General features: G+C 33.3%; 19 protein-coding genes, 1 long non-coding RNA gene and 1 other non-coding gene across 28 annotated transcripts; 11 read left to right on the forward strand and 10 right to left on the reverse strand.

Annotated features, from left to right (window-relative positions):
* Positions 1-854: 854 nt before the first annotated feature.
* Positions 855-63,045, forward strand: LOC147073310 (peripheral plasma membrane protein CASK-like). Its single transcript, XM_085945630.1, has 12 exons — positions 855-956; positions 7,651-7,872; positions 24,460-24,624; positions 26,110-26,178; positions 31,484-31,582; positions 32,819-32,957; positions 38,947-38,997; positions 47,622-47,741; positions 58,706-58,828; positions 59,763-59,870; positions 60,934-61,109; positions 61,413-63,045. The coding sequence occupies exons 1-12, from the start codon at positions 855-857 to the stop codon at positions 61,590-61,592; spliced, it is 1,554 nt and encodes a 517-aa protein (XP_085801756.1). The 3' UTR covers positions 61,593-63,045.
* A 13,514-nt stretch (positions 63,046-76,559) lies between these two features.
* Positions 76,560-89,923, forward strand: LOC147073311 (salivary peroxidase/catechol oxidase-like). The gene is made up of 11 exons (XM_085945631.1): positions 76,560-76,807; positions 79,104-79,309; positions 80,675-80,848; positions 82,686-82,879; positions 83,635-83,827; positions 84,251-84,448; positions 85,174-85,357; positions 86,167-86,394; positions 87,610-87,673; positions 88,524-88,722; positions 89,712-89,923. Exons 1-11 carry the CDS (start codon positions 76,560-76,562, stop codon positions 89,888-89,890), a joined length of 2,067 nt encoding a protein of 688 aa, XP_085801757.1. The 3' UTR covers positions 89,891-89,923.
* A 24-nt stretch (positions 89,924-89,947) lies between these two features.
* On the reverse strand, positions 89,948-111,103 carry LOC147073312 (leucine-rich melanocyte differentiation-associated protein-like). Of its 2 annotated transcripts, none has more exons than XM_085945071.1 (6): positions 110,844-111,103; positions 94,899-95,018; positions 93,199-93,354; positions 92,646-92,756; positions 92,258-92,407; positions 89,948-91,987 (listed from the first exon to the last, which is right to left on the reverse strand). In XM_085945071.1, exons 2-6 carry the CDS (start codon positions 94,940-94,942, stop codon positions 91,723-91,725), a joined length of 726 nt encoding a protein of 241 aa, XP_085801197.1. In that variant the 5' UTR covers positions 94,943-95,018; positions 110,844-111,103; the 3' UTR covers positions 89,948-91,722. The 2 variants fall into 2 exon arrangements, with proteins under 2 accessions (XP_085801197.1, XP_085801196.1); XM_085945070.1 differs by lacking the exon at positions 110,844-111,103 and adding an exon at positions 99,252-99,555.
* Positions 111,104-124,937: 13,834 nt separating this feature from the next.
* On the reverse strand, positions 124,938-129,572 carry LOC147073313 (uncharacterized). Its single transcript, XM_085945124.1, has 5 exons — positions 129,213-129,572; positions 128,829-129,001; positions 127,239-127,424; positions 126,134-126,377; positions 124,938-125,708 (listed from the first exon to the last, which is right to left on the reverse strand). The coding sequence occupies exons 2-5, from the start codon at positions 128,964-128,966 to the stop codon at positions 125,533-125,535; spliced, it is 744 nt and encodes a 247-aa protein (XP_085801250.1). The 5' UTR covers positions 128,967-129,001; positions 129,213-129,572; the 3' UTR covers positions 124,938-125,532.
* A 2,635-nt stretch (positions 129,573-132,207) lies between these two features.
* eIF2Balpha (eukaryotic translation initiation factor 2B subunit alpha) lies at positions 132,208-140,495 on the forward strand. Its single transcript, XM_085945102.1, has 7 exons — positions 132,208-132,350; positions 132,439-132,540; positions 135,140-135,279; positions 136,718-136,834; positions 137,147-137,259; positions 138,687-138,831; positions 140,175-140,495. The coding sequence occupies exons 1-7, from the start codon at positions 132,332-132,334 to the stop codon at positions 140,448-140,450; spliced, it is 912 nt and encodes a 303-aa protein (XP_085801228.1). The 5' UTR covers positions 132,208-132,331; the 3' UTR covers positions 140,451-140,495.
* Positions 140,496-150,838: 10,343 nt separating this feature from the next.
* Apc (APC-like) lies at positions 150,839-288,309 on the forward strand. 2 transcript variants are annotated; one of them, XM_085945096.1, is made up of 15 exons: positions 150,839-150,924; positions 180,849-180,967; positions 181,945-182,054; positions 265,287-266,804; positions 267,995-270,119; positions 270,842-270,998; positions 271,970-272,124; positions 274,324-274,445; positions 274,769-274,986; positions 275,733-275,851; positions 276,681-276,949; positions 277,628-277,699; positions 278,064-278,209; positions 280,540-280,685; positions 280,897-288,309. In XM_085945096.1, exons 2-15 carry the CDS (start codon positions 180,859-180,861, stop codon positions 285,513-285,515), a joined length of 9,885 nt encoding a protein of 3,294 aa, XP_085801222.1. In that variant the 5' UTR covers positions 150,839-150,924; positions 180,849-180,858; the 3' UTR covers positions 285,516-288,309. The 2 variants fall into 2 exon arrangements, with proteins under 2 accessions (XP_085801222.1, XP_085801223.1); XM_085945097.1 differs by lacking the exons at positions 150,839-150,924; positions 180,849-180,967; positions 181,945-182,054 and adding an exon at positions 256,708-256,999.
* On the reverse strand, positions 202,227-205,125 carry LOC147073316 (uncharacterized). The gene is made up of 2 exons (XR_015070435.1): positions 203,521-205,125; positions 202,227-203,207 (listed from the first exon to the last, which is right to left on the reverse strand). It is a non-coding gene; the product is annotated as an uncharacterized LOC147073316 (long non-coding RNA).
* Positions 234,384-240,015, reverse strand: LOC147073317 (uncharacterized). Its single transcript, XM_085945588.1, has 6 exons — positions 238,484-240,015; positions 237,559-238,278; positions 237,039-237,146; positions 236,632-236,949; positions 235,290-236,324; positions 234,384-234,571 (listed from the first exon to the last, which is right to left on the reverse strand). The coding sequence occupies exons 1-6, from the start codon at positions 239,043-239,045 to the stop codon at positions 234,384-234,386; spliced, it is 2,931 nt and encodes a 976-aa protein (XP_085801714.1). The 5' UTR covers positions 239,046-240,015.
* Positions 288,310-290,019: 1,710 nt separating the features above from the next.
* Positions 290,020-301,833, forward strand: LOC147073318 (uncharacterized). Its single transcript, XM_085945632.1, has 7 exons — positions 290,020-290,061; positions 291,028-291,064; positions 291,413-291,540; positions 294,127-294,259; positions 296,868-297,035; positions 299,297-299,461; positions 300,091-301,833. Exons 1-7 carry the CDS (start codon positions 290,020-290,022, stop codon positions 301,461-301,463), a joined length of 2,046 nt encoding a protein of 681 aa, XP_085801758.1. The 3' UTR covers positions 301,464-301,833.
* Positions 301,834-308,045: 6,212 nt separating this feature from the next.
* LOC147073319 (uncharacterized) lies at positions 308,046-311,393 on the forward strand. Its single transcript, XM_085945285.1, has 2 exons — positions 308,046-308,470; positions 310,962-311,393. Exons 1-2 carry the CDS (start codon positions 308,233-308,235, stop codon positions 311,324-311,326), a joined length of 603 nt encoding a protein of 200 aa, XP_085801411.1. The 5' UTR covers positions 308,046-308,232; the 3' UTR covers positions 311,327-311,393.
* A 1,280-nt stretch (positions 311,394-312,673) lies between these two features.
* Positions 312,674-322,723, reverse strand: LOC147073320 (uncharacterized). Of its 2 annotated transcripts, none has more exons than XM_085945269.1 (3): positions 322,674-322,723; positions 317,751-319,389; positions 312,674-314,942 (listed from the first exon to the last, which is right to left on the reverse strand). In XM_085945269.1, exons 2-3 carry the CDS (start codon positions 319,291-319,293, stop codon positions 312,790-312,792), a joined length of 3,696 nt encoding a protein of 1,231 aa, XP_085801395.1. In that variant the 5' UTR covers positions 319,294-319,389; positions 322,674-322,723; the 3' UTR covers positions 312,674-312,789. The 2 variants fall into 2 exon arrangements, with proteins under 2 accessions (XP_085801395.1, XP_085801396.1); XM_085945270.1 differs by having other exon boundaries at positions 322,639-322,723.
* A 536-nt stretch (positions 322,724-323,259) lies between these two features.
* LOC147073321 (oxidized purine nucleoside triphosphate hydrolase-like) lies at positions 323,260-328,075 on the forward strand. Of its 4 annotated transcripts, none has more exons than XM_085945132.1 (2): positions 323,260-323,374; positions 323,966-328,075. In XM_085945132.1, exons 1-2 carry the CDS (start codon positions 323,351-323,353, stop codon positions 324,461-324,463), a joined length of 522 nt encoding a protein of 173 aa, XP_085801258.1. In that variant the 5' UTR covers positions 323,260-323,350; the 3' UTR covers positions 324,464-328,075. The 4 variants fall into 4 exon arrangements, with proteins under 4 accessions (XP_085801258.1, XP_085801259.1, XP_085801261.1 ...); XM_085945133.1 differs by lacking the exon at positions 323,260-323,374 and adding an exon at positions 323,453-323,618; XM_085945135.1 differs by lacking the exon at positions 323,260-323,374 and adding an exon at positions 323,528-323,603.
* Positions 328,076-329,262: 1,187 nt separating this feature from the next.
* LOC147073322 (uncharacterized) lies at positions 329,263-345,979 on the reverse strand. Its single transcript, XM_085945091.1, has 2 exons — positions 345,624-345,979; positions 329,263-330,380 (listed from the first exon to the last, which is right to left on the reverse strand). Exons 1-2 carry the CDS (start codon positions 345,900-345,902, stop codon positions 330,066-330,068), a joined length of 594 nt encoding a protein of 197 aa, XP_085801217.1. The 5' UTR covers positions 345,903-345,979; the 3' UTR covers positions 329,263-330,065.
* LOC147073323 (uncharacterized) lies at positions 336,191-337,303 on the reverse strand. Its single transcript, XM_085945287.1, has one exon. The coding sequence runs from the start codon at positions 337,122-337,124 to the stop codon at positions 336,282-336,284; it is 843 nt and encodes a 280-aa protein (XP_085801413.1). The 5' UTR covers positions 337,125-337,303; the 3' UTR covers positions 336,191-336,281.
* A 274-nt stretch (positions 345,980-346,253) lies between the features above and the next one.
* Bet5 (blocked early in transport 5) lies at positions 346,254-349,151 on the forward strand. Its single transcript, XM_085945089.1, has 2 exons — positions 346,254-346,463; positions 347,127-349,151. Exons 1-2 carry the CDS (start codon positions 346,365-346,367, stop codon positions 347,463-347,465), a joined length of 438 nt encoding a protein of 145 aa, XP_085801215.1. The 5' UTR covers positions 346,254-346,364; the 3' UTR covers positions 347,466-349,151.
* A 7,415-nt stretch (positions 349,152-356,566) lies between these two features.
* On the forward strand, positions 356,567-927,636 carry LOC147073325 (uncharacterized). The gene is made up of 5 exons (XM_085945427.1): positions 356,567-356,666; positions 585,599-585,677; positions 909,836-910,189; positions 926,007-926,094; positions 927,337-927,636. The coding sequence occupies exons 2-5, from the start codon at positions 585,620-585,622 to the stop codon at positions 927,497-927,499; spliced, it is 663 nt and encodes a 220-aa protein (XP_085801553.1). The 5' UTR covers positions 356,567-356,666; positions 585,599-585,619; the 3' UTR covers positions 927,500-927,636.
* On the reverse strand, positions 504,358-504,945 carry LOC147073326 (uncharacterized). Its single transcript, XM_085945633.1, has one exon. It carries the CDS (start codon positions 504,943-504,945, stop codon positions 504,358-504,360), a length of 588 nt encoding a protein of 195 aa, XP_085801759.1.
* On the reverse strand, positions 691,925-691,996 carry TRNAP-UGG (transfer RNA proline (anticodon UGG)). Its single transcript has one exon. It is a non-coding gene; the product is annotated as a tRNA-Pro (tRNA).
* Positions 910,655-916,363, forward strand: LOC147073328 (uncharacterized). The gene is made up of 3 exons (XM_085945208.1): positions 910,655-910,932; positions 912,116-912,267; positions 913,093-916,363. The coding sequence occupies exons 1-3, from the start codon at positions 910,750-910,752 to the stop codon at positions 913,361-913,363; spliced, it is 606 nt and encodes a 201-aa protein (XP_085801334.1). The 5' UTR covers positions 910,655-910,749; the 3' UTR covers positions 913,364-916,363.
* Positions 927,637-943,986: 16,350 nt separating the features above from the next.
* Fmr1 (synaptic functional regulator FMR1) lies at positions 943,987-971,903 on the reverse strand. Of its 2 annotated transcripts, none has more exons than XM_085945424.1 (15): positions 971,608-971,903; positions 971,171-971,223; positions 970,932-971,082; positions 967,119-967,285; positions 966,379-966,528; positions 964,919-965,008; positions 960,469-960,616; positions 959,189-959,332; positions 958,285-958,422; positions 957,262-957,656; positions 956,062-956,182; positions 955,213-955,303; positions 953,390-953,539; positions 947,359-947,616; positions 943,987-945,854 (listed from the first exon to the last, which is right to left on the reverse strand). In XM_085945424.1, exons 1-15 carry the CDS (start codon positions 971,656-971,658, stop codon positions 945,775-945,777), a joined length of 2,187 nt encoding a protein of 728 aa, XP_085801550.1. In that variant the 5' UTR covers positions 971,659-971,903; the 3' UTR covers positions 943,987-945,774. The 2 variants fall into 2 exon arrangements, with proteins under 2 accessions (XP_085801550.1, XP_085801549.1); XM_085945423.1 differs by having other exon boundaries at positions 959,180-959,332.
* Positions 971,904-973,945: 2,042 nt separating this feature from the next.
* Cnb (centriole duplication and spindle assembly protein centrobin) lies at positions 973,946-993,769 on the forward strand. The gene is made up of 9 exons (XM_085945422.1): positions 973,946-975,666; positions 976,381-976,614; positions 980,706-980,960; positions 984,453-984,656; positions 985,539-985,765; positions 987,063-987,165; positions 988,833-988,977; positions 990,771-991,042; positions 992,505-993,769. Exons 1-9 carry the CDS (start codon positions 974,104-974,106, stop codon positions 992,706-992,708), a joined length of 3,207 nt encoding a protein of 1,068 aa, XP_085801548.1. The 5' UTR covers positions 973,946-974,103; the 3' UTR covers positions 992,709-993,769.
* The last annotated feature ends 12,119 nt before the right edge of the window (positions 993,770-1,005,888 follow it).

The raw sequence follows: 1,005,888 nt of genomic DNA on the forward strand, positions 1-1,005,888 counted from the left end.
TACTTATGGATGCGATAGCTCGCAATAACACATAAGTGAACACCCATAGCTACACCTATAAGTCAAGTGTTTATCGTCACTCAAAGTATGGAGTATCTGGGTATGAATAGTATACCAGGGGGGAAGTGTGATATTAAGCGGCTGAGAATATATTAGTAGTAGGCGGGGCAAATGTGGAAGCTAGTAGCATCTGCTAAATTTTATTAACATCGCCCCCTTTCGCCGCTTTAAAAGTCAATAAAAATATAATATGGATATTTTATTAAATGGACCTCCCCCCAAATCATTGTTTTTATGTGCGCTCCCGATCAACTTAGTTTCATCACCATGGTTTTAATATGGAACAAATATAATAATACAATTCATGTTTGCCTTGATTAATCTATTCGTCTGTCTGTAACGCACGAGAGAAAACATACATTAATGGGTGAGAGAAAGCGTGACAGGGAAAAGACGTTTTAAAAAGGATAAAATGAGAGAAAACATACGCGTAAACGCAACTTCTAAATTTGAAAAATAAACTAACACTCAAATAAAAGATTCAGTTATTTTAAACGACTCGTGAAAGAAAAAAATGGTAGGATACTCTCATAATAGTTAGTCTCATCATAGCTACCTCCAAGAATAATGACAGGTGGTTTTTTTTTCTTGTATTATTTTAACGTTGATGTCAATGGTCATAGTAAATGATATAGACTTGTATGTATTATTTATAACTAAATAGATCAATAGTGATTGCTGATTATTTAACTTATTATCAAGAATATTTTTTAATTATTCGATTAACCCAATATGACATTTTGCATAAAGTAATAAGGGGTCGTCGTGTGAGACAAGGGGATGCGCTATCCACTATGGTATTTAACCTTGTGGCGGAATCCATAACTCGCGAAACCAACATAAGAGGATGGGTAGATAACAGTACAACGCAGATGTGCGCTTATGTTGACGACATAGTAATTACAAGCAGATCCAAACAGAGGATGATCGACCATAGTGGCACTATGACAATAAAAGCAAAAAACGCTGGGCTGCAAATAAACCAGTCAAAAACAAGTATATGGTCAGCACACACGATCAGGTACCGCTGCAAAATATAGACATAGGACAGCATGCATACGAAGGGGTGGACAAGTTCACGTATCTCGGATCCAGCCTAAATACCCAAAATAAGACAGCAGAGGAGATAAAAATCCGCCTTATCTCCGGGAATAAATGCTGGCATGCCTGCAAGCGACTGGTGGGGTCGAAAATTCTAGGCCGAAAAAGTAAACTTCTAATTTATAAAACAATTATAAGGCCAGTGGTCACTTATGGCTGTGAGACTTGGTGCTTAACTCAAAACGAGGAAAACAAATTAGCTGTCTTCGAGCGCAAAATACTCCGCAAAATCTTTGGACCCACGTTGGAAAATGGGAACTACAGAATAAAAATGAACCACGAGTTGGAAGAGCTGATTAAACAGCAAACAATCATAAGATACTGAAAGTCCCAAAGACTACGATGAGCGGGACATATGGAGATAATGCCTGAAGTTAGAGCGCCAAGGATCATGACGAAGTGGCTACCCCAACGGAAGAGACCCAGAGGCCGTCCAAGAAGGAGATGGGCTGACGCCGTAGAAGTGGACTGGCTTCATATAGGAAGACCCGGTAACTAGAGAAGTGTGGCGAGAGACCGGAATGAGTGGAGAGTGGTTGTGGAGGAGGCCAAATCCCACCCTAGGATGTAGCGCCGTGGAAGAAGGAAGAAGAATAAGGGGTCGTCCATAAAGGATATGACATAATGTTCGGTTTTTACTCCTCCCCTTATCTTCATAAATTATCACATTATATCAGACTTCCACCACTCTTAAGTCGTGGCGTCATAATATGATATAGCATGACAGGATTAACAGCTAAGGATATTAAATAAACAATGAAAACAAGTTTTAAACTCTGCTAAGAACACGCAAACTCTATTAAGATAAAATGTAAAATTCTTCTCTTCGCCAAAGGCTGCAGATTTTTTTATTCCTTTATTATTTCTGGAATTAAACGATAAAAGCTATTGTAAGTTGAAAAATAACATCATTTATTATTACAGATAAAAAAGCTCGCGTTGAGCTTTCGCCTAATTAATGTCGTCAGTTAGTTTAGCTGAAAGGTAAAATGAGGACTTCTTTTAATTTAATTTACCATGAATAGAGCGTCTCATGAAACTGTCTTTTAAAAGTGACAACAATCGAACAGATTCTTGCAGTTGAGCTCTAATGAAACTAGTGAAATTATTATTTATTTTAATTAGTATTATCATCATCGGATTTTGGCAGCGTACAGAAAACATGTCTATTCGGATATCTCTTCCACAAATTCACATGTGAACGTTTCTCCATGTGTCAAAGTCTGTAACGTTCATCGTATGTAACCATAAATAAATAGTCTAGATAATTTATGAAAAATGATACATTTCTACCGATTTGTAAAGGGCATTTCAGTGCATATTTTACCCCTATTTCACCTTTATCAATTTATATGCGTATACGATATCGAATGTAATTAATATAAAGTTTGTTTCCTTTTCCTCGTCCGGAGCTCATGACTAAAGATCGTGACCAATGACTTTGCCATCTAAGAACGTTCTTCATGGCTTGGTTCCATCCCCCCCGTCATAATTTAGTGGCACACAGGTAGGGTCAGTTTCAATTAAAACCCGTTTTTTTCTTTATTTCGCTCACTAAAAACCCGCTTTAAAGATGAACTTACTCATTAAGTTCGGTGGATGTACGTGGCAGCAAATAATTGAGGACCGAGAATAATGAAGGGAGCTAGAGGCCTTTATGCAGCAGTGGATCGACCCTGGCTGATGATATATCTATATTTTATATTTAAATCGCTATGTATCGGTGAGCCAATGGCAAACATTTATTGTAAAAACAAAAGTCTCTTAATTCAACCTAGCCTCCAGGGCAATATTTATTTATTTAAAAAGGACACATTGAACACACAACACATTAGCAATTCAAAACGATCACAACATGACATTTTGAATAGTAGAAAAGTACAGGTAAATCAACTTGATAGATAAAAAAACAAAGCAAAATAAATAAAATAAAAAAACAGCAATAATTCAAAAAAAAAAAAACTTAAAAACAAAATACATAATGCATCGATAAAAATGTCTACATCTCTAGGAAGTGCATTGACCATCCGCACAGCGTTCGATATTGGTGCCTGGTGAGCCTGACACGAGGAAACAGCTTTCACCGAAAAAAGTTCATGGCTGCGACCACGTATGTAATTGAAGGGTGCAAAAAAATGAGAGAAGGGAAATAGCGACCTACGAGCTTCAAGAGAATATAATATGATCCTCTTGAGATCAAACATGGTGATGTAGTGCAATTAATATGACGTATCCAATCTGTACCAATTATATTCATTGAAACAGGCTCAGAAACACGCATATTTAAAATGTATATACCTACCTATTGTCTTTATTTTTATTTTATATCGAATAGGTATTCCATATTTAAAATTTGTCATTATGTTACGTTCCGATCAAATCGAATACCTCTTCGAGTATCATGCCACCCCAATATTTAATACCCCAATTATATTTCGTAACTAATTTTAGTCTCCCATTATTTTAACTTGTTTTACGCAACTGCGGCTAAAGAAGTTTTTATTCAACAATTTAATACTAAAATTCTTACAATGATTTTCAATAATTTATTCAGCATGATATGACAATCAAAATATTTACCTAAAAGAATCATTCTTCAAAATGTCAACCGTGAATAATAACTTCGCCTTTTCTGAAATCCTTTCTTATTCGTCAGAAGAAAAACAATCTCTTCTAACAGGGGTGCGCGGCGGATAAAATGGTCGCACCTGGCCTCCCCGCGCCACTAAAGTCGCCCGAAGAGAAGTCACGTTATAATATATTTTTTCCGCGCGCTACATTCGCGCCCGAATTAATCTTTACAAACGGCCATTTAAAATGACAACATGGCAGCGCTTCCGGCGCGGAAACGGAAACGTCACTCTGGCGGTGACAAAATGTAACTCGTAAATCAGATTGCGCGGGAAAACTCCGAGAATAAGAAACTGACTTGATTTAAACACGTTGTATACATACTAGAAATTATATTTACAATCGCAGTTTCGTAATCAAAATTACACAACTATGTATTTTTATTCTAAATACCATAAAAACTTTTTTTATATATTATTATTGTTACCAATTGGAGTCTTCGGTTTACCGCCACTGCGCATTTCCAGTGTTACCCAGTTTAAACAGTAATATCAATAAATTTAACATGTTTGTAAATAATGCCTTTTTGGAACTCGGAAACTCGGCAGCTTTCTTTTTTTACTATAATAATCCATTTTTATCTCTCCAGAGACGTGGCACTCTTTGGTTAACTTGCAGTTTTTTGTACTCGCTTCTTGAAAGTAAAGGCTTGTTAATACGGGCCTTGTGGTAATCATTAGTACTAAACAAGCTTTAAAATTGACTATTTTACTGCGATAGAAGTAGAACTACCTAGGTCGCAGTAATATTTTAAATAAGCATCTCTATATAAAATAATTCATATTGATAAATGCTGTTACTCATGTTATAACGTTTAATATGTGATAAATTTATTATATAATATATTTTTTATACTTAATTCTAATATAAATTGAGATGTGTATTTTCAAAGTGAACTTATTCCACTTCAACATTTTTTTGTGAAAACGCCAAAAAACTGTTTACGGTGTTAAATGTGGTTTTGGTATTGGAATAAGTTACTTTTGTAACTAACACCGATTTCGAAATTGATTTTCTACTGGATTGAATGCTATTAGGTTCTTATATACAAAAAAATACTTTTAAATAAATTGTATCCTTTAAATTCTGGTATTCATAACTCATTTTCGTAGTTTTTCTTAATTTTATAGGTTTCCAAAAACAAAAAGACTCCTTATTTTATATCAAAAAAATTATAATGTCATTGTGGAATTACAATAAACCCTTTTTTAAACTAAAAGTTTTAATTTATTATACGCGTTTATTTTGAATACGCAATACATAGAACTATTACAAACACCACAGCAAGTATTCTTTTATAATCCTATCAAACTATACTTTTTATCTGTCTTACTTATCAAAACAATGAGATACACTTTTAATACAATAATCCCACATTCGTTATTTCAGCGACGGAATAAACTGAGGAAAGCGTTTTATTAAATCCTCCGACAGGATTATTCTTTCGGGGAAGGCATTATTATTTATTCTCCTGTCTGGAATTAATTTCGTCTCGAGTGCGGCCCTGTCAACCAGCTGCCTACTTAATTAAAAGTTGCCATCTTTGACAGTGTTACGAGACTACAACAGTAGTTCTAGAGATAGTAGGTACATTGTCTCTCTGAAACTAAAATTAGTATAGAATTTACCTTAATTTGTAAATTTCCTAATTCCCAAAATGTAAACTTTACAAGACGGACAAAAAACTACATTAGTATACTAAATTCAGTTTTAATAATATTTATTTTATACTAACATAGCATTTTTAATATTATGTATTCGATAGTCTTACTGCCGTATTCATACACTTTTGAACCGCATTCAACGCAGTAAGCGGTTTATCGGCCAAATAAGAAAACTATAAAAAAAATGCATACGTCAAGAAGATGCGTACAGAAATGCGCACCAAACTTAAAATGGCGGCGATCTGCGCGAGCTGTCAGTGTCACTTTAATATACGTCTAAAATGAGTTCATCACAATAAACGTTTAGTAGGAGACTTGAAACGTGCCGTTGTGCTATAATCGGATTCATGATGATGCTAAATGTTGCAAAATGCTTGTAAAAATGTATACAGATCGTGGATCGACGGAGATGTATGTAATATTGTCAATAAGTCCGCGGAGCTGTATTGCCATATTATGGAAATATTTACTGGGTATAGTTTATCATTTTGTGCATTAAGAAGTATAAAATAAATATGATTTTATAACAAATAAATTATTTCAAGTTCATGATAATTATTCATTTATAATTATTAAATTTATATGGTACCGTTTGCACATTTTTACACCTATTTACAATTTCAAAATTTTAAATTAATTATCGGGAAATTTAAATTTAAAAGTTGGTAACATTAGCCACGGCATGACGCGTATTACGTCAGCGACGTGACGTCAATATTCGACAGATTCAAATTAGGTTTATGCATGCAAATTTGCAGTAAATAGCTTGAATGCAGTTTTCTGTTATATGCATACGCCAGTTATGACTTGTTAAATTTTAAAATCATGTGTATTTGGATGGCGAAAACAATATTCAATCAAATTTTTCGACAAAACTAGAGTTAAGCGTTAAATATTCTTGATATTTTCTTAAAAAACAAACAATTACAAATAAAGATTTGCCATGTGTTTAATATATTGTGTAATCTACAAAAAATCTATACCATCATGGCCACAAAAAGCGACAAGTGAAAGATATAGTGACTCTTCGATATTAAGGCTATACTTCAAGTTGAGGCATGGTCTAAAAAGATCGTGGATAGTCGATTCGCGGATTATGCAAATGACGCGTGCCGAACGAAATATAATTTGTCATAAAAATGAGACATGCATCGATTTAAAGTTACGTTTATTGTTATATTACTAATAATAATAGTATATTCATTGACATGTTTTCTTTTTCAAGTACATACGTAAAGTTTTTAGTCATGTTTACACGATTTAAGAATATATTCATCCGACGCCATGACAAAACAAATCGATGTGCGCACACCTCGACTATCGGTCTCCGATTGGAGTCGAATGCGAAATTTCGTCGTACCTACTGTTGAAAATTATTTGCCGTTTCACTGAAGTATGCTTTTAGGAAACTTTCAAACGACCTACAAGAAAATACTCATAACTTTATTATAGACAGCAACATTCTTACAAATTTAATTTTAAAACATTGGTTTAAAATTTATAAAAATATCAACACATTTACGTGTTATACTATTCCATTTGAATAATTTTTGCAACCCGGTTTTCGCCTATCGGAATCAAGTCCGTATATAACATCATAATCTAGGATTCTAAGAGATGGTATATTATATTCAAAAAATCTACCAGCCCCTTGCACATGGCAGTGGCATAGTGAGATTTAATTTGAATTGTATTTATTAATATTATTTACTATTAAGCATTTAAAAAAGAATGAATGGTACCTAATAGAGAGATAAAATTGGATATTGGACAGAGGCATATTTCTATATGGACTTAAAACAGCTGTGAATATTTTTTTTTCTTCGAGCATGTCCGATCTTAATAGAATCATATGGGCCTCCACAGAGTAGAGGTTTGTATTAACAGATTTTGTTTTTTTTTTTACGAGAAATGGATGTCAGCCACTTGCTCAACCTATTAGGTCCATACCCTGACTCACACACAAATTGAAAAACAATATGTATACTTGCCAGACCCAGGATTCGAATCTGAGACCCACGGCGTGATACTCCAACGCTTAAGCCGCGCGGCCACCGTTTATCAAGTTGTATCTCTGAGAAATTTTGTAATGCATGTATGTACCCTAAGTGATTTCATGGGGTGACCCTCGTTGCATAGCATTAATAAACGCTGTCATTGTTAGTCTGACAAACAATATTGATTTTTGTTTTAGGCGCTGCTGCAGGCCCACGACGTGGTGGCCCACGAGGTCTACGGCGAGGAGGCCCTCCGCGTGACGCCGCCCCCGGGCGCGCCCTCCTACCTGTCGGGTGGCGCCGCCAACGGGGACGACGTCGTCTCACTCGACGCGCTGGACGGTGGCGCGCCGCCAGACCTCGAGACCGTCACCAGGGTGCGGCTGGTGCAGTTCCAGAAAAACACCGACGAGCCCATGGTAAGTGGAGACTTCTTATTTAATCACACCAAAACTCAGTGACGAAGACACGGGCGTAATGTATTATTTACATGCATCATTACTAAGAATGTTGATCACTGTAATTACATTAATTTTCAACAATCTACTTCCATCTAAAGCAATCTGGTTACTTCAGTCACTATTAAATTAATCACCTCCTTGATGGTGTTGCTTTATTTGGAAGATGCGTACGCCATCGCGACTTGATTCCTTCAACGGCACCAGCGCATTTATTCTGTACGCAGGACTGCTATCGACCGCTATCGGCAGGTATTGAGGGTAGTTTTGTATCAAAGTATTAGCACTTAGTGTAACAATAAATTACTATATGTTAGTTGTAATTGTTATAATAAGTGCTATGTTTTAACAGTACCTCTCCTGGCTGTGCTAAATTTTAGAGCGAGATAGACAGTTTTGACTGTTTAGATGGATAACTTATTGTAACAATTATAATACTTCGATACAAACATATGACAAACTACCCTAGATAGCTGCCGATAGCAGTCGTGTGTTTATAATAGATGCGCAGGAGTCAACCTAATAATCTAGGCTACTCGGATCAATTCTAACGATGTGGCTGAAAAGTTTTGCATCTCTTGCGGGTAGATGAAAGCCATCTTTCGCGCCAAGCTTTTGCAATATATTTGATGATGAATCAAATACCTAAACATAAACTTTCGTGAAAAATTATTTATATTTTTTAAAACATAACAGACAGTATACAATTAATACAAGTTAGCAATCTTTGTTGCGTTAATCTTTCTCAGAATTTTGGATCAGCTAACATTCATGCGAGCAGGCAATGTATCTAATCCCCGAAACGGGTTAATTTAATTCAGTATACAGCCTTTGAGAAAATGAAATTAAGTATTGTGACCACACTAGCAATCGAACACCGAGTCCTCGAATGATTTAGTCAGTGCCTTACACATTGGCCGCAAAGTATCCTCCCAGTATCACAATATATCGAACGACGTACCTATCCATTCTCATGTCATTTTCATTACAAATAACCACAGATAAAACAGAAATCTGTTTTTTCTCGTTACTATCTATCGTTAATACGAGAGTAAGTCAGAAGCGGAGCATATTTATTATTATGGACGTCTAAATGGTGGAAATTTTGATTTTTACGAAAAATGGACTTAAGCCACTGGCTCAAGCTTTTAGTTTTATGCTCTGGATCCAAACATAGACTGAAAAACAAGATATAAATTTTGCCAGGCCCGTGATTCGAAACCGAGACTCTTGACTTCTCAAGCGGATACGTTACCACTTGGCCAGTTCGGGCGCGGACATGGTTGAGATTAGTTACATATTAAATTAACGTATAAAGCACATGTCGCCCTCACTGTTAACACAAGTCGTTTATCCATTGTTTCCCTTTTTATTTGACAATATGTTTACAGCATTCCGTGTATTAACAACGTCCTGTTTTAATCCAGGTAACACAGTAACAAACAATCCACCTACGTTTCGTTCACAAATCCATTTTGAATGACACAATGACGTGTGTAATAAAACAGAGTTTCCTCGAAGCGTTTTCCGCCGCGCCGTTTTACTGACACCTAATAAAGCGAGGAGGCTTTTGTTTTTCCTAATGCGGCTAAGCCTCTTTGAGCGAAGCCGGCCTGAAGGAAACTCAATTTAAAACGAGCCTTTTTTCTACATACAAAAAGAGTTGAGTAATTTAATTTACTGATACGAACAATAAAGATGGCGTTTGGGTTTCAACTTATCCCCAACTTAGATTAAATAATTCTCGCAGGATTCGGATATACGAATAATAGTTTCTTAGTTATTTAGTTTGTTGGAAGTTTTTGCGGGAATGTTTTGTAATAAATTAATTTTGTATTCTTAAGTTAAGTCCTTTTTGTTTTAATTAAAGAACAATTATACTAAAGTAACTCTAGTATGTACATACATTAATATATTATATTTCTTTTGTTCTTTTTGACAAGATGATAATATTATCTTCTTTTTAACAATACACCCAATTTAAATATACAATTGCCGTTTGATGATAGATCTAAAATTACCTTATTACATATGATGTAATAATAATCATATATTCCATAGTATTGAAGTTAATGACTCCTCCAAAACCATTTACCCCGTACTACACCCAATATTAATCGGACGTATAACAGGGCCCTATGTTTGGATATTAATCAATAGTATTTTTTAAAAATGTAAATGTCTCAGGAGCGGTCAAAGAAAACTGAGGTCACCATGCAATCGAGTGTTCTGATTTTGAGTTAAGAGTGTAATAATTTTTTTATTTTACCATGTCCGATCCTAATAGGATCATATGGGCCTCTCCAGAGTAGAGGTTTGTATTAACAGATTTTGTTTTTACGAGAAATGGATGTCAGCCACTTGCTCAACCTATTAGGTCCATACCCTGACTCACACACAAATTGAAAAACAATATGTGTACTTGCCAGACCCAGGATTCGAACCTGAGACCCACGGCGTGATAGTCCAACGCTTATGCCGCGCGGCCACCGTGGCGTAAAAAGAACTTTTTATATACAACGTTTTTATTCAAAAGTTTAAATAGTTAAATTTAAGTCAAATTTTCTGTTGAACCATATAAACTTGACTTGACTTGACTAGCTTAAACGATCAAAAAAATTTGTACTTGACATGTCATATTGATTTCCATAATAGTGCACGTATATATTAATGATTTAGTTGCTAGGACCCCAGACCCCTAACAACCAATAATGGTGTCGAAATAACTTTCCATACAAAACAGGATTAACTGAAAACGAATTCAATTTTTCTTAAAGATAGCTAAAAATATGTAAAAAAAATGCATTGGCATCGTGTTCTGATATATTCTAAAAGTTTCAAATGTCTAGCTAGTCGGGAAGTTAGTTAAAAATCGATTGCAAATTTTGTACCTGACAAAAAACCACCGGACAAATAAGAATACCAGCTAAGAAAACGTTGTAAAAATACTTATTTTTCACGTTAACGGCTTGTAAAAACCGCACTTAACTGTTCAGTGTCATTTGTGCGAGTTTTACTGGGTTTTGATATCCGGGAAGGTAAAAAAGGAAGTAGGACATAAGGATTCAGTGCAAACAGCATTTATTTATTTAAAAAAAAAAAAAATTGTATACATAATTCGAGACAGCATGACATTAGAATTTACATGATTCTAATTAAAAAATCTTAAATAAAAATACAAAGCAAGCATTACTCTCAGAAGAGAGAAGAAGAAAAATTAAATAAAAATGAAGTAACGTTAAACAATAAAATTAAATTTCAAAATCAAAATACACTGCACTTCACTGAAAATGTATTTGTCTCTGGGGAGTTCATTGATTAGTCTCGCACCCTTCGCTAATGGTGCCTGATAAGCCTGATATGAGGAAATGGTTCCGATCAAGAAGAGATCATTATTGCGACCACGTGAGTAATTGATGGACGCATGTAAATTAAAATTCTTCGTGGCGTCAGGATTAGAAACCATCTCTCGTGATCATTGGTATAAATTTATTAAGATCATAAGTGACGTACGAGGTTCAAGAATGTCAAAAGCGAGCATGCCTTGAAGGAAAGTAGTCTGAAAATATCTGTTTGAAGAATTATTGAAAGGAAAAATTTATGTTTTAGAACAAAGCCATCGAAGAAATTTATTCTGGGTGCACTATAATAAGCTTTATAAGGGCTCCAGATAATCAAATCTATGATACATAGAGTATACGTAAGACATGTGGATTCTGAAATAGTCTGACTTGTCGCATGATGAATCCAAGAAGTTTGCTTGCACGTAGAACTGTAGAGAATCAAAAATTATGCCAAGATTTTTTGCCTGTCGCTTGAATGCGCTGTTTAATTATATACTTATATTTAATCGGGGATATTTACTTAATACTGAAACATTTTCCAGTACTGAATTCAAGTATACATTTTGATTTTTTGGAATATGTGACAATCCAGCTCATTACAAATTGTCGTATAAAATTTTTAATCTTCCACAACAAGTCAAAACTGAATATAACCTCACTTTATCATAATTCGTATAATACAAGTAATGTATAGTTTTTTATCTCTGTAATACCGCTAAATATACTCGTATAGCCCGGCAGAAGTAATTCTCTAACCACTCGTGGAATATGCACTTCCTGGGTTAACTTCCGGTTCCGTTTTTCACTTTGCGGCCCTCATAGTAATATATCTCGTTGCACCAACTTTAAAACTGCAGACATTTTCAATCACTCATCTTATTTACTCAACTGCTATATCATAATATTAATTTGGATAGAAACTTTGAGAAAACGTGGATATTGTTCCCCTCATCGTATTTACTTTATCCATTATACATATTTTATTTCACTGTAAAATTACTTGATAAACAGTTATGGTATTTAAATGTCGAACACTCAATTATTTTAGGTTAATATCTATATTTTGTGCCTATTATCACAATGTTATTTACCACTAGACCAATTATTTTCATTAATATATCAATACCTATTTTACCACGTTTTTATTAGCTCATATTCTTGTTTGTCCGGTACAGATTTTTTCTTGTGCAGTACAAATTTTTTCTTGTTTGTCCAAGATTGTTAACTAACTTTCCGACTAGCTAGACATTTGAAACTCTTAGAATATATCAGAACACGACGACAATGCATTATTTTAATACGTTTGGCCATATTTAAGCAGAATTGAATTCATTTTCAGTTAATTCTGTTTTGTATGTTTCGGGAAAAATACGTTAAAGTAATATTTACTGCTTACTATTATTGGTTGCTAAGGTTCTAAAAACTAAATTATTAATATATACGTGCGTTACTATGGAAATCAATATGAAATGTCAAAATGACATATCTGTATTCTATAATATTTATTCAGTATTTCTATCAAGTACAAGAAAAAGTTTTTATCAATACATAGAATTGTCAAGTTAATATGATTCAACAGAAAATTTAAAAACGTGGTAAATAAAAAGTTCTTTTTATCTTGTAATTATTTATTTATAATTATTATTTATATACAGCCAGCGGTGCCCAACCCGTAGCTCGCGAGCAACGTGTTGCTCGGGTACCGTCTTAATGTGGCTCGCGACTCGCGTATCCAGAATTATGTATTAAGCGCCCAGTGTATGTCAAAAATCGGCAAAATTGCTACTCACTGTGGCAACACCTAGTCGGCAATCACCACTGGCAAAAAGGCGAGAGTAGGTAATATTATATTAGTCTATGGGCGAGACGGAGGTGTTCGGTGAGATGAAACATGTTCGGTGCCTTGGTTTGTTGTCTCATTTGAAGAGAAATGAGCTTAAGCTGATACTGAGGCTAAGAACAGGATACACAATGGGTAAAAGATTTGATGTTTTCATGGGGAGAAGCGATTCGCAGCTCTGCGATGAATGTGATGTCTTGGAGGACATTGTACATATAGTAGTACAATGCCCTAAATATAAACGACACAGAGTACAGCTGCGAATTGCGGATATCTTTGAGAATATCGACGACTTGAAATGTTCACTGGTGGTGTGTAGGATGGAAGAGCTTGGCAGAATTGTCAAGTTCTTTAACAGAATTGGGGTGAGGGCCTGATCGGCGGATCCTCTTTTAGATAATAAGAGGCGATATGATAGCGAGTCGCAGTCAAATCCTCGGTAAAATCATAAATGCCTAGCCACCTGGATTTTTTTCTAGTTTCTAATATAGTATCTATTCAAAGTAATTCAAGCAATTCAGCTGCTATTGTAATTTATTTATTATTAGTGAGTATTTGCTGCCACCAGGAAATGTCTCCCCAACCCCCTCCGTTTTATGACATTAAATTAAAAGGTCTAATATTCAAACAAATCCATATACCTATATATATATATATATATATTACCACTTTTTATTAGCTCGTATTCTTGTTTATCCGGTACAGAGTTTTTCTTGTGCGTCCAGTATAATTTTTTTCTTGTTTGTCCAAGATTTGTATTGGACGATTGAAGATTTATAACTAACTTCCCGACTAGCTAGATATTTGAAACTTTTAGAATATATCAGAACACGACGACAATGCATTCTTTTAATACTTTTTTTATTTTTAAGCAGAATTGAATTCATTTTCAGTTAATTCTGTTTTGTATGGAAAGTTATTATTGTTGGTTGCTGAGGGGGTTCTAGCAACTAAATTATTAATATATATGTGCGTTACTATGGAAATCAATATGAAATGTCAAAATGTCATTACAGTATTCTATATTTATTCAGTTTTTCTATCAAGTACAATAAAAAGTTTTTATTAATACATAGAATTGTCAAGTTTATATTATGATTCAACAGAAAATTTAAAAACGTGGTATATAAAAAGTTCTTTTTATCTTGTAATTATATATTACCTAATCTTGCTATATTTGGAACTAAAATATTGTTACCATCTATATAGGCATTGATACATATTAATGTTTTATTTCCAAAGTTATTTGGTTCCGTGAAAATCAATCCATATCTGCCTGAACTTGTGCAAAATTTCAATATGAATGAATAGGCAGATAGCTATTTCAAATATGTTTTTTTGTTTCATAACATTCCAAAACCTCTTCTATCCGTTGTACGTGTTGTGTTTAGAACGATATGAAGCGAAGCGGCGAAGGAAACCGACGAGCGACGCGTTGAGCGTTTGAAATGATATCTGTGCCATATTAAACCGTATGATTTTCATCAGTCAGACAAATATTTGAATCAAGGAATACAACATTAATGAGAACTAGAGATCTCGAGTGTGGAAAAATATGAGATAAACTTAAACTCGTCTTAAAGAATATGCATTATAGTTTGTCACGTTAATGTAACATGCTTTTAAATCTTTGGGAACAGTCGATGTGGTTTTTTTTACTTGGGTTTTATGGCGGTCAGGCCATAAACTACCCTGTTTCAGAACTTTGGTCCATGGCGATGGTTTTATATTTATATTTATTAATCTGTTCTGTGATGCTTTTTGATTTATCATAATCTAATTTTTACATTAACAGAAACAAAAAATATATATAATAATTAACCTGCTAACGAAATTGAACCTATTTTCCGTGTATCTGGAGACTTGAAAATGTCAGAAATAATTAAAAATTTTATTAAGTTTATAATGATTTAACAAAACAGTTAGCTTAGATGCTGACATATTTTTGATGAATCTTTTATTGATTCAATAAAAAAATATAAACCCTTTATTTTTATTTTTAATGCCAATATACCTATTAAGATGTGTTTTAGTATTATTTGACAGCATTATGTGTACAATATTATTTGCCTAAATATATTAATAAATATATATAATTTTTTCCTCATATAATGATAAATGAACTCAAACGAATCCGATCACAACCATCTCAACTGGCTTCTATCGGCTTCAAACCAGTTTATTTTCTTTAGATATCATTTTGTAAGTTTTAGTATTATTAAAAATATAATATATACTTGATTTATCTATCTATATTTATAGTGGAAAGAGCTAGACAGGGAGAATACAAAGAAAAAGACTAAGGTATGAGAAAACCTACCCATAAACACAAATTCTAAATTGGAAGAATAAATTGACACGCAAATAAAAGAATCTTAATTTTAATCAGGTCGTGAAATAAAACAAATGATAGGACACTCTCGTAATAGTTTAACACGTGCCTACAATGTAGTTCTAGCATGTAGAGCAGGGGGGGCAAACTGCGGCCCGCGGGCCGCATGTGGCCCGCCGTGTATTTTTTTGCGGCCCGCCATTATTAATTGTACTTCTGATTACGAATAACTTTTTTATAATTTTTAAAAAGATATTAACAATAGATTAAAATTTAAAGAATTTGTTGTTTCGTAAATCTATTATCTCAGTACGTCTTCCTTGCGTCTCGTCTCATACTATATAACCACTATTTTCTACGTTGAATTGGGAATGAATGGAAAGAAATTTCGGATTGTAATCTGGCTCTGGATGTATTGTATGTAGATCAATGGATATTGATAGTGTACCGACAGAGCTACAACTTGAGATTATTGATCTGCAGTGTGACACTGATTTAAGAGAATTGCATCGTCGTGAAGAAATCTCCAAATTTTACCATTCCCTTAATTCAGACAAATTCGACCAACTTAAAGATTATGCAAGAAAAATGTTCGTTATTTTTTGATCAACCTATACCTATATATGAACAAACATTTCCGATCATGAACCTCAATAAAAAATCTTTACGATCAAATATCTCCGATGCCCATTTAGAAGCAGTTTTGAGAATATCAACTACAAAATTAACACCTGAATTTAAAAAAAATGTTCAAAAATGTACAACAGTTTCATTATTCTCATTATTTTTTATGTAATGTTTATTTTTCGTGATAATAAAGAGTGTATATCTAAAAATGGTATTTTGCTTGCGGCCCGACGCTCATTTTGAATTCTTGAATATGGCCCTACATCCAAAAAGTTTGCCCCCCCCTGATGTAGAGTATATAAAAAATATGAAATGACATTACAATGTTGTTAAAAGATTTTCAAAATGGTGTAAAAAAAAAAAGTACCGCGTCGGATAGAAAACACGATTTTTAAAATGATGTATCTCTGAAAACGTCAATTTCTATAAGAATATTAAAGAGATTTCAGGAATAGATAAATCGTTTTTTGTTGTTGATTTAAAAAATCAAGAACAAAAATTTAGATAAGTGGCACTACCATATTATAATTTTTATGGTAGGTACCTTTGCACAATAGAGTTACAACTTACAACCCACTTCATTATTCATAAACTACTTCTTTGTTGTCATTTTTTTATAATGTCGCTTTTTGTTTTCGCTTCGCTATGCTGTGTACTTAAACTTACCCGTTTTGTATCTAGCACACATCGAACCCGGATTCCTATGTGCGGGAAAACAATTTTCAAGAAAATAAGCAAAACTTTTCCTGTCGAAGAAGGCACTGGCGCGATTTTCCGGGTCAACACTTTTGGCGGCTACCGCTTAACTTGAGAAAGCGAAGGAAACTTTAAAACCTATGTAGAAAATGAAAAAAATGTTCTTACATTGGATAATGCATTTCAATCTCTCAGAATGCTTTCTTCTTTAAGCACTGAAACCTTACCAAACTTGCATTATTACTTTTATAAAATTCTGATTATGAATAAATCTTCCTTACGTTTTTAACCTATGTCTTATTTTTCTTCTTCTTCTTCTTTTTCCTGTTGTACCCTGTTAGTCCCGTCTTATTAAAACTTTTGCAGTTTTAAAGCTGGATGTATTTTCATCAGTTTGAAGGTATATCAGGAGAATGATGGCCAGCGGGTCTTCCGTGTACCAATATGTGTGGTATTTTATTTCTTCTTTAGGCTACGGATATCTTAGTGATGATTTTCAGGTAAATATTTATGCCTCAACCCTCGCTTCCCACTATTCTACGTGCCATCATCATCATTATTTCGGATAATCATAATATTAAAACTAGTATATTTTTAAGGATAACGAAAGTCAACACTTCGGTTCGGCCACACTGTATCGTTTACATAACGTATCTTACCATACACCACTATGCTACGACTGCCATGCTTAATTGCGACACACTTTAACTTTTAGTCTTTTATTAATACCTGCTCATTAGTGCTCTCCAAATTGAGTTACGGTAGGCGATCGATTTTTGTATTCTAAATAGGCAGTCGTATCATAATACCCAATCGTGATACCTAAGAAACGCAGGTTCGACTCCTGCCGGGTGTCTTACTTTTTTCGAAAAAGATATTTTTTATATTGGCATTATTTTCTGATAAGTGTTTTAAAAATTACGTATTTTCAATAATTAGAATGTTACATTCTTGAATCTTATGAATTATTCATTGAATAAAAGAAATAGTTAATTAAAATGATAGTTCAGTTAATAATTATAAAACAATGACAGCAGGGTGTTGACAATATATTTCATATTCTAGAACGTTTGCTTCAATTTGTTATATATTGTCAACTAGGCGATTTGCCAACATTTCGTTTTATATTTGAGGGAGGGAAAAGATTAGTGAAGACTAGGGGCCTTATACATAGTCATACTTATGTAAATAAATGAGCTTATGCGTTATGCATTACTTGGAATGGGAACTCTTCTAAGTGACATTCCATAACGCATAAATTCACGTATTTACATCAGTATGACTATGCACAAGGCCCTACTATTTTAACAGTCAAGATTGGCAATCATTAAGTCAAATATAATTTATATTCATAGATCAACTTTATGAACGCGTCACTTAAAAGTGTTTATAATCGTAAATGAATCAAATCTTTTAAGACCGATTCCTTTGATGGATCTTTTTTGACTTAAAATCCTTTAGCGTTGAATCGAATTGGGTTTTTCGCGCATTGAATTGGATTTGTTACGAAAGTTTTCGAAATTAAATTTTTAATTCTATCATAGTTTCAAACGAAGGTGAAACTTAACAAAGAAAATAAATTTTCCGCCATATTATAACTTTAATTTCTAACTTTTATAGAAATAAAACCATTTAGAGTAATTCGGTCTTCATTTGAATTCAAGAAAATCCATTTGATTGCAAAGAAAAAGTTTCCACTCCCAACTTGGCAGGCGCAGCTTGCTTTAAACCATAGAGTGACCATAGATTGCTAAAATATGAAATTATAACACTAGTGCCTTGTTGGGACAATAGCCCCAAACTAGGGATACATGTGGCCATGTTCCTTTGATAAGATTTAAGTTTTTTTTTTTGTAATAAATATTATTTTTGCACCCATCTTTAGACCCTCATATAAAACATAGGTATATATGTGTGCTACCCATGCTCACGTATGGCTGCGAGACGTGGACCCTCAACACGAGAGATGTCCAAAGGTTAAGAGTCACACAGCGAGGCATGGAGAGTTGTATGTTGGGCATCACGCGAAAGGACTGTAAGAGAAACGAAGGGTTAGGAAGCAGAAAGGGGTTTGCGATGTAATAGACGTTGCCAAACAGCTGAAACGGAGATGGGCAAGGCACATTGCCAAAAGGACGGCCGCTGGACAAATGCCGTCATCCAGTGGTACCCAAGGGGCACAAAACGGCCACAGGGTCGCCCTAAAAGCCGCTAGATTGACGAACTGGTAAAGTTCGGCGGAAATACGTGGCAGCAAACGACACAGGATTGAGAGAGTGGGAAGAAGCTTGGGGAGGCCTTCATCCAGCAGTGGATGGACCCCGGCTGACGATGATGATGATATTATGTTTAGTGGTTTTCACATAATTTCATGAACGATATGACAAAACTATTTTTTTACTGTATGATTACTTTAAAATAGTTAATTAAATTATTAGCAAGTGCAGGTAGGTACGGTAGAATTAAAATTTGGAGAAATCTTGGAGTCGGTTATGAATCAAAGTAAGTAAGTCATTGTTTTCTTGATTCAAATCATAAAATACGATTGCCAATATCGACGCAATTTATAAACCATTTTAGATGTATTCCTATCTATTTTCATCGTAATCATATAGGACAGGGGTGGCAAACCTATGTCAAGCGAGATGATTTTGCATGGCATGCATTTGAAGAGAAAAAAATGCCTATAATAATAATAAATGACAAATCCCATTGTATAAAAAATAGCAGGCAAATACTCTTCAATAATAAGCATTACGCTTAATGTAAATAATATATAATTGCATAAGTCGGTCCTTAGGCTTTATGGGTCACATATAACATTATCACGCTAACTCATCAGGCGGCGGAGGATGCCGAGAAATCTCTTATTTTCATCGATTTACAATACTTGAGAGTTGAGACCACTGTAGCGAGAGAATGCTTCTTCTGATTGGAGCAATTTTGATGTTGATTTGTGGGTAAAGAACCAAATTATTAAATAATTAACAAACAATTTCATGTCTACCCACAAAAAATGGCTGCACCAAATAAGAAATGAAAACTTGGTGGATCTTCTTCTTGGTCGTGCACTCATGGCTGAGGATCGTGACCACATTTAAATTTCTGCATCCTTTGAGCGACCAAGACTTTCCATCCTTCTCGATCTTCCGCTTTTCTCAGGGCAGAATGGATGGTGCCCCCAGTCAGCTCTTTCACTTGCTCGCTCCATCGCGCAGACGCTCTTCCTCTGCTTCGCTTTCCCTGGAGGCTACCCAAGACTACCAGTCTCTCCAGGTTGTCCGGTCCGCGCCTGACAATATGTCTAAAAAACTGCAGAATTCTTCTCAGACATATCGTCGAGAGCCGTTCCTTTATCTTCAGTCCCTGGATGATTGACTGGTTCGTCCTGTGCTCCGTCCAAGAAATGCGAAGTATTTGGCGCCAACACCACATCTCAAAGGCATCAATTGCCTTCCGTTCTTTTGCCTTCAGGGTCCACGACTAAAGCTATAATATGTTTGATATGTTCTGTAAGTGGTATCTAGAACATCAACATTTAAAAACTATTTTTCCCCATGGAAAACCGCTCGACACGTCAGACAGTCGAAAAATAATATTTGTGAAATTTTGGCATGCGTACGTAAAAAGGTTTGCCAACCCTGTGATAGTAGGTACATTTTTAGTCAGTGATTAAACTGTTTCGGAGAGAGTGGAAAAATTAAAATATTGACGAAACTGATATCACTTAATCTAGTTAATTTAAATAATGTCACCCTTCGCAAACCTATCATAAATCCAGCTTTATCTCGGTCAAGTTTTGCTGATTGAGAACTCAAAATTATTTATATCTCGAAGAGATAGCTGTATTCGAAAAAACATTTCACTTTAAAATGTACATTAATTAATTTAAACTTTTAAAATTGATTGCCCTTCGTTTGGCGCGAAAGGATTAGTTTGGCGGGTTTATTTAAAATTCGATCCGATTAAAGTTTTCTCATTCGATTTCTGGTTTCGATAAACAAGACAAAAATAACGGTTGAGATACGTAGATTAACTTTTAAAATGTGAGTTATAAACAATTATAAAATGCGCTATAGATTAATTATTAATTGTATATTATGTCGTTGATATGATAATATAGCGATTAGATTGTAAAAGGAAAGAAAGACCTAATATTGATGTCTTTGATATTTCAAATGTTTATATTATGGACATGTGCTAAGGATTTTACTGACGGCATATACCTATGACGAATATCCCGTTTTCAAAAAAAGAATCTTTCTGTATCGGCTCTTTGAAATATGGCTTCAAAGAGTTCTACAGTTTTTGGCCTTATAGCCAGGTGTGTTAACAATAAATCGAAAAGCTCACCATCAGTGGATGAGAAAAGTCACTTACGTGCCGACATGGCTAAGTGAAGCCTCGGCTTTATGGTCAGCAGAATGCAGGGATCGCTAACACTTGGGCATTTAAAAATAGTTTCAATCGCCAACTGTGAACGATACGAAAATAAATGTTGATGTACATTTCACTGTCGGATTCAAGTACTTTCCCACGGTGCTTTAGTGCCGTTGAATTTATTTATTATAGCTCTTCTCGATACGTTGCTAGAAGTCACAGTCATAGGGGTTGGATAATCCACTGTCTCCTTCCTGCGTCATTCTGCTGCTTGCTGATATATACGTATGGTGCTTTCTTCTAATATACGACAGTGAGTGGCTTTGTTGTCGTAGAGTATTTATATTTAGCCGTTGTTGTGGTACTCACTGTGTTATTCTTCTACCAACCAAAGCAATTCTTCTTCCTCGTCAACAAACTGCAACTAACATTGCTTCTTCACTTGGATGTGAATCCATGCAAAAGAGTTATACTTAAGTTTCTTTTATAAAAATATTCGCTTCGCGCATGAAAAAATTAAATAAACTCACATTTTGGCGAAGCCTAGAAATTGAATAAAAATACCTTTTTATTTTTTTAGACGATGGACATAATAAACAGACTTTAATATTGAAATTAATTTATTTCAAAACAAAATTTAGCACGACATTTGTTTTTAAAGAAATTACCTGTTACGATTTATACCAGTAGCAAAGGGTGGAAGTAGGCTGTTAAGTTCCGCCATAAATAGTGCATATTAAACTTTGTTAGTCATACGTATTTGTTTTTATTGAACTAAGACTACAAGTGACAGATGGTATTGGTTTTTTTACAATTATTAATTAAACCCTGCCTAAACCAAACCATAATAGTTTTGGTATACCTACTTTTGGCGATACGATAAAATTGTGCACACTTTTTCATTCATACTTATTTTGTTATCGTTGGATTAAGAATACATATTACATATTTTTTTGGTTATTTTTTTTAATCCATTAGGTAAGCCCTGCCGAAACCAAACTATAATAGATACAAAATATTATTCTATCTATAAAATATCCAAAGTTATTTATGATTTAATTGCATAATTTTAGATATTTTATAGATATACGAGTATTTTTTGACTATTATTTATTATGGCTTGGTTTCACAGGGTTTAATTGAATTTCAAAAACTATCCAACACCGTCTGTAAATTTTAGTATTATTTCAATGAAAACAATTAATACGTATGACTGACAAAGTTTAGTGTACACTATTTATGGTTACCTCCACCCTTCGTCACTGCTTTATACATTTATTATAGTATTTATAAAGGCACGCCAATTGTGTTTTAAATAATTTCCAGAATACTACATCTACATCTTTTAAAAACCAAATGATGGCTTGTATAGAAAGTTATATCAATAGCCTTTTCATGAGGATTAGAGTGTCGCTGTGTCAAACATACTAAAAAACTAGACGCGTGAATCAAACGCGTAACCGCTGTCTTCAGAGATGACTTAATATACCGTGCAGTAGACTTGTAACTTTTTTAACTCACCTTACTAAAAAAAATACTGCATTTTTAAATAATATAATCACCGCTCAGTCTATGTCAGTTAGACTCTTCGTTGATTTCGACCCATCAATATTGGTACTTAATCGAAAACCGTATCTTTGATCTTCGAATTTCGAAACTGAAGAAGTTCAAGTTTGGTTTTTAAATCAGATCAGATTGTAAGTAAGTTATTCTTTATTTGAAAACTGATACTATGATAATTTAAATATGAAATCCCTCCACTAGATGTCATTTAACTTTATACATTATGATGGCAATAAAGATTAAAACTATTTAGACATTATTACTTTTTTAATGTTGGCCGGGAAAGTTTTCTAAATATAATTCTTTAATTAAATAATAATGTGGCAGCGTTATTATTTCTCACAGATCTCTTGGCGTGTATTAACCTCCTCTTAAAACTTTTTCAGTTGCTTTGGCCGCGCTTTCTTAAATCACACCTCAGTTTCGGCCACCCAGTTCTCCTCTTTCTTCCAGATCATGTACCTTACACATTATCTCTTTACCCCCTACCCATTACCTAAGTAACATAAGTACATAACCTACAGTTTCTCATTTTTTTTTTAAAGTAAAAAACCATATTGTTTAATATTAAGCTATGCTTAGATCTTCCACAGAGTGGGTAAATTTTTACGAGGACTAGTCGTTACCCATTTGTTCAACCCATAGTTCCAAGCACTAAATCAAAGCAATCTTGAAAAACAAGACATGACTTCGTATTTATATAAAAACGACGATATCGCTCTACGCTTTAGGCCAACGTGAATACAGCTGCTATTTATCACTCAACAATAATGTAACTCACTCAACTATAATAATGAATCGATAATATCTATAGTGTAAGGCCCGTTTCAGACGGGACACCGGTGTCGCGCTCGTATATAATAAGGAGGCCTTTGTATTCGAATAAAAGGGCCTTTGTATTATGTTTATGAACGCCCCGAGCTAATGAGTCAAAGCGTGTCCGATACACTTTTCCATCGGCCGCTACATTCTCAAGCCGCCGATACACATGTTTTTATGACCGCAGCCAGTTTTATGTTCTAATTTATATCGCGAAATTATGCGTTGACTCATTAGCTTGGGCGTTCATAAACATAATACAAAGGCATCCTTATTATATACGAGCGCGACACTAATGTCCCGTCTGAAGCGGGGGTAACAATACATTTTGACATACATAATTCTGAAAACAGTCATGACAAAATATAGCCAATAGAAAAAATATATTTCGAAAAAAGTAAGATCAGGGCGTATACCTAGGAGATACGGAGTTCGAATCCCCGTCGGGTTGGCTTACTTTTTTTCGAAAAAGATTTTTTCTATTAGTTATAATATATGCTCTCAGAAAGTGTTTTTCTAATTTATATATGTTGAATAATCAGAACGATACATTCTTAAATCTTGTGAATTATTCATTGAATAAAAGAAATAGTTAATCATAAATTGTTATTGTATTTGATATTATTTCTCTCGCTCGACGCCGCTCATACGATACCTTGTTTATTTTATCAAAACTATGGAATGTGGTATGTTTATAAGAGTCCTCACTGGGAGTAGGTATGCTACGAAAATTCTACGGGCACTGACGTATCGTGAAAGAAAGGTTATATTACACCTCTACCAGTTGACCAGAAAGACATGAGAATGTAAAAGTGGAATGAATCAGGCTATTTCATGGTGGTGCCATTAATGTTCCAGTAGATACTCTACTATCCTCGTGTCTCGCATACCTCAAATTTGTTGTTGTGGAAAAATGGATAAACAATAAAAATATCGTTCTATTGCAGGGCATCACGTTGAAGATGAACGAGGATGGGAAGTGCATCGTGGCCCGCATCATGCACGGCGGCATGATCCACAGGCAGGCCACTCTTCACGTCGGAGACGAGATCAGAGAGATCAATGGCATCGCCGTTGCCAACCACTCTGTAAACCAGCTGCAGAAAATTCTGGTCAGTACTATCAGCAAACGAGCTACATAAATAATTATAAATAATTGTGGTCATTGAAAACTTACGTTTGTATTAAAATCATATGAAACGATAATTTCTTCCTGTAAACACTATAAATTGAGAAAAATAAATGCAAAATTAAATTTTGATTCACCAAATTAAAGTGCTGATAAAACTATATAAAACTGTGTATCTATCTCTAAATTACCAACTTTGCACATATCATTAGTTGTCCACTATTAAGTCAGCAGATACATTATATTGTTTCCAGCAGTAATACCATAGATTTGAAACTTCTCTTGTATATTATATTAAAAGTAATATTTTATATAATGGACATTGACGCCTCACTACCCAATTTAATAATATATTATGTCAAAAAGATTTATTATACAATATATTATGTTTCCCGCTTGTTATCCTTTGAAAACGATATCAAAGCTGAAAGGGGATGAATTGTGAAAAATCTAATATGTTGTGTTTTATTATTATTGATGATGATAATATTAATTATTTAAATTATAATATAAATATAATACACAAAAAATATTAAATTACATAATTATTTCAAAATCCAAAATTATACCCTAAAATATTCGGGAATACTTCAACATTTAGGATATTTGATATTGTTATGTGCCCTTCAAATTCTGATAATATTATCTTGTTAGAGCAGATCCGCTCGGCGACTCCTAGGTTCGGAGCGTGCTCCGACACTTATTACTACATTAATTGTTTTAAACAATAATTTATGTTGAGTGACGTGAATATAAAAACAATATGTCATTGTTATTTTAATTTAAGAGAATTTAAGAGAATCAGTAGTCTGTGAGTCAAATACGAGAGAAGCGATTAATCAGTCCAATTCTGTATTAATTATATTATTTTTTTTAAATATCTCCTAACTTACTTAGCCTTGTTATTGATTTTCTGACCATATAATTTTGATTAGGATTTTTTTTAAATAGTACACCACTATTGTTGGTTCCGTTATTTTTTAATATAAATTATGTAGCAATCATACCACTTAGCATTATAGCAAGGGAGACACACTTCGATATTCATGATTTGTTTTAGAACAAAACCATGTGGCGGCAGCGATCATCAGAATTTCCTTAATCAAAACCTATATTTACAGTATCTATTGTGGTTTATTTAATTGCGATAATGACTATTGATTTCATTTGTATAAATAGAAAAGACGTTCCATAACTCGCCACCACTCATCTCAACTCCATCACTCGACACAATTACCTGATTAACATTAACATGTCGGTAGTCGTCGCCACCAGATCGCGGCTCGGTCTGAGCACAACCTCACCGCGATCACTCTACACCGTTTATCTTTACTCCGACCATTGCAACTCTCTGTCCTCTGCATCAAGACAAAACTTCTACAAACATCTCAATCAACACGTCACTTTCTTCCTCAGGATACCCAAAGTATGTCTTTATTAATATTTACAATGTATTTTATATTTCCAGAGAGAAGCCAGAGGTTCCGTGACATTTAAAATTGTCCCGTCGTACAGATCTGCCCCTCCACCTTGTGAAGTAAGTCTTTTGTAAAAATCACCAATATATCAAATCCTAATACAACATATTTTTATCCGAAGGCTAGTCTTGTTATGTATAGATTAAATCAACTCCTATCTAAAACAGTTTTAATCAACGTTTTGATTATGTTTGCATTGTTCCTTTGAATTATCATTAGCTGTAATTAGCAAATATAATTTTCCTTTTAATTTAGGTTGCTTTTCAATTTTCATAATTTTTAATTATCTTATGAATACAACTATCAACAAAGCTATGAACAAACTTATAGCAAGGTACTCCTTCGTGCGCTTATATTTATATTTGATGAACAAATCAAATGCCAAAATATAACTCAATTTTTACAATAGTAACTCATTTGCGTACTTATTCGTCTTGTTGGTTTCATATTTCATATTTTTGTCATAGTATATATATTACATTTTTTAAAAAAAAAGGTAATTTTAATACATTAACATTTTAGCGTACCCACTACTATAATATATTCAAATATTGTTTTAAATCATATAATATGTGCTTAAAATATGTCTTGTAATTATACATTATATTTAATTACATATTAATATTAATGATTTTGAAATAAACTATTTATTTTATCTACGATATTATATTATAACGAACGTCTTCCACGTAAAAGCGATTAAATAAATGCTCTAAAATACTGCTAAATCGCGTAAACACAATAGCGCATGTACACGTACATGGATTTACTGGCACAAATAGTGTGTAAATTCAACTATGGCGATAATAACTTACTGTTTACAGGTAAATTTGCCTACTGACTCACCAATCTCATTCGTCTAGTGCAAGCGAGACGTGTTGTGGTCATTGTATGGTGCTATTTGACAGGTTGTAAAAATTAGTAATCGTCAATAATGCTAAGCGCAGTGTAGTTCTTATTTTTTCCGGCAGGTTCGCCACTATCGTTCTACTGCGCAGGTGCAGATATCGCAAAAATTCCAACGGTCTTGTGAAAATTCATAAGCTTCTGAACTTGCAATCTTGCAACTTGAACGATAATATATATCAACAGTGCATTTTCTTCCTATTGCCAGGATAATACTGTCAGCAATACATCCATGCATGTGTAAATGGGGTATAATAATATTAAGGAAATAAAACAATTTAATTTAATTACCCAAAGAATTGGACATTATGAATTAATATGTAATATTTTCCAATATTTTTTTTTATCAGCGGTTAATCAGATGAATCCATTATTGACGCACTGCGGATATACAACAAGCAGTAAGACACCAAGTATACTGGATTCGTATATTTTTTATTGACATGGCAATAAAAATCGTATTTTATTAACATATTTAAAATATTATATGTATTTAATGCTGCTAGTCCATTGATACTCAAAATAGTTGTCTTTTGTTGGAAACAAGTAAATGGCATTCAAAACTATCTTTTAGTCCCTAGTCTCATTGAGCAGATTTTATACGAATGCGTACGTCTTAAGGCCCACCCACATTGAGATGCATGTCTCGGACTATCACGTGAACTCACGGCGATAAAAATGTCTATGGTTTCGTCATTTTGCAGAATATTTTGCACTTGCACCATCTCGTAAATTCACTGAATAATGACATTGATGAAGAGTGCATATTAGTAATTTGAGTTATTATTAATTATTCATGCTAATTTCAATTAATTTTAACAGTTTCTACGTGTGCGTACGTAAAATACATGCAGCATGACATTCATAGATAATAGAACACAGCCTGCAGACCGTAGATAATAGAAAACATTCTCATAGAAAATACATAGTGCCAACTGCTAAAAACAAAAAAAGAACGTCAGTTTGACAGTTTGACGTGACATTCCAAAAGTGCAGGCATGTGAAATATGATAAAAACGTTCAAAACGTTATGTAGGTGCAGGTGCAGTGAAGTTCAACGTGAAGTGCGCTCATTCTTGTTTTAATGATTACGGCAGAATTTTCCAACGGACAATGTTTGTTTAAAGGTTCAAAATGTGCTACGGGATAGGAGCATCAGTCTGATAAGATTTTAAACATCAGGAACAACGACATTACACACTTTTCCCCCGTAGCGGCAACCCGTGATAGCAGACGAAAAGCACCGTGACATGCACCTCAATGTGGGTGGGCCTTTAGGGTTAGCGTTAATCGGCAGATAAATGGCTAAAGAGCGTATAGCGATTCATGACATTTCCTGCACCTCAACCTAAAGGCAATATTTATATGGTAACAATTGAGTAACGCAGAATAAATGTGACAATACACAAGGCCATAAGAAGATAACTACATCTTAGTATAAAATTATGTTTTGATTTCTGGTTGTATTTTGGTATGATTTGTTTCATATGTTGTAAAAATAAGCACCGAAAGAAGACCATAGGTAAAACACATTGTTTCTTCGTATTGTTTGGAGCTTATCTGGAATAAAATATTATGTTTTTGTGAATAGCTATTCCGGATTAGACCTTCTCCCGTACTCGTAAGTACAATATATTAAAAAGAAACATCACATCGCACCGTCTTGTCTGCTTCAAAACTTCCCGTTGTGTACCCCTGCAAAATTTTCACCCCATACTGTTATTATCATTTAATGTTTATTTTTTTTACTTACTAACTAATAAAGAAGTCATCAGCGCAAATTATAATTTAACATTAAAAAAATGTCGATAGAACAACCGGCTAGTGCCTAAAAAACTGCTAGACTTTACAAAGAGTTTCCATGCCATTTTTGTGATTTAACCACGTTATCTCATGAAATGTTGTATCTTTAATCCAAGTAGATTCCTTAGCCATAATTGGCTTATTAAAAATATAATTACTTAACATTTTTTTATATATTTTTATATCCACGCATTTTTTTAAATGTGTTGACTATGGTCTACTATAAATAAATAATTATTTAGGGTGGCGCCATCAAAACATGATTTCATGTCAATTATATAATTATTTCAATATTATATAATATAATATATACTAAATTATTTTTTAATATGTAATAATTGTTAAAAACTTACACGGCACATTATTTATTAACAAAATATATTATTATAATGTGTGAAAGAAAAAAGTGTCAAAACTAAGATTATTATTTTTCATTCTTACATTCATACGCTTTTTAGCATGACATGCATTATTTGTGTATTATTTATGTACCCATTTAATTGTTATTTTGTTTTTATCAACAACTTTAATAATATATCCAAACACTAACACATTTGTACATTTAAATAGTTATATGTATGTGTGTCATATGAAAAAACATTATTTTTAATATATTTCTCTTCTAATTTGATTTGTATTACAATAAAAAAAAAGCACTGTTTTACGTGAATTAAAAATGTAAAAATATTATTATTCCCGAGTATAATTAGATTAAAACTAGTTACAATTATACTTAACTATTTCTTTTATTCAACGAATAATTCACAAGATTTAAGAATGTACCATTCTGATTATTAAACATACATAATTTTGAAAAACACTTTCAAAGAAATTATATTATAACCAATAGAAAAAATCTTTATGAAAAAATTAAGCCACCCCGGCAGGGAATCGAACCCTGCATCTCCTGGTTTTACGCTCCGTCCGTCGCATTTTGCTTGATTTAGAAGAACACTGATGAGTAGGTATTAATAAAAGGGCCAATAGTTAAAATGCGACGGACGGGGCGTAAACCCGGGAGAAGCAGGGTTCGATTCCCTGCCGGGGTGGCTTACTTTTTTCAAAAAGATTTTTTCTATTGGTTATAATATAATTTCTCAGAAAGTGTTTTTCAAAATTATGTTTGTTAGTTACAATTAAATTAACTATACAAAACAAGTAATTTGCAATACTGTTTGTCAATAGCATCGTATTTTTATATTGAATGATTGATTGTAAACAGAATTATCATTTTTAATAACATAAAATTTTCATCTCACATTTGGCCGACCAACGTTTTGACATAATTAAGCCTATATTCAAAATTTTAATTATTTTACCACAAAACTATTTTGTTTGTATGTTGATTATTTGAGGTTTGAATTTAATAACATTTGTCGCTGTTTATTGTGGAATTTAGTATGCAATATTACTTTTTATAATATGTGATAATATGGCGGAAAGAATCTGTAGTCTGCATAAATGTGTGTATTTTAATAATACATATTGTGCATTTTTCAATTTCACGTCGTGAAGAATAATATAATATTTTCTTTATTACAATCGCCAGATGCAGTGTGCACTCAAATTTCTTGAAAATTCCAATTATTCTCAGCTATTTGCATTTCTCTGAAACAAAATTTATCTGCTACGTGTCTCGTTCCAATTTTAAATTTCAATTTCAGATCGGAACCGAGGTAATTTATTATGTTGGCGGCCATTGCAGATAAATGACGCCATTTTGCTTTATGTTTGTGATGTTGTATATTGAATTATTAACATCTAAATTATGCATACCATATTTATTTGACTTTCTATAATCAATCAGAGTTATATAAATAGTAAATGATGTACCATATCGTCGATAAAATAAATTGTGGGATAATTACAGTAAATTATTGGCTACCAACAAATGAAATCTTTGTCTATATATGTATATTTAATTAAATTGGCAGAGCCAGCTGGCGATAGCCAACTGTCTCGCTAGGTCTTATATTTAATTAGATTACTTTTTAGCCACTCGACATAATATATCAAAATTTTATCTTGTGGCGTATAGATACAATATTATTTTTAAAATGTTACGATTTACGAGACGTACACGGCATTTTCTAATAATCAAATACAAATTATCTGTATTTTAAAGCCAGTCTGCCGCGTGTCTAATTTTGCAAAAAATTACTTAATTACAGATTTTGTACCTACATTATTATAATTATTATCTTTCAGGGTCAATTCACCTTTTGAGTCTATTCATAATACAATCCCGAAACGATTAAACCTTAAACCATAAAGCAGTAAGGCCTTTCATAAAGTTTACAAAATGACCCACTAGCTTGTTTGGGCAGATCATAATGATACGAGTAAGTCATGTCCATAAACAAAACAAACCGACGGCGCCAAGTAAAAACAGCATATATGCCAACAGGTTAAATGCTAAATATTCAGGAAATGCAAAAACACGATTGCCAAATCTATGTGACACACAATGACGCTTCTCATATTAAATTGAATTAATAGCCAATATAATATTATGAAATCATATACATATGGTTTATACAGTGTTTCTATTATAAAAACGTTTAAAAACCATTTTGTCATAATTAGTTTTTTTCGATGTCTTCTTCGCGACAATTTATATAGATTTTGAATGTGTCATCTTCTCTATTTTTTTAGATCTTCGTCCGCGCTCAATTCGACTATGATCCTCTGGATGACGAACTCATTCCATGCGCTCAGGCTGGCATCGCCTTCAAGACTGGAGACATCTTGCAGGTTAATAAAAATATGCATAAAGCATCATCGACACAATTATTATTGTTTATTTACAAACCATTTATATGCCACATGTATATAATATATGAAGACTTCATTAATACAAGATAATATTAAGATCTACAGCGGAGAGTTTTCAAACAACTTTTTTGGACTGATATTTCATTGGGCCATATAAATCTCCACAACTGAGATATATATTATTTAATAAAAATCACGTTATATAATTGAATAAGGTATCTTACTACGATGTATTGCCATAATATGTAGCTCGGTCCTCTTTTTATTGGTATGACGTGTTATTGAACTTGTTATCAGGCAATGCTAGCGACTATGAAGGTGTTGACTCAAAAAGTGCGTAAAATGTTTTGTCATTTTTTACCAAATCGTTAAAGAAAGCAACATTATTGTATTTTGACACGGAATTATAATGACGTGCAGGTCTTTCAAACTATGAATCTTGTTTTATGTTGTTGAATATAATAGTTAAATAATTATTAATCAATTATTTACAAAAAGTAGAATACATCAAAAGCTTTTTATATGAAAAATTAAATGCACTGACACAATACTTAATTTATTATCTGTCAAATAAATGAACTGTATTTTGGGATAAGAATACTTGTTCTATTTTTAAATAATTCCAATGAAACGCATCATTACACTTTTTTTCTATCAGAGCAAAATATATTAGACATATATATTTGAAAATAATAAATCGTAGTTTAAATAAATCTCTCTCGTGTCCGAATAGATAACTATTATTGTAGCATATTTTAATATACCTTCACACCTGTTATACGGCGTATACTGTGGCAACTAACGTTGGCTCCTTTACAATTGTTTGTTCTTAAAGTATCTATGGTGAAATCTAGCATGATCTTAACTCATTATGAGAGACCATGTTGTTTTCTGTATTTTTAGCTGATAAATAGAAACCAGATCGCAATTTTTGACCGATTCAAGTGACTTGACATTTTATTTTCTTTAAACCAACATTTGAGGACAATCCCAGTTGATATGACAAGGATTTTTCAATTCAAACACATTTATCGGTTTAATAGATTAGAGGCAAACGCAGTTGTGGCAATTGTTTTCTTACGTGGTTTGAAGTGAATTCATGATGTTTTTTAATCCCTCACATCACATAATATGACAAATATGTATAATCGGTAGCGATGACTTATTTATTGTGATGCTTCTTTTTAGAACCTAAAACATGTATTTCGTCAACAGATAATAAGCAAGGACGATCACCACTGGTGGCAAGCTCGCAAAGACAATGCTGCAGGATCTGCTGGTCTGATTCCATCACCGGAACTTCAGGAGTGGAGAGTGGCATGCTCAGCACTTGACAAGGGAAATAAAGAACAAGGTAAAGCTCGAGTTTTCTTGACCACTTTTATAGAACTTTATAAATGTTTTTTTTTTAAATATCCGGAATAATTATTCAATAATATTAATACGTCTTATATCTGAAATATCTTCAGTGTTTTTTTTTTGTTATTTGTTATTAGAACATTTATTAACTATAATTTTGAGACGTTGAAACTATTTTACATGACTTTAATGGTGTTGACTATCAATTCTTATTGAAAAAACAATATTATAATTAAAATAAAACGCAAAAATGAACATTTCTTCCGCATCATACCCGATTCTGTCTGTTTTAATAGGATACTCTCAACTTGTTATTAATAATATTGTATTAAAAATACAATATTACAGCTAATAACAATTTAATTATATTTATTTATTGACTAGAAAAATTACCAGGTGGCATTGCCACCCGTCAATATTCTTGTCGATGCGCTCAATAAACGCATACCATCATAGATTAGTATGTATCTATTTTGATAAAGCCTGTATATTTTACGCGAGTTTCTTGATGATTAAGCGATTACGTGCAGCGTGCATGAAGGGATGCAACATGTGTGTTCTATGTATGCAATCGCGCAACAAAGATGCAAACTCTTTCAAATTAAAATTTACGTGTATCAGGGAAAGAGACAGCTAATGCGTTACAGACAGACAGATAAATTAAGAGAAATATATATAACGTAATTACCTACTATATGAACCCTAATAATTAACTTATTCTAAGTCTTTCGTATTCTATATTAAAAAATAATTCAATGTTTAATATTTTTTGAACAAAGAACAATATGTAATTATAAATATTTGTTTATGTTTGAATATTGTTAGTATACATGTTATCTAACTGCAAGTATTTTTTTTTTGTATTAGTAGAGAATGTCGACCACCACTGAGCATTATTAAATTTTGTGGAATAAGTATTAATTAGTACACTATGTCTTTCTGCAATACTAATTAATACAATATGCATTGCAGATTGTTGATATTCTTAAGAATATTGTGAGACGTTTTCGAGCACGTGTTTTTTTTTATTTCACAAAAATGAATAATTATTCCGGATATTTGTTATATAATAATTATATTTAATGTGTGATATAATATTATGTAGTTAAGCTTTATCACCAAGAGTTCTGTACTGACATAAAATATCCTGGATGTTAACTTTATTAGACATCAATCAACTCTCATTACAAATGTGATTTGTCAAAAAAACTATTATCCTCATAATATAATGACACATTTTTGGACGAACAGAATCTTCAACGAAAAAATGGAACTGAATATTTAATAATATACGTTAGTTCTTATCATTTCCAAGCTTTTGATATATTTTTTTAAATAATAATAATAAAATTAAAATGATAGACAACTTAATAAATTTTTCTTTTATTTATTTATATATAAATAAGTATTCGATTTTTAAATTCGATTACGACAAACAATAAATATTATTATTACCTATCACGTATTTTATCCGTTTATAAATACTGAAGTTTAGGTATATCTAAAATTCTTTTCCAATATCTCTATTATTAAAATTTGCATGTTGATTTTCTGAAATTTTAAATTTTTTCTGGAACCCAAACTATTATTCTTCAAAAATTTCCTAGCAACTTCTTCAAAATTGAACCTTTTTTATGCACTTAATAATTGATAATATATTTATGTTCATGAAATTTTTTAAGGTTACCCCATTTATTTTGACAATTTTTTCTAATCTTTTGGTAGGTTTTGTGTCAGAAAACAATTTCTCATTTATCCATCTACATACTATGCCTGTGTGTATTTTATATACAAGAATTTGTTTCTAAAATCACAAAAACAACTAATTCATATAACACCGAAAAATATACATATTATTTTATTAAAAACAATCATAACGTTATTTTATTAAAACTCACCAACTAAAATTGGTAAAATTACCCAATATATTGTAATATTTTATAGAATGTTGATCTAACTACCTATATTTGTTATAATAACAATACAATTCAAGTATTTCAGTTCTATAAAAAAATGTATCTTGTAAATAAACTTAATAATATTTATTACTCAAAGAAAACATATTCTTTTAATTTTATTTACAACTGAATACTTTGAGTTTGTTTTGTTGGAGTAAATTATTCATTGGCTGTCGGTAATAAAACACACTGTTATACCTACAGAGAGTGTTATTTATTATTTGAATAAAGTTCGATTTTAAAATGGCTGCCTTTATTAATGGTGATAACATACAAAAACATAACCGTTAACCCTGTGTGTACTAGATGTTAACTGTATTTATTTGGAATGACAAAATGAACGATATCCTTAATGGTTTTCCAGTAGTTGTTCACCTTTCATTGTGATATCATCTGTTTTTTAATGCATATCTGTGTCTGTTTTCATTTTTTTTATCGTTTATCGTTCCCCTTACGAATCTCTTTCACACACTCTTCGATGTTTTCACTTCTTGCATTTCAAAAAACTATTTCTTTATATTGTGTCTCATTTTCTTTTTATTTATTTTTTATGTCGTTGTGGTTTTATATGTCAGTTGAAAGGCTAGTTTCAGTGATCAGGATTTTACCACTGTACATATTTCAAACCCTACCTATCATGTCCATTACAGATCTATCATTGAAATTTTACGTTGATTACATAGTTAATTAACTGGCGATTAATAATTGAGTCAAATTATTTCAAAAGATGTTAACTCACAATTTTATAGTTTCTATAAAAAGCGAGAAACGTGCGCTGACTACTATGTACTAAATAATTTAATATTGTAATCGAAAGGTAGATTATAAAAAACATTTTCAAATATGTGTCATCTTTTATAATTATTGAAAAACTTTCAAATTGTGTATTTTTAAGTATTCGAATTTGGAGTTAATAATGGAGGTAATATAATTTGCTTGAATCTCACACTTGAATGTACTAAAAGAAAACTTAGGTCACGTGGTAAAGAATATCATTTATTTTTATTGTAATTGGTTAAAATAGAGACGAGTTTAACAATGTTTGGTTTCCATTATTAGAAGATTTGTTTCAATTTAATTCAGATTTTAAAGCTGTACATACCTTTTGTAATTTAATTAGTGCCAAAAGTGGAGTTAACAACTTTTGAATTTATACGATTCAGTTGCACTTTGATCGCCGATTTCTTTAATAGATTCTCAATTATATTGTAATAGATACTATTCAACAATATATTTTGATACTAAAAGAAAAACATAATATATATCTCTGATACCTTCTTTTTTCTTAGGAAGAAGTATATTTTTCATTTAATTCTAGTGAACAATTAAATCATTCAGTTGTATAGTTAAATTTTCATTTATAACAGTACTAATAATAACAATGTAACACCATAATTAATTAAAGAAGGTTTATTAGTGTCAAGTCTAAAATTAATATTTATTTCATTCTTTTGTTAATAAAACAAGTATCAATTTTTTTTCTATTTATGTTTGAGTAATTGTAATTTTAATTTTGCTATCTTTCGAAACCCATTTTGTGTTTATTGAAAATAGTGTCGCCAACTATGATTCAGTGTTTGTATTTTAAAAAAAAATCATTAATCAAGTTACGCAAACGCTTCGAGTTCGAAGTATTTCTTAGTTGTATTAAAAGTGACACCTCATAAGTCTTCAGGATTTAATCAAAATTTCTCTTTTGTTCATTCGGCGATGATGTAAATTTGATCTCCAATGTCCTTGTATTTGGACGCGACATAATATCTTTGACGAACCTTTTCAATTACATTGTCTATTTGCTAATAAAATACTAAGACAAATGCTGTAATAATCATTACATTTTTCATCATTCTCGTTTAACAACAACATTATATTTCCAATTTTACTTTTTCAAGTTGTTTTTCCATTGAATCATAATAACAAAGACAGTATATTTTATAAAATTCAACCAATTGCATTGTTATATACATACCTATACTATATAGGGTGACTGGCACAATAAAAATAGTAGAAATCATTCACTACAAAACGGCAATACTATCAACAGGAGGACTTTTTTAATCATTTATAGCAGTGGTCGAAAAACTTTTCACAGATTGGAGCTGCTTTTTACAGAATCAAGTCTCACGATCGACTGCTTTTAATTTGAACATTGTATGATATTTTTCTTCGTATTTCACTGTTAAACAGAAAATTGAAATTCAGCGTTTATGAGTTGTTTAAACTTCCGATGTGACCATTTTTTCTGTCCGTGCACATAAATAAAACACGGAACGTTGTCGTCATGTCTTGATTTTCAAGATTCTACTAAAATTAAAATATATCTAATTTTCTGGAACCTAAATCCGCTTCTCCGTATTTAATTTCAGTGTGTGCTCGATATCGCGTGGCGTTTTATTAACATTAAAATGCCTATATCTTTACAAAAGCAAACAAAGAGCATTATTTTGAAAGTATTTCTAGGAAGAGAAACAGAGAAGAATACTTGTAATACATATCAACAGTCCCAGAGATAAAATATCTTATATGACAAGTAAACTTGTAAAGAGCACGTGAAGTAACAGTGTCAGCGGATGAAGTGCTGTGACGTATAACACTTGATATAAAAGTCTCACTGTAAAACATCTCATTTTAATAAGTCCATAATACCAAAAATGCGTAGTCACCATATCAGATCTATTACAAATATTAAACTTGGTAATGGCAAATCGCCCACTTATCCTAATTTATGTTATTTACGAATAGGTATCAGGTTATTAAGATACTTACAAAACATAAAAAGGCACATTCATTTCTGTGCGTATACAGCACTTTTTTCACGTGGAAAATTTCAATTTTGTCAAATCGGAGGTTTTAACAGCTCAATATAATATTCACGAATGGTATTAAAATGTCTTTCGATATTTCCTCATTTGCTTAACGCCATACTGGAATGGCAAATCATACGAAATCTACTTTACAATAACTGTTGGTAGCAAAAATGAGACACGATTCTTGAGATGGCTCTCCTTCTATCATTTTTTACAGGACTAGAATGCGTTTTGACAATTTTCAAAAAACGACCTAATAACAATACGATATTTTTTCCAACAAAAATTTTGAAACATTTTTTTTCTATATTTAATATTATTATCCTATATCGTACGCGTTCAAACAGTTTATCGACCACTACTTTACTGTTGTGTTCATTTTTGAATAATTTTCAAAAAAGTACACGTCATGTATTTTCACTTTCCTTCAAAATGTTATTAAAAAATATTACTTGTAATATAAAAACCATTAAAAAGTTTTTTGAATGTTTTTTTATATACAAAATACATATAAAAAGTGCCAGTCAACCGGTATAGATATTTATAACAATAGGTAGTTTGTTTTTTTTTTAAATAATCCAATTTATCAAATGACTTCATTATACTATTATATATTTGTATATTAACATTAAATTCATGAAATTGGCATAATACTACACACATATTTTATGATTTTCTTCAGTTCATTTCATTATATTAATTATTAGTCTTTCTATTTTAAAAACTCACTTGATTATATAATATACTTTCTCGTACGATATATTATTCACTATTATCAAAACAGTATCATTATAATAATACCCGCAAATTTAATTAAAATAATATTCTGCCACATGTAATAACAGAATAATAATATAACGTTACAATATTGTCTTGCGTAGGAAGAAAATTTTCATTATTGTTATTACAGTCAACTAATTTGGATTTTCCGTGAAATATTTACGTAATTAATAAGTGAACCTACTAATTATAACATCAATATAGTATTATACAAAATATACATCAGAGTAATTGTTGTTTTTCTGATGTTTTGATTCAATTAAATCAATTATGATAAGTTTTCACGCTATGTGGTTAAAAAACCGAATGAAAGCTGTCAGAATTAGTTGAGGTTTTCTACCGCCAGAGCGCGGCGGGAAACAATAGACATGGCGTCCCATTTCATCATTTTTCCATTCGTTGTGTTGAATGTTTGTTTGTTGGCGTTTTGCTCGCAAAGAGATGGAACCAGGATGCGCCTCGCACACAGACGGATGTGACAGCACCACAGGTACTATTGTCGTCTCACTCTTGCCTACTGTCTCTTGTTCATTGCACATTATTTTCCTAATGCACGTTTACAAACACACCTTCATCCTTTACTTTACACATATACATTTTGATAATAGAGATTCCCTCCAATTCTAGCCTTCCATTATATTTTTAAAAATAGAACTCCCTTTGCAAGTCGCATGAAGTTTTTTATTGTCGATTATTGAATTTAGAATATTTTTAACTTTTTTTCCACCGCAGTAGTTTTATGTAATTATTTTTATATATTCACCGTTCAATTTGTATTTCATATTAAAGTACTCTCTCAGTAATCCGCTACCCCAAAAACGAGACAAGTGTCCAATTAGTGAAAGCGGCGGATTATAGTGCATACATATAAAATATGGTAAAAATTAAAACAGGTAATTCGAAAAAATAGTTTTTTTGAGAAATTTGTACTAGCAAATTACGGTTTTATTTATAATCAAAATCAAATATGTACCTATTTACTAAATTATACATATTTATAAATTAAGTTTATTTACTAAATATTAAACAGTAAATCACTTGACACAAGTTGTTCAGTGAGGCAGATATTCTTGAATAGCTTAGGATTTCAGGCTTTCCTTATGACCAAAAGCTTCATTTTGTGTGTCCCGGTTGCATTGGAGCACGGCATATTTGTGATGCGGTCCTTGGGCACTTTCCTCTTTGGTACATTACTTTCTTAGCGATGAACGTATCTACGTACGAAGGAGAAGTTTCCAAAATAAACCCGTCTCATCTGCGTTGTATACTTGTACGCGGCGGACTACTGAATTTGACAATCGAATACCAGCGAATTATAGAGCTTAATTTTGTGCTTTCAACTATTAAAAATGGCGGCGGATTATAGTAGTAGTTGTCGGATAATCGAGCGGCGGATTACTGAGAGTGTACTGTATTGAAAAATTCACCTATCTCCTGAAATACATGCTAAAACACGACTATAAAATATAATATTATAATATTATTTAATCTAAAAATGAATATCTTAGCACCGAACTTAATGTATTAATAATATAAAATGACAAAACACTCAAATTTTTCTCGACGATATTTCTATTTATTTTTATGGCTTTCATAATATTATTTCTCCATTATAATATATTATTTTACCATTGTGTCATAATATTCGATCGTTTATGTGTATCTACACTGAAATATGAATAATTTACTAAACTATTGCTTTTATTCATAGAATAATTCACACGATTTGAGATTGTAACATTCTATATTATATTGAGCGAATCGTTTTTATATATTTAAAAAAAAATATAGTAGGGATATGCATGAACAATTTTCGTTTTGATTACATTTAAATATATATTTTAAGCCTTTAAAAAATGTTGTGTATTATGAATGTCAACCGAGTCGCATAAACAAAATTGCTGCAAAATAAAGTTGCGTTGAGTTGCAATGTGCGACTTACCTTACCATCGTTAAATGTTTACTCTTTGAATCATACTCTAAGCACTTACGTCTATTATACGGGAGATTTATTCTATGTGTGCGACGAAATTGTTTCAAATAATAGGCAAACAGATGAGAATCATTCCTGGAAATCCCAATTGAAGAATTGTGTTACCGAAAATTTTTAACTACATGGTTTGCTATCACAGATCGAAATCTATTCCCAGAATAAAACATTCTCTACGTCTCAGCAACTACATTGAATTAAAATAATAAATATAGAATAGTTAATCTTTAATTAAATAACCATCTAAACCGACTTCGTACATGAGCATCCTTGTTAATAAAAATATGTAACTATTAATAACTGTCACAATCCAATTGTACCTTATATTTTTAAGACAATACTTATTTAAACAAGTACTTACTTAATTATTTCAATTAGATAATTATTATTGTGTGAGCTGGTTCAATAATGATTTACATAACACCTTTTCTGCCCAGCTAAGTAAAAATACAGTGTTAAGTATATACGTGTATGTTTAGAGATTATGAGCATGATGCAGAACCATACTTAAGTCCTGAAGATACGCGCCTAACTTTAAATGACCGATTTCGACGACCTAAGTTCAGTGAGAAAAACATATATAATTCTTGTTAGACGCCTAAGTGAAAGAGAGACAGAACATGTAGGTAACGTGTTTTTCTTATTAAAATGGCTTCTTAGCGTCAATCGCGCTCTATGTAAAAAAAATCCAATAATTTTACATAATATAAGAGAGAATGTACTTTAAATCTTGTGTTCTCATTTCACTAAAATCAAAAACACTGTCTTTTTACTTAGCAGGCCAGTATTGAAGGTGGTCCATTGAGGAACAAGTCAGATGACTGAAGGCAGTAAATACTAATCTAAATAAAAAAGCCTTCACAGAAAAACTACATGGCAGCCATACTAGGCAAACATGCTAATATACTGTAGACCAGGGGTTGGCAACCTTTTCTGCGTGGAGGACGCAATGTAATATGGGTATAGGACGCTATTTAAAAAGTGTTCCGATCTCTGCATATTATTGAATTAAAACGATGATTGTTTACCAAAAATGCATGTTATCACGATGAAATAAAAATACAAATTTCTAGTCGGTCGCCCATATTGTTTTACTGTAAAGATTTTTTTATTTATATTAGTATTGCCCTACGTCGTCTGACTCACTCGTAAATGAATCACCCACATAATATTATAGAAGGTGGAAACACTAAAAATAATTTAATATTATTCGTTTTCAGTCATCCATGGTAGGTACATTACCGTTTGTTTTGTAGTGGAAAAAAATATTTTGATTTAATTTATTTAATAACGCACACGCCTCAAATTATATAATTTGTGTTAAAATTACTCGAAGCATTATTATTCAACAGCCAAAAAATCTATTTTAAAAAAATAGAACGTACACTGTTTACACTATATAAATATGTAACTCTTTTTGTTTCATCAGTATTTTACTGATTTTAATAAAAATATTTAATTTTAATAAATGTAATTAATATAATATGTACTTAATAAATATTTTTGGTAATGTAATTAAATAACTTATTTAATCATATATTATTGCACGATTATGTATTAATAATAGCATGTTGTCTAGCAAGTATTTTTTTTATATTTCTTAATACATATTATACTGGGATATATATTAATTAGTGATAGCAAAATCGTGTTTAGTTTTCGAAGTTATTGTTATTGAAATGTTAAATTATTTTGACATAAAAACAGACACTCTATCAATAATTATTTATTTATTCGTGTTTATGTTTAATATCTATCGTCTAAAAAATACTATAAAGTATTATTATAACATTAATTTTAAGTCGATACTATGTAGGCAATGTAATTTATTGCATTTATTTTTTTTGGACCAAGTGCTTCCCAAACTTTTGTATACGACGGTCCCAAAAATCTGAAAAATTGATCCCCTGCGCCGAAAAATAAATTATTTTAGTTAGCAAAATCTTTATTTGGCATCAATTATTTTCTATAAATGCATACATATAAATACATTTATATATACATATCAGTGGTGAAGGGTGGAGTTAGGCTGTGCACACTAAACTTTGTCAATCAAATGTATTTGTTTTCATAGTCATAAGACTACAGTATGTAGATAGTGTTTGGTTAGTTTTTTTAAATTCAATTAATCCATGTCTAATTTAAGCCATAGTGGATAATAGTCAAAAAAATATTCGTTTGTCTATAAAATATCTAAAACTATGCCATTAAACCATACATATTTTAGATATTTTATAGATAGAAGAATATTTTTTATTGATTATGGTTTGGTTTAGGGCTTAATGAAATTTAAAAACTAACCAATACAATTTGTAATATTTATATTCTTAATTCAACGTAAACAAATAAGTATGAATGAAAAAGTGTGCATTATTTTTGTCGGATCGCCCATAGCATACCTAAACTATTATGCTTTGACTGGGTTTAATTGAATTTTAAAAACTAACAAGCACCGTCTTCAAATTGTATTCTTAGTTAAATGAAAACAAATAAGTATTACTGACAAAGTTCAGTGTGCACATTTTATATCGAATCTTAACAGCCTACCTCCACCCCTCGCCACCGATACATGTATATCGTTAGCACAACTAAATAATTTAAAAAAAATACTACAAAAACAATTTATTAAGAGGTGTGGTTGCATGGTTTTATATAGGTAACAAATCAATTTTGGGTTCAATATTAAAAATGGTAATTTGAATCCAAAGTCCCCGTTGAAAGTAATGAGATTTATCTGACAAATTTAAATATGTAATTATAAAAAATATTCTTTAATAAATATTTGTAAGTTTTTCTGAAATATTTCGCGGCCCCCATTGAAGCCTTACGGCTCAATACCTATGAGTATGAAAGCACTGGTTTAAATAACCAAATCTTAAACTGTCCGACTGTATTTAAAGCATATCATGACTGTTCAATAGAAAGTCATAGGTACATTATGTCTTCTTCCACCCTGTCACGTGTCCTAACATTGGGGCATAGGGCAACCACAAGTTCGCGCCGCTTCTCTCGGTCCATCGCCAACTCTTGCGCCTCTCGCCATGTCAGACCTGCACCGCTGCAGGGTGAGGGAGGGTGGGCCACGGCGACGAAACCCTTGAGGCTGTGCCACAAGGGTACGAAGTGTCGCACTCTTTGGCGGCATCCGGAATAAAGCGTCTCTTCGTGATAACCTCAATCACCGAAGGCTGCTGTGTCTGCTCACGAACTCGGGTGTTTGTAACGCGGTCGTACCAATTTACCCCTAAGATTCGGAAGAGACATCGATTTTCAAAGCTCTCAAAAGCCGAGACTTTTGAAGGTACATTATGTATTACTATATTAATACTTTGGACGCTGAAGACGCACTTGGCGCGTAATGACCAGGCGGCCGATCGATGTAATTAATGTGCATTTTAAAGGTAGTAATTAAAAAAGTCTAAATATAATTGTCTCAATATTATGCAGTTTAATTTTTAACCGTGTATATGAGTGTAAGCAAAGGAAAAGAGTGATTTTTAGTGTACCTACTAAAAATGATTGTTTTACAATCAATATTGCGTCAAGATTGTTACTATAAATATTAACTATAAAATTAATAGGGCTTGGCAGAAGGCTTACCGGTGAGGTCACATTATAATATATTATATTTTACACCATTTTATCAAATTCTGGGTGTTTCTGCGATTATTCCATTGCTACTACTACGCTACTGTCATTGTACTTCGTGGTATATTACCACAGAACAGATAATAAATAGAATACCGATAGGCTATATTCAATACGCCGCATATTGATGCAGGGTTTTGAATGTGTGAGTGTCCTACGAAAATGAAGCACGCATTATGCACGTGCAATAGTGTGTGTAATACACCAACATTAAATGAGCGTAAATGCATAAACCGAGAATAATTTTCAGTATTCGAAGTAAAACGTATTCTCTGCACGTGTGTAAGTTTAATCCGGATTCTTCCTAACTCGAGTCGGTTACCTGCTATCGCCTTACCCGTTAAGTATTTCAGTTCCCTGTTCGTGGTATATTCAGTATAATCAGTGCTAAAATGAATACGAAAATGTTCCTCCTCAACATGACAGCAAAACACGTATTCACAAACAAAATGGTAGAGCCTTTATTGTCGACTTATATACTTCTAATATTATTTAGAATATTAAATTTCATTAATAATTAGTTATTCAGATATACCTTGTTTATTTAATAATCAATTATGGAAAACTTTACCGTTGTAAAATAAACAATACTGTTATTTCGTTTAAATTCATTTTGTTCACTATCCGAAAAGTAATTATCTATGACTTTATAATAACATCACTCACGCGCATTACTTATTTACGTTGAATTTAAAATGTATCCGCTAAATATAATATTATTATTAATTCCGAATTTTCAACGAAACAAACCCTTCAACTTTGTTGTGGTTTCATGAATATTAAGCATTACTATTTGCTTTGATATAATATCACTATTATTCTCATAGTGTTTACTTAATGAATAATTTAAAATCAGTTTACATACGATTAAGTTGTTTAAATTCGTGAATATAACAATTAAATGTGCTTAATATTCTTTGAGCTTTCTTCATATTCGTGCTTTTGTTGTATATGCTTTGAGATTCGGATCGTACATAATATGTACATGGCTGATATATTCAAAGTAATTAAAAATTTACAAAAGCGATACACAACTTTAAATATTTTTATTTTCTTCGTTATAAAATTACCATTATTTATCTCGTGTTTATAAATTCGTCCTAAATTCTTATTTTAAAAGCTTCTTTACAAAGTCATTCAAGAAATATCATATGATATTGTGAAATTTTTCTGCTGTGAATAATTCCTTATTGCGTATGTAAATCTACCAAAAAATATTATACTCACTTGTGGTTATTATATTAAAATAATTCTAAATTGACCGTTTCATTTCACCACAAGTAATATTTGATAATATTAATATAAATCTGAGTGGCTCATTAAAAAATGTATAATTACAGTTTATAGACAATAATATTAATTAATATTATTAGTTATAATAATATTAGTCAAACATGTGATTTTTTTTATTAGAATTATAACAAAAAACGGGTTGGAAATAAAATATACTTAACCTAGTTTTTCGATTGCGATTAATAATTTATTATTATTTGCTGGGGTAAATTTTTGGTGAACTGAAATAATGTAGGGTGTGTCAATTAGAACTGACAGTTTTTAATTTGCTACCATTTTGCAGTGTTATTACACTGTGTCATTTAAAATTTGACATACATAATCTAGAGTTATCTTAATATAGTCATGGAAAATTATACAGTATAGATACACAACAAATCATAAAAAAATATTATCAAAAAATAATGGTCCAACTACATTTTTATTGTGTAGCAAACATGACGTGATATTTTCGGTTGAAGTCAAATGCCATCGATCAAAATAATGGATTTGAAGATTTTAAAATCCTCAAGTGGTTGAAAATACACCATCTTAATATACCAATATCGCATAAATTTCGCTAAACTAATTTTATTAATCATTGAATGAACTAGTTTAATGTAAGCAAGGCAAGTGCGTTAGTTCACGATTAAAATTTTGAGAGATCCTGGTGTCGGTTTGGAATCAAGGTAATTAATTACCTATTGTTGGTACCTTGATACAAATCACAAAAGCCGAGTGCCAATATTAACGCAGTTTGCGAAGCGTATAGGTAGAACGCATGTGGCCCACCACCATCTTTGGAATAATAAAGCCTGAGCATAACTTTTTGCGCAAGCAACGAGTGGTCTACTTTTCAGCTGTCAAAATCAGATCCCAGATTGCTTGACATATTGATTCGCCCTTTCTCGTTTCAAATTGAATTATAAGAAATTCTCAAATCAAATATATTAACTATCAGTGTTATTTATAAATAATATAATTCCTGTTATTCATCAGCTGTCAAAGTCAGAAGGTGTGTTAATTGTAGTGTATTATTTATCATGTAACTCATCTATCCAAATCAAACCATTCCCTGTGTGAACACGACAGACGCGTCAGTATGAGCACTCTATAGAACAATGACAGGTCATCCGTAGACAACAACGGGAGGGGTGGAAAAAGTAGGACCAGTCGTTGTGAATGTATTGGCTTTCTACTTGAGTCGGCAATAATGTGGCTCAAGTAGTAAACCAGTTCAACGAAATTAATTTAATAAAAAATAGTTTATTAAATACTTAATACGTGCAAGTCTGTTAAAACTAAAATTTAGAGAGATTCTGAAGCACTTCAGATTTATGAATACCAGGTAATTTCGTCGTATTTAGCTAAGACGCAGGTGGCTCAATTGGTGACGAACATTTGTCAGAATCCAGCTGATTTTTTTTCTACTGGGTAATTGTGTTTAATGTATTTTCAAAATACGTACGTTCAAAACTAATAAATCGCACTGACTAAAAGTTGGCGCTGAATTGACTGGGTGTGTACCATCGTTCAACCAGATTCAAAAATAATAAAATTATTATTTTTCTTCATGACTGAGGATCGTAAAGTCAATAAAATAATACTTTAGAATAATTACATTATAACAATGTTGAAATAAGGTTGACGATATAAAATCACAAAAACTAAAGTGTACTTTGACATAGATCATTCTGAAGATAGTGTTAGGTACAGTCCGAAACTTCTATAAAAATCACCAAATAAACAATGTATAATAATTATTATAGAGAAAAAAAACTTAAGGTATTTTCGTACATCATTGCAAGTAGTGATGGGCTCGTTGTTTTTACTATAATAATTTAAGTATACTTACATAATTATATTATTAAATATTTGCAATAAAATTTAATTAATAGTAGTCCCTTTTTATAAAACTCCAACATTAATATATATTATAATATAACTATTATATACGTAGAGGAAATTAAATTATTTTGCATAAAAAATCGGACCTAATAATTATTGTAAATAAATTATTATTCATTGTAGGTAGTTTCAATTAATATTCTGTTACATTTATTACCTACCTAACTGTATTTTCTCTCTAGAGAGTTACCTATCTTAACTAGTGCTAACCTATATAATATTATAACTTGTATTCTACTGGCAACAGTGGCAACACTGAATACTGTTTTATAGTGGTTTGTATTGTTTTATTGCAGTTAACTGTTCCATCTTCGCGCGCAAGAAGAAAACTTACAAAGATAAATATCTGGCGAAACACAACGCAGTCTTCGATCAACTAGACCTAGTTACGTACGAGGAAGTCGTCAAACTACCACGTAAGTAACATTAAACTATATTTTATACAACGTTAGCTTGGGGAGGCCTTAATCCAGCAGTAAAGGTAAAAAACTGAAATCGAAAGTCCCAAGAAAATTGCTTATCGCAAATATCACGGTGTGATGGACTCGGTTACAGATTCGATCGAAAATCCAAGACGAACAGTCCACTGCTATATTAGGTGGAGCGACATCTGTCACAAATAAAAGGGGCCTTAATAAACGACCCTGTCCCATAAACTCCCCTCATTCATTTTTCGTCGGAAACATACCTACCGAAACAGCAATGATAATAATTAATATTATCTATATAGACAAAAATCGAATCAAGGGTATGCTTAAGATCTATACATTTTCTCATTGGAATCTCTCATGAATACTCAGGAATTAAACTGACTGATCGTTTTCCTTGCGATTTAAAGCCCAGCCCAGCAAAGGGGGGTCCGGGCTCAGGAAGGGCCCAGCGTGGCGATTCGACCAGATAAGTGATATTAACACATATAGTAACATATAGTAAAAAAAGACTTTTTTTCTTCGATAATGTTATTATTTAAAATTATGTGGTTGTACGATACAATTTTTAATTGTGTATCGATGCTCGACAACTCCAATTATTCAAATGGAATTATTAAACTATACAATAAAATATACACAAAATATACAAAAACTATACACATTAATTTTACCGCGTACACCATTTGGAAAACGCTACTGTAGAGCATCACACTGCCTTAATCTTTAGCGATAGATAGGGGGGCCCGCCAAAAATCCTAGCTTGGGGACCCACTTCAGGATGTGGGGGCCATGAAGCCCAGTATATAGATTCTTGATTTTTTTCTAAATTAAAAAATAACAACAACATAATTTTCTTTATTCACGTCAATCACAATTTATTGCTTGTAACATAATATTGAATCAAAGTGTCTGGAGAAACGCTTTACTACGCCACTGCTTATATTAGTAATATTCATAAATTTAACAATCACTCAGCCACAAAAAAAATCAAAGGATAAATTTGTCCGTCCATTTTTCAAAGTGTCTTTGACATTCCTACCAAAGGTATAAAAATATGACATAACATCCGACAGACGTATTATGTTTTGTCATCTTTTCACATTGAACGGTCAGTTTGCTCCCATTTTTATTACGACCGTAAAACTGGGTCTCGAGTTGCGAGAGTGGCGGTACCCACTCAGTCAGGTTTTTCATTTTTGTCCGGAAAAATTATGGTAGTCCATATTTTTCAAAAAACCGGTGATTCTGGAGCTCGTAAAAGAATTTATCTTCGCAAAGTTTCAATGTGCGGGCGCGATAAAAATGATAAAAGTCGCCATTTGCAAATCCAGACAAACTTCTTAAGTGTGCTCTCTCTTGTGGCGCTCGTGAACGCTTTCCGTCGCGCTCAGGACTTCCCGGCGAATAAAAATGCACAATGCAATCGCGCTTTGGGTTATAAAAGATTGTTTTTCAATTTTGTGAATGTCAATATTAAAAATTATATTTCCCAAAAGACATTTACGTATTCTTCAGAATTTAAAATTTAGAGCATTATCGACGTCAGATATATTTAAAATTGTTGTTTTTGGGGATCTTTTATATGTATATTCTTGTACAGCGATATTACCCTATCGAGAAAAGGGTAAATTTTTTTCCCTCTTAAATCCTCCATAATTAGGACAAAACAATGCGAATTTTAATTTGAAATGGTTTAATGGGTCCTTTTGTTTGGAAAATACAGTCATAAGTTTTATATTATACAAAAATGTTGAGCCTATGAAATTAAAGCAAAACTGGTCAACTGATTAAGTGACATGACTCATTGCAGGTTCATTTGAAGACAACTTCACACTTCTAGTATGACATTCTACTATAATTTCAAATTCACCCAATTAGTTAATTACATAGATGATTACATGTGCAGATATTGCAAAGAATCCTTAAATTTATAGGATTGGAGAGTGTAGATAATGCATCTCAAATACACTCCCTTATTAGTTTTATGAAGGCAGGCAAAATCATACAACACCGAGAAATTCATTCGTAGATTATGTAAATAGACTGTAAGCCAGAACGCGAGTCGTCATTTTGTTTTCCGGACTGCCAATAGAAGAATAAAATAATGAACATCTTACCAATACAATCACATGTATATAAATAACCATTTGATTCAAAAATCGAACTGCTTTCAAAATTCCAAATATGAAATGCATATGACTCATTCTATCTTTAGTCCAAATTCTTTGATTATGATAAATAAACTTTAAAATCAAAATAAATACAAAACAATAAATGAAAAATAAAATGCATGCACTGCACTGCAATAAACTGTACTTATATGTTTATTGAGCCTTCATTGACCCCAAGACTTTCATTTTTACCTCGATTCATCAATCCCTGTTTTAGGGTTAGGTTTTTTTTATATTCCGTAACCTAAATGAAGTATTCTACGCTGAATACAAACACGAACACTTACCGTAGCCACCAGCAGGAACCATACATTTTTCATACTGTTTATATGTAACGTCTGCGCACTGTTCGTAGCGTGCATCGACCGGATTCAACTCGCTACGAGCTTCAGAATGTTCACAGTAAGTCATTTTCATTAAGGAATGTGAGTAGGTACTTACCTTAACGCACCCTATAGGTTATATCTGGCATGCATTCCTAGCGAAAGTCTAGCGTCTATAATTAATCAAAGTTATTAAACAAGATTTAAAATTCTAATTATTCATTCTACAATCACATAAAATATATATGAAGTTATTAACAACTCACACAATGATAACCCACATTCTATATTATAAATAAAGTTACATATAAACTGTACGTAAAACATTTCACTGTGGCACAGTTTCTCAGATGACAATATACTATACGGTCTCCAATTTTATTAGATTCAATATAAACATTAATTCATTTTTCATAGCTGATTTTGGCAAAATTCATGAATTCAAGAATGAAAACCTAACTTAACCTAACAAATAATCTAGTATATCGGCTTTTTTCAAAATGTGTTTGCTGCTGGTTTCCTGTAAAGTGTAAACTTACAAGAACCGTGTTTTATTTAGACATGAATTTTATGTCAGTAATTTACGACCCAAAGAGGTTGGACGGTCTTTAATATACGGCCATATATTTCCAATACAACATTTCACGGTAAAGTGTAATATAGCGAACTGCATACGTACAAGTTTCCGGACACGTATAAATACATAATGGGTAAATATATTAATGAATTAAATCCTCGTGTTATTTTTTTTTAACTTACATGTGCATAATATTTGAATATAAGGCATAAAGCCCATTGACGCAGCGAGTGCGGCGCTCGCGCAAAATTTCTACAAGTGGCGCGTAAATCATCAAAAATACAACGTAATCAAATACGCCAGCGCACACTGGACTTGACGATGCCTTGCGCCCCGCCTGCCGCATGAGTCACCGTTTTTCGCTTCTCAGCGATACGATTTAATGAAAATACAAAGAAGTCCATTCATTGAACACGGCTACCAAAATCACGCTGCTCGAGGCGTCGTCGATCGACGGGCGAAAAGCAATTATTTAATAACAGGGAACTCTTTGTTCCGTGTCCTATATTTCGGTGGTTGAATAATGTCGTCGTAAATATTAATTACAAGCCCCGAAATAATATAATATTTTTATTGCTTTGTTATGAGAGACGCTGTAAAAATAATTATTTTGTGCTGCTTGGGCCGCTTATTACATAGGTGAAGGGTAATGAGCGGGAATATACGTGTGATTATGGTTATGAATAAACGCTTCATACGCCGACTTCGCCCGCTCGACGCGTTCTATGAGCACTATCGCTAAATATGCAATAATACAACAGTTTTTTTTTTAAATAATGCTTGAGTTATTGATCTCATACACAACTTATTGACTAAACAACTCAACCATAGTTTTCCGAGTGAGTCCCCGAGTCATTAGTCAAAACTACCCGTTTGCAGTCGATCTTGCGACGTCGTAAAAACTAACGAGCTCTTCCTACAAATCGCTTTTCTTGCATGCGTCGAGACGCCGTCAACAGAGACGTCGTCGTCGGGAAAACTGCATTTTCGAGCGAATTTTCCCATCGCGACGCCGTGATGTTCTTTTGCCATTTTGAAACATTTAAATTTGCTTCATTTTGTTGGATAAAATACATTTTCTTTGACGTCTGTTTTTCGCCGATTTAAAAGATCTCTTTTCTGTAGAAAATTTCAAGATTTTTTATCGTATTTGAGCAATCCGTCTAATATATATGTTTTATGTCGATTTATAATAATGTAACAAATATTATACCTCACTGAACATCACTTAATATACTTTTTGATCACTTTTACAAATGAAAATTTTACTTATTTAATTTCCATCTCATTTTCTTACTAAAATCAATAATACTTTTTGCTATGATAATGGTGAAAATATTTTATTATATTTTTTACAACGACACTAATAAAAAATTAAAGCGGCTGACTATGACTTCTAAATATTTGTTTTTTTGGTCAGTTTTTTTTTAACTATTTACATGATATAAAAAATATTGGAATAATATTGATGAATCTTTACACAAATTATAGACTATCTCATTTAGTGCTAACACCGTGACTGGCGCGTTTGGAGTACTCGGCAATTAGATATAATTAACGTGTTATTTAAATGTGGTAATCAAAAAGTAAGCAGTGATTGTGTTAATTGGTACCAAATACTTTTTTAATAGAGTTTTAACGCAATATATTCTGAACGTTCCAAAGTTAAGATAAAATGTCGTAAATAACGCACGTGCAACAATTATTCATCACGTGTAACTAAAGTAAGTAAGTAAGATAGCAAATGTGAAGTGGTGAGGTGAGGTGCTGGTATAAGGGTGCATATATTTAACCGCTTTCTATCTAATTGGTTTAAAAATAAACAAATCGGATCTGTCGATTTCTTCATTCAATATGAACGTCTATTTTTTATTACCGTATTTCTAGCTGTAAATAATAAAATTAATATTAAATACAATGATGTGAGTTACCCCTTCACCGCCATGTATATGCAGCCGTGATTTATGCACGGCTGCCTTCCATGCGCTATAAACGTGTCAGAATGAAAATATTGTAGTGCCACACTTCCTTGTCCCGAAACGAAGCTGCACGGGACTGATGTACGCACCTTGGTAATACTATTAAATACAGTAGACATTTTATATTTGGAACTTGAACATTCCTCTTTTTTTATACCGATCATGTATTCTATAAAAATCAGACTCAATTAAATCCAGCTTATTTAGTAAACGGCAGAAAACTCTCATGGTACCTACTACTATCTGATATGCTTAATAACCACAGTAAAGTATAACTTCCTCTTCTAAATATCACTTTTTTACTCACGAATTTGTCTTATTATGAAATATCTACTTAGGAAAATATCATTAATATAATAATAATTCACATTTTTTCTAGCGATGCGTATAACTTGTAGACTTTAAAACCTATACTCCGGAACTTTATGGCATTTTCAACAAAGCTGTATCTTTTAATTCTATTTTCATCTAGTTAAAATTATCGTTCCACAATTTTAATTATTCATAATAACTAGTGTTTTTAAAATATCCATCTAAAACAGCCGAAACCTACTTTCGACCATTTTTTTCTGGATTTGCATCTAGTGTCGTAGATTGTGCTTCAACAAGGGTCGGTCTTTTACGTAGATTTCCTCCAACGTTCCAGCTTAGAGTCAAACGAAGACTTCGTTGATCTTTTATATCCTGCATCGTTCACAAAGACTTATCTATAAATAACTACAAAAGAGTCTGTAAAAGAATTCTTGCATAAAAAATTATAAATTGACGATATCTAAACTCTCTAATTATTACTGTCAGCCATGATTGTAATTATTTAATCAATGTATACATTCACAGTATTAACTTACATATTGCTCCTTAATGTTCATGCAGCGTCCATTCCAAGTGACATTCCAACGGCTGCAATCCAGTTTGCTAAACTGTCATGTCGGAAACTGTGACATTTGTGTGCACATAATGGCGGAACAATCTAATATGGCTGCCAAATTTCCCGCCATTCCGGGAATCGTTTTACGGGGTTTCCCTGTGCAACGTATTATACTTCGTAGTATGCAGTGGCAACACCGTTATATATATTATTTTAAACAATTACAACCTTTACTACATAAGTATTACTCGTTGATATATTATGTAGTACTAATATGTTGCCATATTAATATCTAGTTTGAACATATTATATTAGCGGGCCATGCGATTCGAAATTAAATAGACGTTAGGTACTTATAGGTACTTTTAAAAAAAATACTTAATATTATTATTTATATTTAAATTATTATATTATTATGATTTAATAGTTGGTGAGAATTTAAATATGCACACGTAAATAATTATTTAATCGTGCATACGTTTAAGTTCCAACGAAAAAAGAGTTTTTTGTGATATATAAAGCCTTAGGTATGGTAATTCTCAATCCGTAATAAAAAAAACATTATGTTAAGAGTGAAATGAATTAAAACTACTAAGTAGTAGATAGAAACTGATTAAAATTCCTCGTCTACGTTCTGTATATGTGTCTACGACAGTGCGGCGTCCAATTGTCCTGGCGTTCAGTTGTTTCATTCCCATATTAGCGGGGTAAATGATACAACACAACAACTATCCCCTCAATACTTTTCAATATGTATTAATTGATAAATAGATGAATACAGAATACTATAATATAAAATTGGAATTTTGCAGTGACAGAATCCAAGAAGAAGTAATTTTCCATTAGGTAGTATGTCTACTAACTCTAATATTGTTAAAGCACATCTCTTCGCAGGAAATCGGCCACTATCAAAGTTGACTTTGGCTATTACCAATAAATGATAAATGTTCTGTGGCATTGGGTTACATGTAAGTTGTACGTATGCAGTTCATCGTGGGACACTTATTCGTGCGCCACAGTACGTGAAACATAAGTTCGTATAACATGTTATTAAATGACGAGTTATTCGTTGAACATTTCACCGTGGAATACATTTGTAAGTATCTTACAAAATGCGGCGATAGTTTTCAAATAGTACTGTTCCAATTAGATTAGCCCTAACCTAACCTAACGTAGTAAAGACATCTCATAAAATTTGCCACATGTTGTAGCATACGTACAAATATACTACACGCTGAAATGTTCAACGAAGAACTCGTCATTTGATTAAATGTTACACGAACTCATGTTTCACGTACTGCGGCGCACGAATAAGTGTCCTGCGGTGAACTGTTTAGGTACAAATTTCCGGATGCGGTGGCATTGATACTTAAGCGACTATTACATGTTTTTAAATCTTTTCTTTTATAGTTTTATAGTATAGGTTAGAAACTAGTGTTTGTATGTGTATACTACAATAATTTTATTGATTTGAGCCCGTGACTCGCAGCTCTGGAGGTACTAAATACTCAATACGATTTTAAGACTTTAAATTATGTGTAAAACGACACGAATAAAAAATACTCACACTTACCGTAAGATATTATCAATTAAAATAAAAAAAATTGAAGAGAAAACTTAAATATTCTTAGATTTTTTAATACTGCTTCTAGTAACACAATATCTGCTTCCGAAGTTCCAATGTGCAATGTGTACTATATGCTAGCCAAATTGCTCGGCAGTAAAATTCGCGCGCCAAATTGTAAACAGTCCAGAAACGGAAAATTATGCAGTAGATTTGGCGGGAAACCTGATTGAGACAGTTCGTTCTACGTGATAGAAATTTGACCCATTATTTGAAACTACTACCGTAGTTCGTAATGCATCTTATTTATTTTACATTGTCTATGGAAAGCTTTTTTTTATAAAGCGAATGTACGTTTGGATTTTTTGACGTGATGTCAAACGGTGATAAATCTCTCCTTCAATAATATTCGATTGTATAACATTAACGCGTACTGAACCACTTATGGGTTTGACATATCCACCAGTAGTTTTTACCGCTAAAATCATAGCGAAGAGTGTCTGGACGTGAGGTATGTACGCGTGTCCATTTCTTCTTTCTCTCATTTCAGCCATTAAATTTTCTCATCCACGTTTTACTGCCAAAGATAATTCTTCGAATCAACTGCTTTTACGGTGTCATCTCGGGGCTGTTACTCAGTCGGTGAATATAGTCAGGGAAGACATCCGACCTGGTCGCCACAAAGGCCAACTATAATGCTTTTTAAAAAATTGCAGCGAGACATAATTGGTTGCTAGGCGGTAATCAATATGAAATGACGGTACTGTTCGGTTATACGGAATACAGCGGAAAACGCATTTTGAAAATAGCCGATAAACTGGATTATTTGTTTGTTTGGGTTAGTTTAGGTTAAGTTGGGTTAGGTTAGGTTAGGTTAGGTTAGGTTAGGTTTGGTTAGGTTAACCTAACAAATAATCCAGTTTGTCGGCTATTTGAAAATGTGTTTTCCGCTGTATTCCGTATAACCGAACAGTACCGAAATGACATTTCTTTATTCAGTATTTCTATCAAGCACAAATTTTTTTGATCGTTTAAGCTAGTCAAGTCAAGTTTATAATTATGATTCAACAGAAAATTTAAAAACGTTGTATATAAAAAGTTCTTTTTATCTTGTAATTATTTCAATATTGAACAATCATATTTTCTACGAAGTTTTAGCAATAATTAGCACCACGATCGATATTCACAATGTCGTGCCGCGATATGAATATATCGGGTTTTGGATTCCAGTATACACGCCGTGAACGCTGATAGTCCTTACTTGTTGGTTGAAAATTTATTTTAGGCGTAACGCTTTAGATACAATGGAAGATCGAGCGCTCGTTCCTAGTTTGAGTTTCTAACGAAAATATATTCTTAGAAATTGCACTCACTTTTTTACCGTTAAAAATCGTATATCAGGGGTTGGCAACGCGGCGCCAACGCGACCGTGGGTAATATCTGTTCTGTTCTCACTGGACTATTGACACTTCATCCTCAAATTATTAAAATATATATTAAAAAATGGCTTGTTAATAATGATAAATGTGCCATTTTAAATATAAATTTTGTAATTCTGTGCTTTTCTCATTAGACTTTGCAGTTTTTGACCACACATCTCGCAGAGTGTATGACAATTATTTCTAAAAACTTGTGGTATTTGGCCCGTGTCCGGAAATTTGTATGTATGTAATTCGCCGTATCCACACTTCAGCGTGAAATTTTGTATCGGAAATATATGGTCGTATATTAAAAAACGTCCAACCTCTTTGGATCGTATAATACTGAGATAAAATTCATGTCTAAATAAAACACGGTTTTTATAGGTTTACAGGAAGCCAGTGGCAAACCAATTTGGAACATAGCCGATATACTGGATTATTTGTTAGGTTAGGTTTTCATTCTTGAATTTGCCAAAATCGGCTATGAAAATAGTGATGATCGTATAGTATATGGTCATCTCTTTCCGAGAAGAAAGCTCACGACGGACTGTGCTAGTGCTACGGTGAAATGTAATACGTACAATTTACATGTAACCGTTTTACATACACAGCTTAAAACAGTTCTTATTGTTTTATACATGAAAGCTCGATATCACAATACCCCCGGGAACTGGGTTAATTTCTGGATATAGCTATAATAAGGTACAATTCTTGAATGTATATAAATATGGATGAACTTTACTTAAACATGTATTAAATAATATTTTATTTTTAATAATTATGTCTGTATCGTAATACGCAGTAAAATGTGTCACTTAAATGTAACGCATATTCAATGTTGGTAATATTTAAGGAAATTTGGATTTTATGGCTTGACCATCATTAAGTCAAAAGTCAAAACTGGGTTTAAATCCTTCATGTAAAGCGACTGGCTTTAGTTTTTATATCTTATTAATCTATTCTGTGACAATACATATACAGTAATCGATTCAATATAAAATCTTACTCACACATCTCCATAATATATTACATACAACTGTGTGTTCAACCATTGCCCACGTATCTAGTGAAACATTAGGTCCTTAACGTAAGAGAATTTAAAAAAAATACTAATAGCACAACGCAGCAAGGAAATGTGCATGTTGGGCATAATGCAAAATGACCACAAAATAAACCAATTAATTAAGTAGCAGATATGAGTACGCAATTTGGTATAAGTCACCAAGATGATGAATTATAAATTAATAGGATAACAGCTAGACAAATACAGTCAGACCGTGGTTCCCTAGCTTTTAGGCCCGCTGAATATTCAGCGGTTGGACGTAGTAGCGAAGATCTAGGAACTGAGAAGAGTGGAATTAGCTAAGAAACGCCTTCATCTCGCAGTGGGTCAACCTTGACTGATGACTATAATGATAATAATATATAAAACTAATTTTCTATTCTATCGAGATTTTTAATCATTGACAACATTTAAATTAGACGCCTGCATTTTTTTATAAATTGCAAACGACTGTGTTTATGTTTGATAACCCTTATAAGTTGGAACATCCTTTCTTTTGGCAATTAACTGTTTACCGTCAAATGTTTGCCGCTTGCAAACAAATTATACAGAGAATTGTTTAGATTTTTACATCTCCCGTCGACCGTCAGTCAAGCAGTATTAAACCATCCATTCCAATAAGGTTGCCGATTTCTGCTTTACATTTTTCAAATAAATCTTCATATAACATTCTCAGACAGATTTAACAACGAGAAATGTGAAAGGCCACACGCACACGATGTGAAATTTGTTATTTGCGACAAGCAGGTTTTTTTTCTACCAAAAATGTCGCACCGACATTGAATTGCATTCGACAGATATTTCGACGTGTTGCAGTTTCAGAAGTGATCTGAAATCACTAACAAATGTACCGTTAATACTAAACTTTCGCATTACAGTAGAGCAACATCTTTGGCGCTGGCGCATTTTGGTCTCTTTTCAAAGATTTCTTTTAAGACGTTTTTATTCATTATTTTAATATACTCGTGTTTGTACCATTCCAGTGTCCGACCCCGCCTTCCAGCGAAAGACCTTGGTGCTCCTTGGCGCCCATGGCGTTGGCAGACGTCACATCAAGAACACCCTCATAGCGAAACACCCTGATCAATACGCCTATCCGATACCACGTAAGTAACTACCAAGTACATACATTAAGTATAATTCAATATAATTGAACCACGCTACGTAATTTTAACGTGACGATTTTGTCAATCTAAGATGCACCGTGTATCCACACCTTTTATGGCATATACAGTGACGGCACGATTGAGAGACGACTTTCAAAGTCGTGCTGGAAAACCCTGGTTGTAAAAACTGATTTTTTTAAGAATTGAAGTAAAATAAGTCACAAATTATTGTATATCAAGTGGTCTAACAAGTTCTGTACAATCTGACATTAGCGTAACATTTTAAACACAACCAAAAGATCCTGTCTTACATTTTCACAATTTCTAGTGATATGTAGCAGTCATACTATTCAGCATTAAATAAATGGCACACTTTAATATGTAGGTGTTGTTAATAAAACAAAACATTAGAATAATAATAATTGTCAGCGTTTTCACAATCACAACTATATCAGTAGTGTTTGTTTTTTGATTGGTAACTACGACAATATCTATTGTAATATCCATTGTACTGCATTAATATATATAAGAAGGACAATCTATGAATCCACACTCAACTCATCGAGACCGTCACGAGACATGATGCTATTGTCACGAGTTCTTCACTCGACATAGTACATCCGTTATTCCACTCGGATCAAGTCCCTCGGTGCATTCTTATAATAAAATTAATCTCTTAATCATATTGATCTCACCAGTACATCATTATTTGCGATTATAATCTCACGTCATAATCCTTACCATTGTAACTCTCTGTACTCTGCATCAAGACAATAAACATCCAACTCTACTATCGCTCCCTTCATCATAGGTACTCCCAAAGATATAAACGAAGATTGATAAAATCACTATCTTCTCCCATTTTAACAAACAAAAAAATGTCTTTGGTACAATTTAATCAATGTTTTAATGACACTGTTGTGTATCATTGCAGATACGACCAGGCTACCGAGAAACGACGAGGAACCTGGTAGAAATTATTACTTCGTGAGTCATGATGAAATGATGGCTGATATTGCTGCTAATGAATATCTGGAATACGGTAAGTTGTCATACACATCTAATTTATCGTTATCCATATCAATTCTCCTGTTTCCAGTGTTCCATGTTGACTGTAAACTATGGACTATATCTTTGAAAGAAAGATATTAAGAAGAGTCTTCGGAGCTGTGTGTGAGGAGGATGGCACGTGGCGAGGAAGGTACAACCAGGAACTATATGCATTGTATGAAGATCCCCCTGTAGTCTCACACGTGAAAGTGGGGCGACTTCGTTGGGCAGGCCATGTCTCAAGGATGGAAGACACCCAACCACCAAAGAGGCTTCTCTTCAACAGACCAGAAGGGAAAAAGAGGGTCGGGAGACCTAGACTGCGGTGGCTGGACTGTATAGAAAGAGACACAGCCTCCCTGAGACTAAGGCGTTGGAGGGAGCTTGCGGCAAACAGATGGAGTGGAGACGTTTTTTGGAGGCGGCCAAGACCCACATTAGGATGTAGTGCCGATGATGATGATGATGTAAAATATGGACTGTACAGTAACCATATGACTTTTAATGCTAACAGTTCAAATTCTGCAACTGAGGCAGACGACAGCGACAGGTGACGCCACTGCAGTTGAGATGTCATGTCGCGCTCTTACGGATGTGTCATACGACTCACGCAATACTACTACTCCGAAATCACTGGTGTCATCTGTCTCAGTGGGGGGCTGACAGAACTTTAGCTTAGGGCCCGGGCTCAGGGGGGGCCAGCGTGGCGGGTCGACCAGATAAATGAGATAAACACACATCTTAAATTAATAGTAAAAATGTCGCTGGAGTTATTACTGTTTTAAAAGAATGTTTGGCCAATATATGCAATGTTTGGTTGTTGTGTGTAATAATTAATATATCCTAACACGATGTGTTAAAAAAAAACCCTAAACTCCCTAAATTCGCCACTGAAGAATTTGTTTCAAATATCAACCTTATTAACGATTGACTCAATAGCTAATTTCTATTTTTATATTACTAAGACTTGGTAGAACTTCAAAGAGCTATCAACTGATCATAAATGACCGCATCATTTTTTCAATAGTAACATGTTTTTATGACTTTGATTTCAGGAACCCATGAAGACGCAATGTATGGGACGAAACTCGAAACGATCAGGCGCATCCACGGGGAGAGACGAATGGCGATTCTGGATGTGGAGCCACAGGCGCTGAAGATATTGAGGACTGCAGAGTTCGCGCCTTATGTCGTTTTCATCGCGGCACCAGCGCTGCAGAATATGAACGATGTAATTATCCATATTTCGTACTTTTGATCATTGTTATTGTTTTCTGATATGCATCTCAATTCTATTTGGCCATACTGCAGACGTACATTCTTTTAGGATACGATACGACTGATACACCCTGACAGTCAATGTGGTTAAAAAAACAACCAGAAGTATATTATATATTATGAATATACTTTTATATTGCGTCTTCACTTTGGATTAGCCTTCTTTTAAATGTATCCGAACGACATCATAACATAGTTGAATCTTTGACTGATGTGTAAGAATATTTTATTAAATTCTGTTCTCCTAAATTTCCAGTATGATGGCAGCTTGGAGCGGCTGGCGAAAGAGTCAGAGCAACTGCGGCAGATGTACGGCCACTACTTCGACTTGACGATCGTCAACAACGACATCGAGGAAACGATAGCCACCCTGGAGGCGGCCATCGAGAGGATCCACACCACACCCCAATGGATCCCCGTCAGCTGGGTCTACTGACCCCCGTGCGACAGCGCCGCAGCCGCGCTGATGCTGGGAGACTTCCACTACCTCTGAAGGAATGGCCCTCCACCGCCCCCGATCACGATTCTCCAACACCTATCTCTCCACAACAAGAACGATCTTGATCCAGTAGAAACATTCGATTTCTAAAAATAAATTATTGTAACTCACATCTTACATTAAGACTTATCTCTATAAATTTGGTCAGTATTTCGATAAAATGGTCAATATTGTTATATAAATTTGCAGTATTTTTACTAAGGTATCAGTTTTTGTAATGTGACATTTTTTGGCAGTATGATTGATTTCATATTATAATATTTATCTACTGTCGACATTTTCTATCAAAATTTGATTAATAATTATTGAGTTGAAATTCATTACAACATTATAACATGTGTATCTATATTTTGTGATATAGGTACCTACATACTTTAAATTATTATACTCTAGGCCTCCTGAATAGCAATCCGTTGCTTCTGAATCGAATATTCTGGTATGTATATATTTATTTGAATACTGACCATGAAATGAAAAAATACTGACCAAGTATATATAATACATTTCGAACTTCTATCACTTCAATTAAATTACAATTTAACTAAATGCGAAATAGCTGTGATTAAATAAATTGTGGTATATCTCAATATCGAAACCAATAGAATACTTACAGTTTATAACTTTACTTAAGTACACACGATTTTACGTTGGCTTTGAGAATCAATTACCTCTTTGTGTATATTTTAAAAGTGCATTTAAACAACTATTCCCGGTTCACGAATAGTCTTATATCGTATCACGATTATACCAATAAAAATTGCATACGTAGTTAATCTGATAATATATACATGCAATTCCTATAGTATGTTAAATATATAACTCCTAAAACCTTTATTATTATTACAAAAATAAATTCTAGTGCATGGTTATACAAAATTAAACAAATTTAAAATATTTATTTCATTTAACAAATAAAGTAAATCGGATTTGATCGTAGATAATAATACGTTATGACCTATCTCACATTGTTATCTTCGAGAAAATAGACAATTGATCTAAGTATTACAAATTAATTATTGTATCCACAATTTATTGATAGCTCTAATCACCTATTTCTCATACCCAACTAACACCTTGTCAAAGTAAGCAAACAACAGAACTTACTTTTCCATCACTAAAGTTTCTCCGGCAAAGCGCATTGCATGGATATATTAATTATATGGTAAAACAATTGTGTATAAATTAAAAACCATTACATAATAATATTATAACATAGTATCATTTTTTATTATGAATAATATAATATATACAATGGATTGTTTAATTTTTAGAAACCAACTTAAAATACACTCTGTATTACTTTGTAGAAAATATTCTTATATATTCCCGTATATATATATATATATTGGTGGCTATAAATCAAATTTAATAGAAGGAATTATTTGCAGAGTTTTTTTTTATACAGGTTAGGTAATTGAATATAGTCACGAATTATTTATTTGTTCACGGTAATTTAAAAAAAACTACTGTTTATAACATTTTTAAATCATTTATTCTCACTAGCATTCCATTTTTTATTATTGATTTATATAAATATTGAGACTTTTCTCCAAAGAAAATTTCAACACGACTATATTATGATATTTTCCTGATAAATTAAATTCTTTTTTTATTCAGTATTGGCTTTATCAGAATAGAATAGTCTTGATACACTATTTTCTTATTGCATACCACGGATATGGCAACCTGTGAGTAATGTTATACCCCGTGTACACGTGCATGTATTTACTACTGACAGTAAGTATTATCGCGGCTATAACAAGAAAATGTATGCGTAAACATGTATTATTATCCTGCAATTGCAAGATTGCATGCATCGATCAAAAAAGTTAGTTTCTGAATTGTCATGCGACAGTTGGGATTTTTTCGATCTACGCCTGCGTAGTAGAACGATAGTTGCAAATCTGCCGGCAAAATAACGAACTACACGTCGGAAAAACTCATTTTGAGGTTAACCGATTTTTACGACCTGTCGAATAGTACCATAAAATGATAACATCGCGTCTCGCTCACTCTTGAAGAATGAGATTGGAGAGACAGTCAGCACTTTTGGATGTAAACAGTTATTGTCGCGATAGTTAAAAAACACACTATTGCTACCAGTAAATCCAACCACGTGTACAGGTGATATTAAATAAATAAAAAAAAAATCGGATTTAAAATCTTGAAGCCATAAAATTAATTAACATCTAGTATGTAATAATACATTTGAAACATCTTTGGAGAAAGGTTTTAACTAATATTTTTTGAAAAAATCGTTTAAGTCATTTTGTGTTCAAAATATGTAAATATTTCTGATTGTAATATTAATATCGAAGAGTTTTGGTAACTAAAATAATGGTTTCAGCATTGAACATCAACGGACTCATAATAATGGTGCTTGAATCCTTTTTATCATTACAATTATTATCAAAACTTGCTTTATTTCCTACAACCTTATTACCTACATTTGCGAAAATAAAAATGATATTAATTTGTTTAAATATCAGTCTTCGGTTATAATTAATTAATTAACTAACTCAGTTTGTTTTAAATAAAATGTACTCATTCTTTTTTTTGAAACCCTTGATTCCCTATTAAAACGTAAAATGCACATTCCATCTACACGAAAAATGTTGTATATTTATTTTTATTTATTTTACCTCAAACTAATACGATAAAATAGTAGTATGAATATTCTAAAATTTACATATTATATTTTTAAAATATTACGTCACTTATATGAGAAAAAATAAACCTCGAAGCGAATATTCTGCACTATATTATATGTAGATTAAAAACACCAATAACAATTAGACAGTCCTATAAATTCCATTGTTATATTAGTTTTATTAAAAATAAATTATTTAATGCACATCCAATTTTTTTTAAACTTTCTTGATAGGTTCAATGAAATATATTTAATATTATATGACATATATATATTACGATATTACCTTAACACTCATAAATAGTTACCATAGATATTTATGTACTTACCATTTATGTGTATAAACTAATATTCTTTCCATAACATATTCTACCGTTAAAAAAAACTTTAAAAATAGCAAGATTATTAAAAAAATAATATTCTCTATTTAAACAAACATGCATGATGAATATACAAAAGTTCCAAAAACGAAACGATTATAAAAATATTAAAATAATAATTAAAAAAAATAATACGATCAAAATATAAATATACAAGAATTTAAATAATAAGTAGCGTTATATTGTGTTTATCTAGGTAATTTTATTTTAAATTAGAAATTCAAAATTTACATTCCAACAATATATACTAATAACATAATTTATCTAACGTCTAGTTGAAAAAAAAATGGAAAAAACACTTTCTGTATATTATTATTATACAATATTGATTATTTAAATTTTACCATGTTTAAATCTAAATGAAACTGCTACATTTTAATCTATTTCAATTATATTCGAATGAGGGTTTCATATAAAAATAAATAAATAATAACATCATAATACTTATTACATATTATTATATATTTATTAGCGTTAATTAATTATTATGTATTCATTGAACTGGTATTAAATTTACTTGTAGACTTTCCATTGAAATCGGGGAATTTAACTGATGTATTTCCCAATAATTATACAATTATTATATTATGCATACAACGCTGTTACTATGTATGTATTTAAAAAAAAAAGCCCGCGTGGTGTGTAAACATGCCATATATTTTGGGTTTGAGTTCAATTATTGATTTTCTTTCATATTTTATATTCAATTTTAAGATATCTATGAAAATGTTATTTTCACTTTGAGAAATGAAATGTATAGAAGATATAGGCAATAATGTTTGGTATACTAATTTACATAGATTTTATATGTTAACATTAGAAGTTGTACATTCTTTTTATAATAATTAATTTCCGTCTTCATTCCTCAATATTTTAAGAATTATTATTGTTTTTCATTTACATTCTACTAATTTAGTACCTAGAAAAGTATTTGTGTTAGTAATTTTAATTCAATGAATGTACTTATCTCTACATCAGGAATAAAAGGTCGGGAGTCCGTTTTTTTATTACAAAAATGAGCTATGAATTTGCAGTCATTCTTAACTTTTTTTGACCACATAATATGAGATTATAACAGATCGACCATTCAGTACATTCCAAAACAGTTGCAATATTTTTAAGTTTATCCTATCCTGAACCATGTCTAATATATTCTTATAACCGACTTTTTACATCTGTTGTACAGATTTATAAATATTCAAACGTCTAACGATTTGTCGTCCTGGTGGCTTTTACGCCATGGTCGTTTTGAGCTTCTTAGGCGCTGATAATAATTTATCCGAGCCTCCACTCCAGCTGGTATAATAAAATGTAACTACAATAATTGACGTTCCATTTAAAATAAATATCTGTGGTATTTTCTTAATTTCTGACATGTCCAACATTGGTAATTTCGTGATAGGTATACATACAGCTTATGACTTCTTTCTTTTTTTCAATATTGAAACAATTATACCATCTGATGGTTAGTTTAATTAAATTTACTTTTAAAGTCACTTCTATCGATTTACTACAGTGATAAATTAAAGGCTTAAATATTTTTTTCACCCGTCATAAATTAGTCAAAGACCACAGATATAATTTTTATAAAAATCATTTTATCTATTGGTACATATACAAAAATGATAACAACAAATTTATATAAATCATGGGTACTAAATTATATTACTAATTTATAATAAATCAATCTTTTACGAGAAGTTTTAAACTCTATTTTCTATTGTAATGTAGCTTCCTTATTTTTATTTTTTAATATTTTTCTTAATAATTATTTATGTGTCATTTTTTTAAAAATACCTTAATTTTCATTTATATTATAGTAATATTATTATTATAATATACTTACTATATATAATATATATATTATTAAACAAAGCACAACTCTTTCTTATGTCTTTATAATTTTCGTCTTGAAATAAATTAAACTCGTCACGAGAGAATGCTCAGTATGAATGGTGAAGTGTGCTCATAAAAAACAAATGTTTTGAGTGCATGTTAAAATTTAATTCCTAAATCTATAATCTAAATGAAAGAATTCACATGTATCTGATAAACTATGAAATACGTTTAAGAAGGAAATCTTACCTATTTAGAAAATAATAGGAATTTCACCACATAAACTAATTAATAAGTAAAAATACTTAGAATAAAGTAGATACTAGATTCATAAAAATGTTAATTTAGACATAAATTTTAACTTACATAGGAAATTAATACAAAGTGTGAAATATTATGTAATTTATTAAACGAATTATTAATTTTGTTAACATTTTGGTTTCGTGTTTTATAAGTGGACACATAATTTTAAGGCTTCATTAATTATGTTTTTTTGGTGCTTTATTTTTCATAATTATTTATAATAAATACTTATATTCAATCTATTTCGATTGTCTTGGCAATTTTTAAGATTTATTTCAACAATAACATTCCAAAATAAAAATATAATGTTCGAAACGTAATATTTATCAGATTAATTATTGATTTTAATCATTTTGTACAATATTATTAATCATATTTAACAAACCCCTTTACAAAATCTGATCAGATGAACTTTCTAACTGGAATAACAAAAATCTTACTCAATAAACAGCTAAGTAAGTTAGATTATTTCAAGTTTGAGTGACGTTCTTTAAAATCTTTTTAGAAAAGTTCAAACATTCAAAAATACTGTGACTTCGTTTTTTTATAATTTATAGTATTCACAAAGAAAGTGTTTACCTAATTCAATTGTAATAAAATGTCTGTATGATTAGAATTCAGTAAATAATATGACATGCTTATATGACCCTTATCAATCTCGATACAATACAACAAAAATAATACATAATGTCATACTAGTATGTGTAATTAATAAATTTTAATTCTATGTCACAATAATAATATACTTAAATATCATTTTTACGTGCGAAAAAATTAATCAATCTAAGTTATGTACTATTCCTTTTCAATCGTTACCTGTCGTAATACAACTCACATTTTAGTTAAAAGTTAAAGTTAAAAGTTATTATTTAAATTCAAATTTATCTTAAAATATTTCGCGACATCTTTAATTTTTATTTTTATCTCATCTATCAGATTTTGTAACAACATTTAATATATATATTGTAATATAAGTTGTAATTTATTTTTCTTTTGAGCTATATATATAATATATTATTATCACCTTGACAAGCAATATGAAATTGTATAAAACCGAGTGTTTTTGAAACTTCTCTCGTTTCATAAACAATTCAACCATTTGAAAAATAATACAGTGTCGTTTTATTACAGTTTTTTTTCATAAATTTATTGAAAATAGGACAGGGCTGACAGTCATATTAAATTTAATGCCTGATATGTGAATAATAAAAAAAATGTGTCAAGAGGCAATATGTATTACCCTTTTTGTCACGCAACCTTACTTCCTTGAATCAATGGTGCCATCTGCACCAAAAAAAAAATCTTTATTATTATTTGTTAAATCTGTTTCAATGATTATGTAAGTGAGTAGTTCATATTCCATTTCTATTTCGAGCATTTAATATCATCGATATTGGAAGAGCAGTGTGATACGTTGAACGTTTTTAACCCTTGAAGAAAACACCCAAAAACAAGTCGTTTGTTGTAACCGTACATTAAATAATTAGTATTGCCTAATATTATTAATATATATAAAAAGATGTTGAGAACCTGTGGGTTAATAAAATTACTAACAACAATCATTCATCCACATCGTGGTGGTAAAGAAATGTCACCAAATTTATGTTACTATTTTTTGCCTCTAATTTTATACAACTGAAAGGGTGTACATTTATAAATAAATCTAACAATAGAAAAGGTTTCTAATTTTCATTACTTTTATTTTTTTCACTACTGCAGAGTGAGAGTGAAAGTACCAAGTGATGCAAGAGATAGACGAATGGTTAACCACTATTCATAATTTAAAATCGTATGACAATATCCTTAATGTTCAGCAAAACTATTTCAATCTAAATTATCAATTTTACAAGATAATAATTATGTAACTTTTAAGTGTTCTTGTTTAGACTCAATTTTACATAAATAAAAATAAATTAAATAGATCTATATCTTCAACTTATTAGAGAGGGCAGTAAACTCCGCCAAAGAGCAAGAACGCATTGTTCCTGATACATATCGTATCTAGGGATTGATATACCGGTTTTCTAAAAATCAGTATACCGGTATTTTCGGTACTAATAAAGTAAATAAATTGAAAAAACCACGTCTCAATTGACTGAATCATCCGACAAGATAAAATAATAAGAACAAAAAAATCGATCACATATTTATTTTTTTACTTTGGTTTTTGACCTAATACATTTTTTTGATAAGAGCTTTAAAAACGCTCTAGATTTTGGTATTATGACGAAATTTGCTTACTTGGTTTTTCATCAGAATTCATAATTTTTACCGGTATTTAATATTAAATACTGAAATACTGGTATTGGTGTTTTGACTCAGAATTGCAATCCCCAATCGTATCGCTCTACCACAATAGAATTGGAATCCTATGTTTTAAGTTATTATACTGCAGAGTTTTATAATATAAATCCTAATATTTGACATGATTAAATTAAATAAAACATTAATTATATGATTATTTTAATGAAAAGATAGTTGAGATATTTCACACTGTTACTAGAAGATGGAATCTGTATTATTTTTCAGGGTTGTCAATAATTGTTTCAAGACCTATTCATAATGTCATTGATTCGAACTGTAATTCTAAACCTTTGAATTCTTTGTAATTCGAATTTCAAATTTAATTTGTTATTTATCAGTGGATAGGGTATTTAGGTAGGAACAATTTAATATTGAATCGTAAAAATATGTTAAATAAAAAATCGACATACCATTGATAACTAACTGTTCACAATGTAAACAAAGGAAATATTATTAAAGTAAATAAAGTGCTCATAATTTCAAAATATAAATCGATGTTTAATTATTTATTTTAACCCCATGACGATAATTATGAAATATTATTTTAATAATAATAATGGACATACTTTGCCGCTCCCACATTGTATAAATTTACGCGCTTTAATTAAAATAACATTCTTCCAGACCATTCGTCGATACTTACGATGAAATTGTTTTTAAAAACTCAAAAATAATATGGATACATTTGTTTGTAAATGCATTTAATATACGTCGCCGTCATTGTCGAAATCCCAACATAACATTGAAAAACATTGACATGTAGAAAAATAGTTTTTATACAATGTATGCATAGACTAGGGCTTCAGCATTCAAATTTCTTCATACAAACATGATGTACAAACATACATACAAACAAAACTATTACTTGTATCAAAAATAGCGACACCAGACACCAACACAAATTTTGTCATTAGCAGCGAACCAATCGAATGTGTGACCCATTATAAATATTTAGGTAAGCACACGGATCAATGAGAAATGGGACCAGTCTCAGGAAATAAAAACTAGAATTGAGATCGCAAGGAGCGCCTTTCTCAAAATGAGACGCCTCCTTAGCAATCGAGATCTTAACCTAGGTCTGAGACTGCGTATGGTACGTTGTGTTCTCTCAATTATTCTTTTCTATGGTATGGAAGTATGGACGCTAAACCAAGAGATGTCACGGAGACTTGAAGCTTTCGAGATGTGGCTGTATAGACGCATCCTCAAAATTCCTTGGACTGACCGGGTGACAAATGTTGAAGTTCTCAATCGAATGGGGAAGGACCGAGAAGTTCTACGTAGTATAAAAACCAGGAAACTATAGTACCTCGGCCACATTATGAGAGGACAAAAATACAGCATTCCCCAACTTGTCATTCAAGGAAAGATTAATGGGAAGTTTAGCAGAGGACGGCGCCGCATTTCGTGGCTTTTAATAACCTCCGTGATTGGTACAAGTGCAGCTCCACTGAACTGTTCCGGGTAGCAGACGATAAAGATAAGATCGCCTTGATGGTGGCCGATCTCCGCTAGGGGATGGCACAATAAGAAGAAGAAACATGACGTCGCAGCCAAAATATTGTATAGTTTTGTGCGTATGTCACTTACCAAGTCGACACCTCCTACGTATAAGGCCGGAACTGTAAAATGGTATTTTTCAGTAGTACGATTTTAATGAATTTTAATGACACCATAACGTTAGTTTTTAATGCTGAAATCGTAACTTTTTAGTTGATTGACAGACAATGACATTGTATTATTTTTATTTTTATCGCGGGGAATCATTAGTTATAATATATAGAAAACAACTACCCACCTAAACTTAGTAATGACGAAAATATCTTTCCATTAAAAAAATCAGTTCACTCAATGATTAATATGTCATTGAGCTCACTGGTCGGAACCAAAATTTATTAATTAATTAACATAAAAGGCTTAACAGGACTGTCATTTTTTGTCGGGTTCGCGATGTCTAGTTTACTTCCGTTGTCCTTGGACGTCACGTCCATAATGAGTAGCAATAACACGTGAAAATTTTCAAATTTTATTTGAATTATAGATAGGTACTTACATAGGTAATTTAAAATGTATCCAAATATTTTTGCACTATACCTATAACTCGCGAGTTTTGGAAGTTATCGGATGTATTTTAAATGTATCTGAAACAGTGGACTCGCAATATTGTCTATTGAAGCAGAGATGTCATTTAAATTAGATTTAGTGGTATATATTTTGTTTTCATACAACACATTTCTTAGATATTGGAGTCATGAAAGGATGATAAAAAAAAATGGGGCGGCATTTTGGCGCTGCCATGGGGCGGCAATTTGTCTAGGGACGTCACTGCCTCCGAGTTCCTAAACCCGCTACTGAGTAAACGACAAAAATAAATTACAAAGTAAAACTTAGTAAACATCTGAAAAGGGATGTTTTATCATTGATTGAGAAACCCGCCACGACAAAGTGGTAAAATATAAGTTCAAATCTGGCGTCTGACAAAAGGCACATGCCATTATTAAAAATGTGTGTTTGGACCAGAGCATGGATCAAACAGGTGAACTAATTTTTTAACAACCGTTTCTCGTAAAGAAAATAAATTAATTAAAAAAAAAACATCTTAGAGAGATGGCAACGTCCACGCTTGATTGTTAAGGGGGGACATGCTCAGCGTAGGTCAAAATGGAGCTTTTGTTATATTTTCAAAGCATGATCCTGCACATACCTTAAACACGCGCGTTAACATCATTTTACTCCTTACTTCAATAATTATAGTTTGTCAATTTCTGGCTACGGCCGTATGGTGTAGCTTAACCACTGGGGAATGCCAAAAGAAATGGCGTATTTCAAAAAAACACTACCTTATTCTTAGGTCAATAATTATTATAAAGCAATCATTATTCGTAGGATGTTTATCACACTTGAATGGTCAAAGACATAGCTTATAATTAGTATCTTTAGAATTATCTTCAAATGTGTTAATCTTGCCCATTTTTTGAATAATAAATTGCCTAATTCTTGTCAAATTTGGGATCACAGAGATTATCAATATATTTTTTTATCGTAAATATTTCACTATAATAATGTCGATATAAATTATACTGATGGTTTTATAAATGCGTTTAAAAATTAATATATGTCAAAAATCTTAACACCACTGCACATTTATGTACTAAAATATGACTATATTCTAAAACATTAGAGCGAGAGGTTTAAAAGAATACTATTTTATGTAATAAAAATACTTTATGCAGTCATCAAATGTTTAAAGTAAATATAAAGGATAATAAGGCTTCAAAATTATATAAATAGATTATCTACAACGTTTAAGGTATGTACAGGATCATGCTTTGAAAATAGAAAAAAAGCTCAATTTTGACCCACGCTGAGCACGTCCGCCCTTAAGCCAATTTAGTAAGGGAGATATAATATTATATTACATTTTTTATCTTTAGATAATTTAATTCGATATAAAATTTAGCAAATACATTTACAAAATTAATTTAGCACAATGTAAACGCTGCAAAAAGGTAACGTTCTAATAAATATAGACTACCAAAATTGCAAGATTGCAAAAATGTCATTATCAAGGTGTGATTTATATGCAGACATCACAATTATTCATTCTAATTTTCGTGTGGATTATGTCAAATCGCTATCAACAGAATGCTAAAAATTTTATATCAGGTATGTTAATAACGAATTTCTTTGAATTTTTATCATTTTTATTTATCTTAAAATCGCCCAAATATTTCAAACACAGATAATATTTTAATAGAGAAGCATTATAAATGTTATAAATACTACCCATTATACAATTCTCTTCACATTTTGAATTGGACAACCATAGTTTAACGATTGTTTTAATTTATGATTTTATGAATTCGGTATTATAATGTATATCGGAATATCAAATTTCTGTGGCATAATAGTGATAGTTTTTGTCGGTTTAGTAGTTGATAATGCTTGCTGTGCACACTGGGACGATCTTGTCGATGAATACTTCCCGACAACATTGCCGAGGCAGTCCAAGTATACCAGAAAGCGAATATTGGACAGCGGTAAGTTAACATTTTTTTTTATTTCATAATAATATTCCTCTTAGCCGGGTCACGCGGTTACAGTCCTACAAACTTATTTAAAGAACGGTCAAAAATGGAACCACGGACTATCATATGGACGCCATTTTGAAAATGTCATTCAAATGTCAGATTCTGTCCAGTTGCGAGTTTTGATTGGGTAGTTTTCGACTGTGCGAAAATTAGGGAATCCAATCCCGAGCCAAAATTCTGATCCCGGGATTTCGGGATTACAATTTGACAATCCCGGGATCCCGGGGCTGGTCCCGGGATTGGGATTTTTTTCCATTGTTAATATAAAATTTTTATATTTACAAATAACATTGATACAATCGGTCAAAAATAAATCTAGTATAATTTATACTATTTAAGACATTTATTGTTAATATTGTATACGTTAAATCTTGGAAATACACAAGTTTAATGGAGTAAATAATATTATAATATAAATAATAATGTGAATTTAATATGAGATTGCTATTTCTGATAGTAAAGACATAATGAATAGATCAGCGAGATTTAAAATAATAAGGCAAATAATCATGGCGTACTTATGGCCTTTCCGCTTCATAAATCTAATTAGTCAGCCAAATATGAAACTACCGTAAACCGTATGATATCATGGTGGAATTACTTTGTTAAAATTGCGAAGCATTGTTTTTTTACTAATCTTTCTCATTTTTAATAATCTATGTGAAAAAATAAAATGAATCGGCAACCTACACATCAAACTTCATTCAAACTCAGTTTATTTCTAATGTAGTTATTTTGTATTAAAAGTATTTTTTCTGTTATATTTTCCATAAAAATTGATAAAAAAATCAATCCCGGAATTATGTTTATCAATCCCGGGATTCATAGGTATCGAAAATAGCTCGGGATTCGGGATCCCGGGATTGGATTCCCTAGCGAAGATAAGTTTATAGGTCTGTACATGTAATTTGTTCCTACAACATTTCACCGTGGCACAGTTCGCCGTAAGCTTTCTTTTCAGAAAGAAATGACCGTATACTATACGGTCTCCAATTTTATTAGATTCAATATGAACATTAATTCATTTTTCATAGCTTATTTTGACAAAATTCATGAATTCAAGAATATAATAATAACCTAACCTAACCTAACAAATAATTCAATATATCGGCTATTTTCAAAATTTGTTTGCTGCTGACTTCCTGTAAAGTAAAGTTTAAGACAAGAACCGTGTTTTATTTAGACATGAATTTTATGTTAGTAATATACGACCTATAAAGGTTGAACGGTCTTTGATACAGGGCCATATATTTCCGATACATTTAACGGTGAAGTGTGATACGGTGAACTGCATACATACAAGTTTCCGGACACGGGGTCACACATCTAAACTCGTCCGACTGCAATGTGTCGAATATTTTCGATGTAATTTAATGTGACTACATCAAAATACAGCTCGAATGCCCTATTTTAGTTTGAAAAAAACTGATGTCGCAAGCAAATAAATTTCATCCTCTTGACTTTCTTCTTTCGACCATGTCCGATCCTAATAGGATCATATGGGCCTCCACAGACTAGAGGTTTGTATTAACAGATTTTGTTTTTTACGAGAAATGGATGTCAGCCACTTGCTCAACCTATTAGGTCCAAACCCTGACTCACACACAAATTGAAAAACAATATGTGTACTTGGCAGACCCAGGATTCAAACCTGAGACCCACGGCGTGATAGTCCAACGCTTAAGCCGCGCGGCCACCGTGGGCGTTTTGATTTTGGTTATTGCATATTTTATGTGCGACTGGGCTTATAGAGGATTAGACTAGTAGTCTCCAAACCTCACCTTTTTCACCTTTCTACAGTTGCACTTTGTATGAGTAGAGTTGGGAATTTCCCGAGAAAATCTCAATCTCGAGATTCGGGATTTCCCGAAATGATGAAATTTTGAATTCTCGAGATTCGGGATTTCCATAAAAAAATCTCGAGAAATCGGGAAATTTCGATCGAAAAATCGAAAAAAAATGTAAATATCCTAAAATCTGTGTAAAAACAGACAAATTCCAAAAAAATATGATTTTTTTATTTATGTAAGAAGACAAAAAAATAAAAGTAGGAAAACAAAAATAATTTAAAACATTACTTATTAAAATAGGATTTCAAAAAACACAGACTGTCAATCGCGTATGTTTTTGAGACACAAAATTCCATAATGTTACAAAAATTGTGCTCAGTTTGATTCGACGTTGGCTTAATTGTGTTAAATTCCCCGATCAGTCCTTGAATTTTCTGTTTTCTGTCCACTTTTTCCATATAGAAAATCTTTTTTCAATTAATATTTGATAATAAAGAAATCCCGAGAAAAGATTCTCGAGATCCGGGATTTCCCGAAATGTTAAAAATTTCCATTCTCGAGATTCAGGATGGAAAATCCCGAAAATTTCTCGAGAATTCCCGAAACCCAACTCTATATATGAACAACACGGTGGATTATGTGTTGTGCGGTGTACAGATTGGGCAGTTGCTACGATGTGTGGATTTCCATGACATGGATAAGCAGCATTAATTGAGGCCCTAAGAGAGAGCGAATTCCATTGTATAAGTAAATTATACTCAGGATGACAACTATGATCAGTGGCGCACCCAGGATTTAATATTGGGGGGGGCCCAAGGAGGATAATGTAAATTAGTCCCATAGGATCTTTTTCTTCTTCACACCCTAATTTCTCGTTTATCGCCCTTTTGTCTATTGCACTCGGTGTACCTATACCATGGTCCCCACATCCTGAAACGGGCCCTCAGGATAGGATATTTGGCGGGCCCCCTACCTACCGCGAACATTAAAGGCAGTGTGAAACACTACATTAACGTTTTTCAAATTGTGTTTTAGTTCAAATTAAGGGTACTCATACAGTGAAATATTGGCGATTTTTAATGCATTTACTTTAATAATGGAGCTATCGAGTATCGACACATAATAATCAAAAAATATATTGCACAATTACATAATTGAACATGTTCATGGTTATGAAGTATAATAGCGCCGCAGGCGACTTTTTTATTATTAAAGCTAATGCATGATGTGTGTTTATCTCACTTATCTGGTCAATCCGACACGCCGGGCCCCCCACAGCCCGGGCCCCCAGGCTAGAGCCCTGTCAGCCATTACCTACACCACTTCGGAATTCGGATGGACACCGAGAATTTTTTGACAGTTCCATTAGGGATTGGGTGTCTAAAATCATTCTGATAATTTTGGGGGGTGCCAGGGCCCCTTGCCCCCCCCCCCCCCCCTGGGTGCGCCACTGACTATGATAATGCCATTGAACTGAAATACCGAATCGAGAATGCCAGCCTAAACTAACCTAACCTTACGCTTCCCCAATGTTTAATTACCTTTTTGTAATGCTATCTAACATAGATGGAGCATCGATCACCCAATCAGACGTGAACCTCTGCATCCGGCAAGGTCATCGCCTAGCAAAGACTGTAACGAATCCTGACATCACTTTGAGACATACGGAAGAATTCCCTACCCTCGGCATGCATCATTTCTTCACTTCCAATGTGGATATTGAAGCTAAGTCTGCCGGCACGAGATCCAGGGCCATGCTGCTGGGAACAAAGATATTGCAAAACAAAATGACAGCTAGGTAAAATTATGATGTCCGTAGCTATTTTTTTGTAACTAACAAATTTGACTACTCCATATGTGTTTATATTTAAAATTAAGACCAATTTTGTTAATTCAAACATTTCAACTATATACTAACGACAAACAAAAATTGATAATATGGAGGAATGTTATGTTACTAAAGCCGTCTAGCGGCAGAATACAAAAGATACAATTTAATAAATTTTACCACATTTACCGATAACTTACTTTTTAATCGTAGTATAAAGAAAGAATAAAAATAATTAAATCGACTATAAAGTCAGGTCGGGGCACTGAATTTCAAGTTACGATGATAGTGCTAGTAATTTATTGATTATTTTCGGATGCAATACGGTAACCTGTTCGCAGTGCCTAAATGAAGACTGTCGATTGTGTGTTTCGTTCAATCAACGTATTTATTACCATTTATTTTAATATGATACAATCATCATTTTCTACTAACAATTTACCATATTGCACTTGAAGTATGTACAATAACCAGCACTACGATCGAAATTTAAAGTTTCGTTTCACGATCAGACTATAGTGAGCCTTAATTAAATCAAAGATAATCAAGGATTTCTGGTTATATAAATTTTTATGTTTTTAGATAGGTAAGTTCATTTTTTACCACGTTTTTATTAGCTCGTTTTCTTGTTTGTCCAGTACAAATCTTGCAATCGATTTTTCACTAACTTCCCGACTACATAGACATTTAAAACTTTTAGAATATACCAGAACACGATGACAATGCATTATTTTAATACTTTTAGCCGTCTTTAAGCAGAATTGAATTCATTTTCAGTTAATTCTGTTTTGTATGGAAAGTTAGTTCGGAAAAAATCCGCAAGGTGGCGCTTCGATCGAATTCAATGCTTGCACTTTTGCGTAACGGCTAACGAATTAACTCGCTTTCTTGTTTTTTGTTTGTTTGTTTTTCCTTCATATCAATTACAAGTTTTAAAAATCTCACTTATGTTATTCAATTAAATAATGTTTGAAAATTTCTTATAATTGCTATCTTTATTACGCATTTGATAATTTTCTATCAAATTGATAGGATAATTCATCAAAAAAAAATTTTAAGTATTTATTTATACATAAAATTGTCAAGTTTATATAATTCAACAGAATTTAAAAACGTGGTATATAAAAAGTTCTTTTTATCTTGTAATTTTTAATTAAATTTAAAATAACTACAATAATACTACGAACTATTCAAAAAATGGCTTTTGAGAGGTCTTATTAAACTACGTTTTAATGATAAAATATTCAATAAAACCCATGGCTCGAAATGGACCGGAACGCACCGAAGCGCCATTCCGGTTCATAAAATCTCCAAAATTATCGCTCCATCTCGTGGAAATATTAATTTGACCGCCTGAGCTAGATATGTCACATAATAAAAATCTAACAGACTTATTTTTATAAAATAAGTACATATTCAATTAGATAACAACGTTAATATTTTCATAAAATTATCGAGCGCTCCAGTTCGTAAAATTTTCCATTTCGAGCGCTGTAAAAACCAACGGTTTTTATAATTTGTGAGTTTCATCATTATATTTAAAAATATATTTATTTTTCGTTCTAATGTTTTTAGATATTCATTCTACGATACGTATCGATTAATTAAAACACTAACTTAAAATAATTACATAGCATATTATAAAGAATAAACTATGAACCTAGAGTCGCTTTAAATTAAATAATTGATGTATCTCTATATTATGCCAGCGCTCCATTGGCGAGCCAAAAGTCCGAGGACAATAAATCGTCCGATTTGTCTATGCTTTGCTACTGATCAACGAATGAATAAAAAAGTCGAGCTGTCAAAAGGGAAAAGTTACGATTCTCGTAATGTTTTCCGATAATCCTATAATTTTGTGCTATTTATATGTAGACTTGCATAAAATAATATACCTAGCAGTGAAAACAACACAAGTTTTACGATTTCTTTTATGAATTTCATAAATAAAAAATAATTGGTAAATCTCTCATTTTCTAATGTGTAAATTAACAAATTAATCAATGAAAATGTTTAAAACAATTACCTACAGATTTTTTTTCGGTCCGAATGATTGCGTATTAATGTAAAATCGAATTTACATAGTGATCGACTGACGAAGTATGGCAAAAATATCAAACATGTTTGAAATCCAACGAGCCTGGTCTGCGGATTAAAAAGTCCGCAGACCTGGAGTGCTCCACGCGAAAAAAAAGTCCGAAGACTGTAAATCGTCTGACTTGCGTGCCAATGGAGCGCCGGCTTTATATTATTATTTTCATTGCAGTGGCAGTATGACGCCAAACACATTCATGGCATACCTGAAAGCGCGCGGCTTCAAGACTCCTGGTTCAGCATACTTCACGATCGAATCGTGTCTGGGGTCATCGTCTGGACCACCCTTAGATGGATATTGCAACAATCAAGCGCACCCAAGCTGGGGAGCTGCCTTCACAACATTCACGAGGGTTGCACCTACGAATTACGCCGATGGTAAAATATCATAATATAATATAATTTTACATGACTATTGTATATTCTGCTCTAGACATTATTTTGAAGTTGATGAAAGATAAAACTAAACAAATGATAATAGCGGTTGCATTCGAAGTACTCACTGAAAAAATAGTTCGTAATTTGAGACGTATACACAGACATCTATTATATTCTATACACAAGGCTGCTATCGGCGGCTATCGAGGGCAGTTTACCAAATTTATGTATTGGGGTATTATAATTGTTACAATAAGTTAGCCGTCTAAGCTGTCAAAACTGTCTGTCTCGCTCTAAAAGTTAACACCAAGGTGCTGTTAAATGTTAAAGCACTTTTTAGTCCCGTGCAGCATCGCTTCGGGGCAAGAAAGTGTGGCACTAAAATCTTTTCATTCTGACACGTTTATAGCGTCATGGAAGGCGGCTGTGCACAAACCGCTACTGCATATATGTACATGGCGGGTGGAGATGAGGTAACTCAAATCAGTTCAGATGGTTAAGTTATTGTAACAACTAACCGCCTCAATACATAAATAATAAAACTACCCTCAATAGCCGATGATAGCAGCCTTGTATGCTTTTTCAAAGCATATAATATAATATGTGAGGTTTTTTTTATTACCAAGTCTCAGGTCAGGCTTATTTAGCTGTACATTTATATTTATATAATGTCACTTGCTTACTAACTTCAACCGGTCACGCTCTAGTATTGGGGAATAGTGCAAGCACAAGGTCACGCCACTTCCTTCTGTCCATCACCACGTCTCGCACCTCCCTCCATGTGAAACCTGCAGCGCGTAGATCGCTTTTGTAACAGGGTTAGGGAAGGTCGGCCACGATGTCGGACCCTTATTCCTAACTTCAGTCTTCAATCACTGAGGGCTGCCGTGATTGATAATTTTGAATTCGAAGGTTCTAATTGTTACAATAAGTGCTAATACTTCGATACAAACCTACCCTAGAAAGCTGCCGTAGCGGCCGAAAGCAGTCTTGTGTATATAATAGATACGCTGGTCGTCCGACATAATTCTAACAAACACACTTTAACAAGGAGTGGCAAAGAAATTTAATGATGTTGGAATTAGGTACCTACCAATTTATTTTCAATTCTTTAGGCATTTTTCTGTTGAGGCACGCATCTAAATAATAAAATGGCGGCATAAAAAGTTCCTAATATTTAACAATTATTTAGATTTCGTCAAAATATTTTTCCCCTGTTTATTCCTCTTTTGATGTCACCTTCGCATCCGCCATTATCTGTGACGCTGGACCATAAATAAACATATTCACTTGCCACATAATATACGTTATTATCACAATAAAAATAGTAAGTAATAATTTCAATGTTTATTTATTATTATTAAGGAATATACTCGATGCCAGTCTCGAAGAATGGAGATCCATTGCCATCTCCTCGACTCCTGTCAACCAAGCTGTTTCCGGATAGGCCCACCACAAGCTTTGTCCTCACCGCTATCGCCAGCAATTGGGGCCAGTTTGTCGCCCATGATTTGACTCTCAGGGTAATGGAGCAAGGTGGTAAGAAAACAATCATTTCATCAAATAATCAATTTGTATTACCAATAGTGTGGCCGTTTAAGCTGAAACTTGATAATTCTAACCAACGGGACAACCCTAAAGGCCTCTATGGGCACAACCCGAGTCAAAATTTTATACAAAATTAGAATTCTTTCGATTATTTAATATATTAAGATAGTAGTGGCGCTTTTCGCAAGTGGACTGTAATTTTAAGGATGATATGGATTCCGGATCGGTAAATGTGCCGCAGAGGTGGACATGAGATTTTACAACTTTCTTTTTAGACTAAACCAAACCTAACCTAATCTAACCTACCCCAACCTAATATTACCTCATATAATCTTAGTTTGTGATAATGGTGTATCGAAATGTATGCAAATTTCAAATTTTCAATTAACGATTATTGGATCGAAAAGCCGATGTGCCGACAGAAAAATGTATTTATTATAATTGTCTACATGGAATAAACTGTTTTCGTAAAAAAATATATATAAAAGCTCGTGTTCACCTCTGCGGCACAATAACCTCCGGATCTAGGGGTGGGGGCGATTTAACAGAATGCCAGGCACTGACATTTATGATGGCTCCGTGGTCTGGTTGCACTTTCACTCGCGCGGTATTGTTTGTTGGGCTACCCGGTGCGCGGCACTTGACGGTACACAATTTATGGATGATAATATAATATGGGGTTGATGAATGATTATGATAGGGTGTACGATTGATGGACGTGACGTTCACTCAAATCGTAACAGACTTAGTGCAACGAAGGTCAAACAGATACTTTTGACTCACTCGGTAGTTAACGACGGCCGCTATCAGGAGCCCGCAGCACGACCGCTTACTTGATTGTCATTCGAGCTAACTAACTGTTATTTGAATCACGGTCTCTCATGACCCGTAATTGCTAATTGTCTGGTCTTGTGACAATAATACTGGGATTTGAGGGAGGTGGAAAGTGAGGATTACAGCCACCGCAATTTGGCGCAACCAGATAGGTACCTACCGATTATATCTTTGTCATCTTTAGGATCCACTGCTATATACCTATTGACATAGAGAGAAATTTGAGACATTTTTTTCAGAATTTACATTTTAAAATGTTTTAAATAATAAATATCGACTGTGGAAAGGAAAAATGGCATAACCCACACGTCAAATCAAATTTTACAGGAGGCACATAAACGTTTTTGTTATGGTTTTCGGACAACATTAAAATACAAAATAAACATAACCTTGAAGTGTATGATAACTAATAATTTTGTTTTTATATCCTTAATCTGCTAATCATTATTGAGTTAATTTAAAAAAACCAACTGAAATGAGGGTTAAGTCGTTTTTCTCACTCACTTCCTTCTTTTTTTAAATTGTTAGCTAAATTTAGATAATAAATCAGTATTCACAGCTTACATCCTTTGGACAAGTGTATTTAGTCGTGTACAATGTTAAAACCTATTTTGAAAAAACTGAGGGTTACGCCCTTTTTCCTTTCTACAGTCGATATGTATCCAAAAACATTAAAAAGATAATATTAATAATAAATAATAATTTTAAAATAAACAAACGTTCACTATTATGTTCGTATATCATTTAATTAGAATACTTATGTACAGTAAAAACAAAACAATGAATCGGTTGGTCGATGGTGTGCGTGCGGATGGAAGCCGTACTAAACACCTGCCAGCCGATGAGCACGTACTCGTAGGCATTCGTACGTATTTGAAGGCATACAATCGTTGAACTGAATCATTGTTTTGTTTTTACTGTAAGTATTGTTATTTTATCTTATGGGAGTGGATTAAACCAAAAATAATTATTTTCGATTAAGATTGTTAGTCAGTTTCCAGCGGTATCCAATGTTGTTCCTCTGACGGGTCGAGAGAATTGCAAGGCACCGATCGCCATTGGGCCTGTGCCCCAATTGCTGTGAGTCACGATGACCCATTTTACTCCAAACACAACGTCCGCTGTCTCAACTATGTTCGGTCAATGACTGCGCCCAACCCTGAAGGCACGCTTGGTCCAGCAGAGCAGGTAGTTTTCAGTATATTATTATCTATATAGTTTTATTTTTACAATCTACACACAGAATAGGGCAAACAGAGTTGTTGACAAAATCATCTTGTATATTTTCCTTTTTGTATACAAATGAAAGTACCTGCAAAAAATATTAGTAAAACTAAGCCTAGTTGCACATACAAACTCGTCTCAACTGCAATACGTCGATGTGATTTTGTTTTCATTCAAAAAACACAAATTATCTAACTTAATATACTGTTGGTGCAATATTTTGGTTGAAAAAAAACATCTGCTGTCGCTTGCAACAAATTTCACTTGATACGGGACTCGTGTAGAATAGCAAAATGTTACAGTAGCGCTTGTGCAGATATTGCTCTTTGCAGTTAGCCATTCATGTCACGTCACTGTCCCGGCTGTGTGTGCGGAAGAGATTTACAACATTGCTGGCAGTTTTGATATATTGCCATGTTGCAGTCGAGACGATTTTGTATGTGAGACCGGGCTAATGATTGAAACATATTAAATAACCATGTTACAGGCACTATAAATGCTTTGCATATCCAGATATAATCAAAATATTCATCATTGTGTACGTACCTATATGAAAAATTACGTAACTAGCTAAATTCACAATTATTGAAATAAGCACGTCAACAACATGCTGACATTACTTTTCTATACTCACCAAATCAAACAAACTAGAAACAGTCTAAAATCGCTATGAAGTGTTGTTATATAAAAAACTGATTTAATTACATATTTAAATATAGCTCAATGCAGTATCAGGATTCCTTGATGCGTCATCGGTCTATGGAACCCGCTCTTCATTATCCAGCTGGCTACGAGCATATCGTGGTGGTCTCTTGCGGTTGACTGCAGACGGCTATCTTCCAACAGTTCAGAACTCGTCAGCCACCTGCGACTGTCCCAGGATATCAACCCACTGTCCATGCTATCAAACAGGTATGAAAAACCATGTTGATGGGTTAGTATGCAGATAGATGAAGTTTTTCTATACAGAAATATATATTGTATGTCCATAAAACGTATGTAAAAAAATTGTTCTTCCAAATAATGTACCTATTTGAGAACATAATGTAATATGTTATGTATGTACTCAAATATGAACATTATTTAGACGAACAATATTTTTCCATGCACTTTATGGACATACAATATTTACACCAAGTCCAGACTATAGTACAATAAAAACGCACCTGTTCATATCATACCATTGGTCCAATATTATTGTCACATTCAAATACATAATAACCATGTCACCTGTGTCAACCATGTAAACTCATTCATTTCGTGTGTATCCTTTTAATCCAAAGCCTCTCAATTAGTTATGTTTGATGTAATTTGGACTGTGTGAAATTTTTTAAGGTGATGCTCGCGTAAATCAATCTCCCATACTGGTATCACTGCAAACAATCCTGGCTCGAGAACATAATCGGTTAGCTGATCTCTTGATGAGCTACAATCCTCACTGGACTGATGAGAGACTCTTCACGGAAGCTCGTCGAATCCTGATTGCTCAGATACAACACATCACATACTACGAGTGGCTGCCATTGTTAATCGGTAAGAAATATATTTCATTGAAGTAGAGTAAAACGTTGAAATATAAATTTATCCATAGGGTTCAATAGTTTGTGCTGGTAACAAAAAAGGACGTGAACTACATTTGGAGTTAATAGGGACGGTCCCTACTTGATGATTTTTATGGAAAATAAACTAGAAAACATAATATGTGTCATATTTTAACAATTTCTAAAAATTCTGAGTTTTTTACTACATACCTATTTAGAAAATCTCTCCATTTAAAACTAACGAAATGGAGATATTTCAGGATAGGTGAGGGCATATCATTTTCTTTTATTGTTTTAGATTTTAGATTAGATTTATAATAGATTTAAAACTGCACCACAGGCGATGTTTTCGCTATCCTCCACTAACAAATTCATGGTAAAAAATCCCCCTGGAAATTGTATAGCTTTATGTCTCCGGCCAATTCCTCGCACCCTTTGAGTGTCATAATTATAAAGAATTACATTTCTGTAGAAATGTTTTATGCATATTATGACACTGACACCAACCTGAAAAACATAGAATGGGATGTTCCCTAGTAAATAAATATCTCCGTCTAAACAGCGACTCCATTACTTCTTTGGAATTATATGCTTGTTCGCTGCCTCGGGTACTAAAATGAGCAGCACCCACCTGTTTTATTGAACTTAATATTTTTTTTCCCAATTTTATCAAATCCCATTTCTATCCTTCATTCATATACTTGTAATAATTTCTAGGTAAAACCTATGTCCAACGCCACGCCATCTCTCCGTCCGGACTTTTTTCTTTTGACTACAATCCCGATCTGAATCCCGGAGTGATAAACTCATTTGCCACTGCAGCATTTAGATTCTTTCACACACTTGTACCAGGAGATTTCACCATGTGTTCCTCACACGGCCATGAGGAACGACGATTCAGGTGATAATATAAATCTTTCCAAATGATATAAACCTATTGAAGAACCATAGAGTAATTATCATTATAATGTTGTATTTTGAAATTAATATGCCCCACACAACAGTGGTGAAGGTTCCTTATAAAACAATTATTTACCGTTTACCTTCCAAAATATTTTTTAATTATAAGCAATTTAGTATAATACAATTCACAAATAAGATAGATTCATTCATTCATTCATTACCTTATCACTTATGTCTTATAGCAAGAGATATGTGTGTATTTTAAATCACCAGTGACAATATACTAAATAATCTTATAAATGAATAACTTACCTATATAGATTGTATTAAAATGTGTGTAATTGACTAATTGATTTTGGGTGAAAAAAGCTAATACCATCTAGCCGAAAATTATCAAAGCAAGATGTCATTGTACTACACCCAAGGTAAGCATCGATTCCACAGCATAAGGAAGACAGAATAATAATTATTTATAAAGGCCATCCATAGATTGAAACCGAATGTGGGTTTGAACCGTGTGCCATACTAAACTTATGATTTTTTCACAAAGTATATTATAAGCATCTGAGCGTTTCCATTTATGTTTATACCATACTCTTACACTTACAAACTTAGTAAAAATATATTTTCATGAAGAGAAATCATAAGTTTAGTATGGCACACGGTTTCAGCCTATGGATGGCGTCTTAATATAATTTAACACTACTTATGATGTCTCATATGGTCTATATTCAAATAATAACGTGACATATAAATATTGACCAACAGCACACTGGCAACATTTTGACAATAAAAATATTTTTGCAGGTTAAGCGATCACTACTTAAAACCGCACATCGTAGAGCAGTACCCAAATGCATTGGATCAATTAATTCAAGGTGCCATCTCTCAGCCAGCTATGGAAGCTGACGCAAGTTTTACTAGCGAGGTTACGAACCTTCTATTTAAATCTTCAAATGACTGGGGACTCGATTTGGCTGCGATAGATATACAAAGAGGAAGAGACCATGGTCTGGCATCTTATAATACTTTTCGGTGAGTATAAATTTGATAAAATAGAATTGTCATAATTTGAAAATATCGAAACAAACCTTTACAAGAAGTAGTCTAAATGTATGAATGTGAAGAAATACCTACTATCATCAAATGAAAACATCAAGGCGCCATCGACAAGTACAATAATTTAAGTTTTTCTCTCCTGATTAAAACTTAAATTATATCACTATATAATATAGTGAAATTTTGTAATATTGGTGGAATTACTGGAGTACCGTGCCTCCGGCATAGGTTTATATCTTGACACACCTTCTCTCTCCACCATATCGCTCCATCTTTACCTCTTTAGCAGGCCCACAGCATTCGTTTGTTCTGTGTTGAAAAGACCGAATTTCTTTATCAAAACAGTCAGAGAAATTTCGTACTGCGATTTGGTACGCAATACAAGAGAATATTCTGTCATAGACTGTAGAAACTGTAGAACATTAAATTTGTGATTTGCATTTGATATAATAGTTTCTGGATTTCCATGAAGGATTATTTGAATCCTTCATTACACAATCTTGCCTTTCAGCAACAAACTATATTCATTATATTTATTTGTGAGAATGAAATTTGATTTAAAAATCTACAGTTCCCTGAGTAGTGGTTAAAGTATGCTTATAAAATAGTTACTGTTTTTATTCACATGTGCCACTGTTAATTAAACATTAACGTTATAAACATTAAACGTTTATAAAACATTAAATTTGATCAAGCAAGAATAATAATCAATCAATTTTTTTAATCACACATAAAATTATATAAAAGATTAACGTACTTCATTGCAGAAATGAAACACCATGCATTTAAGGGTTAAGTGGCTATTTTTACTTTAGGCTAGCCGCGCACTAGGCACTAGGCACTAGTGCTGCAGCAGCCAACATGATTTCGTATTTGTATTAAAATGTATTCAAGCGAACGCACTAGGCAGCCAAATATCGTTTTCTTATTGTGGCTGCTGCAGCCAGGGTGAGAATTGCTAAGAATTTTCTAGGTGCAGGATTTGAATCTGCAACACAATGCTTATGATGCAGACAATCTATCACTACTAGGTACACCGCAGGTAGTTTCCATAAATAAGGAAAAATTATGCTGAGGTAGTCAAAGCCAGAAATAATGAGCAGATATATTGAATTTCAGTTAGGGTGTCCAATTATATTTAACTAAACTATTAATAAATTATTAAACTGTCATCAATATTTTATATTTTAGATCTGTATGTGGTTTGAAAAAGGCAAACTCCTTTCAAGATTTATCAGGTGAAATCTCCAATGAGGTAAGTGTGATTCTTAAACTTTTTCTTGTTAATACATTCACTGATTAGACTTTTCAAGAAAACTTCCAATGAGAGTGTCTCCATTTGTGTCAGTTGTAAAGAGAGAGCTACTCCAGTCTGCCGGAACTTCTATTAATAATGCCTGAATTACTAAGCATTTAGTATATTGTCATGGTAAGACAGAAGGCTTTTTCTCATGTTGGCTTGAATAACAGAAAATTGATTACAAAAAAAAATTGTTTATTCAATAAATAAGTCACAAGATCTAAGAACGTAGCATTTGATATTGAATATACATAATTTGGAACACCTCATAAACAAGCCTAGTAGAAACATATTGCTACAGAGAGGAACTCTAATCCACATCCATTGGATTCCTGCCAATATGCTTTACTAATTAAGCCACCCTTGCCATACCTAATCATGACGAAATTAACCAACAACTATGTATTATCCCATTATGTTAATACTGGCTTGAATCAAAGTATTAACAATAGGTGCTTACCTAGAAATTATTATTATTATGTTGTCATTTCATGTGATTAATAATTTTCTCGAATGTCACGATGAGTGTTTTTAATAGTTTTTTTGTATATGCTTGGGAATCAGCTGTTCGTGTAATTGTTCAGGGACGAGTGTGGATATGTGTGGGTAGGTGATGAAGGGAAATCATGTGTAACATCTTCCCAACTTATCCATTTGTGTTTATCAAAATTTGAAGACTTTAATCTATATTTGCATTCATATATAACTAGTCACTTCTTCTGGTGACACATTGTCCAAATTATAAATGCGAAATTTTGTTGAATCATTAATCAACGTATTTTAAATATTAATTTGTATTTTTTAGAGAATTGAAGCCCTACAGAAACTGTACAATTCTGTCGATGACATAGACCTATTTGTCGGCGGGATAATGGAGAATGATATCTACGGTTCACTCCTCGGTCCTACCTTCCAGTGCATCGTCGCTGAACAGTTTTACAGGACACGGATCGGCGATAGGCATTTTTATAACATCGGCGATATGTCTCATTCATTCACAGCAGGTATGGATTCTTTTCATATAGTTAAAGGCATTGTGAATTTAGTTTAGTTTTGCAAATGCTACCATAGCAATCATGGATTAAGTTTCAGACAATACTAATTAAATTTCACATTGCCAGCATTATCACCAATTGACCATGTTCCTGATTTGATAGATTAAAGTTTGACACACAATATGTATCAATACTATTTTTGCTCAGCACTATTCAGAACAGGTTAAAGCGTTAAACTTTTGGTCGGTGTATCAATTATTCGAATCTAGCTAGCTGGGTAAAATTCAGGTTATTTTTTTTCAATATTTATGCGATCTGGATCTACACCATAAACTCAACACAATGAGTACTTGACTAACCAGCAATCCTAGTAAAAAAAAAGAAACCATTTCTGTCCTAAATAGGATAATATAGGTATCGACAGTGTTAAGGCTGATAACAGAACAATCGGTGGTTCGAATCCAATGGAATGCGTTTTTTTCGTGTGAAAAAATAAATTATGTGTTACATGTCGCACGCGAAAAATACACTCTGATCTGATTTCCCAAACGCGCCAAAAGAAGTATAACTTCAAAAATCCTTCAAAAGATACCTTAACACTGTCGTTACCTATATTATCCTATTTAGGACAGAAATGGTAACTTTCAATTATTATAACATCTGTGTGCAAAAGGAAAAGGTAGGTAATATGTAATTACGTCTAAAATCAATACTTTTTTCAGGAGAGCAAAAATTAAATTAAATTCAGGACCAATTTTTTTGTGAATTTCTTATTTCTATAAATTGTATGTAAATATATTAATTCATCAGAGTTTATTCGACTCATCCCATTTCTTCTTTACCATTAAATTTGGTTGTTTGAATGAAACATCTCGAAATCGATACTATATCAGGCGACATCCATTTACCTAGATAAGGAAACCTAGTTCAATCAATGGCAGATATAATATACTATACTCACATTACATAATTAGATATACTTACGAATTTTTTTTCAGCCCAATTACGAGAGCTCAAAAAGTCATCCATTGCAAGACTGATTTGTGAAAACACCGATGATATCCAAGAAATTCAAAGCAAAGCTTTCGAAACAAAAAGTCAATACAATCCGCTGTGTAGCTGCAGTGACACAGAAAAAATTCCATCCATCGACTTGAAGCATTGGAAGGAATATTAAATAAAAACAATAATCTTTCGATATAAGGAATGTGAAAAATATTTATTAATTTATTTACCCTGTATACAATATTTATTTATTCAAATAATAATTTATTCTTAACAAAAATAAAATATATAGAAAATATATTATAAAATGTTGTTATTTATTATAAATAGGTAGGTATTTTTTGGAAGAGAGGTTTATTAAAAAACTAATGGCCATAGACAAAATCAGATTCAAATTTAGAATATACATTACAATCTCTCAAACTAACATATGAGCAGTCAAAAATGAAATTACAACACTACCTATATTTGAACATGTTATTCCGTTGTCAGTTTCTGTTCAATTGCGAGTTTAATTGGATAGTTTCCGACTGTGACTCCGCCATCAATTCTACAAATAAGTTTGTGGGCACTGTACCTATACATTAAGATATAAATCTAGCCAAATAATGTACCTACAAGAGATTATAAGAAAAATGTTAAATAAAAATCAGTCAGGACAAAGTAATTAATATGAAAACAAAAATGATTTGCACAAGATAAGGAATCATTATTTACAATGTAATGTTATGTACATTTTACATAAACAGTATGAGAATTAAATGTAATATTTTGAGATAATGAATACAATGTGGTAGTTTATTTTAAACTTGTGCTATAAATATTTACATTATTGTAAAATGAAAATCTGTATTGTTGCTATATTGATTGTGCAAATTATTTAAAGTGCTTTTGATACCTAAAATAAGTATAGGTACTCATATTATATAAATCAGTGAAAATACTTGTAAGAGGACTAAAACCAGGACAAAACATTTCCTAACTGCTTAAATATAAAACATCAAATATTGATTTGATTATTGTAGAAATATTGTAGGATATTAACAAGTCCAATAATCTATGGTAAATATACAGTAGGTAGTCCATATCGTCAATGAAATACTTATGGCACAATTTAAAAAATCAATTTAGATATCAAATTGAACAATATCTGAGATTATTGAAAAATAAACACATTCAAAACAGTCAATGACAGAACATGGACAGAACCAAATTGATCAGTGGCAGATTTAAGTCTTGCCAACAAAAAAAAACAATCTTCACTCAGTGTAATCAAGCATAAAATTCACTCAATCGTAGAAACATGAAAACCTAACCTAACAAACATTATTATCATTTCCAACCTTCGGACCAGCTTTACCAGATTTGTCGTTTTGTTAGATCAGTTAGGTACGATAACTTAGATTTCATAAATTTCTGTGTTAAATAGGTATAAGTATATTATAAAAAAAATATAGAATCCTATTTTACATGCACGCAATATCTATAATCAGGGAGTTTTTCCTTGCTTGGCTGAATAAAAATGGCACACATGATTTCTATTATCTTTTGCTGCAACATTTTCATTGTTTAATTTCAAAGCAAATTATAAATATTGATTATGTTGCATTATTTAACGTTGGATGATGTATGTTCAATTTTAATTTTAAACTAATAAGAAATAGTTTCAGGCCGTTTTTCATGTATTTTTTTGACAGTACAGAGTGCTATAATATATATTTACGCCAATTCATACGAGTCAAATAAATCATGTCTACCACTTCCTTATTGGTTAAACCATAAATAAACATTCGAAGATTAATAATTTATTTTCGTCTATTATTGCAACACTTGCATGGAAGATATATAAAATTTGAAAATAGGTATCTATCAAAATGATTCACTACAATTAATAGGCCTGTGCCATTTAGATCAAAAGCAATGATTCAAAAATAAAAAGATCTGAATTTAAAAGCATGCTCATTCATCAAAACCACAAATCACCAAATATTTAAAATTGTCAATTCAGACCATTAAATTTCTTCTGGTATTTGTTGTCAAGTTTGGATTATTATCGAAGAGTATAGACATTTTCTGGTGCAAAGATCTCCATTTAACCATTGCACTGTTTTGTATGCACAAGCCGGCTGGATTATCATTGGTGGTAAAGTTCATTAATCTCTCTAGCAGAGGTCGTTTGTAGAGTCGCTTTGCTTCAGTTTTTTGATCCTCTGTGACACTTCTGTCGTCCAAGTGAGTCAGATTCGGGAACAGAGATATGACAAATAATCTGCAACAAAAACAATAATGTTCAAAGTTGAAATTTTCTGTAAAATTTGAACGGATGAAAGATGCAGCCATTAACAAATTTACTCTGCCAATGATTTGCAGCTAATTTAATCATTATCGTTAGTGACCTGAATGCAGTTCACTTCCATATCTATTTATAAAGAATTTCGTAGTGATTCATCGGCTGTCTTGAGACGGAATGGTACAAATTTACTAGCACCATGAACTTAAATTAATATAAACAGTCAATAATGTTTTAAAACAGGCTTACCTATACTGAAGATATTCATAGAAAGTTCCTCCATTTAAATAACTAGGCGCCGCCTGGTTACCCATCAGGCAAATGTGTTTCAATCCTGGACATGACTGCTGCAGTTTTCGTATCCACGGGAAAAGGGATTCTATTTTGCAGTGGTTCAACCTAAAAATATTGGTGGAGAACCATGATAATTATACCTTTCATTGTATTATGCTGATTTTAGGACCTTTGTAAGATTTTTTTATAAGTTTTCCAGAAGGACCTGAATTCAAATCAATTATCATTAAAAAGACTGTATAAGATGTATTGTCACATTGTGGACTCCATATTATACACATTTTTATTTATGTGTTAAAAAAATTTAAATTAAATAAATAATGAATATGATAAATATATTTACCATAATAACTCCAGTTTTGGCATGGGAGGAAAAACCGTGGTTTCGTTTATTAAATTATTATCTGCGATAAGAGATGTCAGATTCTTGAAGTTTGACAGGAAATCCAAATTGCTAAAGGAACAAAAAAAAAGCTTAATCGAAAAGTTGGGAAATTGGGATTTTGAATATTTTGTGTCGGCAAAATACATTGTAAATAAAATGCAAATGGTAGTAGCTTGGTTTTAATTTACTTTGGGCTACAACATGTACCATGTGATTGATCATTAAAAAAATTATAGTCCTTGTATTTAAACCTTCATTTAGGTTTATAACACTAATACGAGGCATTTTTTTTAACAAAACTTTTTTTTTTCAATTTATTCTCAAGTTAAATTACTTTATCTTATATACGATTGTTTTTATTTTAATCCCTCGTTGATTGTGGAATTTCACTCATTGCGACTGTATCTCAAACGTATCCTCCCCGTTAATGGGGAATCTGTATTTCGGTATATTAAGCAAGCATCAAAGCAATTTTGAATTTCCGGATACAAAAAACAAATATAATACCTACATTATTTTATTATGGCTAATGTCCAATATCTGCAGTGTAGGTCCAAATCGATCTAGTAGTGTTTTTGGAATGGTGTGGAGACGCTCGTAAGCCAGGGTCAGTCTGAAATCATTATCATCCTCCTCGACAATACCTCCACTAGACGAGAGTGACATCCTATAAACAAAAACATGAAAGTCAATACAAGACAGAAAATAACATTAATTATTGTCAAGAGTTTAGGTTAGGGCAGGGTTTATTTGAATTTTCAAAAACTAAAAAGCACCATCTATACAATGTAATTTTAGTTCAATAAAAACAAATACGTTTTGATGACAGATCTTAACACCCTACCTCCACCCTTTGCTATTGATAATATAGATACCAAGCAGCACCTCCAACAATCACAGTTGCTCACCAGTTGTCTTATGCCTTCCCAAATCACTCCAGCATGCTGTAGCTACGCAATATGGCCAAGCTAGGGCCAACGTCATATCTCCACCTCAGATGTGATGAGACGCTACATGGTCAGCTATCTCACATAAATCAGTAGGTACCGTCAAAATACAAGCCTTGAACAAGTTACATTTGGTTCTGACAGTGTACAAAGTGAGTGAGACATTCCACATTGAATTGAATGTTGTTCCACCCATTGCCGTTTGGATAGCAAGCTTTTTTTGATGGTGCCATCTTCTGTGATATGCACCCCAGGTATCTGAACCATTATTTCTGGTTGACACTATTTTTAGGGATATTATAGATCCCAAAAAATAAGATAAGATCCTACGCAGAGCATATCACCCACCACAGGGTGGAATTTAAATGAAAAGATTTTTTTACATTGAATAGTTGTTATTAGAGGTGGGAAAACTGGTCAATTTTGAAGACTAAGTATACTTACTAGCAGTATAAAAAAATTCTTAGTATCAAAACTTGTTCCAAAATACTTACTAGTATTTGGAATACTATATAAAGCGTTTGGCGTGCGTATGCGACAAAGTCTCATACTAAACTGAAACTAAAACTTAACTCTATATTAGTATTTGAAATATCGGCTTCAATAGAATCGCTAAAAATACACTTAGCTGGGGTTTTCAAAATGTCCCATTTATTATAAAATTTTAAGCACATTTTAAATTCATGAGTTGTTTTTCTTCGGTTATAATATTCTTGTTAACATAATGAAGAACAGTAATTTTGTTTATTGTAAACTGCGTCACCTCGGTCACCTCACCACATTTCCGAGGGAATAATATGCTGCTACAGAAAATTTATGACCTATTCTCATACATAAGATGATGTCATTCGCATGCATAGACTAATAAATTAAAATATAAATGTATTCGAGTGCTATCTCACTCGTGCGCGTTTAATGTCAATAGTATTGAAAGTCTACCAACAAGTTTATTGGGCCACACGTACTGAGTATGGGTAGTTTCATCCGATACTTGAGTACACAAACTGGTGACAGTATTTCTAACTTACCTCTAGTTGTTATCCACTGACCTAACCCATTTCGTCATTCCACTGTATCCAACACACATTAAAAAAATAACATGCATTTTTTCCTCCACTGCGGGATTGCATACGCGACTAATGAGTTCATAAACAGTCACCCTACTAAGTCGGCTATTATGAGTGCAAAGGTACCAAATTTAGGCAGGACATGCATAAAAATACATACGGGTATTTTATAATTAATATAATCAATGGGTCAATACCTTCGTTCTCTGTCGGTGTAAACCAAAGAGGCCAAAGATGTCATGTCGATGATTGAAGTAAAAGGTCCGTTCTCGAGGTTCGCCGCTAAAGACTCAAAGATGGAATCCTCTCCATCCAATCTGGAAGCAGTACAAAAATATTTATTAAATAAAGCAAATGAAGAAGAATATAACACAGATAATAGACGTGTATAGTTATAACGATTATAATTGTGAAACTAAGCTATATCTTATAACAGTTGAACTCAGTTATAACGATCTCGGACATAGCGAGATCTCAGATGTAATGAGGAAACATTCGTTGACATTTTGGTTTATGATTTTCTCCATACATTTATTCACTGTTATAACGAGTAATTTATCAGATATACCGAGCTAAAATACTGTTAATGTGTCGATCGTTTAAAAACATTTCGCCCCTAAGCAATAAAATCCAATCGGACAGGATGCCGCAGGGGACGGTTACATTTATGACACTAGTTAAGTGTCTAAGTACCTACCTAATTGTTGTTTTCGCCGACAATAATGAAAAAGTATCCACGCATATGGTTGAAAAATTCAAGGTTTGTGAAATCCGTAAGTACCTACCAGCGCTCTTCTTTTATAGTTTATGAAGGCCATGCTTGTTTCGGGGATTTTTACAATGGTTTTCAGATTTTTTTTACTTTCTTTCGACTTTTTTTGTTATGTGACCGCTCATTTAAAAATACCTATTCTCTGATATAGCGAGTACTGCTTATAACGAGCAAATTCAGTCGGTCCCATCTTCCTCGTAATAACCAAGTTCGACTGTATATTCAGAGGAGTAACATATTATGGAGAGATGTATGTTGCGCATAAGGCACAGGAATCGAAAAATAAATGAAGGAAGAAAACAAACAAAAGTGGCGGACATAATAATGCATCACAATATCGAAGTGGAGGTGGGTAGGTGGAGTTAGGCCATATGACTTGAAAAACAAAAATCATCACTGGCCATGACGTCATGTTAAAAGGTCTATAACACGGAGAAGAGCGCACTGGATCGATGAAATAATCAAATTTAATGGAAGTATGTGGAAACAAAATACTAAGGACGGAGATGAGGGGACATAGGGATCGAAAGTAGATGAAATGATGATGATGAAATAAGTCAACAGTAGCGAAATTTCAAATACCGTAAAATAACTAAAGAAATAACAAAGTGGGAATTATATTAACTGGCGTTTACTTTGTATAACCATTACACTGATTTCGACATAAAGTTAAAGTTACAGCGTCGATGAAGGGAAGTGTGGAGGAAGGCTTTGGAGATCCGACGTAAATAGTACACACTAAACTTTGAAAGTTGTTCTTATGTATGATTTGATAGCATTATATAGAATAATAAATTAATTAAGGCTTTCCCAAACTTTTCTGTGATAGAACCCTTCACAAATCCTAAAATTTTAACGGAACACTTGTGTATTTTGTAGTATTGGTTAATAATATCTCTATATATATAAAAATCTCGTGTCACGATGTTTGTGGTCGAACTCCTCCGAAATGGCTCGACCGATTTTTATGAATTTTTTTATGTATATTTGTTAGGTATGAGAATAGGTCAACAAGTATATTTCATACCGCTAGATGATTAGGGTATCTCTATCCAGAAAAATTTTCTATTATTTTTTTGACAATTTTTTTTTTGTATTTTTTTTATTAATTGGCATAAAAAAATATCTATAACCCAAAATTTTCACCCTCCTACCCCCACCATCCCATTTTTTAATCGCGATTTTATTATTTTTGTATGAACAAATTTAACCGTCGTTCGTATTTCAAACAGAACGAAATTATTTATGTTGTTGAATGACAGATGGCGCTACGTCCGAGAAGAATTCAAGAGAAGCGTCGCGTCATTTTGACATTTCATTCGGCATATCACAACGCAGTGCGTGCAAAATTTTGTACGATTTATTTAAATTTATCTATTTTTATGTGGGTGTATTACAGTGCACAATGCCAGCAAGACGCAAGGGGGGCCATTTGGGCCATCAAACGAATAAAGCAACAAACATGTGAAATAGTAGAGCAGAAAGAACAGACGAACAAATCCAACAAGATAATAAAAACGTGCGTGTGAGCATGTCGCAATTGCGTGCATCTCAATCACAAGAGCACGAGCTGAACGAAATCAACAACGACAATTGGAATGGAGCCAAGCGCGCCGGTTCGTAGTTAACACACGCAGAGCAAATGACCGACAACGCCAACAAGTACATCGAACATTTACATCCGCTTCGTTCCTTCGTCTCGCATTCGAGTACGAGCCAGATATTGAATATTCCGCTCATCCGAAAGTGCTGATTGGTGCTATGGACAAAGAATGTCCCCATTGTCATGCGCTCAAATTCAAACATGAGTCAGCCGGGATGTGTTGCGCATCAGGAAAAGTGCAACTACCAGAAATTGAGATACCACCAGAACCATTGAACGGCTTGCTCATTGGCACGGTTCCAGATTCAAACCTGTTCCTGAAGTCCATTCGCACATTCAATTCATGCTTCCAAATGACTTCGTCCGGAGCAACAGAAATAGTTCACAATACTGCGGCAAATGGTCAACAATTCCATTCTACGTTCAAAATCAACGCGGCGGTGAGGACATCAATCATGTGGATGCACGTTGCGGCTACAATACCCTCAATTTGCCTAATGCCAGGCGCATCGTCGGCGAACTGGACGCCCTGTTGAATGAGCACAATGAATTATTGAAATTCTTCAAAGCACACATACACGAATTGCAAAGTGACAATCACGCTATTGTCATCAATCCTGATAAAACACCAGCTGGAGAGCACGTACGTCGATTCAATGCGACTGTTGTTGACGACATTGCTGGAATCATGGTTGGCGACCGCACATCGACGCGAGAAATCGTGATTCGAAGAAGAAACAATAATCTGGAGTTCATCGCTGACACACACCGTTCATACGACGCTCACCAATATCCGCAAATTTTCTGGAAGGGACAAGACGGATATTGCATAAACATTAAACAACGAGATCCTGTCACAGGTAATTCATTCATTATGAACATCATTACTCATTTTGAATTGAGAAAATGAATGGTTGATGTTTTTTGTTTTTATCGGCGGTCATCGTCTACAGCGCTCTATTCCTCTTTCTGTCATTGATCCCATCCCCACACACTTACGATAGATTCGTTATTTTTTATTTAACAACCAAAATATTCACTAGAAATAATTTATATGGCAGAACAACGTTTGCCGGGTCAGCTAGTATAATATATAATTAATGAATTTAAAAAAAATTATAGAAAACAATAACTATTTATTAATTATTTTGAAAAAATAACACATAAAAATCTACTCTTAAGACTTAAACTCAAACTTAATGACCTCGATGATTTTGGGTCCTTGAATTTAAAATCTTGATAGCACAATATTAGAACGTTGATTTTTTATATCTGGTTTGGCGCCGACCCTGTTCTTGGACTTTGACTTCATTGCAGCATAAGAAAATCCTGCTTCGCATTAAGGCCGAAGTAAACGGAAGTAAAACAATCATAGCCAACTTTGACACACTGGGGTATTTACTCTTCTGATAAATTCGCAGAACATAGTTTGGGAAACCCTGAATTATATCTATTATTATCTATTATTGTTCGCTATAGGAAGAGTTTACTTCAACTTATTCAATCTGCAATTTGTATTCTTAGTCCAATTAAAACAAATAAGTTTGACTGACAAAGTTTAGTTCGCTCTATTTATGTCGGATCTTCAGAGCCTACCTCCATCCTTCACCACTATAATGGACTTATAGGGCCGTGTAATGAAATAAATAATTAGTATAGACATTATGCGTATTCATGACCGTGACTGTAAAGCTTCTATCTTGTAAATACGCTAGTATTATCAAATGTCGTGGGTCCAGGTTTTAATCCTAGGTCTGGCAAATACGCATATCGTTTACAATCTGTGTTTTGAGTCAGAGTATGCACCAAGTGGTATCCATTTCTCGTAAAAACAAAAATCTGATAATACAAACCTATTATATGATCCTATTTGGAACGGACATGGTCAAAAGAAAGAACATTATCATATTATATCTATGTATGTGTAAGATTCTTTCACCCATACCACGTAGAATTATTTTTAAAATCTACAAAATCCTTATAATCGTGTCCATACAATAGAAAACAGATTTGTAAACCTTGTAAATAACAGTAATTTTTGTCATTTTCTATTAAAACAAAAAAGACAGTTTTTACAGTCTCCCAAAAAGTTGTTGTTTTAGATTTACATGGTTTTTAAAAAAAGTAAAAATTTATGACATATTTTAGTATTCTTAAATCAATTTGTAGACTTACTCTTCGGAAGACATTTCAAGCTTGTGTAAAACCATTTAGAATCAATAACCGACAACACTCAACAATCCACACACTACTTTGGTCAAACTGAACCACAAAAATTCACTACCAAAATACTACACACAACCGTTGCAAGAATAACATTAACTGCAATGAATTATAAATTGCGACTGTGCTATTTATTTACTATGTATTTATTGATTTGCCTAAAGGCCACACACTGATGTTATGAAAACCGATGTCGCGTCAATATACTATTCTATTAACTACTATTGACATATTGTGACAAAATTGACGAACCAAATCATTATCAAATACTGATAACAACCAAATAAAACGCTTCAACAACAAAAGGTGCCAAGTGACGTTCAAGAAATTGTATTATTTACTTATTGAATGAGTCAATATTTATTTAGTCTTTATTATAATAATAATTATAAATGCGTCAGTGCTCGAAATGGAGCAGAGCGGTCGATGAAATCCTCAAGAGTGGCGATCAATTTTGTCAAAAAATATTGATATAAAATTGCATCGGCTCTACGATCCTGTTTATTTTTGTTTTACGAGAAATGAATGTTAGCCTCTTGCTCAAGCTATTAGGTCCATGCTCTGGGTCCAAACACACATTGAAAAAACCACATGTGAATTTGACAGACCCAGGATTCGAACCCGAGACCCACAAAACTGATACATTTCCACTCGGCCATCAGAGGACGTGTCCGAAAAATTGTACATTTATATAGTCCGCCATATATATTATCACGGTGAGCTGTTCTACCGGAAAAATATGGCAGTATAGAATTGAGCTATGAGCTTGGTTATACAGAATGCAAATCATATCGTCTGGGAATGTCCTAAAATGTGTACGAAAGGGGAAGAATTGCTCAAATCGGTTCAACCAGCTGTTGGGCCCATCGGACCGTCTGACCTGGTCACCACAAAGTCCAATTTTGTTGCATTTAGAAAATTTTCAGTGTCGTAATGACACCTCTAAGTGAAGACCTCTTAACTTAGATTGTTACAGTTTTGTATTAGCTTTTGTTCCTAACTACAATTTTTAATTTTACTACTACATGCTCCCCTCTCCCATGGGTACTCTTTACTAATATTCATGTAAATTTAGTCAAAGCACATTTGAGTGCTCTGAGTACTTGGGTAACTGCTCCTGAGGCATAAATAATGCTTCACACCCAATCGTAAGGTCCCATGATACACCTGATTAAGACCGGGTGTAGTGCGGGGCGGATGTGGTTTGGTGGCGTCTCTAACTCCAAAGTATAGCATTGAGACCAAATGACGCGTTGATCGTGGAAAATTTAACCATAATATAGTCATTTTGTACACACATGCGTTTTTTAGATATAAAGTTTATTTTCTGGAAAGTGAGTGATGTTTGAATTAAATTGAAATTTATAATAATTACGGTAGATAATAACGTGTACCTACCTACTTTTAGATAATTCAGAAATCTTCCGGTACTTACATTTTCATTGTATTATAAATATATGATTTTAATATAGTATTCCTTGGGTACATACATACCTCATCACAATACTGATCATGCACTGCTTACGAGCAGCACACAAGACAAGCAAATAAATGGTGGAAAGATAATGCAACTTTTGAGAGAAGTTTTTGTGGACGGTTTTTGTTGCCAACAAAGTGCATACTCTAAACATTAGTAGATATGTGTCTCAGACGTTTAAAAAGCTCTTGCATCTTAGGTAATAAACCATGCACGCTTAAATATTTGATTGATACTGAAGAATGTAAATATTCTCAAATATATGCAAATTCTTTAGACAATAGATAAATGGCTTGGAATTCAATATTAATACAGATATAAATAGCCTATCTACTTCAAATAAGTGAGTAAGAATCTACACTTTATCTGAGGGAATTTCCTGGACTGGAAGTTATACAAATAAGAAAACAAAAATGTGGTTCATAGTTCAGTTTCAATAGTCAAATGGGAATAATGCTTCAAATACATTATCATCACGATATGTGCTGTCATACACCGTTACAGTAAGCTGCCGCTAGGGGAAAAAGATGTGTAGTTGTTTTTCTTGGTATTTAAAGTGCAGATCGATTCTACCATCCCGTAGCACATCTTGAACCTTTAAATGAACATTGTCAGTTAGCAAAATTTAGCGAATTTACCAGAACAACAATGAGGTCAACACTCGTTCCGCGCTACATCATGAAACGCACTAGTCAGTGAACATTTTCGAATTTCTACAGGCTTACACATTTTTAACTCATCAAAATCGCGTGTTCTTTATTTTTAGTGGTTTTATCTGTGAATTTTCAATTAAATTATTATGTATGTCTGCTGTTTACATCTATTATCTATGGTCTATTGCAGGGTTGGCGAACCTTTTTACATACCCGTGCCAAAATTTCCTAAAAAATATTGTTCGACTTTCTGACGTGCCAAACAGTTGGCTCGTTTTTGAAAAATTTCGCCGTGGGCCGCAGATTGCACAATTTTTCACTGTCGGGTCATTTTTTTGCCTGCTATTTTTTGTACAATGCGATCTGCGCGTCGATTGGTAAAAATAATAATAAAAACCGAAGGAAAAGCCCATGGCTATGTCGTCATTATTTTTTTATATATAGGTAAGTATAATATTTATTTGTAAAACTTTTTTGAAAATTTTAATTGATTTTCGTTCGCGTGCCGTGCAAATTCATCTCGTGTGCCATAGGTTCGTCACCCCTGGTCTACTCGTTGGGTTCCGTTGAAATTATTGTCTATGGATGCAATATCGCAAGTAATTTTAACGTACACACATGTAGAAACTGTTAAACTGAATTTAAATTAGCATGAATAATGAATAAGAATTTAAAGTTAGCACTCTCCATCATAGAATTTATAGAGATAGTGATCATTCAAAATATTCTGCAGTGACAAAACCATAGACTAAATTTGTTACCGTGCCAGCATGTGATGTAATAATGTAATCGCCGTTTAACTGATATCCTTAATTGACTCCAATTTTTCCGAACAAATGCTTGCGGCAGATACTCGGTGTGCCGTCAGAAATGAGAAAGTGACAGAACAGTCTGTGCAGCCTCTTGCTATATCCCAAAACGGAGATGCATCTTTACACCTGGCTCAACCTCGTGCTACAGATGCCTCAAGACAGAGTCGAAGGGTAGAGGTAGGCTGTGGAGATCTGACATAAATAATACTACAATACACTTTGTAGGTTTAGTCATCCTTACGTACGATTTAATAGCATTATATAGATTACATTTTATAGATGGAAGAATATTTTTTATCTTTTCTCTAATCTTTGACTATTGTTAAAACTATATTATTTAGTGAGATATACAATGATATTAGTTACTTGCAAGAACATAACATAATGAAGTATATACCAATATAGCGAAACTCTAACAAAGGGACCACGATTGACATTAGTAAAGACCTCGTTGGATGTGCAATATAAGATCGTTCAATTCGCAAATAGGTGATCGTAAAAATTATGTGATTTGGTTAGGGGTCATCCATATATGATTAGTGATGAGGCGGGGGGGATAGGTGGGGGTTGTAGAAAATTTGATATCACAAAACCAACATAATAACATAATAAAATCATCCTTGTTCAGAGAATAAAATATTCGATAATTGAAATCAATTATTTTCATTAAATTTATTTTTTAACGAATGGCGGGAGTTAAAAGATGTGACGTAATTTAAACAGGGGAGGTCATTTATGGATGACGCTTTAGATTAGTGACCCATTTAACACTACTTGAAGATATGGTCAGGTTTGGGGAATTTATGCAAGAGGACTTGTAGGGCCAGGGAGGAATGGCATAGGCGGCAAGAAGAGGAGTCGTGAATTAAAAATACAACAAAACCTTGATATAACAGACTTTGGATATAATGGACAAAATTTATCAATTCATTTACGTAATTTTTGTTATTTATTAAAAAAAAATTCAAAAGTTCAAACAGAACATGATAGCTTTTCAAACCAGGATTACCGAAAGCAAGCACCTATGTGTTTGTGCGTCGGTGTGTCTGAATAGATAATATCATCCAAAGACGAATAATAGGAAAACCTACTTGATTATATGACAGACTTTCAGTATTAACGGACACCCCGTTGTCCACATTAGTCCGCTATATCAAGGGCCTAGTGCAAGCAAGTATATGACGAATCTATAAGGTCAAGCACCAGACGTAAACGCTTTCAAATCAATTCATACTTCATCTGTAATAAAGTCCACGAATTCAAATAAAAAATATCACAAATAAATGATACATCTTTGATTGCGTTCACACAAATCGATGCATTACTGTTACGACCTTTTGAAACTGATCGATATGTACTGATAATCACCAGACATTGAAAAAACTGGAGGAACGACAGAGATAAGATTCACTGTTCACGTGTAGGTATCTGATGAGCAATGTTATTAATTTATCATTGATCACATGCTATGTAGATAAAAATAATAATATAAGTACATTATCCTACAAAGTATGGAATAAGAATTTTCATTGTTTAAACAAAGACCTGAATAATTTTTACTACCGCTATAGTCATCCCAGCATACTAACGAATAGATGAGACAGGTGCTTCAATGAATAAGTATTCAATGTTTTTGCAGAAGCCAAAGCACAAACTATGAGACAATGCACAATATTTGTCTAGGCAAAAAAAAAATGGTCTGGCTCAAAAATCTCAGATACTGATTCGAGCTCAGCATTCAATCCCTGTTTAGAGCAGTAATAGACAGGAAAAAGATAGCCAAAATCATAGCTGACATTCGATAACGGATATAACACAAAAAGAAGATAGACATTTAAAACTAAAAAATCGGTGTGTGTACTTATGTACGCGCGTTAGAAGTTATACTTCTTTGGCGTAACAAAACAAAAACAAAACTTGTGATAACCTAGATTCTTCGACTAGCTCTTAATTATCTTGTTAAATTACACACTCAAGAAAAAGGACCGCTTATTGGAACGCCGTTAGTTTATTTCTATACACTTTAACTTATATTACTAAATTATATACTTATTTATTGTTGTTTTTATTTTTAAAGTAACAACTGCCACCATTATGTTTAATAGATTGTTTACGTAAGGAATTGCAAATGGCCGACAATAATAAATTCGCCACCTAGGCAACGGAACAATTCTAAACTATAATATTATACTGTATAATCGTCACGATTGCATTATCATACTATGGCGTTAAAGTAGCGCGTTCGGCTGATAACCGAAAAATCGTGGTTCGAATCCAATCGTGTGCGATTTTTTTCATGTGAAAAAATAAATTATGTGTTACACGTCACACGCCAAAAATACACTCTGATCTGATTTTCCAAACGAAAAAACGAAAAAGAAGTATAACTTAAAAAATTACAATAATGAACTGAACAATATCAGATGATGTTCATTTTTACTGACAGTCGGTATATTTTAATAAACCAATTATTATTAAAAACGTCATTGCACGTAATTTAAGTGAACTAAATCAAACGCACAATATTAATTTTATCTCATATAGATAAATGTTATATAATATAATAATTTAATTTATTAATATGCTGATTGACAAAATAATTCTTGCCTTGGCACAATTAATTATGACCAATCTAAACCAGGTTACTTGAAATTATTGTTAAAGATAAATAAATATCGAGATGAGACACAAAAAACTTTAAGATTTCGAAACACTATTTTTCATAACAAACATCTTATGAATAAAACAAGATATAATTCTTTCGAAAGATACATAAATATTTCTGTTAATATAACATTTATCCTATATTCAGATATTATTTTATAACCCATCACAAACAAAATATCAAAAATTTGCATCGAGATATCGAAGAAATAAGAGCAAAAACTGTAACATTTTTCTACCTACTATATTGTAATATTTAACTATTGATATATATAGCTATGTTAGTTTTGGATTCACTTCGAAATCAGATCGATAATGGATTTATATTGCATATTGCAATATTCTGGGACTATTTGCTATTGGATAAAGAAATAGTATAGAATCACAAGCAGTGGCGGCCGGTGGTCTTCAGAATAGCATTTTCTGGTAGTGCGCAATGGTTTACCTTATATGAAGAGAAGATACGAGGGTGGGTCAATAATTCCTTAGAAAAAAGCATTAAAACAGTTTTGATTTTTGTATTTTTTTTTTATTTCTCAACATAATCTCCTTGGAGCTCAATACACTTGGTTAGACGTTTCTCAATTTTTTTTAAACCGTCAGAAAAATAAGTTTTCGGAAGGTCCTCAAAATAAGCATTTGTCCGATCGATGACTTCTTCATTTGAAAAAAAACGTTGTCCACTTAGCCATTTTTTTAAGTTTGGGAAAAGGAAAAAGTCACTGGGGGCTAAATCTGGCGAATACGGTGGGTGGTCGACCAATTCGAACTTTAATTCTTCAATTTTAGCCATTGATCCTAAACATGTGTGAACACGGGCATTGTCCTGATGAAAGAGGATTTTTTTCCTGTTTAAATGAGGCCGTTTTTCTTCAATTTTGTTTTTTAGCTGGTCCAATAAAGATGCATAATAATCCCCTGTTATTGTTTTTCCTTTTTCCAAATAGTCAACGAAAATAATTTCACGTGCATCCCAAAATACAGTAGCCATAACCTTACCAGCTGATTTTACGGTTTTCGCCTTCTTTGGACATGGTTTGCCTTCGCAATCCACTGCTTTGACTGTTCTTTCGTCTCGGGAGTATAGTGGTGTATCCATGTTTCATCTACAGTCACAAAGCGACGAAAAAATTTATCCGGATTGCGTTGCATGAGCGACAACAGGGCTTTAGAGGCCACCACCCTATTGCGTTTATTGTCGACTGTGAGCAAACGCGGCACCCATCTTGCAGAAATATTTTTCATGCCCAATTTGTCATGAAAAATAGAAATGACGCTACCTTTTGAGATCCCTGTAACCTCAATTATCTCACTCAACTTTAATCTTCGGTCACTTAACACCATATCGTGGATTTTATTGATCATTTCTGGTGTAGTCACCTCTACAGGACGTCCTGAGCGTGGTTCATCCTTTGTTGATGTACGACCACGTTTAAATTCATTTAACCAGTTATAAATTGTTGCAAGTGAAGGAGCAGATATGCCGTGAACTAAATCCAACTCATTTTTTATTTCCTTTGCTGTTAACCCTTTTATATTAAAATGTTTAATAACAGCTCTGAACTCAATTTTCTCCATTTTCCATTTTTCCATTTTCCACAAGCAAAATTTTTTTTTAAATGTACGAGAAACACACAACAACCTGACCAATCTGATTGAAACTTCGCAGCATACTGAATCGGTAGTGCCGCTGCATGAAAACAAACCGCTTACAGTACTAGTCGCGCCACCTGTCGGCTTTTCTAAGGACTTATTGACCCACCCTCGTAGCTTAGTGTAAAATGGCTGAAACGTCTAACTTTTTCAAAAGGTAAATTAAATATGTCTTGGTTTATTTATTTTATTTCTCAAAAAAGTTTCAGATGAGAAATAAAATGTTACCTGCATCATACATATTATGTGGATTTTTTTTAAATTCATGTTAAAATACTTACATTTTCATTTATAAAATTTCAAAGAATCAATATTGTTTTTAGTATTTACATATATTATATGAGATTGCTGTTTCTGATAGTAGAGGGTATAATGAACAAGGAGTGTTTAAAATAAATAAATCATGCTTAAGGGCCCACATGCCCCAAAAATGTTCCCCATTTCAAAAAAAAACTACCTTATTCTTAGGTCAATAATTGAGCCGTTGCCCGGAATAACGTTGTATCCAACAATATTCTTATTTTGAGAAAAATGGAAAAAAATAAACCAGTTATGTTGTGTTACATTTTATATTTTAAATACAATAAACATACAATTATTAAGAGTTTTAAATGTAAAATGGCGAAGAAAGGCAATTAAATTTGGATTTATTACAAAAAAATATAGTAAATTAGTGGAAAAATGTTGTATATGAAAATTTCACATACAACATTATTCCGCAAAATGTATTTTATTCATTCTGCTTCACTGAATAGTGCCTTAAAAAAGGCAGCATGCTCATCTAACATGAATTCACACATGTCATTGAGGTCTTTGAGCTTAGAATTATCTTCGTCTGCTTTCTGAACATAGCGTCCGACATTCGACCCTCAATACATGAGACGAGATGATGACTTTGTCCATTGTGATTCAGTAACCTGAATGCTAATTGAATATTTGTCTTCATATTAAAATCGAGAACACATCCCGGATAAAAAAAAATTTGGCACAAACGCGACCTTGCAAAATAGAACTAGGAACGATTAAAAAAAATTGAAACGGTATTAGATTAAGTTACCATATATAGAGCACTATAATGCCAGCATTATTATCAAACAACATTTCCAATAACAATATGGATAAATCAATCGAATACAATCGATTAACGTTCGACATATTAATAATATGTCGAACGTAATAATTTTTTACATGAGATCAACAGAACTGTCAAATGGTATACTTACAACATTATTCCACAAAACTGTTTCGACGGGTAAATTACAGGCTTAATAATATTTTTTCTGGATAAATACTCTTTTCCTACATCCTTCAGCTTCCTAGCTTTGATATTTGTCCAGTTTAAAACATGAGATGTCCGTTTTCTTCCTTTATTCAAGTGAATTATACCACGCTCCGTGATATTGACGGATGGCGACGCCATTTTGACAATAGCATATACAACGTTCTTCCACTAACCAATAACTTTAAAATGCTGCCACAAGCCTAAATATTTTTTCTTTGCTATGCTACCTACCTTAAACGATGCATAATAACATACCCAACATTATTCCATCAATAACTCAACATTGACAATTTTGTTGGATACAACATTATTCCGGGCAACGGCTCAATTATTATAAAACAATCATTATTCGTAGGACGTTTATCACATTTGAATGATCAAAGACAGCTTATAATCAGTATCTTTAGAATTATCTTCAAATGTGTTAATTGTGCCCATTTTTTGAATAATAAAATGCCTAATTCTTGTCAAATTTGGGATCACAGAGATTATAAAATATAATTTTTTATCGTATATATTTCACTATATAATGTTAACATTAATTTTACTAATTGTTTTATAAATGCATTTCAAAATTAATAAATCTAAAAAATCTTAACACCACTGCACATGGATGTACTGAAATATGACTACTCTCGATCTAAAACATTAAAGCGAGAGGTTTAAAAGAATACTATTTTATGTAATAACAATACTTTATGCAGTCATCAAACGTTTAAAATAAAGATAAAGGATAATAAGGCTTCAAAATTATATAAATAGATTATCTACAACGTTTAAGGATCTCCAGGATTATGCTCTGAAAATACCATAAAAACTCCATTTTGACCTACGGTGCGCACGTGGACCGTTAATGTGTTTCCACTTCATAAATGCAATTAGTCTGCCAAATATGGAACCATCGTAAAACGTATGAGGTCATAGTAAATCATTTTGTTAAAAGTGCAAAGCAGTACTTATTTTTTTTTTAATCTTTCTCATTTTTATTAATTTATGTGAAATTATAAAATGAACTAATGTCACATGATTGTCACGAGCTGTGAAATGGTACCATACAGCGACAACATCGCGTCTCGCTTGAAGAATCGTCTTGAAGAATGAGATTGGCGAGACAGTCAGCATGTTTACGTATAAACTGTTATTATGGCGATAGTTAATACACACTATAATAACGCCTGTACATGTGCATGGATATACTGGCAGCAATAGTGAGTGTTTTAAACTATTGTGACAATAACTGTTTACACATAAAAGTGCCGACTGTCTCTCCAATTCATTCTATAAGAGTGAGCGAGACGCGATGTTGTCATTTTATGGTACTATTTCGTACTATTTGACAGGTACTGAAAATAGGGTAACCTGAAAATTCGCTTGTAATTCGTTTTTTTGCCGACAGGTTCGCCACTATCGTTCTAATGCGCATATAAACAGGGTATCTATATATATAAAAATTAATGTTTATTTGTTTGTTTGTCCCACATGCGTTCCTATACCATTCATCTGATTGCGATGAAACTTTCATCAGTTGTTGTGCGCACACTCGCGAAGGTGTCTCAACTAGAAAAACCATCTTCTTCTTTTTCATTCTATCTTCTTTTATTCGTATGGTTCCTATACCATTCAACCGATTGCGACGAAACTTTCGTCAGTTGTTGTGCGCACACCCGCGAAGGTTTCTGAATTAGAAAAATCATCATCTTCTTCTCCTATACCAAATTTGGAAAATCCATGCTTCTCACATGGACAGCCTGCTGTATGTGGCCTACTCACGGGGGGTTGGAAAATCTTCTGATTTATTCGTGTACGCACCAGACGGAAACACAAAAAATATTGCGTATCCATAAGCACTTCAATAAACAGAATTAAAACACAAACACTTTCTTTCTTTGGGTGGCATTGCAACGCATGCCGGGTACTCGCTAGTATGTTTATAAAAATACATGCATTGTCATTCTGTATCACTTCTGTAGATACAATATCATCTTCTGTATATATACAATTTCGATGTACATTGCAGAATAAAAGCCATATATCTAGATACTAATTCTCTCGCATTATATGTTAGCTTACTTGTACTTATTCATAACAGTAATTAAAAAAACATTTCAAATACAATTATTATTGTTAAATCATCGAACAATGATTTCATACCCACTAAGAGCCGAACCACACCGGGCGACTCTGGTCTCGAGACCAGTCGCCGAGACCAGACCGATGCATGCAGTTATATGGACCATGCCACACCTGGTCGCCCACTAATCGCGCAAGCAATAAAGTCGCGCGATCAGTAAAATCTCGTTCGTGCGCTCGGTCTGGTCTCCCGGTCTCTCTGGTCGGGCGATCGGCAGCGATGTATGAAAACATATAGCTATGTATTGAGCGCTGCCACACTAGGCGACCAGTCGCCGGCAGCCACGCCGCATTTTTTGCATAATTGCGTGTACATTCATTATTATTATTATTATTGGCTGCCTCTCTGGTCGCCGGCAAGTCGCCCGAGTAAATCGCCTGAAGAGACCAGTCGCGCGACTGGTCTCGAGACCAGAGTCGCCCGGTGTGGCTCGACACTAAGACCAACTAAGACTAAAGCCGTGTTGACACGGTCCAAGTACGATCCAAGTACACTCGGACCGAGCGCCATCCAAGCGCACTCGTACGGGATGTCTTCATACAAATTACTCCTATCAGTCCTATCCAAGCTACTTGGACCGCGTCCTACTCATCCAAGCTAGCTTGGATATGAATAATTAGTATGAAGATGTCTCATACGAGTGCGCTCGGTCCAAGTCAACTTGGATCGTGTCAACGCGGCTTAAGGCATTTTGAATATAAAATGTCACTAACCGTGTGGTAATGTGAAGTTGTCGAATTTGCACCTAACTTTTATTTGTAGGTACAACTAATTTTTCAATGAAGCAAGTAAGCTTCTAATCTACAAGCAATAAGCATGACCATAGCCATACCACGTTATTTACAGAAACCAGAAATCAAAAATATGCATACATGAAAAAGTTGTGTCAATATTGCTTTCCAGTTTCCACTGGTGTTTCTGTAATCTCCAGTGGTTGTATTGATACAAAATTCGATATTCTGCCACGCCTCACATATTTTAATAATCTGCTTAGTTTACATATATAAATGTTATTATTATATTTTATGAAATCAATTCAACCAAAACTAAAGAAAAGTAAACATTCAACATTGTAGACTGTTTAGAAATAGAAACGTCACTTTGTGTTTTTTTCGTTACTTTTTTGAAAGGCTGTTGGAAATGCATTATTTTTACCTAGGTAGGTACTAACAACGATTTTGTGGAATACTTTAACATTGTAACGAAATTGATAATAATATTTTGAAAATAATATAGAAAAGTCCCCTGGAGATGTAGGTAGATTGTATTTAACGCCTTGTGTTTTTTTGTATTTTATTCCCTTGACTAAAAACTTTTATATTTACCAACCTCATCCTAGTATGATAATAAACAGTGCATTGTAAATTATTTGGGAGTTAGATTTTTTTATATCTTAAAAATTTAAATTAAAAGCTTTCCATAGTTTTGTCTTTATTAGATGCTAGTATTACTTATAAATAAAAAACCTACCTAACCAAATAGGTACATAATTAAATACTTAAAACAAAGTGGCTGAAAAGACGTCAATATGAGTGTTTTTTGTCTTCTGAACATGGTTAAGCATTTCGCAGTCGACTATTTATTTGGAAGGCGATGATGCTGGGAATTCCGGATATAGGGGAAGGGGGTGATGAACAAGAAGACGTGGCACTGACCTTTTGATGATATGAGGGCTGGCGCGCAATGGCACTGGTCTCAGGTCATACACACACGCACTTGTTGTTTTGGGTCACCCTGTTCACGCACTTGTTTCACAGATGGATGCTTATGATATTGATGAATGATAATGATTTGTATGTATGATTGAACGAATGTCTTTTTTATATGTTTTGAGTTACAACTGAGTTTTCAACAGGGCTCGAAATGGACCGGAGCGCCGTTCCTGTTCGTGAAATCGGTAAAATTATCGCTCCGCCTCGTGAAAAAAATAAATTGACCGTCTGAGCTAGATGGGCCATATAATAGAAAATCTAACATACTTATTTTTTATGAAATACACATAAAATTTGATAACTATGTCTTCTAACAATGATAACTATGTATTGTTCATCAGAAAACTGTCGAGTGCTCCGATTCGTAAACTTTTCCATTTCGAGCGCTGGTTTTCAATTAATTACTAGCCACGGTAAGCTGTCAGAAGCCTTTACAAGCTCTTTGCAATACGGTCTCTCATGACCCGCAATTGCTCGTCGATTCTCTGGTGACAATAACACTGGGGATTATGAGGTGGGTGGGGAAACAAGGAATGGAATGGGAATATAAATAGTCCAATCATAGTCTCCCCGGCATCGAAAATTAATTTTGATTCCCGAGTGAGAAACCGAAGTTAAAGACAACAAAAAATCACCGAATTGGTACTAGTTGAGTAAGTAATACCAAATGGAAAAGAGAAGAGAAATAAACAAACAAAAAAGGTAAAAGAAAAACTAACGTTAGAAATTACCGACTAAACATGGCACCGAACCCAAATCTCAAGGAAGTTACTGAGATGGCAGCGGGCGGAGTTCAACCACGGTTCGTTCGTCGACGACTCTGGTGGATCTTATGCCGGGTCCACACTGGCGACATGTCGCGCGACAACCTCGTTAAATTTTACGATAAGTATGATAGTTATCGCAAAATTTCTTAAGCAATTATGATAATTATCGTAAAATTTAACGAGGTTGTCGCGCGACACGTTGCCAGTGTGGACCGGGATTAAGAACACCGCTCGAATCATGGCACCCCTATCAGAAAATACCTTCAGTAAAAGACCTATTGGCCACTTAGGTGGTGGTAGGTATATTATCGTATTCGTGGATTAGCACCACCGTTCCTAGCTGGATTGATTTCATCGGTGTGTTCAATCTTTCTGGTTCTCTCTGAAAGATCGGTTGTTTCTGGCGATGGTCAGCGTCCCTGGATGCATTTGATGTTAACCTCTGGGTGCTAGTACCAGTTTGGTTGGATTATTATACTCCTTGCCTGCTCTGCGGCCTAGGAGTGGACAAGTGTACATCGGGTGTACTCATTCTGTCTCAAAGGGTAACCGGGTGCTTCGGGTGAGAAACAGCTTGTTGAGATGAGAAGCGATCCCGTTCACCTTGCTTTTTACGCTTCTTCCAAACCATCTCTGTGGCATGGTGATTTTCAAAAGTTCTAATACGTGTACGGCATTTGGATCGAAGTCGTTGATTTCTGTGTGTCACCGCAGCTTAGGTAGTTGAACTTTTGAATTTTTTTCTGACTTCGAAAAGGTGTATCGAGGGGTCCCTCTGAAATGAATAGGCCTTCTAGTAGCCTTTGTGGTTTGCGCAACAGCCGAACTGGTCGTCGTGGGGTTTTCATTGGCAGTAGGGCTCTCGGTTTGATGTACGATTTCTTCTTCGAAACTAGCTTTCATGAAGAATTGATGTTCTTGCGACGAAGAGCTGTCTTCGTCTTCAGGTTTTTTGGAATGGTATTAAACGACCAACGGTTGAGTTCTCCGTGGAGGTGGAACAGTCTCGGTAGATATTGTGGTTTGTTGCACAGATGCTAGCGCACCCTGCCTTGATGCGTTTTGTTGTTCTCCCAACGGAGGTGTTTGAGTACTTCGGTACTCTAGTTTTTGCTGAGGTTGCTGGGTGTAGGTATTTTCCCATGATGATTTTGTCACAGGACATCCTGACATGGGAGTGTTAGAAGCACCAACACTTTCGTTTCCACCTGACAATTGCTCCATGACTTCGGCACTGGTTGTTCCCGTAACCGGGCCCGGCGGATGAGATGATTTTTTCACTGGACATCGTGAGATGGGAATGTTGGGAGCACCAACACTTTCGTTTCCCCCTGACGAGTTTTCCATGACTTCGGCACCGGTTGTTCCCGTAACAGGACCCGGTATATGAAATGATTCGTTAGCGAACGAAAGATTTCCTTGATGAGTGAGAGCTTGGTCTCCGATGATTTGGATGTGATGAAGTTGGGGTGTGACCGGTTTCCCTTGATGATAAATTCGCACTCCGTGGTGGCGTAGCATTATTGGTGAATTGGAGAATTCTTGCATGATGAATTGCAACGATTATTCAAATCGCTTGCGTTAAAACGGGGGTTTGAATTGGACCGGTTTGCCCTTGGGGCGATGTTGATTTTGAAATCGTTAGATGTGTCGGCATCTTTTCTTGCAGGATGTCCAGGCACTTTCCTTTGCGGGGTTGCGCTTTGTCCTGGTACCTCATTACAGTATGGGTTGGAAGAGTGGGCGTGACCAGTCGAGGTAGTCAAAGTGGTATTGGCTCCGTTACAGTGGTCAGGGTTTTCGTTCTTTGCTCTCTTCCTTGCGAATTATAGGCAGGTTGTGTTTGACTGCTGGGCGTATTACTCTCCGATGCGAAGTTTATATTTAACGACCCAGTGCAGGGACTCGTACTGATGGAATTACGATCTGGAGGCGGAGCAGCACTCTGATAATTCGTGGCGTGATAACTGGAAATCCATTTTGTGAAGGGTTTTATGTTTGCCAGAGGCGTATCTGCTTTCTGATAATCCTGTTTATATTTTGTTCTACTTTCCAGTCACACCGTTTCTTTGCATCCGCGTTTCGCGTGATTTGCTTTAACTCTTCGTGAGCGCTGGTTTGTGATCAAGGATTTTGAGCAAGACGAGTCGACTTGGTTAGCCTCATACATCGCGCTTTCCATCTTGTAAGCTTTGATGAAGATGCAGTTGTGCTTTTGGTCATAGTTTCTTGAGAAGTTGGAATTCCATATGTAGTTGGGATTGGCCTGCTTTTTGAGAATATGCATCTCGTGGAGATCTTCTATAAATTCTTCTCTTTCTTCGTGTAAGTCCTGACATCTTGCCAAAAACGGATAATTGTAGGTGTGAAGATTTAAGGAGTTTGCCGTCACCAATAAGTCTGCGATTCTTGCCAAGTGGTCTTGTACTCTCAACTGAGAATTTCTTAGCAATTGTTCCGCTGTTTAAATCCATTTCTTTTTTGCTTTTCAAATCCTATGCTTTGTAGGGTAAGCCGCCCAGTGAATGAACGCCCCCCAGTGAATGAACAAAACTCGATTATTTTAAAATAATAAGAATTGGGTGATGTTTTTCTGAAGTAAGGATTTTTTATACGTTAGCAATTAATACTTATATCCATATGAAAACAACTTCAAAAACCCCCTCTTACCTCAGTTGCCAAGGAGGTGGGCTGACATTCGGTCGACTTTTTTGGTCATGAAGTTTTGTTCCTAGCTGTACTAAGTGTGCGTGGTCCGAAATTTTAATTCTGACTTTTTAACTTTTTTCCCTGCATATATTACCAAATTATTGATTTTGCTGAAGTAACTGAAGATTATAAAGGTAAGATATCCTTTTATTTGTATGTTTTCTGTGCCGTAACGTTAAATATGAGTGTTCATTAAGTGGTCTTTCTAATGGAGGTTAATCCAATTAATAAACGGTTTATAATATGGTTTTGATCATTAATCATTAATCATCACAAATCATTAACTAACATTTTTAATCTAATGAATGGACCAAAGAATGTATTAATGTAAGTATTATGGTTGAAAAGTAAACCTTAACTTTTTTATCTATGACTACTTCATAAAAATGAATATTTACAGTACAATAACAGTTTTTATGTCATATATTATGTTCATAAGATACTGTAAGTCCCAAATACTACGATGGGCGGGACATGTGGAGAGAATTCCTGAAGTTAGAGCGCCAAGGATCATGACGACGTGGCTACACAAACGGAAGAGACCCAGAAGCCGTCAAAGAAGGAGATGGGCTGACGCCGTAGATGTAGACTGGCTTCATATAGGAAGACCCGGTAACTAGAGAAGTGTGGCGAGAGACCGGAGTGAGTGGAGAGCGGTTGTGGAGGAGGCCAAATCCCACCCCAGGATGTAGCGCCGTGGAAGAAGAACAGTTTTTTATGATGTGGCGGCAGATAAATGAGCAACTTTAACAAAATTTTCTTATTTTTTAAGAAAAATCATTTTCAATGCCATAAAATTAGTAATAACAAAGCTATACACAATTTATTGTAATTATTTACATATTATTATAATAATTGTAAAATAATAAATGCTTCATATTTTTAATATGCTTAGTTCATTTACTGGTTTTTTTTCAGGTTCATTCTTTAGATGCTGTGTTCAATTACTGGGCTTTTCTGTGTTAATGTATATATTATTTTTTATTAAACGGAGATGTGTTACATTATATCTACTAAATTCGTTTAAATCTACACAAGTTATAGTGAGAACAATATTTTTTTAAAGAACCTATAAGAATACCTATGCTTTTTTAGATATTTTACAATTGTCCAAAGTCCTTAAGTGTCCATTCACTCGGCGGCTTACCCTATATTAGGTTGAGAGCCCCTGGATTTTTGCAAATAATATTTTTCAATAAATCATTATTATCATTGCAATAAAGATATTCCTTTATGCGATTTATTTCAATCTCAATACCTACAAACCCAATAACAAAATATTCTCATGTTAAGGACTTGATTTAACGAGGTTTTGTTAATTGGTTAACTCGACTCATCCGTAATAATTAATTTGTGTACGCGTTGCGTTGTATTTAATTTATTCATGATTTGTATGATCTTATAACAAACCTATTGCGATTCGCAATTTTCGATCTACCTAATTACCTCTGAATTTTTACATCTATTTTTCAATAAGTAATTTATTTCACGTTAAATGAATCCATGCAAATAAATAAAATATTTACACTTATTATTACTTACACAGCAAAGTACTTGATAAGGTGAGTCGGGGTAAGTGTGACATATAATTCAATGAGATGAATTTCAACCTGGTTCATGCTGAATATGTGTATTAACAGCTGAAAACTTTACCGTAGGATCTACAAAAGTATTACGATTAATATGTACAGAAGGAACCCACTGTATATCTTACAATAATACGACATTTTAAAGTTTTTTAATCACTAGTCAGTTTGTTACACTTACTCCAATATTGGGGTAAATGTAACTTAATTCATCCTTATTCCAAAAGTACTTCAAAACCATAACGTATTACATGCATAGAAAGGTAATATTTCATTTAATGGATATTGAGTCTTGACTTAAAACTACAGTATAGAATTTCAACAAAAATGAACTAAAACATTTTTTTTGGGGTAAGTGTGTCATACTAATGTATGAATCGCTAGTGATGTTCCAAAACAAAAACGACGTATTTTTTATTAATCAACGTAGGTAGTTGACGGAAATCCGATGACACTAAAGAGTTTACTTTTTGAAGGATCATGGGAAAAACTTGTTATGTCAAGTTGACAGTCAACATTATATTATATCCTTTGTGGACAATCTTTTAAATTCAGGTTGATGATTGTACTGATTACAAAGTATCGCAAACTTTTTTGCGAACATATTCTACGGTTTGCGGTTTTTAGCATGGAACATGCTTTAGTCTTGACCAGCCGGGCAGATTCGTTACGTAAACATCGCACAGACAGCGGTAATGAAAACAAAAAAATAAAGTCATGAAAGTAGAGCGGCGCGGGCCGGGGTGGCTTCAGTCAGCCGCGAACGGCGCTTCGGGAATGATGTGTGACCCGCGCCCCGCAATTTATTTTATTTTCCTTCGAATTTGGACAACCAACATACAGAGAATCAGTGGGCAAAGCTTGTTCCATGTTTAATAATTTTAGCCGTCAGGGTTTAAGTAACCATCATATTTAAATGATAACTTATTTCTTTTAATAAAACCTATTAACCAATTGTGTCCGGGTACTTCGTTTTTAAACGGTGTGTTAATATTATTTTCTTTAATATACTGTCCAATTAATTCGAGGACTACTTTTTTGTGAGACATGCTTTTCCAACGTATGCAAATTTTCTTCCAAAGATGTTTCAATCTCTTTGGGTAATATTGTACTTCTGCTAAAACTGTCTTCTCTTCTTTCGAAAACATGAGAAATAATAATTATTGTAGATCATGGATCCCGTATTTTCTCGCAGCTTCATATCCTGTCAATAGATTGTTTTTTTACACATTCAACTGTTTTTTGTAATTTTCCTTAGTCGTAAGCTCCTTTATCTGTCTTTCGTTTATATTTACATGTGGAAGAATGCACATTAATTATCATATTATGTTAGATAAGCACTTATTTTAAAAACGTATGTATTCAATTGAAACACATGCACTCTTACGAGTACCCAACTACCTACTTAGCTAACATAAAACTATAATAATAAAATTATAAACATTTTATTTCAATTACGATCATTTTTTCGATCGATATAAATAATGCATCGTGTCCCATCACTCGTTAAAATAATGACTATGCGAATTCATAGAAAATATATGGGGGAAGTGTGACACAAAACAAAGGTGCACTTACCCCACGCGTTTACTTTCGTGGGGAAAGTGTGCCTACTCGATTAAAGCTTTAAAATGCTTATCAATAAGTAAAACGATAACAACACGTGAAGGTATCAAAACACATATACTCACCAAATTTTACAACCATAATGTGCAGATTTCCGTGTTTTAAAAAATAGTTTAGTAACAGCTACCATCTCATTCGTCGACTTCAAAATGTCGTCTGGAGAATAATCCATGTAGTCACCTCAAAAAACATGGTATCTATACCATTTCTGATTATTTTTATAAATCAGTGACTTTGCTATCACCTTTCCATAGAAGGCATCATCCAATTTGTAGTAAATACTGAGATATCGTAGTAGCTACACTTCTCTCAAAGTTACATTTATCCCGATTCACATTAGTTTAATGCCGTAATTAAGAAATCCGTCGGGCGGACTTAATTACTTTAATAATTATGCTGACTTGGGTTTAGTGCAAACTTATTTTGATAACTTGAAAAAAATAACGGAATGCAGTTAATATTCTTTCAAAATTTTATTTATTTGTAATATACTTACTACAGGATACTAGAAATATTGACTAAGGTGAGTTAGGGTAAGTGCGGCATATAAATTGACTAGATGAACTTTAAGCTGATGTTGAACTTTAAACGATTGTAATATCTCTTCGAAATTTTTATTGACTGTTCACCAATAATCTCTTTTTCGACTACCATATTCATTAGATGTAGATGTTGCATGATTAATTATAATAAAAACGTTTTAAAGAAACAAGGCGAGTAGACGCTCTTACCCCCGCATTTGGGGTAAGAGCATCTATTAGTTAAATTATTTCTCATAATTCTCATAAAGTGGGCATATGTAGCACTAGTGATGTCACTGTGGTAAAATAAAATAGGTTACTCGTTATTTTTTTAAATATTTTATTTGCTGAATAATTTGAGATGTACAATGTAAAATTCAACATGTTCACAGTACATAATTTTCGTCCAATTTAATATTTTTTCCAATAAAATGTTTTTCACACTTTTTCGCAAGGCATTTCACAAGTACCCATTTCACCCAACTTCTTTTTGGTTTAAGTATATCATTTCTTTTAGTTGACTCACTGGTGGAATTTAATGGGATATCAGCATTCCACATTTCATTAGTAATTACAACCCCTTCCACAATTTGAAAATCGTCAAGCAAATTCTTCTAATAATCTTCTTCGACTATAAGACCTTTACCTATAAAAATCGTCAACATTTTCCTTTTCGGAAGAAGATTTCCATTCAGACTCACTCTCGTCTGATCCACTGGTTGTAACTGATTTTTTTTTTAATTTCTTGGTTTTTGTAAAAGATATATATTTTTTTTGTTTGAATTTTTGTCTATCTTCTTAAACTGTTTTGTTTTTGGTTAACGGATGTTTTCAGACGGTTCAAAACATCGTCATAGGTAAATATTACTTCTGCTGCTTGATTTTTTAAATTTTACAGGATCCTCCCTTTTTATCTGCAACAACAGTTTTCTTTATATCAGTAGTTCCTACTGGCGGTTTTATTATTTGACAATCCAAAATTTGTATTCGCTTAGTAGATTTCACTGGTGTCATTCATTCATTAGAAGTAGAAGGTGCTTGAATAAGTATGTTATTTTTCTCGCCAAGTATTGAAGAGTCTGTTGATTTTTGATGTGTTAATTTATCCGCAGATTGTGTCATAATCAATTAGAGTTTCCGTCAGCGCTCGAAATGGAAAAGTTTACGAACCGGAGCGCTCGAAAATTTTCTGAGGATATTAACATGGTTATCAAATTTTATGGGTATTTTATAAACATAAATGTGCTAGATTTTGTGTTATATGGCATATCTAGCTCAGACGGTCAAAATATTTTAACCACGAAACGGAGCGATAACTTTACAGATTCCACGAACCGGATCGGCGCTCTGGTGCGCTCCGGTCCATTTCGAGCGCTGGTTTCCGTGATATTTTTATTGTCAATCATAGGGTCAAACTTGTCTTAGCCAACATTTCGATTAAATCCTCCCTTTTTATCATCTGTTTTGATTATTTGGTTGTCATGTTATTTCTAGGTTTCTGCGATTATTCATGAAAATTCATTTTAGGACGTTATGAGCCTACGTGTAGTATTTGCCATTTCACCAACGATTTATCCCAAGCATCTTTCAGGGGGCAATTTTAAAATTGTGACATTATTTTTTCTTGCTTCTTCTATTAAGCTGACAGTCAAGTGTGACGTATGATCTCATAAATCAATAATACAGGCCGAGATGATCCTATTTCTGAAAGAAAAGAAAAGTTTTGTAGCTCTACTGAAAAGTTAACATTTTAGATTTGGTGTGTTATTCCATGAAGTAATCGGTCATGTCTATATGTAATTATACACTGCACGGTAGGTATTTAATCTGTGGCCTTATATTTTAAGTAATGTACTGTATGAATCTAGAGATTGTATTAAAAAATGTTTAGGTACCTACCACAAATTACAAATTCAATACATTTTTTATTTCTAGGCACATCACTAGCCAAAAACTTGTCCATACAAAAAAAATAGAGAATATGGGGTAAGAGCATCTGACGCTCTTACCCCATGATATATTTTTGGCAGGGTAAGTGCATCTAGTTCAATAAAAGATAATCATTTGCATTAATCATAAATCTTACAGTCCGAACACAAATCACAATTTAAAACAAAGGTACTCACCAAATATCACCTCCTTAGCACGAAAGATTGTTGAGATACGATCGATTGAAAAAAACATGTCCAACTTGATTTTTTACTTCAAACGAACGTCAAACTCTTAGTTGTCATAGTGGACACGTCATCAAACATTATTATGATGCCATCTTTGGGTGTTGGCATACATTTATATATTTGTAATAAATTCCTATCGATGGCAGTAATTACATTCATTGCAGTAAAAAGTTATTATTTAACCTAGATGCTCTTCCTCCATAGACGCACTTACCCTAACACACCTTACTTATTTGGATTTGAAATGAAATACAATTCTAGATTGGATTTTTAACATACCGACACGTTTGTATGACTTCGAATGTAGGTTCATAAGTAACTTAGGGATTTAACGATGTGTTGTGACCATTTTGTAAATGAAATTGAATGCTTGACGATTCACTTTCATATACTTACGGAGGGGGTGGGCCATTAAAAGGATTTTATTGCCCGCGGATACAGTGATCTTATAACCGTCTGCATGTGAATGAACTGGAATGAGCTGTCTAACAATCCTGTATTCAGCAGTGGATATACTCGACTCATTAAGGATGAACAACGTAAAGAAGATAGGTGCTAACATGACCTTTTAGATGAGCTGTCTAGAAAGTCTGTAATCAGCAGTGGATATACTCGACTCGTTAAAGATGAAGGGGTGGTCCTGTTGATCGGTTGTACGTAAAATTGAATGCTTGGTGATTAGCTTTCACATACCTACAGCAGCGCTCGAAATGGAAAAGTTTACGAACCGGAGCGCTCGACAAATTTTCTGAAGATATTTACATAGTCATCAAATCGTATGTGTATTTTATAAAAATAAGTGTGTCAGATTTTCTATTCTATGGCCTCTCTAGCTCAGATGGTCAACATATTTTTTCCACGAGACGGAGCAATAATTTTACAAATTTCACGAGCCGGAACGGCGCTCCGGTGCGTTCCGTTCCATTTCGAGCCCTGACCTACAGGGTTGGGCCATTAAATGGATTTTAATGCCCGCGGGTACAATGGTTTTCTGACCACCTGCACATGAACTGGGATGAGGTATCTAACAAGCCTGTATTCAGCAGTGGAGACACTCGACTTGTCAGAGATGAAGGGGTGGTCCTGTTGACCGGTTGTACGTGAAATTGAATGCCTGGTGATTCGCCTTCACATACCTTCAGAGTTGGGCCATTAAATCGATTTTAATGGCCGCGGGTACAATGGTTTTCTGACCATCTGCACTAACCGGGATGAGGTATCTAACTAGCCCGTATTCAGCAGTGGATATACTTACTCGACTTATCAGAGATGAAGGGGTGAGAGTGATATGATAATGGAGAATTTATCCATAGACTGCTGATTCAGATCTGGCTCGAAGGAGTTTTCAATTAATTACTAGCCACGGTAAGCTGTCAGAAGCCCGCTCACGTCGACTGGTTGGTCGTAACTCCCCGTCTCTTTGCAATACAGTCTATCATGACCCGCAATTGCTCGTCGATTCTCTGGTGACAATATCACTGGGGATTATGAAGTGGGTGGGGAAACAGGGAATGGAATGGAAATATAAATGGCCCAACCAGAATATTTTAACAAAACTGACATCCCTCTTTCTTTCCCTGTACCCTTCAAATAATGTAAGAACTAATAGTTAAAATCATTGTAATTAAGTAAGATGCCCATAGCTTAATTGTAAAAGCACACAGGCGTGAATCCACCGGTTACAGGTTCAAGTCCTGTTGGTGTCATATTTTTTCTAGTGGGTATAGTAGCATGTTTTCAAATTGAGTACCTATGTTCAATATAGTATAGAATGTTACATTCTCAAATCTTGTGAATTATTAGTTGAATAAAAGAAAAAGTTTGGTTTTTTAGGTTTAATCATGTGCTAAATAAATATTGTTACAAACAAAACGTCGGTGACAGAGGACAAGGAATCAGTAGAAAAAGAAATTTGCGAGTTAACATTGCATTTCAAATCGAAGGGCTAACCATAGCGAACCGTGCTGTAGAGAGAATTTACAAAAATACTTAAAATCTGTCCAAGAGATAAGTAAGCAATAAGCCATTATTAAATTTCAGTCACACTATAAATCCATTTGTGAGCAATTTTATTCTTCATATAGTTATAGTAAGTAGGCTTCGATGTACTATCTAATATCAAATCTGACAGTGATTTACCAGACTATCCAATTGTAATTCTTCTGCTTCGGTCCGCCGTACTCACTCTGTGATGGTATTTAGCAGTCTTTCAGGATGCCGGAATCCAGTTAGCTTGAAGAACTGGCATGCTAGGATGAAATTTTCTAAAGGCATCTGCAGTTTGTTACTCCTAAGGTTATACCCTCCACCATCGCCCCCACATCATGAAACGAGACCCAGGCCAGGATCTTTGGTCGGTCCCCCTATTTATCACTAAGGTTAAGGGCAGTGTTCCGCAACCTTTTCGGTATCGTGGACCCCTTACAACGTGTATCAAGTTTTACGGACACCCCCGTGATAAAAATGTGTTATTAAAACTACTATTTTCAAAATTTAATCGTTTTCCTCAAATTTTAATTTAAAAAATAAAGGGATGTAACCATATTACAAATAAAACATACTTCAAATTTATTAATATAATAAAGGAATGTAAATTATTCACACATGATTGTCAAAAAGCTCAGTGCACACATCCGCTATACAAGGCTTAATTAAAACTTCTGCAATAATTATTGTAAAAACATTCATAGTCTTCGCTAAATGCAAAAATGATGATTTCACAATTATTGAGGAATTAGATTCACGTGGAACTTGCAATACTTTTTTTTGTGTACGTTTAATTGTCTTTCAAAATAATCAATAGGTTTATTTTTAACGATTCGATGGTTTGATCCCAAATGACGAATTAATTTTGCAGGGTTTAATGAATCATTTGTCAAAAGTTCACCACAAATTATACATTCGGGCCTTTGAATATCATCCTTTGTAACACAAGAAAACCCGTATTGAATACAATTTGAATCATATTTTCGTACTTTTAGGCCTTGTCCAGATGGCGCGATGCGTCTCGCGTGTATTCTAGGTACATGTGACCTCATTGAGCCGTCCACATGCACTTGCGACGAGTCAGCTCTCCCGCATGGTAGGTACAAATGACTTAATTAAGCCGTCCACACGCACTCGCGCGAGACACGCGTCATCTGGACAAGCTCTTAAACGCATTTATAATTGTAGTCTTATTAGCAACTCTTTTTTGACATACTGCTTGATTCTTCAATTGTTTTATAATCTTCATTTGAGCTCTCTGTGGGTCTATTCTATGCTTATCGACCGCTAAAGTGATAAAGTGAAAAATATTATCAAACTTAGGGTAGGTTTGTATCAAAATATTAGCACTTATTGTAACAATTACACGAAGCCGGTTTTTATTGTTGCAATAAGTGCTATATTTTAACAGCACCTATCTTGCTGCTGTTAAAATATCGCACTTATTGCAACAATAAAAACCGGCTTCGTGTAATTGTTACAATAAGTGCTAATATTTTGATACAAACCTACCCTAAGTTTGATACTATTTATAAATTTAGTGTTCGATAAGTATAGAATAGACCCACTGGAGTAGAATTGGGATTCTAAGAAGTTGAAATGAAATCAAAAATGTTTTCTGTTTACTCATTGTTTTGTGGGCTGTGTAATTAATTAAATTGTGTAATTAATAAAATGAATTAAAAAATATTATTTTAAACATTTGAAATATATCATTTTTACATTTACACATATACATATTATACAATGAACAATTAAAAATGTTTTAATGAAAAAATTAAGGTAACAGAGCAACACGCTTTTTTTAAAACATTTTTTGTACTTCCCAGTCTCATCCGCAAAAAAAAATTAATTATTATTAAATTAAAGAAAAAAATATATTCATTGCAATTTGCATCCAATTGCTTTTATAAATTTATTATTAAGATTTAATATTTATTTTAACCATTTATTTCTACATTTTTGTATAATTTGGCTAGGCGACTCGTGGACCCCCTAGGTAAAACCACCGGTTGTGGAACACTGCTCTATACTGCAGTTTCCCAAATGGTATTCCGCGGAACCTCAAGGTTCCACAAGGTAAAATTGAGGATATTCCGTGTATTTTTAGCATTAACATTAGGCAATCGTCAATTGTCACCAATCAGTGTCTGTCGTTTGCAGTCATCGTGGTCTATTTTTCGCAAACCTCTTTCAAAATCTAAAATACTAAATGGGCTAAAACGTGAGGTATAAAGGTTATTAGACGTCCAAAGATGGATTAACATAAAAAATTAGTTTTAAGAAATGTGTCAATTACTCATTACACATCCCCTAAAACCCAGTTTCAACAATGACCTCAATGAAGAAATGTTAGTTTGGTAGTAAGTGCATGGTTTGTATGTGTGTGTATGTACATGATCTCTGATGTGTCCGATGAAAGCTTTGCACCATTCACAAAGTCTTCGCGGAATACTACTTCATCGTGGTACAGTCTGTCACCGGTCATCCCCAGATTCTTGGGCTAGAAGGTCCTCTTTCAGATCGATAACCTCATGCAGTAATTGACGGTTGTTTTCTTGAAGTTTAGCAATGATCTCTTTGTATTTTTTCTCTCTAATTCTGTAGTCTTCGACGTATGTGTTTTTGGCTTCATTTTTTGATGTGTACATTCCTGAAATAAAATAAGTCAGTTGATATAATACATTACTTTGCTACTTGGTAAATATTTTTATTCTAAAAAGAATGTTGGAAAACAGTACGTATTTTACACTGTTATCTGCATATTTACGTGATGTAGAAAATTATAATTAATAGTATAAACACATAATGAGAGCATGTATCAATGTTAGTGGTAAGACATGCTTCATTATTAACAGTATTAACAAAGTTCTCCATCAAGAAAATACTTGTAATTTATTTATTACTTGTTAATCAGTGTAGGTATAGTGTATTAGGTAATCAATATGGTTTTATTCTATTTACTATTTCTCATTCACAAAACATAATTCGGCTGTTACTTTTGATTCAATGCTCGTAAGTCGACTAGTTTAAATAAGTATTGCCTACGCATAGAGCCATCAGATTTAAATAGCTTACCGCACTGTCCTCTGAATTTGTCTTGCAGTTGAGCGTAGTCTCTTTCCATGCGCTTCTTTTGTGTCGAGGTCTGCGTGTCCTGAGCGGCGAGCTGCTTCTTACACCGTTTGAGTTCCTCTGTGACCTTGGCCACCTCCCGTTGTGAGTTCTCAGCTTTGAGAATCATCTGCCGCTTGACTTCCTCCACTTGCTTCAATTTTGAGTCGTTCATTACAAAATCCTCTTTCAGCTTGTCCACCATGTTCTGAAGAGTATATTCAAACAAATAATGTACACATCATTGTTGGTTCTCAACCCGAAGTGTGACATAACATTATATGGGATTCAACAAAGATGAAAAGTATGTACTTGATGCATAATAAAAATGTCGGATGATGAAGAACTGAAATGATTTGCAGACAAATCGAGCTATTGAAACCAAACCTCATCATTCCCATTCGCTTCACTTGTCAATCTCTTGAATCTACACAGGGAAACCAGCGTATCGCAATGATCAAGAAAGTTCCACGTTTTGAAAATTGAAAATTAAAATGAAAGGCACCAATAAAAAGATCGATGAATTTATGTTTGTAATAAAATTTGGATAGATTTTACCGCTTATATTTTTGATTTTTAGTTTACTTGGTATTTGAACAGATTTTAATTTGAAAGAATTGTATCGGAGATTTGGTAAGCAAATGTATGATCGGAAGCAAAATTAATGAAAATAAAAAAAAATTTTAATTTCAAAATTTTTACATTTCATATTTCGTAATTCGAATTTTGTTTCGATTTCCAGTCCCATTGAATTCATATTAACGAGGTTTTACTGTTTTAAGAATTAATTAAAAAATCATACGAATTGATTTGGAGCCTATTACGTCAATGTGTTCTTTCATCTTTTCGAGAATGTTCCCTTTATATTGATCTGACAATGTTTTTCTTTGCTTAGGAAATTTTAACAGGCAAAAAAAAACAACACAAAACAGCAAACTCGTTATGTAATGTTGTTCGCACGCATAGATCTGGAATTCCTTTCAATGATGTCACGTATTTAGCTTCGATTTACAGAAACATTTGTATTTGTTTTATTCATTAGGTGAATATAAGGTATTACTGTTCTTACATTGAGAAAAAAGTTATTTTGTTCTAGCGAGTAATTCCTCTCTTTGAGTCGTTCGCCGTTGACGGAGACATCTTTGTGGAGGAGAATCAGACTCCATGAAGCATTGACCAGCCGCACCAACGTCTCACCCTCTTCCTCTTCTGCATACGGATCAAACAGAAATTTTATGCCGACAATTGACAGCTCCTGAAAATTTCAATAAATTCGAAAACATGAAAATTGTTAATGTGGCCTCTCCAATAATACATTGAATCAGTCCATTGCTCAATGCTCAATACTGTCGCCATTTAAGGTGATACATCAGTGAAACGGAAAATAATTTTCAACTATAGGCACGACGAAATTTTGGACTCGCTGCCATTTGGAGAGAGAACGTCGAGCTGGAAACACGTCAATTTGTTTCGTGATGGCGACGGGCATATTAATTCTTAAATCGTGTAAAGATGACTAAAAACGTTACCCATTTACTTTAAAAAGAAAACATGTCAATGAATATATTATTATTGTTACTGATAGAACAATAAACAGAACATTAAACGGAGACATGTTGGATTTATATGACAAATTATATTTCGTTTGACATGCGTCATTTTCACCCGCGACCCACAATCCGCGCATCGCCTAGCCACGATCTTTTTAGACCGTGCCTCAACTGAGGTATACCCTTTAAGGCTGGAGATGGTTGACGATCTTGTTTATCTTAACTCTTGCATTACAAACATCGGAGTTTGCGACAAAGAGATTAATTGTAAAAAACATCGCAAATAGTACAATTACTCGCACAAGAGAAAAAGCTTGCACTTTTAGAAGAGAGCATCAAACTTAATGTTATGTAAGTAAGGTGTCGAATTACATGTATTTAGGGATGCTAAATTCCAGATTCCTCCTAATCAGTGACAGGCAAAACATCAGGTACTGTCTTGCGTTAGGACGTATGCTGATTCATTGTGTTTTGTCAGTATATTTCTATATGTACGTATAAATATGTAGCAATTATAAATTTATAGATATAAGTGAGAAACTGAGAAGTTGAACTAGTGATACTCACGGACAAAAACAATTTAAGGACTCATAAACTTCATACGATGTAGATAAAGATGGAAATAATAAAGCATTCTGAAAGCGGTGAATCTTTTGCTTCAAGTGAATTTATTTTGAATACGAAAAATTGCTAAAAAAACACAGAATACCCTCAATTTTACCTCGTGGAACCCTGAGACTCCGCGGAATACCATTTGAGAAACGCTGCTAGAGAGCATTACACTGCTTTTAACCTTAGCGATAAGTAGAGGGATGTGCCACAGACCCTGGCTTGGGCGCACACTTCGTGATGCGGGGGCCATGGCGGAGGGTATAACCTTAGGAGTAACAAGCTGCAGATGCATTAAGAAGATTTAAATCTAGCTAGCTCGTTCTTCAACCCAACTGGATTCCGGCATCCTGAAAGACTGCTAAATACCATCACAGAGTGTATATACGGTGGACTGGAGCAGAAGAATTACAATTGGATATAAAGAATAGAATTTCTCACAAATGTATGTACCTACAATTTGATTGAAATTTGATATTAATGTCTTCTTGATTACTTACCTCTTGGACGGATTTCAAGTATTTTTGTAAATTTTCTCTACAACACGGTTCCGCTATGGTTAGCCTCTTTGATTTGAAATGCAATATCAGCTCGCGAATTTCTTTTTCTACTGATTCCTTGTCTTCCATCACCGACATTTTGTTTGTAAAAAATTATTTGGCACTCGATTAAACTTAAAAAAAAAAAAATACAAAAATTTACAATCTTGAAAGTGAAGTTGTGTCATAGAAATGTAAAAGAACAGATCGATTCATTTGGTTTCACTATTGTTTATAGGGATAAACAAAAGATTCTGAAAAGTCATAAATAGAATACCTAAATAAATTTCGTTAAAAATTCCAGCATAGTTTGAAAATCCGATTGAAATCACTGATATAACTCACATGTTAAATGGCGAACAGTTGGTGGGTTCGTCAGGACGACGAGTCGCAATTACTTTAATTCAAATTAGAATAACAAGCGCACCCTAATCGAACGTAATGGACCGAGCTTGTTTAATTAAACGTGACGCCTGACGCATCAACTTTGGAGTAACATTGTTAAATTAATATTTCATGTCAGCCGACCTTTGAAATGAATTTCTATTTAGAAAGCAAACGTAGTTGATATTTCACTGGGAAAACAACAATTAATCAATTAACCATATGATTAATAAGAAACGAACTGGCGGGAGTTTGTGTTTATTTACTATTTCAAGAAGGTAGTTATTTTTATGTCGAATACGAATGGAATGTCAAGTCAGTGCTGCCATAAACAATATTATAGAATTTCCTTACATATTGCCTGAAATTTCTTATTTCAGACAATATTTAGGTAGTCCGTAAATAATTACAACAATTCTAACATATTATAATACAGTTTAAATTAACATTAAAGGATAATAGTAATAATCATTTTCGTCAATCCCAAAACACAAGATGATCCATTAGCGCCCTTTACACACACATTCTTTTCCGCATGCTCAGGAGCGTACGCGCCAGAAGCCGGTACCTATTGAGCGCGTAATATCACACGTGTCAGATGTCTGCTGCTATAATTTGCATGTCAACTATATCCTGCGAGATAGCACAAACTTTTTTGCGCATGTTTTGAGGAGCGCGCGCCGGGATTGAGCGTCTAGGGATATCGCGCTTTCATTACGGCGTGATCGTGGAAGTCGTTGGAGCGTACAAGAATTCAACGGTTTTAGTAGGTTTCATAAACACGAAAACAAAACAGTTTTGTAAGCAAACCATTCTTGAGATAAAACAATTCAATCAAATACTTCCGCACACAACATAAACAAAATATAACGCGTGAACAAGTTTAGCTTTATTTTTATTTACATTATAAATGGATATACAAAGAAGAAATATTATACTAACTGTAGCTTGTGCAAGCGCAAGTATAAATTTAAGTCAAAACAAAAAACGAAGTCTGCGTTAATGACTATAGACGGTTACCTACCCTTAATTATTCGTGAATTACGTCAAAAATATCCCGATTATTTAAAAAAATATTTACGAATTAACAGTTCATCATTTGATTTTTTACTAAATAAAGTGAAAATCAAAATTACAAAGCAAGATACTCTTATGAGAAAAAGCATCAGCGCGGAAGAGCGTCTTACAGCTACACTTATCTAGATTTTTGGCCACAGGACGATCATTTGAAGATTTAAAGTTCAGTACAGGAATATCGGCTCCATCTCTTAATACTGATACCAGAAACGTGCAAAGCCATCTGAAGTACTTAAAGCGGAATATAATAATATGAAGGAAAGGAATTTAAATGACACGTATTATGATGGGTCGGTAACCTTTATTTGTTACAAAATACAAAATTACAGCTAGGTATTTATAGTGAAAAAATTGGTAAATTTAAAAATAATGAAGACATAATATGATATACTTAGGTAGTTAATCAGATTAAATTAATTTAAAAATATACTAATAAATTCATATCTGCAGATTCATAATAAGTGCGTAGATCTCTATTGTCTTGCCCAAGATGCAAAAACAACGGTTCTTCGGTATTACATTCGCCGTTGTATATGTCAGTTTCTTCGTTCAGTTCTTGTAATAGACCCATTTTTAAAACTATATTTTATAAGTGCTTCCGCATAAATGGCTTGCACAGAATTCTTTTTTTGTAGTTTCTTAGCAACATATATTCCAGTAGCATCATATTCGCCGATTTCTTTGGCGTTTGCCTTTAATGTTGCCAAGCAAATATTTATAAACAATTCAGTCTGGGAATTAGTGGCATTCCTTTTTCAAGTTTGTGTGGTTGGCTTAGGAGTGGTCTCATTGTCTTCAACCTGGAATAAATATAATTAGGTATAACACGTTACAAAAATATTTTATTTTCAGTTTCTAAGTACAAAAGCAGAATGGACCAAGAAGGCGGACGAGTGTCAAACTAAGTGGCGATTTATTAACCGTGGAGGATAACTTTACATATTAATACTACTATAGTAAAACAATGACCTCACTTCATCACCTCACAATATACCTCACTTCTACTGTGTTTATTTCCTGGCTCACGGTCGGAAAATCCTGGATTACAGATTCATCCTCAATACCCTCCTCTCTCTCCTCACTCCCGTCAATATCAATTTCTATCACCGTATCCATATTTGACATGCTTGCCGTTGGAAGCTCTTGATCCTTCGTGAAAAGCAGCAAATTGTAATACCACAATGATGGCTCATATATTTCATCTCTTCCGCTACCACTACGTCGACGTTTTTTTAACTCTGCGAAAAGAACCCCTAAGGCTTAGATTTTTTTTTTTTTACTACATTAGCCTCGTGAAATCCTCTCTCCTTGCATTAATGAATTATTTTTGTATACGCCACATCGCGTAAATTTCTATTTTTGTATGCCTCAGATTTGATTTTTCACAAACATGGGAATTTTTTGTACATCTCCATAAAATCTGTAATAAATTGGCGAGAGAAATTGCGAACGTCCATGACGGATCGTGGTAAAACGTATTAAATCATAGACTAATATATTTTTATATTAAATTATCCTTATCCATGGTATGAAAAACGATTTGATGTACGGCACGCGTGAAAGATTGGACGCGACCAACCCCACTCTTTCCGCTGTTCGCTACGCGACTTTAGACACACGATCATTCCCGTGCGACATCGTACACACGAGGCTTTCACGCAGACAAGATTGTGTGTGTGCAGGCCGCTATTGTTACATTTTCTACTACCTATAATAATTTTAGTTGGCACTTTTTGTAAAATGTGCTGTAGGTTTTTAGGCGACAAATAAAACATGTAAATCAAAAAATATGTTCTCATTATTAAAAAGGAGGTAATATCCATAGATAATTACACCATTAGACCATAGACAATTCAGACTGATTAATGATTATAGTATTGGATTATAGCAACACTAACGTTCGCCGTAAAACGTCAAAAAACTTGTGTTTATAAGTTTAGAATTTTTCTTAATATAAATACGAATGTTTTTAACTATTTACGGTCATTTATGATTTTATAAAAATGACAATGGAAAGAGACGGTAATTACTTTAAAATCTATATCGTATATTTTTTGTAAACATATTTTTCAAATCGCACATAACCTCACTTATTATATATTTTGTTTAGATATTCTAGACATATTCCAGAAAATAGTGAAACAGGAGAAAGATGTCTCAGCCGGTGTGGCAGCCATTCGCACACTCTTAATAGTACTGGAGAAATATGAATGTAAGCATTGTTTTTCAACTGTCACAATGAAGCTTTACTGGGTCGGCTGATAATAGTATTATATACATATTATATTAAATATATTATATGATATCCATTTGATTACCGTGTCAATAACAGGGGATTATTTATGTTTGAACCATTTTGTATAGGATAGATCAGTGGTGGCGAACCTATGGCACGCGTGGCACCAGTGGCATGCTAGATGGTTTTGCTTGGCACGCGTTTGAAAAGAAAAAATACCTATAATAATAATAATAAATGAGAGATCGCATTGTATAAAAAATAGCAGGCAAATACTCTTCAAGAATAAGCATTACGCTTAATGTAAATATATAATTGCATTGGTCGGTCCTTAGGCTTTATGCGTCGCATATAATATTATCGCACTAACCTCATGAGGCGGCGAGGGATGCCGCACTGCGAACCTCTAATTTTGATTGATTTACAATGCTTGAGACTTCTGTAGCGAGAGAATGCCTCATCTGATAGAAGCAATTCCAGTGTCAATTTGTGTGTAAAAAAACCAAGCTGAGTTGGCAATACAAACAATTTCATTGCTACCCACAAAGATGGCTGTACCAAATAAGAAACAAAAAAATGGTAGAGCTAGTAGTAGTAATTAGACAATACTAAGACAGACAATAAAAATGAAAAACAGTTCAGTTATGGGGAATACATTATGAAGTAAGCGTTTTTAAAATGCTCCCACTTATAAATATTTAATGTATAAAAACTCAATTGTTATTTTTAAACTTTTTTAATATAATTCTTAAAAACCACTTTAATTTCTCAAAAAAACTGCTCGGCACGTCACAGTCGAAACATAATATTTGAAAAATTTTGGCACGCGTTCGTAAAAAGGTTCGCCAACCCTAGGATAGATAGTATTCTGTATAGACCAACTTCTATATCATTTTTTCTACTTCACAGCTCTGCATGCGTTGACGCTGTTTCGTCACGTAGTTTTTGCATGTTTACTTATAGCAGATAGATACTCTTTGGCACTATTGAGACTAATTAACAGTTTTCTTTTCTGTTTCTTCTCACAATACTTCTACATTTGAAATAATTCTCTTTGTCTGCTTCTGCAAAGGTTTATGCATTTTAATGTTAATAAAACTCGACGCGATATCGAACACACACTGAATTATAAGTGCGGGGGGCAAGTTTTAGTTGCAGAAACAACTGTGCTGATGTAGAAGTCACAGTGTAACTCCAATATGAGGACTGGTAACCCAATACCTTTAGGTATACAAAGCTATATACAACATTGTAAGCTTTACACCACAATAAAAATTGGTTTAGTTGATTAACGTAATTTTAGAATATATTTAAGATTACACAATGACTTTCACAGACTAATAATTGAGCATAGTTATACACAAAGCAGCCAAGCCACAATTTTGAAAAAAATGAGTTATTGTGATTTCCATAATCTCACACGTTTGTTCTACGTTCTGCACAAATCAGCCAAGCTGCTGTCATACAAAAATCTTGTATAAATGCGTTTTAAAGTTTTTACAAATTGCAGAATATGACTTTCTTGATCTGCATAAAGCATCCAAGCTGCTGTCATACAAAAATGTCATATAAATGCGTTTTAAAAATATGCCATTTTCGATCTGCATAAAGCAACCATATGATAATATTATGTACCTAATTATTAAAATGCTAACTGTGTAAGGTGGGTTTTTCTACACTCAATTAATAAACAATATTTTCTCAATTACACTATATGTTTTTCATTTTATTATATGTAAAATATAATTTAATATATAGATTTTTCATGTAAAAATTTATGCCAGGCAGCTAAATATTTATTTATAATTTACAAGTTTTTCGAAATATTTTCAGTACTTTGAAATTCCCATAATACTTAAGGTGACGCATCAGTGAAACGCCAAATAATTTCCAACTGTAGGCGCGACGAAATTTTGGACTCGCTGCCATTCACTGAGAGAATCTCGAGCCAGAAGCACGTCACTTTGCTGCGTGATGGCGACGGGTCAATTAATTCTAAAATCGTGTAAAGATGACTAAAAACGTTACCCATTTACTTTAAAAAGAAAACATGTCAATGAATATATTATTATTGTTACTAATAGAACAATAAACAGAACATAAAATGAACGTATGTTGGATTTATATGAAAAATAATATTTCGTTTGACAGGTGCCATTTGCACCCGCGACCCGCAGTCCGCGCATCGCCTAGCAACGATCTTTTTAGACCGTGCCTCAACTAATGCATGGCCTTAAGTAACTTAGAAGGTTTTTTTAAAGAAAATAGTTGCAAAAATAAAGATTTTTCTTACAAAAATAAGAGTTGGCTGCATTCCAGAATGAACATTCTAAAAAAACGGTTTTGCACAAAACACCCTGGACTGCTAAAACACCATAATTTCATAGATTTTATATTTTAAAAAGTTACACAAAATTATATAATTATAATATCTATCATTCAAAATGTATACACAGGCTTTGTGGATTTAAAGAAATACACTTTATATAAAAGTGCTTCTATCTCTGATTAAGGTTGGTGTGGAATGGCTGCTTTGCATATAACTAGCCTCAATTTACCATGTATTTTCCTCTAGTTACCACTGTCCAGGAATTAGACTCGAATTTGCGATTAGCAATAGATGTGATGAGAAACACGGATCAACCCATCACAGCAGTCTCTTCAGGATCTGAATTATTTTTGAGGTTTATTACCCTTGCAAAATTGGACACTAAGGTAGCAATCTTTTTATCATTATTTTGTCAACTATGTAAATACAGTATAATCATGATTAAAACAAATGTGCCCAACTATGTGCAACAACAAAATATGTCTAAAACGATCAGGAGTGATGTTAGAATTATTATTAGCAAACTTTTGGTTATTGTGAAGAGGAAAAAGAGTCGCATCTAAAAGGAGAGCCGATACATTATTTAAATACGCCTCTAGCATGCATTCCCGCCATGACAGGTACATTACTGAGATATCTTCTATATGCGACTACAGCGACTTCCTGTTATCGCCGATGTCTTGTTGTCGGACAGTATATGTGTAGTTTTTTATACATAAATCTTTATCTGGCTCATAGTACAATATTCGTGCATCGATAATCTACCATGAATAATGTAGAAAAAGTTCAGAAAACATCAGACAATGCTTTGTTTTCTTTTATTGTGTTAACTGTCAATTTATGGTGGAAATGCATTGTATTATTAATTTAAATAAAATGCAAATTGTATGCTACTGTTCAATTTTTATTAAATATAACTGGATCACGGACGAAACCGGTCTAATTATATTTAATAATGGTGGAATCAGTATAATAAAATTTGCATTTTATTTAAGTAAATTAATAATATAAATCTTTACAGTAAAAAAAAATAAATAGCACAAAACCAATGAATTGCAAGAACTATAAAAATTGCCTAATTACACATTAAAAACAATATGATTAGAAAATAATACATTTTTTTTATCAAAATATCATTTAAACCATTTGATTGATATTTACCTAGGTGGTCTCAATGTATTCTATGAGCACGGTATTTAGTATTTGAACATTTAATATCCCCACCATGGCCCCCACAAGAGGGGGGGCTGACAGGGCACTAGCCTGGGGGCCCGGGCTCAGGAGGGGCCCGGCGAGGCCAGTCGACCAGATAAGTGAGATAAACATGCAGCACAAATTTGTTTTATTAGTAAAAAAAAGCGCGGCGCTATTTTCCTTCGATAATATCATTAATTAAAATTATGTGGTTATATGATGAAATTTTTAATTGTGTATCGACACTCGACAATTCCTTAATTCAAATGAATGTATTAAAATATACGACAAAATACACATTATTTTACCGCGTACACCAATTGCAAAACGCTGCTGTAGAGCATCACACTGGCTTTATCCTTAAAGATGGTAGGGGGGCCGCCAAAGATCCTAGCATGGGGGCCCAGTTCAGGATGTGGGGGCCATGATCCTCACTGTTCATCGATTTCAAAAATTCTATATGATGCTCCTGTGGAAAATACTTTCTGAGTTTATATTTTAGATAATTTGATCAATCTAAGAAAGTCACTCACTTATAGTTTCATTATTTTGGTAATCGGAAAAAAAATTCTGTGCATGGGCATGATATTTTCTGCATGGTACATTAGTAGTTGTGATTTTTATTTTCAGTCTTTTGAAGAATGCAAAGCCATCATGCTGGACAGAGGAAAATTTTTCCTGGATAGACTACTGAAATCAAGAGGAAAGATAGCAAAACAAGCGGGGCAATTCATAGTCGATGGCTGTGTAAGTTCATTCATATATTAATGGAAACAAAACATGTTATATCCGTAACAATTTTGGCACGCGTACGTAAAAAGATTCGCCAACCCTGCTATAGACCCACTCTCAAGTTCGAACTAAAAATTATTAATTAATACCGTAACATCCAAAAAAAACTTGGGAAGTACACGAAGCCCAACATTTGTAGCCCTTTCCAAATGGTAACCATAATATGGCCATTGACTATCGGTTTACTTTCAAACTTAATGCCAAGATCTGTTACAGATGGTATTCGCGAGAGAATATATTATTATTGACATTATATTTTTGTTACAGAGAATACTCACACATTCTAAATCAAGAGTCGTCTTACAGACTATGCTTGAAGCAGCTAAAGCTAATAAAAGATTTGAAGTATTTGTTACGAAGTCTTCGCCTGACAATTCTGGGTAAATTACAATAACATTATAATTTATTTACGAACATGTAAACGGATGGCCGCACGGCTTATGCTTCGGCCTATAACGTTGTGTGTCACAGGTTCGAATCCTGGGTCTGGCAAGTACACATTTATTTTTCAATTTGTGTATGAGTCAGAGTATGGACCTAATAGGTTGAGCAAGTGGCTAACATACATTTCTCGTGAAAACAAAATCTATCAATACGAACCTGCACTCTGTGGACGCCCATATGATGCTATTAGGATCAGACAAGGTCAAAAAACCGTTTTAAACCATCCATGTACTTATATACATCGTCATATTATACACAATAACTTGTTCTGCATCGTAGGTGAGAAAAAAAATTGTCTTGTCTACAATCCGATGTAGATCTTGGTTTTCTCACAAAGAGGTTTCTTTGTATGACAAATATAATATTATCTATTAGAGTGGGTCCGACCACATGTTAAAAAATAATAGGTGAATTCGTCAGACCTTGCATTTGAACCCGAAACCTACAACATCATCGAGACTAGTTACCACTCCTCCATCGCGAGTGTTCATAGCTAGCATTGTGGATAATACAAACGATTATCAGCATGTTCGTGGCTCCTAATTAGGGATTGCAATACCGAATGAATAGATCAATACCGATATTTCTTATTGAATACCGGTATTCGTCAAAATATAGTATAGAAAAAAAGGAGTACCTATCAATGAATATAACTATTAAAATCTATTTGAAACACTATTTTATAGCAACCTACCTACATTTATTATGTTGACCATATAAATATGTATGGATCATAATATTTTAGAACTGCTAATTTTTACAAATACTATGAGTATACAGGAAAATGTCTCTCAAATTCAACGTTTGTTGGATGTACTATCAACGGTGGATCAATAGTTATAGAATAATAGGAAATATTTGCCACGAATGTTTAATATAAGTACAATATAGTAGTAAGTAATGAAAAAATATCATTAAATTAATTTTCATATAATACAATAATTAACATAAACGTGTATGTTTTCTTAATACTGAAAATACCGGTATATTGGATTTTCGAAACTGGTATGGCATGCAATCAGCAAGTGAATTTCACCAATAATTCAATTTTTTTATCAACATATCGAGCCTCTAACTATCTTCCTTTGTCCTTCCACTTCTCACGTCCGTGTATGGTAGAAAACATGCTGTTAAGGATACCACATTTATTATGGTGTCATTTGGTGGTATTTGAGAATATAAATATCCAGTAGTTTTTTCTTAACAGTTTCTTTTAAGTATGGACTATGGTTATAATTCCGCAGACTAATTATTAGAAATTGTTTCTCCTTTGAATTATGCAACTGCACATCCTGCGTTAGAGAGTGGACCTGTGCCGTTGTGATATTATGTAAGCTTATTGATTTGATATCTGTTTTTACAGTGAGGAAATGTGCCGATTGCTAGCTGATGGAGGTGTTGATTGCACTTTGGTTCTGGATTCTGCGATAGGCTATATACTGGAGCAGGTGGATATTGTAATGATTGGAGCAGAGGGCGTTATGGAAAGTGGTGGCATTGTTAATAAGGTTTGCCATTTTACTACAGATAATAAATTTAACGAGTTGTTACCTTTCGACTGTAAATTTTTGTCATTTGCGTACCAAGTCGATCTGTCAATCTTTGATGCATCAATAACTTAAAAATGTTTTTATACTTTTGTATTACAGAAAAGTTTCTCATTCTGTTTTATTGCTAATAATATAAATTTAATTCTTTCTTTTAGCCACCAAGACTCCTATTCTAAGAGTCATGTTAACTGTTAATGCGAATTTTAGCACTGCATATTCGTTGATGTCTCTTGTTTTTTACTATAACAATATTGTGCATGCGTAGCTGCCAAATTTTGTATTAACTGATAAACAAAGGTTACAGTTACAGTAATCACTGACTTAACTGTTTCTATGCCTTCAGCGAGTTATCTCGCTCTATGAGGCCGTGATCGACAGGCCGCACATACAAATTTCGCAAGTTATCTCACCCGACTTTAAACTCAAATTACTAGCCACTGTCTATTGATTTGCATAATCTAAAAATGAAACACACACTGACATCTGTTTGAATAATTATGAAATACTAAGCCACAAAATATCGGTATTACAGCAATTGTAGTAAGAACTTCGCTCTACATTCAACGTGTGTCGTTACAAATCTGCAGCCTGTCAGATACTGCGATAGTAATATCATGAGGCATAGAAAAGGTTAAAAGTGCTGCCATTAGTTGTATCAAAATACATATTATGCATTAAAGTTTGTCACATAAACGGAACGCACATTCAATATTATAATAAAATATTTGAGGACGCTCTGCTCTGTGTTCATTGCATTCTATAGCCTGTCATGGTTCATAATGGTTTAAACCCAAATTTTTTTCCATTTAATGTTTGAGTTTGTAGCAGTGGCGGAGAGTGAAAGTAGACTGTGGAGATCCGACGTAAATAGTGCACACTAAAGTTAGTCATACTTGTTTGTTTTTGTTGAACTATGAATACAAAATGCAAATTATGATCGTTAGTTTTTAAAATTCAATTAAACCCTGCCTAACCACACTATAATGGATAAAAAATATTCTTCCATCTAGTATAAAATATCTAAAATTATGTACGATTTAATGGCAATAATATTTTCTATCTCTTATCTATTATGGTTTGGTTAGGCAGAGTATAATTATTTTTAAAAACTGTCCAACACCATCTACAATTTGTATTCTTCATTCAATGAAAACAAATATGTATGTCTGACAAAGCTAAGTATCCAGTATTTATGTTGGATCTCTACAGCCTACCTCCACACTTTACCACTCGCATGTAGTCACTTCTTTTTGATCGGGGACTGGAAATGATTTAATGTTTTCTTTTTGTACTGATTTCAGATTGGCACCTACACAATGGCAATGTGCGCGAAAGAACTTAAGAAACCTGTCTATGTATTGACGGAGAGTTTTAAATTTGCAAGGCTGTACCCACTCAATCAAAAAGACTTGCCAAATGAATTCAAATACTTGTCTAGCACACTCAAGAAAGACCTTTCGAAGGAGCATCCATTGGTCGATTACACTCCGCCATCTTATATAACATTACTTTTCACGGACTTAGGAATCCTCACACCATCGGCCGTTAGTGATGAACTTATAAAACTGTATTTGTAAATCATGTATTCTTGAATATAATAAAATATTTTTATCTTATTTAAACATTGTGTTTCTTTTCTTATACTTAGTATAAACTGTTATAGTTTACAGTGAAACTCCGATTTTACATTTTTGAAGGCACTGACCCAAAAAAAAAACATTAATCGCGGGAAAATAGAAATATGGTATTAAGAAATTTAAATTAAAAATATTAAACAATTATTCAAAATTGGTTTGGTGCATGTTTCCCGCTAGTTTATTTATTATAAAGTTAAATAAAATAGGTTTATAGGCTCTCATAACATCTTCTTACACCAATCGCAGCCGGCTGAATGTGTTTGTTTCAATTATTCAACCTCTTTGGTTACATAATTGTTGTTGAATGAGCAAATGACAAAAAATACTGTTTGCCCACCATTATAGTAAAAGAGTAAAAATCAGCCACCAATTACGTTGTCCGTTGTATAAACCGGGCCTGGGACATGGTAGGCGTATTTATAAAAAGAAATGCTCATGCGCCTCCTTAAAATTTCAATGATTGCATTTTTATTTATGTACATACATACGTAATTGAATATGTTAGAATAAATTTAGTTTTAATTGAATTTTGAACAATGTATTACAAATAATATAAATAGTGGGAAATAATAACGTAAAACTGAGAATTAAATGTACTGATAATAATTATAAGATTAAAAGAACTTTTTATATACGTTTAAAATTTTCTGTTGAATCATATAAACTTGACTTGACTAGCTTGAACGATCAAAAAAAATTGTATTTGATAGAAATAATACTGAAATGATACTCATTGATTTCCATAGTAACTCACGTATATATTAATAATTTAATTGTTAGGACCCTAGCAACCAATAATAGTGGATTGGATTACGGATTTCTTCCGAAATAACTTTTCATACAAAACAGAATTAACTGAAAATGAATTTAATTCTACTTAAAAATGGCTACAAGTATTTAAAAAATGCATTCGCATCGTGTTCTGATATATTCTAAAAGTTTCTAATGTCTAACTTGTCGGGAAGTTAGTTAAAAATCGATTGCAAGATTTGTACCGGACAAATAAGAATACAACCTAATAAAAACGTAAAAAGAAATAGAAAACTATAATGCAAATTGTGTGAGAATCTAAAATCGAGGTTGTACTGTATTTGTATATGCAAATACCTATCTTTTATTTTGGATCGATACACAGTACACACTAAATGAAAAAAAAACAGTAATTTTTAACATATTGTGTGTTTAATGCATGTAACGGATTTCAAACCTTACGTCAGTTTTTGTTCAACCTTCGTACTAAGCGGCACATCAAACATCAATATTATAATAATAATTAGTCATGACAGCCTATATACATGAAGTGTGACCAGACCGGGATACAGCGCTGGAATCATAAATAAGATACTTGCTGGAATGAAGCAATCGCTAATGACGCTAAAGCCGCGTTGACACGGTCCAAGTACACTTGGACCGAGTGCCATCCAAGTGACAGCTTCATACTAATTATTCCTATCCAAGCTAACCTGGATGAGTAGGGCGCAGTCCAAGTAGCTTGGATAGGAATAATTAGTATGAAGCTGTCTCATACGAGTGAACTTGGATGGCACTCGGTCCAAGTGTACTTGGACCGTGTCAACGTGCTTTAATGCCCAAAACGTGAGAGCAGTCTGTTTGCTGATCGTACTGATCAATTGTACAAATTTAATATATAGGTAGACGTATAGATGAGCTGTTAAACAATAATTACAGACCTACAAACTTATCTGGAAAATGACCAAAAATGGAACTACGAACTAGCATAGGACGCCATATTGAAAAACGTCATTCGAATGTCAGATTTTGCTAGTTGCGAGTCATGATTGGGTAGTTTTCGACAGTGGCTCCCCCATACTGTTTCTTTGTTTTTAAATGTCATGTTGTGAACGTCTTAAATTTGTAATGTTCACGGTTTGAACCTCATTCTCCAGAGATAAGTTTGTAGGTCTGTACTTTATTTTAAAGCTCTAGTTGTGTATCAACCAATCATTTTCAGGTGTGTGTATTAGAATATTATTATAGGTAGGTAGGTACTCTCTTATTTTGGCCATGTCCGATCCTAAGGTATTAACAGATTTTTTGTTTTTACCAGAAATGATTCCAGACACACATTAAAAACAATATGTGTATTTGTCAGACCTAGGATTCGAACCTTTGACCCACCACATTAAAAGCTGACGCGTAAACTGCTATATAATTAGCATGGACCATAAATACAAAAGAGATAGAAAACCTAAGAGTAACCCAGGACGTCATGGGGAGATGGCAGGTTGGGCATAAGGCACAGGATTCGAAAATGAAAGAAAACATACAAAAGTGGCAGACATGATACAATGCATCAAAACGTTGAAGTAGAGGTGGGGTACAGGCCATATCGCTTGAAAAAAAATCATCACTGGACCAGTGCTCGAAATGAAAAAGTTTACGAACCGGAGCGCTCGACAAAATTTCTGAAGATATTTACATAGTCATCAAATCGTATGTGTATTTTATAAAAATAAGTGTGTCAGATTTTCTATTCTATGGCCTATCTATCTCAGACGGTCAACATATTTTTTCCGCTAGACGGAGCGATAATTTTACAAATTTCACGAGCCAGAACGGCGCTCCGGTGCGTTCCGTTCCATTTCAAGCCCTGCACTGGATAAAGACATTAATAGGTCTATAACACGACGAAGAGTGCACTGGATCCAGTGATGCCAACCGTACTATAATTATAGTACAATACTATAATTTTAATTCCGCAAAAAAATGTTAAATACTTACTATGATTTTACGCCAAATATACCAAAATACTATAATTTTAAAGGATTCAAGACGAAAAATGTTCCTGTACAATATATGTTTCAGAAATACTATAACTTTTACGCCTTTGTACTATTATAATGAGCATAGAAAAAGATGGCAACACTGACTGGATCAATGAAAATGACAGGCACAGATAAATTAAGAAATAACGTTATGTCATTCCCATTATCTCCTATATTTTATTATCCTAAGAGATTTTGGAAAATGCACCAACAGCTCATTTAAGCGACATTTTATTGTTATTTTTACATCTTCACTTCGAAATGTGAGCTACCGATTCATCTACCGATTGAATTGAACACATTTCAGAAATTTTCCATTATTTTACATGTACGTGACGTTTCTATCCGATATTTTCTTACACACCGTATACAATCGCCATATTTACTGTTTACGCCTCACAGAATGACGTCTTCGTCGCCTAAGACCTTCTAATCCTTTATTTGACAAACGAATTCGATTATTTTTATTCAAATATCGTAATGTAGGCATTGGCGCACTTTTTTCCGGTGAAAAAACCATAATCTTGGTACAATTCACTACGTATAATATCTTCTGACAGCGCCGTTCGCCACTGTCCGCCATTTCATAGATAACGTGATATTCCAAATTTGATTTTTTTAAATACTTCTTTGTGGCTGTTCACTCAATCTTTTTTTATTGAATAATTACCTACGCTACTAATTTCCATAGATCAGAATATAGTCATATTAAACTAACAAAGTTGCCATTGCAAACAATGAAAGAAATTAATACGAATTGTTATAGTCATCAAAATGTGTGATATTGTATAATATCTACCTATTTTTATCGTCCCTATCATCATCAATCTTCATCTATCTATTGCTGGTCTACTCTTTACTTACACATGAATTGTTATATTTATCGATATCAGTGATATTATATTATTATCTACCTATGTATATATAATGCCATTATTATCACGAGCCTCAATAAATCCACTGCTGGATGAAGGCCTCTCTACGTTGATTGTATTCTTGACAGTATTGAATTTCTATATTTATTAAAAATGCTAATATTATTTATCTACATATTCATATCGTCATCATCATCATCAATCCACTGCTGGATGAAGGGTTCCGCAACGTGATCCTACTACTATCGGTTGAACGAATTTGTGGTATTATACCTATTTATATCATCCTTATCATTATCGACCTGAACCAATCCGCTGCTGGACAAAGACCTCCCTAGCCTGATTCTATTCCTTTCTGCCATTTGAATTGCTGTATTCATCAAAATCTGTGATATTATATTTATCTACATATGTATATAGTCATCATCATCAACCAGGATCAATCCACTGCTGGATGAAGGGTTTCACAACCTAATTCTAACCTGATTTCTAAACAAATTTGTGATGTTATACCTATTTCTATTATCCTCATCATCATCGACCTGAACAATTCCACTGCTGGATAAAGGCCTCCCTAGATTGATTCTTTTCCTTTCTGTCATTTGATTTGCTGTATTTATCAAAATCTGTGATATTATATTTATTTACATATTCATATAGTCATCATCATCAACCAGGATCAATCTACTGCTGGATGAAGGGTTCCACAACCTGATTCTACTACTAGCGGTTAAACAAATTTGTGATATTATACCTACTTCTATCATCCTCATCATCGACCTGAACAATTCCACTGCTGGATAAAGGCCTCCCTAACTTGATTCTATTCCTTTCTGTCATTTGAATTGCTGTATTTATCAAAATCTGTGATATTATATTTATCTACATATTTATATAGTCATCATCATCAACCAGGATCAATCCACTGCTGGATGAAGGGTTTCACAACCTGATTCTACTACTAGCGGTTAAACAAATTTGTGATATTATACCTATTTCTATTATCCTCATCATCATCGACCTGAACAATTCCACTGCTGGATAAAGGCCTCTCTAGCTTGATTCTTTTCCTTTCTGTGATTTGATTTGCTGTATTTATCAAAATCTGTGATATTATATTTATTTACATATTCATATAGTCATCATCATCAACCAGGATCAATCTACTGCTGGATAAAGGGTTCCACAACCTGATTCTACTACTAGCGGTTAAACAAATTTGTGATATTATACCTACTTCTATCATCCTCATCATCGACCTGAACAATTCCACTGCTGGATAAAGGCCTCCCTAGCTTGATTCTATTCCTTTCTGTCATTTGAATTGCTGTATTTATCAAAATCTGTGATATTATATTTATCTACATATTTATATAGTCATCATCATCAACCAGGATCAATCTACTGCTGGATGAAGGGTTCCACAACCTGATTCTACTACTAGCGGTTAAACAAATTTGTGATATTATACCTACTTCTATCATCCTCATCATCGACCTGAACAATTCCACTGCTGGATAAAGGCCTCCCTAACTTGATTCTATTCCTTTCTGTCATTTGAATTGCTGTATTTATCAAAATCTGTGATATTATATTTATCTACATATTTATATAGTCATCATCATCAACCAGGATCAATCCACTGCTGGATGAAGGGTTTCACAACCTGATTCTACTACTAGCGGTTAAACAAATTTGTGATATTATACCTATTTCTATTATCCTCATCATCATCGACCTGAACAATTCCACTGCTGGATAAAGGCCTCTCTAGCTTGATTCTTTTCCTTTCTGTGATTTGATTTGCTGTATTTATCAAAATCTGTGATATTATATTTATTTACATATTCATATAGTCATCATCATCAACCAGGATCAATCTACTGCTGGATAAAGGGTTCCACAACCTGATTCTACTACTAGCGGTTAAACAAATTTGTGATATTATACCTACTTCTATCATCCTCATCATCGACCTGAACAATTCCACTGCTGGATAAAGGCCTCCCTAGCTTGATTCTATTCCTTTCTGTCATTTGAATTGCTGTATTTATCAAAATCTGTGATATTATATTTATCTACATATTTATATAGTCATCATCATCAACCAGGATCAATCTACTGCTGGATGAAGGGTTCCACAACCTGATTCTACTACTAGCGGTTAAATAAATTTGTGATATTATACCTACTTCTATCATCCTCATCATCGACCTGAACAATTCCACTGCTGGATAAAGGCCTCCCTAGCTTGATTCTATTCCTTTCTGTCATTTGAATTGCTGTATTTATCAAAATCTGTGATATTATATTTATCTACATATTTATATAGTCATCATCATCAACCAGGATCAATCCACTGCTGGATGAAGGTTTTCACAACCTGATTCTACTACTAGCGGTTAAACAAATTTGTGATATTATACCTATTTCTATTATCCTCATCATCATCGACCTGAACAATTCCACTGCTGGATAAAGGCCTCCCTAGCTTGATTATATTTCTTTCTGTCATTTGAATTGCTGTATTTATCAAAATCTGTGATATTATATTTATCTACATATTTATATAGTCATCATCATCAACCAGGATCAATCCACTGCTGGATGAAGAGTTCCACAACCTGATTCTACTACTAGCGGTTAAACAAATTTGTGATATTATACCTATTTCTATAATTCTCATCATCATCGACCTGAACCAATCCACTGCTGGATAAAGGCCTCCCATGCCTGATTCTACTCCTTTCTGTCATTTGAATTGCTGTATTTATCAAAATCGGTGATATTATATTTATCTACATATTCATATCGTCATCATCATCATCATCATCATCAACCAGGATCAATCCACTGCTGGATGAAGGGTTCCGCAATCTGATTCTTGACAGTATTGAATTTCTATATTTATTAAAAATGCTAATGTTATTTATCTACATATTCATATCGTCATCATAATCATCATCAACCAGGATCAATCCACTGCTGGATGAAGGTTATCCCAACCTAATTCTACTCTACTTGGTCATATAAATTGCTATATTTTTTTTATTTGTGATTTTATATACCTACCTATTTATAATACCCAAAATAAATTTTGTTTCGATATGAATGTCCCGCACCGGAAGAATATGTTGTTTAAGGTTAAATTTTAATTCAAAATTTGATTTTTTAAATATTATTCAACGGCTGCAAGCATTTATTATTTATATACTGCTAACCTTTTATTATCTAAATGGGTCCCGTGGCAGATTAATATTCATGTTATATTGGATCACCATTTATAATAATCACATACATTGTTTTATATTAGAATTTATGAGATGTATAATTATTTATCATTATTAAATGCACGTGTTTTAACGAAAAATTTATATAACTACACATATTTTATTCTATTAAAATGTCAGTGGTCGCAATCGGTGATTGCAAGCTGTTCTACTTGGCCTATCAGCCTGAGGTGGTGTCGGACGATATTGTGAAGGCCAGACTCCAGAATAGACTACGCATATGACCCCAAATCTATATTGATAGTGATGACTTGAAAATCGTAAAACTGACAAATCAGCACAATGTCAAACTGTCTTGAGGTGAATGAAAATCAATTCCGAAGGGAAAACTCTATGCATACTTCACAATTATATTAAAATCCAACACCGCCAAGCCGTCTGCAAGACCTAGCGAGACAGACTGGCGAGAGCCAGCTGGCTCAGCTAGTATTTATAAAAATACTGCAAAATGGGATGACATTGGGTCTTTGTCATTTTTGCAAAGATCCATTGGACGTATTTCTGCAAACAAGATCCAATCCTCACGTGTAACATGTTGAGAAAATTCAATATTTTAGTTAAGATTTATTTAAAATGATATGTGATTATTTGATTTTATTAAAGTATCCCATCGGATGTTTAAATTAAATAATCAAAAATCATATTTTTTAAATCAATCATCCCTCAAATATTGAATTTTCTCAACATGTTATACATGAGGTTTGGATCTTGTTTGCAGAAATACGTCCCATTATGCTGTAGAATCTGTCTCTTTGATGCCGTACAAAGAGGTTGGACGATGCTGTACTACTCCAATTTCTTTTATTTACCTAGTTTTTTTGATTAGGTATATAATAGTTATATGCTTGTGCACCAGAGAAATCAAAAATAATGGGAACTGAAATACCTAACGGGTAAGGAGAGGCAGGCAACCGATCTCGAGTAAGGAAGAATGCGGGATAAATTTTAATACGTGTCAAGAATACGTAATATGTCGAATACCGACAACTGCTCTCGGTTTATGCATTGACGTTCGTTTAATATTGGTGTAGTACACACACTATTGCACGTCTATAATGCATGGTTCATTTTCGTAGGACACTCACGCATTCAAAACCCTGGATCAAAATTTACTATATTGGTATAATATAGCCTATCGGAGTTCTATTAAATAGATAATAAATTTTATTATCTGTTCTGTGTTGTGCACATATTATTTTAATAATCTATTATATTATTCCATTTTAAAGATAGCTAGTACAGCACTTAATGTTGTATCACCCTACAGACATTTTTTTGTACAATATGTAAGTACCTACATACGCTACATTAAGATGTTACCTTGTTCATCGTTATTATAAATTCGTATACCTACCGTTGTTTGAGAATAGTCTAGCAAAAAAAATATCAATAAGCCCAAAACCGTCCGGGAATCGCATGAACAATATTGATATTGAATATTCATACTATCGACTGAGGGTACTTCATGAAATTTGAACTTAAATTCAAATGGAATAATACAAAACGGTCAAATTAATGGAATAGTTGGTACAAAACTTAAATTCAGTAGAATTGACATTGAGTAGGTATAATAAATCATTTCTTTTCACTAATGAAATAACATCGACAAAAAAAACTTTAATTTGATTAGATATCATTTCAGAGGTTTGTTATTTTCCGACCATATCCGATCCTAATAGGATCATAATATGGGCCTCCACAGAGTTTTGTATTAGATTTTTGTTTTTTTTTACGAGAAATGGACGTCCACTTGCTCAACGTATTAGGTACCTACCTAAGTTAAGTAATAATAATATTTTTTTTCTTTTCTAGTAATTTGGATGGAATATATTAATTACATATATATTATACGAGGGTGGGTCAATAAGTCCTTAGAAAAGCCGACAGGTGGCGCGACTAGTACTGTAAGCGGTTTGTTTTCATGCAGCGGCACTACCGATTCAGTATGCTGCGAAGTTTCAATCAGATTGGTCAGGTTGTTGTGTGTTTCTCGTACATTTTAAGAAAAAATTTGCTTGTGGAAAATGGAGAAAATTGAGTTTAGAGCTGTTATTAAACATTTTAATATAAAAGGGTTAACAGCAAAGGAAATAAAAAATGAGTTGGATTTAGTTCACGGCATATCTGCTCCTTCACTTGCAACTATTTATAACTGGTTAAATGAATTTAAACGTGGTCGTACATCAACAAAGGATGAACCACGCTCAGGACGTCCTGTAGAGGTGACTACACCAGAAATGATCAATAAAATCCACGATATGGTGTTAAGTGACCGAAGATTAAAGTTGAGTGAGATAATTGAGGTTACAGGGATCTCAAAAGGTAGCGTCATTTCTATTTTACATGACAAATTGGGCATGAAAAAAATTTCTGCAAGATGGGTGCCGCGTTTGCTCACAGTCGACAATAAACGCAATAGGGTGGTGGCCTCTAAAGCCCTGTTGTCGCTCATGCAACGCAATCCGGATGAATTTTTTCGTCGCTTTGTGACTGTAGATGAAACATGGATACACCACTATACTCCCGAGACGAAAGAACAGTCAAAGCAGTGGATTGCGAAAGGCGAACCATGTCCAAAGAATGCGAAAACCGTAAAATCAGCTGGTAAGGTTATGGCTACTGTATTTTGGGATGCACGTGGAATTATTTTCGTTGACTATTTGGAAAAAGGAAAAACAATAACAGGGGATTATTATGCATCTTTATTGGACCAGCTAAAAAACAAAATTGAAGAAAAACGGCCTCATTTAAACAGGAAAAAAATCCTCTTTCATCAGGACAATGCCCGTGTTCACACATGTTTATGATCAATGGCTAAAATTGAAGAATTGAAGTTCGAATTGGTCGACCACCCACCGTATTCGCCAGATTTAGCCCCCAGTGACTTTTTCCTTTTCCCAAACTTAAAAAAATGGCTAAGTGGACAACGTTTTTTTTCAAATGAAGAAGTCATCGATCGGACAAATGCTTATTTTGAGGACCTTCCGAAAACTTATTTTTCTGACGGTTTAAAAAAAATTGAGAAACGTCTAACCAAGTGTATTGAGCTCCAAGGAGATTATGTTGAGAAATAAAAAAAAAATACAAAAATAAAAACTGTTTTAATGCTTTTTTCTAAGTAATTATTGACCCACCCTCATATTTAAATATTTTAGCTGACATAACATTTTGTTTTATTTATTGATATTAATAGTTATTTTGGGTTACAAAATACATTCTCAGAATGTTCCAACTTATAAATATTATAAGTTAGGTAGATAATAATATTATTTACAAACAATCTCGTTTACTAACTGTTAGAGTATTCCAGATTATTAGTAAAAATAATATCATAACAGGTAACCTTTATTCGTTGGCAACATTCACTTCAGTTAGTAATTTTTCGGCCATGTTTCTTGAGTGTCTGTTTATTTTTCGTGTTTTTTTTATTCCTGCGATTGATTGTAATACTGGTAAAAAAATGGTGAGTACTGATAATTATTTTAACTAGTATTTTATATTTTTACTCGTTTAATGCAGACGTATAAATAAAAACACCGATTCCTTTCAAGATTATCGCTTGTAAGGTAAACATTCATATTTTTGCGATCCGCACCCCAATGTAATGAAATATGTACCCGATTATTTATATTAAAAATTATTTGCAATTCTTTATTGATATCATTATTCTTTTCTCTCCAATTAAACATATATTTTGCAGTTGATAAGATATACATTGCATTGACTTTACTTCCTAAGTGCGCTTTGACGCATGTTTACAAAAAAAATATCGATTATCTCCGCGATACAGAAATATTTTTATCACCAGTTTGCTGTTTCGATATTAATATTTTTATGTCATTATCAGCGTCTTGCATAAAACAATGAGTAATAGTGTTGTATTCGCGTATATGTAATTCAAATCAATCTGCATCAACCTTTCTACGTAAACATTTGTATGCGTCCGGCATTACAGCTTTGTGTTGGTATTTTGACATTTGAGTTTTTTGTCACTAACGGCTTGAATATTGGGACAGTATTATTTTTTACAAGATAATCGGTATGTTTTAATAACGACGTTGAGTTTTTGACGCGATAATGCATTTGATTTATTATGCTAGAGCAACAACTTAATTTATAATTAACTGGATTATGTACTAATTTGACATTCCTACATGTAGGTTTTTGGCTGAACAGCTGTTTATTTAGGAAATTCGCGAAGCTTTGCAAGTCATTGATTATTTTGTTTCTTGTGCTTAAATTAATATTTTTATTATAATATCACTTGTGACCGTGAATGTTCATTACTAAATATTTTAAAATAAATCTAAGAACATTTGATTTCAGTCAATTATCCCAACCAATATAATGTATGGATTTACCGCTGACCCTTTTCGGACCACCCTTAATTCCCGGACAAAACAGAACATGACAAAACAGAACAGCTAGGGGAAAAATGAAACTTTATTTTTTGCGGAATCTATTTAGGTTAGGTTAGGGTAGGTCATTATTTCGTTGTACCTAGTCACCCAATCATTTTTAACTTATTAGGTATATTGATTAAGATGAGATATCCTAAGCTTGCCGGCAACACCGAGTTACGTCCCGTTTATTTGAGGCTTTCTAGCGATTAGGAATGCAGAAATTAAGTATTTAATTTGATTTATTATGGCGTATTGAAAATCTGTGCTATTAAAAATCTATCAACATAATAGATATAGGACAATTTCAATATTAAATGTATATTTTTCCTGAAAGGTCATAGTTATATTTATCGTTGTTCTGTTTTGTCATGGAACTGTATTCTGGTATTATCTAGATCTAATAATTCCATTAAATGGTATAGGTAATAAAATCTTAACAAGGATGATATTATCTCGGAAATACTGCCATTGTCACATCGATTTTGATAGTTACTAAAAGGCGTACCTATGCAATAAAAAATTGCGTAGGTACTTAGGTACATACATGCCGATAATGACATCTTCACGAAATTATTTGTAATGGCAATACTTACTTGATTTATCTATGGTGTCAGAATTACTCACAATTTTTATATTTTACATCCTTCCTTTCCCAATTTTTTGTACCAAAGCACAGATGTTGAAAAAAACCTTCTATCATCTGTAGATACGAAGCGTAAATGTATGAAATTTAAGCCGAAAAAGGGACCACTTGTCCACTGATTAAATTAGCTAAAAATGATTTCGCATTGCAGGTTCATTTGCAGAGTACTGCTACATATGACATTTATTTGCCAATTTTCAGGGAGTGTAAAAAGACAATCCTTCGCGATTGGTAAATAAGCAGATAATAATGCCACACTTCGCCATTATTATTTGTTGAGAATTTGATTAAATCCGTTTATAACTATCAGTCGAGTAAGTAATCACAATGCACTTAAAATAGCAGCCATTGCATGTTTTATAAAGTCAAAATGCTAACTGAGCGTTGTTAAATAATTTCAAATGTCATGTAAAGGAAATAACTTAAATAAGGGTCCTTCTATTTTATAGTCCAAATTCACTGCACCTAGTAATAGGTAATAGATAATAGATTATTCTGGTAAAATCACGTAGAAAATTATTCTGTAGACCCGGGATTTCAGCATTTTAAACCTTGATTTCCGGATCAATAAATTGCGCGGAAATTCCGAAATTCCTAACTCTAATACCTACCACATGCACCCAAAACACTCCACACGACTGTCCTTCATTGTTGTAGTCATTGCCTCATTAACTAAATATTACATTTCAAATAAAATTACGCTTCCATTTTGGGTTGGCGGAAGGAAGTGTGTATAGGTTAAGTTCAAAATGGATGCCACCTTGACACGCCGTCATTTTAGTTTTTTAGGCGGGAAAAAATCATTCATTCCTTTTGCGGATTTGAAAAATAATTATGTTATCACGGCCTTTGTGTTTCAAATACAATGGCTAACTTTAGAATATTCGTGACTCTTATAATTTATAATACATACTTACCTATATAAGTAGATACAATATTATTTGATTACTTAGTTACGCCTGTCATGTATTAAATAGCCTGACCTTCCTAATTATTCACCAGTAAGATGGATTTTTTACTTGAAGATTTTGTTTATAAAAAAAGTATAATAATTGCTTTTCACCTAAGCATCCACATACCACTGTGGAGTGGAAGCAAGAATCTTCACTTCTTTTTAGATGGTCCGGACGTTCGAATTCTGCTGATGGGGTTTATTTACATGTTATTTATACATGGGAATGATCCAATGGGTTGAATAAAATATGGCTATCAATCAAACCATGTAAAAAATAATAGTAAAACAGTTCCACACTCACGATGTCCGTAATAACTATTACCGTTGGGTAGAGGCTAGCGCTCATCGTCTGTTCCATTGGTCAAACATTCGAACCCTGTGGAAAATAGTTTCGACTGGGAGGGATATTTTCATAAATCTAAACCGGGGGGAAATGTTGCAACTCTCTTCCGCGAGACCATGCCGGAACAATGACGTCACGCGGCTAGCCGAAACGAATGAAAAATAAGCTTCTTTCTACACATTCGCTGGTGCGACATTTTGCTATTCTACCTGCGCTCCATGTCAAGTGAAATTTGTTACACGCGACAAGCAGATGTCATGTTACAAGTTACATGAGTTTTGTGAAAGATAAAAAATCATATCGACAAAATCGACGTGTTGCAGTCTAGACCAGTTTCTATGTGCGGCGTGAGTTAAGGGCTTAGACCATAGATGTATTAAAAGTAGAGATAGGTAACGATTTTGCTTCCTCATAGAATTGAATGAAGCATGCAGACAACAGCCGATAACTCACGAGAAATGGCGACGTGATAAAAAAAATGCAGGGCATCACGGAGGATTTACTTTGGTCATTATAACGTATAATATAATGTTAACGTGGAAATTTTGCCGCAAATCGATTACCAACCTGTTTCACCATACTTTTTCGCCATACTTTCCGGCTTCACCATACTTTCATATACCATTCCGCGCCTAGGCTTAGACGCACCGCGTCGACCCAAGGTCTTACTTGATTCCAAATGCACCCGATTAGAATTTCCAGTTTCCACCCAGTATTGGCAGCAGGAAACGTATCCTGTTTCCACCATTTTCTCAGTATGTAGGATGCCGCGTCTCTTTCTACACACCAAATATCTCAGTTTAATAAATCGGCTGTCTTCTATTCTTGAAACATGGCCTCATTAGTGGCGTCGGTCCACTGTTGCACGTGATACGAATTGACTATAGAGATATCAATAAGACTTGTACCGTTCTCGTCATGCGCCATCTTTCAGAAATTTCCACGGCTGTCAGTTGTAACATTCGATTTTAAATGAAACGTCAACAAGGTAAAATTGTTGTTCTAGCTATGATTGGTTCCCGGACTCTTTCGCTCACTAGTATGTATTGCGAAAACGTATCTACCCATTCGACATTCTCACAATGTTATCTAATAATATTATGTCCAACACGTGCTTACATACATTCGAAGGCAATATTATATAAGCTGGTTGAGTAGTCGAAAAAGCCTTGACATAATAATTAATTAAGAACGTGGTTTTTCTTTTACCCCTGCAGGTTTCACCTACCTACCTACATAAAACACTTATATAAATATGTGATTTACTATTAGAGATTCGCATTATTGATTACGTACATTAGGATTTTTGATATTTACGCGTTTTCTTGTTATATAATATATAAAGGGACGATTCCGAGGGTTGGTAGGTATTTACTGATTTGAATTTAACCCTTAGAATGCTACTCAACGATATATCGTTGTTTTTGATAATGGCCAGAAATGCTAACAACGATCGTCGTTTTGCTTTTGATGCCTGAAATGTTAAGTTAATTTGGGAACATACTACTGCACCTGTGGTACGAAACATTGTTTATCTATTTAGTTTTATTGTTGTGTAATATAACCCGATTCATATATGTTTTGTGACTGGGTAGGTTTAGAACTTATAACTATTGTATTTTTTTTTCATGGCATCACCCTTTTTACAATAAAAACAATTACAAATACAAATTTCAGTTTACCATATAAAAATTTGTTTACAGTCAAATTCTTGGTGGAAAGACAATGTTTTATTTTATTTTATGTATTTGAAATAATGGGAAAGACTTTTCCTCAACTCAGTGTTTAAAGTAAAGTGGATTTGTGCTATATAAAAACAGTTACATTTATAAAAAAATAATGAAATAAAATCATTTGCAATACATATTTTAAATTTTCCAATAAACAAACACCATGAAGACCTTTTTCACAAATCACGCATATTGTACGCGATTTTTTAACGAGGCCACCATGCAAAAATTTTCTTTTCAGCCGGGTAGTTTCCTAATTCCACTACTTTGTATTATCCCTCGTGTGGCATAACCGATTGTTTCCAATAACTGATAAAAATCAAAACTCTGTGCGCGGATCGTGCATTTCGCTCGCTCTCGCGATCGCCCGTGCGAGAAAGTCGAGCGAGAAAGAGATATGTCAATTACTTGCCTCGTTAGCTATTCAAAACGATAAATTAATTACGAAACGTGTTTTCATAATATTCCGATTTCGCAGAATCAATTAGGTGGTAAGGTGTTTAAAAATAATACGATACTTTAATTTATCAACAATTATTGGTAGCATTCCTCGACCGGATTTTGCACAACATCGTAGCAGCCAAAGGGTTAAATTCTAATAGATTTAAATGTTGTACTATTCTATTTGAGTACAATGAAATAGTACAAACCTTATTATATTAATTAGAAGTTACCTATTTATAAATTCTTTCTTGGATAAAATGTATCTACTCTACATTATAATATTATATGGGCATTTTCGCCAAAGTTTGTACATGTTTGAAATTTGGGTAATATTATTTTTTCACTCAAATTAACCATTTTTATATAGCTAGCAGAAGATTCCTTGTTCTATTGCTGAATTGGTGATAGCAATTTTTCAGCAAAATATTGATTAATACAATATTTATATCATTTTTTTTATGACATTGGTCATAAGTTTCCGTTCCGGGACTACGAAACTAAGCTTATAAAACATGAATGAGACACTTTTTATCACTTAAAAGAGCTCTATTGGATTAAAAAAACCATACACTTAAAAATAAAAGTACAAATAGTCAAAAAATATTATTGAATTTTAATTCTTGGGCACATTTCGTTCCACTCCGTTACCCTATGTCTATAATGGCAGACCATTTTTCCTTTAGTATTTGAAAAAACCAATCAATGTTCGTTCTGCTATTTTTTTAAAGACAGTAATCACTTTTACTAAATTTTATTGGAAAAATATATATGTTTCGTTATTTAATAATCAAATGAAAAATAGATAACGTTCAACTTTTTTGGGGACATTTTCGGAATGGAACGAAATGGTAACGGAGTGTAATTTGTAAAGCTAAAGTTACATGTTACCATAAAAACAAATTTTTGTGTTATGAAATTTATTTGAATTTTTTGATAGTCAGATATATATTCAACGTGCGTCACAATAACAAAACAAATCAAACTTAATCACTAAAATAGACATATTTTATAATAAATTTCACAATACTTTTACGAAAATAATTACAGTCGAACTCGGTTATTACGATCTTGGACATAGCGAGATCTCAGATGTAATAAGGAAACATTTGTTGACATTTGGTTTATGATTTTCGCCATACATTTAATTTATTCACTGTTATAACGAGCAACTTATCGGATATACCGAACTACAATACTCTTAATGTGTCGATCGTTTTAAAACATTTCGACCCTAAGCAATAAAATCCGATTGGACAGGATGCCGCCGGGGTCGGATTACGTTTATGACACTAGTCAAGTGTCTAAGTACCTACCTTATTGGTGTTTCGCCGACAATAAAAAAGTATCCACGCATATGGTTGAAAAATCCAAGGTTTGTGAAGTTCTTAGGTACCTACCAGAGTTCATTACAATAAACAACTTCTTTTGTAGATTATAAATGCCATGCTCGTTTCGGGGATTTTTACGATGGTTTCCAAATTTTTTATTTTCGACTTTTTGTGTAATGTGACATGCTCATTTAAAAATACCTATTCTCTGATATAACGAGTAACGCTTATAACAAGCAAATTCAGTCGGTCACATCTTCCTCGTAATAACCAAGTTCGACTGTATGTTGTCTTGAAATTTACTATAGCTAATAATACTATAGATTACAATCAACCTGTAGCTATACAGGTTGATTGTAATCAAGACGTACTTTTCTGACATTTCGCGAATACCTACAGTTCCAGGTATTAAATCTAATAGGGTACACATTTCTGTTAAACGTGACAAAAAAATACTTTTTCTTACATTTTTATAAATTTCTATGCCTAAAATGTATGGAGAAGTTTTAAAATTTTGGTGGCGTATAACAGAAAGAGTATGATAGAGCCAGTGCTTGTCTCGCAATTATTTCAGTCTGGTGTTTTTTCTTTTCCTTCTGTTGTTTTTGTATCTCTCCATACTTTTATCTGTGCTAGTTTTGCGTATTCAGACATATCACATACTTTTTTAATCTTTATTATATAGTCAGGTTATTTTCTATATTTTTTAATGAAAATATTTTTGTTTTTCATACGAACAGACAAAATAAAACTTTTTATAATCTATGAAGAACTAAACACACAATGTAAACCCAACTTTATGCATTCCATTTCGTTACTTTTACATTCCACATATACGTTACCACCAATATAGTTTCGGAGCGGAAGTAACGGATTCTGTTTTAGAAGTGGTTGAAGCCAAAATTTAGCTTAGTTTTATTGTTAGACCTGCGATATGTTTTATTATATCTGTAGTATGAAAGATAAGCTCCATGTGTATAGTATGTGAAATAGAAATATGTGATTTCTTACCTTACAAATCGTGGTAACAGTAGTGGAACTTCTTAAATGACCAACCCAGAAAGCAACCTGTTCCGATAGCGATACCGACACACACCAACAATTTAAATTGTAAATGGCGATCAGTGTTATACAAAAGTGTTGCTACATTAAAAAAATACATATTTATAGTGGAAATTTTTCGCCTTCATGCTAAAATCATGGCAACGGAATGTGGAATTCCACTTTTTCAAATATCCTGGGACACACTTTAAACGTGATTTTTTTCAATATTGGTCAAAATTTACGGAAAAACTGTATATTTTCCAAAAATATATAATGTAAGCTGTTGAAGACACTACGAATTTAATTTTACACACTCAAAATTAATGACGAAATCAGACTTTGTTTATTTGAATTTAGGAGTGGGACATGGTAAAAACACACTACCTTTCGATCTAAATAATCAATTAAAAATATATACAGGTCAGACAGTTGTATTTAACTGATCGAATAAAGTAAATTAATAAATTTGCATGTTAAAAATACATAACTTTCCAATATTCTATAATATAATTACTATGAAGAAATCAATCAAAGTCATGGGACATGCCAAAAATGCAATGTACAAACTTTGGCGAAAATGCCCATATAATGATAAGATAAAATCTGAAACGTTTTTAGTGTTTATATTAAGTTTTTGGGGGTGACAGGTATTAAGATGAAAAGAGACTGGTTGGAGGTTGCTCGGATGAATCGTGGAGCGAGAAAGTTTCTTGCTTCGTAATCAGTATGTGTGGTACAAGAATAAATAACCCAGGACAGATGTTAGCGGTCCGAGGCTCGGTGGAAGTGATGCTTGAACAGTGAACTCAGAAATATTTTTTTCTGTGAGCTTGAACCTCAGGCACGGTGAGAGAATGCTTCCGGGCGAGGCGTTAAATTTTCGCTTATTTCCCATATAGGTACCCAGATATTTGAAATTCGGTGTACAAGTGCTAATGTCGTGACATTATATTCTATTAAAATTTGGGGGCGGTCCGGTACTCCAAACACGGGATTTTTATACAACGTTTTACGAAAATACTAACATTTTGTTACTAATTTTATCTATCTATGGAAACGTTCACTCAGGGAACACAAAACACTCGTTTACTAATAAATTCCTCATAAACGGTTTCCAGATAGAAACTTAAACAAATCGGTGTCGATTTATTTTTTGAGATGATGCAACTGAGTTATTGTGTCGTCGTTTTGCGTGTGTAGTGAAATGTGGAAATGTCTGGCGGAGTCCCACTAGTTTACTATACCTACAGTAAAACTGAATGAATACACTGGGAACAAAACGTTTTAAAAATATTATAATGCAATAACTTTCCCGAATATTATGTAGTTATGTTTACTTGTACGTTGGATTGTGATAATGTGATGTCTTATAAACCTCGTTAAAAGTAATTACAATAAAACTATAACTATACAGTATTTATATTCTCAATTGATTAAATTATGTGGAATACGTATTATAATATAATGTAATATGATTTTTTTTGCATTAATCCACCAAGAGTCGACAAGGTAAGATGATTCAAAATAATCTATAAAAATTATGTCCATGATAATAATAGTTAGTTACTTTTTAAGTTTCCAGAGTTGAAATGGTTTAGTTGGATTCTAAGAAATTTATTTAGTTTTTAAATAATATTTTAATCTGGCGAAAGTGCCAATCATCCAACGGTGACCGCTCTGTTTGTTTATTTATTAAAAACAGACAGAAACTAAAACAGCAAATTCGTGGGTACAACGAATTAGTGCTATTTGTCATAGAATTCCGTTACTTTGTTTTGGCCGGACTGAATCTTTTAACTGAGGCGAAACGTAATTATTAGTTTGTGTTAAATTGTATGCTCACAGGACATAGAAAACAAATAAGTATGACTTGACAAAGTTGAGTGTGCACTATTTATGTTGGATCTTAACAGTCTACCTCTCCACCCTTCGTCACTAAACTATAGGGTATAGATAATATTGTTATCATACATTGCTTGATAAGTCAGGACTATCCATACACAATCCAGACGTACCTACTAATAATAATATGTCAAGCATATGGAATATGGATCAATGTTTATTTTTTTCGTTTAGCTTCAGGGTTTATAGACAGATGGCATCCATATTTTTTTAAATATGCTGGATTCCGGTTCAATTGTCATGACTGGCATGTCAATGCATAGTTTGCGGTACATTTATTATAATGTATTGACATGTGGGTCTATTCTATACTTATCGAACACTAAATTGATAAATAGTATCAAACTTAGGGTAGGTTTGTATCAAAATATTAGCACTTATTGTAACAATTACACGAAGCCGGTTTTTATTGTTGCAATAAGTGCGATATTTTAACAGCAGCAAGATAGGTGCTGTTAAAATATAGCACTTATTGCAACAATAAAAACCGGCTTCGTGTAATTGTTACAATAAGTGCTAATATTTTGATACAAACCTACCCTAAGTGTGATAATATTTTTCACTTTATCACTTTAGCGGTCGATAAGCATAGAATAGACCCAATGGAATAATGTTCATTATTTTTATCTAACGCCAGCCAGTGTGGGTCAATGAATTCTCTCTTCTGTTGACGAGTGTTGTGGGTCACCGTACTTCGTATCTCCGCCAAGTTTAGTGTCCCGCATAACCTGGTATGCACTTCCGCACTGTCGATTGTCTGGCGCCGAATTCTTCGCATCTCAATAATTGACCTCTACCCTACTTATCTCGTTAGCAGAAGCCCTTTAACTTAACCGACTATACAGCACATGACCAATAAGAAATCATAAAACACTTTTTATATAAAAAGTTATCGCTTTAAGTTTTGTAAATTAGTTCGATTTTCCATGTCGCATGGGATCATAATGAATAGCATACAATATATATTGGGGATCATCATCATCAGCCTGAATCTATCCACTGTTCGATGAAGGCCTATCCAAGCTGACTTCACTACTCTCGGTTCTGTGCGTTGCGTTGCCACGTACTTCCGCAGAACTTAATCATTTAATCGATCCAGTAGCCTCTAGGTCTACCTTGCGGACGTTTTGTACCTCTCGGGTACCACTGGATGACTAGATATATCCAACGATTGTCCCTTCTTAGAGCTACGTGTCCAGCCCATGTCCATTTGAGGCTTTTAGCAAACTCTATTACATCGCAAACCTTTGTCTGTTTCCTTATCCACTCATTCCTCTTTTTGTCCTTTCGCGTTATGCTCAGCATGTACCTCTTCATTCCACGGTGTGCTACTCTAAGTTATACTTGGGGGTAACTTGCAGGAATGTCCAACGCGTCGATCGCATCATATGCCCATATGAATTGAGCCGTGATAGTGTAAAAAACCTGCATAATATGATTTCATTAAGATTTTGAAGGGAGGGCATTAATCATCCCTATTTTTATTTTCTTACCAGTTTACGTGCAAGTTTTTTTTAAAGTAACCACGACGAAGACTGCGTGGTCTCGTCGTATCACTTGATTCGTATTGCATTATTCACGGTCTGCCGCAGGAGTGAGATGAAGGTAAGACGTGAATCTCCGCGCTTTAAACTGAGGCGTGGTCCCCTTACCGTCACGCTTTAGTCTCTTTTACCACAGGAGTCGGTTTCAATCAGACCGTTGGTGTGCGGCAGACGGCAGATATCATTCAGGGACGTGTCCACCTTTATCACGTGGCGTCAACGGTTCCATACAGGGTACACACCTTGTAAAGGATTAACCCACTGGAGAAAGATTTAAAAGGAAATAAAAGGGTGTGCCAATAGTCAGATTAAACTTTGTAATAAATTTGACACGAAGTACTCGTAACTAAAACTTCTACAACTGTATGTAATATTATGGTTACATTCAATATTTTTTAAAAACTTTTGGAGATATTGAAACTAAATAAACATATACGTATTATTTTAGGGTTTGAAGAAACATCTAAAAAATAAATTTTACCAAGAACATGCGGCGTCGAATTGGCACCGAATGTTCTCAATGGGTTAAAAGCTTTTCACGATCACAAAAGTGACTAAGAGGCCATCCATGGACTGAAACCGTATGCGGTTTAGATCCGTGTGCCATACTAAACTTATGATTTTTGTTCATGAAAATATATTTTCACTAAATTTGTAAGTGTAAGTATGGTATAAATGGATACGATCAGATGCTTATAATATAGTTTGTGAAAATATATTTCCATGACTAGAAAAGAAAAGCTTAGTAAGGCACACGGTTCTAAACCGCATACGGTTTCAGTCCATAGATGGCCTATTAATCATTTTTTGGCGACACGTGATTTAGATTATTCAGAAGCAATCACTCAATTAAATTTGTTAGTGCAAAATTGAGAAAAGCTTTTTGTAAATAATATTTTGGAAGGGTGGAGGGGGGTGTCTCATAATACCGGTAGTCCTGGGCCTCGCAAGCTTACAGCTCCAAGATAATGACTGATGGGTATAAACAGTGGATAATCAATCTACACGGTATGTGTCTATGGTTTATTCTTCAGAGATATCTCTTAACAGAATATTAATCGCTGGAAAGTGGTTCATAACATAATAACATTAAAACGCTTCGCAAGGCAAGTAGGGCGTGCGTTTAAAAATTACAACTTCAATTAATTAATAATTTTGTAGATATAAAATAATATTGATATTATAAAATATAATAAAATTTAGCACCGCGAAAGTGACGGGTACCGTCATAATAGATTGTTAATCATTTCTGATTGGCTTTTAAATACTGGCAATAAAATTTTATAAGATGAATGATTTAATGTCTTGGGCTATTTTGTTTTATTGCGCTCGGTGTTGGCATTAAATGGAAAGTATTTTGGCGGAATCATAGAGCATAGCGATGTAAAAATTTTAAGCAAATTGTAATTAGGTATTATGTTTTGTATATTGTATGCGTGTAATTAATTTCATTATGATATTTTTTTTGTTTTATACCGATTTAAAAAAAAATAATAAGTATATTATAATACACCCACACATATCCGTTGGAGCCTGCGTGGGTACTTTTTCCAGAAAACGTTATACATATTTGACTAAAATTTGTAAGAATCGCCCTTTTTGAATTGTCGCAACAGCTGACTGGACTGACTTGGGAAATTCTACCCTTTCGGTACACATTTCACTTATATAAATCGTATGTTACATATGATTTATTGGTCAAATACTGTAATGTGCAAGATGATTGTTAATTTTAAAGGTAATTTCTGTAATATTCTAGCTTTTTATGATTTTTTAAAGCTGTTTGTGTTGTCGAAAGGCGCTAGACTTAACGCCATTCGCCAGTTGCGTATTTTGTAAATTGACTATTCTGGCAAGAAAACCGTTATGTACCTATGCAAAGGTGATCCTATACTTCTTCCGGCACATTGAAGTGTTAGTCGGGTAATAATTCCAAGCCCATAGAGCTTGCCATCGAAGTCACCATGGCCAGTCAAGAATTGACTGGTGTATAGTGGTCAGGAGTCAGTGAAAAGAAACAGATCCCGACTTAGTCCACCGTCCGACAAATCACAACATAAGTATATATTATTATTGTATTTTAGTACCGAAGTTCGAAACCTATCACAAACTATTAGCCAACTAAGCTTTATAAATGTAGGATAATATTAAATGTATTTCAAATTTACAACCATGTATTTTCATTCAAGTAAAAATATGTTGAAATCAACAATATTTTTTTCCCAGTTGCTATGCAACAAATAATCCGTATTATTTTGATATTTTAAATGTTTTATTAAAGGTAGTGACAGGCAGGGCCCACTCATATATATTTTAATAGGCAAAAATATCGCACTTTAAATAAGTACATTTAATTTTTCCATAATTTTGATTAAAAAAATTTGTTTGAAGCAACCGTGATGGGAAAGATATGAGATTCACATGTGTCGTTTTTTGCATATTTTTTTAATCTATTTAGACTCTATCTCTATATGAGAGGGTTTTCTTTGACATTTTTTGGTATTTTATAAAAAAACGAATGTGAAGAAAATGTTTCATATTTGAATGGTAGATTTTATGGTTATTAGATGGCGGATTTCCAAGTAAGTGCCTAATGAAGTTTTGCTTTACCTTTATCCATTTATTATGAATGATAAGTTTCTTGTAAAATGCATACTAACTTTATACCAGGTTACCTTCGTATTTTTTGTGAATGTCCACCGTGTGGTAGACGATCGCAGCACCATTGAGATAATCTGTATAATCTAGATTCCATTGCATTGCCAGTCACTTGGTGGCTCGTCGCAGCTAGACAGACAGACGTTGGTGCGAATCATTTCACCGGCAGTCTCGCGCGGCTTCTCGTTACGTTTGCAACAGCTGATTCAAAGTAAAGCGAATTGACTCACTAGGAAAAATCTCACTTGCATTGCGAGGATGCTCTGTGGTCAATATTTCATCAATTATTGTTATCACGTAAAATAAACAAATCATATATATATTTGATTAAAGACAGTCGCGAATAAATCTAAGAATTTTAAGTGAATGTGTGTTCGAAATAATGTATTATTCGTCTAATCACTGTGTTTATTTGAGTTCGATTCTATTGAACGCTTATGTAGTTTCAATTAAAACATAACTTGAATGGGCATTGTCAACTTCTTAACAATATTCCGTATATTATGTAAAACTATCCTAATAATAATTGTTAAATTGTGAGGATTAAATACTATATTATGTTTTGTTTTATTTTGTTTAATATATATTATATAGAAGATATTTGTTTTTAGAAAAAAAAACTCCCAGTTATAAATACCTATAGTGAAAGAAATATTTCAAACAGCCTTTCGAAGATGTCAGTATGGTCACCCATATGTACTGTATTCCTCAACTCGGATATACTTACTGGTGTTTTCTTCAGTTTGATGAGAGACAATTGATACAGTTTGTGATGGTGGACTTGTCGAAGTGCTGTGCTGCTAAAAACAATAATATATAACCCGTGTGCGTTTATAAACTTTTGTAGTAACTATATAACTGATATGGCTTCCACTTACAGAAGAAAGTAAGTAAGATATTTTTTTTATTTATTGATGTTAATGCCAGACCAAGATACACTTATTCATGAACAAATTATACAAATGTCTGTAAACATCCGTCCGAATACAGATGTTCCCATGCACAGAAATATGTTTGAAGTTAACACATGTCCACAGGCAAAAATGTCTAGGAAATTAAATGTAGTTTGAACAGTTTACATCGTACGAATTTGAGCGCTTTAATCAATACAACGTTCTGAGAGACCACGCTTCGATACTTCCTAAGAAACACAAATGGCCATGCTTGTTTGTTTGTCAGTATTTTTGAACATAATTTCCACAACATGTTTCATATTTGTAAGCAGTTTTTATGCAATATTCATTTGCTCGCAGTCATAATGTATCTTGGTCTGTACTAGGCTTTATATTTTCGTTGTTACCTACCTGGATTCACAAAGTGTGTTTCCCAAACTGTGGTACGTGTTTGAACATTTTTCTTTAAAATATAATGGACTATTCGTGATTCGCGTTATGTTAATCCAACCATATATCTACAAAGTATGACTACTATATTCGTCGTCAAACTGGGGTACGCTGGTAAAATCTACGTCTATAGAAGGGTAGGTATCGTACGTATGGGAAACACTGGGCTCTAGAGATAACAGTTAAAGGTCACTGCCTCAATTCCCTACTCGCCCAAATTTCATTACATGTAAGTTGTACGTATGCAGTTCATCGTGGGACACTTATTCGTGCGCCGCAGTACGCGAAACATGAGTTCATATAACATTTTATCAAATGACGAGTTCTTCGTTGAACATTTCACCGAGGAATACATTTGTACGTATCTTACAAAATGCGGTGATAGTTTGCAAATAGTACTGTAACCTAACCTAGTAAAGACATCTCATAAAATTCGTCACGTGTTGTAGCATACGTACAAATATACTCAACGGTGAAATGTTCAACGAAGAACTCGTCATTTGATTAAATGTTACACGAACTCATGTTTCATGTAGGTACTGCGGCGCACGAATAAGTTTCTTGTGGTCTTACTTCTTGAACTGTTTACGTACAAATTTCCGGATACGCCAAACTTTATTACATTCATTTATTTTAATTACTATTAACGCGGATTTTAAATCAACATCACTTTTGCGACTGTGGAGCAGTATGAAGTATGAACCACTAGGATGTCTTTAGGGAGTAAATAGATTGAAGTAGTGTGGATCGAGACTGTGTCATAATACCTATGTAGGTTTTGACAATCCGAAACATTTAAACATCATGGCACACTCGTAAAGAAGAAACTGTCTCTTCTTTTAAGTCGCACGAAGCCGCCATCACGGCAGACTGGCTTAATTTAATCCAACATTAAAATACTTGTTTAACAAATCATGAAAGTAATGCAAATGATATTATTTTTTTTAATATGAATTTATGCCATTTTCCTTCGTTTTTAATTTCTCAGCGGCAACTTTCCTTTTGACAGAGTGAATTGGCTGTCATTTCTGCGCACTCGGGTGTGCCCCGTTTTTATTACTATTCACCTGCAAAAATTCTCCAAATAATGCAATAAAAAATAACTTTACTGCTTGGAATGGCAGCAAAATTTTGTTTCACGACTGTTTCACCTCAAGGTTTTTATTTTATGGCGAGAAAAAATTTGTTTAGTTAATTCCGCTGTTTCAAGTTGAGGATGTTTACAGTTGTTTCGTTATATGAACACATCATTAGAACTGTCAACGCCACCCACCCCAAACTGTATGCTTTACAAAGACTATTAGTTCTTGTAAAAAAATAAGTAAATATAAATTCATACACAGTAAGTATAGTATTTAATTAATTCTGCATACCACATGGATTAGAGCGCTCAGCCGTATTTTTCGGCTAAGTTGCATTATTCGATGTTCCTTAATTAAATACATTATAGGATGGTTTTAAAAAATATATTTTGTTCTAATGGAGTTTTGTACTATTCCATTTGAGTCGTTTTTTGCGAACCATGTACACTCGCCAAAAGGCAAACATACACTGGCAACGAATACAATTAACTCTAACTTATATAACAAATCAATACAATAAAGTAGGTAAAAAGATAGATACCTATTAAGTCAAGGATCACAGTAAAAAAATATGTAACTAAACAAATTATGAATACCTAGTTGAAGTGTTTGTAAAAAACCCCCTATCTTATCCTCCCTACATAAATCCATTAGAATTTAAATTCCCTCAAGTACCTTCGATTGATAGTATTGATATTATATATTTTGTTGTTGATTCTATGTTATCGTTATCTATGTTCCAATATAAAAAATATGTTGCAAAAACATTACAGTAAAATTCTGCCACGTAAACACCAGTTCAAGTCATACATTATTACCGGGTACCTACTTGTATCTAGAGTTGGGTTTCGGGATTTTCCCGACGGGAATTCTCCAGAAATTTTCGAGATTTTCCATCCTGAATCTAGAGAATTGAAATTTTTAACATTTCGGGAAATCCCGGATCTCGACAATTTTTTCTCGGGATTCGGGATTTCTTTATTATCAAAAATAAATGAAAAAACGATCTTCTATATGAAAAAAGTGGACAGAAAACACAAAACTTTCAAGGACTGATAGGGACATTTAACACAATTAAGCCAACGTCGACTCGAAATGAGTGCAATTTTTGCAACATCAGGGAATTTTGTGTCTCAAAAGCGTACGAGATTGTCAGACGCAGCGATTGACAGTCTGTGTATTTTGAAATTCTATATTAATAAGTAATGTTTTGAATTATTTTTGTTTTCCTACTACTGTTTTGTTTGTCTTACAAAATAAAAAAAAATCATATTTTTTTTCAAAATTGTCTTTTTACATTGATTTTAGGATTTTTACAGGTTTTTTTAAATTTCCCGATTTCTCGGGACTTTTCGAGAATTCTTTTCCGGAAATCCCGAATCTCGAGATTAAGATTTTCTCGGGAAATACCCAACTCTACTTGTATATTGGGTGAAATGCCTCATAAATCGAATCGCGGCAGAACAGTGTACGGATTTAATTGTTACTTTAATTTAGGTCTAGTCGAAAGTCGGAAGTCTTCATCGGTAGATAATTGACTAACCGATGGATCATACCCATTATGGCATGATGTACTGCTAGGTTATGCTGCGAAGGGTGCATGGATTTTGTATATTATATATTGTTATGCTTGAAAAAGTAAGTTTTCTAAATAAAAAATATTGGCGATTGTTAAACCTGTTCAAAACAGTAAATTCAATAAGTAACACGTCAAGAATACTTCATACTAAGTTTGTCATTCGTTCTGACAACTGCTCTCGTCTTTATGCGCTGACGCTCATTCAATATTGGTGTATTTGAAAGTTGCAACACACTATTGCACGTCTATAATGTGTGGTTCATTTTCGTAGGACACTCACGTATTTAAAACCCCACGTCAAAATGTAGTGTAGCCTATCGGAAATCTATTTATTAATTTGTTCTGTGGTACATATTTTTTAATTTTGACTTCTTGAAGTGGGCACACAACATTGGACGTCTTATATCGAAAGTTGACAACCATACCGCATGCATTGCATCTCCCTATTCTGGGCCAGTCATATCAGATCACCAACGCCTACTAGGACTAGGATATTGAGATGGAATGTATTATGAAGTATTTCTACACAGTTTCTCCTGTAATATAAGATGGCTGGAAAAACGCACATTTAACATCGGATTATTATATAACATTGAAAGAAATAAGGCACTCAAAACTAAATGCGAGGGAAATCCACATTTCTCTCACCCATTAAGCAGTGAAAATGCAACGAAATATTTGTGATGCATCTGTCTCAGCGAAAGTGTACGTATTACTTACATAGTTAAGTTCAGCCAACACTGCGAATACCGGTTACTTTTACCTTTTACCACCTGGCTGGATTTTCAACGCTCCACTAGCCCAATGAAATTTAACTCCATAAATGTCGAATTTGACTAGGAAAGTTTTTACGACAGTTTTAGTTCTGTTTGCATGCCGATTTGGCTTACTGACTGCACAGCCCATAATATACACATAACTGAATGGGAGATACCGGTTTACGTTTTTGTTTTAAATTCAAATAAAATTGGGTTAATATTTTCGATAAAATGTTGTCTCTCTTTGGAGCATTATTTACACCGCTAATATTTTGTATTAGTAGGTACAGTTATTTATTAATCTACTAGTATGCCCACAAATCTGACACAAATAATCGATTTAAAAAACAGTTAATTATAAGGAAGTGTCGGAAAAAATCCTATCTAGAAATAGGTATATGAGCGATTTCTTAAAATTCTTCTTTAGCTAAATATGAACATTCATTTTTTTTAAAATCATGGTGTGTTTTTTTTATTTTCTGATGTAATAGTTAGTGAGTGCATTATCCTAACGGTAAATTTTATGTTTTATTGAAAAAATAGTTCCCTAAAAATGCAGAGCAATAATAAAACTGTTTTCTTAGGCCCACTACATTGCCCTGTTAGTGATTTTGGTTTTAGTGCAATTGTTGTAGGATAACCCAAGTTTTAAACTATCTTTTCTCTTATATCCTTTTTAATTAGCAGGACAGTATAGTCAGGACTAGGGAATCCAATCCCGAGCCAAAATTCTGATCCCGGGATTTCGGGATTACAATTTGACAATCCCGGGATTGGCATTTTTTTCCATTGTTAATATAAAAAAATTATATTTACAAATAACATTGATAAAATCGGTCAAAAATAAATCTAGTATAATTTATACTATTTAAGACATTTATTGTTACTATTGTATACGTTCGATCTTGGAAATACACAAGTTTAACGGAGTAAATAATATTGTAATATAAATAATAATGTGAATTTAATATGAGATTGCTGTTTCTGATAGTAAAGACATAATGAATGGATTAGCGAGATTTAAAATAGTAAAGCAAATAATCATGGCGTACATAATAAATGGCCTTTCCGCATCATAAATCTAATTAGTCAGCCAAATATGAAACTCCGTAAAACGTATGATATCATGGTAGAATTACTTTGTTAAAAGTGCGAAGCATTGTTTTTTTCCAAGCTTTCTCATTTTTAATAATTCACGTGAAAAATAAAATGAATCGGCAACCTACACATGGGTATAAATCAAACTTCATTCAAACTCAGTTTATTTCTAATGTAGTTATTTTTTATTAAAAGTATTTTTTCTGTTTTATTTTCGCTTTTATTTTATTTTCCATAAAAATTGATAAAAAAATCCATCCCGAAATCCCGGGATTATGTTTATCAATCCCGGGATTCATAGGTATCGAAAATAGCTCGGGATCCCGGGATTGGAATCCCTAGTCAGGACGACTTCTATGCAGTGCTAGTTATTACTCATACTTCGAATGCAATATGGTAAACTGTTTGTATAAAATGATGATTGTTTCAAATTAACATAAATGGTAATAATTTGAATGACATATGCAATCGAAAATAATCAATAACTAGCACTACCATCGTAACTGGCAAATCAGTGCCGCGGCCTGACGCGTTTGGCGCGGTCTTCTATTGTAGGTTGGTGCCTGATTTGTAGTACATCTCCTTATCCAGGGTCAGTCGTACAGATACCCAATGCCATCGACATTGGGCTACATACTGAAGTTGCGTAACCAAATGAATCTCATTCTACCCATTCTTCTACTACCCTCTAATTTTCCCTGTATTATGAATTGGAGTAAGTACCTAAATGTTCAAAATTGTACTTTTTTTTAAAATTTAACTACGAAGTCTTATTTAGCTGTACTTTTATACACGGTTATTATTGCATTTTCTCTAAAACGTTTGAATACACAAAAACGCTTTGATGTTTGGCTGAGATATAAACACTTCAAGATTAAAGTTGTAATTGATAAATCATACTTCTCCTTGCCTTAAGTATGGCTGAAGTATAAAGCTTTCCTTTGCTTGATAGTAACTATTAGTTCTCTTGTTTTATTGGCTCGTTATAAAACCTTCTCATTGGTAGGTAAATCTGATCAGTAATGAGTAAATGACAACAATATCAATTCCGTACGCATCATTACTCGGAAACAATAATCGGACAAACATATATCCAATCAACACATACTTTGGAATCGTGTAAGACAGTGGTTTCCTAACTTTATGTTACTACGCCTCAAATCTCAAAATTAATCTTAGCGCCTCCCCCTTTATTCCATTAAATAATACAGACACATTTATAAATAGCCAAAAATGTACTACTTAATACAACAAAGAAAAAAAAGTTCATTGAGTATAAAAATAAACAAGATTTTTAAAGTACTTTTATTATATTCATTTTTAAATTAATTTGTTTTTCATGCGATGGATGTGCTTGTTTCTACTACTACTAAACGGGGTCGATATTTGGATTTCATTGCAGCTAATGCAGAAAATCCCATTTCGCATAAAAATATGTTACGAATGGTATACCAGTACCTACTTAACTTAAGCTTTGATTTTCTTGACAAAGTATTATATTATTTCTTCACTTCGATTCAATCAAAATTGAACTAGGGTTTTTGTTTCAATGAATTATCGCATGATAATTCTATCAATTTTTTCCTTTTCAATAGTTGTCAATCCAAATTTATCATCGTTCATTGACAAATGGATCATTTGTCATTATCATTCAGGATGTGGGGCACATCCTGAAGCGAGCCCCCAGGCCAAAATCTTTGGCGGGCCCACATACCTATCGCTTAGGTTAAGGGCAGTGTGGTGCTATAAAGTAGTGTTTCCTAAATTATACACTGGAGTTATCATTTAAGTACCTATAGCAATCATCATACAGGTATATCATCACATTGCAATGCACAACTACATATTTAAAATATTTAATAGTCTTTAAACAAAGTAGCGCTGCAGGCGACTTTTTTAAAACTATTAGATGAAAATTTGTGATGTCCGTTATGCCCGGGCCCCAGGCTCTTTATAAACTATGCATTTGCAAACTGAAAACCTGTGGCTACATTTGTGTTAAACTTTTCGCGCCTCCCTTTGCAACACTCCGCGCCTCCTAGTTTGGAAATCGCTGGTGTAAGAGAACTAAAAGTAAATGCAAAGTAAATTCACTACTATGAAAATAATATTATTATGTAGTGCTGTAAATTAGGAAGTACATTGGGTAAATTAATACATAGACTCGTCTTCGAATCGTTAATTAGGAATTCTCTTTACCTTTCTAAGAACCACAGTAGGTAATTATAATGTATATTTTTTTATTATAAATCTGCTCATTGATATACAAATTCTCACGGCTGTCGTCTCATGGATAAGTCATATTAAATTGCACTAGGCTGACTTGTTCATAGAGAATTATTTGATTGATTTAAAATGAAACTCAACGCCGACCGCTTTTACATTTCTTGCAATATTTCTGAGTAGTATAATAATATAAAAGAAACATGGAGACAGAACCGACTCTGGGATCTTATGACATTCACAAATTGATACAGTAACCAAACACATCTATATTTGTAGTATGTATAAATGGATGATATTTTTTTCTGTCGTCTCATTTTCATCTTGTAAATTTTCCTTTAAAAAGGTCGAGTTTTTAGCCTTTCTTCCAATAACATATTTCTAAATACGATCGTATTTTCCGCCATATAAAAAAACGTCCAGAATTCAGCCATTTTTTCTCGGATTTGAAATAATATACAACGGTTATATTATTATCTACTATCAATGGCGTGCGGTAACTTTTTATTGTAGGATGTTGTACGTAAAATACATATCAATATATTATATACTATTTGTTAGGCACATAATATTATCTACTTAACGTTTGTAACTAATTGAATCATGGCGAGCAGGTGAAGTGGTCTGGTGGGTGTTTATAGCGGAGTGGTAGTTTTGTGATATTCCAAACTTTTGTACGTGTTATTCATAATATAGAATGTAAACAATAAAACCAGCTATGAAAGTCTCCATAAAATACATTATGTATCTGTATGTCTGTCACTGTCTGTAAGGCATACGCTGTCTCTCACTGGCGCACGTAAATTTTCATGCGAAATAGTTTGCGCCTTTGTTGCGCGATCGTATGTATAGACCACCAACATTGCATTCGTATATGCCATATGCATTTCGCACACACGCTTAACCCCCACCCACTTAAGAAATTTACGTAAAATACACCGGCTTTATCGAAGTAGATTCTTTACTACCAATCTATATTTGGTATTCGAATCGACGAATTCTTTATCTGTGAATATTGATACCCCATATTGCTTTGCTTATGATACGAAAATAGTATTATTGTTAACTAATAGTATTATTGATCGCATCGACAATAGTATTGTTACAATGAAAAGTCATTAGAAAAAGTATAGTCCAGCAAAATGTACATATAATAATTTAATGAATATTTCATGGACCGCACGCCACTGTATAATAATAGTGCAGTGAACTAACAAGACAGGCGACGAAGTGAGAGTCGAGCTGATAGCAGAAAAGCATATTCGGGAGTCTCATAGTAAATGAGTCGTTTATTAGGAAATTGTTTTCCAGTAATACTTATCATTGCGGAATCTTCAATTATTGTTCGTTGGTCACATCTTTCACGGTCAGACGATTATCTCCAATATTTAGAAAATAATTGTCTCGCACAGTTGAACCACGCGTTGTCACTGCAATTCATGGCCGATCTATCCCTGGTTCAATACCGGCAACAATTGATTTTTTTCATTTGGCAGTATACCACTGATCACCTGTCATGATGCCGATCCGTTAAAAACAATGTTTTCATTAAATTATTTTACATTAATTACTAATTTTAATTATTTTCATTAGATAAATTAGTATTATACTTAGAAGTTAATTCGAATGACTGTCACGTGATGTCTAAGATCTAGCTGGGACACAACCACTGGTAGTTGAGCGTACTCACCATCGGCAGTCACAGATCGCAACTGTAGCCTAGTAGAAGCGTAAATAGATAAGATAGACGTCTATCTTACGATGCTGAAATCGGCGACTTGTTGAGTGAAAAAAAATCTTATTAGAACGCGGTGGTGGAAGTGACTGAGCATTGGTTACTTACGAATAATCATTGATAACTATTATATTAATTCATCTCCTCATGCCTTATTCCAGATTTTCAGGTATGTGTGAGGGGGATTTCGCTTATTTTAAGCCTTGAGGTCCAATTACAGTATTGTAGTTATAACAGTGTAATAATCATAGATACACACAGGCGTTGAGAAAATCACTTGCATGTATGCAGGCCTCACTTGGGATTGATACCGGAGCCCTCGGATGAGATATCAGTGCGTTACGCATTAGATTACGAGGGATTGGTAAAGTACACCGCCCGGACTACGATGAATTTTGGTGTCCCGTTTATTACAATTCTAACGATATTTCTGAGGTTCCAAATATTGTATGTTCATTATAGAATGGGTTGGCAATTGTTACAGCGTGTATATTATTCATTTTTAATAAACAATGAAATTTGACTTAATAAATGAAGTACAATAATTACCCATGCAAAAATGTTTTTATTAATTTTCTTCAAAAATAATAATATAATACAGCCCTTGGTTCGATTATCATAATTTGTGTCAATTGATATGGAGGTGCTAATTTATCTGCAATGTATTTTCAACAACTACGTAGAGTATAATATGTTTCATAGGCGGCTCTCGTGGTGCAGTGCGTAAGGCGCCTGCCTTCCACCCGAGAGTTCTGGGTTCGATTCACGGTTAGGACACAATATTTATGTATTTTTCTCAAAGCCTGGGTGTTTGTGATTGTTCAAAGTTACTAACAACCACCTTGTACGAAAAAGCAAGGACATGGTTATTAATAATTCTAAAAAAAAAAATATGTTTCATACTTTTCACTCCGGCTCTAGGATGAAAATGATGTAATGTATTCTAAAAATATATTTTTTAGATCCTATTACCTATTTACTTAGTTCTTACTAGATATATTACATAATACAAATGAATATCATTTGATCTAATTATAATATGCGAGGTAATCAGGCAAAGAGGCGTATTTATAAGTGTATGTATCAGTGAAATAAAAAGTGCAAAGTTATAAAACGTATACCTACTCTACATAACATATTTTAAAATATATACATGGCTGTAGGTACAACCCGAACTCAAAAGTATTTTTAACTTTAATGATATCTTGTATTTTTAAAAGAGTTAATCAGTGGCTTTATGAAAATAATCTTGATTAATGCATACTTTCAAAATACATAAGCCTTGCGTTCATTAAAAATTACACCGTCTAATTTTAATTAGATAATAAAATAATTAATCTTAGGCACTTACTTGATGTCTTTCTATCTACAACTTTTATCATTTTTTTTGGCCATTAAGGTATTTGCATATTTATGAACTGATTTTCCACATGTTACCTATGTTTTCAGGTGAAATGATGTACCAAAAAATAAATACTATCCGATATATCTACGTTACTTACATGATATGGATGTCAAAGGCTTCTTTCTTGTCTTTTGTTTTTTGACAGATATTTCGATTATTTTTTATACAATACCGATTTTTTACGGTTTTTCATTTTGATACCTACCTACCGATACTTGCAAGTAGGCATCATTATTTTGGTATGAGATTTTTATCTCTACCGGTGGCGAGGGGTGGAGGTGGGCTGTTAAGATTCGACATACATATTGTACACTAAACTTTGTCAGTCATTCTTATTTGTTTTCATTGAACTAAGAATACAATTTTCAGATGGTGTTGGTTAGTTTAAAAAAAAATAATTAAACCCTGCCAGTTCAGGTATGCTATGAGCGTTCTGACAAAAATAGTGCACATTTTTTCAGTCATACTTATTTATTTTCGTTGAATTAAGAATATTACATTTTACAGATGGTGTTAGTTAGTTTTTTTTTTAATTAATCACTGCCTATACCAAATCATAATCGATAAAAATATTCTTCTATCTATAAAATATCAAAAATTATGTATGGTTTAATGGCATATTTTTGACTTTTGTGTACTATGGTTTGGATTAGGTAGGGCTTAAATTGAATTTTAAAAACTAACACTATCTACACGTTGTAGTCTTAGTTCAATGAAAACAAAATAAATACGTTTGATTGACAAAGTTTAATGCGCACTATTTATGTCGGACCTTAACAGCCAACCTCCACCCTTCGCCACTGATCTGTATCTTGCAAAAATATTATAAACTCTTAAAATGTGTTATTATTTTATGCGTTAAATAATATGTAACGATTTGAAATGTTTACCTACATTTTAAATGAAATTATTGACGTATTTTTAAATGTGTAAATTGTTTTACGTGCTATATAAAAAATATATTTATGATAAATTTCACCCACGGTGGCATAGTTGGTAGGGTGGGTCGCTGTACGATTTCAAAAGTGTTAACAATGAGTGTTGTTTTTTTTTTTAATATGTATTTAATTCAGTGTAATGACACAATGGATCGGGCAGATGGCTATCAACCAAACCTAGTAAAAAAATATGTGACTATAACCTCCACCGAGTGGAGGTTTATATAGATTATGGCTGAATATGTCATGGTAACTTACTATATAAACGAATAATTTAAAATGAGCTCTTTGGTGCAACAAACGCTCAAGCCAAAAACTGAAAACAGTTTACACATTTTATTATTATTTATTACATAGTAAAAATATTAAAGTGCAAATGCAAACACTTATGTGGTATATTTTATTTTAAAGTGACTGCAACAACGGCCAAACGCCAAATGGGCTTTGTTGCAATGAGACGAAAATTTAAAATGTAACTACTTACGAACTTTACTGCAAAATCGGTTTAAATACAAATAACGGGTTGGGCGTTTCTTGCTATTATAACGTTTATAGATTTTGTCGAGTTGAGACGTATGATGTACCTATATAATAAGTACTTAGCGAAGAATTAGGGACCTAGAAAAGTGGGAGGAGCTAGGGAAGGACTTCATCCAGCAGTGGCCCATCCCCGGCTGATGTATTATATATACTTTACTCAATTTTACAGTAAAATAGGGGTTAGGATAGGCTATTGTTCTATTAAACAATTAAACAGGTCAAATTGTATTTAGTACAAGTATTTAAAAATGGAACTTATAATTTAATTTTAATACCTACAGAGTGTAGCCATATAATAAAATTAATTACTAACACATTATTAAGAGAGCAAATTTGGCTCTTAAACCAGTTGAAGTGACCCAATTTCAAATGGGTGAAGTTTCACAAGTTTGAAGATGCCATTTTGCAAGCATTTATATTGTTGGAAGTTTTCGGGAGGTACGGGAATATAGCTTTATTATTCTCATTATAATGATGTTGTAACGGTCTTTCTTCTTTGTTGCGAAAGAGGGTGGTAGGCGGAGGGATTTTCAGCATATTGTTTTGGCAAATTTTTGACTTTTAATATACCTACTCGATTGTGTAGCAAATTTTAATCCAGGAATTGGAATTTTTGCTAATTATTTATTATTTTATAAATATATCTAAAATCGTGAAATAGTTGTTTATAAATGACGCTTGCTCATCAAACAGAAACTATAATATATGTGTCGCTAGTTTTCAAAATCAGCCAAGTCCATAATGGATAAATAGGAGAAAAACAGCTTTTTGTTTTCTCAAATACACAGTCACAAGGGTGAAAGTTTATATTATTTCGAGTATAGAATATTTAAAATCAATAAATTCCACATTTTGATAATGCAAAAATGTTAGAAAGCAGTAGTTCTTCAGCAATTCACAAAAAAAGTAAAAAATACCTAAAGGTGGACTTGGCTGATTTTGAAATGTAGCGACACATATGTAACATAAAACAAAGTAAAGTATGTACACATAACAATTCTACATAATTACGGTCAGGTGAAATATTAAAAAAATATATATCATTAGTTAGAACGTTAGAAGTTAGATTCAGCACAATGTTATCTAAAACTATGCGAGTCCCTGAACGGAGGTATTCAACATGTCAATAGAAGAACTATACTTTGACAGATAACGAATCCTTGGTGTTGAAGAATGAATATTGCAGTTGGCTTTAAAAGTCAACGCGAAAAAGGTTACAAATGTATGTCTGTCTAGTAGAGATACGAAAATGGATCATGCTCAAAAGTTCGAGGCGATCGAAAATAAAAATAGTCTTTATTAACAACAGCTTAATTTGTTATTACCGTTTCATTGATTCAATTGGTGAGTCGACCCGAGTTACCGTTATTATGGTGTTGGCAACTTGTGTGTGTACAATCTTTAAAGCGGTGTACACACAAAGAAAAAAATGATGACCTCATAGACTGTCATAGAGTATTATGATACCATAAACTTATTAAATTGTTGCGATAACAGCTTAATTTTTATCGATTCTAAATTTAATAGTCGACTCGAGTTTTTATGATGTTGTCAACTATAGTGTGCACGCCATTTTAGTAAATTTTTTGTAAATTTTTGGCAACACAGGATAAGTCCATATTTAGATATCTGTTCGTCTCTGGTATATGGTTACATTATATTGGAGCATTTTTTTCAACATTAGAGATTTTAAAGCAGTCACGATTTATGAATACTTTCTATTCTTCACAAATTGTTATGCAAACAATATTATAGGTTTTGTTTAGTTTTAATCCTCTCCTGAGAAGTTAGGGTTTTGTATATTTTTATACTCTCCGTCCATGAAGTAGAGAGTCCACCAAAACATTTTCCATTTGGTATAATATGTTGATTTCTGTATTCTATATGAGACTGAATCTGCCGAAAGATGATCCTGTTTCCTTCTTTATCCGTAGAGTGATCGTTTGGAAACAGTAACAAACTCGTATGCTCGAGTAAAAGCGTCTTTTCATGCTATCGTCTATTACTTTTTATTATAAAATTAGTAGGTACTACACAGTATGCAACTATTTTATTTATGTCGCTTGCGGCAGCATCGTTAATGCACATTTTTACATTAAAAAAGTACAATAATTGATGTCCAATAAAATATATTACAATTCGTCAATTTTTAATTTGAGTTTTTAAATTAATTGCTAGAATCTTATGTGCATTAGAAAGGACGGAACTAAGATTATTGCCATGTGAATCCATTAGTTATATTCACAATTGCATGATTCAACATTTTTTTACGTGAGCGCATTTTACATCGGTTCATCTTTTGTGCGATTTTTTTCACATTTATTATTATTGTTGTGTACTTTCGATTTTTGCATACGAAAGTATTAATTATTATTATGTTAAAACTGATTGTTTTCGGTTATTACACTGCATTCATTTTTTTTGTTCACATGCCCATTCGACTGAAAAAAGAGATTGTTTGTTGTTACATAGGTAATAAGTGCTGTTAAAAAAATATATATCACACATTATGTATGGATGTTGTGCAAACAACTATCAATCACAACAAAACATTAACTTTACTGTCTGTTGCTAGTTGCTATGTTCAATCATTGTTCTTTGGGCTAGCCCGCTAACCGAACGGCAAAAGCGACGAAAATCTACGTTCTGAAATAAATAAGCATGAAAGACCCGCTGTCTAAAATGGTGACCGGACAAAACAGAACATGACAAAACGGAACATGACAAAACAGAACATGACAAAACAGAACAGCCAGAAGAAAAATGAAACATTAATTTTTGTGGAATCTGTTTATTAATTAAATTTTAAACGAAATACATATACTTATATATAAATATTTAATATTTAAAAATAAATCAATTTATAAGTGAAATCATCAAGTTATAATATTATATACTTTCATTTTTTTACAATACCATTATTTTGAAAATAATGCATTTTTTTATATGTAGAGTATATAAAATTGTATAATGTAATCACTGCATGTTGGCCATTTGGCGTAAATACCTCAATTTATCTGTTTGATTTTGATAATCATGTACAACTATTGCCAATCGATTACTGTGTCTCATACTTTTTCTTTAAAACTTCAAGGCGACCCTGTATGGAGCACTAGCTAATAATAATCGGGTTGCCGGACGAAATCAAAAATCACGAAAAAAATGGTTTTTTGTCTCCTGCAAAAAATTGCACAATCGCAACACTTATTTTGGATTGCGCAAATTTTACAAGGGAAACAAAAAACATTTTTTTGCAGGAGACAAAAAAGCATTTTTTTATCTCTCTTAATCATTTTTCGGGATTTCGGCCTTCGGGATTCCGGCCAATCGGGATTTTAGCATTCGGGATTTCGGCCATTCGGGATTTCGACCCAAACCCATCCTAAGCTTGCCGGCAACGACGAGTTAAGTTTATTTGAGTCTTTCTAGCGATTAGTAATGCAGAAATTAGGTATATAATTTGATTTATTATGGCGTATTAAAAATCTGTCAACATAATAGAGATAGGACAATTTCAATTTCAATATTATATTTATATTTTTCCTGAAAGGTGATAGTTATATTTATCGTTGTTCTGTTTTGTCACTGTTCTGTTTTGCAATGTTCTGTTTTGTCGTGTTCTGTTTTGTCATGGAACCGTTATGTTCTTTTTATGTGTTCAATGAGGTCTCATAGTTATGGTTTTGTTTTAGCGGTCGTGCCATGTCTGCACTGCCGTTGGGGCGGTATAGGGAGCTGCTGGACCAGCTTCTGCAGCTGAATGAGCAGACGGCGGCCCTGCGACGGGAACTAGGTGCCTGGGTAGACACCGGTAAGAGCACTACTTAGAACATACGTAATTTGACAACACCTCTTGCATATACCCACTAGAAATAATTTATAGAAATTACCTATAACGCAATTTGATAAGCATTTCATGTAAGAACTACTAGTTAAAATCGTCTTAATTAAATGGGATGCCCGTAGCTTAATTGGAAAAGCACACTGGCGCGAATCCAGCGGTTACAGGTTTGTATACCGTCGGGTGTCGTATTTTTATTTAAAGATTTTTTCTAGTGGGTTTATTCATGAGATGCTTTCAAATTATGTATGTTCAATATATTATAGAATGTTACATTCTCAAATCTTGTAAATTATTCGTCGAATAAAAGAAATAGTTTTTTTTAACAATACTTAGCACTGTGCTATGGTCTTCCTGTTCCTGTCCTTTTCCGGAAGTCTTGATGAAATATAGGAGCCATGTCAGCATTGCCCGACAGCTTTAAGTATGTACAAGATCACGGAAAAAGCTAATAAAATTTTGGTGAGTTCTCTACTCTATTAAAGACTATTGAAAGGAGTACGACACGGATGCATTCTCTCTCCTGACATATTCATTTCAGGGAATGTGTAATGCGTATAGCAATGGAGTACCTACGTGAGCGGGTACGTCAGCACGCAGTTATTGACGTAGCCACAAAGAGGCACGCCACGTGTCTCGGACACGTGCTATGGATACCACCAGAGAGTGTGATACTCCGCACCCTTATTGTCAAAGTTTCCGTTGTTGTGGCTGGAACTACCTTAGCCAGCATCTATGCGCTGCAGGTGCACGTGACGCAATACGTGTCAGTGGATCGAGGGAATTGGCGCGACATCGTCAGCTTTTTTTCTTAATGCGTTCACGTCTGAAGTATTGCTGATATCTCTGAGCACAGTGATTGTCTGTTTTTTTTAATATTGCTTTCACGACGAAACCGTTTTTTTGTGATATCTTACCTTACTCTTATCTTCTTCTTTTGTCCATAGGTGTAATAGGGGACAATCAGGACCAGCAGAGAGCTGCCTCTGCGGCGTCAGATGGCAGCTCGACGACCAGGCCGCGGCCACCACCACCCACCAAACCTAGGCGAGCAAAAGTAAGCACATTGCGTTTGATTGTTATCTCCATATCAAAATAATATGTATGTCCTTATTTATTAAGTTAAACCAAAAGGAACCATCCTACATATTTTGATGGTTATCTACATATTCAATTATTTAGGTAGTCCTTATTTGGGTTTTGTATTTTACGGAATATACAAACAGATTGTACCAATTATCTATCCCACCGCGAAATTGTCAATTTGTTTACGAATAATACAATATATTATTATTTAGTATAATAATATTATTTCGCACAGCTGTCGAGACTCGAGATATTCGGATGAGATGGAATATTGAAACTCATTAGAATTTCATGCGTTTCGAACTTTGGGTTTGTAGATATTTATTTAGTTCTCTTTTTGACTTTTGTAGGTAAGTATTACAATATACAAACTTAATTGTTTAATTTTATCTTTTTCATTGTTATTGACTCTATTATCTGGTATGGATCTCGGCTGTATCTATGATATCTCTCCATTAGAGGTTCTTCTTGAGAAATCTCGAATTGGCTATTCTTGGCTCCGCAAACACGCGATAGAGCTCTGAATCCGTACATTTGTCGTCAGACACCATTTTATTGTAAGGCTTAAATAATCTACTCCGGATCTTCCTCTTCGACTCAAAACTGGGCCCGATTTTTTAGGCTCTTGTGGTTTCCATTGCAAGTTCACAATATACTCATTAATTACTGATCAATTATGAGTATTTATTAAAAAAAAAATACCCCATTTATTTACGCAAAATTTATAATTTGGAATAAAACGTGTGGAATTATATTTGCGTAAGATAGAATCATTTCTTTTCAGATCGTTAGCAATACGATGGCTCGTGATGTCGAGAGAACGAATGTACAAATATCCAGTAGGTGGTAGTGGGTAAATAAATATATATTTGAGAAATTTGTAGACGTGTAGAGACATCTATCGTTGTAACCGGTAATTATAATAATAATATTATAAATAAAGGAAGGAAAATTAATACGAATATTTTTCTCTGGCTTATGAAAGACATTGACTTTTAAATACCAGTTTATCATTCATTACTCTACACTGCGATCGTCAATCTTCCTATAATCAAATTTGACTGCATGGAAACGAAAATTATTATATAATGAGCACGCGACACGACGATTATGGCATGGCCGAAGTCATCCTATCCTGCCTTCGGCGCCGTCTCTCGTTGTCTCCCGCGAAGGTAATAAATTTTAATATCCTTCGCGGGTCACGCGCCGCAGGGGTCGCTGGACACGCATCCGCCCATTGTATTTAGCATTTTTTTTTGCCAATCGCAACGTTTAGGTGCATTCGCTTAGTACCTACCTATTTTATTGTTTTGGGGATTTCCGTGTCATTGCCTCTTTAACTGCTTTGTAAAATATAATTTATATTAATATCGACTTTTAATGAGTATAGATATATTAGAATTATTTAGTTTATAACATCGGAATCATCCTAATTTTTGATAGGGATGGCGAACATTTTTCCGTACGCGTGCCAAAATTTCCGAAAAAATATTTTTTGACTGACGTGCCGACCAGTTTTTCATTGGGAAAAAATGATAAAAGTGGTTTTTAAGAAATCTACAAAAAAAAAAATACAATTATTGAGTTTAGAGGTTCTATCTTTCATCGTGTTTTTAGCGGAAGGCATATCTTTTATTCTTTGAATATTTTTTTCCTTGTTTTCAAATTTTTCAAAGAGTTCGTGGTATGATTTTAATCGTGCTGCTTTCATAATAATATATTCTCCATCAGTGAACGGTTTTCCATTTTTAGCGATTATGTTTGAGACAAAATAACAAGTAGCTATTATATTTGCATGATTGCCGATAAATTTCGTTAGGTTAGGTTAGGTTGATTGAATATTTTTATATTTTAATCGTTCGATCAATAAATCCTTCAAGCGTAAGGACCGACCTTGCAATTATATCTTTACATTAAACGTAATGCTTATTTTTGAAGAGTATTCCTATTTTTTATGTAATACGATGTGTCATTTATGAATGCATTGCGTCATTCACGCATCGATTGGTAAATATTATGGAAAAAAATAATATTAAAAACCGAAGAAAATCCGCTTGGCCATAACGTCACTATTTAAAAAAAATATTATATTCTTAAGGGGGGACATGCTCGTCGAAGGTCAAAATTGAGTTTTTATTGTATTTTCAAACCATGATCCTGGACACTCCTTAAACGTTGTAGATAATCTATTTATATAATTTTGAAGCCTTATTATCCTTTATAGTTATTTTAAACATTTGATGACTGCATAAAGTATTTTTGTTACATAAAATAGTATTCTTTTAAACCTCTCGCTCTAATGTTTTAGAATATAGTCATATTTCGGTACAGAACTGTGCAGTGGTGTTAAGATTTTTTACATTTATTAATTTTTAAACGCATTTATAAAACCATTAGCATAATTTATTACGAGATAATTTTTGTAAAATATTCACGATAAAAAATTATATTGATAATCTCTGTGATCCCGAATTTGACAAGAATTAGGCATTTTATTATTCAAAAAATCGGCAAGATTAACACATTTCAAGATAATTCTAAAGATATTTATTATAAGCTATGTCTTTGACCATTCAAGTGTGATAAACATCTTATGAATAATGATTGCTTTATAATAATTATTGACCTAAGAATAAGGTAGTGTTTTTTTGAAATACGCCATTTCTTTTGTCATTCCCCAGTGGTTAAGCTACAACATACGGCCGTAGCCATAAATTGACAAACTATAATTGAAGTAGGGAGTAAAATGATATTGACGCGCGTGTTTGAACATGTACCGTTTAAAAAAAAAATAAAAAAAAATTCGGTTAGGTACATGTTCAAACACGCGCGTTAACATAATTTTACTCCCTACTTTATTTATAGTTTGTCATTTTATGGCTACGGCCGTATGTTGTAGCTTAACTACTAGGTAATGACAAAAGAAATGGCGTATTTCAAAAAAACACTACCTTATTCTTAGGTCAATAATTATTATAAAGCAATCATTATTCATAAGATTTTTATCACACTTGAATGGTCGAAGACATTGCTTATAATAAATATCTTTAGAATCATCTTCAAATGTGTTAATCTTGCCGATTTTTTGAATAATAAAATGCCTAATTCTTGTCAAATTTGGGATCACAGAGATTATCAAAATAATTTTTTATCGTGAATATTTTACAAAAATTATCTCGTAATAAATTATACTAATGGTTTTATAAATGCGTTTAAAAATTAATAAATGTAAAAAATCTTAACACCACTGCACAGTTCTGTACCGAAATATGACTATATTCTAAAACATTAGAGCGAGAGGTTTAAAAGAATACTATTTTATGTAACAAAAATACTTTATGCAGTCATCAAATGTTTAAAATGACTATAAAGGATAATAAGGCTTCAAAATTATATAAATAGATTATCTACAACGTTTAAGGAGTGTCCAGGATCATGGTTTGAAAATACAATAAAAACTCAATTTTGACCTTCGACGAGCATGTCCCCCCTTAAGTACCTACTTATACATTTATTTGTAAAACTTTTTTGTAATAAAATCCTTTTTAAAATTATTATAGGCAGTTTTTTTCTCTTTAAAATAAAACATTCGCGTGCCATGCAAAATCATCTCGCGTGTGCGTGTCATAGGTTCGCCATCCCTGCCTTAGGGGGTCTAGGGCTTCCTCAGAATTTCTTTTATTGTATGAACTGTCAATTCATGATGGAAATGGATTGTATTAAGTATTATTTTTTTAAATTTAATAAAACGGAAATTTTTATCGTACTTCTTCCACTTTTATTTAATATCTGGACCAGTTTCGTCCGTCTCAGAGGGACATTTTCAACTGTTCTTCAAAAACTTTTATCAATTGCATACCATCCACTGCCTCCGTGGCCACAATTCCTTTGGACGAGACTCCTTAAATCCTTTGAATCCTAATCAGTCCAAGGTTGTATTTAGGATTTTTCAGATAGATAATACGTTGATTAGCCTTGTAGGCAGTGGCGAAGGGTGGAGGTATACTGTTAATATCCGCCATAAATAGTGCACATTAAACATTGCCAGTCATACGTATTTGTTTTCATTGAAATAAGACTACAATATGTAGCGATGGTGTTGGTAAGTTTATAAAATTCAATCAAACCCTGCGCAAACCAAGACATAATAGGTAATAGTAAAAAAATACTCATATATTTATAAAATATCTAAAATTATGCAATTAAATTATACATAATTTTGGTTATTTTATAGATAGGATAATATTTTTTATCTATTATAGCTTGGTTAAGGCAGGGCTTAATGAATTTTGAAAAAAATAACCAACAATATGTGTACTATGTATTCTTAATCTAACGAAAACAAATAAGTATGAATGAAAAAGTGTGCACAATTTTGTCGTATCGCCTAAAGTATACCAAAACTATTATGGCTTGGCTCGGGCAGGATTTAATTGATTTTTAAAAACTAATCAACACCATCTGTAAATTGTATTCTTAGTCCAATAAAAACAAATACGTATGACTAACAAAGTTTAATTGTGCACTATTTATGGCGGATCTTACCAGCCTACCTCCACCATTCGTTACTGCTGGTGAGCAATTTCACCGGTGGCTATAGCTGCTGACTTGTGTGTTTATCCGCTAGATTCAATGCGCGGAGTGTCAGAGCACGGGGAAAGTGCGTGGTCGATGCGGGAAGCGACGAGGTGCGGTAACGTACACGCGGTGTTCAGTCGTTGTGCGCTTACCAACATCACACGCTACGCAGTGTGTGTAGATGTTTCGTATGCAACATGCATTCTGCAGCGGTGTCTGTGGTTAACGTAAATATTTGAAAACAAATCTAACGCATTAGGTTAGCTGGCCTCGCAGTCTAATGCGTAAGTCACCGGCTTTTCATCCGAGGGCTTCTCGGTGAAGTCACAAACATTTATGTGATTGTCTCGAAGCATTGTTCTACCGTTACTAATACACTACTGTCATTGGGCGTTATGGCATATTGTAGTGTTAAATTAGAAAAAAGAAAACAAAATAGAAAAGGGTTGTTGTTTATTTATCTCGTAAATGAAAATATTCTTATATAGTTATTTACAGTTGGTACGAATTGTTGCAAAATGGACTTAGAAACTTCGCAAATATAACTAACCATTGTTTCCATTGATCTCATCGGAATTTAATTTGACTTCCAGTGACAATTTCCGGTCGCCGATTGGGCAACCCTGGCTTGACGGAAGTTGAATTTACTTGTTGCGTGTTGAACCGCACGACACAATTTGCGGTTGACACCAATTTAATATTATTCTAAACTCTAAAGCAAGATTTTAATTACAATTTACGCAGTACATAGATCCTCCATTACAAGTAATATGCCACATCTATTGCAGCAGGCTTCATCTCCTGTGGCTGTGATAGAAGAGAATTCTAAGAGAAAATTGTTTTGTACATACCACTTATTTCGATATAGAACATACGTAGGATGTATGTACAGTAAAAACGAAACAATGATGCGGTTCGTCGATTGTATATTTACGTATACTTACGAATACGCGGTCATCGGCTGCCAGGCATTTATTACGGCTCCCCATATGCACGCACACTATCGACCGACCGTATTATTGTTTCGTTTTTACTGTACCTGCTAGGGTTTGCAATTTCGAGATCCCGCTGGTACCGTAATCATGAAATTGAAAAATGTTGAAATCTGTCAATATCGGGGTTTTCCATTGCCGACTCAAGTAGAAAGCCGATACATTCACAACGACTGGTCCTACTTTTTCCGCCCCTCCCATTGTTGTATATGTATGAACTGTCATTGTTCCATAGAGTCCTCATTCTGACGCGTCTGCCGTGTTCACACAGGGAATGGTTTAAATTGAAATAGCTAAGTAACATGATAAATCGAGTCTTAGTGTCAAACAACACTATCTACAAAAGTGCAACTTTACAGGAGAGCCAAAAATCGTTATTTTAGATTCTTGTAACTTAACAAGGGAAATGTTTATTTAAAACCTAATGTTAATATTTTATAATTTATTGTGTATTGTACATTTATCTTGGTTATGATGATGTTAAAATTTATAGGGATAGTTTAAAAAAAATATGGAAACAAGGGTTACTTATATAGTTAGCGTTAAACTTTACTGGCGATTCAATAAGAAATTTGAAAAGATTGACATAACGTTGTTTAACTATCATGTAGCCGTAAATGTAAAATAACGTTATCTCAACAAACAAAAAAAACACTTTTGTAGATAACGTTGTCTGACTTTAAGCACTCGAAATAATACACTAGCATTAACACACCTTCTACAAATGTAATGCATAGATCAATGCTTTGGAAATCGATATTAGGTACCACCGGTTTTTGTGTGAATGACTAGTCTGACTTTGACAGTGCTGATGAATAACAGGAATGTATATTATTTATTAATAACACCGATAGTTAATATAGGTATTTGATTTGAGAATTTTTTATAATTCAATTTGAAATGAGAAAGGGCGAATCAATATGTCAAGCAATCTGGGATCTGATTTTGACAGCTGAAAAGTGGACCACTCGTTGCTTGTGCAAAAAGTTAAGCTCAGGCTTTATTAATCTAAAGATGGCGGTGGGTTGCCTTTAAAGCCTGTTACAAATGTAATGTAACTGCGCTGAGCATGTATTTTGTACAAGTATACATTTATTTTGCATGACATTATTGCACAAGCGAAATTAAAGTTTTCGACTTCTATACAGTAGATACCTATTGAGTATACTTACGCATGCGTAATTGCGCAGCTATAAAAGAATGTACAATGCAGCAAAGACTCGCGATTTTACAAGGCCCACTAAGGTCCCGAAAAATCATATAAACTAAGCTAATAAATATTTCCGTCAAATGTTGGTTGGTACCACCTCACAAATAATTTTTGGTCAAAACTCGTTTTTGTCGAATGTCTGGATTGGAAGTAAGCAGGAGCGGCTCTACCTTTAAGTATGCTCGTCAGTCTCCGTTCAAGATTATGTTTGTACATAATACATTTAATGATAATATCAACAATAACGAGGAACAGATGACCGAAATGGGGATTAGCAGTTACATACACATAAATTCGCTTGAAACATTACTCATATTCTATAGTCAAACTTGAGATTGGACGAAATCTTAGAAAATAGAGACTAAATGCACTAAATAAATGATACTCAATCTCCGTTCAAGACGAAGTACATAGTAATACCATACCGATGAGAGAATACAGTTGTTAATATATGAGTACCTTGGTATCAAAGTGGGACATACGCCACCTCCCGCTAAATTCATGTTTTAATTGATTATGGTAGTGCAAGTGATGCACTTTTCAAAAAATCCACTAAAAGTATCAAAAACGGTAGTTTTCATAGAGATTTTTGAGTTTAAAGTTGGTATGTTATATGAAAAACGGTCACTTTTCACACATGTTTGTCAGTCTCCTGTAAAATTTTGTAAATGGCTTATGTCCCACTTTGATACCAAGGTACTCATATAGCAGTGGCGAAGGGTGGAGGTAGGCTGTTATGATCCGCCATAAATAGTGCACACTAAACTTTGTCAGTCATACGTATTTTGTTTTCATTGAACTAAGGCCACAATTGACAGACGGTGTTGGTTAGTTTTTAAAATTCAATTAAACCCTGCGAACACCAAGCCATAATAGATAATAGTCAAAAAATCCACGTCTATCTATAAAATATCTAAAATTATGCCATTAAATCATATATTATTTTGGATATTTTATAGATAGAATAATATTTTTTATCTATTATTGTTTGGTTTAGGCTGGGGTTAGTGAGTTCAGACAAATTAACCAACAACGTGTGTAATGTGTATTCCTAACTCAACCAAAACAATGAAAAAGTTTGTACAATTTTGTCGGATCGCCCAAAGTATACCAAAACTATTATGATTTGGTTTAGACAGGGTTTACTTGATTTTTAAAAACTAACCAGCACCATCAGTATATTGTAGTCTTAGTTTAATGACAAAGAAATACGTATGACTAACAAAGTTTAATTGTGCACTATTTATGGCGGATCTTAATAGCCTACCTCCACCCTTCGCCACTGATATAAATATGGGTACTTTAAACCTAATAAAGCTACTTTACCAAAAGTGGAAGTGGATGAGGTATTGAAAAGGCTCGGCATGCCTGTACCAGATTAAACGGATATGGGGTAAACCAAGGCAATCACTTAATGCCGAATATTAATCGAAGGGCAAAACAACCCTCGGACGCGATAAATCACTCGACAAAATGAATATTCACGTTTTGTAAATTAAGCATCGGACGATAGACGGACTGGGGTTGTCTGGGCTTGACGGGGAATTTGTTACATTTACATGAAGCCTTGTACGATTTATTTTTGAGGTCACTTTCTTTTTTTTGTGGCAAAAAACTATTGTTAGGCTTTTTGCGTCAATCATTTCAAATCCTACGGGAATATAGAACGTACGTTGTGAATCATTTCTCATCGTTGGGATAACGCTAGGCCATCTGCAATAATTAGGCAACTTAACAAAATTGCAAGATCCTTCGATGGTTTCACTAAATTGAAAGCTACATTAAGTATTAATACAGAACGCGATAAAATAATATGTATATTATTTACAATACAAATTGTTTAGAGTAGGTACTTGTCTATGTTGACTTCATTGCCGAGAAATTTGTTCGTGCCCTGGCCTGACTGATGATGATTGCTTGTGGGTCGTTTGGGAAATAATTGTAGTGCTGTGGACATGAAACGAGAGGTGAAAAACTATTACAAAGTCGTTCTTCTTATCTAGGTGAATTTAGGTGATAGGTCAATTATTTCAAATCCTATGTGAGTACTTATTGACATAATTTACACAGTCTGAGATCTTTAATCATTTGTATTTCTTGTGATACCGCGGGGCTCTACAATAAGGCCACCCCATAAAGTTATCCGATCGTATTCAATATTTGAAGACAGTCGGCACGTTATGTGTCCCATGGTTTTATGGTCTATACTCTAAATAGTCTAAATCTAAAGTAATAAAGCAAACCCTGCTTCAGAACACTTTCAACTGATAACTTCAATGTTTATCTAACTAAAAATACGGAATTCGTGCGAATAATACGAGAATTATATATATTTTTTTGTATTTATGCTTTTCTACTGTTTAATGACTTTTATATCATCATCATCATCAGCCGGGGTCAATCCACTGCTGGGTGAAGGCATCCCCAAGCATTTTCCAACTCTCTCCCTGTGTCGTTCGCTGCCACGTGTTTCCGCCGAACTTTATCAGTTCGTCAATCCACCGGCTTTTAGGGCGACCCTGTGGCCGTTTTGTGCCCCTTGGGTACCACTGGATGACGGCATTTGTCCAGCGGCCGTCCTTTCGGCGAGCAATATGCCCCGCTCATCTCCATTTCAGCTGTTTGGCAACGTCTATTACATCGCGTACTCCTGTCTGCTTCCTAACCCATTCGTTTCTCTTACGGTCCTTTCGCGTGATGCCCAACATACACCTCTCCATGCCTCACTGTGTGACTCTTAGCCTTTGGACATCTCTCGTGTTGAGGGTCCACGTCTCGCAGCCATACGTGAGCACGGGTAGCACACATCGGTTGAACACCCTACGCTTAAGACATAATGGTAGGTCACTCTTGAAGATACTATTCAGACGTCCGAAAGCACTCCATCCCAGCTTTGTTCTTCGAGCAATTTCATCGTGCATGCTTCCGTCTATGGGCACCTGCTGTCCGAGATAGACGTAGCTGCTGACTTGCTCGAGTTGGGTGCCATTAATACAGATAATCACAGTGTCCGAAAAACAGTTCCTTATCACTTTTGTCTTTGAGACGGTTATCATAATTTTTATATAGTACTGTTTAAATAATATTCCTTTGTTTCTAAATGTCATGTTGCGAACATCTTGAATTAATAATTTGTAATGTTCATTATATTATGTAAAAATAAATTTGAATTTGAAAAACCGATTTTATGGTTGAGTTGGGTTGCAGTGAACAAAAATTCCGAGTATCCGCCTGCACATTGAGGATAATCATGTAACGAAGGTGGAATATGTACAATACCCCACTTGCTGTCTACACGAAGACTACAGCTGGGATAATGAAATTAAAATGGCAAAAAGTACCTTTTTAAAAAAATAAGCATCTCTTCTGCAATCGATACAAAGTTCTTGGCTCTCAATAAAGAGCGATCAGGTGCTATATTATGATACCCGTAATAGTCTACGGACTCGAAACTGGACGTTAAAATAACGGACATTAGGAAGACGTGGAATGTGGTTGTATCGGCGTAGCATGAAACTAATATATCATGAGTTGATCACATTACCAGCGAATTTGTGGGTTTGAATTTCAAATTTAATGAATAGTTTAAATTCCTAGAAATAAATAAATACACGTATAAATAAATACATAAATAACGAGCCAATACGGCAAGACTTTTTATAGCTACTAAGTTAATAGCTCCGTCAGCCATATTTTCCGCAATGAGAAGTGTGTTTTACTGATTACTCAAAATAATGCTGGGGTAGTAGAGAGAGATGGTGTTGGTTATGCAACCTCTGTAAGTGACTCGTGTTCAAGGCGTTGGGAATCTAAAAGATTGACCCATGATACATGATAGGGAGGTGTAATGCAAGTTGTTCACTAATCGATATCAAAAAAACGGTGGCTAGCCCTTTGACCATTTCCCTATTAGTGCAACAGCACACGTGCGGATTACATTCACGTGATAACTTTCCAACGCGAACAGCTGATGTTCGTTTCCATCTCCTCACGTTTTATTACTCGTGTTATTGTAAAATAGCACACAACAACATCGCATTCGGTTACTAATCGCTGCATTGCTGGCCAAGAATGCGACTGCAAATACCTCAAATCGCGTGACTGCATACTGACATATCATAATGCGACACTGCCTTCACATCAGATTTACTATTGTCGTAATGTGGGACGATATAATTAATATTATGTGTTATACACAACTTTTAACTAATTCTATACACGCCCTCTCGATAATCTAAAAAGTAGCACAAGCACTTAACGAAATATTTATCTGGCGTTAAGTTAGTGGAACTCCATCATCGTGGTTAGAAACAGACCCAACGAATGTTGTTTCTCACCTTTGGTTTACGGAAGATTGGCTACATACAGCAGACAGTAATTTTATTATTTATTCTAACTAAGTTATTGTCTATCATTATTTACTTGTTCACTTTATGATAAATGGTTCCGTTGTTTATTAGTGGGCAAAAAGAAAAATCTAACGGTTTATAATATAAACAAAGACATTGGAAATTTGGCTATAAATGTGCTCGTGATGAAAATAAGGTTGGGAACCCCAAATTATAAAAGATACACTCCAATCCGTAGTATTAAACGATACCCTATCTGTTTTTCAAACACTGCGGTCAATCTACATTTTTTCTGTATCGACATGGTAATTAATTTTCTTCAATATTCTTTTGAATACATATTATGTATTAACAAACCGCCTTTTTTATGATATAATATTATAATAATAATATAATTATAAAAATGTTTTTAATAATCCCCGCCTCCCGGGTGTTTCGCACCCCAATACCCCGGCTTGACGTGTTCCTGCTTTCAATATTAGGTACCTACTTAATATGTTGTTTTTTCATTAACTATCATTTCTGTACTAAGATGGCAAAACGTGATGTTTTTTTTATGAAGGTATACATACTTAACTAAATTTTCAAAAAAAAAAAAACAGACTCGTCTCAGTGAGATCTACAAGATATCAAAATATGGTATGGCCAGGTCTTATAGGTCGGGAGATTTATCACCTTTGTCAATATTTGATACCTATGTCCATTGTTTGAATGTCTTTCGAAGTTTAAAATTGCTCTCCTGAACAATTTAGGAAAACGGACATATCGTGTTTTACCATCTTACACAGATTTTCAATGTACCTAATTGTTACGTAATATAATCATTTTGGTCTATTTATAATATTATCACGTTTCTTCACACGTCTCTCGTGCGGTGGCAATGTCTGATAAAGTAAACAATCGTGCAAAGCAAAAATAACCATTCGATACGTCATATTGATTGAATTCAACAATTATTTTATTCTCACGTCCAGCGCATTACGCAGATATATTATTAGACCGCGTGTCCCGTCTAGTAGAAGTGCATCGATAGTTATTTCGATACCTACTTATTAGCCATTGATACTTTTCTTCCGATGCGATATCGGTATCGACACTCTTTTGTGAGTATCGAATCATTAGTTACTTTCCCCCTGGTTAAAATATTGAACTGTGATTAATGATTACAATACATAATATGCATATTTGAAATATTTTAGCGATTATTTTCAGTCTAGTTTTTTTCCTATATTTTTGCTTCAGAGATATATATCACGTCATGTATGATGTACCTACTTAAAATATAAAATTGTAATCACTGAACAGATTAATATATACAATTCCGATAGGGTTTTATATGTGTGAGTGTCCTACGAAAATGAAACACATTATACACGTGCATTAGTGTGTGTTGAAACCTTCAAATACACCAATATTGAATGAGCGTCAGTGCATTAACTGATAGCAGTTGTCAGAACGAAGGACAAGCGTATTCTTGTATTCACACTCGAGATCGGTCGCCTACACCCGTTAGATATTTCAGTTCCCATTATTTCTGAGTTCCCTTGTAATACATATTTTCAAGTTGATAACTTGACAACATAAAACAGTTGTATCTTACAGAGTTGCCAGTTTTTAATGTATCACGAAATACAGTATAATATGTAGGCACCGATAAATGGGGTGAGATTAGACCAATGCTATTTTCATAACATTTTGTAACAAATTAATATTTTAAGCTTCAGATTTTGTTAAATAGTCATGGCTCATGACTACATACATTTGGTACCCATTACATCATGATTATTGTTTTTCAATTAAGTAAACACTGTATTTTTTGCAATATTAAAAAGAAATCAATATTCATTTGAAACGATACCGTGTACATAGTTGCTTATTCATTTTTAAGGGGTTATCGTCAGCCTATAATGTGGGTCCCAGCATCGAATCCTGGGTCTGGCAAATACACATCGTTTTTCAATTTGCGTTTGGAGTCAGCGTATGGACCTAATAGGTTGAGCAAGTGGCTTATATCCATTTCTCGTAAAAAACAAAAAATTGCAAATACAAACCTTCACTCTGTGGAGGCCCATTTGATCTTATTAGGATCGGACATGGTCAACAGAAGAAAGTTTGATATACAATTTTGATATGTGGATACATAATTGATTAATAGACAGAACTGTTTTGATGGTTGTTTTATTGTATGCACTTGTACATTGGTAATATTAATTTAGTTGTTTATGTGAATTTAGTATTTAATAGTTTTACGTCATTTCCGAACTGAGTATTCGTGACACGATTATGATTGAGAGATTAATAAATTGTGAACCACTCAGCGCTCGAAATGGACTGGAACGCACCGGAGCGCAGCTCCTGTTCGTGAAATCCCCGTCATTATCGTTCCGTCTCGTGGAAAAATTAAATATTGCATTCTGGTTCGTGAATTTTATCATTAAAACGTATTATTAAAATTAATTTACTTTACTTACATATATTTCTTAAAGTTGATACGAAATTTGTCGGAATAATAGTAAAAAAATATATTTATGACATGACGTAAACCTCCTGGCGCTGACAACATTATGCCTTTAGCTTGCATGTCACAAATTTAAAGACAGTTACTCCATCTGAGCTTGGCAGGTATATTTCCAATAATACATACAGCTGTTATCATTATCATAATATGAACAATTATCTAGCGCTCCGGTTCGTAAAATCTTCCATTTAGAGCACTGGAACCACTTGATTGAAAGGTTTGATATCGACTGAATATTATAATATTATGATGAGTTCGAGTGACGAGTACCTACTTAATTATCGCCTGAAGTCGTTAGTTGTAGTTTATGTTGATAGATGTTACTATAACCGATACCAAGTATCAATACATTTTCTTTCGATATGACAGCCCTATATGCACATACTCGTGTGCACAAACAAATACGGCTTCTGTTGACTGTTCGTTGGTGCATCATTAATCCTGCCTAATCCACATGCCACCGGTGCACGTGCGACATGGTTCTGGTATACATAGGTATCTAAGTATGTACATTATCCGAATCGTTTTCATCTCTCCTGTGTACCAGTGGGTGAGTGGGCAAATAGGTTCTGGTAAAGTAAAACAGCTACAATATATTATTGCATGGCAGCAGTGACGTCCCGTGGGGGTAGGCAGATTGAGCGTCGCTAGGGGGCGGCAGTTATTCGAAAGGCGGCAAATCGAGGAGAATCATTAGGTATACCTATGTAGAAATTGCTACCTAAGCTTAGTAATAACTATTAATTAATATAAAAGGTTTAACAGGACTGTAGTTTTTTTTGTCGGGTTTGCGATGTCTAGTGTACTTTCGTTGTCCTTGGACGTCGTGTCCTTGATGACCAGCAATGATATATGCAATGGTATCCAACAATATTTTTGCCAGTCACTCGCGAGTTTTGGAAGTTATCAGGTGTATTTTTAAATGCATCTATGCAAATTGTCTGCCGAAGCAAATATGCCATTTAAATAGAATTAGATTTCGTGGTAATTATATTTTGTTACTAGGTAATATATCCATACAACACATTTCTTAGATATTGGAGTCGTGAAAGGATAACATAAAATACGGTATAAGAAATGGGGCGGCATTTTAGCCCTGCCTAAGGGCGGCATTTTGTCTAGGGACGTCACTGCATGGCAGGCACATCTAACTTCACGTACCTAAACTGTGATCCATTATCAAGATTGGCAATGACCTGCCTTACTCTCTTTCATTGTTATTCTTCAACTTGAATAAACGTATTAAATTTGGGTGGGGGGATACTGATGTGTTACAAATGATTTTTTTTAGAATATTATACGTTTTGTTTTCTTTTGTGTACTCATTGCACTCATTGTCGATCAATTATCCTACTGTATAAAGAGGCTACTGCGCGACGGTGAGGAACGACAGTTTAGTTTAAAGCGGACGGATTCACATCTTATTCTCTTACTCCTGCGTTAAGCCGTGAGCGATGCAATGCGAATCAAGTGATATGACTAGGTCTCGCCGTCTTCCTCATAATTTCTTGTTTCGACCATATCCGATCCCAATAGGATCATATGGACCTCCACAGAGTAGTTTTAACTCTAACTAACTACTAACCTGCCATTGGTAATGCCAATTGGGAGGGCATTAACTCTGTTCAACCGAATCATTTCGGATATTTACATATTCCACATACGTGAGGTGGGTATTTTTATAAGTGGGCATTGTTTTATAAATTCAGGGTCTACTTAGCTCATTCGGTGTACTTCTTTGTATATAAATAATAATTTTGTATTTACACTTTCTACTGTTTAATAGGTAGCTTAATACGGATCTATCTCTTTTTTTATATACCTACCTATACAGTTTTAATAATTTTTCTTTATTCTTTATTTTTATGTCATGTTGTGAACGTCTTAAACTAATAATACCTATGTGCTGTTCATTATATATAAAATAAATACAATTTGATTTGATTAACAGATTTTTGGTTTTACGATAAATGGATGTTAGCCACTTGCTCAACCTATTAGATCCATACTCTGACTCCAACACAGATTGAAAAACAATGTGTATTTGCCAGACCCTCGGTTCGAACCTGGGACCCACGAGATCAATAACCGACGCGTAAACCGCTCGGCCATCGTAATAGAAATGGTTAAAGCTTTCCTTTGAAATCTCAATGAAAACATTATATTTCAACTGAATGTACTTACACTGTTTTTACATTTTCACTACTATATTATTATGTGCATATGGTATAATCGACGAGTTGGATAATGTTTGTTGTATGGCATTAGTTTTCTGTAGACAGCATCTTCAATCTTGATTAACTAACAATATTAATCCAACCATCAACTTTCTAAAAAGGCATGTCATATGGCGTTGTAGATAAAACTTCACACTATTGCCAAGATAAACACTTTTAGATAAGTTACGAAATGGCCATTTCGAATACGAAATATCTTTCACAGAATAGCATTCACACGTTGACACAAATTTAATATAGAAAAAAATAAAATGACTACAATATTTATGTAGCCTGTCAGAATCTTTCCATATTTTCCGGACAACGCGTCCAAAAAACTGCAGAATGCGTCTAATATTGTCGAGAGCCGTTCCTTTGTAATATAAAATGATTTGACAAATATTCATCCTGTGCTATCCAAGAAATACGAAGGATTCGACGCCAATACCGCGTTTCGAAATCATCAATTCCTTTCTGCTCCATTGCCCTCAGGATACATGACTGAACACCGTACAAAAATGCTAGAATTTTTAAAATAACAAAATCTAGAAACTAGCAATAGGAATTCACCGCACAAAAATATTGTACCTATGACTGTCTCTCTCTGCAAGTTTACAAATTTCCTGTAATTGGATCCAACTTTTTGTCTGTCATAAATGCCAATTAGTCTGACTTTACAACTGAAGTGAACTTCAGTACTATCGCACGGATACCCACTTCTATATTTAGCACCCTCTCCCCCAAGCTTAAATGCCAAGCTGGGGAGAAAGAACACGGACGATCGCTTGTTAAAGAGCTACCCTTTGGTATGCAAAGCTATGATAGCCTCGTTATGTTGTATCCGTATGACGTAGACGTATGTACCTACATATTTATTGAAATTGTAGTCCACTTTGTAAGTAATATTTTCCGATTACTTTGTGGTAAAACCATGAAATTTGGGTTAGTTATAATATTAATGTTCATTTTATCAAATAATTATTGTAGTGGTGAAGCTTATTAGGTGCGCTGTTCGTAGATCTATATTATCTATAGTAAAATATTACAAATAATTCAGGTAAAAAAATTGTCATCATTTTGAATGTCACATTCATGAGAGATAAGGTACAAAAGACCTGCATATTGATTTTATGCAAATCTGGTATTATGTTCAAGCGTTATTATGAGAAGTTTTAAACTGTTTGAGGTATCGAAAAACGCTATATTTAATGCCATTTGCCAGATGCAATATTTGTAAGCTAGATGCCTATTAAACATGCTAGATCTGACAAGAAAAACAAATTGGCAAGGCTGTCTATAATGGCTTCATATCTATAATGGGTTTTCACTATATTTGCCTGACGAATACCTAATGCCAAGGGTAGAGTCACAATTATAAAGTAGGTATTGCACTCTCAGTGATATTGAAGAGAATAAAGAAGAAGACTAACCATCATGATATTTATTGAAGAGAATAAAGAAAAAGACCAACCATCATGATATTACAAAACAACAATTTATTGTGTATTTTTAACCACATTCAAATTGATTTATATTACTTACGATGAACAATATAAATTACAAATTCAAAACGTTCACAACATGGTATAAAACAAAGAAAACATGTGTTACATAAGAAGTACACGTAATAGAAGCACAGTGAGTGAAGTTGTTCCTATTTTGAAAATTCATAAAACAAGGTCCACCTAATCGTCCCGAACTCGTAAGTGGAATAATTGTTTCATTACTATGTACACGATTTAATGTTTAATAATACAGATTTGAGTGTCTGTAATTTTGAATAATTTGCCAATTTGCTAAATGTTTTACACCAGTCAATTTTTCTCTTTTATACAATGGTCAATTTTCCAATCCCTGAAGTGTTGCGTACCCATTTTACAACGTTTTTCTTAGCTCGTATTTTTATTTGTCCGGTACAAATCTTGCAATCGATTTTTAACTAACTTCCCGACTAGCTAGACATTTGAAACTTTTAGAATATATCAGAACACGATGCCAATGCATTTTTTTAATACTTTTAGCCATCTTTAAGTAGAATTGAATTCATTTTCAGTTAATTCTGTTTTGTATGAAAAGTTATTTCGACACCATTATTGGTTGCTAGAGGTCTGGGGTCTTAGCACCTAAATTATTAATATATACGTGCGTTACTATGGAAATCAATATGACATTTCAGTATTATTTCTATCAAGTACAAATTTTTTTGATCGTTTAAGCTAGTCAAGTCAAGTTTATATGATTCAACAGAAAATTTAAAAACGTTGTGTTTTAAAAGTTCTTTTTATCTTGTAATTATTTACGTATTATTCCGTTAGTTTGCCGTTTTAATGAAATTATTCGAAAAAGTGCATCGTATTCATTTCGTTTTAGTACAGGAACTTTTACAGTTGGACCACGAAAATAATTTCACATTTATAATTAAATAATCATTGTCGTTTTTATTCTGACGCTTTTTCGCATCACGTCTGTGTCAGTATCACAAAGTAGGCGATTTGAATAATCGAAAACTAGCAAAGCTGATTACCGTAGAGAATAAACTCTTAATATACTATAGGTGTGCTATTATAGATTTTTGCCTGTTTAAGTTATGTAGGCGCGTGAATCATAACTTGACTTTTATTATCTTACTTCGGAATTTTGTTGTAATAAAAGATAAATCAGTAAATCCAGTTCCCAGTAACATGGGTCACTTATTGTAAATGATTATAGCTGCCTTATTGTTGGTGGCGATGCTTTTGGGTCATTTATTTATGTATGTATTCACAAACATAACTATCACAAGCGAGTTAATATCGCCGTATCAACCTCGCTAACAGATGCCATTTTGGTTTCCAAAAACCAAAACAATTCTATGTAAAAGTTTCTATAGTAACATATAGATCACGATGCTAGGTACCTAAAACAAAGTGATAGACATGTGGATATTTTTGAGAGGTCTTGAAAAGAATCTTTGTGGCTGTTCAAGAGGATGGCATTCAAAGTTCACGTGGCATATGAAAATGCAGCGACTGCGCTGGATCGGCCACGTGCATATTTACCGAAGGAGTTACCAGCAAGGCATCCCATGGAAGGAAGAACGGACATGGACGGCCGAAATTGATCAGCAAACAAAGTGATAGACATGTGGATATTTTTGAGAGGTCTTGAAATGAATCTTTGTGGCTGTTCAAGAGGATGGCATTTAAAGTTCACGTGGCATATGAAAATGCTGCGACTACGCTGGATCGGCCACGTGCATATTTACCGAAGAAGTTATCAGCAAGGCATCCCTTGGGGGGAAGAACGGACCTGGACGGCCGAAATTGAGATGGTTAAACTGCGCCACAGAACATTTACGAAAGGTCGGTCAAAACAACTGGAGAGTGTCGGCACTTGATCTTCTGTATTTTGAAGAAGTCCAAAAGCCATGTAAGAGTGCTGTAAATGATGACGTCTTATAAAAGAACTCACTATTAATCTAGTATAGCCGTTAATCAGAATTCACAAAGAAGAGACTAAGTGATTTAAAATCCTAAGTCTAAGTGATTGTAAACCAACGAAATAATTTTGCAGAGACTGCTCGATTTTGATTGAATAAATTGAGTGTAGAATCTTCCTTAGATAATATAATAGGTATAGCAGTTACGATTACTGTAAAAGATAAAGTAAGAACCCATATACTCGTACTTATCCCTAATAAGTGTTAATACAGAAATTGTATGAGAGTAATATTTGGGTCAAAGTATTTCGGACGACTTTTATCATAGAAGCAAAAATAGAAAACCCAATTCTTTCTTGAACATCGGCCTAGTTTTTTTTGTTGCTTATTGTCCACCCTGTTGCTTTCGATTCTGAAGAAATAACTCACTTTATAATATTATTATGAAGTTCTTTATGCCTTTATGCGTCAGAGTTTCTGAAACTTTCAAACTACCGTCCCCTTTTGAACCATTTTTTTGACCGTGTCCGATCCTAAGATCATATCCGCAGAGTGGAGATTTGTATTAACATATTTTTATTTTTACGAGAAATTGATGTAAACCACTTGCTCAACCTATTAGGTCCATAATCTGACTCCTAACGCACATTGAAAAATAATATTTGTATTTGCCAGACCCAAGATTCGAATCTGTGACTTACGACATTATAAGCCGACGCGTGAGGCGCTTCGCCACCGTGGACGTTTTCAACCATAGCATATTGATAATAGTGATAACAACAAACATTCCAAAATTTTAATATGAAATGCATATTATATCTTCATATAAACCTATCGACTTTTATAGACACATAACATGACAGATATTGAAGATAACCAGACAAATCCATGCGTGCGTATAGCCTAGAGATGTCACGAAATATGACAAAAATATGCACTTAAGATGAGAGGTATCAATTTGTAATGCATACTTCCCTCTTCTACCAGTCTTGCGCCCCCGCATCCCTGCTTGTCCACAAATGAAACCAGATAGGACTGATACTGACGACACTTACTTGATTATTTATTCGTAGCAAGGATCATCAATTTTATCAGAGCCGTTATTGCGTTAATATACTTTATAGTACGGGTGTATCTTTTTGTCGAACACACAATTGAACTTGTCGAATATATCCTAAACATAGGATTCTTGGTCTTCAGCAGTTATCTTAAAAATAGTTCGGTTTACAATAATGTTTATTGTGTTTTCTGTAGATATACGATTGTGTTTTGGTTAGGTACGTTATACGTTGATGATTTGTGTCATATAAGTACATTTGTTTTCTGAAAGTATATGTTGTTAGGGTGACATTTTTAACACCCTTTAATTCACGTCTGAATACATTACGATAGGCACCTAAAATGTCACGTCTTGTTCACCCTTACTTTGGGCGCATTGTATTTCCTATTGTTCCCTCGAATAATTAATATGACTGATAAAAGCTGCATGCAGTAGATTTTGTTAAGTTAATGGAAGCGATAAATTTAGTTCAAAGCTCCTGCCGCGCGAGGTAGCTCAAAAGCTTTCACCGTTGGACGAGTATTATGCAAATGACTTCAGTACCTAGGCCTTACGTTTTTGTGAAACTTTCATAAGTACCGAGTGCTTTTTTATACTCACCCCGTTATCATATTAAGCTCTTCCGACGTAAAGCGACCGGTGAATGTATCGCCGAGCTTTTTTACGATTCGCGGAAAATTTACCACAAGGACAATAATTGCCCGATTTTTATGGTCGCTGCATTATGCATAATGAAAAGTTTGGTATATAGTTAATATGCTTCTAAATCCTATTGAAAGAATTCTCGAAAAAAAATAACCTAATTGGAGCAATACGCTTTTGCAGATTAAGCTACCGCCCTTACAAATAGTTATACATAATATTTGAGAGGTTGTTGAAAATTTTGTGCTTATTATCAATCAAGAATTTCTGAAAACGCTCATCAGAAAATATAACCAATAGGTAAAATCTTTTTCGAAAAAAGTAAGACATCCGGCAGGATCGAACCTGCGTCTTTTGGGTTTAGCGCCCTGTGCATTACCACTATGCTACGATTGCCATGGTTAATTGCGATAAACTTTGCCTTTTTAATACCTGCTTATAAGCGGTGTCTTACTTTTTTCGAAAAAGATTTTTTCTATTGACTATATTTTTGTTTTCAGAATTATACATGTTTAATAATTAGAATGGTACATTCTTACATCTTGTATATTATTCGTTGAATAAAAGAAATAGTTAATTAAATCAAGAATGTTACATTCTTAAATTTTGTACATAATATGTATTATATTATGTTATTTCGTCTTGAATAAACAATGTAATTATGAAGGTAATTAAATTAAACTGGCTATATAAGTAGGTATCTCAATATCTCTAATAATTTAATATGTGGAGTAGGGATATATTTTATTAATTCTTGGTTGATATAGATGTTAATTATTTTAACGTACACGTCGTATAAACTACCGCATCAGTATAGAGATGCTCGATGAAAATTCCATTCCGCTTGAATACTATTCTGCCTTTTATTGCCCGGTGAATTTTCCTTCGTGCATATCATCGTGGTGAATTTATTGTGCAGTCAAATGCATACTTAGTGTGACGTTTTTATTATAACCACCCCCGACCCCACATCTGGGTCTTAACATCGTATTAAACCAAAACACAACACCCGTCCCGTGAAATTTCGATAGGAAGTATAAATATTGCATTACCGATGTCCCGCTCCCGGTTTCCGATTGGGCGGTCGGGGGCGGCTCCGGAGTCCCGCCGTATCGAGCGGCGCGTGCGCCCCTGCCGCGGCGCATCCGCCCTCCCCCTCGGCCCGCCGCTGGGTGCCCCGTCTGGAAGAGAACCCGAAACCTGGGGACCAGCGCACTCGACTGGCGGGATCGCGCGCCGCGGACGCTGTCACTCCTGCACTTCTCGTGAAGTGTTCCATTCGGCAATGGTGCTACCGACGCGTCATTAAATCGGGAATTATGCTATGGTCTATCATTGCCTGTTTGATTCTGTGCTACGGCCGACTCATCTTAATCATTGTGTTTTAGTAACTGCCCTATGACAGAATTCTACCATAACACGGTAAATTAACATAACATCATGTTTAAAAGGGATCATTGTGTATGTGCACCTATAATTAGTATTGTATTGTTTTAAAGACTATGAAGTGATTTTATATTGTTTTCTTACACCTGAAGAAGAAAATATATAATCTCACCTGTGTTAGGTGTTTCGTAATGTTACCATACTAAACCTGTCATTGTTATCTATTACGATTCGTCGTTTTTTTAATATTCATTGTGTTTCTCATAACAAGGCATAAATTTAATGTTGTATTGATTATCTGAATATTTGTATCCATTGTTTAAAAAAAAAAACAACAATATTTAGTGTTTCTCCTGTAACTAGTTTAAATATTATATTATTATCGACGTGAAATTATTTCAACTCTTTGACGGGAAAACTGTACCATGATACTAGCTGACCAAATCATTGAAATATTGATGAAAATACCATTTTATTATTTGAATTCAATGTGTACTTTAATATTATTATCTATTTTAATATTAACAATGACGTTTCCGCGATGGACTGGTGGTAAAGTGTCCGTTCATAAAGTTGTCGTTCACGGGTTTTCGGAAAAATTTACATTGTGGTAGGCACACACATTGAGTATGGACGCAATACGTCAAGGAAGTGGCTCACATCCATTTCTCGTAAAAAAATAAAGAAAAATATCTTTGGGTGGTGGGGTGGTTAAGACGGTACTTCAGTGAAACGGCAAATAATTTTCAACTATAGGTGCGACGAAATTTTGGACTCGCTGGAAATCGGAGAGCGAACGTAGAGCTGTGAACACATCAATTTGTTTCGTGATGGCGACGGGGGTATTAATTTTTAAATCGTGTAAAGATGACTAAAAAACGTTACTCATTTACTTGAAAAAGAAAACATGTCAATGAATATATTATTATTATTGTTACTAATAGAACAATAAACAGAACATTAAATTGACGCATGTTGGATTTATATAACTAATTATATTTCGTTCGGCACGCGTCATTTACAAAATCCGCGCATCGCCTAGCCATGACCTTTTTAGACCATGCCTCAACTGATGCCTATAAACTATAGCCTTAAGATTCACACATCGGATTGTACAGTCAATAAAAAAGAAAACATCAATTGGTTATGTATAGGTACATATTGCGAGTATGTACCTATATCTGTACGCAAAGTGGCCAATAAAATGTATTCCGTCTACTTCACGTGCACACAGAGACATGACATTTGTTAGAAACCTACCCATCAATGGCGAACGTTGATTTTCAGTTCTTCTAAGATCACAAGGGCCTATCAACAATTTTTGCTACTATGAAATTCATTAAATAAAAGCATACTTTACTCAACTGTAATATAGTTTATGTACGGCATATATTATATGTACGACATAGAGCTTTGTGTCGCCAATGAGTATAATTACGGCATTATCGAAACCGGGACTAACTCAAAACATGCATGTTTGTAGTTAGGCCCCTGTGATCCTAAATCACCGAGTTATAGGGATGCTTGGTGAGGATGATTAATTACTTAATTGGGTTAGCATTTACTTGGTAGAATTCCATTTTACAAGAAATGAAAAATTACATACTTTTGCTACATATTAATTATCTAGAGAGCGTTTTATAACAAATTTAATCTTGGCGATCAGCTGATGATAATAGTGGATACTTATGGTACTACCTATGTGGTAGTTTCGAAAAATATAGTAACTACCTATTTAATAATATTGATATACCTAGAACCTTTCGAAGATGTATATTAATGTAAATTTTGCCATTCAGTTACAGAATAAAAAAACATAATATTATAATATAGTAGTTTATTGTATTATTTTTGGGGATGCTTCACGTCTACAGCATCTATGGACCGCACACCACTGCTACCCACCCGTGTGATAACGTGGTGATAATACATTCGATGAACATAACATTCTAAAGTTCATACAAATTTATGATAAAATCCAATCGATCTCTGGTACTCATTTTCTACATGTAACTAAAATAAAACACGGGTCCCTTTAACTAATTTTACTGTTTGTATTTTCAGTCGATTTGAAACTATACACGTTCTTTGAAAATCGAAAATATATCTGTAATCGAGTTGCATTGCATCGTATTGCCAAAAAATAACATTTTCGGGAAAACTAAATTTAAGATTTTCTATGGACTTTTTAGTTTTACGAGTTTCATTTCGCTGTTATGAATATATTATGTAGTCCAAATGTGAATTGGCTCTGAATAACTATTTTTTTGTAAAATCATACATATACTCAAAATAAATTATAGCTTAAGTGTGTCTTGCAAACTCTATTTTATTTTTATTACTGTTGTATTATTTGCAATATCTAAAATACATAGGTATTATTATTAATTGATGTAGATAAGTCTTTACTTATAACAGCACTGTAAAATCGATCTAGTTTGTTACCTGTTTATAAAATACTTTATTGTGTAGGTATATAAATATAGATATATATTTTTAAAAATAAAATTCTTAATGTTAAATAATTCTGAAATTTCCGTACTCAAGCGTGAATTGTAATTTCTAGAGTTGTGATGGAAATTTCAATTAGATTAGCCGCACGGCCACGGTCGAGTTTTTCACCTCCCCCTCCTCAAGATCGCGTGCGAGATTTTTTCCGCGCGGAGGTAAATAAGGGCTGCATTTCTACACACGCCTGAATTTACGACCTGAGGGTGAAAATTCGTTAAGTAAGCATGGTTATATATTAATTATTATCGTATTAGAAAAAACAATGATGGATCACTATTACTTGAATGGTTCAAGTTATATCCATTTATAATAGATTATTTTAATTTAATCGAATATAAAAATTTGGCCATAAATATTTTGTGGAAATTGAATTTAAATTATAATTTACGAGAGTTTAGTATTATACTATTAACTGAACTCTGTTCTAACACACCACTTAATCCCAAAATCAATAAAAAGGTGATAAATATGATATGTCGTATTCAGGCAGTTAATTATCCCGAGAAGTTAACTGCTAGGCCTGATATTTTTATCGCGTCGTATTAGATTCTAATTGGATGAATTTGGAATCAAATAAGATGCAGTTCCGCTTAGATAACTGCCCTTTTTATGGAATTGCTTCGAGTGATATCCGTGTTATTTTAACGTTACTGTGTTAATTATTTAGAGTAGCGCCTTGCAGGAATTTTCGATAACTTCGTGTTCTATGTGTACCGTTATAGGTATATTTTTAACAGCTATACCATATCCTAAAAAAACTTAAAGACTCAATGCCTGTGAAAATAATACATAACTCTTATCAATTAGAAATTTTAATTAATTCATTTTTGGTAGCTAGGTATATATTTTAAACAATAGAATCTGCAACGACTTATAATGTGAGTTTTGGTATATCAGCATTCTATTACATTTCTTTTCAATGCATCAAAGATAGCTTAGTTGGCTGAGTGCCCATATCTGAGTCAGTTGGTGACTGGTTCGACCCTGCGGCTGGCAAAAATGTATTGCTTTTTCGATGTGTACTTTATCCAATGTAAAAACCCAATCGGATGGGAGAAAATCTTCGTAAAGCCTGCTTCTATAATCACCATTCCACAATGAGCCACAAATGCTCCGCAGAGGAGAGACACGAGAATTTACTTAACATTTTATTTTTAATAGTTGTATCATAGATAATCAGGTATACAATTATCTCGTATTTAAATCTATGTTTGACAATTAATTGGCGGCAATACCACTGTAAAAATAATGTAAATGTTTTTTATGTAAAGTGGTATTATTATTGACTTATTTATATTGTAAAATGATCTAAGTATTTGATTTCACAATTATTTTTGATAATTGAAGTTTTAATTCTGCTGATTTCATTATAGTACATACCGACATATATATTTTTCGTTTCCGGGCGTTTTCGCAACACATATTCGGATGTTGATTTCCCCGAGGCTTTCAATGAACACTGAATTGTGTCCAATGAAATTCGTATTGGCATGTATGGTCCCTTACCAATATTTTGTTTATTTACTATACTCATTTTCTACGTAGCTACATACAATGTAGGTATATCGTACATCAGTGGTTTCCAAACTTTATGTTACTACGCCTCCCTTTTAAAAAAATCTAATCTTGGCGCCTCCCCCCCCTTTATTTCATTAAATAATACGGACACCTTTTTAAATAGCCAAAAATGTACTACTTAATACAACAAAGAAAAAAAAATAATTAAGTAGAAACAAAAAAAAAGATTTTACTGAGTACTTTTATTATATTCATGTTTACATTAATTACATCCTGAAGCGGGCCCCCAGGCCAAAATATTTGGCGGGCCCACCTACCTATCGCTGAGATTAAGGGCAGTGTGGTGCTCTAAAGTAGTGTTTCCTAAATTATACACGGGAGTTATCATTTAGGTACCTATAGCAATCATCATACAGGTATCACATCAAATTGCAATGCACAACTACATATTTAAAATATTTAATAGTCTTTAAACAAAGTAGCGCTGCAGGCGACTTTTTTAAAACTATTAGATTAAATTTGTGATGTCTGTTATGCCCGGGCCCCAGGCTGTTTATAAACTATGCATTTGCAAACTGCAAACCTGTGGCTACATTTGTGTTAAACTTTTCGCGCCTCCCTTTGCAACACTCCGCGCCTCCCCGTTGTGAAATCGCTGTCGTACATGATGTAAGGTAAGGTAGATACAGTTCGGTTTTTGGTTAGTATCTGTTAAAATCTATTAGAAAATGAAATCGATCCTAGGTAAAGAATCAGTCGTCATCCATAATATGTATAATAGAGAGTTTAGAAAAAACTTTACGTATCATTTTATTATTATTCATCTTCTTTTCCGCCGTCTTTTGTCTTCAACGGTAATTGGCTTCCAGAAGTTATCAATGATGACATCATTTTCACTTGTTTCTTTTCATTTAACTAATAATACAGTTTGCAGTGGTGCTGGTTAGTTTTTAAAATTCAATTAAACCCTGCCGAGACCAAACCATAGTTTAGGTAACCTATGAACGATCCGACAAAAATCGTGCGCACTTTTCAGTCATACTTATTTGTTTTCATTGAATTAAGAATAAGTACATAATATTACAGATGATGTTGGTTACTTTTTTTTTTAAATGCTTTAAGCCCTGCATAATAAACAATAAAAAATATTCTTCTATCTATAAAATATCTAAAGTTATGTATGTTTTTAATGGCATATTTTATAGATACGCTAATATTTTTTGACTATTATCTACTATCTATTATATAAATCTCCTACTATGGCTTGGATTAGGCGAAGTTGAATTATTGAATTTTGAAAACTAACGTATGTACACTATCTACACATTGTAGTATATGTTCGATGAAAACAAATACGTTTGACTGACAAAGTTTACTGTGCAATATTTTATGTCAAATCTTCCAACAACCTTCCACTTCAACAACTTCCAAAAACAGCCTACCTCTACCCTTCGCCACTGAATTGTCACGTATGGGTAGAAAATAATGTGCAAAGCAAGACTAGTCCAGACGAAGTTTTTATGTCAACAACCACACCTGTCATCCCTTTACACGAAAACTTGTCCGTATGGGAAGCGGATTACGTCTAACAGGGTTTCGAATAATGGTTAAGGCCAGCAGAGCTTTTCCTCTCAGAGCCAGTCTCGAGTACATATTATGAATATTAATTACTTCGCTTTGTGATAAAATGTCACTTGAATTATGACGTCAGCCCGGTTTAACCTCGGGTTAATTTTAACGCAGTAAAGTGAAAAGGAATACAAGATATTATGTAAGTAATATAGGTATAATGTAGTTGTCAGTGGCGAAGGCTCCATAGTAGGCGATTATTTAAAGCCAACCTTCTAAGAGAAATAGATCTTTAAGTAAATGATTTCATTTAAAAAACAAATAAATAAGTACACTGAAAATTCCAAGATAATTGAGAGTCATCTATCTTCAGAATTTAGAAGTAGGTATATAGTTTTATTTTATGATTTAGTAAGGTTTATAACCATAACTAGCGCCATCTGGATTCAACTATATTATGAAATATTCGATGGGAATTTGAGATGTGGTTTGTATGCGTTTTAGTCACGTGACGACGCTGACGCCAGTCACTGTCTGGCTTTTTATTCCAAAACCATAGGTTGTTTAGTTAGCGCCTACGTCCGGAAGGGCACATTTATTCAAAATAATTATTAATAAGAAGATAATTTAATAAATAATTTCTATGGGATTCAATCACATATAAATATTGATTGTTGTTAAAAATATAAAATAATTTATCTCGCGATTTTTATGTATCAGTTATTTATACCTAAGTCTGTGTATAATATATTTTGAGCATATGTTATGTTTATAAATTTTTAGGAAAATACATAATTCAAACTAATTGCTTATTTATAAACTAATTAAGTATATCTAACTGATTGAGCTTTTGAAATTTCATCGATTTAGTGTACCTATTCATCAGTAGTAATATTGGATTATCTTCTTATTTCCCGTAAATATATCTGACAAGCGTGGCAGCCTACCTCTTTCCAAAAGTCATCCTTCGCCACTGGTAGTTTTAGATAGTTTGTTGTATTTTTTTTATTATTAAAATAGGTAAATCTACGGCATATTGTTATTACAATACTACGTCGGCTAAAACCTCTCGTTAGCCTCGTATTATCATTCTGAAAAATCGATTCAGTCCAATTTTGTACTCATGGAAATAATTGAAATAAAACTTCACAGTTGAGTGAGGATCGATCCACTTATCATATTTAATGCATTGCTATATTTAGGTGCAACTCATGCAATGTGGCTAGAATCGTTTACTTGTAATTTGTACGAAGAAAAATTGACAAATCACGGCAGAGAAGCATTAAAACCGAATGGATTTTTAATCGATCAAGAAAACTCATCGCTTAATTCAGATTTATTTTGACATAATTACGACATCTATTTAAAACTAGCAAATTACCTAGCTTAAGCCACGTTCTGCAAAATAAAATATTTAGATTTATTACCGGGAAACCTTTTTGAACACAACATTTCTCTTACCTTACTCCCTTAAATATTTATTCTCTCTGTTTCGTTCTCTCCTAAATATTTACATATGTTTTGTCTCTTTTAATACGTTTACGTTTCCTATTTGTGACCTTGTCATCTTGCCACTTTAATATATTTTTTCTTCATACCCTCTAATACGCTTTCTCCTTGCATTCCTCTCCCGTGCGTGTATGTTCCGTGTTCCCTAAAATATTTTTGCCCTCACACACATTTATTTAAGTAGGTGTTCTGTCGTCTTACCCCTTTTAATATTTATTCCCTCTCTCTCGTTCTCTGTCGCACAGTTTCGTATACGTATGTAATTTTTAAATCTCCCTCTGAGTTATAGACAGCAATATAGATAAATCAAGGCACATATAATATTATAATGTAATCGATTACATTCATTTAAACAAGTATTTACCAAAAGTGGACACACATGTACTTATTTTTCTTTTAACAGTTTTAGTCATTATTAATGCTTCCTGTACTAGGCACTAGGCGGTACTTGCATTTTAATATCAGAATTTAATATTAATACTATCTACCTTGATGGAAATTGATTTTAAATTCTAATGTATTTAAGTTTTGTACTATTCCATTTGAGTCGCATAGCAGTCGAGAATGTGTATTCACCATTAGTGAGTGCGCATAGTGCCTGAAGATGCCAAAAGGTGAAACCCGGGAAAAATATTCAAATGGAATAGTACAAAACTTAAATCAATTAGAAATTAGAATTAGAATTTAAATTCCATCAAGTAGGGGAAGCTGTTGTACCTTGGACCTATTTTCTGTTTTTGATTTTTCATAAATTACTGATTATAGGTCAAATTGCCAACTTTAGTTGGTTTGATTTTAGCATATGTTGACCATGCTTTGATATATGTTTCAAATTAAATATCTTGATATTTATGGTGATTTTAGGCCATATAAAAATGTGGATTTAGGTCCAAGGTACAACAGGGGTGTTGTACCTCGAACATATGAAGGTTGTACCTTGGACATACATTTAAAAATCGTAATAAGGGGACATTTAGGTACCTATGCTAAATAAAAAAACAGATTTATTAAATTCGCAGGTTTTGTATATTACGATAAAAGAAAAGAAGCTTTTTACAAATATTTTTTATGGAACAAAAGAACATTTTTTTCATAACAGTTATAGGTACTTAATCATAAACCATAATTATCTTAATTAGAATTAGGTAGATATTATAACACATAAAATGAATCGTTTTTAATAATAAAACCTCAATTATCTCTTCCTTATCGCCCTAATACTTGACTATTTCCTTAACTTGATAAATGTAGATTTAGAATTTAGTAAATTAAGTAAATTTAGATTGGCATTTTTCAGGTGGTAGAATTTTGTGGATTATGTCATCTCAAGGATAATTTATTGAGTCGATGTTCTCCGACCATTTCCAACCCTTTAGCTATTTTTGCATTGAGCTAATCTTGGCCCCATCCTTGCTTATTTCTAAGATCTTTCCTAGAAAATAATTATTCTCTTTCATAAAGAAAAATTACAAAATCCCCCACTTGATATTCTAAATTCAGTGTAGATTAAAATTCATCTGGAAATTCTTGAGGTCCTTCTGAATCGCTGGAGTCTTGCAGTGCAAAATTATCAGCCGATGACTGCTGATGAATATTCGAAACTAACTAACAGCTTTTCCTTAACAGCAGAAACTTTTTTAAGAACATAATTAGTTTTTTTCGCTGGAATAATATTTTAAGTCTTCGCCAACTTGGTTTTCTTCTTATCCTCGATTCTTAATTTCTCCGGTATATCAGTCAGACTACGAGATCGACCCTTTTCTCGCCCCTGGCGATTATTTTTCCGCGGGGCAGCTTTGGGGTGAGGTCTTATCATAGAAGGCATACTGCAAAGATGCAGCTTCTGTAATGTATTACAGCAACATATTATGTTCTTCTTCACTGAAAACATTCTTTGAAGCAAGATTTTCATAAAGGGTGCAGGCTTTTCAGTATTTTCAAAATGATGAATATACCTTCTTAATGTGCTTCTGGGTAACCCGCTTAGTTTCGGAGCTCTGTTCAGCGTATATTTTTGTTCTTTTATTAAACGGATCGCACTTTGTATTTTTTCGCTATCCGGGCGAACCCTCTTGATTCCTGTCTTGATACGTACGAGGCATATTAAATAAACATCTGGAACAAGTTTAAACAATAGGTGGGAATTAAATTGAATGCTTAAATGAATCAAAAATACTATTCATAGTCATACACAATATACGTGGCAAACGCGTTGTACCTTGGACATGTTCGAGGTACCTACAACGCATTTGTTATGTCCAAGGTACAACACCATGCCAAAATAACAAAAACAATTATTTTTTTTTTAGGTAAGGAATACAAAATCTATAATAACCCAATGTTATAGACATATGAAATTTAATACAATTACACAATTACTTCACACAAGAAACATAGTATGGCATATATTTACAAAAAAAAAAAAAATTAAAAAAACTTACTTTTACAAACGAAAATTTTCAAAATCACTTCACATAAACACGCGTGCCACTTGCCGTCTGAAACTAGCGTCAAGTATCCACCGAGAGGAAGGTGTTCAAACTACTATTGTAAATTTCAAGATAAAATGGCGCCAATATACAAAAACATGCATGTATTCGAGGTACAACCATGTCCAAGGTACAACAGTTTCCCCTACCTACCCTCGGTCGCTAGCATTATCTATTATATTAATACGATTTTCTTTAATATTCTAAAATAAAATAAAATTTCTATAAATTCAGCATATGTATCGTCAATGAAAATTCCATTCGATATTAATGCTTTTCTGCCTTTCGTGAATCGGATTGATTATTTCAACTAATTTTCCTTCGTACAAATCGCCCGTAACAGACTGTTGCGATAGTTTCCGGTTTCATTGATAAACTTAGCAAACTCTCACAGTGGTTCATTCATAATATTTCTCTTTTATTTAAAACTCCCATTGCTTTATCGGCCGTATTTCTTTCCGACAGGTTGCTAAGTTGTCGACAAAATAACAAACGGCCACCCGCTACAATCCCTCCTCTCCATTGGCAGTCAAAAACCACTCTTACAATCTTCGCACTTCGTTACTCGATCAAATTCAAAACACGTACGCGCCTTTTGGGGTGGGGTCTGTTTGTTTCGCAAATCGCTCGCCGCCACCGTGGATTAGTTAGGTCCGGAATGGATTTATGCCAGTTTAGAGTGTATATACCTATAATAGAGGAAATTTTACTTTAAACTTACGCCCTTGCTATCCACGTAATAAATCTTTTATAAATCGTATCAAGATTATTTCCAAGTGTGTTAACTTCTACACCTACATAATATTATGCATTGTTTGTTACCACATGTGAGAGATAGGTCGAAGATACACATTATTAGTGCTGTATCTTCCTTCGAACAAATGGTATGTCTGAACTAGGATAATGGTATGTCGTAACCCAGGATACGGGTTACGTTACGTCCTAGTGACTCCTAAAAAGTAAACACTACAAACAGCGATGCCAACTAGCCAGATCTAGCATTTTTGAATAGTTAGGCATCAAGCTTGAAAAATTCGAATCTGGCGTATGGCGTTAAATTTAGCATTTTTCGTCAACGCAGAATATTTTTTATCGATTATGGTTTTGTTCAGGCAGGGCTTAAGGAAATTAAAAAACACTAATCGATACCATGTATTATTAGGCGCGTACTCACTGAGCGAGCAGCCTCGGGCATTTGCTTCGCTTTCAGCTCGCGAGAAAATTAACGTCATGCGAGGCAGCCGCGCGCAGCACCTTTGAGCATCGATAAACCGACAACGATTGGATCGGTTGTGGCTATGCTCGGGCGAGGCGGCACTTGCCTTTGCCTCGGGCGAGTCGTGTACTGACTGACTTCGCTAGGCTTTTACGTATATTTTCTATGGCGAAGCTGCCTCGCGGCCACGCGAAGCTGCTCGCTCAGTCAGTACGCACCTATTAATTCAACGAAAACCAATATGTATGACTGAAAAACTGTGCACTATTTTTGTCGGATCGACCATAGTATACATTTGGCTTAGACAGGGTTTAATTGAATTGTAAAAACTAACCAGCATCATCTGCAAATTGTACCTATCTATTCTTCGTTCAATGAAAACAAATAAGTATAACTGATAAAGTTTAATGTGCACTATTTATGTCGAATCTTAACAGTCTACCTCCACCCCTCGCCAATGGTGTGTGCTTATATTATATTGGTAAATTGATATCGATTAATTATTTATCATAGTATACCTACCGAAATACCTAATACTAATGGACCCTTTCGAGGTGCGAGGATATAATGGAAATCACACATAATTTGATTTCACTTAACCCAAAAAGACTATATTGCAATACATTAATATCTATCACTTGGTATTCAACATGTAAACGATTCGCATCGATATACACTCGTATGTCAAAACTAAAGTCAAATCTTGAAGTCATTCAAAGGTTATTGCGACTTAAATAGTTGTGAAATACGAATTGTGAATAATTATTACACTGCATGTTTTTTAGTACGTACAATAATATGTATGTAATTGTGAGATAAACCCGGATATTTATTTGTCAACAGAAAACATGTATTAATGATATGTTTCTGTTCTGTAAGCGGTATGAGATTGGAAGTAGGTACCTACATACTATAATATTATTTTGTTCTACGCGACAAAAAGTTTAATCATGTTGGTTACTGATTTTGAACCAGGCTTCACTCGGGTTTCACAAAATCTGTTTCACGGTCGGTATCTCCTTAAGAGCATAATAAATAAGTGAAACGGCAAATAATTTTCAACAGTAGGTGGGACGAAATTTTTCACTCGTCGCCAATCGGAGATCGACACTCGAGGTGTAAGCACGTCAATTTGTTTTGTGATGGCGTGGGAGGAATATATTCTTAAAACGTGTAAAGATGACTAAAAACGTTACCCATTTACTTGAAAAAGAAAACATGTCAATGATTAATATACGTACTATTATTATTAGTAATAGTAATATAACAATAACATAACATTAAATGGACGCGTGTTGAATTTTTATGACAAATTATATTTCGTTCTGCTCGCGTCATTTGCACAATCCGCGCAACGCCTAGTCACGATCTTTTTAGACCATGCCTCAACCGAAGTATAGCCTTAAGTAGATTTGTACTTACTTATCTGTGATTTTAATTGTTTTTTTTTAATATTTCTAAAAAGGAATTCAGATTCAATATAAGACAGGTCACACCCAAATAGTCGGTTTGCGAGCTAGTGAGTGGTAGTGTTATCGAGCGAAATGCACCATGCCGTAATAATATGAATTGCAGGAAATAGCCTAGATTCCACAACCGACAATGCCTCAGGCATGCCCGAAAGGAAGCCTTAATCGTAATCTCGTTGCAGCGGATTACGTACGTATTGTAATTTCATTATTTGCCATGGGCTGCTGTCTGCATAATATATGATTTAATTGGCATTTTGGACTTACACCAACACCTTACCCATTTTCCCCCCGAAGGCTTTCGAAGTAGCCGTTCATATTAAAAACTTGACTGTGAAAACAATTAACTGGGAAGCTTTGCGTTCCGTGAGAAAGTTAGAATACGAGAGGTCTGAAAATATTACAATATTCACAGTGTAACCTTCGCTCCCTACACTATACCTATTGGCTATCACCAGACGATGATTTCAACTTGATGATTTGGTGTATTAATTGACAACATAAGTTCAACTTGGACGGTTTATTAAGTTCAAGAGCACATACATTTTTTAACAGTTAACTTGACCAAATACAGAGAGCACAATTAAAAGCTTATATGGAGTGGAATATGGCAATCAATCCCGCGCTCTCAGGAAAAAATGGTGTTGAATCTTCTCTGACGATATAGTCTATATGTCTTATTTATCGAGCTCGGTTAACCAGTCGATCACTCCTAGGGTTTGCGAGTATCACTGTAGGCTACCACGCCACCGATGCCGTAGTCTTCTCGTACCCTGATTCACTATACGTGAGGAGCTTTATCAGTACTTGATCATTCAAACGGTGAACTTATCTACATGTTGGAATTACACTTAACCTAACACGTTGTTGCAAGGCGGTCAGCGAAGCAACTTGCCCGGGCATAAATTGATCAGAGAAGAGTAATAAGTCGTTTTAGATTTCTCCTGGTGTTTACAGAGCTATCACCAATATAAACTCTAACTTCGGAGGTTGTATAAAAATTAGTGGTCCAGGTTTTTGAAAGGCTTCTTTGTTATATATTGTCATATTTGTAGACAGACCTAAGAAAATTTTGAATCCACCATTTTGTCCGGATAAATGCTGTTATAAATATTATAAATCATCAGCCGGGGTTGTTCCACTGTTGGGTGAAGGCCTCCCAAATGCCTTCCAATCTTCTCGTACCTTGTTATTTGCTACGTACATCCACCGAACTTTATGTGTTCGTCTATCATGCAGGATTTAGGGCGGTCTTGTGGGCGTTTGTAGTGTCCCTTGGTTGCCACTGTATTGCAGCATTTCTCCAGCGGTTGTCCACTCGTCAAGTGACATTCCAACCCATTGCCATCACATCTGCTTAGCGACCTCTATCACATCGCGTATGCTTGCCTGCCCGAGGTATTAAAAATACCTTACATATTTTCATACATCATTAATGTTCGTTAGCATTCTCGACTATTGCGGGATCTATATTGAGTCACGTTCACACTATCTAATCAAAGAGACGAAAGACATAAACAAAAAAGCAGCCTCCGGTCATCGTCGATAAATTCGGCCGGCCGTAAACAAAAATGTATAGTTCAAAGGCATTACGTTACGTCCACCGTTTTTATCCTATTTTTTTGTTACCCCGCCAGTCACATCGCGAGACGTCGGCACGGCTTGCTCCGGCGATTTGTGACTGTGACTCACTCGCGAATCCGCTGCATCTCAAAGACTCGTGCGCGTGCAGGTGCATCATTCTTTGTTAAGGCTATACCTCAGCTGAGGCATGGTGATGAAAAAGATCGTGACTAGTCGATGCGCGGATTGTGCAAATGACGCGAGCCGAACGAAATATAATTTGTAATAAAAATCCAACATGCGTCCATTTAATGTTATGTTTATTGTTATATTACTAATAATAATAGTATATTCATTGACATGTTTTCTTTTTCAAGTACCTACATGCGGAACGTTTTTAGTCAGCTTTACACGATTTAAGAATATATTCCTCCGACGCCATCACAAAACAAATTGACGTGCTCACAAGTCGACTATCGCTCTCTGAATGGCAACGCGTTCGAAATAATTACGTCCCACATAGTGTTGAAAATTATTATTCGTTTCACTTATGTACGCTTTTTCTGGGCGTCCATCGCAACCGTTGCGTTGCCATTAGTTGGCCATTAGATACCATTAGCATGTTAATTAAACAGGTCCGCAGTGAATGTCTTAAAATATTCGCAGACACGAATACTAACTACAATTACCGGTGGTAACCATACTGCGGACTGCATTTTACTTTCGATAATTTTATTCTTCAAATGATTATTTTCTGATTCCCTTTCGCCAAGGCATGCTCGCTTTTCACTCTTTTGTAGCTCGTAGGTAACTTCTGCCTGCTCTTAAGATATTTTTGATCGCTTTCACGAGGAGTGGTTTCCAATCCTGACGTCCTGAATAATGTGAATTTGTTAAGTTTAAAAACTTTCATACATTGAGTGCACGGACATTTATGTTGAGAATGTGCGATAGATGTTTACAAAATATTAGCGTAAAATGGTCACGCACAGGTGCATTTTGGTATAGGATGACAGATATAAGCGCCCTCATAATCGACCCTGGTCATGCACACCTGGCTTGGAACCATGCTCAGCGGAGCACATTAGCCTCCACATGAGGTTACGTTAATATTTTTTTTACCAATAAGTATAACGGTTATCTGGTTGGTTCCTTGTTATGGAAATAGAACACATTAAAAAAATATTGCTGCACTCTACTGCAAATACTGTCAATCACAAATTTAGATTCTGATGGCATATGGTATTGGTGATATTCTGGTGAATTCACTGCTCACATTCGTGTAATATTCTGTAATAAAAATGTTCAGAAGCGTAGAGTCTATTACTACGGCTTATTCATTCGTGAATTAAATTTTGCCTTCAGTTGCGTGAACGACGGGCGCGTGTCTGGTTGTTGCGAACATCTTTTGTCTTAGTCCGAAGAGAAAATTCCGCTTTTTACCCGGCGTAATTAATTACCGAATGTGCCTGATACTGAAGGAACTTTTTCAGTGAGACAATAGTAGTTTCACTAGCGTCATTGTTATTAGTTAACTTTAGTTACTTACTGGCGCAAGTGTCAAAACAGTACAGTGTGAATGTGGACCAATATTAATAATTATATTAAGTTTTTCTAATATAGTTATTATCAATCAAGATACTTACTGTTTCGTACATTATACGTGTTGTGGTTATTGAAAAGTGATATTTTTAATTATCTGTTGTGTTTTTTTTTTTGAGCAGCATCGTTGGAATTAGGTAAAATGTGTGATTTAATAAGACAGTTTTCACTCATCTTTTTAATTAACCTTTTTTTAAATGAAAAATAAATGCATATTCTGTATAAGACTAGGTTAGACTATTCTTACATAATTTTTCGTAACACATATTTAAAAAAAAAAAATAGTTATTTTTTCAAAAATATAATAGTCAAACGTATGTGTTTTTTTTTTTTTTTTTGGTTTCCGTGGCGTATTGGTTGGGTGGTACCTACACCGGTAGAAATCCCTGTAGGTCGAAGACTCCCAATGCAATGCATGCAGCGACGGCTTGTATATTATATTTAAAATATGATATTCACATAAATTTTAAATTATTGAATCAGATGAGATTTGTTTTTATTAATTTTTTATCCCACTCCGAGCCGTTTAATACTTATTAGATTATATGTTTTACTATTTTTTTCTTTTTGGTTTCAAGCCACCAGTCGCCGTTTCTTTGTTTATATGTATTATAATAAATATTATCTAAGATCTAAGTATTATATTAGTGAATCAATGCATCCATTGTTTGGTAATCTATTTAATGTACTTATTATATAATGAAATATGGATTTTTAAGATAAGATAGATCAAAAAAATGTATAGAAGCGTGCATATTGGACATAGCGTGGAAACGTCACAAAATCAAACAAGAATATCCAATGTCATAGATTGATATCGCATAACTTCTGAAGTGACAGTAGATTGGTATATCATTCGGCGAGTAGACAACCATTGGATAAATTATTGTGGTACTCAATGAGCCACAGGGCTTGATGATTGAATGCTATGGATCGAGAGGAGTGGTAGGAGCTAAGCGAAGGGTCCATTCAGCAGTGAATCGACCTTGTCTGATTACAAGGATAATTTATTAGCTGAACAATATTATTTTTAAATGTCGACTTAAGTTGTTATCTCAAATAAATGCATACATACAATTATGGATTGCAATACCGGTATTTCAAAACCGATATTCAATATTAATTATCGATACCGAAATACCGATTTCAAAAATCCAATATACCGGTATTTTCGGTATTAAGAAAAAAATACACGTTTATGTTTTTTGAAAATGAATTTAATGTACAAGTTTTATGCTGCCAAAACGCAAATATATTGATTGAAACTAACAAAAGTTAAATAATATTTAAACAAAAATCCCTTAAATATATAGAATTGACGAGATGAATTAACATATTTCAAAAAATAAAACATGCATGGCAAATATTTCCAATTATTATGTCTATTGATCCAACGTTGATAGTTGAACAAACGTTGAATTTGAGAGAAATTTTCCCACCCACGTACCTACTTATAGATTTGTAAAAATTAGCAGTTCTAAAATATTATGATCTATACATATTTATAATGGTCAACATAATACATGTAGGTAGGTTGTTATAAAATAGTGTTTTAAATAGATTTTAATAGTTTTTTACGTATTTATGGATAGGTACTTCTTTTTTTCTATAATAATATGTTTTGACGAATACCGGTATTCAATAAGACCGGTATTGATATATTCATTCGCTATTGCAATCCCTACATACAATCAAAAGCACTTGAGCCAACAGTCAGATATGTATCACGAAAGCAGAGATTTATTATAGATATGAATCGAACGGAGTATCAATAAGGTAGATATCAGGTTCAAAATATATGTTATTAAATGGCTATATTAATTAATGTATCTCTTTCGTACTGGAAATCAATAGATATTAATAATCTCCCCGATTGTGTACTGTAAACAAAGATAACACGTTGTTATTGCCTGGACTACGTAGATATTTATTATATTATGTTAACTAGTATTCTCTACACCTTTCGAAATTATATATATTTTAGTATAAGTAAGTAGATGTACCTACCTACGACCACAAAGAGAGAGAAGCAGAATGGAGTGAGTCGTCTTGTCAAAAGATTGATTTCTTTTATTTCTGTTGCTTCAATTCTGGCACCGGCTTATAAAACGTTTTAAAAATACCCAATGTGAATGTTCCAAATTAAATATCTTATCACTTATCATATTGCAAGATGATGAATCAAGATATTTTCCTCACTTTTTATGTAGGTAGGTACAGCAGTCTTTATAATTTATTTGCTAATAGTGCTCAGTATAATTTTGCAGAAGTATCTGTTTATTTTACTGGAAATATACTTACATAGAAGTTGTAATTGTATATTTATATATTTCCTGTATGTGTCCATGTATTTTTAGTCGTTTTTGTTGTTAATTAGCGTTAACCGCGATTCGTTGATGTTGATACGTAGTATATGAGAGTCATCACTCATCAGGGAATATATTTTAAAACAAGGAAAACCATAAACGCTATATTACTGCTCTGCTAAGTAAAAAGACAGTGTTTTTGGTTTTGGTGAAATGAGAACTACAATTTTACTACCCTTTCTCTTATACCATGTAAACTTATTAGATTGTTTTGACATAATCTCTAAATTGACACTCTGTATTGGGTTCTGTGTTCATCATCCCAACAGGAAATTTGATGTTTTATTGAAAAAATATACTTAAAAATGCAAAGCAATTAAAACTGTGTATTAAGGCCAACTATACTGCCATGCTAAGTAAAAATACAGTGTTTTTGGTAGGATAACCCAAGTTTTAAACTACCTTTTCTCTTATATTATGTAAATTTATTGGATTGTTTTGACGCCATAACCTCTAAATAGACACTGTATTGAGTTCTCATTTTACCGAAACCAAAAACACTGTCTTTTTACTTAGCAGGGCAGTATAAAACAGGCAGGTCCAACGAGTGGGTATATCGTGGGGTGGATATTAGTCGATTATAACAATTACACTTACCGTATTAACGCCAAGTTAATTTTGATAGAAAATATAAGAACATATTTGACATAATATTATTATATTGACTTCTGAAAATGCTTTGATCACATGAATGTATGAATCAGCAAATCTTCATTAATTATAAACTTAATTAGATTCAGCGCCATGTTTGTAGTACTCCGTCAATGTCTTTCTGAAATCTTTTCACCAGCCACATGTTGTCGCAAAAAACATACTTATGAATCTTTTACCAGTAGGTATTAATTATTTTTTTAACACGAAGTAATTTTCACGAGAAGTCACTTGAACGTCTTCCAATAAAATTATTATTACGAATTTCATAAAAAAAAACAAATTAAACTAACTAAATCCAAACGAGGAACATTAAGTGAGTTGTGAAGAAAGGTAATATCCCAATATTATGTAAATTATCGAAAACATTGTTATACACATGCAATATATTATATAATGTTTTATTTTACATCGTAACGTTGTTGTTTCTTGTGATTTTTATCTGATGATTAATGACATTCTATCGTGCTTTCAAATGTACGGACTAAATAACTTGATTTTGTCAACTACCTACCGAATTTATTAATCGGATTAATTACTCAAAAACACATTTGTTAGGTGGTATTTTGTCATTTTAATCACGGCGAAGACCTGCATGAATAAAAATATTGCATACTAGGTACATGGGCCGCTTCCAGCACAACTTTGAAGAGCGCTTCTGTTTAGTTACTACATGCCAATTATCCGAACCGTAAGGATGTGGTTACGTGATGGACGGTGAAGGAATGTTACGTGATTACAACTACTGAACTATCTACTAATCAACGATTATTTCTCTAAACTGAATCCATTCCTGTAATTCACGTACGTTGAATTGATACGTATTTCCATAGAACCCCGTTAACACACATCGTATCTTTTGAACGTGCTCCTCAACCTCTTGGGTACCACTGAATGACAAGATCCTAGACATAATCTTCAGTAGACAGTCAAAAACGTATACAAATCAATGATTTTACTTCAAAGAGTGCTATTGTCATAATGTCACAAGTGTATAAAACATCAATAGATTCACTGAAATTTCAGTAAACATGACAAGACTGTATCGTTGTTTGATAGATCATTTCAAAATGTTAGACAGGGAGAAATTAATCATCAAAATTATTGATTGTAAAATACGAAAAATATGTATAAGTACATAAAAATCGTACTAAACTATTTCTTTTATTCAATGAGTAATTCACATGATTTGAGATTTAAAAAAAAAGTTTTTCTTGTGGGTTTTTCTTATATTAAACATGAGATGTTTTAAAATTATGTATGTTCAATAATATATAGAATGTTACATTCTCGTGAATTATTCTTGAATAAAAGAAATAGTTATATAAATTATTAGCAAGTGCAAGCACGTTATAACTAAATATTTGGAGTGATCTGGACGTCTGTTAGTAATTAGGGGATTTAATTTATACATACATGGTACCTATCTTGATTTAATACACAAAAACCGATAGCCAGGATTATTAACGCAATTTCATAGCATTTCATGCAAGAACTACTAGTTGAATTCGTCGTAATTACATAATATGTCCGTATCTTAATCACATTATCGCGAATCTGGTGCGTATATACATTAGATGTTTTCAAATTATGTATATTCAATCAAATATCTAATTTAAAAATAGAAATACAAGTCTGAAAACATAATATAAACTTACAAGCCAACATGCATTCGTTGTCCATTTTTTAAACAAAAATATTTTACCTAAGTAAAACATTTTACGCATATATCGTGTTTTATAAAATAATGCTATTAAAAAAATCATAAAATATATCTTTGTCAATGCCTTTTAATAATCATACGACTCATATCGTTTTGTGGGTTGGCTTCTTTCCGCGTTTCTCGGGCCACTTTTGATTCGGTTCGCCAATTAACCACGACTAGAGATTCTAGCCGCTCCGGATAATGATCCTATCATTGCGAATGAAAAACCTTCCATTGGTCACGAAAAACAAGTGCAAAGAACGCTGCAAGATATCTCTTATTGTTGTCTGTCTGAACCGAAGACGTGAACGACGACGAAGAGAGGGAATGAATTAGCTTACATAGATGGTGAAGCGTAAAATTCCTACGAGCAATTTAACATCGGGGCGAGCTAATCTGCTTCTTTCTCCTACCGATGATTTGATTACACTTACTGCGAACAGAATGTTCAGGTTTCGCTAGATTAGACACTGATTCTAGGAAGCAGGTATCCACTTCGAAGAATTTGAATAATTATTGAAAAGGGGACTGGGGCATTTAGAATCTACCGGATAATAATTATTATAAAAGTCAATTCACGTGGGACTCGAACATCGTGTCCCTGAACCCGTTCGAATTCCATACCTGCCATAAGTTACGTGTTACTTTTTCAGCGTGTACTTAATCCGGAAAAAGTTAACATAATATTTGCTTACGCGTCGGCTTATAATGTCGTAGCTTCGAATCCCGGGTCTGGCAAATACGCATTTGTGTTTGGAGTCAGAGTATGGACCTAATAAGTTGAGCAAGTGGCCAATGTCAATTTCTCTTAAAAACAAAAATGTGTTCTTACAAACCTCCTGTGTTCTTACAAACACTGTGTTTTTTTATTATTATTTATTATTTTAAAACAATCATTTTTGTTTTATTCATAGAAGAGGCGTCTCGAAAACCTGTGATATTTTGCGTTGCAGTGCAGATTCCTCTTAATAAATTGCGTAGTATTATTTTCATTTTTGACTGCATCCATTAATATGATCGCAACGCATTGTCACTGCAGTTCAATTAGGTATTATTGCCATTCCGCTAATAAACTTCGCTGTTGTGTTATTCGTTCCTCTCGCCATTTACGCGACGATTGGCCACCGTGGCGAGAATTCTTTTAATCATACGGCTCGCTCCCAATTATGCGAAACAATTGTTATTAATTGGTAAAACGTATACTAATTTTAACCATTCATCCTAGCTGACACTCGAGATTAATACGGATTATGGTTAAATGTCTCAATGTCATTCTTAGTTTTATTATCTTTTTTGTTATCAATGATAACTTATCAATCTTATCATGCATACTTACTGGGAAATATTTATTCGGTGCGTATGATTTTCAAACTCATTCATAATCAAGTTACGATCGCAGCTGGTGGCCTTGGTTTATGTAGTAAAGTAAACTGTAGTACAAATTACATTCATACATGTAAATGATTTAATTCAGAGCTTGAAACTATAACAAAACAAACTCTTTTGTAACTTGGTATTCACAACGTTTAATATGAGGACAGTGGCCACTGAAATTACAGACGTTGGCAACAATTTCCTTCCATCTGCAGTGATTGCTAATCCAGTCGCTTTCTTGATTGTGTCGGTCTGACCAGTGTTGCCAACTTAGCGTTTTTCTTGCCAGATCTTTCATTTTTCGATAGGCATCTAGCTTATGGCGTTTTATTTAGCGTTTTTTGTGCCTTCAACAGCTTTAAATGTGATGAAAATAAGTTAGATATTTAGTTTATTTATTCAGATATTTAATGAAGGTAGGTCGGTACTTGAGAAATAAAACAGCACAATGAAACAATATGAGTATTCTTGGCGTTATAGTGATATAATGGTATCAGATACTATAATTTAATGTGTGCTTAGCCTTAGGCATGTAGCATCGGATTGACTATTATCGGGGATTCCACTCTCTGGTATCACCTAATTATTACTTGTCGTAGGTTGTTAGATTAATTAATTATTTTTTGTCAATTTTGAAATGAGTTTCTGGGAAAATGTCCTGTGATTTTCCGACACTTATACCTTATTTTACGGTTTCATATAAGTACCTAAATACTATAGATTTTCATCATAATCCATATCCCGGAAAACTGTCCTTTATTTAAACCACAACGTGTGTACATTATCCTTAAATTGGAGAGACCGAATGTGAGACAGTAAGTAACATACAATCGGTATAATAAGTAGCAGGTTGGTAATTCTGTTTCACATTTTTTCATGTGTTAATTATTGTAAAATTTCCATGTCTGACAAAACTCTATGACCTCTGTGCTAGCACTCGAAAAAGGACAGCATTCCAATGATTTTCTATCCCGCTACTAGAATAACGTCAAGAAACTGCGATTAGTTTGGATATATTACACTAAATTTAAAGTCAAATGAGACGTGCTTCATTTTTACATTCATGCTCGTACGTATTACGGTGGCTGTGTACATGTATCCTCAAAATACACTGGACAGACAAGGGTGACGAATGTTGAATGAATAAACGATTGGGGAGGGACAAGGGACTGATACGTACTGCGTAGCATCACACGTATAGACTTTAGTACCTCGGTCACATCACGAGAAGTATCTACTGTATTCCCTTGCGTATTGTCCAAGAATCGTCAACGGTATACGCGACAGAGGAAGATTTTGCGTTCCGTGGTGTAAAAACCCCAGTGATTCGCGTTGTGTCGAAATATTCCGGGTAGCGGACGATGATGTCAAGATCGTCCTGATGGTAACCGACCTCTGATAGGAGACGGCATAAGAAGAAGACGACGTATCTGTCGCCGGGTGATTACGGCTCATTTTCTGATTCGTGGAAAGCTTTAATGACTACTTAAGAACACCAAATTAATAATGGAACATCTGCCACGTGAAGAAGTATTATATTTATATAGTTTCTGGCCAGCCGTTTGTCCTATTCTCGTTATGACAACGGTCCAATTTGTTTCCGGGAAAATGTGATCATCGCCCGTGTTGTGCAACGGATTTGTGTTTGTGTGGATAGGATATATCGGTCAATCTCTGTCCGGGTGGTGTAAACGTGTCCGGTCCTACCGTTCCAGCAGCTGAAAAACATTTAGATGATCGCTTTTCCATAGTTATTTCTGTCCAGAATAGAGCACGGGCTCGATTTGATATTTACGATCATTGCCTGATGGCCGATGCTTTGACCAAACATTCCTAAAACTGTACGTGTAAATAAAATAAATTAATTTTGGTTGGCAAAAAGTCTGTCTACTAGTATGATGATTTTATATAAGCATGGACATGGGTGACTACAGTAATGAAAAGATAATGATGACATTTTTATACGTTCACTGTTATTGTAATTATGTACAAAGCAATTGGCAGCATTGAATACGTTCAGTCGGTCGCGAAGCCTACAACTTTGTGTTTTTTGTACAGGCAAATCAACATAGTAAAGAAAAAAACAAAGCAAAAAAAAATATAATAAAAAAAAACAATAATCCAAGAAAAATACAAATTAAACAATAAAAAGAATTTAAAAAGCAAAATAAATAATGCATCGCTAAAAATGTCTAGGGAGTAAATTGACCAGCCGCACAGATATCGCTATTGGTGCCTGTTGAGCCTGACTTGAGGAAACAGCCTTCACCTAAAATAGGTCAAGCCTGCGACCACGCATTTAATTGATGGGTGCATAAAAATTCAAATTTTCCAGAATATCGGGATTGGAAACTTTACCACGTGAGAACAGGGAAAAATGCTTTAAGAGCAATAGTGACCTACGAGCTTCAAGAGAATGAAAGGCGAGCATGCCTTGAAGAAAGTTAGTTGGAAATATATAGGTGTGTTGTGAAAATATATCTATATACTTACCTATTATTCTGGTATCGCGAATTTTTGTAAATATAATTTCAGTTATTGTCAAATAATTGAATCCTTTTCCGGAGTAAATTTATGCATTTTAACAAGTTTAATCGTTAATCACTAATTAGAAAAAAATGCAAATTAATAGCCCTTGCCCTTAAAATATCTGCCCCGACCTGCTTTATAACGTTGCATGTAAAGTTGTGATCAAATTGAGATGCATGTCACGTTACTGTCACGCTGTCACGGCGACAAATTTATTCTATGGTTTCGTCATTTTGCAGAATATTTTGAACGATCACCATCTCTCTAAATTCAATTATAGAGTACCAACTCTGATGTATTAGTATTTTGACTTATTATTAATTTTTCATGCTAATTAAAATTAATTTTAAGTGTTTCTACGTGTGCGTACCTACGTTAAAATTACTTTCGATATTATATCAATCGATTATATTTTGAACAGAATCCAACCTGCAGACCATAGATAATAGACAACATTCTTATATAAAATACATAGTGCCAACCACTAAAAACAAAAAACCTGATTTTGACATGAATCGAAAATGTGTAGGCTCTAGAAGATGATAAAAAACGTTCATTGCATCATGCAGGTGTCGATGCAGTGCATTTCAACGTGAGGTTACCTCGTTGTTATTCTGGTGATTTCGGCAGATTTTGCTAACTGACAATGTTCGTTTAAATGTTGAAAATTTGCTACGGGAAGGAGTATCAGTCTGATAACATTTTAAACACCAAGAAAAGCGACATTACACATTTTTTTCCCGTAGCGACAGCTCACTGTGACGTCACGTGATAGTAGGCGACATGTACCATAATATATATCGCGCTTTATGCGCACTTTTTGTATCTATACAAATAGTAGGAAATGACTAAGTAAATACAAAATTCTATGTGGCTGTACTTCTTGAGGCAAAATCATAGCCTTCGTCTTCATTATACATTGCAATGGGAATTGTTGCAGAATATTAATTAATTCACTGTTGTCTCTATTTCAACAGTGATATTTTCTATTATAATGTTGTTATCTTGTTACGATATCTAGCTTTTCTCCGCGCTCCGCTGATCGCTTCCGCAGTGTTTTTTTTTTTACACAACGGTGGTGTCTGAGTCATATTTAGTCTGTTTGTCAAAACTCTGAATTCGTAATCGTCTCGCGCCTTGTCTATTCTAATAGGCGTTGTATCACTTTGCAAGTGAGCAGCATACAAAATGTATCTTCCTCCATTGGATAACGACCGCGATGTATTGAAAGTGAGAATTGAAAGTACCGTAGGTAGCGCAATTATGCGATGGATTTACATAGTGTATTGGTTATTCAACGCCAAGTCGAAATTTAATCACCGTCTCAATATTGGCGCAAACTAATCTACTTGATGCTAATTAAAAAAAAGATGTGTCGACTGAGAAAAATGCACGTAAAATACAAATGATTTCGGCCTTTGGGATTTAGTCCCAAACTGAAATCTGATCTATTGACCGCTTTGAAAATCCTAGCATTTGAAAATAGCGTAAGGCGGTGGTGATTCTGATGTATAATTTGTCGTATTTATTGCTGTTTTACCCAAACTGTAAATAAATAAAATAGACAGGCGGAGAGAGTTGCTAACAAGCCAGGACATTGTACGTTAAACATTTCACCGTGGCACAATTCACCGTGAGCTTTCTTATCGGAAAGAGATGACCGTATACTACACCCACGGTGGCCGCGCGGCTTAAGCGTTGGGCTATCACGCCGTTGGTCCCAGGTTCGAATCCTGGGTCTGGCAAGTACACATATTGTTCTTCAATTTGTGTGTGAGTCAGGGTATGGACCTAATAGGTTGAGCAAGTGGCTGACATCCATTTCTCGTAAAAAAAAATCTGTTAATACAGACTTCTACTCTGTGGAGGAGGCCCATATGATCCTATTAGGATCGGACGTGGTCGGGAGAGTATACTATACGGTATACAATTTTATTAGAGTCAATATGAATATTAATTCAATTTTCATGGCTGATTTTGGCAAAATTCGTGAATTCAAGAATGAAAACCTAACCTAACAAATAATCCAGTATATCGGCTATTTACAAAATTTGTTTTCTGCTGGCTTCCTGTAAAGTGTAAACCGACAAGAATCGTGTTTTATTTAGACACGAATTTTATGTCAGTAGTATACGACCCAAAGAGGTTGGACTGTTTTTAATATACGGCCAAATATATCTGATACAACATTTCACGGTGAAGTGTGATACGGTAAACTGCATACGAACAAGTTTCCGGACACGAGTCAGGACAACTAATATTGATATGTCATATAAGCAGCAGCTTTCGAAAACCATTCATTCGACATCTCTGGCCCACCTAATTTGAAAAAGCTTTTATTGTGTAAGTGCGCTCAGCCGGCGCCAAGGCGGCTATTCTGTAATTGAATAGGAGTTACTTATCCATCCTGAGTAGGTACTGTCACCATCTCGCTGTAATGTAGAGATTTACAAAACAATAGGCAAGATTGTATACACAATTAACACGTATAATTAATTATACACGCAATTCATAGGTAGGTACTTTTTTCAAGCCGGTGAGTAAATCAGATCCCACCGTTTCTATAATTCGTGAGGTGATGACGTCACCTGTGTGTTACTTATTTATTATTCATATCGGATACTATATTATTTTAATTTTGTGTACAATCCCACTGCTAAGTAGTACCTAACGGTGCATGCCTGTTTACATATACATACAACATTGTATTGTTTTATTAATTCAGTAAATTCAAAGTTGTTAAATTACATCGTGTCTAAAGATAAGGCCCAGTGAGTAGTCAATCACAGAACCATACATGATTTGATAGAATCACATATCTGTACCGGGAATCTAACGAAACTAGAACCCGCTGTATTAGGAATTGGACTATGAGGACCGCCGTTTATAAACTCCAAATCATTTAAACTCAATTTTGGATTCACTCAATCACTCAATTTCATTAATTATTGAATGTACAGAATACATTGCCAAGATAAATCCTACGAAAGGAATACGCGTTCATATTTTACAACGTTTTTATTAGGTCGTATTCTTATTTGTCCTGTGGTTGTTTATGCAGTACAAATCTTGCAATCGATTTTTATCTAACTTCCCGACTAGCTAGACATTTGAAACTTTTAGAATACATCAGAACACGATGCCAATGCATTTTTTTTAATACGTTTAGCCATCTTTAAGTAGAATTGAATGCATTTTCAGTTAATTCTGTTTTGTATGAAAAGGTATTTCGGAAGAAATCCGTAATCCAATCCACTGTTATTGGTTGCTAGGGGTCTGGGGTCCTAGCAACTAAATTATTAATATATACGTGCGTTACTATGGAAATCAATATGACATGTCAAAATGACATTTCAGTATTATACAATTTTTTTTGATCGTTTAAGCTAGTCAAGTCAAGTTTATATGATACAACAGGAAATTTAAAAACGTTGTTATAATTTCTTTTTATCTTGTAATTATTTATTTTATACCTTCTGATATATCCTTTTGAATTCATCTATGAAACATTTTCGTTTTTTAATTCACTTTAATATTACAATACGATCGGACTATTTTTTCGTGATCTTGTAGCATTTTGTCATTCGTTTGGTCGTCAAAACATTACTAAAAACTGTAACTACTCGAAGACAAAATATTCCAATCAATATTTATCCCTGTACGAAAATAACAATCAGAATCTACGATCGGTTTTTCGATCTAGTACCTATAGCAAAAAATATTCTTTAACATGCTATGATATCGTATATTGTTTGGTTCGGCGGGGAATAACGAATTTTTTCACTAGTAGTGGAACAGAAACTTGCATCTTGCATACTCGGAGGTTATTGTAATAAGATTTATTTTACAACCATTGTGTTATCGATCTTAATAGCACCTGTAGTGTGTGCATTTTAAACTGTCGTGACAATAATTACTGTTTACACGTAAACGTGCTGACTGTCTCGCCAATCTCATTCTTCAAGAGTGAGCGAGACGCGATGTTGTCATTTTATGGTACTATTTGACAGGTCGTAAAAATCAGTTAACCTCAAAATGAGTCTTTCCGCGTTGTAGTTCAATTTTTGCCTGCATGTTTGCCACTATCGTTCTACTGCACAGGCGCAGATCGAAAAAATCCCAACTGTCGCATGAAAATTCAGAAGGTTCCGAACTTTTTTGATTCATGCATGCATCTTGCAACTGCAGGATAATACATGTTTACACGTAAGTACATTTTAATGTTATAGCCGCGATAATACGTACTGCCAGCAGTAAATCCATGCACGTGTAAACGGGGTATAACTCACTGTAACATACCTAATACATTATATGGATTTGATTATAGTATAGCTATAAACTAAACTAGAGTATGTAGGCATTTTGGTTTTATATAATGTAGTACCTATTTATTTTGTTTGTAATACTTTTGTTGGGTGTAATTTACGACAGTTCTTTTTTATTTGGCAACTGTGACATTCATCCGAAAAGATCCGGTATCTCCCGGGATTTTCTCTCACGGCGCCCGACGTCACGACCATAGATAATATACGTAAATAGATTCGAAAGAGGCTAACAAAAGTATTCCCACTAAAACAGCACCATCTATGGTAAAGGCTTTGAAATAAAATTAAAAAGCCCACCAAATTTGAATTTATTTTCATATTCAGGCATGGGAAACGAAATAAATAAAAGGCAATTATATAAATTACACACATTTATTTATAAAATTTAAAATCAATAAGTATAGTAACAGTTATCAAGTAAAATATTAACATTCATGAAATTAAATATTATAAACATTATTATTGAGTAAGTAGTTTGTTTAACTGATACGAGTATTAAAAAAATAAATGGAAACATTATTAAACTATGTTTCGCTCTCATGTAGGAAAGCCTACCCATCAGATTTCATAGACAACCACGGCATAATATAATAATCATTTACGATGAATAAAATTTAATCCTTCTTGGAACATCATTTAAATATTTATATTATATTTTGCCTTTGTAACTAAGGATCTATGCGGCACATTAATAAGGACATGATTTCACTATATATTATAACAACAACACGATAGATATTTTTCTGTAGTTGTCTATGAAATTTGACAGGTAGGCTTTCCTACATGAGAGCCGTTTGTTTTATATTATAATAAATTATAACTGATCACTGAAAACACTACAATTATTTTAATCACTATTGCTCGCCTGTCTTCTTGCATCTTCTAACGTCAAGTCCGCTGTCAGCCGAGCCATGTCTAGTTGGATGTGATGGGAGACTGCATCGATGGCTGTTCCATATTTACTATAAAAGTAAAAGTAAAAAACAAATAATAAATCACTCCGAAATAATATTAATTATCGTAATTATTGAAAGAAGTAAAATGAAGACACACGCAAAATGCACGTAAAAAAAAATTATCCATCAGTATTAGATTTTTAAAAAATGTACAAATGATACTAATTCTAAATAAACATGATATAGGCTTCTTCATTTACTTTTTTTTGGGCGTTCCGTAGCACTTGGCTGTGCGAGAGCCAATGTCGCTCCTGCGCCTCAGGTAGACGATGTAAAACCGGACTCGCTTGAGAATCCATTGATGCATATGTAGCACGCAGCCGAGCCATGTCCAGTTGGATGTGATGGGAGGCTGCAACGGCCACCGTTCCAACATGTTAACTATAAAAATAAATGAACAAATAATAACTCACTCCGTAATATGTCAATTATCGCAAATATTCAATGAAGAAAAAAGTGATAGATGCAAAATGCAACTACAAAACAACTGAGAACAAACATTATCCATCATTATTGATTTTAAAAAAATGTGCAAATGATACTAATTCTAAATAAACATTACGATATAGGCTTCTTCACTTATCTTTTTGTTTTGGGCGTTCCGTAGCATTTGGCTGAGCCAGGGCCAATGTCGCTCCTGCGCCTCGAGTGGACGATGTAAAACCGGACTCGCTTGAGAATCCATTGATGCATATGTAGCACGCAGCCGAGCCATGTCCAGTTGGATGTGATGGGAGGCTGCAACAGCCACCGTTCCAACATGTTAACTATAAAAATAAATGAACAAATAATAACTCACTCCGTAATATGTCAATTATCGCAAATATTCGATGAAGAAAAAAGTGATAGATGCAAAATGCAACTACAAAACAACTGAGAACAAACATTATCCATCATTATTGATTTAAAAAAAATGTACAAATGATACTAATTCTAAATAAACATTACGATATAGGCTTCTTCACTTATCTTTTTGTTTTAGTTGGGCCAATGTCGCTCCTCCGTCTCGGATCTGACGAATCATGGTCCGCTGCCATATCTCCTCATTACTCTCAAAAAATGTTTAAAAAAATGCAGCCTCAATGGTTTGACATTGACATCTCAATTTAAATAAATATATGATTTTATTTTATATAATGGTTGACAATAATAATTACATTTTAATTTTACCTTGTAAAAGAGATAGAATAACTGTCATGAGGTGTCAATGTCAGTGCACTGCGAATGTTGTTAAATCCCCCAAAATAAAGTGAATAACCAGAGCATAAAAATTAGAAAAACGCAATATGTAACTTAAATCACAACTGTAGTAAACAACTGGAGTAAAATTAGGAATTATTTACCAGTACATAGGTACTAGTGTAAAATCTGTACAAATAATTTTATTGTTAAACAAATATTATCGCACAGGCCTTCTTCGCCTACTATTATATTTTTGACCAGCTGCTAAATAAACTTTATTTCTCCCCGAATATTTTAATTTGCCATTTAGAATTTTATTTGCAGTATTACAGAAAGCATGTATTTGTAAAGAAAGCATACATTTTATGAATCTATCCTTAATCTCTTCTTTATGGAGAGGGCACGAAAAAACGGTGAAATCAATTTTCTGAAGAATTTTGGTTCTTAATTTTGCCTGAATATTATGCGTAGAAGCATTTTCTGATAAATAATTTCTAATTAATTTTCCAGTTGAATTGAAGCAGTCAAGCATATTGTCAGAGGCATATTTTAATTTTCTATCCTTTCCGAATTCTCGCATAGCTACGTTAGCGTGCTTGCTGGTAGGCTCGGTGTTCATGTCGCGTTTACAATGCGTACAAGAGTTTGAAATTTTACGAATAACATAACCAGCAGTGTACATTTTACCATTCGTAGACGTTAAATTATCTTCCAAATAATCCTCTGAAACTACGCCTGAAATGCTTTCATCAAGGTTTTGTGGGGTTTCATCGGTTTGTTTTAAAAATCCTAATAAATTCTCAAAAAGACCATCAGCATCGTCTTTCTCACAATTATTTCTGATGGAATATCTAGACATTAAATTGTTAATCAAAAGGCTTTTAAAGGATCCTGAAAATTGACATGGTGTGGGATTGACATTACGAAAATTGTGGCTTCTTATACTGCCAAAGAAATTTTCCAGCGAATCCTGGTTGAAATTACGAAAAGCTACATACTCAAATCCCACATCATGCAATATATCCAATATTTTAATGCAACCAGCCAAAGTTTTTTCCCAATTCAGAAGTGATGGCACCTTTGGTACTGGATTTTTATGTTGGTCTACAAATTGCATCTGTCTAATTTTTACTATACTATCAAACCAGAATTGTCGGTGGAATGACTCCTTTCGGTGTAATGACTCCTTTGAAGCGCAAACCCTTTTCGTTTTCCAATACGGATGTGGTTTCAGTGAGGTTCCATTCACAGAGTCAAAAACTTCATCCCAAAACAATAGCATTTTGCCGGTGTATTCAGCTTCCCTTGGGATGATTTGTCCGTTTGGCATCACTACCCCTGGAATCGAAATAAAAAGATATTCAGTATCTTCTGAAAATAGTATCTACTCGCCTAGCTAATTCGGTGTACTTCCATGTATACTTTATAATTTGGAAATTACTCTTATATGTAATTAAATAAATTTGAATGACTTTGCAGCAGGGTTAATTCAGGTGGAAATATTTAATTAATCCATGATGGCATAACTGATAACTTTAAAATTATAAATGCTTTTTTAATTTATTTTAATATACTGTTATAAAAATAATCAGATTTTGAGTTAAATGTTATTGAATTAGTTACATAATATATAAAACCAAGTTACCTTGTGTGGCACAGAACACCAGGTGACTGCCAAATTTCTGGCTTAGCACTTGGGCACAAGTCGACACCTTCATCTTATTCATTTTCGATGCAAAAATATGTGTCTCATTTATTTTGGGAATGAGCCTCAAATTGCCGACGTTCGCCTGATCTATCTTATACAGATCAATAATATGTTTCCACGATGCGTACCTAATTGTCTTGCCATCGAAATACATAAGGTCTTTTGTCATCAAGTTATTTCTCATCCCTTTCAATAAATGAGGCACATCAAGGAGGGCGACAATCTCTTGTCCTTTGATAATTTCTATTGTGATACCTGAGAATAAAACGAATAAGTGAAAAGCATATAATAATATGTAAAATATTAGAATTAATTTGACATATACACAGGTAATAAATACATACGTTCATATCCGGTATCGGCTCTTTGTCTCTCTGTATTGACACGTAGACTTTTCAAAGCAGCAATGTTCGTCGCGCTTTGATCGCATACTGTTGCGATTATCTTTATACCTGTAAAATATATAATACAGGTATAATACACATGTTCTAACTGAAAATACATATTCTACTTCAAAATAGAATTTTGTGCAAAAGCTCTTTCAAAATCCATAGAAATCATTTATTTTGGAATGCGTTTCTTTCAATTAGAATACGTGCAATAATAAAATATATAATATTTCTTCATATAATGCAGTGGCGAGGGGCGGAAGTAGACTGTTAACATCCAACATAAATAGTGCCAACTAAACTTGTTATTCATACTTATTTGATTTCATTGAATTAAGAATTAATTTGTTCAATAAAAATAAATACATATGATTAACAAAGTTTAGTGTGCTCTATTAATGTCGGATCTTAACAGCCTACCTCCACCCTTCGTCACTGATATTATTTCTATAATTATATTATGAACAATGCATACCTGTGGAGACTACTGCCTTATAAACCTCTTTAATGCAACGAACTAATTGAGCAGACTTAGTTGCAGATTCACAATAATAATACGCTATTGGCTGCTTTTTATTACCAGCCACACTTCGTATCATGAAGACAAGGACATGATCTGCAATTTTTTTAGAACGCAGATGCCCAAAATCTTCAAAACCTTCGATCAAGTCACTTTTTTTATTATAATCTAAGTGCGGTTGTAAACTCATTTCATCCCACATGAGTGTATAATATTTTTCATGGTCAGTAAAACCACTAACTATTGATTTTAATTGAGAAATAATGACACCAGAGATACCGGTGGAGATAGGAACAGATGATAATAATGTTTGCAAAGTTCGGATAGATGGTAATGTAAAAAGTTTTGACAGAAATTTATATCCTCTTCCACTTTGCTTAAGTAAAGTGAGGGCTAAGACTTTATCTCTTTCGGTAAAGCGTCGCCCTTTAGGTTTTAAATTACATGATTTTAATTGGAGTTTGAAAAAGTCTCGCTGTATTTTTGACAGGCCTTTGGTGGCTTGAACGAAGGTTAGTGAATCTGCAAATTTTTCTGCCCCCTTTATCCTATGCTTGAAGTTCGTCTTATTTCTTCGTCGGATGTATTTTTCCAAATGCAAACACTTGCGGCGATACATTCGAGCCTTGGGTGTCAAGGCCGTCAGATTCATAGGAAAATTTTCAGGTGTACGATCTGCAAGACACATTATACGGCATTTGAAATATTTTGACAATATGATTATAATTTAATGTATGGATATCCAAACGTGTTATTTAGGTACATGCACCCATTATGTTATAATATATAAGTAAATGTAAAATGCATAAGGTGGATTGGAGTTTCAAATAATATGAGATTAATCTAATTTTCAATAAAAATAGATGTTTAAATCACTCACCTTTGATAAAAGCAGGTATTGCTACTGGACTGCAAGGGCTCACAAGATCAATATTAGGCGATGATTCAGAGGGAATCGCAAGATCAATAATACGCGATGATCCAGAGGGAATCGCAAGATCAATATTAGACGATGATCCAGAGGGAATCGCAAGATCAATATTAGACGATGATCCAGAGGGAATCGCAAGATCAATAATAGGCGATTCAGAGGGAATCACACTACAATAATTATCAGAAATACCGCGTGCTTCAAAGTTTAATACTATTCTATGAGTGGAAGGATCATTTTCTTCCGTCAGATTTATGTTTGAATCACTATCTGATAATGGGGTTGTCAAGTTTTGAGATGGACACACACCCATTTTTAGCTTCTTTCCACAGTAGTCTGTCGGGAGAAAATGATTTCTGCACACTCCCACGTTGTCAGGTGATTTTAACAGTTTAATTCTACTATTGCCGATTAAATTGATCCATTGCCGTCGTTGGTAGTCTGCCTTTGGTAATGCGTGACAGATCACTCCCTTAATTTTGCAATCTGGTACCCAGCAATGACGAGGCATCTTGAAATTCTGGAATGATCTGCAATCAATCTGGAATATCACATAGGTAATAATTGTTTGGAAGTATCAATTTCATCGAATACTATTGTATGACATAGGTACCGAAAGATTAAAATGCTTAACTTGCATTGTCAAATTTTTGAAAATGTTCGGTTTAGTACGAAACGTTATAATATTCCATTGATTACGAAAACCCCTCAATTGCATCAAATAATATGCATTGTGTTACTGCTCGAGTACTTAATTCATATTGAAATAACTGGCATAGCACTATTTTTATCAGTATTCAAAGTAAGATCAAATTATGTTTCTCATGGGATGGTATATTATTTTACACTAATATATCAAACAGTTGTCTTGTACAACAAAATTAACAGAAGTAATAGACAATACATACCAATGTTATAATATTATTCTGGTAGACAAGTACAATAAAATATAATTAATAATAAAATGCGTAACGTTGTAATTTCAATTTTTCAAAGCAAAATAAATGGCAGTTGGCAATTGGAAATGTCAAACGTTACTGAATAATTTGAAATAATTTGCTAGTTCGGATAAACTTCACCCTGATCGATGATTGGCTAACCTTGGTTCAACACCATAGATAAGAATAAAATATCTTGTTTATTAACCAAAAATAATTATTATTCAGCCATCTGGCGAAAAGCCGACCAAACACAAAAAAAACACGTGACCGAAATTTGATTGTATGGAACTTTCATCCCCCTGGTCACGACGCCACGTTTTCATGGTGCACATGTCGTCGTACGTCGTTCTACTGCACATTTCATCTTTCATATCGTGTTATTTATACTCACTTTTACCCCTTTCACATGGTCCTCAAAATCTTCAAAGAAATACATGAAGGATTGCTTCGTTGATAAGAATATTTCGCCGGTTTTTATTTTATGTCGCATATGAAAAATCATTTGAAGGGTCCACTGCAAGACCGTTGGAATGTCACAACATATTTAAAAAAAAAAATATTTATGCCATTCGATAGCCTAGTTCAGGGTTAGCGAACCTTTTTACGTACGCGTGCCAAACTTTCCCAAATATTATTTTTCGACTGTCTGACGTGCCGAACAGTTTTTCATTGGGAAAAATTATATTAAAAAAATTAAAAATTACAACTGAGCTCTTGAGATTATATCTTTCATCGTGTTTCTAGCTGAAGGTATATCTTTTATTATTTGAATATTTTTTTTCTTGTTTTCAAAATTTTCAAAGAGATCTTGGGAGTATTTTAACCTTGCTTCTTTCATATATTCTCCATCACTGAACTGTTTTCCATTTTGAAGCAAAATATCAAGCTGTTATATTTGAATAACTGCCGATCAATAAATTATTTTTGTTCGTCCTTGATTTTCACAAGGAGTGATATATGTTTTGCCCCAGAATATAAAATACATCCCGCTTTATTGGCCTCCTCCACCAAACTTTTGTTTCTTATTTGGTACAGCCTTTAGTGGAAATGAAATGGTCTGTTACTGTATTACATACTTAGTATAATTGACACTAGAATTGCTCAGTGTTAGTAGTGGTTATCAAGCATTGTAAATCGATCAAAATCAGAGGTTCGCGATGCGGCATCCCTCGCCGCCCTGTTTGCATGTTTGATGCATAAAGCCTAAGGGCCGACCCATCAAATTATGTATTTACATTTAAAATAATGTTTATTCTTGAAGAGTATTTTCTTACCATTTTTTATACAATGCGATCTGTCATGTATGCATGAATTTCGTCGTTTCCGTTTGCGCATCGATTGGTAAATGATATTAGCAACAGCAAAGAATATATTATGCATGGCTATATCGTCATTATTTTTTAATATTATATATACTTATAAGTACATTTATTTGTAAAGCTTTTTGTAAAAATAATATCAAAATAAAACATTCGCGTGTCATGTGAAATCATCGCGCGTGAAACTAATGCCAATAATAAATTGTCAATGTATTTTGGGTGCCTACATAAAATTGACGCACCTACGCATCGGAAACCTGGACATTAACTCTGCGAAATGAACGAGCCCTGAACATCTTTGAAAGAAAAATTCTCCGCCGTATATATGGACCGATCAGGGATGGCACCAATTGGAGGAGAAGATATAATGCTGAGCTCTACGGACTGTACGAAGATTGCAGCGCAGTTCAATCAATTAAGATTGGGAGACTGCGATGGCTAGGTCATGTGCACCGTATGAATGACAATGAACCGGCAAAGAGAGTGATGTCCAGCAATCCAATAGGACGTAGAAGAAGAGGGAGGCCAAAGATTCGCTGGTTAGATGGAGCTGCCAGTGACTGCCGTATTCTGGTGGTACCAAATTGGAAAGCGACCACACTGGATAGGGACAGGTGGAGGGAGCTGTTGGAGGAGGCCAGGACCCACACCGGGTTGTCGCGCCCCTGATGATGATGATGACATAAAATTGACGAGGAAGTATCTTTCCACAGTTCAATTTTATATTCAAATATAATTATACTTTGATACGGCAATGTGTGAGATGTATGAAATGTCAAATTGAAGTCGATAAATTTAATTATACACTATCCAATAATATGAATATAAGTATTCGAAGCTAATTTCGGCAATGTCTGCACATTGCGTATAATTTACTGCATAATAGTGTGAAGTTCTCTTCATATGAAGTCACTTGTAGGTAACTTAATAAGTAGACCAGCGGGTCTACTCTATACACAAGCCTGCTTTCGGTCCGCTACGGCAGCTAAATAGGGTAGGATAGTATCGAATTATTAACACTTATTGTAACAATTACAAGAAGTTAGCCGTCTGAACTGTCAAAACTGTCTATCTCTGTCTAAAATTTATCACAGCCAAGAGAGGTGCTGTTAAAACATAGTACCTATTTATTTTAACAATTATAACTGAATTATTATACTTTCCTATCCTATTTAAGTGCCGTAGCGGACCGAAAGCAGCCTTGTGTATAGAATTAGAACCGCTGAAGTCCTTATTTTGCTTAAATTTCATACATTTTGACTCCATCTCTGTAGAGTAAAATAAGGTTTTTTCAACATCTTTGACTGTAAAATAGTAAATTACTGATAAAATGAATCGTCTGCAGTTCATTATTGGTTGTTGTAACATTACTTACTTTAATGTGTTACGCACCTCGCGTAAACATATCTCGTCTCTCTTCTAGTGAGTTAACGTAAACGAAAAAAACATCTTCGGAAACTCGTGTTTATTTTTACTCTGCCAGCTTTTTTGTAAAAGTGTATTTTTATTTACAAAATTCATGCGTGAGCTTTTGCTCCCGTGTTTGTTTTCATAATATATTAAGATAGTATGTAGGGATTGCAATCCCGGCCAGAATATTCAAACTCGGGATTCCGAGATTTGTATTCTTGAACTTGATCAAATTTAGAGACAGTTTTTGAATTATAGACCTTCTTTGACTACGGCAGTATGTTGTGAAACCAAATTCATCATGAAATGTCATAAATTATCAGGCCACCATAATGCGCGAGGAGGTGTTCGATTCTGACGTTAACGATTGTTAACGAATCTGAAAAAAAACAAGACAAATTTTGAATAATGCTTTATCCATAAAATTATTAATTTTATTAAAAACAAAATGAACCATTCATTTAATAATACGACGATAAATGTGATTATTATAGTTTAAAAGTTTTTTTAAATACAGATACGAAAAAATTATGCTAATTTTATTGTTAAAATTTGTGGGTGTGAGTGACAAATTCGATTTCCCTAATCTACTGGGACAAGTTTCGGATTTCTTGCACCTACGATCAAATTGCAATAGATACGTGACATTGATTGGTTTGCCAAAAATGTCAAAGATGTCGGCGTTATCTCTTTTTCGTGGACTGTATTAGACGGAACAATTCGGATGCTGGGGAGGTTATATCAAGGATGCTAGGCACTGACCTTTTATGATGATGAGGCTGGCTCCGCGGTCTGGTTTGGTCCCTCACTCGCACTACCACTCTTGCGCGCTACTGTTTATTGAGTCGCTCGTTGCGCGGCGTGCCAGTGCATGTGAATGACGTCTTAATGTTTTATAATATGGTACACTCGGTTGCAGAATGACCGCCTGTTAACAGTAGGTCTGGCAAGGATAATGATGTCGGGTGTATTAGGGCCGTCATAATTGGCATAACCACCCAGTATTAGGGATAATTATTGTAAACCTTTCTCAATCAAGAAATCGTGCGGGATTCCGATAGTACAAACCCTGGTAATGTCAGCGTGCCGTGGTTTTTTGTCTTTTATATTAGTTTTATCCTTTGTATTTCTATACCAGATAAGTAAGCAACTCTTCCTTGATTATGATGATGTAGCAAACAGTTGTGTGATGATGTGGACTATACTAGCAAAACCACAAGTTTTCCGTGATTAGATTTAACCAAATGTAATTTCGCCGATTAGGATATAGATATAATTTACTACAGCCACATAATAATTATCTTCACCGCGTTGGTGTGTTTACTACATGTATGTTTCAGCGTAGATGTTTGCGGTTAACATATCATATTATTATTAGAGACATTGTAGTGAATATATAAATTATTGTGTTGTGGACAGTATTTATTGCCATACGATATATTTATATTATTATTATTGTTACTGTGGGAAGTAAACTTATATTAACTCCACAGTGCTGGACATTATTTATGTTTGCAGCCTTTGCTGCACATAAACATAGTATAGTAGGTATGACACTATTATATTATTATCAATGGCGAATTCTGCCTATTGATGGAAAGTAGACTGTGGCAGGTAACTGGAAAAAATCATAGAACGGCCACAATACAATTTACTGGACATGAAATATTATAGTTTGGAAAACAACTTTAGAATGTTAGTAGAAGATTCGAAAGACTCGGATATAGTATATCTATGTAAATATAATAATTTAACCATGTTCTACACCGATATTTTTTTAAATGGCCGTTTCTATCGATGCTGTATCCTGAAAAATACACGCGGTCGTTTTTCTCTGATCGTCTTCTGTTTCCACCCGAGAAAATCGCTCCTATGACCCATTTGTAACAAGGTATTTTGTTGAGTGTAATTTATTCCAATTATTAGTAATCACCCGCCATTTTTTCATGGTCATGTAATTAATTCATTGACTTTTTGCTAAGCTTTTAGCAATTACGTTCTCTGTAGTTTGTAACTCTGTGGTAATGATAACTGTACAATATTGTAATATTATGTTGTCTAACAAAACTAAATAAACCGCCCAAGTGGATTTTTTGTTAATAATTATCAATACAAGAACCCTCATGTTGAAAACCTCACCCGTTTATAGCAAGTACTTAACTGCCTGGTATAAATTTATTTACGATAGGAAAAATAATATTCGTCCTTGGAAATGATTTATATTTAGACGTTATGTAAAGAAATGAGCATTTTCAACAATATTAAAGGCTCTATTGCGTTAATGCGTAAACTGTTAACGGCAAAGTTAAACGATTTTCTCGCGCGGAAAAGCTCGCCGACACGCGAAAGCTCGCGAAAGAAATGACTTAGTGTTTTTCCTCGGCCGCTTACACGCAAGCTTTAAACGCTTGTGGATTTAAGGAAACATATTACTTATCATAATATATTAATAAATCAAATTAAATGTATGCCGGTTATCGTAGGGGATAACTTCAAGGATTTCATACCTAATACAAAAGTAGGTACTTGGGGATACTATAGTGTTATTTTAATCTGACTTTGTATCATGTAAATTATTTAAATTAGCGATATAATTTCGGAAAAAGAAAACAAGTATTCTTAACTGCTTCTCAATTATATTTTGCCAATGACTAGCGAAGGGTGGAAGTAGGTTGTGGAGATTCTATATAAATAGAGCACACCACACTATGTCAGTCGAACTTATTTGTTGTCATTGAAAATACAAATTGCTGATAGAATTTTTTTAAATTAAATTAAACATTGTCTAGCCCTATTGTTTGATAGTGAAGTAGGCTAGCCTACAGTCGTATTTTATTTGCTGTTTTGGACAAGGGCTTAATTATCATTGGACTGGAAATCCCTAGTTTTTAAGATTATATTAAACAGCACCATTTTCGCCATATTATAGAAAACATCAGAAAGTTTTCCCGCATGGTGTTTCGGATTTAAATGTGCTGTAAAGATCGAACTTATTCGTTAACTGTTTTAGCTGTCATCTGTTTAATGCTTTTTATATAAAAACTATATACTTCACTAAATACAATTTTCCAAATTACGTACGTATATGACTGCGATCGACCTGTTGGCCCATACCTGTAAGTATTGTATAAAATCAATAAAATTTCTTACTCTTTTTTTTACATTACTTCAAGGCTTTTCGTTTGACAAGCTTTTAATCGTGAAAATTCGCAGTATAAATACATTATCGTAGCTGGCTTACACAATTTTTTTTTTAACTTGGCAAGCTTTCGTATTGAGATTTTTTTTTCGTAAAATTCCCCAAATTAATAACAGTGACAGTGTATCAATTTTAATCAACGCCTATTTATAAACTTCTAATATTATCCATATTGCGAATTCTAAAATCGCTGCCCAGATGGAAAAGATTATTGAATGTTAGGGTCTGTAATATTTCTACATTTATTTTCAGTCACCGCTATTATATAAATTATATTAATAGAGACAAAGAGCTATGTCGATAATTTGAGAAATGGACAGATGATTAAATGTACAAGCTTCAAATTAAAAATAGGGAGTGGGAATTTTTAATGTGAAAAATTAAATTCTTCCCCGTGAATGTTTATTAATTAACATATTGTAATATAGGTAGGTTTGCAATGTTTAGGATTACCGACGCGTGTCGGAAATAACTTGTTAGTCAAACTTAGCTGACTGTATGCAGGCCGTGGCACTGAACTGCGAATTACGTGGCAGTGCTAGTTATCGATTATCTTCGAAAACAATGCGGCAACCTGTATGCAATAAATGAGGATTATTGATTATTATTAGCATTTATTTCAATATGCAACAAACATTTTTTTACAGTTTACTATATTATTGGGTTCGAAGTGTGAGCAATAATAATTAGCACTACAATCTATACTTTACAGTTTCCTGTCACGGCCTGACTGTATGCCGTGGTAGAACCCTTAGGCAAACATTTTATTCAACCGTGTCCTACGAGGAATAAAACAATGAAGATCTTTTTTTTTATATTAAGCCCTTTTTTATGAAACCGCGTGCCACCGATTTAGTCATAAAATGTGTGTTTTATTATTTTCTGTTCACAGCTGTTTTGTAAGTTACTTGAGTAATCGTGTATTTTTGAATTTATCTCTTTTTACGCGCGCATGTGGTGGGCAACTACCGGAAATTAGGAAAAAATGTTTTCTAATTTTGAATATAATATTATTATTGCCAAAAAATAGACGCTATTTTATTTCGGTACAAGCATCATGTGCAACGTGGGTGAAGTTTTATTGGACGAATTACAAGATAAATCATCGACAATAAGAAGTCTGATCTGTTAATAATATTAATAAAAATAACACATTATTTGACAGTGTATTTAAACATATTGTTTATGAATCGTTTTTGGCCATTTATTCTCATTAATATTATATTATACGGCGTTGTATTACAAAATACTAAATATGTGCGCTCCATGACAGGTGTTTCGGCTTAGGAAACCATTGTCACATTCGTAGCGTTAACCTGCCTGCCTACTTGTTAATATTTGCTTAATTTCTATCTGTAAGGAATCTGTGGAATTTTAATGATACGTGATTTGATGTATCAATCGCCCAAAGACTAAAGCACCACAGATTATAGTCACGGTATTATCCGTATCACCGACTTTATTGGCGTCTTGTTGTTAAGAGCAACGTGTCTTTTCTCATCTAGACTAGACTGAAGAAGCTATTGGAGTAATCATTCAGGATTCCTTCACATTATATAGCAAGCGTTATTAAATATCCAAAGAATCCCTATATATGTTGCCTGTCTACTATATTTTACATACATAATTCGGAACACTGTCTTCAAACACGGTACTAATAATCCGCCATTGTGGCTCTGGACGAATACGGTGTGGAATGGCGGCGAGAAGGGGTGGAATCTTTTTAGTAAGAGTGTATGGTCGCCAGGATGAACACTGTTTTTGTGAACTAATTTATTGAGGCTCAATAGAAATTACAAAATAAGTATAATATTTTTGTTTACACAACGCGTATGCGAAGAGAAGTATTTAGTTAAGAACGAATTTTATTGCGTTGACTGGGAAGTCGAAACTGATTTTGTTTAAATATTTGTAAAATTTTGTAAAATACCTATGCTGTCTCGATCTGTCGTGAAATTCAAAAATTGGAATTGGCAATAAAAATTATTGAACAAACTTTGTATTTTTCATGTAGATGTTAATTGGAAAACTAAACCGATCGACTTGTATATAATATAGATTTTCCCGTTCACTTGTATACTTATAAAATATGGTGGATAAGGGACTAATCGTCAATCGAGTTAATAATGAACCGTGGCAAGTTTACCGCTTGCAAAATGAAGCCATTTTTTGTACGCAAACACCAACCACATTCATTTGCAAATGGCCCAACAGTAATAATGGTACATTGTAGGCACTTACTGACTAATTGCCTAATCGTTTTGTATACCTCGTTATTCATAATGACTCAAATGAGTAAACGTTTATTGCCAATTTATTTTTTCTAAATGTGTAGTTTGTTGATGCTTTTTTAATCAAATTCCACTTAGAATTAATCCGGATACATTTGTTGCCTGGATGTTATCTCTGAACTAAAAGTAAAATAATTTGTTCCCATTTTTTAGCAATGTTGTTTTGCCAAACTATCGCCCGACTCAATTACTCAACCACGACACTACTCATTAGATTATGTTTTGCAACCTTCCATTAAATTGATGCCACCAATCAGAGATAATACTTACGCCTCTAATGTCCAGTTACTTTAAATTGAAGGTCCTTAGTTTCTATTGAATACCGTAACAATTAATTTCCAAATAATATGGTATTTGGTAATGTGGCATGTGGGGGATAAATTAATCCTACGCTGGCATCCCGAAAATCACTAAGATATCAAACCATCACGAGTGCCATGCAACAACTGTAGGTACTCCTCTCTATTCCTTCTTTGCTCATATACCTACTTTGTAGTCCGCTTTGCTTTGCCTCCAATATTTGACATATATTTCCAGCATCCATGAGTTCATAATAGTTATTTAACAATCTATTTTTTTTTAAAATTATAAACGTGTCTCTTGATAATGCCAGGGTTTTAAAATTTGATAAACATTATATTGTCGTTTTATAATCAGTTACATTCATAATGAAGATGTTATTGAACCTAAATGTATGACAGTGAAACTGAAAAGGGTTACTAAGTCTGATGGTAAAATTAGTTGCAAGTCATTTCTAAATACATGTTCATTTATAGCACCTGCACTGATTTATTTGCCTTTGTCGCACTGGCATTAAAACGTCATGCATTAGTGGTACAGTCGTAAAATTAGTTTTTTTTACAAGTGAAATTGTGTAATATTGTAAATACGTACGTAATAATAACAGTTTTCTATTTTATTTACAAGCAATGTTGCTACCGCAGAGAATGTTATTTTTTATATAGTAAAACACCTACGATGGCTGCGTGGCTTAAGCGTCAGCCTATAAATCTGTGGGTACCAGGTTCAAATCCTGGGTCTGGCAAGTACACCTATTGTTTTTCAATTTGTGTATGAGTATGGACCTAATAGGTTGAGTAAGTGGCAGACAGCCATTTCTCGTAAAAACAAAATCTGTTAATACAAACCTTCACTCTGTGGAGGCCCATAAATTATCTTATTAGGATCGGACATGGTCGGAAAGTTACCACCATACTATAATCTTTATGGAAACTGTATCAAGCTATTAGTCGCAAAACTCTCAGGTTACATCGGGATTAATTCCAAGACGTATTTTATGAAAACACAGTGAACGTACATTACTTAGAAGTAAAATTTTATTTAACCTGCCATTGTCAGTGTTGACTTTTATACGTTTATATAAACGTAAATACAGTTATTTAGTTCGTAAACCCAGAGTAATAACGTACCATAAAATTTCGTTTAAAAGTTAGCAACTTTCAGATAATAACCAGGCGTATCTAATAATCGCTTCATTCCACCCAGTCCAAAATATTATTTTATGTTACCTGTAACATTAAATAATAATACGTAACGATTTAGGAAATTCGCAAACTGGAAGGTATCACGCAGCTACCTGTCTTTGGGCAGCCCTACCAACGATGTCATCGATCCAACAATGTTTTAAATAATAGACAACGTTATTATTTCGAATAACCTATATTTTAGTTGATAAAAAAAAAAACTACCGGTTTACTGTGGAATGCATTGTAAGTGTAGCTGTTTGAGAATGATGGCATACCTCTAAACCGGATTATTATGAATTGACAATAATGTTAATATAATTTGAATAATATAGTAATTTATTATAAGTTGTGTAGCAGGTGTTTCCAACCCGTCGTTCGTTCCATTAGTGTCATTTCTCTCTGTAGATTAAAAAAGTCGTGCTCACAGAACAGATAATAAATATAATACCGATAGGCAATATTCAATACGCCGCATGGTGAAGCAGACTTTTGAATGTGTGAGTGTCCTACGAAAATGAAGCACGTATTATGCACGTGCAATAGTGTGTGTAATACACCAACATTAAATGAGCGTAAATGCACAAACCGAGAGCAGTTTTTAGTATTCGACGTAAAACGTATTCTTAACACGTGTGAAAGTTTAACCCGGATTCTTCCTTACCCGAGTCGGTTACCTGCTATCGCCTTACCCGGTGTGTATTTCAGTTCCCATTATTTCTGAGTTCCCTGGTCATGCTTGATTTTCGACAACAGTAATAAATCGTAAATCGTAACAAATATATTATGTTACGGTTACATCTAAATTGTATGTATTACATTTCGTCGCAGCACAATCTACCGTGAGCTGTCTTACCGTAATGAGATGGCCGCATAGCATTGAAATAAAAAAAAAACAACGCGTTGTTTGTTGAGCATTGCAAACTGGATGTTTTTTATTAAGTCAATAGCTATTTCGGTTCTGACGCCATTTTATAATATCATTTTGTCTCAATCAGTGGTTAAGGGTGGAGGTAGGTTGTTATGATCCGACATGAATAGTGTATACTAATCTTTGTCAATCAAACGTAGGTATTTGTTCTCATTGAACTAATACTACAATATGTAGATAGTGTTGGTTAGTTTTTAAGATTCAATTAAACCCTGCGTAAACCAATCCATAATATGTAGATAATAGTCGAAAAATATTCCTCTATTTATAAAATATCTAAAATTATGCCATTAAATCACACATAATTTATAGATAGAAGAATATTTTTGTCTATTATGATTTGGTTTAGGCAGGGCTTAATGAATTTAAAAAGCTAACCAACACCAGCTGTAATATGTATTCCTAATTCAATGAAAACAAATATAAGTATGACTGTAAAAATGTTGTGTACACGTCGGATCTTAACAGCGTACCTCCACCCCTCGCCACTGGACTCAATTAACTAATTAGTAGACAGAGATGTCGATAGTATTAAAAATTTAAATTGAAAAGTAACCCCTAAGTCTGAAAATGTTGATCGCCCGTGCCGTGTTTATAGCATAGCACACTGACCTGTCTACTTCGAATAAAAAGTCGTCTTTGGGTCAAGTAATTTCGTTGCTGGAATGAAACTCATTGTGTATGGAGGTTTATTTTCTTCTTCGCTCCACTTCTCTGCGCACAAAGTGATGTTAAATGTATAATGTGCGAACATCATCAGAGAAGTGCACGCGATCGGTGTCGTTCGTTTTGTACGGCACGAATGTGCAATTTGTGGGATTTAATTGTTTTTTTAGAGGGGAACATTTCACAATATTATTTTTAACTTTCCGTCTGACATCGCTCGCGTTTGCATAATACTTATAGGTATTATGAAAAATCATTTGATTTTAACGCACACTGGGGGAAGGCAGTGGCGAAGGGTGGAGGTAGGCTGTTGAGATCCGACATAAATATATTATATTAATCTTTGACATTCAAACGTATTTGTTTTCATTGAACTACGGATTACAATGTGTAGATAGTGTTTGATAGTATTTAAAATTTAATTAAACCCTGCCTAATTCAAGCCATAGTGGATAAAATTAAAAGAGATTCGTTTATCTACAAAATATTTAAAATTATTCCATTAAATCATACATAATTTTAGATGTTTTCTAGATAGATGAATATTTTTGGCTAACAAACACCATCTATAAAATGTATTCTAAATTCAACGAAAACAAATAAGTATGACTGAAAAAGTGTGCAATATTTTTGCCGGGACAACTGGGCGCCTCGCAATCGAATGAAATTCTAAAATAAATAGACGTTCGTGAATTATTGGAGTGAGAATATAAATATACACACGTAAATAGTGTTTTAATAATTGTGCATATGTTTAAGTTCCAATGAGAAGAGATTTCTTTTATTTTTATATAAAGCCTCAGGCATGATAATTCTCAATCCGCAATAAAAAAAAAACATTGTGTTAAGAGCAAAATGAATTAAAACTACTTAATTCAATAGTAGATAACTGATTAAAATTCCTTATCTATTTTCTGTATAAAATCGTAATGAACGTCTATTTATTTCATTCGACAGTGCGGCACACAGTTGTCCCATTCCCCTATGTACCTACAATATCGTACTGAAATCTCATTCTCTGCTATTTTACCATTACCAAACGGGAAAAAAACAATGCAATTGTCTGTCTTCGTAGGATTGAAATATCTCGTCTGGGGATACCATCCATTTGTTACTTTTTGAAAATTGCCTACAATGTAACGATAAATTTCGAAGAGTAGGTGTAATAATGATATCAAACTCCTTAGATCTGACGTGATTTACCGGTATGAACCGCCCCTCCACCGCTACCAGCAAGCGAAAGTGTGAAGAGTAAAAACGATGTTGGCACGCTCCGGTATGATCTGATCTGATGCAGTTTCACGGGACGCCAAGATTAACGACCGGCGGTCACGCTGACGCAGAAAGAAAGTCTCGTTTCTTGGATATGGCCTCCGGCTTAGCGGTTACTGACTTACTGACCACTCGGTACTAGGTGATAGCGATCGTGAACTTTTGCGTTGTTGGAAAATTTGCCAATATAGCTGATTTTTTTCCACTACTTGAAATCTTTTGTAAATATTCGGTAATTTGTACGAAAGCGCATGTTCGTAGGTTAATTAGCTGAAACTATCAGGTCGATTTGCAAATAGTAAAAAAGCATTGAAGCCGAACGAAAATTCTTTAATGATGTTAACAGTCAGCTGTTGTTGCTGAAAATACATTGTATCAATCAAAATGAACTCACTTAATAATGTCCCATTGAAGTGAGCGAAACTATGTCAGTGTTTACTTATATTACAAAATACGGGAATCAGTTGAAGTTTCTGGGCAAGGGTGCACTGTTTTTGTAAAAACTTATTCTACCATAATATTTCAGATAAATTTGTATGACATCAACATGAATATCAAAGTAGTATAATTATTGTTTTAGTGCAATACTACACTTCATTACATAAATTGATTTAATTGAAATATGGCAGGGAATGGCGTCTCATTATAATTTTAGATAAAAGATTATATTTTTCGGATATTCATATAATAATAATATATAAATATTAATAATATAAAAATATCTAAATACTTTGCCATTTTCTCCCAACAAGTGCTCCCAACTCCCCAGGTAATGAATACATTTTAGTCATTCTGGGTGCTTCCAGTATATTATACATTTAAATATGTATCTATCTATATATTAAAAGTTCAGTAATTTTGATTAATTCACAATAGTTAAACGGTTTATGTACCGTAATTTGGTATCAAGCGATTTTTTTTCAAATAATTGTATCTCAAATTATCTTTTTTTTAATTCGTACATATTGCTTCGACAAATTTAATAACTTCTCTGTGAAAATTCAATTCGGCTTAAATACTTTTCTGGTATTTGCGAAACTGCCTGATGCTTTCGGTAAATTTCCCTTCGTACAAATACTATATACCTAACCGTCGTTTTAAAAGATTTTTTCATTCTAGTTTTCTATCTTTGGCCATGTGTGCGTTTGGCGCGCGAAGAATGGAAAACATTCACCTTATATCTAATAATAATCAGCTGATAAAGAAATCCAATCAAAAACACATGTCAGAGCGATTTATAAGGTAAATGTATATCAACCAGTTTATCTAGTATGGCAACAATCGACCGCCGATTGCGTTTATAATATGAGACTATGTGAATGAGTGATTGGAAGTGTGATAAGATAATAGTTAAAAATACTTATGAAAGTCTTTCCCTTGCTTCCATATACCTATAAGTAGATAGTAATACCACCTCGGCTATTGTTTCAAATCCACTACACTACTCTTGTGAGCAGTCTAGTTTGGCATAATAATAATGTATACGCAATGTACTGTAGTTACGAATTAACATACACGCAGGAATATATTATTATCTTTGATAACACTCAATTTTCCATGTATTACAGTGACTTTCTTGATATGGATGTGTATCAGGTTAGTTTAAAATTCGCGAACATGTGTAGCGGTCGACTTTTGTAAAATAAAATTATAAAGTAAATTGTTTTTTTAACAATCATTGCAATGCAGTTTTTGCCTCAGAGCCATGAAGCTCGACCTTTCAAGTCAAACTTTTTATACATGGCCCAATGTCTAACTTCACTTACAGATCGTCAGCACCGTAACTGCTGGACTTTTTGCCGATTTTTTAAAGTCTGACTTGCTATATAAAACGTTGTAGTACACGTATGTTCGAGCTAAAGCTAGTTTTTATGACACTCGGACTTCTATGTTTAGTTCCAATACAAAATCGGGCGCGATTTTGCAACTGTCGTCCGTTCGCATCAGCGAGGACATGCCGGGACAGTCACGTTGCGAAAGACGAAGTAGCTTCTGCACATGTGCCGATGCGACATTTTGGTATTATACTTCGCCCCAAGTCGAGTGAAATTTGTTGCTTGCGACACCAGCTATTTTTTTCAAACTAAAATGTCGCACTCGAGCTATGTGCGGAGATACATTCAGTTAAATGTATTTTGTGAATACCAACAACATCACTTCGACTTATTCGACGTGCTGCAGCCGAGACGAGTTTGGATGTGCGCCCCGGCTCATGTCGCACTCCCACGTGGCGATTTTTATCGTTGAGCTGTGACGGTTGAACATTGATGTAAGTTCGATAGTAGTAATCAAGGTGCCGTCAAATGAATTTGTTAATTCGTGCATCTCCGTAGTTTCTTTTATTTTAAGTGACGAACTAAAGAGAATATTGCATTGATGAAAAAGCATTAAATATGTCGTTTATAAACTAAAACATTGTCAAACAATGTGTGCAAATCGACGTACATACAGGTCTGACGTGGCGATGCGAGCTGTTATCGCCTTGGTTACTTCCCTTGGCAACAAGTTGACTTGAATGTTGACACTAAATTTAAAAAGGACCTCAACTTGTAAATGGCAGCTTATCAATAATCTAAGCACTATGTTACGAAGCTTCACAAATTTACTACCTACTGTCAAGGTATCAGTCCAGAATTTTCACTTTGTTAAGCTTGTTATCATGTATGTCCATAATCTTCGGTTCCATTTTTAGCGGCATTTATTTTTCACTGAATGATCAATCGAAACTATTACCGTATTTGGAACAATGCTCTTCCTAAGTTATATATTACGAACCATGCCGTAACGTTTGTCTCGGTGGCCAGTTGTTACATGATAATATATTATCATTGGAGCATGAAAGGTTAGGTAACGGAAGCGAATGGAAAACCTAATCATACTAATTTGGGGGTTGGGTAGATAGACCTTTCCACTAGCAGTAGTATAATATGCAAGTGAAAGCATTTCCCGCCTGCACAGTGACAGTTTAGTATTGTTTGTTGTTATTTCGCGTTTTAAGCGAAGTGCATCCAACCTATCGTATTGATTATGTCTCCAGCCAGTCAATCATTAACGACACAAGCGAATGATTACGTTTCCGAGCAGTGGCCCGTGATAATTTGCCGGCCATTGACTGAAGAAATGAAAACGAGCGGTAAACAGTAGATTGTTATTGTTATTACAATCGATTTTATTTCCACTGATTGATGAATGATGATGCTATATTTATTAACCACCCGGTTGTAAACCTCGCTACGTTGGGTAACGCTATTATAGTACATACATGTTATTATGTACATTTTAAAGTTAGATTATATAAATAGGCGATAATAATTAATACTATTAGTAAATATACTAATATGTACTTATCAAATTCTAATTGGTTAAGTTTTATACTATTCAATTTCGTCGCCGTAGATGTCAATGGAGTCGAGCCACAAATTTGGCGAAAATGAGTAGGTATGTACAGAAAAGCATTTTAAAACAATCAAAGATGCCGTGGTTTGAGCCACAATACTGTTTTGGACAACTGAGTGCCAGGACAACTGGGTGCTGCACTGTCGAATGAAATAAATAGACGTTCGTTACGATTTTATACAGAGAGTATACGAGGAATTTTAAACAGTTTTAAATTTTATTTTAATATATTAATTTAATATTTTAAACAATTTTAAACTTAGTGGCTTTGATTCATTTTCCTCTTTACATAATGTTTTTTTATTGCGCATTGAGAATTAATTATTATACCTGAGGCTTTATATAAAAATAATTACAAGAACTTTTTATATACAACGTTTTTAAACTCTGTTGAACCATATAAACTTGACTTGGCTAGCTTAAACGATTTAAAAAAATGTTGATTTCTATAGTAACGCCCGTATATAGTAATAATTTAGTTGCTAGGACCCCAGACCCCCTAACAACCAATAATAGTGTCGAAATAACTTTTCTTCATACATAACAGAATTAACTGAAAATGAATTCAATTCTACTTAAAGATGGCTAAAAGTATTAAAAAAATGCATTGGCATCGTGTTCTGATATATTCTAAAAGTTTCAAATGTCTAGCTAGTCGGGAAGTTAGTTAAAAATCAATTGCAAGATTTGTACCGGACAAAGAACCACCGGACAAATAGGAATACGAGCTAAGGAAAACGTTGTAATAAAAGAACTCTCTTCTCGTTGGAACGTAAATATATGCACAATTAAATCATTATTTACGTGTGCATATTGAAATTCTTACCAAGTAATAATAATTTAAATATAAATAATAATATTAAATATATATTTTGAAAGTACCTATACTTGACGAACGTCTATTTATTTTCGAATTTCATTCGATTGCGTGGCGCCTAGATGTCCCGGCGCCGAATCTTTTGACTACCACACAAGAATTTAAATTCAAATTTCTCGGTCGATAGTTTTTTTTTCCCTCATAAATATCAGTTTTAAGCCTACCGACCACACCCAACGGAAAAATACGAAGCTTACGATTTGAGACAATAAATATTTATTGTTAATTTACATTTTTAAGTGTTTTAAACAAGAAACAAAAGTATTTTGTGTCTCTTGTGTAACCATTATCCGAAATTAAATATATTTTTTAACTTAAATTTTATTAATTATTTCGGAGACTAATTACGTATTTATTCTCTCCTCTTATTGGACAGGTAATTCGAAATGTACAAGTGAAAATAAAGTGGATTTTTATAATTAAAAAGTGACGGACTTTAATCAATGTAGAAAGTGATCATGGGTTCCCAAGTGATGTGAAAAGGGTGGCGCTAGTGCTCTGACACGTGACGATGCTTCGCGGGGGTGGCGCGTATCCCGGCGACTGCTCCGAGACGAACGCCAACTGCTGGGACAGCGACTCGTTCGCCTCGGCCGACCACGACAGCCTGCTGTTCGTCTCCAACGATCCCGATGCCGCGGATCCCAATGGCAATACGGGAGACGATCCTCGGAGGATGGTGAGTTTTACTGTGCCGGTGAATGATACAAGCCGGTCAGAGAGAGATCTGTCTCGTTTGAATAGTAGTAAGTTTATGACATGGTTTTATTACTTGGTATTCACAAAATATCTCTTAAGCCTCAATTACATTGAGCTTCTTTACGAGCTGTTTGTTGGCGAATTTATAATCTGCCTGTAAAGTCGCCCAGTGTAATCATCGAACATGTTAGCTTGTTCGATGATTACACTGGGCGACTTTACAGGCAGATTATAAATTCGCCAACACACAGCTCGTAAAGAAGCTCAATGTAATTGAGGCTTTAGGTAATGTTATAATTATTGTTTTTGGGGGAGGGGGTAAAATGTGAGAAAGAGATAGTTGATAAAATTCCAAGTTATATAATAATTGAGTAGAGCGGATGTGAGTTGATATTGGGAAAATCGTGAGGAGTGGGGATAAATTATGGTTTAAAACTTTATTAATTAATGTTTTATCTATTTTCTTTTGGTGCCGTCTTAACAACTTGCAGTACACTTCCCTATTATTGGGCAATCGTATCAGATCCCAACTTCTTGGATATTGAACGACTAACAGAGGTTGCGTAGCCAAGAGAACCTATGCTATAATAACTAATAAAAACTATACTTTTTATCGTAGAAAATAGTTATGTGCTTGATGGTAGCTATATCTTTTCTTAAAGCCTCCTCATTGGTAATGCAATCAGCCCATGATATCATCAGGATATGTTGATACAGCCACATCTCGAAAGCCTCCAAGCTTCGACTCCGTTGACCAGTACACGGGTATGATAGTAGCGCCTGTTGTCACTCCATCGAGTGCCCAGAGCATATCATTATGTCTCGTTTACTGAAGAGAAGTTTAATTTTTTCAAAAGTGTTTCCTGCCATTTTGTTTTTGTGTAGGTATTCACACTAAGTTCATGTCTTACTTATGGTGTTTGCTTTAGTTAGTAAACATTGAAGGTCGTTGCCATTATCCGTAGTAGAATTGTGTCGTCGGCATATGAATTGGGGTCTTATACTATAGATACATCATTGAGGTAATAAATTCAATCATACTTCTCATCGCAGGAATAATGGCCGGCTTTATAATTAATTATATGTATTTATAGTAGCTATTAGTTCTCGCGTCGTTGTTATTTATTTTTAGGAATTAAACTATTAATTCAATTTGGTTTTTAAATCCACTACTTGCTAATGATTATTACGGTTTGAATACTACCGAAAACCGGCCCAATATATACTATCGATCGCCATAATTTTATGGACATCGCGATGCTTATCTTCGTTTCGGTGATCTAAAATGAATCATTCGCACCTTTTGCCTTCGTCCCACGTCGGGACCTTTGACTCTTCAATCCTCGCACAGGTGTGACAAATCATTTCGATTTCCATAATAAACACCGCCTCTCGATTATTTATGTTTCCTCGCATTTGGAGCGCAGTGCAGGGGCGTCATTTTTGCATTTTTAAAATAAATCTGGTGAGCCTTGGAAATAATTCACGCCAATAATATGCCCACTGTTCCGATAAATAGTACAAATTTACATAAATGCATCAAGACGTGAATGTATTTGGTGAATTTACACGAACAAGTGCAATGTTGGTGTGTTTAATTGACGTCATTATGCAATTTAGGATAGCCGGTTTAATCTAATCATTCGTTCAGTCACGTGTGTCAGTTTTCACACTGGGATTACAATACCAGACAAAATTCTATTTTATTCTATTGATAATTTTTCAATCCCGGAATTACATACAAATAAATAAAATAACTGGTACCAACGGGGACGGATTTAAATACTTTGGGGCCCTAATCCTAGCACCAATTAAGGTTCCTCATAGAATAAAATATACCTACCATGACTGAGCGGTAACGTGTCGGCTTATAATGTCGTGGGTCCTCTGGAGTCAGACTATGTATTTACATAATAGGTTTGAGTTTTCTCTTCTAAATCTGTTAAAACAACCTCCACTCTGTGGAGTCCCATATTGTTATGTTCTTCTTAGGATCGAACATAATAATATAACACAGTAAATCTAGGCGGCTCTCGTGGTGCAGTGCGTAAGGCGCCGGTCTTCCATCCAGGAGCTCTGGGTTCGATTCCGTTGAGGACACAATATATTTATGTGATTTTCTCAAAGCCTGGGTGTTTGTGATTGTTCAAAATTACTAACAAGCATCTTGTATGATAAATCAAGGACATGGTTATTAATAATTTAAAATAATTACAAGATAAAAAGAACTTTTTATATACAACGTTTTTAAATTTTCTGTTGAATCATATAAACTTGACTTGACTAGCTTAAACGATCAAAAAAAATAGTACTAAAAAAGAAATACTGAATAAATATATTGAAATGTCATTTTGACACTTCATAGTGATTTCCATAGTAACGCACGTATATATTAATAATTTAGATGCTAGGACCCACTTAGCAACCAATAATAGTTTTACTTTTTGCGGATTTCTTCCGAAATAACTTTTCATACAAAACAGAATTAACTGAAAATGAAATCAATTCTACTTAAAGATGGCTAAAAGTATTAAAAAAATGCATTGGCATCGTGTTCTGATATATTCTAAAAGTTTCAAATGTCTAGCTAGCCGGGAAGTTTGATGATTAATGATTTTGTAATATTTTGAAATACAATTCCATAAAAATTAGAGTGTCGTGAAAAAAATGGTGCTTGTACATTCGATTGACATTTTTGTATCCACCGAAAAATATATTTCGAATTTTCTGGGACGATTATCCTTGATTTGTCGAATATAAAAGCTTTTTTGGGGATTTATATTGATTTAAATAATTACCTATGTTCATTTTTTGTGGATTCATATCGATTTAAATAATTACCTATCTATATTAATGACCATTTTTACATAAATTATTAACCATATATGGATGTCTTGACTGCTGCGTGCACTCGGATACCGGTAAATTCGCACCTGTATACCGATATAAACCAAAAAACATATTTACATAATAATTAATATAACACAGTATCACTTCCGATCACGCAATTAAATGCAAAAAAAGGTGATCATCTATTTCTCAGAAAAAATCGAGCGGGATTTCTAACTGAAAATACCTAAGTAATTAACTTTGATCATTTTAATTTGAATGCGATATTATCATATAGGTCATGGGTGGCCAACCTTTTCAGCAGCCGGGCCAGATTCTAAAAATGAGACTTCCTACCGGGCCGGGCCGCACAACCATTTTTTTTATTATACAAAACAAAAAATAAATATTTATATAATATATCGTCACTGTTCTGGCAGAAGACACTAATTCGAAAAAATGACATATTGAGTTAATTATACCAAAATGTTCCTTATTTCAAACTTTACCGTCTGGAAACCTTCTTAATAAATAAACAGGCTTTATTTTAAAGTCACCCTTTTTACGATTACTTAATAAACTCACATGATAGATCATTTCAAACATTTTAACAACTTCAAAGTCAAATTACTCAAAACTAGTATTCTCCAGTTAGTGTGTTCTGCCTGAACACAGACGATATATTAATAAAATAAAACAAAAATGAGAATCCAACATATTTATTAGATTTGACTTTTTTTAAATAATAAAAAATTAACAAAATAATAAATTTTAGTGAGAAGTTTGATTTTGTGTGGCAGAACTAAGTGCATCGATATCGATATCGAGTGACGTTGTTCCTACGCGCAAACAGTTTTCCAAATGGGCATTTTCGCCAAAGTTTGTACATTGCGTTTTTGGCATGTCCCATGACTTTGATTGATTTTTTCATAGTTATTATATTATAAAATGTTGGAAAGTTATGTACTTTTAACATGCAAATTTATTAATTTACTCTATTCAATCAGTTAAATACAACTATCTGACCTGTATATATTTTTAATTGATTATTTAGATCGAAAGGTAGTGCGTTTTTACCATGTCCCACCCATAAATTCAAATAAACAAAGTCTAATTTCGTCATTAATTTTGAGTGTGTAAAATTAAATTCGTAGTGTTTTCAACAGCTTACATTATATATTTTTGGAAAATATATAGTTTTTTCGTAAATTTGTACCAATATTGAAAAAAAATCACGTTTAAAGTGTGTCCCAGGATATTTGAAAAAGTGGAACTCCACATTCCGTTACCACGATTTTAGCATGAAGGCGAAAAATTTTCACTATAAATATGTTTTTTTTTAATGTAGCAACATTTTTGTATAACACTGATCGCCATGTACACTTTAAATTGTTGGTGTGTGTCGGTATCGCTATCGGAACAGGTTGCTTTCTGGGTTGGTCATTTAAGAAGTTCCACTACTGTTACCACGATTTATAAGGTAAGAAAACACATATTTCTATTTCACATACTACACATATTGAGCTTATCTTTCATACTACAGATATAATAAAACATATCGCAGGTTTAACAATAAAACTAAGCTAAATTTTGGCTTCAAACACTTCTGAAACAGAATCCGTTACTTCCATTCCGAAACTATATTGGTGGTAACGTATATGTGGAATGTAAAAGTAACGAAATGGCATGCATAAAGTTGGGTTTACAGTGTGTGTTTAGTTCTTCATAGATTATAAAAATTTTATTTTGTCTGTTCGTATGAAAAACAAAAATATTTTCATTAAAAAATATAGAAAATAACCTGACTATAATATAATAATATAATAAAGATTAAAAAAGTATGTGATATATCTGAATACGCAAAAATAGCGCACATAAAAGTATGGAGATAAAAAAAAACAACAGAAGGAAAAGAAAAAACACCAGACTGAAATAATTGCGAGACAGGCACTGGCTCTGTCATACTCTTTCTGTTATACGCCACCAAAATTTTAAAACTTCTCCATACATTTTAGGCATAGAAATTTATAAAAATGTATGAAAAAGTATTTTTTTGTCACGTTTAACAGAAATGTGTACTCGATTAGATTTAATACCTAGAACTGTAGGTATTCACGAAATGCCAGAAAAGTACGTCTTGATTACAATCAACCTGTATAGCTACATTTTATGTTGATGAATACAATTAAATTTCAAGACAACATACAGTCGAACTTGGTTATTACGAGGAAGATGGGACCGACTGAATTTGCTTGTTATAAGCGTTACTCGTTATATCAGAGAATAGGTATTTTTAAATGAGCATGTCACATTACACAAAAAGTCGAAAATAAAAAATTTGGAAACCATCGTAAAAATCCCCGAAACGAGCATGGCATTCATAAACTACAAAAGAAGTTGTTTATTGTAATTAACGCTGGTAGGTACCTACGGACTTCACAAACCTTGGATTTTTCAACCATATGCGTGGATACTTTTTTATTATTGTCGGTGAAACACCAATAAGGTAGGTACTTAGACACTTTACTAGTGTCATAAACGTAATCCGACCCCGGCGGCATCCTGTCCAATCGGATTTTATTGCTTAGGGTCGAAATGTTTTAAAACGGTCGACACATTAACAGTATTTTAGCTCGGTATATCCGATAAGTTGCTCGTTATAACAGTGAAAAAATTAAATGTATGGCGAAAATCATAAACCAATTGTCAACAAATGTTTCGTTATTACATCCGAGATCTCGCTATGTCCGAGATCGTAATAACCGAGTTTGACTATAATTATTTTCGTAAAAGTTATATACTCCGTGCCGCGCTAGGAACTCGCGTCTGAATCCCTTGCTGATTTTTTTTTCATATATTGTTAATTTGCTTAAAAATATTTTTTATCTGAGTTACAAATAATATAAATGCCAAATAAAGTTATGGTAATGTATAGTGTGTCAAAATTATTACCTACCTTATTTTACAAGTATTGTGAAATTTATTATAAAATATATCTATTTTAGTGATTAAGTTTGATTTGTTTTGTTATTTTGACGCACGTTGAATATTTATCTGTCTATCAAAAAATTCAAATAAATTTCATAAAACAAAAATTTGTTTTTATGGTAACATGTAACTTAAGCTTTACAAATTACACTCCGTTACCATTTCGTTCCATTCCGAAAATGTCCCCAAAAAAGTTGAACGTTAACTATTTTTCATTTGATTATTAAATAACGAAACTTATTTATTTTTCCAATAAAATTTAGTAAAAGTGATTATTGTCTTTAAAAAAATAGCAGAACGAACATTGATTGGTTTTTTCAAATACTAAAGGAAAAATGCTCTGCCATTATAGACATAGGGTAACGGAGGGGAACGAAATGTGCCCAAGAATTAAAATTCAATAATATTTTTTGACTATTTGTAGTTTTATTTTGAAGTGTATGGTTTTTTTAATCTAATAGAGCTCTTTTAAGTGATAAAAAGTGTTTCATTCATGTTTTAAAAGCTAAGTTTCGTAGTCACGGAACGGAAACTTATTATGCCCAATTTCATAATAAAAATGATATAAATATTGTATTAATCAATATTTTGCTGAAAAATTGCTATCACCAATTCAGTAATAGAACAAGGAATCTGCTAGCTATATAAAAATGGTTAATTTGAGTGAAAAAATAATATTACCCAAATTTCAAACATGTACAAACTTTGGCGAAAATGCCCAAATGCACATCAGTGATTCGTGTTCTCACTCGGGATTCGATACGCTTCATCCGACTAAAAAGCTGTTCACACGTGTGTGTTTCCAAATAGCGAATCATCATTAGAGCATGTTTGTAAAATGAAGGATATTAATTCTCCTTAATCCGTAATTCTCCAAATATGTTTTGTAAAACTCTTCCAAACCAACCTGATGAAATTTCTCCTTCAACTGTTCATCGCAACATATTTCACAATGTTCCATTTGTAAATTTCCCGGTAATAAATTCACGTCTACGGAGAATGGCGTTGCAAATGCAGCAAAAAGCACACGGTGCTTTTTAAAATCTTGAGCCAATATCGAATCTCAATTTGCGAAATTAGTACATCTAGCGGGGCAGCATTTGATATTATTTTTATTTTCTCACTGCTCCACGGGCCACAAGTTGACACGCAGTGGGCCGCGGGTTGGCCACCCATGATATAGGTAATTGACTTGGTACTTTCGTTGGAATGACTGATTTGACACAATCTTGTTTTGTAAATATGTTGAGCTTTGTATTAGAATTATATAGTTAGTGGTGTTTAGATTTCGGACATATGGGATAATCGAATAATTACAATAATATTACGCCGGTGTCAATGTACTTTCCATATTTTTTTTTCCAGTCTATACAATATTATAATTTATTGACGGAAAAATAAGTGATTGAACTTTGGACTAGAATTACCACTTAACTATCCAAAAATGACGGAACTGTCAAACCTTTACGTGTTTGCTAAAAATTATGATTGATTATTAGTTTTGCCTAAAATACTGAACATTCTAAAAACAATAACGGATAATAAATATTATATTATCCGAAAAGTGATATTTCTCGCCGATACTTCAGTGCCATCGTCCGATTGCTAATCTGTGGACTCATTGTATGTACCTGACAGGTCTGGAGGTAAAACCGCCATTGTGTTTTATCTTGCCAGGATTTTTTCAACTTTGAATTTTTACATTCGGGTTGTGAAAAATATACATTGTTATAAGACCACTGTCGAACCACTGCTAAATGAAGACCTCTACTTGCTTCTTCACTCGTCTTCGTCCTGATTCTATCTTTAATTCCCGCGTAGTTAACTAAACTTGATTATCTCATTGATCCAACGGGGTATTTCCGCCCATAACGGTTTTTAATGTTTCTTGTATACCGGTGATGAGATTTGCTTGCGATGCTGTTCTTCTGGCGATGTGGTTTTCCCATATTCTCTTATTTTATTCTACGTATTTATGCTTTGTATTATATTACAGTCCCACGATGGCCGCGCGGCTTAAGCATCAGCCTATAAGGTCGTGGGTCCTAGGTTAGAATCCTGAGTCTGGCAAGTACACGTATTGTCTTTCAATTTGTGTATGAGTTAGATTATGGACCTAATAGGTTGAACAAATGGCTGACATTCATTTCTCGTAAAAACAAAATCTGTTAATACAAACCTCCACTCCGTGGAGGCCCATATGATCTTATTAGGATCGGACATAGTCGAAAAAAAAAATTGTATCAAACACTTCTGTTTAGCCCCATACACATTTATTAATTTTTCATTCCTGCGCGTTATGCCCAGCATCTTCGTCTCCATACGGCGTTGTTTTAATTAAAATAGTTTGGAAAATATCTTAGATAGGTACCTACTCATTTCCAATTCGCTTTTGCAATAAACAATTTTTGATGTGTTTTTAAATATTGTCTTTCTCTTTTTATTTTTAGTTGGACAATGAAGTAGCCCCGGACCCCTGGAGCAGCATGGAGTCGTCCAACTCTCCACTGACGGAATCGTCGGGGGGGCCCTCCGCCGGGAGCGAGCCAGACATCGCCCCCTCGGACCCATCACCCCAGCAGCCCATCGTCATCTCCCTCTCCAAGACTGACGCCCGCTGCTACGGCACCACGCGCGCAGTCATCGAGCCGGGGCCCTCACCCAAGAGGACTAGATCCATCCCCGCGCATATCCACGAACCGTCAGCGAGATCGGAACAAAACGGAACGGAAGCAAACTTCAGCTTAGATTTAGAACAGATAGAACTAATCGACGATGCTGAAGATAGTCCCGGACCTCTAGCTCGGAAACCCCACTTCTTAGATGACGATTATCACTTACAGAATATAAAAGATCCGTGTAGGATTCCGAAACCACACTTCTTAGACCATTCACCTTCACCTGACGATGAAAAACCAACTGATATTACAGATCCAAATTTTTTAGACGATATCCAAGAGGAGAGGAAACCCAGCACGTCAACGAGACGGAAGGAAAGTCTAAGGTCCTACAATACACCGTCATCGCATTTGAGAAATAGACATAAAGATAGTGGACATTATTCAGAGAGCTCAGATTCCTTGGACAGAAGACATAGAAGGAGTAGTTTACAGCAGAGACACTGTGAATTTTTACCCGGACAGACTTCAACATCGGGTGATAGAAATTCGATGCACGGTTATGACGGGGGCTGGCCCGGTGACAGAGAACTTTGGCAGAGTCAAGACTCGTGCAGTGTCAAAAGTTTCTCCAGTGCCGGTTCAGGAAACGCTCCTGCCGGTGCCTTACCGCACCAACCTCTAGGAACCAAAGTGGATTGTGTATATTCTTTACTGTCTCTGTTATCATTGTCTGCAGACAGTAATGCGGATATGAGTGAATATTTACTGGAAATGAGTCACACGGTTGAGAGCTGCATTGCAATGCGGCAATCTGGTTGCATTCCTCTTCTGGTGCAGTTGATACATTCAAAGTTATCACGAGCTTCCAGGAATAAAGCGGCGCGGGCACTGCACAATATGGTGCACGCGCAACCCGACGACAAAGCCGGGAGACGCGAAGCCAGGGTCTTGAGACTATTAGAACAAGTCCGAGAGTATTGTGACTTTTTAGAAGATGTAACATTCGCTTTGAGAGAGGAAGCGGAGCCTGTGGAAGACGATATGAGTAAACATCCTGCGCAAAGCGTCGCGGCGCTTATGAAGTTGTCTTTCGACGAAGAGCACCGGCACGTTATGTGTCAGTTGGGAGGTCTTCAGTCATTGGCCGCTTTGGTCAGTGTTGATCAGGCGGCTCACGGAAGCGCCATTGAAGAGGTGCAGTGCGTTACGATGAGGAAGTATTCCGGGATGGCACTGACTAATCTCACTTTCGGGGACGGCAACAATAAAGCGCTGCTTTGTTCGTTTAAGGACTTTATGATGGCACTCGTCGATCAGCTGCAATCACCCAATGATGACATGAGACAAGTAAGCATATTATCTTTTCTTTTTTGTTTATGGCTGTAGAGCAGTGTTGCCAACCGTACTATAATTATAGTATTTGTACTATAATTTTGGTCCGCGTACTATGTACGATATAAAACAGGTATAGTACGCCCAAAATACTATAATTTTGAATATCGGAAAAAAAATATGTAAAAAGTACTATAATTTCGCATTTGCCATGCCTGCGTCTTTGAAAATTTGGGAATCTGCGGCCCGCGGCGAAAATTTTTCTCCTAAAAAAACGAGCCGACCATGAAAAATAGGGAAACTGCGGCCCGCGGTGAAATATTTACACATTCTACTAAATTCTTCAGTGAGAAACAAAAAACCTATACATTTTCAATAGATGACAACGCGTACTATATTTTATCCCCAAATACTATAATTTTGGAGGCTCTGTACTATAATTCCACTTTCTAAATATGGCAACACTGCTGTAGAGTTGTATTTTTTTTTAAATTCAATGTTTAAATGCAATAAAGATAAGCAGACCACAGAGATAAGCAGCTTTTGTAAAACCGTGAGCAATACAATTAATACTAAATTGTATCCTGACAATCTTACTCATGAGACAAGCTTATTCAAAAAACTATTTACATATTCACTATGACATTTAAAAAATTAATAACTGGCATCAACAATAATTATTGTGTATTGACAATGTGTTCACCAGATATAATGTTTAATGACATAAATTTTCCGTGGAATGGTTGTTAGCCTTTCACACAACATGTTGAGTAGTCCTTGCACGGAATCCAAAACACATTGATAAACAGCATGCATTTTTGCCAGTCCCTGAATCGCACTAGCGACCCCCGGCTTCAGAGGCAGCCACTCTACTAACTAGTCTTCAGTAGGTGCACCTCTTGAAATATTTGATAGGTTATTCTAGTTTATAGCCAAGATAAGTTGCACCGGTGGATTTTATACATTCCTGAATGATTCATATAATAGTGAAATAACCCTGTAATTAAAATAGAGTGTCTACTGCCAATTGTCTGTTTGGTTAATTAGTTATTATTTTGATGACAATAATGACTATGGTCTTGAATCAAAAGAATAATCGTAATTATCTTTTTTTCACTATTATAATGACAACATCTATGAGTCAATGTTTTCTTTTATTGAATTATCTAAGCTTTAATATTTTATATTATACTCATTTCTGACAGGTCACAGCTGCTGTCCTCCGCAACTTATCATGGCGAGCCGACACAGCCAGCAAACAGATCCTCCGAGAAGTTGGTGCAGTGAAAGGCCTAACGATTGCTGCGATGACGGGCCACAAGGAAGCGACCCTCAAGTCTGTGCTGTCAGCTCTCTGGAACCTCACAGCGCACTGTTCTCTCAACAAAGTAGACATCTGTTCCGTGGATGGCGCCTTGGCATTCCTCGTTGATATGCTCAGCTTTAACGCTCCCAGCAAAAACCTTGCCATCATAGAAAATGCCGGAGGTATACTTAGAAACGTCTCCAGCCATATTGCCGTAAGAGAAGATTACCGACAAGTCTTACGGGAGCACAGTTGTCTGAAAGTTCTTCTACAGCAGTTGAAGTCTTTGAGTTTGACCATTGTCAGTAATTCATGTGGGACTTTGTGGAATTTATCAGCTAGATGTCACGAAGACCAGCAATATCTTTGGGATCATGGAGCCGTTCCCCTGTTGAGGAGTTTGATACATTCGAAGCACAAGATGATCGCAATGGGATCGAGCGCCGCTTTGAAAAATCTTTTGAACTCAAAGCCGGGTAAAAATCATATCACCGCTCTCGATTCGACGGCGAGAGATCTTAATCTTCCCGTTTTACCGACACTCGGTGCTCGAAAGCAGAAAGCCTTGGAACAAGAGATCGATCAGAATCTTTCGGAGACTTGCGAGAATATCGAGCCGACCACTTCACCGACAACTACCAACAGAGATGAGAAATTATTGTTTTCAGCGGCTGAAAGACATTTATCAATGAGTCTCGAGAAACGTAGAATGTCTTCGAGTTCTCCTCTTATGGGTCACTTAGCTTCGCAGATTTCGTTAAGTCATAGCTCTCATTTCGGCAGCTATTTAAGTTGCAGCAATACATTATTGCAGTCTGGTTTGCAGAAAGGACACATATCACGGACGATGTTGCACGGGAGATCTGATAATGTGAACAGATCTGAAAGTAGGGATTCAGTCACGAGCACTCATTCTGATTCAGTCTACGAACGAGTCGCTAGAAATAATAAACTTCCTAATCATTCTAATCTTGCAAGTCAAGATGTGTCAGAGAAAAATAGAGGGAGCTGTAATGCGGTCAATTCTCTCACGTCTAGAGAAGACAGAGAATTTATCAAGAGGTATTCTAAAGAAGGTGGATTGATGAAGTTTGATAGATTGGCCGCAACATCCGGAAGACGCACGGCTGATGTCTCACGGAGTAATTATTCTCAATTTGAATACGAGTCGGAAGGTGTAGATCAGCCAATCGATTACAGTATGAAATATTCGGAGAAACCCGCGAATAAAAGCGATGATGAACAGTGTCAGAATATCCAAGAAGAGATTAACAAAGCCGAGATGAATAATTGCGGATCGCCTGAGTCCGATTCGAAAAACGGGATCAGTAAAGAAAATTCTGCCGCCGATTACGGTGACTATCAAGAAACCGACTTGGATCAGCCTACCGATTATTCTTTGAGGTACGCTGAAGATCAATCAGACGCTGCTTCAGATCTTTCGGAAGCCAGAGCGCCTTCCGTGCATGAAGATACTATTAAATATTTCTGCACTGAAGGAACTCCTTATGAGACGCCTATCAATTTCTCAACGGCCACATCCATGTCAGATTTACGCGGCATCGGAACCAGTGGTAATAAACAGATCACGACCGCCATTAATAATACTGACAATGACAAAAATTCAAAGTTAGTCGTCAAACAAAGCCTCGAAGAGATGAGTCTATCGAACGAAAAAGAAATATGCTCAGTTGACGAGTCTCTTAAACATGATAACGACAGTGTTTTAGCTAATGAGCCGAGCACCAATAATCAATCGGTGTCGCAAACAACGCCTGCTCTTTCGTACGAGTCCAAGTTTAGTTCTGGCGTGATAAGTCCTGAGAAGCCGGTGAATTATTGCGAGGAAGGCACTCCGGGGTATTTCTCCAGAGTAAGTTCGCTGAGCAGCTTGGAGGAAGGAGGAAATGGAGCCGTTAAGGAGAACAACTGGAGTCCGGAGAGAGCGAGTAATTTAGAGACTGATGGGCATTATACTCCACCCATTGCTAGCGCCAGGGCTGATCATACCAAAGAGAAGGATAGTGAGTATAAAACTATATTCTGTATTTGAATTGTAGATTTTCTTGGGTTGATGAAACAGGTACTTACCTTCTTTAAGAGGATTAAATTATGACACATTAGCGGTTCTTATGTTATGCATAATGCTCTGTTTTCTCATCTGGGGGCTCCAGTTGGGCTATTCTAACATGCCACTTAACTCCAAAATCAATAAAAAAGTGATAAATATGATATTATGTCGTATTCAGGCAGTTAATTATCACAGAAAATTAATTGTCAGGTGTGATATTTTTTAACATGACTGCGTTGACCGCAAGCTGTCAAATGTTGTCATAACAATTCCAAATGCATCTCAGCTTTGCGATAGAATGCATTTGGAATCAAATAAGTCATGCTAACTATGCTAACATTCATTGTAAATAAAAGCCTTGTTTATGGAATTGGTCCGAGTGATATCCGTGTTATTTTGGAGCAAGTGTTACCGTGTTAACTATTTAGAATAGCCCTGCAGGTTCGATTCCCAGTGACATCATAATACATGTATGTGATTTTGTCAAAGCCTGGGTATTTCTGTGATTGTTTTACTGCTATGTACTACTGTTTCAGAACTAGTACACTAATATCACTGGGCATCATGCCGTGTTGTAATGTTTATTCTAGTGTAGAAAAATTAGTTATTACTAACGATTAATTTGTAAAATGTTTGTGAAATTTATTTTATTTATTATCAATTACATTGTTGCAGACACAAAAGTGGTGACATTTGGCAACAGTCCCGGCATGGTGAACTACGCGGAAGAGACTCCGCTGATGTTCTCTAGATGCTCTTCGCTTGGATCTCTCTCCGGTTGCAGTGTACCTGATCAGCCTGATGATGTTGGATCCATAGTGTCCGAATTCAGGTGAATTTAACGAATTGATAGCTATACAGTATGCATATGAAACATTTAATATCGGCATGGTGCAATTCTTGGAGAAACTGGGTAAGCATATCGATGACGCTAAGCCAAAAGGGAATAGGGATTTGGCAAATTTTACTTAGGTACTTACTTATTAATAATTGTTTAATACATAATATTATAAACATTCTAAAATGTTCCTTCAGTAGTTGAGCACTTCTCCTGAAAAAGAGCATTATTGTGATAATTGCTTGTTTTCGTTAAATCTGTTCAAAAGACGCGCCATACATTTGTCTTCTTTTCTTTTGACCATGTATGTCCGATCCTAATAGAATCATATGGGCCTCCACAGAGTGGAGGTTTGTATTAACAGATTTTATTTTTACGAGAAATGGATGTCAGCCACTTGCTCAACCTATTAGGACCATACTCTGACTCATGCACAAATTGAAAAACAATATGTGAACTTCCCAGACCCAGGATTCGAACCTGGGACCCTCGACACTATAGACCGGCGCTTAATCCACGCTGGTCGTTGTGGGTCATTTGTCTACATACCGGATAAAAATCATCATTATTTAATCTCGACAGCAGATGACACAAGAAGTCCTTGAGTGATAACTGTGCAGCACATATTACATGTTTTTCGCACTGGCGCGCTGCTGTGTTTAATTGTTATCTTAAAACAAAGATTACAGGATCGCACTACTTTTCCGCAGAGGAGCTCAATAAATTGTTGTTCTGTGGTGAAATAAAGTTAAACATTATCACTTACAACCTTTATACTTCATTGTGCAGTTTTAAATATTGGATTAACTGACAAATCAATATATCCAAGGAATTGATTTACCTGTGTGTACCCCATAAATCCACAGTCAATTATTGTTTCGCAATATTGCTTTTATTATTTAGTTTTATTGACTTACTTGTATACATGGTTCTCTTAATTAATTAATGGTTTGTCTTTTCCATAGCCGCATGACTTCAGGGTGTATCTCACCTTCGGAGTTGCCTGATTCCCCGACGCAGAGTCCTCTGCCACTACCGAGAGCGGATTGTTCCAACGTCGCCCCTCAAGTGTTGCCCAGGCACACCGTTAAACACAACAAGAGCCCACCGCAGCCCGCTAGTGAGTGCATACCTCACTCTTCTTGTTTATGGACATTCCATGAACGATTTTTTAAATTAGATTGCGTAATGAATCTGTGTGTCAGGTGATATTATCCAGACAAACGATTTGAGATTGACAACTGCTCTCAGAACCGTAAATTTAAATAATAAAACCTTACCTCAGAAAATCATATTATAAGCCTCTTACAGAGTGGAAGTTTTTCTTTTTACGAGAAATCAATATTATTTGCTCAACCTATTAGGTTTCATACTCTGGGTCCAAACATACATTTTAAAACAATATGTAGATTTACCAGACCTGGCATTCAAACCAGGGACTCAAGACATTACCGCTCTGCCATCGTGGGCATTTATCACCATAAAAATATTGATTCACTTTGGCTTTTCTTAAATATCACAAATTCCCCATTTTGCCAGATGCTACGTATTATTCCGAGCTGCCTATTAAATAAGAATTGGGTCGGTGGCCTTTTAGAATTTCTGGACATTTTCATTTTTTCGTTTCGGACATTTCGTGGTTCAATCGGAAACAGTATAAGGACTTGTTTTCTGGGACGATGTCACTTATATAAAATATAAAATTCTTTCGTGTGCCAGCAGAATTTCTGCATGTTCTACATGTTCAGCATCGCTGTCCTAAATGACGTCCCAATTGAAAAATACTGCCCATCGACTGAAATTCTGTAATTATTTTAACAAAAATGATACAGCCATTTTAGTAATTTCCCGTATCTGAACATTGCAGGAATAAACCTGTAATAGTCTGTATCTTGCCTCTAAGCGGCTCAGAAGGTCTAAAGTGTCAAGCGTGACGTGTGTTGAATTCAGCTTCAAAATGTCACTTTCGAATTATCCAAAAGTAATCACATAATTAATGAAAATTTGGTAATGCATTCGTCGCCACTATTAAATATAATTTAAACACGATTAATACAATTATACTAATAATATTTTAATTCATTAATAATGTCAATAAATAACCAAAGTACTCGAACACTGTAATTTTGATAAATTTTGATATCCATTAAAAAACCCACTTAGGGTTTTCAAAGTATTAATAATATTACACTTAATAATAAGTGTACAAATTCATAATATTTCTGGAACGAGTAAGAGAATGTATTCTGTCTCTATCTATACACATGTAGTATTTAAGCAAGGGCAAGCGGCCTATCTGAATAGTCTTGATGATCCGAAATAGCTATCGACAAACCTTTTTAAAAACCTGTAGAATTTAATATTAATTATATTTTCATTTCTTGTAAAATGGAATTCTACCAAGTAAATGCTAACTCAATTAGTAAAACAGTAAGTAATATAACAAATTTGGATGTTTATTAATATATCACATTTTATTGGATGTTTTCATTATATTAGGCGTTATGTGCTTTGCTTTACCACGTTTTACATTACGGGTTATTGGAATACTATATAGTTACAACATGTGTGTGCTATTAACAGTCAGATACGGGATATTAAATATTTAGTTTTTTTAGCTTCCTGCACAATTTGTAAAAAGTTACTTACGGGATATTAACATTAGGCCATCGAGATACGTATTTAATCAAACTTCATAATATGTCTCATTTTGATCAAAAATTAAGTTTTTATTGAATACGCTAGTATTGCCGAATATCTACCTCTGTTTAAGATTTTGCACCTATAGCAAGTTTAATCATCAAAAATATTAATCCACAAAATCTTGTAAATTTGATGCATAAAAAAAATTTGCAAACCTCTTAAATACAAGGAATCGTCGTTTTGTATAGTGTTTTTATTTTATCAATTAGATGGAACGAAAATGGTTAAATGGAAAATTTTAATGGCTTCTGAAAAACAAGTTGTTTTGGATTGACAGGGTTTATCTTAGAATGACAATATAATAATTAATATTATAGGTCCTTAATTCGAGTGTTCTGAGAAAATTTCAACTGTAGTGTTTCAATTAATTTTGGTATTAATCGAATTCGAAGAAAAGGTGTCTTGTCATGTTATTCTTGCTTCTCTTATGTATCACAATCTTAAAAAGGAAGTTGAGTTAACCCATTCATTAATCTTCGTAGGAGTTGTAGTAGCTTCCAAAGTGCATTAAACATTAATGCAGCCCACATACCCCGACAGTTTAATCGGCTTGTCAAGAAAAAGTGTCAGCATTAATTCTATGTTGTTTCATAAGAGTTTTTTTTTTTAATTGCAGATCGCCTTCGATCGGTCTTCGAAGACGAGGTGTCCACATTCAAATGCGAGCACACTCCGGTGGAATTCTCAACCGCCACCAGCCTCAGTTCACTCACCATCGATGATGAACCAACATCCAAGGTATTTTCTTTACATTGTCATATTGGTCCATAAGTCACTGCAATGTAATTATAATAATCTTGATAATATATAACTCAAGGAGCTTCCAGAATTAGTTGAAGGCCACATAGTTATACAATTATTAGTACTATTGAGTCAAAATGAAATAAATTATCTAGCAATACCTTGGGCTATAATTCCTTGAGCTCTATGGAAAATTCAGACTTGAGAACATTTGATAGGAATTGATAGGAATATCTATATGTGTAATTTGGAAAGATAATGTTGGATTGTTACGTGTCATTAAATTTTTCATGTTTTAAAATGGATTTGATGAAATCCAGGTTCCATTCGGCAAGCCATTTGACACGGAGAACAGGACTGAAGGCGTGGGCAGCAGCAATCCGGAGGTATCCATCCCTGAAGAAGCCACTCCCAGCTCTGTTAGCGAAGACAATTCCGTGAACGGAGCGATTAACCAAGATGACTCGGGGCTTCTGCACTGTGAGCCGGACAGCGAGGATCTGCTTGCAGCTTGCATCAATGCTGGGATGCAGTCCAGGTAATTACAGCAATCAATATTATTTAATTATCTGTTTTGACCATGTCCGATTCTAAGAAGATCATTTTATGTATGGAGTGGAGGTTTGTATTAAGGTGACGCATCAGTGAAACGCCAAATAATTTTCAACTGTAGGCGCGACGAAATTTTGGACTCGCTCGCATTCAGTGAGAGAATGTCGAGCCAGAAACACGTCACTTTGCTGCGTGATGGTGACGGGTCAATTAATTCTAAAATCGTGTAAAGATGACTAAAAACGTTACCCATTTACTTTAAAAAGAAAACATGTCAATGAATATATTATTATTGTTACTAATAGAACAATAAACAGAACATAAAATGGACGTATGTTGGATTTATATGACAAATAATATTTCGTTTGACAGGCGTCATTTGCACCCGCGACCCGCAATCCGCGCATCGCCTAGCAACGATCTTTTTAGACCGTGCCTCAACTAATGCATGGCCTTAACAGATTTTTTTTTTGTTTTTATGAGAAATCGATGTTAGTCACTTGTTCAACCCATTACGTCCAAACTTACATTGCAAAACAATATGTGTTTGCCAGACCCAGGATTCGAACCTGGGACCCACAACCTTATAAGCCGACGCATTTGCCATCGTGGGTGTAAATGACCTCTGCTAAACACGGAGGAGGTGTCTTTATTTGTAGGAAAAGTGGTTTGTTTAGACATAGGTGCGATCCGTCATTGTAATTATATATGTTTGCTTTCATTGATACCTAGGATTAAAACGAGGATGCCGATTCCTGAATCGATGCGGCCACGTCCTATCACAACCTCGTCACCGAATGCCACGCCCCGAGCGTCTTTGAACAATCCATCTGTCACTTCCAATGATGATGGTGAGTATGCGGTTCAATACAAAGTTAATGAAAATATGATAACCATTAGAGCAAAGAGGTAAAAGTTGTTGTCTAAAGTGAATATGAAACTGTTTAAAGCGAGTCATTACTTCTTATGCTAGAAAGACATTACCATTATGTCACAATTCATAAAAAAAAAACTGACTACATACAAAAACATTGTGTCAATCACCTGTTATTTGTATCTCCCTTCCAAACTACTAAATTTAAAAAATACAGGGTGACTAAAAAATGTGTAAACTTATAGAAAATAGAAAAACATTCTGTCATTTGTAGGAAAGATACTTCTGTCATTCTGCCCTCTTTTCTCATCATATATTTAAGTATATAATAAAATTAAACATAAAATAGTATGTATTATTTAAAACCTCTTTGTTATCATGGTTTCGGAATAATTTTTTTGTTAATTCTACGATATTCGAGCTATTTATATTCACAGCTGTTTCGGGCTATAAACCCATCTTCAGAATGATCATAAGTAACTCGTTTGTTCTATAAACTAGAATAGAGCCATATTTCATTACATAAGAAATCTGTAGTTATTGCAATTTTTAAATTTAGTCTGTTGTCCGCATATGAAGTATAAACCTGATAAATTTGCACTAAATATTTTTCTATAAAATGTATTTACTAAAACTTTTTAAAAAAAAATTGGCTATCATAATTTTTCAATATCCATCCACATTCAATAATGAATCGTATATGTATTAGTATCATCTGAAGATTTATTCTTTACTTTTCAAGAAATACTAAATTAATAGGAGTAAAGTCAATTTGAAATAACCCGTTATTGATTATCTCCGTACAGGTCATATATTGATGCCAGCCGACACATGCCAAATGTATTGTACGGAAGACACTCCAGCACCCTTATCCAAGGTGGGCAGCCATTCCGATCTGTCTGCTCTCTCTGTCACAGAAGATGACGATGACGAAAGAGGCGATTGTCGAGGAATCGACAATAAGCCATCCAAAGAGTTGTCCACCACTGGAAGGGATTACTCCGACGATAGCTCAAACCTCAGCGGAGAAAGTGACAATCTGTTGGCAGAGTGTATTCGATCTGGCATGCCTAAGGTAAATCTACAATTTCAAAAAGGATCCTGTTATTTTGATCTCTCACTAACGATCCTGTGATCAATTCTCAGTATTGTTAAAGATATATTCATTAGTATTATACATGAGTCCTATCCCTCTTTGAGTTTTCCTGTGATATCTCTAAAAACCTCTATAAAAAACGTCAGAAAAATCGCACAAACGATCCTTTTGTTTGATCTTGTGGTGTGTCAAATTAATGCATCAAAGAAATGTCTCCTTTTATGCACGCCGTCATAAACGATAGTAATTGTTCATAATATTCTGCGGAATGATGAAACCATAGACCAAATTTGTCGTCGTGACAGCATGACAGTACGCGACGTGCATCATAATGTATTTGAACCTTTAGTCGCCAATGACAACACGATAAATTGGACTCACTGTGAGTACCTACATGGAATAACGTTGCAGGGACGCCTTTCAAAATAATATAATTTATATTATGTTATTTATTGGTTTTATGGATATATTATGTGAATATCCTGGAATAGTTTAGGCATGTAACACAACCTCAGCATCTATGAACCACATGTCACTGATCCCTGTCATTGTTATGTTTCCACTACTTATTCTATTATGTAGATTTTTTACTCAAATTTTCAGTTTCTTTTCTAAACAGCAGTATTTGAGATTCATTAATGTGTTCTTTTGTTTTAGAAAATACATGGATACACTGAACATAGAAGCAATGCTAATTCCAACCCTGAAGCCTTTTTAAGAATCCCACAGGTAACATTGTCTTTTATAGTTCAATAATACTTAATTAAAACATCATTAAATTTTAATTTATTTCATCCAGTTATTTTAATAAGTAAATTAATACATACCAACTAGTGTTGGTCAATTTCACACAATAAATTGAAACAATCATTCGATTTGCTTGTTTGATACAAATATTTAATTTTTCAAATGAATCATTCATGTTCTAATGTCAGCCAACGATAAGGAAAGATAAGTACATTCATAATAGACAATTTAATGTTAATCCATGAATAATCTATGACAAACATATGCGCGCAATATCAATGATCTCATATTATGGTTCATTTAAACATTGATACAGAATAATCATAATTTGTGAATTTAATCGCAGGCTGGACTCCCTGCCTACCTGATATCCCAGGATGAGACAGAGAACTACGCCATGGAAGGCAGTCCACTGCAGCATTCCGTTTTCTCTAGCCTCTCCGACCTCACAATCGACAGCAATGCTAGCTCCAAGGCCAGGCTTATCAAACGGTATGTCATACAAATCATTTAACCAACTATTGTCGTATATTCTTAATCTTTTCAGTAGTATGACTAATTTATATTGGCTTCATTGTATTTTTATTTTATCATGATACATGAAAGCTCCAGCAGGTCTATTCCAAGATAGCACTTGACTCCTAAACCATGCAAAGTTGTGATAAAAGCAATATGATGTATTCTATGCTATTAGTATGAAATAAATAACACTTTTAACAGCAGTACTGACGGATGTGCTAATTAGATAACCGCTCGAGCTGTCATGTTATTGTTAAGCTTACGATAGCGTGACATCGCACTGTGTAAGCGCACGCATCGCACGAGACTACCAACTCTAACGATTCGCCATTTAGATAACCGCAGATAACCGTTTCGCATATAAAATACGTCCATAACATATCGCACCTTGAGTGTAAAACCAAGGCATCTGCAAATTTTTCAATTTCGAGATCAAATGCAAAACAACAAAAGTCGTGAACTTGATATGTAATGTAAAAGTGAAATAACTGAAAGAACACGCAATATAATGTAGATATAAACCAAATATTATGGTTTTTTTTTAGAAACTCTATTTCGCCTAACAAAACGAAGACTTCAAACCCTAATATATCCAAAATATGTCTTTTGCAGATGCCTTGGTTTTACACTTACGGTGCGATATTGTAGTTATCTCGGATCGTGGTAATGGTGTTACATACTTACAGCCGTATTCATACAGTTTTGAACCGTGCTCAACGCAGTTAGCCGTTTATCGGCCGAATAAGAAAACTATAAAAAATGAGATGCGTACAGGAATGCGCACTAAAATGAAACATGGCGGCCGTCCACCTCCTGTCACTCATTACTGTCACTCACTACTGTCACATGACAGGAGTATACATATACATACGTAAAGAGTCGGCAAAAATGAATTCATTACAAGTTTTTTAGTTGGTTAGAATTGTCATTATACTATAATATATGTAATACATATAATTATAATTGAGAACCCATCAATTTTGTAGATTCGGTAGAGCATTTGCGCACTTTAAACAGTAATTGTGCCGTTTAAAAAACACATCATGAATTTTAATCCATAGTCTAGATACAATGCTCCCGTGGTTCAATTACTCACTAATGACGTCATAAAAATTCAGTATTTCCCATAAAATAGGTACTACATAATAATATGAGCCTTCTAGTTACTACTTTATTTAAGATATTATATAATAATTATGCAATTGGAAGCAGTCTGCATTGTTTCAAAATATCACCTAACCTGTAACAAACAAGATTAAAATCTCAAACACACTGGTAAGACTGTCATAGGCTGATTAGTATAAATAAATGATAATAATTAGATCCCTTTTCATTTCCGTATGGTACATTAGGACGGAATTCTCGCAGTCAATTAACACGTCTCTCATAACATAAATCAAGTTAGCTGCGAGACAAAAGTGTGGCCACTCGATTCCTAAATAAATATTTATATTGTTAGAAGTATAAAATAAATATGATGTCATAACTAATAAATTATTTAAAGTACATGATAATTATTCATTTATAATTATTAAATTTATATGGTACCGTTTGCACATTTTTACACCAATTCACAATTTTAAATTAATTATCGGGGAATCAAAATTTAAAAATTGGTAACATTAGTCTCGGCATGACGCGTATTACGTCAGAGACATGACGCCACTATTCAACCCACTCTATTTAGGTTTATGCATGCAAATTTGCATTAAATAGCTTGAATGCAGTTAGCTGTTATATGCATACGCCAGTTAGTTAGAATAGACCTGTAGAGGTGATTATTTCTCAAATATAGTTTCAATATTATGTTCAATTTTTGGGTTGGGCTTTGTTCTATGCAACCATTCATAGAAGAATCACACTATTAATAGTGATAACAAGCTATATTTCAAAATGTTATGGCTTTATCTTTCAGCATTACTTTTTTGCTCTGAAAGAATTCACCGTCAGTTAACCCAACATCTTTCGACACACTTGAACGTAATAGTCGTATTCATACACCTGACCATATTATTATCTCTTGAGAGTGGCCTCTGCAACGAGTCTGGAATAATGGTGAAAGAAGAAGAAATATGGTGACAGCCCAATAATGAAATACAGTAACAAATAATTGTAGAAGTCTCAAGCAAAATGTAGTTTCGTTATTGTCGATCAATAAATTAGTTGTATATCTTTTGTATATATCCTATGTGGTGTATTGCACACTGAAATATTAAATGATTCAAATTGCATGGATAAATCAAATTGATTAACAACTATATCAAATGTTAATGGTTTTGCTTTTGAATTTTTTGTCTCTACAGGGTGGATGTAAGTGTGCCCAGCAGGCCGAATGTTGGCGATAGGAGCGCCTCTCCTACCGGTTCTCTTAGCTCTGTCTCCCTCGGTTCAGATGACGGAAGACTCCTGGACATGGCCATCAGAGCAGGAGTGCAACATTGTGGCGAAGGTCAGTACTCAACTTGTCATAAATCGTATTCATTTGAATCTCTTTATCATTGCATATTAATTAATGAGAATAGACTAGTATTTAATCTGTGGTTTGAGTTTTAGATTTCAGTGCAGTTCATCTAATACAGCAAATATATTTGATGTTGTTAAAATAATTCACTTGATGTTTACAATGTCTCCTCGACTAATGTTACATTATTTCATTTTAGATGGGGCATCCGCTGCTGTGAAGAAATCGCAAGAGTCACCAGTCCGCGGTGCAGACGACAAGTCAGAAGAGCACGTCACCGTACTTGGCCGACACGACTCCCTCAGTTCACTCAGCGCCGATTCACTGGCCTCTAATGAAGGTGAACAAGCTCTCTTCGAACAGTGCATCGAATCCGGAATGCCCAAGTCTCGATCGACCGCCAAGTGGGATGGCGTCCAATCTAAGACTCTTGATAGAAACTTCAAAGCTAGATCGGCCGACAGACATCGATCACAAGTTCCCGAGTATCAAAACAGAATACACAAGTCTCTCGAAAGAAACAAGGACGATCGTAAGGAACAAATGCTAGAGAGAGATCCTGAATTTGATAATCTAGTGGCCGCCGGGGCTTTCCCTAACTGTGCGAAGAAATTGACTAAAGCGGAAGAAGATAATCTGGATCGGGCTCTATTAGAAGAAGCTATCTATTGCGGAATGCCCAAGAGAAGAGACAAAATGGAACCATCGGACGTCACTGCAGCTTCGCCCAGATTGGATGGAAAGTCATCCGGCGCCCAACGTGGGACTACAAATTTGTCAGAGGGGGGAACGGCTGTCGCGTGTTCAAAAAACGTCCAAGGGACGTCTGCCGTCGCCGACTGCGGTCGGAGGGTTCCGAGCGCCCTCGCCGCCCGGCTGACGGCAGACGTAAAGACGGCGGTGGAAATGGAAATCGGAAACACCGCCACGGTCGACGCCCCCGGGGGACTGGATCCTCCGACGGGACTCGCCCGCCCGCCGATGACTCCCGCCTCGATGGTCGAAGAATCCCCAGAGACCGGTCGTCGGGACGGGACATTGCCGTCCGCTGGCGGCGCGTCCGAGGACTCCAGATACAGTACGATGACGAAAAGTGGGTCTGAAGTTATCCGGCATTCTGATCAGATCGACGGCATACGATTTGCGGAAACGTCTCCAGATTCTAATGCCATATTTGACTTTGATGTGTCAGTCCTCGACGAGTCTAATGAAAAACTTGCTTTGGATAGCGGCGCCCTTCTCAATCGATCTGTCATCTCAAATATCTACGAAGGAGATAGATCTAATGAATCTTTCGCCATGATGCACGATGAATCGTCAACGAGGAACCCTGCTGAGGTTTCATCTGGAAATATAGAAATGGGCATGTCAATGTCAAAAACCATGGTGCAGTCAATCGTTTCATGTTCTTCTTTGAAGTTTATCAATCAGCTAGAGTCCGAGTTGACGATGATGGACAGTATCACCGAACGGGAGACCGACAGCTCTTCTGGCAGACGAGGGAAGCCGGACACATGGAATGAGAACACTTGTCCCGATGACGTCTCCTTCCCCACAGTCAGCGGATCGGTACCCATGATCGGTTCGTTCAAAAGTGATCTGGGAGATGAAAACTCATGCGCCGGAGGTTTACCAGATTTGTTGGAGAAGAGTCTCGTTCTCTCTGACTCTTTCCAGCAACCGGACCTTACAAATCGATTGAGCGACAGCCTTACTAGAAATTGTATCGATGACACTCCTACGAATGAAAATCAAAAACCTTTCATGAGGGCAACGGAATGTAATGATTCACCCATTGCGGAAGTTTCTGAAGATAATCTAACAGACAGCAAAGGTCGTATTTCCGCTTTACCATCTGTCGACTCGATACACAACTCTCTCATCTCTGACGATTTCTCCAGATTTACTTCCATGACCAATTCCACCATGATTGAAAACGAAGCTACTCGACTGGCAAACGCCATGAGACAGAACAGCTATGATTTAACGGAGAGTTATCAATCATTGCATTCTCTTGATTTGGACAATGTGCGGCCGCCATCTCACATGGGCAGTATGGCGTCTCTCACGCAGAGTCTGTCGGGAAACTGGGACAACGAAAACCATTTAGAGAGAGACAAGTTGCATAGCAGTCTCACGAAAAAGGCCGGCCAGAGCAAGCAGCGGAAGAAGTCCCTGCCTGTCGGTATTATGGTGAGGAGAGCTCTCGGCAATTGTTATAGTAACCAAGGAAGCTCGGAAAACCTTGATTCGAACCCTGTCAGCAATCTGGATAATATAAAACCTCCGTCGGAAATGGATGATGTGTTCGATATGGAAAACAGCATGATATCTGTTGCCAGTATCGTGTCTGAAGTTGCAGACTTCCGTGGTGATTCTCCGGTTGTCTTTGATTTTAAGCAACCTATTAATGGAACGCGTTTGATGACTAATGCTTATAATTTAGACATCGATAATATAAATCCGCCATCTCTATTTGACGAGCTGACAGAGTCCACTTTGGAAATTGAGAATGATTCTGACGAAGACGAGTGCCTGACTCACACGTTGGCCCGTTGCCCGGAGATTAATTCAGGTTCCGAATCTGGCACACCCGTACCTTCAGATTTTGGTAACAGTAGTGCGGAATCAACACCAAAAAAGATGAAAACCGTCAATAGGAAATATCTGACTCCTAAACAGAAAAGACAACTGGCTAGAGATCGGTACAAAACATATACTATTGCCGCTGAGATGGCTATTAAAGAAGAGGACGGCAGGAAAAAAATTGCTGAGGGTAATCCTGATGCTAATTTTGTGGATGACGATGAAAATGTAAGTCCAGTTAGCTCGGTGACCCCGCCATCTGAAGGCAAAGAGAGAAAGTATCGATTGAATCCAAAACAGAGACGCCAAGAAGACAGGGCCAGATATCAAACGCAGACTGTTGATATATCTAATTTGAATTTGATAAACGGCTCTCCTGAAATTAACCCAGAAGGCAGTGATGGAAGTGTTGATATGGATGAATTGAAGACTAGATTAGCCGGTAAGAAAACAATGAAGCAGAAACGATTAGAAAATGTTGAAAGGTTTAGGACGCAGACGTTGGACACCCCCGTTGCGTCTCCACCTGAATCTGACAGGCTTAGGTCTTCCATTCCTAAACCTAGCTGCTCCTCTTTGCAATCTCCATTGAATATATCCGGTTATAATCATTTTCAACTTGCAGCAGACGCATCGAGGGCATTAGAGTATCTCCGACAGCAATCCATTGACGAATCCTTGACTGTGGATCTCGATTGTGAGACTATTAGTCTTGTTTCAAACGAGGACGATTCTGAACTCAATTCCGCAAGAATGAAAACCTTCACGAAGAGTTTTAGAAATTATTTACCCGTCATCGAAAGTCCTACGGCTGTCGATAGATGCATTGAGAAGAATCTTAAAAATATTAACCAAAGCGCAATTCAAATACTACAAACGTCTTTCGGTTGCACGATTAAAGCGATCGAAGAGCTGCAGATCGGAGAAAACGGCGATCTAACCAGTCTAGAATGCGATCAAAACTCCGGAACGGAAAGTGCCGACCAGAATATTTATTCCGATTCCGAAGTTGAAACTCCTCAGATCAAAGGGAAGCCGAAGATTACTAAACCAAGCGGCTACGTAAGAGACCACAGCCCAGATTCCAACGGCTCTGTTGAAGCGGAAGGAGGTATTCCTAAAACCATAAGAGGCAGAAGAAAAGCACTCTATGTATCGCCATATAAAAAAAATACTCCAGCTACCAGAAAAAGTCCCGCTAGAAATTCGATGATTAATAAGGCATCGAAGGTTAATTCTATTGTTAATAAAGCAACAAGTAGTATTTCGACACGGAATACTACAGCCACGAAAGGGCTAACGACTTTATCAAAGATATCTCGAACTGGTGTTAAAAGTCCGGCAAGTCCAATCACTAAAGCTGTTGGCAATATAAATATTCCGAAAAATCCTTCACCTAAAATTGGTTTGGTGAAAAATAGCATCGAGACGGAAACACCTCCAAAATCACCGCTGGTCCGACAGGGTACCTTTACAAAAGAAGATGTCCCGACTGTTTTGGCTGTTGCTGTCACCGCTGTCAAAAAACCCAGCCCCAATTCTAAGCTGGCCAAACCGGGCAGTATTGTGAAAGCAGTGGTTAATACCTCACCATCAAGGTTACCTCAGATGCCGACGAAGATTAATTCAACTAAACCTCCTCTCAAGAAAACTGTCAGCAACGATTCAGCTATTGTTCGAAACACGAGTGCCAGAAGTTCAAACAGTTCGATTACAAAACCATCTCAAAGCAGCATGAAGAGTTCCTCTTCCAATCAAAGTTTACAGAGCAACGACAGTGGTAAAACAATAATCATTTCACCTAAACCGAGTGCGACAGGAAAGTGCAGTAGTTCTTCCAGTATTAATTCGGGATCGTCGACATCTAAACCTCCGGCGAAAGACGTTACAAGTAAAATCGCAAATCTGTGGAAGAAGGTTGAGCAGAGTAAAAAACTAACAACGAAACCTGATATGAGAGTTTGGATCTCTAACAACCTGGAAGGCGGGCCTTCGCAAGATCAAAACGGAGATACTCCAGAAGTGGCAGCGCCAAGTAAACTGATCAGGAGTTCAACGTTTGAAGGGCCTTCTAAAACGGTATCATCTATCCCTCCTCCTAAGCAGAAGTCCAGCATCGCTATAAGGGTGTCACAGTCACCGAGCTCAAGATATACCTCAAAAGTGCCAGTCGTGAGAACCACTGCAGAAAAGAACATTAGTAATGGCTATTTGAAGCGCGGCAAGACGTGAAGCTCACAATTACTATCACTGTAATATTGTATTTGTGTGAGTTTCTTATTTGAAAATGACTGATCGGTATACAATTATTAGACTTGGCTATCTTTGAAATCTTAGTATAACTCTTAGGTAATTCTCAACAAGCTGTAGTTTAAATTTACAATTTTTATCAAGTAATGTAAGTCACAATAATATATAACTAATAAACAGATGCTTTCAGTGTTCAAATTAGTTGTTAGCGTTGTTTGCGATTCCATTAATATCGTAAGGAATTATAGTTTCGTTTGTACGGTCGGCTATGGATTGTGCAAAAAATCACGCAGACTCAATTCACGGTTACTTAAAATTGTCTCCTTTAGTTGTTAGATTAATTTTACGCAGTTTGATTCAAAACATTTACAATTAAAATATTTTTCTATGGAAACTAGTATGCCTAGTTGGCAAAAACTTTGAATTGTGATTGTAGTTCTGTATAATTAATATTATAAAAAATAGTCGATTACATTATTATAATATTTAACGTTTAAGGCATAGTCTTTTTCGCTTTCTAAAGTCAAGTTGCTAAAATTTATTTCAATGCAAATTGCTATTATTAATTCCAGTTATAAAAAAAAAATTTAGATGGCTCCCGAATTTTTCAGTATTGATATTATATTGTCTCAATACACAATGTTATTCTAACAAGGCTTGGCAGAGATCCTCAGTACATATTAACTTTTTAAATAGGCTATTAAATTTACACTTGTAAATAATAATAACAATTATATCACAGTTTTCCAACGGAACCCAGAAATTTTTGATCTCATTTTGGTTTTTTTTTTTATATTCCAAAATTTTCTAAGTGCTAAAAACTGAGCTGACCTAACCACTTTTTATTATTAAAATATTGTCTACAATATATTAATTTTTACAAATAATAATATGAACACTGTATAAACCACTTTTGACCAAATTACATTAATTGCATTTTTAGATAATATACAGTGCACTAAATTTGTATGGTCAGTGGCTTTAAAGCCAGTTTAGTATGTGCCAAAACACTGCATATCACAATAGATGAACATTAATTTAACAATTGCATTTCCAGAACATTTTAACAACAGAATATACTGTTTTTACATGGCTCTAAAACCGTTAATTTCTGGGTTCATTTCCTTTAGCAAACAAATTATTGTAATATAGTAATATTACAATTTCAGTAATTTTGTGTAGGTATCGTCGAAATTCTAAATGCATTTAAAAATATTACATACCTATAGTTTTTATTTACATTTTAAAACAGATAAATATTTACAATGTTTCTTGGTAAAGTATCCATATCGTGGATACATGATCGTGTAATAAAAACTTAGTTTACTCGCCACATTGATGCTGAATTACTTATAAATTGTGTAGTAATGTAACCTTCGTTACATTGTGCGTTTAGTGTACAATAATATTAAGTATTTTACTTGCTGATTTATTTGAAATATTACGTGTAAAGTTTTTCGGACATGTTTTTTTGACCATTTTTATGTATGTATGTCTTACGATTGTACGAGTGTTGTGTTTTGTCATCATCGAAACATTATTAATGGAATATCTACGATATTTTCTAGTCACGCCACGTAATGTCTTTGTATTATGTAAATCTTATTTGGTGTAATTAATTATTTAGGTAGCTAGCTATATATATATATATGTACAGTTTTTTTTTTATAATTTTCCAATGTATGTATATTGTTGATATTTTTCATACAGAAATAATAGCTTCACAAAATACCGATCCAATTATGACTAGATGTTATTAATTTTGTATCGATTTCATACAAATTAATACTTAAAAGAAGTTAACTAAAAATTGGCTAATTCTTTAGCCAAAAATACATTTATCTTTTCATTTATTTTCTTATATAATATATAATATAAATGCAAGATTATTTCAGTGCAAAACTGATTGTGATACATTTTTTTTTCATTTATTGCTGTAATCAGGTATAATGTAGTTATGCATTCTGATAACATTATTAATATAAAAAATGATACAAATACTTAATAAATAGATAAATTGTATTTTATTATCTAATTATAACATTAAAATACATATGACATTTTAATTAATAATCTATCATTGAATCTATACCTACACATCTTTCATTGTACTTACATGAAACATGCTAGACATCCTGAGAATTTAAGATTTTCATAGTACCTAGCTTAGCTTATGTCGCCGTTATATAAAATAAAAATATAAAATACCTAAATTCATATTCGATTTCGATAAAAAAAAAAATTAGCCAATGTCTTATAACGTTGCCTAAGACGTGGAGTTTGCGAATATTTTTTTTTTGTGTTGATGTTTAAAATAATGATGTTACGATGAATTCATATCCCTGTAGGTTTTGTAAAAAATATTTTTTATCTATACAAATAAATAATTCCTCCTACAGAATGAATAAAATTGTCAGATTCAACCCGATTTTATTTGCCAAAAAAAGAACCATTTAAAAAAAAAAAAACAATTATTTCACCACATACAAACAATACAGCATCTCTGTATTTAACTATTCATAGATAATAATTTTAATATTGTTATGAATGCAACCATTGAAGTTTTTCATTAGTTCAAATTACCATCACTAGCCAAGTATTATCATTTTGTTCCTCATTCATTGCTTAGAATGCAAAGCTATTGAAAGTAAATTTTTTTCTAATGAAACAGTAGTGTTTTATATGTAAAAGATCGGCGATTATAGAATTTTAAGATGAAATCCATTTATTCTTTGTATTGTATTTTTTGTCATCAAAAATATTTTAGAATAAATGTATCTTTAAAAAATAAACAAATTCTTTTTATTTCTATTTTTCGGTGCCGTTATTTCTGAATGTTTTCGAAATAAAAGTTTTTAGTTGTAAATGCAGCTGATGTGTAATGCAAAAACAACTCCCGAATATCGATGGAAAGTCCTGACAACTCCCGAATACTGTCAGAAATTCCTGTTAAAATATATTATGACATGCGCATACACCAGAAAACTTACGTTTCGCCATGCGAAATAATGTTTTATGTTGACTATTGAGTTTAACTGACTCAATTATGGCAAAATCTGCTGAACAATAATAAAATTGAAATATAATGTGAAAATGAACCTAAATAAAGTCATCATATTGATATAAAAAGTATTTATTCTTGTAAGTTGAGAGTATCGTCATATCACAAGAAAAGTATCAATACAGAAATATTAACACTTTAATCTTTTCTTCCATCTCCCATCCTAATAAGATTATATGGGCCTCCACGGGGTGGAGGTTTGTATTAACAGATTTTGTTTTTACGAGAAATGGATGTCAGCCACTTGCTCAACCTATTAGGTCCATACTCCGAGTCATACACAAACTGAAAAACTACTTGCCAGACCCAGGATTCGAACCTGGGACCCACGACGCTATATGCCAACGCTTAAGCCGCGCGGCCATCGTGGCCATCAACACTTTAATTAAGTACCTAAAACAAATGTATTTTTGTGAAAAACAATGATCATGATAATTTATAATACCTACTAAATTTATATAGCCATATGGGATGGGTATTCAACGAAATTTGAAGCTTGAAACATTAATTGGATACAAGGTTTAGAAAATAGCATTGGTCCAATCTCACCTCTCACCTAAGTACCTATTTATTTTGTTATACAATTAAAAAGTGAGAAGGTTTGTGACATCAACTCAAAACAACTGTCGAAGTTTTAAATTTACAAAATGTAAGTATATTGTATATTTATTTTGGCTTACAACAAAAGAATTCTAATAAGTGGTAAATCGTTAATAAGCATATTTTCAATCCCAATATTGACAAAAAGTATCTATACTGGTATGGAGGAAAAGTGTCGATACCTTTTCGACAGCACTACTCATAAGAATAAGGAAAACTCCATAAAATGGACAACAGCAGGTGTAAAATGGAGAGCCGAATAAAATGTTTCGCTTTTGTATCGTGTGGTTGTTATAGAAGGTTTTTTATTTATTAATATTGTTAAAAAAGCACAAACACTAATGATTATCAAGTACTGATAATCTATCTGAAGTATTGATAATGTAAAAGGATTATTTTTGGAGGTTTTTAATGCTTTATAAATATTGTTACCTATATACACAATGAGCAGTAATAGGGTTATTGGATCAATCTCTCAAATCTGAAAGTCATATTTTTCTACAAATTTCAATATGGAGTAAGTACCTACCTAGGTACTTCATGAAAGATTTTATAACAATTTAATAACCTAAGAAGAGCATATCCACAAAGTGGAGGTTTGTATTAAAAGATTTTTGTTTTTACGAGACATGGATGTTAGCTACTATTAGGTCCATACTCTGACTCCAAACACATATTGAAAAACAATATATTGTGTATTTGCTAGATCCAGGAATCGAAACTGTGACCCACAACATTATAAGCAGTTACGTTAGTCGCTCAGCCATCGTGGTCGATAAAATAATCATGTAAATTACTTAACATTCTTATTCAAAAGTAGAGCATATGGTCCTCCGCAGAGATCATATTAGGATCATACGAGGAATGGTATTTAGCCATTCTACCAATGGATCAGATACATTAAAAAATCTGCGCTTCAAAGACGGGCGTTCTAGCATCTACTGTACATAAATAAAATTATGGATGATTGAATAACTAAATTTGTTGTGTATTCAAACATAATAATATTATGTAGGTAGGTATAGTGAATTAATATTTTTTTCATATTTCCCAAAAATCCATGAAGGAAGGAATATTCTCATAGAACGGTAACATTAAAATGATTATTGCCAGAATATAAATTTTATAATTTACAAAAAGAAACTCTGTGTCACAAAATATAATTTAAAATTATTTTGAGATTTAATGTTTAAAATTTTCTGTAACATATTTTTCAATAATTTAAATTACATTGTTTTATTAAATGATTATTTCTGTTCAATGTATTCAATCTGTAGGGTGTAAAATATTATATCAGTTTGAATTAGGGAAACTCGATTGTAATTCTGGTAACAATTTTTGACATTTAAATGACATTTCTTTAACCTAAACCTATAGATCATAATATTGTTTTTAAATGTCTAATAACCAAATTTATTCAATATCGAGATAAAATTGAATTTAAAAAATGCTTCGATACGACGCCATGTTAATAAATAGTGTGCAAACTCCACGGGTGAATTCAAAACGTTCATCAAGCTTGTAGTGATATCATAATTCGAACACAATGGATTCGAAAACATGTCAACAATGCCACCAAGTGACCAATGTTACCTTTAATAGGATGGTTCGCGATAGCTGCGGACACGAAAAATGTAGAATGTGCCTTTTAAGAGACGATACAAAATGTCTGGCGTGTTTAGAAAATTTTGCCATTGATAATAGCACACAAAAAGAAATATTAAATGACAAACACAAGGTTAACAGTCAAAAAATTATAGCCATAAGCAATCAACTTCATTCAAATAAGCCTATTGATAAAGAACTGGAAATACGGCTTCAACCAAATGAAAGTATTGTGACATTGAACAAAGAAGTAAATACATTCTGTGTGAGTGAAAAATCTAAGCATAAACGAACTGTTATTACAAAAAGAAATATAGAATTTACAGATTCAGACAAACCCATTAAAGATGGTTTGGATATCATTCAAACACTTAATTCCATTGAAAATCCAATTAAAAGGTCACCGCGTAAATCAATTCCTAATCATATTATTGTTGAAAAATGTAAGTAAAAAAAAAATGTATAAATACTACCATATAATTAATAATAAGGGTCCCAGTATTTTCATAGCCAATTTTGACAAAATTCATGAATTCAAGAATGATAACCTAACCTAAAAAATAATCCAGTATATCAGGTGTTTCAAGAAATATATTTATTTTAATATTTTCAGGCACTTCATCAGATAAACAATATTACACGTGTACAGTGTGCAAAAGAAAGTTTCGATGTCGCAGCCAAATTAGTTTTCATGTACACTGTAATAGCACCAATCCGTTCACGTGCACAATTTGTCAGCAGGTAATTATTGATGAAACGCATTGTACCAACCAATATACAAAAATTTAAACAAAGTTAATTATAGGCAAATCATTCTACTGTGGCACCATGTGCGATGTGGTCTGAATGTCTGTTTTAATGCTAGAAATCATTATCACTACAACAGCTGCGAATCGCTTCTGCATCACCCGTGGTGGCATTGTAAAATGAATTACCTACACTATGTTCCGATGGCGAAGACTCTTTCACAGTTATTTAAGGGGGGACATGCTCGTCGAAGGTCAAAATTGAGTTTTTATTGTATTTTCAAACCATGATCCTGGACACTCCTTAAACGTTGTAGATAATCTATTTATATAATTTTGAAGCCTTATTATCCTTTATAGTTATTTTAAACATTTGATGACTGCATAAAGTATTTTTGTTACATAAAATAGTATTCATTTAAACCTCTCGCTCTAATGTTTTAGAATATAGTCATATTTCGGTACATAACTGTGCAGTGGTGTTAAGATTTTTTACGTTTATTAATTTTTATACGCATTTATGAAACCATTAGTATAATTTATTACGAGATAATTTTTGTAAAATATTCACGATAAAAAATTATATTGATAATCTCTGTGATCCCAAATTTGACAAGAATTAGGCATTTTATTATTCAAAAATCGGCAAGATTAACACATTTGAAGATGATTCTAAAGATACTTATTATAAGCTATGTCTTTGAGCATTCAAGTGTGATAAACATCTTATGAATAATGATTGCTTTATAATAATTATTGACCTAAGAATAAGGTAGTGTTTTTTTGAAATACGCCATTTCTTTTGTCATTCCCTAGTGGTTAAGCTACAACATACGGCCGTAGCCATAAAATGACAAACTATAATTAAAGTAGGGAGTAAAATTATGTTAACGCCCGTGTTTGAACATGTACCTAACCGAATTTTTTTTTATTTTTTTTTAAACGGTACATGTTCAAACACGCGCGTCAATATAATTTTACTCCCTACTTCAATTATAGTTTGTCAATTTATGGCTACGGCCGTATGTTGTAGCTTAACCACTGGGGAATGACAAAAGAAATGGCGTATTTCCAAAAAACACTACCTTATTCTTAGGCCAATAATTATTATAAAGCAATCATTATTCATAAGATGTTTATCACACTTGAATGCTCAAAGTCATAGCTTATAATAAGTATCTTTAGAATCATCTTCAAATGTGTTAATCTTGTCGATTTTTTGAATAATAAAATGCCTAATTCTTGTCAAATTTGGGATCACAGAGATTATCAATATATTTTTTTATCGTGAATATTTTACAAAAATTATCTCGTAATAAATTATACTAATGGTTTCATAAATGCGTTTAAAAATTAATAAATCTAAAAAATATTAATACCACTGCACAGTTATGTACCGAAATATGACTATATTCTAAAACATTAGAGCGAGAGGTTTAAAAGAATACTATTTTATGTAACAAAAATACTTTATGCAGTCATCAAATGTTTAAAATAACTATAAAGGATAATAAGGCTTCAAAATTATATAAATAGATTATCTACAACGTTTAAGGAGTGTCCAGGATCATGGTTTGAAAATACAATAAAAACTCAATTTTGACCTTCGACGAGCATGTCCCCCCTTAAGTCTTATCATCTTGAGAAAAATAAATTTAAATTACCTAAAGATATCAAAGGTAAAAAAATACTTACCACTGTCAGTGCAAGTGCGATACTGCGAATGCACCATTTATGAAAGTGTTCAGATGAGACAAAAACCTTATTATTACATGGATTTGTTGTCTTGTAATTTGTTTATGGTTTTTACGGTGTATATGGTTTTTTGCATGTGTTGCTGGTATTGATTTAAGCTAACAATTAGCAAACCATTGATTCATTCTGAAATCTTAACATACCGACCAACCCACAAGGAGGGGGCTGAAAGGGCACTAGCCTGGGGATCCCGGTGTGGTGAGTCGACCAACTAAGTGAGATAAACACAAATTTTCTGATAGGTAGTAAAAAAAACGTTTATTTATAAAAAGCGCTATTTTACTTCATTATGTAGTTGTGTGATACAATTTGATGTAACATAATGATTGATACATTTAAGTAATAATTGACGTGTAGAATTTTATTTTATAATTATTTGTAGTTACTCTAATAAAAATAGTTATTTATGTAATATGGCAAGGGGTCGCATGTTTCTTGGCTACCACTAGGAGGTCGCGATTCATATGATGCCAAGTGCCGACAACTCAATAATTTAAATGGATTTATTTAAAAATACAAAAGATCGCTAAAAATATACAGAATGCTCTCACTTTTACCTTGTGGAACTTCGCAAAATTCCATTTGGGAAACGCTGTTGTAGAGCATTGCACTACTCTTTACCTTAGCGATATGTAGGGGGGCCTGCTAAAGACGCTGGCCTGGGGCTCACTTCAGGATGTGTGGCCCATGGACTAATGTGCCTTTTCATGTTTAACATACTACGGCAAAAAAGACTTTAAAAAAATTTGTTTCTTCCATTAATTTTACTGCGCTTACACCAATGTTATCATTCTACAATGTGCTATGGTTTTTTCTCAATTTCCAGAAGTTCTCCAATTTTTCTCACTTCACCGTGCATATGAATATTCACTACGGGAATAAAATATTCGTTTGTGACACGTGCAGCGATTCATTTCACCAAAAGTCTAAGTTGATTCGACATCTATTTGTCCATAGTGGTGAGTTTTATATTATTATATAGATTATGTTTTCGATAATGAAATTTCCTTTAATGAAAACTCAGTACGTATTATAAAGAAATTTGAGTACAGTGAGTTTTCGCTTACAATGGGGTACGGTTCCGCCACCTAGGTCAGTGGTCGGCAAACGCATTAGTCAATAGAGCCAAATATCAACAGTACAACGATTGAGATTTCTTTTGAGAGCCAGATTTCTTAAACTTAAATTATATACGTAGGTAGTAAGTAGGTACACTGTTTATTTACTTAATAAACTTTAGTTAAAGTTTTAAGTCTTAATTAAATTATAGGTAGGTACACTGAATAAAACTGAATATCATACGTAATAATGATCTTATTTATTAATAAAAATTAAATTGTAAGTTAGGTATCCATAAAACTGAATCATAACAATGACTGACAAACACCCAATGTGAATAATGGCCTTCCATAGATAATATCTTGCATCTCCTTGTAAACTTTGGGTAAGTCAGGTTCGTATGTTGTTGATTTAATTTTAAGCACGATTCCAGGTTTTCATTAATAAATCGATTTCTCAATTTACTCTTGATTTCCTCTCTTGGATATCTTTTTACTAACCACAAAACTTGCAATATTAACATTGTTGAAAGATTTTATTCAGTACCTAATTAAATACAAAACTTGATTTTTCTTGACTCTTCTCCTCAACTGCTTTCTTCCTTGCATCATCGACAGAATATTTAGTGCGAAATGACGCGTTTTTAGTTGTAGTATCTCTCTAAATTTGAATGAGTCAATTTTTCCCGACACATAATACAGGTCGGTAAGCCATTTAAGTTTTGAATAAACGCGAAAGTCTCGGTCCTTTCAACTTTACATTTACGATTATCCTCTTCCATTTTCTTTGCTTCTTCTTTGTAGCCATGTCAAATATAGCAGAGAGCATCTGTGGTAGAGCCGCGGTTTGCCGACCACTGACCTAGGTCATAAGTCGAATTCCATTATAACAGGCAAGTGCTTGCTGAATGAGGCGGCGTAGTTTCGAAGATCTATCTGTGTTTGAATCCAAATTTTTAAATTGCAATTATTAGCGCAATTGATTGCTACATCTTACTTACATCAGCAGCAGGGTGACAAAAACTGATTTTTTTGTTTGTCGTAAGTGGCAGTAAGTCGAGAACTCACTGTACATAGAAGACTTAACATGCTCTGTGATAGCCGAGTATTAAAAATTTGGAGTATCCTCAAGAGCTTAGTCTGAACAATTCGTAGAATTTGTAGGAAAGATGTATCTGTTATTATTATGCCCTGACTTTTATCATCCTAAAAGCTAATATTTCATGGTCATATAAAATAATATATAAAAGGTTATTGAAATTGAGAATAAGGCCACATTTTGATAGAGGAAGGACAAATTCTTCTGGTATTGCGGCCACGACGAAATCATTTTGCAACATTGTTAGCATCATTTGAAAGTAACGATACCAATACTTAATTTAGTCACCTACACTGCCAGGAGAATCTGACACCATTCTACATCAGATGTCCGTGATTATAGCACCTTTATACATAATTTTTTTGTCAATATGACAACTTTCCATTGGTATTTCTAAAATCACAACCAAGTGCTGTAATACTAAAAGCTCATAAACGGCGTCTCTTGTTAAAGTACAAACTATTTGGTTTGTAATAATTTATCTTAAAAATAAAAAATAAAATTAAAAAAATTCTCGTGTGTACGCGCGTTAGAAGTTATACTTCTTTGGCGTAACAAAACAAAAACTCATCTTTGCCATACAGCGGTTATAATCGATTCAGAAGTGCCCATGATGAATTATTAATAAAAAATCAAATTTTATTGGCATGTTATTATGATTATATTCATTTCGGTCTCAAGGGTATTTTATCTATAGGTACTGTCAGCAATAATATTATGTAAGCAAATAAATAATATTTTTGCAGAATGTACCTACTTTGGAAGAAAAAAAATCATAAAACTTGTATTTGAAAAATTTAGCAAACCGCTATTTCGACCATCTTTGCTTAAACAGATGACTGTACATCTATTTTCGTTAACAATAATAATTTATTACAAATCAAAAGTAAAACATAGCCTATTTAATGGTTCAACTGAAACGTTATATTGGCTTTTGTGATGAACCATAATAATTATTATTGTCCTCAATTATTATAAACCACTAATAAATAAATTGACATGGGATATGCGACAAATATTATACTAACTGTGAAAATATGTATTTTTGTGTATGAAGTGTCTAAATATTGTAAATTTACAACATACCATTGTTTGAATTATTTACCAACTCAACATTCACAAAATTTATTTATTTATTGATATATAATTTTACTCATAAATAATACTTACATACATATAGCCTCAAATCGTAATGAATAATCATACTAAAAGTTGCAACATTATTTTAAACACCCGAACGTCGCCGCGCAAAATAAATTATTTTGCATTACCGGGCAAAACTTCCGCCCCACGCCAAATTAATGCGTTACATTTGCGCGTGTCACACGCCAAAAATACACTGATCTGTTTTCCCAAACGCGCCTAAAGAAGTATAACTTCAAAAATCACAATTATTTTCAACTGTTTCAGGATTACGGCCTTACAAATGCACCTTATGCGATGCCAAATTTTCAACTTCGGTTTCTCTGAAAAGACATGGTACAAAGCATTCATTAGAGAAGCCTCACGAGTGTAAAACTTGCGGGAAAAGATTCCGAGACATCTCAAATCTTAAACAGCACGAGTCGAAACATTCAGGTAATTAATGATACATTAAAATACTTATATACCAAAGGCTGATTGTGAATAACATACTATTTATTTTGTAGAGGTTTACCCAACTCTACAACCGACGTATTATTGTCTGGTCAATTGTATGGCACAGACAATAATACTAAAGCCGCGTTGACACGGTCCAAGTACGATCCAAGTCTACTTGGATAGGAATAATTAGTATGAAGATGTCTCATCCAAGTGACAGCTTCATACTATTTATTCCTATCCAAGTTAACTTGGATGGCACTCGATCCATGTACACTTGGGCTGAGTGCCATCCAAGTGCACTCGTATGTGACATCTTCATACTAATTATTCCTATCCAAGCTACTTGGACCGCGTCCTACTCATCCAAGTTAACTTGGATAGGAATAAATAGTATGGAGCTGTCACTTGGATAGGAATAAATAGTATGAAGCTGTCACTTGGATGAGACATCTTCATACTAATTATTCCTATCCAAGTAGACTTGGATCGTACTTGGACCGTGTCAACGCGGCGTAAGCGGAAATGAGAGCCAATAATCCAGTTGTATTTTCGGCCTTGGACAGTATAGTCAAATATTCACTCGCAACAAGTCATAATGTAAATCTTAGGCATAAAGCCCACTAAAGCGGGCGAGCGGGGTGCTCGCGCATATTCAATGTGTATCATCGAAAATACAACGTAATCAAATATGGCAGCGCACATTGGTTTTGAGGAGCATTGTGCCCGCTCGCCCCATGAGTCACCAGTTGTTTGTCTTCTCAGCGGGACGAATTAACGAAAACACAACGTAGCCCATTCATTGAACACGGCAAGCAAAAGGAGCGCGCTCTGTTTATTTTATCCGCTTCTGGACGCGTCGTCGATAGACGGGCGCCTCGGCATTAATTAATAACAGTGAACTCATTGTTTAGGTGCTGGGTGTCAGATATTTCGCTGGTCATATTACGTCATCGTGAATATAAATTACAAGCCGACGAGAAATTTAATAATATTTTTATTGCTTTGTTATGAGAGGCGCTGAAAATATTAATTATTTTGCGCTCCTCGTGCCCCTTATTACAATGGTGAAGGGTAATGCGCGGGTGGGAGGAGTTTCATTTCGGTTGTATTTACGCTTCACGGGCCTACTTCGCGGTGATCGCACCGATCCGACGCCGTTAGTGGGCTTTATGCCTTATGTAACATAACATCAATACCGATGTGTCATCATTCTTTAATGCCATGCATCAAACATCTATAATCTAAAATGTAGTGCTACAATATAAACCCAAGAAAATACATCACTGTGTCTTATTTCTATTGTGTCCGAACATATGATATCACACACACAACGCAACCTTCTGCATACAATTATTAGATGTTAGATCTACACACTGAACAACAAAATATCCTATATCTATAATTTCTTGATTAGGAATAGAGGTATCTCTTTTAATTTTCAACATTTTACACAAAATTTTAAAATGTAGCATTTTTTATTGAAGAGACAAAACTTCTAAAAATCTTCAAAAATATAGTTATTAGAAAAAATGACTTCTGAATAAATGAATGAATTCTGACCTTTCCTATGTAATATTTTGTCTTTTATTTAATATATCGTTGCTAACTGGTAATAAAGCTTTAAACTAAAATAAGGAATATTAATATAGAATTAAAATATGCAAAGATATTGATTAATGTCACTTTGGCTTCACTCTACCGGCGAAATTGCTGCTCCGCACATTAAAAGTTTCATTTAAAAACCTTTTTTTTAAAGATGACTCAGTGGGCCGTTAAAAAAGTATAGAATGAATTTCATCGTTAACAGATGTCAATGGTAGTTTAAAAATGTTCATTCGGGCAATGGAGATTTAAAAGATGCCTCTAAATTAGGACGACATATTGAAATTGCTAATTTAAATAGATTGTTGGCAAACAATTCAGGAATTGTCAAAAAAACTGACAGTAATTAATTGGTGCATGGTAATTCTTCATCTCACCCATGACAAATGTCGGACGTGTAACTGGGATGTTCTAACACAGTGGTCCCCAACCTTTTGGACCTTGCAGACCACTAAACTCAAAATCTACCTTGTATTTTTTCCACACTTGTTAATTTTTGTCATTAATGTCAATGTAATAATAAAAGAATTATAATAAATAAACTTATTAACAGTTCTGCTGTTCATAATAATATGTATGTTATTTATTTATTGGTGTTATATTCTACTTTTCTATAGTGTCAAAAGCTTATTTAATTCTGTAATTTTTATCAGGTATACGATACACATGTACGGAGTGTGGAAAACAGTTTACCGTGAAGAGCTCTTTGAGGATGCATATGAAGAGACACTCCAAGGACAGGCCCGAGACTTGCAGTCACTGCCCAAACACATTCTACTCCAAGAGAGACAAGATGAGACATGAGCTTACTCATTTAGGTAAGTACTTCTCTCTTTTCTTACTGCCACTTATAATGCTGTAATGGAGAAATGCCATTTATAGCAGGCATAACTTCGAAAAGTGACCCATAGATGGCGCTGCCCATTAACTAGACATCACAAGCACTATGTAGACGGATTAGAATTTAACTCTATGTTGACTCCAAAATTGATATCTCTCACAGCCAGTCAGCTTAGTCTGATTAGCTCTGACCTTTTTGATTATACATGTCCTCTATTTTGAGACTAAGCACCTTACACTATCGAGATTCGTTTCTAGTGATAAGTGTGGTATCTAGTTTTTAAATGTTATACCTACCTGAATTGAACTAATCCTTTAGCAAGTTCATCTGGTTATTTGGTCGAGCGAGTTATCTTATCTTGTTAATCTATTTTCGTGTACTGTTTTTGAAGTATTCTCTGTTATTGTTGATTAATCTTTGTAAATTCAGAATAAATACTAAAACCAGAAGTGTTTCTATATTATAACTAAAACATACTATAACTGGCAACCAACGTGTGCCCAAAGTATTTCTAAGTTATAAATAAATAAAAACCATCCTATATATTATATTTAATTGCATCAATGTTACATTCTTAATGTATTTATTTCTATTGTCTATTTTCAGAGGTGAAGCAGTTTCAATGTTTGCTGTGCGACATAAAGTGCAGACGAAAAGACAACTTGGTCCGCCATTTTAGAAACACGCATCCCGACATTGATCGGGATAATATTATCAACAATTCCATAGAAATGAAAACACCGGAAAAGAATATTATGACTATTAATGTAAAGCAGAAAAAACAGGGTAGAAAATTACAACCTGTCATCACAGACAAAGCTAAAATGGACGATACTGAAAAGGCTATTTGTGAAAATTCTGATGTGTCTGAAAACACTCCGGAGAAATCTGATAATAGAGAATGTATCGTTCAAGATACGGCTGTTAATGTTTGTACTGTGGAAACGATCACTTTGTCTCGTTCTGAAATATTAGAAGCTAATAATAAAAGACAATCAGTGATTTTTAATTCAAAAGTTCTTAAAATTAAATCAGATGATAAAAAATCTCTCCCAACCACTTTTGTTCAATGCGATAATAATGCAGTTGTAGATAATTCTACAAATGTTTCAACGTTGGATGAAAATAGTTCTCCTAGACCTTCATTGGAGATAGTTTCTAAACCAGTACAACCTGCGTTTACAATTGTTCCACCAAGTGCTTACTTAAACTCGACGAAATATAAAATCAACGATATAAGTAATATTCATCGTAGAAATGAGAATACGATTCAATACAGCGATGCGTATTTGACGCAGAAAAAGACTATAGATATTAATCAGGCATATAAACAGTTATTTAACAGAGTAAAACCCCATGAAACAAGTCAAATTAGTAATGTTTCTACGCGTAATTATGACGATGGAAAGAATGATTTGAAAGTTAATAACGTGTTTGATGATACGTCGCAAAATAACAGAAGGTACATGCAGAATAACATTACTGAAGATCAATACGATCACAAAAAGTATTCGTCGGAATATAAATATTATAGTTCTGGCAATATGTTGCATAACACAAGTAGTTTTTATAAAACTCAAATGAAATTCGCTTGTTCCACGAAAAGTTTTCTTCATGAAGATAACGAACAAGCTACAGATTTTTCGCCGGAGTCTATCGAGTTATACAAGAAAATTTTAATTCCAAGTTATAAAGGTTCAAATGAGACTAATATTACTGGAAGTAACCGTAAAGAAATATCGTCTAATTGTGACAATACTTCAAATGAATCAAATTTACTGCCCGCTTCTGTTATTAAAGAAGATGTTTCTTTACCTCCTTTGGTGCCGATTGATAAAGATAATTCGAAGACTTTTAACGAATCAAGACTGCTTAAATCGGATTCTCAGTCGAGAGATAATGCCGCCGGTAATTTGACGGCTATTAATGATGTTCATTGGAGGAGACGATTGGCGCTGAACTCAAGTCATGATGACTGATTTAGTATATTATAGAGATAGATCTCAAGAATTTAGTTATTAATAAATTAAACTGGCGTTTACGTGGTAGAATTCAATTACATATAATGGTTTCGAAATAAAGTTATTTTTGTTAATTCTTTTTTAATTGAGTCATTTCTGTTATAACGCGAAACAGCGGTCAACGTCATTTACTCAAAGTAAATTTATCAAAGAAAAATTATTTCATAATCAATTTAGTTAATGTTTGAGTATAATTTAAGAATAGTGTTTATATATCATAACAGTAACAAAGGGTTGAGGTAAGCTGATAAAATCCAACATAAATAGTGCACACTAATCTTAGTCAAACGTATTTATTTTCATTGAACTAAGACAACAATGTATAGATAGTGTTTGTTAGTTTTTAAAATTCAATTAAACCCTGCCCAATCTAAGCCATAGTAGATAATAAGATATCAGAATGTTTTTTTATTGGTTAAGGTTTGGTTAAATAGGGCTTAATGAATTTAAAAAAAAACTAACGAACACCACCTTTGTAAGGAAAAAGGGCATAATCCACACAAATCAAATTTTACAAGTGGTAGAAAAACGTTTTTGTTATGGTTTTCGATCAAAGTTAACCTAATCTGATATTAATTATAGAGTTCATTTTAAAAAAACCAACAAAACTGATGAACTGATTTAACTGCCGAAAGTGCGTTTATGCACTGTAATTACACCAATTCTTACGCTACTAATTGCGGCATAGAAAGGATTAAGTCATTTTTCCCACTCCACTTCCTTTTTTTTATTCGCTAGCTAAATTAGCTAAATTTAGATAATAAATCACCATTTTCAGCTTACATACTTTGGACACAACGTGTATTTAGTTGTGTACAACATTGTTGTGCAATAAACCCTATTTTGGAAAAACTAACAGTTATGCCCTTTTTCCTTTCTAGAGTCGATATGTAGTCTGAATTCAACACAAACTGATATGTATGACTGAAAAAGTGTGAACCATTTTTGCCAGATCACCCATATATATTATGGTTTGGTTTACGCAGGGTTTAATTGAATATTGAAAACTAACCAGTACCATCTGCAAATTGTATCATTAGTTCAATGAACACAAATACGTTTGATATGACAAATATTGGTGTGCACTATTTATGTCGAATCTTAACAGCCTACCTCCACCTCTCGAGACTGTATATTTTATTGTGTTATATCATTGTAATTCTTTGTAAAGATTCAGAATCTAAATTGTTATACATATTGGATTAATCTTGGATTATTTGTTAATCTTTGTTAGTTGTCATGGTAGCTAATGTTAATGTCGTCAAACGAATAAGAAAAAACTAAGAGGTTTATGTAGTACCTTGGCCCATATACGAGGACAAAGGTATATCATTTCCTTGCTTATTATCCATGGAAAGCTAAATGGTAGAATATAACAGAATAAGTAGCTCGTGGCGTGATTTGTAGGAGTGGAGCACCACAGAACTGTTTTGGGTAGTATAGTCAATAAAGTTAACACTGCTGTGATGGTGGCTGGCCTTCGATTGGGGAATGCGAAGAAGAACATGCTGCACTGGAATGCCATTATAAATATTGTGATTAGACTGGTTTCATTTACCGAATTATTGTAATAAAAATTTATAAATATATTGGTATTAAGTTTATATTATAAAACTAAATAAAAAAATTATGATTTACTTACTGTATTATTATAATCTTCATTATTTTTTGTTTATGTATTAATAATGCATACTTGTACATGGAAAGGTTCACAAAAAAAAATTGAATGGTTTGAAGACGTGTTTGATGATGATGGTTTGTGGAGGAGGAGATGAACTGAAGTATGAAGACTGGTAGCGGAGATGGCGAGTTTATCAGATCACAGATTGATAGGTACCGTTATACAATGGTACAGTATAACAGAGAAGTAGGTTTTATTTTCCGAGGCACTAAGTTCTCTAGCACTATCGAGTAAATGTTATATATGAGTGAGAGATTGTTTGATCGCTCTAGCTTTTTATTTAACCCAACAAGGTTAAAATAAATGCTTACACGAACAACCCAGGCTTTTGGTGAGAAAAACATTTTAATATAAATAAACATTAATGTTACTGAGGTGAAAAAAGTGCTTATTCGCAGGAAGTAATTTGACTGAATTTTATATGCAATAGACTATACGTAATGAACAACTTGTTTTCTACCTTTCTCACTGAGTACGCGTTATAGAAAACTGCTGACGGTCTGTGAATCATTAAATAAATAAATGATATTAATTTTAGAACTGGGTCACATGGATCTGATGTTGGCCAAAATGGTACTGGCTATGGGTTGTGTACATTGTTCGGTTAGGTTAGTTTTAGCCGCTAGATATATATACCATGATACAATGCTATCCAGGAAATATTAATACAGGACATAATATGAGGCGTTTATTTTCCACTGTCCTATGACTACTGACACTATTGTCCACTTTCTCAGCTCAATTCAAACGTTGGTCTCCTTCATTGCCTTTCTCCAGTTTTCATCATTGAGAACGGCTCTTGTGTCGCTTTTCACCCTCTTCTCCCAGTGCATCCATGATCTCGTGTGCCAACTATACTCATATCAATCAAGACCAACTTTGAGGTGTCAGTACACGGGTACAGATAGGACACTTACTGTCGCTAAAGATAAATGACAGCTGACTAAGTCGAGAATATTTTTTTCTCTAGCACCACAGTACATGGTTGTGACGTAAGTTCTGTGCGGCTTCGTCTCACGACAAGGAAGTGAGACACTAAAATCTTCATTCAAATATGTTAGAGTCATGGAAGACGAACGTATACAAATCCCATGACGGGTGGAGATGGCGTAACTCAAGGCTGATAACCGAACAATCGGTGGTTCGAATCCAATCAAGTGCGTTATTTTCGTGAAAAAATAAATAATGTGTTACATGTCACACGCCAAAAATACACTCTGATCTGATTTCCCAAACGCGCCATAAGAAGTATAACTTCAAAAATGAAATGAACGAAAACCTGTATGTCCAATTTTAATTTGATTATAACTATTGCAATTAAAGGTAAATATCTTGTGTTTTTTTTGTTGGCATAAATTTGTATAATGTCGTTAAAGTAAGTAAGTAAATTATTATAAGCGGAGCATATGAGCCTTTACAGCAGTGGCGAAGGGTGTAGGTAAGCTATTAAGATTCAACATAAATAGTTCACACTAAACTTTTTCATTTGTTTTCATTGAACTAAGACTGCAATGTGTAGGTTAGTTTTTAAAATTCAATTAAACCCTGCGTGAACCAAGCCATAATAGATAATAGTAAAAAAACTATGCATCTATCTATAAAATATGTAAAATCATGCCATTAAATTTTTATTTATTATGGTTAGGTATCCAGGGCTAAATGAATTTTAAAAAACTAACCAACACCATCTGTAATATGTATTCATAATTCAACGAAAACAAATAGATATGACTGAAAAAGTGTGCACTATTTTCGGCAAATTGCCAATAACGTACCAAAACTATTATGGTTTGGTTTAGGCAGGGTTTAATGGATTTTTAAAATCTAACCAACAGTGTCTGCATATAGTCTTAGTTCAATGAAAACAAATATGTATGACAGAAAGTTTAATGTGCACCATTTCTGCCGGATATTAACAGCCTACCTCCACCCTTTGCCACTGCTTCACAGGGTGGTTGTTGTATTAACAGATTTTTGTTTTTTCGAGAAATGGATGTTGGTCGCTTGCTCAACCTATCAGTCCAAACACAATGAATTTGCCAAACCCGAGACATGCAACTTTATAAGTCGACACATTGCCACTCGGCCATCGTAGACAATCCAGGCAATAAAAAAAGCATTTGGAAAGAACTTCACTTGTCTTTATCCAATCCTTGTTATTCTGAGATACAAAAATACTAATCCAGTAATCCTGGAATAGAAAATTCTGTTGAGGAATGCAGTTGATATTGGTTAAATTGGAGAAACAAGAATTCTAAATTAATACTGAAAGTTGTATTTCAAGCATTCAACTGTTGTAATAAAATATATAATATACAAAAAGCATGACGTGGGTAACGACCTTCTGGGAAAAAAACCTCATATTTTAAAATAAATGACATTTATGTGAATCCACTCAAAAAGTTTTCACAAGATTAATTGATTTAAATTTATTACAAAGGTGTAAAGGCGTGAAAAAAATTGGCATTAACTGCTTGAGGACGAGCCAAGTATTTGCGAATGACGTAGGTCTTTCAAGCAGGAAGAAATTGAGAAGCCAGAAGTTATAGATAAGGGAACCAATGACGAAGGTAAAAACATTTTTGGAATGATGCCAGAATATTAATTGAAAAAATAATACAGAGCTGAAATCAGTCAGTATGATTTAGATTAATTAAAATTCATTCTATATCAGGGAGAATGTTTGAATAAAGGCAATGCTTATTCTTCTTCTTTTTCAGCCTTATTTGCACCTTAGAATGTGTCCCTTGTCACTTATCAATATTTTTGTTTTTACCATCATAGGTTGTGTCTAAAGCTTCTCCATCTTGAAAGAAATATATTGTAATACACACTATTTAATTATATTAGTTACTTTACTACCTTCTTTTGTTCCTTTATATAATTCTGTGTTTTAAAGGAAAAGAGTAGTAAGTCTTAAATATTGAAAAATGAGTTGAATATCCCAATGCATATCGTCAGTATTTTGTAAAAAGGTCGAATTAACCAAATGCTATTTTACAGGAGGATTTTTAACTTTTGACATTTATTTAAGTTTATAATAATGCTTAGAAAGAATACTGTCTTTATAATAGGCTTTTAGTCCAGTCAATTAATATATTGTAGAGTGCATGGAATATGCGAGAATTTTTGACTTCAGGACTTTGTTAGGAGTAGTTAGTATTTAAACATACTAAAAGTCCCCGTCCCGAGGAGGTAAGCTAGAGGCGGGGAGAGGGGTCGAAAGGTCCCATTTTTTGGTTTTTCGGTTATATCTCAGAAACGGTGCATGTAGAAAAAAAATGTTTCAAATAAAAATGAAAGCTAATTAAATTTCCTATAAAATTGTTTATATACATATTTGTTGAATTCCCAACGGTTTCTGAGATATACGTTATATATTACATCTCATTTGCCATTTACACCATGTGAATAGTAACATCAGGTTAGTTTGAAGAAAAGGCAAGCCTAGTCGAGACTATGTAAGCATCCACCATTCATACTCAAGCCAATTCCAATGTCACATACTCATCATAGATGTGATGGGGCTGCATGATATTCTTGTTTCCGATGAAGACACACTGGGTATTTGCCGCAGGCACTTATTCTACGACTCAGCATACGGTTGTTCCTGATCCTTCGTAAGGTTCTGTGAATCGCTACTCATTCATATTTATATGGCCATAAAATCATTAGTCTCTTGACAATCTACAGATTATAGATAATTTGAAACTGGTTCTGAAACATACCACTAAAATATATTTGAAAAAATCTTGATACTATAAATAGAATTCCATGTTGATTCAAAATTATAAAAGATGGTTACCATTATTGACGAGATTTGAAAACACCTTGGATGCATAAGTATTTTAGTGGTAACTTAATGGTTGAAGCTCTCGCCCGGAATGCGAGAGTTGTGGGTACGACGTCCATTCGGTTGAAGACTTTTTGAAAAATTTCTCTATAACCACACCACAGTAGCGTTAAGTTCGATGGTGTCAAGATAAAATAAGACATAGTCAGAGCCGTGCCGAAGGAGAGGAAGCGATGTAATAGGTTTGATGTGTAAGTTCAGTCAACAATTATAGTAACTAAGAAATCGCATCTGCACATGTTCAACGATAAATTGTTCCACTATAATAAGTATGTATCTGAAACTGCTAAACTATGTATATTAAATAAAGAATGGTCAATTCTTATAACCACATTAAGTTAGCCTTAATGATCTAATAAGCATGATAATAATAAATATGTTTTTTTCACTTACACTAAGTTGTAGATCTTGGCAAAGCTCTAAATGACCTGGAGCACCGTTCTGGTTGATGAAAACCCCAAAACTATCAATCCGTCTCGTGAAAAACTATTTTGACCATCTCAGCTAGATAGGTCATAAAAGAATAAATCTAACACACTATATATTTATAAAATATATATAAGATTGATAACTACACTAAAATTTTCAGAAAATTAGTGAGCGCCGCTCTGGTTCGTAAAATTTTCCATTTCAAGCGCTGGATCTTGGTGGTGTTAGATCAAGTAATGTTTAAGGCCACTTAAATTTCTGACTATGCATATGCCCTTAAATTTTGTGTTGGCATTTCTGAATCCAGGACATGCTTATCAATGTTTAATTCTTAATTTTTAAATTAACAAATTAATGTTTCTTGTTAATCTATTTATAATACAATATTATAACGATAAATATAATTCTTATACATATAAAAATATAATCCTTTTACACAATGATATTAAATAGTAGGTATTCAAAATTAAATATTTTACCTAAAGTACCTCTCTGTTTATCAAATTTTATGATGTATTAGAATTACAGTATCCGTGTATTGAATATTAACTGTACTTACTATTCAGTAGAGGTCCAAAGCTACTGTGATTAACATCTTCAACAATATATGGTTGGAATGTCACAAGTACTAAGTTAATAATTAATAAATAGTTAATATTAAAATAATATTTTAATAATAATAGAATAATTTTTTTTAATATTTCTGTATCCGACGCATATTAAAGTCAGTGTTATATAAATTAATTTAATTACAATTATTCAAAATGATGCTGGAAGAAAATTTTGTCGATGGAATACTTACACTCCATAAAGAGAATAATTGGAGAGATATAATTAACAATTACCATGATTATATTAACTCTGGAAAACTTTTATGGGTGTTTCCCAGCGAGGAAAATCTGAAGTTTGTTCGTGACAATTTAAGAGAAAGAGAGATTGATTCGGTTATCAGTATTGGATGTGGAAGTGGATTGTTGGAATGGATAATGGCTGAATCCTTAGGTAAATATTAATATAAATGGTATTATTTAATTTCAGTGTTATTTTTCTGGTTTCGTGGACATTATGAGAGGCATGGGTGATATAATGAAGCTATGCCAAGAAAATATGTGTAATTGCATTCATAAGTAAAAAGTATAATTAATATATTCACTCGCAGACCATATGAGCCTCCATAGAGTATATATACCCTACATATACTGAAAAATAGCATGAATTTTTTGCCAGCTGATAAGTTTAATGTTTTCTGGATTTATTGTTCTTCATTTTATTTGACGCAATTTTTTAGTTAATGACTTTCATTATTAGTTACATTTGAAAATTATTTGCAAGTGATGTTGAAGAAAAACTTCTTTTATATTAACCCAATGCTGACGGGCCGCACAAAATTGTGTTTTTGCTAATTGCTTTTCAAATGCAAATTAACACGTTAATTAAAAAATTAATTAAAAGAGCCCGTAAACATTGGATTAAGCAATATCTATATTTAGAGCGTTAGATATCAATAAAATTTTGATGTTAAATTATTTATTCTTGTAAAATGGATATTAACGTGGGATGGGGTTACTGCCAAAAGTTGGTTAGTCTCGAAATCATGTGATGGAGTAATTGCAATTTGAAGTTTTACATGCACTCTGAAATCAGGCATATTGCTATTCTTTGTGCTTTATATGCATGCTCTATACATCGGATCGCCTTGAATTGTTTTTCTAGCATACATATTTACATATAGGCACATAATCCATTGTTAACTCTAAATACCTAAATTATAGACTTACCAACTTTTGGCAGCAACTCCACTCATTATATTCAGTGTCAGTAGTCAGTGGCAGTAACCCCACAATATATTATATCCATTTAACAAGAAAAAATAATTTAACATCAAAATTTTCCTGATATTCTAATGCTCTAAATATAGATATTGCATAATATAAAAGGAGGTTTTCTTCAACATCACTTGCAAATAGTTTTTAAATGTATCTAATAATTTATAATGTAGTTTTACCAGTGTGCCAAAAGTGCATCAGCAAGTGTTATTGCGTGACGAAATAATGACCAATTTTTGGTAATGTAAGGTTTGTAAAAAATATACCAATAATTGCTCTTAAAATATAAAGTTGCGAATTGTCACTAACGTTCTTTTGGGTTAGCAATGTTGATATGATCTTAATATGATTCAAAATAATATATTATCAAGTAAAACTACCCATGAGGATTAAAAATTGATACAATAATGTTAAAGAATGAGTTAGGGGTAATTGTCAAATCTACTTCTTCTTTTTTGTGACCATGTCTGATCCTAATATGGGACACCACGGAGTGGAGGTTTGTGTTAACAGATTTTTGTTTTTACAAGAAATGGATGTTAGCCACTTGCTACTAGGTTGCTACTAGGTCCATACTCTGACTCCAAACACAAATTGAAAAACAAGATGTGTATTTGCCAGACCCAGGATTCCACTCACGAAATTATAATCTTGGCAATCGTGGTCGTCCAGTTTTCACATCACCACATACTTATTTATGCGTGAAACAGAATTCAAATATATAATTGCTTTTGTATGAAAAGCATTTTATTCCTAACATTGGATTTTATCACATGGATATGGTGTATAAAATATTGTTATCTCTTTCATAGTTACGTATTTAATTTGATTGTTTCGGATTGAGTTATCCTCTTTCAAACACTAAAAACATAAAGAAACATCAATGTTTTATATTGAAATAATGAATTATTTGTGAACACATTGAAAACACATTGTACAATTATAAATCTACCATATAGGATAGGCCTAAAGCTAAATTCACATAGTTTTGATGCATAAACAATTTCTGACAGTTCATAAAGCATTAGGGGCCATTCATTGGTCAGCATATTAGTATTAGACTATATGCAGCCAAAGAGATATCGACTGATTAGTATGGAGTGGTTTTCAGCCAATGGGATTTTAATCATTATGATGCAGGTTTGCCCAAACCAGGCGTGCACACAACGGCAAATACAAATTATTAATTAGATGAATGGAATATTACTTCTTCTTTCTCTTCGTTAGGACCCCATTACCGATGATTTGACTGTTGGACAGCCTTCTCAACAGGTTGGCTCCACTCCTCTTGGCATTCTATGACACTAAAGGCCTGTGGCAACTGGAAAATCTTTGGCACTCATGAATAAAAATAAATGGTAAATGTAAAATATGGAAGTCAGTGGCGCCTGGTAGATTTTGTTAACTCCCTTCACCTGCCTTAAAAAACCAAACTAAATTATAGTGGGCAATGTACGATTTTCAGTTGTAAGAGAAAATGAGTGAAAAATATCTAATCTCATTGTGTACAATTAACAATCATGTAGCTCTATGATACTTATTTTTGAATTTAATTTAGTCAACTCGGTTACTTGTGCACTTGTATTCATTCAGCATTCAGTACCTCAACCATTTCTTTTCAAAAGTATTTTATATAATTTCTGACATTATTATTTAATTATTTCCAGGTGTAAAAGTAACCGGTATCGAAGTTGACGGAGCATGGTGGAAATGCAAATATGCACCACCGTCATTCATTCCTCAGCATATTGCGAGCATGAGCCTCGAAGACGACATTCCTACTCAAGCAATCCTCAATAATAACACAGCCAGTTTGTTATTTTGCTATTTCAACAATGGAACAGCGTTCGATGGATACATGAAGCATTTCACGGGAGACATGGTCATTATCATTGGACCGGGAGATGGGAGGCACAGGCATACCAACCCGATGCCGTTCCAAACAAATTTGGATGACAGCTGGGAGCTGTCAGCATCACAGGAAGTGAGGGAGACAAAAGATTTTATTGCAGTTTATACCAGGAGAAAATAATGAAGTTGAATCAAACTTATTTATCTGCACAGATATTGCAGTCACATTAAATGAAATATGACATCATCTCAGAATAAAATCTCACAAACAATCTCAAAAATTAAATTTTAGAAAGGCGATAAATTCTGTCAGCTGTCAAGTTTATTTTTGTACATTGCCGTTGAAAGCTTTTGACATTAGTACATATTGCAAAAAGCGATAAAATTGCTTTGAGTGACTAGCATTGGATATAACTAGGGTGACCATATCTTTTTAGATAAAAATCGTTAACAAATCCGAAATTATAGTAGATATGACGTATTGAATGCAGGTATATTGTTATATTTTATTTCTTCTAATGACAGACAATCATGTTTTATAATGTTCTGACCGGCCAATTGAAAATTTTCCCATCAACACCACACAATTATTAATGTCAAATGACCTTTTTTTCTTTTCAGCTTTTTCGAATTGACAATCAAACATTTTCTTTTTAGAATTAGATGCAAGCATTTTTTCTCATGTCAATCAGTATACAATACATATATATGTATATATTATATATTGCAGTGGCGAAGAGTGGAGGTAAGCTGTTAAGATCTGCCATAAATAGTGCAGACTAAATTTTGTCAGTCATATATATCTGTTTTTATCGAACTAGGACTACAATTTACAGATGGTGTTCGTAAATTTTTCAAAATTTAATTAAACCCTGCGAAACCAAGCCATAATAGATAATAGTTAAAATATACTCGTCTATCTATAAAATATCTAAAATTATGTCATTAAATCATACATAATTTTGGATATTTTATAGATAGAATAATATTTTTTATCTATTATTGTTTGATTTAATGAATTTAAAAAACAACAACATGAGTAATATGTATTTCTAATTCAACGAAAACAAATAAGTATGAATGAAAAAGTGTGTCTGCATTTTGTCGGATCGCCCAAAATATACCAAACACTATTATGGTTTGGTTTAGGCAGGGTTTAATTTATTTTTAAAAAATGACCAACACCATCTGTAAATTATAGTCAGTTCAATAAAAACAAATACGTATGACTAACAAAGTTTAATGTGGACTATTCATGTTGGATCTTAACAGCCTACTTCCAGCCTTCGCCACTGATATATTGATATTTACTTTGTTATAGTATTTTCAAGAAAAAAATATACAGTTTAAAAAAAAGACGCAAATAAAAGACATATGGTCACTATAGGTATAAATGCCAAATTGTGTAAATGTGTGTGCCATAAAGTTATTATGAAATTTAGTACTTAAGTGTTTCTGGGGCTGAAAGAATTGAATTAAATGAAAAATATGATTTGTGAGAACTCTCAATAATTAAAGAATTTTTTTTTATAAAGAACGTAATAGTTGTTTTATTGACATAAAATATTTTAATAACATTATTTTAAGAATATAATCACAGATTAGCAAGCAGTTTTAGCTTTTTAAAAAATACAATTAAAATGACTAATTATTGGGTTTATCATTTAGGTTATTGCTTGGCTTCATATTATTCCAGTCGATAGTTTTAATTTGCGGATATTCAACGTTATTTAAACTTAAATTCTTTACAGCGGCGACATTCATAATTTTTCTTCTATCACTTGTAATGTGAACTTCAGAAATAATCCTCGGTTTTTCCTTAACATGTCTTCTATCGGGGATGTCGATTCCTAATAACGGCGAAGACGTGTCATATTTTACGGCGTGCCTATTTATATTCACGTCAGCTCTCAATATCTGGTCGTGAACAAAACTAAATTTATTTTCAACACCATAAATCGGCAGCGATTTTACATCACAAGACGTATCGTCGATAATAATAATTTCCTGTCTGTCATAATTTTTTGCTGGCATTAATTCGTTCTTGGAATAAATCGTATCTTTGAAATTATTTAAAATATCGTTTTCGTTCGGATCGATTGGATTCTCGAATGAAGCCGGAAGCTCTTCGATTATAGATACGTTTTCCATTTCACTCAAAGCATTTGAGCCACTGAATAAACATTGTTGTCCCATAAACGGCTTTAATATATCTATTTTGTCTTCAAATTTAATTGGCACATGAGCCGGCAGCGTATTTTGAGTTACTTCGCTCGTCATCGAATCACTTGTTAAGAAAACATCATTTAAATTTACTTCAGATGAAGTAGGCATAAATAGTTTATTTTCTAGTTTAACATCAGATGGATTATTCTCTGATAAATTCTGACTGTTGTCAATTTCAATATTTGGTTTATTAACCATAAAATGCGATTGATTTTGCGCAACGTTTGTTACTAATTCATTAAAATGTATATTTTGAAACGAATAGTTACCAGTGGCTAAAAAGTTAGACGGTAAATTATTCGACACAAAGGATAATGATGTAGTTGAAACCAGCGTTTCCGGAGAGTTAGTTGTGGTGGCCGTTTCAATTTGTCTAATTTCAGTTTGGTTATCAATTTCAGTTGACAGGTCGACATAATTCGAATCTATTTCATTATGTAATATCGACTGCGACATTAACCTTTGCTGTTGGTAAAACATGTCAATATTATCAGGTCCTTTAAAGATTAGATTACTTTTGACAGATATTTTCGGCTTCTTTCTGGGCACACTGTCATTATTAATGACATTCTGATTCGGTAACGGCAGAGTCAACAATTTACCAAACGGATTCGTCGAAAACAACTTACATCTAATTTTTTCTGATTGATTTTCCGGTATTACAACACTGGCAGAAGGAAAACTTTTATCTTTATTAAGCAAAAGAAGAGGCAGTGTAGAAAATTTACCAAAGTTTTTAGTTTGAATAATAGGATTTGAACCGCTTTGAAATACTGGATCTTTCTGCGAAACGACTTTATCATCTGCATCACCAGCCAAATCCACAATATCTTTCACAAATACCTGATAATTGTTTTGTAAACTGGTTTCAATCGGAGTAACTGTTCTAGCGATGGTATCATTTGACATAATATTTTCGATGGTATCATTAGAACTTTCGACTGTTACACATTCATATTCGCTAATTGCAAACGTATTGTCTTCGTGATTATAATAAGATTCCGGCGCAATTTGAGCATCACTATTCAAATTTTCAATTAAGACATCGTTTTCTATTTCTGTACTCTTTCTTTCACTACAAATATAAATACCATTACTTAAATTCAACATAACGTCTTCAGACGGCGTATTTGGCGATGATATGTTACTCGGTTCGACAAGTATTTTAATCATCTCTTGTGAATTGCCATCATTTTGTATTTTAAAATTAAACCCACTATTACTTTGATTCTTAAAACTGTCAATAACCCGTTTATGCGCTGCTATACTCGAATTACTCTTCACATGTTTATTACTATCCATTTCATCGGTGTGTGAAGATAAATGTGAAATGTAGTTAGCCTCTTTAACTGATTTATATGAGCAGTACGGACAAGAGTGAAGTAAGTCCGTATCGACACCGGGATGCTTTGATTTAATATGCATCTTGATGGAGGAAGCTTGGATACAACTGTACGAGCAGTGTTTGCACTTGTACCGCTTTTGTTGAGAGTGCCGCATCATATGGCGGCTTAAGGAGCTTCGGTCTGATGTTTTGAAGCTGCATTGGCTACATTGAAATGGCTTCTCTCCTAGAAATATATAAAAATAATTGTAATATATTATTTATCATTTTAATGGTGTTAACTGTCAATTCTATGAGCAAAAACCACATATTTCCATTGTCAGTTCAATAAGGCAATAAAATTCTACACATTCGTGTATACTACGTAAGTTATCTACATTTGAAAAGAAGGATGAAAAACCACAAGTCAGACTTTTGTGATTTTTTTAAAAATATTCTTTGGAAAATAACAGTTACTGAATGACTTATATTATAAGTATAGGCAGGTCTCGACTTTCGAACGTTCTACTTTCGCACAATTCACTATTTCATACATTAAAATTTAGATTTTTGTTGATAATGCAAAAACTGTGCGCTTCCATGCAGTCGCTCCTCTCTCTTCCGCTCCCCGTCACCTTCTCAAATATGTAAAAAAGTGTTATTCAACTATCTCTTGACAAGTTTATAAAGAAAACACCTGATTGCTAATATGCCTCGTTAACTTTATTATACCCATTGATAAATAAATATTTTAAAGTACACTTTTTGATGTTTTTTTTACATCCCTCTACTTTTGAACACATTTTCAGGAACTAATTACATGCGAAAGTCGAGGGTCGCCTGTAATTGAATGGCAATAATTGATTTCATTGTGTTCTATCTGTGATGTTCTCCTGTTAACACTATTTTTACGGTGTTCACAAAAAGTACTCCTACTGAATAAAAATTATTTTTGACTTATCGTCGCTATAGGATTGGTTTGTTGAATATCTGTTTTTGTCGAAATCGACCTTTTAATGCAGAATGTTTTTTTGTATCTAAATGGACCAGAAACATCTTTTTGCTTTAAATTACTTTGTAATGGAAATGAATACATCATTCATATACTGTAAAAATAACAATTTAAATATAGGATTATGAAATTTGTTTTTCGTCTCCTGAACATTTGGTCTATTCGACAAACTAATCCTACAGCGTCGTTATGTGGTTTTACAGTCGACCATGGAATTTGTTCTTGGTGGAATTAAAAATAAAGCGCAATATACTATAATACAGTAAACTCCCTATTACCCATCTGCGGATTATCCGTGCATGAATTTAATTTAAACAAAAATCGTTTGCTTTCGTAAACATGAACCCTGCTTTGGAAAATTCGAACTGATAGAAAGATTCCTGCAAACAAACCAAAATCACAGATTTTCTTAATAAATAATGAGTATTAAACATGTTAAAGTAATTGTCTGCCTTAGAAATGTATAATAATGTACAGTACACTCTCATTAATCCGCCGCTCGATTATCCGACAACTACTATAATCGGCCGTTATTATTGCCGAAAGCACAAAATCAAGCTCTATAATTTGCCGGTATTTGATTGTCAAATTCAGTAGTCTACCGCATACAACGCAGATGAGATGGGTTTATTTTGGAAACTTCTCCTTCGTAAAACGTACGTTCATCACGAAGAAAGTAATGTACCAGGGAGGAAAGTGCCCAAGGACCACATCACAATTATGCCGTGCTCCAATGCAACTGGGACACACAAACTGAAGCTTTTGGTCATAGGGAAAGCCAGGAAGCCTAAGCCATTAAGAATATCTGCCTCATTGAACAACTGGTTGTGTCAACTGATTTACTGTTTAATATCTTAGTTAATTAACTTAGTTTATCCATATGTATAATTTAGTAAATACTTTATTTTGATTATAAATAAAACTAATTTGCTAGTACAAATTTCTCAAAAAAACAATTTTTACGAAATGTATTTATCATATTCTGTATGTATGCACTATAATCCGTCGCTTTCACTAATTGGACACTTGTCTAGTTTTTGGTGTAGCTGATTACTGAGAGAGTACTGTACTATTTTAAAAAGAAAAAAACAAAGTTCGGATTATACGTGTTTTTCGTTTATCCGTGCCGCCTCTCCCCACCATTAGTCCGGATAATCGGGAGTCTACTGTACGTGTTTTTTTGCATGTCTTTTCTTATTTTAGTGTATAATCGCTGTCAAACACCATATTTTATGGGACAATACAAAGATCAAGAAACGTGATTCAGAGAATCGGAAACAGAATCTGTAGAACTTTCATACTCTTATAGTGATAAATAATATAACTACTTTTTATTGTCATTGAATGACTTTTCAACTTTATAATAATTTTTATGATTTTATGACAGTTTATTTTAATTTTATTATTGGTATTTAAATTCAGAAGCTTCTGAATTTTCACATGAAAAAAACAAACTACACCGCGCAGAAACTCATTTTGAGGTTAACCGATTTTTATGACCTGTTAAATAGTACCATACAATGATAACATCATATTATCTCGCTTACTCTTGAAGAATGAGATTGGCGAGACAGTCAGCACTTTTATGTGCAAACACTTATTATCGCAATAGTTTAAAATACACACTATTGGTGCAGGCGATATTTCACTAAGAGTTTAAAGATGAAACATATTTTTTGAAGACAATCATAATAGTTTTTCCGATCATGTCCGATCCTGATAGGATCATATGGGCCTCCACAGAGTGGAGGATTGTATTGACAAATTTTGTTTTTTACGAGAAATGGATGTCAGCCACTTGCTCAACCAATTAGGTCCATACCCTGACACACACAAATTGAAAAACAATATGTGTACTTGCCAGACCCAGGATTCGAACCTGGGACCCACGGCTTTATAGTCCAACGCTTATGCCGCGCGGCCACCGTGGGCGTTAATAATAGTTTACATGGTATTTATATTGGTGTATTCTATGATGAATGAGGTAGATTCAATTAAATCGAATCGAAAGAGCTAAGGTTGAAAAAAGTTAAGGATTATTACCTGTGTGTAGTCTCATATGAAGAAGCAAGGAGTGCTTTTCAGCGGCAGAATAATCGCATTGTTCACACTGGAATGGTTTAATCTTCTGATGAACGGTATTCAAATGTTTCGATAACTGTCTCCGGCCGCTCAGTTCCCTGTTACAGATACTACACGTGTATTTCTTCACCTGATTAGTTTTCGCTTTGTGTACGACTTTATGATTGAGAAGTTGTTTAGAATTTTTGAAAGCTTTCGAGCACGTTTCACACGAGTATTTCTTTTCTTCCGAATGTATTTTTTTATGGATGTTATTCAGTCGGCTAAGACTGTATACTTTGTAAGGGCATTGATCACAGCTGTGTAGTTCTAAGTCTATTTGATGTGCCCTCCACAAATGAGTATGCAGCGTCTCTATACTCAAAAAGAAATGCTGACATTCCGGGCAGAATAATTCTTTTGTATTTTCCAAATGACAGGACTTGTGATATGCAATTTTTTCTGAAGAAAACAATCTAACACCGCAAACGTTACATCTGTGTCCAAATTCTTTCGTGAGACCCTCTTCATCTGTTCCGGTCTTTTTAAAATTCGTTATACCGAGAGATTTCGAGCCGGTAGGTCGACCTTTGCTTTTAGATTTCTTATTTACGTCTTTGTGTTTTCTACTTTTACTTTTGCTTGACAATTTAGATTTGACAAATGATACATCTTCTTGACCAGGATTTAATCCATTTTGTAATGGCATACCGTTTGATACAAAAATAGAAGACAAATCAACGATTTCTGCATATTCGGGTAATATTTCGATTTTGCTTTCTAAATTGTTTGAAATATTTTTATCATCACTGTTTTCTGTTATTTCGTTTTTATTCTGTTCATTTAGTATCTCTACTATAGGATTTACATTTATATAATACTGTCTTGGGGGCTGTTGAGAATCACTTGGATTATTCCCAACATTAGAATAATTCTCATTAAATGTGAGTGTGAAGTTAGTGTTATCTGTATTCTTATTTGGACTTTTTAATGTTGTTACTTGATCAGGTAATTGCGGAGGTTGTGATACTATCTCAATTAACGGAGGCATATTTTTGTTATCTAAAATATTTAAATTTTCACTTTCATGTCCTTCGATGACCACTTCTAGATTTTCTAAATAGTCATGATTTTTCTTCACCTCTCTTGTCAGACTACTCGTTAACTTTTGTATATCTTTTGAACCCATTTTGTGATGACTCCGAAGGTGCGTCTTCAGTGCAGCTTCTGAGTAAAATAAACCCAGACACCCTGGACATTTTAATGTAATAGTTTGAATGTTTTCTTTCTTTTTGTGAATCTCTGAAGTGGTGTGTACGCTCTGCCAATGGAATTCCATTTCCTTCATTGAAAGTGTCATGTAAGGACATTGCTGACATTTATAGAAATCTGTTTCTCCGACAGATTCTTTCAACATAAAAATTGGTTGAATACCGTTATTGTCAATCGCATTATTGCATTTGAGATCTTTCGAAGACGGTCGTCGTTTGTTGGTTGAACTTTTACGGCTTTTAATAGTATCCATGATTGTTTATGGACATAAAATATTATAAATTTTCCACTAGGTATTCCTTAATAATATATCTCAAATTATGTCCATTTTCCTATGACACAATTGCACCTAAGGAGAAAAAATCTCAATTAATCAGGATAAAACATTTTTCGGTAAGTAAGTAAGTACTGGTTATTTGAGTCTTCCTATGTGTTTAGTCCTAGTGTTTCCCAACCCTATTTCTGCCAAGCCCCACTTCAATGCTCCAAAAATCTCCGTGCCCCCCCCCCCCAAATCAAAAGTTTATGGTTATCTAATTCTGAAAAAAAAAGAATTGCTTCAAATACAAAATGCACATAGGCAATACCATTTTTAATTTAACTTTCATAAGTAAATATGTATATTACATTACATGTACAACTCGGAAAAAAATTAGTGCAATCCTTGTGCTATGCTTTGTCTTCAAATGATTTTCAAGGTGACCTTTTTGCCCCCCAAAACATTCAAATTTCCGCCTCGTGGAGCGTACGCACGACTTTGGGAATCACTGCTACACATTGGGTCCATATGCTGGATTCAAACCATTGATTTATAATATCGACGGTCCCAATGTCAATTTGGACGTCTACCAAAAAAGCATTAATATTTCCTTCCACATACTTCCTACTTGATATAAAATTAAAGGAAAAAAAAATCTAGTAGCGGCATGACTTCAAAAAGAGACCCACAGATGGCGCTGCCCATTGACTGAATGTCAAGGTTCTGCGAGCATTTCTTCATAAATTTAAATCGCAAATTATCAAATATAAATGAAATTAAGTAAGTAAATATAAATTTGTTTTAAAAATTTAAAAAAAAAAATTCATACGGCAAGAACTTAGCGATTTTTTAAAGCGAAGCCACGGCTATGGTACTTGTGTACTACGGTACTGGGGCATCTAGCAGTAGAATATGAAAGTAAATTTGTTTTTATTTTAAGTCATCCTTTTCTCGAGGTGAAACAAGTTATTTCCATTTCTACATTCTTCCAAAAAAATTTTGGGTTTTATGACATCTTTGAGGGCAGTTTTTTTACTTTAATTAAACCATAAAATGATATGCCCATATTGCCAATACACACAACTGAACAATTTGCCCAAATGGAGTTAGCCGGTTTGCAGAATAAGCAGTCGAAATGTGTTTACCAAAGACTTTTTTATTTAGTCAAATAATTACAAGATAAAAAGAACTTTTTATAGGTACGTTTTTAAATTTTCTGTTGAATCATATAAACTTGACAACTCTATGTATTCATAATTTAGGACAAATTAAGCAATTGTCAACAAATCATTTTTTTGCTATTGCAACAAACAAACAAATATAGAATACTGAAATTTCATTTTGATTTCCATAGTAACGCACGTATATATTAATAATTGCATCCCAGGATTAGGATCCCAGACCTAGCAACCAATAATATTGGATTGTATTACAGATTTCTTCCGAAATAACTTTTCATACAAAACAGAATTAACTGAAAATGAATTCAATTCTACTTAAAGATTACTAAAAGTATTAAAAGAATGCATTGGCATCGTGTTCTGATATATTCTAAAAGTTTCAAATGTCTAGCTTGTCGGGAAGTTAGTTAAAAATCGATTGCAAGATTTGTATTGGATAAACAACCACCGGACAAACAAGAATACGTGCTAAGAAAAACGTGGTAATAAAAATATATCAACTTGATAGGTACCTATTAAATTTTGTGTAACAATAATATTAGACATTGAATAGCCTATGTAAATAGTGAAAAGTTATTTATTTATTTATTCTGCATATACAAATGTGAAGGAAGAAAGAATATTTTTTTAATATTTCATATTATAAAAAGATTAGGTATGTATTTAGTTAATATTCGTAGCCTATTTACGAAAAAGCAATGCAAATAAGACTAAACATTTATACAAATAAAAAAATTGGAAATTATTGTTTTATTTAATTTTTATCGTGGGGGCCTCAACAGTGCGTCAGGCCTCCATCACTCGAAACGCGCCACTGCACGGAAATATGTCCTTCCTTTACCAGTGGCGTGCAGTGATTTTTGAAGTAAGACATATTGTCAGAGGGGTAACATAAATAGCACAATATTATTTAGTTTTTTAATAGGATTTGATATTTGTTTAAAAACTGTTGAGTTTTCCAAGTGATTTTTCAACAATGTATCTGATTTACTTACTCAGAATTCAGAATCTTTGAAGAGAACATTTTACTTTCTTTATTCACGTTAATTAGCTTCAAGATAAAAAATTTGTTTGCAGTAATTTCTTTATTATGCATTTCAATAGCCAATTTGGCTTAAGAGCCGTTTCAGATGGACACACGTGTGTCTCCGTCTGAACGCACCCATTCATTTATGTATAAATGCAGCGTCTCGTGTGAAACGTCTCCAAGTGGTGATTGCATGAACGAACACATTTCAAAAAAAATATTAAATGATATTTTATTGTTAAGAAAATCTAATAAAGATACTTAAGGCTAAAAAAAATATTGGGTCTTGTGACTAGTTCTCCGCCGTCGCGCGCTACCATCTGTCAGTGAACACAGTGTTGCCAACCGAACTATAGTTATAGTACATTTTGGTCCGCATACTATTAAAAAAGTATAGTAGGTACGTCAAAAATACCACAATTTTGAACAATGGAATAAATTGAATTCGCCGGTTAGCAAATTTTTACATTTTCTACACGGCCTACAATTTTTGTCGAAATACTATCATTTCTTGGACCGGGTACTATACATCGATGACAAAAAGATAGCAGAATTCAACAATGGTGACTGACAGCCAAAGACGGCGGACGACCAGTAACAAGCACCAAAATATTTTTCTTTTTAATGTTATTAGATGAAAATAGATTATTTTTTTCACTTTAAAATGTACATTATCAATAATAATTGTATTAAATCTGAAGCTTCGTATTCTACCGCTAGCTGCCTCTAGGACGGAGAGCATTCACCTTAATAATATAGGTAATGTGACAGACAATGAGAAAATGTGCAGATCTAAAAAATGAATACATTTGGATTTCTTATTCTGATGTTCTAATTTATCATTTAAGTTATAGGTAATTACTTTACATTAATATCAATTTTATATTACAAGTCCATACATAGGTACATACATAATAATTATAATATTATCATTATATTATGTACATATTTTGACATATTATTTTTTTTCAAAATTTTATTTGCTGTGACCCTGATTGATGACTAAATAGGTAGGTACCTAAATCAGTCATTTTCGTTCGCCAGTACCATTTATAAGTTAAATTATAGCAATTATTGGGAAGCGAATACGTGGAAAAAATAGAAGTGAATAAATAAACCGATTACACTTGCTTGATTGGGCCAATGAATAGTATTTTATAGATTACCGTGAAATCTGACATCGAGAACACCTTGTCGAAGACTACGATCGTGTGTTGCTACATGCAAAAATATGGTTCCTAATTTAATTGAGGAGAGTTTCAGAAAAAAATAAGAACATTTAGGTAGGTACATAAGTTTGTTCAAATTTCAAATTTTTATTATAATTTAGGTAGGTACTGATACTAGTCCATTCAATCTGTACTTTTTGGTTGCAAAAGGTGGGGTAGAAGATTTTTTTTTACTACTTATATATTATTATAATGATAATGAGTACGAAAAAAACGATTTTGCCAATTCGGATGACTTCGGCACAACTTTTGGCGGGCAAAAAACTGCAAAAGGTATATTGAAATAAAATATCAAAATTAATAGTAAAAAATGTGGAAAAATATTTTAACAATTAAATATTTTACATAGTGACTGTTTCAAAAAATGAAAAAGATAATTGGTTATTTACACTGTTATGGTGCAAAAATATAGGTATATAAAAATAACTTTATCAAGTATAAATAATTACATAAAACTCTGGAAATTATATTTTTTAAATTTTTTGGCGATGTTGTTATTATTATGACATTAATTCAAAGATGGCGATAATTCAAATTGGCGGGAATCTGAATATTGATGTCAAGTCAATGATTGACAAATGTATATTATCTTGCGGTAGATAAGATTTGATAAGATGGATAATTGCGAAAATGTTGAGGTAATCGTTAGTCATTAAATATGTGTTAATTCACGTAGTCACTCTCACTAATTTTATTCACGAAAAGTTCAGTTGAACGATTTAAATTATTTTGTTCTGGTTTCTTCTCGTATAGGTATTATAATGTGACTAAAAGCGTCTTGGCATTGAATCAATGTAATGATTGTAATGTACAGAGAAATGAGTGCATTGTGCACGTCTGACGTCAGCATTGCTGTCTAAAATACCTGTCTGTAACATTGAGGTATTATTACACTTGATTAGTGTCCGAAATGTTTATTCTTTCAATCTGTCAAATGGTTCAGTCAATTTTTATTAAATACCAGCTTTTAATCTGCATACACATTCTTATTGATTATTAAATGTACGTTGATTTACTTTAAAGTTTCATGGAATGGATTATTTATGAATGTATTTTTGGTTTTTACTAGTGGTAGTAAACAAGGTTTCTACCAATGGCAAAAACTTATTTTTTAATTGATTTGGTTTACATTAAGTTTGTGTTTAATATAGCCCAAATGCGGCCTCTTGTAATTTTCTACATTCGATTATTAAAGAAGTAACGTAAATCTAAATTCGTTTACTTTTCAGATGGCCCAAAGGAAGCTGTTCACATTGGTGTTTGCCAAAAAGGATGCTCAGGTGCTTCTAGGTTTTAAAAAGCGAGGCTTCGGTCAAGGTTTATGGAACGGCTTCGGCGGTAAGGTTGAAATCGGAGAAACTGTCATCCAAGCTGCCATAAGAGAAATGAAAGAAGAATCCGGAATCACCGTGAAACAAAAGAACCTCAAGCATATCGGACACCTCGAGTTTTATTTCCATGACAACCCCGTCGCTATGCACGTGAAGGTATTCAGTACTTTACAGTTTGAAGGACAGGCGACTGAAAGTGAGGAGATGAGACCTAAATGGTTTGACGTTAATGCTGTGCCGTTCTCCGACATGTGGCCTGATGACCAGTACTGGTTCAACCACATGCTCGATGATAAGTACTTCATTGGAAAATATTGGTATGAAGGATTAACAACGATAGTTCGTCATGATTTACGTGAAGTTAAAGTTCAAGAATTGGAATCTTTACTTACGTGACATGTTTTAATTGATTAAAATGTTTCTTAAGACTTATTAGTGTTAGTCACTGTCAGTGTCTCTCTACCACACTATTCTGTCCTCCGCTGCTATCTGATTGAGGGTGTCCTCTAATTATCAACATATAATCATCATACAAGTGACTCCCCAAAAATTACATTTCGCCGTATCATATAAGCATTTCATTGGTTCTCACCTCCCTTATCTTCATTTCAATAGTATTATTGTCAATTCATGATGTCGCACATCAGCTACAGCCCAAATGGAGCCACGGCCTCATCAATTCTTCTCAGTTTCCAGTGCTCTACAGTCAATTCTGCATATAAAGCAGCTCAAATACGTTCCCCATTACTTCATTGGTCCAGCGGAGCCGTGGTGTTCCTACCTGGGTGTTTGATGAGAATTATTTTCAGATATCTTGCCCTGCTGTCTGTCTGAGCAACAGCAGTTGAATATGTATGAAGAGCCAGGAGATTGTACATCTTCTACAACTCTTCATTGTGTCTTTTATATTTCAAGTTTCCCTTTCCGGCTTGGGTCCAAAAATCTTTCTCAAAACATTATAGCCATACAATACCGTATCCTTTGAATATGACTAACAACATCTCTTCTGTCTCGAATACTTTTTTTTTACTATTAGTATTATAATAAATTGAAACGTCTCTTTCCAAATATCGATATGTCCACAATACAATATCTATGATAAACGACATTTTTGTGTTTCAAGCATAAATGGTTGGTTTTTGACTTTTGTTTTTTTTTCATTGTATTTTCTAATTATAACAATATGCTTATTATTTTTATCCGATCAACCCTCGATTGTAATAAATATGTACAAAAAAAGGTTGACAGGCATTTGATTATTATTATCATATTTGAAATTTAACAGTGATTTTTTAGTACGCTTTTGACCTGTTTTGCATATTGTGTGATATTATATATCTATTATATTTACAATATCGTCGTTGAAACTAGTAAAATGTGTAACTCCGTTTTAATCGAAAATTGACTTTGAATGCCATCTAGTGGCCGTTGTTAATATCTATGTGGACTTAGCGGTTTTTGGAAATAGACAGATCAATTATACAGTAGGTTAATATTATGTAACATCTCTATTTTCCGAATAGCATATTTTGATATTATGCACCTAAGTATCATTAATTTGTGACGTGTTTGACCTCGGTTGAATTTTTTAATGTATTATTATATTTTGTAAAAATCATGAATGAAAAATTATGTATAAGTAATGCTCTAATTACTCTAGTAGACTCGTATCCACGACAACTTACGCCGATCGTCATGAGTATAAATAGTGTTGCTAATGGTAAAAATTATAGATAAACCAAAAAATATGCATTGACCAGCTTAGTGGTTATACTGAAGAGTCTTCACTCATATTATTTACTTAAAATATCACTTCAAGCTATTAGAGGTTGCAATTGGATAAGTAACGAGTAATTATATTAACCAGCATACATATTATTTTTGTTTCGTAGTATTACTATATTAAAATAACTTTCATTATGAATGTTAACTTCAAATTGTGCGCCAACATTTGGTTATACTTGAAAGCTCACGGCTTCAAGCCAACCTGTTACCCCTGTTGTCGTATTGTGTTAAAATAGAAATTGTTCTATTTTGCCCTAGACTCAACGAAAATACATAAAAATTTTAACGATTAAAATGACATTTCTCGGTCAGTGTGTAGTCGTCGAAACTGCTTATATAATTTGTGCTGATTTAATCTCGCTATGTTCCTACCATGACCATGTATAAAAATTATTAGCGATCCCAGTAAATGTTTAGAATTTTTCTCAGTAAATCTACATTGTTCTATGTAAAATAATTATTTAAATTAGGATGGCAAATGAACCACATACAAATGCATTCCATCTTATTCTTACACAAATATTCAGAATAGTTTTTCACTCGCACTTATGCTTAGATTTTGTAAATGCCTTAGTTTGAATAATCTTTTCAATGTGAATGCTTTCCAAATATAAGTTTTTGATAATCCTTTGTTAAAAATTAACATTTGAATGTACAAAATAACATTTTCAATGTTAAGTATTATTGTCATGTCTGGTAATTTGTACGACTACGTTATAACCGAAAAGATTTATATTTATCCATTGCAGATGTGCAAAATGCAGTAAAGTTGTGATTTTACTTATGCGACGGTTGCATGTAATCATCGCAACCGAATTGAATGTGTACATTCAAATGACAGTGATTATATATGTGTGATCATTGCACTACGCACCTTGAATAAATGCACCGGACTGCTATGCGATCATCGCATAAGTGAAATCATCACTTAAAACCGAAAGACACGCTCTTCGTCTAGCATTTTGCCGAATGGAAATTTGTACAATTTATTTGAGATACAATCCTCCAATTAAATTGAAATACAAAATATGACATTAATTCTTAAGAAATATTTGATAATAATTTTGGTACTTATATATCTGTGTGCGAAAGGCGTTAAGTCTTGAGTCGCTACTTTTCAGGACAGCCAAAAGAAGATTAATTTTTAGACCATTTTGTATGGGAATTCCAATGTTTCAGTATCGAATTTAGTAATTCAAAGGTGTTGATTTGACTTATCCTTTTTCTCATTTATGCATATTATGTGTATTATGGTTTTTTTGCCATCTTTCACTCATGTTCAGATTTTTAAGACTTATCACCCTCTTCTGTCCGTCGACCGATATATCCCTTTATTATATATTTTATAGAAAAGAATATGATGAATAATGGCAGTTGTTCCACTAGTTTAAGGAATAATCCTTAAAATATCCATTTTTGTATCAAGTATGGCATGCGTCTGCGATCCTACAGAGAATACAGCAATGTGTGTTTTACAAACATTCATTGGGAAGACTATATTGAAATTTAATTTCATAATAATGTATAGAATAGATGACACCGTCTTTAGATATTACTATAATCAATTGATGTAATTAGAATAAAGAATTTATGGGCAGGCGCACAGCAAAATGGTAAAAAATGCTGTAATAAATAATTAATTATTACTTTTTTAAGGAGTCGGGAGGGTAGGGTTTAACAAACTCTAGCAGGTGTCATTTATTTCCACATTTACCCTGCAGACCCGGGTACATACCCCATTCCCAGACACTCCACACTCCGAGTCTAATATCTGGCCTGCATATATAACTACAGGTGCTCGCCTACGAATTATTGCAACCTGTCGCGATTGATCTATTGATTATAATTATCGATACACGGGCCTTGCATGACATTGAATGCCGAGAGAACCGAGCCCAACCCTTTAAGAAGCCTGTTCGACTGCCAAATCATCCGGGCATGAGGTCCTGACGAAGAAGTATTATTTCATTCACCTAAATAATTTGGGGGGTCCGAATTCAAAAACCTCCCCCTTGTGTACGTTTTCTTGTACGTGGTCGCCTATTTATTGGTTATTTAGAGATTAGAATTTCAGATTTGTCTAAAAGATATTGAATGTATTTAGGTAATAGATAATCAAATTATTTTTGATGTTTTTTATCTATAAATTAATTTTAATTGTTTTTGTATCAGAAGCATATGTACAGGAAATGTTTTTAAGTATTGTAAAATTACAATTGTAAGATTTTTATACAATGTGTTTTATTCACTTGATATTGGAATCATGAAAGGATGTTAAAAAATACTGTGGTGGCATTTTAGCGCTGGACGCTTTAGGACGTCACTGAGTATTTTAAAATGTCTAGTTTTACGGGTTAAATTATAAATTGTTATGGAACATATTATTATACACAACAACGGATATTTTCAAAGACGATAGGTAATATATTTTGAGCGTATGTTATGTTTATAAATGTTAAGGAAAATACATACTTAATTCAAACTAATTGCTTATATCGAGGGTATACTGACAGAACGCATTATTTCAGTTTTTGCTGTTTTTCTGTTTTAAATGCCAAAATGTATGCAATTTTACGCTCTACATCCTGGTAAAACGTACAAAGGCATAGGATATAAAGGTGAGAAAATAGAGACTATTAAATCATAGTGTTATTTTTTTATTCTGATAGAAAGCATGATAATGACCTAATGCGTTCTCCGTATACAAAATACAGGACTTGTAACATGTCGTATATTGTGTTTGCCATAAAGGTTAGTCTTTATAATGTAGAAAAAATGTTTTTAAATCATAAAAAATCTACGTGGGAGAACGCTTTGAAAAAAAATTAAAGTCCTTTTTGCGATTATCTCAGAACTTGTTTTAATGAGTTAATGCTTTCTGTCAGTATACCCTCGATATATAAACTAATTATGTCAAACTAATTGAGCTTTTGAAATTTCATCGATTTAGTGTACCTATTCATCAGTAGTAATATTGGGTTATCTTCTTATGTCCCGTAAATATATCTGCAAGCGTGGTTACTCCACAGCCTACCTCTTTCCAAAAGCCACCCTTCGCAACCGATGGGCACTATAAAATCATAGGATCGACGTGATGAATATGTGTCAGTGAAAATGTTAGATATAAGAGGAGGGGGTGTTGAGGGAGGTGTTTATTTTAACAATGGATCAACCTCACCTCAGTCAAAGAAAGAGAGAATATGTTTTGAACAGATCTCATATCGTCGGTGTTTTGTAAAAAGGGCGAATCAACCATTTTGGCGAAATCGAGATTTTAATGAAAATACATTATGTACCCCACTAGATTTGTTGTGTAAAAACGGCGAATTTGTATCACCACAGGAAAGTACTTAAAAACGATTATCGACTAAAATTAAATTAATTAAAATTACAAAATAAAAAGCGAATGTGACATATTAGGCCTTTTAAAATATTATATAATAATACCTATTATAATGACAGTATTCTTTCTAAGCTTTATTATAAACTTGTTAGATATTTATAATCATCTACAGGTAAAAAACAAATAAATGTCAAAAGTTATAAATTCTCCTGTAAAATAGCATTTTGGTTAATTCGCCCTTTTTACAAAATACCGACGATATACAATGGGGGTTTTCCATGAAGCGGGAGATGAGGTTGCTTTGTCATATGATTTAAAAAAAATACGTATTTTACACAATCTTGATGTAAAAAAATAATCAAATAACAAAAAATAAAACTAAATACAATGTATTTAAAAAAAATTGGCAAGATTAATAATATCATATTTTTGACACCTATTATTAGTTTATCACACAGACAACATATTTTACGTAATGTGTTTCTGAACTTGACATTATCTCGCGCCACCAAATGTATAAAATTATATTATATTATGATTTAAAAAAAATACGTATTTTACACAATCTGAATGCAAAAATATAATCAAGTAAATACGAAGTATTTAAAAAAATTTGGCAAGATTAATATTATCATATTTTTGACACCTATTATCAGTTTATCACACAGACAACATATTTTACGTTATGGGTATCTGAACTTGACATTATCTCGCGCCCCCAAATGTATAAAATTATATTACTTTGTAATGTAAATTTAGGACTTCAAACTAATAGTCTCATATGTGGACCGTTTTTGGTATAAAAATAATATGTGAAATGAAAATTAAACAAATACTACATTATTCATCTACAACTGATTCTGCTCTTTATTATGATTCATAAGATGACATAGGGTACAAAGAAGTATCTTCTTTCACGGTTTCCGTATTATTAGAGATATAATGTTGTTGACTTTGCGCATCCATCACAGATTTAATTATTTGCGTTTTAGCCATGTATAAAATATGAGGATCTTTTATAAGGTGGAGTTCTGTTAAGATGAAATTTTCAAATGCATTGTCAGGACTCTCATCTGGGACTTGTTGAACGTCTCCATCGGAGTAATCGTCGGGGTAGTCGTCACCAGAGTCTCTTGCATTCCAAGAGTCTTCGGAATATGTTCTATTGGTTGTTCTCTCATTATTCTGTAAGTAAAAGAATGGAAATATGTATTAATACAAAATTAACAACCCTCATTATTTATGCTTTAACTTAATGCTAAACAGAACAGATTAATAAAAACATAACCAATGTTCCCTCTAATTTTTCTATTGTGTGTGTGGATCATCAATGCATCTGAGCAGAGGCGTAACTAGTGTTAGTGTCACCCGTCACTCGGTGCGGTAAATTTCCACAAACGCACACATACAATTTATAAATATTTTAAGTAAAAAACACAGCTTTTTGGCACAAACAATTTTACCGTTTAAAAATATTGTAAGAATTGTGATGTATTCACAAAAAGGACTACTATGAGACTGTACTGACAATGTTTCTTGCAAGTTGAAACATGTCAAAGACTAAGAAATGTAGAGGACCCGGCACATCGGTGGTCATTGATAAACACTAAAATATGTATCTTTTCATATACTTTGGCACGCGATAGAACGGGACGAATATAGTGATCCCGCTCGACGAAAAATTTCACTTGCCTACTCGTGTAAGTCGCACTTGACCTTTTCCTTCCGAGAAATGAGTCGAAGAATTGTGCATGTGATGGTTTCGTGCATTCGAGCAAAACTAAAATCTGACAAAGAAAACTTTCTTTTACAATATTTTTGTGTGAGGACCGTGTGGGGGATGAAAACATGTATGTGGACACATTTTGGTAGATGCAGGCTATAACCCAATATACTACATTTTGACGCGGGGTTTTAAATGTGTGAGTGTCCTACGAAAATGAACTAAACATTATAGACGTGTAATAGTGTGTTGCAACTTCAAATACACCAATATTGAATGAGCGAGCGTAAGTGCATAAAATGAGAGCAGTTGTCAGAACGTAATACAAGCGTATTCTTAACACATGTTTAAGTTTATACCACATTTTTTCACACTCGAGATCGGTTGGCTGTTTCTCCACACCCGTTAGGTATTTCAGTTCCCATTATTTCTCAGTTCCCTGATTAGTAATTACCACATTTAAATAGCATACTAATTATATCGAATGGCCACCTTAATTGTTACGCGCCGGGCGCGTCTTCAGCGTCCAATGTATTAATATCCCACCCAATCTCTCACAAAGACAGAGCGGAAGATATACCTACTTATCCCACAACCGAATACTCGGTAGAGAATACCATATGAGACAGCTACCTAGAACCATGAAAAAACAAACCGAGGAATTTGTCAAGAGAAAGCGATTACTGCATTTACCTAACAGTAAAAATTTCGTTCGGCGCCTCGAGAGAGGCAGTTGGTCTTCGCATTCTTTATGTGACAGAAGAAAGATAAAATACTTATAGTTTTACACTTCCATGCGACTCGTCGGAATTTTTCTAACATGCTAGTTTGACAAATATGTTTATTAACATTCATGTCGAAGTTTAAATATTATAAGCAACGTGCCTTGTGAAATAAATAATAAAACAACCACGGTTAAAGAAAAAGAAGACTTCAAATTCCCCCGATCAGGAAGCAATTTGCTTTGTGATTATTCAAGGTAAATGATATTACTATTTTAATCGTAGCTAAAAACCATGTATGTGTATAATTTGTATTGAATAAGAAAATACTGTAGAATAAAAAAAACATTAATAAAATTTGGCTTGCACTGGATGTCTTATGATTCAGTATTTCAATGTATAATACACATATTGACATCAAAACGGAGACGTGTCACATTTTTTGTCAACATCTAGTTTACAAAACAAATTATTTTTGGGGCGGTTGCAAGGTTTCAAAACCTTACTGACAGAATTAATGCATTTGCGTGCTCTGCCTCTAGACCAGTGTCCGCAACCGGTGTGCCGTGAGACGATGCTAGGTATGCCGCGGCGCTTTGTCCCCAAAAAAATTACAAATAATTTTGTATATTATACAATACCTACTTAATAGCCAAATTTTCGTACATGGCTGGTAATATATTTGAGCACCTGTATTAACTTAATAAAACAATGCAAGGTCAGAATGAAAATATATTGACATGCTCTGATAAAGTAAAAAGAGTCAAGACAAGGATCTCTACAAATGTACCAAAGGACATACCAGACCACCATTCAAAACAAACAATTAATTTTGGATCCGTTTCAAAAACATTTAACTTTGCTGCAAAATAAATTTCATCATTACTTTCATACAATCAATATGACTGGATTCGAAACCCTTTTGCAACCAATGCTGAAAATTCTATCGAAGCGCTTTCCCTATAAATTCGAGAGGAATTGGTTTGATTGAGAAACGACGGGATGCTAAAACTGACCTTCGCCGATGTTCCATTGCCTATTTTCTGGATTCCGATTAATAAAGAATATCCTCGGATTTCCGACAAGGCTATCGCAGTTCAGCTCCCATTTCCTACAACATATCTAGGTGACTCAGCTCAAGTTAAAATTAAAAATAATTAGCAGTCTTGCTTGAAGGGTCTTGACCGAGAACTTCGGGTTGCTCTTTCAAATATCAAGTCAAAATATAATAAAACTTTTAAGTTCATTGAAACAAGCTCAGTTATCACATTGATTAGTTATTACAGTATAACCTCGTTTTTACGTGCCCGGAATTCACGTTTTCCCGGCAATTGCGTGTATTTTTTTCAGTCCCGATGTATTTCAGTACATTTAATACCCGCGATTTACGTCGGAAATATTCAAAATATGCGAGTTACGCGCACTTGACAATGATTGGGTCGTGACATTCGAACGATTTTTCAATAAAAATTTTAATTGAATGTTGTTTTTTAATAAAACGTTATTTTTTTAGAAACATAAAATTTAAATGTTCTTTTTTTCAATACCCCCCTTTTACATTTTCCCTCCAATTAGGTTTTTTTTCTTCAGTCCCTTAAAAAACGTAAAATAGGGGTTATACTGTATATTGATAATACAAATACATGGAAATATGTACATTTTTAGTTCTTCATTGTTTGTATATTTAAATATTTATCAAATAAAAAAACATAAAATAATGTAATTTTTGTGCATGGCCCCCACCAGGGGGCGGCGTGGCAGGTCAACCAGATAAGTGAGATAAACACAAATTACAAATTTGCATTAATAGTAAAAAAATCACCTACGGCGCTATCTCACTGCGCTGGTATTAATATTTTAAAACATGCGATTGTAGGATATAATTTAATATTTTTATGTCAATACTCGACAAATCATAAAACTTAACTTGACAACACCATTTGATAAAAGCTATTTTAGAGTATCGCACTGTCGGCGCCCCCCATACCTATCGCTAAGGTTAAAGACAGTGTGATACTTTAAAATAGCGTTTTTCAAGTGGTGTTCGAGTTAAAATTAATTGTATTGATTTTATGTTTAGCGATTTTTTGTATTTATTAATACATCTACTTGAATTATGGTTAGTTGTGGGGTTAATAAAAATTATTTGTCGAGTATTGACACAATAATAATAAATTCTATCCCACAATCGTATTTTTCTATTAAAGCAAGTTTGTAATTTGTGTTTATCTCACTTATATGCTTAACCTGCCACGCCGCCCCCCCGAGCTTGGGCCCCCAGGCTGCCTTGTGAAGGACATACACCAAAATTACATTACATACTTATTTGATAAATAATTAAATACACATAACACACGACGAAGAACCAAATGTACATATTCCCATGTATTGTATTATCAATAATTAATATGATACCTGACTTCAATGAACGTAAAAATTTTTAGCCTTAGTTTGGTAGCCTTGTCAGAAATATGAGGATATTCTTTATTAACGGAAATTCAAAAAATAGCATAAACGCTTCTATAGAATTTTCGGCATTGGTTGCAAAAGGGTTTCGAATCCAGTCGTATTGATTGTATGAAAGTTATGATGAAATTTCTTTTGAAGCAAAGTTAAATGTTTTTAACGGACGGATCCAAAATTAATTGCTTGTGTTCATTTGTGGTATGGTAGGTCCTTTCGTACATTTGTAAAGATACTTGTTTTCTCCTTCTAATTTATCAGATCACGTCAATATATTTTCATTCTGACCCAGCATTATTTTAAACTCATGCAAGTGCTCAAATGTATTAACCAGCCATGTACGCAAATATGGCTATTAAGTAAGTATTGTATAAAGACAGTGTGATACTTTAAAATAGCGTTTTTCAAGTGGTGTTCGAGTTAAAATTAATTGTATTGATTTTATGTTTAGCGATTTTTTGTATTTATTAATACATCTACTTGAATTATGGTTAGTTGTGGGGTTAATAAAAATTATTTGTCGAGTATTGACACAATAATAATAAATTCTATCCCACAATCGTATTTTTCTATTAAAGCAAGTTTGTAATTTGTGTTTATCTCACTTATATGCTTAACCTGCCACGCCGCCCCCCCGAGCTTGGGCCCCCAGGCTGCCTTGTGAAGGACATACACCAAAATTACATTACATACTTATTTGATAAATAATTAAATACACATAACACACGACGAAGAACCAAATGTACATATTCCCATGTATTGTATTATCAATAATTAATATGATACCTGACTTCAATGAACGTAAAAATTTTTAGCCTTAGTTTGGTAGCCTTGTCAGAAATATGAGGATATTCTTTATTAACGGAAATTCAAAAAATAGCATAAACGCTTCTATAGAATTTTCGGCATTGGTTGCAAAAGGGTTTCGAATCCAGTCGTATTGATTGTATGAAAGTTATGATGAAATTTCTTTTGAAGCAAAGTTAAATGTTTTTAACGGACGGATCCAAAATTAATTGCTTGTGTTCATTTGTGGTATGGTAGGTCCTTTCGTACATTTGTAAAGATACTTGTTTTCTCCTTCTAATTTATCAGATCACGTCAATATATTTTCATTCTGACCCAGCATTATTTTAAACTCATGCAAGTGCTCAAATGTATTAACCAGCCATGTACGCAAATATGGCTATTAAGTAAGTATTGTATAATATACAAATTATTTGTGTTTTTTTAAACCAATGCTCCGCGGCACACCTAGCATTGTCTCGCGGCACACCGGTTGCGGAGCACTGCTCTAGACCACCGGTACAGTCGGGTACCGCGAAAAAAAATACTAATATTAGAGCAGACGCAAGACAAAATATTTGTAATAATAAAACTGTACACGTATTCTGGGCACGATTTTCATAAAAGTCCTATAAGTAAACCAGAATTTACTTTGTTCAAGAATACACTGCTCGTCAGCGGCGAAAGGCAGAGATAGACTTAAGATCCAACATAAATAATGCACATTAAATTTTGTCAGGAAAGCATACATTTGTTTTCACTGAACTAAGACTAGGTACAATGTGTAGATAGTGTTTGTTGGTTTTTAAGACTCAATTAAACCCTGCTTCATCCAAGCCATAGCAGATAGTAGTAAAAAAATATTATTCGTTTATCTATAAAATATCTAATATTATGCAATTAAATCATACATAATTTTGGATATTTTATAGATAGAAGAATATTTTTTAACGATTATGGTTTGGTTAGGCAGGGCTAAATGAAATAAAAAAACTAACTATCACTATCTGTAATATGCATTCTTAATTCAAAGAAAAAAAATTAGTATGACTGAAAAAGTGTGCACTATTATGTAGGATCGTCCATAGCATACCTAAACTATTATGGTTTGGTTTACGCAGGGTTTAATTGAACATTAAAAACTAACTGGCACCATCTGCAAATTGTACTCTTAGTTCAATGAAAACAAATAAGTATGAATGACAAAGTTTAGTGTGCACTTATTTATGATGAATCTTAACAGCCTACCTCCACCCCTCGCCACTGCTGCTTGTAACTATTCATGAATAAAAAGTCATACATTTTGACGGTAAAAATTTATTTCGTTACCTCTAAAATTTCTGTTACATGTAAAAATAAAAAAAATATACATAATATAATAATATTACAGACTCATTTCATCCAACTGTAAGAACCAGCGAACTCGAAGCCTATATTCATAAACAAGGATATCGAAGGAAAATTATCAGTAACAATGAACGTAAACGGGTCATCTCCATCCATAGCAATCTGTTTCGTCAATGCTTTGATAACGAGAGTTGCGTATCCTTTTCTTTTGTGCTCATCTTTCGTCTGAAGAACTCCGATATCACCAAACTCGTATTTAACAGCCCAAGAAAGAAGACTGTCATCGTTTTTGGAGAATACACCTCTACCATAATTCAATCGGATCGTGTCGTAGAGGTAATGGATAGAGCCATCGAAACGATGAGGCCATATTGAGTCAATCTCAGGTATATTTTCAGGTTTTAACGGCGCTACGTAGACACCTGGTGGACAGGTAACATCCAAAGCGAGGGCTTTTTCTTTGGGTATCATATAGTAATGCGTAGGTACATCTTCTTTCAGTGTGTGTCCCATAGTATGCATTATTTCACTGTACCAGTCGACGTGTTCCATCGGTATGCCAATTATAGGCGTATCTTTCCATTCAATGTACTTGCTATTTAATATACCATCTCTCAGTTTATCAAGATCATTGTTTTGAGTGTAGAGTGTCACGTGAGCTGCCGTTTTTCCAAGCTGTCCGAAGAATACGATACCATTGTTGATATCTCCGTCCGGAAAGAAAATTCTAGATATATTCGGCTTTAGATCCTTTGCAATCCATTCTAATCTGTCTTCAATCCATTTAGATATCAAAATACTTCTGGGCCAGTCTTTTTTAAAATACTCCAAGAGATTTGGCCATTCTTCAACGGGTATTTCTACTAAAGGATCATTGTCAAACACCATATCACTCGATTGAATTTAAAACTGGATATTCAACAATATATTTCAGTTGCAATAAAATATTTTATATACTGTAAATTTGAATGTATCGAATGTGTTGCAAGTTGATAACCCTAGGCACAAATTAAGATAATTATTCACCTAACAGTGATAACCGTCTTAATACTGTTACAGTCAACTGCTGAACTAGTTATGATATAAAAATCATGTTAATATGGGTAACATATGATAAACCACGTGGGTAGTTGTAAAAATACAGAAATCATTTAGTATTAAGTCCATCAGAGTTGAATTTACAGTGTGCGAGGCCCTACTTATTGTTAATAATTAAGAGTCAAATACATTATCATCACGTTATGCGCTGTCACAGTAAGCTGCCACTACGTGAAAAAAATGTTTAATGTTGTTTTTATTGGTAATTAAAATGTTATCAGACTGACACTCCCATCCCGTAGCACATTTTGAACCATTAAACGAACATTGTCAGTTAGTAAAAGCTGCTGACTGGCCAGAACATCAATGAGGTCACCTCACACGTATCGCGCTACATCATCAACAGCGTGACTCAATGAACCTTATTTATTATGATCTGCATGCCTACACATTTTCGTCAAAAACGTCACAACGTCACAACGCGTGCAAAACTTTGTTTTTGTTTTTTTTTCTCCATGGATTTTCTATTAAATTATTATCAATGTCTGCTGTTTATGCCTATTATATAATATGGTCTGCTGGTTGGGTTCTGTTCAAAATATTATCTATGGTTGTGATATCGCAAGTAATTTTAACATACGCACACGTAGAAACTGTTAAAATTAATTGAAATTACCATGAATAATGAATAATAATTTAAAATACTAATAAATTAGAGTTGGCACTTCCTATAATTGAATTTATAGAGATAGTCATCATTCAAAATATTCTGTGGAATCGCGAAACCATAGACTAACTTTGTCGCCGTGCCAGCATGTGAAGTGATCATAATATAATCACAGCATTATGTAAATTAAAAGTAACAAGACATAACGGTGTCTACTGTCTATTCGGAAAACAAAACTGTTTTTAGTACAGTTTTACATATATATATTTTGGTTTGTTTGTATAAAACTCCTTCAATATTATAAATTGATTTGAAGATTTCATCTTGTATGTCATTAATGCTAGTATGCTCAACAAACAACTTAACAAGCAAAACATAAAAATGACATAAACAATAAGAATGACACAATACCGTGTGACCACCCTGACCAAAATAAAAGATCACCTGCAAATAGTGGTGCGTAAATTTGGCCTTGGACCAAGGCCTGAACAAAAACGATGCATGAGTGCGAGTGAGAAAGTATTCAGCACCCTTATAATCTCTGCGACACGCGCTAGAGTAAGATAAAAGGTCTACATATTTTTGAGTTAGTTTCCAAAAGTATCGCTGGCAAATCGTGGTGAATCGCTTCACGTAGCATCGATAATCTGCGAGTTCGTGTTGCTAAATTTGCTATTTTTTGTGTTAAACATAAAGTCAGTGGTATATATTTTTAGTTAATTAAGTAGGAAAGGTGGTTCTGCGTGTTGTATTAAAATATGGTAGCCGTACTGATAAGCAAGAAGATGGTATTACGTTTCATAGGTAAGTTGATACATGTTCGTGACAATTTATTTGTATATTATTATTTATTTTAATATCAGTGACCTAGTGTTTCGTTAAAATAACTTAAATTATGGATATCTTTACCTAATTGGTTGCATTTTGACCGCTTAAAAATACTATATAACGTAAAAAAATAGAAAATTATATTTTAATTCTGAGCGTCTAGTGCGAGCACTTTGGGCGAGCACTTTGGGCGAGCACTAGCGAAATGGTCTATGGTCTCGAACATTTGTAGGCGAATGCGTTCGCTCGCCCACAAACCAAACGCACGGCACGTAGCTTCATTTAGCAATGCAACGGGTGGCGTCTAGATGTATCTATAGTCTATGCCTTGGACACTACAGACGTGTCTATAAAAAGAAATGAACATATGTGTCTGCACCATAATAATTTATGTAATTGAATGTGGTAAAATAAATTAAAATCTTAATTGAATTTGGAATATGATATCGGGAAATAAAAATGTAAAACCAGATATTAAATGAGACTAAAAACTACACGTAGAAAGTGGGAAAACGTGAGTTCCGAGCATGTAAAGGAAACCAAGATTGCCTTACGAACTTACTGAACTCCCTATGTAAAATTGGGATGACTCCGTTCGGAAGATCATGTCGCCAATAGAAGACATACCACCATACAAGAGGTTTCCCTACAATAAACTGTAGGGGTAAAGGAGTATCTGAAGACACTGAGGTGGTTGCATTAAGTAGAAAAACTCATAACTGTGGTTAAGGAAATGGTGAAAAATTATGACTGATGGGGCGGAGAGGAAGTCTCTCCTAGAGGCCGGTAAAGTTGTGATTATAATGAGATGCATGTCGCGTACTGTCACGGCGAAAAAAACAATCTATGGTTTCATCATTTTGCAGAATATTTGGAACGACCACAAATCGTAAATTCTATGATGGAGTGTGCCAACTCTAATATTGAAATATTATTCATTATTCATGCAAATTTCAATTAATTTTAACAGTTTCTACCTATGCATATTATGTTCAAATTACTTGTGATAATTACATCCATAGTTAATATATTGAACAGAACCCAACCCGCAGAGGATAGATAATAGACAACATTTTTATAGAAAATACACAGTAGCAACCGCTAAAAATAAAAAACACGCGATTTGAAAATGATAAAAAACATTCATTGAGTCATGCAATGCGGTACAACGTGAGGTGACGTCATTGTTGTTCTGGTGATTTCGGCACTTTTTGCTAACTGACAATGTTCGTTTAAAGGTTCAAAATGTGCTACAGGATGGGAGCAGTCTGATAAGACTTTGAACACCAAGAAAAATGACATTACACACTTTTTTCCTGTAGCCGCAGCTTACTGTGACATCACATGATAATACGCGACGTGCAGCATAATATAATCACAACTTAAAACTCATATTAAGTTGTAGTACTGATAATGATAATGAATTTATCATTAAATGCCCATATCTAAAGCCGGCTCTGAAATCAATTACTTGAAGGTCGTTCTCAAATTTTTATCAGTACAATAATTAACTTGACTAAAGTAGAAACATTTTTTCCATACGAAAGTTATCTGGGTTACGCATCAAAACTATATTCAACATGACATCTGCTCTTTAAAGTATAGTAGTGCCAGTCTAAGTTTAATACATTAGATGCTAAAGACGCGCCTAGCGCGTAACATATTAACGGCATTACGTGCCCATTCGATATAATTAGCATGTTATTTAAATGTGCTAATTAAAAAATTAAAAAGTAATTATCTAGTCAACAGTCAATGTATACATACTCATACAGTGCTGACGACACGGCTGCCATGTCAGCATTAGATGACCATTAGATATAATCAGCATGTTATTGAAATGTGGTAATTAAATATTAATTAACGGGTCCGCAGTGAATGAGTTAATAGATACCGTATCCAAACTTCAAAGCCATACAGAATTATTATTATTCCATCATTTGTGTTATAAAAATGGCTTATTTTTGACTAGAGTAAGATAGAAACAAAATCTAAGCACAGCAGTGGGAAAGGGTGGAGGTAGGCTGTTAAGATCCTACATAAATAGTGCACACTAAACTTGATCAGTCATACGTATTTGATTTCATTGAACTAAGACTACAATGTGACTGTGAAATGTTGTATCGGAAATATATGGTCATATATTAAAGACCGTCCAGCCTCGAGGTAAATTCATGTCTAAATAAAACACGGTTCTTGTCGTTTTACAGGAAGCCAGCGGTAAATTTTTTTTTGAAAATAGCCGATATACTGGATTATTTGTTAGGTTAGGTTATGTTATGTTAGGATAGGTTTTCATTCTTGAATTCATGAATTTTGCCAAAATCGGCCATGAAAATGCTCCACGAACAACACGTAATCTTTTCATATCTTTCCGATAAGAACGCTCACGGCAAACGTACAATTTACATTGTCAGTGTTTTGTAAAAAGGGCGAATTAACCAAAATGCTATTTTACAGGAGGAGGATTTTTAACTTTTGACATTTATTAGTTTTTTACCTGTAGATGATTATAAATATCTTACAAGTTTATAATAAAGCTTAGAAAGAATATTGTCATTATAATAGGTATTATTATATAATATTTTAAAAGGCCTATTATGTCAGATTCGCTTTTTATTTCGTAATTTTAATTAATTTAATTTTAATCGATTATCGTTTTTAAGTACTTTCCTGTGGGATACAAATTCGCGGTTCTTACACAACAAAGCTAGTGGGGTACATATTGTATTTTCATTAAAATCTCGATTTCGCCAAAATGGTTGATTCACCCTTTTTACAAAACACCGACGACATGTAACCCTCCGAAATGATGTACTTCAGCCGTTAGTTTTATTGTATTTTAATTGTCAGTTGCCATTAACTATTCTTTTTCTGAACTGCAGTTAGTAATAATATACCAACTTATTTCCACATATATTTGGTAATTAATTGGAAATGTAAAACTTTTCTAATCTTGGGAAGATCTCAATGCCACAAAATATTTACAATTTTTTGTTATCACACATCGACTATATTCAATACGCAGACAACATTCATCTACAGTAGGGCCATATGCCATTACTACGATGTCACAACAGTCATCTATCGAATGAAAAATCGCTCTTTTACGTCTATATCTATGGCACTGACCCCCGCATCCATCCTTACTACAGCGGTATGATTTCGAATATTTAATAAAATAGATATCGACGGCCTCCAGAAAAAGCGTTCAAAGTCTGAAAATAGCATTTGAAGTTTTATTAGCTTTTAATAATACAGTACACTACAGGACAACTTCTATAATTTATAACTAAGTTTATTAACTAAATATTAAACAGTAAATCACTTGACACAACCAGTTGTTCACCGAGGCAGATATTCTTGAATGGCTTAGGATTCTTGGCTTTCTCTATGACCAAAAGCTTCAGTTTGTGTATCCCGGTTGCATTGGAGTACGGCATAATAATTGTGATGCGGTCCTTGGGCGCTTTCCTCCCTGTTACATTACTTTTGTCGCGATGAACGTAAGTTTTATGAAGAAGTTTACAAAATAAACCCGTCTCATCTGCGTTGTACACTTGTATGCGGCCGACTACTGAATTTGACAATCGAATACCGGCGAATTATAGAGCATGATTTTGTGCTTTCAACTAGTAAAAATAACGGCGGATTATAGTAGTTGTCGGATAATCGAGCGGCAGATTATTGAGAGTGTACTGTATGTATAATTTAGTAAATGCTTAATTTTGATTATAAATAAAACCGTAATTTACTAGTACAAATTTCTCAAAAAAACTATTTTTACAAAAACTGTTTTTCTTTTTTTTTATTTTTACCATATTTTGTATGCATACACTATAATCCGCCGCTTTCACTAATTGGACATTTGTCTGTTTTTTGGGGTGGCGGATTACTGAGAGAGTACTGTATTGATTTTTTGTGCATAGCCTGTAAAAATTTCAGATCTCTAGCATAAAAATTTATGAAAAATAGCAATATCTATCATTTAAAGAAAATACAGTACAAGTCGGTTTGCAGGAAGCCAGGCGGGAACCGCGCTAATTTTCATAGTTGATTTTGGCAAAATTCATGAATTCCGGAATGAAAACCTAACCTAACCCAAGAAATAATCCAGTATATCAACTATTTTCAAAATTTGTTTGCCGCTGGCTTCCCTTAAACTGACAGAAACCGAAAATACTACTTGAATACGAATTATTTCATATTTTTCATCAGTTCATCGGTTTAGAAAAAAATACAGATTCGCACCAACCAAATAATTTTGATTATTTAAATTTGTAAACTAAATAATACAACATTGGTATATACTTATTATAATCTTTTAATTAATGTATTAATACAATCATAAGACCTCACATTAATTAACGTAACTGAGCTCATTTAAGAAGTGTACTGATGTTTCATGATTTATGTTGACAATCAATCTATATACTAATGTGAAATTGTATAATCTAATAAGTGTCCCAACTTGTTTAATTACAGCAATGTATTATAATATTAGATGCAAAAAATGGGATACTCCTTAAGAGAATAGAAGGTAGGTACAGACAAAGGAATTGCTTTTGTTTACATAACAATTAGCTGAAATGTTGATCAATATCATTTTAGATAGGTAATTACCTAATGGTGATTATCGAATCCGCTTGTAATACAAGCCTAGTATGTATATTGATTATAGATTTTATAGAAATTTAGTTATGTAATTATTATATCTATAGAGTTGGAACTGTTTTATTAGGATATTGGGTGTTCTACAACATGTATATGGTTATTTAAACTTCATATCAATACACGCGATCCATTTATAACAGTTCAAAGTTTTTGCTACTGAACAACAGACGAATTAATATATGAGTTTTTGACATTTCTGATTCCGTAAGATCTTGAAATATTGTATTGTGTAGTTCTTATCAGTTATAATAATCTATTGAAGGGTAAAGCTAGTCTCCTCATCGTTTACATTGACCATGCTACAGTTGTCATTGATTTGTGAAAACCATCCATTTCCAATATGATAACTTGTCAGGGCTTAGTGAAACCAGAGTTTTAAAAAAGTAACATGATTTTGTTACACACTATTTTCTGAAAGTTTGAATATTTTTTGTTATCATGAAATAATGCAAAGTGTAATAATTAATTCCCACCCTTTTATAAATGAAATAGAATTTGTAGGTGTCATGTAGATTTGAATCTCGGACATAATGGAAATGGGTCGATGACATTGAGCTACTTTACAAGCTGCTTGTTGGCGAATTTACAAAATGCTTGTAAACTCGCCCAGTGTCATCATCGAACAAGTTAACAAGGAGATTGTAAACAATCTACCGAGAAAAGTTGAAAGCCGGTCTGCTTTACATGCTACACGCTGGCATGTGGGACGATATGCGTCTGCGCAGTAGAGCGATGTCCCGGTAAAAAAACCAACTACGTCCTGTCAAAATAGTCGCTAGCTTGTGGCTTCTGAGCGGGTGGAAAGTTTTGTGTGTCATCATCACAATTGCACTAGCTGACTCGTCTGCTTTTAAATTCGCCAACAAGCAGCTTGTAAAATAGCTCAATGTCATCGAGGCTTTACCAGTTGTCGTACACTTCTAGTCCGCGATTGTAGACATCGTTAAGTATTAATTAGTATTATATTTTCAATAATAATTAATAAAATACTAAAATCTAATTAATTCCTTTTACACATTCTAGTAATAATTAGAATTATCGATATAATTTGTTGATATAAATAGACGGACACGAAAAAATATGGTAAGTACAAGTCTGTTTACTAGAAGCCAGGCGGGAACAGTGGCAATTTTCATAGCCGATTTCGGCAAAATTCATGAATTCATGAATTCAAGAATGATTACCTAACCTAAAATAATAATCCAGTATATCAGCTATTTCAAAAAATTGTTTGCCACTGGCTTCCACTCAATAGACAAGAACCAAAAATATGTAACAATCGATCAACGTAGTTACGCTAATACTATATTTTATTATTATTAAATTATCGATACATGTACCATTTTCTAATAAAATATTTGAATGTCATACTCATTGTCAAAATACCTAAATAAACAATAATAAACAGAAAAAGAAAACATTTTTGTCTAATTTTATTGTTAAAAACAAAAAGTGTATTCTACACGTGATGTTTAAAACTGTATAATTTTTATTCCAATTTTAAATATTTATTTACACTATTAAAAAGGAGATGAAAATGAATTCTGTGTTTATTGGTTTTTATGTTGGTATCTTGGAACACTAATATTGTTAATTTTACTATGGATATGTTTTGAGGCTAATTTGACAAAAAAAAGTATTCAAGTCTGCCTGACAAAATGATTTTGAATTACTTTTTAATAGGACTGGCTGTTAGGCATTAGCTCAATCCTTTGGCTCAACTGGCTCGACATCATGGATAGTTTGAATAAAAGAATATTTGAATGTTCCCCGGATGGCACGATTCAAAACAGTGACCCGACAACCAGAAGATCAATGCATCTCCCATTTATTCTTTGGTTAACCAGTTAACTTTTTTCGGTTGCTATATTTTGTAAAATCATTTCTAAAATCTTAGGGAAACCCTACTTAGATGACACTTATTAAAGTTTGTAAAATGGTTTCAAGTTGTGTTTATTTTGCAAATTCTCATAAAACATCCGGACACAGCTTGTAGAACCATGAATGGGAATCACTGCGATTAACTTATACTTGCTTTTCGTTAGCGTTAACCTGTACTCGATGAAAGATAGTAATAGAGTTATGAGGGATTAATGCATGAAACTAAAGGTTACTATCTAGCTGAAGTCCGGCTGAGTGAGACTCTTTTTATAAATTATTAATATTTTCTGCATACTTACATTACTAGACATTGGAGATATTTTGCACTCTCCGACTCGTTTACTATGATTGTTGATGGTTTTAGCGCTGATTTCACCCGTTGAATATAGATCGAGTTTTTTGATTTCTTCAATAATTCTAGGATGCTTCGACACCAAGTGTTTTCGTAGGTTAGATGTGGCACCTCCCTTTATTGAGATGTTCGCTTTGCAATAGTCGCAATTGGCTTTATTTTCATCCAAGGCGCTGTAGTGTAGCCACCAAGCGCTACGTTTCCTGGAATTTCCTACGGACTCCATAAGAATTGACGCAAAAGGCCCACAAATAAACCAATATATTATTTTGACAACACAGAACTGTCAAAAACGTAAGCAACGAGCATAACATGAGCATAACAATGTATTGGTATTGCGCATCAGTGCTGCCATTTTTGTAAACAAAACAAAACATCATTCGGTAAAAAAGTAAGAATAAATTAAAGCATTTTCTACAAAAAAATAAGTATGCGTTATTACAGAATATTTTATTTTATAGGACAAGGACTTTTTAATATTATAAAATATTTGTATACATAATTTACATCAGATTTTTGCAATTATATGCTAGTATTTTATATAGAGGTTTTGTATACAGTTAATTGTCTATTACATATTATTGCAAAGTGACGTTTTGACTGTCAATCGTCGATTTATAAACTGGTTTATTTAAATCTTTTAATACTTGTAGGTTTAATTTAAAGTTCTACTTTAATAAAAGTTCCAATGACTATTTACTACCTTTATATATTTGATAGATATGGGACGCTGTTGTATTATGCAGAGTGGAATCGGATAAAGCAATCGGGAATCACTAGAGAGGAGGTAACTATATTATTAAAAAGCATTGTAATACGATAATATATCATGCTGTTAATACTTGATGGAAACACACGGTATTACTCCTGGTCAGGGTTACATCTCACTATATAATGTATGTATGTAATAAAATAAGAATAATTTAAAAAAAATACTATAACCACGAATGTCAGATGTATTAAAGTATGGCTTTTTTTACCATAACCGATCCTAAGAAGATCATATGGACCTCCACAGAGTGGTGGTTTGTATAAGCAGATATTGTTATTTACGAGAAATGGTTGCTCCCCACTTCCTCGACCTATTAGGTCCATTCTCTGACTCCAAACACACATTGAAAAACAATATGTGTACCTATTTGCCAGACCTGGGACCCGCGACATTATAGGCCGTAATAAATAATACCCTTTTCTGGTATTAATAAATTTTATATCATAATGAAAAATATTGATTTCTGGTATGAAAAAGATGGAGCATACTGATTACATAATATACATCTTTTTTACAAAGTCGGAAAATTATTCAGACAGTTCTCGAAGATACCTCCAATTCTTAATTTGGCTACGTTTACATGGCACGGTCCACATGATGACGGTAGCACGGTTATATTTCCGTTTTGTTTTTTTTTTAATATCTAGTAAAAACATAATTTTTCCAATTTACTTTTAGGAAGCTAAACTGATGTACGGAATGCTGTTCTCAATAAAGTCCTTCGTCTCAAAAATATCTCCACTGGATCCCAAAGAAGGCTTCCTGAACTACAAAACCAACAAGTACACTCTCAATTACATGGAGACACCTTCAGGTCTGAAGTTTGTTCTGACCACTGATAACCAAGCGCAAGGAGTCCGGGAATTGCTGCAGAAGATCTACAACCAGGTCTACGTGGAGTACGTCGTGAAGAACCCGCTCTGTGTCATCACCGAGCCCATAAAAAGTGAAATATTCAAATCTAAATTAGATACATTTATAAGACAGACACCCATATTCGCCATAAGGGGTGCTTGATTATAATCAGGCTATTTTCAAACCGGTTAATTTATTTGCTTAATTTTATCGCCAGTGTAATTGCAATACCACGGATGAACATTGTCATCATCAGCTGAGGTCAATTCACTGCTAGGTAAAGGTTTCCTTCAGCCACTTCCATTCTTTTCGGTTACTAGTTCTTCACTGTCACGTACATCTACTGAACTTAATGAGTTCACCGATATATATTAGATATGTTATATATTATGTTCATATATTAAGTATACAAAAAAGCCTTGCTTCCGGAGTATATACAGTATTTTTGGTATTGATTTAACCGGTTCTATGCCTTCAGCAACATTTCTCGCTCTATGAGGCCGTGCCACACATACAAATTTCGTGAGTTATCTCATCCGACTTTAAACTCAAATTATTAGCCACTGTCGATTGATTTGCATAATCGAAAAAATTAAATACACAGTGACATTTGTGTACATTCGATGTGTATCGTTAAAAGTGTGCAGCTTGTCAAATACTGCCATAGTAATATCGTGAGGCATAGAAAAGGAAGCCGATAATCAGAAAACTATTGATTGATTCTGAAAATTTTGTACACCTACCGACGTGTCTTGTCATGCTTAACAAAATGTAGTCAAAATCTGGTTTTTCGACGGTATTGCACTTACACCGACGATATATCTTTAATTGATTTATTAATTAGGATAGCATTTACTTTGCTCAATTCTGTTTTACAATACTATAACATTAATTATATTTAATTCCACCGATTACCTCTTTAGTCGATGGGTATTATGGTTGTCGTATCATTAGTAAAAACTACCTATCTACTGATAATTACAAGTATTCAATATGCTATGATAACTGAAAAGCTGTCGCATTAAAGATTAATCTGTGAAATTAAATACAGGTAATTGACATTATACTGTTGGAATGTAGTTATGCAGAAAATAGCCAGTCCACAATCCAGGAAAAAATGAGTTATCTTCTTCAACATAGGTACCTACCTAATCTATGATGATTTTTCTATATTAACATATTATATTCTATATATCTCATAAAAATTATTCACACTCATTGATAATAAATGATTTTTTATTGACAATTATCTACTATGGCTTGGATTAGGCAGGGTTTAATTGAATTTTAAAAACTAACAAACACTATCTACACATTATAGTCTTAGTTCAATGAAAATAAATATGTTTGACTGACCAAAGTTTAGTATGCACCATATTTATGTTGGATCTTAACAGCCTAACTCCACCCTTCGCCACTGATAATAATAATTATTTACTATTAAAAAAGCTAATATTCACACCTAACACAAAGTGCCAATTTCTTTGTTTGTATTTTATGTGAACTGCCTACTTTCTGCAATTGGATTAGTGCATGATGTGGTATATGAGTATTTTAATTGCAGACTAAATTACGAAAAACAAAAATCTGTATACAGGTGTTTATTCTGTTAGGTCTCAAAATTTGTAGTTTTGGATTATAAATGTGTTACTTTGATGATTGAATATTGTTGGTATGTCTTCTAGAATCTAGATGAAAATTTTAAATCAATCCATATCTTAATATTATTTTTTATTTGTCTATGGAACTTTTAAACATATTTTTATTATAGCAATGTGTTTTGGTACTGATTAGCATTTAATTTTGTTATGATGTTAAAATATTATGAAATATATTAATACAATGGTCGTATTGGTTTTATTTTGATATTGATTCCATATCCTTCTAATAAAATCAAATGAAATGCACTATTATATGGAAACAAATAATCCAGTAAGAAATTGGTTTTTAGAAATGTTTTTCACACAATTCTTTATATCTCCACATATGAAATCTTTTTACTGTTATATTGTCCTATTATGAATTTGTTTAAATTTCTGAAACATGTACTGTTTTCTGAAACAAAGGTTCGAATATTTAAAAAAAATGAGGCGTAGAGTAACAAATCTGCCCTGGGCGATTTTTCAATAAAATAGTTTTGAATGTATTCAGAAGCTCTTTTGTAAGATCTATCTTCTGTTCTAGGCGAGAGTTTTAAATTCCTCTCATTTTCTTCAAAAAATCAAAATAGATATCGAGGTGACTGACTAAACCCACTCTGAAAGTAAATTTGTCCTGGTAAAACTCTCTCTGCGTAACCGGCCAATCAGACACTGCGATTTAAATAATGACTCTTCACGAATGCTTTAATCTCCGTACAAACCGTCAACACGATAAGTGAGGAAGGTCGTAATTTTGCTCCGACTATTTTACTATTTTTTATTTTTAATAATGAATGTTTCCATAGTTAGTGTGACGGAATCTCAACTAGGACAATCAAGGAAGTGTTTGAGAAATCCAGCTGCGTGGAAATATAACCTGTTATGCCAAGAAACGTATTTAAAAATTGACCATATTTTGTTGTATTGTTATGAACAATCCAGTGGTATCTCATATTATTTTGTTGTTTCACGTGTTTTTTTTGTTGTTGTCATTTATATTTAATATTCTGTGTGGTATAATAAACTATCATAAGAATCTCAAGTACACGCTTTTAACATTATTTGATTTGACGTCTCAAAAATATAATTAAAGGAAAACTATTTTCTGTCGGGGGGATGCTTTTTGTTTGATAATTTTTACTATACAAATGATAGATTTAGTAGGTAGGTTATGTTATGTTACGTTAGGTTATTTTTTTCATCTCCCCTGACAAAAAAAGATATTCTTTATCATTATCTACACAGGACAAGTTGTTTTCGTCATAAAATTGTATCATTCGTTAATGTTAATATGAATGATAATGAATTTTAATTCAATTACCTATGTTTATTAATATATCGTTCTTGTAGATTAGCTAACTTGTAATAACAATACATAGTTAACAATGCTGTGCTATCTTGTAGAAATGCCGTTGTTTTTATAATATGTTTTTGCAATAAATTTCAGAAATCCCACGTTTACTATTGCCTATTTGTATATAAAAAGTAGACTTTTATTTGTCGGATTTGATTTTCTGAATTTAATGCTATAAAATATCTAATATACCTAAGTAGATTATAAATAATATTGCTTAAAAATATTATCATTTTATTTTTACATTTAATAAATAGGTTGGTAGGTAATGGTGGGTTTCCCACATTCATGGAATTTGAGTCACAGGTAATTGGGTGATTAGTTAGTTAAAGGCTGGTACTTAATTCCGCTGTGTTTTTTCATTTATGCTATTGATATTATTAAATGTGTTATTGTTATTCTAAATAAATATTAATGCTTTGTACCAACAAAAAGCATTGTATTTTTAAGACAAATACCACTATTTTTAAAAAATATTACATATCAATATAACAGCTAAATATGTAGGTTCAAAATTATACAGCTGCCAGTAGGTAAGAATGGCTACAAAATATTTTCTAGACAAAGTAAATTCGAAAATATATTACATAATTAAAATAAATACGGTTCGCTACTGAACTATCATCTCCTGTCGACAATGTACCACTGTGCACCAAACACCGCTCTTTTTAAAAAATTCCGCGTCGAACGCCGCTCTGTCAGGTAGCGACTGACAAAGACCGCTCTTGGGATAATTAAAATGCATTTATTTGAATAAATACGGCTTATACATTGGATTTGACATTTTATTATACTTTTCCGTATGTAACGGGAGAAATATAACATCTAAAATTACACTTAAATCATCATAATATGCCCAAAACAGTTTTTCGTGATTTACTCAAAACTCAAAAAAGTCTCTAGAGCGGGTTTAGTAACTCTACGCCTCAAATATGTAATGTCAAAACTATTTTGTTATTTTATAGTTATTCAAACTTATAGGGAAGGATTATTATGATAATATACACTCAAGAAACTGAAATTCCATACACTATAGATAACTGATTGTTTTCGAAGAATCCTTGCCAGCCACTCACTCAACCTATTGGATCCTTGCTTTGAATACAAAAACACATTGAACAAAATAACATGTGAAATGAGCACCCGCAGTTGAGTAGTGGCTTAATAACACAAATATCTTCCAAATTATCTAGGTATATCATTCAATGGCGAAGAATGGAAAAATGGAAAATCGTGCTTGTCTAAAGCCTCAATTACATTGAGCTTCTTTACGAGCTGTTTATTGGCGAATTTAAAAGCGGGCGATTCAGCTACTGCAATTTTATGATTACACACAAAACTTTCCATTCGCTGAGAAGCCACAAGCCAGTGACTATTTTGACAGAACATAGTTCGTTTTGTTACCGGGAGGTTGGTACTGCTCTCTACTGCGCAGAAGCAGTAGGCCCACACACCGGCGTGTAGCGTGTAAAGTTGACCGGCTTTCAACTTTTCTCGGTAGAGTGTTTACAACCTGCTTATTAGCTTATTCGATGATTACACTGGGCGACTTTACAGGCAGATTGTAAATTCGCCAATAAACAGCTCCTAAAGAAGCTCAATGTAATTGAGGCTTAATTGGGAACAATTCAATAATGTTCAATTGTATAAAAAAATATTGTAGATACGATATATCGTTTTATTTATTTAATGCATTTATGGTTTTAAAGTTAAATAATATTTTCAAACACAAAATTAATACAGTTCCCATTAACTTCTGACTTACGTAGTTTTATCATTTTGTAGAAAAGGAAATGTAGAATCATATTCAATAGCTATCTCAAAAACAGTGAAAATCAAGTTATCTAGTGTCTGTCTTCTATAAACTGGCGTGCGGTTTCCCCTCCCTCCCGCTTCAGCATTCAGCACTGCATTCCCTCTTGTTCTCTCCCATTGAAAACTTGCGGCAGTCGAACGTGATGGCACAATGCTCTCTGTCCGCGAACGACGTTACGTGAACGCCAGCTTATAGAATACAGCCTCTAGTTGTAGTATTGAGGTGACAATAATATATATTTTTTAATATTTATAAATATCTTATTTTAGTTTAATTTAAGTAGTAATGATATTTTGTTTTAAAACGAGTAGGAAAATAAACAAATAAAATCTTATTTATACTCTCTTAATAATTTCAACAAGTACTTCATTTTACAGAATATAGTAATATCTTTATTCAATATTCTTTTTCTTCTTTCACCCTGTCATGCCCCAATATTGAGGCATAGGGCAAGCACAGGTGCGTGCCACTTCTCTCGGTCCATAGCTAACTCTTACGCCTCACGCCATGCCAGATCTGCAGCACTTAGATCACTTTTGTAGCACCGCTGCAGGGTGAGGGGGCCCAGCCACGGCGACAGAACCCTTGAGGCTGTGCCACAGGGGTATGAAGTTTCGTATTCTCTGTCGGCATCCGGAACACATGTCCCAGTTTGTAACACGGACGTACCAATGTACCCCTAAGATTTGGCGGAGAAATGTATTCCCGAAGCTCAAAAGCCGAGACCTTTGAAGCTTAGTAAGATGCCATGTCTCAGAGCCATACAGGAGCACAGGTAGTACGTTAGTAGTAAGTATTTAATATTCACCAAACACAATTTATCACTGTAACTTCATCAGCCATTGGTTAACTATGCGCAGCTCACTCCATTATGTAGGATGGAAAAGCTTTTCTCATGGTAGTTATTAAATTTATTCATTTAATTAAAATATAATATGTCAGTGGCGAAGACTCCAAACTAGGCGATAATTTAAAGCCTACATTCATAAGAAAAATAATTTTTTATTGGATATTGACGTATCTATATAATCACTTTATTCAATAAAAATAATTTTATTTGGCAACGACATCTGTCATATATGTAGGAAAGTAAGAATGTATTACAAATAAATACGGATTACAGGTTAAAAGTTTAAAAATATATACCACAGTGCGACATCTGTCATATACAAATTTGTCTAATTATTTGCCGGGAATAGTGATGTTTTTTCTGTATGGACATTATGTCACGTGACTTCAGGATGTCTGGAGCAGTGTATGCAAAATGATAGGCTCTAATGCGTAAGCCTAAATCTTCGCATATAATATATTTAAAAAAATAATTTCTATGGCATTCAATCACATAAATGAATATAGATTGTTTTTAAAAATAAGAAATAATTTTATCTAATGATTTTTGATGTGTATAAGTTTAGGAAAATAGATAATTTAACCACATCGCTCAATTTTATGTTGTCAATGAGTTATTGAAATTTCATCGAATCAGTGTGTCGTAATGAATTGGTAATATCGTGTCATCTTCCTGTAAGTGTGGTATTTTTCTCTGATCTCCACAGGCTACCTCGTTCCAAAAGTCACCCTTTGCCACTGCAATATGAAGTACTTATTCCACATAATTTAATAATAATCTGGACCAGTTTCATCTGCTTCAATGGGACATTTTAAACTGATAAAATATATACAATACAGTGGCGAAGGGTGAATGTAGGTTGTGAAGTTCCGACATAAATAGTGCAAAGTAAACATTGTCAGTTAAGCATATCTATTTTCATTGACAAAAAAAAATACAAATTGTAGATAGTATTGGTTAGTTTTTTTTTAAATTTAATTAAACTGCATACAGCAAACCATTATAGATGTTTAGATAATAAATATTCTTCTATCTACTAATATGGTTTGGTAAGCAGGGGTTAATCGAATTTTAAAAAGCATCTGCAATTTGTATTGTCAGTTCAATGAAAACTGTAAGTATGACTGATAAAGTGTGGATTATTTTTATTGTATCTCCGCAACTTACCTTTCCTATTTTGGTGTGGTCTAGGCCAGGGGTCGGCAAACTCTTGGACCAAAGGAGCCAAATATGAATGGCACAATGGTTAAAAAAACTTTCGAGAGCCATACGTATATTTTTATAAATATGGTTTAATTTAATGAATTAATTACATTTTATAATTGTTTATTTATTAAGCGAAGAAGATTTCCTGAATAAAACTAACGTTAATATATTTTTATTGTCGAAATTATAAATATAATTTTTACAGAATAACCACTTGTGTTGTGAAATTAAATTGCATTTTTCTCTCTCCAAATCCTTAATTTTGGTGGCAAGACCTACATATTTGGAGCTCCATAACACTTTGCTTGTTAAATCCACTAATAAAATTATATTTCAAAAGTGCTCGTGTCAATATCAAATAGAGAAAAATTTATTTTGTCGACTTTTGCAATGGGCGGATTTAAAACAACAACAATCATACCTTTTTGCATCAACCATTCTGGAGGAAAAATTAGGTTCGCGATAATATCATTATATAATATACGGTATAACCTCGTTTTTACGTGCCCGGAATTCACGTTTTCCTGGCAATTGCGTGTAATTTTTTCAGTCCTGATGTATTTCAGTACATTTAATACCCGCATTTACGTTTTTCTTTCCCGCGATTTACGTCGGAAATATTCAAAATATGCTAGTTACGCGCGCTTGACTATGATTGGGTCGTGACATTCGAACGGCGTAAGGTGAGAATTACATAACAAAATGTGATGAAACCTTAGACTATAGATACATCTAGACGCCACACGTTGCATTGCTAAATGAAGCCGCGTGCCTTGCGTTTGGTTTGTGGGCGAGCGAACACATTCGTCTACAAATGTTCGAGACCATAGACCATTTCGCTAGTGCTCGCCCAAAGTGCTCGCACTAGACGCTCAGAATTAAAATATATTTTTCTATTTTTTTACGTTATATAGTATTTTTAAGCGGTCAAAGTGCGACCATTAGGTAAATATATCCACAATTTAAATTATTTTAAAGAAACACTAGGTCACTGATATTAAAATATATAATAAAATACAAATAAATTATCACGAACATGTATCAACTTACTTATGAAACGTAATACCATCTTCTTGCTTATCAGTACGGCTACCACATTTTAAGACAACACACAGAACCATCTTTTCTACTTAATTAACTAAAAATTTTTACCATTGACTTTATGTTTAACACAAAAAATATCAATTTTAGCAACTCGAGCTTGCAAGTTATCGACGCTATGTGAAGCGTTTCGCCCCGATTTGATGGCGATACTATTGGAAACAAGCCGAAAGATATGTAGACCTTTTATCTTACTCTAGCGCGTGTTACAGAGATTGTAAGGGTGCCGAATACTTTCTCACTCGCACTCATGCATCGTTTTTGTTCAGGCCTTGGATGAAACAATACATGATTTTTTTAATAAAAAATAAAAATTTCAATAAAAATTTTAAAATTAAAAAACGTAAAATAGGGGTTATACTGTAATAAGTGTACAAATCAATGACAAAAAATGAAAATTGGGAATTGGGAATTTGGCAAAGAGCCACACGCCAATACCCAAAGAGCCGCATATGGCTCGCGAGCCGCGGTTTGCCGACCCCTGGTCTAGGCAATGTTTAAATGAATTTTAAAAACTAACCAATACCATTAGCAATTTGTATTCTTAGTTCAATGAAAACGAATAATTATGACTATAGTTTTATATTAGAATTATTATAGTTTAGTGTGCACTATTTATGTTGGATATCCACAGCCTACCTTCACCATTCACCACTGAGACAATATTACAGCTTTAATTATTCATTGCATATATGGACAATAATTAAATAAAATAAATCAATTAAATTTACCTAGTTTTTTCAAACATTACTATCTTTGGATTCCTCTGGTCGACATTTGTGCATATTTACTTGATAAAGTTGGTGCTACATACCATTCAGGTCCATGCCCGACTGCACAACCATCCTCTAGGTATCTCTATCCTGAGCTCTATCTCTCTCCAGTTGGTAACACTCCGTCCACCCGTTTTCCGCCCATTGCCCGGGGTTTCCTAAGGGTTCCTTCATATACTTTATGAAGAGCTCTAGATACATCGCATATACAAGACATTGCCTATATTGGGCCTAAAATTGTTTGCATAGTCTAACATTCGTATGGATGTGCCAACTTTGATTTTTTTTAACCGGTCTAAATATCCTTCGTAGAATTTACATAAGTACATTTATAAATACTAATATTATTATAAAAGTACCTCGTCAATGACGTACTTACACAATGAATATGCAATTAGAATGTATACTAAAATTCTCATACGAATTAAAAAAAAATATTGTTCCGAAAGAAATGCGCCGGCGCCTAATACAATTTTGCTAGGCAATTTACTTTACAGTACAGTTCTGACAGTTGTTTAGTTCGTTTGCAGGCGTAACGACGTCTCGTGGTTTTCGTATCATACGAAAAACGTGCGAATTCGAGTGAACTTTTCAAAACATTACCCATCCGTCTTTTCTGTGGGGTAAGTTTTTTCAAAGATTTATTTTGTTTTATACTTATGTAAATTGCAGGATATTTTGAATACTTGTATTATGTATATATTCAAATTACTTTCTAGTGTTTGTTTATATTAATAATTGAAGAAGAGTCTTGGGGAGTGGAAACCTAAACACGGTTTAAAGTTTATTTTGTTAAAAAATAATTATATTATGTAGATTGTAGGTAATATATTTGATTTTAATAGAATATATTTAAGAATGTGAAAGTTTCCGTTTCTTGATAGAATAAATTGTTTAGAATTACATTATTACCAAGGTAGGTACTTACATCGTGTAAAAAAACAATTAAAACTATGTAAGTAATATTTAATATTTTATAAAATTATTTACGATAACCTAAATTAATATAATAGACGCCCAATTTAATATAATTTTAAGAAAAGTGATGTACATAATAATGAATATACTAATGATTAAATTTTCCTTTTCTATTTGATTAAGTATATTACTTTCGATAATAATGGCTGTGCTGATAAACAAAATATAAAAATATGAGTCTTTTTCCGATTAAACTCTTATAAGTGGTAAGCCATGATTCAAGATTTTAATACCAGATAATTTAATTGTTTCATACAATAATTTTAATGTACTTTCGACAACTTTTTCAAATAATTGTATATGGTCTTTAATAAGAAGTAAAACATAATATATGTCCGTTTTTTGGCAAATTAAGTTGGTTACATGTAAATTGTACGTATTACATTTCACCGTAGCACAGTTCGCCGTGAGCTTTCTTATCGGAAAGAGATGACCGTATCTCTAATTTTGGCAAAATTCATGAATTCAAGAATAACATATTGCTAAGCAAAGCCTAACCTAACCTAACCTGACAATTAATCCAGTGTATTGGCTGTTTTCAAAATTGTTTGCCGCTGGCTTCCTGTAAACCGACAAGAACCGTGTTTTATTTAGACATGAATTTTATCTCAGTGCTATAATACGACCCAAAGAGTACAACTTTCCGGACACGAATTGAGTTATTTATACCTTCAGACTCGTCTCAGTGAGATCTACAAAATATCAAAATATTGTATGTCTAGGTTTTATAGTTTGGGAGAAATAAGCTGTGCCAATATGTGATTGTTTGAATATCTTTCAAAGTTTAAAATTGTTCTAAACGATTTAGAAAAACGTACATTATAGTGTTTTGCCATTTTACTACAGAATCATTTTGTTACCAATGGATCGGTTCCACCAGTTGTACGAGAGATACGACATTCGCAATTGTGACACACATGCATAAGCAATATTAGGAAAGCCGCTAAATTAAATTAATAATAGCTGTGAGTTTAGATATTTATTTGATTACAATTATTATTACATTATCATAACACACCAGTGTGCCGAGACACAGCGGTTGAGAATGGCTAGGTTAGACTATCACCATTCTTGAAAGAATTTAGAAAGAAAAGGAGAAAGAACAAAAGTAGAGGTAGAGTAAAAGTAATTTGCGTGTGATTCGTATAAACTAATCACACGCGAATCACTTGATTCTTGATCGTTAAAGCACATTTTTTTTTGGGAATGAAGAAACATTTTTATGTATTTTTTCCGATTAAATAAAAAAAATGTACATTGAACATTCACACGTTGTATACTGGCATCATTTTATAGTGGCCAGTGCCGTCCATATGTAGACTTTGAATGCCGTCCCCATTAATGTTAGTTTAAATTTAAGTAGGTATAAATTCGAATATTTATGTTCGACTATCTTAAACAGACAAATATACCAATCTTTCAATTGACAGACCATCTATCTACTTAATATTAATATAAATAACTATTAGTAAAATACTGTTTAAAACCTTCTATAGAGATGGAGACTAAATGTATGAAATTGATGCAAAGAATAAGCGATAAGAAAGAGCAATAAACGAATTTGTAGAAAACTTCACACTACTGCTGACATTAATTATTTGACAATTTTTATGGCGTATAAAAAGACAAACCGCCTTGATGAGCAGAATATAATCAGCCTGATTCGGCATTATTATTTAGTTGAAAAATCGTATAAAATGATATAAAACCGTGTATAACTGGACTCGAGTAAGTAATCATAATGGACATAAATAGCCGCCATATTGTGTGAATAATATTCATATTTGTGGAGTTTACCAACTCAACCATGCTTCAGTGCTTGCTAAATAATTTAAAATGTCATAACAGAAATAATATATAAGGCACTTTCTATTTATATTAGAAACTCTTTAGTTTTAACTAAGTTACCACACCAACAGTGATCTAAACCAGTGTTTCTTAACCGTTTTACACCTGCGGACGATTGAGAATAGGAGAAACTTTTGCGGACCACCAACGCAGAAGTAAAAATGTTATTTATATAGTAACGTATAATAACGTCTGGTCGCAATTGATTTCGTCACGTAAAATAATTAATCTATTTTAATAACAAAGTTAATGGGTTTTGAAGATTTTATTGGAATTATTATTACAAAAATTCGCGAACCACTGGTTGAGAAACACTGATCTAAACAACTACATAGAACAGTATTTAAAAAAAATGTCAAATGTTCTAATAAAATACTGACATAACTCAGAAATATTAAAATATCATGTTATTAGGTAATTATGTTTTAATGAAATATGAGAAATGTAGTTGAAAAGAGATGTAAATAAGTACTCACTAAGTTATACATCCAGACTTTTCCTGTATTTACAGAGAATATTTGAAATTTGAAATAAGTCTCCTACAAAATGGCATTTTCTGATAAACTAGATAAGTAAGTACATTTACGTATTAATTCTATTGCATAATTTTGTAATTATCAATTAAAGCTCCTTAGTGTTTTGTAAAATCATAGGATGACTTTATCGGTGGCATATTATTATATTATTTGACCAATATCAAAATACGCTTGAATTCCGTTATTTGCACTTTAATAATTATTATTGTTTTGTTTGCAATCCTTAGTTTGACAGTCGGGTAATTCTATGATTACCTCGGTAACAATATGAGTCGATGGAGAAATTTGACTTTCTAACTTAAAAGTCTGTAGTAAGATGGCAATACCCAATAGTATGTCAGTTTTTTTGGCAAATTGAGTTATGTATACCATCAGACTCGTCTAGGTGAAATCTACAAGCTGTCAAAATATGGTATGTCTAGGTCTTATATATTCGGAGAAATAAGCTGTATCAATATTTGGCAAAAAAGGCAATTTATGACATGTGTGACAATATATCATATTTGGTCACCATTTTTGTAATTCTCAATTTGGCAGAATACGATATGTATCTAAACCTGTACTCACTACCCTGTAAAGTTACCCACGACGGAAGAGGCTCCATCCGACCAATAAAGAAGATTTAGATCCAACCAGTGATGTTTAATGTAAAACAATTGTAAACTTTTTGTCTTTCGCGTTAGATGATGTGATTTTTTTATAACAATAAAATTATATTATTATGTTTGTCAGAACATGCAGTCTTCTTTCTTTTAAAATAACCTTAAAACTAACTTAAAAATACAATAAACAACTATGTAATTTTATCAATTGTCATGACATATCATGTTTTGCCACCTGGATTAGATGATAGAATATGATATGTATGAAATCACGGAGATATTTGGAAAATTTCAGCATTTTTCTATAGATACCTTAATTTAAAAAATATCCCTCTGTAAACAACTATTTTATACACATTTAACAATAAAGTAAGGCTTTCAAAATTAAAACTCTGATTTTTCCGAGCCCGTCAAAGCTTAAAATTGCTGACCTGAACAATTTAGAAAAAGGGACATATTGGGGATTGCCATCTTACTACAGAAGTGAAAAAATGTGCAATTATAACTAGATATTCGCGAGTAAGCATACATACACAGAAAGGATCATAATATTATCCTCCTTATAGGGGCTTCCACATGCCAAGTGAGGCAAAAAAGATTTCGCACAATTTATTTCTTGCACTGTAAGTATTTCAGAGGGATTTCTACGTTCCGCGATTTCAAATTTACCTACTTTGTAAGTCATTACGCTGCCTTACCGTAAGAATGAAAAATCCACCGAATTTTTACGACGTTTTTTATGTCTCTTCCACCGCCAGCGGAGGGCGTCTTTTTTCGTCTCCAAAGATTTGAATGTCCTTATTTTTTCCTTCCCCAACCACCCGTCTAACCGACGCGCCCAGACTGTTAAATTTGACGTCTAACTTGACGGAAGATTTAATTAAATCAAATTGGCCCCACCTTGACATGTTTACGTGGAAGTTTTAAATTTAATATCTACAGTTATAATAAATGTGTACTAGTAGCGAAGGGTGGATGTAGGCTGTCAAGATCCGCCATAAAAAGTGCATATTAAACTTTGTTAGTCATACGTATTTGTTTTATTGAACTAAGACTACAATTTACAGATGTTACTGGTTAATTTTTAAAAATCAATTAAACACTGACTAAACCAAACCATAATAGTGTTAGTATATTTTGGGCGATACGACAAAATTGTGCACACTTTTTCATTCATACTTATTTATTTTCGTTGTATTAAGAATACATTATTTGTATTATCTACACGTCATATTGTTGGTTCATTTTTTAAAATTCATTAAGCTCTGCCTAATCCAAACTATAATAGAAAAAATATATTATTCTATATATAAAATATTCAAAGTTATGTATGATTTAATTGCATAATTTTAGATATTTTATAGATAGACGAGGACTTTTTGACTATTATCTAATCTGTAAATTATTATTGTAACCTTATTTCAATGAAAACAAATACGTATGACTGATAAAGTTTAGTGTGGAGTATTTATGTCAGATCTTCGCAGCCTACCTCCACCTGTCGCCACTGAATTGTTTACACGTGGATGGATTTACTGCTGACAGTACCTACGTATTATCGCGGACATTACAAGAAAATGCACGCGTAAACACGTATTATCGAGTTGCAAGATTGCATACATAGATCACAAGAGTTCAGACAGTTGGAATTTGTTAGATATCTACGCCTGCGCAGTAGAACGATAATGCCGAACCTGTCGGAAAAAAACGAACTAAGTACACCGCGCAAAATATTTTTGACGTTTACCAATTTTCACAACCAGTCAAATAGCACTATAAAATGACAACAGCGCGTTTGCGCTTACGCTTGAGGAATGAGATTGGCGGGACAATGATTTGAGTTGCCCCATCTCCACCCGCCATGTATATATGCAACCGAGGTTTGTGTACGGCCGCCTCCCATGACGTTAGAAACGTGTCAGAATGAAAAGTTTTTAGTACCACACTTCCTTGTCCCGAAAGAGTTTTAGAAAATAAAAAAAAATGTCTGCCGTCATTTATCTTTTAGTCAGCGCTTTTATTTGTAGGCAAACAGTTATTATCGCGATCGTTTAAAATACATACAGTTTGTTGCAGTAAATCAATGCACGTGTACAGGCGCTATTATATTCCTAATTAATTTATAATTTGAAGTGGTTCCTTAAAATAATAGGGATCTGTTTTCAGATCATGAAAAAGACTTGTGGTAAAATTATTAAATTAAAATTTTGTGTTAATATATAAAAAGATATTTCCGCAACTTAGATAAAAATTGTATTAATTTGTGAAATATTGATATGTCTACATAGTATTATGCATGGGTAGAAATATAATGTCTAAAAATTACGCAACTAACAAGTTTGCTAGTGGAATGAGCAACCCAAATTTTATAAAAACCTATTTAAAAATTAGTTATTAATAGTGCTATATAATAATATATTTTTTTGTACTTAATATATTAAAATCAAAATAAAAAATTTCACTTCTGAAATAATAGCCGTCCCCATACCTCATTCACTCCTGTAGGGTTACATGTAAGTTGTACGTATGCAGTTCATCGTGGGACACTTATTCATGCGCCGCAGTACGTGAAACATGAGTTCGTATAACATTTTATCAAATGACGAGTTCTTCTTTGAACATTTTACCGTGGAATACATTTGTATGTATCGTACAAAATGCAGCAATAGTTTGCAAATAGTACTGTTCCAATTAGATTAACCTTAACCTAGCCTAACATACCCTAACATAACCTAACCTAACCTAGTAAATACATCTCATAAAATTCGCCACATGTTGTAGCATACGGTGAATGTTCAATTAAGAACTCGTCATTTGATTAAAATAATGTTACACGAACTCATGTTTCACGTACTTCGGCGCACGAATAAGTGCCCTGCGGTGAACTGTTTACGTACAAATTTCTGGATACGCTCCTATAGGGGGCAGTACCAGACAGCTAGTAGGAATTAGTTACATTATGGAAAATTGATCGCAATGAATACTTAATTATTGATTAATGACAGGAAACAAAGCAATAATTTGATTCCAGAATATCTTTCCAATTAATTCTCTGCCATTACTGAAAATAACATAAATAAAAACTAACATTTATTGTGAATGGTTAATGGTGGCCTCAATAACAGTGGTTGAAATTTTCTCTGTAAAAGTTCTGATCGCGATTGTACGTCGCAGATCAGAATAAAATATTCACTTAGACATAGTTTCGTTTTTCTTAAAAAGAGTCGAGATAAATAATAAAATGGAGATTCCTTTTTACGGACAATGTAGAGAAGAAAAGTCTAGATTATAATCTTCATTTTCAAATTGAATCTCTCGATTCTCTTTGTCGACCAGGTAGGGCACCGTTTCCCAAACGAGGTTCCGCGACGGTTATTGGCTTTTCTAAGATATGATTTTGACAAAGGGATTAATGATGGCTAGCCAAAATATTTCAATCACACTTAAAATTGTGTTAAAGGAAGTAAGTAGCTCAAATTGTTAATTTTATGTTGATCATTACAGTCACGATAAATAAAACTCACAAAAAAGACACAAAACCGTTCGACTTTTCGTTTCTGCTTTTCATCGTTAGAATACTTGAACTGCGGTAAGTACCCTTTATGTAAGAGCAAAATCTACGAGTAGCGCAACGTGGCATGGAAAAGTGCATGTTGGGCTCACTGTGTAAATATTGCTTGTCACTTAGTTAATGAAATGGCAATATTGATAAATTCTGCCATACAATATACAGGGGGCACGAAACGATCACAAGAATGTCCTAAAACCCCTGGATTAACGCACATGTTAAGTTCGCTGTATATACGTGGTAGTGAAGAATCACAGAACAGATAATAAATATAATACCGATAGGCTATATTCAATACGCCACATGTTGATGCAGGGTTTTTGAATGTGTGAGTGTCCTACGAAAATGAAGCACGCATTATGCACGTGCAATAGTGTGTGTATTCGACGTACAACGTATTCTTGACACGTGTGTAAGTTTAACCCGGATTCTTCCTTACTCGAGTCGGTTACCTGCTATCGCCTTATCCGTTAGGTATTTCAGTTCCCATTATTTCTGAGTTCCCTGTGAAGAACTAAAACCGAGTGTACGTAGTTCAGTTCAGTAGTGCAGTTCGCCATATCACAGTTTATCGTGAGCCGTTGTACCGAAAACAGATGGCATTGAGATACAAAAATGACGCGTTGTTAGTGAAGCATTTCATAAGCATCTACTTACTAACCTACTCTTCAATCCTATTCACCTGTTTTCTTCTTTTTTACCCTTGTGTTCCGGTGATTTTTATTACATATTTTTAGTGTTTTATTTAGACATGAATTTGATCTCAACGATATACCGACACCTGTTATTATTACGTACAATTTTATGGACACATGCCTTTATAGTGACGATGAAGAGTTCACAAAAAACACAAATAATAATATGAATGAGAGATATAAAATACTTGTACCATCACGTAAGTTGCAATTTTGGATTTAATACAGTAAATGAGTAAAACATGACTTACAGATTATGTTCAGAACCCAAACACGAAATTCGCAGCGAGAAAATGACCTTTTAAGGGGTTCCGCGTAACAAAGCGAATTGGGAAACGCTGAGGTAGAGCATTATTTTGAACTCCCCCGAGACAGCATTGCCTTATTAAAAGACACTGTTTTTATCACTGTTTTCTAACGGAGTTTTTTTAACTGTGAGTTTTCGGGAATACGATTTTTTCACATTTCAACACTGAGTGCGTAACAAAAGAGCTTTAAGAATATGATGAAAAAATAAGAGACACGCTTTTTATGGTAATCTGAAACGAAACAACTGGGTGAAAATAATAATAATACCCACGTAAATGCCTTTATGCATGTATTTTTCTATTCAATTTTATCGATATGGCAAAATATAAATAAGAAAGGCTTATTTTTGTTGCTTGAACTAGGTACCTAGTATAATCTTATCATATTATACTAATGACGCTTTTATAGAGTAGTGATTCTCAAAGTGGGCGCTCGAAAACTCGAGGGTGTGTTCGAAGACATGGGGGCGCTATGCTATTCCAAAGGAATAGAGAAAAATAAATCATTAGATTTGCAAGTAAACGAACAATCGTCACATTTAAAAAATTCAGTACATGTTGGTTTACAGAAAGCCAGGCGGGAACCGAGCTAATTTTCATAGGCGATTTTGAAAAAATTATGAATTCAAGAATGAAAACATAACCTTACCGACAAAAACCAAAGTTTATTTATGGAGTATATATGAGCCATGCTATGTGTTTTAAAAAGTCAAACATTCTTTTCGCTTTGGGCAGTTCTTTCGTCAGTTTCGAAAAATTGAAAAATGCTTTCCGTTGTTCCGTAAAATAATAAACTTTACATTTCCAGCCGTTTCATGGTCTGATGATGTATTTTATGTAATTAATAATTTAATTTATTATACTTATTAAAGTATAAATCAGTTATGTCTCATGGGGCTATTAAAACCATATACTACTTATAAGCCGCAGATAAAGGAAAATACAAAATAATACAAAATTTGACAGTTTCACAGAAATTATTTTTTTTTCGCCGGCGGTGCTTACAAACTTTGACTACCCAATATTCAATAGAAATTTAAGTGCCTACGTCAGAAGTTCAAAGAGTGTTGCTGAGTTTTTCCAACCAAAACAGTTACATAACAAATAAATGAACACATTACATTCACTTATTTATAGCGCTCATATGAACCAAATCAAAAAATATTGAATTCAAATAGTTTTTCACTACGCGTTATTTTATATTGTGGTTTCTAAATGATGGTATGATTAAAATTGTAAACCAATAAACTTATAAAAATGCATAGAATTCAGTATTACCAACTAACACGGCTGTTGTGTTCTTCTGAATTTTTTATTATATTAACCAATTCGGTAGGCGGGTACTTACATATTTTTTACAATTAAAGTTTATGCGACCTTTGTTTTGCTTTTGTAAGTAGGACTAGCCATATTGTACATTTGTTGAAAAATAGTATTATTTTAAATTTAATAATTTTATATGTATTGAACATAACATAGAAATATTAATTAAACAAAAGGCAGGTCGATAATAACAAAATAATGCTATATTCATTTATTGTATGTTTTTGAGTTCTATATTCAAAATGATGCTCGACTATTTTGACATGATGCCACATGCGTTTTTCAAGTCGTTTGTGTACATATGACATATTTTTTTATTTTAACCTTGATATATTTGCATCGAGTCGTATGTATAATTGATTATTCGCACCCACGGTGGCTGAGATTAGCGACCGAGTTCGAATCCATAGGTTGGTAGTTCAGTCTGCCAATGTGTTTTTGATCTGGCGTAAAACTAATATTTTTCTTCGTAAATAAATCGGTTCATATCAAAGATGTTTGAAAAAATCTTCTACTACCGTGGTGGAGCCTAAATGTCCGAAATTGAAACTGACAAAAGACGTTAGCTACAAGTGACTTCGCATTGCAGAGTTATTTGAAGAAAACTTCCCATCTCTATTATGACATTCCTTCATAATTTCAGCTTCACCCAATTGCACACATGATAATATTATGTGCACATACTACCAAAATAAGCCATTAATACTTAACACCGTATAGTTGAGTAGTGTATAATTAAAGTACACTAAAAATTGACATTTTATGTTTCTCATTTATATTGTCGTATCAAAGCCGACATTTGAATATAAAATTTACCTATATACCTACCCGTGGAAAAATATTTCCTCGTCAATTTTATGTAGGTAGCCAAAAACTATTAATAAGACAAACTATTATTAAGACTAAACTATTATTAAGACAAAAGACATTAACTATTATTTTTAAGATACATGATTACAAAACACTTATAATTAACAAAATTATAAGGCCAGTAGTCACTTATAGCTGTGAGATGCTTAACAAAAAACGAGGAAAATAAATTAGCTGTCTTCGATCGCAAAATACTCCGAAAAATCTTTGGACCCACGTTGGAAAATGGGAACTACAGAATAAAAATGAACCACGAGTTAGAAGAGCTGATTGAGCAACAAACAATCATAAGATACTGTATGTCCCAAAGACTACGATGGGTGGGACATGTGGAGAAAATGCCTGAAGTTAGAGCGCCAAGAATCATGACGAAGTGGCTACCCCAACGGAAGAGACCCAGAGGCCGACCAAGAAGGAGATGGACTGACGCCGTAGAAGAGGACTGGCTTCATATAGGAAGACCTGGTAACTGGAGACGTATGGCGATAGACCGGAGTGAGTGGAGAGCGATTGTGGAGAAGGCTAAATCCCACCCCGGGATGTAGCGCCGTGGAAGAAGAAGAAGAAGATTACAAAACACGGATAGTTACTTACGTAGGTAATGTTAATAAAGCAACATACAGTCCTACAAAATTATCTAAAGAATGGTCATAAAGGGAACTACGAACTACCATATGGACGCCATTTTGAAAACGTCGTTCGAATGTCAGATTCTTGATTGGGTAGTTATAGACTGTGGCTCTCCCATCCATTCTTAAGATAAGTTCGTAGGTCTGTACATCAAACTCGAGCTGCCATTTTGTTTTTGGGGCTGCCAATAGAAGAAGAAAATAATGAACGTAATGTTACCAATACAACCTTACATACAACATTTTGATTTGAAAATCGAACTGCTTTCAAAGTTCTTAATTCAAAGTCCAAATTAATTGGTTAATATAAAATATTACCTCCACTCTGCGGTGACCTTTAACCTTCGTTCATTATATGGTAAGAGAGGGTATTATTGTATATTTTTATGTATTTAGACGAAGATTTTGCAGAATATTGTATATATTTTTAGCAAGGATTTCATACGTGACGACACGTACATAATATCAAGATGTTAACTTTAATTTTAAAAAGTCGCTCCGAGTTAGCTTTATAATCATTCTCAAAAAATAGTAAGGCACTTTCTCTTGAAAATATAATATATTAAAGGTACATACACCTTCGTTTTAGCCTCGCGTAAGTTATCATTTATTCAAAGGTTCACATATCTAATGAATAAATAATTCCTTCAATGTCAATTTATGCAATAATAAAGGAAATGCTTAGTAAAAAATGCACGTTTACAGTTAGTATAGTATCACATATATAATTATGTAAAGCACAATTTCTGCTTCAAGACGTAGGGACTTCCATATTAATTGATAAACTCTTGAAAGGTTGATGTAAATGTTTACTTGCCACTAGTTAGGTACCAATTCAAAGGCAGTAAAATCATTCTAGAAATATTTTTGTCTTATATAATCAAAATGAATATCCCTTTCTATGTTTCTAATAATATTTCTTTTCCATGGACATCCTGGTCTTCAAAATTATATAAAAACATTTTGAACTTTAATTAGAAACATATTATATTACTATACTACGTTCGATCCTAAGATGATCACATGGGTCTTCAGAATTAATGTAGTATTAACAGATTTAGGAGAAATTGATGGTAGCCAACACACGCATTGAAAAACAACATATGAATTTGTCAGAACAGGGGTTCAAGCTCGGAACCCACAAAATAAAATTATAAGCCAATATAATACATTACCGCTCGATTAGCATGAGCTTTAATTATGGGCATTAAAAAGGTCGGTTTTTATTGAAAATGAACATGACGTGCGACTTGAAATCCTTCATATTTCCTTTAAAAGAATCGGTGCTTTTATAAAATGAAGTAAAATAATTACAAGATAAAAAGAACTTTTTATATACAAAGTTTTTTAATTTTCTGTTGAATTATTATGCTCAATATGCTCAAACTAGTACTTGATATGAAGTAAATAAAAAACAAACAAACAAATAAATATAGAATACTGAAATGTCATTTTGACATTTCATTTTGATTTCCATAGTAACGCACGTATGTATTAATAATTTAGTCACTAGGACCACTGCCTTAGCAACCAATAATAGTCTTTTACTTGTTACGGATTTTTCTGAAATAAATTTCCATACAAAACAGAATTAACTGAAAATGAATTCAATTCTACTTAAGGATGGTTAAAAGTATTAAAAGAATGCATTGGCATCGTGTTCTTATATATTCTAAAATTTCAAATGTCTAGCTAGTCGGGAAGTTAGTTAAAAATCGATTGCAAGATTTGTACTGGACAAACAACCACCAGACAAACAAGAATACGAGCTAATAAAAACGTTGTAAAATACACTAAAAACATGAATTATTGAAATATCAACGTCAATATTTTTAGAAAAGTAGTTAATATTCAAAATTTTAATTGTATCTTATATATTCTGTGGCTAGATATAGATGTAGAATAGCACATAATACTCACTCATAAAACATTTATTAGTCTTTTGGAGTAAGATAAAAATGGTAAGTTTCATAAGTATGAATGTTTTTCCAATATTTGGTGGCAACTATGCCTAGGGAATTTTCTTAGAAATAATCGACTTATCTTTCCCCCCACATTATTATATTATAACAATAATCCTCAGGACATTTCACCACTTCAAGATACTTAAGACGATGAATTAATACATGAATCGGCTGGCACGGGCTCTGTTATGTATTAATGGAAAAATTCCTTGGTTTTCCCGCGAATCTCATATTAAGGCCACCACAGACAGACGTGACACTAGATTCGAGACGATGTATTTATACATTGCCGACTCAAGTAGAAAGCCGATACATTCACAACGACTGGTCCTACATTTTCTGCCCCTTCAGTTGTTGTCTATGGATGACCTGTCATTGTTCTATAAAGTGCTCATACTGACGCGTCTGTCGTGTTCACACAGGGAATGGTTTGATTTGAATAGATAAGTTACATGACAAATAATACACTAGCATTAACACACCTTCAAATGTAATGCATAGATCAATGCTACATATTTTTTGGAAATCGATATTATCACCGGTTTTTGTGTGAAGGACTAGTTTGATTTTTACAGCTGATGGATAACAGGAATGTATATTATTTATAATTTATTAATATATTTGATTTGAGATTTTTTTATAATTCAATTTGAAACGAGAAAGGACGAATATTATGTCAAGCAATCTGGGATATAATTTTGACAGCTGAACAGTGGACCACTCGTTGCTTGTGCAAAAAGATATGCTCAGGTTTTAGTAATCTAAAAATGGCGCTGATTTATAACATTGCGGTAAATGGAAGCCCCCACAAAGTGGCGATATTATCGCAATCGGTACGACTAGAAGTTCTACTTTTGATAGTCGCTTTAATGAAGAAGGAGATGAATCTTAATAGGTAACTAAATTGTATAGTGTTTATTTGTGAACAGAATTTTGTGTAATTTAAATCTTAATAAACACTTTTTTATGAAATTATCATTGGTTAATTATTATTTTACTTTGGTTTTATTTAAGTACTATTTTTTAGAATAAAAAGAAGGATTTCATTTGGATACCTACATGAAATAAATGTTATTATCTAGACAGCGTAAAGAAAATTTTATACTACAGTATCTCCCAGTGGCGAATGGTGGAAGAAAGCTGTTAACATCAGATATAAATAGTGCACACTAAACTTTGTCAGTGATACGTATTTGTTTTCATTGAACTTATAGGTAAAACAATGTGCAGATAGTGTAACCCAGCCTAATCAAAGCCATAGTATATACTAGTAAAAAAAATATTCATTTGTCTATAAAATATATAATATAATATATAAAATATATATAATATATATTATACCATTAAAACATACATAATTTATAGATAAAATAATATTTTTATCGATTATGGTTTGGTATGCAGGGGTCGATGAATTAAAAAAAAACTAACCAACCCTATCTGTAATATGTATTCTTAATTCAACGAAAACAAATAAGTATGACTGAAAAACTGTGCATTATTTTTGACGGATCGCCCAAAGCATATCTAAACTGTTATGGTTTGGTTTAGACAGGGGTTAATTGAATTTTAAAAACTAACCAGCACCATCTGCAAATTGTATTCTTAGTTCAATGAAAACAAATAAGTATGACTGACAAAGTTTAGTATGTACTATTTATGCTGAATCTTAATAGCCTAACTCCACCTTCGCCATTGGTATCACCAACTCTTGAATAATGAAAAGCGATTTTATATTATATGTTTCATAATGAAATATTTTATGAAAAATAGAGCACATTATAGAATACTAATTGGCACAGGCAGATTCCTCCAGACTTTGTATAACAGAGCATTTTGTACTATGACTCACATCAAACTTCCTGGATGTGCAGAATAAATAGCGATACTGTATCACCTATACTGTCCCGAATCCAGTATCGCTTCTGTGTGAAGAGGGCTTTATATCGAATTCAGTCTATATCTAAGTATGTAGTGATACCAATATTTTTAATGCCCTCCGAAAATAATCCAGAATCGGCAAATAATCGGAATTATATGCACCACCTTTAATATTAAGTTTTAATTTTTGTATATTGTACAAATTCGCTTTAAGGATTGTTACAAACAATACCTGTCTATAGTGAATTCTGAGGATGCATGCTATATTATCCGCCATTGTCACTTAATCTCTTATAGTTAGGTTAGATAGAAGAAAGAAACATTCTTCTGACATTGCAGCCACGACGAAATCAGTTTGAAACGGTGTTAGTATCAATAGAAACTAACGATATCAACACCTAAATGAGTCGCCGCCTGCATTGCCACAAGAATCTGTCACCATTCTAGCTTTGCTAGGTCACTCGAAGTGATTTAATTTAAACTGTACACCGTAATCGTCTTTTATTCAATAAACAACATTCTATGCGACAACTTATTGATCATTGGAAAACTCTAGCACCCTAATTAAGGGACCCAATGTTTAAGGCCTTGTTCAAAATTTTATCAGTATGAGTCGGTGTTTACATTTTTTTGGTCTGTTAGTAATTAGAAACAGTTTATAAAATTTTGTAAATTTCACATGAATTTATAAAACGGTCGATTAATCTTTCTTCCTAGAGCAAGTTGATAATTACACACAGGTCACGACCTTTGAACAAAAGGGTACCCAGATAATCCGAAGCGTTTTGAGAGACGAAAACTTGTTTTGTTTTCTTTGGCTTTTGATCGAAAGTTTTGTCATATTTTCCTTTTTGTAAGTTGGGGTTTGCTACTAGTATCGCTGGAACACATCTAGCTTGATCTCAAAAAACACTCTCGCTCTGTGGCGGCTCTAGAGGGGGCACTGAAACATGTACGCTCTACATTGTAGTTGATGAAAAATACACAGCACTCATAAATTATTATTGGGTCACTTCTTATTATTTGGATGCCTAAGCCGGCCCTCATAATATCTAAACTCGCTTCATCTGCCACACAGCCATAGATCAAATCTTCTAGAAACATCGCTCCAGTGTTGCATACGAAGATCGCGCACATCTACTTCTCGAAACGTATATAAATTTGGATGCAGGATTGACCGACGAGCCGGTATAGCAATGACCAATTTGTAGGTGTATATGAGTTCTGGCGTCTTCGACTCGCAGTCCGAAATGCATACAATTTGTTGATAGTAGCACTTGATGTTTTTTTCAAACTAAAAAGTCGCATTCAACCAATCTGCGGAGCTACATTTGGCAACGTGTGTTTTGTGAATAACGATGACGTCACATTGACGTATTCGACGTGTTGACGGCGGACGAGTTTTGATGTGCGAGCCGGTTTAACTTGTCTCTCGTTGATAATCAATTCAAAAAGTTACCAAAATAACAAGAGGTCGCTTTGAAACAACTTTTTGGCACCTTGAATACTTATATAATCTTGAAAGTTTTTAGGTACCATTTTTTCCTATTTTTTCTATATGAGCTTGAGATACACAATTTAATGGTACTTACTATTGGTGAGAAATCCCTTCCACGTTTTCACCGTACAAACCTTTTTAATGTTTTCAATTGAATGTACAATGAAATTAAAAAGATCTAAAAATAAACGATGTTTTACTTGAAAATATATTATTTTAAATACATAACCTTAAATACCATATCATATTTTCCACTATGAGATGTATGATTTACTCCTTTGCAAAATATAGGGGAAAGTAGAGGACAGCAGAAGCGTACGTAGAAAGAGATTCTAAGTCAGATTGTAAATTGCTAAATTTAATGTCCAAGGCGTTGGCGATCTGATACGACTGGTCCAGGATAAGGACATGTACTGAAAATTGGTCGCCAAGCTGTGATAGAAGAGAGCACTAAAGATGAAGAAGAAGTCCGTGTAGAGAAATCATGGTAAAAAAATAAACTAGTGGGATTTGAACTGACACTAAATTCAACTGTCATTCTTGCGAGTGATTGCTAATAACCACAAACGGAATTTGAAACATTTCTGATAATATTAAATTAGCATGTTCACAACATCAATAAAAAAAATTAATTGTATACCTATTATCTATTGTGTAGGTACATACTATTTTTTCAAGACAGTAATGATCTCGACAATTCACAAGTATTTCTCTGCGGTCCCAACGTTTCTACTGTGTGCCTTCAATATATCGACACTACGTCATGGCGTTGATGCGATGACAGTCCTACAGAATTATCTGAAGAACGGTCAAAAATGGAACTACTATGAAACCTATCGATGCCATATTGAAAACATCATTCCAATGTCAGATTCTGTCTAGTTGCGAGTCTTGATTGGGTAGTTTTCGACTGTGGCTCCCTGATCAATTCTTCAGATAATTTTGTGGCACTGTACGTCATGCGCTTTTTGGATGCTGGCGGTATTGCAACGGTTTTAGTTCCAGAAACGACCGCGGTGACGTGTATATCTCGATATAGTAGCCGCAGCCTAAGCACTATCTAAAAAGGTTTAAATAAATTTAAGACTTCTAAGGTTACATACTTTGAAAATTCTTCAATTATGTGCATTCTGATACCCCCCGCGTTATTATTTTACAGACCCGCCTTCAGTTTTTACTCACCCCATCCCTAACGAACTCTACGCGAGATCACTGTTTTTCCGATATTTTCCATCGTGCCGTAACTATTTTATGATACTTGGATGTTTGCTACTGATGCTTGTATAGGATGAAAACGCAAACGGTGTCTTAAACTTTATGTATGTATCAATATAATCGCGGGGTACATAGATATTAAAGATTGTTGATACTGTAACAGACACGTCACATCTCTATTATTAAATTTGAAAATGGAATAATATTGTAACACGTATGCTTTAAAACAAGAACAACTTCGAGTATTCCAAATTCAAACTTACACTTACAATACTTATCCTGACATTTTAAAATAAATTATACTTAACTAGCTGAGCCAGCTGGCGGTCGCCAGTCTGTCTCGCTAGGTCTTACAGACGGCTTGGCGTTGTTGGATATTAATATAATTGTGTAGTATGCATAGACGGCGCCATAGTTTCCCCTTCGGGATGGATTTTCATTCACCTCAGACAGTTTGACATTTCGCCGATTTGTCAGTTTTACGATTTGCATGTCGCCACTGCCAATATAAATTTGGGGTCATATGAGTAGTCTATTCTGGAGTCTGGCCATCACAATACCGGCTGACACCACCTCAGGCTGATAGGCCTAGCAGAACAGTTGGCAATCGCCGATTGCTATCACTGACATTTTAATAGAATATAACATGTTAATATATTGTACTTTTTCATTCATACTTATTTGTTTTCGTTGAACTAAGAATACATATTACACATGTTGTTGGTTAGTTTTTTTTATAATTCATTAAACCCTGCCTAACCAAACAATAGTAGTTACAAATATTATTCTATCTATTAAATATCCAAAATGATGTATGATTTAATGGCATAATTTTAAATATTTTATAGACAGATGAGTATTATGACTTGGTTTTCCCTGGGTTTAATTGAATTTTGAAAACTTACTAACACCATCTGTAAATTGTAGTCTTAGAGCGGAATGCACAATCTAAGATTTCGTTCCTAAGGATAAGTCGCCGAAAAGCATGACTTAACTATAGACAATCCTGAGTATAGAGTTAAGGAATCCTTAACCATAGACTACTTTCGTTATGAACACGCCCCCTTCTGTATTACCATTTACCACTGACAGCTGCTGTCAAAATAAATTCGCATGTCTATAACACAGTCCATACACTCAAATTCATTTGACAATGTATCTCAATATGGATATTGATAGTGTTAATTCGTTTGGCATGTACTTGCAGAATATTATTTTATTTTTATACGCCAGCCCGCAGAAATACAAAATACCAGATGAAGAATGACACTTGATGCTAGTGTTACCATGTTGAAAAAAAATCTTGTGGTGCCTGTGGAATCACGTATAATGACTTATAACGGAAACATAAGAGTATTATAATTAAATATTAATATGTATTTATAGTTATTGCATTTATAAAATGCAGTTGTCATATTTTTGTCATCGTTTAACGATTATAAAATAATTTACCTAATTTACCTAACGAGAATTTTTTAATATGGTATTATTTTCAATAAAAATGATCTTAACTAAGGACAGTGTTTCTGCATAGTGTTTTCTGCTAAGGAAATTTTAGTTATGACAAATGTTTCTGCATTCCGCTCTTAGTTCAATGTACACAAATACGTAGAACTGACAAAGTTTAGTCTGTGGATCCACCCTACCTCCACCCATCGCCACTGCAGGATAGTCTAATTTTTCATACATTTAGATTATTGCGTTATAATATGTTTTATTTATTCAATGGGGGAAGATCCCATTAGATTGAAAAAATGTAAAAACTGTTTCTTATAATGTCTTTTAAGATACTCGGTAATTACCATCCAGAAGGGGTGCTGTGTCCATATGCTTTGCTTAGGCGCAAAAATAGTATTTTATTTTAAAATTCGTAAGTACATACTAATGAATAAATTCCAACATGCTAAATTTATTATTTAATAAATTATCTGAGTGGGGAAATAAAAAAACATATTATTCTCATCATGTAAAAAAATGGAAAAAGTAGCAGGTACTTACTTATTTTACTTAATTGTGTCGTAAAAAGGTCATAATTGACTATATTTCACTATAATTATATTATATTTCACTTAGAAGTGATCAAAGATAAAATTTATATGGATAACATATTGTCATTATAAAAAAAAAACATTATTGCAATTTAATTTTTGTTAAGTATTAATAGTAAAGTTACTAATGATATAAAAGAAGAAGAAGGGTTACTGTAATTTTATATAACATTATTATTATAAAATATATAAACATCATTATTTTTTAATTACTTGTATTAAACGTCACAATTTTATTTACCCGCCTAAATGTAAAAATAATACAATTATTACTGAATCAGGATAGTATGTGATACTTTCTATAATATTGAGAAGAACGTAATATGTATAATATAATGTAGTTTCTTATATTACTCTCAAGTCTGAAATTATTCAATTTATTGATAGCAGTATTAAAATTATCTTCATCTTACAATAAATGTCGGTTGAAATTGATTATTTAATATGCTAATAGAAATGTCACATTTTTTCGATTGTTTCTGCAAATTCTAAATTTGAATTCTGACTCGCCAAATGAACTTGTTATAAGCATTGATATACCACTAGATGAGCAGTTCCCATACAAGTGTCATTTTAAAAATGTACCACAAAAGATATAACGAATATCGTCTTATAATATTTCCTTATAGGTATAATGCGTTAAGACCGTTAACATGGATTCCCGAATTTTACCCGTATTGCCCTGGCTGTAAAACTAAATTTGCGTTCTTGGAATAGTGAACCTAAGGGTGCCTGCAACGCAAAACAGACAGAGCAAGTCGTCATGCGCTGACTATTAATTAGAGTAAGATGCAAGCTAGACCGGGCTTACTCAGTAAGTTTTAACAAAGGCCGAGTCGCTAAAAATCGGGCGTCATTTTAAGAAGCATATGATTCATCCAGTAGTATATCAATGGTTATAGGCGAAAACAATTGACAATCATTAGTCTATTAGTTTGACAGATAAAAGACAGTGAAGTGGTTTTAGATTATATTTTAGTAGTAATTAGTGAGGAAATATGCATTTAATTCTTGTTAAAAACCCATAGTACGCCAATGTGGCGATTTCAGATTTGAATAGTTTTGTGGAATATTAATTAAGATTTGTGAAATATCGATTATATAGAAAGTTTTAATACTTTGGACACGGAAGACGAACACGGCGCGTAATGACCAGGCGGCCGATCGATGTAATTAACGTGCATTTTAAAGGGGGCAATTGAAATCGCATTATCGCAGCGAAAGCGTTAAGCGACATTATAATTAATTTGCGGTAGATAGACAGTAAAGTAGCGAAAATGTATGGTGACGGATATAAAATGCTATTTAAAAACGATATTATCTGTGATTGTGTCGAGTTTTATCAGATTGTGCCGGATTCAAATGGAAGTAGATTCGGGACTCTAAAAATTGAAGTGAATTCCTTTAATAATCAACAAACCGGTATTTAAATAAAAAGGTTGGTGCGTTTTCCAAAATCTCTTAGGATAATAATATATAGGAGATTGTGTAGTAGTTCAATTGTTTTCATTTAATTTAAAACGTAATGAAACAAACGCGTCATGTTATCTCCCGTATAATTTAAAAATAGAATTCTAATATGTATTTTATTTAATTTTAAGACGAACTTTACAAGTTCCAAATTTAAATTTACTTTCTTTTCATTTTCAGAATAATGAATTATTTATTCTAAATTTAAAATTCTGTTTATATATTTTCCAGTAAGCTAAACACCTAGAATTAGCTATGTAATAAATTAAAAATGATTACTGATCTTTCTTATTTATAGGCATATTTCGTTTTGTTTTCTGCGATTGGTAGGTACACGATAAATTATTCAAAGAATGTGCCAGCATTGATGTTCATGGAAATTTTAATTAAAAAGTATTTAGATACACACTAGCACACAGGCGGTATGTATCGGTGAGTAAAAGTTGTATATACAATTTTACCTAAACCTACGGACAACCTAGCAACTGATATTAAAACACTACAATAATTAAAAATCGATTAGCGTTACCTATAGCTTGATTAAAAAATGGCTACCTAGTTAGTTATCTTTAAAACATAATTATTATCTCTACTTGCTAAATAAAGAGTAAATATTATATTCAATAACCGTCATACTTTTATTAATTTTCAAATTTATTATTTAAGTAGGTATATATTTAATCTTGATTTGAAGGTCAATTTTAATAGACGTTGATGAAAATTTGCTGCTAATAAGATGGTTCCTAAATATTGAGAAAAGGTTACTAAGAGTAATGTAAGTTATTTCTCATTTCGGATTCATTTGTAATTTAAACGACGTTGGATTTATTTGCCATGGCCATATTGAGAGATAAAAACATGCTGCATTCGTATTACAAGCTAGTATGTAAGTTTTGTATACAATTGACCATCATTATTTAGATAAGAAATCACTCACAATGGCAGATAATAGTGTGTAACAAGTAATAAAAGCATGACTTTAACAACGTGTGCCATACATAAAAAAGTTGCCAGTAGAGAGAATATTAATTTTGTATATTTACAATTTTTTATCGTAGGTGTAATTAACCCGTTTTAGAATAAATTATTGTAGTCAAATGTTTTCTTCAGTACGTCATTTTGTGTGTTTTTAAGCAGCCCCGTTTCTACTTGTATCGAAAAACAATGAATTGAAACGGTGTTTTTTAGTAAGTATATGTAATTTTTTGTGGTTAAAGGTGTTGATACCGTTTTGCTTTTATAAGTGCAAACATCGCAGTTTAAATAGTTTTTTTATGTTATTATTCTTAGTCTTCTTTTGATGCCGTCTTCTATCGAAGGTTTGCGACTGACTTGCAGTTAATCTCCATGTCCTGGACCAGTCGTATCAGATCCCCAACACCCAGGATATTGAGCCACTTATAGAAGGTGTGTAGCCAAGAGAATCTGATTCCCTCTACATTTTCCAGCATTATACGTTGGAGTAAATTATAATTATCATTGCAGAAAATATGACAGAATTATGCAGCTTTTCTGCGTTTCATAGAGATTTAAGTTATATGTCTTATTGACTCGTCTTAAAAACTTCTCATTGGAAGTGTATAATGATAGAATATCTGATTGATGATCTATATAATATATTATAATATAGAAGCATTGTAACTAAAAATATGTTTGTTTAATTTTCATTTCCTACTTGGCCGCAACTGACATCTACGTATAAAAATACAATATCATAGATTATATCTCATTAGTTTACTCCATTAATTCCCAATACGTTACCATTGTTCCCAGAATGGACGATTTTACACCTCTTGAGTGTAGTATTAATATGTTTATAATTATTAATAATTATCTATTAATAGGTTTTGACGATTTAGTATAGGTACGCTTATCGAGTGTATTATTGATTTTTTACAAACACTTCAAGTATTCATAATTTGTTTGTTATATTTTTTATTGTGATCCTTGAATTAATAGATAGGTGATAAAGTTTTTACCTACTTTATTGTATTTATTTGTGATATAAGTTAGAGTAAATAGTATTCGTTATCAGTGTGTATTTGCCTTTTGGTGAGTGTACACAGTGCCTGAAGATGCCGAAAGGCGAAACCTGGGTCGCAAAAAACGACTCAAATGGATGGTTCTAACGACTTAAATGCATTACAATTTTTACAAAGTTTTTTGCTCAAGTTACCTTCCCTGTTAATTCAAATTTTAAATTGTCATGACAGATAAAGTTTGCATACTTTGGATTAAATTTTAATTTCTTTCGTTTGACTTAGCTGTCAGAACATTGAACAATGTAATTATTATTGTTTTGTTCAGTAAAATAAATGTATGTCAATTAAGTAACCTCGTCCAAAGCCGGATACTTCAGCTTGAATTATTTATTGTAGTGTAAAAATGAACCGTATGACGAAAACAATTAGGTAAAAAAACTGTTTTTTCAACGATGTTGTTTAGTGACTAAACAATCGATATTCAATTATTGAAGCATTCCAACGTAGGTACCTGTCGAGTATAATGAAACGTAGATGTTTAGATTTGTTTTCCCAACAGATGTCAACATCGTCGCAGTTCAGACGAGGTGACATTTTCAATTAAGCAATCAAGCTTAATTTGTTTGGCCATCGCCGGGATTTCCGCACTAAACTTTTAATTACGCGAGCAGTAACTTTCGCCGGGTCCGTCTGCGAACTTTTAGAAGTCATGTCACATATATACGCGCGGGACGTGTTGACGCAGACCCCCCAAATTAAAAGTTACCTATCTAATCCCAATGATGTATATTGCATACGTACACGGGCATTGATTGTATACAGCAGCGACGTTGAACAAGTTGCTCGCGAATGCATGGCGTACGGCTCGCAACAGTGGCGAAGGGTGGAGGTATGCTGTTAAAATCCGCCATAAATAGTGCACAGTAAACTTTGTCAGTCATACGTAATTGTTTTCATTCTAATAAGACAACAATTTACAGATGGGTGTTGGTTAGTTTTTAAAGTTGAATTAAACCCAGCGAAACCATGCCGTAAGAGATAATAGTAAAAAAATACTCGTTTATTTATAAAATATTTAAAATTATGCAATTAAATCATGTATAACTTTGGATATTCTATGGATAGAATAATATTTTGTATCTATTATAGTAAGGTTTAGGCAGGGCTTAATGAATTTAAGAAAATAAACCGTCAGACGAAAACAAAAAAAGTGTGCACAATTTTGTTGTATCGCCCAAAGTATACCAAAACTATTATGGTTTGGTTAGGTAGGATTTAATGATTTTTAAAAAGCTAACTAACATCATCTGTAAATTATAACCTTATACCGTGTCCACATTGTCAACAAGTTGCTGGCAACTAACTGAGTTTAATATACAATATTTATGGCCAGTATAGGATAGTAACAGCCTACCTCCACCCTTCGCTTCTGGCATGACTAATAACCATAGTATCATACTCAGGGGCGCACCAAGCGGGGGTGTCGAGGGGTGCGAAATATACCGTCGGCAAAGTCCTAAGAAAGAGTCACCAGAAAATGAACTTAGTCATACATTTACAATATTTAAAAAAGAAAAATTGTCTCGTGGGCAGGTTTTATAGTAAAAAAAGTTACTTGCAATTTTTGCAATAATCACTGAAGATTATTTTATAAAATAATGCAGGCTTCCGTGCTTCATCAATACGTTGCTTTGAATTATAATTAAGAACGTTATATTATTTAATAGGTAAAATAATTTCACAAGGGTAGCAGACACCCTTAGCTACTGTTTATATTTTACGACTGCACATCTATTTTTGAACTGTAAACTAGTTTTAAATTTTAATTGATTGATATAATATCTTATGCTTTGTCAGGCTGGGTGACAATACTAAATTAACACAAATTTTTTATCAATTTAATTATTGGCGTTGGTTGATTATTATATAGTGATATAGGGATTGATGACTTTGTTATTTTGTATTTTATCTCACGAGACTCATCCCTACTCAGCTAGGCGTGATGCGCCTTTGTAGTAATTAATTACATTTAACTTCACTGGTCACCCAAAAAAGTATATAGGCTAGACTTCTAGAACAGTAAAGAAGCGTGTGAGTGAACACGAGAGAGCATACCGACTTAAACATTACCCGATGTCGACAATTGCCGAACACTCGATGGATACAGGACACAAATTTGACTTTGAAACCAAAATATTGGGTCGGAATAAAAGATATTTCGCACGATTGGTAAAGGAGGCCATTGAAATCCATAAAAACCCTGAAAATATTAATAGTCGGTATGCTCTCTCGTGTTCACTCACACGCTTCTTTACTGTTCTAGAAGTCTGGCCTATATACTTTTTTGGGCATCCACGACAGCTTAACTGGTATACACCTGCCGAGTCTAAAGGTTGTGAGTCCTTTACTGGTCTTAACATATTTCGGACCTTTGTCGATGTTGAGAATATTGTTTCGATTTGATGTTTCCGAAGTATCCTGGAAATAGTATCGGTGGTGTTTTTGCTATAAGGTAGATATGCGAGAGGAGAAAGCATACCGACTTAAACATTACACGATGTCGGCAATTGCCGAGCACTCGATGGATACAGGACACAAATTTGACTTTGAAATTTGATAGTAATGGACATTCGCTTAAACTACCAATGGGTGCTGACCTTCGAGTATCTGTGACCTGTCGCAACTTCTAGTACCATCAATGGTTGCAACTCCAAGTCAGATGTCTGCTCATAAAGAATGTATACGAAACGCCTTAGTTATAATAACATGATACAATTGGTTTATATACTTAGTTAAATCATTATGGCGATGGGGCTATGTTTTAGTATTTTTTTTAAATAAAAAAATATACATACACTAGACATTAATTATTATTAAAACACAGTTTAATTGTAATTAAAGATGTTTCTAGTATCCATTATATTCTCATTAAAAGTGTAGTATGTGTATTTTGTTTTACTGCTAATCTTTTTAAAATTAGAATATTGATTTTAATTCCTTTATTTGGTTACGTTGAATAAATATGTCAATTTCTTAGAATATTTTATGACGTTTAGTTAAATTCGCTCGGATATCTGAAAACGTTGGATAGCACTGCTAGCAAGGACTCGAATTGTAATGGAGGTAGATGCCGGAGCAGAAGAGATCTGATTTGTGAAGTCACGCATTCGACCGCTTCGTTTTGTGAAACGAATCTACAATCCTCTTCTGTCTTTTGCCTAAACCATTATTTGTAATTTGTTTTGGGATAACAAATCTAGGTTCTATATTACATTATTCTTTATTTAGTTAGGTACGTATTTTTTCCTACTTGTCCGTGGTATAAATGGTAACTCTATCATTTGTGTTGTTGTATGTTTCGAATACCTATTTTAGAAATTGGAAACACCTTTCATTAGCGCCTTGAATAATTCTCATACCGAAGGTGATGACGTTGTTGAATCAGTAGTTTTTAATGTGATTCTGTGATCCATCAGTGCTCCTTGTATGACTCAAAGAATTTTGACTATAAGCAAAATGAATCTTATACGTTATTTCTATTATGACATTTTAAATTATTTATCAAGCGCTGATGCAAGGTCATATTGGTAAACTCCAGAAATAACATCGCTCAGTTGTCATTCCGAATTTATTATACTGGACTATGAGAGGCATTTTTATGTTTGAAAATGAACATGCAATTTCAATACACTTGTAGCTAACGTAATCGGTGGACGAATGGTCCTTTTTTACTTCAATTTCATATTATTTAGGCTCCATCTATATAGAAGGTTTTCAATATCTTTGGTATGACTACATTTTTCCAACGATTATCCACTCGTCTAGTGACATGTCCGGATTATTGGCATTTCATCAGCTTGGCGACGTCTATTAGGCATGCCTCCAAATCCATTAGTCTATTGGTCTTCCCGTGTTATGTCCAAAATGCTTCTTTCTATGTTAACTGTATAATTTTTGATAAATTATGGTATTTATTTGCCAGTGGAAGTAAATGATTTTATTTTAGTTTACCTTGAACAAAACAAAAATATACTGAATATAATTATTGTCACAAAATGAGAAAAACGGTATCTATTATATTATTTAAATATTAACACACTATATTTTTATTCAAAGTAGCACAGCGTGGTATGGAGAGGTGCGTGCTGGGCATAACGCGAAAGGACAGAAAGCGGAATAATGGCATAAGAAAACAGACAAAGGTTTGCGATGTAATAGAGATCGCTAAAAACCTCAAATGGAAATGGGCTGGACACGTAGCCCGAAGAAGAGACAATCGCTGGACAAATCTAGTGATCCCATGGTACCCAAGAGGTACAAAACGTCCGCGAGGTAGATCTAGAGGCCGGTGGATCGATGAAATTGTTAAGTTCTGCAGAAGTACGTGGCAACGCATCACAGTGGACCGAGAGAAGTGGAATCGGCTTCTAGAGGTCTTCATCCGGCAGTGGATAGATTGAGGCTAATGATGATGATGATATTTTTATTGAATGCATATTCACAAGTTTTTAGAATGTAATATTCTTTATTGAACATTCATAACTCGGAAACACCTAAGAAACATATCCATTAGATAAAGTCTTGAAAAAGATATGGTGCCGGATGGGATTAGAAAGCGTCCTCCCATCAATTTTTGGCCAATGTGATTTACCAATTAAACCACCTGCACCCTACCTAATTATGACGAAAGTAATTAATAGTCAAGCGACGTTTTTTTTAAATTTTGTTTCGCTGTTTTTTAATTTTTTTTTATTATTTGTATCTATTAGTATTTGTATCACCGCAGATAGTCTCTGCTTATATTCTCTTTGGAAATATGATTTTTAATACGAATATTCTTATGGTACTTGCCTGTGTAGTTAGCGGTGAAATAATACAAATATTTTTTTTCCGTCACGTTGGTAATGATTATATGCGATGACGCGTATCCCCGGAAAAGTGTTTTCTTTTTATGCCATTTTCAATATAGCGGGAAGCCGAGTAAACTCAAAATTCACCTGTCATAAAAATGTGATCCCTTTATTTTCTAAGTAGGCGAGAATTTTTTTTATTGCCAGCCGTAAAAAGTGAACATGTATGGAATCGACGATTTTTAAACGCCGCTCGCTTTTCTCGTAGACGTCAAATTATTTCAACCGTATCCTTTATATAATAAAAAAAATAATAATATCCAAGCTACTTGCATACTGTATAGTGTATATAATATACAGTAAAGTTCATCATTAAATAGGGGAGTTTCATATCGTATAATTTTGAACGTTATATTATCAAAATTAAATACCGGCAACTTGGTACCTAATCATAAAACACACCGAAGAAAAGGTTCTTATATGGAGACACAGCCTAAATATAATATAAACATGATGCTGAAAAGGCTATTAAACAGTGGCGAAACGTGGAGGTAGGCTATATAGATCTGACATAAATAGTTCACACTAAACTTTGTCATTCATACTTATTTATTTTCATTGAACTAAGAATACAAATTGTAGATGGTGTTGGTTTTTTTGTTTTAGTAATTATTAATAACCACTTTGATTGCCTCTAACCTCTGTGATTGGTACGAGTGCAGCTCTACTGAACTCTTCCGGGTAGCAGACGACAAAGAGATTTCAGTGATGTTCTTTGCATTTTGTTTTTGAAACTTTATTTTTCTCTGTAAAATTGTATGTTTTTTGTTTTCAATATTTTATTTATTTTTCTGTATTAAATTGTACTTAAGTATGTTTTGATTTAATTTGTTTTTCTGTTATTATTATTATTATATTCTATATTATCTTCTTCTCTCTTGTGAGGGTAATATTTGTTATAATGTAAATCTCATGCTATGTACGTCTTGAATTTAGATTTGTTATGTCCACAATGTTTTGTATTCTTAAATAAATAAATAAGATCGTCTTGATGGTGGCCGACCTCCGCTAGGGGATGGCACAATAAGAAGAAGAATAACCATGTCCTTGCCTTTTCGTACAAGGTGGTTGTTAGTAATTTCGAACAATAACAAACACCCAGGCTTCAAGAAAATCACATAATTATATTGTGTCATCACCGGGTATCGAACCCAGAGCTCCCGGATGGGAAGGCCAGCGCCTTACGCACTGCACCACGAGAGTCGGTTAGTTTTTACCTAGGGGCGGCATGGTATATGAAAGTATGGTGAAGCCGGCAAGTATGGTGAAACAGGTTGGTAATCAATTTGCGGCAAAATTTCCACGTTAACATTATATTATATGGGTGCGTTATAATGACCAAAGTAAATCCTCCGTGATGCCCTGCATTTTTTTTTATCGCGTCGCCATTTCTCGTGAGTTATCAGCTGTTGTCGGCATGCTTCATTCAGTTGTATGAGGAAGCCAAATCGTTGCCTATCTTTACTTTTAATACATCTATGATTTTTACAATCGAATTAAACCTAACCTACAGCAATCTATAATAGATAAAAAAATTATTCATAATTAACTTTACATATTTCATAACTAGAAGAATATATTTTAGCTATTATGGTTTGGTTTAGGCAAGATTTTAGGCGAATTTTAAAAACCATCTTCAATTTTGTATTCTTAGTTCAATGAAAACAAATAAGTATCTTTAACAAAATTTTGTGTGCTCTATTTATGTCGAATCTCCTCAGTCTACCTCCACCCTTCACCACTTCTACTAACTCTAATGAATTATTCTACAACAAAATATTACCATGGTTGCAATTTCATAGCGCTGTATGTAGTGTAGTAAATGACGGATGCGTGTGTAGGGTGAATATAATATACCTACACGTACGTGAAAGGGCGAAAGGTTTTATAGTTCTGTAGATTACTGCGAAGACATCTGCAGCCATAATATAGTGGTAAAATTATAGTTATAAATCATCTTGCAGTTTAATTTGTAGAAAATATGAAACTGTTATGACGTGATAAATATTTTCCAGAACTGCACCGAGATAATAAAAACGACCAGCATTAATGTTAGAAGCGTAGACCAAGTTATGTTTATACAATATAGCCAGTATTATTATTTAGAATATTTAGATGAACAATCAAAAAATATTTTGTTTATTTCGTCACGTTTCAATGCTGTCATAAAAGACATAACATAAAGACACAAAATTTAGCGTTTTTTTTTTCATTTTTAACAATACAGCAGGCACTTAGCAGCCATCAAGACTCAATAAGAGTGGGTGAGAAGTCTTAAAACAGTGATACCAGTAAAACAATCACAGAAACATCCAGGGTTGAGAAAATAACAAAGATATTGTGACGTCACGGTATGAAAAGCCAGTACCTTACGATTTGAACTACGAGAGTTGCCATCAATCGTAGTAAAACAAATTATTCGTGTGGGCAATGATGTTTAAAGGCACTGACAGGTTATTTGTATAAATGTAATGGCTGAGTAGACAGGAGAGCTTAGATCGAACCGTTATCCACCCCATTGAAAATAATAATAGTTACATAAATCACACATGAGGGATTGCAATCCTGGATTCGAGGAGGATCACGTATGATAGACCAGACTGGAGAATATGATTAAAGGAGCCACCGATGATGATGGTGGGTTAATTACATTTATTGTGTATGTTTGTCAATTTTTCTTTCTGCATTTCACGCGAACGAAGTTACGGGTGATCGCTGGTTGTAAATATTATCTAAATAACAATCAAACAATGAAGCTTTGATTGAGTATCTTATTTATCATTATTATTTGCGATTTTACGCGATTGCAATAATTAATGATATCCGGACGAAAAACAACCCGTTATCTAAATTACGAATAGTCAGTCGGTCACGTATTTTGCATTTCTATAAATCCATTTTCGCAAGCATCACGTCGTGTGTTATAAATTAATAATACTATTATGTAGGTTTAGCGTTTACGTTCTTCATATTATATTATACCTACATATAATCGGACAGAGCTCTGGGAGGGGGCCAAAGGTGGATTTGAGCCCCCTTAGAAACTTGTGATTACGGGCCTGCTGCGTACAGGGATTACACACAAATATACTGCAAATACCTATAGAACCTAATACACATTAATATAGTACATCGTAGAATATAGCAAAGATTCTCAACTAACGTTGGCTCTAATTTTAAGTTGCAAGTATTCACAAAAAATCTGCATGTTCTTGTGCAGTAATTACAGATAGTATGAAGTTAGATTTTAGTCGAACTTCATTGTGCAGGCCTGGATTAATCATAATGTAATATGGGATAGAAATAGATTTACCAGGAGGCCGAAAAAATCAATTGACAATACTGTATTAACCGGGAAGAAGTAGGTCATGTAAAGGCAACGATTTTAAAAGTTAATATTTTTATTTAAATATGCAATAATCTGTTTTAATTATTGAAATAAATTGGATGGTATGGATATACCATCAAAAATCGTCAGGTGTTCGAATTTAGATCTAAGCTCATCACCATATAAAAAAGTATTGAATGGTATGTCAAATGTTTGCATGTGGCGCCATCAGCGGACAACTTATACTGGTGGATACCTATAGTATTATAAATCAGCTGAATGTTACCTATTTGTCTATATAAAGAAATAACTTATTTGATTTAGAAGGAATATGACTTAACGTAACGTCCACGATGGCCGAGCAGCTTATGCGTCGGCTTATAATATATTGAGTACCAGGTTCGAATTCTGGGTTTGGCAAGTACACATATTGTTTTTCAATTTGTGTTTGGAGTCAGAGTATGGACCTAATAGGTTAAGCAAGTGGCTAACTCGTAAAAAACCTCCACTCTGTGAAGGCCCATATGATCCTATTTGGATCGATCATGGTGAAAAGAAGAAGAATGACTTACCTAATCTAGAAACAAGAACTACTTCTTCCCAGTTGATACAATAGAAATGGTTTGTTATCGGATTGATATGGATTAAAAACACTAACATCAATGACAACGGTGAGCATGCTCCGTTAAGGAGATTGGATTGAAATGTTATTTGATTTAGGTTAAACGTATTTTTTCAACCAAAAACAAGAAAAAACGGTATTATTAAAAAAATATGTTTTTTGAACTTTCGCTGTGTATTATTCCAGGACCTGTTCGAGTGTTCATCTATCCACGTATGTGCGATAATAAATTTTCTCTCTTCAAAGACAGTGTGCGCAAGAGGGAGTAACGTTATCACATTTTAAAAATTAGTGTTATACATAGGGAATCCAATCCCGACCCAAAATTTGGATCCCGGGATTTTGGAATTTGACAATCCCGAGATCCCGGGACTTGTCCCGGGATTGGCATTTTTTTCATAGTTGATATAAAATTTTTATATATGCAAATAACATTGATAAAATCGGTCAAAAATAAATCTAGTTATATAAAATTTATACTATTTAAGACATTTATTGTTAATATTCGATCTTGGAAATACATAGGTTTAATGGAGAAAATAATATTGTACTTAATATAAACAATAATGTGAAAGTAAAAAAGTTTTATTTATTTATGAAAAGATAACAAATAAAACACAATTTCAAATAAAAAGAAGACAGCTTAGGTGTAAATGGGTGAAACGTCTAACTAAATGTTTCTTGATTTATTTATTCTATTTCTCAAATTCACTTTCCGGATGTTACCTGCATCGTACATATTATGTGGAATGTTTAATTTATGTTAAACTATTTTCATTTATAAAATTTCGTAAAATCAATATTGTGTTTAGTGTTTACATATATTATATGAGATTGCTGTTTCTGGTAGTAAAGACTTAATGAATGGGTTAGCGAGATTTAAAATAGTAAAGTAAATAATGGTGTATGGCCTTTCGGCATCATAAATCTAATTAGTCAGGCAAATATGAAATCGCCGTAAAACGTATGAGATCATGGTGGAATTACTTTGTTAAAAGTGCGACGCATTGTTTTTTTCCAATCTTTCTCATTTTTATTAGTTTATGTGAAAAAATAAAATGAATTGGCAACTTACACATGGGTAATAAATCAAATAATGTAGTTATTAATGTACATAATGTAATTATTTGTTATTGAAAGTATTTTTTCTGTTATATTTTCGTTTTTATTTTATTTTCCATGACAATTGATAAAAAAATCAATCCCGAAAGTTTCGGGATTATGTTTACCAATCCCGGGATTCATAGGTATCGAAAATAGTCCGGGATCCCGTGATTGGAATCCCTAGTCATATAGGTAATTCGTTATATCTCGATTGATTTTGAATAATATTTTGTTTCATCCTGTACTTATTTTGACATGTGCCACGTGCCAGATATTGTTATAATGAGTGGAGTTACGTACGGTCAGATTATTTAAAAGTTATCGTCATTTTTTACATAATAAGTGCAGCAGGCCGAGCGCGTAGTTATGATGATGATAAAATTAATGTTATTTTTTCAGTTTATTACAGTGTTAGGTATATTACATTTTCGTTATTTTATGTATGACATTTACTTTATTAATACTGACGTGTTTTCATATTTTAATCGGTTTGGTTTTTAAATTCCTCGCGATCAAACCGTAGTTGAATCATCCTATAAAATATGGAAAGCGACACACCCGTGAGAGAGTTTAAAAAGTTTAACTCAAAACACAATATCCCGAGGATCCTGACTACTTGACTTTCTTCAAAAATTTTGTTGACATGTCCCTATCCAAAGTGATTGCTGTCCAGATTGGTTTAGGGAAAATTGGCCGCTGCGAACAATACGCAGTAGACATTACACAAGCTACATATTATATTATGCAAAGCATAGCCTGCCTACCCCGACGAGACGATAGTATTTATATTATACCGTAGCGGTACACATCACATAAGGGCACAGCATACGCCAACTATAGCGTCGTGTGTCTGAACCTTGACTAAGGCCCATTTCAGACGGGACACTGGTGTCGCGCTCGATATAATATATGAGGCCTTTGTATTATGTTTATGAACGCCCCAGAGCTAATGAGACAACGCGTGTCCGGTACACTTTTCCGTCGGCCGCTACATTCTCAAGCCGCGGATACACTTGTTTTTATTACCGTAGCCAGTTTTATGTTCTAATTTATAACTCGAAATTATGCGTTGACTCATTATCTCTGGGGCGTTCATAAACATAATATAAGGTCCCCTTTATTCGAATACAAGGGCCTCCTTATTATATACGAGGGCGACACCGGTGTCCAGTCTGAAACGGGCCTAAGAACATCTCCCATTCAGAATTATTGACAGTACCGTTCTGGAATCTTCGTACAGAGCTTAGTACTTAGTGTTTTATATTATTTTCCTTCGATTATTGCCACACCTGATTGGCCATAGATACTGCGTAGGATTTTTCCTTCGACAATGCTACGTAAGTTTGCACGTACGTATATTGTAAAGTGACCATTTAGTTTTCCGAGAGAATAGGGGAAACTTAAAATTATTACTTAATCAAAGTAAGTGAACTGCCGAAAGAGAACTAGAAATTGGTACAATCTTTTTCTATTACAACACTTGATCTTCTTCTTAATCTTCTTTTTCTTCTTGAAATACTTAATAGCGATCTAAAATCGTTTTTAATAATATGATTGCTAAATAACAAAACAGAATATTCTCTACGTTGGGAGAATTTAACGCAGGAATAAAAAGAAAATGGCTAGATATCTGTTAATTTTATATCTAAACAATAATGGTTTTAGTTAAAACAGAAACGTGAACAATGGTTTATATTTTACAGATCAAGATTGACAGCTTACAATTTACAATAATAATTATTATATATATTAGAAACTTAAAATGGAGCGACCCCAAGGGGAGGAAAGCCCCCGACTAGCGTTACCTTCAATAATTCTCAGACAACTCAGGAAGTGACGGTAATATTTAACAGCGGTTCCCTACCAGTGCTAAGCGCCGATGCGTCATTCTTGGAATGGCTCACTGGCAGAGCATTCAGATGTAAGTATAATTATTACAATCTTACCTCTAGTTTTTTTTACATTTATAAAACTACTTAAATAAAAATATGAATATTTGTCCAAATCGCAACCAACTCCTTGTTATAAGACAGTCAGACGTGAGTTTTGGGCTAATCCCAAAAAGGGGGTATTTTGTATTCGGATAATTAAAAGCCATGTTAGAGAAAATTACGTTGTCACCTAATTTTGAGATACAGTCGCCTCTAAAATGGATATATCTAATGTTATGTTATTGAATGAATTGATTTGAAATATTGTGAATTCTTCTTCTGCTAATTATCTACTTTAATATTAAGATTTTGTATGTGAGGGAGTATCATATCAATGATCGCAATACATTGGTTGAGAATGTCTGTAATACAGTGTGTAACACAAATAGGAATTCCGATTTCTCATATTATATATCTGCTGTCAGTAACATGACACCTCATCAACTTTAAGGCGATTAATTCCAAATTTAGAACCATTCAGAACATCTACTCGTTTTTAGCTACCCAGTAGCGAATTGGCGGGAGATGGAGTGCAAGAAATAATGATATATATGTTACACCGAATGTGCGAAATTAACTATTACATGAAATGGGCAAAATTTTCACTAATTCATGTGATAGTCAAGCCTGTTGCCTTATTCATGAATTAGGTAAATTTTCTGCTGAGTACATGAATTCGCCAGGGTATGGAATTCTTGAACTGTCAACGTTGTAGATAATCTATTTATATTATTTTGAAGCCTTATTATCCTTTATATTTATTTTAAACATTTGATGACTGCGTAAAGTATTTTTGTTACATAAAATAGTATTCTTTTAAACCTCTCGCTCTAATGTTTTAGAATATAGTCATATTTCAGTACATAACTGTGCAGTGGTGTTAATATTTTTTACATTTATTAATTTTTAAACGCATTTATAAAACCATTAGTATAGTTTATGACGAGATAATTTTAGTAAAATATTTACGATAAAAATTTATATTGATAATCTCTGTGATCTTGATCCCAAATTTGACAAGAATTAGGCATTTTATTATTCAAAAAATGGGCAAGATTAACACATTTGAACATAATTCTAAAGATACTCATTATAAGCTATGTCTTTGACCATTCAAGTGTGATAAATATCTTACGAATAATGATTGCTTTATAATAATTATTGACCTAAGAATAAGGTAGTGTTTTTTTGAAATACGCCATTTATTTTGTCATCCCCCAGTGGTCAAGCTACAACATACGGCCGTAGCCATAAATTGACAAACTATAATTGAAGTAGGGAGTAAAATGATGTACCTAACTGAAAAAAAGAGAAGTCAAAGTAGACGGTGACCAAAGCCAAATTGTAAGTACCAAAACAACATTATCTTAAATTCATTTTGAATGAAAATACAACATTAAAATTACATATATTTTCCTCGTCCTTTTATTCGCAAATTCAAATATTATTTGTCAAAAACCTATTATTTTAAATACCTTAATCTCCATTACAAGTGAGCTTAATCCGCTTTGGTCAATGGAGTTGCGTAAGTAATTTTTAATTCGTGATAATGTAGAAAATTTTCAGTCTCCTTCGCAATTACCAGTTTGGTGGCCCTGGTGTATGACTGCTTTAACCCAATAGTAAATATAACCCTCACAGAAACAGCCCAAAAAACCAATAATTAAAAACATATTGTGCGAAAATATAGTATCCAGTATTCGAATATAATGATTTGCAATATGATCCAGACAGTTTAAAAAGATAATAATTACGCATTGTGACGTAAACCCTTCGTATGGGAGAGGTTATATATGTACACAATAATAATAAAGATACAGGTTTTATTATGTTGTGAAAAATGATTTTTCACGGTCGCGTTATTGAAAGTGCTTATTATAATGTTCGAGGTGATCCAGGTTTTATTGTGCGAGGCACGCAAACACATAATGGCGTTTTTTTTGTGATAATTTCTTTTCGTGCTATAAGTTGCCTTACGTAGCTATTTCATATTTTTATTATAGGAGAGAAAAAGGATAGGAGCGAGGTATTGCATAATAATGTATCTCCGATGTCGCTTTTAATTTCTATATAATGTGTAGGTAATACATACGATAATTATAATAAAAACCTCTTTACACAATTTTATTTGCGCCATGACCATAGATACCTATTCCAATTTCAAAAAAAATTTCAAAACGTTTCTTTATTAAGAATTAATCCATTCATAAATTGTACTTTGATTTCATCTGGTATCAATTATTATTCTATTAAATAAACTATTTTAATAAACCATTTCTTTTATTCAACGAATCACAAGATTTTGGGAATGTAAACTTCCATATTATATTGAACATACATCACTTGAAAACACCTCAGATATATACTCACTAGAAAAAATCATAATTGAAAAAATACGATGCTCGACGGGATTTAAACCTGTATAACCACCGGTATCGAGCCAACTGTGCATTAACCAATTATGCTACGTGCCTCTTATCTAAATGCGATTATTTAAACTGGTAGGTCATACATGAAATGCTTAACAAATTGCGTTATTATTGAGTGACTATTATAAACTATTTTAGTATCAATGTGGCGAATGCTAAGAGTATCATTGACGGCCAAACGGTAATCATCGGTTATAACATTTTTTTATCGATTTTTCTGTACAGCATTCTCCGGATCTGACACCACAAGAAATGACAGATTGAAAAAGCCAATAGTAACATAATATATACAAAAATATAAGTATACAATAGTCAAAGATATACCTGCTAGAAAAACGAATCAAAAATTAATGTAACCACAGAAATTTATACAATATAACCAAATTTAAATTATTTAAAATACTGAATATAACCCAACGGGTCAAAAACAGAACCCTAGCGGTTATCATTTATGATGTTTAATTTTGTTTATATTTTTAAAACTACTAGTTTTGAATCGTGTTAAAAATATTTTTGATATTACGGATAAGCAGTAAGTATAGGTAGGTAAGTAAGTATATTTACTCTAGTCTTAGTTTATGGTATTTAAGAGAAAGATATATTTTTTCAAATTATAATATGTAAAATGTAAAACATTATAATATATAGCTGATTGACTATGATATTTATGTTAAAAATATCATTTGCTTTGAATCAATTTGGCTTTTTCATGTTTATGCTGTTGGGTATGCCGCATGTAAAAATATCATTCGAGAGCAAAATGCCAAATTGTTATTTGCCAAAGAAAAGCAGACACGAGAAACATGCCGATATTATTTCAATGTTTGTGACACTGAGCATAAGTACCAACATACAAATACTAATAATACGTAACACTCCAAAACTCTCACATCGAGTTCTTTTGTTTTTCAGCGAAGTTTAGCATGGATTATCTACGTGGTGACATCTTTCCGTAACATAAAATACAAATCGCTTGACAAATAAAGACCTTAATGTCTGTAATAAGAAGCATTGAAATGTTACAGAGAATGTTTGCCAACCAAATGGATTCCAAACAAAAAAATTAATACCAATGCTGTATTTTAAAACAACTTACTTTCTCTTCCTTTCAACTGAAATGTTACTACATTAGTTATACGGACGTATATATATATATATTATACTGTATGTTGGGTGGCCTTTATAGATCTGGAAGTATTATAGTAGAAACCTTTGACTGCAATTCGCTGTCATAACGTCTCTTTTCCTTTGAGCGAAAGCCCGCTATTCCTGCAAAACATTCAATATGGTTAAAAAATATAACATATAAAATTTTCCGTCCTTTCCGATCCAAGACAAGGTCATCTAAAAGTTGCAGCCATATTATATTTCGTTCAAATTCAGAGCATTGTACCACTATGCATAAAATGAACATACGAATGCACTATGCAGGGCTATCCTAACGTATCACTTAACTCTAAAATCAATTAAAAAGTGAAAAAATGCTGTATTCGTATTCAGACGGTTAATTATCCCGGGATGTGAACTGACAGGCGTGATGTTATTGCTTAACACGATCGTAACCGTATTAACTTTTTTAGAGCTAGATAGAGTACAACAATTACATATTATGAATTGAAATGCAGCGATTTTCAAAATTTACCGTTGAGTTGTTGAGTAATACCGCAACATATTTTTATACTTTTATATACTTTATATACTTGATTCTAATCGGATGTATTTGGAATCAAGTAAGACACAGTACCATGTGTCTTATAGCCAGCTTATCGCTGTGTTATCAATTATGATATCTCCGAGTGATATCCGTGTTATTTTGAATCAAGAAAAATAAATTAATTATCGAGTTAACTAGTTAGAATAACCCAGCTGATTTGTTCTTTATCTATGTTACATGTATGTTCAGTATTCGGCCTCACCTATAAGTGTTATCCATTGGCTCGAGTCCCTTGACAATATTCTCCAGATTATAGGACTTTCCACTTTTGTGTACAGTCAATCCACCTCTTTTGTCGGCTTTCGATGAGGTGTGTCCAAGTCGGCATCATGATTTTGTCGTGATAGGTAACTTCTCAGTTTTCAATAATAAAATATCTCTCCTCACAAAGACTTGACCAAAACTGAATAGCCACGTCAAGTATGGTACTAGAGACTCTATATGTCACAAATGTGAACAATATGGGTAGACCATACTGTGAGAATATCAGACAGCAGGTTCCCATATGGTGGAAAATATATTATTATTACTAGTGTTCACTCAGTGTTTAGGGTCGTCGCACATTACAATGGCTAGACGAAACCATAAATGGTAGGAAGTAGTGGTCTAGATGTACATTTGAAGTGCGCTGTCTATGCGTGTGTTTACGTGGTTAGATAGGTAGGTGTCATACGCCCATCAATCTGCGTCGTTATTTTGATTGCGTCGTGGATTGATACATACCCCTGCATAATATCCTCATGTCCAAGGCATCCCTAAATGTACCCCTAGACTACGGCGTCTTGTGTTTTGTGGTTAAACATAGCCGTCGTAATGTACAGTGACGTCCCTAGATAAAATGTCGCCCCTAGGCAGTGTCAAAATGTCGCCACATTTTTTTATACAGTACTTTTTATCATCTTTTCGTCACTCTAATATCTAAGAAATGTGTTGTATGGATACATTACTGACAATATAATATACCACTAAATCTAATTTAAATGCCATCTCTGCTTCAATAGAGAATATTGCGAGTGTACGGTTTCAGATAGATACAGTTAAAAATACACCTGACAACCTCCAAAACTCGCGAGTGACCGGCAAAGATATTTAGATAAATTTTAAATTAGGTATGCACGTGTCATTGCTGTTCACCAAGAACGTGATGTCCAAGGACAACGGAAGAAAACTAGACATTGCGAACCCGACAAAAAATTCCCGTTAAAACTTTTATAGTTCCTAATAAATACATTTTGTTTCCAACCAGTGAGCTGAATTTTTTAATGGAAAGATATTTCCGTTATTATTAAGTTTAGTTAGCTATTTATATAATATATATAATGATTCTTCTTGATTTGCCGCCCTTTGGGTAACTGCCGCCCCCAAGCGACGCTCAATCTGCCTATACCCTCATGGGACGTCTCTGGTTATGTACAATGAACTTTACCTTCGTTGAATAAGCAATCTTTTATGTTAACTGACATAAATGGAGACAGTCGCGATTAACAATACAATATCTACTTAATCGACTGTAAAGATCGTTAGATTATATTATATAAAAATCCAATAAAGTTCTATTTGAAGTACTTCACCGTATTATACATACATAAGGCTAAAAGATAAAGCGCTTATTATGTAAATTGTGTTGGATGAAAATTGAACAATATATAGCACAGAATTTGATTCCACCTCATGTTCACAAATTTCAGCCCGCTACACATTGTGAAATGACACAAAATTTTGTCGATATTGCATACCCTGTTCGTAAAATATCTTATTTTCCTAATAAATATTTATTAAAGCAAAATTTTACAATGCTTTTATTAGCTCGTATTCTTGTTTGTCCGGTGATTGTTTGTCCAGTACAAATCTTGCAAACGATTTTTAACTAACTTCCCAACTAGCTAGACATTTGAAACTTTTAGAATATATCAGAACACAATGCCAATGTATTATTTTAATACTTTTAGCCATCTTTAAGCAGAATTAAATTCATTTTCAGTTAATTCTGTTTTGTATGGAAAGTTATTTCAGAAAAATCCGTAAAAAGTAAAAGACTATTATTGGTTGCTAAGGGGGGTGGTCTTAGCAACTAAATCATTAATATATACGTGCGTTACTATGGAAATCAAAATGACATTTCAGTATTCTATATTTGTTTGTTTGTTTGTTTTTTATTTACTTCATATCAAGTACAAGTTTGAGCATACTTAGCATAATAATTCAACAGAAAATTTATAAACGTTGTATATAAAAAGTTCTTTTGATCTTGTAATTATTTATATTAAGGGCACACATGCTTACCTAGAGTTTCTGTTTTTTCATTTAAAGTTGAACTATGACATTGAATACTAGGTATGATTTTTAAAGTGAAAGTGATATTATGTTACATCTCTTTTACGCATGCTAATATGATTAAAAAGTTATTCTTTCTCTTTCTGTCACATTCGAATTTGATTACCGAAGTTTAAACATTTACTATGCGTATTAGCTGACGTGCTTCGTCGTTTACAAATTATAACATAAATTTAAAAAATATATGTATTTATAATATTAAATATATATTATAATGTACACAGATTTTTTTAACAACTATATTATATATACTTTTATTTATTTGTCGCATATTTAAAATGTTCTTGCTATATTAAAATCTTTTTTTTAGCCGGCCAAATAAATCCGTATTTTTGGCCATAGACTAATATAAATGATGCCATCTGGCGTTGCACCGATAAAATCATACACATCATCGATAAACAATCCACATCTCTCAATCTTAATTCGTTCTTGTACACTAAGCTGTTGTAAAGCTATTGATTCATTTTCTTTACCATATTTTACCGCTTTCACGTTGGCTAATGATTGGCTATATAATAAACGTTTTACCAAAGGCCCAAATTTTGTATTTTCTCGCCGCTTACACACCTTTCCAAAAACAGAGGCAGTAAGAAGGTTTCGTCGCCTTTCTATCCATTCTGCACATTCAGATTGTAATACAGTGCGTCTTTCTATATCCCTCCTCTCATACTTTGTCAGTTTGAGTTTTTTCAAAAAAGTTTCTTTTAAAAATTGATATTGATTTTTGTCCATATCAGGTTTTTGGCAACTCTCTCCATAATCTGGATTAGATAAAGGAACAGAATGTATTGGTTTTCGCCAAGGTTTTCCTATTTTTTTTTTTTTTTTTTTCAACCTTCTTGATTCTAAGCGATTTATGAAGGCTTTTGGGCTATTTTTATAAACTTGTTTTTGAATTGTGCAATGTAACTTATTTGTATTAAATGCGATTACCGCCGCTGCACATCGTCCCATGTACGATTGTCTTTGAGAGTAGTTAATTCTCTTGCCGCCTACAAATTTTGCAATCATGTTATTAAAAGATTCTGAAATATTAGTAGAAAAATTATAAATTAAACTTTTTGAATTTAGCACCAAACGAGAATTATATATCATTAATTGAGAAAATAGACTGCATTCTTTTAATGCTGGTACATAATTTACATCAAGCATGTCCTCTGCATTTGGTTCATTTGTACAAAAATATGGTAGACAAGAAGTATGGTCTCCAAAAACATGGTGCGGTCCATTAATTAAATCATTTTTCAAAGCGATAACCTTTTCTTCGAAAGTACTATCTTGTAGTTTTCTATACTTGATTGCACCTATGACGGCTTTCCGCAGACGTCTTTTTCTTGACGCAATGATTTTTCTTACATTCAAGGGATATCTTGTGTCTTTGGTTAATGCCTCTATTTTGCCACAATAATTTCTAATTAAATGGTTTTTACATTCAACTTTCTCGACAGTTACATTCGGATAAGGGTGACAATCAAGAATTTTTTTGTATGTGCTGGAATCTCCATCAGCAATCAATTTTGAATAAATCAATCCATGTGTATTAATAGATTCTTTAAAGCCTTCTAATATTGCTGTAGATTCCATTCCAGCTGACGGACCGGTGTAATTTAAGAAGCATTTATGTTGTTGAGCAGGGATATTTTTATTTTTAGCTTTAGCGCACAAATCGCAATATTTATTTTTCACTGACATGTACAAAATCTTCCCGGTCCTTTGACCAATGATCGTGGCAGCACCAGATGCTGCGGAATAATTGCATCTGTATGAACGTTTTGACCAACAGTCGTCTGCAACAACTGATATCATGGGAATACCAGAAGAATCGACGTCACCATTTTCGATTGCAAGTTGTCGCTCTTCTTTCGCAGCGTTTTCCATACTCTTATTTTTGGTTTCTTCAAACCACTCGTACACCTTCTGTTGACTCTTTCTGTATGTTCTTGCTGTAATCGATGGTACATCAATTGCACAACACATTTCTTCCAGATTTGAAAATCCACTGCCGATACTGATTATACTGGATACAAATGCGTCACAGAGATTCATTTTGTTTTCGTTCATTTCAGTGGTATATAATTTTAATTTTTTACCACAAAGTTTACATTGGATAAAAAATGTACTACTAAAGTTTTCCCGATTTTCCCCAAAAATTTCTAAATGTGATAAATTACAATTAAATGGAGAATCATGGTGGCTAATTAATTGAAGTTGTTGGAAAAAATATGAAAAGTCTATAATTCTACGGCCTTCTACACGGAATTTAGGGCTTGAATCTTCAATTTTATTTTCTATAATAAATTCTTCGTGTTCGTGTTCAAATGTGGGATGAAATTCTGGTTCAGGTAGTATGCTTTGAGGATTTCCATGCTCAGGCATAGTCTTCGGCAATATATCAATACTATAATACATTCAAAAATATTAGTTTAGTAGATAGTTAGATAGTTAACAGAAAACAAAATGTATAGCTGGTATTAATTATTGTACCAGATTATAATTTTTGTCACAGACACACTAATGTCGAATAAGACATGGCACAAACATAATATAAAAAAAAATATAAGTACAAATGATCATTATACTTAATTGTGTGTATTAATAAGTAATACGCAAAACTTCCTTTTGCAAGATAAAAAAATATTGTGAACCAAAATTTTCTGTGAAATGTGGTTTTTTCAACTATGTATGATTATGTCAAATTATAAAATAATAATTTCAAACCTTTGTGTTTTTAATGTATTAGTATTTCCATCTTTTCTCCTACGTCTTTTTTTGGAACTTCCAGCCATCGGATAGTGAGTTCGTGGCATTTTTTGTAAGTACAATCGTTATAAATAATTGTGATAATATTGTTAGGTACCTATGTCAAAAACCGAGGATGAAAATTTTGCATTCCCACTGAAATAAATGACGTTCATAGTATTGCCAGGCTAAACTTTCGAAATTAAAGTTATTTTAAAAAAAAAAATTTACATTGGAAAATATTATGTAAGTACAGGCATCCATTATTATGTTATTTGATGAAAGTATTCTTTAAAATCATCTGTATTATTATAATCTCGCAAATTCATAATTTAATAAAAGTTAAATTTTCTGTAATATAAATATCAGTAGGTACCTAACCCAGGTTGATTCATAATTTTGGCTAAGTAAAAAATATAGATATTTTTACTTCGCGATGTGTTTGGGGTGTTCTAAATTATGTAAGTATGTTTAATAACAAATGTGAAATTCGTAAAACCTCATGTGTATTATTTATTAAATAAAAAATAGTAAAACTAATAGTACTGGTGAAAAACTTCATTCTCTTATTTACTAAAATATCAATCCAATAATATTTTAGTAGATATGGCAATACTGGACGATCCGCTATATTTCACTGAAATAAAATCTATCACATTTTAAAAAATACATACTACATCATAATAATTATTTTGAATATAGAGGGAGATAGTTATAGAAAGGGACAGAAAACTAATTGCTATGTTGCAATATTAGGCACAAATGATTGCAACAGTGTTAAAAATTACGATGTATGATTTAGTATGACATTACGTAGAATTTACGAAAGTACAAATTTCTTCAGATGTTTTTTTGTTTTGTCCTCAAATGTCAAAATATGTTTTCCTTTTGATTAATTTGTTCGAATTTATGTTTGTTTTACCTATTTTTGTGCTCAATTTGTAGCATTCACTTTTATAAACATATTTTTGTACAATACTCGTAGGTTGGCGTATTTTTTTGGTCATATAAACTGAAAATAATACCAGCTACAAATTCCATACATCTTTCGCCAAATTGCTGGCGGATCTAACATACCTTCAAGTTGGTCAAATATTTCGTGAAATGGTTGTTTTTAAAAGGTATTTATTTAGTATTATAAATTTATAATTTACAAGATATTTCATCATTTCTTCAATGATTAGTGATAACCCTTCTGATACGTAGCTTTAGATTATTTGGAATGTATATAATTATCGCATATTTTAATAACAAAATATCCAGTCGATTCCGTTAGATTTAGAGCCAACAGAAACTGCAAATATTATAATTATACTGAATATATTTTACTGCATTATGTTTGATAACATTAAAACTATCTATAATAAACAGTTTGACATAATATTTAGTGGAAAAAACGGTTATCAACACAGTCCATTAATGTCACAAAAATATGGCTTCGTTCTCCATTATTACATTTCAAGGTTCCAAAGAATATTATTTTACGTCATAAAAATACTTTATGCAGTTATCAAATGTTTGACATAAATATTTGCCGATAAATAAGCTTCATAATTATATAAATAGTTTTTCTATAAATCTTACGTAAGATTCAGGCTTAACCTCCGAAAATACCATAAAATAGCTGACATGGAACACCTTCCCCCGTTCAAATTTAGAACGTATAATATGTCCATGTATTTGTGAACAATATTTTATATCCAATTTCGTTTTGAGAAAATTAAATTTGAAAGATTCCCATCAACTGAAAATCGAAAGCGGAATGGACATAATTATTTATGTATTTGAATAAGGAAATATCTTGTCTAATGTGGGCAAACAGACATGTTATGTATAATAACTCAATTACAATAAAACTGGTCAAAACAACAAGAAAATACGAGGAAACTGATAAATACGCGAAATAAGTCACAGCAGACAAAAAAACCTTCAACCTACACACTTCCCCCTAAGTTACGTAAATAAAAACTAAACAAAAACACAATAGAGCTATGGATCAACATATACACCGTATCCGGAAATTTCTACGTAAACTGTTCACCGCAGAACACTTATTCGTGCGCCGCACGCAGTACGTGAAACATGAGTTCATGTAACATTTAATCAAATGACGAGTTCTTCGTTGAACATTTCACCGTGGAGTATATTTGTATGTATACTACATGTGGTAAATTTTATGAGATGTCTTTACTAGGTGAAGTTAGGGTTGATCTAATTGGAACAGTACTATTTACAAACTATCGCCGCATTTTGTAAGATACGTACAAATGTATTCCACGGTGAAATGTTCAACGAAGAACGAAGTAACCCATATACATAACATCCCTCACAGGATAAATTATGCGGAAAATTATGCCAAACATAATCTCTGCCATCACTCTTCTCACATAAAAACATCACACGAACTCACAGATACTAACAGACCACGCGGCACCGCGAGTCTATCTAAAAAGATTTAAACTGAAGGACGATGACTGTTGTCCATATAACCGCTATACATCTCAAACTGTGTGGCATGTCATCAACGACTGCCCGATTCCAGAAAAAGAGTGAAAGACTATCAGAGCTTTGTGTAAACAGCATAACTATGCAATTTACCTCCAAAACCTCACGAAATACTAAACAACAAAACAACACAAGAACACTACACAAAATATTTAATTCTGGCCATAAAGATAATTAAAGACATAAATGTAGGAACGTAATTAACTGCACATCAATGTATTTAATTAACAACGTTGTACGAAAAAGCAAGGGCATGATTATTTATTTGAACACTAGACCATCAATGTTTATGTAGGTACATGAAGTGAAAATTATATAAAGAGATTTTTTCTAGTAGGTATATATCTGAGATGTTTTAAAGTTATGTATGATCATTATATATATATATTATCATATTAACTAGGTATCTTTTCTTCATGCAATGTGTCCTAGATATTTTTTTTAAATGTAAAAATTGTTTAATAAGGTTGATTAAGTATACTGATCAGAAAATATACTCTGTGTTACGAATTTATAAAATAATGCTCATTTCAAGTTAAAATCAGTTTACACGAATAAAAAATATGAATATTTAAGGTTACCTACGTTGAGAGAGATGTTACATACCATATTTGTAGCTGATGGAAATTAAAAAAGGTAATTTTCCTTTGATATAATGTGGAATAATCTGTTTAATAAAACTAAACGTCACGGGAAACTCTATTTGTTTTCCAAATTCAAAATTAAAAAACAATATTATATTATTATTATGATCACACAGTTAACACCAAAGACGAGAGTAAACAAACGGTATACAATAATAATTTATTATTTATTTTGCTCTAGGCAACATTACTGATAAGGCAACCTGTTTTTAACCACCGTGTGATATGATTTTTTATTTCATAATATTCTTGGAAAAGCACAGACAGTGTTTTCCACAAAACAGTCACGCACGTATGTTTATAATTCAAGGTAAAATCGCCACAGTAGACCAGCGGCACTAAAACGTTTTTATATCCGTTTTAAGATTACGCAGTGGGTGTGCTACTTCGTTATTACGATACTTTACAGTATACTGCAAAACGTGATATGCCACCTTTGACGATTCTTTGAAATCTCGATTTTAATAAATAAACTTACTTCGGCACTTACTTAGGCTGGGACTACAGACCATTCAGGTCCATGACCGACTGCACTGCCATCCTACAGGAATCTCTATACGAGCTCTATCTCTCCAGTCAAATTCAATTAAAAAAACACTTACAGTGAACATTGCAAATTATTAATTCAAGACGTTCACAACATGACATTTAGAAACAAAGAAATATTATTTAAACAGTATTATATAAAAGTTATTAAACAGTAGAAAAGTGTAAATACAATATAATTTAGATATATGGAAGTATACCGAATGAGTTAAGCAGACCCTATTTTAAGAATTTATAAAACAATGTCCACCTATACTCATCCTCATGCAGGTGGAATATATCAATATCCGAAGTGATTTTGTTGAGCAGAGTTATTGCCCTCCCAATTGGCATTACCAATGGCAGGTTAGTTCTGCACCTTGGGAGAACAAACAACTGATGCTCCCGATTTCTAAGATAGTTATCAGAGACACACAGGTCAATACTATCAAGATTGGCAGAGTTCTCATTTTCACAGTCATTCACACTCAGCCTCTTGATATTATTCACCCATCTCTCCCGGGGGTGGCCCAGAGGCCGAGTGCCTACATAGGTTTCTTCATAAACATTATGGAGAGCTCTAGATCCATCGTATCTACTTGACTATATTGGGTTTAAAGTGTTTGCCACCTTTGTTTTTCCTTAACCGGTCCAAATTTTGTTTTCAAATACTTGGATAGCCTTCTCTTGTTTCTCCATAAGCCTCCAGGTTTCACAGCCATACAGAACGATAGGTTTCACAGTCACGTGAACAATAGCATGGATCTTTAGACTCTTCAGTGTAGAGAACGCTCCATTTCCACTATTCAGTCGGTAATGTCAATTTTCAGCAAACCAAAACAACACAATAATTACAAAATTGAACGAATAATAATCAAATTATTATCACGCTATTTGTGTTTTCCGAGTCTGCGTATTAGTGACGTTCCGTGTGGGTAGACAGGTCATGCGTAGCTTATGGGTAACATACTATACTGGGCGGCAAATGAAGGAACGAATAAAAAATATATTACAATTTTGGAGATCAGTGACGGTTTTCCATGAATGAGGCAATTCGATCTCTTTATTAAAAAGTGCCGACATCCTATTTAAAACAACAATAGAAGCATACAATATTCTGGTAACCTATTCATTGAATGTTTGTATTGTAAAATCCAATGGCGGTTAATTGCAGAGGCGAAATTGTCAGAAGAGAGCTTCAGATTTCAGACGGAAAATACTTTAATCCTTAATCCTTTTATCCACAACATTATAAGCCGATACGTAAAATGATAGATCTGCTAAGAAAAACGTTAAGTTGGCAGCATTGCTAGATGCACTTTATCTCAGTTTGGTTTTCCGAACAATTTAGTCAGAGATTTATACATCTACATTACTTTGACCGACCAATATACACATTTTCCGATTTGTTCAAAGTGAATTCCAGTTCCAAGGAATTCTTTCGAGTCTGCAAACAGTTTATCAGTATAAGAAGTAGTTTAACCGTTGGTTTATTGGTAACGTACATTTAAAATCCAAAAAGTAACACGTACTGGTATATTAAATCTTCTTCTTTTCATTCGTGCCAGTATGTTTTGTTACATAACGATTAATAGGAGGTCGTCATCCAGCCGTGGCTTTTCTTAATAGTTAACACCGTAACAAATTTACGTTTATTCTTATAGGTTAAAAATAACACGAATATCACTCGGAAAAATTCCATAAACATGGCGGTTATCTTTAATAATTAATTGTAAACACACTGCACTGCGTCTTACTTGATTAGAAAGACGTGTAAATGTGCTACTCAATGGCATTTAAAACTCGCGGTTGACGTAGTCATGGGTGACCGTGTTAAAAATATCACGCCTGATAGTTAACTTACCGGGATGATTAACTGCCTGAATACGACATAATATTAATATCATGTTTATCACTTTTTTTATTGATTTTGTTGTTAAATGTCATGTTAGAATAGCCCTGCAAATGATGATTAGGTACCACGATGATTTAATTACGATCAAACTTTTCTCATTACTAAATTTAAACTATATTAGATATTAAAACAAAAGTACTTATTTCATATGATTTAACAGCGATCACGACTCAGCGGACAAAACCGATAATAAATTATAGCTACTTAATTGTGTGTATTAAGTACAATGAAACTGTTTGGTTATTAAGATCGTTTTTTGACATGTGGAGTCTGAATTAATTAATGATGTAACTATTTTTAATGGATGTTTATTGATTAACTATTGAGATACGACTAAATTACAGTGTGATTAAAGTAAGTCTTTTCTGGGAGTGCAGCATTATCGACTACGAGCATTAGTTACAGTTATTGTCGATAGATGTAACTATAACAATATAAATTATTTTATTTAAATTGATTTAGTATCTTTACAATTTAATTTACAGTAAACACTAGATTATTAACGACACATACTATTTATTATAGTAATTAATAAGTAAATATTTGTATTTATATCCGTAAGCTTTCAGGTATAATAATATGTCAATTGATCTAATAATTATAATACCTACTATAAATAATACAAAATACTTTACACGGCATTACGTGTAAAAATTAGCTTGGTGTATATATTTTAATTGTCTATGAACGATGTGAATTTAACACTATTTCCACAATTATTATCGTTTTTAGCACGTTTGATAAATAGACTACAGCAAAAAATGCGAGTGGAGATTCTTTCTAATGAACAAATGAATACAAATACTCCGTGACCGAAATGGACGTCAAAGTTAAATATTATGCGATTTATTTATATATATATATCTATTTTCAACATTTTAACTATTATATATATTATAACTATATTCAACATTTTGTAAACGAGGTTTTATTCTCAAATTATAATAATATATTATATTATATTCATTTTATTTTACGTTTATTAATTTTTTTAGTGTTTGAATCTGTCGAAAACATTAAAATGAGATATGTAGAGTTGCTACTTCATAAATTTGCACTTCGGCTCTAGGATAAAAATGATGTAATATGCCTATTCTAAAAACATTTTTTTAACATATTATAAATTATCTATTTATTTTCTTATTCCTACGTAATATATTAAAACAAGTGAATCTAATTTCTAATGTTATGCGAGGTAATCAGCCGTAGAGGTGTATCAGTGTAGTAAAAAGTGCAAAAAAGTGCAAAGTTATAAAACGTATAAGTACTCTACGTTGCTATGAAATCATAACAACATTTTATACACAGGTTGATGGAGTCAGTGGCGGGTTTAGAGACTTGGAAGCCCGAAGCACTATCACCCCATATGATAAAATAAAAAAATATACTCAAACAAAATTCTTACTACCAACGTACCCTAAAAATAGTAATACACCTCTTCCTTAGTGATAGGGACAATATAATAATATTATTAGTGATTTAATTTTTAATTACGTATACAATTTTTTTTACATTAATTCCACTTATTTTTTTTTATGCTTTGAGTATTGTTTTATACGCAATTTATATAATGCATCTTTTCATGACTGTAGTATAATTGAATATTTTTATAACTGGTTTGAACAGTTTCGAGGCCCCCTTTTAAATCTTCTGACGAATTGATTGCATCATCTGCGTCAAAGAAACGCGCCGCTGGTTCGAGTGTAATTCAATATTGCGAATAAAATGGTTATAACGTTTCGCACGAAGCAGTTACATATTATTTGAATCATGTTTCATACATTAATTGGTAGGTAGCTGATTAAAATTAAATTAATATTGTTACTAACTATGTTTTTTTTTAAATTTATATGTCACTTTTACTCTATACCTACCTATTTTATCCTCTCAATTATGCAAATTGTCGTTGATGAAGGATTATTGGCAAAAGACAAAAATATAAAAGCAAACGATAATATTCCATATTCAAAACTTCATTGACATAAATTCTTCAGAAAGAATCTTCACCGAGTAAAAAAAAAATTTAAATTTCCCTTAAAATTGTCTTTGCTCACAAGCACCATAGCCAATCGTATTACGCAGTATCTACGTCACAAGAGGTTTTTCTTTTATTAAATAAAGAGGCATATTTTGCAGTGTCGCCCAGGGCACGAATCGAACCCTCTCCGTGTAATATTTCCCTATCGAGGGATTATAATATCCTTCACGCCGAGGGCGAACTGCCAACGTCGGCGTTCCACGTACGGGGATAACTGTATTACGCAAATCGTGGAGTGGCCGGCGTTTAAATTTCACGCGAAATTCAAAACAAGAAGCCATACGTGTCGAAATTTGAATGCGCGTCCCAGTTGACAGAACGGATCATAGATAATACATACGGTGTGGATTGCTGTGGGCTATAAGATGCTCTTGCGAATAGAATACCGATTCACTACTGAAGACATCAACTATATCAGTGGCGAAGACTACACTTATTGCTAAACAATTATTTAGAGTACAATAAAACAAAATTAGGCAATAGTGCCGCAGATGTTGTCATGAGCTTTTATATTTTTTTTTTACGAAAACAATTTATTCCATGTAGACAATTATAATAAATACCCTTTTCTGTCTGCGCATAGGCTTTTCGATCCAATAATTAATTTTTAATTGAAAATTTGAAATTTTCATACATTTTGATGCGTCATTATCACAAACTAAGATTATATTAGGTAATTAGGTTGGGGTAGGTTTGATTAGGTTAGGTTAGGTTAGGTTAGATTAGGTTAGGTTTGATTTGGTCTAAAAATAAAGTTATATAATCTCATGACATCGTCTGTGGCACATTTACCCAAAATCATAACCATAAGCATTACTTCTTCTTCTTCCACCTTGTCACGTCCCAACGTTGGGGCATAGGGCGAGCACAAATTGGCGCCACTTCCCTCGGTCCATCGCCAACTCTTGCGCCTCCCTCCATAATAATATTCTACATATTATAGTCATACGACTATTTACTAGACGGAACATTATGCATTTCAGTTTCCCATGCGAACAGTCACGTGGAGTGTTGATATTGTTCCTATAAAGCTTCCTCGATTAAGAAGAAGACGATTATGGAGTTATGAAATTTTAGTAAATATTACAGACGTACAAACTTATCTAAAGAGTGGCCAAAAATGGAACTACAAACTACCATAGGACGCCATTTTGGAAATGTCAAATTTTGTCCAGTTACGAGTCTTGATTGGGTAGTTTTCGACAGTGGCTCCCCCGTCCCATTCTTCAGATAAGTTTGTAGGTCTGTACAGCACTTTTCAAGCATTTCTGCATCGTGTGGTTGAACCGGTAGCCGCAAAAGATAATATTTTATAACTTGGCGTAGACATTAAAACATGTTTATTCGCTATTTTTAATTGGCGATATTTGTGATTGGTCATCTCAATATTCTAAATAATTAATTGTAGTTAGGTGTGTTTGGACCAGATGTTTTATACGGTGAATCATATGATGCCAATCATACCACTGTGAGTATCCTGTATGTCAGTTGGACAAAAAGAGCTATCCAAGTCTGTCCGACCATTAGTCAGGCCGATTGGCAACCTGGATTGAACGAGGGGTAATAAATTTTTGCCATTATTCAGTGAGAGAGACAATTTCATTTCATTTATGTAGACTTAACTGAAATAGTATTAGAAATATTCAAACCATATATTCTGCACACCATAGTGTACGTCATTCATAACGAAGGTTAGCATATGTACTTCCAGTGATATTCTTAGCACAACTTTGAACGGAAATTCTCATCCCTTACGCAGGAAATAATGTCTATGTATCTATGTTAAAAATTACAGCCACAACAAGCATTATATTTACTGATATTTGTGATTAATTGAATATTTTTTTCTTCTTAGATATATGCAGCTATCGAAGGATAATTGATAATACATTTTATATGGAAATCGATGATGCCATCTAGTGAATAGTTATCGAAGTAGTTTTGTATTCAATATTCCAATATTATATAATATATACATTTTCGATGGTTAACATTAAAATTACTTGGCACTGTCTAATGTAAATACATGATAGTAGGTATTATGTATACCTACTATAAATAAATTACCTTTATATGGTTAATATGGACTATTGCACCAACGGTGGCCGCGTGGCTTAAGCGTTGGGCTTTCACGCCGTGGGTCTCATGTTCGAAACCTGGGTCTGGCAAGTACACATATTGTTTTTCAATTTGTGTGTGAGTCAGGGTATGGACCGAATAGGTTGAGCAAGTGGCTGACATCCATTTCTCTTAAAAAACAAAATCTGTTAATACAAACCTCTACCCTGTGGAGGCCCATATGATCCTATTAGGATCGGACATGGTCGAAAAAAAAATTGCAGTTTGTCATACAGATAGAGATATGAATTAAAAAGAAGACCAGGAAAAGTATTCATATTTTGGCTGAAGAGTTTGTGTTAATTATTGAACCAAAACATAGTCTTTTTAGAGCAAGAATGCGTATGATGGAGATTAAAACAATGTTACTCCACATTTGTTTTGAAGACGGCGACATAAAGAAGAATAAGTTGAAACGAAGTAAAATGGTACCAAAAATAGTTATAGAAATCCATACCACTGAAATTATTTCAATGGACACTGTTAAATTCGTGAACAAGTTTTAAAGCGAACTAAACTTTGATATTCTCACAGCTTTTGTTCGTGCGATGTTGTCTGATTTTTCGGTAAGGTTATTATTTGTCCCACGGGCTTGGCATTTTATATATGTTCTTTTTTGTGTTTTTGAGATACCTTAGGCACATTCACCTGTGTCCTAAAAAACAAATTAGCAAACAAGAAAATCTGTTTGCCTTTTTGACAATACGACTTAATAATTTTGAGTAAAAAAGTAGTAGAATATGACTGTTTTGTAAATAGAAAAATACAAGTTATAAAACAAACCAGTATTCCAGATTAAACGTTTATTCCAGAGAGAAAAATATCATTCAAAATGTTTACCAATTTTTACATAAAATTCCTATTTATTTTACTTATTATTTAACCTTACACCATGCGAGTGAATTTCACCACTATAATTGCAATAAAAAAATACTTTTGCATAAAGGCATGGCCACAATACAAGGTTTTTCTAGACTTCGCATTGTTATAGAGCTTTGAGCCTATTTTTCTACTCTTATCAAATATTAATAATCGGCATAATGAATGTCTGATATGCATTTGATAAAGATTTTCTTTATCACACTACTAATATTATCAATTTAAACGTCTGGAATGTAATGTATCTTTATCGCTCATTGTGTCAAACCTTCTTTTTAATGGATATTGTTTTATATTCACTTTTTTTATCAAACTAAACCTCTGAGAATGCCATGCATAATAGTAATTATCATCATCAGGGGCGCGACAACCCGGTGTGGGTCTTGGCTTTCTCCAACAGCTCCCTCCAACAGCTCCCTCCACCTGTCCCTATACAGTGTGACCGCTTTCCAATTTGGTACCCCTAGAACACGGCAGTCATTGGCAGCTCCATCCAACCAGCATATCTTTTTCTGCCTCTTCTTCTACGCCCGATTGGATTGCCGGACATCACTCTCTTTGCCGGTTCATTGTCATTCATACGGTGCACATGACCTAGCCATCGTAGTCTCCTATTCTTAATTGATTAAACTGCGCTGCAATCTTCGTATAGCCCGTAGAGCTCAGCATTATATCTTCTCCTCCAATTGGTGCCGTCCCTGATCGGTCCATATATACGGCGGAGAATTTTTCTTTCAAAAATGTTCAGGGCTCGTTCATTTCGCAGAGTTAATGTCCAGGTGTCCGATGCGTAGGTGAGCACTGGTTTTACGAGTGTCTTGTAAAGAGTGCTTTTAGTTTGGCGAGATAGTATGCGGGACTTAAAATGTCTTAACAGGCCAAAGTAGCATTTATTCGCAGACATGATTCTCTTGTCGATTTCTTCTTTCATAATAATAATAAAGTGTGTTTTATATAGAATCAAAGTATGTACCTTTAAAAATTATTAGTATTGGACACTACGGGAAATGGATATTAAGGAATTTGTAATTGCAGTCAGTTACGTAATATCGCCGATCAATATGCTGACACAGATTGAGTTGTTTATCCCCATATTGGAAGAAGTGTGTAAGATGCACAGAAGTGGGTATATTATTATATCTGAAAATGCGTCTCATGATTTTAATATAATTAACATAATATTGCCTATTTGTTTGTATTATCAATTAAATTTTGAACACAGGTTACTTGTTTAATACCAACTGTAAGTCTTAAAGATGCATCGAATCTCGCGATGTAACAAAGTAGGGAATTTGAGTGGCAGTTTATCACAGAGGCCCAAGGGGCGTGCTTTAAAAAATATGACAGACGGGGGGCTCAAGAGTCCCTGAAAATCTCAAGAGACTGTATTTTTTATGATGAAGTACAATGTTTCGAATGACGTAGCAGAATATAAAAGCTTGCGTCGTCATAGCTTTATCATTATTATTGCAACCTGCCTGGAGCAATCCACTGCTGGATGTAAGCCTGTCCAAGCTGTTTCAATTCCACACATTCCACATTCTCTTCCTTGAGCTATATATTATTACATTCTACATTTTCATTAACAGTTTTTAGAAAATAACATTCTATGTTCCCTTAAGCGTCGGCTAGATGCTCATACTTTACCACAAGCTTACCTGCGCAAATCGGTTTGTCTCGGGAAGCCAGTGTGTATGGACGAGAAAAATGAGGCTCGCGTAACCCGAAAAGCGCTGTAAAAGTATACCGGACAGGCAAGTCGCTGCTGTCTATCCGGCGCATTTAGGTACAATCATTCCATTTTTACAACGTTTTTATTAACTCGTATTCTTGTTTGTCCGGTACAAATCTTGCAATCGATTTTTAACTAACTTCCCGACTAGCTAGACATTTGAAACTTTTAGAATATATCAGAACACGATGCCAATGCATGCTTTTAATACTTTTAGCCATCTTTAAGCATAATTAAATTCATTTTCAGTTAATTCTGTTTTGTATGGAAAGTTATTTCAAAAAATCCGTAAAAGTAAAAGATTATTATTGATTGCTAAGGGAGTGATCCTAGCAACTAAATTATTAATATAAACGTGCGTTACAATGGAAATCAAAATGAAATGTCAAAATGACATTTCAGTATTCTATATTTTGTTTGTTGGTTTGTTTTTTATTTACTTCATATCAAGTACAAGTTTGAGCATATTGAGCATAATAATTCAACAGAAAATTTAAAAACGTTGTATATAAAAAGTTATTTTTATCTTGTAATTGTTCATATCGTTAGCTTAAATTCACGATTGCTATATCTCAATTTTTTTGAAAAAACCAATTTTAAATGCCACATTGTTATTTTTAAATTTTTTTGTTTACTTATCCTTATTGTCAAAATAATAAAATGGATAAATTTTCCGATTAGTGCAATTTTTTTGTATTCTATTTTAATATTAAAATAGTATATTTTTAAAAAAATATTCATTCCATTTTGTTTCATTACAAGCATTTTTTTCCACGTAACTAATACATATAACGTGTATTGAAAAATTTAGTTGAGTTTTTTGAAAATAATATCATTATAAAGCACTTATTTAGTTTCTTAGGTAATTACTTTTTTCTATCAATAGCAAGCAGTAAGGAAATCATTTCCAAGTATTGAAATAATCCTGGAATAATTGGCATTCCCAGCACGGCTATTCTAACATAAATATGCTGTATCGTAATAAGACGGCTAATTATCCCGGGTTGTGAACTGTCAGGCGTGATATTTTTAACACGGCCGCTCACGACCGTGTTAACTGTGTTAGAGCGAGATAGAATACGACAGTTATTTTATATTGAGAATTGGGATGATGCGATTAGAATAATTAAGTAAGACGCAGTGCCGTGTGTTACCACATATAGTATATAACCGCCTCGTATACGGAATTTCCCCGAGTGATATTCGTGATATTTTGGATCAAGGAACATAAAGTAAACATTACACCGTATTAAGAAGTTAAAATAATCCTGATGTTAAGATACAAGAGGAGAATATAAAAAATATAGAAAAAACAACATTGTACCTTTTTTTTCACCTAATGTGGTTTTATTCATAACAAAGTGATTCTTTCAAATTGAATACACAGTTTTAAGTATTTGCAGCGCTTGAAATGGAAAATTTTACGAACCGGAGCGCTCGATGATTTTAAGAAAAAATTAACATAGTTATCTAAATTTATGAGTATTTTATAAAAATAAGTGTTAGGTTTTTTTGTTTTATGGCCGATCTAGCTCAGACAGTCAAATTATTTTCCTACGAGATTTTATTAATCGGAACGGCGCTCCGGTGTGTTTCGGTCCATTTCGAGCCCTGAGTATTTGTCATGTATTTAATTGAATGTAAACTTTCAAAGTGATTTTATGAATATTTCACTAGAGATAGAGCAAGCAGGAATTTAGCCAGTAGTATGCGTTGTGTCCAAAATCAACTTTTCCACATCTAACTATCTATACCTAGTCCTTTTAACTACTACTTCATTAAGCTTATATACTTCTCTATTATATCGGGTTCATATTTTGCTTGCATGGATGATTACAGGAAGCTTACAGGTACACTCGTAGATCCACATTGCATTTTAGACACAAAGGGAGGATATTATTTAAGTAGTCAAATTCCACATTGACAACAATAAACCCTCGTGTGTTAGCGTAGCGTATTCACAAGATTCACAGACTATTAAATTTAAACTCTGACAGTATTTTCATAATATCATGTTTTGATATCATATTTGAATCATATTATACACGCTTTGTTTATGATTTGCATGAAAAATATTTAGCAAACAAATTTGCATTTAGGACTCGTCGATCTACTGGGATTTCCGCCCGTGGGCATCAGTTTAATGTAAGCCAAATTGTAATTTTCCATTCTGAAATTCATGAATGTTTACGCACTTGTAATGTTGTTGTAAACAATTTCAACTGTAATCGTTTGGCGTAATCGTGATATTGTTTATCTTAAATTATAGAGCAGATGTTCCCAATCTGATGTGCCTGCACCCGCAGGAAATGCGACAAAGAGTGGAAGTATGTACTGAAATTATAAATCTCCTTCTGTGCGTGAAGAAACTGTGAATTGTTTGATAAATATATGGCTGCAGACATAAAGATTTCGAAAGAATACGTCATAAATCTAAACTCGTACATGTATAGGTTTCGTATAACTCTACAACTGTCATGTTGTTGTCTGTGGTCATTGATAGACCACATACAACAACGTAACGGAAATCAAACGGTTGTCTATCGGCCTTCTTAAAATGTAGTCGACACGCGCAACTATCCGCGTCTCTCACTTTATCAAATTCCAAACTAATGTAAACCTTTCAACTCAAACTAAAATTAATGTGACTGTGAATGTGAATTGTGGTGTGTTTATCCTAAATTTATTACTACAATGTAAAACCAAGAAAATACCGACTCTGTGTATTATTCATATCTACCCGAGCATAGCATGTTACTCACACATCAAGTAACCTTCGCTGATTAAACTTTAACATCGGGGGTAAGAGCAACACAACATTCATCCCTCCGATATACAATTTTCTGGAAACGGTAGATGATCGTAGAAAGATCCAATCGATCAGCGGACGACAAATCGAGCTCTTGTAATGAAATTTGATAGCGAGATATCAGACGCATTTTGGCATTCAGTGGGTCTATTCTATACACAAAGCGGCCATCGACGGTAATTCATCATATTTATGTATTGAGGAGGTTAATTGTTACAATAAGTTAACCGTCTAAACTGTCAAAAAGTGCTATGTTTTAACAGCCCCTCTTTTAGTTGTATTAACTTTTAGAGCGAGATAGACAGTCTTGACTATTAAGACGGCTAATTTATTGTAACAATTATAACACCTCAATACATAAATATGATAAACTACCGTCGATAGCCGCCTTGTGTATAGAATATACCGACTGTAGTGGATATGTTCTAAAGACTTGGCGGATAATAATTATTCCGTGTGTTTATTTCAATTTCAACGATACACTTCTGGATTCAGTGCTCTTTTGTCAATCAAGAAAACTATAATGAATTGTCTAAATCTGCAGACTGACCTGCATATCACAATCAGTATGTGAATTCCAAAATTTAACAAACTTATGAATGAAAAATGGAACCCAAGAAGTTATTGAATTCTATATTGACAATTAGGATTTATTTTAGTATTTTTGGATTGTACCTGTATTATTAATTGCTGAAATTATACGTTTAAGGAACTTTTGAAAAACTTTATTTTTAATTTAATTTATTCACTAGCAGTATCTGTATAAATATGGTTGAAAAAAAAATAATACTTATTGTTCTTCAAAATAATTGTCTAAACATTTCACAGAACTGTGTGGCATAGAAAATATTGGTAACCCCTGTTATAGAGACAGCGGCATACTTAATATTGTTCAACAAGAATAGGTAAAACTTAAAGCCTACGCGGACAGCCTGCAGGCAAATTATAATTAGTATGCCAGAACCTTATTAAAAATTATCAACATATGTTTGGTGGATAGGTACGTAGTAATTTTTTGAAAAAAAATTTAAATACTTAATTTAAAACAAAATAATTTTTGTTTTTTGTTTTTAAAGCACGAATCTTATAAAGAGACTAACACATAAGTGGGTCTATTCTATGCTTATCGACCGCTAAAGTGATAAAGTAAAGATATTATCAAACTTAGGGTAGGTTTGTATCAAAATATTAGCACTTATTGTAACAATTACACGAAGCCGGTTTTTATTGTTGCAATAAGTGCTATATTTTAACAGCACCTATCTTGCTGCTGTTAAAATATCGCACTTATTGCAACAATAAAAACCGGCTTCGTGTAATTGTTACAATAAGTGCTAATATTTTGATACAAACCTACCCTAAGTTTGATACTATTTATCAATTTAGTGTTCGATAAGTATAGAATAGACCCACTGATGAGAGTACCTACTCCTTACCTACTCATTGAATCAATACGTAAGATTATGATTAGAGAGGATTTTAAGTAGTAAGTCCATCGTAAATAATATGTCATCTTATTAGATGAGGGCTTTTTTTGTGTACCTATTGCATAATTATTAATTTATATCTAATTTAATATGAATATAATTTTTATTTTATTCATAATTTGTCAAAAATATCCGATGTAATATTATGTTAAGTTTCTGGTATACAGGAAATGTAATATAAAAAAAGACAGTTTAAAGGACACACGCATATTATACACTTATAGCGCTCGAGTTTATGTATTTGCTGAGTAGGTATATGATGATATGGTGTTGCTATTGGAGGTGAGGATAATTGGACGATAGCCGTCTTGGCGCCGCTAAAAATTAGTTCGTTACGATTTAAAACTCAGCAAGTCACCAAAATAAGTATAGTATAGTAGAGTAGTTACAATTACTACTAAGCAGTGCATATAAATAGGACAATAATAATAATAATGTAAAGTTTTATATGGCGTTGATTACTGAATATACAATTTACTCAAAATCGGGTTGAACAATTATAATGATGTTTTTAAAAACAGAGTTTTTTTGAATAATTATTCTACTATATTAATTGTGTTAATTATGATGCCAGCTGTTTCGGGATATAATTTGATTTTCACAATGAAGATGCTTAACTAATTTTCATAAACTAAAATAATTAAACTTTTTCAACTTTCAAGACATGACAGAGAGAGAGTGTGCATTGTGTTGAACTATATAATTTCTTTCACGCAAGGGTGGCGTTGTTTAGTTACTTATTTTATTTATCATTATGATTTATTTTACTACAAGGATTTACTTCTACGGACAAGAAATGCAGTTTTAGAATGCTTAGAATGTTTTAGAACAAAAACGACTCAAATGGAATAGTACAAAACTTAAATCCAATCGAATTTAAATTCAAATTCCATCAAGTACCTTCGGACGATAAGTATACATATCTGTATATAATATATCTAGTTTATTTTCATTTATCCTTTGAAACTTACACATATTATTTTTTTAAAAAATGCGTGATTTTAAGTTTTATTCGACTGATTATATACCTATAACAGGCGGCTCTCGTGGTGCAGTGCGTAAGGCGCTTGCCTTCCACCCGAGAGTTCCTGGGTTCGATCCCGATCAGGACACACAATATTTATGTGTTTTTCTCAAAGCCTGGCTGTTTGTGATTGTTCAAAATTACTAACAACCACCTTGTACGAAAAAGCAAGGACATGGTTATTAATAATAATTCTAAAAAAAATGATAATATTATAATCATTTAGTATTTGTTACAATTGAATAATGAAATTTGTAAAATATAAATTCAACGAAGCTAATATACGCTAGAGTAAGGTGTTGGGTCTGCCTGGAGAAATGGAATGTCCGTAGTGGTTTATGTGGTTCATTTAACGAATATGTTCCAAGTAGACATTATTAAGTTAGTTTAATATTATTGGGAAAATATTGAATTTTTCTTCTGAATTCACAAATGGCTATTCGTAAATATAATAAAAAAACATGTGTCAAGTATATTATTATTTAGTTTAATTTAGTTTTTTGACGTAGGTGTACAATGTTAACGTAGTTGGTAACATTTCTTTCAATGAAAGTTGGCCAAAAGTTTGCGAAAATCTTCGGGGATATTATTTGCCCAGCGGAATCTAAAATAAAATTCCCCGAAATGTCAATAACAAATCTGGGGAAAAAAATGATTTCTTTTCAACGGGTCCGTTCTACGATCACGAATAAAATTCGAAGGTCCTACTGATTTCCTTCTAACCATCTCTATTTGAAGATTTTCTCAAGTACATAACATGTGTTAAGAAATGACGTACATTTTTTAAAAACTAGGGTTGCCAAATTATTATTTAAAAAAATACTATATTTGTATAATTCGTGGAATTGCTGCTAAAAGTTAGTAAGACAGTAAATTAGGTATTTAACAACGGATCATATATCTATCATCATCATCATCATCATCACCCTGAATCTATCCACTGCTGGATGAAGGCCTCTTCAAGTTGCTTCCACTTCTCTCGATCCTGTGCATTGCGTTGCCACGTACTTCCGCAGAACTTTATCATTTCATCGATCCAGCGGCCTCTAGGTCTACCTTGTGGACGTTTTGTACTTCTTGGATACCACTGGATGACTAGATTTGTCCAACGATTGTCTCTTCTTCGAGCTATGTGTCCAGCCCATCTCCATTTAAGGCTTTTAATAAACTCTATTATTACATCGCAAACCCTTGTCTGCTTCCTTATCCACTCATTCCTCTTTTTGTCCTTTCGCGTTATGCCCAGCATGCACCTCTCCATACCACGTTGTGCTTATCTGAGTTTCTGGATCTCTCTTTTACTTAGGGTCCATGTTTCACACGCATATGTCATCACGGGAAGCACACACTGGTTGAACACTTTGCGCTTTAGGCACAGTGGAAGGTCACTTTTGAAGATATTATTCAGGCGGCCAAAAGCACTCCAGCCTAGCTTTACTCTGCGAACAATTTCATCAAATATACATCCATCTATAGACACAAAATCAAGGTTATCTGAGATATAGAACACAAAGAAATTATCATTATGACTTTAAATTGCAATTACTCCATAACGTGATTTCGAGACTTACCAACTTTTCGCAGTAACCTCACGATATATAAGCAGTATGCAACATCTAATAATCATTATCATCAACTGGGGTCGATACACTGCTAAATGAAGGCCACGCTGCAACGTAAATCCACCAAACTTGATTAGTTCACTAATTCAACAGGTTTAAGGGCGTCCATGCGGTCTTTTATTGAAACCTAAAAAAGTCGCCTATGGCGCAGTTAAGATAAAACTATTTTGGGTGAAAGCTGTTTCCTCATGTCAGCCTCACCAGGCACCAATAGCGAGGGCTGACATTTTTTTATGTATTTTGTTTTTAAAGTTCTATTTTATTGTTTAATTTGTATTTTTCTTGAAATATTGTTTTTTTATTTTATTTATCTAGCAATGAAATTATTTTTTGTTTTGTTATTTTCTCGACTAAGTTGATTCACCTTTACTTTTTGTTCAAAATGCCATGTTTTGAACGTCTTGAATGAATAATTTGGAGTGAGCACTTTATGAGCTCAATGTGTCTTTTTTAAATATGTAATTATACTATACTATACAATGATGCCGACTATGTTTAAATGTTCAATTGTTAACTTCTTTAAAGATGAGGGTATAGTATTAGGGGCTTGCGAAAGGTTTTGAAATAGCTAAGGAGGCTCTATGCCCATAAAAGGTTAGACATAATCTGACTATATGGGTGTTGTTGGATTTGAGCACTTTCAACAATTTACCAAGAGTTGGTCACGAGGTCAGATAGCAGCGGTGGAGTGATGAGGTGAGGTTGAGTATATATCCAACCATCTATATAAGTGGATAAATTACATTCAAATTGAATTGGTATATTTCTGTAATTTATACCACGTTGGATCCCATGGACCTTGGGAGGTTGTATTAACAGATATTTTACGAGAAATGGATGTTAACCTATTTGGTCCATACTCTGGGTTCCTAATGAATTTGAATTTCCATGCGCCTGTCAATTACCTACGTGATCGCAGTCATGATTTATTCTGGATTAGAACCGTTTCCTCGCGTCAAGCCTATCAGGCACCATTAGCGAGGTGTGCAAGACTAGTAAATGCGCTCCCTAAAGACATAGACATTTTCAATGATGTACTTTGCATTTTATTTTTGAAACTGTATTTTTCTGTATAAAATTGTATATTTTCCGTTCTCAAAAATTATATTTTTCTGTATTAAATTATACTTAAGTGTGTTTTGATTATTTTTTTCTTTGTTATTATTATTGTTATTATATATATATTTCTTTTTCTATATTCTCTTCTCTCTTGTGAGGGTAATGTTTGACTTATAATGTAAATCTCATGTTGTGTACGTTTTGAATTTAGATTTGTTATGTCCACAATGTTTTGTATTCTTAAATAAATAAATAAATAAATATTAAAAAATACACGTAAATTTTTGCCAGACCTGGGATTAGAATCCGGGACCCACGATTTTATCACCTCACGAGTTATAGACCGACACGCTACCTCTCGGCCATCGTGGGCGTGATTCTCTCGATCTGTCTATTTTTTATTTTTGATTATTGAAGTCGCGAAGTCGCGGGTTATAGTTATAGTCTGTATACAATATTATTTAATTAACTATATTTTTGTTAAAGGGAACAATTGTTCACAAGATTTAAGAATGTAACATTCTGATTATTGACCATACATAATTTTGAAAACACTTCTGAAAAAATATATTATTATAACCAATTGAAAAATCTTTTTGTAAAAAGTAAGACACCGGAAAAATCGAATCGAACCTGCATCTCTCGGGTATCAAAATTATGTATGTTCAATAATTAGAATGTTAAGTTCATAAATCTTGTGAATTATTCGTTGAATAAAAAAAATAGTTAATTAAAAATTATTAGCAAGTTGAAGTAAGTTACAACAAAAAATCTTAGAGTGATCCGTGACGTCGGTTAGTAATTAAAGTAATACCTACTTTGATTTAAAATACAAAAGCCAATTTAGTAGCTCAATAAATTTGGGAAGCGCTTCAGTGAGTATTAAAAAGTCAATAGTTAAAATTTGTCGTAATTGAGTATGACTCCTTTAGCATAGTGGACTATGTGCGTGGGCGCGATACCCGAGAGATGCAGGTTAGATTCCTGCGGGGCGTCTTACTCTTTTCAAAAAGATTTTTTGGTACAAGTCGGTTATGGGGATGTCAGCGGTAAACACATTTTGAAAATATCCGATATACTGGATTATTTGTTAGGTTGGGTTAGTTTAGGTTAGGTTAGGATAGGTTTTCATTCTTGAAATTCATGAATTTTGCCAAAATCGGCGATGAAAATTTGCACAGCTCCCGCCTGGCTTCCCCATAACCGACTAGTCCCAAGATTTTTTCTATTGGTTATAATATATTTTCTCAGAAGTGTTTTCAAAATTATATATGTACAATATTATTTATATCGCAAAAATGCCCTTAATACAGAGAATGCGTATTTGTATGGATACAATATCGATATGTCGATCAAAATATTTTGACGCAGGCGTATTATTATTTTCATAACAGCTCTCTATTGTCAGCCCTGCCCGAGCTGTCGCTATTCCGGAAGACCCATGTTTTTTTCTCTTGAAATTTTCATGTTACGATGGATCCACTCTCGCTCGCCCCCCTCCCCCCTCACACTACTAACAATAGCATGCGATGTGCCCCTCCCCACACCACTTACAATATTATTCATTGTGCCCCTTTTATCAAAATACCCTTTCGCGGTTGGATATTTGATTTTCTTCCTCTTCGGTACAAATTTATACGAGGGGTACCACAAAAGGAGCGGTACTTCATAAGGAATCCGCCGCATACGTCTTTACGTAAATTTATTTTATTATTATTTTTATATGTTTTTTTGAGCAGCTTCGTCAATTTTTGACAGGAAACATCAAATATTTATTTTTTTGACATCAAAGACTTTTTATTTGAATTTATCTGTGACGTATTACGGTAGCTCAACGACAGCCAGAAAAGAAATGTATTTATTCTGTGATTAAAAGGTTAATCTTATTTGTGACCTTTGCAGATGATAAAACATAATTTTGACCCTATAACATGGAGGTATTTCACGAGATTATTAAACCCAAATCTCATGTAATTATCATTGTCACAATTTACTCTATTATCCAGTATAGATTTTAACCATGTATCAAAAAGGTTCCTTAGTTTATCCATCATATAATGTATTGTGACCTCATCGAGAATCGATCCCGGATGCATCTTGCCAAACCCTACTTATCGGAAAGCATGGCAGATTCAACTTTTCCGCTACATCAATATAGCCTTTAGCGACCAAATTTCAACGTTACTGATACAAACTACAGCTCCACACTATAATTATTGTAAATAATATACAATAAGCCTAGTAACAGCATTATTTTGTAAAAAATAAGATATATACCACTGTGGAGGTCAACAACCCCAGGTCATGTCAGCAAATTCTCCGTGATTACAACAACGCGATAATCATCAGCGAATTGCCCAATTAGCGCATATCAGTTCATCTACGGTCAGCACATTCTGCAAATGTGAGAGTCGAGAAACCCAAGCCTTGTCAGCAAAGTGCTGCAAGGTAGCATAAAGGCAACAGTCAGCATATTGCATCAATAATAACTTGCCGCAATTTATCGAATATTCATTTCAATAAATAGCGGGTCACAGTTGATGGGGCATGGCACTCTACCAACACGCCTTGGACGTGGTACTCACTATCACTCACTGCGTAATAGTTGCACGGTTAACTTCACACCTGGCATTGTATTTAACCAACAACTTCACCCCAAACCACTATCCAAGGTTTATTGAATTTTCGATGCAAGCTAGTTATAACTTAAAATGCCGAAAAAGTATCAAAACTCCTTTTCCGATAATTACGTCAATAATTTGATATTGAGGCATGAGCGCGTGGCAACGTTCGCAGACATGTTATTTAATTTTGCTCTGTTGAGCGTGAGTAGGATTTGGAATTAGATTATATAGGACCGGTGGCTGCATTAGAGCCAAAGGTTACTGCGATGTACCTACTAATTAGCGATAAGTACGGTTTGGTGCAAGGCCCATTAGAGATAAACCGTGACACGAAACTGTATGTAAATTTCGATCGTAGTGCTAGTAATTTTTAATACTTCAAGTGTAATGTGGTAAACTATTCGTAGAAATATGTTAATTGATTTGAACGAAATATAGAATCAAAAATCTTCATATAATCGAAAATAGTCAATAGCACTACCATTGTAATTGGCAATTCAAAGCCCCGACCTGTCTATAATAGGCGACTTTGAGTAAAAATGTAGGTATATTAAAAATCATTAACTTGAACTGCGTATATTAATTAATAAATTATATTTCGATAGGTGAACATAATTATATTAATAACCATCACATATTTACAAAAAATGCTTTCATTTGTTTCCATTAGAATGAAGATAATAATATAAGTATTTAATCTATTTTGTGTAGATTTGCGAAACGAAGCCATCAAAAAATGCAATTTATTTTATTAATTTAACATTCTAACACAGGCACACGATACGCGTATACAACGAAAAGTCTAATATCCAATTAATATTTTGCTGATTTGGGTTGGGTAGTGTGTAGGTATCTAATGGCAATATTATTGATATTTAAATTTCGAATTTTAATATTTTGTTGGTAGAGATCGTTAAAAGATGGCGTGCATTAATATTCGTAAGGCCTATTTAATGTGTCACGTTCTGATCATCTGTCAAACGATCCTGTCGTGTGTTTAATAAAATTCAAAATGAGAATCGAACACGTACATGCGTGAATTATATCGGCGATATATTTTTAGAAATACATCTACGAAAAAAGTTTCACAAAAAACTGTAAATTTTACGATCGATATAATGTCGCTACATTCTGAATGTCATAGAAATTTTAATAACATACATGATACCTAATGTATTATTTTTTCTATCGGGTGTCAAGTTTTCAATAAAAATAAAACAGTAAATAATATTATGCTACATTGTTGTCAATTTTGCTGAATAGGTATTGTTCCAAATACAGTGGCATGCTTTACGGATACAATTCAAATTTATTTATTTTACATACCTATAATGAACATGACAAATTATAAATTTAAAGCGTTCAAGACATGACATAAAATAAGTGTTAACAATATTTAAATAAAAATACAGGGTAGGTAATATGAATAAATGATAAAATAATAAAAATAAAAGTACACGGATGCACACAGGTTGATAGACACTATCTTAAAAACTTATAAAACAACATTCACCTAAACTCACTCTCACGTAAGTGGAATATATAAATATTCGAAACAATTTGATTGAACGTAGTTATTGGGCTCCCAATTGGCATTACTAATACGATTTCTAAGATAATTAACAGCGACATACAAATCATTTCTATTTACGCCGCTTACCTATAAATCGGAAAAATAATAATATTAAAGTAGGTTGCTAAATAAAGATCCCGTCTAAACTTTAAGATACAGTATGTAATCATACCTAAGAGAAAGTCAGTTGGATAGAGCCACGGTTAATATCTATACAGCCGAAAGTAAAGGGATATCAAACATTTCTTATGTACCCTCTTCGCCATAAGGCCGTACTTTAAGGGATGCGGAGCCCAGATAATATACAAACTCTTAAGTTTGCTTCTAATTAATACCGTAACATCCGAAAAGACCCGCGAAGTACGCAAGACAAAGCCCACTTGCTACCTCCAAGCAACACATGACTACTAACCATACGGGATAGTATTGTAGATATCATTATATCTGTAAGATCTTTCATCTATGTGAAAGTATTGATGAAATCAATTGTAAGAGGAGACATTGACGGTTACAGATTGGTGTGATAATAGCATCTATCATTGTAACCGTGCATCAGCACGTTGTGTTAAAATTGTCTAGATTAAAAAATAAATAAACTTCTTGCGGCGCTTCTGGGTGTAGTGGCACACAGTTTGAATACAGCTGGTGTAGTTTTTGGTGGTTATTAAACTTAAAGGTATTATAAAATACGCCAGGTGTCCATTATTATTCACGTTGTAGCAAGTGAAGCACGTGTCTCGGAACGTAAATTAAAATCCGCGTGTACATAAGTGGCAAAATAAACTACTTACGTATTTAAGTACCTACATACGTAAGATATTTGAATTTTATCCTAGCAAACTGGATTAAGTATCACTAAAGAAATATTTTCTCTATTTTTTTGTGATACTAAGGAAGTTTTTAGGCAAACTAAGCAACACCGATGCATTATTACATGATTTACGTTCCAATTTAAAATTTAATTTTTTTGACGTTTCTATGTTCCTCTTTTGTTTTCATTTCATATTGTGTGTACGGCATTTTATGCATGCGGATTTAAATTAAAATATATATCAGTTACGTAAGGCATATTATAATATTATATACACGTGGTAACAGAACAGTGTTATCGTTCAAAGCAATCACAATACAGATTTATTGCTCTTTTTCTCTTCTTCGGTCATATCCGCCCCTTAGTTGGAGCATATTATGGACACCACAAGGCGCTTCCATGAATCCATGTCGCTCGCCAGTCTTCTTGCATCGTTCTAAGTCAAACCTGAGTCCAGTAGCTCTGCCATATACAGTCTACAGATAGTATTTAGCAGCCTTCTAGGATGCCGGAATCCGGTTGGCTTGAAGAACATGCAAGCCGTTGAACCTGGCTCGGCCACGTGCTGCGGATGCCAGAAGAGAACTTTATAATAATTATATTGGGTATTGTTTAAATACATGTTTAAATCTTGTTTTATGGAACAAAAACAAATGTATGTGATACTGTGGAAGACGCTACTAACTATCTTTTTAAGTTAGGTTGGTATAAATGTCAGTTCTGCGCATTTAATTCTCGAGAATGTCAAAGGTAAACGTTATTAAATACACATATATATTACCATATTCCTCCAATGCTGAGTATTATAATAATATTATACTAGTATTTCATTGAGTGGGGTTTGTCTTCATAGGTAGACTTTTAAAAGAAGAAATTCTTTACGTAGAACTAATTCAATAAATGATATTAAATAATAAAGTACTTTAAAACATTCGGATGATAAAGTGTTATTTAATATAATGAAAATACTTTCCAAGTTGAACTTTTAGTTGGCCCAGTTTTTTACCTTTAATCTTTTGACATGTATTTTTCACCGTTTGAAAGTTTCTCGTGTGATAAGAATTTTCAATTACTTTCTCCTGCGATGAATAATCGACTCATATAGAAAAAAGTCTACCGAGTATAATGGGGGGAAAAATGTTTTCGCGGACTATAATAGGAAAAGTAATATTATTATATTATAGGTATAGAGAAATTTGTAAAAGAAAAGCGGCTTTAAGGTATTATACCATAACAAAAATAATGATTGATGCGCGCTATAAATTTCAATGTTGTTGCCTGTCAATTATTCGCTGTGCCAAGGACATAGTGAAAATTATTTAATGGAAAGCATTATTCAATTATGGCATACTTAATTAAGAAAAAAATGGCCCACACTAGAAAGAAGCGAATGGCGTATACGACATAATATCTATAAAAAATCGTCTCTAGATAGAAGGAGCCTAAAGCTGTGATTACATTATGATGCACGTCGTGTACTGTCACATGGTGCCGCTACGGGAAAAAGTGTGTAATGTAGTTTTTATTGGTGTTTAAAATGTTATCAGACTAATGCTACCGTCCCGTAGCATATTTAGAACCTTTAAACGAACATTGTCAGTTCTACTGTAAAAATCTGCCGAAATCACCAGGACAACAATGAGGTCACGTCACGCGTACCGCACTGCATCGATACCCGCATGGCTCAATGAATTTTTTTTTTATCATTTTCTTCATGTCTACACATTTTCGACTCTGTCACAATCGCGTGTTTTCTGTTTTTAGCCGTTGGCACTATGTATTTTCTATAAGTATATTGTATATTATTTATGGCCTGCAGGTTGGGTTCTGTTCAAAATATTATTTATGGATGCAATATCGCAAGTAATTTTAAACGTACACATACGTAGAAACTCTTAAAATTAATTGAAATTAGTATGAATAATGAATAATATTTCAAAATACTAATTCATTAGAGTTGGCACTCTTCATCATTGAATTTATAGACATAGTGATCGTTCAAAATATTTTACGGAATGACGAAAACATAGACTAAATTTGAAGTATTCATTCCGTTTTAGGAACATTGAAGGCGGTTCGATTTTCAAATATATATGTATGTATATATGGTTGTATTGGTAACCAGTTAATTAGTTTATTATTCTATTGGCAGGTCCGAAAACAAAATGGTGACTCGCATTCTGGCTTGAAGTCTGTTGCTTTGTTTATATAACAAACGTATGCATTTTTCAGTGTTTTAAGTGATTATTCATCTTAAAAATAATAGTCAAAATTTTGGCGATCAGTCGATGGCACTGAATTGTAAAAAAAAATCATTTAATTGCAAAAAATAATTTGTTTTGGTACCAAATTATTATGATATGAAAACTATTAATAACTTTCTACTTACAAGGAGTGTGGCGGGGAAAACACGACGGCAAGATGTCGTAGTGGGCGGGCAGCATAAACGGACAGTTGGAAGCCTCTAGAGTCGACCTTGACATAATATTATAACATAGGTAACTTATATTGTGAGGGTTCGAAGTTCAGCTATGAAGATCTAAAATTAAAATGATGTTCAGAGATTCATTACTTTTATCAGGGTTTTCCAAAGAAATAAATACTCTTACATCTGAAAAAATATTAAATTAAAGAAAATCCCAAGGGATATGTATTATAATAATATTATGTAGTATTATGTAATTTAAAATCCAGTATTATTTATATATTAATTCAATATTTTCTGTCTTATCTTAATATCCTAATAATTAATTATTTTACAAAATATAATATGACGTATATAAATTTATCACTCAATTTTATATTGTCATTGAGGCTTTTAAATTAAATTGATTTTATATTATATCATTGACATTTCAGTGGATGCACATTAAGTCATAGTGTACATGAGAAAGTACTAAATCCGAAATATTTATTTCAGCTACCCATCACTGACTTCCTCGTACAGCAGCGTATTAAGATGTTCTATGAATTTGTGAATAACGAAGACCGGAGATAGAAAAAAAAGACATTATCATACCCTCCGCACCATAATGTGCACATTAAAAATAAGTGAATATTAAAACATAGTCATAAATAAATATATAACTGTGGAAGTCGTTTATTTTTTCTGATTGTCCACGCCTTCCCACTTCGACTATAGACATACCATACCATACTAACTAATAACACATCGCAAATAAGAAGGTGGGTACGCACATAATAAATGGTAGAAAGGCACTTGCGTCAAACTTTGTGAGGAAAAGTTGGAAATCAAAGTATAAGTAAAGTTTATTTTTTACAAACTCTAGCGTTAGTTATTGCAAACTATAATATTTTCAAATAATAAATAAAGAACTATTCAAAGAACAAAAAAAATAATGTACACGTTATAAAATTCTTATTATATTGCTTGTAAGTATTAAATGTTTTGTGAATTTAACTAAGGGCGAGAGGGATGCAGTACTAGGCACACAGATTTACCAGAAGCATCTAGCGACAGAATATTAAAGATGCATTTTTATACAATCTAGTAATTATTTACATATTATAAATTAATTGATACGTATCTAAAAATATTAAAAAGAAAAATAAATATTTTTAAATTGAACATTGGGTAAATTATTAACACTTTACCTACACAGTTCAATTGTCTATGAGTAATGATATTGTAATGTGCTCACCTAATGAATGTATTAATAGTATATAAGTTATTTACTATGGGATTTTACAAACAACACTTCAAATATTAAAAATGTTTTTTTATACCTGATCCTTTACTTGTACCTAATAAAGATTTTACCTTCTTGTGTTATATTAATTGATATATTATAAACAATAATTAATTTTTTTTCATTGCCATTGGTGAGTGCGCAATGCCTGAAGATGCCGAAAAGCGAAACCAGGGTCGCAAAAAATGACTCAAATGGAATGGGTACAAAACTTCAAAAATTCAAATTCCATCAAGTACCCTGTGTTGATAATATTACTTAACATCAAATTTTGTTTGACTTGAAAGCCTTTTTATTTTTATTGAATCTAATTTCGGTATTGTGATCATACCAAAGCTTACACAGATGCACGAGAAGCAGTCTTTGAACGACATTCGAGTAGCATGGAGAGGAACGAGTTTGTTGGTAGCATTAGTAGAGGGTACCAAGGATGTAGCCTTCCACAGGAAGTGCTCAAACACAATTATTGCAGAAACGACCATAACAGCGCATCATCGCTTAAGATGGAAAAAAAAACTTGTCGAGAGGTTTGTAATTTCAAGAAGAAAAGTTTCCCCACATTTTAAATTGCTTAATATCTTCACCTAATTACTGAAGATGGTGATTATTCAAATTACAAGCGTTGCCAAAGATCTTCTTCCATCTAGAACGATCCGGCTTTGATCTTGTTGCTTCAGTTATTGTCGATTCTGTCGTTTTCTTGGTGGTATTTCTCCACCTGACAGGCACACGATCTCATAACCTGATCCTTTCGACGCAACCAGAGTTCACTCTATCATCCAGGATGATCGGATCTTTTCTTACTATGTGAAACGTTCTTTAATTCCAAGCTCTCCAGTATAAAGTCGTTTATACGCCTGTTGATGAGATTATTGTCGATATAACTGAGAAGCTCATCTTTACTGGTAGACTAAACCACTTGGAAAGAATAATCGATTTCCTATAACTAACTCGGCACTAGGGATTGCAATACCGAATGAATATATCGTCGGTGTTTTGTAAAAAGGGCGAATCAACTATTTTGGCGAAATAAAGATTTTAATGAAAATACAATATGTACCCCACTAGCTTTGTTGTGTAAAAATGGCGAATTTGTATCTCTACAGGAAAGTACTTAAAAACGATAATCGTAAGGGCGAACATCCATTTAGTATTACGAATAAAAAGCGAATATGTGACATATTAGGCCTTTTAAAATATTATATAATAATGCCTACTATAATGACAGTATTCTTTCTAACCTTTATTATAAACTTGTTAGATATTTATAATCATCCACAGGTAATTAACAAATAAATGTCAAAAGTTAAAAATCCCCCTCCTGTAAAATAGCATTTAGGTTGATTCGCCCTTTTTATAAAACACCGACGAATATCAATACCGTTATATTGGTATTTCTCATTGAATACCGGTTTTCGATAAAACATAATATAAAAAAGAAGTAGGTACCTATCAATAAATATAGCTATTAATATCAATTTAAAACATTATTTTATAGAAATTTAAAGAACCTACATACATTTAGTATGTTTACCTTTATAAATATTACTTATTTTATCATAATATTGTAGAACTGCTGATTTTTACAAATAGTATAAGTCCGGGTGCAAGAAATTCAACGATTGTTCGATGTACAATCAACGTTGTATCAATAGTTATAGAACAATTGGAAATATTTGTCACGAATGTTTTATTTTTCAAAATGTTACCAAATATATTAAATACATTTGAGGGACTTGTTTTATTATTATTACACTTTTGTTAATTTCAGTGAATATATTTTCGTGTTGGCAGCATAAAACTTATAAACTAAATTTAATATACAATAATTATGTAACGTAAAACTAACATTAAATTCATTTTTCAAAAACATGTATAGATACTTTCTTAACACAATGCTTACGGCCCCTTCCAAGAACGCTATGGGTAGTCTTACCAAGAAATAGAAAACTCAGGGCATCACAAAACCACAAAAAAGACTCATTAAAACGCTAATATTTTTAATTTTCTTATACAGTGTTCAAGCCTGAACTTTTAGAGAATCCAATAGAAAGAAAATTGATGTGTTCGAGGTATGGTGCTGGAGGAGGATACTCCACATTCCATGGAGTTTAAATATACGGGCAAATAAATCAATCAGTACTCTTTTAGGTGTTTGTGTAATATATGTTTGTAATTATTTACTATTTTTTTTTAAAGTAAAGGGTAAAATAATCGTTAACACTGTGTCTACTTCTACGAAATATCAAACGCCGTGCCGCACCGTAGCTATAAATGAAATGTACTTCGGTTTAAGCGTATCCGCTCACATGTCAAATGACTCGGGATTAAAGGGTTAAAACGCCACGGAAAGAGATCACACGGGCCTTACAAATGCACTTCCGTTTTCGTAATAATAACTGTATTCAATAATCACCTGTTATACGTTACAGTATCATCCGTGTTGATTGAGTTTACGAGACTATAATTTTAATTTGGTGGCTTGTTTTTTGGGTTTGATAACGGATACAAAATTGCTCATCTAGAGAGCATTGTTTATAATATGGTTCCCATAGTGGATGCTATCGTCCGTTTGTGATTGCTGAAGATGTTTTGGAGATTATTATTGGTCTCAGAGCAGTAGGGGAGTATTAAGAAGTAAGTATGCTATAAGAAAATATACAAACCCTAATACAGTGATGTTCCTAGGCAAAATGCCACCCTTAAGCAGACTTACAATGTTAACCCCTTTAATTTTTAGTTTAAAATTGTCTAAAAATCCGTTATATAGGTATATCTACATACTTAACTATTTTATTACGTATTTTAGACTATCTTACACATACCTACAGATACCTATAACAAAAATCTTTAGATGGGCATAGACACTATTAGGGATTAAAATCCACTCTCAAACCGTGGTTTTCTTTTGTTTTTTAAATATGTGCAGGTTTGTATGCATCCTTGTAAAAAAATTGCTTGTGCGATAAACCGCTTTTACAATTGTTATTAAATACAACCATGGTTATGTTGTCAGGATTATATTTCGGTTCTATATTTTTTAAAAACTAAAATGTTGAAACGACCACATCGTCTACTGCTATTACATGGAAAACAGCTACCGCTCTCAAAAGGTGTCATATTTGTATTCATTCCTTCATTCGTTGCTCTACATAATGCGCCGCCCTTATGCAACCGATGACTTGCCTACTTCCGTGAGACGTCACTGCCCTAATATTTAGAAAAAAATATTTGATTGGGAAGAGGTCCATTTTGAAGAAATGTCCATAGTATTTTTATTGATTTTTAAGGCGGCGGGAGGGTGCGAGTTAATAGAATTGAGTAGGAGCCATTTACTCCCACATTTATGCCGCCCGCGGAATACCGCACTTTTAATCTAGCGATAAACATTTTTTGACCTGCAGGTATAATTAAAGGTTTTCCTAAACCCAACGAGTTTTTGTAAATTGTCGCATTCACAAGTGGTTATCAATTGCACGTGGCTTAACTGTCATAATTATTATTAGGATTGTAAGTGTCCATTTGTGTTGTCCGCGTTGTCTAGTAGTCATGTCGAATCATTGGATGCCCAAAATAATTGCACCAATTTATGAGTACCACGGTTCTTCCACTGCCCGCACGCCATGCATGTCGTATAATACTGAGAGTAGTGGGACCAGTCCATTGAGAAGGCTGTTCGAAAGTAAATCATGAATATAAGCATCACAGTTTTATTATTGGTTGAGATATATATATATAATTGAGAGGGTCTTGCCCTATAATGATCTATTATTACTATTCCACACTATTTTTTTTTGTTTTAGTGTTTTAAAATACGCCAATGTCTGTCAAATTAGATACTTTAATATGAAGACAATAAAAATATATATTGTAGGGAGTGTAATTTAATAATATAAAGAAAAAAATTCTAACTTTTCCTTTCAGTTATCTACATGTTTGAATCCCTTTTTATAGATACATTGTTAAGTAGTGATGTAAACACTAATTATTACTCATTTTAAATTTATATATTACTTGTCATCTTTAAATCATAACCTGCTCAATTATTATATCACAAAATACTTGTTCAAATAGGCTCTATTAATAATATACCTAATACTATTTTTTCTTATTTCAATATTAGATAGGTACTAAGTATGTGAATGAAATTGATAAATCCTATTGATGTAAATAAATTAAATTGAAATTAATATTCACGAGAGCTTAAGAAACCGATTCATAATAATATGGAATAATATAAAACGTTTATCAATTGGGTAGGTATGCTGTTATGAAAGGTGTCCCATATAAAATTATATGTGATTGTTCTACCTTTGTATCAGACAACTCAATTATAATTGAATACAATTTAGTCCTTATGTATCTTCTCTGTAAACATCCAATTTATTTCTTCTAGAGAATATTTTTATCAAAGTTTTAAGTTATATTTTAGTATTTTTATACTATTGGATTGCAGCGAAAAATATCAAAGAATTTCTATTACACAGCAAAATCAAAAAATATAAGAAATTGAAAAAAATCATCGCAAAAGAAAATAATACAGTTTTTAATCGACAATACAATTTAATTAATTTGGAAATAATTAATTTATTTCGCAAGTTTTCTACAGAAAGCAAAACAAAAAAGATATTGCCGATTATATGTTCAACTTTTTTTTTGCGAAAACTTTTCCAAACTGTTGACGAGTTCGAGACGACCTACAAGATGTTTGTTTTCAAATTATTAATTTATATGTTTTTTGTATTTTGAGTTTTCAGTACTAATGAGCGATTAAACATTTTGGCTAAACGGCCCGTGGGGTAATTCCTTTGGGGAGCACTGGAGCGCGCAAAAGTTTCTCAAATTATGCCCCGAAATACAATTAATTTTAATATTAATTGATCAACCGACGGTGAAATCTCTTTTTGACTTGAGGACGGTTAAAATTTTATGCCTTTTTGCGATGTTTAATTATTATATTCTGTGTTATAAACGAGACAATTTATTTTTTAAGCATAGCGTTTTTAAAATTTTTTTTTTTTAATGTGTACAGGGCATGTTATATGATATATTCGTGTATTGTATTCTTCATCACACAATAGCTATAAGGTAACGTTTTAGAAGTCAGCAAAGGTAATACAATTTTCCTCCGTTTAAAGCGTCTCATTGACATCGTATTTTGTATGAAAGAAACTATTAACACGATTTTCATTTCACTGCACTTACTGGCTTAATAATTAGAGAACCTCTATTTCACCATAATATTATTATCCTTCATACACCCTACCATGGTTCACAGGTTTGTATTCGAGTCTAGAGAAAGTTAATAAAATTATGTATGTTCAATAAAATCATCTTAATTATGAATAATTGTTTGTTGAATAAAAAAATAGTTTATTAAATTATTAGCAAGTGCATATACGTTATTACTGTAATTTTGAGAGATCCTGACACCGGTTAGTAATTGAGATTTATTAATACTTTAATTTAAAATACAAAAGACGATTGCCAAAAAGTACCTCAATTTAGAAAGCGCTTAATAGAGTATTGTAAAAAACACTTGTTGAATTGGTCACAATTAGATAGGACATGTATAGCTTATGGGCGCGAATCTCAGGGAGCGCAGGTTTGAATCCTGCTGTGTCTTTTTTCTAGTTAGCCGGCTATACCTCAGTTGAGGCATGGTCTAAAAAGATCGTGGCTAGGCGATGCGCGGATTGCGGGTAGCGGGTGCAAATGACGCATGCCGAACGAAATATAATTTTGTCATATAAATCCAACATGTGTCCATTTAATGTACTGTTTATTGTTCTATTAGTAACAATAATAATATATTCATTGACATGTTTTCTTTTTCAAGTAAATAGGTAACGTTTTTAGTCATCTTTACACGATTTAAGTATCAATACCCCCGTCGCCATCACGAAACAAATTGACACCTCGACGTTCGCTCTCCGAATGCCAGCGAGTCCAAAATTTCATCGCGTCTATGGTTGAAAATTATTTGCCGTTTCACTGATGTATCGTCTGCCTATAACATCGTGGGTCCCAGGTTAAAATTTTGGGTCTGGCAAGTACACATATTGTGGACAAAGCGCTTAACATTACTGTTATTGTATTTTGGTTATGCATGTGATATTTACGTTAATTCGATTTAACCAAACTTAACATTCCATGCATCTAAGGTTACAACTTGACGACAGTATGTTTAAGAATTCAAAAGAGAGAAAGAAAGAAACAAAAAGTTTCACTTCTGTGTGTTAGCCACACACACATTTTTTGTTAAACTGTTAAAGAATTATCATGTGAATGATTTTATAGTAATTCTTTATAAACAGCCTGTAACCTATATGTCAGGTTATAGGGTAAACCGGCCTAGTTACCTCGACGCATACTGACCCTACACGTTAATCATTATCGACTGAAACCGAGGGGGCAACATGTCCCGCAATAGCCCACTCTCCCCTTGAACACATCGAATCGATCACCCGTAGTATTTCCGAATTTCTGGGCTATATTGTGAAATAGGAAGTTTACTCACCAACGTAGTGGCAGAATATATATTATATATATATATATATATATATATATAATATAAGTATGACAATGTATTTATTGCATTACGGCAATTTGTAACCCAAAAAACAAACTACTCTATCTTTACAGACCGTTGTTTCTCAAATATTTATTACTCTCGACCCCCGTTTAAATAATTATTTCAGTGCCCCCTTTTCCGGAAAAAATCTATCTCTATTTCAACTAATAATACAATTGTAAATATATTTTTTAAATGTATAAAAGTAACTCAGAAGTGATATTACAAAACGAAATATTAAAAGTAAAGTTCCACCAGCGCATCTATTCTATAGAGAAGACTGCTTTCGGCCACTGCAGCAGCTATGTAGGGTAGATTTGTATTGATGTATTAGCACTTATTACAATTACAATAAGTTAGCCGTCTAAACAATTAAAACTGGCTATCTCGCTCTAAAATTTACCACTGCTAAAAGAGGTGCTGTTAAAACATAGCAATTATTGTAACAATTACAACTAACTTATTATAATTGTTACAATAAGTAGTAATACTTCGAAACAAACCTACCCTAGATAGCTGCCATAGCGGCCGAAAGTAGTATTGTGTATAGAATAGATGCGCAGGGCTCAAAATCGACCGGAGTGGACTGAACCTTATCTACGGCTTCTGAAATCCACCAGACTCGTCTCGTCAAAATTACGTTTCGGCGGTGAATTATTCAGAAAATAATAAAATTCATTTAATGTGAAGCTTGTCAGACGCATAGAAAAAATAATATTTTTGACATGTCGAAAACCTCAATTGAATTTCTAACTATTGCATTGGATTTGTGTTTAACGTCCTGCGTTCCGCCTTCCGACATGTGGATGTCTTGTATGTTAATACTTAACTAACATATTATGAAATGTTTATGAATAGTATAATTATTAATAAGTACGGCACAGCGAAGGGAAACTATGGACTTATAGACGGAACCTAAATATTGAAATTTTAAATTTATTTATGATTAAAATATATTTTATTCACAATATTTAAAATTTTAACATTTTATATAGACTGTTTTTCGGACCCTGCGATTATCTGTATTAATGGCACCCAACTCGAGCAAGTCAGCAGCTACGTCTATCTCGGACAGCAGGTGCCCATAGACGGAAGCATGCACGATGAAATTGCTCGAAGAACAAAGCTGGGATGGAGTGCTTTCGGACGTCTGAATAGTATCTTCAAAAGTGACCTACCATTATGTCTTAAGCGTGGGGTGTTCAACCAATGTGTGCTACCCGTGCTCACATATGGCTGCGAGACGTGGACCCTCAACACGAGAGATGTCCAAAGGCTAAGAGTCGCACAGCGAGGCATGGAGAGGTGTATGTTGGGCATCACGCCAGACGTTGCCAAACAGCTGAAATGGAGATAGGCGGGGCATACTGCTCGCCGAAAAGACGGCCGCTGGACAAATGCCGTCATCCAGTGGTACCAAAGGGGTACGAAACGGCGACAGGGTCGCCCTAAAAGCCGCTGGATTGACGAACTGGTAAAGTTCGGCGGAGATACGTGGCAGCGAATGTCACAGGACCGAGAGAGTTGGAAGAAGCTTGGGGAGGCCTTCATCCGGCAGTGGATTGATCCCGGCTGATGATGATGATATTGAATAGAATTCATAAATACATCTAAAACATACCAATTAGAAAAAAAAAATGAAAAAATATAGGTGCCGGACGGAACTCGAATCCACGTCCATTAGTTTCTGGCGAATATGCTTTTTAAATCAAGTAATCTGAACCATACTTATCACGCCGTAATTTACTAATAATTAAAAAGTGTTATCTCAAATTGCATTAGTATTGGTAGTCCCATTATTCGGAAGCATATATTTATAGTTTCCTGGATAACCAATTTAGTAGTCGGTATCAAATTGAATCTAGAACGAGGCGATGTGCTTGGACGTGCAATCTCTTTGACGTAATGTGATGTATGTGCCTCAGTTTTAGATGATGGCGAATTGCATATTTACTATCTTACACGAAATAAAAATATATCATATTATTTTATTGAGTTATCTTTTATCAATATTATCCACTAAGAGTGCGTGTATACATACAGATAGAGTTGGGTTTCGGGAATTTCCCGACGGGAATTCTCGAGAAATTTTTGAGTTTTTCCATCCCGAATCTAGAGAATTGAAATTTTTTACATTTTGGAAAATCCCGGATCTCGAGAATCTGTTTTCGGGATTCGGGATTTATTTATTATCAAATATTAATTGAAAAATGATTTTCCATATGAAATAAAACACAAAAAGTTTGAAGACTGATCGGGGTATTTAACACAATTAAGCCAACGTCGACATCAGGGAATTTTGTGTCTCAAAAGCGTACGCGATTGGCAGGCGCAGCGATTGACAGTCTGTGTTTTTTGAAATTCTATTTTAATAAGTAATTTTTGAACTATTTTTGTTTTCCGACTTCTATTTTGTTTGTCTTTTTACATAAATAAAAAAAAACATATTATTTTGGAATTTTCTGTTTTTAAACTGATTTGAGGATTTTTACAGTTTTTTTTTTAAATTTTCTCGAGAATTCTCGAGAATTATTTTTTGGAAATCCCGAATCTAGAGATGGACATTTTCTCGGTAAATACCCAACTCTACATACAGATAATGCAAGGAGAAGACAGATTAGTCACAAAACTCTATGTATATGAAAGTTTTATAAATTTATGATAATTTTGAATTATGTTATCACATAACACTTGTTTTTCCCATTTCTTAATGAAAATTGACTGAAAATTCAGTACCTAGCAATAATAGTAAAAAGTCTTCATAAAAAAGTCTGGCGAGGTCAGTGTTCTTAACTGTGGTTGACATAAATAGGTCACAAAATAAGGATATACTTGCAAACATTGTAAAAAAATACTGGATTTTCTCAAATTTAAAAAAAAAATGTCTAGAAAACGGCTGTTCATTTTCATTTATATTTTAACTTTTTTCGCGAAAACAAAAATTAAATAAGAATTTATTCTTTCACAGTTAACAAATGAGTTATAGCACAAAAATAATAATATACAAAATTCAGCCACGACGTGGAGCCGTATAACGGATCAAAAAAGAAGAATTTAAAGTATCTTTGAGTTCTAAGTTTGAATAATCTGCTGACATTGTAGAAAATATGTTTATTATATTATGTGCCCCTATCTTTTTTTATATTAAAATTAGCATTGAATTATTACGTTAAATATATTAATACCATAACAGAGTAGGTATTATAGTAAATATCAAATTTCAAAGTGTGTTAAATATAACCAAGACGAGATAATTACGATCTCTAATATTAATAATTTATTTCACGCTACAAGTTCAAGTTTAAGTACACATCCTGGGCTTACTTTGTTGTCTACAGAAACCACCAGTGACGTCCCGTGGGAGTAGGCAGATTGAGCATCGCTTGGGGGCTGCAGTTACTTCAAGGGCGGCAAATCGATGAGAATCATTTGATATATGTAGGAATAGGCACCTACCTAAACTTAGTAGTAACGGAAATATCTTTCTTTTAAAAAAATCAGCTCACTGATTGGAAACAAAATGTATTAATTACATTAATGGTTTAAAACAGGATTGTATTTTTTTTCTCGGGTTTGCGATGTCTAGTTTACTTCCGTTGTCCTTGGACGTCACATCCTTGATGACCAGCAATGACACGTACAGATTTGCGAATTATATTTGAATTATAGGTATGTACATATTTTTGCCAGCGCGAGTTTTGAAAGTTGTCTTAAACCGTAGACCCGCAATATTATCTATTGAAGTAAAGATGGCATTTAAATTAGATTGAGCGGTATATATTTTGTTACTAATGTGTTCATACAACACATTTCTTAGATATTGGAGTCATGAAAGGATGATAAAAAAAATACTATATAAAAAACGGGGCGGCATTTTAGCCCTGCTTAGGGGCGGCATTTTGTCTAGGGACGTCACTGGAAGCCACCGTTGATTTTCGACGTCAACCTTGTCTTCTATTTATTACTTCATAAGCTATATCATTAATTATATGCACCCCCTTACCCCATTGTCGCAATTACACTTCAATTCCATACAGTCCACTTTTGAAATAATTGCGATAACGCCATTTTCAACGATACTCATTTTGACATGACTTCCCAAAGCCACACGTCAAGATTTTTCATGTGAAATAAATATATACCTAGTACCCTACCTATCTCCACACGTTGAAGATTATTGATCAAAGTTAAGGAGGGCACCATGTACTGCAACCACCCACTCTCCCCTCTCATCAAATCGACCTTTTTTTGCTATTCCCAAAGGTCGAGAACAGTTTTTATTTCTAATTAAGAATGATTTCACTGGGAAAATACTTTTACTTTACTGAACTACTTTTAATCACATACTTATCTATACTATAATTTTGAAAATATATTTGGATGTGGTATCGTCGTGTCGGGTTTTCTTTATAGAAATCCACACGCGCAGTCGGATTTCGACAGAATTTGGACAGTAGACGGAGGCTGACAAGCTAGAGTGTATGGTGGGGGTTTCGAATTTCAGATTTAACGCGTTGCACCCTGGGGACAGTTTTACGGTTTTTGCGGAAAATGCCGCCACGTACAGGGCCTTGAAATGAGGAATTTAATGCTGCAACCCCCATTTTTATTAAAAATGTCGTTAGAATGTATACATTTAAAAAATATTGGCCCTTATTTCAGCTCGTTCGGAGGTCAAATAGCAAAGTTTGATGCAAATAATTGTGTTATTAGAATCGCTAAACGCGGCGCGGGCGACGGTGTGCTGCCACATTAAATCGGAATGCTGCACTCACGGAAAATTGTTGGATTTCGACAAAATTTGGAGAGTAGATGGAGGCCGACGAGCCGGAATGCGTGGTCGGGGTCTCAAATTTCAGATTTAACCCGTTGCACCCCGGGGACAATTTTACGGTTTTTGCGGAGAAAGACCTTGAAACGCAGAAGTTAATATTGCAACCTCTATTTTTATTGAACATGTCGCTAGAATGTGGACATTTAAACAATATTAGCGTTTATTTCAGCTCGATCGGAGGTCAAATGGTAAAGTTAGATGCAAATAATTGTGTTATTAGAATCGCTAACCAGCAAGGAGCCAACCGAGCCGTCGCGGTGCGGGCGACGCACTGCTGCCATATTATATCGGAATACTTCACTCACGGACAATAAATTGTATGTAGCGGCATCAAGAGTCGGGAGTAGTAAAAATAAATATGTTTTGGCACCAAATGGAAAAGCCACAAATATTGTATATCGAAAAGCCCTGGAATGATGGATTCGATATTTATATTATGGATGGATATTTATATTATATAGAATAGCCTTAAAATAATAAATTGAATATGTATATACTTTTTAAGATATTTAAATGCAATACATGTACAAAAATATATTATATTATGTTAAAAATAAAAATCACTAATATTATATTTTTGTACTTTTTTAAATTCAATCCTTTGCACTCTACGTATTAAATTTAGAATGTTTATGTTCAAATAATAAACCATTCCACTCCTGGGCAGCGCCGGGTGATACTGCTAGTTTGCTATAAACAAGTAGATTCAATCATTGGCAATAATAATTCGAGCTAAGATGGTCTAGCCTCTTCTTTCGTAACCCCATCCGGCCCCATCCAAATTGCCTCGTGGTACAATGAATGTCATCTGCCCCCAGTGATGTCTCTAGGCGAAGTGCCGTCCTTACTAGACCAGTGGGTATATTCTATACCTATCGACCGCTAAAGTGATAAAGTGATAAATATTATCAAACTTAGGGTAGGTTTGTATCAAAATATTAGCACTTATTGTAACAATTACACGAAGTTGGTTTTTATTGTTGCAATAAGTGCTATATTTTAACAGCACCTATCTTACTGCTGTTAAAATAAAGCACTTATTACAACAATAAAAACCAACTTCGTGTAATTGTTACAATAAGTGCTAATATTTTGATACAAACCTACCCTAAGTTTGATACTATTTATCACTTTAGCGTTCGATAAGTATAGAATAGACCCACAGGCTAGAATATCAACTGGATAACTTAACCGCTATATTATATTATTTTCAAGCAAAGTTGCATCAGTAAGACATGAGAGAGAGAAAAAAAACTTTTTCTTTTTATTGGTACGTTGATAAGGAGTGACGCTTAGATAAAAACTTATTTCTTGGTTTGCAAGTTTGACATGTTTTGAGATTGTATTGTGACAAATTGCAGAAATATGGCATTTACTTTCGGCTTAATCTGACAAGTAGCTTGTTTTTCTACGTTGAAAAAATAATAAATAATTCTTAATCAAAAATATTTTTTTTTTTGTAAAACTGTTATTTTTATTATTTTTTATATTATTTGTTCCTTTATTAAACACCACAATAGGCCGTGAAGACCAATAATAGTGGTTAAACTCCCAGGCTTGAGGAATTTACATATTAGATTATGTAAATATATTTTGACCTCACTGGCAATTGAACCCAGAACTCCGGCATGGAAAGCCAGCGCCTTACGCACTGCACCACGAGAGTCGCTATACTTAAATAAAAATATGTTTGCGAAAAGAAGATTCTTTCAGATGCATCTTTATGTTGTTTCTCTATAAAATCACTTCGAAGTAACAATATAATTTTCCAGGTAATCGTGTGTCAGTGGCGAAGGGTGGACGTAGACTATGAAGATCCGCCATAAATAGTGTACACTAAGCTTTGCCTATTGGTTTTGTTAGTTAGTATTTAAAATTCAATTAAACCCTGCGAAAACCAATCCATGATAAATAATAGTCAAAAAATACTTGTTTATCTATAAAACATTTAAAATTGTGCAATTAAATCATACATGACTTTGAATATTTTATAGATAGAATAATATTTTTTATCTATTATAGTTTGGTTTAGGCAAGGCTTAATGAATTAAAAAGAATGAACCAACATATTTGTAACATGTATTCTTTTTTTTCGACCATGTCCGATTCTAATAGGATCATATGGGCCTCCACAGAGTAGAGGTTTATATTAACAGATTTTGTTTTTTTACGAGAAATGGAGACACGAATAAAAAAGTGTGCACAATTTTGTCGCATCGCCTAAAATATATCGGAGGTTTAAGGTGGAGTTTAATCAGTGGCGAAGGGTGAAGAGTGGAGGTAGGCTGTTAAGATTCTCCATTAATAGTGCACAATAAACTTTGTCAGTCATATCTACAGATGGTGTTGGTTAGTTTTTACAATTCAATTAAACCATGTAAAAACCAAGCCAAAATAAATAACAGTCGAAAAATAATCATCTATCTATAAAATATCTAAAATTATGCATCTAAATCATATATAACTTTAGATATTTTATAGATATAATAATATTTTTTTAATCTATTATAGTTTGGTTTAGGAAAGGCTTAATTATTTAAAAAAAAAATGAACCAACAATATGTGTAATATGAATTCTTGATCTAACAAAAAAAAGTACGTATGAATGAAAAAGTGTACACAATTTTATGGCATCACCCAAAATATACCGAAACTATTATGGTTTGGTTTAGTCAGGGCTTAATTGATTTTTAAAAACTAACCAATACCATCTGTAAATAATTGTAGTCTTATTTCAATAAAAACAAATACGTATGACTAAAAAAATTCAATGTGCACTATTTATGGCGGATCTTAACAGTCTACCTCTACCCTTCGCTACTGTCCTGTAAGTATGTCCATTTTAATTATTGAAAATGCTCCAATCGTCGGTACTGCCAGACCCCTGTGGGAAATAATATCATCTAATATAGAATACTGAGAAAACGTATGTTTAAAACGGGCTACTTACTTCTTTAATATACTTAGCTTCAGGTCTTATCATATACTGGAAACACAAGGCCAGAGATACCGTTTCATTCTCTAGGGTAGATGCTAGAGCATGGGTGGCCAACCTTTTCAGCAGCCGGGCTAGATTCTAAAAATGAGATTTCCTACCGGGCCGCACAACCGATTTTTTTTATTATACAAAACAAAAAAGAAATATGTATTATTAATAAAATAAAACAAAAATGAGAATCAAACATATTTATTAGATTAGTCTTTTTTTAAATAATAAAAAATAAACAAAATATTATAAAAATAATAAATTTTGAGAAGTTTGATTTTGTGTGGCAGAACTAAATGCATCAATATCGATATCTAGTGAAGTTGTTCCTACACGCAAACAGTTTTCCAAATGCACATCAGTGATTCGTGTTCTCAGTCGGGATATTTGATATGCTTCATCCGTCTAAAAAGCTGTTCACACGTGTAAGTGTTTCCAAATAGCGAAGTCATCATTAGAACATGTTTGTAAAATGCAGGATATTTCTCCTTGCCCAAATATGTTTTGTAAAACTCTTCCAAACCAACCTGATGGAATTTTTCCTTTAACTGTTCATGGCAACATATTTCACAATGTTATATTTGTAAATTTCCCGGTAATAAATTCACGTCTACGTTCTATCGAATCTCAATTTGAGAAATTAGCACATCTAGCGGCAGCATTTGATATTATTTTTTATTTTTTCACTGCTCCACGGGTCACAAATTGACACCCAGCGGGCCGCATGCGGCCCGCGGGCCTCGGGTTGGCCACCCATGTGCTAGAGCAATGAAATTGTATATTTATATCTGACATTTGAGAAAGATACCAACTATTAATTATTGTATTTCCATAAACCGTATTATACAATGTATTCTCTTGGATAGATACATCCATCAATTATTCAAATGAAGGGTTGTAATTGAGAAGGGAAAAGTTTCATACAATTAGTATTCTACCATTTTGTGTTAATTACCATAATTTCATGCAATACAAACAAAAGTGTTTGCGCTATTGAAAGATGTATCCATATAAACTGTGTATTACAAAATTTAATAGAATATGGTGATCATAATATATCAAAATTTGTAATGAAGTAGGTAGATAAAAACGATTTGAAGTTATACCTACACATTTTTATTATAATATAGAATAATCGAAGTTTTTTATAATAAAATAAAAACACATTATAAAAAAACTATGAATTATTAAAAATCATTTCTAACACATTCTAGTCAACGTATTATATTTCTAAAAAACATTTCTTTTATTCAACGAATAATTCACAAAATTTGAAAATGTAATAGGTATTCCATATTGAACATAACTTGAAAAAAATATGACGCGTGACGGGATTTGAACCCTATATCCACTGGTATCGAACCAATTAAGCTACAGGCCCTTTACTTAATTACGATAATTTTAACTTAAACTTTTTTAAAAAGGACTAAGTGCCAAGATTTATATCGAAAACGAAAAACATGACACATGTTTACGAAACTAGTGCCTGTTTTAAAAATAATCACGCTGCCTCTTACACCCAAAGCCATCGTTGAATATCCATATAAGCTCTAATATTTGGCACTTATACAATATGTATGTAGTATATTGGCGATGGCACATTTCTGCATACTCACTTTTTTTCAATTTTATTTCGTGTATTCAAATTTTAAAATGTGAATATTATATTATATATCAATCTTTTCATTAGAACAAATAAATCATTTTAAAGAAATTGTTTAGTAAGAACATTTTACGTTACCTACTTATTTATTTATCATAAATAATGATATATATATATCGACTGTGTTTAGGAAAAAGGGCGTAACCCTCGATTTTTCGAAAAGTGCTTTTATTACATATTAAAAATCTATACAACTAAATACACGTCCTGTAAAAAGAAAGTAAGTCACAAATGCCAAATTATTATCTAAATTCAAGTTCTAATTAAGTTTTAATTTAAAGAAAAAAAGCATTTACCCTCAATTTTATTGATTTTTCTGTAATAATGTCTTCAATTGTTGTTAGGCCGAAAAGATAATACACAAAATCGTCAATAATCATGCACCCAATGTCTGTGCCTATTTTTTTTTTAAAATATTGAACCAAAATCATTCAAATATGTTTTTGGCCTCTCCTGTAAAATTTGTTCTGCGAGGGTTATGCCCTTTTTCCCAAACACAGTCGATATATATATATATATATGCTTATCCTACAAAATCGGTAGATTGTTCAGACCTAGCTCTGAAATATACCAAAAAATCTTAATTTTCGATCTTAGACGTCATGTAGACCTTTGAGCGGTCAGTATGAAGAAGTCTTTTTGTTTGAATCTTGGGTAAAATTTATATTACTATGCGGAAGGTTTTTACAATAATGTTTATCCCTTGGGTCCTTTGTCTGCAGATTAAAATTATTATTATCGAAATAGTAAATATTAAATTATTATTAATGGTGTTAAAGAAGAAGATTATGATAAATTCTATATTCATAGCAAACCTTCTTGGCGTACAAAGAAGGCTAAAATTACGTCGTAAATTGAATTTAGCAACATCGTATTACATCTGTTCAAGAATTCACCTGGGTTAATCTTAATCTCAAATAAATTACAGTCTTCATAAACATTGAGTACACACAACAATGTAATAAATCATGCGAAAAATTACAATTGACTGAGATTTATTTTTAGATTATGTCTTAAATGTTATACAACGTTCAATTCCGCTAAAAATAAAACATTTTTTGAGCTAAAAAGCATCAATTTTTGTGTACTTATGCTTTGTTATCGGTAAAGTCATGAATTATGCATAAAATTAACAAATTAGTATACGATCGTTGAATTTAATAAGACGTGAAAAAATTGAGCTTAAAGCTTAAATATATAAAGTGATTATTTCGAATTAGATGTTGTGTGGTATGTACTTTAATTCCATTTACTTCTTAAATTACGTGTGCAAGTACATAAAAAAATCGCCTGCACCACAATTTTATTTAATAATATAAAAACAAAAAAGCATGCTTGCACACTAGTACATATTTTTTAGATTTTAGATCATGCACATATTAAAACGTATTATTTCAATATTTCAGACTAACTTGTAGCAAAATTCCTAGGTACTGTTAGTACATTTTTAGTTCTAACTAATCAACCATTTTGATGAATTGTTCAACTGTGTTAATATTTCCAAGATTTGATTTGTTTCACAAACTTGTATTTGTTATAATTAATGGACGGAGTGGTATCGTGGTATCCATTAATTCGAATAAGAAACATAATCGACTAGTACCAAAACCAAAACATTCACACTATAATGAAAAATGTAGTATAACTGGACCTGAATGGAGAGACTGCGTAAATTATTGAATATATAATATAGTCAGTCAAATTAATCGAATCAACATTATGTACAATATTTAGATGATCAATCACAAAACCTTCAATTAAACCATGCGTAGCCCAAGACATAATAGATAAAAATAAAAAGTAGTCGTCTATATATAAAATATGTTTTATCTATAATGTTTTGGTAAGGCAGAGTTAGCATGAATTAAAAAAAAAAAAAACCAACCAACACCATCGACAATTTGTACTTATTGGAAAACAATTAAGTATGAGTGACAAAGTGTAAACTATCTTACTTCCATTGTGATGATTTGGTTTCGGCAAGGTTTAGTTGAATTTAAAAAACTAACCAGTACCATCTGCATGTAGCCTTAGTTTAATGTAAACAAATACGAGTATGGCTAACAAAGTTTACTGTATACTATTTATGTTAGATCTTAACAGCCAACCTTAAAATTTCACCGCTGATACACACATTCTAATGTTGGAAATTAAATGTTAATATAAAACTGTTATTATGTGTTTGAATCTTATTTTACGTGTAAATGGTTAAGCAAGTTGTGATCTGAAAACCACTCCAAATTCATTTATTATTCATGTGTCACTTGTACTCATTTAATCCTAACCACCTCAAATAATCCTTATTTTATTATACGATAGCTTTTGAGGTGATTCTGACGTGAATTGCCAAACTTCTGAATAGTTAATAATACTCATCCCATCTACTACCGTTAGTCTGACAAAACGTAAATTATAATCTTTGCTTTCTAAAGCCTGTTGTTAAATTATTTTCAAGTCATATTGTTTCAAAAGTATTTTTTTCGGTACGTTGAATTTAATTACTTGTCTCGTTGCTTCGTTGCCTGATGGCTGTAATACCTATTACACTCAACATTAAAATGTTTTATTATTTTTTTTATGGTGGAAATAATTTCTGATAATTCTTCGCCGATAATTTTTCGCCCATAATTCTTCGCATGAAAAATACTTTTTTATTTTTTATGTAATAATAACAAAAATAGTAACAGTAAAACAGGATGCATCCCAAAATATGCTGTAGATTTACAATAAAAATACTACTTATATAAAAATATGGGTACCTAAGTGCACAACGAAAGAGGTTTGAAAAAATATAAAACAATCCGTAAAAATATCATTATAAAATATAAAGTCAATTTTATACAAAATATATTTTTCAATAAATGACGAAGAAAATTTTTGTCACGAAGAATTATTATTGGCGAAGAATTGTTGGCGAAGAATTATTGTCGAAGAATTGTGGATTAACCTAAATCCAACGTGGCTTACAATGAATAGCCGTAAAATAATTATAATGCCATATTCGAAATACCATGAATCAATAAATTATATTTTACGATATTATCTTGGTTATGGACAAATTGTTTAAAATTAGAACATATCGGTTCAACCGCCCCCCCGTACGAAACAACTGAAATAAAGCACATTAAGTACACTTCTTGCCGATGTATCTTTTCTAAAAAAAGGTCTAACGGCACCTATGGATTAATGCCGACCATTTCAGGGGCTATACATTGATTCCACAACCCGAGTGTCCGAAGAGGTCCAATTAATCTCACATAAAGGGAGTCGTGACCAAAATTAGCCCCAAACTTGGGGACCGTGAAATATGTTAACTGCCGGTTCCAAGCACTCGCATCACAACGGATGATCTGGTTCAATTGAACACGATCCGAAGATGACGAATGGTATTTATATTAAATTCGATGTTGAGTTTGCAATGACAAGAAATGCGAGGTTGTAATGTCTTTGTGGTAGCTCAATATAGTGATTATTTTATAGTTGGCCGTTGAAGAGAGTAAATTAGTCACGCGTAACTAGACGTGTATTCATTAAATTCAAAATTCTCCTGCAATATTCACTATAACACAATTATAGTCCCTCCAAACCAACCCGCCCCGCATTAGATCTTATTAGAGCGTATCACAAGGCCCTACGTTTGGGTGTGAAGCATCAGCAGTTTTTTTTTACGCCTGGGAATATCTCATTAGCAGATACCCAAGACTCGAGTCGCCACGCACTGAAACGTGCTTTCATTGAGTTGCCTGACATTCTCGGATATTCCCAGAGGACGTGGACATGTTGGTCGAGTGGCAAGTCCAAACTTAAAGAGTTTGGCAGTGAATCCAGCATGGCCAGTCGAGAATTGACTGGTGTAGTGGTCAGGAGTCAAACCGGTTATCTCCAATCGCCATTGGTCATTTGGAAAGAACAAATATGTGTGCCTTCCCTTGGTGGAGGCTTTCCATTTTCGCTACTCACTATAATCAGTCGTGGTTGATCCTATGATTCTGCGGAATGACGAAACTGTAGACTAAAATTGTTGCCGTAGCAGCATGTGACAGCACGTGACGTGATCATAATGTAATCACATCATTAAGAACCTCTGTGGTTGATACGAGTACAGCTGAAGTATTCTGGGTAGCAGATGGAAAGGCTAAGATCACCCTGATGGTGGCCGATCTTTGCTAAGGGGTGCATGATAAAAAGACGACTGTCTAAACATAGATTCAAAATAACATTTTGATAATTATGCCGCAGATGCCCGTATGAGCTTTTATATATTTTTTTACGAAAACAGTTTATTCCATGTAAACAATTATATTAAATACTTTTTCTGTCGGCGCACATGCTTTTTGATTCAATTATTATTGTAACTTAATTTAAAATTTGAAATTGTCACACATTTCGATGCATTATTATCACACACTAAAGGTTGGGGTAGGTTAGGTTGGGGTAGGTTAGGTTAGGTTAGATTAGATTAGTGTCATCTCCTGCCAAGTCGAGATTGAGAAGATGCATTCCTCTCCTCGCTCAGTATGCTGGGTGCTGGTTATCGTCTGTCGTTTGGGACTTGGGAGTAAACAAATAACACCGGAATGGTCGAAAACGGCGATTTTTATTTAGAAAATACTATTTGATTACTAGATTATATAACTTTTAACATTTTTTTTGCAGGTGTCGTAATGTATACGTTTACAATTTGGATGTCTAGGAACGTTTGCGCGGCAAAATCGTGTTGCGCTTTCGAACACTTTTCCGCTTTTAAGCATTACCTCTTCCGCTGAAAGCGGTGTACAATAATTGCAGCGTTGCAGATATTTTTTTAATGGCCGGAATTTACAAGGTTGCCGGATATTTATTTATTTTGTAAACGACCATTATGTCAACTCAAAAATGGTTCCGTCTTCTCTAGATCCCCTAGAGGACATCCCGCAATTGGTGACAATTCGGGGATGTGACATTAGGTTAGGTTAGGTTAGATTTGGTCTAAAAAGAATGTTATAAAAGTTCATGCGGGCATCTGCGGCACATTTACCAACATTTTATATGATGATCGGTGAAGATCACATCTGTTCGTGTAATTTAAACATGATACAAGCCAGAGGAAAATTTATTCAACATGTGCACAAGTGATCCGGTATCGGTTACATGCTGGATTTAAATGAAGGTACCGATTTGATTAGATCTTTTCTGTTTTGTGGTTATAATAAAATACATAGATCCTTTTCCCTTAATATACTTTGAGCAGAAAGCGCCAGATTTCTTTGTGAAGATAGTTAAATTTTATGGAGTATCCAGTTCAAAGGGGAGACGAATCTTATTACTCTGTACCTTTTGTTGGAAAATGATGCAAACTAAAAGGATTCTGTTTGCTCCTTTTTATTCAATTTTTACTGGAAAACATGGAAAATATTTTTTCTTATCCTTTTGCTGATTATGCAACGTTTTAAGGGGAGAATCGAAAAAGGTTATTATTCTTAGCTTGTTAAAGGTCAGAGTTTATATAAGAGAAATTAAATACGTACATATCTTATTACACTTTTCAGAGATTTCTTATTTTCAGTATTCATAATTAAAAAGAAAAAAAAAACAGTCAGATTATCACTTGAATTTTAGAAAGCACAGTTTTTCAACTTTTTTACATCAGTGCGTATCAGTCAAATACATAATAATATAATACAAGTGGAAAACTCAGCGGTGTACCTATGTCTTTGATGCAGATGACGCAATCGATTCATCGAAAGATTTAAAAAAGGGGGCCTCGAAATAATTCTAACTAATTATTTAACAATTAAATTTTACAAAATTTAAAAAAATATGCATATTTCTCACTACAAATTAAGTATACAATTTTACACAAAGCATAACACAATACCTGCAACTAAAATCAAAAGAGCATAATATAACATAACTGTGGATATCGATCGTAGTGCTAGTTATTGCTCATAATTCAAAATTAAATTGTTTTTAATTGTTTGGAGAAAATTATCATTTTTTCATATTATTTAAATAAATGGTAATACGTAAAATTTATTTGAATGAAATTGCTGAGAATAGAAAAAAAAACTGCGAACAGGTTAACGCGTTGTATTCGAAGATAATCAATAACTAGCACTACCATCGTAACTCGCAATTCAGTATTGCGGCCTGACGATCAAAGTATTATGTGTAATATTCAATAATATTATTCTTTTATTTAGTAGAGGATGTAATTTCAGTAAAGCGATAAATTGTAATTTTTACTAGGTACCTACGTTGGTAGTTGGAATTTATAATTTGAATTATTTTTTAATCGTGGGTGGCCTTAAGAGGGCTCGCACATCAAAACTCGCCGCATGCGTCTTACGACGAATTCGTCGATGTGACGTCACCGTAAACCAAGAAACAAACGTTATCAAATGGAGCTTCGCAGATTGGCCGATGCAACTGCGACGCTGCGACGCTCCTGCATGCGACGAATTGCGTTTGCTAGAGCCTGCATGTCGATTTCGAAAAATGTTGACTCCGCGCATGCGCACAGCCGCACAATCGGCCATTTCTGTCGCTGTCTCTGTCTACACTGTCATTGCTCGCTCATCGCTGGTCACCGCGTTTGACGTTTGTTCATACAATCAACACAATAAAAATGGCAGACGAGAGACTTCTCCTTTTCCGCGTTTTAAGTTTGCCGCTAGGCAGATGTGCGAGGTTATAGCATGCAACATTCGGCGGCGGTCTCGGAAGTTTTGATTTATGGCCGTCAGGCACACAAGGCGAGTTGTGATGTGCGTGCCGGCTAAAATTAGACAGTGAATCCCGTCGGGGATCGTATTTTTTTTCAAATGTGATTTTTTCTAGTAAGTATATAGGTGTTTTCAAGTTCAATAATATATAGAATTTTATATTCTAAAATCTTGTGAATTGTTCGTTGAATAAAAGAAATGGTTCTTAAAAATATAGGTATATATTAATATTTTTAATCAACTCAAGAAGTTAATATTTGTAACTCCATATTTTTTTTCGTGTCACAGTAAGCTGCCGCTACGAGAAAAAACATGTAATGTCGTTGTTTAAAATGTTTTCAGACTGATGCTCCCATCCCGTAGCACATTTTTAGCCTTTAAACTAACATTGTCAGTTGGCATAATCTGCCGAAATCACCAGAACAATAATGAGGTCACCTCACATTGAACTGCACTGCATTGACAACTGCAATGAACGTTTTTATCATCTTCTACATGCCTACTCTTTTTGAGTGTCATGTCAAAATCACGTTTTTTTGTTTTTAGTGGTTGGCAGTATGTGGATGTCATGTCGCATGTAGAAACTGTTAAAATGAATATTAGTAATACATTATAGTTGATATTCTTCATTAGTACCATTATTCAGTGAATTGATGGAGATAGTGATCGTTCAAAATATTCTGCAAAATGACGAAACCATGGACTAAATTTGTTGCTGCGACAGCGTGACAGTAGGCGACATGCACCGTAATTTGATTCACACTTAACGAACGCACCCTTCAAAGTTTTACTGAGTATCACCACTGTTTTATACTATACTTTAAGTTTAAGTGTGCCAATTGTATTGACTAGTATGAAAATTAGCACGATGAAGTGTTTCGCCGTTCTCAACGTTTATGACTCTCGGATTATCTTTAATTTCATGATCAACTAATCTGTAGAATTTCTCTATATACACATTTCGTAATATTATGTTTATTTACTACATCTACGGTGGAACCAAAACAAACCTTGAAATCATAATATTAGCGTAGAGCTAAAACTATTTATTTAGAAGGCAGAAGAAAAACAGCTTATGAAACCTTTTCATCAAAATCTAAATCGTAATCCATTCTTGCTGAACTACTCATGATATACTTTAAAAAAAAACCAAGAAAGGTATTCTAGTTTTTTTCGGCTTCGCACAAAAGCAACAATGAGGTAAAAGAAAAAAATTCCGACAAAGCCGTATTATTTTTATACGCCCGTATCAAAACCAGAGCTGGGAACTAAATCAGAACCGAACTCGAGAGTCATTTTAACTTGAGTTTTATAAAATGAGAACCTAGAATTGGAATACTGTAAAAGCATCAGAGTTCCAATTGTAACGAGACAGCGGTCTTGAAAATAAGGTATAATTTAAACGATTATTGTACAAAAAGATTGATATATTAATATTTAGTTAAATATCTACTGTACCTCTGACTAAATCAATAAGTACCCTAGGTCTAAACCAGCGATGGAAAACTATATTAAATAAAATATTAATATATTTGTAATGATGGGTGAGTTACCAACGGCTTCCCACTATTGAGAAAATTGATAAACATCATTTTTAAAATACAGAAACTGTGAAAGATGTTTTATCAGGTTTTTCCAACACATATTTTTGTGAGGTTTTTTTTTTGTGATTTTACCGAGGCTTTAACTGTGACTCGCTGTCATATTGCCTCTTCTCTTCTAGAAGGGGATCCGTCGATCAGGTCCTCACTCCTATTCTGTTAAATAGCTTTACAATTTTGCCTAGCTCTTCCGTCTTTCTTCTTTCGACGTCAGTGTTTTATGCACCAGTATCGCTACTCCTCCGTATCATCCTCTCTGTCTTTTCGATGCATCGTGTAATCATTGAATTTCAGATAGTCTAATTCAGACCTCAGCCAAGTCTCTGAGATTAATGCTATTGCTATTTTTTGTCTTATTAAGTAAAGTTCTATATCATTCTCTTTTTGTTTCATACTTCTGGCATTCCATTGTAAAATCCTAATTTGTTTTTTTCTATTTTGTTGCAGAACATCCCCTAGAATTTCTCCTAAATGTCCTTCTTTGAAGTTTTTGCATACCCAGTCCACTGCTTTAATTATTATCTGTTTAATGATCTGCTGCCAGTCTCCCCCTTTCAGCAAGACTTTCATAATTTCTCCCATCGCATTAACCTCTGTCTTCCCCTTTGAATTTTTCTTATTTTTTGTAGGCTTTACGCTACTACCTGTAGCTGCTATTGTTGAGTCTGAAGCTTCTACCACCACTTCTTCTTTCTTTTTTTTTTCTTTTATTTTTTGAATTATTTCGCTTTCATTTCTTCCCACGATTTTTTTTGTTTTAATATGTCAGCATAGCTATTACTTAAAATATTTTTTTTTGCTTCCTTGAAAGGTATGTTCATTTTTTTCATTGCTTCTTTGCACTTCTTTTCTTCTTACCACTTTGGGCATTCTTGGCTGTTTGCCGCGTGGTTACCTTTGCAATTAATGCACGTGATTTCCTCCTTTTTTCGCAGGTTTTGTGGTTTTCTCCACAATTAGGGCACGTTTCTACTTTACTGCCGCAATTATTCGCGATATGCTCATACCGCCAGCATTTGTAGCATTGCAATACCCTGAATACATATGGTTCTACAGCAAAAGAGACTCCATATATGTAAATTGTTCTCGGCAATATTTTCTCCCCAAATTTAATACTGACTGACGAGGTCTTCGTCAGCTCTCCTGTATCACTTTTTCTAGTCAACCTCTTAAGGTTGGTCACTTTTGCATCACTTTCGATTTCCATTTGCAGTTCTTGGAGGTCCATATCAATGTCGACTTTTATTATTACTCCATAACAGCAGGAGTCATTCTCTTTAATCACAAAACTGAGATCTTTGAGTTCTCCAACTTGTTTCACTTTATCTGCTTCTTTTTCGTCTTCTACTTGGATGTACGTCTTTAAATTTTTGTTGTAAATTTTTTGTACTTTAACTCCTGCCTTATGCAGCATCTGCGCTACTTTCAACTTTAATGGTATTTTACTTCCCGTCGCTATCATGACGATGTTTTCGTTTCTCTTTGGGGTGACCCCAGAGTCTCTTCTGGGTTTTTTTCCAGAGGTCACAGTCTGCCATTCTTCTTCTTTTTCTCCAATCACTTCCTTTTCATCATCGTTTCTTTTCTTCTTTGCTTTTTTGGTTTCATTCACGTCCACTGTAGTGTTATCCATTTTATTATTTTTGCCTTTCACGCAGTCTTTGAAATCGCGTAACAGTGTGAACAAATAACAGAGTGGACAACCCATCGCTTCATCGCGTTTGCGCACTAATTGCTCATGTGCAACAATTATTATTATTCACTTTTGCTCACTGATAATGTTAATAATATATTAATTTGTGCAGTATGTATGCACTAAATAATATATACACTAAATCTCGGCTGTCTTTTTTCACCTAATAATCTTTCTTTCAGACTTCACTTATTTATATTAAATTCTGGTAATATGTTATTGATTTTACTTTCTATTCGACACGGGCGTTCTACTCAAATGCTCAAGTCCAACTGGTGGTGAGGCTTTTTAAAATGAGTACTTTTATTACTTGTTTTATGCTTGGAAACTATCAATACAAATCACATTGATTTCATACCACAAAACCTAATCTCAAAACTTTTCCTTATTTTGCTACCTATTATAATATACCACCCCTACGTAGTGAGCGAATAGTATAACCATAAAAATGTCACTTTAGTTGCAATTAGTGAATATCTAGGTCTGGGAGTAACATAACTCGTAGCCCTCGTAGTAAAACGCGTAAAGCGTCAGCTTGTAATCCGGGAGGGAGGAGTTCTGGGGTCGGTTCTCCGTGAGGTCACAAGACGTTTTTGTGAATTTATCAAAGTCCTGATATTTAATTCTTTCACTTCTTTTACTTATACAATACTATTTTCGGCACAAGTCAGTTTACGGGAAGCCAGGCGAGAACCGCTCTAATTTTTATAGCCGATTTGGCAAAATTCATGAATATTCAAGATTAAAAACCTAACCTAACCTAACCTAACCTTTTTTTTTTTTTTTTTTTCTTCGGCGGGGGAAAATCTTCTTAAGACACCACCAGCAGTCAGCGGCGACTGACTGATGGTAGTGTGGGATTCTTACCCACTAAAACCCCCCTCCTCTTCTCAGCTGCCCCCCCCGGAATCCGCTTTTATGCATTACTTCAGGGAGGCAGCTATGTCCTTGCCTTTTGTTAGGTCACTTCTACCTGTTCTCCTCAGACCCAGCTTGGGAGGAAGCCAGAAACACCCTGAAAGGGATTGTCAGCGAGGAAGCAATGTCGCTGACGAACATGGTTTCCTCAATGCTGGAAAGCACAGCTGCATGGTCAGCATGGGCAGAATTCGCATCGTGCGTCCTCAAGACCAAAGAAGAAGACGAAACCTAACCTAACCTAACCTAACCTAACAAATAATCCAGTATATCAGCTATTTTAAAAATTTGTTTGCCGCTGGCTTTTCGTATGTAAGCCGACAAGAACCACATTCTCTCTTCTTCGGCCATGTCCGCCCCTTAGTTGGAGAATATGAACAGCATACGGCGCCTCCAACAATCCATGTTGCTTGTAAGTCTTCTTGCGTCATACCAGCATCCCGTAGCTTCGCCGTATATACTCTATAGAATATATTATATTATAGTATTTAGTAGTCGGCCTGGAAAACAGGCAAGCCAGTTTTCTTCCGGCATCCACAGCACGTGATCGAACCAGGTCAACTAAAACACTGATATTTACTAATTTACAACTTGTTACATAACTCTCCGTGACCAATTTATTTATTAGACTTAACATAATAATATATAATATGTAAACTTAAAGCCTTTATCTCAATTCGATAACCTCATAACCTACAATATTCCATATTATTTTCTTTAGAACCCAACATTTAAAAGGTGTAGGGATACCACAGCACTGATACAAAGGCGCGCTGTAAATTGAGGCCTTATTCACACGAATGATTAGAGTATTACGTACACAATATTCATACTCTGAAAACGGTTGAGACACGCGCGGAATATACGCCTACAACATACGCCAGGTGTTTATGAATGTAATTTATAGCGGTCGTATATCATAGCATAGCATTCAAAACGTACAACATCATACCTGTTAAATATACGAACAGAAAGCGCTGATTTCTTAGCTTTTGCTAACAAGCACTTTGGTTAAAAGGCAACATAGCAATTTTATAATTTTAATAAACACAGGTGTTTTAGAAAATGATTAATGAATTCGTGTTTGCAATATGGTTGACTATCCTTTAATGAAAGGTTATCATGTGACTAGAGAATATTACCAGGGGCCTTATGTTGTAACTTGCGAGTTGAAGTCGCCTGATCGACATGACGTCATATGACATCATTGTGACGTACTAACGGAGTGATAATAGCATTCGAGAAATTAACGCTACTCAAATACTGGCGTTATTCATTGTCCCCATACACAAATAGGTATTTCAGCATAATAATATTTATGGTGAGCCGTGTGCTTGAGTGGCTCGCCTCGATGCGTATATTGAGGTTACGTCACAATTACATCATGTCGTTGGGTCACAAGTTATGACGTAAGGCCCCTGCTGTCAATATTCTCATACGTCTTTTCCCTGTCACCCTCTCTTTCACACGTTTACGTGTATGTTCTATCTTACTGTCTTTGTTCTGGTGTTTCAAGCATAATTATTTGTCTGTGAGCTGCCTGGCAAAGTTTTGATATATGTGTGGATATAGAAAACAAGTGTGGATATAGAAAAAGAAATGTTTACAAAACGACGATTTAAATTTTATTCAAGGGCGAAAATATAGTCTGCCACAAATAATCTATTCGCATTTTTTGAGACTTCAATTCACTCCACGTGGCTCAAAATTCATCTGTACACAATTGAGTTTACATGTTGTGCCTACCTAAACGTCTACCTATTCGTAGGTATGAATAATAACATGCACGGCTGGCTACACGGACGCTGATTGCCATGTCGGGGATATCCCTCGCGTGGCATCGGTGGGGAAAATTCCTTTGACAATATGGTAACACTGACGCTCGGACACATTGGAAATTCAAATTTCGAATTCAATATGTGAGACTTGTTGTTTATTACAAAGATCGGGCTCTTTTATCTATTGGGAGTAGATAGATTGATTCTTTTTTTGTAGATTAATTATTATGCGTGGTAATATAAACAATGGAATGTCAATACTGCCGCCATTTTGTTTTTTTAATGTTGTATAAAGCCAGCTAAATTATTTATCAACATACAGCGCTGTGGAAGGCGGCCGTGCATAGTGTACGGCTGTACAGACACGGCGGGTGGTGGAGGGTGTATTGACTAGAAAATAACTTTTGTATGTATTTCAAGTTATCTTTTGTAATTTTTATATCAAACACTTGACAAGCTAAAGATCAAGTACATTTAACCGCATATGTATAAATAAGTAGGGCCGTTATATCAAAAGAAAATGTCGATACAAAACTATCGAAATGTCGGTACAAATGTATCGACACTTCACAGTGGTTTTTTGACTGCCCCATAAATATAAGAATAACAAGTAAATCGACCTCAATTTTAATTACCTATACAATCATAAAATAATGAGGTTTAGTTTTCGAATGGTATAATATAGGTACCTACTTATAGGTATTATCGGTATGCTAAGGAAAAAATATCTATGTTACTGTATTAAGTTGAAATGGTCAAGTCAAGCCAAAACTATTCAAATTTGATACGATAATTCGAGTTCGAATCCTGGGTCTGTCAAAGTATGGATCGAATAGGTTGAGAAACTGGCTAACATCAATTATTTCTCGTAATTAAACAATAATCTGTTAATACAAACCTCCACTATAAGTGAATCTTCAAAGGATCGGACATGGTAAAAGAATATCTCATATTATGCTACGAGTTTATTATATTTTTATAAAACTAAACAATTTTTTCTCGAAGTGTGTTTTAATTGTTGAATAAAGGTACTTTTCGATATATATTATCATGTGTCTAATACAGTGTTTCCCACGGTGGGGCACGACGCCTCAGAGGTGGGGCACCACGTTTCAGAGATGAGACACGTCGGTCTGATAATGCTAAACTGGTTATTTTCGACCATCTGCAAACTTTATTAACAGAAATTAAAGAACGATTTGCTGATTTAAAGGAAATGAATTTTCCAGCTTGGTTGACACAACCAATGCTGGTAGATATTTCAAATGAACAACTGTATCAAGAGGAACTTTCAGAAATGCAAAATGATGATTCGATTACAAATTTATTTAATATAAAAGGAATAATGGCATGGATTTGCGAAGAAGCTAACACAAAATATCCTAATATTACTTTGCATGCCAGAAAATTATTATTACCCTTTCCCTCATCTTATTTGGTGGAATGTGGTTTTAGCGCCATAAGCGATTTACTCATTAAAAAACGAAATCGATTGGATATAACTAATAGAGGGGACCTAAGACTGAAAATAACTAAGTTATATCCGGACATAAAATTTCTTTGTAGCAATCGTAACTGAATTTCTATGAATTAGGCGTCAAGATATGTGTGTGTGTTTGTACTAAATTTCAATTGTCATTTGTGTTTTATTATTGTTTTAATTTTTATTTTATTCTACTTTTTTACATTTTCAATTTGTGTTTTGAAATAATTTCAGTTATAATATATGTATTAGAATAGGTTTTATTTAATTTCATTAGAGGTTCATATGTTTACAAACATATTACAATATGATTTGAAAATTTACCTGCTGTTTTATTAAAAAAAGATGCCGGTGGGGCATTTGACTTTTGAAAAGGCTACGGTGGGGCATGGCATGAAGAAGGCTGGGAAACACTGGTCTAATACCTTAAGGAGCGAAGAGTGGAGTTAGGCTGTTAAGATCCGCCATACATAGTGCACATTAAACTTTGTTAGTCGTACGTATTTGTTTTTATTGAACTAAGACTACAAATTTACAAATGGTGTTGGTTAGGTTAGGTTAGACAGTTTTTGTATATTTTTGGCGATACGACAAAATTGTGCACACCTTTTCACTCATACTTAAATAATTAAGCTCTGCCTCATCCAAATTATAATATACATAATTTGAAAACATATCATGCATATACACACTAGTGAAGTACTAGTTGTAGAAAAAAACCCTGACACCCGACGGGACTTGAACATGTATCTGCAGATATTTGTAGAAAAAACGTTTTTTTCTAGTGTGTATATGCATAAGATGTCTTCAAATTACGTATATATTCAGTATATATATAAAATATTACATTCTGAAATCTTGTGTCTGTTGAATAAAAAAAATAGTTTATTCAAATTATAATAGATAAAAAAATATTATTCTATCTGAAAATATCCAAAGTTATACCTGTATGATTTAATTTGCATAATTTTCGATATTTTATAGATAGATGATTATTTTTCCACTGTTATCTATTTTGGCTTGGTTTTTGCGTGGTTTAATTGAATTATAAAAACTAACCAGTACTATCTGTAAATATGACTGACAAAGTTTAATGTGCACTATTTGTGCCGGATCTTAACAGCCTACCTCCACCCTTCGCCACTGATTAAACTCCAGCTTAAAATAAGACAAGAAAATAACGTGGTAACATATTATTTTAAACTTCAACAATGTTTTATTGAATTACGGCGAAGTTTCATCCAGAATAATCATAAATTAATTTATTACTTTACCAATCAACGCTGTTCTAATACGACTACATAGGCGTAATGATAACATTAGCTAAGTTTCTTACTTTCATACTTAGCGAACGTTAATCATAATGCGTTATTAATACTTAGCCAAAGTTCACCATATCTCGTATGTTGTGGTTGACACTTAGCAAGTATCTAACAACTTCGTGTTACCCATTATGGGAGTCGGCAAAGTTTTGCATCAAAATTGGATCTATATTATCTGTTTTTAAGATAACATAATCAAACACGACGCAGACATTAAGGTCCCGATGCATAGAATGTCAACATAACGTAAAACTAACTAATTATTCCCAAATGGACAATGGAATGACATATAGAAAAACCGTGACTATAGTTAGTTCAAGCCAGTTAGTCATATAATATTATGATATCACTGTCTTTTGTCGTATGTAACCTCAGTATGTAATATTTGAATACCTGTATTAATTAAGGCGCTAAGTACCACAAAAAAACTGACATTTTTATAGAAAAATGTTCTACATACCAACGCCAATAATGTTAACTATGGTCTAAGTGCCTCAAGCAAGTCAAAAAAATACAGCAAAATATTTAAATCTGGCGACGTTGTAAGTCCGTTGGCGTGTTTTATTTATAATGGTGTAAGTACCACTGCAGTAGTCAACGGCATTCAATATAAAATGGCTGACGACGGTATATTGACACTCGCGAGTTCTTAATTCCTAAAATTATGGAAGCTGCAGAGATTCCTTCACACTGTGAAAACACATTTTTCAAAAGGTCTGCTTCATGCAATTTTACTGCAATAACTCAGTATTTTGTAAACACAGGCAATACTACTTTTTGGTACTTAGAGCCTTAATTAATACACGTATTCATTTTATCAATGTATCTTTGAAATCATACCACTCAGCATTATAATCAGTGTGACACTTCGATACATTTTATTTTCAAAACAAATCGGAGTATCGGAAGCGATTGTCAGCAGTTTCCTCAATCATAGCCTAGATAAATAGTATTTATTATACTTTATTTAATTGCGACAGTGACTATTATAATATATTGATTTCATTTTATTTAAATAGTGAAAGACGATTAATAATAAGACACAGTCGCTCACAGGCACTTAACAATCGAAAATCGTCATTCAACATTCGGCTCTTGAGCAAAGACTTCCAAGCTTCTCCCGATCATTATCACAACCGGATCGCGGCTCGTTATGAGCACATAGCTCGCTGCGATACTCTCTTATCTGACTCTCTGTACTTTGCGTCAAGACAATAATCATCTATATCCTTCTACACCACTGCTATCTTTCTCACTTGATCACCTTCTCTCTTATCAACCCCAAAATATATAATCACTGTTCGAAAAAAGGACACTTTAAAACAAAATCACTTAATTAATAAGTCACAGTGAAACCATCTAGGCATCAATCCATGCAACAGTCTCCGGATTGGCCTGGTGTATGGCTTACACTACTCCAGGGAAGGAATACGTGTTGTATGACTTCACGATTTTCTCCGTGGTCTAAATCTCACCACACTCGCAAAATCGATCATGCAGTTTAATTGACTGTGCCAAATTCACCGTACTGTCTTTAAATAACCCTTTTTATTATTAAGGCTATAATTCAGCTGGAGCATAGTCTAAAACGATCGTGACTACGTGACGCGAATATTGTGCAAATGACGAGTGCAGAACAAAACATAATTTGTCATAAAAAGTCAACATGCGTCCATTTAATGTTATGTTTATTGTTTTATTACTTATAATAATAATATATTCATTGATATGTTTTCTTTTTCAAGTAACGTTTTTTAGTGATCTTTACACGATTTAAGAATTAATTCCCCCGTCGCCATCACAAAACAAATTGACGTGTTTACAGCTCGACTTTTGCTCTCCGATTGCCAGCCAGTCCGAATTTTTGTCGCACCTATAGTTGAAAATTATTTGCCGTTTCACTGAAGTACCGTCTTAATTTATGACATTATTAAAACATATTACACAGAAAATAAAAAAGAATAGCTGTTAAAATTAAAATACCACTGATGTTTTTAAAATGTTAGATTGTACAGATTATTGATGATATTGGATACCACGTGTTATGTACATAATTTTAATAAAGTAAAGTTTGAAATTGACTCGTAATTTTAGAGAAATTATAACATTTTGCGTTCTGTATTTGTCATGATCAGTGAATTCCAGATTCGAGACAGACCTTTATTTATTTGTGTCTACAAAACTGGTCATATGACCCAAAAAGAAGATGGCAATCTGGATAACACGTCTTGATATTTGGTCAGGTTTTCCATTGACACATGCCCTGTGTACTACTGAATGCCAAGAAAGAAGGAACCACACCATGTCAATGTTTGTCAGATTGCATGAGGGCTTGATGAAGAAGACTACTTATTGGTCATGATATAATATGTAAAATGTCGAAGACATCTTTCCTATGAGGTCTAAAAATTATTTAGACTGAGGTCCCAATAGTAATTTTTGACTTTTTAATCGCCCCTGCACTGTTAATAATGTAATGATAAAAAACTGGAATTTAGAAAAGCCTCTCCAATGACATACTATGACATCTTTAGAATATGAATATTTTAAATTTTCAATAACCAATTTGCATGAGACATATTATAATCAGCAAAGTTTGAGATAAAAACCTATCGATTATAAAACTCTTTACATATTAGTCGTACTCAAATGCACGTCGTTTGCTATCCACACAAGAGCATCTTTTTGGCAGCGTTTTCTAATTAATTTTATCATAATTTATATTTTGTACGTCATATATTTCAGCATACTATATTATAATATAAAGGAGAAATACATTTTTTTTCACATTGAAAATATCTTCCTAAGTTCAAGTAAGGATTCGCTGTGTTTAAAAAGAGTTTTGTTTGAAAAGAACCTTATTTTTTTCCACAGCTGCGTTTCAAAATTGGAACGTACAAAACAGTGACCGAATTTTATCTCTCGCATTAAAAATGTTTACGTTTTTTTTTTGGAGTGACAAATGAAAACTGTATTTAAGTTTTAAAATAATATTTTAAATTTTATTAAGTACTGGTATTTAAAGATAATAGTAGGTACTTTACAATTATCGTGATTGTGTGGTAATTTAATAATCTGGACCATTTTACAACGTTTTTCTTAGCTCGTATTCTTGTTTGTCCGGTGGTTGTTTATCCAGTACAAATCTTGCAATCGATTTTTAACTAACTTGCCGACTAGCTAGACATTTGAAACTTTTATAATATATCATCAGAACACGATGCCAATGTATTCTTTTAATACTTTTAGCCATCTTTAAGCAGAATTGAATTCATTTTCAGTTAATTCTGTTTTGTATAGAAAATTGTTTCTGAAAAATCCGTAAAAAGTAAAAAACTATTATTGGTTGTTAAGCGGGTGGTCCTACCAACTAAATTATTAATATATACGTGCATTACTATGGAAATCAAAATTAAATGTCAAAATGACATTTCAGTGTTCTATATTGTGTTTGGTTGTTTGTTTTTTATTTACTTCATATCAAGTACAAGTTTGAGCATATTGAGCAAAATAATTCAATAGAAAATTTAAAAACGTTGTATATAAAAAGTTCTTTTTATCTTGTAATTATTTCGAACACAGTTTAAGTGTAATTAAAATACGTTTAGCTAGTATTATTCAATGTCTTTATTAAAATCAGCAACCCTCCGGGATTATTAATTTCACCTTCAACCCCAGCGATCCACGAAAACCATTTGGGAATCGCCCCACTCGAGCATATTTCCAAGGCTTCTATATAATATTGTATTTGGTATTTTTAATGAAAAAATGCTCCATTTTAAAATCTTATGTAAATATTTGGGGGCCTCGTTGTAAAGGGACGAGAACAACTTTGGGGTGATTTGCTGCGTAACGATATACAGTTAGTACAAGAGTAAATTAAATGATACTGTAGTTATATCAGCGGTCCGAGGCTCGGTGGAAGCGATGCTTGAGTCCCAGGCACAGTGAAAGAATGATCCCGGGCGAAATTGAGATTTGACTGCGAATGAGATCTGACTGAGACTAAGATAACTCATTTACTATGACTCACTATTTATATACGATTGAATGAATATTCGGTAAAATGCGAGAGTCATTGTTGATGTTGTTTCCAATTGGGAAATCTGTAGACCGCTGCATTGTTGCAACTTCGAGGCGTTTCGATAACCAAGTCCAAGTCGAACCTCATCGAAGTATGTCACACACGTAGAATATGCCGATTGTAGATGCGACGATTGTGCGATAGTTAAATGACTTGCTGGTTCTTACGTTGTCGAAATACCACTGACAAAGCCCAAGGTCGTTGCTCGCTACAATTAATATAATCAGTATTGAATAAAAAATAATTCAATTAAAACTATCTATAATAATATTGATACATAATTGATCAACTGTGTTAAGAGCATGATATATCATCGTATATCCATTACTGATCTACCTTGAAACATGAGAAAGTTTAAATTAATTATTATTATTATAATATAATGTACAGTATTGGTCATAAATAAGTACTCATAATGAACAACCAATCTCATGATTAATCTTTATATGATATACTGAGAACAACTAAATTGAACACCATTCGGGGATTAGCCTGGAACTAGTTTCCTAATCGCAGCCAGTAGCTTTAATTGAGTTAATGATAATTTTAAGTGTTTATATTTTATGTGAAAATTAACGGTAATAATGTAACAAACATTTCCTTTATCATGGGTGAGGTGGCCAAATTCCTAGAAGGCAGGTTGTAGATATCAGGCCGTTCTTCAATATGGTGGATCGCCTAATACGTCTCGATATTGTCTGGTCAGTTGTATTGGCCATATTACTGGAAAGGCTTGGTATTTAACGCTTGCCTGGTTTGATTATCTAGGTTAAAGCATTCATTGAAACATAAATGGATCACTGATTAAGTTAGCTACAAAATACTTCAAATTGCAGGTTCATTTACAAATAACTTTACACTATTACGATTACATTTATTTACCAATTAAAATTAAAAGATAATCCATCACGATGAGTAGGTAGGCAGCCAATACTTACAATAGTTTAGTTGAAAAATACTATTTTAAAAACCGTTTATAACTGCACTCGAGTAAGTAATCACAAAGAACATAAAAATGACCTTCATATTGCTTAAATAAGAAAATCGGAATGGCAACTGAGCGATGTTAACTACTTGACTTAAATATCTTCAAATATCCTTCCTTTTATGTATAATTAAAATTCTTTAATCTACACTGTTTAAAACATTGTTAACTCATACACACGCTGTTTGTATTCTTCAATATAAAATAAACATCGTTCTTCGTTACAATTATTAGTTATTCAATTTACCCTATACCGCACAATTCAAAACAAACAAAAAATTCTATTGGTTTAACGGCCCACATGCTCAGCGTAGGTCAAAATGGAGCTTTTGTGGAATTTTCAGAGCATAACCCTGGACATGCACACAAACACGCGCGTTACCATGATCTTATTCCCTACTTCATTTATCGTTTGTCAATGTATGGCTACGGCCGTATGTCGTAGCATAACCACTGGGAAATGCCAAAAGAAATGGTTTATTTCAAAAAAATACTACCTTATTCTTAGGTCAATAATTATTATAAAGCAATCATTATTCGTAGGATGTTTATCACATTTGAATGGAAAAAGACATAGCTTATAATCAGTATCTTTATAATTATCTTCAAATGTGTTAATCGTGCCAGTTTTTTGATAAAAAAAATGCCTAATTATGTCACTATATAAATATGTCACTATATAATGTTAACATTAATTTTACTAATGGTTTTATAAATGCGTCTAAAAATTAATAAACCTAAAAAATCTAAATAAACACCACTGCAAATGGACGTACTAAAATATGACTATATTTTAAAACATTAGTGCGAGAGGTTTAAAAAAATACTATTTTATGTAATAAAAATACTTTATGCAGTCATCAAATGTTTAAAATAAATATAAAGGATAATAAGTCTTCAAAATTATATAAATAGATTATCTACAACGTTTAAGGAATGTCCAGGGTGATGCTCTGAAAATACCATAAAAGCGACATTTTGACCAACGCTGAGCATGTGGGCCCTTAAGTTTAAAGAATTAAATAGGTATAGAGATAAAAATATCCAAATTGTAAAAACATAGCCAGATTCTCAAAAATATACCGTATTCCTTTGTTATAGCATATTGGATGCGTATTTATGATAATGGTCATTACATTTAGTGGATATCGGTTTTTATAAGTGCTTCCAGTGTTCATATTTCTAGTTTGATCATGACGAAACCTTCTTTCAAACGTTCATTCTTTCCGAGCCGTTGTACTCAGCAGGGGAGGTTTTCCGAAACCAGCGCTGAAATGACGATATTCCATTAGAGACAGCGGCATTAGGTGAACGTGTCATACTTATTTTAGGGGTTAAGTTCTAAATCCCAAACGTCAAATTATGTCATTGCGGGTATCTATGGCATGCCTAAAATCGTGTGCAGAATGAAAATAGCAATACGTACATAGACTTTTAGTTTCCCTATAATATAATATACACAGCGGCGATTTTCTTTCACGCAAATGACGCAATCGATTCATCAAAAGATTAAAGGGCTACAGTTAAAACATGTCATACAATTATTAAATTATACCAAAATATTAAAAATGTGTGTGTTTCTTACAAATTTAGTATGAAACATTACCCAAAGCATAACAAAATTCCTACAACTATCGCGTATAGTCATGGCCCCCACATTTTGAAGCGGGCCCCCCTACCTATCGCTATGGTTAAAGGCAGTCTGACGCTCTCCAGTATTGTTTTTCAAATGGTGTTCGAGGTCAAATAAAATTCAGTGCAATTTAGCGATTTTTTAACACATCGAATTATGGAGTTGTCGAGTATTACTCAACACGTCCCATCAACCATATATTTTAAAATTGTAATAACTCTGAAGTAAACTAGTCCGCAGGCGACTTTTTTTTGCTATTAGAGCAAATTTAAGATGTGTATTTATCTCATTTATCTGGTCGACCCGTCACGCCGCCCCCCCCCCTCTGAGCCCGGGCCCCTAGGCTAGAGCTCTGTCAGCCCCCCTTTGTGGGGGCCATGCATATAGTACACCTACTCAAATCGGTACGTAATTACAAATAAAAAGTGTTCTGTGTACGATAGTTTTTTTCCAAATACTATATTTTTAAAATTTTTTATTTATTAAAATCAGTTTTATATAATATGACAATACTGCTTCCCGTAAAAAACAAAATTATTTGACGTACAAGTATAGATGGTTGACGCAAGTTAAAGCATGCGTAAAACTTCTCGATGTTAAAACGAGAATTAAAAAGTTGAAGTGAAGTGGAAGATGAAGTACTCGTACACTCAGATAAGCATATCCGAAGCGCACGCACCAAATTTGGTTTTGACGCACGTTATATTATTTGGATAAAAATCAAAAAGATCGTCGAAGGATCTACAGTTAAATGGAAGTTTCTCATGCCCGATGCCAGCCAGTCACCTCGGTTATGTGTAAATTGTACGTATTAAGATCGTACTTCAGTGAAACGGCAAATAATTTAACAGTAGGCGCGACGAAATTTCTCACTAGTCGCCAATCGGAGACCGTGAGTCGAGGTGTCTGCACGTCGATTTGTTTTGTCATGGCGTCGGATGAAAATATTCTTAAATCGTGTAAAGATGACTAAAAAACTTTACGTATGTACTTAAAAAATAAAACATGTCAATATATTTTTTCCAAATACTATATTTTTAATTTTTTTATTTATTAAAATCAGTTTTATATAATATGACAATACTGCTTCCCGTAAAAAACAAAAACTATTTGACGTACAAGTATAGATAGTTGACGCAAATTAAAGCATGCGTAAAATTTCTCGATGTTAAAACGAGAATTAAAAAGTTGAAGTGAAGTGGAAGATGAAGTACACTCAGATAAGCATATCCGAAGCGCACGCACCAAATTTGGTTTTGACGCACGTTATATTATTTGGATAAAAATCAAAAAGATCGTCGAAGGATCTACAGTTAAATGGAAGTTTCTCATGCCCGATGCCAGCCAGTCACCTCGGTTATTTGTAAATTGTGCGTATTAAGAGCGTACTTCAGTGAAACGGCAAATAATTTAACAGTAGGCGCGACGAAATTTCTCACTAGTCGCCAATCGGAGACCGTGAGTCGAGGTGTCTGCACGTCGATTTGTTTTGTCATGGCGTCGGATGAAAATATTCTTAAATCGTGTAAAGATGACTAAAAAACTTTACGTATGTACTTAAAAAATAAAACATGTCAATTATTATTAGTAATATAATAACAAACAACATTAAATGGACGCATGTTGGATTTTTATGACACATTATATTTCGTTCGGCATGCCTCATTTGCACAATCCGCGCATCGGCTAGCCACGATCTTTTTAGACCATGCCTCAACTGAAGTATACCCTTAAATTTCACCGTAGCACAGTTCCCCGTGAGCTTTCGTATCGGAAAGAGATGACCATATACTACACAGTCTCCAATTTTATTAGATCCAATATGAACATTAATTCAATTTTCATATCCGATTTTGGCAAAATTCATGAAATCAAGGTCCTGGCCTAACGTAACCCAACCTAACTTAACTTAACCTAACAAATAATCCAGTATATTGGCTATTTTCAAAATTTGTTTACCGCTGGCTTCCTGTAAACTGACAAGAACCGTGTTTTATTTAGACATGAATTTTATTTCAGTACTATACGACCCAAAGACGTTGAACGGTCGTTAATATACGACCATAATATTTCCGATACAACGGTGAAGTGTGATACGGTGATTTGCATACGTACAAATTTCCGGACACGAGTCACCTCACCAGGCATTGTTCTACCTCACTCTCTGTCTAAATTAAAACCTGGAAAGGAATTCTCAATCGAATATGTTTATTGGTAGATACGTTATGTCAGCGGGAGTTTTGTATTGTTTATCAATTTTCTTATACATTGTCAATGTGGTGATGTTTCGTCTTATCGTTGGTAGAAGTATCCTTGACAGCGCATGTAGCTATGTTAGCGGCGTAGAGGATAGGGTTAGGGATTGCAATACCGAATGAATATATCAATACCGGTATTTCGGTATTTCTTATTGAATACCGGTATTTGTCAAAACATAAGTAAAGAAAAAAGTACCCATCAATAAATATAACTATTAAAATCTATTCAAAATACTGTTTTATAGCAACCTAAAGTACCTACCCACATTTACTACGTTGATCTCTGTAAATAATATGTACTTATATATCATAATATTTTAGATCTGCTAATTTTTACAAATACTATAATATAGTCCTGGTACAGAAAAATCTGTGAAATTCAACGTTTGTTTGATGTAGTATCAATGTTGGATTAATAGTTATAGAATTATTTGATATATTCGCCACGATAGTTTTCTTTTTAGAAATATGTTAATTCATCGCAACAATTTTATTCTTGTAGTATTAAATTGAGGGATTTTGTTTTAATATTATTTAACTTTTGTTGGTTTCAGTCAACATATATGCGTTTTGGCAGCATATAACTTATACACTAAATTTAATATAAAATACAGTAATAAGTAATGAAAAAATTACATTAAATTCATTGTTGAAAAACATATACGCGCATGGTTTCTTAATACCAAAATTACGGGTATTTTGTATTTTAAAAACCGGTATTTCGGTATCGATACATAATTTAATACCGGTTTTCAAATACTGGTATCGCAATCCCTAGATATGGTGTCACTAAATGATACGCATGACTGCGTAAAGTTATCCAACTAAATGATAACCACGATCAAAAATGATCACGGTTATTGTAAGAAATTCTACTATTCTATAAGGCTGCAGTAATTAAACAAAAACATTCTCTTCTCCTAACGCATTTCGCGAAGGACTCATTAGGAAATAGTTGTACCGTGGATTATGTGCATATAAATTTAAAGTAGGGGACGCAAGCGGCTTTGAATATGAGATAAGAATTAAGTTCATGTCGTTATAGCTTACTTATAGACCCAGCTTTGCACGGTGGTAGGTACTTTAATTTTATGTATTAATCTATTAATACAACATTGATGGAACACGATTAGTTACTATTCAAAATTTTATTTCGTGAATGTAATTTATTTATTTAAAAATCAAATATTGTGTATGTATATAACCAATCAGAATATAGGACATTAAAATTTAATCTTTTCACTGCCGGCTAATTTTTAATAGATGGATACTTATAAACCAGCTATTTTAGGATTAAAATAAATCCCTTATAACATAATATGAAATAGGAACAGAATGATAAATTGAACATACATTACATGAAAACACCTCAGATATATATATATATATATATATATATATATATACCAACTAGAAAAATCATATTTGAAAAAAATACGATGCTCGACGGGATTTGAACACGTATAAACACTGGTATCGCACTAAGTGTGCATTAACAAATTATGCTACGAGTCTCCTATTTAATTACGACAATTTAAAATAGTAGGTCATACAAGATATGCTTATAAAATTGCGCTATTATTGATTTTGATAAGCATTTCTTGTATGACCTGTGCTCTAAAATGAGCTTGCAAAAAACTTCCTTTATGAGGACTACAAAAAATTGATCCATATTCAAGAATACTATTCACTGTAGAGACGTACAGCGTATGTAAGACATTTGAATTCTTGAATGGATTAGCTTGGCGCTTACACGTACAGCTGTATAGGTGGCGTGCGAGTGATGAGATAATTAAGAGTCAAAACGTATGCCAAGATCTTATTGTGTTTCTTAACTAAGGTGTGTGGCCCTTTGGAATCATAGAAAATTTCATGGGAGCCGCCAGTATAAAAGCTAAAAAGAAAAAAGCTCTCAAACTTTGTAAAATCGCTTTTGGCAAGAAAAGCTGACAACAAATCTCGAATTTTATCTCAAACAGATTCGGCTGGCAGAAAATTGAAACAGAAGAGTAAAGGAAAAGAAATTAAGATACCTACTATCGTGGTTATAGAGAGAAAAAATCTTGAATCGAGAATTTTAGAATCTTGATAAAGGAAGTTTACAAGTAATGAATAATTATATGGGACTGTACATATTATAACACTTTGATGTATTTTTCAAATTACCTGATACCAAATTCATTCCATTTCGATTTCGGAAGCTTCCATGCTTTTACAGTCATTGTCAATATATTAATGTACATAATACAATGAGCACACCGGAATTTATCGACATAATCAATACAAATGAATATACGATATGTCCCGGGCAATAAATGTAAAACAGAATATTGCACTCTCCGAATTACTTGTTGGTGACTTCAATCAACTCCGATTCCGGTAACCTCCTTTCCTTTCAAGTTCCGTCGTCAAGTTGGCATGCCTTTCAAGTTATTTTGACGTAAAATCAAATAAAACATTTCTAAAAGCAAATGCACTTTACTCTTTTTTAAAAAACAACAATAAATTGCTTGCTAATTATATAAATGCTAATATAAGTTTGCTAATTATAGTAAATAATCATTATTTAAACAATCTAAGTACTTCAAATTATCAAACTTCTTGACTCACCGATTTTATCTTTTTATGAAATGAATTTCAAACTAGGAGTAATTTAATAACTCAGATTACTGGCTTTGCGTCAAACTTTTGAATTTCGAACTAAATATTTTGTGACTTTATGACATTTGCAAACAAGTTTATCTTTTGATTTAATTCTAATCTAGTTAATGTAATATTTCATTAAAAAATATGAATTTATCATATTATTATTTTAACTCTTCTGGCCCAAACGATCTTTTACGACGAAATAAAAAAACCGCTAAGAAACAGCTTCGAGAGCTCATTTTTAGGTCTTTAGGAATTCATTTTGATTATATTAACTTCAGCTAACAATTTCACGATTTTTTTTAAAATTCTCATTGATGATTTTTCGAGAATTAATAATCTCAAAATTTCGTCAGAATCATATTATTTTCTCATTATTTCTAGAAAAATCTCTATCACAATAATTTACAAGTACCACCTACTGCACTTTCAAGTTTTAATGAATATTTCAAATAGTTTAAATTCATTTTCATTTCACCTCTTCACATTCATAATAGCTCTGATAATAATATAATTTATCCGATGGTATAATATCTGTACCTCAGAGGCAGACGGATGCAACTCCGTTTTTGGGGAAAATGAGTTTTTTTAAGAATCGTCATGCTAAAGGCTTTATTTATTAGAGGCAGAGAGATGAAAGTCCTAGTTGCTATAATGAAAAAATATGCATAATATCATAAAGATGCAAATGCCATAATGCCATACCTACCTTAGAAGCAGAAGGATGCAAATCCAATAATCCACTAAGATAAAATTCTCTCAAACCGTCTGCAATATGTACTAGACGAGAACCAGACAGGAGGACAAGCTTTAGAGGAGGATACAGCACTATGGACCATATCCAAGTCATCAGAGAAATCATATCGGTAACAGGAATACAAGCTGCCGCTATCCATGGGTTTTATAGACTATAAGAAAGCGTTCGATTCCATAAAGAAATTTTCAATATTCGATGCATTCAGAAATCAATGAATCCCCGGGCGCTATATAAATATTTTCAATTATATATACAGTAGCGCAACAACATCTCCATAAACCATCGCGCATTTCCTATCAGCAAAGGAGTCCGACAAGGTGATACAATCTCACCTAAACTATTTACAGCTATAATTGACGACTTATTCAGGCAACTTGACTGGAATTACAAGGGTCCCCATAAATGGAGAATACGTGAGTCATCTGCGCTTTGCCAATGACAATACATAGTAGTTTGCAAGACTTAGAAAACCTTTAAAGCAGAATGCAGGAACTCGCTGAAGTAAGCAACAAAGTAGGCTTGAAAATAAATGTATCAAAGAAGAAAGTCATGTTCAACTGCTTTGCGGGCCAAAAAAAGATCCTCATCAATGGCATTCAGCTCGAACAGGTAAAAAACTACATCTATCTGGCACAACAAGTGTCTATAGATGGATGTATATTTGATGAAATTGTTCGCAGAGTAAAGCTAGGCTGGAGTGCTTTTGACCGTCTGAATCATTTCTTCAAAAATGATCTCCCACTGTGCCTAAAGCGCAAAGTATTCAACCAGTGTGTCCTTCCCGTAATCACATGCGTGTGAAACATTGACCCTAAGTTAAAGAGAGATCCAGAAACTTAGAGAAGCACAACGTTATTGGAGAGGTGCATGCTGGGCATAACGCGAAAGGAAAAAAGAGGAATGAGTGAATAAGGAAGCAGACAAGGGTTTGCGGTGTAATATAGTTCATTAAAAGCCTCAAATAGAGATGGGCTGGACACATAGCTCAAAGAAGAGACAATCGTTGGACAAATTTAGTCATCCAGTGGTATCCAAGAGGTACGAAACGTCCGCAAGGTAGACCTAGAGGCCACTGGATCGATGAAATGATAAAGTTCTGCGGAAGTACTTGGCAACGCAACGCACAGGAACGAGAGAAGTGGAATCAGCTTGGAGATTAGCGAGACCTTCATCCAGCAGTGAATAGATTCAGGCTGATGATGGTGATGTAATAATAAGATTTAAAAAAAAATGTGTTTTGCTTTGTTATATTTATACCTATAAATTTTTTTAACTTATTAATTGTTTTATTTTTGCTAGGTAAATAAGATACAAATCCACATTATCAAAATATCTTTAGAGGCAGAAGGATGTAAATCCACACTACGTTTTTTATTTTATTTTTTTTAGATATAAAATTGTGTTATATTTATTCCTTTCTTACATATTCCAGAAGTAATTTAATTGAATTAGAATACAAAAAATAATGATCATTCTATGTATATTTTCTTGGAAGTTATTCCTATTATTGGAGTATTCGTTTAAAATAAAAATTGTTTTTTGGCTCTCCTGAACAATTGGGTATTTGGCACTTGCATCTGTCTACCTCTGAGGTACAGATATTATATCGTAAATTCTTACCAATTATGGATTATTATAATACACATTATTATTTATTATTAGTAGGTATTTATATTACTGTTATTTCTCATTAGTTAACTCCATTAAATTCCCAATACGTTAAACAGTAATTAAGATTTTACGCCTATTGATTGTGTTATTAGTGAGTAGTTAGTTATCTATCTATTATTTAGAATTTTGACGATGTATACGCATATTGAATGTATTATTAGTAGAGATTCCAATCCCGGGATCCCAAATCCCGGACAATTTTCGATACCCATGAATCCCGGGATTGGTAAACATAATCCCGAAATTTTCGGAATTGATTTTTTTTTATTAATTTTTATGAAAATAAAATAAAAACGAAAATATAACAGAAAAAAATACTTTTAATAACATATAACGACATAAGAAATAAAAGTTTAATAAGAGTTTGAATGAAGTTTGATTTCTTACACATGTGTTGCCAATTCATTTAATTTTTTCACATAAATTAATAAAAATGAGAAAGATTCATAAATAAATAATACTGTTTTACTCACAGATTATTATTTATATTACAATATTATTTACTCCATTAAACTTATGTATTTCCAAGATTGAACGTGCACAATATAAATAATAAATAATGTCTTAAATAGTATAAATTTAATTATACTAGATTTATTTTTGACGGATTTTATCAATTTTTGATATAATATAAAAATTTAATATTAACTATCGAAAAAATGCCAATCCCGGGACCAATCCAGGGATCCCGGGATCAAAAATTTGGCTCGGGATTGGATTCCCTAATTATTAGTAATTAGGTAGGGTTTTTTATTTTTAGAAACACTTAAACTATTCATAATTTGTTTGTTATATTTTTCTTTGTCGTTTTTATTTCCTTTATTGTATTAGCTTATTATATAAGTTAGAATTAACTGTATTCGTTGTCAGTGTGTATTTACCATTCGTGAGTGCGCATGTGCTAGAAGATGCCGGAAGGCGAGATCTGGGACGCACAAAACGACTGAAATGGAATTGTACACAACTTAAATCTATTGAATCCAAAAAGAATCCTTTAGGAACAATTTAATTTAAGATAATTAATTCAGCCTCTTAATTTTGACGATTTTTTGGAATAACATGTTGTTGTTATGAATGGACTCAAAAGGTAATTTGGCGAAGAAAGATATCTAATATAATTAATGTATTGATGTACGTTAATTTTCTTTTAAATGATAAAATACGCATATCTTATTTCTTTAATTCTTTTTAATAAGATAATGTCAATCCCGAAATCTTGGGATACTGAAATTTTCAATCCCAGTCGGCCTATTCTATACTAAACTTATCGACCGCTAAAGCGATAAAGTGATAAACATTATCAAACTTAGGGTAAATTTGTATCAAAGTATTAGCACTTATTGTAACAATTACAATGAGTTGGTTGTAATTGTTGCAATAAGTGCTATATTTTTACAGCACCTCTCTTGCTGCTGTTAAAATATAGCACTTATTGCAACAATTACAACCAACTCATTATAATTGTTACAATAAGTGCTAATACTGTGATATAAACTTACCCTAAGTTTGATAATATTTATCACTTTAGCGGTTGCTAAGTATAGAATAGACCCTCAGGAAGTAAATCTTACTAATTAGTACTAATGAGTGCCTCATAATCTGTGCTAAATATTATGCAGATTCTAATTAGCGCAACCACCAGAAATGACGTCCCAGATTTTTTTTCTTTGAAGTAATCTTAAGTCAAAGATGTTCCTTAATTACTCACCAACCTTGAAAGATGAGAAGCAAAACAATTTAAGACGAAATAGCCACTCTACCACAAGGAACTCTGAGTATAGTCATGGAATAGATACTCTTGTTTCTACTTACATAATAATTACAATAATAATATGTAAGTGGGGCAGTGGAAAGCATAGCAATATGACTTCCCATAAACATATTATTATCACATAAGTCATAGTCGGAGCAGCATTGAGAGAGAGAGAAAGCGAGACAATGAGCTTGATCATTGCCCACTGAAGAAGGAAGCCGATACATTACATGACTGGTCCTACTTTTCGCCCCCCCGTTGTCTATGGATGACCTGTCATTGCCTGTCATTGTCAATAGAGTGCTCATACTAATGCGTATGTCGTGTTCACTTGTTGGAGTATTCTTAGTTTCAGATTATTTTAACGTATCTTGGAGACCTTGTACCTTGTACCTTGTAGGAGTACCTTGGGGAAATTGGAGTTTATCTGATTTAGTGGTTATGTGTAATTAATAATAATTGGAAGTGAAGATCAAAGTAAGTAAACTTCTTCTGTGTATAATAATATCATAATACGCTAGGACGTTTTTCAATGTGGCAGTCGATTCTAAACGACAATAACTAATAATTTATTTATACTTTTCAGTCATTATAGAATACCAAACTCTGTTTGCAAGTAGGTACGTTATCAATAAATAGTATGGCAGTGGACCACTCGTTGCTTGTGCAAAAAGTTAAGCTCAGGCTTTATTAATCTAAAGATGGCGGTGGCTTGATTCAAATGAAGTCATGAATAGAGATCATAACAATAGTGAAATTAGCTTTGTGTAATTCATGCACACTTGAAGAAATCGAAACCGGGTTTGTTGAATGTTAAATTGTTTCACTATAGTATAATCACCATTGTCAACAAAGGTTTGATGATTGACAAAGACGATGTACTTGAGTATCCCGTTTCCTACTACTAGATAAATGAAATGCTCTTGCGTCCAATTGACGAAGTTATCGAAATTGTAAGTGATAAATGGCAGATTATTTTCAACCGAGCCGACTTTCGTAATTATTATCTGTCATTCAGTTCCTGTTATTCGGCTAGTAGGTAATTATTCAGATTCGCAGATTATTGGTAGGCCTTTACTTTCATTTATTTATACATTCCAAGTAAAATGATTGATAATCTATTGCAAATTGATCGAGTAGTATATGAAATGTCAAATCCCTTTTCGAATATGGAATTGTATTGTAAATATTCATAGATTAAACAGATTTATGGATGCCGCCTTCCAAGTCCAGAGTTTAGAACGATTGAACGCGTGATAACTTTTACCATGCCATTAGCACGGTCGTATGACGATTCGTACCTTTTGAAAAAAATAAATTAGTAGGTATTACAAATCGTTCAACATTGTCAGTTCTTAGAATTGATTTAAATTCTTTCTCACCTTCTTGGTATATATTTGTCTGTCTGTAACGCATGCCAGAAAACATATGTAAATGTGTAGGAAAGAGTAAGATAGGGAGAAACAGGATTAACAGGGGTAAGGTGAGAGAAAACAATATAGTACACGTGAATGCAAATTCTTAATTTCAAAAATAAGCTGACGCGCAAACAAAATAATATATGAATCGTTTATTTCAATCGGGTCGTGAAAGAAAACAAATTATAGGATATTCTTATAAATAAGTTTGATATATCGTCACATAAAAAATGCTGACAGGTGGCACTGGTACTTTTCTATTTTCTATACAGAACCTATTCATTCGTCTATTTTCCTTAATTCGAAGCGGCAACTTAAACATATAAAAAATATGTTATGTCGTGATAATTAATACACGGCTTGAAAGCTACTGAAGTAGTTGAAAGAGGTTTAACCAGAGAGAATCTCCGGCGGATTTAACTGCGTTGATTAATCAGTTTTATCTCTGGTTAAAAATCACTCACGCGTTATCTGAACAATTCATTGCGCCCGACGAATCACACGGAAGAAAGATGGAACTGCGACGCCTACGGAGGTATAACAAGATAGGTGACTTAGTCATTATCTTTCTATTGAGCCAGTGATATGCAAACTAATATAATTAATTTTGTTTATTATTAATTAACGTAGGTATCGTCAGTGACATCCCTTGACAGAATGCCGCCTCATTCTTTATGCAATATTTTTATCATCTTTTCATGACTTATTATCTAAGAAATGTGTTGTATGGGGATACAATACAAACAAAATATTGACTGTAATTAATCGCAAATCTGCTCTTGTCATTTTTGGTCACTGCGGACGCCGAAGGGCAACGGAAGTAAACTAGACATCGCGAACCCAACAAAAATATTACAGTCATGTTAAACCTTTTATGTTAATTATTAATACATTTTGTTTCCAACCAGTACGCTGAATTTTTAATGGTATTTTCGTTATTACTAAGTTTAGGTAGCTATTTCTCCTCGATTTGTCGCCCTTCGAGTAACTGCCGCCCGAAGCGACGCTTAATCTGCCTACCTCCACGGGACGTCACTGGGTACTGTTATCTCTCGGGGAGGAAGGCAAATGAAATAGGTAGCTTGAGTTGACAGTAACCTGATGTGGTTTGATGATGTTATCCTTCCTTCGTCTCTTTACCAAAGACTGGACTTCTGTGCAACTCTTGAGTAGTATTCACAGCTGTTACGTTTAAATACCGTCGTCTTGAAGGTAATTGTCAGGTGATTTACCTCCAAGGATGTATTTTGGCGAGAAGGTGATCGCGAAATAATAAGCTTTCACGAAAGTTAAAACATTAAAGTTTATTCAACGGAAATGCGAGTACATATACAGTGGACAAGATATACGCATTACAAAGATTTAAAAATAATAGACGAAGGGCGCGAGATGCGTATCCCTTTTTATACATTTTTGGTGATAACATTTTAATAAGTTTATTGACGTCTTGTGTGTGATATCCGGCGTAGCTCCATAGTTCAATGACCGTATAATGCCCCACACTTGTGTTTATCAAATTAAAATATTCTGTAGGTACTGCATCATATAACAGGGGTATTATTTATTAACCCTTATAAACTTGCAAAGTTTGGTAAGTATAACCTACTCTGAAACTTGGGAGGTTGTATAACAGTACGATGATGTTAAATGTTGATGAAATTTAAGCTTATAAAATAAGGTTTTTTTACGGTATTTTAATTAAGATGACATTTGTTTGACATGAGATGAGATTATAAATTATTGGTAGTAACTATAGTTACATGTAAATTGTGCGTAAAACTTTTCACCGTGGCACAGTTCGTCGTGAGCTTTCTTATCGGAAAGAGATGACCGTATACTATACAGTCTCCAATTTTATTCGATTCAATATGAATGAACATTAATTCAATTTTCATAGCTTATTTTAGCAAAACTCATGAATTCAAGAATGAAAACTTAACCTCAGCTAACAAATAATCCAGTATATCGGCTATTTTACAACGTTTTTATTAGCTCGTATTCTAGTTTGTCCAGTGGTTGTTTGTCCAGTACAAATCTTGCAATCGATTTTTAACTAATTTCCCGACTAGCTAGACATTTGAAACTTTTAGAATATATCAGAACACGATGCCAATGCATTCTTTTAATACTTTTAGCCATCTTTAAGCAGGATTGAATTCATTTTCAGTTAATTCTGTTTTGTATGGAACGTTATTTAGGAAGAAATCCGTAACCCAATCCACTATTATTGGTTGCTAAGCTTGGTTGGAAAGTTATTTCAGAAAAATCCGTAAAAAGTAAAAGACTATTATTGGTAGCTAAGGGGGTGGTCCTAGCAACTAAATTATTAATATATACGTGCGTTACTATGGAATTCAAAACTATATTTGTTTGTTTGTTTGTTTTTTATTGAGCATAATAATTCAACAGAGAATTTAAAAACGTTGTACATAAAAAGTTATTTTTACCTTGTAATTATTTAAAATTTGTTTGCTGCTGGCTTCTTGTAAAGGGTAAACCGACAAGAACCGTGTTTTATTTAGATATTATGAATTTTATGTCAGTACTATACGACACAAAGAGGTTGGACCGACTTTAATATACGGCCATATAATTTCCGATACAACATTTTACGGTGAAGTGTGACACGGCGAACTGCATACGTACAAGTTACAAGACACGAGTAAATAAATATTATATCCTCTTCTTCTTCGGCCATATCCGCCCCTCAGTTCGAGCATATGGACACCACGAGGCGCATACAAGAATCCCTGTCGCTGGCCAGGCTTCTTGCATCGTTACATGTCAAACCAGCATCCAGTAGCTTCACCGTATACACTCTATAGATGGTATTTAACGACCTTACAGGACGCCGGAACCCGGTTAGCTTGAAGAACAGGCAAGCCAGATTGAAATTCTCTTCTGGCATCCGCAGCACGTGGCCGAGCCAGGTCCAACGTCGCCTCTTCACTCTCAGCGTGATGAGAGGCTACTTGGTACGCTCTCTTATCTCCTCATTGCTCCTAAAGTCATACACCGCACACCCAATATCCGTCACTAATATACAATGGAGAAAATATGAGATTTTTTAAAAAAAATAATGACTCAACTGTTTATTCATCAAAAAATAATAAGCTAAGTAAACTCTTAAAATCACTGTCATTATAAATAGGGACAGTAATAAATCTATTTTTGAACTAATAAATTCTATAGTCGAACAAAACTTCAACCCCTGAAATATTAAATTTAATATTATTAATATAACCTTTTCAAATAAGTTCAGAGCCCCAAAACTTCCGACTGAACGCATCCCTCTAGTATAATTGCTCAAACACACAAGTCTCTTATTAAAATTTCAGGACCCAGTTAAAACAAAATTGTTCTTTCGTCTTATTATATTATTTTTTTCGATAGCGTCTACGACTAAATTATTTTATTATTTTATTTTTAATGGTTAAAAGAATACCTCTATTGATTGTAATTAAGCAAGCTTCTACTCGAGGTTTTTTTAATGATGTCAAGACGCGTCTGGCAAACTAATTTTATTATTTAAACATTTACCGCAGAGTAAAACCGCAATTGTGTGCAAATTGATTTGAAATAGACTGAGGACAAAGCAATTAATTATTACACTGCAATAAAAATGTTTTATTTAGCTGAGAGTTTGGTACATGACTTTCAGCAGTGATATATAGGGTGTGGTCCGCAGGTCGCATGCTGTCCTCCATGCCATTTATCGTGCCCGACCAATTGATAATATTCATATACCTCGTTTGTTGTGTAGTACTAAAATAATAATTAATCCATTGAAAGGAGAATAAGTGGTCTATCAGCCAGATAAAATTTTGTGGTAAAACTGCTACTTACAACTTTTTTAATTATGTATTATTTTTATTAGGTTTTTATTATGTAGCTGTTCCAGTTCTCAAATGAATATACTTAATTTATTTATTTAATAGTTCACAGGCCGTCAGCAGTTTTGAATAACTCTGATAAGTAAAACTGAAATAAGTGTGTTTATTCCATATACGAGTATTTTTTTACACACAAAATTCACACATTCAAATTACTTCTTACAAGTAAGCAGGTTTTCACCTCAGTAAACATTATTAATGTTTATTATATTAAAATGTTTTTTCTCATCAAAAGCCTGGGATACTTGTGTAAGCATTTATTTTAACTGTGTTGGGTTAAATAAAAATGCTAGACAGTCGAACTCACTTCGTAAACACACTCCACATTGTATCTCGCTAGAGAACTGTCACTCTATATTACTTCGTTGTTATCTTTACCATTTTATCACTGTATCACTATACTTACAAATGAACACGCAATTTATATCATCATCAGAATTCAGTCTTCACTCCTCCATCGCTCATACACCTCAACTACTGCCAAATTACATATGCATCGCCAAACTTATATTAAATATTATACACCTATTTTTTTACATATGTAGGTAAATTTTTAGGGTTTTAAGAAATGTCTAGAAATACAAATAAAGATTTTTTACCATTGACAAGCGGCGCCAAATTGACGGCGATTGTCCATTTAATTCACAATAGCATTTTATTTTAGTTTACTCAACCTGGCAACTGGAACACTTTTATCAGTCCAGTAGGTACCTCAATTATTATTATTCTTGGTTGATACTCCCGCCAAAATCTCGTCCAATCATAAAACGCTATGATTTCTTGGAGACGCGCCAAAAACTACATTTTTATATCTTAAAGAGAACGTTAAAACAAATAGACTGCTTCGTATCAATACGACCTTTGTTACGCAAGAAACTTTCCCAGACAAGTTTCAAGCAGACGAGGAACTGTGTATAATAGTTACAAAATTATTACAGAACTGAGAACAAGTTTTATCATCACTTTGCGTATTATTGGTTCTACGCAAACAACAATCAGTGTTTTCTAGTTTCTAGTATCTAGAAGCTTCATTTTTCAATTTCAGCTACCCATATCAAAAGGAAAATGATTTATTTGAATACTATCAGAGATGCCTGCGGATATTGTATATTATATACCAGTAGATGCAGTGTTTCCCAAACTTTCGACATCTGTGTACCCCCCCTATAATTTTCGTAACACTGAGTACCCATCGTCAAAAAAAATGCATATACTATAATAACCTTTTTTAGTACATAAATATAATAATAATAAACGAACAATTACATTTATTCATAGTAAAATATTAATAAAAGTTATATTATAAATAACATTTATTATAATCAATGAGAAGGTTGATATTGTTTATGTTGAGACAGATAATTTGGTTTCCTGGTTGTTAATTTTAATCTGAGATGCGGTTCCACATCCAAAAGCCTGTTCCTTTTTTTTGACTTAGTGTCTACAAATGCTGAAAAAGCAACTAATATAATGTATTATCGTAAATATTTCACTATAATAATGTCGACATAAATTATACTAATAGTTTTATAAATACGTTTAAAAATTAATAAATGTAAAAAATCTTAACACCACTGCACATTTATGTGCTGAAATATGACTATATTCTAAAAAATTAGAGCGAGAGGTTAAAAGAATACTGTTTTATGTAATAAAAATACTTTATGCAGTCATCAAATGTTTAAAATAAATATAAAGGATAATAAGGCTTTAAAATTATGTAAATAGATTATCTACAACGTTTAAGGAATGTCCAGGATCATGCTTTGAAAATAGAATAAAAGCTCCATTTTGACCCACGCTGAGCACGTCCGCCCTTAATATTTGTTTTTATTGAACTAATACTTTAATTTATCAAACCATAATAGTTTTAGTATATTTTGGGCGATATGACAAAACTGTGCACACATTTTTTTCATTTATACTTGAACAATATACATATATACATATATACACATATATACAATATATACAACTATTCGTTGGATTAAGAATATTATATTTTAGACTGTTGTTTATTATGGCTTGGTTTCGCAGGGTTTAATTGAATCCGGAAATTATAGTCTTATTTGAACGAAAACAAAAACGTATAACTGACAAAGCTTAGTGTACACTATTTATGGCCATCATTATCAGCCTACATCCACCCTTCGCCACTGAATGACGGCATTATGGCACCGGGCCATATTATGTCCAGCCCATTATCATTTCATCTACTTAGCAACCCCTATCACATCGCGTACTCTTGTCTGCTTCCTTATTCATCGATTTATTTTGGGGTCCTTTTTCGTTATGCCCAACATGCACCTTTACATGCTACGTTATGATATTCATGAGTATTATTTAACACTACATGATTGTTACACTCAACCATTTATTTTATTATACCATCGACTATACAGTGACAACTTAACCTTGAAATTGCGCAGATTGTGATTTCGCACGAATTGCGTAGAGTAAATTTAATTATGGTTACCTTTATTATTTCTGACTGCTCTTACATAAAGCCCATTGCTTCATTTTTTCTCGCTTGGCGTCGCTCTAACTACGTCATATTTTCTGTCAAAGCTACCGAACTTTACGCTTATGTTGCATGTTTATATCTACGAAATTACAAAAACTGAATTAAAAATGGCTAAATTAAGTACACATCGAATTAAAAATGGTGTGATCAGTTTTGTAAAATTTTCTAATATCATACGTATTCTACAAATTGATTTGTTAATTAATTGTTTGACCTGCTGGTTTTTCTAGCACATATATTCAAATATCTATTATTATATATAATATATTAAATTAAATAAATTATATATGAATTAAATTAAATTATATATTATATAATATATTAAAAGTTAGTATGTCGTTATATTAAAGTACCTTATGAACCAAGCATAGTACCTAGAAATTGGATACAAAACGAATTAAACAATATTATATTACAGCAATTAACTAATACCACTAAAAGGTCATAATACCTAATAAGGCAAATCAAAAGGCTTCCATCTAACTTACTGAGACTTCATGTCGGTTGCTTAGCAACCTTAAAACCAGTGGCGGCTCGACGGCTTTCTATGGGGTTTAGTTATTAATTATTAAATATACACACCTACCTACTTTCTCATATTATACATTATGTACCAGGCTAAGTAAAATAATATGATTATCTGAGTCGTTAGGTACTTAATCACACCTAAAAAGCGTACTTAAAAATATTAACTTAATTAATAATAATAATTATTATAGACTTACTATTATAAGTTTTGAACAACGGCATACAGCGAGCATTTTTACTCACATGGGGGTCATCTGATTCGCTCCCCAGTATGCGTATACTAACGCTAATGCATTCACATATTTTGTAGAACTTTATACCGCGGCGACGAGATGGGACTGGGTGACACCAGGTCAGAGAAAAATAAACGCCACAGCTTTCTTAAATTGTAAATATTTATGTCATCGTGAAATAGGGCGAATTTAATTTAATATTTTAATACCGTGTAATCATTATTTTGTTATTACATAATTTACAATCATTGCTTTATTTATTTGTATAATAATAATAAATATCTCTTTAAAATTGCGACGGGTTTAGATGGATAAAATAGATTAAATAGCTCATTTAATCGTGTAATTAAGTAGGTATATTATGATATTGATAAAAATATCGGACGTATATTTTTGACATGATAACGATGTGGGGATGGTCCCTATGATCACTTAAGGTAAAGCCGCCCCTGCTTTAAACTAATATAATATACCTATATGTAGGTATATTATTATCCTTATCTTGGTTGATACAGGTTAATATTATATTACAACGCAATATTATCCCCAGTTGAAGATGTTACATCAGTCAAAGTATTAAACACAGCTTCATTCAGTTGTATTCAATGCTGTACGATATCTCTCTGTATGTATTTAGTACTATGTATATTGTTGAGATATGAGATAAAACAGTCCGTATTGTTTCCAGACACAAATAATGTCTTGAGCAGAGGTTCTGAGGGCAACAAGATCGATGTGTTCTGTGATGTAAAATTTACTTTCAATCACCATTTATGTAGTTCAAAATAAGTATTATTCTGAGATGTCTAAGCGTTATATAAGTTGTTTGTATCATTAGTTATATGGTAGCTGTGTAGACTAGATTAGTTAACAGGAAACTTTTATGAAATACAAAACATCGCATGGTTTGAGATTCTATTTTATTTATTGCGAATAATTAACATTATGGTTTCTAGACTTACTATATTATGATATAAGTATTAAAGAATTGAAAGGGGTATTTTATATATTAATTCATTTCTAAAATAGATCATAATATTGAAATATTTTACTCGCTAGGCTCCTTACATTTTTTGTGAGTACCAGAGTTGTGTGAAGCATATTATACTCATATGCCGGATGTCAATCTGCATCACTAATTCACGCGTTTGATTGTAATTGTAATAATAAAATTTGCATTACAAAACGAATGTATTTTGATCAATATTTTTGTCCCTGCTCAAGGTATTTAAAAAAAATCATATTATTATATCGTGCAGTGGACGACCATACGTTTTGGTACAATTCATTTTGCGATTAGTGTATGGCGTTAACATATTTTAGAGTATTTAAAAACCATCTGCAATGGCCAGTTATTAATGCATGATACTAGTATTAATATCACTTGAGAGCGTGGTCATCTCAGTCTTGGGTATCTGCTAATGAGACATTTCCAGGCGTAAACAACTGCTGATGCTTAATATACAAACGTAGGGCTCGATTAAAACCAAGTGTGGTGCGGGGTGGATTAGTTTAAAGGGTCCATGTTTGCGTTGTTATGTATGTTGTAATAACTTTTGATATTTAGTACAATTTTTAATTTCCCTCTCTCCCATGGGTACCCTTAGAGTATTGTAAATTCAGTTCAAAAAGAACATTTTAGTGCAAGGCGACCTTAGTTTTGGATAACATCCTTTGAGATATAAAAACATGCTTTACAGCCAAACGTGGGGTACCGTGATACGCCCGATTAATACCGAGTGTGGTTTGGTGATGCCATTTACTTCAATATTAATCATTTTGATGTTGCTGCTAATTTTATTTTGCGGTCTTTAAGTGTGTTCGTATAATTATTACCAATTTTTTATGTGACTCGCATGGAAATCATTTTATTGCGATAACATAATAATATATTATATCAAAACATATTTGCATATGAAACATTGAAAATAGATCATTTTTAAAACCTCAAAAATAATCAAAACTTATAAAATGGTAAACCAAGTGGGGATCGAGACCCGCATCTTTCACTGTCCATGTGAGAGCTTTTAGTGACTTTTGATGTATAATGTCAAAGGTATCCTAACCTAAGTAAAGGGAAAAGCTTTTGATTAAAATGTTATGATATTACTAACATGAATATACAGATGGCACCAGGTGTTTGCCTGATTTGTTTATAACGTATTATGCTTACGAACAATAAAATTATTATTATTATTATTTCAATTATTAAATCAATACACAATATTTCATTCCATCATTTAAGCTAGGCTGTATATCAAATATCAAATATATCAAAAGCTCAGATATTCAGTTTCTATATTACATTTATTCCATTGAAAAACTACAAACAAAATTCGCGGTTTAAGAAAAACAGTTCACAATGAATAATATAAAACAGTTGTCAGAATGACCATATTGCGCAACAAATTTCAAAGGTTTTTGAAAAGTGCAGTCTTATGGGCTCTGGGCCGAATTAAAATCAGCAATACCCAATACGGGTAGACGATTTGTTTTCAATTTTTCTCAGCCGGTAGACTTTTATTTTGAATTTGGATCAACAAAATCAACAAAAGGTATTGTATAACAATCCGTGGCGAAGGGTTTAAGTAGGCTGTCAAGATCCGACATAAATAGTGCACACTAAACTTTATCAGTCAAACGTATTTGTTTTCATTGAACTACGTCTAAAATATGTAGATAGTGTTTGTTAGATTTTAAAATTCAACTAATACCCGCCTAATCCAAGCCATCGTAGATAATAGTCGAAAAATATTCATTTATCAATTATGATTATGAATTATGATATCGATTATGGTTTGTGTTTCTTCGGCAGGGCTTAATGAATTAAAAAACAACAACAAATGTATTACTGAAAAAGTGTGCACTATTTTATCGGATAGCCCATAGCATACTTATACGATTATGGTTTTCCTTTTCAGTGTTTAATTGAATTTTAAAAACTAACCAGCACCGCCTGCCAATTGTATTATTAGTTCAATGAAAACAAATAAGTTTGACTGACAAAGTTTTGCGTGCACTATTATGTCGAATGTTAACAGCTTACCTCCACCCTTCACCACTTTTTACATGCCAAAGTCTTTAAAAGAATCTTGATAGTAAACACGGGGTTATAAAAACATTTAGAATCTTAAATTATAATAGTTATTGACAATACATGCATCATTTTGAAACAGTTAAAAATAATAAAATTGTTAGGTATCTCCATTATTTCAATAACAAAATAAAAATCACGATATAGTATCTACTATTTTTATCAAATTACTTACATACAGTATATCATTTATTCAATTACAGTAGAAGTCTGACAAGTGAAAATCTCAATTAATAACCAAGTAGACAAGACTACTAACAGTTCTTTTGTTTTATACGTTAACGTGTGTATAATAATATAATACACAGACTTTTTCTGATGTCGCAGTAATACGATTTCAGAGAATATGTACTTAACTAACTACCCACATAACGTTTTCTAGAGACGGCAATACTAAGTTTGCTCAATTTTCACGTTTCCATACTGTGCTACGCCATCATAACCTCTGAGCTTTCACCCTTAGACTAGGGAGAGCAGATTTGGGAAATGCGAATACGGGACATTTTTGATGGAGATATAATTGTATTGTCGCATTTTTTGAGGCATTAATTGTAATAGTTAATATCTGTACCTCCATCCATCAATATACATCCATCTATAGACACTTATTGCGCCAGATAGATGTAGTTTTTTACCTGTTCGAGCTGAATGCCATTGATGAGGATCTCTTTTTGGCCCGCAAAGCAGTTGAACATGACTTTCTTCTTTGACACATTTATTTTCAAGCCAACTTTGTTGCTTACTCCAGCGAGTTCCTGCATTCTACTTTGGAGGTCTTCTGAGTCTTGCAAACTACTATTTATTGTCATCGGGAAAGCGTAGATGACTCACGTATTCTCCATTTATGGGGACCCGTGTCATTCCAGTCAAGTTGTCTAAATAAGTCTTCAAATGTAGCTGTAAATAGTTTAGGTGAGATTGTATCACCTTGTCGGACTCCTTTGCTGATAGGAAATGCGCGAAGGTTTATGGAGATGTTGTTGCGCTACTGTATATATTATTGAAAATATTTATATAGCGCCCGGGGATTCCTTGATTTCTGAGTGCATCGAGTATTGAAAATTTCTTAATGGAATTGAACGCTTTCTCATAGTCTATAAACCTCATGGATAGCGGCAGCTTGTATTCCTGTTAGCGCTCTGATTTCTCTGATGACTTGAATAATATGGTCCATAGTGCTGTACCCTCCTCTAAAGCTCGTTCTCCTGGCTGGTTCTCGTCTAGTACATATTGCAGACGGTTTGAGAGAATTTTATCATAGTGGATTATTGGATTTGCATCCTTCTGCTTCTAAGGTAGGTATGGCATTTGCATCTTTATGCTATGTATATCTTGGACTAGGACTTTTATCTCTCTGCCACTAATAGATAAAGCTTTTAGCATGACGATTCTTAAAAAAACTCGTTTTCCCCAAAAACGGAATTGCATCCGTCTGCCTCTGAGGTACAGATATTTTCCTTGATTTATAATTTACTTGTCCTCTTATAACAATTACTATTTTTTGAAACATATTAATGTTATTTACTACTTTAGCGCCGACTAGACGCTCGTGCTTTACGACAAGCTTACCTGCGCAAACCGGTTTGTATCGGGAAGACGGTGTGTATGGACGGGAAAACCGAAGCTCGCGCAAACCGAAAAGCGCTGTTTAAGTCTATACCGTGTAGGCAAATTGCTGCCATCTAGTAGGCGCATATAGTATCTAAGTTCTATAATATACCTACATATTTCTCTATTGTGATAAAATATCAACGAATTTGGCAATAAATCGAAGGAGAAATGAAATTATTTAGCAATCGCGTGAAGCATTGTAAAGTTGGTAAATACCACTAATAACAACATCGCTAATTTGCCATTCTGATTTTCTAATTCACATAATATGGCGGCCATTTATGTTCATTGTGATCCTTTACTCTAATGGAGTTAGTTATAACTTAATAGACACAAATTTTACAAATTTTTACCACGTTTTTCTTAGCTGGTATTCTTGTTTGTCCGGTGGTTGTTTATCCAGTACAAATCTTGCAATCGATTTTTAACTAACTTCCTGACTAGCTAGACATTTGAAACTTCTAGAATATATCAGAACACGATGCCAATATATTTTTAAATACTTTTAGCCATCTTTAAAAAGCGCAGCCAATATCTTTACAATGATATTACTGTAATAGCTATATGTACGACGTATTAATAAATTACAAACATGTTAGCTGTGTCACGATTTAATTATTAACTGTAAAACAATAAATTATTTTTAGTTTGGTTTTCATAAAAACACGGTTCAAATTTCATGTATATTTTAACAATAGTCGCTAGACATTCTTTTAGCTTGACAAAAACTACCATTTTCACAACGTTTTTATTATGTCGTATTCTTATTTGTCCGGTACAAATATTGCAATCGATTTTTAACTAACTTCCCGACTAGCTAGACATTTGAATATATCAGAACACGATGCCAATGCATTTTAAAATACTTTTAGCCATCTTTAAGTAGAATTTAATTCAATTTCAGTTAATTCTGTTTTGTATGAAAATTTATTTCGGAAGAAATCCGTAATCCAATCCACTATTATTGGTTGCTAAGGGGTTGGTCCTAGCAACTAAATTATTAATATAAACGTGCGTTACTATAGAATTGAAAACGACATTTCAGTATTCTATATTTGTTTGTTTGTTGCAAAATAGCAAAAAAATAATTTGTTGCCTTATTTGTCCTAATACATACATACATAGCAATACATAGAATTGTCAAGTTTATATGATTTAACAGAAAATTTAAAAACGTGGTATATAAAAAGTTCTTTTTATCTTGTAATTATTTCAACTAAATAATAATAATGCCGAAATGTAGTATTACTGGCTACTTATCTACTTGTCGTGACGGATTGTTTTCTTATGCAACTTGAAAATTGGGAAATAAATATAATACTTGATAGTATTGTGAAGTTATTTGCAAATAAACCCGCAATGCGAAGTCTAACTTAATCAGTAAACCAGTTTTTTTGCTAAAATGTTGCATACATTTAGGCGGCATCTCTATAGAAGAAGGTTTTCAACATCTTTGGACAATATCAATTCTATTGCGCTCATTTGTATATTATGCGTTTTTTTTAAATATAAAAACAATTTTTATGTTTCCTTTGTATGAATTTAATGGAAATTAATAATATAGACTCATAATATTTTCATAGCTGTGGATGCCTTAGCGACCATCTGCTGAACTAAGAATCTACCGTTCTGTCATATAAATATCTTTCTTACGCCGAAATAAAATATATTGATTAAATGTATTATTTGTTTGCATCTAAAAATGGGCTCCATTTGGCTCGGGTACTTCGGATCTGCTGGGACTTGCTCAATGTAGTTCTAACACTTATAGTGTAGTTTGTTGCTTGCAATACACATACTTTATACTGATTCGGTGTTGCAACATTAGAAATATTCTAAATTATATCATGAAATATTAATACATGTGTCCCAAAAACCTTTATCGGGATAATGGGACCAAATGTTGAAAAAACAAATTATGTCCCGCATTTATCCGCGGGACGCCTGGTTATCTTATCGTAGACTATACCTAGACCAGTGTTTCCAATTAATTTTAATCACAGAACCTTTTTATATTTTTTATACTCTCCTCTGAGTACTTTATAGATATATTTTTTTAAATTCGGAAATATATTGGTGAGATATGCAACTCTGGAAAACCACGAGAAATTCAGCCGGAATAAATGTCAACAACAGCTGTTGCCATGCTCCAAACATTCTAACAAGGAATTTACATCGTAATGCTAACGGATTTTTAAATGAAAAAAGGGACAAATGGTAATTATTATCTTCGGCACTCGAAAAGGAAAATTTTACAAATATATATTATTATCTAATTTTCTGTATATGATAAAAAATTGTATTGATTTTTTGGGGCTTACGATATGTCATACATTTTTTTTACCACGAATTTGACAAGTTTTGTATTAAACTTTAAAAGTAATATAAATATTATTTAAATTAAATAAATTTAATTACTTTTTTCATAAATAAGCAAACAGAACGCAACATTTTATTTTTCCACGAGATAGTGCGATAATTTCAAGTATTTCAAGAATCAGAGGTCATTTCCGGTGCCCTCCGGTGCCCTCCGGTCCATTTCAAGGGTAAATTATCCGGGTCAAGGACGATTCGGCGCCGGACAACTGGACGCCATGCAATTCGAAAATAAATACACGTTAGGTACTTATGGGTACTTTTAAAAAAAATATTTCATATTATTATTTATATTTAAATTATTATATTCTGATTTAATAGTTAGTGAGAATTTAAATATGCACGCGTAAATAATGATTTAATCGTGCATATGTTCAAGTTCCAGCGAAAAGAGTTTTTTATTTTCATATAAAACCTTAGGCATGGTAATTCTCAATCCGCAATAAAAAACATTATGTTAAGCGTAAAATGAATTAAAACTACTAAGTAGTAGATAGAAACTGATTAAAATTCCTCGTCTACGTTCTGTATACGTGTCTACGACAGTGCGGCGTCCAATTGTCCTGGCGTCCAGTTGTCCCATTCCCAAATTATCCATATCTCTACATAATACCCAATATGGCATAATTAAAGTATTCTTTCTTCGGCGGAGGATAGGTATTGCAGATGAAAGACTATAGTAGTTGTTCGTGATTGATAGAGGCGAGAGTTTATTTACTGTTTCAAATAACTACAAGGGTATAATCGATGCAATATAATAAATATATCGATAATTCGGTGCGACGTGTCTTTTACGGAAACTTTTATAAAAGAGTGAGATGTTCAATCGATTCTGACACGCTATTTATCGACCGGCGCACTATGAAATAATATGTTGAAATTAGTATGAAATAATATTAATTCATAATGTTATGAAATTGCAGGTCCGCTATCTCATAACATTACGAAATCATATTATATATAGGTACTGACTGATTGTAAGTGAAAAATGAATATTTAATAAATAATATTATAATCGAGATCTGGGTTACAGGAATCTGATATATAATCGTGACTGTAACGGTTGATTTTTAATTAAATCAATAATTTGGAACGCTCAGTTATATATCATATTGTATAATTGAAATTAAATATCCTTTAGCCGGTCTGCTACAATCCCTTCTTCAAAATCATGTCTTAATCAACAATTTTCGCGGAACCATTAATTTTACCTCACAGAACCTATTTGGGAAACGCTGACATAAACTATAATATGGCCGACAGTACTGTTTTCATAGAAGTTGTTATCTTAGGTAAAGCATTATGCTTTTGCGGCTTCTTCAATGTATTATCTTATAACCGCTATAACTATGGCTACCAACATATTGATAAATTATAATATTATCATGGTCCAAACTAAGCATATTGTATGTAAACCTGACAGCAAAACAGAAACGGCTAAGTCATATCAGTGGCGGAGACTCCTTACTAAGCAATTATCTAGAGGTTAAATTAAAAATACCACTAGCGAAGACTCAATAGTAAACAACTACTTAACTTGTAACATTTAAATAAATCATTTAATTACGAGAATTTAATAACTCAGAAATAACTAGAAATCATATTTAGACGTGTGCTTATTTAAATTATGCAGTGATATCTAGCTAACAACCATGGAATATATCGATTATTCAAGCCTATTCGACGTATCAAAATATATAAAAAAACAAACATGCATAACGTCATAAATGAAATTCAGCTTTGTATGGGCAAGCCTAAGCGATTAGTAAATAACTTAATGCATATAATAATATAGTCTTGATCTCCATGCGGATTCCAAGTTATCTATAAAGACTACTATCGTCGGCAATTGTGGCAGCTAAGTATTTGAACCTGGTCACCAAAACGACATGCAGATAGGAAACCCGCAGATGAGTATCGGTGTCAATGCATGCAGCACTGCACATGGACTATTTTTTGATCATTGCTGCATTCAGATGAAGACCTACATGGTTCCGTGTCCGAAAATTTGTGCGTATGCAGATAGTCGTATCCCACTTTACCGTGAAATGTCATATCGGAAATATATGGTCGCACATTAAAGACCGTCCAACCTCTTTGGGTCGAATAGTACTGAGATAAAATTCATGTTTAAATAAAACACGGTTCTTGTTGGTTTAAAGCAGAGGGGAGCAAAGTGCGGCCCGCCGGGTATTTTTTTGCGGCCCGACATCATTAATTGTACTTCTGATTACGAATAACTTTTTTATATTTTTTTAAAAAAATATTGACAATAGATTAAAATTTGAAGAATTCGTTGTTTCGTAAATGTATTATCTCAGTACGTTTTCCTTGCGTTTCGTCTCACACTATGTAACCACTATTTTCTACGTTGAACATCGATTGGGAATGAATGGAAAGAAATTTCGGATTGTAATCTCGCTCTGGATGTCGATATTGTATGTATATCAATAGGTATTGATAGTGTATCGAGAGAGCTACAACTTGAAATTATTGATCTGCAGTGTGACACTGATTTAAGAGAATTGCATCGTCGTGAAGAAATCCCCAAATTTTACAATGCCCTTAATTCAGACAAATTCGACCAACTTAAAGATTCGTGTTCGATGAAAGAAATATGTTCGTTATTTTTTGGATCAACCTATATATTATGTGAACAAACATTTTCGATCATGAACCTCAATAAAAATTCTTTACGATCAAATATCTCCGATGCCCATTTAGAAGCAGTTTTGAGAATATCAACCACAAAATTAACACATGAATTTATAAAAATGTACAACAGTTCTTTTCATTCTTCTCATTAATTTTTTTGTAATGTTTATTTTTCGTGATAATAAATAGTGTATATCTAAAAATGGTATTTTACTTGTGGCCCGCCTCTCATTTTGAATTCTTGAATTTGGCCCTCCATCCAAAAAGTTTGCCTCCCCCTGGTTTAAAGGAAGCCAGCGGCATTTTTTTTTTTTAAAAAAGCCGATATACTGAATTATTTGTTAGGTAAGGTTAGGTTTTCATTCTTAAATTCATGAATTTTGTCAAAATCGGCTATGAAAATTGGGGTAGTTTCCGCCTGACTTCCTTTTAACAGACTTGTACCCAAAACACTTACAAAATACGTAATAAAAACTACCAAAATACAAGGAAAAGATAGTAGAAAATATGAACAAATTAGAAATACAGAACAACGCGTATTTTTTTCATTAGCTCTTTCCGATTAGAAAGTTCACGGTTAACTGTGCTACGGTGAAATGTAATACGTAAAATTTACAAGTAACCACATGGTTCGAGTTTGCGGTGAGCCTTTTCAACTTCTTCTTGATTTCTGTTGCGTCATCACAATGTAGGAGTATTATCATCTTGCGCATTCTGAAATCCATTATGATGATAAAAAAGGGCTCAAGTACACATCCTTGTTTGACTCCTAACATGATTTCGAATAGGTCAGATGACGTTTCAGCTGCTCTCCGACATATAGGTCATTATACACCTGATGAGGGTTTTTACTTTACTTTAGTTTCTTTGAAGTAGTAGGATTTGTTTGCAGGTTGAAAATTAAAAAAAAAAAATACAATTAATAACAGATAATAGTAAGTACGTCGGCAAATGTCTGAAACAAAATATTCGTTAATAGCCGTCCGCAATTTATATTTTATTCACAAAGACAGAGCCAGTACAGACAATATTTACTTTATTATAGTTACCAACTTAAGCGTATTGGTTCCAGAATAGCATCGAGTGTTATCATAATATGAAGAGTTTGATAAACTTTCTCTTCATTAGTCCAAAACCTTAGAATATTATATTTATAAATAATTCTGTACCCGGCAATCATGTTTTCATACAAGTTCTTATCTTAGTCGGAGCGTTTCGTTTGATATTGCGGCTTCTTCAATCTTATCTCTTCCACCTATCTTCGTCCCTACCTTCAAATTTACCTTTTACCTACTATCACAGCTATAATAATCTTAATTAGCAGAAAACTTTGTTAGGCGGAGTAGTATAATTGTGATTGATATACCGTGGCAAAGCATTGTCAGTTCATGTTTAAATTAACTATAATTCTGGCATCAATTCTGATCAATTAAATGGGTACCCGACATAATAAAATTATGCAAACGAGCGATTCCATATGATTCGAATTTAGTTCGGGGAAATTATTTTATTCAGGCAACACAGAAAATAATTAAAATTCCAAATTCAAATTCAACGTGGTCTTTTGTTTTTGTAATTTGGTCGATGTTTTAGCTTTGACCTATTATAATTTATTATATAGCTATTTTATGTTGTTATAATATGAAGTCCACAATATTGGGTAACATTTAATCATAGAGAAATTAATGTTCTCTGCCTAGGCAGCTTTATTTTTAAAATAGAAAATAGCATCGTGTATTTGTAGTCATGCATTGGTTACATTCTTATGTACCTAAGTACTGTTTTTTTGCAAATCTATCCAATTATTGTTAACTTTAAAAGTAACTTTTAATACTACTAATGTTATTTCAGTACCTGTGGACCTAAAAATAAATATAAGAACGTACTTTGACAGATACTAGAAGAGACCAAGACCCAATGGGGTGATTTATAGCGCAAGGCAAAAAAAAAAACAATAAGAAAAATATGTTTGTAATACGAAATAACTTGAAGTTAGCATAATAATTCTCCTATGTTAATCCTTTTGATGCTTCATTTTCATAAAAAAAATGTTTTCCTCAACATATTTGTCTTTTCATTATTTTGCATTAATTGGTTAACGTTTTAAAGTTTTAATGAATAAGTATTATTTATCATTGTTTTAAAAATATGTAGATATATTATGAGAACTGACTCATATTATGTGATAGAATTACATATTAATGGCGGGAGATAGTTTCGACATTGCAATATTAATGACTATTTCGGATTACGAACCCATCACGTGATTATTAATTTTAAATGTATTTTGAACACAATATGTAGGTAATTTGAAACAATCATAGAAATATACATATTAGGAAAGATTACAAAAAAACTCTATGTTACCCATCCATTATCCAACACCATCCAACATCTGAGGTTATTCCGAATTGTAGATGTACAATAATGAATGTTGAATTCTTTAATCTTGTCTATTGAATTCAAAATAAATTAATTAAAAAACAATATTTGTGTTTTCTAACAGTTTTTTGATACACAAACCTCGTAATAAGGATTGGAACGAGACATTAACCTTTGGGTTTTGGCGTGTCTTGATCAAGAGTTTAAAGTAGGGTGGTTTCAAAAGTTGTTGCGGAAAACGGTATTTATTGAAGAAAAGGAAGATAGTATGATACAGTTATTATTTAAATCCAAATGTCCGATCCTAAGAAGATCATATGGGCCTCCACAGAGTGGAAGTTTGTATTAAAAAAAAAAATTTTTTTACGAGAAATGGATGTTAGCCACTTGCTCAACCTATTAGGTCCATACTCTGACTCCAAAAACACATTGAAAAACATTACTTATGTATTTCCCAGACCCAGGATTTGAATCTGGGACCCACGACATTATAAGCTGACGCATTAGCCGCTGGGCCGTATCTACGCCGTATGTACTTGATAAAGTTTATAATTTAAATAAAATCGATTAGGTACAGGACGATACTTGAAGTGAGCTAAGGTCTGATCCAGTGGTGCAAGTATGGTGTATAAAAATTCTCCCTGTCTAGCTCATCGATGGCCTTCCTTTTCACACAAAATATGAGAGATAGCACCACATGGTTCAAACTTTTCGGAACTAGTCAGCAACTCTCTCGATAGTTACGTTTGGTATAGTTCTTAAAGGTATTTTGTATATTAAACTACAATAAAATTTCACGGCCTTCTCCTTTCGCCTTCGCTAAATACTAGTTCTATTTAGTTTTAAAAATCTCTAGCATTTACAATTTTTAATTAAATTTACATCTATTTATCAAATTGCTATTACGTTTTTTGTAGTATTTTTTTATATTATAGTTATAAGTAAACAAATCTATCTCATGTTCTAGGGGCATATTTTTCCAATAATATGGTTCTGTAAAAGCCTCTCCAATGCCTTGAATATTTATTTTGTAAGTGCCCATTAGTTATCTTGCAGGATAGGTTTTCTTTTCGCGTATTTTATTTGTTCTAAAGTTGTAGAACCATTTGCTTATTCCAAAGACGCCGCCAATAGTTTCAAAGAAAATCAAAGTGGTCAGAGATTCCCAATGTTAGACCAGTTCAAATATATCTTAAAAGACATTAAATTTAAATCCGTCGGGATACCAGGGGGAGAGCAAATACTTCAATGAAAGTTTTCTCATTCGAAGTAAAGTAAAGTAAGATAAAGTCACAGTGGCAGGGATAAGGAAATTTAATGGATTGGACATAGAGAAGTGTCCTGGATTTGTTCGATACAATTTATATATATACAATGTTTCTATAAATAACGCATACCAACGTAGGCCCTGTTCAAATGTAGTGCTTTTAAACAGACGTGTGTTTATTGATCTGGAAAAAGGCCGTGAAGATACGTATTTTTAAAGTTTAGACATAAACATTATAAAAGTAGAATAGGTATATTGAAATAAGTATATAAAAATAAAATATTAGAATGGGTGTGGGCGAATCTTTAGAATAAAATAAAAGTCGATATATAAAAATTGGATTAGATTTTTTACAATCTGTATCTAATATCTATGACTGGAAAATTTAAAATTAGAATACGTTTATTGACAGGAACTACCAATAAAATCGTAATGCGGAGGTATTACGCAAAACTGTTACGTTTTTATACAAACGATATAGGTTTTTTATGTGTAGTCATGGGGTGTTGAAATCGTGGTTCATAGAAAACTTACCGTGCCAAAATAGCGTGTTCTACATAATTTATCACTAGTGTTATTTAGTACCGCGAAAAATAGCATTAAATTTATACTGCCGTGTATCATAGAAACTAAATTAATTAGAATGATAAAATTAAACAGATTTCTACGCATGATTTTTTTTTTGAAAACTATATATTATATATATTTGTAATTTTTTTAACACTACAATAGGCGGGTCTAGGACGATTTGGCGCTGGGACAATTGGACGCCATGCAATTCGAAATTAAATAGACGTTAGGTACTTATAGGTACTTTTAAAAAATATATTTAATAGTATTATTTATATTTAAATTATTATATTATGATTTAAAAGTTGGTGAGAATTTAAATATGCATACGTAAATAATGATTTAATCGTGCATAATGTTTAAGTTTCAACGAAAAAAGAATTATTTATTTTATATAAAGCCTTCATCATCATCATCAGTCTGAATCTATCCACTGCTGGATGAAGGCCTCTTTCACTTCTCTCGGTCCTGTGCATTGTGTTGCCACGTACTTCCGCAGAACTTTATCATTTCATCGATCCAGCGGCGTCTAGGTCTACCTTGTGGACGTTTTGTACTTCTTGGATACCACTGGATGACTAGATTTATCCAACGATTGTCTCTTCTTCAAGCTATGTGTCCAGCCCATCTCCATTTAAGGCTTTTAATAAACTCTATTACATCGCAAACCCTTGTCTGCTTCCTTATCCACTCATTCCTCTTTTTGTCCTATAAACCCTTAGTCATGATAATTCTCAATCCGCAATAAAAAAAACATTATGTTAAGAGTAAAATGAGTTAAAACTACTAAGTAGTATAAATAAACTGATTAAAATTCCTCGTCTACATTCTGTATACGAGTCTATGACAGTGCGGCGTCCAATTGTCCTGGCGTCCAGTTGTCCCATTCCCACAATAGGCTATGAGACCCAGCGTCAATATTGTAATAGTATGTTTAAACATACCACATAAGCGTGAAGTTTGATAGTTTTGCCAGAAAATATTACGTAGCTAGAGCGACGCCGAGCGAGAAAAAACGATGCAATAGACTTCATGTAAGAGCAGTCGTTAATAATATTTATAACAATATTTAAATTTAAATTCTGAAATTCGTGCGAAGTAGAAGAAATTGCAATCTACGCAGTTTTAAGATTAAGTTGTTCTTCTATTTTATAGTAGTAGCAATGAAAATCACATAAATACCCAGGCTTTCAGAAAGTTTTTTCTATATGCCTTCGTCATGCAAACTGTTCTACTTGATGCTAAAAGAAAAATGCTATATTGAAAATAATTCGTTTACCTGCCAACCGGGTGTTGCTGATTTGGATTCGACCAAAGTATAAAACACTTTGCAAAAATCTTGAAAAATTCATGACATTACCAGGAATCAAACCCAGAACCCCCGGCCGAGTCTTATGCACTAGACTACAACGACCGCACTATGAAAACTAAGGATTGCAATCAAAGATAAAATTTTCAATGTTTAAATGTCGAGGATTTTATTTTACTTTTAAATTATCAAGCATTACATTTGATATCATTTTACTAGTATCTGTTTATTTACTGTTAAAAATGATACTGTTTGCAGTCACTTACATGCTAACTTTTATCTTTTTCACTGTCGCTGTTTTTGTTTCTGAATATAATATAATATTTCTCGTTGCTTGAAAAACTGGAACTACGCATCTATTCTATACACAAGGTTACTATCGGCGACTATCGAGGGTAGCTTATCATATTTAAGTATTGAGGTGGTTACTTGTTAGAATAAGTTAACCTTTTGAACTGTCAACAAGTGCTATGTTTCAACAGCACCTCTCTTGGCTGTGTTAGAGGGCTCGCACATCAGAACTCGCCGCATGCGTCTTACGACAAATTCGTCGATGTGATGTCATCCTAAACCAAGAAACAAACGTTATCAAATGGAGTTTCGCAGATTGGCCGATGCAACTGCAACTCTGCGACCCTGCGACATTCGTCTAGTTGCATTGGCCAAAGCCTGCATGTCGATGTCCGGCCAATATCGACTCCGCGCATGCACACAGCTGCAGAATCGGGCGAATCGGCCATTTCTCTCCAGACTGTCGCTGCGTTTAGTAGAGCTAGAGCTAGCAGCGCTAGGCAGATGTGCGAGGTTGTGATCGTGCAATATTCGCCGGCAGTCTCGAAGGTTTTAATTTATGGCCGTCAGGCACACAAGGCGAGTTATGATGTGCGAGCCGGCTTAACTATTAGATCGAGCTTTACGGCTTATTGTAACAACTATAATACATTAATATGATAAACTAACCTCAATAACCGCCGATAGCATATACATAGCTTGTGTATAGAATATATGCACTGGTTGTCCATACTTCATAGAGATTAATCTATTTCCTGAATATCAAATATCACTGATTACTTAGTATACTCTGAAAAAATAAACGTAAACATGATAGTCGATATTATGTTATTCATAACTATCGAGACATCGATTAAACATGAATTTTGAAGTCGATAAATATTTCAATTTAATATGTTTTTATTGATGATCCCTTAGAAAATATAGATACATGGTCTGGGACCCAGTATCATTGTCATATAGTAATAACTATTACACTCCCCCTAAAATGTTTCAAATATTGTTAGTCGATACCAAATATAAATAAATTAGATATATAAAAGTTTCAAACCATTGCCCAATGTGAATACGTATTATTTTTATTAATATAATTTACCCGCGTAAGCCTGTCGCTGACGGGTGTTATTGTCGGGCGTTTAAAGTTTCAATTTATTTTATTTGTTATAAAATTTTGTTTAAACTTCGAAACCATTGGCTTGTTACTGCTAACTGTTGTTATGTTTGAAATGTTATTCAATTGAAACTTCCGAATAAATATTGGCTTTGGGAATCACTGACAGGCGACACTTTGCATAAGCAAGGGCGCCCAATTTTATGAAAATAATAAATTATTTATTATTATGAAAAACTTAAAGGTTATTGTATAAGAATGAACACATAGTCATACGATTATAATATATGCCGAACGGTAAAGTCTGTGGAGGCCAATATGCGACATTTACATTTCAAGTACAATATCATCATCATCAGCCGGGGTCAATCCACTGCTGGATGAAGGCCTCCCCAAGCTTTTGGTTCGTCAATCCAGCGGCTTTTAGGGCGACCCTGTGGCCGTTTCGTACCCCTTGGGTACCATTGGATGACGGCATTTGTCCAGCGGCCGTCCTTTCGGCGAGCAATGTGCCCCGCCCATCTCCATTTCAGCTGTTTGGCAACGTCTATTATATCGCGTACTCTTGTCTGCTTCCTAACCCATTCGTTTATCTTACGGTCCTTTCGGGTGATGCCCAACATGCACCTCTCCATGCATCGCTGTGTGACTCTTAACTTTTGGACATCTCTCGTGTTGAGGGTCCACGTCTCGCAGCCATACGTGAGCACGGGTAGCACACATTGGTTGAACAACCTACGCTTAAGACATAATGGTAGGTCACTCTTGAAGATACTATTCAGACATCCGAAAGCACTCCATCCCAGCTTTGTTCTTCGAGCAATTTCATCGTGCATGCTTCCGTCTATGGACACCTGCTGTCCGAAATAGATATAGCTGCTGACTTGCTCGAGTTGGGTGCCAGAAATACAGATAATCGCAGGGTCCGAAAAACAGTTCCTCACCACTTTTGTCTTTGAGACATTTATCTTTAGACCGACCGTTTGACTGACATCCGCGAGTTCTTGCATTCTACCTTGGAGGTCTTTCGGGTCTTGGGAGAGTATAACAATATCATCTGCAAAGCGCAGGTGACTGAGGTGCTCTCCGTTAATTGGAACACCTTTTTCCTCCCAATCAAGTTTCCTAAATAAGTCCTCAAGAGTAGCGGTGATTAGTTTAGGTGAAATGGTATCACCTTGCCGGACACCTTTGTTAATGGGGAATTTACACGACCGTTTGTGGAGTTTCACGCATGCTGTGGCATCACTGTATATACTGTTCAATATATTTATGTAGCGTCTGGAAATTCCTTGGTTGCTAAGGGCGTCTATAATTGAGAATTTTTTGATGGAATCAAACGCCTTTTCATAGTCTATAAAACCAATATATAATGGCAGTTTGTATTCCTGGTAGCGCTCTATGATTTCTCTGACGACCTGTATATGATCCATAGTACTGTAGCCTCTTCTGAATCCGGTTTGCTCTCTTGGTTGGTTCTCGTCTAGAATTGTTTCGAGACGGTTTGAGAGTATTTTCGTGAAAACCTTATACAGAATTGGCAGTAGACTAATAGGTCGATAGTTTTTCAGATCTTCAGTGTCTCCTTTCTTATGGAGAATAATAATGGAGGCATTTTTCCATGACTCTGGGATGTTCTCTTCGTGCAGACAAGACGTGAACAGACGTGCGAGCACTTCGCTCACCGTCCTCCCGGCCAGTTTGAGAACATCGATAGTCAGCCCATCTTCTCCCGGGGCTTTCCCACTCTTCATGCACATTATAGCATATTCCACCTCTGTGGTAGTAACCTCGGGAAGAGGATCTCCATATTCTCCGTTCACCGGAAGATCTGAATTGATGTCAGTATCATCTTTGTATAGAGCGCTGTAAAACTCTACAACAGTGTCCAGTAGATGATCCCAGTTACGCACGATACTTCCATCTTGCGCTTTTAGTGTCGTGATCTGCCATCTCCCTATTGACAGATGCTGCTTGTTCTTATGTAAGCTCCTTCCTGACGCAAAAATTGATTCTACAAGGTTCATATTGAACTTACAAAGATCTTCTCGTACGTTTTTACGTAGAGTTTTGCACAGCGTGGAGTACTCGAGATCATTTGCAACTTATTGCTCGCTTTTCGTACTCCTACGCAGCTTCATAAGATCCAACGTTTCCTTTGAAAGTTTGCTTACTCGTTCAACTACAGCAGCAACTGTCTCTTCCGAAGATTCTATAATGATTTTTGTTATTGCATCGGTGTTTTGTAGGGAGATGGGATCATTTTCAGCCTGTAAAGCCGCTAGCCTGTTCTCCAGCTCTTGTTGGAATTCGACTCTGCTTCTCAAACCTCTGCGGACTCTGGGCTTCTGCATCAGTTTGGATCTCTCACGTTTGATGTTAAATCGTACTTTACACCTTACCATTCGGTGGTCGCTGCCAGTATCAAATCTGTTAATGACTGTGCAGTCTAGAAAAATATCCTTCTTGTCGGTGAGGATGTAGTCGATTTCGCTAGTTCGTTTTGCTGGGCTTCGCCATGTCCATTTTCGGGAAGGCTTCTTTTTGAAGAATGAGTTCATGATGTAGAGATTGTGGTTTTCCGCAAACTCCACTAACATGTCTCCTCGGCCATCCCTGGTGCCATGTCCGAAGTGCCCGACCGCTACATCATCCTGGTGTTGAGATCCGATTCGTGCATTAAAGTCCCCCATGATGATAGTGAAATGACATTTCCGTTTATTTTTCAACGTACTGATTTCTTCATATACCTCCTCCACTTCTTCATCAGGTGAGTTTTGAGTGGGCGCATACACTTGCAAAAGCAGAATCTGGTATCTTTTGCTGAGCTGTAAGTACAATATAGATAGATAAATTAAAACAGATCATTCAAAATTATACTAATAAAATATACAATATAATTTTTAAAATTTGTTTTTAAAAAAATGGAAAAAAATAATACCGGCATATAGTATTGTGGAAAAAATTTAGGTGGGTAAACAAATAAAAGGCCCCAGTACCCAGTGGGCCACGAATTAAACTTATAACCATATTTTTTTGTTGCAAATATATTAAAAGTAGTTAGGTATATCATAAAGGATGTCTTGTAATGCTGTAACGATATGCGGGTTATGTATAGTAAAAGTATAAAGTACAATACTACCCTACCATTCTAGTTAACATCCGGTCTAGCTCAGATCAAAGATAAAATGGTTAAGCAAATGAAAACCCCCTGTAGGAAACAAACATACTTATTATTGTTGGGGTCGTGAGAACAGTTGAATACGTTCACATCGTCATCTAGCTTCCAGTACACCTTTAAGAAAATGGTTATCTAAAGCAAAGAGTTAAGGGCGCCATTGCCTAGATTTCTCCAACGGAGTGTGCCTTACACTGGGCAACAAATCAAGGCAAAATGAAATTGAATAAAAAGATTAGTTTTAGGTAGGAGCCAAGTCCAAAATCATAGGTTTATTAAACAAGAATAGCAAATGACACGTGGTACAAACCACCAATATACTAAAAGTGTAACAATTGTAAATGAGCAATGCCAGGCCTATTAACTACGAGAAATATGTTTCTGTGGGGAATTATTAAGAGATAATAAAAGAAGTTAGAACCCTAACACAGCAAAATATGATACATGTACAAATACCGGAAAAGATGGTCTCCATTGTTGGCCAGTCGTCCGAAGCCGGCACAAAAGTCTTGTGCAAACACGACTTCACTCGTTGCTGTCTGGATATCTACTCCCGATCGATACCGACCAGTGTTGCCATATTTTGAAAGTGGAATTATAGTACAGTGCCTTCAAAATTATAGTATTTTGGCAAAAAATATAGTACGCGTTGAGAGACCAATAATTTTCTGCATTTTCAAAAAATTAAACGTGGGGTAATTAACGTCTTCTTTTTTTTAGACAAAATATCCATGAAAGTTTATGTTACTACGCCTCCCTTTAAAAAAATCTAACCTAGGCGCCCCCCCTTATTTCATTAAATAATACAAACACCTTTTTAAATGGTCAACACTGTACCTACTTACGAATACAAAAATGAAAAAAAAATAAACAAGGTTTTACTACTTATATTACATTAGTTTTTGACGAATGTTCTTGTTTATTAGCATAATCAATTTCAATAGTAGTCAATCCAAATTAATCTTCGTTCATTGACAAATGCATTCTATCATGGACTCCACATCCTGAAGCGGACCCCCTCCGGGTCAGGATTTTTCAACCACATATTTAATATATTCGAAACAAAGCAGCGCCGCAGGCTACTTTTTTTGCTATTAATAAAATAATGTGACAAGTGCATAGCAAACTAACCAAGAACTCAGTAAATAGATTTTTGTTTGCTTCAATATATCTGGCGTAGTAATCATTTAAAAGTGGAGACATGGCGAACTTTTTTCTCGAACTTGAATGCCTTCACTTTGTTGCTTTAAATCAGTGAATGCATTAGCGGTCCTTGGATTAATTTATTCACTCAAATTTTTTAAAGTTTCAACCAAATAGACAAGTTTAACAACAAAATTATCGTTCCTAAATAAATTTGCCTCAATTTTCAACATTATGATTTTGACCCTTTTATTTCATTTTTTTACGAGAAAGCTATTGCGCTTCACAATAGTATAAAAGTGAGGGATTATAAAATTAGTCTCCATATTTGCAGAAAGTTGTTTTTTTGTGTAGTTTATAACTAGCGGCCGTTTTATAAACTATGCATTTGCAAACTGTAAACCTGTGGCTACATTAATTGTGTTAAACATTTCGCGCCTCCCTTTGCAACACTCCGCGCCTACCAGCTTAGAAATCGCTGTGTTAAGTAATTAACGTCACCTTTTTTTAGACATGGGGATTATTTTTTTTGCTGCTCACAGATTATTTTGGCATTGTTTTTCTTCTATTAGCAACTTTTTTTCCGATTTCTCAAAATTATAGTATTTTGGGCGTACTATACCTGTTTTATATCATACATAGTACGCAGTCGAAAATTGTAGTACAAATACTATAATTATAGTACGGTTGGCAACACTGATACCGACCGAATCGATCACCTGAATACCAACGTAAATATATATTCCGCTCCAGTCTTGCACGTCAACGATGCTAAATTTCTGTGGCAAAGTGTTGCCATTATGTTCATAACGCATTTATTCAAAGGTACGTGAATAAATAATGTTACAATGCGCTGTAAGTATTTCACTCTGATTCTAAAAGAAGGTAGTGTGTGTAAAATATATTAAATTATTTAAAACAATCGACCGAGGTTAGTATGAGTGTAAAGTACAGCGTGTATACACGCTCAATTTTTATGGCCGGATTTGTGCGTCTACACGCTTATGGCATAATCAGGTTAACAGACAATTATTGCTTTCAACAGAAAATCCAACTATCATGAAATACGGTCAAAAACACTTGAAACCCTTTTTACTAAAACTCGATTTATTGTATTTTTTATCGCCACTTTTTCTATTTTTAATAAATTGAAGACACGAGTGGATGAAGGAGTTATGTTACAAAGTCAAAGTTTTGAGTAAATTGAGGTCAAAGTTTTTTTGGTGTATTTTTTTCAGTTGAGGATAATTTAACTAGTGATGTATTCAAGTGATAACTAAGGATCACACAATATTACTAACGTCAGAAATAGTTTGTTATAATCTTCAAATGGGTAATTTATTTATAAAAACGTGTACATGACTCCTTTATCCACTAAAGAAAATTACAAAATAAAACTAAAAAAAAATAAAGTAACATAGTCCCTTCATCCCTTGCCGTAAAGCCAGACCAATGAACATTTTAAGATGTTTCATATATCCATATGAAAGATGGGTACATAACACTTTCATCCACGCAATAAAAAGACTTTGTCATAAAACGTAACATAGCACATTCATCCACTTGTGTCTTCAATTATATTCAAAACTATTGATTATTTTTTTTTAAATTATTCAGTCACTTTTGTGTTCTTATTAATCAATATGTGTCTAAAAACGTTTACATGTATTTTTTAATTAAAAAATCCGTTGTAAAATGTGTGTTCATTAAATGGTCTAATTAAATTATTATAATATATTATTTTATGCTCAGTTTTAATAGAAAAATTTACTCTGTATAAGTTCTTTCTAAGGTATCAGATATTTTTAATGGTTCGTAATTTTAATGTATTTTATATTTAATTTACAAAAATATCGATTATTCAAAAAAATAAAAACGTGTCTGGCTTAAAAACTTTTTTATTTATATCGAATCGAGGTTTTGTATGGTACCGATGTTTGTGTTACTGAATTTTGCATTAAATAAGAAGTAATACAAGCGAAGTTAAACGTTAATTAATTTACACTGTTTTAAAGCGAACAGAATTTAGAAACCAAAGTGTTGATATTATGTTTCTTTCAGATAGTGAGAAATTTTATATATTTAATCTCAGTTATTTTTACTCCACAGCACGCCACTGGATAGAATGACCGATAATCCACGGGTTTACAAACTGCGCACACAATAGATTAGCACCTCAACTTTGCTAATACGGCTTTGTGACAACAAACGATACGTATTTCATAAGCAGAATTTCATATCGTGTTTGAAATTCAATTTAAATCGTGTCAATCATTAAGTTAGTTGACCGTCGCACACACCAGCGGTGTTGCCATTGGAGAATATCAAAAATAATTGGATCAGTGATTACTCCCAGACAGTTAGTTATGTATAGTCAGATCAACTAACTTTGACGATTCGGATTATCTTTGGTAGACAGTATTTATCTTTTTGGTGATATCCCGTGGGGTCAGATAGCTATTTATGTTGTGTTTAGAGGAGGCACATTCTAAATAGCGGCAAATTAATGCGAATATTACAACGTTTAAGAATTAAGTTTCGTGAAAATCTTTTTTCTACGTACGGCACTGACAGTTTTTTTCTACTCTAATGTGTCAATGACATTGAGCTACTTTACGAGCTGCTTGTTGGCGAATTTACAATCTGCCTGTAAAGTCGCCCAGTGTCATTATCGAACAAGCTAACAAGCAGATTGTACACAATCTACCGAGGAAAGTTGAAAGCCGGTCAACTTTACACGCTACACGCCGGCGTGTGGGCCTACTGCGCAGTAGAGCGAAGTAGCGACCTCCCGGTAAAAAACGAACTACATCATCATCAACCCGGTATGGGTCCTGGCCTCCTCCAACAGCTCCCTCCACCTGTCCCTATCCAGTGTGGCCGCTTTCCAATTTGGTACCCCCAGAATACGGGTAAAAAAAACGAATTACGTTCTGTCAAAATAGTCGCTAGCTTGTTGGCTTCTCAGCGAATGGAAAGTTTTGTGTGTCGTCATCACAATCGCAGTATGTGAATCACCCGCTTTTAAATTCGCCAACAAACAGCTCGTAAAGTAGCTCAATATCATTGACGCATTAACGATAGTTAATGTCATATAAATAAAATTTATGTAGATTTTATAATCAAATTTGGCCAATTAGGATAAGATAGATAATTAATCTAATTGGAACGTAGGTAGGTAGGTACTTAATGACATATAAATTTAACTTCAAAATATAAGGATTTTTAGTCTGCCTACTAGCGTCACTGGGTTTAGTATGAGAATAACAAATATGTAATAATAAAATGTTAACCAGATATAATAAACAAAATACATCATTTAAAAAAAAACATAAAAATATGAGACGATTTAAGTACTCAACGTGAAAAGTTCTGTAATGGTGAAAAATGTGAGGAGATATAGAATGTGAATAAAAGAGATTAGAGAAGTTGAAAGTTAAGAGTTGAGCATGATTAAGAAGTAAAAAGTAAAGAATTAAATAAATAATGATTAAATATTTCAGGGCATGGGATCGCGCTGACAATTGGATGTGACTATCAGTGAACTTGTATCTATAGAATATAATAAAAAAGGAATTTAAGTAGTAAGTAAAAGATGTGAATAAGCAAGACTTGTAAGTGTATGATAAAATTGATTAATGGGGCGCCAAGTGCTTTCTAGATGTGTAAATGATGATATATTGTAGAATTAAAGAAAACACTGTAATTTAGAGGTAACAATTGTTTATTATAAGCTAGAAAACATTGAATTTATATAAACAAGTAAGAAGATAGAGACATGAAATTCAAGAGACTCGTGATCTTTGCTATACGAACATAAATATATAGTTTTAAAAGAACATTATAATATAAAAATAGGGGTACTCATCTGCTGATTCATTTAAAGACACTTATTTTACAAATGGTAATTAAAGTTCAAATTAAGTTAAAGCAATACTGAGAATAATTTATGTGACCGTCGTCCGTGCCGGCCATCAACAAAAGTAAGTTAAGTGCAGAGCTCCTTCCAGATGGATCGCCAACCGGTAAAAGTGAAAAAATAGAGGTCCATCCCCAGTGCCGCCAAAGTAAAAAAGTGGGATCTCGTCCTGCCGCAGGGTGGGGGTTGGTGTGAAAGACACAACCAATCTTGCATCTTTTTCTCTTGGTCAGCATTTAACTACTTTGAATTTAGGTATAGGTATCCACAACGTGACAGTTCGTTTACTGTAATACTTGAATGCCATAATATAGGTATTAAACATGTTAATAGATTAAAGAAAGGATAATGAATCCTTGGCACCTATTAATAAATGAATTCCAAAATTTGATTTCTAAAAATAAACGTAAAATGGGTCACTGGTTTACGTTAGACATTTACGAGTCGGGTATGAAACTGATAATATTATTATAAAAAATAGTTTAATAATTGCAACAGTTTCTAAAAATGCAAATATTTGAGATGTTGTGAGTATATTCAGAGATATTCTTTGTGAATTGTATTGTATATATTATATATATACTCAGTTTGATTTAAAAGTATCTGGATTTTCTTAATTATTTATTAATTCTTCAATATAGAAATGGCTCCCTACAAAATAGTCATCAGATAATACGGAATTATGCTAAAATTCTCTCTAATACTGTAAATACTTGTGAAATACAATTTTTGATACAGCTTTCTGTTAGGTCAACAATTTTGCCTCTTATACGGAAACAAAACGTTGCTTTTCCATGGTTATATTAAATCTTTGGCTATGTATAGAAACTACGATTGTTGTATCACTACAATGTTGTTTTTTTTTTTAAAAAATCACGAATAAGTAGATAGTGTAGTCTGAACTGGTGTATATTGTTGTAGTACAGTTAAATCTAACTGTTATTCATTTAATGCCAAAAACGACAGAAAAATTCTTTAAACTTTCACTTCAAATAAAACCTCCACTGGTTGTACAGTTTATAAACATGCCTGTGAATATCTGCCAACATGCAATCTGACGTCATACATCAAAAGCTTTAGCCCAGTATTTGTATGAGCTTTAAAGTTCAAGTTAATGGAATCAATTTCAAAAAATCTTTTTTTATATTGAATTTACTTCATTTAAAATAATTAATTATGCCATTAACTTCCATTAATATATTTTTTATATAAAAAATATGCCAACAATATACGTCGTATTCGTTCTCATTGATTGAATAATTATTTTATTTTAAAACGTAATGTATTGAATTTGCTGAACGAAACCTTACAATTTTATAATACGTGCCACATATTCGAGCTACGCAGTTTTCAGCTCTTTTGTAAAAAATAAAGTAAAGCAATTTCTCAATACGTCACATGCATTTCCTCGAAACCTCATTTTCCCAACACGCAATAGCATTTCTATTTATCGTAAATTTGAAAGGCTTTATTATATTTCTCTCTCAAGTGCATTGAATTAGTTAAAATCTGAAGGAAAGTTTACAGTTCAGGGGAAAATTGAGCTTATTTTTACAACGTTTTTATTAGCTCAGAATTATTGGTAGTAACTATAGTTACATGTAAATTGTGCGTAAAACTTTTCACCGTGGCACAGTTTGCCGTGAGCTTTCTTATCGGAAAGAGATGACCGTATACTATACGGTCTCCAATTTTATTCGATTCAATATGAACATTAATTCAATTTTCATAGCTTCGAAATCTTGCAATCGATTTTTAACTAATTTCCCGACTAGCTAGACATTTGAAACTTTTAGAATATATCAGAACACGATGCCAATGCATCCTTTTAATACTTTTAGCCATCTTTAAGTAGAATTGAATTCATTTTCAGTTAATTCTGTTTTGTATAAAAAGTTATTTCGGAAGAAATCCGTAATCCAATCCACTATTATTAGTTGCTAGGAAATTATTAATATATACGTACGTTACTATGGAAATCAAAATGAGTGTTAAAATGACATTTCAGTATTATTTCTATCAAATACAATTTTTTTGATCGTTTAAGCTAGTCAAGTCAAGTTTATATGATTCAACAGAAAATTTAAAAACGTTGTATATAAAAAGCTCTTTTTACCTTGTAATTATTTAAATGTAGAACGTAAAATCGTTGCAGATTTTAGCTTATCTTTTATATTATTAGATATTTGCTAATGTGTAGTATTATAACCATACACCATTTATCTATTAAAAAATGATTTATACAACTCTCTGTGACTGTGAGAGGTAGGTACTGCGCGTTTGAAAGATATTTCCTGGACATTCCACAGTGAAAAGATATTGAATTCTCAAGCCCCGGAAATTAAGACAGTTGATATATTTTTCTATATGTACCAGAATATAATACACTGAGATATATATTTATTAAATAATATATTGGGGAGAGTGTACATTTAACGGACATTGCATTAAAATATACAATCGCTCATTTTCCAAATCAGTAAAAGCAAAATGATTAGTTTTTACAGTTAGTACAGCATACATTGGTAACTGAAATGTAATGGATATCTAACAATTATTATAATAATATGTATGTTAAGATCCGCCATAAATAGTGCACATTAAACGTATTGGTTAATTTTACAACGTTTTTATTAGATCGTATTCTTGTTTGTCCAGTATAAATCTTGCAATCGATTTTTAACTAACTTCCCGACTAGCTAGACATTTGAAACTTTTAGAATATATCAGAACACGATGCCAATGCATTCTTTTAATACTTTTAGCTATTTTTAAGTAGAATTGAATTCATTTTCAGTTAATTCTGTTTTGTATGAAAATTTATTTCAGAAAAATCCGTAATAGTAAAAGACTATTGAACATACATACTTTTGAAAAACACTTTCTGATAACCAATAGAAAAAATATTTTTTGAATAAAGTAAGCCACCCCGACGGGGAATCGAACCCTGTATCTCCCGGGTTTACGCCCCACCCCATTCGTCACATTTACCAAAAAGATTTTTTCTATTGGTTATATTATACTCTCTCATAAAGTGTTTTTCAAAATTATTTATGTTCAATAATTAGAATGATACATTCTTAAATCTTGTGAATTATTCGTTGAATAAAAGAAATAGTTAATTATAATAGACTATTATTGGTTGCTAAGGGGGTGGTCCTAGCAACTAAATTATTAATATGTACGTGCGTTACTATGGAAATCAAAATGAAATGTCAAAATGACATTTCAGTATTCTATATTATTTGTTTGTTTTTTATTTACTAGCAAGTACAAGTTTGAGCATATTGAGCATAATAGTTCAACAGAAAATTTAAAAACGTAGTAAATAAAAAGTTCTTTTAACATTGTAATTATTTTTAAATCAGCTAAACCCTGCCTAAACTAAACCATAATAGTTTAGGTATATTTTGAGCGATAAGACAAAATTAAGCCCTGCGTAAACCAAACTATATTAGATAAAAAATATTATTTTATCTTATAAAATATCCAAAGTTATTTATTTAATGAAAACAAAACATTGTGGACATAACAAATCTAAATTCAAGACGTTCACAACTTGAGATTTACATTGTAACAAATATTACCCTCACAACAGAGAAAAAGAGAATAATATAGAAAATAATAATAATAATAACAAAAAAATAAAAATAAAATCAAAACATACTTAAGTACAATTTTATACAGAGATATTTATAGATATACGAGTATTTCTTTACTATTAATTGTCTATTATGGGTTGGTTTTAAATTTAAATTTAAAAAAACTAACACCATATTATGTAAATTATTTCAAATTACATATTATTTCATTGAAAACAAATACGTATGAATGACACAGTTTAATGTGTACTATTTATGGCGGATCTTAACAACCTACCTCCACCCTTCGCCACTGATGTAGGTACTGGATGATGACGTAGATTTTGAAAATAATAATATTTTTATTAGATGTAATATTGATGATTTTAGGAATAGCTAAAATATGAAGATGACAAAGTGCATATGAACTTAAATATTTGCAATTGAAGAGAGCGGGTAGCCCCAAGTAACATTACAGCAACGGCTGGGTTAATTGTAGGAAGTTATGAGGCTTGAAAGTGTCCTCTCCATCACTAATATTCCCTGCTTACAGTATTATATTATGTAGATACATATTCGAGTGCCAAATATTTTATACTTATGAACTGCGACTCCTTGCGAGGATAGCGCTCACAAATGTTTTATTACTCGGGAACCCCCGTTGTATTATTTACTTGCCGTGGTTATTATTTAGATATATTTCAGTCTTTCAGGAAATATTGTTATTGTACTTTCAGCATCTGAAAAATATATATACATACGCTTTAGTTTCTTTCTGCGACACATTAATAAAATTTATAACGTGGTTATGGAGTGGTTGTCATGTTTTATTACAGATGTTCCGAGGCTGTATTATTTCATCGTGTAATTCTACCACAAACCATTTTGAAGGCTTTTTTTGAGCTAGGCTTAAGCGATCACATTGCGGTACAACAGTGTTTTTTGTCAGGTGGTAGACATAACTTGAATTTGCTCTGAAGATATTCATTTGTAACAATCACGAATTAGTTGAAGTATATAGTTATTAGTGATAAAGCATTCAACCGAACAGTAGAAGGTGTGAATTTGATACAACTTCATTTTGATTTTTTTCCTAATTGGTATGATTTTGACATGCAGTATTAAGTATTTAAGAAAACCAAAGCATTACTAATTATTTGTTATCCAAATAAAGCCCTACAATTGTGTGATGCCAACTGAGAGAGCAATAACTGTGCTCAACCAAATTGTCTATAGTATCGATATTTATTTAATGTGCACCTAATGCTGCGATTACATTATGGTCACGTCACCTGCTGTCACATGCTGGTACGGCGACATCTATGTCAGGCAGTCTATGGATTCATAATTTCGCAGAATATTTTGAATGATCACTATCTCTATAAATTCAATTATGAAAAGTGCCAACTCTAATTTATTATTATTTTGAATTATTATTCATTGTTTATGGTACGAGTAATTTAAATTAATTTTCACTGTTTTTACGTGTGCGTACTGTTATGTCTTAGTGATGAGTGCTTTAAGGAAACAGGTGATTTGGGCTGGCAGGTATCCTGTATGGTTTGATGGTGTTTACCTTCCTTAAGTTTCTTACCAGAGTTGAGACACTCTGTGAAACTCCTTGATGTAATTCTTCACAGTTGTACGTTTATAGACCGTATGTCTTCGAAGGTAGATTGTCAGGAGAGTTACCTTCTAGGATGCTGGAGCGGTGGGCGTTGATAATTGATTATGAACACGAGGAAGTAATAGAGTTTTACGTAATGTAAAACTATACTATTTATTTAAGTCGTAATTGTAGTACAACATGTTTAACAGACAGAGCTTACGTACTGTACAATGGTTTAGAGACAAAAGACAAAGGAAGCAACATTTCCTAGGATTTTATACGATTCACTTTAATAGGTTCTTTGACTCGAATCAAAGTCAATTTCTGCATCTGCTTTACAGCAACGAGAAATAACACTGATAAAGCTTAATGAGTTCTTTGGCTCAGATCAAGGTCCGATTTGACTGCAGGTGTGGATTATATATTGCTTAACACGAGCTCATAATAAAAATAACATTGATTAAAAACGGTTAATGCATTTCCTGGCTCGGGTCAAAGTTTAAAGGAGGGTGAGGGTAATACAAGAATACGCACGTGTTCAAATCAACAGTGATAACAGATTGTTTACTGGGCGCATAAGATGCTATTCACATAAACAAAATACATATTTCATCTTTTATTACTGGACACGTGTGCATTGGTTTAAAACGTTATCTCGGTTAATTTATTGTTTTTAGATAAAGAACTAAATGTTGTAAGACTTTTTGAATAATTCTAATTTGATACAGTCAAGTAGGTATGTGAGTATTTTATATTATGTTATATTGTTTATTTAAATGCTTAAAGTTTGTATGATTCAATAATCAAATGGTATTGTAAATTTGATAGGTGTGATTGCCTTATTAATGTACACAACAGTACGTTAAAATTACTTGCGATGTTGCATCCATAGATAATATTTTCAACAGAACCCAACTAGCAAACTATAGATAATAGACGTAAATACCAGACATATATTATGATAATTTAATAGAAAATCCATAGAGAAAAAAATAAAAACAGAAAGCGCGCGTTTTGACGTGAGTCGAAAATGAGTTGGCATGCGGTTTCCGATGTAGCGCAGTATGCGTGAGGTGACTTCACTGTTGTTCTGGCAATTTTGGTAGATTATGCTAACTGACAATGTTCGTTTAAAAGTTCAAAATGTGCTACGGGATGAAAGCATCAGTTTGATAATATTTTTAATAACAAGAAAAACGACATTACACACTTTATTCCCATAGCAATAGCTTATTGTGACAGCTCATAATGTGATGATAATGTATTTGACGCATTAGGTGGACAATTTTTAAAATATAATATATTTCGCTCATTTTATATAGGTACTTTCTTGTACTTCATAATAATATTATAATGTTGAATACAGTTTTGAACATTGTTTTATTCAAAGTAGGATATATTTCGCTCATTTTGTGTAGGTACTTCCTTGCACTTCATTATATAATGTTGTATAAACTTTTCCCGATATTTAAAAAAAAACATTTAAACGTTTATTTTCACTGTTTTGATTATATATTTAGAACGTCTTGATCTTGTAATTTGAAACATTCACTAACGTTAACCCTCAATTATATGGTGATACCTTTAAGCAATAAAATATATTAACTATTTCTTTTATTCAAAGAAAAATTCACAAGATTTACGAATCTACCGTTCTGATTATTGAACATACATAATTTATGGAGACGGAGACGGACGGGGTGGGGCGTAGATCCAGGAGATGCAGGGTTCGATTCCATGCCGGGGTGGCTTAGCTCAAAAAGATATATTCTATTGGTATAATATATTTTCTCAGAAAGTGTTTTTCAAAATTATGTATGTTCAATAAAATATATTATTATTCATTTGTTTTTTGTGTAAATGGTTTTTTTTAAACTTACAGTTCTTTATAGTGGACAAAGTATGCTGAAAAATATATATAATTTTTAGTCGTTGGTGCCACTATTAATTATTTATAATTATTTTTAGCATTACATAATATTGTGATCAATTAGAAAGGTAATAATATATAATATATTTAAGGTTTATCATCATGCACCCATGCTGAAACCGAAATTTAAAATAATCTTTTTATTAGCACAATAAAAATATGACGTAAATTACGCTTTACAAGTAAATTGCCACGATTATAAAAAAAATAGCTTCACTTACTCAAGGAATTGAAAGGTTTATATAACTATGTATTATCAAATAATGTCATAATAGGAAATCTGATATTTTTCTTTTCAAATCAATACCATGATATAACTTATATTACGCATTGGTATTCTAAAAGCGATGGGATAAAGGTTCGTCCTCAGGAGAGAGAAATTTATGTCTTATAGGAACAAGGGATAAAGGATCCGGGAAGAATTTTGATTTTCGAAATTAGTATTTCCGATTCCGATCGTAAGATTAGAAATTAAAACCATTTATTTTTTCTCATCTTTGTCAGTATTTTTTCCATGGTAATTTATATGAAAAAATATAATGACTAAGTTGTTCATAATAGGATTGTTTTATATGTTATAAAATACCTACTCATCAGTGGCGAGGGGTGGAAGTGGGCTGTTAAGATGCGACATAAATAATGCACACTAAACTTTCTTAGTCTTCTTTATTTGTTTTCATTTAACAAAATACAAGTTGCAGATGCCGCTGGTTAGTTTTTAAAATTCAATGAAACCCTGCTTGAAGAAAACTTTGATTATTTAGTACTGTACTAGTGTCCTGTAGTAGTGTAGGTACCAACCATTTACTTTGAAGTCTATAAATCTGCTCAATATTCGTCGTTCTTCGTGATACCATGTCCTTACATCACTTCCTCATTTCACCCTATTCACCCAGAACCAATAAACAGCTAGTTAGTAAGTATGTGTAACAGTGGCGAAGGGTGGAGGTAGGTTGTTAAGATCCTTATATAAGTATATACGTACTTACATTTAATTCTTTGGCGTAACAAAACAAAAACAAAACTTGTGATAACCTAGATTTCTCGACTAGGTCTTCATTATCTTGTTAAATTACACATTCAAGAAAAAGGGCCTCTTAGTGGATCGCCGTTGGTTTATTTCCATACACTTTAACTTATATTACTAAATTATATAATAACTTATCGTTGTTTTTATTTTTAAAGTAACAACTGTCACTCTGACGCTTAATCGTTGTTTACGCAAGGAATTGCAAATGGACGAAAATAAAAAATTCGTTGCCTAGAACAATTCTAATATCAAACTTGCGTTTGTATGTAGCTGAGTGATTCGCAGCTAACTTCATACTGTCGCGCACTTTTGATTTTTTCGCAATTTTTTAAAGGTGATGCTGTATGGTGTATTACGGATATAGGAAGGGGGGGGGGGTGATGATGTACACACGAATACCAGGCACTGACCTTAGATGTGGTGATGGCTGGCGCGGACTATAGCTAGTTCAGTGTTCACGCACTCACATTGGTAAACTGACGTTGCACTTTTGATTGATGATATATGAATGATGATTATATGTCGTATGAATGATGAAGACGCGACGTTCACTCAAACAGGTTTAGTGCCACGAAGGTCGAACGGATGAGGTCTATCTGGGTCACTTTATAGTTGACGCGGCGTCACTCCTATCATATCATAGAGAGCGCTATACCCGTCGGCTGTCTGGTAGTAACTTTTTGAGTCACGCTGTAGGTAAGAAACGACGGCAAAGTTTAACAACTTTCTCACTTCCGCTTGTTGCCTATTTATTGAGCTAACTGAATGTTGTTTGCAATTACATGCGTATTTGACCCGTAATTGCTAATAGTCTGGTCTTGTAACAACACTAAATAAGGGGATTTGAGTAGGGGGGGGGACTAAAGATGAATACGACCACAATTTGGCTCAACCATTTAATAATCCGGAAATCAAGCGGGATCCCGTAATTACTGCAAACCCTAGCAGGAACATTCACATAAGTTTTCTAAGGGCTTTGTACCGCCTTACTCTAATATAAGTCCGTCGCTAAAAATATCCTTTTATTATCGTAATCGAAAGATCAGTATAATAATCCATTATTAGATGTATGTGGCTTGTACGCATACACAAAAATATCGGAAACACAGCTATGTACTCTGTACAACCCAATCTATTTCTTCGTTTCCTTTTTATATTATTATCTAAAAATATGAAAAGATTATTTTGGTCTCGAATCTCGATGTTTTAGAATCTAATTTTTAACGTCATGTTTTCATCAGACATATTATCATAATAATATAGATATTTTCGTTGATTTTTATATTTAAGGACTTACGGTTTCTAAGAAAAATTCCCACACATTTCCTTCTGCTTTGGATATGTTTTTATATATATTTCTTCTATACCTATCTATAACGCACAAGAGAAAACATATTATGAAAGATTGTAAGAGAGAGCGATATAGAGAGAAGACGAATTAAATACACACAATATATAAACGCAAATTATAAATTTACAATTTTCTAATATCTGTGTTTCAGTGATGTTTCTAAATTATGAATTTATGTTAAAAAAATGTTACTAATTTTAACGTGTTGCATTTTTTACAAGTTTGCTGACATTATATGAACAGTTGCGTAATATTACATGAGCAAGAAAATAAAGAATCAAACACGGTCTGCGATTTTCTTTTTTATTTCAAAGTATGCTTTAAGTACTGCCAATACTGAGAATATTATTTTTCTTTAGTTATTATAAGAATACATAACTCAATCCATGTCAGAATATTGATCGGCGATATTAAATAACTGACTGCAATTATGAATTCTTTAATATCCATTTCCCGTTGTGTTCAACTATGGTAAACACAGTTAATAGCTTACTGCAATTATAATTTCCACAATATCCATTTTTCCACATAGTCAGTCATATCCAATAACGTAAACTCCATAATATAAAGTAGCTGACTCAATTATAATAATTATTTTCTAAATATTCTTTTCAAGATATTATTTTGATTGTAAGTACGTCAATAAATAGCGGATCATAATTTATTGGACATGTCACTCGAATATAAGTTCCCGGTCTCTAAGCATCTCAGTCTCTGTATCGCTCCGCACAAAATGCGACTCGGACCTCGGGAACAGAATCATAAATATTGTAAAATACGAGGGTGGGTCAATAAGTCCTTAGAAAAGCCGACAGGTGGCACGACTAGTACTGTAAGCGGTTTGTTTTCATGCAGCGGCACTACCGATTCAGTATGCTGCGAAGTTTCAATCAGATTGGTCGGGTTGTTGTGTGTTTCTCGTACATTTAAAAAAAAAATTGCTTGTGGAAAATGGAAAAATGGAAAATGGAGAAAATTGAGGTTAGAGCTGTTATTAAACATTTTAATATAAAAGGGTTAACAGCAAAGGAAATATAAAATGAGTTGGATTTAGTTCACGGCATATCTGCTCCTTCACTTGCAACTATTTATAACTGGTTAACTGAATTTAAACGTGGTCGTACATCAACAAAGGATGAACCACGCTCAGGACGTCCTGTAGAGGTGACTGCACCAGAAATGATCAATAAAATCCACGATATGGTGTTAAGTGACTGAAGATTAAAGTTGAGTGAGATAATTGAGGTTACAGGGATCTCAAAAGGTAGCGTCATTTCTATTTTACATGACAAATTGGGCATGAAAAATATTTCTGCAAGATGGGTGCCGCGTTTGCTCACAGTCGACAATAAACGCAATAGGGTGATGGCCTATAAAGCCCTGTTGTCGCTCATGCAACACAATCCGGATGAATTTTTTCGTCGCTTTGTGACTGTAGATGAAACATGGATACACCACTATACTCCCGAGACGAAAGAACAGTCAAAGCAGTGGATTGCGAAGGCAAACCATGTCCAAAGAAGGCGAAAACCGTAAAATCAGCTGGTAAGGTTATGGCTACTGTATTTTGGGATGCACGTGAAACTATTTTCGTTGACTATTTGGAAAAAGGAAAAAAAATAACAGGGGATTATTATGCATCTTTATTGGACCAGCTAAAAAACAAAATTGAAGAAAAATGGCCTCATTTAAACAGGAAAAAATCCTCTTTCATCAGGAAAATGCCCGTGTTCACACATGTTTACGATCAATGGCTAAAATTGAAGAATTGAAGTTCGAATTGGTCGACCACCCACCGTATTCGCCAGATTTAGCCCCCAGTGACTTTTTCCTTTTCCCAAACTTAAAAAAATGGCTAAGTGGACAACGTTTTTTTTCAAATAAAGAAGTCATCGATCGGACAAATGCTTATTTTGAGGACCTTCCGAAAACTTATTTTTCTGACGGTTTAAAAAATATTGAGAAACGTCTAACCAAGTATATTGAGCTCCAAGAAGATTATGTTGAGAAATAAAAAAAAAATACAGAAATAAAAACTGTTTTAATGCTTTTTTCTAAGGAATTATTGACCCACCCTCGTAACTACTCTAACTTACTCTTGTGCCGACTGTTTACGCTCCATCCATCGGAGCAACCACCAAATCTCGACTTCTTCATACACCACACCATGACTCCCACATTACCAATGTACTGAAATGTATGATATATAAAAAATCTGGAGTATTTTTTTTTAACATAAAAAAATCGTGTTACTACATCTATATAATACATTTTAATAACAATGAATAGTGTACACTGTACAGTATCAATACTCATACATTGAGAGCCAGTGTATATTAAATACAAAAGATTATTCATGGACTTATGACTTGGTGGTTTTGAAAATTTTATGTGTCTGTTGTGAAAGGGTTTAAAGGTGAATAGGCTTTGAAAGCTGTAATTTAGGTACTACCTACTTCACTAATTTTCGCCAAAATTTGACTTACGATACACTGGTTCCGGGATACAGAATTAGGTAGATATTATTAGCAAGTTTAATTATTATCGTCAATATTAAATTGTTTATGGTAAATAGCTGCCGTAAATAATATATTATTATTAATAATAATAATTTTATCTATAAGAATATATTAATTAATATTCCTGTATTGTTTGAAGTCAGAGATAAATTTTGTGAGTTATTGCTGCCTATATTAGCAATAATTAATATTCCAAAGTTCGGTTTGTCCGGTCGTAAATATTATAAATACTCTGGGCTTTATGTAAATTTTACTTTTCATCCCGGCGTAAAGAAAAGAGATTTCTCTGTTATTCTGAAACCCCGTCACCATTGCTGTCCCATTAAGCCTCTCTCCGGCTCCCGCGAACCGGTTAATAAAGATAGTCAACCCTTCATAACAAAATATGACAATAGTTATTATGTAAAAAAAAGTAAATTGTCATTCTCGCTACGAGCGGAGGATATTTTGAACTTTCACTGAGATGATTTTATATTAAGCTAAACGACGTTTAATGAGGAATCGTTATTAGCTACTGAACCATAGAGCAAGATAAAATAATAGAGCGAAAGTGCGACATCTTTATAATATAATAAAATAGAGCCAAGTTTTGAGAAAACAGGCCCAGATTATTTACAATATACTGAAAACAGTTGAAACATGTTTTAATGCGGACCATTGTCAAATGAAATAATATGTATTAATACTTACTTCATATTATTTATCTAAGATTAATCCAAGTCAAGTAAATGTTGTAGAGAGGACGTACTGACGTATTCAAATTTACTTTATCACGCTTAAGGGAGGACGTGCGCTAGTTTTGAGTAATTTGACTTTGAAGTTGTTAAAATGTTTGAAATGGTCTATCATGTGAGTTAATTAAGTAATTAATAAAAAGGATGACTTTAAAATAAAGACTGTTTATTTATTAAGAAAGTTTCCAGACGGTAAAGTTTGAAATAAGGAACATTTTGGTATAACTAAATCAATATGTCATTTTTTCGAATTAGTGTCTTCTGCCGGAATAGTGCCGATTTTTAAAATAATAATAATAAAAAATAAAAATTACTTAAGTACAATTTTATACAGAAAAATAAAATTTCGAATACAAAATACATAGTGCGTCACTGAAAATGTCTACATCTTTTTATATTGTTTATGTTATGTTCTCTTTTTATATTTTCATTTTTATCGCTTTTATTACTTTTTTATCTTCTTTATACTTATGTTTCATGTCATGTTGTGAACGTCTTAAACTTATAATTTGTAATGTCTACAATATGTTAAAAAATTGAATTGAATTGAAATTGAATGATACACAGCAACAAAATACATATTCACAATATTAGCGACTTTATTTAATCTAAAGTAAATTTGAACACCACATAATTTGAAAGACATGAGAAACATACATATTTAAAAAAATGTTTTTATTTTTAAATGCGTCTTTTGGTCTGCGGGGCTAGAGATTTGCAGATTTCTAGAAAGTTTTCTGACAACTCCGGCAAAGAATTACCGTTAGGTACCTAGGGTATATTTCTATCTGGACGCAAGTGACGCAAAGTCAGATTAAATTACATTTTTTTTGTATAGGTATTTCGGATTCGGTTCTGATTATGTTTAGGTGTCCGGTGGTTAATTCGGACATTAATTTCCGTGTCCGGAAACTTGTACGTATGCAGTTCGCTGTATTACACTTCACCGTGAAAATTTGATAGGAAATATATGGCCGTATATTAAAGACAGCGCAACCTCTCTGGGTCGTATAGTACTGACATAATATTCATGTCTAAATAAAACACGGTTCTTGTCGGTTTACATTTTGCAGGAAGCCAGCAGCAAACAAATTTTGAAAATAGCCGATATAGTGAATTATTTGTTAGGTTAGGTTTGATTTCCATTTTTGAATTTATGAATTTTGCCAAAATTTGCTATGAAAATTGAATTAATGTTCATATTGAATCTAATACAATTGGAGACCGTATAGTATACGGTCATGTCTTTCCGATAGAAAGCTCACGGCGAACTATGCCATGGTGAAATATTTTACGTAAAATTGACATGTTACCATTAATTTCAGGGTGTAGATTTGATATGAATATATTAAAACTCTTTCTGTATTTTAAAGTATCTAATTTTTTATCATTTTTTGATTTAATATCAAGTATTTAATTCGTATCTTTGAGTAGTTCTATGATATTTGTTGTATGTAATGCAAGAAAGTTAATGCATTTAATGATATATAACCATGCCCCCCCATCCTGAAGCAGCCTACTAGGCCAGGATTGTTGGTGGCCCCCCTACATATTGTTATGGTTAAAGGTAGTGTGACTCTACAGGAGCATTTTTCAAAATGGTGTTCCAGGTAAAATTTGAATAAATCCACTTGAATTATGGAATTTTCGAATATCAACACACAATAATTAAAATTTGTACCATACAACCACATATTATTGGAGTAAATTTTTGATGTATGTCTATCTCACTTATTAGGTCGACCCATCACGCCGGCCCCCCAGGCCCCGAGCCTCCAGGCTAGAGCCCTGTCAGCCCCCATTGGTGAGGGCCATGTATATAACCATTGACAGAAGTGATAATTTTTTCTAGTCAATGAAAATGAAAAATAATATCATGCGAACTAATTGTTAACACTTACAAAATCGCCACTAAATGGGTGGTTTACAATAATTATGGAGCTAGTCCATCAAAACGGATCCTGAGATATTTGGACCTAAAGTTAAAACTCTTTTTTGTAAAATTCAGTAATATTTTCACTGTATATACTTACCATATTTTGATAGTACATGAATCAATTTAAATAAATAGTCTAAACATAAAGTATTTTCAGACTTTATAAATATATTAGCAAAGATCTCTTTATAGTGCTAAAGGAACTGTCAAAATGGACATGATTCACATTCAAGTTGAAAATTTTGAAAAACACTTTCGGAAAGAATATATTAATATAATCAATAGAAAAAATCTTTTTTGAAAAAAAGTAAGCCAACCTGACGGGGAATCGAACCCCGTATCTCTCAGGTTTACGCCCTGATCCGTGCATTACCACTATGCTACGAGGTGACATGCTAATTGCGACAAATTTTAACTATTGGTCAATTTTAATACCTACTCATCAGTGCTCTTTCAAATCAAGCTACTTTGGCAATCGATTTTTGTTTCTTAAATCAAAGTAGGTAACTATTTACTATTACTTTGATTACTAACCGACGTCGTGGAAATGTGGAAGATTGTCGAACTACGATTGTGATATTAATACACAATATAGAAATCTGAACATTATATAATTTAGAAAAACACTAACTGAGAGAGTATATCACAACCAATAGAAAATACTTTTTTGAAAAAAGTAAGCCAACCGGTCGGGAATCGAACCGGCATCTCCAACGGGAGATGTTGGAGATGCCGGGTTCGATTGCCGACCGGTTGGCTAAGTTTTTTCTATTGGTTGTGATATACTCTCTCAGTTAGTGTTTTTCTAAATTATATAATGTTCAATAATCAGAATGATATATTCTTAAATCTTGTGAATTATTCGTTTGAATAAAAGAAATAGTTAATTAAAAAATATAGAAATCTGTTTTATCTAGCCACTGAAACAAATCTAATTTTATGAAAATTGAACTTGATCCATAATTATTGTGAGCCACCCAAATGTCACGCTTATTTTGTTTACATAGCAATCGCATAGATCGGGAGAGGGAACACCGGTCGCCCTTTTGCGATTCTTTGCGAGGTAGTATTCAAAACGAGACGAGCTTTCAGTAAAGAGTTACTGGCTTAAACTTTTCGGACGCCGCGGCGCCGGAAAGGCCGGCTGAAGTTTGCCTTTTCAATTTTGTTTTGAGTAAATTATGAATTTTAATGGTTATTTATTAATAAACAAATATATTCCGTTGTGGCAGTTAAGTGCTTAATATTCCAAGAGGGTTTATTAGCCAAATCATTTGAGAATTAAACACCCTGAGTTGGTGGCAGTTTAGGGTACGTTGACACCATAGGCGGTGAGTGATTTTTGAGATAGTAAAAAAGATAATATCATTGAGATACAAAAATATCTATTTTTATATAATTTAATTATTTCGTGTTTGATCACAAGCCTGTTTGGGAAGCCGACACTGAGTATACATTTTAGTAATTTTTATTTAATTCTCAGTCGGTTTTCGGATAAAAAAATTAGAACTTATAACTATATAAAAATAAACGGATGGTGTCTCTGGCGGCGAAAGATTGAAACAAAACAAAACTCTCTGTCAAGTAATTAAGTACGTTTTGTGTAGTAAAATATAGTTTCACACGAAACATGATTGTATTGGTATAGATTTTCTACACCAACCAAAAAGGAATGAATAATTTGCAAGCACTTAACATAATATTAATCAATGAAGATTTTTGTAAATAATATTGACGACACGGGGAGCATGTATTCATTTAATATTCCAATAAATAATAGTATTAGAGTAAATAATAATATTAGTAGTAGAACAAAAGAAGACGTTAAAAAAAGAAAACATAATTTAAGGAACATAATTCCTTGAGTTTCTCACCGATATTTTAAAACCGCTGTATTATATTTCCTTATATTTATCATTATATAAGGCTTCCTTGAGTTTGTTAGTCAATGAAATATTGAGAACAGCAAGTCGAAATTGAGATTTTTATGTCTGTACTAGCGTATGAGAATAGCAAGAAAAATCATACGCCAACGCCGTCATTTTGATATTATAACTTTTAGGCTTTTAAAAAGGTATTCTGAGAGTCATTGTTGTGCTGAATTTCAGTTTTGTATCTCATTAAATTTATAAGTGACAGATCCTGATTCTCGTTAGACGCCAGCTTTTACGATATTATAACTTATTTATATATATATATGTATCAAGAAATGAGTCAAAAATATTTAATTAAAAAAACTATTTGAAATTAAATACTTTTTATAAAATCACAATAAATTGACATTACATTATGGCGCCTCTTATCACTTCCCTCCATTTTGTATGTGAAAACAAACTGTGACTTTTATCTTTAGTATGGTTTTTTTTTCGTCTGGATTCGGGATGAAGGTGGATAATTAACACACCTTCATCCCAAATACAGACGATAAAAAAGAATACTAAAGATAAAAGTGACAGTTTGTTTTCACATACAAAATGGAGGGAAGTGATAAGTGGCGCCCCACACACTAGAGAAAAACCATTTAAATGCAACGTTTGTTATTTTACATGTACAAAGCCTCGTGTTTCAAAACACATAACATGATTCATACAGGTGAAAACCTGAAGTATCGATTCGTAGAATTTACTACCTTTGGGTAGTCTGGCGCCCTTTTACCACCTTCTTTCTTCCAATTTTCACTGGCTTAGACGATCGTTTATAAATGATGAATTAAAAAAAAGTCAAAATACAGTACCTATTCCATATTGCCAAAAAAACTTTCAGTATTATAAAACGTAGAAAGTAAAATGAACGAATGTCAAATGAGTAAATGTGTTGTATTGTATTTGGTGATAATTTAATAAACACGATTCCATTGATCCATGACAAAAACAAACGCCAAACAAATTCCAATAGCGGATTAGCTATTGCTGCATTTTTTATAATTATACCGTATATTTTTTCACGTAGTGGTCTTTTGAGACCTAAAAATAAGCTCAATGCTGTATTTAGAAAACGTTACATGTCACATTTAAAAAAAGAGTGACATAAGTTGCAAAAATCTTTATATTACCTAAATACACACAAATGTAAAGTATTTTTTTGTAGTTTTTTGAAGACGACAGTTAACACTTACTATAAAACTTATATTTTACACAAAAACTTTTCACTATTTATTTGTATATAGGATCGTTTTCACTACTTTGACTAAAACACAATAGTGACTAGTAACGTTTTCGAAATACAGCATTTACTAAAACCTAATGCAATCCACATACCTAAATTTATAGATTGTATTAGGTTTAAGTTTTGAAACTAACAGTTAACGCAATTGTTGTAATTATTACATTTTGTATTATTAGTAATAATGATATACAATTTATAATCATATTAAATTACATACAATTGACTGATATACATTTATTTTGTTTTCAACAATTAATTTAAAATGTTAATTGCGAGCCATTTTACAAGTATTAATTTGACTATATGCACCACTTATTATTTGCCAAATTTAAAACGAAATTAATATTCTGTAAAATATTATTATTAATATGAATGAAATTAAAAAATGCCCATTATTCCCACTATGCAACGTTATCCGAATTGTATCGAGTTTTAAATAATATGTTTTATTCATTCATGTCTTTGGTTCACCAGTGGCGTACATCTTGTATTCGGGGGTCATGCATGAGATAAACTTCGTTCGACTGTCATCTCGTATTTTTCGAGGGCAATTTTCTGCTTCGCCCATTTTAATGGCTGCCCAAACGCCGGAGCTGCGCAAACTTTACGCCACCTGTGGCCCCGTTTCGTGGAAACTGTACCACTCACTAAAATAGTTTCTTATTTAAGTTTAGTTTCACCCTCAAGAAAATGTTGCAATCTACTTATCTGCTAAACGTGTGGGATAATCTGTTTTAATCTTTACCATTTTCCTACATTGCTTATTCCAGTTTCTTCTACATGAAATACTATTATAATATAAGATGCGCATCGGAAGGCAAATATGGGGTATTACATTAGGGTTTAGAATGGAATCAACTAAAAAATAATGCATCTTCTCTGGTAAATATTTATATATTCTTATGTAATATTTGAAAGGATGAAAGGGTGTTTATTTCTCGATACAAGAATAAATAAATACAATGATAAAGATGACAGAGTAATGTTATAATTGCAAGTATGGATGTACAGATGTACTGATAGGATTGACTGTATTATTGAACTAACTGGCGATGCACTTAGACGTGTAGGGTGAATACCCTACCATCCGCATGACTTGGCAGGAAACCATCAATTTATAATTACAATGTATCTTGCAACATAATATTGTTAAAATTGCAAATCAAGCGATGTATGTGAATCAATCAAATTTCAACAAAGCTAATTTAGCAAAAATAATTCAATAATTATATTAATCAATTATTTATAATTTACAAAACGATTTATCATGATATGCACAAAAATTGTTTATATGAAAATCAATCTTGCCTAATTATTAAAAACTGCTTAATTGTTCAAATTGAAATCAATTGTTTATAATTTACGAAATGAATTATGCATTACACAATAAAGCATGATTATCAAAATATTCAAGTAGTGATAGCAGCATTTTCTATTGTATCGAATCACTATAAAAATACTCATTACATGAAATCAAATGTCAGTCAGTTATCAAAAATTTAACCGTAAGGTTATCGTGTCGCTCCGCCCGATCGCACTTTGCAATTCATCAGAACGCATACTCGTGATTTCACTCAGCTAAATTTATAATCTGTAAACGTATCTGTAATAATTAAATTAATATTTATTTGGAAGGAGATAATAAAACCAGGGTTCATTTCATTCACGCACCAAATTCTGAGTTATTTATTTTGGGAATCAAACCAACCTACCCTGCCTGCTCCTTATTTAATATCCTAACAAAATATGTTAATATAACGGAGAGACTAGAAACAAGTGAGTGTCGTGGTCGATTGAGAAGTGAGAGTGACTCTTATTAGTCGTCCTTCGCTATTTATATAAAAGCAATCAATACCTTACACGAGCCACCGCTTATCTAGGTTAATAAGCCATACTAGGCATTGTTGACTAGGTTATGGTTGAGAAATCAGCTGACACACTAAATAGACATCGCCCGTACTATTAGAAAAATAGTTAGATATTTAAATGTCTCCCATTATTATTATCGGGGGCAAGGAATATCAACCCTTTCTTAGTAACATTCAATTGTAGGTATCTATGTGTTATATAATATGTTCACAATCGTGTGTATTCAATATTCGATACATTAATAGATAAAAAGCAATCTATAAAATACGTATAAAACAAAAATCAGTTTTAGAAATATAAAACTGAAATGGCTACGTGTCTAGGGCCCCCGATATTGGTACCTGATACAATTTTGGCCCAGCTTGATGCGTCGGTGTCTCTCTGCGTTATATAAGTAACCCGTAAGACGTGAGGAAAAAAATAATGTCATCAACGTTAACAAACCGTCGGGTTACTGCAAAAAAGTATCAAAATCATGTTATGGAGTAATTGCAACTTGAAGTTATAGATGTCGCTTAAAATCAGGTATAATGGTAATTTATTTATGATTTATGTGCATGTTCTATAATATATCGGGTGACCTTTAATTTTTGTAGCATAAATATTTATATATATATGTTACGCCAAATGTACGAAATTGACTATTACATGAAATGGGAAAAATTTTGGCTAATTCATGTAATAGTCAAGCCTGTTGCCTTATTCATGAATTAGGTAAATTTTCTGCCTAGTACATGAATTCACCAGGGCATGGAATTCTTAAACTGTCAACATGACGGTAGAAAAAGTAAATTTAATACGGATGATTTTATTCGTTATAATTGGACATAATATAATATTATTAGGTTAGGTTGGGTTAGGTTAGGTTAGGTTAGGTTAGGTTAGGTTAGGTTAGGTTAGGTTAGGTTAGGTTAGGTTTTAAAATTCTGAATTATTCAACTGAATGTCCATTTTGAGGTTAGCTAACAAGTGTCAACAAACTATCAAAAACATACAATCGACCATTGCACGATCGATACCCAAGCACGAATTTAATTTTATATAATTTTATATAATATAATAATATATTATATAATTTTTATAAAAACACATTTTAATAAAATTCATCCGTTATCATATTATAGTTCTAGTTTTTTTGCGCATAGTAAATGGATATGAACGTCATTGTAGTTATTGATTGGTATATTTTTATATTATAATCAATGACATTTGACACATTTGGTTAGTTTGATTAGTTGCAAAAATACCACCGGAGCGCGACCACATATTTTGACCATAGATAATATACGTACATTTTGACCAATCCACGAGCATTTCACACATTTAGTTTAGTTGCAAAAAATACCACCGTAGCGTTACTATCTAATTTGTCCAATGCATGAACAAGGCAGAAAAATTACTGCCGAATTCATGCACTCACCAGATATTTTGTCTAATTCATGAATAAAGCAACGGACTTGCATTTTTCATGATTTAGGCAAAATTTAGCCCATTTCATGTAATAGTCAATTTCGCACATTCGGCGTAACATATACACATAATACGTTGTTAACTCTAAATACCTAAATTATTGACGTACCAACTTTTGGTGCAACCCACGATATTATAATTATTATATAGTATAAACCTACTACATGTGCAGTCGATGGGATAGGTAGGTATTAAATATATTTTATTTATAATACGCAAAGTTAAAAAATGAATACATATAGCTAATATGATTACTTTCATTTAAATAACAGTGTTGATAGCCATTTATTGACGTAGTTAGTAACATTTCAAACAGCATAGTTATCAAGATTTATTGGCTATAAGCTAACCATATTAGTAACTTAATGATTATACTCCTCTCCCAGAATCTAAAAAGGCTTTGGTAAATAAAAATTGTGCTACATTCTTAAATATGTTGTATAATTTGGTATGTAAAAATTTAAGTATTATTATATTATACATGTCAGTATTCAATATTTTTTATTAAATTATTTATATAGCATTACATAAAAGCATATCAGCAGACATTTTAAGAACCACGTCGCATATAACGACAAATCTCCATTAAAGAGAATAGAACGATTTTCCGTCTAAGTAGAACTGCGTAAAAGTTCCCTTCCGAATCCGGCTTACTTCGATTGGGTACTAAATCCGCTCTTATGGGACTTTGCCTTCGCTTGAAAAGTTGGCGCAAAGAAAATTTCCCGCTCCCTTTGAGAACGCTGATAAAGGTGATAATTAGGTTTCGAATAACAAAATAAACTGGCAACATTGTTTTAGCCCAAAGAGCATTACGCTTTCTGAGTATTTCTTTTTGTTCTGCCTGTCTATGGTATTAAGAGATTCTTTCGTATATTGGATACTCCGACCAAGATGTTCCAAATTTAAAATACAAAGTATAATATTTCCATTGCACAGTCGACCGGACAGTAATAAAAATAATACATAATATTTAAATATTCATTAAATAAATATTTAAAAAAAATCGGTGTGTGTACTTATGTACGCGCGTTAGAAGTTATACTTCTTTGGTGTAACAAAATAAAATAATCGCATACCGCGTTAGTCAAGATTCACATCAACCAAAAATATTGAAACATTTAGAAAATAGTTTTCACATAAACTAAATATGTAACACCAAACAAAAGTAACGTACCTATCACACTTAAAAATATAAAGCTTAGTTTTGACAGCTAATCACATATAAAAAGGCGTAGGTATAATTCACAACGCGAAAGAATATTTTTCACCAAGCAAAATAATCTATACTCATAGACTATAGATACATCTCTATACTCCTTATTCTATGGTCACTATGGTCAGCTATGATCACACCATTGCGCGAGATGTCATGTTTCAGATCTGTCAAATAATAAAGTATGATATAAGATAGAATTGACGTTTTAATAGCCCCATATCAATAAAAACTACAATAAAGGAGGGCCGTTTATTGGAGTGCCGCTGCTTTATTTCTAGACACTATATCACTAAATAAATTATGTAATTAATTTTCGTTGTTTTTATTTTGTTTTGGCCAACAATAATAAATTCACTTCCTATGCAACGGAACAATTCTTCGTACATATAATAATAAATTCGCTGCCTAAGCAACGGAATAAACTGTAATATTTATACTGTATAATTGTCACGATTGCATTATCATACTGTGTTGTAAAGACAGTGCGTTCGGCTGATAACCGAACAATCGTGGTTCGAATCCAATCGAGTGCGATTTTTTTCGTGTGAAAAAATAAATTATGTGTTTACATGTCACACGCCAAAAATACACTCTGATATGATTTTCCAAACGCGCCTAAAGAAGTATAGCTTCAAAAAAAAACATACATAAGTAGTGTGAGAAGGGCTACCTATTAATTACAGCTTACGTTCGAGCGAGATTTCTTGGAGAGGGTGGGTTTGATGTATTTAAACATTGCGTTTAGCCCGTAGAGACACTTTTATTCTTCAAGGAAAGTAAGTAACCAGATCATTACTCTGAGTAAGTAACACTTGGGTATAATATTACATACGATTATAATAATAATATCGCTATTGAATGGGCGACGAGGACATCGCCGCCCGGGTACAAACTGTGTCGTTATGGCACAAGTTGATAAGTCCGTTTATCTTAGTTTACAGGAGACGAAATATGTACTTTGATAGGCTATTTAAAATCAGAATTAAAGGATATTATTTTAATTTTTTCACTAATAATTATTGGTGCCTCACACATCTGGCAAGTAACTGAACAATTGAGTCGCTTAGAATCATAACTCACATATTGCAATTTTGTCGTTTTTTAGTTAAATATGCCAAGTGATTCTAAATGAATTAATCTATATACCGAAAAATAGTTGAGTATTAAAAGTCAATTTAAACCATGTGAAAATCGTTGAAAAGGTTCATTGTTGGTGTAATATGTCGTATATTTCAAAGAATAGAGTTTTGTCACCAACGCCTTCCTAACCAATCGGGGAGCTCTATTTCTCATAGTATGCTGTATGTCTGCAACGTTAGGAGTATTAGATATATATATTTAAAAAAAAAAAGTTATTCGACTCTCTCACTCATTAATATTCTAGGGAGTTCAATACTGTTCTTCTAATTACAAAAAATAGTGCTCTGTTGGTTTTTAGCGATTATCTCAAAACTTGATTTTTGGAATATGTGAGTTATGATTCTAAGCGACTCAATTGCACTTTAGTATAGTTTACATGGTTAAGCTGCAAATGGTGTTTTATTTTATATAACATTCGATTACATGTTGTTTGAATATGAGTTTACGTTATTGGTTGGTAATAAAAACGGCCTACTTGCGCGCCTGGTTTTCTCAACTGCCATTTTTCAAAAAGTCACTACTGCAGGTACTTTGTACTAGCAATATCAAGTCTGTATCATTCAACCTGAATCAAACAAACGAAATGGGACCGTTTGGTTTGGGACCGTTTGGTAAATGTCCACGGAAACGCTTTTCTGACGACTAATTAGTGTTGCCAGTACTTAAAATTAATTCATAACATATTAGTCTCTAAAACAGAAACATATTTATTGAAACGTCAACTTGTTAGGAAATTCTAACCTCCTATCGTCGTTTACAATAATAAAAATTCGTATTCATTCATTTAAAATGTACAAAATATAAAAAATGCTTCGTGAATAGGTAGCCATTTAGTTAATTTATAAGATTTATAGGTATGATAAGTCTTTAAAAATTACTTTTGATGAGAGCTTTTTATAATAATTGACCACTTGTTCATGTCGACAGTATGATTTTGTGACTTAGATGACAATCGAACATATTAAATTGATTGAAAAAATCATTCCGGGTTGATTTAACACAGTTTGTAGTTTGGAATCTCCGTTACAAAATATAAATAAAATATAAATAAAATAATAAAAAAAAGACATTATAATATGCAGTAATAAATATATTAAATTAACCGTGTTTACTTTCATATTATCTGTTTATCTCCAGAATCCCTCAATGAAATTTAAATTGTTGTAGACATAGCCAGAAATGAAACCTGTGCCATTGTGCAGAGTTGGTGATAAAAATAATGTAAAAGCTGTTTGGTTCCATACTTCAATGTATTATATTTTTAACGAGACCATTAAAATGATAAGCGTTTTGTCTTTTTATTATCAACAAACTGGCAACGGTTTTATGAATGTTATCATTTGTCACCAAATAGGGGGGCATACTTTTCAGTTTAAGTATTTCGAAATATTATAATATCTTTTTATTTGTCCACGGAAAGGTATACTTAATTCGAAAATGAGAAACCATTTCAACATAATCTCATATACGGTATCTTTTTAGGAATAATTATAATGATTGCGTTGTCCGTTCGATGTATTTAGATGATCAGTTTATTTATCCCTTCAGTCTCAGTTGACAGTTCACTTGAGAAACGGTGAATGTGTATTTACGTATTTTTTACACATTAAAATAAATATTATTCTTATAATAACTTTCTTAAGATATTGGTTGATATAATGCAGTACATATATTTGAAGAAATAACAATATTCCAATCGACAATAGAAAAGTAGCATGAAAAATATGACAACATAGTAATTAATTTACACGTCAATTTAACTGGCAACTCTAAAAACGGATATGATAACAACTGATGGAAAACTTATCCTGACTCGTCTCCGTTTCGGTTTCAGTCGGCCGCTTCAGTTTTTCATTTAAACGTCAGTTTAATTGGCAGCTCGATTGAAACGGAGACTGATCGGACAGGAAAACTGATCGTTTAAAAGCATCTTTAGATTCTACACTACACGCACAAACAAAAAACAAACGAAAGAAAGAAACAAAAGAGAAACAATGAAATGTCAAAAAGTTAAATTTGAAAATGGAAAATAAATTAGACATGCTTCTCATAATTTAATTGTACCTCACTCTAATGCAATTTTATACAATTTTCTTATTGTTTGAAATGTGGTTCGAGTTATTCAAAAAAATAAATATTGTTGTGTAAATTCCTATATAAGTGTATATATATATATTATATATTATAACATAGGGCTGTCCGCAGACTGATATAAGGTTATTAAGATTAATTATTAAACTAGATGGTAGCTATTTCATATTCCAGATTCATTTATAGCAAACTATTAGTCAAAAACCACAAGTAACTCAACAACAATAAAATAGTAGATTAACCCAATCAGTCAATTTTATCATATACAGTTTTCAGATGCAACAATATAATATAGCAAACTATCTACCCATTTTTGTCAAGCCAGCTACCTATCCCCATTTTGATTTTTTTCAATTAATTCAAATAATTAATTAGGTAAATTTTTCAATAACATTGTTCCCATGCGTAAAATAATTAAGATGTCGAAATGAAAATAATTTTGACAGCAGTAAGAATATAACAAAAGAACACCAAATTAAAATCAAATCAAAAATAATTACAAGATAAAAATAACTTTTTATATACCACGTTTTTAAATTTTCTGTTGAATCTTAATATAAACTTGACAATTTTACGTATTAATAAATACTTTTTTTGTACTTAATAGAAATACTGAATAAATATAGAATACTGAAATGTCATTTTGACATTTCATATTGATTTCCATAGTAACGCACGTATATATTAATAATTTAGCTGCTAGGACTGGACACACAAGAAAAAAATTGTAGTGGACAAACAAGAATACGAGCTAATAAAAAACGTGGTAATAATATCCAAGCTCTTATGTAATAAAAATTCTAAATTGGAAAGAACAAACAAACATAATATACCTACTTTGTATTTGATAGATATATTATAGGTAAGTGGGAAATGTAAGTCCAATAAATAATTTGTAATATCTGTAGGAATCAAATAAAAGCGACGTTTGAATTAAACTCCTAAGGATTAGGACGAGAAAAGCCGCGATAAATCGACATTGCTCTTATATGTTAAGCTTTCGGGCTAAATTTAAGCACACTTCTCTGTTTGACTTTCTTTCACGTAAGAATTTTATTGATTCATCCCATTTATTGTAAGCCTTGCGATATATTTGGATTTCTATCAGTCGGAAAAGAAAAAACGAGTTTTTTAAGTAGGAAGATTTCTTTTTATTAGTGATGAACATGATAAGCACTCGTACATACGAGGGAGTTATTTCGTAACCTTTTTTTACGTCACGGCACATTGTCCAAATTAGAACATTTTTGCGCCATATTGAATAATACATACGCACCTGTCCTGTAATGTATTTTGAAACTTTTTAAATAACAAATTTACATACAAAATAACAAAATGAAATTCTTTGTAATAAATGTTTTCGTAATAGTGTAATGTAACTCTGATAATTAAATATGATATAACTTGTTAAAAATCAATTTTATGATTATTTTGATTATGTGAAAATTACATATTGATTCGATTTCACATATTTTCACAATTCGATTATTTTAAAAGATGTTGTAGAAACCTTTCATTTGCCAAATGGAGCCTTTTGTGATTTTATTATCGAAATCGCATCGTAGTAATACCCCGTTTACACGCGCACGGATATACAGCTGGCAGTACGTATTATTGCGTATAACATAAAATGCACGTGTAAACACGTATTATGGTGAAAAATGCATGGATTAAAAAAGTTTTGATTTTTTATGTGACAATTATTGGACTGTACGATATCTGCATCTGCAATGGTGGTGAACCTGCCGATGAAAAAACAAACAACACCGTGCAGATGAGTGAGGTTAACCGATTTTCACGACCTGTCTTGAAGAATGAGATTGGCGAGACAGTCAGCACTTTTACAAGAAAATAGTTCATATCGCGATAGTTTAAAATACACACTATTGCTGCAAGTGAATCCATGCACGTGTACAATTAATAGGCGCTGTAACTTCAAATTTGTCATCTTTCGATGTAACATCAACAAACTGCTTCATAATTCTTTATTATTTATTTTCTTTACCAAATTATTAGAACATAATAATGTTTGTTGTTTAACTTTCATAATATTTAGGCTCCATCTCGATATGAGAAGATTTTTATCTTTCAGGCAATCATTTGTGTATTTTATTATTTTAGATATTGACAATTTTGTTGGGAATTACAAACATATACGTATTTTTGTACATTTCAAATATTTTATTGACGACATGACGGATTGCTACGCTATTTTGCCGTTTATCAGATGTTTAACGAATAGCGAAAAAATGTAAACATATGTGACTCACGAGTGTCAACGCAAATAACCGAAAAGGTAACTTTTCAATGATTTGAAACGTAATGATTAATGAATATTGATGAAATAGGCAAATACGAAAGACTAGCAGACGAATTAATGGAATAATTATATTACCAGCTAATTATATTAACATATGATTTCGAAAAAAGATGACATCTAAGCACGACACCTATACGAATTTATTGGTTTGTTAATATAAAAAATATATACGAATCCAGTATACTCAGTATCGTACCACCTATATATACTACATCTGCAATACATTAACTGAGCAACAAATAATTAATTAAAATATACATATTTTAAAAGCACCTCAGATATACTCGTATTATTATCAAATAGTTTTTTTAAGCAACGTCTGACGGGACTTGTTAGGATTCGACATAAATAGTGTACACTAAACTTTGTCAGCCAAACGTATTTGTTTTCATTGAACTGTTGCAGTGTTTGTTAGTTTTTAAAATTTAATTAAGTCCTACCTAATTCAAATCATAGTAGAGAATAGTCAAAAAGTATTAGTATATCTATAAAATATCTAAAACTATGTATCGCTTAATGGCATAATTTTAGATATTATTTTATAGATAATTATCGATTATGGTTTTGTGTAGACAGGGATAAATGAATTTAAAAAAATAACAACAGCATCTGTAAAATGTATTCTTAATTCAACGAAAACAAATAAGTATGACTGAAAAAGTGTGCACAATTTTTGTAGGATCGCACATAGCCATATATTAACTATTATGGTTTGGTGATCCAGGGTTTAATTGAATTTTAAAAACTAACCAGAACCATCTGAAAATTGTATTTTTAGTTCAATGAAAACAAATAAGTATGACTGATAAGTTTAGTGTGCACTATTTATGTCATACAGCACGATTTATTGCGATCTATTGTATCCACAATGATTATATTTACATATTATTAGGATCGTTCAAGTCCTTTTGTATCGTCCGCGCTGTCTTGTCTTTTATACATGCTGCGTCAAAATATTCAAGCAAACATTGGATGCCCCTGATGATTGTTCCAGTCTGCTCTGTACAACCAAATCACTTCGTATATTGACATATTCCACTTGCGTGAGGATGAGTATAGGTGGGCATTGTTTTATAAATTCTTAAAATAGGGTCTGCTTAGGTCATTCGGCGTACTTCCTTGTACCTATCCAATTTATATTTTTTTGGTATTTACACTTTTCTACTGTTTAATGCTGATCTATTTTTTTTATATAATACCTACTGTTTTATTATTATTTCTTTGCTTATAAATGTCATGTTGTGAACGTCTTGAATTAATAATTTGTAATGTTCATTAAATGTAATTTTTTTTTTGAAAATTCGAATTCATGAGTGCCACGGGTCATCTACTGATACGGTCCTCGCGTGCCGTAGTTTATCAAGAGGCGTGGTTCCTGGGAGAGGGTGTCTTGCCCCAAAAACCCCCACCTTGCATGCGGGTGTAGATTTAAATATCTCTTTTATAAGTTTATATAATTATTGGAGTAAAAAAAAATTATGGTTTGCGTAAATAAATATTTTTTATCGATTTCTAAATAATTCGGCAGATATAAACTAAGCAAAGAAATGATAAATAATTCTGGTAATTGAATATAATACTGTTTTTTTGTGCGAGACAATTTTCCGAGAATCGATTTAATAATGGGGAATATATATTCACACAATTGAATAGACTGTTTTCACAAAGCGCTGACAACATTTAAAAAGATATTCGTCACATCGGAAATGTATGATATTCACAAATCAACTACAACTGTCAAATGATCGATTTGCACTATGGAAAAAGTAGTCTTCACGTATCAATATACTATTGTCACTAATTAATCGTAAATGAATACAAACACTAAGAAAAATAAGTTTAATGATTTTAAACAATATATGTATAATACTATATATATATATAATAAAAGTATGTATTAGGTACCCACTTTCAGATTCAAATAATACTATAAGTACATATTTAAAAAGTGACGGTAATTAAAACTTAGGTACTTATTGTGCGTCTGTTATAATAAATACCTTTTTCTGTTGGCGCATAGGCTTTTCGATCCAATAATAAAATTGTTTATTTAAAATTTGAAACTTTCATACATTTTGATGCATCATTATCACAAACTAAAATTATATTAGGTAATATTAGGTTTGGGGTAGGTTAGGTTATGTTATGTTAGGTTAAGTTAGGTTAGGTTGGGTTAGGTTAGGTTAGGTTAGGTTTGGTTTAAAAAGAAAGTTATAAAATCTCATGACGACATCTGCGGCACATTTACCAAAACTTATAGGTATCGATGAACCAAAAAATATATAGGACCTTGGTGGTGTTATTTGGTTGTAGATTTACATCAATAATAATATATGAATGATAGCAGCACGAATAGGTATATTCCTATTTATATTATTACGTTAAACATTACTTATATTGACACCTAAGCATAGTTTACGCGATTGCCTTCTAATAAATTGTATTGCCGCTACAATTATTACTTTGACATTTGTGAATTTCTACCTTTTCTTTGTGCGGTAGATTATTTATCGGTGAAAACATTTTTACCAATGTGTGTAGTTGACAAAATTGAGTGAACTTATATTTACAAAGAGTGATGTATGATTTTTGTTTTGTGAAACAAACTATTTTATGTGATTTCATCTATTTATTTGTGAAATCATTTAATATATTATGTGAAAACTACTTTCCAAATTTTAAAGTTATTTTTTTGTCAATTTTGATTATTGCAATGTGCGATTAATTCCCACCCTTTAATAATTCAGAAAAGCAATGTTGTGAATTCATTTGGCATCAAGTGTCATAAGAATTCAACAAGAAACCCTGAGAACGTGGCTGGTGTTACAAAATTAACTTTTTTTGGATGTAGATAATTTAATGAAAACATTTTACCTATGTACGTACAGAATATACGAAAAGTTTTTAACAAGCGTGTAGGGTTACCATATGGAAATATTTAAAAAAAGCAAAATATATTCGGAATTGTATCATAAACATTTTTATGACGTATAGTTATTTCAACGTCTTATTTAGACAAATATTTCTGTATGGATATTCTAACGTAACAAGTTTCTGCTATTTTTCTTGATCCAAAATAACACGGATATCACTCGGGGTAATTCCGAATATAATACCCCGTTTAAACGTGCATGGATTTACTGCTAAAATACTTATTATCGCGGCCATGACAAGAAAATGCACGTGTAAACATGTATTATCCTGCAAGATTGCATACATGAATCAAAAAAGTTCGGAAGCTTCTGATTAATTTTCACGTGACAGTTGGATTTGTTTAATTTCTGCGCATGCACAGTGGAACGATAGTGGCGAACCTGTTAGAAAAAAAATAATTACACCGTGCAGAGACTCAGAAAGTGATTTTTAGATTAACCGATTTTTACGACTGTCAAATAGTACCATAAAATGACAACATCGCGTCTCGCTTACTCTTCAAGAATGAGATTGGAGAGACAGTCAGCACTTTTACGTGTTATTGTAACGATACTTTAAAATACTTACTAAGTAAATCCATGCACATGTACAGGCGTTATAATGCGATTATCTACTATAATAATTATTGGTAACACACGGCACTGCGTCTTACTTGATACCAAATGCACCCTATTAGAATAAAGTATGACATTAAGTGTTGCAGTACTACTCAACGACATTTGATAGCTCGAGGTTAATGTCCCGGTTCAATTAACTGCTTGAATACGACATATCATATTTATCACTGTTCTTAATTGATTTTAGAGAAGTGATGTGTTAGGTTAGGTCAGGTTATGTTACTTAAGCTTACTTTTGATAAAAAAATATTCGTTTCTACGGGCTACAAACATTGCTTCAACAATGTATGCAAATCATATTATGTATGCTTATTATCACAAACTAATCTATGCATGTAAAATTATCATACAACTCAGTAAGTGCATTGTATGTAAAACTATTTTATTTCTAGTATTGAAAAACGTTCCAATTACTTCAATATATTAATGTTATTATTTTTGTACCCACGATCGGAATGGTTTATCCCATAGAGGTATTAAATTAAATGAGGGGCAAGGAATCGGCTTTCTCATACAGCTGAATGAAGCGGGCCAAAAATAGCCGATAACTTACGAAATATAGCGACGCGATAAAAAAAAATCAAGGCATCACAGAGGATTTACTTTCGTCATTATAATGTACCCATATAATATAATGTTAACATTCAAATTTTGCCACACATTGATTACCAGCCCGCCCCACCATACTTTTTCGCCATACTAGCCGGCTTCACCATACTTTCGTGTACTAAATGTGTACTAAACATGTGGCTAAATGTATGAAATTAAAGTAAAAACATAAGGATTTCTGGACTACTGATTAAACTACTAGTGATGTTGCACTAAATGTTCATTTGAATAAACTTCTCACTTTTACTTTGACATTTCAATGTAATTGTAGAGTCACTAGATTATTCAATTACATACATGGTTATACAATATGTAGATATTACCAAAATAATTCTTCTATACAGTCAGGGCTCGAAATGGACCGGAACGCACCAGAGCGCCGTTCCGGTTCATAAAATCTCGTGGAAAATAATTTGATAATTTGATTGTCTGAGCTATATAAGTACATATGCTATATGACAAAAAAATAACACACTTATTTTTATAAAATACACATAAAATTACATAAGTAATAAATTTTATATTTTCGTGAAATTATCGAGCGCTCCGTTTCGTAAAATTTTCCATTTTGAGCGCAGTTTATACTAAGATTCATAATAAGGGATAGTGTATAATTAAATTAGACCTTATTTTGACATTTCACGCATATTACATATTGTCATATTAAAGCATATATTTAAATATAAAATTTTACGATAAATGTCTGTGGAAAGATACTCTCTTGTCTATTTTATGTAATCACACAAAATACCGAGAAACGTCTACGTACTTCAAACCAGAACACAGGCCGCCATTTTGTTTTAGGGGTAGCCAATAGAAGAAAAAAATAATGAACATATTACCAATGTTTGATTCGAAAATCGAACTGCATTGAAAATCCCTAATGCAAAATACGTACAAGTTAGTATAAGACACCTTCCATCGAAAGTCCAATAATTATTTGATTTATTTTATTTACCCTTAAACTTTTATTTAAAAAGAATAATAGCCTCTGCGACGATCCAAAGACGGACGTAAATGCAATTGCAGTCTTCATTTGTCTATGACGTGTAAATTGACATAAACTTAAGAAAGATAATATTTTTAAGTGAGTGGAAAAAAATCATATTTTTTTTAAACATGAGATGTCCTTCTTTTAGATATCATAATGTGGTAACCCTACATATAAGAGCCACCCTCATCTTTGAGTGAAATACAGAGAAGCGCAAGGGTGGTGAGAGATATTTCCTAGAAAATATATATCGCAATTGCTTTCCTCTTGACAGGCAGGAATTGGTCGAATACTAAACGTGAGATGCGCCAAGAATTTTCTAAATAACTTCGCTCCAATATTTCTCTTCTTCTTGACTGAAAATCATAACAAGAATCTCAGTAATGTACTGCTTAATACAGTTTTATGACTATTTAATAAAATTATTATATTATTTTCATAATAAAAATTAATAACAATCACGAATAAAATTATTATATGCAACTTTAAATTAAAATAATAATTAAAATACGACATGACATAATATTAATATTGTTGATTTTAAGCCATATTTTAACAAAATATTACCAATTGGATCTTCAGACACTATGTCAGTTCTTGAAATGGATCAGAAAGTTGTGGAACGCATCTCCGGTTCGTGAAATCTTCAAAACTATCGCTCAGTCTCGTGTACAATTTATAAATTATTGTATTCTAATACGCGAATTATTAAGAAAATATTACCTATATAACAGAGAAATTCAACATGTTTTAATGTTTTCGAAAAATATCCTATTTCCAGCGCTGTACTATGTATGTTTACTCATGGCAAATTTATAACTGATAGTATATTTAATTATGTAAGTACCGTTTATATACCAAATTGATACATGTGAAATCGTATAAGCATTCTTCTTCTTTTTCTTATTCGGCCATGTCCACACCTTAGCTGGAGCATATGGATAATACACGGCGCCTTCAAGAATACCTGCCGTTCACCAGTCTTCTCATTTATACTCAGGGCTCGAAATGGACCGAAGCGCACCGGAGCGCCGTTTCGGTTCATGAATTTGGTAAAATTATCGCTCCGTCTCGTGGAAAAAATATTTTGACCATCTGAACTAGATAGGCCATATAATAGAAAATCTAACACACTTATTTTCATAAAATGGACACAAAATTTGATAACTAATTATGTAAATATCTTCAGAAAATTATCGAGCGCTCCGGTTCGTAAACTTTTCTATTTAGAGCGCTGGGTCATACCAATATCCTGTAGCGCCACCGTAAACACTATATAGATAAGTATTTAGAGGCCTTCCAGGACGTCGAAATTAGCATGGCTTTAAGAACAGGCAAACCAGATTGAAGCTCTTTTCTGGCACCACAGCACGTGGTCAAGCCAGGTTCCACGTCGTCTCTTCACGTTTAGTGTCATGAGAGACTGTTCGATCCGTTGTCTTATCTCCTCGTTACTCCTAAAGTCATATGCACACCTAGTATCCGTCGCAATCATCTGTTCTCAAAGCTCAGTGTACGGGTGCTCTTATGCCTTTGTAACGTGTCACGATTCGCCACTGCAAAGCAACACCATCAGAATGCAAGCGTCGAATAGGCGGCATTTCACGACTGTATTCAGTTAAAACTAAATGCCACCTATTTGACGCATGTATACATTAAATACTAATTAAATAATTACGCAAGTATGGTAAAGCCTTAAGTGTTGGAGATATTCTGCATTATAATAACTTCAGTTGCTACATTGAAAAAAATATTAAAATGTCATTACCCGTAGGTATCAAAACTTTTTAATTGAATAATTTAATATCTTTATTAAAAATTTCCACTCTCTAGACCAGGGGTGGGCAAACTTTTTGGATGGAGGGCCAAATTCAAGAATTCAAAATGAGTGGCGGGCCGCAAGTAAAATACTATTTTTTAGATATACACTATTTATTATCACAAAAAATAAACATTACAAAAAAAATAATGAGAAGAATGAAACTGTTGTACATTTTTTTAATTTTTTTAAAATTCAGATGTTAGTTTTGTAGTTGATATTCTCAAAACTGCTTGTAAATGGGCATCGGAGATATTTGATCGTAAAGAATTTTTATTGAGGTTCATGATCGAAAATGTTTGTTCACATATATAGGTTGATCCAAAAATAACGAACATTTTTCTTGCATAATCTTTAAGTTGGTCGAATTTGTCTGAATTAAGGGCATTATAAAATTTGGAGATTTCTTCACGACGATGCAATTCTTTTAAATCAGTGTCACACTGCAGATCAATAATCCCAAGTTGTAGCTCTGTCGGTACACTATCAATATCTATTGAAAATGGATCGCGTACTTATTGCTAAACAAATTTTAATCTATGTCAATATGTTTTTTTTAAATTATAAAAAAGTTATTCGTAATCAGAAGTACAATTAATGATGGCGGGCCGCAAAAAATACCCGGCGGGCCACATGCGGCCCGCGGGCCGCAGTTTTCTCCCCTCTGCTCTAGAGCTTATATTTTGGGATCTTTGCGTCTCTGCTGGATGAAGGTCTCGCTAATCTCCAAGCTGATTCCACTTCCCTCGGTCCTGTGCGTTGCGTTGCCACATACTTCAGCAGACCTTTATCATTTCATCGATCCAGCGGCCTCAACGTCTACCTTGGGGACGTTTCTTACCTCATTGGTACCACTGGATGACTAAATTTGTAGAACGATTGTCCCTTCTTCGAGCTATGTGTCCAGCCCATTTCCATTTAAGGTTTTTAGCGAACTCTATTACATCGCAGACCTTGTCTGTTTCCTTATGCACTCATTCCTCTTTTTCTACTTTCGCGTTATGCCCAGCATGCACCTCTCCATACCAAGTTGTGCTACTCTAAGTTTCTGGATCTCTTTTTTACTTAGGGTCCATGTTGAACCCTAGGACATATAACATTGTGACAAACTTTGTGTCTGACAGTATAGATTAAATTACTATTACTTATTTAAAATTTAAGGACTATATTTTTAAAAGAATCTAACATCAATCTAAGAAAAACTAACATAATATATTAAATAAATTTGAATTTTAGTGTATAACATATGGTGGGGACAAAGGTAGGTAATAAGTTTTCTTTAAAGTAAAAACTTTTCTCAACATTTTGTAATATATTCAATTTCCCCTGTTCCGTTTCATTGGATATACTTAATATTATATATTTTAAATCAGTGACGTTCGAAGTTCAAAATCTTATTTAAAAAAATGTATTCTATAATAAATAATATTTTCGGAAAATCTCCAATAACTACCGTAACTAAGCATAATACCCCGTTTACACGTGCATAGATTTACTGTGCACAGTAATAAAATGTACGGGGAAACATGTATTATCCTGCAGTTGGCAAGATTGCGTGCATAAATCAAACAAGTTTGGAAGGTTCCAAATTCAACGTGACAGTAGGATTATTTTCGATCTGCGCCTGCGCAGTAGAGCGATAGAGAGCGAGATAGCGATAGAGAAAATGCCGGTAAAAAAACGAACTACTCATTTTGAGCTCCGATTTTCAATACGACCTGTCAGATAGTAGTGTAAAATGACAACCTCGCGTCTCGCTTATATTTGAAGAATGAGATTGGAGAGACAGTCAGCACTTTTACGTGTAAACAGTTATTGTAATGACAGTTTAAAATAAGCACAATTGCCGACAGTAATTCCATGCATGTGTACAGGCGCTTTAATACCCCGTTTACACATGCATAGATTTACTGTGCACAGTAAGAACATTTATGGGGAAACATGTATTATCCTGCAGTTGGCAAGATTGCGTGCATAAATCAAACATGATTGGAAGATTCCAAATTGTGATGATTTATTGCGCGCAAGTAAGATTATTTTCGATCTGCGTCTGCGCAGTAGAGCGATAGGGGCGGAGCGAACATGCAGGTAAAAAAATGAACTACTCATTTTGAGCTCCGATTTTCAATACAACCTGACAGACAGTAGTATAAAATGACAACCTCGCGTCTCGCTTACTCTCGAAAAATGAGATTGGAGAGACAGTCAGCACTTTTACGTGTAAACAGTTATTTTCATGACAGTTTAAAATAAGTACAATTGCCGACAGTAATTCCATGCATGTGTACAGGCGCTTTAATACATAATATTTTGTTGCGTAGTTACGTGGCATATTTAGATTTACCATGGGTATGTTATATTATATATTATTCAGTTTCTTTCCTGCGTATAAAAGAAAACCCCGCACGCTTTGAAGATGACATAGAAATTGACAAAATTGAAGCGTAAGGGTATAAAAAAATATCAAATATATAGCCTTGATCCAGATACAGTTATAATGATGCCAATTGAAAAATACGCCCCCGAAAATCGAATAACTTTACGATTGTATATTATCGAATTTCATCAGTTATTTTGTAATTATTTAACTGTAGTAAATGGTACGCAAGAATTAAATTACGAAAGTATTTTTTAATGACGAAATTTAATACGTGATATCAAAAAAAAAATATTTTGAGCACTGTCGCTACTGTCTGAATATATAATTGTTAAAACAGTATTCCAGTATTTTTCGATACTGAAATATGGGTTTTTAATATCAGACAATACCGATATAATCGGTATTGGAAGTGGAAACAAAATGTGGTAAATGTGCCGCAGAGGTGGACAGGAGATTTTACAACTTTCTTTTTAGACCAAACCAAACCTAACCTAACCTACCCCAACTTAATATTACCTCATATAATCTTAGTTTGTGATAATGGTGTATCAAAATGTATGAAAATTTCAAATTTTCAATTAATGATTATTAGATCGAAAAGCCGATGCGCCGACAGAAAAGAGTATTTTTTATAATTGTCTTCGTAAAAAAAAAATATAAAAGCGCATGTCTACCTCTGCGGCACAATTACCCAAAATGTAATAATAATTAACATGAAACGTCGATACTGATATTTATTGGTTTACGTTTAATTAAGAATACATATTATACAGATGGTATTGGTAAGTTTTTTAAAAATGTATTAATCCCTGCCTAACTGAACCATAATCGATAAAAAAATATTTTTTTCGGTACTGTTCGGTTATCAGGAATACAGCGGAAAACACATTTTGAAAATAGCCGATAAACTGGATTATTTATTAAGCTAACCTAACCAAACCTAACCTAACCTAACCTCAACTAACCTAACCCAACCTAACCTAACCTAAACTAACCCAAACTAACAAATAGTCCAGTATATCGGGTATTTTCAAAAGGTGTTTCCGCTGTATTCCTGATAACCGAATAGTACCTTTGTTTCTTCATTATACCATATTATATAATTAAAGATATTTTATTGATAAATGAATATTTTTAGAATATTATCTTAACTATGTAACAAACACTATCTACACATTATAGTCTTCGTGCAATGAAAATAAATACGTCTGACTGACAAAGTTTAGTGTGCACTATTTATGTAGGATTTTTACCACGTTTTTCTTGGCTCGTATTCTTGTTTGTCCGGTGGTTGTTTATCCAGTACAAATCTTGCAATCGATTTTTAACTAACTTTCCGACTAGCTAGACATTTGAAACTTTTAGAATATACCAGAACACGATGCCAATGCATTCTTTTAATACTTTTAGCCATCTTTAAGTAGAATTGAATTCATTTTCAGTTAATTCTGTTTTGTATGAAAAGTTATTTCAGAAGAAATCCGTAATCCAATCCGCTATTATTGGTTGCTAAGAGGGTGGTCTTAGCAAATAAATTATTAATTTATACGTGCGTTACTATGGAAATCAAAATGACATTTCAGTATTCTATATTAATTTGTTCGTTTGTTGCAAAATGTCAAAAAAATGATTTATTGACAATTGCCTTATTTGTCCTAAATTATTAATACGTAGAATTGTCAAGTTTATATGATTTAACAGAACATTTAAAAACGTGGTATACTTAAAAAAAGTTATTTTTATCTTGTAATTATTAAGTTTACCTTTACCCGTCGCCACTGGCTGTATAATGTGATAATAAATGCATAGGCATTTGTTTAATTTAATTAGCATTGCATTAATTAAACTTAATGATGCAATTGAAAATTTGTAGTGAAGTCTTGTGCAAGTCTAAAGCAGTGGCGCATTTTTCGTTTTGCTCTTCGGCATCATAATGCAAGCGTTAAACTTTTCGGTCTTTATATCGGCTATTTTCAAAATTTGTTTGCTGCCGGCTTCCCGTAAAATGTAAACCGATAAGAACCGTGTTTTATTTAGACATGCATTTTATGTCAGTACTACACGACCCAAAGAGGCTGGACGGCGTGTGATACGGCGAACTGCATACGTAGAAGTTTCCGGATACGAAAATAATATATAAATTTATTTATGAATGTCATACATTATTCTTCTCCATGATACGCCTCTGGCTACAATGCAATTTCAGAAACACCAAAGTAAAAGTCGAGTAAAGTCAGAATTGAGCGATGACTGTAAACTCAGAAATACGGGCGCGCAATATTGACGTGTTGAGCATGTATGGGTATCTACGTACACAATTCCGCAGAAGACAAATTACATTTCCGCTTGAATTTGCACTGTGAAGTTAGAGCAAACATGAGAATAACTTCTTATTTGCAAGCGTAGTTGTCAGAGTTAGTAATTGAATCAAATTTTTACTACATTATGTTAATAATTCTTTAATTGGAAGGTCCTGCAATAATTATGATAAATTCGTCAGTTCGAAACAGGTTCGAGAGTATGTATATTGTTTGGGCACCGCATCAGTTGAAGTACGACCTTATGGTGTAGAGGCTTTAAGGGCGGACGTGCTCAGCGTGGGTCAAAATGGATCAAAGCATGATCCTGGACATACCTTAAACGTTGTAGTTAATCTATTTGGATAATTTTGAAGCCTTATTATCCTTTATATTTATTTTAAACATTTGATGACTGCATAAAGTAAGTAAAATGATCTTAACTCGCGTGTTTGAATATGTACCGTTTAAAAAAAAAAGATTTTTTTTTCTGTTAAGTACATGTTCAAACACGCGCGTCAATATCATTTTACTCCCTACTTCAATTTTAGTTTGTCAATTTATGGCTACGGCCGTATGTTGTAGCTTAACCACTGGGGGATGACAAAAGAAATGGCGTATTTTAAAAAAAACACTACCTTATTCTTAGGTCAATAATTATTATAAAGCAATCATTATTCGTAAAATGTTTATCACACTTGAATGATCAAAGACATAGCTTATAATAAGTATCTTTATAATTATCTTAAAATGTGTTAATCTTGCCCATTTTTTGAATAATAAAATGCCTAATTCTTGTCAAATTTGGGATCACCGAGATGATCAATATAATTTTTTATCGTAAATATTTTACTAAAATAATCTCGTCATAAATTATACTAATGGTTTTATAAATGCGTTTAAAAATTAATAAATGTAAAAAATCTGAACACCACTGCACAGTTATGTACCGAAATATGACTTTATTTTAAAACATTAGAGCGAGAGGCTTAAAAGAATACTATTTTATGTAATAAAAATACTTTATGCAGTCATCAAATGTTTAAAATAAATATAAAGGATAATAAGGCTTCAAAATTATATAAATAGATTATCTACAACGTTTAAGGTATGTCCAGGATCATGCTTTAAAAATAGAACTAAAGCTCCATTTTGACCTACGCTGAGCATGTCCCCCCTTAAAAGAAAATCTTGGAGATGTTTTACTCGACTGGCTTTCTCTTCTTACACCTCTCTGCTTACATACTTACTGTAATCTAAAAATCAAAAGAAATATATGAGGGCTTTGAAAACAAAAACGGCAGTCTCCATTTTCCCCAATACGTTAACAAGTCATTGAAACTATTTTACATCTTTCTTATATGTATAATTTCTGAAAAAAAGCCTTATAACATATATTATTAGTATATAAACAAAATTTCATCAAAATATTTTTTTCAGAAATTATACCTGCCAATAAGAAAGATGTAAGACATTTTTGATGACTCGACAACATATGGAGAAAATGGAGACTGGCGTTTTTGTTTCCAGAGCCTTCATATATAATATATTTGCCTACATAAAAATATTGGCAGTTGACCTGGGTCGTTCCGTCTGTTTAAAAATCGGTAACCTAACACCCACGATGGCCGCGTGGCTTAAGCTCCGGTCTATAGTGTCGAGGGTCCCGGGTTCGAATCCTGGGTCTGGCAAGTACACAAATTGTTTTTCAATTTGTGTATTTGAGTATGGACCTAATAGGTTGAGCAAGTAGCTGACATCCATTTCTCGTAAAAATAAAATCTGTTAATACAAACCTCCACTCTGTAGAGGCCCATCTATTAGGATCGGATATGGTCAAAAGAAAGAAGAAAAATTGGTAATATTAGTTATTTGTTGTCCCAATGTGCTAAAAAACCTGCCATTGGTAATATTAATTCGACGAGTAATAACTGTTTTCCATCAAATCGCATCAATTAATAATATATTCCACTTACGTTACAGTAGAAGTTGTTTTCTAAATTCTTAAAATAGGGTCTACTTAGCTCATTTGGCGTAATTCTATGTAGTGCTTTATAATAACTGTTTTTCTAATAATGCTTGCCTATATTTATTGTCTTTTTTTAATTTAATATTGTAAACGTACTGAATTTAGAAATAAATTTGAATTTGAATAAATATTTCAAGGGCCGTTGCAAGATGCGTGTGAAACCTGTGTACGAAAAAATGCTATAAAATTGAAATAGACTACCTATCTTCGGTGATTAGGTTGAAATTGTCATTTAGGATTTAGCTGTAACACAGACAAATATAAATATTACGTTTTTTATAAAAAATATCAACAACAAGTATTTTACCAGGTCCCATATTCCGAAAAATCATGGCACCAAGGTAACGTCTTGCGCTGGAAATAGTAAATGAGGGTAGTCATTGCCGACTCAAGTAGAAAGTCGATACATTCACAATGACTGGTCCTACTTTTTCCGCTCCTCCCGTTGTTGTCGATGGATGACCTGTCATTGCCTGCTATTGTTCTATAGAGTGCTTTTACTGACGCATTTGTCGTGTTCACACAGGGAATGGTTTGATTTGGATATATGAGTTACATGATAAATAATACAATTGCACCAACATACCTTCTACAAAAATGTAATGCATAGATCAATGCTACATATTTTTTGGAAATCGATATTACCACCGATTTTTGTGTGAAAGACTAGTCTGACTTTGACAGCTGATGAATAACAGGAATGTTTATTATTTATTAATAACACTGGTAGTTATATTTGATGTGAGAATTTTTTATAATTCAATTTGAAACGAGAACGGGCGAATCAATATGTCAAGCAATCTGGGATCTGATTTTGACAGCTGAAAAGTGGACCACTCGTTGCTTGTGCAAAAAATTATGCTCAGGCTTTATTGATCGAAAGATGGGCGGTATGGTAGTTAAACCTCGTCCTTCACCGGGACGAATCGCTAGATTTCAATTCTAGGAAATTAACTTTGATAATTTATTGAATAATATTGTAAACTGTATGCATTCCGCTTGAAGTTTTTGTTTATTGGACTCGCCACCCTCGTTAACCATATGTAACACTTTATATTGGTTTCTAGTGTCAATGATAATGATGATTAAGATAATAATGCTAACCAGTAGCGACGGGTGGAAGTAGGCTGTTAACATCCGCCATAAATAGTGCACACTAAACTTTGTCAGTAATTCGTATTTGTTTTCATTGAAATAAGGCTACAATTTACAGATGGTATTGGTTAGTTTTGAAATTTCAATTAAACTAACCCAGCGAAAACCAAGCCATAATACATAATAATCAAAAAATACTCATCTATCTATAAAAATTTTCATTTATTGTGTTAACTGTCAATTCATGGCGGAACTCCATTGTATTGTTGTTTGATTTAATAAAACGCAATTTTTTGTAGTTTTAGTTGATAATGTCCCTTTGAGGCGGACGAAACCGGTCCAAATTTATTTATTAAGGTGGAACAAGTAATTCTTGTTTTTATTTAATAAAACGCAATTTTTTGTAGTACTTATTCCACTTTTAATATATATAATATGGAATAAGTAATACAATTTTTTTGGGTTTTATTAAATCAAACAATATATATAAAATATCTAAAGTTATGCAATTAAATCATACATAACTTTGGATATTGTATAGATAGAAAAATATGTTTTATCTATTTAGTTTGGTTCAGGCAGGATTTAATGAATTTAAAAAAAATGAACCAACAATATGTGTAATAAGGAAAACAAATAATTATGAATGAAAAAGTGTGCACAATTTTGTCGTATCGCCAAAAATATACCAAAATTATTATGGTTTGGTTTAGGCAGGGTTTGATTCATTTTTTAAAACTAACCAATACCATATATAAATTGTAGTCTTAATTCAATAAAAACAAATACGTATGATTAACAAAGATTAGTGTGCACTATTTATGGCGGATCTTAACAACCTACCTCCACCCTTCGCTACTAATGCCAACCTATCGAATTGATAAAGTCTATAACATAAAAAGAATGTTTATAAAAGTTATCTACGTATTTAGTTGTACAAACACTATGATATTGTATAGGTGCCTATTTAATATGGAGAGCTTTCAAAGAAATTTAGCCAAGCTTTCAATAGAATCGAAACTTTTTATGTCTAAACTACGACGTATATCGATGTTATTTTAATTGATTTGGGAGATATTTCTTCAAAAAATATACGAAGATTGCTTCCAATATTTATTATATACGGAGATACTTTGTATTTTTTAAATGATTGATCGGCTAGACTCAACGTTGAAATATCGAAAATATCTAAAAGAAAATTATCTTTGAGAGAAGCTTTTTCCCACCATAAATAATAATAACATAAACTTACAGGGTCATCAAAATAATACAATTTCTTATAATTTGATTAGTTTCCCTACTACATCATTTATTAACTTTACGTGAATATAAGTGTATAATACCTAGAACGTCTATTTATATTTTATTATATTGCTGACGACTTTTTAACCTATTTATAATGAAAAAAATGTAATACATCGCAATTACATACAAACATGTAATTTAGGACAACACACTTGAAAAAATATTTGGTCGTAATAATGAACTTATGGCTATGTGACGAAATTTCTGATTTTGTTTTGAATTGACAATTTGGGTGCAAAATCTGTACATAAATTACTAATTTTTGGAAAAATCTAACTTGAAACACATCGGTTCTGTAAGACAATAACGTATTTACACTTAATATACGAAGATTTTCTGCAACATCTGTTTACGTTATACTATTTTTTAAATACTGTATCATTTCGTAAACTTTCTCAATTATAATAATACGATTTGATACCTATATGTTTGAAAAGTTTTATCTCTTAATCTCATCTCAAGTTCAAGATCACTTACTTAATAAGGCGTTTAATGTTATATATTATAATATTATACTAACGACGTTTCTCTACGTTGAAACATGCTTAATAGTGCCCATCTATGCTTCGAACAACCGGTTCGCAACTTAATTTGAAGTTTAAGCAAAACTGTAAGCATTTTGAATTTTCTGACACTCTTCTATTTAAAACATAATAGTTTTGTAAAAGCAAATCAGTTGACTATTCATTTTCTTATTTTACAACGTTTTTCTTAGCTCGTATTCTTATTTGTCCCGTGGTTCTTTGTCCGGTACAAATCTTGCAATCAATTTTAACTAACTTCTCGACTAGCTAGACATTTGAAACTTTTAGAATATATCAGAACACGATGCCAATGCATTTTTTTAATACTTTTAGCCATCTTTAAGCAGAATTGAATTAATTTTCAGTTAATTCTGTTTTGTATGGAAAGTTATTTCAGAGTCCTAACAACTAAATTATTAATATATACGTGCGTTACTATCAGTGACGTCCCGTGGGGGTAGGCAGATTGAGCGTCGCTTGGAGGCGGCAGTTATTCGAAGGGTGGCAAATCGAGGAAAATCAGTTGGAATATATAGAAATAGCTACATGAACTTAGTAATAACGAAAATATTTTCCCATTAAAAAAGTTCTTTTAGCCATCTTCAACGCATTCGCTGCTGGCTATATAATGAGATTTTAATTGCCCCTTTTAAATTCACGTTAATTACATCGATCGGCCGCCTGGTCATTACGCGCCGTGTGCGTCTTCTGCGTCCAAAGTATTAAGTAGAATTGAATTCATTTTCAGTTAATTCTGTTTTGTATGAAAAGCAATTTCGGAAGAAATCCGTAATCCAATCCACTATTATTGGTTGCTAGGGGTCTGGGGTCCTAGCAACTAAATTATTAATATATACGTGCGTTACTATGGAAATCAATATGAAATGTCAAAATGACATTTCAGTATTATTTCTGTTGCACGGGATGGTGTGATGAGGGGTAGATAATGAATAGAATCAGAAGGTTTTGATGCGTATAAAAGTAATTCCCCAAATTTATTATCCCTTAACACAAATTACAAATTCAATTTACAGCTTGTACAATACAACGTTTATAAATTAGATTTACGACGATAGTGTTTGTAATAAAAATTGTTTTAACGTTGAAGCGAGAAACGTGTGATTAAGACGAACGAATTTAAGGTACTGATCTCTCGTTGGATTGCCACGTCTGTTTTTATATTGAAAGTAGACAAAGAACATGCTATCCACGGCGTGGGTAAATTATTATTGCTTTCGTTCCCACACCGCGGATTGATTCCTGGAAAAATTTCGCAGACAAAAGTCTGCAAAATTTGATTAAGGTACAAACGTTATCAATCCAACAATGGATTTCTCATGACACAAAGACAGGGATGCACTGTTTACTCGTTCATTCCTGTGATGCGACAAATGACACCCGACACGCAAGTATTTCTTCGGCCGGCGGAAGACTATCATATGTCCGTTCGCACGGCAGCGTTTTGCCGATTATTAAAATATTGAATAAAATATATTAAAATATTGTGATTATTAACATGTTGTAATTTTTAGGTTTTAACTGCTATCTACACATTGCACTGTCTGCGGACTACTTCCACCCTCATTTCTATCAAGTACCTACAAATTTTTTTGATCGTTTAAGCTAGTCAAGTCAAGTTTATATTATGATTCAATAGACAATTTAAAAACGTTGTATATAAAAAGTTCTTTTTATCTTGTAATTATTTGTTTATATAATATTCAAACATATTATATTATACAGACAGTCCTCACCAAAGAGGATGAGGGGGGTGCAGGAGTAACCATTGGACTTATAATTATTTTAGGGGCCTCAATTTTCAATACAGTTGCAAAAAACATAACTTGTTTGAAATGGATATAACATATCTCATTGTTTTACAAATATGTATGAGGGTATGGTGTCAATTATTGCGTTTTATTTTTTAACGGTATTTGTGAGTGTAAAATGAGTAGGATCACTTAATGTAGGTATGTGAAGGCAAGGCCTGAACAAAAACGATGCATAAGTGCGAGTGAGAAAGTATTCGGCACCCTTATAATCCCTGCGACACGCGCTAGAGTAAGATAAAAGGTTTACAGATGTGTAGAAGATTTTGTTGAAGCCGCCAAATCTTAGTTTTTTGCTTAACTTAAGCGTCGATAACCTGCGAGCGCGTGTTGCTAAAATTGATATTTTTTGTGTTAAACATAAAGTCAGTGGTAAATATTTATAGTTAATTAAGTAGAAAAGATGGTTCTGTGTGCTGTATTAAAATGTGGTAGCCGTACTGATAAGCAAGAAGATGGTATTACGTTTCATAGGTTGATACATGTTCGTGATAATTTATTTGTACATTATAATATATTTTAATATCAAGTGACCGTGTTTCTTTAAAATAACTTAAATTCTAATTCTGAGCGTCTAGTGCGAGCACTTTGAGCGAGCACTAGCGAAATAGTCTATGGTCTCGAACATTTGTATACAAATGCGTTCGCTCGCCCACAAACCAAACGCACGGCACGCAGCTTCATTTAGCAATGCAATGGGTGGCGTCTAGATGTCTATAGTCTAAGTGTGAAGATTTCCGGAGAGTAATGTAAAAAAAAAAGCATGTGAGTCGTCAATCCACTTTTTGAGATAATGAAGCTAATATTTTGCATCGGTGTAAGCTATCGCTTTACTCGTGTTACGCAAATGATGGTAGGGCTCTGGCGAGAGGTAAGAGTGAGGGGGCGTTCAATGTGGCAAGGGCACGGAGCCATACTAGTAAGGAAATGCAATTGTTAGTTTAAAAGTCGATAATCTCCATATTTTACCACTTTCAGTCATTTTAGGACTGTAAATAATAATATTTTCTTATTTCAAACATATTAGTAGGTACACAATTAAAATAATTACAAGATAAAAAGAACTTTATATATACAACGGTTTTAAATTTTCTGTTGAATCATATAAACTTGACTTGACTAGCTTAAACGATCAAAAAAAAATGTACTTGATAGAAAAAATACTGAAATGTCATTTTGACATTCATAATAATTTCCATAGTAACGCACGTATATATTAATAATTTAGTTGGTAGGACCATCCGTTTAGCAACCAATAATGGTGTCGAAATAACTTTTCATACAAAACAGAATTAACTGAAAAAGAATTCAACTCTACTTAAAGATGTCTAAAAGTAATAAAAAATGTATTGACATCGTGTTCGGATATATTCTAAAAGTTTCAAATGTCTAGCTAGTCAGGAAGTTGGTTAAAAATCGATTGCAAGATTTGTACTGGACAAACAACCACCGGACAAACAAGAATATGAGCTAATAAAAAACGAAAAAAATGACGGTCAATGAAAACGAACGGCTCTGCAATCAACATCCGGCTTAATTATGGATAAAAATAAGATGGAAAAGTACTACTTACCGAATCTGAATCAAGAAAATTATCAAACAGCGTAATAAATTAGGTTACCGACTTTGGAACTGATAGCCTCAATTTTTTTATACCTACGTTAATACCCTAAAAGACTCATAAAATACATAAGACAATCTTTAAAATCCCATATAGATAGTTTTGGCTATAAAACTCTGCCACGCTTCGAAAGTTTGAAACGCAAATTAAAATATAAGTGGTGGAATAATTAATTAATATACGATTTGCAAGTAGGTGTGCATTTTTTTAAAAATCAGGTTCCCTCGAACCGGTACGAATCGGCTGAATGACACCACTAACCTACTTACTAAGTGAGTAAAAGTTTGCTGCCGGCCCTACATTCATATTTATATACGCAAATAAAGTTTGCGAAGAAAGTTTGACGACCTCTGAGTAACCTTAGAGAATATATTACGTTCTTTTTGCAACATTTTACATATATTGATATTTTATCACTGGAACGACGTGTTGCGATATGGATTTTTAGTTTCCCGCCAAACTAATACGGAGTAAAGCGTCGTATATATAATGTTAGGTTATAAAAGTATCCAAGATGTCGCATAAAGCAGGCATGTCCAATTGTTCAACTTCAAGTAGGGTGTGTTAGTAGGTTTTGGATTGTGCCTAATCCAATATCAAAACTGACAGTAATCTACTGCACACTTCCATTGTCATTCTACAACTTGGATGAGGCATTATAAATTAAACAACATCACTCTCCTCTTTCACTTTCATACAGAATTATTCTATTTCCTATGCTTCATAAAACTGGGTATTTTTTGGGCACTCGTTTGATTTGTATTTTTACGCTTCAACTTAATGTACAGGTATCTACGTTTTATTTCTATCACTATATTGGTAGGCCATGATTAATGCAATAAGAACCAAGTTATACGACGATGTCACGCGGGTTTTTTTTGTGGTTTTTTAAAATGACATTCAACTGGTTGGGGCAGCTAAAGAAATGAACATATGAGTGGTTAAGGGGGGACATGCTCGTCGTGTTCAAACACGCGCGTTAACATAATTTTACTCCCTACTTTACTTATAGTTTGTCAATTTAAGGCTACGGCCGTATGTTGTAGCTTAACCACTGGGGAATGCCAAAAAAAATGGCGTATTTCAAAAAAACACTACCTTATTCTTAGGTCAATAATTATTATAAAGCAATCATTATTCGTAGGATGTTTATCACACTTAAATGGTCAAAGACATAGCTTATAATCAGTATCTTTAGAATTATCTTCAAATGTGTTAATCTTGCCGATTTTTGACTAATAAAATGCCTAATTCTTGTCAAATTTGGGATCACAGAGATTATCAATATAATTTTTTATCGTGAATATTTTACTAAAATTATCTCGTCATCAATTATCTCGTCATCAATTATACTAATGGTTTTATAAATGCGTTTAAAAAATAATAAATGTAAAAAATCTTAACACCACTGCACATTCATGTACCGAAATATGACTATATTCTAAAACATTAGAGCGAGAGGTTTAAAAGAATACTATTTTATGTAACTATACTTTATGCAGTCATCAAATGTTTAAAATAAATATAAAAGATAATAAGGCTTCAAAATTATATAAATAGATTATCTACAACGTTTAAGGAGTGTCCAGGATCATGGTTTGAAAATACAATAAAAACTCAATTTTGACCTACGACGAGTATGTGGGCCGTTAATGCTCTCCTGTCAAAATCTTATTGAAGACATATTGCATTACAATTACATATACTTACACACTTTTCATATTTTTACGACTCGATTCCTATGAATACTCAATGGAGACAGATTTGCCTTTGAGACAAACATATTGGGATTGAATTAAGAATATTTTCGCGTTTATTAAAAAAGATCTTGATAATATTGATCGAGACAATGATTTATGTTTAAAAAAGTCATGGGTTCCGACCATGGCCCCCACATCCTGAAGCGGGCCCCCAGGCCACGATATTTGGCGGGCCCTCCAACCTATCGCTAAGGTTAAGGGAAGTGTAATGTTATATAGTAGTGTTTCCCAAATGATATTCCGTGGAACTCCATGGTTCCGCGTAAAATAAAGGGTATTCCTATTTATCGTAGTTTTAAATAAATCAGCTTGAATTGTCGGCACTAAGCATCGTATTATGAAGCACTGAGCGCGACCCTCTTTTGTGATAGCCAAGTTACATCTGACCCTTCGCCATGTTGCATAGTCATTTTCATTAGTCAGGAGACACTAAAAATAATTATAAAATAAAACTCTACTCGTCTTATAGCGCCGCAGGAGACTTTTTTACTATTAGAGCTTATAAATTTACGGTGTGTTTATCTCATTTAACAAGTTGATCTGCCACGTCGGGCCCCTTCTGAGCCCGGGCCCCAAGGCTAGAGCCCTGTCAGCCCCCCCTTTATGGGAGCCACGGTGCCGACACATTAAATATCTGTACTGGTACACCTGGTCATCGTAACTATCACAGTACACTATCACCTCCCTTTTTACTCTGAGCAACGTTTACATTCAGCTAAATAGGTCATCTCGGATACATTTAGAGAGGATTTTGAATTCACTTAACTATACAGTTCAATAGAAAGATCTCCATTTGGAGCCTGAGCAAAATTTCAAGTACAAACGCAAAGAAGCAAGACTCCGTCACAAGACCTCGTCTTCCCAAATACTGATGATCCACCCTCTTCCCATTCAATACCTCTTCCACAGCAGATGCGGTGATGTAGTGATAGAGCTAAAAGAATATTTGGAAACTCTTAGAGTTAAACTAGGTAGCTTTATAATGTACATCAGAATTAGATTCAGACCCCAAGTAAGAGCTTTAAAAGATTTCTCGCGGACAATAGGAAACGGGGAATACCTTTTAAGAACTGTGCGGACATCGTCAATGTTAAAAATGATCATAATAAGATCCGAACTTCAAGCTGAACATCCCGTTAAAGGGTGATTTTTTTGTTTGTTGGACCCATAAAGACAATATTCGAAAGAAGTGGTTTTTATTAACTGTTTCCCTCAAAAGATTTGTTTGAAAAGCGAAGTTAAATGTAAATTCAACAGTTTAATACTGAGCTAGATTATAATTAGAAAAAGTTATTAATGTACTTATAAGACTCTAGCCTAGAAATATAATTACCCAAAAAACTGACGTCTACCTATCAGACTTGACAGGGTTTTAGTTAAAATAAAAGGTATCGAAGAAAAAAAAGGAGATATATTTAGAGCGAATTTAGCATTCACTTAACAGTATACTTACTTCAATATATTATTTTCTATTGAGAATGGCCTCTACAATAAGACTGAAACGTCTACGAAATAAGGAAAAGAACACAAGGGACCCAAAAATCTTTTTATGATTGAGAAAATGATTTCATAAAAAAATAAAACCACCAAAGTCCACTCTCCACACTGGTACAACGTGTTATGAAAGCGACATATTATTAATTAACAAGAGTCTACGGTAGAAGTGAAGCTAATAATATTGATAGTATCTATGTAATGATAATATTTGACTTGAAAACGATTGATGAATTGAAACTGACCAAAGTCTTTTGAATAGTTGTCTTATATTTGAGTTCAATCGAAGATAGCATGCGCTAATGAATATCCTTTAAAGCTTTAAGCTTTTATCAAAGCTTTGGACCTTTTAATTGTGTAAAGAATTACATCATACTCGTCAAATTTACATTTTGCCAAGTAAATAGTAAAGGCTATATAATTTGCTAGATTTCCGAGAAACAAACCTTTTGTTTGCTACAAATTAGGCAAACCGTTTTCGTCAAAGCTCGATAGGAAAATGAACCTACCAGTGGAGTGATTTGAACTTTGGATTTTGGTATTAGAATTATTTTAGGTAGTTATTTTTGGTATTAGAATATTCGAAATATATAATTATAGTGAAGTAAATTGGCTGCATTGAATTACAGTGCCACCCTCAAGACGAATTAAAATGAAAAATAACTCTTTAAAATAATAATCGTGGTGTTACTCATGTTATGGAGTAATTGCGATTTGAAGTTTGACATGCACTCTAAAATCAGGCATACTGCTAACTTATTTGTATTTTGTGTGCATGTTTTATATATCGGATGACCTTGATTTGTTTCTAGCATACATATTTATATATAGACATATTATACGTTGTTAACTCTAAATTCCTAATTTATTAACATACAAACTTTTGGCAGCAATTATATGCCAACTGCCAGCGGCGGGTAAGGACGTGGAGGCCCAAAGTACTGACTTATTTTGAGTCCCCCTCTATTAAAAAAAACCGGCGTGTGTACTTATGTACGCGCGTTAAAAGTTATACTTCTTTGGCGTAACAGAATAAAATAATCGCACACCGCGTTAGTCAAAATTCACATCAACCAAAAATATTCAAACAGTTAGAAAATAGTTTTCACATAAACTAAATATGTAATACCAAACAAAAGTAACGTACCTATCACATTTTAAAATATTAAGCTTAGTTTTGACAGCTAATCAGATATAAAAAGGGGTAGGTACAATTCACAACGCGAAAGAATATTTTTCACCAAGCAAAATAATCCATACTCCTTATTCTATGGTCACTATGGTCGGCTTTGATCACATCATTACGCGAGACGTCATGTTTTAGATCTGTCAAATAATAAAGTATTTTATAAGATAGAATTGACGTTTTAAAACTAGAATAAAGGAGAGCCGCTTATTGGAGTGCCGCTGGTTTATTTCTAGACACTATATCACTAAATAAATTATTTTATTATTTCTCGTTGTTTTTATTTTATTTTGGCCCACAATAATAAATTCGTTTCCTAGCCAACGGAACAATTCTTCGCACATATAATAATAAATTCGCTGCCTAGGTAACGGAACAATTCTAAACTTTAATATTATACTGTATAGTCGTCAAAATTTCATTATCATACTGTGGCGTAAAGGTAGTGCGATCGGCTGTGGATGTTACATGTCACACGCCAAAAATACACTCTGATCTGATTTTCCAAACGCGCCTAAAAAAATATAACTTAAAAAAACATAAATTTCTAACGTAGGTAGGTAAAATAAAATATCTCTCTCCTAGAATCACAATCCTGCAACTAAAAATAATTATTTTTGAAGATGGCAGTGTTGACACCCACCCAACGCCCACGGTGGCCGCGCGGCTTAAGCGTTGGACAATAACGCCGTGGGTCACAGGTTCGAATCCTGGGTCTGGCAAGTACACATATTGTTTTTCAATTTGTGTGTGTCAGGGTATAGAACTACCAGGTTGAGCAAGTGGCTGACATCAATTTCTCTTAAAACACAAAATCTGTCAATACAAACCTCTATTCTGTGGTGGCCCATTTATGATCCTATTAGGATTAGACATGGTCGAAAGAAAGAAGAAGAAGTGTTGACACGTCATAATAATACTTATTAGTGGTTTTTTAGTACGTATTCGATTATGATTATGACGTGGTTATGTTACAAGCCCTTTTAATTTTAGTCGCAGGGATTTTGTTATGCCTAGGGTAATATTGTATACAAACGAGGCCCCTTTAATTTTTTGACGAATCCGCGTTGTAAAAAGTCGCAGTTGCCAATAGCAGGCCACCTTTTTAATTTTATTTACAAGCATTGAATACTGTGAACGCATATTGTATTGATTTTGCTATCGTTATCAAATCAATCAAACAAAAACGTACTAGAATCAATTTAAAAGGTTTGTAATATAACAATTTCTCCATCTATACAAATCGAATCAATCTTTTTTATAACATGTATGTGTTTTGCGTAATGTGTGTCGAATTATTATATTATATTATGACAGATGTGTACAATAAAATAATTCTGTCATGTGAAAGGATGTTTATTCACTTCAACACAAAGAGTATCAAATTCAAATGGTTCAGTTCTTTACAACACAAATAAAAGAAAGCTATTTCAGTTTTCCAATCGATTTTTATAGTTTAAATATTATTTTATCATAGTTCAATGGAAAAACATTCTAATAACAAAAAAATCAGCAGACTTCCATTGTCCATAGTTATAATACTACACGTTCTTTGGTATAAATTAAGAATAATACAATTTTTGAAATTACAGTATTCTTTAATATATTTACGTCTTTCAGTGTCAAATATAACAAAAAATAAAGCTAATAATAATAAAAAAAATACTATACTATTATAATATTATGTTTCTAAAAAGAAATATCTCCAGGGTATAGAATTCACCTACTACTAACTACATTACGTATTATATTTGATTTATTGTAGTCTTTATTATTTTTTTATATGTTTTATATACAAGCAATCCCATTCTTCAATTTATACTTAGGCAACCCTAAGTTCGTGTAAAAAAATCTTAAAAAATATGAAAAAAAACAGAAAGCTCAAAAATATTATCCTAATAATTTTCCTTGAACGAGGTAGCTAGCAACTCATAAATTGTATGTGTTTCCTTTGTTATTTATTGTTAACTACGTACTACTTGAGGAAATTTATTACCACAGTTTTGTTGTTTATTAAGACTTGTATCGTATACGTGTTTCATTTAAAAATTAATATATTAAATGTATGCTTTCCGGTTCTTTGAAACAACTATTTTGAAACTAAGTATTATACCTGATATGGGAAGAAATAACTCGTAAACAACAAAAAACTTTTCAGTGGGTTTAACCTGGCAGGTAATTCGGAACACTTTACCGGGAAATCTTATTTTTACTAAACTTATATCATAACAGCATAAGTAACTTTCTGCTTCTTGGGTATTTTTCCTGGCGGAGATTGGCAATTTCAGATTTTTTTGTAGAATCTTCTTTTCGTGCCAAATCCATTTGCACGTAGGCATTAAGTTCGGCCACTTCCTGTCCATCGCTTCTCTGAATAAGGATGGAGTACTGAGCTCAAACCAGTCTCTGAAATTTTACCAGGACCTCGCATACCGGATATCTTTCCTTAAATGATAAGCTGCATATTAGCATAGGGCAATAAAAATATTTTAAGCACGAGATGAGAAAATTCTAAGAAGTATTGCGTATGATTTCATTCAAAAATTTCAGATTCCTGTAATATCACATTGTGATACAACTCTCGGTTTATCGTCACGTCCCACATGTTCCGCCATGAGAGATCTCTCTTGTAACACTGCTGCAGAGTGTGTGAGGGTTGAGCACGGTGGCAAGCGTGGCTGCACCACAATGGCACACGACATATACACTTACTTATAATAATAATAAAAATGCTCAACAAAAAATAAGCATTAGCGAAATTTGGAATAATACAACAGAACAGATAATAAATAGAATTCCGATAGGCTATACACCAATACAGTAAATTTTGACGCAGGGTTTTGAATGTGTGAGTGTCCTACGAAAATGAACCACAAATTATAGACGTGCAATAGTATGTGTAATACACTAATATTAAATGAGAGTCAATGCATAAACTGAGAGCAGTTGTCAGTATTCTACGTATGACGTATTCTTGATTACTCAAAATCGGTTCCCTGCTTCCTCCTTACTCGTTAGGTATTTCAGTTCCCATTATTTCTGTGTTCCCTGGATGGAGAAGTACATATCTCTCGGGATGCTACATGATGTGGTCAAAGTATGTCAACTTTCTTATTTGTATTACTGTGATTAATGTAATAAGGAAAAAAAATTAGATACAACCAGGAAACACAACATGAATGTGATTTGATGGTAAAACAGCATATTGGTAACTAGCAGCGTTGCTAGAGGTCCCGATTTTTACAGGACGTCCGCTTTTTAAGCAAAAATAGATTTTCCTGCGCGGAGCTAAATTCATGATTATTCAAAAATTATATGAAAACTGCAAACGTACATATAGAATGTGGTGTCTATATTAAATTTAAGTGGAGAAGTAGATATGAACCTGATGTATGAAGAATTTAACTCGCTGAAACTTTCTATTGATGTGACTGCACAGAAATGGCATCAGTTATTCAAGTTATTCCCGGAAAAAAAGAATAAAAATATATTCAAGTTAATTTCATTAATTTTAAGCATACTAACATTTAATTACTATAACCGAACGGGTATTTTCTCAGGTGAATTTAAAATGGTCAGATGAAAGAACCAGAAGTGTTCTACTGAGTTGATAAAATCAGAATTACTTATACCAAGTACAAATAGGCGAGTGTCAGGAAAAAACATTGTTTAATAATATTATTTTGAGAGTTAAAGTGTTAAGTAGTTTGTGTTGTGTTATTTATAGCGCCGGCTAGACGTTCATGATTTACGACAAGCTTACCTGCGCATACCAGTTTGTATCATGAAGCCCGTATGTAAGGACGGGAAAACAGTAGCTCGCGCAAACCGTAGAGCGCTGTAAAGTAGTTTACACAAACAATACCGCGCAGGCAAGTCGCTGCCGTCTAGCCGGCGTTTAAGATTGATATTATAGAAATAAACATTAGACATATTGAACTACCTATGCGTATTTTAGGTTGTCCTGCTTTTTGCTCCTAAAACTCGATTTATAAAAATCCCAATTTGTTAAAATAATTATATGGCAATGCTGAATCTATTGTGAAAAATTTGATATTAACTTAAAAGCGTCGTGTTAAGGAATATGTTATTTTCAATAGTTACATTGTCTCATAACATATTGCATAACATGCATTAAACTGTCATGTTCACATAAGCGCATGTAATATTTGAAAACAGTCGTCGTGCTTTGTGTGTATTGGTGTTATGACCTTAAGTAATAACTCGGACTAAAAATGAAATAAGACGTAATTTAAAGTCTTATTAACGGTGACATTTTATCTCGAGACGTCACTGCACTGATCTTCAAAGAAGTAACACGCAGAAGAGTAGAGTGGTGGTAATTCGACTTCGAACGGCACTGCCTATAGAATCTTGATTCAAAATCTCCCAATATACAAAGAGATTATTGTCCTATTATCTAAATCGCTATCAGATATTGTCTTCCTTTGTTCGTTCGCTGATTGAGTATTTATCCCCAATATCAATGGATCACGAATGTTATACTAAGTAGAACAGCCATTGATTTAATAGACGGAGGTATTCCAATATACAATAAATTACTTGGGATTCCCCATTACTAGAAAATAATATCGAATCGAAGGAATCAAAAAAAAAGTGGCGGGGATCATAACTCATGAAATAATTGAATTAATAAAATGAATTCAGGCAATCTTAATTTAATGTAATGATTTTCGGTAATTATAATAGATTTGTATGCCTCAGTAGGTAGCTGTTTATTTTAGGTACTAATACAATTTTAACGGAAATCAATATCACATGAAAGGTACTTACAGGTGAAGAACATAATATTGTTATGTCACATTTTAGATTTTTTTTAAATGGCAATACAGTCTCGTAGATCGCATCGAGTACTACAAGATGGTTTTTTTTAAATTTTGGCATTAAAAATAATAGTCAAAGCATTGCACCTTCATTATACATTGGTTTCTTTTGTAGTCTTTCCGCGTTATGTCCAACACGCGCATTTCCATGCCGCATTAAGCTGGATTTCTCTTACATTATTCATATTTCACACGTATACGTAAGCACTGGTAAAATATATTGGTTGAACACTTTACGCTTAACGGCCCACATGCTCAGCGTAGGTCAAAATGGAGCTTTTATGGTATTTTTAGAGCATAACCATGGACATTCCTTAAACGTTGTAGATAATATATTTATATACTTTTGAAGCCTTATTATCTTTTATATTTATTTTAAACATTTGATGACTGCAGAAAGTATTTATATTACATAAAATAGTATTCTCTGAAACCTCTCGCTTTAATGTTTTAGAATATAGTCATATTTCAGTACGTCAATGTGCAGTGGTGTTAAGATTTTTCAGGTTTATTAATTTTTAAACGCATTTATAAAACTATCAGTAAAATTAATTTTAACATTATAAGGTGACATATTTACGATAAAAAAATATATTTTATAATCTTTTTGATCCCAAATTTGACAAGAATTAGGCATTTTATTATTCAAAAATGGGCACGATTAACACATTTAAAGATAATTCTAAAGATACTGACTATAAGCTACGTTTTTGACCATTTAAATGTGATAAACATCCTACCACGAATAATGTTTGCTTTATAATAATTATTGACTTAAGAATAAGGTAGTATTTTTTTGAAATACGCCATTTCTATTGGCATTTCCCAGTGGCTAAGCTACAATATACGGCCGTAGCCATAACATGACAAATGATAAATGAAGTAGGGAGTAAGATCATGTTAACGCGCGTGTTTGAACATGTACCTAACCGAAGAAAAAAAATTTTTTTGAAAACGGTACATATTCTAAAACATTAGAGCGAGAGATTTAAAAGAATAATAATGAATGAATAAAATAAATATAAAAGATAATAAGGCTTCAACATTATATAAATAGATTATCTACAACGTTTAAGGAATGTCCAGGGTTATGCTCTGAAAATACGATAAGAGCTCCATTTTAACCTACGCTGAGCATGTGGGCCCTTAAGATACCATGGGTAGTCAGCTTTAATGATACAATTCAGTCGTCCAAATGTACTCCATGCTAGTTTGGTTCAGAGAGCAATCTCGTCATACATACCATACGTCAATTGAGATTTTGTTGTCAAAACGAATTGATTTGTTTGTTTTTTTTTTAACAGTAGTATACCTATAGAATGAATATCATTTGCCGAGAGCTAAAACTATGCAAATCGTAATTCTATTAGTGATGAGTTACTTCTGTAAAGCTAAGTTTCCGGCAGCAGATACACAATATAATAAAATAAGTTTCGCTAAAAACTCAACGTGGAACGGGAAATAAAGTCAGCTGCTATTTGTTTCCATATTTCAGGATTTAAAAACTGTGTGGTGAACAACAGACTCATTTATCCCACTAATTGGTGATTTGTTTCAGGGCGTCATGAAACAATCTTTATCTAAAGGCAATGGAAACGAAAAATTTTAAAACCACTGGTACATTTAATAGTACAATGTTTCTCAATTAATTTTAGCTACGGAACCTTTTTATACTTTCTACTACACAATAAAATTTCTTCAATATTTTAACGTAGGTAATACTAATAACCATTTCTTATATTCAACAACACAACATTTGAGAATGTAACATTCTACATATTGATTATACCTACATAATTTGAAAACACTTCTGATATGTATCTACCTAATATAAAAAATTCGACGCTCGACGGGACTTGAGTCTGTAGCCACTGGATTCGCGCCAGTGTGCTTTAGCAATTAATCTACGGGCATCCTACTTAATTACAACTAATTTAACTAGTAACTAGTTCTTACATGAAATGCTTATTAAATTGCGTTAACGTTGACTATTGGTTTTTGTATTTTGAAGTTAGGGTATTATTAATTGCCGTAATTACTAAGCGACGTCTGGACACTCAACATTTCGATACCTTACTTTGAAAAGGTTCTAATTGCACATGACCATTTTTTGAACTATGAGCGTTTGAAATTTGGAATGGTCATATTTTCAATATAAAAAGACAGATAGAACTCCGGCATACTGCTAATTCCCATATTTGACAATAGATGACTCTGAAATGAACGTATATGATAGAATATGGATAATGAAACGTTTTCAAACCATATAGTCAATTTAGGCCAAAATGTCAGATAGAACCTTTTCAAAGTAAGGTATCGATTTTTAGTTTTAATGTACTCGCACTTGCTAATATTTTAATAAACAATTTTCTTTTATTCAACGAACAATATAAACGTTCTGCAACATTCTATACGTTGAATATACAATATTTAACATATTTGACACCTCAGGTATTACACTGCCCTGTTAAGAGCATACTTTGATGAAACGGAAAATAATTTTCAGCAACAGGTGGGACGTAATTTCGCACGCGTTGCCAATCGGAGAGCGATAGTCGACCTGTGAGTACGTCAATTTGTTTTGTGTTGGCGTCGGAGGAATTAATTCTTAAATCGTGTAAATATGACTAAAAAACGTTACGTATTTACTCGAAAAACAAAACATGTCAATGAATATATTATTGTTGTTAATAAACATAACATTAAAAGGACGCATGTTGAATTTTTATGACAAATTATGCTTTATTCGTCACGCGTCGTTTGCGTAATCTGCGCGTCGCGTAGTCACGATCTTTTTAGACCATGCTTCAACTAAAGTATAGCCTTAAGTAAAAATACAGTGTTTTTACTTAGCAGGGCAGTACATACCTACTAGAAAACATGTTTTAAGAACAAAATAGTTTGGAGTGATCGATGGGTTGGTTAGTAATTAGGGCAATAATTACAGATACCTTCATTTGATTGATACTTTTGGTAATAAAATTAGCGCCATTTATTAAACGCTTTAAGAATATTATTAGATAATTCCGTTCCAATGAGATAGGACATGGGATTGCAGTACCGAATGAATATATCAATATAGATATTTCTTATTGAATACCTATATAAATACCGGAATTCGTCAAAACACATTATAGAATAATTACAAGATAAAAAGAACTTTTTATATACAACGTTTGTAAATTTTCTGTTGAATTATTATGCTCAATATGCTCAAACTTGTACTTGATATAAGTAAATAAAAAACAAACAAATATAGTATACTGAAATGTAACTAAATTTCCATAGTAACGCACATATATATTAATAATTTAGTTGCTAGGACCACCCACTTAGCAACCAATAATAGTGGATTGGATTACGGATTTCTTCCGAAATAACTTTTCATACAAAAGAGAATTGACTGAAAATGAATTCAATTCTACTTAAAGGATGCATTGGCATCGTGTTCTGATATATTCAAAAAGAATTATGATGATATGATGAATAATGATTATTAAAAATCAATTGCAAGATTTGTACTGGATAAATAAAAACACGAGCTAATAAAAACGATGTAAAAAAGAAGTACCTATCTATCAATAAATATAGCTATAGAATCTATTTTAAACACTATTTTATAGCAACCTAAAGTACCCACAGACATTTAGGTATTATGTTGACCTTTATAAATGTGTATACCTAGAATACCTATTGTCGAGCTGGTGATTTTTACAAATACTATGAGTCCGAGTGAACGAAAATCTCTCTCAAATTCAACGCTTTTTGGATTTGGGTACCATCAACATTGGATCAATAGTTATAGAATAATTGGAAATATTTGCCGCGAATGTTTTATTTTTCGAAATATATATGTTAATTCATCGCGACAATTATATGAGCATATTTGAGAGATTTTATTTTATTATGATTTAACTTTTGTTGGTTTCAGTCAATAAATTTTAATAAAATTTATACACCTAAGTAATGAAAAAATAACATTAAATTCTTTTTCTAAAAACATAAACATGCTTTCTTAATACAAAATCATTACAAGATGAAAAGAACTTTTTATATATAACGTTTTTAAAATTTCTGTTGATTCATATAAAATGACTTGACTAGCTTAAACGATCAAAAAAAATGTACTTGATAGAAATTATAGTGAAATGTATTATAATAGTAATTCACGTATATATTAATAATTTAGTTGCTAGGACCCCAGACCCCTGGCAACCAATAATGGTGACGAAATAACTTTTCATACAAATCAGACTTAATTGAAAATGAATTTATTTCTACTGAAAGATGGATAAAAGTATTAAAAAAATGCATTGGCATCGTGTTCTGACGTATTCTAAAAGTTTCAAATGTCTAGCTAGTCGGGAAGCTAGTTAAAAATCGAATGCAAGATTTGTACCGGACAAAAAACCACAAATAAGACAAATAAGAATATGTATACAAATAATAAGAAAAACCTTGTAATGTAATAATAAAATACCGGTATTTCGATATCGATAAATAATTTAATACCGGTATTGCAATCCCTACATAGGACGTACATGGCTCAATTCGTAAAGCATATTACCGTAAATTAAGTGGATGTTTTTTTAGTAGGACAGTAGGTGTATATTGAGACATTTTAAAATATAATAATATATGACGTATGGGTAGATACTCTCGCTTTTTCTCGCGTTTCTTACTAGATCAATTATTTAGCTTTTATCATGATTGTTATTCATTGTCTCTACTTCTTCTTATTGTGCCATCCCCTAGCGGAGGGCGGCCACCATTAAGGCGATCTTATCTGTGTCGTCTGCTACCCGGAACAGTTCAGTGGAGCTGCATTGGTACCAATCACGGAGGTTCTTAAGCCACGAAATGCGGCGCCGTCCTCTGCTACGCTTCCCATTGATCTTTTCTTGAATGACAAGTTGGGGAATGCTGTATTTTTGTCCTCTCATAATATGGTCGAGGTACTGTAGTTTCCTGGTTTTGATACTACGTAGAACCTCTCGGTCCTTCCCCATTCGATTGAAAACTTCAACATTTGTTACCCGGTCAGTCCAAGGAATTTTGAGGATGCATCTATACAGCCACATCTCGAAACTCACTGTCTCCGTGACATCTCTTGGTTTAGCGTCCATACTTCCATACCATAGAAAAGAATTGAGAGCACATAACAACGTACCATACCCAGTATCAGACCTAGGTTAAGATCTCGATTGCTAAGGAGGCGTCTTATTTTGAGAATGGTGCTCCTTGCGATCTCAATTCTAGTTTTTATTTCCTGAGACTGGTCCCATTTCTCATTGACCCATGTATCTAAATATTTATAATGGGTCACACGTTCTATTGACTCGCTGTTAATGACAAAATTTGTGTTTGTGTCTGGTGTCACTATTTTTGATAATAGTAATAGTTTTTTTTTCTTGGGTTTCATTTTTAAACTATAAGAATTACTGTATTGTATTGTCTCTACAATCCGGTGTAAATCTTGGCCGCGTCACTAAAAGGTTTCGTAACAGAATTTTTACGAGAAATTAAGATATTGGCCCCTTACGGTACATGCTCTGTGTCTAAAGAAATATATACTGAAAAATAACATGTGAATTTTGCCAGACACGCGATTAAAACCCGAGACCCTCAACTTACCAAGCGGCTACGTAACTACTCAATCAACGCATGGTTTTAACGGGCACAGATTATTTAAATTTTGTCTTATACGCTTGAAATAGATAACACCTTTATCTTTGCATTGCAAATGGTTTTTCTCAAAATGACGACGTAATTCAGCAAGTGCTAACGAACTGTTTGTGAATCCTACGTAATAGACAATGTGCTTCATGTCAATGATCATTTACGATACTTGTGAATCAAAATGAGAAATTACTGTCATTATGTTTCGTAGTTTGAGAAGGATTGCGTAGCATTGAGTGTCTGTCCTTGAAATGTCAATAAGTTAACCTACCTATAGGTGTATTCATCGATCTTTTTGAGTTTGTTTATACAGAAGATTTTAAGGCGTCACAGTGATCATTTAGTATCCTTTAGCTTCTACTATATTACGTCTATGGGGATAAGCAACTCAATCAGAGTCGGCATATTGATGGACGATATTAAATAACTGATCGCAAATTACGAATTTTTTAATATCCATTTCCTGTAGTGTCCAATTATTGTAAAATCCATAAATATCTTACTGCAATTCTGTACCCTAGAACTGAACTATATTAAGTGCCATATCCAAAATTTCTCAGTAGAGCCATTTTAAGTTTATTGAAATATATTTTTTCTTCTGTATTAAAGTTTTGGCAAAAGTTTTATAGTTCTTAATTTTTTTTGAGAAGACATTTGATTATTTTATATACTTATCACAGTCTATGTGCATATTTCAGTGTTTCAGTTTCAGGCCTCAATGATGTATACCGATGCCAATAGGTATACTTCTAAAAAATGTTGAGACGCCACTGTCCAAGAAAGTCAGCAAATCCTATCTCTAGCCTCCGCGTGGCGTCCCCCGGGCAATGCAGATAATGTGCTGTATAACGCAACATAATATCTGTAGCCAATAGAGAAGGGTGCAAGGCGAAACTCTGGCGCCTTAAAACGAGAGACCTTTGGCTACGGGAAGGATCACCCAGACAGAAAAACCACACACCAACCCGTCTGGACAGCGTGGTGTGTTATGTCCAAAACCTTCATATGAAAACAAAAACTTCTAGAACCCGGCCCTCATTCTCCGGAGGCCAACCTGATACTGATCACGGCAGCGATCAGCGAAGGAAGGCAGAGGGTGCTAAAAATCCCCGGAGACCCGGAAAAGGCTGCCAACAGATGACCATTGCTACATATAACGCAAGAACATTGTCCAGCGATGCCAAACTTGTAGAGTTTCAAGAAGAGCTCCGGAATATCCACTGGGATGTTGTCGGACTCAGCGAAGTAAGGCGTAAAGGTGAGAGTATTATTACTTTACAAAGCGGACATGTGCTGTACTCCAAAGGAACCGATGAAGGACGCACGAGCGGTGTTGGATTTGTTGTCAACAAAGCCTGGAGGGACCGCATAGTCGAGTTCAACTGCATTTCTGACAGGGTCGCAAGCGTGATACTTAAAATCAATGCTAGGTACCGCATTCAGATTTTGCAAGTATATGCTCCGACACAGAGCTATCCTGATGAAAAAGTGGAAGAGTTTTACGAGGAAATAACATCCTTGAAAAATAAAAGTAAATGCCACTTCAACATCATAATGGGAGATTTCAATGCACGTATTGGATCATACCAAAGAGATGACGTAGCGGTCGGACATTTCGGACATGGCTCAAGGGATGGTAGAGGGGACATGCTTGTGGAGTTTGCTGAAACCAACAATCTTCACATCATGAATTCCTTTTTTCAACATAAACCTACACGTAAATGGACGTGGAGAAGCCCGACAGGAAGGACCAGCGAAATCGATTACATCCTCACTGACAGAAAATATACATTTTTAAACTGTAAGGTGATCAATCAGTTTAACACCGGCAGTGATCACCGGATGGTGAGATGTAAGATAAGATTGAACGTCAAATCAGAAAGATCCAAACTGCAGAAGAAGTCAAATGCTCGCGTATACCTGCAGAACAATACTGAATTCCAAAATGAACTCAAAAATGCACTATCGGCTTTCTTAGATGAGAACGAAACCGTTTCCCTATCCAACGCGGAGGATATAACGAATATTATTCTACAATGTGCAGAAAAAACAGGCGTAAAAAGCTCAGAAGTTACACCTTCCACCAAGCTTTCGAAGGCAACATTGAATCTTATGGAGCAGAGAAGGAAAACCAAGAGCGATAGACAGGCGCAAAACGATATGGAGTTTTCATCACTTTGCAAAACCCTCCGAAGGAAGATTAGAGAAGACCTTCGTAAATTCAATGTAAACCTCATACAAGCAATTGTGAAAGCAGGCAGAAGTTTAAACAAAAACAAGCAATGCTTGTCGATAGGAAAACGTCAAATCACAGCACTAAAAGCAAAAGATGGTTCTATCGTCAGAAATTGGGAACACTTGTTAAGCCGAGTTGAAGAGTTCTACAGCGATCTCTACAGTGATGACACTGACAATACGACTATAGACTTAGATCTTCAGAGAAATGGAAATTCGGAAGACCATACTCCCGAAATTACATCCTGGGAAGTAACCCATGCTTTAAATTACATGAAAAGTGGGAAAGCCCCCGGGGAAGACGGTTTAACGATAGATATCCTCAAAAAAGCAGGAAAGGATGCAAATGAAGTACTTGCACAATTGTTCACAGCCTGCATATGCAAAGAGGATGTCCCAGAGGTATGGAAAAATGCCAGCATTGTCATTCTTCACAAAAAAGGTGACAGAGAAGACCTAGCAAATTATCGTCCAATAAGTCTACTCCCTATTCTCTACAAGACGTTCACAAAAATTCTCTCAAACCGTCTGCAAAATGTACTAGACGAGAACCAACCGAGAGAACAAGCCGGATTTAGAGGAGGATACAGCACTATGGACCATATCCAAGTCGTCAGAGAAATCATAGAGCGGTACCAGGAATACAAACTGCCACTATGCATGGGTTTTATAGACTATGAGAAGGCGTTTGATTCGATAAAGAAATGTTCAATACTCGACGCACTCAGAAAACAAGGAATCCCTGGACGCTATATAAATATTTTCAATAATATATACAGTAGCGCAACAGCATCTGTAAATCTCCATAAACCATCGCGCAGATTTCCTATCAGCAAAGGAGTCCGACAAGGTGATACAATCTCACCTAAACTATTTACAGCTACCCTTGAAGACTTATTCAGGCAACTTGACTGGAATGACAAAGGGATCCCCATAAATGGAGAATACCTGAGTCATCTGCGCTTTGCCGATGACATAGTAATTTTCTCGCAAGACTCAGAAGACCTCCAAAGCAGAATGCAGGAACTCGCTGAAGTAAGCAACAAAGTAGGTTTGAAAATAAATGTAACAAAGACGAAAGTCATGTTCAACTGCTTTGCAGGCCAAAAAGAGATCCTCATCAATGGCACTCAGCTCGAACAGGTGAAAAGCTACATCTATCTGGGACAACAAGTATCTATAGATGGATGTATATTTGATGAAATTGTTCGCAGAGTAAAGCTAGGCTGGAGTGCTTTTGGCCGCCTGAATAATGTCTTCAAAAGTGACCTTCCACTGTGCCTAAAGCGCAAAGTGTTCAACCAGTGTGTGCTTCCCGTGATGACATATGCGTGTGAAACATGGACCCTAAGTAAAAGAGAGATCCAGAAACTTAGAGTAGCACAACGTGGTATGGAGAGGTGCATGCTGGGCATAACGCGAAAGGACAAAAAGAGGAATGAGTGGATAAGGAAGCAGACAAGGGTTTGCGATGTAATAGAGTTTATTAAAAGCCTTAAATGGAGATGGGCTGGACATATAGCTCGAAGAAGAGACAATCGTTGGACAAATCTAGTCATCCAGTGGTATCCAAGAAGTACAAAACGTCCACAAGGTAGACCTAGAGGCCGCTGGATCGATGAAATGATAAAGTTCTGCGGAAGTACGTGGCAACGCAATGCACAGGACCGAGAGAAGTGGAAGCAACTTGAAGAGGCCTTCATCCAGCAGTGGATAGATTCAGGCTGATGATGATGATGATGATATAGAAAATAAACACTTAATACTATTCAGCTTTAAGAAAAAAATATTATGTTACTTTTAGTACTGCTTCAAATAGTATTATGTGCCATTAACATTCAGTGAAGGGATATATTATGTTGAATAAAGTACACTCAATATTGATTTAAAAATGTATATTAATTAATAATATTACAAAAATAATGTATATTTTAATAATAATCTCGAACAGTGGGATTGCAAAACTGGAAATTTATTAATATGATCTCGAACATTTTGTTTAATAAATTCTGGTATTTTTGTTGATGGCGGTTGCTTTCCTTTTTTATCGTGTTAAACATTTCCTCCAACTGACTTTTTAGATAGTGCAGTAGTAATAAATGTTTGTGAAATATTTAAGGTATTTAAAAAAAATACTTTGCACACTTTAATAGACTGACCATCTAATTCAAAGTAGTATTGACGTATATGATTTCTTTTATCGATACTTTTATCATTTGTTATTCTCTTCCTTTTTATCGGTACGGACTTTACATTTAACGCAACAAATTGCCGTTTGTGTCAATGTTTTTTCACTTTTCCAAAATGCCTTGTGAATTTCATTTCTATGATGTGCTGAAAAATGTATGGAACATTTAAGGCGACATTCTGTCTTGCAGGGTGCAAGAAACTCTTTGTGCTGGGATAGTTTGTGTTTTAATCGTACGTTCCTCTCCTGCTGCTACTTTTTGTTTTCTAATGCTATTTTTCCAATTTAATGGATTTCTCTTTCTTTTTTTTCCCCTTTCTCACATTCAGTTGTGCTTCGTCCACGATACTAGTCAAATTTTGATTATCTGTATCTGAAATTTCCGAAACTGATACATCTGATTCAGAACCATTTTCGCTTTGATGGTAATCAGGATCGTCAGCTATACAATCTTCATCGATATGTGTAGATGTTTCATGTACAATATTAATGTTATCGCATTGGAGAAGATCTGAAGTCTCTGAAGCGAGAGTGGGTTGTATTGGTTCAACCGATGTTTCCAACACTTCATAGTAAACGATGTTACCACTCTGACCAAATGCATACAAGTTATCATCACACACAATATCACTATGGCTTATTTCTTTATAACCAGCCACAGTTTTGTCGACATAAATCAAGTCATCTAGGGGTGCATTTATTTGCCTTTCAATTGATGAATTCCCTGCATCTAAAACGAAAATGACCCATTATCAATCTTAAAAAATGAAAATATGAATACTGTATTTTTGTTTCACGGATCTTTTGTCAAACCAAATTAATGGATTTAATACTATGACATTCGGCTAATACAAAATTAAACAATACTATTTCCAAACTCGAATAATCGAGCTACACTATTATCTTAAATATCAGCCAGGTGTAATGTACAATTTAATAACATTGTTTGATTTCATAAAACTGATTATAAAATACTACCTTTCGTTTCTGAATCGTTGTTTGACACTGCGGTAGTAATTCATACAGTCATCAATAATATTATTGGTTTGTATTTTCACTAAGTCCAGAATACGTTTACTTCTCTCCGACATTATTGTAATTAACTTTTCTTATTTGGAATAAATGTTTCAATGCAAAACTGTTTCAAACATTCGCACAAAGGAGTTAATACAACAAAAATGTGCGGTCGTCTGTCAAGTGTCAAACATTGTTCGTACTAACTCCGCAAGATAACACTTAATACTGTTTAATTGTATTGGTTGTTTTGACTGAGTGGACTTAATATCAATAAATAACAAAACACCCACAACTAAAGAGTATTAAAAGACTTAAGTATTCTTTGGTTCCAAAATCAAGATGCACCTAATATTCTTTAAAACGCAATATCTCAGGAAATAATTGAAATAGGAGTTAATACTGTTTACCATGGGAAAGAAGAGGCAAAATCATGAAGTTTAGTGCAATAAAGTGACTTTTGAAAATTTTGGAGTTAATACAGTTCGGTTCTAGGGTACAGAATTATAATTTCCGCGATGTCCGTTTTTTCACATAGTCCGCCATATTCAATTACGTAATCTCCATATAAAGTAGCTGACTCAAATATAATAATTATTTCCTAAATATTCTTTCGATTGTGAGTACATCAATAAATCATCATCATCAGGGGCGCGACAACCCGGTGTGGGTCCTGGCCTCCTCCAACAGCTCCCTCCACCTGACCCTATCCAGTGTGGCCGCTTTCCAATTTGGTACCCCTAGAATACGGCAGTCACTGGCAGCTCCATCTAACCAGCGAATCTTTGGCCTCCCTCTTCTTCTACGTCCTATTGGATTGCTGGACATCACTCTCTTTGCCGGTTCATTGTCATTCATACGGTGCACATGACCTAGCCATCACAGTCTCCAAATCTTAATTGATTGAACTGCGCCGCAATCTTCGTACAGTCCATAGAGCTCAGCATTATATCTTCTCCTCCAATTGGTGCCATCCCTGATCGGTCCATATATACGGCAGTGAATTTTTCTTTCAAAGATGTTCAGGGCTCGTTCATTACGCAGAGTTAATGTCCAGGTTTCCGATGCGTAGGTGAGCACTGGCTTTACAAGCGTCTTGTAAAGAGTGCCTTTAGTTCGACGAGATAGTAAGCAGGACTTGAAATGTCTTAACAGACCAAAGTAGCATTTATTCGCAGACATGATTCTCTTGTTGATTTCTTCTGTAATATCATTCTATCGGATCTATGGAGGGTGGTTTAACAGGATGCCAGACACTGGCCTTTTATGATGTTCATGATGGCTCCATGGTCTGGTTGCACTATCACTCGCGCTGTATTGTTTGTTGGGTTACCCGGTTACCAAATATGTTTATGTTCATTTTAATATACAAAATATTTCTTATGATGTAATTAATTGAATAAAACGCAATTTTATAGTACTAATTGCAATTTTTATTTAATATTGAACTGGAGCGGTTTCGTTGACAATGTCCCTCTGACCGGTCCAGTTTAATATTATTTTTTAATAAAAAAGTGGAATTTGTAATATAAATTTTGTTTTATTTAATTAATTGACAGTTAACACCATAAAAGATAAAAAAGTTATCGATTTTACGTTTAAGTCATTTTGTCCTCGTTTACTCAATTGATTAGATAATAATCAATTTCCTAAAGAGTCGATGTTACCTGGACACCTCTATAATAATATACAATTGTTCAATAGCCAAGTCACAAAAGGCACTAATGAACATAATGCACAATAGACTCAGTTATCAGTCACACATCCTGTTGTCAACCCAGCACCGTTATGTTTCTAAGGGCTTTAGAATGGTGAACAATTTACTATGTTGTATCATTATTTATTTATTTTTATAAAAAAAAACAATATTGATAACAGCTGGTGCTTACCTACCTACATATTATTATATAAAGCAGATAAAATGTGCGGCGAATTTTGAAAAATATAAAAATCTTAGACAGTCGTTATACAATGTTACATGCTTAATTATGCAATTTCAATGTTATATGGATTTTTGCAGTCGATTTCGTGAAGAATCTGATTTTGGGTATGTGTGTGGATGGCGGTAATTTGGGTCTGTATGAAATATGTCACTAGGTTTCTAGTATTGGTTACTGTGGGTTAATGCCATATTATGCTGTCAGTTCCAATAAGGTTGAAAATATTCGACAAGGAAAGGGGAGTTAACTCTCAATTTTAATGGTTTTTCGTTTATAACTTTTTAAATTATTGTCAGATCAAAAAAATAAAACACGAATTCATTAATCATCGTACATTCAATATTTTTACATATTTTATATTCTAGTTTTGAACCACAATCATTCAAAAAACGTTTTTTGTGTTTCATGTAAAATTTGTTCTGTGAGATTTACAAGAGATCCAAGGTATATGAAACTGTCGACCGTATCAAACTTGTATGCACCAATATCTAACTTTGGTGCGACTTCTCGTGGTGTGACATAGGACAGGCATGTATTTAGTTTTTGCCTCGTTTATTTGTAAACCCATTCTTTTGGCAGAGGCTTCTAGTGCTGTGAATGCCTTTTTCAGCGCCAATTCTGATATGGCAATGATGTCGATATCATCGGCATACGCCAGCAGCTGCACAGGCTTAGTAAATATCGTGCTGCTGCCACGGGCATCAATCTTTGCATCCCGCATCGCCTTTTCTAGCGCAATATTGAAAAGAAGGCATGCCAGAGCGTCACCTTGCCTTAGGCCATTCAATGATACAAATGGCTCGGATATTTCCGCTTGAAGCTTTACCCGGCATTATACTGGTGTCATTGTCATCTCTACAAGTTTAATTATTTTCGTCGGAATTTAAAATTCTCGCATTGCTTCGTATAGCCGGTATCGATTAATGCTATCATAAGCTGCCTTAAAATCGATGAACAGGTGGTACGTGTTAATATTGAATTCATTGGTCTTTTCTAGAATCTGCCTTAGAGTGAATATTTGAGTAACACATGATCTCCTTCGTCGAAAGCCTCCTTGGTAGTGCCCGAGTATTCCTTCTTCAATGGGTTCCAGCCGCTGGAATATCAGAATCGACAACAGTTTATATGCAGAGTTAAGGAGTGTCACCCTTCTGTAGTTACTACATTCTAGTTGGTCTCCTTTCTTGTGCAGGGGAAAAATCAGCCCATCCTTCCACTCTTCTGGCATCTTTTCTGAAGTCCATACTTGGTGGATTAGGCTATGTAAATGTTTGAGCAGGCTTTCTCCCCCACATTTTATTAATTCACTCTGGAGGTTATCTATTCCAGGCGATTTGTTTGTTTTTAACCTTGACATGGCACCTTTTACCTCATTTAATGTCGGTGGTTCTTCGTTATCATCCATGCTACTTTGTACTGATTCCTGGTCATGAGTATTAATGTTAGTGTTGCCGGCATCATTATGGGGGGTATTTAAATGTTGATCAAAGAAACCCACCCACCGGGCAAGAATACGGTGCTTTTCTGTGAGTATCATGCCATTGTCATCCTTGAACATTGTGATACGAGGCTTGAAACCCTTCCTAACATTATTTATCTTTCTATAGAACAGCTGACTTCCTTGGACTTTATAGTGTTCTTGGAGTAGGATTATTTCCTTTTTTAAATAATCACGTTTCTTTTTCTTGTGTAGTTTCTTTTCTTCACGCCGGCGCTTTTTATACCCATCGTCTGATGATCGTTCACCTGTTTTTCGGCGTCCTAAGGTATCATTAGCTGAGGATACTATGGCAGTCTTGCACGCTTTCCAGTGTTGATTCACCTCTTCATGGTCTCCAACCTCAACATTGTCGCTCAGGTGAGTGTTCAAGCTCTCCTGGTACCGAGCCAGTTCCTGCGGAATCTTCAGTTTCTCTGTGTCAAAGAGTGTTCGAGATCTTTGCTCTAACTTTTCCACACACTAGAAAATGGTCTGAGTCTACATTAGCCCCTCTGTATGTCCGGACGCTCATTAGATCCGATCTGTGCCTGTTGTCTATCAAAATATGGTCTATTTGGTTTATTGTGCACCCATCCGGGGATTTCCAAGTTCCCTTATATATATCCTTACGGGGAAACATTGTGCTACCAATAACCATATTTAGTGACGCTGCACAGTTAATTAGTCGGGTACCATTGTCATTACTTTCATTGTGAAGACTATGTTTTCCGACAATGGCAGTGTAGATCTCTTCCCGTCCTATTTTGGCGTTTAGATCACCGAGTATTATTTTGACATCGTGATTTGGGCAACTGTTGTATGTGCTTTCTAACGCATCGTAGAAGTCTTCTTTTTCCTCATCCGACTTATCCTCTGTAGGGGCATGTACACTTATAAATGAGTAATTGAAGAAACTTCCTTTAATTTGCAGTCGCATGATCCTTGGGTTGACTGGTTCGAACCCAATAATTAAATGTTTCACTCGTTTGCTTACGATGAATCCAGTCCCAAAGTGATGTTCACTATCATGGCAGCTATAGAATATAGTGCAGTCTCGTTTCTCTATCACTCCTTGACCTATCCATCGCATCTCCTGTAGGGCCGTAATATCACAATGGTATTTTATGAGTTGTTCTGTAAAGAGTTTAAGTGCTCCTGGTTGATAGAGTGATAATGTATTCCATGTTACAAATCGTATTTCCTTAAAGCGTTTGCCAGGTTGTCTGAGTTTAGTGTCCGGTTTCCGAGGCTGTTGGTGTGGTTTCGTAACAATGTGTTTTTTTACTTGCAATTGTTGCAATTAATCAAATGCTCAAGTCAGTCACTCAGAGTTGAAATATAATATTCACAGAAAACACAAATTTTCTGTAATAATAATATGTACTTTCACTAGATAGCAATGTAAATACGTGGGAATATTTACCAGGCTATTTGCAAAGTTTGACGAGGAAGTGGTTAAATTATCCGGTATTCAGTGATTGATATGGGGTATGGAATTTCTATTTCCAGCGATGTAAACTATAATAATAATGTTATTATGAAAATGGGGTGGAAAGTTTAGTTGTACTTCATACGCTTGCGTGTAAAATTGGGTGTAGAACACTGACACGTGTAACGTGAGGCTCTGCGGTGGCGCTCTTGTTGTTATCGAAGTATTGTAAAAGTATTGCCAGGATTGTAATATAATTAATATCATCACAAAATACAGGTATATTATATTGGTATATATTTTGACAAATTTGTAATTTATATTTTTTATCATTTGAAATGTAAAATGAAACCATTTTTGTTATATCCACTGTACATGAATTTAAGGCTCTTCAGCGTGCAGAACAAAACATAAATTGTCATAAAAATTCAACATGCGTCCATTTAATGTTATGTTTATTGTTCTATTAGTAATAATAATAATAATATATTCATTGACATGTTTTCTTTTTCAAGTAAATTGGTAACGTTTTTTAGTCATCTTTACACGATTTAAGAATTAATTCCTCCGACGCCATCACAAAACAAATTGTCGTGTTCACAGCTCAACTTTCGCTCTCCGATTGGCAGCGAATCCGAAATTTCGTCGCACTTATAGTTGAAAATTATTTGCCGTTTCACTGAAGTATGCTCTTAAACAACAGTTTAAATAAAATGTACTGAAGTTAGAAATTATAATGAAGTAGAATTGGTTCAGGTTCACCTTCACATAATTCTTCAATACCAGAAATAGTTTAATTATTTATCACTGGTAAATAATCTACATCATCATCACTATTATTGTATTCCAGATCACTTTCCTCACTACTGTCATTGTAGCATGATATAATTGTATTAAACTGTGCATCGTTGTGTCAATGCTAATGCGTTTTCATAATATTTTTGCATTATTTTGTTCAATGATAATAAATGATCTTTTATTGCTTATTCGATCAAATACATATTATTTCAAAATCATAGACAGACACGACAATTTTATTTAAGTGCTCAACGCAAATTCTAAATTTGAAAAATAAACTGACATACAAGTAAAGGAATTGTTTACTTTAATCGAGTAATGAATGACAAAATATTAATGATAGGATACACTCATAATAGTTTGACAGATGATTTGAAAGTCTAAATATGATTTCAATCAAAATAATTTCCGTTGCGGAACTATGCCACATCCGAGAATGTTGACAGCTGGTAGCACTGCCACTTGGTAAAGAAAAGTCAATGCGAATTCTGAATTTGAAAAATAATCTCACACGAAAATGAAATAATCGTTTATTTTAATCGGATTGCGAAGGAAAACAAATGACAGGATAGTCTCATAATAGTTTGACAGATGGAGAACAAAGCAACATCAAATAATTTTGACAGGTGGCACTGCCACCTGGTAAGTTTATCTAGTAAGTGTCTTGATTTATAAATAACATATGAGACAAAACATATTGTGTAAATGTGTAAGGAAGAGCGAGACATGAAGAAGACGTATTAAATGGTGTAAGATGAAGGAAAAGTGACACATCAATGAAAATTCTAAATTTGAAAAATAAACTGACTAATATGAAATTAAAAGAATCGTTTATTTTAATCGGATCGTGAGTGAAAATAAATGATAAGATACTCTCATAATAGTTTGACAGATGCAGAACGAAGTCATATAGAATAATATTGGCACTATCACCTGGTGATGTTCAATAACAGCGATACTGAATCACATATTATGTACGTCATGCGCATGTCGTAACCATACAATGAACATATCACTAATTAAATTAAAATTTTCCTTTTTACAGGTGTCAGAGAAATCATCAGACATGCTTTGGATAATGCGCTTGCGCGGAAATAACAACAACCGCCTCAATGCACCGTCGGGTAAGATACACTTTATTTATATTTATGTGCGCTTAATTTTGATGAAGTATCCATTTCAATTGTAGCTGTCAGTATATCATTGATCAAATATCTATGTTTAATGTATCAAATTATTCGACCGCAATAATAAATTACCAGAGTGTCAGCAGATTTATTGGCGATATTAAATACGGTATAGCAATGGAAAATTAGTCTTATATCCATTCCCATAGTATCATATTACATTATGACTGTAATAATAAATAAAATTCACAGCTATTCGAAATTAAACCGCTGACTCGTTCAATATAATTATGTACTTATAATTATGTACTAGAATATAATGTTTATGTATTACTTTCGACTGTATAAATTATAAGTAATGATTTATCAAAATGTCACTCGAATATACGTTTCCAGTCTGTTACCATCGCAGTCTCTATATCGCTTCGCCCAACATCTGATTGTACCGAGATGCGGACCTCGGATCCGTACCTATCATAAGTTTAGTATTGTAACATAACTGCTGTAACATACTATTGTACCAACCGTTACGCCCAATAAAACTCGCTCCTGTATACATCTTCGACTTCTTCATCTTCATCCTCGAACCCCAAACAATCAATAAACGTAATTGTGTTTTTACCTCCACACTAAATTTAAAATTAATTCTCTCCGATTAAATAAATAATTAAAAACGATTTAAGGTGAGCAATAAACATTTTCATAAAACGGTCGAAAATTCTGCGTTAACAACGCGTCGCTATCATTTAATTTAACCAGATTATTTTTGATGGGAGGCTCTGCCCCTCGAAAGGTATATTAGGGTCCCTTAATTAAAAGGTGTTTTGACCTTAATGTGAGTTGGCAGGAAGTTTGCACCTCTATATTATATGGAGACGATCGTTATAACATCACATATTATAATATTAAATTGCGCTAAATTACCACGTCTACGCAATGGAAAACTTTCATATTGGATTCCTAGGACCTATCACCAAAGGCGACTAATTTTAATGGGGTTGCAATTAAGCGCCCAAACTATTTAATGAAAATCACATAAATAAACATAGTTTTCACACCTAGCATATAATTAATAGAGTTAGAATTTACTAAGTAGAATTCCATTTAACAAAATGATAATATTTTAGTTATTTAATAATATAAATTATAATATTATCTAATGTTGGAGACTTTCACGGCTGTTTTTTATCGTACCTAATAGATTTTTGAGTTTCCACCGCGAGTACTTCTTCCTTCTTTCCTCGACGTTTCGGGCTCGTTGCAGAAGCCATTATTAAGAGATGTGCGTTATATGAACTTTAGGGTAGATCATGACCGCCACATCCTGAAGCGGGCCCCTAGGCTATGATATTTGGCGGCCCCCCTACCTATCGCTAAGGGTAAGGGACGCGCTGCAGTTACGTTTTCCAAATGGTGTACGCGGTAAAATTAAATTGTATTTGTATTTTTTTTTTTTTTGTATTTTTAATATGTAGGTACATCCAGTTGAATTACCTATGGAGTTGTAGAGTATTGGCACACAGTTAAAAATCGTGTCGTGCCTAGAACTAAATATTTTATTGATTAACATCACTGAAGTAAAATAGCGCCACAGGCGACTTTTTTATCATTTGAGCAAATTTGTGATCTGTGTTTATCTCACATATCTGGTCGACTCACCACGCCGGGCCCTTCCTGAGCCCGGGCCCCCAGGCTGGAGCCATGTCAGCCCCCCCCTTGTGGGGGCCATGGGGTAGATATATGAATGCATACGTTTTTCCAAGAATGCCAAAAGGAACCCGATTACCTGAGAGCAAACATTGTTCAGAGCAATTTGTCAATTGTTACGACCAGAGACAAAGGATCGAATATATATCATATCATATTTAGTCGACATTTATGCAATGAGCAATGAAAATATTTTTTTTCTGACGGTGATTACATATTTACGATATGTACCGAATTTTAAGTCTTGCTGTTGAGTATACGCTTTATAAATTTGCATTTTTTTGCACTTTTTATACTGATACACCCTCTTTGCCCGATTACCTAAAATAAAAGTAGATCAAATTTTACTTGTGTAGTATATTGTAAAACAATATTGGGGAGCGGCTTAAGCGTCGGTCTATAACGTCGCGGGTCCTAGGTTCGAATCCTGGGTCTGGTATGGAATATGGACATAATAGGTTGAGCAAATAGCTAACATCCTTTTCTCGTAAAAACAAAATCTGTTAATACAAACCTCCACTCTGTGGATGCCCATTTGATCTTATTAAAATCTGAAATGATCAAAAAATATTTTAGAATAATATGTTACATCATTGTCATTTTTTTAGGATGAGTGCAAAGTTATGAACTGACAACTATAAATAGGAAATAAGCAAAAACATTGTTGACAATAAGGATATATACCAGGGCTCTAAATAGACCGGAACGCACCGGAGCGCAGTTCCGTTTCATAAAATCGCTCCGTCTCGTAGACATATTAATTTGACCATCTATTTTTATAACACTTATTTATATAAAATACACATACTGTTAAATAACTATGTCAATATGTTCGTAAAGTTATCGACCGCTCCGGTTCGTAAAATATTTCATTTCAAGCGCTGATATATACATATATTTAAACATACAGATCCCAAGGTAATTAATATGGAGTACATATTATGATATTTACTTCACTAACAAATACCTTCCTAAAATAGTTACTTCGTAGTAACTTCGTCACGGAATAGGTTTTTCTGACGAACTTTTAGGACGCTGAAAATGACATTTTAAATAATGTAACCCGATAAATAACTCATGTTCAACTAAACGATCCCTATTCCCTTTTGTCTTAGTCCCCTTGATATGATAGGGTAGTCAATTTTGCATCCACCCCTGACTCTAGCCTACGAGAAAATACTTCAACCGAAACTGATAACTTTTACCGCTAAATTCACCCCACACCAATCCACACCCCTACTCACATAAAAAATACATTAGCTTACACGACACTGAATCCTTTCACTCTACCATGAAAGAGTATGATTTTTTCAACTTCTATAAATAGAAGAAAATCCAGATTCTAGATAGTGGCCGCAGAAATGCCAAAATCCAAAAAAGGTAAAAACGTCCCCCCTGAATTAGACACCCGTGTCAAATTTTCGCTTCGTTGACTCAAATATGACATTTGACGTTTCCATAGATATAACATTCGTCTCGGGGTATCAACGGACGGCTGGCGGTATAAAAATATTTACCACAAAAGAAAAACTCGAATAATGCAATCTAGACACTAGTAGGTATATGAAAAATCTTTTTGACCTCGTGCCCTTTCTTTACAAAGCATTTTCAAGCATTTAAAAGAACTTACTACTACATTGTGTGAATTAATTCCTGAAATCCAGTTTCAAATAATTAATGAGAATATTTATAACAATGAAGTTTTAAATTTGGGATAGAATATTTTTTTTCTTCACTAAAACAAGCTACAAGGTCTGGTTAGAGTAGTGTAGTAGATATAGGTAATAAAATAATCATAGAGCACTCAGTCTTGATAGAATCACAAATATATAGGTATATCGCACCAGACATCGAACCCAAAACTCAGGTAAGACAATCCAGTGCCGTACGCATTGGACGACGAGGGATACATTTGTGAACAAACATGTACAATTTGAAATACCATAATACTATACATACTAGAAACATGTTTGTATCTTACGAGACTTGACCCATGGATCCATCGAATTCCGGCCAATGTGGTAATCCAATTTATTAAACAATCTGTACAATACTATTCATGCCTAATTTTACCAGCTATACGTCCGAGGTAACTACAGGTTTTATTTTATTTGGTAGATAAATGAGTTAAATTAGAAATGAAATAAATAACAGTTTAACTTCAAACAGAGGGTTTTTTCATTCATCATCTCATTTATGACGAACTTCGGATATACCGAACTATATTTATTAGGACTTCGCGTTTTTTATAACCGAATAATACTCGGTTATGTAAGTTGTACGTATGCAGTTCATCGTGGAATCGTTATTCGTGCGCTGCTGTACCTACGTGAAACATGAGTTCGTATAACATTTTATCAAATGACGAGTTCTTCGTTGAACATTTCAGCGTGGAATACATTTGTACGTATCTTACAAAATGCAGCAATAGTTTGCAAATAGTACTGTTCCAATTAGATTAATCCTAACCTAACCTAACCTAAACTTACCTAGTAAAGACAACTCATAAAATTCGCTACATGTTGTAGCATACGTACAAATATACTCCACGGTGAAATTTTCAACGAAGAACTCGTCATTTGATTAAATGTTACACGAACTCATGTTTCACGTACTGCGGCGCACGAATAAGTGTTATGCGGTGAATTGTTTACGTACAAATTTCCGGATAAGACAATACTCTAATAATGAATTCAATACGTTAGAGAATGAACCACGGAAGTCACGTTTGGACTTTTGTTCAGGAGAGTGATTTTAGTGTAGGTTAAATGTTTGAAACTCTATAACTTTTTAAAGAACTAAAGTAATTTGGGTCTGTAAACGGTATTATTCATAATCAAATTTATTTTTGACCATAGTATAGAATAGAGGGGGGCAAACTGCGGCCCGCCAGGTATTTTTTTGCGGCCCGCCATCATTAATTGTACTTCTGATTACGAATACTCTTTTTTATAATTTTTAAAAAAAAATATTGACACAGATTAAAATTTGTTTAGCAATAGTACGCGATCCATTTTCAATAGATATTGGTAATATACCGACAGAGCTACAACTTGAGATTATTGATCTGCGGTGTGACACTGATTTAAGAGAATTGCATCGTCGTGAAGAAATCTCCAAATTTTACAATGCCTTTAATTCAGACAAATTCGACCAACTTAAAGATTATGCAAGAAAAATGTTCGTTATTTTTGGATCAACCTACATAATTATGTGAACAAACATTTTTGATCATGAACCTCAATAAAAATTCTTTACGATCAAATATCTCCGATGCCCATTTACAAGCAGTTTTGAGAATATCAACTACAAAATTAACACCTGAATTTAAAAAAATGTGCAACAATTTCATTCTTCTCATTATTTTTTTGTAGTGTTTAATTTTCGTGATAATAAATAGTGTATATCTAAAAATGGTATTTTACTTGCGGCCCGCCGCTCATTTTGAATTCTTGACTTTGGCCCCCCATCCAAAAAGTTTGCTCCCCCCTGGATAGATAGAAATACCAAATTATTTAGAATTAATAAATTAATGGACTTCCGTGTTTTATGTTCTAACACATAATGTAGAAGTACCACTAAGCAATACTTCACCTATAGATAATACACGGAAGTCCATATAGGTTGGTATAAATTATTTTTATTTCCTGTGCATCATATTATTAGTAATTATTTTATTATAAATACACAAAATATTTCAGTAAGTCTAAATATGAAAAGGAATTATATATTTTTTAATTTACATAAGTACAAGATTATTTTTAATTTATTATTGCTCTAGAAAAAAATCAACGCAATGAGAATTATTCCTGGTCATTCTCCGGTACATCAGCTGATGAGGAATTATGTGGAATTCTATCATAAAATTGTTGAAATTCTGGAGATATCCATTGTTTCATAGTTTGCAGATCTTAACCGGACACGGTGGTTTTGCCTCGAAGCTCTTGGCCTAATAGAATCTCCGACTTGCTTATGTGCCGAATTGCAGGATGCCGATCACATCCTCTGGGAGTGTCCCCATATTATGTAGGTGGGAAGAGGGGAAAAACTTCGGGAGAAAAAGGGAAGAACTTCTCAAGTCGGTCCAACCTTCAGTTGGACCGGTCGGCCATTGCGACTTGGTATCTAGGGGGGAAAATTTGTCAGCTTTTAAAAAGTTTGCGGCATTTTACGGCGAGCGAGAAGGTCGGAGGTCCACAGTTTGGAAATCTTCATCGGAGAACTTCGCCTTATAACGTAGATAACCAGCGCCATCTTAAGATATAAATAAAAAAGAAAAAAAAGGTGTGCCATCAATATTCTTTTTTCGAGCCACGAAAGGAGCTGAAGATGATGCATACAAAGAGCAATAATTGTTTATATCATTTAACTCCATGTTAATAACTTTAAAAGGCTTGTTTCTTTGACTGAACCCAATCCCATGGAGTAACAATATGCATACCGTTCAGCATCTTTTTTGACGTTCTGTTACTGACGAGTGGTCAGTGTCTATCTCCATGTGTGTATGGCCTCGTAATAGGAATTTGTGATTTATGATTTTAAGCGCAGGAATGGTTTTCAGAAACCAGGTAAATGAAAAAACAATCATGATATTCCTATTTTGGCCAGGGCAATTAATTATCATACCAAATCGTCAGCTCTTCAATATTTGCTAAAATATTGCTAGATGCCCATTTCATCAAGCAGCAGCCGATCTTATTGTCACCCCTTCCACTTTTTATTTCATCCACATCAGTGTTGTGGACATCATCGTAAATTGTAAAATTCAGAGTCCACAATTTTCTCAGATGGAAACTATATGGAGTAGGTAAACACTCCTCCAAGTCAACCATTATTACTTTCATACTGGTAATTTTTTCTGTTGCAAGAGTTTTATCAATCTTATTTAATTGCAGCTGCTTCCTACATGTGGTCTTCCAAAAGGTGTCATTGAATTTCTTTTTCTTCAAAAGAAATATTGACATCTTTAAGACTCATCTTAAGGCTATCGCAGGCGTCACAGGTATCATTGCTTGGCAAATCAAACCCGAATTAAATTTTTATTTTATTTATTTGAAAATCCATTTTGAATAGGTATATGGCGATAGAGCCACAATTTTGGGTTCATTCATGTGGTTATATTCTTTGCAGAATAAATCAAACATTTTTGTAATACTTGTTTATGTAGGTATAACTAGCTGTATCACCCGGCGCTGCCCGGGAGTTACGTAGAGTGCAAGGGATTGAATTTAAAAAAGTAAAAAAATATAATATTTTAGATTTTTATTTTTTTGTACATTTATTGCATTTAAATATCTAAAAAAGTAGTACAAATTCTATTTATTATTATAAATCTGTCCCCGGGGTGCAACGGGTTAAAACTGAAATTTGGGACTCCGACCATGCACTCCGGCTCTGATGCCACTACATAGAATTATTGTCCGTGGGTGAAGCAATCCGATCTACGCGTAACACGTCGCCGGCGCCAACCTGGCGGTGATTAATTTTTCTAACCTAACTTTGCCATTTGACCTCCGATCAAGCTGAAATAAACGCCAATATTTTTTAAATGTACACATTCTAGCAACATTTTCAATAAAAAATGGGGGAAAAAACGCAAAAACCGTAAAACTGTCCCCGGGTTGCAACGGGTTAAATCTTAAATTTGAGACCCCGACCACGCACTCCGGCTCGTCAGCCCCCGTCTACTGTCCAAATTTTGTCGAAATCCGACTGTGGATTTTTACAAAGAAAAACGAAAATTATGATAATACGTATCTACCTAACGTTTGTTGGACTTCCGTGTTCATGGAATTATAATGGTTTATTAACATTTTTCTTAGAGCATAAATACCGTAAAAAGGACACCCGTTTGTTTATGCACTAAAGTGAATTGGACTTCAGTGATTTTTTAATTAGCTATATCGGTTAATTTACTACTTATGGACTTCAGTGTTTCGTTCATTTGTGTAGTGAAATAAAAGAAAATTCTCTGCATATTTAACTCAGAAACGGTAAAAACTGGACTTCCGCGGCTTATCCTCTAATGCAGTGGTTCCCAAAGTTGACTGGGCTCCGACTCATCTAATAAAAATTTCCTATCTTGGGACCCACCTCTTAGCTGTCTTAGAAAAAAGAGGGCATATATATTGGTAATGCTCAGATTCCCTAGTGGCGAGTCGTAGAACTACTTAATGCTGTCTTATATTATGTCTCTAATTTAAATAAAAAAAAATATTTTTTATAAGTGTTACCAATGTTGAAATAAGAAACTCAACTTTAATTAAAAAAAAATATTACTTAAATACCTACACCTGCAAGGTTTTTTTACAAAGTTATTTCAATGGGAAGGATGTATTTGTTTCTTATTTTTCTTCATTACAGTTTTAGCATCAACTTCAACTTTAGTTACTTTTAATCGCAGTGAGTTTGATATATCCAATTTATTTCGGTATTTAGTTTTAATGTTAACCATAGCCGAAAATCCGACATCACATAAATATGAGGTAGTAAAGAGGAGGAGGACTTTCATAGCTTCATCGAACAGGCAAGGATAATTATCAGCAACTGAGAGGCAGAATTTCGTTAACTGTTTACGATTGAAACTATTTTCCAGTGACGTATCTTCTGTTAGATTAATGAGTTCTTCACTTGCTTTTGTTGACATACTAGTTGGTAAGTCGTCTCGAAATGGGTTACAAATCCAACGCAACGAATCAAACTTTTTCATCTCTTTCCCAAAATAGTCGTCAAAGTTTTTTATTAACAGTGATAAATGACTGGAAATTTCAGACAGTACGTTCATCTTAGGCTGCACTTGGTTTTCAATAATAAAAGTTTCAAGTGTTTCAAAACAATCATACTTGCCATTCTCAATACAACTTTTCCACAACATAAGCTTTTTCATGAACGCTCGAATTTTATCGTGAACTGCAAAAATGCCTGATCCGTTTGATCCTTGCAAATACAAATTAAGTTCGTTTAATTTCAAAAAAATATCCGCCAAGTAAGTGAGCTTGAGAATGAATTCTTCGTCCAGTAGATGTTTAATATATTCAGTTTTTCCTTCCAAGTAAATTGTAACTTCATTACGCAATTCCACTAATCGTGTCAGTACTTTTCCCCTGGATAACCAGCGAACTTCTGTATGCAGAAGAAGAGATGTATGGCGGCTACCCATTTTTTCACATATTTTTTGAAATAGGCGGGCTTGTAAGGGTTTTGTTTTAATATAATTTACATTTTTCGCCGCGCTGTCGCCGACTGAGCTATCAGTATGGTTGGCGCTAGCTCGAGCGCTAGCTGGCGATATTCCGCGACTATGCTGCCATCTGTAGTGCATTGGAAATTCAAATTATTATTATTTTATCACAATATTTTCCGTAACTTAAGTTGATTTCAATTTTTAGGAATTATAAATCGCTGAATGAAATATCAAATTTATCACTTTTTTTAATTCATGTATACAGTGGCGAGGGCTCACTCAATATTCGCTCGCGACCCACTGGTGGGTCGCGACACATAGTTTGGGAAACCATGCTCTAATGTACAGAATTAGTGAGGGATATGGACTGATATTATTATTATGATTAGTTTTTTAAACGTACCTATATATCGCGGGTTTTAGTAAGTATTATATTACATTTTTACTTTTGTGAACTTATTCCAATCCAAAAATAGCGTGAGTATATTTTAAATCTGCTAACTGATCCCGCCATTGTTTTTCATTTTTATTTCTTCCAGTCCACGATTTTCAGTCACTATTATGAACGAATCGTTGACTATTATTGACAAGTTGACAGTTGTACCAACAGTAAGTGGTAGCAAACGAACAGACAATGGTGGTGTGTAGAAAATTTATTATTAAAATATTATGTTGGTTCTAAAATAATAATATGTATCCTAATATACCGTTGGGGAACCCTATCAATTAACGGGTTGTTCATTAATTAGGAGAAATCTCAAGTTTGTCTGATCTCGTCGGCCCCTGTGGCTCTCTACCGGAAACGGTTTACATAATACGAGGGTGGGTCAATAATTCCTTAGAAAAAAGCATTAAAACAGTTTTTATTTTTGTATTTTTTTTTTATTTCTCAACATAATCTCCTTGGAGCTCAATAAACTTGGTTAGACATTTCTCAATTTTTTTTAAACCGTCAGAAAAATAAGTTTTCGGAAGGTCCTCAAAATAAGCATTTGTCCGATCGATGACTTCTTCATTTGAAAAAAAACGTTGTCCACTTAGCCATTTTTTTAAGTTTGGGAAAAGGAAAAAGTCACTGGGGGCTAAATCTGGCGAATACGGTGGGTGGTCGACCAATTCGAACTTCAATTTTTCAATTTTAGCCATTGATCGTAAACATGTGTGAACACGGGCATTGTCCTGATGAAAGAGGATTTTTTTTCCTGTTTAAATGAGGCCGTTTTTCTTCAATTTTGTTTTTTAGCTGGTCCAATAAAGATGCATAATAATCCCCTGTTATTGTTTTTCCTTTTTCCAAATAGTCAACGAAAATAATTTCACGTGCATCCCAAAATACAGTAGCCATAACCTTACCAGCTGATTTTACGGTTTTCGCCTTCTTTGGACATGGTTTGCCTTCGCAATCCACTGCTTTGACTGTTCTTTCGTCTCGGGAGTATAGTGGTGTATCCATGTTTCATCTACAGTCACAAAGCGACGACAAAATTCATCCGGATTGCGTTGCATGAGCGACAACAGGGCTTTAGAGGCCACCACCCTATTGCGTTTATTGTCGACTGTGAGCAAACGCGGCACCCATCTTGCAGAAATATTTTTCATGCCCAATTCGTCATGTAAAATAGAAATGACGCTACCTTTTGAGATCCCTGTAACCTCAATTATCTCACTCAACTTTAATCTTCGGTCACTTAACACCATATCGTGGATTTTATTGATCATTTCTGGTGTAGTCACCTCTACAGGACGTCCTGAGCGTGGTTCATCCTTTGTTGATGTACGACCACGTTTAAATTCATTTAACCAGTTATAAATAGTTGCAAGTGAAGGAGCAGATATGCCGTGAACTAAATCCAACTCATTTTTTATTTCCTTTGCTGTTACCCTTTTATATTAAAATGTTTAATAACAGCTCTAAACTCAATTTTCTCCATTTTCCATTTTTCCATTTTCCACAAATGTACGAGAAACACACAACAACCCGACCAATCTGATTGAAACTTCGCAGCATACTGAATCGGTAGTGCCGCTGCATGAAAACAAACCGCTTACAGTACTAGTCGCGCCACCTGTCGGCTTTTCTAAGGACTTATTGACCCACCCTCGTATAATGTTACGTTTTCAAATGTTCTAAATTCAAAATATCTACGAGTATGTAACCAATTTATTCTACACGTGATATAAATTCGTTTTTTTTTTAATTCTACGTTCATTAGGCACCGTATTTTTTTCAACCGTTTGAAATATATATTTTTTTGGAATAACAAGTTATTAATAAAACACTGTATCCACGTGAGGTGAGTTTTTTTGACGCGAGTTACGACTCAGTTGATATAAAATATCACGCATATTTTATTGGAGCAAGACACGACTATATTATTATGGTATTATGCACAGAACAGATTAATAAATAAAATTTCGATAGGCTATAATACTCCCACGATTGCCGCGCGGCTTCAGCGTCGGCCTATAACGTCGTGGGTCCCAGGTTCGAATCCTGGGTCTGGCAAGTACACATATTGTTTTTCAATTTGTGTATGAGTCAGAGTATGGACCTAATAGGTTGAGCAAGTGGCTGACATACATTTCTCATAAAAACATAATCTGTTAATACACATTTAACCTCCACTCTCTGGAGGCCCATATGATCCTATTAGGATCAAACATGGTCAAAAGAAAAGAAAGAATACCCCAATACACTACAGTTTGACGTAGGGTTTTGAATGTGTGAGTGTCTACGAAAATTAACCACACATTAAATATGTGGAATAGTGTGTGTTGCAACTTTTAAATACACTAATATTGAATGCGTGTCAGTACATAAACCATGAGCAGTTGTTATAACGAAGAACAAGCGTATTCTTGACACGTGTTTAAGTTTATCCCATGTTTTTCCACATTTGAGATCGGTTGCCTGTTACTCTACGCCCGTAAGGTATTTCAGTTCCCATTATTAAATCGTCGAATATTTTTTACGAAATTATTCCAAATTTTTTTTTTAATGTTTCGTTGTTATTCTTTTGTTTTTCTCTGCCAACTAAGCTATGTGCGTCCTATCTAATTGCGAGGAAAATAACTAGTAGTTATTACAATTCTCTCTGAAGCGTTTTCCAAATTCCGTTTAATTTTTGGCAGTAGGCTTTTGTATTTTAAATCAAAGTATTAATTAGGTACTTACCTTAATTACTAACATGTGTCACAATGTATCAAATTTTTAGTTATAAGTTATAACATACTTGCACTTGCTAATAATTCAAAAATTTACGCTAATAATCAACGAATAATCCAAGATTTAAGAATGTAACAGTCTTTATTGAACATAAATAATTTGAAAATACCTCAGTAAAATAATTATAAAATCACTAGATTATAATATTATATGTCTTATCAAATATTTTATTATTCTATCTTTTCAAGACATTCAGTGTTTACCTGTTGATAATAAAATTGAGGCTAACTTATAGCTCTGCATTTAGCAAGTAATGATTATTTACCTTTATCACAGTTGACAAACATCTCCATGTGAGTAGTCATAAACTTATTTTATAACTATACAGATACTTTACTCCATAATATCTTGAGAATAGATCCAGCAGCGAAACCGAAATGTTGAGAAAAAAGAAGAAAGAACATACAATGATACCATAAAAACCAAATAAATATAATAAAAACCAACCAATGTAGAGAAATATACTACAACTTAACGTTTTATATAAATATTTTTTTTATTTATAAAAGATGATTGGGCTTGTTTCATTCGGAGGGACCTAAAAATCTTCCACCGTCTTGTGCTTTCATGTATTTTAAGCCAACACCGTTGAAAGGAAATGTACTTACAATGTAATGAATGAACCAAATTACGAGCAAGTAATTAAGTCTCACCTGATCAGTTGGAATAGAATAAAAGTAGTGTGTGAAAACGTGCAAACAGCGGTCTATTGTCAAAGTCACACGATTCAATTGGACAATACGAAACCTCTGTACTGACCGTAATCTGGAAAACTTAAAAGAGGAAATAACTTTCTTGTTTTATAATATAATATATTTTTGTCTATTATACCCTTGTCATAAGTGCCCTGGCAATACGTAAATATTTTATTAACCTTTTCTATGCCTCAGGATATTACTATGGCAGTATCTGACAGGCCGCATATTTTTAACGACAAACGTTGAATGTAGAGCGAAGCTTTACTAAAATGATGTAATACCGATAATTTGTGGCTTAGTGTTGTATAATTATTCAAACAGATGTCACTTTGTATTTAATTTGTTAGATTATGCAAATCAATCGACAGAACGAGATAACTCGCTAAATTTGTATGTGCGGCCTGTCGATCACGGCGTCATTGAGCGAGAAAATTCGCTGAAGTAAATTGACCTAGAGGCCGAAAAAAATAGTTCCACAGAAGTACAACTCAACCAAAGCCCATTATTATAGTCAGGCAATGACACGAAACTATAAACTTGGCAGTGCTAGTTAGTTATTCATACTTCGAACGTAATATTGTAAACTCTTTATGGAAAATGATAATTGTTCCGTATTTAAATAAATGGAACAAAATATGAAAAACGAAAATCTATATTTAATGCGAACAGGTTAACACAGTGCATTCAAAGATAATCGATGACCAACACTACTATCGTAATTCGCAATTCAGTACCACATGGCCTGAATATAGTTGGCATTTATACTAGCGTAATGCACTCTACTAAAATTTATGAAAACTTCTTGTAGTGCCGTTCCAGCAATGTAAGATTCTTTTATTTAACATACATATTTTGAAAACACTTGTGGGTAATATATATAACCACTAAAAAATATTAGCAAGTGCAAGTAATAAAATTTTGGAGTGATTCTGACATCGGTTAGTAATTTAAGTAATTCAATACTTTGATTTAAAATACAAAAAACTGATTGCCAGTAAATAACGCAATTTAGAAAGCGCTACAGAGAGTAATGTAAAAACCAGTGATTAACTTTATCGCAATCAGATAGGACACGTATATCATAGTAGTCAGTGCATATGGGGCGAATCTCGGGGGTCGCAGGTTCAAACAATGTTGGGTGTCGTATTTAAAAAAAAAAAATTCTAGTGGTTATATATTTCACAGAAGTGTTTTCAAATGATGTATTTCGTCATAATTTTGTTGGATGCAGGTGACTGACTAAATTGGTGAAGCATAGTGGTTTAATTCTGATGGAGGTTAGAGTAAAGTTCTGTCTGGCACCATAATTTTTTCATGGAATTTTCTGCAGTAGATCGACCCAGGGTGATGATGCTTAAATAATTATTGTATATTATGTATATACAAGAAACCATTAGATAAGGAAGCAGACAAGAGTACGCGATGTGATAAAGGTCGTTAAGCAGGTGAAATGGCAATGGGCTGGACATGTCACTCGGCGAGTAGACAAATGCTGTAATACACTAGTACCCAAGAGGCCAAACAAGAAGACTTCAACCTTCGCACTGGATTAGCCAGTTCGTCACTGGCCATGGCAACTTCGCCGCCAGACTCCGCGAGTTTGGCTTGATAGTAGATGGGCCGGGTTGTACCTGCGGGCATGACCACCAAGATGTTGAACACATCCTCTGGGATTGCCCGCTTATGGAACTCGAATGAGCGGAGCTATTTGCCAGAGTCCGTCCACACACGGGCCCAATTAGTCATGGAGATCTGATAGCAACTGAGGCCAACTTTGCGGCATTCGAGAAATTTGCAGCGTCGTATGGAAAGCGGGATAGTCCTGACTCTTCTGTAGACTTAACTATTTCAATTCGTGACACTCAGTATGCGGGTACACAAAGCGCTTAACGTCAACGGACAGCAGAGCTAGTCCAAAAAACAAAAAAAAAATCTTTCTTAACTTCTTCTTTAAGCACTACGATGCATAGTTGCAGCATCAGTCCTGTGCGGCTCCGTCTCGGGACGGAATGAGCACTTAAAATCATTTCTTTCAGACACGTTTAAAGCGTCATAGAAAGCAGCCGTGCATATCCACGGCTGTGCATATAGTATGACGGGTGGTGGTGGGAACTTTAACGTAGTTACCCAAGAGGCACTAAACGCATACAGCAGCTCAAAAGTATGTTCGAAGGATGTAGTACGTAGCAGCAAATAACTAAGGACCGAGAAGAGAGGAGAGAGCTATGGGATGCTTTCATCCAGCAATGGATTGACCCCAGCTGATAATGATGATGATGTATATATTATTTTAATGACTAGCTTTAGCATGACTGAACAAGAAAAGGGGAATATTACGGAAAAAATGGAACCTGTGAAACTCCGACATTTTTAAGAGGTCCGGTTCTAGTTACAAAATTATTAGGTTCTGTGTTTGGTTTCAGCTCCATTATTCTGGCTTTGATTTAATGTCGGAGGAAAAGAGTGTGAAATTAGAAGCAAAGAAAGCTTTCCCCTCGTATAATAAGTATTGTAAATAATATGCCGCCTCGTTAATTCGTTTGTTTATGAAACATCGATTGAGTATTTCTTAGAATCATCTTTTACGCTCGATAAGGTATTCTTTGGGTGTTTTCCGGTGGGATTATAATAAAGGTAATATTATTATGAGATAATAATTAATATTATTATTACGCAGGTGCTGTTTGAGTTTAGGAATGAGTAAACATTTTATAATATAATTAATTCTCGTCTGCTGACTTATTATAATTTTGTTTATGTTGTACTGGCGTAGTAAACAATCTCTCCATTCTTTGCTTAACAATAAAGATGAATTGTGTTATGAAATACATCCTACGCAAACCGGTCAAAATATTCGATGTCTATTTTAGTAAACTGTGTACTGATTACACATTCAATTTAATTATGACCTTTTATTAACATTTTCCTAATATCGACGACCCCAGGAAAAACCATTGTAAGTCTGAAAATAGCGTTTCCGGTTTTATTAGCTTTTTATAATATTTAATTTTTTATGCATGTCCTGTAAAAAAATCAGGTCTCTAGCATAAAAATTGACGAAGTTAGGTTTTTGACAATGGTGCTCTATATCTACATATCGCATCGACCAAATTTGTGTTCACAGAAATATCCGAGGAGTATAGTCATACCTCGATAACAAAAGTGCACTGCGCTTTATTTTACAAATAAGAAGGTTGTTATACTTGTTATAACATTCTTTTACGGAGATCTAAAGAAACAGCATGATTTATATTGACGTATCACAATAATTTAAAAAAACATATTGGTTTATCTCCGAAAAATATTGGTATTTGCAGTGAGTATTTGCATTATTAGTTTAAAAGTTAGTCAATATTATTGTGTCAGAAAGTTAAGTTATTATATTATTTAATATAAAACAAATACCGAAAAGAAACGGAATTAATTTTCACTTGCATAGCTACTTTAAAAAACTTCTCAGTTATTAATATTATCTTAAAATTTGAAGTAATTATATTAATTTTGATTCGCTTATTTAAATTAATTCACTGCCTGATAAAGACCTCTTCAATCTCTATCTTACTCTTTTCGGTTGATTACTCTCCCATATAGATACTCAACAAAACAATGAAGTAAAGTTTCAATTTGAAAATGTTATATTATTTAATAGAAAAATAATATCATATATAAAACGTTATTTATATATAATTATATTTAATTACTTTGCAGTTACCTACTTAACTTAAAATGAGTTTGTAATATTCTAATATATACATTTAATTTACATAAATACCCAGTAGAAAAATACATATTTTAATTAAATATTACTATCACTATAAAATCAAATATTTTGGACCTAAAAAGGTAACTACCTAAAATATTATGTTTTAACTTCAAAATGTTATTTTATCATTAGTAGAAAATGACATTACATATTATTTTGGTTAAATTAATCTTGCACAAAGATAATAAAAAATCACTATTATCATGGTTCAGTTTGAAAACATTACTAATTGCTGACTAATTTTTTATGATCCAACCAAGTTAAATAATCCTTTTCATTGCATTTTGAAATGGAATTATTTATGAATGGCTTGCTTTGGAAATAGTATAATAGTAATGAACTTCGTCTAAATATCATTAACACGTGCGTCAGTTCTTAGTATTTTTGAAAATATAAAAGGGTACACATTAAGTAAATAATGCATAATTTTGTATTTTGAACACAGAAAAGTTTCTGAGTTCCCTGATTTTGAATATTCCTCAAAGATAGAAATTACCCAAAGGATTATATTATTTTATTACATGCCATTCGCCGAAAGGGATTAAGCGGCTGGGATTTTTGAAAACGTGTTTTGACGTGACATTGTTTACAATACAATTTGAAAGTAACAATAAAATTTTAATGGTCAATAATTGTTAAAGCATTTTATGCTTATCTAAGTAGATATATTTTGGAAAAAGGATGAAGTAAAGTAAACAAAATGATGTGTAGGTATTCTGAAAACAAACCCATCGCTGGTGATTGGGAATTTTTAATATTACCTACTAATTAAAGACATATATTATAATCTTAGCATTGGTGAGTGGTGACATAATTTTCGATGTTAGTTAAATTTGTTCAAAATAAATATACAGTGTTGCTTTTAACAAACAATAACATTTCTATAATATTTTCATCACAATTTGACATAGCTTATTTGACTTTTAACACTATAGATAAGTACATAAATATTATGTATCTATAGTTTGTGAAAAACTCAAATAAACCATGTCAAATGGTGATATCGTACACGGTATCTCGTAGATTTTAATTAAAATATCAATTGGATTTGAAAAGTCTGTAATGGTAAGTATGTACTTAAATCCATATACTTACCTCCTATTCACCTATTGACTATGATTTTTATAAATTATGAAAACCACTTTAAATAGTAACTACCTAATTATTATTTCATCCAATTTAAATCGGTCTGAATTATACATTTTGTAAAACTATCAAAATAAATAGTTATGAATGGACAAATGATATAGTAAACTGTGTTTCTTTGAGAAAATTTGTATTAAAACTCTACGCAATCGATTAAATAACAATATAACATTTCAAGAACATACTACCTACTTGAATGCAAATTATTTTTTTTTTCAGTTTATAAAAAAACGCAAATCCACACCAACAAAATAAATTTGATTATTTAAATTTGAGAGCATTAGTACACATTTATTTCAACCTTTTAAATAAATAATAAAAATCATAAAACATCGTATTAATTAACGTAACAGAGCTCAATTAAGAAATATACTTACTGAAGTTTATGTTGACAATATAATATAATCAATCTATATTTAATTATAATTGGCAATAACATTCATATTAACGATTGAGATTAAAAAATACAAACGATAATTAATATGGTCATAATTTATATGAAATTTTATAATCTTAATTATAGAAAGGTATTATAAAATTATATGCACAAATAAGGATACTCTTAAAAAAATAGAAGGTAGGTACTGACAAAGCAATTTCTCTTGTTTATACAGATACTGTATGAATATCATTTTAGATAGGTACATAATCATAATTATCGAATGGACTTGTAATACAAGCCTAATAATTATATTAAGTATATATTTTTATATAAAGATTTCTGATGATGCACAGTTGACTGCGGTCTCATCTGAGAACGAAAGTAATAAACCTCTCTTTCATTAATAGTTGTTAGGTAAACATAACATTAGTTATTTTGTTAATACGTAGTTATAATTTTCAAACTAGAAAATCTATATTTTTGCAAATAGTATGATGTTTAGATAGGTATATCTGTGCCAAATGTTCAAGAATATATTTCAGTAGTTGTTTACTACCTACATTCTTATGTTCAAATAAGCAAAGCGGTTAGTAATTTATATTATTGTATTAAACCGTACATATGTTTTTTCTAAAATGGTAATTACTTATTTAAATAAAATTCATTCCCTCAGAAATACAATGATGCAGTTAATAAAGTATATAAGTAATTATTTCCCTAGTTTTCATAATTAAGTCAATTACTATTAATAAATTAAAATTGGCTTAGTGATTTACATGACGATTGACATTATGTTTTTTCAACAGTTTTAATGAAAATTGTGTTGTAAAGAATAAAAAAACATTTCTTTTAGCTATTTTTTAAATCTAATAGTTACCAATGTTATGTACTAATTTCTTATACAACTTCTTTATTATTCCATTATTAACATTTTTCCTGAATGTTTATTGTTTCGTAATGTACATATTCTCATTATTTATAAAAATATCAATAATAATTTACAAAAAAAATAAAAAAATCATACTTAAATACTTTTAAATTATAAAAACTCCGTATAAAAATATATATATGTCAATATATCCTCATACTCTTTGTTAAAACTTTATAGACACGCTGTATTATTTCGAGTTAAACATTGCGCAATGATGGTTCTTCCGTAAAAGAGCATTATAAATATAGGTGTACTAAATAAAATCGTATAGAGAAAGAAAAACGTGACGTAAAACAAGGTTACATCTCAGAGTATGAGTCTGTTACGCGGAGTCTGTAATCTATTTCGTCCGCGCAAAAGCATGTTGAATCAAGTCAAAGCACCAAGCGCGTAATATTATTCCAAATAAAAACGATTTTTTGACATTATCTCAGCTGTTTATTAATTAATCAACATTAAATTTTGATAGGAATATAGACCATAAATTGGTTTATCTGATTTACTTAAATAAGATAAGAAAAAACTAACTCATTATATATGATGAATTTAATAGCGTAAATATTTTAGTTTTTTCGCTCTCCTGAACATTTGTGATTTTAGACTTACACCGGTTTTTCCTGGGGCCGTCGATATATTTTGCATTTATTTATCGGAATATTATTATTTTTACCATTTCAGGAAAAGCATAATATAGCATGATCTTATGAGTTGATTTCATTTCCTAGTAAAAATATATCTATTTTTTTCTCTCGACCATGATTCGATCGGATAAATAGGATCATATTATGGGCCTCCACAGAGTAGAGGTTTGTATTAACAGATTTTGTTTTTTATGAGAAATGGATGTCAGCCACTTGCTCAACCTAGTAGGTCCATACCCTGACTTACACATAAATTGAAAAACAATATGTGTACTTGCCAGACCCAGGATTCGAACCTGGGACCCACGGCGCAGCCACTGTGGGTATATAAAAAAATATATATATCAGCGCTCGAAATGGGAAAGTTTACGAACCGGAGCGCTCGACAAATTTTCTGAAGATATTTACATAGTCATCAAATCGTATATGTATTTTATAAAAACAAGTGTGTCAGATTTTCTATTCTATGGCCTATCTAGCTCAGACGGTCAACATATTTTTTCCACGAGACGGAGCGATAATTTTACAAATTTCACGAGCCGGAACGGCGCTCCGGTGCGTTCCGTTCCATTTCGAGCCCTGATATCTATATGATAGGTTCATTAGTATATAATTATCTAGTACAGGGGTAGTCAACCTGGTCCCAGCTTTGATGGTGGGCGGTAGGGGTTTTAAAAACATTTTCATTATGTTTTCATAAAATTCTCCGTGACAATTTAAATTTCAGAAAATTAATATACTATTTGTATCGCTCTATAAAAGAATGCCTGTCTTATATCAAAATATGTGGAAAATGATATTCAGTTTATTGATACCTTTTCCTACCTCATATATTGTGGAATCAGGCTTTAATGCTGTTAATCATATTATGACCAAAGAAAGAAACCGCCTGAATATTGGCGAAAGAGAAGACCTTCGTTTGTTACTCACATTTTTTTCCCCAGATATTCAGTATTTAGTTTCGCAGCATCAGCCTCAGGGATCTCATTAATAATTTAATTAATTAAATGTAATTGCATACGACTTCATGCTTATATGTATGCAAAGTATAAATAAAAAGATAGATTTAACTACAGTAAGCTCTTGTATAAAGATTTATTCTGCCAAACTTAGCGAAAGTCTGACATAAAGTATTTGGTAAGTAATTATTATTATATGCTTTAACTTGCTGTAACTAAAGTTAAGTTACTTCCCTACTTTATAAATCACTATTACTGTGGAACCGGTGTGCGGTTAGAAAATTTTACTACTAACAGAGATAGAAAAGTGGGCGGTTGGTATAAAAAGGTAGACTACCCCTGATCTAGCAGATCAAAATAATGTAGTTATATACCTGACAGATAGATGCATTTTTATACTACTCCTACGATGTAAACTCGTTTAAAAAATATATATTTATACTCTTCTAAAAACCAAACCCTCATACTCTAAGGTATTATTTTCTAGCGGTGTGTTTCTGAGGTGTTTTTAAATGATGCAAATTCAATAAAGTATGTTTCTTTATTATATCTAGTAATATTGTCACACGTAATTATTAGAAAATAAATGTTTCCTTCTTATAACGTTATTTGAACCCAAATTTCGGTGTTGACATTAGAAAATATTATATAACAAACCAAAAATCTGGTACAAGAATAATGAGGTGACAAAGAAAATCAGCTCTTTGAATAGACCCCTATCATGGCAAGCTTAATTAGATAATTATCTAAAGTGTTTCGGGGATTTCCCGGAAACTGTTTTCCCTCCACATACTAGCTACGAGGGGTGTCTTGTAACGTGGGTTAACAGTATTAAGGTGAGAGATATTCACGTTTTACCTCAAATCTGATTTGAAAGACCCAGCGGAATAATTGAATATTGAAAACTGTAGTTGAATAAAATATCCGGGTGCGGATTGGTGACCCGGGACTGGCCCGGAAAATATTCTAGTCAACCGGTCCAAATTTAATTAGTTAAACATTTTATACGTGTGTAATAAATAATTAAATAAATAGATAATAAGTGTAAAATAAATATTTTTAGAATATACCTATTACATCATTTTCATCTTAGAGCCAGAGTGCAAAGTTATGAAGCGCATACTATACTATTATTACTGAATGCATAACGAATCAATCAGATAATATGACATGAAAAAATACTTTGTTATGGTCGGTTATTTTTTCTGACCTAATCCCGTTTGATTTGTATTATTAAAATCACTAGCGACACACTGCGACTTCGTGCGCGTAAAATAAGAAAATAAAAAGTAGTCAAATATACACGACAAAATGATAGATTGATTCGATTTGAATTTACCAAATTTATTCAACTATGACTGTTTTTTTTTAAATTGATGATGCAGACAACGGTTATATCTAGACGCGCGCCCCTCTACTCAACCGTTTCACTTTTACGAATATCTAGTCAATGAATTGAAATATATACGCTAGTATCATATAGAGCTCGATTAAACTCGCGCATCACCTCACCACTCTATCGCTGCTATATGGTAAATTGTTTTTTTTCCGACCATGTCCGATACTAATACGATTATATGGGCCTCCACAAAGTGGAATTTTGTATTAACAGATTTTATTTTTACGGGGAATGGATATCAGCCACTTGCTTAACCTATTAGGTCCATATTCTGATTCATACACAAATTGATGTGACTACACTTGTCAGAACCAGGATTCGAACCTGGGACCCACGACTCTGTTGTACGGGTGTGTTATTTTTGAGAATTTTTATCGAGTAACTTCGGAACCTTTTGAAATATCGAAGTAAAACATAAAAAAAATGCCGCTGTAACGAGGATGTCAATTTAATTGAAGTCAATCTTTACATTATTCGTCCAGGAAATGTCTTTTGTGTGATGTTGCACTATCCTGTTGGACCACATATTATGCGGCACGCCATCAATTTCGGTTACAGATATGTGTTTTGTAGCATCGTTTGTCAATCACTATTCACGGTAACAGCATTCTGTTGTACTCTTGTAGAATGACCTAAAAAGGTGAATAATTGTTATAATAATAAGTGTTACATGCCCCTCAACTGACTATACTGTTTGCTAGCATTTTTTGATTTCTTATCGTTATATAAATAATAAAATTTATTCTTCTTAATTTAAATTTGGAATTTATTCCGTGTAATGGATGGTTAGTTAGTGGGGTGGGAAACTATTTTCACCGCACTGAACACTCACTGAGCACATCTAATTCTCATTAGCAATCACGACCGAGCCGAGATAAAAAGCTAGACGTGTACATCCGTACGACGTATCTGCCGAAACTTAATACAAATTATATAACCAAAGTTTGAAATGGAACCGAACCCAAGCCTTGGAATCTTGAGAACCCTTTTTATATTAGAACCAAAACCAGAACACCTGATTTCCAATCTTAAGAGCGAGTGCTGAGTGATGTTTGAATATGAAGAATTTTAAGTATCTTTGCGAGCTTAGCCTAGATAATTAAAAATTGTATAAAATAAAAGTATATGCCATTTTGGGTAACCGGACAAAACAGAACAGCCAGGGGAAAAATGAAACATTATTTTTGTGGAATCTATTTAGGTTAGGTTAGGTTTAGTTAGATTAGGTTTGGTTAGATTTTTTTTTTTTTTTTTTTAATAATAACCATACCCTTGTTTTTTCGTACAAGGTGGTTGGGTGGGTTAGTTGCATTGATGTGGGGCTAATTAGGTGCCTCCATTTATATCTTTAATTTTCTTTATGGCCAGGATTAAATATTTTGTGTAGTGTTCTTGTGTTGTTCTATTGCTTAGTGCTTCGTGAGGCTTTTGGAGGTCAATTTCGTGATTATGTTGTCTACATCGAGTCTTGAGAGTCCATCGCTCCTTTTCTAGTATAGGGCAGTCGTTGATGACATGCCACACAGTTTGAGATGTGTTGCCGTCACATGGACAACAGTCGTCATCCCTCAATTTAAATCTTTTTAGATAAGCTCGCACCGATCCGTGGCCTGTTAGTATCTGTGTGAGTTCGTGTGATATTTTTAAGTTCCTGGCAAGAGTGATGGCACAGTTTATGTTTGGAATAAATTTCTGCGTTATTGATCCTGTGGCGGATGTTGTGTATCTGTGGTTCCATAGCTCTATGGTATCTTCGTTTAGTTTTTGTTTTGCGTAACTCAGAGGGAAGTGTGTATAGGTTAAAGGTCTTTTGTCTGTTGTGGCTTGTTTAGCGTATTTATCAGCTTCCTTGTTTTCGGCTATCCCTGTGTGACTTCTTATCCAGAAGAATCTGGGGTTTGTTCCTATCATTCGAAGCTGTGTTGACAGTGTTAAAATGTCTCTTACAAGTGGGTGTGTCGATGATGGGTCTTGGAGAGCTACCAGACTGGATTGGCTATCTGAGAATATGTTTACATAGTCGTGTCTGTGGAACTTTAATTTTTTGAGTGTCCACTCGAGAGATTCTCTGATAGCAAATATTTCTGCTTGGAAAACAGTGCAGTAGCTTTCGAGCTTAAATTTTCGGGGGGTTATTAATGTTCCATTTTCGTAGGCTACAAAAGCTGCCCCTACTTTGTTATCGATTAGACTGCCATCTGTGTAGATCTCCAATCCTGTGATGTGGTATTTTGTTTTAGTGTCTTCGTCAACTGTTCCTATGTGTTCTATATTTTCTAGATGTCTGTTACCAGGATGTGGAAGTTGTGTATAGTGTATTTTGTTTTCGTATGTTCTGTCTGTAGGTAAGTGTCGGGGAAGTATGTGGCTTGTTTTAACTTGGTATATTCCTGTAAGTTCTTGTATTTTTATATCTATTGGCGCTATTCCTGCCAGGACTTGTGCTGACGTTAGCGATATTGTGCGATATCCCTTGCAAATTGATATTGCGAAAGGTCTTTGCGCGGAATTCAGTCTTTTTTGGATCGACTTTCTGTGAGTTGCTTTATTCCAGACCGATGCCGCGTAAGTCAAGGTTGGCTCCACAGCTCCATGATATATAATTTTTAAAACTTCAGGAGACGCCCCCCAAGTGGCTCTTGCTGTTTTTAAAAAGAATTTTCCCATTTGAGCTGCTTTCTTACATATGTAGTCGACGTGTTTCGCCCAATTGATGTGCCTGTCTAGTATTATGCCAAGTGGTTAGATTAGGTTTGGTTAGATTAGGTTTGGTTAGGTTAGGTTAGATTAGGTTAGGTTAGGTTAGCTTAGGTTAGGTTAGGTCATTATTTCGTTGTACTTAGTCACCCAATCATTTTGAACCGTTAACAATACGTTTCGTACGGCCTTTATCAGTCACAGACCTTTTACACATTTTCTGGTGTCCCCCAGGGCTCAAACTTAGGGCCATTGCTGTTCACGATTTTCATAAATGACATAGCATTGGTAATTAAAAATGCTATGTTTTTGTTGTTTGCTGACGACTTGAAACTCTTCATGGAAGTTGTCACCTTGGACGATTGTCGTCAACTCCAACTTGATATAGATAATATATTAGATTGGGGCAGGCGTAACAAACTGGACTTCAATATTGATAAATGCAATGTTATATCGTTTACATAAGCCTCACGAGTATTGTTTTCCCAGTACTCGATGCATGGCAGAGTTTTCTCGCAAATATCATCTGTAAGAGATCTTGGAATTACGTTTGACGGTAAACTGACGTTTAGTGGTCATATAGATACCATTTGTAAAAAGGCGCTAAAGATGTTGGGCTTTGTCTTGCGTACTTCCCGGGTCTTTTCGGATGTTACGGTACTAAAAATTCTCTATAACTCCTTAGTTAGAAGCACACTTGAGAGTGGGTCTGTCGTTTGGGCCCCGCATCAGTTGAAGTACGGCCTTATGGTGGAGAGAGTCCAAAAGAAATTTTTAAGACTCCTTTACTTTCGGCTGTATGGATATTATCCGTGGCTCTATCCGACTGATTTTCTCTTAGGGATGCTTACATACTGTAGCTTAAAATTTAGAAGGGATCTTTATTTAGCTACATATTTTTTTAGACTTATACGCGGCGTAAATGTGAACTCTGCCATTCTTGGTGGTGTTGGTTTGTGTGTCTCTGATAATTACCTTAGGAATCGAGGGCATCCGTTGTTTGTTCTCCCACGGTGCAGAACTAACCTGCCATTAGTAATGCCAATTGGGAGGGCAATAACCATGTTTAATGAAATCGCTTCGGATATTGATATATTCCACTTACGTGAGGGTGAATTTAGGTGGACGTTGTTTTTTAAATTCTTAAAATAGGGTCTGCTTAACTCATCCGGTGTATTTCCTTGTACCTATATACTTAATATACTTAATATTTTTGTATTTACACATTTATACTGTACATAAAACTGTTTTAATAATATTTCTTTGTTTCTAAATGTCATGCTGTGAACGTCTTAAACTTATAATTTGTAATGTCCACAATATGTAAAATAAATAAATAAATTGAAAAAATTGAAAAATTGAACATATAATATTGATTAAGATGAGATATTCTAAGCTTGCCGGCAAAGTCCCATTTATTTTAGGCTTTCTAGCGATTAGGAATGCAGAGGTATATAATTTGATTTATTATGGCGTATTGAAAATCTGTGCTAAATCTATAAACATAGAGATAGGAGAATTTCAATATTAAATTTATATTTTTCCTGAATATACCCTGGTCATAGTTACATTTATCGTTGTTCTGTTTTGTCACTGTTCTGTTTTGTCATGTTCTGATTTGTCATGTTTTGTTTTGTCACTGTTCTGTTTTGTCATGGAACCGCCATTTTGATACCTTATTTTTTTTCGCCTTAGAAATTAACATTCAATGACCCACATCCTGGAGCGGGCCCCCAAGCTAGGATCTTTAGCTGACCCTCCTACCTATCGCCAAGCTTTAGAGTATACGTTTTATACGCACACTTTACTATACTGATACGCCTTTTTGCTTGATTACCTCGCATAAAATTAGGTGAAATGATATTTACTTGTATTAATATTTGTAGTAAGAAATAAATAGATAGATAATAAAATGTAAAAAAAATGTGCAAAGTTATGAAGCATATACTCTAATAGCAGTGTGCTCTACAACAGCGTTTTTCAATTGAACGTAGTTATGCAGAATGTAGTCAGTCCACAATAATGTCGAGCTGAGATAATGGCACTTTAGCAACAACATGATGATTAAAAATGTATGTAAAATGCAAAATGTAAAATTGTAAATAGTATTTTATTTCAAGATAATTTTTTTTGCGGCCTGGCTATTTTCAGCAGAACGTAGAGAAAACCTTCTCGCATCTGATCTATTTAGTAGATATAATTTAGATTTGTTATGTCCACAATGTTTTGTATTCTTAAATAAATAAATAAATAAATATCATATCTCATTTTTTTATTTTTTGCGGACTGGCTACTTTCTGCATAACTATATCCAATTAGCATTCGAAGTACAAATGAGCGTATTCAGTGTAATTTTAGCGATTTTTGTGTTTTTTAATACATCTACTGAATTATAATGTTGAGTATTGACACACAATGATCAAAATTATCATCGCGCAATCACATTTACATTAACATGTTAACAATGGCTAAGTCAAACAGATTTATTATTAGAGCAAATTTGTGATAGGTATGTGTAAGTTTATCTCACATATCTGGTCGACCCGCCACGCCGGGCACCCAGGTTAGTGGCCTGTTAGCCCCCCCTTGTGGGGCTATGGTATTATTAATTTTAACAGAGTATTGTTGGATAAAAAAGATGTCGACGTTCAAATGTGGTCACGATCCTCAGCCATGAGTGTACGACCAAGAAGAAGATTGTTGTATACGTCGTCGTGTCAAAATTGAGAATAAAGCCACATTTGGTAAATCGGATGTCTATGATTTTTGCACTTTTTCAAAAATATTTTTTGGTATTAACGAAATACAGAATGAAAGTATAGGCAAAGAATCTATATATACGTAGAATCTCATAACAATGTATCCTGTTTCACCCGATTTCCGATAAACAGTGTGGCTAAATAATACAAGTGATTCGTCACCATTTTACTATACAGGGGCTGTCAACATCTGTTAGAATCGAAATAAAACTTTTCATACTACTGAGACGCGATTCTATCCTCTAAATCTAAATCCCAAACATAAAAAATACACCAGTTTATAAGCCTTACCATTGTATTATTATTACAGTATAATTACAAAATAAAAGAACTTTTTATATACAACGTTTTTTAAATTTTCCGTTGATCAATATGCTCAAACTTGTACTTGATATGAAGTAAATAAAAAACAAACAAACAAACAAATATAGAATACTGAAATGTCATGTTGATTTCCATAGTAACGCACGTATATATTAATAATTTAGTTGCTAGGACCACCCAGAGTTGTATAAATCATTTTTTAATAGATAAATGGTGTTTGGTTATAAATAATACTACACATCAGCAAATATCTAATAATATAAAAGATAAGCTAAAATCTGCAACGATTTTACGTTCTACATTTAAATAATTACAAGATAAAAAGAACTTTTTAAATACAACGTTTTTAAATTTTCTGTTGAATCATATAAACTTGACTTGACTAGCTTAAACGATCAAAAAAAATTTGTATTTGATAGAAATAATACTGAAATGTCATTTTGACACTCATATTGATTTCCATAGTAATGCACGTATATTTTAATTATTTCCTAGCAACCAATAATAGTGGATTGGATTACGGATTTCTTCCGAAATAACTTTTCATACAAAACAGAATTAACTGAAAATGAATTCAATTCTACTTAAAGATGGCTAAAAGTATTAAAATAATGCATTGGCATCATGTTCTGATATATTCTAAAAGTTTCAAATGTTTACCTAGTCGGGAAGTTAGTTAAAAATCGATTGCAAGATTTGTACTGGATAAACAACCACCGGACAAATATGAATACGAGCTAATAAAAACGTTGTAAAAAATTGATAAAGATGCAAAAGATCTGCTACCGATGAATATCGCTATTGAAGAAGAAGAATGTATCGTTTAAACTAGGTAATTTCAAGACTATATTTAGTATAATTTAATGTTTATCATGAATATATTTAAGCCAGGCATTATTTTTAAGCTTCAAAGCTATATATCGGGTTATTTATTTATAAATTCGTGTCCACCCTAAAAAAAACCTGGCGTTGCCGCATTATAGGATTAACGCGAATAAAAAAAGATTTAGTATTTTTAATGAGCCTGAAAAATGCCCGTAAAGTACACAATTTAGATAAATTTGGCTGTTTATTTTTAACCTATTAATCTTGTTATATAAGAAAAATAATCACTTTCGCTTGGAAAATTTCGTACAGAAAACTTAGATTTTCATTTTGGAAGACTAACTATTTTCTTTATTTTGTATTAAAGTTTAATAAATTCAGGTAAATTAAAATAATATTTAAAACGTAAGTAACATAATATATAATATTGGTTGGGCCATTTATGTTCCCATTCCACTCCTTATCTCGTCACCCACCTCCTAATCCCAGTGTTATTGTCACCAGAAAATCAATAAGCAACTACAGGTCATGAGAGACAGTGTTACAAAGAACATTCGATCTCGATAGCGGGCGAGAGCGGGCTTCTAATAGCTTTCCGTCGCTTAAGTAATTGACTCAATAGATACAGACTCATTCAGAATCTATTATCATCATTCATACACCCTCACATATAATTCATAAACTGTGTCAGAAATTGCGTGAGTGTACGACCCGGGTGATCCAAAACAACAATACCGCGCGAGCGAAAGTTGAAACCAGACCACGGAGCCATCATACATCATCACAAATGTCAGTGTCTGGCATTCTATTCCATCGCCCCCACCCCTAGATCCAACCTCCTCATCTTCCCACAAAATAATTACAGTCCACTTGAAAAGCTCAACCAAATATTATTAATATATATAATATATACCTAATATAATATATTCTAATTTCATAACGCGTTTATAATATACAATTAAAACTAATATATTTAAGCATATTTGATTTGATGTGCCATGTTACCGTAGCAACTTTAACGCCAAAAAATGATCGTATCAGACAACACCTTGTCTGATTTCAACGTCTTATTACGTATTCGTCTACGCGACCGTAGCCGTAGAGCTTGCGTAGCGCGTAGAGGGTGCTACGGTATCGCTACGGAAGACGTGACACGTTCTGTTTAAAATAATCGTCTATTCAACATGTTTCGTCTGACATTTGTTCCGACCGAAAGCCGGGGGACTTTTTCTATTGAGAGTGATGGTTAAATTATTCATAAACAAAAATGTTCTGCGTTGTCTAGACCAGAGATTCCCAACAGGTATGCAGCAAACCACTAGTGTGATTGGAAAGTATACTGAAGTTAACTTTGCGTTTTGTACGTATTAATTTTTTATAACTAGCAAAGAATTATTAATATCTGTACCTCAGAGGCAGACGGATGCAAATCCAAATACCCAATTGTTCAGGAGAGTCAAAAAACAATTTTTATTTTAAACGAATTCTCATAACTTCTAAGAAAATATACATAGAATGATCATTATTTTTTTATTCAAATTCAATTAAAGTACTTATGGAATATGTAAGAAAGGAATAAATATAATACAATTTTATATCTAAAAAAAATAAAATAAAAAACGTAGTGTGGATTTGCATCGTTCTGTCTCTAAAGATATTTTGTTAATGTGGATTTGTATCTTATTTACCTAGCCAAAATAAAACAATTTATAAGTTAAAGAAATTTATAGGTATAAATATAAAGAGCAAAGCACATTTTTTTTTTTTAATTTTTGTTATGTCATCATCATCATCACCAGCCTGAATCTATTCACTGCTGGATTAAGGCCTCGCTAATCTCCAAGCTGATTCCACTTTTCTCGTTCCTGTGCGTTGCGTTGCCAAGTTTTTCCGCAGAACTTTATCATTTCATCCATCCAGAGGCCTCTAGCTCTACCTTGCGGATGTTTTTTACCTCTTGGATACCACTGGATGACTAAATTTGTCCAACGATTGTCCTTTCTTCGAGCCATGTTCCAGCCCATTTCAATTTGAGGTTTTTAGCAAACTCTATCACATCATTAATCCTTGTCTGTTCCCTTATCCACTCATTCCTTTTTTTGTCCTTTTGCGTTATGCCCAGCATGCACCTTTCCATACCACGTTGTGCTACTCTAAGTTTCTGGATCTCTCTTTTACTTAGGCTCAATGTTTCACATGTGGTTACGGGAAGTACACACTGGTTGACCACTTTGCACTTTAGGCATTTTCGAAGAAATTATTCAGGCGGCCAAAAGCACTCCAGCCTAGCTTTACTCTGCGAACAATTTTATCAAATATACATCTATAGACACTTACTGTGCCAGATAGATGTAGTTTTTCACCTGTTGCCTGGATTTCGGCCATTCGGGATTTCAGCACTCGGGATTTCGGCCTTCGGGATTTTGTTCGGCACCCAGTACCTAAGTAGTTTATCAATCAAACTACTGAAACATTTGTACTTAGCAGATAACTTAGTTAATATTTTGTTTGTAATTTCATACAATCTTAAAATACGCATTTATGCATAATAATATACATGTTTAAGCTTTATTATAATATTAAGTCGATAAAAGGCTGAAATATAATGTTATTTTCATTCTAACATCTAACGTTATTTTTAATATTTGTTGTAAATATAAATACGTACCCATGTATAGACTATAAATTAATTGATTATGCACATCTTTATGTTTTAGCGAGGGAAGAATTATTTTCTTATAATAAACATCATAAGGCATAATAATTATTCTCAATCTATATTAAAAATGTGTCAAGCGCAAAATGTATAAGGTACAATTACTGAGAAGATAGAAGCATATTAAACTGACTTGCTTAATTACTCCAACAAATCGTAACGTACGTCTATTCCTTTGCGCATTTAATTCAACTGCGCGGCGTCCAATCCTCCCGGAGGCCAATTGGGTCGGCGTCGAATTGGGTCGGCGTCCAATTGGGCCGGCGTCCGATTGTACCGGCGGCCAATTACCGGAGGCCAATCGGCGGAGGCCAGTTCGCGGTGCCAAATCGTCCCATTCCCGAGATTATATCACCTAGTCGGACTCCTTTGCTGATAGGAAATGCGCGATGGTTTATGGAGATGTTGTTGCGCTACTGTATATATTATTGAAAATATTTATATAGCGCCCGGGGATTTCTTGATTTCTGAGTGCATCGAGTATTGAAAATTTCTTTATGGAATCAAACGCTTTGTCATAGTCTATAAAACCCATGGATAGCGGCAGCTTGTATTCCTGTTACTGCTCCGATTTCTCTGATGACTTGGATAATATAGTCCATAGTACTGTATCCTCCTCTAAAGCTCGTTCTCCTGGCTGGTTCTCGTCTAGTACATATTGCAGACGGTTTGAGAGAATTTTATCTTAGTGGATTATTGGATTTGCATCCTTCTGCTTCTAAGGTAGGTATGGCATTTGCATCTTTATGCTATGCATATCTTAGACTAGGACTTTCATCTCTCTGCCACTAATAGATAAAGCCTTTAGCATGACGATTCTTAAAAAAACTCATTTTCCCCAAAAACGGAGTTGCATCCCTCTGCCTCTGAGGTACATATATAAATACAATACCACGTGAATATATAAGTTGCATTATTATTTTAACAAAACCGATACGTCTAAGTGTAGAATTTTGTATCAACATTCCGAAATATTTTTAATTTAAATTTTTAATCAAAGAAAATGAAGTGCTTTTAGATTTGAAGAATGATGAACCTGAATTCAGTTGGAAAAGAGAAATTTCCAAAATATGATGGACACGTCGGAATAAAGACTCTACTACGATGTGTAACTAAACTATAGTATGCGTTTATGTTGGAGAAATTTACACTTATAATAAAAACCACGGATTCGGGAAAATTAAATATTGGGTTAATTTGGTTTTTTTTCATACGAGATATAAAGCCTAGAACAGACATTGACTGAAGTACCTGACCAAACCTATATGAAAGTTTGATATTACACGGAAACTTTGTCACTAGTACTGATGGGGCACAATTTTATTTGTTTATTCTAAGATATTATCAAAACTTGACTAGCAGATACGCACACTTTGGCGCGAAAAAAAGGAAAGGCCGCAATTTTGATGGTTTCAAGGATTGCTTTCCAACTGGCAATTTTATAATCTCTGACACCCGCAGATATAACAACGGCATTTTTACACTATTTACATTTCACTGTTTTGTTGTGCATTTTAGTCTGGTGTTCATTGATCGTCTTGCATATTATTATTTGCGAATTCTTTACTTCCTAACTCTGTCAATTTCAGGATTATTGATGTTTAGGCATTTATTGTGATATTTGATATCAATAGATACTATCAAGATTTTTAAAAGGGGGGACATGCTCAGCGTACGTCAAAATGGAGCTTTTATGCTATTTTCAAAGCGTGATCCTGGACATTCCTTAAACGTTGTAGATAATATATTTACATAATTTTGAAGCCTTATTATCCTTTATATTTATTTTAAACATTTGATGACTGCATAAAGTATTTTTATTACATTAAATAGTATTCTTTTAAACCTCTCGTTCTAATGTTTTAGAATATAGTCATATTTCAGTAGGTCCATGTGAAGTGGCCAAATAGCATAAAAGCTCCATTTTGACGTATGCTGAGCATGTGGGCCGTTAAGAAATTAAATTCGCAAAATATGTTAATTTAAGAATTTAAAAGGTGACAGGTACCAATACAGTCGGCGTCTGTTTACTATTAGGATGCGGTATAGGGCGGGTCCAGAAATCATATAATCTTTAGCGGAGAAAGGTTTATATTGAAATTAACTAATAACAATTACTGAGTACAAGTTTACAATATTGAACAAATAAACACCGGAAAACCGTTAAAATTCTAATGTTCCAGCCCAGTCAATAGACTGGATTCATGTGACGATGATTTTCAGCATTAGATTAATATATTAGAGATTGGCACAGATTAGGGCGAATATATTCCTGGAATCATTGAGTATTAACGCAATGAGCAGGTAAATTGTCTAACAATTGATATGCCCGATTAAAACCGGATGTGGTTTGGTGAGGTCATTAACTTCAATGTCTAACAATAAATATCTTGAAGCAATTTTGAATATACATAAATTAAAATTAATATTAAAGATACTAACTCGGCTTATTTGGCTGCCAAATGGTGGTTTTGGCATGTATTCTGAAGACGCTCAAAATGTAAGTAAGTATTCTTCAGTACTCGTATAATATTTTTTATAATTTAATAGTATGATGCAGTGGCGCGAAAAAGTTTGGGAAACTGGTCTAGACGGCTTGTAGTAATACAAGTATAAGTATAACAATTAGTAAATACTGTCACCAGCTGAAATATTAGCATGCCGTCTTTGAAATTTTCTTACAAATTTCATAATCCACATAATAAATATTTATCTGTAGAATATTTCCAGCCATTGAATTAACCTTGTTAGAATTGCGTCAGAGTTTCGCCGTATTTTGTGACAGCAAGTCCTTGTTAATACCTGCAATATAGAGTATTATGTTATATAAATTGCGTAGGAAGGATTCTTTCCAGAGCAGTATATGGGTAGTTACGTCATTTTTTTTTAAATTTCGGTAACTTTTATCTCTACTAATAATAAAATAATAAAATTGATGTGTCATATGATTTCAAAATGTCTGACTTATGATAAGCATTTTGACTATTACTACGATATTTACCTAGCATAATTAGGAATTGCAATATCGGTATCCCAGTATTTTTTGATACCGAAATACCGGTTTTAAAAGACAGACAATACCTATATATTCGGTATTAAAAGTGGAAACAAAAAATATTAATTAACGTAAAAGTATGACTGGACTATAATTGTTATATCGGGTTAGACAAGGAGAGACAAGGTTAGATCATTATGATCAAATGAGAAAGTACGTCGCCAGGTAGATACCCTTCGAAAAGACCTACGTTACCAAATACCGTATGTAGTTACTTCGAAACTGCATAAATACACACAGTGTCAGTGCAGATAGTATTTCTTTGTCTATAGTGTTACCGATATATCCATACCAAAAACGTTCTGAAAAATTGAAATATAAAATGTTTGTATTACATACTACATGTAATACAAATAAATATTATTTTATTGAGTTTAATCTAGTTGGTGTGAGCTACGAGCATATTTCTACAGTACAATGTACTTGCTGGAAAATACAAAGAGGGGGAGATAATCGGACCTCACTTCTTATGTCGAGTGCAGACATCTTAAGGGAGATCTTTTTTCTCAGAATGTTTTCACCGAGAACTCCCTTCGTCTATTAATACACTCACCGTCTGCCCAAGACAGGCAACCTGCGATATGTATGTTTGTACATATAGTGGCACCAACAATATTTTAGGACAGAGATACTGAAGCTTTTTCGATGTGTACCTAAGAATATGCCTATTGCTTAACAAAAAAAGGTACTAAAATACATAATATCAGATTCTTTACTACCTATAGAAAAAAAATATAATTTTAAAATATACATTATTAGAAAAAGTTCTGGAAAAAGTACGTCTTTCACTTTCAGGGTAAGTGCTTTCGCCTCTTAGTTATCGATTCGTTTATGATTCATCCGAATTATTTAGTATAAACATACCAAGTAAGTATGAAGTTCGATAGTTTGACAAAAAAAAAAATACTTAATATTTATATATTGAGTTGGTTAATTGTTATAATAAGTTAACCATCTGAACGCTGGTAACCTAACCTAACCTCACGATATATAATATTACAAATCATTTTGTTTCAATAGTTGTTAACTGTTTTTGGCATGAATTAAATTAGAGATGCTAGTTTGTATAAACTTTTAAAGAACCAAGTACGTGTATGCAATAAATAATTATGTTTAAAAAATATTTTAAACTTGTAAATTATTGGAATACATTGTTAACTTTGTCTACCAGTTTAAAACTAAATGTTAACTCTACGTTAACCAAGTAAAATAAATGCTGGCATTTTTAAGGTGAACTGAACTTTTTAATAAATTAAACTTAACTTAACTAAACTTAAATTAACTAAATGGAAATTAAACGATGTAAGTACACACATATGAGTACCTTGGTATCAAAGTAGGACAAACGCCACCTCCCACTAAATTCATGTTTTAATTGATTAAGGTAGTGCAAGTGATGTTCTTTTCAAAAAATCCACCAAAAGTATCAAAAACGGTAGTTTTCATAGAGATTTTTGAGTTTAAAGTGTGTATGTTATATGAAAAACGGACACTTTTCACACATGTTTGTGAGTCTCCTGTAAAATTTTGTAAATGGCTTATGTCCCACTTTGATACTAAGGTACTCATATAATATATTTATTATAAACCAATAAAATAATAATTATAAAACTATTGATATACTAAATTTCCTTAAGTATATAACATACCACATACAGTCCCCTGGATACCTCAAGACTTCCTAAAACAGCGACTGCCTTACCTCTTTCGATTTAACAGGCTTTCACATTTAATATCTTTTATATTCTTCTAATATCCATTACTACTACATATCCCACAGTGGCCGCGCGGCCTAAGCGTTGGACCATCACGCCGTGGGTCTCAGGTTTGAATCCTGGGTCTGGCAAGTACACATATTGTTTTTCAATTTATGTGTGAGTCAGGGTATGGAACTAATAGGTTGAGCAAGTGGCTGACATCCATATCTCGTAAAAAACAAAATTTGTTAATACAAACCTCTACTCTGTGGAGGCCCATATGATCCTATTAGGATCGGACATGGTCGAAAAAAAAAATCCATTTTTATATATCCTATAGATTCATGCCCCACGGATAGTCAAATCCATATGACACCACAATCACACGCCCCGATATTAAGAGTCCAATAATAAATCATGCTTTAACCGTTTAACCGTAACGTTGTAGCCAAGGCCTGATACAAACCATATATAAAAATGCGAATGAGAAAGCATTCGGCACGCTTATATCTACTACGGCTGAATTAAATATTTTTTGTAAACGTCGCCGGTAAATATTGATTTTAATGATTACATTCATTAAAAAAGTGCGAGCACGTGTTGCTTAAATTTATTGTTTTGTGTTAAATATAAAGGTAATGGTAATTATTTTTTAGTTTATTTAGTAGACCATATTGTTAAATATGTTGAGTTTAAATTTGGTAGCCGTACTGAGAATAAACATGATAGTATAACATTTCATAGTTAAGTTAATAATAATAAAATTATTACCGAACAATATCTTCTCTCTTTATATTATTACTCTGACTGAGGTTGTAGCATTCTTTCTCCTTTCTTACACGTCTGCATTACGTTTTCATATTAAATGCTATTGTATATAAATATGCTATGTCAACATACTATGTTGTGGTGGATTGCTTTTTCGATAATCACCGCCTCTGATATTTATTTATCGATGTGTTAGCTAACATAGAGATTGATCGTTGACAGTGTTAACTGATCGTATTAATTAGAAAAGACGTTATCGAGACTGATTAATCGTCTCTGAATTAATTACTCAGTATAGAATTCCTATAATTGGCAAATGAAATAGCATTTCGTTTTTATTTCTACCCCCGACACTAAAACTCGATGTGACTTTTGAGAGTTAACAAAAATTTACCGAATAGGGCAAGAAAAGAAATGGTAGTTTTATCAAACTAAAAAAATGTCTAGCGACTATTGTTAAAATAAACATGAAATTTGAACCCTGTCGTCATGAAACCCAAACTAAAAATAATTACAAGATTAAAAGAACTTTTTATATACAACGTTTTTAAATTTTCTGTTGAATCCTATAAACTTGACTTGACTAGCTAGCTTAAACGATCAAAAAAATTTGTACTTGATAGAAATAATACCGACATGTAATTTTGATTTCCATAGTAACGCACGTATATATTAATAATTTAGTTGCTAGGACCCCAGACTCCAAGCAACCAATAATAGTGGTTTGGATTACGGATTTCTTCCGAAATAACTTTTCATACAAAACAGAATTAACTGAAAATGAATTCAATTCTACTTAAAGATGGCTAAAAGTATTAAAAGAATGCATTGGCATCGTATTCTGATATATTCTAAAAGTTTCAAATGTCTGGCTAGTCGGAAAGTTAGTTAAAAATCGATTGCAAGATTTGTACTGGGCAAACAACCACCGGACAAACAAGAATACGAGCTAATAAAAACGTTGTAAAAATGGTAGTTTTTGTCAAACTAAAAGAATGTCTAGCGACTATTGTTAAAATAGACATGTAATTAGAACCCTGTTTCCATGGAAACCAAACTAAAAACAATTTATTGTTTTACAGTTAATAACTAAATCGTGACACAGCTAACAATCTTGTAATTGATTAATAGCTATTACATTAATATAACTGTAAAAAGATTGGCTACGCTTTTTAGTAAACTGTACATTTTACAGAATGGTTCAGATGCTGAGGGGGGGGGGGGGTTATGTGTCAAGGATGCCAGGCACTGATCTTTTATGATGTTGAGGCTGGCTCCGTGATCTGGTTGTCACTCCTGGTCACACTACCACTCTAGCGCGTTACTGTTTATTGAGTCACCCAAGAAAACCAGTGCATGTAATGACGTCGTAATGTTTTACTGGTTATATGTATTTACAATCACACGTTTGATGAATGACTCACTGTTAATAGATGACAAGTGGGTAGAATTTATATTGTATTGGGGTCGCTCTAATTGGCCTAACCAGATAATATGATCTACAAGAATCTTGATTTTCAAGCAAATTTTGTGTTAAATTATAGCTTTTTTTATTGAAAGTAATTGTAAATTGTTTACTGTATCGAAAAATGCTGGATTTAACGCCAAGCGTCATAATATGTATAACCTAAATGAATAGGGAATATGAAGTAGGTCAAAATGGAGCTTTTATGGTATTTTCAGATCATAAGCATGGTAATTCTTTAAACGTTATAGATACCCTATTAACATTATTTTGAAGCCTTATTATGTTTTATATTTATTTTAAGCATTTGATGACTGGATAAAGTATTTTTATTACATAAATTAGTATTCTTTTAAACCTCTTGATCTTATGTTTTAGAATATAGTCATATTTCAATACATCCATGTGCAGTGGTGTTAAGGTTTTTTAGATTTATTATTTTTTAAACGCATTTGGTTTGGGTTGGCCCAATTTCCGCGTATTTGATGATGTAGTTATTACGTATACTTCAAATCCAATATGATAAATAGTTTGTACAAAATTATGACTTATGAATCATATATTTTTAAATTGGTAATACGTTAATCAATATGAACGAAATATGCTATCGAGAATATTAATTTATTGCAACCGCATTGCATTCTTAGTTAAGCAATAACTAGCACTACCGTCGAAAAACGCAATTTGGTACCGCCTAAATATAGCATTGAGTTGTTGTATTTGAACCTTCATCACATACGGTTGCTAAGATTCTTCTCAATTTGAAAAATATGTAACTTCCGATTCATCATTTTTGAAGTTATACTTCTTTAGGCGCGTTTGGAAAATCAGATCAGAGTGTATTTTTGGCGTGTGACATGTAACACATTATTTATTTTTTCACACAAAAATAAACGCAATCGATTGGATTCGAACCACCGATTGTTAGATTATCAGCCGAACGCACTACCATTACGCCACAGTATGAGACTTCAATCGTGACGATTATACAGTATTATATTATAGTTTAGAATTGTTCCGTTGCCTAGGCAGCGAATTTATTCTTCTCGGCCATTTGTAATTGTACAAAACGTAAATAAACTATTAAACGTCATAGTGGCAGTTGTTACTTTAAAAATAAAAACAACGATAATTAATTTAATGATTGAGTAATATAAGCTTAAGTGTATAGAAATAAACTAACGGCGTTCCAATAAGCGGTCCTTTTTCTTGAGTGTGTAATTTAACAAGATAATTAAGAGCTAGTCGACGAATCTAGGTTATCACAAGTTTAGTTTTTGTTTTGTTACGCCAAAGAAGTATAACTTCTAACGCGCGTACATAAGTACACACACCGATTTTTTTTGTTGATAAAGCTTAAGGAATGAGCTTTATTTTTGTATATTTATAAGAAGAGTTTTGATCTGAAATGCCTTTGTAAACTGTATATTTTAGAATTTATTAATAGATATTTAACATATTGGCAGTAAAATGCTATATTATTTTTACGTAGGTGATTTTTTACAGCTATTTTATGACGATAACAAAAAAAATAGATCACTCCTCTATCTTCATATTTTACGGCTAAAATTTGAATTCCAAATAATGGTATATTATTCAAAAATTTATTCTTATTTACCATATAATATTCTCCGTGAATATCTTGCGACGTGCTCGCAACATGCAATATTGAAATTCGACACCTACGCAGGTATTCATTCAAATCCAATATTTATTTGTCGGTGAGAGAAAAGTCGCTGTAAAAATTCAAAAGGAAATCTTTCAGAGAGATGACAAAAGGGTTTATGCGTAAATTCGGTTTAAATAAATTTCGATGTCAAAGGACATTATCGTATTTCAAGTCTTAGGAGAACACTACAAATATGACGTAAAATAGTTTATGGACACTTTACTGTTATTGTCATTGTAATTTTAGACTGAAACATGTAAAATAGATTATTTGATCGACAGCCTAATGATTATAGCAAAAACTGTGTTTCAATCTCACTTAGCTTATATTTTTTATGCGTAAACAATGCATTTGCTTTCATTTTTGTTCGTGTAATACCTAATACCAATTTCTTATAACTTCAATATAACAACCATCGATTCTCATCGGACAGGAAGCAGTTGAAATTCTTTTGTTATTATCACACTATCAACTTGCAAGACGGAAGTGGTATGCTCTTTTAATCCAAATCGCAAATGCTTATCTGAAGCAGACTTGTCATTTTTGGTCTGGACGCGCTAGTAACAACTTCTATTTAAATATTGTATAATTACTTAATAAAATTATGTGATTATAATATATTGTTAACTATGTAGTGTTGTTGTTTTTATTTAATAAAACGAAATTTTTTTTGTAGTACTTATTCCACTTTTAATCAAGAGATTAGGACCGGTTTCGTCCACCTCAGAGGGACATTTTCAACATGCAGTTCCGCCAGGAATTGACAGTTAACAAAATAAAAGAAAAAAACTATGTAGTGAATTGAAATATATATATATATATATATAAATTAATTTTGTTTTAATATCCGTGAACTCATGTCTATTTTCCTTTCGGGATTTCGTCAAACGATTATTTTCCGACTGCCTTTCCACAAAGCATGCTCGCTTTTCACTCTTTTGAATCTAGTAGGGAACTCATGGTCTTAAGAAATTTTAGCCTGCTCTCACGTGACATTGTTTCCAATTCTGACGTCCTAAAGAATTCTAATTTTAATAGTCACCTATAAATCACGTATTTGCAACCATGATTTATTCTGCTTCAGAACCGTTTCCTTGTATCAAGCTTATCCGGTACCCATTAGCGAGGGGTACAACACTAGTCAATACGCTCCTCAAAGACATAATATACATTTTCAGTGATGCGCTGTGTATTTTGTTATTGAAATTTTATTTTATTGTATAACATTGTTTATGTTTTTTTCTTCTATCTTATGATGATTATAATATAAGAGAAAAGTATGTATTTTTATTTAACTTGTTTGATTAAAACCACCTTTTTTTCAATTTGAATCTAATGCTGTGAACATCCTGTTCAAATAAATTAATTAAATAATCTGATGTTTTTTTGGTGTCAAATATTAATAATATTATAACTAAATTGGGACAGGTTTCGTCCGTCTCAACGAAACATCGTTAGCTGATACAAAATATACAATATTACACATGTACATAATAACAAAATTTGACGGCAAAACTATTTATTGAAGGTTAAAACTGAAATCATTTTTTTAAGTATCTAGAAACTATATTATTATATTATCATTAGTATAGGATTGACAGAATAACATATGAGTGTTGTGTTATTTAAAATCATTCATCTACAGAGCTCGAAATGTACAGGAGCGCACTGGAACGCCGTTCCAGTTCATTATATCCCCTATTATCGCTCCGTCTTGTGAAAAAAATATTTGACCATCTGAACTAAATAAGTCATATAACAAAAAATCTAGGACACGCGTTTTTATAAAATATGCATAAAACTAGATAACTATGTTAATATTTTTGGCAAATAATTGAGTGCTCCGGTTTGTAAAATTTCCCGTTTCAAACGCTGATTCATCACCATCATCGGCAGTCGGCACCATAATATAATGTGGATCTTGGCTGTGTCCGGGAAACGTTTCCATTCTCCTTTGTCTTCCTCAAACGTTTTCTAGTAGTTTATGTATTACTTTTGATGTATAGAAGAATAACCTTTTAGAATATTGGTTGTATTTCATCTTTGAATACACAACCTGTTGAACGTGTTACTCCACTGTGAAGATCATTATACAAGGCATATATTTAGTGGTTATATCTTCTTCGTATAAAGCTCCGAAGACCCTTTTTAATATTCTTATTTTAAAATATATTCAGCTTTTCAGGCCCAACATTCTGACTCTTGTCAGTATGGACTTGGTTATGGTTTTGTAAAACTTTATTTTAATTACCTTTGAGATAAGTCTTGATCTCTGTAGAGGGCAGTGAGATTTATTTGCTAGAGTAATTCTTCTCACAACTTTTTGATTGATGTCGTTTTGAGAAGTAATGTGTAATCTCAGATGTTATACGAATTCATTCAATACCAGTTCACTGAAAAGTGCTTCAATTTTCTATATAGGTCACATTCCTGTATCAGAAAGTATGCCAGTAGATAGAGAGATTATAAGAATATCCAATTTTGACTCGCAAACGATCCACAGTATTAAATTTATAAATAAACCCGAGAAGGCAAAAATCATCTTTATTTACTGCTACCTTATTATGTTTTATTTTACAAAAGAAAACCAATCTCTCATTTGAATGGGCGGTCCAAACGAGACCCCATTGACTTCTACTGAATCCTAATCGTCCCGTACTTGCTTGTATATATATACATACTTCGATTTAAATAATAAAAAACAAACTTTACCCGTCTGAGAAATAGCTCAGGAAACGTGAGCGATTATAATAATTTTAACTCTAAAACCGTTGATGGGTCGTGCCATCAAAAACATTTTCCATTCTAACAAATCTTATCACCAACAAAACTCACATAAGTATTGATGTGAGGCACCTTCAGTTGTTTATTCATATGCATATAATATCGTCATTGTTCTGGCAAAAGACACTAATTCGAAAAAATGACATATTTAGTTAGTTATACCAAAATGTTCCTTATTTCAAACTTTACCGTCTGGAAACCTTCTTAATAAATAAACAGTCTTTATTTTAAAGTCATCCTTTTTACGATTATTTAATAAACTCTCATTATAGACCGTTTCAAACATTTTAACAACTTCAAAGTCAAATTACTCAAAACTAGTATTCCCCAGTTAGTGTGTTCTGCCAGAACGGAGACGATATTATCCAGTAGTGAAGGGTGGGAGTAGGCTGTTAAGATCCGCCATAAATAGTGCACATTAAACTTTGTTAGTCATACGTATTTGTTTTTATTTCATTTAATAAAATTCTATCACTATTTTTGTATATCCGTATTAGTTTAACTTTGTTTTTTGTACCATAATATATTATTTATTAATTGGAATCTTTTAATTTTGTTAGCTCATTGTGCTCTTCTCTTCCATGGGCACGTTTCATTAGAAAGTCAAACCACGCTTGAGTGCGTGGCGTCTCTGCTCCCGAGACATTCCCAGGGATAAAAAAACTCCTGTTGGTTCATATCGTGATACGCTCGATTAAGACCGAGTCTGATGCAGGGCAGATTAATTTTATTGAGTCTATGTTTGTGTGGTCTACTTAGTGGTTTACGCCGTAATAATATTATATATGTATTTTTGCGCCCATGTGTCCATCGTCCCGCTGTCCCTATGCAGTTGTTTAATAGCCGGTTATAGTGTTAAAATGAAGAAAACATAATTACAAGATAAAAAGAACTTTTTATATACAACGTTTTTAATTTTTTGTTTAATCATATAAACTTGGCTTGACTAGCTTTAACGATCAAAAAAATTGTACTTGATAGAAATACTGTATAATGAAATGTCACTTCATATTGATTTCCATAGTAACGCACGTATATATTATTTATAATAATTTAGTTGCTAGGATCCCCTAGTAACCAATAATGGTATCAAAATAACTTTTCATACAAAACAGAATTAACTAAAAATAAATTCAATTCTACTTAAAGATGGCTTAAAGAATGCACTGGCATCGTGTTCTGATATATTCTAAAAGTTTCAAATCTCTAGCTAGTCGGGAAATTAGTTAAAATCAATTGCAAGATTTGTACCGTACAAACACCCACCGGACAAATAAGAATACGACCTAAGAAAAACGTTGTAAAATAATAACTAATAAATAGTAAGAATTGTCGATGTATTGCTCTATTTTCGTGTGTTAAATCATGATTTCAATTTTCAAGCGTTTGATCCTTTGAATAGGAGAGAAATACTTTGAATATTTTTCATCAGCAAATTTCTCGTCTTCATTCATTTGGAAAATCTTCATCCATAAAAAACATTCTTGCCAGCTTCTTATCAGCATTTTGATAAACCTAAGTACATGGTTCACAATATATTATGAGGATAAAGATATATTCATATATTATTATCTGTAAATATAATATACTTGCGCGTATGGATAATAAATAGAAGACGGATTTTCCACAATAATATATTTTGTGGACCTGATGATTCGGAAAGAGTTTTAGAATTGCATGAGAATTTAGGAGGAAGGAAATAAAGAAAAATGTTGGCCACCATCAGGACAATCTTTGCTCTATCGTCTGTAAAGGTCCAAATATATTATGATCACGTTATGTGCTGTCACAGTAAGCTGCTTCTACGGTAAAAAAAGTGTGTAATATCGTATAGCAAAATCTGCCAAAATCACAAGAACAACAATGAGGTCACCTCACGAGTACCGCGCTGCATCGACACCCGCATGACACAATGAACTTTTTTTATCATGCCTTCACATGTTCGACTCATGTCGAAATCGCGTGTTATTTGTTTTCATTGGTTTTCTCTGTGGATTTTTTGTTAAATTATGCTATGGTCCGCAGGTTGGGTTCTGTTCAAAATATTATTTATGGATTTAACGTACGCACACGTAGAAACTGTTAAATTAATTGAAATTAGCATGAATAATTAAAAACAATTCAAAATACTAATACAATTAGAGTTGGCACTCTCCATCATTAAATTTGAAGAGACAGAGATCATTCAAAATATTCTGCGGAATGACGAAACCATAAACTAAATTTCTCGCTGTACCAGCATGCGACAGTACGTGACGTGATCATAATGTAATTGCAGCATTACAGTTCAATGGAACTGCACTTCATACCAATCACTGAGATTCTTAAGTCACGATATGCAGTGTCGCCTTGACGTGCTACGTTTACCGTAATCTTTTATTGGATGACGCGTAGTGCGCTGGCTAGACGGCAGCGACTTGCCTGCGCGGTATAGTTTGGGCGCTTTTCGGTTTGCGCAAGCTACAGTTTTCTCGTCCATTGACATGGGCTTCCCGATATAAACCGGTTTGCACAGGTAAGCTTGTGATAAAGCATGAGCGTCTATCAGGCGCTTTAGGGATTGTTGTACTTTTGTCTTTTCATACTGTGGCCGAGGTACTGTAGTTATCTAATTTTCTTTTTTCTTTTCGGTACTTTACTATTATTTTAAGGGCCTCAACATTTTTCACTCTGTCGGTCCAAGCAATTTCACCAATTCACCAAGTACTGACGGTGGTTTCAAACCCCCAAAAAGAGCGAAAGTACAAAAATATTGAATTTATTATAATAGTTATCTCAAAATTTCCCTTTCTTAATAGCCGGCCAAATTAGCCAACTTAGTTTAAAGTATTTCATAAATTATTCAAAAAAAAAAAAACTTTTCACATTATGTTAGCAATCCCTTCATATTTTTTTGGTGTAATAATTCTAAGTTGGATTGCCAGTAAACGGAAAGGCATATTACTATAGTCGTTAATTTTACAACATGGCAACTCCATTATGGATTTTCATAAATGTGACGCAATAAATACTATGTAAGGGTTGTAAAGTATGTGCCTAGTACTTTTTGCGATATTTCACCCAAGATATTTCGCCAAGTAGGTAACTAAAAGCTTTCATAATAAAGCGTTATCAAATAAGAGATATTGAGCTTTTCTCTCAATAAGTTGATTGTATTATAAGCTGTAAGACATGTTGCACCATCCTATTGGAACCAGATATAGTCCAGATCAAAACTATATAATTCATGTGAGAAAAAAAATCACTTATCATATTTCTGTAGCTTTCTCCGTTGACAGTAACTGCATTGTCATTTTTCAGACCATAAATCACACCAAACCGTTAATTTTTGTGGATGTAAAGGAATATCAAGAATAGCAAATGTGGATTTTGATTATTCCAAATGCGACTGTTTCTGATCATTCATGCAGAATGCGCCAGTTGTTCAGCCATGATGCTCTTGACTTACAATGACTGTCTTACGGCCAGCCTCTGACTCACGTGTTTCAACTCAATCAGTCATCTATAAACAACGCTTGTCTACATATAGTAAGTACACATGGACGTTCTTGCTTGATGGTTTTACGCTGATTGCAACATGTATTAACGTGTGTACCATCTGGCTCGATGGTTTTTTGTTATTGCGCTATCCGAGAAATATTGAAAGTCTGTAATTCTTGCGCTAGTGATTTTGAGTGAGGGAGTGAGGACGCACCAGCAAGGCTAGTGTGGCTTCGCTCTCATTCATGGCGGAACGACGGTGTGTCGAGTTGCTCAACAGCTGTGTGGACGCAACGACGAGCATGCTTCCCAAGTCATCATGCTCGATCGAGCAAAATCGTGCGTGGGTACTAGGCTTTAGGCTAGTATCATAATATGGACTATCTAGGATGCTCCATTATCCAGTTTGCAATCGTAGTTGATACTGAAGCCTTTATTTATGAGTTTACTGAGAACTCAAGTGACCACTCAGATTTCTAACTTTGCAACAAAAAGGTCGTGGGCGCAGGTAGCTCCAGAAAACTCTTATATAATTATTTTACTTTCATTATATATTAAATTTAGGCTTTGTCACTATAGAAGAAGATTTTATTCAATGTCTTTGAACTGTATTCAAAGTAGGTGTGTAAAAGGCTGTATTACTTAATTCGGTGTGTCAACTTTTATGTCATACCTAATTATAATATTCTTAGAAATTCTTCAACTTAATAAATTGTTTCTTCAATGCGTATAGACTCTAATGAACAATTACAAAGTCTCTCAAAAGAAAGTTTTTGCTGTTCCCAAAACACGAACATCGAAAAATAATAATATTACGAAACTTCTAAAAGAGCCTTAAAAGAAAGTGTTTTTTGCCTTCAGCAGAACACTCCCCTACTTTTATTATTATGCATTGAAATATTAAATTTTCTGTCAGGCAGAACGATTTAGGTAAATAAAACAACCATCTCACAATTTTATTTTTGCATCATACCCATTAAAAAAAATATTATATGAGTTTTTACCTATTGTAGTATCTAGCTATATTCAAGCATACTAAAGCTCTCCAGTTTTAAATCTGACATCGACAGGTGCTATCTTTAGGTGGTAAACTAGGTACAGATTTCTAAATGTCAACTATTTTTGTCATGCAGCAGGTTTCCGAAACAGAAATGACAACAACTGTAACCTACGTATTTGCAGCCATGAACTTTTTAGGATTAAAACTGTTTCCTAGTACCATTAACGAAGACTGTGAGACTAAACAATGCGCTCCCAAAAGTTATATAATATATTTTCAGTGGTGTGTATTTTATTTTGGATTTTTTTTTACCATGTCCGATCCTAATAATATGATCATATTATGGGAGTAGAGATAAGCATTAACAGATTTTGTTTTTTACGAGAAATGGATGTCAGCCATTTGCTCAACCTATTAGGTCCATACCCTGACTCACACACAAATTGAAAAACAATATGTGCACTTGCCAGACCCAGGATTCAAACCTGAGACCCACGGCGTGGTAGTCCAACGCTTAAGCCGCGCGGCCACCGTGGCTGATTTTGATTATTACATTATTTATATTATAATTATATTACCAGTTTCTTTAAAATTTAAATGTCATATTGTAAACATCCTTAATTCTAGTCAGTATTGCTAACTAATTCACAAAGATATGCCAGATAGGGTCAAAAATATGCTAGTTTCCAGACAACGATGCAAGATTATTTAAAAGATAAAAGAATGCATATAAACTAGCATTTAGAAAGTCTGAAATAAATCAAGATCAAGAATTGAAAAATAGTTAACCGTTTCTTATCTGATAAACGGTAAAACAATACAAAACGCCATCATGTTGATTTTCAAGCAAAATCGGTGTTATAATATTCTGGCTTTTTATGATAAGTTCATATGACAGATTCGAATTTTGTAAACTAGATGTTTACACATAAAAAATGCTAAATCTGGCAAGAAAAACGATGGCAATGATAATTCTAATGGGTTATGTACATAATGTTTTGTTTTTAAATAAATAAACTGATTGGATCGTTTTGGAATAATGAATTTTAGAAAATACGAGTAACATTCAATTGTCAAAAAAAACTCTTAAATCAAAAAACAGCAGCGGAGATACAGAAGAAAATTTTCTTCAAAATGTTTAAATCTAATTTTTTGAATATTTTACAACGTTTTTATTAGGTCATATTCTTATTTGTCCGGTGGTTGTTTGACCGGTACAAATCTTGCAATCGATTTGTAACTAACTTCCCGACTAGCTAGACATTTTAAACTTTTAGAATATATCAGAACACGGTGCCAATGCATTTTTTTAAAATACTTTTAGCCATTTTTAAGTATAATAAAATTAATTTTCAGTTAATTCTGTTTTGTATGAAATGTTATTTCGGAAGAAATCCGTAATCCAATCCACTATTATTGGTTGCTAGGGTCCTAACAACTAAATTATTTATATATACGTGCGTTACTATGGAAATCAATATGAGTGTCAAAATGAAATTTCAGTATTATTTCTATCAAATACATTTTTTTTTGATCGTTTAAACTAGTCAAGTCAAGTTTATATGATTCAACAGTAAAATTAAAAACGTTGTATATAAAAAGTTCTTTTTATCTTGTGATTATTTAACATTGTATTGGTACCTATCAATACTGGGATTAGTTTAAAATACCAATTTCGATATAATTGAACTTTAATATTTATGTACTACAAAATAAATTAAATAGTTAACTAAGTACCTACTTCATTTAGTTTTTTCTGCGGTTTTTAATTAGATAATAGCGGTAGAATTTTGTGTAAGTATACCCATTATTAACAGAGGATTATTTCAGTTGTCACACTGTTGCTTTGAAAGTTACAAGACAATTTTAATAAATGCGACAGTGACATTTTTTCTTTTAAATGGGGTACATTAAAAAAAACTTAATGATTCATTATGTTGGTATAGCTTTCAGTAATCGATTGGCATTCTTACATCAAAATCGACTATTTTCACTTTATCTCACTGTTGATTTCAGGTAACGATGATATGATAAGGTTGTCACGGTTATACGACGATATTAATTATATAAAACCCTACTAATCCACTTACATCTACTATTGTACTAACTCGCACATTATTTGAGTAGCAAAAGCATGAATTTATTATTTATATTTCGGCGCATTACGAAAGTTAGTTATCATTCATCTCAAGTCTCTCAACTATAATTTGTGGATTGGTTGTTTTCTGTACAAACATGTCCAGTTTATGTCTGAATTATTCGACACTTTATTGAAAAGTTACTTTAAATATTTAGAAATATTCTTTGATCTTTATAAGTAATACCGGCTGGCGAGTATTTAGATGCTAATATTTGGATCTCTAATACTTTTCAACAATACATTATAGAGATAATTTTCTTTTGAAAACATCACAATGTCTTCGTTATTTTTAGCTTTTCTTTATAATACAGTACATATTAATTCCATTTTTCTTCTCTCGGGTTCATTGACTTACTAATGTACGCAGCGTTTAGAGAATAAATAGCCCCCGTAAAAATGACTCTGCTTAATACAAATTTCATTCATTGTAAACATATTATGAATGGGCTACTAAAGATTAAGCGAGCACAAAAAATAATATAATATAATTTAATAAAACGACGTATTAGCATGGAAAGAGATTAAAACGTGAAACTAGTGGTTTTTATGAAAAATTATAACCATTTTACAAATTTATTTATTAGCTAGTATTATTGTTTGTCCGGTGGTTGTTTGTCCAGTACAAATCTTGCAATCGATTTTTAACTAACTTTCCGACTAGTTAGACATTTGAAACTTTTAGAATATATCAGAACATGATGCAAATGCATTCTTTTAATACTTTTAGCCATCTTTAAGCAGAATTGAATTCATTTTCAATTAATTCTGTTTTGTATGGAAAGTTATTTCAGAAAAATCCTTAAAAAGTAAAAGACTATTATTGGTTGCTAAGGACGTGGTCCTAGCAACTAAATTATTAATATATACGTGCGTTACTATGGAAATCAAAATGAAATGTCAACATGACATTACAGTATTCTATATTTTTTGTTTGTTTTTTATTTACTTCATATCAAGTACAAGTTTGAGCATATTGATCATAATAATTCAACAGAAAATTTAAAAACGTTGTATATAAAAAGTTCTTTTTATATTGTAATTATTTGATATCTAATAGACATGGTATATACCACAACACAAATAAAGAGAAGCATCGTTGGCAAGCCAATTTAGCGTTTTTCTTGCCAGATTTAGCATGTTTCGATAGGCATCTATCTTTCAAAAAACGCATCTGGCTTGTAGCGTTTATACTATCATTTTTTTATGCCTCCAAAATATTTAAATATGATGAAAATACGCTAGATATTTAGTTTATTTATTTTCATGCACTTCAAATTTCTGACTATCAGATACCTACTTAATGCTGGTAGGTTGGTACCTATTTTGGTAACGTGAGAAATATAACATAATATAACACTTGAAACAATATTTATAGCCTTATAGTTAAATGGTTTGACGTCAGTTTGATGATTTTGGAATGACATGAAACGAGACTTGAACGCCGTTGACACAATATAAGCATTTGTTGTCAATGTTGAAATATATTTCTGTTAAAATGTATTGTTTTACACGATAGATTATTTTTTTCGATTTTTGCAATTTTTCGATACCTATGCAAACGAAAGGTATTGACCTTTTACTTGGTAGTATAAGTAAATTTACTTGCAATTTTATTTTAATAATTGACAGTTAAGTATAAACCTACATTTTGGAATGGCATATCTTATTATCGCGTTGAAGACAATTTAAATATAGTGAATTAATTTTTTATCCAAGATTTGAGAATGTAATATTTTTTATATTGAACTCGCATAGTTTGAAAACACCTCAGATATATTATAATATCTACTAAAAAATCTTTTTCTTCTCTCTTGATGTTGCCCGCCCATTTCCTCCTGGGGCGGTCCAGGGTCCGAGTGTCTACTAGGATTTCTTCGTAAACTTTATGGTGAACACTAGACCCATCGCATCTAATAATATGACAGACAGATAGGCGGCTCTCGTGGTGCAGTGGGTAAGGCGCTGGCCTTCCACCCGAAAGTTCTGGGTTCGATTCCCGGTCATGACAAAAACATTTATGTGTTTTTCTCAAAGCCTGGGTATTTGTGATTGTTCAAAATTACTAACAACCACCTTGTACGAAAAAGCAAGGACATGGTTATTAATAATTCTAAAAAAAAAAAAAAATGACAGACATTAGTATATGAGTATTAATGGCCTCAAGATATTAACTATATTAGACTGAACGACAATTATATTGCCAAATGTTAAAATAATAGAAAACGTGGCTTCGCAAGGAATAGCTGTTGACTATATTTTTCGGCTCGGGTCCGACAAGAAGAGAAATTTGAAATATACTTTACAATCTACACTTTATCCGAATCAATTCAAATTGACATTTTTATGACGTAGATAATCGGGCTAGACGATCGGCAAGGATCGAATAATTTTAGTATTAATCTCGACTTAAAGAAATTATTAGGTTGGTAATTAACTAATTAATATCAACATTTTTATTTCAGAAATGAATTTAAAAGAAATCTTTTTAACAAAGAAAAATCATTAAATGATTAATATTAATGACTTTTCATGACAATTGTCTCTTCGCTGAAATCTCAGTTATTATGACTAATGAAAATACTTAATGAAAAATTGTTTTTACCGTCCAAAAGACAATAGGAGCTGAAAATTCTTTGCCCATGCAATTCACAATTTCTGAAAAAAATCGGTCCACGCTTTTTTGGCATGCGGCAGAATTTCGACCCACCTTTCGCAAATTAAAGGCATTAACTTGGATAATGATCCTTTTCTTTGCCAAAAGAAATGTGCCGCCAGGTGTTTCTCAACCTTAATTTGAAACTATATTTTTATAAAAAAAAATGTGACATGTTTTCGTTAAACTTTATTAAAAACAAAATTAGCACCATCACATTTTTCTGAAATTCTCCAACGTCGTCGAACCAGAAAATGATAAAATATATTTTAAATTGTAAAGAATGGACCTATACATAATAATAATAGTTTAAATAATTACAAGATACATTTTTTTATATACTACTTTTTTAAATTTTCTGTTGAATCATATAAACTTGACAATTCTTTATATTAATAATTTAGGACAAATAATAAGGCAATTAATTGTCAACAAATCATTTTTTTGTTATTTTGCAACAAACAAACAAATATAGAATACTGAAATGTCATTTTGATTTCCATAGTAACGCACGTATATAATAATATTTTAGTTGCTAGGACCACCCTCTTAGCAACCAAAAATAGTGGATTGGATTACGGATTTCTTCCGAAATAACTTTTCATACAAAACAGAATTAACTGACAATGAATTCAATTCTACTTAACGATGACTAAAAGTATTAAAAGAATGCATTGGCATCGTGTTCTGATATATTCTAAAAGTTTCAAATGTCTAGGTAGTCGGGAAGTTAGTTTAAAATCTATTGCAAGATTTGTACTGGATAAACAACCACCGGACAAACAAGATTACGAGCTAAGAAAAATGTGGTAAAATAGACAGAACTAAACACAATAGGGGTGTTCTGTAAAAAATGTTTATTTATTTTGGAGTTTGATTATTTAGAAAGGGTAACCGGACCAAACAGAATATGGTATAACAGAACACGAATAATCAGAACATGAAAAAACAGAACAGTGACAAAATAAAACAGCCAGGGGAAAAATAAAACATTCATTTATGTCGTATTTGTTTATTAAATAAATACCTATAAAACTTCTAAAGTTAAAGTTCCGTTTAATTGAGGCTTGACTGAGGCGGGAGGAACAAGAAGTTCTTTTTCGACAGTAAACTTATGATTTCTGTTCATGAAAATATATTTTCACTAAGTTTTTAAAAGTGTATTTTATACACCAGAGGTGTCAATAAGGTCAATCGCGATCTACCGGTCGATCGCCAAAAAAATATAACGGGATTTTATTTATTATATTTCTATTATCCAATTATTCAAATGTTTAATAATCTAATTCTAACACCATAAAACAGATGGCAGCAATGCTACCAAATAATATAATATATTAACTTAAACGGACGAATATTTGGAATTGTGTTCGTAAAATGGTTTGAGTAATCACACCCCCAATTACAACTCAAGTTCTGTAGCATCTGGAAGCTCAAAATAAAATTTATATACTTATTCAAAATAAATTAACTACAGTTATGTAAATAAAAAAATCTATTTTATTTAATTTTCTTATTAAGATTCTATTTTGGTTTCAAAATGTATCTATTAGGTATATACTATACTTACTTACTACATATATATATATCCTTAATTTCATAAATAGTAAATCACGTAGGTTTTTCCTTCTCCAAAATAGATCTTATGTAAAAATTAGTTGACATCATTGGTATACATGAATACGATCAGATGTTTATACTTTGTAAAAATATATTTCCATGAACATAAATCATAAGTTTAGTATGGCACACGGTTTCAATCTGTGGATAGGCTCTAAATGTTTGTTACAACCAAGGAACTCAGAAATAATGGGAACTGAAATATATAACGAGTAAGGAGAAGCAGGCAATCGATCTCGAGTAAGGAAGAATACGGGATAAATTTAAACACGTATCAAGAATATGTCATACGTCGAATACTGACCACTGCTCTCGGTTTATGCATTGATTCTCATTTATTATTGGTGTATTACACACATTATTGCACGTCTATAATGCGTGGCTCATTTTCGTAGGATACTCACGCATTCAAAACCCTGCGTCAAAATTTACTGTATTGGGATATAGCCTATCGAAATTCTATTCATTATCTGATCCGTGGTTACATCTCAAAAAACTAATGTATATACACAAAATAAATGACACGTAACATAACAGATGCAGCAGCTAACTGAATTTACTTGGTATTTAAATGTCCGTGGTTGTTTTAAGAGGGCGTCCACAATATAGTCGGTGTTTTGTAAAAAGGGCGAATCAACCATGTTGGCGAAATCGAGATTTTAATGAAAATACAATATGTACTCCACTAGCTTTGTTGTGTAAAAACGGCGAATTTGTATCTCCACAGGAAAGTACTTAAAAACGATAATCGTAAGGGCGAATATCCATTTAGTATTACGAATAAAAAGCGAATGTGACATATTAGGCATTTTAAAATATTATATAATAATGCATATTATAATGACAGTATTCTTTCTAAGCTTTATTATAAACTTGTTAAATATTTATAATCATCCACAGGTAATAAACAAAATAAATGTCCAAAAGTTAAAAATCATATAGAGACATCAGTAGACTGCGTTTACTGCATGATACGAAGTATATAATATCTCATTATGACAATCCAATTTCGTTACGTTTCTGTAAGGGCACAAAAATGCTGACAGTACAGAAAAGGAATTAAAAAAGCCCTGCGGTTGTACAGCGCTGGATCAGATATATAGCCAGCGGGCCGGCCGGCAGTGCGGCGGTATAATTGGGCCAGAAATGGGCCAGGAAACAGAATTATTTCGGTCGAAGAGAAATGGGCCCTCGAAAAAACTTACCTGTAATAAATTTTCCCACTCAAAGCGACTGTCGAAGAAATTTGCTAAAGCCTTTTGTATAAGAACAAAAAAAAACGAAATCCTCGTGACCTTTTGGCACGACTGAGTTTAGACGGTGGTGCCTATTGTTTCAAAAACGAATTTTGGTTGACTGGATCAAGGTGGGTGGGGCTTTTTTGTCTTTTTTATTACTTATTGCTCAATGCTATAAGGAGAGCTGGAAATTGAACCGAAACCGAACCCTGGAACACTGGGATCCGGATAACGATCGGAACCCAAACTCCTTAAAAATGTAGGATTCCGGAGGTTCCGTTGTTTTCTTTATTTTTAAATGTTGTATTATTTAATTATATTATTTTAGACACTATTATGCTAAAGGCAGTTAGAACCATTATAAATACATGATAACCACAATACACTGCGTCTTATATTCCATAGCAATGTTGTACAAAAGTTGTTTGAAATTCTAATGGATTTAAGTTTTGTACTATTCTATTTGAGTCTTTTTTGCGACCCGTGTTTCGCCTTTCGGCATCTTCAGACGCTACGTTCACTCACCAAGAGTCAAATACACGCCGACAACGAATACAGTTAACTCTAACTTATTTAACAAATTAATACAATAAAGTAGATAAAAACTTTATAAGTCAAGAATCACAATAAAAAATATATTAAACAAATTATGAATATTTTAAATGTTTATAAAAAAACTTCTACTTTATCACTAATAATACACTCGATAAGCGTATAAATCGTCAAAACCTAATAATAGATCATTAAACGATAAAAATACTACACTCAAGAGGTGTAAAATCGTCCATTCTGGGAACAATGGTAACGTATTGAGAATTTAATGTAGTTAACTAATGAGATATTATATCAATGAGTTTAACAGTCTCGAATTTAAATTCAAATTCCATCAAGTACCTTCGGTCGATAGTATTAACCCATAGCTTACGGGCCGCACAAAATTGTGTTTTTGCTAATTACTTTTCAAATGCAAATTAACACGTTAATTACAAAATTTATTAAAAGGGCCCGTAAGCATTGTGTTAATATTAAAAGTTGTTTTACTAATTTTATTGAATATCTACGAATTATTGCATCCAATGTCCTTAAATTAATATACCCGTAAATAGGTATACATGTAAAACCGAAACCGAACCTAATTTGATTTTTTCCTCTGGAATCGATCTCGGAACCGAAACTTATAAAATTAGGGTTTCAACAGCTCTGGTACTGGTAGGTACTAATACATTCCAGTAAAAGAAATTAATGGTTTTACCATTGACCAAAAGTCATTCATGAATAAATTCACCGTTGGATGAAGACATTTTCAAGGTTCTTTCTTTCACAATATAATACGTATCAAATGTAAAAGAATCATTTTTAAATTAATTGTTCTCTCAATCTGATCCGTCATTGGTGAAAATGATTTAAAAAAAAACTGCATGGAAAATTCTTTTAGACCACATGAATAAAACTCAAATGTTAACGTGTTACCAAAAATAAAAGAATATTGTAAAAACATTCAATGACAACCTGAGTATTTGATGTCAGTAAAAAAATATTTTGAATTGGTAAATACAAAATGGTCAGAGATTTTGAAAGTACCCGATCTCCGACGAAGGGATGCACATTGACAAAACTGTACATGCATTCTGTAACTGAAGCTCCGCCATTTTACATTATTATATTAATTCTTGAATTAATTTATAATTAAATTAACAGGCCTTCACCGAGTGTCGTTTTGTAGAGGTTTCGTATAACTCTACAAGCTGTCATGTTGTTGTCTGTGGTCATTGATAGACCAAAGACAACAATGTTATGATAATCAAACAGTTGTTTTCCGGCCTGCCTACAATGCAGTCGATACGCCCCGCTCATCTGCGTATCATTCTAAATTAAATCTACTTAAATCAACCAATATAAATGTGACAGTCATTTACTCTGTGCCGTGTTTATACTAAATTTATTAGGTACTACAATATAAAACCATGAAAATACTATCTCTGTGTGTTATTCATCACGTCCCGAAACACTCCATATCACGCACACACCCGCAACCTTCAGAACAGATATTCATAACAACGGGGGCTACCAAGCATCTTCTTATTACCCCCGATAGTTTTTTTTATGTGAATATTTAATAGAGCAGCCATCTTATACTGACCTACAAAAAAGTACCAACGAGTACTCTATGTTTGCTTCTGTGTTTATGTTACTCATTGAGTAAATAATACTATATTGTTAAATATATCACTAACTCCATCTCCTCTATCGTCGGCCAGTGTCCTCCAGGAGGGCAATTCACGAATGAAGCAGTGAAAAACTCGTCACTGAACCGCTTTAACTAAAGCATGTAAAATTTTAAGTTTTACAGGAGATATTGTGTGTATAGAGCTTCGAACTAAATGGATACGTGCGAGTGAGAAAGCATTCAGCATGCTTATACCTCATGTACATGCGTTAGAGTAAGATAGAAAGTAAACATGCCATGACGGAACGCTTGTAAATTTCATGGAAATTAAATAACATTTTTATCCATTTTGGTAATGTCTTCATATTTAATCAGTACTTACCGTTAACGTTGCATGATTAAACCATTCATTGTTGAAGTACGTAGCCAATTAATTTTAAAACAAGCTAGTTACGTCTCCAATATAACAATATTACAACACGGAATTTCCGTTGTATTTTGCAAACAAACATGTGTGTTTCTGTATTACAAAATCACAATAAATATTTAAGTGAGAATTTAAACACAAAATAATACTTTCAGCGGTAATAGTTGTGTAAAAGATAGAAAAAAATAGAATAACAGCCTGCTCACTACGTACGAATTTTTGACGTTTAATAATATGTCAAAGTCAAATGGAGAGCTGCTAGCGCCTCTAGCGCCAAAGCGTAATTGCATAGTACTTTACTCGACACTGCCGGTTGACTTTTAATATACTTCGTTGAAGTACGCTTGCGCTTACGTTGCGCAACCGGTCATAGTGCTTCATTCGTGAATCGCCCTCCAGGTGTCTCTGTCAGCCGCTCTAGTATCTCTACTGACACCGTCCAACCATCGGAGTCTGGGCCTGCCAATTGAACTCTGCCCATCCGTTCTGTTATTCAGGATTCCCTTCAGCGGTTGAGCACTGTCCATTCCTGTTACATGACCCATATAAGCCTACCAAGTTTAACAAATGCGGAAATGGATTCTTCTTGTAATAGGTTGTAGAGTTCCTGGTTGTGCCATTATTATACTTCTAGTATAATCTCATAATAATCATGGGGTTGCTTCCAAGAGTTGGTAAGTCTCGAAAGTATGTTATGAAGTAATTGGAATTTGAAGCTTGGCGTGCCCTCTAAAATCAGGCATAATGCTAATTTCTTTGTGCTTTATGTGCATGTTATATATATCGGATGACCTTAAGTTTTTTGATCTAGCTAACAAATTTATATAAGTATTTTTTTGTACTTATTCCACTTTTTTATTTAATAAATAGATTTATTATCTGATTTATATGATTATTATAAGGAAATATACATTTTTGGAAATATTCAAGTATGGGTTACGTTGCGTTTTGCATACGGCGTTAGTATTTCTAACGGTGTCATTGTTTGTGGTCTACGGTGGTCGATTCGATTTTAATGACTTGAGTATCTGATCTTATACAATTAGAAGTCTAATGAGTTTGATAATGATATGATACACTTTTTTTCACTTTACAAAACAGGATTGCAATAATCGTGACACGTTCCACGGGCATCGTGGTGCGCATTTCGCAGTGAAAGTGAAATCGATGCGCCATTCAAGAGGGCATTACCGATTTATTATGCCCCACTCATGTTAATGGTCATTCATCATTTCGAATTGTTCAGAAAATACAATTATTAACATAGATAAATAAATATTCTTTGGTAACCCGCCAATAATTATTCAGCAATACAATTATACATATTTTTTTTAATTAACTCTTTTTTCATTCAACGAATAATTCACAAGATTTAAGAATATTATATTCTAAGTATTGAACATACATGTTTTAGCAAGTTCAAGAAGTAAGTTACAACACAAAATATCTTGGAGTAATCCGTGACGTCGGTTAGTAATCAAAGTAATACCTACTTTGATTTAAAGTACAAAAGCCGATAGGCAATGTAGCTCAATGTTTAAAATCTACAATGCAGTTCCACCATGTATTGACAGTTTTTAACACACAACACAGTAAAAGAAAAAAAAACTATACTGAAAATAACTCTTATTTAAAAATAAAAATAAACCACAAGCAGGTCAAGTGATCCGATAGTAGCGGTGGAGTGGTGAGGTGATGTGCAGATATAGGTGTCACACTTCTAAGCGTTAGGCTTCAGTGGCAGCATATTTCAGTGCGGGGCGTGCAGCGTGCATATTGTGTACACTTGTTTAACATGAGGCCTTACACTAAATCGAAACAGTTTCTTCGTTTTATATATGTGTGTATTTTTTTATTTTCGTAGTTCATGTGCCATCAGTACATGTGTAAATAATTTTCCTAGATGAAGTAAAAAATATGTCACGAACGTTTTTTATTGTAAAAAAAATGGTCGTGGCTGTGAAAGGGTTATCCTGTAAAATATTTACATCGAAGTGACAGCCACTTGTTTAATAAATCATAGCAAAAATGCCAATAATATTCTGTTTCCGGTAAATTAAAAAAAAAATGATTATCTATAAAAAAAAGTTTTGTTTTTTCAGTACCTGCCTATAGATTATCAATAAACACCTGCGTCGCTTATAGGAAACCCTTTTTACGACACCAGGTGTTCGCTGACAAAAAAGATCGTTATATCATGTTTCGGTAGCACCTACAACTACATAAAACAGGTCGATCAATACAATTTTATACGTTCAAGTTGAATCATCCCAGAAAATGTGGTTTTGTATTTCAGTATCTACGATTTGTTAGTATTTTTTTTTATTTAACCCAATAGATAACAGTGGCGAAGGCTGGAGGTGGGTTGTTATATTAACAGTGCACACTAAACTTTGTCAGTCAAACGTATTTGTTTTCTTTGAACTAAGACTAAACAGTTTTTTAAATTTAATTAAATCCTTCCGAATCCAAGCCATCATAGTAGATAATAGTAAAAAACATTCGTTTGTCTATAAAACTAAAATTATGCCATTAAGCCATACATAAGTTTAGATATTTTATAGATTTTATTAATTATGGTTTGGTAGGCAGGGCTTAATGCATTTTAAAAAACTAACCAACACCATCTATCTGCATATTGCATTCTCAATTCAATTGAGTGAAAAAATATGCACTATTTTTGCCGAATCACCAATAGTATACCTAAACTATTATGGTTTTGTTCAGGAAAAGTTTAATTGCATTTTAAAAACTAACCAGCACCATCTGCAAATAAACTGTATTCTTAGTTGAATGAAAACAAATAAGTATGGCTGACAAAGTTTAGTGTGCACTAGTCAAATTTTAACAGTCTACTTCCGCCCTTTGATACTAAACGATAATAATAATATTCACATTTTGATTTCATTTTTAAAGAATTGTTGACAATATTATTATTTGAAGAATCTATTTCCAATACCCGACAAGTTCACACTTAAATTTTAGTAGTAATCGACGTTTTTGTGGGTCAAGAGTAACTGTTTGGTTTTAACGGTAATTTATTTTTTCCATCGTATTGAGTTAGCACAATAATATGCCAATTTTATTTTCCGATAAACCGATTTTTGCAATAAGTATATTAGCAAAATGTAATACAATACAATTTAATACAATTCCTATTATTTAAAAGCAGGCGTGCGCACACAGTCGGGGGGGGGTCGGGTTTCTGGTCCGGTCCTTTCCCCCCAGAAACGAAAAAAATACCTACAAATTATTTAGGTCAATTGAATATTACTTATTCTTCGTCAGGATCTCAAGACTGACGGACACAGACTTTTGCAGTGGACTGTATAACTTTGAAAGTGATGGTGAATGATGGATCTAGGGAGGGAGGGCGATTTAACAGGATGCCAGACACTGACCTTTTATGATGTTGATGATGATGACGGTATGGTTTCACATCACTCACGCGGTATGGTTTGCTGGGTTACCCGGTGCACGGCACTTGACGGTACACTCTTGATGGATGATAATATATGAGGTTAATAAATGATGATGATAGGTTGTATGGATGATGAGAGCCGGTGTCACGGCTTGCCAGGTATTCAGAAGTACTGCTTGAACGACGGTCACACTATCAAGCTGACCAGGCCGTGGCTCACAAACAACTTCTGAATCAGTCTTTATAATCGAGTTAATCAATAAACTGTGGTTTAGCGGTAAACAGGCTTACGCACCAGTTGTCTCGAGCCAACTGACCCGCGACGGCTGTTTTGAAGTCTATCATGACCCGTGACTGCCGGTCACTTGGTTTTGTGACAATAATACAGGGATTTGAGGGAGGTGGGAAGTAAGGATTAATACAAAGTTTCTATAATCCGGCAGATGTCACTGCGTAATTTAACTAAACACCCATGTAAATATATTTTTTGCCACTAATTATATTTTGTAGCGGCAGAATAATAACGATCAAATTCATCCATTGTTTAAGATATCAAGTTACTCTGCGATTATACATTCCCAAGCGAATCCATTTTTTAGTAAACAACTGAGCAAATCGGTCGGCGAAATCAGAGACATACGAGTATAATATAATAAAGACAATAACAATACTTTATTAGTATTACGGGTATGAGCTGATTAATCACTTTTCATGTCTTATATTTTTGTACGACTATAATAATAAATAATATTTCTTTTCGCTATTCAATTTAAAACGCTGACTCTATATTTAGTTCAATATGATTATGTAACAGAATTTAATGTAAATGTACTAACTTTGATTGTATAAATAACGAAGAACAATTTATCTCAATGTCACTCGAATCAGAGTACTTAGCTAGTAACTATCATGTATAATATACTATTGTACCGATACGCTGCTAATAAATCTCACCCTGCTACATCGTAGACTTCATCATTATCTTCATCCTCTACCTACGCATCGAACACCACACTCGAGAGACCCCAACAGTGGTGACCCCAGCCAACAATTTTAACGGGAAATAAATAGTAAGTTTCTTTAGTAATCATAGTAAACACTAATAATATTAAATTATCATTTACAATTGAGTCTTCACCACTGGTAGCGTAAATACCTACTCGCTTAGTATAAATTCTTCGTTCCGGATTAATAGGTATATAATGTATAAATATTGTATAATATATATATATATATATTATGTGAAGATTGTAAACCTTTGTGCAACAGGGGGACGGATGGGGAGGGAGGTTTCAAAACAACCCCCCGTTCAATGTGTTCTCTGTGCTAGCAATATCGAGTGATGCACCCGGCAAAATTAAATCAGACCTGACAAAGGATCAGTGTTCGATTGAGTTTCCCGGGAGCTTTTCCAATTATTTCCACCGGGGAATTTTCCAATCCTTTCCTCCTCTTAATAAAAAGCTCTGGCTCTGAAAGTGCTTTTAAATTGGTGCACAGTTATTGAGAGAATATGGAAATGATTTTTTAAGGAATAAATAATGCATTTTTTTTCAAAAGCGTAGGAGAGTAATATACTTTATTGAAATTTTTAACGAAATTTAAATCCAATGATTCTATAACTATGTAGATATTGGTCACCTTCTTCCAATTTTAAATTCCTCTGGTCTTTCATAAACTTATCTACAAATAATATCCGTCGAGCTTTTACAAAGTCGAGCAGCTTTTCGTTTGTCCGCTGGCTTCTCAAATGTAATATTTTGTTGTGCGTAACTCGTTCACCCTATATTCAATTACCAGGAAGTGTCTCAATAATTGTATACTTGATTTGATTTATCCATTTCTAGCCAGGCTGTGTATCATTGATGGATTCAAATATACCACGTGTTTACTCCGCTCATTTGAGCTCAGCACCCTTTCCATATTTTTGTGCATTCACTACGTTTGCGAGCAGGGGGCGATTATTTTTCTTTTCTGTGTTTGCGAGTCATATAATATTCAGGCCCGTTTTAAAACCTTTGCGGACACTATGAACTTTTAAATTACTAGAGACTCTGTATCTATTGTCTAAGCTAGAGACCATAATTTGATAGTTTTACTTTATTTTTATAAGGAATGAAAATTTTATCGTTTGTCTATATGTATTACATTTTTTATTAATGCAATTGCAATGCAACATGATCACTTCTCAACTTCTTCTAATACAATGACATGCAACTGGTTTACCGTCGTTATTAAGGTCCCACATGCTCAGCGTAGGTCAAAATGGAGCTTTTATGGTATTTTCAGAGCATAACCCTGGACATTCCTTAAACGTTGTAGATAATCTATTTATATAATTTTGAAGCCTTATTATCCTTCAAGTATATTTATTTCAAACATTTGATGACTATAATATATAAAGTACTTTTATTACATAAAATAGTATCCTTTTAAACCTCTCAATCTAATGTTTTAGAATATAGTCATATTTCAGTACATGCATGTGCAGTGGTGTTAAGGTTTTTTTAGATTTATTAATTTTTAAACGCATTTAAAAAACCATTAGTAAAATTAATGTTAACATTATATAGTAACATATTTACGATAAAAAATATATGTTATAATCTTTGTGATCCCAAATTTGACAAGAATTAGGCATTGTATTATTCAAATCTATATTATTCAAAACATATTTTTATCCATTTTGGTAATGACTTCATATTTAATCAGTACTTACCCGTTAACGTTGCATTATTAAACGATTGATTGTTAAAGTACGTCGCTAATTAATTCTAGAAGCTAGTTACGTCTCCAATATAACAATATTCAATACAAGAATCTGAACGTAATTCAAAAATCGCCCTGCTCGGTATATTTTTTTTATTTGTGTATCTAAAATGTAATAATATTATGTAAAAATAAAAATTGTCTCATTTCTAAATTGCTTTGGCGGCAATGTCGGGGCGGTTTTGTCGGGACCCCATCATCCCAAATATAAACCGGAACATAATATTATTTACAAATAGATTGGTAGTAAATATTCATATTAATATAAAACCGATTCATGCCATTCCGTGACCGATAAAATGCGGCAATAAAAATCCGCCATTTTATTTGGGAATTTCCGTTGATGTAATAAAAAATTAAGTAATAACAATATAAGCTAAAGCGAATATTTACGCCTCGAACAGACTTGCAATGACACGACCATCAATCAAAGCGAAAGATAAAGCCTTCATTTGCGCCACATTTATTCAAAGTAAGTTTCCACCTAGAGTTTCGGTTGCGTTAACACGATAGCGCGGTGGTTTGTATCACACCGAACGATGCGACTGTATGATAACCAATAACCAATATCAAGTCAAAACGATCGCTTGAAAAGACATGATACTAAGATACAGTGACAAAGGATTTTTAACCGTTTACAAAACCGTTTAAAAAAAAAGATTTTTTTTTTCGGTTAGGTACATGTTCAAACACGCGCATTAACATGTTCTTACTCCGCACTTCAATTATAGTTTGTCAATTTATGGCTACGGCCATATGTTGTAGCTTAACCACTGGGGAATGACAAAAGAAATGGCGTATTTCAAAAAAACACTACCTTATTCTTAGGTTATTTTAAAGCAATCATTATTCGTAGGATGTTTATCACACTTGAATGGTCAAAGACATAGCTGATAATTAGTATCTTTAGAATTATCTTCAAATGTGTTAATCTTGCCCATTTTAAAAATAATAAAATGCTTAATTCTTGTCAAATTTGGGATCACAGAGATTTTCAATATATTTTTTTATCGTAAATATTTCACTATAATAATGTCAACGTAAATTATACTGATGGTTTTATGAATGCGTTTAATAATTAATAAATATAAAAAATCTTAACACCACTGCACAGTTATGTACTGAAATATGACTATATTCTAAAACATTAGAGCGAGAGGTTTAAAAGAATACTATTTTATGTAATAAAAATACTTTATGCAGTCATCACATGTTAAAAATTAAATTAAAGGATAATAAGGCTTCAAAATTATATAAATACATTATCTACAACGTTTAAGGAATATCCAGTATCATGCTTTGAAAATATAATAAAAGCTCCATTTTGACGTACGCTGAGCATGTCCCCCCTCGGCTTTAAATAATCGGCTAGTAGCCCTAGTATGAAGTTTTTGCCAAATAGTGCATTTTTCCGATTGGTTGACATTATGAAAATCTGTCGCGGAAGCCAACAGTTCCAATGAGAAGATGTTCTAAAGTCTGATAGATTTTTCAATACGATCAAAACCGATAGGGATAGTGTATTTTTCCATACTCCTCGGTTCAGTCAAATTGAGTTAGATCTTTCGGTCTAATACGACCGTTATGCTGATTCAGTGTTTCCAAAGCCATTCCGCACAGCGCACCTTTTTTATATTTAACGCTTTTAACTGCCTGTTTGCTGACTAAAGGGATATCTGGAAACTTGAATTGCCATTCCCGATATGACCTTTGGAAGTTATGAACCACTCTAGACCTTTTTATATCTTTAAATCGACAGTTTTATTATCAAACTTCTTTGAATACGAGATAACAAAACGGTATAAAAGATTTATGACCCGATGGATCAGGAATTTCGATTTGTCAATTTAAATTCATCCTCATCGATTTGAATTTGTATATTCCCTATTCTCACTTTTGAATATACCTTTATATACCCCTGTACCTTCCTTCACACGATTACACTATATCTGTTTGGCAATCATTTTTTCTTGTAATAAAAAGTGGGGTTACATGTAAATTGTACGTATTACATTTCACCGTAGCACGGTTCGTCGTGAGTTTTCTAATCGAAAAGTAATGACCGTATACTATACGGTCATCTCTATAGCACCGAGATGAAAAAAATACGCGTCCTTATTTATAATTTAATTACATACTTATTTTATCTCAGTACTGTACGACCCAAAGAGGTTGGACGGTCTTAAATATACGACTATTTTTATTTCCGATACAATATTTGACGGTGAAGTGTGATATGGCGAACTACATAGGTACCTACTACATACAAATTCCAAATATGTTAGGTTTTTCGGATATTTTCCATTTTTTTTGGATTCATTACGCTTTTAAAACGAAAAATATAACGGAAAAAACTGTGAGATTAAAATAAGTATTGGACGGATCGTCACCGTATACACCTGTGATTTTTAGTAAAATTATTTTATTTTCAACACTACAACAGACTTTAAGATCCAATGAGAGTGGTTTAGTACTAGCAGTACCAGCAAAGCTTTAATAAAATCAAATAAATGTATTGTGACCTCACCAGGAATCGAACATGGGGTGAAAATCAGTGCCTTATGCCATTGGTCTACAATTTACAATAATATTATTCAGGGAACTCAGAAATAATGGAAACTGAAATACCTAACAAGTAAGGAGAAGCAGGCAACCGATCTCGAGTAAGGAAGAATACGGGATAAATTTAAACACGTGTCAAGAATACGTCATACGTTGAATACTGACAACTACTTTTGGTTTATGCATTGACGCTCATTAGATATTGGTGTATTACGCACACTATTGCGCGTCTGTAATGCGTGGTTCATTTTCGTAGGACACTCACGCATTCAAAACCCTGCGTCAAAAATTACTGTATTAGTATATAGCCTATCGGAATTCTATTTAATATATATTCTGTTGTATTATTCCAAATTTTGCAAATGCTTATTTTTTGTTGAGCATTTTTATTATTATTATAAGTAAGTGTATATGTCGTGTGCCATTGTGGTGCAGCCACGCTTGCCACCGTGCTCAACCCTCACACACTCCGCAGCAGTGTTACAAGAGGATCTCACATGGCGGAAAATATGGGACGACAAACCGAGAGTTGTATTACAATGGGATATTACAGGAATATGAAACTGTTAAATGAAATCATACGCAATACTTCTTAGAATTTTCTCATTTCAAGTTTAAAATATTTTTTATTGCCCTATGAGATAATTAATATTCGATAAAACGATTCATTCAATTTCATGTCAATACTACGATTGGCTAGAAAATTTCACAATCTCGTAACCAGCTACCAATTCACGGATTTAACCTTTGAATTCTACTAGTAAACCAAAAAAAGTAGGTATATTAAATGGTCAATTTTATATAACTAAGTATCTAATACTACCTATCGCTAATTCAATAGTTTAGATTTACAATTCTAAAGAGCTTACAATGTTTGGTAAAACAGCTTGTAATTACTAAGTTTGCACTTACATATTAAATTGAGCCAAAACCACCTTTTATATTGTGCGAAAATATGTTTTATTCATTTCCACACTACTGAATCAATTAATTATTGATATGTACAATTAAATTAATTATTTATTCCAGTTTTGCTACACGCTGTACAAAATTTATTTATTTATTCAGTTCAAACGATTGTGGCATTATCGTTTTTGGGCAACGCTGTACATATTGAGTAAAGGTGAAAAGGGGTAGTGTCAAAGTACCCGCCGTCTTGTATGTGAGTTTGTAGGTATCTCACGTCTGGCAAAAATCACATGTATTTTTTTTTCAACGTGTGTTTACTACAAAAGAATTGGGCAAATAAATAACAAATATTTCTAGTTTGAAAAAATCTGATAATATTAAGTCCATTCTGTAGTACCCGTAGGTTTATAACTGGTAATTTACTTTAATTAGCTTATTTTTATGTGCCAATGATGTTGACCATATTTACCGGGAATGGGACGACTGGACTCCGGACAATTGGATGCCGCACTGTCGTAGATACGTATACAAAACGTAGACGAGATATTTTAATCAGTTTCTATCTACTACTTAGTAGTTTTAATTCATTATACTCTTAACATAATGTATTCTTTATTGCGGATTGAGAATTACCATGCCTAAGGCTTTATATAAAATAAAAAACTCTTTTTTCGTTGGAACTTAAACATATGCACGATTAAATCATTATTTACGTCTGCATATTTACATTCTCATCAATTATTTAATAATAGTATAATCATTTAAATATAAATAATAATATTAACTCAGTAGTGGCACAGGTGTCCATATGGACACATCAATTTTGTTGATGGTGTGACATGAATTTTTATTTGTTTTAAAAATTGTTTATTTACATTTTTATGTATCTGTAATATAACAGAGAATGAATAGTGAAAATAAAATTTTCATAACGTTTTTAAGTTTTGAGATAATAGCCGTGTCCATATGAACACGCGTGACACTTATTTTATCATTTTTTTTTTGGATTGTATGGTTTATTATTAGAATTATTATAAAGTATGATAGTTTTCAATACACATTACACACAAGCTAATATTGCATTTTCTTCACTGCGTTCTGATTTCAGATGTTTCTTTTTCTTTCAAAAAATCAGTCACAGCGTAGATTTTTTCTATTTTTTTGAATAAAATAATTTAACCCATTAAATCGTTTATCTGCTACAACCATTGATTTTGATGTCCATAGTTTTAAATATCCATCTTATGAAGATCCATCAGCGTTCTTATTTTCCACATTTTTTTCCGAAAAATTGATATTTTGTGCAGCTAGGTGTAATTGCGTGTAGAATCTCCAGTTGCAGTATAAACTATCAGATTGGTCTATCTATGTTCTTGCATTCCTAGATTTCACTTGTGTATCTGATTTTAATTGTCTATGATTTAAATTATCGATTGTTCCACCACCATCCTCATCTGTTAAAACCACAGGATCTGGTCAGTGGTGAGATAAATAATAATATTATATTCGTCTACATTATCATCATCACTAGCATGATAAAGTGCTTTCAATGCATTATTTACCAGCATTTTTCTTTCTTCAATCTTAGACATATCCCAGAAACTAAATAATTTGACAAAATTAGAATAATAAATTTTATAAAAAATATAGTGATAACACTGATAACAAATCATAATTTAAATTCGTAGTGTTAAGTGGCACGCGTGTCCACATGGACACGCATTAATTCATTATGCAATAACACCACACAAACAAAAATAATTCCATTTCGTAATTACATATCATGAAACTGAACACGTTTATAATGCATTCAATGACAGAAATATTATTCTTTGAAACAATATAATCAGAAAACCACGGTTACCTTCAACATAAGTCCATCATTTTTTTTATTATAAAATGAATGGCCACTTTGACACTTGATATTGATTTCATTGTGTCAGCTAGATCATTCAAATGACAAAATATTGAAGCAGTGTACTTATTTCAACTGACTAACGTTTATAAACCAAATTATTATTTTAAAATAACAATTAGGCAAAGTAAACTGTACTACAATAATTGCGTGTCCATATGAACACGGGTGACACTAACGTGAGCAATTGGGTCTGGCACTAAAGAGTTAAATATTTTTTTTAAATGTACCTATAATAATTACCTAACGTCTATTTATTTTCGAATTCCATGGCGTCCAGTTGTCCCAGTGCCAAATCGTCCTAGACCCTATTTACCCTACCTATTGCTACTCTAAAAAGGGATGAAAATTAGGTTCAAATTATTATCTCAGATTATTAGGCCAGAGCTATCTTCTGCTAGGGTGGCTTATCGGAGATATTCCCTTGAATGATAACAGTTGCTATTATGTCATGGAATGCTGAATGATTTGACTAAGTTTCTAGTTTGTATTACTTTGTTTCCTCACCTCAATGTTCGTAATTTTACCTTTCCTGTTGATTATATTTATTTATTTAAGAAAACAAAACATTCTGGACATAACATATCAAAATTCAAGATGTTCATAACATAAGATTTATAATATAACAAAATAAATATTACCTTCACAAGAAAGAAAAAAATAAAATAAAAAGACATAATATACAATAATTGTATAGGTACAGTAAGATATAAAATTTCAAAAAGAAAATACACAGCACGTCTCTAAAAATGTCTATGTCTTTAATGAGCGCATTAACTAATCTTGCACCTCTCGTTAATAGTGCCTGATAGGCTTGACACGAGGAAACGCTTCCGACCCAGAATATATCATGGCTGCGACCAGATAGGTAATTGATAGGCGCATATAAATTCAAATTCTTTAGGACACCAGGATTGGAAACCATCCCTCGCGATAACAGGTAAAAATGTCTCAACAGCAGTAGTGACTTACGATATTCAAGAGAGTGAAAAGTAAACATGCATTGTAGAAAGGCAGTCGGAAAATAATCATTTGACGAATTATTGGAAAATAGTTATATGTCTTAAACTAAAGACATCAAAGAAATATCTTCTAGATGCGCTCTAAAATAAGTTTGTAGGAAACTTTATAAGGACTCCAGTGAGATTATTCTATACTTATCGAACGCTAAAGTGATAAAGTGATAAATATTATAAAACTTGAGTAGGTTTGTATCAAAATGCAATAAATGCTATATTTTAACAGCACCTGGCTTACTACTGTTAAAATATAATACGTATTGTAACAATTACAAGCAACTTATTGTAATTGTTACAATAAGTGCTGATACTTTAATACAAACCTTACCCTAAGTTTGATAATATGTATCACTTTATCACTTTAGCGGTCGATAAAATATAGAATAGACCCACAGATAATCGACCCATGTTCAAGAATACTACGCACTGACGAGGCGTAGAGTGTACGTAGGTATGACATTTGGATTCTTGAATGATTTGGCTTGTCGCATGATGACTCCTAGGAGCTTACTTTTACGTCGAGCTGTCGAAGTTATATGAGAGTGAAAATATAATGAAGAGTCAAAAAGTATCCCAAGATCTTTCGCCTATATTCCTATTCTGAAAATCCAGTCATTCATTATCATGCCTTTCCGCTCTACCAGATATTCTTCGCGATATGCTTCAAGCTTGTTTATATGGAAATAGTGCACATTTTGTTCATAATTGTACGTCGTAGATCCGTACCTACATGGGTATGTACCGTAACTGAGAAAAGTGCAGACCAATTGGAATGGTGGAGACGTTTTAAGGCGCAACCCACTCCAAGCAGTAGTGCAACAAAAAATGGGGTTCTGAGCTAATTATACTTTTAGAATCTGTGTCGTTTGTTGTGGTATTGTCACTTTTATCAGTGTCTATTTTTTGCGCGCGAAAAACAATGCTTTAATTTTGAAACTGACATATTTTCTAATGGATTGCTTTTTTAAAACTAACACGCCTTCACTAATAACAAAGTGTCGCTATAATACTATATGAAATGCTTGACAGGTTATTTATATGTACGTCATCACATTAAACTCCCATTATTTACAAATTAATTATTAAATCTTTTGTACAAAAATAAAATATCTAATAACTGATCTATAGTGGAAAAAATCAATTATGAATATATACAAATACGATCTATTCTAGTGCGCGGGAGTTGGGTGAAGCTTCTTATATCGTGTCCATGCGAGTGATGTGCTTAAGAGCCAATGACATTATAATATGGACGAATCATCTGCAAAAGAAAATGACACTCACTTTATTGTCGGGTCTGCCGAATGGCATAATCTGTTCAAACGCCATTACAACAAAGGTGATATTGCTATAAATTCCTGATGCTTTTTCTTGGGTCTGCTGAATGGTTCGGTTCTAACGGGTTCGCTCAAATGAACATTGATACTAGAAACACTGCTCTAACGCCATTACAATAAAGGTCATATTGCTATTAATTCCCGATGCGTGATATCGCATAATGGAAATTGCGTGACGTCTACCTATACATGCGAATGCGCAAATTTACTTGGTAGCTACTGTATTGAGTGCGTCGTCCATTAATAATGTCATTGTTAAGAGCATACATAAGTGAAACGGCAAATAATTTTCAACAGTAGGTGGAACGGAATTTCGCAGTCGTCGCCAATCGGAGACTGATAGTCGAGGTGTGAGCACGTCATTTTGTTTTGTGATGGCGTCGGAAGAATATATTCTTAAATCGTGTAAAGATGACTAAAAAACGTTCCGCATGTACTTGAAAAAGAAAACATGTCAACTAATATACTATTACTATTACGAATATAATAATAAACATAATATTAAAAGGACGAATGTTGAATTTTTATGACAAATTATATTTCGTTCAGCTCGCGTCATTTGCACAATCCGCGCATCGCCTAGTCACGATCTTTTTAGACCATGCATCAGCTGAAGTACCTATAGCCTTAAACTTTTCCCAACCATGCTTTAACCAACGTGGTGGTGCAGCTGAATGCAATGATCGGACAGATTATCACGTATTCCTCAGATTCCTCGACGCCAAATTCGTAGATTTATACCACATTCCGACATGACGTTGAACGTGAACTAAGAAATTGAGAGTAATATTCTCAGGTCTCTATTTAAATTGAACCGATAGTCGTCATCAAAATGGCGTTAAGTGAAACGAACAAGTTTGACGTAGTCCTACAAACTTATCTACTGAACGGTCAAAAATGGAACTACAAACTACCATATGGACGCCATTTTGAAAACGTCATTCGAATGTCAGATTCTGTCCAGTCTTGATTGTCTTGATTGAGTCTTGATTGGGTAGTTTTCGACAGTGGCTCCCCCATCATTATTTAGATAAGTTTATAGATCTGTACCGATACAAGTTGTTATAATCTTGTTTCCTCCTTTCACACTATACGGTTTTACGGTTGCCCGCACGGCAAAAAACCGAAAGGCGATATTCTTTTAGTGGCGTGAAGAACTTGTTGTCGATTCGGATTTTGACTGTTCGGTTTTTTGCCGTACGGTCAAAACCGTATTAATGTGAAGCGAACTGTAGACAACTTGCAAGGCAACCATTTGACTCGAATAATGATTCACTGTTGAATCCACAAAAGTAGAATGGACCCTTAGACTATAGATACATCAGTGGACCTCAATTTAATTCATCTTACAAATTGATCAAATTTGATGAAAATAGGTTCCCAATAATTTTCAATTGACTTTCAACTGTCATAACAAAAAATACAATTTATTGAAAGACAATAATCGTTACGTGTGAACGCGTTCAATTAATCATAATGTAGCATCCTCACTTTTTCATATGTTTTTTTTTTTATATTTTTGGTCACTCCCCCCCCCCCCCCCAGGTGGTAGCTTTTCATCAGAACTACCACCCGGGGAATCATTTGTGTTTTCACCTTTTAGTCTCGTATAACCCGTTTACACGTACGTGAAGTTACGACTGGCAGTGCGCATTGTCGTGATAATAACAATAAAACTTATATGTTATGTAAGTTGCAATACTGCATGTATGGATAAAAAAAGACACGCAACAACAACAAATATTTATCTAGTTGCCACTTGAGAAATAAGATATCGTGATCTCGTAATCTGCATGTTTGTGTGTAAATAGTTATTGCTGCGATAGTTTAATTTACACGCTGTTGCTAGCAGTAAAACTATGCAGTGTACGGGCGTTATTAGGCACTGTGTACATTCATAATATATGATATGTATACAACTGACACAGGTTATAGTTACTTCTTTCGACCATTCCGATCCTAGTAGGATCATATGGGCCTCCACAGAGTGGAGGTTTGTATTGACAAATTTTTGTTTTTACGAGAAATGGATCTCAGCCACTTGCTCAACCTATTAGGTCCATACAATTACTCATACACTCATTGGAAAAACAATATGTGTACTTGTCAGACCCAGATTTCGAACCTGGGAACCACGACGCAATAGGCCAACGCTTAAGCCCCGCGGCCATCGTGGGTGTAGTTACTTACTACTTACATAATACCTAAGTATCAGAAATTGTTGCATACTAGGAAACGCATTAAGTACTTAATCAAGTAATAATTTCCAATTCCTATTATTCCAATATTTGGGCAGTTCCTGTGTTGATTTAAAAATAAAAATATGTATACGACATTTTAATAAATTAAGTTTATATATAGATATACACTGTTAACTTTCAATATAGAAAACCCCCACATTTGACAATGAATAATAATACTCAAAGAATAATTCACAACATTTAAAAATTTAATAGTATAGTTATTGAACAAACATAATTTTGAAAACGCTTCTGAGAAAATAATATATTAGAACCAATAGAAAAAATCTTTTTGCGGGCATTTTTTCTATTGGTTATAATATATTTTATCAGAAGTGTTATTAAAATGATGTAAGTATGTCTAATAATTTAGTATACATATATACATAATGTAGCTATAATCTGTGTCAATTGTATATTTACCATTATTATGTGAATGTACATACCCGAAACGCTTTAAGTCATTCAAATGGAAGTGTTTTTCTCAAAGCCTGGGATTCTGCTATTATTGTACTACTAACATACTACTTAATTGTGGTGTAAAAGAAAAACGCTTATATGAATGTTCTTCTTGGTCGTACCCTCATGGATGAGGACCATCTTTGAATATTGTCATCCTTTGAGCGACCAAGACTTTCCACCCCTCTAGATCTTCCGCTTCTCTCAGGGCAGAATGAATGGTGCCCACAGTCAGCTTCTCCACTTGGTCGCTCCAGCGCGCCTACGCTCTTTCTCTGCTCCCCCTTCCCTGGAGGCCACTCAAAACCACCAGTCCCTCCAGATTGTCCGGTCCGCGCCGGAAAATATGTCCAAAAACTCAAGAATGCATCTCTGACATATTGTCGAGAGCCGATTTATCATTATATGAATAAGTTATAATTTAAACCCAAATTCCTTCAAGTACGTATCCTAAGTTAGTATATATTTTTAATACTTTCATAAGTACCAATTGTTTATACATTTTACAAAAAGCTGTAACGTAGAATACTATTTTTGTCTATGACCTCTTATCTTTCATTGAAAAAATCTTGACGTCTCTAAAAATGGACCATGTTAGCTCCATGTTAGACAATCCACAGGGTCTGAGATAACTTATCAAAGCGTTTACGAGGGTTACGTCTTGTCAGCCCTTCGCTCAACCACAGTAAAGGTGTAGGAATATATAGGATAAATGGAGACTACCCATACTATAAAAGTACCCATACCGTGTAGCGAGAAACAACCATTAAAACCACGTGTATTATACAAATATTTTTAATAATGAATAACCATAATTTATTAAATTAATAAGTAGACGCTTATGATAACAAAATCATATATTTAAAAAATATTAAAATGCGTTTTTATAATGTAAAACCATTTTAAATCGCTAAATGCTTCCGTCATAGATAAGGGTCTTGTTTACGCATTATATTTAGAGTACAATAATACTACAATTTTAATTCCGCGAAAAATGTAAAATACTATAATTTTACCCCAATGTCCCCAATTATACCAAAGTACTATAATTTTAAAGGATTCAAGACGAAAATTGTTCATGTACTATATATTTTTCAGAAATACTATAATTTTTACGCCTTTGTTCTATAATCAGCAGAAAAAAAGATGGCAACACTAATACCTACATCATTTTTCATTAGACAAAGAAACACTAATTTGTATTGGCGTTTAAGAAAATAAAATCGGAATTAATGAGTATATTCATTATTAGTTAGAAATGTACAAATTATATTATATTATTTGGAACGCTACAACAGGTCAGTCTGTTGATGACAGTAGTAGAAGTGAAACAATTACAAAACACTCAGGCTTTGATAAAATCACGTAAATGTATTATGACCTCACCGGGAATCAAACCCGGAGCCCTCGGATGAAAAGCCAGCGCCTTACTTACCTATGAGGCGAGACCATTCATCTCCTATCTTTCTCTCTATATATAATATGTGTGACTCTTTCTACGTGTGTCAAGTACTGTAGTTAGTAGGAAATGATCGGTGAGATTCATGAATTGAGGCGTCTAATTCCAAAAAACGATAAGTCCACATTTGGTCAAAATCGAGAAAAAATACGCACGTATTCTTTGTATAATTTTTGCACAATATGTATTGATCTATAAATTCCAAAACGCGACATAACCCTACGAAAAAAAATATTTTAAGTCTCGATTTATTACAAAAAGCGCCAAGTCCGTGTTTCATATTATTTAAAGCTTGGTTGATTTCGCGCGTGTTTAAGTCAGCCAATAAGGGAACGTTCAATATTGAAAAGGGCGTCTCCCATGCTGTAGCATCTGGTGAACTCATGACAGTGCCACGGAAATATGTGCCTTATGCGGAGTAAATTAAAAAGTGAGCTACAAATAGCGCTACATCAAATTTTATTTTGCCTATATTTATTACATTTAAGAGTCTATCGGCTGAAACAAATTGTCATTTGGTTCTAATTTTGACATAGAATACAACGGAAAAAATAATCTCACGTTAAAACAAATAATTAAAGCTTGAAACATAAAAACGTTGTTTCCCGAAAATATTGAATTGTGGACTTGTCGCTTTTTGTAATTAGACGCCTCAATTATGAAATTCGGTATCATCAGGTAGAGTGGACATTGGCTCTTTGCCAACAAGAGGTACTGCGAGCTAACGAGGCATGTATTTCCGCCCCAAGCCACCTGCGAAAGGAATCATTCACTGTGTGAGCATTTGACAATAATTATATACCACAATCCCTGTATCGTGAAACAGGAATCTTTCTATGAAGAAAACGCTCAGTGGGTCTATTCTATACTTATCGAACACTAAAGTAATAAATAGTATCAAACTTAGGGTAGGTTTGTATCAAAATATTAGCACTTATTGTAACAATTACACGAAGCTGGTTTTTATTGTTGCAATAAGTGCGATATTTTAACAGCAGCAAGATAGGTGCTGTTTAAATATAGCACTTATTGCAACAATAAAAACCAACTTCGTGTAATTGTTACAATAAGTGCTAATATTTTGATACAAACCTACCCTAAGTTTGATACTATTTATCACTTTATCACTTTAGCGGTCGATAAGTATAGAATAGACCCACTGGGTTAATTAACATAAACCTATTATATAGAAGAACCAGCGCATCTATTATATACACAAGACAGCTTTCGGCCGCTACAGCATCTATCTAGGGAAGGTTTGTATCGAGCTATTAGCACTTATTGTAACAATAAGTTAGCCATCTAAACAGTCAAAACTGTCTATCTCGCTCTAAAATTCAGCATAGCCAAGATATGTGCTGTTAAAACATAGCACTTATCGTAACAATTACCACTAACTATTATAATTGTTACAAATATTCTGATAAATATTATCACTTTATCATATTTATGTATTGAGGTATTATAATTGTTACAATAAGTTAGCCGTCTAAATAGTCAAAATTGTCTATCTCGCTCTAAAGTTAACACAGCCAAGAGAGGTGCTGTTAAAACATAGCACTTATCGTAACAATTACCACTAACTTATTGTAATTGTTACAATAAGTGCTAATACTTCGATACAAACCTACCCTAGATAGCTACCGTAGTGGCCGAAAGCAGTTTTGTGTATAGAATAGATATGCTGAATGGTTATAGAGTTCTTTTTTATATCAGCATATCCAAGAACAAATAATTTGACAACTGACTTACATAATAAATTGTATATTAAAAGAATCGCAATATAATTAGAACACAGCGATCATTGTAGATATCTCGTCCTATGGAGCTCCAACAAACTTTCAGAACCTTTTTAATTTAAGATCCGTAAAACATTTTCGAAGACACCTAACTCGCATACATTATGTTATTAAAATAGTGGAAGTAATTAAAAAATTATAGCTGCCAATTTGAGAAAAAATGGTCGTCATTTTGTTGGGTGTTTCAGGTTGCTACCCTCTCTAAGCATTGAAAATGAGCGTAGGAGTGTTATAAAGTGCAGTTTTCTTTAAAAATATGTTGCCTGCATAGTCAAATTGAGTTTATTCAACAACACGGTGATCTTTGTATATAGGAATTTTATTTTCAAAATAATCATTACTTGCAACGCGCCATCTTCTGTCAAATTTGATGAGTGTTTACATTGTTATGTTTTCGGCAACGGATATCCTTACCAACGGGCCCCGATCCTTCACGTGGTCCAGTGGAAGGTTATGTCAGTAATAAGACTCGATGGATGTTAATCTTCAAAGATGTTTATTCGTCAATACTCAATTTACAATTACATTGTGTATAAATAAAAGGGAACGAACTCAAGAGAGTTCAATCCGCAGTGAAACAACTCGGTGAGCGGAGCTGAATTATGTTTGAACAAGTTGAATGGTCCGAGTTTAATGAATCCAAGGATCATTTAATGAAATAGTAAGTAAGTAATATTAGTGACGCTTAGTTCATGTACAAGGGTTTATATGTATGTAGTAACACAGCTATATATGGTGGATAAATTGGGGTTGATCAATAATATAATATTGAGTAGGTACATTGTAATAGTCGAAATCACACCGATCGAATATTCTTAACAATAGTACATTATTAGTAACTTAGGGTGTCGATGAATTAAACAAATGACAATTTATTGTCATTGGGGAGGAAACATACAGAGGGCAGTTACAGATCCATAACAACATGTTATTACACACATATATTATATTACCCATTTCCAATCAAAGTTTAAAGTCGCGTTCATTATAAATAAATGAGCCTTCATTTTCTAAAACTGCCTCCATGATATTCACTAATGTAATCCGTTCATACCATATTAAATTCATAATCGGACTAGTTTCAGCTGGACCAAACTAAGTTCATACATATTATTATTATACCCGGCTATGTATGAAATGTTATCTCCTTAAGGGGGGACATGCTCGTCGAAGGTCAAAATTGAGTTTTTATTGTATTTTCAAACCATGATCCTGGACACTCCTTAAACGTTGTAGATAATCTATTTATATAATTTTAAAGCCTTATTATCCTTTATAGTTATTTTAAACATTTGATGACTGCATGAAGTATTTTTGTTACATAAAATAGTATTCTTTTAAACCTCTCGCTCTAATGTTTTAGAATATAGTCATATTTCGGTACAGAACTGTGCAGTGGTGTTAAAATTTTTTACATTTATTAATTTTTAAACGCATTTATAAAACCATTAGTATAATTTATTACGAGATAATTTTTGTAAAATATTCACGATAAAAAATTATTTTGATAATCTCTGTGATCCCAAATTTGACAAGAATTAGGCATTTTATTATTCAAAAAATCGGCAAGATTAACACATTTGGAGATGGTTCTAAAGATATTTATTATAAGCTATGTCTTTGACCATTCAAGTGTGATAAACATCTTATGAATAATGATTGCTTTATAATAATTATTGACCTAAGAATAAGGTAGTGTTTTTTTGAAATACGCCATTTCTTTTGTCATTCCCTAGTGGTTAAGCTACAACATACGGCCGTAGCCATAAAATGACAAACTATAATTAAAGTAGGGAGTAAAATATGTTAACGCGCGTGTTTGAACATGTACCTAACTGATTTTTTTTAAATTTTTTTTTTAACGGTACATGTTCAAACACGCGCGTCAATATCATTTTACTCCCTACTTCAATTATAGTTTGTTAATTTATGGCTACGGCCGTATGTTGTAGCTTAACCACTGGGGAATGACAAAAGAAATGGCGTATTTCAAAAAAACACTACCTTATTCTTAGGTCAATAATTATTATAAAGCAATCATTATTCATAAGATGTTTATCACACTTGAATGGTCAAAGACATAGCTTATAATAATTATCTTTAGAATCATCTTGAAATGTGTTAATATTGCCGATTTTTTGAATAATAAAATGCCTAATTCTTGTCAAATTTGGGATCACAGAGATTATCAATATAATTTTTTATCGTGAATATTTTACAAAAATTATCTCGTAATAAATTATGCTAATGGTTTTATAAATACGTTTAAAAATTAATACATGTAAAAAATCTTAACACCACTGCACAGTTATGTACCGAAATATGACTATATTCTAAAACATTAGAGCGAGAGGTTTAAAAGAATACTATTTTATGTAGCAAAAATACTTCATGCAGTCATCAAATGTTTAAAATAACTATAAAGAATAATAAGGCTTCAAAATTATATAAATAGATCATCTACAACGTTTAAGGAGTGTCCAGGATCATGGTTTGAATATACAATAAAAACTCAATTTTGACCTTCGACGAGCATGTCCCCCCTTAAAGCCGCTTTACCTGCCTCTCTCGTATAATTTGACAGGCTCTCAATGACAGCGAAAGCCAACCTTGGGTAATGGATATTGGATATTATTTATGAAAGCAATTCTCACGGTATTAAATTACATTTTAGATAATCGATTTTGTAGATTGTCATGTCCTTTCTGTTTTATTGATCACGCAGAAGACAGCGTTTGAGCATTATTTATTATACATCAAATTATTTATATGTTCACAACCCTTATATGATGTAGCATATCGCTATGTCAAGAACTCGATAATATACAATTATTTATCAGCTATCAAATGTATTTGTGCGTATTTATATTAGGCATACTGCTAGCTAGGGATTCCAATCCCGGGATCCCGAACTATTTTCGATACCTATGAATCCCGGGATTGGTAAAAATAGTCCCGAAACTTTCAGGATTGAGTTTTCTATCTATTTTTATGAAAAATAAAATAAAAACGAAAATATAACAGAAAAAACAAAGTGATTCCACCATGCTTTTTAATGCATTTGTCATTTTTTTTATTTTAATTGAACTTGTATTTGTTATCTTTTCATAAATAAATAAAACTGTTTTACTTTCACATTATTATTTATACATATTACAATATTATTTAATCCATTAAACCTATGTATTTCCAAGATTGAACGTATACAATAATAACAATAAATGTCTTAAATAGTATAAATTATACTAAATTTATTTTTGACCGATTTTATCAACGTTATTTGTATAAGGTGAGTTAGGGTAAGTGCGTCTACGGGGTAAGAGCGTCTATAGTCAATAACTTTTTAGTGTTTTAAATATAAATTGTGACATCTGTGGGTATCTATTACACATGTAAATACACGCACACCATCCAAAGATGGCAGTATAATAGCATTGTTTAAGGTCAGTATGACATTTCAAATATTGTCAGTTATTTGAAGTCAACGGCCGAGATCGACACGTTTTTTTAATCGATCTGTATCTCGACAATCTTTTGTCCTAAACAAGTAATTTTTGGTAAGTACCTTTATCTTAAATAATATTTTGTTGTCTAAATTTAATATTTGCGATTATTGCCAATGATTATGTTTTATTAGACTATACACACTTCCCCCGCCAAAAAATATCATTGGGGTAAGAGCGTCCGACGCTCTTCTCCCATGCACTGTTATATTTTTGTATGGATAAGTTTTAGCTAGTGTTGTGCCATGCAATCATAAAATAATAATTTTTGTAACTAATGTGTAGCATTTTTTCACAACTTCTAATTTGAGGCGTAGAGTTACTAAACCCGCTCCAGAGACTTTTTTGAGTTTTGAGTAAATCACGAAAAACTGTTTTGGGGATATTATGATGATTTAAGTGTAATTTTAGATGTTATATTTCTTCTGTTACATACGGAAAAGTATAATAAAATGTCAAATCCAATGTATTAGCGTCAAATCATAATCCCGAAATCCCGAGATCAAGATTTTGGCTCGGGATTGGATTCACTACTGCTAACAAGCAGTGACATCTACATAAGTATAATGTTATCTATTGATTATTTAAAACACAATTCGAGTGTTTAAAAATATGAAATTGATGGTAACATCTGGTGATACAATTGAATAAGTATACGCAATGAATTTATTAACGAATTGCTTGCAAAGAAATTAATATAATGAGATATCGTCACTAGAGAATGACAAAAAATACAAGCCGGTTTCTTTAATTATTGTTTTTATTCAACTCCTTCTGACTTCTTGAGTTGGCCAGTTGGTTCGATTAGACTGGTTAAGTTTTTCGTTCCATTAAAATTGTTTGCCTCCATTTTTTGTTTCATTTTTTTTAACACTACAACAGCAGATCATAAAATCCAATCAATGTTGTGTAGTGACCATTGGCGAGGGGCGGAGGAAGACTGTTAATATTCGAGATAAATAGTGCACACTATGCTTTGTCAGTCAAACTTATTTGTTTTTATTGAAGTAAGAATATAACTTGCAGATGGTTCTGGTTATTTTTTTTTTATTCAATTAAACCCTGCGTAAACCAAAACATAATAGTTTAGGTATGCTATGGGCGATTCGACAAAAATAGAGCACATTTTTTCAGTTATACTTATTTGACTTCGTTGAATTAAGAAAACATATTATTATAGATAGTGTTGTTTGTTTTTTTTTTTTTTAAATTCATTAAGCCCTGCCTAACCAAACTATAATCGATAAAAATATTCTTCCATATTATATAAAATGTCCTTTTAAATAAAATTATTTACGGTTTAAAGGAAAACTTTTAGATATTTTATAGATAAATGAATATTTTTTGACTATTATCTACTATGGCATGGATTAGGCAGGGTTTAGTGCAATGAAAACAAGTACGTTTGAATGCCAAAGTTTAGCGTGCACTATTTATTTAGAATCTTAAAATCCCACCTCCACCCTTCGCCACTGGTAGTGATAACATACTGTAGTAGATATCTAGTAGAAGTAAAATTATTATCAAATAAATACCCAAGCTTTGAGAAAACCACAAACATTTTATTGTGACTTCATTAAACTTGTAGTATCGGGTGGAATCCCAGTAGGTACCTTATGTTTCATTATCCCGTGGCAATTTTTTGTCGTTCAACTATTTAAAGAATGTTGAACAAGAAATTTTCCCACGTAGCAATTTAAGTTGAACCGATAACCGTAATCAAGAGTGTGCCAAGTGAAACAAACTGGTTTGATGTACCGATGTGACTTGTTATCGTCTCGGTTATTCTTTGGAGCTTATTAGACAATCGGTTTACTCGAATTATTATTCACTGTCAAGTAAAAATGACTTCAATTTTATTCAATCTAACTTGATCAACTTTGGTAAAATATTATTCCTAGTTATCAATTCACTTTCAACTATCATTCAACAAACAGTTGAACGATAAAAATCGACATGTGAGAACACGGCATTACGTACTGGACTAAGTAAGTATCCTTAAATTTCCTTATTTTCTTATTTCCTTAGACTGACAGGATGGTTAATTTTTCAATAAATGACTACATTTATAGCTTTTGTAGAGTATGCACCAAACATAGTCTTGGAAGGTTGCTTTTGGGACAATATCTGGTATAAATTTTAAGGGTGCCTCAGTTTTCTACGATAAACGAATGAAATTATATATTCAGCGGCATTGTGACTGGTGAAAGGGTAAACAAGTAACTTCTATTACATTTCCGTGGTTTCCTATCAATAATCCATGGCTTTACTAATCTAATATGGTTGTTCCATAAATCTCAACAAATTCTCATAAGCTTTCACCTTGGAAATAGTACGTCCCATAAATATTAAATAATAATTTGAGTTGGGTATCGACGATGTTCCATCGCTAGGAAATGGCGGTAATTCTTATATTACGCTTGCAGCAAAGTTCAGCTGCAAAGAAAAGCAAGCTGCGCGCCACTGGCTTAGCGGGTCTATTCTATCCACAAGTCTGCTTTCGGTCCGCTATGGCAGCTAAATAGGGTAGGAAAGTATATAATTATTAACACTTATTATAACAATTACAATAAGTTAACCGTCTGCGGGTCTATTCTATACAAAAGGCGACTATCGACCGCTAACGTGCTAACGTGATAATGTGTTAGTATTTGTTACATACATTTAATATTGAAATATTATAATTGTAATTGTATTGTAATCAGTTAATCAGTCGAAACTGTCTCTCTATCGCTCATGCTCTAAATTTTAGCACAGGCAGGGGGCATGCCGTTAAAATATATCATTTATTGCAACAATTAATACCGGCTAATTATAATTGTTACAATACGTGTTAATAATTTGATACAAACATACCCTAGTTAGCGGTTTTAGCGGACGAAAGCAGCCTTTTGTATAGAATAGACCGCTAAGAAATATATAACCAATAGAAAAAATCTTTTTGAAAAAAATACCACTCCCAGCAGGATTCGAACCTGCATCTCTCGGGATTCGCGCCCACGTGCATTGACCACTATGCTATATGAATCTTATTTAATTCTCACGGCCTGGGTGTTTGTGATTGTTTCACTTCTATTACTAAATACACTACTGTTAAACTACACTACTGTCATTGGACATCTAGACCTGCTGTAGTGTTAAAAAGAATATGCATATACATATAATGTATATATATATTTTTTTAACTTCTTTTATATAGGTGTACCTATATCATTTTAGAGAAAAAAAGTATACATCCTGATGAGGAATCTAGGTTAGTATCTATTGTTAAAAAGACTGATTCACCATTACAAAAAATAGTCGCTAATACGAAATTTGAAAAACACCTCAGTTGCATATTATTATTAAGAAATTTATGCGTGATTAGTGGGTACATTGCTAAGTTTTAAACGATAAAACACAACGTCCGCAATGCGATGGTTATGGGTTCGATGCCCAAAACTCTTTTCTTTTGACCATGTCCGATTCTAATAAGATCATATGGACCTCTATGTGGAAGTTTATATTAACAGATTTTTATTTATTTTTACGAGAAATAGGTTTCAGCCACTTGCTCAACCTATAAGGTCCATACCCTGACTATAAACACAAATTGAAAAACAATATATTTTGCCAGACCCACGATTTGAACCAGGGACCCACTATATTATAAGACAACTCGTAAGCCACTCAGTCATCATGGGCATTATGGGCATTGGGCATTCAGATTAAATATTTTTCAAAAATAAAACTAATAATATGCATTTTTCTGATGTTAATAAAGAATACTACATTCTTAAAATTTGTGTATAAAAATTAATAGATTTTCAAATGTAACAAGTTGGTTAAGTGAGGCTGTACTTTTGCGTTACATATAAGGTAGGTGTTGTGTACTACTTTTCATAAAAAATGTTAGTTTGAAGAAAATGATATTTTATGTAACACGCCGCTCCATAGTTATCATCGGCTGTTATATGTACAACACCCAAACACTGTGGTTATCGCTGTGTCTGGACGCTTCGCTTTACCGTGGACACACGCTAAGCTACAGTATCACCCCCATCCCACCCTCCCCTTTTCAGTACGTCAGATCCGTTTAAAGTTCCCAGGGGTTATTAAAACAATAATAATTCTGTCAGACTCACAACATACAGCGGATAGTCTGGAAGCTGAGTATATTCTATTGATAGAGGTCGTTCACGTGACAAGGATAGCTCCGCTAAAAGGAAAATGAAACTTTTTATTAAAGATTGAAACAGTAATATAAAAAAATCACTTCTGACATGTACATTATTTTAAGTCTAAGTATTTTCGGTCAAAGATTATTTAAATAACACGCAACTAAAATAAAATAAATATAACACATTGCTCTTTTGTATTTTTTTTTCAGTCATTTCTTGACTGGGAAATCATTATATTGTATTAAATAAAATAAAAAAAAATATATGTTGTCATTCGCTCTACAATTAGATGTGGATCTTGGCCACCTCATGAAGAGTTTTGATAACAGATTTTTACAACAAATGAATGATAGCCATTTGCTCAACAAAAATTATTATGTTTAACTAGCAAATATTACGAGCCGCTGCATCAGTCTTGCAGAATCTTTGTAGAGTCTCCTGACGATCATTGAACTCATTCATTTGAAAATTGACAGTGCTTAGCTGATGGGTCTTTCTGATGTGAGTTATGATACAAACAGTCAACTTTGTCAACGATTTTTACATAGTTTAGTGTGACTTTTGATAGCCAACTATTTTTTGTATATATAATGCCTAATCACTAAACTTGATATATTTAACTAAAAAAAATGACAAAATCGCAAAATGTGAGTTAGCTGACTCTTGGGATTTTAACTATAATAAATATGCATGGACTTTAGGAGCAGATAAACAACTCGCGATATAAAATGCGAAATTATTTTCAGATTATTTAATTAGCAAAAAAAAAAATCAGCTTATCACGTGTCCGGAAACTTGTACGTATACAGTTCGCCGTATGAAACTTCACCGTGAAATGTTGTATTGGAATTATATGGCCGTATATTAAAGACGTCCAACCTCTTTGGGTCGTATAGTACTGACATAAAATTCATGTCTAAATAAAACACGATTATTGTTGGTTTAGAGGAAGCCAACAGCAAATAAATTTTAAAAATAGTCGATATACTGGATTATTTGTTAGGTTAGGTTAGGTTTTCATTCTTGAATTCGTGAATTTTGCCAAAATCAGTTATGAAAATAAAATTGAATTAACGTTATTATTGAATCTAATGAAATTAGAGACAGTATAGACTAGACCAGGGGGGGGCAAACTGCGGCCCGCCGGGTATTTTTATGCGGCCCGCCATCACTAATTGTACTTCTGATTACGAATAACTTTTTTATATTTTTTTAAAAAATATTGACAATAGATTAAAATTTTAAGAATTTGTTGTTTCGTAAATGTATTATCTCATTATGTCGTCCTCGCATCTCGTCTCACACTATGTAACCAATATTTTCTACGTTGAACATCGATTTCAATAGATATTGATAGTGTGCCGACAGAGCTACAACTTGAGATTATTGATCTGCAGTGTGACACTGATTTAAGAGAATTGCATCGTCGTGAAGAAATCTCCAAATTTTGCAACGCCCTTAATTCAGACAAATTCGACCAACTTAAATATTATGCAAGAAAAATGTTCGTAATTTTTGGATCAACCTATATTTATGTGAACAAACATTTTCGATCATGAACCTCAATAAAAATTCTTTACGATCAAATATCTCTGATGCCCATTTACAAGCAGTTTTGAGAATATCAACTGCAAAATTAACACCTGAATTTAAAAAAAATGTTCAAAAATGTACAACAGTTTCATTCTTCTCATTATTTTTTTGTAATGTTTATTTTTCGTGATAATAAATAGTGTAGGTATATCTAAAAATGGTATTTTACTTGCGGCCCGCCGCTCATTTTGAATTCTTGAATTCGGCCCTCCATCCAAAAAGTTTGCCCCTCCCCTGGACTAGACGGTCATCTCTTTTTGATAAGAAAACTCACGGCGAATTGTGCCACTGTAACCCCCTTAGCATCTACAATATATTATTATAAATGTGTATTTTCTTTGGAATTAATTATATTTTCTTTGTTTTCAGGTAAGTGATATCATAAAGACAGTATTATTACGGAAGTATTATCGAAGCCTTTTATCCCTACATGGTAAGAGATATATTTTATTATAAATAACTACTTATGGTAAGTAGTCCCTAATAAAAAGAAAACGCAAAAGGGACATTGACCTCAGTGATAAATGTATTTTGTCTTTCATAAAATATTCGTGCTTTTAGCGTAGAAATATTATTACAAAAATATATTCTGCCAAGACTTGAATGTACTTACATAATATGTAATATTATATTACATTGAGATGATAGAGTAATACAGTTTTCATGAAACCAACCCTCATACGTATCATACTTTTTTGTTTGTTTTAAATAATAAAATATGGTAAACATGCAAAATATGACATTCAAATAAATATATTCGATGGTGCAGATCACAAACCTCCTTAGTCAAAAAATACGATTTTACAGGGGAAAGTTAAAACTGATTTATTTGCAGCATAATACGATGAATATGACATAGGAGTTTTAATTAAAAGATCAATAAACTCGTCTATTTTTCTCTTTGACATAGGAGGTAAAGTTCAACAGATCCGTTAATTTTTTGTTGAAGTTTTTGATACCATAAAGTCAAAATCATAAAATTTGACATAGAAGGTTTGTGATCTGCACCATCGAATAAGACTTTTTTATTACAAATATTTTGGTTTATGTCTGGGTTAGTACCAGGGAACTCAGAAATAATGGGAACTGACATACATAACGGGTAAGGCGATAGCAGGTAACCGACTCGAGTAAGAAAGAATCCGTGTCGAGACGAATCAACATAATATATTTACGCCATACACGGAATATACCAGGGAACTGAAATACCTAGCGGTTAAGGAGAAGCAGGCAACCGATCTCGAGTAAGGAAGAATGCGGGATAAATTTAAACACGTATCAAGAATACGTTTTACGTCGAATACTGAAAACTGCTCTCGGTTTATGCATTTACGCTCATCTAATATTGGTGTATTACACACACTATTGCACGTGCATAATGCGTGCTTCATTTTCGTAGGACACTCACACATTCAAAAGCCTGCATCAACATGCGGCGTACTGAATATAGCCTATCGGTATTCTATTTATTATCTCTTTTGTGGTTAGTATACATACACTACTGGACTACGTCAGTACATGATTGGTACCTAGTCCACCCGAATATGACATGGATATACCAAAAAAAAACGGGACACCTTCATATATGACGTCACCGCGTTACGGTTTTACCACGTATTTATTAGTTCGTATTCTTGCTTGTCCGGTACAGATTTTTTCTTGTGTGTCCATTAAAAAGTTTTTCTTGTTTGTCCAAGAATTGTATTGGACGATTGAAGATTTTTAACTAACTTCCCGACTAGCTAGACATTTGAAACTTTTAGAATATATCAGAACACGACTACAATGCATTCTTTTAATACTTTAAGCAGAATTATTATTTATTATTAAATTAATAAAAGTAATATTTACAACTCACTATTATTGGTTGCTAAGAAGGTCGTAGCAACTAAATTATTAATGTATACGTGCGTTACTATGGAAATCAATATGAAATGTCAAAATGACATTTCAGTATTCTATAATATTTATTCAGTATTTCTATCAAGTACAAAAAAATTATTTATTAATACATAGAATTGTCAAGTTTATATGATTCAACAGAAAATTTTAAAACGTGGTAAGTATATAAAAAGTTATTTTTATCTTGTAATTATTTTAATGTAAGTCCTGCTAATAAGCGTGTTTTACATTACATTTATCTGTTTGTTTTTACATTAATGAAATTGGAGTGTTAGTCTATCCTTTTTTGTTATTATAACCCAAAAACTGTACCAACATTATTTAGTACGGTTTAATCTTATTTCGGTTTTTAAATATTATACTGTCAATATGAATCCTTCACCGATATAATCCTCGTGGTTCGTTTCTAATTTGAAATGAAAAAAAATTTGAGTGTCATCGATTTACTTTTTGAGATAATAATTGACTTATTCGATTTGTTAAAAGAAACAAAAGCGCGCGATTTCAAATATTACATATCGAGTACTTAGGTACAAGAAATCACCCACCAACTCGTCATGAATAATAATATTATTATGTTATAACTTCGAAAATTTGAATTAGGGACTTACTTCTTTCAAAGTAATACGTATAATATTATAATACAATATACCTACAGGCATACCAACGTGAAAATTTTCCTAGTAATACCATATTATAAAATTATAATTAGTAGGTATACGTCAACAATAATAAACAATAACAATATGGCGTGACTATCACATAACAAATTTTAAAGTTTGCAACACCTAATTATTATAATCAGTAAAGTTCAACTCAATTATAAATTTATAAGTCGAAATAAGTTCGCCAAACTAAGTGAATTTATGTGAAGTTAGTTAGATACTTAGCTTTTGTTGAAGTAACGAATCAATTATGTATTAATTTACAAAAGCGTATTATTGAAAGTTTATTACACGCGTAACGTTCCGAACCGTTGACTAAGGTATAAGTATACCTCATTACCTACCTCAAATTTTAAGTATACCCAATTCAAATATTGGGAATATTCGAAAAATATATAAAGCAACACTGGCCACTCAGACATCTTGTGTAACGTGTATTGTTTAATGCGCATATTCTAGGTACATTCTTAAAATAAATATAGATAAGTAATAAAATTGATAGAGAAACAATAATAATTATAATATTATTAGCAACTGCAGAGCTACTAATAGCACTACAATCTTTCAGCATCTTATGTTTAACAAATTATCCTAAAACTCAATGCGAATGCGACAATTGAATATGATATTATAAATTTACATTGTTTGGCAATATCCGCTTTATGATGGGTAAAGGCGAAGGCTTCTTGATAAGAAGTAATAATTACAAGATAAGAAGAACTTTTTATATACCACGTTTTTAAATTTTCTGTTGAATCATATAAACTTGACAATTCTATGTATTAATAATTTAGGACAAATAAGGCAATTGTCAACAAATCATTTTTTTGCTATTTTGCAACAAACAAATATATAATACTGAAATGTCATTTTGATTTCCATAGTAACGCACCTATATATTAATAATTTAGTTGTTATGACCACCCCCTTAGCAACCAATAATAGTGGATTGGATTACGGATTTATTCCGAAATAACTTTTCATAAAAAACAGAATTAACTGAAAATTAATTCAATTCTACTTAAAGATGGCAATTCTATTAAAAGAATGCATCGGCATCGTGTTCTGATATATTCTAAAAGTTTTAAAAGTCTAGCTAGTCGGGAAGTTAGTTAAAGATCGATTGCAAGATTTGTACTGGATAAACAACCACCGGACAAACAATAATACGAGCTAAGAAAAACGTGGTAATAAAAATTGAAGGCACAGAACAGTTGATTGAAGGCCTCCTTATAAAAAGGGTCTATATGCAAAAACAAAAATGTTCAGGAGAGAAAAAAACACTTAGCAAAATAAATACAACAATTTCAATGTTTTATGTGTATATTTTGAAAGATAAGTATTTTCTTATATTAAAAATAATGTTTTAAGAGCACATAATTCAGCAAACAATAAAAACATAAAAAATCAAATTTAAAGTATTAAATTTTACACCGCGTGCAAGAGGTTTCTTCCACGTTAGCCAACCTTTTCGAATGAATTTTGATAAGTGTGGCGATATGAAAATTGAATTCCCCACGCTGTGTATACTATTATATAGGCCATTTATTAAATACAATAAAATCACTTTTGATACCAATGTTTTTATATAAACCCTTTTTATAGGGAAGCCTTCAATTATCAATTGCCACTTAATTTTAATATGTGTATAGTTCAGCCATGCATCAAAGCGTTTTTATGTATTCAAATGTTTTTGAGGGCATGGAACCTACAAGTATAAATTATAATACCACGTTGTTGAAACTAACAAGTAATGAATACGAATATGTATTTTTTTTAAATATAAATATAATCATTAATTTTGTATAAATGGAATGTAACAATAATGCGTAAATTTACAGTTAAATAAAGTCTCAAATAAGTCTTCGCCGCCTAAGAAAATTAAAAAGTAGCTCTACATCAAATGACTGACCTAAAAGATAAATAATTACAAGATAAAAAAGAACTTTTTATGTACAACGTTTTTAAATTCTGTTGAACCCAATAACATTATTAATGGACGACGCACTCAGTACAGCAGCTAGCAAGTAACTTCGCCCAGAGTGACATTCGCACATGCATAGGTAGACGTCACGCAATATCCAGTATGCGATATCACGCATCGGGAATTTATAGCAATATCACCTTTATTGTAACAGCGTTAGAACAGTGTTTCTAGTATCAATGTTCGTTTAAGCGAACCTGTTCGAACCGAACCATTCGGCAGACCCGACAAAAAGTTTCGGGAATTTATAGCAATATCACCTTTATTGTAATGGCGTTAGAACAGATTATGCCATTCGGCAGACCCGACAATAAAGTGAGTGTCATTTTTTTTCCAGATGTTTCGTCCATATTAATGTTGGTTGAACCATATAAACTTGACTTGACTAGCTTAAACGATCAAAAAAAATTGTTCTTGATAAATGTCATATTGATTTCCATAGTAATGCACGTATATATTAATAATTTAGTTGCTTGGACCACCCTCTTAGCAACCAATAATAAAGGATTGGATTACGGATTTCTTCCGAAATAACTATAGGACCCTAGACCCCTAGCAACCGATAATGGTGTCGAAATTACTTTTCATACAAAACAGAATTAACTGAAAATGAATTCAATTCTACTTAAAGGTGGCTAAAAGTATTTAAAAAATGCATTGGCATCGTGTTCTGATATATTCTAAAAGTTTCAAATGTCTAACTAGTCGGGAAGTTAGTTAAAAATCGATTGCAAGATTTGTACCGGACAAAGACCACCGGACAAATAAAAATACGAGCTAAGAAAAACGTTGTAAAATGATGGAGTGTGATGTAATGATCATAATTATAAGGCTTTTAAAAATCGTGTTAATGTGCACAATTCATTACACAAGTACCGTATTGCACAAGTATTGTAAAATATAGATCACAAACAACTTTAGCTCATTAGCTCTATCTTTTTTGACAAAGTCGCTATAGTAACACATATCTGCAGAAAGTATAACTAACGGGCTCAGACGATAATTAAGTATTCGTGACTCGAGCATCATAATAATCAGTCGATATCAAACCTTTATATCAAGCGGTTCAAAATTAACCTCTCAATTAACTATTTGTTCCTCGCATACTCTCTTTGTCCTAATATGATATAAAACTATAAAATACTAACTTCATATATATAACTAAATTAATATTGTCTAAATATATACATCTTCAGAAATTTGTCAGTGTAAAAAAACTGTTCTGTCTATCAATCAATTTTCATGTATCCAAATATCAAAAATTAAACTTAGCACTTGAACAATTAATTACAACGGCAGTGGCGAGGGGTGGAGGTAGGCTGTTAAGATTTGACATAAATAGTGCACACTAAACTTTGTCAGTCATATTTATTTGTTTTCATTGAACTAAGATTACAATTTGCAGATGGTGCTGGTTAGTTTTTAAATTCAATTAAACCATGCCTAAATCAAACTATAATAGTTTAGGTATGCTAAGAGCGATTCGACAAAAATAGTGCAAACTTTTTTGTTTTCATTGAATTAAGAATTGTTATAGATTGTGTTCAATTCATTAAGCTCCGCCTAAATTAAACCATAATCGATAAAAAAGATTATTCTATCTATACAATTTCTAAAAATATATGGGTTAATAGCATAATTTTAGTTATTTTATAGATAAAAGAATATTTTTTGACTATTATCTACTATAGGTTAGATTAGGCAGGGTTTAATTGAATTTGCTATCTACACAATATTGTAGTATTACTTCAATGAAAACAAATACGTTTGACTAACAAAGTTTAGTGTGTAGGTATTATTTATGTCGGATTTTAACACCCTACCTCCACCTTTCACCACTGTATAACAGTAATCTCTTAAATGAATAAACACATACATCACGTCATACTAGTTTTTAATCGAACATTTTTTTTAAATTGAGAATTTAAGTTGGGTTGTTTCAATGTAATCAGATCAGCGTTCGAAATGGAAAAGATTACGAACCGGAGCGCTCGAAAATTAACGTGGTTATCAAATTTTATGTGTATTTTATAAACATAAGTGTGCTAGATTTTTTATTATATGGCATATCTAGCTCGGACGGTCAAATTATTTTGTCCACGAGACGGAGCGATAACTTTACAGATTTCACGAACCGGAACGGCGCTCCGGTGCGTTCCGGTCCATTTCGACCCCTGAATCAGATCGCATACCCATTTACATCAATTTAGTTGAAAAAGTTTCGTGGGAAAGGACTGCGAAGAAAAAAGAAATGTGTAGGTATAATAATATATACAGTATGGACATACCTACGATATGTATAAACAAAAACAAAGGGCTGGTTTTGTGTACTTAATACAAACAAAAATGTTTGTGCTTAAAAAATAAAACCGGTAGTGATTTGTGGAGCATAAAAATTGGTTTATTTTTGTTTACAAATGTACACATTTCACAAAAGGTGACAAACAGCAGTTACGAGTAGCTTGTTCATAATATATTACCAGGGCGTGATGCATTTTAAATTTTGGTCTAAAATTTGGACAAGTCTAAATAATGCTTTTATTAAATATTCAATTAAATGTATCTCTTCCTTGTTATATTTCCACAGCGATATCTACACCCCGCGATCCGCATGGCTGAGGATAATTAAGCAAAGTTTTAACATTGTGTAAATACATTTAGAAACATGGACCATAAGTAAAAGAGAGATCCAGAAACTTAGAGTAGCACAACGTGGTATGGAGATGTGGATGCTGGGCATAACGCGAAAGGACAAAAAGAGGAATGAGTGGATAAGGAAGCAGACAAGGGTTTGCGAAATAATAGAGCTTATTAAACGTCCGCAAGGTAGACCTAGAGGCCACTGGTTCGATGAAATGATGAATAATTATGTACCTATGTGAAATGTGAAGGTCTGTGGAAGTACGTGGCAACGCAATGCACAGGACCGAGAGAAGTGGAAGCAGCTTGAAGAGGCCTTCTTCAGCAGTGGATAGATTCAGGCTGATGATGATGATGAAATACATTTAATATTATTGTATAAAAAATAATCAATCGAATCAGGATTTGAGAATGTGACACTCTTATATTGAACATAATTTGAAAACCCCTCAAATGTAATTCCGTGTACGGCTTGAATAAGGAAGGATATGTTGATAAGTCTAAATCAATTCTCAGGTCAGCTATTTGAACGTTTGGCTGTCTGTGGTAAATCAGATTAGATAGTAATTATGTTTTTGGATGTTTTTAAATATTGGCAAAATTAACAAACTAAAATTTTAAAACATTCTTTATTTACCACAGCAAACCAACCTCACAAATAGCTGCCCTGAGAATTGATGTTTTTAGACGAATCAACATAATATATTTACGCCATACACGGAATATACCAGGGAACTGAAATACCTAGCGGTTAAGGAGAAGCAGGCAACCGATCTCGAGTAAGGAAGAATGCGGGATAAATTTAAACACGTGTCAAAAATACGTCATACGACGAATACTGACAACTGCTCCCGGTTTATGCATTGACGCTCATTTAATATTGGTGTATTACACACACTATTGCACGTTCATAATACGTGGTTCATTTCCGTAGGACACTCGCACATTCAAAACCCTGCGTCATAAATCACTTTATTGGTATATAGCCTATCGGAATTATATTTATTAATCTGTTCTGTGGAATATACTCACTAGAAAAATCTTTTTGGGGATCGAACCAGCATTCGCTGGATATGCGCCAATATGCTTTACCAATTGAGCCAAATGCATCCTTACTAATTACGACGAAATTAATCAGTAGTATTTACATGTTGAAACGCTTTTAATAGTCGACTTTTGTGTTTTAAATCAAAACATAAATTTTATTCGTAGCTGCTTTCAGGATTTCTTCAAATTTTAGTTATAACGTACTTGTGCATAATAAAAAATAAACTTAAACTTTATCTGTACCAGTTAACGTCTTTTTTTTTGGTAATCAATATTTTATGTAATAATGTAATATAATAAGAATGTAATATTGTAGATAACTAATAACATAAGAAGAAAAGTGATCCTAGTTTAAATAAAATGGCTAGCGCTTTTCACATCAAAATTCCATTAGAAGTAGATAACTTTTTAAAATAAAAACTCTTCCACTCTGTAAACCTAAAATAGAAAATCAACGAGCAAGCCAGACAGGCTGTATATAGTAGGAGTTGGGTGGAGTGGCTGTACTCCCTCTATTAAGCTAGGGGCAATACATCCTGAGCCGAGGTTGGGGATGCAATGTGCACAATCATATTAATTTATAATGGATTGTAGTATGTGGAGCGTAGGTCAGCAATATGCTTTGAGAGGATTATATACTATTGTATCAGAGATAAATAAAGCTGCTTTTACTTAAAGCTTTGCCATATCAAGTGAGTGGTTAGAGATACACTACCATTTTCCTCCATGCCATATTCAATTCGATTCTATTTATTTTTTAACATATTGTGAACATTACAAATTATAAGTTTAAGACGTTCATAACATGATACGAAACATTATGTGAACAAATGTGAACTCTGCCATTCTATGTGGTGTTGTCTTGTGTGTCTCTGATAATTACCTTAGTAATCGAGGGCATCCGTTGTTTGTTCTCCCACGGTGCAGAACTAACCTGCCATTAGTAATGCCAATTGGGAGGGCAGTAACCATGTTTAATAAAATCGCTTCGGATATTGATATATTCCACTTACGTCAGGGTGAATTTAGGTGGACGTTGTTTTATAAGTTTTTAAGATAGGGTCTATCAAAGTTCACTCTATGTGCTTCCATCTACTTTTATTTTGTTACTTATTTTATTTATTTTCTTATTTTATTATTTATTCTCTGTATTTTTTTTTTTTTTAATTATTAACACTTATTTTATGTCATGTCGTGAACGCTTTGAATTTATATGTTGTTATGTTCATTATATGTAAAATAAATAAATTTGATTTGATTTGATTATAAAGAAGAAGAAAAAAGTAATAAAAGCGATAAAAATGAAAACATAAAAAGATACCCCCTAATACAAACACACAAAAGCAGTGAAAATACAATTATACATTTATAGAAGTTCAAAGAAGATACGTACCGAGTTTGCTAAGGAGACCCAATTTTAAAAATTTATAGTCCATACGTCCACCTAAACTTACCTCACGCAAGTGGAATATATCAACACCCGAAGCAATTTGGTTGAACATAGTTATCGCCTTATTACTTGCAGTGTTAATTTTGACTGTGTAAACCTTGTCTGCAGGTATATAAGAAGGAGAAAAATCATTTAATGTACATAGTTAGGTACTGACAAATATTAAAACCTTTCTACGGTCAAAAATTAGTCAATAGTGACTAAATAGCAGTGGCGAGGAGTGGACATAAGCTGTTAAGATTGACGTAAATGGTGCAAAGTAAACTTTGTCAGTCATACTTATTTGTTTTTATTAAAATAAGAATACAATTTGCAGATGGTGCTGGCTAGTTTTTTAAAACCAATTAAACCCTGCCTAAACCATACCATAATTAATAGTTTACATGTGCTATGAGTAACCGACAAAAATAGTGCACACCTTTTCAGTCATACTTATTGGTTTTCGTTGAATTAAGAATACATAATATTACATTATGGTGTTGGTTAGTTTTTTGAAATTCATTATGCCCTACCTAAGCCAAACCATAATCATATTATATTACACCGACATTTTAATTTTATTTACAAAGAGATCAACATAGTTATAACTGTTATCAAATATTTCAAAATAAAAACTCATTTTCTTGTAGGAATAAATTACACATATCGTACATGTTTTATATATAATATGTAAGCATAACGCAACGTGGCATTGAAAGATGCATGTTGGTCATAACGCAGAAATGCCACAAAAGAAACCAATCGAAGATGAGGCAGGCATAAGTACGCAGTGTTATAGAGGAAACGGAAATTGGCTGGACATTATGGATAACCAATTAAAAAATTCAGTCATACAACGGTACACAAAAAGTACTAAACGACGATAGGAATGCCCTTAAACCATCTGGATCCACGATAACATAGAGTCAGCAGATGTAAATAGCAGTGAAAGACTAGAGATCACGGAACACAAAAATACTGTGTTACCTTCTGGGTTTAGAAGTAATATCGATGTTCTGACATTGACACCTCTTATCTGACATTCAATATTTTTGACAGGACGGAATTAAAATGTTAAAAACAAAAATACGTTAAGTGCAAAAATGTTTTTAAAATATCTGTAGTTTTGTTTTTATTTAATTTGATTACCTGGTTTTTTTATACTTTTTTAATTTTCTCTATCGAAAATATTGAATGTCAGATACGAGGTTTCAATGCTCGATCATCGAAATCGTATAATATGGAGAAATATGCGACAAACTTTACTTATAAATTAAAAAAATATGTTATTCTCAATAATTTCGTCTGTGTGAATTTAATTAACCTTTACGTAAAGAAAATTCGCATTTAATATTTTATTATGCCCTGATCGTTATTGAGTCATAAATAATATATAATAAGTCTTGGTCTATGGGGACTGGCTTTGCATTTATATCTTATTAATATGTTCTGTGCCGTATCCGGAAATTTGTACGTAAACAGTTCACCGCAGGATACTTATTCGTGCGCCGCAGTACGTGAAACATGAGTTCGTGTAACGTTTAATCAAATAACGAGTTCTTCGTTGAACATTTCACCGTGGAGTATATTTGTACGTATGCTACAACATGTGGCGAATTTTATGAGATGTCTTTACTAAGTTAGGTTAGGTTAGGGTTAATCTAATTGGAACAATACTGTTTGCAAACTATCGCCGCATTTTGTAAGATACGTACAAATGTATTCCACGGTGAATTGTTCAACGAAGAACTCGTCATTTGATTAAATGTTGCACGAACTCATGTTTCACGTACTGCGGTGCACGAATAAGTGTCCTGCGGTTAACTGTTCACGTACGAATTTCCGGATACGATGCTTAATATATATGTATATATATTAAATACTGTAGAAATTTATTTTATCTGCGACATGTTCCTACAGACAAGGATCAGTCAAGGGGAAAATGTCTAGGAATATAATAATCTGTATATGGGATACAGCAAATATTACACAAAAACATCATAAACTTTGGATTTTATGATGTGAACATTACCATTTATGTTACCACATCCTATACAATATTGTGGGAATATAGCTAGTTCACAATACATCTTTACCTATTCTAATCAGTACCTAATCTAAATGTAACCCTTATTTATTTATATAAAAAACATCCCTTCCTATAATATTTAATTATTATAATAATTAATAATATTTAAAATAATACTCTGAGAATTCGGTCAATCATAAATTGACTTATTAATTCATGCCTTGTATTGACCGAATTCTGACAGTATTATTTTATGATGTTAAATATTATAGGAAGGGATGTTTTTATATAAATAAATAAGTGTTACATTTAGATTAAGTACTGATTAGAATAGGTAAAGATGTATTGTGAACTAGCTATATTCCCACAATATTGTATATGATGTGGTAACATAAATGGTAATGTTCACATCATAAAATCCAAAGTTCATGATGTTTTTGTGTAATATTTGCTGTATCCCATATACAGATTATTATATTCCTAAACATTTTCCCCTTGACTGATCCTTGTCTATAGGAACATATCATTTTATAACATTATATACGTTCTTTTAATGTAAATTATGTATTTTTTATATATCTAGCGTTAAAATTACTATGTGTATTTCACCCGAATGTGCAGTTTCCAAAAATAACATTTTCGAAATACGATATTTATTCAAATGAAAATTACGTTGAGTAACATTAATAAAAATATAAAACTTTCAGAATAGCTATGGAAAAATGAAATAAGAAACCTTTTGAAATATTATAGTATTATGCCAGACGCTTCAAGTTTTTAGTGGAAAACTTTAATCCGTCGTTTAATGCATTTACGTCATTAAATATAAATTTTAATGTCTTTGATAATATCTCCAGACATTTTTTATTTATATTTTTTCTAGACGACGAGCATAAAAGTATATTTTCTTAACTTTATTATCCTTGCAACACTATTTCATATACCTACACAAAATTATAACTAGTACCTAATTCAGTATTTCATTATCTGTATTTATTACAACATTTTTGTTAGCACGTATTCTTGTTTGTCCGGTGGTTGTTTATCAAGTAAAAATCTTGCAATCGATTTTTAACTATCTTCCCGACTAGCTAGACATTTGAAACTTTTAGAATATATCAGAACACGATGCCAATTTTAATAATTTTAGTCATCTTTAAGCAGAATTGAATTCATTTTCAGTTAATTCTGTTTTGTATGGAAAATTATTTCAGAAAAATCCGTAAAAAAAGACTATTATTGGTTGCTAAGGGGGTGGTCGTAGCAACTAGATTATTAATATATACGTGCGTTACTATGGAAATCAAAATGAAATGTCAAAATGACATTTCAGTATTCTATATTTGTTTGTTTTTTATTTACTTCATATCAAGTACAAGTTTGAGCATATTGAGCATAATAATTCAACAGAAAATTTAAATACGTCGTATATAAAAAGTTCTTTTTTATCTTGTAATTATTTTTATTATACCTAAGCGATATTTTTGAATAGACTGTATTTGAGGAAGTTGGAGTTTTGTGGATAAAATTGGATGCAGGGAAGTAATCCAGACACTTACCTTTTTGATGGTCGAACTGGTGACTTTCTGGATCACGGGTTACTCGTACACTGATTTATCACTATGTCGCCAGTACGTGATATCATAGATGTAAGTTATTGCACATTCGGAAAACTCTTATCAGCAACCGATCAGTATTACATACCCTCACTAAGGCTTATAAGATGACTTCTACCGGCGCGTTGCCTGTCCTTGCTGGGGTGCTTCGTAATAATTCCCTCCAACCAACCCACCCCGTACAACACTCGGTTTTAATCAAGCATATTACAAACTCCTACATCTTGATGTGAAGTTTCATCAGCTGTTTACGCCCGGGAATTTTTCAGGAGCAGATGCCCAAGAATGAGGTCGCGACATACTCAAGTATGTTTTGTCAGAGTTTACAGAGGCTTTTTTTTAATAAAAGTCCCCATGGAAGAGAGGGCACAGAGATTTACCAAAAATAAATTATGCCTTCGCGGCGACCACGCTTTCCTTTCGGAGCATATTCTTAGACATTCATGTAGTTTGCATACTGTAGTTCTCCGCCACATGGACATGTTGGTCGGGTGATAAGTCCTAACTCAAAGGGCTTACCAGCGAATCCAACGTGACCAGTCAAGAATTGACCGGTGTGATGGCCAGAAGTCAAACTGGCTATCTCCAATCGCCATTATACATTAGGAAAGAAAAAAATATATATTATGTGCGTCTGCTCTCGGTGGAGGCATCCCACTTTCGCTGCCAGGTCTTCGACGCCGCATCCAGCATCATTTGACGTTTCTCCGCTCAAAAACCTTGGAGACTGGTTTGCGCCGCTCAGCACTTTATCCATATTTAAAACAACTATAGGTAGGGATAAAATGGCCGAACTCATCACCGAAATCTGAATCTGAACAAATATGGCCCAAAAAGAAGAAGATAATTTTATAATGGAAAGTTTTTGCTATTTTTTAAGTTATGCTTTCAATTTCTTTGATTGTATTAACTGTCAATTCATGATGGGAATGCATTGTATTGTTAACAAAATTTTTATAGTACTTTTTCCACTTAAATAAATAAATCTAGACCGGTTTTGTCTGCCTCAGAGGGACATTTTCAACTAAATAATCTTTATAAAACAGGCATTTATCACAAAAAATTCAAAAGGTGACACAAATAATCTACCAATACATTGAACTATCCATCCAATAATATTTTGTCAATAACAATTAAATTAAATTAATGAAATTAGATATTAATATTTCGGCACTTACAATAACACATGTCAATATATCACCAAACATTTTATGATTAATCAATACATTTTAATTATAATTCGTTTATAAAATGTACAATAAAAGATATAAGTACAATATTACCACGTAATGAACAAACCGAATATAAACGTAAATATTAGTCAAAAATAAATTTAAAATTTAAAAAAAAATTAAGTGATATTCTACAAAGTTTAGTATTAGACAGTTTCCACCCCAATGTGTCTATTCTATATGTATCGACCGCTAAAGTGATAAATATTTTCACTTTATCATATTTATGTATTGAGGTACTTATTATAAATTGTTACAATAAGTTTGCCGTCTAAACAGTCAAAACTGTCAATCTCGCTCTAAAGTTAACACAATCAAGAGAGGTGCTGTTAAAACATATCACTTATTGTAACAATTACAACTAATTTATTATAATTGTTACAATAAATGTTAATATTTCGATATAGACCTACCCTAGATAGCTGCCGTAGAGGCCGAGAAGCAGTCTTGTATATAGAATAGACGCGCTGATCTACAAATAATTATAAGATAAAAAGAACTTTTTATATACCATGTTTTGAAATTTTCTGTTGAATCATATCATATAAACTTGAAAATGCTATGTATTCATAAAAACTTTTTATCGTACTTGATAGAAATGCTGAATAAATATTATAGAATACAGAATTGTCATTTTGACATTTCATGTTGATTTCCATAGTAACGCACGTATATATTAATAATTTAGTTGCTAGGACCCCTTAGCAACCAATAATAGTTAGTAGTAAATATTACTTTTAACGATTTTTTTTCCGAAACATACAAAACAGAATTAACTGAAAATGAATTCAATTCTGCTTACAGATGGCCAAAGGTATTAAAAGAATGCATTGTCGTCGTGTTCTGATATATTCTAAAAGTGTCAAATGTCTAGCTAGTCGGGAAGTTAGTTAAAAATCTTCAATCGTCCAATACAAATCTTGGACAAACAAGAAAAATTTTGTACTCTACACACAAGAAAAAATATGTACCGTACAAACAAGAATACGAGCTAATAAAAACGTAGTAAAATAATAATAAGAAAATAATATGAAATGAATTTACATAGTATTTCAGAGTAAACATGAAAGGGGGTGGTTTTGCGTAGGGGTGTCAATATGAATTTAGATATAATGTAAGTAGGTATCGTTCAAAACGTGATCAAGTTGTTAAATCATAACATCACGTAAGCCACGAAGCATTCTGCGTTCTACGCAATGCCAATAGCCCGTTTGGAGATAACTCTTTTGCGTTTATGTAACGTCACGTTCTGTATCGACCGCACATTCCCGAGATTGGATATGACACCATTTGACAGCACAAGTTATTTGCAAAAGTAATACAAGAACGATGTCGGATAATGAAAAACATGCAATAACTCCCAAGCAATTCCAAAGAATACGTTTCGAAGGTTTTACGGGTTGACCCTCATAAAAATATCGGCTATTGGAGATTGAATCCGCTGTCTAGATAGAACGTATTATCTCTTCTAGGGTGGAGCAGCTTTGGTTTTTCTTGAAGATTTAATTTTATTTTGTCCACATTTATAGTATTGCATAGTATAATAAAATTATTATGACAACGCCATTGATGGCCGATTAGTAACGTGTCAGATTATAATTATAATATATGTGCCGAGCTCATGATTCACGTGTGTGTTTGGAGTCAGAATATATACTTAAGGCTATACTTCAGTTGAGGCATGGTCTAAAAAGATCGTGGCTAGGCGATGGGTGGATTGTGCAAATGACGCGTAATAAAAATCCAACATGCGTCGGTTTAATGTTATTGTTGGGAATAGTGGATTGTTTTGAGGATCGTAAATAAGCAACGTAGTTTTAATATACGATTAATTTAATTTATATTCAACTGCATGAATATTATTATACAGAAAGATTACATTTTATATGAGCGCGTTACAAATGACCGAAGAGAACTAAATGTTATCACGCCGACACACACAGGTGTGGCGTAATAGTGGGAAGTAGAATCTGTCTCCCTCTTACAAACAATAGTCGGTATCTAGCATCGGCGCAGCGAGTGCTAGGTCTCGACACGTACTTCTTTATTCTTATATTATTAATTATATTATTTAATTATGTTGTTATTTTTTCTATAATCTAAGGTTGTTATATTATTCTATTAGACGGCTATCTCTCAACAGTTATGTTTATTGTTATATTACTAATAATAATAGTGTATTCATTGACATGTTTTCTTTTTTAAGTACATACGTAAAGTTTTTTAGTCATCTTTACACGATTTAAGGATATTTTCATCCGACGCCATGACAAAACAAATCGACGTGCGTACACTTCGACTTTCGGTCTCCGATTGGCGAGTCCAGGCGACGAGTGAGAAATTTCGTCGCACCTACTGTTGAAAATTATTTGCCGTTTCACTGAAGTACGCTCTTAATAAATTGAGCAGGATCATCAAAAATCAGTTAATACAACCTTCACTTCATGGAAGCCCAAATGATCATCTTAGGATCGAAAATATAATGTAATAATTAATAATTTTAACCACCACAGTGGCTGAGCGGAACGTATCGGATTATAATGGTCCCAGCCAATATTATATATACACAAGACTGCTTTCGGCCGCTATGGCAGATATCTAGGGTAGGTTTATATCGAAGTATTAGCACTTATTTTAAAAATTATAATACTTTACAACTCTTTACCACTACTTTCTTGAGATATGGCCGACTTAGATCAAACACCCCATCTTCGCCTTGCATGAGTAGGTAATGATATTGACGTTAATTATTGTAAGTACTCCTAATATCCAATGGCGATTGGAGATAACCAGTTTGATTCCTGACCATCACACTAGTCAATTATTGACTGGTTGCAGTGGATTTGCTGCTAAGCTCTTTGAGTTTGGACTTGTCACCCGGCCAATATGTCCATGTGGCGGAGAGCTACAAGATGTAAACCACATCCTCTGGTAAAGCCGGAGAATGTGCTCCAAAAGAGAAGAGATGCTCAAATCAGTCTAACCTGGTCGCCTCGAAGGCCTTCTATAATGCTTAAAAAAAATGTACGTATTTTTTTTTACATATTATAATATGTTTATTTTTGCTAATACTTCACCGTGCCCCTTTTTCCCAAGGGCATTTTGATTAAATAATTATGTCTCAGTAAACTCAGTTTAAGCACACTTTAGTGCGTGGTTACTTCAGCCTTGGGCATCTTTTCTTGAGATATTCCCAGATATAAACAACTGCTGGTGCTTCACACCAAACGTAGGGCCACGTGAAACGCTCGATTAAGACTGAATGTGGTACGGGGCAGGTTGGTTTGGGGGGAATTATTAAGGCTATATCTCAGTTGAGGCATGGTCTAAAAAGATCGTGGCTAGGCGATGCGCGGATTGTGCAAATGACGTAAAATCCAACATGCGTCCATTTAATGTTATGTTTATTGTTATATTAGTAACAATAATAATATATTCATTGACATGTTTTCTTTTTCAAGTAAATGGGTAACGTTTTTTAGTCATCTTTACACGATTTAAGAATTAATACCCCAGTCGCTATCACGAAACAAATTGACGTGTTCACAGCTCAAAATTCGTCGCACCCATAGTTGAAAATTATTTGCCGTTTCACTGAAGTATGCTCTTAAGTAGAACTCTTTGGTGGTGAAAGAAAAATAGCTATGTAATATGGGGTAGACATATTTGATAAAATTCCAAGTTATAATTGAGTGGAGGGATGGGAATTTTTATTGCGAAAATCGTAAAGAGTAAGGAGTAACCTAATTAGTGTTTGAAATGTTGTAAATTACTACTAACTTGATAAAATGTACGCGAAATGAGTATCGTAAAACATTTTTTATATCTCGTGACTCATGAATACCAACCGATATATACATTTTATATTATAGTAAGAACAACTTATGACAATAATGGGAAGATAAAAATACAATGTATCATATTATTTGTATAGGTAACTACTATTTATAAAAGAATCTAATAAACTTTAATATTTTATGCACAGATGTACCTACTGTAGTTTTCAATTATAAATTATATTGTATTCTACAATATGTTTTAAACTAGATGGCTACTTCAGTTGCAATACGATTATCACGACTAGAGTGCGGCAAGTGTAACGTGAAGCGTGGCCGTTTCGAGAACTACAATACACCCTAGTCTTTTCCAGTCTTCGTTCCCATACAATATAGAAATATACGTACGCTATAATAGGAGAAATATAGACTGTCTAAAGTGTCTACCTAAATTAGAAAATATTGATGAGTTCTCATAATGTATTATGTATTTTTAGCAGAGCGTTGGAGCGGAGCTCAGAGCAGGAGCACAAAGCAATGGAGCAATAGGGGTTTACCCAAAGCAGGAGCGGAGCCGGAGATTTGTAGATCTGCTTTGCTGTGTACGGCTCCGGATGTTTTTTTTATTATTATTAAATTTTCGTCCTAAAATCCAATGAAAATATTATATTTGTCACTTTGCAACACTGGAATTATTTGAAATACGGCAATACTGCCGAGTTATAAATAACCCCACTTTTTTGACAGAAGAGGTAAATAATGAAATACGATTTGCTGACGATAATGTTGTTTAATAGAATTAGTGACGAAAATAACGATTATTTTAAAAATACTTATTTTTCAACATTTGTATGCATACAATACATATTATTAAAACTTTTTACGCGGAGCAGTCAGACCCTGGAGCGAAGCTGGTGCAATTATTAAGTACCGGATCGGAGCAACTATTGATATATAACCGCAGATATTGGATTCTTTTTATTTGATAATTATATATTCACTAATATTTAAAAACGTTTAACGTTTATTTGATAAATATTTTTTTACCCGGAGCAAGTATTAAGTGCCGGAGCGGAGCAACTCAAAAGAGGGTCCACTCCAGCCCTCTGTTTTTAGTATTTTATATAACTATCACTCGGTAATAATAAATATATTATTATTAAATTTCATTAAAATTAATAAAAGTACATACAACAATACATATATATCATAATTACATTATAAATAATAAAGTAAGGGGAACTTATAATATAAAAAGGAGGGCTCGTCCGGGATTTGAACCCGGGACCTCTCGCACCCAAAGCGAGAATCATACCCCTAGACCAACGAGCCGATTGCAAACAATTAAACACACACTCGATTTATTCGGTAAAATTCGAGACTCATACAACTTTCACCTGACTGTAGAACACTGATAATTGGTAGGTATGTTGGCTAATAAATTATGAAACTGAGATATATCGCAACCATTCGCGATGATAATATGCGTGATCCACGGCAATATAAACGCACTGTTATACGCGTATATTATACCTACCAAATTTTGCACGTTATAAGGGTTAATAAACATAACCATGTAATATTAATACTATCGACCGAAGGTATTTGATGGAATTTGAATTTAAATTCTAATGGATTCAAGCTCTGTACTATTCCATTTAAGTCGTTTTTTGCGACCCGGGTTTCACCTTTCGGCATCTTCAGGCGTCGTGTACACTCACCAAAGGCAAACGCACACTGACAACGAACACATATATAGTAAATCAATACAATAAAGCAGGCAAAAACTCCATCACCCACCTATCCAGTCAGAGGTCACAAAAAATACAATAAACAAACCATGAAGTGTCAGTAAAAAACCTAATTAGTAAAAACCCTATCTTATTAAAAACAATACACTCGATAGCATATTATTATAATAAATCGTCAAACTTAATAATAGATCATTATTCTTTATAAACAATAAAAATACTACACTCAAGAGGTGTAAATCGTCAATTCTAAGAAAAAAAATTAATGGAGTTAACTAATCAGATATTAGTCTTTAATAATACTCATACATGGCACCTACTTTTATAACATTATTTAAAACAAAAAACTATACATATAAACTCGCTTAATATAATATATATAACTCACTAAGGTAGAGTTAAGAGTGTTCGTTGTCAGTATGTGTTTGCCTTTGGTGAGTGTACACGACGCCTGAAGATGCCGAAAGGCGAAACCCGGGTTGCAAAAAACGACTTAAATGGAATAGTACAGATCTTGAATCCATTAGATTAACCATGTAATATGATGCGTCAGAAGTCATAAGACATTGTACCGACGCCAGCAGCCCTATATTATAACTTGTGATATGAAGTCACCCGACGACACGACGGAATTGTGACGTAAACCAATACACGCTCGAGGCAAACCGCCCAACGCACACGCCTCACCATAGATATTATTATGCTGAAACACATATTTACACCTAACCGGAAAAAAAATATTTTTTTTAAATCGGTACATGATCAAACACGCGCGTTAACATGATCTTAATCCCTACTTCATTTATCGTATGCCAATTTATGCCTACGGCCGCATGTTGTAGCTTAACCACTGGTAAATGCCAATAGAAATGGCGTATTTCAAAAAAATACTACCTTATTCTTAGGTCAATAATTATTATAAAGCAATCATTATTCATAGAATGTTTATCACATTTCAATGGTCAAAGACATATCTTATAATCAGTATCTTTTAAATTATCTTCAAATGTGTTAATCGTGTCCATTTTTTAAATAATAAAATGCCCAATTCTTGTCAAATTTGGGATCACAAAGATTTTAAAATATAATTTTTTTATCATCAATATGTCACTATATAATGTTAACATTAATTTTACTAATGGTTTTGTAAATGCGTTTAAAAAATAATAAATCTAAAAAATCTTAACACCACTGCACATGGACGTACTGAAATATGACTATATTCTAAAACATTAGAGCGAGAGGTTTAAAAGAATACTATTTTATGTAATAAAAATACTTTATGCAGTCATCAAATATTTAAAATAAATATAAACGATAATAAGGCTTTAAAATTATATAAATAGATTATCTATAACATTTAAGGAATGTCCAAGGTTATGCTCTGAAAATACTATAAAAGCACCATTTTTACCTCAATAAAAACTTCATTATTTTATACTCTACGAAAATAATATAATTTGCTTACATCCTATGACATCAACTGTCTGTATTTATGTAGTATGAAATAATAATTGACTGTCGTTTTGCCTAACCGGACGTGATCAAGTATCGCATAAACTACTCCATATGAGGCAGGCTCTGGTGAATTTGGAATAATTCACGCATACAATACATGACGTATACGTTTAGTAAAAAAAAAACACCCACGCAATGTCATAATCAATGTCATACCATCGCGTACTGCGAGGCTGTAGGTATTTTAGCCTATCGGTTTTGCCAGAAATATTGAACCGTATGTGTAAAAATAAATATAATGTTAAATCCATAATATGTTCGTCAATCTTGTGTAAGGTTGTAATTTTGTGAAATTTGATCTTTTCCACATGTGCATTGTAATTTTTGTAAATATTCTTTAATTTACGCAAGCCACATTCGATGCAAACGGTCTGTTGGTTAAATAGTTCAACTATTGGGATGGTAATTTATTTTAGCCCAAGTTCATATTTTAGTTTGGTATGACTTTTCTTAGTAAAATATCTACTTTTGTGCAGGTTTTCTTTTTTTAGTGAAATATCTATTATAGAAAAGTATAATATAATATTATTATATGCCCACGATAGCCGAGCAGTTACTGCGTCGGCGTATAATAACGTGGGACCCGGGTTAAAATCGCGGGTTTACCAAATTCACATGTTTTTTTTTAATATGTGCGGAGTGTGGACCAAAGTATAGGGCTATTAAATTTAGTAAAATATGTCAATACAGACTCTATGTGAAGGCCCAAATGATCTTCAAAGAATCGGGTATGATTTAAAAACATATTACCAATGAAACAAAATTCAAATTCAAGTCCCGTAAATATATGCTTTTTTAAGTTACCTATCCAGCTTACTATAATTATTATTTATTATAATATGCAGCATCCTTATCATAACAATATGTCAATATAAATCACATATGTGACGGAACTAATCCTACAAGCAATATTATGCTCCATCCAGGGGCAACAATCTTTACACATGATCATACTCCACCCTAATGTAGACATAGGCCCAAGTGTGTACTTGAAAAGGGTCTACGATTGCTCGAAATGTGTTTTGTGTGGGCGAACTAGAATTTTTTTTGAAGTGTTAGTATAGCCGTGCCATATCGGATACTAAAAAAGGGAATTAAGAAAATTAAAAACGTTTATTTTATTATCAGACACGAACCTCTCGGAAATAAAATACAGATTTATAACCTTGTCTGTCCACTTCTTGCGAAATGATTCATAATCCTATTTTTTCATTCACGCAAATTTATGAATAAATAAATCCAAAGATTTTGAAAATCTCCTTCTATACAGATAGAGCCTAAATGTATTAAATTTCAAAAAAAAAGAAACACTGGTACACTGATTAAATTAGCTACTAATGACTTTGCATTGCAGATTCATTTGCAGAATATTTCACACTACTGCTATGACATTTGTTAATTGCCAATTTGCAGTGTGTATAAAAACAATCCATTGTTGTGAGTAGATTAGCAGTCAGTAATAACTACACTATACATGTACTACATGCATCAATGGCGAAGGGTGGAGGTAGGCTGGATCCGACATAAATAGTGCATACTAAACTTTGTCAGTTATATTTATTTGTTTTCATTTAACTAATAATACAAATTGCAGATGGTGTTGGTTAGTTTTTAAAAATAAATTAAACCCTACCAAATCATGATAGTTTAGTAGTTATGCTATGGGCAATTCAACAAAAATAGTGCACATTTTTTCGGTGATAGGTACTCATTTGTTTTCGTAGAATTAAGAATACGTGTATTTTTAAATCGATTAGAATTCAAACCATAATAGATAAAAAATATTCTTCTATCTATAAAATATCGAAAATGAATGGTCGATTTAGTGCCATAGTTTTACATATTTTATATTTTTTTACTATTATCTATTATGGCTTGGTTTATGCAGGGTTTAGTTGAATTTTAAAATCTAGCCAACACTATATATAGTTTGTAATCTTACTTCAATGAAAACATATACGTATGACTGACAAAGTTTAGTGTGCACCATTTATGTCGGATCTTAACAGTATACCTAAAAATGTCATTTATTAAACAGTATTTTCTATGCCTATTTATGCCTACGATGGCCGAGCAGCATACGCGTCGGCATATCATGTCGTGGATTCCAGGTTTCAATCATAGATCTGATAAATACGCATAAGTATTATTTTTCAATTTGTGTTTGTAGTCAGAGTAAGGACCTAATAGGTTGAGCAAGTGGCTAACATCTATTTATCGTAAAAAATGTCTTTTTTTGAAAATTAAATTTTTTAATACAAACCTCCACACCGTGGAGGGCCATATATTATCATCCTATTAGGATCAGTCATGGTCAAATTTTCTTTTTCTATAAATATATAACTATTTATAGTTTTTCTTGAATAATGAATATTTGGTTAGGAGATGATGTAGGAAACCGGAGGGTAGGTTGGTTTGACTCCCAAATGAATAACTCAGAATTTGGTGCGTGAATGAAATGAACCCTGGTTTTATAATCTCCTTCCAAATAAATATTAATTTAATTATTACAGATAAGTTTAGAGATTATAATTTAGCTGAGTGAAATCACGAGTATGTGTTCTGATGGATTAACAGATCGACCGGGCAAAGCGAAACGATAACCTTACGGCTAAATCTTGGATGACTGAATGACGATGTTGCTTTCTTCTACTGAGTGTTTTATACTGATTCGATACAATAGAAAATGCTGCTATCAACTACTTGAATATTTTTGATAATCATGCTTATGAGGTTTATTGTGCAATGCATGATTCTTTTCGTAAATTATAAACAATTGATTTTAATTTGAACAATTACGCAGTTTTATTCTTACAAACAACTTTTGTGCATATCATGGTAAAACTATATAGCATTATTTATTAATTTGTGATATTATTGATTAATTGAATTATTATTTTATTTTCCTAAATTAGCTTTCTGTTGAAATTTGATTGACTCACATAAATCGCTTATTTTGCAATTTAACAATATTATGTTGCAAGATACATTGTAGTTATAAATTAATGGTTTCCTGCCAAGTCATGCTGGATGGTTAGGGTATTCACCCTACAAATATAATAATCGATTACTAAGTAGGTACCGTGTCTAGCAAAATAATTATAATTTTCAATTTCAGTGAATTATTTTTATTTCTCGTTCTATAAAGCCTTTCCATCAAACAAAATTGATCGTTTGTTGTACAAGCTGAATCCAACGTTCTTTCAAAATGTCAAATCGACAAGTGTACAGGCTTACTTAATAATCCTAAAATAACAGACAGCTATTTTTTTTAAATACAAATGCTCCCGGGTACTTAACCGAAAAGGTTTTGTTAATTTAATTGCCTTTTCAGAACAAAATGGTTTGGGGGTAAAATATAGTATGAATAATTGCCTTTTAAAACAAAAAATAAATTACTTATATAATATTTGATTAATTACCTATTCATCTTATTATTTCTATGGCATATTTGTTAACGTACTGTTATGTCTCTTAGGGAAGAAGGCAAAGCAATCAGGTGGTTTGGGTTGACAGGAACCTGATGTTGTATGATGGTGTTATGCTTTCTTTGTCTCCTTACCAAAGACTGGACTTCTGAAAAACTCCAGTTTATAGGCCGTCGTCTTGAAGGTAACAGTCAGATAATTTACTTTCAAGGATGTATTTAGACTAGATGGCGAGAGTATGATCGGGAAACAATAAGCTTTCATGAAAGTTAAAACATTAAAGTTTATTCAACGGAAATGCAAGTAAATAAATACAGCGGACAAGATATACGCGTTACAAAGAATTAAAAATAATTGACGAAGGGCGCGAGGTGCGTGTGCTTTTTATGCATTTTTAATGATATCATTTTAATTGGTTTATTGACGTTTTGTGTGTAATATCCGGCGTGGGTGAATAGTATATGACCATCCGATGCCCCACACTTGTGTTTATCAAGTTAGAGTAATTCTGTAGGAATTGCATCATATTACATGGATATTGTTTATTAACCCTTATTAACTTGCAAAGTTTAGTAGGTATAATATAGGTACTCTGAAACTTGAGAGGCTGTATAACAGTACCATCAAATATTTTCGACTAACCTGATCAACCCATTAAAATAAATACAATTTAAAGATTCTTTGCTGTACAATAATGTGCTTTTTGGGTAATTTTACATGGCGGCTATGTTATATTCTTTTCAATTATATAATATTTTAAGATACTTATCCGTTATCTCAAACATTTACCTACGTCAGATACCGAAGTATTTTTGTATGTTGCTCACTTGAGGGTTCCTATTTCGTAATCACACTGTCCAACTCTGTAGGATAGATTTTTATAGTATATCTAACATCCTTTTATGGTAACCTTCTGTACTATTTAAATATTACAAGTGTTTCAACAATGACATCCAATATAAGAAGAAAAAATATGTGGACGTTGTTTTGATGTTTAGGTTATTTTTACTATTCTCAATTATTGTCGTTGAGCTGTTAAAACCTCCGATGTGACAATTTTTTCAATATATTTTTTATTTAAAATTTCTGTTCATTTATATAAAATTGCATGGTTGAAATAGTGCTCTTTTTCTGTCGCGTTCAGTATGAGAGATATCCTTAAACTCTTCCTAGCTATGCCATGGCTACCGTGATGTCAATATCATTAGCTTAAACGTGTCATAAATAGTGAGTCCGTTCTATTTTGAAACTACAGTGTATTCAGACGTTCAGTTTAGTTTTCCGTTCAGTCTCAGTTGACAGTTCAGTTGGGAAACGGGTGTGTATTTACACTTATTACACTGTTATTATATTATTACACGGTGTATTTACGTATTGTTTATCTACTAAAAATGAATATTATTCTTATAATACCTTTCTAAAAACGTTGGTTGATATAATGCAGTATGAATATATAATAATATTTTAATCGACATTAGAAAAGTAGTATGAAAAATACGGCAACATATTAATTTACACTTCAATTTAACTGGCAACTCTAAAAACGGATTCGATAACTGATGGAAAACCCACCCTGTCTCGTCTCCGTTTCGGTTTCAGTCGGTTTCACATTTATACGTCAGCTTAACTTACAGCTCGACTAAAACGGAGATTGATCGGACAGCAAAACTTATCGTTTAAAAGCACCTTGTATGTAGTCATCATATTACTATCGGTTCTATTACAAATACAAATGATTACGAGTCACCCACTACCTGTTATTTAGATAAATAAAGATGTCAGAGACTTAAATGAGATTCAACCTTCATTTTTGTGCTTATACAGTAAATTTTATCACTCTTTAAAATTTAAATGTTGTCATATCGGAAGTATTTACCGTTCAAGGATGTTGTAAAAATACGTCATGTCATTTATTATACTAAAAGCTCCAATACCGTTTCACTATTTAACAATATTTTGTTATGCTCTATAAAATAAAATAGAAGAAACGATTACTCTTGATCAACCGTTTACTGAAAATCCAATTAAAACGGAATAATATCTCCGAAGATGATAGCCTAGTACAGGGGTCGGCAAACCGCGGCTCTTTGGGTATTGGCGTGCGGCTCTTTGCCAAATTCTCAATTCCCAATTTTAATTTTTTGTCGATTTGTACACTTATTATATATTATACAATGACATTATCGCGAGCTTAATTTTTCCTCCGTGATGGTTGATGCAAAAAGGTATGATTGTCGTTGTTTTAAATCCGCCCATTGCAAAAGTCGACAAATTAAATGCCACCAAAATTGAGGATTTGGAGAGAGAAAAATGCAATTAATTTCACAACACAAGTGGAGCGCTCTAAAAGATCTACATACGGTAGATACTACGATTTTTAATACATGGAATAGCTTTCCGAACTCATATTCGAGTCGACATATGTTTGTGAATAATCATTTTCAAACATGAACAATATAAATAGCATTTAGTGAAGCCAAATAACCGATGAGAATCTGAAGTCGTGCCTGAAATTAAAAACTATAAGTTATATACCTAACATACAGAAACTCTCCAAAGATATGCAAGAAAGGTCATTGCTCACATTAGTTTTAGAGAATTCGTGAAAATTGTATGTTATTAACACTTTATAAATAAACAATTATAAAATGTAATTAATTCATTTAAATATTTATATTTATATTGTTTTTCGGACCCTGCGATTATCTGTATTTCTGGCACCCAACTCGAGCAAGCCAGCAGCTACGTCTATCGCGGACAGCAGGTGTCCATAGACGGAAGCATGGGCGATGAAATTGCTCGAAGAACAAAGCTGGGATGGAGTGCTTTCGGACGTCTGAATATTATCTTCAAGAGTGACCTACCATTATGTCTTAAGCGTAGGGTGTTCAACCAATGTGTGCTACCCGTGCTCACGTATGGCTGCGAGACGTGTACCCTCAACACGAGAGATGTCCAAAGGCTAAGAGTCACACAGCGAGGCATGGAGAGGTGCATGTTGGGCATCACGCGAAAGGACCGTAAGAGGAACAAATGGGTTAGGAAGCAGACAAGAGTACGCGATGTAATAGACGTTGCCAAACAGCTGAAATGGAGATAGGCGGGGCACATTGCTCGCCGAAAGGACGGCCGCTGGACAAATGCCGTCATCCAGTGGTACCCAAGGGGTACGAAACGGCCACAGGGTCGCCCTAAAAGCCGCTGGATTGACGAACTGGTAAAGTTCGGCGGAAATACGTGGCAGCGAACGACACAGGACCGAGAGAGTTGGAGAAAGCTTGGGGAGGCCTTCATCCAGCAGTGGATTGACCCCGGCTGATGATGATGATAAAAATATACGTATGGCTCTTGAATTTCTTTTAACCGTTGTGCCACTCATATTTGGCTCCTTTGGTCCAAGAGTTTGCCGATCCCTGGCCAAGTAGATAAAAGCCACGTCGTCGGCGAAGGATCGGAAAATCGATGGACATCTTATTAAAATTAAATACCTTCATGTAATTACGTTGTTCACTGAAGATTCTATTATCATAATGAAAGCTTATTGATCGTACGGAAAGGCTAATCGGCCATGACACATCCCGCGCTTATCCGATGCGCGCTAATAAACAATATTGTCTTTGAATTATGTCCTAATCACAGATTATTGGATGAACAGCTCAACGTTGAGTATATTTGAATAGTGTATGTATATTTAAATTATAATGGATTTAAGTTTTGTACTATTCCATTTGAGTAGTTTTTTTGCGACCCGGGTTTCACCTTTCGGCATCTTCAGGCACTGTTTACACTCGCCAAAAGGCAAATAAACACCAACAACGAATATTTTCTTATTACTCTTTTACGAACTCTAACTTATATAACCAATTAATTCAAGAAAGTAGGTAAACACACCATTGCCTACCTATCAAGTCAAGGGTCACAATAAAAAAAATATAATAAACAAATTGTGAATAGTTAAAATGTTAGTAAAAAATCCTATCTTATCTTAATAAATACACTCGATAAGCGTATGATAAATCGTCAAAACCTAATAATAGATAATTAGAAATAATTATAAACAATAAAAATACTACACTCAAGAGGTGTAAAATCGTCCATTCTGGGAACAATGGTAACGTATTGAGAATTAATGGAGTTAATTAATGAGATATTATATCTATGATATCAGCCTTTAAAAGTTATTAGTTAAATAATTAATATTCAATAATATTCTTACATGAGACCTACTTTATTTTATATAATATTATTTTTTAAATATAACAAATCCACAAAAAAACCCACCTAATATATATAAATACACACACACACACACGTATATACGTACATCCGCATACATATATTTAAATGTTGTATATCACTATTCATTACTTTTGACCATTTATAGTCTCGATACTATTATGGTCCATTAGAATTTAAATTCAAATTACATCAAGTACCTTCGGTCGATAGTATTAATACTATGTGTATATATACTTAATCGTTACTTGATAATAATTTTAGAGACGATTAATATTAAATAATGTATAAAGTATTATGTAATCACTGAACCACACAGGCTCGTTTTGTAATCCCAGGAGTGGTCGATGTCGTGCCCGCCAAGTGACTTAAGCAAAGTCAAACGCTACTTCTACCACAATAAGTTTCACATATTATTTCTACTTACAAAAAATAGGTACGATCATTAATAATGGTTCAAAACTATACTGCCATACTGAGTAAAAAGACAGTGCTTTTGGTTTTAGTGAAATGAGAACCCAAGTTTTAAACTACCGTTTATCTTATATTATGTGAAAATATACACTGTCTGTTTAGAGATTATGTCAAAACAATACAATAATTTTACTTAATATAAGATAAAAGGTAGTTTAAAACTTGGGTTCTATTTTAATAAAACCAAAAATACTGTCTTTTTAATAAACTATTTTTATATATTACTTAACGAGCGGTTTACGCGCCGTTGTGGGTCCCAGGTTCAAATCCTGGGTTTGGCAAATACACATATTGTTTTTCAATATGTGTTTGAGTCAGGGTATAGGCTTAATTATTAGGCCTATAAACATATTATAGGTTGAGCAAGCGGCTGACATCCATTTCTCGTAAAAACAAAATCTGTTAATACAAACCTCCACTCCGTGGAGGCCCAAAATGATTTTATTAGGATCGGACATGGTCGAAAAATAAGACACAAGGTTTGAGAATGTAACATTTCATATATTGAATGTAACATTTGATATTAGTGATCAACAAATTATAAGGTGTTCGATCATGCTTTGACCAAACTAACCGATGTGTTTGTTTACATAACATAATATTACGGTAGAATTTTAAATATTTTCAAATAAAATATTACAGATATCAGATTATTAACTAATTACCAAAAAAGCAGTTATCAGGTTATGCGCAAACACCACCGATATAGAGTGTATATGAAGGAGCTACGAGATGCTTGTATGATCTGAAACAATGCCAGAAGACTGAAAAGCGACAGGGATTCTTGAATTTGCATTATCGTTGTCCACTTGTTTAGTAACGTTTAGTGAATAATGATAAATCTAAATTTTGTCAACGGTCAACATTATTTGTCACATGTTTAATATTTAATATTATATCAATACATGATAGAAATGATTATCCCTTTAACAGAAGTTTTTAAAACGATCCTATGTTTTTATTGTAATGTAATAGCAGTCCATTGTTAACCTAAATTAATTATCAATAATAATTATATTCTCTTACAACCATACTCGATACTACAGAGCCATTATGTATCTACTTTTTTTATACTAAAACTATCTAAAAGTTTTTTTTAAATAAGCGATAATTTTAATATACAGTTTGTTTGTTTAGAAAAATGTTTATATAAACTATTATTTTAGCGTTAAAATGTTTTGTAATTCTATTGTGTAAAACTCATTATAAAATTCAATTAAGTAAGGTGTTTTATAGTTTTAATATCAAGCACTATTAATTTTCTTTCAATAAGCAAATATTTTTGTTGAGTAAGTGAAAATTACGTACACCAGTGGCAAAGTGGGAAGATTACGCCAAAATAAATATTTTAAACATTGTATCATTCAAGCGTCAATTACATTGAGCTTCTTTACGAGCTGTTTGTTGGCGAATTTACAATCTGCCTGTAAAGTCGCCCAGTGTAATCATCGAACAAGTTAATAAGCAGGTTGTAAACACTCTACCGAGAAAAGTTGAAAGCCGGTCAACTTTACACGCTACACGTTGGCGTGTGGGCCTACTGCGTCTGCGCAGTAGAGCGCAGTAGCAACCTCCCGGTAAAAAACGAACTACGTTCTGTCAAAATAGTCGCTGGCTTGTGGCTTCTCAGCGAATGGAAAGTTTTGTGTGTAATCATCAAATCGCAGTGAATCGCCCGCTTTTAAATTCGCCAACAAACAGCTCGTAAAGAAGCTCAATGTAATTGACGCTTAAAACAGATTCTAACAACATACTAATAATTATTCTTTTTAACAAATTATAAACTATTCTTTTATTCCTTTGGAGTATCTATACTCAAAAAAATCACTGACTTACCTAAAGGCAGTATGTCTCGTGTTTGTATTATTCTCCGTTTATCAAAGTAATTATTTCTCTATTTTATTAATAACAATTATGAGACAACTAATACAAGTTCACTGGCGACTAACTTGAGTATATCACATTTGAAGTTAAATGAGTTTAGATTCATAACTCACATTTTGCAATTTCGTCATTTTTTAGTTAATACCGAACCGAAAAAAAATCGTTTTTTTCGATTAGGTACATGTTCAAACACGCGCGTTATCATGATCTTACTCATCGTAGTATATTCTTGGGTTTTCACCGTGTCTCCTTCTTCCTTCTTTACTCGACGTTTCGGGCTCGTTGCTCGTTCATATCTCTTGATAATGGCCTCTGCAACGAGCCCGAAACGTCGAGTAAAGAAGGAAGAAGGAGACACGGTGAAAACCCAAGAATATACTACGATAAAAAACAACCGTGAAAGCCTCAAACATTATATGATCTTACTCCCTACTTCATTTATCGTTTGTCAACTTATAGCTATGGCCGTATGTTGTAGCTTAACTACTGGGAAATGCCAATAGAAATGGCGTGTTTCAAAAAAATACTACCTTATTCTTAGGTCAATAATTATTATAAAACAATTTTTATTCGTAGGATGTTTTATCACATTTTAATCGTCAAAAGCATAGCTTATAATCATTATCTTTAGAATTATCTTCAAATGTGGTAATCTTTCCTATTTTTTTGAATAATAAAATGCCTAATTCTTTGTTGGGATAATGGATCGTTTGGAGGATGTTAAATTATGAACATGGTTTTCTTCATATGATTAACTTTATTATTATCATCATGAATAATAATATACAGAGTAAAAGATTACATTGATTTTGCGACCGTTACAATAGACCTTCGATTATACACTGATGTCACGCCGGACACTCAAGTGAACATTTAACTGTAATTAGTATTAATTAGTATTTAGCATTGACTGACAGCCAGTGCCGTAGTTAAACATATTTATAATATTCTTATATTATTACTTATAATATTTAGTTATGTTATTATATTAGACGGCTATATATATCAACACGCCTCTTAGCCGTTTAATTACTTTTGTACTTGTACATTAGATTAACTTCAGTCTTTGACGATTTTCCAGGAAGCTCGTTTTATCCAATGCTTTGGTAAAGATGTCCGCTATATTATTTTTTGAATCAACTTTTACTATGTCAATCGTCTTGTTTTGGTAATGTTCGTTTACATAATGAAATTGAATTTCAATGTGTTTGGAGTTTTTTGTAAAATTTCCAAACTTTGCAATAGCGACCGCTCCGCTATTGTCCTCGTGAATTTTGATTGGTGTATTTATTTTTAAATCAAAACTTTCGTTACATATATTTCTCACAAATAAAATTTCTGTGACTGCTTCTGACAGTGCTATATATTCCGCGAAAGTGGAGCATTTTGTAACCACATTTTGTTTTTTTGACTTCCAAAAAATTAAATTTCCGTTTAGTCGAATTGCGTAACCGCTCGTCGATTTTCTGTCTATATTGTCGCCCGCATAGTCCGAGTCGACGTAACAATCTATTTTATCGTTCTTTTCGTTTTTGCCATATCTTAATTTTAGATCTTTGGTCTTTAATAAGTATTTTAGAATTCGCATCGCATACTTGTAATGGGTTTTGTCGTAGCAGTTTTGAAAACGGCTTAAGTAATTAACGCTGTACGCGATATCAGGTCTAGTGCCTGAGCTTATGTATAAAAGTTCGCCGATCAAGTTTCTGTATTTTATTGATTCATCTGTTTCGCTCGCTTGATCGATTTTTAGGTTTGTCTCCATTGGAGTTTCGTATAGTTTAGAATTTTCTAACTGATATTTAGAGGCTAATGATTCGATATATTTTGTCTGGCTTAGCTTCATGTTGTTTTGATCTTTATTGTAATCTATATCGATGCCTATATAACTTTTAACCTCATTAAGGTCTTTCATCGTAAATCTTTTCATTAAACTTTTCTTAATTAAGTCAATTTTTAATTTGTCTTTCCCACAGATCAACAGATCGTCTACGAATACCAGGAGATATATTGATTCCTTATTTTCGGTTTTTACATAAAGACAATTATCGTATTCGCTTCTCTTGAAATCTAATTTTTTTACATATTCATCGAATGTTTCGTACCACGCAAGTGGACTTTCTCGCAAACCATATAACGCTTTCTCTAGTTTGCAGACTTTATTTTTTTCTTTTTGATAGCCTTTTGGCTGGTAAATATAAACTTCGCTTTTAACTGGTCCATTGAGAAATGCGGTCTCAACGTCCATCTGGTCAATGAAGAGATTATTCGTTGTGCAATAACTCACAAGAATTTTAAAAGTTAACATTTTTCCCACCGGGGAATAAACGTTTTCCAAGTGTTCACTTTGTTGAAAGCCGCGTACTACTAGACGCGCTTTATATGTATCATCGCTCTTTCTTTTAAATATCCATTTAACATCGATTATTTTCTTATCAGTCGGCTTATCGACTAGACACCATGTTTTGTTTTTATTTAGACAGTTAATTTCTGAATCCATCGCCGCTCGCCAATGGTCAGAGTCTTTTGAGGTTAAAGCTTCCTCATATGTACTTGGCGCATTTGCGTTTATGTAATTAACGTATATACAGTGAGCTATAGGATTTCCGTAACGCTCAACTGTCTTTTTTTCGCGTGCGGATACTCGTCTAGTTTTAACTTTGACCGATTCGCTCGCCTGTTCATTTTCAACAAATACTTCATTATCATTATCATTTTCACGCTCATTTTCACTTTCGCTTAATTCGATCTCCGAGCCCTGCTCATTTAGATCAATGTTTACACGGTTTTGTGATTCGTTACTTCCGTCGAAAGTGTTTTCATTAGTCTGATTTTCTAGGCATATTAGTCTTGTACCTTTTTCGATAACCTGCACATGTCTTGCCTCGATCACCTTATTTTTAACCAAAACTCGGTACCCGAAATGTGCATATCCTACGAGTACTCCGATTTGTGACTTATCGTCCCATTTTTTTCTGTTTATTTCCGGAATTCGGACAAAAACTCTTGAGCCATAAATTTTTAAATGTTTGGCTTTCGGCTTAACCCCGAAAAATATTTCATAAGGCGTTTTATTCTCGCACGTATTTGCGATAGTTCGATTTTTTAAATAGGCAACTGTATTTATTGCCTCGGGCCAATAAATTTTACTTATGCGCGCCTCTTTAATTAAACATCTTGCTATGTCCATTGCTGATCTGTTATAACGTTCAGCGACTCCATTGAGTTCGTGTACGTTTGTCGGACATGGTAAAATTTCGATTCCCTTTTTGTTTGCAAATTCGTATATTTCTCGATTTAAATATTCGGTCCCCTTATCGCATTGCAATCTTTTTATTGATTTCCCGAATTGATTCTCTACAAAGTTAATGTGATTTTTGAGACACTCGGCCGTTTCTGATTTATTTTTTATACAATAAATTTTTGCACATTTGCTGTAATCGTCTATGACAGTCAAAAAGTATTTTTCACCTTTATAGCCCACAATATTGTGCGGACCGTTTAGATCGGTGTGTATTATTTCGTTTATTGCTGTTGTTTTCGCGCGATGATTTTCAAAAGGTAAATTTGCCATTTTACTTTCAATACATGTCGCGCATTTCATTTCTTGTTTTTCAAGATGGTCTGGTAGTCCATCAAGTAACTTATCTTTTACTATTTTTTCTAGATATCTAAAGTTTACATGGCCTAACGCTCGACACTCAACGAAATCAACGCCGATGCAGATAATCTGCAGGTCAAAAATCGAGGAAATTAAAATGAAAAACTATGCAACTGTCGATGATTTCTTCTTAGACTTCCAGAAAACCTGCAATGAATATGTAAATGCAGGTGGTACTCTTCAACAAGAAGAGCAGATAAGATATTTAATAAAGGCACTACCGTTAAGCTATAGTGCGATAGGTGATTTCATTGACATAGTTCCGGCGGAAAAACAAACAATGGAATATGTCAAATCGAAAATCAAGGAAAAAAGCCTAACAAACACGGAAAATCCACAAAAGACGAATGTAAGCACATTCAATACAAAAACAAAAACAAAAGCCCTGTGCTATATATGCAATAAGCAAGGACACAAGCAGCAACAGTGTTGGTTCGCAAATCAAACCGACAATCTACAGCAGGGATATGGGCCCAGCACCAGAAACAGCGGCAATACACCACAACAGCCGACGAACAAAAACAATAACGAGAAATTTGGATATCAGAGAGGCAGAGGTCCGTGGATCGAAACCACGTTCTGCTACCATGTTGGGATAATGGATCGTTTGGAGGATGTTAAATTATGAACATGGTTTTCTTCATATGATTAACTTTATTATTATCATCATGAATAATAATATACAGAGTAAAAGATTACATTGATTTTGCGACCGTTACAATAGACCTTCGATTATACACTGATGTCACGCCGGACACTCAAGTGAACATTTAACTGTAATTAGTATTAATTAGTATTTAGCATTGACTGACAGCCAGTGCCGTAGTTAAACATATTTATAATATTCTTATATTATTACTTATAATATTTAGTTATGTTATTATATTAGACGGCTATATATATCAACATTCTTGTCAAATTTGGGATCACAGAGATTATAAATATAATTTTTTATCGTAAATATTTCACTACAATAATGTCAACATAAATCCATTTTACTAATGTTTTTATAAATGCGTTACACATGGATATACTGAAATATGACAATATTCTAAAATATTAGATCGAGAGGTTTAAAAGAATACTATTTAATGCAATAAAAATACTTTATGTAGTCATCAAATATTTAAAATAAATATAAAGGATAATAAGGCTTCAAAATTATATATATATAGATTGTCTACAACGTTTAAGGAATGTTCAGGCTAATGCTTTGAAAATACCATAAACCTCCATGTTGACCTTCGTTAGGCATGTCGACCCTTCTAAAACAATCCTACATAAAACCCAAGATTAACGTATGAATTAGAATTCTGGACACTCAGCAAACAAGGTGGGAAAATATGGATATCTTTGAGAGGAGAGTATTGAGAAGAAATTTTAGGACTGTTCAAGAAGGCGGAATTTGGAGGTAATGGTATAATGAGAAGCTGTATATACTTAATGGGTGCTCAAAGATCATGTGGCATAATATGACAATGACTACGCTGGATCGGTTACGTGCATATAATGCCATGGGATGTATCATCAAGGTGAATTGTGTATGTAATTTCAAAGGAGAAGAGAAGATCTTAACAGCCGAAACTGAAATTGCTGGACTCCGGGATGGTTAAGTTTTAAAGGGGCCCGTAAACGAGCATCAAAAATTGCAGATTGCCGATACAATTGTCAAAAAAAATTATGCAACTATTGCCCAGTTGCTGGGCAATGTATGACCCGTTATCAGTGTCGGGCAAGTGAGGCTGGTGTATTTTGTGCGTGACAACAACGGCCGGCAATGAAGTTTTTGCAACATATAAAAAATAATCACATACCTAAACAAATTAATCCAAAATGAAAGAAAGATTTGGATCGGGTCCTTCTTTTAAACAAACGTGAAACAATAAGTAATTTAAACCAGGAATTAGTTATTGATAATTATGTATTTAAAAACTTTAAAAGAATGTCAAAATTTGATGTTTAGTGAAATTTGACGTTTGTGCAGCTTTGTAGTTGGCTTTTTCGTATTAGGATCATAATAGTTTGGATTCGATGTTCCATAACTGCGGACGTAAATAAACCACATTAATAAGCTCCAATAAAATGTCGTTTGTCCATTTATTCATTGTACGTAGTGTGAATTGACGATTAGTAATAATAATAATAACGATACGGCGAAAAATTATAACAATGTGTTGTCGAATCGGCTGTCATAAATGTTTTTATTGTTGCTAGGGGCGAGGTCAAACAGAGACGCACATATGAAGCAGAGCGAGAATGAAATAGATTTAACTAGCAATTATTGCCGTATTTTCGATTGAGTTCGATATTCGATAATATATCAACCAACCATGATGCCAGAAAGCAAAGGCAATAGGTGGAAAGTTTCGGCAACGTAGACTACTATTTTCGTATTTTGGGGAACTTTTAACAGCAACACAATTTCCGTATCAAATTGCCGTCAAAAAATTTGCTCGTTTACGAGCCCCTTTAGAGGAGGCCACGACCCGCCAAGGATTGTAGTGCCATAAATGATAATTAAAATTTTAGGTTAAGGTTGCTAAATTTTTACCATTCAACCAACGATACGATGAAAGCATTCGTAAATTTGTTTCAAAATTGTCTTACTTTGCTCATCAATTTAAACTAACATCGACATCAATTTGAATTGAAAATCCGTGTCTGCGTAATAATAATAATATGAATTGTTTCAAACTAAAATGATTCCAACTGCGTCTACACGTTTCTCAACTAACGGGGAGAGAGAGCTTCATTATATAAACATTAATTATCTTTCCATTTGCGGGCAACGCGCCATATTTCATCCATGTGTCTACAAAATGTCTGCGGTATCATAAAACAAATTTTACAAGATACCTCGCTTTGTAAAACACTTAAATTATAATATTGCTTCGTCGAAAGTCTCTGAGGTGTCCAAAGAAAATGGTGGTGTTATGTATATTATATCAATTTCACGAAGATAAAAGCAATGTGCTTAAAATATCTTTAGATCATCCCTATGACCATTTAATGTCCCTTGTGTACCACTGTATAACTGCATTTTTCCAGCGATTGTCAACTCGCCAAGGGCCTATATCATATCACGAATTTTTGGCTGCCTCCTTATCAATTGTTTATTTATAATATCTCTCATCACGCTGAGAGTGAAGAGGGGACGTTGGACCTGGCTCGGCCACGTGCTGCGGTAGCCAGAAGAGAACCTCAACCTGACTTGCCTGTTCTTCAAGCCGACCAAATTTCGGCGTCCTGGAAGGCTGCTAAATACTATATATTTATAGAGTGTATACGGCGGAGCTACGGGATGCTGATTTAATCTGGAACGAAGCATAAGACTGGCGAGCGACAGAGATTCTTGGAGGCGCCGCGTGGTGTCCATATGCTCCAACTAATAGGCGGATATGGCCGAAGAAGAATGCCGCGCAGTTCTTGAATTTATCTTACGTTAAGGGTCTATGTTTTTTTTTATATAAATTAAAAATAAATGTGTAATATATTCTTTTTAACACTATAACAAGCCTTAAAGCCCAATGACAGCAGTGCTTCTTAACAGTAATGGACTACTTATTACTTACCAGGCTTTGAGAAATTCAAATAAATATATTGTGTCCTCACCGGGTATCGAACTCGGTTGAAAAGCCAACGCTCTTGCGCACTGCACTACGAGAGTTGCCTGTTGTACATAGATACGTAAGCATTAATAGCACACGTTGGTTGAAAACTTTACGCTTTATGAATAATGGAAGATCATTCACCAGTTTGGTTCTGCGAGTAATCTCATCATACGTACTCCATCGATTGAAATTTGTCGTTTGAGATAGACGTTGTCGTTGACAGGCTCGATCTGATTGCCATTGATCATATCACCATCATCAGCTATCCACTGCTAGATGAAGATCTCCCCTAACTCCTTTGACACTTCTCAGTCCTAAGTTTTTCTTTGCCACATAATATATTCACTCAGTTTTATATAAGTCAATACAGTCCCTTGTTAATAGAGTTAGGTTTCGGGTATTTCCCGACGGGAATTCTCGAGAAATTTTCGAGATTTTCCATCCCGAATCTCGAGAATTGAAATTTTTAAGATTTCGGGAAATCCAGGATCTCGAGAACCTTTTTTCGGGATTCTGGATTTCTTTATTATCAAATATTATTTGGAAAAACGATTTCCTATATGAAAAAAGTGGACTGAAAACACAAAACGTTCAAAGACTTATCGGGGCATTAAACACAATCAAGCCAACGTCGACTCGATAACATCAGGGAATTTTGTGTCTTAAAATCGTACGCGATTGTCAGACGCAATGAATAACAGTCTGTGTTTTTTGAAATTCGATTTTAATAGGTAATGTTTTGAATTATTTTTGTTTTCATAATTAATTTTTACACTGATTTTAGGATTTTTATAGGTTTTTTTCTCGAGATTGAGATTTTCTCGGGAAATACCCAACTCTACGTGTGAATGAACCACTGTATAACTTCATTTTTCCCTCCAGATTGTCTACTCACTAAGCGACAGCTTGATGACCTCTAGTTCATCACATACGTTTGTCTGCCTTTTTATCCATTAATTTCTATTGTGTTCGTTATACCCAACATTCAAATTTACAAGTCACGTAGTTTTTGTATTTCTCTTACATTAATAACTGGTAACACACATTGGTTAAATACTTTAAGTATTAAGCACAATCAAATGTCACCTTTGAAGATACTATCAAACTCACTCCACGCTAGTTTGGTTGGTACGAGATGGGCGTAGTTTAGTGCCATTGATGAGGATTATTTTTAGGTCAGCAACGCAGTTAATTATTACTTTCGTCTTTGAGACATTAATCTTTAAACCTACTTTACAGCATTCATTTGCAACCTCCTGCATCTTGTCGTAATGATCTTTTGGATCTAAACACCAAATGACTAACTAACTAAACTAGACTAATATTTGTGTTATTTTAATAAAATTTGTCGATATTTATATTGCGCAGTTTATCGCTAGACTTTGTTTTTTTTGTCTGGCGATAAATTATGTTTGGTTTACTTTATGTTGTTTGATGAACGCTTTCTAAGCTATTGTTTGATTAATGTTTGCTTATTTTAACACGAGAGTTACTTTAATAATGCAATGCCAAAGCTTTGTTGATCGCCATATCGGTGTTAAAAATACGTTTATTGACGAATTCTGTTAAAAATTACATGACGTGAATGGCGTATTAAAATTTTAGAATCGATCAATAGTTTTCTTGTTATCGGCTTAAATCAATATAGAAATCATAAATACCACTTGCTACAAAACAACCACGCATAAAGCGTAATATTCACACACTAACTATCTTGTAAAACTACTTGGGTTTTCTCAAATTAACAAGGGTTATTTTGCCTCATGACAAATAAACTGACAACCAGGAAACCGAAAGGCAACCGAAGGCTTGTTTGGCCTCGTACAATATATGTCGAGGATTTAAAGATCTTGATTATCCTAAACTGAAGAGAAGCAGCTTTGGAAAGACCTGAATGGTGATAGATACTGAAGAAGCTAAGACCCATATAGTGTTATGGCTCTGTAGTAATCACACAATGTCAGCATTACAAGCGTGACACACTTCGGTGTTCATGTTTTGTTATCAAAACAAATCGAAGTTGCAATGGACAGTTATCAGTAGTATTTTCAATCATAACCTAAATCAACAATGACTATTGTGATTTATTAAATTGCAACCTAGGTTGTTTGTTTTGTTTATCGTGTCCGGGATCACACCGCTTCTTTCCAAAACGTTGCAGTGGAGACCGCCCTGTCATTGGCCTTCAACAGGTCCTCCTCAACACACTCAATCCCAATTCGAGGGCAAACCAACATATGCTTCGCATCCTGCACTTCCCCACACTCACATGAGACATCCTCACCGGTTAAGACACCCCACTTCTTGAGGTTTGTCTTGCACCTTGTGACACCGACTCTTAGTCTGTTCAGTGCCTTTCAGACATCGAAGGGAAGTTCGTGTCCCGGCGAGGGTTCCTCTGTTGGCTCTATCCAAGGATTACAGAGTCTTTCTTTCCATTTCTGGATACGACTCTCTTCTGGGAGGCAATCCACTACCGTTGTCCTTTAAGGGCAGAAAAGGGCAACCTAGGTTAACAATGATTTATAATGTATTGAATATTTAGTTGCATATATTATAGCGAAGGACGATGATGGAAATAGTCACTCTTCACTCATCACTTGGCACTCGATCATAACGTCTCAGTACTAGGGATTGCAATACCGAATGAAAATATCAATACCGGTATTCGTTAAAACATATACGAAAAACACAGAAGTATCTATTAATAGATATAGCTATAAAAATCTATTTATTTATATAAAAAACATCTAAGTGCTTATATAATAAACACTCTGTTGAGGATTTCCGTACAATTACTTATTATTACAAATACCTTGAATTAGATTTCATAATCGGATTAAATATTTATGAAAGTACCTATGTAAATTCTGTACTTATGTTTTTTTAAGTTGAACGAGTATTGTATGACTTCTGAAATAGCAATCCAGATCTCTTGTATCCCCTATTTATAAATTAATTGATTAGTAGGTAGTGTATTTTGATCGATAGACACGTGAGCGTAAACGCACGCTTTCTTAATACCGAAAATACAGGTATTTTGAATATTTAAAACCGGTATTTCGGTATCAATAAATACTGGAATACCGGTTTTGAAATACCGATATTGCAATCCCTACTCGGCACATCGCAGTCCTTTCAATATAGTCAGTAATACCAGTATCCAGTATACTATTGTCCCTGTCATTTTTAACTGTTGTACTTTTATTATTGTGTCAGTAAATAAACTCTCTCCTCGATTCATCCGAGCAACTCTGGACAGGCTTTCTCTCTACACTCGTCATCTCCTGGAGCTGAATGAATAATAACAAGAATACCAAATTAATATTATAATAACATTAAAATACATTCACAGTGTTTGGATGTTACTTAATAATATAATAAAAAAGTTATAAAAATAAAATTTTTGTATAATATAATAATATTATTATACAACCTACGCGCGGTATTTTTGGATAGGCCATTATCCTGTCGATGGAAAGTTTTAAAGTCTGTTTTATTATGTTTTCTCTGGAGTATTCCTGCTGTGTGTATATTATATACTATCACGCGGGAAATTGAAAGCTTTCCATTAAGTGGATATTAAATATTGAGCTGAAGCTCATGTGTGCTAATGCGCGTTGAATTTTATTGGGTTTCGATAAATTCTTCCAATAAATTTTATTAAAGATTTTACGCGGTCGTCAATTCCCTTTCGGTTAAAAAACGTTATTTTATGACCACAAAAATAAATAATGATATATCTATTGTACATACGTAACGAAAACAACATAAATATACATACTTAGGTAATCATCATCATCAGCCGAGTTGATCCACTGCTGGATTAAGGCTTCCCCTATCTCCCTCTACCCTTATCAGTCCCTAGTTCTTCGCTGCCACGCACATTCACTATACTTTATGAGTTTGTCTATCTAGCGGGGCTTAGAGCTTTTCTGTCAGCATTTACTGCCCCTTGGATACCACTGAGTGACATTATTTGTCCACTCGCCGGGTGACATTGCCACTTCGTCTGTACTCTTGCCTGCTTCCTTATCCATTGGTTTCTTTGTTATCTTTACGCGTTATGCCAAACAAACCTCTGTATGTAATTTTTGGATTAAGACTCCATGTTCCACATGCATATATGAGTGTTGGTAGGTCGGCCTCCCGTCGGTCGGCCATAACTGCGTTAACTGCGAGCTTTTAAATGTCGTTAAGTAGCACAGTTAACACGGTTTACTTGATTCTAATCAAATGCATTTAGAACCAACTAAGACGCAGTGCGGTGTGTTGACAATCATTGTAGATAACCGCCTTGTTTATGGAATTGCTTTGAAGGACATCCGTGTTCTTTTGGAGCAATAAAAATAATGGGAACGAGTTAACTATTTAGAATAGCCCTACAGGTATTGTGACCGCATTAAAGCTCAATTCATTTTAATTTTGTTTTTGACTATGAATTTTTCATAGAACACCTTGTAAAGAACTTAAAAACTACATTTAAATATTAGTTTTTTTTTCATAAAATACAATTTAAACAATATTTTTAATTAACTATTTCTTTTATTCAATGAATAATTCACAATATTTAAGAATGTACCATTTTAATTATTGATCATACATCATTTTGAAAAACCTACTTTGATTTAATAAGCATAAACCGATTGCCAATAGTAGCTTGATTTAGAAGAGCGCTGATGAGCAGGTATTAAAAGGCCAATAGCTAAAATTTGTTGTAATTAGTATGTTATCTCGTAGCATAGAGGATAATGCGTGGACGGGTCGTAAGCCCAAGAGATGAAGGTTCGATTCCCGCCGGGTGGCTTACTTTTTTCAAAAAAAGATTTTTTCTGTTGGTTATAATATATTTTGTTTTTCAAAATGTTGTGTGTTCAATATTTTTAATGTTTTTAATTAAATGTATAATTGCAGTTTGATGTTCAAACATTTTACGCTTGATTTTATGTAAATAATTATAATCATTCTTAATATGAGGCATGAAGGAAAAACCTATATAATTTGAAAAAGCGAGAGCTAATAAGATTTTTAAATCACAAATGGGGTAGTCATTTTTAATGGAAAATTCGTGCAGAGTGGAGACCAATAAATAATGATTTTCATTAATATTTTTATTTATTTTTAGGAATACTTAATTATTCATTTTTAAGCCTGCTTTATTGGTGCGATGAAAAATTTTAATGAATGTTTAGATATTTCTAATCAGGTGGTTTTAAAATTTTAAATAAATACATACCCAGACGAAAAATAATACATTGCCGTAGATCAGGGTTTCCGAAACTTTTTCTGCAATGGAACACTTTGCAAACCCGGAAATTTTAACGGAACACTTAGTTTATTTTGTAGGTTATTTATTAGCGCAGCTAACCGTTCTGCCAATTTTGTGCAACTGTAGTTAAACTGACAAGACTTGTCAGCCGGTCATTTAAAAACAATATACCACATCTTTTTCATGCGCGCAGTGTGAGAAAAGATGGTCCTCCGTCTGTACCTAGATCATGGCCCCCACATCCCGAAACGGGCCCCCAGGCTAGGATCCTTGGCGGGCCCCCTACTTACCGCTAAGGTCAAAGGCAATGTGACGATCTACAGTTTCATATTCCAAATGGTGTTCGAGGTAAAATTAAGTGTATTTTTAGCGATTTTTTGTATTTTTAATACACCCACTTTTATGTTGATATGCACAATTATGGACATGTCAATTATCGACAATAATCAAAAATTGTAAGTATGGTAAAATCACATATTATTAAATCTTAGCAAGCTTGAAGTGAAACAGCTCCGCAGGCGACATTTTTTTACTTTAAGTTTGTGATGTGTGTTTATCTCACTTGGCTGGTCGATCTCTCACGCCGGGCCCCCCGTAAGTCCAGGCCCCCAGGCTAGAGGCCTGTCAGACCCCACTTTTTGGAGCCATGACCTATCTAGATACTTGACGTCATAAACATCAGTGGAAATTGATCATCACTCGCCTTTCAATATGAAGTAGATTCTTTAATCATTTTAATTTTACTTATTTTACTTCTACTTAGTGGAAGATCTTTAAATGTGTTGCAGTGTATAAAACCTTTCCAAATGGTCGCGGAACACCTATTCAGGTTCGGCGGAACACTGGTGTTCCGCGGAACATAGTTTGGGAAACCCTGCCGTAGTTTATAGCTCCGTTCAACCTAATCACTTCGGATATTGACATATTCCACTGCGTGAGTTCAATAAACGTGGGCACTGTTTTATAAATTCTTAACATAGGGTCTAACTAACTCATTCGGTGTATATTTCCTTGTATCTAATTTATAATTTTTGTATTTACACTTTTCTACTGTTTAATATCTTAATAATACTGATATATTTCTTTTGCATATAATACTGTTTGAATAATAGTTCTTTGTTTCTAAATTTCATGTTTTGAACGTCTTAAATTAATGATTTGTAATCAGTGACGTCCCTAGTCAAAATGCCGCCCCTAGGCAGTGCCAAAACGCCGCCACATTTTTTTTATAGAGTAGGTATTTTATCATCCATTCATGATTCCAATATCTAAGAAATGTATTGTATGGATACATTACTAACAATATGTCTTTCACTAAATCTAATATAAATGCCATATCTCCTTCACTAGACAATATTGCGTGTCTATGGTACTGGCAAGTACGCACAGTATTGTTTTTCAATATGTGTGTGAGTCAGGGTATGGACCTAATAGGTTGAGCAAGTGGCTGACATCCATTTCTCGTAAACACAAAATCTGTTAATACAAACCTCTACTCTTTGGAGGCCCATATGATCCTATTAGGATCGGACATGGTCGAAAAAAAATGGTTTCAGATAGGTACATTTAAAAATATACTTGACAACTTCCAAAACTCGTGAGTGACTGGCAAACATATTTGAATACATTTTAAATTAGGTATGCACTTGTCAATGCTGTTCACCAAGAACGGATGTCCAAAGAGAACGGAAGTAAACTAGACATAGCGAACCCGACAAAAAATCCTGCTATAACTTGTATAGTACCTATTTAATACATTTTGTATCCAACCAGTGAGCTGAATTTTCTAATGATTTTTTCTATTTATTATATACCTAGTGATTCTCCCCGATTTGCCGCCCTTTGGGTAACTGCCGCCCCCAAGCGACGCTCAATCTGCCTACCCCCACGGGACGTCACTGTTTGTAATGTTCCCTATATGTAAAAATAAATAAAATTTGATTTGATTTGATTTGATAAAAAAACGATGAAGCTAGTATTTTTATGCAGACACTCAATTCTATTCAATCAACATGACACAAAATAAATTGACAAAAATAGAATATAATATTATATAACGACAACACAATATTATATCATACTATGTTTTATGTGTGTACACAAAATATTCAAAACGGCTCATCAACATTGGATTTGAATATATCCTTTTACTTGTGTATGTCTTTTTTGTATCTTATTGACACAAATTATACGAAATGATTTCAATACCGTATTTTTTTGGGAAGTAAAGTAAAATATTTTTCTTTGAAAATAAGAAAATAAAACGAAAAACAGCAGGAATAATCGTAGTCAAAGACTATTTAAATACAATTTTTGTGAACCTTTATAATATACTATATTATATATATATAATATGTGTGAGTTCAAATCATATTTATTTAATGATATGACTGAGAAAAAAACTAGTAAGTATAATAAAAAGGACCATATAAATGCTATTCAATATTATATTTTTTTCTAAAATTTCAGTATAAAACACGTTTTGTAAGTTGTAAATCAACGCGTCATGTTGTATGAAATAACCTAAATTATTTGCTAATACTTATTACACGCAGAGTTTATATTTATATATATATCTTTAGAGGAATCGTTTATTTTTATCGGGTTGTTAAATAAAACAAATGACAATCTCATAATATTTTGACAGATGCTTACAGTGGGGTAATAGCATCATCATCATCAGCCTGAATCTATCCAATGCTGGGTGAAGGCCTCTTCAAGCTGCTTCCACTTCTATCTGTCCTGTGCATTGCGTTGCCACGTACTTCCGCAGAACTTTATCATTTCATCGATCCAACGGCCTCTAGGTCTACCTTGCGGACATTTTGTACTTCTTGGATACAACTGGATGACTAGATTTGTCCAACGATTGTCTCTTCTTCGAGCTATGTGTCCAGCCCATCTCCATTTCAGGCTTTTAATAAACTCTATTACATCGCATACCCTTGTCTGCTTTCTTATCCGCTCATTCCTCTTTTTGTACTTTCGCGTTATGCCCAGCATGCACCTCTCCATACCACGTTGTGCTACTCTGAGCTTCCGGATCTCTTTTTTACTTAGGGTCCATGTTTCACACGCATATGTAATCACGGGAAGCACACACTGATTGAACACTTTGCGCTTTAGGCACAGTGGAAGGTCACTTTTGAAGACATTATTCAGGCGGCCAAAAGCACTCCAGCCTAGCTTTACTCTGCAAACAATTTCGTCAAATATACATCCATCTATAGACAGTTGTTGTCCCAGATAGATGTAGCTTTTCACCTGTTCGAGCTGAGTGCCATTGATGAGGATCTCTTTTTCACCCGCAAAGCAGTTGAACACGACTTTTGTCTTTGTTACATTTATTTTAAAACCTACTTTGTTGCTTACTTCAGCGAGTTCCTGCATTCTGCTTTGGAGGTCTTCTGAGCCTTGCGAGAAAATTACTATGTCATCGGCAAAGCTCAGCATTCTCCATTTATGGTGATCCCTTTCTCATTCCAGTCAAGTTTTTTTTTTTTTTTTTAGAATTATTAATAACCATGTCCTTGCTTTTTCGTACAAGGTGGTTGTTAGTAATTTTGAACAATCACAAACACCCAGGCTTTGAGAAAAACACATAAATGTTTTTGTCATGACCGGGAATCGAACCCAGGAACTCTCGGGTGGAAGGCGAGCGCCTTACCCACTGCACCACGAGAGCCGCCTATTCCAGTCAAGTTGCCTGAATAAGTCTTTAAATGTAGCTGTAAATAGTTTAGGTGAGATTGTATCACCTTGTCGGACTCCTTTGCTGATAGGAAATCTGCGCGATGGTTTATGGAGATTAACAGATGCTGTTGCGCTACTGTATATATTATTGAAAATATTTATATAGCTCCCAGGGATTCCTTGTTTTCTGAGTGCGTCGAGTATTGAACATTTCTTTATCGAATCGAACGCCTTTTCATAGTCTATAAAACCCATGTTTGTATTACTGGCACCGCTCTATGATTACTCTGACGACTTGGATATGTTCCATAGTGCTGTATCCTCCTCTAAATCCGGCTTGTTCTCTCGGTTGGTTCTCGTCCAGTACATTTTGCAGACGGTTTGAGAGATTTTTTTGTGAACGTCTTATAGAGAAAGGGGAGTAGACTTATTGAACGATAATTTGCTGGGTCTTCTCTGTCACCTTTTTTGTGAAGAATTACTTAGGTGTGATTGAAGTGATTAAGGGTACCAAGAAATTAGTGTGTCATCCCATAGATTTAAGGGTGTTAATTATTATAGGGATAGGGTGCTACCTAATAGTTCCCTCAAAACCCATTCGCCCCGCACCACACTCGGTCTTAATCAAGCCTACCACGAGGCCCTAGATTTGGTAGTGAAGCATCTCTACGCAACTGTGACCTTAGGCAACATATACAATAAATAGAAAATAAAAACATCAGTTAAGCTTCATCATTTAACATATAAACAAGTTCAGCGATGGCGTGCTCGGCAAAGTCAGGAGACTACAAAAACTCCTCCGGGTTGATGCAGCAGCCCACAGACAAGTAATTGAGCCTGAAACACCAAAACAAAGATAATAAGAAAGAAATAGTACACGTAAACGTATGCATGAAAAAAGGGAGACATGGAGAAGACATATCAGAATGTTGATAGGTGGCACTACCACCTGGTAATAATTTGATAGATAGTAATAAATTAATACAGATTTGTATTGACTGATTTTTTTTTTACTAGAAATGGATGTCAGCCACTTGCTCAACCTATTAGGTCCATACTCTAACTCATACACAAATTGAAAAACAATATGTGTAATTACCAGACCCAGGATTCGAACCTGGGCCATCGTGGGACTGTTTTTTTGTCGTCTGTTAATACTGGTAATACAAACCTCCACTCTGTGGAGGCCCATATGATCTTATTAGGATCGGACATGGTCGAAAAAAAATTAATACTTTCACGTTTTTGATTGTCTGCTGGAAAGTATTGTTAGAGCGGTCAATTTTCCGTGAAACATTCCACTAAAATGGTTTAAACCAGTGGTCGCAAATAGCGGCCCACAAACTTGTATTTGTATGGCTCATAAGTGTCTGACCAAACTAACATAGCATGCGATCTATGTGTGTTATTACAATAAAAAATATATATTATATTACTTAATTAAAATATGAATGTGACCCATGTCAGCGCATCTATTCTATGCACAAGGCTGCTATCGGCGGTTATCGAGGGTAGTTTATCATATTTATGTATATACATGTGTCATATATGTATAATTTTTACAATAAGTTAGCCGTCTAAACTGTCAAAACTGTCTATCTCGCTCTAAAAGTTTACACAGCCAAGAGAGGTGCTGTTAAAACATATCACTTTTTGACAGTTCAGACGGTTAAATTATTGTCACAATAATTGTAATACGTCAATACATAAATATGATAAACTACCCTTGATAGCCGCCGATGGCATGCCTTGTGTATAGAATAGATGCGCTGAAAAGGATAGCTACTGACACCTAGTTTAAACTATCAACAATGTTTTTTTGTTTAAATCATTCTCATAAACAATAAAATTACAGTTTAATGCTAACCAGTTTCTCTTGAACCATATATATATGTACTTAATATTCAATTTTGAGTCACGTGGAGACTCCAAATGTATAGTAATATTATAACCATCGGTATGTACTGTAATATAATTTGTTAATTGGTTTACGTTTGAATAAATCCGGCCAATTAAATAAACATCACTGTATTTATTATGCAAGGAAAAATATTCAACTTTACAAAATACACCGACAAAATTTTAAATTTAAAATATTCCACTCCAAAAAATATAATAGGTATGTATAAAATATTAAAAATTCAATAAATATATTTATTTAATTCTAATTGCGTTACATCAATAATACAACGAGGTATCTCCGTGTATACTATTTTTTTCGTTTTCATTGTATCTAGATTTAAATTACTACAAAGTTTTTTTTAGTAAATCAACCGAAGACGTTGAAAAAACCTTATTCTATAGAGATGGAGCCTAAATGTATGAAATTGAAGCAAAAAAAAGACCAGTGGTCTACGGTTTACGTTAGCTTAAAAAATATGACTTCACATTATAAGTTCATTTTCAGAGAAATTTGCAGAACTGCTACAATATTTATTTACCAATTTGTAGGGCTTACAAAAAGACAATCCTGAGTCCAGTTAGTAATTAAAGTAATTGTTACCTACTATGATTCAAAACCAAAAAAATTAACGCAATTTGTGAAGCGCAGTAATATGTAAAAACTACTTGTTAGGTTCATCGTAAGTAGATATGATGCAGACGGCTCAATTGTTGTACGTTTCCACGAATCCGGTGGATGCGGGTTCAAATCCCGTTGGTCGTAGTATGTAAGTACAGTATTATATGAGTATAGTATGAGGTGTTTTTAAACCATATATCGCTACATGAAAGCAACAGTGGGATAAGTCAAAAATATTAGTTTTAAAATAATTGAACTATAATCTTTGTAAAATAGCTAACTACTTATGTGTTTATTTTGTTTGTATCTGGTTTATAATAAATAACAATACTAGAATTTTTTGTATACTATTATTGATAGTGGGGTTTTATGTTAGTGATATTTTTACCTTTAAATAAGGGTAAAAAAATTTTTTTAAACTCAGTTATTCATTATGTGGGTATAGCTTATAGCAATCGATTTATTTCACTGTTGCTTTCACGTAGCGATATGTTAAATATATAGAAATGATCTATATTATATAGTGTGGCAATAGCAATACCAGACATGTCACTCAGTGAGTGGACGACCTCTGAAAAAATACAACCTCTGGTTCAGTAGTTCGCCTGATGTATCTACGTCATAGCAAATATCTAGGAACCGATGAGAGTGTAATAAGCTATGGGATGCCTACTGTTATACAATATTATTAGATATAAGACATGAATCAATAAGTAAATGTATGACTGACCGAATTTCCATATTGTTAGATACTAGCAAGGGATGTTTTTATATAAATAAATAAGGCGTACCCATTTAGATGAATTTAGTGATTAGACTAGATAAAGATTTATTGTGAACTAGCTATATTCCCACAATATTTTAGAGGGTGTAGTAACATTAATTGTAATTATTCACATCATAAAATCTATAGTTTATGATGTTTTTGTGGAACATCTGCTGTATCCCCTATACAGATTATTATTTTCCTAGATATTCTCACCTTGATTGACCCTTGTCCGTGGGAACAGATCGCAACTACAATAAAATTCTATTCAGTATCCAATCTATATATTTCGCATGTAGCCAATATAGCAGGACTCTTGAAGATATCTGAGTATACAATAATTATTATTATCAATTAAATGAATCCAATAATTTTTTTTAATATGGTCAAATCGTTGATTACTAATTTGTTGGCTAATTATTATAGCAGCTTGGTTAAACAGTCCTATAACACTACATCTAGCAGTGGATCGACTCCAACTTATGATAAAGCTGATGTTGATGATAACATAATACGTTACGTAATTATAGTGGTTTTAATTTCATTTTTCCAACTACGTAAAAATCCGAGTTATCCAGTTGTAATTAGGGATTGCAATACCGGTATTTCAAAAGAGTTATTCCAGTATTTATCAATACCGAAATACCGGTTTTAAAAATTCAAAATACCGGAATTTTCGATATTAAGAAAGCACACTCGTTTACGTTTTTGAAAAGTTATGTGCTGCTAAAATGCAAATATATTGAGTGAATCCAACAGAGGTAAAAAAATAATAAAAGAAATTTAATCAAATATATTCATATAAGTAATTGTCGCGATGAATTATCATATTTATATTTTGAAATAAAAACAGCGCTCGAAATGAAATATTTTACGAACCGGAGCGGTCAATATTTTATGAAAATGTTAACATAGTTATCTATTTGCTTGTGTATTTTATAAAAAATAAGTGTATAATGCCGTGTCCATATTGGCAACAAGTTGCTGGCAACCTCATAAAATTTCGATTAAAATAAATTTTTGGTTAAACAAGTTTTGATAATTATCGTGAAATTTAATGAGGTTACTAGTGTGGACAAACTTTTGGATTTTTAAGTTAAATGGAAAATCTAGCTCACTGTCAAATTAATATGTCCACGAAACGGAGCGATAATTTTGCTGATTTTACGAACAGGAACGGCGCTCCATCCATTTCGTCCATTTCGAGCCCTGAATAAAAACATCCGTGAGTTCAATTATTCTATAATTATTGATGACTGTACAAGCGTTGAATTTAAGAAGCTTTTCCTGCAGCTGGACTTATTTGCACTTGATGAACTTTTGAGGGCTTTAGTTAAAATTATCAATATATTCAAATTATTTGTAAAAAATCACCAGTTCTACAATTGTGATCAATACATATTTTTAAATGTCAACATAATAAATGTAGGTAGGTATGTAGGTTTTCGTTATAAATTTTTTTAAAAGATTTTAATAGCGTTATTTATTGATAAGCACCTACTTCTGTTTTTTTAATGTTTAAGAAATACCGATATTAATACCGGTATTCAAGAAAAAATACCGAAAAACCGATATTGACATATTTATTCGGTGTTACAATCCCTAGTTGTAATATTGGTGTGACGTTGTATTACGTATACTAGATATTTTATTATTATGCGTTGTTAGATGATTTTGCAAATTGGCTTCGAGCAACATCGCGGACGTGTCGGCAATTCGTTATATAACCGCAGGAAAATTTAATAAAAAAAAATATGATATCGTACAACAGCGATTTTCCTCGCAGCCCAAATACATTATACGGGTTATGTAATTGGATATTTGAAGCAGGGCGTTCTTGCCGACATTTAACGTCAGGTGTTAAGATTATCTTGTACGATCTAGGCAAGCCGGATTTTTTTAGTTACGAGTGTTTTGCTGTAATCTTATCCCACATAATGATATCGAATAAACCTATCGTTATGTTTTTCACTTTGTGTTATGTTATTATGGTTATTCAAGATGTCTAATAAAACCCTTAGCTGCGTCGCACATATTCACTCGTCTCGACTGTAACGCGTCGATGTGATGTTGGTATCATGGCCCCCACATCCTGAAACGGGCCCCCTGGGTGGAATCATTGGCGGCCCCCCTACCTATCGCTAATGTTAAAAGCAATGTGACACTATACAAGCATTTTCCAAAGTGTGTTCTAGGTGAAAGTATTTAGCGATTTTTGTGTTTTTGAAAACACCTACTTGAATAATGGAGTTGTTGAGTATAGAATTGACACACAATAATCAAAAATTACATCGCATAGTCACATATTTTAAAATGTCGAAGTATTGTCGAAGCAAAATAGGCGACTTTTTTTTACTATTGGAATGAATTTTTAATATGCGTTTATTTCACTTATCTGGTCGACCCATCACTCCGGACCTCTCCTAAGCACGGCCCCCCAGGTCAGAGCCCTGTCAGCCTTCCTCCTTGTGGGGGCCATGGTTGGTATTCACAAAACATAATATGTAACTTAATATACTTTCCCACACAGCTTGAATATAAAATTTTAGCCTGAAAGACAGCTGTTATCGCAAGCAACAAATTTCACTTGACATGGGGCATATAGTACCAAAATTTTGCATCGTGTAGAAGCTGTTTTATCATTTGTTTATGCTAGCCGCATTACGTCACTGTCCCGGCATGTCCTCACTGCGCTCACAACATTGCGCCGGATTTTTATTTTGATATACCAGTCGAGACGATTTTCAATGTGCGACCGAGCTTATATGCAGATGTAACTTTTTCAATAAATGTTACTAACGCTAATTGTTACATTAAATCAAATTTATTTCACATTGCTGATTAAGTTGTGACATAATTTACACTCATAATTATTTATATGAATGAATAATCACGTAATTTCGCAAATATACTTAGGCAACCAAAGCTAAATGTCAACACCAAACTGTCATTAAACTTTTCATTTACAAACAATGCTGCAAGAATGTAAATTGTTTGATGGTCACCAAAAACAATCATATCAAAATCATTATGCAATCTCTATCAGCTATTATTATATTTTTTTTTAAATATTAAACTTGACATTTTTCCGTTAAATGCTTATAAAATACCAATATGGTCGCAAAAATCAATCTTCTATAATTATTGTCTGATTTGATTGTTTGTGGTTTAGACAATATTATAATATCTTTATTTGTAATAAATGTAATATTGATTCGAAATTAAATGTATTAATAAAATAATTGGAATCTAAAAAATATCAATATGGCGGTCTAAATAATACAGTATTTATTGATAATATTACTGTATAATTATGTAAAATATGTATTCTGAAATTCGGGATTAAAATTAAATTTTCCCATTCATAAGGTGAAGCCTTCACTGAGCCGTTTTTAAAGAGGCACCTAGCGGAAAAATACGAAGCTTGCAATTTGAGATTTTTTTTTGATAATTTACAATTTGAACTGTAATAATTAATAAATATGTAAGTATCTAAACATTAAAAAGACAAATATTTTTTTATTTTTAAGTCAAAGATAATCTTACAATTGTAAAAAATCTAATAAAATGTGAATTTGTTGAATCGGACCGCACCCTAATATTACATATATTTTATAGTCATATTTATTATTATAATTTAGTTTATTAAGTTTTATAAGCATCACCTAAGAGATTTTTGACTAATTCATAGTTTCAATATTTTTTATATCTATTTTAAAAAACATCGATTTTTATAAAAAATATAAATGTGTATAACTTGAAATCCTTTTTATTTATATCAAATCAAGCTTTAATATTGGGACCATACATAAATTTTGTTTATTAATATACCTATATAATAAATTATATTTATTAATAAATTATTGTAATAAATATAAGTAAGTTTATCTTTTACTTAAAATAAAAAATATTTTTCTTTTCAATGTTTTCAGATACATATTTATTAATTATTATAGTTGAAATTGTAAATTATCAAAAAAAAATCTCAAATTGCAAGCTTCGTATTTTTCCGCTAGGTGCCTCTTTAAAAAAGGCTCAGTAAAGGCTTCACCTTATCGCCATATTTTGATCATTTTTTTATATAATAATTATATCCCTCATAGATTTACCTAATATTATGTGACATTACTAAAACAAAATTTCATTAACTGGACGATGTACGTTTTAGAACTGAACACCCCTATATTTCTATTAGATTTACGATGTTTATCGTCATCATCGACCTCCCCTAAGCCTTTAATCTCCTTAATCCGATGACAACGTACGGCTTATCAACACTATCCTCGATCAAACCCGCTCCGAAGGTCTCTTAAAACCGCAGTGACGTGTTTGCTATTTTGTACTTTCAGGGTTTACCTGCCAAACAAGAGTAGTTAATATATAGGTGAATATAATTATCGACTCAGAATCTAACGTACTATAGATAGATCGTTCTACAGTGGCATCATTGATAGTACGGTAAAAACGATTTGCAGATGTATTAGGCATTGTAACCAGTGCTTGAAATATAATAGTTTATGAACCGGAACGCTCGATAATTTTCCGAACATATTGCGAGTTGTTTTGTTATAATATCTCTTCTTGGTCGTACACCAGGTGGCGAAGACTCCATAAAAATATTTTTTAATTGCATATTGACTTATTTATATAATCACTTGATTATATTATATTCTATAAATTAATTTATTTTACCAACAAGAGATGCCGTATGTGTAGGAATGTATTACATAGATAATTACAAAACAATCTGCAAAGGTTTTAAAAAATATACCACAGCGCGCCATCTGTTTTGACGTAAATAAAGGTCGGATTATGTTTCGAATAATTCTCAATTTCTTTTCATATGGACTTTACGTCACGTAGCCCCGCCCAGTCTATCGAATTGTATGAACTAAGGTAAGCTCCGATCGCAGAGCCTAAAACTAAATAGTTAATAATTAGATAATTTAATATATATAATATATATGCTGTTTAATCGAATATTAATAAATATAGACGGTTTTTTAAAAATAAAAAAACTTTTATCCAATGATTTTTGATGTGTATAAATGTTTTGAAAAAATACGTACTTAATTTAAACTGATCGCTTAATTTTATGTCGTCAGTGAGTTTATGAAGTTTCATTAAATAATTGTGTACATATTCATTAGTAGTAATATCGTATTATCTTCTTATTTCTCGTAAGTATACCTGACAAGTGTGTTCTTTTTATCAGATCTCCGTAGCCCGATCTTTTTCCAAAAGTCACCGAGGAAAAGTCCACAAGATCGTGACCACATTTGAATTTCGTCATCCTTTGAGCGACCAAGACTTTCCATCCTTCTCGATCTTCCGCTTCTCTCAGGGCAGACTGGATGGTGCCTTAAGTCAACTCTTTCACTTGGTCGCTCCAGCACGCAGACGCTCTTCTTCTGCTTCGCCTTCCCTGGAGGCCACCCAGAACCACCACTTTCTCCAGGTTGTCCGGTACGCGCCTGACAATATGTCCAAAAAACTGCAGAATTCGTCTCAGACATATTGTCGAGAGCCGTTCCTTTATCTGCAGTCTCAGTTATATACCTACATAGTGTATAGGGATCGGGATCGGCATGTAATATCGATGGACATTGAAGATGTCGACAGGTGATTTCTGGAAAACTAAACCCAAATCCTATCAAATGATTCAAAATTCTCATTAATCTTGATTTTTTTTATTAATTAGTTACAGCAAGAAGCGTGCAATCATGTATATTGTCCTCATTAATAATTAATATTTATAATTAGTATTTGTAACACTTTGCTTAGCAAGTGCTGGTATAACAAGACTGGTTCTAATGAGGAACATCTAATAAAAAGGCTGTCTGCTGAAGGCCGAGATTTAATAGATATTGAGATCGCTTAAAAATAAATAAAAAATAATAAATAATAAAAAAAATGTAAAAACATAGTTTGTTGCATAGCTAAGCGTCGATAACCTGCGAGCGCGTGTTGCTAAAATTGATATTTTTTGTGTTAAACATAAAGTCAGTGGTAAATATTTTTAGTTAATTAAGTAGAAAAGACGGATCTGTGCGTTGTATTAAAATGTGGAAACCGTACTGATAAGCAAGAAGATGGTATTACTTTTCATAGGTTAGTTGATACATGTTTGTGATAATTTATTTGTATATTATTATATATTTTAATATCAGTGAACTAGTGTTTCTTTAAAATAACTTAAGTTATGGATATCTTTACATAATGGTTGCATTTTGACCGTTTAAAAATACTATATGACGTAAAAATATATAAAATTATATTTTAATTCTGAGCGGTACGAGCACTTTGGGCGAGCACTAGCGAAATGGTCTATGGTCTCAAACATTTGTGTACGAATGCGTTCGCTCGCCCACAAACCAAACGCACAGCACGCAGCTTCATGCAATGCAATGGGTGGCGTCTAGATGTATCTATAGTCTAAGGTTTGTAACAAATCCTTCAGAAAGTAACCTTCAACAAAGTAAAATAGAAATGTCAAAGTGACATTTATATTGCTCAATAAATGACCTATTGCGTATCCAATGACTTACTTACTTACAGTGTAATATGAGTTCTATTCTTCAGATTGTATGTATCTTTATAGCGTTTATTATTAGCATATCCTTTGACCTTTGGCTCAGCATTCTAATAATCGCTCAGCGAAAAAATGTAACACGAACTCGCATTGTCTTATTGAAAAGTCACGACCGTGAAATAAAGATGCTTTCGAAGTAAAATAAAAATATCTGAAAAGCCTCTTGAAAAAATACACTCCCCTCTTCCTAAACCTTTTACTCGTGAAAAGCTCCAATGTTTAAAATAAAAAAGTAAAAGGGGATTCGTCTTGACAACCACTCCATTTATCGAGTGTTGTTTTCCCATGTTATGTCACGGAATAGTTATCAGTGCCGTTTCTAGGCATATTTTCACCCCTGTCTATTTTACAACGTTTTTATTAGCTCGTATTCTTATTTGCCCGGTGGTTCTTTGTCCGGTACAAATCTTACAATCGATTTTTAACTAACTTACCGACTAGCTAGACATTTGAAACTTTTAGAATATATCAGAACACGATGCCAATGCATTATTTTATTACTTTTAGCCATCTTTAAGTAGAATTGAATTCATTTTCAGTTAATTCTGTTTTGTATGAAAAGTTATTTTGGAAGAAATCCGTAATCCAATCCACGTTTATTGTTTGCTAGTGGTCTGGGGTACTAGCAACTAAATTAATAATATATACGTGCGTTACTATGGAAATCAAAATGACATTTCAGTATTTTATATTTGTTTGTTGCAAAATAGCAAAAAAATGATTTGTTGACAATAATTGCCTTATTTGTCCTAAATTATTAATATATAGAATTGTCAAGTTTATCTGATTCAACCAATGACATTATTAATGGACGACGCACTCAATACAGTAGCTAGCAATTAAATTCACGCACAGCGACATTCGCACATGTATAGGTAGACGTCACGCAATTTCTATTATACGATATCACGCATCGGGAATTTATAGCAATATCACCGTTATTGTAATGGCGTTAGAATAGTGTTTCTAGTGTCAATGTTCATTTGAGCGAACCCGTTCGAACCGAACCGTTCGGCAGACCCGACAAAAAGCGTCGGGAAATTATAGCAATATCACCTTTATTGTAATGGCGTTAGAACAGATTATGCCATTCGGCAGACCCGACAAAAAAGTGAGTGTCATTTTTATTCCCAGATGATTCGTCCATATTAATATCATTGGATTCAACAGAAAATTTATAAACGTGGTATATAAAAAGTTCTTTTTATCTTGTAATTATTTTGAGATCATTTTAATGGTGTATCACGATTTTCAAGTAAGTAAGTATTATTCTTGAATAATCTTTTGGGAGTCCACTTTGGCAGTGGATAAGTGTATGCAGATGAAAGACGATATTAGTTGTTCGTAATGACGGAGGAGTGAGAGTTTGTTTACTGTTTAGATAATTACAAGGGTACAATCGGCATAATATAATATAATATAATATATTATAATGACAATGCAGTGCAATGTGTTTTCTGGGAAGTTATACCTACTCAAGTGGCATTCCCAATCAATTGTGATCCGCTATTTATTGACGTACTCAAAAAAATAAAATCTTGAAAAGAATATTTAGGAAATAACTACATATTATAATTGAGTCAGAAATTTTATATCGAGTTTGCGATAATTAGATATGGCTCACCATACTTGTGTAAAAACGGATATTACGGAAATTATAATTGCAATTATTATAATAGCTATTTACTAGGTTTGCAATAATAATTGGACACTACGGGAAGTGGATATTAAGGAATTCGTAATTACCATCAGCTATTTAATATCGCCGATCAATATCATTCTATGAATAAAACTCATGAGCGTTGACAAATCTTTCATATGTGTAGTCTTGAGAATGGTGTAACAACCGAAATAAGTATCATTCAAATTAAAACATAATACTAATATTATTTACACTTTATTTCATTTTGAAAAATAATTAAGATTTTTCGAAACGATTTTTTTCTCAATAATATAATAGTAGATAGGTACCTAATATTTTTTGGAATAAGCTTGTAAATCCTTCCACGCGTACAATTTTCCGACTGGTCTACTATCCGGGCATATAAATATTAGACTATAAACCACTAAATTAACCCGCCTTCGGTATCTAGGCCAGAACTGGCTTCTGACGGTCTTATAAATAGGATTGGCTTAAATTTATCTAATATTAATATTATATTATATTTTATACATATTTGATTAGCTGTAATATATATAACAGACTACCAGATTCTAAAAAATGCACACGACACGCCATTTGAAAGCCATTGATGATCGAAAGCGTGTAACAATGAGCTATCGTCACTTGCCGCTCACTGAGTCGCATGTAAAAAACGATCAGATCGATAACGCTTGCCTAGTTAAATTAATCTACTTGAATATTGTAAACTATAAGCTATATGTAATAATTCTTGCCATCTGTAAAATATAAACTGCTGTCCACCCAAGTTCTTGGGCTCCACCTTCCAGCATTAACAATATATAATATTATATATAATTATAGAGTTCAAGACAAGTTTATACGTGTTGCTACATTTCAATATCAACCATGTCCACCTTTAGGTATTTTTGATTTTTTTGTGAATTGCTGAAGAACTACTGCTTTCTAACATTTCTGCATTATCAAAATGTGGAATTTATTAATTTTAAATATTCTATACTCGAAATAATATTAACTTTCACCCTTGTGACAGTGTATTTGAAAAAACAAAAAGCTGTTTTTCTCCTATTTATCTATTATGGACTTAGCTGACTTTGAAATCTAGCGACACAACTTACAAAATTAGTAAAAATAAAATGTGATATAGGTATATTTAACGTTGCAAACATGATAATAAAAAACATCACATAATAATTTAATATTTATATTTATTTATTGCTCGATTTGCCACCCCCAGGATTTTTAGCTCATAGTAGTGGTTGGCCTGCGAACGTCCCTGTATAATAATACTTGATTACAGTTTGAAGATCGACGTGTCGAAAAATACAGTAAAATCTTCGACAGGAATAGGAGCATATTATTTTTTCAGATGTCGATATTTCTATGACAGTCGGCGCGATGTTTATTCTTCACTTGAAGTCTTATACGGAAGACGCACAATTTTACTGTCAAAAAAATACATTGTCTTTCAATTTCCAAGAAAATTATATGAAAATAAACCTTGTATAAACAAAAATAATACATTTTTAAAGCGCCTAAAATATTAAGAATACGTAATAATATGGGATGTTATATCAACCGTTCACGTAGTTTTTAGCAGAGCGATGGAGCCGAGCTTGGAGCAGGAGCAGTGGAGCAATGGGATTTTACCCGGAGCAGGAGCGGAACCGGAGCACCAAAAATTCGTAGTGCTCCACTGCTCCGGATATTTTTATTATTATTGTTATTAAATTGTCGTCCTAAAATCCAATGAAAATATTATATTTGACACTTTGCAACACTGGAATTATTTGAAATACGGCAACACTGCCGAGTGATAAATAACCCCACTTTTTTGACAGAAGAGGTAAATAATGAAATACGATTTGCTGACGATAATGTTGTTTAATAGAATTAGTGACGAAAATAACGATTATTTTAAAAATACTTATTTTTCAACATTTGTATGCATACAATACATATTAAAACTTTTTACGCGGAGCAGTCAGACCCTGGAGCGAAGCTGGTGCAATTATTAAGTACCGGATCGGAGCAACTCAAAAAAGGGTCTGCTCCTACCCTCTGCTTATGGTATTATACTTTATAAGATGTATGATCTTTTAATAACCAATGGTTGAATTCTAGTGGAACAACTTAGAAAATTACGCAGGGCAAGTGTGATTATTGTTACGGTTGCTATTCTCGAGTAGCACTTACATGAAGCCTATTGCATCAATATCTCTTGCTCGGCTCCGCTCCGAGCATGTACTGTTTACTGTCGAAAATATGAAACCTTGCGTTAATGTGGTTTGTTCCTATACACCAAATTAAATGCCATTCCAGCCTTGTATAGAGTACATGTAGTATAGAGTATATATAGTATAGACCAACAATTATCTCAATTTGGCGCTAGACGCCAATTCGTTAGCTTTGACGTCTGGTTTTTGTGGTCAAACCATTTCGAAATTTCGTGAACATTTGACTGAGTAGAGTACATATCTTTATGATAAAGTGTATCGATTGACCTAATTATACAATCAAGTTGGTTTATATTGAAAACACAAATGTATACAAAACAATACCTAACCTTCTACTCATACAAACAAAAATACCATTATATATTATTATATGAGTTTAATGAAGAGAGTTTGGATTATTCCTGTGCCAAATTATATATTTTTTATATATACAAAAGTTAATAACGATCTCGGAATGATGTTTGTCTATTATGTGTTAGAGAAATATTTATACTTAAATAAAAAGAATGCATCAAAACTACAAATTTATGATAGATGAAAAATGTTCAATCGCATTATTGTTAGATCACATCAAGCGTATACCGGCTTTTTATGGTTTAAATTAAGGTAGCAATAATAGGTACTTACCGTGATTCTTAGTCGGTGTCGGGATCTCTCCAAATTTTAATCCTAACGTACTTGCACTTACTAATAATTTAATAAACTATTCAATAAAAAATTCTACATTTTAAATTATTGATTCAATTAATACGAAAATAGTTTAATAATAATGAAGTTGCTGTTTTTTATAACATTATAACAGCCCAAGAGACTCAAAGACTGTAGTGTAGTGAAACAGTAGTGTATTTAGTAATATAAGTGAAACAATCAGCTTCATATTAAATTATAAAATATTACATAATTATAAAATATAATTTTTTATCGTAAATATGTCACTAAATATAATTATATAATATGTTAACATTAATTTTACTAATGGTTTTGTAAATGCATTTAAAAATTAATAAATCTAAAAAATCTTAACACCACTTCACATGGACGTACTGAAATATGACTATATTCTAAAACATTAGAGCGAAAGGTTTAAAAGAATATTATTTTATGTAATAAAAATACTTTATGCAGTCATCAAATATTTAAAATAAATATAAAGGATAATAAGGCTTCAAAATTATATAAATAGATTATCTACAACGTTTAAGGAATGTCCAGGGTTATGCTCGGAAAATTCCATAAAAGCTCCATTTTGACCTATGCTGAGCATGTGAGCCGTTAAGTGTTTTATTAAGACATAAATTTGATATCAATGCTATGAGTTATCGGAACTGTGATACAGCCAACTGCATACGTATACTCTTCCGGACACGTCCGAATGGGTTTTAAACACAATATACGCATCGCATTTACTGCACTGTTATCGAAACATGATGGTTTAGCTATCACAACCTTTATTGAGGTTTACTTTCATATTATAATTAAGTTATATTTTCATAAAAGTGCTTTCGCAATGTATGCTTTAATCTTTTTCTCTTTGCTTACAGGTAAGTGATGTGATGAAAACAGCTTTTTACTTAAGTATATCGAAGCTTTTCCTCCTTGCATGGTAAGAGATTCATGTTTATTATATTATGTAGATTAGGGTTTCCCAAACTATGTTCCGCCGAACCTGAATAGATGTTCCGTGACCATTTGGAAAGGTTTTATACACTGCAACACATTTAAAGATCTTCTACTAAGTAGAAGTAAAATAAGTAAAACTAAAATAATTAAAGAAACTACTTCAGGCAGTCCTGGCGTGAGAGATCGACCAGCCAATTAAGATAAACACACATCACAAACTTGCACTAATAGTAAAAAATGTCGCCTGCTGCGCTGTTTCACTTCAAGCATATTAACATTTAATAATATGTGGTTTTGCCATACTTACAATTTTTGATTATTGTCGATATTATTTAACATGTACATAATTGTGCATATCAACATAAAAGTAGGTGTATTAAAAATACGAAAAATAACTAAAAATACCCTTAATTTTACCTCGAACACCATTTGGAATATGCAACAACTGTAGATCGTTACATTGCCTTTAACCTCAGCGATAAGTAGGGGGCCCGCCAAAGATCCTAGGCTGGGGGCCCGGTTCGGGATGTGGGGGCCATGATCTAGGTACAGGCGGAGGACCATATTTTCTCACACCGTGCGTATGAAAAAGATGGGGTATATTGTTTTTAACTTATCGGCTGACAAGTCTTGTCAGTTTAACGACAGTTGCCAAAATTGGCAGAACGGTTAGCTGCGCTAATAAATAACCTACGAAATAAAATAAGTGTTCCGTTAAAATTTCCGGGTTTGCGAAGTGTTCCATTGCAGAAAAAGTTTGGGAAACCCTGATGTCTACTCGTTGTAAGTATTCACATTTATAGCCCACATAAAACGAACAACGTAGAGGGCGAGGGGTTTAATAAATCTGTACCACAAAACCAATTTATATAATATTATTGTCTCGTGTCAAAGTCAAAAACGGGATCATATTTTAAACGTAGCTAAATTGTCATATCTTTCAGGAATAATTCGTTATTTTTCTTTTGAATTTGTACTTAACAAAAAGCTCATATTATTGATATATCGCATTAGTTAACTCATTGCCGACTCAAGTAGAAAGCCGATACATTCACAACGACTGGTCCTACCTTTTCCGCCCTACCCGTTGTTGACTATGGATGACCTCTCATTGCCTGCCATTGTTATATATATTGCTCATACTGACGCGTCTGTCGTGTTCACACAGGGAATGGTTTGATTTGGATAGATGAGTTACATGATAAATAATACACTAGCATTACCACACCACAGTGTTGCCATCTTTTCAAAGTGGAATTATAGTACAGAGCCTCCAAAATTATAGTATTTGGGGAAAAAATATAGTACGCGTTGTCATCTGTTGAAATTGTATAGGTTTTTTGTATCTCAGAAAAATAGCCGAGAATTTGAGAAACTCCGAGACCCCCTTTTATTTAGGCATCTCTTCCGACCAAAAATGCTTACCGACGAATTCAAGAAATTTCATTTTAAACCAAAGTCAAGAGATTTTTTTACGTTTTTCGAGCAATTTTTTTTCAAAGTTCTCCAAATTTTCTTATATTGCAAAATAATAGTACTTTGCACCAATTTGTCGAATGGAAATAATGAAATTTTAGTACTTTTTACATATTTCTCCAGATATATAAAATTATAGTATTTTGGGCGTACTATACCTGTTTTATATCGTACATAGTACGCGGACCAAAATTATAGTACAAATAGTATAATTATAGTACGGTTGGCAACACTGCCACACCATCTACATCTACAATAATGTAATGCATAGATTAATGCTACATATTTTTTGGAAATCGATATTACCACCGGTTTTTGTGTAAAGGACTAGTCTGACTTTGACAGCTGATGAATAACAGGAATGTATATTATTTATAATTAATAACACTGATAGTTAATATATTTGATTTGAGAGTTTTTTATAATTCAATTTTAAACGAGAAAAGGCGAATCAATATGTCAAGCAATCTGGGATCGGATTTTGACAGCTGGACAGTGGACCACTCGTTGCTTGTGCAAAAAGATATGCTCAAGCTTTAATAATCTAAAGATGGCGCTGGTTAACTCCATTAAATGCATAATTCGTTGCCATTGTTTTCCCATTATTGACGATTTTACACCTCTTGTGTGTGTAAAACCTCTTGAATGTAGTATTATTATTGATTATTATCTTATGATCTATTATTAGGGTTTCGACGATTTATACGATTATTGAGTGTATCATTAGCGAAAGGGATGTTTTACAAACACTTCAACAATTCATAATTTGTTTGTTATATTTTTATTCTGATCCTTGGCTTAATAGGTAGGTGATAAAGTTTTTACCTACTTTATTGTATTAATTTATTATTTAAGCTAGAATTAGTTGTCAGTGTGTATTTACCTTTGGTGGGTGCGCCAGCAGCGAAGGGTGGAGGTAGGCTGTCAAGACCCGCCATTATTAGTGGACATTAAACTATGTTAGAATACAATTTACAGAAGGTATTGATTAGTTTTTAAAAATCATTAAATTAAACACTGCCCAAACCAATATTATAATGGTTTTGGTATACATATTTTGAGCGATACGTTAAAATTGTGCACACTTTTTCATTCATACTTATTTGTTTTCGATGGATTAGGAATACAGATTATTATACATATTATTGGTTCATTTTTTTAAATTCATTAAGCCCTGCCTAAACCAAACTATAATTGATAAAAAAAATATTAATCTATCTATGAAATATTCATGGTTATATATTATTATGATTTAATTTTATAGTTTTAGATATTCTATAGAGAGTATTTTTTGACTATTATCTTTTATAGTTTAATTGAATTTAAAAACTAACCAACACCATAATATATAATTATGACTAACAGGGTTTAATGTGCACTATTTATGGTGGATCTTAACAGCCTACCTCCACCCTTTGCCACTGGAGTGCACATAGTGCCTGATGATGCCGAAAGGCGAAACCCGGGTTGCAAAAAACGACTCAAATGAAATTAGTACAAATCTTAAATCCGTTAGATTTTAAAATTTATAATATAAGATTTAATAAATAAGTTTATATCTATATTGGTCCACGAAATATTTCTCTTATGTTCGCCGGGTTAGAGTGTTAAGGTTATAATACCTCAGCTGAGGCAAGGTCTAAAAAGATAGTGACTAGGCGATGCGCGGATTGTGCAAATGACGCGAGCCGAACGAAATATAATTTGTCATAAAAATCCAGCGTGCGTCCATTTAATGTTATGTTTATTGTTATATTAATAATAATAATAGTATAATTATTGCCGTGTTTTCTTTTTTAAGTAAATGGGTAAATTTTTTAGTCATCTTTACACGATTTAAGAATAAATACCCCTGTCGCCATCACGAAACAAATTGACGTATTCACAGCTCCACTTTCGTTCTTCGATTGCCAGCGAGTCCAAAATTTCGTCACACCCATAGTTGAAAATTATTTGCCGTTTCACTTATGTACGCTCTTAAAGGTTTGAAGAACACTGATATATACGACGAAAAGTTATGAAACGGACGAATAAATATTTTACCTCGAAGAAAACACTAAAACATTAACTCGATTTGAAAGTTGTATAAGGTTGCGATAAATTCTTATAATTAAGTATCGATTTCCCTTAAGTATGTAAAATTGACGAGGCTTTGTAATAATCAGATAAGCAATTTAATTAACTTCAATATTGATATCGCGCCCATTAAAGTCTAACCGAATTAATTGTAAAATTAAGTTTCCAACATCTACATTAATTTATATTTCAAACACGCTTTAGTAACATCGCAAGCTCTAATAAATACTTAGGTATTTCTTAATTGATATTACGATCGAATTTACGTCATAATTCATTATTATTATACAGTATTCGATATAGTACGTCAAATTGTAACGCATAGTTACACAACGTATCCGTGCCGTATTCTTTCCGACAACCACGTTATAAACACTAGATTTTGTGATTTGATTCACGATAGTTCTTGGTGACGAATTAGCTATATGTTGGGTCACTACTGTTGGTGTCACCACTGTAGTGTTCGATGTGTGGGTTATGTTGTTGAGGATGATGATGAAGAAGTCGAAGATGTAGCAGGAGCGAGTTTTATTTGCAGTTTAACAATCGGTCAATAGTATAAATACAATGACAGTACATATTATCTACTGAGATAGTTACGAGCCAGGTACTAGATTCGAGTGACATTTTGATAAATCATCATTTGTTATTTATACAATCAAAAGTAATACATAAACATTATATTCTCAGCGGTTTAAATTCGAGTAGCTTGTGAATTTTATTTATTATTACAGTCATAAAATAATATGATACTATGGGAAATGATTATTAGACTAATTTTCCATTACGATACCCTATTTAATATCGCCAATCAATCTGCTGATCCAGCTAAAAGTTGTTTACTGGAATATGATTCGCTGGGAATATATTATTGCGGTCGAATAATTTGATAGATTAAAAAATAGATATTTGATCACTAATATACTGACAGCTACATATATAAACAACTTTCTTCAGATTATTAAGAAACACAAAATTTCGCCTGACATGGGTTTAACTCTCAGTTGTTTCAGCACAAAATTTTGTGACAGATCTGTCATGTACTGACCATTCTTAGGGTTAGCACCCCTATTTTATTACCACGTTTTTATTAGCTCGTATTCTTGTTTGTCCGGTACAATTTTTTTCTTGTTTGTCCAAATCTTGCAATCGATTTTTAACTAACTTTCCGACTAGATAGACATTTGAAACTTTTAGAATATATCAGAACACGATAACAATGCATTCTTTTAATACTTTTAGACATCTTTAAGCATAGTTGAATTCATTTTCAGTTAATTCTGTTTTGTATGGAAAGTTATTTCGGAAAAAAATCGTAAAAAGTAAAACACTATTATTGCTTGCTAAGGGGTCCTAGCAACTAAATTATTAATATACACGTGCGTTACTATGGAAATCAACTTGAAATGTCAAAATGACATTTCAGTATTCTATATTTATTCAGTATTTCTATCAAATACAAATAAAAGTATTTATTAATACATAGACTTGTCAAGTTTATATGATTCAACAGAAAATTTAAAAACGTGGTAAGTATATAAAAAGTTCTTTTTATCTTGTAATTATTTATTTCTAGTCAACCCAACGTCATCCAATCTATTTAGTTTAACCTTTCGTGGTATCAACCCTTCATAAAGTTTTGATTTAATAGCACGTGTGCCTAATGTCAAATGGCATTCGCTTACTGTACATTGCCTAATTACAAGTCGAGTTTTATTTATATTATGTTTTTTTATTACACCCATCGGTTATCGAATCGGTGACAGATGCTAACTAAACTTTTGTCTGATTTTTAACCAGCATTTTATATGTTTCATTATTTCACCCATTGATTTCATGTGAAAATCAATACCTATATTACTTTTATGGCATTTTATTGTATAAATTCCACCCAATGACATTAATATGGAAGAAGCATCTGGAAAAATAAATGACACTCACTTTTTTGTCGGGTCTGCCGAATGGCATAATCTGTTCTAACGCCATTACAATAAAGGTGATATTGCTATAAATTCCCGATGCGTGATATCGCATAATGGAAATTACGAAATTTTGTCACCTGACGTCTACCTATACATGTGCGAATGTCGCTATGCGCGAATTTACTTGCTAGCTACTGTACTGAGTGCGTTGTCCATTAATAATGTCATTGATTCCACCCCATCGAAATCAATACGTCTATTTCGATATTTTATTGTATTAATCGCGACCTTAATGTAGTTACCTAAACTTATCACTTGTAATATCTGATCTACACGTATTTTACCGCGTCACTTATACTTATAAGTGTATTATTCTATATAAACTATGCAATCCTATTATTAAGGACATTCATTTCAAACACCTTCTGAACTCTTGACTCAGTATTCCTGTATTTGATACTTTGTATTTGTGTTCTTTCGAGATGAATAAAATTACAAGTTAATCTTCAAAAGCCTTTGATTGATCTATCTACCACTCATGTTGCTGAGATAACCACATAACATATCTTTGACGACGTTGATATTATACTCATGAGGTTTGAAATCTCTGTGATGATCCAGGTGGCAGTAGATGTATCAAGGCCCAACAGGTATAACCGGCTGGCTATTTGACACTTATGGATCATCGAGCACTGACGAAACGTCTCCCATTTAATGAATCAGGGAAAAACCAAAAATCAGGAAGACCACGACCTTGTTGGCTTAATCGCATATAGAGAGACTTGCTAGAGAGCGCTATAAGTGGATAACTTGAGAAGGAAAATGAAGTCTACTTAAAGCGGCCAAGCTCAACCGGGATTGTGACGTCAAAAATGAAGAATATACATACTGTATTATCGCCATCCGTTGAATGTCACTGACAGTAAAGTCCCTAAACATAGTGACGCCTTTAATGTGAAGTGTAATTTTACTACAGACATATTAGGTATATGAATTGAATAATATACACGGAATTAAATACAATTTGCTGCAAACTTACTTATTAACAAATTTTTGTTACCCAATATGTATTATAAAACATTAAAAAGAAAAAGTATAACAACGACACAGTTAGAACGGGTCTAAGACGTTTCGGTGCCGGGACAACTGGGCGCGCGAATCAATCGAATGAAATTTGAAAATAATTAGACGTTCGTGAATTATAGGTACTTTAAAAATATAATTATATTATTTAATACTTGGTGAGAATTTAAATATTCACACGTAAATAATGATTTAATTGTACATATTATTATGTTTAAGTTTCAACGAGATGAGAGTTTTTTTATTTTTATATAGAGCATGATAATTTTCAATCCGCAATAAAAAAAACATTATGTTAAGAGCAATAGTAGATAGAAGCTGATTAAAATTCCTCGTTTACTTTCTATATAAAATTGTAACGAACGTCTATTTATTTTATTCGACAGTTTGGCGCCCAATTGTCTCAGTTTCTCATAGTGCTCAGTTGTCCCATTCCCGTTACAACTTCGAATTGGTACATTACTTGCAGAGTACTTACGCATGACATAATTATGTACTATCTTATAAGTATTATTGTATGAAACTATCACTAGAACCAACGGCTCATCACTGATACATCACTGATACGTTACGGCGATGTGTACATGTAGCTTAATGCTGTACGTATATTAATGTGGTTTTGTGACGCCTAGGGTAATCGTGCAAAGCACTATGTTTGCGGGTTTGAATCCCCGCAGAGAAACCATTTTACATTTGTGGCTAACCACTTTTCAAATCATGATGAATTTAATTACGCACATAATACCAGACTCTCTGAGTTTATGTATTAGTTTTCATATTGTGATATTAATTGATAAACACATTTTGAGAGGTAAAGTACTCAACACTCAAGTCACTTAACTAAAAGGCTTATATTGTTTAATATATTTTACCACGTTTTTCTTAGCTCGTATTCTTGTTTGTCTTGTAGTTGTTTATCCAGTACAAATCTTGCAATCGATTTTTAACTAACTTCCCGATTAGCTAGACATTTTAAACTTTTAGAATATATCATAATACGATGCCAATGCATCCTTTTAATACTTTTAGCCATCTTTAAGTAGAATTGAATACATTTTCAGTTAATTCTGTTTTGTATGAAAAGTTATTTCGGAAGAAATCCGTAATCCAATCCACTATTATTGGTTGCTAAGGGGGTGGTCGTAGCAACTAAATTATTAATATATACGTGCGTTACTATGGAAATCAAAATGACATTTCAGTATTCTATATTTGTTTGTTTGTTGCAAAATAGCGAAAAAATGATTTGTCGACAATTCCTTTATTTGTCCAAAATTATTAATACATAGAACTGTCAAGTTTATATGATTCAACAGAAAATTTAAAAGCGTGGTATATAAAAAGTTCTTTTTATCGTGTAATTATTTTAATTCCTTTCTACGAGTAATAGCAAACAATTCCCTCCATTGCAACTGATTGCACATCCGTTTTCAAATCAGGAACGCCCCCAAATTTATAATTTTAGTTTACGCTAACGTAGTGTACGGATCTATCAATGTACGTAATGTGAAGATTTTTATAATAAAAATATGTCTAAAACGATCAGGAGTGATGTTAGAATTATTATTAGTACACTTTTGGTTTATTGCGAAGAAGAAAAAGAGTCTCAGCTAATAGGAAAGCTAAAACATTATTTAAACACGCCTCTAGCACGCATTCCGCCATGACAGATACGTCATTGAGAAGTATTCTGTTGCGATTATATTGACTTCCTGTTATCGCCAATTTCTTTTTGTTGGACAGTATGTGTACATACGTAGGTAAAAATAGATGAAGGGCCACGTGCCTTTATGACCTAAGCATGACAATCTGCATGTTATATGTATATTTACTATTTATTAATATATATTATAATATTTTATGATACTACGTTTTTTTTCAATCTGGGAAACAATATTTCATGACCACATAAAATAAATTATATTATTCATATGTAGGTACTATAAAATTTGACAGTTCGACATTTTAAAATTGAATAGGTATAAGGATAAGTATATTAAATTTAGTAAGTAGATCATATTCCGAAGTTACAATACATTTAAATATATATTCGGTAAACTGTACATTGAAGTTTGCAATTGACTCGTAATTTTAGTGAAATTTCACTTTTACCATGGTTTTACGAAAATATTTATGAGATTATGACAAAATACATGATATATTATGTATATTTTAATCAAGTAAGTAGTAACATAATTCGAGCTCTTAGTGTCAAACAACACTATCTACAAAAGTGCAACTTTACAGGAGAGCCAAAAATCGTTATTTTAGGTTCTTGTAACTCAACAACGGAAATGTTTATTTAAAACCTAATGTTAATATTTTATAATTTATTGTGTATTGTACATTTATCTTGCTTATGATGATGTTAAAATTTATAGGGATAGTTTAAAAAAAATATGAAAACAAGGGTAACTTATGTAGTTAGCGTTAAACTTTACTGACTATTTAATAACAAATTAGAAAAGATTGACATAACGTTGTTTGACTATCATGTAGCCTGAAATGTAAAATAACGTTATCTCAAAAAAAAAAAAAAAAAACACTTTTTTGTAGATAACGTTGTCTGACTTTAAGCACTCGAATTATTCATGTCCATAGATAGATATACATTATATTATAATATATAGTCATAAAACAGATGTAGAATTTGATATAATTTATATTGTTATTTTGTACAATGGAATTCTACCAAATAAAATCTTACCTATTCAGTTCATATATTTTTGAAAACTAAATAAATACTTTTTAAAAATCCCCTCTGGCACCACAATCAAATTTCTTCGGTGTTGACATTATAATTACTATATCAATACTAGGTAGGTGGGTACTTATGATAATAAAATTGATCTGTCTGTCTGACCGATCCCATGCCTTCCGTTTTAACTGGTAAACTACTGGATCCAATATTGATGAAACTTGCACAACTTACAGACTTATTGCTACATAGTATATTTTCACATTCTTCTGGTGCTCTTAACGTGGGACTCCCATAAATTTATCGATACATATATAATTTTAAAATACCGAAGAGAAATATAAATCACTAAAATGTTTCTGAAAAAATACGACACCCAACCGGATTCGTGCCCGTGCCCCTGGGATTCGCACCCATTTGCTCTAACCACTAAGACTAAGGCTATGCGTGCCGTATCTAATTGTGGCGAAATTAACAAAAAAATATTACCAAGTTCAAGTTAATTACAACAAAAAAATCTTGCAGTGATCCGTGACGTCGGTTAGTAATTAAAGTAATACTTACATTGATTTAAAATACAAAAGCCGATCACCAATAGTAGCTTAATTTGGAAAGCGCTTCAGAGAGTAAGTATTAAGAGTTATTAATTAAGATTATGACGCTTTTAGCAAAGTGGTCTATGTGCACGGGTGCAAAACCCGAGAGATGCAGGTTCGATTCCTTTATTTTCTTAGAAATATTTTCAAAATTATGTGTCTTGAATACTGTATTGTTGTTTCAAAAATTTGGCGCCTTGTTCTTCGGATGTACAGTATTGCGTTTCATTTTATCCATCCGGTCTGTGCCTAGTTTAAATTTGAAATTCAATTGAAAGGGTACGAAAGTTACTGACATGTTCCCGCCTCGAGCATCTGTACCGCTGTTTGTTCAGACAAAAGCGAGAGAATTTATTTGCCCTGAATCAATACCACCTCTTATAAGCTATCTTAAATCTTCTGCAAGTTGGGTTTGGTTGGTACGCCTGACGGAAACTTTCCCGAGATTACCACCGTGACGTAACGAAACAGATTTACTTCGCGTTGTTAAGGAGTGACGTCTAGGTATACATGCTCAGTGTCGCCATTGTAAATAAACTCTAAATCATTAAACAGATTAAATTAATGAGTTCGGTATAAACTGTGAAATGTAAATTATTTGACGGGCAGAAAACAGTAGGTACCTATATACCTACCTGCTAACTAAGAATTGTTCAATTTATTTAATCCTTGGATTATTATACCTGATTATAAATACAGGTGGAATTATTAAAACGATTAAATTAGCAAGATATAAACTACGAAAGGTATAATGTGATTAGCAACTTACTCACTGGGGATTGTTATCCTAAAAGTATTTTTAATCTAGGCATACTGGGATTGTTGAAATATCCCATTTTTCACCAGTAAGTATTACGATGGCCGTGCGGCTAACGCGTTGGCTTATAATGTCGCTGGTCTTATCCTGGGCCTGGCAAGTATTATACTGATACCGCAATAAATGCCTAACTCCCCTATCAATATTCCTATAATCGACAGAATTATTTATTTATTTAGAAAACAGTATTATGGCATTACAGCGATTGGCCAATGCCCCATAATCTAATATTTATGAAAATCAATATTTGTTTGTTTGCTTGTTTGTTCGTTTTTTATGCGCTGCCATACCGTTCATCCGATTGCAATAAAACTTTGTCAACTTATTGCTTGCACTTTCGCAAATAGTATAGGCTATATCTAATATATAAAAATGAATGTCTGCCAGTCTGTCTGTCTGTCTGCCTGCCTGCCTGTCTGTCCCGTATGCGTTCCTATACCATTCATCCGATTGCGATGAAATTTTGGTAAGTGGTTGTATGCACACCTGCAAAGGTTTCTGAATTAGAAAAATTATCTTCTTCTTCTTCTTCATCATTATATCTTCTTTTATTAGTATGCTTCTTATACCATTCATCCGATTGCCACAAAATTTTCGTCAGTTGTTTTACGCACACCCGCAAAGGTTTCTGAATTAGAAAAACCATCTTCTTCTTCTTCTTCTTCATTATATCTTCTTTTATTCGTATGGTTCCTATACCATTCATCCGATTGCCATGAAACCTCCGTCAGTTGTTGTGGTAACACCCACAAAGGTTTCTGAATTAGTACAACCATCTTCTTCTTATTATTATTCATTATATCTTCTTTTATTCGTATGGTTTCTATACCATTCATCCGATTGCGATGAAATCTTCGTCAGTTATTGTGGTAACACCCGCAAAGGTTTCTGAATTAGTACAACCATCTTCTTCGTCTTCTTCTATTCTATATTCTTCTATTCGTATGCGTTCCTATTCCATTCATCCGATTGCAATAAAACTTTCGTCAGTAATTGTGCCAACACCCGCGAAGGCTTTTGAATTGGTACAACCATCTTCTTCTTCTATTCGTATGCGTTCCTATACCATTCATCCGATTGCAATGAAATTTTGATCAAGTGTTGTGCTCACGCCCGCAAAGGTTTCTGAATTGATACAACTATTTTCTTCTTCTTTTTCTTCTATTCTATCTTCTTCTATTCGTATGCGTTCTTATACAATTCATCCGATTGCGATGAATTTTTGACCAGTTGTTGTGCGCACGCCCGCGAAGGTTTCTAAATTAGTAGTATATAAAATACAAAGTTTGTTGTTTGTTTGTTCCATCCAATTTTGATTTTTTTACTACATATTAATAACATTAATAACGTTTGCATATTTTGGATTCGATTTTAATTTAGTATTCTTTTGTTCGACCTTTACTCCTATTAGAATTATTTTCATATTGACATATTGTATTACACAGATATTTTAATATTAAAAAAATAATTACCTACCTCTTATTATTTTTTAAATATCTAAGATAAATATAACCACGAAGCGACCGTGTGCGAAGCCGGGTACTTCAGCTAGTACATAATACATACAAATTACAAAATGACTTAATTACAAATAACAACCAATATAACAAAAAAATATGTGCTTATGTAGATATTAAAGTAAAATTATAAATACAATTATAAATTTAACCTATTTAACACGTCCACAAACATGATATAGTTAATAAAAAATAAATCAACCTTTATGGTGCCATCTAATAAGTTAATCGCACGATACACAGCATCATGAAACATCACATCTGTCCTGCGACGAGGTATCATGAAGACGGTAGTGTTACGAGTGATATTGGTGGGAACATGAAAATTAATATTTGCCAATATATATGGATTGTAAATGAACCCACGAAGAAGTAAAATGTAATGCTTTAAAAGAACAATCACTCTTCGTGTGGACAAGGATTCCATTGATAGCATACCCAGAAGAAAACTATTTGGAAAATTCATTTTATTATCATTATCATAAGGAAAGAATCCGTATGTTATTAAGTAGAGAAATCTTTATTATGAAGAAAAAAAATTATATCTAACTCATGTGTAATAATAATTGTAACTTTTAAATGAGACAATCGAGGAATGCTAGACCGGGATCCATAACAAAACAAATAATTCCACGATTCATGGCATAGTAAAGAAAGTATCATTGCTTCACTCTGCATGGCTGGAGGGATAGAGGGTAGGTAGTCGAGAAGTACCCATTAAAACCGTCTAACCTAATTCGCATCTTTTTTTCATGCCAAAGTACGCATACCAAGTTTGAATGAAAACATGTAATCCAAACGCTTTGTTACTTCAATCAATGTGTGAATATCGAAATATACTTAATATTTAATTTTCCCAAATCCGTAGTTTAAACTAAAGTGAAAACAAACCCTCCCACATAAACCCTTCCATAACAGTACATATTGTTTTTCAATGTGTGTTAGGAGTCAGAGTATTGTCCAAGTATCGGTGTGAATAGGTTGATCATTTTATTGTTGTTTTGAATTTTTTAATATTTTAAAATTATATATCTTGCCACCATATGAAGAAAAAGCTCTAGACAATTACAGTTTAAACAGTGATTTCAGCCAAGGAAACCTTACGGAAATTCAGAGACTTGACTGCCTTCTGTTTTTACCATATTAATCCATCCTTGTGACCGTAAAAATGTGTTAATTATAATAAATGAATTCGCTATAAGCGTGAGCTATGTAGTCACTGTATAGTGTATTTTATTTTACAACGTTTTTATTAGCTCGTATTCTTATTTGTCCGGTGGTTGTTTGTCCAGTACAAATCTTCCAATCGATTTTTAACAAACTTCCCGACTAGCTAGATATTTGAAACTTTTAGAATATATCAGAACACGATGCCAATGCATTCTTTTAATACTTTTAGCCATTCATTTTCAGTTAATTCTGTTTTGTATGAAAAGTTAATTCGGAAGAAATCCGTAAAAAGTAAAACACTATTATTGGTTGCTAGGGGTCTGGGGTCCTAGCAACTAAATTATTAATATATACGTGCGTTACTATGGAAATCAATATGAAATGTCAAAATGACATTTCAGTATTCTATATTCATTCATTATTTCTATCAAGTACAAATTTTTTTGATCGTTTAAGCTAGTCAAGTCAAGTTCATAATATGATTCAACAGAAAATTTTAAAACGTTGTATATAAAAATTTCTTTTTATCTTGTAATTATTTATCTATCAGTGTTCTACAATAATAATAATATGTACCTTCGTCAAGTTACTTTCCTCTGCTTGTTAGTAGTCTCGTTGAGAAGTTGCAGACTTATCGATCGTCAGTTCTCATAGATACAATATGTTTGTTTAAAAAGAAAACACAAACCTTATCCTGAGATGCCAATATTTTCAATTCCGGGATTCCAGGATCAATAAAATAAGCATAAATCCCGTAATTACAAACCCTGCTACTCAATGATGCTAGAAAATTTTAAAAGATTTAATTCGTCTTTTCAGCATTTGTGTAGTTTTGTTTTCCAACTGCAATAATAAATCGCTTTTGTTTCATACTAATCTAAACGTTTTAACATTTTCAACGTCAAAACAGTACGTGACTTCTGCCTCGAATTGCACGCATTTGCTTTAATTTCATATAATAAATGTAAAATAATAAGCTGAGAAAATAATGTGGTAAAATAAAGTTGTATGAATGGCAACCCAAGTATTTGTTCGAAGAACTATATACCTTTATAAAACTTCTCGAATATTTTTCTCTTGGGATCAAAGCCTCTGAAAAACGATGTTTAAGTAAGTAAATTGTAGTATTGTACAATACATGAAGTATGAGTGTAAAAAAATAACAGGATGTTTCTCTGTTTATATAGGTTTTTAGGTAATAATGAGCAGAGATTTTATGATACTAGACATTTCGTACATCGTTATCACAATAAATTTTGATGTATGTATAAAAATTATAATTCTTAATTAGAATTGTTCAAATATTATCAGAAAACTATTTTATGCTATGACCAGGGGGGGTCGTTTTAAATAATAAAACATTGTGTGTGGTTGAATTGTTAGCCATAGAGAAATACATAATATTATACCTTAGGTTAGGTACCTTACGATATTGCGTTAAAACAGGGGAGGGCAAACTGCGGCTCGCCGGGTATTTTTTTGCGGCCCCCCATCATTAATATTGTACTTCTGATTACGAATAACTTTTTTATAATTTTTAAAAAAATATTGACAATAGATTAATATTTGAAGAATTTGTTGTTTCGTAAATGTATTATCTCAGTACGTCTTCCTTGCGTCTCGTCTCACACTATGTAACCACTATTTTCTACGTTGAACATCGTGACACATTTAAATACTTTTAACACCGCGTTGCAAGGAAAAAAAATATATGCCCATGATATGGTAAAAAGTTTGAATGGATTTCAATTAAAACTCAAGTTATTCCTTCGACAAATATCGAATAACAACGTGGACCACTTTCCAACTTTGAAGTTGCTGAATATTTCAGAATATAAATTATTAAACCTCTGAATGACGATTTTTCACAAAGATTTGGTGACTTCCGAAAAATTGAGACAAGTTTAGCAATAGTACACGATTCATTTTCAATAGATATTGATAGTGTACCGACAGAGCTACAATTTGAGATTATTGATCTGCAGTGTGACACTGATTTAAGAGAATTGCATCGTCGTGAAGAAATCTCCAAATTTTACAATGCCCTTAATTCAGACAAATTCGACCAACTTAAAGATTATGCAAGAAAAAGTTCGTTATTTTTGGATCAACCTATATCTATATTATGTGAACAAACATTTTCGATCATGAACCTCAATAAAAATTCTTTACGATCAAATATCTCCGATGCCAATTTACAAGCAGTTTTGAGAATATCAACTACAAAATTAACACCTGAATTTAAAAAAAAATGTTAAACAGTTTCATTCTTCTCATAATTTTTTTTGTAATGTTTATTTTTCGTGATAATAAACAGTGTATATCTAAAAATGGTATTTTACTTGCGGCCCGCCGCTCATTTTGAATTCTTGAATTTGGCCCTCCATCCAAAAAGTTTGCCCCCCCCTGCATTAAAACATAGCGGCTATAAAATTGCTTTAAAACGTTTTATTGCAGTGTATGTATGAATAACGTAAGCGATTTTTGTAATTGTTCAATATTTTTAATATTTGTTTGGTGTACCTAAATATTCCGTAGCAATGTGGTCTATCATTTTTACTTCGAGACTTTTACAATAATTTTGCTACCTTACCAATTATTACTTATATCCCATGCATCTATCAACGCCATGTTATGTTGCTATTATATCTCAAATCACTTTTGAATCAAAGTGTCCGTTAATTCCAAAAACTCTGCTGAGTGGAAATATTATATTTATTTATTTATTTATTTAAGAATACAAAACATTGTGGACATAACAAATCTAAATTCAAGACGTACACAACATGAGATTTACATTATATGTCAAACATTACCCTCACAAGAGAGAAGAGAATATAGAAAATGAAATATATATATAATAACAATAATAATAACAAAAAAAAATAATCAAAACATACTTAAGAACAATTTAATACAGAAAAATATAATTTTTTGAGAACGAAAAATATACAATTTTATACAGAAAAATACAGTTTCAAAAATAAAATGCAAAGTACATCATTGAAAATGTCTATGTCTTTAGGGAGCGCATTTACTAGTCTTGCACCCCTCGCTAATGGTGCCTGATAGGCTTGACACGAGGAAACGGTTCCAATCCAGAATAAATCATGACTGCGACCATGTAGGTAATTGACAGGCGCATGGAAATTCAAATTCATTACGACACCAGGATTGGAAATCATCCCTCGCGATAACAGGCAAAAGTGTTTCAACAGCAGAAGAGACCAACGAGATTCAAGAGAGTGAAAAGTAAGCATGCCTTGTAGAAAGGCAGTCGGACAATAATCATCTGACGAATTATCGAAAGGAAAATAGTTAAATGTTTTAAAATAAATACATCGAAGAAATTTCTTCTGGACGCGTTCTAAAATAAGCTTATAGTTTTATTCGCCGCGTCGAGTCATTAATGCCTACAGTATGTCACTCTAAAATTTAGCTAAGGCAACACCAATTGTCTCAGTTTACATCTTATTGAAAATTACGAGTATTGTAATACGCTGCATGGTCCGTTTTTTTTTATAAATAAATACCTTTCCACTTTCCTTTTGATTATTGGATTCGCCACCCCCCAGTCGTAACAGAATATATAGCGGGAGAGACCATAATACCCCGGGAGACTACGAGTCCGAAATAAAAAGGATTTCAAGTTATACGCATATTTTTTATAAAAATAGATGTTTTTTTAAATAAAATATATGAAAATATTAACACTATGAATTCGTCAAAAATCTCTCAGGTAGGTACAGCATAGAAAATTTAGGTAATAAACTAAATTTTAATAATTTTAAATATGACCATAAAATATATATCTTTTGACAAATTCACATTTTATAAGTTTATCTCTAACTTAAAATAAAAAATATTTTTGTTTGTAATGTTTTCAGATACCTACATAGTTATTAATTAATACAATTTAAATTGTTAATTATCAAAAAATGTCGCAAATTGCAAGCTTCGTATTTTTCCGCTAGATACCTTTGGTAGGTAAAGACATCGCCTTAGAGAAGCTGGTTCTAATATTGATATAACAATGATAAATACGAGAATGTAAACAGAATTTCCGATGTATTTTATAAACATAATATTAATAAAAAAATGTATATACCCATATTAAAAATAACAATAAATACATTAAGGAGAATTTAAATACAAAATAATAATATTTAAATATCAAAAAACAATAAATAACAGAGCCTTACGATATTCAATTTGTTTTCGATCTGTCAAAATTAAAATAGACGACAACCAGCGACAAATTAGCGCCTCTACCGGGGAAACGTATGAAACTCAAAAGCCTCCGCGACGTTTAGCTGCGGTAGTAAAAATTCAACCAGAAATAAAATGTCTCATACAAAATCGAAGCAAGCTGCTCGATTGCTTAGATACCGCTTGATTCAAAAGTTTCCCTCCAGATGCTAGGCACTCCAAACACCCCCTTAGCGCGTCCCTGATTCGATGAAGTAGAAAAGGATTTCCAGACTGTCCGTATGTCCGACTGGTGATCTAGTACAGAGGATAGGAGATAGTCGAGAACGATCTTGGATCCGAAAGGGTCCATCCTCGATTATAGTTGGTACCAGTAGTGGTTATAGAACATATCATTGTATTCATTACGCTTCCTTGATCAATATTTCACCATACAAAACTATCACTCAGTATTTTAACACAAAGAAGCAGTTCCATTATTTGCGATACATTTTCTATTTGACTTAGTAGTTATTCTTTCAAATAAAATAACTTCCATTTCAATAAATAATACACGGCCCTATGAATGCTAGAAAAGAAGAAACCATTTTTCTACGACTGCGATTGCCGAAAGTGGAGAGTTTTTGATAAAATAAATAATATAAAGGCGGGGAAACCGATCAATGATGTGCCTTAATGGTTCACACGCCGGCACACAGTAATACGTAGATAAAAAAACGTCGACTCATCCCGAACCAGTTGATAACTACAGTCATTAAAATGATAAAAAAATATTGCCGAATATACTACTATTATTACTAAAATGAATACACATTTGTCCGGTCACGCATATAAAATTTATCTCGACTGCAACATACCCATAAATCAAAACTCCCAGCATTGTTGTAACTCTCTTCAGACAGCCATGAAAGTGACTACAACGAAACATGGTATATCTTGATCTTCAGCCAAAGGGAATGGCCAAAATTTGTAGATGTTTTTTTTTTCAAATAAAATGGTACATTTTGTTTTGTGAATCACATCGATAAATTCGACGTAGTGCAGTTGAGATGCTTGGATGTGCGATGGAGCTTTCAATTGATATCAGTCACGGAATGCCGCTAAATACCATTCACACGTGAAATGGTATAATATACCTACGCTAGAACTACGGGATGATGACATGGCCGAGAAGACGCAAGAAGAATGGTGATTGACAACGATTCTTGGCGTCACGTGGTGTTCATTCTTTCTTTCGACCATGTCCGATCCTAATAGGATCATATTGGCCTCCACAGAGTAGAGGTTTGTATTAACAGATTTTGTTTTTTACGAGAAATGGATGACAGCCACTTGCTCAACCTATTAGGTCCATACCCTGACTCACACACAAATTAAAAAACAATGTGTACTTGCCAGACCCAGGATTCGAACCTGGGACCCACAGCGTGATAGTCCAACGCTCAAGCCGCGCGGCCACCGTGGGTGTCATGGTGTTCATACGCTATATGAAAGTATCGACTATGGATAATGAAAGAAGAATGTTCAATGTGTAACGCATGGTAGCTTCGATGGCAGGCTCTATGAGCTTTGTCTTGTTACCCATTCAACATGTTCACGTGGTGGAGAAATACAGGATACTAACCACATCATCTGGGAATGACCCAGTAGCATTGATATACTACTGGATGAATCATATGCTTCTTAAAATGACGCCCGATTTTCAGCGACTCGGTCAGTATTAAAACTTACTGTTTTAATATCAGCGGACTTAACTCGATATAAGCTCACTTAATATTTGTCTCGAAAACGACCTGGCAATAATTATGAGTAAGCCCGATCTAGCTTGCATCTTACTCTAAATAATAGTCAGCGCATGACGACTTGCTCTGTCCGCTCAGCATGAATTTTTGGTAGCTTGCAAGCTTTGGGTTGCTACACCCTTAGGGTCACTATTCCAAGAACGCAAATTTAGTTTTACAGCCAGGGCAATACGGGTGATAATCGGGAATCCATGTTAACGGTCTTAACGCATTATACCTACAATGAAATATTATAAGACGATATTCGTAATATCTTTTGTGGTACATTTTTAAAATGACACTTGTATGGGAAATCCTCACCTAGTAGTATATCAATGCCCAGTAACCACAAAGGCCAATGTTCTTGCATGTAATGTAAACGAGGCGCTGTTGAATAATTGTATTATTCATTTTTATTTGACTGCCTAGAAATCTTTCAGCGTACCGTTTGATGCCCAGCTCTAACGCTAGGAAGCAACACTAAGAAAAACTATAATGTAGCAATACAATAAATGGAATTCGTCGAAGCAGAAATGAGATGTTGTTTTGTCGGATGGAGGGAGTGGGAAAGGGCTCGATCTATCCGTACGCGGCCGGCGTATCAAAAGTTTGCACCGGCTTGCCCACCTTTGATTCACAATGTGTTTGCTGACTCACGGGAGAATTTTCGCACTCTGCTTTTAATATATCGCTTTGGCTTTGGCAGTAGTTTTGAACATTGCGCTAACAACAACGGCATATTGAATATACATAATTTGAAAACACCCCTATATATATCTACTAGAACAACATATTTGAAAAAATACGACGTCCAACGGTATTTGAGCCTATAAACACTGATTCTAACATAATATTACAATATTTATTTATAGGGTTGTAATAGCAAAATAGGTACCTACAAGTCGGTTATGGGAAATCCAGGCGGGAACCGCACTAATTGTCATAGCCGATTTTGGCAAAATTCATGAATTTAAAAATGAAAACCTAACCTAACCTAACTTAGCCTAACCTAAACTAACCCAACCTAACAAATAGTCCAGTATATCGGCTATTTTCAAAACGTTTTTACCACTGGTTTCCCCATAACCGACTTGTACCGCAAAATATCATGGTCTCGAATTTATACTCAGCATCATAAAATATAATGTTTAAACTAGAGGGTGGAGTGGACCCTTTATTGAGTTGCTCCGCTCCAGGGTCTGCTCCACTCCGGGTAAAACGTTTTAATAGGTATTATTATATTATGTTCTTAATATAAAAATGTTTTAAAAAAAAAAGTGATTTATAATAATAAGGTTTATTGTTCGTCCTTTTCATTTGTAATTATATTATCTGACTCTTCTGTCAAAAAAAAGTGAGGTTATTTATCATTCGGCTGTGTTGCCGTATTTCAAATAATTTCAGTGTCATATAATAATATATTCATTGGATCTTAGGACGAAAATTTACTAATAAAATAAAACATTCAGAACAATGGAGAACTACAGGTTTTCGATGCTCCTGGTAAAACCATATTATTACTCTACTGCTCCGTGCTTGAAATTTTAGGGGCCATCTTGGAATATAGGGATCCGGATTACCGTCAAGGAGCACCATGCTTTGTTGTGAGCTTTCCACTTCTTTTCTCCTTGATATTCACGCACAAAGCGATCCTTGTGCTATCGTTAATTTTCACTTTTAAGAGAAAGAAAAGTCTTAAGAGTTTTTAAGTCATATAATACTAGATACTATATTTTGTATTTAGTATATATTTCATACTAAAATAATTATAAATTAATAAACATCCTACGTATCATGGATAAATAATATATACCTAATATATAATTAATTTCAATTCTACGTAATGTGTAATTCTTATTTAAATAATTTACAAATGTCAGAAATATTCTTAGGCAATAAAAACTCATCAATTCTGACAAACAATGATAACATAACATATTTTAAAGCTAATTACTTTAAAACAATTATTAGTTTGATTACTAGAATGAATAAGAGATAGTACCTATTTCATATCTTTCAAGTAATTTCAAAGCTTTTCTGCTAGTCATATAAACATAATATAGTCATATTTAATCCTTTCGTAAATTCAGTGAACATGTGAATTAAATTCTATCATACCTATTTCAGCTAAAGAAATGGATTTTTTACGAATGGGAGCGCTTGATATTTTTTCAAAAATATCAACTAATTTTACGCCAACGCATCAACCGTAACAGTCGGATATTCTGCCATAAATATTATTTTTTCCACGAGTTTCATATGTAACCTTAACTTATTGAATCTAATTACTTAATTTATGAACCGGAGCGCAATATTTAATTTTTTCCACGAGACGCGGCGGGGCGGTAGTGTCGAGGATTTTACGAACCAGTGCTGTGCTCCGGTCATTTAAATTTTAAGACGGTACTTCAGTAAAACGGCAAATAATTTTCAACTATAGGTGATACTATCGATGCCCCTAGTTCAATAGGGGAACAACTCATAAAACCTTGTTCCAAGATAATGGCGTTTGAATTTTTTGCAGTAATTCTCATTTTAATTTTAAAGCCTTGATTTCGTTGAAAGCGTATGAAAGTATATTTAATTTAGTGGAATTCATCAATGCACAATTAAATTATACATTTTAATAAGGAATTAACCAATAAATTTGATTATATAACGGAATTACTAATTAATCTCAGAAAGGATTATTCGATTTTATGACACATTGAAGACATTTTTGACTATTTTTTGCTGAATTATAAAGAAAAGACTTTTCTACATCGAATGGCATTCTTAACTCAAAACCTTAAATTATGAGTTGTTCCCCTATTGAACTGTGGTACCGCTATATACTGGATACGGTGAACTATAAGAAATTTCGGACTGGCTTCCGAGAGCGAAAGTCGAACTGTGAACACGTCAATTTGTTTAGTGATGGTGACGGGGGAATTAATTCTTAAATCGTGTAAATATGACTAAAAAACGTTACCAATTTACTTGAAAAATAAATCACGTCAATGAATATTTTATTATTATTATTAATAGAACAATAAACATAACATTAAATGGACGCATGTTGACTTTTTATGACAAATTATATTTTGTTCTGCACGCGTCATTTGCACAATCTTCGCGTCGCGTAGTCACGATCGTTTTAGACCGTGCCCCAGTTGAATTATAGCCTTGAAGCGCTAATAATATTTATAATTCAATAATATTTGATATTTACACTGTCTAATCTATTAGAAAGCAGATATAAATTAATTCCAATGAAAAATAATAAATACGTGCATATAATATTTATATAGAGAAAAAAAGATTTAAACATTCAGTTTCAAAATGATGATAACATAAATACGATGTCATCCCACACGACCGTTATTGTGAGAGGTAAATTATTAGAAAATTCAAAACGTCCATAGTGACTACTTCCAATTCCTTTGATGAAGTTAACAATTCGCTAAGTTATAATTAAACCAATTTTTAAGCATCGAATAATAAAGCTACTTTAGAGGCCATCCATAGACTGAAACCGTATGTGGTTTAGAACCATGTGTCATACCAAACTTATGATTTCTGTTCATAGAAATATATTTTCACAAAGTATATTATAAGCATCTAATCGTATCCGCTTATACCATACACTTACAAACTTAGTGAAAATATATTTTCATGAACAGAAATCATAAGTTTAGTATGGCAGACAGTTCTAAACTGCAAATGGTTTCAGTTATGGATGTCTTCCTAAGCTCTAAGCTCTGGATTGATTAAAATCAACATTCAAATTTGACAGACGCTGGATTCAGCAACCGACGAATTCAGAACCCGATACTACTATACTCCACCGCAAGCGGTATATTGCGTAATAATTCTTCTTCTTCTTCTTTTTCGGCCATATCCGCCCTTTAGTTGGACAATATTATTTAGCCAGTCTTCTTGCGTCGTTCCAGTTCATGCCAGCATCCCGTACCTCCACCGTATACACTCTATAGATCATATTTAGCAGTATCCTGGTATATTTAACAGTAGGTAAGTCAGGTTGAAGTTTTCTTCTGGCATCCGTAGTACATCGTCGAGCCAGGTCCAACGTCGCCTCTTCTCTCTCAGCATAATGAGAAGCTGTTTGGTGTATTCTCCTATCTACTCGTTACTCGTAAAGTCCGCATACCTAGTATCCGTCGCAAACATCTGTTTTTGCTACCATGATTCGCTACCGTCAGAATTCAAGCGTCGAATAGGCGGCATTTTGTTTTGACTGGGTATAATCATGAGTCCCAGACACTCCGCATCAAGTAGAATGTTGCTCCAGCCATTCCCATTCGGATAGCGAGCACTCTCTGCAAAATACCATCTCCCGTAATGTACACCCCCAGGTATTTGAACCTGTCGAAGCTCTCAATGTTTTGTGCCCATCGCTAATCAGAAGGAAATCTGGACCAGCAATTTTCTTCCCATTTTCAAAGCAACGCAAGAGTAGTTATCATGCTTCCTGTCGATTATCTCTTGAATGCCCTTGATTGAATTCGGCCGGTGGTTATTGACTTCCGTTGTATGAAGTCAAAGAGGATGATGAAGAGAAAATGAGAATGATTAATAATAAACATAATTTTGATCAGAAATAAAATTACTCGAACCCGACACAGTCCTGGAACCACCCTTGAGAAACTGCTATTTGTAATTAACATTCTTACTCAAAATATTAATAATTTTTCGAAATTGTTAATTAATCACTATAAGCCTACCTTCAGTTTCTCCACCCGTTGACTAGCGCTGAAATGGCAAAGTAACGAGGATTGATAATGTACATCCTGATTTGGCGCTCGCCAGATGTATTGCCCTCGGCTTCCGCTTTCCACGCCCTACGGTGTTTATGCTCCAACGCAATCCCAAGAAGCCCGAATCAATCAATCAATCAATTTCTATCTCACTGTTTGTATAATAGTATTTAATTTAATTCAGATACATTTGCAGTAAACCAAAACCCGATAAGTAAACAATGGATTGTATTGATTTCTCGGAAGGTATGTTATGAATAATATGATATTATTTCACCAAAGAGATTAAGAGGAACTACTGCGCTTATTTTATGAAATTAATACCTGAATATATTGATTAACTGTCAAGGTTTGGATGTTGTTTGTTAAAATATCTGTAACATTCAGTAAGTAAAGTAAATATCAAACCTTTGGTCGTCTATATGTAAGTGATTTTAAAACATACATAACTATATCTATGGTAGGAGGTGAATGATGGTGTGATGGGGAGATGAGTGAAATGATTGTTGAGAGCAGTTGCATCTTTATTTGATATATTGACACAAGCACAGTGATACAATGATAAAAGATAGCATACGGAGTGAGATATTCATTCAATCGTGATTGCCTGTTTATTGAACTCCTCACGATTGCATATTGCTGACAGAGAGTATCCCATGTCTTCGGTGAGAACTGCATGTTAACATAATAAATATTAAATTCTTATTTGCAATTAGTAATTAGATTCGTGTGAAAGATGTATGTAGTAACCAATCTTATTTTTCGCCGTCAGCGTTTGTGACTGAATAAGAACTAACCGATACCGCTGATGGCTTGTGAAAAATGTATATAAAAAATATATATATATATTTTCCCAATCGATTGGTATGTCACGGATTTTGTTGACAATACTTGTTCCCACAAGGCTCGTTGATAGATAGCCACATAATAATAAAATTATTGATATAAGTACCTACTATTTATTATTCATTCTGACATACTGTTTTTTTACTAACGTGATTGACCACCTAGATATTGTGTTTTAGCATATGGCTGCGTTTGGTAAAAAAGGCTATCATGAAAAACGTACAGGTAGCATCAAATATAACTAGGTACCTACCTAGGCTTAGTTGGGTTTTAAAGGACTAGAACCGACCCATTAAATCGAGGATTCAATTTTTGATTTGATGGAACCGAATGCATTCGATCTTTTCATTGAGATTGGACCTTTATTTTTTAATGCCGCGTACATAAAACGGTTTCGTATAGCTAGAAAGTTTTTAATGATGACAAAAATAATTTGGTGCACAACTCTATGTATGCAATAAAATAAACATTTTGTATCTATTGCAATAAAAATATGAATTTTTATTTTCTTGGAAGTCAGCGCCAATTTAACGAAGCACGACGCGAAGGCAAGTTTGTGATAAAAGTCCACACCGCATTTTATATAGGCCGCTATAATAAAAAGCTTTAGTTATATTCGTTACTTTGGGGCTGAAACGAATAATGCATATTGCTACGAGACGTTGTGAATCAAACATGAGGAAATATTTTGATTCAATTTACTTTATTTGGTACTGCATATATTTTTTTCTAGATGCCTTTATGGATACCTCGCATTTATTATCGAGGTTTTTTTAAGGACGTTGGCAAGCAAACTACTCTAGTCTAGATTCTAGTCAAATAAAAAATGTGCCGGCTGAGAAATATGTCTTATTAAAAACCATTCGTTTGATTTAACCTAATTTTTGACCTAATTTGAATTCGGCAAGGGCCTATGAAACTACCTTGCAAAAACCCTGGAAAATTCTTTGTAGCGCAAGACGGTGATGATTCTGGTGAATATTTTGTCGTATTCATTGGGAACTGATAACTGCGATTTATAATCGAGTTTTTCCCGTGGTAAAAGAAATGTCGCATAGGACTGATATTCTGAGCATATACTTATCCTATCTTATATGACTGCAATCACTGGATCTGAAAGGCATGAATCATCATTACATGTCACTATTTATTATTTTGATTCTTTTTATTACATCTATACAGAAATTAAAAAGCGCATCTCTTCCGGCCTCGTTTGCCATAGTCCCCGGAAGGTCTCGAATGTCCGCATCTGCCATCTGTAATAAAAAGTTCAACTGCATAACACAGCGAATCTCAAATGAGATCCGCGAGATAAAATTAGGAGTCCGCATTTAAAAATACTTATTAAATGTATAAAATATTGTAGGTACGTTTATATCCGATTGACGAGATAAAACGTGGGTCAGATCTCTTTTATTGCTCAATATTACATTTTATTTATAACTGCAATCTAGAACCTGTCCAATATATCGACACCTGATCGATACCTGTCTAAATACGCGGCTGTAGTCGGATACGTTATGTGTTTGTCAGTGTCAATAATTGCAAAGTGGTTACACGCGCTGTATACACACTTGCATAAACATATTCGATATTTTTTTCCAAAGCTGTGTATTAAAATCATCGACTTTGTAAAAAAAAAAGCTTAACCTTAGATTCAAACAAATTATCATTAAGTACTTTAAATTATTTGGCATTCACAGAAATTAATAAGGAAGACAGCAATAAATCAAGAAACTCGTCAATATACGATATTTAAACTTGAACCAAGATTTATTTCTGTGATACGCAAAATATATTCAATGTAACCGTTATGTCGAACAAATTATAAAATGGTTCCGCGACTAAATTTATTTGAGAAACACTTTTTTTTCTATTCCCGATCCTAAGATCATGTGGGTCTCCAAATCGTAGAGCAATATTATGTATTAACAGGTTTTTGTTTTTACGAGGAATGAATGTTGCCACTTGCTCCCTTTTAGGCCCATACAAACATTGAAAAAAACATGTGATTTTTGTGTTACACCCGGAATTCGAACACGAGACCCACAATATTATAGACCGATACGTTACCTGCTCCGCCATCGTGGGCATTGGGAAACTATTATATATACAGTTTCTTTATAAATTTCTTAGCATTTTTTGTTCATAACATTAACGTACAGTATCTACAAACATTTTACTATATAGCACTACAATCGAAATTCACAGTTTCGTACCGAGGGTTGAATATAGTAGGCTTTGGTGAATTTAGTGTAAGGATCAATTGTTTATGTAAAAGACAGCATACGTTGTCAGTATTGGATTAATCATCGTAATTAGTAACCACTATTAAATTTGGTGCGTGTACTTCTGTGCATATGTTACGCCGAATGTGCGAAATTGACCATTACATGAAATGGGCAAAATTTTGCCTAAATCATGAAAAATGCAAGCCCGTTGCCTTATTCATGAATAAGGCAACATAATATCTGCCGAGTGCGTGAATTCGGCAGTAATTTTTCTGTCTAGTTCATGCATTGGGAAAATTAGATAGTAGCGCTACGGTGGTTTTTTTTGCAACTAAACCAAATGTGTCAAATGCTCGAGCATTGGTTAAAATAGATGGTCGCGCTCCGGTGGTGTTTTTGGCAACTAATCAAACTAACCAAATGTGTCAAATGTCATTGATTATATAAAAATATACCAATCAATAATATTCTAAGAATCAATAACTACAATGACACTCATATCCGTTTACTATGCGAAATCTAGAACTATAATATAATAACGGAAGAATTTCATTAAAAGGTATTTTCGCGATTTGATTCGTGCTTGGGTATCAATCGTGCAATGGTCGATTGTTTGTTTGTGATAGTATGATTTGATAGTTTTTTGACACTTGTTAGCTAACCTCAAAATGGACATTCAGTTGAATTCAGAATTACAAAACCTAACCTTACCTAATAATAATAATATTATATTATGTCCAATTATAACTAATAAAACCATCCGTATTAAATTTACTTTTTCTACTGCCACGTTGATGGGTTAAAAATTCCATACCCTGGCGAATTCACGCACTCGGCAGATAATTTACCTAATTCGTGAATAAGGCAACGGGCTTGGCTATTACATGAATTAGGCAATTTTTTTCCCATTTCATGTAATAGTCAATTTCACACATTCGGCGTAACATATTATAATACATCATGAATAGGTGCTTACCTTAGGGCGCAGACACACGGCATTGCAGCTGACGTGCGTTGACGCAGGTCTCATTTGATTCCAAATGCATCCGATTAGAATCACCAATGAGATTTGTTTTATAATGCTATAATGTCGTGTGTCTGCAGCATTATGAGATTACTTCTTTCATTGCATATTGTGTCAAAAGTCCGTAAAGGTAAACACATTGATTGTTACATACAATCTAATTGCAGATTAAAATATTTGACTAACGTTGTAAGTATATCATTTTGTAATGTTTGAACACCAACACCAATAGTATTAAATGTCGTATCCGTAAAAATACGATTTGCATGACTCGCGAAAATATATACAATAAAACTTTTTGAATTGAATACTTGGCAACGATATTTTTATTATAATATGGCCCGCTGCATGTTGCTTGAATTTAAGCATATTGATTATCCAATAGTATCCTACGTTATATTATATAAATCAATCTTGAATTTGATTCAAACCTTTTTAACTCAAGTAAGATACTTACTTCATTGAAACGCAAAAAATCACAGATTTGAAGACAATTTTTTGCAAAGTACTTATCATACATTTATTTTTTGAAATTTTAGAAATATTTCTGTGACTTACGCGTGAGTGGCAAATGTGTACTGGGTCCATATAACGCGTTTCATAAGCGTTTACTATACTAGATAATATTCGACATGAGACGTAACAATAATTAAATAATTGTTGCAACTATCGGCAATTATTGTCGCCTATAGTACCTCGACTCACCCATAATACGGGCGTACTGGATGGTCATGCAATCGCTCGCGCTTTTCGCGCGACAGTGACGTCATGCCACGAGTGCATGTGGACGGCTCAATGAGGTCACATGTACTTGGAATGCGCGCGAGTAAAATCGCGCCATCTGGACGAGGCCTAAGCTAAATATTTTTTTGAATTTTCATCACATTTTTGGTAATTTTTAAAGACCAAAAATATTCAATAAAATATAAAATCGATGATTGCCTTTATTTTTATTACACTTAATTATGTTTAATTAATTATGTATAGGTAGCTATTTTGTTTTTGATTCACTTACAATATATTATTATATTGCCGAGACATTGTTAATATTTAACATAAATAATTTGAAAACACTTAAAATAATAAAAAAATACGACACCCAGCAGGATTCGAGCCTCCGTCCCTCGGGAATCGCACCAATATTTCTCATGTGTTTTCAAATTATGTATGTTCAATCAAAGAAGGTTACATTCTTAAATCTTGTGAAGTATGTATTCGTTGAATAAAAAAATAGTCTATTAAATTATTAACAATGTAATATGGCAACAGCATTTTATCCTTTACTAAATTATTTCGTAATAATTACACATTCAAAATAAGTCCAAAACACGTATTTCTGTGTTTGTTTGATCGAAGACTTTATAGTAAAATTTCAAAAACTCTATGCTTGCACCTGAAAATAAAATCATTACAATCGTTACACATTACACAGGGAGTTTAGTTTAAATTTAGTACACCATAAATTATTATTTAAATTAAATCAACATAATGATTGCCTAAATTCTTATATTTTATGAATATGCGTCTGTGATGTATATTATCTATCATTTCGCGACTAGTGGAATACCCCTAACATGGATAACACAATTTGTAGAATTTTATGCAAACCGTATAATATCTACTTACATTATAAGAACTATAATAGCCCAATAATTAATTGTCTTTACCAATCGGCAGGTTAGTTCTGCAACTTACCTTGAGAGAACAAACAACTAAGGTTGCCAATTTCTAAGATAATCGATTCACACATAATACTATGTGACCAGGCAGCGCCATTTTAAGTCGGCTTTGGACCAGTTCATTTATGTAAGTACAAATTGGATGTAGCTCAATAAAAATCTCTTCAAACTTGTACACAACGTGTAAGCATACCTAACATAAAGTCACGGATAGTGTCTAACATACAACCTCAAGTAAAGATGTCTAGAAAATTTATTCTAGAATTTATAAAATATGCTAAAATGATCCAATGAAGAGTAAATTATTATCATTTTGAATGTTGGGGATACTCTTGCTTACCTATGGATTTTTTATATTATTATGACATACGTCATGTTACAGCTTTCGGATAAAACAGTTACCTGTTTTATCTGCCATCATAAAACAAATTGATATTCTTATTTTAAAATCAAATGCTTTGTTTCACGTAGGTTGTCATTGTTTTATATTATTTTGTTTTGTAAACTAGTTTTACTGAAGTAAAGTATATTGTTTCGTGATGATATTAATAATTTACGGACTATTATTTTACGTGTATCTACATCAAAGCCTGTTTATCCCTTTACGGTTGGTTCATGAAGTAAAAAATATCAAAATAATCCCCAAGAAATTTCGCAAAAAACAATGTAAACTTGACGGACGTTTTGACATAATATTTTTGAATGTCACTCAAAGTTGGTTTTTTTAAACATACAAAATCTGTCAGATTGACAGATTGAGTACCGCAATGTGTAGCACTCGAATTGGAACATTCTGTGGACGGGAATGTTACATTAAATTAAAAGAAGTACCGTAAGTAAGGTACTTATCGCTATTAAGCGCCACACAATCAAAATATACGGTAACATTTTTTATTATTCATAGATTTAATTTGTCCTTAACTTGTCCTGCAACCTTCACTTTGTGGATGACCACATGCCTCGCTAGATTTCATTTAACTTGTCTTATGAAAGTGTTACAATATGCTGGCGTTACATGAGAAGATGCCAGAAGACATGCGGCTGACAGATATTCATGGAGCCATCGAATGATGTCCATATTATTTGACTAGGTAGCAGAGGTGAAATAAGAATAAGTACTTATCCTGAAAATGCTGTCGATTTGTTTTTCATCATTTTTAATTGATTTTCTGGTGAAAGTTCAACATTTGTAAATTTTAAAAATATAAGTATGCACATAATAATAATATGAACAGCAGTAGGAGTCAATCAACTGCTACATTATGAAAGCTTTTCTTCCATATTTCTTAGTCCTACATTTTCTGCTAAACCTAATCAATTTATCAAACTAGAGTTCAGAGTTCGTTTACCATATTATAATAATAATTATGATATTATGTATGTATGCAATTATGTATAGGGAAGCAGACAAATGTACGCGATGTGACCAAATGGCAATATGCAGTTCATCTCGCTCGGCGAGTGGACAACCGCTAGAAAAATGCCGTCATACGGGTGGTATGGGTGGTGGTAAATGCCCACAGTAAAGCCCTAAAACCCGCTGGATAGACGAAATTATAAAGTTCAGTGGATGTAGGTACATGGCAACAAAGGACCGATAAGAGTGGAGAGAGCTAGGAGAGACCTTCATCCAGCAGTGGACCGACCCCGGTTGGTGATGATGAATAATTGTGTTACTGGATAACTTTTTTTATATGTATTTTATTACAAAGACATACTTCAATGTGCAGTTAGTTATTTTGCATTATTGTTTTATTTAAATCTTGAATAACTATGTATATATATAATACAGTAAACCATGAACCGGAGAAATATAGTTTTTTGACCGGTACGCTCCAGTATTTGTCTGCATTCTGAGCTCTGAATTTAAAAGTGGAAAATTCTCAATTTCACAGGCGCTTTATAAAGCATAGACTCAACAGCATTTTCTCCTTTCAGTTGGCAAAAATTTAAAAGGCAAAAGAACGTTAGAGGTTTTTTAAAATAAATATTCGCAAATTTAAAATTCAGCACACCAGTGACACGTTCCTCCTGCGTCAGTTTTTAAAACGACTATAAAAATCGTATGTCACGTATGTAGAAGTCCTACTAACTTATCTGAAGAACGGTCAAAAATGGAACTACGAACTACCATAATGGACGCCATTTTGAAAACGTCATTCGAACATCAGATTGGGTCTAGGACGATTTGGCGACGGGACAACTGGACGCCACGGAATTCGAAAATAAATAGACGTTAGGTACTTATAGCTACTTTAAAAAATATATATTTAATATTATTATTTATATTTAAATGATTATAATATTATGATATAATAGTTGGTGAGAATGTAAATATGCAGACGTAAATAATGATTTAATCGTGCATATGTTTAAGTTCCAACGAAAAAAGAGTTTTTTATTTTATATAAAGCCTTCATGGTAATTCTCAATCCGCAATAAAGAATACATTATGTTAAGAGTAAAATGAATTAAAACTACTAAGTAGTAGATAGAAACTGATTAAAATACCTCGTCTACGTTCTGTATACGTGTCTACGGCAGCGCGGCGTCCAATTGTCCGGAGTCCAGTTGTCCCTTTCTCGTCGGTTTCTATCCAGTTGTAAGTCTTGATTGGATAGTTTTCGACAGTGGCTCTCCCATCCATTCTATAGATAAGTTTGTAGGTCTGTCCACACATATTCCAAATTTAAATGCACATTTCTTCTTTCTTTAATAATAATAATGGCTGTTCACTTTTCAATTTCGCATGGAAATTATTCAATTATTGAATATTTGCCACGTAATACAACACCAAGAATGTAAATGTCTAAATTCCGCATTCCGCAAACCGATTTCAATATAATTATAATGAAATTACTCCCTAGCTAACCTGACAAGGGTAACGAATTCGAATTTTAAGATATGGGCAGGAAATACGAATTACCACATACATAGGTAGGATTGGTAAATAATTAATCAATTCTTGTTAATAATTCTTGACTGACCTTATAAAAGGAGATTACAAGAGCACTGATACAGTATTCGAAGTGTGAATTTTTAATTTGGTTTACATGACAAATAGACAAACATAACAGATGAATTATTAAAATTAGAATATTGCAGTTAAAACAATAATCTATTATTTTAATTTAAATTTAAATTATTAACACTACAGTGACGTCAGGTTAATCAAAAAGTTTGTAAAGCTCGTGATTTTACCAATTTCTCAACATGCTACGCTCAAACACAAGTAGGTACTGAAAATCACTGACAGTTGACAACATCTCTTAACTGTATCACAATACTGGTCTTAACAATGTTGCGGACATTCGCAGTGAATTAAATTTAAATTGATTTGTGTGGGCAGAATACTTCTTATAAAACGCCGCAAAGCTAATTTTGCATTGCAAAAATTGATTAGTAACCGGAGAACAAAAGTGATGTAACTCGGATCGTACTTATTGTGGTCTAATGCAATTGTATTGTGATACATTTCGCCAATAATTATTGATGTTAGGCTATTTACTTTCCTATTTAACTGGGTTAATAACACGGTAATAAATAAGGAGAATTCGCCATTGAAAATTGAATTTGATCAAATTATATACCTACAATATATTATATACTATTATACTATCATAAAAATGTCAATACGATATAATAAAATATTGTACTTATTTAAAAAATTAATAATTATTTGAATAGGTTAATATGTAATAATATTATAGTAGAATATATTATATTCTTAAATAATATGTAAATGAATTTTTGTCTAGCAATTTAATCATACTGGAAACTTATGATATTTACTTATTATGGTAACTTACTGCCATCTGGTTGGGATTGTCCAAAGTTTTTAGTGACAGATTTTTAGAAATTCATGGTAGATGCCTTTAAATATAAATAGATGGCGTAAAAGTCACATTATGTGTGTTATTTAGGCAAAGACATCGCCTTAATCCGCGTTAAACGAGTTATTCAATTCTACAATCTGAAATTTTCAATTAGGTCAGTCAATGAAAATTTATTAAACACTAAAAAAATATATTGATTTATACGTAATATATCAGTCTGCTCACGTAGGTATGCATGTAAAATAATATTACTTCTCAGCGGCAACATAGACCGAGTGAACGTGTAATTGAGTATACATAATATGAATGACGCCGTTTATTTTATGATTCGTCTAACTGAGATAATAGTATACACGAAAAGTCATAACGTCAGTTCACCTCCGTAACTCAGTACTCTAAGGGCACCAAGCGTTCTGTTTTATAATTTTGTATTAATAATACGATAAACGAAATAAATTGTTGGATCAGCCTCACCAACAAATGCTATTGTGGTCTCCAAAGGCTTATAAAGAATAGGGCACTCTCAAGAAAAATCAAAACAACCTTATAAAAAACTTTCTTGCGCCCAGTATTAACGTATGGATCAGAATGATGGGCACTCAGCAAACAGGGTGTCAGAAACATGGATATCTTTGATGGGAGAGTTTTGAGAAGAATCTTTGGAGCTGTGTTCAAGAATTTGGAGGTCAAGGTATTTAAAAGTATTTTAATAAAAATAGTAAGTATTTTATTAAACTAGTGGCAATTATTTAACATTAACAGCAAGTAAAAAAATATTATTAGTAAGTTGTGTATTAGTAAAACATTGCATAATATATGTATCAATAGATTATGCGTCCACCTCTAGAAACAAAATTCTACGATATGGTCCGGAATTATCATATTATTATAAACTTGACATAAAAATCATTGAAATTTTCAACTAAAATTTCTACGTTTTATTAGCTTCGTGCGCGTTATTCCAGTTGAAGCTATTACATAAAGTAATTTGTTAAAATGTCCATGCTTAAATCAATGAGTCAAACTAAACTGATGACCTTTGCGTTATATTTAAAACTGTAAATTCGGTATTCTTTTTATTGCCCCGAGCTCATGAATAGTTGCCAACTAACAGCGTTTTGCTTGCCAGATTCATCATTTATGAAAGGCATCTAAAAATCTAGCGTATTTCGACATAAACAGCTTTAAAACTTCTCACAATAAAGCTAGAATATTATATCAGATACGCCTAAATTTCTTACCAGCATTAATTTAAATTGTATGACTTACATATTTTAATTAGTTATGAATTATTAATACGACATGCTTCGTCGATTATTGTTTTTGTAAAAACAATCTAAATAATTATTATTATATATTTTTTTAAATGTTGGTTTCTAAATATTTTATGAAATTTGATATAATCTTGTATTTTTTTCTGCCGTCTAGCTTATTCTACAACGTTTTTATTAGGTCGTATTCTTATTTATCCGGTGGTTGTTTATCCGGTACAAATCTTGCAATCGATTTTTAACTAACTTCCCGACTAGCTAGTCATTTGAAACTTTTAGAATATATCAGAACACGATGCCAATGCATTTTTATAATACTTTTAGCCATATTTAAGTAGAATTGAACTCATTTTCAGTTAATTCTGTTTTGTATGAAAAGTTATTTCGGAAGAAATCCGTAATCCAATCCACTATTATTGGTTGCTAGGGGTCTGGGGTTCTAGCCACTAAATTATTAGGTATTATATACGTGCGTTACTATGACAAAATGTCAAAATGACATTTCAGTATTATTTCTATCAAGTACAATTTTTTTTGATCGTTTAATCTAGTCAAGTCAAGTTTATATGATTCAACAGAAAATTTAAAAACGTTGTATATAAAAAGTTCTTTTTATCTTGTAATTATTCTTACCCAGTATCCGGTATATTTTTTTTATGTGATGAGCTTTGGTAAATGACGTCTTCTTATAATTTGGCCGAGGTTCTGTAATTTTGGTGCCACCTAGAACTACTCGCTCCATACCCATATTATTTCCAATATATCAATTTGACTAATTTGAGAATATGTCTACACAGCTCCGCTATAATCAGTCCGTGACACGAAACTGTAAATTTCGATCGTAGTGCTAATTATTGTTCATACTTCGAGTGCAATATGATAAATAATTGTTTCATATTAAAATAAATGGTAATACGTTGATTAATTTCGACAGAATATAATATGAAAATCTTCATTATTTGCTACAAACATTGAAGTTAATGGCCGCACCAAGCCACACCTGGTCTTAATCAGGCGTACCACTGGACCCTACATTTGGTGTGAAGCATCATTTTTTTATGACTGGGAATGTCTCAGGAGCAGATACCCAAGATTAAGGTAGACATACACTCAAATTAATGTGCTTTGATTGAATTTACATGAATTTAAGTTGTTACTCTCATAGAAGAGAAGAGCACAGCAGCAGTAGAGGCAGTATTAAAAATTGTGATAAGTAACAAAAGCAAATACAAAACTGCCGAATTTTGTTACAAACAGGTTACTTACCTGATTGCATTCGAAAATAATCAATAACTAGCACTACCGTCGTAACTCGTTATTCAGTGTCCCGGCCTATCTAGAGTCGAATTTGATACAGGCACATTTCAAAGGCCCAATATTTCCTGATTTACCACCATTCATGTCATAGAACAGAATTGAGGGATTATAATACTTATATTATTCTTTCGCTGACATTATAGTAATTGTTTTTTTTTATATAACTAAAGTTGCATTCACCGTTTATAAATAAATAAATGAAAATGTAGCTACATATCAATATACATCGATTTACAATGATTATATTATTATGTTATAATAAAATGCCAGCAGATATTACTTACCTCAATGTAAGTATCTTTATAGTACCTTCTCCAGTTTCCATTTTCTTATTTTAGTCTCATTTGATTAGCTACTCCAAAATGGCAACGCTCTTTATTGAGAACAGTGACCGGATAAAAAAGGTATTGCCCTTTCGTTTCGCCTGCAAACTTGCAACGAGATAGATGCGGACTCATAATGGCTTTATAATGTCATGAAACTAAACTGAACTTAACCCAAAATAAAACCAAGCAGTAGTGACTGCATTGCACTCGAAAGTTTTAAATGAATACTATTTATGTAACAAGCCAGAGTTACTTTTACTAATGAGAAGTAATTCATTTTACAAATTTAAATATACTCTCATAAACACTTTTAATTATACAGTTCTACTTCCTATTGGTGTGTTCAATTAACAATAATTATAATGAACATACTTCAGCAACATCTCAGCAGCATATCTATCAAAATTAATATATAATCCTTGTACTGAGTTGAACTTTAACCGCATCAATTGAATTCCAGCCAATCCACTTGCCAATTAATAAACAAACGGTGAAATACTAAGCATGCCGAACTTTCATATGAACTATGCATTTGAGGTGTTTATTAGAAATTTCATTAACAACAAAATTTTTCTTTTTTTAATCGAATTATTAAGAATTCTTCCCAGTCAATGTTAATACTTATTATTTTACAACAAGATTAATTATTAGAATGTTAGAATGACGGGACTCGAATCCGTATCCACTGTATTCGCGCCACCATACACTACAAATTGAGCCACGTGCGTTCATCATTCATATCTGTGATATATTTTCTATAGATTTTTTCTATAAGAGTAGGTATATTATGTCTGACAGTGGCAAAGGTGGCGGTAGGCTGTTAAGATCCAATATAAATAATGCACACTAAACTTTCTCAATCAAACGTATTTAACTAAGACTACAGTGTGTCGATAGTGTTTTTTTGGTTATAAAATTAAATTAAACCATAACCTAATCCAAGACATAGTAGATGATTTTCAAAAAATGTTCGTTTATCTATAACATATCTAAAATTATTCCATAAAACCATACATCATTTAAGATATTTTATAGGCAAGAATATTTTTTATATATTGTGGTTTGGTTTAGGTAGGGCATAATAAATTTAAAAAAAACTAACTATTCTTAGTTCAATGAATACAAATAAGTATGACTGACAAAGTTTCTTCTTCTTCTTCGATGGCGCTACAGCTCAAGTCGAGCCCTGGCCTCCTCCACCGCTGTCCTCCAGCCGAAACGGTCCTCCGGACGTCTTTTCCAGTTCCCGACCTTTAGCAGCTGGTTGGCATCCTTGGAAACACTATCACCCCATCGTGTGCGTGGCTTTCCCACTGGCCTTTTCCCCCCTGGGTTTCTTTCGAGGATCTTCTTCGGTATCCGTGACTCAGGCATGCGCTGGACATGGCCTGCCCAGTTTAGCCTCTGGAGTTTTATGAAGTTGGATAGTTTTGTATCTTGGTATAAGCGGTATAGTTCCGTGTTGTACCTAATTCTCCACTCCCCACCATCATTCATGGGTCCGTATATCCGCCTAAGGATCTTTCTCTCAAAGCAATCCACCATTTCAGCTGCTTTCACATTTAGCGTCCATGACTCGCACCCGTATGCAACGACTGTGCGTATGACGGTTTTATAGAGCCGCGTCTTAGTTTTTCTGTGGACATTTCTGGATTTGAATATGGGCAGCAATGAGAAGTACGATTTATTTGCAGCGGTTATTCGGGCTTTTATTTCTTCCAGTTCCTCGTTCTCTTTTGTAATATTGGAACCCAGGTATGTGAACCGGTTGACAACCTCAAATTGATGGTTTCCAAAACTGGAGATTTGGCCTAGCCTACTCTGATTTTGTCGGCTTTGTACCATGACTTTGGTTTTGTTTTCATTTACTCTTAAGCCAATCTCTAGTGCGGCCCTTTGGAGGTGGTCAAATTCTTTCTTCACAATCTGTATGGATCTACCCATCATGTTGATTTCGTCTGCGTAGCCAACCAATTGGCTCGGTCTGCTTAATATAGTGCCGTTCCTGTTCACTTGAGACTTTCTGATAGCGGATTCGAGGGCTAAGTTGAACAGCATGGGGGCCAATCCGTCTCCTTGCTTAAGACCCCGAGATACTTCAAAGCCCTCCGTCAGTTGGCCATTCACCTTCACCTGGGAGAGTGTATTCAGCAGTGTGATTCTAACAAGCCTGACTAGTTTTGGTGGGATTTCAAAGTCCAGAAGGACAGTGAATAGTTTTTCCCGGTCGATGCTCTCATATGCCTGATTAAAATCAATAAAGAGCTGATAAATGTCCACATCGAATTCCCAGCATTTTTCCAGTATTTGGCGAACTGTAAAGAACTGATCCGTTGTAGACCTTCTGACAAAGTTTAGTGTGCACTATTTATGTCGAATCTTAACAACCTACCTCCACCCCTCTTACCTTCTCGTTCGTCGATATGTATTACATCGTAATAGATTTTTTGTGACAAAAAGAAAAAAAGACCTCATTTAAAATAGTGTACAATAAAATTTTATCTCTTAGATAATATAGAATCTTTTCGGATTTATAAAATAAAACTAGAAGCTTTTATTTTGATTTAGAATATTTTTCGCCCCGAGACAGTATTTTGACATGGCCCATGTTTCGTTTTGAATCTTTTTAAATAAAATAAAGGAAAGAAAAACATTTGAACGAGCTTTTAAAACAGTTTATTATCTTTGCAATAAAACTTAACATGACAAATCTGCCTTTTTGTCCTTTACGTATATCCCTTTGAACAGTGTTGTTACAAAGGTTGTGAATAATGTATGAAAAATTTCTTTCTAGGTCCGAGAGTATCAACGTATGGCACAATGGCGTACATTTAAAAAAAATGTACAATACTCCGGATTTAAAACATGCTTATAATGAATTGGACCCCATGATGCATTTTTAGATCACATGATTTTCGTAAAATTGAGATAATTGTTTTCCTACCATGTCCGATCCTAATAAGATCATATGGGTCTCCACAGAGTGGAGATTTGTATTAACAGATTTTGTTTTTACGAGAAATGGATGTCAGCCACTTGCTCAACTTATTAGGTCCATACTCTGACTCATACACAAATTGAAAAACAATATGTGTACTTGTCAGACCCAGGATTCCAACCTCGGACCCACGACTTTATAGGCCGACGCTTCCCGCGCGGCCATCGTGGGTTAACCGTTTTGTCTAGAATAATAATTATAGTTAATTGTTTAGTCTAAAATATTTATTTTCATAATACGTCGTGTACTAGGGGTGTCAATAAGATCTTTCGCCAAAATATTTATTTATTTGTTCATAATTTGTAACTTTTATTTATGAGTTTTCCATTATTTGATGTCAAAAACAAAGCAGAAGTAATTGCAGGAAACCTTTCGACACTTTTTCATATCCGTGTTGAAACTTGAAAAGGAAATAATTACGCTGCAAAAACATATTTAAATTAAAAAGCAAGAGCTTCGGAAGATATATTTTGGAAATATTTACCAGCAGATAAGTATTCAAATCTATTAAAATGTGCTGAAAATTTGTACGCCTGTTTTTTGGTTCGACATACTTGTGCGAATCAGCGTTTTCACAAATGAAAATTATAAAATCGAAGTACACAAGAACTTTAACGGACGAACATTTGGAATCATGTTTGAGAAATGTTTTGAGTAATTACACCACCAATTATACAAAAATTGTAGACACCGTACAATGTAGGATAAGTAATTTAAGCTCTGTAGCATCCGGAAGCTCACAATAAAATTTATGTATTCAAAATAAAATAACTACTTAAATTTTCTATGTACCACGCTTTATTTAACTTTCTTAGTGAGATTCTATTTTAGTTTTAAAATATATCTATTATATACTATACTCCTGATTTTCCTTCTCCATAGTAGATCTTATGTAAAAATTAGTTGTCACCCCTGTCGTATACAATCAGTTAAATGTGTACGTCTAGGGTTTCAAGACGTCCTCTTTTACCCGGACAAATCCTTTTTTTCGAGTTCAATGTCCGTGTCCGTTATTTTTTTTCATTGTTATCGAATAATGCGTAATATGTCCTCTTTTTTTCGCTTTGAAAATTTTACGCTCCTATTTTGTAAAATCCATTGACATGATTATAACAATACATGATTATATTTAGAGGTAAATTATTGAGATCTAGTAATCATCGGCATACTATGGATTCAATTATAGTGGCAAAATACGTCATAGAAAAATACCCAGAATTGAGAAAATTACAATTTGCATGTATTGTGAGATCACTGGAAATCGAATCCGAAGACTCCGTACAGCATTGGACTATATAGTGGCTGCTGATTATGAAATATGACCTCCTTTTATCATAGTCAAATATGGCAACCATATATATATATATATATATATATATTATGTCAAAAGAAAGTGGGATTTATGGATTTTCTTATATTTTTATTAAAGGGCTTACCAGCTTCATATCTTTTAATAGAATGTAGTGACAACACATTATCACCTGAGTACCAAATTTTATATCTATTATAACACAATATTATGTAATAGATGAAAACCAGGTCGGCAGTTTCAATACTGACTGATATAATTAATTTGTGTGCGAAAAAAAAGCGGAGATAAAAAAATCTCTACTTTTGGGTAAGTATAGAGAAAAGAAGATAGAGTTTTGTATAACTTTGTGTGGGAATTCCCATGTTTTTGAGTAAAATTTTGCAATTTAAGACACAAGTGGATGAAGGAGTTATGTTACAAAATCAAAGTTTTGAGTAAATTGAGGTCAAAGATTTTTTAATGTATTTTTTTTCAGTTGAGGATAATTTAATTAGTGATGTATTCAAGTGGTAACTAAGGATCACACAATTTTACTAACGTCAAAAATAGTTTGTTAAAATCTTCAAATGTGTAATTTATTTATAAAAACGTGTACATGACAACTTAATCTACCAAAGAAAACAACAAAATAAAACTAAAACTAAAAAAAATTAAGTAACATAGTCCCTTCATCCCTTGCCGTAATGCCAGACCAATGGACATTTTAAGATGTTTGATACATCCATATGAAAGATGGGTACATAACACCTTCACCCACGCAATAAAGAGACTTTGTCATAAAATGTAACATAACACCATCATCCACTTGTGTCTTCAATTATTTAAAGATGTGTTGATTTGATTCATCCGTTTCCTTATTTATGTATATATGCATTATAATTACTATGTCATAATAAACTTATTTTTCAGTTTTAAAAATAATTTTCTCATTTTCCCTTTCGCACACTATATTTGTTTGGTGCCTTAGTGTAATAATTATCAATCCTTACAGCGCTGACGGGTCAGAAGTTGTGTCGTCATTAGATATGATTAGCATGTTATTTAAATGTGGTAATTAAATGCTCCACGGTGAAGAAGTTAAGTTACCTCCTATATATATATATTTTATTATTATATAGTAAATTCTTGATCATTAATTATATTAATGAAAATTAAAAACCCTGTTTTGCCTTCCGACATCTTCGGGCACTATGCATATGTATGTGTAGCAAATATACAACTGACACCGGTTACTACTTATATACAAAATTTACATAGGTAATGTATTTAAAGATCGTGAAAGATATTAATTTCCCAGGTATGGGAGATTCGTAAGTATTGGAAAGGGTGAAACTCAGGTCGGCAAAACGATTTAAATGGAATTATATAAAAATAGATCAATAGATATTTAAATTCAAATTCAATCATGCACCCTTGCTCGATAAGTCGATACTTAGTAATAATTAAATATTTAAAAATAATATTAGGATAAATAATATATACCTATATTAATGCACGCCTATGGAACATACCTGCGGTGAATATTTTGTTTGGTTGAATATACTTTTTTTATATTAAACAATTTAGTACTCGGTGTATAATCCTGCAAAATATTATCCTCGCTAAAATACCGGGAAAATATTAAACAGGACGCACCACCTTCATACAGCTCTGCGCTGCACGGCATGAGCGAGTATAGGGAGGGGGTACTTTTACGCCATTTAATAATTCAGAGGGGGCACAGAATTAAATATTATATTTTGCCCTTGTATAATATGAACCGGGGAAAATAAGCCTTATATCAATTCTAACGTATAAAAGTGAGAGCTGTACCTTATACCCACTTTAACTTGTCTATTGAATACTCGACGTTGATATTTTTGTTAACAATTGCTTCATATTATAATATAATATATTATCTACCTACATCCGATCCTAAGAAGATCATAATATTATGGGTCTCCACAGAGTAGAGGTTTGTATTAATAGATTTATTGTGTTTGCGCTTGCTCAACCTATCAGGTCCATACTCGCCATTGTCCATTGGTCCATTGAAAAAGAATATGTGTATTTTCCAAACCCGTGATTCTAACCTGGGACTCATGACTTCAACAAAAAGGCGTAAGCTGCTCGGCCATCGTGCACGTAAATTACAAACTATTATAATTTATGTTGAATTGATAAATGACGAATTGAGAAACCCTTGAACCATTTTGTAAAATCTTGGGAAACCAATACCAAGCTAACATATTATATTATTAAGGTCCAGATATGTCAATTTAGTAGAGTATAAAACTGTCGCCATTAAGTAGACTTAAAAATATGGTGCCATGTTTGGTAAATTTATTCTTTTTTCTTCTTCTTTTCTTTCGACCATGTCTGATCCTAATTGGATCATATGGGCCTCCACATAGTAAAGGTTTGTATTAACAGATTTTGTTTTTTACGAGAAATGGATATCAGCCACTTGCTCAACCTATTAGGTCCATACCCTGACACACACAAATTGAAAAACAATATGTGTATTTGCCAGCCCCAGGATTCGAATCTGGGACCCACGGCGTTATAGTCCAACGCTTAAGCCGCGCGGCCACCGTGGGTGTCAATTACATGTTATACCCACTACATTGTACTATGTCTGTTTGGCAAACTTAAATTTAACGAAAATATCCATAAAGATGTTATGCAGTTTGTTGGCGCCATACGCGAAAATTTAGCTTTTCCACTGAAACAACTGAAGTTTGCATTTTTTTGATAAAACATAGGTTATATTATTGAAAAATGTTGTGGGATTAAGCCTTATTTTTTAAATTCTAATGGATTTAAGTTCTGTACTATTTATTCCATATGAGTCATTTTTGCGACCCGGGTTTCGCCTTTCAGCATCTTTAAGCACCAAAAGGTAAATACACACTGACAATGAATACAGTTAATTCTAACTTATAAACAAAATTAATATAATAAAGTATATAAAAACTTGATCACCTACCTATTAAGTCAAGGATCACAATAAAAAATATAACAAACAAATTATGAATAGTTGAAGTATTTGTAAAAAAACAACCGTATCACAAAATAATACAATCAATAGGCGTATACATCGTCAAAACCCTAATAATGGATCATTAGATAATAATCAATTACACTAACTCTATTACTATATTCAAGAGGTGTAAAATCGTCAATACTGAAAAAACAATGGCATCGTATTGGGAATTCAATGGAGTTAACTAATGAGATATATCAATAATATCAGTCTTTAAAAAGTAATGTCATGCTACTCTTAACTAAAATGTTGTAAATTTTACTTTTCTGCAAGCTTTTGCGATGGCAGAACCCGGTTGGGTTGTCTGACTGCGTGTACGGAAATTTCTACATATGCAGTTCGCCGTATCACACTTCACCGTGAAATGTTGTATCGTAAATATATGGTCGTATATTAAAGACTGGCCAACCTCTTTGGTTCGTATAATACGGAGATAAAATGCATGTCTAAATAAAACACGGTTCTTGTCGGTTTACAAAAAGCCAGCGGTAAAAATTTTTTGAAAATAGCCTATATATTGGATTATTTGTTAATTTTAAGGTTAGATTTTCATTCTTGAATTCATGAATTTTGCCAAAATCGGCTATGTAAATTGGCGCGTTTCCCGCCTGGGTTCTTGTAAACCGACTTGTAGCTAAAACACAATTTGTATCAAAAACTACCGAAAGACAATAGAAAATGGGTAAGGCTGAGGCCAAATAGGCAGGTGCTTCGTGAGTCCTGAGCTAGATGCTATGCTCGTCTACTAACACTACTGCCACATTGCAGGCTATATGCTTGGGCACAAATTCATTTGACATTTGGGAGTGCTTAAGTCAACATCGATATGTTATCAACATCTCAAAACTAGCCAGAAAGCTACTTCTCACAGAGAATTTAAGTTTAAAATTTCGAAACTCGCAAATTCGAAGTTGTTGGGTGCATAATGTCAATGCATCTCGAAGTACTCTTGGAGAGTTTCAACTGCTCTATAAAGAATAACGGCAGTACAATGAAATGTTTCTTGGTTATTTGAGGATGAACCAAAAAACATTTGATATATTGTTAAATAAATTAAAAGAGAAGTAACGAAAGGTAGATACGCATTTCAGATGCTCAATAACACCTGAGGAACAACTGGTTGTAACATTAAGGTGGGTAAATCCTTTTGCACCTCTCTGCCTCGCAATATTTTGTCATCTATGGGCATACATGGGGCACACTAGTTTGACGTTTGTCATACTGATTACTGAAGAAACATCGGCCATCTTGAAAAATACATAGACAATGGCAAAATCACCAGGTGTCATAATAAAAATAACCAACACGTTGGTTCGCCGGGAGTCTCAGGTAACGAGGCGCGAAGCGTGCAGTGTGGCCATTGCGATAGAATAGTGTGCGTTCGTTCACTAGGAAATGCCACCTAGCACGTAGCCACCAAGCAAGGCATCTGCCTATTTGAGCTTAGCCTAAGTAATTAAATTAGAAAATACAGAACAACGCGTATTTTTTTTCATTTCGGTGCTATAGAGATTACCATATAATACCTATAGTATTCTGCCATCTCTTTCCGATAAGAAAGCTCACGGCGAACTGTGCTACGGTGAAATGTAATACGTACAATGTACAATATGTAACCGTATGACTGTTGTCAAGATACAATAGTCTACATTTACATGACGCATAGTTTTCTAGTACCACGAATTAAGTTTTAAGACAACATCGAATACTTCTCGCGTGGATTCCTTTGAATGTTGTTAGATAAAACTCAAAGACACATTGCTTTTTAATTTATTATTAACACAGCTCGCACAAAATATAACATCATGAAAGGAAAACCGCGTAAATTCTTCCTCTAGCTTAATTACCTGGTGTCTGTGACATAAACATTTTCGCTAAAATTCTGTTTAAAAATACTGCTCGCATTAAGTGTCAGGCATTTTGTAGTAGGTATTTAAAATTACACTGTGTTATAAGCCCTTTGTTATTTTTCGCTGCGCAAGCTTGGCTTGAAATACTTCGCGGCTGAATATTTTAGGGCGAAGCAAAAATTTCAACATTTTTAGATGAGTACTGCGAACGCTGTAACAAAACAAACAAAAGTTTACACAGGTATATCAGCTATATGTAATCAGTGAGTAATTAATTATTATAATAATCACAATTTTACATTGGTTAATTGGACCACGTATTCCTAAATCAAGCGACATAATAGAAACAATAGCAATGAATTAATATTGTCCTGGAGCATAGGTATCATTATATTGTACTTAATTGAGTAATACCTAGTCTTATGATTTTGAATTTTATACTGGCATCTGTTAATACACATATAAACTAATACTTTTAATAATCAATAGATTACTAGTTTGCGTCTACAATAATAGTGAAATGTTATTATGCTTAATAGCGCCTGTACATGTCGATGGATTTACTTTACTGGCAGCAATAGTGTGTATTTTAAACTATCGTGACAATAACTGTTTACACATAAAAATCCTGACTGTCTCTCCAATCTCATTCTTCAAGAGTAAGCGAGACGCAATGTTGTCATTATATGGTACTATTTGACAGATAGTGAAAATCGGTTAACCTCAAAATTCGTTCGTAATTCGGAGGCGCAGATCGAAAAAATTCCAACTGTCGCATTAAAATTCAAAAGCTTCCAAACTTTGTTGATTCATGTATGAAATCTTGCAACAATATGTTTACACGTACATTTTCTTGTTATGGCCGCGATAATACGTACTGTCATCAGTAAATCCATGCACGTGTAAATGGGGTATAATTCTTATTTTACACGGCATTCCTTTATTTGGCGCTCTTGTTTAAATTATGTATAATTGTATAATACAATGCAGTTCCACCATGAATTGACAGTTAACACAATAAAATAAATTATGTATGATATTTATTTCTCCACCGTTAATCAATTTAATAAATCACCTGCTTCACTTAAACGCGCTATCTCCAAAATTTGTTTAATTGACACTAATCTCATAATTCACAGTTTCTGTTCTATCTTCGATTACTACATAAATTTATGTACATAAATTTCAATAATAATCAATTATAAACAGACATATTATTATAATATATAATAAAAAATATTACATAATTCAATATTCTTTTTTTTATTTTCTTGTTTGGCTTTTCTATATTATATAATATATAAAAAATAATGTTTGTTTGTCTGTCCCGTATGCGTAACTATACCATTCATCCGATTGCGATGAAACTTTGGTCAGTCTACATGCAGTCCACACGCCCGCGAAGGTTTCTGAATTAGTATAATCATCTTCTTATTCTTCTTTCTTCTATTTGTATGCGTTCCTATACCATTCATCCGATCGATGCTTCTCACGTGGACAGCTGTATGTGGCCTGCTCATGCGTTGGAAAATCTTTTGATTTATTCGTGTACGCACCAGACGGAAAAACAAAAAATATTATGTATCCAAAAGCACTTCAATAAACAGAATTAAAAACATAAACAATTTCTTTCTTTGAGTGGCATTGCAACGCATGCCGGATACTCGCTAGTAATTATTTATATATGCAACATCTCCCTCAAATATATTTTTTTATATATATCATTTATAATCAATGTAACTTTACTGCATCCTTAATAAATAAAAATACGTGCTTGATTTATATACTCATTTTATATTTAAGTAGGTAGTTTTTAGAATACTTTAGTGTGGATATTTCCAAATGAAAAAAAAGATTTGGAATCATACGTCTATCCACTGAATGTTTGCCATAAGTTTCCCGAAAAAAAATCCCACAGGGTGTTAAAAAGTTTGTTACATATTATAACAACCGCTAAGTAAGATTGACTTCTGTGGAATTGGGATTTATTATGACAGCTTCGTAATTATTGTCACAATTAGACTTGCTAGTGAATGTATGAATATATTCCGAACGATTTCCTGGCGTGATATAAAAGCATAGATAAAATATTACTTTCTTATTACCTAATACAAAAAAAAACTTAAATTCGTATTAATTTGATTTATGTATGTAATGATTCATCGGCTAATAAAAATACGATGGATAATTATTAGCAAGTGCAAATACGTTAGAAATAAAATTTAGAGAGATCGTGACACCGGTTAGTAATTGGGGTAATAAATTATTAATTCTTCTTTCGACCATGTCTGATCCTAATATGATCAAATGGGCCTCCACAGAGTAAAGGTTTGTATTAACAGATTTTGTTTTTTACGAGAAATGGATGTCAGCCACTTGCTCAACCTATTATGTCCATACCCTGACACACACAAATTGAAATACAATATGTGTACTTGCCAGCCCCAGGATTCGAACCTGGGATCCACGGCATTATAGTCCAACGCTTAAGTCGCGCGGCCACCGTGGGTGTAAAATTATTAATACTTCGACTTAAACTACAAAAGCTGATTGCCAAAATGTAACGTAATTTAGAAAGCGCTTCATAGGTGTTTTAAAAACCTTTAGTTGACTTCGTCGCAATTAGATAGGATAATAATTAGTATGTATAGCCTAGTGGTCAGCGCACTTCGACACAAGCTCGAATCCTGCTGGGTGTCGTATTTTTCTAATTTTTGTTTGATAATAGACTATTTATATAATCACCTCCGGTTTTAATATCTACTAAGAGTTTACAGAGTTTGATCGACAATGAAATAGAATACATCAAACGGTACAATGAGCATTATGAACTAGCCAAAGCACTCTTTGCACTAGAAACGGATCTCAATAGTGTAAGAATGCTTAGTCTCAAAATAGAGGACCTGTATGATCAAAAGGGCCAGAGCTAATCAGACTAAGCTGAAGTTGAGAGATTGTGAGTGAAGATTACGAAGTGAACATAGGGTCAAATCATATTCTGTCTGCATAATGCTTGCGACTTCCAGGCAAGTGGGTCGTTTCATCTGAAAGTCTCTTTTCGTAGTCATGGTCGCTACAGTGTGTATATATATTTTCAGAAGTGTTTTCAATTTATGTATGTTTTATAAAATATTATTAAAGTTTGTGAATTATTCGTTGAATAAAAAAATTATATATTAAGATACAAGAATAACTCATTACAAACAATTTAGTTATGTCTATTTGTTGAATAATCGCTGAAATAAACTATCGTTGAAATCACAAATAATGGTAATTCTATATAAATATGATAACTGTGGTTAATGCCTTATTTTTTATATTACTAGTTTTACTTACATTTCGAAATATTATATCATTACGCATTTGAGAACAATATTAAAACCGATATTCCATTTCAATTTCTTTTAGGTCGAAACTTTTTATGGATATTGAAATTATACCCAGGAATAATATAAAATTATTTCATACATTTTTTTTTTTTGTAAAAGAAAGGTTTCGTTTGCAAAGATCCTTTTTCGTGAGATCGAACACAAAAAAATGACTCATTTTTCTTTGATAAGAAAATCTTATCAAACGCCTTTGCGGTAAAATATTCAAGCGGTTTTTACAAACTCTTTAGTGTATGTACAGTTTCAATAATAAAATATTTCCCATTCGTAGAAAGTATAATATAAATAATGCATGTCATATTATATTTAAAATTTTGCGTCTATAGAAAAACATATTGTCTCATTTTTTCTAAATGTAGAAATCGTATTTAGAAAAAAATATTTAAATATTATTTAAATAAATTTAAACGCTTTGATGCTCGTCTGAGAGATTTTAGACTATTATTTTTATTGTTAGGAATAAATTGAAATGTAACACAGATTGATAATGAAATAAAATTATCTACTTAATATTTATCCTGGAAGAATAATAAATTAAAAGTGTTTTAATATTAATTATTAGATGGTAAATAATGGGCCTTAGGATAACTAATAATGAACATTGAAATGATTTAATGTCCCCATCAAACCACACCCGGTCTTAATCGGGGTAATCATGAGACCTTATGTTTATAGAAGAATATTTTTTATCTATTATGGTTTAATTAAGCAATTCTTAATAAATTTAAAAATAACTAATATGTATTCTTAATAGACTAAAAATATGACGATAAATATAATGACTGAAAAAGTGTGCACAATTTTATCAGATCGTCCATAGTATACCTAAGCTATTATGGTTTGGTTTAGGCACGGTTTAATTGAATTTTAAAAATTAGCTAGCACCATCTACAAATTGTATTCTTAGTTCAATGAAAACAAATAAGTATAACTGAAAAAGTTTAGTGTGCACTAGTTATGTCGAATCTTAACAGCATATCTCCACCCCTCGCCACTGGTATGAGATATATGAAATAATAAAAAATACATGTACCTTAAGGTCCAATAGTTTCCGGCCCTCTATGGTCTTTCCGCGTTACGCCCAACACGCGCATTTCAATGCCATATATTTCACACGTAGTTGTTGACTCCCTCGATTTTAGTACCTTTGATGAGGATATCTTTTGGTTCAGCAAATCAATTTATCATAATGGTAATATTATATTATGACAACATCAATGAACTGAAACGTTCCTGAGGCAACACGAGGAATCCTTCTCGGCCTGAGTGTATTAAAGAGGTAATACAATCAATCACCGTTTATTTTTAAATATTTATAAAACGGATGATTTAATAACTTTACAATACCACTGAAAAAAATATTTGAATTTTTGTCCTAATAAAGGTCTACAACTGCTGAAATGGTCGGAAACTTTTGGACATTAGTGTTATGTAAAATGTTGCGAATGTCCAATTGAAAGTTTTACTGAATATATTTAACTACATATTCAATATGCATAGCTTGAAAGGTTACATGTAAGTTGTACGTATGCAGTTCATCGTGGGACACGTATTTCACGTACTGCGGCGCACGAATAAGTGTCCTGCGGTGAACTGTTTACGTACAAATTTCCGGATACGAATTTGAAAATATATCATGCGTATACACATTATAAAAAATCATTTTGTAGAAAAAATACGACACCCGACGCGATTTGAACCTGTATCTCCTGAAATGATTTTTTCTAGTGTGTATATGCATGAGATGTTTTCAAATTATGTATATTCAATATATCATATAATGTTACATTCTCATATCTTGTATCTTATTCCTTGAATAAAAAAAAATAGTTTATAAGTAAATGAATATTAAATTATTAAAAATGAATATTAAAGTGGTCTATAATCACAGATATTATTATGATATAAAATAGCTGTATTTTCAATTATAGAACGACGAAGCCTAAAGTAGGTAATTTATTATTGTAGGTACTTATATAAATTATGATCATGATAGTTTTATTTCTAGCATGATAAAATATTGGACACAATAATGACATACACAATATATTTGCTACGTATTATCCAGCTTTAGTTCTAAGAGGTAGGCATCCAGATGTTTCATGCAGGCTTTAGTTTGAGACAATTAAGACTAACACACTGGGTAAGCCAGTTCCTGACCGGCCATGTTGATTTGGCAGCCGCTACGCGGTTTACATTTGATAGAACATGGGTCGGAATGCACATGTGGACACGACCATCAAGACGCTGAATACGTCCTCAGAGACAGCCCGCTGATGGGATCCAAACGAGCGGAGCTGTTTGCCTGGGTCCGTCAGTTCACACACGATCCCAATTGACCACGCCGACTTGATATCAACCAAAGCAAACTTTGAGGCATTTAAAAAAATCCGATCCCTCCATAGATGCATCACATTCAACTCGTACGTAAGACACTTTTCATGCCACTAAAGATAAATAACGGCAGAACAAGTCAAGATTCTTTTTTAATTTCTACCTATTGTTATATTATTTCTGTCGCTTTGGATTCTGTTTGATAAATATTGTTTAAAAAAAATGTATTCAGTTGAAAATGTCCTTCAGAGATAGATGAAACCGGTCCTAATTTATTGATTAAAAGTGGAATAAGTACTACAAAATAAATGGCTGTTTTAACAAATTAAACAATACAATACAGTTCTACCATGAATTGACAGTTAACAAAATAAAAGAAATTAATAAAAACTTAAAAAAGTAACTGGGTACTTGTCCATTTTTATAATGCAAAGATTTCGATAATCTCCCTTTTTTTGATAGTCATTCGTACAAACTTTTAGAATATCATGTATTATTCATAATTTTAAAATGCTACCTAGTTATTTAGAAAGATTTTTTTGAAATATTGTAAAACAAGCAGTCGCTCTTTTGTTTTTTTAAAAATGAGAAAGAATTTCATTCCACTCAGAGCGGTATGAACCTACATTGTCAAAATAAGACTTGAAAACTGTATATTACGTCTTGAGTCTGCAAAAATAAATGAATGAATGAACTCATTCTATTCAGAGCTGATGTTTTCAGTGCCGGCGAAAAACGAATATAGATTCAGCGCCACGACATCAAAGGGCAGAGAAACTGCTTTGTAACGCCAGGGTTGCAATCCCGGGAATACGCTCGACATCATGTTAGACATACATTAATCAAATATAGAATACGTACATGGTGTTCACATATTATTATTCACGATTATTATAACAAACACCATTGTTATAATATTATTTATGTTAACATTACAGATGGTAACCCCATTTTGTCATGAGTATTTACTTATATAAGCCTCCGTCGCTTTAGGAGATCGGTAAAATATATATTTTACTTGAATAAATACTAATAATAATTACAAGATAAAAAGAACTTTTTATATACAACGTATTTAAATTTTCTATTGAATTATTATGCTCAATATTCTCAAACTTGTACTCGATATGAAGTAAATAAAAAACAAACAAACAAATATAAAATCTTATAGAATACTGAAATGTCATTTTGATATCCATAGTAACGCACGTATATATTAATAATTTAGTTGCGAGGACCCCTTTAGCAACTAATAATAGTCTTTTACTTTTTACGGATTTTTCTGAAATAACTTTTTATACAAAACAGAATTAACTGAAAATGAATTCAATTCTGCTTAAAGATGGCTAAACGTATTAAAAGAATGCATTGGCATCGTGCTCTGATATATTCTAAAAGTTTCAAATGTTTAGCTAGTCGAGAAGTTAGTTAAAAATCGATTGCAAGATTTGTACTGGACAAACAACCACCGGAAAAATAAGAATACGAGCTAATAAAAACGTTGTACTAAAAATATGTCATTAAATTAAAAAACTAGTGTTTTATTTTTCATTAACACACATTTAGGTAATTCTATTAATATTAAAACAATAATAAAACGGACCATAATTCGATGAACCGGGGTTGAAATATATATCCCGAAATCTCAGATTAAAATTTTTAGCCGATATTGCATTTCCTAAGATCTGCACGAATCTGTGAGATGAGCGCCTCGTATTACAACGCAAGGAGTGCACTGCACAAGGGTTAATCTTATAAGAGGCAAATCTATGAAATCGTACTATACATTTCAAACCAATTTTAATGAAATGTCAAAGCTATATTTCTCAATATTGTATGTAGAATATAAAATTCTATAACTATTAGCACTATTATTATATTTAAGTTATAATTATAACGCTGTCTGATGCATTCATATTATTTTAAACAACCAAATCGTTTTGATATTCTATTGTTTATAATCGTTTATTTACCTAGCTGAATTGCGTATTTTAATATTTGTCTGTATGTATTTGTCTGAAAAACAGGGTACACAGCGCACACATACAGTCACACACTATCTCCCTCTCTCTATATTTCTCTCTTTCTGTCAAAGGTATAGACAGCAAACAATAATCTGTCTCTGACACACATAAATTTGCATGCAAAAGAGTTTGCGTATTTATTGTGCGATCGAATAAACATAACACCCACGTTGCATCCATTTCCTGCATGCTGCACTTATTCGCTTAGTCTCGTTTATGCATTTTGCTCACACGCTTCATAACCCATTCAAATTGCATTGTATTGAAATTTCGTTATTTTATAAATTAAAAAAAAAACTATTTTAAGACAATACCAATGAACCTCGCATAAAATACACCGGCGTTATCGAAATAGATACTTTCCAACCTATATTGGTATTCAGATTGATGCGTTTTTTTAAATATGAATACTGTTACGGTATATTGTATGCGTATGATATAAAATAGTATTATGAAGCTCATCAACAAGAATTTTGACAGGTGCCACCTAATATTTTTTTCTAGTTGACAAACATCAGTCTGTTATACCAAGATATTTTTTTCTCAACATATCAAAACAATTCATCACATCAACACATTCTAGAATACGGAGCACAAAATTTGAATTATACAATTATACTAAACAATCACGTGAACAGGTTATATATTATATATATATATGCATTTCTTGAGGGCAAAAAACCAGGTGATTTTAAGATGATTGTTTTAAGTCGATATGTTACGCCGAATGTGCGAAATTGACTATTACATGAAATGGGCAAAATTTTGGCTAATTCATGTAATAGTCAAGCCTGTTGTCTTATTCATGAATTAGGTAAATTTTCTACCGAGTACGTGAATTCGCCATGGTATGGAATTCTTAAACTGTCGACATGACAGTAGAAAAAGTAAATTTAATACGGATGGTTTTATTAGTTATAATTGGACATAATATAATATTACTATTATTAGGTTAGGTTAGGTTAGGTTTTGTAATTCTGAATTATTCAACTGAATGTCCATTTTGAGGTTAGCTAACAAGTGTCAACAAACTATCACAAATATACAATCGACCATTGCATGATTGATACCCAAGCACGAATCAAATCGCGAAAATACCTTTTAATAAAATTCTTCCGTTATCATATTATAGTTCTAGATTTTTTTTGGGCATAGTAAATGGATATAAACGTCATTGTAGTTATTGATTGGTATATTTTTATATATTCAATGTCATTTGACACATTTGGTTAGTTTGATTAGTTGCAAAAAACACCACCGGAGCGCGACCGTCTGTTTTGACCATAGATAGATAATATACGTACATTTTGACCAATGCATGAGCATTTGACACATTTAGTTTAGTTGCAAAAAATACCACCGTAGCGCTACTATCTAATTTGTCCAATGCATGAACTAGGCAGAAAAATTACTGCCGAATTCACGCACTCGCCAGATATTTTGTCTAATTCATGAATAAGGCAACGGGATTCCATTTTTCATGATTTAGGCAAAATTTTGCCCATTTCATGTAATAGTGAATTTCGCACATTCGGCGTAACAGATATATCATGTCATCCAGATTAATGAGTTTGTAGCTTATTCTGAATGTTATTTACAGAATACGACAGTTAAGTATGTGGAAAATAAAAAAAAGTTACATATAGATAGTAAAATCATACCTAATTATAATAATTTGCATTGTTACTATAGTATTTATTACCAGCCAATTTTATTTAAAGGTGACCACTTAAACAAAAACATAAGTATCGATTTTCATCCCTCTATTTTTTTATATTAAATTGCATGAATGAACGAAATATGACAGCAACATTCACTACGAAATATAATATGTATGCAAGAACATACTTACAAACTTATCTGAAGAATGGGATGGGGAAGCCACTGTCGAAAACTACCCAATCAAGACTCGTAACTGGACAAAATATGACATTCGAATGAAATTTTGAAAATGGCGTCCTATGGTAATTCCAGTTTTGGCCATTCTACAAATAAGTTTGTAGGTCTGTAAGTAGGTGTTCAATTTTAATGTAAGCAAATCTGGAAAAATAAAACAAATTTAAAAAATGGAACAGTCGAAACAAGTGAAATGATATCTCCTGTCAAACGAAAAAAAAATATAATACCTACATCATATTTTACTATGTATCTTTGCTGTGCAAAGGAGAAAAATACATTACGTTTTCTGTTGCCTTTGATTTGTGATTCTGAATGCTATATTCATAGTTGTATAGTTTTGCCGGCTTAGTAATATTCGGTTTATCTATGTTATGTTTCACTGCTAATGGCGAATGTCCATTAAGAGATGAACTCTCTATGGTAGGTCAGTATTTCAACGCTGCATAAGGGCTGCACTTAACCTGTGTACGTCACTGCGAATCGAGTTTCAACGTGGAGTAGGCTTTTGACTTTGCGCCGGCGGCACTCTGCGGCCGCTAGACTCTGCCTCGTGTAGCCAGTAATTGGCATGTCAGAATGAGAGGCAACGCGATATTACTGTGCGCTCCACACTCCATTACAGTTTCCAAGGGGAAAAATCTAAAAGGAAATTACGTTTCCTGCGCTTAAACTCTCCAGTTTCACTCGAAGCGGTTTCATAATACTCTGCGACTGCGTTTCATATTTCTTTTTAATATTCTTTCACTGCAAAAAAGTATTTAATGATATGTATCTCTCTTCGCGGCAAATACTACTTTAAGCGCATCAACAGAGGACAGTATTATAAATTCATATTATATGAGCTGTTGTGTGCCTTTACATGAACCATAGAAAGCTATGAGCTGTGATTTCATTTTAAGATAATGAAGTGGTAAATGATAACAATAAAATTGTATCCATGCTCATATGGACACCGCGTGGTAGGTAATCTCTGTTGAATGTCAATATTCTGCGTCTTTTCAGCTCATGCCATCATTATTTAGCTCCGCCATAGACATTTTTTCTTGATCGTTCCTTCATGGCTGAGGAGCGTGAACCCAGTTTTATCATCTTTTAAGCAACCAAGAGTTCCCACGCCTTCCAATTCTCTGCTTCTCTCAGAGCAGAATAAAGGCTGCCCCCAGACAGCTCCTTCACCCAAAGGTTAACTACCCAAAACCAATAGTCAGCTCAGTGGTGAACAATATGTCCAAAAAAACTGCAGAATACTTCTCACAGATATTTTCGAGAGCCGTTCCTTTATCTGTAGTCTCTGGATACACATTATGTGAATGGTATGTATCAATTAGCCTCGGACGTTGGAATCCGGTTAATTTTAACAGACAGATGGACCAGGCTGAAACTCTCTTGAGACATCTGTAGAATGCAGCCGAACCTGGTCCAACATAACTTCTTCACTCTCATTATGATGAGAGACTGCATGACGTCTTTCTCTCATATCTTCGTTAATCGAAAAAATGTATACTACCATTAAGATATTCAACTGAATTATAGGAGAGAAACTCTGCAATTGGTAGTAGCAGTCTACTAATTTTTAGTCGAATATAATCATTAAGAGCGGACTGATTAATTTAGGTTACCATATTTTTCCCTGTTTTATATTTTAAGATAAAGAAGAATTTTCGCGATTTCATTTTCGGAATATTTTAACGTTGAGTTCGAAATGAAATTCGACTATTAATTGACTTTAAAAGAGAAAGAGTCAATTTGAAAATCGTTATATTAACTGATGTTTCCAATTAAGTGAAATAAGGCTTACCTTGTCAATTTTGATTATATTGTAATGCCATGTTGCATTGCTAGCATTCATTATTGGTTCATACATTATAATGCATCTAAAATATTTGAATATTACCTTATTTTGTATTATTCATATATTATGTCAATAACACCCAAGCCTCGTGGGTCCCAGGTTCAAATTCTGGGTCTAGCAAGTACAAACATTGTTTTTCAATGTGTGTATGAGTCAGAGTATGGAAATAATAGGTTGAGCAAGTGGCTGACATCCATTACTCGTAAAAACAAAATCTGTTAATACAAATTTCCACTCTGTGGATGCCTATATTATGGATCCTATTAGGATCGGACTTGGTCGGGGAAAAACGGGTCAATATTGAACAATCGATACAACGCCTACTCTCACCCACCCCCCCCCCCCCACCATCATGTCATCATCTTCAATCTTCAAGGAAATCTTCTCTAGAACCCTTAAGGGCCACCTAAGTCAAAATGGAGGTTTTATGGTATTTTCAGAGCATAGGCCTGGACATTAGATAGTAGATAGATAATCTATTTATATAATTTTGAAGCCTTGTTATCCTTTATATTTATTTTAAACATTTGATGACTGCATAAAGTATTTTTATTACATAAACTAGCATTCTTTTAAACCTCTCCATCTAATGTTTTAGAATATAGTCATATTTCAGTACATCCATGTGCAGTGGTGTTAAGAGTTTTTAGATTTATTATTTTTAAACGCATTAGTAAAATATTTTACTATTTAAATATTATAAATATTTACGATAAAAAAATGTATTTATTCTCTCAGACACCCAATGTTTTCATCATTCCAAAAACCATACAAACACCACAGACTATATCCACAGACAGCCGACCGAGTGAGAGGGAGTACCTGAAGCTCTATCATCTTCCACCAGAAGTGATACTACTATGGGGATGTGAATAAGGACAAAGGTAGATAAGGTTGCAATCAATGGTAAGACTCAGATAGGATGCATATGATTAAGAAAAAATACCCATTTCATTTCCCGACGACGATTTATGACGACAGTGGATCAAATTACACATATAAGAAATACTACGATAAGTAGTAAGAAAATAGATTATAATGACGATGCGAATTTACAATTATTACGTAACTGAAGTGACGTTAGATGTACACTACTGTGAAACGCTCATTATAAAGTGGGTGAAATTGTCTATGAGTGCATTATTTATTGACTGAAAATCTGCAAGGTGTGTATTTGCTTGTTATTATTTTGAAATGACAGTGAAATGCATGTTTGATTCTTAGTTGCTTAGTCAGGTGTGTTTCCAAGCGTATTTGACATGTTTTGTTTCGTAATTGATTAATTGAATTATTATTGTAACTAAATAATTAAGTAGGTTATACTAAATGATCCTGGATGGTAGAGTGTCCACCCTACACTATATAAACGGATAGATCAAACGTATTAATTTACCAAAATTACTATAAAGATTCATATGAAATTGAACTTCACTTAGGAATTATACTCATCTTTTAAAAAATTACCCTACAATTTCAGTTTAGCATTAGGTATATTAATTTCTATTCAGTAAATCTAAATTAGTTTTTTTTTCTGAGTGACATAATTCTACTAATGCTCGTAGAATCGGAATAAGTTAGCGAAAGTCTTTAGTGAGTTATGTCTGCTAATTATTACGAGCAAAGTTACTTAGGTGCTTGGGTACTTATGAGTATCAAAGGATTTATAATTGCTCGAAGTATGAAATATATCTCAGAAAATGTAGTCATTATCAAAGAACTCATCAATCGTAATTCGGTTCTGACATAATATTTTAAAACAAATCGTCATTAAGTACAAAGCCTTTAAATAAATAATTCCTAAATTACCATTTCTGAGAAAATTGTTTAACCTTAATTTCTCAAGCGTTATTTATTTTTAATCGTTGAATAATATACAAACAAAATAATCCATACAGTCTGGACTGTAGCAGAGATGACGAACCTATGACACGCGTGTTGCTTGGTGACACGCTGAAAAACTTCGAATTTTGTAGGTATGCCAAAAAATACAAGTTTTTTATATATATATATTATGAAATATTCTTTTTTTTTAATTTTCCTTCACCTGGCAACACTGGCTTGTTTTATCGGTCGCCGAATAGATATTGCGGTAATTTTATCAATAGGTAGATACTAAGGAATCAGACAAGAGTACGCGATGTGATAGAGGTCGCTAAGCAAATGAAATGGCAATGGAGTGGAATGTCACTTGACGAGTGAACAACTGCTGGACAAATGCGGTCATACAGTGGTACCCATGAGATACTAAACGCTCACAAGGACGCTCTAAACCCGCTGGATAGACGAGCTCATAAAGATCGATAGCCGTACATGGAAACAAAAAACTAGGGACTGAGAAGAATGGGGGAGCTAGGGGAGATCTTCACCCCTACATGAAAATATTAAAAGCGTGACACTTAGTTGTAATTAATATAACATTATTTTTTTTTAATGAAAGCCATTAACTATTCCTATTTTTATTTTCATAACCAGCTTACGTGACAGTCGTTTTCTAATTAACCATGAGAAAGCCCTAATTATCTCGTCGTATCAGTTGATTCATATTTCATCACGCACAACCTGTCGCAGAAGTAAAAGAAATAGAAAATGTGAATTTGTTGGGTCACTACTGTGGTGTTCGATGTGTAGGTTGAGGATGATGATAATGAAGTCTACGATGTAGCAGGGTGAGATTTATTAGCAGCGTATCGGTACAATAGTATATTATACAATGATAGTACTTATAATCTACTGAGATAGTTACGAGCTAGATACTTGGATTCGAGTGACATTAAGATAAATTATTCTTCGTTATTTATACAATAAAAAATAATACATTAACATAAATTTTGGTACATAATCATATTGGACTAATTATAGAGTCAGCGTTTTAATTCAAGTAGCTTGTGAAATATTATTTATTATTACGGTCGTAAGAAAATATGATACCATGAAAAATGATTATTCGGCTAATACACCGTAATGATATAATGTGCTGTGATATGATGTAATAATATACCGTATCTAATATCGTCAATCAACTTGCTGATCTAGCTAAGAGTTGTTTGCTGGAAATTGATTCGCTGGGAATATATAATTGCAGAATAATTTGATACGTTAAACAATAGATATTTGATCGCTACTATACTACAGCTACAAATTCATACCCCACGTAAATACATACAATAATTAGTATTGTTTGATTTGTAACGTCTAGTGTCTTCATACAACTATAATAATATGTGTATTTAAGTTGAAGAATGGCAATGGTATAGTGGATCACAGACTACTTAAAGTTGGCCATGCTTACTAATAGTATTTGTAGTCTCTCGTGGTCCAGTACGTAAAGCATCTGGGGGCTCCGTATACGATCCCTGATAGGGTCACATTACATGGTACTAATGTGATTTTCTCGAAGCATGGGTGTTTGGTTGTTTCACTTCTACAACTAGAGTTGGGTTTTGGTAACCCCCCGACGGGAATTCTCGAGAAATTTTCGAGATTTTCCATCCTGAATCTCGAGAATTCAAAATTTTTTACATTTCGGGATTTCTTTATTATCAAATATTAATTGAAAAAAACGGTTATATATATATAAAGAAAGCGGACAGAAAACACAAAACTTGAACTGATCGGGGCATTTAACATAATTAAGCCAACGTTGACTCAAAATGAGCTAAATTTTTGCAACGTCAGGGAATTTTGTGTCTCAAAAGCGTACGCGATTGTCAGATCCAGCGATTGACAATCTGTGTTTTTTTAAATACAATTTTAATAAGTAATCTTTTGAATTACTTTTGTTTTCCTGCTTCTATTTTGTTTGTCTTCTTACATAAATAAAAAAAAACATATTTTTTTGGAATTTGTCTGTTTTACACTGATTTTAGGATTTTTACAGTTTTTTTTTAAATTTCCCGATTTCTCGAGAATTCTTGAGAATTTTTTTCTGGAAATCCCGAATCTCGAGATTGAGATTTTCTCAGGAAATACCCAACTCCATCTACAACTACTTTACTGTTTCACTATACTACTGTCACTGTACCTCGAGGCCTGTTGTAGTGTTAAAAAGAATATATATATTATATTAAAAATAATTTCTTACTTTAAAATATCATCACAAATTACTGGTTTCACCATAGCACATTTGTTTTAATTACTTTTTATTTGTTTACAGGTAAGTGATAAAACACAATATATTCAGAAGCATATTGAAGCATTTTATCCGCGCATGGTAAGAGATTTATTTTATTATAAGTACCTACTTAATACTTAATCTGCAATACGAAATAACTTGCAGCTTATTTGACATTAGCTTTAGGACTATTTTTAACTTAAATTTCACATATAAATATTCGCTTTTCATAGACAAAGGGTTTTCTTCAGTATATTTGGGAAAGTATGAAAAATAATTACAAGATAAAAAGAACTTTTTATAGACCACGTTTTTAAATTTTCTATTAAATCGAATAAACTTGACAATCCTATGTATTAATAAATACTTTTTTTCGTACTTGATAGAAATAGGTACTGAATAAATATTATAGAATACTGAAATGTCATTTTGACATTTCAATTGATTTCCATAGTGACGCACGTATATATTAATAATTTAGTTGCTAGGACCATCCCCTGAGCAACCAACACTAGTGGATTGGATTACGGATTTCTTCCGAAATAACTTTTCATACAAAACAGAATTAACTGAAAATGAACTCAATTCTACTTAAAGATGGCTAAAAGTATTAAAAGAATGCATTGGCACCGTGTTCTGATATATTCTAAAAGTTTCAAATGTCTAGCTAGTCGGGAAGTTAATTAAAAATCGATTACAAGATTTGTACTGGATAAACAACCATACGAGCTAAGAAAAACGTGGCAATGACATGAAACCTGTACCTATTTTTATAGGTACTGGTTAAACGATTAAATATTTAAATATCGTATCTCACGCAATTTGAGAGATGAAAAAAAAATTCTGATTCTCAACCTTAGTGGTGAATATTTCCTGTTGGATGGAAAAATAACAATAATATATACCCGCAGTGTGTCGGTCAATATCTTACTATACAGGAGAGCCAATGAACAGATCAAAATTGAGGTCTATGTATGTTCATACAAATATTTTTTACGATTGCGAATTTAGTAAGTTTATATTCTTACCAGACTCGCCTCGATGGCGATTGATAGTCAACGATTGCCTCTGACGGCGTTAAAACGGATACTGTTAAAAGCGGTAAAAATTTTATATTGTAATTTGGCAAAGTTTTTAGAAATGAAATTTAGAAGAGGTTATACAGAGAATTAATATACCACGTACCTAATTATGTAAGTATGCCAAAACGGCAAAACCTTTAAATGGAGATGTGCCAGATACATATCATGATATTTGGTATGCAGGGTAGTTGTTAGACCACATATTCTCAACTTTTATCCAGTTTTGACCCCATTTTAAAGTGACCCGCAACCCCGATAAATTGTAAAAAGCCTTTTTAAAAGCGGCAAAAAAAACGCATCGAAATAGATTTTGCAGTATAATATAATTTTAACTTAGACATATTCAATGCGATTGTTTAAATTGTAACTAGTTAACCAGCTTCGAAATTCGTGGTAGAGTTTAATCTAAAATTTAATCTGTTTCTTTTTTTAAACTCTTACAAAGATACGTAGAAGAAAATGGTAGTAATACTCTAAAGACAAGCATAGTAACATTTCGTCAGCTGAATACAGAACTATTTACTATTCTAACTCACATATGACTTTTTTTAGAAAGGAGTTCTTTAAAAAAACCTATTTCAATTATTTATTATTAATTATATACAAATAATTTCAAGATAAAAATAACTTTTTATTTACAACGTTTTTAAATTTTCTGTTGAACCATATAAACTTGACTTGACTAGCTTAAACGATCAAAAAATTTTGTACTTGACATGTCATATTGATTTCCATAGTAACGCACGTATATATTAATAATTTAGTTGCTAGGACCGCAGACCCCTAGCAACCAATAATGGTGTCGAAATAACTTTTCATACAAAACAGAATTAACTGAAAATGAATTCAATTCTACTTAAAGATGGCTAAAAGTATTTAAAAAAAATGCATTGGCATTGTGTTCTAATATATTCTAAAAGTTTCAAATGTCTAGCTAGTCGGAAAGTTAGTTAAAATCGATTGCAAGATTTGTACCAGACAAAGAACCACCGGACAAATAAGAATACGAGCTAAGAAAAACGTTGTAAAATGTATGAATCATAGTTTATATTTCATACTATTTTGTTCAGTGTCCAATTTCATTAATTTAAATTTAATTGTTATTGATAAAGTATTCTTTCTTCCGACCATGTCCGATCCTAATAGGATCATATGGGCCTCCACAGAGTAGAGGTTTGTATTGACAGATTTTGTTTTTTACGAGAAATGGATGTCAGCCACTTGCTCAACCTATTAGATCCATACCTTGACACCCAAAAATTGAAAAACAATATGTGTACTTGCCAGACCCAGGATTCGAACCTGGGACCCACGGCGTTATAGTCCAACGCTTAAGCCGCGCGGCCACCGTGGGCTAAAGTATTACTGGACGGAAAATGCAATGTATTGGTAGATTATTTGTGTCGCCTTTTGAATTTGTTTTGGTAAATACTTGTTTTATAAATATTATTCAGTTGAAAATATCCCTCTGAAGCGGACGAAACTGGTTTAGATTTATTTATTAAAAGTGGAATACGTACTAAAAAAATTTGCGTTTTAATAAATTAATCAATAATATCTACTAATTACGATTACGGTATATTTTATGTAGTGTATTAAAAAACACACGTATTAAAATATTTCATTCGATTTAATGTGGATAAACACTAAATAAATAATTGATTTTATCAAAAATTTGCCACTTCAGTAAAGCCACAATAATAGCCTCGTTTGACAAAATATATTTTCCCCTTAATAAATTGATGGGGACATTAACGTATTGATTCATTCCTTATTTAGATTGCGTATTAGTTTAACACGTTTACATTGTCGTTCTTCAAATAAAAATATATTTTCTTTCTCACGTGGTTCGAGTCACATATGGCGCGGTAGATTATCGGAAAGGAAAATGTGCTTAAATATCTTTTCTTTGCACCTCTACTTTGAATGGGGTATAAGTTAGTTATGCGGGTGATTTTACGCGGATATATCTCTATTTATAGAATATCACTATAATTATAGATATTATTTTAATGACTTAGTGTAGTAGATACAAGATGGCGATTATGATAATTGTTTTACGCGTATTTTGCTATGTTAGATAAACAAACATATTCCTTCCCATCTGGCAGTAGCGAAGGGTGGAGGTAGGCTGTTAAGATCCGCGATAAATAATGCACATTAAACTTTGTTAGTCATATGTATTTGTTTTTATTGAACTAAGACCACAATTTACAGATGGTGTTGGTTAGTTTTTAAAAATTATTAATTAAACCCTGCGAAAACCATGCCATAATAGATAATAGTCATATATCAATAAAATATCTACGATTATACAATTAAAGATTCACAGATTTACAGATTCAGATTCTGTAAATTGTAGTTTTTTTCAATGAAAGCAAATACGTATGACTGACAAAGCTTAGTGTGCACTTAATGGCGGATCTTCCTACCTACCTCACCACTGCAATCTGACATGCCACTAGAACTAAGAAGTGTACCATAAAATTTCATACTATTTCCTAAAATAATCCTAAATAATCATATGGGGATAAACAACTCAATCCGTGTCAGCATATTGATCGGCGATATTAAATAACTGACCGCAATTACAAATTCCTTAATATCCATCTCCCGTAGTGTCCAATTATGGCAAACTCACTAAATAGTTTACTGCAATTATAATTTCCACAATAGCCGTTTTTCCACATAGTCAGCCATATTCAATGACGTAAACTCCATATATAGTAGCTGACTCAATTATAATAATTATTTCCTAAATATTCTTTTCAAGATATTATTTTGATTATGAGTACGTCAATAAATAGCAGATCATAATTCATTGGATATGCCACTCGAATATAAGTTCCTGGTCTATTAGTATCTCAGTCTGTATCGCTCCGCACAACATCTCATTCTACCGAGACTCGGACCTCGGGATATTTTAACATAACTACTGTAATATACTCTTGTACCGACTGTTTACACTGCAAATAAAACTCGCATCGGATCAACCACTAAATCTCGACTTCTCATCTTTCGTCCTGATGACTTCGTCATCCACAACACCCACAATCCTAAATAGCCAAAAGTGGGCGATATCGCCCACTTTCGAAATCATTGTCTTAAATGACATATTATTATGGTGACGATGATTGTGACGATTTTATTATGCGCCGTCTGGAGTAACTACGATGAAAATATTACGTCGTAAAAATTGTATCTTCCTTTCGCCTTTGTAATATAATTGTTTAACTTACCGTAAAAAACAGAAAGTATTTAATATTAACAACATACAAACAACAAATCGCGGAATCTTTTTCGCGAAAAACATATTTTCTTGTAATTTAGGGGAAAAACTGGAAAGAGTTCCTCTGAATATTTGACGAGTGCAAACAGAATATTTAAATGTTTATTTTTTGGCTACTTCGCGTTTCTCGCAAAAGAGATTATTTTGTTAGCCGGATTTTTAAATACAAAATAATAAATAATATAAAAAATGTTAGTCTGTTTATACGCAGGAGAATTATTTTCAGTTTCGTTAAAAAATATGCTTTTCTTAATATTATTAAAATTGTAAATTAACTCGTTAAAAAATACCTAGTGTTAATTAATGTTTTAGTATAATATTATAAATCTACTTTTTTATCCATGTCTATTCCTTATTAGACAATTCGCGATGGCTTCAATAATCCTTAAAGTTCTCTAACCTCCCATCCATCATCTAGACATAGTAAAAAAAGATTGATAAGCAGAAATTTGTTTTATAATTATTTTTAGTGTATTTTCTGACAAATAATAATTACAAAATAAAAAAAACTTTTTATATACAACGTTTTTAAATTTTCTGTTCAATTATTATGCTCAATATGCTCAAACTTGTACTTGATATTAAGTAAATAAAAAATAAACAAATATAGAATACTGAAATGTCATTTTGATTTCCATAGTACCGCACGTATATATTAATAATTTAGTTGCTAGGACCACCAACTTAGCAACCAATAATACTAGATTGGATTACGGATTTCTTCCGAAATATTTTTTTCTTTAAAAACGGAATTAACTGAAAATTAATTCAATTCTACTTAAAGATGGCTAAAAGTATTGAAAGAATGCATTGGCATATTATATTCTAAAAGTGTAAAAGTTCTGATATATTCTAAAAGTTTCAAATGTCTAACTAGTCAGGAAGTTAGCTAAAAATCGATTGCAAGATTTGTACTAGATAAAAAACCACCATACAAATAAGAATACGAGCTAATAAAAACGTTGTAAAAAATGACTATTTATTCAATATGGCGAAGAGTCGCATGTTACTTGGCTATCATATAAGGGATCGCGATCAGTACTTCATAATAACATGCCGACGATGAGATTGTGTTAGACAAGTGGATTTAGGTACTTAAAAAAACCAAAAATCGCTAAAAAAATACACGGAACCCTGGAGTTCCGTGGAATACCAATTGGGAAACGTTGCAACCTCCATTCGGAGATGACATGTATATATTTTGCTCAAGTAACCTTTCATGGAAATAGTCAAAACACCAATCAAAGGGAGATATTTCGAAATCACAAATCGAAAAATTTAAATAGATTATTTTGAAAGATAAAAAATAAAATAAATTAAAAAAACTCATTTGGATTTAAGACTATCTGTTTAATAAACTCCTAAATAAATTTTGACTTCTCTGTAAATAGGCCTTTTATAAAAGAAACTGATTATTAATTAGATACCTACCTACTCAAATATCAAAGCAACACTAACGTTTTTGCTCGAATAGCAAATTTTCATCAAAGAAAAAGAGGGAAATCGCATTTTTTGGGAGAAGTCAATTAAGCGAACTCAGGTTAAAACTCACCTGAAAGGTGTAGATGAGAATATAAAAGCTGAACGATAGATGTTTATTTTTTCCACAATATCATTTATAATATACAACAAAACCACGAGTGCCTTTTCTACAGTGGTGGAAATTTTCTGTTGGAGGGAGATACATGGTCCATAACTGAAAATAACAAAAAACTTGTACAATAAAATTATTCTTGTGTAACTTAATTAACAGTTATAATTGATATTGAGAATATACTCGTACTTATTATAATTTTGAAAAACCTCTTAGAAGAAAAATATTTTATCAAGTGAGATTAACTCACTATGAAAATTAAAGGCTATATTGTTTGTAATTAGCATGTTTCTGGGGTTCTTCAAAACAATGCAATAACTGGTGAAAATCCTATTGAAAAACATACGAAAAAAATTCTAAATTCTTGTTGATTATTAGGAATATTATGCTGGTAACAATGGTTTAGTTATGTTCCTCTTGTTAAAATAACAGGAAAATATTTCCTTAAGTTGGTACCTAAAAAAGCCTAAAATACTATAAATAAAATTTTACATCTTTGTATTAAAATCAGCATTATAAAAATATGACAACACTGCTTTCCATGAAAAAATGAAAACCATTTGACGTACAAGCATGCACAAAACTAATCTAGTAGTGTTAATACCAGAATTAAAAATTTGAAGTAAAGTAGAAGATTAAGTGATCAAATGTAGACATAGGTTATAGCTATTGACTTATATTATTTTTTTTGTTTAGTTGTTGCTTTTATTTTTCACTATTAGAGAGGTATAATTCTTACTTAAGGCGAAGTCTTCACTGAGCCTTTTTTAAAGAGGCACCTAGCGCAAAAATACGAAGCTTGCAATTTGAGACATTTTTTTGATAATTTACAATTTCAACTGTATTAATGAATAAATATGTATCTGAAAACATAAAAAATAAAAATATTTTTTATTTTAAGTCAAAGACAAACTTACAATTGTAAAAAATGTAATAAAATGTGAATTTGTTCCATCGGTCCGCACCCTATTATTACATATATTTTATGGTCATATTTATTATTAAAATTTAGTTTACTAAGTTTTCTAAGCATCACCTAAGCGATTTTTGACAAATTCATAGTTTTAATATTTTTTATATCTATTTTAAAAAACATCGATTTTTATAAAAAATATAAATGTGTATAACTTGAAATCCTTTTTATTTATATTAATATAAATATTTTATTTATATTTATAAAAATAATTTATTTGATATAAATAAAAAGGATTTCAAGTTATACACATTTATATTTTTTATAAAAATCGATGTTTTTTAAAATAGATATAAAAAATATTAAAACTATGAATTTGTCAAAAATCGCTTAGGTGATGCTTAGAAAACTTAATAAACTAAATTTTAATAATAAATATGACCATAAAATATATGTAATAATAGGGTGCGGACCGATAGAACAAATTCACACTTTATTACATTTTTTACAATTGTAAGTTTGTCTTTGACTTAAAATAAAAAATATTTTTATTTTTAATGTTTTCAGATACATATTTATTCATTAATACAGTTGAAATTGTAAATTATCAAAAAAATGTCTCAAATTGCAAGCTTCCTATTTTTCCGCTAGGTGCCTCTTTAAAAAAGGCTCAGTGAAGACTTCGCCTTAAACTAATTTATACTACTTCGAACTTGGAAATGTAAAATAATATTTTTTAATTTAATATATTACAATAAATGAATACTGTAAGCTGAATAAATCTACGTATATTATATTTACTCATATTTTTAAATATTTATCTCTCAATTATTCTATATCCCTCTATACTGGAATACAAAGTCGTAAATTGTTTTTTACTGGGAGCAACATTACTTAGAATCAAATAGATTTTAATTATTTTTTCTACTCTCTGTGATATAAATAAACAGTCTATTTAGCCACAAAAATGGGATATTGCCTTTTACGTGTTACCTGAAACCTGGCAACCATGTGATGGCGGTAAAAACAGTTTCTTTTTCGGGAAAACAGAGCAGGTATTTTGAACGCACTTGTCTTAAGGTCAAGTATATAGCTTAAAGGTAGCATATTCAGCATAGTAGGGTTTCTACATATATATTTCAAGCGAATACACTTTTCAATTGGTTAAGACAGAGCTTTCCAAGTGGTGTGCTCTGGTACACTAGTGTGCCTCGATCGATTTGAAAGTAATTAATTCCATCACCTTTTAAGGATGATGAGATATTATGTCGGGTCACCACTTTGGGTATGATGAAGGTGAGGAAAGATAAAGTCGTAGTTGGTTGGATGTTTCGAGGAGAGAGTTAAATTATCGATGCAAGAATAAATAAATACAATGATAAAGATGACAGCGTGATGTTATAATCGCGGATACGGATGAACTGATGAGAATTGCTATATTAATGAATTGACTGGCGATGTACGTGGAATGACGATTAACTGTGTTGAGTGACCGGACTCGAGATGAGTAGTGAGCCGAGTGATGGACTCTAGGTGAGTGACTAGTTATGAATCATCCTTGCTATGTGTAGGTACATATAAATGCAGTACATACAGTGCAAGAGACATTGTCGCAATTAAACAAATCATAATAGACATTATTTATCTAGGTTATGACTGAGGAAATGCTGACAATCGCTTCGGTCACTTTGTTATGTTTTGACAATAAGACATACATATTAAAGTAAAATCACAAAAGTAATAATTTCGTATAATTTTCTTACAATTTTTTTCAACTTAATGCTAGTCAATACAAAAAGTGTTCTGCAAACAATAATTTAGTTTAGTGTTTGTTAACATACAAAAAAATATATTTTAAAGTTTTCAATTATTGTTTGTCGGTAGGTACATAGTTTCTGGCATCCGCACCACGTGGCCAAGCCAGGTTCAACGTCGCCTTTTCACTCTCACAGTAATGAGATGATGTTTGGTGCATACTCTTATCTTCAACTTAACTTGCCTGTTATTTAATCCAACCGGATTCCGGCATCCTGGAAGTCGCGTGGTGCCCATATGCTCCAACTAAGGAGCATATATGGCCGATTAAGACAATTTAACATTTTATTCTAATATATTATTATGTACGTTGATACTACGCAGTTTTTGTGGAGTATTATTAATTTATTAACCCTATTTTGGCAACACCGTGTGTCCCATAATTGTCGAAGTATAAATATTGCATTTAATGTTATTAATATCATAGTCTGACAAACTATTATTGTTTAGCATCCGCAAAAAATATTTTGAACTGTACCGTGGCGAGAAAACATTAGGAATCATCGGGTTAAGAGACTATTTTGAGAATACTATTCTTAACAACAATTCCCAGAACTAGATAATGACTATAATGATTGTAACTGTAAATCAAGAACTTTTCAACTACCACAGACAAACTTTGAAGTATCAACCTAGTTGTTCATAATTATTTCGATTATCGTATTCATACTTATATTAAATATCTTCGCGCTACAACCATGTCTGGGTTCTTGGCCTCTTCCAGCACCTGCCTCCATTCCGGTCTATCCAAAGCCACTCCAGTTAAGAACGCACAAGGTTTTTAAATTCAACTCGATACTATCCCTCTATCTTGTACGAGATCGACTAGGTCTACGTTTGCCTTCCGGCTTCCAGAATGTCAATTTCTTTGTCATGCGTAATTCATCCATCCTGTATAAATGGCCCAGCCATATATTAAATATACAAAATTTGAGAATGTAACATTGTATATTGAACATACATCATTTTAAAATAACTCACATAAATATACAACTATTAGATTTTTATTTGAAAACATGTTCACCGAAATTATATACCTACATTAGGCGTTTTCTCCACAGAAAATGCTGTCTAAAGTGACATATTTAGGCAAGTGACTCTGACAGGTTTGGAGGCCCCCTTTTCAAAAATCGATAGAAGTTAACTTCTATTCGGTATATAAAATATATCAATAGTTATGATGGCAGGATTTTAAAATATATTTTACTGATTTTTTTACACTAAGCTTTTAGGCTGCATGTAAGAGCAGTCGTAAATGATAACGAAAATGTTAATAAATGTTACCCTATGTAATTCATGCGCAGTAGAATAAAACGAATCTGCGCAATTTGAAGGTTAAGTTTTTCCACTATAACACTACCATTGTAATCGTGCATTGCGTAACAGTGCCACGGCCTAAATATACCTAGATAGCACTGTGGAAAACCACAATCTAAATACTACAATTTATTTAGTTTTATTATAGTTACTACAAAATGTTACTATATAGTTTATTATTTATTTCCTTCCTTCCTTCGGTTTAAGCGTCGGACTATAGCGTCGTGGGTCCCAGGTTCGAACCATGGGTCTGGCAAGTACACAATTATATTATTTTTCAGTTTCTGTATGACTCAGAGTATGAACCTAATAGGTTGAGCAAATGGCTGACATCCATGTCTCGTAAAAACAAAAATCTGTTAATACAAACCTCCACACTATGGAGGTCTATATTATGATCTTATTAGATCGGACATGGTCGAAAAAAAAAAGTAATTCATTTGCTATTAAGGAACATTTATTTAAGAATACAAAACATTGTGAACATAACAATTCTAAATTCAAGACGTACACAACATGAGATTTACATTATAACAAATATTACCCTCACAAGAAAGAAGAAGAGAATATGGAATATAATAATAATAATAACAGAAAAACAAATTATATCAAAACATACTTAAGCTGAGGCATGGTCTTAAAAGATCGTGACTAGGCGATGCGCGGAATGCGGGTCGCGGGTGCAAATGACGGAAGCCGATCGAAATATAGTTTGTCATAAAAGTTCAACATGCGTCCTTTTAATGTTATGTTTATTATTATATTCGTAATAATAATAGTATATTCATTGACATGTTTCCTTTTTTAAGTAGGTACATACGTAAAGTTTTTTAGTCATCTTTACACGATTTAACAATATTTTCATCTGATGCTATGACAAAACGAATCGACGTGCTGACGTCTCGACTATCGCTCTCCGAATGACAACGCGGCCGTAATTTCGTTCTACATACAGTTGAAAATTATTTGCCGTTTCACTTATGTACGCTCTTAAGTACAATTTAATACAGAAAAATAAAATTTTGAAAACAAAAAACATACAATTTTACACAGAAAAATAAAGTTTCAAAAACAAAATGCAAAATAAATCACTGAAAATGTCTATGTCTTTAGGGAGCGCATTTACTAATCTTACATATCGTTTTTAGTCATAGTAACATTTACAAACATAAAACGTACTTTATACATATTATTTATTACCTATGTTGTTTATTTGAAAATGAAAATAGTAGGTAATGAATAAAGTCGTTAGTACATTAAACAAAATCTCTAGAAAGTCTATTCAATAAAATACAGTTTAATATAGTTGAACGTCTGCTATAGTTACATTAAATAGAGTCATGTGGGGCTCAAAGGATTGCGGGGCAACATGGGCCAACCGCAAATATGTCACGGGTAAACAAATTGCGCATGTGGCTACATACTGCCGGACTCGAAAGAGGCGTGCTTCCAGACTGGGTACAAATTACAAATTCGCATGCACGTGCCCAATTTAGGAAATACAATCACAACAAACGTTCGGAAGACTTACGACATCGCAAGAGCCTATTTCCCCCATCTACCCTAGAGAAATGTTCGTTTGCCCGTGATGTACGGGTAATGGAAGAAACGTTTGGTTAAGTATTTAGGCGTAGGTGAGTACTTAGGGTTAATGTATCTATTCACTGGGTTTATGGTATGTTATCTTATACAAAAATACATCCTTTGTAGCATTAATATTAGGGATTGCAATACCTAATGAAAACACCAATACCGGTATTTTGTTATTTTATATTAATTGAAAATATAGCGATCAACGAGTTTTGTGAGAATAAGCATTGTCAGCCAAATTCGTGACAGACGAAGCGATCGTGGAAATATTATTTATTAATTATTTTTATATACATTTTACCTTGCATCTATCTCAGAGTCCAGTGGGATTTCTTTCTTTGGAGGAGGTTTTCACCCGGAGAGGGGTTCGTACAAACCAAACAAACAAAAATATTATTTAAGTTACAAATACAAAAATATATACTATAAAAACGTTACATAGCACTGTTTAATTTTAATATATAAACACTATTTATCAGTAGTATATACAAAATAAAAATCTTAATATATATAATATGTATTATACAAAAATATAAAAATATAAGTACTTAGATAAAATATAAAAAAATCATAGATAGATAGATATATATACATAACAGATATAATTATAGGTTATATATACATTAGATATAGTCAATTCACCGTCATTTACTTTTTGTCTGTAAGAAATAAAAAGGCTTTTTTATTTATTTATTATATACATTTTTCACAGGCCGTCAGCGTACCTATCGGTTAATGCCCACTCAGCGAAAAATACCGACGGTAAAAAATAAGATTGTCTATCACATGCATTTCACACGTATCTATGTACCAATTGTAAATAAGAACTTTTAAGTCAGTAATATTATTAATATTTATTATGTTAAAATTCAATTCTCACCGAATACATGGGATACTCAGTGTAAGCATTATTCAATTATGAGGAATCCAATAGTTCTCGATTGAATTTAAATGTCACTCCATATCATCATGTCTAAGGCCGAAAATCTCACTCCACATTTTATCTTGGTAAAGAATTGTCACTCTGGCTGTTATCTTTTATCGTTGTCCCATCATTATCCAAGACAATAAGTTGAAACTACGCTTCAGTTTAAAGCGAGGTGGTTCACACTTTACCTCTCTCACTCATGTGATAGGCCGTAGGTAATGCAAGACTATTTAAGTGATACGGACAGGTTGCACGGGTCTGCTAGTGGTTAAATTGAAAACGACTTTCACATTCTGGTTAAAAAATTAAAATACGAATGATTAATGCTTCATTATATATTTTGCCGCAAGCTCACTCTACGGGGATGCTCCTTTCCGTGTATAACAAATTTCACGTAGATGAAAAACTACAGTTAATAATATAATATACTCAATAAATATAATTTAAAAATCAAAGCTCTTAGAATCGGCAGATATTAAGTAGTGTCATTAGTTTATTTACTTCAAAGTGGCAACACTTTGTAATAGTCCGATGACCGAATAAAATAAAAAGGGATATTGCCCTTTCGTTTCGCTTACAAACTTGCAACGAGATAGCTGTGGACTCATAATGGCTTTATAATGTCATGCAATGAAACTAAACGTGACTTAAAATAAAAGCTCGCGAAGACTTCATTGTGCTCACAAGTTTAAAATTAATGTTAGGTAGGTATATAATAATACCTATATCATACCAGAGCTACTTTTATTAATCGGAATGTGGATTTAAGTCGTTTTTATAGTTTAAGTGTTATTGCAAAAGAATTTGGATTACATAGACGATTTTCGAGTATCGTAAAAGAAAGGGAACATTATACATTACATACCGGTAAACCGGTTTCTGTCGGAATGAAAACCGGAACCGAACCCAAAAATAATATCTGTTGTTTCGGTTTGTATGTTCATACATGCGCGTTAATATGATCTTACTCCCCACTTCAGTTGCCGTGGGGAGGTCATATGCATGTCAAATTCAAGGCTCAGAGAAATCGTTTACGTTAGAGTGATGCATCTTGACATAATTCTTGAAGTACAAATTAAAACATTTAAAAATTAATCACTCGGAGCTGAACCAAAAACTGAAAACCGGAAAACTGGTTATTTTTTCGTAACGAAAACATAATATATATTATTTTACTTGAACCGGAACGCAAACTGAAACGAAGAAAATAACGGTTTGAAGCCCTGATTATTTAATCTAACGCTTCCCAAATGGAGTTCCTCGAGGTTATATTTAAGTAATACCCATCCTTTGTATCTGGTGAATGAAATATGTGACGTTTGGTTCAGGTCCAATTTTAATTGAATTTAAAAAAAAATAACTAACAACACCATCTCCAATTAATATTCTTAGTTAAATGAGAAAACATACAAGTATGACTGACAAAGTTTAATGTACCCTATTTTATGTCAGATTAGCACAGCCTACCTCCACCCTTTGCCACTGATTTATGTATATTATATACCTAATAAATAAATAATTAGTAGATACGTCTATTTTAAGGTATCTAATGTCTTTGAATATTTACAGTGCATAGATTGGAAAATTTTAAGTAAGTATACATTAAATTATTTCTGTGGGGCCCGCAAGTTTTAATCGTCCTTTTGATAAAAGTTTACTTTTTTCTATATTCTAATGCCTTTTTTTAAATAAAATTTGAATATGCATAATTATAATGCATTGAATAATTAATCAACTTGTTAACTGTTTTATCATTTCTGGTTTCGTTCGAACTAAGATAGAATCTGAAATTATCGAACTGCAGTGTGATTACTGATTCAGAATTATCGGAATTATACCGTCAAGAAGAAATCTGCAAATTTTACAACACTCTTAATTCGAAAAAATTCGAACAAGTTAAAGAATTACAGCTACAAAATGAACACCTGAAATTTTTAAAAATGTTGAAAAGTTTCATTATTCTCATTAAATTGTTAGCTATTAGAGAAACTTTTATTTTTTTATGTTGAAATTCCTTTTTCATGATAATAAATAATGTATGTCTATAAATAGTATTTTACTTGCGGCTAGGGATGGCAATACCGAATGAAAATATCAATACCTGTATTTCGGTATTTCCTATTGAATACCGCTATGAATATCGGTATTCGTAAAATAATTGAAAAAGTATCTACCAATAAATATAATATAATATGTAAAAATCTTTTCAAAATATTAATCTTGTACTTTATAGCATGTTTATAGCATGCAGGTGACCATAGATGATGAAAGGCGACGGAAGTAAACCAGACACCGCATAATCTGATAAAAAAATACAATCCTGTTAAGCCTTTTATGTTAATTAATACATTTTATTTCCACTGTCAATACCGAATATATCGGTATTGTCTAATTTTTAAAACCGGTATTTCGGTAGAGAAAAATACTGGGATACGGTTTTGATTTACCGGTATTGCAATCCCTATTTGCCGCCCACTATTTATTTTATATTCCTAATGTAGCCCTTCATCCAAAAAGTTTACCCAGACCTGCATTAAAACGTAGTAGGTAAGCGTTTTTGACATGTGAATGTTATTTAGAAAAATCTCTCATATTATAAAAAATAGAATATCTTTCGCTGTATTATTTCCTTTAAAAATAATCTATCGAAAGGCTCTCACAGCTGAGAATCGAAATGAATATTTTAAACACTCATCTAAAGTGACATTTACGCTTGAAATGAATACGAATATATTAATATTATATAATATATGTACAAATAATAATATTATATATCAGATGTATACAATTGGCTTTTTATATTAAACCATCGTCATATGCCACGGTAAAATCTACATATTCTCTTAAATAATTAGGAGTTTTCACTAATTAAACGCAGTATATGTTCGGAACCTTTGACTTATTTTAACTGACTTATTCGCCATGTTTGTACTTATCATTTATGTATTCCGGTTTCGCTCTGCGTACTTATTTATCATTCAAACATTCAAAACCATATGTAAAAGCGGGTAAACTAAAATTTCAGCTGTAAGTCATTAATATTATTCGTACCCCGAGGGCACAGTGGCGCGCTAAATGCTCTGATAAATAATTATTATTCTGAAACGTCTTTCGTAGTGTATTTAGTGATATTGTTTTAAAGAAAATTTGTCGTTATATTGTCATTCTAGATTTCGCAGAACGGAATATTTTAGATGCTCTAATGATAAAATCAAAATTTTATGATCAAAGCCACGCAAAAACATTTTTTAATCACCCAAGTATTGACTATAAAAAATATAATACATTAGCTTTTAAAAATTATATGCCATAAGGCCCGGTCTTAGTGCGATTGGAACGATAGGATCCAATTGGGCCTCGCACTCTTCGGATATCGCAAGAAAAATACAATTAATTAAAGATGGATTTTAAATGCTATCAAACATTTGAATAAATATTTAAAACGCAAGGCAAGGTGCAGTAGAATCATAAATAAAAATGTCATAATATAAATTGTTATATAATTGGTAAATTGTCGATGAAAATATTTTAAAAACTAGAATTTTCACATTCCGATTATATACCCACATTTATATAAAAATAATGAAAAAAAATATACGCTATATTATGTACCCAATGAAATGAATAAAATGCTTATAACCTTTTGATAGTAGGCAGTAGCTATGCGAGGATGTGAAAACTACATTTTTTTAAACTAGATAAGTATCACTTGTTCTCAGTGATTTTACATGGGATAAGCCACCCCATGCATTGCTTAGGGAAGGCACAGTCTAAGAGTCAACGAATAAACGAATGAAGAATAATGAATTTATAGAATTTGTAATTAAACTGTAATTTGGAGAGGCGGCATTTTCAGTTATAATAAGGGCGGCATTTAGCCTTGGGACGTCACTGCTTGGGCTCGTTCAATCTTCAAAATATCAATTAATTTTCATAGATCATAGTACTATCTACAACAATTTAATTAGATTATTCATTTACTGAAATTTATTTAATTATTTCAAAATAATGCTTGTGCAAATATTAGTGTTCTCAATACTTTTGTACGATGTCGAACCATGTACCCTGAAGACAATGAAGTTGAAGACAATTGATGCCTTCGTAATGTGGCATTGGCACCGAATGCTTCGTATTTCTTGGACAGTGCACATAGGGATTGCAATACCGGTATTTCAAAACCGTTATTCCATTATTTATCAATACCGGTTTTTTAAATCCAAAATACCGGAATTTTCGGTATTAAGAAAGCACACTCGTTTACGTTTTTGCAAATGAATTACAAGTTATGTGTTGCTAAAATGCAAATATATTGAGAGAATCCAACAGAGGTGAAAAAATAATAAAACAAATTTCATCAAATATATTGTCGCGATGATTTATCATAATATTATTTCGAAATAGAAAACATCCGTGACAAAAATATTCAATTATTCTAATAATTATTGATGACTGTACAAGCGTTGAATTTAAGAAGCTTTTCCTGCAGCCGGATTTATTTGCACTTGATGAACTTTTGAGGGCTTTAGTTAAAAATATCAATAATACAAATTATTTGTAAAAAATCACTAGTTCTACAATAATTATGATCAATACATATTTTTAAATTTCAACATAATAAATGTAGGTATGTAGGTTTTTGCTATAAAATAATATTTAAAAAAGATTTTAATATCTATATTTATTGATAAGCACCTACTTCTGTTTTTTTTATGTTTAAGAAATACTGGTAATAATACCAGTATTCAAAAAGAAATACCGAAAAACCAGTATTGGCATTTTCATTCGGTATTGCAATTCCTAAGTGCACATGATAAACCAGTCGATCATTCAGAGACTTCAGATAAAGAAACGGCTCTCGGCAATATGTTTGAGATGCATTCTGCAGTTTTTTGGACATATCATTCGATGCGGACCGGATAACCTGGAGAGACTGGTAGTTTTGGTAACCTCCAGGGAAGGCGAAGCAGAGAAAAAACGTCCACGAGCTGGAGCGAGCAAGTGAAGGAGGTGGCTGAGGTCAGCCTTTACTCTGCCCTGAGGGAAACAAATAGGGGTTGAAAGTCTTGGTCGCTCAAAAGATTACAGCATTTCAAGATGGTCACATTAATTGTCATCCACGAGGAAGAAGATTAATAATTTACATTTCATATATTTTTTACGTTTTAGTCATTATTTTGATATATCAAATTTTCCTGCATTTAATATCTTTTGTTTGATATTTTGTGGTATCTAAGAGGCCATCCATGGATTGAAACCGTATGCGGTTTAGATCCGTGTGCCATACTAAACTTATGATTTTTGTTCATGAAAATATATTTTCACTTAATTTGCAAGTGTAAGTGTATGGTATAAATGAATATGCTTATAATAATATGCTTTGTGAAAATATATTTCCATGAACAGAAAAGATAAGCTTAGTATGGCATACGGTTTCAGTCCATAGGTGGTCTATAAACATTTAACGTACGTTTAACCTGTTGACAATATTATAATTTTCAAAAGCTCGAAGCTCATTATTTTTAAATAATGTTTCTGATATTTGTGCCATTTCTCAATATGTAATTCGTATATTACCAGTACACTAATGGGATAATAATGTATAGAGTATTTACACTCCATATATTTTCACAATGAATGGAATAAATTCACAAAGAAATGTATACACTAAACTTTACCTAGTAAAAAAAGTAATACATTCAATTTTTTATATCACAACACTTAATAGTGATTTTAGGACATTTTTAATATGATTGAACATTAGTATCTGGCGGTGCTTTTCAGTGGACTATATTAGGCGGAATGATTTGGATGCTGGGAAGAGGGGTTATATCAAGGATGCCAGGTACTGACCTTTTATTATGCTAAAGCTGGCTCCGTGATCTGGTTGTCACTTGGTCGCACTACCACTCTCCCGCGTTTCTGTGTATTGAGTCACCCGGTGCGCGGCACTTGATGGTCGAAAACATTACACGTTAATGACGTCTTAATATTTTACAGGTTATATATGTTTACAAGCACACATTTGGCAGAATGACTGCCTGTTAATAGTAGGTCTGGCAAGGATAATGATGTCAGGTGGGTAAGACATTAAGACATTTGTATTAGGGCCGCCATAATTGGCTTCACCAGTATATTTAGAAAATAAAACTCTGCATAGCCAGTATTAGACGCATTAGTTGAGAGTCCTTATCCTTACTAGATATTAATTACCTAGTAGGTATTTAACAACATTCTATATTACAACAATTAATAACAGACTATACTCAATATAATTATGTAATATATATCCCAATCGAATATACCGCCTACACATATGGCAGTGGCGAGGGGTGGAGGTAGGTTGTTACGATTCGACATAAAATAGTGAACACTAAACTTAGTCAGTCATACGTCTTATTTGTTTTTAATGAACTAAGAATACAATTTTCATATGGTGCTGGTTAGTTTTAAAAAATCACTTAAACCCTGCCTAAACCAAACCACAATTGTAAGTATATGTATGCTATGGGCGATTCGACAAAAATAGTGCACACTTTTCAGTCTTACTTATATATTTTCGTTGAATTAAGAATAGGTACATAATATTACAGATGATGTTCGTTAGTTGTTTTTAATTCATTAAGGCCTGCCTAAACCAAACTATAATCAATAAAAAAATATTCTTCTATTTATAAAATATGTATCTAAAAATATTATGTATGATTCAATGGCATAATTTTAGATATTTTATAGATAAACTAGTATGATTGACTATTATCTACTATGAATTTATTAGAGTAGGCAAGTTTTAATTGAATTTTAAAAACTAACAACACTATCTACACATTGTAGTCTTAGTTAAATGAAAACAAATGCGTAAGACTGATAAAGTTTAGTGTGCACTATTTATGTTGGATCTTAACAGCCTACCTCCACCCCTCGCCACCGACATGTAGACAATATGTAGATTGTAGAGTAGGTAATCCAATCCCGAGCCAAAATTCTGATCCCGGGATTTCGGGATTACAATTTGACAATCCCGGGATCCCGAAACTGGTCCCGGGATTGGCATTTTTTCCATAGTTTATATTTACAAATAACATTGATAAAATCGGTCAAAAATAAATCTAGTATATTTTATACAATTTTTAAGACATTTTTTTTGTTAATATTGTGTACGTTCAATCTTGAAAATACACAAATTTAATGGAGTAAATAATATTGTAATATAAATAATGATGTGAATTTAATATGAGATTTCTGTTTCTGATAGTAAAGACTTAATGAATGGGTTAGCGAGATTTAAAATAGTAAAGCAAATCGTGGTGTATGGCCTTTCCGCTTCATAAATCTAATTAGTCAGCCAAATATGAAACTGCCGTAAAACGTATGAGATCATGGTGGAATTACTTTGTTAAAAGTGCGAAGCATTGTTTTTTCCAATCTTTCTCATTTTTATTAATTTATGTGAAAAAATAAAATGAATCGTTAACTTACATATGGGTATAAATCAACTAATTTTATTTATAATTTAATATTTTATAAGTTTATTTCTAATTTTGTTATTAAAAGTATTTTTTCTGTTATATTTTCGTTTTTATTTTATTTTCCATAAAAATTGATAAAAAAATCAATCCCGAATGTTTCGGGATTATGTTTATCAATCCCGGGATTCATAGATATCGAAAATAGTTCGGGATCCCGGGATTGGAATCCCTATTGTAGAGCACTTGATTCATAATCAAGTTGTATGAAATATGACGTGCCCTCTATCGGAATATTTTCAAAGTAGATCGATAAGTTGTAATAAACAAATATTTCACGTAATGTCGATCCCTGATGTTAAGATGGTAAAGAAAACTGGCGCCAGGCAGAGGGTTTAATGTGTAATAGAGATATTTAATATGCACAACCAAAATCTAAATTGATCTACAAAACCCACAGTCGATCTTGAATGAATGAATGACGTGTTGTATGTTGCTTTTTTAAATTTAACTGCAATGTTTTGAACAAAATTACACAACAATGTATTCACCACTGTACACGAACACAGCAGGAAAATTCTCAAAAGAGTAGCAAACATATTCATAACTCAGTAAAGCATTTTCCAAGAGGTGCTTGCATGTATTCGTAGACCCCGATTCGTGGAAGTAATCCTGTGATAGTGCTGGAGAGTCTACTAAAGTACCATTCGTAAATGACTATATTAAAACAATATCACGTTAGCATAAATTGAATATAAATTAAACACTATCTGAAAATTGTACCTATATCTAATTATAATATACAGATGAATTTACAAAATTCAGAGAAGGTTGATTGATGTCAAGTCAATTTCCTTGAAATACTATCAGTCAATAGTACCAAATATATAAACAACAATATAATAGGCAACCAGTTCACTGTTTTTTTGAGTATTCAGCTCCCATAAATATTAATAAACGTTTAAATATATATTATACTAATTCTAAGACCGCAGACACCCAGCACACTATAAGAAATTGAGCTCCCTGATTGATTAGAAAAGCCTTGATGATAAAACTCACATTATTTATTGAAAAATCTGAGTTATGACACTAACAATACATAGATTAATGCATTTAAATACATATTATTGTAATAATCATTGTGAACTATTTATAAATTGCTATACATGTATCCACTACCTATATAATATAATATAATATGTATATTGGTTTTACAATTCAGTGTGGATTTGATGACATCAAGAAGATGTTTCGTAACAGATTTTTTTCTCAGCCTATTAGGTCGATTCTATGGGTCCAAACACACCTTGAAACACTACATGTCAATTTATTCAGACCCGGAATTCCTGTCCGACACCCTCAACTTATCGGCTATTGTGGACTATGTAATATATCTTTAAAAAAAAACACATTTTGTTGTAGGTACTGATTATACATTTGTAATTTATTCTGAAAATAAGTAGATTGGCTGGAATCTTTGTGTGAAACGATCTTACACAAACCCCCTTGAGGTAAAATAAACCCCAAGTGTTTTCCTCTGCCTTAGTTTGGAGTACTATTCACCCCCCTTTTCCATACCTACTTAATTAGTGAAAATACACTCTTCAGTTACTTGCCTGCATGTTGCCTCTAGGGAGATTTATTTATAAACATCTGCAGACCTGTTTGGAAATAAACAAACTATAGCAGTCTGCTTGTATGTTATTTATTTATTTATAAACACTTTGGTATAGACACTTTATATAATATATTTGTCTAGGATTACCTGCATCGCATGAGATAGAAAAACATCTTATGTAAATGGGTAAGATAGCCAGATAGGGAGAAGACATCTTAAACATACACGTATAAACGCAAATTCTAAATTTGAAAAATCGATGCAATCGTTTATTATCGGGTGGTCAAAGAAAACAAATTATACTCTAATAATAGTTTGACAGATGCTTACATACCGGTAATAGCATTTAGGGTGATTAGAATATCGAAAATAGTGTTATGTGAAATGTGTTATCCTAAGGGAATTATAATAGGGATAGGGTGCTGTAACCTACTGTAACGTTAACCAACATATTATACAATCGATCAAAAAATAGAAACATTATGGATGAGGAAAAACCTTCAGTGTTGCCGCTTGACAAATGAACGAGTTCAGTGATGGCTTGCTCGGCAAAGTCAAGAGACTCTATAAAGACTCCGGCAGGCTGATGCAGCAGCACGCTGTAAAAAATAATTGAATCTGAAACACTTACGTATGATAGAGAGAGAGACAGGAAGAAGACGTATGAGTATGTTGATAGGTGGTACAGCCACCTGGTAATATTTGCTAATATGTAATATGTGTAAGGTTTTCATATTTTTTTTATTTTGAAAGTTATTTATTTTTTAAATACTCATTAATGTGTCAATCCACGCATTTATTAAAAAAACACGTCGTTTCCATACAAAAAAATATATTATTTCAAATTTATTTATTTTATATGTACATATTATATGCCTAGAGAACGTTATAAATTATAAACTCAAGATAATCACAGTATGTCACGAAAAAACAAAAATAATAAGTAACGGTAAATGAAATGGCGCCGCACGCCCACGGTGGCCGAGCGGCTTATAACATCAAGGGTCCCAGATTCGAATTCTGGATCTGGTAAATACACATGTTGTTTTTCAATTTGTGCTCGGAAACAGAGTATGGATCTATGGAGACCCATATTATATTATTATTAGGATCGGACATGGTAAAAAAAAAAAAAAAAAAACATACAAGTATACCTAGTGAACTAAGTAGGCCTTATTTTAACCGATAAATGCATGATTTAGGTACATATTCATATTACTTTTCTAATCGATCACATCAAAATTATAAATTAACAGTTTCACCTGTGTATAAAAAACTATACCTATTTTGTCAGCATGCTTTATCGACTGCAGAGAACTGTAAGTTTTTAAATAAAATTTCATTCAAATAACAAAATATAAAGAACATAAATTTATTAAATCTGTGTTCTTTTAATAAAATAAAATTTATTTCATTTTGAATTAATGTAGTCAGATATATTATTTTGACGGCAAACTATCATTAGTAAGGCTATAATAGGTATACAATACTACTACGCATGTAAAAATATGTTCGCCGAAAATCTTAATGTACTTTAGGGCATAAAGAGCTCGTCCTTTGTGCGGAGCAAGTAAAGTTAAGATCATTATTTTGAAATTTGTCTGAATAGCCTTTTCAATCTCTTTTATGAATATAAAGGAGCTGGCTCGCCATAAAGCCGAGTGGTAGCCGTCCGAACGTTTATTCACCCGAGCAAATACGTACGGACAATAAATAAAGATTCTGCTCAATTTAATGTCCAAAAAGATACCTACTGTAATATATTACACTATTTAACAGTGATGGTAAAGTATTTTATATGTTTGTGTCAAATACAGGATAGATTAAACCGGTTTGATCCCGCTGCCCCCGCAACGACTAATGCTTATGTAGGCGGGCGCGTTGAAATACCCACGTTTTACAAAATTTACAGGAGGCACAAAACACTGTATATTATAATGTAATATTATAAAGCTGTACATAGTTTATTCTATACATCTTTGTAGCAAAATCTAACATACAAAATGTTTTATATCTCGCTTGGGAGGGATTTCATTTGAAATAAAGTATCTTTTATAATATTTTCTAAATTTAGACAATAGAGAAAAAATAATAAAATTTATTGAGATATTTGTTGTTTGTCTGATATCAATTTATTTAAAATCTACGACCGTTTATTTTATATAATTCATTGACGAAAATAGTTCGATTACCCAGTATTGAACGGTAACAAGTCAAAAAATCGACATTTCACAATATTGGTATCAAAATACGCATAAAAATAAGCTCTTGTCGGTTTTGTACAGAAACAATTCGAAAAAATAATTTAGATACCTTCAGAGTCAAAAAATCCAATGAAATTTTACAATCTTTCAAACAAAACCAGTTTTGTACTTATCCATTTCGAATTGTTTCCATTCAAAACTGACGATTGACCATACGTTTCAATTTAGAATATATAAATTCTGACATGTTTCCTTTTAAAACTTGTCAAATCATGTGTATTGTACAACATTCAAAATATTAAAACATGATTATCTCAAAACTACGTTTCTTGAGTTGTTACTGTTTAATACTGGGTAAACGAATCAAAATACGATTGCTAATTTTTCCATTGAATGATATGTATTGGGAAACGATTTCCATTGATTAAACAACTTAACTTCAACGCACTTCTCAACATTTATATAACTAATCTCTACATATAAATAGCGCTCGAAATTTAAAATTTTACTAACCGGAGCGTTCAATAAATTTTCGAAAATATTAACATACTACTTACAGGTATAATTTTATAAAAAATAAATGAGTTACATTTTTTGTTAAATGGGGCCATATCTAGGTCAGATGGGCAAATTAATCTTTCCACGGGATGGAGCGATAGTTTTGGGGATGTCACGAACCAGAATGGCGCTCCTGTCCATTTGAACACTGCATATAAATTAAATAGATAATCAAATGATATTATTTCAGGACTAAACTATTTATAATTTGTCTTTTTGTCAGCCCTAATTTACGAGTATAATGGATAATTTTGAGGCGTAAAGTGATAAAAGAAATCTCTTTGCAAATAATTAACTGAAGATTACATAAAAAATGGAGCTTTGTACGCGTGTTATAACAATATTGTCGGCGTAGTTTACCGTCCCTGCTAATCCTGCTATAAATGGTGTTGGAAACCGGTGAATTTGTACAGTTTTGTAAAGACATAACATTGAAACAAACAGTATTACGACAATTTATATTAATGTACGACTAATCATAGGTATGGTAAACACTTGTAGTGGATTTTCTATCACTATTTCGGTTGCCATGTTGACATAGTTAATAGTACCTTCTTAGATTTCTTGCTTCTCACTTTTGAGTATCATAACTCCTTTGATATTTTCTAGTTATTATTTTATTTAATAAAAAACATATTGTGTATGTAAGCCGGCTCGCACATGAAAACTTGACTCGTCTACAACGTGTCGAATACATTGATGTGACGTCATCGGTATTCATAAAACACATGTTGCAAATTGGAGCTTCGTACATTGGTGGAATGCGACTTTTTGTTTGAAAAAACATCTAGTGCTGCTACCTGTATACTTAATATTTTTTTGTATTTACACATTTATACTGTAGAATAACTTAATACTGATCTATCTCTTTTGTTATGTACATAATAATAATATTTCTTTGTTTCTAAATATTACGTTGTGAACGTTTTAAACTTATAATTTGTAATGTCCACAATATGTAAAATAAATTGAAAAAAAAAAAATGAAAGTCGCGAGAACGCATACGTGCACTTACGAATTGGTCATTCCTATACCGGCTCACCGGTCGTCGTATCCCAATATATCTACGTTTCGAGAGGTTACGCGCGACTGTCACTAGGTACCGCGGTCTTCGTATGCAACATTGAAGCGATGTTCCTAGAATGTTTGATTTATGGCTGTCCGGCAGACAAGGCGAGTTTAGCTGTGAGAGCCGGCTAACGGATAATTAATGCAATACGTTCATAACTAGATAAAATATTTGGATTTTAAAAGAATAAGTAAAGAAAATAAGCAAGACAAAATAATACTGCTTGCTGTATGACTTATATTACGAGGCACATGGGTGCTTGGCCTTTATGCTGAAGCAGTTATACCACTCAGCATTACACTTCAATGCCTATGTTTTGTCGTCTGTTATGATTTGTGAATTGCGACAATATCTCTTGTAATATAATTATATGTATTACATTTGCATAAATAAAATTGAAGTTTAAAATGAATTGAAAATTACAAACTGACCGGGACGCCGGATCCATACCTTCAAGCCAGGACATATGGTAAGCCTATATACCTCCAAAATTAAAATAAATTTAATAAATTCTGACCTTAAGCCGACTTATAATGCGGTCCCCTTTCATTTTAATTTTAATTTGTCTATAAAATCGTTAGCCACCTACTTAAGGTGATACATCAGTGAAACGGCAAATAATTTTCAACTATAGGCGCGACGAAATTTTGGACTCGCTCGCATTCTGAGAGAGAACGTCGAGCTGGAAACACGTCACTTTGTTTCGTGATGGCGACGGGCGTATTAATTCTTAAATCGTGTAAAGATGACTAAAAATATTACCCATTAACTTTAAAAAGAAAACATGTCAATGAATGTATTATTATTGTTACTAATAGAACAATGAACAGAACATAAAATGGACGTATGTTGTTGGATTTATATGACAAATTATATTTCGTTTGGCATGCGTCATTTGCACCCGCGACCCGCAATCCGCGCATCGCCTAGCCACGATCTTTTTAGACTGTGACTCAACTGAGGTACAGTCTTAACAATTTTATTATTAACTTTTGACTACCTACCTTAAAGAGACAAATACACCAGAAATCTTTAAATTGACATAGTATCTACTGATAATTAGAGCATTTCCACTAAACCTACTCTTAAACAGTGGTGGTTTTAGGTACGTGTATATCTATGGTACTGACAGATTTGGTGGTACCCTTGTGAAAAATTAGTCTATTCGTTAATTCGCCATTACAATACATCAATAGTTAGTTATGTTGTCAGGATTTTTTATGCTTCAATTCTTTTTTGAAACTAAGATGGAGTTACTTTCTAATTACTGCTTTCAACAGTAGTAATATGTTGTATTCTTTCCTTCATTCACCGCCTTTTACAATGTGCAGCCCCTATACAATACATGGCATGGCTACCCCCAAGGGACATCACTGCATTTAATCATAAAAAACCTCCGACAGAACATGTCTCATTTTTACAAGACCGTAATATGTAATTGATTATTACTAGCCCCCCGTTATAATAAATGTTATTTAGAAAAATAAAATTATTGAGAATTACAAAAAAACAATTGAAAGTTTACTTTAAATTAAAATTATTTTTGTGGTTATAAAGCATTATTTTGTTTGCCTCTTTGTTCGAATATTAAATTTTATTACATCGGAGATTTTAACAATTCAATGGCGATATTAAAACAATACTAACTCTGACTACTAGCTGATGATACATTTTAGTGATGGCGTACTTGCACTTTTTAACAGATTTCAATTAAATTCATTTAATTTCTTTCTTAATTCTGAAGTACCTAATAAAATTCTGTAGCACTTTCAATTAATGAAATTTTCAAAGTCTCTTATTGGGCACTTTTGTCAAAAAGGTTGATTACTTCTACTCACCAGCCTATACACAAGTGGGGAAAATAAACTTTTTTTAAGTATGTACTCTAAAGCTTTACGTCGAAATTATCGTTAAAACTTTATAAAGCTCACAACACAACAATAAACAGCGCCAGAGGGAAACGGCAATTATATTATTTCTCAGTCTGCCTTCTCTGTAAAGTAAATATCAGAAAGAAGTTATTAACAATAACATCTAATTTTTATTGCAGTACAAGAGAGTGTAATATGCATGTACTAAGGCAGGGTTTCCCAAACTATGTTCCGCGAAACACCAGTGTTCCGCTGAACCTGAATACATGTTTTGCGACCATTTGGAAAGGTTTTATACACTGCAACACATTTAAAGATCTTCTACTAAGTAGAAGTAAAACTAAAATAATTAAATAATCTACTTCATATTGAAAGGCGAGTGATGATCAATCTCCACTGATGTTTATGACGTCAAGTATCTAGATAGGTCATGGCTCCCATAAAGGGGGGGCTGACAGGCCTCTAGCCTGGGGGCCTGGGCTTACGGGGGGCCTAGATCCTAGCCTTGGGACCCGATTCGGGATATGGGGGCCATGATCTAGGTACAGACGAAGAACCATCTTTTCTCATACCGTGCGCATGAAAGCGGTAGGGTATATTGTTTTTAACTGACCGGCTGACAGTTTAACGACAGTTGCCAAATTTGGCAGAACGGTTAGCTGCGCTAATACATAACCTACAAAATAAACTAAGTGTTCCGTTGAAATTTCCGGGTTTGCGAAGTGTTCGATTGCAGAAAAGGTTTGGGAAACCCTGTACTAGGGAATAATTGCTGAACAGTAACGTATCGGCTTATAATATCGCAGATCGAATTCAGTGTCTGCCATTTTCAGATGTCAGTCAGATTCAGATTTTCAATGTGTTTGGACCCAGAGTTTCGAGTAAGTGGCTATCATTCATTTTTCGTAAAAAAAAATCTGTTCAGAACGTCTCTCGCGCGCGGTCGAGGTACAGGTGACTTATTGAGCCGTCCACTTGCACCCGTAGCGTATTGCGGCGAGACACGCGTCATCTGGACAAGCTCTTAGGATCAAACATGACAACTTAATGTAATGCAATATTATATATTATCTATGCACTGGTTACAGTATGTAATATTGGTTTTATCGATTATTTTATATATATATACTATAAGCATATATGTATATCAAATTATATATTGTGTCAGTGTAGTGTAAATGTAAAGTGTTCAACCAATGTGTGCTACCAACTCTCATTTATGCGTATAAAACATGGACTTTTAATGTAAGAGAAATCCAAAAATTACGAATAGTGCAACGTGGCATGGAAACGTGCATGTTGTTGTGCATAACGTGTAAAAAATACCAATAGATAAGGAAGCAGACAAGAGTACGCCATGTAATAGAGGTTGCTAAGCAGATGAAATATGAATGGGCCGGACATGTCGCTCGGCGAGTCGACAACCGCTGGACAAATGCCGTCATACAGTGATACCCAGTGGGCACTAAATATCCACAGGGATAGACGAACTAATAAAATTCGGTAGATGTACGTAGCAGCAAATAACTAGGGACCGATAAGAGTGGAGGGAGCTAGGGGAGGCCTTTAACCAGCTGTGGATCGACCCCGGCTAATGATGATGATGATGATGATATATCGTTATTAGTGAAGTGCTGCCAAAAAATACATATTCACACATTACCTACTATAGTATTGTCTACTTGGGTCAATAGAGGTTTTGTAACTGATCGAATCTTAAGACAATGTTTTTCTTTATTTGTATTTCTTTTTTATTTAGGTCAACTAACAGGATCAATCACAGAAGAATATAAAATAAAATAATTATAATATTTTGATGGTCCTAATCACAGGCGAATATAATAAAATGAAATATAATTAAATATTATTTATTTATTTAAGAATACAAAATACTGTGGACATAACAAATCTAAATTCAAGACGTACACAACATGAGATTGACATTATAACAAATATTACAATATAGAAAATAATAATAACAACAGAAAAACAAATTAAATCAAAACATACTTAAGTACAATTTAACACAGAAAAATAAAATATTGAAAACAAAAAACATACAATTTTACACAGAAAAATAAAGTTTCAAAAACAAAATGCAAAGTACATCACTGAAAATGTCTATGTCTTTAGGGAGCGCACTAATTATATAATAATAATAATTACTAATCTTGCACCCCTCGCTAATGGTGCCTGATAGGCTTGACACGAGGAAACAGTTCCGATCCAGAATAAATCATGGCTGCGACCACGTAGGTAATTGGAAGGCGCATGTAAATTCAAATTTATTAGGACACTAGGAATGGAAACTATACCTCGCGCTAGCAAGCAAAAGTGTTTCAAGAGGAGAAGAGACCGACGAGATAGAGAGTGAAAAGTAAGCATGCCTTGTAGAAAGGCAGTCGGAAAATAATCATTTGACGAATTATTGAAAGGAAAATAGTTAAAATTTAAATACGGTTATAAAGAATATATTATTGAAAGGCTGAAAAACATAAAACAGTATATATGAAAAGAAGATCAAAACAATAGTCGTCCGGTTCCGAGTCGTAAATTTTGGAGCAACGTAATTTAAAAGAGGCAAGAGAACAAAACAATTCCACTCAATCACCGTGAAGATTCACAGTTATGCAAAGTCGAGTCATAGAAACCTAAATTGGTTTTATATGTTGGAATAATATGTAGAAGTGAAAATATGTGACAATGAATATTGACTCTGGGTACGCTAAACTCATCGAATATTTTTGAGTATGCTTTGCATCCACAGTATCTATGAATGGAACGCCACTGATTTTATATAATATATTTATAACTCTGTGACCGTTTGTTTTTGTCAATAAAATAAAAAGACGCCATATGGTGATAATAATAAAATCATATTTACATATTAAATCACCAACTGCCAAAATTTTTTGCAAAATTTATCAAACCGAACCGTTGATAAAAATATTTTTTTTCAATTCACCGGATTCCCAGAGGAAATGAGCGGGGAATGTACATTCTTCAAATTCGTCGAAAAAGAATCTATTCAAAAAATTAAATTCTTTAAAACCCTATAGAATATTTCTGACAGGGAATTATCGAGGTGGGGAAAGTGGGGTTAGTTGACAAGAAACACTTTTCTCGGAACGACCCAAAAACCCCGTTTTTTTTTCAATACGTTTAATAGTCACACCAAAAATAATATGCGTGCCGTGAATTTAATATTTTTTGTATAAATTTAGGTTAGATAAGCTTTACACCTGTTATAAACATATTAATTTTATTGTTAAAGAATCAATTAACAAGTAATCCATATTACTTATTTATTTTCTTCGCGGGTTTTTTTGGTATTTTTCTTAAGCAGTATTGTAACACTGTAGAAAATAAACAACTTAACACAACTCAACATTAACGAAATTTTTTTAAGAATGTGTGTAATGGTTATGTGCGTTATAAAAAATCAAAACTAGACGTCCAATTACGGTGTAAAAATCGGTGATATATTAAATTAATTAATAAAAACATTTATATTATATTTTAACACTACAACAGGCCATGCGGCCGAATGACAACCATCATCAACTTCATCAGTTTGAAACTATCCATTGTCGGATGAAGGCCTCTCCAAGCTGATTCCACTTCCCTTCGACTTGCGTTGCCACATACTTCCGCAAAACTTCATCGATCCAACGGCCTCTAGGTCTACCTTGCGGACGTTTTGCACCTCTTGGGTACCACTGGATGACTATACAATGACAATAGTATAGTGAAATAGTAGGGTAATTAGTAATATAGTCAGGGCTCGAAATAGACCGGAACGCGCCGGAGCGCCGTTCCTGTTCGTGAAATTCTAAAAGATACCGTTCCGGCTCGTGGATTCTTTGAACATTGCGTTCCGTTTCATGTTATTGAGATAATATTGCATGTAGGTATATAGTTTATAAAGTTGTAAGAATTGATTCGTGAGAACATGTTATGTTATTTATTAACGATTAGTCCTACAAGGTCTATAATATAATATAGGCTGTTCGGATTTCAGTTGTGCTCCAAATTTGTAATTATTTACCCTTACAAGCAGGGCTGAATTTACAAAAAGGGCTACAGATCCGGGACTCAAAATTAGTAGGTCTACAGAACCCGAAAAATAATGTGAAATCACAAAAGAACCTTGCAGCGAAGGAATACAAAAATATACGAGCTTCTAGAATTTTGAAGATAAGAGCCCAATTCTAAGAAAAAAATGAGTAGGTACCTTTAAAAAAAACTATATTTTAATGTTGTATTGCTGAGAGGGGGGGGGTAATGTGTATTAGCTGAGGGCTCCTTCAAGCATAAATGAAACCCTGATTACTAGGCATATCGCCCTTATAATATCCGAAAAATATTTAAACCAATTTCATATTTTAGAATGATTATTCAGCGCTCCGGTTTGTAAGATTTTCTATTTCGAGCACTGAATATAGTAGAAACAAATACCTAGGCTTTTGAGAAAAACATATTTCTTTAGAAAAACATATTCTTACAAGAACGCCTTTGTGGAAATGAGAAAAAAAATGCAATGTAATGTTACAAATGAATTGTTAATCTTTTCTATTTACGCTTCCAAGTATGATACTGTAAAAATTCATTTAACTGCTACTTCACTTATTCGATCCTAAGAGGATCGTAATATGGGCCTCCACAGAGCGGAGGTTGTATCAACAGATTTTAAAGGATTGCGGAAAATTGAAAAGGATGTTAGCCACTTGCTCAACCAATTAGGTCCATGCTCTGACTCCAAACAAAAATTGAAAAACAATACGTCTATTTTCTAGACCCAGGATTCGAACCTGGGACCCACGACATTACAAGCCGATGCTTAAGCCGCTCGGCCATCGTAGGCGTATTTAAGCCCTGTCTAAAAAATAACCATACGTGCGATGATGCAGCATTCGACACGCATCTATCAACACTCAGCAGCAGTGTTGCCAACTCTGGTTGACAAAAACATGTCAGACAGGGTATGAAAACAAGCTATTTGTCATGAAAAAAGCTAGATTTTGTAAAAATAAAATTGCAAGTAAATTTATTTATTCTATCAAGAACGAAGACAATAGCTTTCCTTTTGCGTATCGAAAACTTGTGCAAAAATCGAAAAAATGTCGATACGTGTAAAAACTATACATTTAGTAGAAATATATTTCAAAATTAACACCAAATACCTAACTGTATTGTGTCAACGGCACTAAATTTTCGTTTCATGTTTGAAGACAAGAGCTTCTTTCTTGTAGGACAGACAGAGAATTAAAGAACCATACCTTTTGGATGCATAAAAATTATTATTTTATATACTTACGCGAAAATAAATAATAAGTAAAGAGTAATATACAAAAACGTTAAACAATGCATGAAATTATTTCATCGTCTTTGATTTCTCACTAAAATAGGTACCGACTTACCTGCATTAAGTATCTGATAGTCAGAAATTTGATGCGCATTAAAATAAATAAACTAAATATCTAGCGTACTTTCAACACAATTAAAGCTGTTGGAGGCATCAAAAAATGCTACAAGCCAGATGCGTTTTTTACAAGCTGCCTATCGAAAAATGATAGATCTAGCAAGAAAAACGCTAAATTGTCAACGCTGGTCAGAAGAATCTTGTGCCTTACGCATTGGACTACGAGGGCCTATTCGTAAACTTAATCAGTTTCAACATTTTTTTATTACACATTTAATATAATATCTGTGCCGTTGACCAGTTTATTTATAATATATTATGTTTGTTTTTCAACATTGCTAAGTAGTATTGCACGCGTTCAAACTTTGTGCACTGATACAAAAATGGTTTCCACGGTTTTTAAACCAACTTTACATAAAAAATAATATTATGTTTAATGGTTGGGCTAATTATGGCGGCCCTAATACAATATAAATGTCCTACCCACCTAATACCATTATCCTTATCAGGCCGAGTCTATTAACAGTCAGTTATTCTATAACCGTGCTAGAGTAAACACCTGCAACCTGTAAAACATTAAGACGTCATTACCTGCACTGGTTTTGTCCATCAATCGCTGTGCACAGGGTGACTCAAAAACAGTTATCACGCGAGAGTGGTAATGCTAGTGAGTGAAAATCAGAACATGGAACCAGCCCAGCGCGCCCGCCTCATAGTCATTAAATCACAACCATTTAATATTTAAATAATTAAATTCACCACATCTATAATATTAGAAATGATGTATTACTTTTGTTATAACTTATAATATAATAATATTATGTCTTTTTTATTAAATCATAGATAATATGTAAAGCGATGAGACCAGTTATAGTGGGCGAAATTGAATGAAAATAATTTTATTCAATAAATCATTTTAGTCTTTAAAATATCTAGATATTACAATTTTAGGCAATGAAAAGTAAATATATTTAAGTATGTAATTTTATTCATATAAACAATAATAAAATATTAAAATTCGTTCGTTTCGTTTTAATATTATTCATTAAAAACATGGAATACGTCAATAATTGAAAAAAAAAATGGGAAAAGTTCCGATAAAAAATTACCATTTTTTTCTATAAACTTAATTCCTCAAAGGGTCCGGTTTAAAACAGTCAGGGACGACAACCGAACCAATTGGTAGGTCAACTATGCGGGTGTTGCTATAATTGTAAAATATAATATATTTTTTAAATACTACTGAATTTTACAACGTTTTTATTAGCTCGTATTCTTGTTTGTCTGGTGGTTGTTTGTCCAGTACAAATCTTGCAATCGATTTTTAACTAACTTCCCGACTAGCTAGACATTTAAATCTTTTAGAATATATATCAGAACACGATGCCAATGCATTCTCTCAATACTTTTTTTCTGAATTCATTTTCAGTTAATTCTGTTTTGTATGGAAAATTATTTCAGAAATATTCGTAAAAAGTAAAAGACTATTATTGATTGCTAAGGGGGTGGTCCTAGCAACTAAATTATTAATATATACGTGCGTTACTATGGAAATCAAAATGAAATGTCAAAATGACATTTCACTATTCTATTTTGTTTGTTTGTTTGTTTTTTATTTACTTCATATCGAGTACAAGTTTGAGCATATTGAGTATAATAATTCAACAGGAAATTTAAAAACGTTGTACCTATATAACAACTTCTTTTTATCTTGTAATTTTGAATGTAAAATACTCAGTGTTCAATTATCTTTTGTTGACTATTTATCAAAATGGAAAATGATTTCATTTGAGTAAAAAGCCCACAAATCTCCAGTGTCCCCTAAAGGCAATGTCGGGGTTTATTAGAGCGAGTTAATTTTAACATTCAGAGCTTATTTATAAAACAGTATTAAAAGTTGCCGTGGTTAATTTATTCAATGCTTTTATCGTGCGCCATTTTTACAGCCGTATTGTTTTTATGAAAATTGCTTTAGTTTGTGTGTGGAAATTTAACTGTCAGATAATGCGGTGAAAATTTTTCCGCTGTTTGCGCTGACATTATATAATTATATTTTAAAAAGATGGCATTTTTTGTTATTTTAATATATTCCTTTTTTGTGTATGGCAATGAATATCATTATTTTTTTTTCATATTTATTATACAAAGCATATTATCGTGTCTATAAAGAGACACAACATTAAGTATTTAATCACCGTAACATTATAACAAGCTCTTTTTGTAACATCATAATATTATTATTAGGCTGGAGTTTTTGTTTGACAGATTCGATAATAAAATCCTCTTTCCTCCTAACCACGCGCGTACAAAATAATCCAATGCCCGTGTTATGCATTAGGTATATTATACTTTATATATATATTGATAACAACTAACCTTAACTTAAATCTCCCATCAAAAATTTTACAATCGACATAAATATGTAACTTGTAATAATAGTGTTGTTATGTATCCGTAACTCCCCTCTCTATGATGAATTTCCATTGTTCCCATAATGGACGATTTTACACCTCTTGAGTGTAGTATTTTTATTTATTTACCACGTTTTTCTTAGCTCGTATTCTTGTTTGTCCGGTGGTTGTTTATCCAGTACAAATCTTGCAATCGATTTTTAACTAACTTCCCGACTAGTTAGACATTTGAAACTTTTCGAATATATCAAAACGCGATGCCAATGCATTCTTTTAATACTTTTAGCCATCTTTAAGTAGAATTGAATTCATTTTCAGTTAATTCTGTTTTGTATGAAAAGTTATTTCGGAAGAAATCCGTAATCCAATCCACTATTATTGGTTGCTAAGGGGGTGGTCCTAGCAACTAAATTATTAATATATACGTGCGTTACTATGTAAATCAAAATGACATTTCAGTATTCTATATTTGTTTGTTGCAAAATAACAAAAAAAATGATTTGTTGACAATTGCCTTATTTGACCTACATTATTAATACATAGAATTGTCAAGTTTATATGATTCAACAGAAAATTTAAAAACGTGGTATATAAAAAGTTCTTTTTATCTTGTAATTATTATTGTTTATAATTACTAATGATTTATTAGGTTTGACGATTTATTATACGCTTATCGAGTGTGTTATTTTATTATTGAATGATAAGATATGGGGTTTTTTACAAACACTTCAACTACCTATTCATAATTTGTTTGTTATATATTTTTTATTCGATCCTTGACTTAATAGGTAGGTGATAAGTTTATACCTACTTTTTTGTATTAATTTATTATATAAGTTAGAGTTAATAGTGTTCGTTGTCAGTGTGTGTTTGCCCTTTGGTGAGTATACACAGCGCCAGACGATACCGAAAGGCAAAACGCGGGTCGCCAAAAACGACTTAAATGGAATAGTAAAAAACTTAAATTCATTAGAATTTAAATTGTCTTTTGTTTAATTCATCAACATCCTAAGTTACTAATCGTGTACTACTAGGTGTGATTTTGACTATTGCAATGTACCTACTTAATATTATATTATTAATCAACCCCAATTTATCCACCCTATCTAGCTGTGTTACTACAAACATATAAACCTTTGTACGTGAAAATAGCGTCACTAATATTACTTACTTACTATTTCATATGTATAATATTGTAAATGATTCTAATATCATTCAACTCTGACCATTCAATTAATTTGTTCTTAACTCAGGTCTACGCTCCGAGTTGTTTACTGCGGATCGGTCTATTCCCATTTTTTTTACAACATGTAACTGTACTCATGAATGAATGAAAAAATAACAAAAAAAATGCACAAAAATACTTGCTGCAACTTTAGAGGACTTTAAATCGCTTCCGAATGAGGAAAAATTGCTGTCATATTTCAAATGATAATATCTCGAACGTTAAATTTCTAAATCAATCAACAACAAAGATAGGTACTTAGTTATGATTATGTTAATATGTGTAGGTATAAAAATATCTATACGATTTAATTTATTCAATATGCAAGTATTTCGTTTGACATGGCTTTTGAAAAACCTCTGCAGATTTGATAACTAATAAATAAATCAAAAAAATATTTAGCTTACATTCACATAAATATATCTAGCTTTCAAAAGATTTGAAATTTGTTTTATTTATAAGACGTTTGCTATGCGATGAACCGTTCCGAAAGCCTACGTTTTTTTTTTTTGCATTTTACTGACATTTTGTTTTGATATGTCATTATTCCTGTGCATAAACAAAAATTGCTCTTGTCACGTTTTATCGAATAAAATTGCCATGTATAAAAAAATAAACAAGCAAATTTCCATGTCATTTGATTCCAAATTTGAAATTCGCGTTCGCTCGTCAGTCACCGATTCTCGTATGCTCTATAAACATGGCATTCGCTACGAGATGATACATGATTTCTGTCAGGAGGATTATTAATTTGACTCTCATTCTTAAGAGGGTGAGAGTAGGCAATGATAGTTTGCTGAAAATAATGGTTAACCACACGCATCATAAATGAACGAAAAGCGCGGCGCCATTTTGAGTGACGTGACATTCGTATTTCAAATTATTATCATGTCAGCGACAGTTATGTTTAACATTAAAGTGACAAAATCCAATTCGTTACAAATGATAATCTAGTGGGTTGGATTTCATAACATAAAATGTACGTGTAAGATAATTATTATTAACTATGGTTGACAATCCGGAACCCCACTCGATTTCTTAAACACAAAACCCCACTAGGAATCTAACTTACTTATCAAAAAGTATAACTTTTAAAAATCGGTTGGTTTGGTAATAAAAAGAAAATGTATAAATATTATATAGGTAGTATCTACTTATTTTTCACGGGTTTACGGGATCGGAGCGCTCGAAAGGGAAAATTTTAGGAACCGGAAAGCTCGATAATTTTCCGAGAGAAGTGCAATCGTATATGTTGTAGTATATCTAGCGACTTGTCAGCACCGCAGGTGAAAAATCTAATTTCTAAGAAATGTACTGTCAAAAAACAATATAATTCTCTTTTCTCCCTTTATTTACCAAAAACAAAATCAAAATGCGGTTTTGGTAAATACCTGTTTTATAAATATTATTCAGTAGAATATGTCTCTCTGAGGCGGACGAAACCGGTCCAGATTTATTAAATAATATAAGTGGAATACGTACTAAAAAAATTGCATTCAGAAGTCGGCATCTAGCTACAGTATTCATAAAATATTAACATCATTAATTTTGTTAATAGTTTAGGATAGTTTTATAATTCCAAGTCATAAATATAAATAATGTTGGGAAAAATCTAAATAAATTTCAACACTCATTTATCAAAAATAAGCTTCCTAACTTCTCAACAACTAAAATTTGTAGGTTTTTAAAAGTTCGGCCGTTAACCCTAATGACTTTCAGCAACTGAAAGCTCTCAAACTATGTACATAGGTAAAATAGGTATACTTACATAATATTTATGTAAATATGATATACACAAATCATAATAATATCTAATATTTGTATTTTCCAGAGTCTTTCTATACTACAAGATACGATTTATTAATGAATTGTTTCTATTGAACAATTTAGGAAGGAGGAATAAAAATATCGTATTTTCTGACTTAGTCAAAAAATGGATTACATTTCAAAACTACGTACTTCCCAATAGTTGAAAGTCTGGAAATCACATATTCAATATTTTACAGGAGAGCAGTTTTAACATAATAATAATTTATCTAATCTAGTGTTCTAGTGAACTCGCGTTCGGACTACAACTTTGTATGTTGGACTTCCGCACTTTTGCAATTAATCAAATTGGACATCCACTCTTTTAGCTCTAAAGTATAATAATTGGACGACGATTGGACGAGAAGTAAGTATTTTGAACACCATGTGACATTGGACTCTCGTGAATACGCACTTTTAGCTCTAAGGTAGAGATTTATAATTTACACGTGGCTTGCGGCGTGATTTTCAACCTATTTTGTTTGGAGGCTACCTTGGGGAATTTTGTAAAATTTCATTCATCCCTATTTGGATGACAGATGAGATCCAGAAGGGTAAATTACAATCAGTAAGCAGTGACATACCCAGTGACGTCCCGTCGGGGTAGGCAAATTGAGCGTCGCTTGGGGGCGGCAGTTACTCGAAGGGCGGCAAATCGAGGAGAATCATTAGATATATATATATAAATAGGTACATTAACTTAGTAATAACGGAAATATCCTTCCATTAAAAAATCAGCTAACTGGTTTGAAACAAAATGTATTAATTAACATAAAAGATTTAACAGGACTGTAATTTTTCGTCGAGTTCGCGATGTCTAGTTTACTTTCATTGTCCTTGGACGTCCCGTCCTTGATGACCAGTAATGACGCGTGCAGAAATGCGAATTATATTTGGATTATAAGTACTTACCTAATTAATTTATCCAAATATTTTTGCCAGTCATTCGAGAGTTTTGAACGTTGACAGGTGTATTTTTAAATGTATCGGAAACCGCGGACCCGCAATATTGTTTATTGAAGTATATGTGGCATTTAAATTAGATTTAGTGGTATTTTGTTAGTAATGTGTCCATACAACGCATTTCTTAGATAGGTCTTGAAAGGATGATAAAAAGTATCTACTGTATTAAAAAAAAAATGGTGCGGCTCTTTGGCGCTGCCTAGGGACGGCATTTTATCTAGGGACGTCACTGGACATACCTTAGCAAAGCTGCCCATAATGGACAGATAGTCGAGCGACCACATACGAAGCCGTGGAATCACGGGTTTGGAAAATTCACATGTTTTATATTTGGATTCAGATAGGTGGGCCTTGGACTCAGAGCACTTCTAAAAAACTCTTAAGGGGGGACATGCTCGTCAAAGGTCAAAATTGAGTTTTTATTGTATTTTCAAACCATGATCCTGGACACTCCTTAAACGTTGTAGATAATCTATTTATATAATTTTAAAGCCTTATTATCCTTTATAGTTATTTTAAACATTTGATGACTGCATGAAGTATTTTTGTTACATAAAATAGTATTCTTTTAAACCTCTCGCTCTAATGTTTTAGAATATAGTCATATTTCGGTACATAACTGTGCAGTGGTGTTAAGATTTTTTACATTTATTAATTTTTAAACGCATTTATAAAACCATTAGTATAATTTATTACGAGATAATTTTTGTAAAATATTCACGATAAAAAATTATTTTGATAATCTCTGTGATCCCAAATTTGACAAGAATTAGGCATTTTATTATTCAAAAAATCGGCAAGATTAACACATTTGAAGATGATTCTAAAGATACTTATTATAAGCTATGTCTTTGATCATTCAAGTGTGATAAAAATCTTATGAATAATGATTGCTTTATAATAATTATTGACCTAAGAAGAAGGTAGTGTTTTTTTGAAATACGCCATTTCTTTTGTCATTCCCTAGTGGTTAAGCTACAACATATGGCCGTAGCCATAAAATGACAAACTATAATTAAAGTAGGGAGTAAAATTATGTTAACGCGCGTGTTTGAACATGTACCTAACCGAATTTTTTTTTATTTTTTTTTAAACGGTACATGTTCAAACACGCGCGTCAATATCATTTTACTCCCTACTTCAATTATAGTTTGTCATTTTATGGCTACGGCCGTATGTTGTAGCTTAACCACTAGGGAATGACAAAAGAAATGGCGTATTTCAAAAAAACACTACCTTATTCTTAGGTCAATAATTATTATAAAGCAAGCATTATTCATAAGATGTTTATCACACTTGAATGGTCAAAGATATAGCTTATAATAAGTATCTTTAGAATCATCTTCAAATGTGTTAATCTTGCCGATTTTTTGAATAATAAAATGCCTAATTCTTGTCAAATTTGGGATCACAGAGATTATCAATATAATTTTTTATCGTGAATATTTTACAAAAATTATCTCGTAATAAATTATGCTAATGGTTTTATAAATGCGTTTAAAAATTAATAAATGTAAAAAATCTTAACACCACTGCACAGTTATGTACCGAAATATGACTATATTCTAAAACATTAGAGCGAGAGGTTTAAAAGAATACTATTTTATGTAACAAAAATACTTCATGCAGTCATCAAATGTTTAAAATAACTATAAAGGATAATAAGGCTTCAAAATTATATAAATAGATCATCTACAACGTTTAAGGAGTGTCCAGGATCATGGTTTGAATATACAATAAAAACTCAATTTTGACCTTCGACGAGCATGTCCCCCCTTAAGTGACCTCTTCGGGAAGTGACCAAAATCTATATCTGATTGTAAAGTTTTTCATTCCGTAGAACATATTATAATTAATAAGATAGAAATACGAAGACTAGTTACCATGTACAAGACTTTGAAGCCAATTTTTGTTTATGACTCAATGACGATCAGGATACAAAATGCAAGAGATACAAGCCCGCTGAGCGTCTGAGTAAATAACATATTCTTTAATACGTGTTTAAGTTTGTCCCATATTTCTCTACACACTCGATAATGATAAATGTACTTACTTAAGGGCCCACATGCTCAGCGTTTGCAGACAGTTTAGACGGCTTACTTATTGTAACAATTATAATATCTCAATACATAAATATAATAAACTACCCTCGATAGCCGCCGATAGCAATCTTGTGTATAAAATAGATGCGCAAAACTGGTAATATTTGAGAAAATTCAGAAGGCTTTGTACTTACTTCTTGAGTTTTATGATCTGACAGTCACTTCTTCTTCTTGGTCGTACACTCACGGCTGAGGATCGTGACTACATTTGAATTTCGCTATCCTTTGAGCGATCAAGACTTTCCATCCTTCTCGATCTTCTGCTTCTCTCAGGGTAGAATGGATGGTGCCCCCAGTCAGCTCTTTCACTTGGTCGCTCCAACGCGCAGACGCTCTTCCTCTGCTTTGCCTTCCCTGGAGGCCACCCAAAACTACCAGTCTCTCCAGGTTGTCCGGTCCGCGCCTGACAATATGTCCAAAAAACTGCAGAATTCTTCTCAGACATATTGTCTAGAGCCGTTCCTTTATCTTCAGTGTCTGGATGATTGACTGGTTCGTCCTGTGCTCCGTCCAATACGAAGCATTCAGCGCCAACACCATATCTCAAAGGCATCAATTACCTTCCGTTCCCTTTCCTTCAGGGTCCACTTCTAGTCACTAAATTAAAAATAAATCTCGCTTCAAATTCTTGGTCTATGGCGACTTGGCTTCGACTTTTTATTTATTAATCTATTTTGTTGTATAATCAAAGACGTAAATGGAGAAAGAATTGGTAACGAAAAATAATGCTTTAGCATCGTCAAAGAAAAACATATTAGTATTGAAAATCTACATATTTTTAGCGGAAGTCGTTTGGCAGCCTGTGTATTCCCACCGCCGAATTTCATTCATAACCTACGCAGGATGTGCCTCGTTACGGGGTTGGCGATAAACAATGAAAAACCGTTATTACAAGGAAAAAATAATAAAATTACAGTATTTTTAACGTGAATGCGAAAATGACCGCCGACGTATTCAAATGAATATTAATTGATGTATTGACATCATAATTTGATAATTGGCATAACGATTATCGATCATTATTTAAACATATGTGTATTACAGTTAAAAATAAATAATTTATCATTATGGCAATAAGAAATAATGTTTGATTATATCAGCTACAAAAATCAAATTTTTAAATATTAAAATCGGGTTAGTGTAAACATTTACCCTTCTGTGATTTACAGGCTGTTAAATAGTTTAAATTGTAGTTAATATACACTTTATCTACTTTAAACATTTTGAATCGCTTGACAAAGCAAATAGTTAATAATAATGATAAAGAAATACTGAATGAAATGTTGTCATTTAACCGAATTGTGTTATACTAGCAAATATTACCAGGTGACAGTACCACCTGTCAAAATGGTCATACGTCGTTTACCTCTTTTTCTCACTCTCATACGTCTGCGTGTATGTTTCGGTACTCAATTCGTTGCGTACCTAATAATTCTCTCCAAACTAACCCGCCCTGCACCACACTCGGTCTTAACTAAGCTTATCACAAGGCCATTCATTTGGGTGTAAAGCATCTGAAGTTCTTTACACCTGGGAATATTTCAGGAGCAGATACCCAAGACCTGGGGTTGCCACGCATTCAAGTGTGTTTTGACTGAGTTTACTGAGACATAATTTAATAAATAAAGAACACGGAGAATTCGCAAAAAATATAATATGCTTCTAATCAATTTACATAATAAATGTTAAAACAAAGTTAAAATAATACGAACAGACCATACTATGTGAATGGTTCTTTATGTCTGCAATAAGACGCCGCATTTTTTTTTTAATTCATGGCGATGGGCCCAACAACTGGCTGGACTAACTTAAGCATCTCTTTAATTTCGGAGCACATTCTCGGAATTTTCCAGAGGATGTGGTTTGCTTCCTATATTTCTCCAATACATGGACATGTTGGTCGGGTGACAAGTCCAAACTCAAAGAGCTTAGCAGTGAATCCGCCGAACCCAATTCTCAATTTATTGTTTGTGACCTATTGCATCAGCCTAGCCAAGTTCTTTGAAGGATCTCCTGACTTTGACGAATACGAATAATTTCTAAATCTGCCTGAGGGCGGCACTTTGCTTAGGGACGTCACTAGCAGTATTACGTAAAAAAGATTAGCCGGTATTTTTTGTTTTTGAAACTTTTTATCAGTTTTAAATTAGGATGAATTAAGGGGCGCTTCTTGGATTTTGCACTTGGGCGTCCGAATCCTTAGGGGTGGGGCCTTTACTTGAAATAGTCGCCGCTTTTTTATTGTAGTGGGATTTGCACCACTGTATACATAATGATGTCCTGTAAAAGTCCTTTCCGCTTAAGGGCTTCAGTCATACACCAAGACGAACTGGAGACTGTTACATGGATGGCTATCCGTTGGTGATGCCAATTGGGAGGGCAATAACTCGGTTCAACCAAATCGCTTCGGATATTGATATATTCCACCTACGTGAGGACGTATAGGTGGACGTTGTTTTATAAATTCTTAAAATAGGGTGTGCTTAGTTCATTCGGTGTACTTCCTTGTATTTAGTTTATATTTTTTTGTATTTACACTTTTCTACTGTTTAATAACTTAATACTGATTTTTTTTTATAATACTGTTTTAATAATATTTCTTCGTTTCTAAACGTCATGTTGTAAACGTCTTAATTTAATATTTTGTAATGTTCACTATATGTAAAAGTGACTATAATTTGAATTTGAATGGAGACTAGTTTTGTTTAATTTTTATGATATTAATAATTATTAAAAAAAAAAAAAAAAAAAAAAAAACCCCAATTTTCTGCCATACTATCTCCACATTAATATACATATATATATATATTGGTCCGTACATTTATATATATAGATACTTAGTAATAATCGTTCTTGACAATATGGAAACTACATAAAAATACTTCGTGACTGGTAGAACAATTCGCTTCTACCATTGAGCGTGTTTATCTTTAACACGCTCGAAAAGGCCTTAATCAAGTAGTGAATCGAGGCATAAATAATACTCAATTACATTACTATATATTTTCCAGGTAGATACCTGATAAGTACGTATTTATTTGCGTCAAATAACTTGAAATCATTACGAATCATGTCTGCACCCACCGGGGTTGCCATTATTATAATTCCCTTTAGGGAATTTAACCGAAATTTTCATTTTCCGGATTCATATTTGGAACGTACGCGTTCAGTCATATTTCAAACATTCCGTTGTGAAAATCTGAATATTCAAATTCAGAACGAAATGGCCGACTTCCGGACGATACCCGCGCAAATTTATTATTCATATGTCAGAAATTAGAACAAATTCATTCGGCAAATTTATTTAGATTAAAGTCTTGTTTTGTGAACATTTTACCGATGTAATTGAAAAATTACTGCTTCGTAGACAACTTCTTTATTTTTTTTATTTTTATGGTTGATTTATTATTATTATGGTTGACTTTCAAATGAGTCTGTCTTGACGGTTTGGCGCCCCCATCTGGATGCTGCTGACTTGGCGCCGTAATCTGGACAATTACCATTTTGCGTATTTCTTCACGCATTTCATTTATAATCAACTAGCGCGTCCTAGTGTACTGGTGTCTGGATAGCGGTACTAAATCGTCCTGCACCCTTTAAGTTAGGTTAGAATCAAACAATACACTCTGTGGACGCCTATATGCTGCGCTCAGGAGCGAAAATTATAAAATATAACATAATTATACAGTAAAAACTAATTACAGTTTCCATACTTTCTTTTTTCTTTCTTTCGACAATGTCCGATCCTAATAAGATCATATGGGCCTCCACTAGTGGAGGTTTATATTAACAGATTTTATTTTTACAAGAAATGGATGTCAGCCACTTACTTGCTCAACCTATTAGGTCCATACTCTGACTCATACACAAATTGAAAAACTGGATTCGAACCTGGGACCCTCGATACTATAGACCGGCGCTTAAGCCACGCGGCCATCGTGGTTGTTCCACACAACGCCATACAAATAATTTAATGAGGACACGTTTGTTATGTAACTACCTACCTCAGACAATCAAATCTAATAATAGTCTTTTTAACTTGTGGTATGTAAACATTGTCAGCGCCGCAGGCGAAAAACGTGGTTTACGACACGTGATATAAAGTGGGTCAATTTAATTACTTTGTAACACCGGGACGCAATATTTAATTTTTCCACGAAATAGAGCGATAATTTCATAGATTGCACGAACCGGACTTGCGTTCCGGTTCATTTCGAGCGCTGTAAGTATATCCACCAGACATTAATATTCTAATCGATTTAGTTTTTATATTATTCTATTTGAAACATATTAAACGACCCGGGCTTCGCCTTTCGGCATCTTAAGTAAATACGCATATGCACCTATTATAGTACATAATATAAAACTGTCACAGATTGTAGTTACTTACTTCTTATATATTATTAAATTGACAGATTAAAAGGTAGTAAAAGCTATTAATCTCTAAGTTCGGAATTATTGCCCAGATATTAGAGAAACTTATTATTTTTAAATACATATTATGTTGGTTTATAATCATCATCGTCCAATGTTCAATGAAAGCTTCTACAAGCTGATGCCATGAAGTCTGTAGAGCATAACTAACTCGGTCATCCAGCGGCATCTAGGTTAACTTTTCGGACGTTTTCTCTATATTGGATGCCGCTAGACATTTATCGCAACAGTACCATAGATTTTGTTGTAGCAAGCAATTTATAAACTCAATCCTGGTGGACACTGCCTACTTCTCCAGAACCTCCAGTATTAGGAATCTATCCCATAAGGCATAAACGATACAGTTATGATACGATGGAAAAATAAACTAACATTAAAACTAATCAATCTTAGATTCTAATCACGAGATTGTGTGTTTCTTCTTTCTCTGCTAGTTGTGCATTTCTTTCTGTAAGACCGGCTTTCACCTTCAGTCTATCCGTCAGTACCGTGACACTTACGGGGCATTGTACGTGGGCGAAGTCGCGCGAAGCGTTGAGCGGCACGCGCAACTCAAACGTATAACCATGTGTGAAAATATTCGTAAACAGTCTTTTTTGGTTGTACTTTTATACGGATATACGTTTGAGTTGCGCGCGCCGCTCATCGCTTCGCCGACGTCGCTCACGTAAGACGAGCCGTAAGCCGATTCAAACTCCGAGAAACTGTACTGTCTTGTGTTGTGAAAACATGCATAAATAATTTCATAAACGTAAAAAATCCGATCTGATTAATTGGGTATATAATAATATATTCCCAATAAATGATGTTTATTTGTAAGCGAAGCAGTGATTGGCTGACATTATGAACTGGGCGTATCCATGTTTTTAAAATTAATAATCTAGGCAACGGGCACTCAGCGGCAGTAGCGTGTTGTTTCCTGCGCATCTATTCTACACACAACACTACTTTCGGCCGCTACGGCAGATATCGAGGGTAGTTTTGTATCAAAGTATTAGCACTTATTGTGTTACAATTACAATAAGTTATCCGTCTAAAGCCGCGTTGACACGGTCCAAGTACGATCTAGGTACACTTGGACCGAGTGCCATCCAAGCGCACTCGTATGAGACATCTTCATACTAATTATTCCTATCCAAGCTAACTTGGATGAGTAGGACGCGGTCCGAGTAGCCTGGATAAGAATAATTAGTATGAAGCTGTCGCTTGGATGGCACTCGGTCCAAGTGTACTTGGCTTACTTGGACCGTGTCAACGTGACTTTAACATTCAAAACTGTCTATCTCGCTCTAAAATTTAGCATACCCAAGAGAGGTGCTGTTAAAACATAGCACCTATTGTAACAATTACAATAAGTTAGTTGTGTATAATAAGTGATAATGCTTCGATACAAACCTACCTTATATACCGTAGCGGCTGAAAGCAGTCTTGTGTATAGAATAGATGCGCAGCTCTGTTTATTTAACATAATCTGTGATAATAACATAAAAAAAACCCTGAATTGAAAATAAACGTTGATATGCCATGCATCATGTATCATTTTCTAACATGTAACCTTCAGTCGGAAGCCAACAGCGGTGGAGTGAGGTTGTACAACTTCGCTTGTGATGCGTGTCGCTAATCGCCTGGTTACTCGCGAACGGTTATAAATACGGGATACAACAAAAATAATATTGTTTGTAAATGAATTTGACAATAAACTCAACATGTGTGGTCCCATGTGATTTTGACAATCAGTGCCAGTGCTTGAGAAAAAGTGAAAAATATTTATTGTTGCACGGATAGTGCACTTTGTGCGGGGAGTGCGTCAAACGCTGTGAAGCGAGGGGTTGTCCACACTGTTTTTTGTTCACACTGTTGCGCGAATTCCAAGACCGCGTGAACGGCAAAAACAATAAAATGGAAAACACCACAATGGAAGTGAATGAAACCAAAAAAACGAAGAAGAAAAGAAACGATGATGAAGAGGAAGTGGTTGGAGAAAAAGAAGAAGAATGGCAGACGGTGACCTCTGGAAAAAAACCCAGAAGAGACTCTGGGGTCACTCCAAAGGGAAACCAAAACATCGTCATGATAGCGACGGGAAGTAAAATTCCATTAAAGTTGAAAATAGCGCAGATGCTGCATAAGGCAGGAGTAAAAGTACAGAAAATTTACAATAAAAATTTAAAGACGTACATCCAAGTAGAAGACGAAAAAGAAGCAGATAAAGTGAAACAAGCTGGAGAACTCAAAGATCTCGGTTTTGTGACCAAAGAGAATGACTCCTGCTCTTATGGAGTAATAAGAAAAGTCGATATTGATATGGACCTCCAAGAACTGCAAATGGAAATCAAAAGTGATGCAAAAGTAATCAACCTTAAGAGGTTGACAAGAAAAGGTGATACAGGAGAGCTGACAAAGACCTCGTCAGTCAGTATTAAATTTGGGGAGAAAATATTGCCGAGAACAATTTACATGTATGGAGTCTCTTTTGCTGTAGAACCGTATGTATTCAGGGTTATGCAATGCTACAAATGCTGGCGATATGGGCATATCGCGAACAATTGCGGACGTACAGTAGAAACGTGCCCTAAGTGTGGTGAAAACCACAAAACCTGCGAAAAAAATGAGGAAATTACGTGCATCAATTGCAAAGGTAACCACGCGGCAAACAGCCAAAAATGCCCAAAGTGGCAAGAGGAAAAGAATTGCAAAGAAGCAATGAAAAAAATGAACATACCTTTCAAGGAAGCAAAAAAAAATATGTTAAATAATAGCTATGCTGACATATTAAAACAAAAAAAAATCGTAGGAAGAGATGAAAGCGAAACAATTCAAAAAACTAAGGAAAACAAAAAGAAAGAAGAAGCGGTGGTAGAAGCTTCAGGCTCAACAATAATATCTACAGGTAGTAGCGTAAAGCCTACAAAAAATAAGGAAAATTCAAAGGGGAAGACAGAGGTTAACGCGATGGGAGAAATTATGAAAGTCTTGCTGAAAGGGGGAGACTGGCAGCAGATCATTAAACAACTAATAATTAAAGCAGTGGACTGGGTATGCAAACAATTCAAAGAAGGACACTTAAAGGAAATTCTAGGGGAGGTTCTGGAGCAAAATGGATAGTAAAAAACAAATTAGGATGTTACAATGGAATGCCAGAAGTATGAAGCAAAAAAAGGATGATATAGAACTCTACTTAATAAGACAAAAAAATTCAATAGCATTAATCTCAGAGACTTGGCTGAGGTCTGAATTAGACTATCTGAAATTCAATGAATACACGATGTATCGAAAATACAGAAGGGATGGATACGGAGGAGAGCGATTCTGGTGCATAAAACACTGGCGTCTAAAGAAGAAAGAAAGAAAGACGGAAGAGCTAGACAAAATAATTATAAAGCCATTTAACAGAATAGGAGTGAGGACCTGATCGACGGATCCCCTTCTAGAAGAGAAGAGGCGATATGACAGCGAGTCGCAGTCAAAGCCTCGGTAAAATCACAAAAAAAAAAAAAAAAACATGTAACCTTCTAAAATTATGTGTTTGACAAAATATCAACTAGTTTTTTGTATAGCTAATGCTTGTTATACAATCCACTAATATACACACCAGTAATTAAGTTCCCTGATATTATGTTTTCACGATTTATGTAGCAGCTAGAATTGAAAAACCTACTAGAATGACTAATCGCTTGATTGACAGTTCGCCGCTTTATCTAACGCTCATTACTTAAGCACCATCTTACGCTCAGAGTTATTCAGATAGAATCAATAAGCAGTTTTTTTTTCTGGCGTTAACATGCTGCTGGCTGCGTCTACTTGGCAGGCAATAAATTTAACTTAGGCGTAAACTAAAATTGATGACCTCAGTGCCAACTTGGGGAATTTTTGTTTACAACTCTTTTCACTAGTAAAGTTTAAAAAAATTCTGCATCCAGATAGATAGCAATAGAAAACCCTCGGTCTGGAATTTTTAAATGAGATAGTTTTGTTCTGAATTTAATATTGGATACCAATAAATACTGCGAAAATCTTAAACTGTCTATACATAATATTTAATTGGTTTTATAGTAGTATCAGGGGCGTAGCAGGGTATTTTAGTACCCAAGGCTGTAACAAAAAATGCGTCCCTCACCAAATGCAAAACTTGTACATATCTATACCACCAGCTGCCTATAAATAATCGGTTCACGTTATCAAATAACCAATAAGTGTTTTTAAATTGTACGACCCCTACCTAAACTGAATAAAAAATATAACAATCCCCGTTTTCTTTACAAAAATCATAGAACTCTTTAAACCAGGGGGGAGAAACTGTGGCCCGCCGGGTATTTTTTGTGGCCCGCCATCATTGTACTTCTGATTACGAATAACTTTTTTATATTTTTTTAAAAAATATTGACAATAGATTAAAATTTGAAGAATTTGTTGTTTCGTAAATGTATTATCTCAGTACGTCTTCCTTGCGCCTTGTCTCACACTATGTAACAACTATTTTCTGCGTTGAAGATCGTGACACATTTAAATACTTTTAACTCCCCGTTTTAAGGGAAAAAAATATATGCCCATGATATGGTAAAAAGTTTGAATGGATTTCAATTAAAACTCAAGTTATTCCTTCGACAAATATCGAATAACGACGTGGACCACTTTCCATCTTTGAAGTTGCTGAATATATCAGAATATAGATTTGAAGAATATGGTAAAATTATTAACGCTCTGAATGACGATTTTTCACAAAGATTTGGTGACTTCCGAAAAATTGAGACAAGTTCAGCAATAGTACGCGATCCATTTTCAATATATATTGATAGTGTACCGACAGAGCTACAACTTGAGATTTTTGATCTGCAGTGTGACACTGAATTAAGAAAATTGCATCGTCGTGAAGAAATCTCCAAACTTTACAATGCCCTTAATTCAGACAAATTCGACCAACTTAAAGATTATGCAAGAAAAATGTACGTTATTTTTGGATCAACCTACATTTTTGATCATGAACCTCGATAAAAATTCTTTACGATTAAATATTTCCGATGCCCATTTACAAGCAGCTTTGAGAATATCAACCACAAAATTAACACCTGAATTTAAAAAAATGTTTATTTTTCGTGATAATAAATAGTGTAGGTATATCTAAAAATGGTATTTTACTTGCGGCCGGCCGCTCATTTTGAATTCTTTAATTTGGCCCTCCATCCAAAAAGTTTGCCACCCCCTGCTTTAAACCTTACCTTACAGTTAGTTACATGCTAATAAATGAAAAACATTAAATTTTCAACATAAAGCATTATTTATAGTAACCAGACAATATGTTAAACAATGAAACGATAATCAAAAACCAATTTTATAGGTAATTAGCACTATAAATATTTACAAACATAATTTTTTATCGTATTTCCTATATTTGGTTATTACAGGATGAAATTTAATATCCGTTTCCCTACTCCCATTTTTTTATTCTTAAAATTTTCCAAGATCTGGAAACACTGCACTGATCTTTAATGAATAATTTAGTACACTATTATTAGCTACACGCCAAACCTCTTCTTTGCATATTCTTCACTAACATAAATATTTTATTTATGTTATTTTTACACTAACTGTACAAGTATACAAATAATATGGTAAGGCACAGTGTTACTCGTATGCGCCACTACCCGGGTTGCAGCTACCTCTTACTAGGGCACTGTTTTGTTTTATTTATTAAGAAAAACAAACAGTTACATTGATTACAAAATACGTTTAAGAATAGAATAGTGAAAAGATCTAAAGCAGGCCAGGTCTGCATCGCTATACTCAAAGTACGGAGTGACTGGGTATATTGAATGTACGGAATGGGTTTCTATGGTTGAAGCTACAAAAAACTACGATTAGTAGACGGGGTAAATGCGGAAGTCAGTGACAGATCCTACATTTTGTGAACCTGTCCCCACACGCCACCAATCAATAATAATTTATTATGGATATATTTTTTTAAATGATCCCCCTTCTATAACACTATTCTGTGTGGGCACCTGCTCTACCTAATTTATATGTTTTCCTAATATTCGCCGTTACCACGTTACAAGGATGTTTGGCACGTACGTTAAAATATGTCGCTAGATTTCAAAATAATAATGGATGAATTAGGAGAAAAAAAGCTTTTTGTTTTCTCAAGTACACAGTCACAAGGGTGAAAGTTTATATTATTTAGAGGGAGTATAGAATATTTAAAATTATTAAGTTCCACATTTCGACAACGCAGAAATGTTAGAAAGCAGTTGTTCAGCAATTCACAAAAAAGTCAAAAATGCCTAGAGGTGGACTTGGTTGATTTTGAAATCTAGCGACATAAAAATAGCGCTGTCACTGGTCTGATATAGCGCTGATAATAATTGTTTTTGTTAATTCCTCAATTTTCCCGTTATTGACGTTGACAGCTGTTTGTTTATACAAATCCATTTATTTGCAGAACGATCTACCGAGAATTAAATAACTTATCAAAACAATAAACGTGAATAGTCAGCTCGAACGTCAAAACAGAGTTGGGAGAGAGTGTTTTCGAAAACAAATTTGTTTAGTCCTTTGTACAAGTTGTGGTGAGATAGTTTGTTTATTCGTGCTATTAATAAAATTAAAAAAATAAAACACCAAGCAAATCTATTTCCAAAAACTAAACACTCTCCTTAACTGATATTTCACAGGGCCAAAGACAGTGGGTGAGAAAGACAACATTGGCGCGTTTAGTGACGTAGAGGCCCGATGAATCGAATGATTTCGAGCTCCCCTACGATAAAAAAAAAACCACGTGTACACGAAATCTACTATACAAGATGTAGGTGTATACTATTTGTAATTTCTGCGTTAGTTTGCTGTCTCTTAGCAACGTATGATCTCATCATCTACGTGAAACGTCCGACGAATCGGTTGCATCATTTGCGACAAAGAAAATTACCGCTGGACATACTTGAAAACGCGAAATAGCTTCAAAAGTAAGCATACCGCTTCGAACGGTGTCCAATAATGCAACTGAAATATTGAGCGGACATTAATTATAGTCGAGTAAGAATTTGCATTATATTATGGTATATGGACTCTATGGCCGTTATTGGCAGCTTTCAAGGTATAGTTTTTCATACATACATTCATGTATAGAAGTATTAGCACTTATTGTAGCAATTACAGTAAGTTAGTTGTAATCAGTGATGTGCCGAGACAAAATGCCGCCCCTGGGCAGCGCCAAAATGTCGCCCCATTGTTTTTATAGAGTATTTTGTATCATCCGTGCACGTGTCGTTTCTGGTCACCATGGAAGTCGACGGACAACGGAAGTAAGCTAGACATCGCGAACTCGACAAAAAAATACAGTCCTGTTAAACCTTTTATGTTAATTAATACATTTTGTTTCCAACCAGTGAGCTGATTTTTTTAATGGAAAGATATTTTCGTTATTACTAAGTTTAGGTAGCTATTTCTATATAGGTATGCCAAATGATTATCCTCGATTTGCCGCCCTTAAAGTAGATGCCGCTCCCAAACGGCGCTCAATCTGCCGACCCCCACGATACGTCACTGGTTGTAATTGTTACAATAAGTGCAATGTTTTAACAGCACCTCTCTTGGCTATGCTAAATTTTAGAGCGAGATAGACAGTTTGACTGTTTAGGCGGCTAACTTATTCTAACAATTATAATACTTCGATAAAACTATAATATGAAAAACTACCCTCGATATCTGCCCTAGCGGCCGATAGCAGTATGGTGTGTAGAATAGATGCGCATGACAGCCGTAACAAATGTAAACAAGAAAATAACCTGAAATATGTTAATAACTTTATTCTATTTTATTAGTAACCGACAACCGTAATGCCGGGTCCACACTGGCATCATGTTGCGCGACAACCTTGTTAAATTTTACGATAAGTATGATAATTATCGTAAAATTTAACGAGGTTGTCGCGCGACATGTTGCCAGTGTAGACGCGGCATTAGAATAACATTAATAAAACGACTTCTTCTCAAAGTCGCTACATTATCCTGAAAAAAGCTACTTACTTCAATTATTTACCTATATTCTGTAAAAATTAAAACGCGACCACCAGCAGCGAAGAAAGACCTCAGGTTCACCGATTGAATTGTTAATACCTACACTGACCCCTTTTATACAAACCATCCCTCTGACACCAATCAAAAATGTAGTTATTATAATTAATAATTACAAGATAACTTTTTATAATATACAACATTTTTAAATTTTCTGTTGAATCATATAAACTTGATTTGACTAGCTTAAACGAACAAAAAAATTTGTACTTGATAGAAATAATACTAAAATGTCATATTGATTTCCATAGTAACGCACGTATATATTAGTAATTTAGTTACTAGGAGCCCAGACCCCCCTTAGCAACCAATAATGGTGTCAAAATAACTTTTCATACAGAATTAACTGATAATGAATTCAATTCTACTTAAAGATGGCTAAAAGTATTTAAAAAATGCAATGGCATCGTGTTCTGATATATTCTAAAAGTTTCAAATGTCGGGAAGTTAGTCAAAAATCGATTGCAAGATTTGTACCGGACAAAGAACCACCGGACAAATAAGAATACGAGATAAGAAAAATGTTGTATATAAATTGTGTTGTATATATGTTGTGTATAATATTTGTAATAAAATATAGAGATACTGTATTGAAAGCCGATGGCCGTATAGCATTGAGATCAAATTCATGCACAAATAAAACATTAAAAAAAATACGTAATAAAAACCAACGGAAACAACATAAGGGAAAGACAACAGAAAATAATGTACTTAGATAATTATATTTTAAATACAATCATATCGTATATATTTATATAAAATTCTGAATGGTTCAAAAGTATATTAGCAAGTAGATACTTGAAAGTATCGGGTTTTTTAAATATCTGATAATAATGACGGCCTTATTATCAGATATTTGATACCAATCTATATCAAATTATTATTCATACTGAATATAATAAAATTGAAAACAAAAATTACTGTCTGCAATGCTTCACGAATAACGCGTGATGATTTTATCTCAAAAGCATACTTCAGTGAAACAGCAAATAATTTTCAACTATAGGTGCGACGAAAATTTGGACTCGCTGGCAATCGGAGAGCGAAAGTTGAACTGCGAATACGTCAATTTGTTTCGTGATGGCGACGGGGGTATTAATTCTTAAATCGTATAAAGATGACTAAAAAACGTTACCCATTTACTTGAAAAAGAAAACTTGTCAATTAATATATTATTATTGTTACTAATAGAACAATAAACAGAACATTAAATGGACGAATGTTGAATTTTTATGACAAATTATGTTTTGCTCTGCAGTCGTCGTTTGCACAATTTTCGCGTCGCATAGTCACAATCGTTTTAGACTGTGCCCCAGCTGAAGTATAGCCATTACTATACGAGCATCTTTTTTTTAATGTAATACGTACAATTTAAATATTGCAACCTATTTTATTAACTAAACTGAATTTGTGGTTTAATCAACCATATTACGTGGTGCATGTTTACTTTCATATCGTCACCTCAATACTACAACTAGATAACTCTAATTTGGTCATTGTTGGGAAAATTAAATTTAAACTTTACTTGATTAACATAAATCTAGGCTATAATTATTATTTAAAATAAAAATGAAAAATTCTGCTTGTCTAAATGGGAATAATAATTTAATAATGTTCAATTGTATGAAAAAATATTAAGTATAGATATATTATTTCATTTATTTAATGCACGTATGGTTTTATAGTTATCTAATATTTTCAAACACAAAATTAATATAGTTCCCATTAACTTCTGATTTACCTAGTTTTATCATTTTGTAAAGAAGGAAATGTAGAATCATAATTGAGCCAAGGAGAAGTGAAGTAGGCCAACTGACATTTTTGAAAAAAAATGAGTTAGGTGCGTTGTGGTATTCTGCATGTCATAAAGTATCATACAAGCGAAGTGAGCTTACTAAATATAAACTAAAATAGTGTTTTATTGTTAAAATAAAAATATTCATTGAGCTATCGAATTATATTGTAAAATGATGAAAGTGAGCCAAGTCATTAGCTCACTTCACCGTTCTCACCAACTGGTTATCGTATTGTTATCCTATAGAAGTGAACACGGCTAACACGCATGTTGCTATGGTAACATGCTTGTTAGCTGTGTTCACTTCTATCCATTCATGCAAGTTTCCAACGTAATGGTGAACATGACTAACTTATCTAAAAGTGAGCCAAGTACTGTTAGTATGTAGAGGTGAACACGACTAACATAGGCTAAAGTGAGCCAAGTGACATTAATAAGTAGAGGTGAAGTAAACTCACCCCTTTTATTATTTTATTACAATCAATAATATCCATATATACTTTTTTATATTTGTTTATGCAATAAACTTCCATTTATTATAAAAAAATGAATGCAGTTCTATACAAAAAAGACGTAAAAAGTTCATTAAACTAAAACCTTCAATAAGAAAGTTTCACCATTTTGTCACTTAGCCTACTTCACTTCTTGAGGGCTCAATATTCAATAGTTATCCCAAAGACAGTGAAAATCAAGTTATCTCGTTGTAGTATGACGATAATATTATTAAATAATATGTTTGCGTCGGTTTTGGATTACGAATCATTTCGTCGCTAATGGATAGTTTACAATTGTGGAATATATTCACCCAAGCGTGACTCTTCGGCAGGTAGGTAAATAAAATATACATCGTTTTCGATCCTTTTGAACTACCCACGTACTTATCTAAATGAAAGTTTTTCAAGTAAAAACTGTATTGGGAAAAATAATATTTATCTTTTACCTTTCTCGCTTTTCCTCGAAAAAAACCTTTTTTCTCTTGTTACATCTTTTAACTGATTACACGTGCTCAATACATAAAATGAAAGAACAATAAACTTGAATAAGACGCCATTATTTGAGTCGGAAACATTATTAAGTAGTTTCAAACTCAGTTGTGACCAAAGATGTTGAAGAAAAACTTACTTTATAGAGACTGTGCACAAACGTATGAAAGTTATGGTAAAAATTGACCACTTTATAGGATCAATAAATTACATACAAACTTACTATTTTCAGCGATTTTATAGATATCTGTGGCTGTCATCGGATTCCTTTAATCCAGATCTCAATTATTATAATATTATTAAATTTATTAAATATTCATTTTTCAATATATAATATTATTTCGCAATGTTATGAGATCGCGGATCTGCAATTTCATAACATTGCGAATTAATATTATTTTAAAATATTAATCCATAATGCGGCCGGTCAATAAATAGCGGGTCAGAATCGATTGGACATCTCACTCGATTACAAGTTTCCGTTAAAGACACATCGCACCAAACTACCGTTATATTACAACGATTGTTCAAGTGTAATTATTTGAAACAGTAGGTAAATGAATTCTCGCCACCCCCATAATCACGAATAAGTACTAACGTCTTTCATCTGTAATACCTATCCTCCGTCGAACCGAAGCATACGACAGTGGTGACCCCGACGTGATGAGGGAATCAAAGCATCTTTGCAGTCGCCATACACTGGCCCGCACGAGGTTATCAGCCGGATCACCCGGATCTACGTCATTGGCATTCGAGGCAAGGACACCTCGGTCACGGTAGACCGCTTCAAACCTGCGTACGTAACGGCAGAGGAGAATGACAGCTCATCGGAGGAGAAATCGGCACTGATCCAGTACCAGAAACAAGAGTCAAGAAGAACATTCAACATCATTACTTGTGACAGTTGTGACCATTCTATCATTATCATAAGTCAGGATCAATCCATAGCTAGATGAAGACTATTTCAAACTAATTCCATTCCGATTGGTCATGTGCATTGTATTCCCACGTACTTCTGCCTGACTTATCAATATCGCCAATCCAGTGGTCTGTAGGTCTGCCTTTCGTATATTTTTTGATTCTCAGATATATACTAATATATGATTAGATCTTTTCATTGATTGTTTTATTTTTCAACTACAAGTAATGACAATTTCCAGTTCAACTCTCTCGAAAAGAATGTTCCACGCATTTATTATTAAATTGAACCGATAGTTATAATTTTTGAGTAAAACAACCAAATTTCACGTGTTATCATCATCTTGGTTACTATAATCAACTTACTAGGTAATTAGTCGAATGAAGATTCACTGTTGAATCGACAAAACTAGAAAACCTCGTTCGCCATTGAAATTCAACTTTTCGTTCAACTTTGTAGAAATATGGTACTCGCTTATCAATTGACTTTAGACTGCCATTCAACACACTGTTGAACGATTAAAATCGCCACGTAAAAACGAGACATAGCATAATATAGTGTATAAATAAATAATACAGTGACAGCAATAAATTAATTGGATACTGTCACACCAAACATGATTGATTCTGTATATTTTTTGTGACATAGTGTTTCTGTTTTTAATTCTACAAACAAACTGCCGCTATATAAACATATATTTTTATAATAATTTTATAGGACGTTGTTATGCTTATAATTTACAACCCCTTTTATGAAAGATTGACGCATGCGTTGTTTCTAGACCGCCATCATTAATTTCAATCATGTGTACAAAAGGTTGACCACCCCCTATAAAGAACTTAGGCACTGCCAAGCCACAACTTAGAAAAATTGCTACTCGTAAATTGGCAGTAAACTCGGTGTTGGATAGATGACTGGAGATGTGTAGTGAAATAGTATTGTAAGAAATTATTTCCAATTCAACTATGAGTATATTACTAAATTCTTTCTGGAAATACTATCAAAATATTCATATCATTCCCTATAGTCAAAAATTTTTGGTATCAATACAAAATATCCAATAAGTAATCCGTCATATTATTTTAAACGTCAAGAAAAAAACAAATTCCCTATAAAGATCACGAATATGCGCATAGACAACTAAATGAATTACGAGATGCCATATAAAAAATGAGACTATCCCCATTGGAAATCATGGGGTTGCCACTTTCGCGAGCGTTTTCTATTTTCAAGGGAAATTTCGGCATCTATCTAGAGGTACGTACCTAAATAAGCGGGAGAATTTCTCTCAAAATAAAAATTCATAATATTGAAAAGATTCCGGAGCAACTCATCAGTTGTTCTTTGTGACGTCTTACAAAAAAGGTCTCGCAAAAAATATGTTGATATTAATGCAAAATTTATGGAATTTATGTCACAATAAATTACGACTTTAATATTATATATTTTTTTTATTTTCTGCCCGCGCAGGTAAATAATGTTTTTAAAAAAAAATGGAAATAAAAATTAGAATTCAACCACATAACACAACGTAAACAAGGTAGACATGAAATTTATTGCAGATAGTCATAATATGTTTTAAGAATGTTATTTAATCTGTCACATACATCTTGAGGGTATTATCGTCAGTCAGACGTATGTAAGTAATTGGCGTAATCATACATTAATAACTGATTTTCTTGCGTACACATAACGCATAACGAGCTACAAATAAGAGAAATAAAGTCAAAATTGTATTGAGTACCGATTATCTACGCAAACACGAAAAACTATCATAATTAAAAATGTCTTATTATATTACTAGAATTCAAACTATTGAAAGCAGTTTGCCATTTTTACGCAACAGATGTAGTGTTACATTTTTTAACCTAAGTAGAAATGTCCAAGCCGCAGGGACACTGTATCCGCGATGCATAGATTTATTAAAATAAACTACTGATAAAACAACCATTATATTATATTATTATTTTTTTAAATAAATAGGCTCAAATTAAACTTGTTTTTTTTAACAAATCCTGTAAATTAGAGATTTACAAATCTGTCAGGGATAATCCTTTGGTGGTTTTCCTTGAAGTCCAAGAAGTATTGTCTTCAGAAAGCTCAATTTCTTTTATTAATAACTATTTTCGTACAAGGTGGTTGGGAGAGTTAGTTACATTGATGTGCAGCTAATTATGTTCCTCCATTTATATCTTCAATTTTCTTGATGGCCAGAATTAAATATCTTGTGTTGTGTTCTTGTATTGTTTTGTATTTCATAAGGTTTTTGGAGGTCAATTTCATGGTTCTATCTACATAGAGTTGTGAGAGTCCTCAGAAAGTCCACAAAAAGCTCAATTACACGTCGTTCTCGAGAACGTGAACTGTCTTATGGCACTACATGGAATATTCTTTATAAAAATTTTACATTTGAAGTCGTAGAAAATACAGTTTATACAATAAACTAAACCAAATGGCAATCAATTAGATGATTTTGATCTATGGGACAACATGTCATACAGCTCGTGACACAGTCAATTTATTAAGAGAAATATATGTGTCGCTACATTTCAAAATCAGCCAAGTCCACCTTTAGGTATTTTTGACTTTTTTGTGAATTGCTAAAGAACTACTGCTTTCTAACATTTCTGCATTATCAAAATGTGGAATTTATTAATTTAAAATAATCTATACTCGAAATTATGTAAACTTTCACCCTTGTGACTGTGTATTTGAGAAAACAAAAAGCTCTTTTTCTCCTATTCATCTATTTTGAAATCTAGTGACACATATATCTTATTTTTTGATAATCTTTTATATAAAAACAAACACTTCGCAAAGGCTTTGATAGTTTGATTATAAATACAGGGAATATTATAACACTAAACTGTTAAATGACGGAGCTGTAGTTATAGAATCGATGCCGAAGTAATTTCCCAGGACCACTAACAAACAACACAAAACGGGTATCCTTTTATACAATTCTGGCAAATCTTTACAAGAAATCGACCACTTTCTTCCTAATAAATAAATAAATGTCAATGAATAAATAGCATTTGTACATTTATATTCACTGGCATTTGTTCTAGGGTTATAGCGACTGTATACGTATATGGATTTACTTGCACCAACAGTGTATATTTTCGACTATCGCGATAGTAACTGTTTACACCTAAAAATGATAACTCTCTCACCAATCTCGTTCTTCAAGAGTAAGCGAAACGCGATGTTTTGTTCAAACACGAGCGTTAACATCATTTTACTCCCTACTTCAATTATAGTTTGTTGATTTATGGCTACGGCCGTATGTTGTAGCTTAACCACTGGGAAATGCCAAAAGAAATGGCGTATTTCAAAAAAACACTACCTTATTCTTAGGTCAATAATTATTATAAAGCAATCATTATTCGTAGGATTTTTATCACACTTAAATGTTCAAAGACATAGCTTAAAATTAGTATCTTTAGAATTATCTTCAAATGTGTTAATCTTGCCCATTTTTTGAATAATAAAATGCCTAATTCTTGTCAAATTTGGGATCACAGAGATTATCAATATAATTTTTTATCGTAAATATTTCACTATAATAATGTCGACGTAAATTATAGTGATAGTTTTATAAATGCGTTTAAAAATTAATAAATGTAAAAAATCTTAACACCACTGCACATTTATGTACTGAAATATGACTATATTCTAAAACATTAGAGCGTGATGTTTAAAAGAATACTATTTTATGTATTAAAAATACTTTATGCAGTCATGAAATGTTTAAAATAAATATAAAGGATAATAAGGCTTCAAAATTATATAAATAGATTATCTACAACGTTTAAGGTATGTCCAGAATCATGCTTTGACAATAGAATAAAATCTCCATTTTGACCCACGATGAGCACGTCCGCCCTTAAGTTAAATCATCAAATTCTTCCTTTTTTAGAAGTATTTCAATAAGAAAAGAATTGACTTTTAATAATTACGAATTACTATAACTTACTATACCATACTAAAATTTATGGGTCATTTTTAGTTTATTATAGAGCAAAACGATGCAATGCGTAAATCGGTAAAAAATATATCTGTTTTTTGTTATGGCTGCAATAATACGTACTGTCAGTAAATCCATGCACGTGTAAACGGAGTATTATAATTGACTGTTTTTAATGCTTTGTTTTGTAAATACATAATTTCACTTTCTGAGAGAGTATATTATAACCAATAGAAAAAATCTATTTTGAAAAAAATAAGCCACCCCGACGGGCAATCGAAACCTGTATCTCCCGGGTTTACGCCCCATCCGTCGCATTTACCAATATGCTACGGAGTGACATACTAATTGCGACAAATTTTTAACTATTGGTCAATTTTAATACCTACTCATCAGCGTTCTTCCAAATCTTGTTGAATCAAAGTTGAATAAAAGAAATAGTTAATTAATAAGTGCAAGTAAGTTACATCATAAAAAATATTGGAGAAATCCACGACGTCGGTTAGTAATCGAAGTAATAGATACTTTGATTTAAGAAACAAAAATCGATTGCCAAAGTAGCTTGATTTGGAAGAGCGCTGATGAGTAGGTATTACAATTGACCAATAGTTAAAATTTGTCGTAATTAGTATGTCACTCCGTAACATATTGGTAAATGCGACGGATGGGGCGTAAACCCGGAAGATACATGGTTCGATTCCCCGTCGGGGTGGCATACTTTTTTCAAAAAAAGATTTTTTCTATTGGTTATAAATATACTCTCTCAGAAAGTGTTTTTCAAAATTATGTATTTTCAATAGTTAGAATGATACATTCTTAAAATCTTGTGAATTATTCGTTGAATAAAATAAATAGCTTTGTTTTGTGTTTAATAACTTGTTAAAATTACATTTTTGTCCATTTGGCTTAGAACAGTTTGCCGTGTCTGCACTGCGAGACTACAATATTTCCAGCCTAATGATACATTACACAACGCCTGTTTTTTCTTGCGGAAACACGAAAGGAAATAAAAAAAACGCATGAAAATTGATCACACAATGCGTTCATGTTTGTGGCCTGATGATGGTTCAGCCGATGCTCGTGGTTTCCTTGCGTTTAGCTACACGTGCGCTAAACGACTGCTCGTTTTCTTTACGAGCCTTATTTTGTACATTTTTATATGACTCCTCTGGCGCAGATGATCCAAATCTGCTATTTAAGCGCATCCCTAAAATAATATAATGTGATCTATTGCCCATAAATCGGGACGTAACAAGATGGGGTGAGCTTTATGAGGTTCAGTAATGCCTAGGGCTGTCAAAAATGTATCGATACATTTCTTTTGATACCAATACCGATACCAGTGGACGAGTGGACAAATGCCGTCATACAGTGGTACCCAAATGACACTAAACGCCCACAGCGATGCCCTAAAACCCGATGGATAGACGAACTCATAAAGTTCGTGGATCTATGTGGCAGCGAAGAACTAGTGACCGATAAGAGTGGAGGCTTGGGGGCGGCAGTTACTCGAAGGGCGGCAAATCGAGGAGAATCATTTTAGTGTATATAGAATTAGCAAAAATATTTTTTTTATGCGTTTTTCATAATAACATAGTAAAAATGTTATGAAAATAATAAATACGTGTATTGCTGAATGGCACAAACCAAATGTGTCAGACATATCAACCAAATAAGACCTCAGCTCTGGTGATTTGGGTAAATGTCTAATTTATATTATGTTTAAATTTAATTTTGTATGTTTTAGTGGTACTTTTATTTTTTGTTAGTAATGTATCCATACAACACATTTCTTAGATAATGAAAGGATGACAAAAAATACTATTGTAATAAATGGAGTGACATTTTAGCGCTGTCTAGGGGCGGCATTTTGCCTAGGAACATCACTGCATGGCCCCTACAAAGGAGAACTGACAGGGCTTTAGCCTGGAGCCTCAGCGTGACGGGTCAATCAGTTAAGTGAGACACACACCACAAATTTGACCTAATAGTAACAAAAGTCGCATGCGGCGCTATTTCGCGGATGTATTTTAATTGTATAATTATTTTTAGCGTATTTTTCCTGATTAATAAAAATACTATCCAATATGGTGAAGAGTCGCATGTGACTTGGCTATCACAAAAGGGGGTCGGGATCAGTGTTTCATTATATGATGCCATGACGTGCCGACATTTCAAGTGGATTTATTTAAAAATAACAAAAGTAGCTATAAAAAAAACAAGGAACCTGGATTTCCATGGAATACCATTTGGGGATCACTACTGTAGACTGCCCTGAACCTTAACGATTGGTTGGAGGGGGCGCGAAACATCGTCGCCTGGGGACCCACTTCAGGATGTGGAGGCCATGGATAGGGGAAGCCTTCATCCAGCAGTGGATTGACCCCGGCTGACGATGATGACGTTTCATCACTTTAATATCTATATAGATAGATAATTGACAAGTATCAGCTCGATGGTAACAATATAAACATTAAAAATGAAGATAGGACCGTTTTTTTAATTAATAAATTCGCAGCCACTGGTGCTGGAAAGTTATAGGGTGGTTACTATGCGAAGTCGCAATCATTTTTACTGCTTTATTTTAGTGCCAATCAAAATAAATTATTATCAGGATAAACGCAACGGTTTTCTTTATTATCGTAAGCTTTATGGGTATCGAATGGTACCACCATTAGGGAACGAGTATTCGCAATAATTTTGAATCGTTACTTAGTTAAACCTCTTTAATGAGCTATCTATACTTTTGAATAGCTGTACAAACGCCTACGTGGGTAGCAATAAAATTGATATATTATTAGAGTGTACAGTCACTGTCAAAACATTGCATCTGAAAACTACCGAACACGTTTACATGCAGAGGTTGGAGCACGTATGTTATCTATGGTTGGAGCTGACCTTTTTTTTGAGTTGCTCGGCTCCAGTTCCGCTCCAGGGTCTGCTCCGTTCCGAGTTTGGTTATTTGGTTTTTATATTACGTGTTCAAATGTTAAAAAATAAAAAAATAAGTAGGTAGTTTTGAAATAAGGTTTATTATTTGTCATTTTCATTGTTAATTATATTTAAAAAAAAAAACCGACAGCAAATTGTCTTTCATTGTCTTTTTCTTCTGTCAAAAAGAGTGAGGCTATTTATCATTCGGCAGTGTTGCAGTATTTTAAATAATTTTAGTGTAAAATTTAAAATTTTCATTGGATTTTAGGACGAAAATTTAATAATAAAAAAACATCCGGAGCAGTAGAGCACTACAAATTTTCGGTACTCCGGCTCCGCTCCTGCTCTGGGTAAAACCCCATTGCTCTACTACACCGTGCTCCACTCCAACGCTCTGATTAAATGGAAATTCTTTTTAAAAAATATATGGTGTCGGGCAGGACTCGAACCATCGGAAATTATTGTGGTTGGATGGGCTTAAGCAGGATTTAATGTAATTTTAAAAACCAGCGCCATCTGCAAATGTTATTCTTAATTCAATGAAAACAAATAAGACTGACAAAGTGTAGTGTGCACTATTTATGTCGGATGGCTACCCTTCCCGACCGCTACCTAGTATTAGTACCTTGATTCAAACTACAAAATCCGGTAGTCAATATTAACGTCATTTTGTGAAGCACTTCAGTTTCCAGACTAGTTAAGTTCGGCGTAATTAAGGATGGCGCAGGTGGCTAAATCGGTAAAGCACATATTTAACCATGAAACATTTTTTTTTAAATCCATACGGTTAAACCGGTTACCGGATTAGTTATTCGAAAAAAACCGCTAACCGGGTAGTGTTTTTACTCCGGTTAATTTAATGCCCTAGTTGTCAGTGTGTATTTGCCATTGGTGAGTGCGCTATAATTGTTCATCACTTTCCGTCGGGATCACCATGTATAGTTGTTTAGTATTTTAATTTGGTATGATGACCAACTATTAAGTTTAATTTTATATAGATACTTATTGGATTAATAAACACCGAACTGTTTTTTTATGGTTATTCATTAATTATATGCACTTGCACACGGTACCTATTACATTTTGAGGATGTATATATTTAGATAATCTATGTGATATTAGTATTTAATAGTTTTACGTCATTCTCGGAAAAACACAGTATGCGGGGAACGATTATTCAATTAAGATATTATTTGTGAACCACATGATTGAAAGGTTTGATATCGCCTAATCATTATATCTACTACAATGTAATACGATAAGTTCGAGTGACGAGTACTTAATTATCGTTCGTTTTTTATTTTCATAGCGCCTGAAGATGCCGAAAGTCGAAACCCGCATCGCAAAAAATACTCAAATGGAATAGTACAAAATCAATTTAATTGGAATTTACTTCCGTATTTTGTTGCTAGTTGTCCCCAGTAGCACTACTGTAACATTGCACTTGGCCTTAACATAAATTACGTCTGGCCAACTGGTTTAAGAGCATACATAAGTGAAACGTAATTTCGGTCGCGTTTCCATTCGGAGACCGATAGTCGACCTGTTTGCACGTCAATTTGTTTTGTGATGGCGTCGGGGGAATATATTCTAAAATCGTGTAAAGATGACTAAAAAACGTTCCGCATGTACTTTAAAAAGAAAATTTGTCAATGAATATACTATTATCATTACGAATATACTAATAAACATAACATAAAAAGGACGCATGTTGAATTTTTATGACAAATTATATTTCGTTCGGCTCGCGTCATTTCCATAATCCGCGCATCGCTTAGTCACTATCTTTTTAGACCATGCCTCAGCTGAGGTATAGCTTTAATTACAATGTTAATTTCTACGCGCTAGGTGCGATTGCAGCAATCAACGACTTAATGAAATAAAAAGACCAATAAAAATTTAGGAAATTTGGAAGAGCATTCATCGAAAATTGAATACTAATAATTACGAAACAGAAAGAAAAATTGTGTATTTATAGATAAAAATGATTAATTATCTTCTCATACATTTCGCAATTAACTAAAAACAGTTCTTAATAATTCAACATGGCGGTCTCCGTTAGCTTTTGAAACATTTTGTGAAACTTTAAAACTCCGAGTTTGCGGTATTAAATGAAAGATAATAGCATAAATTGTAATTTTATTTCACTCCTTGTTATTATTTGATCAAATAAACGAACTTTTATTTCAAGCATGAAGTCCCACAAGATAACGGATCCCTTGTATTTTATCACTGGGAGTTTTATTACTCGGAAAAGACAAAATTGCGTTTCGTAGGAAAACTTTGAAGTTTAAAACAGACTTTGATTTTGTGGGAAATTACCAAAAAGAATTCATATTTTATGCTAATTTTTAGTCAAATTCAAGTAATTTTGGGTTAATTTAAAAGTCACATCTTCACAAAAATTGTATTTATGTCCTATATTGGAGAATGGGACAACTAGACGCCAGGACAATTGGACGCCGCACTGTCGTAGACACGTAAACAGAACGTAGAAGAGGAATTTTAATCAGTTTCTATCTACTACTTAGTAGTTTTAATTCATTTTACTCTTAACATAATGTTTTTTTATTGCGGATTGAGAATTACCATGCCTAAGGCTTTATATAAAAATAAAAAACTCTTTTTTTCGTTGGAAATTAAACATATGCACGATTTAATCATTATTTAAGTGTGCATATTAAAATTCTCACCAACTATTAAATCATATTAATATAACAATTTAAATATTTTTTTTTTTAAATTACCTAGTACCTAACGTCTATTTATTTTCAAATTGTGTGGCATCCAGTTGTCCTGGCGCCAAATCGTCCTAGACCCGTATTTTGATATCCAAGTACTTTTTTTCTGAATGGCTGAACTGAGACTAAACAGGCACTTGAACTCCCGTCTGGTAAGCATGGCCCCCACATCCTGAAACGGGCCCCCATGCTAGAATCTTTGGCAGGCCCCCAACATATCGCTAAATGGCAATGTTACACTCTACAAACTTTTTCCAAATGGTATTCGAGGCAAAATTATAGATATTAAGTGTAATTTTAGCGATTTTTTGTATTTTTGAAAATATCTAATCGACTTATGGAGTTGTCGAGTATTGACACACAATAATCAAAAATTGTATTGTATAACCACATATTTTAGAACGTTAGTACTTTTGAAGTGAAATTGCGCCGCAGGCTTTTTTTTTTAATATTAGAGTACATTTTCAATGTGAGTTTATCTCAATTATCTGATCGACCCACCACACCAGACCCCTCCTAAGCCCGGGCTCCCAGGCCAAAGCCCTGACAGCCCCCACTTTGTTTTTTTGGTGATACACCTAATGGTATGAACCTAACTTACCCACAAATACATCGTTGGCCTAAACCGCATTCGCTTACAAACCTTCCCAATGTGTTTATAACATGCACAAGGAGTTATTAAATTTCTCTTATCTTAATTAATTATTATAATATAATAATAATTAATCTTCAAGGACACTCTCTTCCATCCACAAACCTGGAAAAACGCGCAGGCATGAATTGATTTTACATTACCGGTGCCTCTGTAGTACTGACAATATGATTTCGTGTTACTGTTATATGCTTTTTGTCAATGTACATCTCGATGCCGTCGCCAACATCCTGTCGCCATACGATTGAATGAATGAATTTGAATGTAAGAGTACCCATGTAATTGAAATTCTAATTTGAAAGGTACCTAAACATACTTGTTACAAGAATGTTTGGAATCCCTCAGATGCTACTTATTGATTATAATCAGATATGCACACAGAAAAATTATTTGGGAGGATCAATTAAAAAAAATATCAAAAGTATTATTTTTATTGATTTTAAACTGTGGATAAATATGGGATAAAACAAGAGATACGCAATATATTATTTTCAATAGTTACGTCTATAATATCGTATGCATTCAAATTTATTACGGAAACTTTCAATATTGGTAATATTTGTGGACACTAGGCGCTTTGTGTTTCTTGCATTTTATGGCATAACCGTTATAAAGTAATAAACCGAACCTGGCTTCAAAAACTTTGACCATAGCGTCTGGCTTTCATATTTTTACCACGTTTTTATTAGTTCGTATTCTTGTTTGTCCAGTACAATTTTTTTCTTGTTTGTCCAAATCTTGCAATCGATGTTTAACTAACTTCGCGACTAGATAGACATTCGAAACTTTTAGAATATATCAGAACACGATGACAGTGCATTCTATTAATACTTTTAGCAGAATTGAATTCATTTTCAGTTAATTCTGTTTTGTATGGAAAGTTATTTCGGAAAAAATTCGTAAAAAGTAAAACACTATTATTGGTTGCTAAGGGGGTCCTAGCAACTAAATTATTAATATATACGTGCGTTAATATGGAAATCAATATGAAATGTCAAAATGACATTTCAGTATTCTATATTTATTCAGTATTTCTAACTAGTACAATAAAAAGTATTTATTAATATTCTATTTATATGATTCAACAGAAAATATAAAAACGTGGTATATAAAAAGTTATTTTTATCTTGTAATTATTATTTTATTAATTTCTGTTCTATTGTGGTTAATGAAAAGTAAATAATCACTTCCACTCCTAAACAGATAGACAGCATAATAATAATAACCGTGGATTTAAGTAGATATTAAACGCGTAAAGAACGACAGGGTCCGCCAGATGAATGAGATAATTAGGTTTTGCAGAAGTACGTGGCAACAAAAGACTAAAATAGTTGTTTGTTAGTTGTTGCATCAAGGAAATGCCTTCATCCAGCAGTAGATCGAAACTAGCTGAGATGAATGAACAAACGAATGAATATAGATAGACTTTCTAGCTAGAGTTACGCATGAATATCAAAATCTATTTGATAGTAATATGATCCGTTTCAATTGTCAAATATTCATATAAATATTTTAGCTTCGTACTATGGAGGTCTAAAATAGTAGTAGATTCAAAATAATTTATATGCCGCAAATCCGATTTGTCAAATTTAATTAACGACAAAATAGCCCTGTTTCGTGAAACTAAATACCTACCTACCTACTTCTCCTTCTCTACGGTTTATGAATTATTCATATCAAGATTGTTTATGTTTAATCATTTATACGACATGTCAAAGAATGATTAACGCAAAATTCTATTCAAAAAAAGAACAATAATATTATTAAATTGGTTATTAGTTTAATGCTATTAACCATAGTTTGTTAGTGGCAAGCAAGTATTTATTAATTAAAAAAACAATAATAAAAAATCTTTTATCGGCATTATTTATTTTATTAAATTGGTACTTTAAACTACCAATCAATACATTTGAGTTTTAAGTAACTTATTTCTTTCATGAATGAACCTACGTAGGTGCTATTTCGGAAATATAATCACAAGAATTTTGATATTTTCAGCGACAAATTAGGTATATTTATAAATGTGATGCAAATAGGAAACCAAATATACATATTATATATTAATGACGTGCTTCATCCAAAAGTTGAATTTTAGTACTTTTATTAAATTGTCACGTAACTAAAATAAATAAAATTGACGGTTTGAACGTCCTGGTGGGCACATAATTGGGGGTCTAGCAAAGTGGACAGCCCCCAATATTTGAAATGATAATATTCCCATAAAATACTTAATATATTTCACCAATTTCTCACTTGCACTCCGAGAGCTTCATAATTTTAATTTAATCTCGACAATGGTTATATTTTTCCTCTGTTTTAAATTGTCAAATTCTGTTTATCGCTGTTCTCTTTTGGCACCGTTCTGTTATATCATGTTCTGTTTATTCATGGAACCATTATATGTCAAAATACGTGCAATCATCACTTGACACTGCTATCACTACTAACCGATCATTGTATTATGGCGTAAACCGGATGTCACTGCATGTCGAGTATAAAATCTCTAATGACTAATTAAAGTCCTTGTTAGGATGTTTAAATTGCACCAAGAGTCGTTAGCATACTTTTTATTATCTTGCTTTTAATTATTTAGTCGGCTATCAAACATTTTGTGGTTATTCAAAATCGCATATCTTACCGAAATCCACAGTTCCATAAATTCCACAAATCCAAGTTAAATAAAGAGGGTATGTTTATAACGACAATGAAAAAAAATCAATATCTTTAAAGATATAGGTATACTACATTTTCACTATCTGGTAAATTCAAATTTTAGATGTTTGCTATGTTATAAATCAAAATAATTTGAAATCTTTTCTAATACTTACTCAGAGAATCAAATCTTTTAGAAGAAATTTGCCAAAGATGCATATATTTTTTTTTGCTGCGCGAGGCTTCGTTACATTGTGTGTAAAATATCAAGGGTTACGAGACTCAAATTATTTGGAGAAACGGTGATCTAAGCAGTCAGGGCTTGAAATGGACCGGAGCGCGCTGTAGCGCCGTTCCGGTTCGTGAATTCGGTAAAATTATCACTCCGTCTTGTGGAAAAAATAATATGACCGACTGAGCTAGATGGATCATATAATAAAAAAATTAACAAACGTATTTAAATAAAATACACATAAAATTTGATAACTGTGAGTATGTTAATATCTTCAGAAAATTGTCGAGCGCTCCGGTTAGTTAACTTATTAACCATTTCTAGCGCTGCTAAGCACCTTCAACTAACTTGAAATAAACCTAATATTGTTCCTCTATTGTTTATAGTTATACAACTAAGTCTGAAGCATTAATCGATTGTCACGGGGTAACTTTTAGTATGCTATTATTTGCAATTACTGGCAGACTCGTAGAATAGTGACTGCAATAAAAAATAATTACAAATTAAAAAACGTTTTTAAATTTTCTGTCGAATGATATAAACTTGACTTGACTAGCTTAAACGATCATAGAATACTGAAATGTCATATTGACATGTCATTTTGATTTCCATAGTAACGCACGTATATATTAATAATTTAGTTGCTAGGACAATCCGCTTAGCAACCAATAATAGTGTCGAAATAACTTTTCATACAAAACAGAATTAACTGAAAATGAATTCAATTCTACTTAAATATGGATAAAAGTATTAAAAAAATGCATTGGCATCGTGTTCTGAAATATTCTAAAAGTTTCAAATGTCTAGCTAGTCGGGAAGTTAGTTAAAAATCAATTGCAAGATTTGTACCAGACAAACAACCACCGGACAAATAAGAATACGAGCTAAGAAAAACGTTGTAAAATAGAATAGTATACCGCCAGACTTAAATTCCATGATAGACTATTTCGTAAAAAATCGCTAGGTATATAAACTTTCCTCAATAATAATATGTTTATTTAAATTAATCTGTATAACATAATAAAATAGTTCAAAACATGTAAATAGTTTTTGAGTCGAAATCAATCTAAAATATATATTACTTGATTTCCTTTTGGAAAATAGCGACCGCCAAAGCAATAATTATACATAAACAATGAGATACCTAATAAATACTAAATCCTCGCTGATGAAACGTATTCAACAAATTTGGAACGGCAGAAATGCCATAAATCTGAAATGGCAAAATTATTCTAAGCCATAGGTACTATCTATTATATTACTAATTTGAATTTTGACGTTTATATCTCTATGTTAATGCATTGTGTCAGCAGTGGCGTACGAAGGACCGCTTCGACCGCGGGAACTGGGGGTGCACAGCATCCAGGCAAAAGATTTCAGTTCGAAGTTTTAATAATATAATATCAAATTCAATAAATAAAATAATATGGATATTATGTTAAACATAATAAGAAGTATTTGCGTATGTTGCGTACTGCAAAAAGATGAACGGAAATGATATTTAAAAATATATATTATATTCTATTTAGGTATTTTTTTGGGTGTTATATATTTTGTATATCGTATTTAAGAGTTTATAGTCTTATATAATTATGTTTAATAAATTACAGTGTATACAAACGTAGCGAACAAAATTTTCTTCTTCTCCGGCTTCCAATATAATGAACCAGTACATGGCCCCCACAACCTGAAGCGGCTCACCAGGCCAGAATCTTTGACGGGTTCTCCTACCTATCGCTAAAGTTAAAGGCAGTGTGACGGTTTTCCCAAATGGTGTTCGAGGTAAAATTAGGGGTTGGTATAGATCTACCATCATAAATTGGCATTTCAGCGAGGGCGCTAGTATGACATTGAGAATATTACCATAACTAACAAAAAAATGGTAATTTATAATTTTTTATTGGTAGTAGATTTCTGTACAAATATTATGCAATCCATAATTCGAGAAACATGTTGTAAAATTAAATGGAATTTGTAACAAATTTATCCTCGATAGACAATTTTAGTTTCAAATTCGACCGGCTGCCAACTTACGATGGTAGATCGATATTCAGTGTATTTTTAGCATTTTTTTTGTATTCTTAATACCTATATCCACTTGAAAGCGGTGCAATATTGTTTCTTTTGCAATAAACTATTGTTTTTCCCTTTTTTTAATATGAGAGGGGGTAGCAATTTTTAGTTCTATATTATGGTTCATTAATACAGCTTACAGTCCTGCATATGAGTAGAACCAAAGAGATTGAACTCCTCCCACAGAGGGAGCACACAAATGTCAGTGCGTACTCGTTTTCTGAGCCAAAGTTGTATCTCTCTGAAATTAGTTACACTTTGCTGCAAATGGACCGTACTCGGACATAAAAACGTCCCACTGACACTATTTTTTATCAATACTTCAGCTTACAACCAATTTACGATAAGTATTTTCATTATAAAAAGTTCCCGCAATAAAAACTTTATTAGGATTCAGGGTAAGAAAGAATAATGCAATGGAATTAAGTATTTTATTTTTAATAACACAATATTTTGAAAAATTAATCACAAATCAGTTAATAGCAAATGGGTAAATCTTGGAATAAAAATATGGTCTTGTTTTTACATACTGTCCTATATAAAATAACAAAGTATTATTGTTTAGATAAAACTGTTAAATAAAAAAACACAAATAATTACGCAGTTAATTACAAACCAAAAAAAAAAGTTTATTATATTACCTACCTATTTACACATGTGTATTTTGAAAATATTTTATGAAATAAAAATATAACATGGGTTCGTTTATGAAATATTTATTTCATAGTACGTCGGTATAATAGGTATCCAGTTTTGATACAATTTTTACAGAATATCAAGAATAACAAAAATCCTGATGGGAAGTTTTACCATGGATGCGAAGATACTTGTGTGTATACCTAAATAATATTTTAAAACCGTAGATAGCATGCGAAATATTTTATTTAAATGTTGGTTATATTAAGAGTGATTTGCAAACATAAGGAAATACCAAGTACACGTAGGAGACAGAGGGAGTAAAACTGGCAAATGTTTAATTACAGGGATTTAATACGCCACTGGCTGTACGTCGGTTGTAGATTTGACAGCTGTAAATTTTGCACGAAAGCCTCTGGCATTGTCACATTCAAATGGTTTTCGCCGAAATTCGATTATTCTGTACAAGATTTACTACGCGACTGAGACGTTTATTGTATGAATGAATGACTGATGATTTGTTTGAATCAGTCGCTAATATCTACGCGACTGCTATATTATTATGATACCACCAAAATCAAAATTATACATTTCGTGATAGGATGGATAACTAACTTGATTTGTATAGAATCAAAAGGAGAATTAGCCATATTTTCATTATTTTTGAAAAATGTTGAAGAAAATTACTCTATACATAATATTATAGACGAATTATTATGAAAGTGAAGCTGTAAAAAAGGACCCATGAATCACTGTCAGCGGCTATGTTGTTTGACGCGGATGACGCAATCTATTCGTCAGAAGATTCAAACGTGGGCCTCGAAACGGTTCAAACCATTCATACAATCATTAAATAATACAAAAGTCTTCAAAATGGGTCATCATCATCATCAGCCTGAATCTATCCACTGCTGGATGAAGGCCTCTTCCAGCTGCTTCTACTTCTCTCGGTTCTGTGCATTGCGTTGCTGCGTATTTCCGCAGAACTTTATCATTTCATCGATCCAGCGGCCTCTAGGTCTACCTTGCGGACGTTTTGTACTTCTTGGATACCACTGGATGACTAGATTTGGCCAACGATTGTCTCTTCTACGAGCTATGTGTCCAGCCCATGTCCATTTAAGGCGAATTTAATAAACTCTATTACATCGCAAACCCTTGTCTGCTTCTTTATCCACTCATTCCTCTTTTTGTCCTTTCGCGTTATGCCCAGCATGCACCTCTCCATACCACGTTGTGCTACTCAAAGTTTCTGGATCACTCTTTTACTTAGGGCCCATGTTTCACACGCATTTAAAATGGGTATTTCTCACAAATTTTGTATTAAATATTATCAAAGCATAACTAAATCTGTTCTGTGGTTCTCGAATCCATAAATGAATTAACTATAGATCGCACAACTAAGGTTGAGGCGGCCGAATACTCACAGATGCATTCAAAAAGGAACAGCCTGTAAAACAATACTGTATTCTTCAGAAATTCACCAATACACACACAATCGTTCGTATCTGTGTCGCACCAACGGATGAAAGAGAGACGTATACGTATTATCACTTACCAACCCCATGAATCGAAAGTACGTCTAGTTTTCTGTCATTCATCGTAAAGTACCATAATAACCCCCAGTGCTATACTATCTAAATAACACCTTTCGGTTCTTGTCTGTTTCGTGGAAGCCAGCGACAAACAAATTTTGAAAATAGCCGATATACTGGATTATTTGTTAGGTTAGAATAGGTTATCATTCTTGAATTCATGAATTTTGCTGAAATCAGCTATGAAAATTGCCGCTGTTCACGCCTGGCTTCCAGTAAACATACTTGGGAATGGACTGGACGCCAGGACAATTAATAGGGCGCCACACTGTCGAATGAAATAAATTGACGTTTGTTACGATTTTATACAGAAAGTAAATGAAGAATTTTAATCAGTTTCTATCTACGACTTAGTAGTTTTAATTCATGTTAGGTACTCTTAAAATAATGTTTTTTTATTGCGGATTGAGAATTATGCCTTTCGCTGAAGCTTTATATAAAAATAAAAGAACTCTCTTCTTGTAGGAACTTAGACATATGCATTATTCCATCTTTATTTACGTGTGCATATTTAAATTCTCACCACGTATTAAATAATAATATTAAACATATTATGTTTTAAAAGTACCTACCTATAATTCGCGAACGTCTGTTTATTTTCGAATTTCATTCGATGGCGTGGCACCCTGTAGTCCCAGCGCCGAATCGTCTTAGACCCAACAGACATGTTACCCACCTTTTCTATAAAATTGTATTTGAATGAAAATGATAAATTCGTCACTATATTATGCAGAATATTAAAAATTACGATATTTTGTTGGGTTTGGTCAATGATAGTTTTGTAAAATATTAACAAATTGTTCCCATAGGAGTGGCAACATTTATTACATTTGATATTGCTTTACGGATAACTGCCATTTGGTTTGTTTCATTTAAATCAGGACATCATAAATATGCGCATTTTTGTAAGGATTATCTCGCTTGAAATATGGACCTGTTTTTATTCTGTTTTTTTTTCTCAAATATAACACAATAATGAAGAGCTATACGACAAAACTTCTAAAAATGTACATAACAATATGTAGGTACAGTAACATGTACGAAGGCAAAATGGCCGTAACCATCGCGCCGATTGACAAAATGCATAAAACTAAAGTAATTGTCATTGATTGGTACTTTACAGATGCGGTCATTTGTATGATTTTTTGGCAGGCTCGTGGTAAAGGGACGGGACCGCTTTAGGGGTGACCGGGGTTGAGATTAAAGTCGGATTGGAGGTTACTCAGATGAATGAAGGAGCGAGATATATATATATAGTTATACAAGAATAAATGATACAGATGAGTTGTAACTGGTCCGAGGCTCGGTGAGAGAATGCTTCCAGACGAGACGAGAGAGTGCGCTGGTCCGTGGCTTGATGAAAAAGATACTGTGCGGAGTGATACTGAAATTACAGAACTGACTGAGCTAACCCATCAACTATAATTCGCTATCTATAAGTATATGAATATTCGGTAAATTGCGAGAACCATTGTTGATAATGTTTCCAATTGGGAAATTTGCTGACCGCTTCATTGTTACAACTTCGATGCGTTTCAATGACCAAGCTCGAAGTAATTGAACCCCCTCAAAGCCTGTAGAATTTGCTGACTGTAGGTGCAACGATTGTGCGATAGTTACATGACTCGCTGGTTCTTAAGTTGTCGAAATAACGCTGACAAGGCCATAAGTCGTTGTCCGCTACAAATAAAAAAAATACGATCGAATAATATAAAAGACTATGATCATTTCTATCAATCGCGCATACAACATACAAATTATTTAGGTGAATGGAAGATTACATCTCCTTCCTCTTCACCAGGACCTCATAACTGAGGAACACGACCCTGATGATTTTACTGTCAAACAGCCTTCTCGGCTGGTTGGCTTATTTTCTCTAGGTATTCTACGATACGCAAGGCCTATGGCACTGAAAACCCCGTGATTTATAAATATTATGAATATTAATAAATAACTATTTTTTTTTAATTCAATGAATAATTCATAAGATGTGAAAATATAATATTCTAATTATTGAACATACATAATTTTGAAAACACTTCTGAGAAAATATTATATTATAACCAATAGAAAAAAATGTTTTTTTTTTCAAAAGTATGTTCAATAGTTAGAATGATAAATTCCTAAATCTTGTGAATTATTCATTGAATAAAAAAATAGTTAATTCAAAATTATTAGCAAGTTCAAGTAAGTTACAACAAAAAATCTTGTAGTGATCCGTGACGTCGGTTATGCGTCAATTACATTGAGCTTCTTTACGAGCTGCTTGTTAGCGAATTTATAATATGTCTGTAAAGTCGCCCAGGGCCATCATTGAACAAGCTATCAAGCAGATTGTAAGCAATCTACCGAGAAAAGTTGAAAGCCGGTCAACTTTACACGGTACACGCCGGTGTGTGGGCCTACTGCGTCTACGCAGTAGCAACCTCCCGGTAAAAAAACGAACTATGTTCTGTCAAAATAGTCGCTGGCTTTTGGCTTCTCAGCGAATGGAAAGTTTTGTGTGTCATCATCACAATCGCAGTAGCTGAATCGCCCGCTATTAAATTCGCCAACAAACAGCTCGTAAAGTAGCTCAATGTAATTGACGCTTTAGTAATTAAAGTAATACCTACTTTGATTTAAAATACAAAAGCCGATAGCCAATAGTAACTCAATTTGGAAAGCACTTCAGAGATTATTAAGAGCAATTAGTTAAAATTTGTCGCAATTAAGTAGAGCGCCTAGTGGTCTACGTGCATCGGCGAGGAACCCGAGAGATGCAGGTTCGATTCCTGCGGGGTGGGGTGTCTTACTTTTTTCAAAAAAGATTTTTTTTATTGGTTATAATATATTTTCTTAGAAGTGTTTTCAAAATTATGTATGAATATTAATAATATTAAATGGCGAGTTAATTATAACTGTGTTTTAATTAAGTTATTTAATAGATCTGGTAGTGTATATTCGGTTACACTTATCTGGCGAACGAAATCTTCGTTTTTGTTCAAATTGCCCTTTGACTAACTTTGTCTGCGTCATAATGAAACAATGACGTCTCGACTTATAATTAGACATTATTTCCAATAATAAACGTTAATAGCTTCCGTCCAATCGATATCGAATCACGTTTTTTTTCTGTCAAAACGTTCAGTCGTTTTTCAATCTCGATAACTTTTATAAACCGCCATTTAACGTTGACAAAAAACGTATAGACAATAATTAAAACTGAGTTCAACTGCGTACCAGAGACAGCGAATAAGCATAGAACTCTAAAGAGGTAATTCAGTCGCTGTGTTAGGTACTCTTTAGGTGTATCCGGTGGACCGGAGGAGGTTGTTTATATACTTGGGGAAACCTAGTATATCATTAGTTATATAAATAATATTTTATTGGTTTATATATATCATGTATATATCGATGGCGAGGGGTGGGGATAGGCTGTTAGATTCGAGATAAATATAGTGCACACTAAATTTTGTAAGTCATACTTACTTGTTTTCATTGAACAATTTGCTGACGGTGTTCATTAGTTTTAAAATTCAATTAAACCATGCCTAAATCAAACCATAATAGTTTAAGCGTCAATGACATTGAGCTACTTTACGAGCTGCTTGTTGGCGAATTTACAATCTGCCTGTAAAGTCACCCTGGGTCATCATCGAACAAGCTAACAAGCAGATTGTAAACAATATACCGAGAAAAGTTGAAAGCCGGTCAATTTTACACGCTACACGTCGGCGTGTGGGTCTACTGCGTCTGCGCAGTGGAGCGATGGTAGCGACCTCCCGGTAAAAAACGAACTACGTTCTGTCAAAATAGTCGCTAGCTTGTTGGCTTCTCAGCGAATGGAAAGTTTTGTGTGTCATCATCACAATCGCAGTAGCTAAATCGCCCACTTTTAAATTCGCCAACAAACTGCACGTAAAGTAGCTCAATGCAATTGATGCATTACATATGCTATGGGTGATCCGACAACACACGTGCACACTTTTTCAGTCATAATTATTTGTTTTCGTTGAATTAGGTTTTTTTTAAATTCATCAAGCCATGCCAAATCCAAACCATTATTGATCAAAAATATTCTTCTATCTATAAAATATTTAAAATTATATCATTAAGCCATACATGATTTTAGATATTTACGAAGAAACGTATATTTTTGACTAATATTATACTATGGCTTGGATTAGGCAGGGCATAATTGAATTTTAAAAACTAACAAACACTGTCTATACATTGTAGTCTTAGTTCAATGAAAACAAATATGTTTGACTGAAAAAGTTTTTGTCACTTAATTTGTTTTACTATTTTATTATTATTCTTATCACTGTTTGTTTGCAATAATAAAATATTCAAAATTTATCATACTTACATAATTTTAGATAATTAAAACTACATTATAATATATTTGCATTGATGTATGAATCTGTCTGTCTGTCTATAACGCAGTGCACACAACACAACACAGCACACATTCTGTCTATCAAATGTATTCAGAAAGCTGTCTCTCTCCAGGACGCATGATAATTTTATCGCTAATGAGCATTGTTGCGCGATCGGATAAATAGAATACCCACGTTGCGCCGCTTTCATGTGCATTGCACTAGTCACGTATTTCGCTCACACGCTTCTTAGCCGATTCATTGTATTGTATTTAAGTTCCGTTACTTTTATAAATAACGAAAAACTATTTTAAAACAATATCAATGAAGCTCACATAAAATACACCGGCTTTATCGAAATATTATCAAATAGATGCGGTCTTTAGAAAAGAATATTGTTTGTTACTCTGTGCATACATCACTGTGTATGTGTGTAGTGTTACATTTTCTTTTCGTTTATTTATAAATGTTATAATTTATTACGTCTGTCCAACAGGTAGCCTTCGCTAATATTGCATAAATAAAACACGCGAGCGTCGAGTACACATAAATGTAATATAAAATTCAATAATGCAGCCTGTTTGTTTTTTTCTTTCATTCTTTAGGCATTGTTGAAATGGCATTAATTTCAAAAAAGGAATGCTAATGAGATACGATTTTGGCGGTTGGCCCAAAAACCTACCTCGCTAATGAGAAATGAGGTTATTCGATTTCGTACATACCTACTTACGCGGAACGCGAACAAATACTTAATAAAATGCTAAATTAAATATGAATATTCAAAAAGAAATATTTAGCGATCACGCTAATGAATGTGGGAACCGGAAAATTTGAATTTGGAACACGTTTTTGTCTCTGACGTGCAAAATCTAAATAATCGAAAATGGGGGAAATTTACATTCCAGAAATAGTTTTTTTTGCATATTCGGACGCCAAATATGGCCACGGAGTCGTGGACTGATATGAACGATATATTTTCCATGGTCTGACATTCAGTCATTCGAATAATAAAAACTTTAAATTAGAAAGCCTCTTCATTTTTTGGATCTATTACTAGTCGATCTTGAGTGAGGTTTCTCAGCTCTCCACAATACAGAGGTAAATATATGAATTTGACAGAAAATGCTTTATTAATCTAATTGGAAACAGCAAAATATAGTGTGCACATAGTACGTCATTTAGAAGTAGAGGTCTAAAAAATATCTACATATATCTCGTATATATAATTACGTACACAAAATTCTGCGAAAACAACTAAACCGATGGTGGTTGGTGGTGGATGTGCACATGCATGAAATTACTGTCGGCAACTGTGCTTATTTTAAACTGTCGTGACAATAACTGTTTACTCGTAAAAGTGCTGACTGTCTCTCCAATCTCATTCTTCAATAGTAAGCGAGGCACGATGTTGTCATTTTATACTACTATCTGACAGGTCGTATTGAAAATTAGAGCTCAAAATGAGTAGTTCATTTTTTTACCAGCATGTTTGCCCCTATCGCTCAACTGCGCAGGCGCAGATTGAAAATAATCTTACTTGCGCGCAATAAATCATCACAATTTAGAATCATCCAATTTTGTGTGATTTATGCACGCAATTTTGCCAACTGCATGATAATACATGTTTCCCCATACATTTTCTTACTGTGCACAGTACATTCATGCACGTGTAAACGGAGTATTACGTTCCAAAGTGTAACAATTCAAAAAGCATAGTTCTGAGATAATTAGGAAACAAGCTTTTGGGCAGGACTAATTTTCTACTATATATCTAATTTTTGTAGATTTTAATGAAATTGTAGGATTATCTAAAAAATATATTTATATTTATAATAATATTATAAAATATAATTTTATATTTTTCAAATATTACTAATTGGAGTTTTCATGGGTTTACAGAGGATTAACGTATAATTCTAAAGAATAATAACAACTGCCATTCTAAAATAATCATAGATTATTACTTGTAACATTTTGGAACTGATAGATATCGGTATTCTAAGCTCATACTTAACTCATTTTTTTTGACTTGTTATACTTTTGAACTGACGTAGGTATCGATATATTCTTGAATCTGGATTGAGGCTATTGTTCCATCAAGTTACTGGTAATGAATATAATATGCCTAATCTATAAAGGTATCAAAATAAACGTTATTAATCAACCCTTATATGTATTAAAAATAATAAATAAGTAAATAACCTAGATAATAAAACATATTTGACCAGCAATAACCAATTAAGTAACTTATTTTGGGATTAAATCAAAGTGCTTTTTTAATACGGGCTATTATGAAATGATGCAAATTTTCATTTGAACCACTCGTAAATTTAGTTACTTAATTAAAATTAAATTAAAGCCTACATAATTAATAATGGTTTATAAATAAACACAAACATTAATTTTATATAATTTTGATAAAATATTATTTTCATCGTTCATTAAAAGAGCTATATTAATTAACTGGGTATTTTTAATTAACATTAATATATTTATTATGTTCTTTGTTACCTACTTATACTGATAGCAGTGGCGAGGGGTGGAGGTAGACTGTAAATAGTGCACACTAAACTTTATCAGTTATACTTATTTGTTTTCATTGAACTAAGAATAAAATTTGCAGTTTGTGCCCTGCCTAAACCACATCATAATCGATAAAAAATATTCTTCCATCTATAAAATATCTAACATAATGTATGGTTTAATAGTATAACTTTAGATATTTTACGGATAAACGAATATTTTTTTATTATTATCTACTGTGGCTTGGATTAGGCAGGGTTTAATTGAATTTTAAAAACTAACAAACCCTGTCTACACATTGTAGTCTTAGTTCAATGAAAACAAACACGTTTGACTGACAAAGTTTAGTGTACACTATTTATGTTGGATCTTAACAGTCTACCTCCACACTTCGCCACTGACTAATAGTAATAACTAAAAATGTTGAATGGATGGATCCTAAAGGTATTGAAGTAAAAAAAAAAATAACACTGATCCTCTGATTAAGTTAACTACACGTCACCTTACAGGTTCATTCGCAAAGAACTTCACACTACTGTTATGACATTTATTTACCAATTTTCAGATGAGTGGATAAGCAGCTAATAAGACTACTCTTCGACAATATTATTTAGTTGAAAAATCCTGCAAAATTTGTGGAAAACCGTTTATAACTTCAGTAGAGGAAGTACTAACCATAATGAACATTGCGATTGCGATAGCCATTGCGTGTGCAAGAAAATCGGAATACCAACTGAGCGATGTTAATATTTGTGGTGTTTACCAACTTGACCACGCTTCATGCGTGTGCTAAGGGGCCGTCCTATATGACGTCACGCTCTAAGCCTAGGGGGTGGGTCTAATATAATATGATGATTTGTGATGAAGGGGAGAGGGGGTCAGATAAAATGTGACGTCACAAAGTAAACAAAAAATATAAAAGGATCTAAAAACACAATATTGGGGATCGAGGATTTAAGGATAAATATTTAAAAAAAAAAAACCTTTTATAGACTATGGAAAAAATATAGACAGGTATGTAAAAGATTATGTGACGATGGGGGGGAGGGTTAAAAATAGCCAAAATCGTATGACGTCTTAATATGTCATAAGTAATTTCAAATGACTTAACAAAAATTTAATAATTTAGATGGCACGTTCTATTTATAGTGCAAATTTTCTGACAACAACACTAGTTTAAAGCTCTATGGTACTAACAATTAAAACAATTCTTTTTATAATCTATGGAAATGATATAGGTATATTATATTATTTTTGGTTACATAACACCAGTAATATATTATTTGATAAAGTAATTAATTTGATATATAATATGTATGAAATAATATTCTCGCATAGAATGCGACAAAATATTAAACCGGCATTGTGGAATTAATTAAAACTAAATAGGTATATGACGCAATGAAATGAAATCGCCTGAAATCAAAATGAAATGTTTCACATTGGATGCAAATTGTGCCAGTATTGCAAGTCGGTGATGACATTTTCCCGATACCCCGCTTCGGAAATCACATTTCATTTCACTGTGACGCGAGTATGAATTTTTTAAAATCGAACGCGATAGTGAACAGACCACACATTCGTGAAGTTTTATTAAGAAATGTATTACTACACTTATTGAACATAAATAACTTGAAAACACGTCATTATTGAATTACTTGAATTACTCATTTGAATATAAGACATAGTTTATTAAAATTGTTAGCAAGTTCAAGTAGACGTTATAACTAAAAATATTGGTGAGAGCCGGACGTCGGTTAGTAATTAAGGTAATTAATATTTCTTGATTTAATACACAAAAACCGATAGTTAATAATAACGCAATTTGATAAGCATTTCATGTATAACCTACTAGTTTAAATTAGCGTTATTAGATAGGAGTCTCGTAGCATAATTGGTTAATGCACAGATTGGCGCGACACCAATTGTTATTGAGGTTCAAATCCCGTCGAGGTTTGTATTTTTTTCAAATATATTTTTTTCTGGTGGTAAATGTCTGAAGTGTTTTCAAGTTATGTATGTGCAATATATGGAATGTTACATTCTCAAAATCTTGTGAATTATTCATTCGAATATGAGAAATAGTTTATTACTACACTTATGTTCACACTAAATGTGTCGTTTCTGCGTGTTATTTTGAAAAGGGTGTTAACAGTGGAACGGGGTAATTTTACACTTTGCTTTAAGGGAATTTATCATATTTAGCATTCACGTGTTTGCAGAACTATTTTGTAGGTAAGTAGTTAAAACATTTCAGGATGATTCTTTTAGGTTATATCGCCTAGTACACGTGCATGGATTCACTGGCACCAATAGTAATAACTGTTTACACGTAATAGTGCCGACTGTCGCAAACTCATTCTTCAAGCGAAAACGAGACGCATTGCTGTCATTGTATGGTGCGATTTGATAGGTTGTGAAAATTGTTAAACGTCAAAAATGCTCTGCGCGGTGTTGTTCATATTTTTTTCCTACAGGTTCGCCACTATAGCAGTAGTAAACACATTCAGCAGTAAATCCATACACGTCTAAACGGGGCTGTAAACGACTTATTGCTAGCAGCACTAGATTTTTTTTTCAAACTAAAAAATTACATTTGACCAATGTGCGGAGCTCCATTTGGCGTATTCGACACTTTGCAGACGGCACTTTTACGTGTAAACAGTTAACGATAGTTTAAAATAAGCACTATTGCCGCCAGTAAATCCATGCACGTGTACAGACGCTATTACTTTGTGGAAAAAAAATGGAAGGAACCACAGAACAGATAATAAATAGAATACCAATAGGCTATATTCAATACGCCGCATGGTGAAGCAGGATTTTGAATGTGTGAGTGTCCTACGAAAATGAAGCACGCATTATGCACGTGCAATGGTGTGTGTAATACACCAACATTAAATGAGCGTAAATGCATAAACCGAGAGCAGTTTTCAGTATTCGACGTAAAACGTATTATTAACAAGTGTTTAAGTTTAACCCGGATCCTTCCTTACTTGAGTCGGTTACCTGCTATCGCCTTACCCGTTATGTATTTCAGTTCCCATTATTTCTGAGTTCCCTGGAAGGAACACACATGCATATTACTTTGTATGTTATATATTATATAGAATATAATAAATATAGCATGGTAATTCATCACAGGGTGTGTGGTCAGGGCACCGTGCTACTGCAAGGTTTAGCAGGCCAGCTAGAATTCCCCAGATGCCTCTTCAAGTTAACGCTTATCCTCAGCTGAAGGCAATTCAAAGTTTCCGAAATTCATTTCAATCCCTTTTTCAAATTCCAATTATTCCAATAAAATTACACTCCGCATTATTTATCCCTCGGCGCCATTTTAGATATTATAATCCCAGGTGAAACTTTATTTGTGTTGCCATTTAATTAAACTTTGCCACAACAGTTGTTATTATTATTAATATTATTATTCCGTAGGCTTAAATCCCCCTTCACTTATTCCGTTTGACGTAATCGTATTATTTTTGCTAACGCACAACTTACAGCGAAAGTTAAAGCGGTACGAAGTTTGTAGTGCAAATTCGTGTTTTCCCTATTCTGAAGTCCGCTTACTAAATCATGCCCCATATTGGAAAGCCGAAAGCCCCCTGGGCAAATGAAGAAATTTTACCTATGTCGTACTAAAATGTAACTTTTGTAACAGATTTTATATTATTTTATTTTCTGGATTTTGAATATTTTAAATTCGTATATTTCCACATTCCTAGTTGACGTATTTAACGCAGGGGTGGCGAACCTATGGCACGCGAGATGATATTGAATGGCACGCGAATGTTTCATTTTGAAGAAAAAATAAATATTACTATTTTATATATATTTTAAAAAATATCTTTTTCATAAAAAAGTTTTACAAATAAATCTATAAGAACAAGTAAGTACTTACTTATGATATTAAAAAAAAATGACTACATAGCCATGCGTATTTTCTTCGGTTTTTCATAATATGTTTAGGTACCAATCGATGCGCAAACGGAAACGATGAAATTCATGCATAAATAATGACATAGTGCATTGTCTAAAATTACAGGAAAATTATTATGTTTAATGTAATTATACAATTGCATAGATCGGTCCTTGGGATCGGGGTATTAAACATAAAAATATACAATCAACAAACCTTATGAAATTAATTATCGGCAGTCATTGAAAATATAATAACTGCTTCTTATTTTACCTCAAACATAATCTCTAAAAATGGAAAACCGCTCAGTGATGGAGAATATAATATAAAGTAGAGTGGTTTAAATGCTTCCACGATCACTTTGAGTAATTTGAAAACAAGGAACAAAATATTCAATGAACAAAAGATATGCCTTCGGCTAGAAACACAGTGAAAGATAGATTAGCAATAACTCAATTGTAATTTTTAAACCTTTGTTAATAGAATTATTAACTATTTTTTGATAAAACTTTAAAAAAAAAATTCGTCATAAAAAAACTGCTTGGCACGTCGGACAGTTGAAATATATTATTTTTGGAAATTTTGGCATGCGTACTTAAAAAGGTTCGCAATCCCTGTATTAACGTATGAAACTCGACAAAATCGGAACAATTCGAGAACACTTGAAGGGTATACGGGTAAAACAATATATGACACACAAAATTGAAAAATTACTTAAGTTAGTATGTATGGCCCCCAGGCTAGGATCTTTGGCGGGCCCCCCAACCTATCGCCAAGGATAAAGGCAGTATGACGCTCTACAGTAGCGTTTTCCAAATGGTCAAAATTAATGTATATATTTAGTGATTTTTTGTATGTTTTAATACATCCATTTGAATTATGGATTTGTCGAGTATTGATACACAATTAAAAATTATATCGTACAACCACATAATTTTAAATAATAATATTATTGAAAGAAAGTAGTCCCCGCAGGCGATATTTTTTTACTATTCAAGCAAATTTGTGATCTGTGTTTATCTCGTTTATATGGTCGACTCGCCTCGCCGGGCCTCTAGGCTAGAGCCCTGTCAGCCCCTCCCTTGTGGGGGCCATGATGGATAAACTTACATTTCTACGTGTAGTTTCATCTTTATTAATCAAAAAGCGTATAACAAATCATAGTCCTTCGAAAATAACGATTTTTCAATAACCCGTACAGGTCCAAAAGTGGGAAGGTCCCATGACGTGTAAAGGAATGTCAAATGTCTACTTTTATGTTATGTTTTTACCGGTTTTGTATTGTGTATTTTTGTATTGTGTGTCGAGTTTTTAATTTTTGTGCATTAAAAGGTCCGATATACTTAGATGAATACTTCAATACAAGTATTACATGAAAGATACAAAAAAGTAATTCTTTTTCCAGAATACAAAAACTAGGAATGTCCAATGTGTGCAAATATTAAATTTTTAATTACGACAAGACTCTTGGTTTTGTGACATTTCTTGTTTTTCCCGTGTACCCTTCAATTTTTATTGATATAAAAATAGATCCATTTCGTTTGAGACTCACGGTTGCTTGTTATCGTAATAGATTTTTGGGTTGTCACTATTTGTTGTTCCTTCTTCTTTTCTTGACGTTTCGAGCTCGTTACAGAGATCATTCTCAAGAATATATCATCATTTAAGGAAAACTCCTCTGCAACGAGCCCGAAACCTTGAGTAAAAAGGAAAAAAAAAAAAAAAAAAATACACGATGACAAGCCATAAATCTCTTCATAATTTTCATATATTTTTGCGAATTTTCACTTAGTTATTAAATTACAAATTTTTTTATTAAATGAATAATTCACAATATGATAAATGTAAAATTCTTAATCGAACATAATATTAAGTATATAATTCAGAATCAAAACTATTGGAAAAAATATTGAAAAAAATAAAGGCGTCGGGCTGGACGCACACCCGCATCCATTGGACTGCGCTTTACCAATTTATCCACTTGCATAATGACCCGTTTTTAGTTGGCCTATCCCGTCATCCCCTAGCAGAGCTTTGTGCCGTTTTCAGAAGAGAGTAGCAACCCATGGTAACAATTTTTAAAAAAGGCGCGAAAAATAAAAAAAAAACGATAGAAAAAACACAGTTGCAAGTCGCAGTTCTTAAAGCAATGTTAATTTGTTAATTACCATAGTAAATAAGAAGTCCTGCCAAGAATGTCATTCTTATTTTAAATCAAAACCAAACTTACTTTATATTATTTATTTTTTATTATTAAACTTACTTTATACTTGTTCTTCAGAAAAATATAAGACCACACAAATTATTTATGTTCACGTATTCATTCCCGTTCTCTTCATTAATAAATAAAAAATATGAATATATTTTTTGAATACAAATACTATTTCCCAAAAATTAATAGGTATCCTGGTTTGAGGAAAAAAATTAATGGCCACGTTAATAATGACCCAAAATATAGGTACACGTACATATAAATATGTATTATAATGTACTTACATGTTAATAGTTAATCATCATGTAGGTACGTTTTGTAAATTTATCTTTATATGACAAAGAAAAACAAAACAATGGGTATCACAGTCTATAAATAATTTACAAAGACATTTTTTTTATATAAAAAATGAGGTCATTAAAATTATTATGTACCACCTACATTGCATAATACTCCCAATCCCTACCTGCGCAAAATGGAGAAAATAATCTGCTTTGTTGCCATATGAAACCATTAAATTTGTACGCGGAAGTTTTCATTTCAAGAAAATTGGGCTCGAGTATTATTTTTGTCATGTTATTATTTCAAATGTTAGTATTCAACGACAAGCATAAACCAGTCTCAAAAGCTTTTCAACTGGGCGAGCTGGCAAATACCAGGGTTCGCAATCCAGGACAGAAGTTTTAACCTCCAAATTCCAAGATTACTGAACACGATCCCGGGACATGCATATTATTATGTTGCCATTTTTAGTGTGTTTAACATGGCATTGTTCATGAACAAAGTTATTTTTGTTTTGATTGAGATATTTACGTTGACAGTTGTTTCAGGCTATCTTCGGAACAGTCGAGTATAACTCTTAACCTAACCTATCTTTTAAGACTTTTTCTGCAAAATAAGATCCGGACATTCTGACAATACGTCATAATCTGATAATATTAATGAAATTGATCGCTTTCATGGACAGTTAGTAAATCAATTAATCAATGACACGTAGATAGAATTGGGTTTCGGGAATTTCCCGACAGAAATTCTCGAGAAATTTTCGAGATTTTCTATCCCGAATCTCGAGAATTAAAATTTTTAACATTTCGGGAAATCCCGGATCTCGAGAATCTTTTCTCGGGATTCGGGATATCTTTATTACCAAATATTTTTTGAAAAAACGATTTTCTATATAAAAAAAGTTGGACAGAAAACACAAAACGTTCAAAGACTGATCGGGGCATTTAACACAATTAAACCAACATCGACTCACAATGAGCGCAATTTTTGCAACATCGGGGAATTTTGTGTCTCAAAAGCGTACGCGAATGTCAAAAGTAATGTTTTGAATTATTTTTGTTTTCCTACTTCTATTTTGTTTTGTCTTTTTACATAAATAAAAAAATCATATGATTTTGGAATTTGTCTGTTTTAACATTGATTTTAGGATTTTTACAGGTTTTTTTAAATTTCCCGATATCTCGAGAATTCTTTTCTGGAAATCCCGAATCTCGGGATTGAGATTTTCTCGGGAAATACCCAACTCTACACGTAGGTACTCAAAAGTCATATTAGGAAAAACAAAGTTGCTGTTATTTCTGTTATTACTATTATATTATGATCTCCCAGGTTTCAGAGTATGTTAATAAGGGTTAATAAATAATAACCATTTAATACGATGCAATTACCTACAGAATTACTCTACCTTGATAAACACAAGTGTGAGGCATCACACGGTCATTGGACTATGTACTTACACAGGATATCACACACAAGACGTCAATAAACTAATTAAAATGATATCACCAAAAATGTATAAAAAGGACGCGCACTTCGTGTCCTTCATCCATTATTTAAGGATCTTTGTAACGCGTATATTTTATCCGGTGTATATTATGACGTACTCGCATTTCCGTTGAATAAACGTTAATGTTTTAATTTTCGTGAAAGCTTATTATTTCCCGATCATCTTCTCGCCATCTAGTCCTAAATACATCTTTGAAGGTAAATAAATCGACGGTCTTTAAACGTGATAGCTGTGAATACTACCTCAGGAGTTGCACTGAAGTCCAGTCTTTGGTAAGGAGACGAAGGAAGGATAATACCATCAAACCACATCAGGTTCCTGTAAACCCAAGCTGCCTGTTTCCTTTGCCTTCCTGCCTGAGGGACATAACAATACGATCAAATTTACCTATCTGTGACATTTTTCATTCTTCGTATTAAATAGTTTAAAATATGAAAATTGGTTTAAAAATATGTTGTATGCTACAATAATCACATAAAATCAACGCAATTAATAAAAAAAGCACTTTCAATCTTCAAATAAAATTCTTCGTTCAGTATTTTTTTCTCTCGTATAACGTCAAATTTATTTTAAGGTAGGCCACATTGCAAACTAGAGAATTACATAATATGACAACTTTTACATAGAAAATTCATAAAATGAGGTCAACGCTATTTTGCGATGATTATTATGAAATAGGGATTTCCGAATTTTCAATAGCATCTTTAGCTATATTAGATCATGTTCACGATAATATGGTATATTCGTCAGGCAATATTTGAATACCAATCCCGAAATTCCATGATTCCAGTATTTTGTTTTCGGGATCAAGAATTTGAACTGGATCCCGGGATCGCAAACCCTATCAGGTGCGCGAGCACAGGCTTAATGGACTTGGAAAATTACCTGAGAATTTACGCTCAGTTGATTATTTACAAAACAATCCGTGTAAGCAATCAAATAAATAGTATTTTGAACGTAATGTGTTGGCATTAGAATTAAGTATCCCCAACTCGTTTCCGTATAGCGATTAAATTCTACAACACTGAAAACGTTCGTAGTTTAAAATTTTAAGTAGTGACCACATTTTGAATTTATTAGATGTGTGGACATTTGTTGAAAAAATCCCAAAACTTTTTATGGGTGTTCAAGTATGCTTGCATTGTACAATTAATAATAACCAGACACATAGATTATAGATTATCCAACATCGGTTGGATAAAAGTCGAAGCGGTGGAATGGTGAGGTGAGGTGCGGGCAGAGGGGCGGGCGGGCTCACTTGACTCAATATCCAGGCCGTGACATGAAACTGTTAACATCGATGGTAGTGCTGGTTATTGCTCATACTGATGAAAAACTTTAAGTAGAATCTTTGAAAGAAAAAAATCTTTAAGTAGAATTGATTTCATTTTCAGTTAATTCTGTTTTGTATGAAAAGTTATTTCGGAAGAAATCCGTAAAAAGTAAAACCATTATTGGTTGCTAAGTGGGTCCTAGCAACTAAATTATTAATATATACGTGCGTTACTATGGAAATCAATATGACATTTCAGTATTATTTCTATCAAGTACAAATTTTTTTAATCGTTTAAGCTAGTCAAGTCAAGTTTATATGATTCAACTGAAAATTTAAAAACGTTGTATATAAAATAATATAAAAATATATAAAATTTCCCTCTGAGGCGGACGAAACGGGTCCTAATTTATATATTAAAAGTGGAATAAGTACTACAAAAAAATAGCGTATTATTAAATTAAACAACAGTACAATGCAGTTCCACCATGAATTTTATTGACAGTTAACAAAATAAAAGATATTAATATTACGTCAATATTTTTATAATATAGAAAAGCTACGACTCTACAATGCTATAGCTCATAATACTTGAACTACTGTCGGCCAATATTCAAAAAATGTACCAAACAGTAACAGCATCCCTACAAATAAACATCACCATACGCCACTTTTCTACGCAATATATTAAAACTATCACTATATAAAGTGTTTAATTTAATGTGGGTATATAAATAATAAATGATTGCTTGACACGCCAAGATAAACAGTAAATGCTATCGAATCTTAGATATTTACCAATAATTACAATTTTGTCTCCGTTACCTACATATATTGTTATAGGTGGATGATTTTTCGTGAACACGTGAAAATTATTTATGTTATGTGATGTATATATATATATATACATCAGTGGTGAGGTGTGAAGGTTGGCTGTAAAGATTCGACATAAAAATTGAGCACACTAAACATTGTCAGTCATACTTATTTGTTTTCATTGAACTAATAATACAATTTGCAGATTGTGTTGATTAGTTTTTAAAATTCAATTAAACCTGCCTAGACCAAACCATAGTAGTGTAGCTATGCTATGGGCGATCCGACAAAATAGTGCACACTTTTTCAGTCTTACTTATTTGTTTTCGTTGAATTAAGAATATATACCTATTACAGAATCGTCGCTGTAGATTGGTCTGTCGAATAGACCAAATGTCAAATATTCAGGAGACGATAAACAAATTTCATTATCCTATATTTAATTACATGGAGGTATTTAAATTGTTGTTTTTACAGCATGAATGCTGTATTCATTACAATGCAATTTAAAGAAAAGGATGGTTCTGGTCCATTTAGATACAAAAAAATCATTCTGCATTAAAAGGTCGATTTAGACAAAAACGGATATTCGACAAACCAATCCTATAGCGACGAGATAGTGTTCCTTAGTTTTTTTTTTTAAATTCATTAGACCCTGCCTAAACCAAACCATTATCGATAAAAACTATTATTCTATCTATAAAACATCTAAAAGTATGTATGGTTTAATGGCATAATTTGAGATATTTTATAGATAAACGAATATTTTTTTACTATTATCTATAATTTACCCGGATTTGGCAGGGTTTAATTGAATTTTAAAAAACTAACAAACACTACACATTATTGTCTTAGTTCAATGAAAACTACGTTTAGTATGCACTATTTATGTCGAATCTTAACAGTATACCTCCACCCTTTGCCACTGATACATGTTTATATACCGTACGGTTGAACAATATTATTTTTATAAATATGAAGTAACAGTATACTCACTATCTACCTTATAGCGAAAATAATCTTTACGATAGCAACACTAAAAAATAATCACAAAAAAGCATCGAATCGGTTCGTTCTTCTGTAAAAAGAGTATGTTCACTGAATTACTTCTAAGCCATTGAAACTCTTAAATGTTCAAACACTAAAATGAAGTACCAGGAAAAGCTGAAAAAAATATTTGAGGCACGTTACTATAATGGGAAGGTAAATAACTAACATAATATGATCCGATCGGAAATTCGGAAATCTCTGAGAAAACCCAGTTTAAACAATAGAACAAGCGTATAATAAATATAGCGATGCGTACAAATTTTAAACCAATGGCCACTTTGCCAATGCTAAACATTTGGCAATCAATTGAAATAATAATTACAAGATAAAAAGAACTTTTTATATACCACGTTTTTAAATTTTCTGTTGAATCATATAAACTTGACAATTATATGTATTAATAAATACTTTTTTTGTACTTGATAGAAATAGGTACTTACTGAATACATACCATACATACATACCAGATATGGAAAGAGATATAGAACGTGACACTTGACCAAGGGAACAGTGCGACTTCCTGGTTAAATTAAGTTTTAGTAAACTTAGTGAAAGCATACTTGACTGCGTGGTGACCTCAATCTTGGACATCTTCGCCTGAGGCATTCCCAGACGTAAACAACTGCTGATGCTTCACAGCCAAACGTAGGGACTCGTGATACGCTCGATTAAGACCGAATGTTGTGCGGAGCGGTTGGTTTGGATGGAACTATTAGGTAATCTCTTGCTTCATGTTGTGGGTGTCGAATATTATTGTATTTACAATAATTTTGTTACAAAATCATACCCCGTCTGAAAGATTTTTACCACGTTTTTATTAGCTCGTATTCTTGTTTGTCCGGTACAGATTTTTTCTTATTTGTCCTAGATTTTTAACTAACTTCCCGACTAGCTAGACATTTGAAACTTTTAGAATATATCAGAACACGACGACAATGCACTCTTTTAATACTTTTGGCCATCTTTAAGCAGAATTGAATTCATTTTCAGTTAATTCTGTTATGTATGTTTCGGAAAAAAATCGTTAAAAGTAATATTTACTACTCACTATTATTGGTTGCTAAGGGGGTCCTAGCAACTCAATTATTAATATATACGTGCGTTACTATGGAAATCAATATGAAATGTCAAAATGACAGTTCAGTATTATATATTTGTTTGTTTGTTTGTTTTTTATTTACTTCATATCAAGTACAAGTTTGATCATATTATTGAGCATAATAATTCAACAGAAAATTTACAAACGTTGTATATAAAAACTTTTTTTTATCTTGTAATTAATTATTATTAGTATACTGACAGGTCTCAATAATACAATAAAAATACAATAAATTATAAAAATACATTGATATAATATATTCAAAAAGCCTAATCAACAGGCATGATCTCTTATAATATTATATGAAGGAAACGGTGACTTGTAAAATGACATGAGTTATTAATTGTATATGAAAAAAATGTCGTTCAATGCGGTCGTAAATCGAGGAAGCGTTTCACCGGGTCAGAGGTTTCAAACATCGATTATCGTTTATACTTTTAAAGCTCTGGCGACTACTTAGCTTTTAGCGCAAAAGCTTTCTAGCTTACGTTTCTCTTTTGAGATGTCGACGACTCAGTGTCAGGCATGCCCACTTTATTCTACATTGTGCTTCTGGGCTTGAGAGGTACAGTGCTGTAATTACTATCGGAAGATCGTGCTCAAATATTAGGTGTTTAGGTATATCTCCAAATATCCAATTCACTTTGTAAATCAGTCGTCAATTCGCGCTACTTACAGACGTTGTTTCACCAAAAAAATACGTTCATCGGTGAGGCACATCTTTGGATTAACGAGTTTGCAAGTAAACAAATTTTCCGCATATGGAGTGAGATCAATCCAGAAGACACCCTACGAACTCTATTACATCCACAAAAATGGACGATTTGGATGCGGTTAAAGCGCGAAATATAATATGGTGCACGTCGCGTACTATCACATGACGTCACAGTAAGCTGCCGCTACGGGGGAAAAAGTGTGTAATGTCGTTTTTCTTGGTGTTTAAAATGTTATCAGACTGATGCTCCCATCCCGTAGCACATTTTGAACCTTTAAACGAACATTGTCAGTTAGCAAAATCTGCCGAAATCACCAGAACAACAACGAGGTCACCTCGCGTTGTACTGTACTGCATCGACACTTGCATGACTCAATGAACGTTTTTTTATCATTTTCTACACGCCTACACATTTTCGAATCATGTCAAAATCGCGTGTTTTTTTGTTTTCAGCGGTTGGCACTATGTATTTTCTATAAGAAAGTTGTCTATTATCTATGGTTTGCGGGTTGGGTTCCATTCAACATATTATTGAATTTACAGACTCGTTACTAGGTTACTCCATCATTGAATTTACAGAGATCGTATTCAAAACTACGAAACCATAGGCTAAATTTGTCGCCGTGACAGCGTGACATTCCGCGACATGTATCTCAATACTACAATCACAACTTTACACTCTCTATTTGGAGCCATAATATGAAAAAAACATCATTGAATACAGGATACTTTATTTTCCTTCAAAACAACCTAAATCTATAATATGATTCACTTTGAAAATCTACTCAAATCAAGATGTTGAGTTGCAAAACCTATCTAAGTGCATTTGTGCAAAAACCCGACAGGAATAGTTTTATTATCTATTTCTTCATTCATTCATTTTGACTTGTCTTATTTTTAATATTAATAAAGTGGACAACAGTTTTTTTTCCAATTTATCAATAATTTGGTTCGTGGAGTTAGGTAGGTTTTGATATCTTGGTTAATATATTCATATTTGTGATTTTGTTATATATGCATTTCTGGAATATAATATTTTAAATACGACACTCTACCTCTCAGTCAGCGAGGGAAATAAAGCCAAGTGTATTTTTGATTTATCACTGTTACCAAAAACGTTTCCAATTTAAAAGGCATTGTACATAGATGCTTCAAATGTGAAGCGTAACAAACATAACAGGAAAAACAGTATGAAATATAGAACCGTGCAACAGAAGTGCTTAAGACAATATGTATATTGTATATTATAATAATATATAAGTATATGTTACTAAATATATCGCGGGGCGGTAACAGACAGGTACAGCATTTTAGAAGTACTTTTTTATCAAAAATTTTTATTTTCGCATATTTTCAATAAATTTAACATTAATCGATTTAGATATTATAAGTATAGTCTTCAGTCATTGATGACAATTTTTATATTCAAGTAATAGATAGGTTATATTATCTTATTATTGATGTTTTGATTATTTTATTTTAAACCTGTCATTTGTTTAAAAAAAAAAAAAACCCGGCTTGCGTGATGCATAACGGTAATCGGTAATACCAGTTTGTCCCTTTTCTATTTGTTGGCATAGGTTACTAATAATACTAACGATAATTAGAACATATAAGTATTCTCTACCGATTATATACATAAATGTCTTATTAGTTCACGAGAGACAAGATTAGACACGCGGCTCTAGTTGTGCAGTGCGTAAAGCGCTGGTGTTTCATCCGGGAGTTCCGGGTTCGATACCTGGTGAGGTCACAGTATATGTATGTGATTTTCTCAAAGCCCGCGTGTTTGTGATTGTTTTACTTATATTACTAAAAATACATTACTGTTAAACTACACTACAGTCATTGGGCCTCTTGGCATGTTGTAGTGTTATAAGGAATATATCTATAACAATAATGCACACAACCGACAGTAGTCTGCCAGAAGCATAAATCTTACTTAATTTCAGGTAAAGCTTGTGATTTCTCAATTTATTTTATTTCTCAAAATTAGAGAATGCTCGAATTCAAGAATATTTGTTTTCTCAAAAATACGATACTGGTTTATTAATTTCTCGAGAATCCTTTTTTCTGTTCACCTCTCCATGTCAAAAAAAAATACCGAGAAATTTAACAAATTCCGTTCAGAATCAAAATCGAGAGCTTTTTATAAAGCTTTTTCACCGAGATATTTAGTAAATGTCATTCAAATCAAAAGTAAAGGCTATTTTTACCTTTTTTTAAACGACGATTATTTTTTAATTCCTTTTGCGGTCGAAAGTTTTTTTTCCGTCTCATCTTTTCCCATTCTTATTTTTTCCCTGTAACAATATCTATAATTATTGAGAATCTCATTAATGACTTCTCGAGATTCGAGATTGATCTTATTTATTTTATATTATTTGATGTATGATGTATTTCATCTCGCATTTTATTCATCCGTGCGGCGTCCAGTTGTCCTATCATGCAATCAACATTGTCCAGTCGGGCGCCAAATCCTCCTAATCACCACCCCTAAATATACATTCTCTGGCAATAATAGTTGAAAAACAGGTGAAACCTGTATTACCAAAAAACATATCATGGAAGAAGTGGCATTTATGCCAACATCCATCCATATTTTAAAACTATTCTGATTCATAAAACAGACACATATTGTACAAGCAAAATTCTAATTTTTGAAAAACGAATAAAATAAAATTGCAGTGTTGCAAGTTAAAAAATTGTCCTTCCGCATTACACGTAATAATAAATCATAAGGTCGCCAGTTGTCGGCCTATGGATTTTTTTTCAGACCTACATAACCTCAAAATATTGATTCATTTATTAGTTTTATAGGTCACATTACTTAGCGTGCGTTTTACTATTACAATAACCTTATTTTACTCGCGTATTAAATAGCGTGACATGGTGTAATATGGCAATAAGCGTGAACGTTAAATTTTACCATGAAACTTTCACGGTCACTAACTTTTTACCGTATTTATTAATGCACGCCTAGATTATATGACACTGTCGTACCTACTACGTCATTAATTTATATGACATGGAATACGTATATTATATGGGTATTTTACGGTATATGTCTGTTATATTATGTAGGTATTATTAATATTTGATTTTGTTAGTATGCCAAAATACTAAAACCACTGGCGAATGTTGTAAGTAGGCTATGGAAATCAGACATAAATAGTGCACATAAAACGGGGTGCATAACTTAGGTAGGTACTTAAATAACATTTTATAATAATCTGGTGGTTTCCTACAAGCTTATTTTAGAGGGCGTCGAGAAGAAATTTCTTCGATGTCTTTATTTTATGACATAATATAATTATTTTCCTTTTAATAATTCGTCAAACAATTACTTTCCGACTGCCTTTCTACAATAGATGTTCACTTTCAATCTCTTGAATCTCGTAGGTCACTTCTGTTCTTCATCTTTGCCTGCTATGACGAGAGTTTCCAATCCTGACATCCTAAAGAATTAAAAATTATATATGCCTACCAATTACCTATGTGGTCATGATATATTCTGGATCAGTACTGTTTCTTTGAGTCAAGCCTATCAGGCACCATTCGCTAGGGACGCACGACTTTATATTATTACTGTATAAAATTGTTTAAGTATGTTTTTTTGTTATAATGTAAATCTCATGTTGCAAACGTCCTGAATTTTTACCACCCCCTTAGCAACCAATAATAGTCTTTTACTTTTTACGGATTTTTCTGAAATAACTTTCCATACAAAACAGAATTAACTGAAAATGAATTCAATTCTGCTTAAAGATGGCTAAAAGTATTAAAAGAATGCATTGGCATCGTGTTCTGATATATTCTAAAAGTTTCCAATGTCTAGCTAGTCGGAAAGTTAGTTAAAAATCGATTGCAAGATTTGTACTGGACAAACAACCACCAAACAAACAAGAATACGAGCTAATAAAAACGTTGGGAAAAGAAGATTCCTGAGCAATAAAACTGAACTTTTTTTTCTTCTTCTCTTCTTGGTCGTGCACTCATGGCTGAGAATCGTGACCACATTTAAATTTCGCCATCCTTTGAGCGACCAAAACCATCCTTCTCGATCTTCCACTTCTCTCACGGCAGAATGGATGGTGCTTCCAGTCAGCTCTTTCACTTGGTCGCTCCACCGCGCAGACGCTCTTCCTCTGCTTCGCCTTCCCTGGAGGCTACCCAAAACTACCAGTCTCTCCAGGTTGTCCGGTCCGCGCCTGACAATATGTCCAAAAAACTGCAGAATTCTTCTCAGACATATCGTCTAGTTTTTTTTTTTTGATTCAGCTCTATTGTGTATCCTTACGAAACGTTATTAAACATTATTCTGATGTTTACTAAACAATATTTTGTGAGTAACACGGACCATTCCAGGTTGCAACTCCTGCGCATCACCTTTTATTTACAAACCAAACACGGCGCAGTGTTTAAAATAAATATTTTCCAATAATTAAAATGATACGAAACGTACTCGAAAATTTCCAGTGCGATGAATTCTGTACTCCGAATGAAACTCTTTTGTTTATTTTGAATTTGAGCACAAAAAGGCTCGTGACTTGCGGCGAAATTGAATTAAAGCACAGTTTGTTTATGGAAACAATAGACTCTTTATTCGATTTTTTAAATTGTTTTCATAACTCGACTGTTTTTTTATGAGAATCTTTCATATTTTCTTTATTGTTTGTCAATTTTAAAATCGTCACTGTAAACCATGCAACCCTCATCCCTTAATCAAATGTTAGCTTAGAAACATACCTACATAATAATAAAAAAAATCGGTGTGTGTATTACTAATGTACTTATGTACGCGCGTTAGTAGTTATACTTCTTTGGCGTAACAAAACAAAAACAAAACATGTGATAACCTAGATTCTTCGACTAGCTCTTAATTATCTTCTTAAATTACACACTCAAGAAAAGGGACCGCTTATTGGAACGCCGTTGGTTTATTTCTATACACTTATATTACTAAATTATATAATAATTTATCGTTGTTTCTATTTTTAAAGTAACAACTGCCACTATGACGTTTAATAGTTTGTTTACGTAAGTAATTGAAAATGGCCGACAGTAATAAATTCGCTGCCTAGGCAACGGAACAATTCTAAACTATATTATTATACTGTATAATCGTCACGATTGGAGTATCATACTGTGGCGTAATGGTAGTGCGTTCGGCTGATAACCGAACAATTGGTGGTTCGAATCCAATCGAGTGCGTTTATTTTTGTGTGAAAAAATTAATTATGTGTTACATGTCAAACGCCAAAAAAACACTCTGATCTGATTTTCCAAACGCGCCCAAAGAAGTATAACTTCAAAAATATTTTCTGTATTTTTAAATTTGCGCAGTGGCGAAGGGTGACTTTCGGAAAGAGGTAGGCTGTGGAGATCTGATAAAAAAACACACTTGTCAGGTATATTTACGAAAAATAAGAAGATAATACGATATTACTACTAATTCATAGGTACACACTAATGACAACGACACACTAATTTAATGAAACTTCAAAAACTCACTGACGACATAAAATTATGCGATCAGATTAAATTAAGTACGTATTTTTTCAAAACATTTATACACATCAAAAATCATTAGATAAAAGTTTTTTTATTTTTAAAAACAGTCTATATTTATTAATATTTGATTAAACACCATAGAATTTTTTTTTAATTATCTAATTATTAATTATTTAGTTTTAGGCTGTGCGATCTGAGCTTACCTTAGTTCATACAATTCGATTGACTGGGCGGGGCTACGTGACGTAAAGTCCATATGAAAAAAATTGAGAATTATTTAAAACATAATCCGACCTTTATTTACGTCAATACAGATGGCGCGCTGTCGTATATTTTTTTAAACCTTTGCAGATTTTTTTGGAACTGTGTTATACATTCCTACACATACTGCATCTGTCGTTGGCTAAATAAATTATTTTAGATATTGAGATATAGACTTATCGGTATTTGGAAATAAACGCCTCAATTCTATGACAATACGATAATATAATATAATGTAATAATAATAATATATATTAATAATAATGTATACAATATAATCGTAATATAATGCTTACAATAGTGTATCAATCAGTACTTAGTCATATTATATTAAAAGAGTTTTTTTGCCAAAAATAGATGAAATGGCATCCCGAACCATGCAATCACAATATATTTCTCGTTTAAAAACAACGACCACTTTTGAATGTGGAGGAAACTTTTTTCTCTGCGGTAAAAACTTCAGACTGCAAACTCGTCGTTTTGTTTATTGGTCGGTGATAATGGAACTTTCCCTATTTTCTTTTTACTACAGACAGCTACGTATATCAAACCTCAAACACCGTATCTAAAAATACTACTCTTTAGCAGATTTTATTTTAAAATTCTCACCATAATATAGATTTTAAAAGCTACCGTGGGCTGTGACTAGGGATTGCAATACCGGTATTCCAGTATTTATCAATACCGAAATACCGGTTTTAAAAATCCAAAATACCGGAATTTTCGGTATTAAAAAAGCACACTCGTTTACGTTTTTAAAAATAAATTAAAAGTTATGTAGTGAATCCAACAGAGGTGAAAAAATAATAAAACAAATTTCATCAAATATATTTTATATGTATAAGTAATTGTCACGATGAATTATCATAATATTATTTCGAAATAGAAAAAATCCGTGACAAAAATATTCAATTATTCTATAATAATTATTGATGACTGTACAAGCGTTGAATTTAAGAAGCTTTTCCTGCAGCCGGACTTATTTGCACTTGATGAACTTTTGAGGGCTTTTGTTAAAATTATCAATAATATATTCAAATTATTTGTAAAAAATCACTAGTTCTACAATAATTATGATCAATACATATTTTTAAATGTCAACATAATAAATGTAGGTATGTAGGTTTTTTCTATAAAATATTATTTATAAAAGATTTTAATAGCTATATTTATTGATAAGCACATACTTCTGTTTTTTTTTATGTTAAAGAAATACCGGTATTAAAACCGGTATTCAATAATAAATATTGAAAAACCGGTATTGAAATTTTCATTCGGTATTGCAATCCTTAGCTGTGACCACTTTCAGATAACTTTTTCACTTCCACCCATATTAATACGTTGTCGTTTCCAGAAATATGTACGTATGCAGTTGACCGTATTACATTTCACCGTGAGATATTGTATCGAAAATAGATTGCCATAATTTTATTATAGTATTGAGATCAAATTCATGTTTAAGAGCATACATAAGTGAAACGGCAAATAATTTTCAACAGTAGTTGGAACGAAATTTCACAGTCGTCGCCAATCGGAGACTGACAGGAAGTTGTGAGCACGTCAATTTGTTTTGTGATGGCGTCGGAGGAATATATTCTTAAATCGTGTAAAGATGACTAAAAAACGGTCCGCATGTACTTGAAAAAGAGAACATGTCAATGAATATACTATTATTATTACGAATATAATAATAAACATAACATTAATAGGACGCATATTGAATTTTTATGACAAATTATATTTCGTTCGGCTCGCGTCATTTGCACAATCCGCGCATCGCCTAGTCACGATCTTTTTAGACCATGCCTCAGCTGAAGTATTGCCTTAAATAAAACACGTAGGTATGTACGTATGGTAAAACCACAAAAATACCAGGGAAAGACAGAAGACAATAAATAACTAAGTAAATTAGAGATACAATCATATCGTATAATTTAAGTACATAAAATTCTGGTAGTTGCTCGTAAGTATTACGTTATAACTATTAATATATGATAATAATGATAGTGTTATTATCAGATATTTGGTACCAAACAAAGACCCCTCCCTCTTAACCGAGCGTATCACAAGGCCCTACGTTTGGATGTGAAACACCAGCAGTTTTTACGCCAAGTAATGTCTCAGGAGCAGACACCCATGATACGCCAAACTTTCAAGTGATCTTTGACTGAGTTGATGAATGTCGTAATTTAATGGGAAAGAAAAACACGGAGAATTAATAGAAATAAATGAATTTAATGGTATATCTATATACCTACAATACAAAAAACAAACCTAAAACAATACGGACAAACAAAAACTAGTGAAGACGCCGTATTTTTTTTAAATGCAATAAAGTTGGCCTTCGTGTCGACCAAGTTGGACGACCCGATGAGCCCAGCAGCTGGTTGGACCGACTTGAGCATCTCTTCTCTCTCAGAGCACATTCTCAGACATTCCCAAGAGATGTGGCTTGCATCCTGTAGTTCTCCGCCACATGGACGGAGCGAGCGAGTAGGCTCATGAGTCAGTTTGGTTATCTCCAATCGACATTAAGGGAAAACAAATATGCGTACCAATTTGGTGCCAATCATTAAACAAATTAATGTTCTTATTGAATCATAGAAACCTTCAAAATCAGTCAGTGCTTCGGACTTATAAGTCTTTTAACCCGCCAATGCGTGAATAAAGCTCCACGTTATATTGTGGCCTCCAAATTGTCATTTTATCCTAACCAACATTACCATCCGAGGCCAATTTTGCGGCCTTTACTAAATTCGCCAGAGCGTACGGGGAGCGGGACACCCTCAGCGCTCAAAATGGAAAAATTTACGAACCGGAGCGCTCGACAGTTGTCTGAAGATTTTTACATAGTAAAGTTATCAAAGTTTATGTGTTTTTTTTTCCTAAAATTAAGTGTGTTAGATTTTCTATTATATTATGGCCTATCCAGCTCAGACGGTCAAATTATTTATTCCACGAGACGGAGCGATAATTTTAACGATTTCACGAACAGGAACGGCGCTCCGGTGCGTTCCGGTCCATTTCGAGCCCTGGACACCCTCGACTCCCCTTGCGACTCTTCAAATTAAAGTCACTCCGATAGTTGCCATATAAATTAACATCATGCATTCGCACTTCGGTGCAAGGTTGCATCACCAGTCCCGTGCGGCTCTGCTCGGGACAAAATGAGGGCTTAAATTCTTTGATCTGGCACACGTAAGGGTTATGTTAGGCGGCCGCGTATGACGTGGCTGCATATACATAACGGGTGCGGAGGTGGGAGTTTTACACACCATTTTAACCAACACTACAAATACTTCTCCTCTCAAAGACAACAAAACATCACTTATATCTTTTATCATTTTACAAATAAAGAGATACATAATATATTACGTCTTCATTCAATTCGATTCATTTACACGGATATAATGTGTCATAATACATTCTGCCTAGATGTCATACGCTGCAACGAAAATCAATAGACAAACGTGAGTGAGTACAAGGCAAATCCAATAGAAAAAACAACAGCTATCAAGTTTCTTTATCTGCATTACAAATATCAAAATACCAAATTTCAATAGCAAAATTCGTTTTGCATTATTATCTTTAAACAAAAACAAAAAGAAAATGTTTATTTAATAATAATTCTTTGTAGATTATAATATTTTTTTAATAAAAAAATGTAAAAGCGAAATAAAATATTTTTTGTAACAAATTGTTATTGCTCTCTTACACCCACATATACTTCTAAACAGAATGTCTGATATAAGTTGGTTATTACTTGTCAAAATTCACAGAAACAATTTTCGACTTTTCTTTAAATGGTAATCTGATTTGATTAAATATTTTTTTAAATCAAATTGCTTTCATTAAGTATGTAAACCCACGATGGCCGCGCGGCTTAAGCGTCGGCCTATAGCATCGTGGGTCCCAGGTTCAAATCGTGGGTCTGAAAAATACACATATTGTTTTTCAATTTGTGTTTGAGTCAGAGGATTTGTGTTATGGACCTAAAAGGTTGAGCAAGAGACTGACATCCATTTCCTGTAAAAACAAAAATCTCTTAATACAAAGCTCCACTCTGTGGAAGCTCATATATTATGATCTTATTAAGATCGGACATGGTCGGAAGATACAAAATTCAATCTGTTTCTATAAAAATATACACATGTTATTAATTAATTTATTATATAAGCGAGAATTAACTTTCTGTTATTTACTGTATGCTATTTATCATTTGGTGAGTGCACATAGAGCTCTAAGACGCCGAAAGGCGAAACACGGGTCGCAAGAAAAGACTCAAATAGAATAGTACAAAACATAGAATCTAAACTCAAATTTCATCAAGTACCCTCCCCTCGGTCGAAAAAGGAAGTGGTTAGTACGAAAAATAAATAAATTGTTGATAATGGGGCGGCATATTTGGTTTTCGCACATTTTCTTCTTGCACCTCTTGTGACGGCCCTGATAATATTTTCAAACATTAAAGTATCAAGGTGCCCTTCGTGTATACAGATGTTTTAACAGCTTAAAAATATAGTAGGTAGATACGACCTATATGCGGACTTTGGTGGAATTTTTTAATGTTTTCTGAGCTGCTAATAAAATATTTTCTAAACTATTTTCCTATCAACGAATAATTCACAAGATTTGAGACTACCATTCTTTATTGCAGACACATATTTCGGAAACACATCAAAAACATGCATATTAGAAAAAATCTTGAAAAAATATGACGCCGGAGAATATCCAATATTAACAAAATTTTTAAGCCATTTCAGTTTCATGACGATTAGTTAATTTGCGACCCTCGTAGTCCAGTGCGTAAAGCGCTGGTTTTTAAACCGGGGGTGATTGTTTTTTTATTATTACATATTATGTAGTGTTAAAAATACAGGGTCCTGTCCGGACTCCATCATCATCATCATCAGGGGTGCGACAACCCGGTGTGGGTCCTGGCCTCCTCCAACAGCTCCCTCCACCTGTCCCTATCCAGTGTGGCCGCTTTCCAATGTTGTACCCCCAGAATACTGCTGTCACTGGCAGCTCCATCTAACCAGCGAATCTTTGGCCTCCTGTCCGGACTCCGGCATCATTTATTGTTTTCAAGATTTTTTTCTGGTATGTGTTTGAAGTGTTCCAAACTAATACCCCGTTTAGATGTGCACGGATTTACTGTTGACAGTAAGTATTATCGCGGTATATAATATTATATTATGTTGCAGTTGGCAAGATTGCATGCATGGATCAAAAAAGTTTGGACGCTTCTGAATTTTCATGCGACAGTAGGGATTTTTTCGATCTGCGCCTGCGCAGTAGAACGATAGTGGCGAACCTACCGGCAAAAAGAAACGAACTACGCACGAATTTTCAGATTGACCTGATTTTCACTACCTATCAAATAGTACAATAAAATGACAAACTCCCGTTTGACTCACTCTTGAAGAATGGATTGGAGAGGCAGTCAGCACTTTTACGTGTAAATAGAGTTATTGTCACGATAGTTTAAAATACTCAATATTGCTGCCAGTAAATCCATGCACGTGTACAGGCGCTATGTGTGAATATTTTTTATATAACCTTCAGAGCTTTTTCGCTTTTCTGAAAAGATCGATCGATAATTACACGTTTGGAAGTAAACTACTGAAGCCATTTTTTAGACACCGTAGGTAATAATATGTTAATACGTAGTGATTTAAAAGTGACACAAATAATATACGGATCAGTATGATCATGTATCAACAAATTGAATTATTATTTTTTCCAACAGCCTGAAGCACCTCTAGTGAGTACACATTTTAAATACTATTCTAAATTTAAACCTGGTTAATACCTACCGCCAAAAACTTTGCCTAGGCCAACGCTGTCGCCAAATTTATATCTCGAATGTAATATTATTTTATATGGCGATTCTCGTGTAGACAACTTTTCAGACAAACTTATTTTAGTTTCCATTTCCCGCCTTAAAAGCAGGCACGTTAATCCTTGATCTTTGACTTAGCCGACCAGCAAGTGTAAAAGTTTAGTTTGTTATTAACTTTTTTGTAAAAAAAAAAAATGGCCGTATTCTGCCCGCGACGAATTGTTTCAGACAACTTTTAAATGGTCACATTACGCCGAACGACACGACTCAACCAAATTCACTATAACGATCAAATGCGTTAGTTTTATTTTGAAAATAACAATGTACCTATCCAGTTTATATTAACAGAGAAATAATGGTTGTCAGCTATTGGGTCATTGCTACGGGTCTACTACGCATTGATAACCAACATGATTATTTTCCAACCGCGGGATTGAAACCCTCTTTTACTAACCCTCGAATTTTAGTATTTTACGGATATATTAGAAATAGGTACTAGTTATATATTAATTTAATTCGACACTCGCTCTGTGGAGAAGAGCTAGATATTTTTATTGTGTAAATTAAGTAGGGAAACAATTATTTTATTCAAATTATCTCATAGCCGACTTTATACATTTTCTATATATACAATACAATGAAATATTTCCTTAATTTGAGCCAAAATGTCAGTCTACGACAATTATAATCCAGGCGACATTTCGTAATCATCAACATAAGGACCCGAGCCACCCATAAAAGTTCTCTGGAGATTTTTTATTGTCAATAAGATGTTTAAGGGCTGGTGTGTAAAATTCCCACCTCCGCTCCCGTTATGTATATGCAGCCACGTCATACGCGGCCGGCTAACATAACCCTTACGTGTGCCAGATCAAAGAATTTAACCCCTCATTTTGTCCCTAGCAGAGCCGCACGGGACTGGTGATGCAACCTTGCACCGAAGTGCGAATGCATGATGTTAATTTATATGGCAACTATCAGAGTGACTTTAATTTGAAGAGTCGCAAGGGGAGTCGAGAGTGTCTCGCCCCCCGTACGCTCTGGCGAATTTAGTAAAGGCCGCAAAATTGGACTCGGTTTCCACCATGTCCGCGTGTCCTATTGGGCCCGAATGGGGTCGGACCCGGGCAAACAACTCCGCTCGTTCGGGGCCCATAAGTGGACAGTCCCACAGGACGTGCTCTGCGTCTTGCTGGTCGTGTCCACATGAGCAACCCGACCCATGTCCTGCCAAACCAAACCCCTGCAGTTTGGCCGCAAAGTTTCCATTACGATGTTTAAGGGCTACATTCCAGCTAAATTTCTGTTTCATACTTCAGACGATTACTATACCCATGTATTTGTATTAATTGATATCAATTAACCTATAAGCATAATAAAATTCTCATGATTAATTGATGGTAAAATACCGCGTATACACCTGTAAGCATCAACCGTGCTTGCACAAATCTTCTTGTGTTCATTGGAACCCGACAGGTAAACGGATCGCCATGTACCTATCTGAGATTAACGCATACATATTCAGCACCGTTTTCACCTGTGAACACGCGAAAAATTGTGTCTTGTTTTTGCTCGGCTCACCTGATGCTCGCAAGTGTGTACTTAATACAGTGTGTGCTAAATTGCCAAACCAACCCTGAAACTGTTTCGCAAATCAGTAATTCAAAATATTAATTCCTCGTGTCAAGCCTATCGCACCATTATGTTTTGATTTCTTAAAAAAATAAATAATTAATTAACTGTCACTGTCCTCGATATAAAAGAATAAATATTCTTTGTCATTTTGATATTCAAATAAACTCCAGTTCTGCAGTGGTATGTGATATGTGTACCTAGATGCACCCTTACGAAATTTTTCCAAAGCGATAAGCTGAGTGTTCAAAATAAGTCACTGTTATATAGCCATGTTTTTTTATGATTGGATTGATTTTTTTACACCCAGATTGTGAAAAATGCGCGCCTTTTTAAGATTCGAATACTTTCTCATGAAGCGATAGCTTCATTTTCTTCATGAAAAACCATCCTGTATTTCTGCGCCCCTCTCACACTGCTACCCTTACTTCAACCATGCACGACAGCTCCAAAGACGCTGTTATATTTTATGTTTCTCTTTTTTCATCTCCTGCAAAATATATCTGGATCACTTGGTGTAAAATAGCCATCAGACAAACTTCAGACAAACGTCAAAGTAAGAAATAAGTTTCACCTTACAAAAAGCTTTGCTAGAAAAGAATGTGTTAGAGTGTTGAATCAAAGGGAAGAATTCTCAGGATCGTATTCCTTTTATTTTCTTCGTCCGTCTATTGTAAAGAAACATAAGTTTTCTACATAAAAGTCAGCTTAGATTTGTAGCAGCTATTTATTTTATTTACTTGTAGCGTGTCTAAAGGTTGTGTAAAACTAAAGGGGTGATAGAGTATTATTATTTTACATAATATACCCACTCTCACGCTTTCCTGTATTTTTCAGACAACGAGCTTTCTTTAGTATCTTATCTTTATTTTTATACATGCATGTTTTCGCTAACTATGTGTGTTTTTAATATAACTACATGTTTTTAAAGTAAAACTTATTCATAGAAGAATATAATTATGACACCAAAATTCGTTACAAAATAACATAAAGTATCAGGATAGCATATATGCGATAAAATTTTTGATTCAATTCAAAAGCAATGAAATTGAAAAAAGGAATGACAAATTTTAAATGTAGAACATTCGAAATAAGTGAAATGAGTTGTCCTGTCAGATCAATGAATTTATTATAAAACGAATGGTCATATTTATTATGCAATTCTTTTCTCGCCGTGAAAAAAATGCTATTTCTTCGTCTAATAAAAAACATTTAAGAATGTTTTTACATGTTTACTAAAATTAATAGGGTCATTTAATTAGTTGTGATTTTATGTGTACTTTAACATGTTTCAAATGCCAAATTTACACTAAAATGATCATCATAAAGTTTTATTTTCGCCACGCGTAGAGGCCATACAGAAAAAAATATGACTAACTTATAATTAATATAATGGTAGCAGGTAAAACACGTTAGATTTTAGATACCTAACTACGTTTATATTTGACCGCGTCAGTGGTTTCCAAGCTTTAGGTTACTACGCCCCCCTTTTCAAAAAATCTAATCTTGGCGCCTCCCCACCTTTATTCCATTAAACAATACAGACACCTTTTTAAATAATCAACAATGTACTAATACAAAAATGAAAAAAAAATATATAAAAATAAACAAGGTTTTACTATTTATATTATATTAATTTTTAAATTAATTCGTTTTTCATGCGACGAATGTGCTTGTTTATTAGCTAGTCAATCCAAATTCATCATCGTTCATTGACAAATGGATTCTTGAAGCGGGCTCCCAGGCCAGGATCTTTGGCGGGCCCACCTACCTATCACTGAGGTTAAGGGCAGTGTGGTGCTCTAATGTAGTGTTTCCTAAATTATACACGGGAGTTATCATTTAAGTATATCAATCATCATATAATATGTATCACATCAAATTGCAACGTACAACCACATACTTAAAATATTTAATAGCTCCGAAAGAAAGCAGCGCCGCAGGCGACTTCTTTTACTATTAATAAAAAAATGTGCAAAGTGCATTAGCAAACTAACCAAGAACTCGGCAGATAAATTTTTGTTTGGTCAATATATCTGGGGTAGGAATCATTTAAAAGTGGAAACATGACGAACTTATTTTTTTGTAATCTTTCCAAAGCTCCAATTTTTTATGAATGCCTTCACTTTATATTTTTCAATGAGTGAATCCATTAGTGGTCCTTGTATTAATTTATTATTTTTTCAAATTTTAACCAAATAGTCAAGTTTAACAACAAAATTATCGTTCCTAAACAAATTTGCCTCAAATTTGAACAGTTGACCTTTTTATTTCATTTTTTACGAAATAGCCAGCGCGCTTCACAATAGTATAGAAGTGAGGTATTATAAAATTAGTCTCCATATTTTCAGACAGGTTTGCAAACAACCTTTTATATGACTGTTTTTTTGTGTAGTTTATAACTAGCGGCCGTTTTATAAACTATGCATTTGCAAACTGCAAACCTGTGGCTACATTAATTGTGTTAAACTTTTCGCGCCTCCCTTTGCACCACTCCGCGCCTCCCAGTTTGGAAATCGCTGGACTACGTAGTAGGTACGATATTTAAATTATTATACAATAGCTCTAAGTCCGTTTTCATATAAATCTGGAATGCAGACAATTTGCTACAGCTCGCTGCATCCACGGATAGAGAATCGTATAACTACTCGGGGTTTATTCAGAGTTAAATTTGCTATATGTACGAACGTCCTAAACATCGCGACCCCAAAATTGGCAATGACCTTAGTCACTTAGTCACTAAGTCTTAGTGCATGAATAATAAATTGAAAAATATCGAGCTTCAATTTTGTGACCATACTGAAATTGGATTTTAATTGCCCATGAAATACTAATATGGCGGCCAAAAATCACATTTTTATTTTTTTCTTGATTCTATTGATTATTTTGTATAAATAAGGCTTTATACCTTTTAATACTTTTTTCTATGACTATTACATTCTGGTAATTAAATGACTACTTTACACATCAAGGTATACATTTAACTTAATTAATTATTAAACAAGGATTTATATTTATGGGCCATTTTTTTATAAAAATCTATGTTTTTATTAATATACTTATCTAAAATATTATAGTATTAAAACTATGAATCGCTCATTTTTTTGCTGTATTTATAACCTAATAAACTAGATTGTACCATAAACTAATAATATGTATTAAAAAGATAGGATTTTTTAATTTGTTAAAATTGTGAGTTTGTCTTTAAGGCCATGCATTAAGTTGAGGCACGGTCTAAAAAGATCGTTGCTAGGCGATGTGCGGATTGCGGGTCGCGGGTGAAAATGACGCCTGTCAAACGAAATATTATTTCTCATATAAATCCAACATACGTCCATTTTATGTTCTGTTTATTATTCTATTAGTATCAATAATAATATATTCATTGACATGTTTGCTTTTTAAAGTAAATGGGTAAAGTTTTTAGTCATCTTTACACGATTTTAGAATTAATTGGCCCGTCGCCATCACGCAGCAAAGTGACGTGCGTCCGACTCCACGTTCTCTCAATGAATGCGAAGCAAGTACAAATTTTCGTCGCGCGTACAGTTGAACATTATTTGGCGTTTCACTGATGCGTCACCTTAACTTAAAAATATTTTTTGATAGATATTTATTAATTAAATCACTTTAAAGTGTAAATTAATAATAAATTGGCTCAAATTGTAAGCACCTTGGCCTATTGTTCGCGGCACATTCCCGTAACAGTTATTTTTTTGCATGAAATGGTTAACCACTATCTCCATCTACATTGGGCCCAAATGGAAAATTTTCCAAAATGCTGGATAAACCCGCGACCACCTCACCACTCGTCATTATCAACCCATTTAGCATCGCTTTCTTGAGTACGCACCTATATAAATATCTACAAAATATGAGGTTGTTTTTCAACATATTTTATCAAATTAAACATAACACAATTACAATATTATTTTAATACACACATAAACTACTTCTTAAGATATACTTTTGAAATGTTTACCGGGTTTACACAATCTGGTCCACACATAATGAGAGATATCAGCATTGCAGGTGATTGCACCAAAGTTGGATTGATAAAAATATAAATATAAGTGGGGACTGTCCGAAACCACTGCACTGCTGCCCTCATTTGTCGATTTATCGAAATTGTCGTAGGCCATCTACGCCGTAGCGTGTCTACGAATGTGCAATATGCTACAAACGCTACGGAACATAACCCAAATAGTAAATTAATATTAATATTGGGTACATTACAGCTATGTGAATAACCCCCGACGGACAAAAGGTCCCATATGCCGCATTACGGAACATAGAACTAGAAAATGTAATTTCAAATTCATTATTTTGACAGTTTGGTAGACTCGTAGACACGTGTCTACAGCTCTACGAACAAAGTTACAATTATTTCGTATTATTTATTATTGTTTTACTTTAGCTGATCTAACTTAAAGTTTACTTATCTCGTTGTTATTTGATTTTTTCATAAAGAATCAAACGTTGTTTATGAGTTATCTTATTGAATACAATAAATAATAATATTTTTATTATTGATATTAAGAAATTGATATTAATATTAATTACATAGGTTAATAATTATTGATCTGCAAAAATACCTATTTTAAAAAATGTGCATGGTTTATTGGCACATAGTAATATTTTATTTAAATATCAGTGCTGGAAATGTAAAATTTCTTAGCTACATAATTTACAAAAACTTTTGTTTCGAACCCAGATATTATGCAATAAGTAATAACATGTTAAATAAGCTCATAATAAATGTAACTATGAATATATTGATAAAGCGTACCTATTATGTGTGCAAAACATTTCCTATAAATGTAAAAAATGTTTTTTATAAAAAATCATCATGAATTTTATTACTATATAATTAATGATCTAAGAACATTCGTTTTTTTCTATTTGCAGATAACCGACCTGCTCGCAAAGAATACAACCAGCTCTCCTCAAAGGACATGCTCGACAGCAGTAAAACGTACATCGCGAGGGACAACGACAATTTCGTAGAGACCAATGGCAACGATTCTTGCACGGAATCCGACTCCAACTGCACAGACGTTGAGGATTCTAATGATGATCTCGATGACAACAATCGTCGTCGAGTGCACAGGAAAAAGGATGACCAAAACAATTCAGGCGGCAACGTTCAACGGCATTCGGAATTATTGGACAACCGTCAATCACTCTCTCAAACCAAGTCAAATCGGCGCTCTCGAACTTCCGGTTCGCACCACGATATATTCAGCGATGACTCAGATTGTGGTATGTAACATTTTTATTATTACACCAATACTTTCAAAACTATTTAACTCGCATCATATATTTTTTTTCGAATATTACATAATTCTCATTCTTTATAGCTATAATATGATTATGTATCTATATTATTTTTTGTTTTCACTCGATTTGCTCTTGAGGCATGAAAATAATATTATCCTACATTATGTAGGTATGCTTACTTACCAGAAAAATTGAAACACCGTCCAATCTTATTGATACTTACCGATTTGTGAAATTTATCATTTCAAGCCCTGCAAATCTTTTTTTAGATTAATAATTCATACCTTTATTCGAAGTAAATTCATGTAAATTTTACGACACACGTTTTCGTATATATTTTTGAAATACTATTTAATAAAGAAAAAAAAATTGGTTGTTAAAGTATACTTGAGCTGAGTTGTCTATGGCACGAAATTGAGGTCGTGCGCTCGTAAATATTTTGTGTCTATGGTCGTTGATTATTTTGTGCTGTCACCTGTTAAATTGTCGGCCGAGCAAAGTTTGTCATTAGTGTTTACGTTATTATTTTATGTTTTATCACAATGGCTACGTTGAAATCAGACCTAGATGATTACTTAATCCAAAACGATACGAGGCGTGGCTTTCGGTTAAGCATGCCGACATTTTCGAGACCGAGTTGGTTCTCGAAAAGCGAAGAAGAATCACCGAGCACAAGCAATGGATGGTTTTCCGAGGCACAAAAAGAGAGCTGGTGCCCCAGTTTGGTAAGTAAACCAATTGATTATTATGTGTCCCGTTGATTAGATCAAACCCCTGCGATTCCTTATGTTTTGAATCCATATGGTACAAGATTGTTTTTGTTGTCATTCCTGTGAAATAAAATACCATTTAAAATCTCCAAATAAAACTATTGCGTGTAACTATAATAATAATATTATATGTAGTAAAAACTGTCGTTCAATAATTTACGTAGTTATTTTTTAAAAAATCCGTTGGAATTGAACACACTTCTTGGAATTTAAGAGGATAATTTATAATCGCATTTAATTATAGGTATCTATAACAATGTTTATCACAATAAGTACTTATTTTGTAGCGTTGATAACAGACTGTTAATTCAGTTGATAATTAATTATGTTGGACTTGGTTCAAAAACCCTTTGATTTTATATATTTTTATTTTTAACCGTTTTATTATTTACTAATTAAATCAGCGGTTCCCAACCTGTGGTACGCGTACCACCGGTGGTACACGAAAAATAATCAGTAATGGCGGACATAAAAAGTTTAAAAAAATCAGTCATAAAAATAACATTTAAACTATTGTATTTTTTCTATAATAATTCATAATTTTAATTAATAATATAAAGTACAGTAAGTTGTTAATATGTACAGTCGATGACCGAAAATCCAACAATCAATATCGTATTTTTGGAGTGCACTTTTAAATTTAGCGCATTAGCTATCAGTAACTTGAGATGTCGCCGTCGCTGTTATGATGGCGTGGTACTCCATTCACTTGAGCGCGTGGCTTACGAGTGATAGGTGCGTTGTTGTTTGTGATTGTATCATCTTTGTTTATTAAACTTCATTGATCACGTGTTTTCATTAACTTTTTTCTTATTTAATAAGACATGGATCAGTGGTTAAAAACCGGTACGTGCCAAAATCTCAAAAAAAACACGGAAATATAGTCACCCTATAAAATTTATAATGCAAATAGAATAACAAATTTCTCGAAATACAATCATTTTTACAAAGTGGTACAATTAAGCGTGATGTACTACCAAGTGGTACTCGAGCCAAAAAAGATTGGGAAACGCTGAATTAAATGAATAAGTTCAATGACATACCTATCTGAATTAGGATTGATAATGAAATTATTACAGAGTATTCTAATTTTCATAAATGCATCTGTTAATTGTGTAAATTCTTTATTTATTTTCAGAGCCGAACTCAGCGAATGATTGGTTTTGCCACATGCATGGGCTTAGGTCTACTTTGCTTCATATTATCGATGATTTATATACCGTTTTTGTTACTCAAGGCGAGAAAGTTTGCCTTACTGTACACCCTTGGCAGCTGCTTTTTCATATTTAGGTAAGACATAGATATTTGAATATATAATGCTTAAATAATTAAATTGGATCTTGTCAATTGGACCGCACTATGCATCAGCCTGAATCCATCAACTAACATTTCTGCAGAACTTAACTATCGCGTCGATCCACTGAACCGGTTACATCTGTTGTAATTGCAGAATATTTTACAGTTGTGATTATTAATTAGCCATACTTAATTGATAATCTTTTGTGCATTAAATAATTGTCTATAATTAATATATTAAATTATTAATTAACCCACGCATGCACGATGTCCATTTGTGAAACCACAAAGCACGGACTGTGGGCATGAGAAATTGCACCCATGGGACTGGGATAATAAGCAGGATAAAAGCAGCAGTCACACCGACAAGTATCTTGGCATGAAGAGTTTACACAGAAAATGTGCAGTGGAAACGGTGAGGTGGATGTAACAGGCAAGATACAAATAGTCATATGGCTAGCTGTGGGCAATTTAATTTAAATTGCTTCGATGTGCGAATGTCCCATACGTTTCTGTTTAGTATAGGAAATACAGTCCGAAGTATGGTTACCACAGCTAGCTGATTATCTACTACTTACCGAAGCTTATTGTTTCCACCACATATTCCTCCCGGTACTAAATTCATTTTGATGTTGATTATGGTGTCATTTTACTTATGTGATTATCACAGTGGTATTTTAGCTTATGCGATGCAATCATCGCACTCAGAAATAAAATCACTGCCATTTGAATGTACACATTCAATTCGGTTGCGATGATCACATAAATAAAATCACCACTTAAATTACTAAATACTAACAATGTTATTCCATATTTCAGCTTCTCGTTTTTATACGGACCATGGAATCATATCAAGCAAATGTTCTCCAAGGAACGCGTAGCCAGGACTATTGTGTACGCGATCGCCCTAATAGGCACATTGTACAGCGCGCTGCACCTTCAAAGCACGATCCTTACCATAGTTTTTGCCGTGATGCAGATATTCGCTCTGGCGTGGATCGCGATGGGCGCCATGCCCGGCGGAGCCGCCGGAATGAAATTCTTCGGCAGCATGTTCAAGTCCTCCGTTTCCAATACACTGCCAATCTGATACTTAACTGTGATATTTAACTATCAATCTTATTGAATCTTATACAAGGTCTATTGTAATTTGTAATATAGTAACAGTCAGGTCAGGCGCGCACGTTTGACCAAACTGTCAGGTAACTGTTTTCATTCAACTCAACATTGTCTCAACTCGGCATGCTTACCTGATCACACATAAACCTGCTAAACTTTATAATTGAACAAAGAGGCACCGATTTTATATTGCTGGTTATTACTTCACACTTTTTCCCTCATGCTATAATCGTATATACCAGCGTTTCCCAAATGAGTCATTTAAAATTACACATTAAAAATTTAAAATACTGTAGGCATGTTTACATCTTGCGAACTGCTTTTACTGGCACAGTAATGCATAATCCTCATAATATATTAATTGTTTACAACCTAACTAAATACTAGAATACGATATGCAAATGGCTGTGATTGGTTACGTTCTATATTTGGATCTGTATTTCACACGGTGAGAAACCGCTTTCGATCCGCGTGATGAAATTACATTACATTACAAATTACATTGAAAGGCAGAAGTCGAAGGTAAAACAAAAAGTACCCAGTTTCTATTGATAACCTTCAATTGAAAGGTATTTGATTTTAAACCAAGAATTCTTTTTATTTGTTATTTTCTATTATGCCGTTAAAAATATATAAGTATTGCTTGACTTCATTTATTTAGGAAACACCAGTATATATAATTGTATCAACCTCTTGTAGGATAAAGATACAAGTGTGTTACGTTTGACGGATGAGGCTGAGGGTTTCAAAGTCAGTAACCTCCATTTTAACTTTTTAAGTCCATTTCCATAGTATGTGGGTTTATTACCAAAAGTTGGTAAGTCTCGAAATCATGTTATGGAGTAATTGCAATTTGAAAGTTTGACATGCCCTCTAAAGCAGCGGTAGTCGACCTTTTTATACCTACCGCCCACTTTTGTATCTCTGTTAGTAGTTAGTTTATTAAGTAAGGAAGTAACTTTATAAAGTTTTTAAAACCCCTACCGCCCGCCCACCATGAAAGCTAGAACGCCGGTTGACTACCCCTGCTCTAAAGCATCAGGCATAATGCCAATTTATGTGCATATTTTATAATATATCGGATGACCTTGAATTTTTTTTCTAACAATACGTTATTAACTCGAACTACCTAAATTATCGACTTATCAACTTTTGGCAGTAACCCCACGGATATTCATAAAATATAAAATCCATCACCGTTTGTTAATTAAATAGAATTAAACCAGAGGTTGATTCCGAAGTTGTTCATAGTCTTCAGATTTTATATATTTTTACGACTAACTTAAAATGCGATTTTTTGTTTTGCTTTTCTTTTTTTCTAATTCTTTACATTTCATATTTGCGAAAAGAAAATATTCTATTCGCAGTCCTAAATGTGCTTGACGGTTTTTTGCGATTATCTCAAAATGTAGAATATTATGTAGATTACCAACTTTGAAACCTAAAGAAATACAATACGATGAATAAGGAAACTAACAATAAAACCGAACCATGCTTGCAATACAGGATCATAATTTACTTCAAATAATATATTATTGTGAACGTACATATTAGTATTTGAAAATAGATGTCTCATTTCGTTTTACCCATGTCAATTCTGTGTGTTAACGTATATTTTGAATGCCTATTAAATTATGCAGATAAAGATAATAAGTTGCTGTTGCTTTGAGTTGATGTGCTGCGCACCTGAAGGACATACAAGATAGTCAGAGTCGTTGGTATTTTAAACTTTTAAAACAATAAGATACAATATCTAGATTTTTTATCGATCAATTTTATACAGCATTTACCCAATTGAAAAGTGATAAATATAGATAGAAAGAAGCTTCTAATAGTACTCTTTTAAGATATTTATATGAATCAGAAGTTTTTCTGTACCTCAGAGCTAGTGTATGTGCTGAAAAATATCATTTTTTTAAACCAAAATTGTCATATTTTTCAAAACGAATTCACCTTTATAGTATATTCATGTCAAAAACCAAAAATTCCTAAAACCATAAAGATGTAAATACATGAAAAATGTTAAATTGCGTAGTCTCGGATGTGCTCTTTTTGGACTTGATATACTCTGGCTCACAGCAGATATAAATGTAGATTAGAAACAAGAAGTATTTATATAAATCAATAAATTGTTATATAAAACGATTTACATTTCGATGGTACAAACTTCACTATCTGGAACCGAGTAGATCCTTATTTTGGAGCAATAGCTAGTAACTGCCGAACTATATAACTCGACCGCCACTCTATGGAGCACGTCCAAACAGAGGTATTGTGAAGGCCACCCCTAATATTACTTAATTTAAACACTGGATGACATGCTTGTTAATGTATAATTTTCGTGTAAATATCATTTGAAATATAAATTTGTACCTCAAAGCCAGTGTGTTTTATGTCCAATTCTGTCAAAAATTAGTCAAATGCAGATTTTCAATGTAAATTATCATATTATCTTTCAGAGCTAATTCATGTTTTGAGTGTGTCGATAAGAGAGACCTGAATATCCTAAAAACATATTAAATAAAGCTACGAGTCCATTGAAATTAAGTGATTAAGAATCTTAGATTTTGTTCTTTTTTGACTTAAAATACACTGGTTTTGTGGTACAGAAATATTCATCAATAACTCTACGATTTAATCTACACTGAATATGGAAACGTAGATAATGTTTTTTCTTCGTTTGTTTGTATATAGAGCTAATATAGATGTAGAAATTTACTCAAAAATTCAAGTTCCGCTGAGGTTTAGGGTAGCTATATAATGTTTAATATGAAATTAATAGCATAATATAATTTAATACCTAGTATAAACTATACTGTCATGCAAAACTGTTCAAAAAATTATTTATTTTTTATTAGAAGTCAAACAAATTGATATGTAACTTATTGTGTCAATATGTTCTTTCACTTCTTTTCGAGTTCCTTCGAACTGACAATGTTTTTCTTTACTGTGACATTATTTGAATGGGCATAAATAAAAAAGGATAACACAAAACAACAAACTTAAACAATCGCATTGTATATGACGTAACCTTGGTCTCGGCCACTGCAGTGTTATGGTGTCTATAAATAGAGCTCGTGTCTGCAATTCATTTCAATTACGTCATGGATTAAATTGAATGTGTTTAAATAAATTGCATTTTTAATTTTAATAATACATATAAATTTAATTGAATTTTGAATATATCAGATGCAAATTGCGGGAAATAAAAACTTACACCCATGAATTAAATGTAGGTACTAAAATTAAACAGGACTGCGTAAACTAAGCGCAAATTGCGATAGAAACATGAATTCCGAGCCTATAAAATAGTAGCTCCAGTGTATATTATAGTTATATTAATAACGATAACCAATTGACACAAATCAACTTAATTGATGTCAAGAGATCTTTCTTATCTTAAATTAATATGTGCATTCGTTGAACAAATGAAATGTCAGATAATTATATTAAATATTTTTGTAATACAACGCTTAGAGTCGAGGAATGTTATCTACATAGTAAAGTTCTTATTTTGTAGTAAATAAACTTTGGCCCCGCTTTACATAAATTGGTAAATCAAATGTTTTGAACGCAGCTGACTTAAAATTTTACTTGACAGTCAAAAATAGATCAAACAAGGCTTAACGATGTATTTTTGTGTTGTTCACTATGTCCTCATTATATCTCATTCCACCGTTTCCATAGCTGATGGAGTTGAGAGGTCGAGTCGAGCAAGTGTCCTCCCTCTTCCGCTTCTTCTTTATTGCGTTTGCTTCTGACTATGTGATTTGCAGGACTGGTTTATAAATGTACCACTACATATTATTTATAATAAAATATAATATGTAGTAGGACTTCTTATGATATTGTATTTAATTTTAATTAATATAATGTCTTTTCCCCAAGAATTGATAGTTGACACCGTTAGAGAACAGGTACGATCTGAACATTGTCAGGCATAAAGACATCATTATCTCACCTTCATTGTAAGGCAGTACTATAACATTAAGCCCCACTATATTCCACTACATATATCAATTAATCTTGTACATAAGTCTTTTTATTGCTTTTTGGTTGCAGTCTGAATACAAATAAAAAAGATGAATTTTGGCCCTTTTTGAAATGGCACTACTTTTCCATATTTTGGTCAAGCCTGTAATAATTACTTTTGCCTGATTAATCTCAACTGAATGACCTTATGGACCTTTAACATAGAAATTGCTTTGTTTGACTATCTAATATAACCAGCCAAAATTTTTGAAGATCATATTACTTACAACAACAAAAATTATTTATAAATCTGTACGGAAAGAAAATCAAAGTCGTTTTAATTAAAAAATGAGTTTAATAATATTATGTACCTATTACAAATTAAAAAAAATATTTTTTCTATTGGTTATAATATATTTTCTGATAAGTGTTTTTCAAAATTATGTATGTTCAATAATTAGAATGGTACATTCGTAAATCTTGTGAATTATTCGTTGAATAAAAGAAATAGTTAATTAGTGATTTTAGATTTATCTCCTTTTTTCTTTCACACACAGAAATTACAACTTATTTAAAAGTAATAATAAATATTAAATAATTTTAAATCATACTCATTTGACTGGATTAAGCACTGATTATATACATTTTTAATGAGGGTCAAAACTGTTTTATGAATTAACGTTTGATCTGTAATACCAATGTTCTTAAAGAGACAATATTTTTAATTCTAGTTGTATAATTTAAGAATAATGTAATACAAACATGCCTGAATATACCAATAATATTGAACAATATCTTCCCCAAATGCTCGCTCCAATAGCATCGCTGTAATTTTAAACAATAAGCGAACCCCCGTATTCATGTTGGAACAAACCTCACTATGCAATACATAACTCGAAAAGTTCTCGGAACATACTATTTAAAAAAAATCGTAGAATGAATCTTATACTGAGGGTGATTCAAACACACTTCTTACGTTTACTGTTCTAGAGTTCTAACCATTGATCTACTGGACCCAAGTATCAACTTTCGAGATGATTCTTAATAACCACGCTATCTGGGGTGTTTTTCGATTTAATAACTGCTAATTACTAACCTGTTTGATAGACGGTGTCAGTTGACTAATACTTATACAAGTGCTACATTTTTGAATTTTGTTGTGAATAAAAATAATAATTACATTAATACAGGGGTCCTCATTATCTGAGGATAATTGGTACCGGAAAAAATACCTCTTAAAGCGAATGCGCTTAAAACGGGGACAAAAATTACTTAGTAAATGGGTTTAATTGGGACATGTTTAGAAAAAAAATACACATGAGCAAGACAAACTACGTAGGAGTGTGAGATTGAAAGTGACAGTTGACGACTGCGCTATTGTGCTTGCTTTTTTTTGTTTTGCTTTTTCTGCAAATTCGTAACTGCGGGGACTCAAATATTGAGGGATCCCCTGTAGTTCCTTAACAAGTACAAGGATGTCAAAATTAAATTTGGGAGTAATCGTGATACCCATGTACAAATCAAGTAATATTATTACATTAATTTAAATTACTAAGATGTTAGTTTATATTGACAGAATTTGTAAAACATCTCGGATAGCGTAGATTAGATAATATCTTCAAGGTTGGTGCTCAGACCTCGTACCTTTTGCGGTAAGCGCCCCTCATCTGGCAATACGAATGTTTTGAATTCCATTCACTCCAAATTGTTTGGATTAATTTTTGTCTATTAGGTATGGTTTTTGAGACTTTTTTACATTTTTGTATTTTCAAACCATTCTTCTGCTACATTTTAAAATCTTGTGTATATTAATTAAGTTTGAATAAATAATGATTTAACTAACCACAATTTGGTATTATATTACAATCCTGAATCATTATTATTTCCGCATAATTCGATTCAATTGAACATGAAAATGGACTGACAATTCTAGATAGGCACAATTTGTAAGAATTTCATAATAAATTATAAATCTGTATTTTTTACCATTGTATCTCAGGTATCTATTTTTTAGATATTTCATAATTTTTCAAATAAAACAATTTTTTGTAATATTCATTCTTTTATTCTATATATATATTTATCCTTAAATCCCTACCTTATCTCCATTCTAAAAGGATATGACACTACCTGGATATTGTAATAAATGTCATGCACTCGGATTCATTCTTATACTTCGTCCAGACTAGGGAATCCAATCCCGGACAATTTTCGGTAACCTATGAATCCCGGAATAAGTAAACAATACCGAAACTTTCGGGATTGATTTTTTTTATCAATCATAATCAACTGGTATGTGTACAAAATCATTATGTAGGGGGGAATCACGGATAATAAAATAAACCATTTTTTGCTGCCATACGCAGTCGTAACAACATCAGAAATTGAATTGAAAAAAGAATTGACCTAAAAAATGCTGATATCTTCAATAATGCAGTGGGATCAAAAAGATGGAAGCACCGTCTATGACCTCTTTGAGTGGAATCAAGAGTATGAAAATCTAGTCCTTGCGGAATAAGGTTAAAAAGTAATTAATAGATAAATTAACATTACCAGCATTATGTCTTCCACCTATAAACCGCAAATTTAAAAGAATATTACAAGAAAATCAGAAATCCTTATTAGACATTTACATTACAATGCATTTTTACTTTCATTCTATATGCTCAACTAGGGAATCCAATCCCGAGCCAAAATTCTGATCCCGGGATTTCGGGATTACAATTAGACAATCCCGGGATTGGCATTTTTTTCCATTAATAATATAAAATTTTTATATTCACAAATAACATTGATAAAATCGTATAATTTATACTATTTAAGACATTTATTGTTAATATTGTATATCTACATTCAAACTTGGAAATACATAAGTTTAATCGAGTAAATAATATTTTAATATAAATAATAATGTGAATTTAATATGAGATTGCTGTTTCTGATAGTAGAGACTTAAGCGAGATTTAAAATAGTAAAGCAAATAATCATGGCGTACTTATGGCCCTTCCGCTTCATAAATCTAATTGAGGGGTATAAAAGCATAACCGCCACTATCCACAAATGCAAATTGTTCAGTATTTAAAAAAAAACGATTTTAATGACCCATTTACACCTTTTTGAGTGTTTTTGAATTGTATTCACATCCTATTAGATTTGTTCTTAGATTCGCAATTCAAAATCAATCAATTTTAGTTCTGTTACTGCAAAAAAAAAAACAATTATTTTTTTAATAGTGGAGGTTGTGCATCTCATCTTTTCAAAGTGGCGCTTTTGTTATTGAATGTTTGTGGTAGTGGCTGATTTGCACTTCAACATACTTTTACTAATGAGTTAACCATTTCGAGTACCAGAACTACGAAATAAAACTAATATGTATGATTAATTTGTTTTTATTTTATTTTCTTCATAGGGTACAAAAAATGAACAGGTAAAAATATTTGCAAATAACAATGATAAAAATATTGTTAAATAATATTTACAGGCTAACAAAACCCAAAAAATACGTAAATTTCTTTTATTTTGTTAACTGTCAATTCATGGTGGAACTGCATGTTGTTTTTATTTAATAAAACGCAATTTTTTTTTTTTCGTTGAAAATGTCCCTCTGAGGTGGACGAACCCGGTCCTAATCTATTGATTAAAAATAGAATAAGTACTACAAAAAAATTGCGTTTTATTAAATAAAAACAACAATATGTCAATTATTTAAATTTATTACATTTGACACGTTATTATGACAGGATAATACGCTACCTCTGAAATACATAATTTATTTGTTTTTTTTTTTTATTTAAAAAGGAAATATCGAAAAAGGCATAAAAAAGGATACAAAAATTTAAAAAGATCAAAATATAATTGTAAGAGGATACAATTTTAAAATTTAATTTGTAATTATGTATAAATGAAATGTGAGATATTAATATTATATTTTTTTTAATTAAACAGTAAAGAAAGATTCGTCAACTACACCGATTGTCCAATTTCTTCTGGGTAATAGGCACACAAAATATTTTCATCCTCAGGTTCATGACTTTCTAAAATGTTGTTTCATTCAATTATATCGTCGTTGGTGTCGTCAAGGCAATTTCACTTTTAAAAAATTCAAAATAAATATATTTTGATATACTTTTTCATGTTTTGCATAGAAGGCAGTGTGAAATTTTCTGATGTCTTGCGGTCCTATTTCATTGCACTTCATCTTTATGTGTTTTCTATGACGACAATTCCCAATTACTCACCGATTCGGCAAAATTTTTGGTTTGTATCTGTAAAAAAATAATTTATTAATAATCGATCCAGTCCTCCGGCCCATAAAGTGTTAACATATGACAGTAAAAAGCAGTATTTTAATGTGAATAATTCTCACCTATTTCGCTTTTGTAGGATCCGTTTCCACTGATCGCTGTTGACTTGGAGCTTTCTAGCACTAGTACTATTCACAGATGATACATAAAGATCCATTTTTAAAGTTAATTTTTAAATAATAAGCAAAGCAAACACAACAGTTTTTTATGGCAACGGAGCACGGTGGCCATATTAGATTTGCGATGTGTATGTGTTTACTGGTTCGTGATTGGCGCATTTACTTGTGGCGCTTTTGAACTTCACTTATAATGTAAGAGAGGCGGTTATGCATTTGATCGCCGTTTTTGATGGCGATTTTGAATGGCTTGGCTGCGTCGGTTTGAAGTTTATAGGGTATAGAGAGTAAGAAACCGATCATTAATCAATCATTATCTCAAAAATCATAAAGTATGGATAGTGGCGGTTATGCTTTTATACCCCTCAATTAGTCAGCCAAATATGAAACTGCCGTAAAACGTATGAGATCATGGTGGAATTACTTTGTTAAAAGTGCGAAGCGTTGTTTTTTTCCAATCTTTCTCATTTTTAATAATTCATGTGAAAAAATAAAATAAATCGGCAATTTACACATGGGTATAAATCAAACTTCATTCAAACTCAGTTTATTTTTAATGTACTTATTTTTTATTATAAGTATTTTTTCTGTTATATTTTTGCTTTTATTTTATGTTCCATAAAAATTGATAAAAAAATCAATCCCGAAATCCCGGGATTATGTTTATCAATCCCGGGATGCCTATGCTCAACTGTATCTTTTAAAGTGGTAAACGGCGAAGCCGTCTGAAGAATTTATCTGCCATATGACAAATCTTTAATGTTGGCAATCCTGATAACCAAATTAAAAATTGATTTCATTCAAAATTGACCCTTACTATTTCGAATTACATGAGATTTTTCTGAACTGATTAGGAAAAAATTAAAATAAATTGGGAGCCCCTAGTCCAGCACATTTTCGGAATACTGGTAAATCCGTTCCTGCTACCAGGAGTCAGTTGCACAGTCTTTACAATGTTTTCATCAAAAACTCAAAGAAGTGAGGGGTAACTTTTAGAATGCAACTAAAGCTTTATAATTATCAATTACTTAATTGGTATTCGATATATTAAATATTCTTCTTCCTTTCATTGACCATACCTGCTTCTCTGTTAGAGCCGGCCAGTGAGCCCTCGTGGTATAGTGCGCAAGACGCTGGACTCTCACCCAGGGACTCTAGGTTCGATCTGGTGAAGTCACAACAAAAATGTAGATTTCACAAAGTCTGGGTGTTTATGTGATCATTTCACTTCTACTACTGTTTCACTACACTACTGTCATTGAGCCTTATGGCCTGTTGTTCGCCAGTGTTCTTGTATCTCCCCATACCATACCAGCAACCCATTGCTCTGCCGTATACTGTGGACAACATCTAGGGGCTTTCCAAAACGTTTGAATCCATAAATTCTCTTGAGGTATCCATAGCATGTTACTGAGCCAGGTTCAACAACGCTTCACTCTCAGTTTTTATTTTTAAGTTATATCACCGCAAACAATTCTCGAAGCTCAATATACAGTTGCTTTGAGCCTTCATAAAGTGCAATGACTCCCTACCTTAAAACAGTACTGTCACAGAATGTAAGTGTAGAATAGTTAGCATTTGATTTAAATTAAGTACAATAATTGTGAGTTCCAGACATTCCGTACTGAGTTGAATGTTGCTTCAGTCATTCCCATTTGGATACCGAGATCTCCTTTCAAAATGCCATCTCCCGTAATGTGCACCCACAAGTTTTTAAAGCTGTCGTCACTCTTCGATCAGGCGAGGTGGTGCATTTCTGACCCCCGCTCCCTCCAATGCCACTTTTCGTCTTTTACCCCCCCCTACAATTTTAATCCTGCTTCCGATTCGTATATTTCAGTATAATTATGTCATCTGGCAATATTTTATTCTCAGAAGAAGAAAATATACACATTGGTTCTGTGATGTCACATTTTTGACAACCCCATATCCCCTTTAGGTTATGACAAATTCATGTATGACCCCTAACTATTAAATATATTGTCAAGTTGGTTCACTTTGAATATGTTGCTTCTATCTAATATGATTTTTAATTAATAACAATAATTTACTAACGTCGGAACCAGGGAACTCAGAAATAATGGGAACTAAAATACCTAACGGGTAAGGAGAAGCAGGCTACCGATCTCTAATAATGAAGAATACGGGATAAATTTAAACACGTGTCAAGAATACGTCATACGTCGAATACTGGCAACTACTCTCGGTTTATGCATCGACGCTCATTTAATATTGGTGTATTACACACACTATTGCACGTCTATAATGCGTGGTTTATTTTCGTAGAATACTTACACAATCAAAACCCTGCTTCAAATTTTACTGTATTGGTATATAGCCTATCGGAATTCTATTTATTATCTGTTCTGTGGTCGGAACATTTTAAAGGATATTATGGAAACTCGTCAATTCTGCTAATCGACATTTGATTAATAACTAACTTAAACCTTAAGTTAAATTACGTTAATACAGTTTCAAAAAATACTTCTTAATAAAATAAAATACAGTCGGTCTTGGTTATTACGAGGAAGATGGGACTAACTGAATTTGCTCGTTATAAGCGGTACTCGTTATATCAGAGAATAGGTATTTTTAAATGAGCGGTCCACATAACAAAGTCGAAAATAAAAAATCTGAAAACCATCGAAAAAATCTCCGAAACAAGCATGGCCTTCATAAACTACAAAAGAAGTTGTTTATTGTAATGAACGCTGGTAGGTACCTACGGATTTTTCAACCATATGCGTGAATACTTTTTCATTATTGTCGGCGAAAACAACAATTACTTAACTTAACTAGTGTCATAAATGTAATCCGTCCCCGGCGGCATCCTGTCCAATCGGATTTTATTGCTTAGGGTCGAAATATTTTTAAACGATCGACACATTAATAGTATTTTAGCTCGGTATATCCGATAAGTTGCTCGTTATAACAGTGAATAAATGTATGGAGAAAATCATAAACCAAAATGTTAACTAATGTTTCCTCATTACATGCGAGATCTTGCTATGTCCGAGATCGTAATAACCGAGTTCGACTGTAATTACAAGATGAAATAAGAAGATCTTGTTTCTATCTGTCTTGATAATGGTGCGGCAACCAAAATAGCTATCGACTAACCAATCTTCACAATATAACATAATTTTTATTATTCATTTTTAAAATGAAATACTAATTAATTTATCAAGTAAAAACTCCGTTAATGTCACGTGTTTTGTTCCATAATTACCAATAATTACTAAATAAATCCCTCACTGATCGCATTCACAATAATAATAATTGAGGGCATTGGCCCCATGTCTTGAAGAGGCTCCCAGGCTAGGATCTTTGGCGGGGCCCCCTACCTATCGCTAAGGATAAAGGCAGTGTTTTCCAAATAGTGTATGCGGTTAAATTAATGTGTATATTTAGTGTTTTTTTGTATATTTCAAAACATTTATTTGAATTATGGAGTTGTCGAGTATCGATACAGAATTAAAAATCGTATCGTACAACCACATAATTTTAAATAATAAAAATTAAACAAAAATAGCGCTGCGCTGCAGGCGACTTGTTTTTGCCATTAAATCAAATTTGTGATGGGTGATGGGGATATGTCACTTATGTGGTCGACTCGCCACGCCGGGTCCCTCCTGAGCCCGGGCTCCCAGGCTAGAGCCTTGTCAGCCCCCTCCTTGTGAGGGTACATATTATTAGCTTCAATGTCGGTAACCTCCATTTTTACTTTCTTTGATTTCTTGATTCTGTCTAATTCGTAAGTATTTTTCCATCGTATGTCCAATATTTTTCTTTCCAAATACAGCTTCGTTTATTAGTTAAATAGAATTAAACTGGAGATTAATTGCAAAATCATTTACATTCATCAGCTGCCACTCTTTATATTTTACGACTTGATTTGAACATGATTTATTATTAATGTTAATAACGGACATTTTATTTTGCTATTCGTTTTTATAATTGTGTACCTACTGATTAATATGTTCGCAAAAAAAATTGTTAATGTGGTTCACAGTTTTTCACGATTACATGCCAGATTATGGAGGTTACCGACTTTGAAACTAACAGCCCCAATATTATTATAAACAACTAAAAAGAAACGCTTTATATAGGAAAGAACCACATAAACAATTTTCAAATATTCAAATTTTCTATGCATCTGTGATCTGTGCTGATTGGATATTGCTGACGAGTTTTAAGAATATGCATTTCTTCTATGTTACAGATGAAGCTCTGACGTGTAACGTTTGCGACAGATCCTTCCCATGCACGCGTCAGTTGGAATCGCACCAACAGAAGAAACGCCATTTTGGGTAAGATTTGATTTATTTTGATATATTGAATTTAATTGACTGATCCTGAACTCTCGTGTAAACCTAACCTGTAATGTGTACCGCATGCTTAGGATGACGATCCCTAACAAAATGTCAAACAAGCTGCTGTTGAAAGATGCGTCTTCTGTAGATCCTCATATGTCTTTGGATATAACGGACAAAATATCCGGTCAAATGTTAAAATTATTAAAAACATCCTGTTAATGCTATATAGTCGAACTTGGTTATTACGAGGAAGATGGGACCGACTGAATTTGCTCGTTATAAGCATTACTCGTTATATCTTTATATAACATTTTTCGCGCCACGCTCTATTTAAGCAAAGAACATAAAAAATCTGAAAATCATCGTAAAAATCCCCGAAACAAGCATGGCATTCATAAACTACAAAAGAAGTTGTTTATGGTAATGAAGTACTGAGCCGCCGACGCTGGTAGGTACCTACTGACTTCAGAAAGCTTGGATTTTTTAGATGCAATTTAAACCATATGCGTGGATACTTTTTCAATGTTGTCGGCGAAAACACCAATTAGGTAGTTACACACTTAACTAGTGCCATAAACGTAATCCGATCCCGGCGGCATCTTGCCCGGTCGGATTTTATTGCTTAGGGTCGAAAATGTTGTTTTTAAACAATCGACACATTAACAGTTTTGCTCGGTATACCCGAGAAGTAGCTCGTTATAAAAGCGAATAAATGTATGGAGAAAATCATAAACTAAAATGTCAACGAATGTTGAATTGTTTTATACGAGAACTCGCTATTTCCATGATCGTAATAACCGAGTTCGACTGTATATGTTTATATCCAAGTGTCACCGCTTGTAAACAATTTTCTGTGCATGATAATCACGTCATATCTCTCGAACTGCTCATAGACTGAATGTAGCACTGACGTTTGCAACGCTGGCCGCTAATTCACACAGCATTTATTGCATTTATTGCTCTATTCAATAAGTATACAATGGTTAAAAGTAGATGGAGGTGGCCCTAGAATGGTATCACCATCATGACTGATTTTCGTAACTTTAAAGAGTTAAAACTCCACAACGGGTGTGTCTAGATATATCATTCGATGACGAATAAACAGGATTTTGTTTATGTTTTTATATAACGGACTTTCCGCTTTAATGGACACTCCCTCACCGGCATTAGTCCATTATAATCGAGGTTCTACCCTTAGTATGGATGTCAACTAATTATATTTTCATTACATTCCAGATGCTCCGCCTGTGACAGTCTTTACCTGTCGCTAATGGCATTAGAGCATCACAAAGAAGAGTTCCAGCACTGGAGTGATGACGAAGAATATTGCTCCGTGGGTTACGACAGCGAGTCCAGTGACGATACAGCTCCCAGCGAAGATTGCGAGAGGCTACTCTAATTTAAAAATAAACGCCAGAAGGCCGACATGGTTAACGTATTTTTTTATCAAATTGTAACACCAACTGCAGGGGAACGCAGCAACTAAAATGTAATAAATGAAATTTATAGTTCACTGTTTTCCAGAAAATCACAAAAACTGTCCTAGTAATAAATGTTTGCTAACTTACTACTGAAGTATCCATATTAACAATTATCAAACTACTACAATGTTTTATCTTTTTATGAAATGAATATTAAAATATCAAACATCATCATCATCAGCCTGAATCTATCCACTGCTGGATGAAGGCCTCTCCAAACTGATTCCACTTCTCTCGGTCATGTGCATTGTGTTGCCACGTACTTCCACAAAACTTAAGCATTTTATCGTTCCAGCGGTCTCTAGGTCTATCTTGTGGACGTTTTTTACCTCTTGGGTACCATTGGACGACTATATTTGTCCAACGAGCGATTGTCTCTTCTTCGAGCTTGTCTCCAGCCCATTTCCGTTTGAGGCTTTTAGCAAACTCTATTACATTGCAAATCCTTGTCTGTTTCCTTATCCAACCATTCCCTTTTTTGTCCAGCATGCATCTTTGGATCTCTCTTTTACTTAGGGTCCATGCTTCACACGCATATGTGATTACGGGAAACACTTTGCGCTTTAGACACAGTGGGAGGTCATTTTTAAAGTCATTATTCAGGCGGCCAAAAGCATTCCAGCCCAGCTCTACTCTGCAAACAGTTTCATCAAATATAACATCCATCCAAATATATTATAAATATTTCAAATGATAATATACATTATATTAAATCCGACACATGTTTTTTCAATCAATCGAGTCAATAGCTATTTTGATTGTAACACCATTACAAGAATAAACGACTTGGCAACATAAAACAGCCCCATTTAGTATCCAAGCGTTGAAGAGTCGGTTTTAAGTGTTTACATGTAAATTGTACGTATTACATTTCACCGTAGCACAGTTCGCCGTGAACTTTCTTATCGGAAAGAAATGACCATATAGTATATGGTCATCTCTATTTTCATAGCCGATTTTAGCAAAATTCATGAATTCAAGAATGAAAACCTAACCTAGCAAATAATCCAGTATATCGGCTATTTTCAAAATTTGTGTGCCGCTGGCTTCTTGTAAACCGACAAGAACCGTGTTTTATTTAGACATAAATTTTATATCAGTACTATACGACCCATAGAGGTTGGACGGTCTTTTAACACAGTCAGTGCTCAAAACACGCCTGGCGTCTAGCCGTTAGATACATATAAATTCACTGCTGAATTTCCACATTTAATTATCATGCTAATTGCTACGTGCCAGGCGTGTCTTGAGCACTGACCGAGTTGTGTTAATTAACTGGTCAGCAGTGACTGTATTAAACGACCATATATTTCCGATACAACCTATCACAGTGAAGTGTGATACGGCGAACTGCATACATACAAATTTCTGGACACGACTATAATTTCTGATCCAGCCCGTCAATTTTTCATATTTTAATCCTTATTGGTTTGTGGTGTACCCCTTGTTGGTGTTGCATTACAAAAAATATACATTTCTATTTGTAATAAAGTATCAATTTACTTATAATGAAATGAATATTACAATATACTTTTTATAATAAGTAATATTCTACTTAATCATTTAAAATTCTTTATTAATAACATTATGTACTCCCACAATTCCTTTTACAGTCCGTTGCTAAAAGAAGTCAGTAATTAAAGCATACATATTCAATTTAGAAAGTAAACATTGATAACTACATCATTATTAAATCTGTTAATAAAATACAAGAAAGACAACGTTTCTAATTAGAATTCCTAAGATGTGATGTAAATTTTACGAGATTCGTGGGTTTATGTTTTTTTATCATCACCAGCTGAATGACAAACAGACAATTCCATAATGTCACCTCTTTCAATAGTAATCAATAATTCTGTGTGCGAAAAAATGGTTAGGGGAAGGGTTGTAAACCTTAGGATGGCTTTACATTATAACACTCTATAAATTAAACCACTATAGCGGCGACAGTGGAAATTACATATTATGACTGGCAACTACATAATGTGTTCTCTATTTATTTTGTGCAACAAGCCATTTTAGTTTCAGTTATTCTTTGAAGCGTTAAGTCTCAATTTACTTTGTGCTACCATCAAAGTAAAATTTAGCTATCATTTCCGAAATGTATAAAAACAAGATAAGCATAATTATCAATATTTTCTTATGTAATACTGTCACAGTATTGTTTTAGTATATACATAGTAAACCATATTTTCTACGAAATCAACTATAAATAATTACCACTAACTTTATATTTAACACAAAAACAATAAATTTCAGCAACACTTGTTTGCAGTTTTTAAATGACTGTAGTCATTCAAATCAACATTTACCGGCGACATCTACAAAAAATATTTAATTCAGCCGTAGAAATTCTATCTTAGTCTAACGCATATTTGCGGGGATATCAGCATGTCGAATGCTTTCTCACCCGCACTTATGGTTTGTTTTTGTTCAGTCCTTCTAGTTCCTATTGAAAATGATTGATTTTCTGACGAGCCAAAAGAATATTGGGTTCTGGACAATTTTGTATTTGAAATTCTTATTTCTCTGTGTGAATATTACCAATTCAACTTGCCCTTTACATGGCTCTCATTTTCAATTTTTCACTCACCCTTTTCTTTCGCACACAGAATTAATAAACAGATATTTCTTAATATACAATATTTTTAATCAATCTGTTACATTATTATAGAAATGTGGTACAGTTGATATTAAAATCGCATAGTGCGACATCTAGGTAACAAACATAAAATCACTCATCACCCTAGTGTGCCCTGTCCCTTAGGATTAAGGATTACGAATTTCTTTTAGTAACAATATTCAATACTCTGCCCTTTAGCTAATTAAAATTGTCTATTACGTATTAATTATTTACTTGATGAAATGTCATACACTAAAATGTAAAATATAGAATATTATGGTCAAATGTAATGGAGCATTTCATTTTATAGCGACATTACTCTTATTTACAAAATGTAAATGGGGTAATTATGTCATGACATGTATATTGTTATATTTAAGTCTAGTGATTTTGTTATTACTTTGAAAATGTTTATAGAAACAATTATACTGATTAGAATTATCTAATCATATTGTATTCTTTCATCACAAAATATCAGCGTATTATTATTACTACAAATCACTCGTCAATTAGATACTTTTGTTTATACATATTGTCAAAAATAATTGTTACTTTCATAGTATAATATTATGTTACTGCGCATCGCAGAATAGATCAGAAATATAAAATATCTAAATCATATCTGTCTTTAACAAATTAGAATTAAAACGCATATCGAGTGCACATAATAAAAAAAAATCTTAGGACCAATCCGTATTTATATGAAATTTAATTACAGTATCATTAATTTGCATGAAAAAAGAAAATCATTGTTTGTAAAGTTTTAATTGGTCATTTGAGTAATTATTAGCATATTAAATTTATTGTCTATTGCATATAAATACTTAAATAATTGAAATGCTGAGAATTAAATGGATCTATGTTTAATAAATCAACTTAAAAATTTTACATGAATTATTTTTATTATTCTACGAGGTCTGGTTCTCAGATGATGCACTATTCCTTGCCAAGAAAAAAGTTGATATTTCTACAATATATAATTTTATTATAATTAAGTTGATTAGTGGTATAAGTCAAAACGAGTATTCAAATTAAATAGATACATCACTATGAAAATAGTAACATATTGTTATACTTACAAGTGTTCCAATATTAGGAATAAAATGCTTTCAACTTTTATACAAAACAATTATATACACATCATGGTTGAATGCTGTTTCACTCATGCATATAAAAACTGCTCCTGATACATCTTTTTACTTATGTTACTTGTACCTATTTAATCCTCAGCTACTCTATTATTTTTTATCTCTTTTTTATGGTTTTTGTAATTAACTAAATTATTGCCAAATAGTGTTGCATACAATAAATTTAATTTAATGTGTCTTAAGTGTTTTCTTTACAAACTTATCCTATTATCTTTTACCTTATGAAAGGAGCTTACCATAAAATTATTAATGTTTCATTTACATAGAGCCATGTGGTATTCAAAGAGGTGCCGCCGCAAGCTGTCCAGAAATAATAATTCCAGACCATCATAAGTCGACGCTAGCTGACAGACAATTACAATGATGGTCTGTATGCTTCAGTAGCCGTAATCGGTATTAAAATGTGAACTGCTGTTACCTTAAGGGGACGCTCTACAGAAATGCCCTTGAGAATTGAAAATATAATATTTTTATATGTTGTCCAAAATAGTTGGTCTACTAGTAATATAAAAAAGTCCCCACCGATGCGTGCCTCAACAGTAATGGTCACTAAATTAAATTTAAAACAAACAAACTCGCTCAAACTAAGCGAGTATGGGGTGACCAAAAAATAATATCTTCTAATATACTTAAATGTTACTAAATTTAATATGTTAATCAGCTGTTTGGTGGGAAGTATTGCAACCAATATGGTGGATATTGTGACATTTTTAAATTTAGAGTTTAGTTTATTAGTTTAGAAACTTAGAAATAGATTAATAACTTTTTAACCTGAAATTGTGCAGAACTAAACATACGAAGGACTTTGAAACACATTATCTACCTACATTTTTATTTCATGTGCTATCCAAAAACCATTATTAATGAATAGTATTTATTTTTAATGTGTAAGACCTACATAATCCTTACCTACATAATTTGTAAGACCTACATAATAGGAGCGCGAAAATCTAAATCCGGCGGAAGAATGTTACATTCTACCGATATCGGCATCCCAGGATCATCACTCCCAGTGTACATTAACAAACATCTGACTAAACAAAACAAAATACTGCTGAAACTCACTAAAACTAAGGCAAAAGATTTGGGGTTTACTTATACCTGGGTCAGAAATGGTCGAATTTTCACAAGGAAACACGATACCTCCCCTACTATTTTTGTATCGCAAAAGAGGAAGATTTAGGTAAAATGAAATAAACTATACAATGAAACTCACCTTCGTGAGCAGTCACTTTTTATTAATTTTGAGATACCGAGGAATATCATATTTTGTGTAATTAACATTATTGGCGCAACAATATATTTTTACTTAACTATTTATTACTTAAGTAATCTCAGGCTCTGATATCCAAATTTATTATCAAAACGTACGCGGAGTCCGCACGAAGACGCATGACTTTTTAAATAGTGTCCTTAACTACGACTATGATATAATTTGTCTTACTGAAACTTGGCTTTTGGACGAAATTAGGGATCACGAATTAATTGACTTTAGGTATAACGTTTTTCGCCGAAATCGCAATTATAAATCAGTTGGGAAAAAAATGGGTGGTGGTGTATTAATCGCAGTGAAATTGGAATTCAGTGCATCCCTTCAGCCTCAATGGAATAGTAGTGCTGAGGATCTTTGGGTTACCTTGAAGACTGAAAGTCTCACTAAAATTATAAATTTATGTTGTTCCTACCATCCACGCGGAACCGATTTTAAAACCAATCTGAGCGCGCACTTGGAAAAAAGCTCTACCATATATCATTCTCATACTGATGAAGTTTTTATTATGGTAGGAGATTACAATCTTCCAAATTTAGACTTGACATCATCTGATGACGTCAATTATCTCCACCCTGATTACAACAATGATCGGTTTTGTATCAGTTTAACTGATTTTTTATCCTTCACGAACATGCATCAATTCAACTCTAAATGTAATATTAATAATCGTATTCTTGATCTTGTAATTTCTGACATTAGTAACTGCGTGATTACCTCGTGTATTACACCCCTTACTCCAGAAGATGCACATCATAAATCCCTTATTATTAGTTTTAGTATAACCAAAAAGAAAACGTTACAAGCGGCTGTTCGTGAGACATATTTATTTAAAAATTGCGATTATACCGAACTCAAAAAGGATCTCTCTGCAGTATCTTGGGAAACTATTATGTTACCAAACATGAATATGGAGGATGCCTCGGCTTGTTTCTATGCTAAGCTTTGGGAGTTAATTGATACTAACGTACTGAAAAAATGCATAGCTCCAAGTCATCGTTATCCTCCCTGGTTTTCCAAACCCTTAATAAAAGTTATAAATGAAAAACTAAAGTATCATAAAAAATGGAAAAAGTACAGTACCCGATAGACTATGATACATTTGTCATTTTAAGAAAAAGGCAAAAACGCCTTGCTAAAAAATGTTATGAAGACTTCATTTTACGGGCAGAAAAATCCATTAAGCGAAACTCGAAATGTTTTTGGTCATTCGTTAAATCCAAATCTAATGGGTCCAATATTCCCGGTGAAATGCTCCTTGATGAAAAAATTGTTTCAGATGGCAAATCTATATGTAATTTATTCAATGACTATTTTAAATCTGTTTTGCAAGATGTTAGCACTATGATAATTAGTTCAATAATATTCACTCCATCATCAGTTCTTTCATACATTAAAAACATAGACATAAATAAAGGTGCAGGTTCTGATCGTATTCCTCCCATTTTGATTGCTTCTTGTGGAGAAGAATTGGCCTCCTCATTATCAATTTTATTTAACTTTTCTGTTAAAAGCGGATGTTTTCCTAATGTATGGAAGAAAGCATTAATTACTCCAATATTTAAAAGTGGGGACAAAAGCGTCATTACTAATTACAGGCCGATATCCAAACTTCCTATTTTCGGAAAATTGTTAGAATAGATCATTTCCGACCATATTTTTGCAGCTTTACGTAACTTCATCACACCAAATCAACATGGTTTTTTCAGGAGACGCTCCGTAGAAACTAACCTACTCGAGTTCACTGATTTCATACTTAATTCTATGGGCAGTAAAACACAAGTGGACGCTATAATTATACACGGACTTTTCTAAAGCTTTCGATAAAATCAATCACTGCATTTTACTTGAAAAACTCTGGGCCCTGTGGATTCACGGTGATTTATTTCGTTGGATTTCTTCATACATCTCAAATCGGTCGCAAGCTGTTGCAATTAAAGGATTCGTCTCCAGTTTTATACACATTCCATCTGGAGTACCACAGGGGTCCCACCTTGGTCCCTTATTATTCATCTTATATATTAATGATATGAGCACCTGTTTTCTTAACTCACAATTTTCCATCTATGCAGATGACACAAAAATATATAAAAATATCTCTTCAGTCGATGATTGTATTGAGTTACAATCTGACTTAGATAGACTGTTGCTGTCAACTGAATCACCTTTATCTAAACGTCAACAAATGCTCGTCAATAACATTCTCCAGAAGTATGAACCCCATCAACACAGAATACAAACTAGCAGTCGAACCCTTGAAACGCAGCTCAAAAATACGTGAGCTGGGTGTTATAATGGATAAGATGAATTTTAACGCACATATCAATGAAACTATCAATAAAGCATTAAAATTACTAGGTTTTATTCTTCGGATCTCTAAACCATTCAGATCACCTGATGTTTTGAAGGTTCTTTACTTCTCATATGTTAGATCCTTAGTTCAGTATGCCTCTGTCGTGTGGAATCCACAGTACGTTACATATATAAATCGGCTCGAAGCGGTACAAAAGCGATTTCGTAAGCATGTCAATTTTAAAGCTTACTGTTATGATTTATCTAATTCTATTTCGACCGCTGCAACTTTTATGGTACCATCTTTGGAAAGTCGACGTTCTATATTTTATCAATATTTTCTTTTTAAAATTATCAATGGTTTTGTTGACTCGCCAAACCTACTCGAAAGGGTGGGTTTCCATTGTCCATCAAGATTTACGCGAAACCAAACTTTGTACCAATCAGTCGTAGCGGTTCTAATTATGCACATTATTCGGCGCTCTTGTTTAAATTATAATATGTATTTCTCCACCGTTGATTCTTTTAATAATTCACCTGTTTCATTTAAACGCGCTATCTCCAAAATGTTGTATAAATAGATATATATACTTATATATATATATATATTTTTTTATGTTACTTTTTTTTGTATATAATTTGATTATTTATTATTCTTCCTCATTTTTCTTATGTAATTTTCTTATGTAATTTCTTTATATTTATGTTATTCTTAGAGCGGAATGCAGAAACATTTGTCATAACTAAAATTTCCTTAGCAGAAAACGCTATGCAGAAACATTGTCCTTAGTTAAGATCATTTCTATTGAAAATAATACCAAATTTAAAAATTCTCTTTCCTATAGTTTAGATAAATTATTTTATAATCGTTAAACGATGATAAAAATATGACAACTGCATTTTATAAATGCAATAACTATAAATACATATTAATATTTAATTATAATACTCTTATGTTTCCGTTATAAGTCATTATACGTGATTCCACAGGCACCGCAAGATATTTTTTTAACATGGTAACACTAGCGTCAAGTGTCATTCTATCAGCTGGCATCTTGTATTTCTACGGGCTGGCGTATAAAAGTAAAATAATATTCTGCAAGTACATGCCAAACGAATTAACACTATCAATATACATATTGCGATCAGTGTTGCCATATTTTGAAAGTGGAATTATAGTACAGAGCCTCCAAAATTATAGTATTTGGGGATAAAATATAGTACGCGTTGTCATCTGTTGAAAATGTATAGGTTTTTTGTTTCTCAGAAAAAAAATAACGGAGAATTTAGTAGAACGTGTAAATATTTCACCACGGGCCGCAGGTTCCCTATTTTTCATAGTCGGCTCGTTTTTTTAGGAAATATATTTCGCCGCGGGCCGCAGGTTCCCTATTTTTCATGGTCAGCTCGTTTTTTTAGAAGAAGAAAATTTCACCGCGGGCCGCAGATTTCCAAATTTTCGAAGACGACTCGATTGCGAAATGGCAAATGCAAAATTATAGTACTTTTATATTAAATTATAGTACGATATTAAAAATTATAGTATTTTGGGCGTACTATACCTATTTTATATCGTACATAGTATGCGGACCAAAATTATAGTACAAATACTATAATTATAGTACGGTTGGCAACACTGATTGAAATACATTGTTAAATGAATTTGAGTGTATGGACTGTTTTATAGATAAGTATGCGAATTTATTTTGACAGCAGCTGTCAGTGGTAAATGGTAATACAGAACGAGGCGTGTTCATAACAAAAGTAGTCTATGGTTATGGATTCCTTAACTCTATACTCAGGATTGTCTATAGTTAAGTCATGCTTTTCGGCGACTTATCCTTAGGATCGAAATCTTAGATTGTTCATGCCGCTCTTACTCTCAATCTTGATAGGCTTAACTATATTATAATGTATACTTGGAAACTTTGCTGGTTGCAATAACTTTTCATTATTATATTTTAAATTTTTGTAATCAAAATGTAACTGTTTGTTTCCTTAATAAATAAAATAAAATAAAAAAAAATAATTATTAAAAAAATAGGTAAGTAAGTATTGTTTAATTCTAATGCATATTTAAAAAAAACGTAGAATATATCTAGTGATGTACCCGATTGGTTTAAGTTTAGTCCGACACTTTTACAAACTAGTAACGCAACTTTACTTTTATAATACGTACTAGTGAAACAATAGGTATGTACCATTATTGTATTTTTTTGGTTGAATAAAGCCAATGCACGAAATAATTTATAAAGCCTAAAAATAAATATTATTACTTTTATTATTTTTCACATTGTTTTACATTCGGCCGGCCGGCGAACAGCATTGACGGTACCTAATAAATCATTGCAATGAATTGCTCTACCGACAATAATTATTATGTTTTTAAAATAAAATCTTCGATGACCAGGGATTTTGTTGTAAATTTGATTTAAAATGGCGTGCTACTCGCTCTGTGGACTCTATTCAACTGAAATATGAATCACATTGGTCATCTGTTATACCCACTCTTAATTATGACTTAATTTTGGATGAAATTAACTTTCTTTAAAAAAATCACACATGTCCTTCAGTTTGAAAAAATACCGCAGACATACTAAAGGAAAATTTACAAACATCTGCTCAGATCATATACATGGGGCGAAGGGTGGAGGTAGGCTGTGGAGCCGACAAAAATATACAAATTTTTTTATTTTTTATAGTAAAATATTATCTATTATGGTTTTGTTTGGCAGGGTTTAATCCAATTTTAAAAACTAACACCATCTGCAATTTGCATTCATAGTTCAATGAAAACAAATAAGAGCGTAATGCAGAGTTGTCAAAGTTAAGCAGCCGTTTTAACAAGAAAAGCACGTAGCATGCTCTTTCTCTCTACCACTTAGGCAGGCATTCTAATAAGAATATATATTTTTCACTGAACTTAGGTTATCAAAGTCAGCCTCCTAAAGTTAGGCGCGTATCTTAGGGACTTCCGCACCTAAGTATGGTTCTGCATCGCACTCTAAGTATGACTGACAAAGTTATGTGTACATCGTTTGTCAGATCTCCACCCTTCACCACTGACATACAATAAGGGTGCCGAGATGAAAACTTCCTAAAAACTAAAGGATCTCAATTAAACCAGTGGGACACAACCTGCGGGCCGCCCACTAACTAAACTAAATGTGATTCCTAATATCCTAATACCCAGACTAGGTGTGTGTTGAGAACATGGTTGAAAGCTTTCATTGATTAATTCTAACTTAATGAGGTCATCATTGTATAGTTATATAGCCCTAGCTGTGGGAGTCATTTTCAAGTTTAAAAAAATTTGTATTTTTTGCTTCGATGATGACGTACATTGAAAGACACGCGGCGCGGCATTGATAAGTTGATAAACAAACATGACGGATTTGTCAATTCCCTATACTAAATATAATTAAAGATTGGGAAGACCCCGTGCTTCAAAAATGTTATTCTATACAAAATAGAAAATGAATTAATTTGCCTTGATGAAAATGTCGTGTTACACTATAAGACATTTTTTTTTCAGTGTAATTCCATCCATGAATTGAAGAGTATTATATTTTACGAAGGCAAACTTTGTTAAATTGTATCAAAATATGCCCCCACAGTAAAACAAAGTTCATACTTACCTGAAAGATTCATTTTCCAAGGCAAGGAATTTTCCATTTATTCTTTGTTTTCATGGGTTTTATATAATATAATCGCTCACGGTGGCCGCGCGGCGCGTTGGGACTATAACGCCGTGGGTCCCAGGTTCGAATCCTGGGTCTGGCAAGTACAAGACATATTGTTTTTTCAATTTGTGTGTCAGGGTATGGCCCTAATAGGTTGAGCAAGTGGCTGACATCCATTTCTCGTAAAAAACAAAATCTGTCAATACAAACCTCTACTCTGTGGAGGCCCATATCGTCGCCCTCAAGGAAGAACTCACCAACCAACAAAAGTAAAATCCTGAGATAATCGACTTTTAAACTTTTTGAAAATTTTAAATTGCTCTCATTAGAAAACGAAAATACATAGAAGGAAACGGTTTTTTTTGTTTGATTGGTTATTTTTATGTTTATGTACATTACATTAAAAATGTAACCTTTTTCCTGTCTTTTTCCATAACACAAATATCTTTTCTATGTAGTTGGTGAATTTTTTGTTTTTGTAATTGTTAACATAAAACCTATAGATAGAATGTTGGTGATTTTTTCTAAGATAGAGTTAAAAATTGCAAGATTTTCTGTATAAATAACTCATTTTGAGCAAAAACTGTATTTGGTGAGTTCTTCCTTGAGGGCGACGATATGATCCTATTAGGATCGGACATGATCGAAAGAAAAATAATTTAAACTATATAATAGAGCAGGGGTTCCCAAGCTTTTTGTACTCTAGAGCACATTCTAAAATATCGGTAGGGTGGCGGGCACCACCTATTTTTAATCGACAAAGTCCTTCCATAACTTCTCATTTTCCCATAATTTATTTTCTTATATTCATAATTTATTAATAAATAATAAACAAAAATGTTTCAAAATAATAAAACTATTATTCAAATTGCATACACACAGAGAAATGTATTTACAAAACGTAAACAAAGTAAACAAAAAACACAAATACAAAGAAAACATTTTATAAAAAAATAGAATATCAATATGTCAATGTGATCTTTGGCATTGCATATCATTGGCCAGTGCCTCATAATTAGGAGAGCATGACGATAACCCTGTTAGCAAACAATCATAAAGATGCTCATCGGTGAGTCGAGATCTAGGTATATCTTGATTTTATTACGTTCATGTTTGAAAACAATGATTCGCATAAATATGTCGAACCGAAAAATGATTCAATTTTATATGCCGCTTTTTTCAGAAATGGGAACTTTTCTCTGTCCACTGTATTCCAAAAGTCCTCTGATATTAAGGATTTAAGCAAAATATCATTCTTAAGCTCCAAAATTTCTAACTCTAGTTCTTCTGTCTTACCTTGAACAAAATCTGCAATACATGCGGCCATTTCCATTACATTTATTTGGCAAGTAAATGGATTGATACAGAAGGAAACAATTGGCTCGATATCTGTAAACTGCAAAAATCTCTCTTCAAATTGTTTTTTTAACACTTGAAGATGCTTAATAAATAATGACCCGTTTAATTCATTGTTACCTAGCATTTTATTCATATGTGGGAAATGCACGAGAGAATTAATTGATCTGCAGATGTGATATCAACAAATCCAATTTAGCTTTAAATGACTTTACAGAGCTTATCATTTCAGCTATGTTTTTGTCTTTCCCCTGCAACTCCAAATTTAAAGAATTCAATTTTTCCATGTCTGTGAGAAATCCCAAATCAATCAGCCAGCGAGAGTCAGCTAGTTCATCGTAATTTTCCTTTTTGTCGTTTATAAATGTTTTTATTTCTTCAATTAAACTCACAAATCTTGTAAGAACCTTTCCTTTACTGAGCCAACGTACTTCAGTATGCAGAATAAGATCATGTTTTTTTTATCTTCAGTATCTTCTAACAGGGCCTTGAAAAGTCGGTGTTGCAAAGGAGCTGCTCGAATAGAATTGATTATTTTTGTAACTATTTTCATAACGTGTTCAAATGGCAATAGTTTACAACACAGAGTTTCCTGGTGGATAATACAGTGGTAGGACATAAAGTTTGAAAACGATTCATCCTTCTTGCAGAGGGCAATAAATCCTTTGTTTTTACCTACCATTGCTGGTGCCCCATCGGTTGTTACGCAGACAGCTTGTGCAAAGGCATATTTATTGACTTGGCATATGTTCTGAATGCATTATAAATATCCTCCCCCCCTTGTCTGTCCTTTTGATACACCCCTGTTACAGGCGGGCTTCTCCCGGTGTAAAATAATCATTTAGTAGCTATCAAGTCGAAACGTAACCCTGACCTCTAGAAACGGCTTCGTAAAACATCTAATCTGATTCCTTGCTCAACCACGTAAGTATTTTTTTATTCATAAGTAAAGGCCTTCGTCCGGTGTGTGAAAATCACATATTGGGCGGAGGTGTAATTAAGATACATTTAATTTAATTTAAAAAGTATAAATGATGATGGATGAAAGCGATAATTTTAAGACTAAATATAAGTACTTATTCAAATCTAATAAATTTTGCCGGCAACGTTGAAGTCTCCGCGCGCCTGCGCCGAGGTGGTCCTCGTGATTCGTCAAATCGAAAGGATCACGCGATAAAATTTGGCCAATCACGAGAGTCCTTTTTGTAGAATGGCGTGGGTACGCGAAGTTTAAAAAAAAAAAAAAAGTTAGTGAGCGTCCGGTTTTAGAACGATACGGACTGACGACTGTAACTGTAAAAAACTACAAAATAACCTTGTCAAACTCAAGATGAAAATATATACCTAATACCAAGTTACGCACAAGAAAGTCTTAGTGTTTTATTTAACCACAAACATAAATATATCGTTCCTTTTTTTTTGTGAATCCAGGGTTCGATGGACACATGGGCTAGCCGCTGGAACCCCGGGTATCTCACTTTCATAGGTAATATTTGCAACATATCCTCTTTTACTGTGAAGTTACTAAATACCATTCTCACCCTAACTGTGCGGTGTCTGATATATCTGTTGACTCGTCAAATTGTAGCGAGAACCAGTCACATATTTCTAAGGCAGTCTTTAACTGAGTTTGTATGTCTGTTGAAATTGCATGTATTCTTCTTGTGACGGTGTTATTTGACAACTGTAAGTCTTGTATTGCTGAGACAATCTCACGTTTGTTAGAAAATCCATCAAACAAACAATCGGCACCAGTCAAAAATAGTTTTTTTAAACAACTCACCATCAATGAAAGGTTATTTCATTTTTGCGAGCATGTGAGAAATTTTGAAAGAAGCAATGGTGGCCTTTTTAGAATTTTCCACATGTCTAGTGAAAACAGTCCGTTGTGCAGTTAGACTTGATTTTAGTTGACATATTTTTTTCTTTCTTACTTCAGATTTAAGTGGATAATTCACATCAAAAGTGGCATGAATTGTCTGAAAGTTTCGTTCAACATTATGTTTTTTCGGCACTGCAATAATACTACCACACAACAAACAGACGCATTTATTTTTCACATTAAAGAAACAATATGATTCCTCCCATTCAGTGTTAAAATTATAGGTTCGTTGTCTTACTCGGTCCACTCATTTTAGAACTATATAGAAGGAATATCAAAACTCCTAATTCGTGTTTCGTCAGACGAAGATGTCTCCTAGCTAACTGTCGCGACCCGAACGGGGCAGCAAACGCAATCACAATGACAACAACGCGGTTCCAGGCAGGGAATGCTATTTGCACATCACTCCTTGTACACGCCGAAAACCCGAACTGAGCCGATGATCGCCGAAGCAATCGGGACGGTATGAGCACGTGACTACTGTCACGCGCTTCGGCGTTCATCGGCTCAGTTCGTGGCGTTCGTTCACTTCGGGTTTTCTGCGTTTGTCAGGCCAGCGTGAAAATTCTGTCTCTGTCGAATAGTGGCGGGCACATACGAATCGTTCCGCGGGCGCCTTGGTGCCCGCAGGCACGGGGTTGGGAACCTCAGTAATAGAGGGTTAAGAAACGATACCTCGTATGTGACAAAATAACAACCTTACAGCAAGAATAAAACTCACCTGCACACTGTGTATGATATCGAGCAGTGGCGAAGGGTGGAGGTAGGCTGTTAAGATTCGCTATAAATAGTGCACACTAAACTTTGTTAGGCATATGTATTGGTTTTTATTGAACTAAGACTACAATTTACAGATGGTGTTAGTTAGTTTTTAAAAATCAATTAAACCCTGCCTAAACGAAACCATAATAGATTTGGTCTAATTTGGGCGATACGACAAAATTGTGCACACTTTTTCATTCATAGTTATTTGTTTTCGTTGGATTAAAACTACATATTAGACATATTGTTGGTTCATTTTTTTAATTCATTAAGCCCTGCGTAAACCAAACTAGAATAAATAAAAAATATTATTCTATCTATAAAATACTCAAAGTTATGTATGATTTAATTGCATAATTTTAGATATTTTATAGATATACATGTATTTTTTGACTATTATCTATTATGGCCTGGTTTCTCAGGGTTTAATTGAATTTTAAAATCTAACCAACACTATCTGTAAATTGTAGTCTTATTTCAATGAAAACAAATATGTATGTCTGAAAAAGTTTAATGTACACTATTTATGGCGGATCTTAACAGCCTACCTCCACCCTTCGCCACTGATATCGAGGGTATACTGACAGAAAGCATTGTCTTTCTCCCACGTAGATTTTTTTTGATTTAAAAACCTTTTTTCTACTATAAAGACTAACCTTTATGGCAAACACAATATACGACATGTTACAAGTCCTGTATTGTGTATACGCAGAACGCATTAGGTCATTATCGTGCTTTCTATCAGAATAAAAAAATAACAATATGATTTAATAATGTTTCTATTTTCTCACCATTATATCCTATGCCTTTGTGTGTTTTACCAGGACGTAGAGCGTAAAATTGTATACATTTTGGCATTTAAAACAGAAAAACAGCAAAAATTGAGTTAATGCATTCTGTCAGTATACCCTCGATATTTGATATTACAAAACAATATTTTTGTCATCTACAGTGAATGTATGTAGTATCAAGTGGTTGGTGGCAAACAAAATGATGCATTTACGAATTATCATTAATTTTATACTAGATATGATATATAGTTTCAAATGTTTTTGGGAGCTAAATATTGTTTTAAGAATTTTCAACTTTCGTCGGTAGATGCCGACACATATATTCAATAATGCAAAAAACTTATTTTAAACAAAACGTCACTTACGAGGTGTCGTTTCTTAACCCTCAATATATAAATTTGTCTTCTTCAATTGCGATTTAAACGGTAAAAACCAACCAAACTTGGAGGACAAGATGATTCTGGATAGTATATATATATATTTTGAATTTCAGTAATGCAGGTCCCAGGCAGTGCCTGTACAAATTGAAATTATTGTCCATTATCCATAAAAAATACGATATATACCTGGGAAAATACATATATAAATAAAACGAATATTTGAAATATGTACAGAAATCTTTATTTTTATAGGAAATTACATAACCTCTGACACATACAGAGTATCGATACGTTATTCCATAGTGAGGTATGTCCTAATCTCCCATAACGAATACCAAAGGCCATAAGTATGGTACTGTGGAGCGAGGTGCGTTCGGCCCCGCGGCACCCGCGCGGGCGAAGCACCTCAGCGACCCTCACATATCATTGTAGGGAATATGATGCACACATTTGTTTTAAGATTACATATTATTCAGGTAATACAAATCTTTTTTTTCAGTTTCATAAAAAAGCAATTATGATAATAATTCTAGTTTTATATTTTTGTATTGCTTCATTAGTGACAAATCTGTTTTTTATTTATTTTTTTGATATATAAATAATGATTAAAACCAAAAATCAATCAAAACCTCTCGTCGGGGGGGCAAAAAAAAACAATATAAGCCCGCCGGGCGACAGATAAAATTGACAATTTTTTTTTATAAAGAGCAATCTAAAAAATCTTAAAAGTTAAAAACAAAATGAAGCTACAAAAGAGTGAGTATTCAAAGAAAGAAAGAAAGAAACAGTAAGCCCAGGATGGCGGTATGGCGGTATATGCGACCTCGGTCCAGGCGAAATAAACATGAGCGGACAAAAGCAAATAATGAATACCAAACAAAATCACCGACCCTTCCGGTGGCACAAAAAAATCAAATCTCACAGTTTCAACAACCGAGACCATTTTTCTTTTACAATTTCATAAAATATCAAGGAACAATGAACAATATAGCAATAGAGAGTGTCTATTATAATCCAATATGACAATATAAATATATAGACCAGCAGTAAATTTACAAACTACGGCTGTTATATTTTAAAAAAGGAGAAAACTCGAGTAAGGATAATGTGCAAAGTAAACATATCATCATTTTTAAAATCGGTTATACATTTCGCAATGGTGGAAATAAATCCAAACGAAAAAAAAGAATATTAAAATTAAACTCGATCGAGACTTAAAAATATACTATTAAACTTGAAACATTCATGCTATACTTTGAAAGTTGCAGTGTCCCAACTTTTCTTTTTAACTACTTGATAATATTCATGTGGAAAAATGTGTAAGTTTGCCAAAAGACTCTTCATCATATATAATTATTACGCGCCTGTCGATGTCGTGTTGCACGCGCACGCAAATGGGATATTACATACCAATTGTTTAAGATTATTTTCCGTCATTTCGAAAGTAGAGATTGAACCCAATCGCGCCGAGAAATATGAAAACGACAATAGTCACAAGATGGTTATTTGACGCGCCGTTCATGGGGTTGAGTGTAAACTCAGATATTTCTCGGTCGAATTCAATCTAATCATATCAGTGTCGATGTAGTATACTGAATTTGGCAGGATGGTCTCCTCTTATTATAAAGGGTAAATGCTTGTTAATCGTAAGTCAGGCGCGGTGGCCGTGTACAAGTAAATCGGCGGTGTTGACACTCGCGCTCTACAAATGTTAGATGTTAATATAATATTTAGCAATCCATCGAGCGGGCGGTGGGGGGGCGACCGGCCCCCGCGCGCCGACGGCATTGAACTGTTATGTTTAACATATCTCCGCCTAGTTCCTATCATATCGTGGACAGCATATAAAGGACAAACACAAACTTGAACTTGCAGAACACAACCTTCCACATTGATAATCTTTGATCATAGGCGAAAAAATTTAGTACTTTAAAACGGAATCTATGATCTAGTGTGCTGAAATTGAACGCTTCCATCTTGGAGATTCTGCTCAGCGGAAGTGCACTTTAAGATGCACCGTTCACCGTCGTCTCTTTTGGTTTGGGAATATTTTCCTGGCGGGGCTTTGCCGCTGCTACTTTCTGACCTGCAACACAACAACACATCTCATTAGAATTTAATTACAACACGGGCACATGATATCCGCTTCTGGGTGCTCGTGACACATAGTTGGACTCCGTAGGGTTAAAGAATCATATCTCAATTCTTAACAATCATGAGTGTGGTACCTACTGAGCGTAAAAATAACACATCACATGAAGTGACAATGTGACAAAATCACGAAGCAAAGATAGTTCAATACGTATCCCCTGAGAACACTTTCTTGTTAATGTCAGTGGAATGTAAATTTACCTGTGTTTGGGCTCTACCGTAAAGGAGAGAAGATGAGATATGTTTCTTTAACCCGAAGGGGCTGAGTTGAGCATCCCACCAGTGGTTGGCTGCAGACCAGGTGTTAATGTAAGTACAGATTATATTGACATTGGGAATGCATGCGGAAAGGTGCGCTTATCAGCCACAGACACGGCGAGGCGTGGTAAAATAATGCAATAGGCAGGGGCCCTCAGTTAGAATAACTAGCTGTGGACTTTCATAACTTCATAGTGAGTTGCATCCGGTCGAGAAACGGTATTAAGTGTATGCGGACATCCCAACCAAACAATATGGAAAATGAAGTCTGCAGCCAATGCCAATGCCAATGCAAGGTGGTAGTGGTTAGAGGTCATGCCTGCGTGCAGTGTTAATTGCAGAACTCAAATAAGTCGCAATATGGATTATTGATATTAGACACAATCAAAAAAACAAATCACAGCATCCAATGCAAGAATACATTTCTCACAGCACCACATTTGAACCCCTAACTAAATAATGTAACGTTGATAAATTTATATCTTTATGTACATACAGTGAAACTGCTTTATTGTGCCAATGTCAAATTTTATTGATTTCAACTTTATGGTATTAAAAATTAAACAGGTCTATTAAATTTTACCTCCTTTGTCAAAGAGAAATGTGTATAACTCAATTTATTTAATTTTTTTTTGAACTCGAATGTCGTATTCACCATTCCGGGCTGCACACACCCAAGTTTTTATGTTCACTTGTAAAATTCAATTTTTTGACTAAGGAGGTTTATGATCTTCACCATGGATATGTCAAGTTTTCAATCCCAAGATTATGACTTTTGACAAAAAATATATGTTTTGTGAAACCAGACATGCAATTTATAAAAAGCTGTTTATTTTTAGAACATTGATATCTCAAAAAATACAATTAACCTTCATGAGAATCAGATAAGGTGTATGGTTATAAAACTTTGAATAAACTAAATTATCATTCAAAAAAGTGCTACTAAATCTGAAAACTAACTATATTCAGTATGAGAGGACGGAAGCAAGGGCGACGGCATAGATATGTATGTGAAAGAACTGGAAGGATATTTATTTCCCCAGATCTGTGATGTCAGCCTTAATATAGAAATCGCACAACAGAATTACAAATCCTAATTACTATCGGAGGAATATTCAGCCAATCGGGTCACGAGTATAAACTCAACACTGAATTTGTGAGTGAAAATATTAACTAATTACCCTTGGGCTTGTGATCGCGTTGTGCTTTGGCGTTGGCATTGGTGTTAGACTGGGGAGGAGGAGGCTGCTGAGAAGGCGGGCCGGCCGCGCTCCCCGCCCCCGTTCCGCTGCCTCCGCCCGCCCCGCCCACTCCGCTGCCCGCTCCGGCCGCGCCCGCCCCGCTGCCGGCTTCGCCCCACCCGGGCGATGACCACTCCTCTGACCAGTTCTCGCCGCCTCCGCCCACCCAAGGATCTGTGCTACCGCCATTCTTTACACCTGAAGCAATGTAAACGACTCATACAGTCAAAGAGACAATAGACTAACCCACCAAATTAAATCTTTACTGTAGAACAGGGTTTCACAAATAGCTTCTGCGGCCGGTTTTTTGTAAGATGAGGTTTCGATAAAGGTTTTGCAGAAGACTAGCAAGAGTATCACAATCAAATTTTAAGCTATGCTGGCAATGCTCCAGATTATTAATTTTATTAATAGCTGACCGTTATAATTCAAAATCAATTGTGAAAACAGAGTTATCACCACTAAGCAAAGTGTTATTTAAAATTACATATCTTGCCGACATATTCACAAAATTAAATAAAGAATGAGTATCAGTCCAAGAAAAAAGTACACATCCTTAATGCGGGGGGATATTCTCAGTTTCGTATATTTGAAGTGGGTTGCATATAAATACCCATGGACATATGACATAGTATATGATATGATGTCATAATGTGGTGACTACGAAGCACCAAATTATCAGCCCATGGCATAAAACTGAGAAATCTTGGCTCAAAAATGAGATTTCCATAGAATACGAAAAATAGAAAATGCTACATAATACTTGCCACCCGGATTACAACAATAATAAACGTACAAGCCAGCATTTTTTGTCTATTTTTAACGTAACTTATAAAATATTCTCATATTTCTTTAAAAGAATGTCCTTATAAGAAATGCTACGAAGCATTAGATAAACGATCTTTAATTGTCTAATACCGCCTAAGAGTCCTACTCATATTTCTCATGATATCAAAGTCAGTTCACAAAAATTTCATAATCCGTGTCCGTACAATGGAAAATTAGGATGGTTATACCATCCCCTGAAAATTTTGAAAGGTTTACAGGATATGACAGATGTCACAAGTAACCACTGGCTTAGATTAGAGATTATGTAGCATCTAAATATTATATATTTTAAACTTTAAAACTAGAAGGTATAAAAAATAAAATCCAGACAATCTTCGTAAAAATAGCTTTGCCTCTTCCAAATGCAAACAGATGAAAACTCTCTCCCAAACATCCATAAAAAATGTTAGTTTTTTATTCAATCTTAGATTAATCAATCCTTAAATAGTAATGTTAGGTTAATGATGATGTTATTGTTATTTACACACTTTATTTAATAATTTGTTGGCCGTTAGATGTTGCCATCGAGAAAACAAGCAAGCAATACTTCTTGGTCATAATATCCATGCCAATCAAAATTGAAAACATGCCTACTCACAATGTTATAAATTATTCCCAACCGCAAAAAAATTAATACAAGGGAAAAGTTGAAATCTACCAATGCATAAATCTACTGTTATTAACAATCACTATGTGTCTAATAATTCAACATATTTATTCTACAGCACATTTTTCCTCGTCATAAAATATTTTACATTTCTGTGACTAAAATTGAAATTAATAATAAAAACAGTTTAAATATTAAATTATTACAAATCAAACATTTTATAAATACAAAATCAGACAAATTTTCCTTTGCTATAAACAATATCGGCAAGATTTATTTTGGTTGCTTCGAATGCCAGAACACTGAAATAATGTTAACATGTTATATTTTTGTAGAAATTTTAAACGTGTACACACACCCTATGCCATTTAATGCAATAAATAATGTACAATTTGAATGTCAAAATGTGGGCATAGAAACAATTGAATTATTAGATAAAAGTGAAGCATTTTAAATAATCAAAATAAAGTAAAATGATCATGCAAATTCCAAAAAAAATTTTGAAGTATCTTGTGGAATTTTATATCGGTAGGTACGATGTTGCAGTGTTATATTCATACAATCCACACAGGACGTCATGATTGGTAATACAATAAATTAATAAACAAGAAATGAGTGCTTCCAATTTGAACTACATACTGTCAGTTTATAATAGTATATAATAATGATTACATAAAATTCCACAAATTATATAACTTAAGAACTTTAGCATAATGGTTATCTGACAAAATGTAGAGAAATAGATTGCTTATAAATAATAAAAAAAAAAATTAAATCATGTAAGCAGTATTTTGATGGCATGTGCTTGTGACAATGATTATGTATGCAGAATACGACGGAAGTAGTAAGAAGAAAGGATGATTGTGTTGTTAAAGATATTAAAAATAAAAGAAAAGCAATCATTGTTGAAATGTAATCTGATGGTTTGGTAGGTTTTTAATTTTTGCCTGTTCCTTAGCAATTTAAAAGTTATCACAAAAATGCCCAACACTGCTGCCTCATTACTTAACAAACACAGTGAAACCTCGATTTTACATTTATGAAGGGACTGACAAAAAAACATAAATAGCGGGAAAATGTAAATAAAAATTAAAACAATTACATAAATTATTTTTTATTAATAAATCATTCATCGATTGTTTATATACAACTCCTTCAATGTTATAAAATAATGCTGGTAAAATAATGATGAGACTTTTTGTTATCGTAATTCTAGATTTTTAGGTTTTTACTGAGTGTACTTCTTCCGTCGTTTCGCATTCATACACCTACACTACACTTCATCATAACATATCTCTTGAGAATCGCCTCTGTAATGAGCTCGAAAGGTCGATAAAAGAAGTATACATATACATGGTGAAAACCCAGAAATCTATCAATACGCTGGTAAAATAAATTTAGGCTCTTGGATGTGCCTCAGAACATCTTCTTGCATCATCGATCGTCACAGGCCAAGATCGTTACTTTATCGTTTTTAAATGAACGAGCGAGCACACCAACATTAGAGCCAATACGGAGAATCACAAAAAAATACTGTGTGGCCAGGCCACCCTGGCCAAAGTGAAAAATGGTAAAAGATTGCCCACAAATTGTATTGTATAAACTTGGTCTGGTCACGGCAGGCGTATTTATAGAAAGATAGTTTATGGATCTGCAACTGAAGATTCAGTGATTGCCTTGCATTTATATACAGTAAAACCTTGTTAGTAAGAACACTGATAATTCAAAATTCGCCGTAATTCGAAATTTTCGCAAAAAAAAGTCCCTTGAACATTATTTTCACATAAAACCATACCTTTAATTCGAATTATGATTTCAGAGTCCTGGCATATAAAAATATTCAATAAATCGTAATAAAGTACAACACTATTTCATGAGCGGGACGACATTGAGAAAATCAAAAAAAAAAAAAAAATTCAAAATTTGTATATTTTACCCATACATTTCATAATTCGTAATGGAATTTGTATTAACGAGGTTTTACTGTAGGTGGTACATAATAGTGGTAATCGAATGTGTTAAAATATTTTTAATTTTATTTTATTGAATTTTGGAAATGAATTTCAGACGTAAACTGCAGGGAAAAAATATTAAGCCGGAAGTTAAATGCACTAAAATAAAACAGGACTGAGAAACTACACGCAAATAGCGTGAAAACAAAAATTCCAGGAATGTAAAATCGAAATTCCACTGTATTTGCTAGTTCTGCTCACCAGCTTTCTGTACAAAAAAAAAATGTTCAAGGCGGCGGTCAAAAACACTATTGTACAGTAAATCTCGCCAATTTCACTCACTCAACAATTCAAATTTCTGAAAATTTCCAGACAATTATTCCTTTCATAGTTTGTTAAAAATCTTTTCAAATCATAGGTGGAAGTGCCAATTGGACAGAATCTATTTCAATAAATCAAATAAAAATTTGATAAAACATGTCATCATTATGCCATTGGGGCTAGTAATAACACCATTGTACAGTAAAATCGAATTAATTAAAACATTCATAATTCAGAATTTGCTGTAATTCGAATTGCCAACTAGTCCACAACTATCATTTTGCACAAAACTACATTTATAATTTGAAAATGGTTTTTACCCAGTTGGACACGATTTATTTCAAATAAAATTTATAAATCTGATAAAAACATACCATTATTATAGGAACATTTGCTTCGCTCAACTTCAAATAAGAGATAAAATTACTTTCTCATATTTTCTATTCAATCTAATTTTTTTTACAGTTCTAGGTATAGATCTACCATCGTAAATTGGCAGCCGGTCGAATTTGAAACTAAAATTGTCTATCGAGGATAAATTTGTCACAAATGCCATTTAATTTTACAACATGTTTCTCGAATTATGGATTGCGCTTGCGTTTATTTAGCTCTCATGGCGTCAAAATATCAAAATCACATTATATTTAGTGTTGATAAATAAAATATACCTACCTATTAAAAAAAGAGATCAACAAGTGAAAAAACCTTTTTCCTTAAATAAGGAATGTACCTAATACATAATTTTATATTTGATATAGTATTTTATAATCGAATGAGTGTTTGTTGCTAATTTAGGTAGGTACGCTATTTTTCTTGCTCGCAAGATTTTTATTGTTTGTACATTTGAAAACATAAAGAGCATTTTAGATTATTAATAATTGAATGTGACCTTTTAATATTTGACATTATTCGATAGCTACTTAGCACCAATTATTTGGTAAGTATTTAAAGTAAGCTATATTTTAATATAATCAACAACGAATTATGTCTCCACGAAGAAATTAATGTAGACATCCGAAAATAACTCCGGGCGATTGGGCGTTATGACAAATTTATTCCAGACTGAGTCAAATGTTTACATTTTGAAACGTCAGTGTGCAGGATTCGGGGTATATATTTTGTTTTTGAAAATACAGAAGAAATAAGTATAGTGCATAATGGCAAGTAGTTCTAAAACAGTTCGTGGAAATGTCAGAGACATCATTCTAAAAGTATGGCAATTCTGCGATGACGAAAAAGGACAAAACGAAATGATTATTTATATCGATAATGGAATACAACGGCAAGTCGCCATGACAGTTGTTCAGTGTTACCAAGTTGCATTTATATTACAACGCAAGTAATTTCTTATTTTTTTTTAGTTTTGTTCAAAGTTATGATATAAATAAAAATTAATGTCGGATAGCAATATAAATGAATACTTACTTATTATTTGTGTATGTAAACGGATTTATAAAGAAATTTAGTGTATTAATTAAACTGACATTTACAAGTTTGAATTCCATAATATGACCTCGACTGGTTTTATTTTTACTGTAAATGGTCCTAATGCCGGGTCCACACCGAAAACAAGTCGCGCGACAACTCGTTAAATTTTACAATAAGCATGATAATTATCGTAAAATTTCTTAAGCAATTATGATAATTATCATAAAATTTAACGAGCTGTCGCGCGACTTGTTGCCGGTGTGGCCGCACTTTAAGAGTGACACAGAATCGGATGATAGTCTATCTGGAATTGAACCATTATAGTAGTTATATAATTTCTACATTGTTTGTGTAATTTATAGTTATCGGGTTTCATTTAAAATTCCATTTATGTTGATACTATTTTACTGTCTTTAGAGTTAATTTAATTTACTTTCGCTTTTTTTATTATATTTTTTTCCATGACTAAAATATACACCAATTTCTGATTTTTCCAACTATGCATTTCTTCCTCATGGTTATAAAAGAAGTAACACGTTTTTATTTTGATTGTGTTAATTTTTTATTTTAATAATATTTGTACCTATATCTACTACCAATAAAAAATTATAAATTACGATTTTTTGTTAGTTATGGCAACATTCTCAATGTCATACTAGCGCCCTCGCTGAAACGCCAATTTATGATGGTAGATCTATAGCACCCTTTGTAAAATTAGATCACGCAGTTGACTTCCTTATGCACGAAGAGGCAGAGGTCGCCTAGAGATTAATATGCGATACTTAGTGAGCATGATGGTAGTTAGATGCATTACTCTTAGCGGCCTAGTCAATACCTGAGTGGGGATGATCTTGAGGTGGGGGCTGAGAGTCGGTCGGGTTGGCGTTGGCGACGGGTCCCCTTTTGCGACGGCGCCTCTTGGAGCCGGGGTCCGCATCCCCCGAGGCGCTGGCCGCCCCCGACACGTCCGCTGAAGACACGGATTCTGTGCGCGCACCCACACCCACATTACACCATCATACACGCAAACCACACAACGGAGATGCAAACAATAAACATTTCAAATTTAGCTCATCTCTTTCGCCTATCATCTATATTCACAATATTATTTAGTCATTAGTGAGATAAATGCAGACAGTAAGAACGGTGATACTGATTAATATTCACTTATGAAGCCTGCACAAGGCCAAATATCAAATATGTCCACGCTATTGTCATATTATAAATAATGTAGGTACATAAACCATTATTTAAAACATCAATGTATTTCCAATATTTTTAAATGATTTTGACAAGAATCCAACTGCATTTTTGAAAGTTTATATAGGTATTTTCAGTTCAAATGTTTTTCAATCAAAGCCATATTCTGACATTTTCATGGGTTGGTGCTCAGATACTGTATAGTCGGTTGTTGCACATACTTCAGACAGTTCAAAAACCATTCTGAGTCATTCACTGGTCGGCGTATTGATATTAAAATTATTGAGATATTGAAGATTAGTATGGAGTGGTTTTCAGCCAATGAGGTTTAATATCGAGTTCGTGTTTTATCAAACTGTCGGTGGGCAACGTACGATTCTCGTACGTAAAAACGTCTCCATTAAGCTCAGCGAAAAAATCAAACCTCATTGGTATTTATTAAAATTGAGTTATCATAATTGAGAACATATTATTATATATCTCATTCAAATGCATAAAATGCCTATTTCTCCTTAGATTTTTAGTCAATTTGAATCTATCCGATTCAATACATATAAAATTTGACATACAACATCTATGAACTAACCCATAGATTTACGCATGTCTGCTTTGTTCTTGTTTAAAGGCACCTACGATATTCAAGAAAATATATTTAAATTAGGCAGTCTGATGCAAACTTTATGAATGCAAAAGTCAAAAAGGTTTCTCCGCACACAATATTGTTAAAAATATTAGCCTGTGCAGACCTCTGAATTATTTTAATCAGTAACAACTTCATACACAACTTCCGGTAACTATGAACAATATCAAACATTGATAAAGAAGCTATCTCAATTAAAATAAAATTAGATTATGTGTGTTGAATAAAAGTTTATTTTATTATCTATCTGTTTCAACTAAATTTGTGATCAATTCTAGTCTTTCTATGCAGACTTCTAAAAGGCCTTAAAAATGTCTCAAGATGAAAAAAAACATAATTTTAAAATCCACCACAAAATGAATGAATACAGGAATGTTTCAAATCATGCATCGTAAGCTACGACAGAAGACTTTCATTAAATGTTTACAGAAATCTGACTAAAAATATACATGCCAATTAATCACCTTTAACCACTGTGTCAAAAAGAAAAATTTACAAGCGACTGAACGATCGTTATTCATACAAGACAAAAACGGGGAAGTTTTTCAACAATAGTAAAAGTTTTTAATACGGCTTCGGTAATATTTGATATAATTACCAGAATGAATTGTACACATTTTTATTACATTCTCAACGTGTAATTATTTTTTGACTCAACAGTCATCAGTTAGAAAGACGAACATTTTACAAAATGTCAAAGAGACTACAAAAACAGCTTGACCAACATAAGAGAGCATGCGGGAGATTATTAAATGTCTATCCACGGAATGGGCAGCTACTCATAACTAGAGTAAATTATATGGTTGATGGGAGCATACCTCTGTCTGCATCATGACTGTCTAGAACAGAACTTTCGTCGTCTGTTTGTCTGCGCCGCTCGTCACGCCTACCGCCTTGTCTTCCAACAAACTGCAAAACAGAGACGTTGAAATTGAACTACTACTATTGAGTGCACCCGGACAATCAGATGGTATTGAGATATTAATAACTAGCTATTACCTACACTGCGATATAGAAAAATATAATTATCACCATGGCATTACAAAACAATAATTGGACCCTCTGGAAAAAAAGCATTACTCGCAAAGCAATTTTTGCCATTCAACTGTCTGTTGAATGTTGAACAATAAGAAAAAGGAATGTTCCCACGCTCACATATCGATTTAAGTTGAACAGATAGTCGTAATCAGGATGCATCAAGTGAAATAAACAATTTTGACATGCTGATGTGAGTTGTACCTTGGTTAATCTAAGCAACCAGACTCGAATGAATCAACTAAAATTAGAGATAACCTCAACTTCGTTCAATTCAACTTACAAATTGACCAAATTAATTGAAATATGGTTCCCACTTATCAATTGACTGAACTATCTATCATTCAACATACAGTTGAAATAACAAAAATCGCCACGTGAGAACGCGGCATTATCCTGAAATCTTTCTTTTAGATAATAACATTTAAACACAACACGCCAGTCTAGTTCTATCTGTCGATATTAAATAATATTTTTTGTTGGTATACTAGTGAATCACGATAATACTCTTTTTCCGGAGAGAGGCTAAACAGGGTGGAATTAACATGGAGGATATTATCTAGGTTGACGATGATAAAATTGATTAAACCGTCTCAATAAACCGCAAGAATAATTATTATTGATTTGTTAACCTGTTCTCTGGGGATGCGAGGTCCACCGTTTTCTGTGGTGCTGGAATTTCCGTTTGGACCGCTGCGATTTCCGCCTGGCCTCTGATCATCCCGATTTCTGTGTTGCATACCGTCTCGAGATCTATAATAGGAAACAATACTTGAGCTGTAATACAATTTTAATGATTTGAAAGATATTTCACTGCAGCCTATATGACTGCAACCTATGTGCACCTTTGCATGGGACAGTACGTTTACTCAATGAGTAACGCCCACTTGAGAATGGTAATCCAAAAGGACATTCGAAACAATTTGCAACTACTGTGCGAAAACATCTTCTTGGCTACGCTTCTAGGCGCTGTTGTTTACTAAATGGGAGGAGCTTGTTAGTTTACAATGGAAGAGCGGTTAAAAATAGGCGGAGCATGTTAGTTCAGTTTTAACACGTAGCAAAGAAGATGTTTTCGCACTATACACGGGTGATGGATTTGAAATTTTTTTTGTTAATTCTGTCATGTATTTTTCACAAACTAAATAAACAAAGCCAAAAAAAATAGCTGTCTGTACTTAATCACGTACGTCATACACCTTACTGACACATTTGGGATGCTAAAGATGACATTGTAAATAATCCAACACCGAAAATAACTATTTTTTGCCAAAATTACTCTCACACCCTTAGGGATGGCAAACCTTGATACGCAACACCCATATGAATCATTTACTTGATGTTAATGTCAATATTTTTATATCAACGAGGCAAATTTATGATTAGTGTAAAATGAAATAACAGATTATCTCTTTGTTTTAATTGATCGTTGTCAATAATTGAGCCCCTGCCCCTGGCTAGGATAATAACGTTATTGGGAAAACACTATTTTTAAAGGGCAATTTCATGTCATAGTCCATACATGTATACAACCCACAAAAAATGTTTCAATACCATCAACGGATAGCAGGATCAGGCATAGCATAGGAATGGATCAACGCCCACTTTATGTATCGCACTATTATGTGTAAGTAGTGTTACTACTGCTATTCACTCTAAGTCAGGGCTCAATTACTATTTGAACACAATGTGTTCAAATGTCATGTAACACATAATATGTAAGAAAGTTATTTCAGGAAATCTCAATGGATACGGGTACCAAACTTTGTAGGCAAATTATAATTTCATATTCGAAGCAAATGAAACAAAAGAGAAGAGAGAAAGTGACGAACCTGTCTCCGGGTCTGGAGGCTCCACGGCCGGGTCCTCCCCTGGAGCCGCGGTACCCCCCTCCCCCGCCGCCGGGCGCGTATTGCTGCGGGTGATGGTGTGGGTGCGGGTGTGAATTGGGATGAGGGTGGGGACCGCCAGGGCCACGCACTCTCTCGTCTGCCGTATCGGGTGTGACTCGGCGCGACCCTGTGTTGTTGTAGCGGGCTGTGGGGGGTCGCGGCCGGCGTGGTCTGCTTTGGTCGCCGTCCCCCCGCCGCTCGCCTCCCCGGCCCCCGCCCGACCCCCCACCCAGTCCGCTGCCCCCGCCTCCGCTGCCTCCCACCCCTCCCGAGCTGGATATAACTCTCAACTGTTGGTCGATCTCTGACTTCTCTTGCCGCAACTGTTCCACTTCCTGCATCATATTTAGACACAAATACATTTACACACCCTAAAATACTGAGTTTAGAGGTTATGTAAACCTAAGCAATGATCCTCTTGCTCAATCATATTTGCAGTGCAGCATTTCTCGGCCACTAGTAAAACTGCGTCTCATCGGCTTCCAACAATTGCTTAGCATGTTTTACAATTATAGTTCGGATTTACTGTAATGATAAACCTATTTTAACACTTCGAGAATACATTTTAAAAAAATCAGTATCTCTTTAATCGGAGTCCAAAAAAATACTACAGAAGATAACTAACTAGTTCTGATGGTTTTCAATATATTATAATGTAAATATTTGCATTCACAGCTAAGTCAACTTAGGTTATCCAACTATGTTTGTCGTTACTAGTTTCTGACCGGTTCAATTGGTTGAGAGGACAAACACCCGGAGAGTGAAAAGATGTCTTTGAATCCCACGCGGTCCCACTGATATACAAAGTTTTACACTGTTTCTTTGTTTTTATATGTCATGTTGTGAACGTCTTAAATTTATAATTTGTAATGTTCACGGTATGTAAAAATAAATAAAGTTGAATTTGAAAGTCAATCATTTGTAAAATGAAACAAAAAACACCAAACAAAATGACATATTTACCTTGAGGTGTGCGAGATAGTATTCGAGTAGTATTTTGGCATTGGCGATACTTTCCATTGTTCCGACAAAAACAAACGGCACGTGACCTTCCTCGCGGGGAATCGTAGGATGAGGTTCATTATCACCCTCGATCTTAACCTGCAAACAGACAAGACCCTTGATCAGTACTATTTTATCAGTGTCGCCGTAAGGTAAACTAATGTATTTCATTTTTATCTCAATCGTGTCTCGGGAGAGGCAACGGGTAAATTTTTTTTGCTATATTTGAAATGAACAATAAGAATCAATTTTTACGAGGCTTGATCAGTTCAACCTTTATTCAAAAACTATGTAAAATAATTGAGACTAGTGATTATAAATTATCAATATTTTTATGAAATAAAAACAACAGTTGCACAAAAAAGCATTAAGATGATGGATAATTATTTCAGTTATCACTTATTGAATTAATGTGAACAGAAAATGCTGATGAAATTGGCTATTCAATTCTGTTATGATGCTAGATTAGTATTTGAAAAAAAAAAACTATATTAATATTTTAATACTTACGATACCAGATTACTCAGAATAGACAATCGTGAGGAAAAAGAACTAGGTCATCGCGACAGCGACAGGCAACAATTGCCGACTGTTAATCGTATGGAAAAATTTATCTGGTGCCGATATTGGCAAACTCTGGAATCACGAGCATTAATTGGGACAGGTAAATCAGTTTATTGCGGAAAGTATATTTGCGGTTAAGATTGAAAGGAGAAGTGAGCGAGAGTTATTGGAAGTGGAAATATAACTTTAGGCATGGGTGATAACCTGATTCGGCTGTGATTAAAAATAATGTGATTAAAGCTATTTAAAATTAGTTAAAAAAAAATAGATACAAAAGTATCCCAGCGCTCACACTACTCACTCTGACAACACCACTTTTGTCTACGATTTCCTGAATGGTGCGACCATTTTTGCCGATGACCTTCCCCACCAGGTCGCGCGGCACCTGCAGCAGGTCCTCGTTGTACTCCAGCATGGATCGCGCCCGCTTCACAGCCTCGTCACTCTGTAACGACGACCACAACCATACTCATTTGGGGCTCACGAGAAGTTTTACAAGACATACTGTTACTAGATTCGAATAAGACTAGATTTTGGCGAAAATTAAGCCTTTCACAAGTAATTATGAATGTCAAAACAGACATTCTCTTTATGAACATTTTTTACCAAACGGAAAATGATCTTTCTATTCTACTTCCAATTAAATCTTATATACCTACCTAAAATAGGAATATCAATTTCATATAAAAACGTATAATTCATTCTTACATCATACAAATATCGTTCTTGTGTCCGAGGTAAGTATTTAATTTTTTTCTAAAGCGGCCTGTAAACAAGCATTATTACAAAAACAATAACATTTTTGCTGTCTCAAATTTAAAAACCATAGGTGTTTTCTATTTAATCGTCGCTGTCGTTTTTGAGGAATTTTGAATATCACCAAACATTGGTGTCACACAATTCCAATTGCCTGCCCCTAAATTACTACAGTACCTAAGTGTATTCATAATTTAGTACCTACCCATATCTATTAGTTGAAGCATGGTTAAATTTTTTCATGCATTCTGTACTAATTCGATTTTGTTTTCCAATCCGACCTGTCAATTCTGTAATAACAAAATTATATTGTACCAAAATTAAATCTATTTCTTCCTCTGTCGATTCATTATTTTTACAAATTACAGTAGTTGTCTTTTTTTGTCATTCTTCTTCTTCTTCTTTGGCCATATCCGCCCCTTAATTGGAGCATATGGAGCATATAGAGCCGAGCCAGGTCCAACGTCGCCTCTTCACTTTCAGTGTGATGAGAGGCTGCGTGGTGCATTCTCTTATCTCCTCGTTGCTTCTAAAGTCAAACCACCACACACCCAGTATCCGTCGCAAACATCTGTTTTCGAAGCTCAGTATACGGTTGCTCTGAGCCTTCGTAAGGTGCCATGATTCGCTACCGTAAAGCAGCACTGTCAGAATGCAAGCGTCGAATAGGCGGCATTTGGTTTTGACTGTGTACAATCGTGAGTCCCAGACATTCCGCATCGAGTTGATTGTTGCTCCAGCCATTCCCATTCGGATAGCGAGCTCTTTCTGTCAGTCTGTCTTTGTCATTCAATACATTATATTATTGTGATTAAAAAAAATTACCTCTCCGCATATTTTGAATGTGCAGGAATGTTCTTCGAGCTCTATATTTGTTATGCCATCAACTTTGCGAGCTTGCTGGATATTCGCACCGTGAGCTCCGATTGCCAGTCCCATCAGGTCTTCACGGACGGCAAATTCATCAGAATACCTGCAATATATGCCAATATTTATAACCCAATACTTTTAGTTTAACTGCTGCCCAACTTTAGAAATAAATTATAGCGCAATCCAGAAGAATCCTCCACAAACATTGATCCACTTATTCATGGACTAGCACAGTGTTTCTTAAACTTCCGAATGCAAACCGCTAGGGGTATGTAAAAATTAAAGCGGTATGCACGCGATGCAACTTTTTTCTCAAAAATATTTGCTTAACTGTTGTACAACACAAATTAAGCCGATGTAAGCGCCCGATGACGAATCCGCTCAAATAAAATCGATTAGATGACTTATTCGCCAACCATCCTATAATTATAGTAATTTGTAATACAACATTGGTCTACATACTATGTAGAATAGTTAGTATGCCAATATTTAAAAAATTTGGTTGTTGGAATAAATATGAAAGAAAATCATTTTGCATATAGAGAAAAGACCTAATCACAAGGGGTAAATTTAAAAAAGAAAAAGGGATATGCCGGAAAAGTGTACACCCAAGGGGTACTAACCAGTGGCGTTCAGTGCAGAGCATCCCCAGAAGTTCTCGATGAGATAGTTCAAGTAAATACGTATTTTTTATGCATTTGGTGTAAGAAAGAAAAAATATTTTAAATGTACAAATTACGTTTCAAAATTCGGTCAATTAAATAACCATAAGTAAATAATAATATAGTAGGTATGTGTATTTTTTCAACAGCATGCCCACTACCTAAAGTCACTGCACGCCACTAATACCAACCTGTTGTAAGTTTGAGAAACACTAATAGCGTAATATGTTACCTACACTGCGCTTTGTTTGACATCGAATGCAGTTTTTTAAAAAGCATTCAAGTTTCCAATTGGTTGGATTTTCAAACAACCAATGAAACTGCTTGTTTAGAATGCATATTCAATTGAAAAATCAAATGAAATAATCAATGTTTGGTTTTCGAGTCATTAACCAAATTGTTAAACTGATTAAATACAATGTAAATATAGTTCCACAGTTTTGGCAATATGCACATCACATTATCTATATGTCAACATCCTTTCTCTGCCTAAGTCTGATTTTGCCACAATTGTTGAGCTGGATAGAAAGAGCCTAAATAAAATTAGGTCATTCTGCTGTGTTGGAAATCTTTTTTGAATTCGCGATTCCATCTACAGTGTCACCAATGATCTATCTTTTCAATCTGATGACTACACGTGCAGCTGTTGGTCAAAATGTAAACATACGGATACACCTTATGTAGATTAAAACATTGGCATTATATTATTTACATTTACATATGTTTTTCTCAAAACTATAGTTTTGCGCTTACACCCCTCTTAAGGGGACGCTCTACAGAATTGCCCTTGAGAATTGAAAATATGATTTTTTTACATGTGGTCCGGAATTGTTGCTCTACTGGTAATATGCAAAGGTCGCCGACAATGCTTTGGTCTAAAGTAATAATAATGATCTCTTATTTAATTTAAATCATAACACTGTCAAAGTGTATAAAATATGGGGTGACCAAAAAATGATATCTTCTAATATACGTAAATGTTACTAAATTCAATTTGTTAATCAGGTGTTTGGTGGAAAACATTGCAACCAATATGATGGATAGCCACGATATAAACTTAATAATAATATATTAATAACGTTTTAACCTGAAATTGTCCGAGAGCTAAACATACGAAGGATGTTGAAATACATATCTACCTACATTTTTATTTCATGTGCTATCCAAAAAACATTATTAATGAATAGTATTTATTTTGAATATGTAAGACCTATTACATAACTATTTAAAAAAAATGGGTACTTACATATTGTTTAATTCTAATGCATATTTAAAAAAAAATTAATATAGTGATGTCTGTTTATTATAAAAGAAAGTGACTTTTTATTAAAAGAAATGAAAATATAATTAATTATATTTTCATTTCTTTTAAAATGGAATTCTACCAAGTAAATGCTAACTCAATTAATGACTTTTTATTACTTACCCGATTAGTTTAATTAATTTAGTCTGACACTTTTACAAACAAGTAACGCAACTTTACTTTTAGTTGGTAGGTACAATAATTATTAATTAATAAAAGCCAATGCAAGAAATAATTTATACTCATAAAAAATGGTCACCCATAGATTTTTTTTTATTCAAAGCTAGCGATCGCAGAGAACAAGACAAAAAAAACTGCCGACTTTATCAAATCAATCACCCAGGGCTGTCGAAGACGTCTTACTTGTTTTTATGATAAATTGTTTTTAATTGTGTGCAATTTGGCGGGAAAATATAATATATACAGTTGCTTACCATTCGGTTATCCCATGAGCTGGGTTTTGTTTACTCTTTTGCTGACATCCTACAGTTTTATCTGATATTATAAAAGTCACACAGTACAACAGTGTTTAAATCTAATATGTAATTGCACCGGTTTAATTAAAAACTATAACGAAATTAACATTTTAATGATTTACAGATTTTCCTATGTTATATCAACTTAATAGCAATTTTAATGAGACCAGATACATATGACGATATATCCAAAATACACATCATCAGATAATATGTGAAATATTTTGATAAGCAAAAAAATAAGAACAATACAAAAATAACATAACATAATCAGCTAGTCTTTTCATAATTATTTTAGATGAATGTTGTATGCCGTTTGACGCTTGGAAGTATGTAATTATTCCATCGGTACAGTAAGCTATTTTTAACTTTAAATTTGTAACTCTTTAAAACGTAAAATTAGATTGATATTATTTTGACAGCCCTGTATTCGTTCGGCCGGTTTCAGATTACGTCGCATACATGTTATGTTTGAAGGGAATAATAATAATGATATTCGTTCGACCGAGAATTGTAATTAATAATTATTGCGTTTCTTAAAATAAATCCCCGATGGTTAGAGGTTTTTGAGGTTAGACTGAATTAAAATGACGTCCTTTCAACGCTGAGGTTTATTTCTGACTAAACTATGAATGACCTTGTTCCTGTTCAGCTGAGTCTTAAGGCCATACCTTAGTTGAGACACGGTCTAAAAAGATCGTCGCTAGGCGATGCGCGGATTGCGGGTCGCGGGTGCAAATGAGGCATGTCAAACCAAATATAATTTGTCTTATAAATCCAACATGTGTCCATTTAATGTTCTGTTTATTGTTTTATCAGTAACAATAATAATATATTCATTGACTGTTTTCTTTTTTAAGTAAATGGGTAACGTTTTAAGTCATCTTTACACGATTTAAGAATTATTACGGCCGTCGCCATCACGAAGCAAAATGACGTGCTTCCAGCTCTACATTCTCTCTCCGAATGGGAGCGAGTGCAAAATTTCGTCGCGCCTATGGTTGAAAATTATCACCTTAACCCAGATCCTCACTGTTCTTAACTGCAAAATATTAGCTAATTATAATGTAACCTCATGAAAGGCAATCAAAATAAACACTTTTGATGTTATAATTCTCTTCATGAGTCATTTAATTATCTTGAAATGGAGGGAACCGCACCAAAAAACCAATGCTAGTTACAATAAACAGGTAATCACAGAAATAAACAGTTTTGTGATGTATGAATAAAACTTTACTTTGGAAGTCTATCGACTTATACTATGAAATTTGAGAAGTAAAAATGAATTGTAGAATTGAAAGATTCATGGGTCTTGAAGTAAATTTGTCAGTCCTAGTTGGGACTCAAACAAACGAGTATTACAAATTTGTTCTCCTAAACAAACTAGACATATTATGCACAGATGATCCGCTTATTTAGGCCAAATCTCAAAGCATGGAAACCCAAACCAAGGAACTAACAGTAATTTACATCGCTTCATTGGGACAACATTCCGTTCTCTCTCAATCTCAAGAAATAATTATGTACAAACAATTTAATCATTTATACAACAGCACTTCAAATACATGTTATGCATTATTTTTGTATCACATGTTTACTGTCGCGTAAGTGTGGAGCTGAACCGGTCGTTAGACCGTAGGCGTCTACCACTACCACTACTGTACGGTATTCAGTTCCCACTACACCGTCTTGCGTGTGTGATGTATCTGTGTGTAAATTGTCAATTTTATTTTAACATTTATGACCCTTACCAAGATCCCAATTAAATTGTATGTACCTATTTTATTTTAGAATACATTATGTTCCTGGCTATTTTGTTGAAATAAATCTTTTTTCTTAAATGAAAATTTTCGTTTAATTTGATTAATTGGGCGGAAATGCAGTCCTGATGTGTTCTAATCAAGCGGAATCGACTGTATTTGTTTAAAAATGATGTGCGGAAATAAAATAAATCAATGACTCACCCTCCTTGCGTGTGTTGCAATTTTGTAGATTCGAGCTGTCTAGCTGCCTCTTCAGTACGCTTTAAAAGCAACACTTTTTGGGACAAATTTCTGAAAAACAATCCGGCATAAATGACTAAACATTCGTGAAGCAAAGCATACAATAATATCATACCATGAACCCAGAACATCAGATATAGGTAAATCCTTCTACAGTGGCACCATAGGCGATTCGCGCGTATATTGAATTGCTTGCGACAATGCCTGTTCCAATGCTAGCAAACAATACCACTAGAACTGCAAGCCGCATTTGCCGTACCCATGGTGCCACTGTAAAACGATTTACCTATACATATATCTATGTTGAATGAGAGCACAATTTGTTTATCATTATGAGTATATTCTCCACTCATTCAGCTGATAACATTACCATGAGTGAAATTAGCTAAACATAATTTGTCTGACAAATAGCGTATAGATCTAAATATAATATAGCATGGTATTTTTTAACAAAATCCGTTATAATTGCTCTTACATTGACACATAAAGTAATTCTTGGAAAATAAACATGACTTGTTCGTACATGTTAAGCCAAATACTGTCAGTCAATCTTGTAAACCACGTAAATCCAAAACAACTTTGTTTTCAGGCGAAAGCAAAACTGACTGTCAAATTAGAGATTGTTATAAAAGTGAATTTTCAAAACATAAAAAAAACAACTACACAAAATGATTCCTGGTATTTACGGGGTTTGCAAATTATCAGTTGTATGGACCACGAATTGTGAGGTTTTGTGGATTGATTGTTTAAATTGTGTTATGGGTTTCGAGAATCTTGCAACAAGATAGATATTCAATTGCATTCGTTTATTCAAAAAATATGTAATATTTTACCAAAAAGGGTTTTGTGAGTTTTACAAGATAAACTGATGGATTTTAATAGGTACTACTTAGATGCCAGTGTAATTGAAGATTTTTATGAATGGCATAAGATATTAATGTCATTTTAACTAAACTATATTTTATTCAATGACTAATACACAAGTCTTGAGAATATAGTACATATTAATTATTGAACATACCTCCTTAAATTACAACACCCCAGTAACATACCGATTAGAACAAATATTTCTAAAATTGTGGCGCCCAGTACAAATATTTTTCTAATAAGTATGTTTATGGAGTGTCAAATTATGTATATTTTCTTAGTTTCAATAGCTTCACCGCGCAGATATCTTGGCAAAATTTCATTAAAACGGGGTCTAGTTTACAAAACTACAAAGTCTAGAAAACGGACTCTTCAAAATTGATGTATCCAAAGCAAACCTACAGTTTTTAACCATGGTTTAGGATGGAGTGGGGAAAAACAAATTTTTGAATGAGAAGATTCAAGACCACTGTACGCCAGATGACTGACGCTCGACCACCTGCATTCTACTATGACAGATAAGTTGTAATTAATGTAGGATAAATCATTGTTACCTAAAGTACATTTCCTGAAGCATCTCCGATCGCTGCCTGGAAGATTCACTCCGCGAGATGACAGTGAGGATATTTTTATCCGGCACGTACCGGCAGATCGAGGCGCCAATCGCCTTTTGGAACTCCTTGTGCGCATTTTCAACTTTCGCACTGTCAAAACAATAGTTCAAAATAACCCTATCAAATCTCCTCCGTCCACAAACTGGGCATGGGTAAATAGACTAACTACAAACAGGGCGAACAAACATAAGACAGCATATTTGCACAAAGAAATCCTCAAATAATATTTCGGAGAGTACATCATTAGTGTCTTGTCGCTAAGCACACCCCTCCAATAGAAATATTTGCACTTTGTTTTGATTCAAACCTTTGAAATAGCACATAGAATGAAAGGCCAATATAATAAAGAGGGGTAGTTTCACTCTGCATTAAATAAATTGTAGCTGTTAGTTCCACAATCAACAAATACGACAGGATAACTTTTATCAGAATGAATTTTTAAGTCAAATGATGATTTCATTATGTCATTTGCATTACTCACTGAAACAATAACAACAAAGCATGAAAACGATATATTGGAAGGTTTTAAGAAGACATCTGGCCATTTGGATGTTTTTTAGTACATCCCTGAGTGGGCTTTCCACCTAGTTAAATATAATTCATAATACTCAAATTGAATTCAACATTCTCTCTGCAGAAATTAGACTATCGCACTTTGGTGCTAACAAAATGATACATACTATTCTTTCAGATCTTCAGGCACGGCTATTTCGAATTTCAAGAAGGTATTTTTATCAATTGGCAGACGATTAGAGCGCTTCGGTCGTACCCGCTCTGATGATACTATTTCTGTATAAGGGCTATCCAATCCGGTGTATTCCAATACCAAAAATTCACCCCTAATCATCTGCAAAACAAAAGAAAACAATGGTCAGTCTACGTTGCGCCTTCAGGTTCCAACAGTTCGGTGCACTCATGAGCAAAATTTTAAGTCGGTTAGGTATTTTAAGACAATCCGTGAGGGTTCACATCATAGCTCCATATGACAGTGTCGGTTTTGTTAAGCCATATCTTCGTTTTCTCTTTACTCGCTTCTCCACTCATTCTGACTAAACTCTCGATTAACAATTAATAAAAAGAATACAGTATCATTCGAAAAACAATAAAACTCTCAAAAATCACAGATTATCCATAAATGTATTAAAAATGTGAAATAAAGTGATCGTCTAATGTTACTTTGGATAGTTCCCCGAAGTCGTGGCCAAATTAAAATAATTCCTATTGCTTAGTTAGTGCTTGATTCACTCGCCAATCGATGACAGTTAGGTCTAAAATTACCAACGTAAAAAATACCCAAATTAAGTATTTGTTTATAAGGGTCACAAGCGGTGTGTCTGATCTTTATTTTGAAATAACACAAATTTGACATTTACATAATGAAGATTCCTCAATATTATTCTTTATTTTAACAGATAATTAATTCGCCAGTAAATACAATCAGCAACGTGTTACTTGTCCAAATGTCATCTCCAACAGTTTCCGTTGGCATTCAAAGTAACAACATAAATGAGGGAAGACTGTATATTATGTTGCCAACAGATATTATTATATTAAGCTTAAAGCATATGGGTCTCCACAAAGCAGAGGTTGTACTAACAAACCTTTTTTACGAGGATTGGTAAACCCATCGGGCCCTTGCACTGAATCAAATACAACATATATTTTTATCCCAACCATGGTATTGAACCCGCTACCAATAGCCTCAGAAATGGCCACTCTATAACCCAGTAACCGTGATTGGGGTAATATTTAAAAACAAAATTGTTTTCTGTTTATCTATACCCCTTCCCCACAGCATCAACATGGATAATCAAGAGGAAGACCATAGGGACATCAATTAGATGATTACTGTGTTGATTTCATCGATCACACCGGGTTTTTTGAAAGATTCATTGCCAAATAAGGTGTTAAAAGGAGAGCTTGGTGGTGTAGATTTAATCACGAGTTGCGCACGCAGTGCATAAGATGATTACGATATCATAGCGTTTATAAAGATCCATTGGGCAAGACCAGGAAACACAAAAATAATAGGAAGTAGCCTTGTGGGTGAGGCTCTAAGGATTAATTATCGAGTGTGGAGAAAGATGGAATAAAATTTAAAACACGTGTTGAAGAATGTTATTTTCAATAGTTATATAATAAACATTAAAAGTTAATCACGTAAACGAAACGCGCTTTCAATGGTGGTAATATTTGAACACTTGGCACGCTATATATTTCTTGGGATTTATGGTCTGGCCATAATAAAGTCATCATCATCAGCCGGGGTCAATCCACTGCTGCATGAAGACTCCCCAAATTTCCTCTAACTCTCTCGGTCCTGTGTCGTTCGCTGCCACGTATTTACGCCGAACCATATCAGTTCATCGATCCAGCGGCTTTTAGGGCGACCCTGTGGCCGTTTCGTGCCCCTGGGGTACCATTGGATGACGGCATTTGTCCAGCGGCCGTCCTTTCGACGAGCAATGTGCCCCGCCCCACCCATCTCCATTTCAGCTGTTTGGCAACGTCTATTACATCGCGTACTCCTTCACTTCACCTTCACCTGACTCTTCAGATTGTGTTGGGTTGCATTATATACTGTTGTATGACATGCATTCATTTTGATTTACAAATTCATAACTACAACGGTTTTTGACCACTTTTCAACCCTTATCTTCCACCGGAAAAATGACACGTAAAATTTCAAAACAGCCTCTGTACAAATTTAATATACATTTTAATGAACAATGTAAAATCATAATACATCTTCAGGCAGCGCTTTATAGTTCAATAGCATTAATTAATTGGCATCATTACGTATTTTTATGGATGACATGGTGTCGCCTAAGGTTTTTTTTCTGAATTGGTCTCACTCCATGAGACAATTTTGCTTATTAACCTGTTAAGCCATAAATGAGCCTCACCGCTGAATGCAATTTTGCGATAAAACAGCTTCCAAAGTTTCGACGACTGATTTTCAAAGTAAATTTGCATAAATTGGTAATGTTGTTCAAGGGCGACTCTATTCATGATGACTCACTAGACTATATTTATCATAAATGTCAAAAAGTTCTATCAATGCAAAGAAAACACCCGTTACATACATCCCATTTGTATTTCACCTTTGAGAATAACTCCTGTAACTGGTTGAAAAACTTCAGGCAGTGGCGTAATGGCAACATGGTGATAAATTAAATAGGATTGTTAAAGTGAGGACAGTACTACAGTGATCAATAAATTAGGGTAAAATTAACTGTGTGCACCAATGACATTAATATGGACGAAGCATCTGGAAAAAAAATGACAATGATCTGTTCTAACGCCATTTACAATAAAGGTGATATTGCTATAAATTCCCGATGCTTTCTGTCGGGTCTGCCGAATGGTTCGGTTCGAACGGGTTCGCTCAAATGAACATTGACACTAGAAACACTGTTCTAACCTCATTACAATAAAGGTGATATTGATATAAATTCCCAATGCGTGATAACGCATAATGGAAATTGCGTGACGTCTACCTATACATGTGCGAATGTCGCTATGCGCGAATTTACTTGTTAGCTACTGTACTGAGTGCATTGTCCATTAATAATGTCATTGGTGTGCACTGTAAATATTTGTAATCATGAGAACTAAATCCTCCTGAGGAACGGTGGAAAAGATAAAGTACCTATTCATTAAATGCATATACATTCAATTATAATTAATGTCATTTAAATGTCTGCATGGTTCATTAAATGTCACCAATAAGTTTAGAGAGAAAAAAACAAATGCAACCTACAAAGTCCTTAAATTTTAAATTTTAAAATGTCAAATGTATGATTTTAAACATCCCCTTACTATTATTATTAACCTTTCCTGTTTTTGTGATACTAATTCATGTTACTTAAATATTTTATATTTCTGTTAATATCCACCACATATTTTAGCTATTCTTTGAATCACCGACAAATAATGAAAAATTAATATTTTAAATCTATATTTATGTTGCCAAGACTTCATAAATCTATTTTAAATCACGTATGATCATGAAACCGGTACGGTAACGTTATTTAACGGCACAGAATGAAAAATATAATATTGGTTGACGTTACATTGAAAAATAGTATAATTCAGGCGGGTTTTATGAGTTTTTAATGTGCAAAATGAGTGCACACATAAATGCTAAACTTATAAATATAAATTCTCCCCAGTTTGGATTAAATATCATCATATCCAAACTGGAGAGATATTCTTATCCGTTAATATGTCTTGAATCATAATTCTTGCCAAAAATCTTATGCGAATTATGTACGCAGCGGTTAGATTGATCAGCGAATGAATTCAAGCAAATATTGTTGTAAAATACGAAAAGAAATATGCAATGCATTGAGCAATTATGATAATTTGTTATATATATGAATTCGTTGGCAAGAAATTATACTGTAGTGAATGTTTACGCTGACAAGAGTGTCAAATACACAATGTGATAGAATTGACAAAGGGGAATGAATGCAAAACAACCTACACACCTGAACTTTTGCATTCCACCAGCCACAGTCCTCCCTAGCATTCGCCCTCGAGAATACTTCAATCTCCTGATTCTCGATAAATTCAGTCCTAGCCGTGTCCTTGGGGGGCAAGAACACTTGCGAAAAGGGAAACTTTGATTCTGGACTCCAGCTAAAAAAAAAACAAAATGGATGCATTGAACAACAATTGAATGTACACAAAAATAAACTAGACGGAACGCCAGGATGAATCTACTTACTCATTCTCAAAGGAAACTAACACTTCTCCGTCCAGCACGTCCGTGACATATGCCTGTAAATAAAACAAATTAATTAGAATAGTATTCGACGGACGAAAATACTGTCTCGAGCGCGACGGAGGCGGCTTGAATTTCGCCGCCCGCCTGAGGTATTTGCACTGTTACCGGGCATTTCGAAGGGACAAAATGAAAGGTGACGATTCCGGGACGACGGAAAACGTCAAACACGAGGGCATCAGCCCGCACATGGAAAAAATCACGCCCTGTCAAATGGACATGGCGTCCACCCAGACCGCGGATGTATTTTTATATGGAAATATTTTTGAAAGTATGCGACCGCGGACGACCCGAAAGGGCATAAAATGCACTGTGAAAAATAATATTTGATTTGGGCGCGGAACGAGCACATTATTTTTTGTACTTCGACTATTACAGACCTTATAACATGCTGCATTTTCACCATACACTTCGACCGCTAGCTCCTCCATCTTGGTTTGCGAGAGACAACGCTCTGAAAGTGAGAAGTGAACAGTTCACAATTTCAACACTCGATCCTAGGTACAATAGTAGCGCTAGTAAATGCGCATTCTGCTGTTTTTGGCGATCACCAATTTTATAAACTACATACAATACACAAAAGAAAATCTCGAGGATATGGTGGCATTCAATTTTTATTTTTCAAAATTTTACTTTTCTCAGTCAAGTAGGTACTTTATATTTTATTTTCCACTGTATCCCGATCACTGTTCAGTGCTGGAAATGGAAATGAAAAATAATAAAATATCGGTACCTAACTCGGGAATAGTTTGAGAGATGTTGAAGCTGTTGAAAAAATACAAATACCAAAAACCTAGGTATAAATACAAATTTATTTATTTTTTAATGTTTTTTTTTGGTGATACAATACCTACGGTATTCAATTTTCACATTAATTTACAATATGTAGGTAAATTTATCGATATATTGTACTCACCGCCTGTAAATAATTGTTTTACTAATAATATACCTTTATAATATAAAACTATTACCAAACTCACGCAATAGTATTAATTTTATTATTTATGTATTACGTAGGTACCTACACCTACATTATATTGACCAGTATCATTCTTCGCTGTAGGTATTCTAATAGGCAGTGGATCATCTCAAAGCTGCAGTATTAAAATACCAACAAATATGCTTAGGCCGTTGAAGTACGTGCGTTAACTATTCTCAAATGCGCGAGCTTCCAGCTGTCATGCGTTCTTAAAACCTGATGTTTACCTTTGTTTACCTAATACTTTGTTCTTAAAATAAAACAACAACACTTTATTTCCACAACCAATTCGATTATTTTGTGGATTGTAGCTCTTACGGTTTATTTTTAAAGCAGGTATGGTTCAATAACTAAAACCATAACGACGGCTTGCGATCTACCGGTCCACAGTCATAAATTATTTTGTAAGTACCTACCCACTTCAGAGCTAGAGCGCTTTACTAGGTACCTACAGATTGCGCACCTAAATTATTATCACTTTTAATTATAATGACAGCGTACTTATTGACTAATCAATATTAAATAATTAGGTACCTAGGTAGTGTTCTTGTTAGATCTAATACAATTTAAACGTTACTATGTTCAATGCTCCACGAACAACGCAATTTTATTTGATCTCAATGCTATTTGGATACCTCTTTCCAGTAAGACAGCTTACAATGAACGGTACTACGGCGAAATTGTAATACTTATCTAGTAGAATAATTTACGTGTTTGTAGGTAACCATGGTTATAATTCAGAAAAGTATCCTGCTAGGTATGGAAAATTCTATAATTACAAAATACCTAGTTTCATAAATTTTAAATAAAGTATCTATAAAATAATGTTTTTCTAAATAAAATAAAATAAAATAAAATAAAATGTTACCTAGGTACCTACTTTAATTAAAATAATTATTGGTCGATAATGTGAGAACATGCATTTGAGATAAAAAATCGATACCAAGGATAGTGAACCTATGGCACGCGATATGATTTTGCATGACACGAGAATGTTTTGTGTTGAAGAGAAAAAAATTGATATATAATTGAAAAGATATTTTTTTTTTTACAAAAAGTTTCACAAATACCTAAATGTATATCATATAATTTTAAAAATGCGTAGGTATTTTATTCGGTTTTTAATAATAGTTTTACCAATAATATAAGTAGGTATATCAATCGATGCCAAACGGCAACGACGAAATTCATGAATAAAAATAACAGATCGCATTGTATAGGCAGGCAGCTAATACACTTGAAGAATATGCATTATAATAAATTTAAATTGCACAGATGGGACTTTAGGTTTTATGTGTCATATTTAATAATATTATAGCACTGATCTCATCAGGCGGTGGGGTAAACTGTGTCGCCTCTGATTTTGATCGATTTACAATCATTTTTCAATGCTTGAGCTTGAGACCACTGTAGCGAGAGGATGCCTCTATTATCCGAGAAATTTTGGCGTCAATTTGTGCGTAAACAACCAAACTAAGTAGATATTATAGTAATAATACTCTAGAACTCAATTGATTATAGTTTTTGAACGTTTTTAATAAAAAAAATTCTTACGTCAGACAGTCAAAAAATAATATTTGGGAAATTTTGGCACGTGTAGGTAATCACCCTAATCTATACAATTTTAGTTTTGTTTATAGAGTGAGTTGTTTAAGGAAAAAAGTATTCTTATACAGGTAAATTATATATATATATATATTTTTAAGTCTGGTAAGCATAAAGATTAATCCAGATTTGCCGGTAGCGGTTTGTTTATTTTACTTAGTGACAGTTAGTTTCGTTGATTGTTATTTTTTTTAGATTATTCGGGTTATTTTGTGAAGCAAATAGATGGGTGCCTGATTATTATTATTCTCATTTATATTTATCATGTTTTTAAGACTCGAAATATACTGTGATGAGTGAAACAGATGATACCGAAGCACTTTTGCTTATACCACCAAGCCTCTTTCTTATTTCGAGCTCAGATTCCGAGAATTCAGTACAAAAAGTCGTCAATACGAGTCAGAAACCTTTAAAACACAATAAAGTTTTATTTGAGAACCTCGCTGACGAAATTGGTAGCATACAATTGCGTTTAAAGAACTTGGAAAGTGGATCATTATCGGAGCAAACTTCTTATAGCGATCGGTTCGTGAGAGAAGTTAAAAATAAACATTCTTCTTCGTGTTTTGCGACTCCAGTGAAACATTATCCAAACGATTCTAGTACCGTTAAAAACTGTCACACACTTCCCAAGAGGAAAAATCAAAAGAATTCAAAAAAATACACTACGAGATCACAGTCCTTCAAAGCCTTGACGAGCAATTTCAATAAGATACATTCACCATTAAAGAATTTGAAGAATGAACATAATTTTGGAGATTTTAAAGACACTGCAAAAATACCAAGGCACACTTGCAATGTTATAGCAAATTTAGAATCAAGATTGTCAATTTCTTCTTTTGATAGTGATTCTACAGAAAATTGTCCAATAATCTTCTACGGCTCTACAGAAACTGTAAACATGGATTCTGACACAGAAAACGTAACCCTGTCACCCGGTAAACGGCGAGACAATTCTATGCTTTGTGAAATTGACACGTTTTTAGATAGCATAAAAATGATTGAGAGTAATTTACACGGAAGTAATACGTCTTGGAATGCGCCGATACAAGTTAAACGAAATATTAATGATCCTGGAAATCATATTAATAATGTGACAACACCGATAAATACAGCGGAATATTTGTCTAAATTTATTTATTTACCAAATTCTGAACAAGTGTTAAATAATAATTCTCCCAAAAAAGAAAACATGGCAACCGAAAAAGGTTTTGAATTTAGAACATTCTCAGATTTTGAATTCGGAATTAGAGATGTGCAGTCAAATACGATTAATAGATCAAAAGAATCAATTCAATCTAAGATCGGTTTGAAAGACTCCAACAGTTTAAACTCTACAGATATGTTATTCCACCGAAACAATGAAAACAGATTTATATCTGTGGAAAATACAACCAGACCGTATCAAATAAATAAACCTGATAGTAATATTAAGCCAGAATCAAATAATCCTATAGATTTATCTAAGAATTCCACCAGTGTTTTAAAACTACACATTGACGAAAAACATGGTCAAAAATATTCCATGCCTACTGAATATAAAAATAATACCCATCCAACAGAAAATAGTTGTAATGATTCTATACCAAATCATACGAGTTATAATGAACTATTTCTTTCCGATATTAATAATTCTTCTATTGAAGTTCCTTATAAAAATTTACCAAAGAACCATGCAAATCCGATAAACGATGCGATCGGTAGGAAGATTGATTCTTCTGAATCGACGATCACCAGCCATTGCCGAGCAGTTCTTCCGAGCTTGTCTGAACTATGGAGAACTACTGCGACTGATAGTTTAAGAATTGCATCAGTTGATGCTCAGAATTTTGAAGAGGAACGTCTCAGAAGACAGGTGATTATACCATTAAAATAAAAATTAATTTAATCACACGAAACGAGCTGTACAAATTATATGTTTAAGATGCTTACAGCATGATATGAATGATATAAAAAAAAGAAATAGCATTATTCAAATACGATTTTACATTTTTAGGGATGGCAAACCTTTTTCTATGACCTGTGACAAACTCTTCAAATTCTAAATTTTCAATTCTAATTGGTTTAAGTTTTATACTATTTATTCCATCTGAGTAATATTTTGCGACCCGGGTTACACCTTTCAGGATTCTCATCCACTATGCGCACTTGCTAATGGTAAATGCACACTAACACAGAATTGACTATTCTTCGAATCGAATAGCACAAATGCACTTAAATCAATTATAATTTCAGACATCAGTGGGTCTATCCTAAACACAAGGCGGCCATGGACGGTAGTATATTATATTTATGTATTGATTATTTTATGCAGTTATTTGTTATAATATGTTAACTGTGTAAACTGTTTAAAAGTGCTATATTTTAACAGTCCCTCTCTTGGCTGTGTTAACTTTTAGAGCGAGATAGATAGTTTTGACAGTTTAGACGGCTAACTTATTGTAACAATTATAATCCTCAATATATAAATATGATAAACTACCATCGATAGCCGCCCAGTGTATACAATAGACTCACATGTTTGATAAATAAATATTGAAGATAATAATTAATCTTGTATTTTTAATAGCATTGTGAATCAGTCATCGAGCAGTTGCAAAAGAAACTCCTGGAGCAACAGCAGCGGCTGGCCGTTGCCTTCCGGGTAGACGCCGCCAAGGAAGAAGCAATCCGGAAGCTGAGGGAGGCCTGCATTAAGATCTCTCACCAAGTCACCGATGTAGAGGAAGAGTTTTCCAATAAACTTAGCAGAACGGATACAGAATTGAAGAGATTTTCTCAAGAAAATCAAGAACTTCAAGAGGTATATTTTTATTGGTTAATGCAGCATTTCTCGTTTGGTGTGTTGCGGAAATAATATTTCAGTTCCCGCAGATAGTGTCGATGGATGATTTGAAAATTCTGTATGTTTTTATCAATAATTGTTATGGATTAACATGCAATGATTGTGACTCAGTGGTGAAGGGTGCCTGTTGAAAGAAGGTAGACTTTGGTAGGTAACTGAAAAAAAGTTCTAGGACAGTCATATTTACGTGATTTTGTTTCATATTCAGTATTTTATGATACAATTTACTCTGAACATAAAAATAACATATTTTACATTTTTATAATAGATATATCACTAACAAAAAAGGCAAATAGATATTTTAATAAAAAAAAGTAATGCCCTACCGGGAATTGAACTTCTTCTTCTTTCACGGCGCTACATCCCGGGGTGGGATTTGGCCTTCTCCACAACCGCTCTCCATTCACTTCGGTCTCTCGCCACACTTCTCCAGTTACCGGATCTTCCTATATGAAGCCAGTCCACTTCTACGGCATCAGCCCATCTCCTTCTTGGACGGCCTCTGGGCCTCTTCCGTTGGGGTGGCCACTTCGTCATGATCCTTGGCGCTCTAACTTCAGGCATTCTCTCCACATGTCCCGCCCATCGTAGTCTTTGGGACTCACAGTATCTTATGATTGTTTGCTGTGCAATCAGCTCTTCCAACTCGTGGTTCATTTATATTCTGTAGTTCCCACGACGCAGTCGTGTTTGACTCGACGATCGAGAGGTTGGAGGTGACCGTGAACAGGCTAGCCGCGAACTCGATGCGTGTGGGTCTTCATCTGAATGCCGCTAAGACCAAATCCATGTGCAGTGCTGCTTGCATCGACGCCGACACTCCTCTGCGGGTTTCTGGTCTGCCCGTCGAGCTGGTGTCCAGATTCAAGTACTTGGGTGCCACGGTTGCCGATGATGGTGGTATTTCTAGTGAGCTTGGAATCCGCATGGGTGTGGCGGGCTCTGCGTTCAACCAACTTGGAGTCGCATGGAGGTCAAGGCTGTATTCTATGAGGACCAAATGTCGTTTGTTTAACGCGTGCGTGCTACCTGTGCTCCTGTATGGCTGTGAGACATGGCATCTTACTAAGCTTCAAGAGTCACGGCTTTTGAGCTTTGAGAATCGATGTCTCCGCAGAATCTTAGGGGTACATTGGTACGACCGCGTTACAAATATCCGAGTTCGTGAGCAGACACAACAGCCTTCGGTGATTGAAGTTATCACGAAGAGACGATTCACGTGGCTGGGACATGTATTCCGGATGCCGCCAAAGAGTGCGGCACTTCGTACCCTTGTGGCACAGCCTCAAGGGTTCCGTCGCCGTGGCCGGCCCTCCCTCACCCTGCAGCGATGCTACAAAAGCGACCTACGTGCTGCAGGTCTGACATGGCGGGAGGCACAGGAGTTGGCGATGGACCGAGGGAAGTGGCGCCAACTTGTGCTTGCCCTATGCCCCAATGTTGGGACGTGACAGGGTGAAAGAAGAAGAAGTTCCCATTTTCCAACGTGGGTCCAAAGATTTTTCGGAGTATTTTGCGCTCGAATACAGCTAATTTAATTTCCTCGTTTTGAGTTAAGGACCAAGTCTCACAGCCATAAGTGACCACTGGCCTTATAATTGTTTTATATATTAGAAGTTTACTTCTTCGGCCTAGAATTTTTGACCCCACAGTCGCTTGCAGGCATGCCAGCATTTATTCCCGGAGATAAGGCGGATTTTTATCTCCTCTGCTGTCTTATTTTGGGTATTTAGGCTGGATCCGAGATACGTGAACTTGTCCACCCCTTCATATGCATGCTGTCCTATGTCTATATTCTGCAGCGGTACCTGATCGCGTGTGCTGACCTGATACATAGTTTTTGACTGGTTTATTTGCAGCCCAGCGTTTTCTGCTTTTATTTTCATAGTGCCACCATGGTCGATCATCCTCTGTTTGGATCTGCTTGTAATTACTATGTCGTCAGCATAAGCGCACATCTGCGTTGTACAATTATCTACCCATCCTCTTATGTTGGTTTCACGAGCTATGAATTCCACCACAAGGTTAAATACCATAGTGGATAGCGCATCCCCTTGTCTCACACTTGATTCGATTTTGAAGCTTTCAGTTTGCTCATTTTGCACACTGACAACTGCTTGAGTATCCGTCAGTGTGGTCTTTATTAGCCTTACTAGTTTTAAGGGAATTCCCAGTATTTTTAAGCTTTGCAGCATCTTATTCCTATTCACGCTGTCGAAAGCTTGTTTAAAATCAATACATATATCAACAGGTGGTGGAGTGTCAGGTTGTATTCGTGCGCTTTCTCCATAGTTTGCCTCATGAGATGGATGTGATTTATGGTGGATCTATTTGGTCGGAAGCCGCATTGGTATTCTCCCAGGATTTCCTCACCATAGATCATTAACCTGCTATACAGTACAGATGAGAAAACTTTATAAGCTGCGTTTAGAATTGTGATCCCTCTGTAGTTATCGCACATTGTTTTGTCGCCCTTTTTCAGAATAGGCAGAATTCCTCAGGTAAAATTTCTTTTTCCCAAATATTGAGAATTAGCTTGTGGATATTTGCTTCCAGTGATGGGCCACCACTCTTTATCAGCTCGGCTGTTACCCTGTCGGTTCCAAGTGCTTTATTGTTTTTTAGCGTTCTTAATGCTCTTCTTACTTCAGGCGGGAATTGAACTTACTTACTTATTTTAGCTGGCGCTACAGACCATTCATGTCCTTGGTAGCATCCCGAGATCTTTTCAGTCAGTCATGTCTTTATTTTAAGACATATAACTGTTTTCCTTTCGATAATCCGTCAAATGATTATTTTCCGACTACCTTTCTACAAGGCATGCTTACTTTTCACTCTCTTGAATCTCGTAGGTCTCTTCTGCTCTTGAAACACTTTTGCCTGTTATCACGAGGGATGGTTTCCAAACCTGGTGTCCTAATGAATTTGAATTTACATGCGCCTGTCAATTACCTACGTGGTCGCAGCCCTGATTTATTCTGGATTGTGAGATACCCGGGGTTCCAGCGGCTAGCTCAGGTGTCCATCGAACCCCGGATTCACAAAAAAAGATATTTTAAATTGAGGAGAAATTAAATGAAACCACGTCTGTCTCGTGCGTAACTTGGTATTATCTTATATTTTACATTTTCTTTACACGTTTACATATTTTGTTTTAACAATAAGTTTCGCAGGTCCGTACATGTCGGAAAGGGGACGCTCACTAACTCTTTTTCCTTTTTCAAATTCCGCGTACCCACGCCGTACAGCAAAAATGACTCTCGTGATTGGCCAAATTTTATCGCGTGATGTTTTTGATTTGACGAATCACGAGGACCACCCCGGCGCGCGGGCGCGTGGAAATTTGAACATTAATTATATTTGAAAATTTATTATATTTGAATAAGTACTTATATTTAATCTTAAAATTATCTCTTTCATCCATCATCATTTATACTTTAAAATCTATCTTAATTACACCTCCGCCCAGTAAGTGATTTTCACGCACCGGACGAAGGCCTTTACTCATGAATAAAAAAAAAAAAAAATTACGTAGTTGAGCAAGGAATTAGATTAGATGTTTTATGAAACCGTTTCTAGAGGTCAGGGTTACGTTTCGACTTATGACTACTAAATGATTATTTTACACCGGGAGAAGCCCGCCTGTAACAGGGGTGTATCAATTGGAACCGTTTCCTCGTGTCAAGCCTATCAGGCACCATTAGCGAGGGGTGCAAGACTAGTCAATGCATTCCCCAAAGGCGTAGACATTTTCAGTGACGTGCTATGAATGTTGTATTCGAAATTTTATTTTTCTGTATAAAATTGTACATAATAAGTACTTATGTTTTTTTTTTATTATTATTATTATTTAATATTTTCTCTTCTCTCTTGTGAGGGTAATTTTTGTTATAATGTAAATCTCATGTTGTGCACGTCTTGAATTTAGATTTGTTATGTCCACAATGTTTTGTTTTCTTAAATAAATAAATGTTCAGCCTTTCTGTATCCCTCTTGAAATTATCCGCCCATTACTCATATTGTATATTGCAAATTGTTTTTTTTTCCAGTCAAACAGACTATACAAAGTGGAACTTTCAAATGCTGTTAAACTTTCTCACGACTGTAAGGAGGAAGCCAAAATAAAGATGCTTGAAAAGGAGAAAGATGTTAACGAATTGCAGAACGACATCGCTAAATATAAAGATATCTTAAAAGACAAAGAAGAACGTTTTCTGGAATTGAAAGAATCTAATGTTCTTGTTGTGAATTTGAACAGACAAATTTCTGACAATTTGACAAGCCTGCAGATGAATTTCGAAAAGGTATTTCATACATATTAATTTTTTACAATGATCGTTTATCTAATTAAGATCATAATAATTATGGTCATATTCTTTTTCAATTTTTTTGTTTTAATATGGTGGTTAGAAGGAATTAAACACCTGCAGTGCCAGATAAAAAATATAAAAAATCAGCAATTGATTTTGGGAACCAAGATTAATCTTTTCAAGAGACTCGGCATTTACTTGGTCATAATTTTTGATAATTTATAAAATGGTCACTTTGTATTTTACTATCTCTTTCTACTCCCCAACTCACCACACAGTATTGACAATAATAATTATAAACCTAAATCAATTCAAATGTAATCTTCTGTACCCAAACTTGAAAAAACTCACCAGGTGAGTGAAACACGTATCATAGAAAAAATATCTATTTGTGGTGAATACCGAATGATCAGCGGCGGCTGGTCTAACATCATGCAAGTGCATTGCACTGCTTGCATTGCATTGCTATGAAACATCGTTCAACATCGTAAATTATATTTTTCTTCATAGGTTTTTAATATTATCGCTCACTTACTGTAATGCAAACCATAAACCGATGTGCCCATATTGCCGGCAGCATACAGGCACTATGCACCGTATACGTCATCTTCACTGAAATCGTTTGCGCCAATATATTTTGTTTACTTAAAATGAACCCAAAGCTTAGTATTAACTAAAGCTACGAGGGTGGGTCAATAAGTCCTTAGAAAAGCCGACAAGTGGCGCGACTAGTACTGTAAGCGGTTTGTTTTCATGCAGCGGCACTACCGATTCAGTATGCTGCGAAGTTTCAATCAGATTGGTCGGGTTGTTGTGTGTTTTTCGTACATTTAAAAAAAAAATTTGCTTGTGGAAAATGGAAAAATGGAAAATGGAGAAAATTGAGTTTAGAGCTGTTATTAAACATTTTAATATAAAAGGGTTAACAGCAAAGGAAATAAAAAATGAGTTGGATTTAGTTCACGGCATATCTGCTCCTTCACTTGCAACTATTTATAACTGGTTAAATGAATTTAAACGTGGTCGTACATCAACAAAGGATGAACCACGCTCAGGACGTCCTGTAGAGGTGACTACACCAGAAATGATCAATAAAATCCACGATATGGTGTTAAGTGACCGAAGATTAAAGTTGAGTGAGATAATTGAGGTTACAGGGATCTCAAAAGGTAGCGTCATTTCTATTTTACATGACAAATTGGGCATGAAAAATATTTCTGCAAGATGGGTGCCGCGTTTGCTCACAGTCGACAATAAACGCAATAGGGTGGTGGCCTCTAAAGCCCTGTTGTCGCTCATGCAACGCAATCCGGATGAATTTTTTCGTCGCTTTGTGACTGTAGATGAAACATGGATACACCACTATACTCCCGAGACGAAAGAACAGTCAAAGCAGTGGATTGCGAAGACAAACCATGTCCAAAGAAGGCGAAAACCGTAAAATCAGCTGGTAAGGTTATGGCTACTGTATTTTGGGATGCACGTGAAATTATTTTCGTTGACTATTTGGAAAAAGGAAAAACAATAACAGGGGATTATTATGCATCTTTATTGGACCAGCTAAAAAACGAAATTGAAGAAAAATGGCCTCATTTAAACAGGAAAAAAATCCTCTTTCATCAGGACAATGCCCGTGTTCACACATGTTTACGATCAATGGCTAAAATTGAAGAATTGAAGTTCGAATTGGTCGACCACCCACCGTATTCGCCAGATTTAGCCCCCAGTGACTTTTTCCTTTTCCCAAACTTAAAAAAATGGCTAAGTGGACAACGTTTTTTTTCAAATCAAGAAGTCATCGATCGGACAAATGCTTATTTTGAGGACCTTCCGAAAACTTATTTTTCTGACGGTTTAAAAAAAATTGAGAAACGTCTAACCAAGTGTATTGAGCTCCAAGGAGATTATGTTGAGAAATAAAAAAAAAATACAAAAATAAAAACTGTTTTAATGCTTTTTTCTAAGGAATTATTGACCCACCCTCGTATTATAAAACAACTTAAACCGTGCTAATCGTTTACGCCATGCATAAGTTCCAGAATATCGTGCGCCGACCGGGTAAAATGACATCATATTGTTCTGAGTAGAGAGCAATTACAGATTTGAGTTATGGTTCGTTATTATAGACGCTGCGACTTACTGTTCACACTCAAATTAGGTTTAATATCATATTTAGCAATCTCGTATGTAAAATGCCTGTTAAACTAAATACAATAGAATTCATTATTTTATAAATTTAAAATGGGTAAGAAATATAATACAATGTCGGTAAGATATTTTGATTTATGTGTACTGCAAATTAAATCAGTGAAGATAAAAATAATTTTGGTACCTATCGCATTTCTGGAAAATTAATATTTCATTATCCTGTGTGTTGACTAAACGTGAAATGATGTCGGTTATTTATAATAGGTATAGAAAATTATTAATTCAAGAATTCTAGTGATAAGCTAATAAATCTTAATACTATTTCAGACAGTGCAGTTTCATAATAATCATTATTCATACAGTGTACAAATTGCTAAAGATAATGTACTTATATAGAATAAGATGGCTTACGTTAAAAGTAAGAGGTATTTATCTACTATAAGAGATGCAATCTTTCTTAAAACTAATCCAATAAATTAATTGAGTTAGCATTTACTTGGTAGAATTCCATTTTACAAGAAATGAAAATATAATTAATATTAAATTCTACAGGTTTTTTTAAAAAGGTTTGTCGATAGCTATTTCGGTTGTAACACCATTATCAAGACTATTCAGATAGGTCGTTTGCCTTTGATTAAATACTATACGTGTATAGATAGAGACAGAATACATTTTCTTATTCGTTCCAGCAATATTATGAATTTTTACATTATTATTAATTGTAATATTATTAATACTTTGAAAACCCTAAGTGGGTTTTTTAAAATGGATATCGAACGGCCAACTGAATAGTCTTGATAATAGTGTTACAACCGAAATAGCTATCGACAAACCTTTTTAAAAAAACCTGTAGAATTTAATATTAATTATATTTTCATTTCCTGTAATCCAATAAAGATTTAAGTAACTCGCAACATGTTTTATTAAAAATATAAAATATACAAGTAATTTCCCAAATGTCAATAACGTTTTGTCAAATCAAAAATAACGCCGAATTGATTTAATTTTTCAATAAGGTAAGTTTCCAGCGCACCCTCAAAAGTTACAATCCAAAAAATCACCGGCCGCCACTGCGAATGATAACTCATTTTATAAATTACCAAGATTAACATTATTTTAAATAAATCATATTCAAAGGGAGGAAATTTTTTTTTGATGCTGGTATTAGATCTGTGGCTTCTCTGAACAAAGTTTTTACTGTATCTTTTGTTTACATTATGGTCCCTGGAATGTTTCCCCCGTGCAAAAATTATGTCAGGTGTGTTATAAGTAAGTGTCAACAATCATTTAAACAATATATTATGTTTAAAATTAACTACACGTATACAATTCTGTTAGGAAAAGCAAGATCATTGCAAGACTAAAGAAGCCCTGAAAGATATGAGGAAGGGCCGTGAACATCTTGACGATGAAATGAATTTACTTCGGAGTGAAAAAAATAATCTTCGATTGATAATAACGGAAGAAAAATCACGGAATACTCATTTAGATGGACAAAAAAGCAAACTGCAAACTTCCCTCGATGCAGCTAACAAAAGAATGGTTTGTTCTCTTCATAATATATAATAATATGCATACTTAAGTCAAAGAGTTTGAAGTAATGAAGGCATAGGGCAAGTACAATGTTGTGCCACTTCCCTCGGTCCATCAACAAATCTCACGACTCCTGCCATGCGAGACCTGCAGCGTGTAGATCACTTTTGTATTACCGTTGCAGGGTGAGGGAGGGCCGGCCACGGGTTACAGAACCCTTGAGGTTGTGTCGCAAAGGTACGGAGCGTCGCACTCTGCCGGCATCCGAAACACATGTGATGTGCCATTAAACCAGATATAATCTCACAGTTTATTTTGACTTTTATTTAAATTGAAGTTTCATCAACCATCTTCAGTTTATTATAGCAAGTAGTTTCTTCTTGGTCGTTCCCTCATAGATAAGGATTGTGACCATCCTGATATTCTGTCATCTTTTCATCCACCCCTCTCGATCCTCTGCTTCTCTCAGGGTTGAGTGTAGGCTGCCCTCAGTCAGCTCCAGCGCGCCGAAGCTCTTCCTCTACTTGGCCTTCCCTGAAGGCTACCCAAAATCACCAATCTCCAGGTTATCCGGTCCGCGCCGAACAATATGTCCAGAAAGCTGCAGATTGCATCACAAACATATTGTCGGGAGCTGTTCTTTTATCTGTAGTCTCTATGATTAACTCGTTCGCCCTGTGCTCTGTCCAAGAAACACAAAGCATTTGGCGCCAACACCACATTTCGAAGGTAATCATTTGCGCTCCGTACCCCTAAGGATACATGACTAAACACGCGTACAAAAATATGGAGAACTCTAATATTTGCACAAGCATCATTTTCGTGACAATTGAAATTCCCCAATCCCGAGTACAATCGTGTTATAATTGAAATGTTTTGTTTTCCAATTAGAAAAATGTAGAAGCTGAATTCGCCGCATACAAAAATCAAACAGAAATACAGACAAACGACTTAATGTCCTCTTATCAAAAACAACTTGAGACCATTCTCGTTGGTAAACTGAAGGAATTTCAACATCAGTTGGACTCTGCTCAGTCTGCAATGGACAATGAACTTCAAAACAGAGAGAAAAATGTCGCTTTACAATACGCCAAACAGCTGCATCGGGTGGAGCAACAGTATGTACACAAGTATTTTTTTGAAATTTCTCTACTCTATTTTAGTATCGAATATGTATGTATCTTTTTTGGATTCATAGCAGTCCAAATTTTTACTCTATTATGTACTTTGTATATGATCTAAATTCAAATACATATTCATTACTCAGTCAATCGATCCACTGCTGGGTAAAAACCTTTCCAAACTATCTCCACTCTTCTTGGACATTAGAGGGCTCGCACATCAGAACTCGCCGCATGCGTCTTACGACGAATTCGTCGATGTGATGTCATCGTAAACCAAGAAACAAACGTTATCAAATGGAGCTTTGCAGATTGGCCGATGCAACTGCGACGCTCCTGCATGCGACGAATTGCGTTTGCTAGAGCCTGCATGTCGATATCGAAAAATGTCGACTCCGAGCATGCACACAGCCGCACAATCGGCCATTTCTGTCTCTGTCTCTGTCTACACTGTCATTGCTCGCTCATCGCTGGCACCGCGTTTGACGTTTGTTCATACAATCAACACAATAAAAATGGCAGACGAGAGACTTCTCCTTTTTCGCGTTTGATGTTTGCCGCTAGGCAGATGTGCGTGGTTGTAGCATGCAACATTCGCCGGCGGTGTCGGAAGTTTTGATTTATGGCCGTCAGGCACACAAGGCGAGTTGTGATGTGCGAGCTGGCTCAGTCTTCCGTCGCCAAACATTACTGCTAAACTTGATGATTTTATAGACCTAACGGTCACCTTTTAGTTCTTTTAATGTTTTTGGGTACCATTGGATGAACATTGTTTCCGTAATACAGTAGACTCTTGATTTTCCCCAACTAATTGGGCAGGAAAGTAGTCTGGGTAATCAGAAAATAATGAAAAAATCTTTATTACTTTTGAAATAAACATTTTTTCAAACCATTCTTTGATAATTTCATCATTTATCTGTGACTTTATGATGATCATAATGGAATTTGGATCGTTAAAAATACAGAAAATCAAAATCTTACTATATAAAATGTTACCATACCTTTTTATTTACTCTACAATTCTATGTGGATCTTGGCCGCCTCACAAAGAGGTTTCTTAACAGATTTTCTTTACGGGAAATGGACGTTTGTTTTCGTACTCTGGGTCCGTCCATGACATAGAAAATACAACATTTGAATTTGCCAGACCTGGGATTCGAAACTTAAAACCCACGACCTTTTCTTTAAAAGCCGATACGTTGCCACTCGACCATGATTTGTGTTTTCATACTTACTAATTAATATGCATCACCATTTTTCAATTATGTAACTGGTTAAATCATTGTGATTTCAGACATCAGATGGAAATTGGAATCCTGGAAGAAAAACAAAGAGAAGAAATAAAACTGTACAGAATTCAACTGTCACGATCCAGTCAAACTATACAGCAATTAGAAGTAATAATTTTTTTTTATTTGATCAATGATTCACTAGATTTAAGAATGTAACATTTTTCATCGAACATATGAAACTAAACATCAATATGAAATTTGAGTAGCGTTTTGTTAATTTCGTCACAATTAGGCTAAATTGGCAAAGCACATTCAATGCACGTTCGAATCCCGCCTGGTATCATATTTTTTCAAGATTTTCTTGTAATAGGTCACCGCTATCTTTAGATGAATAAAGCCTGAGCATAACTTTTTGCACAAGCAACGAGTGGTCCACTTTATCAGTTGTCAAAATCAGATCCCAAATTGCTTGACAAATTGATTCGCCTTTTCTCGTTTCAAATTGAATTATAAAAAATTCTCAAATCAAATATATTATCTATCAGTGTTATTTATAAATAGTATACATTCCTGTTATTCATCAGCTGTCAAAGTCAGACTAGTCCTTCACACAAAAACTGGTGGTAATATCGATTTTCAAAAAATATGTAGCATTGATCCATGCATTACATTTGTAGAGGGTGTGTTAATGCTAGTGTATTATTTACCATGTAACTTATCTATTCAAATCAAACCATTCCCTGTGTGAACACGACAGACGCGTCAGTATAAGTACTCTATAGAACAATGACAGGCAATGACAGTTCATACATAGACAACAACGGGAGGGGCGGAAAAAGTAGGACCAGTCGTTGTGAATGTATCGGCTTTCTACTTGAGTCGGAAATGAATAGGTATATTTCTGAGGTATTTTCGAATTATGCATATTTAGAAGTAAGTTTGAATTATGATTATAAATTATCTTTTTTCTATGGCGTTACAACTCAATTGAAACGATAACGATGACAACGAAAATAACAAATTATAAAAGTTTATTAAAAATGTTAAAAAAAAGTTGTCAGATTTTGTTAATATAGGCGAGTGAGTATCTTTTGTGATTTCAAATCAGGGTATTTACAATAGGTACATTATCATAATTCCTAGAATAGGATTTCACCAAATTTTAGTTTTAATATTATACTTACACTTCTTCTTTCGACCATGTCCGATCCTAATAGGATCATAATATGGGCCTCCACTAGTGTGTAGTTACGCATCGGCTTATAATGTCGTGGATCCCAGGTTCGAATCCTGGGTCTGGCAAATACACAAAATATTGTTTTTCAATTTGTGTTTGGAATCACAGTATGGGCCTAATAGATTGAGCAAGTGGCCAGCATCCATTTCTCATAAAAACTAAAAATCTGTTTTCTATTTAGTGATGCACAAGATTTGAGAATGTAGCTTTTTTGTTGAATATAAATAGTTTGGAACACCTCAGCAGGCCATGCCTATTCTAACATATCACTTAACATCCAAAAAAGAGCTAATTGTGATAAATATATTTATCACTTTACGTATTCAGGCGGTTAATCTGAACTGTCAAAAAGTGCTATCTTTTAATAGCCCCTCTCTTGGCTGTGTTAACTTATAGAGCGAGACACAGTACGTCAATTTTACATAATGTGAATTGAGATGCAAGATCCGACTGTTTTCAAATAATTAATAGTTCCCCGCGAGCTGCCAAATATCGAGTGGCTAGTAGCAACTAGTAGTAACATAATATTTATTTTGTGTTACTGCAACTATTAAAGTGAAGTGATTAAAGTGTTTTTGTATATAAATAATTCCAGGATAACATTTCATCATATAAAAATAGGAGAGGTCAGATAGCTGCGCAGTTGCATAGCGTTATGGAAAATCAGTGGCAACAGGCTTTGCAAATTATCACAAATGGCGCCACAAACAATCAAAGTCAGATGTATCCAGGAATGACGGGTAAATCTATTTTATATATGTTTTGCGGTACTGTTCAGTACAGTATTAATTACCAAATATTGTATTACCTATCACCCAGTGGCGAAGTGTAGATCTGACATAAATAGTGCACACTAAACTTTGTCAGTCATACTTATTTGTTTTCATTGAAATAAAGCCTCAATTACATTGAGCTTCTTTACGAGCTGTTTTTGGCGAATTTACAATCTGCCTGTAAAGTCGCCCAGTGTAATCATTGAATAAGCTAATAAGCAGGTTATAAACACTCTACCGAGAAAAGTTGAAAGCCGGTCAACTTTACACGCTACACGCCGGCTTGTGGGCCTACTGCGTCTGCGCAGTACCAACCTCCCGGTAAAAAAACGAACTACGTTCTGTCAAAATAGTCACTGGCTTGTGGCTTCTCAGGGAATGGAAAGTTTTGTGTGTAATCATCAAATCGCAGTAGCTGAATCGCCCGCTTTTAAATTCGCCAACAAACAGCTCGTAAAGAAGCTCAATGTAATTGACACTTAAGAATACAAATTGCAGATGGTATTGGTTAGTTTCTAAAATTCAATTAAACCCTACCTAAAGCAAACCTTAATCGATTTTATTAAAAAATATTCTTCCATCTATAAAATATCTTAAAATGGTTTCTGACCATGTCCGATCCTAATAGAATCATATGGGCCTCCACAGAGTAGAGGTTTGTATTCAGATGTTGTTTTTTACGAGAAATGGGTGTCAGCCACTTGCTCAACCTATTATATTAGGTCCATACCCTGACTCACACACAAATTGAAAAACAATATGTGTACCTCCCAGACTCAGGATTCGAACCTGGGACCCACGGCGTGATAGTCCAACGCTTAAGCCGCGCGGCCACCGTGGGCAATAAAATGGTTATATAGATATAATTTTAGATATTTTATAGATAGAAGAATATTTTTAATCTATTATAGTTTGGCTTCGTCATGGTTCAATCAAATTTTAAAAAATATCCGCAATTTGTATTCTTCATTCAATGAAAACAAATAAGTATGATTGACAAAGTGTGCATTATTTTTGTCGGATCTCCACAGCCTACCTCTACTATTATGCAGTAGCGAAGGGTGGAGGTAGGCTGTTAAGATCCGCCATAAATAGTACACATTAAACTTTTTTAGTCATACGTATTTGTTTTTATTGAATTAAGTACAACTTACAGATGGTGCCGTTTAGTTTTTAAAAATCAATTAAACCCTGCCTAAACCAAACCATAATAGTTTTGGTATTTGTTGGGCAATTCGACAAAATTGTGCACACTTTTTCATTCATACCTATTTGTTTTCGTTGGATTAAGAATACATATTACACATAGTGTTGGTTCATTTTTTTAAATTCATTAAGCCCTGTCTAAACCAAACTATAATAGATAAAAAATATTATTGTATCTAAAAAATATTCAAAGTTATGTATGATTTAATTACATACTTTTGATATTTTATAGATAGACGAGTATTTTTTGACTTACTATTGTGGTTTGGTTTCGCATGGTTTAATTGAATTGTAAAAACAAACCAACACCATCTGTAAGTTGTAGTCTTATTTCAATGAAAACAAATACGTATGACTGACAAAGTTTAATGTGCACTATTTATGGTGGATCCTAACTGCCTGCCTCCACTCATCGCCACTGGTATTATGGTTTGGTCTAGGAAGGGTTTAAGTGAATTTAAAAAATTTATAAGTTGTTTGACAGTTAAAAACATGGAGTTGTTTTTATTAAGCTTTACACCATTATGACATAAATTATGAATTACTATCTTCAGATCAACGGACGTCTATAACGGGGAATTGTAACAAACCATTTGACAACTATCAACAGAATTCAAACAATATATTGATGTCTAATAATAATTATCAACAAGGAAGTTCTCAAGGCTTTTATAATGGGTATAATAGCAATAATACTGAACAGAACTCAAACATGAAAGACAGAGGTCCGACAAAGAGCCTCGGAAATAATTTGTTACCAGCTAATAACAATGAAAATATACAACCTGATCTGACTGAAGATGGCCTTCAACATTATATCAAACTGGTTAGTAATTATATTGATCTCTTACATACCTAGATGCGGTGAAAAAAGTAAATTAATATCAGGAGTAGACAAGCTTCATCAAGAAAGTGTGTATTTATGTAGGGAGATAGAATTGTTAAGTTTATATAAACATATTAATTCGTAATTTTAAATTATGAATTATGTATGTAAGTGTTATTTATGAAAATAATGAAGATCTTTTATTGTGGTGGAACTGCATTAATACAATGCAGTAATAAAACGCAAATTTTTTTTGTAGTTCAACTGAAATGAGGCGGATGAAACCGGTACAAAAAATTTGTGTTTTATTAAATTAATAATATTGAAGATCTGACTTATTAGTGTTTTTTATCAAAAGTAATTTCGAATTACATGTGAAGTTTTGTTTATATATTTTTGAATTAATTTAGTGGGTAATTTCGTATTACTGAAAATTTCGAATTATGATTTATTTTAGTGTAGAATATTATTTTTCCCAACTAACAAACTGGTAATTTATCAGTGTAAATTCGTATTTTGTAAATATAAAAGTTCGGGTATTTGGAGATCACCAAAGATTCGAGGAATATCAACAAACCGTGAGGCAGACGGCTTTGAAAGAAAGTTTTTTGTTAAGGCTATACTTCAGCTGAGGCACGGTCTAAAAAGATCGTGACTATGCGACGCGCAGATTGTGCAAATGACGCATGCCGAACAAAACATAATTTGTCATAAAAATTCAACATGCGTCCATTTAATGTTATGTTTATTTTTATATTAGTAATAATAATAATATATTCAATGACATGTTTTCTTTTTCGAGTACATGCGTAATGTTTTTTAGTCATCTTTACACGATATAAGAATATATTCCTCCGACGCCTACTGCTCTCCGATTGGCGACGAGTGCGAATTTTTGTCCCACCTATTGTTGAAAATTATTTTCCGTTTCACTTATGCATGTTCATAAGTAATTCTACAATTTTTGAGTTATTTATGTTGGCAGCTGTTCATGGAACATTCAGAAAATGAGACAGTAGGAAACAGTCATCATTATCATCACTTCTGAATCTATCCACTGCTGGATGAAGGCTTCTCCAAGCTAATTCCACTTCTCTCGGTCCTGTGCGCTGCGTTGCCACATATCTCCGCAGAACTTAAACATTTCATCGATCCAGGGGCCTCTAGGTCTACCTTGCAGACGTTTTGTACTTGGGTACCACTGGATGACTAGATTTGTCCAGCAATTGTCTCTTCTTCGAGATATGTGCTGTGAAACAGTGGATAACATAACTCAAATATTGTAAAATTAACAAAAAAAATATTTCAACACTCCACTAGAAGATGTACCTATAGTTCTACCATGTTCTTTAAATTACAATCAATAAACTTTTATGTTATCCCATAGGTGTCTAGTTTCTTTTTGCTTTTAAATTACTTATGTATTAGAAAAAATTAATCTATTATTTGTGTTTATTTTTAGTTGTTGCAGAAACAACCTGGATTGTTAGATTTAACTGAAGAAAATCACAGATCTGAGACAAAGCATCTTAAAACTGTTTCAAACGATTCTCCGAGTCATGGAATAAAACATTCTGATGATGAGTTGCCGACCAGAGATAAAAATAATGACGTTGCAGAAAGAAAACTTGATAAGCACGGCAATTTAAAGCCGCCGTGGAAATAACTACAATAAAACCCTGTTAATTCTAAATTTTTGCTCAAATATGGTCCAATGAAATGTTTTTTGACCCAGTATATCTTATATATCATTTAACATTTAATGTTAAACTGACTAATTTAGTCAGGTAACATTGTACATGTGTGTGTTTTTAATTATTTGTGCATTACCATCGTTATTATCGAAAAACTTTTGAAAAATCGGAAGTATACATCAGTGTTGGAGTTATAAACAATTTTTTGTCATCTCGGTGTTAATGACTAGGAATAGTTAATAGGGGAACATTGGAGTACTGATCCCTACCTTTATGCCATAGGTCGGCACCGTACCCAGAATCCATACCTATTTATGAAATAACAGGTGAAACAGAGTATTTTAAATAAAATTGTCCTACAATTATATACGTCAGTCCTTTTCTAACTTCAATGAAGGAATAAGACAGAGATAGTATTGATGAACCAATTTGCAAACTCGAATGTCAACACATGATTCATAACAGATAAGACGGGGTAGGAACAAAAAGTAATCAAACCACAAAATTTATTAAATAAAGTAAAAAATTTAATTTGTCTGAACAAAAATTTATGTCCACAGCACGGGACCCGAGAGTATAGGTGTGGAAAACGTAACTTTTTCTGTCAAAAAAGCGAAATTATCTTATTTAAAACATATTCGCAAGTATTTGATGTTCAATATACGTACTTGTTGTACCATAAAACTTATGTAGTTGCACTAAAAGCCGGCTGACACGAACACGTTCAACTCGAAATTTGACGTAAATGAAAAATATTTGTCAAAATAATTGGTTATTTTAATCATCATATAAAACAGTAGTTGACTTGTTTACGAAATTTTCAATCTAGAAAAGAACATAGGTAAGTAACAATGCCGCTAATACTTTAAGTTTTTATACTGCGTACTCTTGACTTTAGTTAGGTACTAATAAAAATAATGTACGGCAACTAAAAAAGCTCTAGCAGTAGCTCATTGAACATTAAATTTGATGAAACAACTTTACGAGCTCAAATAGTTACGCTAACCTAGAAATTGCCCACAGAATTTTCAGTAAAAAAATCATTCCGTTTGCAAGTGTTTGGTGGAGAGGGAAACACTGAAGTTGACAGTATTAGATGATTAGTGAGCGATCGAAACACACTTCTTTTAGATTCAATTAAATTTGTGATTATTCACATTTATAGCATCACGTTAATATGATTGTAATTACTTATTCCGTGTGATTCCTTTATAATGTTTTATTTCTGAGGAATATAATATTATTTAATTATAATAGATAGGTATACTAAAATAATTATTACAACTATACAAAATACGATAATTAAACATCATAAAATAGTTACCAAATAAATATGTATTTATTGGTTACCACATTTGTTTGTATATTGTTGCCACGCATATTCATTTTTTATGAGTACCTATGTCATAAAAATTAAGGTAGGTTAAGGACAATAGTGGTATTGTTCTACCTTAGTTGAAATTAGGGTATCCCCCCAGTGCAAAAATATGTTCTTTGTGAGCAGTTGTGTTAAAAGTTAATTCAGTGTATGTATTTATACTACCGCATGTTACATAATCATTTCAATCAAAAATCATTTGACTGTCCTTGTTTCTATTGAATTTAAGTAAAATGAGTAGCCAAAAAATTGTGAAACAGCTCCGAATTCGTGATTATAAAGAGTCTTGGAAAAATTCGTATTTCTGCATTGAACGCGAAAACAATATATGTTTAAAAATGTACATTAACAGTTCTTTTAGGGAGTGTGTCCTAAAAATCATTACACCAAAAGGCACGCCGAATACGATAACTTTCAAGGACAAGAGAGAAAGAATAAAATTATAAATATGACGCAAAGCCTTGCCGGTCTAAATTTACAAAGTGACAGTGTAAACGCAAATGTGAAACTTAGTTATTTAATATCATACAGAATCGCTAAACATTTAAAACCTTACTCTGAAGGGGAGTTCATCAAAGAGTGTGTACGCGATGTCATCGGTGTTTTGTGTCCCAAGAAAAGTGTTGATGTTACTAACATAGCCCTATCCCGACGAATAACAAACATTTCCGTTAATATTGCCACCACATTAAAACAGTTAATATCTCAATTTCAATATTTTTCATTAGCTTTTAATGAAAGCACGGATATAATGAATACTGCTCAGTTATTGATATTTGTTCGGGGAATGGACATAGATTTTAATATCACAGAAGAGATGTTAAAATTCTGCCACATGAAGAATAAGAGAGGACATATTTAAAGAAATTCGGATGGCCATGACTGAATTTGGTCTATCGTATGATCAATTGAGTGGAATTTGCACAGACAGAGCACCATCGATGATAGGGATAAATAAAGGTGTTATTGCTCTATTAAAATCGGACATGATCAAAACTGAAGTTGATTTTTCGCAATTTTTTTTTCCATTGCATCATACACCAAAAGCATTTGTGCTCCAAATCAATCAAATTTAGTAATGTAATATCTGTTGTAGTAAAATGCATAAATTTCATCAAATCGCGATCGCTGAACCACCGTCAATTTAAAGAATTACTAGCTGACGCCGCATCGGAACACTCTGAATATTAAAATACTACACCAAAGTTAGGTGGCTCTCGAAGGCATCAATGCTTCGAAGATTTTTTGCACTCAAAGACGAGATAAAAATATTTATGGAAATGAAAGAGAGTCCTGTTGCTGAGTTGGAAGATGAACATTTTTTTGTAGATCTTGCATTTCTTGTCGATATTACGAATCATTTGTACAATTTGAATTTAAAACTACAAAAACAAAATCAAGATGTGAGTCAACTTTACGCACACATACGGTCATTTAAAAATAAACTATCTCTATGGATAGCACAGCTTAAAGTAAATAATACCTGTCTAAATACAGTGGATTCAATTGTGATTCGTACTCTCAGGAATTGCAAGATTTGTATAGTGATATTGAAAAAAAGGTTTGGAAATTTCGGAAAGAAAGGTGTTTATATTGACGTTTATTCATCTCCATTTTGTATCAATATTGAAACTGTCCCGGAGATATTTCAAATGCAGATTTTAGACATAAAAGAACGTCAAGATCTCAAACTAAATTTTGTGGAATCATCGATGCAAGATTTTTACAAAACTGTTTAAAAAATAATGAGTTTCCCATTTTGAGTAACCATGCTAAAAAAATTCTCTCGCTTTTTGGTAGTACATACAGATGTGAACAAACATTTTCGACGATGAAATTTATAAAATCGAAATATAGATCCAAACTAAGTGATTATAGTTTAGAATCAAATTTACGCATTGCTACAACAAATATTCCAGTACGATTTGAAACTTTAAGTTAGGTTTAGGTCGTTTAGGACAATAAAATGGACTTTGTGTACCATCATCATGTTAATGTGTTGGTCTTAGTTAAGTGCATCTTTAAGAAGTAATGGCAGTGAATGAAACAGGTGTGGGGTTAGAGTGGTCAGACTCTTGTTATATTGTTCGAAAAATCGGGATCGCAAATTATGTAAGTAAGATATTGTGTCATATTGTTTAATTTCGTGTGGTCACCAGAGTGACTATTATTTCCTGTGTAGATTGCTCTGTTTGAAGACGGAGCGTTACAAATACTCTCTTCTATACTTTAGAAGCCTAATAGTTGGACATGGTGCCGACCCCTGCTCTATGCAGACATTTTTGAAAAATAATGTCGATATGAGTTATTGCTCCAAATGCTCCATTTTTTTTAGTATTACCTAAGATAGTTCTTGGCCTGTTAAACTCTGTGGGGATGTTTTCGTCATAATCTTTGATAAATACTGGAATACCGGTATTGCAATCCCTACTTAAAACGTTGTATATACCTACATCTTAATAGGTATTATTAATCATGGGTAACGACAGCGAAAATAGTGGGTATGCAACACCGACTAAAGAATCAGGAAACAAAAAATCGAAGTACATGCAAAAATATAGTATCATGGGAAAAGGAGTTGATGTTTCGCGGGTGATTGGCAAAAAAACACAAAAAAAGATGTTAATTTTGCATACTGCAAAGGCTTGCTCTTGCGATTTGTCGATTGGTAATGCTGGCAAGCAGGACCTGTTAAAACACGCGAAAGAGAAAAAGCATATAATTAATTGCAAAAGCATGTCTACTCAACAGATTCTCCTCAGCATGCTATGTAAGTGGCCGCATTACAACTGAGAAGCAAATCATGGAAGGAGAAATTAGATTCGCAGCTTTCGTCGCTGAGCATAACATTTTCATGAATGTTATGGAGCACTTGCCTGATCTCATAAAAACCATTTGCAGCAATTCAAAAATCGCGTCAGGTACAAAATGCAGCAGAACAAAAACTACCGCAATTTTGAATAATGTTACTGGGAAAACCAACAAGGAACCCTTAATTAAAATTCTTACACGGAGTAAATTTTCACTGATTGTTGATGAGAGCACCGTTAAAGTCTGCATTAAGCATCTTTGTTTGGTAACGCGATATATGGAAAATACCAAAGCACTGTCCAACAAGAAGATCTAGGCAATAACCGGAAGTCGCTGGAGATAAGAGGGACATGTTAGTTCACAGTTTTAACACGTGGACAACTCGTCGATAACCGAAAGTCATTGCAGTCGGAGTGCGGTTAAAAAAGGTGGGGCTTATTAGTTCACAGTTTTAATACGTTGACAAGAAGATCTTGTTCGACAGTAGTAGATACATTTTTTGACCTTGTTCCCCTGAAAGATGCAACTGCAGATAGCCTGCATCAACATGTTAAAGCCTTCACAGCAGTCAATATACCATATAAAGACAACACGATTGGATTTGCTGCAGATGGGATGCTCTTTGTCATCATTGCTTAAGAAAGATATACCGAATTTATTCATTGTAAAATGTTTATGCCATTCCTTTCATTTATGTGCATCTTACGCATGCATGAAATTATCAACGACTGTAGAAGACTTAGCGAGAGATGATTATAACTATCTTCAAACAAGTCCAAAACGAATGGGAATTTTAGAGGAATTTCAAAGCTTTGTATCGGTAAAGCCGCATAAAATTCTCCACCCGAGTCAAACGCGAAGGCTATCCCTACAGGCTGTGTTAACTCGGTTTTTGGAACAATTGGAAGCATTGAAGTTGTTTTTCACGGGTGCCATTTTAAATGACTGTGTTAGGGCAGCGGAGACAATACTGGGAATGCTAAGAGATCAAATAAATTATTATTAAATTATAAATTATATTTTCAATTTTTAGAATTTGTTTTGCCGTTTTTTAATAATTTAAATAAACAGATGCAATGCGAGTTTCCACAGATTCACAATTTACTCTCTTCAGTATTAAGAACACTTCTGGAATGTTATTTAAAACCTAATTATGTAAATGGGAACCCATTAGATAAAATAGAGTACAAAAACCCAAGACATTTCTTGCCTTTAGAAGAAATGTGTCTCGGAGCAAAAGTCAGTGCCGAGCTATCTAATGGAAAACATAATTCATCTGCCATGGAGTTACTTGAATTTAGAACTACATGCCTAGAATTTTTTTATTAAGAGTGCAAATCAGATTTTTAAAAGATTTCCGTTTGATTGTCCAGTAATTAAAAATCTAGAGCTACTCAACCCTAAAAATGTACTGGAAAGAAAACACCATTTTATAGTCTAGCATTGCGAGCAACTTCCCCAATATCTTATGTTATAATAAATTACAAGATTTAGACACTGAGTGAAATAAATGTGATACCAACTATTGCTGTAAAAGAATTTTAACAATGACTACGGGTGAAGGCCGGGAATTTATTTGTTCGGATATTTTTGACATTATGTTTTTTATTTAGTCTTGTTACATAATCTTATTGTGTCCAATGAGTCGTAAAACTTTTTTTTTATTACGAAACAGAGAAGTTAAACAAAACAATAAACTACTCGCGGAGAGCTGTCGCGTCATACTCAAATCACCGCGAGTAACCGGTTAAATGATTCAAGACGAAACACGTTCCTGTAGCTTATATCAAAAATACTATAATTTTTACACTGTCGGTACTACAAACTTATTTATAATTCGAATTTTAGTCTTGTCAATTTCGAATTAGCAGGGTTTAACTGTGTTGGCTTCTACAATAATTAATGTGATGTATCCTTTGTGTATATTTTAAATTAGAAGTTGTATATAAATTTGAATAAATTTGTTTTGCATTCCTGATATTTTTACTAAGTCATAATAATTACTGCATAAGAAAGATATATTTTTAATTAGAATTATGTTTCATAACTTTAGGATGTTTAGAATGAAATTTTTGTAAGCATAATAATCAATTGATTTCTATAAATAATATTACTATTGATTTATGTTTAAAACATAGATGCCAAGTTGTAAGTTGACATTTTTTTTTATTTATACACCAATTAATTAAAATTGATGAAATATAAAATGTTGCCTTTTATTTAATTTTGCCCGAAACATCTTTTCAACACAGCAGTCGAACACTGGAAAGAAGAACTTAAGACAGATCTGGTTGAATTTGGGTAATTACCGGAGGAAGAACATGTTCCCGAATCCAAAAAAATAGCAAATAAATCAAATGATAATTTCAAAATACTATTTTATTTCATAATAAGGATAGTAAACAATACAATGATTTCACAAGCCAATTGGTTTTTATAATAATTATAAACTTATATTTAAGATTTAATTATATTTTACATAATATTATATTATTCACAATTCATCATCTGTAGCCGAGATATAAAATACATTTTCTCTTGCATAGATTATAATATTATGTATTTCATTATCCATTGCAAATGAATAAACTAGCAGAGACAATTTATAATATTACATTCATTTTGTGCCTGATTCGTTTATTTCGAATATCTGCCATTTTTATAGAAAATAATATTCTTCGATTTTTTGTCTATGGAAAAGCAGCAATATAATCAATTTATTTGTTACGATACTTCATTACATCACCTATTTACAAAAAAAACTATAAAAGTAGAAATTGATGATTCCGAACCTCACAAAAAAAATCATAATTTATCTAGAATTGATCGAGCATGGATTTAGCAGATATTGGAAATACATGAATTATATTATTTGAAAATCAGTACATAAATGGCTTCCAGATTCGCGTCGTCGAATGAAAAAAACCCGCCCTGAAAACTTTTTCTACTTAATAAAAAATTACAAAAAAAGCTTTACATTTCACAGCTACTTACATGAATATATTATAGAATTTCATTTTCTCCTCATATTTGTTAACATAAAACGATGATGATAAATACCCCAAAAGCAATGGAGGTTTTAAAAATGTCCAGAGTGGATTTACAAAATATCTAGAGCGGGTTTTGCGACTCGATGACTCATTTAGTTTCTCATTCACAAGAGTTATCGTCGCTAATTGTAAAATGACAATTGGATAATATAGAAGGCTTTTTGATCTCATCTTAAAATAAATAATAGGTAAATATAGTAGGCATTGAGGTACTGGATCTGTTCAGACATGCATATCAGTTTCAGGACTAATTTATGATTAAAATAGATGAAATTTGAGTTTTTTTTGAATTTTCGATTTAGGTTAAGGATATACTTCAGTTGAGGCATGGTCTAAAAAGATCGTGGCTAGGTGCTGCGCGGATTGTGCAAATGACGCGTGCCGAACGAAATATAATTTGTCATAAAAATGCAACACACATCCATTTAATGTTATGTTTATTGTTATATTACTAATAATAATAGTATATTCATTGACATGTTTTCTTTTTCAAGTACATACGTAAAGTTTTTTAGTCATCTTTACACGATTTAAGAATATATTCATCCGACGCCATGACAAAACAAATCGATGTGCGTTTGACTGTCAGTCTCCGATTGGCGACAAGTGCAAAATTTCTTCGCACCTACTGTTGAAAATTATTTGCCGTTTCACTGAAGTTCGCTCTTAACCGTTTCTGTTAAAGCATTATTCGTATCAATGGAAATACAGACATTTGCTGCTGTTAGCGAGAGATAACATTTACCCAAGAAGACGTAAAGATTGTCATATAATTGTTAGATTCTACAATATTTCATTCTCTTCTACCATTCAAGCTGGCAGTAAAACTAAAAATGTACATTGATATATCCGTGCATGATGATATTGATAAGTCTAAAATCATAAATGTTCAGGACAGCACTTGTCATTCTTGGTGTCACATGTTGATTAAGTTAGTTGTCTTAACATAGGAACTTGCCGATATACAATAGAAATGTCTGCTATCATTTCACTGTAAAAAAATCTATTGAAGTTAACAAAAACATCAGGACAAGATGTCAAAAATCAACACTTTACCAATCGCTCCCGCCAATGTGATGAACCGTAAGTAGGTAAGTGTTGCGAACCGTTCATGCCACAGTGGCGTTAACATGCAACCTTTTTCGCCGAAGCCAGTCATTTTGCAATTTAATTATTTTTATTTGTCACAATTGGCAGGCGATGTGTCGCTGCATTGTAAAGTGGCTTTATTAGTAAAAGTGGCTTATTTTATTATGGTAATAATTCTGTTTGGTAGATTTGTGACACTAGATTCATTCAATAGATCCATGATAAATAAATGGCATAATTTGATGCATTGATGTATTTTAAATATTTTCTGAAAATTTGAAATATATCGATAGCATGGATCTTTAATGTAAGAGAAATCAAAAAAATACGAGTAGCGCAACATGGCATGAACATAACGCGGGAAGACCACAAAAAAAATCAATGGACAGGATGCAGACAAGATTATGCGATGTGAGAGGTTGCCAAGCAGATGAAATGACAATATGCTGAACATGGTGAGTGGGTAACCGCTGGACAAGTGCTGTCATACAGTGGCACTAAACGACCACAGGCCCTAAAACCTGTTGGATCGACGAACTCATAAAATTAGGTTGATGTACGTGGCAGTGATGTACTAGATAACGAAACATTTCCCGGAAAAACCTGTTAATACAAACCTCCACTCTGTGGAGGCCCATATGATCCTATTAGGATCGGATATGGTCAGACAGTTATACACAAGATATTTCCTGAATAGATCCGGTACCATAAGAATAAACAAGCAACTTATAAATAAATATTAAAAAAATGGTAATACATAATATTTACAAGCATGTTTCTACAAAGCTTTATATTGGAAAGGAAAAGTATTTATTATGAATGTATTTTACGTAATTATTATTGCACTAACCTCATTTCACTCAATGGTTTATTTCATATTATTATAGTATAGGTATATTTCACATTTTGGATTCTATTTAACATTAATTCAAGAAAAAATCAGTTACGGGTCTTATATTATTGGGTATGTAAAGTATATACCTTTTAATTGGATAGTACAGAGTCTACATTTCAGGATTATAACATTTACTTGCTAATATTTTAGTATTGGCCGTGGCCCCATTATAAAACCGTAAATTCCTCATCGATTTTTGCAGGAATTATTACATAATATAAAAAATTTAAATGAATTATCTATTTCCAATATCCGTTTTCCCATAAATAAATAAAAGCCAATTTTTATAGACAAGCAGAACGCTAATGGCCCGATGCATAGTAGTACTTGTTTAAATAAGTCAGCATTAGTTAGCCGATTTTCGGATAAAAAAGGAATAAGAACTCTTAACACGATGATTAACAGGTGGCGCGCGGTGGCGAAACACTGAAACAAAACTAACAGCTGCTGTCAAGTAATTACGTTTTGTAAACCGAAATAGTAAATATACTTTTAGACAACGAATGATTGTATTTATTGAGTACCAATTATTAAGCACCAAAATAAATAATTAGTAAGCATGAATTTTGTGAATACTTCAATAATACATCAAAATAATGCTGGGAATACTAAACCTTATACGCCATGTTTGCATTTAAAATTTTAAAACAATGATAACTAACCATTCAATTACTTAAAGTTTATATTGTATTTAACATTGTATGTCAATTTAAAGATAATTTAATATTTTACGGGAAATAATATTAAAATAATTACAAGATAAAAAGAACTTTTTATATACAATGTTTTTAAATTTTCTGTTGAATCATATAAACTTGACTTGAGTAGCTTAAACGATCAAAAAAATTTGTACTTGATAGAAATGTCATATTGATTTCCATAGTAACGCACGTATATATTAATAATTTAGTTGCCAGTACCCCAGACAGCAACCAATAATAGTGGATTGGATTACGGATTTCTTCCGAAATAACTTTTCATACAAAACAGAATTAACTGAAAATGAATTCAATTCTACTTAAAGATGGCTAAAAGTATTTAAAAAATGAATTGGCATCGTGTTCTGATATATTCTAAAAGTTTCAAATGTCTAGCTAGTCGGGAAGTTAGTCAAAAATCGATTGCAAGATTTGTATCGGATAAACAACCACCGGACAAATAAGAATACGACCTAATAAAAACGTTGTAAAATGACAACACTTCTAATTACAGGAAGCAACATTGCCATGTTGGTCATCTTTTTAACCAATCGACTTTCGTTTATGCGCAGTGTTCATAACGTCGACTTTTATGCATCAGGCCCTATTTATTTATTTCATTCTTAAATATCCAAAAACCCCAATTTAAACAGAATTAAAGGTTTAAAGTATGGAAGATACACCATAAGACTATCTTCCAACATTGATTGCTTGTCGAATTGGTGGATATTGGAAAGACGACTCAAATGTTGATCAATGGTAATGACATTTTTTTACGATAACTTTTAATCAGTATAATTAAATTAGAATTAGTATTATGTATTTGTGGGATGAAAAATAATATTAATGGTTGCTAATTATTGAAAATAGTGATAAATTCTCATTGTGAAATATTACAGAACAGATTTTACAGTTTATTTTGATGTTGACTGACAAATTTAAAAGCAAATTAGTAAGTATTTGTTTTTAACATTAATTGTAAACTAAATATTTTCTGTTTGTCGCACGGCCATTATTCTATAAAATTGTGATCATATTTGGTAGGTAATTAGATAGTTGTTTGATTTATAGGATGTCAATCCCAGCATATAGATGAAATTCACAAAACGTTTTTTCAATCAATACATTCACCCTAGATCTAGGGTATGGATGTTTGAATGTTCTCCCTTTTTTCCCATTCTGCCATCACCCAAATGGGGTATTGATCAATCACCACAAAAAGTCTGTATCGTCACATTCTAAGTCAGAGTGAAGATTGTTTCTTTGTAAAATAAAAGGGGGAAATAAAGATAGACGAATTCAAGTTATATTAACAGCTGTTTGGCAAATAAACATTTATCTCCGAACTGTTTTTTAGTACATTCTTTTTAAATTATTAACGATGTCCTCTTTGACAGTGAAAGTAAAATCAGTTAACTATATCTATTACACAAAGACACGGCCACTTACTACAGCCACCGATGATAACCACATGTTGCATACTTTTTGTATGGGACAACAGCACACAGTTCGTAGCATGTGTCAATCAGATGCACGTCACTTCTATCGGTGACCTTTGTATTTCCCCGGATACAGTCCCTATGACCAAACATTCAGCAGTTTGATTCATGCTTTCGGTTTGCAGATGTAACCATTATAAACATACCACACAAGCGTGAAGTTTGATAGTTTTCACAGAAAATATGTCGTAGTTAGAGCAACGCAACGCCGAGTGGAAAATGATGCAATAGGCTTCATGTAAGAGCAGTCGGAAATAATAATGGTAACAATAATTAAATTTACCCTAAGTTATTCGTGCGCATTAGAAGATATCGCAATCTGTGCAATTTCAAGGTTAAGTTGTTCCACTATAGTGGGAGGTCAATTACCAGTCATTGATATCTGTCATACCCACAAGTGGCCATCGTATGGGGATGGTCGTATACAAAACATTATGAAAACATGTGTTATATGATTATCATTATTTTATGGAACATTTTGATCAGTATGGCAATGAGTTATTATTTAAACTGTATCTATTCTTGATAATACAAAATTTTCACCATAAATGGTAAAAAATCTACTTTCGAAGTTTATATTTTTTAGTGTGAGCATTTTATATTAATTTGATTGATTATAATATTGGTTTCAAATTATAGAAGTTTAAGTATGTATATATTTTTTATATCTTTCTCCTTTTCTTGAGATGGTAATACTATATAAAGATTTTTAATGTTATTTACATGTAAGTATATAATATTTACAGGATATTGTAATAATATTATGCCACATTTGAAAGTGATTATATATTATATATATATATATTTATAAGCACCAGCTCACAATGAGCTTTTTTAAAAATCATATGTATTCATATCAAATTTTTTCTTGTATTCTATTTAATAAATCCTTTTATTTTTTAAATAATCGAATTTTATCTATGCATGTTTCATATATTTTTTTAAAAAATAAAGCAGATAAACATAATATTAATATGGTAAAACAACTTTATAAATTTGCAATTGATTGTGATACTCGAAGAATAAAATTTTATGTACATGTCATTATTGATGGCACTGGGTTTCAAATGCATGATTGGCAACAGCTATTTACTATTTTTACGTTACTATTGAATTTTATTCTTTATTATTTACAGCAATGATTTATTTACGGTCTATGTATTAAGAAATTAATGTGCCATAAAATTAAAAAAAAAAAAGATGTAAGTGAAGAGATTTATATTGTCTCTGGTCAGTTGAATCAAATGGTATACAGACCTACAAACTTATCTTAAGATTGGGTGGGGGAGCCACCGTCGAAAATTACCCAATCAAGACTCGCAACTGGACAGAATCTGACATTCGAATGACGTTTTCAAAATGGCGTCTATATGGTAGTTCGTAGTTCCATTTTTGACCGTTCTTTAGATAAGTTTGTAGAACTGTACAGGAGAGTTCTATAAAATTGTCATCAAACAAAGATAATAAAAAAATACTTCTGTAGAATGTTGTCACCAATTTTAAAATAAAGTTTGCTATAATAAAAAATTGGGTACAGTTCGGTTATGAGGAATACAGCGGAAAACACATTTTGAAAATACCCAATATACTGGATTATTTGTTAGTTTGGGTTAGTTTAGGTTAGGTTAGGTTGGGTTAGGTTAGGTTTGGTTAGGTTAACTTAAGAAATAATTCAGTATATCGGCTATTTTCAAAATGTGTTTTCCGCTGTATTCCTCATAACCGAACTGTA

Source organism: Rhyacophila brunnea, unplaced genomic scaffold (genome assembly GCF_057557595.1).
Source record: "Rhyacophila brunnea isolate RB1 unplaced genomic scaffold, BYU_Rbru_1.0 scaffold_18, whole genome shotgun sequence".
Lineage (NCBI taxonomy): Eukaryota > Metazoa > Arthropoda > Insecta > Trichoptera > Rhyacophilidae > Rhyacophila > Rhyacophila brunnea.

Bases quoted from the DNA above. Each gene is read 5' to 3' on its own strand.
- LOC147073323 (XM_085945287.1), bottom strand. From the start codon at position 337,124: ATGGTGTTTGACAATGATCCTTTAGTAGAAATACCCGTTGAAGAATGG.
- LOC147073310 (XM_085945630.1), top strand. From the start codon at position 855: ATGGTATTTAACCTTGTGGCGGAATCCATAACTCGCGAAACCAACATA. The intron at 32,958-38,946 runs GTAAAGCTCGAG...TTGCTCGCAAAG, and splicing joins CAAGGGAAATAAAGAACAAG to AGATGGAACCAGGATGCGCC. The intron at 47,742-58,705 runs GTAAGTAACATT...GTACCATTCCAG, and splicing joins GGAAGTCGTCAAACTACCAC to TGTCCGACCCCGCCTTCCAG.
- Bet5 (XM_085945089.1), top strand. From the start codon at position 346,365: ATGACTATTTACTACCTTTATATATTTGATAGATATGGGACGCTGTTG. The intron at 346,464-347,126 runs GTAACTATATTA...ATTTACTTTTAG, and splicing joins CGGGAATCACTAGAGAGGAG to GAAGCTAAACTGATGTACGG.
- LOC147073319 (XM_085945285.1), top strand. From the start codon at position 308,233: ATGATGCTGGAAGAAAATTTTGTCGATGGAATACTTACACTCCATAAA. The intron at 308,471-310,961 runs GTAAATATTAAT...AATTATTTCCAG, and splicing joins GATAATGGCTGAATCCTTAG to GTGTAAAAGTAACCGGTATC.
- LOC147073311 (XM_085945631.1), top strand. From the start codon at position 76,560: ATGCTATCTAACATAGATGGAGCATCGATCACCCAATCAGACGTGAAC. The intron at 79,310-80,674 runs GTAAAATATCAT...ATTATTATTAAG, and splicing joins ACCTACGAATTACGCCGATG to GAATATACTCGATGCCAGTC. The intron at 84,449-85,173 runs GTAAGAAATATA...AATAATTTCTAG, and splicing joins GTGGCTGCCATTGTTAATCG to GTAAAACCTATGTCCAACGC.
- LOC147073313 (XM_085945124.1), bottom strand. From the start codon at position 128,966: ATGTCGGTGATGGAAGACAAGGAATCAGTAGAAAAAGAAATTCGCGAG. The intron at 126,378-127,238 runs GTAAGAACAGTA...TATACTCTTCAG, and splicing joins AAAATAACTTTTTTCTCAAT to AACATGGTGGACAAGCTGAA. The intron at 125,709-126,133 runs GTAAGCTATTTA...ATTTTATTTCAG, and splicing joins CAAATTCAGAGGACAGTGCG to GAATGTACACATCAAAAAAT.
- Apc (XM_085945096.1), top strand. From the start codon at position 180,859: ATGTCTGCACTGCCGTTGGGGCGGTATAGGGAGCTGCTGGACCAGCTT. The intron at 275,852-276,680 runs GTGAGTATGCGG...ATCTCCGTACAG, and splicing joins TGTCACTTCCAATGATGATG to GTCATATATTGATGCCAGCC. The intron at 276,950-277,627 runs GTAAATCTACAA...CTTTTGTTTTAG, and splicing joins TTCGATCTGGCATGCCTAAG to AAAATACATGGATACACTGA.
- LOC147073322 (XM_085945091.1), bottom strand. From the start codon at position 345,902: ATGGAGTCCGTAGGAAATTCCAGGAAACGTAGCGCTTGGTGGCTACAC. The intron at 330,381-345,623 runs GTAAGTATGCAG...TTTTACTTACAG, and splicing joins TATCTCCAATGTCTAGTAAT to AATAATGAGAGAACAACCAA.
- eIF2Balpha (XM_085945102.1), top strand. The intron at 136,835-137,146 runs GTAAGTTCATTC...TTTTTGTTACAG, and splicing joins AATTCATAGTCGATGGCTGT to AGAATACTCACACATTCTAA. The intron at 137,260-138,686 runs GTAAATTACAAT...CTGTTTTTACAG, and splicing joins TCTTCGCCTGACAATTCTGG to TGAGGAAATGTGCCGATTGC.
- LOC147073328 (XM_085945208.1), top strand. From the start codon at position 910,750: ATGGCTACGTTGAAATCAGACCTAGATGATTACTTAATCCAAAACGAT. The intron at 910,933-912,115 runs GTAAGTAAACCA...ATTTATTTTCAG, and splicing joins AGAGCTGGTGCCCCAGTTTG to AGCCGAACTCAGCGAATGAT. The intron at 912,268-913,092 runs GTAAGACATAGA...TCCATATTTCAG, and splicing joins AGCTGCTTTTTCATATTTAG to CTTCTCGTTTTTATACGGAC.
- LOC147073326 (XM_085945633.1), bottom strand. From the start codon at position 504,945: ATGGGGGACTTTAATGCACGAATCGGATCTCAACACCAGGATGATGTA.
- LOC147073318 (XM_085945632.1), top strand. From the start codon at position 290,020: ATGGTCCTCCGCAGAGATCATATTAGGATCATACGAGGAATG. The intron at 290,062-291,027 runs GTATTTAGCCAT...ACCAAATGAAAG, and splicing joins TTAGGATCATACGAGGAATG to TATTGTGACATTGAACAAAG. The intron at 299,462-300,090 runs GTAAGTACTTCT...GTCTATTTTCAG, and splicing joins ACATGAGCTTACTCATTTAG to AGGTGAAGCAGTTTCAATGT.
- LOC147073321 (XM_085945132.1), top strand. From the start codon at position 323,351: ATGGATAATTGCGAAAATGTTGAG. The intron at 323,375-323,965 runs GTAATCGTTAGT...TTTACTTTTCAG, and splicing joins ATAATTGCGAAAATGTTGAG to ATGGCCCAAAGGAAGCTGTT.
- LOC147073317 (XM_085945588.1), bottom strand. From the start codon at position 239,045: ATGCCTCGTCATTGCTGGGTACCAGATTGCAAAATTAAGGGAGTGATC. The intron at 237,147-237,558 runs GTATGCATTGTT...TATATTTTACAG, and splicing joins TAAGGCAGTAGTCTCCACAG to GTATAAAGATAATCGCAACA. The intron at 236,325-236,631 runs GTAACTTGGTTT...TTTCGATTCCAG, and splicing joins GGTGTTCTGTGCCACACAAG to GGGTAGTGATGCCAAACGGA.
- LOC147073320 (XM_085945269.1), bottom strand. From the start codon at position 319,293: ATGGATACTATTAAAAGCCGTAAAAGTTCAACCAACAAACGACGACCG. The intron at 314,943-317,750 runs GTAATAATCCTT...ATATATTTCTAG, and splicing joins TCATATGAGACTACACACAG to GAGAGAAGCCATTTCAATGT.
- Cnb (XM_085945422.1), top strand. From the start codon at position 974,104: ATGAGTGAAACAGATGATACCGAAGCACTTTTGCTTATACCACCAAGC. The intron at 980,961-984,452 runs GTATTTCATACA...CAATTCTGTTAG, and splicing joins TGCAGATGAATTTCGAAAAG to GAAAAGCAAGATCATTGCAA. The intron at 984,657-985,538 runs GTTTGTTCTCTT...TTTTCCAATTAG, and splicing joins ATGCAGCTAACAAAAGAATG to AAAAATGTAGAAGCTGAATT.
- Fmr1 (XM_085945423.1), bottom strand. From the start codon at position 971,658: ATGGAGGAGCTAGCGGTCGAAGTGTATGGTGAAAATGCAGCATGTTAT. The intron at 971,224-971,607 runs GTCTGTAATAGT...TTTTATTTACAG, and splicing joins AAAATGCAGCATGTTATAAG to GCATATGTCACGGACGTGCT. The intron at 955,304-956,061 runs GTTAACAAATCA...TCTGTTTTGCAG, and splicing joins CTCGCATCCCCAGAGAACAG to TTTGTTGGAAGACAAGGCGG.
- LOC147073325 (XM_085945427.1), top strand. From the start codon at position 585,620: ATGCTTTGGATAATGCGCTTGCGCGGAAATAACAACAACCGCCTCAAT. The intron at 585,678-909,835 runs GTAAGATACACT...TTCTATTTGCAG, and splicing joins CCGCCTCAATGCACCGTCGG to ATAACCGACCTGCTCGCAAA. The intron at 926,095-927,336 runs GTAAGATTTGAT...ATTACATTCCAG, and splicing joins CAGAAGAAACGCCATTTTGG to ATGCTCCGCCTGTGACAGTC.
- LOC147073312 (XM_085945070.1), bottom strand. From the start codon at position 99,286: ATGGTTTTACACAAGCTTGAAATGTCTTCCGAAGA. The intron at 93,355-94,898 runs GTATTGACCCAT...TTTTGTTTATAG, and splicing joins TACACCGACAGAGAACGAAG to GATGTCACTCTCGTCTAGTG. The intron at 91,988-92,257 runs GTAAGCCTGTTT...TTTTTGTTGCAG, and splicing joins TATGAATATCTTCAGTATAG to ATTATTTGTCATATCTCTGT.